Raw genomic sequence first — 1,153,433 nt, forward strand, 5'->3', positions numbered from 1 at the left:
GCAGGAAAATTGCTACTCAGTTAGTAAAATATGACACAGGAACCAATACTAAATGTGATCCTTGAGCTCATCCATTAAGAGTAAATGTTCTTTGTCCCTGTCTAAAACAAGCAAGGAACTCAGAAGAGTAAATGATTATATGTAATACAAAGGATTTAATATACAGTTCTTACATTTTTCTACAGAAATTATACGACTTATCTGTAAACAAAGTCTGCTATTAATTAAGGGAACTACAACAGATCTTTTTACATGTACACATTGAATCAGACCCCAAGATGTTAGTCACACAGTGGAAGAGTGGAAGTGGACTGAGTGATTCCTAGAGGAAATAAACGCTAGCATGAGAACAACAGCTGAACTAAAATCCCATAAGCCAGGAAAAACAGCTACACAATTACACTAACAGGTGGTTGATTTCAAAACAAATTTCAAGGTCTGACAGCTCAATGCACCTGCTTTAGGCTGATTTCTTTTAAGGGTGTGTGTTTGGCATGAACTATTGATAAAAACTGTAATTATTTGTGCTTTAGAAAAGTCATTATTACCATATAGTGAAGATAAACTACTAGAGCTTGCAAGAAGCAGTACTTAGCCATCAGGTAATATGATTCATTCTGCAATCTCTTTCATTACATTTGAAACCTTTCAGTGCCAGACCTAGTCAGACAAATACACCTGAGGCCAAAATCATCTTGGTGTGAACGAGGTTACTCAATTGAGTTCACTAGATTAATGCCACTTATACCAGAGCTCAATTTGGTCCCTGGTCTTCCTGATGATCAGAGAATAAAATCTCATCTCATCTGAGATTATATGTAGTCAATAGATAAGGCTGAACAATATTTTTTATGTTAAATGTCCTTATGACTTTGTTAAATTTTTATCTTTTGGGATAAAGCTCATGAACAATTATTTTTAAGTTGACCAAAAAAGGTTAGCCATCAAGGAGTGTGGAAATACATACTTTTACCCTTTACATTTGAATGCTTGTGACCTTTCTTTGAACAGCTCCAGTATTTTAGCAGTACATGTTATAAACTTGTAATTTGACAGAGACATAATCCCAGTTCAGACGTCTGCCTTTTGGTGGTCTAGTGAAAATTGGTTTTGATTTGATCAGTTTACAGGGGTTTAGGGTAAAATTTTCAAAAAAACCTAAGTGATTTTGAAACTCAAGTCCCACTAACTTTTAATTGAAGTCAGTGGGACTGCTTGCAGTGCATAAAGTTAACCATGTATTTAAGCCTTTGTAGGATCTGCACCTTAATTTGGACATTTTTTGTTTTTTGAATGCTTTCACCTTGCAACTTTAATATATTTTTATGTAGTATTTTGTATGCAGTAATTTTATAGTTTTGTAGATGTTCCTGGTATCGTCTGAAGGGAACACAAAGAAAGTGACACAATTTACAGTATCATATTTTAACTCTATTCAGAAAACTTGAATGATTAAATAATATGTTTAGCAATCATACACAGTGTGTACATAGATTGGGAGGATAACTTTGACAAACACATAAGTGGTAACACAAACTATGTATTGCCTTAGTTAAAACATTGCAAACTGAACATTAGGTCTTGCTTTTCAAGTACCACAGGAAAGATTTCATTCTTTAAAATTGGTCTCTGCAGTACCATGAAAGTAACTCTGCAAATATCAGGAAATTTATAATATATATTTCTAATCTAACTCTTTAGAGATTTTGTACTATTATGGGTTTTTGAATGAGACTTTAAAAAAAAAAAGATTTTGTCTGCAAATCTTAAATACTCCATGGCACATTTTGTAGCAACAGGAGTTTTCCCTGTTGTCTTTAGTTAAATTCCCCTTCATCCAGTTATACTGATTGGTTTCTACCACTTTTCCAGAGATCGCAGCATTTCAGTAGGACTGTATGTATATAATTTGCAAAGTGCCTTTGGATCCCAAGAGTATTTGTTATTAGTTGTAATACTATAGGGAACCATCAATGCTGACATATATGAAACACCAGACTGATGGTTGTGCTGTGTGTCAGATTCATTGCTCCCTAGGCCATTGAGGTTGAGAGCATATATATAACTTTTGTGGGAAGGTGAGCACTTTGTGAGTGACTCCATTCCCTCCTCAGATCAACACACAAGCATCATTCAGATTTCCTCAGCTGGAGAATTAGCTTTCTTGATACAAAGTGCTGGAGGGGAAAGTGGGGTAAATAAACTGAGCAAACGGGGAACAGGGATCCCAGGGAAACTTATGCAAGACGTATGCCTGATACCACAGAGAGCAGCTGCTTCCTAATGCCCCCCTTTCCCCCCCCCAATTGCTGTAGAGCACCATCCACAGGCATTTGAAACCTCTGCACTGTTTGGTGTTCTAGGGAGCATATGGTGAGTTGCTGGTTTTATTCTTCATCAACACTATGCTTCCCTCTACAGCAGATAAAAAAGATGAGGATGTGGCCCAATGTCTGTAGTAGGGAAACTAAGTTGAACCAAATGTAACTGATTATCATTTAATCATTTTTTTCACAAATGAAACTATACAAATCCTACACTACCCTTTTTTTGTTGTTGCTCTTTCAGATTTAATAAATTCTTTACCTGACCACAGTGTTGCTTGTAGAAACTTGCGCATGCCACACATTAGAATGACATCTTTCTTTGATTCATTGCGGACATTCCTGCTAATTCACTATGCATGGCTTCTCTGTCTGAATTAACCATGGAGGATATGGAACAATAAATCAATGAATATTTCTTTACTAAATATGTTGTTATGATTACATTTCAGCCCCTCTATGCTCTCTGGATTTGAACCCTTTCTAATTGCAAAAAGTGGATGAGAATAATGTCATGGAGGATATTTAAATAAAGTATATCTTTCCAGCTTTGGAAACTGTCAATTATCCAGACATTTAATTCATTAATTTAAAATCTTACTATTTGTTTCTCTAAAACACAAGTCTATCTTTCTGTGCTATATGCAAATGATTTGCATTCCATACATTTACAGAAATGTTTGTTGGTCTATGTGACAACTGACTCATGAAGAGCTGGTTTTTACAATGTCTTAGAGGGCCAAGTGGGGTTTTTTTTGTTTGCTTGTTTTCTTTCCATATGAATTTAGTGATTGTGAAAGGTGCTGTCTCATCAGTTCTGGTGACTGAAGTCCTGTATTTAGTCATACAACTTGTGTTTCCCCTACTCTGTCCTACCTACGTGGCTCAATCTTGATCAGTCTTCATGCCCTTTCAGTCCTTGGCCTTTTACAGTGAAACTATGTTTAAAGAGGCCAATAACATGCAGTAAGGACCACTTTCTCCTCTTTTTGAAATTGAGCAATTGTTCTTTAAATTAAATTGTCTTTTAAATTTAAAAAAAATCATATAACTTTACTTGCTTCTTGAAGAATTTAGATTATGCAGTGGTATAATGCAAGAGCCTGTGCTTCTGCCAGAGAAAACCATCATATCACAAAACCCACTATTCACAATTGGCAGTCTCAGTAGAGAAGGCATGGATTGAATGGACATGTGGACTGAACTACTCTCCTGCTACCCACTAAAGACAGAATAGTTCCACTTAAGACAGTGTTGTTCCTTGAATGCATGAGTGAGGCACATTGGTGGGGCAACACAGAGAAACTTGTACTGCCACTGCCTGTGCTGTACTTACTCTGTCAATGTAGAGAGGATGCCAGTTCCCTAGGTTAATAATTTAACATTGTTATCAGAACATTGTTCTAAATGAATTAAACCAAAATCTCAGTTGTGTTCCTCTGGAATAAAACGTATCATAAAGCTCAAAACTAAGTGCATGAAATCCAGGGACAAAGTGTTCTCAGTCAAGGGGATCCAGCAGTGAAATGAACTTCCAGAGAAGATAAGATGAATCAGAAAGTCTGAGCACCTTGAGGAATATCTGCTAAAGCTTCCCCTTTGGTAAAATGTCCCCCTATTAGCAGAAAACATTCATAACATCAACTACTTTCATCCTGTATCACTTTACTCCTAAAGTAAATGATCCAAAGCCAAACTTCCTGTGCAAAACAAAACAAGAAAACAAATAAGCAAACAAAACCTGTGAAAAGGGAGAAGTCCACTTGGAGCTTTGCTATTGCCAACCTTATTAATGTGGAAATGCTCAAATATTACAGGGTGGGGCAGCAGCACAGAATCTCAAGATAGATGGATAGAGATAAATTTCTGTTCTATAAAACAAGTTCTTGAGAAAGTATATCTTCCAGGAGATGCTAAATGTCTAGTAGACAGGCAAGAGTAGTCAAAAGGTAACTTTTCAAAAACATACAGCTTATATTTTGGTGTATAAACAGTAACATGAAAAATCCTTCAAACTAACCTTTGATCTGTTACCATAATTTTTTTAAGATTTTATATTGTTCCTGTCACATGGCATGTTAAACACCAAATGAAACTAGATATCTATCAATTACTTTTGAAGAGTCAGATTTAAATAAAACAATGGGAGTGTAAATGTAATTGGGAAATGACATATTTTCAGCCTCTTAAGGAGTAAAAGCCAAATTTACCCCGGTGTAACTACATTCACTTAACTGGTGTTACTCACTGAGTCACTTTCAGAAGATTTGGATCTCACTGAGTTTCTGTGCACATGTGAACCAGAACTATATTAGCTATAACTATGTTGTTGCTAGTAGAACTCTAGCAGAATCTCCCTTTCCAAGGTGGACAGAGTTTTTTGTCTGAAAACTGATTTAGAGTTATGTTGTAAAATCACTGTGTAGAGTACATCTGAGGGGAATGGAAGTAGGGCCTAGTTCTGCTCTCACACCAGTGTCAATCAGGAATAATCTACTAAAGTCAGCGGAGGTACGCCAGGGTAAAACCAATGTAAGTCAGCAGAGACTCAGGGCTTGTCTCCACTACCAGTGGGATTGACGCTGCGGCAATCGATCCACTGGGGGTTGATTTAGCAAGTCTAGTGAAGACACGCTAAATCGACCACCGATCACTCTCCTATTGACTCCAGTACTCCACTGGAATGAGAAGAGTAAGGGGAGTTAACCGGAGAGTTTCTCCCATTGACCCAGCACGATGTGGACCCTGCAGTAAGTAGATCTAAGCTATGTTGACTCGAGTTACTCTTCTAATGTAACTCAAATTGCATAGTTAAGATCGACCTTTTCCTGTAGTGTTGACCTGCCCTCAGGGCAGTAACATTTGGTTCGCTAGCTGAGTTTTCAGAAAAATATTCTTGTCACCCTGATCAGGGAAACTGTGCTAGAACTTTGCCATTCAAATATGGTTGTAGCAAGCTAATAGCTGATCCCAACTTAAACAGAGTTTTAGTTTTCAGTTTGCTGTGATTTATAGATTCTAAGGCAGATGGTACCACTGAGGTCATCTAGTCTGACCTCCTGTATAACACAAGCCATAGAACTTTTCTAAATGATTCCTGTTTGAACTAGAGCATATCTTACAGAAAAACATCCAGTTCTGATTTTAAAATTGCTGATGGAGAATCAACCACAACCCTTGGTTAATTGTTCGAATAATAAATTGCCCTCACTGTTAAAAGTGTTCACCTTATTTCCAGTCTGAATTTGTCTAGCTTTAACTTCCAGCCTTTGGGTCTTACACTTCTGTCTGCGGGATTGAAGAGCCCGTTATCAGATGGGTCTACACCAATACATTTGAATCTGGATTTTAACTTTTTAAAAGTTTAACAGGTTACATGTTCAGACTAGGCTTTGAGTTCAGGTCCACCTCTATTCAGAAGTGCTTACATTTTATAGGGAATGGTATGGCCTGGTTTGGAAAGGAAGTAGAATAAATAGAACTGGAAGTGGCAAGGTCACCTTTAATAGCATATGAACTACTTCTTAACAAGCTTTACAATTGCTTTGTTTCTTCCTCCTCTAGTGCTATAAACAGGCATAGTTAAAGAATTCCCTTTAAAAACAACGTAAGGAAGCTGCGAAAGATGTTAAGAAAGCACAAGAGCTGCCAGACTGGTTAGTATTAAACACAACATTGTCCAACAATTGTATTGTGTCACAGTGTCCAGAAGGCGAAAACTTTTTTTTTTTTTTTTGGAGGAAGGACTTATATTGTCCTGAATTCCTGTGTTGTAAATGAGACATAAACAGCATTAGAGTTGGAGGATTTCAGTGATATATGGTGTGTATCCAGTTTGTGGTTTTCATTGGTACATTTGCTGTTGTCTTTAAATAACACATTTTGGTTGAATGGCACAGGTTTATAAACTGTAAGCCTGATCCTGCAGACTTTGCTCATGTGCATAGTCCCACTGGCTTAAATGGCTGGAGGACCAGCCTATGTGACATTTCAGAAATATCATTACAGTTGTGCAAAATATAATGGAAATGTTTAACCATGAGTGAAAAGTGAATGGGTCTGAGTTTTAAGTATAGGTACTTGAAAATTTCTCTCAGTGTGAAAGTGTTTAAGGAGCCTCACTCTTTATGTCTGATGACAAGATACTATTTATATCCTGCATTGCTATAGCACCTTTCATCTGAGGATCTCAAAGCATTTTACAAACCAGTAACTAATTGCAATTTGCCTCCGTGTTCCATGCCTTTGTCACCTTAAGACTATACTACAGCAATGAGATTCTTCATTATAGCCTTCCCAGAAACTAGTTTGTGCAGAATGCAACAGCCAACCTGTTAAGGAGCACATCTGTCCAGGAACACCGGTCCAGGACACCAGTGCTCCATGTGTTGACGGCCTGTGGATTTTGATATGAAGTATAAGGGGTTGATTTTGACTTTTTAAACCCTAAATAATTTAAGATCTGTCTGCTTGAGAAACTGCCTCTCCCCCTGCAGTTGCAATCAGTAGAGGCACTCAGTGTGGAATTAGCTCATTTTAAAAACTCCTTGCAGGACATTTTCTGTGAGGGGCCTTGCTCCTTGCCCTAGTCCAAAGTAGCCTGAATTTCTTACCTTCAGAGGACCCTGAAAACCTCATATATTTTTGTGGGCTTAGGAGGATGTAGAGATATGAGGGCTGGTACACGTGAATGGTGTGGGGTATTGTTTGGGATTGATTTTCATTTTTTATTGCTTATATTCCACGTTTGGAGATGAGGAGAGGCTTCTGTGGTTTTTTCTGTGTCGAGTTTTAACATGCAAAAAACACTTGGATCCTTCGATAGGAATATTTTTATATTATGAATTGAAAAGTAAATTAATTAGTTATTGTTTATTTTAACTTTACAGTATCTCTGTGAGGGTGAGAAACATTATTAAATTGCACAGATGAGAAATTTGAGGCACAAAGACTTTAAGTGATTTGCTCAATGCCATGGACCAAGTGTCCATATCCAGGAGCAGAACTCTGCCCAACCACTACACATGCTTCCTTTTTGGCCTTAACTGATAATAATGGTTTGATATCCAGTATTATCTTTGCACCAATTGAGGCCTCTAATTTTTGATGGATGTAATAGCTGTGCTTTGTCCTTTTCCTTCCAATGTTAATGTCTCATGTTATTAAGAGATCAGCCACTAAGTAGGTTGGTAGAAGTTATTTTTTCCTGAAACTTTCTCATTAGCATAAGTGTCTACAATGACTATGTACTTTGAAATTCCTGAGCCCAAAGACAATAATCATACACAGAATAAGAGGTAAATATGGCACAGTACATCACTGATTACATGTAAACTATTACTAGTCCTGTTTTTCAAAACCACAAACCCTGACAAAATGCTGTTAGTGGGAGCTATTCAATTGGTCGTCTGAATAGTTCTTGCAAGAGATCTAAAACACTGCCTTCTTTTTAGAATAAAAAAAAATGTAAATTAGTGTGCCTCTAAAAAAGCCATGACAGAGGATGAAGTAGAGGAACTACGCAAAACGGATACTCAGTGGGCAGTTACTACCACCTGCTGCAGTTTAGTCACTTTTTTCACAATTACTGTATTGATTTTTGGCACTACAGACAATGTGGATCTGATTTACCCTGGGGCACAAATTGTGGCACATAGTTGGTACTGTTTTGTGATTAAATACTTCCATAATGGCACCTCGTATCAAACAATTGTGATTTCTAGTACCTATTCCAAACCCCCACAACTTTGTTTAAAATACCAATTTAAGTTCCTCCCTGACAAGAATGCATTTACATGCAATATACAAAATCATAGAATTGTGGGCTGGAAGGGACCTCAAAAAGTCATCAAGTCCAGCCTCCTGTGCTGAGGCAGGAACAAATAAACCTATACCAATCCTGACAGGTGTTTATCCAACCTGTTCCTAAAAACCTCCAGTCATGGGAATTCCACACCTCCCTTAGAAGTCTATTCCAGAGCTTACCTACCCTTATAGTTAGATAGTTTTTCCTAATATATAACCTAATCTCCCTTGCTGCAGATTAAGCCCATTACTTCTTGTCCTACCTTCAGTGAACATGGAGAACAATTAATCACAGTTGTCTTTATAAGAGCCCGTAACATATTTGAAGACTGTTTTTGGGTCCTCCCTCTGCTTTATCTTCTTGTCTCAATACTAAACATGCCCAGATTTTTTAACCTTTCTGCATTGATCAGGTTTTGTTGACCTTTTATCACTGTTGTTGCTCTCATAGACTCATAGATATTAAGGTCAGAAGGGACCATTATGATAATCTAGTCTGACCTCCTGCACAATGTAGGCCACAGAATCTCACCCACCCACTCCTGCGATAAACCTCTCACCTATGTCTGAGCTATTGAAGTCCTCAAATCATGGTTAAAAGACTTCAAGTGCAGAGACTCCTCCAGCAAGTGACCCGTGCTCCACGCTACAGAGGAAGGCGAAAAACACCCATGGCCTCTTCCAATCTGCCCTGGAGGAAAATTCTTTCCCGACCCCAAATATGGTGATCAGCTGAACCCTGAGCATGTGGGCAAGATTCACCAGCCAGATACCCAGGAAAGAATTCTCTGTACTAACTCAGATCCCACCCCATCTAACATCCCATCACAAGCCATTGGACCTATTTACCATGAATATTTAAAGATCAATTAATTGCCGAAATCATGTTCTCCCATCATACCATCTCCTCCATAAACTTATTGAGTTTAATCTTGAAGCCAGATAGGTCTTTTGCCCCCACTGCTTCCCTTGGAAGGCTATTTCAGAACTTCACTCCTCTGATGGTTAGAAGCCTTCGTCTAATTTCAAGTCTAAACTTCCCGATGGCCAGTTTATATCCATTTGTTCTTGTGTCCGCATTGGTAATGAGCTTAAATAATTCCTCTCCCTCTCCGGGATTTATTCCTCTGATACATTTATAGAGAGCAATCATATCTCCCCTCAACCTTCTTTTAGTTAGGCTAAATAAGCCAAGCTCCTTGAGTCTCCTTTCATAAGACAAGTTTTCCATTCCTCGGATCATCCTAGTAGCCCTTCTCTGTATGTGTTCCAGTTTGAATTCGTCCTTCTTAAACATGGGAGACCAGAACTGCAACAGTATTCCAGGTGAGGTCTCACCAGTGCCTTGTGTAACGGTACTAACACCTCCTTATCTCTACTGGAAATACCTCGCCTGATGCATCCCAAGATCGCATTAGCTTTTTTCACAGCCATATCATGTTGGCAGCTCATAGTCATCCTGTGGTCAACCAATACTCCAAGGTCTTTCTCCTCCTCCATTACTTCTAACTAAAATTCTTGTTATTAACCCCTAAATGCCTGACTCTCTCCAGTTTGTCCACCTCTTTCTTAAAGTGTGATGCCCAAAACTGGACACAATACTCCAGGTGAGGCCTCACCAGTGCTGAGTAGAGTGGGATAGTTACCTCCTGTGTCTTACATACAACAGTCCTGTTAATACACCGCAGAATGACAGTAATTTTTTTCCCACCTGCATCACATTGATGCTCGTATTCAATTTGTGATCCACTATAACCACCAAATGCTTTTCAGCAGTACTACCACCTAGCCTGTTATTCCCCATTTTGTAGCTGTGAATTTGATTTTTCCTTCCTAAGTTAAGTATTTTGCACTTGTCTTTATTGAATTTCATCTTGCTGATTTCAGACCAATTCTCTAATTTGTCAAGATCATTTTGAATTCTAATCCTGTCCTCCAAAGTGCTTGCAACTCTTCCCACCTTGGTGTCATCCACAAATTTTATAAGCATATTCTCTACTGCATTATCAAGCTATTAATGAAAACATTGAATAGAACAGGACCAAAGACTGGGCTAAACCCCACTAGATACATCCTCCCAGTTTCATAGTGAACCATTGATAGCTAGTCTTTGAGTGTGGTCTTTCAATTGAAGTCTATGGCAAAAAAATAAAACTCCCATTAAAATCAATAGGAACAGGATTGGATCCCAAATTACCCACAACAAAAATCATTAATACATTTGGTTAATTACAACATACTCACTTTACACAGAGACAGTGCATGAGTTGTCAAGGAGATTCAAGTATGTATAAAGTTTGAAGGTGGTGTAACAAACAATTTTTGAGCCAGAGTGACATAGAAACATTAGATAAAAGATACAAGTTCAAATCAGAGTAATTTTCAATGACCTGTAGTAGAAAAGAGGTTTGACCACACTTTCTTCCTTAACCCCAAGAATCCTTTGCATTCAGGGTAAATCTGGAAATTTGCAGGCCAAAGCAAATTTTCCAAACCATTTATAAAGGAGCTAAACTGGGGTTTAATAACAGAAGCTGGTTACAGCTTTAACTGTTGAGAGGGAACCATTTCACCGTTGTCTTGGATCAGATACTTCTGGGAAGCAGGTACAGGGCACTTGGCTACTGGTATGAGAGCAGCTTTTGCTTTATTTAAATACTGTGCAATAGTGGGTTAGGTTAGGTTCTGTTTGCTTGTCTTCCTAAATCCTTGCTGCATGGATAGTTGCTTTCCAGAGACTATTGAATCGAAAGGTTGAAGGTGAAAGCAATGGTTGAATACATCTTTCTTCGGTAAGAGAATATTTAGCTACATGGGCTGCAGTTTAAGGGACCTACAGCAATTTACTCAGGCTGGCAGCATAGAAGTTCACAAGATAGGAAGTGCTTAGGAAGGTGCGTGTATAACTGGTTGAAAAACCATTCCCAAAGAGTAGTTATCAGTGGCTCACAGTAATGATGGAAGGCCATAATGAGTGGGGTCTCGCAGAGATCAGTGCTGGGATCAATGATTTACATAATGGCACAGAGTGTACACTTATAAAGTTTGCAGACGATACCAAGCTGGGAGGGGTTGCAAGTGCTTTGGAGGATCAGATTATAATTCAAAATGATCTGGACAAACTGGAGAAATGGTCTGAAGTAAATAGGATGAAATTCATTAAGGACAAATGCAAAGTACTCCACTTAGGAAGAAACAATCAGTTACACACATACAAAATGGGAAATGACTGCCTAGGAAGGAATACTGTAGAAAGGGATCTGGGGGTCATAGTGGACCACAAGCTAAATATGAGTCAATAGTGTAACACTGTTGCAAAAAAAGCAAACATCATTCTGGGATGTATTAGCAGGCATGTTGTAAGCAAGACACGAGAAGTAATTCATCTGCTCTACTCCGCACTGATTAGGCCTCAACTGGAGTATTGTGTCCAGTTCTGGGTGCCACATTTCAGGAAAGATAAGGACAAATTGAAGTCCAGAAAAGAGCAACAAACATGATTAAAGGCCTAGAAAACATGACCCTATGAGAGAAGATTGAAAAAATTTGGTATGTTTAGTCTGAAGAAGAGAAGACTGAGGGGGGACATGATAACAGTTTTCAAGTACATAAAAGGCTGTTACAAACAGAAGCCAGAAAAATTGTTCTTCCTCACCGCTGAGGATAGGACAAGAAGCAATGGGCTTAAATTGCAGCAAGGGAGGTTTAGGTTGGACATTAGAAAAAGCTTCCTAATTGTCAGAGTGATTAAGCACTGGAATAAATTGCCTTGGGAGGTTGTGGAGTATCTATCATTGGAGATTTTTAAGAACAGGTTAGACAAACACCTCTTAGGGATGGTCTAGCTAATACTCAGTCCTGCCTTGAGTGCAGGGGACTGGACTAGATGACCTCTCGAGGTCCCTTCCAGTCCTATGATTCTATGATTTTAAATTAAACAACTTATTTAGGTATTGGAGTTCTCAGCTATATCAGATGATTTTGCACTGTCCTTAGTTTTCTACCAACAGATGGCCCAGATGTTTTATTGCCTGCTGCACTGGATATGTTCACTGTAGATGCTGCATTAATGAAATGGTATTGCTAGAGCTCCTTGTGTAGCCACTTCTTACAGCTGAACTGGAGGATAGAAAGCATATTACACAACAAACATTTGTTTAAATAAAGGCATTGAAAACTTAAGATCAGGTAAAACCTCTGTGTGTGTATCTAACAAACCCCACCCCACCCTTTTTAGCTTGTAAGATCTGAAATGATCTCAGGGCAAGTTTGTATGGTTGACAAATGCAGGTGGGCCCATATATATTTAAATATATATACCAGGTATTTTAAGGCATTTATCACTATTGTATCTAATCTCTCATTGAAGTCTGTGAGACAGCATTGATGTAACTGAAGGCAACAATTCATCCTAAATAAGGACTTTAGGGGCCTAGTCTCCCCCCTTGAGAGATGGGTAATTCCCATCAGTGGGAGTTATTTGTCTCCTGCCTGGAGAGAAGCCTACCCCATGAACTGGTCCATAAATTTTAGGTTACTGAACTATATCTCACATCCTACAATTCATTGTATTTCTCTGGAAACATCCGAACAATTTGTAAATTTGGGGACTGGAGGAAGGCTTGCCAGAACATTGTTACTGACTAAATGAGGCAACCTGCAGCTTACAGTTACTATGCATCCGATGAAGTGAGCTGTAGCTCACGAAAGCTTATGCTCAAATAAATTTGTTAGTCTCTAAGGTGCCACAAGTACTCCTTTTCTTTTTGCGAATACAGACTAACACGGCCGCTACTCTGAAACCTGTCATGTAGGTAGGTTAATGGAGTTGCTTTTTAAAGGATTTTCAGGTGAGAGTGTTAGGATTTATTTTTTAAAAAATCTAAGTTCCATTTAAATACTTTGATTAAATGAGGGTGTTTTTTTAAATCTAGTTTACCCATTAAAGCATTTTGTATGAGACTCGAGAGAAGTGTAAATTCCGATAGGATCTGAGCTGGTACCAAATGAGACGGAACAAGATGTCACAGGCATGCACAGCAGGAATTAAAGGAAGTAATTCCATATGAAAGACTCCAACAAATGTAAGGAGCAGAGGAGGATGCGTCTTCTGCAAGGTGAATGAGTTGGGGAAACTTATGAGGAGAAAACAAACAAATAACAAAGGTATAAGAAAATAAAACTAGTTATACTCACTGTACTGAACTGGTTAAAATTATCTTTGTAACTTCAGTTCTACTGTCCTTAGGCTCTTATTCAAAGTACATTAAAAATAAAGAGGGGAAAATGTTTAATCAACCAATCCTGACTATGGAAGTCCGAGCTGTAAAATGTCTTTGTTTCCCTGTACTATTTGTTTTTTGATACAATCTTGAAGTGTTGACTGATTTCTTCCTGCAGAACACCCATTTGCTATGACAAAAGGGAAGGCTATCGCATTCAGTCTTTTGACTTTTAAGTCAGGATGTAAACTGTGAAGGTAAAAGGGACAGATTGCCCACTTTATTGATCTGACCATCTAAGTGGTTATGAACTTCTTCATCAGACTGTCTGCCTTTATGGTAAGTCAGAGGTGCCAAGATGATTTAAGTTTGTAATTAGTGCCTGTTGGTCAAAATTAAGGCTATAAATCACCATTGAGATAGAGCAGAATTGTACCCCTATGCTGCTCTAACTCACTCTAGGGCTGGCAGAGATTGGCCCACAGAATAGGGGAGCCATAACCAGTAGCTTGATGGTCCCCCCACTCTCTTGTGATGAGCAGCTCTTGGTGCAGGAGAGAATTGGTCCCAATGCTGCATTTCACCAGCTGATTAGGACGAGTCCAACTGTAGGTTGCTGTCTTCAGGTTCCCAGACATCTCTGGAACTTCAAAAACCCTAACTGTCCAAAACCCAGACATTTCTCCCCTACCAAGACATGGCTCTGGAGGCTTCTGGCCCCATCTGATTCCAAGTGATCTTCTCTGTGAAATAAATTGAAAACTGCACAGTGAAAAGCCCTCGAGTCCACAAATGAATGGAGACAACTAGGCTGTTCACCATCCAGAATAACATAGATCAGAACTCTGTGGATGCTAAGATGGACAGTCATGGTATAAAATAGAGAGTTTCCTATATGTTTCTCCTTGTCATGGTGTCCACTCACTGCTTGGACAGCTCCTCCTGGCTGCTCTGGGGATTAATTAGGTCCTTCCAGGTGTGACACCCACTTCTGATACTCGTTCAATCACACCCTGCCACCTCTCTCTGTCTCTGTGACTCAGGGAGCTCTCTCTTCACCTCTTGCTGTTTGTGGCTTGGCTACTTCCTCTTTGTGATTTAGCCCTCCTGCAAGGGCATTATGTGTTTTTCCCCTTCTGGGGTATCAAAGTGTCTACATACAAATGGTCTTAGGCAGTCTTCCTATTCATTGCCCAGACAGGGCCACTTCCCCACTGGCTGGTAGGGTAATTTGGGCCCGCCCTGTACTCCAGGAGTTCCAGCTCAGGAGCCCTCTGATCCAGGGGTGGCCAACCTGTGGCTCCGGAGCCACATGCAGTTCTTCAGAAGTTAATATGTGGCTCCTTGTTTAGACACCGACTCCGGGGCTGCAGCTATAGGCGCCAACTTTTCAGTGTGCCAGGCGGCGCACACTGCTCAATCCCTGGCTCTGCCACAGACCCTTCCCTCCCCCTCCCCTCAGCCTGCAGTGCCCTCGCTCCTCCTTCCGCCACACACACACAGAGCCTCCTGCATGCCACAAAACAGCTGATCCGGAGGTGTGGGGAGGGAGGGGGAGGTGCTGATCTGCGGGGCTGCTTGTGGGTGGGAGGCGCTGGGGTGGGGGAAGCTGATGGGGGGCTCCTAACATATTACTGCGGCTCTTTGGCAATGTACATTGATACATTCTGGCTCCTTCTCAGGCTCAGGTTGGCCACCCCGCTCTAATCAGCAGCCAAGTTCTGCACCATCTTAAACCTTGCTACCATTTCCCTGGGCCTTTTCCTGCTTATGTTTCCTTCTTTCCCTCTCCAATGTCCAGAGGGTGGCTATAGGCTCCCTAACTTCAGCCCTCTTCTGCTGCCAATTTCTTGGTTTTATACTAGCTCTGCCTAGTCCATCTCACCTGGGCTCCATCAACATTCAGGGGTTACTTAGGCTATCCAATTCTCTTCAGCTGTAACCTATGCAGTTAATTGGCCCCTTCTCAGCCTCACTAATCTCTTGTAGGCTAGTGTGGGGTGAATACCCCATCACACTTCCATTCCCATATGTTTCTCCCATTTGATTTAACTCAGAACAGGATTTCCACCATCAACACTCTCACCTCCTTTTCTGCTTCATTTGTCACAAGTTGCTATACTCTAAGGTGACTGGTGAAGATAATGCAGTGGATGAAGATGTTTAGGGGCCGTGTTTCAACAGCTGAAGATGAAGTATAATAATGTCCAACTAGACATAAGAACATAAGAACGACCATACCGGGTCAGACCAAAGGTCCATTTAGCCCAGTATCCTGTCTTCCAACAGTGGTCAATGCCAGTTGCCCCAGAGGGAATGAACAGAACAGGTAATCATCAATGATCCATCCGCTGTCACCCATTCCCAGTTTCTAGCAAACAGAGACTAGGGACACCACCCCTGTCCATCCTGGCTAATAACCATTGATGGACCTTTCCTCCATGAACTTATCTAGTTCTTTTTAGAACCCTGTTATAGTCTTGGCCTTCACAACATCCTCTGGCAAGGAGTTCCACAGGTTGAATTGCGTTGTGTGAAAAAATACTTACTTTTGTTTGTTTAAAACCAGCTGCCTATTAATTTCATTTGATGACCCGTAGTTCTTGTGTTATGAGACCACTGATACAGTAGTCCACCAGCTGAACAGAGTCCTGCCTGGAGCCACCTGAAACCCTACTGCTCCCAATAATCTTTGAGGTGGTCTAATAAAATATATCCTGTGCTCCAAGGGGTGCAAAGGAGAGTCCTGACTCCAGATTAGAGGAGAAATTGGTCTTTCCATGCCAATGAATTCATCTTGATGCCCCCCCCCATCCAAAACCAACCTGAAACCAAGATCTAGATTGTGTCTAAGATTTAAGTTAGCTTTTGCACTCAGTGTTTCATTTAACTATATTTTCCATTCACTGGCAAACATGTATGTGGAGCACTTAAAGACCCACCCTTTCCCCTTCTTTCTCTTTCCCCATTTTGGTCTCTTCAATGTCTCTTTTTTCTATCATGTTTATTTTTCCTTTCTCCTTTTTGCTCTTTGTCAGCACTGCCCTTTCTTGTTTTTCTGCTTTTCCACCTTCCTAAATGTTTGGTCTTTGAGGCAGCAAAAATCCTTGACTCTATGGAGTGAAACTGACTATCATTCTTCTAGTCATTTTCCCTAATAGACCATTTCCTGTTTAAAGAGCAACTACACCAACAATAGAGGGCTAGAGAAATTTTGTTTTTAATACACCAGCAACCTCAGTTAAATCAGTGGAGTTGTACAGGTGTAACTGATGGCAGAAGTGGGCCGCAGAAAGAAATTGACTAGGATCATGTAATTCATCTTTGAGTAGTGTACCCAGATGTAAAGGATGTGGGCTGAAAAAAACAACCCTCTGACCCCTCTCACAAAGGTAAGGAGAGAGCAGGAGGTCCCCAGAGTGAGCCTCAAGATAGCTATAAATGCTCTCTGGCATGCTCGGTGTCCTCAGTACCATCGACACTGAGACCTTCTCAGACCGGTACCCATGGCTCATGGAAATCCTCAGTAGCAGGTACCATTGACAAGCTCATGGACCCAATGGGCACTGGCACCGAGTCATCGGCAGTGAGGGACAAGGACAAGAGTAAGCACTCCCCTAAAACTATATTTCCGGTAACTGATCCTATATCGGTACCATCATCGACACCTCATTCGGCCCCAGAGCGACTGGTATGGACAAGATCTCCGGTCCCCCCAGTAGCGCCACTGGGATCGAATTGATTGGTACCTATGGAGTTCCAATACTCTTGGGACCTCTGTGTATCGGAGGTACCAGAGTCCCCTCTTCTTGGTACCAGAACCTCTGCACTGAGTCTTCGATTAGCATGGGAGTCTTCCCTGCTGCCCTGTCATGCTCCTCTGCTCTCTAGTGAGGGCTCAGTTAGTGAACCTGAGGAGGTGGCATCAAGTACTCCTCCCAGTCTCCTTATAGTGGGAGGAGTACTTGATGCCTTACCCTGCCCAATATCAGCAGGGTCCTCGACCATAGCCTCAAATGGCTCCACCGCCACCATCTTGGTATAGCCATCCATGGGCACCACTACCAACCTCTATGCCACCACCACTCCAGTGGCCATACTGGGGCCGTAGGACTGTATATCGGCACCATGCCTCTCAAGCTTCTAGCCCCACCCAAGAACCCTCAATGCACACCTCTTTGGCCATGGCTTTCCGAATTTCAGAACCTCTGGAAGAAATCATGGAGGAACATGAGGACTCTGTTGAGGAAGAAGTGACCCCAAGGACCATATCCTCCTCCTCCCCCCCCAGATGAGGCCATCATGCCTCCACTGTCGTTTCTCTTGGATGACTTTCCCCCCTTCCAGGACATCCCGAAGGGAGTCCAAATACTTTCCAAATACCACTAGAGGAAGTCAAGGACACCCATCATTGTCTCCTTGACGGACTCCACTATCCTCTTCCTCAAAGATTGCCCTACCAATTAACAAGGCCAATTTGGACCTGGCAAGAACCATCTGGCAGACCCCAGCATCGGTGGCACCTACCAGCAAGTGGGAAGACAAAAAATATAATGTCTCAGTGTGGGAGACTGAGTTCCTCTTCTCCCACATTCCACCCAAGTCCATCATGATAGATGCTGTTAATTCCTGCAGCCATCAACAACGGATGAAGTCCACTCCATACGTTAGGGAGTAGAAGTGTTTGGACCTTTTTGTGAGGAAGGCATAACTCCTCAGCCACACTTCAGTTTTGAATCATCAACTATCAAGCCCTGACTGCAAAATATGACTACGTAAATCATTCAAAACTGCATGATTTTATTGAGCAACTGCTTGAGTCACATCATGACCAATTCAAGACCATTATTCAGGAGGGACAGTCAGTAGCAAAAACAACGCTACAATCTGCCCTGGACGCAGTCAACACAGTGGCCAGGTCCATCTCCATGGCAGCAGTGATGCAACTGGTGTCATGGCTCCATCTCTTGGGCTTCCCGAAGGAGGTACAGTCAACCATCAAAGACTTTCCTTTTAAAGGCACTAAACTCTTCATGGAAAAGACTGATGCCTCTCTTCACACCCTGAAGAATTCTCTAGCCACTCTCCATTCGCTGGGCATCTACACACCAAGACAAAAGAGGAAGATTAGCCCACAGCCCCAGCACAAACCACACACCTCCCTATATCAACTCACAAGCCACAGAGGAAAAGTAATAAATTTTCAAGGCATAAACCTTCTGGCCCGCAACCTTCCTCAGCCCAGCTGTCTATGTCCAAATTCCAATTTTGACATGTTGGTTGAGGCGCCAATAGACCACTCCCCCAAACTGCTACAGCCGATCACTGCTATCCACCCATTTGGCTGCTGGTTGGCAGCATTCTGCAGCACCTGGGAATGCATAACATTGGACCAATGCATCCTAGAGATCATTTGCAATGGGTACTCTATCCATTTAACCTCTCTGCTCCCTCCACAACAACCTTCTCCATCCCTCTTCAGGGACCCTTCTCACGAGAGTTTACTATGACAAGAGGTAGATTATCTCCTCCACGTAGGAGCCAGAGAACCAGTACCTCAACATCTGTGAGGCAAAGGGTTCTACTCTTGCTATTTCCTAATACCCAAGAGGAAGGTAGATTGGAGACCCATACTGGACTTCAGAGCTCTCAGCAAGTTTGTCAAAACTCCAAAATTAGAGATGGTCACACTAGCAATGATCATTCCAGCTTTGGAACAGGGAGACTGATTTTTGGTCCTCGACCTTCAGACACCTATTTTCATACTTCAGTCTTACTGACTCTCAGATGATTTCTCAGATTCACTTTAGGACAAGACCATTACCAGTACAGAGTGCTCCCCTTTGGGCTATCATCGTCCCCAAGAGTATTTTCAAAGGTTCTCTCAGTAATGGCGCACTTTTGCACTCCCAAGGGATCATGATTTACCCTTATCTGGACGATTGCCTCCTCAAAGCCCAATCTCTCCAAGAGACTCACCACGTCACCAAAGCTGCAATGCACATGTTTACAGACCTGGGCCTACAGATCAACACCCAGAAATGAACCCTCGTTCCAGTGCAACATCTAGAATTCATAGGGGCTGACCTCGACTCAGAACAGGCCAGAGCTCTCCTACCTCTACACAGATTTCTCTCCCTGGGCACACTTATAGAGACCATTCAGAATAGCCCACATATATGAGACACTGCCTCCAACTCTTGGGGCATATGACATCAGGCACAGCAGTAATATATGCCAGGCTTTAATTGCGATGCCTCCAGATGTGGTTCAGCTCAGTTTACAGACCAAACAGGGACAGACTAGACAAACCTCTCTCCTTACCCAACAGGATCAAGAACTCCTTAGACTGGTGGAAAAAGACCCAACCAATGTTTGCAAAGGGATCCCCTTCTCGCAAACCCCACACCCCACATCGTTGCTTCTCACTACCAATGCATTGCTCATAGGATGGAGGGCACATCTAAACGACCTCACTACACAAGGCAAGTGGTCACCCAAAGAGATATCTCTTCACAGCAACCTCCTGGAGCTAAAGGCCGCCAGGAATGCATGCATGCGCCCACTTCCTCCCACTGATCAAAGGATCACACACAAGAGTCCTAATAGACAACGTAGCCTGTATGTACTACATATATCGACAAGGAGGAGCCAGGTCGCCTTCCCTCTGTGCGGAGACAATAAGACTATGGAACTGGTGTATCTCCCACAACATCACACTGTCCACAGTTTATCTCCCAGGCACACAAAACTCCATGTGGACAGTCTCAGTCACAAATTCCCATACAACCATGAGTGGGAGCTAGACCCACTAGTACTTCACAATCTATTCAGACAGTGCGGGACACTGACCACAGACCTGTTTCCCACTTACCTGAACAAGAAATGTCCATGCTACTGCTCCAAAGCAGGGATAGGACAACACTCCCTGGCTGATGCTCTCCTCTTGGGATGGGGACCTCTCTATGCCTTTTTTCCCTTTCCCTTACTGTCTAAAGTGCTGCTGAAAATAAAAAGAGATGGAACACACATCATATTGATCACTCTCACTTGGCCAAGACAGACCTGGTATCCTTACCTGTCACAGCTCACAACGTGCCCAATGATCCCTCTTCCAGTCACTCCATATCTCTTCTCAGAGACAGAGGTCGTATCCTACATCCCAACATGGAATCTCTCCTTCTTGGTTCCAACACCTAGAAAGTTCCTGTTTGACAGAAGTGCAAGAAGTATTATTACACAGTAGAGATTCCTTGACAAGTGTATTTACCTGCAAAAAATGGTCCAGGTTTCAGATTTGGTGTACTTCCCAACAAATCTCCCCAACATCTGCAACTCTTCCACACATCTTAGTCCATACATTGACCCTAAAAAGATCGGGGCTCTTTCTAAGCTCTCTCAGAGTCCACCTAGCAGCTATAACAGCCATCAACCAACTGGTAGGGGGTACTCAATACTGTCACACATGACCTCTAAAAGATTCCTCAAGGGTATAGTAAACCTCTTCCCACAACCTCGACTTTCTACTCCCACATGGGACCTAAACCTGGTACTGAAAGGACTGAATAGGTCTCCCTTCGAACCCATGGCCACCTGTTCACTTACATACCTCTCAATGAAAACAGTCTTCCTGATAGCGATTACCTCAGCTAGGATAATAGGAGAAATAGCGGCTCTGATGGCACATCCCCCCTACATGGTATTCTTTCAGGACAAAATTACTCTCAGACCAGACCCAAAATTCACTCCCATGGTAACCTCCCCATTTCACATGAATCAATTGATTCACTTTCCAACGTTTTACTCAAGCCTCACTGAGACAACAGGAAGGCTATACTACACGCTTTAGATGTCAGGAGAGCCTTAGCCTTCTACCTGGATGGGATAAAGGTTTTCAGGAAATCCCCAAGACTTTTCCTCTCTGTTGTGGAAAGATCCAAGGGCTCAGCAATATCAGCCCAAAGACTCTCCAAGTGGGTTTCGAACTGCATTAGATGATATCAAGTTCACAGTATAAACCCCCCCGCCCCAATACTATTCGTACATACTGCACAAGGTTGCTGTCTTCATCCATCTCCTTTTTCAAGAATGGCGCTATCTTAGAGATCTGTGGAGCAGCAACATGAACATCAGTCCACACTTTCCCAGAACATTATGCGATCACTGGGGACTCCACTTCCGATGCCATATTTGGCTCCAAGGTGCTGTCATCTTTAACTGACCTGACTCCAAAGTCCCGGCTCTCCAGTGGGGATATTACTTGGGAGTCACCTACAATGGAGCACCCATAGGGACATTACTCAAAGAAAAAATTACTTACCTTGTGCAGTAAGGAAGATTCTTTGAGATGTGTGTTCCATGGGTGCTCCACAACTCACCCTCCTCCCCTCTTCTTCAGAGTTCTTGTCAATGATTCTGTGGTAGAGAAGGAACTGAGGCAGGCTAGCCTCATGGTGGGGTACAAGGGGAGACAGCACATGTGCGGGCCAAACGGACATTGCTACCGAAGTTCTCCAATCAGCAGCACAGGGATGCAAGTACACCTACAGTGGAACACCCATAGGGACACACATTCAAAGAGCCATCGTTACTCTACTGAATGCATAATTTCTTCTTCTGGTCTGTTTCCCTTTCCAGCAACAATGAGCTAGGTACCGAAGGAAACTAATGAATCTTAGTCAGTTTCCCTCTAAGTGCCCAGCTATTTAAACATGTATTAAAAAAGAGGAATGGGCTAGGATTAGTCTATATCCCTTTGAAGACAGCTGCATATTCTGAGTGCAAAAGAACTGGAGCATTATTTCACTTGCTGCTTGCTGGCAGTGGGCCAAATTTTAGTGTCATCTTAAATTGATGCAGGAGCCCAAGGAATCCATAAACTAGGATGAATCTGACAGTGGGCCAGGAGTTCAATATCCATGTGATAGATTGTTTTGTGCCCTTGCAGTTCTTAACAGATAAAAGTCTGTTTGGTAAAGGAGCACAGGAATTATATTCAGTGGTATGGCCAACCCCGGTATCAACTTCTGGAGTTCTTTCTTTTCTTTTCTTTTTTAAGGTTAACTCCAAATGAGATAGGCAATTAGTCTTCATTGCAAGAATCAGATTGTGTATTTTGTTGTTGTTGTTGTCATCTTAGTGTTACTAGTCTGTGTTTTTAAGAGGATAGACTTCCATGCCATTCCACTGTGTGTTATGTGTGTGAAGCTTGAGGTACTGTGCAATGCCAAATGATATATATGTGAGACGCATGCAAATACTAATATTTTGCATTGAAATAGTATCTTTCATTCCAGAGGATCCTAAAACACTTCATAAACTATACGTTGACTTCACAGTCCTAGACTGAACACCATGGTTTCTTGCTTCTCACAATAGCAGGATCAGCAGTCGTATTATTTGCTCCAAAAGAACAGGACCCTCCCACTTCAGCTACTTTGGTAGCAGTATAAGAACAGTGGCACACAGATGAGCAATTCTGATTGTGTTCAGTAGAAGACAATGGTATACAAATGCACTCTTTGCAATGTGTACACTTTGCACTCCTACTCTTTGCAATGTGTACACTGAAATACTCTGGAATGGGGAGTAGCTGCTAACTGACACACAGCATGCCCTATAATCAATATGGGGAAAAGCTGGAAATTCTGGCGGGGACCCCACCTCTTACATAAAGCTCTATGGGATCTTTAATATGCGTATGAAGCATACGGGCCTTACCTAACTGCATTGTCTCTGTGGATTACAGTTCTCTTGGAGAGTTGTGCTTGAAGATTCTTGATTGTCTCTGAGGTAGCCATGTGCCAACTCATTTCGGGACTTGTAGATTGGGACTGGGACTTCAAACTTGGTATAAAAGTGAAAGGTGAGTCAGTGGAATGCACATAGCATTGCAGCAATATTGGACTGCTTCATGCCCTGTAGCTTTCTCTCTGTCCACATGCATCGCCGGTAGAGTGAGACTGCTGCAATCCGTAATGGAGGTGACAGCGGCATGGATTATACAGCATTTACCATCAGCAATCCACATATTAAAATCATGCCAATAAAAGAATATACTGAACCAATGCAGAACTGGGCCTTTAAAATAATTTTTTTATGATATTCTTGTCTCTAATAGGAAGTAAGGGATTATGGGATATGGAATAGAGACGAGTTCCAACTAGAAAATCTGGACCCAAATATCCCTGAACTTTGAGAAGGTTTGGCAAATATCTCTAAATGGGTGGATACAATGTTGACTTCTCCTGGGCCTGGGGAAAACCTGCTGACTGTTCTTTGTCTTGGGGAAGACATGGTGAAAGGAGAGAAAGTGAGGGAGACTATGCTTGCATGCCTGAAAAGGCACCATGGTAATAAAAACAGGAGAAAAAGAGTCAGGTAGGAAAAGATTATGAATGAATGGCTGTGGGAATTTACATGCAAAGTTATCCTTAACTGAAAGTTAAGAGAAAGCTTAACAGATCTCCATAAATACTATTACTTCAGCCAAAAGCTAACAGAAAATTGGCAGTGATCTGCAATGCACAATGAACAGTTCCAAATGCAAGCAAGCGGACTAATCGTGCGTGACTTCTGGGGGCCCTGGGTTGCAAGGGGATTCACCCAATCAGGAGAGTGGGGGGAAAACAAACAAACAAAAATAGTGCAAATAACTCAATACTCCCTCTCCCGTCACATTTGGAGATGTCCCCTTTTGTACTTAATACAAGGGAGGTAGAAATTAGGCCACAGCATCACTGGAACAGACGGCCACACTCTGTGTGTGCAAGGGCAACATGCGTTCTCTTTCAGAGAGCTGCTTGGCAACGGAATGCCGTCTGCCCAAGTAACTGCAGGAGCCCATTGAAATTGACAGAGGGAGAGAAAGAGTGAGCTCACCAATTTAGAAATTTTTGGCCGCTGAGCAGGGACACTAAGGAAGAAAGAGAAAGGAACTGAAGGAAAATGGGAAAAATACAGCTATATAAGGAGAAATGTCTCTATAGATAGAGGACTAGATTCTGATCTCAGACTTGTTGTACGTAGGTGTAATACCTTGACTTTGTTAAAAATTAAAAGAGGATCAGGTCCACAGGATTTATTCATTTGTTTGATGTGGAACATGCATTCTTTTGAAAAGCTTAGGGTGCATGTGAAAAATGAATAGACACACACAACTATACCACGTCTTTTGAAGTAGATAACAAAGGCCATTTCCATATAGCAAACTTTTCCCTTAATTACTCTCAGGGTGAGATAAGAGATGTGCTTTCTGTGATGCAGGCCAATAAATTCAGGCCAGGCCTACACTACAAAGTTTTGCCAGCATAGCTACATAGTTAGCAGTGTGAAAAAAATCAGACCTCTAATCAACATAGTTATGCTGGCAAGCAAAGCTCCCTGTGTAGACGCAGCTATAAACCAGAAAAGAGGCCTTTTGTTGGTATAGCTTATGCTTTTGTTATTCAGTGAAGTGGTTTAACTGTAGGGACAAAATAAGTCTTTTTGCCATTATACGCTGGATCTCCACTAGGGGTCTTTGCTGATAGTGTAGACTAATCTCAGCCTGTGTCAGCTCAGCAGAGTGAGTGAGCTCCTTAGCATGGCGTCATTAAGTGCTGTGTTGACTGGATGTCTGCACTAAAGAGATCAACAACTAAATAGGTAATAGTAGCATCAGTGTGCTGAGTGACTATTTTCTATTAATATAGATGTTTGCATTTCTCCCAAGGAAATTCAGTGGGACCTGAGCACCAAACTCTTAGGCTGGAATTTTCAAAAAGCCTAAACTATTATTTATTGTACAACTCCCGTCTTTTTCATTTGATACAAATGGGGTTTCCATACTTTCATGAAAATTTTTCGTTTACAGAACATTCAGTTATTTGTATCTTTGAAACTCACAGACCTTACTCCTACGGAATAACTTCTCAAATGAATCTAACCACACCAGATAAACAACATTAGCTGGATATTTCTACTAAATGATCATTAAATAAAAGTTACTAATGTTGACATAATGTCTGGTTTCAGAGTTAGCTGCTCACTGAGATGAATGAGATTAGTAACCTCGACTCTTTTAGAGCTGATGTTCCTGTTTGTGAGTCTACCGATTCAGGAAGAGAGCAGTGAATCAGTTTACATTGAGAAGGTTTTGTTTTGGTCAGTCAGAGAGGCTAGAAGAATATAAATTTGTAAATGAAAGCTTAATTTCAGCAGAAAATATTCGGACAACCAAAAATCCCAGGAGAACTCTAAAAAAGAGATACTATCACAGATCAGACCAGGGTCCATCTAGCTCAGTATCCTGTCTTTGACAGTAATTAGTACCAGAGGAAGAAGAAATTAACCCCATGCTGAATAATTATGGAATAACCTAACAAACAGGAGCAGCATATGGGAGTTTTGCGAGGGTGTTCTCTGGGTGAAGGAAGAGAGACTATGTGACCCTTGGGGAGAGTTTGTCTGTTTGTTTGTTGTGTGTTTGCTGTGTGCTTGCTTGATTAAAGTGTATAGTGTGATGTGTTGTGGGGGCTCTGTACTGAGCCCAGCAGTCTGCCAGGCTAGGCTGAGAGCTTACTAATGAGGCTGTACCCTGCTATCCTTTGATCTCTAACCCCATTAGGATCCTTTGACAAGAGGGTGGGGCTAACTCAGGAAGAACAGGGTTTTAAAGAGCCAGCTCCTAAGTGACCAGAGGAACTAGCAAACAAGAGCAGCAAACAGGAGAGTTTAGAGAGGGAGTGTAAGGGGCAGATACACCTAACAATCACACCCTAAACTTAGGCGGAAACTCCCCTCCCACTCCCCAAACCAAAAACTAACAGCCAATTTTTGTAAAGTACATCAAAAGCAGGAAACCTGCCAAATAGTTAGTGGGGCCACGGGATGATCAAGATGCTAAAGGAGCACTCAAGGAAGACAAGGCTGTTGTTGAGAAGCTAAATAAATTCTGTGCCTCGGTTTTCACTGCAGATGATATGGGGGAGATTCGCACACCCAGGACATTCTTTTTAGATGACAAATCTGAGGAACTGCCCCAGATTGAGGTGTCAGTATGAGGGGTCTTGGAACAAATTGATAAACTAAACAGAAATAAGTTAGCAGAACCAGATAATATTCACCAAAGTATTCTGAAGGAACTCAGATACGAAATTGCAGAACTACTAACTATGGTATAACCTATTGCTCAGAAGTGGACAGACTACAGCCTGCGGGCCACATCCGGCCCACGGGACCCTCCTGCCCAGCCCCTGAGCTCCTGGCCCGGGAGGCTTGCCCCTGACCCCTCTCCTGCTGTTCCCTCTCCCCCGCAGCCTCAGCGCGCCGCACCGTGTCACATTCTGGGCAGCCACGCAGCACAGTTGCAGAGCCGCGGCCTGACCCACTGCTCTGGGCGGCGCAACTGTAGCGCTGCCAGCCTCCGGTACTCCAGGCAGTGCGGTAAAAGGGCAGGGGGCGTTGGATAGAGGGCAGGAGAGTTTGGGGGTGTGATCAGCCGTCGGGGGTGTGAATAGGGATTGGAGGGAGTCAGAGGATGGGGAACAAGGGGATTGGATGGCACAGGGGTCCCAGGGAGGCAGTCAGGAATGGGGGGGGGTTGGATGGGGAGTCAGGGGTGGCGAGTCCGGGGGTCATCAGGGAGCAGGGGGTGGTGGATGGAGCAGGAGTCCTGGGCGAGCCATCAGGGGGCGAGAAGTGGGGGGGTTGGATAGGAGGCAAGGGCCAGGCCACACCTGGCTGTTTGGGGAGACACAGCCTCCCCTAACTGGCCCTCCATACAGTTTTGGAAACCTGATGTGGCTTTCAGGCCAAAAAGTTTGCCTGCCCCTGCTATTGCTTCTTAACTCATCCTATGTATCAGATGACTGGAGGATAGCTAATGTAACACTGATTTTTTAAAAAGGCTCCAAAGCAATCATGGCTGGTAAGCCTAACTTCAAATTGTTTGAAACTGTAGTAAAGAACAGAATTATCAGACACACAGATGAATGTGATGTGTTGGGGAAGAGTCAACATGGCTTTTGTAAAGGGAAATCATGCCTCACCAATCTATTAGAATTCTGTGTGGGAGTCAACAACTTTGTGGGCAAGGGTGATCCAGTCAATATAGTGTACTTGGACTTTCAAAAAGCCAAGGGTGCTGTGTATCATAGGCTGGGGGAGACTGTGCTTCCTCAAACAGCCTGGCGTGCCCCCGTTCACACTGCGCCCCCAGGTTCCCTGCAGTTCCTGGTGCTCTGCCCTGGCCCAGGCTGGCTGGGGCTGGGTGGGAGCTGGCTGGCCTGTCACGGGGACTCAGGGTGGCTTGCACTGGGGCCATGCTGCCCACCCAGCACTTGGACTGTGTCACCCAGTGCACCGGGGCTGGGGGCCACGGTGTGGGTGCTCTGGGCTCCTGAGCGAGGAGGAGAAAGGAAGGGGGAAGGGTGGGGCCTCGGGCAGAAGGGGAGGAGCTGGGGGTTAGCCTCCCCCAACACCCGGGTCATCGGTCGCCCATGCAAAAAACCTTTGACAGGGTCCCTTACCAAAGGCTCTTAAGCAAAGTAAGCAATCATGGGATAAGAGATAACATCCTCTCATGGATCAGGTTTCAGAGTAGCAGCCGTGTTAGTCTGTATTCGCAAAAAGAAAAGGAGTACTTGTGGCACCTTAGAGACTAACAAATTTATTAGAGCATAAACTTTCGTGAGCTACAGCTCACTTCATCGGATGCATTTGGTGGAAAAAACAGAGGAGAGATTTATATACACACACACAGAGAACATGAAACAATGGGTTTATCATACACACTGTAAGGAGAGTGATCACTTAAAATAAGCCATCACCAACAGCAGGGGGGGGAAGGAGGAAAACCTTTCATGGTGACAAGCAGGTAGGCTAATTCCAGCAGTTAACAAGAATATCAGAGGAACAGTGGGGGGTGGGGTGGGTGGGAGAAATACCATGGGGAAATAGTTTTACTTTGTGTAATGACTCATCCATTCCCAGTCTCTATTCAAGCCTAAGTTAATTGTATCCAGTTTGCAAATTAATTCCAATTCAGCAGTCTCTCGTTGGAGTCTGTTTTTGAAGCTTTTTTGTTGAAGTATAGCCACTCTTAGGTCTGTGATCGAGTGACCAGAGAGATTGAAGTGTTCTCCAACTGGTTTTTGAATGTTATAATTCTTGACGTCTGATTTGTGTCCATTCATTCTTTTACGTAGAGACTGTCCAGTTTGGCCAATGTACATGGCAGAGGGGCATTGCTGGCACATGATGGCATATATCACATTGGTAGATGCGCAGGTGAACGAGCCTCTGATAGTGTGGCTGATGTGATTAGGCCCTATGATGGTATCCCCTGAATAGATATGTGGACAGAGTTGGCAACGGGCTTTGTTGCAAGGATAGGTTCCTGGGTTAGTGGTTCTGTTGTGTGGTGTGTGGTTGCTGGTGAGTATTTGCTTCAGATTGGGGGGCTGTCTGTAAGCAAGGACTGGTCTGTCTCCCAAGATCTGAGAGAGCGATGGCTCGTCCTTCAGGATAGGTTGTAGATCCTTGATGATGCGTTGGAGAGGTTTTAGTTGGGGGCTGAAGGTGATGGGTAGTGGCGTTCTGTTGTTTTCTTTGTTGGGCCTGTCCTGTAGTAGGTGACTTCTGGGTACTCTTCTGGCTCTGTCAATCTGTTTCTTCACTTCAGCAGGTGGGTATTGTAGTTGTAGGAATGCATGATAGAGATCTTGTAGGTGTTTGTCTCTGTCTGAGGGGTTGGAGCAAATGCGGTTATATCGTAGCGCTTGGCTGTAGACAATGGATCGAGTGGTATGATCTGGATGAAAGCTAGAGGCATGTAGGTAGGAATAGCGGTCAGTAGGTTTCCGATATAGGGTGGTGTTTATGTGACCATCGCTTATTAGCACCGTAGTGTCCAGGAAGTGGATCTCTTCTGTGGACTGGTCCAGGCTGAGGTTGATGGTGGGATGGAAATTGTTGAAATCATGGTGGAATTCCTCAAGAGCTTCTTTTCCATGGGTCCAGATGATAAAGATGTCATCAATGTAGCGCAAGTAGAGTAGGGGCATTAGGGGACGAGAGCTGAGGAAGCGTTGTTCTAAGTCAGCCAGTAACTGATTAAAAGATAGGAAACAGGGTAAGAATAAATGGTCATTTTTCACAGTGGAGAGACGTAAATAGTGGGATCCCCCAAGGATCTGTAGTGGGATCTGTGCTGTTCAACATATTCATAAATCAGGTTCTCAGGGGGTCGCAAGGTTATTACTTGGGGGTCGCGAGCTGTCAGCCTCCACCCCAAATACTACTTCGCCGCCAGCATTTATAATAGGGTTAAATATAAAACAATGTGTTTTTAATTTATAAGGGGGGTCACACTCAGAGGCTTGCTGTGTGAAAGGGGTCACCAATATAAAAGTTTGAGAATCACTATCATAAATGATCTGGGAAGAAGGATGAACAGTGTGGTGGCAAAGTCTGTAAATGGTACAAAATTACTCAAGATAGTTAAACCCAAAGCTGACTGCGAAGAGTTACAAAGGAATCTCACTAAACTGGGGTGACAAAATGGCAGATGAAATTCAATGTTGATCAGTGCAAAGTAATGCACATTGGAAAAAATAATCCCAACTATGCATACAAAATCATGGGGTCTAAATTAGCTGCTACACTCAAGAAAGAGATCTTAGAGTCATCATGGATAGTTCTGTGAAAATATCTACTCAATGTGAAGCAGCAGTCAAAAAAGCTAAAATATTAGGAACTATTAGGAAAGGGACAGTTAATAAAACAGAAAATATCATAATGCCACTGTATAAATCCATGATATACCCACAACTTGAATCCTGCATGAAGTTCTGGTCATCGCATCTCAAAAAAGATACATTAGAATTGGAAAATGTGCAAAGAAGGGCAGTGAAAATGATTACAGGAATGGAACAACTTCCATATGAGGAGAGATTAAAAAGACTGGGACTGTTCATCTTAGAAAAGAATACATTAAAAGGGGCTATGATAGAGGTTTATAAAAGCATGGATGGCATGGAGATAGTGAATATAGAAGTGCTGTTTACTCCTTCACATAATGCAAGAACTACGGGTTACCCAATGAAATTAATAGGCAGCATGTTTAAAAAAACACAAGGAAGTTCTACTTCACACAGTGTGCAGTAAACCTGTGGAATTCATTGCCAGGGGATATTGTATAGGTCAAAACTATAACTGGGTTAGATAAGTTCATGGAGGATAGGTCCGTCAGTGGCTATTAGCCAAGATGGTCAGGGATGCAAACCCCTGGTTCCTGTGTCCCAAAACCTCCAATTGCCAGAAGCTGGGACTAGATAACAGGGGATAGATCACTGACAATTGTTCATTTTCTGAAACATCTGGCACTGACCACTGCCAAAGACAGGATACTGGGCTATGTGGACCATTGGCCTGACCCAGTACAGCCTTTCTTATGTTCTTAACCTGCCCAAAGGGGAAATTTCTTCCTAACCCTCATCTGCTAGTGGTTGGCCTGTATCCTTAAGAGTGAGGATTTATATCCTCTGGAAAAAAGGAAATCCTATGTAATGTAACTAGGTGTTCTAATTAGTCATAATACAAATATTAATATGTTATAAATTTGAGTTCCAGTGCAGAATTTCTGTGGTGCATGCTCCCAGTAGCCCTTCTCACCATCAATATCAAATTGTTCTTTCTATGCTTGTTTTGCTCCAATTATAGGGATCCATTAACAAATATGAATGCCCTTTTTTCACTAAAATTAAGAAACAAGGTTTGGCTAGTGATTCCTCCTCCACACTGGGATTTTAATCTGAGATCCATTCGAGAATTGATCTTATCCTATCAGTGCCTTAGAGTGCTGTGGAGGCAATGGCCAAACTCTCCTCTTGGGAAAGGAGGCACTGAATGTTATTTAGTAGCAGCCATGCCCAGACAATTTAAGGAGCAGCAGTGAGGGGCTTGGGTGGAAACAGCATCCAGCTTTTATCAACTGGACAGATGGTTGGCCTGACACAGGATTGGGGAGACAGGGTGGAGGAATTGGGGAAATTTTCCCTTTGGAAAAAAAATTCCAAAAGCTATCTTCTCTCATTATCTCTGATGAATGCATGTAATCATATCAGAGAAATGTTATTAGCTCACGCAGTGGAAGATTAGAAGAGAAGCTGTAGCAAAACAGAAGGAAATGAAAAAATGTTTATCCTTTTAGAAGGTTACTAAAATTAAAACAAACACCACATTTGGGTTCAGTAATGTGATTTTTGTTTTAGTTCTCCCTAGAGAAATAAGCTTAAAATGACTGAGGAGAATGAACTGCCACTGCATGCATCCGATGAAGTGAGCTGTAGGTCACGAAAGCTTATGCTCAAATAAATTTGTTAGTCTCTAAGGTGCCACAAGTACTTCTTTTCTTTTTGCCCAAAGAATGTGGTAGTCACAGCTGTAAATTGTTGGGCAACTGAGAGAAGCAAATCATCTTGGATCAAATCTTGTGTGCGCGGCCTAATCTAAGATGTAGATAGTTTTATTCAAAAGTGGATTTTAACTTGCTGGGGAATTTTTTAGGTACTGTGTGTCACTACAGTCATCATTCCAGTTCTTCTCAGTTAAGTGGTTTGTGCAAAAAACATTTTTCCTCTTGATGCCTAGGAAATGAGCCATGCTGACTGTCCATCAGAGGGGAGAGATGCCTGAAGGTTAGCATTGTGTTCGACTCTCTCATGATGACAGAGAATGCTCTTTAACCAAAAACCAATCTGTCTGTTCCATGTCAGAAAGTATGATCATATCTGTCAAAAATTACCAAGTTTTCCTGGGTATATGGGTATCTCAACCATTCTGATCTGCAAGGAAACTCATTTTACCTTCCCAGTGTGGGCTTGACCTTTGCTTTTCTCTTATCAGGTTTGCCATGCCCTGCAATACAATAAACACACAAAACAATGTTAAAATAATATTAAGGAAGGAAAGGAAGGAAATTCTGAAGTATTGCTTTCACTCAAGCCTTCACTCAGCAGGACTCAGTGTTATCAAATGATCAAGGATCTGGAGCTGAGAAGCTCTTTAGGGACCCTATAGGTTGTACCAATATACTGTGAGCCTATTATACAAATTGTGCACTAAGTAATTGTAAATACTTTCAAAGAGACATGTAAGTTCATTGCTCAGTGTTCTGCTGCTACCTGATAACACCAAAGTACAGTAGGGCTGAATTAAAGTTGCTGCAACAGCATTTAACTTACACCTTCCATTTCTCTGTGGATTTGCTTCCTTTTGGCATCTAGAGACAAGTTTTCAAACTCGAGAGCCTATGTTAAGTATTAAGATCCTAACTTGTGAACCTGATCTAAGCCTCCTAAAAACCCATTTTAAGTGCTTAAGTGCAATACTAAGGACCTAGTGCAGAGCTCGGTTCTCACATTTGAAGATTGGGCTGCCCATATGCATATATAATTGTCACTGTGACATAATACTTCATTTTCTACAGATTCACATTTACCTTGTTTAATTTTGTACATGGTAACAAGATCTAGGCATGAATTTCGAGACAGATTTGTGTTTGCCCTCTTGTAGCTGTGTTGTTCCCAAGATATGAGAGACACAAGGTGGGTGTGGTAATATCTTTTATTGGTCCAACTTCTGGTAGTGAAAGAGACAAACTTTTGAGTTTACACAGAGCTCTTCTTCAGGCAGATTTATTTCATATCATCTGAACATCATAAATATGGTCTGCATTGACTTTTAGTGACATAAACCTGTTTTATTTTGATCTGGCTTCCATAGATTTTCACGAAACCATTTCACTCTGACAATTTAATGTTCTCTCTACAAACTCCCATCCTACAGACCCCCATTGATACTGATTGCTACCTTTCAATTTGGCAAAGGAATGTCTCTGCAGAATTACTGTGATCATTGTAACAATCACAAGGATGGCTTAAGGGGTTGTGGTGTTTCCCTGCCCCTCTGCAAAGCCACACTCTTCTCTGATGTTACTTTTGGAAAACCTCACTTTATCTGAAAGAATTTAAAACACTCAAATGCTGAACTGTTGTAACACATATAAGAGACCCTTCAGAATATGCATTCTCACCTGACATTTACTCTTGAGAGTACATAGAATAATTGTCTGCCAATGACTGGATTATGGGAATACATATGCTCCCCGGGTTATGCAAGACCCGACTTACACAAATTTGCATTTATGGAAAAAGTTCCATAAGCCAGAAATAGGATTTTCAAGTTGCGGAAATTTTTGCGTGACGTACTGTTATATGTTTCCGACTTACGCAAAATTCAAGTTACACAAGGCTTTCTGGAATGGGATGATTGCATAAGTCAGGGTGTCTGTAGTAAAATATAATGGACTAGCAATAAGTTTATATTTATATAAAATTTTTCTTCATTTTAATATGGAAATATGTCAGGTGAAGGGCTCTGTTTGCCAATTCTACAGATGAGTTGAATGACAAAGGATCAGGGCTACAGCAGAATGAACAGCATGAAGATGCTAAGGCTGTTGCAAATGGGCTGTGCGTTCTTCAGAAAGACCAGACCAGTCACAAGGGACCTGAACAGAAACAGGGACAGAGCTCAGCTGCCTCAGTGAGTCCACACCTGCTCTCAAGTACCTGAATATTATCAGAAGGGCTTTAGTATTTGTACCAGAGGATTCAAGAGCCTGCCATGGTCACTGCTGTAATTTTGGCACCATTATTTTGACATCGTGTTAGCCTGTTTGGGAATGGGTGTAAAGGTATTAACACCTTTCTAGCCCTGGTTGATTTGTGTGTAAAGTAACAGTCTGATTTATTCCTGGAGTAATTCTGTTGAGCTACATTAGAGATGAATTTGTCCCCTATGTTTTTATGAATACAATATATGAACAACATGAGACTCCAAGGGCAGGCAAGCAAAAAAATCAGTGGTTTATTGTATACCAATTGAATTACTTATACAGGGTACAAACTGCTAAAGGATGGTCGTATATTTCTGTAGATCACTCTTATGTGTTTACTATTGCTTCATTGCACATGAGCTCATAACAATGTTAATTTTAGCATTTTCAGAAATGAAGACAATGCTTGTGTAAAGTGTCAGCTAAGTTGACACTTATGGAGACAAAAGCCCTCTTTATCCATGTAAGAGTTGTGGGATGGGAGATGGCAAGACAAGCTTCCTACCCTGCCCTTCCAATGTGCCTTGACACGGACATAACAGGCTGTAGGGTTGAGATGGTAGTTCAATATTCATGCACATTCAGTCTTTGGTATTTCTCCTGATATTGCCAACAAGGATGCCAGTTGTGGTAGCAGTTTTTCATAGAATCATAGGACTGGAAACGATCTCAAGAGATCATCTAGTCCAGTCCCCTGCACTCATGGCAGAACTAAGTATTATTTAGACCATCCCTGACAGGTTTGTCTAACTTGCTTTTAAAAAATCTCAAATGATGGAGATTCCACACCTCCCAAGGCAATTTATTCCTGTGCTTAAGTTTTAAGTTTTTCCTAATGTCCAACCTGAACCTCCCTTGTTGCAATGTTTGTGATGTTGACTCTTATCTACTGGATCTGGACAGATACCAGAGCCATTTTTTGTAGGTCACCAAACACTCAAAATGTGGTGATGATTTTTGGTTACTACACACACATATTCTGAATTAGCTATCAGAATTTGCAATGTGCTATAGTGGTGGTATACGAAGATCATCCCTTCCCCAGGAGCATTTCCTTTTCTGTCTGCCTAATCCCTTTACTAACCCTTCCTGATACAGAGTCATTCTCTTACAGGAACTTTTTCCCAGAAAGTCTTTCTGGGGCCTGACCCTTTAAATATGGCAGAGACACAAAGCTGCTGTCCTAAGGTGGCCATTTTGTAACCTGCTGCTGCTCACTACATCTCCCTCTTTGCCAGCTGGTAAGTATACTTAGCCCCTGTATGTTTTCTCCTACTTTCTTCTTTCTGGTTTTTGAGATAACATATTCTTATGTGTACCATGTGCCACAGATTTGTTGGCACTGTAGAAAACAATGAAAAAAGGAGAGTGTAAAAAACAAACTAGGTTAATTAAGCTATTTCTGTAGAATGCTGTTTTAGCTTTGGATCATCCTGTATTTTCAAACAGAACCCTGGAATATATTTCTGGCTGGTAATACATGTCAAAAAGTCTTTCATTGCTGAAAGTTTACAAAATTGTGAAAGGGATTGATACAAACCATCAAAATACATTTTTCTTTTTTAAAAAGGGACATATCTAAATAATCGTAAAACTATTTAGGGAACTCAAGCAGAGCTATCATATGAAAAGTAATAGACGTAGCTGCTGTCTACATGAGAATGGAGTCATGTTTGGAAGAAAAACATTGCTCCTTTTAAAATATTTTCTAATATGTTTTTGGCTCTTTGGGGTGGGTAGGACCAAGCTATGTTAGAACAGTGTTCAAAAGTCATATTCAAGACTAGAACTGAGATCCCTGACCCTGTGTAACCCACATACCTCCTAGATGTGGTGTTCTGTCCCATTTAGTGGCACTACGACCACTTAAAGAGAGAGAGATTAATGAGTCTGCACTACAGCCTTAGCTAAGGGCCATATGCCTTCTAGCTCATGCAGTAGCAGCTCATGCACTAAGCTCCAGAGGCCCCAGGTTCAATTCCGCCCACCCACCCATGACTAGGGTCTGTCAGCATTACGCTCTGGGCTTTTTATGCTGGGTAAAAGGGCTGGAGTGGCATAAATGGACTCTGAAAGACTTGCATCTGATCAGGTAAGAATTTCCCTGGTGCAGGCACTGAGAAAGACAGACATAAGGTTGTCTTCCAAGGATCCCTCATAAAACTTGGTGCAGGGGTATGCTAGGCATGTGGTGTGTCTCACGAAACATGCAGTGCTGCTAAGATTCTGGGCAGAGCTATGGCATATAGGGCAGCCTCAGGAGTTTGTCATAATTTATGCAGACCTCAGTGTTGTTCAAGTTATGATGGGGGCCTCTCACCTTGGCCTCCCCTGTCCCTATGCTGTGAGTTCTGTGCTGCTCCTTTTAGGGGTGTCTACACATGGAGTTATTCAGGAATAGCTATTGTGCTTTAAGTTTATACACTAGTTTAATTGGGATTTACTTTCAAGTGCAGACAAGCCCTGAGGGAGACTCAGCACAGAATCTCACTCTAGGATTCTACTTAGCTAAGTTCCAGTGTATATGAGACCATATAGTCTGTTGCTGAGGAAAGCTATGTAAGAAAAGAGAAGAACTGAGTTTAAAAGATATCTAGATTTCTTTCTGATCTAGTGAAAAGGCTGGAATGTGGGACTGGGGAGCACGAGAAACTGTATTTTTCTGGTTATAATATTAATCATGTTATTTTTTGTGCATGCATATTTTCATGCTCCAAAAGGCTTCTGTAATCTTCTGTTTCTCCTACCATTTTGCAGCACTCTTCTCTATTGTCTCCCTCTCCCACTCCATTTTGTTATTCTTATCTCATGTGCTACAGAGTGAAGTCACAGAATTAATGACAGAAAAATTCTTTCTGAGTTGAAGGTAAAAGGCCAGGTTTGTCAGAGGTGTAACCAGCATTTATGCTTTAGTTATCTTGAATTGGTGTTAAATGTATACTTCTAAAAATGAACACATTCTTGTTAGTACAATATATCTTGAAATGGGTTATCAATCCATCCAGTCTGATTTCACTTATTTGATACATTGGGGAGATCTACTGACTTCCATTGAACTATGACAATTTACACACCTGGGGACCCTACACTGTATGAATAGATGTGTCCCATTAACTCAGCTGTCATTTTCTTTATAGTTTTAGATTTTTCCTTTTAGTTTCACTCTCACATTTTCCTCTGCCCATCTTTCTGGATGCTCAAGGAACATCAGTGTTTGGATGTCCTGTAAAAATGGTTTAATACAATATGTTCTGAATTTTGACTTGGGATAAAATCTACATATGTTTGTCAAAGCCGTGTCAAATGAGAACAAATCCTAAAGAGGTGCTTCTTGCTCGACCCAAAATCTTGTGGGTTATCAAAAGAGTAACATCAAAGCTGATTATTCTACAAGAGGCACCACAAAGGGCAATCCTTTGATTTTCTCTTTTACTGTTTACACGCTCATATAAAGCTAATTAAAAATAAAATCTCTCCAGATCCTTTTTATTTGTATTTTTAGATACCCCAATATAAGGGATCACCTCCAAGTTCTTGGGTGTATTTTTTAAAAGTGTTTTTCTGCTGGAGTAGAACAATTATCACTTGTACCTTCCTCACTTAAAAAATAGGAAAGTAGTATAACAAAGAGTCTGCATTATGCAGCTATGTTATTGTGTTTACATGATTCAGTAATGCAGCTGTTTGTTCTCTTTATTCGTTTCTCTGACAATAATTTAAAGTGAAATCACATTCTTGTTATTTGCCATGCTATAAAAAATCCTTACAATATTTAGAGTGGCAACAATTAACTGAATGTTTTGAGGTTATGTTGAAAAGTCAATAGATGTGAGCAGATGGGTCCCCAGTTCCAATCTTCGTACTGGGTTATAGGGGAAGAAGTGTACCGCTGAGAACCAGCTTTTAAGTAATGACTGTACCATATGTTGTAGACCAACACATTACTGTTAGCAGAAACAGTCTGAGAACATGACTTGAATCATTCAAAATCTTGGTTTAAGTTTAACAATGTTATCTCAAAACACAGAGCTGGAGATTTGAATTTAGCACAAATTCAGTAGTGCTAGCTCAGATTTACCTTTTATATCCTGGATGTGCTACATGGATAGTCAAGAAAGACTAGAAAACTGATAATACTATGTCAGATTAAGTCTTTTGCAAACAATTTAACTGGTCTGTCTTGAATATTTGTTTGATATGTGAGAATTTAACCTGAATCTCACACTGATTGTATTATGAATGCAGAAAGCAATGTTTGTCATGGGTCAGGATCCCATTAAAGCACATATTTGAATTAACATGTTAATACTGATAGACCTATTTCATTGGCAGAGAAAGAGCTTGAAGCACTGAACTATTAGAAGTTGTTATAATGTGAAGAATGCAATTCAGGCAAATATTTAAAGTAGTCTTTCATGTGTGAAATAAAAAATTTGAGAATGTACGTTTCGCCGTGCATTAAGAGCAACTGTATACTTTTTGTGTGAATGCCTTTTTGTTCTAGTTTACAGGAAACAACAAAATAAGGTAGCACAAATGTAAATTCTCTGAGAGAACACAACAGTGCATCTTCACTGTAAAAAGCCGTATCCACTCTGCCTTGCAAAATGGCAGATGGAGACTCCTTAGAAATATAAAGAGTACAAAGTCTGTTGTATAGCTTGCATATACCATAATATCAGCTGTAAGTGGTATTTTATTGAGGTAGGACTAAATCACTAAAACAACAAGGAGTCCGATGACACCCTTAAAGACTAACAGATTTATTTGGACATAAGCTTTCATGGATAAAACCCTGCACACTTCTTCAGATGCGTCTCTGTATCTGTGTGAGTTTTTTCATGAAGTTGATGGATTTCCACTTCATACAGCTAAATTCAGTGCTTGCATGGTGCCAAGTATCAGGGGGTAGCCGTGTTAGTCTGTATCCACAAAAACAATGAGGAGTCCGGTGGCACCTTAAGGACTAACAGATTTATTTAGACATAAGCTTTCATGGGTAAAAAAAAAACACTTAACTTTCAAATGATGAAATTTTGGCTCCAAAAATATTTGCAAATAACTAGTCTAAATATTACAGCGTGCTTTATCAAGCTGCGTTTTATGCAGTGTATCAGAGCTTTGGTCTTCAAACAGAGGAATTCCTCCTCACAGACCCTACGTTGTGGCAATCTTCTATGAGAGAGGTTGCATGGAATTCCCTTCAGATTTCATCATAGTCACTCCAAAGTTGTGGCCACAGGGTTTGCTGAAGAGCATGTCAATCTAATCAGTAATGAAGTCTCTGGTCTAGAGTGGCCTCTGCAGTCTCCCTCTGTGGGGAAGGGGAAAGAATGGCTGATGGATCCACAAGACTAGAGACTGACAGGCCAGAAATTTACATCTTCACACAGATTTCATTGTTTGGTGCATAAGTTAGCAGACAGCAGCTTCCCTGGCATTGTCCTGTCTTTCTTGGGTCTGTGGTGAGGACTGTCCACAGAGTCAGGTTCCATGTAAAGGGAGTGAGTAGGCCTGGGCTGAGAAGGGATGGATACATTGTCTTCCTACCATTGTTCTCCCACCAGCCCTCCATAGATTACCAGGAAAAGGGAGTACAGCTCCAGGTTCTGTAGATTTTTATCTGGAACTCCCTTGCACTGGAGACCCCCCCTTGCACTGGCAGAATCCTGGGAGCAGCTGTGACTAGACCTGTACTTTAGGTCACATTGCAACAGAACTAGGGGGCCTCAGAGCCAGTGTGAAAACTCAGGGCTGCTGTGCAGAAAACTCCTGTCCCTCAGCAGATCTACAGAATCTGCTTGCATTACGGGGCATCTTCTGGGTTCTGGGGACAGCACTGCAGCTTATTCTGCCCACCTCTTTCCCTGCCATGAAATTTTACTATGTGATAATGAGCTTAGTTTTCCTCCTCTCAGGCCAGCTTGCTAGATATTTCAATGGGAGGGGAGGCTCTGGGCCTTAGTTTTTACTGAGTCCTTACTAGAGCAAAATCTTCCTTGAAATCAGTATAGTCGAAAACTTAGAAAGGACTTCAAGATTTAGTCCCTTATTTTTTATTTTCCAGTTCAATTTCATGGTGTATGGGAGGTTACAGTATTTCTCGGAGAGTAAAGGCCCGTAGGCCAGGTCTGTACTACAAAGTTTTGTTGGAATAGGTCTGTCAGTCAGGGTGTGAAAAAACCTACTCACCAGGCAAAACCCTGATGTAGATGCAGCTATGCTGACAGAAGAGTGCTTCTGTCAGAGTAGCTAATTGTTGTTTGGGGTGATGGTGGTGTTACTGTGCCAGCAGAAAACCTCCTTCTCTCAGCATATGCTGCACCCACGCTAGGCGGCTCTGCCAGTATAACTATCCTGGTGCAGCTGTATTGGCACACTCTGGGTAGTGTAGCCTAGTCTTCGGCATTGCTTACCAGCATAGATAAAGCATTGCCCTGTACCCGGCCCATCACAGGGTAGCTAATGATCCAACCAGCGGACCAAATTTGGTGATGAATCCAGGTCACGTGCCACCTGAGGCCTGTTGCACATACACTAAGAAGTCTCCCCATAGGATGGATGGAACTATATCAGTATAAAGACATTGATATCAGTAGAACTTATTTCTGTACAGGAAGGGGAGATTATTAATAATGGGTAAGATTTTCAAAGGCTCAAATGGCTGTAAGGCATCTACATTTCATTGCTATTCACTGGAAATTAGGCACCTAACTGGCCTTTGTGCCTTTTGAAAATCTTCCCCAGTGTGTCACACTGCTATAGGTATGACTTGAACCAAAATCTTCAGCTTGCTTTGTTGCCATCACCATTTTTCAAACATAAGAAGATTCTGACTGCCAAAACTAAGTACAGAGATACAGGACCAGTGAACTAACATATAAGAATGTAATAAAGAGAAGCAAGTAATGCAGTGATGGTACGAACACATCCCTGGATAATGAAAGAAACTAAAATAAAGCGAAACTTTAGCAGTTGTTTATAAAGAAAAATGATCTGTCTAAATAGAGTTTGAATGTTATCTCTATGAAACAGATCAGAATTGTGCTCTTGTATGTAATTACAAAGTATTCCCATCAACTTCATTGATGTCTTGTAGGCATATCTCAGGGCAGAATTTGTGCCATAGCATCTTTAATGGACTCTATTTTATATCTGTAATGTAATTGTTTTCACATTTGTATGCACGTTTGTAAGGTAGGCCTTTTCTCTTTATTCTTGTGTTACCTGAACTTGAATGTTTTCCTACTTGCAAGTGTGATACGTGTGTTCTTTTATTTGATGAGAGAGTCGAAGCGACTCAGACAGGTTTTGTAGCATTGTCCCTTATCAAATGAAAGCAGATAAGTCTGTAGTTTGAAAGCAAATCCCAGAAGCAGTTCTAGTGAAAACAAATCACATTAACTGTAACCATTTTTCTATTTAGAATACCTTTTTTCCTCTGCTTGCAAGTTGCTACTGTTTTTTCTTCTGCTGGTCTTTCTAACAAACAAAAATAAAACAAAACCTGCTTTGGTTTTGATTATATCATAGTGACAAAAGTTCTGATTAGCTAATATCACATGGAATGTGGATGACATTTTTTTCTTTTTATGAAGATGCAATTATCTGAACTCTTCAGAAGGCATTTGGCAATATTCATTACTTTTTCTCTCATAACAAAGTTGTTTGAAATTATTTCAAAGGAGCATATCAGAAGTGAAACTTCAAAAGAATTTTGAGAGTTGGAGTTCCATAAAGTGTTTTTTGTAGACAACATGGTTCTCAAACAAGCTTTCACTGTCAAATGCCTTTGTTAGTGATTGTAATTTTGTTTTGAAATAGTGATGAATGGAACTGTTTATAAAGCTGCCCTATATGTCTATAAGCTTCCTTACCAAAATCAAAACTACACTGCACATGCAATTCTCTCTCTGGGGGAGAGGATGAGAAAGAGAACAAACCACATGTGACAGATATAAGTCACATTGCTTGATGCACTACTGGAATGTATTCTGATACTGTGGTGATGGGGGTGGTATAAGACCCTATATAGAAAAATATGGTGTGCAAAATATTTGACTAACTACTGAAGAAAAAGCAAGCAGCTATTTATGAAAAAAAAACCCCAAAACCTGACAAAACAAGCCCCCTCCAAAAGTTATGGCTCACTGTACATACACTGTGTATTTTTCTTATAGAATTCAGCTACTTGTCTAATTTGCGAATTAATCTTATAATAAAGGGCCAAGCATTGTTTGCAAATTTGCTTCTGCAACTATTTGTGAATGCAAGTGCACATACAACCCCACCCCACACAAAAAAAAACCTTGTGTGTGCAAACAGCAGCTGTCCATAGAGATCAGGTAGTAAATATGCAAGTATGTGGCTTATATGCACAATTCCTCCTTTTAAGAACTGACACTGCTAAGGTAGGAGTGAAATGGATATTATCCTAGCTTATGCATCTTCAATTGGATTGTTAACTAACGGCCTCTGATTTGAAGAGGTGCAGAAGTCAATACGATCTTCGAATCATAGAATAATAGAATCATAGAACTGGAAATGATCTCGAGAGGTCATCTAGTCCAGTCCCCTGCACTCAAGGCAGGACTGAGTATTATCTAGACCATCCCTGACAGGTGTTTGTCCAACCTGCTCTTAAAAATCCCCAATGATGAAGATTCCACAACCTCCCTAGGCAATTTATTCCAGTACTTAACCACTCTGACAGTTAGGAAGTTTTTTCTAATGTCCAACCTAAACCTCCCTTGCTGCAATTTAAGCCCATTGCTTCTTGTCCTATCCTCAGAAGTTAAGAAGAACAATTTTTCTGCCTCCTCCTTGTAACAACCTTTTATGTACTTGAAAACTGTTATGTCCCCCCTTAGTCTTTTCTTCTCAGACTAAACAAACCCAATTTTCTCAATCTTTCCTCATAGGGTCATGTTTTCTAGACCTTTAATCATATTTGTTGCTCTTTCCTGGACTTCCTTCAATTTGTCCACATCTTTCCTGAAATGTGGCACCCAGAACTGGACACAATACTACATTTGAGGCCTAATCAGTGCGGAGTAGAACAGAAGAATGACTTGTCGTGTCTTGCTTACAACATTCCTGCTAATACATCCCAGAATGATGTTTGCTTTTTTTGCAGCAGTGTTACACTGTTGACTCATATTTAGCTTGTGGTCTACTATGACCCCCAGATCCCTTTCTGCAATACTCCTTTCTAGGCAGTCATTTCCCATTTTGTATGTGTGCAGCTGATTGTTCCTTCCTAAGTGGAGTACTTTGCATTTGTCCTTATTGAATTTCATCGTATTTACTTCATACCATTTCTCCAGTTTGTCCAGATGATTTTAAATTTTAGTCCTATCCTCCAAAGCACTTTCAACTCCTCCCAGCTTGGTATCATCCGCAGACTTTATAAGTGTACTCTCTATGCCATTATCTAAATCATTGATGGAGGTATTGAACAGAACCAGACCCAGAACTGATCCCTGCGGGACCCCACTCATTATGCCCTTCCAGCATGACCGTGAACCACTGATAACTACTCTCTGGGAACGATTTTCCAACCAGTTATACACCCACCTTATAGTAGCTCCATCAGGTTGTATGTCCCTAGTTTGTTTATGAGAAGGTCATGTGAGACAGTATCAAAAGCCTTACTAAATTCAAGATATACCACATCTAGCATTTTCCCCCCTGTCCACAAGGCTTGTTACCCTGTGAAAGAAAGCTATCAGGTTGGTTTGACACAATTTGTTCTTGACAAATCCATGCTGACTGTTACTTATCATCTCATCTTGACCTACAAGAGCTGAGCACTTGGGAGGCAATGGATTTGCATAGCTAACTGGGAGCAGATATAGGCCAGTAGAATCTTATGCTGGTGTCGATCTCCTCCCACTCCCTCCAAGACGAAATAAAACAAAAACCTCAAAAGACCCGAAATAAAACAATACCCTCAAAAAACTTTCACAACCCAGGCTGAATTTGTAGTGCTTACGGTTTGAAAATTATCTAATTTTGTACTTGTAAACTAAGCACCTTTGCTCTTCAGTGTTATGAGCAACAATAAAGACACAGCCCAACTTAATCAGTTTTATAGAGACAACTTTCATTGTAGAACTTTTGCTTTCAGTGAAAATCTTTGACTTTTTCTTGGGGAAACAAACATTTTCTCACCAACTCTACTTACGTGGCATTATTCCAGTGTTTTGGGTGATGACCATAGACTATTGCAGCATTTTGTTATGGATAATATATATGAGAATGCAGGTTTTACTTTAATAGTTTTTGTCAGCGTCTGACGCCTATAAATATGGACATATGATGAGAAAAGGAGGAATAAAACTTTTAACTCCCTTGAAATATACTGGAGCAAGGGGGGCTGGTTTACACTATAGAATATTACCATGTTTGAACACAGTTGTGGAGAATCAAGTTAACTGCAAGTCATCACCTTTGCAGTCAGTGTAGACTAGGCCAAATTGTATCAGTTAATCATGGTTAAACTTGGAGGGCTTGAAAGTTTAACCATGATTATTTCACATAGTGCTGAGTGTGTCTACACTGACCACAGAGTTCTGATCCTGTGGTCACAACCATGTTCAAATAGTGAAGACAAGTCCAGATAATTTTTATGAAGGAGCAGAATAGTGGGGCTTGGGCTTCAGTTTTGGGCCCCCACCCCACCCAGAGCCCATGCAGGCTCAGGCTTTCATCCACCCTCGTGTGGTCATGTAGTAATTTTTGTTATCAGAAGAGGGTTGTGGTGCAGTGAAGTTTGAGAACCCCTGTTCTAGGATTTAGGTAGCTCTAACCTGGCTGATGCATTCTTTGTAAATACCTATACAAGTCTTTGAAAATGGATTGTATGATAAATTCCCAAATTCAGAACAGGGATGTCTCCCTTCCTAATGCAACCCAATGGCTGATCTCCTCTTTTCTCTTCCTAGCCTATCCCCTGAGGAGATTTTCATGGACTTGCATTTGCATGATGCTCAGTGCCCCAACTTCCATTTAAGGAAACAAATAAACCAAAGTTATCATAATCCCCAACCCTCATGCGCTTTAATGGGAGTTGAAGACTCTCAATGCTTCTAGTCTCAACGATTTGTACATTGCACCCCATGTCACTTAACTTTGCTTTTAACTACTCTGGACCATGGTTGTCCCTATCATGTTGCTCTTGCCTCCCTCTCCATCTGATTCCTTCCTTGCAGGCCTTGTCGTCACTACAGTGACGGTAATGTGTTCTTACTCGAGCTGGCTGACTCAAGTTAGCTAACTGGCAGTAAAATCCTAGTGAAGACAAGGCTGTAGTAGTTTTCACACAAGTTAGGTCAAATTAAAGCCTATGTGGGAGTCTAGTCTTTAACTTGACTTGCTAAATCATGTGAAAACTATGAACCGTCTGGTCTTCACTAGAACTTCACCTTGCGTTAGTTAACTTGAATTGGCTGTCTTGATTAAGAACACACTTTTTTTCTTTCATGGCCTCGATCTCTTGTGTCTCTGGTGCCTCTCCATGAGCTCTAGTAGAACTTTTATACATCATTATGCATGATGCATTACCAAGACACAACATTAGAAATCCCTTCACATTCTGCAGCTACTGTTAACTAATGAGAGCTACTTCTCTTTGCAGTGGAAGTACACTACTGTCACAAAGATGTTGCTACGATAAGATTTTAATTCTCTCGATACTGGTAGTAAGGAACATTCTTTCATTTGCAGGGTGGTTGACAAGATGATCTAATAGGTCTTTTCCAGCCCTAACTTTTATAATTCTGGACTAAATGTGTGTGAGGCAGATAATAAATGTATAGCTTAGTAATTTATTTGAAGAGCGACATGTTTCCACTAGCCACTAAAAATATTCAGATATTGGATATTCACAAGTGCATGCATGAAACCTAGGTTAGAGGCTTGGGGGAAATTTCTAAGTCTCTTCAGAGCACTGCAGCCAATTGGTGACTGAATTTAGATGCACAGTTATGTAATCTATGCAGTGCAGGCAGATACAGTATTCCTCATTCATAATGGATGTTGTTGGCTTGAAAAAATTGCTGCTGTCAGAGCTGCAGGATAAAAACAATCTCATTGTATTCTTACTAATCAAATTTACACACCCATATGAAGTTTCATCTAATTGCATCCTATCTGACTGTCAGGGAAGGAAATGGTTAAATAATCTTGTCTATGGCCCATAATGAAATAAAATCAGACAAAAACCAAAACCAAAATTCTCTTTTCTCTTGTCTACTGGAGTTGTGATATTGCCCTTACTGCTAACCGCTCCCATTTGCTGCTGCTGTGTGTACTGACCCTCTGCTGCCTGCTTCGTAGTACAGTGCTTCTACATAGTGCTTCATCTTCCTCCAATTGGTTGCTCTGTGCTGCCCTGCCCAGCTGGGGTTTCCTGCATCTGTCTGCTAATTATGCTAAAAGGACCTAATGAAGGGCTCAGTATCTAACAGACACCCATAATACAACATTCAGGAACAATACATCTCTCTTCGTTCCTTGCTCGCCAGTTCCTGCTGCTTCTCTTGGTCCCCTGTCCAATGTGGTTCAATTGTAGCCCCGTTATTTCTATTATATGTTTTCCTGAATCTGTGTATCCTCCCATTGTGATCCATATAACAGAACTATCTAAATACAATTATCAGCCTTTTCGTCCATCCTTACTTGTACTAATCATCTTGATGTGCTTATTCACATGCCAATACCCAGAGTACTGTTCCTGATGATAACTATTTCACAGAGGAGCTGGAGTCCAAGCTTTGCATCTAACTTGGAGGGTCAGGTGTTCTTGCATGCATGCAAAATTTTATTCTTTTTGATTTGCCCTGTTAATAGAAGAGCCTGCAGCTGCAAAAAATGGCTTAACATCATAAACAGAAAGAGTTGATAATATCTCTATCGGATTTCTGAAGCTGCTGCCTTTCTCTTCTTGCTGCCTCTAATCTCACTTGTATTAGCGTGTGTCACTGTTCTAACTTTTTTATGCAAAACAGCTAATTATGGGCTCACTTTCCTTTTTCCATCTGCACACTCAGATCTAAAGTTTTCACGGTCACAAGTGTAACCAATTGTTTCCGACACTTTGATCACAAACTCCAAACAGCGCCTAATCTCCATAAACTTATTTGTAGGAAGAGCTGTAAGAATAATTTCTTGGAGATTTCCACATTGTTGAAGGAAAATAATAATAAAAAACATTAATTCTGAGTTAACTGTATCATGTTTTGCTGGTTCTGTGGTGTGTAATTTGTATCCTACTAGGTGAAATGCTTTCTTTTTCCAGGTCTCTGAGTCTGCCACTGCTCTTAGTTGCTCAGCCCTTTACTTTGATCCCAACAACTTACGTATTGGAATTTACCTTGCTCTCCCCAAAGTTACTTTCACTTCTTCTTGGTCAGCCAGTCTGTCACTACCTCCAGAACACTGCCAGAATTCACCCTTTCCTGCGCCCTGCTGCTGTTATGATCAGTACTCATCCATTAGTCACATCCATCTCGACTATTACAATTGACTCTTCTGTGGTGTCCCAAAATCCCTAACCCTAACTTTTCAAAAGGGGTGTCCAACTTCAGACAGCTTCTAGAAGGGGTATAATCACACTTCTGAAAGACATACACCTTTAACATGTCCCAAGTCAGACACCACAAATAACTAGTTGCTTTAAAAAAAGAAAAGAAAATAGGGCCTAATCACCAAACTTTAAGAAGTCCAAAATGCTGTGACCAGATTATTTGCTCAGTGTTTGAATACAGATTGTTTCACTGCCAGTCTCTGTCAACTTCACTAGCTTCCCATCTGGTCTGGGAAACTGATTTGGAGCTTCCCATCTCCCTCCAAATCAGATTCAGTATTGGTCTCCTGATTTTCAGATCTCGCATCCACCCGCTCTCCTACCTTCGCTGTTCCAATCATGACCTCCCCTCTGAATCCTCCGTGCAGCTTTCTGCTCTTGGGAGTTGCTCTTTCACTTGCCTTGCCTTGTCTAGCTAGAGTTTCTCTTTTCAAGGGTTTCATCCTGTATGGTACTGAGCATTCGGGCCTCAGTAACGTAGCATTTAATCAACTTACTGACTTGAATAGCACTACTCGTATGTCTAAAATTCAAAATGTGCATAAGTGATTGGCTGAACAGGAGCCAGAGTGTTCAACATCTTACAAGTTTAAGCCCCCAAATAAGTTATTTAGTGGTCTTAGCAGATGTATGGGCCCTGAGAACTCCTGAGTTCTAATCCTGGTTTGACACTGCTCTCTCTTTTGCCTAGAATAGAAACGTAAGCTTAAACTTTCAAAAGGGGCTTCTAATTTTACATGTCTCAGTTTGTGTGCCAAATTTGAGACATCATGAGCCTCCTTTTAAGAGGCCCTGAGCACTGAATTTGTGTATATGCAGCATTTCTAGAAATCATGTCCGAAGTGTCTCAAGTTGAGCAATCAAATACTGAGATGCTAAAATTAGAGTCCACTTATTAAAATCTGATCCTTAATTTCTCTGCCTCAGTTTCCTCATTTGTGAAATGTGGGCAAGACAAAAGTTATCTACTTCTCAATTATATGCCACTAAAATACCATGGAGTGGGGTATATTAATAACTGGATAGATCAGATTCCATATGAAGATAAATAATGCTATACAAGTGCTAAATAGTAGTATTATCTCATTTTAGAACTTCCCAGTTTGTCTTCACCTATAGTTGGAGTTAAATCCCACTTACCTTTCCTTTATCCCATTACTTTACCCATATATTGTCTTCTCTCCCCTGTTAACAGCCTGCAAGGATAATTGTTTGCTTCTTGACCAAGCAAATCTCTATTAGCTTTCTCTTCTATGATTGTGATTCGATACATATTTGTTTTCCCTTTCTGTTTCTGAGTTGCTGTACTCAACTCTGTTCTGTTCTGCCTCTCACTATAAAGCATTTGATAATACTGGTTATGATGGATGCTTTCTAAAAATTAGTTGTTGTACTGCAGAGTTAATATTTCCATCTGGGTGCAAAGGGAACATGTACATTCTTGCGGAGGCCTTCTTTTCAGAAAAATGTGGATTTGTCACTCATGAGGCTTCACAGGTGCTATTCTTGTGCTTCAGGGGAAGATGCAAGCTGCTTGATTCATTCTGTACTCCAGGCAAACCAGTGTGTGATGAAAGAAAAGGAGTGTGTGATGAGTATGTGATACAATAGCCGCTGAGGAGACAAATACTTTTTCAATATGATGAAGAATCAAATGCTGCAGCAACTGACCCAGGAGGGAAGCATGGGGTTAAGGGAAAGAAAAACTGGAGAAAAGTATTAATTATAAACAACTTTTCCATTGCTCCTTTTTGAAAGACTTTCATCACATTTTAGAAACAGATAGCAGGATGCCTTAAAAATTTCACAAACATTTAATCTTCTGTGTTTTTTCCATTCATTCTTTCTTTTACTTTTTTTCTCTTTACCTTTTCCCCTTTGCTCATCATTCACCCCATGATTCCTTTAGCACCCAGCTTTTCCTCTTTTAGGCCAATTTTTTAAAATGGTGCCACCACGTCTAGTGCTTTATTGGCACTTTTGAAAGTCTTCCCCTTACTACCTACTTCCAGTTTCTGATTACAGATGCTAGGGAGGAAGATAAAGAGCTGTCAACAGTGGAAACAGATAAGCAACATTATATATCTGAAATGTGAACATGTCTGTGATATTTTAGTTAACGTCGCTCATACTTAAGGCAACTGAAAAAGGTTTTAGCATCAAAATAAGAAAGCCTGTCTGCAGTCTGATCTTGTACTGTTTCATTCGCAGCTTTGCAACAGCCATCAGCAAAGATGCCAATGACAGACCCTGATATCACTGCCAGGAAAAAATACTTTCTTGAACTTAACATCTGGGTCCTGCAGCTGAAAGGAGCAGAAGAAAAAGGGGAAACAGTACAGACTGTCATCAAAAGGATGTGATGGTGCCAAATTAGCATGGAAATTACATACAGATGCCATTTTTGACTTCAGACAAATGGTTGGGCTATTTCAGAAAAACAAAAGTGCTTAGAAAGGAATGATTGGTGAATGAATGTTGATTTTTGTAGCTGTACAAAACAGGGTTATAACTAGTGACATGAAGTTTTTGAAGTCCTAATGCCCAATTAGGTAATTTTTTAATTTGAGCAAACTTATTAAAAAGCCAATACACAAAAGAAAAGAAAAGATGGAGAAAACCAGTGGTTCTTCTAATCATTGCATCATTTAAGCTGCACAGGGCACAGTGTGACACTTCCTCTGAAAAGACCCTATTAGCTGAAAAATCACAATTAATCAAAATTAGTCAGCTAGCTGGGGTTGTGGTAAAGGAAATTGGAAAGGCTACTGTACCAGAAACCCTGTTTTAGTGGCCCATTGAAGTCAGTGGGCATCTCCAGTTGGTATTGGATCAGGTTCTAGGCCAGAGTCTCTCCTTTTTGAAGGCTACACATCCAAGAGGAGAGAAGGGGTTGTTGGAGCTAGGATTCTTGAGAATACTGAGATTTGAATGGGGAAATGGGTGCACTGGATACACCTTTTTTTGTTTTGTTTTGTTTTTTTGTTTTTTAAACTGAAAACTGGAGGAAATGCAGTTTTTAAGTGCAAGAGATAAGCAAAAGGGAGATAATGCAACAGTGCTCTCACTGGAACATTTTTGCACTGTGAACTCAAAAGCCTGAGCATTAAAATTTCTTTGTTGGCCTGATAAAAAGTACAATACATCTGCTTTGTCCTTAAAATCCTTCTCATACCAGAGGTGGTGGAACAATTTGTATGGGGGGCGGGGGGTACTGAGAGTCATTGAACCAAACTGTAAACCCTGTATATGATGGAAAACACTTCAAGCCAGGAGGTGCAGAAGTGCTCCTCCACCCCCGCACCCTTAGTTCCAGCACCTATGTCTCATATCATGCCTCCTCTTGTCATAACTGGATGGGTAACAGTATTTGCTTTTTATCTTCCAGTATAAAAACAAACTGAAGCCAGTGATTTAGGTGGTTGCTGCTTTTTATCTTTCATGACTACAGTTAGAGAGTGTGTCACAAAGTAATAAACTGTAAAACTAATTAAAAATATTCTATGCATTTTAGAAGATCTTGTTTTCAATGTTTTTTTTTTTTTTTTACTGTTGTACCTGAAATTATTGTATACCAATGTGTAGGATACATTTCTGATGGTTGTTCACGTTCGAGTCAACAAAGCAGTTCGAGTAACTGCATCTGGTAAATATCTCAGTGGATAAAAAACATTGAATACATATATTTAATGAATAATTTATCAAGTTTTTTTCCAAGTAAAAATGGAAATGGAATTTTGGAGTTTGAGGATGGAAACATTGAGGAGTTTGATTAGCCATTATGAGCAGCTTCTGGGAAAGAGAGAATCAAGTCCTCCCCCCCCCAACTCACAGTTCCTGCTGTCAGAATCATTACTCTTGTTGTGAATAGAACTGTATTGCATGTACCCTCTGCTGAAGGATTTCTGCACAATGAAGGCACATTGGAAAATGAGAAGGCATGGCAATTTGATATGCTACGAATACAAGACTATCCACAACAGCTTTTAATTAGTGAGAGAAGATGGTAGGCACTATCTAAATCTAAATAAATACATACAAAGGAATAGGAAAAAGGAAGACTGGTTAGCTCAGAGGTTCTGTAATGGGATACAGAACTTTTCCCTTTCAGATCCAAATCCAGCCTGTTTTGGAAATGGTTGAAAACCATCCACCTGGTAGCTGTTTATTAGCCTATGTGAAACGAATCAGTGGTCTAAATCCAGTTCACAGTGGAAAGGTGTAATGTTGATTTTGTGATGTGGATAATTGGAATCAGCTGGCACCCTTGTTGACACTCTCAGCAGACAGGCTGTGGAATCCATGGTCCCTGAACACTGCACTATTTCCCCTCACCTATAGAGGTGTTTGCTCTAGAACAAGACTGAAGAACATTGAGAGGGCAGTGCAGGGGAAGCTTGCACAGCCACCTTTCCTGTAGATACATACAGGATGTCAGCCTCCAGCGCCATCAAGCCGAATCTTTCTCAGCACTAATTCACTTTAAATGTTTTAAAAAGATGGAGCAGTACTATGATGTAGGGTGGCCAGACTTTACAAACAGAAAATTAGGGCTCCTCTCTTAATATTACCATGCTGGAGCATGCCACAGGGTGATTTCAGTAGCTGAAAGGAGATTGCAAGAGAATTCATTAACAGGAAGGGCTGGTAGGAGAATGCTTACTGGGGCTGGGAGTATATGTTGGAAGGGTTTGGAGATTCTACCTACTCGAGTTTATCAGGGGAAGCAGTGTAGTTTGGAAATGAGATGGGCCTTTCAGGTTACAGGGCACTTTACAGTATGTACTGCAAAATAAAACTAGAAAACCTTGAATCAAAAATAATCTTGTACAAAACAAATACCTTTAGTGTTTTGCTTGTAGCGGAGTTCTCTGTCTTGCTGCTAGTTAAAGCAGCATTGATGGTTCTTACTACCACTTGGGAAACCTGTGTATATTTCAGGCACACATTGTTCTTGCAGGATTTCCTTAGGCTACAAGCTGCAACATGTGAAAGAGTACCATTTAAGAAAGTCTGTGAATAACTAGGAAATGAGGATCAAACTAAGCATTATCATAAGCAGTGCAGGATCTCAGGGCCCTGGTATCACGGAGTCCCCAGGTGATGCTCTGGAACTGCTCCCTATGAAGCCAGTCAGGACTCTGGTGAAGCCTCCTCTCTGTGAGCAGTCTGTCTGCAGGCAAACAGCTCACACAGCTTCCACCTTCCTGGGTCTTACCTCAGAGCATTAAGCATCCTCTGCCCCTCCGTGCGCTTCCCACAGTGAGTCCACCCAGGTGGGGCTCCTGGGGAAGCCAGAGGGTCCTGCACCCCAACTTCGCAGTCAGACGTGACTCTCAGCCAGACTGTAAAACAGAAGGTTTATTAGGCGACAGGAACATGGTCTAAAACAGAGCTTGTAGCTACAGAGAACAGGACCCCTCAGCCGGGTCCATTTTGGGCGGCAATGAGCCAGATAACCACATCTGCAGTTCATTCCAGGTCCCCAGCCAGCCCCAAACTGGCTCCCCCTCCAGCCCTTCCTCCTCAGGACTTTGTTCCTTTCCTGGGCCAGGAGATCACCTGATTCCTTTGTTCTCCAACCCTTTAGCTATCACCTTGCAGCGGGGAAGGGTTCAGGCCATAAGTTGCCAAGAGACAAGTGTCGGTCATTTATGTACACTGGCCCTTTGCTCTGCAACAGTTACACTCCCTTATCCCACCACCTAGAGACTTAAGAAATGCTTAGGGGAAACTGAGGCACCCCTACAATATTCAGAGGCAACATTTAAGAACAGTCCCACTTCGTCACACCTGTTGACAGAATATCCTGAGCACCTACTCCTCAGGGCCTCCCCTCAGTCTATTTAATGTTTTTTGGAAGAGTGGGGGGGGGGGAAGAATTTCAGATTTTGCCCTGGGTCCCCAAAACCCTCTGCGCAGCCCTGCTGCCCTGCACTCACCCCATAATAGCTGGGCCTGGCTCCCCTCTGTTAGCACTGTGACCTTGTGCATGGAGTCACAGCACCACTCAGCTTTGCCCCCAACTGCCCCTCTCTCGTGATGGAGGGGTAGCCGGGCCAAATTTAAACAACATTGTGACTGCATGCGCTGGATTGCAGTGTGACTCACTGAAATTCCATGGATGTGGGAGCCCCAGTCTTTCTTTGCATTCCTGGCACCCGAGGCCCTAACCAGGCAAAAAACAACCTCTGCTGCATTAGGTGCAGGCTAGCTCCTCAGGTCTCCTTGGATATACTACTGTGAAGGCAACATTTGCTTGAGATGGGGATATACCTTCCCAGCAGTGGAAGCAGGTACAGTTTAAGGCATTATATGGCTCCCTGTAATGGCCCCATTTCAGAGTAGAGTCATTGGCTGTGTCTTCACTGCAAAAGAGGTGTTTTTTTTTACCATGGGATAATTACCATGCATTAGCTATCCTGCTGTAAAATCGTGGATATAAGGCACTATAGTCTTGCTGTCAGCTAAGCTAGGTGAGGTCAGCCATGGGCCTTGTCTCTAGTTAGTATTTTACAGCAAGATAACTATCGTGCATTAGTTATCTAGCTTTTAAAAGCCACGTTTGGGCTTGTGTGCACTACCGCTTAAGTCAATTTACTTTACGTTGCTCAGGGGTGTGAAAAAGCCACCCCCCGGGCGACGTAAGTTACATAGACTTAAAGCACAGTCTACATTGTGCTATGTTGGCAGGAGAGTGTCTCCTGCTGACATAGCTACTGCCTCTTGTTGAGGTGGAATAATTACATTGACTGGAGAGTGCTTTCCTGTCCACATACTGCATCTTCATCAGACATGCTACATGGGTGTAGATGCATTGATGCAGCTGTGCTGATGTAGTGTGGTAGTGAAGGCAAGCCCTTTGTTTCAGTGAAGACAAAGCCATAGGTCTTGTTTACACTGGCACTTTACAATGCTGCAACTTTCTCGCTCAGGGGTGTAAAAAAACACACCCCGGAGTGCAGCAAGTTTCAGTGCTGTAAAGCACCAGTGTAGACAGTGCACCAGCACTGGGAGCTGTGCTCTCAGCACTAGTAGTTATGCCCCTCATGGAGATTTTTTTTTAGCGTGCTGGGAGAGCTCTCTCCCAGTGCTCTGGCATGACTACACAAGCCACGTTAAAGCGCTGCTGCGGCAGCACTTTAACGTTACTAGTGTAGACTAGCCCATAGTCTTTACTCTCTCTGGCCTGCAGTCAGGCTTAGGCGTGTTGTGATTGGGGGTGCACTGTAATACTGTGGGCTGGCAGTCTGCTGGGGAAGAAGTTTTAAAAGGGACCCCAGGCCAGGAGATGAATCCAGGGATCAATCAGGCCAAAGATTCCCTCCCACAATTGATGAATGAGTGAGAGACAGAAGAGAAAAGTGGAGTGAGTCTTTTTGATTAAGGCCTTGTTTGCACATATGAGTTGTATGGATGTAGCTAAATTGGCTTAGAAACTGATTTAATTAAGTCAGTGCAACTCCCTTGTGTGGATGCTTTTAAATCAGTTCCTTAAAGGGGAAGTGACATTCCCAAGGAGCCACATGAGTATATCAGGATAGAGCAGGGATTAGAATTCAGGAATTCCTGCTTCCCAGCCCTGTGCTCAGTCTCATAGACTGCATTTTGTCCATAAAATTAAGTAGGAAGAGAAGAGTTATAGTATTTCTATCACATGCTGCCGCATAATTTGTATGCTTGTTTGTGGAATCTAATACACAGAGTATTCCCAAGTACTAAAGTTTGCATAGGAATATTTCATTACCAGATATTTGTATAAAAAAAAATACAAGCATTTTCTGAGTGAGGAACCATCTGGGAAGGCTACAGAGAGTGAATTATTTCACCTACCATCAAGCATAATTTACACCTCTGAAACATCATTTAAACTTCATTTAAGTGAGCCCCAGATGGTAAAATAGGAGTAAATGGTGCATTATTAATTATTATCATCAGAGTTTAGTATTTGTATTGTTGTAGCACTAAGAGCCCTAGTCAAGGACCATTGTCCTAGTCACTATTCAAACACTGAACAGAAAGAATATCCTTGCACTACCATGTTGCTTTTTGAGCTGCAATTAACTCAAGACATGAGTAGATTTTGGAGTCAGTAGAAACCAGTCAGGTTATTGTTTTAGCCAGGAACAGATTTCACTTAAGTCTCCTTAAGTGTGCATATGCAAATCTAGTGGTATGATATTTCAACCTTGTAGCATGGCATTTCTCCTCTGATATAAGATTCAAAAGAATTTATCTATGACAGCCAATAGATGGACTAAATTCGAGTATTCTAGATGGGTGCAGTGAATTTAATAAGACAGAAAGGTAATGCAGCCTAGCACGTTTTAATATATATAGGAAAGGATCTCAAGCTTGCTTATCTAGAATCCAGTTTGGGTCATTATCTTAACTAACAATAAAGAATGTTAATAGAATCCACACTCAGGCAGCCAAGACTTAACTAGGATTTACCTCTGACTCTCACAGTGTCAATTGTTAACTAACAATTTGTCTTAACAGAGAGACAAAGTGGATGAGGTAATATCTTTTATTTGACCACCTTCTGTCTCTCTCACCAACAGAACTTGGTCCAGTAAAAAATATTATATTTGCACCTTGTCTCTCCAATATCCTGGGACCGACAGGGCTACCATACTACTGCATGGTTGGTGTTAATCACGCACAGGTAAACACTCAGATCTGCTCTTTTCATTTTTACACCTTTCAGTCATAGATAAATCCTGCATTGATATCACAGTGGATTCTATGTAAAGATCCTTATTTTTAGACAGGTCAATTAAAGTTCAGTGTAGTCTGGTGCTCAGGTTGGCAGTCAGTGGCACTTTGAAGATGTCCTTGAGACTCCATGATTTGGTTACCACTAGCTGATTGGTCTTTGAAGACATCTGTGCAGCTCAGCAGGTTAAAACAAAGAATCCTTCAGTGAGTCTTGATTTGTGTATTTAGGTTTTTCTTTGTTAGTGTTGGTGGTGATGATGAAAGGTTTAAAAGGTCTGTTTGCTTGCAAAAGGAGAGAATCTGAGTTTAGATATTTCTGACATTTGGACTGTTTAAGGCTTTCATTTTTTCCCCTTGTTTGTTTTTTCTAATATGTTAAGGTGGTTATTTTATTTACTTGAATTTGCTTTAAAAGTTAGTAACCAAAAACGTAAAGTTTCAGTGGGGAAAATTCAATATCTATCGATTGTGGGGTCAATAATTGTGTTTTCTCTACCCATCAGGTATTTCTTTGTGCTTTGAAGTACACCAGCAACCTTGATTATCTAAAATTTTAAAGCATTTTGAAACTCTTTAAAGCATTGTGATATACAGAGAGTGAATTAATATCTAGCATTTTCCAAGTGTGTTTTTCAGTGGACAAATATTGTGTGTTTTTATTGTAGGGCCTAATCTGAGAAATAGTGATCTGATTAGTTTTGTTTGTTTATTTTTTAACAAAATCAATTTAACAGGGGAACTGTAATGGGATTAGACAGCTCAGCTTTACCTCCAGGCCCCTGATGTGAATTTGCCCAGGGTGGTAGTGATTGAAAGTTTTTGACATCTGATGGTTGTTGGTGGTTTGTGAAATAAATTGGTAGTCTCAGTCCAGCTGCTATTAGACAGGCATCTACATCACATGGCAACTTTGCTGGCAGTCTGATTATAAAGGCCAAGGAGTGAATGGCAAGGGGTGTGAACACTCTCTTCTTTTATAGAAGTGACCTCTCAAATCAGGATTGGGACAGTGTGAGGGAAACTTACATCAACACGGCTTGTGCTGAAGAGGTTCAGTTTCCAAGACTGTCAGACTGGCACCTTTCATGAGGATGCAATTCTTGAAGGAGAAACCTAGGTAAAACTGATACAGTGAGCAAATGTAATCTGAGGCCCTGTCTACATTAAGGAAACTCTCATTGGTGAAACAACGCTGGTGCAAACTCCTAATGTAGGTGTGCTTAACTGATGTCATGCTGAAATAAGATGAACATGAATAAGCTTGGAGTTGTGCAGGTTCAGCATAATCCACATTGGGAGTTTGTTCTGATATAAATCTATGTAGTTGTACCAGTGTGAATTTCCCTAATGTAGAAAGGGTCCCAAATACCACTTAGGAAATCAGTGAAATAATTACAAGCCTTAAATTGTGGAAGACTCCAGGTACAGATGGGACTGGGTCTGAAAAGTTAGAGGACACAATGGTAAAGCTTTATCAGTTCTGAGATGAAAGGGATCCTTCCAAATATTTAGCCCTGTATTCATTTAATCCCTATGGAAAGCAGAGACCTGACAGTGTGTGTGTGCTATAGATGCCTTTATCTAATTAATTTATAATTATATCCTTATCAAAATATCATCTAAAATAGATCTGACCCTCAGTAGCCAATTATCGTTCATCTGGATCAAATGGTTCTGATATATGCAAGGTCTTCTACACATGTTATACTATTGGTTTCTATTAAATGCTTAAAACACCAGGACTAAAGGAACTATGTGAAGGATGTATCTGACTCATTTAACAGTCATATAAAATGAGTGCTCCTCAAGTCCTTAGTTTAGAAGAATCATTTAGGCCCTGTTCCTCCAAAGACTCATGCGTGTACTTATTATTATTATTATTATTATGAACCATGAGTCCTATTCATTTAAATGCAACTGCTCAAACTGCATGAAGTTAAACAATTTAGCAAAGCTTTGTGATTTGGTTTTATACATCTTTCCAAAATATAATTAAAAAACGTACACTTTTTCTTCTGTAGAGTTCAGTTAAAAGAAGGCCTCCTTTAATGAAAGTGTGTTTTTAGTTATGGGGAGGAGAAGGAGTGAATTGGGAGGCTGTGGTGAGAAAAAGGGAATAGAAGTTTACCTATGGAGACTTATTTCTGCTAAAAGAAAAGGAGTACTTGTGGCATCTTAGAGACTAACAAATTTATTTGAGCATCTTAGTCTCTAAGGTGCCACAAGTACTCCTTTTCTTTTTGCGAATACAGACGAACATGGCTGCTACTCTGAAACCTGTTTCTGCTAAGTTTGCTACCTATATTTAGTTGTTTCTGGGGTTTACTTTATTTTTGATCAATGCAACACCATAAAAATCTCCCCTTCTAACTTGTCATTGGTGTGTGCTAGTCCTCAGGCTTAACTTAGTGAAAAATCTTACAAGGACTTTCCATACCTGGGTCATTCATAATGCCTCCCTAGTTTATATTTTGTTTATTTCTCTCTGGTACTATGAATTTATCAATCTTATACATTAGGTTTTCACTGCACCAATTTTTATTAATTGTCCATTTTGAAAAAGTAATATAGGATACAGTACCACAAAAAATCAATGTATGAATCTTTTAGAGGAACATAATTTACTAGCACCCAGTGGTGCTGGAACTAGGGGTGCTCAGGGTACTGCCACACCCCTGGCTTGAAGTAGTAATACCAAATACATGGTTTCCATCATCAGCACCTCTACTATAAAAATTGTTCTAGGGGACGTAAACCCCTGCCAGCACCTGCTCAGTCTTCTCAACTACCTTTTTTATTGGGAATGAATCCATGACATATTGTATGTGGAGTTGTGTGAATCCAATAGTAAAACCAAAAATGGATGAGCAGTGTGACAATTCTAGTGTGTTAGAACTAGCTGTACACCTTTTCCAGATCATAAACAATTAAATGTTTCATTGTCAGAAACCATGAATATTTATTGTCATACTCTGGAAAAAATAAGAGCATCTGGAAAGAATAGTCATTACAATTAAATTAGTCTTTCCGATTAGATAAAATGGCAGGCCTTCTCCATGATTTAGAGCTGGATAATCATCAGTAATTTGATTTAAAACGGGCTTATGGTTGCATTTATACAATTGGGAGGCATTAGCCATGACATAACCTCCTAGGTATCTAAGGAAATTAGGAGCTCACAAAGGTAGGAACATATCATTAAGTCCTGAATGGACAGCATTTTTGATCTCCACTGACCTTTGGTTGGATTAACTCCACTCTTTATAAAATAATTTCATTTGCAGCAGCTCAGGTCCATTATCAGGTTTTGCTGATTCAGGATTAAAAATACCTTAGTGGCTGAAGAGCTGTTAACGTGAGCTGTCCATCTACTTGCGGAGTTTTGTGGAAGGGAGCGGGAAGATGCTGTATGGTTCAATTAATTTTCTGGTGCATGGGCTGAATTTGTTTGCAGACATGTTCTGTAGCCGTTATTTATTTGATGTTTATATTCACACATACAGTATCTTGGCTGGGGGAGTGGCGAGCTGCATTTCTTCAAAGCTAATTATGGCTAGTTATGAACTGTATGTGAGATCATGAGCCAGATTTTCCACTGCCGTGCAGTTTGTGTAGTCATTTGTACTTGTGTACAGTGGGTTTGAAATGCTGCATGATCTGGTGGTGTTTTACACTTACTTTGTATGGGGGTGTATATCCTCATAAGGTGCAAAGGAGTGGAAAATCAAGCCCAGTATTTTTATCTTAAATTGACAACCATTTTGTCAATAAGCAAAATCACTTGCAGCAGTATCGGATCCAATGTTGCATACGTTAGACACTGTACACTAACAGTGAGGCTGGTATGCTCTTGACATGTTATGGAACTATTGGTAGGTATATGAAAAATGCTATTATTTGGCACCAAGACAAGTGAAATCTGTGTCAGGACAAATGACATATAACAGCTTATTGCCTACTGGACAAGCAGCTGATCTGCACTTAAACATCCTGCCTGCACTGAGTGACCTGAGTTCATTGAGGACTTAATGGTGAAAATGATAACTGTCTGCCTATCTCGGTTTCCTTGGTGATTGTGCATTTATGGAAAAAATATATCCATAGCCAGGTGCCCTTTTCCTGCTGGAGCAGTCACAGGAGGGATTTACATAAGTAGGTGGGTGGGCAAATCATCTCTGCTGTTTGCTTGCAGTTACAAGGAAACTGAAGCAAGAGGGCAGATCAGATCCGCAGCTTGTGAAGGCATAAAGGGCCAGCATGGCCCCTGCATGAGTATGCAAGGGGTCGAGAGGGTACAATGATACAGTATCCCTCACCCATCACCCCTCTTTATGCTGAAGTCAGCCACAAAGTGCCCTCATAGGTAGTAACTAGTGGGAAGGGGCAGCATGAGAGTGGGTCATGACTCCACTACTCCCTTGGCACTAGCTAGAAATGCTGTCCAGTTCCAGAACTGGTGAGACTGCTGTGGTGTTGCTTTTGGGTACTCTGACCAGAGCACAGCCCTTCCAATCTCTTTCAGGGTAACAAGAGCATAGGGTAGCCCCAATTATGCAGACCACACAACCTAGATTTGCACAACAATTAATTTTGGCTAACAGAAATTGAGGTTACTATATTTTCTTGTCTTATATCAAAGCTGGGATTCAGGCCAAGGCTGAAAACATTTTTCCTAGCCCCACTTCTAAACTCTGATTCAGTTTCTCCCTTGATTTATGCCTCGGTTAAGTCAGGAGAGCTTTACAGGGTAATACTTAAAGCAAAAACTGAATGCTTAAATGGCAAAGCCCTTCTAATTTTTAACTGATGGTTAAGCAAGGTGAAAACCAGTTTCTACCCTCTGAGGACTTTGTACAGAAAGATTAGGCCATATTGGATGAAGATAGATAATGGTTAGCTTCTCGCATTTGACTTATCTTATAAGTAGAACATACCATCATATTCTCTCTGTAGTCTAACTGCATCGCTATATTACATATCTTCTAGTTTAGAAAGCCAACGTTATTAAATATCTCCTTCAACCTTATGCTGACAGGATTTTGTGCTCTGACTCCATCTTGATGATCAAGCTTTTGTTGTGGGGGAAGTGGGACTCAGTTTCCTATTGTCATCCATCTCAGTCCATCCATCCACACCTTTAAAGAATAATTTAAAATTATTCTCCCCAGTGTTTAACTATATCCACTGGTTTTTAAGAATATTCACTCTGACCATTTGTTTGTACAATAATCCTTTCCTTCTCCCCTTTTATTCTTGTCAGAGGTCCCTAGCTTTATTTATCAGTACACTTGTGTTAGAGTTCCAAGAGTGTGCTGGCCAGTTGTACAAAATCAAGAGAAATGATCCCTGTCTCCAAGAGCTTAAAATTTAACCAGAAAGTAGTATATTTCAGGTCCATAATGATCAAGATATATTTAACTACCAGTGTCATTGAAAACAACAACAACAACCTACACTAGAGAGAGAGAGAGAGAGAGAGAGGACAATCTCTGCTCTCTGTTTTCCTGATAGGAATCTACTGGCTTTAATGGATGCCTTGCTCCAGGGTAATGGAGGGTACAGTTTGGCCCAGTGTTGTTGCATGTAACAACATGTCTTTCTTTGGTGGATTATAGTTGAGAAGCTTAGCAGAAGAAGTGTATTTTAAATAGGCAGTTGACTGAAGAGCACTTGGTGCCCCACATGGAGAATCCTGGTATAAGTGACAGCTTGGGAGAGGAGGTACAAAGACAACTATGGGAAATGGCTACCAAGGGAGCAACCTAGAAGAATGAAGGGAATGGGAGGTGAGAGAAATTTTGTGAGGATGTTCTGTTTGCGTTTTGCATGTTTGTTACATTTATTGTGGCTGTTTTGCAATGTCCCTTATGCCTAGGGAAGGGTGATGCTTAGACATGAAACTGATAATTATGACTGCTGTCCAACTTTATGATTGCTTTGCAGTGGTAGCCACCAGCATGGAGAACAAAAGTTAATTGACAAACACTATTCTCAGAGCTGTGTTGACATCATGCTTGACACTGACACACAGATAAGGGGCCTCATCAGCACACCGCATTCATACAGCAACGTGATATTTGGCAGGGAGTGTTCTGGAGTCAGAGAAGTGCATTTTGCTGTCCCTGTGAAAATCCACTTGATGAGGTCAGAGGGAGATCTGCCTGATTAAGGAGTGCTGAATAAGAGCCTAGGATGTAAACAAGCCGAGGTTGTGTTTGCATTATAAGAAACTTGAAAATAAAAATCAACGTTTCAATAGGAAATTGAAAAATTTCATGTGATATGGGAGGAATTTATCTTCTGTCTAAGGTAAAACCCAGATGTGGAAAAGCGAGGTACATGAGATGACTAAGGAGGTATTGTGAACAGCCAGGGATTTGTGCTTTGTAAAGTGTTTATTTGTTGCTCCTCCATATTTTATGTTATGTATAGTTTTGTAGAACTGGTTAATAATCTATAAAGATATATTAAAAACAGGCAAAGCAGGAGAAGAGAGAAATGTTTTTGTAACTTCAAAAAGAGGAAAGTAGAAACAACAGAAAAAACATCAATAGCAAAAAAAATGACTGGACAGTGTGATACTTCAATGAAAAATTTAAATTTCTTATACCATTGACCATGTTTGTCTAGTGAGAGTCTGTTCTGATGTGAATTTCAGAGGGTATTTTAAAAATATTGGCCCATTTCTTTCAAATACATAGGTGCCACTAGAACTAACTGCTCATGAGTTGTTGAAAGCTACACGTGCAGGGCTCCCAACAGCAAGACAAAACGTTGCTGAAAAAAGTAAATTATATGGTCTTTTATTTCAGTTACATTCAGCAGAACAATTCCATGTGCTCCATGTTAAAATGTCTACCTTTTTGTGGGCCCAGAGGCGCTGGGGTAGTGGTGGTGATATGCAGGGTCATATTCCCGCTCCCCCCGCCCCCCTCCGCCCAGATTTGCTGCTTGGCTTGTACTGAGCCTGTGCACACGGACTGAGCATGCTCAGTAACAATGCTGGAGCTGGCTGCCCTCATTCTGTCCCCCCTCCACACACACACGCACTCTGGGCAGGCATGGGTCATCTCTGCTGACTCCCATTGAAGTCAGTGGAAAGACTTCATTGGCTTCAGCTGGCATTGGATTGGGTTATTAGAATGAGTCCAAATAAAAGGCATGATTCTGCAGATAGTGCGTGCATTGAATTCAATAAGAGTATGTCACGGGAGACTTGTCCATGCTTGAGAAAGTAGGCATGCTAACCCCTGTGTCCTCCTATCTGACCTGCAACACAACTTTGGGTGAAATCCTCACTCTATTGAAATCAATTGGAGTTTTGCCAATGACTTCAATTGAACCAGGATTTTATTTCTTGGATCCACACATGAAAGTGCTCACGATTATGTACATGTGAGCCAGCCTCCATTCGGACTGGATTTGTTGGTTTCTACCATGTAACTCTGTCCTGCATCAGTACCAGAGTGGCAGCAGAATCAGAACTTTGTTTACTGCACTGCAGTAGGTATGAAAAGCCTAATGAACCCTAGGCACGTTCAAGATTATATATATTGGGAGAAAAAATTAAAAAGATAATATATTTTGTATAATTGAGAGAAAACATTTTCTGAAATTCTAAATAGTGTAGACTCTTCATAATCAATTATCTTAGTCATCCCTTATGCTGCTACTTACTTGTGACTGGCAGTTGTGTTTGTGTTTTAACGACAAGGAGAAACCTAATGTGTAGAGCTTTCAAAACATAAAGTGAGGGAGTGGCATCCTTTGAGCAAAACTAACAAGGCCCTATCTGCTTAAGTGTTTCCCAAGTTTCATCACTCTGCATTATATGAGAATGCACCATTGTTAGGGGACTTTGGGGCATATCTGGATCAAGGAAATGCTTCCTCATCATGCTATTTCCTTTCCCAAACAATATAAAAAATGGCCTTTTCAACTGAATGTGTAGAGTGGGCCATTTTGTTCATTGTCCAACTTGAGCTCCACCATCACAAGATAAACCTTTCAGCATTTGTGTAAATGGCTACATGGTTTATTGTAATTTCCTTTGTATTTCCCTGGTGATTTTGTTCTGATTTATACATAAGCTTGGATGTAGAACCCACTCTAAAAGATCTGTGCAGTGAGACTAGCTAAGGAAAAACGAGAGCTTTCCTTCACCTGCTTATTGCATCCTGGAACTTCTGTTTATGACCTCTGAACCACCCAAGTTCAGAACTGAGCTCTGAAGTGTCAAGTCCATGCCATCTGATTTAGCCAGCATAGGAGAGAGAATATAAAATGTAATGGATTATTGTGTAATGCCTTCTCCAACACCACAGTATTCTGACTGTGCTCCCAGTTGGGGCAGCAGAGTGAAGGAAAACAGACAATTACTCTGAACTTAGTTCTGCCTACCATGGTCTAGGGGATAGAGGTATCTGCTGAACTAGTCTTTAGCATTTATAATGCTCCCGTCACAGCAGTAGCTAAATGATTGTATTTTAATTCACTTTGCTAGTGGCTCACTGTGTCACCCTGGGCAAGTTGCTTAGGGCCTGATTTTTCAGACATGCTAAAAAAGGGAGTTCATGGGAGTTTAGGCACTCAGTACTTCTGAAAATCGGGATCTAAACCTCTTGGCCTCACTTTACCAATTTATAAAAAGGTATAGTACTTACCTACCTCAGTGGCACATTGGGAGCATTCCCTAATGTTTTTAAAGTGTGTTGAGGTCCTCAAATTAAAGCCATAGGAAAATTTGTGGAGAGTTAATGTTTCCTAAGGTAGCCTTAACCCTTCAATGTTCACTCCCCGAAACCCCTCAGAATGACAGAATATTGCTGGGGAGTACAGCTACTGGTCCTGCCATAGCTGAGGCACAAGTTTGCAGGGGAATCCAGATGACTCCCTCTACTCAGCTGCTTCTGCTCTTTCGAACCCTGACAGTCCGCCAAACCAGGGAAGTAGAGTTTGCAAACTGGAATTCAAGTACAGCTGAGGTGTTTGAGTATGTATTACTCTATTCCTCTCTGAGCACTTTTGCACAGAAAGAGAGCTTTTGGGCCTCGGTGAATATATTGTAGATCTTTTAGCCTTGTATATCACTTTAGCACAAGTAAACATACATGAACTGGGCTGTAACCAGAGGTTATATGTGGGCTGCATTTGCTGTGCCTTGTCTGATGTTTTTAGGAGAGGATAGACATAGCTATTGTTTTATTATATATTGTAAAGTGGTGTGACTAGGCATTATGGGTGTCTTGAAAATTAAACAACTGATTATTCTGCTTACTAAAGCATGACTAATTTGGAAAGAGACTGAAGTTTGTATTCCTCAAATTTTGATGTGTGGGTTTTATTTGCCCAGAGATTATTCCAATGTGTGGACTGGAACCTGAGGATCTGATTCACCTGACACCAGTTTTACACTGGGTATATCCATTGACTAAAGTGAAATTGCTCCTGATTTACACTGATATGAGAGCAAAGTCAGGCCCTCAGTTTTATGATGTATTTAAAGATAGTAAAAACATTTTAAAATGAGGCAAATTCTGCTTTTTGTTTACACAACTGCAACTCTGCAGAGTGTAGTGTAGTAGTGTAACAGAAAATAATTGGGTCCATAATTTTTAACTGAGTTTCCTCATGACAGATTTGAATTTAATGTAGAAATGTCTCCATAAATCTCAGTAATATTTCAAGTTGTGTAATTTACTTCTTTAAAAATGTGTTCTATTTTTTCCTTGTTTTCTTTTCTGGAGCCAAAATCCCAAAAGATCTTACAACTCTTAGTAAATGTTGAGGACTTGGTTCTGCAAGGATTACTCTCTCAGATCCCATTGAGGTCAGTGGTAGTTTTGTGTAATAAATCCTGAAAGACTGTTGGAGTTGGCCTCTGATGTTTTCATTCACTAGCCTATTTTCCACACAAACAGTTCCTGTGCTTTGTTTTTAAAGGTCTCCTTTCAATGGTCTTCACTGGTAGCATGCGCTATTGGTTTTCTTACACATTCTCTACCACTGATTCTCTACCTAAAGTAAAGATTGACTGACTGCAAAGTGTAATGGGAATGATTTAAATTAATGTTAAGAGTGCTACAAACATTTCCTCAACAACTAAACAACAGAAGGTTGATAGCCAGTAAGTCTTTTGTAATTGGAACTGAAGGAGACTGAGTAATTGGATAGGGATGGAAACAAATGAGTCAAAATCAATGAGTAACTGATTCTTCACAGAAAACTTAAAAAGCAAGAAACCAATATTCTATTTAGGAAGTTCTGCCCCCATATCTTTCCCCCTCATTTTGCTTCCCTTGTATTTTCTGTTATGCAGGGCAATTGGATGAAAACAGGATCTTTTGTTTCTCAAGAATTCATCTGTTCCTGCTGCTAATTCCCCAGCTGATGTCACTCAGGATTACATGACTTCAGGTGGGGAATAAACAGATGAACTCTGACACAAAGATCCTGTATTCATGCAAGTATCCTAAATAATAAAGAACAAGGGACTAGAAATATATAAAAATGATCACTCAGATTTTTAACACATTTTACAAATTCTGCTCTCATTTACACCACTGCAACCCCATAAAAACATTAGGATACTCATCCATGTGGGAAAACATTCTGACTCAATGGGTTTTGCTGAAGTGCCAATATCTGCTTCAGTTAAGAAAGCTGTTTGGCTAATATCAAAAATATATTTTTTTAAAAATATCAAAACAACAAACGTATGATTGTTAGTGATGTAAAAAACACTTGACAATGTCTTCTGTTTAAGTGGGGACACAAAAATTATACTCAAAGAGCTTTCCTTCTTGGCTGAATATCTATTATTTACTACTTTTGAATTCATAGTTTTAATACGCAGTAGTAACTAGCATAAGGAAATAGGATTGTAACATTAATTATAAGAGTTTCTACTTTGCCTGGAAATCTAAAAAAAATAGTATTTTTTTTTCCTAGGACAAAAAATGTAAATTGCCCACTACAGTTTTTGAAATTTTAAACAGAATAAATGTTAAGTTATACAGTCCTCAGAATATGTTAATTAAGCTTAGTGGCAACATGCATGTGATATTTTTTTAATTTGAACACTATAGAAATGAAACCACATTACTGACCTTTTAAGAAACCTTGTCTCAGTAACATGGTTTATACATGAGTTCAGTAACAATAAGTTACTTCACTGCATGGCAAACGCACTATTGACTTTGCTTGAGATTTGTACCAGGATGTGGGCAGCTCAATGGAGAAATCTCTGTGGGGGGGAAAACACTTTTCACAAAGGAAACGGCATACCACCTTTGTTTCCAGCTGGAATAAAATGTCAGTTAGAGAAAAGGATTTTGGTTCAGTTATTTTGACTATTGTTGGCTTATGGAACTGCCAGTTAAAAAACCCTACAGCTTATTGCAGAACTGTAGGATTTGACTTTATAAGGACGTCAGGAAGGGGTTTTGAAATGTTATGAACAAGTGAAAGAGGAGGGACATGTCTGTACTCCGTTTGGGAGGACTGTTCCTGTTGAAGTAGATCTGTACTTTTTGGAATGGGTGGCAGGGCCCTGATTTAGTAAAGTACATGCTTAACTTCAATCCGTCTATTCACCTGCTTAAAGTTAAGCATGTGCTTAAGTGGCATTCTAAATTGGAGCATTTGTCACCTTTTGACTTGCAAACCATGGGTCTAATCTATCACCATTGATGTCAGTGTCAGCAGGATCAGACCCCAATGTTGCCTTGGGCAATACAATATAAATATAATACACTTATAGGGAAAGCACATGTAGAATGATTTTAAATGACAGGAAATCATCTATTTGTCAGGATATCGCAAAAAGCTCATGAGAACTTGTATTAGATTGTATTCTAGTAGTACTTCCAAACATGATTTCAATTTTTTCTGATGTGTATTATACCGAGTGGGAGTTTAACTTGGATTGCATATAATTTAAGTGTAACATCTCCTTTCAAAATATCTACACACTGCCAATCTGATTTGTTACATGCAGATATCAGACAGCACCTGGAAAAACAACGTTTTATGGAAGTTGCATACGTACCATGAACAGTTAGAATCTCATTTTAACATGGATGGTTTTGATTTTCCTTAAGAGGCTGATAGCACCTGTTAAGGTGGTTAAATGGACTTTCTGGGTGTAGTATATTACAATAAAGGAAGCTTTTTTTTTTTCCTTCCCAAATAGCCATTAACAGTTTAACTGAAGTGGGGATAAGCTATTGTAAATGCAATGTTGGCTACACTAAGTGTGTGTTTTAATGGAAAAAGCATTAACAAGTTGGTACAAAATAAATGCCCTAAGCTACTCAGTTGTCTGTATTGATAAATATAGTTTATTTCATCACTGGACAAGCAATATATATGAAACCTCTTGTTTTTCCCTAGGCCTGTATTAGATGAGTTATGTTGGTTTCAAAGATTGAACATTAATAACTGCAACTCAAAGTGGTAAGAAAAATAAAGTATATGGAATTAAGACCTGAAGAACATACCAAAATAGTTATCATGTACTTTTATTAACAACCTTACACAGCAGAGTTTTGCAAACCAATCCATTACTGAGAATTGGAAAAAAAATCTAACATTTGACAGAAGAGGCTTTGGTTATAAGTGACATTGTCTACAGCAGAATTAAACTATTGTAAACCAAACAGCTTGGGGGGGGTGGAGGGGAATTCTTGAGTATCAATCAAAAGAATTTTTAACAGGAACACATTTGGAACATTTACATACAAACAGAAGAACATTTTCTAAATTTTAAACAGTCACTTTCTACACTCTAAAAGTGTTTAGTTCACGTATCTATACAACCAGACAAGCACTAAACTTCATGAACTAACCACTTGTCCACAGGTCCTGCCTAGACACTTTGCCATCAACAAGAAAGTGTTTATATAAATAAGTCAATTGAACTTCACAGAAACTAAAAGACAATATAAAATTCCAACCATAAATAAAACTGTACATTATGGTCAGTCTTGTTTTTTCTGAAATCTTGTGTAACTTTTTTTAAAAATGTTCTTTATTACAAAAAGATGAGAAGGAGACTGTTAGCTGGAATGAAAACTTGAAGACTCTGACTCTGTAGAAACAGAAGAATGTCCACCACGTTTGCCTTTGGAAAGGATCTTAAGGCTCGATCCTCTGCTAACTGATGTCAAGGCATTTTGTGCTGATGTTTTGAATTTGGCACCCAAGAAGGCATAAAGAATCGGATTCAGGCAACAGTGGAAAAATGCTATGGCTTCTGTAATAGAGATCCATTTGTGTACTATCGTCTCAAAGCTGCAGTCATGCCTGATGACTCCAAGCAGGATGAAGGTGTCTGTGCTGATGCCAATGTAGTAAGGCAGCCAGCAGGCAAAAAAGGCAAGGATGAGAATGACTGTAGTCTTCAATGCTTTGCGCTTCTGGTGACCCTTGGAGTGTGACAGCTTAGAAATTATAATACAGTAGCAAATCAGGATTATTAGACCAGGCAACACAAATCCTACCAATATATGCTGAAATCTGAATGAAATCAGCCAGTTGTCATGAGGGTAGACGCGATCACATACATACTTTCCATCTACTTCACTAGTACTGGCCAAGATTATATCAGGCACTGTCAAAAGCATGGCTGGTAGCCATACGCCTACGTACACTACCTTTTCAGCTAACAGCTTTCTTGGTCTCTGGCTATTGGTAGCATGGACTATCGCCAGGTAACGATCTAAACTTATGAAGGCCAAAATCAGGACACTGCTGTATAGGTTGACAGTGTAAATGACATGGACTGTCTTGCACAGAAAGTTCCCAAAGTACCAGCTTATAGCTGCATCCACAGACCAGAATGGCAAAGTGATGACAAACAGGAGGTCAGCAACTGAAAGGTGCAACCTATATTTGTCGGTCATGCTTCTTAATTTCTTCTGATAGCCCATGACAACGATAACCAATCCGTTGCCAATGATTCCAGTCAGGAAGATGATGGAGTAGATGACTGGCAAAAAGATACGGTTGAAATTGGCATTTTCATGCCCAAAGCATGGCTCTTTGAAGTCCCCGTAGTCACGGCCCGAACCAAGCTCATCAGTGCCATTATCAGGAAATTCAATGGTGATTCCAGAATACAGCTACAATAAAATGAAAGAAAAGCTGTTAGACCTCAACTCCACTTCTGCTAAGACTTTTCACTATGTACAGCTATTTTCACATTAATGTCTAAAGAGCCTCCTAAGAAGCCATGGTCAGGGACAGAAAAAGCCATCCAAATATTAATTAAAAAAAAACATAGTAAAATGAAGTTTACATTAAACTTAATTATCAAAACAATATTTAAAACTTTTGATCACTTCTACTTCATTCTCACTCCCCTTTGGGAAACAAGAATCTTGGGAACAATGTTTGGGTGTGGGGAGAGGGCGCAAAGAATAATTGCCATTCTCTGAAATGTTACCCTGGTTTCAGTATTCTTATTATATCATGTTTTTAGCAGATTCACCTTACCAGTGGAAAAGGTCTATTGCATTGTCTAGCCCTTTCCCTGCTACTGTAGGATAGCTCTCCAAAGAATATCACTGATAAGAACAGTTTCATTTTAATTCTTACTACAGAAGTGTAGAGGATGCTTATTTATGAACCTCTAAACAGTAACATGGCTTCCCCAGATCTCCTGCTGATTCAGCTAATGCTATCAAGAGAAAACAATAATAGTGAGGGTTCCCTGTAGAGGAGCAACTGACAGTTCCTCAGAATAGGTGACCTCTTAAATAGAGGAGATCCACAACCCTTAGAAAGGTCACCATGAGCAAACACCTTTCCCTCCCTCTGCTGTGGTTGCAGGGGCTCATGTGACTGAGAGATTGTTGGAGCCTAGCTAGTGTTGAAAGTGCCCGCTCGTAAAAAAAGGAAGTAAAACAGTGGAGGCATCAGGCATGCAAGTGCATGAGGAAATTACCCACAGCTAAGCACCAAACTGGCAAAACAATACAGGCTGGAAGGAATGGCCACTCTTATGCAATTACTCTTTATATACATATAATATTTGCATAGGGTTAATGCATCCTAGGAGATCATAAGGCACTTATAAACAATTTGATACACCATCTCCAAATGGATTGATCTATTTATGCATTTTACAAATTATGAATAAAAGATGAATCTTGCCAGATCTAGCCGATTTTTGGCCCTATTTCCTCACCCCCCCAAAAATTCCACGGGTTAAATGGAGTGAAAGTGTGGGTACTCATAGTCCACCACCACATCTCCATGATAGCATGCGGCTGATGCATCCTGGCTCGAAAGCACTGCAAATCCCCAAATCTGGTACCTGGCCCCAAAATGCCACTGACTAAATTGAAAAAACAGTAGAGCCAACAACAACAATCTACTGCTGCAAAACCTGTATCCAGCACTTTGGCCACCCTAGGAGCAATTTGACTCGTTCTGTGTTTAGACACTGGAATTTCGGGGCTGGCTGCAACAAATAGGCTTGCTCCAAGTGGATCCAACTTTTTTTTTTTTTTTTTTTTTTAAGCAAACTCATCACGGAGGCACCCTCCGCCCGAAATCTTGCATTGTAACAGCGCGCTCAAGCCAACCAGGACAGCCCTTGTCATTAACACTGAGAGAGACGGCAGCAAGGACCGAAGGGAAGGGTTTGAAATTCATCGTTCACTTCAAGGCGGACAGCTCCGCTTTAAAACGCCCAAGAGGCCGCAAGGAGAGCAAGAGGCTGGGGACCAAACCCCGCCCTTTCACCCTCTGCAAGCCCCGCCAAGTTTTAACGGGGCTCAGAGCCTGAGTGCGGGACTCAACGTGGGTCTCTCCGCCCGCCCCGCAAGTCCGTCCCCGGGCACCTCCCAGGCGCGCGCTGTGAAAGGGGGAGAAGAAACGCAAAGGGCACCTCGGATCCCGTTAGGCGAAGGTAGCCACCGCCTCGCCCCTTGCGCCCCCGTCTCCAGCCGCGCAGAGAGGACGCGCCTGCCACTCGCAGCGCCTGCCCGCCCGCGGGCCCCCAGGTCTCAATGCACTTTTGTTTGCAAACAGCTGGCACATGGGTGCGTGTGCGGGCTGCGGCCCCGGCGCTCCCTCGGTGCGGCGCCAACCGGTGCAACCAGCTCCCGCGTCGCGGCAAGTGCTGGGGGGGGGGGGGCAGGCTCCCGCCCGCGCCTGGGGTTCGCCTTCATCTCCCCCCCCCCCCCAGCTCGCCGCACTTACATTCAGCCTGTCCGTGGCGTCCGTGCCGTGCCCCATCCCCGCCGCTCCTTGCCTTCGAGCTGCCCACGAGTCTCGCTGCGCTCCGCAACTTGCAGCTGCGCCACCTAAAGTCCGGAGTCCCTCGGGCGCGCCTCGGACTCTTATAATCCCCCCGCTCCCCCTCCTCCCCCCCCCGCTCGGTGGCAGCCTGCCTGTGGCTCCTCCCAGGTGGGGGGTTTCAGCCGCATGTGCCCCGTCCGCTAGTGAGCATGTGCGGCTGCCCCAGCCCCCGCCTCTGCCTGCGGCTCCGGGGGTGGCGCGGGCTACCCGTTCGGGGAGGGGAGGCTCCGCCAGGCTGATTCCTGTGCCCTGCCCCTTGTCCTGCGGCCCTTTCCGTGGGGCGCGGGGCGCCCCGACAGCCAGGGGTTTGCTCTTGCCCCTCAGCCTTCCTGCGGAGAGTCTGCCCTCCACCTCCAGACTGTGGTAGCCGGCGCTGGGGTGGCGGGGGGGGAAGCAGGCTGGTAGCCACCCTCAGCCAGTACCCTGGGCTGCGCCATGGGGCCCAGGCTCGCTCTCATAACAAAGGCACAGTGCTGGATGACCTGGGGGGCATGCTGGAGGAGACCCAGAGGAGGGAAGGACACTCCTCAAAGTGGCCCAAGCCAGTGCTTAATTTGTAATGAAAGAAGGGGGTGGGGGGAATAAAGCAGTTTTTTTAGTTTCACAACTGACATGGCAAGCCCGGAGGTGCCAGGGCTATGAACTGCCAAACCTGGAGTGCTGAGGCTCAGCCCTGGCACAAATTAAGCACTGGACCCAACCCTCTCTTCCCCACAGCTGGTTTTCAGCCCTAGCCCAGACTCAGAGTAGCAGGCGTTTTGAGGGGTGTGCAGTGAGGATAATGGCTAGAAAATAGATGGAAGTGATATGAAAGTGTCAGAATGGCAGTATTGCTGCCCACAGGATCTCCAAATTGATGAATCAGCGCCCCTAAAATTAAGGAGATTGGCTTGAAAAAGCATGAGTTTTTTTTTTTTTAAATAATTCTGGCTCACATTTCACAGCTTTTCTCTGTAAACATGAGGGCTAGAAGCTTAAAAAAACCCTCAGATTTTGGGTAATAAATTAAGAAAAACAAAATATGCTGAGGTTTACAATCAATCACCAGATTTTGCAATGATGGAATAGGCAAGGACAAACAAAAACAGAGAGAGACAATAAACTAGGAACATGCTTGCTTTACAGTGATCTAATACTGCCAAACACCTGTGCAGATAAATTACTTTCACCATTAATCCCATAGGTTTCAATTAAGGTAATTTATTCACAACTGCAGAATCCATTCTATACTGGATTATAATAAATACTAATTATTTTGGAAACATTGGTTCAGTTTATTCTTCGTGGTGGGTGAGTATTGTGTGTGTATGTAATATTTTATATATTTTGGAGATAACAGAGCACCTAAGTAACACTGAGGTCCTTATGTGGCATATATGTGGAACTTTGTCAAAGGTCTTCTCAAAGCAGTAGAAGCCCCCCATCCTAACAATGACCATTGTCTAGGCTCTGTGTTAGCCTCCAGTTTTGGATGCAGGGAGTATTACCAGGGCATCTGACAAAAGTCAATGTTGTACTACTGTTCACAAGGGTTTCTTCACACCGTGTCTGAGAATACATATGGCTAATATAAGCGGTGGTCTCCATTAGCTAACAAAGGTGCATAATTTCAGAGTAGCAGCTGTGTTAGTCTGTATCAGCAAAAAGAACAGGAGTACTTGTGGCACCTTAGAGACTCACAAATTTATTTGAGCATAAGAGTATTCTGTTATGACAGAGAACACTAATCTTTTTGTTAGTTAACAAAATGATTATTTCAGAGAGACACATTCGCTATGTGCAAATTACTGACTTTAGATAGTCTCTAGTTTTTTATTTAGACAGGCCAGAAACATCATGAGATTCAATGTGAACTTTTTAAAAGCTAAATTTTAGCTTATTACAATTTGGGAATTAATTAACCGATTTACTTGAAAATTCAAGCAGATTATATCCTGAAAATTGGGGCTGGATACTCTGTTTAAAACACACGCAAACAAAAAAAAAAAACTTCCATAGGTTGAATCCCCCATTTTAAGTGAAAAACAAGAACCCAGATTTAAGTGTGGCGTGACTACCATTCTGGCATAATACATTATTCAGGCAGGTAAATTTTTCACTAACAATCTCTATTACATATGCAACAAAACGAACAGCTTTTCAGCTGTGTCTATCATACTCATGTCCTCTCATTAGACACCTGTCACACATGACCTTAAAAGCAATGGATGAGAATCAACATTAAAAATGAAACATTACTTTAATGTATTCTGTGGTCTTTCAAGTGCGCAGTAGACCAGTTGCTAGACTTGTGAAATGAGTGTGAATTTCTTTATTTAGATATGTTATGGTACTTTTCCCTAGGTGAAATGATAATATTTGTGGGCCTGATCCTGCCAAACATTTTTCGTATGAACAGTTTTCACTAGTGCAGGAAGTCCATCTCACCTTAGTGATACCACTGTGTGATTAAAATCCAGGCTTTCCAGGGACTGGACATATTTTGACAAGTTCCCTGTAAAAATATGCAACCATAGATTATGGGCCAGATTTTCAAAAGTGTTCAGCACCAGGCAGCTGCCACAAACTGGCCGCTTCATTTAGATTCCTAGATGGGAACTGAGCTCTTTGGAAAATTTGGTCCTAAATTGCCAGAAGGTAAGATGACAGACAGATACAGATACATTTTGTTGGAGAGCACATTTTGACCTGGAGAGGCAGAGGTTAGATTAGAGATCCCCTCTGAATAAACACAATACAGCTACAATGAGTTTGCTGCCTCTCCAACTGTTAAGGCTAAGTCTATGACATAGAAATTCACATACATTTATGACCCTTTTTAGTTTGTATCATCAACTTTAAGGCTATATGAGAAGTTTGAGAGCTGGCATACTAGTTAATGGGATGGGTAGCACTGGATGCATTGACATGCAGAGGCAAAGTGGGAAGTGTGGATGCTGGTAACATAGTTAATGGAACGGATGGCACTGAAGCCCTATTGCACATATAGACTATGTGGGATATTTGGAGATCCTAATGGGGTCTATGGCATTGAAATGTGTTTGGCTGCAGGCTGCTGAAGCCAGTATTCACATAGCTGTTTTATATCTATAGCTCCTTTTGTTTCTCCTAACCATCCCTCCCGAAAAAAGTGAAAACTTCCTTTGTAAGGGGGACTGAAGTGTGTGAGTTAATGATTTCCAACCTGATAAAAGAAGGGGGTCATTTCTGCAGAAGCATGTAATTCAATGAGTGAGCTACCAATCTTCGAGAGACAGTGCTAACAAATAGCAATTTACAAGCTTGTGTTTTGCATTAAATGTTTTTCTGGTGAGAATTACTATGAAAATCAGATCATACCCTCACCCATTTGCCGTGAATTTGTTTTTGAAAATGTACACTCTGGGAAATGAAATCCTACATGTCTTTACTCTATTTTGCCAACAATTTTAGGTCCTCAAATTGTGTATCATTAACCTGTTTTTGTCTACTAAAAATAAATATCAGTTCCTTTCCCTAGAGAACAAAGTAGTCCCTAATACAACTTCCACAGTGAAAAACTAGCTATAAAGTAGATTCACAGAGATAGAGTAAAATATTAAATTGCATTTAGTTTAATTATTGTAAACATCACTTAATTTTGAAGTCTCTTTAACAAAGTAAACTGTCAGCTAATGAAATAATGATGTTACATACAGAATAATGTAATAAACTCCTAGCACAAAAAGAACTTGATTCCTGATTTATGGCATGTAGGTGCCACTATTATGGAAATAAAGAATAACAATACTCTGTCAGTAAACTGCTCCCCACTTTGTAACACGTTATTGTGCTGTCCTCCTGTAGGAGTGTGTTTTAAATATGAATGGACACACTCTCAATCTGTCTGAAATTATTGTGCCATTTATTAGGCAGTATCTCATTTTAGAAATATCCACTGTTTTCACATCTATACGCAAAACTCTGTTCATTGTACAGCTTACCAAAATGGGCTTTGATGTACAAACAAGAAATCCCTTTTGAATGTGTGGGATCCTTCCACCTTCTATGTTTAATTTCAGATTACAGGGCCAGCACAAAAAAGATGTTTTTTCTCTTTCTGCTATGTAGTATAGTGCACAGATTTTTTCAGAAATCATGTAAATTATCCCTGAACAGGCCTTCCTGAAGTGTGAACTATGCAAAATGTTACACGTACGTAGTAATTTCTAAGAAAATTACTAATCTGTGTTTGTGTTTGTACTGCATCTTCACAATCAGTAACGTGAATGACGCTTTAGCACAGCATCCTGACAGTGTTTCTATGAAGCATGCAGCTTTCTCTATTATTCATATGACTTTGGGTGATGGAAAGATCAGGAATTATGACATCAAACAAAACTGGCCTATTAGTATGCTAATAGGAGATTATGGAAGGTTGATGGACCGTATTTTAAACTGGTAGAGAGATCATAGAGAGTATATAAGAAGAAATTTACAAAGCCCCCTTCACTGCTAAGTGTTTATCTGGTAACTATCTGGAAAGAAGATGGTTACTTCACAAAGGAAATGGTTAGAAGACTTGGAGAATAAACATGATGGAAATAGATTCAGAATAGCACTAACAATTATAAAAGCTTTAGTAAAACGTGAGCTGGCTCTAGCAAATCTGGAGGCCACCTGCCTGCAAGGCCAATGGATTAGCCTGTGGTCCTGCCTTAACACAGATCTACATGGCCCAAACTGCAGTGCAGCTTTCTGGGAAGGGGCTGTTAAGCAGTGCTTAAATTTGTAATGAAAGGTGCTGGGGTTCAAGCAATTTTTTTTCTTTCATAACTGATGTGGCTAACCCAGTGATCCTGGGGCTATGAAATATGCCCTGAACTGGTATATATGTTTGGGGTGAAGTTTGGTGAGGAGTGGACAATTTTCATGTAAAAAGGAGAGGAAACAAGTGTTGTGGCCCAGCTGGCCCAAGACAAAAAGCAGGAGGCAACAAATTCCTTAGGAAACTCAAACTCTTACTGCCACAGACTGGGCAGGACATATTATCAATAGGGTCTCAAGCTGCTTGAAGTTGTGTGCATGCTGGGGGAGTAGGCTTCTCCCTCATATCTGTCTGCTGAAGGGGGACAGACATCAAGCCTGCAAGTGGCAGAGTATGTGCAGAGGGTGCAAGAAAGCTGGGTGTCAAGTGGCAGCTTTCTTAGCGTTGTCTGCCTGGATCCCCACCAGGCCAAGATATCAGTGGCTGCATAAGAGGTACTGTGTTCTAATAAGAACCAGTGTAATTCCTGTGCTCTAATACCATCTTCCTATGTGGCCACCAGGAAATCACTTAACCTCTCGGCCTTCCTTCACACAACTGTAAAATGGGGATAACAATACTTACCACCCTACCTGAGAGGGGTGTTGTGGGGATTAATTGGATGATGTTTATTAAGCATTTTGAAGATAAACAGTGCTTATTTTAGAACCTGTCAAAATTATTGCTGACATTGATCAGTCCAAACTCAAAGGGGACCAAACTCATTAAGGTTCTGGTCCTCTCCTTCCCTTTGGTGGTGTTTATGGGTAAGAAAATCTGCTTGCACGTGAATAATTTATTGCTTCTTTGGAAGCAGAGTAAACTGAACTGACTCTGAAGAGACACTTTGAACAACTCGGTTAATCCTTCTAACAAACATGTCTCCATTTGCACATCAGTGAAGCGGAAGGTTTTATCTTTGATTATATGGCAGGGCACTCCAGGAGGCATTTTCAGGTTTCTTCCAGAACTGTAATCAGATCAGGATTATGAAGACAAGGTAAAAGTTGGGGTTTATTACCTGTATTATAAATCATTCCTTCACCCTGAGCAAGGCAGTGTTCTGGCTTCCCCAGTTTGGACATGCTTGTGTTTTGCTAAGAAATGTTTTCCTTCTGGTTTATTGTTGTACTATAAAGTTCCACTGAGGCCCTGCCTGCCCTGCAGTTCAATTTTGGTTAATAAGGATTGTATTCGCTAATATGACCCTTGCTAGCAATGCACTAAGGCCCATTTTACACAGAACATTTTATATAGTTCATATAACTTATGGTGTATAACACAACTTGGTCTTGCCTATAAACTGAAGGCAGTATCACAGGATGGATATATGGTTACAACATAGTTTATTCCCATCTAGATAGATAAAAAATCTGAGGTCCTGACTGCAATAATATCATGTTAGAACACAATCCTCAGACACTGGAAAATGTACTTTGCCCATGGGCCCTACTATGGTTTCTTCAGCCAGTGTAAACGGGGCCTAACTGTTTAGAAGATAATTAGACCCATTCCACTTTGTTTTTGGGTCCTAGTAACCAGACAACTAGCAATGCAACACATGCCCCACGATGCTTTGGTCGGTATTTATTAACTTCATCCCCCTTGACCTACGTGACAGTAAATGATATGTTTGACATTGGGCAAGCCATCATCAGCCCCACCACTTCTCCTCAAGCCAGTCTTCAAAATGGCTGTCCCATTGGGGCGTAGAAGGCAAAGCAAATACTCATTGTAGCAAAGTGTGCTAGGCACCTGCTTCTACCATTCTGTCTTTGCCACCTTGCCTCTTTCTTTTAATTCTTGCTTCTGGGAAAGAAGTTATACATTCTGCATGTGCCCTGGGCAGTCTGAGGTGGTCTCTTTTGTTCATTTTCTCAGTTTTCAAAATATATGGTGAAATGTCTTGTTTATGTGGCTGAGAGATGGCTCTGAAAGCAGAGGCAGGAGTAAAAATCTTCTCCTAACTTAGTCTGTTCATCCAAGGCCAACAATGGCTAAATGATGCAACTAAATTCTAACAGTCTTCAGGAGAAATCTGCAAATATGAATACTGCCTTAATTTAAAATAAAATAGGATTCAGCCAATTTCCACTGATGCAACCAGAAAACAAACAAAAGTCCCAAGGTACTTATGCACAGACAAAAAATGATTCTGCATTCTTGATGTTATAGAGCAGGGAAAGTTTTTCTTTCCACTGATGCAACCAGAAAACAAATAGAAAAACCCCAGGTACTTATGAACAGACAAAAAATGATTTTTCATTCTTGATGTTGTAGAGTAGGGAAAGTTTCTCCACACTTTATAAAACCTCTTAAAACCAGACTTAGGGCTGTGTGTTTCACAACCGTAACTGCCGTGTTTGAATCTGTCCGACAGGCATAAGGCCTGCCCTCTGCTTCCTCTCAAGTTGGTGCTGAAATCTGTTGTCCTGCTAGTGCAGGCAGGGACAGCCAAGTTCAGCACCGTAAGAAGCAAATTTTGCTAGACAACTGGTCCATTCTCTGTGGGTTGTGTCCTCTAGTCTCTCCCAATGAGATATTAACTCACTGCAGAATTCAAAACATTTTCTGAATGCTCAGAAGCCAGGACTTGCATATATAGCCATTGTATGGCCCTAGAGCAAAGGTAGGCAAACTTTTTGACCCGAGGGCCATATCTAGGGTCAAAAGGTGGGGAAATTTTATGCAGGGCCAGGGCAGGGGGTTGGGGTACGGGAGGGAGTGCAGGGTGTGAGGGGGGTGCGGTGTACAGGAAGGGGCTCAGGGCAAGGGTTTGGAGCAGAGGAGGGGTGTGGGGTGTATGAGGGGGCTCAGGGAAGGTGGCTGGGGTGCAGGGTGTGGGAGGGGGTTCAGGGCAGGGAGTTGAGGGGGCAGGGGGCAGGAACCGGCCTGGTGCCGCTTACCTGGAGCAGTTCCGGGGTGGCAGCGGTGTGCACCGGGGCCGAGGCAGACTCCATGCCTGCCTGCCTGCCTGTCCTGGCCCCACACCACTCCCGGAAGCAGCCGGCACCATGTCCCTGCGGCCCCGGGGTGCTGGGCGGCAAAGGGCTCCTCGCGCTGCTCTTGACTCTTGCTCGTGCCTCCAGGTACCTCCCCCAAAGCTCCCATTGGCTGTGATTCCCTGTTCCTGGCCAATGGGAGCTGCAGGGGGCATTGCCTGGAGGCGAGGGCAGTTGAAGGAGCCCTCTGTCCTCCCTCCCCCAGGGGCCACAGGGACATGGTGCCATCCGCTTGTGGGAGCGGCGCAGGGCCCTCAGCACCATGGGCGTGGTGGCAATCCCGCAGGCAGGATCCAAAGCCCTGAGGGGCCAGATCCGGCCCACGGGCCGTAGTTTGCCCACCCCTGCCTTAGAGCAATGACCTACTCTTTCCTAACATGGTGGTAGGGTTATGTATTGAGATGACTGTTGAAAACACAGCTTAACCTTTGCCTTTAAAACAAAACAAAACAAAAATTCCTGATGAATGTCATCCCAGACTGACAACCCTGTAGACTGAAGTTCTCCCAATCCACAGGACTTGCTCAGGCACAGACAGTGGATATACAAATAGGGCCTGGCAAATCCATTTGCTTTATCTGTCAAAGTCAAGGACATTGGTACAGAGCTGGTAGAAATGTTTGTGGTAGTTCACTGATAGACTAATAATTTTTACAGGGTATTTGGGTCTATTTTTTTTATTTTGGTGGACTCTTCACAGTGAGTGCTCCTTTGAACGTTCGATATTGCAGGATTGTTGCTCGATATGTTTGATGGTTAAATAAATCAAATAGTTCCTGTTCCCTGATTGTATGGACCTAATCTTTAGAAACAGGATTATCTGATGAGGTCATTGGGGTGTTGAATTATTCAGGTAAAGGTCGGGGGAGATCTTAGGGAAGGTGACAAAGTAGGAGACAAGCAGGCCTAGGAAATTTTAGGGTACTCAAAATCTTTTCCTGTCTGTTTTTGCACAAGAAGGACTATTACATTAGGCTATGTACATGGACCTCACATTTTAAAATAGCTGCTTTCTTTTCAGATTGAAGGAGTGGGGGAAAGGGAGGAGAAGAGATTATAAATCAGTTTTATTGGCTGTTTAGTAGACTAAACATTTAACTTTCTCTTGTCAGATTCCCATCCAGAGAAATACAATGGATAAACAAGGTGTTTAGGCAAGCACTTCTGACATGAACATACTTGTTCACATGTGAATGCTTTTTGCTTTTTTTGCACTTGACTCCACCTGATTGGGCATGAGTAACACTATTTGTATAGGTAAAAAACTCCTCCACAAACATTAATGTGGCCAAAAAATGGCTGCATGAGTTTTCCTGGAAAAGTGAACAAAAGAGGACATGAATGTGACTAAATCAAATGGTGAGCTGAGTTTAGCAAACATGTTCACAAATAAATTATTTCACTGTTTGCCCACATGTAATTTGAACATGATTAGGGGCAGTGTGAGGTTATAGGTGCTTATCATGTATAGTTCCTACTTGGAGTAATACACTTCATTACATTTGCCCATAAATCCAGATGTTAGCTTAGGATCCTTATCCTTCATCTTCCACTTGAGTCAGTGGGATAGATCACATGAGTAAGGGCTGCAGGACTGGAAACAGCCATTTTGTATCTTCATCTATTTCTCTAGGAACTGTAGTCTAAACATACCTGTTACTGAGACTGTTTGTTCACTTCTGAGTGAAAGTTTTGAAAAACATACAGGGCTGGCTGTTCTAAAAATATGTCTAGGGTACAGTCTGTGTTCAGGACACTGTGTGCTAAGTGACGCTTTATCACCCTTAAAGAAAAGATTATAAAAACAGGAAGAAGCATTGATATACCAAGGACCCTGATAACATTTCTGCCTGTCTCTTTTCTTCTAGAAAGATCTCGTTGGGTGCTAAGAGGGGTTTGTCATAAACAGGGACACTCTTGCTCCTTTTTCCTTAGGGTTTCCGTATAAAGAGCTTGGCACAATGCCTGGTTCAAACCATATTCGTTTGACGTCTTAGGTAATCACGTGCTCAGTTTGCTCTCACGTACTGTGGTTTTAATTTGTAACGGTTGTTTTGTGGTTGGAAAGCTTGTGGAGCACTGTCAATTTTCTTTCAAAAATGCAAAAAACCAAACATCCTCCCATCCCCCCAGATGAAGGCAAAGCTGCTTGGATAACAATTATTTCACCAAAAATAAGTCCTTAAGGAAAGATTGACTGACTGTTGTGTGATTTAAAACTGAAACCAAACTTTGTAGCCACCTCAGATTACTTTACTGCATAAATGTGTTAACGTGTTAGCAGATAAAGTACATGCAATGTATATTTTTAATGGCATTTTACTGAATTTGAAGAAGCACTTTTAATTTCTCTGAGATATGGTCAAGATGCATCAAGGAGTTAGGAAATTCATAATCCATGTCTTTATACATTTTTAAGATTTCCAATTTATGCCTATCCTTGGAGAATGACTTGGAAATGCATTCTACATACTGGCAAATGAACCTGTATGTGTACTACTGCTTTCCATTCAATACAGTGCCTAACCTGCAAAAGTGTTTGTGACTATCACTTTTTAGCAACTGATCCACAAGGGGTTTAAATCAGGGGTGTGCAAACTATGGCCCGGGGGCTGCATCTGGCCCTCCAGACATTTTAATCCAGCCCTCAAGCTTCTTTTGGGAAGTGGGGTCCGGGGCTTCTGCTGCTCCAGCGCTCCAGTCAGGGAGCGGGGTGAGAGGCTTGCCCCACGCTGTGCGGCTCCTGGAAGGAGCGGCATATCCTCTTTCTGGTTCTATGTATAGGGGCAGCCAGGGGGCTTTGCACACTGCCCTCGCCCAAGCGCTACCCCTGCCGCTCCCATTTACCAGGAATCGTGACCAATGGGAGCTGCAGGGGCGGCACCTGCAGACAGGGCAGCGCCTCCGTGTAGGAGCTGGAGTGGGGACATGCCACTGCTTCTGGGAGCTGTTTGAGGTAAGCGCTGCCTGGCGCCTGCACCCATGCCCCCCGCCCCACCCCTGATCCCCCTCCTGCCGTCTGAATCCCTCAGTCCGAGCCTGGAGCACCCTCCCGCACCCTGAACTCCTCCTTTCTGGCCCACGCCTCCAACCAAAGCCCTCACTTCCTCCCACACCCCAACCCCAAATTTTGTGAGCATTCATGGCCCACCATATAATTTCCATACCCAGATGTGGCCCTCAGGCCAAAAAGTTTGCCCACCCCTGGTTTAAATCCTAATATCAGTGGGGAACATTCTCCTATAGGTCAAGGAGCAAAGACTTGATTCTTGGGTTCTATTCCCCTAACAGCTGCAAAGTCCAGGAGGCTTAAAGTATATATTGTATTTGATGACCATGAGGTCGATTTAGTTCCAGAATGATTTAGTATGTATTTATTCTTCTTCGAGTGATTTGTTCACATCCATTCTAATTAGGTATGTGCGCATTGCATGCACAGACGTCGGAAACTTTTCCCCTTAGCAGTTCCCATCGGAATATATGGGGAGCCCCCTAGAGTGCCGCCCTAATGGCAGTGTATATAGTGCCCTGCTGGCCTGACCCCCTCTTCAGTTCCTTCTTACCATCCGTGACGGTGTAGGAACGTTTTTTCTCTCTCACAAGTGATCCCTTAGTCTTTCAGTCTTCTAGTTAGAGTTGTTCTTAGATAGTTATCAGATAATTAAATTCCATTGCATTCAGGTGTCTGGAAGCTAGTTCCAGCACCAGCCTTGGGCTGCAGAGCATGCCGCAATCCCAGGATTTCAAAGCTTGCGTCATGTGCCGCAAGTCTATGCCTAATAGCGACCCCCCACAATTCCTATCTCTGGTATCTCGGAGAGGCTCATCAGGCAGAGCACTGCAAAATCTGCAAGGCCTTCAAACCGTGCATTAAGAAAGAAAGAGACTTTCACCTTAAGCAGTTGCTCATGGAGGCCGCACTACAACCACTGACCCTGGACCACCTGGCACCAGGCCCGGCTTCCTCGGTGCGAAGTGCCCGGTATCAGTGTGATGACCAACCTTGGCACCAATCAATCTCTCCGGCACCGACTTAGCATCACAAGAAAGGGGAAAGAGGATACTCTCTCCAAAGAGTTACCAAGACGTTTAGAGAGGCTCCTGGCACGCAAGGACAGCTTGTGGGCCCGAGCGAAGAACTGGCACCGTCGACTCTAGTGCCATAGGTTCCATTGAGTCTGGTGACCAGTGAGTTCAGTGCCAATGAATGTCTGGAGGAGGTCCTGGAAACCCCTCCCACCCCCGCAGTCTGGCACTTTTGAGGCAGCAAAAGACCGCATTGAGCTGTCTGTGCCAAATCCCCTCTGTGCAGGGAGAAGCCTCCAGCACCGCCCAAGAGCGTGCCGTCCAGAGGGAAACTGGCAATGGTGTGCTGCTCAAGATCACCGCCCCGGCATTGCTCACAGCACCATTTCCGTTCAAGCTTGGCGTCCCGCTATTCCCCAGCACCTTTCAGAGTAGCAGCCGTGTTATTCTGTATCCTCAAAAAGAAAAGGAGTACTTGTGGCACCTTAGAGACTAACAAATTTATTTGAGCATAAGCTTTTGTGAGCTACAGCTGACTTCATCGGATGAATGCAGTGGAAAATAATGTGGGGAGATTTTATATACACAGAGAACAAGAGTGGTCAGGTAAGGTGAGCTATTACCAGCAGGAGAGTGGTGGGGGTGGGGGGGAACCTTTTGTATTGATAATCAAGGTGGGCCATTTCCAGCTGTTGACAAGAACATGGGAGGAACAGTGGGGGGGGGCAGGGAATAAACATGGGGAAAAATAAAACTATTTCCTCATGTTTATTCCCCCTCCCACCGTTCCTCACACGTTCTTGTCAACTGCTGGAAATGGCCCACCTTGATTATCAATACAAAAGGACCCCCCCTCCCCCGCTGGTAATAGCTCACTATACCTGATCACTCTCGTTACAGTGTGTATGGTAACACCCATTATTTCATGTTCTCTGTGTATATAAAATCTCCCCACTGTATTTTCCACTGCATGCATCCGATGAAGTGAGCTGTAGCTCACGAAAGCTTATGCTCAAATAAATTTGTTAGTCCCTAAGGTGCCACAAGTACTCCTTTTCTTTTTCCCCGGCACCTGTGACCCAACATGAGGTTAAGTACCGGAGGTGAACGTAGCCATGGCACCCACATCAACTGGACACTGTTCCATGACACCATCGGTTGCCCGGCACCGAAGCGTGGTGCTTGCAACCTCCCTGGCACCACATGAGAGACACTAGTACCGTTCACAGTCCCGGTCATCCAGGTACAGCTCCCCAGCCCACTTCTCGCGGCACCCTACAACTGCGCAAGGTTCGGCACAGCCCTGGTCCTCTCCATCAGCATCCTCTGGCTCCAAAGTCGACTCTGATCGCTCCAGCTACAGCAGGCACCAGTCCGTGGCCAGCAGAGAGTCACACTCGTCTTGGCAGCCACAGTGGCCCTTCTGGACCGCATGGGTCTACCATCAGCAACAGGGCACCATCTCCAGAGCGTCCAGGTCCAGGCACTCCATGCGACACCATTCTAGGTCGCCACACAGGCACACGTCAATGGTGAGAGAGGCCATGCTCTCTAGGCCACCCCCAGATCCCCAAGAGCAACCGGTAGTGACAGGCCAGTGCCAGCTGTGCTACCAAGCAGGACGACACCTCAGGAGGTGTCAGCCCTATTGGTCTCTGGCATTGTCCAGGCCTATGGGAACCCACAGGAGGATCTGGACGAGGACAACCAGCAGCAACTCGTATCCTCCTCTTCCCCAGACGAAGCAGTGGGAGGTACATCAGTTTCAGGACCGCCACCAATCGACCATAGGGCTCACCAGGAGCTGCTACGCAGGATTGTCCTCAACATGGGCCTCCAGGCAGAGGAAATGATCGAGTAGGAGGATCCGATGGTGGACATCCTGGCTCCCAAGGATCCCTCCAGGGTTGCACTCCTTCTGATAAAGACCATACAGACCAATTACAATACTATATGGCAAACCCCAGCCTCCATCACACCAACGGCCGGGGGGTAGAAAGGAAATACTTTGCCCCATCCAAGGGCTACGAGTTCCTGTTCTGCCATCCGACTCCCTGTTCCCTGGTCATCTCATCAGTCAATGAAAAGGAGCACCAGGGCCAACAAGCCTCGGTTCCAAAGGCCAAGGAGGCCAAGCATCTGGACCTCTTCGGTAGAAAGGTCTACTCATCGGGGGGCCTCCAACTACGTATAGCCAACCAGCAGGCAATCCTTAATAGACATAACTTAAATTCTTGGATGGCCATGTCCAAGTTTAAGGATCGCCTGACCCAGGACACTCACTCCAAGTTTGCCACGTTAATTGAGGAAGGAAAGGCAGTAGCCAAGACCTCGCTCCAAGCCTCTCTCGATTTGGCCGACTCTGCAGCCAGAACCATTGCCTCAGGGGATAGTCATTCAATGCTCAGCATGGCTACAGGTGTCTGGTCTCCCTCTAGAGGTCCAGAACACCCACTAACCTCCCCTTCGAGGGTTCAGGTTTTCTCTGAGCAAACTGACACCAGGCTGCATGACCTTAAGGACTCGGGCTACACTGTCACTCAGGATGCATACACCGGCAACCCAGAGGAAGCCCCTTCAGGTGCCAGCCTCTGCAGCAGAGGCAGTATCAACCCCTCCCCAGGCACAACCCGTATGGCAGGTGGGGCAGAAACAACAGGCGTAGACTGCAAAATAACACACCTAACCAAAGCCAGAACAAACCCCAGCTTGGAAACAAGGAAGGGTTTTGAAGGCATGCTCGAGGACAGCATACCAACTCAGTACCCAGATCCATTCCTCGGTTTTTAAACTGGCTATCCCACTTCTACCATGCATGGTCCCATATAACATTGGACCGCTGGGTCCTACGCATGGTACAGGTGGGATACTCTCTCCAGTTCTCCCCCTCCCACCCACCTTCCCTATCCATCTTCAGGGACCCCTCTCACGATCAACTCCTTATGCAGGAGGTCCGTTCGCTCCTCGAGATAGGGGTGGTGGAGGAGGTTCCACAGGAGCTAAGGGGAAAGGGGTTTTATTCCTGTTACTTCTTAATCCCCAAGGCAAAGGGGGATCTTTGGCCCATTCTAGACCTTCGCGGACTCAACAAATTTATGGTCAAACTCTGGTTCCGCATGGTCTTCCTGAGCACTATAATCCCATCACTGGATCCGGGAGATTGGTACACTGCCCTCGACATGAAGGACGCCTATTTCCATGTCGCCATCTATCCGGCACACCGACACTTCCTACGGTTTGTCATAAACCAACAACACTACCCGTTCACGGTTCTCCCATTCAGCCTGTCTACAGCCCCCCGCATGTTCACGAAGTGCATGGCGGTGGTAGCAGCCTTCCTGCAAAAAAGGCAAGTTCGAGTGTATCCATACCTTGATGACTGGCTTCTGACAGGTCGTTCCAAGGAAGAGGTCCAATCCCAAGTGACAATGGTCAAGGACACTCTTCACAGGCTGGGACTCCTCCTCAACATACCCAAGTTGTCACTCATACCTATCCAAAGGATAGAGTTCATAGGGGCGGTCCTAGACTCAGTACAGGCAAAAGTGAGCCTTCCGGAGCACAGATTCCAAGCCATAGAACAAATTGTCAGGCCAATGCTCCAATACCCCACCACAACAGTCCAGTGTTGCCTACAGCTAAAAGGACATGTAGCGGCATGCATATATGTGGTCAAGCATGCCCGACTGAGACTCAGGCCCATACAAGTGTGGCTCACACTGTGTTACTGCCCGTCCAAAGACCCCCTGGACCTTGTGGTAATGATTCCAGGGCAGGTGCAAGAGTCCCTGCGTTGGTGGCTGGACCGACCAGTTGTCTGTGCAGGGGTCCCCTTCGCCAAGCCCCAACCTTCTCTGATGCTAGTGACAGACACATCAGATCTGGGCTGGAGCGCACACTTATGGGATCTAAGGACACAAGGCTTGTGGTCGAGGGACGAGATACCTCTCCATATCAACCTGAAGGAGCTCAAGGTGGTACGTCTGGCCTGCCAAACCTTTCATGCCACTTTGCAAGGTCACAGCGTGACAGTCCTGACAGACAACACTGCTGCCATGTTCTACATAAACAAACAGGGCAGAGCGCGCTCCTCACCCCTCTGCCGCGAGGTTCTTCTCCTCTGGGACTTCTGTATAGCCCGATTCATTCAGCTGGAAGCATCCTACTTTCCCAGGGTACGGAACAAACTGGCGGATCGCCTCAGCAGTCCTAGCACGTTCACGAGTGGCCAATCAGATTGGACATCATACAGTCAGTTTTCCAAAGGTGGGGTTTTCCTCAAGTAGACCTCTTCTCCTCCAAGAGCAACACATAGGCCCTCAGTTCTTCTCATTCCAAAACCACAGTGGGGTTCGATTGCCGACGCGTTCCTAAGGGCTGAAGTATGCCTTCCCCTCCTATCCTGCTGGTCCACTGGGTTCTTCTCAAAATTCGCAGGGACAGGGCAATGGTAATCATGATTGCCCCATCCTGGCCGTGGCAGCATTGGTACACAACCCTCCTAGAGCTGTCTGCAGACGCCTCGATAGCCCTGCCTCTCTACCTGGATCTGATCACGCAGGACCACGGGCGCCTTCTCCACCCGAACCTGCAGTTGCTACACCTCATGGCTTGGAAACTCCATGGCTAAATCCCATGGAGAGCCAGTGCTCTGTCAGTGAGACAGATTCTCCTTGGTAGTAGGAAACCTTCCACCAGGGCAACCTACCTGGCAAAGTGGAAAAGATTCTCCTGCTGGTGTGAGCCCAAGTGCCTTCAACCACTCCAGGTTCCTATTCTGATTATTTTTGACCACCTCCTACACCTTAAGCAACAGGACCTGTCTCTTTCATCCATCAGAGTGAATCTGGCGGCCATCTCAGCTTTCCATCCAGGGGAGTCTGGGCACTCGGTGTTCTCAAATCCCATGGTGGGGCTGGAGAGGGTATTCCCATATTCTCATCCACCAGTTGCAACCTGGAACCTGAACCTGGTCCTCTCCAAACTCATGACCCCACCGTTTGAGCCCCTAGTCACTTGTTCCCTCCTCTACCTTTCTTGGAAGGTAGTGTTCCTGGTGGCCATTACATTGACGAGGAGGGTGTCGGAACTGAGAGCTCTCGCCTCTGAACCCCCCTTACATGGTGTTTCATAAGGACAAGGTGCAGCTTAGTCCGCACCCCAAATTCCTCCCCAAGGTGGTCTCCCAATTCCACAAGGGCCAGGACATTTGCTTGCCTGTGTTTTTTCCAAAACCCAACATGAGCCCATGACACCGCAGCCTATATACGCTGGTTGTTCAGAGAGCCTTAACATTCTACATAGAGCTCACAAGACTTTTTTCCGTAAATCAACCCAATTGTTCGTAGCCATAGCCGATAGAACGAAAGGCCTTCCAGTTTCTGCACAATGCATATTGTCCTGGATCATGGACTGCATTCGCACATGCTATGAGCTGGCCAAGGTCCCAGCCCCAGCAATCATGGCCCCGAGCACAAGCTCAAGACCAGAGTGCAAGCGTCTTCAACGGCCTTTCTGGCGCAGGTCCCCATCCAACTCTGCAAGGCATCTACCTGGTCTTTAGTACACATGTTTACAGCCCACTATGCTGTCAACCAGTAGGCCAGAGATGATGCGTCGGTTGGCAGAGCTGTCCTTCAATGAATCGGTCCATGACTCCTACCCTCCTCCAATGGTAAGCTTGGAAGTCACCTAATTGGAATGGATGTGAACAATCACTCAAAGAAGAAAAGATAGTTACTTACCTCTCATAACTGTTGTTCTTTGAGATGTGTTGTTCACGTCCATTACAATACCCACCCGCCTTCCCCTCTGTCAGAGTCTATGGCAAGAAGGGGGGTCGGGACATCAGGGTACTATATACACTGCTAGAAGGGCGCCACTCTAGGGGGCTCCCTGCCATCCCAACGGGAGCTGCTAAGGGAAGAAGTTTCCAACATCCATGCACACAATGCCTGCACACCTAATTTGTAATGGATGTGAACAACAAATCTCGAAGAACAACATTTGCAAAAAGTAAGTAACTGTCTTTTCTGTGTTCAGAACAGTTGATGTTTGATTCCTGGTCCTTAAATCATCAAGTGCTGAAGGTATAGCATCATCAATTTCCTGTGAAATGCCTTACATTTCAGAGAAGCTATACTTCTGCAGTCTTAAAGAAGGAGCACTGGGTATTTCCAATGGGAGTCCTATACAGCTAGAAGGATAGCAGCTCTGATATGGGAGTTGAGGGAGGCAGTGACAGTTAAATTGTTGGAGTAATGGGAAAGATCTTCATGCTTTTAGGGTAAGTCCACACTGCCGATGTTACAGCGCGGCCGCGGCTGCGCTGTGACATGGGCAGTGTAGTCACACTTTATCGCCGGAGGAGAGCTCTCCCGGTGACCAAAAAAAAACAAAAACACCCACCCGGAACGATGGGTGATAGCTTTGTTGCTGGGAGTGCAGCTCCCGGTGATAAAGCACTGTCTATACTGGTGCTTTTCAGGGCTAAAACTTTTGTCACTCAGGTTTAGCGCTGAAAGTGGCAATGTAGACACAATTAGAGTAATGTAGTAGGCTGATGGGAGAAATGTAATCCATTTGCAGAACAGTTATACCTTCCTGTTCTGATCCCCCCACCCCCACCCCGAGTCTTCACAAAGAATCATAGAATTGTGGGACTGGAAGGAATCTGGAGAGGTCATCTAGTCCAGTTCCCTGCACTTATAGCAGGACTAACTATTATTTAGACCATCCCTGACAGTGTCTGTTTAACCTGCTCAGGGATTTCACAACCTCCCTAGACAATTTATTCCAGTGCTTAACCACCTTGTGACATTCGGAAATTTTTCCTATTGTCCAATCTAAATTGCCCTTGTTGCAATTTAAGCTCCTTGCTTCTTGTCCAATCCTCAGAGGTTAAAGAGAACAATTTTTCTCCCTCCTCCTTGTAACAATCTTTTATGTACTTGAAAACTGGTATCATGTCTCCCCTCAGACCTCTCTTCTACAGACTAAACAAACCCAGGTTTTTCAATCTTTCCTCATAGATCATGTTTTCTAGAGCTTTAATCATTTTTGTTGCTCTTCTCTGAACTTTCTCCAATTTGTCCACCTCTTTCCTGAAATGTGGCACCCAGAACTGAACATAATACTCCAGCTGAGACCTAATCAGCATGGAGAAGAGCAGAAGAATTACTTTTCAGGTCTTACATACAACACTCCTGCAAATATATCCTAGAATTATGTTTGCTTTTTTTGCAACAGTGTTATACCCTTGACTCATATTTAGCTTGTGATGGATCCACTCTGACCCCCAGATCCCATTCTGCAGTATTTCTTCCTGGGCAGTCATTTCCCATTTTGTATGTGTGCAACTGATTGTTCCTTCCTAAGTGGAGTACTTTGCATTTGTCCTTATTGAATTTCATCCTATTTACTTCAAACCATTTCTCCAGTTTGTCGAGATCATTTTGAATTTTTATTCTATTCTTCAAAGCACTTTCAACCCCTCCAAGTTTGGTATCATCCGCAAACTTTATAAATATACTCTCTATGCCATTATCTAAATCATTGATGAAGATACTGAACAGAACCAAACATGTTTTAACTTATCTGTCTTTCTATGTTTTTTTCTATACGTCACCTAACCTTTTCGTATTTAAGTGGTGTCTGAGTTAGACTGTAAACTGTTTGGGGCAGGAATCTTGTCTCTTCTTACTTTTGTAATGTGCCATGAACACACAGGCTGCTCACTAAATAAAAGACTTGTAGGGTTGGAAGGGACCTCGAGAGGTCATCTAGCCCTGTAGAAAATAATTTGTTTTTAAGCTACAAAATGTGAGCTGAAGCTTGAAGCCTATACTCAATCTTTGCTAAGGCAAATCCCCCATCGAATTCAATGTAAGTCTTGACTGAGTAAGGACTTCAAGCTCTGGGGAGATCTGAATGGGTTCCCCCTTCAGCTCCTGGAAACCTGGGCTGGTGAGTCCTCTGGGTGAATTAAACAGCATATACAGTCCACCAGGTATCTTTAATCTAGTACTCTATATTTTTATTTTTCTCCATTGTGCACCAGGTACGACACAAACATAGCAGAAGTTAGGAGTCCCCCACTCTTGTGCCCTGGCTTTTTTCTGCTTGCCTTCTCCCAACCATCTAGCTGGTGAGCGAATTATCTTATCAGCTTCACTACAGTTGCAAGTGATCCCATCTAACCTTCCAAACCTGCTCCTACTCTAACCGTACACAGTAATCCCAGTCCAGCTGCTATCTTCCCCCAGTCCATATTCCATATAGGGGCAGTTCCACTTAATGTGTCCTTCCCCCATTCCACCCCCACTGGTAGCAGGTTATATCCTGGCTGAAGTGGCCATTCTTTCCTCCTCTTTTGCACTTGCAGGTCTTACTGCTTATTGCTTGCCTCCCTCCTCCTGCTTGTGTTGGACAAGTTACTTGGAAAATCCACTTCAACATATGCCTCAGCCAATTTTACTATTGCCTCCACCATCTCTGGTTGGTATCTTCTCATCCAGATCTTGGTATCTGAGAGGATCTGTGTAAATTGCCCTAATATCATGGCTTCCATAACCACTTCCACATCTTGCCCCCTTGGCCTCAGCCATTGGTTGGCCTAATCTGTCAACTTCTGCGCAAATGCTCTGGGCCTTATCCCATAAGTCCACCTGGCCAGGGCCAATCAGAGGGGGAACCAAGAGGGCCAAATGGCCTTGGTCTCAAGCTCATAGGGGGCTCAAATTTAGACACTTGTTAATTTTTTGGCATTTGATAAGTTTTGCAATTTGTTTTTATGCACATTCCTATCGGACTAAAATTTGAGTCACTCTTTCAACTATGGGACAAGAGCATTTGCATGGATTCGCTATGCTTAATATCAACTGTGACACTGAACGAAAGTGAGATTTCTTTCCCTCAATAATTAGTGGCATTTGCACAGAAAAAGGCTAGAAAAGCATTTGTTAAATAAAAAAATATTCAAATTATGTCTCTCTCTTTTTTTAGTGCCTTATTTTGTTTTCATGTGTCGTCATTTTTAATTTTTATTATGGCTAGGGGTCTCAAAAGCTGGAAGTCGTCCTGCCTCTCTGGACCTCTGAGAGGGCCTGCACCTGGCCACCCTAAATATCTGTTGGTATTGTTTGGCTGAAAGTGTACACAGTCCAATATAGCAGCCTTTAACATGTCATAGTTCTTGTCCTGCTCCTTGCTCAATGTTATGTAAGTGATTTGGGCTTCTCCTGTCGGATAAGAAGCTAACTGTAGGGACGTACCATAATCTTTTACCTCGGCTGTACCAGCAGCAATGCTTTTGGGAGTCAGTAAGAATGCATGGAGATCATTTCCAGGGCCCATTTTACAGAATGTCAGCCCCAACTCCATCCCCTCTGCCTGACTTCTGTTCTCTGCAGCAGGACTTGTCATGTTTTGTATTAACTGCTGCAGTACCTGGGCCTGTTCCTGCATGAACTTCTGGAACGTTCGCTGTTGCTCTTTCTGCCATCCCAGCAGAGCTTGTCGCTTGGTCTGCTGGAATGCCTGCAGGATCTTCTGCGTCTTCTTTTGTTGCTCTACCAGCCATCATATCGGCTCTTCCATCTTTTCTCCAGTTCAGCCTGTCCTCACACAGGCCGCCTCCCAATCCTCCTGGCTCTGGCTAACAGGTGGAGCCCAGACAAGCCCCCACCTGTGAATGAGTTCTCCTTTCTGCTCCTGGAAACCCTGGCTGGTAACCCCTCTGGGTGAATTAAACAGAGCACACAGTTCACCAGGGTACTTTCATCATGTGTCTTTATTATTCTTTTCTCCTTTGTGCTCCAGGTATAACACTAACACAGAGGCAGTTAGAAGAAACCCCCTTGCTCCTTGGCTCTGCCTTTCATTTTGCTTGCCTTCTTCTCTCAGCTATCTAGCTGCAGAGTTAATTATCTCATTAGCTCATCAGGTTCTGTACAGGTGCAAGTGATCCCTTCTAGCCTTCCAAACCTGCTCCTGTTCTAACCACACCCAGTAGCCTGGGTTCCCAAAATGACCAGGGAGCTGGCTTCCAATAGGATCTATTTTTGGCTACTAAAAGCACCCTGTCATAAGAGGGATGTTTTGTCCTGTAAAATAAAAAAGAAATTGGAAGTTAAAATTCCTGTGGCTTATATCTAAAAGAGTAGCAATTACCAACAGTTTTTTCCTATTCCTTCTTCAAATTAAACTGATTCTAATGTCCAAGGCCATGCATCTGCATGTGAGCTCTTACTGAGCATATCACAGCCTCTCTTTTGACCTACAGAGCTACTGCACTACTAGTATCTAACTTAAATATTTGCACCTTAAAATATCTGGAGTTCAAAAGGTACAATATAAAAGTAAATTCTATTCTATATTGTTTGTCTAGCACAAGAGGGATCAAAATCACTGATCTGTTAGTTTACTGATTCAGTGCATAAGTATCACTGTTGTAAAGAAACCTTGAGAAAAGGCCAATAGTGACCAAAATGTTAGCCTTCCGAATGATTGTCCAAAACAAACAGTTGAAATCATAGATGACAGAGACAGACAAAACCTCTCTGGCCATCTGTCTGTACTCTTGCCAGTGCAAAGGCTGCATTCTGCAAGACAAGCAGCAAACCAAGATAAAGTAAATCAAAGCAAACCCAAGGCAAATCAGTCCGCAGCCCATTACTCAGGAGACCAGTGCCTGATACATTAGGAAGACAGGATTTCCATGGTGTTAATTTTAGGGATTTGGATTCCTAGTTCCCTTTAAAATTAATGCAAATTGATTGTCCTAAGAAGCTTTGACAATCTCAGCCTTCTGTCCTAATGTGCCATTTTTCTGAAATGGAGAAAAGTCTTTTTTCTATATTAATTAACAAAATTGTGCTTGGAGGTTATCATATGCATATGCTGTAGAGAATTAGATACTTTTTGTCTGTGATTATGAATCAGGCAAACATAGTGAAATGGAGGTGAGTGAATAAATAAAAGTATTGCCTCCACTTCTAGGTGAGGAATGGGATAGCACATAATCCGTAACAATGCAAAAACTGTACAGTTTTACTGTCCAAACAGGGACAGATGGACAAGGAATGGCAGTGAGTGCTTTTTTGGCCCCATGCCCATTTTCTGGGTGAAAGTTGGTGGAAATAATAGTTATTGCTGAGTAATAAAACACTAAGGATCAGATAGATTTACATTTGATGCTCTGTAGACTATACCTTTATACTTTCCACACAGATAAACTGCAACCCATAGGGGCAACTTGTTTTACTTAACTTGCGAGGGTTCATGGAGTAGAATTAAACAGGACCAGACACTGGCTGGAAGATGGAGGGAGAGGAAAAAGAACATGTTAAAAATATTCTCTACACAACCACTGCAAGTCAGCAGTAAATTTATATGCACAGTGGTTCAAGAGCAGCTTGTTCCCATGAAAATATCACCCTTGCAATGCTTGAAAGGAAAGGTCTGTGTCAGCTTAATTAACTCCTGGTAAGTGCTAGTAACTTAAGTAAGATCTCCCCAGGAGCCATTCTAACTTGTGCACCTGGTTTTTCAGAAAATTTGTACAGAGAAACACAAAAGAAGTGTAAAAAATGAACAAAGATTGGATCCTGGCATTGTTCTGCTTGCAGAGCTCCCTCTGAAGTTAAAATTTTTATGTGTGGAATGAGGAATGCATTGGATAAGTAAGGTTAAACAGTGATGAGAACAAAAAATAGCCAGGGGAAGGAAAGGCGAACAATAAGTTCATAAGAAGCAAACCATCAGACAGGAGGAGAGACAGTAGGGCCATTGAGGGGCAAAAGCGTGAAAAGTTAGCGACAGATGAAGCTGATAGTCATTCTCCATTTCAGTATTTACACACCAATAAAAAAGTAACTCATTCTGGGCAGGATGGGGAGAAATAAGGATTCTCTCTGTAACAGAGCAGGCCTGTTTGAAATATTATTAGCTGAGTTGAATTACAAATGGGGATTCAGAGGGAAATGGGGGGAACCTTTGGGGGAATTTGTTCTAGCTCACTTAGAACAGGGATTCCAGGGGCTAATGTCCCATCCATAAAAAGAAATCAGGGAGAATGGAGGAAATAATGGGCCTATAATCCTAACCTTCAGTTCTGGGCAAGTATTAAAAATACCCATAAAAACAGATTAGCTAAAATAAAAATCTATGCCTGTGCGTAGGTGTTTTTCTCCATCTAAAAATAAGATAATTTAATGCTTGTGAGAGTGAGACACACATTATGAGCCCTGGAGACAGAAAACCTCAGCTTATTCCCAGAGAGGGTATAGCATGGGGAGCAGAAGACCTGGGTGGGGCACATCATGATTTCTGTCCCCTCAGCTGTTAAATAGGAATCCTCTATCCTATCAATCTTATTTCTATCTAATCTTAGTTATCTACCAATCTAATCTAATTATTTATATTTTTTATAAACTCATCCATCCCACTGGTATCACTGTGGTGTTAGCTGGGACATATCACAAGTTCCCTTCTCCTACCATTAAATAGGAAACCTTCTTCCACCATTCTTCTAAGCCTAACACACCAGGTCTGCACACTTTGAGTTAGGGGAATGGTGATGGAGGCTTGCTATTTCATATCAATAATTGGGAGTTTGTGGCATGCCCCTGCCAGGATCACCATAAAGTGGTAGATAGCCTGATTCCATAGAGGACTGAAGTAATCACCATGAACAGCTCATCACATTAGCATTTGAATCTGCCCCAGTTCTGTGGGAATTCCATGGTGAGGGCATTCTAGTTTTGGCAGCATTGTCGGAACAAGTCCTGATTGCCCCACCTGTCTCTCCAATCCTTAACTTGAGAAACTACCTGTGGGTACAAGAGGGAGTTTAGTCTTCATACACATTCCATCCTTTCTGCAGTGATGGCCAACAAGCAGGGCTAGATTTAGGGGCAGGCGACCCAGGTGACCACCTGGGGTGTCGAGCTTGCGGGAGCACTGGTCGCAGGGTACTGTTTTTGTTGTTAGCGACAAAAAGGAAAATAGACTGTTTGAAGTAACATGTTTCAGGTATTCTGTATGTGGAATTTTTCATTCTGTTTTAATTATATAACTGATTTCTTAAGTAATTTTGATACATTTGGAGTCAACAGCAAACAACTGTAGATACGTTGATACATGGGGAACGTTTGCACGTCATTGATAAAGACCTCTATGTCGAATTGGACAACATCTGTCACATTTTGCAACATGGAAAGCACTCTCCACTCCAAGTTCTCGAATTTATTCATGATGTAGAGCTGAAGGACACTTTTCCTAATGTGTGGATAGCTTTGAGGATTCTGCTCACTCTGCCAGCCTCAGTTGTGAGTGGTGAGCACAGCTTTTCGAAGCTCAGGCTCATTAAAATATATCTTCGATCAACAATGGCCAACAAGAGACTGACATGGCTTGCTATTTTATCACTTGAAAAGGCCATTGTCCAGTCTTTGGATCTCTCTGATGTTGTGCTTCAGTTCGTGTAGGCAAAGGCAAGAAAAAACAACCTTTTGAACAAAAGGACTAGGTTTAATATTCTAAGGCTGTCACCTACTGTAACGCTATTTAATACTGGTTCGCCCAATGCTGGTGCACAGTTCAATTTCTTGATTTCAGTTATTCTTAAAATTAAAAAGTTTCTATAAACTTAGAGGATTTTTTTCATTTGCTTATATAGGCATGAATAAATACAGATTTACAGATTCTAGCGTGCAAATTTATTGTCTAACATGACAGGGATATACAAGCATGCAGATCATACCTCAAAGTAGTGAAATGGGCTAACACGTGCAAAAAAAAAAAGTATGCAAAATTGTAACAAATGGGGGGGAGGGCACCAAAGATACTCCTTGCCTGGGTCACCATTTGGAAAGAGGCATTTGGCTGCCTAAGACATGTGCTGAGGCCTGATCCAGGAGGTGCCCTCTGAGCACGCCTACCGGATTGGGCCCCTCAGGGGAGTTCACACTATATAGCCAGCGGGTGGCAAGAGGACTTCCCTTAGAACCTTTCGCCTATTGGGTAGGGTACTCACCCAAGATGTGGGAGACTCCCCAGTTTAAGTCCCCACCACTCCCGAGGTAAGAAGGGATTTGAACTGGGATCAGACACCTCTTAGGTGAGTACGCTATCCACTAATCTATGAGATATTCTGATGCGGTCTCTCTCAATCTCTCCTACTGAAGTTGTTCCACTTTAATTAAACAACTGAATAATTATTAACTGGGCCAACTGTGTAGCCTAGTGGCTAGGGCACTCACCTGAGAAGTGGCTGATCCTTTTTCAAATCCCTTTCTTCTCCTCATGAGGAGGATGAGGGGTCTTCCATATCCTCAATGAATAGCGTGTCCACTAGGCTAAAGGTTATAAGGGAGGTGCTCCACCTTCCATCCCCTGCCAGCCATTTTGTTTTGGGCTATCACATGCAACTTAGGTGGCCTAGCGCCTATCTTCCCCCATTCATCAATCGCAAGCAGAGCAAAGTGCCTCCCTGCAGTCTGGATTTCGGCACTTATCTTTGAGAGAGAGGTGGGGCTTAGAACACTCCCCTCTCATTGGCATCTCCCACTGGGTGGCTTAGGTGGCTCCTTGCCTAGTATGCTTGCTTTGCGGATTGCATTCTGAGGTACCTATTTCTCCCCATTCATTGTAGGGGGAACCTGGGCACCTAACTCAGGCTTTGTGGATAGCAGTGTTGTTCCTGTGATTTTCTAGGCTCCTCAGAGTTAGGCTTATGATGCTCAATATTGCAAGACCTAAGGGCATGTCTACACTACAAAATTAAGTTGACTTAAGTCAGTGTACAGCCACTGCACTAATTAAAGCAGTGTTTCACATTCACACTATGCTCCATCTGTTGGCAGTGTGCGTCCTCACCAGGAGCCAGAGGTGATGCTTGGGGGTGGTGGTTGCATCCCCCCCACCCAAGTTGCTGCTTGGCTTGTACTGAGCATGCTCAGTAACATCTACTACAGCCACTGCCCTTACTCTGCCCCCTCGCTATTGGCAAGTATGTGTCGTCTCTGCCAGGAGCGCTTCCACCGATTTAACTGCATGGAGCATTGACAGGTCTGTCAGCCTTGGGGCTGGGGATCTCCAGGTGTGAGTCCTGCGGGCGGGGCTATCAGTCAACAGGCAATGTAAGTAATGCAGTGTCCTCACCCTAACTACTTTGACTTAATCGCTACGCTTATCGTGGAGATGGAGTTATGAAGTGGGTGTATGGGGTGACTTACATTGGTGGAAACTACGTTTAGTGTCGATGTTTATAGAGTTAGGTCAACATAAGCTGCCTTACATTGAACTAACTCTGTAGAGTAGACCAGGCCTAAATTGCTTTGAGGATCCCACCCTTTATCTTTTACACCAGTGAAGAGTGAGTATGAAATGTTATCTCATCAGAATGGTGCACACGAAGTGAGCTGTAGCTCACGAAAGCTTATGCTCTAATAAATTTGTTAGTCTCTAAGGTGCCACAAGTACTGCTTTTCTTTTTGCGAATACAGACTAACACGGCTGCTACTCTGAAACCTGACACTTTGTACTGGTGCAAATGAATTTACAAGAGACAGAGCAATGAGGAATCTGGCCCTTTGAGTATGTCACTATACCTATGAAAATGAGTGAAGCTATTGGACAGAGTGCATTTGGAAATCAGGAAAGTACTTCCCTATTACAATGTCCCATAAAGGATATTGCGGAACTAGAAGAGGTTCAGAAAAGTCTGATGAAAATTATCAACGGTGTGGAAGAGAGATTGAAAAAGATAAGATGGTTTACCTTCAAAAGGAGATGAATAAGAGAAGATGTGATAAGCCTATAAAATGAATGTTTTAGAGAAGGTAAATCAGGAACTTCTGTTCTCCCTGTCTCATAACACAAGAACAAGGGGACATTGATTGAAATTAAAAGGTGGAACATTCAAAACCTGTAAAAGGAAATACTTTTTTAATGTGTGATTAAACTGAGAAACTCTGCCACATGAAGCTGTTGAGGCTAAGAACTTAACAGGATTGAATAAGGGATTGAAAATGTATATGGATATGAAAAATAGTGAGAGTTATCATAATTAGTAATAAAAAAAATTGTGGATGGGATTTTAAACCTCATGCTTTCAGAGCTCAAACTGATTTCTACATAGGTGCTGAGTTTCTAATCTGTCAGGGGGTTCTCTCCCCTGGCTCTGCCCAGGCCCCAGTCCCAATCCACCCCTTCTCCCAAGGCCCCACCCCTGACATGCTTCTTCCCTGCCCCTGCTCCGTCCCGCCTCATCCTGCCCCTGTCCCACCCCTTCCCCATCCAGTTCCTCACCCGAGCACGCTGTGCCTTCACTCCTCCCCCTTTCCCCTCTAGAGCCTCCAGACACTGCGAACCAGCTGATCCGCAGCAGGCGGTAGGCACTGGGAGGGAGGGAGAGGTGCTGATCAGTGGGAACTGCTGGCGGGCATGAGGCGCTGGTGGGAGGGGGAGGTTCTGATGAGGGCTGCTGGTGGGTGCTTAGCACCTATCATTTTTTTCCTGTGGGTGCTCCAGCCCTGTGGTGTCCAGCTGAGGAAGCGGTGTTCAAAAACTTCAAAAACAGACTCCAACAAGTCTCCAAACTGCAGAACTAGAATTAATTTGTAAACTGGACACCATCAAATTAGGCCTGAATAAAGACTGGTAGTGGATGGGTCATTACAAAAACTAATTTCCCCCTACTAATTTCCCCCTACTGTTACTCACACCGTCTTGTCAACTCTTTGAAATGATCCACCCTCATTACCACTACAAAAGTGATTTTTCCTCCCTTGGTATGCCACTGTTAATTTAATTGTCTCATTAGCACTGACCCCCCACTTGGCAACTCCCATCTTTTCATGTACTGTGTGTATGTGTGTGTGTGTGTGTGTGTGTGTGTGTGTGTGTGTGTGTATGTATACACTTCTGCTACTGTATTTTCCACTCCATGCATCTGATGAAGTGGGTTCTAGGCCATGAAAGCTTATGCCCAAATAAATTTGTTCGTCTCTAAGGTGCCACAAGGACTCCTCTTGTTTTTGCTGATATAGATTAACATGGCTACCACTCTGAAACCTATACCCTCGGTTGATAACGACTGGTGTAGACAGTGCTATGTCAATGGGAGAGCTTCTCCTGCTGACAGCTACTACTGCTCGTCGCAGCTAGAGTTACGCTATATGTACTATAAAGATAAGTCAACTTAAGTTAAGTCAACGTACAGCCACCTCTGTAATTTTGTTGCATGTCCACACTATGCTCCTTGTATCGGTGGAGTGCATCCACAGTAGCAGCTCTTGCATCGACACAGAGCAGTGTACTGTGGGTAGCTATCCCACTGTGCAACTGACTGCAGGGTGTTTTGGGAAAGATTTGCAATGCCTCATGTGGTCAAGTTCAGTGTCACATGATGTAGTTTTCTCAATCTCATCATTCGATAGGCATTCTGCTGGTTTCCAGCTGTTTTTCAACTGCTCTGGTAACCTGCAAGCCAGCCATCTCAGTCAGAAAGTATGCATCCTGCAGTGCTCTTCAGTATTGTGCTGTGAGTTATGAACACAAGGCTATAGGAGTATTCAGCTGAGGGAGGCTTTGAAGGAGAATTTTAACTATGAACCATAGTAATGTGTGTTGCTGTAGTGTGCTGAGCCTGGCATTGTTAATTTAGCCCTGTGCCGTTTGCATCTATATGAAAAAGTCAGTGCAAGTGGTGTGTGTTTTTACTTGTCCAGGGAAAGTTTTAATTCTGTTTCTTTTCATTCTTTCTTAAAATCATGCTCTCTTTTCCCACAGCCTGAGGCTAAGCACCCTGACCCCAGCCTCCTCCTTGTAGAAGTGGTATGTCTGTGGCTCTGCACCAGAGTGACTATTTGCCTCCCATGCCTTCTGCAATGCATGCCACAGCTCTTTTTAGTTTTTACATGGCACTGCTGCATGGCTCTATCACAGCCCTTCTCCTCCATGCCCTGAGCAAGTTCCTGAGGCTGGAGTGGAGCTGTGACTGCACAACCTCCTCTCCCCATAGACCTAGCAGTTCCACCATCTCCCATGTACTTTAGGCAGGAGCGTGTTTGCTGCGTGGAGCCAACCTGCTCAGCTGGGCACTAGCTATATGAGCTCTCCACACGAGGCAAACAGGAAGAGCAATTTCAAATCTTCCTGGGGCTTTAAAAGAGGTGCATGTCTGCATACCTGGCTGTAGGGCAGTGGAGTTTGAAAGCGTGACCAGAGTGGTCAGGGTGGGCATTGTGCATAGGCAATGTGTGTGGGGGGCATTCGGAGTCAAGTTCCCCCCAGATTTCTGCTCGGCCTGCGGGGGGAAGGGGAGGGAGAGCAGCTACGTCCTTCTCCCACCTTGTCGGCCCCCTGGCATGTTCGGCTCCTGTCCCCAGCTGCTACTCATGTTTGCTAAGGGTGTCTGCTTGTGAGAACCTGGCTGGGGAGGTAGTGACAGCCTATTCCCTCCACTCCCTGCTCAGGCCTGGCTGCCAGGGACAGGGGACAAGCGAGTGGGAAATGTGCCAGGGGAGTAGGTGACCAGATGTGAGGTTTTGACTGGAACACCCAATCGAAAAGGGATCCTGGCGGCTCTGGTCAGCCCTGCTGACTGTGCCGTTGACTGTCCGGTTCACAACGCCGTGCAATGGGGCTGGCAGGCTCCTTGCTAGCTGCTGCGCCGCACAGCTCCCAGGTTGGGAAGCAAGCGGCATGTCCGGCTCCTAGCCTTAGTTCCTCCCTTGCCCCGGCTGCAAGGTGCAGCTCCCATTGGCTGGGTCAGGGCAGGGGAGGAACTAGCATGAAGGCGACTTGCAAGCGCTCAGCAGGTGCCTGTTGAGGGGTCACGTGGCGTGCACCTCTCCCATGGCTGCCCAGCCCTCTTCTCGCACTCCTCGTGTGGCTGGCCTCGAGCTGCGGCATATGCCCTGCGACGAACCACAGTCTCTGCCCCGTTGCCAGCACCCAGGAGTTGGAGGTATGTATCCCTGTCTCCGAGTGCTGGGAATGAGGCTACACTCCCACCCCCTCACTGCATCCCTCCCCGCCCCAACCCTCCCCATCCCCCATCATTGCATCCCTCCCTGTCCCATCCCCATCCTCCATTCCCCTCACTGCATCCGTCTCCCGTCCCATCCCATCCTGGCCCCCCACACCTACCCATCCCAGCCCTGTACCCCTTACAGCGCTCTCCCACCCATTCTCTCCACCTCTCAGAGCCGGCACCCCATTCACCTCCATACACTGCTGCACTCCTTATATCCCTATACACCCCTGTGCTCCCCACATCCTCATGCATCTGTAGCCTTCTGCTTCCCCCTGCGTCCCCATCCACCCCACATACCCCTCACCCCTCCTCTCTCCTTCACACCCCCTTACCGTCACCCTGTTCTCATCCTTGGCCTCTTTCCCTCCCCATCCTCTCTCCTCCCACCCCCATCTTTTCCCCTCCAGTCCACCTTCCTCCCTTCCTGGCTGGGTGATTTAGGCAATCCCTGGAAAAGTGTATGAAAAAGTGTCTCTCTGTAGGCAAATGTGTGCATGCATGCATTGTATGTGTGTAAGAGACTGTTTGTATAAGGAGGTGCGTGTATTGCTGCATGTGTGTATACCTGTGTGAATAAAATTTGCAGCCTAACTCTTTTACTTTTATTCCTTTTGCTGGCTTGCACACAAAAAAATTGATGACATAAATTGTGTTTATTCATTTCATAACAAGTTTTTAAAAGAGAAGGGAACTCTAAAAGAAATGTATTATTTCTTAAAAAGTGAACATTGTTGACTCGTAATTGCAGAAGAGCCAATGTACTATACATTTCTCCCCACCTTTGTCTAGCTACGTTATAAACTCTTTGTTGCAGACTCTCTCTTTTTATGTGTATGTCCAGCACCTACCACCCTGGAGCGCTGATCTTAGTTGGGGTCTCTAGGCACTAAACAACAATTGTAGTAATAAATAATGTGGAAGTATATGTATTAGTGCATGCTAGATGTGCACACATGAATATATGTGTTTCAGAGTAGCAGCCGTGTTAGTCTGTATTCGCAAAAAGAAAAGGAGTACTTGTGGCACCTTAGAGACTAACAAATTTATTAGAGCATAAGCTTTCGTGAGCTACAGCTCACTTCATCGGATGCATTTGGTGGAAAAAACAGAGGAGAGATTTATATACCATTGTTTCATGTTCTCTGTGTGTGTGTGTATATAAATCTCTCCTCTGTTTTTTCCACCAAATGCATCCGATGAAGTGAGCTGTAGCTCACGAAAGCTTATGCTCTAATAAATTTGTTAGTCTCTAAGGTGCCACAAGTACTCCTTTTCTTTTTATGAATATATGTGTGTATCTGCATGTAGGAGTGGGAGTCAGTTTCCGCAGATTTATTTATATAAGTATCTGGACAAGTGTGCATTTCTGTGGTTGTGCTTTATGGATTTGCATTTGGGCTTCAGGAGTGGGCCTTTAATAAACTCATTGCAGCTGTGATAATGTGTGGTCCTAACTGAGGGATGGGAAATGGAGCGAGCGGGGGAGGGGCTTTGGTAAGGGATGGGCCTGTGGGAAGGGCAGGGCAAAGGCGGTCAGGGGACTCTGCCTCCCCAGCTGGGCTGTCTTTCAGGCAGCTGCCACCTTCAGCCGGTGTGAGAAGCAGCTCCGTCCCATTCCCCACCTGGGCCTGGCTGCTGGAGAGAGCGGCTGAGTGAGGTGGAAGTGTGCCAGGAGGCACAGAGGGAGAAGGACAGAGCCCCCTGCAAGTAACTCTGGTGGGGTGGGAAGAGCAGGTGCAAGGCGTGGAGGTGATTGGGGAAGATGCCGGGAGCAGGTTCCCTCACCTCTGCTCAGCCGGAGAGCGGCGCATTGCCTGCCCCCTGGACCTCCCCAGCTGAGGTATCCGTGAGCTCCGGGGAGATACTGGTGCTGTGAGTTTCCCTGGACCAGGGCTGGCCCCAGCTGGGCCCAGAGGCATATACTCCCTGCTCCTGTGTCCCCAACCCCCAGGAACTGGCGGAATTGGCTGCATTACCCTAGGGAGGTGGATTGGAAGTTCCTCCCAGAGGTGACCTTGGGGGGGGTCATGTTTCCACCCTGTAACCTTCTGCCCCTCCCTGCCAGTATCAGGAGACACCAGTCGTCTATGGCATTGTGAGATGCCTCCTGATGGCCACTTAGAGAGGCGTGAGCAACGCAGTGTCTACACTGACACTGCGTCACTCTAACTACGTCGCCCTAAGTGCTACTCCTCTCGTTGAGATAGTTTTCTGATGTTGGTGTAGCAGGAGAGTTAAACCGGTGGGAGGAGCATGGCAGTGTGTACACCTCCATAGTTAGGTTGATGTAAACTGCCTTATGTTGACTTAACTTTGTAGACAAGCCCTAATTAAGTCGACAGGAGAGCTCCCTCTCATCAACATATAGCATCTGCACTAGCAGTGCTACAGCAGCGCAACGGCATCAGTGCAGCTGGGTTACTGAAAGCACTCTACGATGTGTACACACAATATATTTTTCTCTTTCTCTTCCCTCCAGCCAACAGGGATTTTTTTGGTGTTGTCATTGTGGGCAGGCTTACAGAAGTAATGGGTTGTGTATTTTACTGAGAATGTCCTGAGGTGGCTGATCATTTTGATCTCTTCTGTGGCAATTCTAGATTTGTGGGATAGCTACTGAGAAAGTATTATCTGCTGCGCATGCAGGTTTCACTCTTGAATTTGACAGTTTCATAGTTGCAGCAGAATGGAGCTGTCAAGGGAAGTCATCAACACACATGGTGAAGCGGTGCCTCATTTAAATTGAGAGAGCTTTGGAGATGAGGAGCAAAATCTTTAATTTGACTTGGTAACCTGCAGGAAGGGATTGAAAAGAGCAGAGCCCGGGGGTGATGTGCTCTTCTTGGTAGCTTGTGTTGCTCTACAGTTGTGGTGATGTGTTCTGAACCAATTGCAATTTTTGTTAAGCTCAGCAGTTACGCATATAGGCACAGAAAATTACAATAATCAAGTGTGGTGGCCACAAATACATGAATTTCTGTGATAAAATTCGCAAAAAGAAAAGGAGTACTTGTGGCACCTTAGAGACTAACAAATTTATTAGAGCATAAGCTTTCGTGAGCTACAGCTCACTTCCATGCATCCGATGAAGTGAGCTGTAGCTCACGAAAGCTTATGCTCTAATAAATTTGTTAGTCTCTAAGGTGCCAGAAGTACTCCTTTTCTTTTTGCGAATACAGACTAACACGGCTGCTACTCTGAAACCTGTGATAAAATTCTAATCCAGTGGGAAAGGGACCAGGCTCTTGCCCATCAACGATGGGAAATGTCCTTTCCCCCTATATCTTTAGATTTCCAGAAGCAGTGAGGAGTCTGGATGAGTAGTAAGGAATCTACACCTGACTCCTATGTGATAAAGATAACTATTTCTAGAATCAGAGTAGCAGCCGTGTTAGTCTGTATCCGCAAAAAGAAAAGGAGGACTTGTGGCACCTTAGAGACTAACAAATTTATTTGAGTATAAGCTTTCGTGAGCTACAGCTCACTTCATCGGACGAAAGCTTATGCTCAAATAAATTTGTTAGTCTCTAAGGTGCCACAGGTCCTCCTTTTCTTTTTACTTCTGGACTATTATAGCTTGGTAAAAGCGAAGTCAAAGATACAAAATTAATTAATTTGTTTAAAGCAATAAATTTAAAACACTACTTTCTGTAGGCCCAAGAAGTATGTGAAGTGGCATTTTTCAAATTACTAAATGTTATTTATTGAACATTATTCAGCTCAGTTGACATTTATATTGCTGTTGCCCTATTTAGAGTCCTATATATGCCACTTGTCTGTGATATATGCAAGAGAGAACTGATCACTTTCACACAGAGGTGCATGGCTTAATGAACTTCAGATGCATCCTTAGAATTAATACACACTTTATGCAAAAACTACACTTTAGAACAGTTTAGGGTAAATTAACTTGACTTCCATGGAAACAAACCAAGGGGTTTTAATGAATTGAGACTATAAATGGGTTTAAGATTTCCTCTCTTAAACACAGCAAATTAAGAAACATCAAAACAATGGCTTCTGATAATCCTTTCACATGAGGCTTAAATTCCTAAAGTGATTCCTTTGCTGGAGTAGCTGCTTTGTTTAACAATGAGTTTCATACAAAAGGCTCCCTAAGGCAAGAAGACAGACAGGATGTGGGCTTTGAAAGTTTGCTGGCCCAATCAAGATTTTTATAGCCGCAGGTTACACAAGCAACAGTTAATTTGGGGAATTGTTTAACTGACTATTTTTTATATAATGTTACTGTACCTGTGCTTTTAGCCTAAACTTTTTCTTTGTACCAGCTGGCATCATTATAACATTTCTAAAACATCTCAAAGGCTGCAGTCAATGCCTTGGATCCCTTTATGACTATACTATAATGAAAATGAGAGAGTGAAATAATGGCTTTTAACTAGCTTTTTTGTTGCTGTGGATTTCATGACCTCTCTGCAAAGCAATATCTACCTAGCTGATAGGATGCATTGTAATCAACTCAGCCCAAAGTATGTGTTTAAAAAAAAAAACTCTGAAAGCAGAGTAAATTTGTGTGTGTGTGTGTGTGTCAGTGACATATTTTTAAACTTCCAGCAATTAGAGAAATATGTCTAGGTGGTTGAGACAGGCAGTACACAACTGTTAGGTCCCAGAAAGGGACTCTTTTGTTCATGGTGCTCCCATGTTCCAGCTGCAATTGATTCCGTTGCCAATTGTTTTTCATTGTACCTCCAAGGCAGCCAGCTCTCTTTCCCCTTGTGAACCAGTCTAGTCATTGGACTCTTTGGAAGTTATCAATATCTTTCGATGATAGGGAGTTGCTTTGTTTAAAAACCCACATTTACATATTGGCTTGTTAGAAAATATATATATGTAAAACTGAAACATTGAAATCTGAATATTAGAGTGGAAATTTATTATTTTATTATTAATAAGTTGAGTACAGAAAATGACCAACCCTAGGTTTCAAAATGGAGCAATGTACCAAGTGTTATGTTTCTGACTGGGAGCAGTGGGGAACCCAATTATATGAGAGCTAGTTAAGTAATAAATTGTGAGAACACAAAGTGGTTTTGTTTTTTAAAAGGGCAACAGATATTTGTTTGTTCAGATCACTCCCAAGCTGATCATAGTTTTGAGTTCTTTAAATGCTTGCAACGAATATCCCACAAACTGAGATATCTTCTGTTGTGAGGATGGGGATATGTAGGAGGGGGAATGCCACAAGAACTAGCTTCTCCTCTCACCCCATCCCCAACCATGGCAGAGCCCTACCCTCACTCATCTCCAGTGATGGGGTTTCAACATGGTACCAGGAGGAAGAGGGGAAATGATGCCATAGACCTGACGAGCCTATTCTTGGCTCCCAGACAATATCTGCCTAGTTTGGGTCCCATCCTCGTTGCCCTGTATCAAACAGAAAGTTTTTGGATGACTCAGAAACTGAACCCAAGTCTCTATGGCTAGGCCAGGTCCCTGCCCACTAGACCATGCTTCCTACTTACCGTTCTAATTTAACTTTTTTGAACATGGCTTCAGCAAAAATAGCAAAAGTTTCAAAGAGTCTTAAACCTAGGAAATCCCATTAGCACCACCCTGTCCCTCTGACTGCACAGGCTTGTCAGATGGCTAGTGGGTACTAGCACCCTTTTTGTGTTCAGATTTTCTTCACTACAAAGGAGCCTCAAGGAAGTGATTTAATCCACCCATTCACTTAGGTCCTGAATACTATGCATCAATGACTTCTAACAGGAGCCCCTAACAGGGGCTATACTTCTCATTTGAGAACTAGTGCCTTGGCTTGATTTGAAAATGTGTGTGGGTTGGACTCAAGTTTAGCATGGTGACTTAAATATTGCAAACTGAGCAATCATGGCAAACATTCCTGCAGGTGTGTACGCTTCCAGCTGGCCTTCACTGCTAAGTTAACTTGATCTGTAACTAGAATGTTGCCCCAACTTGAGTCCTGTCTGCATACAAAACCCCTTATCTTTAGTGTGGTAGAGCTTTTAATTGGAATTGGCTGTCCTGTCAAGAGGTATAGGCTTCAGCTCAAGTTTGTACACCTTGTCTGGTGCTAATGCAACCATTCTGTAGCATGGACACAGGCTAGCTGTCCTCTAGTGTCACCAGTCCTTCTAGTGCCTTGTCACAACTCCCCCCATTGGCCCAGAAAGGACTGGCAAGTTTTCCCACAATTCACTAGTGAAGAATTAATAGATTGGCTCAGCTGACTGAAGTGCAAATTACTACAGGATATGCCCCCAGAAGTCTTAGTGAGTGCATGCAACACCAGTGTGGATACAGCAGCTCTAGTGGTTTTTTGCAGTGTATCTGCTTTCGCTCAAACCAGGCTACCCTGAGAGTGTAGAAAACTTGAGTTAACTCTGCGCTGAAGACATACCCTTAAACATAAATGTTATTAGAAGGTATCATAGAATCATAGAATATCAGGGTTGGAAGGGACCCCAGAAGGTCATCTAGTCCAACCCCCTGCTCAAAGCAGGACCAAGTCCCAGTTAAATCATCCCAGCTAGGGCTTTGTCAAGCCTGACCTTAAAAACCTCTAAGGAAGGAGATTCTACCACCTCCCTAGGTAACGCATTCCAGTGTTTCACCACCCTCTTAGTGAAAAAGTTTTTCCTAATATCCAATCTAAACCTCCCCCATTGCAACTTGAGACCATTACTCCTCGTTCTGTCATCTGCTACCATTGAGAACAGTCTAGAGCCATCCTCTTTGAAACCCCCTTTCAGGTAGTTGAAAGCAGCTATCAAATCCCCCCTCATTCTTCTCTTCTGCAGACTAAACAATCCCAGCTCCCTCAGCCTCTCCTCATAAGTCATGTGCTCTAGACCCCTAATCATTTTCGTTGCCCTTCGTTGTACTCTTTCCAATTTATCCACATCCTTCCTGTAGTGTGGGGCCCAAAACTGGACACAGTACTCCAGATGAGGCCTCACCAGTGTCGAATAGAGGGGAACGATCACGTCCCTCGATCTGCTCGCTATGCCCCTACTTATACAACCCAAAATGCCATTGGCCTTCTTGGCAACAAGGGCACACTGCTGACTCATATCCAGCTTCTCGTCCACTGTCACCCCTAGGTCCTAGGTCCTTTTCCGCAGAAGTATGAGAGAGCCAAGGTGGCTAAGGTAATATCTTTTATTGGACCAACTTCTGTTGGTGAGAGAGACGAGCTTTCAAGCTTACACAGAGCTCTTCTTCAAGTCTGAGAAAGAAACTCCCAGCCTCACACAAAAAGCAAGCTGGAAGACATTGTTTAGCATAAGCAGTTAGCATGTATTGTAAGGGAGCATTCAAGGTACAGTGGCCTGTTAACACTTCTGCAGTCATAGGACAAAGAGAGGGTTAGTGGGTTACAGATTGTTGTAATAAACCATAAATTCAGTGTCTCTGTTTAGTCCAGGGTTTTTGGTGTCTAGCTTAATGAGTTTAAGCTCCCAGACTCTCCTTTTGAAAGTGTTGTACAGGTTTCATTTGAAGATAAGGACTGATAGGTCAGCTATAGAGCGATTGCTTTGTGAAAAGTGTTCACTCACAGGTGATAAGGTATTTGTCTTTTATCATTTTCCTGTGAGAGTTCATTCAACAGCAAAGTGATTGTATAGTTTCATCCACAAAGTTGTTATTGGGGCATTTAATGCACTGGATAAGGTATACCACATGTTGTGATAGTCATGTGTAGGATCCAAGGATCTTGAAAGGCGTGTTTTGGGGGGGTGTTGATTGTAGACACTAAAATCATGGATTTATTTGCATTTCAAGCTATTCAGACATTTCAAGTGCTGTAAAAACAAAGAGGAGTCCTTGTGGCACCTTGGAGACTAACAAATTAAGTGCTGTAACATGTAAGAACTCTGAGTAAGAACCCAAATTCAAGCATCCCTTCCCATTGCATGATTTCCAAGAGCTCTGATGAGAGTTCTGCACAAAAGCTGCATTGTTCCCTCTGGGATTTACGTCACCATTTTATGCTATTATTCCTGATATTTTGCGAATCATATTGTGAACTTCTTGAGATGGATGAAAAAGCAGCTTGCCTCCTTGACAGCAAATAACAGAAGGCAGAGTTCTTTCCTCTCCCTGAAAGAAGTTCTTTTTAAAAATGTATTTTAACTTGAAGCTCTGCCTTAGACTAACCCAAGGAGCCTGCAGTGTAAAAATATGCTTTTATTTTAATTTTAAATTTAAATTTTATTTTATTTTACCAAACTACTAAATAGGAGGATCGGATGGCTCAGGAAATGGGATGGGATAAGAGAATCCTTTTGGACTTTTAGGTCAACCGTGCAGCTCTAGTTAAGGCTAGAGGAGGTACATATAGACACTGCAGGATTTCATCTACATCTGGTTCCATTGAAATCAATGATAAAACTCCCATCCACTTCAATTAGGCCAGGACTTTACCCTGCAAGTCCTAAATGGCCCTAGTGCAGAAAGTTGACAGATTTCAATCCAGTTCCCTGTGTACTAATTATCACATCTTAAAACCCATCGACCAGATTCTCTTTTACACTAAGTCCTCTTTACATCACTCTGACTTAAAGTGGCCAAAAATTATGATTATGCCCGCTCCCAAGCCTCCTTACACTGTGAGAATGGCGTACAAGAACCATAGTGTAAATGAGGCACAGCAACTGAGACATTGAGAAGTGAGAGTTCTTTTGAAAACAGACCAACAGGCCACAGAAACCATTGATTCTCCCTCTGGCTGTATGAGATATTGTGTTTTCAGTGTTGCACGGCAATTCTGCAAGGGAAGTGATGGTTGGACAGATCAGCAAATGAGTAAGTGGAAAGTTGTCAGGCTATAGGGTCTATGCAAATTTTAGCTGTTCATGGGATACATTCTTTTGAAATAATACAAATGTAAATTCTTTCTTAGCAACTACAAGGCATTACATAATCCTATTCACTTTTGTGAATACCTATTTTGTTGTGTTCCATTAATAGACTAAAACTTATTCTTAGGCTAAGTAACTAGCAGCTTCAAGGACTACACCCAGCTTTGCTGGTGGTCTACATAGAAGAGGTCTGCTCTCCTGTTCAATCATGTACTTGGTCTTCTGTAAAATGTGGCATGGATTCTTCATGTTTTTCCACCAAATGCATCCGATGAAGTGAGCTGTAGCTCACGAAAGCTTATGCTCTAATAAATTTGTTAGTCTCTAAGGTGCCACAAGTACTTCTTTTCTTTTTGCGAATACAGACTAACACGGCTGCTACTCTGAAACATGGATTCTTCAGGTACTCTCATCCCTTCTGGTCATGAATGCAGAGAAGATTTTTGTAGGACATTTGCTTATGTTTACAAACCAACTTTATAATGACTTATGCTTCCAGTTCCTCCTAGTATAACTATCAAAGGCTATGAATTTCACAGAGGAGTTTAAACCCCAGAGATAACAATATTACATGGAGACTTACCTTAACACACGAGAAAAGTAACAAGCCTTTATTATAAGAAAGCAAATAATGTTGAGGTTCGGAAAGAATTAATACATCAGAATTGAGACTGAGGTTAATGCCATGGAACAGTTTAACTAAGCTTTAAAATCAACATGTTGTCTGACTGAAAGCTATTGGAAAACAGGAGTAATACTTAAATTAAATTCTTAATTCAGGATAAGAACTGAGATACAACATGCTGGGCCACTTAAAACATCTTACTGAGCTTATTTGGGAGACAAATTTTGTGGGTTACATTGTACCTAATATTTATTTTCTGTATACAAATCCTTATTTACAAAACTGCACAGGCTAATCCAAAGACATCTGTGTTAGGTAGCCACTCCAAGGAGCTACAAAAATTGGTTTCTTAAGGAAGGTAGGTCTTTCAATAAACATGGTTGAAACATTTGCTCAAAGAGATGAGTGGAATCCATATAGTTTAAATCATCTTAATTTGATATAAAAACAATTTCCTTGTGTTTACACTTGAATATAGGTATTTTTATTTTTATGAAATGTTTGAAACTCTTATTTAAAAACAATCAGAATTTAAATGTATATTAGGTCATTTGTAGCCAAAATTTGTTCCATATACCAGTTACTCTAGACATAGCTGAAATAATAACAAAGGGCCAATTTCCCAGCTGTGCAGTTGGAATTATGTTAGTTTACAACAGCTGAGATCTGGCTCACAATATTAATTGCAACTCTTTTAATTATAAGATCCTGTTTTCAGTTGCTTTTAACTCTTTGGGCTGAAATTTTCTATGTTGGGTGTCTGCTGCTGGTTGACATATTTTAGCGATGTCCAAGAACGAGACTGGGGAAAAATATTGTTTTGCCCTTGTTTTAAAAAAAAATCACTCGGTTGAGCAGCTCTATTGCCTTCGTGCTGGGACTTGAAATTTCTCTGGGCAGAGGTGCACTCTTGTGTCAGGATGTGTCTTTTGACATCCCAAATTTGACCAAGTTTGATCACAGTTTGCACATGCGCAGTAGAGACTTGTTAGGATTTGGCAGCTGAATTCTCTAAAGATTATCTGCACTAAGCATGCTCCATCCTCTCATTGCTCATAACTGCTGACGCCACTGCATCTGTGCCAGTGCCATCCCATCCCCACAAAGTGACTGCACATGCTCCATCCCAGAGATGCTGGGGCTGAGCAGGGCTTTCTGCCCTGTGATTACTCCTGTCAGGCCGGGGCCACTGTGGCACCGGACACGGGAATTGAGAGCAGCGAGATTGTATGCCCCATGCCACCTCTGTTGGTACCAGGCTGGGAGGAAGAGGAGGAGGAAAAAAAGTAGCCTGATTTGAATGCAGAGGGGTGCAGGAGGGAGGTAGGGCAGGGCAGAGAAGGGATAGGAGCCTAGGGAGGGACAGGGGTTAGAAACAGGTGCAGGGGAGAGGGGCAAGTGCCAGGGAGGATAGAAGATGGCATGGAATAGGACCAAGGGGTGGAGCAGGGGGGTAAAGGGAGGGGCAGGAGCCATGGTGGGGGGATAGGAGCAGAGTGGGGGAACATGGTCAGGAGTCAGGGAGGGCAGGAGCAAGCATTAGGTGGGGATGGGTAGGAGTCATGGGAGATAGCAGTGGAGGGATTGAGGATAGGAGCAGAGTGCGTGGTGTTCAGTGATCACTCAATGCTAAAGGCTAGAGATCTGCTTTGTTCAGCATCTGGTTCCAGTGGGCTGTGCATAATGAGCTTCACAGCACCCCGGACTCTATTTGGGAAGATCATCCCCAATACCACGGAGTGGACAGGAGCCAGCTGGGAGGGGACAGGAGCAGAAGGGTCTGTAACCACTAGAGCACACTTTCCTGCAGAGTTTGGAATAAAACCCATTATTTCAGACTCTCAACGCTCCTTTGTTGTCAACAAATAGCTGTGAAAGCCACTGGCAGTGTGTATCCTCTCCATCCCTTCTATTGACAGGTCCATATTAAAGATAACACCCTCTGTATCTGTAGCTATAGATACACCATTGGCTCAAGTGGTAGAGGGCAGTGCTGTGGCTCTAAAGATCCCAGTCTTGCTGATGATACATATGTGGTCAGTATGGTTCCATTTGATGGAATTTCTGACATGTTAAGTTTTGTTTTATGTTTTTTAAAAACTTAGGCAATTACTTTCATAAAATGTTTTTAATGTAACACTAAGGTTGCAAAGTCCAACACTGAGAAGTTAGGAAATGCCATAATTAAGGTTGCCTGGGCAACCCTCTGTTTTCCCCCCTTGTGTGTATTATAATAGTGTCTTTAATTACAGGATCACATTACTTTTTTTCTACAGGACCTCTACCCTATTTTTTCTTCTTTCTTCCTGCCACTGTTGTCTGTAGGATCTCTGCCATATTTGTTCTAGAAGTTGGAAGGTGTGTGGTGACTGCCACAGAGACGGAGAACTGCTGGAAGAGAACGGATACTCTCATTGTTAAAGTGGTTGAATGGCACCATGGAGAATTGGATTCAATACCTGCCTCTTCCACAGAGTTCCTGTGTGATGCAGGGCAAGTCACTTAAACAAAAATTTTCACAGGTGACACTGTGTGTTCCTAATTTTCTGTGTACCCAACATTTAGATGCCTGGGATGGGATCTGATTTGCAGATTTGCCCATGCAGCTCAAGTCAATGGGAGCTCTACTCTGAACCTAAAAAGAACTATAGAATGCTAAGTACTGTGAAAAATCAGGCCCTAGTGTTCTCAGATTGGGTTATGGTACCTAAAATTAGTGAACAGTTCTGGTTGTCTTCAGTTTGTGTCTATTTCCCATGTGTAAAAGAAGGATAATAATACCACCTCACCTAAAAGGGGTGTTTTGAAGATAAGTTCATAAATGTTTGTAAATCACTTAGATACAATGATCAGGGCACCACAGTAAAGCCCAGAAATAAATTAATATTTTGGATGGTGTGCAGTAAATAATGCATGGTGCTACACAGTGAATGATGAGGAAAAAATATACATTATTAAATAGCAATCCATTTAGTGAACACTGTTCATGATGTCCACTGAATGAGGCAGTGGTCCTGTAGGGGAAAAAGTAGCATGTGATCATGTAACTGAAGACGGTAGCATAATGCATATACACAAGAGGGGTCAATCAAGATTGCACAGGCAACCTTCATCCTGGCATTTCCTAACTTGGGAGTACTTGTGTTAGGAATTGGGGAGTGGGCAGTCTGGCCTAATGGGAGGGTCTAGGAAAAGTAATCAGGTATCAAGTTGGGGTCAGTAGCCAGAAAATTACCTGGAATTGGAGCTGGGACTGGCAGCTACTGGTCAGGAGGGGCGTATGGGAGCAGAAGGCAGAGATGAGACCAGGATCACACATGGAGCAGGAGCAAGGTAGGAACGTCAAATGGATGGGAGCGGAGCAGGATCCAGCAAAAGGTGTTAGATGCAGATTGCAGGAGTCAGGCAAGAGCCCTATGCAGCAGCAGCATAGAGTCTGCCCCATTGCTTGGACAGCCGCCTGGCTTAACTCCAGGCTTGCATACTGGGTGTGAGCCAATCAGGAAACTGCACACATTTGGCATTCTGATAGGTCTTTCTGTGGAGCCCGACCTCCCAGCGTTGGTGAGGTGCTGCTTTGGTCACGAAAAGGGAGTGTCAGAGGCCCAGGGCCCTGCGTTCTAGACCCACCAAAACAAGGACCCACACCCTTGGATCCATACAACTTGACTTTGCCATCTTAATGTTATTTTAACATAGTTTTTAAATATAATTATACTTAATTGATGCCTGGTGCATCAGCCTAAAATTTTAAAGCATTGCAAAGAACCATGCAACGTGCATTCTCTTAGGCACAAACTTTATGCTCATATAGAGTATGCTTTCTGGGGGCTGAATGCCAAAGTATTCCACTGGTTTCTTAGAAGAGAGTGCTTTTGTATTTGTGACCTCTTCTGGGTGGGTTTTATGGTTCTTGCTTAATATAGGCGCATTAACTTAGCGATATCTAGGGATGGTCCCAGAGGGCAGGTGGCCTTTTAATAAATGTGGCCTTTAACACGGTTTGTTTTGTGATAGAGAGAAATTTACAGCTAAAAAGAAAGATGAAGTGTGACTGGGATAGCAGAATTTGGGTTTTAGCTGGGAGGCATATGTTTTAAGCCAGATACTCCTCTTGGTCTATATGTGAAAATCCCCTTTTTGGGCTACATCAGGGTGGGCAAACTTTTTGGCTTTAGGGCCACATCGTGGAATAGAAATTGTATGGCGGGCCATGAATTCTCACAAAATTGGGGTTGGGGTGCGGGAGGGGGTGCGGCTCTGGTGTGGGGCTGGGGATGAGAGGTTTGGGGTGCAGGAGGGTGCTCCGGGCTGGGATCGAAGGGTTTGGAGAGTGGGAGGGGGATCAGGGCTGGGGCAAGGGGTTGGGGCATGGGGAGAGGCTCAGGGGGTGCAGGATCTGAGCGGTGCTTGCCTTAAGCGGCTCCTGGAAGAAGTGGCATGTCCCTTCTCTGCCTCCCTCCCATTAAGCCCCATCTGCAGGCACCCACCTACTGTTCCCATTGGGGCATGTAGGAGCTGGAGTGGGGCCATGCTGTGGCTTCCGGGAGTCGTGTGGTGCGGCCCCGATCTTGTGCCCTGGCCGGAGCACTGGAGCAAGGCCGGGTGGCGTGGTCTGGCCTCTGCCCCAGCACCCCAGCCAGAGCGGGGCCAAGCTGCGTGGTGTGGCTCTGACCCAGCGCCCCGGCTGGAGCGGGGCCGACCCAGCGCCCTGACCGGAGTTCCAGAGTGCGGCTGAGACAGGTGATGCGGCTCACGGGGCTGGCTTAAAACAGCTTGCAGGCCAGATGCGGCCCGCAGGCCATAGTTTGCCCACCCCCGGGCTACATCCTGCAGTCCATTTGTAGGCACAATTCTCACTGACCCAACAGGAATTCTACTTATGGATCTAGAATGATAAATGGCCCTTAATTTTTAAATATATTAAATATTTTTGAATCAAATGGGCTATCAAATAAAGTTTCAAGACTTTCTAACTGATCATTTATTTCTTACACTCATATAAGACACCTTATGGATGGATTAAACACAAATGTTTTGAAATGTTTCCCGGGCAAAACAATAATCCTCTCGCTTAATGAAAAAGAATAAACATAACCCTCCTAAATGCCTATCAAATGTTTCCTTCCCTACCAGCTTAGCTTCTGGTTTTTGTGTTGCTAGACTGATTGAGGGGTCTTGATCTGCCCACAGTTCTTTGTTTAAAGCTTTCCACAAGTTAATTTTCCCAGGGTCATGCCGGGTTCTTTCACTATGGTCACAGCATTTTCCTCAAAGATATTTTCTGCAATCTCTCTGGCTGGCTCTCACTTAATCAGGCTCCTTGTTTAAATAATGTTGATGGTGGAAGCACTCTGCTGGCCTCTTCAATAGCATTTTTTAAAAACAACATCAGCTTTTCAAGCCTATTCTGCTCTTTGTACTCAAGTAAAACTCCCACTGAACTTTCTCAGTACAGCGTCAGGACCAATAGCAGTTTTACAGGAGTAAGGACTACAGGATTGCACGTAGTGAAAGTGTATTGACTTTTAAATACTAACAGTCAGGTTCTATCAAAACACAGCTAGCAAACGATGATGTTAAAAGCTGGAACATGTGTGTAACGGGCCAGATCAAAAGCCCATTGAAGTCAATGGAAAGACTCCAGCTGATTTCAAAAAGCTTTGGGTGCGGTCCTAGGTGTGTAGCTCTATGAGAATTTTTAACATAAGTTACAATACAGTAGAACCCCAGAGTTACGAACACCTTGGGAATGGAGGTTGTTTGCAACTCTGAACAAAATGTTATGGTTGTTCTTTCAAAAGTTTACAACTGAACATTGACTTAAAACAGCTTTGAAACTTTACTATACAGAAGAAAAATGCTGCTTTTAACCATCATAATTTAAATGAAACAAGCACAGAAACAGTTTCCTTATCTTGTCAAATTTTAAAAAATCTTTCCTTATTTTTTTTTAGTAGTTTATGTTGAACACAGAACTGTACCATATTTACTTTTGGAGTGGGGAGGGACTCTCCGCTGCCTGATTGCATACTTGCAGTTCCAAAGGAGGTATGTGGTTGACCGGTCAGTTCATAACTCTGGTGTTTATAACTCAGAGGTTCTACTGTACATTATTTTGAGAATAATTCCTAAAGTTGTTCAATATTTATTATAAAGAAACCTGTTAATATGAAAATGTTCCTCTGCTCTTGTCACTCTGAACTTTCAAATTTCAATAAAATTATCTGTAATGGGCCAAACCCTGTGCTGCCTTCATGAGACAGGTGGGGAAATGAAAGGTGGTTTAAGGGATAAGGAGTTGTGTGGAGCCAATTTCAGAGGGAAAATGTTGCCCCACTTCAGGAAGGCAGTTAAGCACCTGCTTAAAGTATATGTTTGAGTGCTGTCCCGAATAACGATGTCTTGCTGAATCAGGACCCCCATGCCTAGCAAGCATCAGACATGATAAAGACCATGATGTTAGCTTCCCTCCCACAGCCAAAAAAAGAAACTGTACATCAGCCCACTGTGTGAGAAGAGTGAGGATTTTCTGGTTCCACCACTCATGTTGCTCTAATTTACAATGGAAAACAGAAAAATGCATGACCAGGTGATGCTCCTCTACGGTCAAGCAAAGCCTTTCAAGATTCTCCTAAATACTGTACTGCTTTAACAGCCATGGCATGTTTGTTCTTTTAAATCTGTGGAAGTACAGTACAATCAAACAGATTAAAGGGCTGCTGCTGAGAATACTCTGCTCAAATAAAGAGACAAGGCAGGTGAGGTAATATCTTTTATTGGACCAACCTCAGTTGGTGAAGAAGAGAAGCTGTGGAGCCACACAGAGCTCTTCTTCAGGTCAGCTCCCCAGGTCTGTCTCACCAACAGCAATTGGTCCAATAAAAGATATTACCTCACTCATCTTGTCTCTCTAATATCCTGGGATCAGCACAACTACACTGCAGTTCAAATAAGACAGGTGTGTCTATTTGACGAGGGGAGCCTCCAGATGCATGCATTTGTGGTATTTAAACTGAATGATTCCACAGTCGATTGAAATAACAGGTGTCCATTGCTGGAGTATTATTGGCCACTTTATAAGCTTTGTGGGTTACAAATAGTATTGAACAGCTTGTGGGAGACATGGGTTTGATTCCCAGTCACCAATCTCTTGCTACTCAAGGCAGCAGAGATTAAGAATGCTGTGCAAGCAGCTAATATATCCACTCCTCTTCCTCAGCCAGGAGGAAGGGTAGTCAAGAAGTAGCATTTCAGGTGGGGGGAATCTCAAGCCTCCTGCAAATTGCGTCTCTGGTAAGGAAACAAATCATGAAGTCACTTAAATGCTTTCTTGAATCATTTAAAAATCCAGAATCCTGCAATAACATTTAAAGTTGGATTTAAGAGTGTGAGGGCCTCTGACTGCAACAGGCAACTCCAGTTTTTGGGAACAAAGCAATTAGTGACTCCAAGTGATACTTAAGTAAGGTAAGAAGGCTATTGTTGGCCGCTCTGAGAGAGACCCAAAATGTATGGAGACAGTAAATCCATTGATTAAGACGGTAAAATGTTGTGCAATTAGTTAAATGTAATGGGTCAAATTAATTCCTGGAGGAGCCATAGGCTTCAGTGGAGGAACAGCAGAAATGAATTTAGCCTGTTAAGAGTCCAATCCTGCAGATCTTTAACAGAAGTAATCCTTACCTCTGAGTATTCCCACTGACTGCAGTGAGACTGTTCCCATGAATTAAGACTATTTGGCTCAGTAGCGGTTAGCAGGATTGGGCCATCAGTGAAGGAAAGAAACTATATTGAAAATATTACTAAACAGGAAACCACAGAAATTAGTGCACAATGAGAGCGATATGGTGAAATAACCTAGAGCAGGTATGCATCCTAGTTTAAACACTGAAGGTTGATTTTCAGAGGTACTGAGTATCTATCTTTCTGATTAACTTGAATGGGAACTGCGGGTTTTCAGCACAGCTGGAGGAAAAGGGAGGAAGCCTTATAATTTGTTTACAAATGGTACAGAATCTTGTTAGACAAGAATAACTCATTACAAAAGCGCCTTCCATCATCTCAATATTGTGTTGCATTACAAAGTTTCACAACAAAGCAGAAGTTCTCAGGTGGTAAAAAGAACAAAACAACACAGCTTTATTCCGTGAGTCTGAAGATGCAAAGGTTTTCCCTCCCATATCCTATTTTACCAAGAATTTGGGTGGTGGAGAGGATGTCTGATTGCCACCAAACATCATGTGAGAATTGTGGAAGACTTTTACAAGTCACATTGTTCGCTGTGTTGTGGTAGCTGTCTTGGTCCCAGGATGTAAGATATTAATTCCTGGAGGAATTTTACATCTTTTATTGGACTGACTTCTGTTGGTGGGAGAGACAAGCTTTCAAGCTACAAAGAAATCTTCTTCACATCTGAGAGAGATATTCAGAGGGTATGTCTACACAGCAGACAACCAACCAACCAGCCAACCAACTTGGACTTGTGGGTCTCAATGAAAAGTTGTTTCATTGCTGTGTAGACATTTGTGCTCTCGCTGAAGCCCAGGTTCCATGACCCCTATAACCTGCAGGGAGCTAGAGCCTGGGCTCTAGGGTGTGGGATCCCTGTCATTGGAGGCTTTTAAAAACAGGTTGGCCAAACACCTGTCATGATGGTCTATGTTTACTTGGTCCTGCCTCAGTACAGCAGGATGAACTTGATGACTTCTCAAGGTCCCTTCCAGCCCCATGTTTCTGTGAGCGGGGTGTCACATCTCTCCTTCTGTGATTTGCTCATGGATCCTGGTTTAAATGAGTCTATAATGTGAGATGTTTTGTTCATGAGTCCAGATAGTTTATTGGAACACAAAAGACACTCACAAAATAACTAATGCCCTGAACATATGAGAGGTGTTACCCTGGGCTTCTCTTGGACCATTTTTCTGGTTAATATTTACACCAGGTTAGTATTTACCTGCCTTTGCATGGAGACTGGCTATCAGAGTCTAAGAAATCCTTTCCCTCTACTCACTGAGGGCCTCATTCTCCATATATGTTGTTCAGGAATGAACTTGAAGTGAGTATAGTCACATGGGTGAAAAACTTTATGTATGTGGGTGGGTGGGTAGAAAATCAGTTTCAGTGTCTCCTCTGAATTGGCAGAAGGACAGCTCCCTCTCTAATGCTGCCCAAGAGCATATTCCATACTTATTTTTGCCCTTCTTTTTCCAAGCAGCTTTCTAGGATCCAGCAACCGAAGCTTTTGCCTCTAAAGGCCCCTTGGTTACTTTCCTGCTGAGCTATGCTTATAAAGAGAAAGATTGGAATGCTAATGTACTGGTCATAATCCTGATTTGTTGATGGGACATTCCATCACACTTTCTAGTGTGATAGAAATTGGCCATGTTGTCATTATCTTCCCTTCAGAAATTCCAGCTGAATCAGGGCCTTCTCGTTTCAGAGTCCATGTCTTGGTACCTCCCTCCTGGAGGATGTCTTCTGGAGCCATTCTATCATAGTCTTTCACTCAGTGCAAGGTCTTTGTAATGATCTCATCTAGTCTTTCATCCTTCGGCTTCCCCTTTTCACTAGGCTTTTCCTTTTTGATTTTTTTCTAGATGCCTTAATCTTGCTGAGAAATTGAACTAATTCTTTTAAACTCTAGTTTCTCATGGGCTAAATCCTGCAATCCTCACAAAGTCCCCATCCAGGCAATTCTCCGCAGGCCTGCAGGATCTGGCCAGAGCAGAGGTGGGCAAACTACGGCCCGCGGGCCACATCCGTCCTGCGGGACCGTCCTGCCCGGCCCCTGAGCTCCTGGCTCCTCCCCTGCTGTTCCCCCCCCCCCACCCCAGCCTCAGCTCACTGCGCCGCTGACACAATGCTCTGGGGCTGTGAGCTCCTGGGGCAGCGCTGCTGCAGAGCCCCCCTGACCCAGTACTCTGTGTTGTGCAGCGCAGCTGCCTGTCCTGGTGCAGTAGTGGTTAGCAGGCAGCGTGGTAGGGGGGCAGGGGAGTTTGGGGGGTGGTCAGGGTCTGGGGGTGTGGATAGGGGTCAGGGCGGTCAGAGGGCGGGGAACAGGGGGGTTGAATGGGGCAGGAGTCCCAGGGGGACAGTCAGGAAGGAGGGGGGGTTGGATGAGGAGGTGGGGGGCAATCAGGGGTAGGGGTGCTGGGGGAGGTCAGGGGACAGGGAGCAGGGGGGGTAGATGGGACAGCAAGGGACAGTTGGGGCAGGGAGTCCAGGGGTGGTCAGGGAGAAGGGGTCGTTGGATGGAGCAGGGGTCCCAGGTGGGCAGTCAGGAAGGAGTGGGAGGGTTGGATGGGGTGGTGGGGGCAGTCAGGGGACAGAGCACGGGGGTGGATGGGGCAGAGATGCCCGGGGGCTGTCAGGGAACAGGGCGGGTTGGATGGGGCAGGAGTCCTGGGGGGGCTGTCAGGGGGTGAGAAGCAGGGGGGTCAATGGGGGCAGGAGCCAGGCCACGCCTGGCTGTTTAGGGGGGCACAGCCTCCCCTAACCGGCCCTCCATACAATTTCAGAAACCCAATGCGGCCCTCAGGCCAAGAAGTTTGTCCACCTCTGGGCCAGAGGCTGGTAGAAGGAGTTTTCCTTGAGTATGAGTTACAGGAGTTGTCCCACAAGAGGCAACAATTACAATAATTGATCCAATGGCTCAGGCAGACCAAGACATCTTAACAAAATATGTTTTAACAAAAGAGATAATAACCACAGTGATGGAGTGTATAATGCTAAATCCAGGTATTTGGGGAAGGGAATGGTATTTTTAGCAATCATGTGCTATCCCAGTACCAAAGGAAGTGTCTGTAGTATACAATAAAAAGCAAGAGTGTGTCCAAAGCAGAACCCACAGAAATGTATTGAGTAGGTTGGAGTCTGGTGCTTGCTTAACAAAAAGACAAACCCTGAAATTTATAGCAGTAGAGCAAATGTGCTAAGATAGTGTTGTGCAAGAGAGATTGAGCATATATGAAGGCAGATAATTCGACCCTGCCTAGAATATTATTAATTAAGGTCGATTTCAACTCTCTTGTGGGACCCCTGTATACAAGTCTTTTTCCTAATTTAAAACAAAATTATCACAATTATGGCATTGAGGCTATTAACGCTATACTAAACTTGCCTTTTAATTAACAAAGCCCTTCTGTGGTTACATTTCAGTCTTAAAACATGTAGAATATAGTTAAGTTAATTCAAAATAGCCTACTTTTTACCTTAGAACAGCTGTTATATTAGTTTCGTTCCGGGAGAGAGTTTGGGTGCAGGAGGGGGCTACAGGCTGGGGCAGAGTGTTGGGGTGCAGGAGAGGGTGAGGGCACAGGAGGGGATTCTGCCTGGGGCAGCGGGTTGGGGTGCAAGGTGCAGGCTCCAGCTGGGAGGCGCTTACCACAGGCAGCTCCTGGCTGGTGGCACAGCAGGGCTCAGGCAGGCTTCCTGGCTGCCAGCCAGCCATAGTCCCACGACACTCCCGGAAGCAGCTGGCTACTGGCATGTCTCTGCTGCGCCTGGCGGGAGGGGGATAGCATGTCTCTGTGTGCTGCCTACACCCACGAGTGCTTCCCCCTCAGCTCCCATTGGCTGGTTTCTGGCCAATGGGAGCTGTGGAGATGGTGCTGTGGGTGGGGACAGTGCACAGAGCCGCCTCCCTCCTCGCCAGGGACCGCAGATTTGTACCAGAAGCCAGCCGCTTCCGGGAGCAGCATGGGGCCACAGCATGCAGGCAACCTGCCTGAGCCCTGTTGCACCAGGGGCCCCCTTAGCCCAAGCCCTGGGCTGCAGCCCCTAAAGCCCCTGCATTAATCCGGCCCTGATCACAGGCCACTAAAATGGAAAAATTGAGCTGGAGTAACTTTGGCCAAGGATATCATTGTAGATATTCACTAATAAAATAAGAGCCATATAGGAAATATTATTGCTGCTTTCTTGGAAATGAAAAACAAGTTTAATTATGAAGTGTATGCAAATGCATTCAGTAATAGCTGAATGTTTATTCTCTATGTAGATATATAAAGACCCAATTGTCACAGTCAAACAAATTCTATTGTCTGTCTGTCTGTCTGGCTTTTGAATGGTCTTCTAGATGTTTCTTCACCACTTAATGTTAATGGAAGTCCCAGGAAGGTCAGTAAGGGTTATGCACATATCAGGAGGAGAATAGCTGCTTTATCCACAAAATAATTTTCATTGGTCATTGAACTGACATTTTCCCAGTTTTATGGCAAAATCTTCAAAATAAGACTGCAGCAATATTAAGAGTATTAAAGACAACTGAAGTCCTAACATTTTTCAGAAAATATATTCTAATCTTTACAAAACACTGTCACTTAAAATATTGCAAGGAGGGAATAAAATTGCTTTATTACAGCAACAAAATGACATAGCAGAATGACTTAGACGTGGGTCTGAATGTTAATGCTGGTATTTATGATATCAGCAGGCTGTATTCAGTGTAAAGGTGCAGGTGTCTAGAATTTAAAGTGTCATATTGGCTGTATGTTACATAGTCAGTAGACAATGGAACTACATAGCATGAAATAGGAGAGATTACAACAATCTGATGCAAATGTTATCAAAATAAACAAGATTAATCATAATTAAATCTAGGCAAATAAAATTTGCAGAGTTGATTTACTGTCTTTTTATTAAAAAGAAAAGGAGTACTTGTGGCACCTTAGAGACTAAAAAATTTATTAGAGCATAAGCTTTCGTGAGCTACAGCTCACTTCATCGGATGTTCATCGGATTGTTGAATGCATCCGATGAAGTGAGCTGTAGCTCACGAAAGCTTATGCTCTAATAAATTTGTTAGTCTCTAAGGTGCCACAAGTACTCCTTTTCTTTTTGCGAATACAGACTAACACGGCTGCTACTCTGAAACCTGTCTTTTTATTGTAAGCCACTTAAAATATGTTAAATTTTTTGGTAGAAGGTAGCCAACAGGATTAAAGGGGAAGGCATGACTTGGAGACCTTACTTCAGTGGAGAAAACTATAATAATAGTAAAAAGAAAAGGAGTACTTGTGGCACCTTAGAGACTAACAAATTTATTTGAGCATAAGCTTTCATGAGCTACAGCTCACTTCATCGGATGTAGCTCACGAAAGCTTACACTCAAATAAATTTGTTAGTCTCTAAGGTACCACAAGTACTCCTTTTCTTTTTGCGAATACAGACTAACACGGCTGCTACTCTGAAATCTATAATAATAGTAGTTAACTCTTAGAAAGCTTTTTCATATGTAGATTTGAAAATGCTTTGCAAAAAAGACATTATCTCCCTTTTACAGATTTAGAAGCTGAGGCACAGGTTATTTATTGGTGAAGTTATTTACAGGTGAAGTTATTTACCTATGCCTACACAGCAACTAGGTGACAGAGCTCGGAAAAGAACCTAGATCTCCTGACTCTCCATCCAGTGTAAGAGAACAAAAATTGAATTATACATTCACATTCCAGTTTTGTTAAAATATCATGGGCAAAATGATCTCTCTCTCACTGCAATGTGCCTTCCATTGTAGGTCTTGAATAATTCAGGTGAAAGTTTATTTCCATTAGGACCATTAATCCTGAAAAATATAAGCTAGGCAATAAATCTGTGTGTGCTGCTCCACTGAGGGTTTAATAAGATTCTTTCAGTGACTTCTGGCACTGAATCAGACAAGGTTTCAGAGTAGCAGCCGTGTTAGTCTGTATTCGCAAAAAGAAAAGGAGTACTTGTGGCACCTTAGAGACTAACAAATTTATTAGAGCATAAGCTTTCGTGAGCTACAGCTCACTTCATCGGATGCATTCAACAATCAAACAAGACACTCCTATGATTATTACTGTTCTTTGTTTGGGTAGAGCCTGCAAGGTCCTAAGCAATTTCCAGACATAAAAGAAGGTGTGTTGCCTTCCCTAAGAGTTTACGAGGTAAAAAACAGACAGACAGAGGATGGGGGAAAAGATACAATTTTGTAAGGAAAGTGGTCAAGATAGTAATTGGCAATGCTTTAATATAACAATTTTTAAAGATACGCAGAAATACCACAATCACAATTTAGCCAAAATTAGTCTAAATGAATAATCTGTGTCATTTCTATAATTTAATTTATAATTATCCAGTGAGTTACTTTAACAGTGATTGTCCAAATTGGTAGAAAAATACAGTTTACAAATAACAGGTCAATAATAAATCACTACCTTATTAGAAATGTGCCACAAAAAGCACCAGGTAATATCATTCTTAAATCAATAGAAAGTTAGTGGATGATCAAGGAAAAGAAAAGATAGAGGGCCAGTTTTTTATCCACTTGTCTGTGGCAACTTGGTACACACATCTGTGCATGGACATTTGTACTAGCCCTTTGTGTGTGCAAATGATATACAAAGCCAATGTCTCTGAATGGGGTTTGTGCATTCAGCTTTGATTACCTGTAAACACAGGATGAAAATTTTTAAAATGGGTGAGCAAATGTTAATGCAACAGAAGTACCTGCATGGTTATGTGTACAGGCAAAATTGCACCTGCACAAGTGGAGGCCAGGTTAAGGCTGCAATGATAATTTAATTCATATAAGGCTATAAGTGAGTAATACAAAAAACAAAACCCACAAACATTGTAGTGTTTGTTAATGAAATAGATGGCCTTGGATCTAGATAGGTCATTAGTTCAAGTCCAGCCTAGGTCAGTAGTGACCAAAAGTCATAATCTGAAGGTTTTTCACAAACCCCAAATTAAATAAATTTGCTGGTCTTATCCACTTAATATCTACCTCATAAACACCATTACCACAGTTTAGATAATGGCATAGTATGTAACCCACACATCTCCTGGGTGTGGTGTTCTGTCCCATCTAGTGGCACTGAGGAGGGGGTTGGGGAGGAAGGGAGAGAGATCTGCTCTACAGCCTTAGCTAAGAGCCAGTTGGCGTATAGCTCATGTGGTAGAGGCTCATGCACTTCAATCCTGCCCGCTGATAACGGGTCTGTCAGTGTTACACGTACACTTAAAATTTGCCGACGATACCAAGCTGGAGGGGTTGCAAGTGCTTTGGAGGATAGGATTAAAATTCAAAATGATCTGGACAAACTGGAGAAATGGTCTGAAGTAAATAGGATGAAATTCAATAAGGTCAAATGCAAAGCACTCCACTTAAGAAGGAACAATCAGTTGCACGCATACAAAATGAGAAATGACTGCCTAGGAAGGAGTACTGCAGAAAGGGATCTGGGGGTCAGAGTTGTCACTTATTTAGCTTATGATCCAGTGTAACACTGTTGCGCCCCCCCCCCGCCAAAAGGCAAACCTTATTATGGGATGTATTAGCAGGAGTGTTGTAAGCAAGAAATGAGAAGTAATTATTCTGCTTTACTCCACACTGATTAGGCCTCAACTGGAATATTGTGTCCAATTCTGGGTGCCACATTTCAAGAAAGATGAAGCCAAATTGGAGAAAGTCCAGAGAAGATCAACAAAAATGATTAAAGGTCTAGAAAATATGACTTATGAGGGAAGATTGAAAAAACTGGGTTTGTTTAGTCTGCAGATGACAGAGGGGACATAACAGTTTTCAAGTACATAAAAGGTTGTTACAAGGAGGAGGGAGAAAAATTGTTGTTCTTAACTTCTGAGAATAGGACAAGAAGCAATGGGCTTAAATTACAGCAAGGAAGGTTTAGGTTGGACATCAGGAAAAACGTCTTGTCAGGGGAGTTAGGCACTAGAATAAATTGCCTAGGGAGGTTGTGAAATCTCCATCATTGGGGATTTTTAAGAGCAGGTTAGACACACACCTCTCAGGGATGGTCTAGATAATACTCAGTCCTGCCTTGAGTGCAGGGGACTGGACTAGATGACCTCTCGAGGTCCCTTCCAGTTCTATGATTCTTTCAGTCTTTGTCCTCTGTAATCAGTTGATTCCTGAGACCAGTGGCTGCCCCTCCCTCACTGAGAGAGGGGGGCCTGCATTGTTTAGGTGGGTTTTGCCCACTTTCCCAGTTACCAAAAGCCAGAAATGTTCACTTATTGGAGAAATGAGTGCTGTTCTGGGGGACAGCTTTACCTGGGTATGTTCTTCTTCATTCCCATTTCTGTTTTTTCATTATTTTTTTTTTAATCCCCTGTAATCAATTGATTCCAGTGTCCTTGTGGTCCCCTTCTTATCTGAGAGGGGCCATTGCCGTTTTTGTAGATGGAGCCCCTTTAATGCAGGTTTCACCTGCCAATGCAGGAATCCAATAGGCCAGCTGACAAAATGCAACTACTGTACTTCTGAACGTGAACCTGTCTGGAAGCCTGAAGGTCAATAACTTCTTGGTATTATTACATTAGAGCTTGTCTGCATGGTGTGTTAGTTCACACCAATGTGTTGCGGCCTAGGTGGATCCTGCCATAGGCGCTGACTCCGTGGGTGCTCCGGGGCTGGAGCCCCCTCCACACCCTCCCCTGAGTGTGCTGCTGTGTCCTGCTTCTCCCCCGTCCCTCTCAGCGCTTGCATCATGAAACGGCTGTTTCGTGGTGCAAGTGCTGGAAAGGAGCGGGGAGGAGGAGGAACGCGGTGCGCTGTGGGGAAAAGGTGGGACTGAGGTGTGGATTTGGGGAGAGGTCCAATAGGGTCAGGGAGGAGGTGTGGAGTTGGGGAGGGACTGGGGGGGCATGAGCACCCACCGGTGCCAACAAAAGTTGGTGCCTGTGGACCCTGCTGGCGTGCACTAAAATTCTTTAGCACATGTTAACATAGTACTGTTTGGAATGGGACTATATTAATACGAATCACAGAATTTTTAGTGCATGATAACATAGTCCTGAGTTCTTCTAGGGATGCTCTGACCGTACGTAGTACTGTGTATTGTTACTTCCTCCCTACTGCTTTCCAGAGGCAGTTTGCAAGAAAGCTGTTGAAATAGGTCTTCCTGCCTCTATCTAGTTCAGGTTGGTCACATGTTAGGAGGATAGTCATAGGTACCAGAAAGGGGTATACCTTTGATGTGTGTTGCTTATTCAGAAAGTGCAGGCAACATGAAACAACTTCAGTGAGGTATGAAGGCTAAATTTACACATTGGGCCAAGGTCTGCTCTCCTTGAAGCTAATGGAGTTAGTTTGGGGGATAGCCATGTAGCTACGAACTGAATTTGGCCTATTATCTCATTCTTTTTTTTAATTTACAGTTTTGAATATAGTTGTTTCAAATCAATTTACCTGGGAGGTCACTGATATAATCATTAACCCACTTAATGATGGGTTTCAGAGTAGCAGCCGTGTTAGTCTGTATTCGCAAAAAAGAAAAGGAGTACTTGTGGCACCTTAGAGACTAACATTTATTTGAGCATAAGCTTTCGTGAGCTACAGCTTATAAAAGTTAATTAGAGTGAACTATTGTTTTCAGGTACCTCATCAGTCAGGTTCCAATTATCACCTTCATTGTCAGCATTATTCCACTGTGGTATCTTTAGCTGCCATTAAAACCATCTTTTGTAGTTACAACACCACTAAAGAGCCAGAACAGATAACAAATATCTCAAGTGTAAACATTACATAGGACAGTATGCTCAGTATCTCAATACTGAGTAGATTAAATCTAACAAAAAACCACAAGGACTGAAAAAGGGGAAAGAAGATTTTCCTAATTAGCTTATGCTCTGACAGGTTTCAGAGTAGCAGCCATGTTGGTCTCTAAGGTGCCACAAGTCCTCCTTTTCCTTATGCTCTGAGTCAACCAAAAATATCTGATAAAGGAAGTTTTAAAAATGTAGAATCCTAAATTCAAAGTTAATATGCATTAAAGTGAAAATAATAAAATAAATAAGTTAGGTATTGTATTTTGAGCAGCAGATGGTAGGTTGCATTTGCTTTTTTCTTTAGTTTTCTCAGTTTTACATAACTGTTAGTGAATTCTAAATACGAGCCTTTTTCAGTCTCTTAAAAATGATCATTTATCTGTAGTTTGATTTCATTTTAATCTAACAATTCATTTCTTCCTATTTTAGGGTGTGTCTAGACTATAGGTTTTTCTAGACTAGGATAAAAGGTGGACTTTTAAAATGCAGTACAAGTAACCATATTGTCTGATTCTTCCAGCTAACATGTACTAATATAACATTTTAGTGGTGTGGGTTTAGAATGGGTATGCAGTTTTAAGTTTGGACATAGATGGGTAAGTATGGAGTAACATAGAACTGGGTGGGAATGGGGGTGGAAGGAAGTAGTATAGAAGGAAAAGAAAGGAAGTGGAAGACTGTTTACAGATGGTCACTTTTCCCATAAAGTCTCAACATAATCAAACATAGGCTGCAGTAGAGCACAAAGCAAGGACTGTGCCTTGGCAGTTTGGCTTACCTCAGTTATACCAGTTTTTTTTTATACTGGTATAAATCCATTGACATTAGTAGAGTTAATGCCAGATATATACCACTGTGAGGGGGATCAGGAACTCTGTCTAAAAGTTCTTGCCCTGTAAGTTTAAGTAAAGCCTTGTCTCGATTAGGACAAAAGGTCTCATTTAAAAAAAAAGTTACCTAATGTATTTTAGCTAACAGGTTTTAAAACCATAATGTAGACAGGCCAACAATCCCTTCTTGTGATATTTCCATCCCTCCCTGATGTCAATTGACAGAATAACATGGACATAAGCAAAATGGGTTGCTTTGGTTGAGGATTCTCAGCCCCTCAGAGGATCAGGCCCACTTTGTAATATTTGCCATTAGTTAGAATAATGAGGTACAGAACAAAGATACATGATCTGAGCATCAGGAATATTCAAGTTCTAATCCTGGCTCTAACATTGACTCTGTGGCTTTAGGAAAACCACAAAACCTTTCTACCTCAGTGACCTCATTTGTAACATTGTGACCAAGCTTAACCTTCTTTCTCCCATCACATAGGTGTCTGTTAATAGGCCAAATCCTCAGTACCTATAAATCAGCATAGCTCCTCCATTGATTTGAACAGAACTAGTCTGACTCTGTGCTGCATTCTCAGCTGGAGAATGTTTGCAGAGTACTCTGAAGATGAACAGTGCTGCCTAGGAGCTAATTATCACTAATGATCTTTGATACAGCAAGGCTATTGATGTTGCCATGTTGTGGTTCACATAGTTATTGTGTAAGTGACTACACCATTGACCACAAGAACTGTGTGTTTTGTTCTAGTGGGTATTGCGCCCCGACTCCCCTGGCTATCATTTGTTTATCCTCTGAACTTGCTGTTGCATTATGACTCTTCATTACAAACCCAGATACCCACCTATGGCTGAGGAGTACACAGTAGAGCGCAGGATGGGTTGCAAAAGTGGCATCTGTAAGTCCACCAATCCCAGGCCAGCTGTGTCAGAACAGTCCACCACTGTAAGTTAGCACAATCTGAGGCTGTATTATATTTTGCACCCACCCATCCGCAGCCTTTAGTAGTCCTGGGGGTTGCCATGGCCAAGCAGCCGGCAGCCAGGGAGTAATGGTGTCCTGCCAGGGACCTCAGATGATGTAAAGACATGGCCTCCCATAGAGCCTCCAGGATCTTCTATGTTTCTAGGCATTTTTGTAACTGCAAAGTATGTTGGTAGTTTGCCTGGGGAAAGGAAAGTTTGTAGGGAATTAGCTCCTATCTACAGGCTCAGAAGATACATGTATATTTGAATCCAAAATATTGCCAGGCATGACAAAAATTGCATTGAGAGTTCCCTTTTCACCTCTTTCAGATAAAACCAGCAGTTTTAGTCTGTTGGGCCATCAGCTGGGGGACAAAGTAGTCAGACACCCCAACTCTGTTTTAGCCTTCAGTGCAGGTTCTTCTATTCCTCTGCCCCACACCTTTACCTTTATCGATCAGTCCGTCAGCCCTCACAAAGAGAGCACTGATCACACAACATATCATTTGTGTTGTTCTAGCCAGTTCCTTAGCCACCCGCTGCCCCACACACAAGAAAAATCAAGTAAAAAATAAAAGGAGGACTTGTGGCACCTTAGAGACTAACAAATTTTTTTGAGCATAAGCTTTCGTGAGCTACGGCTCATTTCATCGGAGGCATTCAGTGGAAAAATGATAATCCTGACCTGAACTGGTACTGTAGAGTCCTCTACCCTCCCAGTAGCTTAAGGGTCCCTCCCTTAGCCTCAGGAGGACCATAAGACCTTCCTGCCCTCTTGTAGCCTTCTACGGTCACTCAGGAAAGTATTGCCTCAGGTGGGTCCTACTTATATCTTCCAGCTGTGAATCAGAGACAATCATTTGTTGCTGCTTAGCTGGATTAGCTGATTCCCAACACCTGCCTGCTGTGGGCTTCTCCTTAGGCCAGGGCTTGCTGCTCTCTCACTCCTCAAGCCTTTAAATGGGCAGATCGCTTTGCACCAGGCTCCTGTTGATTCTTCCAGCTGGACAGGAAGCTGGGACCAACACCCATACAGTGCTCACCCAGGTCCCAGTCCTCAGGGATCTTGCTTTTTAGTTTTTATGTTAGACATGTCTAGAAGCATAATGTCCTGTCCCTTAGACCACATTTCTGCCTCATCTTAAGAATATTAGAATCCAACACAAAATCCATTTTGGGAAATGGATATTTCTCACTTAGCTAAAATAAACAAACAAAATCTGACACTATGGGTTAAATTCTCCTGTTTGCCAAGTTCATTTTGAGTCAATTTAGAGTAGCTGGAGACTTGTAATGGAGAATTCCTGTGTAAGCTCTGCTGCAAGACTCTGCCACTTCCTGTACTGCAACCCCTACTTTTAGTATAAGAGGAAGAAAGGAAGTGCGCAAGGGGAGGAAGAAAGGGAGGGAAAGTAAGGCTCTGCTATGGCTAATTCTTTGCTGGTGTGGAACCACAGCCAGCCATGTAAGTTAAAGCCATGCCTGGTGACTGGCTCCCTGTGAGCCCCCACCTCTCTACTGCACTGAGAATCCAACTTTTTTTTTTTTTTTTTAAAAGGTCCTCTCTTTAGACAAACTGTTTTTTCCACCTTGTCTCTTGTTTGTGAAATCTCATGTAATATGGACAGTTGGGCCTTTGCCAGGGAGTCAGATTGGAGTGGTGCAATGAGTCAGGATATGAGTTTTCACTTCTGAACCTATGGCTTCAAATCTTGGCCAAGGCCTCGGATGGGAATGAGAGTACGTTAATTCCACGAAACAACAAAAGAGGGCTCCAGCTTGAACTCAGGGTAGCTGCTGGTCAGCACTGAAATACATTGATATAGTTACGTGCGTGGAAGGTTGCCCAGCACCTCTGCTCATCTTTGGCTCAAGCTGGTTTCTCACTGTATTAATTCACTTGCACTTTTTTTGGGGAGGGGGGTCAGATTCTGTGCACAATCTTCCTCTGCTCTAATCTACAGGTCTGCTGGGAAAAGATTAATATTATTAATGACTTATCCATCTTGTGCTGGCTGCTCTTGTGTACACAAAGCAGACCTACACTCCCCTATGTTGGAGAGAAGCACGGTATTACTTTGGAAAACTTCTCTTGGTGCCAAGCCTAAGTTTTGTGGAGTTTCCTACAATCTTGAGTAGTAATGCAAGTTCAAAGCCACAGTGAAGCATGTGTTTCTCCTCAATGCAGGTTGCCACTACAAAAAACACTCTGAATGCCTTTGATTTGAGCACTTTTGTGGTCCTGTGATGGGGCACAGTCACCTCTCATGAGCGCCTCCTGTTGGTTGGGAGTGAACCTGCACTCTTTCTGCTTGCAGTGCCACCTATAGGCTGTTACCCTCACCTGGCAGGTCTTCAGTGGCTCAGCCTTCCGACTAAGTCACACATAGTTAAAAATGGATGAACGAACCCCTTCTGGGGTTAAAAAGTCCATCAGGGCCTAAGCCTGTGCCCTTGTTAATGTCTTTAGCCCGGTCTCTGGGTTCAGTTCTCAGCCCCTGCTGGGCTAGCTCTAAATCTGTGTCTGCCCCGTCTTATGGGGAGGTGGATTACCTATGCCAACAGGAGAACCCCTGGATAGGCAGTGTCTGCATAGGCAGTGTCTTCACTGAAGTGATACAGCGGTGCAGCTGCACCACTGCAGTGTTTTAAGTGTAGACACCCTTTACTTTTATTGGACGCAATTGCTTCTGCATTCCCTTAACCACTTCTGTTAAATAAACAAATCAGACTGTTATGAGCCTGTTATTGTTAATCTATCCTTAAAAATGCTACAAAAGATAGAAGCTTATGGTTCCATTCATTCAAAATGTTCTTCAAATCCATATGGATCACAGTGTCATTGCATTACTTTGCTAGCTATCTCTTGTTTCTGGATTTTATCATCTCACACGTCTGTTGGGGTTGTCTGATTTCATAATTTCACCTGAAATCAGATGCATATTTCACTCTATTCAATAAATATGCCCAGTGATTGCTTTTCGAATAATCAATAGCTTCCTAGTACAGCTAGTTCTGGGGAGGAAAAATTTAATTGGTATATGGATAATCCTGTTGGTCGGTAAAGTTGTGTATTTAATTTAAATTATTGACATTTTGTTGCTGTAGTATTGGTTTTCATATTAAAACTTTGCAGTTTGAAGCAAGATATCTGCTGTTTTGATTGGGGGGGTTTTAATGTTAAAAATCAGACTTTTACTCTATCTTAGAGGTCTAATTTCATACAAACTTGTATTTTGCATAGAGAACCAGATTTAGTTTTAGTATTTCTTTTAGTTTCATTTTGTTAAATGGGGGGAAATTCTCTCGTCTTCCACACAGAAGCAACAACACTTCATAGAGGGTTTTGCCATCACCTTCTCTTTCTCCTTTTGTTTATCTGACACCTTTGTGAGATGTTTAGAACCCTTCCGCTCAATAGAAAACATTTGTTTGGCATCCTCTTCCTGTGATGGATACAACATGTGAGGAGTTGTCTGGCACACCTGACCCCATCCTACACTTCTTAGGAACTTGCTTATTCTGATTTAGTAATGTGGATGAAAGCTTCCAAAAGAAATTGATTAGAGAGACAAGGTGGGTAAAGTAATATTGTCCATTGGACCAACTTATGTTGGTGAAAGAGAGAAGTTTTCAATCTTACACGGAGCTCTTTTCAAAAGCTTTCATACTCGCATACTCCCGTAATTCTCTTGTTCTTTAGATGGTTAGCCCCCTGCATTCCTGCTCATTTTGTCTGCTTTCACAGTTGTTTTACATGGACATTTGAAACCAGCTGTGAAGTGTGCTTTGTGCCATAAATATGGCCAGGAACACTATACTCTCTGCATTACACCTTGTTTGAAATAGCAGCAGAAGCAAAAAAGTTGCTGTTTTTGCTCACTGACAAGAGGACCAGACAGGCTGTAAATGTACACAGTATTTCATAACAGTAAGGGTACAGAGAGAAATAAAACATAGAAAGCTATTTGAGACTGAAGATATTTAAATTCAGTGCACATGTACTTTGATGTCCATTCCTTTCATGTAGGGGAAAAGGCTGAACAGTGGTTATACACAGTTCATTCAAAAAAAAAAAAAGAAATGCCCCTAGACTTTATTTTCATCACAGTGTGCACAGACACAGGCCTACAGCTTCTTTTAGTGTTGCACACAGCACTGAAATGGAACCATTCCTATTCTTTTAACTAGACAGGTATTTAATTTGCCTCTTCAGATCACTATACTGTCACTGTTCAGATATACAAATCTGCACTTTATCAAAAAGCCTGTCCATTTTTCAGTCCTGTGCGCAGTCGAACTGCCATGGTGCCATTATGTGAGGGAGGGAGGATTTTGAGTGACTGGGTAGCATGTTAGTGTGTGTCACACACCCGATGGTTGATTTACAAAGGATAATGGCCTACTACTTCTCTGAGCTAATGGAGTTATTCCTTTAGCTTAGGTAGTAGAGGTTTGTGCTGAAGGTTCGGGGCTCAAATATTGCTGGCTGCTTGTGGCAGCAATGGTTACAGCTGCATACTGTGTAACACCACTTGCAAGAGACTCCTCCCTTTATGGTTCAATTTGGGGGCAGGCAGGAGGTGGCCCCTGTGCCCTGAGACTGGAGTAATGATTGCAGAGCAAATCTGCTGCACAGAGAGACTGGAGGCTTAAAGTTAGGCTCCTAAGTACATATTTAGGTATCTAAGTACATGTGGTCTGATAGAGTTGCTAAGTACCTGCAGTTTTCACTGACATCAGTAAGATTTGTGGGTGCTCAGCACTTCTGAATATGGATTAAACCTTTAACCTCAGGAACCATGTGTAACAAGTCTGTAACAATTCTGACCACTGAGAATAACAAAATACTGCCTAATTCAAATGCTACAAAATGTGACTGCCACCAAGGGACAGCCACATGGAGAGGTACTGCATGAAATACCAGAAGTGTATAACAGTGCTACCCAAATACTTATGTATATGATAATGCTGACCTCATACAGTCTTTCTTCAGCGTGTATAATGAGGCCATGTGAAACATCTACAAATCTATTTATGCATCCACATATAATGCCATGATGATTTTGGAAATTTGTCCATGCAACTTATGAATTCTAGCTGATATTATGAAGTTATGAAATTGCTGTATCACGGAAAACCCTCAGTTGATGTGTATCCACTGTTGCTGCCATGCCCCGCTACAGATGCGCACAACACTGTGAACAATCAAGAGTACCTAACTTGGAGGGTTTTGGCTGGACAATAGATATGCTAAAGGTTAGTGGGTGGCAGAAGGTACTTCCTCTTCCTGTCTGAAGGGTAGGACAAGTAGAAGAGTGGAAAATTCCCGGAGATAGGATGAAGAAGCAAGGTGATCAAGCAGAATTTTTAAAAAGGACTCATTGGAGAGATACAGGAAGTTTGAGCAGGAGGAAAGAAGGGCACAGACTGGCCAGGGTTGGAAGAAGCAAGCTGGCCTAGGGAGAAGGCTCCATGTTTCAGAAAACAAGCCATGCACTGGAGCAGAAGACTGTGGATGGACCTAAAGGACACTGACCCCAGCCCAAAGAATGCCCTCTAGTGGTGAGGAAACTGACGCAGGGAAATGTGTGTAGAGTTGATTATATTTGTATAAATCTGTGTATTTTAATTGGGATTAGGTAATGAGCAATAGTGTGTTAGATTTCTGGGCAAAGTATCTGCGTGTTAAATACTACCCCTACCATGTGGAGTCTTGAAAAGGGAAACCAGAAGGCTCCCACCTTTGGGTGAAGTTCTGGGGGAAAAGTGTATTTAAGCTAGGGCAGAGTCGAGTCAGCACTAGTCCCTGGGACTGTGCAGAGGGATCATGTGTTTGCAGCTCTTAAGATGGGGTGCTAGATGGAGGATCTGTGCCCTGACAGTGTGCCCGGGGAACCTAAAACAGGGAAGTAACTGGACTTTGTTCAGACTCTGGGGCTTAAAACACCTGGAGATCCAGTGGTTGGGACTCTTCAAATCAATCTGGTTAGCCACTAGTCGGGGCACCTGGTTGTCTCTGTGACAAATGCTACGAGATATCTGCATATATACTTGCATAGAACAATTTTGTGCCAAATAAATGTGTTCTCCTTTCTAACTGTGTACAAAACAATGGCAATAGTGCACCAAAAATCTCTGTAATGATATATTTATGAAACATTTAGCTGTAGAACTTTATGTACTGTTCACATACCTGTTTGCTGACCCATTAGAAATACAAATGAATGGTTATGAAAATACTGGGAAGTACAGAAAGCTAGAGGTACAATTCATGCTCAACCTGGAGAAAACTAATGAAGAGGTTTTATATGATGTAAGAACAGAATCATATCTGGAGGATGGGGTCCCCCACACCATTGCAGACTTGTATTCTTTTACCAAATATTTCTAATCTATTCCTGCCAACCCATTTCAGGTGGAGAGAGCACTCTGTGTCATTTTTCACTGATATAATCTCGATAACTTTAAAAGCATATTTGAAGGATTTCATAATGGCATCTTTGTATGAAAAAGAGGAAAGATGAGTTGGGGGAAGAATGAGCAAATTGAAATTGCAACTTCAGTAAACCATATTGCAGCTTAAATGTCAGAGTGTGGAAAGAAGTGGGTGCCTTGTCACCATACAGGCTACAAGATACAATACATGTTAATAAAAGTAAACTCAGCAATTTATGAATGTTAATGTGGGCTGCATTGGAAAAGTTCATCGCACCAGGGTTTTTCACCAATTGGGAGTCTACATTCATGGACAGGCTGTGACACTAGTCCCACTAAATGGCGTGGTCATAAATGGAGTTACTGTCCCCACTATTATACAAGATTCCCCAGAATATCCCCTTTTGCCTTGTCTTATGAACCCATACCCTGGCAAAAGACAGTTTAGTTACACACCCAGCAAGTGTAGAATGCTTGTTGAACATGTTTGGCAGATTGAAATCTTGTTGGAGATGCCTACAGGCCCATTTGGATGTCATCAATGCTGTATGGACTACTATGGCTTGCTGTGCTTTTCACAATCTCTCTGAAGCAAAAGGTACGCTGTTTCCCTCTGAGGAGCTGCGGAATTGGTACACTCAGGCAGAAAGTCCACCTACTGCAACTGGAGCTGGATGCATCCAGGCAATAGAAGTCAGGGATGCTTTGTGCTCCCACATTATGGACTTGCATGGCTCAAGGGAAGAGTGGGAATAGTATCTCTGTGAGTGTGCTTGTGGGGGAATGGGGCTACTTGATTGTAGGAGGGGTTCAGTGCATGGGGAGGGATGGAAGTTTGATATCCCTGGCATGTAGTTATGAATGACATGATGACTTATGAAATGCAGTGGGGGATGAGTCACAGTATGGATTCATATAAGGAACTCAATGCTCCTCACTCAGTGCCCGCTGCTGGCTCCTGTCAGTCCCCATGCTGGATTCTGGGGCCAGCAAGGCGCCATCCCAGCTGATCATGCCACCATGGGCCGTGGTTGGCTCCATGCTGGGTGCAGTGCCCAGCACCCGGTCTAACTACCCATAAAATGGGCACAATGTCTGCGAGTTGCCCAAGGTGCAGTTCTGGTCACTGGTCTTCCAGTGCCTGCCCTTGAGTTGCTTAATCCACTCCCTGCACTGGTCACCAGTCTGATAAATTTGCAAAGCTGCCCAGCTTCTTTGCGATCAGCTGGTATGCATGGTCATTCCTGGTACTTTTACTAAAGGCCACAGTTTTGCTGTCTTTGCACAGAGATTCACCAAAATCTGGCTGGGCTCCCGTGACCATGAAGCAGTTCGCTTTGAAAAAGGCTTACTCTGCTCAGTCTCCATTTCAAACATAGAAGGTTCTTTGGTAGTATGTTTGCAGCTCAGTAATCAGAAGACAAGTGAAGGGTTAATGGTGACTCACTGAGCTGCTGCTGTACATCAAAGGGGGTTGCTTCCATTTTCACTTGAGTTGATTGGAGATTCTTGGGATAGAAAAGTCAAAGGAAGTTGGCTGATGGGATTGTGGGATACTTCAGGGGACTCCCAGGACCCAAGTCAAACAAGGCTGTGTCTACACTGCAAAGCAATAGGACTCAAACCCTGGGTCACAGCTTGACATGGGCCCTGAACCTCCATACCTGCAGGGTCCTAGCACCATAAGTCTGAGCCCAAGTCTGAGAGATTTGTGTGTAGATGGAAAGGGATTGGACTCAAGCCTGAATCTGAGCCCTGGCTTATGTTGCAGTGTAGACACACCCCCAGGGGAGAACTTAAGGGGCTTGACAAGAAGTGACCTAGTGAAAACTGTAACACTGACCTAGCTGTTCAGTACAGGGCCCTGGGCTGGAATCCACAGTAGAGAGTGGGGACTGAGTTTCCCTACCATCCCCAAGGAAGAGGAAATATAAGTTCACCAGAAGGGTTATCAAGCCCAGCACAGTGACTACAGGCTGAGCTGATGACTGGCTGAGGAAGGTCCCCAGAGAGGGGGAAGAATTTGTGTTAGACATTTTTGGGATTGTCAATTTTGACAGTTGTGACCCGGGAAGAGGTGAACTTAAGTTTGTGATTCTGCTGGAGGGGCCTGTCACTGGAAGAGAAGCCACCTGAGGATTGGAGTGATTGTCAGCATGGGTTGCTAGAGAAGTAAGAAGGCTGCTATGCCTGGCCCCAAGGGGGCATCTAGTGGTGAATGAACTTGTTTACAGGGAGACAACCCCTTTTTTTGGATGCTTGGAATATACTTAATATCAGTTTGCTAGACTACTGTAATCAAAATGGAGGTAATACTCTGGATGAGTCTAAAGCAGAATAAAAGTTAGATGTAGTGTGCCAACTACCCTTCTCCCCCCACGCACTGTCCAAAGGTGCTGGCCTGCACCTATTCCTCTCTGGGTTGGGCATTTTTCCCCTTTGCTTATGTGGGTGTGGAAACTCCTGATGCAGAACCAAATGATACACACAGGAGGGGTTTTTAACCATTTATATAAAAGAATATTAGGCAAGGGAATGGATACAGACCAATGGGCTAGACCAGGTGTGGGAAATATAAGTGAATTCAACAACAGGGGTGAAACAGTAACATAATCCCTTCCCCCAACTTTCAGAGGTGCCTAAAATCTCCTGCCTTCCTAATGCCTCTAACATCACCAGTGGTGCACATAAAGCTGAGATATGCTTCTTGGTGGCTGCTCAGTCTCAACCTCTGACCTGGTAGAGTATGCTGCTGCTCGGCTACTCAACCGTCATCTTCCCTCGGGATATATGTGAGTCTAAGTCCAAAATCTTCACCACCCCTCCCAGTCTAGCCTTCACAAGTCCTTTTGCCCCAGGCTCTGTGCCCACATCCAGGGCAACACAGTCCTCCTTACTTCCTACAGCAGCTCCTCTCAGCCAAGATGGTGCCCGCCCTCCAGTTCCTCTTAATAGTCCTGGAATTGTTTGCCTTTTTGCTCCTCTGGGACATTGATCCTCCAGGACTTGTCATCTTGCACTTAGGCACCATCTGCTAGCTTCTTACACTATTTAAGATGGATTAATATCTTTTATTGGACCAAATTTTGTCGATGAATAGGGTGTGAAAAATCAGGATGGGGGTAGGGGGCAATAGGAGTCTATGTAAGACAAAGCCCCAAATAGAAAAATACCTATAAAATTGGGTCATCTGGTCACCCTACTTGGTGAAAGAAAACTCCTGAGATCTCTGGAGCTCAAGAGCTTGTCTTGTTCACCAGCAGAAGTTGGTCCAATAAAAGATATTGCCTCACCCACCTTCTCTCAGGCTCTGATTCAGTAAACAACATAAACAGTTGATTAAATCCATCACTATTCAATGAAGCACTTCAGTCAGTGCTTATGCCCCTTTGAGTCAATGGGGCCTAAGCATATGCTTAAAGTTAAGCATGTATTCAAGTGCTTTACTGAATCAAGACTTTTAAAATGGACAGTCACATAACTGGGATGGTGGACTGCCCAATGGGATTCATATGTAGTAAAGAAGACGAGTGTAAACATGAAAATTTAAAAAGTTGGCAAGCAGAGGTGGTGAATGAGATGAAAAGGAGGCTTCGGTGAGGAAACCCGCCAGACAAAACTGTGGAAAATAACAGCATTACCTGCAATAAAGTAAAGCATTAGATCATCTGCAATATACTGCCAGCATATGATAGTGAAAACACACCAAATGTCTCACTAGTTTTGGTTCTGTGCTTCAATGATTTTCTGATGTGCGCTGGGAAGTCCTGTCATATAAAGTTTGTACTACAGTACTGTGTAAGAGTCAATACCAATGTTTAGAGAAAAGGTAAACAAATTATCTTCATATTAGTTATTTAAAAATAATACTGCTGCAAATCCTACCTCGATGCCTCAGCGTGGTGCCGCGGTCACCCTGGCTGTTTGACAGCGATGATAGCGGAGTGTACTCTCCCGCAGGTCTAACCATGCTATCAAGGTGTCGGACTGGCAGCCCAGAGATGAGGTTGCTTCCTCTGTGGAGGGGCATATAATTCCTCTTTCTGAGGCTGTAAAACTAGCTAAATTGAGGAGGTAAACATGCCACTGACAGCCCAGCCAGTGGGTGGCTGAAAACAATGGCTAAAACAACATGGAAAACCAAGTCTCAGTTCTCTCCACGTTCCTCGATCCCCACTCCGGAGGCAGCGAGGCATTTGAATGATGAGAGGCTGCAAAGAATCTCAGGTGCCAGGTCTCCAAAAGGAAACTGGACAACCCGCTCAGTATGTACTTATAACTGCAGAACACTGACAAGGGAGGAATCGATAAACCGTCTAATGGAGGAAAAGGCAAAAACAGCCAGCGCTATGCTGGGCGTTAGCGAAAAACGACGAAAGAAAGAGATGGAGGTCAGCTGGAGGGATGGAAGCACAATCATTCTAGGAAAAGGAGAAGGCATGAGGACAGTTGGAGGAGTCAGCTTCATCATAAAGAAGGAATGGTCTTTGAAAATTGTCTCACCCCATTTGAAGTCATCGTGTATCGGGGTGCTTTACCTACAACTGAACCAAAATAGTTCTCTCAAAATCATCCAGATCTGTGCTCCCACAAGTGCAAGTGAAGATGATGATATGGAAGGATTCTGTCAGGAACTGGAGGAAACTCTCGCTCAGAGTTCCACATATACAATTGTGATGAGAGATTTTAACGCCAAGGGTGGAAGAGGGAGAGAGGACAAAAAGTTCATAGGAAGAACTTTACTTTACGGTACTGGAGAACAAGAAGTTATATTGGAAGAGACGAGAAGAATGTTCATTGGTAACATCTGATTCTGAAAGAAGGCCAACAGAAGATGGACCTGGATTGCAACAAATACAAAGACAAAAAATGAAATCGATTACTTTCTGATTGATAGACAACGCATCATGTAGGATATTTCAGTAGTGCCATCATTCAATATCGGTAGCGATCATCGCCTACTGAGAGCCAGACTCATGTTCACTGTGAAGGTGGAGAAAAAGGCGCTGTGTATGGCGAACAGAAGGCACCAACCGGTAGCTTTCAATGATGCAATCCTGAAAGAAAACATTTCTAGGGAAGATTGGAGCCTCCTGGATGACTATTATTAGAACTTCAGTAAGAGACTGAAACGGCTTGTGAAATCAGCTGAGCGTGAAAGACCAAGAAGAGCTAGCGGCAGAATTTCGGAGAATACAAAGACTTTTTATTGGAGAAGAGGAGGAAAATGAAAAGAAATGGCAGTGACAGGCTTGAGTACTCCCTTCAACTTCATTTGTTTGAGCTTGCAGAGAAGGAAGACAGAGAAATTTTGAACCAAAAAGCTCCTAAAGGCTGCTGAAGATCGTAAAAGTCTTAAAAAAAATGCAAACGGGAACTGGCATTGTACAGGCCATCATTATCAGCTTTGAAGAACAGGATGGAGAATCAGTAACCGACTGAACAGAGAGAGAGGCAATCTGCAGGGATTTCTATATCCAGCTGTTTGCATCCGGTACAGACGTCCTAATGCCATCACTTCAACAAACCGATGAACACGTACTCCCGGTTCTCCATCAGCGAACTCAGTCACACAGTCCATCAAATGAAAGAGGGGAAGACTCCAAGCAAGGATGGTCTGACAGCAGAAGTGCTTAAGGCGGGAGATCATGAAATTTGGAAAGCTCTCTCGCCAAAGGTTCAGGCACTACCTGGAAATCCAGAAGATACCATCCAGTTGGAAAGAGTCCAATACCAACTTGCTGCATAAGAAAGGTGATAGAGAAAATCTAAAGAACTATCACCCGATCTGCCTGCTTTTACATATCTATAAGTTCAGTAAAATAAATCTACAGTTGTGAAACCTGGATGAACAGCAACCTAGGGAGCAGGCCGGCTTTCGAAGGAATTACATCACGATAGACCACAGCTTCACTCTAAACCAACTACTAGAGCATTCAAGGGAATACAAGTTCCCTTTGTGCATTGCCTTCGTGGACTACGAGAAGGCGTTTGACAGCATAGAGACTAACACCGTTCTTGAAGCTCTTTCAGAATAGGGCATCAGCCCGAAATATATCACATTACTAAAGGAAGTGAATTCTGGCTGCAGCACGGACATATCGCTGTTTGATATTCCTCTCCAAATCCACATTGAGAAAGGTGTGAAACAAGGAGATACAGTTTCACCAAAATTATTCACAGCCTGTTTTGAATTGTTTTTTCGACTAGCAGACATGAATGGCGGGATTAATATCAATGGTGAGCGGCAAAACCATCTCAGGTTCGCAGATGATATAGTACTGATAGCCAAAAATACAGCCCAGCTTGAGAGAATGCTTAAAGACTTGAATGTGAAAAGCAGTCAAGTTGGATTAAAAATGAACCAATCGAAAATGAAATTCATGAGATCAGATGTTCTGCCAAGAACCCAAATAACTCTTGGAGGAGAACAGAGCTAAGAGGTTGATAAATACGTTTATTTGGGCCAGGAAGTCTACATGCGCCACGATCAGAAAGGCAAACTGTTGCACAGAAAAAACTGGATGGTGCACATTCAATGACATCAAGGACATCCTCCAAGGAAAGATCAGCAGAACAACTTGTGCGAATCTTTTTAACTCTACCGTGCTTTCAGCGATGTTATATGGCAGCGAAACATGGTCGCTGACAAAGATTGAAGAACATCGACTGTCTGTCACACAGAGTGCAATGGAACGAACATTGTAGCGCATTTCGCTCCATGATTACATCCCCAATGAAATAATTACACAGACAGCTGCAGCGGCACAGGAGCTAGCAAACAGAGCTCTAAACAGGGGAGTTTGAGTGGGAGTTCTGTTGGAGGAGAAGGTAGTTGTACTTGGTTTTGTATTTTTAGTATTTGTATTTGTATTTGTGTGTGTGTAGGGGTTTTGTGCTGGGAGAGCAGCTGAGCCTGATTAGGGGGTGGGGCTTTGTGCTGAGAGAGCAGCTGAGCCCTGCCTAGGGGGTGGGGCTTCTGACTAGGGGCCCTATAAAGGCAGCCAGCCAGTTGTGCAGCGGCACAGGAGCTATCAAACAGAGCTCTAAACAGGGGAGTTTGAGTGGGAGTTTGTAAAGGGAGTTTGGATTGTGGTGCTTGTTTGGGGTTTGCTTTTGCTGGGGGGGTGGTCTTTTTGGTGTGGCTTGTGTTTCCCAGATTAACAGGATTTAGGTGGGAAGGAGATGACAGATACAGAGGCAGCTGTGGGAGTGACTCCTGCAGTGAAAGACACATTGAGGATGACTGGATGTGGAAGCTGTGGTATGTACATGATCCTGGAGGGGGGAACCGGTAAGAGTTTTGTCTGCATGAAATGCCGTCTGATAGAGCTGATGGAGGAAAAGATCCGAGGTTTGGAGATGCAGGTGGAAAGTCTGGTTGAGTTTAGGAAGGGGTTTGAGCAGATGATGGAGCAAAGATATGAGGTATCTGAAGGGAAAAGCTCAGACTCACAGATGGAACCAGGGCTGGGGAATTTTGAGGAGAGCCTGGATGAGGAAAGTGGTCAGTGGAAACATGTGACTCAAAGAACCAGGCAGAGAAAAAGACGGGCTAGTGAAGGAGAAATAGAGCTTAGGAACAGGTTTGCAGAGTTGGAAAATGAAGAAGGGGCTCAGCAGGTAGTCGCTGAAGGTGGAAGGGTAAGGAAGAAGAGAAGAGAGGCTAGCCCTATAGAAAAAGGGGAAGAGTCAAGGGAGACTACACCAAATATGAGCCCTAGGAGGATACAGGATGGGTTGAAGAGAATTGTAAGGGAAAATAGGAATGGAAAGAACTTGCAGCCAGAGGGAACAGGGGAGAGACTGGAGAATAGCACTGTCACCAGGAAAAGGCAGGTCTATGTGATCGGGGACTCTTTATTGAGAAGAATAGACAGGCCTGTAACTAGAGCTGATCCTGAGAATAGAAGGGTGTGCTGTCTTCCGGGTGCTAAGATACGGGATGTAGACCTGAGGTTGAAAAGGATCCTAAAGGGAGCGGGAAAGAATCCCCTAATTATCCTTCATGTGGGAACAAATGATACAGCCAGATTCTCGCTGGAAAGTATCAAGGGAGACTATGCTAGGCTGGGGAAGACGCTCAAGGAAATTGAGGCTCAGGTGATCTTTAGCGGGATCCTTCCTGTTCCTAGAGAAGGGCAACAAAGGTGTGACAAGATTATGACTGTCAACAGATGGCTTAGGCAGTGGTGCTATAAGGAGGGCTTTGGGATGTATGGCCACTGGGAGGCATTCACGGACAGAGGTCAGTTCTCTCGGGATGGACTTCATCTGAGTAGGGAAGGAAATAGACTTCTAGGATCGAGGCTGGCACAACTGATAAAGAGAGCTTTAAACTAGGAATTGGGGGGAGATGGATGGGAGACGTCCAGAAAATCTCCACGCCAGATTTTAGCATTGAGAGGGAAGAAGATGAAGTAAGAAAGGATACAGCCCTGGGTAGGAGAATGTATATAAGGAGCGAGGGCGGTGTGGATACTAGTCTAATAGGTTATACTGGCTGTAGAATGACTGTGCCTAATAGGGTACAAAATGTGAGCGAGGCCAAACAGCAAAAATTAAGATGTTTATACACCAATGCGAGGAGTCTAGGTAACAAAATGGAGGAACTAGAGCTACTGGTGCAGGAAGTGAAACCAGATATTATAGGGATAACAGAAACATGGTGGAATAGTAGTCATGACTGGACTACAGGTATTGAAGGGTATGTGCTGTTTAGGAAAGACAGAAACAAAGGTAAAGGGGGTGGAGTAGCATTGTATATCAACGATGAGTTAGAATGTAAAGAAATAAGAAGCGATGCAATGGATAAGACAGAGTCTGTCTGGGCAAAAATTACATTGGGGAAGAAAACTAGTAAAGCCTCTCCTGCGATAGTGCTTGGGGTGTGCTATAGACCTCCGGGATCTAATTTGGTTATGGATAGAGCCCTTTTTAATGTCTTTAATAAAGTAAATACTAATGGAAACTGCGTGATCATGGGAGACTTTAACTTCCCAGATATAGACTGGAGGACCAGTGCTAGTAATAATAATAGGGCTCAGATTTTCCTAGATGCGATAGCTGATGGATTCCTTCATCAAGTAGTTGCTGAACCGACTAGAGGGGATGCCATTTTAGATTTAATTTTGGTGAGTAGCGAGGACCTCATAGAAGAAATGGTTGTAGGGGACAATCTTGGCTCAAGTGATCATGAGCTAATTCAGTTCAAACTAAATGGAAGGATTAACAAAAATAAATCTGCAACTAGGGTTTTTGATTTCAAAAGGGCTGACTTTCAAAAATTAAGGCAATTAGTTAGGGAAGTGGATTGGACTGAAGAACTTATGGATCTAAAGGTAGAGGAGGCCTGGGATTACTTTAAATCAAAACTGCAGAAGCTATTGGAAGCCTGTATCCCAAGAAAGGGGAAAAAATTCATAGGAAGGAGTTGTAGACCAAGCTGGATGAGCAAGCATCTTAGAGAGGTGATTATGAAGAAGCAGAAAGCATACAGGGAGTGGAAGAAGGGAGGGATCAGCAAGGAAAGCTACCTAATTGAGGTCAGAAGATGTAGGGATAAAGTCAGAGAGGCTAAAAGTTGAGTAGAGTTGGACCTTGCAAAGGGAATTAAAACCAATAGTAAAAGGTTCTATAGCCATATAAATAAGAAGAAAACTAAGAAGGAAGAAGTGGGGCCGCTTAACACTGAGGATGGAGTGGAGGTTAAAGATAATCTAGGCATGGCCCAATATCCAAACAAATACTTTGCCTCAGTCTTTAATAAGGCTAAAGAGGATCTTGGGGATAATGGTAGCATGACAAATGGGAAGGAGGATATAGAGGTAGATATTACCATATCAGAGGTAGAAGCGAAACTGAAACAGCTTAATGGGACTAAATCGGGGGGCCCAGATAATCTTCATCCAAGAATATTAAAGGAATTGGCACCTGAAATTGCAAGCCCATTAGCAAGAATTTTTAATGAATCTTTAAAGTCAGGAATAGTACCGAATGATTGGAGAATTGCTAATATAGTTCCTATTTTTAAGAAAGGAAAAAAAAGTGATCCGGGTAACTACAGGCCAGTTAGTTTGACATCTGTAGTATGCAAGGTCCTGGAAAAAATTTTGAAGGAGAAATTAGTTAAGGACATTGAAGTCAATGGTAAATGGGACAAAATACAACATGGTTTTACAAAAGGTAGATCGTGCCAAACCAACCTAATCTCCTTTTTTGAAAAAGTAACAGATTTTTTAGATAAAGGAAATGCAGTGGATCTAATTTACCTAGATTTCAGTAAGGCATTTGATACCGTGCCACAGGGGCAATTATTAGTTAAATTGGAGAAGATGGGGATCAATATGAACATCAAAAGGTGGATAAGGAATTGGTTAAAGGGGAGACTGCAACGGGTCCTACTGAAAGGCGAACTGTCAGGTTGGAGGGAGGTTACCAGTGGAGTTCCACAGGGATCGGTTTTGGGACCAATCTTATTTAATCTTTTTATTACTGACCTTGGCACAAAAAGTGGGAGTGTGCTAATAAAGTTTGCAGATGATACAAAGCTGGGAGGTATTGCCAATTCGGAGAAGGATCGGGATATTATACAGGAGGATCTGGATGACCTTGTAAACTGGAGTAATAGTAATAGGATGAAATTTAATAGTGAGAAGTGTAAGGTTATGCATTTAGGGATTAATAACAAGAATTTTAGCTATAAGTTGGGGACGCATCAATTAGAAGTAATGGAAGAGGAGAAGGACCTTGGAGTATTGGTTGATCATAGGATGACTATGAGCTGCCAATGTGATATGGCTGTGAAAAAAGCTAATGCGGTTTTGGGATGCATCAGGAGAGGCATTTCCAGTAGGGATAAGGAGGTTTTAGTACCGTTATACAAGGCACTGGTGAGACCTCACCTAGAATACTGTGTGCAGTTCTGGTCTCCCATGTTTAAAAAGGATGAATTCAAACTGGAGCAGGTACAGAGAACGGCTACTAGGATGATCCGAGGAATGGAAAACTTGTCTTATGAAAGGAGACTTAAGGAGCTTGGCTTGTTTAGCCTAACTAAAAGAAGGTTGAGGGGAGATATGATCCCTCTCTATAAATATATCAGAGAGATAAATACAGGAGAGGGAGAGGAATTATTTCAGCTCAGCACCAATGTGGACACAAGAACAAATGGGTATAAACTGGCCACCAGGAAGTTTAGACTTGAAATCAGACGAAGGTTTTTAACCATCAGAGGAGTGAAGTTTTGGAATAGCCTTCCAAGGGAAGCAGTGGGGGCAAAAGATCTATCTGGCTTTAAGATTTTACTCGATAAGTTTATGGGGGAGATGGTATGATGGGATAATGGGATTTTGGTAAGTAATTGATCTTTAAATATTCAGGGTAAATAGGCCAAATCCCCTGAGATGGGATATTAGATGGATGGGATCTGAGTTACTATAGAAAATTCTTTCCTGGGTATCTGGCTAGTGAATCTTGTCCATATGCTCAGGGTTTAGCTGATTGCCATATTTGGGGTCGGGAAGGAATTTTCCTCCAGGGCAGATTGGAGAGGCCCTGGAGGTTTTTCGCCTTCCTCTGTAGCATGGGGCATGGTTGACTTGAGGGAGGCTTCTCTGCTCCTTGAAGTCTTTGAACCATGATTTAAGGACTTCAATAGCTCAGACATGGGTGAGGTTTTTCATAGGAGTGGGTGGGTGAGATTCTGTGGCCTGCGCTGTGCAGGAGGTCGGACTAGATGATCAGAATGGTCCCTTCTGACCTTAGTATCTATGAATCTATGAATTAGGCAGCAGTCTCAAGTGCGAAATGTTGTTGAAAGTAGGCCAAGCAAAATGCGGTGGGCGGGATATGTGGCCTGACTAGCGACAACATATGGACCACTGCTATATCAGAGTGGTATCTGTGAGAACAGAAACGGCCAGGTGGTTGGCCTCCTCCTAACAAGGAGATATGGACAAACATGGCAAAGGATGGCCAGAGCGAGAAAAGATTGGAAGACGTGTTGTGATTGGTTCAGTCTCAACTGATGAAACACCGACAGTCTACACAGTCTATGCGCAAAATAATAGCATTATTAATATCCCTATATTCCTGAATAATGAATGTCAGATCTTCAAGAATTATCCAAAGGACTGAATTCTTCTTTTTATTACCAGTTTGGATCTGTTAAATCTCAACCCACTTATTGGTGATTTACACTTGTGTAACAAGGAACATCAGGCCCTGTGTCTTCAATGTGAAATGTGTTGAGTACCAATGAAAAGTACTAATGGTGAGATTCACCAGTACACTCCAGCAATGTGGTGCTCTGGTGATACAAGGCAGCCAGAATGTTCCAGTGAATCTGGTAATGTGTATTTTTTTTTCTAGTATTATTTTTCTGAAGTTTTAAGCAGACATGATATGTTCTTATTGTTTGCAGGAAAATTATAATTTCTCTGTTTATATGTGCATAGTTGTCCTCAAAGTTTTTAATACATAACTTTCATTTTACATAGTCCAGAAAATGCCCTGGTGAATTAGATAATGTATTTTTAAATGAATGCTATGTCATGGAGCAGTGAGGCAATAGCTCAGGGATATTGTTCTTTAACACATGCTGGAAGGGAAGAGTAGTGGTTATGCCAGTCATTTAAAAAAAACTGAATGTATTTTTTTCTCCATTTGTTGAAAATACTGGAGTGCTCTTCATGAGGAAAAAAAATTAAATAGAATTGAGAGCCTTAGTTGGCTAAAGGGATATACTATGATTAAAAATCACATAATTGAAGAAATCAGTAAGTTACACTGAAATTATAAAACTTGATAGAACATGAAAAATCTCATTTATTCTTCAGCACTGATTTTTTTAATTTACTTTTTTCCCTTTACTCAGCTGAAACAGTAAAACTAAACTGATAAGTTTCACTTTTCTTTCTAGTCCAATTCACTTTCTGGTTCTGACATTAGTCCAATGCTGCAATGTTTGGGATGAAAGTACCACAAGAGAATCCAGTTGGGTTTTTTCCCCTGAAAATAAGCCAATTAATGATAAAATGAAAATGTCGAGTTTCAAATGACCTATCTCTCCAACCTAACATTTGCAAGGTATTCTACAGTACTTATACCTGTAATACTTAGGAGCGGAATAGGCAATTTTGGATTGGCCAAACACGTCAATAGTGAACTGGAAATAAATTCTGCTCCTTATTTCTCCCAAGTTCCAGGAGCTTTTCTAATGCCCTGCCTCCCCACATGTTAGTATTTCCTTGGACCTTGGTTCAGCCAGGACCTTTCATTTTGGGTAGTCCTGCAGCCATTTTGATTTGCTCGTGTTTTATACCCACCTTGCACTGTAAATCACTGCACAAGGAACAAGGCAGTAGAGGATTAGGCCCCTTGTCTTCTCTTATGATGGACGGGTTTGACAAATAGGTGGATCTTGCAACATATTCTGCAGTTGGCCAGGTTGCTTGTGAAGTGTTTGTGAAGCCAGTCAGTCTACTTAATTTTCAGGATTGAAATTCCCATTTCATGGTTGATAGTGAAAAGTTAGCACTGGTGGTAGCACAACTTGAAATCTAGGTGTAATCCCCTTTCCTCCCTGGGTTACTTGGGAGCAGGTAACACTTACCTGTGTGCCTGGGCATCTGAAGATCTTGAGTATCCCTGTTGGATAGGTGGGAATCGTCTATTCATCCCTCTGCTGCAGTCCCTTTACTCCTAAAGAAATTTAAAATTGGCGGTGCCTCCACCTGGCTGGCCCCTGTACACACTCAATGGCATGCCTTGGGAATCTCCAGGAATAAAGCTATTCTAATAATAATATAATCTGTAGCATGGGTGTAACTCAAAAATACCAATTATAAATAATATGCATCCAGTATACTTAAATTAGAGTTAACACGCCTTTACTTATCAATTTAAAAAAAATCAGGGTATAACAGACTAAGATTATATGTCACAACTAATTTAAATCCACAGGAGGCAGCTGAATAAAATCAATTAACAAATCTAGTATACAGTAGTAAATGAAACGTATCTAACTGGCATTTACACTGCCACCATTCACCCCACCCCGCAGTGTACACTCCTCTGGGTTTCAGAGTCCTAGGCACTTGCTTGCGGGGGCGCGCTGGAAGATCTGCAGCTGGAGACAGCGTTCTGTTGGTTCTGTGGATCAGTCCAGCCAAGGCACCAAGCTGCACGACCCCGCTGACGACTGGAGCTGGCCCCACCAAATGTCAGCAGCTCTGGGTCCTGGTTCGGTGGGAAGATCACTCTGCCTCTCCTCAGACTCAGTCTCTCTGTGGTGCCCCTTCCCTTGCAAGTACTTTCCCAAACCGGAGTGGGGAATATTCACAGCCCTTCACTGCAGGCCCACCTCAGTCAGCTTCAGGCACAGCAACAGTCTCTGCCCTGGCTCCAGGGAAGCCACCAACAGCCTCTGAGGCTCCCTGCTCAATCAAAGCTCCTGTAGGCTCCCAGCAGCAGCTCCTGGTATGGCAGAGCTCCACAGCAGCAATCTCACTCCCTTTCCCAAAATGGAGTCCATCACCTGCTCTCCCTGCACAAGGAAGTCTCCCCCTCTTTCCCCAAGGCATCATGGGAGTTGTAGCCTCTAAGGCTAGATTGCAGCACACAGCCTTTTCCCTTGGAACACTCCCAATAAAGTTCAGAGGCCCCTCTAGCAAAGGGTGCTTACATAGGGTCCAGTTCTGCTCTCAGTGATGCCAAATGCAAAACTCCCATTGCCTTCAGAAGTGCAGAACCCCAGGCCCCTACTGAGTAGGAGTGAGCTGGGACCGAAATCATGGATCTGGAGGCGAGTTTGCAGCTAAAACCTGTCTGTATAAAGGACTGAGTTTTAACATCCTGGACTAGGAGACATGGGTGCCGACTCCGTGGGTGCTCCAGGGCTGGAGCACCCATGGGGAAAAATTAGTGGGTACTCTACACCCACCGGCAGCCAAGCTCTCCTCACCCTCCCCCCATCTCCCTCCACCCCGAGCATGCCACATCCATGCTCCTCCGCCTACCTCCCAGCACTTCCAGCCCAGCAGCCGCCAAACAGCGCATGCCAGGAGTGGAAACATGGCGTGCTCAGAGTAGGAGGTGGGGAAGAGGTGGGGCCAGGGCAGGGATTTGGGAAAGAAGTTGGAATATTGGCAGGGAGGGGGTGGAGTTGGGGGGACTTTGGAGAAGGGGTTGGAATGGGGGTGGGGAAGGGGTGGAGTGGGGGTGGGGGCAGGGGGTGGTCAAGCACCCACGGGAAAGAGGGGAGGTCAGCACCTATGCTAGGAGAAGCTTGAGTTTGAGAGTGTATGGATCAGGACTCTTGGTTCTGTCTATTAGAGAGATAAAGGAACATGTTTTGCTCTCAGTGAGATGTAAATCTGGAAGGACTCCATTGACTTCAGTGGGGTTACTCCTGACTTACAGATTTAGAATCAGATCTGGACCTGGGGTTTTGGTTTGGGCCTCTCTCTCCTGCCTGTGTCCTTATAAAGAATACTTCTTTGTAATGTAGGCAAATACTCACCATAAATTGTTATTTGTAAAAGAGGATATTTCACATGCTGGTAGCAATAGACCAAGAGCAGAATGGAGATCTGAAGCAGGCAGGAGGAGATTATAGAAAAAGAGGGAGCTGTGAAATCCAATAAGCAAGGTCTGAAGTGGTCAAAGAAAGGAAATCACAAAAGCAGCCTAATTTCCTCCTTTGACAAGGTTACTGGCTAACGGATGGGGGAAGCTGTATATGTGGTATATCTTGCTTTTTAGTAAGGCTTTTGACACAGTCCCACATGACATTCTCATAAGCAAACTAGGAAAATGTGGTCTAGATTAAATTACTGTAAGGTGGGTGCACAACTGGTTGAAAGACCATACTCAGAGTAGTTAACAATGGTTCACTGTCAAACTGGGATGATGTATCTAGTGCAGGAGTAGGCAAACTTTCTGGCCCAAGGGTCCCATCTGGGTATGGAAATTGTATGGCGGGCCATGAATGCTCATGAAATTGGGGGTTGGAGTATGGGAGGGGGTGAGGGCTCTGAGGTGGGGCCAGAAATTAGTTCAGGGTGTGGGAAGGGGCTCCAGACTGGGGCAGAGAGTTGGGTTGTGGGGGGGAGAGAAGAGGGAGGGCTCCAGCTGGGGGTGCGGGCTCTGGGGTAGGGCTGAGGATGAGGAGTTGGGGGTGCAGGAGGGTGCTCTGGGCTGGGACCGAGGGGTTCAGAGAGCAGGAAGAGGATCAGGGCTAGGGCAGGGGATTGGGACACAGGAGGGGGTTGGGGTGCAGGCTCCAGGTGGTGCTTACTTCAGGCACTCCCACAAGCAGTGGCATGTCCCCCCTTTGGCTCCTACAGTAGGGGTAGCCAGGGGGCTCTGCACGCTGCCCCATCCACAGGTGCTGCCCCTGCAGCTCCCATTGACCGCAGTTCCTGGCCAATGGGAGCTGCAGGGGGCAGCACTTGGGGCAGGAACAGCATGCAGAGTCCCCTGGCTGCTCCTACCATAGGAGCTGGAGCGGGGACATGCTGCTGCTTCTAGAAGCCATGGCATGGAGCCGGGCAAGCTCCAGCCCCCACTCCCCGGCAGGAGATTGAGGCACAGATTAAAACATCTGACGAGCCATATGTGGCCCCTGGGTCGTAGTTTGCCCACCCTGATCTAGTGGGTTCTTAGTATCAGTCTGTCTTTCCGTAAATATTTATATCAGCAGTTTTCTCTTATATTTTATAACTCACAGTGACATGTGATATTGCCAAACATATATCAGATGAACCTGCTTATTACTTTATTGTTTGTGGTATGAGTGTGAACTTTAACTTCCTGTCTTCCAATTTAGCTTACTGTCTAGCTTTTCACTGTCTGGGTCACTTGGTGTTACAACTGGAGCTTCCTGTTTTCAAACCCAAGATACCAGCCAAGTGCTTAACCCTGAGGGGCAGCTTGTACAGAAGTGATGCATAGTTGTTTGTCTGAATAAATTACATTTACGTAATGGAAGCAGTCAGGTGTTGTATCAGTCTTATGCACCAGTTCTTCAAGTACTTCCCTATTACAGTTCTTGTTTCTTGATATGCAGCTTTCTCAGATGCTTGAAAAAATATTTACTGATTAACTTGCTCCGACACAGATCATGAAACCCTTCCTCAGGCAAAACTCCCACTGATCTCAATGGGCCAGATTCTAAAAGCCCTCACTGTAGCCTAACTCCCATTGAAGGCAATGGGTGTTGTCTGAGTGAAATCTAGAGCAAGAAATGGAATGATCTGAGGCATGATTGTATTCTCATGATCAGCACTTGAAGAGGTACCTCTGAACATGTATCATCTCTCCATGCAAAGGGCGGGGGCAATTGCCTCCATAAAGTACACACTTCTTAGGACCTTTAAAAGTGGTGGTGATGGGGAGGGAGTCCTTGTTAGGAAACAGAGGCATCTTTGCTAGGAAATGGGGGTTGCCAGGACATGGAGCTAGCATGGAGGCACATGGCCTCTGTATGGATATTTCTTACCTCCAGCAGATCGCTCAAGATCCATGGATTGCTAGGGAACCACCGGATTTATTTATAGGATGGGGCTGCAAGTCCTGATGGAACAGATGAAGAAACCGATGAAGAAACTCCAAAAATAGAACTTTTGTGGTGATTTCTGCCATCTTAACCCACTCCCACAGGTTTTTGGGAAGGGATGGTCCTGCTCTTGCTCCTGTAGGTAGGAGTAGTGAGTACTAGAATTTCTTAAAGTAATTTCTTCTTGTTCTCACATGAAACGGCAGCAATATTGCCTACCCCAAGTGCTGGAAAACCATGACTCAGGCCCCAAAGAATCAGGAAATTTAAAATAATAAGAATAAATGTGGAGTTCTTTACTTCTGGTCTCTGAGTCTTCAGTATACACTTGAGTCATACTTGCAAGCTTTTCTCCAAAAAATGAGGGCTAGAACTTTTTTTTTTTTTTTTTTTTTTTTTTTTTTTTTTTTTTTTTAAATAAAAGTGGATATTCACATGACTTCCTGATTCTAGCAGCTTGGACTTGAAGAAAACTCCAGATAGGGCAATAAAAACATATGAATTGGCAACACTGTAGCACAGCCTAAAAATCAAACCTCATCTCTTATTTTTTTGCTTCATTCTAGTGCAGTAAGATGCACCCTGACAACTAATAACTGGACTTACTTCACTTACTTTTGAATTTGTAATGTGTTTAGCTGGCCAAGTGTGTGTGTGTGTGTGTGTGTTGGAGGGAGGGGGAAATATTATCAAACCTTTAATTGAATCGGAAGCTGAATTTCTTGCTTCCATATTTGTAATCCCTTTATTTTTAACAAATGTTCCCATGAATTGAGGTTTATTTGAATGAGCATTAGAGGAAAACGAATTTTAGGCCAGTAGCCGAAGTGTATTTAGTGACTTGTGAAACAAAGTTCATTTTAGGCAGATGTAGGGTAGCAGTCGTCTTAGAATTCTGTGTGAATGAAGGAGGTTGCATTCTACCCTATTCTGTATGGGGTTTTCATGCTGTCCTCATGGCTGTAGTATCTGAGTATCTTCCAGTAGTGCATTAAGTCATGTGGCCTCCGTTTGTCATGTGTGGCTCATTTTCTCTCTCATCCTGTCCCTGAAGGAAATAGTGGGTGCAATGTAATGTTTTGGCAGGCTTTATTAAAATAAATACCTACACTCTGCTATGGGTTTAGGTCAGAGAAGACAAAGGTGAAAAAGTGCCTCTTGCAGTAGGAGTGGAAGGAGGTGAGGTTTGTAGTTCTTAGTTCCTATGGGAGTTTGTTCTAGAGTCTCGGATCAGCTCTCTTTACTGCACAAACTCCTTCCTTATGGTAGAAGGTTCCATTGTGTCTGAGGGTCAGAGTTGTCAACCACAGTCTTCATCCTGAAGCTTTCAATGATCTTTAGATATCTTGGGCCCAGACCGTAGAGCGCTATTGGTGCCAACACCTTGAACTTGGCTGAATAGGCTATGGAAAGACAATGTACAGAACGGAGGACAGGTTTGATGCACTTGTGATAGTCCATGTTTCAGAAGAGGTATGATGCTGCATTCTGAATTAGTTGGAGTTTCCTAAGGATTGATGGCTTCATGCGCAGACATATAATGCAATACTGTAGTCCAGCTGGGAGGTGACAAAGAACAGTTTCCTCAGTCAGGGCCTGGAGGTGGAACTCATGGCGGGCCTGCAGATGATCCCACAGTGACCAGGGGTCTGGGTTATCAAGACCACTTACACTTACCTGTCTTTCACTGTGGTAGCAACTGACGGAGCTTTTGTCTGTACAAACTTTATGAAGTGATCCCACACTGGGGAGGACTGAGTCCTTGCATCTCCTCCCTTAAGTTCTCTTCCTCCTCCTGTTCTCCCCCACACCCACATCCACCACTGTACTTTCACCTACTGATTCTTTACCCCACATAATTCTCTTTCACTTAAAGGTGCACACCCACAATCGGTTGATTTAATCTGTCATTTAGGAGTGCTCCTGGATTCCTCACTAGTGCTGAACTGTCACATAACAGTTTTCATCAATAACTTTCTACCGCATCTGATTGGCTATCCCATCCTGATGGACAATGACCCATCCTGAGGGATAATGATCTGGTCTCAGTTATACATACCTTTTGCAGCAGCAGCAGATACAGCATCCAGCCAGGTAGCTGGGGTTGAAGCAGAGATCACAGGAGAAAAGGGAACCCACAAAGGACAGCAGCAGGAATGTACACCAGTCAGATTCTTTGCTCAATGAACAGGACTGGCTGCTTTCCTTCCTTCAATATCTCAAGGACCCCTCCTCTGCCTATAGCTGGGCCCTGCAGGGGGATATGAGGCCTTGGTAGGATGGGTGGGTAAACGTAGCTCAGGAGTTGGAGAACAAGGACTCTTGAGGGGAAAAGATACTTAGAGGAAAGAACTATCTAGCAGAAAGTTCTATTAGCTTGGGGAGGTGAAAGCCCTGCTAACCCAGGCTGCACCATCTTCCCCCACCCCTCTAGCCTCCCTAGGCAAACCCTGCCTCTCCTCTTGAACGCATCCTACCCCCTCCAGGTCATGACCCTCCTGTGATCCTTCTGTGTGAAGTCAGAGGATGTGAAGCATGACTACAGGAAGCAGAGGAGTGTGTTTTTACTGTCAATTAGAAAAAATTGTAAAAGTTGTAGTTTGTTTAAAATTCCCAATCATTTGCAGAAAGTTGTTTGTTGGGGTGAGGAAATAATTTGTAAAATTTACTGTTAGACACCCAGACTTGATGGGGGACAGACTGATTAACATCACTCTTCCAGCATGAATAATCTGCAAGGATGGAGATTGCATACTTCCCATTGCTTAGTCAGGATGTGAAGTGCAAACATTTATGTGCATCATTACACTGCACAGTTCCAGGTCTGGAGGCTGTGTGAGGCATCATCTTCACACCTGTGAGTTTTCTTGGCCTGTCACTGTGTGCATTGGGTAGCTATAATTTGGATCAAGCTGTGTAAACTTTAAATAAGCATAAAAGGTATAAGATTTCTTACTCAGTGACACATGCTTACATACAAGTAAGCTTGTATTTGGGCTCCTAGTTAATGCAAAGGGCAGTTACAAGCAAGCGAGGAGAGAATTTCAATACAGCCTACATGACAAAAAGAACAAACAAACTGCCAGGCAGGATTTGGAGAAAACTCTAACTTCTACAAAGGTGTTTTTTTCCCCTCATTCGGAATTCTTCCACTTATGCTGTATGTTCTTACTGCAGGGTCTGTGTGTATTCCACCTCCTCTCTACATAACAGACTCTGCTTAGGAAAGAAGCTGTTCTATTCTAGCCCTTACAAAGAAAATTGCCTAATTACCGAACAGTATGTATTTCCTGAGGGTTTGGACATATTCTGGTCTCTTGAGTCAATAAATCCTTTCATTCTTACAATGGAATAAATATAATAATATTAATATATAGGATGTGGTGATACAAATGGACAGAAGCCAGGAAATTCATAGCCGGAGCTTGCCCTGGAACCTCAATGCATGGCTATTTTTCACAAAGCTCTGAGTTAAGTATATTAAGGAAAATTAAGGATTATCTAGTGTCAAAATTAATTGTGAATTTTCTGTCTCTTCTTTTTAGCCTAATATCTGTTTACCCAGTTTTCCTCACTTTTTAAAGATTCAATTTCAGTTTTCTCCAAGAATTGTTTGTAGGGCTGACCAAGCCACTAGGTAAACTTTAAGTGAGAACTCTTTGACATCATGAAACTAACTCCATTCCTGCTCATGCCACAGCCTTCCTGTGTGACCTTGGGCAAGCAACATAATCTCTCTGTGCTTTGATTTCTCTACGTATACAATTGGAATAATAATACTTACCTAGCTTATCAGGGTGTTGTGAGGCATAATTTATTTTACTTTGCTATCTTTGGGGTAAAGATGTACTTTGATAGAGAGAGAGACAGAGAGAGAGAGAGAGATGCACAGCAGGTAAAATCATTGACTTCAGAACAGATTCATTCTGTTAACAAGTAAATAATAATTTTTTTCCACTGCCATTTTGCCTGAAAGTTGCACGTGATTAAGACTGGGGGTGTTTGAGATCTTGTTAGATCTTGTGATAGGCATTACTCAGAAAACTCATTTGCATCATTGATTTGCTATTCTTTAAGAGGGAACTTCTTTCCCTGCTTGGAATGCTGAGTTTAGGCTATACAAATAGTTTGAGAATTGAACTGTTTGAGAACTGTGAAAAAACATTCCTTTCAGCATCCAGGCAAGTTGTGTTAGCAAAAATGTATTACCACTGTGATGTAACAAAACATGACTAGTTATTTCCATCACTCTTATTCACTTTTCATACTAGGAGTGGGCATGTCTTGTTTGTTTGTTTGTTTGTTTGTTTGTTACAACTAAATGCCACTTTTTATTATTCAGATGTCCCAAAATATTAGCACTGAATAGAATTCAGCATTATATAAATACTTGCGAAATTGCCTTATTTCTAAAACAGGACCATTTTGTTGACTTATGCTATTAAAAATAGGCTTAATTTTCTTACATGTATCCTCCATGAAGACAGGAAGTCAATATTTTGGCTAAAATTCTATACAACTTTAGTCCTGGGAATTTCCCTTAATTTCCGTATTGTGCAATCTTGTAATTTATATAGGTGGAGAACAATATAGGCCTACATTTACAGGGTTGGTGCAAAACTTGCATGGGGGGGCAAAGGTGGATTTACATTTCCTTGTGTTCTTTTTATCCTGAGACCAACGTTGTCCCCAGTACAAGTTAGAGCAACCTCAGAGCTGCATTAAATTGAGCCCAGCTGCCAAAGGCCTGAAAGAGCTGTTCAAGCAGCTGAAATCTCCCTAGAGCAGTGGCAAACTGATCACATCCTCTTTTTCCTACTCAGGCCCTCTGCCTTAGAAGGGGGATGTTTGCCCTGTGGCATCTGGAATTCCCCTCATGCTGGGGGATTCCTCAGGAGTCTGCTTAAGCTCTACAGCTCCTTTGTGAAGTTCTGTTTATATCTGAGATAATTATTTGAAATACCAACTCTTGTAACTTGGCTTGATTAGGTCTCCTCCATGTCATGCCGCCTTAGTGAGGGAGATTGATTCTTCAGCTGGTTCCTATGCAGAATGGCTGCAAACACAGCCTCCCAGGGCTGCAGTCAATAAGGGAGCAAATGTTCTGTAGTTAAACTTGTTTCTCTCTTTCATTCATAGATCACATGTTAAATCAGAAATTCCAAAGACCTTTTCTGCTTCTTAGATAACTAAGAGACAGCTGTTGGTTAAAAGGGGCAACACAAGTGGGCCCCATTCTGGAAATGGATGTGAAGTCCTTAAAAATCCAGTTGAATGTTTGACAGCAGAAAGCCTGCTGCCAGCTGAATTTGTACTTAAATGAAATTCTCCCCAGACTTCTCTAAATTCAGTTCATGTGAGTAGGGCAAACAGCTGGAGCTTGTGTGAACTACTGGGAAGAGAACTGTTGGAGCCAGGGAGTGTCCTGGGTTTTAATCTGGTCTTATGCTACTGACTCATTGTGTGACGCTGAGTAAATCACTTGACCACTCGGTGCTTTTGTCAGCTCAGTTTAGCTGGAAAAGTGGGCAAAAAAGCAAAAACTTCACCGGAAATTTGATTCTGCAGCTGAATTGGGTAAATTTGTGGGTCAGGGCCTGATCCCACGCCACTGACTTCAATGGGAGAATAATCAGGGACTTAAATGAAGTGCAGGAAACATCCAATATATTTCTGGCTGTGTATAGACACTGTAAGGACTGGATTTATTTCAATGGAATCAGCCCATTGCTAATATGTTAAACAAAAATGATTCAAGGGGTTGAGGTCTCCAAAAGCTTGTCAGTTGCGCTGTGACATTACATACATCAGTTAGTTTTTTCACTACATTCTTACAATTCTCCCAACTTTTACTAGTACTTCACTCAGTGCTGCACCATTTTGAATTTAGTCTTGTCAATTAAAAGTGTAAACTGGGAGTGCTGGAGAGCCTTAGAAATAACAATGGGGGAGTATGTTGTTCAATGGCTAGAGCAGGGGACTGGTTGTCAGAAGCAAAGGTTTCTAGTCCCAGTTTTGCCACTTAGTGAACTTGTCTCTGTGCTTCTATCAAGTGTTTATATGAATACTCGCTCTACCTGACAGGCATGGTGTGAGGCTCCCTTGTTGTTGTAAAGCACTTTCAGATGCCGGGATCAAAGGCGCTATTAAAAACAAAAGTTAAAGTGGAATGACTAATGTGAATCTGTACTGGAAACAAAGGCTATGCTAATATTTGGTTTATTGATGTCATTGGAAGGAGAAAAGCTAGGGAGCCACTAAAAAGAAGAGGTGAAGGGAGAAAAGCAGCAGGCCTTGCATGCGAAAAGAGAGACAAGAGGGATAGAATTTATTTTCTCTTTTTCTCCTCCACTCACAGCCCCTGAGACTCCTTGAAAAATAGACATTCTGGAAATAAGTGTTAGTGCATCTCTGAGTTCTGTGACGTCACAGACAGCTTGCGCCTTGCTCTTGGGGTTTGTTTTGATGTCACCACAATCCCCAAGTTATTTCAAGCCTCATCAATATGACACCTGCACATTTCTCCATTATGTGCAAATGCTACATTAACCACTGTAAATTTCATTCATAACTTTGTGAGACCTTATGCTGAGTATCCAAGGGTGAATGACTTAGTTGTAGTTTTATTGTGTTCTGCTCTTTTTTTTATTACTTCACTGTAGAGAAGCCAGTTCCTATTACTGAAATCCATCTGAGAGAGATCTTATTACCCGAAAAAATGTTTTTTGATCTTTACACTTCAAAGGTAATCCTTTTCATGTCTGCAAATGATTGGGGCCTGCCACATGAATCCCATTCTTATACTTCCAGGAGTGCCTGTGTCAAAATTCTCATCTTTCTCAATGCTTATAGTTCAGCTGATTTATTTTTTTTTTCTGTTTCAAAATGTGTGATTATTTTTCTTTCAAAGTGTGGACGTTTATTTAAAAAATACTTTGTGGTGTAAATGTATATTATTATTATTAAATATTAAGATGGAAACATGTTTCCTTGTTTAGAAGTTATAACAAACAATTTTCAAATGTTCCCTCTCCAGGCTTACTGTGCGTCTCTGAAAATCTGTAATGTCTCTGACAGATGTGAACTCAGCCACTTAAAATTTGGGGAAGTTAAAATCTCACCCCACATCTACACCCAGCATTTACATATAGCCCCTCTCTTTGAGGTTGAACCAAAACCATGATCTATTCACCCCAGAAATTTGGTGTTTGTAAATGGGAACTAGATCTGATTTCTGAAGATTGATTCCCATCTTCCTGATTTGAATAGTACAATTTTTAGGAGTTAGCTCTGTTTAGTGTAGCCATACTGAAGTTATTTTGATTACATAGTAAAGGGAATAATTAAGCGATGCAATCTGATTACATTTAATCAGTGTTCTTTCTCATGACTTTTGGATTAAACAAAACATTCACTTGTGCACCTATTGGTTACTATAAACTTCTATGAAACTGACGAAGATATGGTTCTTTGTTTTGAAGAAAGTAGATTATATGAACAGAGTGAGAATTTTTTTTGTCAACTTTTTAAATTTTCACTCAAACTCCCTGGGCACCTGTTTCTATAGACAAGCAGTAGATTTGTGCATGCAAATTGACATTTTCAGAAGAAGCATGGAAACAAAGATAAGATATTTGGTTCAAGCATGGGACTGGGAGACCCAAGTCTTCTTCCAGACTCTGCCACAAATGTCTTGTGGAACCTTGAGCCAGTCATATAAGCTACATTTTTTAAAAGTGGCCTGTCATTTTGGGTACTTCCAATGTGGGCACCTTTGGTATATTTCAGATGTGCTTTTGTACCTGATGACTCCAGTTGAGGTCAATAGGGAATCATGGGTGTTTACAGTCTCTGAAGATCAGATCATAAGTAAATAAAACATATTCATATTTTTAATGCAATGTGATATGAAACAGTCGGTCATGAATAACACTTTGCTGTGACAACCCACTCTACTGAGTATTTTTGTTTCACTCTCCTATTCTGAATCACTGATTAGATTTCTCTAAAATACAAATGAAGCAGTTTTCTCTTACTGGTTGATGAGTTTGTTTATTGCATTCTTCTGCAAATGTATTTTCTATGTGCTAAACAGACCATTTCAACTTATGAGCCATTATGGGTATTTGTATTATCTGATACTAATCATAACATTCCTGTTAATAAGGCTGTACCAGCATCTCCATTGTATATCATGTTTATAATGGGTTAGCCTAAATCTTGCTTTGCCTAGCACAGGATGGTGAACAGAAAAGCAGCTCTGATCCTGCCTGCCCTGTACGTGGCAGGATTTGATGGGACTGGAGGGTGAGGAAATCTGCCATGCAGTGGACTTTTTGTCACTCCTCTGAAATGGAGCATCATGTATGCACACCCATTTAGTTCTTGCTGCTGAAAGGCAGCATACATTCCAGCAAGGGAGCTTGACGTGACCCCTATTCCTATTAGAAGAATGATGCAAGAGGTGAGATGTTAGTCCAGCTCAAATCTTCCTTGTGCATGTCTGTGACCCATACAAGGGCTTTTTCTTACTACTTGCATATCTGGAAAGAGGCTCCCTACCTTTCCCTCTCTCCCCACCCCTGCTTTGCAACCACAAAAGCACAGGGCAGTCTTGAGCCCCAGTAGCAGCATTTGGGGAAGTAAACACAGATGGCACTTACCCACTTCAGCAGTATGGAGTATAGTTTAGGTTAGTTTACCCACTTCTTCTTTTTCTACCACTATATCAAACCAGTGTCTCAGTCTTTACAAATCACTAGTAAACAAGTTCAGAAATATGAGTACAACAGTAGCTGGGCCATACCATAATGGAGAGCAGCACAACAGCCCATAATGCTATGTACGTTAACATGGTTGGTTCAGTATGATGTAGCTGGCTGCCTTGGTTCACAAGCAGAATAGAAATAAGCCAGCAAGAAGAATGAGTTTCTATTAATTCCCTAAAGAGTATAATTTGTACTGGCCAGGGAAAGGTCACTGGTAGGACAACACACACAGGATTAGAGACACAGACTTGGCTTGATGATTTATTTTTAGTTTGAAAGTAATATCACTTTGTTAGTATAGTATTCTAGTTGCAGCCCATGACAGATGGGAAGAATCCACAGCCATTTGGACTCCTTATAGTATTTCAGCATTTACCACTGAAACTGATTTAGCTCATTGTGTGTGATTTTTAGAGAGAAGGGATCAAAACAAAACAAATAATATAAACCAAATTCTTCTTCTTTTTTTTTTTTTTTTTTTAACTGGAACCACTCCATTGGATACATTAGTAAACTTAGTGCAGGCTGCCAACAAAGACTGCCCTATCGTCAGGGTAAAACTTTCTGTTAGAAAGCAAAAATTTGTGCACATTTTAGAGACTTTTTTTACTAAGTTGGATTACAGATAAAATGCTAAAATGCTATTAAACTCAATTAGACATTAAGCTTTGTTTGAGATTTCCTTTTGGCTTCTGTTGCTCCATCACAACCTGGTGTCAAACCATTTCAAAATAGTTCAGGGGCTTGACACTTGAAATAACAAGGCATGTTTGTGATAAACTGCTTGTTGTAATAATAATACTTAGCAGTTCTCACAAGCAGCTCTCTGTGTGCTTTACAAAGGGTTAATACCAATTTTACATCTGGGGAAACCTGAGACACAAGTTAAGTAGTTTGGCAAAATTCTCACAGAGAACCAATGGCAGAGCTGGGAATCGTACCAACGATTTCTGATTCTATCCCATGGAACATGCTGCCTCCATTGTTACATGGACTTCATGGGAATACTGTTTACTTGTATGCAAGAATACATTTGTTTTGCTAACATGCCTCTGATATTGATAACCAATCAATGAGGAGGAATAATATTAGTAAATTGTCATAATCTGATTCATCATGGTCATAATACTGTGTCTGATCTCTTCCAGCGGGTGATGGAAGCTAGAGATACTGCCAGATAGCAGCCATTGCTACTCAAGGCTTTACACTGCAGTTCATATTTTCCAGACAGAGGAGTCCTGAACGGAGGCAGATTTCAATATTCCCCTAATGAGCGAGAATGCGTGTGAACACGTGCAAGGATGCTAAAAAGCAGAAAGTGTCCAGGAGAGTGAGTTCAAGGGTCGCACTTGGAATTGCACTTTTATGGCCTTCTTGGATTGTGGAGCAAGAAATGATGGCTGCATTGTTCCAGTCAAGAAAAAGGCTTTAGTAACAGAGAAAAGCAAAAACATAGGTGTTTGTGGAGTTTTCAACCTGGAGTATCAGTGACCCTTATCATATATAATTTATATAGTGACAGCAACCTCAGTCCCTCACCAGATCCGTGTCCTTCTCTGCTAGGCACTGTGCAGGTGAGTGACTCTGTTAGACAAGTATGGAGGACTAAAGAGTGTGATAGGGAAAGATGCAAAGATACATATGGATGAAAAGCTGAGCAGTGGAGAATCATTGTGTGGGACAAGAGATGGGTGAACAATTCTAAATGAGCATCCTCTTTGGATCTTGTGAAGTGCACAAATGGTATCCCACACCACCATTTAGTGTGTGGGATCCTACTTCTGGAGTCTAATGGTTATGGTAGCAGAAATGTTAATTTTTCTTCTTCTGGCTTCCTTCTACACAAGGATTTGGACATTGAGCCCAGGCTACAGTCCTGATTAGTTCTGGTTGGTGTTGATGGAACAGAACTAGCCAGCAGTATAACTAGATATAAAATATTGTTGCTAAAGTGCTAAGGGTCAGATTAATTTTATAAAACCAGTTATCTCCAACTCGTATACCAATCTTCCCCAAACAGGGTTGTATCCATTGCAGAGCTAGTCCGAAGTGAAAAGCAAGTGGTCTTTGCTGGACAGCAATTAAGCAATTAGTGGCTGTCTCTAAGAGGGTCCCTTTGCAGTAAAATAGGTGCCATCAAAGTGACAAAGTGATTATTTGGTTCCTTTGGTGCTGTAAGGAAATCTTAGTCAAGCTGGCTCCAAGACCCAGCAGGTGGGTTCCCCACCTGAATGATCCTTGAGAACATGTGGTTGAGTATAAGAACAAAAGGAATTTAATGGTTTTTTAGTTGGGGTTACAAAGAGTCTGAGTCCTGAATTAAAAACTTGCAAGAAAGAAATATATGTGGAGTTTTAAAGAAGAGAGGGATAAAGATTCTGGACTGTATTGGTGAAAGGAAAGCTGAGAGTCACCAAACTGGAGTTGGTGACAACTGTGCTGCTTTGACTGCTAAAACCACCTCTGCTCAAAGCTTATCTTCAGAAACTGCACACTTGTAAATGAAAGTGGATTAGAATAATTTATGGATCCAATGTCTGCTGGCCATTCATTTCTATCTTAAAAGAAATAACCAACTTCTCAAGTTGCTGTACACTGACTGCTCAGCACCATGACAATTCAATAAGTGAAATACAACCCTTTCTTTTCATTAATGCTAATCTATTTTTTGTCAACCTTGTTTTTCTGGCTCTCACCAGTTGGACTATGTAGCCATTATGTGCACATAAGTCCCATAGAGATGGATGGGAGTTTTTGTGTGTGTGATGGACTGCAGGATCTTGTCCTTATTGTTATCCATCTCTTGCTTCTGTTCTCCTTTCTCCAATCTTCTTGCAGGCATTTTGTTCAATTCTGCTCACTTTTGTGCATATGAGTTCATTTTTTTCTTCATTCTCTGTTCTTTAGCTAAAACCAAGTATAATATCAGTTTGAATATCTGATCTGTTCTCTGTTGGAGGATAATATCCTGTCCTGGCAGTAGGATGGGATTAGAGATTAAAAACACCATTAGATTGTTAACTATTATGATCCATTCTCTCTCTCTCTCTCTCTCCTTTAATGATTTTTGATTGTATCTCTTGGTTCCCTGTATTTCTACACCTGTATTTTTCTCTTCACTCCATTTTTGTCTCTCCTCTCTTTCACCTTTTGTCCTTCCCTGTCATACCAATTATGGTGTATGTATGGTGGACAGCTGTTGACCAGGAACTGGACTCAGTCCACTAATTTATTTCTCACAAGCCACTGAATAATCATCAAGGTATAACGATTTTCAGTCACAACTGACCTGGAGAGAATCTGGACCTTTTAACCTAAGTTCAATAATTTTTGCAACAATAGGCTGTGATTAGCTGGTGATGGGGGACAGGCAGAAAAAGAAACTGTGAAACAGAGTCCAATCCTACTCCCTTTGAAATTAGTGATTCCAGTGGGAGCAGGCTTGGGCCCACAGTCCTGAAGGAAGTTCTGAGCTGCTTTTTGTTTTCATCCCAAATCCTCATTACCTTACTACTTTAGCTATGGATAGCTACACTCACATACATCAGCCTAACAATATTTACCAAAAACCATGAAAATTATAATTTATGCTTTGCCTGCGCTTATACCAAGTACACTGCTTAATAGGCATGGGTCAAAAGTAAATTGACTTTTTACAGGGAAACGCGCTGTTCCTCAAAAACTATTAAGAGACTTGTCTTCTGGAATATCCATATCATGTTGACCTTATTTATAGATTTCATGAAAAATACAGCTTCATAACACTGATATATAAACCTTGTAGCATTCAATTTCCTTAAGGGATACCTCTGTACAAAATAAGGATGCTGGTCAAGAACACAAGCATGCTGGAGCAAAACTAATGAGGCTAAGCACTGTGGAATACATTGCACACACAGCCTTTTTTAAAATGTAGCAGTACTCTTTGGAAATAAAGCAATTTGGCGATTTACCATGGCTACAAATGAAATAGTGGATTTTTGGGTTGCGGGGAGGAGTTGGGTAATAAAAGCAACAGTTGTGGAGAGTTATTGACAGCTTGTTTTTAATTGCAAGCTAGGTCTACATTTGTCCTTGTCAAAGTGTTGGTCTTGTTTACAAGTAAAAAGACAAAGAAAGTGGAAAAGTAACTCAGTTGGTTTAGCACCTTGGTATAACATTTCACTGTAAATAGTTTTAACATAATTTTAAGGGGGTGTTTTCACCATTGTCATATGATCTGGTCTGGGTTTTTGTTTTTTGTTTTTTTAAAAAAGGCTGTTCATAGAAAAGTCATACCAGATCAGGCCAGCAATCCATCTAGTTCACTATCCTGTCTCTGATGATGATCAGTACCAGAAGGTGAAGAAATCCCAATATGGGACATTTCCATAGGTGAAGCATCTTCCCAGCTTTTGGCAGTTAGGAGGAGGCAGATGACCCAAAATATGAGGGTCGATATCTGACATTTTTATCCTATGTAATATAATTGCGGATGTTCATTATCCTATAAATGCCTAATCCTTTCCTGGATTCTGCTAAGCTCTTGCACTCAGAGACAGCTTGTGGTAATGAGTTCCAAAGCTTAATTATCTATTGTGGGGGACATTTTTTTTATCAGTTTTAAATGTATTTCAGTTTCATTGAATATTCCCTTGTTCTAAAAGTATGAAAGAAGGTAAATAGGAGCACTGAATTGTATGAAAGAAGGTAAATAAGAGCACTGAATTTACCTTCTTTTTTCCATTTTATTTAATGTCCCCATCTCCTCTCTAAATAAAACAGTCCTAGCCTTTTCAGCCTTTCTGATACAGAAGTCTGTTCATGTCTCTAATTATACCTGTTGTCACTTTCTGTAAATTACCCTTTTGCCTAGAATGTTAATAAATACCGTGGGATTATGGTGTTCAGGTCAAGATACAGTTTATAATGGTTGTAAACTTCTAATATTTAAGCCCCTGGGAATTCTGGATTTTTACTGAACTGTTATCAAAATTGCTACTGTCTTGGTGAAGCTTCAGTACTATTTCCAATTTACTATATCTTCCATTTGTATAAACTTAATGCAGGCAGAATACTGTAAGGAATGCTATGTGGTTATATTTCAAAACCTCTATTTTTCTATTTTGGAATGGAATAGCTGTGGAATAGTTTTTACTATTAAGCTAGTATAAAACTGTCATACATTTGCAAGTTTTAGCAGAGCTAATACATCTTATATTATCATCAGTGCAAAGCAATTCACCCTAATAGGGTGTGAAGGCTCATTTATACAAATACATTCCCTGATACTTTCCAGTAAAACACAATACAGCTGAGTTTCTGTGTTGTAGATGAGCCCTTTGGCAGAGAGGATATGTTTGTGTGGAATAACAAATCATGAGATTGAAATGATTCTGTTAACTCAGCATTCGTAACTTTGGACAGTAGCTTACTTTGGGTCTGCAGACACATACCTATTAATCCACATTTTTTTGAATGATCAATAGAACAGATGCTTGTCTCTCTCACCAACAGAAGTTAGGCCAATAAAAGATCATTCACCCTGTCTCTCTAATAGATCAGAGTCAGATGATCTCAGGTAGAGTCAGCAACTTGGATTAATAGACAAGTCACAAATGTATGCACTTTCTTAAGTCTTTAAGGCAATTTTAAAATCAATTTGATGTTGACAGACAATCAATGTAGCTCTTTCAATATGGAAGTAACATGCTGAGGTCACACAGAACCAAATTCTGCTCTCAGGTTTTCAGTGTTTTTCCTCAAGTTGGACCCTTCTCAGCATATTCAGAGGGTAAGGCCATGAATAATTGTTATAATAGTCTAATATAGAAGACTGTTCTGTAGGTTCAACAACAGCTTGTGTGATGTTTTGGCCACATTTTGACAAGATTCAAATAAATGATTCCCACAATGAAGATTCTCAGATACAATAGTGATGTGTGCAGCATAAATACCTAGTTTCATTGAAAAATGGCGGATCTGAGGATAATGCCTATATTTTCTATGTACTGTACCATGTTGTAAGGGTCTTCAAATATTAAGCAGACCAACCAAAAATAACTCTGATTCTATCTATATTAGGCCAATTCTGCCCTCAGTTATACAGATGCATATCTGTTCCCATCAACCGAGTTAACTCAAAGGGGTTCATGGGTTTGCCACAAACTAAATGTTTATGTAGATGGTCCCTTAAGAGGTGGAGAATTATGGAATTCCACCCCATAAAGGTTTGAGGCCCAACACCTGAGCGGGTGCACTCAGGATATGTCTGCACTGCAGTAAAACACCCTTTGGCTGGCTCATGTCAGCTGGCTCGGGCTTCGGGGCTATAAAATGTCAGTATAGATGTTTGGGCTCCAGTCATTTGGAGAACAAGGACTCTTGAGGGGAAGAGATACTTATTATCTACACTGCAATTTTAGAGCCCCACAGACCGAGTCAGCTGACATGGACCAGCCAAGGGTGTTTTACTGCAGTGTAGACATACCCTCAGAGACCACAGAGGCATCAGAGGTGCAGCTAGCACTATAACTGTGACAATAGATTCAACTCTGACTCTGTGTAAGTTAAAACGCTCATTATTCCATTTGCTTAATTGAATGTGCATTCCTTGTTGCATGTTGAACAAATCCATGTTCTATTCATCTTGAGTGGGTAAATCTGTATATATAACAATATTGTGTCCTTGAGCATTGTACTCTAAACCAGTGGTATTCAACCTTTTATTTATGTACAAAATTTCAAAAGGAGGAGTGGACTCCTTTGGAAATCTTACACATAATCTGCGGACCCCCGGTTAAAAACCACTGCTCTAAACTTATCAGCAGAATTCATGTTTCAGTATGTGCTTTTCCTTTTTACATGCTAAACATTACTAAAAATTAGAGGTAGCATTTTACTGTTGGGCAAATATTAAATATGCAATTTCATTCATGGAATCTGTTTGGGCCATAATAACTAACTAATGGGTTTTACTTGACAAATATTATAAAGTTACATCATTAGAGAAGATAAAAGTGACTGTTTACTTTGTAATTATTTACCGTCTAATTTCCATTGCACTTTCTGGTACTGACATTGCAATTAAACGAGGAACAGTTCCTCTGAAAGCAGGGAGCACTCACATGAAATTTGTGGCCTGTAAAATAAACCATTACTAAATTAGGTGGGCTAAATTGACTAGAAATGATTGCAGCTATCTAATCCTCACCTTCGGGTTTCTAGGTATGTGGAAATCTTTCTACTTTTGAAACGGGCTTTCTCTGCCCAGTGCAGATTGGCTGTTTTGTTTGCTCCAACCCTCTCCCTCTCTGTCCCTTTACTTCAGCTTCACTCTGTATCTGCCTTCTGTTTCTTACCCTTGTCTCCCCTGTCCGGTCACCCGAGCCCCCTTTCTTCAGTATCCTCTTGCCCTTCCCTTTTCTTTCCCTTTAATTTATCCATTCTGAATTCCCCCTCACTCCCAAAAACAAAGCAAAACCCATAATCAAACATATTTATGGAACTAACATGCTGTTTGTTGCCAACACATTGTTCACTCTGCTTGTGTGTTGTATGTCCCTCCCCACAGCTCTTCAGGGCAGGGGCCATCTCCTACTCTGTTTGTCCTGTGCCTAGCACAACGGGCCCTTTCTTGGCTGGCTTTTACATGCTATCATGATCAATGTGGTTAATAACAGGCAGGTAGTACAGTCACTGGACAGCTAGACTCGACGTTTATTTCCTGCCATAAATTGAGATGAGGTGCCTGCTAATATTTCATATATCAGAAATATTGCATGGCCCCATGCTTGGAAACACCTAGAATGTGGCACCCATTACATCAACTCAGTAGATGTGGTCAAAATATAGTTCTTAACTATCTGAGATGTTACCTTGTTTATGTTCTCCACAAACACACCCACAAAACTCATTCCCAGAGCAGCTCTGTTGTTAAAAGCACAAGGTATTAGGAACAAACTCATCCAGTATGGGTCTTGTGGTGCAAGGGTCTGGGGCGCACTCTGTAGAAAGTTCACATGCCTGTCCTGTGCTCCAGAGGAGGACATGCACTAGGGCTGGAGTGGCTACAGCAGCCTCATGTCTGTGCAGCCACTACCCATCAGGGGTTGCAGGTAGAATTTCATTTCTCTTGTGCATCTCCCCAGTGTCTAGTTGGATGCTGGGTTCAACATCTGATCCTTCATATTTTGTGGATTTCAGCACTTTTTTGTGCGTGTGGGGTGAATCCCCAGGATTTCAGCTTACTGGGAGTGTTTTATTTGTGGAATACAGAGTCAGAGAAGGTTTACAAAACCCTGAAGCTACAGGCCAAGTGAGTCATAGTATAGGGCCTGTTCCAGTTGAACTCATCGGGAGTTTTGTCATTAATTTCATTTGTGGCCGCATCAGGCCTATATTTTGAAACTGTACCACTGATTAACACAAAGACTGATGAAATATATTTGCTGGCTGAAAACTGGCTATTTGGAATAAAGGAACTGACAGCTTAGAGGAGGAATTTCTCTGGCTCCCAGTCTATAAGTAAATGAGCTGCTTGCAGTTTCTTCTTGATGCTCACTTTAATTTAATCAGTATTCTAAAATGCCTCTTTGTTGTTTTCTGGCATTGAAATATGAGTAAGGTCAGGACAATAGCGAGTGAAAAGGAGCATTCCCTAGATTTCGGGTAGAAATTTTCCATGGATTTCTATTGTCACTGCACATGACCAATTGCCTTTGAAACCGTGTCAGAAGTAACTCTAGGTCCTGATGGATGACATTGACCTTAATAACAATAACAAAACACAGCAAAAAAAAATCCAGCCCCTTTTCTCTGTAATCACCATGGATTGCTGGCTGTCAGGCTCAGACATTGTACCATTGTTCCTCTCATTTACAAGCCAGACAGCATTACAATAGTTTTTACTTATTGGCTGATATAAGAGCTAATGTGAAGATGGGTAGTGTGAATGCAGCAGCCGGAACTTCATGGTAGTAAGTAACAGAGAGAGAGGGATCAGGAGCAGAAAAGCTGACTTTAAAAGAAAATATGTTCTTTCTCTCATAGATCTAGCCAGGCATTTTACAGATGAAACTGTTAGTCTGTTGTGGTAAACTGAGGGACTTGATTCTCTCCACCTTGAATTCTTTTCCTCAATATATACGTCCAATTCCTGTGCATGCTAACAGAACTGGCTCCTTGTGCAAAGATTTTTGTAATGTGCCCTCTGCATTCATCAGTGAAACTAAAAGTGGTTGAGATTACTTCCCTGGTTTTTGTTGCTTTTTGTTTTGTTCAATGCAAACTTTTTTTATTATTTCAGTGTTTAAGCAGAGAAAAAGGACTGAAATAGAAATATGACCCCCAAGTTCCATGTAATTATTTATTGGTGTGACAAGAGACTTAAGAGCTGTCAAATCTCTATCTTTCCCTAACATTTGTTTACTGTTCCGTGCAAAAATAGCTATTAAAAAATCAATGTTTAAAAAATGATTTAGAATTGCCAGAAATCCACTTGAAAGAAGGGAAACTTGTTTACATAATATCTAAAGTTAATGAAGAAGTTCCTTATTGGTTTGCTATATTAGCTCAACTTTTGCCTCTCATGATTTAGGAAGCAGAGAGTATTCCTATGTTATACAATTCATTAAACTTGTCTAAAGAATACAAAGAGCCTATATCCCTTTGTGCTTTGAAAAAGGCCATTGTCAATCTACCCTGACTGGGTGCTTTTCCAGATTTCATGCCCTTTAAAGCATCAATTACCTCTGACAATTCTATCAGGCTTCTATTAAATTTCCACCTATTAAGTTTCCACAAGCCATAAGTAAATTAATCTGCTCCAATCCACTCATTAATCAGATGGGTGAAAGAATATCTTTAAAAAAGTGTATAATTTATGATGATAGTATCCCAAAGAAATTGTTCCTTTTAGTTAATAATTTGTTATAATTTGAATGCATGCTCGATATTAGACTGGCAGGACTGTTTTTCAGGCTATGTCAATTAGTTAATGTTTGCATAGCCCTTTGTAGATGTAAAGCGCTATATAAATGTAGAGTATTTATTTATTTATTTATTTCTTAGGATAGTCAATCTACCAGGTACATACCCCATTTGTAAAATATAGTTAACAGTGTCAGACTGCTTACAGCCTTCATGGCAAAGAGTTTTTTTTTTTTTTTTTTTTTTTTTTTAAAAAAGACCCTCAGTTGCTTTTTCCTATTGGTATTGTGTTGTTATCTTTGAATAAGAATGCTGCTTTAACAGGCACAACTGGAAGAAAAGATAATCTTTTGGTAGAACTGTAACTTTAATTACTTCTTCACATACCAGTCTTAAAAACATGGTGGGTCTGACTGAAATCAATGGGATTGCAAGTGGAGCAAATCAGCATTCTAATTATCCTCGGTACTTAGCTGCCAGTATATCACCAAATCTCTGTCTCTTAACATAGAAAGGGATGGATTCTAATGATTTTCAAAACTGTTTTTAAAAAATGATTTAAATGAGGGATTTGGATTGACATAAACTAATTTAAAATTAAACACTGTAATGACAAAGTTCGAAGGGGGCAGGAAGTGTTGTGGTCTGCATTCATGTTACATAGGAGGCATGTACTGCAGGAACGTTTAAGCTTTAGTCGCATTTAGGGGCTTTACATGCCTAAAGGCCTATTGGGAATGTTGTTGACCTAAGGAGTCCATGAGGTGCTAAGCCAGCTATCACACTGTGACAGGGTCAGGCCAGAGGGCTACAGGAGAGTGATCCTATTGGGATCCGCGAAGTGGGCTTCGCCCGCCCACTGCTAAAGGATCCCCCCCCAGCCTAAAAGGGGGATCCACAGGACCTAGATACCAAATAATTCCGGGGGACAACTAATGAAATAACAGGGACAGGAGTGTGGTCAAAGGGTCAAACGAAGGGAACTGGACGGGGACACCGAGCAGAGAACCCTGGACAGTGCCCACTGCTCCTCAAAGGCATCAAGGGAGTCAGAGGACGCCGCCCAGAGGAAATCTGCCCGGAGGTGTGAATGGATAGAGGATCGGAAATAGGCGCCAAAGTCACAGGAGACTCCATCGGCCAACCTCCTCACTCTGGCTTTATAGATGGCCATTTTAGCTAGGGCCAGGAGGAGGTTGACCAGGAGATCCCGTGACTTTGCGGGGCCACAGATAGGGAGTGCATAAATAAGAAGGTGAGGGGAAAAGTGCAACCAAAAACGTAATAAAATATCGGTGAGGAGCCGAAATAGGGGCTGCAGCCTGGCACACTCCAGGTATGTGTGTGCCAGGGTTTCTCTCATGCCGCAAAAGGGGCAGGTGTCTGGGATTGAGGTGAACCACGCCAAGAACACGCCCATGCTCACGGCTCTGTGAAGGAGCCGCCAACTGACATCCTCGGGACTAAGGTAGAATATAGGCTGGCCCACTGGGGCTCCTCACCCTCCAAAGGTGGTAGGAGGTCCAGCCATTTTGTATCAGGGTGGGACACGAGGGTGAGGACGTGAAGGGTATGGAGCACGAGTGTGTATAGATGTTTTCTTGGTGCGGTTTGAAAGTAGACCGGCTGCATCTCGTGCAGCCGGCTTACAGTGAAGGGGCGAGGGGGTTGGTTGGGTCCATGGGTCAGGGGTCCAATTAAAAGGTCCGGCGGGCCTGGGGTGGATGGTGGGCGGGGCATGCCCTTGTGCAGGAGCCGGTCGAGAAAACCCGAGCAGCGGGCGGCAAAGCGGCCTTCACCTCCTGAAGTATGCGCCAGGGAGTACAAGGACTGGAGAGCCCCATGCGCTGAGCGAGTGTCAGGGGATCCAGCCAGTCTCCCTGGTCATAGTTCAGGAGGTCTCCAACTCTTGTGACTTCTGCCAGGACCAACCTCTGGCACACCGAGCGTGACTCTGCCACCTGCACACGGAGCTGGGGGTTGTGTAGAAGGGGCTCCGCGAGGAGATCTGCCATCTCGGTGGCCACCATGGACCTAATCGTTGAGAACAGTTTCCAGGTCCAGAGGAGGTCCTGGTAGAAGACCGGCAGCCCGGAGACGTCTCACGGAAGACCTCTCAGATGGAGATAAAGGAGCTGCCAGTTGTATCAGAGCCCTCGGAAGCGGCGCAGGAAGGTGTGCGCCAGTATGCTCCACACGGACTACCTGCACCATAAAGGAGCCTCTGCAGGACCTGGAGGTGGAAGACATGGACCTGAGTAAGCCGACATTTCAGGCCCTGCCCTCCCTCCTCCAGAGGTAGATAGAGAACCCCTACAGGGACCCAGTGCAGTACTGACCAAAAGAACTCCAGAATCAATGTCCAGAGGTTGGCCAGGAAACCCGGGGCCGGGACCAGGGTGTTGAGCCAGTACCAGAGCATGGACAGGACTAGTTGATTAAGCACCATTGCTCTCCCTCAAAGGGAGAGGCACTGGAGTCGTCCTGTCCATTTCCGGAGCCGCTCTATCACCCCGCCCTCTAAATTCTGCCAGCTCTCCGACGGAGAGGGATGTGTGGCAGAAAGGTAAATGCCGAGATAGAGCAGCGGACCCGCACTCCGCCAGATGGCCTGAAGCGTGGGTGGAAGGGAGCTCGCCTGCCACCAGTCCCATACCACCAAGCCAGAGCTCTTGACCCAGTTGACCTGTGTGGGGGAGGCTGCCAAATAGATGGCCTGGCAAACCTCCACCCACACTAAGTCGCCCGGGTCCTGGACCACAAGGAGCACGTCATCAGCGTACGCCGACAGGACCAGCCACAGCTCCGGCTCCCGCAGCACCAACCCTGTCAACCTCCTTCGGAGGAGAGAGAGGAAGGGCTCGATCGCCAGAGCATACAGCTGGCCCGAGAGGGATCACTTCTGTTGTACTCCTTGCCCGAAGCTGACCGGTTCAGTCAGGGTCCAGTTGAGCCTGACCAGACACTCTGTGGAGGCGTACAGCGCCCGGAGAAAACCCACAAACTGGGGTCCGAAGCCAAACACTTGCAGAGTGCTCAGGAGATACCCGTGATCCACCCTGACGAACGCCTTCTCCTGATCTAAGGACAAGAGCGCAAACGACAGACCATCCCTACACCCGAGTTCCAAAAGGTCCCTGTCCGCTTACTCAGGTCCTATATAGGTTGTCGAAGATGCTGTGGCTCAGGACAGTGTAGGTCTGGTCTGGGTGGACCACGTCCACCAACACGGACCCTAGCCGCAGCGAGATTGCTTTTGCCACGACTTTGTAGTTCGTGCTGAGGAGCGAGACGGGACGCCAATTTCGTAAATCACGGAGGTCCCCCTTCTTTCGCAATAAGGCAAGCACGGCTCACCTGCCCAAAAGAGGGAGGACCCCGCTCTGCAAAGACTCGGCCCAGACAGTGACTAGGTCTGGGCCGAGGACGTCCCAGAACACGTGGTAGAACTCCACGGTCAGCCCATCCATGCCCGGAGATTTATTGGTGGGCATGCGACGGCGGGCTTCCTAGAACTTGGCCAGAGTGAGAGGCAGCTCTAGCCGGTCTCGGTCACCCACGCTGACTGTAGGGAGCTCCTCCCAGAGCACTCTGCAAGCGTTAGGATCGGTTGGATCAGGGGAGAAAAGGCTTGCGTAGAAGTCTCTCACCCCCCCCCGCACATCTCCACCGGTTCCGTGAGGGGGCTGCCGTCTTCTGCCAGAAAGCAGGTGACATTTCTTGGCCCCCCTCTTTTTCTCCAGGGCGTAGAAGAAGTGGGAGCCGCAATCCATCTCCCGAAGGAGGCAGATGCAGGATCGAACATAGGCACCCCGGACCCGGTGGTCTTCGAGGGCCCGGAGCTCCTCCTGCTTCTCCCGGCATGCCCCGCAGAGGGATGGATCCTCGGGGCTGGCGGTCAGACGCCTCTCCAACTCTAAGACCTCCCCTTTCCAACTGCCCTATTGCCGCATCCTTCCGTCGGCTGGCGCCCCGGGTGTAGTCGCGGCAGAAGAGCCGGGCGTGCACCTTCCCCAAGTCCCACCACCGCCGCGCCGAGGGAAAGGCATGCCGCTGCCCTCACCAGGCCAGCCAGAAATCCCAGAAGGATGCCACGAAGCCCGCATCCTCCAGCAAGCTGTTGTTGAAATGCCAATAGGCCGGCCCCGGCCTCTCTGTGCAGAGGGAGGCCGTCACAGTGGCTAAATGATGTCAGAAAATGGGGCCGGGCAGATGCTGGAGGAGTGGGCTCATGAAAGATGGAAGCGTGATAAATAAATGCGGTCCAATCGGGAGTGGCTTGACCAATGGGCCTCCACCCAGACAAAGGTGAATGTGGAAGTGTCATCCGGGTGGTGGTCGGGCCAGACGTGCACCAAATGTCCACCAGGGAGTGGTGTTCTATCTCCTGGAGGACGGCGGCCAGGCTCTGCTCAGTCCCCGAGCGGTCCCACTCCTCGAGAGTGATGTTAAAGTCCCCTCCCAGGACCAGGCACTCATGAGGATCCAAGGTGCCAAGGAAGGCGGACGCCTGCTGATAGAATTGCAGCCGCTCCGGGCTCGCTGCCGGGGCATAGATGTTAACAAGGTTGACTACGAGCCCCTCCATGCGGACACGGAGATGCAGCAGGCAGCCCGGCACAGCCTCGATGACCTGCAGCACCTTGGGCCGTAGGTCGGGGGAGAACAGGGTTGCCACTCCAGCCATACGAACTGTGAGATGGCTAAAGTAGACCCTGTCCCCCCAATCCAGCCGCCAGCTGTCTTCGGCGGTCGGATCCGTATGGGTCTCCTGCAAGAAAACCACAGAATACCCCCCCTCCTGAAGGAAGGAGAGCACCTGGGACACCCATCCTACAGCCACGGGTGTTCAACGTTGCTATGGTAAGAGGTGTCATAAGGAGGGCTGGGGGGGATGCTCGCCGGCAGGGATGCTCGCGGCTCCCGACGGGCTGCGCAACAGTCTGTGACCTACTCTGTAGGTGACTAAGGAGTCACCGAAGAGGTGGACTCGCCGGTAGCCGCAGCATCCTGCTTCTCGGTCCTTTTGCCCTCCCCCATGAGGGCCCTTGCGGCCTGGAGGATTTGATGAAAGTCCCCCCATCTCTGGAGAGCAAGCTGTACTTTGTTGCAGGAGCCATGGACATCTTCTAAAAACTCCCGCAACTCCTCTTGCAGCGCATGGGGGGTGGGGTTACGGTCTCCTAGTTACTCCCCGACGGGGCTCTTGGTACAGCCCCATGGTCCACCAAGACGGGCAGACAGGGTGCGGACCCCCGACGGGGCTCCTGATGGGTTGGCGCCACTAGGCCTGCCTCGAACCCTGGGGCAATAGGGGGCGGCGGAGGATAGCAGCCCCTGGTGGGTCGGGACGGGTAAACGCAAAGGCCGCTCCCTGGGGGTCATCTATTGGAAAAGGGAAGGAGACAGCCTCAGAGGTGGCAATAACATCTTGGGAGGTGGACGGGATAGGGACAGGGGCAGGGTTAGAGGCCAGATTCTGGGTGGGGAGAGGGCTCTCAGTGATGCCAGGCGCAGGCTTTATGGTGGATTTGGCAGCCACGGCATCAGGAGGTGGACTCTTTTCTGTAGGGCCTCCTCCCGGGAAGGAGGTCAAATGCTCCTCATCAACGAAGGGTGCCCCTGGTGGCTCAGGTCCCATTTGCATGGCACTGGCCGTCGCCTCAACAGGCTCGGTGGCCCACAGTGGGGTGCCATCTGCAGCCAGGTTGATGGAGGAGTCCAGGGGCTCCTCGGAAATGGGAGCGGAAGCAACAGTTAGGGGGAGGGAGCATGGGGAAAGGGGGGCTGGAGTGAAGTCGCCCAGATCGAGGCCCACTGGCATAGGGTCGTCCTCCCCCTGTGTGACCAGGGTCAGACCCAGGGCCTCGATCTCCTCATATATGGATGGGAAATCACTTTCTGCCACCCCAGGATTCTCCCCGCCGGCATCTGACGCGATGGTCACCTCGGGGCACATTGAGGTTTCAGATGGTGCCAGGGCAGGGGGGCTCCCTTGGGGGCCTCGGAACGGATGGGACTCCCATGGAGGGGAGGTACTGCCTTCTTTGCTGCCACGTCTTCCCCAGCCGGCACCGGTGGATGGAATACACCCGTGGGCGGGAGAGATGACGTAGTGGCAGGCGGGGGGGCTATCGCCACCTGGGTGTACGCCCTGGGGGCCGGGGGAGGGACACCCGCAGAGCTGGTGGAGGGAACAGCGGGGAGGGACGTCGTGGCTAGTGGTGGGGCCGGGGCAGTGGGGGAAGCCCCTGCCATGGAGGGTCTGGTCTTTTTAGCGGGGCCCTTTCCCTTCTTCTTCACCTGGCCCTTCCTGCCGGCTGGGGGGCTCCCCCAGAATTTGAGGGGGGGAGGACATGGCAGCAGCGGAGGTCATCCCAGTGTCCGTCGCTGCTGGCGCCCCAGCGGGGGCAGTGGCAGATGGTTCGGCAGTGGTAATGGAGGTAGAGGCTTGGGAGGGGTGACGGAGGGGCAGGCGGGGGAGGGGCAGCTCGGGCTGCTGGAGGGGCCCCAACCATCTCATCCCCGCCATCATGAGCAGGGAGTGAAGGGGAGACACCAGAAGGAGGAGGGGAAAGGGGAAGCAAGTCGACTACTCCTCCCTGCTAGGCTGCAGGCAGGGGAGGAGGGCGCCAAAAGGGGTGGCTGGATGGGGGGTGGTTAGGGGTCAGTCGCTGACACAGGGTGGAATTCCGGCTCCTCTTGCTGCACTGGGGAGGGGGGATAGAACAGCATTGGGGGTGCAATGATGAGGGTTGAAACTAAAATGGGGAGTTGCACAAGCGCATGGGAGGGGGCATGGGCACACAGAGCAAGGGGCTAAGCGGGCTGGAGGTAGGACAGGGAAAACAAGGGGCTAGCTTCAGAGGCTGGAGCGGGGCAAACAAAGGCTGTAGAGGGAAATGGGCAGGGCAGGCAAACAAATGGAAGCTAGTAAGGGGGGGCTGGGGCAAAAGGGGGGGCAAAGCTGCGAAGGGGGCAGGTAGCAAAGGGCAAAGCTGTGGGTGGGCAGTCTGGGGTGGGGGCATGTGCACCCACGTGCTCTTACACAAAGTCTGTTTAGGCTGGTTGCTGCTTCTGGGCCAAAGGGTGGAATCAGGGTGTGGCAAGCCAAGCAAGCAGCTGAGTCCAGAGGCAGGAGCTGAGGCAGATGGTATAGAGCCAGTGGGGGTGGTGGAGGGGGCAGCAGTGGCAGTAGTAGTGGTGGGAGTTGGGGGGGGATATAGATGGATGGGGGGGCAGCTTCACGCCACACCCCCAGTGTCCCTGGAAACATGGTCAAGACCCCCACCACAAGAGCACAGTTTGAAAGTTACTCAGTCTTAGGGCCCCCTCCATGGTGGTCCGCAAAGTCTCTAGGTGCTTCCCCACTGGTAGATGGTCCTCTTCTCCTCCTTGGGGCTTCAGCAGCTCCAGGCAGCAAGCTTCACAGCAGCAGCAGCTCCAGGAACTCCAGGTGGTGGTCCAGGCAGGCAGAAAGGACCTCTCTCAGGTGGTGGTGGTGGTGTCCCCAGCAGCAACGGCTGGGGCTGGGGTCCCACAGGCCCCCCCCCCATGGGGCTACAGTTGGAGCAGTAGCAGCACCCAAGGGTGGGAGGTCCAACAGTTAGCCAGCAACCAGGTAGCAGAGAACAGTGGGGGTGGTATCTGGCCCAGCCAGGGGAGCAGCTGGAGCAGCAACAGCAGTAGTAGCCATATTGGGATCCAGGAAGTGGGTGGGCGAAGCCCGTCTACTGCTAAAGGATTCTCCCCTCAGCCTAAGAGGGGGGTCCACAGGACCTGGCAAGCCAAATAATTACGGGGGACAACTAATGAATAACGGGGACAGGAGTGCAGTTAAAGGGTCAAACGAAGGGAACCGGCCAGGGACACCGAGCAGAGAACCCCGGACAGCGCCCATTGCTCCTTGAAGGTGGTAAGGGAGTCAGCGGACCCCGCCCAGAGGAACTCTGCCCAGAGGCGTGAAGGGACAGAGGATCGGAAATAGGCCCCACAGTCACAGGAGACTCCATCGGCCAACATCCTTACCCTGGTTTTATAGATGGCCACTTTAGCCAGGACCAGGAGGAGGCTGATCAGGAGGTCCTATGACTTGGTGGGGCCACGGACAGGGAGTGCATAGATAAGAAGGTGAGGGGAAAAGTGCAACCAGAATCTTAACAATTCGTGAGGAGCCGGAATAGGGGCTGCAACCTGGTGCACTCTAGGGAGACGTGCGCCAGGTTTTCCCTCATGCCGCAAAAGGGGCAGGTGTCCGGGATTGGGGTAAACCGCGCCAAGTACATGCCCGTGCTCACGGCCCCGTGAAGGAGCCACCAACTGATAGCCCCGGTGGGTCTCTGGACCAATGTGGAATAGAGGCCGGCCCACCGGGGCTCCTCACCCTCTAAGGGTGGCAGGAGGTCCTGCCACTTTGTGTCAGGCGGGACACGAGGGTGAGGACGTGAAGGGTGTGGAGCACGAGCGTGTATAGATGTTTCCTTGGCGCGGTCTGAAAACGGACTGGCTGCAGCTCGTGTAGCTGGCTCACGGTGAAGGGGCAGGGGGGCCGGTTGGGCCCACGGAGCAGGGGCCCGATGAAAAGGTCTGGAGGACCTGGCATGGAGGTTGGGTGGGGCACGCCCTCCCTTAGGACCCAGTTGAGGAAAACCCGAGTAGCGGACGGCAAAGCGACCCTCACCTCCTGAAGTACGCGCAGGGGAGTATAAGGTCTGGAGAGCCCCATGCGCTGAGCGAGCATCAGGGGATCCAGCCAGTCTCCCAGGTCGTAGTCCAGGTGGTCTCCGACTCTGGTGACTTCTGCCAGGACCAACCTCCAGCGCACCGCGGGGGACTCCGCCACCTGCACACAAAGCTGGGGATTGTGTAGCAGGGGCTCCGCGAGGAGATCTTCCCTCATGGAGTCTGCCACAGACCTGGTCACTGTGAACAGTTCCCAGGTCTGGAGGAGGTCCTGGTAGAAGACCGGCAGCTCGGAGAGGTCTCGCGGAAGACCTCTCGGATGGAGATAAAGGCGCTGTCGGTCGTATCGGAGCCCCCGGAGGCGGCGCAGGAAGGTGTGCGCCAATACGCTCCACACCGGACTACCTGCACCATAAAGGAGCCTCTGCAGGGTCTGGAGGCAGAAGACACAGACCTGAGTGTGAAAACACTTCAGGCCCTGCCCTCCTTCCTCCAGGGGGGAGATGGAGGACCCCTGCAGAGACCCAGTGCAGTCCTGACCAGAAGAACTCCAGAGTCAACGTCCGGAGGTTGGCCAGGAAATCCAAAATCTAGTTGATTAAGCACCAGTGCCCTCCCCCAAAGGGAGAGACACTGGAGTAGTCCTGTCCATCTCCGGAGCCGCTCTACCACCCTGCCCTCTAAACCGTGCCAGTTCTCCGGCGGAGATGGATGCGTAGCAGAAAGGTAAACGCTGAGATACAGCAGCGGACCCGCACTCCACCGGATGGCCTGAAGCGCGGGTGGGAGGGAGCTCGCCTGCCGCCGCTCCCCTACCACCAAGCCAGAGCTCTTGACCCAGTTGACCCGGGCGGAGGAGGCTGCCGAGTAAACGGCCTGGCAAGCCTCCACCCACGCCAAGTCGCCCGGGTCCTGGACTACGAGGAGCACATCGTCGGCGTACGCTGACAGGACCAGCCGCAGCTCCAGCTCCCGCAGCGCCAACTCCGTCAACCTCCTATGGAGGAGACAGAGGAAGGGCTCGATCACCAGAGCGTACAGCTGGCCCAAAAGGGGACACCCCTGCTGTACTCCTCGCCCGAAGCTGACCGGTTCGGTCAGGGTCCATTTGAGCCTGACCAGACACTCTGCGGAGGCGCACAGCACCTGGAGAAAACCCACAAACTGGCGTCCGAAGCCAAATGCTCGCAGAGTGCTCAGGAGATACCCGTGATCCACCCTGGTCCAGGGACAGGAGGGCGAACGCCAGACCGTGCCTACACACGAGTTCCAAAAGGTCCTGGACCAGATACAGGTTGTCGAAGATGGTGCAGCCTGGGATGGTGTAGGTCTGGTCTGGGTGGATCACGTCCACCAGCACGGACCCTAGATGCAGCGAGATGGCTTTCGCTACGACCTTGTAGTCCGTGCTGAGGAGCGAGATGGGATTCCAATTCCGTAAATCACGGGGGTCCCCCTTCTTCAGCAATAAGGCGAGCATGACTCACCTGCACGAAAAAGGGAGGACCCCGGTCTGCAAAGACTCGGCCCAGACGGTGACTAGGTCTGGGCCGAGGATGTCCCAGAACACGTGGTAAAACTCCACGGTCAGCCCGTCCATGCCCAGAGATTTATTAGTGGACATGCGGTGGAGGGCTTCCGAGAACTTGGCCAGAGTGAGAGGCAGCTCTAGCCGGTCTCGGTCGCCCACGCTGACCGTCAGGAGTCCGTCCCAGAGCACTCTGCAAGCATTAGGATCGGTCGGATCCGGGGAAAAAATGCGTGTGTAGAAGGTCCTGGCCCTCCCGCACATCTCCGCTGGATCCGTGAGGGGGGTGCCATCCTCTGCGAGGAGGCAGGTGACATGCTTCTTAGCCTCCCTCTTTTTCTCCAGGGCGTAGAAGCGGGAGTTGCAATCCATCTCCCGAAGGAGGCGGATGCAGGATCGAACATCCCGGGCATCCCGGGCCCGGTGGTCCTCAAGGGCCCAGAGCTCCTCCCGCTTCTCCTGGCATGCCCCGCAGAGGGATGGATCCTCGGGGCTGGTGGCCAGACGCCTCTCCAGCTCTCAGACATCCCATTCCAACTGCCCTATCGCTGCGTTCCTCTGTCGGCTGGTGCCCCAGGTGTAGTCGCAACAGAAGAGCCAGGCGCGCACCTTCCCCAGGTCCCACCACTGCCACGCCAAGGGAAAGGCACGCCACTGCACTTGCCAGGCCATCCAGAACTCCTGGAATTACGCCACGAAACCCACATCCTCCAAGAAGCTGTTGTTAAAGTGCCAATAGGCTGGCCCTGGTCTCTCCACGCAGGGAGAGACCGTCTCGGTGGCTAGGTGGTGATTGGAGAACGAGGCCGGGTGAATGCTGGAGGAGTGGGCCCGTGAAAAGTGGAAACGCGATAAGTAGATGCAGTCCAACCGGGAGTGGCGCAACCGGTAGACCTCCACCCTGACAAAGGTGAACGTCAAGACGTTGGCCGGGTGGTGGTCGCACCAGATGTCCACTAGGGAGTGATGGTCGACTATCCCCTGGAGGACATCCGCGGCGGCCGGGTACTGCTCTGTCCCCGAGCGCTCCCGCTCCTCGAGGGTCGTATTAAAGTCCCCGCCCAGGACCAAGCACTCGCGAGGATCCAAGGTGCCGAGGAAGGCGGACGCCTGCTGAAAGAAACACAGCCGCTCCAGGCACAATGTCAGGGCATAGACATTGACAAGATTAACCACAATTCCCTCCATACGGCCCCGGAGGTGCAGCAGGCGGCCCGGCCCAGCCTCAGCGACCCCCAGCACCTCGGGCCGTGGGTCAGGGGAGAACCGGGTTGCCACTCCAGCCGTATGAGCTGTGAGGATAAGATGGAAGTCCCCCCATCGCTGGAGAGCGAGCTGCACCTTGTTACGGGATCCACGAACACCCTCGAGGAACTCCCGCAGCTCCTCTCGCAGCGTATGGGGGGCCGGGGTCACTAGCCCCCGCCTTTGCTCCAGAGGGACCACAGACACAGCCCCGTGGCCCACCAAGACAGGCAGGCAAGGGGCGGACCCCCAACGTGGCGCCCAATAGGCTGGCACCGCATGGCCCCCCCTCAAACCCCGGCTCAATTGGGGGCGGCGGAGGGAAGATAGCAGCCCCTGGTGAGTCGGGACTGGGAAATACAGAGGCCGCTCCCTGGGGCCTATCCTCTGGGGGCGAGGAGGTGGTGGCCCCAGGGGTGGCAATGATATCACGGAAGGTGAAGGGGACAGGGACGGGATCGACAACATGGGCAGGGCAGGGATCCAGAGTAAGAGCAGGACAGGGGTTGGAAGCAGAGGCAGGGAAAGGGCCAAGGGCAGGATCCTGGGCTCCAGGAGCCACGCAGCTGGAGATTGGGCCCTCTTGGTGGAGCTCAAGGGACTGGGGGGTGGGAAGGGGGCTCTCTACAATGCCGGGCTCTGGCACCACGGCCGGTGGAGAAGCCACAACATCTCCAGTGGAGTCCCCGCCCGGGAAGGAGGTCGGTTGCCCCACGCCCACAAGGGACAGCCTGTGGGGCCCAGGTCCCAGCCGCACAGCACCGGCCATCGCCACAATGGGCTCAGCAGCCGACAGCAGGGTGCCACCCACGGCTGGGCAGATGGAGGAGCCCAGGCAACCCTCGGGGGCGGGAGAAGAAGCAGCAGTTAGAGAGGAGGAGCATGGTGAAGGGGGGGCTGGGGTGAGGTCGCTCAGATCGAGGCCCACTGGCAGAGGGTCATCCTCCCTCTGGATGACCGCGGGGTCAGACCCAGGGCCTCGATCTCCTCGTATATGGCGGGGAGCTCCCCTTCCACCATGCTGGAGGTCTCCCTGCCCATGCCCGAAGTGATGCTCACCTCAGGGCTCACAGGGGCTCCGGATGGGAACGGGGCAGGAGGGGCTCCATCGGGGGCCTTGAAGGGAAGGGGCTCCAATGGAGGGACGGAACTGCTGTCCCGTGCTGCCACATGCTCCCCAGCCAGTACTGGGGGATGGAACGTGCCCATAGGCAAAGCAGAGGGCTCGGCAGCGGTGCCCCCTTTTTGGTCTTCCGGGGGGCTTTCGCATCGGTGGAAGGGAGCGAAGCTCGAGTCTTCCACTTGCCCCGCTTCCCCTGCACAAGGGCCCAGCCCTCCATGGCATCATCAGGGGGCCGGCTAACAGGGGTCGGGTCGGGAGGCAGGGGCGATGGCTCAGGGACTATGGGAGGCAGTGGTGGAGCGGCATGAGGGAGGGAAAAATCCCCCTTGAGCGGGCCCTCTCCCACGCTTGGTGGTATCCCTGCCGCACCCTCCTCTAGATGTCCCGCTGGACTGCAGGCAGTAGAGATGGTGCTCTCCCGCTCGTCTGGGTGTGCTGGGGGGCTCGAGTGGGTCTCGAGTGGGAGCAGTGGTGGACTGAGTGGGAGGAGGGGCAGCTCTGGGTGCTGGGCAACCAGGGGTGCCAGCAATGACGGGGCCGGCGCCCCGCCAGGGCTCGGGGGTCCCGGATGCCCCTCGCTGCTGGGCCAAGGGGCAGTCCCTCCGGACGTGCCCCATCGCCCGGCAGAGGTAGCACCGGGCCTCCCCTGTGGAATAGTGCACCTGGTAATGGGCCCCCCGTAGGGGACTAAAAAGGATCGTGAAGCTGAAGCTGCACTTGCCAGCGGAACGAGAGGACATGACGGAGGGCGGGGTCCTTGCAGCCCAGTGAGAGAGGGCTCAGAACGGAAAGGGGCTTCCCCAGGGTCGAGAGAGCGGGTAATAGGTTGGCATTGGGAAGGAAGGGAGGGAGGGACTGAGGTCAGGACGAGGCGGACGCCCAGGTTGTCGTCCAGGTTGGCATTGGGAAGGAAGGGAGGGAGGGACTGAGGTCAGGACGAGGCGGACGCCCAGGTTGTCGTCCAGGTTGGCATTGGGAAGGAAGGGAGGGAGGGACTGAGGTCAGGACGAGGCGGACGCCCAGGTTGACGTCCAGGGGGACGAACACGCCCCCCCACTGCCAGGCCCTTCTCCACCGCCTCCTGGGTGGCGGCCTCCGATGCTAAAAAGAAGACGACCTTCCCGTACATTTTGGAGGCCGCCACAATGGCCGTGGGCCCCACCACCCTCACCAACGTCCGCACGTGGGGCTAGGCGGGCACCAGGAGGCAACGGACGGTGTGCTTCCTGGTCATGGTGGGGAAGAGGCCCCGGCTGCTATAGATGGTAGCGGAGGCAGTGGGCGGGAGAGATGCTGTAGCGGCAGGCAGGGGCCACACTCCCCATGTCCCTGGAAACACACTCAAGACCCCCACCACAAGAGCACAGTTGGAAAGTTGCTCAGTCTTAAGGCTTTTTCCACGGTGGTCTGCAAAGTCTCTAGGTGCTCCCCTCCTGGTAGGTGGTCCTCTCCTTCTCCTCGGGGCTTCAGCAGCTCCGGGCAGCAGACTCCGCAGCAGCAGCAGCTCCAGGAACTCCAGGTGGTGGTTTAGGCAGGCAGAAAGGACCCCTCTCAGGTCGTGGTGGTGGTGTTCACAGCAGCAAAGGCTGGGGTCCCTCACTTCTCCCTTCTGGGGAGTGGGCCAGCAGGCCCCCCCCCCAAGGGGCTGCAGTTGGAGCAGTAGCAGCACCCAAGGATGGGGGGTCCAGCAGCCAGCCAGCAACCAGGTAGCAGAGAAGGGGGGGATGTTGTCTGGCCCAGCCAGGAGAACAACTGCAGCAGTAGCAGCAGCAGCAGCAGCAGTAGGGAGAGCCCAGGGTCTAGCAACAGTACCAGCAGCAGCCCTCTCTCTCCAGGCCAGAGGGCTGCAGGAGTGTAATCAAAGAGAGAGCTCTGGGTCCCCAGTTAAGCAGGTTCCTTTTCCCTGGGTAAGGGAACAGGGAAGGATCCAGAACAATCAGGAACCTTCTGGAAACAATTAAGATGGACAGGCTGATTAGAACAGCTGCAGCCAATCAAGAAGCTGCTAGAAAAATCAATTAAGGCAGGCTAATCAGGGCACCTGGGTTTAAAAAGAAGCTCACTTCAGTTTGTGGTGTGGGTGTGAGGAGCTGGGAGCAAGAGGTACTAGGAGCTGAGAGTGAGAATGTGTACTGTTAGAGGATTGAGGAATACAAGTATTATCAGACACCAGGAGGAAGGTCCTATGGTGAGGATAAAGAAGGCGTTGGGAGGAGGCCATGGGAAGGTAGCCTAGGGAGTTTAGCTGTTGCACAGCTGTTCCAGGAGGCACTCTAGACAGCTGCATTCTACAGGGCCCTGGGCTGGAACCTGGAGTAGAAGGTGGTCCCAGGTTCCCCCACAAACCTCCCAGCTTCTCATCAGACAGAGGAGAAGTTGACCTTGACTTTGGGTTCACAAAAATGGCCAAACTGAGGGCTGCTGTGAATCTCTGAGGTGAGCAAATCCATTAATAAGCGCAAGACTCACCAAGGTAGAGGAGGAACTTTGTCACACACACCTAACTAAATGATGTTGTCACTAAACGGCAATGTTCATTTCTTGATTTATTTATTTTTTTAATGAAGAAGTTGCAAATATTTTATCCTCTTATGAAGTTTGAATGGGGTAAATTATTTTTCAAAGCACATTCTGGCTTTTCTGACTGGAAGAAATGAAGACTAAACAAAAATTCTGAGAATAAGAATAGGGAAATCAGAGACAGACATCACAGTTAAGAAATGACTACTACCTCCCTCCCCTTTAGGAATACTTTTGTCTGGAACAAACAATAACAAACCAAACACAATACTGCAGCCCCTGAGAACCAGCTGAATCAGTCAGAAGGGGAAGAACAGGCATAGGGTGAAAATTTTTCTAATAATTTAAGAAACACTGTGAAGTCTGACAAAGGGATCTGCATAGATGGCCACAAATGGTGCTACAGTGCCACCACCTGAGAGAAAGAGAGACTCGGAGTGGGGTGGGGGAGAAGGCAATGGGGATAATTCAAATGTATAAAAATCCTACTAGAGTCCTGATTTTGAAGGTGATTGAACTCATAGTGCTCTGTCAAGATGCAGCAGCTGTTGAGGAAGGAGGCCAACCTCTGGTGTTTCTCCCAGACAGCAATTTATTTTCATCTCTACCACTGACTAAGCCTGGGACTTGTAAATCATGAAATGCATATGAGACATGAGCAATGGTTAAAGTAGATTGAAGCGGGGGCGAGCTCTCACTGCACCAGATGGGGAGCTGTGCTTCTCCACTCCCTCTCGCTTTAAGCCCTGCACATCAACAGTTCAGAGAGAATTTTACCTCAGACTTCCCACTTGCCCAGCTGGGTGCTATAGTGGATAAACTATTTCCTCCTCAGCTCAGTATGAATACATGTAGAACAATCAGATAACAGGGCAGGGTATTGGCAGACCTGGAGTCTATGGCTAGCCCTGTCTTTGGCAAACTGAGTGACCTTGGGTCAATCTTTCTTTGTCTCAGTGTCTCCATCTATAAAAGAAATCCGCCACTGGAAGAGGGCCCTCCTGAGAGATCTGTTGTCTGTGGCAGAAGTTGCCACAAGGTGATTTCTGCAGCTCTTACTAGGCACCGGGGTTAGGTGGCTCAATAACAGGAAGCCAAAACTGGGTCTCTGACAGCAACCCCTCTCTACTGGTCAGGTGGGATGGAGACTTGCTTCCTATGACGTTGTCAAGGACAAAATGTCAAGAGATCTTAATGGTTACAAACACTTGGAGAAAGTGGATAATTATTGGAGGAATTGTACTGTCAGGATTATGTGATTCAAGAATAAATTACCAGGGAAAGAGGCAAAGACTGTCTATGAAAATTGTGTGTTTAAAATTTTAGAGAATTTAGAATTATGAGCCCCATCTATGTTGAAAGTCCACTATAATACAGACAAAAGACAGAAGTTTGGTACAGAGATGATCTCAGAATGTACAATGTAAACAAATGGGCCAATTTTTTAGCTAGTGATAATTGAGTTCATTTTTGCATGCAGAACTTCAGCCTCCATCTGTTGAGAAATGTTGCCTAGTATAGGTTTTTGGAGTGAGGAGCACTGACATCTGTGACTCATGCAACTGAAAAGGTTTGTCTTCACTTAAAAAAAAAAAAAAGTATTCTCTACCCAGTGGTGAAGAGTTGCGTAAGCTGATATGATGTTGAACATGACTGTGTTGGCTAGTTAAGGTTAAAGCACAATGAGCTGAAATGATGCTGAACACAACTTGTCAATGTCCAGTCATTCACAATGATCACTCACTATCAACATTGCTTCAGCTAACTTGACTCTTTACAATTGTTCTTCAACATAATAACATTTTCTAGCAAAGTCAAGCCCTAACAGAATAAACCTTCTTTGCCATGTTTTTCCCTTATCATTGCCTGCCCAATTAGATAGAATATAAATGTTGTAAGCAAAAACAAAATCCCCAGCTATTTATTGTGTGGCACTCTGGTCTCTCCTCATTTCCACCCAACCATTGGTGAGATCTTTATATCCATTTGCTGATCAGCATGAATGATGGAAAAAGCTACCCGATACACGGCAATGAGCTAAAATCTACTGTGGGTTTTTAAAAAAAAATCAAAAAAATTATAATAAAAAAAATTAGCAAAGATTAGTTCATCCAATCCTTTCCCTCCCCTTTCTGTAGAGAGGTGAGCAGAAGAAGGAGTCATCTATCCCCCCCCATCCCTTCACGCCCATCAAGGAGAAAATGCTAATTTTTATTTTCCAAAATCTTGTTTGGCTAGCTTGATTAGACTATATATTCAGTGTCCTTAAAGGACAGCAGTTGATATAAGCTGTTTGAGGTTAAGAAACAATGGGTAGCATGGTTAGCACAGTTTCCCATGTTTCTAAATATAGAATAAGAATCCCATTAAGACAATGAAGTAAGATAGAAACAGGATTGCTGCTCTAGGCTGCAGGGTCTTTTGATTGTTTTCTAGCCAATATGTAAACTGCTATTCTGTTTTTTCCATTTGAGAACAGACCTCTGCCTTATCATCATCATCACAACAGCTGTTCTTAGAGTATTTACCAATAAGGAAAAGAGACATTGCTGTTGTCTGAGTTGTTATTTCCTACAGCAAAGAATAGGGGTATGAAGGTTGAAGGGGGGAAAGGGGAAATGTGTTGAAATGCAACTGGGACAATGGGAGCCATGGGTCTGACACTCAGTGAGAGTACAGCAGTACACAGCTGCCAACTGTGCTCCAAGCTGTAGGTATATGGAACAAATGTTAATCACCAGCCAAATGAATACTTACACCTCTATGCACCCACATACAATCACATGAAATGATTTGTAGTCTCATCTCAATGTTTTAGTATATCTTTTGATAAAAACTTGCAGGGTATTTTTTCTACTTTAGCTACATCACTGATGCTGAGCCAGTGCAAAGCCTCAGTGTAGATATGGTGCAAAAGTATAAAGAGGGCTTCAAAGCAGGGTAAGCCATATCTTTGTAGCTTATTTTACACTAGCACACTTCACTTATACTTGAGTAGGTAGCTACACAGGTACAAAAAGCCCTTGTACAGAAAAGGCCAAAATGTATTATCTATAGATTAAAACAGTAAAAAGGTATAATTTTATTGGAAAATTGTGAAGTTTTCTGCAAAAAAAAGATGAAAGTTTGTCATGGGGAAAAATTACAAAATCAATATTTTAGCAAAGATAGGGAATATAAGGGTTGTTAGCTAAAAAGAGCTGAGTTCTCTCCAATAAGAACAACATTTCACTCAGAATCAAAATCACAAACGCTTATGAAAATATTAGAGATGGGTTGAGTCGCAAAACTCAGATCTGAATCTAAATTATTTCCCAAAACATAAGTTTTGCTTCCATCCTTTACAGAGGGACAGCCAAGGAGTTTGGAGCCAGATCCAAACTTAAGGAAGTATTTAGATGTGGGGTTTTGGTTTGGGTCCACCTTTAGGAAACACAAGAGAAGTGTGGTCTGAGAGTAGGAATTGGCACAAGAATCTCTGAACAGCAGTTCCTGCTGAGATACTAACTCCTCCTGCACTCCCTTGGTGTGTCACTTAACCTCTCTGTGGCTTAATTTCACCATCTGTAGAACAGGGATAATAATTACCTCAATAGTGGACTGTTGTGAGGTTTAATTAGTTAATTTTGGTAAAGGTCTTTGAGGATTAAAAGCTCAATATAAATGCTAAGAAGTGGGATTGCAAACGAATTCTAAAAACTGCTAGCTTTGTGCAGTTCTATTTTCAGTCCTGCTGCTGGCAACCAGTAATGGAGCAGAGAGAGCTCCATATGCTTACACTTGGGATAAAACCCATAGATTTCAGTTCCCATCTGAATATCAAGTATACAGAAACATAATGCAGAGGTAAAAAGTGAATCCCTGATCCTGTATGCTGGATGGGACAGGTGTGCAAACAGTTGGTGTGGAGCCATTCTGCTTCCTCCAAACTCTGGGGGTGGATATTGATATAATTCCCAAAAGGAAAATGCACCAAATTCTGCTATATGCAATGTTGTTGTAGCTGTGTTGGTCCCATGATATTAGAGAGACAAGGTTGGTGAGGTACTATCTTGATTGGTCCACATTGTCTCTTCAAATTCTAATGTCAGTTACAAATTAAAAAAACAAAACTGCACAGATGAAACTGAGAGCAGAATTTGTTTTCTTTGGTTTCTTTACAATGGCTCACTTTCCAAAACAAAACCCCACTATCTGTGAATAAAGTTAATTGCAGCTGTACTCAAGGCATCTTGTATTAGTATAGGTTTCAGAGTAGCAGCCGTGTTAGTCTGTATTCACAAAAAGAAAAGGAGTACTTGTGGCACCTTAGAGACTAACACATTTATTAGAGCATAAGCTTTCGTGAGCTACAGCTCACTTCATCGGATGCATTAGTATAGTTTCACCTTTCTACACTCCTCCAAATGATCACAAATGGACCTGCCACAGGTATAGAAAACAGGAGCACAAGATCATACTCTCCCTTTCCAAAACAAGAGAGACACACAAAGTATTCTGACAAAGACCTGAAACAAATTACCTAGGGAGGTTCTGGAATCTATGTAATTGGATGTTTTTAAGAACAGGTTAGACAAATACCTATCAGGGATGGTCTATAATACTTAAAGGGACTAGACTAGATGACCTATCAATGTCCCATCCAGTCCTACATTTCTATGATTTCTAAGTGGGGTTTTGGTGGCTCATTGAGACCACAGACACTTATTCAAGATGTTTGTTTTTTCTTTTTTAATGTAAAATGTGTTTGTCTCTCATTTTGGTTTTCTTGTCTTCAGTAGAAATACTTGACAGGTTTCAGAGTAGCAGCCATGTTAGTCTGTATTCGCAAAAAGAAAAGGAGTACTTGTGGCTTTTTTTTTTTTTTTAGAGACTAACAAATTTATTAGAGCATAAGCTTTCATGAGCTACAGCTCACATCATCGAATGCATTTGGTGGAAAAAACAGAGGAGAGATTTATATACACACACAGAGAACATGAAACAATGGGTTTATCATACACACTGTACCAAATGCATCTGATGAAGTGAGCTGTAGCTCACGAAAGCTTATGCTCTAATAAATTTGTTAGTCTCTAAGGTGCCACAAGTACTCCTTTTCTTTTTAGTAGAAATACTTGCGTCTAGATAGCCTCAGGGGAAACAAACCTGGAATTGCTTTAAGAACTCTCTGTATAATTATACCACATTGAATATGCACTACAGCATCATACTCCAGTGGTGAAAAAAAATCTATATTTTTCTATCATACTTCACAGACTAATTCCCCTGAGTAATCCCCATTCTTTGCTAGTTTATTCTAAGTAAAATTGATTTTTCTGGAAGATTAAGTCATACCTTGCGGATTGCCATGGGTTGTACTTTGTAGGCCTTTTATTAATAGACTCCCCACAGCTTAATTTTGTTTATATAAGTAAAAAAACAATAAGAAAGAGTTGACAAAGTTTGGGGATTTTTGAGCAGACAAAAAAGGCAGACCTTTCTTCCTGCCCCTTGGCGCACAGTGCTCGGCAGTAAATAAACTTAACTAAGTATTTAGGAAGAACTGAGTCACCTCTCAGGGTAGAGCAGGATGTTTAGTTTATCTGTGAAGTGTTAAATGACACAGAAAGTGAGCCACATGGCTCAGTGTGTGTTTGGTTAACCAGGGGGAGAAGTGTTTATTACGATCAACAGTAACTGATGTTCGCAGAGACACATCCCACTGTGCTCTCTCTCTCAGCATTCAGTAGCAGCACAGAGGTTTCAGTGTGATGGGAAATGCATCCGATGAAGTGAGCTGTAGCTCACAAAAGCTTATGCTCTAATAAATTTGTTAGTCTCTAAGGTGCCACAAGTACTCCTTTTCTTTTTGCGAATACAGACTAACACGGCTGCTACTCTGAAACCTGTCAGTGTGATGGGACTGACTCTGGTACCAGACAGAAATGCAGGCACGTACTGTATGTGCTTGTGGGCAGTAGTTTCCTGTATGGAAGTACTGAAAAGAGACAGCAATATATTTTCTTTTTAAAAGACAAGGTGGATGAGGCAACAGCTTTTATTGGAATAACTTCAGTTGGTGAGAGAGACAAGATTTCCAGCTTACACAGAGCTCTTCTTCGGGTCTGGGAAATGTACCCAGAGTCACAATGAAATGCAAAATGGAACTGATTGTTTAGTATAAGTATTAACACATATTTCAAGGGACCATTCAAGGACCTCCTGCCATAGGGGAGAAAGAAAGTGTGTGGGGGGAACATTTAAAAAGGACCATTACGGATATTCATCTTAGATGGCATTGGCAACACGGATGCTGTAACCTTTGAAAGTTGAAGCACAAAGACATATAACTGATAAGCATAATGCAGCATTTAAGTAGCCGCCAATTGCACCAGACTTAAAGATGGGTTTACATTTTCTAGATAACCAAGATATAGAGCCAAGAGAGAGGAGTGGGATATCAATACCTGGAAGTGTCATTCTGGAGCTGAGCATCTTCCAGGAACTCGTGAATTCATTCTGCAAGTGACCATGGGGATATTTTTAATTTCTGAAATGGTGATGTTAGGCCATCAGCTCCTCATTACACAGTCCCCTTTCCAAATTTCCTTCGTCTTGGAATGGCTCAGTTTAGGAACGCAATGAGCCATACGTTTCTGCTATAGAATAGCATTATGGGTGCTAATTATAAAAAGAGCAGTGTGAGAGTAAAGTTTTCTGTTCACAGATGGTTTGGACAAATCTAGTTTTGGTTCATATAAGTTTCCAGCTCTTGGGTTTCACTTTGAGTTTTGGGCTTGAACAAACCTTAGAACTTGCGGTCGAATTCATGCACAATAGTCAAGTTTTCTTTGGTTTCTGGTCTAAACCATTGAGTTTTACAAGATTTCTCTGTGGGAGCATAAATTGACTGATAATCGCTTGTAATTTGACCCAGGTTTACTCAGAGCTTGTCTCAGACTCACAGATGAACTTTTTGGTGAACCCAAATTTGTGAATTTGTGTTGAAATGGTTTTCAATTAAAAGGATTCACACAGCTCAAATTTGAGAAACCTAACCCATCTTCATACAAAACTAGATCTATCAGGCCTGATTCTCTGCTCTCATAGGCCCTGATCTAGTAAAGCACTTAAACATGTGCTTAACTTTAAGCATGTGAATAGTCCCATTGACTTGAAACTGCTTAAGTGTGTTGCCAGGTCATGCCCTTAAATTGGGGTAAATCAGGAGTAACTCCATTAAAGCCAAATAGTGTTACACTGGTGTTAAACAAGAATTAGCGAGAAGAGAGACCAGCCCTGTATTCATAGGTGGTTTCAAACCAACACTTAAATCTGAGCACCCTGAATTCTGGGTGGGTTTGGAATCCAAAATTTGGATCCAAATCCTCTGATGTAGTCCTGCCTTTCTGCTGTGGGCATTTTAAATATTTTCCTAAGAAAAAAGTCTCTTTCTTTAGTGAATCTTAAACAAAATCTTAATAAATTCTATTTCTGTTCTTAAATTAAGTCTATATTGTATACATTTGCTCAAACTCTGTATTCTAAAAGGTACATTGATAGGATTCAGATCAGGGCCGTTCCTAGCTATTCTGGGGCCCTATGCAGCCCTGCTGCAGGGTGTAGGAGGAGGGAGACAGGCCTCTGTGGGGTGGGCGGGGCTGGCCCCAGGCCTTCATGTGGGGTGAGTGGCTTGGGGAACAGGAGGGAACCACCTCCCAGCACTCACTGGCATCGTGGCTCGGGCCAGGTCGCTGCACTTCCCGCCGACAATGAGTGCAGGCCCAGCCCTGCTTCAGTCCTCAGGGGAGTTGCGGTGGAGCTGAGACAGAGCAGGGGTGGGAAGAGGTGGGGCTGGAGTGGGGAAGGAGTGGGGTGGGAAGAGGCGGGGTGGGGCCATGGGGAAGGGGGGCCACGAGGAAGCGGTGAAGTGGAGGCGGGGCTGGGACGGAGACCCTGGGGAAAAGGTGGAGCGGGGCATGGAGCAGCACGCAGCTGCGCAGGGCACCAGGAAATTTTGTGCCTCCCATTCCCTTGTGCTCTACACAGCTGCATACTTTGCGTATGGGTAAGGATGGCCCTGATTCAGATAGGCTCAAACCTCCCTTGAATCTTAGGGGCCAACTTCAAATTCCTAGTTTCAAACATGTCCCTCCAGTTTTTGTTATGGTCTTTGGATCCAGCTCTAAAGAGACCTTTTTTCCAGAACTAATTTGGGTGTAGCCAAGATGGTGCACATCTCATATAGACTAGATGAAAAATTCAGTTGAAATCCCACAATTTCTGCGCGTTTGGATCAAAATTTGGGGAGAACAGCCTGTGAGACTTCTAATCCGTGCTGACAAAAGATGACTGAGGTCAGCTTCACACAACTCAGGAGTGCACTATATGTATGATATACACACATGAGTGTCCCAAACAGTGGACTCTTTAGAAACTTCAACCCTCCTTTAAATTTCACAACCATTTAGACCCTGGAAAGGGAGATTTGCCTATTATTAAACTGCCTAATCCTAAAACACCTTCACTTTCCATGAAACAGACCTCCTCCGATCCAGGACCAAATGGTACAATCTATATGCTTTACAAAAGAGCTAGTGTAACCTATCTAGTTAGGGGGGAAAAAGTCACTAACAACTTGTTTTCCAGTTGATGTTTGTTTGTTTGTTATACTCAGTGAAGTCAACCCCTAAGGAATTTGTGTGACCAAATGTTTAAAACATCCTTGTACCCATCATAGGAGCACGTTACAAACATGGACATGATAGGGTTGAACTCAATAAACAGCTGATCAACAGAGTAGCAGGGCTGCTTGTGGGTTGGGGTGGGAAAGAAATCCAAAGCAGAAGTGCAGGGAGAAACTAAAGAATTTGAGGAAGAAAATTTGCTAGAAATAGGAGTAGCTTTAAAATAGTTTCAGAACAGTCACCTTAGACAGAGAGAGGAAGAAATGAGTTGTCTGGTGTGCCTTTTCCAAGGTAGAATTGAAGAACCTTTGTCCTATAGTTACCCATCAAGCGTTCAGCTTGGCTTGGGTATTACATTGATCATTTAGTGGCTGTCTACCTTTTTCTATAGGGTAAAAAATAAGACTAAAAATATAAAATATGAATACTGAAAACTTTAGAATGTTGCTGACTGTTGAATAAAAATAGAATTGGCTTTTCTTCATGAATAGATTCTCTGGACCAGCTACATGATCACTGGGGCTGCTGACATCACTCATGCAGTGCATGCTGGGCAGAGGAAACCTGTGGAGGAATTGCATTACTAACCTAGAAAATAAAAAGATTGTGTGCACGCACCCTCCCCGCCCCTGGAATACTCTTTAATTTTGTCTTGGCTTTGAGCAACACAATTGGACTTTTTTAAAAAAAAAAACATTTCTGTTCAATTCATCATAACTAAAGAAGCATACCTTTGTCAGTTCTTTGTAATATACACCCTCAAGTGTTCCAATTAATTTGTCATCTACTGAAGATATTGAATAACTAATAAATGGAGATTCTGATTCTGTAGATGGAAAGAATTAGATTCAGAGTAATGTACCTAGCAAGCTGCATGTAGGAGAAATTTTTCAGTTGCTTGGAGTATTTCAACTTAGCAAATATATACGTCATCGGTATCCCATCCGGTAACACTGGAGCTTATTACATGCAGCAGAGTTAATTTATGCATCCAGGAGGAGAAAGAGGCCATTAGAGCCTTGCACTTCAGGAAGAAGCAAAAGAAGTGAGTGACTCTAACTATTGCAAGTGGTCCTTCTTGCTGTAATTTTAGACATGAGGTAGAGTTCAGGCCAACGTTTATTTCTAGTAAGATTAGCTGTATGCTTTCCAGCATGAATGTTAAGTAACTTTGAAGCATCTGACTGGATATGACTTCTCTCTTTTGATAAACTGGATGCTATGAAAGGGTCACCTACAATTCTTTTTAATTGATTTGATTAATTGGAACGTTCACTTGGCTGAAATGGGAGCATGCACATAATGGAACACAACAGCCATCACTGTGGTCCTAATACACTGGCATTTTTAAATGTTCTGTACTGAATACCCTTTTTTTTTCTTTTGAACAAACATTATCTCAGTACCGTTCCTCACCTGCTGCAGAAATGGTGAGCAACAGCAATACACTGTTTATAATTCAGTAAACAAAAGGCTGCATATGCCAGTACACTGTTCTCAGCTTGAAACTGGATTGTGTCTATTTTATGGCTTAAAAGATCAAGTGACACATACTGAATCACTAGCATTTGGGTTTTCCTTAGAGGTTTCTTATTCATTGATCAGGCCTGATTCCACTTAATTTAGGAGATCAGGTGAGAACTCAAACTACCTGAGAAGGTAATCTACAGGTAATGAATGGCATTTCCTGTTTGAAATCTATGCTGAACATTTAGGGCAAAATTTAAAAATAAATGCACAAACGTGGGTATGTCATTACATGCCTAACTTGCAGGCTTACTGGAACTGAGCACAGAAGATACAAATGTACCTATCTAGTCATGTATGGGCACAATTATCTTTTTTGCCTGCACAACTTTGGAAAATGACTGAGCAACTTAGGTGCACAACTAAGTGCATACTTTGCATGAGCAATTGCATGTCTAACTTTTTGACCCCTTCCCCCCTTGTTCTTACTGTGAATGGTTTGATATGTGTTGCTTATGCAGATCAGCAGTGCATGCTTACATATTCATAAATCCTTTCTGCTGAAACCTGTGTTGCCATCATTTATTTCTTATAAAAAGAATGAGATTCACTTGCATTAGCCACACATTTAATAGTCACTATTCTTGTATATACAGGATGTTTTTATTTTTTTTTCTACAAGGTAGTATAAAATAACTAATTATTCCAGTAGCTATGACAACATTGTATATTTGTCTTCTGGGTCAAAGACTGTCTGCTTGTAATGACTTTTCTTTCTAATGTTGCTTGTTTCATTGAGAATGGCAGCAAAATAAAGCTTTTTAAATACGTTAATTGTTAGCGCAAATTCTCAAAAATACTGCCTGAAGAAACCCATCCTTGGCATAATTAAAAATATCAGGGATAAATGAGGAAGTGGGTAGTGTACATATATCTTTAAACAGAAAAACAATTATTTCTGGGAGAGTTTTTAAAAACTTTAAAGGAGGAGCAAGGTCACACTTTCAGAAATAAAATGTAAATCCAGACGTGTCAGCAGATGGTCTTATTCTCCTCTCATGCTGGTGTAAATCAGTGTAATCAGTGAATCAGAAGTAACATCAGTGAAGTCAGTAGTTACACTGGAGTCAAACTGTTTCAAGCGAAAAGAGAACTGAGGCCAGATGTTTATTTTAAAAGTGGGAATAAAGTAAAGATGCAAAAAATAGTGAATTTCTTAGATGTAGACTTTCTTTCTGACGGAGCCTCCTGAAATGTAATGCGTTGTATGGGGCATGTTATGTTTCTCATATGAAAATGAGTTCTAGTGGTGAAACACAGGACTGAGAATCAGTAAGCCCTATGTTCCAATCTCACTTCTGACTCCCTTTGTGGTCTTCAGCCAGCCTTTCTGCAGTCAGAAAATATGGGCTTCCTTTGCAAGTCTGTTATGAGCAATCAGATAACAGTTGTGAAGTGCTTTGAACAGAAATGATAAACTGTTATTTAGTAGAGGGATTACAAGCAGCACAAAAATTTGTGTATATCTGACACAGAGCTCTGCGGGTTTTGGACTTGCTAGCCTGACAGAGGTTTTGAGGGGACCACACAGAGTTGAACCTGGGAAAAGTTCAAGGCACACAATCCTTTAACTATACTTGGTTCAGATTTTGAATTGGAGCATTTAATCACAGTGATCCCCTGAATTTGGGCCTGATCCTGCAAGTGATCCGTACCCTGGAGTCTCACAGGCTTTGTGATGGAGTTCAGAAAACAGCACATGCTTACCTCGGCAGTAATGCACATTGACATTCCAGGGAAACAGTGTTCTAACATACCAAGGTAGCATTCTGAAGTAGAGCATGAACCTGTACCATGCATGGGCCATCGATGCAGAGAAGTGAACAGGAGCCAGTCTACTGCTTCCAGAATCTGAAAATATTTGTAAAGCCCAAAAGAAAATGTGTAAGCAGGGGAATAGTCCCACTATTGTGGGGAACTTTCCTAGCTTCTGCACTACCCTGGTGAAGTGGGCTAGCGAAAGGATCTGAGTCCTCGCTCCCACTTCCTTTACCCAGAGGCCTCCCTGCCCTTGAGGACTCCCCTTCCCCTCCCTGTCTGGCAGAGTCCTTGTAACCCCAACAAGGCTGAGCCCAGGATTCCTGGGGGGCTCGACCCCCAGCCCTGCTGTGACCACCAAGGACAGGGGCTAGGATGTCCCCACTCTGGGGTACTCTCTCTGCACTGGGCACTTGTCTGACCCACTGATCATTACATACAATTTAAAGCAAATACAAGTTATTTAATCAACAATTAATTTTAAAAAGAATAAGGAAAAATGGGAAAGGTTAAAGGAAACACATCACCCCGCTCTGTGGCAGGGAACATCACAAACAGTGTCTCTGGAATGTCCAGGCAGTTCACAGTCTGCTCCTTTTAAGTCCCAGGCCTTCTTCTCAGGCCCTGGCTGTGCTGCCGGGATGCTGTGGGTTGGACACTCGCTCTGGTGGTGCCCACATGCTCTCAGGCTCTAAGTGGCAGGACCCTTCTTCCCAGTCTTGCCCCTGCCCTGTCAGGGTTACCAATCCCCCTTCAAGTCTGGCCTGCAGAGCCTCCTGACTAAGGCGTCTCCCTGTGCTGGGCCTGCTGCCCAGAGTCCTCCCTCGCTCTCCTCAGCTGCTCATGACACCCAGCTCCGGACTGCTCCATCCCCAGCTCCAACTCCAGCTCCACTCTGCCTCAGCATGGCTGCTTCTCTGGCTCTGGTTGCTGTAGCTCTCCTTCCAGGACAGGTCTGCTCTGCAGGCTGCTTCTGTGACTCTGCTCCCAGCACTGACCTGCTTCCTGGGCTGCTTTTCTGGCCCCTCTGGCTCTGGTTGCTGCAGTTCTCCTCCCAGGGCAAGTCTGCTCTCTCTGGCCTGTGCCTCTGGCTTTGGGGCTGCAGCTCTGCTCCCAGGACAGGGTCTGATTCCTCTGGATGTGGCACAGCTCTGCTCCCTAGCTTAGCTTGGGCCCCTGCTTTCTCCTTAGCTCAGCCCCACTCTGTCTGACCCAGCTCACACAGAGAATGGGACCTCCCTGGCCTCCTGACTCCCTGATTAGCCTGCCCGCCCTGTCATTCAGGCTGACCTGGAGCATTGGTCTCTCCCCATTGTTCCTGGGGACTGCCAGTCTCAGGGTCCTGATTCCCCATCCACCCTTCCCCCTTTTAGTACAGGGAGCTAGCAACTAAAACACCCCCACTGAATGTTAGTAAGGGGGCAACAGTCCCCTTACAAATGGGTCAAATCAGCTCTCACTTATGCTAGTGCAACCTCTTGATTTCAATGACAAAATATCAGCAGGATTGCATTGGAGTAAATGGGAGATGAATATCATGACCAGTGCATTCTCCTCTTGGTCTCTAACCAATTTGTCTACTAAGCCTCCTTTTCAGATCCAGGATCATTGATGTGATGAGGGAGCAGAGGTGGCACTGGGAGTGACACATTGCAGTGCTTGCAGAGTCGAGCCTGAATCATTAACAGTTTCACTTTACCATAACTGAGGCGAGATTATTTGTGCAGGGGTCAAATGGACAGAAATATAGTAATTCTGCTGAAAATTATTTGATTGTTGCTGGTTGTGCAGCAAATCTTGCATTTCTTTAGCTAGTGGAATGACTGAGCATAAAAATCCCAGTTGTACACAGGCTTTTCCTCAAGGGTCTGTGTTTATAAAAGAAAGAGATATAAAATAAGTTAACAAAATCAAAAGGTAAACAGAAAAAAATCCTCATTTTAGAATTCAACCCGGTCCTAATGAGCCACTGTTGTGAAGTTAAACCTTCTCAAAGGGATTCTGCCCCATGTCTTCCATGCAGCTACTCTCCTACCCTTTCCTTTGAGCATCTGTGCATGGGAAGGGAGTGGCTGAGCTGCAGTTAACCTCTTGTTCACCAGCGACCTGGTAGTATTTCTGTCCCTGTATCTTAACAGCATGGAGAGTGGGTAAATATGAAGAGAAAGTGGGCCCTTTGTATCAGGCATGTTATAATAGGCTTGTTGATGTTTTTTCAGGTTCGCAACCACCAATATATTTACAGTACATAAACAGCTTTTTGTAACTACAAATATAGCAACATGGGTTTCAGACAGGACTCTGCACACTTTTGTTGTCACTCAAGCAAAACTAGCTTGTTAAGAGCAAATAGTTGGACAATAGATATTGGCTTCTTCAGGTTTCATGCCAGATGCAAATAATCATTAGGAGGCATTTATGCTCTACTGCTCTTGTTTGCTGAATAGTCTTCCATTGATACCCAATATCAGCTGAGAGAATAATCAGGTCTTGTTGGCAGCAACCATGATCAGAGTGTGTGGAATAATACAGAAAGGGAATTGCAAATATTTTCATAAATGAGGGTGTTGAGTTCATTCCAGCAACTTGTAAGGTGTCATATTACTCTTTTTTCATGAGTATTCTGGAGACTGTCATTTGTGAAAATGTTTGTGAATCCCAAAAGTTTCATTAATTTTAGGAATTCAGACTATAAGTGTATTTGATCTTGGCTATACTCTATTCTCATCATTAGTTATTTATTATTCTCCTGCTGAACCACTTTCAGTCATTCAATTAGAAAATGGAAACAATACCACGTGATTTAGATGACCAGTCTCTCTTTCTCACACACACACACACATGCTTATGCTCGTTCGCTCTCTCTCAGCAAATGGCAAATGGTTAAATTGAAGAGTTCATGAACTGCCTGTAGGCTGAAATTTGTTTGCATATACTATTCTGCAACTACTGACAAATAATCAGGCAGAACCAGGATCAGGTTAGAAAGATTCCCAAATTGAAACAAGGGCTAAACAGGTTGGATAATTTCTTTACAATAAATAATGCAACCAACAGTAATGATGACTGTAACTATGTTTTACCATGCAAATGTGGTCAGTGCTTGTGCCGCCTTTCTTCTCTGAGCTTTCTTCTAGATTATAAACCAAATTTATGATCTCTCTGAGTGCTGCCAACTAGAAAATAAATCTAGGAGAGGAAAAAATACGTGAAAATGGTTACTTTAACTGTGTTTCATGTTCTGCATAGGTTCTTGTTTCAAGCTCTCTCTTACTAGTGTCGTACAGTGCGTAGTAACAAACCAATCGATCAACAAAAAGAACATTTTATCTCTTAACACTCCTCTCCCTCTCAACTTCTGTCTGACTTTCACTTTCTCTCCTTTTATTGGCCACATTATATTCTATTCTTAATTGACATCCCTGCCATGCTACTGGGGAAGATGATTCTGTACTGTTCTCTTTTAAACAGATTTTATGGGCTTTTCTATAGATTCTCTAGACTTTTAAGATAATGGGATCCAAAATGGGGAAATCTTTTCACTATCATTGTTAGCAAAGGCACCTGGTAGATGCCACAGCCTGTGAGGTGCTGAATGCCTCTTCAAGAAACTTAGCACTCTTAACTCCTTTCAAAGTCAGCCTGTTGGAAGACACTCAACAGGTGCTCAGCACCTTACAGAATTAGGTCCTAAATAACGTGCCCAGATCTTCCAGATTATTTCCAGAGACCAAAATCCCCTGTTGCTGTGAAACAGCTGTGGTCTGCTCTAGCATCTGAGTACCAGGATGCAAATACAGTATTTGATATGTAAATATTATCTCATTATGAAAGTGGAGTTAAATCACATTTAATCTTGGACATGTGTTCTGAAAATGTATATCTTATATTCCGGTGTCATGAAGGCTATTTGGCCTCCCCATATAACGCTATTCTTAGTGCAGGCAGAGATAATAAATAATTAATGTGCTGGTGAATGAATTTCTTCATCACAGGTCTTTGTAAGGGAAAAGGATGCTTTTAAAAAGTTTGGCCTAGTTCCATTTGTTATGTTAATACATTGTTTTCAGTCCTCATAGTATTGTTCAGACTTGAGGTATAATGCCTACAGCACATAATTACATTTCAAATGAATGCAGTGAGTAAATGGTTGATGGAGTGCTGCCATCTCTTGGTTATGCAAATTATACATGTTGCAGAAGAGTTATTGGGCAATTTTCTTAGTTGAAAATATCCAGCCTGAAAAAGCATAATTCTGTTTGTTTTGTACAGGCCAATACTATTCAGCATTAATATTCAACGTTTGCCATGTTCAACACTTTCCATATAATGTGCAGAACAAGCTTATCTGAGATGCTTTGATTTTTGTACTTTCTATTAAAGAGGAAAAGCATTGCTGCTACTTTCAGAGTAGCAGCCGTGTTAGTCTGTATTCGCAAAAAAGAAAAGGAGTACATCGGATGCATTCCGATGAAGTGAGCTGTAGCTCACGAAAGCTTATGCTCAAATAAATTTGTTAGTCTCTAAGGTGCCACAAGTACTCCTTTTCTTTATTGCTGCTACTGTAATCTTGGCAGCTGCTCAAGCTTTAAAAGTTCAATTTGGACATCTAAACACAAAGGGCCAAATTCTGCATTCAGTAGTGTTGAGGAGAGGCCACTCATTGAAGTCAATGTGCAAGTGTTCAAGAGTAAATTTGACCCCAACAGTTAAAATAATGGAATTGAATTTTGATGGAACTAGGTTCTCTAAACCACACATTGCTATTTTGGGTTGAATTCTGTTGTCTCAGACACCAGTGTAAATCTAATCACTCCAGTCAGGTCTTTAATGGGAAAAGGGGGAAAAAACCCACCACACACAGCAACAACAACCAAGAAAAAGCAAACCACCAAAATACCTGATTCTCCACTGTTATCTACCGTATGAGCAGTTGAAGTAAAAATGCTACCATTCTTGTTTGGTAGGGTTTTCATAGATTATTTTTAAAGTTAGTTTATGACCATCTAGTCTGACTCCTGCATAACACAGGCCATAGAATTTTACCCAGTGATTCCTGGATCAGGCTCATAACTTCTGAAGTGAAGCACATCTTTTACATTTACTTTGCACAGGTGTACATGACCAGAAGTGGCCGAAACACCCTAAAAGTGTGTGTGGGGGGCCCACAGATGCCTGAACTGTGGCTCCACCCCTGTGCCATGCCACCCCTGAGACCTGCCTCCACCCTGCCCCTTCTCCCCTGCCCTCACACCGCCCCTTCCCCTGAGCCCCTGCCCTCGCGCTGCCTCTTCGCCCTGAAAGCCCGCCCCCACTAGCTCCTCTCTGCTCCCTCCCCGTGTCGCTCGCCCTTACAGCTGGTAAAAAGTGGAAGGGCCATTGCCCCCTGGCCTCCCCCTGTTCTGGCACTCCTGTACATGAGTGCAAAAGGAGCCAGGCAGTAGAGAATCAAGCCCATTACTCATAGTTGCTGACTGTAAACACCTGCAGTACTCTTATTCAGTGTTCTCTGCAGTAAAGCCATCTTATAAACAAATATTAATATTCTAATCTGCAATATTGATTCAGCTCAAAGCACGGAAATGTAGTTTTGTAATTGTACTGACAAATCCAGTTTAATTTGCTGTTTTGTTATCTGGCCTCATTATAACTTTTTTTTTTTGAACAGTTGTTCTTACTAAACTTGTTCATAATGAATAAATAGAAGGCTTATGAAGTAGCACAGGGACAAATTCAGACTTGGTGTCATGATTACTGGGCTAGCTGCAGCTCTGCTGTCTGTCTGGTCTGTCTGAGCACACCCCTCAGATATCTGGCCTCATGCCTTTACCTGTCTCAGTGTGGATTTTTTAAATTCTCCCACTTTTAGACTAGGCTCTAGGCTATGTATCCTTTGTATTGACTGTGCTTACCCAGCAGATCTGACCAAGTTCGGCATCTGCAGTTCTTTCCTTTGGGAATCTGAGCAGACAGCCTTCTTAAAACCAAGTGTTGCTAATTTTACCAGCAGGAACAAGCATTTAGAGAAAAAGAGTCTTGAAGACAACAGTCTACAGGCATGCCTTCTTAAAGCCCCATCATCCTGTGATTGTGACCTAGTCAGGTCAAGCTCCTTCAAACACCCCAGCAGGTGCCTGTGTCAATCTGGTTTCCCTGAACAGCTCCCCAGCAACTGCCTACCCCCTTTTTATCCAGCCGGAATTCATTTGTACATGTCAGTCCCTGGGATTCTGGCCCTGCTTATCAAAAAACTGTTTGATCTGCTGAGTAGGAGGTCAAGCAGACTCCTTGGAGCCAATGGCTCTGCCATTGTTCCATGAAAACCCTCAAATGTTTGAGAGGGTGGCTTACTTCATGTACAGCCATAACACAGGCTTCATACTTTTTGATTACAAATAGCAATGTATTGACTTTGGCCTCAATTCAGCAACTATCCATATTTAGGAAGGGCACTTAACCACGTACACGTGCTTTAGTGCTTTCCTGAATAGGGATGGACGTAAGCACAAGCATTTTCTTGAAGCAAGGGATGAGATCCTCATCCTCATTCCATCCCCTTTACACTGAGTAAAAAAGCCAGAGAAGGAAAAAGGGTCCCTAAAAGCCATGTTTCATTGTCAGTCTACATCTGAGAAGGAATGAATTTGGCTTAGAATTTTCATTTCCAGAGATGAGCATTTCAATAAGGCTTCCCAGTCTGATATTATTTCAGATGTTTTCATTATATGTAAGTGATGTTCATCTGCTTTAATTTCTTTTTCACTTGTTCTGGTCCAGCCTAATCTCCTATTTTAATTATTAAAATAAAATATATTAGTCAACATCATGTCAGTATAACCTTCTATCTTTTTAAACAGTGGTCCCCAAACTTTTTATGTCACGGCCCCCCTTATCCCTGTCTTTATCCCCCCCATGGTGCTGGGAGCGGGGATGCCGCTCCGGGGGGAGCGGGGAGAACATGAACAGGGGTAAGGGGCATGAAGCTGGGGCCACAGCTGGGGGGGGGGCTGGAGTGGGTCCCCAGGCATGGAGACGGCAGCCGGGACCCTGGGCATGGGGCTGGCAGCCAGGGCCGGGGCCAGGAGTGGAACCAGCAGTGCTCCCTCCCCCGCCCCTGTGGAGCCTGCTCCTGGCCCCAGCCCCCCCCCCCATGTTACTGTGTGCTCCCCTATGGCGGCCCACTCCACAGATTGAAGACCTCTGCTTTAAACTGTTTTCAGGCATGATCTGAGAAGTAAATATATGTGGGTAATTATTTTTAGTCATCTCAGTACATAACCAGGTTATGATGAAGAAATCTGACAAATTTTCCTTTTCCTTTCTTCCCTGTCTTAATTCCACCACTAATTCCTGACATCCCCTCTACTTTTTCCAACAGATGAGATGAAAAGATGGGGGGTGAGCAACATGGCATCATATTCTCTCCTCCTACAGGTAGCACCTCAGTGTGAACTCTACATCTTTAGACATGCACACATTTTTGTTTGGGCTGGGCAAGGAGAAGGTGGAGCCATATACTCAGTCTATGGCATCATGTGGCTGTTTTCCAGAATAAATGAACCTAACACTATAAGCAGTAATTTATATAAATTCATGCTCTGCATATTCAGTAACCCTCAAAGAAGAGGTGACAAGGCATTTGGAGCAGTTGTACGTGGAAAGGACAGATCAGTGCACTCTTGTGGAAGCTATGTTATTCTGGGATGTTAAGGTATCTAACTATCTAGGCAAAAGGGAAATCTCAGCCCAACACCAATGCCCAGTTCCCAATGACTCTGCCCCAAGAATTGACTCTCATTGTAGCTCAAATATACAGCAAAATTTTCTACGGCTCATACAGATCCGTCCCTCCTGAAGCTGCCTCCACAAACAGTGTTGCAGAACCCCAGACAAACAACAACATAGCTTATCTTCCCAAGAGTTTGAACTTGCTTGCACACTAAGAAAAAGAATTCAAAAGACTGTCCAACAGAGCCACCTGGTGAGGTCTGCCATAACAATTGCGTAGATGAATGTGATGGGTGGCATAACCCAGGGGAACCCCAAAGGGGACCCTTATGGTTCCCTGGGGTGCCAGTTCCCCAGAAGGCAAAGTCTGCTTATGAAACTAAGATCCAAACTAAATTCCTCGGGAGATGAAGGAGAAGAGTAAGACAGGATACCTGCATCCCGTTACCAGAACCAGTGTAAAGCAGACAGCTTGTTGGAAGGTGCAGCTGTGGAGTGTGTGGGGAATGTGATGTCTCTAATTAACAAACTAAGGGAGTGGCCTGGCTGCTAAGCAGACTAGACTTGTCGTTAGACCTACTCAAAGATTTGCCTCTTATTTGTGCCTGAGTTTAGTCTATTTTTTCTAGAAGTTGCAATGATACCAAAAGGCAGAGCAATTCAATCTAAGTTTTTTTTATCCTAATCCTCAGCTTCGAAGGTTGGAGGCATTCCAGCCACACACAGTTCTGATAGCTAGCGAAGTCTGCTATTGCCTTCCAATTCTCCCAATTCCACCTCTCTCCTTTTATTCTTTCTTCAGAAGAGCTTGGTAAGGAGCCTGATCTAGTGTCATCAGATCTTGGCACAAAACTGCACAACCTCTGCTGCTTTCTTAGGTCAAACTTGTTGAATCCAATCTACACCCTAGCATATCACTATTAATCAGGTAGCATGAAGTTAGAGAATCCAAATTCCTTCCTACTATACAGTTTTGTTTGTGGAAAAGGGAATATTAACTGAGGGGTTTATAAATTTATATTTAAAATAGGAAGGGTAATGTTTTCAATGGGACTTGTGCTCCTAAGTGACATAGGGCTTTTGAACCTATTGCCCAAGGTTTTATGTTGTAACACCCCAGGAAAGTAGGCACCTCTTACCACAGTTGTAACACACAGATTGGGGGGTATAGTTGAACTAGTGGGAAATACAGAGAATTGCTTATCTCTTCCCTTTCAGTGTTCCTGCCCCCATCTGTTTCCAATAACTCCACTTGGTGAAAACAAAGCTCCAGCAGCTCCAAGAAGCTGAAAGGATGGAAATGATCTGCCAGATATATAAAGATTCAGCTTCTCCATTTTCATAGGGGGAAGCCTTTCATAGCAGAGTAGGTTGTCACCTATCACACTTAAGGGGGCACTGCTGGAAAATAAAAGTCTTATCATGGTGACTCACCAACAGGGCATCCCTGAGCTGGTGTCGCGTTGTGGAGTTTGTTCATTCTGGGTTTCCCCTCCAAAACGCATCTCCTAGTTTCTGTTGTGCCATGTGCTACAAACAACTTCAGTCTCAAATATACTCCAAAATCTTCTGTGATGGATGTTTCCTTTGAAGCATCGTTGTATTCAATGCAAAGGACTCTGGGTTATGGGTAGTATTTCAAGATGCCAGCTATAGGAAATTGATCAGAAACGAGATTCCCCTTTTGGAAGGAAAAAATTGACAATGATGGGAGGCCAGGCAGGTTGCTGAGGATGAGTGAGGTGGGTTGTTGGGAGTTAGGGAGAAAAAGCTTCATCTTCACTTAGGGCCTGATCCAATGCCCATTGAAGTCAGAATCTTTCCATTGATTTCTAGGTGTATTGTGTAAGACCCTGGTATTCACTTCCCAGTAAGTTTGGTACTAACAATAAAGTCTGCTTGCTTTTGTCTCCATTGATATTATATGCTTAGTGTCTGTGTAACCCACATACCTCGTAGGTGTGGTTCTCTGTCCCCCTCTAGTGGCACTGAGACGATTTAGAGATTAATGAGACTGCTACAGCCTTAGCTAAGAGCCATGTGACTTTTAGCTCATGCAGTAGAGCAGGGATCTCAAACTCAAATCACCACAAGGGCCACATGAGGACTAGTACATTGGCCCAAGGGCCGCATCACTGAAACCTTTTCATACAATAATACAAAAGTATAGTCAAAAGTGAAAAAAATGAAGAGTAATATAGTATGCTATTAAAAGTCAATGTATTAACTTTTTAAAAATTGTAATACAAAGAGGGGTTTTAATAAAATATAAACACTCAGTAATGCACCTCACTCAAACGACAAAACACGCATTTACTTTTAGAATTACTTTGGTTAAAGTCCCCCTCCTCTGCCCTTGGCCCCACCCCACCCCTTCCATGAGGCCCCGCCCCTGCCCCACCTTGTCCCACCTCTTCCCGGCCCCCATTTCAACCCCTTCCCCAAGCTCCCACCCCAACTCCGCCCCCTCCCTGCCCCTATTCCAGCCTCTTCCCCAAATCCCCGCCCTGGCCCTGCCTCCTCTCCGCCTCCTCCCCTAAAAGGGCCACGTCCCCGCTCCTCCCCCTCCCTCTTGGAAAGTCCTAAGTGTTGCCAAGCAGCTGTTTGGCAACAGGAAGCATTGGGAGGTAGGCGGAGGAGTGGGGACGTGGTGCACTCGGGGTGTGGGGGAGATTGGCTGCCAGTGGAGTCGGCGCCTATGGCGGGCCGCAGGAAATAATTCTGTGGTGTTTGAGAGTCCTGCAGTAGAAGCTTATGCTCTAAGTTTCAGAGGCCCCAGGTTTGATCCTGCCCACTGATCACCAGGGTCTTGTTGGTATTACATCTGATCCTTCTCTCTTTTTGCCAAAATCTTTGTCAGTCCAGTGTGTTTAAGGAGCACATCACTTAGCATTGTTCTGAGAGAAAGTAGGCAAGAATAATTTCACATTGGATGTGATAGCAACTGTAAACAAATTCAGAGGCGTCTCAGTGGCGAAGGATCCACTTTCTGCTTTAAGATCTCTAGTCTTGGAAGCCTTTGAGGTACTATAAAGTGAGAGTGAGTTCTCCTACAAAAAAGGTGGCCGTTAGAAGCTGACATGGATTACCATTCATGGACACTTTCCTTACACCTTATGGGGAAATGGCAACTTCAGTTCTTATGTATGCTAGCAATGAGAGTGAGCAGGAGGACACCAACAATGGAAATCCATGCACAGGACTTCAAGTACAATTAGCTTTGATTAATCACACTGCAAGGAGGTTGCTTGCAATGCTCTCTTTGTACCATTTTATATACTTGATCATCTCTTATTAGTTACCTTAATATTTTGATGTTTGGGTGACATGTTTAATAAATAGTAAATACTTGTAATTTTAGAAAATGATTTCCCCCCAGGCTATTATATTGAGTCTAATCAATAATTTTACCTTATTAAAATGGTTATTTTCTCCCTTTACATTTTGGACTTTGTGTAAGATAACAATCTTTCCTCTGCTGTAAAACCTCATTGTATGTTTGCAATCAGCTCTTCTTTTACTGAACTAGATATACTGGCAGGAAATTTTATAAGCTCTTGTTTTATTTCCCACTTCTCATAGCTGCTCATATTTGAATGTATTTCAAGCAACTGGGCTATGAACTAGCTATTTTATCCTGATCTGTATATCAGTGAAATTATATCAGCACTATTTATTGCATTGAAAAGCTTTACCAGTATCCAGCTGAGTATCAACTTGCTTGGTAATAATTCCCAATGAGAAATACATTACTTTTTTCATGGCTTTTAAAAAAAAGTTGAGTATTGATTTGAAAAATTCATACACAGCAGAATTTTTTATTTATTGAATAAAAGAAAATAAGTGTATATATGGCTTTTAAGAAAAATGTTGTAAATACAGAGACTCCTTTATTAGACAAGTATGATTTTTCTGTCTTAGAAAATTTCTCCAAAATAATTCATATCATTTAGAAAAACATTCCATCTTGATTTAAAAATTGTCAGTGATGGAGAATCTGTCATGACTCTTGGTAAATTGTTCCAATAGTTAATTACTCTCACCATTAAACATATATACTTTATTTCCACTCTGAATTTGTCTTGCTTCAAATTCCAGCCACTGGATCATGTTACGCTTTTCCCCCATTATTAGTAATTTCCCATGTAGATACTTACAGACTAAGCTTCTCTTTGTTAAGATAACTAGATTGAGTTCTACGAGTCTATCATTATACAGCTTGTTTTCTAATCCTTTAATCATTCTCGTGGCTCTTCTCTGAACCCTCTCCAATTTATCAATCTCCTTTTTTGAATTGTGGGCACCAGACCTGGAAATGGTATTCCAGTGGCAGTCACACCAGTGCCAAATGCAGAGGTAACACAACCTCTTTACTCCTACTTAAGATCCCCCTGTTTATGTATCAGAGGATCTCATTAATTCTTTTGGCCACAGCATTACAATGGGAGCTCATGTTCAGCTTACTATCTATCACGACCCCCAAATATTTTTCAGAGTCAGTGCTTCCTAGGATAGAGTCCCTCATCCTGTAAGTATGGCCTAAATTTGTTGTTCCTAGATGTATATATTTACATTAAGCCTTATTAAAACACATAGTTTGCTTGCACCCAGTTTACCAAACACTCCAGATCACTCTGAATCAGTGACCTGTTCTCTTCATTATTTACCACCACCCCCCCAGTTTTTGTCTCCTCTGTAAACTTTATCAGTGAAGATAATAGTTTTCTTCTGGTCATTGATAAAAATGTCAAACACTGTAGGGCCAAGAACCAATCCCTGTGGGACCCCCACTGGAAACACACCCGCTCGATGATGATTCCCCGTTTACAATTACATTTGAGACCTATCAGTTAGCCAGTTTTTTGTTCTGTGTCCTTTCTTGCAAGCTTTGTTCTTGTGAGTCAGAAGGGGACTGAACATGAATGTAACAGAGAGAGAAAGGATACTTGCCAATTTCAGTCTCATTCTGGAGTCAGTAGCAAGAATGACAGGACCATTCATTTGTGCACACATGCAAGTGTACATTTCTGATCTCTTCAAACTTGGGAACTTGGGTTGATTATTAGGGTATCACTTACCCTAGTAGTTGAGATTTAGCATTGTTGCAAGGTATTTGGAAGAAAAGGCTTCTTCTTTCCCCTCTACTATTAGGGTGACATAAACCCCAAAACATTAATAAGGGGACAATCCAGAGGTCCTTCTTCCAATTTTCCTGAGGCACATGGCCGGTGCAGCCAATAGAAATTTTGCTGAAGCAAAGTCCTCAGATTTGACCCAATGGCAATATGCTATTTCCCAATTTTGCATGTAAATCACAGGTCATGGTTTATTATTAATAAAAAAGCATATATATTTAGAACCATACATTTACAGTGCACTTCTCAAACATAATTAAACATGTTCCCTACTCAGTCTAAGGACCTGATCCTGCAAACAGTTACTATAACACTTGGCATAACACTTTGCCTGGTTGTAAGTGTTGGCAATGTCAGGGCCTAAGACAAACAAGGACAGTTCTTGGGAACAGGAATTACCAATAGGGAAGATGAGCGCAATAAGTGATGAAGAGGAATTAAGAAGGATTCCTGGAAGGAAGTGGTTTTAGAAGTAGGCTTTGAAGGTGACGGAGCTTGGCAGACAAGACACAAGAGCCTGTCCAAGGCATGGGGGCAGCATGGCAGAAGGTAGTGGTTTAAGTAGATTGAAACAGGAGCTGGGAGCTCTTACTGCACCAACCAATGGAATGGGGAGGGTGGGAGAAGTGGCCAGTGGCTCCGCTTATCCAAATCAGGGAGAAGAGGGAGAGCTCTCCCCCTCTTTTTAGTAGAAGGACAATTGCTTTCCCCTGGCCCTCCTCTCTTTAATCCCTGCTAAAGGTGAGAAACTGAAATGGATTGAAAAATGAAGGAAGCAGGCAGGGCTGTCCTTACCCATATGCAAACTATGCAGCTGCGTAGGGCATCAGAAAATTTGGGGCACCAAGTTGCCCCAAATTTCCTGGTGCCCTATGCAGCTGCATGCTGCATCTAGCTCCAGCGGCCAGACCAATCCTCCAGCTGGCTGAGCCGGCCCCTAGTGGGCTGTGCACAGCAGGGCCAGGAAAGCAGCCTCCGCCCCCACCCCTGCCCCACCCCTTCCCCTCAGCCCTGCCCCTGCTCCGCCCTGCCCCATCTCTTCCCGACCCTGCTCTGCCCCAGTCCTGCCCCCACTCTGCTCCTTCCCCTGAGCTGTGCGTCCCAGGGGACTGCCCTGCTCTGTCCGCTCCCAGCCACGCTACCGGTGAGTGCTGGGGGACAGTTTCCCCCTTCCCCCAAGCCTGGGAGCCGGGGGAGGGTAATTCCACTTCCCACCACCCTGTGAGTGTGGGGGCGGGGCTGACCCCTGCTGCCTTCCTGTACTGGTTGCTTCTGCCTTCCAAAGCCCTTGGGTGCAACCTCCCCGCAGAAGCTTGGGACGCCCCCCCTCGGAGGCCCAGGGCCAGCTCCCCCTCAGGGGGGCTGTGTAGGGCACCACAATCTCTAGGGACGGCCCTGGGAGCAGGAAGGCCAGAGGATTAGGAAAAGTGTGGGGAGCCTAAGGTGAGCAGGAAAAACTGAAAGCAGGGATGTACGCAGAGCTTGAAAGGGAGGTGTAAGAGGCAGGAAGCCAATGAAGGGATTCAACATGACAAGTCAAGATGATGATGACCTCTTTTTCCCTTTTTGTGCTGACATTCTGGAAGCAACAGGATTTAGCAAGAGAGGGGAGGTGGGGGAAGGAGAGAGAGGAGAGTACTTATAAAAAAGGAAACTATATTTAAGAGGCAACACCAATGAATGTGCAGTGGAGCCCAGAGATAAGCAAAGATGAAATAGCCTAATTTGTGCAGAATTTATATTCCAATTTATTTGGCATCAAATGGAACATTTGCTACCATTGAAAAAGCAGATCCAAATTTGATATCCCCTATTTTGGTATTAAATGAGAAATAATAAGCAGGGAAGCAACTTTACCTGTTGTCAAAATCTTTAAAAGCTACCACCATCATGACTTAACATTCTCCATAGAAGTTGAGTGCATGGTACTGTAGTTATCATAATCCTGATTTGGGAAAACTGAAAACAAGAGGCAGCAGCCGGCTGGCTCAGCATCACAAGCCACCATACCCAGATCACACTGGTATTCCACTCTCACAAACTACACAATCAAGATCAAGGTCTCCATCCTGATATTCGTATCCCTCCATGGGCTTCCTGAAAGGTTCATCTGTTACTCTCATCCATGACCTCCCATGACAACTACAGCCGCTGAAAACATGAAACAATGAAAACAAGGGGGAGGACTATGTGTGCAGGAGACAGAACTGTCATAGCTACACCTAGCCTGGGAAACTCCCATAAGGGAGAGGAGAAAGCATGGAGTTCACATCATTCAGAACCATTTACATGACATGGCTTTTACTCATAATTCTTTTCACAGTTTACCCATGCTTAGGGCTCAATCCTGGAGGGGGCTGATTCAACAGAGCACTCGAGGATGTGTATAGAAGCATTGATTTCAATGGGACTACTTATGTGTTTAAAGGTAAGCATGTACTTATGTCCTTTGGATTGGAGCCAGCACCTTTTAGGATTGAGCCCACAGATGAAAAGTGTAAAGAAGAAAAAAAATCTGGTATCTTTCAAGATATGCAATGGCCTTTCTGCAAGTGGAGAAGAGTGAGAGTGCTTGGTTGAATGTAGTTCTTTTAATTAATTTCGCAAAGTACTCAGATACTACAGTGATGTGGGTGTAACGTTTTGGCATTCAACCGAGACCAGTGAAAGGTTGTGTCTTCCCTTGTCCTGTAACCCTGAGTGCCTTAAAAAGCTCTGTTGCTGTAGCTCCTTGTCTGGACGCTCCCAGCTAACACACAAGCATGCACTGAGTGTTTGTGTGTTAAGTAGCCCTGGTCCAGCAACTTGTTACAGCACTCGTTACAACACAACCACATTCTGGTCTCTACCGTCCTTCCTTACTACAAGCCAAGTGACCTAAACACACCCACAGTCCCAAATTTCTGCAAAACTATATGCCCTGAAATGTTAAGCCCTCTTCTGGAACATTCAGAGGAGTAATGAGGTCTCATGGTATTGTCTGTGGATGATTCTAAGTTTAATAAACCTGTGTTGATACTTCCATTTTTGTGTAACTGACACCATACTGCACCGATTTTCTTGTGTAATTTACCCTCGGAGTACCCTCGCAGACCCCCGTTTGAGAAACGCTGCTATAAGCCATTAATGTACAATAGAACAGGTTGAAAAATGACAATAGTTTTTTAAACTTTTTAAAATGAATTTTAAATTTTTTGGGAAAAAAATTTTTTGGGAAAAAACTTCTGCAGAAAATTTTAATGAAAATCCAGAACCAGAATGTGAAGCATGTTGGACTTTTGAAAACAAACAAACAAACAAACAAAAAATTATTTTTGAGATTTTTGCCACGTTTCCCCCCATTTTTCCTTTCTTCATTGGCAAAATAGAAAAAGGGATGAAATTGGGGATTGGTCCTGCTTTGATCAGGGGGTTGGACTAGATGACCTCCTGAGGTCCCTTCCAACCCTGATATTCTATGATTCTATGAAATGTAAAACTGAAAACTGAACAAAAAAAAATCAGTTGTCAGTTTCTTAGTTGCTTTTTGAAAAAAAAATGGAAAATTGCCAATGAAACTGACATTCTCAGAAAATTTTTGTTTAGAAAAAGCTATTTTTCCACTGAAAAACATTTTTGAACAAAAATTTTGACCTGCTTCAACTTATGAAGCATTCTTCTCATAACTGATTGTAATAACACTCCATTAATAGTTTTCCTGCTCTATGACTCATAACCTTGTACCACTACTGTTTAGTCTAACCAGATACTGTTCGATTTTAAGATTGAGCCTTCTCTGTCATGTTTGTCAGATAATGTAATCTGGAGGCTGGAATCACACAATTCTCTTTCTGTTAGTGCATGTGTAATTAAGAAAGGGTGGTAGGAAAATTCACACCACCAGGTCTGGGGAGCTATTAGTTACCTGAAGAATAGGCTTAAGAACTGAATAGAACATTTAAGCTTGTAACAGGTCTAATTCTCATTTGTCAGTCAGACACAAGCCCTTTTAAAAAAAAGATTTGCTCCGATAAGAGAAGTGTAATTTTTTTAAACTCCCCATTCTAAACCCTTAGCCAGATTCAGTTAGTCTGAGTCTAATCCAATACTTTAATTGTTAAACATGTTCATGAGTCATGATAAAAATTTGTAGAGTTTGTTTACAATAGTGTTTATAGCTTTGCACAGATTTGTGGTGGTGTTTGTACCATGACTTGTCATGAACACTAGTTGCCTTAGTCTGTAGCTGGAAGTACTTGGCGATTGTGTACAGATTTGTTTCTTTAGATTATTTTATGAGTCCAGTCTATAAATTCTGAATGCAGTATACAGATGGTAAGATGTTGGCATTGTACTTTTGTCTCTCTGAGGAAGTCCAGAATCTACTTGTGATGGATCTGGTCTGATGGTTTCAAAAGAGTATAAAGAGAAAGAACTGGCCATGGTTAGGAAGTGCTTCTGAAGCAGGGGTATGATAATGTAGTTTCCACACATTCCACCCCATCTTTCTCTTTTGGCATCTTTTGCTATTCCACCCAGTTCCTGTCTCATAGAGACTAATCAAGGATGGAGCAGTCCTACAGCTGGTCACGTTTCTAGTCACAAGAGCTGTCTCACAGCTGATAGAGACCCTATCACCCCAATAGGGGAAAGACTCTCGGTTCTCCCCTCATCTAACAGAAATTATACCCCATCCAAAGACCCTTCAGGGATAGTAGTTTACATATTTGATGTCTTTACTGATTTTTTCTGACTTTGAAAGCCAAATAGTATAACGCCTTTGAAAAATGGCCACTTACTCCATGACAAACTGCCACTTTCACTTAGCTACTTATTTACTACTGATGGGCAGCTAGAGCCTAAATTCTATTTGCTTAGGTGATCAGGACTCCAACCTCATTTATCTTTTGGTCCTTAAAGGTCCCCGAGTAACCTTGCCATAAATTACTGTCCTTGAACATGTGGGCACTCAGGGATTATATTTGCTAACCTTTATACATTCGACAATGTGCTCTGAATTAATCAGGCTTCTTTACATTGTTGTTATTTATGTTGGAAATACACTAGCCACTTCACAATACAGATAAGAAAATTTGGTCTCTGCCTCAGAGTGCTGACAATGTATTTCAGACAATATAATTTATAATATTTACAATATAATATATATTATATATATATAATATATAATGAAATTATAATAATTTCAAAATAAAAGGGGATCTGGGGCAAGGTAATAGAACAATAGGGAAATGTAGGGGGAAGAAGTAGGAGAACCATCAATAAGAAGATACAAACACTCTGCAAAGGCTAGTCTGCAGCATGACAAAATATAGAATTTGTTATCCTGTATCTCAGTAGAAATAACTATAATTGCTAGCTCATTTCTTGTAGGTGTGGTTGTAGAAATGGCTTTTCAGGAGATGCTCTGGGATGCACCTTGTATTGCTGGCAAACTAGGGATAACTTTCAGTCACAACTGCCATTTGTATGGATTTAAACCATTGATCTCCATATGCCTTTCCAAGCTACCAGCTGTCTCTATGTCCAAATCTAGAATTTAGCAAGTGCTTTATACATCTGACTGTATCTGCATATGTCTGAACTGGCTCTCCAGTAAATCACACTGGGCCTGGTTGTGGTTGGCTCTGTGTGAATGTACAAGACAGAAAGGGTGCCAGGTTCCTCCTCCCTCCCTTTGCACCTCAGCTCGGGGCTAGCCACAGTCAGGTTTGGGAATGCAGGTGCCATGCATGTCCAGCACTTTCATGGATCTGCCTTCTGCCGCTCCAGGTGGCAGGGCTTAGTTGGAGGATGTAAGGGAAAGATGAATGCTGCATCCTGCTAAAGGGCATAGAAACTTGCTCTCCAGCCTGCACTTTACCAAAGCCTCTGTAGGGATTCTGGCTAAGCCATTCATTCCACCCCACCAGTCCCACCCCAAGGTCTGATAGCTGCTACCTTTTTTTTGGCTTTGCTCTGAGTAGAGAAGCAAATTAATAACAATCCACTCCACTCTTTTTGGCATTTGCAGGAGGGACATTCAAAAATAAACAGGGAGAGATGAAACTGTTTCAGTAGCATGTGATGGCAACATATAGGGTTCCCCTTTAAAATATTCCAGGTACTTTCTGTGCCACTTTTACTCAAGGCGGATAATGATCATATCCTTGGAAGACAAGCATAAGTATTCTCCTGCCTATCTTGGCACAATAACTAAAGGAAGCAATTTTTCACCATATATGGAAGCTGAACACAACTATCGCTTCCTTTCAAAAATTGATCATACAACTTAGAAAAGATCCCCTGGGAAACATTTAAAAGTATGAAGATAAAAGGGCTGCAAATGCTAGCACCTTGGCGCAACCTGTAGAATCTTCCCAGAGATGAATGATACACACACATAGAGCTGCAGGCTCTCTTATTAGAGTTTAATCTTTGATTTGAATTGCATTCAGAACTGATGACAATTGATTATGGGACATGACAAAGAATATACTATACCTTCTCAGATCATTTTGTTTCTGTTTTTATTAGACAGGGATGAGCATTTAAGCACTGAATAGCCAAGTGAGCTACAAAAGCTGAATGTAGGATTTAGGAGTCTTCTTTGTATTAAGTCAGTTTTCCTGAATTCTTTAGCTCTCAGACTTTTCTGTTCCCCTGCTATGGGGAACCATTAAGTCAATGATTAAGCAGTCAGGTGCTGTGGATGGACCCCTATATCTTTACAGTGGGGGTTCATATGGGTACAGGGATCTGCCTATGTAGAACGCATTGTAGGGCTGAGGCCTATAAGAACCCAGACCAAAGAAGCAGCTGAATCTCTAGCCAACTACCCACTTCTGTAAACTGCAACAGCAAATGCCCCTCATGCTACCTACCCTACAACCCAGGGGAATCCCAGGTGCTGATTCTGGGCCATTGCTTTTGCTACAACGTCCTCCCTGGGGGATAAGTGAAAGGTGGAAGAGATTGAAGGCCAGATTCACCTGTGCTGGAACAGAGTGTCCAAGTTCTCAAAGTCAGTGAGGGGAACCAAGTGGAGTTTTCTGTCCCCTCAGCCCCCTTCTTCAGGTATCTCCACTGGAGGAAACCACTTGGCCCCTCAGAGCTTCTTCCCACTGTTCTCCCTTATTGCGCTCCTTTTGTCCCATAACAGGATTCTGTATGTGACTAATCATTATGTGTTAGCAGGACCTTGGTCTCAATATGCACTGTGGGTTGGTGCTGGCCATTGAGATGGAGCCGCACGTGATTTCTCCTTGTGCTGGCCAGATGTGGGGAAGCAGCTTACACTGGGACCAGCCCTACCCAGCAGAAACCATCCTACCTCCCAATTCTGAAGGGAAGGCCTTCCAGTTGTGGCTAAGAACTTCCATAAAAGGCGGAGGCAACTGTTTATAAGGGTTTTTCCAGGTTGTGGAGGAATAGAGGCTATCTGAGACTAGGAGTCTTGGGTTGCTAAACCCTGGTGCCTTGGCCCCGCAGGAAGCCTAATTGGTCCTACAGTGGAGGAAGGTTCCAAGTGCTGGAAATAAAAAGTTATTTTTCCTCTGCTGGAGTAAGGGCCTTGAGTTTTTTCTGTTTGTATTTGGTTATTTGTCTTTCTGTTCCCTAGCAGCAAATCATCAAGTTTTTTTATACTAACTGCCAAGGACTCTAATGTTCTCTTCTCAGCCTGGAACCAAATGTAGTGCTTCTCTGAATCAAGGCATGGACCAGCTTTGCTTTCTGCTGTGACAGCAGAGACTGTTCCAGCTATGTGGGAGCAGCGCACATTGTAGCTGATCAGGAATGAGGAAGAACATGCTCCCATGTAGGTGGTGAGTAGAGGCTGCATGCGTTTGTCCTAGGCTTAGAAAACAGGAGCTGAAATGGTGTGACTTTTAGGCACTACTGCACTATAAATATAAAATATGCCAAATGGATGAAGGAAAGGGGCTCCCTGGGACATACTGTATGTGGTATGTCTATCATCTCATCTCATCTCATCAGCCACATTCTTCTCACAACTCCTGGCCGGCTGCTCAGACATCTGCTGGCTTGATTAGACAGATATAATGTAGTATCAGTTAATTTTGTACTCTCCAATGCCTTTTATTGCCAGGCCTGGGCTCACTCTGGCCATAATGAAACAGGAAAACATTAGCATTTTGGGCAAGCTCACTGATGAGGGAAGCTTCCCAAACTCTCCAACTTCTATAAACTGTTAAAACTGTAGAGGGAAAGTAAGCAGACTATATTCTCATGTGAACTACTTGCTTTCATGTAGTTGACTCTACTTCTTTACCCCTTCACGTTTTTAGTGAGGGAGACAAAATCTATTACACAATAGCTTGAGCTTTAAATACTGTCTAGCTAATCAAGGTGAGTTTTGCTTATAGCCTCCACGAGGTGGCAGACTATGCACTTACATTTAGTGCAATAAAACAGCCTGATATGAATGTATTGAAGATAGGCGGAAGTTGCTTTTTACCTTCTGAGTGGTATGTGAGTGTAATCATGGTTACGCATCTGGGATGTACCTAGTGCACCGGCTATAATTAAACCAAAAAGGGATCACCAAAGAATTGTTGATTAAATTTCCCATTCCAAATCAAAACAAATTGCATGAATACCCAGTCTAAACATATGCTTTATTTTGGTTCTTTTGTTTTTTGGCTTGTTTTGTATTTTCTCTTGGAAGGGGAAAATAGACCCTCACAGGGAGCAGTGCACAACATGATTGCTTTCTGGAATTGCTATGCTGGGAACAATATACTTGTCTTAGCATCCTATTGATTTTTTAAAGCAATTTTAATTTCTAACTTCATTCTGACCTGTGACATCCCTGCTCTTCCAGGATGAGTCTGCCCTTGAGAGCAGAGATTGTTAATCATGCCAACTTGTAACAGTGATTCTGTGATGTGCACAAATTGGGATGGAAGAGAAGGAAACCACTAAATTCATTATCACTTGTATCCTAAGTCAGGATCCCAACTCTGTATCTTATATGAAATGTACAAGCAAACCATGGCCTACCTGAACTCAGCAGGGACTAGATGGGACCATTTTATTCTACAGGTAAGAGAAATCAGTCACTGCATCTGAGACCACCAGACAGCCTTTCAGTTGGGAAGGCAGATTAATCTTCAGCTATCCCACAGACGAAAGGCCAGTGTTTCATCCATTAAAATGACCACTTTATTTTTTTCTTCTTTAAAGCCTGAGTAACGTACTGTAAGAACAAAATTGCAGTCAATTCTCAGTCAGCTGATAGTGAGGTGTGAAAAACAGAGATGTCTTTTATTTTCAGTGGGCTGATTCTGTGCAGCACTGATCTCACTTTAGGAAACAAAATGTAAATCTCTAAAATCACCAGTTCACTCCAAATAATAGAGAATTATGGCTCGGATTCTATTATCCTACTATTCTGTAATAACAGCACTCTTTTGAACAAACAATCACCTCCCTCCGGTGTGCACTGCTGAAGAGATTAAACTTGCCATTGAAAAACTGGTGGAAAACAAGTGTGCTCTTAAAGAAAAGAAATACAGCAAGTAAAAGGAAGACTGACTACTCCCTAGGGTTTGACATCATTCCCTGATGGAATAATACCACCAGATTACATGGAAACATACATGCAAAGATCATGAAGTGCTCTAAGAGTGCTTAAATTTATGTGGTGCTATTCTTGATTCTTTGCACTCTTACCCCACATTCAGGTGGTTAATTTACCTCTTTACTTCTAAGAGGAAACATCACAAAGTAACTGGAGATGAACAAAAATGTATTTTTAGAAGAGCATTGAAATATCTGTTTTAAGGGGAAAAATGTTTGGCAACTTATGGCTAAGAATAGCTCTGATTTAGTTTTTGGTATCTTTATGCACTCACTGCTTTGATCAGGTCACTCTCAAGTGAGAAAATAGCTTGGTTTTTATTCCACTTCCTTCCTGTCCAGCAAGCCTTACTCTGAGCCTACAATTCTAATTGCACTGCCACTACAAGTCCCAGAATTCCTTTGATCTGCGGGAAATCAGGTACAGGTCAGAGATGGAACCTGAACCCCTCTTACAGGTCCAACTCACCCTGTGACATAGGGCAAAGGGAGAAGGAGAGCAGGTAAATCTTTCTTTGATGCCCGAAAATATTGACTGTTCAAATCATCTTCCTGCAAATGGCTTTAGAAATCTGAACCTGTGACAGGATCAATGAAACAGATAAAGAGCAGTTGGTTTCATTATAATCCAGGAAAGTACCGGAGTCCGACTTTTCATGCAAAAGCTCTGTGATATGTTTTATGTGTGTTCTCTCTGATCTCTGCTATATACAATATGCCTTATGGAGGACACAGCATTCAAAAGTAGTTACCACACTTGCATGCTATTGTGAGTGCACAGGTGACTTTTATAATGGGAAGATTAAAAATGGAAATCCTATACAATATGCAAGAATACATTATTTGGGCAGTGATAGGCCAACCCACCTTAATAGCTAGTGTGAAGATTAGGATCCAGATCAGTTTTAGGGGCAGGGTGTGGAGTTTACATTTGAGACTGAATCAGGGTAGGGTCTGGAATGAAGATTAATGGAGTTAAAATCTGGTGATATATTATGTCAAGATTTTGGCTGTAAATTCTGGAAAAAAGAAAAGGAGTACTTGTGGCACCTTAAAGACTAACAAATTTATTTGAGCATAAGCTTTCATGAGCTACAGTGGGTGATCATTCAGTGAGCTTTCTGGCCACATCTGAATTGCAACTGGAAAATACACCCTTTCCAGTTTTGGGTGCAAGCTAGAACTAAAACCATAGGAATGAATTTGGATCCAGAGTCCCTTCAAATTTGGGAATGTGTGGATCTTTCTTAGATATAAGTATTATTTATTAATGTTTTGAATTTCAGTACTGCATAGAGGCGCTGACCAAAATCAGGTCTCCCTTGTGCAAAGTGTGGTACACACAGATAGTCAGATGGCATTGTGCTGAAGAGCTTGCAATCTAATAGAGAAGATAGACAACGGGTAGGAGAATCTCTATTTTACAAATTTGGAAGAGAGGCACAGTCAGATTATAGGCTAGATTTTCAAAAGAGTTTAGTGCCTGCAACTGGGAGCAAGTTTGCCAAAGAACCCAGCTCTATTTAGAAAGCTTAGCGAAGTGGCCAGATTTTCAGAAGTGATCAAATGAGTTGCTCTTATTATGAATGATTGCGTGTCAAGCTACTGAGCACTTCTAAAAAGCTGGTCATAAGTAATTTACTAAAGAAATCTGTTGCAGAGCTGGGAACTGAACTCAGAACTCTTGAAATCCATTCTTCCTAATTCAGCAAAGCACTTTAGCTTCTGCACAGCATTAACTTTAAACATGTCCTTAAATACTTTACTAAACTGAGGCCTTTTCAGCATTCAGATAACCCATTTTTAAAGAATAGTTTGAAATTAGAGCAAGTTGAAAAATTTTCAGTGTAACTAAAATGTTTCATGGTAACTTATTTTCAACTGGAAAATTTGAGTAGATGTCCCAGAATAGCCTGGTGGTTAGGGCACTCAGCTGGGGTGTGGGGAACCCAGGTTCAAGTTCTTGCTTCCAAAGAGGAAGAACATGGACTTGAACCTAGGTCTCTCACATCGAAGATGGGGGCCCTAATTACCTAGCTGTTCTGGGGTGGGTGGGCTTTTTCATGATACTTCTAAAGGTATCATTTTTATTCTGCATTGGAAAGAAAAATTGAGAAACCTCAAAAAATTTCACAAGATGGAATTGTTTTTTGGCCAGCCCTATTTGAGATAACACACCAGTCAATGGCTTAACTCTCAATTAAAATAATGAATAGAGTTTACAAAGTTTGTCTAGGCTCACCAAAGAATTCAATTGGGAAGCAGTCTCTTATTCTTTGTAATAATAATATGTGATGGAGCTATTTTCTCTAAAAGTGTTGATCCATCAAACCACTATTAAAACTGAAAGAAACAGACACACACAAAAAGAGGTGCTACCTCAAACACAAATTCATGTCTGCATTCAGCACACAGAATGTAGCACATTGTACTGTTGTCTAATAAAAGGGTTTTCTAGTAATTGCAGCTGAAATTATTGTGATCTCTCTTTCAGAAGATCTAAAGGAGTTTTTCCATGTACCAGTATTTAGTTTCTATAAAGCCATCTTGCATTACGTACTTAGAAAAATCTGGCAACTCTAACTATATACACTATGGAGTATTATAGCAGAAGGACAGGTAGCTTTTCTATAGTTAAGGTTAAGATCAGCTTTCTGTTTAAAGGTTGAGTGTTCTAAGTGCTCTAAAATCTGCATGGTTAACAGATTTCTTGAAATTTGGTGTGCTTCATTGGGACGGAGGATATGGTCATTGATCCAAATTTGGGACTATTTGACCAAGAGGTTCCTGAGATAAGTGCCGAGGGGGGGGAAATACCTTTTCTTAGAGCTGAAATATTCTGGTAATTGTATTTTTGTTACAGATATAATAGAGATCGAACCAAGGCTAAGATCATCATACCAGGGTCTAACGCTTCAGGATTGCCCCAATAGAGAGCATGGCATCCACGTGCCCTTTTGGGAAAAAAAATAAAGCATTATTTGAAAAAGTTTGCTTCTCCAGTTTGGCACACTAAGATCCATGTGCCTATTCATGCACCTAATGGATTACACTGAGCATATACTGAGAGAGAAGCTAACTATCTGGAAAACTACCTCTTCATCACAGGACCTGTGTTAGCCTTGCCGGGAGTGCTTTCCTGCAGCAGGCCACAGCATGATAGGCACGCCTGCCTCACAGTTTCCCCTCTCAGGTAACACAGTAACTACATGCATGTTTAGCATCTAATCTGTCAACATAGTGTATTATCAGCAGATAGTTAAAAACAGTCCATAATCAAGAGTCCCAACATAAAATCCACCCCCAGCGCAAACAGTCACTAAAATTACCCACGTCTCATCCCACAAAGATGCACATGCTGCACACTGGCATCTTTGACCATGCCCAGATTCTCAGTCAGTCTTCCCCTTCCTTGTGCCAGGACAGTCACCCCAGCCCTTCCAACTGGAGTGCAACCCTGCAAGTCCCAGCAGGAACTCTTCCAGCCTCTCTGCTGGGAGCATCCCTCATTCCCCCTGGCCCTCTCCTGGTTCCTCTGTGTCCAGGTCTCCAGCCCTGGCGATGATAGCGAGTAAACTTCTTCACTCCTCTTCTGCTTTCAGCCCCTCTCTGGCCTTTGGCTCTGGCTCTCCTTTTTAGAGATAGAAGGCACCTCTCTCTTGCTGTTCTCCTGCCTCCAGCCTGCCCCCGATCTGACCTGCCCTTTCCTCATTGCCCGGCAGCTCTCATCTGCTTTCTTCCTGACTGATTCTAATTCACCTAGTCTGTCTCCACCATATCGCCCAGGTGCCCTTTTAAAAACTCAATTAATTGGTCAACTTGGAGTTTGCACATAATATGTAGGTGCATTGGCCCTGCCTCCTTTTCAAGGGGCAGTGCCACCCTGTGATATGGTGGGTAGTAGGAGTGAGGAGCCCAGCTCAGTGTGCAGCTCAGGCTACGTAACCAAGGTAGTGTGGCCTTCCAGTAAGCTGCTGCCTGTGATATGTGTACACAGCTGCATAGGGCAGGAGAGCAAGAAACAACTTCTTACTTGGTAATAGCTTCCACAGTGCCAGCTAATGACTTTATGGAACTGGGAAGGGCAAGAGGAAATGGTGATGGTGGTGGGGCTACATGTTGTGGGGAATGGTGGGGCTGGGGTTGGAGAAGAAGAGAGATACATCTGTCTTTTCTTGCCTCTTAAAGTTACTGTAACAACCATATAATAAAACTGTTAAGGTTTTGGGCCATGGACTGTGGATGAGATTTCTCTCATCAGCCCTGTTAGCAACTATACACTGCAAACGTTTCAAAGCACAACCATTATCCCCACTCTACTGTAACAAAATTACAGGAGTGGGGAGGAGCACTGAGGAATCACACAGCAACTGTGTGGCCTAGTGGAAGGATCACTGAACTGGGACTATTCCTAGCTCAGCTACTGGCCTGCTGGGTGACTGCTCTGTGCCTCAGTTTCCCATTTATAAAAATGCGATAGATTCAATGAAATCTACTGCTGAAAAGTAATATATAAAAGCTAGGTATTTAGATTGTTATCTAGCCCCAGTAGCATATCAACTGCAAACCTAGGTGAGGACTACAGCTGTCTAAATGAACACTAACTCCTACTAACAAACATTTCTCTTTCTGTTTAAAAAATTAGGAAGTGGAAGTTTAGAGATGGGGCAATAGCTGGCTAAAGAGTGTCATAAGGTGGGATTTTCAAATGTTCTCTGTTTTATCCTATCTGTGCTCCCATTGAAGTCAATGTCACTTTTACAATTGCAGTCAGTGGAAGCAGAAGGAGGCCAGTGCTGAGTGATTTCGAAAATCCCTCTCTCAGACTATAAACTCTTCAGAGCAGGGACTCTGTCTACCACAAACGACTTGTGCCTCCCGATAGTGGGGGCACAATCTAAAGGGGAGCACATGTAACCACCCCACGTATCTCCTCTGCCTAGTTACCCCCGCAGCCCTGCACCCAGCCCCGCTCTTCCTGCCCTACTGGAGTTACCTGCAGGGAGGGCGGGAGGGGTGCTCTGTCCTTTTTGTGCTGCGTCTACCCCCCCAAACCCTTCTGGCACATTCATAATGCAGTTAACTGGCATTATGCTCTCCCTGGCAGCTCTCCCTGGTAGCTGGGCCCACTATGCTCTCCCTGGCCTGGTTGCCAGGGACAGGGGCTGAGTGAGCTGGAGCCTCCCCACTCTCCTGCATGTTTCCAGCTTGCTTGGCCCCTGTGCCCAGCAGCTGGGCCCAGGTGGGAGGTAGTCTTCTGCCGCCGCAGCCAGGCTTTCTCTCAGGCAGCCACCACGCTGCATAGAGCAGCGAACCAGAATGACGAGTATGAGAAGCAGCTGGTCCTACTCCTTCCACTCTCCACCTGGGCTTGGGTGCCAGGGACAGGGGCCGAGCGTGCCAGGGGCAGGGGCACTGGGAGAAGGACAGAACCTCTTTCTCTCTCTCTTCCCCCTGGCAGGCCAAGCAGAAATCTGCGGGGGAGGGCACTTGACCCCACATACTCCCCCTACATGTTGACTATGGTACCTATCTCAGTGCCAAGCGCAACAAGGATCTTGATTCCAATTGGAGACTCTGGGTGTTACTATAATATCAATGTTAAATGATTTAATAATAATCTTGAGAAAGCACCTCAAGTTCGCACATTAGCCTCCCTCTATGAGGCATTAACAATTTCTGCCATCAATGTATCCTTGACAGCAAGGGGTCTGGGTCTAACTTGCAGGCTGCCGCAGTACCTCTAGCACTTGTTTGAAATAACTCCAGAGAAGTTGTTTGTCCTTAAGTCATGGCTCTATCCCTGCTGTGGTGGCCATTGTTGTCTGATCTGATTGGTTCTTGTCTGCTACGTATGAAGAATGTTTCCAACTATCATACTCTTTCCAGGCAGATCAGGATTTACCAGGCTGTCAACTAGTTGATGCAATGGTGGACAAGTTGAAGAAAGATAAATATTTCTTGGGGAGAGGTGGAATCTTCTTCCATGACACAGAAGCCCCTGAAACACATCACGATTCTGGATGGGGAGTTTCCATATATTCAAGCTGCGAAACGGGGGACTGCTATACATGTGAGTGGTCTCTGTTGTATATCAGTCTGCTTAAATGGGGATATAGTTTGCATGGTGTTTTGGTAGAACTGTCTTTTGTAAGAGGGTGAAAAGTGACTTGAACTGCATCTTACAAATACTGAATGAACGCAACCTGCCTTAAGCTGTGCAATCTCCTGTCCATTCACTTTCGCATACATTTGGCTGTGGAGTCAGGAGAGCCCAAAAAGCCATCTTTCTGCTTCAGGGATTGTAAATTTTGTACCTGCACATACTCACTTTCTCTGTCTCAGAGAATCTCTAAGTAGGTCACCTATTGTAAATTAAATTAGGCTGCAATTAAATTTAAATTACAGTTACAGCAACCAAGGCATTGGGTAGCTAAAGTGCTGCAAATTAATTACACTGGTGTTGCTAAGTAAGTAATAAATAATTACACTTTTTTGAGTACATAGTTAAAAGGAATTTGCTTTTCCAATTATCATTTTCTAGCAGTGCTGCCCACTAGCTCCCTGAACTTTCCATTCCTGTGACATGCAGGCTGTGACATCCTTACAAGCTCCAGATGCTCAGTCTCCACCCACCCCCTTTAGAAAACATACCTGAATATTTAAATATGAATTAATTAATTCAGAATTTAAAAAATGACAACAAAATGTACCAAGATGAGCCAGCATGATAACATCAGCAGAGCAGGAAACAGCTGGGGCAGATGGCTTTGGGTCTGTCAGCCTGGCTGTCTGTTGCTAATGAGCTTGTCTGCTGACATCAGGTAGCACTCAAAGCCCTACCTTGGGATGAAGGGAGAGGATATCTTTCTCCCTGCTCAGTCATGCTTCCAGTTTATCGCTTTACAGGCCTGCTCTTGGGATTCACAGGGCTGGGGGCAAAATGTAAAAGTAGCCTCATGTTTCCTGGCTTAAAATCAGCTCTCTGTTCCAATTCCCCTCCGTCTTCTCTCTGCCATCACTGCCTCATCTATGTGCATTATTTTTAACTAGCTCTTAGGAATTTTTAAAGATCACTTTGAAGTAGTTCTACAATAATAAGGTTTGTGTTCCTATTTGTTCTCAGCTGATGTAGCAACATTGTGCCAGACCAGGGCCTGGCAAGGAGCCAGGACTCATCTTGATCAGATCGGTAGAGACTAGCAGGACGGTACAGATATGTCCCTGTGGCTGTGCAGTTTTCCAATTGCTGAAGAGAAGTGGTGCACATCTTCCTTTAAATGTGTTGCTGCTACTGGCTCCTCAGCATGTCTGGTCCCAGGAATGAGACAGACACTTTCCCTGAATAAAATATGCTTGGAAAGGGCTGGGAAGATGTAACAGAGGCTATGTCTACACCGCATAGTAAACCTGGTCTGGTGTAGCCTGTACCTGCAAATTCTGTGTTTCCAAGCCTGTGCTTGAGCATCCTATGGATGGAGTGCTGTTGTCCTTTATCAGGCTTTGGAATTTGTTGGAGTCTATGAGTGTTTGTGGTCTCTAACAAATTAGGAACATGTGTCTTTCTTGTTGCCTGGGGGCTGGAGGGGTTGGGATCACTGCCTTAAATGATCTGTCCAAGACCATGCCTGGGTTGTGATGGCCTCAATCTTGACATCTAGGCTGAAGACCAGGTCCAGGGTCTGACTGGCTGCATGAACTGGACCAGAGATGACGGGTGACAGTCCTAAGGAGGAAAGTGAGGAGATGAGTTTTGGGACTTTTGCGTCTGTGGTGTTGCTAGCATGCATGTTGAAATACCCCAGACTTGTCAACCTGGGAGATTTATCACCATTGCCAATAAGGTATCAGTGAGCTTCTCTATGAATCTGTAGTCTGTGGCACTCTGTAAAAGAGTATAAAACTTGTTAGCTTTCACTCTGGTTTCTGCTTTCAGATGGGTGAATTCAAATCAGGTTGTCTTACCTGAGGCACCTCTCTTGCATTTGAAGTTTGCAGAGAAGATGAATAGAGAGCTGCCTGCCTTCTTGTCTCGTCTAGGTCTGTGATGTGCTGCGTATCCTAGGGGATTGTCAGGCTCTGGGCTCTAGGTGGTCAGGGCTGGTGGTTGGAGCAATGGTTGAGGGCAGGGAGGGGGGAGGGATAGCTCAGCAGTTTGAGCATTGGCCTGCTAAACCCAGGTTTGTGAGTTCAATCCTTGAGGGGACCATTTAGGGATCTGGGGTAAAAATTGGGGATTGGTCCTGCTCTGAGCAGGGGTTGGACTAGATGACCTCCTGAGGTCCCTTCCAACCCTGATATTCTATGATTCTATGACAGGGGTTGAAACCAGACATAGAGTCAGGACTGGGCCATGGGCACCACTGAAACTGGTGTCTGGAGACAGGCCATGAGTCAGAACTAAGGTCAGAATCTGTAGACAAGCCAAATCAGGATTGAAGTCAGAGTACAGAAGCAGGGCAAAGGTTGAAGCTGGGTTGGAGTCAGTCCAAGAGCCTTAGGGTCAGGCGGCAGGTGCAGGTCTGGAGCAAGGTTGGAATAGGGCATGGATAAGGCTGAAGCAGTCTCGAACAAGGCTCAGGCAAGAACAGGGGCAGGATCGTGGGCCGGCTGGAAGCCTAGGGAGTCTGTAATACAGCAAGGCAGCAGGAGGATTGCTAGTTGAGTGGTGCTGTTCCACAGACTGACCTGTGGCTCTGGCGGTAAGAGTGAAAATACCTGTACCTGTGGGTCATCTGATCTGAGCCCTGCTCAGGGGTAGCCCTCTGCAGCATGTCTGAGGGATGAGTCACTGCAGGCTCTGCTTGAGAGATGAGTCACTGTAGCTGAGCGAGCAGCCCTGGTCTGGCGCCAGGTTTGTTTTGGAGGGATGAGGTGAGCTATTGCACAACGTGGTGTCATACAGCCAAATTTCAGTGATGCAGCCTATATCACTGATGAGGTTGTGTTTTGTTTGTTTGTAAGTGGCAGATTTTGCATTGATCAGCATCAACTTTCCTTCATGTCACTTTTTGCTGTCTGCATCCACCCCATACCTAGTTAGTGGTCCTGTGCAATCAATAGCTATTAGATGCCTGGAATCTGTGTTTTTAAAGTCTGCTTTCCTGGGTAGTTCTTCCCAATTTGAACAGTGATGAGTGAAGTGGATGATGATATGGGATGGTTCAGCAGAGGAATGGTTGTCTGGTTCATTAGATGCTATGGGAAAGGCAGGTCTGAGGGATACCTTCTGCAGCTATCAGAGTAGCAGCCGTGTTAATCTGTATTCGCAAAAAGAAAAGGAGTACTTGTGGCACCTTAGAAACTAACAAATTTATTAGAGCATAAGCTTTCATGAGCTACAGCTCACTTCATTGGATGCATTTGGTGGAAAAAACAGAGGAGAGATTTATATACACACAGAGAGAACATGAAACAATGGGTTTATCATACACACTGTAAGGAGAGTGATCACTTAAGATAAGCCATCACCAGCAGCAGGGGGGGGAAAGGAGGAAAACCTTTCATGGTGACAAGCAAGGTAGGCTAATTCTAGCAGTTAACAAGAATATCAGAGGAACAGTGGGGGGTGGGGTGGGGGGGAGAAATACCATGTGGAAATAGTTTTACTTTGTGTAATGACTCATCCATTCCCAGTCTCTATTCAAGCCTATTCAGTGTGTATGATAAACCCATTGTTTCATGTTCTCTGTGTGTGTATATAAATCTCTCCTCTGTTTTTTCCACCAAATGCATCCGATGAAGTGAGCTGTAGCTCACGAAAGCTTATGCTCTAATAAATTTGTTAGTCTCTAAGGTGCCACAAGTACTCCTTTTCTTCTGCAGCTATAAACTGTTTGATCCTGGGAATGGGTAGAGCTGGAACTGTGTGTTCCAGGAGTAGTGGTGAGTGTGTCGAAATCATAGAGGCACAACAACAGAAATAATGAGAGTAGTAAAAGGTAGGGATGAGTCTGACTTGTAAGGATCCTTGGGACCGAAACCTGGGTCTTAAGCCATTGGGACAGCTGATGTTCCCACATCTCCACTAGAAGGTTATGAAAAGGCCAAAGAACACTATGGAGATTAGGCACCACAGGAAGTACTGCTCAGAGTGTTCAGAGACAGCACCCTCTGGCCTTCTGATTGACCCAGACTCTCTATTTAACCCTGAAATGTAGCCCAGGAAGCTGTTTAGGCAACCACACAGACTTCTGGTTTGCAGTGATTCCAGACTGCACCTTGCTTGCTGATCTCCAGTTTCTGACCCTGACTTTTGCCTTCTGTTTCCAGACTGGTAACAATCTCTGATCTCTGACTCTGACTCTTGCCTATTGATCCTGGCTCTAGTGATTGTGCTGATCCCTGTGTGCTGACTATCACCCTGTGATCATCCTTGACTTGGGGAAACCAACCCAGATGTGACCACAAGGCAAGACTGCTTACCTCCTGGACCCTCAGTTTGCTCCGACCCTTTTGACCCCCCCGTCAGCGGAAGCCCCTTAGCAGGCATCTGAAAGGGGTGGGTCTGTCAGCACCCAGTGGACCAGGGGTACCAGATCTGCAGGTATGGGTCACTCAACTCCAAATCAAGAACCAAGTGCTTGGGCCCAAGTGGTGCAACAGGTAGCAGAAAATCAGACACTCCATGAGTAGCTAGTGCAATCCCAGAAAGAGAAGACTCTGCTCCAGGCTTGGGCTGGGCCACTGCCCTCTGAAGAGGACCCCAGAGTACTGCCACCTGAACTTTCTGATGGGAACTGCCAGATATTCAGGGGATTCCTGAACCAGTGTCATCTCCTTTTCCTCTTCCGCCCTTGAATGTAACCTATGACCAGGCCAGGATGGGACTTGTTAGCTGGAGAAGTGCTGGATTAGGCCTCTCCACACTGGAGCAGAACAACTCGGTGTTAACTGACTAGAATGCCTCCTGCAAGCGTTTCCCACTATTTCTGATGACCCACATCGTGCTCACTCAATGGAAGCTACACTGTGATGGCTCCAGCAAGGGCGAGGGCCCACTGCCTTCTGCGCTGCTCAGTTCTGGTGACTCACAGTTGACGTTAAGTGGAATGAAGCAGCTCAGCCGCGCCAGTTTTGGTGTGGACTTAGTGAGGACATAAAGGATGAGCTAGCCTGCACTGAGACCATGACCAGCTTGGATGCTTTTATTGACCTCTCTCTCTCTATCTCTGTACTGACAACTGGCTGTGTGAAAGGAGAAGTGGGGGACCATGCTGCTGCCTCATCCACATGCAGTGCCAGAAATCCCGGGCACAACCACAAAGCAGTGCAGGTTTTTCTGGGCCATCGATGCTTCCCCCCGGAAGAGAAGAAACTGCGATTGTGCAACAATTTATGCCTTTATTGCAGAGCACCAAGACATGCCCTTGCCTCGTAACCATAGTTGACTGCCACCAGTGAGGAATTGGGAAACAAGCAAGCCCAGGCTGTATGAAGGCCCAGGCTGAGCATCCCAGGGTACTATGCTTCAGAATTCAAGGGAAACCTGATTGGGACATGCGGATCCTCTCCACATTTCCAAGTACAAATAGGGTTACATACCGCAGATGGGGCCAGGTTGATTCCCCACTCCATGGACCTTGATCAGTTCTGGGGCTACTGATCATTTCATAGATGCTGAAGCTGCCCAAACTCTACAAATCTCCTTCTGGTTAAAGTTTATGTCAATTCTTGTGGAGACGACCGATAGGGTCTCTCCTGTCCTCAGGGCCAGTGACATAGGAAACAGTACCCCTACAGGCTGTACTCCAGGGACATTGGGAAGTGCCTCAATTCAGTATGACTCATTCCCCATCCTTCCTCTGATTCTCAGCGGCACCTGGTTTGCATTTCCCAGGGAGAGAAGAGAATCAGCTTCCACGCTAACCATTGCCAAAGGATCTCTCTGCATACTGCCAGCCCTGTCCCTGCAGCCATTTGAAGGTGACAGCACCTGTCGGGGAACCCCCGATGATGGCGGCTAGTCAGAAGGAACTGCTCCCAGCCTGAGCCCCCATCTCCCTGATAAGTATCAGGATTATGTGGACATTTTTTAAAAGAAAAATGTGGACACTCTACCTCCACACTGGGATTATGACTGCCCCATAGTCCTGAAAGCCAGGGTGAAAGCACCTTATGGACAAATCTATACAATGTCCAAGCCAGAAATGGCAACCGTTTGTGTGTACATCCAGGGAAAACTGGCCAACGCTTCATCCAATGCTCCACCTCCCCATCAGGGGCTCTGGTCCTTTTTGCTAAGAAGCATGGGATGCTACACCGCTGCATAGATTACCTGGGCCTTAAACCAGCTGACGGTCTGAAACCGCTATGCCATGCCCCTCATTTTGGAGTGTCTCGATCATGTACAGTCTGCCAGAATTTTCACCAAATTCGGAGAACCTGGACTGGCATTTTTACCATGTTTGTTCCATCCTGGAAAGACTGTAGAATCACAGCCTCTGTCTGAAACTGGAAAAATGTACCTATGACCAATCCTCCACAGAATTTTGGGGTATATCCTTTCTCCATAGGACATTAAGATGGACCCCCCCCAGAAGGTGGAGGCCATCTGTGGCTGGGTAGTGCCAGGTCACACCAGGAGTTGCAGTGATGTCAACAGTTCAGCTGTGACTGCTAAGCCAAAATGTCTGTGCCCCAGTCCTTTATGTACTATAGCTGGAGGAAATGTAAATGCCTCAGACATCAATAGAGTTCTGAGTTGTGAACTGAAATCTCCTCTCTCTAATAGCCATTTTCAAACAGTTTGCAGTGAGTTTAGCTGGGAAAGATTGGTTATGTTTTAGGGTACTGATAGGCTTAATGTGAGTGCTTTTAGGATTGGATTTAATAAAGCAGAATGATTATTATCTTGTTCTCTAGGGAACTGAATTATATCAGTCTCCTTTCCTGGTGATCATCTTACTTTTTCTTCTGCTACTATTCCTTAAGGTAAAAGAAAAGGCTTATCAGTCATTCTTTTGAGGGCAGCTTGTGTCTGGGGTTTCCTACAAAGAAAGAACGGATAATTCCACCTGGCGCTTATCAGAGGTTCTGTATATCAGTGTGCCCAATATATAGCAAGTACTGCTATTTTTCAGCTATAGAAAAGGAGTACTTGTGGCACCTTAGAGACTAACAAATTTATTAGAGCATAAGCTTTCGTGAGCTACAGCTCACTTCATCGGATGCATCCGATGAAGTGAGCTGTAGCTCACGAAAGCTTATGCTCTAATAAATTTGTTAGTCTCTAAGGTGCCACAAGTACTCCTTTTCTTTTTGCGAATACAGACTAACACGGCTGCTACTCTGAAACCTTCAGCTATAGAGTGATCCTAAGTGTAAAAATAAGTGAAAAAGGAAAACCTTAATTTAAAAAGTTGAGTACAGATGCAAAGAAGTTAAATTGACCCAATAATGGCCTGCATTTGAGTGTCTTAGGTATGACAGATCATTATGATACACATCATTCTCCTTATGTCTTGCTGTGCATTTCAGTGAGAACTTGCATCTGGGTGCTTTAAAGATAGACAGTTACTCATTTGGAAGCATCTCGGTCTTCTGTATATTGTGATTGATTATTACCATTAGTATACTTTATTTAAAGTCTTTCATTAAATGTATAGTTTTTGTTATTAATTTGATACTAACAGTCATTACAAAAGAACTAGGCGGATAACCCTTCATTGACAAGGGTATTTTTTTCAGCCTAACTCTTCCTAATTAGGTGTTGCAGAACTATACAGTTGAATAGATGCAATCTTTACTACATTTTGAAGCTTGCTAATTACTTTAGCAAGCCACTGGTTTTGAAAACAGGGTCTGGCAATCTAGTAATAATTTAGAGCAAACATATTGAGATCCATCTTGGCTTGTGAACAATGCTTTTTGTGTGGCTGAGACTTAGAAATGAAGTAAAATAACAAACACACTAAGAACTGACTCCTGGGATTTCTTAAAAGAAGGGAAAAAGGCATCCCAGAGAGGGCATTTCAGCTAGTTAATGAGCTGGCGTAGCATGGCAATCTTATATAACTTGCTCTTAAATTATATCAGTATATATAATTATAGCTTATTTTCTTATCTGCCCTTGGGAGAGGCTGCAGGTGCAAAGTGCCCCAAGAAAACAATCCTTGTGGCACAGTATATTAGATTTGTATCTTTTAATACTTGTTCTTGCAATTATCAAAAGTGAGTGAGATGGGTAGGAAAGAAAGATGTGCTCAGGTTTGTGGTAGCAGTTCTAAAAGCGCACTGATATTTCCAAACCTTTATTATTATTATTCTATTATGTATAAATGTAAAAAGAATAAGATCACTTAGGTGACCCAATCCCAATGCCTCTGACTTACCTGTGAGGGTATGTCCATGTTGCAATTAAAAACCTGCAGCTGGCTTGTGCCAGCTGACTTGAGCTTGGGCTTGGGCTGAGGGACTATTTAATTGTGGTGTAGACATTTGGGCTCAGGCTGGAGCCTGTACTGTAGGACCCCATGAGACGGGAGGGTCCCAGAGCTTGAGCTGCAGCCCCTGAATATTTATGCCACAATTAAACAGCCCCTTAGCCCAAGCCTGAGTCAGCTGTCACAGGCCACCTGTGGGTGTCTAATTGCAGTGTAGATGTACTCTAAGAAATTGCAAGTGTCACTAGGTTTACAGCACCTTGGTATTATTTCCCCTCTATAATTTTGAAAATGGTCTCACCTGTGTTTTATGTGCTTGCTGAGAGTATTTGCCTTTCCTCAGTGTTATACACGTCACTGATTTTATTATTCAAGTTCAAACTCTGCTCTTGTGGTTTTACGCTTTTTTTGTGCCTGGTGAGCTCAGACTATCCAGGCATTGTGAAAAGATTTGTCTAACTTTTAATATATTAATTTGATTGAAAGCATTTCACATTAAAAACAAAAAGAGTCAAGGGACTTATAAGAAAAACTCTATGGACTAGAGTTGGCCGTTTTAATGGTCAAATAAAACAAGATCTGATTAGACTTTTGTTTATCCCCAATTCAGAGTTTCAGTGTGAGGGTGTATGAAATCCTCATTCATTCTTGTTTAACCTGTAGCCGGTTAACCATTTTCTAATGTGACTGTTGTTTTGGTCTTGCATTTTTTTCCTGTGGCTGAACTAGTTTTCAAATCTGGATTTCTTTATTTGCAATGTTTTGGGTCATGTTTTCTCCTGACTCTCCAGTCACAGTGCTGGACACAAGTTAATAGAAATACAAATATAACCTTACTGTGATATGAACTCTGTAATGTATTCCTGACATTATGTATTTAGTGTTTGTGGGTACATCTACGCTGCAGAAAAACCCAAACAAAATCCCCACAGCAGTGAATCTCAAGAGCCTGGGTCAGCTGACAAGGCTAAATATAGCAGTCAGCCCAAGCTGGGTTACAGAGCTCCATTGGTTTCTGTGTGAATGATTAGTCCCAGCCCCAGCCAGATGTGCCCAGATGAGAGATTAGGCAGGAGCTCAACAGGCAGGCCAGGGAGGGGCATGCTGGAAGAGAAGAGTTGGCTAAGGTGAGCTGATTCTATGAAGAGAAAAGATTGCATGGTGAGCAGGATGCAGCCCTTTGAGCTCCGAACTGTAAGCATTCGGCTACCAAAGTGGCCTGCAGTTTGGCTGCAGTCATTTCAATGCTCTTTTCCAGTGTTTGTTGTCTTGTTGCAGCTTAATCAAGTGAGCTCCAGGAGAGTCTGAAGCCATAATAGTTTATAAAGCAGTATTCAGCCCCCAGCAGCTAAAATCTTTACTAAGATATCAAACCCAGCATGATTCAAGATTAAGGATCACTCCAACAGATCTGCCATCATTTCAAAGCAGAGGAGAAAAACAAATCTCTACAAAGAAGAGTATCACTGATGATTAGTCCTCCAGCAAGAGCCAGGCTTCCACAAGAAAACTGCTGGGAATCAATAGAATTGCCACCGTACTGCAGTGAAAGAAAAACATCCAGGCCTCTCGTGGACTCCGTAGTCATTTGGCCTCTGAATTATCTCATCAACATCCGTTTTTGTGCTGTTTGGTTTTGTTCAAACTTTTCCCATATTGTAATAGGAATGACGACTCACATAGTATTGAAATAGCATTTTCCATTTCTCTAGTGCTTTCCATCCAAAGGCTGCTGTGCTTCACAAACATTACAGAGTGAATCCTTTCCTCACTACAAGGGAGAGGTTGTCCTGTGATATGATCATGTTTTACATGCAACCGTTTGTTTCCGTTTCTAACATTGGTTTTTATTTGAGTTTCTGTTCTTTCTCAGATTTCTGCTTCTTCTATAATTCAACTCAAGTGCTCTGTGTGATACATTTTTCAGAGTAGCAGCCAAGTTAGTCTGTATCCGTAAAAAGAAAAGGAGTACTTGTGGTACCTTAGAGACTAACAAATTTATTAGAGCATAAGCTTTCGTGAGCTACAGCTCACTTCATCGGATGCATACAGGAGCAGTGATCTAAGTTAAAACTGGTAAACTGTGTACACTGTTCCTTTGGGAACAGAGGATCTGGGGTTTCTGTGGGTATCCAGTGACCAGGGGCTGGATGCCCCAGGGGGATATTTTGAGAGGACTTGTAGGAGGGGGTGTGTGTATCTGCCATCATCCTGCAAGGCAAAGACAAGACTGATGTAATCCAGAAGAGAGTGCTTGAGTGGCTGACAGGCTGGTTGTGTTGGGAAGCTAACACTTAGCTACTACAAGCTAGACTCCCTCACTCTGGAGGTAGGTGGAAACAAGGTGACTCACAGTCCAAGAAGTGTCATATCCACCCTTCATTCCTTTTGGTGTATGACCTTGATGAATGGCTTCTCTTTATCAAACATTTCAGCCTTGCTTTGGCACTTAATAGTCTGCACAAGCCTTTTAGCACTTCGTATGCTCCTCAGCCACCTCTTTACCTGACGATAAAAATATTTAAGTTGGCAGTGACTTTCATCTATGCAGCTCTGCCAGGGGATGGTCTAAAACAAAGACTCTTCTTTTATAGCTTATTTCTGAAGAAAGGCTCCTGGTTAAAATTGCAGTGCCAAATTCTATCTGGATCAATTTACAATAGCTTTAATAAATGCTTTGAAGTGCATGTGGTTACACAGAAAAATAATCATCTATGACATCAAACAGGTGTCTTGATGCTTACAAACATACAAGATGAGGAAGGGATATATGCAGTCTAAAGCTATGTCTACACGACAAAGTTCAGTCGACTTAAATTATGTTGATGTACAGCCACTGCTGTAATGAAGCTGCTGTTACATGTCCATACTGTGCTCCTTGTGTTGGCAGAGTGCATCCAGAGTAGCAGTTCTTGCATTGACACAGAGAGTAGTGCATCATGGGTAGTTATCCTGCTATGCAACTGGCTGCAGGGTGTTTTGGGAAGGGTTTGAAATGCTTCATAGGGGCAGGTTCAGTGTCACATGATCCAGGTTTCTCAATCCCATCATTCCATGGACATCCTATGAGGTTTCCAGCAGCTTTTCAACTGCTCTGGTAACCTGCAAGCCAACCAGCTGTGTCAGAAAGCATGGATCCTGCACTGCTCTTCATTATTGTTCTGTGCATTATGAACACAGGGCTATAAGAGGAGCTCAATGAGGGGGCTATGCACCAGCACCACCCTGACCCCAGCCTCCTCCTTGTAGAAGCAGCATGTCTGCAGCTCTGCACCAGAGGCGACTATTTGCCTCCCTTGTCTTCTGCTATGCCTACTGCAGCAATTTTGATTTTTACATGGCACTGCTGCGTGTCCCTATCGGAGCCCTCTTCCTCCATGCCCTGAGTATATTCCTGCAGCCGGAGAGCTGTGACTGCACAGCGTCGTCTCCCCACAGAACCAGGAGATCACCACCTCCCATGTACTCCAGGCAGGAGTGCGTTTGCTGCATGGAGCCGACCTGCTTAGCTGGGCAGTAACTATGTGAGCTCTCCACACCAAGCAAATAGGAAGAGCAATTTCAAAACTTCCCTGGGCTTTAACAGAGGGGGCATGTACCTGTGTACTTGGCTGCAGGGCAGTGGAGTTCAAAACTGTGACCAGACTGGTCACAGTTGGTGGGCATTGTGGGATACCTCCTGGAGGCCACTTAGGGTGAGGTAAAAAATGCAGTATTTACACTGACACTGCATTGCTCTAACTATGTTGCCTTAAGCGCTATGCCTCTTGTTGAAGTGGTTTTGTTATGTTGGCATAGCAGGTGAGTTAAAGCAGTGGGAGGAGCATTGCAATGTGTACACCTCCATAGTTAAGTCAACGCAAGCTGCCTTCTGTTGGCAAAACTGTGTAATGTAGACATGGCCTAAAAGTGGATAGCATCATTAATTCAGCTTATAAAGCATCAGTAGATCGTTAGCAGAAAAAGTATCAACTGTGTTTAAAATGTGTCAAAAGAAAATAATCATGTTATCCAGAACCCAGCAACTTTTAACACAAAGCAGAAGTAGTCTGTTTTTCTTTCTTTCTTTCTTTCTTTCTTTCTTTCTTTCTAACAAAACTGCCCAAATGCAGCCCAGGTTTTGAGCCACTATTGGCACTTGACCATTAATAAATAAATCTTTTAATGTCTGAAAGATCTTCTACCCTTGAGTAACTCAAAATGGATTTTCTTTAGATTTTTTTCTTCAAGAAACATTTATCTCTATGCTAAGAACAAGCATGAGAAATTTCAGCCGAGAAGATAAAGTTAGAAGTTGCTAGAACTGAAAATTGGGGCTGAGAATGAAAGTGCCATGTCAACTGTGAGTCATAATATCAAATAAAAAATGTACAATCTGCTTTAACATATTGTTTTGTGAGAGAATTTATGTGTATGAGAAACAGAGTTGGTATAAGATTCAGAGTAGCAGCCATGTTAGTCTGTATTCGCAAAAGAAAAGGAGTACTTGTGGCATTAATTTGTTAGTCTCTAAGGTGCCACAAGTACTCCTTTTCTTTTTTTAGAGTTGGTATAAATCTTCCTTAATTTTATTGAAGTCATATTAAACAGCTTTTCCTCTTAGATGAGTTAGAAGCTGTGAACTTTCCCCAGTGAAGGCTTCACAAACTCTTGCCTAGTTAGCCTGTAATTGCCAGTTTCCTAATTCTTTTGAATATGGAAAAATGATGTGGTAGTTTCTCACAAATATTTACATTTATTTTAAGAAATACTTAAGGATGCGTGATAAGTTTGAGTGAAAGTTTATACAACAATTACTTATTTTTATGGACTTATTGAGGTTTGCGCTAGATGCTGACATCCTACATCGTCCTGTGGTTGTCTAACCTAGAGGGGCAAGTAGAGAAATTTCTTCAAAACTGGTCTCAGGTTCATTCTTTTTGGTGTGCTGCAAAACGTCTGAGATGCACTGACTCATATCTTTAGGAAAATGCTTTTTGTTTGAAATTTTCCAGATTCTTGTTAATTTAAAGATTATATCACTTCAATTTGATTAAATCGCATGCTTGGAGCTCCAGGCTTACTTTGCACCTGATTCATTCCAAGACATCAAAGGGAGGGGGGGTAAGGTGGAGCATAGGAGAACCATGCTTATAAGAATGATGGTCAAGACAGAAGGCCTAACATTTTTTCAGACCAGCAATGACATCTGAAGTTGCCGCCTCCTTCTTTCCAAGACTGGCCACCTATGGAGAGAGAAGGTGACAACTACCACTACAGTCTCAGCATCTGAAAGACCACATGTGTAAAAGCTCTGTACTGGCTACTACCACATCTGAGTCTTTGACAGCAGCTAAAGCTCCAACAAGGTGAGTCTGTGAGTTTGAAGACCACAAGAGCTAAAGAATTTGAATTTTTTTTTTTTACTTTTCTATACTTTTGTTTAAGAAGCTGGGAGATGTCTTCAATTTTCACTCTTTTCAAATATGGGGGTGCAAAAGTGTGTGAGCACCTGTAAAAGTCCAAAGGAAAGTGACAGAAATTCCTAAATTTAACTTACCCTAAGTGTCATCTCTTCAAAGATATTTGTAAGATTTTTTGTGTTAGAATACTTAGACATTGTAAAACTGTTTATATGCAAATTATTGAGCAATATTGTTAAACCTTGTCTTATTAGCTTTACCAAAGTCTTTATTGAGACTTTTGTTGGGGGTTGGGAAAAACAATACTAGATGCTATTTCATAGATTAAACCCAAGAGGGAGGCTTTGATTGTCTCTGAGATTGTAAATTAGACCTAATCAATAATTTGGTCTGAGCATTACATTTTATAATCAGGCTTATCTGATTAAATAACCATGGGTTAAAGATCTTTAATTGGGATATAACCTAATAGACAGCCACCTCTTTGGATTTCAGTTTAGGATTTGTAAGAATTCATTACTTGCATTCAGTGATTTCACTAATCAGATGATTTGATATTAATCCAATACCTCTGTTAATTCATTGGTTTGTTAATTTGATAATGTATTAATCCTTAGTTTAGTACTATATTTTTACTTTCTAATTTTATAAAAAGACTGAATCATTTCCTTTTCAATAGGCAACCTCTGGTCAAAACTATTGAGAATCTGAGTAAAACAACTGGTTTACCCAAGAACCCCATTGGCTCCCTTTTTAAATTAAACCCTTTATTTCTCACACTGCATTACAAGTATATTTTCTCTCCAGGCAGGGACAACATCTAGAACCTTAAGTTATGCTAACTAGTCTACTTACTAGACCCTCATCTATGCCCCACTATCCTAGGATTGTCTAACCTTACTAGACTTTATTTCATATCCACTTGCATGGTATTTTTTTTTCCACAATAGCCCAAGGCACAATGTATAAAAACTTGAAAGCTCTGCAGGCACTAGGAGAGACAAGAAGCAGTAATTCATCTTACCGGGATCCAGTATGTAGATTGAACAGTAGATTTCAGAACTCTCACTGCTTAACTTGTTTCCCTATCTGCCTGTGACTAAATAGTAGCAGACTACCCCACAAACCCTTCTCATGAAGGATTCTGACATTAAGCACTCAGAGCAAAACTTCTGTTGAGAGAGGCAGGAAGACAGGTTTCAGAGTAACTGCACTTGCATGAATTTAAGATTAACTTCATGGCCAGAAGCAAACCCTAATACTATTAAAGCCATCAATAGTCCTCCAAGTAGCTCTTTCTGAGCAAATAGCTATTACAAAATGTAGCAGGCACAACCAATGAAAATAACTGTCCATGTTATAACATTATGAAAGCACCATGTATTGGAGTTCAGCTTCAGCAGATGAATAGCTTGCTTTGTCAACCACTGAAGGTGCATGTTCCTGCAAAATGGAAATCTAACTTTTGAGTGCACTACCTTTTAGGAGAGGGAGAGAACTTGCTTTGGGGTGGTGATGGGGCAAACGTGTGAGCAAGACTGGCACCATCTTAAGTATAAGGATACTAACTGCACCAGCTAAATGCTTCCAGAATGATGTCTTAGATAGACAGTACATCTTGTCTGAGAATTACATTTATTTGGATCAGTCTAATGTTAGCATTGAAGAGAAAACTTGTTACTGGACAGAGGAAGAATGGTTTCTATTGGGGGTGTGCGAAGATGTATCTGAGCAGAAGACTGGAAGGCAGAAACTTCTATCTGCACTTGGCAAGTAATACTTTTTTTTTAAAATGGTTGAAATATTTTCCATACTGAAAAGTCACCACTACTCTTTTAAAAAACAGGTTGCCTGTATTTGTACTGCGATAGGCTGCAGCCCTATTGTGCTAGGCACCGTGAAACCACATAACAAAGACGTCCCCTGCCCCCAAAGAATTTACAATCTAAGTAAAAGGCTATAGACAGTAGAGGGATTAGTAAACAGATGGAGGGGGAGAGTATAAACTAGTTTGAGTGCGCCTAGGCATTACGGACTAGCGAGCTTTGCTACAGTACTATCTACATTTGTTCAAATACGTTTTATGAAACATCCAGATGAACCTGATACTCACTACAGCCTCTGTAAAAGGAAATTATGCTTTTCACGCCTGTTAGAATTGACTGTTTGGAGCCAGGAAACTAGTGGGTGATGAAGAAGTAGCAGATGCAGCTTATTTGGACAAAGCCACTTGAGAACTAAATAGTCACAAAGTTCCAGTATGAATGAGGAACAGTTTAAGAGAAATAAATATGGACTATTATCAGCATGGGAAATAAATTAATAGCTGGGTGCCCCAAGGATTTGTACTACAAGTTGTGCTAATGATCTGGAAAAGTATGTCGACAGCGAAGTGCTGCAATTTGCAGGTGAGGCAAAATTACTTAGAGTAAATTAATAAAGAGACGACTGTGTGGAATGTTCAAGGGCCAAACCAAACTGGCAATTTAGTAACACAATGGCAGATTAAATCCAATGTAGACAAGTGAAAGTAATTCACACTGAAAGAACAATTTGAACTAATAATACTTATTGATGGGCTTGAAATTAGCTGTAACAACTCTGGGAAAAATACACGGTCATCACTGTGAACAGCTCAGTGAAAACCACTTCTGAATGCACACCAGCAGTCCAAAAAGCAATTGAGATGCTAGGTTACATCAATGTGATGTTTTAAGACAATATCTGTAATATAGAAACTGATGCTGCACCCTCACCTGCATTACAGTGTTCAACTCCCCTCCATCTCAAAAGGCATAAAGCAGAAATAGAAAAGGTCCAATGGAGAGCAACTAATCTGATTAGAAACTTGGAATTATTTCAGTATGAAGAGAAATTGGGAATATATAGGTTGGAGAAGAGACTAATAAAACATGACATGATAGAACATGTATAAAAATGAGTGGTAAAGAGGTGAGTCTTCCTGTTTGCTCTCTTGCAATATGAGGAGCAAGGGACACTGAAATGAAATTAAAAGGCAGCATACTTAAAACTGATAAAAGGAAATGTTGTTTATACCATGTAGAACTAATTTATGGAATTTGCTACTCAGCCTTTTACTGAGACAAAGAGATTTTGGGCAAGATTTTCAAAAGTGACTAGTGATTTTTGGGTGCCCACATGGGCGTTGTGTATCATAGGCCAGGGGAGGCTGTGTCTCCCCAAACAGCCTTGTGTGGCCCACACTCCACTACCAGACCCCTTCCTGCCTTCTTCCAGTTCCCTTCCCACTCTTCTGTAGCTGAGAGGCTGGAGCAGGCAGGCTGAAATGGGTGCTTGCAAGGCCCCAGGGCTGCAGGCGCAGGGGCTGGGACCTCATTGCGCTGCTCCCCCAGCACTCTGGAGCTGGGGTTGGGGGTACTCCAGCTGCGCTGCCTACCCAGTACATTGGGGCTGGGGGCTAGCTTCCCCCAAAGGCTCGTTCACCCACCGCCCATGGGTGCCCAGTACCTTAAAAGGATCTGGAGTTTGTTTGTTTTTTTCAAAAGGGCAAGTGCCCAGAACTTTCTGAAGTTCAGGACTCTTCATGGAATCTCAAGCTGAGCACCTCAAATTGCTAACCACTTTAGAAAACATTGGTTGCTAAAATAATTCTGAAAAAATAATAATTACCTGTTAGGTCAGTAAAGTCATTGATTCTAATCTATAATTGTTATTTTCCTTACACCTTAAGAGAGACAGAACGGTCTAATGGAGTGGGTAGTAGACTGGGACTCAAGAGACCTTGGGGCTGTTTTGGGCTTCACTATTGATTGTGAGACCTTGAGCAAGTCATTTCACCTCTCGGTGCCTCTGTTTCCCCTCCTACCATATTATAGTCTTGCATCTGGTTATGTGCTTGTACAGTATGTGTCACATGGGGCTGCAGTAACAGGGCTTCTAGGTACAAGAGTAACAGAAATCAATTATAACCTTAACCCTGTGTCTAGCAGTAGAGATTAGAGCTGGGGAAGGTAGGGGCAGTGGTTCCTTAGCCTCATAAGCCTCTGGACCATTTTCATGTACAGAACCATGGCATGGCATAATTCCTACAAAAGGTTTAGATTCAGTGTTGAGAAGACAATAGTACTCATGATATTAAATGGACTGTCACTAGGCTGCATTTCTAAACCAAGCCATCCCCCCACTTATTTGGTCACTGGCTGGCTATGATTTCTAACCAGAATCATTGAGAACAAATTCTGCCAGTGTGCCTCTTTGCAAATTTTTCAATCCATAAACACATTGGATGCTGTTGTCTCTGAATAACATATTATATAAACTCTCCTTCTCCTCTTGTGTCATTGTTACTTGTTCCCTGCTATTCGCACCCTGTTCACTGAAATAAACGTGGTGGTATTGGAGCTGCTTTCTGTTAATTATATTTTAATTAATTCTTTTAAAATACCTCATTCTCGCTTTCTGATGTGGCAAATAATTGAGAATAATTGGAAACAAAATAGTTGGTATGAATTCAGATTGTAACATGAGTAATCTTTTGCTGCAACACTGGGGTAATTAGACACGAGCTACAGACATATTGTGGCACTTTAAAGTTAACTATAGATCAAAGGAAAATGAAATGGAAAAATAGATTACATTGGTCTAGAACCCTGGGTTACTTTGCAGCTCCATACATTCAGCACCATTGAAATGTAATCCCCTGTGGGGTAGAGGGTGGCAGTCAACTAGCATACTCTATACTGGACAAGTCTGAGGAAACTTTCTATGAGAAGTGACATGGGAATTCTAAAGAAACAGAAACTTCGTTTAGGGTTTCACCCAAAAGAGTATAGTAATTATTTTACATTATATTTCAAAGTTGAACCACTTGTCGTTATTTAATGTATTCATTAACTGGGGACATGGAGATCATGAAACTAATAATAGTCAGCTGGTAGATATGAAGTATCAAATAGTTTGAGAGTTTACATTTGCAAGGGCTCTATATGAATCCTGCTTGCTGGTCCACAGACATACTTCCATGTAACGTTGTCCAGGCTGGCCAGAGAATACATACAGTATTGGCAGCACAAATGTAAACTCTACAGACATCTTCAATCACAATGAATTAGCTCATCAGTTGAGTAGATTTGGATGACTGGTGGAAAACACTTTTGGCCTGATCCAGATGCCATTCAATTCAATGGAATAACTCTCGTTGACTCCAATAGTGCAGTCCTTTATGGATGCTAGTCTGCACTGAACCATTAATTCATTTCAGTTCTGTCCACTACCCTTCTCTGTTCATTTCCTGTGAATGTTGACGCAGTGATGTTTTCCTGGCAATAATATTGATGAAAAGCAATCTTTGAAGTTCTTTTTCCATGATAATTTGCACCAGAAACCAGTAGAGAAGAATAAGAATACTATGTGATTTATGCAGCTAATCATCATGAAGCATCACAGCTCAAATTTTGAATGTCAAAAGAGTAACCAAAATGTAGCAGAATTTTGAATAACGCATGAATTTCTAAACATTGGGATCCAATTGTGGACATTCCACAAGCAAAAAAACCTCAGATTGTTCTTTTTGAATTCTATTCTACTGCTGAAAGCATCAGTTGGTGATTTGGATGATATGGATGCCTGTCTACTATAGTTTGGACTGAGGCCATAACTATCGTCCCATAAGTTACTGAAGAGCTATTGAATAATGGGAACTCCCAATGTTTGTGAGACATTTAACATTTAAAATGAGACTCATTAAGACAAAATCATAAAGCTAGTCACAAACTAGCATTTATTAAAGTTCAAAATTCATCACGTTACTTGAGAAGCTATGTAAATTAGTCAATAAGCTCCTGTATTCAGGTAAGATACAGAGCAACCCTTTGGATGTCATTTTAAAGTGTGGTTTGTCACGCTGGAACCCCATGGCCTTAGACATCAATATTATACTTTTTTTTTTTAGTTGATACATACTTGGTGAACTATTGTTGCAAATATAACTTACATAGAGCGAAACACACAGAACAAGTCAGTCACAGTACTATGACATACCCTTGTTTTTGCCATTCCAGACAGATAATGACTGTGAAAATAACGGTGGAGTGGATAAAAGCACCTTGAGTAAAGTGACTTGTAATAGTACTTGACCTCTGTATGTTGCCTGTCCAAAAGCAGAAATAACATACATTATTAAAAACAGTTCTGTAGCTATTGAGTGATGCGCAGTCATACATTTTTCTACTTTCTTCCCCGTTTCTTTCCTACCAAAAAAAATGGCAAAAGAAAATGTATTTATTTGTTTAAAAATGGTTTACTAGGCACTTTTCTTCTAATGTCAAACTGTTCTTATACTATTACTTATTACTATGCATTGTCTGCAAGGGCTATATTTTCTATCACCGGATTTAAATTGCTTCTTGTGTCGTCCGTGCTTTGCAGTATCTTTCTTTTTAAGGCAAGACAGAAAATGCATTTCTCCATAACAGCAACAATGACATAGAAAAACTTTATTTTGTGTGGCAGGGAGAAAAATGGAGTTGGAAAGAGCCTGTAAACTAAAAAAATCTATTTATGGCACTTAAAAACCAATCCCTTCATAAGACAATTATGTGTCTGTTCAGCTAAAATATGGAGTGAAATACAGAAGCATAGAATGTAACATAATGCAATATTCTTCCTAATAAACCCAAGTCACCTTCTAAAAATTCCTTAAGTTACGCTAATGTGTGGATTTAAAGGTGATGATCACACTCTGTTGTCTTGGTGTTGAGCTGATTGTAAGTGTAGGCATAGGAGCCGACCTGCTGATCTGAATATTGATTCAAAAGCTGGATGAATTGGTAATGAGGAGGTGAATAAAACAGAGTGACTGACATGAGGAGACTAGGAAATGTAAATCATAAAAGGACATGGAGGACAAATGAAATGAACACTGAAGAAATGATTGACCCAAAGCCAGTGTCTACCATTTGAGTGCCAAATATCCCCTTTAGTACAGTAAATTGTTGATATCACAAGAAAATATCCAAATGCATATAATAAAGTATAATTAAAACTGATCATCTAGTTAAAATAGAGATTAAAATATCTACGATCCAATGTCGTTTATATTTTAGAGCAACTCTGTATTTGCATAACTGTAGCTTTTATGAAATTTAGATATGACAGAAAGCAACAGGTTTATTTGAGGCAGCTTAAAGTTTCACATTTCCCCCTCTTGCTCCAGCTAAGGGATAGGGAATTATGTCAATAATAAACCAGAAAGAGAGAAGTTTAAATATATACTTCAATTAGTGTCTTTTCATTTCTTAACTGAACAAATGCAATTATCATATTTGTAACAATGGCCACCATTCAAGCTGTGCTAGTTGCAGATGATGTAGAGTGCAATGAGCATATGCTTATCTTTAAGCATGTAAATAGTTGTATTAAATCATGAAGACTATTCACATGATTAAAGGTAAGAATGTTTTTAAGTGTTTTGCTGGATGGGGGCCAGAGAGCTCAACACCTTGCAGGATTGAGCCTACACTGACCTGCCAATCGATTGCTTATGAGGAGGAGTAAATTTGGAACAATTTTATTATCTTGCTGATAACTCAATTAATTAGCCTCTTACAGTTTGTATGGCAACTTCAACCTTCTCTGTATGTGTGTGTGTATATATATATCTTCTTACTGTATGTTTCATTCTGTAGCCCACGAAAGCTTATGCTCTAATAAATTTGTTCGTCTCTAAGATGCAACAAGTACTCCTGTTCTTTTTAAATTTGAAAGAGGCATTCTCTTTTCCTTCCATTTTTAATCCTGGTAACAGTTTATTCTTCCCTGCATAGCAGAGAGGACTGTAACTGTATATGTTTCATACTTACAGCATTAAATACACCTGTGACACTCTACCCACCGCCACACAAGGCTTGGTGGGGTTAAAGTGGCTAGGTAGGCCAATTAACTGCCCAGGCTGCACCTGAGGAAGGAGACAGGGAGGAAGCCACTAATTGGAAATGGGCTCAGCTGGGCAGGAAAAGGGCCTATAAAAAGCCCAGGAGCTATGTTTACTAACTGAGGCTACAAGGAAGTAGTCCATGGCCACTCTTTGGGAGGAGGGTGTTAGAAGCTAGGTAAGTAGGAAGAAGAAGAAGAAGAAGAAGAAGAAGCCGCCGCCGCCGCCGCCGCCGCCGCCACCACCGTCGTTGTCGCCCAGGGAAACAGCAGCAAGGGATAGGACTATATAGACCCTGGCTGCTTGTTATAGGTCCCTGGACTGGAAGCCAGTGTAGAGGGCAGGCCAGGGTTTCCCTACCAGCCTCTGAGAAGTGATGCAGGGTCTTGAAGATGCCAACTGGTCTGGGAGGACCTTAATTTTCCTGGAAGGGGAGAATCTTAGTGACCTGGCTGGAGGGCCAAGCCAGGAACTGGAAGCTGTAGCTCCAGGAGTGAGAAGGACCACAGGATGAAAGAGATGACAGGTAGAGACACTGCCAGAGGAGGGCAGTGCCTGGCAAGAGCTAAATCCCTGAGCTACCAGCAGGAGGTGCTATTTGTGGCGAGTGGACCCTGTGAGAGGTCCATGAAGGGAATAATCTAATAAATCTGTAGCTATATCTTGCATGCTGCTATCTGATAAAGTGTGTGGGTTGTTTTTTTTTTTTTTAACTAATTTGGGCACAGTAATTTAAAAGAGAATATAAGGAGTCCTTATACATACCTGCATACTCTTTTTCTCTGTGGGTCTTTTCTGTGTCTTGATGGGTGCTGTTCTTTTTGATATTTTGAAATGTTTAAGCCAGTATTGAAGCAGAGACTTTATTTTGTTTTTTTTGTGTTCTATACATTCCAGTTTTTGGCCCTATAGAACTGGAGAGGAAGGATGTCTTGCAGTTAGAGCACTGGAGTGAGTATCTGAAAATCTCGAGTCTAGTCTTCACTCTGACACAAGCTTCCTGTGCAGTCTAGGGCAAGTGCACTCTGCTTCAGAACCTTATTTTACATTGGTTGAAAATGCTTCTCTTCCACCAGGGATGTAGTGCTGCTACATGACTGTAGGGAAAGCACTTTGTTTTCAAATGGAAGGTGCTACAGAAAACAAACCCATGAGGAGCCAAGGGAGCTGTGTGAGATCCTCGGAGCTTGGCTTATCCCTGGGCGTATAGTGGTCAAACCCTATATCAGGCAAGGAAGGAAGGAGACAGAGAAGTTAAAGTGGAAACTCAGTTATGCATTCAAGGTGTGTATGTGGTGTGTTTGTGGGTTTTTTTTTTAACAAATATTTTTTATACTGTGGTAATACTCTGAGACTTGGTGCTGTAGAACAATTCTGTCAGTTTAAGGGTTGATCTGGAACTCATTGAAGTCAATAGAAAACTACACTCCCATTGATTTAACTGACTCTAGATCAGAGCAGTTGTCCATGTAGAACTTCTGTATGGGCTAATGGGAACTTTGGGGGCACAAGGAATGAAAGATCTGGTCCATATATTGTTGCCATTTATCCTTTAGACTAAGGGGGGATGGAGAAATTATTAGGCCTCTTGGTGCAAAACTGCTATAGAGGCAGCATAGGTGGCTGGTGCAGTGCTCCTCGTGCACAAGGGAATTCTCTGGTGGCACAAACACTGTAGTAGTTCCTGTGCAACTGCCCCTCTCTTGCCCTGGCACAGCGAAGGTTTGGCTTTACCCACTCGACACCCTGACAATTCCTGGCTGCCAAAATGACCCATGTGAAACTGCTGGCAGCTGGTTACTTTAAACAACCTGAGGCTGCTCTAAATCTACACTGGGGACTGGGCTTGCACAGAATTAGCATCAAAATTGGTATAGTAAGCGCACAAAGGGCTAATTTGGGCACAGCTGAAAGTGGCCTTTTGCCTTAGGAATGGCTAGACACTATAGTGTGGGGGTTCTCAACCTTTTTCTTTCTGGAGCACCCCCCACCCCCAACATGCTATTAAAAACTTCACGGTGAGCTTGTGCCACAACACCACTTTTTCTGCATATCCAGTAGATTAAAAGCCAGGGCTAGCATTGTGGGGTAGCAGACAGGGCAATTGCCTGGGGCCCCATGCCATGGAGGCGGGAGCTCCACAAAGCTAAATTGCTCAGGCTTCAGCTTCAGCCCAAGGTGGTGGGGCTCAGGTTTGGCTTCACCCTGGGGCCCCAATGAGTCTAATGCTGGCCTTGCTTTCTGGCTTATTTTGGCAGACCCCCTGAAAACTGCTCGCAGCTCCCCTGTGGGGCATGGACCCTTGGTTGAGAACCTCTGGTATACTGCTTGCTGCTCAGTGAACACATTATGCGTGTGAGGAGTCTGTGTATTGTGTAAATGTTCCTTCAGGGACCTTTCAAAGCTGCTGAATTATTGGGCCTATAGACTGTTACTTGATGATGTTGGTAATTTTAGTTACAGGGGATGTCTACAACACATAACATTAACTCGAGGAAAATTCATGAGCATCATTATATCATTGCAGATGCAAAGATTAAGTGTGGAAATGTATTCTAGTGGCTGGAACAGGAGACTGGGAGACAGGAGGTCACATGGGCTCTCTCTGACTCACTTATTTATCAGCTCTGTGCCTCTGCTTACCCACCTATATAACACCTCAGAGTTATAATTCTCACAGAAGCATTTCTAGGCTCGGGTAGAAGTTGGCAAAGACACTTCAGCATCTTGGCTGCAAGGTGCTACAGAAATGCAAAGCATTATTTAAAAAAAAATTGTTCAAAAATTAAATGTGTGGCGTCGCCAATTATGAAGTAACTGGTCTTAATTCCCTCCATCCTAAGTTCTCAAAGGCTTTATTGTCTGTGTATGAGGACCAATGGACTAACCTTTATGTGAATGAAAAATAAGCCTGTGTTAGGGGAGCACCAAACAGCTTATCTCTAAAACTGCACTCTTGAAATAGAAAACTAGCTAAGCTCTCTCATTAAATGTATACTGCCCATTTTTACAAAAACGTGCTTAGTTTTGTAATAAAACTCTCAGAAAACTTCAACTAAGCTCTTTCTAATGGAACTTCTTGCCTCTACTTGTGGCTTTTGAGCTACCTGTATATTTTTCTGGAAATGATAGGCTCACTTAGTCACCAGGGACTCCCTTCAGGGAGCAGGATGGCAACACTCCCTTCCACTGTTGCCAACTCTTGTGATATTTGATATTTTTCTTAAAGCACCAGCTTCTAGAATTGAGAAATTTTGTAAGGAAATCTCAACTTTTAGTTAACAAAAGTAAAATAACCTCTAGTTTTCATAGTTGCAGAAAAAAGCTTGACAAGGTTACCTGAGTACCCTACAGGCTCAGAAACCAGAGAGCAAACAAAAGGAACCCAACAGTTGTTATCCCCAATGATTTTTAAGCAAGTCTCTTGATTTTTGTGGCCTGACTCATGATTTTTTTTGGACACTTGGGGTGGGCAATATCTCTCTTCCAGTGGGGAAAATGGACAGGTACAAGGACCTGATGGCAAACGGATGCCCTCAGTCTGATTAAAGAAAGCAAAAGTAGGCTGGAGGAAAGAACACAGTATGTGGTTCCAAGCTGCCTCTCAGAAATGCCTGTTTCTAGAGATTTAAAGGTGCAGTACCCAGAAAACAAAGGCTATGGTTTCTTCCTGTGAACACCATTGCTCAAATTGTCCCTGGAGTTAATGTGCAACATCCGCACAAGGCACATCACAACCAGGAGATCTTGGATGAAATTCTCGGCTCATTGATGTAAACGGTTTTCCCATTGACTTCAATTGAGGCAGGATTTCACCTCTTGTGCTAAAACACTGATTCCTTATGAAGAAACTGGTGTACCTTCTTTAAAGGAAAACTAATATGTAAAACATAGAGACAACACTGGGATTTTCGACTGATTGCTTTTTCAGAGTAGCTGCCTTTTAGGGTCTAAATAGACTGACTTCTCTTTGGGTGAGACTTTTTATATGCTACATTTCATCCCAGAGTACACTTTATGTCTGCTGTATATAAAGTCCTGAAAACAGAGTTTAGAATGGAAAAACAGATAAAACTTTTATTACAGTGCTGCTGCAGGTAGGGGCTGCAGTAAATCAAAAACTTAGTTCCCACAAAAGGCATTCCTGAAACCTCACACATGATACTTCACTTCCAGAGAAGTCCCTCTGATTAATGGAATAACAGAATTGTTTTCTGGTATATAATTTGGATTTAATTATTAGAGTCATAGACTATCAGGGTTGGAAGGGACCTCAGGAGGTCATATAGTCATCAAGCAGGACCAGTCCCCGATTTTTGCCCCAGATCCCTAAATGGCCCCCTCAGGGATTGAACTCACAACCCTGGGTTTAGCAGGCCAATGCTCAAACCACTGAGCTATCCCTTGTATGTTAAGTGGTCATTGTGTGTGGTAGATCATAAAAATATCCTTGCACTAATGTCTGTTTAAGTGGGACATGACTGCTCTAAGTGAGGAGTTATACTTAAAAACTGATGCCACACTGGGCTTTTAGTAAAAGAGAAGGGAATTGGGTAACATATATCGGACTTCTAAGGGCAAGGCTGTATTTTTTATTAAAAATGTAACTAGCAAATCCTAGACATAAGCATTCTCTCCAGAAAACTGATTCTAAAGGAGGGAACAATCATAGTATGTGACACATGTCCAATCAAAATTTTGAATGTGCACGAACACTGTTTTGCAGATAATTTACAGACCAAAAGAGTTATTTGCCAAATTTAAAATCATTATTGAACTATACAAAAAACTGCAAGCTGCTTGAAAACGATGCAAAGAGAGAGAGGTGAAGTTAGCCAAATAAAGAATTTACTGTGCATTATTTGCCCAGCTGTAGTCTAAACAAATACTTTACATTGGCAAGGAACATGAAAGAAAAGAAACATGAAAGAAAAGAACATTGTTTTATAAATACGGATCACCTTCACATTACTCTTTGGCATGACTGTTCCCTCAGGGATGTGAAATCATTGTACTTTACTTTTGGACTTCATGAATTCTCATTATAATTACCCTAGTTATAACAAGTTTGTATGATGTGAAATATACTACTCTTCTAGGGATAGTAATATGAGAGTGCATACTAGAGACTACTTGAAAACTGGCAGACAGAGTTTAAAGAAAATTATTTCACATAAAGTGTAATACATGTGTGCCAATATGTTATAAAGGTCCTTTGCAAGCAGAGAACATTAATTAACTCAGGAGACAACTAAACGAATTTTTAAGTAAAAAGAGAATAAAGAGAAATGGGAAGGAAATGGGGGGAGGGGGAAACAAAGGAGCAGGTATGAGGAAAATTACTCTGCTATGCCATGGAAAGCAGAAGAGCAAATCTAATGAGTGTCATTGCTTTCTGTCTTTTTTTAAGAAAACACCATTTCTCAGATATGAAATATCAATGACCGATAATGGACCACATTTCACGAAGATTACAGGCAAGAATATTTTATAAAATACACTGGCTAGCTTTCCCCCTTCTCTCCCCTACCACCCCCCAATTCAAAGTGCAGGGATAAAAGAACCTTGAACCACTAGGAGAAATCAAAAATCTTTTTCTTCATGTTAGTCAGCAAAAATCAATGCAAAGTTATATTTAATAGCTGATCCCTTCTTCACCTATGAAGTGGTGCTATATTGGGATCTATTTACTTGCCATGCAATACCTGCACTGTCTGAAATGTTTTAAAACCCCTAAAAGGGATGCTAATCATGTTATGTTAATTATTCCACATAAATCAAATATATAACCAAAGTGCATATGCTTCTTCCTACCCCTGCTCTATCCCCAGTTAATTTTAGGAAACAAAATGACCAGATAATTTAGAGAGACATTGTCTATTATGCTGTGTATAATAAACCTGCCATTAGGGGGAGTAGGCAGATAGTTAAAACCAGGAAATGTTTGGCTGTTCCAGGGTTGTTGTGCATTGTCAACTTTGGAAAGTGTGGGTCAGTGGAGCTATTGCAAAGATATATGCAAGTTGCCTGAACTAAAAACACTGTTAATACTTGAAGTTGGATTATATCTTGTTTATATTACAACATGTGGCGATGAGGAGGACCTGAAAGGAGGGGGGAGAGAGAGAGAAAGAGAGAGGTCTGGGAAGACATCTGTAAGTAAGGTCTACACACTCATAGAAACACAGGGGAAATGGCTGCAACATATGGGACCATTTCACTATTTAATCCATAACACTCAGTTTGGAAAGAATACTGAAAAATATATTTTGTTCACTGCTAATGATCTTATAGATGAAGATAAGAAACTGTCATACTTGGCATTGTAAGGACCAAGACTTGCAGTTTAATGAGAAACCTGCTAACCCTGAAAAAGCTCAGAGATAAAATCTCTTGCTGAGCTTAGTAAAGCTGTTCTTTTAAAAATAAAAATAAAAACCACAGAATGATTTGAGTTTAACTCTGGGTCAAGGAAATCCAGCGTGACAGGAGGAGAGTTTGTGGCAGAAACGAGGAAGCTGTCTCAAGATTGTAATTATGGTGTGCCTCTGACACAAATGCTAAGAGACAGATTAGTCTGTGGCATTAATGATGACAAAATGCAAAGAGGATTACTGTCTGAACCACAGTGAACATTTGAAATAGCTCTGAAATTGGTCCAGTCTATGGAATCTGGAAATAAAAATGTACAGGATTTACAAACACAAGTCACAGGAGCCTGGGGAGATAGAAATAGCATGCAGGAAATACAAGGTACTGTATTACAAGGTACTGTAATACAAGGTACACAAAATTGCAAGGCAACCTGGAAACAGATCTAATTGTCTAGCAGAGAGTATTATTGTAGAGGCAGTTAAAACAGATGGTTAATGAGCACCAATGGTCTGCTGATTTAAAACTCACATTTGTGGATTGACTGGGCACATTCAAGAAGCTTGAAACAAAACTAAGAAAATAGACATAAAAAACCATGATAAAAAGCAATCTAATAGCTATGGTACCTTTCGTGTACTGGAGGAGGAAAATAATGAAAAGGAAAAAGTGGAAGTAGCTTATACTATCTATAGTAAACAGGTAACAAATATCCCTAAAGTGGGTCCCAGTCACATTGGACTCACTGTAGATAGGGAGGGGGGAGGTATGATTATTATGAACCAAGAAGTATATGAGACCTTGTGAAAAGGTAGTGAACCACCTCCATTGCAGTAATGTAGGATAAAAGTAAAAACATATACTAAAGTGGTAAAAATAGTAGGAGACACCAATGTGAAGGTTTGCCATCAGAGTCAAGTAAGGCATTTACTGTTGCTAGTGATTACTGGTACTGGCCCTAACGTGCCCAGTAGAATGTAGGCTGACTTTTCACTGGAGTGGAAAGGAAAAATGCATCACTTGAAATCACAAGATCTTATTCTGGAAACTGTGTGAAATATATGTAAGGAAGTACTTAAAGATGGACTCGGCAATTTAAAAAGGCACTACTGCTAAAATCTACAAAAATCCAAATGTTGTGCTTTGTTGTTTCAAACCCAGATTTGTACGCTTTGCTGTGAAACAAAAAGTTGAAATGGAGTTAAAAAGATTACACACAACTGGTACTCTTGAATCTGTACATTTTTTTTCTGAATGGGCTGCACCAATAGTACCAGTGTTGAAGCTGGATGGCTCTGTATGCATATGTGTTGACTATAAATAGGGTTTCACTATTAGAACAGTAGCCAATTTCAAAAATTGAGGATCTGTTTGCAGTTTTAGGAGGAGCATAATTGTTCGCCAAGTTACACATGAGCCATACTTAGTAACAGATTGTCCCGGAAGAAGATTACAAGCAGTCACTCAAAATATTCAAAGGACTGTCTTAAATATAATCAGTTACCTTTTGGTATGTCCTCAGCTGTGGCTATTTTCCAAAGAACCATGGAGGGATTGAATCAGGGAGTTCCACATGGGGCAGTATATCTGAATGAAATGCTAATTACAGGTACCACAGAAACAGAACATTTACAAAATTTAGCAGAAGTGCTAAACAAGCTAAAGGAAACAGGTCTGCACCTAAAAAAGGATAAGTGTTTCTTCCTGGCACATAAGTGATATACTTGGGATATAAAGTGGATGCCCAGGTCCTATGCTCAGTGAAAGCAATCTGGGGTGCACCTACATCTAGGAATAGCTCAGAGCTGAAAGCTTGCTTACACTGGCAGAATTACTACAATAATTCTAAGAACTTTACTAAAAAGAAATGCCAAACCAGCTTGATTTCCTTCTTTGACAAGGTAACTGGTTTAGTGGATGGGGGAACGAAGTGGACATAATATACCTGGACTTTAGCAAGGCTTTTGACACAGTCCCACATGACATTCTCCTAAGTAAGCTGGAGAAATGCAGGCTCAGTAGAACTAACATTAAGTGAATACATAATTGGTTAAACAACCGCAAACAAAGAGTAACTATTAATGGAATGATGTCAGATTGAGAGAAGGTCTCAAGGGAGGGGGTTCCACAGGGATATGTTCTGGGTCTGGTGTTGTTTAACATCTTTATTAATGACCTGGATGTAGAAATAGAGAGCATACTGATCAGATTGCAGATAATGCAAAATTGGGGTGGGGGTTTGCAAACGCTTTGGAGGATAGAACTAAAAATCAAAGGGATCTTGATTAAATTGGAGAACTGAGCTATAGGCAACAAAATAAAATTCAACAAAAACAAATGTAAGGTGCTACATTTAGGGAATAAAAACTAAATGTACAAATACAGAATGGGGGATAACTGGCTTGGCAGCAGCACTGCTGAGAAAGATCTGGGAGTTGTGGTGGATTTCAACTTCAACACGAGTCAACAGTGTGGAGCTGTTGCAAACAAAGGAAATGCATTTTTGGGTTGCATTAACAGAGGCATAAAATGCAAGTCATGGGAAGTGCTCTACTTGGTGCTGGTTAGGCCTCAGGTGGAGTAGTGTGTCCAACTTCGGTCACTGCTGTATAGGAAGGATATGGAGAAATGACAGGATACAGAGGCAAGTGACAAAGATGATCAAAGGGATGGAATGCAAGCTATATGAACAAAGGCTGATGGAACTGGGTGTGTTTAGTTTGGAAAAGAGGAGATTAAGGGGGCACAGGTTAGCTGTCTTCAAATACTTGAAAGGCTGCTATATAAAAGAAGGAGGAAAAATTGTTCTCTCTTGCCACAGAGGACAGGACAAGAGACAATGGGTTCAAACTACAGCAAAGGAGATTTTAGACTAAATCTCAGGGAAAAACTTCCTAAATGTAAGAACAATAGGACAATGGAACTGACTGCCTAGGAAAGTCGTGGAAGCTCCTTCACTGGAGGTTTTCAAGAAGAGCCTTGATAGCCATCTGTCTTGGATAGTTTAAACAGAACAAATCCTGCATCTTGGCAGGGGGTTAGACTAGATGACCCTTGTGGTCTCTTCTAACCCTATGATTCCATGCTAAATTTTTGCCAACTTTAGTAACACTTGAAATGTAGATGTTACTGAAAAAGGGGATTAAATAGTATTGGAAATCAACTCAGGAACAAGCATTCCAGGATTCTAAACTACTACTGTAGACTTCAGGATGCCAGCTACCATTCAAGATATTACAGGGTCAGTCTCGTATACTGTAATTCTGCGGGACGGCAAGGTTATGCACCTACATGTGGATCAGCTGCAAAAAAGGATTAAGGTTAACTCGGCAGATGTTAGTACAGCAGCAATGGACTTGTCACCTGAAAATGCCCAGTTAAATTCAATCTCAGTTTCTGAAGGAGCAGCTGCTGGTCACAATATCAACTGTTACAGAGAGATCTCATGAACAGTCTGCTCCAGTTCCTACACTGCAGAATGACAGTTTTGAACCAAAAGTTTTTCCTGAAAATACAACATTGATGGCAGAATTGCCTTTTGCAAAGATTAACTTGAAGTGTCCTAGAGGGGCGGAAAATATCCACCTACACTGTATAATCTTTTAAATAGGTAACAGTGACTGCCTATTTATTTCTTATTTTCAATTTGAAATGGATTACTGGTGGTGGTTGTTGTGTAGTTAAATACTTAAAAGTGGGGAAATGTTATGTGTAAATAATAAACCAGCAACTAGAGGGGGTAGGCAGATAGTTAAAACAAGGAAATGTGTGGCTGTTCTAGGGCTGTATGTTTTGTTGGAAACTTTGGAAAGTGTAGTTCTGTGGTACTATTGGCATGTTGCTGAAATAAAAAGAATGTTCATGTTCAAAGACGTTGGAGTATGTCTGACGCTATAGCACTGTCCAAATAGCTTACCTAAAACAATTCCAGTTTTGGAATAGCCAATTGTAAGATATTCTCTCCATGGGTGTGTTTTAGGGCAAAATGCAAGCGAAGATTGAGGCTGTGATTCTCCAGCCCATGTTATTTCACTCCATTAGAAATACACCAACATGTGATTTCTCATTAGAACTGGTCACAAAATGTTTTTTCCTACAAAATATTTCAGTCACAAACTATTTTTCTTCTTCAGATGGGTGCTTTGGTGCCCCAGGGAACCTTCAGGTACTTTATACTCTCATTCTTCTCTACGGGCTGGGTTAGGCTCTCTGTCTGGAGTACATATCCCACGATGTACCACCTTGTCCTGTCTTGGTGAGGGACTGGGATGCATCATAGAAATGCCTGGCTGTGGTGCATCACAGGGGCTGTAGTGTGGCCGGAAAGTCCCTCTCCCATGGAAGGGAATGAAAACATAGGGCACCCAGGCTACAGCTCCCTTGAGGCACTGCTTTGCCATTTTGAATTTACATATTTTGATTTTTTGGCCAATACGTATATATGTTTGGGGGGGAGGGTTAGTTTGCTTTTGCAAAACAAAGACACACTTTTTGTGGGAAAAACTCAATTTTCTGTCAAAAACAGTTTAGACAAGAAATTTTGGACCAGCCCTGCTTCTAAAGTCTTTGGGCCAAATATAGACCTCTTATTTTATATAATCGACTGAGGACCACTAGTGGTCGGCTCCGGGACAAGAACTGATCCTATCTGTTGTTCTGGAGTAATTTGATTAACTTCATTGCAGCCCCTCTATGCTGGCACCCATATGAAAGAGCAGAATATGGCTCCCAATATTGTATGTATTGTAAACCGTGAACAGCTCACTTCAGTCACAACAGTGGGTGTCAAATGGCAGGCAATACAGCAAGCAGAATGATTAAAATACTGCCTGTGTCCTCTTAGTTCTGCATGGAGCTGGCTATACCCTTTTTTCACTTCACTTCACTGTTGCTGTGGTATTAATTCCTGAATTATTTTTAGTTAGTGCCTTTAAATTAGAGATGATGAGGCCAAGTTCTGCTCTCATTTATACTTATGCAACCACTTAGGCTTTAATTGTTGTGCATAAGTATAAATGAGTGCAAAACTTGGTTTGCCCTTTAGAGATCCATGCTGCGTTCACATATATATGTTTATCCTAACTGGCCATTGATCAGAAGGTCCCTACACTATGCTTTACACCAATATAACTTCTATAATACTGGTGAGTGTTTTGGCTTTAAATATCTGCACTGTTTAACAGGCATTATTTTCAAAAGGTCAATTTCAAGTATTTGATTTATATCTTCAATCTATCTTTAATTATTTTAATCTTGTAATTTCCATAAATCCAATCACTGCGGTCAGACTTTGAAGATGACATAGGTACTCTAATGCCTTGTGATTTTGCATATGAGATCACAAGTACTATACTATGGCAGTTATTTTACTTGACTCTTTACATTTTTTTCTACCTTGGAATTGCTTTAACGAATTTTTCTGCTCTTAAAAACAAAAGGCAGAACTGAGCAAAGTGTAACATATCTTGGCATTGTGGAATATCTAAATATCTCTGCCAACACTGCAGACCTACAACTGGACAGATGACTAGGGAGGAGTATAAACGTACTGCTTGAGCATGCAGGGGTGTAATCAGGAAGACCAAAGCACAATTGGAGTTGCAGCTAGCAAGGGATGTGAAGGGTAACAAGAAGGGTTTCTACAGGTATGTTAGTAAGAAGAAGGTCAGGGAAAGTGTGGGACTCTTACTGAATGGGGAAGGCAACCTAATGACAGGTGATGTGGAAAAAGCTGAAGTACTCAATGCTTTTTTTTTTTTGGCTCGGTTTTCACAGACCAGTCAGCTCCCAGACTGCTGCACTGGGCAGCAGCACAGAATGGGGAGGAAGTGAGCAGCCGTCAGTGGTGAAAGAACAGGTTAAGGACTATTTAGAAAATCTGGACATGATCCAGCCCCATGGACTTGTGCTAATGCATCTGAGAGTGCTGAGGGAGTTGGCTGATGTGATTGCAGAGCCATTGGCCATTATCTTTGAAAACTTGTGATGATCGGGGAGGTCCCGGACAATTGAAAAAAGGCAAATATAGTGCCCATCTTTAAAAAAGGGAATTACAGACCGGTCAGTCTCATCTCAGTCCCTGGAAAAATCATGGAGAAGGTCCTCAAGGAATCCATTTTGAAGCATTTGGTGGAGAGACAGGTGATTATGAACAGTCAACATGGATTCATCAAGGGCAAGTCATGTCTGACCAACTGATTGCCTTCTATGATGAGATAACTGGCTCTGTGGATATGGGAAAAGCAGCAGACATGATATATCTTGACTTTAACAAAACTTTTGATATAGTCTTCCACAGTACTCTTGCCAGCAAGTTTAAAAAAAAGTATGGATTGGATGAATGGACTGTAGGGTGGATAGAAACTGGCTAGATCATCAGGCTCAATGGGTAGCAATCAACATTTTGATGTATCAAGCAGAGTGCTCCAGGGGTCTGTCCTGGGGCTGGTTTTGTTCAACATCTTCTTCATTAATCTGGATGATGGGATGGATTGCACCCACATCAAGTTCGTGGATGACACTAAGCTGGGGGGAGAGGTAGATACACTGGAGGGTAAGGATTGGGTCCAGAGTGACCTAAACAAATTGAAGGATTGAGTTAAAAGAAATCTGATGAGGCTCAACAAGGACAAGTGCAGAGTCCTGTACTTAGGACAGAAGAATCCCATGCACTACTACGGGTTGGGGACTGACTGGCTATGTGGCAGTTCTGCAGAAAAGGACCTGGGGATTATAGTGTATGAGAAGTTGGATATGCGTCAATAGTGTGCTCTTATTGCCAAGAAGACTAATGGCGTTTTGGACTGCATTAGTAGGAGCATTGCCAGCAGATCAAGGGAAGTGATTATTCCCCTCTATTTGGCACTGGTAAGGCAACATCTGGAGTATTGCATCCAGTTTTGGGACTCCCCCCCCAGAGAAAGGATGTGGACAAATTGGAGAGAGTCCAGCTGAGGGCAATGAAAATGATTAGGGGGCTGAAGCACATGACTTATGAGGAGAGGCTGGGGGAACTGGGTTTATTAGTCTGCAGAAAAGAAGAGTGAGCGGGGATTTGATAGCAGCCTTCAACTACCTGAAGGGGGGTTCCAAAGAGGATGGAGCTAGGCTGTTCTCAGTGGTGGCAGATGACAGAACAAGGAGCAATGGTCTCAAGTTGCAGTGGAGGAGGGCTAGGTTGGATATTAGGAAAAACTATTTCATTAGGAGTGTGGTGAAGTGCTGGAATGGGTTACCTAGGAAGGTGGTGGAATCTCCATCCTTAGAGGGTTTTTAAGGCTTGGCTTGACAAAGCCCTGGCTGGGATAATTTAGTTGGGGTTGGTCCTGCTTTGAGCAGGGGTTTGGACTAGATGACCTCCTCAGGTCTCTTTGTACCCTAATCTTCTATGATTCTACAACACTGTTCTTGTTCCGTACCAGATCTGAAATTCTCAGTTTTCTGTTGAGAGAGAATGAGCTTCAGAATTCAGTGAGGTTCTTTAAAATCTGGAAGTTAAGGGGGTTCAGTTCTGGGCTTTTGGTTTGATTCATCAAGTGTCAAACTGTTTCAAATTCTGGTTTGAATTCCATCCCCCTGCTCCTGAACCAAATTGAAGTTCAATGTGTCTGGATCAAGCTTTGTTGAAGCCCATTTCTAGCTGCAGGGGATTTTCTAAACTGCTGTAGGCTTTCGTATTGTGTGTAACTACCAATGTTCTCTTTGGACTCTAAACTAGAGCTACAGAATTTGTTCATGTTCCTCATTGGACATATCTCTTTACTGCAACAGTGAATATTTTCATTCCATATTCAGATGTTTTGTCATATGACAGTGAAAGGGGAAGGGGGCGAGGAAATGGCAGTTTTTGACTTCCAGGTACTACAGTTTACTTTTGTGGAAACTAGCCAATTATTTAGAAGGACACAACACACTTCACCCCCCCCCCCCCAAGCTTGGCTTTCTTTCCACTAGCTTTCGCAGCAGGACCCTCACCTGAGCGTCAAGTATCAGAGGGGTAGCCGTGTTAGTCTGGATCTGTAAAAGCGGCAAAAAGTTCTGTGGCACTTTATAGACTAACAGACGTATTGGAGCCTAAGCTTTTGTGGGTGAATACCCACTTCGTCAGATGCAACCTAAGTGTATGACTCCAGGTTCCTTCAGTAAGGGAGTTTTAGCCACCACTCCTTACATCACTGAGCAGGGAAGGTATAGCTTTGCAGGAGTGAGAGAGATGCCTTTCCATAGGTGAAGTGAGGCTTCCTGTCACTAGGATCAGTACAAGTGATGGGACTGCTCCCCCTCTGACCCATGGAATGATTCTCCCATGCAGAGAAAGGAACATCATTGACCACTAACAGAAGTGAAGGATAGTCCTGGCAGACCTGACTGCAATTCTGTATTTACTGTAAATTCAGAAAGAAGCATCCTTTGCTGTTTGGCATTTTCATGCCCCAATGAATCAGTTTATGCACATAGTAGTGACCATGTAGATCCCACCTGAAGACCCACTTGGCAAGGCTTACAAGAAGCTGGATGACTAAGTTGCCTGCCAACCTATTTCATTTATCTTGGGAGACAACTGCTCACTTGTGTGGATGGAGGGGGATGACCATTCACAGGGAGTGAAGTAGATACTGACTGATATTGGGCATGGGGTAAAAGCTTTTTCTCCCTGCTTTGGGTAAGCAACACTTCCTTTCTCTTCTTTGGCTGGGGCCAGGAGAGCTCCCCCACATTCCAATCTACTTAACTACTGGTATTAGGAGTAAGATAAGTAGCTGAAAAAAGGAGAGTGGAAGAGGGAAATAGAATGTATTCAACAGAAGTGAAACCAGTAATAACCAATAAGCCATGCATTGCCCTGGCCACTTGGAGACTGGTTCTGAAAGGTTCTGAGCACAGTGGACCTAATCCAGCAAAGCATTTATACAAGTGCTTAACTCATGCACATGAGTAGCTCTATTGGAACCAACAAGACTGCTCACATGCTTAAAATTAAACCTGGGCTTAAGTGCTTTGCTGGAGTGCCAGCATGCTCAGCACTTCGTATGCTCAAACTCTTAGCATGTCGGGGTTTTTTTATTTTCTCTATTCTTTCCTTGAAGAGCAGCAAAGAAAAATGAAGGTGTGATGGGGTGTACAAACCCCACACTAGGCCAAAAGGAGTTGAAGGACAATACTAGGCCCAGGTAGCCGTACCCCTCCAGGCCTGCAAAGCATGCTCCAGCAGGAGGAGTGGGTTAAAAAGCGCTCAGAAGCATAGGCTGAGGTGAAAAAGCAAAACAACTTCAAGGAGAACAAGCCCCTTCTCCTGGGGAAGCCAGACAGAAGGTTGAACCTGAGACAGGACTACAGGGAGTGCTTTCTCTAACCCCTTTCAAGAACTGACAGGCTTTTTGGGACTCTATTCAATCTGAGCTCTGTTATTGAACTCTGGGATCATCCAGGTCTGGATTGGGGCATGGCCCCCTATTGTCCAAACAAACTGAAGAAGAGTATAAGTAGGAAGTGGCTCAGGATGGCAGACTAGGAACCACTATGTGGAGGACTCTGCTGGTACTGCTCCCCAAGAGGCCAGGACCTGGTGGAGCTGGAAGGCCCATGTGGCCCTACCCTGCCCAATTAAGAGCAAGGCCTCAACATGGATCAGGGCTGTGATGCTTCCAGCTTAGGGGTATGGGCCAGGCATCTCTCCCAGCTTCTAGGGTGGTACATGGGAAACTGGCTGTGCTAGCCACTAGGCCCCCGACCCTCTGGGGCCTCTGCTATAGAAGGGCTATGTCTTTCTCTGTTTAGAAAGTGCCTAGCATAACGTGAAGTGACTGCAATATAAAGAATAGCTATAGACACCTTTACAAACTTTGTGTCTTTTCCTGGAGAGCACAGAGCAAAGAAAGGAACTGACTTAATAAAAGGGAAAGTTTAGGAGAAAATGATGAACAGTAAAAAGGAAAGCATTAAAAATAAGTGAAACACCTTTAAAAAACTTTAAGTATCTGGAGTGAGTAAGGATTCAGAGGCTCATGGTTAGTAAATACTCCCAGCCAGGGGTTATTGCCTTCATGATAAATGTGCTGTAATTCCCTGACTCACCAACAGCCTCCTCCTTTCAGTTCTTTGGTTTCTTGCAGTCATGTAACATGTTTGTTTTGCTTCAGCTAAGTCTGGGGGATCTTAAAAATCTCCAGTGTTCAAGCCATTTGAGTCTGTTCAATTTCTCGTCTCTGCTGAGTTCAAAGTAAAAATTTGTCAAGATCAGAATTCCCAACTCTTCTATCAGATCACACTTTCTCTAACGTTTGTTTCCTATCTTACTACTTTTTAATGATGGGGACAAGCCCAAACCATTTATGTAAAGTCCCCTCAGTGTTGGAAGTCAAATAAAATAACGGATTAGCTACCTGTGTTTTGGTTTTGAATAAACAAAACCTGAGATGTGGCTTTGTCCACACTTATCTCTTTGACATAACCTCAGAGCATTTTTTATGGGGGAAGTAACTTTATATTTCAGCTCAGAAGGTATTTGCATGTGTAGTTCTACTTGGCTTCAGGTCCTTCTTTGTCACCATTCTCTGCATTCTCTGTTTCAAGTACATTTAAAATAACATACATCAAAATTGCTTGAAAGTTTCTGAAATGAGATGACTCCTGACTTAAGCTCAATTTGACATCTCAGATTTGGTCAGCATGGTCCAGTCAGAGTCAGGAGAACTGGGTTCTCTTGCCAGCTTTACCACTGTCTTGTTGTGAGAACTTGAACCAGTTGTGTCATCTGTGTGTGCCTCAGTTTCCCTATTTGTAAATTTGGGGTAATGCTTACACCCTGTAGTTAATGTTGAGATCAATGGATGAAAAGCCCCATGGAAGCACTCGTAGGTCCTTGTGGCTTTTTTTATATCTTTGTCCATCTCCTCCCTACAAACTTTGGAAAAAGTGTAAATTCTTTCTTTTCTCCAACCAATATTCATGTTGTTCTCTAGTAAATCTAAGAAAACACAATTCAAGATGATCAATATAAACTTCAAAGAAACCTTCAGGACAGGATGTAAATCATTGCAGCATTTGCCAAAATGTTAACACACAACCATTTCCCTCCTCTTTTTACCATTCAGTCTTTTATGACTGGCTACCAAATTCTCTTCTTCCTCCTATTTCTTTTTTACTTACTACTTAAATTGAATGTATTATCAGTTGTGAGAGACCCAAGTACAAACTGATGACTCATACTTCATGCACATAAACCCTTGAGCACAGTGATCCAAAATAATTTTTGGGATAACTCCACTGAAGTGAGTGAACTTACGACAATTACAAACTTGGCCCATTATTACTGAAAAGCATGGCAATTTCTCACATGGCAATTATATTTTCAATGATGCCTCTGTCTGAAAAGAATCTTTCCTTTCAGCTGAAATACAAAAACAACAAAGAGCCCAGCTGACTGTTTTTCTTTGTGTCATCCTGCACACTTCTAGTTTTGATCGAATGTAAATGAGATGTATAGGATTTACATGATACGTAATGGGTATCCAGCCATTTAAATACAACCCAGTCCACTTTCAAGTGATTCCAGAACAGATAGGCATGCAATAAAGGGGAAGGAAATTGTTCAAAGCAAGAGTGACTTACTCAAATGAGCATGTCACAACCATTTTCTTCTCATGGAATTTAGGAAAATTGTCAAGTTGCTAGGAGCAGCTTGGATCTATCAATAGTGAGCTCACACAAACAGTTGAATATAAAGCTCCAATCACACCCTCCAATTCACATGTTGTAATTACCACATGATTATTCACATATCCTTATGTCCTAATGAATTTTTTATAGCATCTTACACTGTGTCTACATGGAGAATTTCACTGCTTAATAATTTGCATTTCTGTAGCAACTTCCCTCTGGGGGACTTGAAGTATTTTATAGCACTTCACTAAGACTCACAATAGACCTGTAAGATGCAGTATATAATAATTATCGCAACGTTACAATGATTCTGTTTATTTAACGGATTTACCCAAGGTCAGAGTTAGTGGCAGAATGAAGAATAGATTTCAGTAGCCATGACAGTCACACCCACCTGTAACCATTACATCACGCTTTTTCCAAAGCGGTTTGGCATCGTATTTTTTCCCCCTATGCATCTACCCATATAATTTATTTATTTTATTATTATTTAAAATAATATAAAATAATTTTATATTATTTTCACTCAGTATTACATAATGGTGTAAAGTACCACCCTGGGGAATTATGCCTAATACGTTTTAATACATGTAGAGTATCAGGGCTTAGCACTTGTGTTTACTGCATGCCTATGGAAAAGAGACTGTGGCAAATTCACCCCAGTGTAACTCCATTAAAGAGAATGAAGTTACACCAAGGATGTACTGAGTGCAGTCTGTGTTTTCTCCCTATTACTCAAGTCTACAAAGCCAATGCAGGAAAGGGAAATATGATTGTAAAGAAGAAATTGGAATAAATGCATATTTAGTGATTTTTTTTTTTTTTGGTAAGCAGTATAGTTTTAGTTGTGTCAGTCCCAGGATATTAGAAAGATAACCACCTCACCCACCTTGTATCTCTAATTCAATGATTTTGTAATTCTACCTATACTAAGGCCAGAACAGGGCAAATATGTCTTAAATATACCTCACAATGATATTGCATCTCTCATTTATAGAGCATCTTTGTGAGCCTTGCAGATAAGAGTTGTTCATTCCTGACAGTGTGCATAACACTGCTGAGTCCTTTAATCTGAGAGGCTGAAAGGTGGTCACTGGGCTGGGAAAGAGTAGTTAACAGAGGCCTTCTATTACTCTCTTGCTCAGGTTCATTCTGTCTCTATCACAGCCCACTAGGAGACATTACTTCAAAACAGAACAAAGGATTGTAGCTATACGACTCCATTATCAATGGGATATGTATTTTAACCTGCCATTCAGTGCTTTAAATATGTAAACTGATTATGTCATTTATTAAGTAAGGAAAGACCAAACTAATGTCACAAACTTGCATTCATGTTCTTCTATGCAGACTTGCCATCTTCCCAGCTAGCATCATGCCTTATACGGTATGATTAGAGTATAGGAAAACCAGAGAATATAGTGAGACCTGGAGAAACCGCAGGGAGTTCTATTTCCTGTAATTCTGATAGTGATGCAGCAAGTCACACTGAATAAAGAAGAGTAGTAAATGGGAGAAGAGAGAAACTCGTTAGAGTAAAAATTCAAGGCCAAATTTTGCTATGAACTGAAAAATCAATAGAGTGACTCCAGTTTTACAGTGAAAGCAGAATTTGGCCCTATTATACCAATCTTCCATTTTTAGCTGCCAATTGCAGGTACCCACGATGTATGGAGATTAAAGCTTCTACAGCCCCATTGTGTTTTACTAAATCGCTCAGAGGCCAGGCAGTCTTTGTCTGTTCTTCCATAGGCATCCTTGCTGCTGATCTTTTGTAGTAGAGAGAAAAATATTATCCACATGCAGATGCACCTGCCCAGAGCCAAAGCATGACTTAGGTTTATGGAAGCCTTTGTGAGAAGCCCTTTACTGTTCCTGGTCTGAAGCACAGTTGCTCTGAATTCAGCGAAGTCCTCCTTTTTATAATAAATCATTCTCTGGATTTTACCTGGGAAACATCTCACAAGGAAGAGTTTTTTTCTGGATAGGAGGATTTCATTGCAGCAAAGCAGACACTCAAAAGAAAGGGGAATATTCACCATGGTTTCAGGCAAAATAAACACTAGCATTTTTAGCCATTTAAGGCTATTCAGAACAGGCCCTGTGCTGTTTCAGGCAATTAGTTTTCCTCAAATCTGATCAGTTTTTGATTTCAACATTTCAGGTCCTTTGGGATCAGAGGCTTCAAATATCAAGATGCCTCTTTCTTATTTAAAAAGGAATCTCATATTTTTAACATGTCAGCCTGTTCCTTATTAAAACCACACTTTCTTCCTACACAGGAAATACACACACTGCAGGTTTGTTCAACTCTGGGACACTGCAGTATTTCCCAGCATAACCCAGACACTGGGCTCTGGCTACAGAAAGTAATACACTGGGGGTCTGGGGTGGGGGGAAGGGGCGTTATAGTGGCACAAGGAGCCTACAAATGCTTCTTCTAGGCAGATCTTCAGCTGGCCAATGCTGTCTAAAAAGTGGACAGCAGTGGCTAACGAGAGGTATGGCTCGGGCTGTCTGGAATGAGGATTTGCAGCCGTACCTGCCCAGTGTCAAGGCAGCCTATGAGCATAGCTGAGCCTATGAGCATAGTTGAACATAGTAAGGCTGCCTGATTGGCTGAGGAAGTCAACAAGCCTGCTCTTAAGCCCAACAGCAACAAGTGAGCTATGGCTTTGCTTAAGCCCTGCTCCTCCTTTGTTCCCAGCCCTGCTACTGTCCCACCCTGTCTGCTCCAGCCCTGCTTGGTTCTATCACTTGGCTCTGATTTTGTGCTCTTCCTAGCCTGACTGCCTCTGCTCTGACCACTAGGCATGATTGCTCACATGCTGGTTAGTCACAGGGGCACAAGAGATGATCTGATTCAGCATGACTATCATTGGCAGGGTTCCTATGGAACCTTCAACCGAAGTTACTTTCCCTCCTCTGGCAGAACCCTTTGGGAGGGTAATGATGCAAAATGCCCTGCCCAGAAGTAAATGCTCTCTTTGTTGCAGCTGCACCAGCAGGGTTAATCTAGGACTTTTCCTCATCCTTATCGAGAGTGGCTGGTTCAGCTGGGTTTTGTGGTGGCTTTCCTAGATCAGCAAAAGGCCGCTACCTTTAGCTTCTGATCTGTGGCTGATTTAGGGAGTTTGTGGCCTTTTAACTGTCTGACTCTTGCTTGGAAAAACTATTTCTGCATGTGCAGTACCTGTGCCACTGTACAAAATTTTATGAACTATTCTGTACATTTTTGTACTTCCTCATCTGATTGCAAGCACGATAGGAAAGTGGAGACATTTTACTTAGAATGTTCATTTTGTTTTATATTTAATTATAAATCAGTTTCCAGCAAAAGCTAGGGTTGAACAAATGGTTTTAAAATGGTTTTCATTGCTTTTCTTGGAATCCTAATTAACAGCACTTCTGGACTTTGCATAAAGTTTGTACAAGACGCTTCCTGCTGTACAGATAGGTCACTACTCAGTCTGGCATCTTCATTATTGATTTTTGTCAGGCCTAAAATCCCCATGGAGTTGTATAGAATACTCCATATTGCTGTGTGTGTGTATATGTATGAGTGTGTGTGTGTGTGTGTGTGTGTGTGTGTGTGTGTTTTGCAGGAGTGAAGCTTGACAAAAACTGTTTGGTCCTCAAACACTTTAAATGAGGAACATGATTTACTATACTTGTGATGTATATCTAACATATATTGAAACAAATTACAGCAAGGTAGTCTTATAATTAACTCTGTTGAAGTGAACTGAATAAATATTAAGCTGTCTTGAATGACTGATGCCACAGTGTAAGTAGACTTGGTATTTAAAAGTTTAATTGTGATCCCAAGGCAGTCACTTGGCCACATCCTGAAATATAGAATAAGAAATGGTATATCTGGCACAGTCTCACTTTCAGGATCTGAACCTGGGGCTCAACTCTATTTACAATGATATTTTAATCATTTTTGAAAATTCCAGTTCTACCTTTGAAATATCAAGTGAGAGTGTGCACATGAACTTAACATTGTGGATATGTCCTCTCCCCCATTTTTTTTCAGATTACTGATTGGGAAGTGGACCAATACATTGTAGATAAAGAAGCAGAGAGGGGTCTTAATGGAATAAATTGTGATGTTAAGATGTTTGATATAGCAATTACAATGTAAATTTTAGAGCTGCTCAACATTTTTAAAATTTTGAAATGTCAATAAAACTTTTAATTGTCAATTTTTGACAAAAATGGGAAAACTGAACATTTTCTCTTTTGCATACCATTTTGATCAGCTTCTATAAAGATTAATCTCATTTGAATAGACAAGTTTAACTCTGAATTTTGCAATGAAAAATTAAATGCTATTTATCAATCAATATTCAATTTGATGTCCTGTGTATATATAATAAATAGCTGGTAAACAGATTCCCATTGTCATGGGGGGAAGTGGGGAGGAAGGAAAGAAAGACATAGTAGACTTTGATAGTGATGATCATCATATGGCCTGCGTGTTTTTAATTTAGATCAAATTTTAATATAGATTGACTACTTAGGGAGATGCACCTTGGAAATTAAATGTCTTCATAAGCACCTAACATCGGAGCACAAGTTCTCTTGAAAATCAATGGGACTTGTTCTCCAGGTCGCTCTTAGGCACTGCTGAAAATTCCACCCTGAAGTCCTGATCCATAGTTCAAACTATGTATCTTTAGCTGTCTTTTTTTTCCTTCTGATCATGAAAATAATCTAGATCACATATACAAATAAGACTCTCATTTGAAACTTCCCTCTGGGCTTCTTTTAGCCCTGAAGTAGGACTTGCCTTGCTATCTCCTCCCAGAACTGAAATTTAAGCAACTGTTGTGGCTGGCTGGGGAAGTCCTTGTCCACCAGCTGCCTCAAATCTGATTTGCTGGGAGTTTAAAATGCTGGAGACTCAGAAGCCTGTGCTGCTGTCCCTTGGGGCGTTTGTGCTGTTTCATGACTAGCTTTACCAGTTAGTCAGAATGCATCTGCTCCACGACTGTCCACTTCCTTTCTTCCCAATGCCTTTTCTTCCTGTTAAACCAAACAACTTCTGCTCTCGCTCTTGTGTCATTTGAGTTCCTTTGTGGGGAGTCGGGTATTTGGGGAAGAAATCCTCCATGGGGACCTGACCTTTGACCATATATAAGGTTTGTTTCAATGATGTTAGCCTTTGGCTCCCCTTCTCTTCTCCCCCCCCCCCCAAAGCTTTTCTCTGGTACTACAATGTTGAGGACCGTAACAATAACTATAAAGATATGGTAACTAAACATCTCAATAAGGACGATAATTGAACTTAATCTACCTAGTTTTTAACTAGTGGCTGTGGTAAAAGGCTGGGATGCATCACTTGTACCTGCCCACTGTTGGATGGCAGGGAACATGCACTCATGGACACTGACGTACTACACCCCAAGTCACCCCCTCCAGGGGTGCCACATGTCAGCTATGCTGCCAAGGCTCCTACAGCCAGAACACTTAAAGATGCAGCCCACAGGGAAGAGTGACAGATTAATACAGCCTGCTGTTCTAATGGCTTTCCTAGGGACCCTCTGTGGGGTTTGGGGGAATGAAGACATGCTGCCTTGGATGTGGGCTTATGGAAAGTGATCTGGTATCTCTCTTTATTTAGGGATTGGCCAGATGCAAGGACAGATCAACCCAGTAAATATGCCCAAGGCTTAAACTGTGTGTGCTCTCCCCCTTCCTTTAGTCCCCATGTGCATCTGCTGTGATAACCCATTATACATTTAGCACCTGTAGCAACTGCTCCCCTAGGATGGCTGCTAAATCATAGATTCATAGATATTAAGGTCAGAAGGGACCATTGATTCGACACCTATTGCTTCTGCTACTTGCACCTAGATAGACCTAGCCTGCATATTTATATGGCCCTCAGAACCATAGTATGAGAGCACCACCAATCATTAATAGAATTTATGCTCACAACACTATACTGAGGTAGAGGAAATACTAGCCATGTTTTATAGACCAGAAGCTGAGGCATGAAACAGATTGAGTAGCTTGCCCAAGGTGACACAGGGAGTTTGCCATTGAAGCAGGAATTGAACCCTGGTTTCATGAATCTTCTCCTGCCCACTAGACTAACATTCCCACCTTTGCCTGGCTTTCATATTGCCTTCTGATTGCATCTTTCAGGTTTCCTTCAATTTTTCTCCCTATAATTTCAGCTGTTTTGCTCTTTCCTATGTTTTCTAATGCCTGAAGGATCGCTCAGCAATGGTATTCTGTGAGCCTTGTTTGACAAAAACTCCATGGTGTTGACTGTCTGTCAAATGAATAAGTCAGCTGTATAATGAAAGGGTATTCATATATAGTACCTCATGCTGGAAGAATGGGCTATTCTTAGCTATTCAGGAGAGCTTTGCATATTAGCCTCCTGTTATGGACTGGTGTGCCAAGATTATATTAAATGAATACATAATCCCATGTATTATGTAGAGATTAAAAGTGACTGTAATTTGCATCAAGATGATGATGGATGGAAGCTTCTTGCATATGCATTTGCCCAGTAAACTCTATTAACAGTAAGTCTAGAAGGATTTAATATGCTGGTTTCAGAACAGACTAAATCAATAACATGGGTGAACCTGGCAAGATATTTCTCCTTTATTGTGTAGACCATTATGGCTCTTATTGAAAAGTGTTCAGTTTTTTAAACTGTGGTCAGAGTCTAGATATGACAGTGATTACCTAAGATAGATAAATGATCACCTACACTTTTCCCTCTGAACCTGACACCAGTCTCATTCACTCATCACTTTTATTGGCATTATTAACTTTTTGTCTTTACAGACTAAGGAAAGTTACCAATATTCTGTATTGTGAAGGCTTTATGTTCCCTTTGCTAGAGTGTGTCTCATTTAGATTTCCTGGGAAATGTTCCCTTCACCCCTCTAATTGCAGCATCTTTCTGGCTGAATAGGTGCGATGCCCAGCTCACATTGTAAACTGGTACTTCTGTTCTTGGAACACAAGAGGACAAACATCACTCATCTGATATCTGGTCTTCTCTTAACTAGACAAATTTCATTGAGAGGTCACTAACAGAGCTGAGACTTGCACTACCTCAGTGCAGGAAACTGCTAGTGCCACTCCACAAGTTATTAAGGTAGTAAAAGCTAAGATTCCCTAATAATGTAAAAGAGCTTACAATAGTGCAGCTCGGCTCTAGGTTGAATACAATTCTGTAACTCACTCTTACAAGACTAAGGACCTCTTCCACCCTCCTGGAAGCTCAGCTGCTATTTCAGCAGCAGTTCGTGACCTCAGAACTCAATCTTAACTACTTTTAACTTTAAAAATTAAAACAGGAACTTTTCAAAAGTTTTCACTTCACTTTTTATACTTCCAAGTGCCTGAGATCCCCAGAATGCTGCTGACAGCGCAACTTGGCATTATGGAGGGGAAGGGCCAGTTTAAAATGGACTCTCCTTCTCCATTTCCTCTCTTCATCCTAACCAACTAGCTGCCTCTCTTCTCTCTGTATCCTTGTTATCTTTTCTACACTTCCATACAATATAATGGGCCATACGGGCTTTATTTTAAAAAAGGAAGTTCTAGCCATTGGGAGTTGGTTCAGGGCTGTGTCATCAACAAAAAATGTCCACTTGGCCAATCAGAACATGAGTTTGGACAATCAGTGTCCAAAGAAGGACTATAAGGACTACTTTTTAATCAGAACCTTATGTGGCCTTCATGGAGTTGAAGCTGTGTAGACTTCTGTCTACTGGGTAATATGTTCAATAAAATCTTGCATCAAGTGTCCGTATGTTTATGTAAATATAGCTAATGTTTTACCTTAATATTTGGCATGTATATAGCTCACTTCATGCATGGATCTCAATGCACTTTACCAAGGTTAGCAATAATTACTTCCCCCCCATTTAATAGATTAATGCACAGAGGTTAAGTGACAAGGTTGCACAGCAAGTAATTAGCATAGCTCAGAATAGAACCCAGATCTGCTCTAGTGTCCTACCTATTCAACAATCCTGCTTCCCGTATGAAATGCATTTTCTATTGCAGAAGTTGAGGAGGAAAATGAAGTAAGACCAATAAAATAAGCATCACTTGTGCTATTACAGTTCAGGTCCATGAACTACAGGAGAAGGTGTGTGCTCAAATCCAAAGTGTGTTGTAGTTGCCATTTACATTGTGGGGACCATGCTAAAGTGTGCATCTATGCTGTTCATTTATTCACTCCATTGGGGAATAGTCCTGGTACATAATTTGTATTTTCAAAATATTTCTTGTTAGTCTGTCTCTGGCTTGAAGTCAATTTTTCCATTGGAATACAGGCATCAGTGCCTTTCTTCAGTCTTTACCCCTTAGATAATTTATTTATTTGATCAATGCAATCCTACACATCTTCTAGAGATTGATAGTCCAACAGCCATCAATTTAGTCAGCTGTTTATTAAGTCCTGTTTCAGAGAGACCATGTGTCAAGGAAACTGGGGCTGTGTATACTGAAAACATTCTGCATATATATATGAAGTATAGTTTAGTATTTCTAACACATCCTATTTACATGGCTATTTGCACCCAGAATTTCCATATTTCTCTACCTCCTCAAATCATGACATAACTTGTGGCTGGTTCTCCACTGCCTTGCACCTTGCATAAACATTTATACTTGTGCAAAGAGGATGTACATGTTTCCAGATGCAAACTTGGACAGTTTCTGTATCCATTTTGCTGGTGTAAATGTCTACACAGAGTGTAAGAGGAAAATCAGACTCCCTGTTTCTAGTTTACACATGCATCCGATGAAGTGAGCTGTAGCTCACGAAAGCTTATGCTCAAATAAATTTGTTAGTCTCTAAGGTGCCACAAGTACTCCTTTTCTTTTTGCGAATACAGACTAACATGGCTGCTACTTTGAAACATGCAACCTTAGTTTGTTTATAATAAGCATTATAGAATGTGCATGATTCAAATGTTATGGTGCAGAAATTTCTGAAAACTTGTCAAAGAAAAACCTTTAGTGACTTTATTCTGAGTTGAAAAGGCCGAGCCTAAAAAAGGAGAATTGCTGAACATATTGCGGGAGCAGAGAGCTATTGAATTTATGTATGACATAGGGGAAAAAAATAAGATTACTGAAAGTTTGATGTACGCAAAGTGTTTTACTTGAAAGTGTGCTGCAGCTCTGGATTAAAGGTAGAATGATTGGATTGAAAGAACAGTTGCTGGAAAATAAATGGAGTTGTCATCAGAAGTGATTTTTCCAATTTTACTTACAAAGTTGAAATAATTAGCCCTATGTAGGTTATCTATCCCCTATAATGTGGGTTATTTTGTGAGATAGTTGACAGATAATTACAGCTTCCTACACAAACTGTCAATTTTTTGTTCTGGTCTATTCAACCCATAGTGTCCCGATTACCTACAAAGAACCCCTTTTTATTTAGGTAGGTCACAATCCTTCCATAGTTTAGAGTTATATATTGTACTTTGTACTCCTGAGTTTTGCCTCAGTAAGGAATACAATATAGAATTCTACTGATGAAAGGTTGTGACCTACCTAAATAAAAATGGGTCCTTGTTATGAAGAAGGAGGTCAAAAGATAGTCTTTAGTTCTTAATGTGTGCCTGAAAGCAAGGATCCTATACACAAGTAATAAAGAAAATCTAACTCATGTATGCGGGATCTAGGGAGCATAACAACAAAATGAGGATAACTCTTTTGCCCATGATCTGAGACCCACACATGCTGGAGAGTCATTGAGGGTTCAATCCTACTCCCATTAAAGTTAATTGAAGTCACTGTCATTGAAGTCACTGATAGCAAGACAGGGCCCTTATATAAATAACTAGAATGTTGCTTTCACTGTACTGAGTTACAGCATTAATGTGGGACTTAGAAACCTGAGAGATCAAACATTCCCACAGTTGCGTTTCTTGCTTGCAACCCATGTTTTTTTTTCTCTCGATACTCTTATTAAATAATAAAGGCTACGTAATGTAACATAATTTATTAATCACTTAATGATGAGATCTTTCTGCTACAATGCACTCTGTATTGGGGGGTTGGGCGGAAAGAGAGGGACACTGGAAACCGTTTAATTATATGCTCTCTTACCATTTTAAGAAGATGTTCCATAATAAATGGAAAGTAGTTTGTGAAATGGCAATTACTAGAGAAACTACCAATAAGCCTTGTCTTAAAAATGAGAGCCATGTCCTGCTCCTGTTGAAAACAATGCCAAAATTCCCACTGCGGGCAGGAATCAGATATTAAAACATCATAGTTTTATAGTCAGGACATGTTATGGTAAACAACATCACAGAAAGCACTGAAAATGGAACTGATATTCAACTACTCTGGCATTCTCAGCCTGCCCACCATCATTATCCCTTTTTAACTCTTACAACATTTTCTAGACTGTAGGTAGTGAGTTGGACTTTAAAATTAATGTAAATGTATTGTGTATTGACTTGCAAAGAAATTTACACCTTTATTCAAATTCATTCTCCATTGGTCCACTTCTGGGGGAGTTTAGTTATGTACTGTACATGCAGAAACAGAAGCAGTAGCCCAGAGTTATGTATGTATAGTGAGTAAATCTGTACACTAAGGGCCAAATTTTGCCTATCATTACATCTGAGCAACCTCATTGGCAAGGGCACAGTGACTTCTGTGGTGGAAAAAGTGGGGAATGGGCATGGGGAGGGGGTGAATGGAGAGGCACACAGCCCCTGGCATGAGGGAGAGGTTTTGCAGGGAGGTGGCACACGAAGCTTAAGAGGGAGTGGAGGAGTACAAGGAGCCTCTGGTGTGTGGAATGTGCTCAGACTATAGCAGCATACTCTGGTGTGTGACTGTCTAGTTACATTCTAATACTACTTATATGGGAATATTATGTGGTATGAGTTGTGAATGTTTAGAACCACTATTCAGGGTGGCCACTTGGGAGCATATAGCTCTTACTGAGAACCCGAAGAGTTAGTTTGTTAAAATTATAAATTACTCAAAATAGAGTCTTCTTATAGTGGAAAGCAGCAGACAACCTTAACTACTGGTGTGATGGCTACCGCCACTGAAAATGTAACCTGCTAAATAGATCAAACTGCAAAATGAGAATAATGGGAGCTGTCTTACAGACTAACCAATTGCAGTTGTTTGCCCATGCACTTAATGTACAAAAAGGTAGAAAGAAGCATGATGCTTTTCATGCATCATGGACAACTGCAGTGGCCAGCAGGGACTTAAAATTCTGGGCACAATATCTTAAAATTCTGCAAATTTTATTTATCAAATAAACGTGGAGGCTCAAGCATGGCAGTGGGGAGCACAGGCCACTGGCTGCCCAGAGGTGGGAGATCACTGTGCAGCTCCCCCCACCCCGCCCCAGGACTCGGACTCAGCGGTGAGGCTGCACCCAACCCTGACACAGCGCAAGGACCCAGCCTGCCCCAGAAACACCCCAGGGCCTTGCCCCTCTTTGTGTGGGCAGGCAGGCTCAGCAAGATAGGATCCAAGTGTAGAGGGGCTTAATGTGTGGGGATCCAGGTGTGGGTTTAGAGACAATCTGGGAGCAGGCAGCTCAGTGGGGATGAAGGTGAAGGTGGTTGGGGCTCAGTGGTGGGCAGGGTCCAAGTGTGGGGGGGATAGAGCTCAGGGGGCTCAGTGGGGAGTCCAGATGCTGGAGGAGTGGGGCTCAGTAGGATAGGGATCCAGATGCAGCTAGTTGGGGCTCAGTAGGGTGGGGATCCAGGTGTGGGTAGCTCATCGGAGTGGTCCAGGTGAGGGGGGTATGGGGCTCCTGGGGTGGGGGAGGTTCTGAGTGTGGTGCGGGGGGGGGCAGGACTTGGCTCGGTGGAAGGGTCTGAGTATGACTGGGTCTGGATGCCTAGGGGTTGGGCGGATGGGGAGAAGCTCACTGTATGGGATCCCTCCTCTTGCAGCTGAGGAGCAATGGGTGCAGGAATCGGGGGGAGGGGGGGAGGGAGCATGAGGGGATTTTGCAGAGCTTCCTGCAGCCGGGGAAGAAATCAAGGAATGGTCTGACCTGGTCCCGGATGCTATGCAGAGGAGGAGGAAGTCCAGCCCAGCCCGGGACTAGTAGCTGAGCCCGGCGCAGGTTAGGAGCCCCCATCCAGGTCTTCCCTAGTCCTGCCTCCTGCCCCACAGTGATTTACCACTCTGCCGGCTGCCCTGGGCACCTGAAACATGAGGAGGATTGCATGACGGGTTCTTGTGGCTTCCCCGTCAAAGTCATTTTTCTGTAAGGAAGCAAAGAAATCTGAGGGGACATAAATTCTGTGCATATGCAGTGGTGCAGAATTACCCCAGGAGTAATATGTCAAGTGCCTTGGTTGGGGAGGAGTGAGCGACATTACAAGGAAGGAAAACCTCTGCTGCTGTTAAAAATCCTCCATGTTTGTTGCCCAAAGGTCAGGTTTTTTGATCCTTCTAGTGCAGCTGGAGATGAGGGAGTGCATTGGAAGGAAGTCTCCAGGCCTGGTCAGTTGTCTTCGGTTGGTGCAGTACTCCTGCAAGTATGAGCAAATGGTTTCTTCAGCCTGGCTGAGTTCTGTTGACTAATTCGGATGGGCACACAAGCCTGACATTAGATGTTCAAAGACACAGAGCTCTGTCGAATGCAGGGAAAGCTAACCCAGTGTAATAGAGGCTTTCCCCGCCCACCTCCCCCCCCGTGGATGTTGAATAATATATCACCCTATTATATGTAATATTATATCTAATAATTGAAGCAATAAGCCACAATAGAAGGTGTATCCATGGGCCTTTGCTGTAGACCTCCCCCGGCACACCTGGGGCCTGATTCCCATTTCTCTTGTCTCAGGGTAAATCAGGTAGAACTGTACTGAAGTACAAAATAGTGAGAGGCAAATTAGCTGCACTGCCTTTTAACCATCTCATTTTCATTATGTGCTTTTGGCACCCAGGGAGGTATGGGAAATGGGTTAAGTTTGTGGAGTAGTTGATGATTCAGCTAAAATGATCATCTCTCTGAGCTATTGCTTCTGGCTCTCTGCAGGCCAGGGTAGACAGTCCTATGTATCTGTTGATACATAGTTTAGGCCTTCAAGGTTATGTTTCCATGAAGGCTAGAAAAAAAGGATGCGATTTTCCTCCTATACCAGTTCTAAACAAGTGTAATTTCATTGACTTCAATGGAGTTACCCTGACTTGCACTGGTACAGATAAGAATGGAATCACAGGACATCTATGTAATGAAAGCACAATTCTACATCAAGAGGTGGATTCTACAGCAAATGCTATCACTATGGAATCCTGGACTACCTGGAGCCCTGAGAAAGATAGGCAGTCAATCAGCAGTGAGAGGAAGATGGCAAACACTGGTAGAGTCTGAGCAGTTAAGGAAGAAGGATATATCCAAGTGGAAAGAGGAGAGTAGTATGAGATCAAAGGTGCACTAATTCAAATGATGAGGGTTGTCTGGAAATTGTAGGCATAGCCCTGCAGCCTTGCTGTGCTAAAGGCACTGGCAGAAGTATTCAGACTTTCCTGGGAGTCTAGGGCCTGCACAAAGCTACTGGGATTTGTGATCGTCTAGTGTTGGCTGGGGCAGCGGGGGAAGGCAGATCCTGCTCTCAGTCCTAGAGTCCATGCTATGTTCTGGCAGCTGGCTCAAAATCTGAGAAGCAATTTAATTCATATGATGTAAGCAAGACATGAGAAGCAATTCTTCCACTCTGCTCTGCACTGAGAAGGCCTCAGCTGGAGTATTGTGTCCAGTTCTGGGTGCTATATTTCAGGAAAGATGTGGACAAATTGGAGAAAGTTCAGAGGAGAGCAACAAAAATGATGAAAGGTCTAGAAATCATGACCTGTGAAGAAAGTTTGAAAAAACTGGGTTTGTTTAGTCTGGAGAAGAGAAGACTGAAGGGGAACATAACAGTTTTCAAGGACTTAAAAGGTTGTTACAAGGAGGATGGTGAAAAATTGTTCTTATTAACCCCTCAGGCTAGCACAAGAATCAATGGGCTTAAATTCCAGCAAAGGAGGCTTAGGTTAGACATTAGAAAAAACTTCCTGTCGGGGTAGTTAACCACTGGAACAAGTTGCCAAGGGAGGTTGTGGAATCTCCATAATTGAAGATTTTTAAGAACAGGTTAGACAAACACCTGTCAGGAATGGTCTAGTTGTTGCGTTGTCCTGCCTTGAATGCAGGGGACTGGATTAGATAGCATATTGAGGTCCATTCCAGCCCTATGATTCTATGATTAAGGAGCATCCTTGCTCGTATTACTAAAGGGAATGGACTAAGACATTTCTGAAAATTAGAGGATGAATTGTGTAAGAGCTAGGGAGAGGACAGGGATCCTGTGAAAAACTTACAGCACACTTGGAAAATCCCCTTAGTAGATATGATGCATCAAGGATCATTTGGAGAGTTGGACTAAGGCCATGTCTACACTGTAGTGGCACAGCTGTGGCTCTACTGCTGTATCACTGTGCTGTCGTAGTGTAAATGCTTCCTACATCAATGGAGGGGATTTTTCCATTGATGTAGTTAATCCACCTCTCTGAGAGGCAGTAGCTAGGTCAATGGAAGAATTCTCCCATTGACCTAGTGCTGTCTACAGTGGAGGTTAGTGGATCAACCTAACTATGGTGCTCGGGGCATTGAAATTTTTCACAGCCCTCAGTAACATAGCTAGATTGATCTAATTTTTAAGTGTAGACCAGGCCTAAAAGTATTGAAGATTTACATGAAAATAACATTAGTTTTATCAGAGTTTAAGAGACGGTAAATGGATTTGAAAGTTCTGGTGATATCTCAGAATAAGAACTGTTTGCAAAAGTGCTGGTATTAAGCCTATCTCTGGATAGAAATTTAGAGTCTTAAAAGAAAACAAGTTTAAACTTCACAGAGGCCATACACTATACACATTTCTAGTGCAAAAGCGTTTAGATTCTGCAATCCAGTTAGATTTTTTTGACAAATGAATGCTGGGAAGAAATAGTCCAAAATGCAATGGACTTGTCTTTTGAGATAGCTATTCTGTGTCAATGAATGTAAGACTTTATGTACTTTTTTTACAGGATTCCTTTGCAATTATATTAAAGACTGTGGAATTCAGAAGTATTGTTATTATAATAGTGATGTTGAACTTTTTGTGCCTGTCTATTTGTAGGTATGGGGCGGGGGGGAATAAAATATAATTGTTACACTGCAGGCTATGCACTTGTGTTTGAGGAGAAGAGATAGGATATGGGTTGGTAGTTAGAGAGGTGGAGCGGTGGGATGGCTCTCTGAGGCTGGAGGAGCCCAGAGAATGCTTGTGTTATGAGGGGAAGGAGTGAGAAGTTAAAGGGGAAAGCTACACAGTGGGGAGGAACTGCAGCAAGGGAGGTCAAACAGTCAGAGGGCATGGGGTTGCTGACACAGATGGAGGCAGTGGAACCCTATGCCCATTATACACAGTGTGTACCATTGGCTGGGGTGCCGGTGGTGGTGGGGATATGTTACCTGAGTGGGGGGAAAAGAGGCAGTTTTCCCTGGGGCCCCATTGGAGAAGGACCCAAACCAAGTGGCATTTTGACCCCATGTACCAGGTCGTAATGCCATTCACTGAAATTTGGCCCTGTGTCTTCTCCACTTTTAGTTATGCATACCATGTGAAAAATGTCTGGGGGCACCCTTAATTAGAGGTGGACAGCATGGGAGACGCTTTTTTTTCATAGCAAAATTATTCAGGGGAGGGGAGCAAGCATCAGAGATATCATGGTCCAGCTTGTCAATCTTAGGAGATATCAGCAAGAACCTGTACAACAAGGGGGAAGAGTACATGGTTGGAGGTTAAGGACTGGCATGAATATACAATGTATTAATATTGAATAGATGAATACTGTTAGCTGACTGAACTTTACCATCCGTCAATAAAAGATGTTTCCTGTAATTTCTGGTAAGTGTATTACAAAATGTTCACTCTGTTTCTCTGCATGTGAGATTTCTATCAAAGAATCACAATACACAGTGAAACCTGTTTTTATAAGTGACCACTTAAGGGACCAGTAACATTTGTTACCTAGCAAAAATGTACTCGAACGGCAGGTTGAATAGAATTGTTCTGGAAACTTTAAAATGATCTCTTGAGATAGTGGTGATCTAATGGAGATGGGGCCCTTGTTGTGCAGCATTTGCACAATATGTGTGTGACAGGAGTGGGGCAGTCCCTTGCTCAGTTTCTGGAGGTATAATTATTTTAAAATCTATAGAAAATGTAAAATAGTAAGCTTTTCCCCCCCCCCCCCCCTCTGTTGGGGTTTGCAGATTTTACCAAGTTCAAATGAAAGTAATTGGCTTTGCCATCATTCAGACACTGAAACTCAATTTTCAGTGTAGGGAAGTATTAAACACAACCAAAACAAAGAAAAATGGCCTAAGTGCATATAGTTGTAATAGATGCTACATTTGTACTATCCCACCAGGATACAAAAACAATATAGTTCAGGCACTTTGCTAGGATGAAATAGCATCATTCCTGTGGTATTAGTTTATAGCACATGGATTCATCTCTCACTTGTGGGAAAAGTCACTGAAATAACTTATGTCACTATTAAACAGCTTCACTGCTGATGCATTGCAGCCTCAGCACATTAACTATATTTACTGTCTGAGATACAGAAAGGAGCCTATGTCCTATCTGACGAGGAAGCAATAAAGTTTTAGTGAAATGGAAATAAATCAAGGTTTAAGTTTGCCTCATAAAAATACACCCAGTTATGTTTTGCATTATGTTTTATTCATTTAAGGATTTTTAGTTAGCATTGTAAATAAAATCTGAATTTGTTGATAAATACATTTTTCATATTGTCTGTTGTTTTGGTCCATTAATTCAACATTAACAGAAAGGAAAACAGAAGTGTATGTTCAAAAATATCATCTTTGTCTTCTGCAGAAGTTGGGAAATACAGTGAACACTTACAGTGAAAGGGGAAGGGGTGAGTGGTTAAAAGGTGTAAACTACATTAAATTTTGAGGCTTGCAGTCCATTGGGTTCCAAGTGTATATGTTGCTGCATATATTGAAAGGGTTACCAAGGTAATTTAGGGTACATCTGCACTAGAGTGGCACAGCTACAGCATTGCAGCTGTGCTGCTGTAGCACTGTAATATAAACACTTGCTACAGTAACAGAAGGGGTATTTCTGTCACTGTAGTTAATCCACTCCTTTGAGAGGTGCTAACTAGGTTGAGGGAAGAATTCTTCTGTTGACCTAATGTTGTCGATACTGAGGCTTAGGTTGGCTTGACTATGTCCCTCAGGTGTGTAGCTAGGTTGAACTAAGTTTTAGGTGTAGACCAGGCCTTAGCATTCTGACATTCTTCTGAAACTTGTGGTTTTGAATAAACCAGTTGCTTTATTAAATCATTCAGCATGTAGCCATGTATTGCAGAATAGCTTCAGGGTAAAGCTTATTGCTCTCTGCTAGAGTGTCATTTTGCCACTATGTCCGAGGAATCTCTTAATGCCAACTGGCAAAGGGCATTGAATGGATAAATAGGGGTTACAAAGGGAGCCCCTGGGTCTGAGGTATATATAATAGTTCACCGAAGAGTGATATGTAAGGTCTGTATTGAAAACCTGTGTCACACCAGTCATCATAGTATCTGTACATACAGATCATAATTATTATGTAAGGAGTTGTGTATATACTGAAAATTATGTTCTTGTGTTATGCAGCTTGGGGGTCGGTCACCAGAAAGGTGAAAAGCAGGTTTTCTTGAGGCAAGAGATGTTTATTCATCTATCTGTTTACATGTAAACTAGATAATTGTCTGGTTCACAATGGGCAACCATTTGCAGTCTGAGCCGAATGCTAATGAAGGATTGTGAAATCTCTGAAGAGAGGAATTTACAGGAAGAAGTGAACCAACGGGGGGAGCCCAATTTACAAGTGAAAACAATGAACTTTTGGGTTATAACTAGAGGTAGGTAGACTAAAGCTGTAGCCTTCACCTAGGAAGTAAACTGACACCAAGTTTGCTTCATGAAAAAGGAATCTCAGCCAGGCTTGGTTGAAAATGCTGGAGAGAACTTGGTGTGTGAGAGACTTCTCTAGAGAGGTGGATAACTTGTTAGTTAAGTTTAGCCTGTAGAATGTGTATATGACTTTTTTTTCTTATGTAACCGTTTGTTTCTATCTCTCATACAGGTTTTAATATGAATTTCTATTCTTTCTTAAATAAATCTCCTTTTACTTTATAATTGAACTTAAATGCTGTGTGTGATACAGAGGCAGAGGTCTAAGGTAAAGCTGGTAAACTGTGGCATGCTGTTCCTTTGGGATCAGGGCTGATATCACAGGAGTACACTTTGAAGGGACTCGAGGATGGGGTACATCAGATGTCAGCCTGCAAGGCAAAGGGGTAACCTGGAGGAGAGTACTCGTGTGGTTCTCAGACTGGTTGTGTTAGGAACACCCAACTAATTCAAATAAGACTCCCTTGTGCTGGAGGCAGGTGATGATGAGGTGATTCTCATCTCTGGGTGCCCCAAGAAGCATCAGAATGCCACCCTGACTGCATAAGTTAATCAAAACATTATTTCAATCCAATCTCCCTGATTCTCTTCTTGCCCTGATCCTACAAGACAATCACTCATGAGCACCCACTCACTCAGTGCTGTCCTTGCGCTCTCTCACTCCAATGTGGAAGGCTGTGCCTTGGTTAAATACAAAAATGAAGGCTGACCTGGTGGTGGCTATTGCTAGCGTGTGGCAGAGCTAGATTCCGAATGTCATGCTAGTCCTTTGCTTCTTGGGTTGTGGAGGCAGTCTTATCCCACAGCAACCCCTGTCACTCATTAAGGATTGGCAGAGACAGACTCCCAAGCTAATCAGAATCTCAGCTGGAAGTGGGAGGTATTCCACACAGGGAACCTGGATTTGGGTGGTAAAACATGTGGAAATTGAAGGAGATGGCAAAAGGAATGGGGGAAATCCATTTCATAGGGGAAAATTTTCTTCTCTAAAGGGACTACTATGCATCTCTTCTTGCTCCTGTCTCCCTTTGATAGCTCTGTTGTAGCAGATGAGCTTCTTTGGATCACACAGTGTTCGATGATTTCTATTCTCTAGTGGCTCTAGGCCAAAATGATTGATTGAGGCATTGTAACCATTTTTAAAAGCCTCTGTGATGGGGTGGATGTCCTCCCTGGTATAGGCACCGACTCCATGGGTGCTCCGGGGCTGGAGCACCCAGGGGGAAAAATTGGTGGGTGCCATGCACCCACCGGCAGCCAAGCTCCCCCCCGTCTCAGCTAACTTCACCTCCACCTCCTCTCCTGAGCATGCTGCGTCCCCGCTTCTCCTCCCAGTGCTTGCTGCCACAAACAGCTGTTTTGCGGCGTAACAAGCTGTGGGAGGGAGGGGGGAGGAGCAGGAATGAGGCACACTCAGAGGACGAGATGTGGAAGAGGCGGGGCTGGGGCGGGGATTTGGGGAAGAGGTTGGAATGGGGGCAGGGCAGGGAGTGCGGGAGGATCGAGCACCCACCGGCGCCAGGAGAAGTAGGCGTCTATGCTTTCTGGTGACACATGGAAGAAACTGTTAACCAGTTCCTTAAAGGGAGAGAAAAGTCTTGCCACACCTCCAAGGTGCAAGCCATCACTCATGGGCAGGGGGAGAGGGGAACCAGATATCTGGACCTTGCTAAGGGAGGTGTTTGGGTTTTATACCCACTGCTTGCAGCTAGCCCCTAGCCAGGGATGAGCCTGCATCTAGAACTTGGTGGGTTGCAGCATTTTGACTTCTAGACATGCATAACCTGATGGGATAGTAGCCTCCTCTTAAGAAGAGCTGTCATTCCACGAAGGCCTTGTCTACACTACACAATTTTGTTGGCAAAAGGCAGCTTTTGCTGACAAAACAATGGAGGTATGCACACTACAAAGCTACTTTTGGCAGCAAAACTCTGCTGTTTTTGCCAGCACAATAAAACCACCTCGACGAGAGACGTGGACTTTCTAGTAGTAAAGTTAAAGTGACAAAGCATCAGACACTTCCGTTTGTTATGTCGCCATAACAGGCCTCTCCCAGTATCCCACAATGCCTACCGTGACTGCTCTGTGCGGTGTTTTGGACTCGGCTTCCCTGCATCTAGCTACGCAGGCAGGCCTGTCGACAAAAATTCCAGGCTCCAGGGCCAGGGCCAGAAGTGACGAATCCGTCACTTCCCAGACCGCTCATGCTGGTCTGCAGGCAATTTAAAAGGACCTGGGGGCTCCTGGCTGTTGAGCCCTTTTAAATCGCCTGAGTCCTTGGGCAATTGCCCCCTTTGCCTCTTCCCTTGCCCCCCCTCCCCGCCCCCAGTCGGTGGGCCTGTATGCAGGCATGCTCTCCTTCCCTTTCAAAGTTCTGGGCAGCGCTGACATTCCTCAGCCTGGAGAGCTCGCAGAGCTGCTGAGGATGCCACTCCTGATAGCTGAGGAGTCTGTGAGAACGCAGAAGGAATCACAGAACCATAAATATGGAATCATCAGGCAGGTACAATGGGCTGCTGCTGCTGCAGGAGGGAGGTAGGAAGAGACTTCTGTGCAGAGCCAGGGGCGATTGTGTGTAGGGGTGTCCCCTTCCCCCGCCTCAGGATTGTTTGCTTAGGTGGCTGTCTGAACTTTGAGACCACATACTGATACACTCTCCCCCAGTGCACACACTTCCCCAACACACACATGGTCTCTCTCTCATATACATTTCCCCCCCACCCACTCACAATCTCTCACATACTTCTCCAACACACACTCTGTTTCTATCTCTTTCCCCTCGTCCCCGTCACACACTTTTCCCTCCCTCCCCCTCTCCCCCACTTAAGTTGAAAAGCTGCTGGCAATCTAGTAGGATATCCATGGAATGAGGGGATTGAGAAACCTGCATCGTATGACATTGTACCTGCCCCATGAGGCATTGCAAATCCTTCCCAAAACACCCTGCGGCCTGTTGCACAGTGGGATAGCTACCCACAATGCACTGTTCTGTATCCATTCAAGAGCTGCTAGAGTGGATGCGCTTTGCCGACACAAGGAGCATAGTGTGGACATGCAACAGTGGTTTAATTAAAGTGCTTTAATTAAAGCCACATAACTTTTGCCAACAAAACTCTGTAGTGTAGATAAGGCCTAGGACTGGGGCTTGTTGGTGGTCATACTTCTCAATGTGCTTTGGAATGTGCACTGCACAGTGTGTGGTACCAAAATAGCTGCCCCCATATAAATCCTTCATCTGCAAGAGGGAAGTGCTCCTCTATTAAATTAACCACTGTATGTGACTCTCAGAACTGAGATGGGAGATAAGTCTTATTGTGCTTTGATTTTACATTCTCCGTTTCTTTCTCAATAGGACCATGGATAGGTGCCCCAGTGGCAGAACTGCCCTTGCAAATTCTGCTATGGCTAGGTACTATCAGGTGTATTACAGATGGAAATTAAGCATTAAATTCCTTTGCTTCTGTTGGTTTAAATTAGATCCTTATGGTTACTTTACTGTAGTCTTCTCTTGTTTAGATTCTGAAGTTGTTAAAAATTTCTTTTGGCAGATATTGTTAAAACATGATCTATAATGCAAGATTGAGCTGCTATACGTCCAGGCAAAAGGATGTATTATCAGCTTGTATAGAATCTTTCATACAAATGATGTAACAAAGCTCAACAGGCTATCTCAAATGTCCCCATTGCCTGTTTTAACAAATGCATATTTAAGATTGCCCAAGTACAGCAAGGTCACTGTCTGAGTAATCTGACACTTACAAAGAGATGCAGTGTAATGTGTCTACTGGTCTCCAAAGAGTATATATGGAAAACTAATAGTAGAAGTGAAAGATAACATGTAAGCGTTAGTAAAATGGCAAATAGCACTTCTTAGGCATGTCAGTCCTGGCACCATCAGTCCTGCCACTAACTAGATGGTGAATGAAAACAGAAAGGAAATGTCTCATTCTAACATTGAAGATTACATGCCATCAAAGTGATAAAATTCCATAAGACTCGTCCAGACCATCTAAAAAAAGGGATTGGATATGTACAACACGTTGAAACTCCAGCCCAATTTATCACTTTTGTGAAAACCAAGATTATGTATTTTAAACAGCACACAAGGTGGATCAAATAAATAAATAAATAAATAAACCAACCTTAAAGGCTGAGCCCAAGAATGAAAATCTGAGCAGACTTCAGCCTTCATCACCTAAGCTCTCTGGGTGTGACAGGCAATTTTCCTTTTTAATTTTCTCTAGCAGTGAGGAATCCAGTGGTACATCTTAAAAGATATGACCTTATCCTTGTAAGCTACCTGAAGCTTGGCAGGAAATACGATGGTCTCAGTGCCTATGAAAGGCCAGCTTGAAGGGATAAATTCCTCTGGGTTTGCCTCAGTGGGCTGAGACATGGAATGAAAGATTTGATTTTTGCACACAATTCTTTTCTCTGCTCTGGCTCTTTTCACTGATTATTGTTTAATGGTAGGATTTTATACATTTTTAAATTATGAGTGTTCCATAAGAATGGATAATGATTTCCACTTGGCCAAAATATTATGCAGGATTGGGTCCTAAACCAGACACATACATACATATAACTACTCACTGGCATAATTCCCTTGGAATCGATGAGACTACTTACATGAGTAAAGTTACACACGCGCACGAATGTTTAGAGGATTGTAATGAGTAGAGATTTTTTTCCCCCATGAAACAAAAAGTATATATAGTCTTTGAGTTAGTGTTGAAAAAAACCAGAAGTTCGCTTCTTTCTGATTTTTTGGGGATCTAAATTCATATGCAACTTAAAAAGAAATTATTTTTTAAAATGGTATTGTGCTCCTTTATTTCTGAAAGGATGTCAACTTTCACTACTGAACTTGGAAGACAGCTACCCCATAAAGTGACCTTATTGCTTAAGCCGCTTTTAGAGAAACATGTTTAGGAATCACTCAGATATTGCATCTTCCAAGGTGGCAGTACTGTGTGTTTGCTGTATATCTCTTCACTTTGGGCAGCATATCTCTTACATTTAAAGTGTTGTTTACAGTCAGAAAAGTGACTTTTGGCTAGATTGTGAACCCCTTATTCGCAATTAGCTGTTACACACTTGCATAGCCTTGCTTGAGCCTAGAATTACTCACCATTGTAAACAAGGGGTTCATAATCCAAAAATCACCACCTTTTTCACAGAGTTGCTCCCTTCGGACCAGATTCTGCTACCCTCAAGCTCATTTGTACCTGACACAAGAGTTTCTTTTAAAACCAATGGTGTAAAGTACTACTCAACATAGGGCTGGGGAGGAGGGGCAGAATCTAGCCCTTTGAAGTTAATATCTGCTATTGTTCTGACTACAATACATTTAATTCCACATTACAATCACGTCAACACAGGCGGTTTAAAGTGTGGCTGTCTGCTGTTGGAGATGAGGAGCCATTGTGTACACTGGGTAAATAAGAACAGAATTCAGGTTTTCTCCAGTCTGGCGGAACCCAGAATCTCTCCAACAGCAGACAGCCACAGTTTAAACGGCTTGCTAAGTGACTTGTCCAAGATCATAGAGGAAGTCTGTGGCAGAGCAGAGAATTGAACCTGGGTCTCCCAAGTGCCAGTGACTGATTTAGTGGGCTGTCCTTCCTCATTATTGGCTTTAGAGTTCATGCTCCACTGAGGTGAATGGGGCAAATCACATTTGTTGGGGCTATTATTTCAGGTGTCTGCAGACTGGGGCAAATAGGTTGGTTTAAATTCATTTCAAAAGGATTTTTGCAATCATAAAGATTAGAGATTTTTTTTAAAAATGAAAGCAGAGACTCTGAAACAGAAAATGCAGACACCAGGGAAAAGTAACAGTTCATCTGGTGGCTGGAGGCCAACACACTCCGCCCCTTTATTTTGATCTGACTTTGCAGGATAGACTCTGGGGTTTTTTTGTGGGAAGAAGGAGAGCAGATTAATCAGGAAGGCACTGAGCCCCAATAAACAACCTCAAGATGGCACATTTACAGAGTCATTTTTCAGATTAGAAGCCCACTTTAAATAAGATGCATTATAACCTCCTTGCACTGTTACAGCATCATTACATGCAATTATAGCATCAAATAGCAGCATTATACACTCCGGCAATTTTGCTACATGTATTTACATGAATAGATCACTTTAAATAGTGAAATAGATCACTTTAAATAGTGCAAATTCATTGTTTGATTGGATTATGGTAACTACATCATAGCATGATAATCTAATACCATTTTTAAAAGAAATTCACAGAATTAAAGGAGCACTAAAACCCATTAAAATTAAAACACAAGCCTAGTAAAGACAGTTTGCAGTGAAGGAGTAAACAACCAATGCATAGACAAAATCACTATCCTGCTGTGCTCCATAGGCTTTAGTGTTATACCAATAAAATAAAAACCAGCAGGATCTTATTAAAGGGGAAAAGGCAAAATACCACATTTATTGTGAGTACAGAAAGAATCATAGTAAGCAGTTAGTTATAGCTATAATGTTCCATTCAATCACACATTCATTCATACACACACACAGGTTCTGCAAGGTTGTTATCATAGTTACCAGCCTTAGAGTTGCTCATGCCAAGCCACTGGCCAGATGGCCTGGACATGAGGAGGGAGCAGGGCCTTGTCAGATGTACATCTGATGCTCCTGGAAGTTGGTTTGCAGAATCAGACCCCACATACTTCCTCTATCTCTATTTTAATCACAATTGTTAACAAAGCGAGATGAATACAACAAAAGTGTGGGAGTCTCTGGGTGCTGTTTCTGTTGTTACAGAGTATTGCTTTGAGTCTCTCTCTGTGTGAGTAGTTGTTGTTACAAAGAATTGCTTTGAGAACAGACTCTGTCTTAGAATGTACTAACACAATTAGCAGCTTGCAAGTTTCACAGTACCAAAAACCAAGAGACTTCTTAATTAGTAATACCCTGGAATTTAAACTATGGGGAATCAAACTCATTTGTGATTTTAATACAGAACTACTTTAATATGATCCAACATTAGAGCTCATTCTTACCCATGGATGCCCATGTGATCACAAGTTTGCCCAATAACCTTAATAGTCTTCCAGTTGTTTAGTTAGTCATGAATATATTGCTGGATGCAGCTGCCCTTTGTATAGGGTGTTCTGCTGGCACACCAACCCAGGAAAGGGATCATGACTTTGTGAGCCTGCCAAGCCTTCCTTTCTCTGGCATGGTCAGAATCTGTAGGAAATTACTAACCTCCTCCATGCTGGCTTAGCTGTGCTGGCTGGTGCATTGGTAGGGAAGGGTTGGAGCTACCCCTGCCTCCAACTGCCCAGGGAAGAAGCAGCAGCCGCTGTATAGTTTCCTTTTTCTCCTACAAAGCCCATACAGGAGAGACCATGAGGAGGTGCTTATTCCCTCTTACATTTCCTACATGGCTGTGTAGCCTTGAGCACAATCTGGCACTTAGTTATTAGCATTTAAGGGCCTATTCTGCATGTCTCGTCCACTGAAAGGACACTCTGGCTCAACACAATGCACACCAATGATTTTTTTTATTTTTCACTTCAGTTGGAGTTTTGGGTATGTAAGAGTAATGGGACCGGGACCGGGACCGGGGTGGGGGGGGAAGCCTCCAGGCAATATTCTGTATCACTGTACACTCCCTTTCTTCCTGCACCTCAGTGTAACTCTTTGCTGAAGCACAGGCTGGAGTTGTCTCTTCGTAGGGCATTACAAAGTTAAACTTCTGATCTATTGTACGTAAACCCCTGATAAAGGTATGTTAATTCCCAGTCAATTTCTGAGAGAGAGAGAGAGAGAACTAGACAATTTGTTAGTAAAAGATTTAATGCACATCCAACCCATTGTAAGTAGTATACAATATTGTAAATAGTATTTGGAATATTATGAACAACTTTTTTAAAAAAGTTATTAGTCAACTTTCCTGCTTGTGTCTGTTACAAACATACACATGCAAATTTTCATCATGGCTTCTTCCATCTTCAGCACACATTGACACAGCCCCCTCTGATCTTTTCTCTGAGATGATTTCTCAGTCTTTGTAGTATGACCCTAGTATGTAGTGTGGTTTGTCACTTGGACTCTTCAGAGCTTGAAACATGGCAGCATCTCAGTCCATTCAAACACTTCAGAACCCTGTTAGCAATCAGTCTGGGGAGCTCCAGACTTCTTTTTCTCGGTGGCTCATTGATGCCTATGGGGCAAGTGTCCCTGTTCAGGAATCAAGTTAGGAGGGGCAGTCCTTATTTCTGGGCAAATAAGGGGGACCTCTTTAAAATGCATCAGAGCAGTGTAGAAATTATTTTTATATTATTTGCCCAGAAATAAGAACTGCCCCTCCTAACTTGATTCCTGAATAGGGACACTTGCCCCATAGGCATCAATGAGCCACCGAGAAAAAGAAGAGGGTACAGCTTTAACAATGTTGTTTAAACCCCCATCCTACCCCAAATCTCCCATTATGATGGGAAAAGATTCTCACTGAGAATAAGTGAAACTGAAGCAGCAATTTCATTTTGCTGGAAAACCTTTTACCCAGCTTGGGTGTAATTATTTGGATGATTTCTTAACATATTTCTGCAGGTTATATGTAATCCAGTGCACAGGCCCAGGTTTTAACTGCCATTATTAAATTCATGTTTTAATCAATACATGAGTTACATGAAACTGCCTTTAGCAGTAGGAAATTGGGGCAGCTTGTAGGTTGTGAGGTTGCAGTACTTTGTGGGTAGGTGAGGGAGAGGGAATTATCCTGTCAGCACTGTTCGAACTGGAGCTTTTGTTTTAGTGCAGGCTGCCCTTTGTAAAAGAAGTTTAATAAACAAATAGCACAAAACACAGCTGACAAGCAGATGAACAAACAGACAATTATTCCTTTCTCCTGCCTTTTTGATACACATTTAGTGAATTAGCCAATGCAGTACTGACTTTGTGATCGTGATTATGGCAATTTCTGCTTTGCACATTGTCTTCTGTTCAGACTAAATTATGACAGAAAGGTTGGGAAAGTCCAGAGAGGCTTGGGACAGGGCCCACAAGAGAGGAAAGGGGTGAGAATGTTAAGTTGACCCAGACACAACTTGAGAAAGGAGAGTGGGAAGGGAACAGTTATTGCCTAATATGGAAACATGAGAATGAAGGGAAAATACACTCAGATGGAGGAAAAGATGCCTAGTAGAGGAGAAAGAACAAATGCAAAAAGGGCAAAGTAAATTTACAAGTGGTTTTTACTTGTTAAAAGGGTGGATGCAAAATTGTACAATAACCACATGTAGGAAAACTGATGATGTGAAGTGGCACTGGGGTTAACCCATATCCCCCCTGATTTTTGTTGTTTTTATGTTGAATAAGGCTCTCCTTCCTGGTTCCCAGCCCATAGTCTACCAGAATTACAGTTGGGAACTGGAACCAGGATCTCCTGATGTCCATATCTATCTTCTACCACCATTCTCCCTGAAAAGAGTGAACCTATTGGCTGATTTAGCAGTGTGAGCAGAACAATATGATGCTGTTTCACAGAACCAAAATTAAAGATGGATGGCCAGATCTTCAGCTGATGCAACTTTGAATTCAGTGGAGCTGTGCTCATTTACACTGACTGAGAATCTGGCCTCTGTTCCTGGGTCCCTCAGACCCGGATTACTAAAATACATTTTGTCATTCAAGGATTCTATATTGAAAATGTAACAGTGTTATAAATGAAGTGGTCCATTCTATAGTCTGAGTAAAAAATATGAAGCTTAAATAAAAGGATTTAAGCTGAACACAGTACCTTTTGAAATATAAAGTAGCTGCATGATCTAACAGGCTAGAGTCTTCAATAACCACCCATTGGAACTGTAAGTATTCTGGCTATGACAGGGCTCCCATATTTTTCATCAATTTTTGCAATTAGAGCTGGGCAAATAACTTGTTTTTTTGTTAGTTGCTGGTTCTGAAACATTTTGCACAATTTTGCAGAACCAAATCTGGAAATTCCCAAAAAAATTCAGCACACTGATGAAAGCCCTTTCAGGTCAAATGAAACATGTTGTTTCACTTGAAAGACTTTGTTTCCAGGCATTTTTAAAAGGGTAGCGTCACAAAATGGCTGGAGGGGAGGGTGAAACTTGGATTCAAATTCCTGTTCCAAAATGGGGACTCAAATCTGAGTGTCTCACATCCCAAGTGAGTGCCCTATTCTCTGTGATAATATTTATAAGGTGGGCACCGCTACCACCACCTTCCCCTGCCATTTTGTGAATCTAATCTGAAACTTTTTTCTGGCTGAAACTATTTGGTGATCTTGTGTCAAATTCACAAATAGTTTTGGGTCAACCGAACCTTCATTTTCCAGCAAATTCTGCCAATCTCTAAATGCAATAGAAAAATGTAGAGGAGAATGCAGTAGAAATCAAATGGAAGAGCAATGAAATCCATAGTGTATATTTCCTTGTTCATATAAAGATGTTAGCATTTACCCAAGAAATGTAGGATGAAAACATAAGAAAAGTGTGATGCTGAAGAACAAACTTTTTCTTGTGGCTTAGACATATCTTGTTATTGGTACCATATTGTACAGCAGTTTTTTGTGAGACTGTAGAACATGTAGGTCTGTTCAACAGTACTGAGGGTAAAATCTTGGCTCCATTGAAGTCAATAGCAAAACTCCCATTGGCTTCAGTGGGGCCAGGATTTCAACGAAAAGGAATAACTTGCCAGGAGAGTACCTAAAATGACTTAATATTCAATTATGTTTAGATATGAATATTAATGGCCTTCAATCACAATCCCGACTTTGATTTTTGAGTATGTTATGTGTCTGGGACTGGATCTAGTTGTGCATAACTAAGAAGATTAACTCGCAAATTGCATTAAATGCACACATAGATTAGGCAAAAATATTGCACATTGTTTTAGGCCTTACACATTTATGTTCTAAATGTTCTTATATTCCACTCTAAAAGCAACGTCTTCAAAAGGAATGAAAATGACTTTTAGTTATTTCTTCCATAAGGGCAGAAGTTTCAGAAGTGCTGAGCGCCCACAATTCCAACTGAAGGCAGTGGGAACTGCAGGTGCTCAGCACCACTGAATCAGGCCCTACGTACTTCTAGATTGTCTTACAGGTGGAATTAAGTGGGGTACTGGAACCATCAAGATGTTCAAATAATTAAAGTTAAATGAGGATTTCTTCACTTCCAGCTGGAGTCATGGATGAAAGTTTGGAAAGACAGCATGATAACTTAGATTATAAGCTCTTTGGGAGCAAAGATATTCTTACTGTTGCCTGGTTGTGTAGCACTTAGAACAAGGGGGCCCAGAACCCTGACTAAAAGCTCAACTACTGCAATGCAAATTGTAATTGTGACTGAGGAAACCGTCTGGAGAGTAGAAGACTGCTGTACCAGGGAAGTAACTAAAAGTGTTCTCATTAAAGTGAATTTCTGATTCCTGTCTTTTACATATATCTGAAATACAGATGTGTAGATTGAGGCTTAACCAGTCTTATTAAATAATCAGCATGAATGAGGCGTGATGGAGTAATCATTGATTTGCTCCACTTTATTTTTCAAGCAGTGCAATTTCTTCCTATTTTGTCTGAAATAGTATATAATGTGTAAGTACTTTGAATTTTTATTTTCCAATTATATAAGCATTTATGCCCTACATTTCAACACTTCCTCCTGTTTTAGCGGGTGGAGAGATCGGTTTGTGCAAATTACTTTGTTCTGTTGTTGGTTGCTTTGTTGGCACTTATCTGTCACATTGGTACATCATCTAACTTATAAGATAGATTTGATGCTGCAATTTTCTAGTTCTTAGATAACTTCCTCTTTCTCAGAGGACATATATTTTGTTTGAAGGGAGGAAGTTAATATACTTTTACTGTGCATATGAGAAAGCTTTTCAACTCTTCAATAAAAGGGCTCTTGACTTATGAAGGCTGCTTACTAATGTTGCTGAACTGGTTAACCAGTTCTGTAACTGTAAACTGCATGACAATCAGAAGAAAAAACTAAACTATTTTTTGTAGTTTTGCAAAAAAAAGTGAACTTCCTTTTCATGTCAACTCATTTGATTAATGGCAGGGGAGATTTTCAGAGGCACAGGTGGTAGTTAGATGTCTAACCTTCCCAGCTGCAGCTGTCTCCTACCTGTATTGTAATACTGTAAAATGGCTTTTGGACATACACCATAGTGATGTATTAAATGTTGTTTAAGTCAATTTTATAATTCTTTATTTTTCCATGATGGAGAATCCTAGAGCAGGCAACAAGCAGGAACACTTACGCTGTTACCCAGAAGCAAAGCAGCTATCTAATAGTAAAAACTTTGCTTAAGTATTTGAAGCCAAATTGAGCACAACTCCATTATCAAGGTGAAATACAGCAGTATTTCAGTCTGTCAGATATTTTAAATATTTGAGTACTCATCACATCTCTATAGCCTTACCTGTTATATTTACAAAGATAAAGGTTTCTTGACCTATGGTCCTTGTGTTTTTGTTCTGGAAGAGATTTATAGTCAATTTCCATGAGACAGCACAAAGCAGACATTTGGAACCAGGTACTTATGGAATAAGGAATCTATGAATACAAATAATGGGCCTAATTTTTCATATGTGAGGTGATGAGTGTTATGAATTTAATAATAAGAATAATAACACAAGATGTCAGGTACCAGGCTCAAGCAGAATTTAATCAAACTTGATTAGTCAGAGATTAATAAAACATAATATAGAAAAGCTATACATACCAGACTAGAGAAATAACCTTGCAGCTTGATCCATTCCTGACTAACTCCCAGAACTCTTCCCTTTATATTCTGTTTATAATGAAGAAATTCTTTTCTCATGATTGATCTGAGTTCTATTCCAGATATCTCAATTTACCTACTCAATAAACTAAAGATATCTGTGATCAATTCATTATTCACAAAAACATCTGTGACAATAAGTGGTTCTTATATTCCTAAGCATCAATCAATAGTTCATTATTTCATCAATCAGAGAACACATCTGATAACAGCCCCTCCTTGTCAATCACCAGCATCTCGTCAATCACAGAACATGTGTGATAACAAACATCTCTTGTCAATTACTAGTGGTCCATCTTTAGGCATCTGGACACAGTTTTCCATACTTTAATGGAGTCCGAGTAAAAGATTGTACTTATTCTGTTATTGATTAAACACATTCCTTAATTTGATCAACCTAAATTTTTCCAGCAAAAAGGGTCAAGATATAAAAGGAGAGAACAAAGATGCCTGGCCACCTCTTTCCTACCCCATCTCTGGACTGGTGAATTCTAACCAGGGAAACTCTGAACAAAAAGACTGAGGTCTCCAAAATTATTTGAGCAACCCAGAGAGATTTATAGAAAACTAGCAGATTAACATCCGTCCTGTTAATTTGGACTATATGCTTTGATCCAACTGTAGTGTATTTTATCTGCTTTAACTGTTTAATAATTCTGATTTCTTTTTTGTAGTTAATAAACCTTTAGTTGTAGTTTTATTAAAGAACTGGCTATCTGCATGGTTTTAGGTGTGTGATGTAAAGTATCCATTGATGTGGGTAAGTGACTGACCTCCTGGGGCTGGAAGAACCTAATGTGTGGTGTTTTTTTGGTTATAATAATGAACATCACAGAACTCCAGTTTGTCTGGGTGGTAATAAGGAGCTGGAATGCCTAAGGGGATTGGCTGTGGCTCTATGGTAAAACTAGTATAGTGATCCAGGAGTACATTTTTATTACTAAAAATCTAATGATAGAATATATTGCCTGTTTGTCAGAAAACAGGAAAGACACTCCAATCTGTCCTGAGGTTGGCATTTTTAGATGTGACCCACTCCAGGCAGCGTGACACTAGACCTTAAAGAATTGTAGGAGTTTTAATATCTATTAACAGATAGATATTTGCTGCCTAGATTTCCAGTCATGGCAGCACTAAACTACTTGGCAAGGTGTTTATATGAGGTTATTGTTCATTCATTTATATGAGATTTGTTGTTTTTGTATTACCATTTGTGTATTTTGTTAAATTAATACAAATAAACATAACATTATTTGTACAATAATTAAAATGAAACTTTAATGCTTGTGTTGGAAATAAGTAGGTCCAAATCACCATCTTGTATTAAATCTTCTAGAGCCCCTTCTCTTTTATGCATATCATTTCTCGTCTGAACAATATGGCATCCTTTCAATCTAGCAATGGTTTTAAATGCAACGTTATGGATAAATCTTTACAATAAAGACTGTTACATTATTCTCAACATCTTTTTGGTAGTCAGGTTCACTCTGAATAATAGTTTCATTTTGGAAGACTGACAGGCATAATTATAGTTAGGCTTGGAAGAATTCGATTTGTATTAGAAAATGTTTGTAAATGTTGATTGCACCATACATACCACAAATATTTCCATTGATGATGATCAACATTTACAGATATGCAAAGTCAGAAAAATGCTGCTTGATAACTTCTTAGAGTTTGGTTTCAGGATATTTACTTTGTATATTTTGACATGTGATGTTGACAATTTGTGTTTGAGCAGTTATAAAGCTTTAACTTTATGAATCTCAATATCTGTCATTAAATAATTATTCTCTGACTCCACATAATTTCCTGCAACTGTGAAAATGTAAATTCATAAAAATAAAAAAGCTTAAAATATTGATATTATCTTTCACAATTATAAAAATAATTAAATTCTGCCAAGCTTAATTATAATTTTGCCAATAAGACTGTGTGCTTGAGGAACAAAACAGAAATTTGGAAAGGGGACATTGCATGAGAAGTTTCCATACACAAAGTTCTTATGGTTAGGTACCATACAATATTGTCCATTGATGCTACAGGTTACTTTTACTGTTGGAAGAATAACATGGTTTACTACCACCAACAGATATTTGTTTCCCTTTTTTTAGTCTTGGGTCGCAGTTCTACAAAGTCAGTCTGCAAAGTAGACCATGGTCCTGAATTTCGCTGTGGTCTAAGAGTTGTTCTTATAATAAATAATTGTCACAGTATTCCTTCATATTATTTTTTGACTTGGTAAGAATGGCTTTACTGGGTCAGACTGATGGTCCATCTAGCCCAGTATCCTGTGTCTGCCAGTGTCCAGTGCCAGACATTTCAGAGGGAATGAGAAGAACAGGGCAATTTATCAAGCTATCCATCCCCTGTCATCCAGTTCCAACTTCTGGCAGTCAGAATTTTGGGAATCCCTAAAGAAAGGGATTGCGTCCCTAGGTGACGTGTTGGGGGGTATGCGAGATCAAGTGACACCCCCCAGATTTCTGCTTGGCCTGCTGGCAGGGAGGAAGTGAGAGGGGCTCTGTCCTTCTCCCACTGTGCCTGACCTCTGGCATGCTCAGGCCCTGTCTCTGGCAGCTGGACCTTAGTGGGGAGTGAAAGGGGTAGGACCAGCCACTTCTCACGCCAGCTGCTCAAGGTCACTGCTCTGTGCAGCATGGCAACTGCCTTAAGAGAGCCCGGCTGGGACTACCCCCAGGCCCAGCTGCTGGGGATAGAAGGGGTGGGACCTGGCACTTCTCACGTCAGCTGTGCCAGATCGCTGCTCTGTGTGGCAGGGCGCCACCCTGTCCCCTCTGCTCCCACCTGGGCCTGGCTGCTGGGACGGGCCAAGCAAGCCAGAGTCCCCTTTCCCTTCTGGCATATGTCCAGCTTGCTTGGCCCCTGTCCCCCGCAGCTGGGTCTGAGTGGCAGGTGGCCTGCGGCCGCCTCCTGAGCCAGGGTCTCTCCAGCAGCTGCTACGCTGCAGAGATGGCTGGAATGGCCATCTTCAGCTACATGAGAAGCAGCTCTGTCCCGCTCCCTGCCTGGGCCTGGCTGCCAGGGAGAGTGGCTGAATGTGCTGGGGTGGGGGTGGGGGCGGAGGAAGGTGCAGCAGGAGAGGGACAAAGCCACCTACTCAGGTAACTTGGGGTGGGGGGAGCACAGCAGCCCTGGACTAGGCGCAGGGCAGAGGAGGTTGCTGGGCAAAGGAGACACATGGGGTGGTCACATGTACTCCCCTTTAAATTGTGCCCCACCCCCAGTATGGGGAGGCACAAGTCATCTATGCCTGACTATCTTGATTTATATAATTTTTTTTTAACCCAGTTATACATTTGGTCTTCACAACATCCCCTGGCAACAAGTTCCACAGGTTGACTATGCATTGTGTGAAGAAGCACTTCCTTATGTATGGTTTTAAACCTGATGCTTATTAATTTCATTGGGTGACTGTTGGCTCTTGTGTTATGTGAAGGAGTAAATAACACTGCCTTGTTGACTTTTCACAGTTCACAATTTTATAGACTTCTATCATATCCCCTCCTTGGTTGTTTCTTTTCCAAGCTAAACAGTCCCACTCTTCTTAATCTCTCCTCATATGGAAGCTGTTCCATACCCCTAATCATTTTTGTTGCCCTTCTCTGTACCTTTTCCAGGTCTAATGCATCTTTTTTATGAGATGGGGCAACCAGAACTGCACATAGTTTTCAAGGTGTGGGCTTACCATGTATTTATATAGTGGCATTATGATATTTTCTGTCTTATCTATCACTTTCCTAATGATTCCTAACATTTGTTACCTCTTTTGCTGCTGCTGCACCTTGAGCAGATGTTTTCAGAGAACTATTCATGATGACTCCAAGATCTTTCTTGAGTGTTAACAGTTACTTTAGACCGCATCATTTTGTGTGCATAGTTTGGATTATATTTTCCAATGTGCGTTTCTTTCCATTGATCAGCGTTGAATTTCATCTGCCATTTTGTTGTCTAGTCACCCAGTTTTGTAGGCTCCATTAGTAACTCATCACAGTCAGCTTTGGTTTTAACTATCATGAGTAATTCTGTTTCATCTACACACTCTGCCATCTCACTGTTCACCCCCTTTCCAGATGTTCCAGATCATTTTTGAATATGTTGAATAGCACAGGTCCCAGTACAAACCCTCAGGTGACCCCAATATTTACCTCATTCTACTGTGAAAACTGACTATTTATTCCTACCCTTCATTTCCTATCTTTTAACCAGTTACTGATCCACAAGAGCACCTTCCCTCTTATCCCATGATTACCTACTTTGCTTAAGAGCCTTTGGTGAGGGACCTTGTCAAAGGTTTTCTGAAAGTCCAAGTACACTATATCCATTGGATCACCTTTCTCTACATATTTGTTGATCCCCTCAAAGAATTTTAATAGATTGATGAAGCATGCTTTTCCTTTACAAAAGTCATGTTGTCTTCCCCACGTGTCTGATAATTTTGCTGTTTACTAGAGTTTCAACCAATTTGCCTTGTACTGAAGTTAAGTTTACCAGCCTGTAATTGCCAGGATTGCTTCTGGAACCTTTTTTAAAAAATCGGCATTACATGAGTTATCTGGTACAGAGGTTTGATTTAAGTGATAGGTTACATACCAAAAGTAGTAGTTCTACAATTTCATATTTGAGTTCCTTCAGAATTCTTGAGTGACTGGTCCTGGTAACTTACTACTGTTTAATAATAAACCTCCTCTACTGACACCTCAATTTGGGACAGTTCCTCAAATATGTCACCTCAAAAGAATGGCACAGGTGTAGGACTCTCCCTCACATCCTCTACAGTGAAGATGATGTGAAGAATTCATGTAGCTTCTTTGCAACAGCCTGGTCTTCCTTGAGGATTCCTTTAGCAGCTTGATTGTCCAGTGGGCTGTCTGACTGTTTGGCAGGCTTCCTGCTTCTGATGTATTTAAAAAAAATTCTGTTAGTTTTTGTGTCTTTTGTTAGTTGCTCTTCACATTCTTTTATGGTCTGCCTTTATACTTTACATTTGACTTGTCAGAGTTTGTTTCTTTCTATTTTCTTCAGTAGGATTTGACTTCCAATTTATAAAGGATGCCTTCCTGCCTCTACATATGTCTTTCACTCTGTTTAGCAATCATGACATTTTTGGTCCAGGTACTATTTTTTTTTATTTGGGATATACATTTAGTTTGAGCCTCTGTTATGGTGCTTTAAAATAGTTTTCAGGCATTTCACTTTTAATTTCTGTTTAAGTGGTCTTCTCATGTTTGTGTTTCTCCTCTTTTTTAAGTTAAATGCCACGGTGGTAGGTTTCTTTGGTATTTTCCCCCCTACAATGATGTTAAATTTAATGACCGTATGGGCACTATTACCAAGCAGTTCAGCTACAGTCACCTCTTGAACCAAATCCAGTGCGCCACTAAGGACTAAATAAAGAATTGCCTCTTCCTTTGTGGGTTCAATGACTAGCTGCTCCACAAAGTAACCACTAATGGTGTCCAGAATTTTTTTCTCTGCATCCCATCCTGAGCTCTCATGTTCCCAGTCAATATGGGGATAGTTGAAATCCCTCATTATTATTGTGTTTTCTGTTTTTGTAGCCTCTCTAATTTTCCTGCGCATTTCACAATACTGATCAGGTAGTTGGTAGTATATTCCTACTGCTATACTTTTATTATTTAAGCATGGAATTTCTAACCATAGAGATTCTATGATACTGTTTGATTCATTTGAGATTTTTACTGTAGTTAAATCTATGCTTTCTTTCACATATAGTGACACTTCACCACCAGTGTAACCTTGTCTGTCATTCCTATATGTTTTGTACCCTGGTAAACAGCATCCCATTGATTACAATCATTCCACAAAGTTTCTGTGATGCCTATTATGTTGATATGCTCATTTAATACCAGGCACTCAAGCTGACACACCTTAGTATTTAGACCTCTTGAATTTGCATAGAAGCACTTATAAAATTTGTCAATATTTAATTGTCTGCCTTCATGTGATGTAATTGAATGGGACTCTTTTCATTTGAACTTCATCAACATCAACTTCTATTTCTTCTCTTTACTAGGATATAACATATCCCCTTTAATAAATCCTCCCCTGAGGGAAATCTCTGTCCGAACCATAAGCTCAAACCATGTGCTCCTCCATACCTATCAACTTTCTCTCAGCCCTTAGTTTAAAAACTCTGTTATGACCTTTTTAATTTTACATGCCACCAATCTGATTCCATTTTTGGTTTAGGTGGAGCCCATTCTTCCTATATAGGCTCCTCCTTCCCTAAAAAGTTCCCCAGTTCCTAATAAACCTAAGTCCCTCATCCACACATTGAGGCCCTGCAGTTCTGTCTGTCTAACTGGCCCTGAGCTTAGAACTGGAAACATTTCATAGAATGCTACCATGGGGGTCCTGGACTTTAATCTCTTACCTAGAAACCTAAATTTGGTCTCCAAGACTTCTCTCCTACCTTTCCATATGTCACTGGTACATACATGTACCATGACCATTGGCTCCTCCCCAACACTGCACATATGCCTGTCTAGATGTCTTGATAGGTTTGCAACCAACAGGCAATTCACCATGTGGTTCTCCGCATCATCACAAACCCAGCTATCTGTATTTCTAATAATCAAATCCCACATTATTATTTCTTGTCTCTTCCTAATAACAGGGATTCCCCTTCCCTAGAAAGGTATCCACAGTGCAAGAGGATACCATGACATCATCTGGAAGGAGGGTCCCAACTATGGAAACTTTTCTCTCTGCTCCCTCTTCACATCAGCCTAATGTTTCCAATCTCTGCATTGTTTGTTTGTCTGTCCCCTTATTATGCTTATAAGAAGCACACGGGATCTTTTTCGGGGAAAAGGCAACACACCGTGTTTATTGAAGATACAACAATTAGCATATGCATTCACACACTGTCCCTCCAGTCGATGTTATAATTACCAGTCCAGAGTCCAGATCAATCTAGTGGCCAGCTAGATTGATCTGGGAAGGTAGAAGCCTGGTTCTGTCGGTCGTGCCACGATGCTCTGGGGAAGTCTTGGCAGGATGAACCCTAAGTTTCATAGCAAGGCACCCTGTTTATATAGTGATTTTCCTTCACTGGGACCAATGAGTTTTGCACCATCATGCTGTAATCAATTGTTGTTTGACGAGTGCTTGTTTTCTGAAATTGTCCTTTTCATTCTTTATCTTTCATCAGGTCTCTCAGGGAGTTACTCCATGCTGGTTTTGATCACAGTTATCTTGTCCCTATAGATAGATGCCTGTCTCATCTTTAGAGTTGTCAAGTTGCCCTCTTCTGACATTTCAATAGGGGCGTGTTGCAATCTCCTGGCTCCCTTATGTCTGTCCTTGGTTCCTCCCTAGAACATCTGGTCTTGTGATGGCCTTCACACTTATAGTCTAAAAATACATACATTCCTCATTCACACACACAACAGTATTGATTTACACAGAGCATTTGAACAGGAACATCAAATTACAATGCAAGAGAAAACAATCATTGCATTCTTTTACTTATTTTAAAATGCTAAACCTACAACAAAGTGGTGACCCTAAAAGGTCTAATACTGCTTTGAAATCAGCCCAGACACAGATTCTGGCTGATGAATCATTACTAATGGCTCATTAGGTCATTCCTTTCTGCTTTCAGAAAGGGTGGCTGGCAGGATATGATCAGATCTTACACCAATACATTTAATTCATGCTACATTATTCTTTATCTTTCATTCTAAATTGTACAAAATACAAACATAAAATCCTATTACTACACCCAATGTCCTCATGAAAGTATACCATGGACTGAGTAAATCAAATCCTTCTTAATTTGTTCTTGCATAATCCATGCTGGTGTCGCATACCCTTTGTACATGAGCAAACAGGTCTCTGTTTCTCAAGCCAATTTTAATTCATGAGATTTTTATGGAGAATCTTTTGACAATTATTTTCCCACCTGCACCTGTTTAATTGCTTCTAATAACACTGTATCCTGCTTCTGTAATTCTTGCAGTCTGTATCATGCTGACTGCTGACATGGGTACAGCTCCTGTAGTATTAACTGCAAAAACAGATACATGCAGAATTTTGTCTGTCAAGATCCACTTCTCAACCCCTTTGAACATCCTGTTGTGCAAGAGAGTCAGCAACAGAATTTTCAAAATGAAATGGAACTATTTTTTGCTATGGAATTTAACCTTCAGAACAAAGGGAGGGGAGAAGCAAGGGAAGCAATATAGGAAAGAATTGATGCATGAGCCAGGGAAGATCATCAGAGCATACAAAGTTGTGAAAGTGCCAGAAGGGAATGAATTCTGTAAGAGCCCTGCAGGCCCATACAGCATCAGAGAGAAAAAGTAATTGTAGATTAGAAGTAGCTAAGTGTTCCAGTGTGCACACTACAGCAGCGAGTTCAGCATACTGGGCTGAGTGAGGCTTACAAGAAAAAGGGGTGAGTATGATTGAGAAAGGACGTAGAGGCTAAAACCAGTGAATGGTTTCCTGTGTTTGTAGAAACTGGATGTCATAGTTCAGGGCAACAGCACCTGTATTTCCCCTTTGTGGTCCAGCAAAGGCACCCATTTTTACATTCCTAGCTCCTCATGTGTAACCTTTCTTGGGCAGAGACCCGAGTCTCTCTTCCTCTCCTGACCAGAGTTTTTCCAGGCTGCATAGTTCCCTGTTTACACTGTGTTATTCCTTGCAAGCTAGACTTCCTAGACAAGCCAGCATCTGCGCTTCAGTTTCTCCTAAGAGGTTATGACCAGGTAAATGTCCACAGTTATAAATTACCATACAGCGCTTTATAAGCAAGCAGATTTATTCTTAAGGTGATAGCATTACAGAGAAAACATATTAAAACAATAAAAGAACATGCATGCTAAAAAAGCATACCAGAAGTCACCCCCAACTCCACTCTTGGGCTCTGGCTGGTGTCAGTCCTTCCAACTCTTCCCAGGAAGGATTTGGGCCCTCCTTCTTATCCAGCAAATGGAGAGAACCTTCTGTACCAGAGGGCCCCTAATCATTTGGATGATGAGACTCATGATCCTCTTACAGTATAAACAGTATAGAGGTTTTCGACTTTGAGTGTCACAAAGTCTGGGTGCATAGCATATCCGGACATATTTGCAGCTGGGAGAAAAATAAGGGAAAATAGGTGACAAAAAAAGAAAGGCCTTGAATATTGTAAGAATAAATGAAGTGCTAGGTTAAATAAGGAAGAGGAAATAATGTCAGCCAACAAATAGAAAATGCTTGACCATGTTCTAATAAGGTATGTTATTGATCAGGGGACCACTTTATTTGCACTGGGAACAATTGACAAAAATAACCCTTGGAAATTGTTTGAAATTGGAGACAGAGGGGAGAGATAAGGAGCAGAAATGCATGCAATGCAAGGGCTTAATGAGACATGCATAGCATTAAATAATCAAGCTAGTTAAATGAAGGAGCAGAAAAGGGAATTAAAGTGTAATTTAGAGACAGAAACTCAGCAAAATAAGGAACTAAAACAACTGGATGGCCTGAGTAGTCTTAACTGCTCTCTGTCTTGTTGGTTGCAGGAGGCAAGAGGGAATATTGGGGAATGCAAGCACAATAATCTTAGGAGAGCAGTAAGAGATTAAGCAGGCAGAGAAAGACTAAGGATTTGGGGAGTGCATACTGAGTAGAAAAGGTTGCAATAATGCATTAAATTCATGGCTGTTATATTTCATTAAAATGAAACCATATCTTCTTAGAGTTTGGGAGAAGAACATGGAGGTCATAGTGCATCCTAAAACTAGTGGCAAAATGAACAGTGAAACAGAAAAATTTAGAGAACCAGGAAGAAGTCTCAAGTAAAGGACTTTCAAGCAAGGTGTTTTGAGCATACTATTTGTGTCCCATTCAGGACTAGAGAAATCTCAGGAGATTGCAAGTCCATGCATATTTGCAGGTGCTTTTGGGAGACTTTTGAAATTGTGCTGGGATATATGGAACCTGTATATAGAAAGATACTGATATGGATATACTTTGTATAATAAATGGATACCTTTTTTTGGAAAAGATAACATTTTTATTAGAATGCTTTTAAAAAAAGACAGCAACAAATTATCCCCTTAATTCTAAAAATAATGTAGTCATCCAGTTCCATGCATAGGAAGCATAAGTAACTGCAGTATCTTCTTACTGTTACACTTGTTTCCTTGGGCCTGACTATGTCTTGTTTTAAATGAGATTGCAAACCTCTTGGGTTAAGAACTATGTCTATTTGCTCTGAAGTGCATAGTGCACATTTAGACACATTTAGATAAATAAAAGAATTTTCTGTGACCAGAATAAGCCAAACATATAAAATGGAATAAGATTCAGTAAGGTATAAGACATGCTAACATAACTGGGGACTCTTGTGGCTGAGTAATACCCATTTTAAGATATGAAGCTGGCACAATCTCTGAACATTCTCTCAAACTCATGGGTATTCTGAGTTCACATGTTTACTATACTTTACTCAGCACAATTTGTAGATTTAATTGTTCTTTTGGTACAGTTTCTTGTAACTCTAATATGAGTAAATCACCTTCAGAGATCACAGTTGAATACAAAGCAAGAAAGTCGTCTCAACTTTGCAATCTGAAAACTTCTGAACATAAGACTGTTTCCTTAGTAGGAAAAGTTGTGTTATAAGCTGTAGAAAGGCAACTAAGTGGTATAAGAAAACAAGTTTTATTACTTAAAAAAAATAAAAAATTAAATGAACTACAGGCTATTTCTTCCTCAGGGTTCATCTTCACTACCCACCGGCTCAGCAGGTAGTTATCGCTATATTGGGGATCGATTTATCGTGTCTCGTCTAGATGTGATAAATCGATCCCCGAATCGATGCCTGTACTCCACCTCGGCAGGAGGAGTAAGCGGAGTCGACGGGGGAGCCACTGCAGTTGACTCACCGCCGAGAGGATGGCCAGGTAACTCGAACTAAGATACTTCGACTTCAGCTACTCGAATAGCATAGCAGAAGTTGCGTTTCTTAGTTCGAACCCCCCGCACACAGTGTAGCCCAGGCTTAATACTGAAAAGTATCTAAAATCAATAGAACTCTTCATCTGCATCCTTGAAAATTGTTTAAAGAAACAGTGCAACACTGCGATGGGGTCCCCGGGGTTCAGCCTGGTCCATGGGACCTCTAAGCCCTCCAAACCCACCAGCCTGGGCCATCCCTCACACTGTGATGCTAATATCAAGCTACAAACCTCTGACCAGCACTGCACTTAGCCATCCACAGGCAGGGACACACCCAGCTGAGTTACATAAATGATCTCCCAGCCACTCATGAACTCCCTTAGATAGTGCAAACTTATTAATTAGTTTGCCACTTCTTCATGGGAAAATGGGCATGCCCCAGCCTTTGTAATCTGAGCTGAGATTCTCCAAGCACTTCAACCAAAACATACTGTTTTAGGTAAAATATAAAACAAATTTATTAACTACAGAAAGATAGATTTTTTTAAAAAAATGATTATAAGTAGAAGGCATAGAGATCAAAGTTGGTTACCTAAGAAATAAAAATAATTTTGCAGTCTAAATTCTAACTTAACTTAACCAGACTAAGTAAGATTTGAATCAAATAGTCCCACACCCTAACAGATGGTACAGACAGCTTATGGTTCCTCAATACACAGATGGACCCCCATCCAGCCTGAGACCAATCTCCCTAGTTCAAAGTCTTTGTCTTCCAGACAATCTTCCAGGTGCTTGTTGAGATGGGGGGAGGGGAGAGGCCAAGTGATGATGTCACTGCCCCTCTTTTATATGGTCTTCCAGCTGCTAGAAAGATCCTTGCTGTGATGTGGGTTAGCTTGCCCTCATTGCATACCTGCCTTCCCTGAGAAGTCTCTGGAATAATTGATTCTTCTTGATGGGCTATTAACACTGTCTGGCCCTCCTTTGTTGCAACTGAAAGGCTGGTCTGGGTGTTTCCCAACCTCACAACATATTTCAGTAGCACATATAGCAATACTTCGTAACTTCACAAACAATGATAGCACATACAATCCAACAGCATATTAAAATTCAATAGATCTAGACTTTTTGAATGATACCTCATAAGGCATACTTTCTACAAAGCATATCATAATCCTATGACAGTGGTGAATATGAGGGGTTCCAGGGTGCTACTTTGAGGTACAGTGTCACAAACACCCACTATGTAATGGCTTACTTTATTGGTGCTGAGGAAGTCTAGTAAATTGACCAGCTGTGACTCTACAGTGATAGAACAGTGAGTGCTAAAAGACAATAACTTTTTTATCAAAAGAAAATCTCAGTGCATTACTTGTTCCCTCTAAATAATACTGCATCTAAATTTACCGTGCACCTGTGTTATAGTAGTTTGTAATAATGGCACTTCTCTGGTGTGGAGCTGGACCCACTTACAGTAGAGTACTACATCTGCTCTGGGAATATATTTAATGGAGGACGCTCATTATTCTACAAGACTACAAAGAACAGTTCAAGCATTGAAGTGCACAAACTCTTGTGAGAGGTTGAAAAAGCCAGTCGAAAGAACCCAGAAAAATGACCAAAGTGGGAAAAATTAGTAACCCTGTGTATGTGAATGTGTATGTGAATTCCTTCTTTTTTCCATCTCAACAAATAAAAACTTGGACAAAATAACCACACACGTGAAAATTAACACTTAGCATCTCCATGTTCTTTATCATATAATGCGAACCAGATATAGGACACTTCCAGGTCGTTAGTTCAAATATGACCCAGGACAATAGTAATTAAAATCATTACCTTCTGAAGGCCGTTCTGTGTGTTTTGAATGAGTTTCTAATGAACAATGTCCACAAAAATAACCAACATATTTGGCATTTTTGTTGCCAGTCTGCAGAGAAGTCAGAGACTGAATACACAGGAAACTAAATAATTTTCCTAATCATAGATGTCATCCATGCTCAAGTGTGAGGTGCACAGTCACTGTGGGGGAAGTCTGTATTGCTGTATCTACTAGCAGGATAAACAAGCCCAAAAAAGTAAGCCGGACAGGAAATCTGCATGATGTATTTTGGCATAAAATGCTTAGAGTTTCTGTTGCTCTTCAGTGAGGTGTTGAGTAGCCATTTTTACGCTGCATAGTGCATCTTTGTGGTTCTGTATTTCATCACTATAGCCAGGTTTAACTGGTAGACAGGTGATACCTAAGCCTCTGTTTAACATTCCGTTCTGAGACCCTACATGACTTTATGCAAGTGATGTGAGAGTGTAAGCGCTTCAAACTAGGGAGACAGGTTAATTGACACAAACTCTGCTAAGCGACTGTGGAGTATGTGTTGGGGTTGGGCATGCTCTCTCTCCATGAATTTGATTATGAGATGGGGTAGAGAATGAGGGAGTTGCTTGAATTTTTTTATATTATTGTTGTGTTTATATAAACACAACGAGAGAGAGAATGTGAATGTGTTATATATAGTGATGGGTCAAGGCCAGATTGCTATAGGAAAGTAGTGGGAGACAGATATATTAGCCCCAGGCTAAACAAATCCTTGTAACCAGGGTAAGCAAACAGCAGTTGCTCCAGGTCAATGAAGACACCTGGGGCCAATTAAGATCCTTCTAGAAACCAGGGAAGACAGCTAGGTTGATTGGTATACCTGAAGCCAATCAGGAGCTGGCTGAAACTAGTTAAAAGCCTCCCAGTTAGTCAGGTGGGGGTGTATGTGTCAGGAGCTGTAGGAGGAAGCCGCACTCACGCATGCACGCACTGTGTGAGAAACGGAGCAGTACAAACCCTATCAGGCACAAAGAAGGAGGCCCTGAGCTAACGGTGATGTAGATATTGAGGAAGTGGGGGCTGCTGTGGGGAAGTGGTCCAGGGAATCGTACTCCTCCTGTTTCCAAAAAGTCAGCTACCAAGAGCTGCTACTTTTAGGGTCTGTGGGCTGGAGCCCGGAGTAGAAGGTGGGCTGGGGCTCCCCCCTCCCTTTCCTGACTAATCACTGAGACTGGGAGACAACAGAGACTGTGCGAGGGAGGATAACTTCTCCTCATCTCCCTTGCTGGCTTATGATGAAAATGGCTCAGTAGGCTGTGACCCTTACCTCTAGAGAGAGAAGGGGTACATGGAGGTCACATGTTGTGAGCCTCTGAGGCTAGCATAATCTGCCAGGAAGCATGGGACCCACTGAGACAAAGTCGGAGCTTTGTCACTATATATATATATATATATATATATATAATATGCCCCTTATAAATATGATAGTTATCTGTGATATTATCCTAACTGAATACATAGAGTTAAACCAAAGGACACTGTAAGGGACAAACCAACAGAAAACAAAACAATGGCAAAGATAAGGTGCTGTTGTATGGGTGTACCTAGAATCCTTGAGGAAACAATGGAAAAATCATTAATAACAGGAATACTCCTGCCGGGATCCAGCTAGTCTGGTGAGGTGTATTCTTCCCAGACCAAAAAGCCTAAGATCAAAGGGTATCCTAAACCTTAAAGACAGGTTTCAGAGTAGCAGCCGTGTTAGTCTGTATTCGCAAAAAGAAAAGGAGTACCCGTGGCAGCTTAGAGACTAACAAATTTATTAGAGCATAAGCTTTCGTGAGCTACAGCTCACTTCATCGGATGCATTTGGTGGAAAAAGCAGAGGAGAGAAACCTTAAAGATGTCATCCTAGGGAAGAAGCAGAGGAGTGGGTTGTCAGCAGTTTGTGTGACAGCTGGGCTGACTGGCTGATACATAGATGAGAGCATGCTGAAGCAGGGCAGTCAGCTTCTCCCAGCCAAAGATGGGGTTAGCTGGCTGGAGGGGAGCTTAGAAATAGTTCTTGGGAAAGATTGTGTAGGTAAGAAGAAATATGTATATATGACTTTGTTATTGTAACTCTTTGCTTTGTTCTATACACCTTTGGGTGAAAAAATCAATAATGCTTTGTTTGGAAAAAGCTGTTTTGGAGTCACTATTCAGCCCCTATTACAGGCTCCCAGAGGAAAAGCTTACATATGCAAAACTCAGTTGGGCCTGTCAGGTTAACACAATTGTGAAATGGGCAGCTGCAGCCCAGAGATCTGGTCTAAGAGAGCTTGGATTTCTCAGAGTGAGATGATTTCTCACAGAATGAGATGCAGGAAGCCAGGCCTGTCACCTGAAGAGTACACTCAAGATGGACTAAAAGGGGTCTAAATTGCAGATTGTCCAGTAACCATGACACCTGTCTAGAAAGGCTTTAATCTAGAGATGAACTCCAAACAGGTTGTTTTTCCCTGCAGCTTGCGTATACACTTACTAGTGCTCTGCTTACAAATCTTGCTTCATGGAGGTATGAAGGAACTCTATGAGCCTGTTGACAGTCTAGCTAGAGGCTGTCCTGTACTCTTCTTTGAAGAGGGGAGGAATCCAAAAGGCTGTCTGTTTTTAGCTTGCCTACAGCCTTGATTTTAGTTGGTACTGAGGGAGGGGAAGCTGTCTTGGGAAGACAGCAGGAGGATTTTTTGGGAAGCTGGTCCAAAGTGCTGCCTCACTCAGTGCCCTAGACAAGAGTTCCCAGGTTCAAGGTGGACAGGAAGTCCTTTCTGCACTTGACATTGGGACCACAGTGGGAAGTACCCTAGTGCTCCTCCTCTCGTGCCTGACTGGGAAAGAATAGCTCATTCCTTTCACCTTGGCTACTAAAGCACTTGTTGGGACAAGGTAACCAGACACTGTAAGACAAGTTTCAGAGTAGCAGCCGTGTTAGTCTGTATTCACAAAAAGAAGAGGAGTACTTGTGGCACCTTAGAGACTAACAAATTCATTTGAGCATAAGCTTTCATGAGCTACAGCTCACTTCATTGGATGTATTCAGTGGAAAATACAGTGGGGAGATTTATATACACACTCAGAGAACATGAAACAATGGGTTTTATCATACACACTGTAAGGAGAGTGATCACTTAAGATGACCTATTACCAGCAGGTGGGGGGGGGGAGGAAAAAAACCTTTTGTGGTGATAATCAAGGTGGGACATTTCCAGCAGTTAACAAGAACGTCTGAGGAACAGTGGGAGGTGGGGGGGAATAACATGGGGAAATAGTTTTACTTTATGTAATGACCTATCCACTCCCAGTCTCTATTCAAGCCTAAGTTAATTCATAGATTCATAGATACTAAGGTCAGAAGGGACCATTCTGATCATCTAGTCCAACCTCCTGCACAGCGCAGGCCACAGAATCTCACCCACCCTCTCCTACTAAAAACCTCACCTATGTCTGAGCTATTGAAGTCCTCAAATCATGGTTTAAAGACTTCAAGGAGCAGAGAAGCCTCCCTCAAGTCAACCATGCCCCATGCTACAGAGGAAGGCGAAAAACCTCCAGGGCCTCTCCAATCTGCCCTGGAGGAAAATTCCTTCCCAACCCCAAATATGGCGATCAGCTAAACCCTGAGCGTATGGGCAAGATTCACCAGCCAGATACTACAGAAAATTCTTTCCTGGGTAACTCAGATCCCATCCATCTAATATCCCATCTCAGGGGATTAGTCCTATTTACCCTGAATATTTAAAGATCAATTACTTACCAAAATAACATTATCCCATCATACCATCTCCTGCATAAACTTATCGAGTAGAATCTTAAAACCAGATAGATCTTTTGCCCCCACTGCTTCCCTTGGAAGGCTATTCCAAAACTTCACTCCTCTGATGGTTAGAAACCTTCGTCTAATTTCAAGTCTAAACTTCCTGGTGGCCAGTTTATACCCATTTGTTCTTGTGTCCACATTGGTGCTGAGCTGAAATAATTCCTCTCCCTCTCCTGTATTTATCCCTCTGATATATTTATAGAGAGCAATCATATCTCCCCTCAACCTTCTTTTAGTTAGGCTAAACAAGCCAAGCTCCTTACGTCTCCTTTCATAAGACAAGTTTTCCATTCCTCGGATCATCCTAGTAGCCCTTCTCTGTACCTGCTCCAGCTTGAATTCATCCTTTTTAAACATGGGAGACCAGAACTGCACACAGTATTCTAGGTGAGGTCTCACCAGTGCCTTGTATAACGGTACTAAAACCTCCTTATCCCTACTGGAAATGCTTCTCTTGATGCATCCCAAAACCGCATTAGCTTTTTTCACAGCCATATCACATTGGCAGCTCATAGTCATCCTATGATCAACCAATACTCCAAGGTCTTTCTCCTCTTCCGTTACTTCTAATTGATGCGTCCCCAACTTATAACTAAAATTCTTGTTATTAATCCCTAAATGCATAACCTTACACTTCTCACTATTAAATTTCATCCTATTACTATTACTCCAGTTTACAAGGTCATCCAGATCTTCCTGTATAATATCCTGATCCTTCTCCGAATTGGCAATACCTCCCAGCTTTGTATCATCTGCAAACTTTATTAGCACACTCCCACTTTTTGTGCCAAGGTCAGTAATAAAAAGATTAAATAAGATTGGTCCCAAAACCAATCCCTGAGGAACTCCACTGGTAACCTCCCTCCAACCTGATAGTTCGCCTTTCAGTAGGACCCGTTGCAGTCTCCCCTTTAACCAATTCCTTATCCACCTTTGATGTTCGTATTGATACCCATCTTGTATCCAGTAATTGTAATTGTATCCAGTTTGCAAATTAATTCCAATTCAGCAGTCTCTCGCTGGAGTCTGTTTTTGAAGTTTTTTTGTTGAAGAATAGCCACTCTCAGGTGTGTAATCAAATGACCGGAAAGACTGAAGTGTTCTCCGACTGGTTTTTGAATGTTATAATTCATGACGTCTGATTTGTGTCCATTTATTCTTTTACGTAGAGACTGTCCAGTTTGACCAATGTACATGGCAGAGGGGCATTGCTGGCACATGATGGCATATATCACATTGGTAGATGCGCAGGTGAACGAGCCTCTGATAATGTGGCTGATGTGAGTAGGCCCTATGATGGTGTCCCCTGAATAGATATGTGGACAGAGTTGGCAATGGGCTTTGTTGCAAGGATAGGTTCCTGGGTTAGTGGTTCTGTTGTGTGGTGTGTAGTTCAGCATTGGATTTGGCAGGGCTACACATACAAGGTGGAAATAGGGGAGGCATGTTGGCATAAGACCTATTGGAACAATTCCCTAACAAATGTTCTTGGTCTCAGCATAGAAGATCCTCAGTACTTGGATTCTTTTGTGGCTTGAAAAAGGATGATGCACAGCTTCATAGGAAAGACTTTTATATTACACACACACACAATCGTGTGTGTCTATGTGATCTAGCAAACCTGCAGATTCAGCAAGGAAGAAACTTCTCCCTGAACAGCACAGGACAATGGGTAGATTTTAAATGTGGCTTTTGTTGCTTTCCCTTTTTTTGAAATGTAAGCAGCAGGATACCAGACCTAGTGGCTCATTGGTTTGATCGGGTCTAGCAAATCCTATATTTCTACCACTATGTACCTCACAAATTTAAGTGCTTTATCTGCACTAATTTCAAATCATGCCTTTGTTTCTAATTCTACCAAACTGCAATTGTGGCACTAGTAATAATGTAACACAGTGTGTATGGTAACACCCATTGTTTCATGTTCTCTGTGTATATAAATCTCCCCACTGTATTTTCCACTGAATGCACCCGACGAAGTGAGCTGTAACTCACAAAAGCTTATGCTTAAATAAATTTGTTAGTCTCTAAGGTGCCACAAGTACTCCTTTTCTTTTTGAAATTACACTGTAACTGTGCAATGACATTTAGAGATTTGCCATGAACTCTCAATACTATATAATTGCCATTTGAATAAAATGGAGATACACCAGAATCATAAGTAATTATCCCAATCACTTGTCGTGCCTGTGATAAAAATGTATTTCTTGGGGGTCATGACTGTAATTTTTGATAGAGCAATTCTTGCAGTCCTATTCTTCAGGTTATTGTTCCAGTGTCTGAAACCCACTTTGCAGGTCAACTGCTTGTGTCACTAGAATTCTTCTTATGCAACTGGGAAGAAGCTCTACCATAGAGGAACATGTCCACGTTGTCAGATGACTGTTGATTAGGAGGCAACAGTGTAAATCAGGCTCTTGCCCCAAATCAGTCTTCCAGAACTCTCACCATATTTTACTCCAACACTAAATTTATCCTCTGAAGTCATGACAATGCACTGTTTTATAGAAGAGGAAACTGTAATTCAGAGTACTATCTGCATTTTTCTGTGCTTCAGTGCACTTCGTGCTCTTGTACAGCACCAAGAACCCAGTCATTGTTTAAGAAATATAAACAATAAAATGCTGTGTCACCCACAGCCTCTTTCAAGATGGAGAATCTGGTTAATAATATAACTTGGCTTTGCTATACATCAGGAGCAAGCTTACCTCTTTTCGCTCCTCTGATGCATTGAGCATAATCTTTCTTGTCCTGTTGCCAATACCACCCAAATAGATCAGTGCCTCTCTGAATACAGGTACTTGTCAGTAATTTCCATCCCTATAAAATTAATTCACACACACTTTCCCCGGATTTACATAAAAATCAAGTACATCCACTGAAGTAGTGCCCACTTGTATTATCCTTAAACAGGTAAAACTCTCTCTGAAGGACAATGCTCTTAAATCGGTGACTGGGCATTGAAAATACCATTGAATACCTTTAAAAATGTTTTTAAAGGTGTTAATAAATGCCAAGCTGTGTTCTGATAAATAGTAATAGTTTAATTTTTAAACGGTCAAAACATTGTTTCAAAACATTGTTTCAATATTAAAACATGTATACATTATATATGCATATGTGGGATAATATAGGTCCAATTGTGCATTATCAGCTTGTAATTCTATTGAGGAGTCTTCGTGAGATCACAATCCACCTGAGTAATGCTCAAGTGGATTACTCACAAGAAATGGAATGCATGATATAGCTACTACAGTGTGTATCTCATCTGTTGAGTTTTCTCACTCTGTGGAAAACAAAGTACTTCACTCTCCTGCCTATTCCCCGGCTGCTGTTGGGGTAAATTGGCTTGCTGTCTGCCCCTAAGACAGCATAAAGCAAACAAGTGGGATTTTTATTGATGCTTCCATTTGTACTGGCACTCCCTTGTTTGACTGTCAGCCCCTCGGTGTCCTGTACATTACACAAAAACACCACCTTGTGACAAGGTAGCACTGGAGAAAGCGAGCTCTGGATTTTGTCGCAACAGTGCTGCACCAGATGCCTACAATGCAGCTTTTTTTAAGCACAGATATCACTGATGTCAGAAACAACTCCTAGCACCATTTTTTTTCAGGTCAGATTCTATTAACTTTGATATTGGAGCTGATTCTGCAAAATGATAATATGAATGTGAAAGTGTTGGCATCATAAGAGAGATGCATTCTGTTATAACTGACTCCAAACTGAACATTAATGTTAAATACTTTAACTTTAAAATAAGTGTTTTCTCTCTCTCTCTGTGTGTGTACACACCAAGGAATGTTATAATTAAAAGAAACCTCAGCATTTGAATATATGGAAATGAACAGTTAAGGGAAGGAAGGTAAATATTCAGAGATTCAAAATTCATCACATTATAAGTGCAAAATATCACCCTGCACTTAAAGCTTGATCCTGTACCACTAAAGTCATTCAGAGTTTTGCCCAGCTTCAACCAATGGAACAGAAACACTCTTAAACCCAGTCGGTATCAGGTATGCTTCTGATATAGGCTACAAACCTGCACATAGACTGCCATCCAATTTATAACATGTTGTGGGCTAGTGATACCAGCTCGCCTTCTTCCCACCATCTAGTGCAGCAGTTCCCACAGTTTGGGTTGAGACCCCAAATGGGCTCATGCCATCAGCAATTGGGGTCATGGTGATTCCTAGTGTGCAGATGCCATGTTGCTCCACAGAGTTTGACCTCGCATTTATAGTGTGTGCAAACTCATGATGCCTGGAGGGACACCATTTTGCTCTGCCCAGTGTGGCCTTGCATGCACCATATGTAGAAGGTCACACTGTGCAGAGGGAAAGGAGTTCTTGTGGCACCTTAGAGACTAATAAATTTATTAGAGCATAAGCTTTCGTGAGCTACAGCTCACTTCATCGGATGCATTTGGTGGAAAAAACAGAGGAGAGATTTATATACACACACACAGAGAACATGAAACAATGGGTTTATCATACACACTGTAAGGAGAGTGATCACTTAAGATAAGCCATCACCAGCAGCAGGGGGGGGAAAGGAGGAAAACCTTTCAATGTGACAAGCAAGGTAGGCTAATTCCAGCAGTTAACAAGAATATCAGAGGAACAATGGGGGGTGGGGTGGGAGGGAGAAATACCATGGGGAAATAGTTTTACTTTGTGTAATGACTCATCCATTCCCAGTCTCTATTCAAGCCTAAGTTAATTGTATCCAGTTTGCAAATTAATTCCAATTCAGCAGTCTCTCGTTGGAGTCTGTTTCTGAAGCTTTTTTGTTGAAGTATAGCCACTCTTAGGTCTGTGATCGAGTGACCAGAGAGATTGAAGTGTTCTCCAACTGGTTTTTGAATGTTATAATTCTTGACGTCTGATTTGTGTCCATTCATTCTTTTACGTAGAGACTGTCCAGTTTGGCCAATGTACATGGCAGAGGGGCATTGCTGGCACATGATGGCATATATCACATTGGTAGATGCGCAGGTGAAGGAGCCTCTGATAGTGTGGCTGATGTGATTAGGCCCTATGATGGTATCCCCTGAATAGATATGTGGACAGAGTTGGCAACGGGCTTTGTTGCAAGGATAGGTTCCTGGATTAGTGGTTCTGTTGTGTGGTGTGTGGTTGCTGGTGAGTATTTGCTTCAGATTGGGGGGCTGTCTGTAAGCAAGGACTGGTCTGTCTCCCAAGATCTGTGAGAGTGATGGGTCGTCCTTCAGGATAGGTTGTAGATCCTTGATGATGTGTTGGAGAGGTTTTAGTTGGGGGCTGAAGGTGATGGCTAGTGGCGTTCTGTTGTTTTCTTTGTTGGGCCTGTCCTGTAGTAGGTGACTTCTGGGTACTCTTCTGGCTCTGTCAATCTGTTTCTTCACTTCAGCAGGTGGGTATTGTAGTTGTAGGAATGCATGATAGAGATCTTGTAGGTGTTTGTCTCTGTCTGAGGGGTTGGAGCAAATGCGGTTATATCGTAGCGCTTGGCTGTAGACAATGGATCGAGTGGTATGATCTGTGCAGAGGATACCCTTTTGCTCTTCAAAATGGGGTCCTCCATGCTGTCTGGAGTCCCAGAAGGAAATAATCCATTAATATGGAGTCATTCTGACAAAAAGTTTGAGAATCCCTGAGGCTCCACCTTTCTCCTTACACTGTCTCAGTGTCCCTCTATAGTTAAAAGAGCAACATATTTCATCTTCGCCATTTACAATTTAGAAACTATATAACTTTTTCTACTTATTCCTTGATGAGGAAAGCACAATCTGCTTAACCAGTAACTCACTCTCCTACACAGACTCAAAAATCCTGCCATACCTTCCATACTCATCCTCTTGATACAAGCCATTTCCCAGATACACAGCATATATCCACTTGTACCCAATCCATGCTGTCTGTCTCTTTGGTCTATGGACTCTTCATAAAAAGTGAGCATCAGGCCCATGCAAAGGTGTGTTTTGCTTTCCCAAACAATATCTTATTCCTGTTACACGGGCCTTATGTTTCCTTCAAAAAGAGTGTGCGTTGGACTTTAATAGCAATTAATGTTGTCAAGATTAAAATATTGTCAAGCCAATTTTAGCTAGAAAGATCACTAACAACTGCACTTAACACTTTTAAGCATCTACAAACAATACAAGATGTGAGCAGTTGCTTTGAATCTGTCAGGAGTTTGACACCAATAACAACAGTATCTTGTCCCCTTCAAACTTATGCTAGAATATTTTGAAAAATCTGAATGCAATTACAAATGCTTTACTTGTCCTGTAAAAAAAACAAAAACAAAAAACAAAACAAGGTTTCTAAGGCCCAATCCTTCAATGTACTTTAGAGAGGTGCTGAGTGTTCATAACTCCCAACACACTTTAATAGCACACTGCCTTTCTTGAAAGTGCTCAGCACCTTGCAGGAACAGTTCCATAAATCTATATGGCAGTTAACAACCCAATCCATATTATGGAACATTTGGAATGTTAATAACTGTCTCTGATCTGTTATTGGGTTATTAGGTGTTAGAAAAATTTCAGATTGGCATATTTTTTTAATTACATCTAACACACCTTGACCTATATCTCTCCAGTCTTTGCCAGAAAAAATGGTTGGGTGTGAGTCTGCTGTGACAGTCGTGTAAGTCTGTATCAGACTGTGAGCTGCATTTTCTATTAGGACCTCCATTTTGTATTCTGTACTGAACACCTGTCTAACCTTGCCTTGGACAAAGTTATTAAGTGGTTTTCCATATGGCCAACTTGCCCAGGAAAGATGCTTAACACATGGTTGAAAGACCATCATTAAGAAGCCACCATAGCAATCTGGAGCCATCAACTTTGATTGTCTCTTAACTGCTGGCTCAACCCCAGGGAACAATGTTTTTTCTACACAGGGGTACCAGTATGGCTGGTGGATCTGCAGCTTCTCAGAATAGGTACATGGCAAAAGAAACTATATTAAGGAGAGGTGTGCTTCTCTGAGCATTGGGGCAGGCCATCAGCACATGTAAGATGTCTGGCTGGAGAAGAATTGAAGGCAGGAGGGACTCTGCTTAGCTTGAAACACTGACAAACCTTGGACCCACAGAAGGGGTGAGATCAGACTAAAGGGGGCATTGCAGGACTTCTGTTGCTTTGCAAAGTTCTGTATCTCTCTCCAGTTTTCTTTTAACAGTAAAGTGACTGTGGCAAAGAAATTCCTTTACTAAAGTCTGTGCTCCTTGCTTCCTTGCCTGAAGGGGTTAAACTAGAAGCCCAGAGTGCCCACAGCCAGGTGGAACCCTGAGGGAGTGTGTGCAAGTGACTGTGGAAGGGAGAATTTGGGAGGTTTGATTCACTGATTTCAAGGTCTGGGGCAGCTGGTCTGAGGAGACCTACATCCCCAGGAAGAGCTCAGACAAAAGGTCTGAGCCTGGGTGTGTGCTCTAAAGACCCAGAGCTAGAAACAGTCTAGAGTCTATCTAGAACCAGTGAGTTTAGAAGCATGTGGGAACCAGTGATTTGGGCCACTCACAACAGACTGGTGTCCGTTCAGTATGGTACTGGGGCAGAATGTGACACCTGCAATCAACCTCTTACTGCAAATAAACTCACACATTACTAGATAAATCATATGTGCCTGCAAAGCTAGGATAAGATCCTTGGTACTTCAGCACCAAAACCACAGGTTTCTGCCACTTGAGTTAAAGGGGACTCTTTGTTAGCTGCAAAGAGTGTAAGGACTGATTCTCTTATTAACTTGCAATCAGCCATTACAAGCAAAACTTGTCTATGTCTTTATGTATAGGCAGCAAACTCACTAGAAAACTAGATGCAACAATTTTAACTTTATTTCATTGCAACTTATTTTTCTTCAAATACTTCTTTCATACTAGTTTGCAAGGGGATGGGATGCTCAAATGTGCAGACAGAGGACATTTTGAGCTATAAGGCCAATGTTTCAAGTTATAGTAATTTAAGTGACTTCATAACTCAAAAAGCATGACCAAGTTTCTTCAGAATTTATAGACCAAACTCTTTTGTCTTCATAGTAAACCTGGCAATTTTCAGGCTAGTTCTATTTTTTCGAACCAAAAATTATATGGCGCTGAAAAAAGAGGTTATCATAATTTAACTATGGAGCCTTGAGCATGGTTCCATCATACTGCTGTTCCTGCTAATTAAAATAAGTGGGGGAAAATATATATAATATCTTTATATAAAGCCAGATTGTGCTAAGAAACTGTGAAATGAACAGTGTTACCTTAAGCCCTGGTCTACACTAGGCGTTGAGGTCGAATTTAGCAGTGTTAAATCGATTTAACCCTGCACCCATCCACATGACGAAGCTCTTTTTTTCGACTTAGAGGGCTCTTAAAATCGATTTCCTTACTCCACCCCTGACAAGGGGATTAGCGCTGAAAACGGTTTTCCTGGGTTGAATTTGGGGTACTGTGGATGCAATTAGATGGTATTGACTTCCGGGAGCTATCCCAGAATGCTCCATTGTGACCACTCTGGACAGCACTCTCAACTCAGACGCACTGACCAGATAGACAGGAAAAGGCCCGCGAACTTCTGAATTTCAATTGCCTGTTTAGCCAGTGTGGCAAGCTACAGGTGACCATGCAGAGCTCATCAGCAGAGGTGACCATGATGGAGTCCCAAAATCGCAAAAGAGGTCCAGCATGGACCGAAGGGGAGGTACAGGATCTGATCGCTATATGGGGAGAGGAATCCGTGCTATGAGAACTACGTTCCAGTTTTCGAAATGCCAAAACACTTGTGAAAATCTCCCAGGGCATGAAGGACAGAGGCCATAACAGGGACCCGAAGCAGTGCCGCGTGAAACTTAAGGAGCTGAGGCAAGCCTACCAGAAAACCAGAGAGGCGAACGGCCGCTCCGGGTCAGAGCCCCAAACATGCCGCTCCTATGATGAGCTGCATGCCATTTTAGGAGGTTCAGCCACCACTACCCCAGCCGTGTTGTTTGACTCCTTCAATGGAGATGGAGGCAACACGGAAGCAGGTTTTGGGGACAAGGAAGTCGATGATGATGAGGTTGTAGATAGCTCACAGCAAACAAGTGGAGAAACCAGTTTTCTCGACAGCCAGGAACTGTTTCTCACCCTGGACCTGGAGCCAGTACCCCCTGAACCTACCCAAGGCTGCCTCCCGGACCCGCCAGGCAGAGAAGGGACCTCTGGTGAGTGTATCTTTTAAAATACTATACCAGGTTTAAAAGCCAGCATGTTTAATGATTAATTTGCCCTGGCATTCGTGGCTCTCCTGGATATACTCCCAAAGCCTTTGCAAAAGGTTTCTGGGGAGGCCAGCCTTATTTCATCCACCATGGTCGGACACTTTATCACTCCAGGCCAGTAGCACGTACTCGGGAATCATTGTAGAACAAAGCATTGCAGTGTATGTTTGCTGGCATTCAAACAACATCCGTTCTTTATCTCTCTGTATTATCCTCAGGAGAGTGATATCATTCATGGTCACCTGGTTGAAATAGGTTGCTTTTCTTAAGGGGACATTCAGAGGTGCCCGTTCCTGCTGGGCTGTTTGCCTATGGCTGAACAGAAATGTTCCCGGCTGTTAGGGTGGGGGGATGGGGGGAGGCAAAATGCCACCTTGTAACGAAAGCACATGTGCTATGTTTATAATGTTAACAGCAAGGTTTACCATGAAAGAGTGTACCCATTGTTCTATAAAATGTGTCTTTTTAAATACCACTGTCCCTTTTTTTTCTCCACCAACTGCATGTGTTTCAAGGATCACAGGATCTTCTCCTTCCCAGAGGCTAGCAAAGATTAGAAGGCAAAAAAAATGCACTCGCGATGAAATGTTCTCTGAGCTCATGCTGTCCTCCCACACTGACAGAGCACAGACGAATGAATGGAGGCAGACAATGTCAGAGTGCAGGAAAGCACAAAATGACCAGGAGGAGAGGTGGCGGGCTGAAGCTGAAAGGTGGCGGCAGCATGATGAGAGGAGGCAGGATTCAATGCTGAGGCTGATGGAGGATCAAACTAATATGCTCCAGTGTATGGTTGAGTGCAGGAAAGGCAGCAGGAGTACAGACCACCAGTACAGCCCCTGTGTAACCAACCGCCCTCCTCCCCAAGTTCTGTAGCCTCCTCACCCAGACGCCCAAGAACACGGTGGGGGGGCCTCTGGCCACCCAGCCACTCCACCCCAGAGGATTGCCCAAGTAACAGAAGGCTGGCATTCAATAAGTTTTAAACTTTTAAACTTTTAAAGTGCTGTGTGGCCTTGTCCTTCCCTCCTCCACCTCCCCTTCTGGGTTACCTTGGTAATTATCCCCCTATTTGTGTGATGAATTAATAAAGAATGCATGAATGTGAAGCAACAATGACTTTATTGCCTCTGCAAGTGGTGATCGAAGGGAGTTGGGGAGAGTGGTTAGCTTACAGGGAAGTAGAGTGAACCAAGGGGCGGGAGGGTTCATCAGGAGAAACAAACAGAACTTTCACACCGTAGCCTAGCCAGTCATGAAACTGGTTTTCAAAGCTTCTCTGATGCGCACCGCACCCTTATGTGCTCTTCTAAGCGCCCTGTGCGTAACCAGCAGCCAGGTGATTTGCCTCAACCTCCCACCCCGCCATAAACGTCTCCCCCTTACTCTCACAGATATTGTGGAGCGCACAGCAAGCAGTAATAACAGTGGGAATATTGGTTTCGCTGAGGTCTAACCGAGTCAGTAAACTGCGCCAGCGCGTTTTTAAACGTCCAAATGCACATTCTACCACCATTCTGCACTTGCTCAGCCTGTAGTTGAACAACTCCTGACTACTCTCCAGGCTGCCTATGTATGGCTTCATGAGCCATGGCATTGAGGGGTAGGCTGGGTCCCCAAGGATAACTATGGGCATTTCAACATCCCCAAAGGTTATTTTCTGGTCTGGGAAGAAAGTCCCTTCCTGCAGCTTTTGTAACAGACCAGAGTTCCTGAAGATGCGAGCATCATGTATCTTTCCCGGCCATCCCATGTTGATGTTGGTGAAATGTCCCTTGTGATCCACCAGTGCTTGCAGCACTATTGAAAAGTACCCCTTGCGGTTTATGTACTAGCTGCCTTGGTGCTCCGGTGCCAAGATAGGGATATGGGTTCCGTCTATGACCCCACCACAATTAGAGAATCCCATTGCAGCAAAGCCATCCACTATGACTTACACATTTCCCAGGGTCACTACCCTTGATATCAGCAGATCTTTGATTGCGTTGGCTACTTGCATCACAGCAGCCCCCACAGTAAATTTGCCCACTCCAAATTGATTCCTGACTGACCGGTATCTGTCTGGTGTTGCAAGCTTCCACAGGGCTATTGCCACTCGCTTCTCAACTGTGAGGGCTGCTCTCATCTTGGTATTCTTGTGCCTCAGGACAGGGGAAAGCAAGTCACAAAGTTCCATGAAAGTGCTCTTACGCATGCGAAAGTTTCACAGCCACTGGGAATCGTCCCAGACCTGCAACACCATGCAGTCCTACCAGTCTGTGCTTGTTGCCCAGGCCCAGAATTGGCGTTCCACTGAATGACCCTGCCCCATTAGCACCATGATGCCCACATTGCCAGGGCACGTGCTTTGAGAAAAGTCTGTGTCCATGTCCTCATCACTCTCGTAACCGTGCTGACGTTGCCTACTTGCCCAGTTTTGCTTTGCCAGGTTCTGGTGCTGCATATACGGTGGATAATGCGTGTGGTGTTTAATGTGCTCCTAATTGCCAAAGTGATCTGAGCGGGCTCCATGCTTGCCGTGGTATGGCGTCTGCACAGAAAAAAGGCGCGAAACGATTGTCTGCTGTTGCCCTGACAGAGGGAGGGGCCGACTGACGACATGGCTTACAGGGTTGTCTTACAGGGAATTAAAATCAACAAAGAGGGTGGCTTTGCGAGAAACTGAATGGCCGCGTAAAGGATAGAACTCAAAACCTCAAGGATAGAACTGGGTTTAGCAGGCTGTTGATTTCACAGAGGGAGGGAGGAGAAAATTAATACAAAGCAAATTTGGTCTATTTCTTGTTTTGAGCCACTTCATCTATCTTTATATATCTTGCTGGCAGCAGACTGTGCAGTACGACCACTAGCCATTGTCACCTCCTGGGTGCTCGGTAGAAGACGGAGCAGTATGATTGCTGGCCATCATCTTCTGCTGGCTGCAGATTAAAAGACAGTGCACTGCTGGGAAATGACCTGGCTGAGTCACTCCCATGTTTGCCTAGGCGCCCGGTTAAAAGAGCACCCAGGACTACGTCAACGACAGCTACCAGTCATACTGCACTGTCTGCTGCCAAAAGGCAATAAACTGCTGCTATGTAGCAATGCAGTACCACGTCTGCCAGCACCCAGGAGACAGACCGTGACGGTTAGCTGAGCGGGCTCCATGCTTGCCGTGGTATGGCGTCTGCACAGGTAACTCAAGAATAAAGGTGCAAAACGATTGTCTGCCCTTGCTTTTACGGGGGGAGGGAGGGAATGGGGGCCTGACAATATATACCCAGAACCACCCGCGACAATGTTTTATCCCCATCAGGCACTGGGATTTCTACCTAAAATTCAAATGGGTGGTGGAGACTGCGAGAACTGTGGGATCGCTACCCACAGTGCAAAGCTCCGGAAGTCGACGGTTGCCTCGGTACTGTGGACACAGTCCGCCGACTACATGCACTGAGAGCATTTGTGTGGGGGGACACACACTCGACTGTATAAAAACGCTTTCTACAAAACCGACTTCTATAAATTCAACCTAATTTCGTAGTGTAGACATACCCTAAGACAGCTGTCTGTTTTCCTTCGTTTCTATAATTTATCCATGATGGGTTTTCTCACTTCCGTCTTTCACGAAGTACATTGAACAGTGTGATGGGAAGGATTAAAAAACAAAACAAACCCAATACTTCTAAATCTTCCTGTCCGTCTGCTTTGTCACATAATTATGTTGTTTTGGTTATTTTTCTTTTGAGTATGCAGTGTGGCACAACTGAATGGTTGCAGCATGTTGATTTTATATTGCTGAGTGCTACAGGCTGACTTACCAGGCTGCTGGAGCAGTCTTAAGTGTCTAAGACAGATATATTTTTCTAGTGTGCTTAAAAAGAACCTTTCTGCAACTGAAAATAATAATTTCTACTTTTTTTTCACTATGTTTCAAGGAGCACTGAAATAACATTTTTTAATTCATAGCACTGTTCACAGAATTCTAATACAGAGCATAACACAGAATTAATCTTTTATATTTAATATAGAGAAATATAATGGAGGACTTGATATTTCTTTGTAGTACCTGAAGTAAAATTTAAAACACACAGGAGAACAGATTTAGATGCTTCAGGTATAATGCTGAATTAGACGGTTTGGGCATAATTTTACATACCATACTCATACATATGCTTAACAGTTTGCTTAGCTATACTCAATTCCCTGTCTTATGTATGTGTGCAAATTTACACATGTAATTCCATTGAACTTAGTGGGCATACTCATGTACAAAAAGTTACTCAGGTACTTAAATATCCATATGATTAGGACCTAAGCAATGTAGAAATCTGGACACTGTCAAACGTGAAACAATATCCATATTTTAATTGGTAGGGAATGGCTGCAAATTCAATTTTAAAGTCCATTTTAAATGTATTCACAAATGTTTCTATTTTTCATCAACATTTTAATGTAAGTGATTTTTGTAAAGAAAAATAATGAAGCTGTCTGACTGACATACAAGGAAATAGTTAACACATCTAAAAGAGTTAGTGTATTGGTTTCCCAAGGAAGAAAATCTGAAAAGAAGATTTGAATGACAATCTTTAAATCTGCAATTGTTTCTGAACTTGTTAGTCTGATATTAGATGGAACCCAAAGAAAAGCTGCAATCAACAATAGCTATCATATCTGTTTAATAGGCTATAAAGTTCCAGGTGAACAACATGTTAAGTTTTTTTCCTATTATTTGTGTGGCTCAGAGGGACATCAGAATGTAAACAAAAATGTGAAGACTCATAGAGTAAATAAATAATAAAATATTATTAATTATAGTAATGCCTGCAATTTGGACCAGCTGTTGTCCAAACATATAGAATGCAATCCAATTACCATGAAGTAAATGGAAATATTTCCTGTGACTTCAGTAGGCTTTGGATCAGGCTTGTAGTGAGACAGTCTTTGCTCCAAAGAATTCACAGTGTAAGAACTGGACAAAGTCTTGAGGTAACTTAAATAAAAAACGTAGTTAGGCCTCTTAGAAAGAATTTTGTAGGCATAGCTAGTCCCAATCTAGACATATTATTTGTACAGCCCATTCAACTGATAAAACAGTAGTAAATGTGCACATAAAGTGCATAAGTATCGTTCTTGGCAACATTTTCTGTAACAGAAATATATCTGGCTTTTGATAGCTATTATTAATTGAAATACTGATTGTCAATTTCAACTCTGAGGTGATCTCTCTCATGCTGCTAGAATATAAAAGGAGATTTGTGAAACTGTGTAATGGGAACAATGCTAGGTTTTTGTTGTTGAAGGGCTTGAGAGTTTATTATGAGTGTTGTGCTGGGATAATTGGGGATCTGGTTGCAGAGTGTTATGTTGTATATTTTTAAAAGGAGCATCGAGGGTACCCAGATTAGAATGGGCACTGTGTGTGTGTGAAATATAAATGTAAACCAAATAAAGAAGTAAAAGGAACAAACCAGCATTGTTTTTGGTGCCCGACAATATATGCTTTTTAAATATTTTAAAATATGATAATAAAAACTATGACTGAAAACAAATGCCAGGCTAAAATAATATCAAACATTTCTCATCTAAAACACCAGTGTGTCTTTCAGTTTGACAGGTTTCAGAGTAGCAGCCGTGTTGGTCTGTATTCGCAAAAAGAAAAGGAGTACTTGTGGCACCTTAGAGACTAACAAATTTATTTGAGCATAAGCTTTTATGAGCTACAGCTCACTTCATCGGATGCATTTGGTGGAAAATACAGAGGGGAGAGCTTATGCTCAAATAAATTTGTTAGTCTCTAAGGTGCCACAAGTACTCCTTTTCTTTTTTCAGTTTGAGAAATCCCGAGAAGTTTGAGTTGAAAATCTGATGTTGAACACAAAAAGACCCAGCTATGCTTCCAACTCTGCTGTGCCAGGGATCATATTATAGTGTGCTGACCAAGTTATAAAGTGCATTTGGTGTCATCTGTGCAGTTTGTACCAAACCATACCACAGCCCTGGTCTTTACACAGTTAAGCAACATCTTTTGCTCCCATCCAGATAGGGCAGTAACAAATATTTTGTGTACAAAAGCTGACAAATCCAAACCTGGCCACCTCCTCCTGTGGTCCAAGGAGTGAGTCCCAGAGTTACCTGGGCTGGCTGCTTAGTCATGCAGTCAGCTCTCACTTGCATCTCGCATTCTGGAGTTAGTAGTATTGAACAAGAGATCTTCTGCACTAAACTAAAAGCTTCAATCGGCTGAGCTAAAGGAGAACTCCCTTAGCTGTGAATAAGACAGCAGAATTGCCAGCCCCAAGCACTCAAAAATCATGACACAGCCCCACCCCCAACCATGAGATTGGCTTAAAAATAATGAGATTTAAAGATTAAAAAGAAGCAACATTTTAATATCCTGTCTGGTTTCTGAGCCTTCAGGTTGCACTTTGGTCATGTTTTTAAGCTTTTTTTTCCTGAAACCATGAGGGCTAGGAGCTTACTTTTAAAAAAAAACCCAAAAGCTCATAAAATCTTTTGTTTCCAGCAGCTAGGGCTTTATATAAACACCAAATATCACAAGATTTGTGATTAAAATCACAAGAGTGGGTAACTCCGAGGTAGCAAGCCATTATACTTTCTGTGGTGGATAACTAGGCGGATATCTCTCCCTCTCTCTCTCTCTTTTACACGTGTGACATTTAGACATGGAGTTTTGGTTCAGTCCCATTTCTTGTTCCTGAGCTTGTACAAAGCTCTATTTAGTGGGTATTTCTACAGGATTTAACTATTGCAGACTCTCTGTGTTGGGTTGAATTTCACCCTTACATATGTAGAAGGTATGGGTCTAAGATAAGGCTTTGAGCCATAATGTTTAAGCTTAGGAAAAACCAAACTACTCAAAAAGATGCAAAAATGCTAAAATTAGGCAATCTGCAAATCATGTTAAAGGAAAAATGTATGCAATAATGGAAGAAAAGTTCTGCTTGTATGATTTTTCTTTTCCATTGCCAGGCTTCAGATTCAGGGTATCAAATGGATTATGATTGGTTCTTGATCTAAGTTAGAAAGAGCTGTGAATATATAATGAATACAGCTGAGATAAAGATTTCAGTGTTAACTGGTTTAGTGATGCTTCACTTGCCTGTCTTTGCAAGTGGTGCCATTTGTGAAGATGTGGCTAATCTCCAAAGACATTCTAGACTTGTTTCATTTGCTGCTCTACTGAGTTTGCCTTTTGGCAAATCAGGAGCTGATTGAGTATCGAGGCTCAGAGGTCTGCCTTGAAAAGCTTCCATCTTGAAGTAGTAAAGCCTATCATTATAAATTAGGGGAACAATAACTGAATATATAAATTCTAATTTTCAGCAACTGATATAGTGGCCATTGTTAATTTTTGCCAAATTCCTGAGGTAACTAAATAAATGTTACCTGAATATTTTTACAGTTCAAGCTATCCTTATATTAAGTACAGGAAATGCTGAAGTAATTGTAATTGCATATTTAGGACATGAATGGGTGACTACTATTAAGTTGATTAAACAGATAAGAGAACAAACACTCATGTGATCAGCCAAAAATTCCTCATTCCATAGGTGAGGGTTGTACCCAACCTTCAACGTTCAAACACAGTTGTGCTTTAAGACTTTGGAATACTTCAAAGTGGTCATTTCAAATCTGATTGAAACTGGTCCTTACTACAGCTTTTTCTGTATAGAATACAAAATGTGAGAAGAAAATACTTTATATTTCTCAGTTTATTTAATTGAATGCTGACAGGCAGCATAGAGAGAAATAAACAAAGGGAGATTTTTTGATCCAGTATATTTAAATTGAATGCAGCAATTTTATGGGCCTATAATTTGAGAATGTATAACTTTTTCACATTTTTAAAAAGGGATCAGTGATTTCTGGGTGCCCCAGTTTCAGAGTGTTCAACTGAACACACTTGTAAATGAGCCTGATTGTTTTCAGAGGGTGGGTGCTCATCAATTCCTGAAAATTGGGCCATTTTATGGTATCTCAAATTGGGCACATCAAATATCACTAGTCACATTTGAAAATGTAAGCTGCGCTTTTTAGGCAGAAAACAAGGGAATTTTCTCATCCACATGTGCCTTCTACCTCTCCTCCACCCCATAACTTCAAATTCAAAAGCTCAAAAATAAATACTTTTTTTTTACGGACTTATTTAATCGCTATCCAAGTACCACAAAGTGCTTTACAGAGTTTGAAGGCCAAATTCCACAGTCAGTACTTATTAGGGCCAAACTCCCATTGACTTAAGGGCACAAATGAAGTAGTATGGTGAAGAGGAGCATGAAAGGGATAACCGAATGTTTGACACATATCTGTAAGTGTACAGTCTCTTTAACAAAACAATGAAGAATATAAATTATCTTTTTCTTTTTCATTCTGTTTATTCAATAGCTAAGGATTTCGTTTTTTATAAGTTTCCCAGGTTTTATATTTTGAATCGATTCCTATTCCCCAAATCTTACTATCATTAAAGTATTTATTGGTGTAGATAATAAAGGCCTACATGTGTCATCAAAAGAGTAACTATTTTTTTGGTAGTCTGTACATCATTTTTCGTATGCTATTGAATTAGATATTGATATTACTTTGCATTGCTATACAAGGCTATGTTTAATTTTTTTAGTGTTCCAGTTTTATTTGTTTCTGATATCCATATTATACTAAATATTGTATTCATATGTGCAGCAACTTGCAGGTCTAAAATGTCCTTAAGCATGCCCCTGGGTGGGCTATATTCTCATGTCTAAAATGACTTTTCTCTCATTTATAAACTTTTCTCAGTAGCTAGATACTCCAGGATGTGTGCTATCCTTTCCAGTTTGTTGCAGTCTGCAATTAGAACCATTTACATCAAAATTCCTGCTTCCCTAGTGTGTGTTGGTGTGTGACATTGATGGTGTCTCCCTTCCCCCTACTGTTTATTTTCCAGTAAGTTTTTAGTTGAGCTGATGGACCAGACTACTTAAATGCTTATTCAATCTCCTTTTCCAGCTTGACTCTTAAATTGTGTCTGAAGAAACAAAGTTCACTTCTCAAATGCTCTAAAGAGAAGCCTCCACATACAGTGGGAGACTGCTCATGCAAACAGATCCCTGGGCCTACAGTTACCTGATTTTGCAAGTAGAAGCATGAGGGTGAGGAGAACCACATCCAAGGGTAACCCTCCATCTCCAGGAATGTCAGGGCCCCAATACGTGGGAAAGGGGAAGCAGAGCAGGATTTTCTGGAGTGGAACCCATTCCTGCAAAAATAGAATCTTCCCCTGGAACTGGGGAGGGGAGGAGAGGCAATCCAGAGCCCAGTGACACCAGTTATGTCAGCAGACTACATTCTATATGTTGAACTGTGGACATTCTTATCTGTCTGCAGATTGGTTGGTTGTTCCAAGCTCCTCCCACTCTTCTCCATCATTGTCCCTCCACCACTGGCCTAATTGTTCCTGTGTTCCACACATCTCTTTGCATCTTTTCCCTTCCCACCATGTCTGCTTCTTCCTAATCCCATGTCCTATTAATTTATTCACTTGTCACTCCCCATCACCCCTTACCTGCTGCACCTTGATGTGGCTGAGTGCAAGGTTAACCACCTAGCCTCATAAAAACATCTCAGTGGTTACCAGAATGGAACCAATCTACCATTCTAGTAAAAATGAACACTGCCCATCCCACATGCTGCATGAAGGCTTCTTGTGAAAGTCAGTTTCTGGAAACAAGGACTCTGAAAAGTTTGTGATTCTGGTGGCAAGAAAACTCTTCAGAGTTGGTTACTGGAATGTGAGAACAATGTTTCAGCCATCAAAGATCTCACAGATCATCAGGGAGATGGACAGCTATAGACTTGAGGTCCTGGATATCAATGAGAGCAGACATCAGATATTGTTAGGAAATGCTTCAAGCAAGAGAAAGATACTCAGGTTGCAGTGATAAAAAACACTCAGAAGGAGTACCATGCATTGTGACAGATTCTGTGGAAGAATCACTCATCAGCTGGGACCTTATTAACCAATGCATCGTATATTCCATATTCCAAACCAGATTCCTAAGAATGTCAGTCATACAGTGCTATAGTCTCATAGAAAAATTTTGTGATGAGGATAAAGGTTGTGATGCTGGCAAACCATGTTCCAGCTCATGCCAAGGTCCCTGTTTGTCAACTGAACACTGACAAAAACATAGCTGGAATTAGTCACCTGGGTGTTACTGTAGTTAAAATAGATGTTAAGTTTATAAGAATGTGTTTAGACTTTAATATGTGCAGCCTCCTACAAGCATTTTATAATCTCATTTATAACATCTGTACCCTATAAGTGTTATAAGTGTTTGAACTGTGATCCTCTATAATTGTGTAAGTAATCAAACAGGAAACAAACATTAATGAATGCAAAAAGTTGGCATCATATAGAAGGTATTAGGTCCCACCCACCAAAAGGGTCAATTGAAACCAAATGAGGCATTGGTGAAACATCAAAGAACAAAGACTTTGTTAATTGCATTCCTCACCACTCAACCTCCCAAGAGGAGATGTACAAGTGAACTCATCCCATCATCTTGAACTTTTGGGGGAAGGGAATAAAAAACCCTGACAAGTAGAATCTATATCTCTATGCTGCTTGGACTTCGGAAGGGCAAGATTTCTTAAGGGCTTGTCCACACTTAAAATGATGCACCACTGCAGCTGCGCTCCTTTAGTGCCTCAGTGCAGACACTACCTATGTCAATGGGAGGGCTTCTCCCATCAGCATAGGTAATCCACCTCTCCAAGAGGTAGTACACAGGTTGACTGGAGAATTCTCCCCTCAATATCGTGCGGTCTACATTTGGGGTTGGGTCACTTTAACTGCATAATTCGGGAGAGGGATTTTTCACACCCCTGAGTGATGTAGTTATACTGACCTATTTTCCTAGTGTAGACCAGCTGAAGCATAAACAAGTGATACCCAGCTGCTTAGCCTGGATTAGCCCTAAAGGACATATAGAGTTTGCATATCATAGCAGTGTTTATCAGCTTTTGGAACCTAAGACTGTAAATAATTTTCAATATTGCCAAACCCAAATGTTCAAAAATCATGAGTCAGGCTCACCAAAAATCATGGGATTGACTTTAAAATAATGAGATTATGTAAAAATATCAGCTCTGTGGTTCTTTTTATTTGCCTTCTGCTTTTTGAGCCTTTAGAGTGTACTGGGGTCACATTTTGAAGCTTTCTCCACAGCCATAAGGGCTAGAAAATTACCTTTTCTTTAAAAATGAAGGCTGAAATCATCACATATCCACTTGACGCCAGGAGCTTGGACTTTAAGGAAAGCAATACTTATCGTGAGACACATGACAAAATCATGAGAGTTGGCAACATTGCATTTGTGTGTATGTTTACGTGCTTTAACTTTGTAAGTGACTCTCTTATTTCTTTTTCTTAGTTAATAAATCTTTGGATAGCTTAGTTAGGATTGACTACAATTGTTGTCTTTGTAAGATCTAGAGTACAGTTGACCTGGAGTAAGTGACTGGTTCTTTGGGATCAGGAGTAACTGGACTATTGTGATTTTTGGTGTAAGGGACCATCTATCACAAACGTAAGCTTGCGTAGGTGACAGAATAGACTGGAGTACCCAAGGGGACAGTCTGTGACTCCATGGTTAGGCTGTTATAGTTCATGAGGACTTTATATTTGATATTGGTTGGTGAAATCTAAGTACAGAACTTACAGCCAGTTTGTGGTTTATGCCCTGCTGCTAAATTGTCTGCCGAAGGTTGGTGCTCATGTTCCTGAGCCACTCCAGACATTTTGACAAAGATGAGTTCTACAATTGCCTCCAAAGTGTGATTGATAAAGTACCTAAAATATGACTTATTCTTTGTGATGGGAGACTTTAATGCTGAAGTAGTAGGATGTGACAACCAAAGAATGGAAGAGCAATGGGGAAGCATGGATTGTGAACCATCAACCAAAATGGTGAGAGATTGAATGCTTGGTATCCAACCTAGTTCTTTGTAGTACCCTGTTTCCTCACAAAGATATATACAAAGAAACATAGAATTCATCAGATGGCAATATGAAAAATCAGATAGATCACATCTGCATTAGCTCATGATTCAGGTCATCCATCCAAGACATAATGGCATATCGAGCAGCAGATGTAAAGATTTCAGTTGCTGGTTTCATTGCTAAACTGAATTAAATTAAAATAGAGAAATATCAATTTCAAAATGGTAAAGAAAATCAACAGTACAAAACTGAAAACAAAAAAGTACTGTGAGAAATTCCAACCTGAACTAAGGAATAGATTTGAGGCACTGCCAGAGACATAGAAAGGTGAGAGACAGACTGGCCCTGAAGAAGAATGGGTGGTGTTCAGAGACAATGGGACTCAAGCTGCAGCAATCACAGATAGATATTAACACAAAGCAAGAATTGGTTAAGCCAACAGATGTGATGTCTCATCAAAGAAAGAAAAGCACTGAAAGGAAATATCCTGACTGCTAAGACCAACAAACTATTGGAAAAAGCAAAAGAGGAGTACATGAAAGCAGAAAAAGCCATGAGAAGCAATGCGAGGAAAAACAAACAAAGAAATGTTGAAGGCCTAGCAGCTAAAACTGAGACTGCTGCTATGGTTGGAAACCACAGAGCCATTTATCAAATGATTAAAACCCTCTGTGGAGATTTCAAAACAGGACATGGGCCAATAAAAAGCAAAAACTGAAAAATACTTACATAAGAATATAAGAACAGTCATACTGGGTCAGACCAATCTAGCCCAGTATCTTGTCTTCTGACAGTGGCCAATGCCTGGTGCTTCACAGGGAATGATCAGAACAGGTAAACATCAAGTGATCCATTTACTGTCACTCATTCCCAGCTTCTGGCAAACAGAGGCTAGGGACACCATCCCAGTCCATCCTGGCTAATAGCCATTGAAGGACCTATCCTCCATGAACTTATCTAGTTCTTTTTTAAACTCTGTTACAGTTTTGGCCTTCACAACATCCCTTGGCAAAGAGTTGCACAGGTTGACTATGTGTTGTGTGAAGAAATACTTCCTTTGTTTGTTTTTAAACCTGTTGTATATATATAGCTCAGTGGTTTGAGCATTGGCCTGCTAAACCCAGGGTTGGGAGTTCAATCCTTGAGGGGGCCATTTAGGGATCTGGGGCAAAAATTGGGGATTGTGCCTGCTTTGAGCAGGGGGTTGGACTAGATGATCTCCTGAGGTCCCTTCCAACCATGATATTCTATGATTCTATTTATTTCTTTGGGTGACCCCTAGTTCTTGTGTTGTGAAGGATTAAATAACATTTCCTTATTCACTTCCTCCACACCAGTCAAGATTTTATAGACCTCTGTCATATCCCCCCTTAGTCGTCTCTTTTCCAAGCTGAAAAATCCCAGTCTTTTAATCTCTCCTCATATGAAAGCTGTTCCATACCCCTAATCATTTTAGTTGCCCTTTTCTGTAATTTTCCAATTCCAATATATCTCTTTTTGAAATGCGGTGACCAGATCTGCACGCAATATTCGAGATATGGGCGTATCATGGATTTATGGAGAGGCAATATGATATTTTCAGTCTTATTATCTATCCCTTTCCTAATGGTTCCTGACATTGTTAGCTTTCTTTAAAAAAATATTTTTTCTGCTGCACATTGAGCAGATATTTTCAGAGAACTATTCATAATGACTCCAAGATCTCTTTATTGAGTGGTGACAACTAATTTAGACCCCATCATTTTGTATGTATAATTGGGATTATGTTTTCCAATGTGCATTACTTTGCATTTATCAACATTGAATTTCATCTGCCATTTTGTTTCCTAGTCATCCAGTTTTGTGAGATCCCTTTGTAACTTTGCAGTCTGCTTTAGACTTAATTATTTTGAGTAATGTTTTATCATCTGCAAATTTTGCACCTCACTGTTTACCCTTTTTTCCAGATCATTTATGAATATGTTGAACAGTAATGGTCCCAGTACAGACCCCGGGGCACACCACTATTTACCTCTCTTCATTCTGAAAACTGACAATTTATTCCTACCCTTTGTTTCCTATCTTTCAGCCAGTTACTGATCCATGAGAGAACCTTCCCTCTTATCCCATGACTGCTTACTTTGCCTCAGAGCCATTAGTGAGGGACCTTGTCAAAGGCTTTCTGAAAGTCTAAGTGCACTATATCCACTGGATCACCCTTGTCCACGTTTGTTTGATCACATGTTTGTTGACCCCTTCAAAGAATTCTTATAGATTGGTGAGGCATGACTTCTCTTTACAAAAACCATGTTGACTCTTCCCCCCAAAATTGTGTTCATCTATGTGTCTAATAATTCTGTTCTTAATTATAGTTTTAACCAATTTGCCTGGTACTGAGGTTAGGCTTACTGACATGTAATTGCCGTTACAATTTACAGCTGAGGTAGGACAGAAAAAAAAGATGGGTGGAAAATTTCAGTCATCAACATAGCCATCCTACCTCAGCATCAGAGTTTGATAAAATATGTGATCCTGGTCAACTTGACATTAACATTGATCAAATAAAGATATCAGAAGTACAGGCTGCAATAAAAAAACAGAAAAATAAAGAAGTGGTGGGTGAGGATCCAAATACAGCAGAATGCTAAAAGTACTTGATACAACCATTCTAACAAAATTGACAGAGCTGTTCAATTAAGTTAGAGAAAAGAGATTGCTCCTGACCAGTAGAACAAGGGAATCATAGTCAGAATACCCAGAAGAAGTAATCTTATGATTGTAACAACTGGAGAGGAATTACATTACTTTAAGAACATAAGAACGGCCATACTGGATCAGACCAATGGTCCATCTAGCCCAGTATCTGGTCTTCTGACAGTGGCCAATGCCGTGTGCTTTAGAGGGAATGAATAGAACAGGTAATCATCAAGTGATCCATCCCCTGTTGCCCATTCCCAGCTTCTGGCAAACAGAGACTAGGGACACTTCAGAGCATAGTTTTGCATTACTTTCAGTTGTAGGGAAAGCCTTTTGCAGTGTGATACTACACAGGATAAAAGAAGCAATGGATGCAAACTTTAGAGAAGAACAGGCTGGGAGGCAGGCCCAAGAGATTCTGTGTAGATCAGATATTCAGACTAAAGACTATCATAAAGAATGTATAGAATGGCAAGTTCCCCCTTTCATCAATTTCACTTATTTTTTTCAAATGGTATTTGAAAGCCTGTAAAAACACATATTGTGGAATATTCTTTAGTCCAAGGAATCACAGATAAAGTTGTCAACATCATCAAGGCTATGTACATCGATAAAAAGTGCTCTGTAAGGGAGGACAATCAGACAACAGAGTGTTTCAATGTGGACACTGGTGTGAAACGAGGCTTCATTTTATCTTCACTGTTGTTTGGCATTCTCATAGATTGCATAAAGAAGAACCATATTAGCCCCACAAACATGGGTATAGCATGGGTAGATGGCAAATGCTTAGAAGACTAGACTTTGATGATGATATTGAGCTAGAGAGAGATGCCTCTGAAAAGTTACAAAGAAAGACAACCTGGCAAAAATAGCAGATCAAGCAGGACTCAGAATTAGTTATGCTAAAATGAACATCATTGAAATCCTGGTATCAAGCAGTTACATCACATTAGAAGGCAAAAATATCAAGAAAATAGAACAGTTCATCTACCTGGACAGCACCATATTAACTAACAGAGACCTTAAGAAGGAAGTGACATCAAAGATAGGAAAGGCATCCACAGTATTTATTAAATGCAAAAATGTATGGAAATCAAAGATACACAGCACCAGAACAAAACTGAGAATTTTCAATTCAAACATAATTTTGATGCTAATTTACAGCTGCAAGAGCTGGAGATCTGCTAAAACATTAGACAGAAAACTAGACACCTTAAAAAATAAGTGCCTACAAATGGGCATCAGTTGGAAAGACTTCACCAACAAAGAGATCTGAGAAATCACCAACCAGCAGCTCATTTCTACCAGAATCAGAAGGAAGCACTGGACCTACTTGGCAATAGACTCTGGATGCCAACACACAGAGTCCCACATGAAGCCGTCAAGTGAAAACCAACTGGTGTGAGGAAATAAGGTGCCCAATAGAAACCTTAAGAAGAGCCCTTAGCAGGGAGGACAGAATAGTCTATCTCAACACCATAGAGCAAATGGAAGCAGCAGCAAATGACAGAAGAAGAGGAGAGACCGGTTTCTGCCCCATGCAACAGCATTGGTGCAGAAAGAATGTTTGTTTTTCTTAAAAAAGGTAGGAAAAAACTGTTAGCCTCTGTAACCAAATATTTCTTTTGTAGCACTCATATCCACCTTCCTCTTTCCCTCCTATTGTTTGTAACACACTTGATTGTTGCATCCTATCTTAAATTAGATGGTAGGGTCTTCAGAGTAGGGTGAATGTCTCCCTGGGTGTTTTATAGAGTACCTAGTACAATGAGGACCTGATCTTGATTGAGTCCCTTGGTCATTTACCACAATGTAAATAAAAGTATTAAATGGGTGTGCACCTTTGAGATGCCTATTTGAAAACTTGGCCTGTAAAATAGAGACATGCTGTGTGGTTTGGAACAATGTGCTTTCAATAATGTTGTAAATTCCCATCTTTACCCTAAATGAGTGGGGTGCCTTAGGCTTGAGCAGTTCCTGCATAATGTTTCTTATCTGGATATATTCATAGAAAGCTTATTCTGTACAACTTGGATTTCTTTTTGTTATGTAATTTTTAGACATGAATCTGCTTTTCAAATCACTGTCTTCCTTTCCTCTGGGTCCTTTTGGTTCTGTGGAAATAGGCAGATTTTTGTCTTAATTGGTCGATTTTTGCCACAGTTCTTATGCATCGCTTTGTAGCTCACAGGTTCTAAAGCCATGTCTTGGAGGATAGCAGTAGTTTAGATTTTGATCAGTTATACTGGAATCCATAGATGTTTCAAGCTGTTCTACTAACTTTTTAAACTAAGTAATCAATGTTTTCTTTGGCTATGTTAACTACTGTACTAGTAATGGATCACCAGCATACACTCTTATTGTGTATATTCTCTTCTAAACTGATATATCTGTTTTTCTTTTATCCTAAATCTCTATATTTTTCTGCATATGCAATGTCATTTGTATTAATTTCTTGGCTCATTTAAAAGTGACTCAAATATGATGCTACTGTCTCTGATATAGAAACAGCTTTTGATAGGTTAAAATCAGCATATTAAGATATAGGCACAAATCAGAATGCAAATATACAAATGGAAAATGCATCATATGGTTGTAGTTCAAAGCAAGTAATATGGACCTTTTAAACAAATTTCTATGTGTGTGCTGGGAAACAGGGTAACTATCTTTTCTCATTAATTGTTCTTGAGTGAAACCTTGCCAGTTACCATATAAAAAGAGACACACACAAGTGCAAAGGAATATATGAATTCAAAAGCTAGTTCTGTGAAAATCTCAGTGCTAATTTCTTGCTGACTTCAGTGGGAGCTGAGAACACTCCAGATCTCATCCTACAAATAAGATTTAGTAATACAGTCCATCAAAGATAAAAGTAAACATTAAAATATAATAAAAGTGAAAAAAGCTTTTACATGGGATTATGTGGGATATAAAATTATAATACACTATTCCCAAAATTGTGATTAAAAAGTAGTGAATGTAGAACTCAAAGAGTATTCACTTTGGACAAGAGACGGTAGTTTTCCAATATGGCCTCTCAGTCCAGATTGATCCGTAGCAAATGGGCAGTTGCATGTATGACACCATCAGACTTGAACTTTACTTATAGGTTGATAATGGTTTTAAACCATGGGAAAACAGGCTTCCATTCCTTACTCAGGCACACATTCAGCATATATCAAGGTTATAGTCACACAGCAGTGGACACTATTCACTGATTGTGATGGCTACTTTTCATAGAGTTCTCCAAAGCTTTTTTTTTTAGTTTCAAGGCCAGAAGTCCTGTTCTGACATCAATAATTGTTATACAGCTGTAGCCCTCATGTGCTAGCATAATGCTATTGTAGTCACATTTTCCAGCACTGTGCATGAAAGTTGGGATGGCTGGATATTCTGGTTTATCAGGATTGTCCCTGTTTGGATCTGGAAGGCCTACCTTGCTTGATTCTAGTGAAACAGGTGTTTATATTGGTTTAATTGGAACACATCATTTCCTCCATCCCACCAGTCACACACAACAGAAAAGGAAATAAATGGCCCAGGTGCAGGAGGAAGAGCAATTGGGAAGCAGAGTCTGCTGCTGTTGCCCAGGGAGAAGATGAGATGGGGTAGCAGCAGTAGGGCCTGCAAACAAGGAGGGGGCAGTGTTAATTGGTTAATGGTAGAAGAGTAGATTTTGGGGAGGAGTAACAATAATTAGTTTTTTGGAGAGGAAAGAAGTGATTTTTGGAAGTAATATGTGATACACAGTGTTGCCAATTCTTTCAAGTGTGATGGTATCCAGTGTTCGTTTGTTTTTCCCCCAACTCCAGCTCCTGGAGTCATGTGATTAAGTAAGAATTCTGGCATTGATTTTTTTTTAAAGTTTCTAGCCCTCTTCATTGCATAGGAAAGCTTGAAAATGTGAACCCTAAAGCCTCGAAAAGAAATAAATAAAATTAACTCAATTCTATCACTTTAAAAAATTCTTATTACTCTTTTTGGCCTGACTTGTGATTTTTTTGAATGGTTGGGATTGACAATGCTTCCAAAAATGTAGAATTCAGGGGTGGCTAATTGTTGGTGATTTCTTCCAGCATTCCCAAACAAGAAAAGATGGCTTTTTGATTAATGTGAGGAGTAGTAGTAGTCAATCCATACTCATACCTTATTGTTTCTGTTGAGGCCAATGAAAGCTTGTATGAATACGGACTAAGAATCACTGGATTTGGTACATAAGGCTTTAACTCAACTGATTATTCCATGTTTTATTTTAACAAAACTTAAAATTGGGGTCCTTACCTACTTGGCAATGTCCCTTAATAATAAGAATGCACTGTTCATGAGTGTACTAAGATAAGGCGAGCATTCTATTTTATTTATCTGTAATGTATGTTTACCATCAATATTTACTGCTAGGATTTTTTATTAAGGAGATGGGAAAGCTGGGTCTTATCTGACAGGTGAAAAACAGAAAGGCAACAGAACTTTAAATTGTAAACCAGTTCAAATAATTATATCTATTTTTTGGTTCCCCAAACATTTTTCTTCCCATGCTCTCTTATTTTAATGTAACTGATGTTTCATACCATGCAGCTCACTTCATTTTCACAGTGGATGTAGAGATTTATAATATACTTATCAACTTTTTATTTTATAACAGGGGAAAAAGCACCATATCATTCCTAATATAATTTATAATAGCAATAATGAATCTTCTGGCATTTTAAACTAAGCATTTAATGACAGGCTTGCCTTGGGCCCTTAACTCTTTTAGACATTAATTGAGCCACAAAAATATACCAGAGTCATCATCATTAATTATAAAACTCTGATTGTGAACTCGGAAATTCTGTTGGCTGAAAACATTAAATATAGATTAATAAAACAAAATGCTAAATTAATGATTAGCTGATTTCCAGTGAATCTGGCTGACTCAGCCTCTCATTTTATGTGGTACTGCAGTGAGTGCATCATTAACCCACACATAGCCAAATTCTGTTCTCAGAGACACAGGTGTACATCCAAACCGACCATTCATGGGGCTAATCTGGATGTATTTATACATAACTGGGCAGAATTTGATCCAGGGTGCAGTCAGGAGTGGCATGCAAAGATAGCTGCAGAAAGGAGAAAAGATCCAGAAAGGAACACAGGCAGAGTGAAGAGTGAAGCCAGGAGGCTCTATAAAAATTGCTGTGGAAGGCATTAGCAGAGGAATCTATTAATATCCTCACTGGAGCCAGAAAAGAGAGGCCGAAGAGCCATGTTAATGGGTAGCATGTAGCTGAGATTGAGATTAGGATAGGCTTTGAATTCCGATGGAAATCTATGCTGTACATTAGGGCAGCCTTGTGAAATTGTCATGAAAATTTACCAGTTTACCCGCAAAAATCTATTCTCCTACCAGTACCATGATTATAGGAAAATGTGTGAAGTGTTCTGCACACCCACCAGGGCATTTTTGAGGGGTGATAAAGTAAGCATAATTTTGCTAGTCTGTTTTATGAACTAATAGGCAAGGATCAGAAAGCCAATAAAGTCCAATAAAGCCGTTAGGATGAGGTTGAGCTTGAAGAATACCCACTTGCAAAGGACATTAACAGCTCACATTTAGTTGTATGCATGTTAGAGTGAAAGGGATGCCACAAATGCTTTCAATTGCACTGGGCTATGCTATGCCATTACAGTTTAGCTTGAGTTGTATGCCACAATGTATGGTAAGAGTATGATGGGTCTGTCACTTTGTTGATACATAAATCACTTCATTGATACATAACTCTCTCGAACTAGGAGAAACCTGTGTTGATTCTGCTGGGTATTCTCACACAGATAGTCTTCAAATGCTTTTGGAAGAAAATTTCTCATATCAGACTACATGGTGCTCTCAGTTTTACCACTGAACACCTGGTGTAATTCTACTGAAACTAGTGGAATTACTCTGGATTACTATCAGTGTAACAGAGAAAAGAATTTGGCCTTATTTACTCACCCATGTATCTGAAATGTCAGTGTGTAATGCTAGTTGAATTTCCCCATACATCTGTGTTTATTCCCTTGGGACAGATGTGGGGTTTTTTATGTGCAGGAATTTCAATGTGCCCCTCTGAGAAAATGGATATACTTTGTTTTTTAAATAGCATAACATTTATGACAGCATCTTAAATACTACTGCGATACACATGAGAAAACACATAAAATAGATAGCAGAATCATCTATCTCACGCAAAGCAATATTTGCTATAGAATTAAAATCCTGCAGTGTCCCATATCCATATCCTGCTTTATTGTTTGTATTGGGAGCTTTACATAAGGAAATAAGGGTGAAGATATGTACAGCTGTCTATCTGCCTCAATGTCATTCTTGTGGAGGTTGCGTCATGTCTATTATCCTGGAATAACCGTATTGTACTAGAAGTGACCTTGTTAATATTAATACTAAGAAGTTAGAATCCAGTGTAGTGACACAACAGGCTAAAATGTTTTTGAAATTATAGTCCATTTTGAAGAAATCAGGGATTTAAGTGGTATGAACTATTTTATCCTCCCTAGAGCTCACTACTGTCTCCTTCTTAGAGTTCACAAGGTCAGCAGTGAAGGACACTGGTGAGGAAGTGTCAGGGAAGCTTACACTGATTCTACCTATTCTGTAGGTAAGGAAAAATATTTTTCATCCATAGATTTCAAAGCACTTTACAATTTTTTTTTCCATTTTACAGATCATGAAACAGAGTTGGTGGAGTTGGTGAGTAGCAGAGCTAGGGTTAGAAATAACATTTCTAGACTCCTCATCTGGTTCCCTATTGACTCATCCAGAAAAAGAGCAAGCTATATGTAGAGTATTTATTATTACTTTATTATTTATTAGTAGTAGTATTAGAATTATTTATTAACTTAAATTTCACTTTAATTGGCTTTCTAAGAAATAGCCAGAATATGAAGGGAGCCAATATACTGACCTTAACAAAAAATAAAAAAAAATTGCCTGACAAGACAGTGATGTTGAAAGGTAAAATTCAATAGGGGTTGAGACTGATTGTCTGACAGTAAAGACTAGAAAAACAAAATATGAGACACAATAAAGGACAAACACTGGTAAAGGTAAAGCAAAACCCCTTTTGTAACTTAATAAGATTGCTCATTTTATTGATTTTAAAATAAAAAAGGTCCATTTTTCTATGTGCTCTTGAATATACCTGCTGAATCCTGAAAACACAAGTTCATAGAGCCTCAGGCAACCCCCAAGCCCCTGGCCAATAACTCTTTCCTGAGTCAAATTACATGCCTTAAGTGTGCAGGTATTCTGTCTACACAGACATTCATCTGTAAACTTCCAGGAAAATGGAGGGAGAGGATTCTGATCTGCTCTTTATCAAAGACTCAGCCAAGGAAATGCTGAAATTAATTTTCATTAAAAATGTAAAATAATTTTTAAAAAGGGGAGAAGAATCTTCTTTAAAAGTTCCAATTGCAAGAGTTTGATTAATATTTCATGTGTCTAAAGAGATGATCTCATGTGAGAAGTTTCTTTCTTTTTTAAAAAATAATTTTTTCCTTTATAAGGAAACTACTAGACTTTCTGTTGCTGTCATTCAATCATTCAAGTTAGTCAAATAATGAAAAACCAGGTGAGAGAAAGGAAAAGTTCATTTCAGACAAAGCAGTCCCAAAGAACAAGGGGGAAATGAAGAGAAATTGGTTTACGGAGGAAAAAAAATGAATGTTCTCTTAACAGGAATCTTTAGAAAAACAGTAACCTTCCTCATGCTCAGGTTCTCTGCTTGTGTAAATTAGCATAGCCCCACTGACTTTAATGGACTCAAGCCAATCAACAGCCGCTGAAGATCTGGCCCAAGGATTCTGACTTGCAACCCTGTGTTTGAAGTTATCCTCAGATAACTCACTTCAGAGCTGACTTTGAGGCCCTTTGACTCTCGCTCTCAGAACTGGATAGATGCCTGCACCCCACCCAGAAACCCTGGGAGAGTCACTTCCCTGTGCCTCCATTACCATTGTTTTGGCAATCACTGATATTACTTTCAGGGAATATTGTGGAGTTGGTTAGCAGCTCTGTGGCAACTGTTTTGTTAGCCCTCCCCTTCTCAAGGCTTGAGTAGTTTTCTGTAGGCATGGAGACTACTGAGCCCCCAGAACTCTGTCCAGGTGCTGCACCCAGGACAGGCTACGATACCATGGTGATGGGTGTGATATTTATAAATTTACACAGATATGGTAAGGTTTTGGTCCAGAGCCAGTTACAGGTTTAGGAAAGTATTGTTTCACCCCTGTAAAAGTCATATTAGTAACTGGACAGCTGCTGTTTTTAGAAAGTCCAGGGATATCTATGGTGAGTTGTAGTTACTTCAGACTTCTAGAAATTGGAACTGAGAAATGCAGGAATGATCCTGAAATGTCAGCGTACAGGTGAGCTCAAACTCCCATTTAACCACTTGGTGTGAAAAGTGTCCTTGTTGTCTATAAAAAGAAAAGGAGTTTTTGTGGCACCTTAGAGACTAACAAATTTATTAGAGCATAAGCTTTCATCGGAAGGGAGCTGTAGCTCACGAAAGCTTATGCTCTAATAAATTTGTTAGTCTCTAAGGTGTCACAAGTACTCTTTTTCTTTTTACAGATACAGACTAACACGGCTGCTACTCTGAAACTTGTTGTCTGTGTTTCTTGGGAGGGTGGAAATCAGTCCTTCTCTTCACATTATTGCCTCCTCTATCTATTCGTTCCTGTGCACTTTTTGGTTTTGCTACCCAGACGACTCCTCAATAGTAGAATTCTCTCCCTGGCGATGATTTGGTCCCACTGTTTGCTCCATTGCCTAAAGATGGCATCTATTTCCCAGCGTTCATTTTTGTAGCAGTGGCCCTTAGTGGAAATAGCATTTTTTAAAGAAGAGCATGGACTGTAGACTTGTAAAGCACCTTATGACAGAGAGTAGAGAGGAAAAGCTGGCACAATCTAATTTGCCATAATTTTTCCTTTGGCCACTGCTCATCTGTGGAGCATATTTTGAAAACTCCGCCCTATATCACAAACAATTTCATTCTGTAACCTTTTTAGATTGTGTTTGGAACTCATGTTCCTTATATTTATGTACAGAAATGTGAGTAAATCAGTACTAGATTATATATAATATTTGAAATGAATGGATGAAGAAACTCAAACTCTGAATGTTTTAGCATTTCATTTCCAACTCTGGCATTTCTTAGACAATTTCCTGAAAATTCCACTTGAAAATGGGCCTCTAAGTGAAAACTGAGCATGTTTGAAGTGAAATATAGCTTCACAGTTTGTGTTATCAACATTTTACATGTACTTAACATGAAAATAGGCATGTTGTCATTTTTTCCCTATGTGGTAAAGTGAAATTTGAGAGGCTGGGCAAGAAACAAGTGTAATTTTCCAACAAAACTGTGGAGCACTTTTCATCAATTTTGCATGCTCTTATATTAAAACACTGCCAGGCTTAACACTGAAATATGCATGAAATAAAACAGATTTTCCTAAACAGGGTTTCCTAACCCAACACTTGACTGATTTAAGACTTTGCATTCTAAGAGATACATGTATGTAAGGAAATATGAAATAGCAAAAGAATGCCTTGTGAAAATGGCCAATTTCTTCAAACAGTGAAATTTTTAAATTAATTCTTTTATCAGAAAAGAAAAACAAACAAAACTAAAATCTCCAAAAGAGTATACTCCTAAAATAATCCTTAGAAGCCAATTACTTCATTACTTACTTTGTTCAAAGGGAGTGCTAGAACTTTATAGACCCCAATTTCAAGGCCCATTGAGTTCAATGAGAATCTTTCCATCCACTTTGAATCCAGTTCCACAGCATGTTCAGATATGGTGATGAACATAGTATAACCACCTATATAGAAGTAAAAAATGATTAGCAGAATGAAGACTGTGTGCACACTCTAGGAACCCAGATATTGAACATAGTGTGATAGTAGCATGAGCAGATTCATATCAAGGGCCCAATCCAACTCTGATCGGAGTCAATGGACTTCTATCCTGGTGCTTGATCTGAAGTCAATGAGAGTCTATTCATTGACTTCAGTGAGAGTTGGATCATGCCCAAGAGCATGATGGGCATGACTATGTGTGACCCTTTTTGAATAGTATTAAAGAAAATGGAAAAACAAAGATCTCATGGCTGGATGGGGGAAATATGCATAGTTTATGAAATATGTCTTCCATTTCACTAGAGAGTGGTGCTTCTAGATACAACTAACTATATATCCTATTAAGAACAGTGCAAATGTACCTGAGATAGTGTCTTAGACCTAACTTAAACTATCCCCAGCTGCAGAAAGGAATAAATTGAAACATTTGTCTCTTATCCTGTGCCTCTTGGTTTGGCAAGTTGCTTTGCTTTGAAATGGTAAACCCTTGTTAAAATTATCATTTGCCTGGTTGCTTGGTCCTTCAATAAACTAACACATTAGTCAGGGAGGAATAAGCTGCCAGCACGCTTTGTAATTTTCTGATTTGCATTAACTGTAAACTGTATTAGGTTTTTTGCTGCTTTTGGCCTTGACACTATCTTGTATGATAAAGGGAAGCTGGATATTATGAATCCATTTTGCAATGGTACAAAGTTAAGGCCTCTGATATATGTGAGTGCTTCCTTAGTGTTTGTCTTGCGTATTTCAAACAAAATGCACTAACACAGGGTAAAGCAACTACTGTGTCTAACTCTTCTATTGCAAAATGTATTAATATATTCTCTTTATCATAACCAATAGTGACTGTGCCACACAATCTGGCCCCTTTGCTTAGCATTTCCGTCTTTGCTTGACCAGACAACTCCACCTGTGATGGAAACTCTGCTCAGCCTGGCTAAGTTCAGGCAAAACAAGCTGAACACCAATCAATGAATTTCATTAACACACTTGGAAATGTGTAAATGGCCCTGTGAGCCTGTTAACTGGGAGGCAGGCAAGAACAATTTTTCATATTGTGTGAAAAAAGATGCTCTAACTTCCATGGCTTGTGAGTCATTATGGCATCAAAGCTTGTATAGCTGACACAACCACTCACCCTCAACCAATGGTACATGTATTCAGATTTTATTATTGGTGATTCTGCATTGAGGGAAAGGCTAAGTCCTTTCAGAGTGTCCATAAGCAATCTTAAAATAGAATAAAAGAAAGACAGAAGCTCTTTCAGCACTTCTGCTGATAGCATTCCTGCTCAAAGCAAAATCCAAAAACAAGCAAATATCTGAAGAAGGACAGAGAACTCATCCCTCTTTTTAACACTTATTTCACTGTAATTATTGTACTGTTATTTTTCACAGTACTCCACTTAAGGCTGTGTCAGCACTTCTATTGTGGGCTTCTATTTTCAAGGCTTTATAACTTGGCCGTAAACTCTTGCTCAGAGATAAAATTTGGCACCCCAAGGTCTGTCTCTGAAATCAAAATCCTTCGAATGGACTTTTTTAATCATTTGTTTTTAAATTACATGAAAGCATAACAAAAGACAACTTTTCCAGTTTAATACACTGATTCCTATAACTGGAATACAGAATTGAGATATAAACCCAGATATTAACCTTTTGGTGGCTCCTATTATTTTAATTATCATCCTCACCAATCAGATGGCTAGCAGCCTGATACATGCCAGCATTTTGAGTGTCCATAAATTCGTAGGTTCCAAGGCCAGAAGGGATCACTGTGATCATGTAGTATAGTCTGACCTCCTGTATAACATAGGCCATAGAACTTCCCCAAAATAATTCCTAGAGAATATCTTTTGGAGAAACATCCAATGTTGACTTAAAAATTGTCTGATGGAGAATCCACCATGAGATCATTGGTAAGTTGTTCCAATGGTTACTTACCCTCATTGTCAAAAATTTACATTTTATTTCCAGTCTGAATTTGTCTAGTTTCAACTTCCAGCCATTGGATTGTGTTATACCTTTCTCTGCTAGATTGAAGAGCCCATTATTAAATATTTATTCCCCATGTAGATGCTTATAGACTATAATCAAGTCCCCCCCTTATACTTTTCTTTAAGATAAATAGCCTCAAAGAGCTCAATCTATCACTATCAGGCAGGTTGTCTAATCCTTTAATTGGCTCTTGGCTCTTCTCTGAATCCTCTCCAGTTTATCAACATCCTTCTTGAATTGTGGGCACCAGAAGTGGACACAGTATTCCAGCAGTGGTTGCACCAGCACCAAATATACAGGGAAAAATAATCTCTCTGCTTCTACTCAAGATTCTCATGTTTATGTATCCCATGATCGCATTAGCTCTTCTGGCCAATACTGGCACACTCATGTTCAGCTGATTATCCACTGCAATCCCAAATCTTTCAGAGTCACTGCTTCCCACTGTGTCCCCCATCCTGCAAGTATGGCCTACTTTCTTTGTTCACAGATATGTACATTCACATTTAAACTATATTAAAATGCATATTGTTTGCTTGTATTGTTTTAAACTATATTAAAATTGCATATTGTTTGTTGTGCCAGTTAATCAGGCAATCCAGATTGCTCTGAATCAATGACCTGTCCTCTTCATTATTTACCACTCCCCCAATTTTTGGGTCATCTGTAAACTTTCTCTGTGATGATTTTATGTTTTCTTCCAAGTCATACATTAAAAATTAACATTTGGCAGCCAATTCATTAATAATATGAGCTAGCTATTTTGGGGGAGGAAGACTTTTTAATACAGCAAAGACAGTGAGGCTAAAAATGTTTCCATCTATTCTTAATCCAGAACCCTGTATTTATAGCTCATGTAGGTGCAAATCAGAGTTTGTGCCAAAGTAAAGGGTCTAGATTTTAAAATTTCCTGCTAGGATCTTTCCATCTTCTCCTTCATTACTGTTGCTCTCATAAAACTACTCTTGGGATGAGAATGTTTTTTAAAAAAGCACTTAAAATTTATTTTCAACAGAGACTGACTGTCTCTAGTAAACTGACATGAAATGTGATCCTAGGGTTTGGTAATCACCCTTTGACTTAATCACACTTCATTATATAACTCATTTTAAAGAAGGGATAAATAATCACACACACATTCTCAATTAAAAAACCACTCTGAATAAGTTGCATATTTGTGTATAGTAAGGCTGCCCTTATGCAGCTTTGATTTGTGCATCCAACCCTTATTCAGCAGTTCACTATAACTCTTATTGACCTTGGCAGCTGTCACATTGCTCACCAGGTTTTATGTTGCTAGGGGTGTCAATATTCAGGGAAAAAAATGTACAGAATATGTTGAGTTTTATTTGCAGGTTGGAGTGAGAGGCAGAACCCAGACCTCATTTTCAAAAATGTTATCCTGAAGACAATAGTCCTAGAAGATCTGCAGTTGACTTTAACCTCCCGCTACTCTGCACTGGCTGAGAAGTAGAGACCAACAAACGAGAAAGTTTGTCCACTCAAAATTCTGATCTGCTCTAAACTAGAAGCTTCAGTTCTAGGGTCCTTCAATTAGCATGTTCTTTGCCAGATAAGATAAAACTAAGATCCAAAGCATCATGGCATATTCTGTAAGAATGGTATCTTATACAACTTCTTATCCTGCAGTTAGAAAACAAACTTGGGCAACTTCAGCAGAGCATACTGAGGTGATTTAATTTTCAAATTTGCCTGTTGCTGGCCTGATTAGTTCTTCTCTACTTGACTGTGTGCTATGCAGTATAGGGCTCTGTCCTGTAAGGTGCTCAGCACCTCACAATTGCCATTGAGCTCAGTGGGAGTTGGAAAAAAGTGCTCAGCACTTTGCAGGATTTACCTCTCTGTGGGGAGATTCCCACTCTTGTATCTGGAGCTACTGCCTGTGGGTATGGGTAGCACTCTTGATTCTTTCTTCTGAGTTAACATTTAATCTATATCCAAGCAGGATACAAAGGGCCAAACCGTTGCTCAAAGTGCTGCCTTTCATGTGAGACCAATTTAAAGACCCTATGGCATATTTGTATGAATGAGGATGCTAATTTATGTGGCCTGACAACAATCCAAAATGTGGATAATTACATTCTGCCTCCCTCAATTCCTCCTGCATTTTGAACTGGAAAACGTATTCTTTACTTCCTGTCCTAAACTGCATATGGGTTTCTGTGTATTATAGCATTTCAGCTGCAGAGGAAGCTATATGTCAATGGTGGGTTAAGTAATTACTGTGCATAGTTTGCATATTATGCTGTTAAATTTGTAAAGTGCTTTGAGACAAGAGTGATTATATGCATGTAACATGTTCTTACTGTCATGACAGTCTTAGAGCTTTACACCTTGTAACTTGATGATGTCCTAATAATGTGGACAAACACACAATCACAAACAGTTAATACTATAAACAGTCCTAAGAGTTTAAAATCTTTGCTCCTAACTCAACAGAGATTTTCTTTTGTTTCTTTGGGCTTTGAAGTCTTGATTGCCACTAGGTGCAATCTGAGAAACCTTCTGACATAAATCAGTTGCTGCCATTGGGTACTAAGTAGGCCCTAGTGAAGCCATCCTCTGCTGATGGATGGGGCTTATAGAAGCTGCCCCAGTGAACCCCCCGGCACTAGCAATTGTGGCTTCTTATCTGTTATAATAACTCCTGATGACAGATGTCACCATTGAATGGTCAAAGCAGTGTTTGGCACTTTTATTTTGACCTAAAATTGACTAGCTCTTTTTGAAAAAAGGGTCTAGCAAATAATTATGCTAATCAAGATAAATCAAGTCACACAAGTCACAATTGAGCTGTGAAAGTCAGCATCATCAGATGGATACCAAATGCTCTCAAACCACTTGCTGATAAAGGTGGAAAGTGTCACATAAATATTGCTTATAATTTTAGTATAGTGCTGTGAATGTCTTATTTATTGGCCTCTTACCCTGAATAAATACCAACTTTGCTGTCTCTTATTGCTATAGTTAACTGTGCTTGGTTTGCAAAGGATCTCAATATAGAGAAATTAACCTAATTCTACTTAAACAGGATTTAAAAATGTCAAGTTGATTTAGGCCTTATTTATGCAGCAAACCTTTCTCTCAGGTTCCAGTGTTTGGCTAACTTCAAGCAAGTATAAAATAAAAATGCAAGGACTATCAAGAAGCTTAACTTGAAACTGTAAAGAATTAGGGTGTTTGTGGGCCATCGATCTCTACCATATGGAATGTCATGAAAGCTCAGCTGTGTGTCACAATCCCAATACTGCTAACAGCCGGGGGTTCTCCTATTTGTAGAGGCTTGTGCTGTTGGAGAAAAAGCATCTGAATTTTATCTGTGCTGTCACAGAACTTTATAGCAGATATGGTGTGCAAAGTAATGGGACTATCATGGAATCATAGATGATCATAGATTTGTTACAATATTTTCATTGAAATTAAATACTAACCTTTTCACAGAGACTGTCCTTAACTGCAACTTAGGATGGTATTTCCTGGGGAGGTGAAAAGTAGAGTTAGCAAGTAGTTTTAAGGTGTGAGAGCCAAGTGCCCCTCTCTGGAGAAAGACATTATCCTTTCTCCCAAATGCTATGTAGCTGCTATTGGAAATTCACCAGAACAATAGAAAGGAAAAACAAAAGCCACCATTTGTACATTCTTTTTGTCTAGGAGGGATGGGGTAGTTTGCTGCTGTTTTTAGTTATTTGTTTATTTTTGTTTAAATTAGAAATAAAAAATATTAAAACTAGCTTAAAACCAAAATACACAAATCCAGGAAATTTTTAAGATGCTCAGTTAAAAGCAAAACATGAGCAGCACTGGGGAGACACTTATGCTTCTAAAACTCTGATTCTTGCCCTCGCTCCTCCTCTCAAATTGCTCAGAAAACTTGACAAATGCTGCCTTCACCCTGACATGGAACAGAACATTTAAAACACTGACTTCCAGTGTAGAAATCCAACGGGCAGAGACCTCTTAATAGAGGTATAAATAAAAAATCTTCTCTGACCTGGGGCCTTCAGTGTCATCTCCTTTATCTGTCATAAATAAACAGTGAGGTGGCAAAATTTGCAGATGATACAAAATTACTGAAGATGATTATGTCCAAATCCAACTGAGAAGAGTTACAAAGGGATCTCATAAAATGGTGTTACTCAACAAAAAAAGGCAGATGAAATTAAATGTTGATAAATGCAAAGTAATGCACATTGGAAAACATAATTCCAACTATCCACACAAAATGATGGATCTAAATTAGTTATTACCGCTCAAGAAAGAGATCTTGGAGTCATTGTGAATAGTTCCCTGAAAACATCTGCTCCATGTGCAGCAGCAGTTAAAAAAGCTAACAGAATGTTAGGAACCATGAGAAAGGGGATAATAAGACAGAAAATATTATTATGACATTACATAAATCCATGGTATGCTTGCAACTTCAATACTTCATCTCAAAAAAGATATATTAGAATTGGAAAAGGTACAGAGAGGGCAACCAAACTGATGGAGGTTATGGAACAACTTCCATGTGAGGAGCAATTAAAAAGACTAGGACTTTGGAGCTTGGAAAAGAAATAACTAAAGGTAGGTTATGTAGAGGTCTATAAAATCATGAATAGTTTGGAGAAAGTGAATAAGGAAGTGTTATTTACTCCTTCACATAACACAAGAACTAGGGGTCATCAAATTAAATTAATAGGCAGCAGGTTTAAATCAAACAAAAGGACGTACTTCTTCACAATCTGCAGTCAACCTGTGGAACTCATTGCCAGGGGATGTTGTGAGGGCCAAAAGTATAACTGGGTTCAAAAAAGAATTATGTAAGTTCATGGAGGTCCATCAATGGCTATTAGAGCCAAGATGATTAGGGACACAACCCCATGCTCTTGATGTCCCTAAACCTCTGATTGCTGGAAGTAGACGATGGGATGGATAACTCAATAATTGCCCTGTTCTGTTCTGAAGCATCTAGCCTTGGTACTTTTGGAAGACAGGAAACTCAGCTAGATGCACCATTGGTCTGACCCAGTATAGCCATTCTTGTCTTGTCTTGTCTAAATAATGAGCACTAAAGATGGTGAATAACAGAGTATGGAGGCTGAGGGCAGGTATGTCATTTTAAATAGTTTTCCTTGCAACTTTTTTTTCTTTTTACTGCGTTTTTGTGCCTCTTGATCATATTGATTTTATTAGCTGTGCTAGTTGAGCAGTTCTCTGGATGAGTGATCATAATTATAACACATTGCATAGCTTGGGTAAACAGATCCATTGAGAAACTAACATTTTTAATTGTCTAACTGCAAATAAACATCAGTTTTTTGCAAGTGCCACTTCTGAAACGCCATTCACTTGTTAAAAGAAAAGGAGTACTTGTGGCACCTTAGAGACTAAAAAATTTATTTGAGCATAAGCTTTTGTGAGCTACAGCTCACTTCATTGGATGCATTCAGTGGAAAATACAGTGGGGAGATTCATATACATAGAGAACATGAAACAATGGGTGTTACCATACACACTGTAAGGACAGTGATCACTTAAGATGAGCTATTACCAGCAGGAGAGCGGGGGTGGAGGGGTGGGGGTGAGGGGCAGGAAGAAAACCTTTTGTAGTGATAATCCAGGTGGGCCATTTCCAGCAGTTGACAAGAACGTCTGAGGAACAGTGGAGGGTGAAGGGTGGGGGAAATAAACATGGGGAAATGGTTTTACTTTGTGTAATGACCCATCCACTCCCAGTCTCTATTCAAGCCTAAGTTAATTGTATCCAGTTTGCAAATTAATTCCAATTCCGCACTCTCTTGTTGGAGTCTGTTTTTGAAGTTTTTTTGTTGAAGAATTGCAACTTTTAGGTCAGTAATCAAGTGACCGGAGAGATTGAAGTGTTCTCCGACTGGTTTTTGAATGTTATAATTCTTGACGTCTGATTTGTGTCCATTTATTCTTTTCTGTAGAAACTGTCCAGTTTGACCAATGTACATGGCAGAGGGGCATTGCTGGCACATGATGGCATATATCACATTGGTAGATGTGCAGGTGAATGAGCCTCTGATAGTGTGGCTGATGTGATTAGGCCCTATGATGGTGTCCCCTGAATAGATATGTGGACAAAGTTGGCAACGGGCTTTGTTACAAGGATAGGTTCCTGGGTTAGTGGTTCTATTGTGTGGTGTGTGGTTGCCGGTGAGTATTTGCTTGAGGTTGGGGGGCTGTCTGTAAGCAAGGACTGGCCTGTCTCCCAAGATCTGTGAGAGTGATGGGTTGTCCTTCAGGATAGGTTGTTTATCCTTGATGATGTGTTGGAGAGGTTTTAGTTGGGGGCTGAAGGTGATGGCTAGTGGCGTTCTGTTATTTTCTTTGTTGGGCCTGTCCTGTAGTAGGTGACTTCTGGGTACTCTTCTGGCTCTGTCAATCTGTTTCTTCACTTCAGCAGGTGGGTACTGTAGTTGTAAGAATGCTTGATAGAGATCTTTTGTAGGTGTTTGTCTCTGTCTGAGGGGTTGGAGCAAGTGCGGTTGTATCGTAGAGCTTGGCTGTAGACAATGGATTGTGTGGTGTGGTCTGGGTGAAAGCTGGAGGCATGTAGGTAGGAATAGCGGTCAGTAGGTTTCCGGTATAGGGTGGTATTTATGTGACCATTGCTTATTAGCACCATAGTGTTCAGGAAGTGGATCTCTTGTGTGGACTGGTCCAGGCTGAGGTTGATGGTGGGATGGAAATTGTTGAAATCATGGTGGAATTCCTCAAGGGCTTCTTTTCCACAGGTCCAAATGATGAAGATGTCATCAATGTAGCGCAAGTAGAGTAGGGGCATTAGGGGACGAGAGCTGAGGAAGCGTTGTTCTAAGTCAGCCATAAAAATGTTGGCATACTGTGGGGCCATGCGGGTACCCATAGCAGTGCTGCTGATTTGAAGGTATACATTGTCCCCAAATGTGAAATAGTTATGGGTCAGGACAAAGTCACAAAGTTCAGCCACCAGGTGTGCCATGACATTATCGGGGATACTGTTCCTGACGGCTTGTAGTCCATCTTTGTGTGGAAAGTTGGTGTAGAGGGCTTCTACATCCATAGTAGCCAGGATGGTATTTTCAGGAAGATCACCAATAGATTGTAGTTTCCTCAGGAAGTCAGTGGTGTCTTGAAGATAGCTGGGAGTGCTGGTAGAATAGGGCCTGAGGAGGGAGTCTACATAGCCAGACAATCCCACTGTCAGGGTGCCAATGCCTGAGATGATGGGGGCGTCCAGGATTTCCAGGTTTATAGATCTTGGATAGCAGATAGAATACCCCAGGTCAGGGTTCCAGGGGTGTGTCTGTGCGGATTTGTTCTTGTGCTTTTTCAGGGAGTTTCTTGAGCAAATGGTGTAGTTTCTTTTGGTAACCCTCAGTGGGATCAGAGGATAATGGCTTGAAGAAAATGGTGTTGGAGAGCTGCCTAGCAGCCGCTTGTTCATTTTCCGACCTATTCGTGATGACGACAGCACCTCCTTTGTCAGCCTTTTTGATTATGATGTCAGAGTTGTTTCTGAGGCTGTGGATGGCATTGTGTTCTGCACGGCTGAGGTTATGGGGCAAGTGATGCTGCTTTTCCACAATTTCAGCCCATGCACGTCAGTGGAAGCGCTCTATGTAGAAGTCCAGTCTGTTGTTTCGACCTCAGGAGGAGTCCACCCAGAATCCTTCTTTTTGTAGTCTTGGTAGAAAGGTCTCTGTGGGTTAGTATGTTGTTCAGAGGTGTGTTGGAAATATTCCTTGAGTCGGAGATGTTGAAAATAGGATTCTAGGTCACCACAGAACTGTATCATGTTCGTGGGGGTGGAGGGGCAGAAGGAGAGGCCCCGAGATAGGACAGATTCTTCTGCTGGGCTAAGAGTATAGTTGGATAGATTAACAATATTGCTGGGTGGGTTAAGGGAACCTCTATTATGTCCCCTTGTGGCATGTAGTAGTTTAGTGTTCTTTTTCTTTTGTAGAGAAGCAAAGTGTGTGTTGTAAATGGCTTGTCTAGTTTTTTGTAAAGTTTGTGTGGTAGGTTGGTTTTTTATGAGAGTATCCAGTTTTGAGAGCTCATTCTTAATCTTTCCCTGTTTGCTGTAGAGGATGTTGACCAGGTGGTTCCGCAGTTTCTTTGAGAGCATATGGCACAAGCTGTCAGCATAGTCTGCGTGGTATGTAGATTGTAATGGATTTTTTACCTTCAGTATAATGTCCATCTGTTTGCATTTGGAAAGAAAGATGATGTGTGTCTGTATCTGTATGAGTTTTTTCATGAAGTTGATAGATTTCCACTCCATACGGCTAAATTCAGTGCCTTGCATAATGACAGGTTTCAGAGTAGCAGCCATGTTAGTCTGTGTTCGCAAAAAGAAAAAGAGTACTTGTGGCACCTTAGAGACTAACAAATTTATTTGAGCATAAGCTTTTGTGAGCTCACTTCATCAGATGCATTCCGTGGAAAATACAGTGGGGAGATTTATATACATAGAGAACCCACTGTTCCTCAGACATTCTTGTCAACTGCTGGAAATGGCCCACCTTGATTATCACTACAAAAGGTCCCCCTTTCCCCCCGCTCTCCTGCTGGTAATAGCTCATCTTAAGTGATCACTCTCCTTGCAGTGTGTATGGTAACACCCATTGTTTCATGTTCTCTATGTATATAAATCTCCCCACTGTATTTTCCACTGAATGCATCCGATGAAGTGAGCTGTAGCTCACGAAAGCTTATGTTCAAATAAATTTGTTAGTCTTTAAGGTGCCACAAGTACTCCTTTTCTTTTTGTGAATACAGACTAACACGGCTGCTACTCTGAAACCTGTCATTCGCTTGTTACAAATCCTATAACACCTCTTCATTATTGTGTAGAAAAAAAGGACAAATTCTGTGTTGTTAAATTCATAAATTTCCCCATATTTGTTTACATGTGCTGAAGAATTGTAAAATTGTTCAAAGCAGATGAGCATTTAAGTGACAAATTGCAAGATAATTTTGATTTCATCTGACTAATTGCAACCTCTTTATTTGTACCTTTTTCCTTTGTTTTGACGGCTGTATTTGAGTTCAGACACTTGGCAGAATATATTTAAAATGTTTGTTTTATGGTTGAATAGTAAATGTAGCAGTAGTGCAAGTCATTGACAGTAATTGGTCATCATTATAAAATCCCACCCCAGAAAACAATGTTAAAAGAACGTTTAGGCTGCAAAATGAATCTCTCAAAATTCAGGTGATGTCAAAGTGATGGATGCTTGTAACCAGAAGCCTCACACTCGTGGGGGTGGAGTCCTGGGAGAGAGTGTGTTTATGTGCTGGGGAGGCTGAAGGGTTAGCGCTGCGCCCAGTGATGCGTGGTGGCTGAATAGAGTGTTCCAACACTCGGGGGTGGGGGGATGGATAAAAGATCTGCACCTGGAGAGTGTGCCGGGGCTCCAAGAATTGGGCAGTGGCTGGACTCTGTTCAGGCCTGAAACACTACTGGGGATCCAGAGCACAGATGCTTAGATTCCTCTCACAGCAGTCCTAGTGGGTGGCCAGGACGGGGAGCTTGCTAGGATCTGTGACACATGATAATAATGGCCTATAATGAGGAATTTGTCCAATATCTGAAGGTTCCTTTTTTTTATTACTACCTAGCCAAGCCTTATTCACTGGGCACATGCAAAGTTTGCATAATTATAAAATAATAATAATATTCTAAAAAGCTGAATCTTTGAAACTCTTCATAAGAGACAAACATGTGCAATGTGTTCCTAAATAGGATAAACACCAGAGGGGAAGCTTAAAGAGAAAATTGCTGGAGAAAATCAGTTCTTTAACATATATAACTGTGAGAGGGAGTGACCAGTGTGGGTAAAACTAGTGATGTGATTGGTTACAAGACCATATTGTTCCTTTGGTTTCACCCAGGCGACCCCATTGTTGTATCAATGGATTCAGTGGGAGTTGTGGGCACTTAGCAATTCACAGAATCAAACTCTTAGATGAAGACCAAGTCATTTATTTTCACCTTATGATTTGAACAGGATTTGCCCTCAGCATTTGGGTTGGAAGGTTTGTGTATTAACCCTTTGCATATTGTTTAAGTCTTTCCAGAAATTTCTCACTATTGTTTAATGCAGTTAGGTCCACTTGTAGTAGCAATGTTGGAAACCCTAGTGTAGCATGGTCTGTGACAGAGAGGGCAACTTCCTGCTATATCCTTGGGAGACCTTATTGAATTATTAACCTTTTGGGTCCGTTGTATTAAATGAATGGTTTATGCAGGATTCTGTTCTGGTTTATGGCTGTCACAGTTCCTTCAGAAACCTAAAATTGTGGGAGGTGACTATGGCAAATCACCCAGATTGTAATACTCCAGAGAGGTACTACCTCCTGGGAAGGCTCGCATATACTAGTTCAGATTGGATTCCCCAGAGACGAAGAGCTAAAGAAAGGACTTTTGGATAAATAGCCTGAGATTAAACTGACTCAGGGCTCTTTTGCCGGATCCAGCAGATGGATTTTCTACTGGGGTGATCTACCCTTGCAGAAGGTTTGGAAATACTTTAGCCTGCTAGGGGCCCATAAGACTGATTGATGGGTAACTTCTGGTGAGCTTTTAGCATGCATATTGGAATGTTTGTTGGTTTTTTTTTTATTATGTGCTCTGCAATGCTTTCATCTGAAGAATAAATTTCTTGCTTAGAAAGAGCTGTGTGGTACACTTGTAGCTGCTGGCAGTACACTGGTCCGAGTCCTATGAGAGAAAATACAGCACGGGCGCTGGCCTTTTAGGCATACTGGCTTGCTGGGATTATCAATGTATTGAACAGGGAGTTGTGCATTAAAAACCCCGGTCAGGAGGGCGTGAGACATGTGTCTCCACCCAGGAGAGGTGACACCTGGGAGCTGAAAACCTTTAAGTGGGTGACCTCAAGGGACCATGAAGGGGGAATATAGGAGTAGTTACTCTGAAATTGTAACAAGGTCACTGGTTGCTGCAGAACAGTAAGCATCTTGTCATCTAACACTGCTCAGAGTAGATGATACTAGAGTCCCAGGATAGACCTGCCACTGGAATTTTAAGTGCCATAATTGCTGCCACTAGTGGAGCTGAATAGTGTTAGTAACTGTGGAAATTTTTGCAAGTTTCCTTAGAGTAGATAAGTTCTTATTCTTTAGACTGTAGCATAGGGTGACCAGATAGCAAGTGTGAAAAATCAGGACAGGGGATGGGGGGTAATAGGAGTCTATATAAGAAAAAGACCCCAAATTTGGGACTGTCCCTATAAAATTGGGACATCTGGTCACCCTACTGTAGCATCTCCCTTTAGAAGGAAAACAGACACTGGACACATGCTCAGTTTTAGTGAAAAAAAGTTATTGCTCCCTAATGTTTTTATATATAAGTAAATTGATGAAGTGAAAACTCTTTATAAGTATTTCTTCCTATTGGGTACATTTTATTTTCTTAGGAATTTGAGTACTTCTGGAGATTGTACATGAAGGATCTCAAGGCAGTTTCCAAGCTGGTATGGTACATTTCTGGCAAATCCTCTTTTGTTTTATTGGGACATGACTACAGAATTCCTGATACTGCTGAACTCTGCAATTAGATTAGAATGATTTTCAGTCTTTTTGGCCTTAGCTTGATTTGGGAAATGTCATGGTACAGTCTGTGAAATGTAACAATCTGATCAATTATAAAGAAGAACTCCTGGACCAAGGAGTATTCTTTCTGTTTTCCAGTTAACCCACTTATTGAGTGAGAAGCCATTTTCTAGGATGATCATTTTTGCTTAATTCATAGCAATTCATAGCATTCATTCATTTTTTGGGTAAATATAGTTATAGAAAGTCTAAGTTCCAAACCCAATTTTTCACCAAATAGCTAGTTCATATTATTCAACCAATTTGTGGGAAGAATTCGCTCTGGCCAAGTCATGTTTCCCTGTAGGGGAAAATCTGCATGGGGGGAAGAGAGAGAAACATCGTGAGGTTCCTCTAAAGGCAATGTGTCTAGATTTGGAGTGGGTAGAAAGACTGCCACAGTGACAGCTCATGCACCCCTTTCCTTGCAGTGTGGGCAGCTCTATGTGTGAAGAGTCACTACTGCCTTTGGTTCTATGGTGCATGATCTGGTGTGGTGTTTATGCATTATTATTATTTTATTAGTTGAGTACCAACAGTGTGTGTAGTCCTTTGAGTTTCAGAGTATAAAAGTTTGGGCTGGTATATCCTGATTAGTAACTGTATTACCACCCCAAAATGTTGAAAATATTTTTTGTTTTGTTTTTAATAAAACATAAAAAAAAATTAAATGCTGATTTCCTATGATTGAAAAATCTTGCAAGTATATAACTAAACCAGTGTATTACACAAGCTTCTCCAACATTGGGTATCTAAGACCCAGATCATCAAAAGTATTTAGGGTCTTAACAACACTGATTTCAGTGGGAGTTAAAATGATGATTTAACCTTTGATGATCTGGCCTAAATGCTTATTAGTCTTACTTTAAAACTCTGGAGGAAATAGGTGTAGTGAACACTTTCGTTTTTCCTTTTGTGGATTCCTGAAAATCATGACTGTGTTGAATTTGTAGCTGCTATTATTCATTGCAGAGAAGTATCTAGATGCTGTTGAATACAATTCAAGCCAGTGAGGATTTTCAGAATTATTTATGTCAGTATCAATAAATGTTTACTATTTATCATTTGAGTGGATGGAAGCTCTTTACCTCCAGATAGACTGCAGTTAGAAAGAGCCCCGTAGTGCAAACCTTATGCACAGAGTAGCACTTCAGTGAGTTGTCTCACTGAGATCAGTGTGACTCTAGTGAATAAGTGCTACTCAGTGTAAGGCTTACACAATCTGGCCATAGGTAATTAGAACACTTATTGCATCACACCTTTGTTCTCTAGTTAGAAACACCCATTCCCTGTGAGTATTACATTATTTCCTGGTTTGCTGTTAAGAATTGTTGTACCTCAATAACCTGAGACTGTTTGGCGTGTGCAGTCTTGGGGATTTGTGTAAAGGTTCAGTTTAACAGCATACAGATCGAGCATGTCACTCAGCTGCCAGATGTCTTTTATTTTCATCTGTTTATAAGGAATACCTGTTTCATCTTAAATTTCTGTTTCCACTGGATAATACTGGATTTATTCTCTGTCAAATAGATAATAGGGAATAGATCTATCAAATGGATATTTGCCATTCTGAAATGCATGTAAATGCAACAAGGTTAATGAACCACCATACTTATTTCTTAAGGACATTTTTAAAGTCAAACAGTAACTTGAAGTTCAAGGGGAGGTGCCATTCCTTTTATTACATTTTTACACTTGATTTCTTTTGGCAGGTTAAGACAGGAACTTTACATGAAATGGAAGACTGTCTGGAATTTTGTGAATTCTGATTTCTCAGTAATTTCATATCTAATCAATCACTGATGGAGGGAAGTAGGCTTTTGTAGATTTCTCAGTATACTTTTGTTAAAAAGACAGTGCTTTACATAGTGTTTTTACTTATGCTCACCTTTGTCAGATTTCAGGGGCAAAGCTTTCCCCTCAGAAAGTCTATATGACCATTTCTATTATTCAGTGTTTGGCTTTGATTAAATGGAGCCATATAACCCATGTTCATAAAGGCCAGCTCCTGCCCCACATTAAGGCCCTTTGGGTATGTCTACACTGCAGCTGGGAGCGAATCTCCCAGCCCAGGTAGACAGACTTACACTAGCACGCATAGCCATGTAGTAACTATAACAGTAATCATAAGAAAAGGGGTAAGGAGTTGGTAGTAGAAATGCAAGAGTCGTGTAGGCTTTGACTTATAAGAATAACTTAAGCAAAAGTATGCATAAGTATAGGACCTTATAGTCTGTCTAGGAATAGTTGCTCAAAAAGTTAGCATATGTAAGTAAATTAACAGTGACCTTAAGTAACAAGATGGTCTTAAGTAACAAAGAAAAGGAGTACTTGTGGCACCTTAGAGACTAACAAATTCCTTCACTCTCCCACTTCCCTGGTCCTTCTCGCATGAACAGAGAGCAACAATACCCGAAGTCCGAAGGTGCAAACAATTCGATGTTTATTGGGGTGAACTTCCAGCAAGCTTAAATCCAAGTTCCTTTTTCCTTATTTTCGAATCCCAACTTACTTCCTGTTTGCCCCTAATTTATATGAAGTGAAGAAACAGATTGACAGAGTCAGAAGAGTACCCAGAAGTCACCTACTACAGGACAGGCCCAACAAAGAAAATAACAGAACGCCATAAGCCATCACCTTCAGCCCCCAACTAAAACTTCTCCGACGCATCATCAAGGATCTACAACCAATCCTGAAGGACGACCCATCACTCTCACAGATCTTGGGAGACAGGCCAGTCCTTGCTTACAGACAGCCCCTCAGCCTGAAGCAAATACTCACCAGCAAGCACACATCACACAACAGAACCACTAACCCAGGAACCTATCCTTGTAACAAAGACTGTTGCCAACTTTGTCCACATATCTATTCAGGGGACACCATCATAGGGCCTAATCACATCAGCCACACTATCAGAGGCTCGTTCACCTGCGCATCTACCAATGTGATATATGCCATCATGTGCCAGCAATGCCCCTCTGCCATGTACATTGGTCAAACTGGACAGTCTCTACATAAAAGAATAAATGGACACAAATCAGACGTCAAAATTATAACATTCAAAAACCAGTCGGAGAACACTTCAATCTCTCCGGTCACTCGATTACAGACCTGAGAGTGGCTTTCCTTCAACAAAAAAACTTCAAAACCAGACTGCAACGAGAGACTGCTGAATTGGAATTAATTTACAAATTGGATACAATTAACTTAGGCTTGAATAGAGACTGGGAGTGGATGGGTCATTACACAAAGTAAAACTATTTCCCCATGTTATTTCCCCCCCCCACCCCACCCACACTGTTCCTCAGACGTTCTTGTTAACTCCTGGAAATGGCCCACCTTGATTATCACCAAAAAAGGTTTTCCTCCTTCCCCCCCCGCCTTCTTGCTGGTAATAGCTCACCTTAAGTGATCACTCTCCTTACAGTGTGTATGGTAACACCCATTGTTTCATGTTCTCTGTGTGTGTATATAAATCTCTCCACCGTATTTTCCACTGAATGCCCCCGATGAAGTGAGCTGTAGCTCACAAAAGCTTATGCTCAAATAAATTTGTTAGTCTCTAAGGTGCCACAAGTACTCCTTTTCTTTTTGCGAATACAGACTAACGCGGCTGCTACTCTGAAACCTATAGTAATATTCTTAGCTATACCTTAACCAATCGTTCTACTGAAATTTAACTAACCAATCCTAACATATCGTAACATGATTAGCTAACCAATTATATCCCACCACCTTAATTAGTTTACACGCAGCAAAATTAATTATACAGCAGACAGAAACAATCACAGAACCAGACAGAACCATGCCAATAAACAATAGCAAAGTGGGAACTATAATGACAAAACAATACAGAAGTGAGGATTTTACAACTACATCTATAAAGACTTAAGGGTTTCCCAGCTGTGTCTATTGATAAGTGAGTTCTTACGAGACAGAAAACTATCAACCTAAATTTACTTTTACATCTTCTAGGCTCTTCCCTTTCTCTGGAGGTGATAGATCGGATCACCTTCCTAACAGCCCCATATTGACTAGTTTGGAATGTGAAGATGTGACTGGTCGCTTCCTAGTTTATGGCTGCCTCTGTTGCTTAGCCAAAGGCATTGGCCTAAGAACAGGGCCTCAGACTGTCACAGTGAGAGAAGGCCCTTACACAGATTCTTTCTTGTATACCTCTATTACTAGCTAAATGATAAACATATACCTACATTCTTAGAGTATAGGCCTTTACAGACAGGCCTGAATATCTATATCCTAACAAGTGACCTTAAGTAACAAGATGGCCTTAAGTAACAAAGAAAAGGAGGACTTGTGGCACCTTAGAAACTAACAAATTTATTTGAGCATAAGCTTTCATGATTACAGCTCACTTCATCAGATGCATGCAGTGGAAAATACAGTGGGGAGATTTATATACACAGAGAACATGAAACAATGGGTGTTACCATACACACTGTAACAAGAGTGATCAGGTAAAGGCTCCATTTATTGTTTTGTAATAGTACCAAGTGGTGAAAGAAGGCAGTTTGTAGCAGTTTTAGAGTAGTTTTGGGGGGAACATTAGAAGGTACTTAAACACAGGTAATCATAGTAATTCAATTGATGTACTGTATACATTAATGAGCTTTGCTTAATTAATTTATTAACCTATAGAATAAAGGCATCCCAAAATTATGGGAGTGTGGAAGTTAAGATATGGTAAAGGAGAGAAAAGCTGTACATACATATGCATGAGGACTATCAAGGTCTATAAAACATCAGATCTCAGGTACAGCCATTGGAGTTTCTCATTGGGATACCAGAGTCAGACCAGGATCTGTCTCAACCTTTAGTGGTCTCCCCAAGGACAGAGTGAGTATAGACCTGTTCTGGTGCTGGCCATCCTTAGAGTTGACTACATCGCCATAGGAAGTGATTTATATGGGCCTGTGATGCCTGTGCTCCAGCAATACTCAAGAACGTGGGCCCGGCTCCACCAACGTAGGGCTGCTGTGGGCCTCTTCCCCCAGCCCCGGAGCTCCATACTGCCGGTGGGGAAGAGGGGAGCCCCACCCTCCCCCGAGCTCACTGCTACCGGTGGGAATGAGGGGGCCCTTCCCCCAGAGTTCGCTGCTGCTGGCGGGGAGAGGGCTGGGAGGAGTACTCTGGCCCCAATCCCAGGGCAGCCTGCACCCCAAACTCCTCATCTCCAGCCCCAACCCAGAGCCCTCAGCCCCAGCCAGAGGCTGGCTCACCCCCCCGCACCCCAACCGTCTGCTCCAGCCCTGAGCCCTCTCCTGTACCCTGAACTCCTCATCCTTGGCCCCACCCAACAGCCCCCACACCCCAACCCTCTACCCTAGCCCTGAGTACCCTCCCACACCCCAAACCCTCATCACCAGCCCCACCCCAGAGCTTTCACCCCCAGCCAGAGCCCTCACCCCCCCGGACCTCAACCCTCTTTTGCAAGCCTGAGCCTCCTCCCACACCCCAAACCCTCATCCCCAGCCCTACCCCAGAGCCCTCTTCCCCACCCACACCCCAACTCTCTGCCCTATCCTGAGCCCCCTCCCACACTCTGAACCCCTCAGCCCCACCCCATTAATTTTGTTATGTGCAGCAATATTGAGGTGATTTATCACACATCACCTTCACATTGGTGCACATAAGAAAATTCCCCACTTGAATGGGAAAAATTAGAGGGAACAGTGCTGTATACTGTCTGAGTGCCTGAGGGAAAAATATGCAATTTAAATTTGGCGGTCAGTTTGGGATATAATCATGTTTAGCACAATACTTGATTATTTTATACTCTTTAAAGTAAAGCATATAATTGTTTGTATAAACGTGAAACAAAATATAATGTATTGAAGCAGGCAAGTGCTGATTCTGACGCTCCACTTTTAAATGGCCCTTGTAATCTTGTGGCGCAAAAGAAGAAGTTACATTTTGTTTTAATTTTAGAAAATATTTGCTTTTGACGGTTATTGATCCAAGAGTAAAAAGAAAAGGAGTACTTGTGGCACCTTAGAGACAACAAATTTATTTGAGCATAAGCTTTCGTGAGCTACAGCTCACTTAAATGCATCCGATGAAGTGAGTTGTAGCTCATGAAAGCTTATGCTCAAATAAATTTATTAGTCTCTAAGGTGCCACAAGTACTCCTTTTCTTTTTGCGAATACAGACTAACACGGCTGCTACTCTGAAACCTGATCCAAGAGTGCTTGGTTGTTTCCATATTCAAAAGAGCTGTGTCGTGATCATGTATAGACAGGAAGAATGTACTCAAACACAGTATGTCATACGTAAGTAGTAGTAATAAAGTTAATATTCTTAGTTGAATAAATTTTTCTTACAATACTGATATTGTGCAATACAGAGAAACTGTTAAACACTTACTGTTTCCAATTCATTATATCAGCATACACGGCAGGTGTGTGGGAAGGGACTTGGAGCTGTTCTGGGCAACACCAAAAATTATACAAACCTGGCGCTCATGTACCTCACTTTGCTTGTCTGGATTGGTTTACTTATTGGACTAATTATTTTAATAATAAAAATTTTACAGATGGTCTTCCCTGAGTGTGAGGTTTAGCTGTAGCTCACAAAAGCTTATGCTCAAATAAATTTGTTAGTCTCTAAGGTGCCACAAGTACTCCTTTTCTTTTTGTGAATACAGAATAACACGGCTGCTATTCTGAAACCACAATCAGACTTTGAATTAAGATTAACATGGAATGATCCAGAAAAAAAATATTTTTCAGTACTGTACCAATGAAAGGGAGCTACTCTCAGGTGAACAAGTTGAACTCAACCACTTATTAGTTCCTCTTCCCTCTCCTCACCAACCCAGAACTTTTCCCTGATTGACTGAAAGAATAAAGCCTATATACCACTCCAAGATTTACAATAGAACTGAAATATTCTATAGTGACAGGTTTCAGAGTAGCAGCCATGTTAGTCTGTATCTGCCACAAGTACTCCTGTTCTTTTTGTGAAATCTTCTAGACTCCACTGTACTTATTTTAGGGGTTAGGCTAGCACTGGATTTCACGTGAGCATGGCCTTGAAGATCTCTATTTATTCCCTCTTTAGCCCCATATAATGCTATTTCCCAAACCTTTAAAAACACTTTTCTACTATTTGGTGCTATTTTATATTATGCCTAGACAGAATTGCATAAACAAGCTAAAAATCTGTGACTTTTTTCTGCTCCAGCTGCTCATCAGTCTTTAGATAGAATAACCTACCTCTTGCTACTGATCTCTTATCCTTAGCCATGTTGGAGCAGGATGGACTACCAGCAATGCACATCAGCTTAAGGGTCATCAAAGATGGTCAAAGTAGAATTGCAGAATTAGTAGAAGTTACTGCTAAAGTTTGTATAGGGATCAGATGAAACATGGGAATGCCTGTGAATCTGCTCATAGAGCATAACTGCAGAGGCAATAGCAAGAATAGATGCCTATTCCACCAGACAAACAGTAAAGCAGGAGTACTTGTGTCACCTTAGAGAAGTGGGTTTTAGCCCACGAAAGCTTATGCTCAAACAAATTTGTTAGTTTCTAAGGTGCCATGATTACTCCTGTTCTTTTTGCGGATAGAGACTAACATGGCTGCTACCTGAAACCAGTGGAGAAACAGTCATGTATCCTTGATGTGCCTGATGACTTGGTGAACAGGGTACGTAGGTATGGTTATCAGTTCATCATGGTGCTGTGGGATGAAGCTCAACATATGACACTCTTTTTGCAAACTCTATTCTATGAATTCCTTAGTCCTTGGGTCAGGATTCCTTTCTGGAAATTGAGCAGGCATACTGGCTGCCCTGCTTAGGCCTCCTGATAGTAAGAGACCACTGTCTATGTCTGAGAAAGTGTATGAAGGTAAATGATGGTTTCCCTATGCTGTTGTCTAAATCTGCTAAACCTAGATGATAGGGTCATGCCTAAGCCCTTTCTACAGTAGCACTGCTTCCATTGCTACAACCAATGGAGCTACCTAAGCCAATAGGAGATTTTCCCAGACAGTATATTGTTTGAGATTATTGACTTCAGAGGTAGTTTTGAGTGTGAAACGAATGCAGAATCAGACCTTATGGCTCCTATGAAGAAGAAATATTTATGAAACATTTTATTACAACAAATGATAGGACAGAAATCTCGAGAATAGACCATCCAGTTATTATTATCATAGCTGTGTTCCCTGTAAACTAAGAACACAATGGTCTTGTTGGTCTGGCTGGATAACTTGATAATTCTACTAGTGTACTAAAGACAATTTGGCCTACATGCAGTGGAAGTATTATAGGATGCTGGTGAAAGGAAAATATGTAAAGTGCAGCAAAATATAATGTATCTGCCACCTGTTCAACAATCATGACAGGGAAAGAATTCCACCTGCTGTGTAAAACAATAGGAGCTTCATGGATGTGTTTCACAAGCTATTAACCTTTCCTGATTGGAATCTTGCTGTGCAGAAAGAGAGGCAGGCATGCTATTGTAAAGCTGGATTTTGCTGCAGAAGAATATCATGAATGTGATTCAGTACCAGGGGAACTGTGTGCTATTTGTAGTGATACATTTTTTTGTGGTCTGAGACTACTTCAGGTATTCTGTTATGAAGGTGATGACAACAGATAATAGGGCTCAGGAGTGGCTGTGGACTAATTATTTGATATGGGATCTGACACTGGAAAGTGGAAGATCCCATAAATCTAGTGAAAGACTATGTCTCAAGGAGGTCCCGTCCCTCCCCACACTTCCCAGTATTCAAGAGAATGCTCAAGCTGCATCATCTTTTGGTATGGTTAACACTGTTGCTATCCAACACATCCTGCAGGCTGTGCAGAGGGGACAGTGTGGGGAGGATATGGTGATGCACAGCTCTGAGGATGCTTAGAAGGAGCCGCATTGCAGGGCCTAGGGACTGCCCCTGGCTCCTAGCACCGTCCCACCCACTCTTCTGGGCATCTGCACAAGTATCTGGGCCTCTCCAAATTGAGGACTGACTTGCCATAAAGTCAATATATTCACATATTTTCTGCCCCTAGAAGTTGTGTGTGAATTTATTACTGGTGTTGCCTGACTTTCCTGGAAACCAAAGTCTACTGGCTGGCCACATTATGGGTACAGTACAGGAAGTGGTGCACTGCCTCACTCATGTGCTTCAAGCCTGATGTGGGGGCAAGAGGAGGGACCCAGCTTTTAGAGACAATGAGAGTCACCATCTGTGGTGGTGTTGGAAAACCAGGTGCAAGCTCTTGCCAAGGCTGTAGGCATCAGCTGAGCACTGACAAATTCATAAGTGGAAACCAGCCTAGCCCACCTGTATGTTAATATTGTTCAGGATAGGTGTTAGGCCTGTAAAGATGTGTTTAGATGCTATAAAATTCTTGTAAGTTTCTGCATGTATTAATCTTACTTGTAACATCTGTTTCCCATGCTATCAGGTAATATGCAAGTTTTTTGCTTTATAACTGAAAAAAGGCCTGCTCTGAACTTGTGAACCTAGGCAGCAAGAGTGGTTCCCTCACCCATCAAGAAGGGCAATCAAGACTAAATGGCCATTGTAGGACAAAAACTTTCTTGATTGCCCTGTCCAACCATGAAGAAGTTACTAACCTTTGTCCAATGGGTTTGAACTCTGGGAAAAGGGCAAATAACCATTTCTTCTTGTGAGCATCTTTATCTCTTTGCTGTTTGAACTCTTATAGGGCTGGAGCTAGGAAACAATCGCAATGACCCCCAGGGTAAACCTGAGTTAGTTCTAAAATAGGGGTTCTCAAACTGGGGGTCGGGGGTCATCCTCCATCCCAAATCCCGCTTTGCCTCCAGCATTTATAATGGTATTATAAATTAAACACATATATATATATATGTATATATATGTGTGTGTTTAATTTATATTTTAATTTATATATATATATATATATATAATCAAAATGGCCCATTTAGACAGTTGACAAGAAGGTGTGAGGATTCAATAGATTCAATTTCCCTAAGTTAAATATCCTCACACCTTCTTGTCAACTGTCTAAATGGGCCATCTTGATTATCACTACAAAGGTTTTTTTTCTCCTGCTGATAATAGCTCATCTTAATTAATTAGCCTCTTACAGTTTGTATGGCAACTTCCACCTTCTCTGTATGTATATATGTATCTTCTTACTATATATTCCATTCTAATAAATTTGTTAGTCTTTAAGGTGCCACAAGTACTCCTGTTCTTTTTGCAGATACAGACTAACACGGCTGCTGCTCTGAAAACTCTTCTAAAAGACATTCGGTGGACAGATTATTACATCTCTCTCACCTTTTGGAACAAAAGAACGGACATAGTGGGTCAGACTAATGGTCCATCTAGCCCAGTATCCTGTCTTCTGAGAGTGGCCAATGAAGTGCTTCAGAGGGAATGAACAGAACAGGTAATCATCAAGTGATCCATCCTGCTGTCCACTCCCAGCTTCTGACAAAGAGGTTAGGGACACTCTCACGGTGTTGCATCCCTAACCATCCTGGCTAATAGCCATTGATGGACCTATCCTCCATGAATTTATCTAGTTCCTTTTTGAACCCTGTGGGAGTTTTGGCCTTCACAACATCCCCTAGCAAAGAGTTCCACAGTTGATTGTGTTGTATGAAGAAGTACTTCCTTTTGTTTGTTTTATACCTGTTGCCTATTAATTTCATAGGATGACCCCTCATTCTTGTGTTCTGTGAAGGAGTAAATAATATTTTCTTAATCACTTTCTCCATAAGTGATTTTATAGACCTCTATAAAGATTTTATAGACCTCTATCATATCCCTCCTTAGTTGTCTCTTTTCCAAGCTGAAAAGTCCAGTCTTTTTAATCTCTCCTTACACGGAAGCTGTTTCATATCCCTAATCATTTTTGTTGCCCTTCTCTGTACCTTTTCCAATTCCAAAACATCTTTTTAGAAATGGGACGACCAGATCTGCATGCAGTATTCAACAGGTGGGCATACCATGGATTTACATAGTGGTGTTATTATATTTTCTGTCTTATTATCTATCCCTTTTCTAATGGTTCCTAACATTGTTTTTTTTTTTGACTGCCGCAGCGCTTTAACTGAGTGGACTGAAATTCTACATGCTGCATATCTTCTTCAGGCTGAATTTTTTTGGAAAGTTTCAGCTAACACAGTTTATGTATTTTTTTCCCTAGCCTTTGTCTCAGAAATGGCTAGTTTTGCTAATATTAAAAAATTCTTGGTGACCTTTTCTTTGAAAAGCTCTATTACTCTAGGGTGAGGACTTGAAATTTGACAAGAGGCAGCCTTGGTGTCAGGCATGTACCTTTTGCCATCCCAGTGAAAATCCACCCACATTTAGCCAAGTTACAAGCCTCGGGAACCCTCTCCCCCCACACCCGGCCCCAGTTTGCACATGCTCAGTAGAGACTTTAATTTAAGCAGCTAAAATCTCCTTAGATTCAGTACTCACTAAGCATGCTTGAACCTCTCTCAGCTCTTAGTGTGGACCTGACTCTCCCGTGCTCTCAGTGATTTCCTTGTGGCAACCAGGCAGCACGGAGGAAGCTGTATAATTCAAATGCAGAGGGGCCAAAAAGCTGGAATGGGGGGAATGGGTGGGGAGGGACTGGGATTAGGAATCTGAGGGTGTTGTGTTGGAAAGTAAGGACAAGGAGCCAAGTGCGGAAAACTGAGACTTGTTGAGAAACCTGGGGAGAGAGACTAGAACTGGAAGCCAGTGTGGTGGTGGTGATGAGACAGAGAGAGAGGGGAGAGAAAAATCAGATGAGGAGCCAGGAAGTGAGGGGGGGTTAGACTGTCTGAGCAAGGAGATGGAGACAAAGAGTTGAGGTAGGAGAGTGGGAACTGGGATTGGCTGGGCAAAGAGATTGGGACGGGGATGAGAAGCTAGAGGAGTGGAGACTGGGACTGGGTAGGCAAAGAAAATGGGATTGGGAAAAGGAACTGGGAGTGTGTCAGGGAGACAGGACTAGGACTGGGAGAGGCTGGAGGGGATGGGGTAGGGGTAGGGATTAAGTTTCTGAGAATGGGCAAAAGAGTCTATGTTCACTAGAGCACAGCTCTCCATAGCCTGGAATGGAACCCAAGATTCTAGAGTCTCACCATTCCTCTGCTGTCACCAAATAACTATGAAATCCACCGGCAAGGTGTGTCCCATCCCCCGCTAGTGTGGGTCCACAGAAAGGAAAAACCATAGACTATAACTCATCTGTGCTTCAGAGTAGCAGCCGTGTTAGTCTGTATTCGCAAAAAGAAAAGGAGTACTTGTGGCACCTTAGAGACTAACAAATTTATTAGAGCATAAGCTTTCGTGAGCTACAGCTCATGCATCCGATGAAGTGAGCTGTAGCTCACGAAAGCTTATGCTCTAATAAATTTGTTAGTCTCTAAGGTGCCACAAGTACTCCTTTTCATCTGTGCTTATGTGTTACCTGCTTTAACCTGAAAATAACTCTCATTTCTTTTTTCTAGTAAATAAATCCTTAGTTAGTTGACTATAAGATTGTGTATCTTGTTGTCTTTAATGTGAGATCTAAGGTACAAATTGACCTGGGGTTAGGGTTGTCAACTTTCTAATTGCACAAAACCTGCCCCGTGCTGCCCTGCTCTGAGGCCCTGCCCTGCCCCACCCCTTCTCTGAGGCCCTGCCCCTACTCACTCCATTCCCCATCCCTCTGTTGCTCACTCTCCCCCACCCTCAATCACTTTCACCAGGCTGGGGCAGGAGGAGGGCGGGGGTATGGGCTCTGGGTTGGGGATGCGGGCTATGGATGAGACCAGAAATGAGGGGTTCAGGATATGGGAGAGGGCTCTGGGCTAAGGCAGGGGGTTGGTGTGTGTGTGTGGGGTGGGTGGGGGTGGGGGTGAGAACTCCGGCTGGGAGTGTGGGCTCTGGGTTGGGGCTGGGGATGAGTGGTTTGGGGTGCAGGACGGGGCTGGGACAAGGTGTTGGGGTGGAGTGCAGGCTCTGGGATGGAGTTTGGGTGGGGGAGCAGACTCTGGGCTGCGGTAGGGGGTTGGGGTGCAGGATCCCGTGAGTGCTTACCGCAGTTCCTGGGAAGTGGCTGCCAGGTCCCTGCAGCCCCTAGACACATGGGCAGCCAGGGAGACTCTGCGTGCTGCTCTCGTGCCCTCAGGCACTGCCCCCGCAGCTCCTATTGGTCGCAGTTACTGGCCAATGAGAGCTGTGGAGCCAGCCCTCGGGACAGGGACAGCACTCAGAGCCTTCCTGGCTGCCCATGCATCTAGGGGCTGCAGGGACCTGGTGGCTGCTTCCGGGAGCCGTGCGGGGCTAGGGCAGGCAGGGAGCCTCTCTTAGCCCTGGGCCAATGCTCCATCGCCGCCAGGATGACCGCAGCCGCCAGGGTCCCTTTTCGACTGAGCATTCCAGCATCCAGCTTGCTTGCGTGGCAAGATAGACTGGAGTGCCCGAGAGACTGTCTGTGACTGCATGGTAAGATTGTTACCATGATCCAGGAGTTCACATTTGTCACTGGGTTGGTGAAATCTAATTATAGACATACCACCAGTTTGGGGTGTCTGTCCTGCTTTTTGACAGTCTGCCCTGAGGGTGGCATTCATGATTGTCACTCACTCTAGACCGTGTTACACCATCCATGTCCATTCAACCTCTGGTCACTCCAGTGAGGGTCCCGACGAGGGTGTTGATGAATTTTTGATGCAGACAAGTGCCCACAGGAATCTAGTTTGATCAAACTCCTATTACAAAGCCACCAGACTTTTAAAAAAGCTTTCACTCACTGCCAGCCTGAGCTGGATTTGCCTGCCTGTTTAATCTATGGCCAGTTTCTCTGTACGCAAAAACATTTCTAACAATATTTTATCTGAGGAGATTCCTCTCCTCATTAGACTATGGAATAATACCACAGCACAATTTATTACTGTAGCTAATTCCTGTTAAATTTCACATCAATTTGATATAGGATGTGCTCAGACAATATCTTGGCCTGTGCAATTTAAAGACAAAACAAATAGGATTTCAGATTCCATCCACTCGGTTTCTGTTGTGGAGTGATTGGGAATTCAATCAGTTACGTAATATTCTTTCATATCTTCCAGAAGTTGTTGTGATGTTACCCAGGGTACAGTCTGGACTGCTGGATAACTGTGTCCTCTCAGTTCTCCAACCTGGTATACCTTCTACGCTACTTCGCTGTGAGAGCAACCATTCCTGGCTTGCTCTTTCACAGCCTTCAGCATGTAATTTACCTCCAGCTATACTGCAAGGGTGCTTCAGCCAGACAGCCTGCCACCCTTGAATTATACTGCAGCGCAACACTAGCAAATTCCCAGTCCAAGACTTTCCCCCAGAAACTTGCATCTGGGCAAACTGCCCAGTATCCTCCTAGACAATACAAGCTCATATAAACTCTGTCTTTTCATTAATAGAAATTGATATGCACAGACTTTATCTCAAATGGAGTTCCCCAAACATGCCAATCCAAACCCACTGGCTTAGATAAAGCAAGTTTATTAACTATAGAAAGATAGATTTTAAGTGATTACAAGTGAGTCATAAAAGTCAGAATTTCTTTACAAGAATGCAACTAATAGCTAACTTAACAAGCTAAAGTGAATTCAAAGCAAAGGATCTTCCTCAATACATGTTCTAGCAGTCTTACTGGCTGAATCCTTCAACCAGGATCACTTCCCAGTTCAATGATGCTTCCTTTGTTTTTCAAGTGTTGTCGATGCTGTGAGTAGAGATGAAGGGAGAGATAATTTGTGTCCTCTGCTCTCACTTATAGTTATTTTCCCTTTTGAAAATCATTTACAGCTGAGGTTCAGGCGATAGCAATCTGTGGGATGGGAACTTCCAGCTGTTTCTTTGCCAACATATAAATTTCTCGCTCACACCCTTTTTCCTGCCAAAGAATGGCCACTTAACCATGGTGGTCCTTTTGATTATGCTGACACCTGGCTGAGGTGTTGGCTGGCCTTTTGTCTCTGGGGAACTGATTTGAAGCTGTTTCCCTGGACTTGGAACATGGCTTAGACAGTAGAATTTTATAACTTTACATACACTGTTGCCACTCATATTTTACTAGGACAATAATATTCAATGGCTTATGAGCTTTCAAATGATACCTCACAAGGCATACTTTGTACCAAATTTATCATAGTCTTGTGAAAGGGTGAACATAAGGGTACAGACTGTCACAGTTGTATATGGCATTTAGATACAGAAACTAGGCAACACTTTCCACCCAAAGAACCCAAGCTCATAGGGATGATTGGGCTAGTTGTATCAACCAGGTCTAATCACTGGATGCACTGCTTGTTTCTGACTGGAAAGCCTTATGTTAAATTTTGCTCAGGCGTAAACTACATCCTATGCAATCCCACTGAAATCCTGTGACATTGCACAGAATATAGGCTGCTGAAGAATTTGCACCCTTGTCTTTGTCCCAGCTATCTATCATTTTTATAAAGGTACCTGTTGTGTTGGTATCTAAATATTATACCACTTCTGGTGCTTTGTACACATCTGCCAGTGTTCTCACAAATATAAGAGTTTGTGTGTCTGTGTATAAGCATCATATATAACCTAATAAATACATTATACACAGTTTTACATCTAAAATGTAAACTCCTTCCTTGCAAATTCTTGAAGAAAACTAGTACTTGTGGCACCTTAGAGACTAACAAATAAAGTTGCCCACAAGTACTCCTTTTCTTTTTGCGAATACAGAATAACACGGCTGCTACTCTGAAACTTGAAAAAAACTGGCAGACTCCTCGCAAAATTTAGAGATTAGGTCAGTTTGTCCATCCTCTCTGTTCCCTATAACATATTTGTCTTTGCTGAGGTCACAATCAATGCCATTCCATGAATAAGATAAGACATGGTACCTGTGAAGCAAACTGCCACCCTCTCTCACTTTCCTAGATCACAAGCTTGTCACGAGCATGACATGCAGGAGCATCAGCAGCCTGGGTAGTGACAGACCCAAAGCCTTTCCTAAAGATAGCCATCTTGTGCTGTAGCATGCAGCACTATTACTAAGTAATCAAGGCAGCTGTTCACATACTAACACCGTACTTGTAGTTCCATAATCCTCACCATCTTATTTCCTACAGCTCCACAGTAATTTATGCTCGGTCTCCAAATGCACACACAATAAAGACAAACAACTTAGACAAACAGTGGTTTTGCTGATTCACAGATTTAATGTCTTAATGGCCTTTCTGTACATATTGTCAAATCTATTTTTAAAAGAGATTTTGTAATCCTAAACCCTACATGTGCAGGAGCACGTAGTTCCTCTCGCTATAGTCTTCATTTTTCTAAAGACTCTATAGCACCTTGTAAGATGTATTTACAAAGCAAATCATTATACTTGTTTTTACACCAAGAAACAAATGAACCTATTTTAGGCAAAGGCTCAGTGCTTTCTGAGGAGATAGCCAATTGGTGGCAGAGCTCTCTGAATTTATTAGTCTGTGTTGAAGTGTTGCAGGATCAGTTATAATTAACTGTCATTGTGTCATTTTCTCTTCCAACCACTCAGTTTTAAAAAAGACTCGCTGCAAGTATGATTAAAATATCTCTATTCGTTTCCTACTTACAGAGCTTTCAAGCTTTTCTCCCCCCAATCCCCTATGCATTTGTTCCCTGTACACATACATAAACAAGAGTATTTCAAATAATAGCAAAATAGTAAGTTGCATAGTGTGTGAGATGACTAAGGCAAAAATTCAATATTAAATAAATGCTTCCTTATCAAACCCTTTAGTTTTTGCATTCCAGGTATAATAGCGTATGGATACCAATTGTTGATTTATTAATTTTGTATTTCTTGAAGACACTTATTGCAGCCTGTAGATGTGTGTTCAAAAAATAATTAAAAGGAAAAATATGAATTCATCAAAGAGCCAATGTTACCTAGTGAACCAATGCCAACTAAAACTAACCTAGAACTCTCCACAACTCAGGCTTCTCCTGGTTTGAAGTGAGAATGGACTTGTCTTGCAACATTGCTTTGAAGGTCAACAGAACCCAAGTTTGTCAATCGAGGGGTGGGAAATGAATTCCAGAATCGCTGAGAATACTGTGTACAAAAATAAAAATTGGGAAGATCCTTTGTAGTATACATAAAACATGGGCTGTGAGCTTTTCCCCAGGTGAGAGTTTGCCATCTTTGTACAGTCTGGCACAAACGAATCCAGCATGGAAACAGTCCTTAATAAAAGGAATGAAGGACCAGGCCCATAAATGTAAATATTTGATGACTGCAGATAATCCTCTACATTAACCAGCTGTGTGCTGGATTATCTCCAGTGTCCAGAGTGGTAATTATGCATGTAAAAGATTTACTTTTTTTCTTCCCCCAGAGTAAAATTTAAGTTGCACTTTGATAACTTTATAATGTATAAAGTTCTAAAAGGGGCTCTTCCTGCTGTCGGATCTTGCCTTTTTGCAAGTTTCCTATTCAGAAGAAAAAGCAGGCCCACCCCGCCTCAAACATTTTAGTTCTTAGCACGTCCCCCACAAAAAGAGAAATTGACTGAGATCAGTAACTTTCAGAGTAAACAGTTTATTTACTTACATGTCCGCTATCCAAAAGGCTCTTTTGACTAATCTAGTTTTTCCAATACCCTAGATGTAATGGACAACAATTGTTACCCAATGTGGTATGTGCAGATAATGAGGGGACCAGATGGAATAGGCTGCTTCTCGACAGGGTAACCATGCAGCCACTATCTGATCCAGAACCACTGTTAATATTCTAGCTACATATCCTGTCTCTTTACTACCTCTTAAGGAGCTCACTGCAAAATTGTATGCTGAAGTCAGCACTGCTACCAAATTATGGTTGGTGTCTTGATAAATCCCTCCATTATGTAATAGGATAATTGATTTCTGCCCCCCAAATAGGAATATTATTAAATTGAATATTTGTTAATCCCTGTTAAATCTGCCAGGGAGATATGACCCCTTTTGAAGCATGAACGAATGACTTCATCTCTTTCTTCTATCCTCCCTCTAATTATAAATAATTAGAGTCCCCTGTGAATGCACAGAACTGATACTGCAAAGGAGATGCAAGCTCCCAGTGCTGCACTTTGTTCATTAGCATTGATTTCTGAAGGGCCATCTCTAGGGGTGACATGGAAGGTTTTTTTTTTTTCAAATTCTCATAATCCAAGCACAGAATAGACTATTAAAAATAGCTTCTGACCATTGATAGAACTCTGGAACAAACAGATTCAAGACAGTTTTCAGAACCCACTTTCCCGGGAAGTATTAAAGCCCCAATAACTACAGCTACCCTCTGCTTGTCTTATTTGTAAGATTTGCCTCCTTCTGTGTCTCTAGACTGTAAAACCTTTGGGGTTGGGATTCATTATCTGTTTGGCTTTTTTTCTTACAGTTTACAGTGCCATGTATGTTGACTGCACTAATATTATTGCAACAGAAAACGTATGGTATTTAGTACTTGAAAAATCTGCCATGGGTTTGCAGTTTCAATATACTAGTAAGGATTCATATGGTCCAAAGTTGTTCTCTCCTATAAATTTCCTTTAAAAAAAAAAAAAGGCATGGGAGTAAGACCAGCATTGGTAAAATACTATAAAAATACCATCACCAACAAAAATCCACTACCGCGTAACAACAAATATAAATCTGATTCATGAACAACAATAACTAACTTGATTTGCTTTGATTTGTGGAGTCATCTTTACTTATTTGTGAATATATGAATAAATGCTGGGTATTTGTGAAAATGTTCACATATCCTGAAAGTACATCAAACTTCAGAATAAATGATTCTTACAAAAATGCATACCAAAAATACTTAATGTCTTGTTTTGCATGTCATTATTTCCTTGTATTAAAATTAGGCTTGTAAGGATTAGATTTTTATTGGTCAATATTGGTAAATGTTGATTTCATGTTGTACACACAGGAACAGAAAAAAAATTTCTATTGCTGATGATCAAAATTTACAGATATGCAAAATAAGAAAAACGCTGCTTGAGAACTTCTTAGAGTTTGGTTTAAGGATATTTATGTTGTATATTTTGACATGTAGTTTTGACAATTTGTGTTTTAATGGTTATAAAGCTTTAAGTGTGCGGACATCTACTGTCATTAAATAACATTGTTTGACCCCCGCCATGTTTCCCACAGTTGTGAAAATTTAAATTGATTAAAAAATGCTTAAAATAAACATTGATAATCTGTTGAAATAAAAAAAAATTGAATTCTGCCATGTGTAATTAAAATGTTTTACAGGTTTCAGAGTAGCAGCCGTGTTAGTCTGTATTCGCAAAAAGAAAAGAAGTACTTGTGGCACCTTAGAGACTAACAAATTTATTAGAGCATAAGCTTTCGTGAGCTACAGCTCACTTCATCGAAATGCATCCGATGAAGTGAGCTGTAGCTCACGAAAGCTTATGCTCTAATAAATTTGTTAGTCTCTAAGGTGCCACAAGTACTTCTTTTCTTAAAATGTTTTAGTTATCCATACAGGGAGCAGAAAAAGTACCATGGATTATATAACCAGTCCTGCAATATGAATAAAGAATTGCAAAAAAAAAAAAAAGCTGAGATAAACAGGTCGTACACAAGCCCTAGTCTTGAGAATTATTGGTTCAAACTATTCAGTGATTACTTGCAAACATTCAAAGGATAGGTGGATCAGTTTGTGAAAGATTTTCTAACAGAAAAGAGACTAAATTTGTAACTAATATAATTTGTAATGAATAGTTTGACCATCTTTAAGACAAAAAATTGAAGGTTTTGTTTCCTAGGTAATTTTGCACTTAATTTTTTACTACTTACAGAAAGGAAAAAGCATACTTAGAGATGTGACTCTTAAATACAAGGTATTATGTTTGAGCTGTTTTTCTCTCTCATGTTTCTTGAAACCCCATCCTTTTATTAGCTTGTAAAGCAGCCCAGGATACAGCAGGCTGGCTGAGACCCCCAAAGGACAGGGCATCAGAAAAGGAAGGCTTCTCTGCCTATCTTGCTGAAAATAGATCTGTCTGTAGTAAGTGACTTTGTGCCCAGTTTCCTTGGAACTGGCTGTTGAAGTGTGAGTTGCCAAAATTTTGCACAATAACAAGCTGCAATCTACATAACATCTGGCCTACACAAACCAGATCATTATGAGCTTGATCCAAACTGTCATTCAAGTGGCTTTGGTATTCCCATTTTAATCTGACCTAGTAATCCATAAAAGAGAATTATTTTAGCACTTCCAATACTCTATTCCAGGTTCCATTCTCCTTTACTTGAGATGAGTAGATCTACAGGACCCATCTAACAAGATGAGCAGGAATGACAGGAAGATCATCCAATTCCTAGATGAGGAAACAATGAACTAGGTTGAAAGGTGGGAAATTGATTAGATTTCTAAAATCCTCTCACTGTACAGTCTGTTTATCATCTCCTCATTGTCTCTCTCTCTCTCTCTCTCGCTACTGAGGCTCTGCAATTCAAATTGACCAGTGCAGATATGTCTCCTTGTTTACTTCATGCACTTCTTTTGGAAGATCTATTCCTCCAAAAGGCTTTGAGGGAATTTTAACTCTTGAGGGGTTAGGAGCTGAGCCAAATATATGCTGGGGAAGGAATTAGCACTCATTTGGAATTACCATCTCCCGTCCTTCTGCATACACTACTGCTCTTTGGTGGGCTTGCATTACACCTAAGGCCCTATCTCCTCTGGGGATTTCAGCCATTGGTGGCCAAGCACCAGCGTACCTGCTCTGGTGCAAACCCCTAATCCAAGGCAGGCAAAGCTGATATAAGCAGCAACTTGCACCAGTGTAGACAGCCCTCTGCTTCAACTCAGGGTAAACTGCACTAGTGCAAACTGTACCTTTGCCTCTCTATACAGTATCAGTGCTGCTACACTGGGGGCTGGCAACTAGTCTAGCAGCTGGACTGTGAAATCTCCAGAAATGCTACTAGTTGAAATTAACTGCATATGTGCTCTAGTAGGCTTTTCTGTCCAGGGAACTTCTCAGGAAGATGTCTGAAAAACAGAAGGAAATATGTGTTCCCAAGTGGATAGGACACATGCTTAGAAATCAGGATATATATAAATAATAACTCCATCAAAGGGATTTTGTGATCCAGAGGGCTGATTTAAAAGAAAAAAAAATAAAGGAGGAATTCTTGGCTGACACAACTTTGTCCTTTAAAATGGTGTAGATTGTTGAATGGGAAATTGGGAAACATGTCTAGTGAACTAATTTTTGGTGCCTAAAGAGGTTGTCCCTGGTGTACAGTCGTATCACAAAGGTCATATATTAGACTGAAAGGGCCTGATTGTCATTCATTAATGCCAGATTTATACACTGCAGTCAGTAGAATTTTTCTTGATCCACACTGCTCATAATTAAGTTCACAGTATATGGAGTATAAGGATGAACCATCAGCAACAATGCAGAAAAAAGACATGAGAAATAGCTGAATACATGTTGGAATACCTTCATTATGTATACAGTCATTTGGTACTTGGTTAATTGGATGTGAGCATTAAAATATCCTGATATAGGAAAAAGGGTTATTAATTATAAAAATTGGTTGACTGCACTGAAGGTAGCTTTTTTGAAACCTTCAAAAAGTATCAGTGAAGAATGAGAAGAATATTTCTTTTCTTTTCTTAAAAAGTGACAGACTTCCCTCAAAAAAATCAATATTCCCCCTTTATTTGAGAACTTCAACCAGTTTGGAGTTCTCTTGTACTGATAATTCAACCCTTGAAAATTCAGGGTAAGATTTTCAGAAGCATTTAAGTGACTTTGAAAGTCAATATAATTTGCTCTTGAGCCATTTAAGTGCTTTTGAAAATCTCACTCATACGAGTCATTATGCAAGTGCCTTAAATATTTCATGGTGAATACAATTGTAATGCTGAAGAAAATACAATATTGTGATTTTATTGTGCTAAATATAAAAAGTTCACTCAATATTGAGTTATTTCTTGGGATTATTATTAAATATATAGTAAGAAATTTACAAAGTTCAATAATCCAGTTAATTTATTTAAGAGTTTACTTTATCATGGTCTACAAGTACCTACCTAGGAAAGAGATTCTGACAGTAGATGCCTCTTCTTGTGTCTAGCAGAAAAAGGCATAACAGGATCCAGCTGAAGGTAGACAATTCAGACTAGAAATAAGGCACAAATTGTTAACAGTGAGAGTAATTACCATTGCAACAAATTACCTACTGGTATGAGGGATTCCCATCATTCAAAATCTGCAGATCAAGACTGGGTGTCTGTCTGAAAGATATGTTGTAGCTCAGAGAAAGAAGATGGGTGAGGTAATATCTTTTATCTGACCAACTTCTGTTGATGAGAGAGACAAGCTTTTGAGTTTGCAGAGCTCTTCTTCAGGTCACTGTAGGTTCAATCAGAAGTTATGGGCTTGATGCAGAAATAGTCTGTGGGTCTATGGACTGTATTACGCTGAAGGTTAGTCCAGATGAACATAATAGTCCCTTCTGGCTATAAAAAACTATGAATCTATGAAATTGCGGTAGCAGTAGTGGGAACTTTTAGAGAGAAAGAGCTAATATGGAGATGCCCATAGAGAAGTAAAAGTCCTCAGTTGATTCAGTGCATTTTAATGGATTTTTCCTCTGTTTATAGTCAAGTTTCCATGCTAATCCCTTTAGAATGCAGGATTTATCACCTACCAGATAAGTGTTAAGTGCTGTGTTCCAAAGGGATTATCACCTACTTCCTCTTCTTGTACTTGGCTGAAGAGATAAAGTGAGTTGAGGAGTAGATGTCTCATAGGAAGAAGGCTTAGGAGGTTTCTTCTCTTGGTGCAGCTGTTCCTAATGGGGAGTGCAAGAGAAGCTGCTCCCTGTTGGAGTGAAGATATAATCAGACCTCTTCAAAGGTACTGCCTCAGCTATAGCAAGGGGTGCAAAGATAGTGCCTCTATTCCTTGGGCAAAAAGGAGGTCATTTACCACTGAGCCCTTTCCCACTCTATCAAAACAGTTCCCTCACTCCCCCAAGCGTCAATATAAAATATCTACTTAAATAAGGGCCAGATTCTGTTCTGGCAGAGTACACTGCCATTTTCCTTAACTTTTTCACCATTGCTCTAGCACCGGTAATAACAGTGCCTGCTTGCTAGGTAGAACTGCCATTGTGATGTCTATGCCTTCCCACAATTACAAATGGTGACTGAATTGCAGGCTGCCACATCCCAGGTCATTTCAGATCACTTGGCCCTTTGTAATTCAGTCCTACTCACCTGTCTAACAACTGACTTGCACACTTTGTTTAATCTCAAAATTAAAACTAATGAGCACTGGGATGGCTATTTTCTTCTTCTTCTTTTTCAACGCTTAGCCGAATGGTTGGCCGTAGTGGTCTGTTCCTGTGTGGCTGCAAGGGCTTGACAGCCTGAGAGTCCAACACTGGAACAGACTTGATGAACCCACGTAATAGGGGGTCTGCCTCTGGGCCACCTCCACCCCTCAATGTTCGCTGGAACGTCTTGTCACGAGAACGCCACATGTCCAAAAAGCGTATGATGTCATCTGCGGACAACTGCCCCGGGATTCTATAGACTGGAGTGACTGTAAACATCTGCATTACTAATGAAGTAATTCCACTTTATGCCCAATATATGACGTTGGCATTGTATGTGGAAAGGCTCCAGCTTTGCCCAGACTGAGCAGCATAGTGTCCAGGTTTCACAGGTGTACAACTGTATGGAGAGGTTACAGTTTGAATAGATCCTGAACTTGGTTGTTGTGCTGAGATGATGCTGACTCCCCCCTCCCTGAAACAGACCTGTACCTCATCATGGTAGAGGGCTGTAACATCTGAAGCAGAAGATTGCTTGTTTGAGCTATGCCATCAGCTATGAAGGCTTGTCCAAAATATCACCTTGGGCATTACGTGAGGTGGACAGATCCAACAAGAACCGTGAAATCATGGCCAACACAGGCAGCGAAGATGCAGGGCAGCACCTACCTACTTGAGGTGAAGGAAGTCACTGTGAGAGACTCAACGTCTCAGGCCCTGTAGTGTGAAGCCAGTACTGGTAGACCTAGAAAAAGTTCGTGTTACTGCATCTCCATCTCATTCCAGTGGGACGAGATAGTCTGTGGGACAATCATTCACTCTTGCTTTTACCATCATGGCTATTTTGCAAATATGCTGAAAGAGGGTGGAAAGCTGCTTTATTTATTTATTTATTTATTTATTTATTTTAGTTACAAATTACTGACAGCATTTCGGTGGTTTGGTGCAAATGACTGGCTTTGGCCAAAATCTTTTCTATATGCTGGGTCCCACTTCCAGGGTAGTGGGAATCCTTTTCCTTGGTTTTTATGCCACTTCTAAGAGAAGCCTTTACTTGTTCTAAAGTCAAAATTCTTTCTTAAGTGTTGCTGCCACTAGATAAAAGGAAGAACTTGCTCTTCCCCTGTGTGCATCCTGCACTGGGCACCCGGGTGCTTCAGGGGCGGGTGACAGGCAGACTTACTGCTGCTATAGAGGAGCAGAGGCAGTGGAAATGAGAGACCCTCTTGCTTCCAACTTTGCCCTCTGTGCGGTCTGAGCCTTCTGTCTTCCATCATTCTCCCCCACCTCTGCTGGGGAGGGGGGGGGGATTAGGTCTGAACCCTCTAGTCCCCCCCTCTCCTGGGCAGGGAAAGGGTCTGGGCTCTCTGGCCCCCACCTCTGTGCAGGGCCTGGGGTGGGGGATATTTGAGACTTTCTCCCCCCTGGAGCTGCGCAAAGCGGGGCAGGTGTAGCCCATCCACCAAGCACCTGAGGTCGGAGAATGGGGGGCGAAGGATGCTCCCCCCCCCAACAGGACAAGCCCAGGCTGCCGTGAGGAGCTGCTCTAATGATCAGGGAAGGGAGGGTAGGAGGAGGCTGGGGCTGGCTCCCCCGCTTGCCTCGGGGAGTCACCTAGCAGCCAATGAGGCTGCCGAGCTGTACAGCAGGTGGCGTTGGAAAGCGCTTGTTCCACCTCCAGAGCTTAACCCCTCTCGGCTGTTGCCTGCATATACGCCGGGATGGGTGGTCCGCGGCTAAACCACCATCTTTCCTCCGCTCCGGGAAGCGCGCTGCTGCTCCCAGCCCCCCTGGCAGACTGAGGCAAGGCTGGTAAGTGCCCGTCCCTTAGCAGGGAGCCGCAGCTGCCTCGGCTCCTGTGCTTGCAGCCTGCGCTCCTCTAGGAGCCAGCCTGCCCGTGCTGACTTTGCAGATCCTAAGAGGATGCTGATCTGGGAGCAGGCAGATTTGGGAGGCCAGTGTAAACGGTCACCTTAAACCTGGTCTGCAGGCAGTTTTCAGCGGCCCGTTCCCTGGGATGCGCCCTGAGTCCGTGATTTACGGACCTAGGTAGCCGCTGCTCGCAGGAGGGTTGAATCTCTCCCACAACTGACTTTTCCTTCCCCCCGCTCCCCCCCCCCCCCGGTGGTTATTTTCTGAGAAAACCTCAACAAACTCCGATCTTATTTCATCCTAACCATGTTCTCAGATTCTTATGGGAACCTTTGAAGCCCAACAAACCCTGTTCCGCACTGTAAACTTGAGACGGAGTGGAGCCGCTAGGGCGAGGAGCGCTTCAACCTGTTAAAATACGAGAGTTAATTTCTTCTCGGTATGGTTGTTACTCTGCATTGCGATTCCCCCGAAGTCTGTGCATGCCTTAAGACAAGGAAGAAATTCGCGGGGTTCTGTAATCTGCTAGACTATAACATGGTTCAACTCGTTTTATAGTAGGATCCTGGTGTCTAATTGACGTTCTTGTTTTACTAATATAAACTACTTGGAATCGGAGTTGAAACGCTTGCTGTGAAAGTGCCGCTCCTGTGGCATTAAACAAACGTTGCAACAGTGTTTAAACGAAGCAGATTAAAGCTGCAATTAAAATGTATATGCTTCGTTGAAGAAATATCTACGTCTCCTAGCAGAACTCTCTGCAGTAAATGTCCTGATTTTAAATACCCTGCGATCCTGTGTAAAATTGGGATTTAGCTACATCGGTGAAAGCAAAGCAGCTGATTTTTTTTACTGTCTAGTTTCTGCACTGTCTTCAGTACTTTTTCTTCTTCTTCTTCCTTCAAAGAGCTTTGGGATTGTGTCAGTTGCTTTTCATTTCTTTTGAAATACACTCTCTGTAAAAATGGTTGGAAATAGTTCTTCATTGCTTTACTGGTCAACTGTAAACACCATTCTTGCATCACCAAAGCTAAAAGCATCTTTTGATTGGAAAAGTGAAAGATACTATCATGCTGTTCGTGAATGTACATAGCATATATCCTGCTGCAGGCGATAAACTGTCTCTGGAGGAGCTCAAGTTGTATTTTTCAGAATTATGCACGTAACACGTAGTCTCTGCAGTATTTAAATATCCTGAATATGTTGTATTAAATAATCATAGTACAGGATATGATAAAACATGTCCCTATTTTTTGTGGTTTTCTTTGTTCAAGCAATAGCTGAATGTCAAAATGATAAATTTATCTTTCAGGAAGAGTATCAGCGATGGTACAGGTTTGTTGGGTAACTAGAAGGCAGATAATCTTCAGGGTATCCCTTTGTGTCCCCTGGTATATGGCTGTATAGCTGTTTTAAAACTGTCTTTAAAAGATCCAAAAGTGCTATTAAATATGAAATTAATCAGGGCAAAATATAATTACATTTTTACCTGCATGTGGAAAAAATGGGTTTGGGGAGATACATTGTAAACTCAGCACTTGTTTAAAGGCTTTTAAAAGTAGCATAGCTTGTACTCAGTTGTCATTTTTGGTTTATATGCATCTCATCTCCTATGTCCAGTGCTAGATGGCTACATAACTTCTGAAGTTGTACTTTGAATGTTAATAATGCAGCACATCTGTTTTGTCTTTTTTCGACATTAACACTTCAATTAGTGATTGAAACAATGGACTTTTATATGTGCCTTATTTCCTTAACCACTGGGTCCTCAAGTTTTGACTTAGCCATCTTCATATTTCAATTTACTCCATGTCTTACTACTCAGCAAAGGTCAAACCATGTAGAAATCTGTTCTTTATCTGTGTTGGAGACAAAGGATGATAACCCGCAATAAACCTGTTACAATGAGCTAACCATTTGTGGAGGGCGTTTTAAAAGGATGTATGGCCAAAAGGAGTACTTGTTGTCCATCCATCATGTCCAATTGTCTCACATGATTTAAACCTTTATTGACATGAAACTAGCATTTTCAATATTTCATTTTTCTAATAAACAAAAAACATTGTGCATCTTAAATAATGGGATTTTTAACTTTATATTTCTTGGTAGTAAATTGTCTTTGAAGTTTGTGAAAGAAGCTGTGCAGAAGATGGAAGACAACTATTCATATTTTTATATCTGCTATGAGCGATAAAGGAGTGTGGTGAGGGGTAGGAGTGGGAGCAGAGGAGAATTTATAAACCATGAGAGCTAGTACAGTGCATCTGATATACATGAATTTCAATCAAAGTATTTGAGAAGAGACCTGGTAATATTTTTTGCGGTTTGCAGAGGTTGTGCTTTTACAGGTATCTGATGCTTCCACAAGTTAAGCGCTGAGGGAATAAAATCTTTTCAGAAGTTTGAACAGAATGGGCAAACTTTTTAATGTTTGAAAGCACTAAAATGCTGTGTAAGTAATACCTCAAAGATGAGAAAGTTAACCTTATAATAACATTTATGAGGATCTTCAGAAATTATAATGCTTCTGAGATAGATACAGTACAATGAACTTTTAAAAATTAGAGCTTTCAGACATGTATACTCTTTAACAAGTATATAAGCAATAAAGGGGTATTTTAATGCTTGAAAGAAACTTCTCACAATGAGATAAAAATGTACAATTAATGCTAATTTACAGTACTAATTAATGGTAAAGAATTACACTCTTAGCTACATTATTAGTGATTATTTGCATTTGATTATCACCCAAAAGCCCTAATCATCATCAGGCCTCCATTGGTTACATGTAGGTGGTGTACAGCATTCACATTATGTAACAGATACTGAAGAAAATATTTTCCAGTAGGGTACATGTCTAAAGAATGGAATTTTATATTTCTTAATTTTGCAATACTAGTCTAAATACAACGATATCTCTTTGTTTGGGGCTCGTAAAAGAATTAGGCCCTGATCCTGAAAAAATGTCTGTGTGTATATTTGTCCATGAGTTTAATCCTACGTGCTGTGGGTAGTCTTATTCATTTCAATGGGACCCATCAAAAAGCATTAAACAAACATGTGCACAAGTCTTTGCAGGATCAGGCACTTAGTAATTATGTGATCATGTAAAGTTCTTAAAATTCAAAAGCAGAGGAATTCTATACCCATATATTACCTTTTAAAAGCGCTAATGTGGGCTTTCAATTAGCCTAGTGTTTAGTATTTTAACTTGTGTGAATATTAATATGAGGAGCCTGATCCTTCTCTAAGTCAATGGTAGTTTTGACATTTACTTCAATGGGGTTGAGGAAAGTGTATGGATTACCTGATTACTGTTTACAAATAAGTGGCTCTTCCTACTAAAGACTATCTAAAAAGTCTTTTCTCAAAATTTGACCAGAGATCTGTTTTTTGTTTTTTGTTTTTTTTTAACTATGTTTCTGCGAGGAATAGCTATCTAATTTATCTAATCTATCTATATTAATATTCTGTAATTTGGTCAGATTTTATTATGTGATTTAAAAAAAAACTTTTTGTAATCCTCCGAAGAAACTAAAATACAATAAACCTCATATTTAAGGGTTAAACCTATATATTTTGGTTTAACATGATCTTCTTTCAGTGATCATGTTTCAATAGGTTGTAAATGGAAGACCAGACAGATGGTAGCTGCTGAGCTCCATATGTATGCACTAGGGGAAAGAGGTGATTTGTGCTCTGGGGTCATATTACCTTCTATTTCATTACTTCTGGATCAGTAATGACATTCAGGAAAACTCTCTACATGTTGTAGTGGCTGCTTTTAAGTTGTGTCTCTGATGCTTAGGGATGCTCCGAATGCTCTGATGCTCTGAATTTAGGAATGGGATGTTTCTTCTTCAAGCTTTCTTAACTTCTTTGTATACACATGTATTGATGACAAGTGCTCTAGAAACAAGACTTTTATTATACTGTATTGCTTGAAATTGGCAAACTTGTCTCAAAGTTTGAGTTTTCATGATTTTAGTAGTTACTTAGGCCTAGTCCATACTAGAAAAGTTTTACCATGGGTAGGGGCTGTGACTTTTTACTGATATCATGATACCAGTATAAGTCTTAGGCCAGGTCTATACTACACACTTATCTTGGTACAACTAGGTCGCCCTGAGTGATATAGTTATACCGACTTTAACCCCACTCTCCCCCGCCCCGTGTAGATAGCATGACCAGATATCCCAATTTTATAGGGACAGTCCTGATTTTTGGGTCTTTTTCTTATATAAGCTCCTATTACTCCCCGCCCCATCCCGATTTTTCATATTTGCTGTCTGGTCCCCCTGTGTGTAGACAGCGCTATATTGGCGAGAGAACTTCTCCCACTGACATAGCTACCGCCTGTAATGGAAGTGAAGTTATTAAGCTGATGGGAGAGCTTGCTCCCATCGGCTTTGAGCATCTTCACCAGAAGCACTACCGTGGTGCAGCTGCGCCAATGCAAGTCTGTAGTGTAGACCTGCTCCTAGTGTGGATATAGTTATACTGGTATAGCTTATTTTGCTTCCTGAACCAAAATAAACTATGTCAGTATAAGCACTTTTATCCCAGTATAATTGCATTCACACTTGGGGATGGGATGAGGGGTGGCATGGGTGGCTGCTTTAATTATCTTAATATAATTAAAGCAGCAAAACTTTCTAGTTTAAGGGTATGTCTATGCTACTAGTGTAGTATAGACTCTTACTACAGTGACAGAAAGGGTTTTTCTATTACTGTAGTAAATCTGCCCCCTTGAGAGGAGGTATCTAGGTTAATGGAAGAATTCTTCTGTTGACCTAGCTGTGCCTATAATGGGAGTTACGTTGACCTAGTTATATTGCACAGGGCATGACATTTTTCACTGCCCTGAGAGATAGAGCTAAGTCGCCATAAGTTTTTAGGTGTAGACCAGGCCTAAACAAGCCCTTAATATGGAAGCTATAGTGAGAGAAAAGAGGGGTGTAGTCTGTGGGTTTTTTTAAAACCAAAAATTCAAGAGTCTGGGAATCCTCATGCTCGCAGCATAAACTAATTGGGGGAGGGTAGGAAGAAACTTCCATGCAGGCAGGTTAGTTCATAACTCCCTATTCAGGGTTTCTTGCCCCATGTGGTGAAGTATTTGGTATATGTCAATATCAGAGACAGGATACTGCACAAGATGGGCCACTGGCCTGATCCACTATGGCAATTCCTCTGTTCCTGTGTGTGTACAGAAATGGATGTAAGATGTCCTTGACCAAGGTACTGGAAATGAGGAAAAAGAGATAGGACAGTATGAGGCTGTAAACAAATATAGAAACACAATTATGGTACAAAGAACATGAAAGCTATTAAAACTCAAGTGCATACAGCTTGACTAGGAAGTATAGTATGAAAAGAAGAGTAGGGGAAGGTGAGTAAAGGAGCAATGATCATGCAGAGATAAACAGTTTCCAAATAATGAACATTTTACATTATTTAAATGTAGTAACTGGGCGGGGAAGGGGGGGAGGGAATGGATAGAAGGAGACCTAAACAGAAAATGTGAAAAGGACTTCAAAAAAAGAAATAGTCTGAAAACAGTGAATATTGGGTAATATTAAAATGAATGAGATGATCTGGATTCTAAAGCAGAGTAGAAATATTCTACTTCCATTCTGGCTTGGAATGAATAACTTTTTTTTTGTTAATGGGCAAGTAAAATATCATCACCAGTGCAGCAGCATAATGGTAACGGTGAGTATGTAGGTTTTATCCATGGGCTGGGTCATTTTCTGATCAGTTCAACCTTTCAGAATAAAGAAACACATAATAGCTGTAGAAGTTAACTGTAATTTTGGCAATTTCTGGTCTATATTTCTTCAACAACAGGCAATAACTCAAACAGCTGTATTTCCGTACCATATAAGGGAAGCACACTGTCTTCTGTATGCTTCTGTTTTGTCAGATCATGGTGGGCAGAATAAGCACTGATGTAGTCCCAGAAAACATGGCCAGTGGTTAATCTCTACCTAGGATTACTTTAGGGTCTCTGCTTGGGCATCTGATAACTTGAGTGTTCTTTGTTTTGGCTGTGGTACTCAGAACTGGTTTCCTAGCCATTTTCTTTTTACCAGAAATAGCAGAGACCAGAATAGGATCTGAGATTTGCATTATATGAGAGAACTAATTCCTGGGCACAGAAGTACTGGAACAATTTGTATAGTGGGATTGCTGAGAACCATTGAACCAAGCTGTTAACCCTGTATATGATGGAAACCATTTCAAGCCGGGGGGTGCGGCAGCACCGTCAGCACCCATACCTGGGAATAACACAGGATCTCTAAGATACTGTGACAACTAAAGGCTCCAAACAGCTCTATCAGTTTGGTACAGGTATAAATAGTAAACATAACTTATCCTTACTTATCATATCTTGTGTCACTGTTGCAACAAATTCCCGTGCATCTACTAATACTAAAAGGATATGTACTGCAACAATTTGCAGTTTATGTGGCAGCATTTTGTAGTGCGTGACTTACTTTCAGTGAAACATAGCTTATATTTTTTGGGCGGTGGGGGGGAGGGAGAGGGCAGGTTGCCTGACATACTACCTAGGCTGTGGCACACCTCATTCTAAATAAAAACAAACAGCAACAAAAATCCAGGCCTAGATTCCCTGCTCTCACTTTTTTTATATTGGTAATTGCCACTCAGTTGTGTGCTATGTCATAAAATATGCTAAAACAGACACAGAAAAAAGAATATTTCTAACCTATTTACCTGTTCAATTTGTATTCAGTTACACTATGATTATTTATAACATGACTGTTGCCCACAACATGGGCTGTCTGTCTGTCTGTCAGATATGGTGAATAGTCATAAATTTATGGGATTAAAGCTCGACCTCTTTCTCTCTGGACTGAAACAAGGGGTCACCCAATGAAATTAATGGGCAGCAGGTTTAAAATAAAACAAAAGGAAGTACTTCTTCACACAACACAAAGTGGACCTCATTGCCAGGGGATGTTGTGAAGGCCAAAACTATAACTGGATTAAAAAAAGAATTAGATATGTTCAAGGAGGAAAGTCAATCAATGTCTCTTAGACCAGATGGTCAGGGATGTAACCCCATCCTCTGGGTGTCCGTAAACTTCTGACTGACAGATGCTGGGACAGGATGACAGGGGATGGATCGCATGATGATTGCCCTGTTCATTCCTTTTGAAGCACCTGGCCTCTGTCGGAAGACCATTGGTCTGACCCAGTATGGCCATTCTTATGAAACCAAAACCCAATTTCCAAGCACTTCTGAATTTCAACATACCTGATTTATATTTTCTTGGAGAATAAATTTATCCAGGAATCTAAGTGTAATATATTCTATATTTTCTGGAATAACACGGACAAGCCTACTCAGAGGCATTCAAGAAGCAGTACTTCTAGGGTTAAACCTTTGGGGACTGGGTAGAGGAATAAGTACAACTTCCCAGAATGATAAATATCTGAATTTGGCTTAAACTTTATCAGCCCAAGTTACTTTATTGGGCAAATTCAGACATGCTATACAACCTGTAGTCACATGGCTCCATGATTCTGAGGGAGGAGTTTGCAAACACTATACATGTATTGTTTTGTGTGTGTATATGTGAAAGAATTCTAAGATGTTGTTTATTCAATGATGTTTTTTCCTGCTTCCTTAACCTTTTCTGTGTTACTTTTCTAAGTATGTTGCACTTACACTCCTGATATGTTTTCAAACAGAATCATATAAAACTTGCATTAAAACCTCTGAATTTTTGGTCACACTCTGTCCCATTTTCACTATCCTGAGCACAGGTATATTTAACTGTATTCGTTTGGAGAAAAGGTTTAGTGCAGAAATTACTGTAGGCTCTTCAGATACTTAAATTATTTGACTTTTTGGTGCTAAGCAATTTGGACTTTCAAATCCAGTTGAGCCCTAAGTGTTTGGACAGTGTACTGAAATGATCAAGCAAAAAAATGTAATTGGACAATGGTAGCTCCATGGTCTAATCTGGCTGAAGAATAGACAAATGTAGAGAGGCTTTAAAATGTCTACAGGAGCAGTAAGATAATATTTGGTTCAAAGACAAGAAAACAGCTTATGTGTTTAAAATATCAGAAAATTACTTATGCTAAGGGAAGTGTAGAAAGACTATTAAAATTTGGTATGTGAATAAAAAGAGAGATACATGAGTGAGAAATGGAAAAGTGGTGGTAACTCAGAACTAAGATGAGATGTGACAAGAAAGAGTTCTGGTGAATGAAAACAAGAAAGGGAGGACGCAAACAAGGAAGCTGATAGCAAAAAAACTGGGACTGTAAATGTGTTCAGAAAGATCACTGGATTGAAACCATGGAATGATAAAGATGGAAGAAAAGGCAAGAAAAAAGACGTGATGCAGCTCTGGTTTTAGTTATCTGCAACAGAGAGAAAAAAGATTGGATGTGTGTGGGGGGAGGGAGGAGGAGAAAGCAGCTTTTGCCACTCAGATCATGACATGAGTCAAAGCTAGAAAGGAGTGGAAGAGAAACTTTAAAGAGCAAACAAACAAGATGGAGAGAGAAACGGCCCAACAGAAAGTATAAGAAACAAACAAATACCCACCCAGTTTTATGCACTATACCATTGATGTGCTAAATACATCAGGCCAAATCTGTCTGATGCATCTGCTTACATCGGGTCTAATTTTGGCAAGAAATGTGGAAAAACAAAACAACTCAAAACAAACTAAAGAGGATCCCTTAAATACATCCATGATCAACCTGATGGCCCCTTCCCCAAGTGACACTACTCCAGCAGAGATCGGAGTAGCTTTCCACCAGGGTGATGTTCTTGAAAGATTCTCAATTCTGGAACTTTCTTTCCCCCTGAGTCCAAAACAGCCTGAATTTGTTAAGCTTCCAGGCATGTTGCAAAGGTCATGCTTTTTGTCTCAGATGTTGAGGGTGAAAGAAGATTGATGAGCTGAGGTGACAGGGTTTGATTATTGTTTGGGAGGGAGGTGGGGGATTTGATCAATGTAGTTAAGCCGAATGAGTTTGTATGGATATCTGGCGCCTCTAGAAGTCGGAATATTAATTACTTTCATTTTTATATTCGAAAATCAAAAGGAAGATGCTTGTATTTGGGAGTTTTTCTGAAGATGATGTGCATTTTGTTTAATTAAAACTGCCTCAAACACCAAGATAGAAATTTTTTAAAATTTAAATTAGAACAAATAAACTTGAAATAGGGTAGTACTAGACAGTGTCAATTCTGAGATGTAGCAAGGCAGGGGAACTGGAAGAGGACAGGCAGGTGCTAGAAATACAGGAGAACTCAAGAGGTTTAGGTAAGTTGTGACTGTGTATCTAAAATTCTTTTGGGCATACCCAAGCTGAACTTCTTAGCCCTATTGCCTCACTAATAATGATAGTAATAATCTTCCTCTGTAAAGGAGCATAAGGGAGTGCAGTAAGGGATGTAAGACCCAATTTATAAAGCTGCTAAAAGTGCTTTGGAAGGCATTTGCCGGAATAGCTTTAGATGCTGGTGCAGCTAGATGGAATTGTTCAGTAAGGTTGGCTCTGTTTCAAAAGGTCTGGATGTAGAGTCAAGCCCTGCAGAGAAGAATTTAAGAGAGTATTTTGCAAATCAAGATTTGAAAATGAAGATACAACTATTATTCCAACCAAAATGATGACCGCATCTGCATGGTTAGAATTGATACGGATCTGTCTTTATGGGGATTTGCATACCTGCTGTTCTCTGCTACACTTGCAAAAGTAAAATCAGAATAATCCTGCTGGGACCAATAAGTTAGGGTCAGAAACTTTCAATAACAACTTTAATTCTTCCCTCTAAAGGAAAAAGGATCAAAACACTAAAGGACTCAATTAAGTGCAACAGAGAAAGTAATATTAATGACCAGTAAACAATAACAGAACAATTGACCTAACAGCCATATCTGAAATGCTTCACTTGCCAAATTGTCTACTGCTTTTTACCCTAAACAAGGTGAGCATGTTAATCACTTGTTTTGTGTTGTGAATCAGATACCTTAAGTACTATGGCTATGCCCAAGAACACCTCCTTTAGCTTTGTCCTGTGTTCTAACACCATCTGCCTATCGAATCATACCTTGGATTGGTGGATGATCATGCTTTTGCTGTGATATTTTCTAGGGTTTGGATCTTGCATGTTCACACACGAGCCACTGCCCTGGGCCATCCCTCTACATTTTAAATAGTATCTGAAGAGCACATTATTTCCCCCCCAGAAGCATTCAATTTTAATCAAATTATCCTATACTAGAACCCATCTGTGACAATCAAGGTCCAGACACCCCCAGGGGAGAACAGAAGGTTTAAACCCCCAAAATGAGCAGTTGAATAAGCTGATTGCATACTGTGTTATTGTACTATAAAAGTATATTAGGTAACATCTTTTGTGAAAGCGTGTAATAGTCTGCACTTGATGGTCATTATTATATATGTATACAGACTGTGGTTATAAATTTATGTATTTATGCATATAGAAAATTGTGTTCATAATCTATAATAGAACTTCAACTAGAACTTCATAGCAAGAAGGGGCCCCTGTTTAGCCAGGTGTTTACAGAAAACCATCTCCAAGTAATCATCCATAGTCCGGACCAGTAAAAGGCAATGATGGGCCATTAGAGTTAATGGGAAGTTTGAGACATCATGGCTATCAAGTCAAGAGGAAATTTCCCCCACTCTGAATAACCATAAGTTACATGCCAGGAAAGGGCAGGGGGAAAGGAAAAAGTATTTTTAAAAAGGAGGCTTGAAACTGAGGTTTTCATCCAGAAACCGAGGGACAGCCTCTATTCAGGAAGATGTCCATGAACACAGGAAAATTGTTCAAAGGCAAAATGTAACTTATATTAGACAAGGGATTTTATCTAATATGAAAGTATAAAGCCTGAAGTTGTCTTCGTTTGCTTTCTGTGTGTTCTGGGCCACGGTGCTCGAAGCACCACAGATCTGGCAGGAGTACTCTGAGAAAAACGAGGCTTACACACAGCTGTGAGTTATTGGCTTTACTGAAGGTTAGTGACCCACCCGCAACGGGGACTCCAAGAGTTGCAGTCACGGAGGCAGGGAACCCAGCACACCGGAGCTCTGCCTGGGACGGAGTCCGACGGAGGGGCAGACAGTCAGCATTAATAAGCATTACACAAAAACAGCTCATGAATATAAAGTTAGGTGCTTCTTAAAGGGGGGCTTTCTACTACCTGGCGAAGGGCCATGCAAAGCAGCTGTGTCCTTCAAGGACTATCTTCTACAATAACAAAGCAGCTGTGTCCTTCAAAAACTATCTCTATCCCACAATAACGAAGCAGCTATCTATGTCCCACAGTAACCACTTGGCTTGAGAAAGCGGAAATTCCCTGGGTATAAGCTAGGCCGTAACAAAGTCTTCCTCAGTCCCTTACACTGTGTAACTTGTATATGTTTGCCTTCCCTTACTATTTCATTTTTGAATCTGTGGTTTTTCTATTGAATAAACTTTTGGTTTATTTTTATCCCAAGCATGTCTCTGATGTGCAAACTGCATGGAGTGGGTGCGCCAAAGTGAGCTGATAACTGGAGAGCTGTTTTCACACATTTGGGGGTGACAAACCAGAGGGGAATGGTTTTAGTGTCTGGCCCTTAAGAACTCAAGGAGGACAGAGTTGGGGAGATTTAGGACTGGAAGGACTGTTGATGTCACATTGCAAGGAGTAACTAGTTTCTACTTTGTTGCTGAGTTCCCGTTACTTTAGATTATACTGAGAGATGAAAAAATACACATGCTTATTGAGATAATGATACATATGCTGTCCCCAGTTGATAGTGGCATTAAAGGGACTAATATTGTAAGAAATGTGAATTTTTTTCAGAACTACAGATATAAAACTACAGTTCCATATAATTACTGTAAACCTAACTCTGCGATCCTTGCTCACACAAAGTAGTCAGTAGGACTGTTTGCATGAGTAAGTGAATGAGCAATGATTGCAGAATTGGAAGGTTTAGCAGATAGTCATGGGTGGTGGGTATCATAGGCTGGAGGAGGCTGTGACTCTCCAAACAGCCAGGCCTGGCCCCTCCCTTGCTCCGCCCCCAGACCCCCTCCTGCCAGTTCCCCTCTGCATCGTGGCCCCGGCTAGGGCTGGTGCTGGGGCCACACTGCCCTCCTGGTGCTCTGGGGCTGGGAGGGCTGGGGCTGTGCCACCTGCCCTCCTGGCACATTGGGGCTGCACCACCTGCCCTCTTGGTGCTCCGGGGCTGGGGGTAATAGCCTGGGGCGGAGGCTGGCAGCCACAGGGGTGGGGCCCTCTGGGCTCCAGCAGGGGATGTGGAAGGGGTGTGGTCTTGGGCAGAAGGGGCGGGGTAGGGCTAGCCTCCCCACAGCTGGTGGTTCATGCAGATATTAGGACTCTATGAATTAAAGGTACTTTGCTTTAATGCCCTTGTTGCAGAAAATACTTGTAAGCTGAGCTTGTACTAACTCCCATAGGTAAGGTTGCTCAAGAGTTTTCATTCTAAAGGCAATTTGTGAACGTTTATAACGTTGCCAAACTTTTACCTTTTCTCATGCCAGGAGATATTTGTTTTCTTTTTTTTTAATTTAAGCAAAAAATTAGTTGGCCTACTGTGGTAGTGAAGTGAGTGGAGAAAATATGCACTTCTGCAATCATGGGTATTTACTGAAACTCTTTTAAAATTACTTTAGTTCCTCAATAGCACATGGCAGAAACGTGAAATTTGGCTCTCAGGTCTCAGATTTTCCTTTCATTGGTCTGGTGAAAATAATTTTGATTCGGTTAAATTATAACTGTTCAGAAAAATGAACTTCTCTGATATGTGCAGCTTTTTGTAAAATTAATGATTTACAATTGTGCCACTAGTAATGCGTATGTGAGCTGATGGAAATATCTCTGAATGTACTATGGGCATTCCGCTTACATGGACAATTTTATTTGTAATGTGTAGGTGATTGTGGAATATGATTTTGGGAGGGTGTGAATGGAACAAGACAGGTTTGTGAAAGAGCCCTGTATCATTCTGTATGATATATAATGCTGTGTATAGAATAGGTTCCTTCCCCATTATATACTATGTCAGGGGTGGCCAGCCTGTGGCTCCGGAGCCACATGCGGCTCTTCAGAAGTTAATATGCGGCTCCTTCTATAGGCACCGACTCTAGGGGTAGAGCTACAGGAACCAACTTTCCAATGTGCTGGGGGATGCTCACTGCTCAGGGCTCTGCCCCAGGCCCTGCCCCCACTCCACCCCTTCCTGCCTCCTTCCCAGAGCCTGCTGTGACCTTGCTCCTCCCCGCTTCTCCCCAGAGCCTCCTGCACACCATGAAACAGCTGATCGGGAGGTGCGGGGAGAGAAGGGGAGGCACTAATTGGCGGGGCTGCCAGTGGGTGGGATGCCCTGGGAGCGGGGATGAGGGCGGAGCTGATGGGGGGCTGCTGATGTATTACTGTGGCTCTTTGGCAATGTACATTGGTAAATTCTGGCTCCTTCTCAGGCTCAGGTTGGCCACCCCTGTACTATGTGGAGAGGACAATGTCTTTTATTTCTGCCAGGCAAATAATTGCATATGATAGAATTTCTTTATTTTTTCATTTTTATTAAAAACAAAAATCTTAGGAAATTCCATAACAAAATTACACGAAGAGAATGCTACATGTGTAAAGCAAAGCACTCAGGTCAGAAAACACCTGAGTTGAGGTTGCCCAGTAAATACTGGCTCCGGCCTTTGCACATATGTCTTAATTACATGGTATACTGTTCTCCCTTGCCACAAGATCCCTGCTAAATCAGTGTGATGGTTAGATGTGAGCGAGACAGGTTTGTGTGGCCAATACGTCTGACCTCTGGAGTGCCTTGTTGTGAGTTTGAATGGTATGAGTGTCTGAGGCATGGGGTTATACACTAAATGAGGAAGATGAAAACATATATGCAAAGAGAAGCACTTCAAAGTCAGGAAATGCCAAAATTAAGGCAGCTCATGCAATCTTATTTCTGCCCCTTGTGCCTGTGCACTACAATAGTGTCTTTAATTATATGATCATATACTGGTCTTCCACAGGCTACTCATTCAGGCTCTAATCCAGAAAAGCACTTAAGCATGCACACAAGTTTAAGCATGGGAGTAGTTTCATTGAAGCGAATGGAACTATTTGTGTGATTTTTAAAGTTAAGCACATGCTTGTTTGGCTAGCTCAAGGCCTTTATGTTTAGGGCAGACAGGCCTTTGTGTAATACAGCTATTCAATACTTAATGTTCGTTGTGTAGATTTTATATGGATTTTTGTATTTTAAAAAAATCTAGTTACATATTGTAGAAAATGTAAGCATTTACATTTTAAATTAAATTTTCAATGGGCCCAGCTGCCCATTCTGTTTCAGGGGGTGTGGATTGATACAGAGGCAGGGAAGGTATATAGGTTTGTGTCCCAAATTGGACTGAATGGAGGCGCTTATCTTGGCTTAGTGATCTATGAACAGAAATGAGCCAAGTGGCTTAGGAACCAAAGTAGTTTATTGCAGGAGTGAGTTAAGTGCCTGCCTCACTCCACACAAAATGGCTGTCACCAGAGAAGAAGGTGAAAGTGGGGCCCATTTTATAACTCTTAACCCAGGGTTAAAGCATTCACCTGGGATGTGGGACACCCAGGTTCAATTCCCCTTTCTGTTGGAGGGGGAGAAAGGATTTGAATAGGGGTCTCCTGCTTCTCAGAAGAGTCATTCTCATTCTCTCTGGCCCAATGGCTGTCCATTGTGGATAAATACTTAATCACCCAGAGTGTGGGGTGGGAGAGAGAGATTGAAAGGGGAGATGACTCTGTAGCCCAGTGGTTAGGGCATTTACAAGGGAGGTGGGAGACCCAGTGTCCAGTCCTCCTTTTCCAATTTCTCTTTCATTATTTATTCTACAGTAGAACAGCTTCAGCAGAAGAAATTGAAAGGACCCTATATCTCATAGTTCAGTGGTTAGAACAATTTCCTGACAGGTGCGAGACCTCTGTTCAAATTCTCTCTCCACCCAACAGCAGGGGGAATTGAACCTGGGTCTCCCAGAGCCAAGGCAAGTGCTCTAATCTTTGGGCTAAAAGTTTTAAGGGATGGCAGCACCAGGACCACCTTCTCCTCCAGCCAGAGTTTGAATGGGACCTGATCACGTAGATAGTCTGTGAGCATACCTACTAGCTGGGTCTGCATGTGAGATAGGTATTTGTCTGCTTGCCTCCCTTCGCCTGATCCATGGATCTCTCCGGGGTTTATATGGTAGATAGGCTTCCAGACAGCTGGAGTAAGACAGCAGTGAATGACCGGAGGCACTAAGGGAACTTTTATCCTTCAAACTTAGGTGATAAGTGAGTTGAGGCACCTTCAGGGTTTGGTGGGAGTTTTATGGATCTCAGTGGAGCCTAAAATTGGGACTAATGCACCTAAACATGAGAGCTATGTGGCTAAATCTAGGTTTAGGTGCCTAACTACCGTATTCCCCTTGTAACAAAACTCTGTGATCTGTCTGTTTTTTTTTCCTACTTTTTCAAAAAAGTAACAGAAGCATAAATGTAAAATTTCTTTAAAGTCTGAGCATGTCTTTTTAGATTTTAAGTTTAGCTTAAAATTTAAGGACTAAAGTCTGCCCTCTCATTATACTTAATTAGTGTTCTCGGCATTGGTTTTCTCAAGGTACCTTCTAGTATAAAACTCTAAATGGTAGAATTTTTTGTATTCTCATCAACAGATAAATGATTAATGGTATCTATGCTGCCTTCTGGATCACCTTGTGAGAGGTCTCCTTCATCAATCTGTCAAGGGGATTGTATGGCAGTTTGCACCCTAATTAGGGTCCCCAGCTGGGGATGTGCTGTTTAACAGATTACTCGTAGCTGAAGTATAGTCATCACAGATATAGTTAACCATATAGGTGTATGAAACTGTGTTGCAGTAATGAGATTTTCTTTTTAAGGAAAAAAATCAGGTTAATATAAACAGTACAAAAGACAGCAAATGTTTAGTTGAAATTAAGCCTGTAATTTAAAGGCTTAATAACAACAATACTGTTTTTCTAATCTTTCACCTTATCTCCTTTCTTTTCTTGTGCTTTTATAGGCAAGACAATATGGCCATCCAGAAATTATTTTACCAATAAAACATTAAGGTATTCTCTAGGGCAAAACAAAAGTAATCAAAAAGGTGCTTTTGTAGGTGATTGGTTTTAGCATTGAGCAATCTACCCAGACTTGAGCACATTCTTTTCACTTGGTGAGTTGTTATCAGTGACCTGGTTATCAGCTCTGTGGCATTGCAGGGTCATTAGGAAAGCAGTGCAGATTCCATGTAGAGTTTGGAGAACTTAATTGTTCACTTAAATTAAAACAACTTTCCCACCAAAACAAATCTGGTTCTACTGATAAAGGCTAACTTGTTTAAGGAATAGCGTAATGTATGGCAGCAGGCTCTGAACTCAGCATCCTGTCTGATATAAAAGCCTGGTACTCATGATATTTAGTGGGGTGGGGAGATGAGATGAGATTTTGCAGGTGGATTGAATTCTGCACTTCCCTTGCATATAGGGTGTGTTGTAGCAATCAATATTGCCCAACCTGAGGAGGTAATAAGAACATAGGCTGGCATGCAGTGTGCTTTTTTTTTTTTTTTAAATATAGTTTGTTTTAATTTGTTTTATTTCTAGCATTTTTTTCCAAATAAACTTTGGGAGTCGTTCATTGAATGGTGAGCAGAGTCAAGATCTGCCATGTGGCTCTCAGAGGAGAATTTTGCCCAAAATTTGCAGCTAGATGTAGCTGTGTTTACACAGGGATTTTTGGTCTCTTTAGTGTCCTGAAAGTATTCCTCATGCTGTTTTGCAGAGCTTAACATTTCCTCCACTACTGCTAGTAATGCTCTGGTGTAAGAACACCAGAAATCTCCAGGATAAGGTCTCTTGGGAATGAAGATCTGAAATCTTCCAGGTGATCCTAATTAATTTGTGGATTTATAATTTAACATTTGTCATCTACTAGAATTTAGAGGCCAACCTGACTGGGGCCCCATTGTCCTAGATGCTGTAACTTGTATTTGTATCTCTGCTAGACTTTGAGGATTCTCCACTCTTCTCCTCCTCCCACTTCCCCTTCAGAAAATGAGACTAGAAATCCTATTATGGATTTAAATTCTAGTCATCCAGTATCTGAGAGTATGTATAGGGGGCTGGAGACTACATAGGCATAAGGGTTTCCAGGAAAAGGCTGTAGGGAGGGAAACTCCCCCCCCCCCATGGACTGGATCTACCTCAAACCACAGGGTGCTTAAAATCATTTGGGGCTAAACTATGGAAAAATTAGGCCCTAAGAATTGTGGAGGTGGATGTTTTAGGGGTGGACTGTTGGTGTCTGTCTGTCTCCTGGATGGCTAATGTAAAGTTAAGTGGTGCTGCATCTCATTGTTTTCTCTTAAAATTAGATTTAAAAGACTTTAAAAGTTACTCAGTGGAGAAGCAGTAAAATATTGCAGAGCTATATTTGAAATCTGTGGGTCAGGCTTCTGGGGGGTCAGGGCCTTCTGGATGAGTTCCCTCTACACCTGTGGGCATGTTCAACCCTGATTACTATAACCAGTAGACACATATGAAAAAAGGGAGATGTGTGACAACGGCTTCATCTCCTTGTCCTTGGAACCAGAGGAAGCCCCTCCCCATGTTTTCAACTCTGTGGATTCTCAAATAATGGCTGTGTGGAGATGTATGTATGTCTGTTGGGCTTCCTTCCCCCTGAAAAGTATAAGAATTGAGCCTGTCAGCATTATATTATACAGAAACCCTCACCCTCTGGGTGAGTGTTTAGAATGGGCTGTCCCATGACTCTGGCCCTACCTATTGCCAACATGATCACTTGAAACTCATGTTTTCCAGTCTCTTGTTTTCCTTTTGCCCATGGAGGGAAGATTTGGTCCTTATTTACTGTTCAGAAATGATCCTGAATGTCTTGAGTCCTTGCTTTTTCCACTACAGTTAAATGTTAGACTTCCCTCTTATTTTTTCTTGTTAAAGTGCACTTGTGATGTTGCCTTCATATCTGTTTCTCTCTCAGATGTCATAGCAACATACTTTGATTTTATGTGACCATTCATCACACTTCTGTCTGCAGAAATAATTCAGAGGAAATGATCCAGGTCTTTATTCTTGTTACACATACTTCATGTTCTTTTCAGCAGCGCTGTTTGAACTGGTTATTTGAGTTGTGGTGCATCATGAGATAACACATCTCATTCTGTGGTGGTGCATATTAATTGCCATCTGATGTACTGACATTCCACAAACTTTAAAAAGTTTCATTTGGTTCCCCCTCCCCAGGACAAATGTATGTGCTGAAGAGGAAAACATTCTTTCCTAAATTATTTTAGCAAATGGAAATCTACTCTAGTTGAAGAGTTTGACTTGGCTAAAAGCTTGAGAGATTTAAACATTTGTGTTTCCTTTTATTGTTCAGATCTATATAGCATATTTTGAATTAGCAAGCAGCCTGTCAAGTTATTATAAATCGCTACCTAATAGTTATGTTAAATAGATGGAAAAATTAGGTGTTTGTCACTTCTCACCTCACCTGGATTGAATGTTTCTGATCTTTCAGGGGCATTTCTACTTTTCTGTTCTACATTGGAGGATACCTGAGTCAGATTATGTGAGTTATCCGGGAGTAGAGTTACAGTTCTGTGTTTCATAATTGAGATCTAGCCTTTAGATTAACTTCATTAGTATGCAGTTGAGTAAGAAAGGGGTGTTTTAATAAATGAAAATACTCATGGATTTGAACAATGAGTGCTAAAGTAGGTTCATGCAGTTTATTGTGTATATAATTTTTACTTAAAGAAATACTATCACAGCTATGAAGCCCTCAGATTTGACCAGCCTCTTGTTCTTATATCTATTTGTCAAATAAATACACATCTTTGACTTTAAAATAAAAAAGCATTTAATAAAGCAGACTAAAAAAATCAAAATTCTTTCCACAGCCACTTATCAGTCTGTATGCGAGTGCAAGAAGGGGGGAGGGAGGAAACAGTTGGAAGAAAAACTAAAATCTATTTTCTAAGTTGTGTATGTATATTACAATAGTGACTAAAACCCCAAATATGCTTACACTTACTGAAAATAAATCTTGGTAGAGGGTTAGGGACTAATCAGTGTATGTGCATTGATTTTTGTGTTACACCTGTTATTTCACATGTAGCACTTTAGTGGACACTGAACTAACATGAACTTCAAAAAATTAAAAATCTTAATTTAAAAAAGTAAACTGTAAGAAGTATTCAGATATGCACAGGACTCACTTTATTACCCTGCTTATATGGGAGAGCGCTGTTAGTCATGCATGAGAGGAATGCAGCCCTGAAACCTTCTTACAACACGCTTACCCCCAGGAAAAATAAGGCCGAGTGCTACACTTTGGGTGAAAGTCTTAAAAAGATAGCAATGGTGAGCCTCCAATCAGTAGTAACCACCTTGCTGAAAGAGTTAAGTCGTTTTACTCATGGAAGGATGCAAGCCCAGTGACACAGGATTAAATCTAGTTTCTAACCAACTTTCTCTGAAAGGTAAAATGTCAAATATCTATTTATTGTTTCCAGTAGTGTCCACACTGTGCTGCATGCTGCATGAGTTTAAAAGAAGGCAGGGACCCTACCTGGAAGAGCTGGCAGTATAAAAAAGACAAATCCCACTAAGAGTACATCTACCCTTCAAACTGGAAATTCCAGCTTGGATAGATATACGTGCACTAGCTTTGACAGAATAGTCATGACTGCATGAGCAGTGGGATAATTTAGCTGCTCCAAGTACAACCCTATTTGGGACCATCCATATTTGGGTGGCTGCTGTTCCTGCTGTTGTGGCTATGCTTCTATTTTTAGCACACGTGCTAGATCAAAGCTAGCATATGTACTTATCCTCAGGCTGGAAATTACACCTGCAGCTCATACGTAGCCCTCATTTAAAAACCTCGAAGACAGAGGAAAGGAGGGGGGTAATAAATGTACAGATAAAGTGCTTGGGTGATGTTTGGCCATTTCCTGATTATACAAAGTTTCAATGACCCTTTTTTTTTTTTTTTTTTGGTGGTAAAGTAGTGTATGACTATCCCAATTTCACCTCCCCATGCCACTACAGGTATTGGTAGGTGTTATAATAGAAGTGAGACTTCAAGAGGGATCTGAGTGAGGGAAAAGTAGTGGCTTTTTGTACCGCTTAAGGAAGTAGGCATTCTATGTGTACGGACAAGCTTGGAAAAAGTTAGAGAGATGTGTTACAGAGAGGAAATGGCACATCTATGCTGACTGGAAAATTGTTATTGATGTCAGTTTTCAGCAGGAGGCTGGATACATAGATGTACAATTTTAACTGTAAATGTTAGAAATATGCAAGATCTGGCCCCCTAATGCTATCAGTCTGGCACTCACTTTGTCATGCTTTTTGGCTTGAGTAAAAAGTTCCTACCCTAAAGAGAGACATCAGGGAAATTAATTTTATTACAGATCTCTTTCTACCCCTCTAACAATACAGTAATACAAGCCTTCAAAGCCAAATGCATTTTGCAAGAACTCTTGCAAAAATGAAAAAAGCATGCAGAATTGGTATTTCCAGCTATACTGCTGATTTTGATGACATTTTTTCTTGAGTAGTTCAGAAAATCACAGCCTTAGCTTCAAAACTATGTGCTTGTTTATGGAAAGTATCTGTAGATTGCTTTGCAGGTGGTGTCAGAGAGAAGGCTTTGGATTCTTTGACCATGGGATGGTGTTCCAAGAAGGAGGAGTGCTAGGCAGAGACGGGCTCCACCTAACGAAGCGAGGGAAGAGCATCTTCGCAAGCAGGCTGGCTAACCTAGTCAGGAGGACTTTAAACTAGGTTCACCGGGGCAAGGAGACCAAAGCCCTGAGGTAAGTGGGGACATGGGATACCGGGAGGAAACACGAGCAGGAGAGCACGAAAGCGGAGGGTTCCTGCCTCATACTAAGAAAGCAGGACAAACAGCAAGTTATCTCAAGTGTCTATACACAAATGCAAGAAGCCTGGGAAACAAGCAGGGAGAACTGGAAGTCCTGGCACAATGAAGGAATTATGATGTGATTGGAATAACAGAGACTTGGTGGGATAACTCACATGACTGGAGTACTGTCATGGATGGATATGAACTGTTCAGGAAGGACAGGCAGGGCAGAAAAGGTGGGGGAGTTGCATTCTATGTAAGAGAGCAGTATGACTGCTCAGAGCTCTGGTATGAAACTGCAGAGAAACCTGAGTGTCTCTGGATTAAGTTTAGAAGCATGAGCAACAAGGGTGATGTCGTGGTGGGAGTCTGCTTTTGACCACTGGACCAGAGGGGTGAGGTGGACGAGGCTTTCTTCCGGCAACTAACAGAAGTTATTAGATCGCAGGCTCATGTTCTTATGGGAGACTTCAATCACCCCGATATCTGTTGGGAGAGCAATAAAGCGCTGCCCAAACAATCTAGGAAGTTTTTGGAAAGGGTAGGGGACCATTTCCCGGTGCAAGTGCTCGAGGAACCAACTAGGGGCAGAGCTCTTCTTAACCTGCTGCTCACGAACCGGGAAGAATTAGTAGGGGAAGCAAAAGTGGATGGGAACCTGGGAAGCTGTGACCATGAGATGATCAAGTTCATGATCCTGACACAAGGAAGAAAGGAGAGCAGCAGAATACGGATCCTGGACTTCAGAAAAGCAGACTTTGACCACCTCAGGGAACTGATGTGCAGGATCCCCTGGGAGAATAACATGAGGGGGAAAGGAGTCCAGGAGAGCAGGCTGTATTTTAAAGAATCCTTATTGAGGTTACAGGGACAAACCATCCCAATGTGTAGAAAGAATAGTAAATATGGTAGGCAACCAGCTTGGCTTAACAGTGAAATCCTTGCTGATCTTAAACACAAAAAAGAAGCTTACAAGAAGTGGAAGATTGGACAAATGACCAAGGAAGAATATAAAAATATTGCTCGGGTGCGCAGGAGTGAAATCAGGAAGGCCAACCTGGAGTTGCAGCTAGCGAGAGATGTTAAGAGTAACAAGAAGGGTTTCTTCAGGTATGTTAGCAACAAGAAGAAAGTCAAGGAAAGTGTGGGCCCCTTACTGAATGAGGCAGAGTGACAGAGGATGTGGAAAAAGCTAATGTACTCGATGCTTTTTTTTTTTTTACCCCTGTCTTCACGAACAAGGTCAGCTCCGAGACTGCTGCACTGGGCAGCACAGCATGGGGAGGAGGTGACCAGCCCTCTGTGGAGAAAGAAGTGGTTCGGGACTATTTAGAAAAGCTGGACGAGCACAAGTCTATGGGGCCAGATGCGCTGCATCCGAGAGTGCTACAGGAGTTGGCGGATGTGATTGCAGAGCCATTGGCCATTATCTTTGAAAACTCATGGTGATCGGGAGAGGTCCCGGACAATTGGAAAAAGGCTAATGTAGTGCCCATCTATAAAAAAGGGAAGGAGGAGCATCCTGGGAACTACAGGCCAGTAAGTCTCACCTCAGTTCCTGGAAAAATCATGGAGCAGGTCCTCAAGGAATCAATTCTGAAGCACTTAGAGGAGAGGAAAGTGATCAGGAACAGTCAGCGTGGATTCACCAAGGGCAAGTCATGCCTGACTAATCTAATTGCTTTCTATGACGAGATAACTGGCTCTGTGGATGAGGGGAAAGCAGTGGATGTGTTGTTCCTTGACTTTAGCAAAGCTTTTGACACTGTCTGCCAAAATATTCTTGCCAGCAAGTTAAAGAAGTATGGGCTGGATGGACTAGAAGGTGGATAAAAAACTGGCTAGATCATCAGGCTCAACGGGTAGTGATCAATGGCTCCATGTCTATTTGGCAGCCAGTATCAAGTGGAGTGCCCCAAGGGTCAGTCCTGGGGCCGGTTTTGTTCAATATCTTCATTAATGATCTGGAGGATGGCATGGATTGCATCCTCAGCAAGTTTGCAGATGACACTAAATGGGAGGAGAGGTAGATACGCTGGAGGATAGGGATAGGATACAGAGGGACCTAGACAAATTAGAGGATTGGGCCAAAAGAAATCTGATGACGTTCAACAAGGACAAATGCAGAGTCCTGCACTTAGGATGGAAGAATCCCATGCACTGCTACAGACTAGGGACCGAATGGCTCGGCAGCAGTTCTGCAGAAAAGGACCTACGGGTTACAGTGGATGAGAAGCTGGATATGAGTCAACAGTGTGCCCTTGTTGCCAAGAAGGCCAATGGCATTTTGGGCTGTATAGGTAGGGGTATTGCCAGCAGATTGAGGGATTTGATCGTTCCCCTCTATTTGACATTGGTGAGGCCTCATCTGGAGTACTGTGTCCAGTTTTGGGCCCCACACTACAAGAAGGATGTGGAAAAATTGGAAAATGTCCAGTGGAAGGCAACAAAAATGATTAGGGGACTGGAACACATGATTTATGAGGAGAGGCTGAGGGAACTAGGATTGTTTAGTCTGCGGAAGCGAAGAATGAGGGGGGATTTGATAGCTGCTTTCAACTACCTGAAAGGGGGGTCTGAAGAGGATGGATCTAGACTGTTCTCAGTGGTAGCAGATGACAGAACGAGGAGTAATGGTCTCAAGTTGCAGTGGGGGAGGTTTAGGGGTTGGATATTAGGAAAAACTTTTTCACTAGGAGGGTGGTGAAACACTGGAATGCGTTATCTAAGGAGGTGGTGGAATCTCCTTCTTTTGAAGTTTTTAAGGTTAGGCTTGACAAAGCCTTGGCTGGGATGATTTAGTTGGGGATTGGTCCTGCTTTTGAGCAGGGGATTGGACTAGATGACCTCCTGAGGTCCCTTCCAACCCTGATATTCTATAATTCTATGATACATATCTAGAATACCCTTATAAATATATTAACTCACTGCCCTACAAGTTCTGGCTTGAGGCTCATTCTTATTTCTAAGGCTGTTGTCTATCTAATGAGTTCAGAAATAAATCATTTGACTGTGCAACAGGAAGTGGAAGGGGTAAACTCTAGTGACACATATGGTGGTAGCTAAGGGTCACATTCTGTGAGCAGAGCTCCCTATGAAGTCCATGAGTAGGAGACACCAGCTGGGTCTACCCTAGTCCCACCCCTTGTCCTGCAGTGATTTACCTCTCTGGTGGCTGCCCTGGGCACCGGAAACATACTTCTGGGGAGGGTCGCATGACCGTTCTGGTGGCTTCCCTTTCTGAAGAGGAAGCAAAGTCATTTTTCTGCAAGGAAGCTAAGAAATCTGTGGGGGACATAAATTCTGTGCATGTGCAGTGGTGCAGAATGCCCCCCGGATTAGTATTTGAATATTCATTACAGCTATGCCTTCTAACTTTACCAATGAGAAAACAACCACCATTACGCAGATCCTTCAAGTGGTGTAAACTGCCATAGCTCCATTGATGGAGTCAGATCTTCAGCTCCATGTGACTTATCTGACCACTCCCATCTACATACAACTCAAAGAGTAAACAAAGATTTGCAGATGTTGGTAATTAATCTGTAGTTCCAAAAATTGCAGAAACCTTAAACTAATAATTTTGAATAATATCTGCAGAAGATGCAATCAATTCACAGATATAAAAGTGCTAAATTAATCAGAGAGATTACACCGAAAATTATTTACTCAGCTCTAATTGAAGGTAACTCCAGGGGGCCGGATTGTTATCTGCTGTATATCCAAAGTAATTCTACCATTTTCCTTGGAATTACTCCAGATTTATAGTAGAGTAACTGAGATCAGAACCTGCCCTGTTTACATGAAATAAAAAAATGTGAAAGACTTCCAGTCATTCAGCTCAGTGAAATGTATTGAGTAAAGGAGGAAATATATTTTTTTGATCTCCTAACTAGCCTGATCCCAGCCCATGCGCTGTGATGTTCTCCCCTTGTTTCTAATAGTAACTCCCATTTCAAAACTTAGCAAATAAAAAAAAATTTCTAATGAAAAGACTTTTTTCCCCTCTCATAGCAACAATAACTTCAGAACAACCTAACTGGGGCAATTTCAAAGTGAGCAGGAGAATGCCACAGCTACAGGAACAAAAAAAGGAAGGAAGGATAAAAGTACCTTGACTTTCCCTTCATTTGCTATCAGTTATCTTTGTAGTACAATGTGCCTCAGGAAAATAGTGATACTAATTTATCATTTAAAAGCATATTTAATTCACAGCTAAGTTTGAACATTGTTCCATGTTAAAAAAAAAAAAAAAAGCTAGGATTTTGAAACTTTTTTTTTATTTTTTAATTAAAGCAATATGTTGAAGGGTTTAGGATCTTCAGGTCAACCATGATTTAAGTTATTTTAAATTAACTGGAAATGTTTACTTTATCACAAATACACACACATTCTACCATCCGATGGAGTGAGCTGTAGCTCACGAAAGCTTATGCTCAAATAAATTTGTTAGTCTCTAAGGTGCCACAAGTACTCCTTTTCTTTTTGCGAATACAGCCTAACATGGCTGCTACTCTGAATTCTACCATCTTGTTACCAAGATACATGGATATACATACACACAGACTTGTCTTTTCCCAGAGATATTGATATTCAAGGGTGATGTCACTGAGCACTCTTAAATTCTCTCTGAAAGATTTATCTGCTGTATATCCAAATATGCACAAAGCTTCCAACTTCAGTAAGATTGCTTCTCCATTCTTGCCTAGTTTGTAATGCCATCAAGTGGGGTTCAATATTGTGTGTGCAGAGCATGCACCCTCCCACCTGAAGACCATCAGAGTCAAAGGCACTTGTTACCTTGCAGGAACCAGCCCTTTCTCAGTGATGTTCTAACGTGATCCAAAGCAGTAGACTTGGAAGAGCCCTATAGAAGTTGCATAGAATCATACAAATGTAGGGCTGGAAGGGACCTCAAGAGGTCATCTAGTCCATCCCCAATGCTCAGGCAGGATTAATCCTACAAAAACAAGATTCTGCGATGGCTTGCCTCCATACAGGCAAAAATGAATTTAAGGCATGATCCAGAATAGTGCTAAGTACTTCCTGTGATATGCTGGGTGTCTTTAAATCCTACTTGACCCTGGGACATTTTTCAAACTTAGCACTGAGCAAAATCAGGTCCTTAGAAGGATTGTTTGATTTTCTGTAGAAAATGCAACTGTGTTCAAATATGCCTTTAACAACTTTCAGAATGACTCTTCTAGGCAGTTTGCAGCTGCCATTTTGGAAATAATGACATGATGGGATTTTATTACTTCCTTGATTTAGAATTTGGCTAAAAATTTACCTTCTACACTTTTAAAGTGACATTTTATTATACATGAATTTTAGATCTTTTCAAAAGGCTTTGTGAACATTTCTCTTTGTGAACACCTTTTTCAGGAAAGTAGGTACAGAAAGTACTAGTATCCACAATTTTCAAATGGAGAAACCAACCCAAACAATTAATCTCCTTGTTTTTAAAGAGTCTATTTTGTTCACCTCCATTTCTGGATACCCAATTTGAAATACCTGTCATTAGGCTAAGTGGTTTGTGCACTTTTCAGCTCTTGTTGTCCTCTGGACAATGGTAGTTGCAGGCACTCAGTACCTTGCACAGTGCTGTATGTGGGGAGAACAGTCTGTCCTGTTCCCTGCAAATGACATGTTTCAGGGCATAAAATAAACACTTGATGACTTGAGAGTGCAGATCTACAACTGATGGGTCCAATTTTGCAAGGTACTGAGTGCCTGCAACTACCATTGACGTCAATGGGAGTTGAAGTTTCAGGATGGAGACTGCTGTTAGCCATAACATTACCCAAATTATTTTAATGATTCAGGCTTTTCAATTTTTACTAAAAATATAAAGTACTATCTTGCTCTGTAATTTTACACATTAAATGATACCTTCAAGGTTTTGTCTGTGAAAACTACTCTACATAACTTCTTGAAACTTATTATATAACTATATTTAGTCTCCTTTATTTAGTGACAAATAGCATTGATTTTATCCATTCCCTGGATTTAAATATGAGTCTTTCATCATGTGCTGGGTGCCAGTCATGAGGCACGAACACTGAGATTCTTCTTTTTACCAGTTGATTGAATTATAACAAAAATGCTTCTCATAGTTTGTCAGTTGAGTAAATTATGATATACTCTTAAATGTTCATAAGCAGCCGTGTTGCAGAACATTTTTTTAAATCCAGGGAAAGTGCAAAGCCAAGACTATTTGTATCTAATTAAATATTAAGATATCAGACACTAAATATTTAATTAGCCAGCTGTACTTCAACTGAGTAGTGAAGAAATATAAAAATTGCATTTTCTTGTACAGACCATGTCTGTGCTGGAGAACTGAACTGTTCCTAATTGAACCAGTGGGATAGGAGAGATTTAAGCACAAACAATTCAGTGTGTCGCCGCTAGCATTGCTAAATCATGTTCTGAACTGCTACAGTTTTGTCCTGTGGCCACACTAGTGTTGTTCTAAACAATTTCATTTGCAATGCCTTCTGGGTACCTATTTCACAGTTTCTGGCTCTGCTTCTAGAAGCAGTGGAGACTGGGAGACTTGAAAAGGCCACCACAGTCGGCAGTCTGCTGCTATAATAGTGTGAACAGTTCAAACAACCTTCATCCATACTGGCATTAAAATGATGCAGAATGAAACGGTGCAGGTTGAAACAGTATTTAGATATTGTTGAATTTTTAAAGAGGCTGGATAATAAAAGATGAAGTGGAGACTTCTTAAGGATGCATGAAACCGTAGTTGTACACTGAGGAGAAAGGATTAAGGCAAAAGCAAAAATACACAGTATGCTCTGGGCCAAATTCACTGGGAGCACTGCTTGAGCAAGCAGTGTTGTAGAAACCCACTTTTTAAAAAACCTTTGCATTCCGCACTTTTAAATGTAAGAAACTAACACTTTAACTAGAAAAAACTGTAGCACTGTGCAAGTTTCCCTGCATGCTAAATTCTGCCAGTACACCTGATTCCTGATATTTAATCCTGCTATTCCAATGATTGGCCTCTCCTGAGCACAGAGTGCAAATTGGAGCTGCATATTTTTTTCTTAAGTAAATTAAAAACCAATGAACCTCAGGCACTTTTGCCATTTTGCCATCTGAAGTTTAGCACAACACTTGCTATATTATGCATTTCCCCCCAGCATTTGAGTACTGTCAGTTTGGATATATCCTAACTGGGGGAGGTGTGTGGGTGCATGTGTGGGTTTTTTACATCCAGGGGTATACAACATATCAGGGCACAACATTGGATGTGTTCCTATGGATCAGGCTTGGCTGGATATTTGTTAGATTATGAATCCAGTTATCTAGGGGTATGTCTACACAGCAATAAAAACCCATGACACTGAGTCTGGGTCAGCTGACTCAGCACATGAACTGGAACTTAATATGCTCAGTCCTAACATAGATAACTCTGAAATCCACCTAATGGGGGAAGATTCTCAAGGAACCAAAGTTGATTTCCATAATACTCAGCAGAGAGAGCTGTCACTTAGTGAGAGTTTTAATGTCACTTTATTGGAATACAAGCTGCGAATTTCAATCAATTCCCTTCGAATTTCAATCAAAATTCCTGATTATTCTCTGTAGAGCTTCTGAACTGTGTGTGTGTGTGTCTCTACTGACTTTAGAACCTTTTCAGAGACAGGCATGGGTGTTTGAAGGTCCAAAGTGTCTCAAATTTCTGTAGTGATTCCATCTCATACAGAAATAGGCATGGAACCCTGCAGAGAATAGAAGTTGTTATAATTGGAAAGGTTGTTTAAACTGTCTGGGAATGTCATCCACCAGTCTTGACTGAAGCAACTTTAACTGTATTGTGGGATGGAAGGCAGCTATTACTTCTCTAATTACCTATTCTTATTAATAATACAAAACACCATGTTTTTCTTCTGCTGATGAAGCAAAGATTTCCCCCTCCCCCAGTGTTTTACTGCTATTTTGAGAGAGATTGGGCAGTGCAGTGAACAGTCTTGTAGAATGTTGTTCTTTTTTAAAAAAAAAATGAAAGTGGTTAACCTTTAACCTAAGAAAACAATACTACTACAACTGCTAACATCTTATGTTAGCTATGCAGAGTGAATACTGAACTATTGGTGGGAAGGTTAATGATTGATCCTTAGGAGAGGGGAAACACTGATCTATCATTATTTAAGAACAGATCTGAGTGCAAGCTCTGAGACGACTAAAATTTCCTTGTTTTTTAACTTCTGGTCTAAAATAGATTACAGATTAGATTACAGAATCTACACTGAAATCATATTAATCTTATATAAACAGGCAACTCTGAATTATAAGGCTATAATTCAATCTAGGCGCTCTGGAGATATCATAAACCAGAAGAGCAAAGCTCAAGTGATTTTTATGCAGTTACCAGAACCCTGAGATGGAGTTGTAGTCCCAAAACTCAAACTGCACTGTCTGTTTTATATATCACATGGATCCGACTACATGCTCTGTATGGGCTATTGATCCCTTCCTCTTCTATCGTGAGCTGCCCTGTTTCTTCCCCTCTCCTTTGTCCAGTCTCCCATAAATGGGAAGCTAGGGATGTTATCCTGCAGATCAAATTTATCTGGGAAGTGTTTAGATACTATGGTGTAGGGCCCTATATAGAAAGCTTATAGTAGTTAGATAGTTCTAACTTCTGGCTTGACCATGCATGGAGTTATTGTTCTACTCCTTGCCCACTGGTCTGACCTGCGCTTCTGGGGAGTGGCTATGATCTCTTGCTATGTCAGCTGTTTATAGGGAAGGAATAAATAGTGGTAAGATATTGATTGAATTGTGTAAGGTCACAGCCATGAATTGTGATTTCTCTGTGTGGATTTAGTATCACAATTAATTTTTATATATCTTAACAAAGTATGAAAGCTGTGAACAATTGCCAAACCTAAGTCCTTATTCTTGCATCTAGAAATGATAAACGTTTCTATCATGCATTCTACATCAGATCAACACATAGTAACCTTAGTTGTGAAATTCCAGGTTTTAGCTAGATATATCATTATACTAAATGTAGTTTAATTAACTATGCAAATAATTGAATTTCAGTAGTGGCAAAGCCAAAGATCCAGGTTTAGGATCCCTGGGTAAATCAACTGATTTTCTATTCAAAACATTGTTATGCAAATGATCTTCTATAGTACAAAAAGCTATATTCGCAAGTTAAATATTTTTATAGCATACATGTTCCTTCAAAATTATTCTCACCCTAGTCTTTATGTTGTGCATAAATATTGTTAAAAACAGATGAGTAAATCTTGGTCTGGGCTGGTAAATTTTTATAATAGCTTTGCAAAGCTGATGTACTGTGACAATTAATAGAACCACATCTAGCAATCAGGACAACAGAATACAAACACATTCCTATTGCTTTATACTCATAATCTTCTTTTACTGGAGACCGAAAAGTATAGTTATAAATGTAATTTAATAAATATTGTAGGGCATGATCCAAAGCCCAGTAAGGGAATGGAAAGACTCAAATTGACTACAGTGTGGTTTGGATCAGGCTCTTAGATAACAACATGTATGAGCCATGTTATATCACAACTGCTTTGAAGTAACAAGTCTTCGTATATTTTTTCCCTATTTTGTTACCGATGTTGTTTTCTCCATCAAAGCTGTTTGTCAATTCTTTCAATCATAATTGTGTGGAGGTGTCTTAGATTTCCATTTTCTGAGTGTTAAATGTTTTGCTACATGTCTGTATCTATTTCTTGGTGTTTGCTGGAAGATTTAATTTTTATTTATTCCAGTAGACAGTCTTTTGGAGAGGGGCAGTTTTGCACATTCAGAATGGTGGCAAGATCTTTGCATTTAGTGTTCTGTTGTTTTCACAGTTTGCAACGAGAGAAAAATTTACAGGACAGTTTAGCTGATGGCTTGTGGAATTGCCAGCATTTACAATAAGTAGCTAAACTTGCTTGATGTAGATATTTGGGTATCTTGTAAAAACTCTGTTCTGAAAACACAGAGATAACGAATGGGATATATTTGACATATTTAATCTCAATCTTCTTTTGACATTGAGATGTAACTGTTTCCCACTTACTTTTTACTTTCAGTACTAGTGGAACCAATGAAGACTTACTACATTTGTGTGTATTGCCTGTCAGAACTCACTCACTGACACTTTTTTTATAATTACCCAATTTAATGTTTTCTAATGAAAATGTTAATTTTGCCATTGTATAACTGACCGTAGAAATCAACACAAGTAGAGAAAAATAAATATGCAACACACATATATTTGTTTTTCAATCCACATGTGTTTTAATACTTGATTATACTGTGAATTTGAACTCTGAATTGTCCTGTATGAGTCTCGATATTGAGTTAGATAGATCTGAGTCAATGAGTGTTTTTAAGTTGTAATATTTCCCAAATAAAATGGTAAAGCTAGAGGTCCACTTTAATATTTGAAATCACAATTACTTATGGATGTGGTAACCCAAACGCTTGGGGGGGTGGTCTTTACCAACACACTTCAACTAATCATAGCATTTGTAATTATACATAGAGAGAGGCAAATTTTTAAGGTACCAAGATCCCAGATAGGCTTTGCAGAACAAAATTACAAAAATTAGAGATCAAGCAAGGTCTAGTAATTAATATATCTGATAGTCAGGAGATGTAGATATCATTCCCTGGAGTATCACAAGCATGCTGTGTGACCAGAAGCAAGCCAGGTAACGTCTCTATGCCTTAATTTCACCATCAGTAAAATGGGGAGAAACATCTCTACAGCAACTCAGTGGGAATAATTGTTTTAAGATCCTCAGATGGAAGGTGCTAAAGAAGTGAAAAGAACAAAAAAATGAGGGTCCAATTTTAAGGGTCCTGATCATAAACAAACACTTCATTTTGGGGCAATTTATGGTGTTTCTACAGTGTCTAGCATGATGGGGGGGGGCTGATCCTGAACTGGGGCTGTTAGGTACTGCTGCAGTGCAAATAATAAGGATAATAAATTCATTCAGGGGTGAGGATTAACAAAGGACAAAGGTAAATATAACAGACTGAAACAACAGTATCCAAAAGTTAATTTTATGTAGATGCAAAACTGGTGGTGGTTTTTTGTGGAGATGGAAAAATATTTATAGATTCATAGATACTAAGGTCAGAAGGGACCATTCTGATCATCTAGTCCGACCTCCTGCACAGCGCAGGCCACAGAATCTCACCCACCCACTCCTATGAAAAACCTCACCTATGTCTGAGCTATTGAAGTCCTTAAATCATGATTTAAAGACTTCAAGGAGCAGAGAAGCCTCCCTCAAGTCAACCATGCCCCATGCTACAGAGGAAGGCGAAAAACCTCCAGGGCCTCTCCAATCTGCCCTGGAGGAAAATTCCTTCCCGACCCCAAATATGGCAATCAGCTAAACCCTGGGCAAGATTCACCAGCCAGATACTACAGAAAATTCTTTCCTGGGTAACTCAGATCCCATCCATCTAATATCCCATCTCAGGGGATTAGTCCTATTTACCCTGAATATTTAAAGATCAATTACTTACCAAAATCACATTATCCCATCATACCATCTCCTCCATAAACTTATCGAGTAGAATCTGAAAACCAGATAGATCTTTTGCCCCCACTGCTTCCCTGGGAAGGCTATTCCAAAACTTCCTTCCTCTGATGGTTAAAAACCTTCGTCTAATTTCAAGTCTAAACTTCCTGGTGGCCAGTTTATACCCATTTGTTCTTGTGTCCACATTGGTGCTGAGCTGAAATAATTCCTCTCCCTCTCCTGTATTTATCCCTCTGATATATTTATAGAGAGCAATCATATCTCCCCTCAACCTTCTTTTAGTTAGGCTAAACAAGCCAAGCTCCTTAAGTCTCCTTTCATAAGACAAGTTTTCCATTCCTCGGATCATCCTAGTAGTCCTTCTCTGTACCTGCTCCAGCTTGAATTCATCCTTTTTAAACATGGGAGACCAGAACTGCACACAGTATTCTAGGTGAGGTCTCACCAGTGCCTTGTATAATGGTACTAAAACCTCCTTATCCCTACTGGAAATGCCTCTCCTGATGCATCCCAAAACCCCATTAGCTTTTTTCACAGCCATATCACATTGGCAGCTCATAGTCATCCTATGATCAACCAATACTCCAAGGTCCTTCTCCTCTTCCGTTACTTCTAATTGATGCGTCCCCAATTTATAACTAAAATTCTTGTTATTAATCCCTAAATGCATAACCTTACACTTCTCACTATTAAATTTCATCCTATTACTATTACTCCAGTTTACAACGTCATCCAGATCCGCCTGTATAATATCTCGATCCTTCTCCGAATTGGCAATACCTCCCAGCTTTGTATCATCTGCAAACTTTATTAGCACACTCCTACTTTTTGTGCCAAGGTCAGTAATAAAAAGATTAAATAAGATTGGTCCCAAAACCGATCCCTGAGGAACTCCACTGGTAACCTCCCTCCAACCTGACAATTCGCCTTTCAGTAGGATCCGTTGCAGTCTCCCCTTTAACCAATTCCTTATCCACCTTTTGATGTTCATATTGATCCCCATCTTCAATTTAACTAATAATTCCCCATGTGGCATGGTATCAAATGCCTTACTGAAATCTAGGTAAATTAGATCCACTGCTTTTCCTTTATCTAAACAATCTGTTACTTTTTCAAAAAAGGAGATTAGGTTGGTTTGGCACGATCTACCTTTTGTAAAACCATGTTGTATTTTGTCCCATTTACTATTGACTTCAATGTCCTTAACTAATTTCTCCTTCAAAATTTTTTCCAGGACCTTGCATACTACAGATTTCAAACTAACTGGCCTGTAGTTACCCGTAGTTAACCTGTAGTTAGCTGAGCTTTGTTGTGGTGCTCGCTAGTTCTTGGTAGTCTAAATTCTTCAAGTGGCCTCTTCACTTTCCCATTCTTGGGTTGCACCGATGGCAGAGCTTGGACAAGTGGAAGCTTCTAGGAATAGTGCCCAGCAGTAGATCTATAAAAAGGGGTGTGGTATATTGACAATTTCAGTTCCTTCCATCATAGAGGCAGACTAGGAGCCTCTTTGAACACTTAGACCCCAGTTCATCAATCCAGATTGTTTCCAGTGCCACCACATTTTTGATTTAGTTAATTAGTCTGTTCTTTATTTCTATTTTTTTTATTGTTTTTTGACTAAGGTTCTTGGTGTCCTGGTGTAGGTCCTTGGTTCTGATATGTTGGAACCAAAGTCAAAGGAACCGAGCTTCAAGAGGCGCACCTCTTGCCCTGCCCTTTTTCCTGCTTTTGCCACACATGTGGTATTTGTCCTGCTTGGTGGAAGTTAATACACCTTCTCTTTGCTCCACAGGCCATACCTTCACTCTGGTTACAGCTGATGACCTTCATTTTTAAGTAGTGGAATGGTAGTTTCTATTTTGCTATTGTCCTATTGCAGAAACAAAATGGTATTTTGAAAAGCAAAACTGTCAAGATGCTGTCTTGTTTTTTTTTCAAATGAGCGTAATACTCCAGGAAGCTCAGTAGAGAATTAGGTGTTTATGCATGGATGAGGAGAGTGGGGAAACTACTATTTTTACTCATTTTGGGCTTTCTACACTCTTTTCTTTCCCAAATGAAGTCTCCCCCCCACCCCCATATGCATTAGTAACTCTTTGTGCCTATTCCTTATGGAAGCTCTCAACTTTTCAGCATAGAAATTGGAGACAAATGACCAAAATCAGAGCCAAGCTTTGAAAAATGGTAATGAAAATCTCCAGAAGCTGTGCCTTTCAGGGGTTTTAGATAGAATAACTTTTAAAAAAGCAAAAAAAAAAAGTACAATATTATTGTAAAGTATGCCAATATTTTGTTTTTGAAATGCCTAGGCTTTGAGAGTGCCTGATTAACTTCTTGTCCCTGCTAAGTCTTTGATGGGAAGGTTTGCTGGCTACTGTATTTTATATGATTTGGGCAAGTTGTACTTACTCTGCGTGTGACTGATTTCAGTGCAGATACATTGACTTAAATGTATAACACATGAAATGGTGCTGTTAGGTCTTGTCAGCGGAGATGAGTTCAATTTTACTTTCCAGATGACCTGTAGAAGACAGTGAGGAGTAACCCAGTAACATATGATGTGTATTCATAACTTATGCCTGAAGGCCTAGTATATCTAATTTTTGTCCCACATTATTGTTGGGAACAAAAGGATGCTGTGAACAGTAGGGTTTTTAATCTGTTTTTCCATTTATCTGCTATAGAGGATTACTGTGAAAAAAGAATAAACTGTGGGCTATTGTACAATATGATTTTGTTGTATAGTACAATATATCAATCAGTAAGACTTTACGCTCGGACCTGATTTTTAAGGGAACCACAGGACTCCAGCTTGTCTGATCACTAGATATCAAGCATGTTGGACAGACAATACCCTTCTCTAGGGCAAAAGAAAGGAATATGTCAACTGCTCTCTATTGCTTCTCTCTATTGATTGATAGTGTGCCAGTAGCAGAAGCACTGAAGGAGAACATATGTTTCAGGGGCGGGTTATAAGGTAATTTAAGGAATGAGGGGAATGCTGATGGTTTTCACCCACTACAATACTTTCCTGCCATAGAAAAATATTAACTCCTGATTCTGATTTCACTTACATCACTGTAAATTGGGAGTAACTTAATTGAAGTGTTAAACTTGTATAAATGAGGGCAGCAGCAGGCCCTAAAAGTACTTCTTTTTCTGGGGAGGAAGATTTGTAAGGAAGATTTTTTTTCAATATTATGTAAGCAAATGGCTGGCCAGCATATTAAGGTTTCTCTATATTTGTTGTTCCCACACGTTAAATCAGCAGGTTACAGACCACAATTCCAAAGTGTTGATTCAAGAGTAAGATTTTTTGAAAAGCGAGAATTCTAGAAAATGTTTTGCAAGCTAGAAATACAAGCAGCATAAATGCCAAAGTGATAATGTAGATGTTTTGTGCCAATTTCTCATCTTGGTTATGCTTGAGTAAATCTTGAGTAATTCCCTTGATACTGGATGGAGTTACTCTGTGATTTGCACCTAGAATGTGGCCCCCTTGGGCTGAACTCAGCAGTGCTGTAAGCAGTGGATGTTGTTTAACATTAGATATAGGTTTACATGTCAACAAGGCCAAAAGGACAGTAGAAGAAAGGGGGCTGAGAGGAGGCTGTAGCAGGACAAGCAATAATGGAGGGTAAACTTGTCTTCTGACAACTTCAACTTATACCCTGCTGTTTGCTTTATTGTGCTGTTCTTGCCCTGTGTGCCCTCTGTCCCCCACTGCTGTGTAAGTTACACTTGTTTTACACACCAACTATAACACTAGATCAGTGTGAGTTGCACTACATATATTTATTTTCTGACCAAACTGCGCAATCATCTGTTGTAATTTGTATTTTTCCCAGATACTTCTATAGGAGTTGCATTTGTTTACATCAGATTTGACTTTGACCCAACTTCATATATAAAAATTCACATGTTTAGTTAGTCTAAGAAAAGAAGCAGAATTTAAACAAATAACTGTCTCCGAAGACTTTTTATATTGTTGCTACATTATTGTGTAGCCAGAGCTCAGTCTCCTGGCTATGCCAAATACAACAATGTTCTGATTAAATATTATACCTGCAAAATATATTATTACATTTGCAAACTCTCTAACCCTGGTAGTTTAAGGAGACTGAGGAAAGGTTTACTACATTGTCCCTTCTGTTTTCCTGATCATTGTTTCTGTAGAAATGGATAAGGCGATGAGATCAGAATCAGCTGTGCTTGCTATGCAGAACCTGTGCTGTAGTTGCATGCTAAATCCTTGGCAAGGCATCTCATTAACTGCCATGCGCTTTGTGACAGGCAAACAGGCTTAGGCTTAGGAAAATGCAGTAATGAAATATTTTGCTCAAGCACTGACAAGATGTGTCTGTGTAGCTTAGCTCACCTTATGTTCTTTTAAATATTTAAGATTGCTTTTGTGCAGCCAAAGCTTTCAGGAAAGTAATAGGTATAGGGAATTTGCAGTTTATTTTCTAATTGTTTGCAACATTACGTTCGGGTTTTAAAAAGAGTGAGAGAGTGTGTGTGCGTGTTTGTGTGTAAATACTCTTTTCAGTAAGAAAATGTTGTTATAACCAGAACAAACTAACCTATTTTTGTAATAGGTGGATTTGGCTTTTTATTTGTTAAAAATTTCAAAGTATTTTTTTAGGGGCCGCTGATTTTTTTTAAGTCCTCTTTCCCCTCCTGTTATGAGTATTTTAAGTATGTTGGTTGTATTCTTTCTTTCACTGCTTCACATACTTAAGATCACTGGAAACCCTAAATGCTTTGTACATCTCAAATTAGAAAGTGCCCTTGTGATTACAAGTATTCAGAGGAGTGTTAAAATCTAGTGACTGATCCTATTTCTGCTCAAGTAAATGGCAAAGCTTCCATGGAACCCATTTGGTACCATTCATGTGAATAAAGCAAGCAGAATTTGGCTCAATAGCTAGGCTACCTGAAACTAACTGAGGCACCACTGCTCATAGGCAGCATGAAGGACTGTGTGCTAGTGTTACCTTTGTGGGAATAGTGAGGGAAGGAATCCTTCCCCCCACCCCAGCAGTTCGGCTGCAGTAGCAGTCATAGCAGCATCAGGGCTTCTCCATATCTCCTCCATCACCACACTGTGGAGGGTAATGGTCTATGGACCTTCCTTGGTCCAGCTATGCATTGAAATCCCAATACACAATAACATGCAGAGCTGGACCACTAGGCCTATGGAGCCCTGCACCAGGTCCCTAGATCCTGCCCTTCCTCACGGTGGAATTTTACCAGTTTTATTGCAACTCTGCAATCTGCAGATGGAGCAAAAGTTACCGCTTACTTGACATGCTATTTCAAACATCATTAATCCAATCTCATGCCATAAAACCCACCATTTCGGATGGTGCTTGTATTATAGTTTCAGCATAGGTTATCAAGGTTGAAATAGATATGGAAACTGAATAATCCTTTCCTTCCTGGATTTGTGCTCTCCAGAGGAGAGGTGAAACATACATGTGCTGCGGGGAAGCTTCTGCTGCTGTTTGTGGTGCTGTTATTTTTAGAGGCTTACGACATATCTCCAAGGTTTTTAACTCCAGAAACTTTTACAAGCAAAATACACTTACTTAACATTCGTAAAATGAAAGAGAGAAAATTAATTTAGAGACTACATTTTCTTGTCTTCTCAAGCGTGCTCAAAATCACTTGAAATGAAGAAAATAACTCCTACAGGGAAGCATTAGGTCTATAGTTATTCCTAACCATTTTCAGCTATGTCTTTTCCGGTCATTCTAAAGTTTTCAAGAACTTTAATTAGAGAGCAAAATGAAATGGTACAGCCAATTTATTCCTTATATATCAAGTTAATAAACAAAGAATAAGTAACATCTGGTACTTTACAAAACTGGAATTGACTATAAGGCCTCGAGTAAGTGCAGGTGTTGATATTTTGATAAATTATATTTAGCATGTAAAACAGTTTTAGTGGTTCAGTGAAATGATGGAAAACTCTTGGAGCTTCACAGCAAGTGATCTCTTTCCTACCCCCCATGGAAATAGATTGAAAGAGGGTATTGCAAAATAAGCAAATTTAAACTAGCATTGTTCCTCTTTACTATTACTAGGGCAGCCTATCAATTTTTGGGGAGTATAAATACCAGGTATAGAGGAAACTTTAGGGTAGCCAGATAGGGGGCAAAACTAAGAGTAATGGGATGAAATTAAGAATAGGAAAATGTAGGTGATCAGGAAAAACTTCCCAATAGTGAAAGCTGTTAGTACAATTGACTTCCAGGAGAGGGTCTATGGGATTCTTAAAACTAGATTAGACAGGGCACTAGAGAAGATACACTAGGGAACAATCTCACAATGATAAGAGGTTGGACTAGATAACACAAAAAGGCTTCTTCATTTCTAATTTCTCTATTATTCTATTTGATGAGTTTATGCCTGACTTTGGAAAATAAAACACCTAGAGGTTTTAAGTTGGATATTAGGAAAAACTTTTTCACTAGGAGGGTGGTGAAGCACTGGAATGCGTTACCTAGGGAGGTGGTGGAATCTCCTTCCTTTGAGGTTTTTAAGGTCAGGTTTAATAAAGCTGTGGCTGGGATAATTTAGTTGGGGATTGGTCCTGCTTTGAGCAGGGGGTTGGACTAGATGACTTCCCGAGGTCCCTTTCAGCCCTGATATTCTAGGATTCTATGAGAGGCATTGTTGTAATGGATACAGAATATCTCTCTCATAACGGAGGCGGCTATCGTGAGGTAGATGGCAAGAGCTAGACTGCCTATACAAATCCTACTTCCACATAAACATATTAAAAATACAATTAAAATTAAAATGCTTTTAGGAAGATTACACACTGAGACCCGAGTGTGTTTACATACATCATTGTATACGATCTTCTGAAGGCTAGCGCATGTACCCTCTCTCTCTGATATGAATGAAGGGGATATATGATCAAATCCCAATTAGCACCTTGTTAACTTTGGTAGATCCTATTTTTAGCTTCTTGCTTTTTTCAAGTAACTGGATTTTATGATTTTTCTTTCTTTGGATTATGAGAATAATTGAAGCAAACTCTGCCATATGAGCTATGGAAGTTCAAGTGTAGGTAAAGTAATTTAAAGGGATTTGTAATGAACTTAGTTAGAAATATCTTCCTTTGCTACTTTCCTCTGGATTCAAACACATATTTTAAAAACTTCTGATTTAAACCCCAGTCTATAAAGAAGATACAGTGTTTCTTATGCCTGGAGAAAAGATGCAGAAGGCCAAGTATAATACTTTGGCTAATTACTTAACACCCATTTTTCCTTTTATGCAAGGAACTATTTTAATAGTGAGAATAACCCAAACAAGGGAATGGATTTAGTGTCTACCATTCTCCATTATGAGAGAGAGTACATTCTCTCTTGGGGTATGGGTGTGCAAGTGGAACAGCGGGGTGTGTGTGAGTACACACACATATATGCACTCATTCATTCATTGAACAAATACAGAAAAGACACTAGAGATGTGCATAGTCCACTTTTCTGCAGTGTCTAATTCAGTAAAGGAGTGCCATACTATGACTAACCCTTCATTGTTGTTCTTACAGTCAAGAGTTCTGTGATTTACAATATTTCTGTTTAAAAGCTCATGACATTTGACACTTTGGGAATTTTGAACGTGGGCAGGTGGCTGCATGCATGATATGGTAACAGCTGAATTAATAGTACAGAACCTCAAGAACTGTAAATTAAAACCTAGACCGAGGCTAAGGGCCAGATTGTGACTGGCCTTTGTGAGGAGTCCTCTCCCTCCAGTTGCTCCTCATGTGTGCAAGACCTGAGGCCAAATACAGTTTTCTGAGCTCTGGAGACCGTGAGGACTGCTCCTTCTGTGCATCCCAGGGATGTACATCACCTCAAAGGATACAAGATAGTGCTGCATGTGAGCCCCACTTTTTCTGCACCAGGAGGCTCTGGCAGGGATTGTGCAAAGTTCTGGTGCAGAGTTCCTCATGGAGTGGCTCTACTCTTTTTATTTGGTGCCATGTCTTAAAGTTCAGTCCAGCCCTCAGGGTAAGAAGAGATTCTCATAATTAGGGCTTGTGGCTAGTCATGGATTCCCTAACTTCTTCCTTAATGGGTGGGGAAGTCATGGAGCTTACATTACAGGAAGTAATGGGTGGGGAAGTCATGGAGCTTACATTACAGGTTCAAGAGGGATCAGTGCAGCATTGCTGCTCTGGTTGCATCTGTACCATAGCCCATAATGGTCAGATTATGCCAAATGTTGAGGAGGAAACAAGAATGTACCACTGAAGACATTACAGCAGCTCTGGCTCATCTTCCATCCTGTGCTGTTGTGGTGCAGAACTGGCCCTGGGGTAATAGTCCGGCACTAAGACCATTTTAAGCAACTAGTTAAATGTTGTAATGTTGCTTATTGCAAAATAACAAATATTTTGATTATACTGATTCAACCCATAGCTTGAAATGGTGATAGATCTTAGAATCCTAGTTAATTAAAATATATTTAATTTCTTGCTCAGTGTCTTGTGTGTGTGCTTTATTTAAGTTTGTGGGGATTCAGTGCCCAATGTGGTGGTGTTAGGGACTGGCTTTTAGCTCTTATGTGAGGTCAATGGAACTGTGAACACTTTATTATGCTGTATTATGTTGAGTCTCATAGGAGCTTAAATTTGTCAAAGAAAAAGAATTAAGGGCAGTGTTTTTTAAGAATTGCTTGAACTATACCATTATGCCCCTTTCCTTTTCATCTCAGTGATTTCTGTATTTTCAGAATAACCCTCTTAATGAAAAATTGCAGAGAATTATTGTATGGGTATGAAAAGCTGTTCAAAGAGCATACTGGTTGGTATTAAAACAGTGAAGCAGTTTGTGTGCCTTGTACCTTGTCCAGAAATAATTGACTCATTAATCTTAGCCATATCAACCTGGTCACAGTATGAGGGTCAAATGTAGGTTGATTCTAATAGGTAGATATGTGTCGGTTTACAGCTCATATCTGACAGTTACTTCCGTCCCTTGAAAACTTACTAATACTTTTACAAAGAATTTATGAAGGAAAGAAGAGTGAGATGGAAAAAGCTATGGACTGAGATCAAAACATACTGCACCTCAATTTCTGGCCCCTGATGGGTCAAGGTTTTAGGAACCATTAAATGAGGGGCAAAATCCAGAAGTCAAATAAGGGAGAAAAAACAATCAAGATTATTTTTCTTCCCTAACCCCTCCCTCACTTTCATTTTACTTGGTTGTGTGTTATGCAACTGTACACAGTTCAGTGCATTTTTAGGAATACATTATTTTGGGTCACTTATTCACCTATACATTTGGAGATCCACTTCTTCTCTAAGCAGACATTTAATTCTCTCTCCACCCAAAGTGGATTCCAGTCTTGGCCTTGCTTTCTCAGATCAGAATCAGCCCCTGCCAAAATAAGCATTCTGTAGTTTGGTTGTCATGATGATGCTGTATGGGACTCTAAGCATGCCATGGTACTTGCTGGAGTTCATCTTGTGTTCACCATTTTCAAATACTCTTATAGCTGAAAAAATAATAGACAGAAATATTGGAAGATATGCCCCAAAATCCACTGAAATCTTCATCTAGATTATTCAACTAGTCCCTTACACACATTAGAGTCTTGTATTAAGTTTTTAATGGCAGGATTCTCAAAAGTCCTCAGCATTTTGCTAGCTCTGCTTGTATTCATTTCAGTGGCAACAGAGTTAGGCCAACACAGAGCACTTTTGAAATTACCACCCTGAAGATGCACCATTTGGCATAATCTAGCTAATACAAACTACAGCACATGTTCTCTTTGAGGTTTTTTTGTGGCTTTAAATGATCTGGTAGAGCCTAATGCCATGCTTACACTGCAACTTATGTCGGCAAAACTATGTTGCTCAGGGGCGTGAAAAAACTCTCTTCTGAGTGACATAAGTTTCACCGGCATAAGTAGTAGTGTGCAAGCACTATGTCGATGGGAGAAGTCTCTCCTGTTGGCATAGAGTGGCTACACTAGAGACCTTACAGAAGCACAGCTGCATAACCTCAGGTCCGGCACTAATGAAGTTCTACGAAGCTTGCTCAGATTAGTGGCACAGAACAGTGTTTCTCAACCCTTTTGATACCAGGAACTGGCTTTCTGCTTTCCTACACTGTATCAGGGAGATCTCTGGGACTGGTGTGAGTCCACATCTGGTTGTTGAGAAACATTGGCATAGAATGAAGAACTAACTAGAGCTATTGTAGCAGGTTGGTGTGTGTGTGTGTGTGTGTGCGTGCATGCACGATGAATGTGTGGATCATAATATCATTCTTGCTTCAGAATGTAACATTTAATTTGCTATCTGGCAGAGAAATCTTTAAGTAAAAACTATAACCCCTGGATTTCACTTCTTAACTCTGCTTAATTGGACTCTGGTTTAAAGGGCAGATGCTGTGCAGGAGAAGGTGAGGATATAGCTTTAAAACATTAGTTGGAAAACATCCTTATTGGAAAATTTAAAAAGTGACACTTCAGTTAAATACCCCCTTTAAAAATAAGACCCCATTTAGAATATCCTCAACTTGCTTTTGTTACAAATCCTTGAATTCCAGACCCTTGCCCAAGAAGCTAAGCAGCCAGAAAGAATAGGATTCAAAGTTTTGAACCAACAAGGATACAAAGAAAGTTTGAGACCATATTAAGGATTCTTCAAGGCTATTCTTTTTAGGAGGATGGATTTCTCTCTCCATATACACAATGGAGAAGTCTAGCATCAGTTAGCTGTCAAAAGGATATTGTATAGTGTTCTTTCACAGTTTCCTTGTTCCAAGAACATTGATGTCTCCCATTTTTAAAAAAGTGTTTTCAGCTAAAAATATATTCACCAGAACATTAAAGCAATCTCACATTTTATCACCAATTGGTATCAGAGGGCATTGAATATCTTAGTGATGCCATTGATACAAAAGGGTCAAACTGATGGATGCTCTGATTATGTAGCACAAACTTTCTGGAAAAAGGTGTAGATGTGGACAAGCAGAATTACATCCTTCCCTAGTTGAACAAGTGAACGATCCTAATTTATGATCATTAGGTTAGATTATTTATTTATGATCATTAGGTTAGATTAGTAGCTGTACTTCACTCTTCCTGGATTGTACATAGAATATTTATTGGATATATAGCCAAAAAGTTGTGCACACAAACTCTATGCATACTTCCTTTTTTGCTTCTTCATATCACATTCTCATTACCCTTCATAAACGATAATAAACTCTTCTGCGCCAGGACTGTCTCCATATGCGCGTATACAGCACCCTGCACAATGGGACCCTGACCCTAATTGAGGTCTCTAGGTCTTACTGCAATTTAAAGAAGAATTTTTCATTTCCCTTTATGATTCACTGCTCATAGCACAGAGAAATCTTGTCAGAATATTTCTGATTCTGAGATAGTAAAATTATACTGCCTCTGTTACTCGCTGCAGGTAGGTAAGTCATCCTGAACAACCCAAGATTATGACTGGGAATCTAAATGCTATCAGAGATAGACAGAAAACTATAAATTCTGGTTTCAGAGTAGCAGTCGTGTTAGTCTGTATCCACAAAAAGAAAAGGAGTACTCGTGGCACCTTAGAGACTAACAAATTTGTTTGACTATAAGCTATCGTGAGCTACAGCTCAAATAAATTCGTTAGTCTCTAAGGTGCCACAAGTACTCCTTTTCTTTTTATAAATTCTGGAATGCCGGGTAGTTTTTCTGGTTTTCCAAGTACTACACTGAATATCTACCACTAAGCAGTGCTGATGTGCTATCAACAAGTAGTGTGAAATCAGGCGCTCTGACCTCTGCTGAAGCAATGTTCTGCAACATTTTGCAGTTTAGATAAGATTAACTTGTAACATAACCCTGTCAAACATCCATGTTGCCACTGGATGAGAAGTTATCATCCACAGGTGAGAGAAACTTTCAGCTTCTAGGAAATTCACAGGAGGAAGAGGCAAAAGTTATTCCAAAAATATTCTTTTAAGAATTGTCTCAAATATGTAAAACATTACTTTGTAAAGCTGTTTTCTTGTACAGCTTTATTGATACTTTCTGCATTAGAGGTAATGCCCAACAGTCTCTCTACATTTTAATTATAAGTAAATAAATATTTTTATGCTTCTTGAAAACATTGCCATGCTGTTACTTGAAGAGCAACTTACTGGTTGGTACTTCCATGTGAGGTCTGGTGTTTACTATAATAATTAATAAAACATTGTAATTGTTAATAACTGACTCACTTCACTTAAACCGGCACTGAAATCCAGCTGCCTTTGGATGGGATATAACTGGCAGCATAACACTGCACATCATTGTAACACTGTTTAGAACAAGAAGTGGGAAAGAATACCTTATCTAATTTAAACAATAGTGGCAGTTTGAGGAATATGCCTGTGTCAAATTATGAATTACGTTTTGTTAAATATTGTTTGGTTGTGACAGTCATGAATTAGATAATCGTTTTGGTAGCGGGCACTTGGTACATAGTGAACAGGCAAGTATCAGAGGGGTAGCCATGTTAGTCTGTATCCACAAAAACAACGAGGAGTCCGGTGACACCTTAAAGACTCAGATTTATTTGCGCATAAGCTTTCATGGGTAAAAACCTCACTTCTTCAGATGTATACATTCCATGCATCTCAAGAAGTGGGTTTTTTACGCATGAAAGCTTATGCCCAAATAAATCTATTAGTCTTTAAGGTAATATCTGGGAAGGTGAAACAGGACTATTAACTGAATAGCTCTACTTTAGTATAACAATGGGGTTGCTCTTGGCAGAACCATTGGTGGGTTTTTTTAATAACTCTTTGCCAAGCAATCCCATGGGTGGGGGGGAAGATGGTGGTTCATGCAACTTCCTCAGTGGAAGGACATAAAGAGAAAAGCGTTAGACTGCTTTTAAAAAGAGACATGCTGTCTGGGCAAGGGAACCATGCCTTCACCAGAAAGAGAAGATGCCTCTGGAGAATTGGGGCAGAAGGAACTTGCTTTCCACCTCAAGACCCTGACCAAAAACCCAAAGAATCTAGGAAGGAGAGGTGCAAGAGAGAGGGAGCCTGCACTCTGGGATGCAGAACTAGAGATAGTGTCTATCTGGACTCTGTTCAGACCCAGCTGGCTGGAAGCAGATGGGATGCAAAAATTGGGTCTAATTCAGAAGACTGGTGACTGTCTGCAAGGAGGAACTCCGCAAGGACAGTAGTGGGGGGATTTAGGCAAGCAGGATCCCTCCTTTTAATAAAACTGCTATTGGGCCTTTTATGCTCACAAATAAGGGCCCAGTTCTAAAGGCTTGTATATACTTCTGGCTAAATTGGCACTGTTGCAATCAACGCAGTGGTGTTGATTTAGTGGGTCTGGTGAAGACAAGCTAAGTTGATGGTAGAGCACTCTCCCATTGATGTCTGTGCTTCACCTCTCTGAGGGGCAGAAGGTAAGTTGGCAGGAGAACATCTCCCATTGACATAGTCTGGTGTAGACATCGCTGTAATTTGACTTGAATTACATCGACTTCAGTTAAGTTACTTACATAACTGAAGTAGTGTAACTTAGGTCAACTTACATCGTTAGTGTAGACCAGCCCTCAGTTGCTTTCAAAAGATCGTATATTTCCCCAGTGTGTTGGGACATGGTTATATGTAGCTATGTGTGTTTATCGTGCAATTTTCTGTGGGTTAATTTACACTAGAAGTGCTACATCGGTGCAGCTACATAATAAATCCACCTCCATGAGAGGTGATAGCTATGTTATCAGGAGAAGCTCTCCCACCAACCTAATATTGACCACACTGGCGCTCAGGGGGTGGCTTATTCACAACTCTGAGCAACGTAAGTTGTACCTAAATGAGCTGCAGTGTAGACTTGGCCTTAGTGTTGCTTCTCTCTCAAGAGGGGAGAGAAGGGGCAGTGTTGTGAGGCAATTTAGGGTGGCTGCTGTTACATAGCAAGTCTCACACAGTCTCTCTCATGGAGATTTGTTTTATTTCTATTATTCTAAATTACAAAGTCTTCCATGTTGAAAGCCACTAGTGATGGAAAACGTTACATGGACAGAGGGCTGATATAGACCCATAGGGAAGAGTTCCACTTGCTGGATCACTTCCTATAGCACTTGGATTCCATTTTTATGCATTAAGAAAAGGAGTACTTGTGGCACCCTAGAGACTAACAAATTTATTTGAGCATAAGCTTTCGTGAACTACAGCTCACTTCATCGGATACATCATGAAAGCTTATGCTCAAATAAATTTGTTAGTCTCTAAGGTGCCACAAGTACTCCTTTTCTTTTTGCGAATACAGACTAACACGGCTGCTACTCTCAAACCTATTTTTATGCATTGTAATTGGTTTTTAGATATTTGCATGAGGAGACCAGTAAAGAAAGAAGGCTAAATCATCCCAAACAGTCTGCTAGACTATAAATTCACTCAGAGCAAAGTTGTGTTGCCGTTACTCATGCTGAATAGATGTTTACTCCACAAGTACTCCTAATTGATTTTAATGGGACCCTTTGGGGAGTAAGGTCCTACTGTAGTGTGGAAAAGTATATTACAATCTGGCTTTCGGTGAGAGAGCTTGTGATAAGGCCTAATATTTAGTTAGTATTGCCAATCTCAAGATCAAAATTGCAAGTGAGGTCTCCCCACAATCATATTTTAAAGAATAATAAATTTTGGGGTCTTTTTATTTGCCTTCTTGTTTTTGAGCCTCTTAAAATTCATGTTTTCAAGCTTTTCTCCACAGCCATAAGGGCTAGATACTTCTATATTTTTCAAAAGAAAAAAGTTGAGATTCTTGCATAACATGACTTCAGGAGCTGAGGCTTTAAGAAAAACACCAACTATTACATGAGTCATGATAAAATACGAGAGTTAGCAATACTGAGTTTTTATTTCTAGCATACTTTTAATGTTTATTTTTAGCCAAAGTTGTTTTAGCATGCCAGCTGTGCATAGTCAAGTTTGCATCAAATAATCTAGGCACGTAATATTATTTTACAAATTGTATCATCGGTTGTTTAAAAAGGGAAAATAATAAAAGAAATGAAAATATGCAGATATTTTCCCTGATATATTTTCAATAAAAATCTTACCTTTTAAACAAGACCAGAATTTTTAATCAAAGACTTAACAGGAAGATATTTTTTAGATTCTATTATGATGACTTTGTTTTACATTAGAAATTGTGAAAAGCAATGAATGAATGAGTGAAGTGACATTAAACGACTGGGTGGCTTGCTGTAAGAACATAGCATATGTAGGACAAGATGCTTCATTTATTGCCACTTTCTCTTGTATATTAGGCTTGATTTATTTGTGAGCAGGAATTTATTGTAATTCAGGGTAGAGCTTGGAAGATGTATGGATCAAAGACCTGTGGAACATTTTCTGGTATTTTTTTCCTTAACCACTTAACATGTCACAATTTTGTTACAACATGGTTTTAGGAAGGAGACACACTGAGAGTCCGAACTGCTTTCTCTGTGCAGCCACCATTGTCAGCAAAAATCTTATCACGCATCAGATGTTCTTAAAGGATTTCCGATCCAAAATAAATGCTTACATTATATCAGTTGTAATTGAATTTAGATTACAGAAGATGGTCAAATGCTTCCAGTTTAAGTGAACTGGATGTAGAAAATGTAAATCCTTTTTCTCATTGATGATGAATGTCCCCTAATTCGTGATACTTTTTTTTTTTAAGGACTATTTCTAAGAGGTTGGGTAAGATGTACTTTTAAAAAATTATTGTAGCTTGTTGTGTATGTAGAACTGCTCAGTGACACTTTTTTCCATGTGTATGTCCTGGAACTTCACTCTGACACATTGCCTAGCCCCACCCCAAGTCACAATCAGAATGTGACTCAGAGCCCATTCCTGGAGCTGAGGAAAAACCAATGGCAAATGCTTACCCACTTCAGTGAAAGCAGGATCAGGTCCAAAGATTACAAGGGATGTTCAATTTACCTGCCTGTCAAGTACAGTCAGTGGCCTTCTAATTACTACAATTATTTCTTGAAAGGGTTTAGGCTAGGGCCATTGATTAATTGCAGTTATCTCACACGATTAACTCAAAACAATCACAATTAAAAAAATAAATCACAGTTTTAATCGCTCTGTTAAACAATAGAATACCAATTGACATTTATTAAATATTTTGGATGTTTTTCTACATTTTCAAATATATTGAGTTCAATTATAATACAGAATACAAAGTGTACAGTGCTCACCTTAATAAGAATAATATACAAATATTTGCACTGTAAAAGTAAGCAAAAGAAATAGTATTTTTCAATTCACCTCATACAAGTACTGTAGTGCAATCTTTGTCGTGAAAGCACAACTTACAAATGTAGATGATTGTTGTTGTTACATAACTGCACTCAAAAACAAAACAATGTAAAACTTTAGAGCCTACAAGTCCACTTGGTCCTACTTCCTGTGCAGCCAATTGCTAAGACAAACAAGTTTGTTTACATTTACAGGAGATAATGTTGCCCGCTTCTTGTTTATAATGTCACCTGAAAGTGAGAACAGACATCTGCATGGCATTTTTGTAGCCAACATTGAAAGGTATTTACATGCAAGATATGCTAAATATTCATATGCCCCTTCATGCTTCAGTCACCATTCAAGAAGACATGCTTCCATGCCGATAATACTCGTTTTAAAAAAAATGTGTTAATAAAATTTGTGACTGAACTCTTTGGGGGGAGAATTGTATGGCTCCTGCTCTGTTTTACCCGCATTCTGCCATATATTTCATGTTACAGCAGTCTCAGATGATGACCCAGCATGTTGTTCATTTTAAGAACACTTTCACTTTTCACTTTCACTGGCAAAACGCAAAACAGGTACCAATGTGAGGTTTCTAAAGATAGCTACAGCACTCAACCCAAGGTTTAAGAATCGGAAGTGCCTTCCAAAATCTGAAAGGGATGAGGTGTCGAGCATGCTTTCAGAAGTCTTAAAAGAGCGACACTCCAATGAGGAAACTACAGAAACAGAACCACCAAAAAAGAAAATCAATCTTCTGTGGTAGCATCTGACTCAGATGATGAAAATGGACATGTGTCGGTCTGCATTGCTTTGGATAGTCATCGAGCAGAACCCATCATCAGCATGGACGCATGTCCTCTGGAATGGTGGTTGAAGCATGAATGGACATATGAATCTTTAGTGCATCTGGCATGTAAATGTCTTGCAATGCCAGTTCAATCAGTGCCATACAAAGGCCTGTTCTCACTTTCAGATGATATTGTAAACAAGAAGCAGACAGCATTATCTCCTGCAAATTATAACCACACTTGTTTGTCTCAGCAATTGACTGAAGTAGGACTGAGTGGACTTGTAGGCTCTAAAGTTTTACATTGTTTTATTTTTGAATGCAGTTATTTTTTGTACATAATTCTACATTTGTAAGTTCAACTTTCATGATAAAGAGATTGCACTACATTACTTCTATTAAGTGAATTGAAATAGTTTCTACACATGACTTATGAGCAGAGACTGAGGGAACTGGGATTGTTTAGCCTGCGGAAGAGAAGAATGAGGGGGGATTTGATAGCTGCTTTCAACTACCTGTAAGGGGGTTCCAAAGAGGATAGATCTAGACTGTTCTCAGTGGTAGCAGATGACAGAACGAGGAGTAATGGTCTCAAGTTGCAGTGGGGGAGGTTTAGGTTGGATATTAGGAAAAACTTTTTCACTAGGAGGATGGTGAAACACTGAAATGCGTTACTTAGGGAGGTGGTGGAATCTCCTTCCTTGGAAGTTTTTAAGGTCAGGCTTGACAAAGCCCTGGCTGGGATGATTTAGTTGGGGATTGGTCCTGCTTTGAGCAGGGGGTTGGACTAGATGACCTCCTGAGGTCCCTTCCAACCCTGATATTCTATGATTCTATTTGTAATAAAAAAAATAAAGTGAGCACTGTATACTTTGTTTTCTGTGTTGTAATTGAAATCAATATATTTGAAAATGTGGAAAACATCCAAATCTATTTATGTAAATGGTAGTCTATTATTAATTGCGATTATTTTTTTTGATTGCATGATTAATTGCGATACATTTTTTTACTCGCTTGACAGCTCTAGTTTAGGCAAACCTTTTTATTTTCACCTTGATATTTTTTTTGTCTGAAGCATTTTTGAAGACTATCAGTCATGTAGTTCATTTTTTTTCATGGAAAATCCACTCATTTTTGTTTAAAAATTACATGCATACACATGGCTTGAAATTTACCAACACATACTTCTTCAATGTCTGTTTCCTCTTTCCTTCTCTCTCTCTACCTGCTCCATCTCTCCCTTTCACTTTGTTGTGTTCACTTAATTGAGTCCTATCTAAAGTTACCTCCTTAGAGAAAATCAGGCCTAAAAGAAAAGTTATATTTTTTTCTTTTTTGTGTTCATGACTTTAAAATATTCAGATTTTCTTTTTATCCCTTCCCTCCCCAGCCCCATGGTAACATATCTGCCTCTATTAAGACACTATAAAGAGTCTGATTTTTAATGTGACAACAATACTCTGGCATGTCAGAGTTAAATATGAATGCAATATCTTTCCGAACAAGGAAACCAATGGGTGACTATTTTTCATGGGCCATGAGATCATCACAAGAAAGGGCTTTCAACAAAGATATGTAATGTGACGGTTAATTTGGGGTTCCTCATTTTTTCATGCCCAACCTAAGACACCTTAAAAGGGGCCTGATTTTCAGAATATACTGTGCATGCGTTCTCTGAAAGTTAAGCCTCTTTCAGGTGTTTCATGATGGGTACCCAAAATCACTAGCCCCTTTTGTTAAAACGAAGAGGAGAAGTATGGGGTTGGGTGGTTGGAGTGCATATATTTAATTTTCTTTATTTTTTTCATTAAAGCACAAATAAAGTGAAGGTAATTAACCTTTAGGACAATTTACCTAGGAATAGGGTGAATTCTTCATCACTTGAAGTCTTAAAAAAATCCCATCTTGATTTTAAAAGATACTTTAGCTCAAGCAGAAGTTATGGGCTTGATGCTGAAATTATTGGGTGAGGTTCTTTGGCCGGCGTTGTACAGGAGGGCAGATTAGATTATCATAATGGTATTTCTGGCTGTAAAATCTGGGAATCTTTATTACAATAAAACTACTAATTAAAATATTTTATGGAAAATAGAATTGCTTTTGTTTGGTTGAAAGGAAATAAAATATCCAACCTAATAAGAACTGGCAATTTTTGGTAATGCACTCATTTAAGGGGAAAAATGTTTAAAAAAAAATTGAATGGATGGAATATGGAATTAGAAACAATTTAGCTACATTGGAATGGAAATGCAGAGGTTCAACTGCAGAATACACAATACTAGGTCCTCTCCTCTTACCCCATTACTGAAGGGCTACTTCACCTTGAATGGTCCCTTAGAATCATAGAAGGGTTGGAAGGGACCTCAGGAGGTCATCTAGTCCAACCCCCTGCTCAAAGCAGGACCAATCCCCAAGTAAATCATCCCAGCCAGGGCTTTGTCAAGCTGACCTTGAAAACCTCTAAGGAAGGAGATTCCACCACCTCCCTAGGTAACGCATTGCAGTGCTTCACCAGCCTCCTAGTGAAAAAGTTTTTCCTAATATCCAACCTAAACCTCCCCCACTGCAACTTGAGACCATTACTCCTCATCACTTGAAACGTGTTAACGACTTATGCTAAACAATCTTTTCCACAGTGTATTTAGCTGTGGCACCGAGTACACTCCTGTGTAAGCTTGAGCATTTGTCTCTCTCACCAACAGAAGTTGATCCAATAAAAACTGTTACCTCACCCACCCTGTCTCTTTAATATCCTGGGATCAACACAGCTACCACAAAATGGATTTGAAGGGTTGTTAGGTCATGGGTTTGGATAAATGTAGTCTAGTGCAGTATAAGTGCACTTAAAAGTGAATTGATAGAGACATGAGGGAAAAAAATTGTATTACTGCATCAAAACTCCATAGCCAATGGATGGTCCATGGAATAACATTTTTCAGTTCTGGCAGGAACTCTTAATCCTCCTCTGGATGAGAGTTAGGGTGTGTTAACAGCTGACAGTTAATGGAAGGAGAAAAGGGGAAAATGTGGAAAGAGTAAAATTTCTGACTAACTTCTCTACAAATGCTGTCATGTAGTAATAGGCTGTGAAATTCAGTTAAGTAATGTAAAACAAGTGAAGTGGACTCCTAAACTATTCTTTCACCATTTTGGTGTTGTGTCTTATGCTGTCTCACGTGCTTGCAGTGTCTAAGCAGCACCAATTTAAATATATCTCTGAAATTAAAATATCAAAAGTTTAATTTCTGAAGCATCCAGAATAACTGTTTTAGAACAAAAACTTTATGGTATGTGTAGCAACTTCACCAGGGGATTTTAAGATGGGATGATAAATAACTTTGGTAATAAACACATAGAAAGGTGAATAACTAACTGCGGGCTAGATTCACTGAAGCTGGTGCATGGAGATATACATTACACTTCCCTGTGTTTGAGGGGGATTTGCCCCAGGGGAATGTAGGCCTCTGCCACTACTGATTTCCCTCTCCTAAGGTTTCTACTAGGTGGTGCAGCTTGATTTTTGTAGCAGAGCATTAGAGGCTACTCAGGGGAATATAGTGAATTGATGCATATCCTGGCCAAGCCTCTTCCATTCCCTCCTGTGGAGGGGTGGTTGTGGCTGTTTTATTGCGCTATGGCCTCCTCCCTGGCAGACTGCCAGAGCACTGTGCTATAGTTTATATCATCAGAACCCATTATAAATCTTGGATGAATCTAAGTATGCTTCTAGGTGTGGGTGAGTGTGCAGTGTGTACATGTGGAGCGAGGGAGAGAGAAGGGACCAGATAAAACAGTTGTATTTACGTTATAATTTAAAAAGAAATCTTGAAGTTAATACCTAATAGGTGACGTTTACAAAACTTATTAAATAGAATTGATGATGATGTCCATAAATATAGTCAAATGAGATCAACATGAGATTATGCACAGTTATATAATAGGAAGCACAAAGCTTTTTATTTATTTTTAAGATACTATGCTGGAGCAAATGGGCATTAGTTTCCCCTCCCCGCCCTTTCTTTTTCTTACTAATTTGTTGTTTGTGAGTTCACAATTGACTGGTCAGGTCTTCTATAATAAGAAAACCCCTATATAGATACGTGGATGATATTCAGCAAGCTACTTCTAAAGATACAGAAATATGCTGAAATACTGGTTTTAGGTATTCTAAGGCCATGTCTACACTAGCATTTATGCTGGCAAAATGTAAGTCGCTCAGGGTTGTGTTTGTGCACGGTCCCTGAGTGACAATTTTTTTTCCGGCATAAGCGCTTGTGTGCACAGCCCTCTGTTGGAGGGAGATGCTCTCCTGCCAACATAGCTGCCGCTGCTTATTAGGCTAGTTTTATTATGTCATCGGCATAAATCAACTACACAAGTGCTCTTACAGTGGCACAGTGGTGCCGCTGTAAGCTTAGACATTGCCTATGTCACAATTCATACAGTATTTTTTTTCTTCTCTGTTGCACATCTTGGAGAACCTTACATTTTTGTAGAAAATTAGTTACCAGTCTTATCGATAGAAGTTATTTTCTCCTGCTTTTTCAGTCCCACACATAACTATTACAATCAGCAGTATCTGAACGGAGAGAGAGCAAATGAGCTTTTTTTTGTGTGTGTAAGGAATGCCCATGCTAGTTCTAAATGCAGTTCTTAATCATGGCCAATTTACATAGCAATTGAAGAGATTAGTAAAAAGAAAAGCAGTACTTGTGGCACCTTAGAGACTAACAAATTTATTAGAGCATAAGCTTTCGTGAGCTACAGCTCACTTCATCGGACTAACACGGCTGCTACTCTGAAGAGATTAGTGGCTCATTTATAAAGAACAGCACATATTTGATGAGTGTTTAGAATGCTCTCTAGTTGTTTTGTAGAATGTTGGCTGTAAGTACATTCCCATTTGTTCACCAGTGTTGCTACCTTAAGTGAGTAGTGCATTCAGAAGCTGACTAACTTTTGTGACGTGCCTAAAACTCACTGTTTAGGAGAGGGTCCTGAATATTGAGCATTCTTTTAAAATTTAGGATTCTTATGTTTGCCAGAGTAGGTACAGCCAGGATCCAGGAGTGAGTTGCAATCCAGAGACAAAAGCTGCATTTTCCTGTATTTTTTATTCTTGTCTCCCAAGGCTGTGTGTGTGTGTCTCTCTCTCTCCCCCCCCCACACTTCCCCCCCCCATTTGCTGCTTGGGGTGATTGTTAAAATTAAATTTTAAATTTTTTTTGAGCTTTTCAATTTAAATGTTCTGGGTTTTCATTTTATTTTTAATTTGTGTGTGGTTAAAAATGTTAAAGACTGTCTTGTATATAGCAAATTGAAATCCTTCGTAACAGAATGACTAACCCAAATTACTGTCAATGTTGTGGTAGTAAGAAAAGTAGCAAATGCGGTAACTTAAATCTTGCCTAGTGATCTTATGCACTTCTCACTTGCACATGTTTCAGAGTAGCAGCCGTGTTAGTCTGTATTCGCAAAAAAGAAAAGGAGTACTTGTGGCACCTCAGAAACTAACAAATTTATTTGAGCATAAGCTTTTGTGAGCTACAGCTCACTTCATCGGATGCAGTGGATGGAGCTGTAGCTCAAAAAAGCTTATGCTCAAATAAATTTGTTAGTCTCTAAGGTGCCACAAGTACTCCTTCTCTCATGTGTGTCTTTCTTTAGGTAAAAAGATAGTCCTCCCCCAACACAAGAAAATCTTGAGTTTTGCCATTATTCTTATAAATAAGATGATGTGCCAGAAATTACTTTTTATCATCAACATCCCAATCTTTTTAAACGTAAGACACACAAGATTTTACACTTTCTAAGGATCAATCTCTATATAACCCAGGGCAATTATGATATGTTATTAAAAGACTTTTTTTTTTAGTCTCGTATATCGAGGAAAAATTATGTAGCAAATATAGTTCTAACTCTTGGTAACTCGTGATTCCATACTATCTTTACCATTCAAACAAAAAATGTCTAATATGGGTCATATTCCCATACTCCCTGCACATATTGTCCAGTAGACCAAGCTTTGAAGAAATGTACAGGACATGAATAAATTATTTGCATGATTTTAAATTGTAACTTCATTTTAGACTTGCTTGTATAAATTGTAGCATAGTCAATATATTTGGCTGTTTTTACCATCAAGGCATGCATTTAACTCACATTCCCATCTCTGAGAGACTGAAATGCACAAGTTGGGTAAAATAGCAAAATAACATGGCAAACAATTTTGAGCATAACTGGGAGGAAAATTAAGTTTTTAATATTTAAAAGAGCTGTAGGAGTTTTCTCAGATGGTAGGCAAGCAGGAATTCAGTTAACCTGGTAGGCAATCAACAACAGAGATTTCATGTAATTTCAAGTAAAGCCATTTTGCAGAGGAAGCTGGTAATCCTTCCAGATATAAATCCAAATGAGAGAGAATTTCTGCTAATATCCATTCCTCCCAGTTTTAAGGGATGTTGCTTCAATTTATATTTCAGCATTGTTACAGATGGCAGAATGAAGGCTTAAATTTGTAAAACACTGATCAGTGAATGTTCCCTTATAAAAATGTCTTTATCATTAGATTAATGCATGTAGATTGGAAAGAGTGCCATTTGTGAAAGATTATTTAACAATAAGGGTTTTTGTTTAACATGTGTGAACAACTAACACTGGAGTTTCTGGGGAAGAGGGTGAGGGAGTTTGGCCTGAGAGGAGAGTGGTGATTTTGTGTTCTGGAGGTTTAGTCTTGATTTTTTATGTGTATGAGCGATTTGTTCCAGGTGTGTGTGGCTTGATTCAGTGCTTGCTGATATTCCTTAATGAGGGAACTGTGCTGACTTAATTTTGCTAGGTTCAAAAGCCTGTCAGTAGTGATCATTGGAGCAGCAAGCAGCTAAAAGCAGAGTTTCAGTAGGAGTTTGGAGGAATGCATCTGATGAAGTGAGCTGTAGCTCATGAAAGCTTATGCTCAAATAAATTTGTTAGTCTCTAAGGTGCCACAAGTACTCCTTTTCTTTTTGCGAATACAGACTAACACAGCTGCTACTTTGGAGAGAGTGTGTGAGTGTGCTCCCCCCCCCCTTTTCTTTTTTTCTTTTTCTAACAATAGGGTCTAGGAAGAGAAGACAACAATGGCTACTGAGGCAGCACTAGAAGTGACCCAAGGAACAGAGGAGACAAGGAAGGTGATCAGATGTCGAAGCTGCAGGATGTACATCACCCTTGAGTGGGTATCTGATATAAGTCACTTATGCATGAATTCTCATTTGACAGAGTTCATGGCAGAAAAGATTCAGGGATTAGAGATGCAACTGGAGGAGATGATGATGATAGAATTCAGATGTGGATTTGAAGATACAGTGCATGAGAGAAGAGAAGATTTTCAGACACCTGATCAACAAAAGGACCTGGGTGGGGGAGACAGCCTGCCAGAAGAACATGATCCATGAAAGAACATGCCCATGGAAACAAAGCAGAGAAAAAGACCAGCTAGTGGTTGTGAAACTGAATTGAGTAACAAGCTTGCTGCACTGGGGAACAAGGAGAATAGAAACAGGTAGAAGCTGGGGTGTGGAGGAAGAAAAGAAGGGAAGCCATTCCTGCAGAAGAGAGGAAGAGATAATGGAGATAGCCAGGGACCGGAACCAGAAGAAAAATGAGGATTGTGAGAGAGAACATAAAACTAATTCATACCAGAAAGAGACAGGTCTGTGTGACTGGGGATTCCATACTGAGAAGAAATAATAGGTCTGTCCCCAGACCAGATCCAGAGAACAGAAGAGTGGGCTGTCTGCCAGGAACAAAGATAACAGATATGGACATGAGGCTAAAAAGGATGGGAATGGGGAAAAATCCATTGACTGAGCTGCATGTTGGGATGAATGACCCTGCTAGATTTCCTCTGGAATGGTTCAAGGATGACTACGCTTGGTTGGGGAAAAATGTTTAAAGAAGTGGAAGCTCAGTTGAAAGTCAGTAGAATGCTTCTGGTCACTAGAGAAGGAGGGTGAAGGTTTGACAAGATAATTAAGATCAACAGAAGGCTCAAGGATTTGTGCTGTGAGGAAGGTTTTGAGATGACCGACCACTGAGAGGCATTCACAGAAAGAAAATTCTGCTTGACTGATGGACTTCACTTGAGGATGATAATATGGAAATGTACATGAAGGTGGGACAGCAGGTGAAAATGAGTTTATAGAAATGAAAATTTACCATCTCTGAGGTAGAAGGAAAAACTTAGAGTTTAATGCACTCTAATCAGGGGGACCTGGATAATTTAAATCCCAGACTACTGAATACTGTGACAGGAGATTGCTAGTCTGGTAGCATGGATTCTTAATAAATTTACCTAGGAGGGTAGTATCATATGACCTAGAGAATAGCTACTGTCTTACTTCTATATAAGAAAGGAGGGAGAAGTGACCCACGCAGTTACAGACCTGTTAATCTGATTTAAATAGTATGCAAGGCTTTTGAACAAATTATGAAGGAAAAAATAATTAAAATTATGGAGGTAAACTGTAAAAAGGATATAATGCAACATTGATTTACCAAAGATAGATCATGCCAGACTAACCTGATTTCTTTCTTTTGAGAAAATAACCTTTTTTAAGGTAAGGGAAATGCAAAAAGTAGATACGTGCTAATGAAACTTCCTGCTGATATGAAGTTGGGTGGCACTGTTAATACAGAAGATGATCAGAATATTACACAGGAAGATCTGTATGACCTTAAAAACTGGAGTGACAGAAATGGGAAAAAATTCAATTGTACAAAGTGCAGGGCCATGTAATTACAGCCTAATAGGAATTTATGCTACACACTGGAGGATCATCGGTTGGAATTGATGGTGGAGGAGAGAAACCTGGGAGTGTGGGTTCATCACAGAATGAACCACCAATGTGATGCAGCTGTGAAAAAGGCAAATACAATCTTAGAATGTATCAGATAGAGAAGTATTATTGTAATTATACAAGGCACTAGTATATTTCATTTGGAATACAGTATACTCTTCTGGTGACCCATGTTCAAGAAAGATGAATTTAAACTGGAACAGGTGCAAAGAAGGTCATTCCAGTAGCTCTATCTGATGAGAGGAGACTAGAAGAGCTTGTTTAGTCTAGCAAAAAGAAGGATGGGGGGTAGGGAAGGGGTGGGGAGGAGATGATTGGTCTCTGTAAATCAGGGGTAAACACCAAGGAGGGTAAAAAGCTATTTAAGCTAAAGGACAATATTGGCACAGGAACAAATGGGTATAAACTGGCCATGAGCAAATTCAGGCTGGAAATTAGAATGATGTTTGTAACCATCACAGGAATAAAACCTTACAGTTCATGTTATGGGGGCAAACACCTGAACTGGTTTTGATAGAGAGTGGAACAAATATATGTACGATTCTATGAGAGGGTTGCTTCTGATGGTTGAAAGCAGGGCTTAGCAGTCCTGGGGTGTTACCTGCTCAAATAATGGCACCCTGCCTATATCCTGCTGAGAGCTTAAAGCATAGGCTCAGGTCTACAGGGGCTCAATACTGGTTTGTCTTATGCTTCTAAAAACTCCAGGGCTTTACTTGGTCACTTGCAATGGTCAGGAAGGGATTCTCCTCCCCTGTTCCTCAATGTGTTTTTTTTTTTTCCTCTTTCTTCTGAAGCATCAGAGATGACCGTGGCTAGAGATGGAACATGGGCAGGGTGGTCCTACCTCAAAGGTCATTGTTTTGTCCCCAGAGTCAGGATGATCTCATGGTTTCTTTCCTGATGTGCTGATTCCATGTTGCCTTCACATCCTCATGTTGACATCATATGGAAATGAGGCTTCCATTGTGTTGGCTTACAATGCTTAATTTACTTGTGCACTGAGGCAGACAGGTAAATATATTTCCTTTGTCTGGGAGAAACATGTTTGTCAACCTTGCCTTAATTCAGACTTTTGGGAACATATTTTCAGTGTTAATATACGTAACTTCTTACATACTGTGTGTATGTACATTTCACAATGATATTAATGATCCTGGCTTTCATTTAAGACTTCATATGATATTCTTTATGGATAAATACTATGAAAACAGTATGCTAGGTGTAGTGAGTATGTCAGGCCTATTAGGAGTTGCTATTACAGAACCATGAACCCAATTGGCAGCTGGAATCAATGGTAGTGTGTGTGTATGTGGTTGTATACATACAGTTTTGCTGCATTCTAAGCTTTAATATTTCACTCAGGGAAGAGTGAGTGAAACCCACCATTCATTTGGTAGAACCGAGATGCAGAAAATAGCTGCAATGCTACTTTTTTTGTTTACAATCTGGAAAGGGATACTAATAGTACACACGTGTCAGAAAAACAGATTTCAGAAAGTTCTTGACTGCATAGTTGTAAAACAAACTGGTGTGTTTTGTTTTTCAGTCAGCAATAATATGTTGAAGCTCTGAGATGTGAAATGAACTGATAATTTCCGAAGGTCATGCTCTTCCCCATAAACCAAACTGCTCTGCACTCCCAAGGGGAAATGGCACAACTGGGTTGACTTCTCATTATTTCTTCCTGTGGTGCTTCCTTATTGAATTATTGCCAGGTAGATGCAGCAGATGCTTATCAGGCCACATAGGACTCCTCTGTTAATTGAACTATAATGGGGATGACAGCAGGGAAGGTCAAAATGATAAGACCAGTGATGTAACAGGAACTCTGGTCTCCTACAAGCTGAACAGATAATTGACCTTACTTAGATAATGTTATCATATTAGTTTTTATAAGTCCACAGCCTTATTATGATTGTTTGTTTTTTTTTTAATTACTTGTATTGTGGTAGTGGCCATAGTCCCACTCAAGATTGGGGCTCTGTTGTGAAATCTCCAAACAAACGTGATCCCTGCCCGGAAGAGTTTACATTCCAATATGAAACAACATACAAGTGAGTTTAACAAACTCCAGAAGAGAAGAAAAGGGAAGGAGGACAAGGGTAATAAAGATGAAATCATGCAGTTCATGTAGGGTTGTGGTTTAGCACAACTGGGGTGATTCCAAATCATTTGAATGAGATAGAATCATAGAAATGTAGCACTGGAAGTATCCTTAAGAGGTGGCTGTCTCAATGCAAAAGCAGTTTTCCCTCTCTTGGTATTGACACCTCCTCATCAATTATTTGGAGTGGACTTCATCCACCCTGACTAAATTGGCCTTCATCATTGGTTCTCCACTTGTAAGGTAACTCCCTTCTCTTCATGTGCCAATATATATTTATGCCTGTATCTGTAATTTTCACTCCATGCATATGAAGAAGTGGGGTTTTTTACCCACGAAAGCTTATGTCCAAATAAATCTGTTAGACTTTAAGGTGCCACTGGACTCCTCGTTGTTTTGAAGAGGTTATCTAGTCCACCCTCTAGAGCTGAGACAGGACCAAGTATATCTAGATGTGGTTCTGACAACAATTTTTTTGTGGCCTAAGAGTGCAGCCACCAACTCTTGCTGGTGGCTGCTGTGATGAACCCATCTCTCTGTCCCTGCCTTGTGCAGCCCTTCATCGAGCGCCTGTCCCAGGGAAGGTGGGTCAGGGATTCACCAATAGCCTATGGAATCCCAGGCTGGCCATGCCTTGGCTGGGGGAGCTGCCTACATGGTGCCATGCTGACTGAACATGCAGCCACCTCCACTGGCACAATCTACCTCTGTTGCCGTGCACATTGGCCTGCATGTCTCCAGAGGCGCTGCCTGGAGACCCCAAGGAGGCTGTGTGATGCAGGGTGCTGATCCCTGCTGGAGGTACCGATGCCAACACCAAGGTGGCACATCTCACGGCCTGTGATAGCAGTTATTCAGGAGCAATAGCTGGGCGCTGCAGGGAGGTGGCGCTTCTCCCCTCCACCCTGCCCCCAATCTCCACCCCTGCTTGGGAGGTGCAGGTGACCACAAAAAAATCTGCTGGTGGCCGCATGGCTATGGTGGCTGCATTTGACAAACGCTGATCTAGACCATTCCTGATAAGTATTTGTCTAATCTGTTTTTACCCTCTCCCCACTCCCCCGTCCCCAGACTGAGATTCCATGATCTCCCTTCATAATCTATTCTAGTACTTGACTATCCCAATAGTTAGAAACTTTCCTAATATCTAACCTTAAATCTCTTGTTCTTCAGATTAAGCCCGTTACTTCTTGTCCTCACTTCAGTGGACGTGATCAATTTCTTTTGATCACCAGCTTCTTTATAATAGCCCATAACATATTTGAAGATTATTATCTGGTCCCCCTCAGTCTTCTTTTCTCAAGACTAAACATGCCCTTTTTTAACCTTTCCTTATAGATCAGATTTTCTAAATCTTTTATCATTTTTGTTGCTCTCCTTGTCTCGCTCCATTTGTCCACATCTTTCCTAAAGTCACCAGTATCGAGTAGAGCAGGAAAGTTGCCTCCCATGCCTGACATAACATTCTAGTTAATATACCCCAGAATGATATGAGCTGTGAAGGGGAAGGGTCTAGAACCCAGACTCTAGCCTGAGCCCAACGTTTACACTGCAGTTTTATAGCCCTGCAGCCTGTAACCTGAGAGCCTAGTCTACTGATTGGCCTATCCACAGGTATTTCATTGCAGCATAGACAGACCTTTAGTGGCCCGAATGCTGGGTCCATTCTAGGCTCCTAACACACTCATACGCTCACACCCCTGTCTGTCAACTTCTCTGAGTGTGTGTGTGTGTGTGTGTGTGTGTGTGTGTGTTCCAATATCCTTTCTGGACTTTTTTGTTACTAGCACTGTTATACTTCACAGTAGAATCCTCTTTACACATTTGTCTTAGTGCAGTATACCATTACCAGTTGTCTCTAATGACTGGAAAACCTATTGCAAATTGCTAAGTTTTTAGGGGTGGGGAATTGAAAAGAAATTGCATGAACCAACAGTAAGTCACAAAATATCCTTTGTTCATTTATTTTAACACCTCTAGCTTTAATTATTTAGAGTAAAATGTCAGAATGTGGTAGTAAATATACTTATTACTGTAGAGTATATTTTGTAGAAATAATGAAGCCTTAATTATATGAGAGCTTGTTACAACATTTTGCTATTTGCTGGGACTCTTGTTTTAGTGTGTCGATTAGCGTAGGTCTATTCTAGAACCTATCAATTTCTTGAGCCCTACAGAGTGCTACTCAGGTTTTCCAATCCTTGCCCTTTTTAAAGGTTGATTCTTAAATGTATTGAGGTAAACATCTAATGACAAAGCATGCATTGGAACAAATATTTATTTCAGCACTTCGGAAATGAGTGGTTGAAACAATAGAATTTATCATGTGGATGTTTTTGTGTCTGTTTATATTACCCGATGTATGTCTGGCCTAAAACTAGGTAGTGGGAAAGCAAAGAGTAATAAGGGCAAAATTCATAGGTACCAACACTGTGGAGACCATATTATTCTTTAAAATGTAGGCATTGCAGCAAAATTGAGTATTTTTATAGCTTAAAAAAGAATTGAAGATGGCCTATGCTATTTATAACTCTGCAGTAGCACATTATGGATATGATTTTTTTCCAGTTATCTCCAATTTTGGAGATACAATTTTACACCCACAAATGTTTTCACCTGCAATTAATTACAAGTAAAAATGGTTGCATTTTCAGGGGTACTAGAACTAGTGGTGCTGGGAGTGTGGCAGGAACCCCCTGGCTTGAAGTGATTTACAGGCTTGTTCAGTGGTTTTCAGCACCGCCACTATAAAAATTGTTCCAGTGCTGCTGAAAATTTTCCTGGATCTCTGTATCTGATCTCCTGAATCAGGTACCTGGGCATGTATATGCAGTCATTCGTTCTGGCTGTTGTCCACACCCATGTAGAACATAACATTTTACATTACCAAAATGCCTTGTGTGTATCTGTCCTTTTAACAGTACATTAGAGCCAAGTCTTTTGCAGGTGGGCTGCAGGACTTGTCATTGCAACTGACATCAACTATCTCTGAAATGGGTGGCTCAAACCACACTCCTTTAGTTATCAAATGGTTGGTGGAGGACTTCTTCTGATTCAGCTATATCCTGCAAAGCTCTTAAAGACTAGGGAGAAAGTTGATGGTTCTCCCATTTTTCAATAAGGTTGAAATCAGCCGCTGTGCTTGCTACTCATTGCATTTAAAACTAGCAAACTCTGCGGTGGGCATGCTACAGTGGAGGGGGGAAATGTCCTATGACCAGTATTATCCATATTAACATCCAATAAAATGTCAGAAAGCAAGCACAAATCATTGCAGTAAAACAAATGAACTTTTATGAACTAAAAGTGATTTAATAGGGTTGCTGTTGTAGAGGCAAAATTTGGCCAGGAAGATTGAGCTGCCTTGCAACGGATGACTTTGAAACTTTTGGTGTGTTTCACGTTGTGGGATTATGACCCTTTATAAGGAGACCTGTGCTGTACTGAATTCTGAATTCCAGGTTCAGCTGGAAAGGCAAAACTCTTTCAAATATTTAGTTTTAAAATGCATTTATAATTGTTAAATCTGCATTATATGCAGGGTTTTGTTAATGAAATGAGACCCAACATTGTTTCAACAAAAGCTTTGCAAATCACAACCTATTAGTTAAATAGAGATGGAAGGGTAGTGTTAGCTAGATTTATTTCCCTTTGTCCTGTTAATCCAATTTTAACAGTGTTCCAGAATCAGCACAATTATGGGCACTATTCTTATTAAAAATCAATAGGTTAGAGATGGGGAAGATTTACTGGATCATCCATTCCATAAGACTACCAGTGCTAAAAGGTGCATCAGATATTAAACTGATAACAGACCCAGTCTGGGCACAAGCCTGTTGAGATTTTTTTTTTTATACATCAAAGCATCACTTCGTAAAGAAATCCCAATGTTTGTACTTGAATGCAAAATTTTGCTTGTCTTGAGGAAATAAATAATTCTGTATTTAGTGCAGGGTTTGGATCGCATGCAGTAAATAATGCATTAGGCCATGCATTAAATGGCGAGGATAAAAAAAAATATTAAATCGGTAACCATTCAGTGAGCACCATTCTGTGTGCTGAATAAGGCAACGTTCCTGTGGAAAAAATGCTATTAATATTGTGTAATTAAAACAGGAAATGCCAACATTTTGATAAAACTTCTGAATTCTTGACTTTGCAACCTTAATATTCTTTCAAATTAGGGTTTTGTTGTTGTTGATGTAATGTAATATAATCATAGAATCATAGAATCATAGAATATCAGGGTTGGAAGGGACCCCAGAAGGTCATCTAGTCCAACCCCCTGCTCAAAGCAGGACCAAGTCCCAGTTAAATCATCCCAGCCAGGGCTTTGTCAAGCCTGACCTTAAAAACCTCTAAGGAAGGAGATTCTACCACCTCCCTAGGTAACGCATTCCAGTGTTTCACCACCCTCTTAGTGAAAAAGTTTTTCCTAATATCCAATCTAAACCTCCCCCATTGCAACTTGAGACCATTACTCCTCGTTCTGTCATCTGCTACCATTGAGAACAGTCTAGAGCCATCCTCTTTGAAACCCCCTTTCAGGTAGTTGAAAGCAGCTATCAAATCCCCCCTCATTCTTCTCTTCTGCAGACTAAACAATCCCAGCTCCCTCAGCCTCTCCTCATAAGTCATGTGCTCTAGACCCCTAATCATTTTTGTTGCCCTTCGCTGTACTCTTTCCAATTTATCCACATCCTTCCTGTAGTGTGGGGCCCAAAACTGGACACAGTACTCCAGATGAGGCCTCACCAGTGTCGAATAGAGGGGAACGATCACGTCCCTCGATCTGCTCGCTATGCCCCTACTTATACATCCCAAAATGCCATTGGCCTTCTTGGCAACAAGGGCACACTGCTGACTCATATCCAGCTTCTCGTCCACTGTCACCCCTAGGTCCTTTTCCGCAGAACTGCTGCCGAGCCATTCGGTCCCTAGTCTGTAGCGATGCATTGGATTCTTCCATCCTAAGTGCAGGACCCTGCATTTATCCTTATTGAACCTCATTAGATTTCTTTTGGCCCAATCCTCCAATTTGTCTAGGTCCTTCTGTATCCTATCCCTCCCCTCCAGCGTATCTACCACTCCTCCCAGTTTAGTATCATCCGCAAATTTGCTGAGAGTGCAATCCACACCATCCTCCAGATCATTTATGAAGATAATATATACACTTGCATACAGATGAATTAAGTTTTGCTCCAGTTGCATTTCTTTAACTGACCTGTTGATCTGGACTGCTTAGAGAAGTTTAAAATCATATATACTTTCTATTATTGAAAGTCAAGTATTTTTTCATAGCATGTATTGTAAGTACTTACATTGAACTGGATGTAACAGCAATATCATTTCACAGAAGAGTTCATTCTATCGCTGTTTTAATTAAAACCATTCTGTTGATGGAAAGTTCATTCTCTGGTGTTTAATGTATTCGTAATGCATCTGTCTGAGGTCCCTTGCTAGAGATATCTTTTATTATAACCCACTTATCTAAGTTTAATTATAAACTTCTAAATGTAAACCTTTATTAAGTTTCCAGGGTGCACTCTGAAACCGAAGTTCATGACAGAAAACAGGAAGATTTTTGGGTTTATATGTTTCTCCCAATTAGGTCAATATAATTTCAGAAGCATTTCAGTGGCAATGCAACAATGGCCTTTTACTGTTGGTACTTTTAAGCATTACTTTATGTAATCCTTCAGTCTCCTCCATACTTGCAGAACAAGAAGCAGGCACTATTGAATTTACAGATATAATTTAGAAATAATAAAGGAAGCAAAAACTTTTATAGTGGCGCTTTTTTTGGCAGCTAAACATCTATTCTTAAAAAGGAGTCACTGATGTTATAAAATGGAAAAAGAACCAAATACTGTATTTTGTACTGGACCTTGTCTACATTGGAGTTACCAGCTACTGTATAGCTGCCTTACTGTAATTGCATGGATGCAAACCCTTGGGTAGACACAGTGCACTGGTATGACTTACTCTGGGTAATACCCCAGAGTAGACTGACTTAGACTGTATATCCCCTAATTGTTTGCAAAAGTTCTCTTCCAGATGCAGATATATTATTAGCACTGTGTGTTCTTTTAAGAATATTTCACCCTCACAATTATTGTAACAAACTGCATTAAGAATTCTGCAGTTTAATGTTCTGATTTATATAAATAACCAATTAAGAAGCAACATTTAAAAGTAATTGCCAACTAATTGTGTAGATCTATAAATCTGGCACTTTTATACAGTGCATTTTAATCCATGGATCTCAAAATGCTTCACAAAGGAGGGTAAATATTCTTAACTGCATTGTACAAATGGAAAAGGGGAGGCACAAAGGTCCAGACTGCCATTCTTACTCTTGCTGAGTAGTTCTATTGAAGTCAGTGGGACTACTAGTACTTTACTCCACAAGTGGCAGAATCTGGCCCTGAGTGACTTGTCTTAGGTCACATCTGAAGTCTGTGGCAAAGCTGAGAATAGAATCTAGGTCACTGCACTTCAACCACAAGACTATCTTTCTCTAAAATATGTCAGCAGTGGAAGAATTGTTGATGTGTGTATAAATCATATGGGCTTAAAACCTTTTTTCTGGTTTAGCTTGGTATTTTCTCATGATATTATAAAATTGTGTGTGTGCATGTACACATGCACACAAAACAATAGCTAATAGTGAAGGACCAGATCCTGACTCCATGGACGTGTCTGTACAGAGCTTACTCAGGGCTGGTTGTAAATTCACAGTCTAGTCCATTATTTTGTCTTTAGTTTTTCTGTAAATCTCAGTGTTTGTAAAATTTAAAATAACTTTATCTGAAGACTTTTGATCCACTGATTACCACAGGTTATCTGTGGCACATGTAAAGGGTGGTTTGACAGGAACTATTTCAAGCTATGATCTGCTGATGAGGAATCAAATAGGTTTAGTCTTTGGATAATACCTTTTGCAGAAGGCAGGGCAGAGTTTAATAGTACAGGGTGTTAACATTTCAGAAAGGTCAAGATAAGTGAGAATCTATAAATCTTAGGATAAATAAGTGATGAGTTTCTTCCCTGCATTTCAGGCAAACTGTTATTACTGTTTTTAATTTTGTTTTTTCTGTTAAGAGAATTGAATAATCATTGAAGTGTTTTGTGTGCCACAATTGCCAAATGATTTTCAGGTCAGATATGAGACCTGCAAGTGTTCTTTCTATTGTTGTTAAAATTGTGCTGGTTTATTTTAATTGCATAATGTTTTTTAAATGTAATAGTTTTACCAGCTCTCTTCATAAGTATTCTCATTATAAAAGAAAAATACTAGGGCAAATTCAACCATTGCTGAAGTGGGCACACCTCTGTTGAATTCAAAGGGAATTTTTCTTCCTTATGACAAAGGTGAATTAAGTTCTTTGACTTGGGTTTTCAGACTTCAGCCAGTTCATTTTCAGGTTCAGTAACAAATATTGCGCAAATTCATCTAGAACAGGGCTAGATTTATGACTTCAGAAGCCACTGCAAGGAGTGTAAAGGGATACTGCACTAGTGGTAGCGATCTCAGCTATTTTCTCTTTGGGGTACATGCAGAAACATTAATCACTACACTATTGTAACAGGGTGCATTCATTGTGTATTTCCTCCAGAGCTGGTCACTAATGACTGGCTGGTGTTGAGAACAGGAAGAGGCATAGCCTTGGGTACCCAGCAGTGCCAGATACCCTGCTGCTTTAAGAGTGTCTAGCACTGCTGGGACTCTGGTTCTTGTGCTCTGGGTGTGCAAGCACTAGCATTCTGGTTATCTGAGTGGGAGCGGGCAGCAAGTTTCATTACAGCCTCTCTATCTTGCTGTTCATCTATGCAGTCTGGTTGGCAACGTTCACTGATTTCTCACTAGAAAACCCAGGAGTCTGATAACCAAATGAGAATTTTTAATATACAAAGAGAACAGAGTCCCTTGATGTGCTCTATAGCTGCTCACCTCTAAAGGGACTGGTAGTTTTGTTGTACTTGGTGGCTTCTGCAGCTTGCATTCTGTTGGGTAAATTTTCATTTTTTATCTGAGGTGGGTGGGTAGGAAAGAATTAAAAAAACAAAAATAAACTTCCTACAAGTTAGCCATCTTTACTGTGCTGTTTTTTAAATACATGCTCACTAATCAGATGACATTGGTGTTTATGATAATACATCTGTTACAATATAATTGCCATTTGTGGAAGGTATTTAAAAGAAAATAGAATTTTGAATCTTTACTTTCACATGTGCATGAAAACTATTTTATTCACATTCGGATTGATCTTTAAAATCAGGTCAATATAATGTAAACACTGTGGGCCTGATCCTTCAAACATACTAGTGTAGGACTGGGACAAGTCCTGATTTTAATGTCCTGAGAAATGTACCGATGTGGTTATTTGCTGGATTGGGCTCTAAGTCGCTGTTGTCATGGTGTGAAAACACAGTATGGGTAGGATACTCAGATAAATATAAGGATGTCATAAAAGACATTGAATAAGCTGGAAAAATCAAGGGAATGTTTAATGTGATGCCCGTATCCTGCAAGCATTATGCACATGTGTAATTTTAAACATGTGAATAGTCCAACTGAAGTCAGTGGGACTTCTTGTGCTTAAAATGTAACCACATGCATAAGTGTTTGTAGGATCAATGCATATGTAGTGTTGGGGCATGAGATTATTTTAGGTAATGAGGTGTCTTGGATAACTGTGGACTATATAAATCATTGTTACCTCTCCTAATGGGCCACTTCTTAAATTTTGGAGTAAGTGGAGAGAGAAACCTAGAAGTGACCAGAAAAGAAAATACAGCAATAGAATTTTGGGGGAGAGAAAAAAAATATTTTTTTTAAATTTCAGTTGTGATTTGAAGTTTAAATTCCTCATCTGGGGAAAAAAAATAATTATAAGGAAAATAAATCATGAACATAAAGTGCTGATCAGAGTTAATAGTTTGAATAATCTGTAAATTATTTTTTTTAAATGTGAACTACAGATTTTTCCCCTCTGTATTTGCCAATTCACAGTTAACTATGCCTTCACATTTGGAAGTTTGAGATATTCAGTAACTAAATTTGATGTGAAATCTTGGTGGCCTTCATAATGTAATTTATTCATGCTACTGTGGATGGCATGTGTTGCCTTTGTGGTAACTTTTTATCATATCTGCACAGAACTGCTAGTGTTTCAAATTGTGTTACACAAACTGAGATAAAGGGACAAATTCTGATTTTACTTGCCTCGGTGTAAATCAGTGAACTCAGTGCAGTTACATTTGTGTAGGCAAGATGGGAATCAGTTTCAGGGTCTTTATTCCTGTGGGTTTTTTTTTTCAGACTTAATGTAATCTCTGTACTCCTCAGACAACAGCAGGCTGTTATTTTTGTAGTCTTTCTCAAGGAACTAAGAGATGCCAAGCCTCTTGACTAGGGCAGGAGTCTCCTACCCTTGGGGAGTTACTGCTACCCACTAACCCTTCCAATTCTGAGCTGGAGAAAGTATGTTCAAAAGACTGCTGATGAGAGCTCCCTGAGTTTTGGTTTAAAAAAATAAAACACAACTGGCAGTGAGTGTTGTCTGAGGTTTCCTTGGATTTGCGCTTTAGGGTCTTTATCTTTCCACTAGAAGATATTTTGCTAAAGTCCCTATCCTGTCCTTATTCAGCTCCACAATGTAGAGTGCTGGCTGGGTCCCAGGTGTATAGAGCCCTACTTGGACCTACAGAGGTCTCATGAGGATCAGCAGCAGAGTGCCTGCACAGGGCATGATCCTGCAAAGTGCTGAGCACTCTGGCCCTGATCCAGTAAAGCATTTTAGCATGTACTTAAATTTAAGTTTGAGCAGTCCTGTTGCATTCAGAGAGATGTTTTACATTCTTGAACTTAAGCACATGCTTAAGTTCCTTGTAGGATTGGAACCTGTGACGGGATCCCCGGGGTGCAGCCTGGGACTGTGGGACTGCTGTGCCCCCTGAACTCTCTCCAGCCTGGGCTGTCTCTCACAATGCCTTGCTAATGACCAGCAGCAAACCCCTCCAGGTACCGTGATCACTCAGCACAACCGCATGTAGATGCTCCACGCCCAGCTAGATTACATGAATGCTCCCAGAGCCACTCATGAATCACACAGAGAGGCATCAGAGCCAAATCCCTCCCAGCACTGTACCTCCGGAATATGCCATCTTGCACTGCTCAAGAGGGACAATGCAGATTTATTAATTGGTTCACCACTTCATCAATTGAAAGTGGACATACACCAGCCTTTGCAAAACCTGAGGAGATTTGCCACACACTTCAAACAAACTCACTGGTAAAGGTAAACAAAAAAAAACAAATTTACTGACTACAAAAGATAGATTTTAAGTGATAGGCAAAAAAGTCAGTTAGTTACCAAAAGAAATAAAATATAAGCGCGCAGTCTAAACTCTCAGCCCTATTAGACTGGGCAACAACTAGACTAAGCAGTTTTTCTCACATTACTGGATTTGCAGTTCATAGTACACATGGGCCTGTCCCCTCAGTTGGAGTCTTCAGAATGTCCTTGTTGCTTTCAGCATAGGTGGGTGAAGGAGAAAGGCCCAGCATGAGCCCCCTGTGTTTGGTTTTATACCCTCAGACCATGTGCTTGGAAAACAGAAGTCCAGACATGTCTGAGTGCCTTGCTGAGTCTCCAGGCCAGGGTGAGCAATTCCCCTGGTGTGGCCTCATGCAGGTGAGTCATTGCATTGTAGCTCCCTGGCTGGACAATGGTGATTGATGGGTTGTTTGACACCCCACCCAGGCGTTGGTTACTTTCCTTGCTGTTGCCTCTGGGGAGTTAATATCTGGCTGAATCCCCAACTTACAATATGTTTTAGTGACAACCATACAACATAATTCTCATAACTTCATATGTGTTAATGATACACATATATGGATAGAGAAATTACTTTCCGCAGATCGTAACCTTTCCCCTGATACCTTACAAGACATGCTTCACAATCATAAAGAAATGAGGAATATGGGGGTTACAGGGTGCTCCCCCCAAGATACAGAATGTCACAGAACCAATGTTGCCAAACCCTGCCAATTCCTCCCCGCCCCCAGACATCTGTCGTACATAGTATCAATCATAGTGGTTGTGATGCTGGGAATGACCCTAGGGGAAGCGGTGCCCCTCTATTTGTTGTGAAGTGAGGATTAGTCCAGATGAGTGATAGTCACATAGAGTTAATTACAGCATGACCTAGTGTTAGAGCTAGCCAAAAATTTTCCTGCGAAGCAGAGCTTCACCAGATAATGCTGGTTTGCCAAACCCGAAATATTTCACAAGAACAGTGTGGGTTTGATGAACTCTAGTCTAATCACAGGCAAGTTTATGCTGGAAAGCTGCCTAGTGAGGTCCGGGTCTCTTGCAGCTTTCAGGGTCTGTGGCTTTGGGGCAGCTCCATGGTGCAGAGCTCCAGGACCAGGGATCTAACATTGACAGCTCTGAGACAAGCCCTGATGTGCCAGGGATTCTAGGCTCCCTGCCTCGGAGCTGGGAGCCTGAAAGCCCTGGGAACCCCATCTCTAACCAATGCTTGGCTTCCGACTCAGCAGCTGGGAGCCTGGAAACCCTGAGAGCCCCACCTCTCACTTTTGATTTCTTATCTCTTTTTTTTTTCCCCCTTTTGAATTTCTTTTTGGCTGAAGCTTGCAGTTTTCATTCTGAAATGGAACAAAAACGTTTTTGGAGCTTCCACTGGCATGGAATTGAGGGGTGTTTATGTGTCACTCTCCTGAAGTCATCCCATTTGCAATGCACTTGATCCACATCCTTTAAAAGAGTAGGGTGAAGAGCCCCTATGCCTCACTTCTATACCAAGCCTGGCTGGCTTCTTGATTAGCCCAGTGCAAACTTGCTTACAAGGCCACTTATGGTCCTTTGACCCTGTAAACTTTAGGATTTAGCTCTAGACAAGGGACTAGGATTTGCTTTTTTTCCCTTCAATTCAGGGTGCACTGTTTGTTCTTGAACTTGAAAGTCTAGGTCCTAAAGTTAACCCGAAAACATTGGGAAGAGTCCATGAATGCAAGTGTCTTACATTGCCTGCATTACTTTGCCTGTGTAAAAGCTCAATTTGATATCTTTACAGTTTTTGCAATGCAGCTAAAATATAAAAATGAATTAAGCTAAAAAGATACAACACTGTATCCTCCACAGCAGTTAGTCAATTTCTGATTAACTATAATTACATGAAGAAAAGGAGTACTTGTGGCACCTTAGAGACTAACAAATTTATTAGAGCATAAGCTTTCGTGAGCTACAGCTCACTTCATCAGATGCATTTGGTGGAAAAAACAGAGGAGAGATTTATATACACACACAGAGAACATGAAACAATGGGTTTATCATACACACTGTAAGGAGAGTGATCACTTAAAATAAACCATCACCAGCAGCGGGGGGAGGAGGGGAAAGGAGGAAAACCTTTCATGGTGACAAGCAAGGTAGGCTAATTCCAGCAGTTAACAAGAATATCAGAGGAACAGTGGGGGGTGGGGTGGGGGGGAGAAATACCATGGGGAAATAGTTTTACTTTGTGTAATGACTCATCCATTCCCAGTCTCTATTCAAGCTTAAGTTAATTGTATCCAGTTTGCAAATTAATTCCAATTCAGCAGTCTCTCGTTGGAGTCTCTCAAACACCACTTTCTATAAGCCATTACCCTCTGATCCCACTGAGAGTTACCAAAAGAAACTACAGCATTTGCTCAAGAAACTCCCTGAAAAAGCACAAGAATAAATCCGCACAGACACACCCCTAGAACCCCGACCTGGGGTATTCTATCTGCTACCCAAGATCCATAAACCTGGAAATCCTGGACGCCCCATCATCTCAGGCATTGGCACCCTGACAGCAGGATTGTCTGGCTATGTAGACTCCCTTCTCAGGCCCTTCGTTACCAGCACTCCCAGCTATCTTCGAGGCACCACTGACTTCCTGAGGAAACTACAGTCCATTGGTGATCTTCCTAAAAACACCATCCTAGCCACTATGGATGTAGAAGCCCTCTACACCAACATTCCACACAAAGATGGACTACAAGCCGTCAGGAACAGTATCCCCGATACTGTCACGGCTAACCTGGTGGCTGAACTTTGTGACTTTGTCCTCACCCATAACTATTTCACATTTGGTGACAATGTATACCTTCAAATCAGCGGCACTGTGATGGGTACCCACATGGCCCCACAGTATGCCAACATTTTTATGGCTGACTTAGAACAACGCTTCCTCAGCTCTCGTCCCCTAATGCCCCTACTCTACTTGAGCTACATTGATGACATCTTCATCATCTGGACCCATGGAAAAGAAGCTCTTGAGGAATTCCACCATGATTTCAACAATTTCCATCCCACCATCAACCTCAGCCTGGACCAGTCCACACAAGAGATCCACTTCCTGGACACTACGGTGCTAATAAGGGATGGTCACATAAACACCACCGTATATCGGAAACCTACTGACCACTATTCCTACCTACATGCCTCTAGCTTTCATCCAGATCATACCACTCGATCCATTGTCTCTGTCTGAGGGGTTGGAGCAAATGCAGTTATATCGTAGCGCTTGGCTGTAGACAAACACCTACAAGAACTACAATACCCACCTGCTGAAGTGAAGAAACAGATTGACAGAGCCAGAAGAGTACCCAGAAGTCACCCTCTACAGGACAGGCCCAACAAAGAAAACAACAGAACGCCACTAGCCATCACCTTCAGCTCCCAACTAAAACCTCTCCAACGCATCATCAAGGATCTACAACCTATCCTGAAGGACGACCCATCACTCTCACAGATCTTGGGAGACAGGCCAGTCCTTGCTTACAGACAGCCCCCCAATCTGAAGCAAATACTCACCAGCAACCACACAACAGAACCACTAACCCAGGAACCTATCCTTGCAACAAAGCCCGTTGCCAACTGTGTCCACATATCTATTCAGGGGATACCATCATAGGGCCTAATCACATCAACCACACTATCAGAGGCTCGTTCACCTGCGCATCTACCAATGTGATATATGCCATCATGTGCCAGCAATGCCCCTCTGCCATGTACATTGGCCAAACTGGACAGTCTCTACGTAAAAGAATGAATGGACACAAATCAGACGTCAAGAATTATAACATTCAAAAACCAGTTGGAGAACACTTCAATCTCTCTGGTCACTCGATCACAGACCTAAGAGTGGCTATCCTTCAACAAAAAAGCTTCAAAAACAGACTCCAACGAGAGACTGCTGAATTGGAATTAATTTGCAAACTGGATACAATTAATTTAGGCTTGAATAGAGACTGGGAATGGATGAGTCATTACACAAAGTAAAACTATTTCCCCATGTTATTTCTCCCCCCCAACCCACCCCCCACTGTTCCTCTGATATTCTTGTTAACTGCTGGAATTAGCCTACCTTGCTTGTCACCATGAAAGGTTTTCCTCCTTTCCCCCCACTGCTGCTGGTGATGGCTTATCTTAAGTGATCACTCTCCTTACAGTGTGTATGATAAACCCATTGTTTCAAGTTCTCTGTGTGTGTGTATATAAATCTCTCCTCTGTTTTTTCCACCAAATGCATCCGATGAAGTGAGCTGTAGCTCACGAAAGCTTATGCTCTAATAAATTTGTTAGTCTCTAAGGTGCCACAAGTACTCCTTTTCTTTTTGCGAATACAGACTAACACGGCTGCTACTCTGAAACCTATAATTACATGAGTTTATCATGATAGAAACTGTTTGAGTAATTTCAATAAAACTCCAAATTAAAAGTTTTAGTGCATATCTACTATCCACTATTTTCAGGTTTATCTTTGACTTCTTATCAGGAACCATACTTGTATTATGTATTGTAATAATGCTGCTTTTCTATAAGGCTGGAAATGTAACAGAATAAATTTCTAATATCTGATAACTTTAATGAAAGGCACCAAATGATGCCAATAACATAAATGATGACAATAACATGTTGCAGAAGAACCTTATTACTCTGCTTGCCCTGTCCCAGAAGGGAAACTTTGACATATGAAATGTGGAACTAATGACCGGTTACAAATGTAGGAATTCAGGAAATATAAATGCAAAAGCCAATCTTATAGGAGAAATACACATAGTATAACTCGAACATTCAATTTCACATCAAAATTCAGTTTTTAGTTCTAATGCCATTTTTTAACTATATCATCTACATACAGTATGCAGAGATGAACTGGCAACCCAAATCTTGTATCTCAATGCCCTTGGCTTTATGGAAACTGGGATTCATATCCAGAGCTGAACTTTGCAGCTTGAATCTGTCACCATTCATGGTTTGTTTAACTATAAAATACCAGATATCATGGTGAGGGACATGTTAAATATAAATAGATTGCAGAGAGAAAAAAGTGTTGCATAAGGCTCTCGCATGGCATATTATGGTGAAAGCTTTAAAATTCAAGGTAGTGACACTAGCAAATTGCTTTTTAGGAACTCACTAAGGGCTTTGGTAATGGTCACTATTTTGACTGACACCTAGAATTGAACCAGGGGCTTCCAGAGCTAAAAGTATACATCTCTACAAGTACCATCTCTAAAGTACCCATGTAACAGACTCTGCACCACAGAAGGGGATGTGCAATGTACACTGAGTAGCACTGACTCTGAGACTGATTTGCTTTGCTTTATTACTATGTATTTTTAGCAAACTAATTTGCTTTTTCTTTCAAATCTAGGACTAGAGAAGAGGACGAGACTGAATTATGTTTCTGAGGGATCTCTGGGTTTCTGCTCATTGGGCATGGCAGGGCATGAGGAATATCTTGCTTTTACTTGTGCTCTCAATGTTACAAACAACTGATTTGGAAGCCAGGAAAGATCATCAATTTGTCTGGAAAACAGGTAGGAATAAACATATTGTTATTTATTCACCCTCTAGTTCCTGTGATTTAAGAAGTCAGCTACCTATTCCTACTCTGACTTAGCACTATAAGAAATTCCCAAAGAAAAATGTCCTAATAGTGTTTTCATGTAGTTTCATTTATTTGTGTGTGTGTATGTATATGTATATGTATACATATATTTTCCTGTCTCCTTTAGTTTAATCCATCTTCTTGTTCACTGAAAAGCTGTAGCCTGCAGTGACACTTGGTATAGTCTGGGTTTTCACAATGCTATCACTTGAACAGAGACAGCTAACAGGAGAGTTTTGGAGGGCATAGCCTGCGCTCTGTCCTGGGAGGCAGTGGTGCTTAGTGTGTGGTGCTTTTGCTTCATCTGTGGGTTCTCTCTGGACAGGCTGCATAGCTGGGCCACGAGGCCTTGGGTAAGCAGTTGAGACATATCAGTGTGTTGGTGCCTTGGTAAAGGCCATGAGGCTTGGAACTTTGATCAGATCCAGTGTTTGAAGTCTTTGAGTAGTCCATTGTTTCCTGGTGGTTAGGCATGGGGTGTGCATTGGCTGAGCCTCAGGCATGGGGGGGGGTGCAGGAGTGAGGGGTGCAAGCTCTGGGAGGGAGTTTGGGTGCAGGAGGGGGCTCTGAGCTGGTGCAGGAGATTTGGGTGCAGGAGGGGGTGACGGGTGTGGGTTCTGGAAGGGAGTTTGGGTGCAGAAGGGGACGCCAGGCTGGGACAGGGGGTTGGGATGTGTGTGTGTGGGGGTTGCAAGGTTAGGGATGGAGCTGAGCTAAAGAGAGAGACTTGGTATAAAGAGCATCTTGCTGGGTGAATTTGAGAATCACAAACAGAGGCAGCTAATAGAGTTTCGGAGGTTGTTGAGAGCAGGAGTGTGAAAAGGTTTGCTTCCAGGTTCGGCTCCTACATGCAGTTCAAGATGGCCAGCGATGGAACTGTGGGTGTCCTGCAATGGATGTGCCTTGTTTCCTTTCCTGCCTGAAGCCAGAAGGGACTTACTACACATGAAGTGAAAGCTGGTGCTGGATTGGACAGGCAAATAGAGACATTATTGAGAACCAGAGAAGTTGAGGAGTTCCTAGACAGCCCAGTGCAGGAAACATCAAGTACCCCAGGTTCAAAAAGAAGCTGGCCACCAAGGAGTTGGGGAGACAGGAAGTCAGAAAGGAGGCCTGGCCATTCATAACTATCAGAGGCAAGAGGTCACATCTGCATTTTTCACAGCTGGAGACAGAGGAGGATGGGTGGACTGTGGTTACTAGAGAGAAGAGGACCAGGAGGAATTCCATACAATTAAAAGCTTCAAGTCCGTGGTCTCCAACCTTTTTATGCACAAGATTACTTTTTGAATTTAAGATCAACCCAGGATCTACCCCGCCCCTTCCCCGGGGCCTCGCCCCACTCTCTCCATTCCCCCCTCCCTCCGTCGTTCGCTCTCCCCCACCCTCACTCACTTTCACTTGGCTGGGGCAGGGAGTTGGGGTTCGGGAGGGGGTACAGGGTCTGGGCTGGGGCCAAGGGATTCGGAGTGTGGGAGGGGGCTCTGAGCTGAGCCTGGGGCAGGAGGTTGGGGTGTAGGACTAAGGGGTACAAGCTCTGGGAGGAACTTTGGGTGCATGGGTCAGATGGTCACACTGCATCTAATCTCATAGAATCCATTGGACATTTCATGAATGTTTCTTTTTATTAGTGTCATTTGTGGTTTATAGATCCAAAATCCTTCAGGAATTGCACAAATTAGCATAACATTCTCAACTGTGGGGTATGCATTGGCTGAGCCTCAGGCATGGGGTGGAGGTGCAGGAGTGAGGGGTGCAAGCTCTGGGAGGGAGTTTGGGTGCAGGAGGGGGCTCCGAGCTGGTGCAGGGGATTTGGGTGCAGGAGGGGGTGACAGGTGTGGGTTCTGGGAGGGAGTTTGGGTGCAGAAGGGGACTCCAGGCTGGGACAGGGGGTTGGGATGTGTGTGTGGGGGGGGTGCAAGGTGGAGGCTCTGGCTGGGAGGCTCTTACTGCAGGCAGCTCCCAGTCAACAGTGCAGCGGGGCTCAGACAGGCTGCCTGCCTGCCATGGCCCCACACCACTCCTGGAAACAGCTGGGCTGCTGGCATACTTCTGCAGCCCCTGTGGGAAAGGGGGGGGGCAGTGGGTCTCTGTGCGCTGCCCGCTTCTGCAAGCATCGCTCCCACAGCTCCCATTGGCCGTCCCTCCCTCCCATTGCAGGGGCAGTGCTGGGGGCTTTGCATGCTGCCCCCAGCCAGGGGCCGCAGAGATGTGCCAGCTGCTAGCTGCTTCTGGGAGCAGCGTGGGGCCACAGCAGGCAGGAAGCCTGCCTTTTCCCTGCTGTGCCACCAGACTTTTAATGGCCCAGAGATCAAGATGGACTGGCAGAGGCTCCAGGATTGCCACTGTTTCAAGCCGACACCAGGTCCTCAATGTTTTAACTGTGGAAGATACCTCTTAAGAATCAGGGGATCTAAGGGAAGGGAAAGATGTATGAGACATGCCTGTGGATGGTAGGTAAGCCCAACCTCAAAGAATCAGTTTTTCCCATAAAGAGTTTCCTCAACTGTCCAAGAAAGTCTGTCCATCCTTGCTGGACGTTCAACACTCAGAAGAATCAAAACAACATTCTGCAAAGGATAAGCAGACAACAGGGTGGTGTGCTGTCTTCCCAGAACCAAGGCACAAGACATCACTCACACGATATTGGAGGAATTTCTGAAGTTAATGGAAAAGGATCCATTTATGGGCATTAATTTCACTGCATCATGGGATATATCACAGATAAAAGATGATTTCAGAGAACTCAGAAGCATGCTGAAGGACAATGTTCAAGCAATCTTCTCTGCTATCTTCCTGTCTCGAGAGCAAAGGGAGACAGAAGGCAGAAGATTCTAAAAATGAACCACTGGTTAGGTAAGTGGTATAGGATTTGGTTTTGTGGAACATTGTTTCAGTCTCTTCTATGGGAAGAGGGAATTCAGTAGAAACAGAACCAATCACCTCAAGAACAAGCTGGCTTGTGTAGTCAGGAGGGTATTAAACTAAAATAACACAATGGGAGGGTAAAAGAGGAAAGATATGAGAACTCATTTAGTGCAGAATCAAGAAGTTGAGAACAAAATTAACCTGGGAACCAAAGGATGTGAAGAGAAGAGATTCTTTAATTTCCTGTACACCAATGCTAGGAGCCTCAGGAGCAAACAAGAGGATTTGGCATTGTTCATTTGTGAGTATAAATTCAATCTAGTTGATATTACTGAAACATGGTGGGATGATTCACACATTTGGAATGTTAAGATAAATGTTATAACCTGTCTAGGAAGGACTGAGTGAACAAAAAGGGAGGAAGAGTGGCACTCTGTCAAAAATGGCATTAGCTGTTTCTGAGTCACTGATGATTTGGAAAAATATTTACCTTGAATGGTTATGGATGACCTGTCTAACAGATAAAACACAAAATGGGGTATTAGTTGTGTCTGCTACAGACCACCAAATCACAGTAGGAAACAGGATGACTGGTTTTTTATACCCCTAACTATAATGCATGGGGGGGGGGAAGCTGTGTGATAATGGGGGACTTCAATTTCAATTACAGATACAGGAGGTCTTGTATTGCCAGTAGTAAAACATCCTTAGAATTTCTAAATATTGTAGATGACCATTTCCAAACTAAAAAGCTAATTGCAACCGACACAGGGGGATTCCACCTAGTATAGACAAGTAATGTCGTGTGATCAGGTATTATTTAGAGTTTCCAATTTAACATTCCGTGGTTTCGCAGGGTTTATTTGCCTCTAGATTGGCTACAGCATCACAGTTAATTTGGGAGTGAGGACCCCCAGGTATGCAAGACAGACACTCACACTTAGGCAAGACCTTTTGAATCTGCAATAGTTTTATTAGCACAGTCAGCAATATCACAAACACTATGACGTAGCAAAGCAGACAGAGATAATACAAGCATCCAGAATTTGCCTACTCATACCATCCTTTCCAGGGAACCTTGTAGTAGTAAGATGACCCAGGAGTGGTCCTTCACTTGGTAGGCTCCAGGTGCATGGGCCAAGTGCCACCTTATATTAGAGGTTACGTTAGTACTAACTAAGGCTAATGCATATTCAGTACAGGCATCAGCTCTTTTTCCTTATCTGTTTTTCCTTACCCTACTAACGTTGGGGTGCCCTTTTCCCATCAGTGAATAGGCCTTTTACTTCAAGTTTATTAGTATCAATCAGTTAGTTGTCATGGCATTCTCATGGTTTGATAAATGCTGTTGTGGTTAACTTAAAATATCTAAAGCTAGTATACAGTGTCATTTTATGGTTACCTGTCAGCAGTTTAGCAACACTTGCCTATTACAGCACTCTATCTTGCGATGTAGGGTCATTTACTGGTTAGTTGCTTATGTCAAGTCTTTAAGCCTTGGGCCTTAGGTAGTTTGGCTAAGCTATTGTTTTACAGTTTGGGACCTGTAGACTTTTGCATTACTGAATTAATTCATACCTGTACCTTTGTTAGCATATGCATGTATATCAATAGCAAGAGGAACTGATTAGAGAAATAAAAATTAATGGTAGCTTATGTGATCATGACTAATCACATTTATATTGTGTAAACCGAATCAAGTTCAGACCAGTTTATATAAACCCTGTCAAAGCACTGTGTGTGTGTGTACGTACATACACACTTAGTGCTTTGACAGGGCTTATTTCACAATTGAGTCAAATCAGCTGGGAGAAGAATTTAATCAGAAGAATGTGAATAATTGGGAATTGTTTAAGGACTTAATAGATGCCCAAAAAGGCACAATCTAGCAATTGAGGAAGGAGGCTGTATTGGTTTTAAAATATGACCTGGTTTAGAAGGGAAATGAAGGCAGCTACAAAAAATTAAACTGTAAATAACGAATGGAGAAAGTAAGAAGTTGATAGTAATGACTATAAATACGAAGCTAGGTATTGTAGAAAACTGATAAGGAAAGCAGAGACACGCAAGGAGAAATCTATGACCAGCATAATTAAAGACAATAATAAGGAGCTTTTAAGTATTTTAGGAACAAAAAAGAATTCTGATAAAAAAGATAATATTGGTCCATTACTAGATGGAAATGGTGTAGAATTATCAATACTAATACAGAAAAGGCAGAAGTGTTCAACAAATATCTCTGTATTTGGGGGGAAAATAGGTGTAGTCTCCTCATAGAGTAAAATTACTCTTTCCATTCCAATAGTATCTCAGGAAGATGTTAATCACACCTATTGATTTTCAGTAAATTGTGTGATGCTGGAGAATTTCCAGAAGACTGGAAGAAAGCTAATGTGCCAATATTTAAAAAGTGTACATGGGTTGGCCTGGGTAATTATAGGCCTATCAGCCTCACATCAAGCCTAGACAAGATAATAGAGAGGCTGATACGGGACTCGATTTAACAAAGAATTAAAGGAGGGTAATATAATTAATTTTGTCACAGTTCTGAGCAATTTCATCTGTATTCCACCTTTGTGGTCCAGCAAGGGCGCCACTCTTAGGCTTTCAGCTTCCTAGCAGTCACCTTTCTTGGGCGGAGACATGTCTCTCTTCCCTCCTGACCAGGATATTTCCAGGATGCAGAGTTTCTATCTGGACTGAATTCCCCAGCAAGTCAGATTGTCTAAGCAGGCCTGCTTTGCCTTCTTCTCAGAGCCTATATACAGTGTAATTGCCCACAGTTAAGTTACCACTTAGGTCTTTCTAAATAAGCATGTGCATTCTTAAGGTAAAAGCATGACAGAGAAAACACATTAAAAGTAATAAAAGAATGTACATGCATCCTAAAAGGTTGCCAGAGATCACCCCAGCGCCAATGAGGTCTCTGGCAGGTGAACAGTTCTTCAAACCCCACACAGGTTTTTCTGTGGTTACAAAAACACAAAAAGGTTCATAACACCTTTTGCCCAGAATAAGCAACCCCATGAACTGGAGCCCTGCCTTGGACAGAAAGTCCTATCCATTTTATGGCTCAGAAAGCAGGCCCGAGTCTGTTTAAACTCAGGTTATTTATCCAAAAGTCCTTTCTTTGTCTGTTGGTCTCTAGAGAATCCAATTTGAACCAGTATGTGCAAGTATCTCCAGGTGGTGGTACATCTTTGGAGGAGTTACCACATGAGTGAATCTCCCTAATCCCACCACCCTGTTCTTTGTTCCTGGAGGGCTGTGATCCCCCTTCATAGGGTGACCAGAGAGCAAGTGTGAAAAATCCATATGGGGGTGGGGAGTAATAGGTGCCTATATAAGACAAAGCCCCAAATATCGGGACTGTCCCTATAAAATGGGGACATCTGGTCATCCTCCCCCGCCCCATGGAATTACATACAATCCCTGGCCCATAATGATACATCGACTTAATTCAATAAAGTTTAGCTTAATTCAACAAGATTTGTTCAGGAAATTGCCACATTTGTCACACTTGATTGGCACCAATTATATTACTTTCCTTTATTTTTTTTTTGTTAATCAATGCAGGTTTATGGAAAATAGATCCTGTCAAACTAATTTGATATGAGATTACACATTTGGTTGATAAAAGTAATAGTGTTGACATTGCATACTTAGACTTCTGTTAAATAAATAAATTTGATTTGGTACTGAATGACATTTTGATTAAAAACTATAACAATATGAAATTAACATGGCACACATTAAATGAATTACAAGTTGGCTAACTGATAGGTCTCAGTGTAATTGTAAACTGGAAATCACGATGTGTATTTCTAGAGGAGTCCCGCAGGAATCTGTTCTTGGTTGTATGCTTTTTAACATTTTTTTATCAATGACCTGGAAAAAACCTGAAATAATCACAGATAAAGTTTTGCAGATGACACAAATTGGGGAAGCAGTAAATTATGAAGAGTGGACAAGTCACTGATTCAGAGTGAATTGAAATGTTTGGTAAGTTAGGTGCAAGCAAGCAATATCTGTTTTAAAACAGCTAAATGTACATGTATACCTCTAGGAAAAAAAGTGTAGGCCATACTTATCTGATTGAGGAAGTCTATCCTGGGAAGTAGTCTCTGAAAATGATTTGGAGGTCATGCTGGATAATCAACTGATGCTGTGGCCAAAGAGCTAATGTGATCCTGGGATGCATAAATAAGGGAATCTGAAGGAGGAGTAGAGAGGTTATGTTACGTCTATATTTGGCACTGGGGCTACTGCTGCTGGAATAGTGTGCCCAGTTCTGGTGTCCATAGTTTAAGGAGGATGTTGATAAATTAGAGAAGGTTCAGGGAAGAGCCACAATAATGATTAAAGGATTAAAAGACCTGCCCTATAGTGATAGATCAGGGGTCGGCAACCTTTCAGAAGTGGTGTGCCAAGTCTTCGTTTATTCACTCTAATTTAAGGTTTCGCATGCCAGTAATACATTTTAACATTTTTAGAAGGTCTCTTTCTATAAATCTATAATATATAACTAAATTGTTGTTGTATGTAAAGTAAATAAGGTTTTTAAAATGTTTAAGAAGCTTCATTTAAAATTAAATTAAAATGCAGAGCCCCCCCAGACTGGAGGCCGGGACCCGGGCAGTGTGAGTGCCGCTGAAAATCAGCTCACGTGCCACTTTTGGCATGCGTGCCACCGGTTGTCTACCCCTGTGATAGATTGAGCTACTTGAGTATATATAGCTTAACAAAGAGAAAGTTAAAGGTTGACTTGATTAGTCTATAAGAACCTACAAGGGGAATAAATATTTAATAGTGGGTTTTTCAATCTAGCAGAGAAAGGTATAACATCATCCAATGGCTGAATCTTGATGCTAAATAAATTCAGACTGGAAACAAGATATAAATTTTTAACAGTGAGAGTAGTTACCCATTGGAACAATTTACCCAGGTTTGTGGTCAATTTTTCATCGCTGAGAATTTTAAAATCAAGATTGGATGTTTTTCTAAAAGGTATGCTCTAGGACTTCTCTGGGGGAAGTTCTATGGCTTGCGTTATACAAGAGGTCATACTTAGATGATCACGATGGTCTCTTCTGGCCTTGAAATCTGTGAAGGGTCATAATTTCATTGGATACAGATGATTGTCATCTTTGCTGCTTTCTGTGAAATATTTCATCCATTTGTTATTCACAATTGCCTGTCGAGGGTCTTGTTGACCTCTTTCAGCTGACTTGTGCCAGAAGTGTCTACTCAGACTATATAGAGCCGAAGTTCAAATGTCTTTCCATCTAGTTCACAATTCTACCTAATTTTAGTGAGTCAAAACAATATTTTGTATAGAAAAGAAACTTCATGCTTCAGGGTTTAAACCAATCCCTAACAACTAAGAATTAGGATGAGACATGCTTTGTGGAGGGGCAGGGTGGTGGTGGAGAATATCACACATCTACCTATTGCAGGGTTTATTGCATCTTCTCTGGAAGCTTCTGGTGCTGGCCACTGCTAAAGAGAGGATATTGCACTTAGTGGACAACAGGTCTGATCCAGTATCCTATGTTTCTTCATAATGTGTTTCTCCGAGAGAGTCACAAAATCTCAGAAGTGTTACATTTGAAAAACAAAAGAAAAATCCTCTGGTTCCTGTGTAATGTTGTACAAATGGTTTTTGAATTAGCTTTGTGTGATGGAGTTTGCAAATCCCAGCCCAGGGCTTAGGCAGGGGAAAGGCTTGGAGCAGTACAGGGTCAGGTAAGCTCTGCACCTCAGGCACTGCTGAGATTGATCCTGAGGAATGCAGCAATATAAAGAAAGGTCCAACAGCCCAGGGAAAAGGAGAGAAGAGAAGCCATTTCCATGGAGGAGCACTGCTCTGTCACAATAGGCGAAGCTCTGACTAAGGCGGTCTGGCTGTGAGTCTTCCTCCTCTCCTTTGAGACATCACCCAACAGGTAGGGAGAATCCTGAGTGTGAGCAGCAGAAGGTCCTCTTGTATCAGCTCTAAGACTCTGGGGTTTGAAGAAAGGGACTATAATTAAACAGCTGCCATGCTCCAAAGTGAGGACCTCATAGAATAACTGGGTGTAGAGGACAGCCTTGGACTGAGTGATTAAGAGCTAATTCAGATTAAAATAAATGGAAGGATAAACACAAACAGGTCTGCAAGTAGTGTACTTGATTTCAAAAGGGAAAACTTTAAGGTGAATAGTTAGGGAAGTAGACTGGTCTGAAAAACTCAAGGGTCTGAATATAGGGGAGGCTTGGAATTACTTTGGCAAAGTTGCAAGAAACAATCAAAAGGCTGTATCCCCAAGCAAGACAGAAAAATTCATTCATGCAGACCAAACTGGATGAACAAGAACCTCAGACAGGTTATTGGAGAAAGCAAAAAGCCTACAAGGAATGAAAGAAGGGATGGATCAGCAAGGAAAGCTGCCTCTTGGAGGCGAGAAAGTGTAGGTGAAAAAGTGAGAACTGCCAAAAACCACGCAGAGTTGGACCTTGCAAAGGAAAATGAAGAACTTTTACACTTTGTTTTAGCCATATAAATAAAAACAAAAAAAGGAAAGAAGAGGACCATTAAGCACTGAGGATAGGGTGGAAATTAAAGATAATCTAGGCATGGCCCAACACCTAAAGAAATACTTTGCTTCAGTTTTTAATAAGGGTAACAAGGAGGTTAGGGTTAGTGCAGTGTTGCTAATGGGAAATAAGATATGGAAGTAGAAATTACCACATCTGAAATGGAAGTCAAATACAAACAATTTAAGGGGACCCAACTGGGGGGCCCCTATAATCTCAATCCAAGAATATTAAAGAAGATGGCCTGTGAAATTGCAAGCCCAATAGGAATGTTTTTTTTATTAATCCATAATTTTGGGGGTCCTACCTTGTAACTGGAAAATTACTAATATAGTACCTATTTTTAAAAAGGGGTGTGGGGGACAGTTGATCTGGGAAACTACAGGCCCGTTAGTTTGACCTCAGTTGTATGCAAAGTCTTGGAACAAATTTTGAAAGAGAAAGTACTTAAGAATACAGAGATAAACGTGACCTGTGATTACCAATTTTCTAGACAAAGGAAATGCAGCAAAGCTAGCCTATCTGGATTTCAGTAAAGCATCTGATACTGTTCCACATGGGGATTAATACCAGCATTGAAAAAAACTGCATAAAGGAGATACTACAATGGGCCATACTGTAAGGTGAACTGACATGCTTGAGGGAGATTACTAGTGCAGTTCCTTAGGGATCGGTCTTGGGACCAATCTTATTTAACATATTTATTACTGACCTTAGCACAAAAAGTGAGAGTGTTCTTGTGTCCAACATCCCAGTGGGGGCCAACTGTGGTCACTCAATTAGGGTGAATTGCAAAGAAGGGGCAGACAATCCCCAAAAAGCTGGTGGATATTCCAATACTTGGGAACCTGGATGGAGACCTGAGGCTGGATCACTCTAAGAGAACTGTGTTGTTTGGACTTCTGAGTAACCAGTAAGGTAATAAAGAAGAAGCTGTTTTATGCTGGCTTGGTAAATCTAAGTCAAATATGATGATTTCTGAAAATCTTACTTCATCATATAAAAGAAAAGGTTCTACCAATCCCAAAGGATTGGACACATTACCTCCCAGGTTATTGAATATTCCAGATTTTACCGAAATACACGATACAACTAATTTTATTAACTAAACTAAAATGTATTAATAAAACAAAAGAGAGAGAGAGATAGTATGGTTAAAAGATCAATATTATATACAGACATGAGTTAAATTCATTGAGGTTCAGATTTACAGCAGAGATGGTGAGCTTTATAGTTGCAAAGAGTTCTTTCAGAAGTAGTTCATAGGTCATAGTCCAGATTTCAGGGCAATCCAGTTAGAACTGGGATCTCAGGCCTTGTCTTTTAGGCTTCCCCTGCATGAAATCTTATGCAGATCTGGGATGACAGAATCAGGACCCAAGGATCTTTTATACAATTTAATGTCCTCTTTGACAAGTTGGAGTTCCTCGGGGAACAAAAGGTAATTTAGGATAACTTTGAAGGCAGTCCATCACTGGTACTTAGCTATACGAGTTAACAGAAGGCAATTTGCTTGTTCCTCCACCATTCACAGTACACTTCAAAGAGAGATGAATACCGAGATATCCTGTGTTTACAATTCATTTAAATGTTAGGATGTTCTTTTGATCTCTGAACTATCAGAATACAGCATAGACAGGGACTGCTGATTACATCGCTGACCATGCTCGTATATACGTAAATACACACAAACCAAACATTATCTCTCCATATGTCTTTTGAGGGTTATTTCTTTTGAAGGATGTTTAACCCTTTGTGGCCATGTGTCACAGTGCTAATAACATTTGCAGATGACACAAGGCTGGGAGGTGTTGACAGTACAGAGGAGGACCATAATATCATACAAGAAGGTTTGGATCACCTTGAAAACTGGAGTAATAGAAATTTGATTAAATTTAATAATGCAAAGTGCAAGGTCATACACTTAGGGACAAACAACAAGAATTTTTGATATAAGCTGGGGCTATATCAGTTGGAAGAGATGGAGGAGAAAGACCTGAGTGAAATGGTCAATCACAGGAAGACTGAGCCATCAATGTGATGCAGCCATGAAGAAGGCTAATGCAATCATACGATACATCTGGTAAAGTATTTCCAGTAGAGATAGGGTATTACTACCATTACACAAGGCACTGGTGAAACCTCATCTGGGATATTGTGTACAGCCTGGTCTCCCATAAAGATTAATTCAAACTGAAACAGGTACAGAGAAGGATGATCAGAGAAATGGAGAACCTGTCTCACGAGAGGAGACTCAAGGAGCTTGGCTTCTTTTCACTATCCAAATGAAGGCTGAGGGAAAACATGATTGCTCTGTATAAATACATCAGATGGCTAAACACAAAAGGAGAGAGAGGAGTTAATAATATTAAGGGCTAATGTTGGCATAAGAACAAATGGATACAAACTGGCTTCAAGTTTAGGCTTGAAAATAGATGGTTTCTAATCACCAGAAGAGTGATGTTCTGGAACAGCCTTCCAAGGAGAGCAGTGGGGGCAAAAAACCTAACTGGTTTCAAGACTGAGCTTGATAAGTTTATGGAGGGGATGGTATGACAAGACTGCCTACAATAGCATGTGGTCCATCTCTGACTGCTATTAGCAAATATTTCCAGTGGCCAGAGATAGGACACTAGGTGGGGAAGGCTCTGAGTTACTAGTGTGAATTCTCTCCCAGGTGTCTGGCTGTCAGGTCTTGCTGACATATGCAGGATCTAACTGATTGACATATTTGGTTGGGAAGGAAGCTTTCCCCAGGTCAGACTGGCAGACACCCTTTCTCAACTTTTGCAGTGTAGAGCCATGGGGCACTTGCTGGTTTGAACTAGAGTAAATGATGGGTTCTCTGTAACTAGAAGTCTTTAAATCATGATTTGAGGATTTTAGTAACTCAGCCAGTGGTTATGGAGGTGAGGTTCTGTAGCTTGCAATGTGCAGTAGGACAGAGTAGGTGATTAGTGGTACTTTCTGGCCTTCAAGTCTACAAGTCTGAGGCATTGGGTATGGTTTGAAGTGGCCTGGGGAAGGTGAGCAGGATGTGGGATCGGCGGGGACTAGTGGAGTAAAGGCCCACAGGTCTCCCTACCCACCCCACATTCTACTACACCTAGCCCCGGCATATGCAGGACTAGAAGGTTACCAATAAGGAAGCTGACCCATCTGAACCCCATTTTTGGTGGTCCTGGACATACTGAACCAAAAGAGAGAGACAAGTGGCAGGCCCTGAGAACTAAACCTGCTGACTGAACAGACAACCCCACTATACTTTGGAAGGTAGGATATATAAGAACAAAAGAGGTCCTTCAAGTTTTTATTTTATTTCTGTCCAGTTCTGAAATGCATTGTACTGTAAGTCTTTAGAGGTGTACATAAAATGTTCTTAAAATGTCAACTTCACTTGATTCCAATTGACACAGAATTATTAAACCCTTGAGGGCCTTAGAAAATATGTTCTAGAACTAGCAAAAGTTCAGTGGTTCAGTGGTTTTCATGAATATGCACTTCTGTCATGAAACTCAGTGAAAACAATAGAAATGTTCTTGTCAGGGTGTGTGTGCCCCAGTGATAGATAAATGTATTCTTTCCCAAGAGAAGTAAAAAAAAAAAATTTTTAGCAATCAAATATGCAAGATCCTAGGGCTGGTTTGATACAGTCCATCCTTAGCTGCAGTGTTGCAGTAACAATACTGTAAGATTATATATATATCGTGATGCTCTGTGGTGTTTATGGCTAAGAAAGAGGCATTTAAGTTATAAGCCTGAATTTTCAGGCTTTTAAAATTGTGTGGGGAAAATAAATCCTGCCCCATAGGCTGAAATGTCTTATAGTAGTAGTCCAACTGATGTTTAAATTAAAAAACAAAACATAATATGGAAAAATACCCTAGTGTTTTCACTGATTACATTTTCAGACACTTTTTTTTTAATGCTGAAAACCTTTCAAAAGATATGGTTTTAAAGCATTGGACATTAAAATTAAATGCAATAAGGTTGAAAAAGAAATAGGAAAAATGGAATTAGAATAAACACACCGAAATTCTGCCCTCACGAGAGTGCACATGGCTGTCCTTTGTGTGCATCTCTAATTGGTATATTTAGCTTTACATGCATTTATGTATAGGTACAATGAATCACATTTCTTTTTCCCCCTTATATTCTAATTTAAGGACTCCAAGGAAATATTTGGCAAGAGTAGGAAAGGAAGAGAACTTGCTTTCATGCAATGTTGCTGAAATTGTAAATGCAGAAAAATAAAGAAATTGTAAGACTTGGGGACTTGAATAATTTCACTGGAGTTAAATCATTGGTCCCAGACTGTTATCGTGACCCCTTTCTGTAGTATGGCCTAGTTTAGGTATCTGTGGATTCCTAACTTTGAATTTCTTTACTGTTGTAAATCCTAAATTTCAACTACAATGTAGCTTTAGCTTACTTGACTTTGTGGAGTGTGGTTGTGGAGTGTGGACACCCATATGCAACTAGGGTTGCCAAGTGTCCAGTTTTTGAATGTAATGCCTGGTCGAAAAGGGACTCTGGTGGCTCTTTTAAAAGTCCGGTCGATGGTGCAGTGGGGCAAAGGCACGCTTTGCGTGGCTCCTAGAAGCAGCGGCATGTCTCTCCTCTGGCTCTTATCCCTAGGGGCAGCCAGGGGGCTCCGGACGCTGCCTCCGCCCCAAACGCCAGCTCCGCAGCTCTCATTGGCCAGGAACTGCAGCCAATGGGAGCTGAGGGGTGGTGCCACCTGGCCATGTCTCTGCGTAAGAGCCGGAGGGGAGACATACCACTGCTTCCGAGAGCTGCTTGAGGTAAGCGCCACCCGGAGCCTGCACCCCTGACTCCCTCCCACCAGTCCCAACCCTGATCCCCCTCCCACCCTCCGAACCCCTCAGTCCCAGCCCGGAGCACCCTCTTATACCCCAAACCCCTCATCTCCAGCCCAACCCCAGAGTCTGCACCCCCAGCCAGAGCCCTCCTACATTCCAACCCACTGCCTCAGCCCAGAGCCCCTTCCTGCACCCTGAACTCCTTATTTATAGCCCCATCCTAGAGCCCACACCCTCATCTGGAGCCCCCTCCCACACTTCAACCCCCTTGGCCCCAGCCTGAAGCCCCATCCTGTACCCCCAAATCCCTCATCCCTGGTCCCACACCAGAGCTCACACCCCCAGCCCAGAGCCCATACCTTCTCCCACTCCTCAACCCCCGCCTCAGCCCGGAGCCCCCTTCCATACTCTGAACCCTCATTTCCACCCCCAGCCCAGAGCCCCTTCCTGCACTCTAAACCCCTCATTCCTGGCCCCACCCCAGAGCCCGCAGCCCCAGCTGGAGCCTTCACTCCCTCCCACATCCCAACCCACTCCCTCCCGCACCCTGAACTCATTTATTGCCCCACCCTGGAGCCTGCATCCCCAGCCGGGGCCCTCATCACCTCCCACACCCAATCTCCTGAGCCAGCCTGGTGAAAATGAGCAAGTGAGTGAGGGTGGGGAGAGTGAGCAACAGAGGGAGGGGGGATGGAGTGAGCAGGGGTGGGGCCTTGGAGAAGGGGCGGGGCATGGGTGTTTGGTTTTGTGCGAGTAGACAATAATGCAACCCTCAGACAATATTATGTATACACTTGAGTAATAATATGCATCCAGTTGTGTGTACATGCATATAACTGCAATCTACTTGGTAAATTAATTCTTACACTAAAAAAGATTTTAATAACGTGGATTTAACTGTCATGGTTTGTAATTTTGATTTTGATCATTTTGACCATTTTCTTTCAAAATAGAACCTTTAGTGTAAAATTGTTTTTCTAAAGAGAATTTTTGTATCCTCTAAAGTCATGGGGACACACATGAGCTCCTTACAGGATGTCAAAAACCTGAATGAAATAAACACTAAAGTGAATAAAATAGCGGTTTCCTTGCCTAGGTGCTAGGTTGAGTGTCTTATGAAAGTCCGCACATTGTAAAACTGGACTTTGTGGGCCAAACTGAGCCCTGGTGTAAGTGAGTGCATCTCCATTCAAATTTATACAATTGCAACTAAATTGGGACCCATATTCCTAAAATGTAGGAACCTGAAAGTATGACTTTCATGAGGATTATACAATATTCTTCTATTAACTAGTCAAGACTTCCACACTTAAATTTAATACAGGTTGCTAGCCTTTCTTATTCAGAATGAATTTTTTTGAGCTATGGATTTCTAGAGACGATACATTAATATAGCATTGCACTGAAGATATCTGTTGGCTTCAGGATGCTGCTTGTCACCATACTTGTAATGTGACCACAAGCCTATACATAAAAACAATAACTATACCAATTAAATTACTCTGCAAATTTTAATGGTTGAATAATTCTCTAAAGCTTATCAATTGCTAACAAAGCACTGTTATTGATAGAATCTGGCAAAAATCTATTTGCCTTTAAATGCTTGTAAATTAATAGTGTTTATCGTGATATCCAATTAGTGATTTCCATATTTCATCATGTTAACTTTCTTCATCTCTTGAACAGTCCTAAAGTGTATATATAATTTCTTTAATGCAAATATGGCTGTTGTTTTAACTGTGACAAATGAAACATTTTATTAAGTTTAAATATTCATACCCTTATGAATCTACAGTGCCTTTTTACTTGGTATTTGAGACTGTGGTATGAAGATCTTGGTCTAAAAATGTTGAAAATAGGGAAATATTTTTAGTGATTTACAAGTAATGGAAATAGCCAATTATGGGTTTAAAATGGCTGACAAAATTCAGGGATCAATGCTAGTTCACAATACTCCTCTGTCTTTCCTGGGGATTGCCATGCGTTTCTGGTACTTCAGGGTGCATTCTTATGGCCATTAGGAAATGTCACTAGTGGTGCCTTTGACTCCCCATATAATCCCCATATTTATAACATGTAATCTGGGTCTGCCAAAGGTGTTTGTGGAAATTGGGGGAAGGGATAGCAGAAGTACCTTTTTCAGCTGACAATTCGAAGAAGTCGTATCTTTTTACAACATAGAACCAATAGTGATTTTAGGAATGAGTTCTCTCTCTCTGGTTAAATGTTCAGTACACTTGGGAATGTTTTTTCGCTCTAGCCTAAAAGGAAAGAGAGCTACCAAAAATCAAGGAAGAGTTTTGTGTCAGATTTAAACCAGAATTCAAAATCTGTTGTACAAAACTGATTACATCTACTAGTCCTAATCCCCTTTTGTGAAGACCATTCCATTGGTCTAGTGACAATTTGCTCAGTTCCTATTATTTCTCTAGAATCAAGGAGTGAAGCCAATGGGAGTTTTGCCATTGAGTTCAATGGACCAGGATATCACCCAGGGAATCTTATTGCTAGAAGATCAGGGCAAAAATATCTGGCAGCTGAAATTAGTGCACTATGAAGAGGGCAGCTGAAAGAGACTAATATAGTTGGAGAATTCTTCAACAATTTAAGTCAAAGACTATCACCACTGAGCCAAAACTCTTTGAATGGGAAACCCACTTCAGTGAGAAAATAAAAACAGAAATATGGACAAAAGAAGAAAACAAACTATATTAACATTCTGGGAGAGAGAATGGTCTGACAAAAACTTGGGATGTGCCAGGTAATGCAATTCTAACAAATGTAGACCTCAGACAGTTAGGCCCATTGCATTCCTCATCAGGAAATAATGGAGATTCAGATCAAGAGAGAAATACATGCTTTTCTGAATGGAGGAACTTTGAGTGAGCCATCATGCTGGAAGAATAACTTGAGTTGTAGGTAATCTCAGAAAACAGATTTAATCCTGAAGAATATACTGTTCATTTGCAAGTATTTGTAGGTTGCAGGAAGCCAGGGTTCATGAGACATAAATTTGATAGTCAAAGGTAACTAAAAATCTTCCTTTATTTTAGTCGTTACCAACATCTGAGAGGAACACACACAAAAAACCCTGCTAACCTTATTTTGATCATTAGCCCTTCAGGAATAAACTATAATGGAAAAGTTATGATATCCACTTTATAGGTAATGCTCTTCTAATGAAAGAGGAGCTTTTGAGCTTTGAATATCGGTGACGCAGTTATGGGCAAGACCAAAAAGAACCTTTTCTGTTTCATTTTCAGATGATTCTGCCTCAATTTCCCAGTGTCTGAATTTCAGGAAGATCAGGTGCTAGTTTGAAAGTCCTTTTGACCTATTTGTTTAAAAAGCACTTTTTCATCTAAATACACCAAATGTTAAAATGGGTCTGAATCTTTATCTTCGAAAGACTGAATCACGAACCTACTGATAAGGGGTTCATTCCTTATGAAAATCAGAGAACCACCTATCTTCTTAGGGATTATTGAGAGACAAGTAATAGTCTTCCACAAGATGAGAATGAAAATCCATCTCAGATTATTAGGGCTAACTACATGAGAGAAATAAATACTTTTAAATTACCTTTATATAGTGCCCATGTGGGAGTTTCACGACACTTGAAACTCAACTAAGTTAGTGTGCTTCTTAGCATCTTCTGCTTTTGACCACTGGATTCTTGAAGCAGGTGCTGAATTCTTGCTGGTCTCCTACTTTTCTAACCCCCAACCCTTTTTTTAATGTGGGTACCACTTTAATGCTAAACACATTGGAATAAAACTGAGCAATGTTTCTTATTTGCAGTTTGAATTCAGTAGGTTATGTTGAATAATATGTTGTAATGGTGTCAGTTGTTATCACTACTTAAGGGTGAAATTAAGCCTTGAATCCCATTTTTCGGTCACTCATAATCTTCACCATATTTCTTTTGGACTGAAAGTTTCTATGCTTTTCTGTCTGCCAGAAACCTATGGAAGGTTTGATCGAAAGTAGTTGAGCTGTCTTTGAGCTGTGTTTATACATTTGTATTAAATAACCAGCAAACACATCTAATGAGAACACAAGAAACCATGCCTCACTTACGGTTTTTGTAAGAATCTTTCCAAGTCAATGGGAGTACACATGTGTGCCAAGTAAAGTTATTGTGTAAATCTTTTCAGGAACGAAGCCTCAGGAGAGTTGTTTGCAAAATTTCAATAGCAACAAAATGTTGATTAAATATATGAAAATTTGATTTTCCTCCTTCCCCCCCCACTTTTGCAACCAGCTAAAAAGCCAGTTGGAAAATTGATTAAAATGGAAATAAAATATTCTGTCAACTTTTCAATATAGTTGAAATACAGCTTCACTAGATAGTCTGTTGATATGTAAGGGCCAGCAGATGCTGTTGAGTGCTAAATAACAAATAGAAAAAAAAATTTAGTCTGGGAATAAGGAACATATGCTGAATGGAACAATCATCCAGCACACTGATCAGAAAAAGGATTTGGGGATTATTATTAAAAAAAAAAAGAATCAATACCTTCATTTTTTCTGTAGCTAGCACTGGATTGAAAACTAGATTGTATTGGCAGAGGGAGAATGTACATAGTCACCATATAAGTCACTTAGCAGACTCTGGGGTGGATTTAAGGCTTCAATAGGGAAATAAATAAGGTGCCCAATGGTAGTGGTTGGTGTGGAATTTCCAAAGAGTCTGGGGGAGAGGTAAACCAAATAATTTCTGACCTCAGATGGTGCAGGATTTCTTGCTCCTTTTTTCTTCCACTTTTCCTTCTTTTCTTTCTTCACTTTCATCTTTGTATCACCTTTTTCATAGAATCATAGAATCATAGAATATCAGGGTTGGAAGGGACCCCAGAAGGTCATCTAGTCCAACCCCCTGCTCAAAGCAGGACCAAGTCCCAGTTAAATCATCCTAGCCAGGGCTTTGTCAAGCCTGACCTTAAAAACCTCTAAGGAAGGAGATTCTACCACCTCCCTAGGTAACGCATTCCAGTGTTTCACCACCCTCTTAGTGAAAAAGTTTTTCCTAATATCCAATCTAAACCTCCCCCATTGCAACTTGAGACCATTACTCCTCGTTCTGTCATCTGTTACCAGTGAGAACAGTCTAGAGCCATCCTTTTTGAAACCCCCTTTCAGGTAGTTGAAAGCAGCTATCAAATCCCCCCTCATTCTTCTCTTCTGCAGACTAAACAATCCCAGCTCCCTCAGCCTCTCCTCATAAGTCATGTGCTCTAGACCCCTAATCATTTTTGTTGCCCTTCACTGTACTCTTTCCAATTTATCCACATCCTTCTTGTAGTGTGGGGCCCAAAACTGGACACAGTACTCCAGATGAGGCCTCACCAGTGTCGAATAGAGGGGAACGATCACGTCCCTCGATCTGCTCGCTATGCCCCTACTTATACATCCCAAAATGCCATTGGCCTTCTTGGCAACAAGGGCACACTGCTGACTCATATCCAGCTTCTCGTCCACTGTCACCCCTAGGTCCTTTTCCGCAGAACTGCTGCCGAGCCATTCGGTCCCTAGTCTGTAGCGGTGCATTGGATTCTTCCATCCTAAGTGCAGGACCCTGCACTTATCCTTATTGAACCTCATTAGATTTCTTTTGGCCCAATCCTCCAATTTGTCTAGGTCCTTCTGTATCCTATCCCTCCCCTCCAGCGTATCTACCACTCCTCCCAGTTTAGTATCATCCGCAAATTTGCTGAGAGTGCAATCCACACCATCCTCCAGATCATTTATGAAGATATTGAACAAAACGGGCCCCAGGACCGACCCCTGGGGCACTCCACTTGACACCGGCTGCCAACTAGACATGGAGCCATTGATCACTACCCGTTGAGCCCGACAATCTAGCCAGCTTTCTACCCACCTTATAGTGCATTCATCCGGCCCATACTTCCTTAACTTGCTGACAAGAATGCTGTGGGAGACCGTGTCAAAAGCTTTGCTAAAGTCAAGAAACAATACATCCACTGCTTTCCCTTCATCCACAGAACCAGTAATCTCATCATAAAAGGCGATTAGATTAGTCAGGCATGACCTTCCCTTGGTGAATCCATGCTGACTGTTCCTGATCACTTTCCTCTCCTCTAAGTGCTTCAGGATTGATTCTTTGAGGACCTGCTCCATGATTTTTCCAGGGACTGAGGTGAGGCTGACTGGCCTGTAGTTCCCAGGATCCTCCTTCTTCCCTTTTTTAAAGATGGGCACTACATTAGCCTTTTTCCAGTCATCCGGGACTTCCCCCGTTCGCCACGAGTTTTCAAAGATAATGGCCAAGGGCTCTGCAATCACAGCCGCCAATTCCTTCAGCACTCTCGGATGCAATTCGTCCGGCCCCATGGACTTGTGCACGTCCAGCTTTTCTAAATAGTCCCTAACCACCTCTATCTCTACAGAGGGCTGGCCATCTCTTCCCCATTTTGTGATGCCCAGCACAGCAGTCTGGGAGCTGACCTTGTTAGTGAAAACAGAGGCAAAAAAAGCATTGAGTACATTAGCTTTTTCCACATCCTCTGTCACTAGCTTGCCTCCCTCATTCAGTAAGGGGCCCACACTTTCCTTGGCTTTCTTCTTGTTGCCAACATACCTGAAGAAACCCTTCTTGTTACTCTTGACATCTCTTGCTAGCTGCAGCTCCAGGTGCGATTTGGCCCTCCTGATATCTTTCCTACATGCCCGAGCAATATTTTTATACTCTTCCCTGGTCATATGTCCAACCTTCCACTTCTTGTAAGCTTCTTTTTTATGTTTAAGATCCGCTAGGATTTCACCATTAAGCCAAGCTGGTCGCCTGCCATATTTACTATTCTTTCGACTCATCGGGATGGTTTGTCCCTGTAACCTCAACAGGGATTCCTTGAAATACAGCCAGCTCTCCTGGACTCCCTTCCCTTTCATGTTAGTCCCCCAGGGGATCCTGGCCATCTGTTCCCTGAGGGAGTCAAAGTCTGCTTTCCTGAAGTCCAGGGTCCGTATCCTGCTGCTTACCTTTCTTCCCTGCGTCAGGATCCTGAACTCAACCAACTCATGGTCACTGCCTCCCAGATTCCCATCCACTTTTGCTTCCCCCACTAATTCTACCCGGTTTGTGAGCAGCAGGTCAAGAAAAGCGCTCCCCCTAGTTGGCTCCCCTAGCACTTGCACCAGGAAATTGTCCCCTACGCTTTCCAAAAACTTCCTGGATTGTCTATGCACCGCTGTATTGCTCTCCCAGCAGATATCAGGAAAATTAAAGTCACCCATGAGAATCAGGGCATGCGATCTAGTAGCTTCCGTGAGTTGCCGGAAGAAAGCCTCATCCACCTCATCCCCCTGGTCCGGTGGTCTATAGCAGACTCCCACCATGACATCACTCTTGTTGCACACACTTCTAAACTTAATCCAGAGACACTCAGGTTTTTCCACAGTTTCGTACCGGAGCTCTGAGCAGTCATACTGCTCCCTTACATACAGTGCTACTCCCCCACCTTTTCTGCCCTGCCTGTCCTTCCTGAACAGTTTATAACCATCCATGACTGTACTCCAGTCATGTGAGTTATCCCACCAAGTCTCTGTTATTCCAATCACGTCATAATTCCTTGACATCACCAGGACCTCCAGTTCTCCCTGCTTGTTTCCAAGGCTTTGTGCATTTGTATATAAGCACTTGAGATAACCTGTTGATCGCCCCTCATTCCCAGTATGAGGCAGGAGCCCTCCCCTCACAGACATTCCTGCCTGTGCTTCCTCCCGGTATCCCGCTTTCCCACTTACCTCAGGGCTTTGGTCTCCTTCCCCCGGTGAACCTAGTTTAAAGCCCTCCTCACTAGGTTAGCCAGCCTGCTGGCAAAGATGTTCTTCCCTCTCTTCGTAAGATGGAGCCCGTCTCTGCCCAGCACTCCTCCTTCATGGAACACCATCCCATGGTCAAAGAATCCAAAGCCTTCACTCCGACACCACCTGCGTAGCCATTCGTTGACCTCCACGATTCGACGGTCCCTACCCAGGCCTTTTCCTTCCACAGGGAGGATGGACGAGAACACCACTTGCGCCTCCAACTCCTTTATCCTTCTTCCCAGAGCCACGTAGTCCGCAGTGATCCGCTCAAGGTCATTCTTGGCAGTATCATTGGTGCCCACGTGGAGAAGCAGGAAGGGGTAGCGATCCGAGGGCTTGATGAGTCTCGGCAGTCTCTCCGTCACATCACGAATCTTAGCCCCTGGCAAGCAGCAGACTTCTCGGTTTTCCCGGTCAGGGCGGCAGATAGATGACTCAGTCCCCCGGAGGAGAGAGTCCCCGACCACCACCACCCGCCTTCTCCTCTTGGGAGTGGTGGTCGTGGAACCCCCAACCTCAGGACATCGCATCTCATGCCTCCCAACCAGCGGAGTCTCCTTCTGCTTTCTCCCCCCAGACATATCATCTGGTCCACTCTCCGCAATGGTACCTGTGGAGAGAACATGAAAGCGGTTAGTTACCTGTGTCTGTGTTACTGGAACCCGGACATTCCGCTTACCTCTTCTGGAGGTCACATGTTGCCAAGCTTCTTCACTGGCCTCTTGGCTCCTCTGTGCAACCTGCTCTATATCTTTAGAGCTTTGTGCCCCTAGAAGGCTATCCTGAGTTTGGTCCAGAAAATCCTCAGTCTCTCGTATACAACGCAGGGTCGTTACCTGTTGCTCCAGACCTTCAATCTTCTCTTCCAATATGGAGACCAGCTTGCACTTTGTACAGACAAAGTCGCTTCTGTCCTGTGGAAGAAAGACAAACATGGCACATCCAGTGCAGGTCACAACAGCTGAACCCCCCCCTTCCATATCACCTACCTACTATGAGCTTCCTCAGAGACGTTGGCAAGATGTAAGCCTCACTGGGCTCACTCCAGGCGAACTCCCAGGCAAACTCCTGCTGTGAGCTGCTCTGCTGTCCCCGCTGCTCAGCTGGTTCGCTGCCGCTCAGCTGGTTCGCGAGGCTCTGGCTATTTTTAAACAGCCAGGCTTCCCTGATGCAAACACACAGACACCCTAATGCCTTTTTTATCCTTTTCTGTTACTTCTTGTCTCTTCCCCACTTCCCCATCTCCAGATGGCATACCTATTACTTTCCCTATCTCTTTCTCACATTGTTCACATCCCATCTCTTTCCCCCTGCTTCCGAATTTTATCTTCCTCCTCCCCTCCTCCCCCGCTTCCTGCCTATCATAGTCAACTATCATCAAGGAGATTTCAAGGTAATATAATCAACATTTTCATAATTCCAGGATTGTACCTTCTCTCATACTGCTAATTGGTCTACATCCCTGTGGCTGCTGGCCCTTTCTTGCGCCCTCTCTCTGTTTCACTACTCCACTTCACCTCCCTGGGCTGCTAACTTTTACTACTTCCAGCAACACTCCTATCACCCTCATCCTTATCAATTTAGTTCTTCTAACACTTTCCTAACCCCACAAATATACTAGCTTATTAACATTTTTTTTTAAAATTATTCTTGGAATAATCAAGGATAATAACCCATTACCTTTGTAATCCTTGGGCTCCCTGCCTTGTACCTCTCCTCATATCTGTTACTATTTCTTGTTGCTTCTTGTATAACTTTAGATTGGATGTTCTTGTGGCACGGACCAGATCATGTTATGGTGCATCTGAAGTATCTGGTGTGGTTTTGAGTGCTATGAAAAAGATACAGCTTGTACAGAGATTTTTGTTGTTGTTAGCAAGGCATTCCACTAATGTTGTGATGATGTCAGTTGTATATGTAATGAGTGCATGTGCTGTCTCTCTCCTGTTGTAGGGAGGAGGACCAGAGGATCTGCAAAGTGGGAGATCCTCTGGCCTCCCCCTGCTCTCTACTAGCCCTATCTCCATCTCTCCTCTAAGTGCTGCCCTTCAGGTCACAACAGCCCAGCTGGGTTCCATGCCACACAGGAAGCATACAACCCTTTCACACCTCCCCCTCATGCAGCAGAACTGTACTGGGTGTCCTGCCAAGGAGCCCTCTGTGGTTGTGGAGGCGGCATTGTTGACAAAAAACAACAACAAAAAAACAAAACAAAACCAAAACTTGTTAGATGCTGTACTCTCCTCAAAAAGAGGTTGCCAAACAATCATGCAAGTATTGGGGTACTAGGCACTGAAAAAAAATCCATTAAGGAAGTGTGTGTGTGCGGGGAGTAGAAATATTCTAAAAGATTTTCTCCTTATATATCGGAAGATAATGTACAAAATACTAGTAATACAGGAGAATCCAGGAAATCGAATTCTGAATCCACTGCTACAGGGGCTAGCGTAAGGACCATACTGGTTAGACTAGTTGCAGAAAGAAAATTTTATTGCATAGATCTGTTAATATTGGTATTCCTGTGCCTATGAAACTATTTCAATAGTTTTTTACCCAAGGTCTATATACCTTTCAGTATGTTTTTCTAGCAAACTTTAAGTGCACAATAGGTGGTGTTTTAAACTAGATTACATAGGAGATTCTTACACTAATCTTTTAATGTTCCACTTCCCTCCCTTACAATAATAGGTTATGAAAATAGGGCTGCTTTTTTGTTGTTAGTATAGGGAAAAGTATGAGTTAACCATCTTATCCTTTTCTTTTCTTTATAGTTACTATGGGAACAGAACTGTGGGTCACACAGGAAAATCTGCAAATGTGGTTTTTTAAATTCATTTTTTTAAAGGTACTTTATTATTGGAATTGTAGTACTTTTCATTCAGCTTTGTTGGATTTCATTGTGCATATTTCACTCACAAGAAGCACGATGAGCAATAAGAAAAACAGATGGGGATGTTTTTATACTTTTTCCTTAGAGTTAAAATTTTTTTTAATTGAATGTAGCTGTTGAAAAGATTTCTGTTGCTAGGTAAGAGCACAACATTAAAAATGGATAGTCACATTTCAGTGGAGTGCTTGGCTTAATTACTCTGCTGCACTTCAGTACTACATACATAGTATTTTTGTAATAATTTATATCTCAACCTAGCTTCAGCAAGGGTTTTACTCAACAATTTAACTGAACTATTTCAATATATTGGGGGTAATGGCGCATCCTTACAACTGGTATCTATTTGGAACAGAAAATTTGTATGAGGACACTCTCTCCCTCTAATTGCAAAACACTAAAGAATGTGCAAGAATATTATCTGTACTGACATAACATGGATCATGATGGTTTCTAGGGGCCAGCAGTTGTTACCACTGATTTTAGAATTCTCTAAATTTCTAATACATTTGTGGCCCAATCTCATTCCTTTTGAAATGGAAGTTATTGGCAGTGTTGCTATTGGCTATTAGACTGAAAATGAGAATGAGAAAGTGGGAATGTGTAAAGCATATTGTGTGGCAGTCTAACGTTTTGGTGGTGGCTGTACTGTGCATTTTAAATTTATTCCAGTAGCTGGTTGGTATCCAAAGTTTCTTCTTAATGTTTTAGGGCCAAATAGGTTGTCCTTCATTTGCATAGAGAGTTCCCATTGACATCAATGGGAGTGATGTACTTTTATCTAGACTACAGGCAGTGTATGGTCCTTAATGTCCATGACATGATATTTAATCCACTGTCTACCAATTTTTCCTGATGTAGTGGGTTTTTTTTTTTTTTGGCTATTCCTTCATTCAGAGACTGTGAAGTTTCATAGTGAAATGCATGAAGAAACAGTCATACTTTAGTATTCCAGTGATTTAGAATTATGGTATTAAATTTAGAAAAGCGCAATAAAAAGCTAATGACCGTAGTTCTAAATATATTGGTTCTATATGCTGGGGGGTATCAGTAGTAGACAGTTGCTGAAGCTCAGCCTCCTTTTGTGTGGTGTGTCCTGGAAGGCTAGCCATGAAAAATCACTTTTCAAATTAGAACTTAATACAAACTTTCCTGTTCAGAACACTAAGCCCTACTCCCTGTGCGATTAGTGGTTTCATTTCTTTCTCAGCAGTTGGGTAATGATTATGACTCCAGATGCTGCGTGAGTGATAAAGAGATTGATTAATTTCACTTGAAAGGGCATGTGTTCAAAGAGAATCCCGTCGGAACACCACAAATGAGGATCTGACATCCTTGCAGCACTAAGGCTTACATGACTTGGTACCCAACTGTTCCTGAGAAAAGTACTGACAAACCAATAAAAGAAAAGGAGTACTTGTGGTACCTTAGAGACTAACAAATATATTTGAGCATAAGCTTTCGTGAGCTACAGTAAAACACTAAAGCTACAGCTCACGAAAGCTTATGCTCAAATATATTTGTTAGTCTCTAAGGTGCCACAAGTACTCCTTTTCTTTTTTGCGAATACAGACTAACACGGCTGCTACTTTGAAAACTGACAAACCAATGTAATTTATCTAGTCAATACATTAAACATTTGGTTCTACCCATTCATTGCACAATTTTTTCGACTATATTTTTTCTACAGTGACTACTCTTCAGAAGCTGTTTATGATGTTGCTATGTAAGACACCACCATTTTCACTCTACTTGAGACTTTAAAAAGGCGACTGGTACCAGTGTTGCATTTTTTTAATAATAAATACATTGGCTTACATACTATAGTAACAATGATATGATAAAACAATACAAATTATTGGCTAACAGATGAAGAATTATACTCCAATTATACTCCAATTAAATTTGCAATGATTCCCCTAAATGTATTACTTATGATCAAAAGCTTGATATATTAAAGCAGTGGTCTCCAACCTTTTTACGCTCAACATCACTTTTTGAATTGAAGGGCAGCCCAGGATCTACCCTGCCCCACTCACTCCATCGCCCCCACCCTTGTCGCTTGCTCTACCCAACCCTCACTCACTTTCACTGGGCTGGGGCAGGGGGTTGGAGTTTGGGAGGGGTTGTGGGCTGGGGCTGAGGGGTTTGCAGTGTGAGAGTGGGTTCTGGGCTGAGCCTGGGGCAGGAGGTTGGGGTGCAGGAGGGCGTGAGGGGTGCAAGCTCTAGGAGGGAGTTTGGCTGTCGGAGGGGGTTCTGGCCTAGGGCAGAGTGTTGGGGTGCAGGAGGGGGTACAGGGTGCTGGCTCTGGAAGGTGGCTCAGGGCTGGGGGTTGGGGTGCAGAAGGGCATTTGGGGTGCTGGCTCTGGGAGGGGGTTCAGGGTGGGGCTTGGGATGCAGGAAGGGGTATGGGCTGCTCCAGGAGGGGGCTCAGGGATGAGGGTTTGAGTGCGGCCTCCCACCAGGCAGCACTTACCTCCAATGGCTCCCAGTCGGCGGTGGGCGCAGCGAGGCTAAGGCAGACTCCCTGCCTACCCTAGCCCCACACTGCTCCTGGAAGGGGCCAATGTGCCCCTGCGGACCCTGGGGTCGGGGGTGGGGGTGAGGAGCACGTGGCTCCACGTGCTGCCCCTCTGCAAGCACCACCCCACAGCTCTCTCAGACAACCGAGGCAGTTCTTGCAGGCAGGAACAGCACACGGAAGGAGACCCCTGCCCCCGGGGCCGCAGGGCTGCAGTGGCCGCTTCTGGGAGCAATGTGGAGCCGGGGTACGCAAGGAGTCTGCCTTAGCATCAGCCACATTACAGTGCCATCGGAGATCACGATTGACTGGGAGATCTCCTAGGATTCAGTGTGTAATGTACGTTCTTATTGTAGGAGCTAGGGTCCTACCATATCCTGTCCACAGGAAGGAACAGTGGAGATGAATCCTCTAAGCAGCTTAGAGAGGCTGCATGGACTGCAGCCAATTAGAGAAGGGCTGCAGGGAGCAGCCAATCCACGTCCAGCAGGCCCATATAAGAGGAGCTGTAGTTCAGAGAAGGGTTAGTTGCTGCTAGGAGCTCAAGATGTGAGGACTGTATCTTTACAGGCTGAGACCTGCAGCACCTTGAACAGAGCAATTGTTGGCAAGGTCTGGGAGAGCAAGAGAAAGCTCCTGGCTGGCTGCTGAGACTGGGTAGCTGAATGCCCTGAGGTAAGAGTGAAGAAGATGATGGGGTTTTGGGAAGTGCAGGGACAGGGAGACAGGGAGGTGCAGCAGCATTGGGAGAAGCTAAAGAGTTGCAGCAAGAGGCAGTTATCTATAGGGTTCCTGGGTCGGGACCCAGAGTAGTGAGTGGTCTCGGGTACTCACCACTCCATTAGCCACTAGTGAAGTGGCCAGACTATTAGACAGTGATTACCTCTCCCCCCTGGAAGGGGGAAACAGAGCAACTTAGCTGGAGGATGTGGCAGTTCATGAGGCTGAGAGAGGGGCCGCAGACTGGAGGGAGAGTCAGAGTGGTGGTGTATAAACCATAGACGAGGGTGTCAGCCTTGAGCTAATCCCCAAAGTGAGCAGGAGGAGACGCCAGCCCAGTGGTGAGTGGTGCACCCCATGACAGTTATAATAATCCATGAAAACATTTTAATCAGCAGAGATCACACTTTTCTCTTAAACAAACATAGATTCATAGATACTAAGGTCAGAAGGGACCATTCTGATCATCTAGTCCGACCTCCTGCACAGCGCAGGCCACAGAATCTCACCCACCCACTCCTATGAAAAACCTCACCCATGTCTGAGCTATTGAAGTCCTTAAATCATGGTTCAAAGACTTCAAGGAGCAGAGAAGCCTCCCTCAAGTCAACCATGCCCCATGCTACAGAGGAAGGCGAAAAACCTTCAGGGCCTCTCCAATCTGCCCTGGAGGAAAATTCCTTCCCGACCCCAAATATGGCAAAAATTCTTTCCTGGGTAACTCAGAACCCATCCATCTAATATCCCATCTCAGGGGATTGGCCTATTTACCCTGAATATTTAAAGATCAATTACTTACCAAAATCCCATTATCCCATCATACCATCTCCTCCATAAACTTATCGAGTAGAATCTTAAAACCAGATAGATCTTTTGCCCCCACTGCTTCCCTTGGAAGGTTATTCCAAAACTTCACTCCTCTGATGGCTAAAAACCTTCGTCTGATTTCAAGTCTAAACTTCCTGGTGTCCAGTTTATACCCATTTGTTCTTGTGTCCACATTGGTGCTGAGCTGAAATAATTCCTCTCCCTCTCCTGTATTTATACCTCTGATATATTTATAGAGAGCAATCATATCTCCCCTCAACCTTCTTTTAGTTAGGCTAAACAAGCCAAGCTCCTTAAGTCTCCTTTCATAAGACAAGTTTTCCATTCCTCGGATCATCCTAGTAGCCCTTCTCTGTACCTGCTCCAGTTTGAATTCATCCTTTTTAAACATGGGAGACATGCACACAGTATTCTAGGTGAGGTCTCACCAGTGCCTTGTATAACGGTACTAAAACCTTCTTATCCCTACTGGAAATGCCTCTCCTGATGCATCCCAAAACTGCATTAGCTTTTTTCACAGCCATATCACATTGGCAGCTCATAGTTATCCTATGATCAACCAATACTCCAAGGTCCTTCTCCTCTTCCGTTACTTCTAATTGATGCATCCCCAATTTATAACTAAAATTCTTGTTATTAATCCCTAAATGCATAACCTCACACTTCTCACTGTTAAATTTCATCCTATTACTATTACTCCAGTTTACAAGGTCATCCAGAACATGACCCATCTACCATTACAGTTCTTCTGACAAAAAGAAAGGATTATAAAAATGTATTGCTTCCAGAATTTTCTCCCAAATAAACAAAAATACTTTTAAAAATGAAATTCAGGGTTTTTTTTGGCAATGATCTGCATGCATTAGAAAAATATATTTAACTATTATATAGGGCTATAACTTCAAAGGATGCTTTATCAATATTAAAAGTGGTGATTGCTGTCCTTATGATCTTACAATCTAAGGACTAGATCATAGAATCACAGAATATCAGGGTTGGAAGGGACCTCAGGAAGTCATCTAGTCCAACCCACTGCTCAAAGCAGGTCCAATTCCCAACTAAATCATCCCAGCAAGGGCTTTGTCAAGCCTGACCTTAAAAACCTCTAAGGAAGGAGATTCTACCACCTCCCTAGGTAACCCATTCCAGTGCTTCACCACCCTCCTAGTGAAAAAGTTTTTCCTAACATCCAATGTAAACAGCCCCCACTGCAACTTGAGACCATTACTCCTTGTTCTGTCATCTGGTACCACTGAGAATAGTCTAGATCCATCCTCTTTGAAACCCCCTTTCAGGTAGTTGAAAGCAGCTATCAAATCCCCCCTCATTCTTCTCTTCTGCAGACTAAGTAATCCCAGTTCCCTCAGTCTCTCCTCATAAGTCATGTGCTCCAGTACCCTAATCATTTTTGTTGCCCTCCGCTGGACTCTTTCCAATTTTTCCACAACGTTCTTGTAGTGTGGGGCCCCAAACTGGACACAATACTCCAGATGAGGCCTCACAAATGTTGAATAGAGGGGCAGGATGACATCCCGCGATCTGCTGGCAATACCCCTACTTATACAGCCCAAAATGCGTTAGCCTTCTTGGCAACAAGGGCACACTGTTGACTCATATCCAGCTTCTCGTCCACTGTAACCCGTAGGTCCTTTTCTGCAGAACTGCTGCCTAGCCATTCGGTCCCTAGTCTCTAGCGGTGCATGGGATTTTTCCATCCTAAGTGCAGGACTCTGCACTTGTCCTTGTTGAACCTCATCAGATTTCTTTTGGCCCAATCCTCTAATTTGTCTAGGTCCCTCTGTATCCTATCCCTACCTTCCAGCATATCTACCACTCCTCCCAGTTTAGTGTCATCTGTAAACTTGCTGAGGGTGCCATCCACGCCATCCTCCAGATCATTAATGAAGACACCGAACAAAGCCGGCCCCAGGACCGACCCTTGGGGCACTCCACTTGATACCGGCTACCAACTAGATGTGGAGCCATTGATCACTACCCGTTGAGCCAGATGATCTAGCCAGCTTTCTATCCACCTTATAGTCCATTCCTCCAGTCGATACCACTTTAACTTGCTGGGAAGAATACTGTGGGAGACCGTATCAAAAAATTTGCTAAAGTCAAGGAATAACACATCCACTGCTTTCCCCTCATCCACAGAGCCAGTTATCTCATCATAGAAGGCAATTAAATTAGTCAGGCATGAGTTGCCCTTGGTGAATCCATGCTGACTGTTCCTGATCTGACCTACCTAATTGAGGTCAGAACATGTAGGGATAAAGTGAGACAGGCTAAAAGTTGAGTAGAGTTGGACCTTGCAAAGGGAATTAAAACCAATAGTAAAAGGTTCTATAGCCATATAAATAAGAAGAAAACTAAGAAAGAAGAAGTGGAGCCACTTAACACTGAGGATGGAGTGGAGGTTAAAGATAATCTAGGCATGGCCCAATATCTAAACAAATCCTTTGCCTCAGTCTTTAATAAGGCTAAAGGGGATCTTGGGGATAATGGTAGCATGACAAATGGGAATGAGGATATGGAGGTAGATATTACCATATCTGAGGTAGAAGCGAAACTGAAACAGCTTAATGGGACTAAATCGGGGGGCCCAGATAATCTTCATCCAAGAATATTAAAGGAATTGGCACCTGAAATTGCAAGCCCATTAGCAAGAATTTTTAATGAATCTGTAAACTCAGGAGTTGTACCGAATGATTGGAGAATTGCTAATATAGTTCCTATTTTTAAGAAAGGAGAAAAAAAAGTGATCCGGGTAACTACAGGCCAGTTAGTTTGACATCTGTAGTATGCAAGGTCCTGGAAAAAAATTTTGAAGGAGAAATTAGTTAAGGACATGGAAGTCAATGGTAAATGGGACAAAATACAACATGGTTTTACAAAAGGTAGATCATGCCAAACCAAGTTGGGGACGCATCAATTAGAAGTAACGGAAGAGGAGAAGGACCTTGGAGTATTGGTTGATCATAGGATGACTATGAGCTGCCAATGTGATATGGCTGTGAAAAAAGCTAATGCAGTTTTGGGATGCATCAAGAGAGGCATTTCCAGGAGGGATAAGGAGGTTTTAGTACCATTATACAAGGCACTGGTGAGACCTCACCTAGAATACTGTGTGCAGTTCTGGTCTCCCATGTTTAAAAAGGATGAATTCAAACTGGAGCAGGTACAGAGAAGGGCTACTAGGATGATCTGAGGAATGGAAAACTTGTCTTATGAAAGGAGACTTAAGGAGCTTGGCTTGTTTATCCTAACTAAAAGAAGGTTGAGGGGAGATATGATTGCTCTCTATAAATATATCAGAGGTATAAATACAGGAGAGGGAGAGGAATTATTTAAGCTCGGCACCAATGTGGACACAAGAACAAATGGGTATAAACTAGCCACCAGGAAGTTTAGACTTGAAATCAGACGAAGGTTTTTAACCATCAGAGGAATGAAGTTTTGGAATAGCCTTCCAAGGGAAGCAGTGGGGGCAAAAGATCTATCTGGTTTTAAGATTCTACTTGATAAGTTTATGGAGGAGATGGTATAATGGGATTTTGGTAAGTAATTGATCTTTAAATATTCAGGGTAAATAGGCCAAATCCCCTGAGATGGGATATTAGATGGATGGGTTCTGAGTTACCCAGGAAAGAATTTTCTTTAGTATCTGGCTGGTGAATCTTGCACATATGCTCAGGGTTTAGCTGATCGCCATATTTGGGGTCGGGAAGGAATTTTCCTCCAGGGCAGATTGGAGAGGCCCTGGAGGTTTTTCGCCTTTCTCTGTAGCATGGGGCATGGTTGACTTGAGGGAGGCTTCTCTGCTCCTTGAAGTCTTTAAACCATGATTTAAGGACTTCAGTAGCTCAGACATGGGTGAGGTTTTTCATAGGAGTGGGTGGGTGAGATTCTGTGGCCTGCGCTGTGCAGGAGGTCGGACTAGATGATCAGAATGGTCCCTTCTGACCTTAGTATCTATGAATCTATAAATCTATGATCACTTTCCTCTCCTCTTAGTGCTTCAGAATTGATTCCTTGAGGACCTGCTCCATGATTTTTCCAGGGAATGAGATGAGGCTGACTGGCCTGTAGTTCCCTGGATCCTCCTCCTTCCCTTTTTTAAAGATGGGCACTACATTAGCCTTTTTCCAGGCCACATATAGGTAGTGAGATAGGTATAGTCACAGAAAGGGAAACTTATTGAGTTGTGACCTTTCGGATAGATTGAAGGGAGGCAAATGTGAGTTAGGGAAGTTGGAAGAAATGGTTACAGTAATGTTTTTGTGTCCTAAGGATCTTATGAAATACGCAGCTCAGAGCAGATTTTTGTTTTCACTTGAATTTGTATCTTCCAGTTAAGTCAATGTGTGTGTGCAGTAAATGGTAGAACTGTGCCTTACTCTTTCTTTAATTTTTTTTCATACATGTTTCTCTAACATACTCTTGTTAAGGCCCACCTCAGGTAGTTTTTAAAACAAACCCAACATGCTATTTGGTTTAGTGATGGGACTTCAAGTTGGGCAGCTCCAATAATGAGCACTTTCACATTTGGTATTTATTGATGGCAATTTGACTGCTGACCTTTTTCTAAAATACCGTCCAAAAAGGCAAACTGTGTGGATGAATGCCAGTGGAGGATTACAATGCTAAATCATTGGAATAAACTGGGTATGGGAGGAATTTCATGGATTTAAGCACTCCTCACACTGATAGCTAACTTTTAAACAGTGTTTGGAGAAAAAAACCCCCAACTTTTGGTTTGAATAAATGTGTGCACTTCTTGAAGACATTGCATTCTTAAAAGAATAAAAAGTGTCCTTGAAATATTAGTACACCAGCACCTGAATTGTAGAATCCCTAGTTACAAGCAAGGTTGGAACTTGGATTATTTTTTGCTGGTCTCTATATTTTAATTTCATCAATTGATGTGACAGTGTAATGCTCAAAGAAAAGTAAAATTTGCCATCACTATTTCACCTTCATTACTCTCTGATTTGTTTGTCCTTGATGGGTTTTGAAATAGATGAGCCAGCTTTCAAAGCCCTCAAAATTATTTAATTACAGCACACAAGGCTCCAAATCAGATTTGCAGTATATTGATAGTGTGCAGAACAAACTAGTGAACAGATGCAGAGGATATGAAGTTGCTGATACTGGATACCACCATATTGACTTATAAACCTATACATCAGGAGGCTGACTTTAATTGTTCCACTTCATCTGTTATCTTTTGGGATAAATACATTGGTATCTTGTAAAAGAGATTCAGAGAGTATGTGTATATATTTCACGTATATGCACATAAATAAATTTGTGTTTTAAAAGCAAAGGAGTCTGAGGTGGTAACTTCACAATTTATTGAATATATTACACAAGAAAATTAAATCAACAGATTGATAAAACTGAGTATAAAATTCAAATGCTATTCCAATATTAGCAGCATTGATCACTAGCCCCAGTCAGCCAGAGAGTTATAGCCAAATATTTGGCTTAAAATGAAATAAATCAACCCCAACAATGTCATAAAATAGTGAAAAAACACTAAAGTAATTCTATGTTGAATCCACTAATATATCCAATATAAAATGTACAATGCATCACCCTTAAAGCTACAGGTCCCAAGTGAACTGAATTAACTCTTTCCCCAAGGCATTTAAAATGCGCACACATCTCTAACTTTGAGCCCCACTAGTATCAAAATCTCATTTCTTAGATCATGACTGTTTAGGGTAGGGACTGTCTGTCTTTCTGTGGACAGTGACAAACCAGCTGTGAGTGCTACAGCAACAGAAATAAGTAAGGCGATAAGAGGAGGCAAGAATATGTAAATGTGGAGCTCTTTGTCTTAACTTGGACAGACCTTCATAAAAGTCCACAATTTTAGTCCTAGATATTTTACTTTCTTTAGAATTATTATTAAACAATATTAAATTGTTGCTCTCTGTAGGTAGGGAAAGACTTTCCCATTGGTTCAGTGGGAAGTGGATGGGACCTAAGTGGAGACTAGATTATCTTCTCTCATGGTAAAACAATTAAAGGGGGCTTTGTGGGGGAGGAAACATTTGAGGATCCAATCAGAGTTTCTTCCAAATCATATAATAGTGGAAAGGGATGGGATTTATCCCTCATGACTGAGCAATTTACCCAACTACTTGTTATACAGTATCTTACTTGTATGGCAACATATGGATAACTTGTCGTTGATGGCATTTTTCATGTCTAATGAGAAGAGGACACTTCAGGCTTTTTTTCACACATCTCAATACATGAAGGGGCACTGTGTAGTATGTTTAACATGCTGTGCCATTATGATGGGATCAATACCCTTTCTACAGATCTCTTATCCTAATCAGCAATTTCATCTCTTTTGTCTTAAGTTTCTATGCTTGTTGTCACCTGTGCTTTATCTGTTGGTCATCCACCTAGAGTAATTCTCTCTATATAGCTCTTGTAATGTTGGGTCATTTTGTGTTTTCACATTCTGAGTATACCAGATTTTGCTTTGGAAATGTGTAATACTCTGATCCTATTTACGTCAGATTCTTTTTCCTGCGTGTTTTTGCTTTAGGTTTTTTTTTAATAGACCCTCTTGAAAACATTAACTCTAAGAAATTACCAGGCATGTATGTTACATTTATTGAGTACTCTCAAAACTTGATTATTTTCTGAAGTCCAAGTGTGCAATGCACAGTGGTTTTCTGTAACATGCTTTCCAATGACTTATGGTCTGTTTCTGCTTCAACAGATTTCTGACCATATACACGAATGAAATCTCTTGCAACCAAAACTAGCTATGATCAATTCTCTTTGAATCTGGGTGCAGTTCAGTTATGTTTTAGTAACTGCTCTGGAAGTTTATGCTACAAAATGTGATTGTCTTGTGGGCTCCCAATCCCCAGGTACTGTGAGCTTGCATCACATAAGATTTTGGACTGTTTTTTTTTGTAACAGCTTTTTAAATGCAAATACTGAAGCTCTTTATCTTGCCAATAATCCCTGTGTCATTCTGTATTTTCCTGAAGAGGCAATCTGAGTGAAGGACTTAATTGTGACTAACTAGGGATGAATTTGCCAATGAATCTCTAAGATCTCCTTTCCATATGTATAATTTTCTCCACTTTTCTTTGTCACTGAATGTATCCTATATAACTAATCTCATTCAGCGTGATCTGGGATTTGTTCCTGTTCAATTTAAGGTTCTTTTCTTTGGAATACTTCAGACCATAGTCAGTCATTGTGCTGGTTTATTTAGTCTAACTTCTTCTGGAAGTTCATTCCATAGTCAAATCACCTTGATTGAGAATTCCTTATGTTGTTTCAGAGTAGCAGCCGTGTTAGTCTGTATTCGCAAAAAGAAAAGGAGTACTTGTGGCACCTTAGAGACTAACAAATTTATTAGAGCATAAGCTTTTGTGAGCTACAGCTCACATCATCGGATGCATTGTGTTCCTTATGTTGTGTTCCTTTTTTCTTTGTAGTGTGCTTCACGGGCTGTATTAGTCCAAGAGAAACATAGGATACATTTTTTTATTAAAGTTGTGGGATTTACTACATAAAGTAAAGATAGCAATGTGGTGGTGCGGTCACCCTGCTCTGGTTTGGAAGGGGTTAAAAACGGCCCTGGGAAAGGGCTGCCTCGGGTAGCCAATCATGAGTGGGCTTGAGGCAGTCAATCAGGGCTCGGCTGGGCCAGTATAAGATGGGCTAAGGGAGGAGCTGGGTCAGTCTCACTCCAGCCTTGGAATGGGAAGAACCTAGCTGCCTGGGAACAGGATACCTGAAGCAGAGCAGTACTGGGGAAGGGCAGGAGGAGCTGAGGAGCTCCAGCCTGACAACTCCCAGGCTGAGGCCTTGTTAAGGCCTAAGGAGGTACTGGGGCTGCAGAGGTGCAGCCCGGGGATAGGCAGAGGCAGCTGGTCCAACCCCCTTGCCAATTATGAATGGCCATTATAGATTGCAGTCTGCCCCAGAGAAAGGGGGGCTAGATGATGACTGTCAGTAGCCACTGAGGCAAGGTGGGCATAGGGGGAGAGGGTTCCCCGGAAGGGGAAACCCAGACTGTGGGGGTGGATAAGATAAGAGGGCACCAGGGTCTGGGAGGGACATGGGGCCTGCAACAGGTGAGACATCAGCCTGCAGGGGGCGCTCTGAGACTGGAAAGAGCTAATTCCCAGACTGACCAGCAGGAAGTGCCGCCACAGTGAGTTCTCCATCTGCTACAGGCAAGATAAGGCTAGAAAAACAAGATGGAAACTAAGCAAGTGCAGTATCCAAGTGGGTAAACAGGATGAGTTCTGAATCGTACATTTAGTTACTTTCACTAGTGCAATATGTGTAGGTTAGAGCTAGTGGGAAAGATTAGTCCAAAATGAAATTTTGATGGATAATGGAAACCATGCATGAAAATTTTTTGGTTTACAGCTAGTTAGAAAACTAGGTTCTCATTCATCACATATGGTAATTTTAAAAACCACTGACACAAGCATAGACTAGAGGAATTATATCCTCAAAGTAAATAATCATAGGAAAAATATGTTTTTAACTTTTGCATGTTTAATTCATTTCTCTTTGCTTGTTAGTAGTTGCATCCATACTGTAAAGCATGAACAAGAGTTCTTCAGAAAACAGAAAAAAATTGACTATAAGCAAATAAAATTGCTTGTAATGTACTGGTATCAGTACTTAGAATTACTTAACTTTCATAAGAAATTACTCAGTAAATTTGAATTACTTCTACCAGGTGAAATAACAGCTTTGTTTATTAAGAATTACTTATCAATACTTTTTTTCTTGGGAATTGTTAAATCACTCAGTAAAAGCAATGCAGGTATTTAACCATGCAGGGAAATGATGTCATTTCTGATAGCTCCCTCCACTAATATGGAGGTGGTTGATGTGTTTCAATGCCCACATATGTAAACAGGCTCCACGGTAAAATAAACATACTTTGTGTGGTGAAATGCGGGGTTTCAATTTGCTGATGCTAGTTTTCTTCCTTTTGATCTGACTTCCTCTGCATGTGGATTACTTTGTCTTTACCCTGACAGCAATCCTGATGTGACACAGGATATTACATGGAAATGATGATGCTTAATTCACTTAATGAATAATTCTCTGTTTTGTCTCTTTGTTTAACCAAAATGATAGATGATGGATGTACTATTTCTTAGCTTTCTAAAAAATCCTTTCAGTGTATCTCTGGAGACTCTATTGATAAACTGTTGCTTAAGCATGCGTACAAATCAGATGAGAACCTGCAGCTAAAAGAAATTGCTCCAAGGCAATGATTCACAAGGATGAAAAATCAATAATAGTTTCATGAAGGAAGGAAGAAAAGTTTATAGACATGCTCTTTGCTTTTCATATGGAAAGGAAAGGGAACAATCATTGACCATTTTATTCTGCTGTATTCTTAGAAATGAGTCACATAGTACTGATATGGCTGTTTTGAAGCATGAACATAAACCTACACACAACCTGGCAGCCTTTTACTCTATCCAGCAAACAATCTTTCCTGTCTCCCCACCCACTTTCCCTACCAACTCTTTGGTATTTATGTTCCTATTCTTCTGTCTCATGCCTTCCTCTTCCTCCATATAGCCGGCTTCTGCTAGGAAGCAGAATTACCTTTTGAAGAAGTGCCATGTGAACTGTCTGCCTAGAGTACTCTTCGGAAAGCTGTGGCTGTGTGTGGTGTAAGCTGGAGGTTAAGACTAGGAACTGAAGAGGTGTCAATGAAGTTGGTATGGTGGGGTGAATAGGGACACAATGTTTCCGTGAGTATTTGTTCAGATCTTAAAATTATTAGCTCCTGTCACATATGCACGCCTTTTATGTTCGCTTTCTACAAACATTTGTGCAATCCAGTTTTACTGGTATGAATGTTCCTAGAAAACTAATTTCAAAGTTGTATGAGAAGAAACCGATTTTTCTCCTGACATAGTTTTTTAAATTGTATACAAATGGCTGTTCATTGCTGTGTAGCAACTATTCTTCAAGCACCAAGGTTCTATCCCATACTAAATATTGCTCCTTGAAGGTACTGGTGTGTGGTGAGGGCAGGTAGCATGGAAAAAAATTTATTGGAACTTATTGGTAAATTTCTCTCTATCTGGTAGAGAGAAGACTGGCTCTTTCCCCAAATCAGAATTGTGAGAGGTCACTCTCTTCTAGTTTAGCCACAAGGTTTCTGGCAGCCCAGTTTCACCACAGCCACTGTTGTATCTGTTCATAGCATTTGAAAAGCTGCAGTGCAAATTTATCCAGGCATACGTGGGCCGGGACTTATATGCAGAGGTCTGACCAAATGTACCCTGTATTCACACCCTACACACTATTGTAATAATCTTTGTGCAAAATATGCCTTGTGAGGTAACATCTGAAAACTAATAACTCAATGGTCAATAATATCACGGTGAAATATGTGTAATGTGAAATATGTAGAAATGTATGTAATGTTATGAACATAAGCTGAAATTATGGCTGAAATATGTTTACCAGACAAGTCTGTGAAGGGGGTAAACCTGTTCCTCAAAGGCAAAGGACAAGACAACACTTCTAGCAGGAGTCATCAAAGTTGATTGGCAATCACCTGTCAAATAGTCATGCTTTTGCAAAAAAAGAAGGGCAGGAACAGATTGATTTTTTTTGTTTTAGCTAACAACAACATGGAACCTCTTTCACCACAAGACTTCATCTCTCTGTCCTCACAGCAGGAAGGAACTTTATCTAGGGGCAACCCTCAGGAAAATGCATTTCAAAGGGTGACTGGACTATAAAAGTGAGGGTCAAAAGCACCATAGGATCTCTTTCTCCTCCCCCCTTTCACATAAAAAAACAAAAGAAACAGCCTTTCGAATTTGGGGCATCCTGACTTGAGAATTTGGTCAGCCTTGCTGCTGGGAACGTGTCTTAAGGATTTTACCTTGAACCAAGTCTCTAGCTACTGGTGTTTTATCTTGTAACTATTTCTGACTTTAATGCATTGTACTCACTTAATCTCTCTCTCTCTTTGTAGTTAAATAAATTTATTTATTTTTAAATCAAAACTAATCCAGTGTTGTGTTTAAACCAAGCTGTTTAATAACTCCATTTAAAGTAGCAGGCTGTTGGATATTGACCCCTTATGGGGCAATGGAAATATAATATCTGAACTGTCTAGGAGAGGGCAGAACACATGTTTCTGGGGAAAATTCAGGACTGGGTGTGTTGGGGTCACCCTGCAAGTAGTAACCAAGGCTGCTGGAAGCAAGAGTTTGGCTGGTGTTTGCTGACAGGTTGCTGGGGTCAGAGTTGCTGGACCAGGGCATAGACATGGACACTCAGGGTGTAACCTGCATGCTGTTTGTGAGCTTCCCAGGTTGGGATCTACAACAGCAAAGCATTGTGAGGCACCCAAGGTTGCAGAGCAGGTGACGATGCAACTCCTCACTGGTCTGGATTGCACCCCAGAATGTGAGAAGAGGATAGAATGTTGAACGCTACCGGGTGTCTGGCAGCAGCTAGCCATTCAGAGCATTGTTTCTCCAGTTGGTGTAAAGCCTTCCCTGGTCCTGATTCATTCAATCTCTTCCCAACACCTATAGAAAATCTTGTAATAAGGACCAGAAAGCACATCTACTATATTTGGATGAGCTCCCCAGTGTTTTGAATAAGTTGACCTATTATTTAGTCTGGAAAAGGAGAATGTAATTCCTGGTGAAATTGTAAGTGTTCAGGAAAAGGTCCAGAGAGCCCATTTATAATGTATATGTTCCATCACATTTGACCATCCAGATGTTCAAGAACTAGGCAAAAGTCTGAAATAATACTCTGGTATCTTTTCACTTGTCTCTTGGTGGTGAGCTGTCCAGATGCCAGTCTCTTTTACCTTGCTGTAGTGACCTGAGTTACAGATCTGGTGGGCAGTGGAGTCCACAGGAATCCACTTCCCAAATTCCTATTGTGCACCCAATCAAAATCTGTATGTCCATCCAGACCTTGGGTGCACACAATACAAACCTAATTATCAGCTTGACGAGGCACACACACAAATCTTTGACAATGGAAACCATCCTGTGTGGACAGTGGAGCTCATATCTAGCGTGCACAGAGAAGAAAAATCTTTGGAAACTGTGGACCTACATACTATACATCTTTCTCTGTCAATTTCTGTATTTTTAAAAAAAAATTATTATACATTATTAGCACTATTCTAGCAGTATTTTGCAGTTATAAGTCTGTCAATGTTTACATTATAAACTCCTTTTATGAAAAGTTTAATGACCAAGTAAAATGTACTCAGAGAGCTGAAGCTTGGCAGAATCTCAGCCAAGAGCAAATTTATTTCCCACAGTCTGCTTGAAATGCTATTGCTGTTTGTGTATCCTACAAGGACAGGACATAATCACAGATTTAAATCCTAGATCCTTTCTGTGGGTGTCATTGTGTTTGGGGTTGGAATTATTACTGTGTTCATTCTGTAAAGTGCCCTTCTGTTTCAATCATGTAGTGATGATGCTTTTGGGATGCATATTATTTGTATAGCAGCAATGACATGACCTGTGCTTTATAGACAAGTATGAAGTTTCTGAGTCTGAAGATGCTACAGTCTAAACAGGTAGCGTACAAATGAAGACTTGAGGTTGGGATGCAAAGAATAATGGTATGACTGAATGGTGAATGTAAGCAAGCATCTTGTTCAACACTATATTTTATTTGGATTTTTTCATCTTAACCAAGCAAGTAACTAGGAATCTAACAGTTCTCTGGAGGGAATTGGAACGTGCTGCATCTCACTGCTTCTGAAATCATCTTCCGGTTAACCTTTTCTGATCATGCTGATACACAGTTACTGGCTTTTAAGGGTTTTTCTGCATCTTATTTTAAATGCAGACTATTCCTGTGCTGCTCAAATATTTATAGTGTACCATGAGCAACTGTCTAACTTATTTACACCTCCAGCGAATCTGGCTTGTAATTTGAAGGAGTTTACTGCTTTGTTTTATAGCAAAATTGGAATAAAGTTGAAGAAGTCTATGTGGTGTATCATAAACCTAAGCTCTGTGGTATAAGATGTTTAAACACAGTAATAAATATTTATTCAGTGCTTAAGGTTCCAGGTTCCTGAAAGCTTTGGCCTACCTAATAGACTCTCCACCTTACCCAGTCTTTGAACAGTGGTTATTGAACAGATTGGAACAGATCTTGTTTCAGCATGGTTTGTTCTTGCAGCTGAGGCTACCAGATGATCACATCATATAAATTATTTAAGGTGCAGTATCTGTTACCGGAGCCACAAGTAAAGATTAGGGCTCCGTCTGTTCTGCCACCCCTAAGGACTCTTTATTTTCAAAGGAAATAGTCTATCTTGCTGGTTGACAGCATTAGAGTCAAGAAAATTCAAATATGCCTTGAGCTGTTGCTTCACTGTAGTGGAAAGGCCTAATTGCAACATCATATGCCAAATACTTCCCTGGTGGAACTGCACTGACTTCAACTGAGTTCCACCAAGGATGAATTTGGTACCACTAGAACTAGACTATACCTATTGTAGAGAAAAATGATACATTAGGAGATCTGACAGGTTCTTTGTATATATCTGTATAGTAATTTGAGAGCAAGACCTAAGCAACTTTTGTTTCTAGAAAGTACTGTGCATATTTTGTCCCATTTGTTTAGGTTAAGTTAGTATTTTGCATGAAAAGCTTATTGTTAATTTATGTAGTATTATCAGTGTGCTAGGCATTGTACAGTCAGGTCTGATGGCTAGGGCGGCCTAATTTTTCCTGGAACACTGATGTAAATCGTGAAGGCAGTGGAGTTACTCCAGGTCTATAGTATAGTAAGAAAAATAAGAATCAGGCCCTGAAGTTTAACATTTTATGTAATATGGATTTATTTATTTTTATTACTAGTTTCATCATTGCCCAACCTAGGCAATCAAAAGTTCTGAGTCAAGCCCCTCAAATCATTACTTAAAAAAAAAAGTATTTTTGTTTGCTTTCTTGCATCTGAGCCTTCAGAGTGCAGTTCAGTCCTGTTTATAGGCTTTTCTTCACAATCATGAGGGCTAGAAACTATTTTTTAAATGAAAGCTGAGATGCACACAAAATAACATGACTGCAGGAGCTGAAGCATTAAGGAAAAAACACAAAATGTCATAGCACTTGCAAAAAAAATCATGAGTTGGCAGCATTGCAGTTTAGTCCCCTAAAACAAAATACATTTTAAAGCTTAATTCTGCCCTTATTTGCACCCTTGCAACCCTTCAATGTATAAATCCTTATATAAGTCTTTTTAGGCTTGAATGATTTCACTTGAGATGGAAATATTACAATATGGTGGGGGTGGGGTGGAATTAAATACCTACTCAATTTCTCTTCTATCACTGTGTCAAATATAGTTATTATGGTCTGTTCTTATATTCTTCTGGTACCAAAGAAGAGATCAAAAACAACATATTGTATTTCTACTCTTCTTTTTCTGTAAGAATACAATAAAGACCTTAACAACTAATATAATGTCAGTTGACAGCACCACTGAAGTTAGAGGAGTTAGTGATTGTATTAATGCTGTGTTTCAGACTAGTATATAACTCAGAGCTTTTGATCGAATGAAAACAGAGGGCAAAGTCAAGAGCACAGTGCTTTTCTGTGAATCTAGACAATTTTACTCAGTTATTGTTTGGCATTTACAGTGTTCACCCAGAGCTTTATTTATTTTTGTGTAATTGCTCAAAAGTGGAATAAGTGTAGCCACCATATATGATCGTATAAGGTAGTTCAATCTTTTAGGGCTTAGTCTTGGCCTTTCCTCTGCAGCCATATAGGGGCCTAATCCAATGGAACTGATGCATTTCTGCTACAGAACAGAGATTTGGCTACCCTACTGATCTCTGCTCCCAAGGGAAGCCTAGTGTACAGTGGGTGGATTTAGGGATCGGAGAGATAAACCGTCAAGTTCTGGCCACACCTGGCTGCAGTAGTGGAACCCATATATCAGCTTACAAGGCAGGTTGTTGAGTGGGTCTAGGCAGGTTCCCAACAGCAAGCATTTGACATGCTGAACACATGTTAACTGATGCCCCTGTTGTGAAGTACCACCAGCTAGGAGAGCCACTAATACTCCAGCGTGATGCAACAGAAAAGGGACTGTATGTAGCTTTCTTTTGCTGGAGCAGCCAGTTGCTTATGCTAGCAGAACCCTGTCAGATTGAATAGGGATACATCCAAATAGAAAGAACTTCTGACTGTGGTATTGTCTTTTGTCCATTCTGGGAATAGAGCAATCAGACCACAAACCCACTGAGACAATCATGGCAAAGCCCCTCCTTAGTGTTCTGAAGAGATTGTAGCACCTGCTGCTGTAACTCCAGTGCTACCAGATGGAGAGCAGATATTATCCAGAATGACTACTGGGTGTTAGCGGACATCCTGAGAAGAGCATATATACCTAGCATCAGTGAGTTGGAGAAAGAGGATCAGGACACATTACCATGCTAGATTGGTTTCAGTCTCCCAGTTTCAGCAGCAAAGCTGATAGAAATAAAAGAGGCTATAGAAAAAGACATCCGACTACAATCAGTCAAGAGAGCGATACTAGCAGGGTGGCCACAAGATGAAAGCCAAGTATGGGTAGAAGCATAATCATATTTTCAAAGTGAAGATAAGCTGTGTTTGCAGTATGGAATCCTATTTCAAGAACAGAGAGCTCTTCTCCCCACCTCATTATGTAAGGATGTCTTGCAAAAAATACATGCTTTGCATCTGGGCATTGACAGCTGCCTTAAATGGGCTCAAGAGTGTGTTTATTGGCTGGGCATGAATTCATAACTCTACTCCTTGATATAACTCTCTTCCTGCTGGCAGTTATCATGTGATGAACAGGTGTCAAGGAATGGACTGTTACCTCATGTGTTGCCCACTGAACTATGGGAAAAGGTGGGAGCCTTTAGTTACCTGAAATGAAAGCAATAATTGATTGCCCTGGACTGTTGTTTAACTCTTTTGGGAGGCCAATGCCCTGCTGACACAAGGAGCAAGTCAGTGATTGGCAAACTGAAGGCACACTTTGCAAGATACGGCATTTCGGATACTATTCACTGACAATGGACCCCAACTTGTCTCAGAAGAGTTCAAGGAATTTGCATGCAAATGGGAGTTTGACAACCACATCTCCTCCCCAGCAGACCTACAGTGTAATTGTAAGATGGAATCAACTGTGAAAACACTAAGACTGCTACACTAGGCGGTTTCTTGTGGTTCAGACCTCTTGCTAGCATTTCTGGCTCACAGGAATACCCCACAACAAGGGTGCCAAAACAGTCTAGTGCAGGCAGGACAAAGGATCAAAACCCTGCTACCAAGAGGGGAGACCTGTTGCTGCAAGAAGAATGAGAGGAGATGTCCAATAATCAGAAAAAGCAGACACTAGAGTATGACAGACCAACCAAAGATGTACTAGCCCTGGTGATGGGCATTCCTGTGACTGTCCAGCTATTAGAGAGACACCAGAAAGTGTGAACTAAAGGAGCCTTAAGGGATGCAGTGGCACCAAGGCCATACAAGGTGACTACAGAAGAGGAACAAGTGATTTAAAGGAACAGGAGGCACTTACAATACAGCAGACACAACACCCAGGTAGCATACAGAGATCCTTACAGAATGCAGAGAAAGAGAGAGAACCATCCAGAGGCCAACCCCACAGGGAGGAAGGAGACTCCACAGAGAGAGTTTGTGAGACTCAGACAGGTGACAGGGAGATGGAGATAGATCACTTCTGGTGCGGACGCCTGTTGAGACCAGATTACAGAGGGAGAGACTCTAACCAGCTGAATCTGTGGTAAAGACATGACTCCAATTTGGCTATGTATTCGCAACCTCTGGGCAAAAGGACAATGGGCAGGGGTCTGGGCATCACTTACTTGTTTTGAATGTTTTTATAGTGAAATATTTGTAAAATAGGGAAGAGAGACAATCAGGGGAACTGGAGGCAGAGGGCCTGTAGTCACTTGGTGGTGGGGAGGCGGGAAGTGTTGATGGAATACCAGGAAAACAGGGATGTGAGGAGTTGTGCTGGAAGCAATGCAGCCACATGGACAGAGCAGTGCATGGGGTTAAAGTTTCCCTTGTTCAACTTAACCTCCATTCAGAATGGCTCTTTGCTAATGAACCACAAAGGAGAGAGAAATTGAGGACACAGTCATATCTTTCTGCATTCCAACTTTGTGGGGTTTCTACCTTCTGTGCCTCTACTGTGCTTTTCTGAGCTGGAAAGCAGAAAATATAATCTCATAAATTTTAACAAAGGCAGAAAGACCACAATGAATAAATACATTTGCCTTTCAGTGAATATCGTTACTAGCAAACTTCTCTCCATTCAGATTGGGCTCCACTGCCTTGAGTATGCTTGCTCCCACCTGAATCTCTTTTCCAGTAAGAGAGTCAGTCTCTCTCTCTAGATGTGGCTTCCATGTCCTCTATTTCTTTTACTAGTGATCTCCCATTCTTTGACATTTGCAACAGACTCCTATGCCTTCCCCAATGCACCCCAAATTAAATACAAATTCCAGCTGGTAGGAGCAGCAGCAGCAGCAGCCAAAGCAAGGAGTGGTGCAATGGGAGGGAGGGGGTAAAATGGGGCTCCCCTGGGGCCAGCCTTCCCCCCCAGTACCTCAACCCAGAACTGTTCTGGGGAAGGGACGAATTGATGTTGCTGGAAAAACTTTTATACTGGGTGTGCTGAAGGCAGAAACTGTGTATTTGTGTTGTTATTACTACAGCACTCATAGTTCCAACACCTATGCCAATTGATGCCTCCCCTCCCTACCACTCTGTGGCTTTGGAGAAAAACTGCAGAGAGGAACCACGCAGAGGCTCTAGCTTCAGGAGGAACTGCTGCAGAAGCAGCCAAAACAGAGACCTCTGGACATTGAGAACTTCCTATAGTTTTAATTGGACTTTCCCTGCCCTGTCCTGATTGGCTGCTTGCTCCAATATTTCTTCTGCTTCAGTCTCTTCTCCTTAGCTTCCCTCCAGACCTGCCCTGACCCCTTAGTCCTCTTCTTTTCAGTGTCCCCTCTCCTGTCCCTTCCCTATCCTTTTCTTCTTTTCCTTCCATTTACCTAATCTCTTCCTGAGGAAACTCCCTTAAAAAAAAGTGGTGGGGGTGGGGACGACGACCTAACATGCCATTTGCTGCCATCATATTGTTCACTCTGCTTGTGTGTTCTGCTCTTCCCTCTTGTCTGTGGTGTCTCTTTAGATTGTAAGGTCTTCAAGACTGCCTGCTACTCTGTGTTTGTACTGTATTTAGGACAATAGGGCCCCATTCTTGGTTGGGCCCTAGGCATTACCGTAATAAACATGATTATACTAAATATTAAACTCTGCTAGTCTCTGACCTTGGATATTTGTCTCTTGTGTATGAGATGGGGATCTCTGCTCCTCAGTAGCAATGGAGCTGTCTGCCAGGAGGGTGAACCACTTTTACGCAGGAAGCAGACGTTTCTCAGGTGCCAGTCCAGTATTGTGGATTATCTTCTGTAGGATCTAAGAACCACCTCATACTTTCCCATTTCCCATTCCAAATTTAAGTGCGTGTGTTTGAAGTCACCTTCAATAGTACAACATACATAAACTTAAAACAAAAATCTTATTTTATATTTCTCCAAGTGAGAGGAAGGGAGAGAATCAAAAATGAATGTTTCCGGTCATGTCGCTTAGTATACTCTGAGAGGTGCTCAGATACCACGATGATTTCATGGTATAAAAATATGAACAGAGTAGAGAAGTCAGGTGATTGTCATGTCATTTGGATCAGATGCAACATGAGTGACTGTATTTTGTTAGGTTGTAGTAAGTTGGAGCATTGTCAATAAAAGATGACTATTTGTAATTTATATTGTATTGGTTTCTGTATGACCTGATGCAATGTCCATCTGTTTTTCTTTTTTAAATTCACAACATTGGCAAATGCCATTATTGAGTGTGTGACGGGGCAGAGTAGGTCTGGAGGCCCCCTGCTGGAGACCTCATGGCTCTGCATTACCCTGCCCTAGGAAAAAGCAGAGGAAAAGTCCTTGAGACAGTCTAGAATGGCTGCAATGGAGCAACCAATCAGAGGGGCTGCTGGAACGACCAGAAGGGCCATATAAAAGGAAGCAGCAGAGGCAGAGCTGTCAATTGTTGCCTGAAGAGGGGGAGGACTGGGTGCCTGGCTGGTTGGAAGGATCAACAGGACCTTCAAAGGTCCTGATCCTGGCAGCAGAACCGTGGACAGCTCACTGCAGGCAGGACTGAGCCTAGGGAAGGCTGCTGAAGACTGGGTTGCTAGCTGGTGGGAAGAGCATTAGGACCATGGACAGCTCAGTTTGGGCAGGCTGAGCCCAGAACCTAGCCAGACTAGGCGAGGGTACTGTGAGGTGCCCTTCTGGTCTGAGGACTGAACCCAGGTGATGGCTACCGAAAGGAAACCAACCAAGGGTACAGAGATGGATCTCTGTTGGGCTGTTAAAGAAGACAGTGCCTCCGGGGAGGAAGCCTTGGTGCTATGGCCCCATACCAAGCTGTGAGGTAGAGACGGTAGACCCTGGAAGGGGGACTGTGTATGTGACTCGGTTGGGGTGGGGGGGAGAGGGGTGCTCTCAAGAGGTGTGCTCTCAAGAGGCAGGTGCCACTCGGTTGTAAGAACTGAAGGAAAAGCAGGCTCACCCGACCAGATAGGGGACATCTGTGAGAGGTGGGTGTCACCCCGTTCAAAACTGAGTGATTGCAAGCGTGTATCAGCCAGAAGAGTGGGTGCTCACAAGAGTCAGGTGCCAATGCTGTTACAGGGAGCACTTAATGTGATTTAATTCTCAACTTAACACAGTTTCTTTTGCAGTCAGTGGAGTTAAACTATAAATGAATTTGTGCCAACAAGATAAAATAACAATAAAGTCTTAATGTACAAAGAGGGGGAAAAACAAGCAATTTTTTAAAAGGTATATCGTCTACTCTGCATTTAATTTATGCTGTCAGGTATTGTACCCTGTAGTTTGCATGTGAGCTATTGCTCTGTTCTGAGGTCATTTCAACACCTGGTAAAAATGTTTAGTTGAATAACAGACTGGTAGGCAACCATGTTTAACATTTCCATGGCTTACTAGGTTTGCCAGATCTCTAGTGTTCATTCGAATATGGGTTTTTAACTGAAAAATTCATCAACTTTTCACTAGAATTTATTATTATCCAAATTTGTAATAGCTTTTATGTGTTTATAAATTGGACAAGCTTTCAGTCAATGTGGCACTTTTTCAGAGACACAAGGTGGGTGAGATATCTGACAATTGCAGTTTTCTCACACACTCAGTAGAGGCCTGTTTGGAAGCTAAATTCTCTACAGATTTAGTCTGCATTGAGCATGCTCCATGCCAACCAAACTCCAGTGTATCAGCTGGACTGTGCTTTCATCAACCTCACAGAATGATTTGGCATGCTCTAGGGCTGAGTAGAACTTTCCTTGCAATTGATCCTCATGGCTGCCAGGGGCAGCTATGGCTCCAGTCTCCAGAACTGAGAGCAAGGAAATAGTTTTTTTTTGTGCTTGCAGTACCTCCATAGTTGGCCAGACAGCAGATGGGGGGAGGAGAGAAGGTAGCTTGATTGGGATGCTGGGGGATAGACCAAGAGGAGCTAGAGAAAGGGGAGACAAGCTAAGGAAGGGAGAAAGGGACAGGCTGGAGAGGACAGAAGTAGAAGGAGTCATTTTTAGGAGGAACAAGGCAGAAGGGTTTATAACCATCTCCAGAACTTAGAATTGAACACAGGTTCCTGAGTCCTGACATTCTTATGCTGTCAGAAAATATCTAAGACCTACTGGCAAAAAAGTAAAGGAGTACTTGTGGCACCTTAGAGACTAACAAATTTATTAGAGCATAAGCTTTCGTGAGCTACAGCTCACTTCATCGGAAAAAAAGGTTTTTTTCCACCAAATGCATCCGATGAAGTGAGCTGTAGCTCACGAAAGCTTATGCTCTAATAAATTTGTTAGTCTCTAAGGTGCCACAAGTATTCCTTTTCTTTTTGCGAATACAGACTAACACGGCTGCTACTCTGAAACCTGGCAAAAAAGTGTCATCTTTATCTCTAGTGGATGGTCCACAAAGAAGATAATGACCCACTGTTGCTGTCAGTTATTCCTGTTAGCTTAAGTGGCAGGCAGGGGTCTGTGCTGTAGGTCTAAAGGTTCCAAGTCTGTTGATCACTCTAGTGAGGGTTGCCATGGTTCCCGAATGATGGAATTTGATTTGTTTGCTTTTTCAAAAGCTAAGGAAACTACATCCAAAATACTCTGTTTAAAAGAGTGCTAGAGTTGCAAAATTCAGCACCAAAATTTAGGAAATACCAGAATTAAGATTGCACATGCAACCTTAATTTGGCGCCCTTGTATACAGGCATTATGATCCAGTCTTTAATGATCACATACTATTTTCCCCTCAATACCCTGCTTCCATCAGTGCCCACAAAGGATGATGCTTAGTGAATTAATCAGGATTCTGTAGTGAAGGTCATAGGGCCTACATCTTGTTTATTGCAGAAGTTGGAAAGCATATAGAAAATAAAGCAGGTGATTGCAGCAAGAGAAGGGATGGCTTCATGATTAAGGTAGTTGAATTACCTGGGAAACTGGGTAATCCAATTTAAGTCAATGGGACTTAGGCTTCTAAATTCACTTAGGTTCTTTTGAAAATTTTTACCTTTTTTTTTTATTATATCAATGTCTGATGAGAGCTACATAACTTTGGTGCACAGTTGTTTTGGTGGATGTGAGTGAAGAATAGCACTTTGAACTTTGTGTAGTTAGCTATGTAACCATAATTTTGTTTGTACTACGCCTTTTTATATTTTTGTGGAGTGTGGTTGTCAGCTATTTTATGAGGCAGAGCTGAAACAGCCGTTTAGAATGAGAGAGAGAGACCATATTTCTCATTGGAGTCTGTTTTTGAAGCTTTTCTGTTGCAAAATTGCTACCCTTAAATCTTTTACTGAGTGGCCAGAGAGGTTGAAGTGTTGACATTGGCCAAACTGGACAGTCTCTATGCAAAAGAATACATGGACACAAATCTGACATCAGGAATCATAACATTCAAAAACCAGGAGGAGAACAGTTCCACCTCTCTGGCCCATCAGTAAAAGATTTAAGGGTGGCAATTTTGCAACAAAAAAGCTTCAAAAACAGGCTCCAACAAGAAACTGCTGAGTTTGAATTAATATGCAAACTAGATACCATTAATTAGTGTTTGAATAGAGACTGGGAGTGGCTGGGTCATTACACATATTGAATCTATTTCCCTATGTCAAATATCCTCGCAGCTTCTTGTCAACTGTCTAAATGGGCCATCTTGATGATCACTACAAAAGTTTTTTTTTCTCCTGCTGATAATAGCTCATCTTAATTACTTAGCCTCTTACAGTTTGTATGGTAACTGTATATGTGTGTGTGTATATATATCTATATCTATCTATCTATATATCTATCTCTTCTTACTATATGTTCCATTCTATGCATCCAATGAAGTGGGCTGTAGCCCACGAAATCTTATGCTCTCATAAATTTGTTAGTCTCTAAGGTGCCAAAAGTACTCCTGTTCTTTTTGATAAAATGTTGAAGATCAGACTTTAAATAACAATTTTAAAAAATCCAGCAAAATTGGAATGAAGCTTTTGTGCATTCAATTTCCTTAGATTTGCAGAATAATATTAGATTTTTAAGAATTGTATACAAATTATCATGACCAGATTTCTAATACTTTGAAAGTGGTATTTTATTTTGGTTAGGTACTTAATGCTAGTTTTGTAAATGTTAAGAATTATTGAATCTTAGCAATTCAATAATGCTGGAGATGGTGGAGGATGTACAAAGGCCAGTTAGGCATCCAATTTCTATTAAGAGTCAACGGGTCTTGTGCCAACATCCATCATGCCTTTGAAAATCTTCCTCCAAGAGGCCATCCAAGCCCTCTCCTCCCTGTGTAGCCTGTGCAAGATCCAGTTACACTTTTATATTTCCATCTTCCATTTTCTATTTTATTTATTCTAAACTCTTTCTAATGTGAATGAAATGGGGAAACAAAACCAAGGCTCAAATGTGTAACTTGTTTTTGTTTTACTTGAGGGATAAGATGATACTTTCTAATGAAGGATTTTGCTTCTATGGACAATTTTTGTAAAAAGTACTACATAATTTCCCCCTCCCCCCCAATGTCTTAAAGCAATGCTGGCTAAATGCAATACTATTGATATACCCTCTTGCTGCCTTCAGCTTATCATAGTCTTTGCATGGAACAATCTTAAGAAACATTGTTTATATAGTAGTGATTATATAGCATGACTGTACGGTGTTCACACTACTGGCATGCCAAGTCTAGAGCAAATTTAGCTATTGGAATACAGTTTTGTGCACTGCTCAGCTAATATCTAGGAAGAAAAATGATCTTATCCAGGACTGTTCTAATTATTATTTAGCCAAGGGAACTCTTTACTGACAGTAAAAGGACTGGACAGGCAACAAGTTAAAAATATTAAACGATTACAAATAAGGTTGCTCCTCAGGGTATTGCTGACTTAACTTCTTTGGCCTTGTGCCTCCCCACTCAGTATTTTATTCCCAGGCACCTTTTCCTGCTCTCATTCTTTGTCCTGCAGGTCAACATGCTGTAGTTGGTTAGTTGGTGGGCTCTCACTTGGTCAAGTAGGTGAATAGTTTTCCGCTCCTTAAGTAGGGGTAACTACCTGCATTTCTAGGGAACACGAACTGATTGGATGCCCCTGGAGTCAATGGAAGTCTCCACTGACTTTAATGGACTTTGCATCTGTCCTACTGAAAAAAGAGAGGACAATGCAGGTCATACTTGTAAGAGATACCACTCCATAATGCATGTTGATGGCTTGAAAACCTACTTTAAATCTGATAAAATACTTCTTAGTAGTTCCTTATTGGATGTCGGGCCAGAAAATGACTTGAAGCATATAAGACTAAAAACAGCTTACTGAAATTCTGTGAGACTCGTTTCATGGAGGTTAAGTCCATTAATGGCTATTAGCCAGGATGGATAAGGTATGGTGTCCCTAGCCTCTGTTTGTCAGAGGGTGGAGATGGATGGCAGTAGAGAGATCACTTGACCATTACCTGTTAGGTTCACTCCCTCTGGGGCACCTGGCATTGGCCACTGTCGGTAGACAGGATACTGCGCTGGATGGACCTTTGGTCTGACCCAGTATGGCCGTTCTTACATATTTAAATTAGATTATGGGTTCTGCTCCCTTTGTGTAAACTGAGGATATAAATAGGAGATTTGACTTCAGCTAAGACTAATGGAGTTTCCGCAAACCCTTGAAAATGGATGGGAGAATCGGATCTTTCATTGCAAATCTTCATCAGCCAAATATCTGGAAAAGGCCAGCGAGGGAAGGAGGGAATGGTAGGTAGGCAAGATATGCCTTCCTCTTTAGGACAGCACAAATGCTATGAAAATATTCCTTCCCTCAAACTGTGCTTCATCTGTTCAATTCATATGAAACCTACAATACACCCTGGCTCAACTATGATTTATTCAGTAACATTGAGTATCTGACCCTCTTTCTCTTACTGCCTTTGAAAGCAAATAACTTTTACTGCCAACAGATCTGTTTACCATTTAATAAATAAAAGTAACTACAGCTTCTCTTTAATATCATCTGCAGATAACTTTTTGTTGTTTCTATAGGGAATATTTGAAGTGTGTTTGTTCCTGAAAGCCTGAAGCTTTTAGAATACCTTTGTGATGCCAGAGGGAGATTTTTTTGCCCTTGTGTTTAGCTGAGGTTGCAAACCAAGCAGGAGAAACAGCTCATTTGAGGCAGCACCATTTAAGGAAGGCTAATTAAACCAAATCGGCCTTCCTTAAATGGTGCTGCCCCAAATGCCCTGCCACCTGAACCAACAAAACTACTAGAGGCTGTGTTAAAGGATGTATAATAGCCAGATGTATTAGACTTTGGAATAATTTCCTAAAGGAAACTGAGAACCTCAGGGGTGCTTGAGACCTTTCAAACAAACTAGACTGATAATGGACAAAGCACTAGAAATACAACAGGCTATAGGGAACAACTTTGTGCTGTCTGGGTCTTTCCCATTTCTAATTTGTAAGATTATGTCTTTTCATGCGGTTAGAATTTCATGGAGTTTTTAGAAGTATTTTACCTTTTGGTCATTTTCTGCTGACCAAAAAGAAATGAACAAACAGAAAACATCCAAAACATTTTTTTGGGAATACTGTAAACAATGTTATGCTTTGCAATTCATTTTTGAGCTCTATATATTGGACTCCCACTGCAGGACAATAAAATGTCAGTGTGGAATGGTGACATGATATAGCTACTTCATTATCAGAATGAGAATCCCATTCATGGATTCTAAGAAACCATCAAGTCATGAATATGTTATGTATTTTCTTTGTAGTAAGAAAATGGAGAATGTTTGAATGTGTGACAGAGGCTGTTTCATTTCTTACTGAGGGTGCATATGAAATGCTAGCTTTTTCTTTCCTGTTGACTACACAAAGCTCACTCTATTTTACTTAACTTTCTCAAGTTGTAAGCAAAATGTGTGTCCTATCCCACTATTTTCTCTTTCGCTTTCATTTTATCTTTCTCTTCACCCCAAATCAAAACCAACTCCCACCCCAGCCAAACTAGTTGTACGTTCCAAAAGAGTTGTTTTATTTCATGCAGTCCAAGTCCTAGTGTCCTCATTTTGTAACATGAAATAATATTTTTTATCACCATTATTGTCTTTGTTTGATCCCTTCTTTTGGAGACCGCTATTGTACAATATGCTGTGCTGTTAAGCACTTAGGAATTAATACTGTGGTATCTTCATAATTATAATAAACTCCAGGGTACTCATTTTCTGAAGACATAAAGCACAAATATGAAAATCATTTGTAATGATGTAAATAATTTTATCATTAAAAGGGAAAGAATCTAGTTTACATTTATGGTATTATATTTGATTTAATAGTTTTGTACTTTCTTGCCTCTATTACTCAGTAATTGATACTTTGTATTCACATTTGTACATTTTATTAATGTTGCAAATAAAGTTTAACACCTTTTCAATGAAATAGAATTAAATATCAAAACTCAAAATGGGCACATGCGCCAATATGTTAAAAATATCCTATTTTGGAAGGAAGCCTAGTATCAGGAACATTGGTAACAGATTGAATATAATTGCTTGTCCCTTGTTACCTAGAGTTCCAAATGTTTGTTTTTTTACTTCTGTCATATTACAGAGGTAAGTATGCATGGAGTCCATTTGCCTTCTGTTTCTTTCTTCTCCACTCTTCTGGATCAGGACTGAGCATGCTATTGCACAATAAACCCTATTTCCTGTTTTATAGACCAGTGAGTCAGGAATTAAGATTGTAACCCAAACTTAGATCACCAACATGGCAGTGTCTCTGCATAGATTAGACTGTATTGCTTAATGAAACATCTACAGTCATGCTTCACTTCTAATTGTCATACATCTTACCACTGTGTAACTTTAACTTTAAACATTAATTGAAATTTACAATAATCTCCTAGGAGTTTATTAATATTTTCTTCTTATGTGCCTGTCTCTTAGCTGTATACTTTATTGTTGAAAACCTTAGATTTAGGAAGGAAAAAGCAAATACCATCAACAGCTGTATCCTAAATCTTGTATATAACTTGGCACACATCCATTGACCAGATTGATGGAATAAATGATGAAAGAAGCCTTGTGAGATGTGAAAAGCTATTCCAAAAGTATATTTTTTCTGTCTTTTTTTATTTTTGTAATCATAAAGAAATAGCTCATGAAAACTGTTTTATAAACATGAATGAGATAGAAAATATTACAACAATGTACGTTACTAAAGAACCAGAAATAAAATTTTAAGATCAGATTCATCATCCTCCTTTAATTTGTACTCCTGCTGTACTGTAAATGTAATAACCATCAAAATGAAAAATGCAACAGATTGATAATACCATTGAGTTTTAATTAAACCACTGAATTGAAAAAAGCCCAGATGGATAACTGGAAAATGTAGTTATAACCCTGATATGAAGAATGCTGGATTACCAGTTATAGTGTCTTTATAAATAAATGTTATGCCAAAAAATAACCCATTTTTATAACGTCTACCAAAATTAATAATTTAAGTGTGTAAAACAGATGGTTTCTATATTTTATTTAATTTAGCTGCAAAATACTCACTGCCCTCAGTCAGGAAGTATTCTTTTTTTTCAAATCCCTATGCAAGTATGAAGTCCAGCTCAGTAGCTTCTTCTATAAATAGAGTAATAGTGCCAAACCATGTGCATTGACAATCCGCAAAGCCATTGGTTAGAATTTTTTAACTTTTGAAATGACATGTTTTGTTTTGCACAAAACGTAGTAATAGTTGAAGTAACTGCTGGAACATGAAAGAATAAAATAATAAAACTAACTGTTTTAGTATTTGAAGAGTGTCTACATTTATACTTAAAATGCTGAATGTGTTTTTGGTGGGTTGATTTTAAAAAAGAGGCACTTTTGCCTCAATTACATTTAGAACAGCCCAAATAATAATTTGGTAGATAAACAAGGTTATATAAGTCAGGTAAGTCAAAATATAGATTCTCCTAATTATTTTTTGGGGAGAACTATGAGGAATCCAGACACTATTATGAAAGGGAATCTTCAAGTCATCTTGATGCATTTAAAAAGAAAAGCATTAGTCTAATTAAATTAGGTGCTATCAAACTCTTAAATTGCATAGAAAGTTTGCAAAAATCAATAACTTGTTACTTTCAAAACCTTTTATCTGTAACTTGTCATTAATTCATTTTAGAAACTTTTGTAGTAAATGACATAACAATTGATCTAAAGCTTTAAAAAATTTGGTGATCAATAATTGTTTTTTAGTCACAGAAAAATTCATTAACTCCTATACTTATTACATTGTCACATTCTTATTGAACTCTTTTTCTAATCACCACATTATTCTTGGCTGAAAACACATTAGCCATAAAAATTCATGAAATGAGAAACATAACATTATAAAGACTTGGTCTAGGTATAGTTAGCTAATGGGTTGTGCAGAAAAGTGGAACACACTCTCATTTCCAGTGAAGATAAATGTATGTCTCTCATTGTTTTACACTTAAACATGAATATCTTTACTGCTTTATCACTGCATAAACAAATTATTTCCAAATGAATTTGGAGATGTGCAAAATACTTATTTTCTCAACACAATTTAACAAGCTGATTTTTCTCCTATGCCAACGATATTTCATCTTCGGGGTGTGTGTGGGGGGGGGAGGGGAGCAACTTAAGGCTAGATCCTCATAGGGTGACCAGATGTCCTGATTATATAGGGACAGTCCCAATATTTGGGGCTTAGTGTTATATAGGCACCTATTACCCTCCACCCTCTGTCCCAATTTTTCATACTTGCTGTCTGGTCACCCTAGATCCTCAGCATTAGAATCTTGGAGAGTGGGGCATGGCAGTAGCAAAAGATGAAGTCACAGTACTCTCCTGTAATTGTCGAGTTGTCCAGGGCCTACAGCAGCACTGGGCATAAGTTCAGAGCAGCTTTAGGACTGCTCTAACTTATGTCTCGCTTCCTCTTGTAACAGTCATTTTGTTTCAGCAGCTGAAGATGCACAAGCTTAACTACTGCCATTTCAGACATGCACCCTGAACTGAAAGGGGTGATCTAGGGGACAATATAGTGTCCTGATGCCACCTGCAGATATCCTCTGGGGGCTGAATCCCCTGGTTTTGTGATGCCATAATGCTGTCAGATTACTATCTTTCTTTTATGTTTCTAGCACTCAACTCTGAGTTCTTTCACTGGCTTCCCCTTCTCCACTGAATCAATTTCAAGTAGTTTGTCCTTGCTTTCAAGATCCTGCATAATTCTTGACCCACCCTGCTCATCTGCCCGTGTCTTTCTGTGTGGTCCTCCCCTTTGCTTCACCAGCCATGTCAGCGTTGACAAACTGATCACTTCTCCCGTTACTATCTCTTTGCTTTCTTCCACACTGTCCCTAAGGCATGCAAACACTTGCATGCAAACCTGAGCTGCTCTGCAAGGCCACTACACTATTCACATTCTAATGGCTTTTGAAGGCCCCTTTCTACCATATTACCCTGAAGAAACTAGCTGAAAATGGCAGGGCTGTGGGGTAGTTGTGAATATCTTCTATATATTGTGTGTATATAATGTGTTTTGAAAAAGTGGCAAAAATCCTTACATTGTGTTAACTAACATTTTGTTACCCCCATGTTTAATAATCTCTGCATTGACCACTATTCGTGTACCACTTTCCTCCTTCTCTTCATCTGTCTATTTTGTCGTCTTCTATATTAAACTTTTTGGCAGAGACTCTTTGGTTTTTACCTCCTTTGTGGTTACTGACCAAAATAAATTCTGACCTGGTTACCACCCTATAAAGACCTAAAGCACACCCACAACGGATGTAGTTGTGCTGGCAAAAGCCCTAGTGTAGACATAGTTGTTATGGCAGGGGAACTAGTATAAGATATACTGGAAAAAGGACCTTTTTTCTAGTACAAGCTCTATTAGCTATTCTAGCATTACTAACAAACTTCTTAAGAGTAGGCCTGGGCTTACACATGTGCCTCACCTTACCAACATCATTAGCTTTAGTCGCAAAAAGAAAAGGAGTACTTGTGGCACCTTAGAGACTAACAAATTTATTTGAGCATAAGCTTTCGTGAGCTGTAGCTATAGCAAGTACACAAGTACTCCTTTTCTTTTTGCGAATACAGACTAACACGGCTGCTACTCTGAAACCTGTCATTAGCTTTACTGAAACCAATGGGAGTGCTCATGTGCATAAAGGTAGCAATGTGCACAAAGGATTGCGGGACTGGGCTTTAAACAGTAATTTTAAATTAATCTAAAATGGATATTGTTTATAATGGAATAGCACCTGAAGGCCCTAATCAGGACCCTATTGTGGTAAAAGTAATGTAAATAGTCTCTGACCCATGAAGTTTACAATCTTACCATAAGATGAAACAGCTCAATAGTGTAAACAAGCCAGGTAGAAGGTACATGAAATGATCCTGTTTAGTGTAGTAAACTCTTTGTTTGTTTGTTAGTTAGTGAAAGCAGACCAGTTTTACATCAGTGTAACTGCGTCGACTTCACTGGAGTAAATTGCTTTAGGGTCTGGTCCATGACATGAGAGGCTAGAAAAATCTATGGAAGGTTTTAAAAGCACAAACTCTAATGCACAGGGTTTGTTACATAGTAAAGGGATGTTTTGTGTTAGAACCCCTTGGTTAAAATATTGGTTATCCCATCCCTGCTAAAATTAGGGGAAAGTATTGATAGCCTTCGCTGGCAAAAAGGCTTCAAGGAAAGAGGAACATTTGATGGGAGTTTAGGTTTATATGGATATAGGAGACCTGCTCCTGGAGACTTAAAATTCAGGAATTTTCCAACATACACTGCAAAAAGTGTGGCATAACTCCATACCTTTTTTTCCCCCCCTTTCTATATGCTGAGCAGTACACACCAGGAGAAATGTAATTTTTCTTTTATGCAATGTTTTGATCAAAACCTAATGTGGCTAATAGTTTGTACTATCCTCCCATCTGTAGCAAACTGTTATAAATTATGACCCATCTGCTTCAAACTGCTGTTTTGCTAGCACTTTCATGAATTCAGTGTTTTGCATAATTAAGTTTATTTAAAAAATACACATGAGTTCCTGTATTTAAAATATTTCTCTGAATTGTAATGTTTCATTGAGTGTGTATTGTTAAATGGTGTTTGGCTAATAGCTCCTTTACTTGTTGCTGATAACATGGCTTTCAGGAAAGAAAGTAACCTTGTCAAAATATGGGGGCCTAATCATGTTCCTCTTTGGAACTTTTGCTACTGACTTCAATGACTTCAAAAGGAGCAGGAGTGAGACAATGATATTAGGCTGAAAGATTTATAACTATAGTATCAGAATTTGAGATTTGGGCAAGGTAAATGCTGAGGCTGAGTAACTTAAAATTATCAATTTTCCTCAGTTAATTTAGTAGAAGTGTAGAGGGAATCCAGATGAATGTGACTGGGCAGTAATATACATAGTCGCACTAGTGCAGGATCAGGGAAGTAATCTTTTCAAGCCAGTAATTTAATGATATAAGAATGGCCATACTGGATCAGACCAATGGTCTATCTAGCCCATATACTGTCTTCTGACAGTAGCTGATGCCAGATCCTTCAGAGGAAATGAACAGAACAAGGCAATTACTGAATGATCCATCCCCTGTTGTCCAGTCCCAGCTTGTGGCAGTTAGTGGTTTAGGGAAAACAAGAGCATGGGGTTGATATAATAAATCAAACCTTCCTCCCCCTTCCCCTTCCCTTTTCCTTTCCCCTTTCCTCTCCTATTTTATTCCCCTCCCCCCTTTCATTTTATTTCCATTTAGTTTTTTCTCTCTCATCTTTTTCTGGCCACCTCCTCATTGCCATGTCTAAATTAAGATGGTCAACGTTCCTTTGGCACTCATGGTTTATGGGCCCCCTTCCCACACTATATAAATTTGGTTTTCAAAACATTCAGGATCTCATGTGGATGTTAAACATATTCTTTTCTTCATTTTTACTCTGGCGTCTAATCACTACAATAATGAAAGTTTCAAAAATTGCCTTAACAGTCACATAAGCTTTCAAGGCCAAAGATGTAAACAAATTAAAACTTTCTTCACTGTCTCCCTTGCTCATTATACCAATATACAATTTTGCAGACATTGAAAATCATTTCGTTGAATGATATAGCAGTAAAATGACATTTAATAGCGAACAAGATAAAAAGCTTGGTTGAACAGGGTTTGTCACATAATAATGCTGCTTCACATTTCAAGACCTCCTTAGATGACAAAAGTATAGCATATAAAATATGCTATCTGGAAAAACTCACAGCAGATTGAAAATTGTTTCTAGCACGAGAACAGGCCAATTTTTTAAAAAAAGTTCCTGTTTTGTACTGTCGCACAATTTATTGTGTGAGAGATTGGAATCAAGCGATGTCAGGAGAATATGAACATAAAAGCATGTTATCCCCTTCAGAATACATGCATTTACTGCCTTGTAATGTTAATTTTGTTACTGTTTTGCAATTTTAATTTTAAAGGTTGCATTAGCCATCCACTCTTACTTTTGTGAAATGTTGGGAAGGCATCTAGCAACATGGAAAACCTACTAAATATCATCCATTCTCTTGATTCAATGCAATTGTAAATTCAGGTGATTGATGTAATTATTTCAGTCATAACTGCAAGAGGGGTATTTTTAAGATACTGCTATTTAATTTAAACTAGAGGCATGATGTATATTGTAGAATATAGACAAAATCCTGTTACTCCAATGGGAATTGTATCTCTGGGAAGATTTTGGCCCATTAGTGTTTCATTTGTACTGAAATCTGGTACACTGATAAGAGCAGGAACATGGTGCCCTGAGTCTGCAATTGGATCCATATGGGATAGCCCTGTGCCGGTGCTAAACCCAACCAAAGTCAATAAAGCTCTGCAGGATTGGGGCTTCACTTCAAACTCTATTATTGTGGTTATATGGTGTAGTTGATCTGTCAGAGAACAGCAGAGGGAGGCTCACTCTTTATGTGAGTTAAGGAAATGATAAACATCGAAGTCAAAAGGTATGGGATTGAGCTTTTTTGTTTTTTTCCAAAGAGAATGGCCATAAAAGATGGCAAAATATCTTGATTGCTAGGGCCATAATTTCAGTAGTGCTGAGCTTTCGGCACTTCAGTTAGTCACTGGTAGGACCCTACAAAATTCACGGCCATGAAAAATGCACCATGGACGTGAAATCTGGTCTCTGCACCATGAAATCTGGTCTTTTGTGTGCTTTTTACCCTATACTATACAGATTTCATGGGGGAGACCAGTGTTTCTCAAATTGGATGTCCTGACCCAAAAGAGTTGCAGGGATGGCCACAAGATTATTTTAGGGGGGTTGTGGTGTTGCCACCCTCACTTTTGCTGGGTGACCAGAAAGTGGTGTCTATCAGCCAGGTGCCCAGCTCTGAAGGCAGTGCCTGCCAGCAGCAGTGTAGAAGTAAGGGTGGCAATACCATACCATGCCACTCTTACTTCTGTGCTGCTGCCTTCGTAGCTGGGCAGCCAGAGAGTGGTGCTGCTGACTGTGGGTCCTGCTCTGCTGGAAGCAGTACAGAAGAAAGGGTGGCATGATATGGTATTGCTACGCCTACTTCTGTGCGGCTGCTGGCGCCAGCTCTGCCTTCAGAGCTGAGCTCCCAGCCAGCAGCCACCGCTTTCCAGCTGTCCAGCTCTGTAGGCAGCACCGCCACTAGCAGCAGTTCAGAAGTAAGGGGAGCAGTACCGCGACCCCCCCACGTACTCCTTTTCGGGTCAGGACCCTTACCAAGCTGGATGAACAAGCATCTTAGAGAGGTGATTAAGAAGAAGCAGAAAGCATACAGGGAGTGGAAGATGGGAGGGATCAGCAAGGAAAGCTACCTAATTGAGGTCAGAACATGTAGGGATAAAGTGAGACAGGCTAAAAGTTGAGTAGAGTTGGACCTTGCAAAGGGAATTAAAATCAATAGTAAAAGGCTCTATAGCCATAGAAATAAGAAGAAAACTAAGAAAGAAGAAGTGGGGCCGCTTAACACTGAGGATGGAGTGGAGGTTAAAGATAATCTAGGCATGGCCCAGTATCTAAACAAATCCTTTGCCTCAGTCTTTAATAAGGCTAAAGAGGATCTTGGGGATAATGGTAGCATGACAAATGGGAATGAGGATATGGAGGTAGATATAACCATATCTGAGGTAGAAGCGAAACTGAAACAGCTTAATGGGACTAAATCGGGGGGCCCAGATAATCTTCATCCAAGAATATTAAAGGAATTGGCACCTGAAATTGCAAGCTCATTAGCAAGAATTTTTAATGAATCTGTAAACTCAGGAGTAGTACCGAATGATTGGAGAATTGCTAATATAGTTCCTATTTTTAAGAAAGGAAAAAAAAAATGATCCGGGTAACTACAGGCCAGTTAGTTTGACATCTGTAGTATGCAAGGTCCTGGAAAAAATTCTGAAGGAGAAATTAGTTAAGGACATGGAAGTCAATGATAAATGGGACAAAATACAACATGGTTTTACAAAAGGTAGATCGTGCCAAACCAACCTAATCTCCTTTTTTGAAAAAGTAACAGATTTTTTAGATAAAGGAAATGCAGTGGATCTAATTTACCTAGATTTCAGTCAGGCATTTGATACCATGCCACATGGGGAATTATTAGTTAAATTGGAGAAGATGGGGATCAATATGAACATCAAAAGGTGGATAAGGAATTGGTTAAAGGGGAGACTGCAACGGATCCTACTGAGAGGCGAACTGTCAGTTTGGAGGGAGGTTACCAATGGAGTTCATTAGGGATCGGTTTTGGGACCAATCTTATTTAATCTTTTTATTACTGACCTTGGCACAAAAAGTGGGAGTGTGCTAATAAAGTTTGCAGATGATATAAAGCTGGGAGGTATTGCCAATTCAGAGAAGGATCGGGATATTATACAGGAGGATCTGGATGACCTTGTAAACTGGAGTAATAGTAATAGGATGAAATTTAATAGTGAGAAGTGTAAGGTTATGCATTTAGGGATTAATAACAAGAATTTTAGTTATAAGTTGGAGACGCATCAATTAGAAGTAACGGAAGAGGAGAAGGACCTTGGAGTATTGGTTGATCATAGGATGACTATGAGCTGCCAATGTGATATGGCTGTGAAAAAAGCTAATGCAGTTTTGGGATGCATCAGGAGAGGCATTTCCAGGAGGGATAAGGAGGTTTTAGTACCATTATACAAGGCACTGGTGAGACCTCACCTAGAATACTGTGTGCAGTTCTGGTCTCCCATGTTTAAAAAGGATGAATTCAAACGGGAGCAGGTACAGAGAAGGGCTACTAGGATGTTCCGAGGAATGGAAAACTTGTCTTATGAAAGGAGACTTAAGGAGCTTGGCTTGTTTAGCCTAACTAAAAGAAGGTTGAGGGGAGATATGATTGCTCTCTATAAATATATCAGAGGTATAAATACAGGAGAGGGAGAGGAATTATTTCAGCTCAGCACCAACGTGGACACAAGAACAAATGGGTATAAACTGGCCACCAGGAAGTTTAGACTTGAAATCAGACGAAGGTTTTTAACCATCAGAGGAGTGAAGTTTTGGAATAGCCTTCCAAGTGAAGCAGTGGGGGCAAAAGATCTATCTGGTTTTAAGATTCTACTTGATAAGTTTATGGAGGAGATAGTATGATGGGATAATGGGATTTTGGTAAGTAATTGATGTTCAAATATTCAGGGTAAATAGGCCAAATCCCCTGAGATGGGATATTAGATGGATGGGATCTGAGTTATCCAGGAAAGAATTTTCTGTAGTATCTGGCTGGTGAATCTTGCCCATATGCTCAGGGTTTAGCTGATTGCCATATTTGGGGTCGGGAAGGAATTTTCCTCCAGGGCAGATTGGAGAGGTCCTGGAGGTTTTTCGCCTTCCTCTGTAGCATGGGGCATGGTTGACTTGAGGGAGGCTTCTCTGCTCCTTGAAGTCTTTAAACCATGATTTAAGGACTTCAATAACTCAGACATGGGTGAGGTTTTTCATAGGAGTGGGTGGGTGAGATTCTGTGGCCTGTGCTGTGCAGGAGGTCGGACTAGATGATCAGAATGGTCCCTTCTGACCTTAGTATCTATGAATCTATGAATTACAACGCTGTGAATTTTCAGATTAAAATAGCTGAAATCATAAAATTTACGATTTAAAAAATCCTATGACTGTGAAATTGACCAAAGTGGACCATGAATTTGGTAGGGCTCTAGTCCTTGGTAGTTGTGGTCCCCAATATATTTAAAAATCATGCATACTATGGCAGGCCTCTTGGAGAAGGGCAAAGAAGTTATGTATTGTAGTTTAGCTCTGGAGTGTACATGGTACTGCATACAAAAAGGTTTAGTACAGCTTTAAAGACCACATTACATGGAATGAGTCCGTATGAGTGTTCATACATTGGACATTAGTTATCTGATGCCATCCCATTGATTTCTATTGGTGATTTGTATTATGTAAGAGGAGAGAGGCTTTAAACATGTCTAAAAATGAATTTCTAGTGCAATTTTTTGTTTTGTGGGGCAAAGAGCAGTTGAGATTGTACTAGGAAAGGACTGTGGGTGAAATGCATTCCTCCCACATACAGCCACAATACTAAGGTTCTAGCTGGGACTGGGGCTGCAGAAGTGAAATCCAATCTAGCACCACTGCACCCTGCTGCTGTAGTAGTTTATAGGAGAAGGATGAATAAAATAGTTATAGCAAGGAGTTACAGACTCTTTCTGTATCTTTTTACTCCTTTGCATCTGCTGAACCAAGGCTCTCATGTTGTGTCCAGCTAAGCCCTTTTGCCCTTGCAAAAGCAACTTGTGAGAAAACTTTCCCATGGAGTTTGTGTTTGTCTGCTGGAGGAGGTGATTGGGCCCAGAAAAATGTCTCTGTACATAAGTGATCCTCCTCAAATTATGTTATTTTTGTGTGAAATGTTTTGCTTGTACTGGTTCGGCAAGGAAAATAAGCTATGCTGGCAAAAGCACTGCATCTGCACTAGAGCTTTTGCTGGCATGGGAAATGTCACACAAATTTCACCTCCAATGGAAGCTGCTATCCTAGAAAAAGTTTCTAGGATAAACCTGACCTTTGAGTCCATTGCTTTTTGATTAGCAAAGCGGCAATTGTATATTACAACCTTCAGAGTCCTGTGTAGCATTTTCCCTCCCCATTTATCTGCCCTAGCTTCAGGATCTCATAGAAACAGGTCCATGGGGTGTGACTGGAAGAAATATTGTATAACTATAAGCTGCTAGTTGGACATAAATTCCTTTACCTCTGTTCATTACTTTAATAAATTTAGACCCAATATTTGTTATGTATTTGAAACATTTAGACACTAGTCTAGTCACGGGATGTGAAGTGGTGATTTCCATTTCATATGGATCAAATTCTTTGCCAACATATAGGCTTAAGGAAGCCATCTTCTTTGAACTTCGTTTGTGAAATTGAATACAGAGGCAGATGTGCCTACAATTGTAAACTTTGTACAAAATTGTACAAAAATGCCTACAATTGTAAACTTAATTTCATGCTAGCTATACACTTCTATGCCAATGATCTTCCCTGTTCTTTTTTTATCTTCAAGAAGTATACCCCAAATGTTCACAAGACTGCCACTGACGTCAGTAGTTGGATTAGCTCCTATGGTGACTTTACTCCTGGTGGTGGTACCTGTCTTTGTTTTAAAAAAAAAATCTGATCTGTGCCATTGTGTTTGACAATATAAGGCATACAGAGCCAAATCCGCACCTGTTCTGTATTGAATCTGAATCTAGTCCGTAATCTGTTCCTAAATATATAAATAGTTGCTAATGTGTTGCTGCTGGGCTTCTGTACAAAAATGTTATGTTTTGTTTCTGTTCATTGTGGAGAAATGGTGACATTAATATTCCATTGAAAATTGTGTCAGGTGCTTTTGTATATACAAGCTTGTGAGGTTACTACGACCAGGACTACCCTAACAGATGCCTCAGAGTGTGGTCCAGCACAGCCTTTGCTTAGAAGCACTCTCTTCCACATGCAGAGTCCTCTGCATTTTACAAACTGTGGTCGATTCTTAACCGTTTGAATAAGTGCTTATAGGCAGTTATCATACATGCTTGATGGATCTGTGCCCCCTGACCCTTTTCTGCCTCATACCATCCATTTTACTCAGATTGACTTCTTGTTATTACACAGAACAATTTAAAAAGGGATGCTGAATTATCTATTTATCTGTGATCCTAAATGTTTCATGTAAGGTAACTTTCATGTTTTGCTTTAATATATTCGGTTTGAAAAGAGAGAGAGCAGGAACTCCCTGTTCACAATAAGCAGGCCAAATTCTGCAGTAACATAATTGACCATATAAATTACACTTTGGGTTTAATTCTGATAATGTTGCATCACTTTTACATTCCCGTTAATCCATTGACTTTTAATGGAATAATGCCTGACTTACATCAGGATAAGTGAGAACAGACTCAGGGCCTGTCAGTGGGAAACAACTTGCACTAGGTTAGATACTGGCTAGGTCTCAGTTGGAGTACTGTGTCCAATTTTGGTCACCAATGTATAGAAAGGATGTGGAGAAACTGGAAAGGATACAGAGGTGAGTGACAAAGATAATCAAAAGGATGGAATGCAAGCCATATAAGCAAAGGCTGAATGAAGTGGGTATGTTTACTTTAGAAAAGAGGAGATTGAAGGGGTACATGATAGTGGACTTCAAATACTTGAAAAGCTGCCATAAAAAAGATGGAGAAGTTGTTCTCTTGCCACAGAGGGCAGGACAAGATGCAATGGGTTCAAACTACAGCATAGCAGATTTAAATTAAATCTCAGGAAAATCTTCTTACCTGTAAGAACAGTAGGACAATGGAACAGATTGCCTCGGGAGGTTGTGAAAGCTCCTTCACTGGAGTTTTTCAAAAGGAGGCTGGATACTAATCTGCCTTGTATGGTTTAGACACAACAAATCCCACATCTAGGTGACCATGCATGCAGTCCCTTCTGATCCTCTGATTCTTTCACAAACTTTGCAGGATGAGTGTGTGTGCTGAGAAGGTTAAGGCAGGAGTGTAGCAGGAAAGAAACTAATGAGGTTTTCAGACAGAGGGGCTAATCTTTCAGTGGTGTAAAGGGACTATGAAGCCATCTTAAATGGCTTCCTGAGGATTCCCCTAATGTTAGGATGGAGCCCAGGTGGCCTTGTGTCATAGCTGGCTCTATGTCTCCTTCACTGCTTGAAACCAGCACAGGGAGGTAGCTGGGGAAAATGGAGTGTGCCTAGAGCTCCACTGCACTCCAGCTATCTCAGGCTGCCAGAATGGCCTTTTGGTGGTGCAGACAGCCCAGGTGCAATTTAAAATAGTCTTGAAGATGCTCTAAGTTGCATGGTTGGCTGATTTAGTTACTACTATTCCCTGGATCAGGGCACTGAAAAGATGACATGAAATCATCTTTGTTCCAGGACCTGTGCTGAATGCCACTGAGTCAGCCAAATACAAGGGTGAATAAAAGAAATTAATCTTCTTCCCATTTCATGAATTGGCACAGGAAATCTATTTATTGCCCACATTAGCAGCTGAGATGTCTCTAGGGCATAGGATTATAAAAGGAAGAATCTTACAAATCTCAGGAGGCAAGACTCCATAGTGGCACATCAACGCAAAATCAAATGGTACTATCTGTGGTTTGAAGCATACAGAGCAGAACATTTTACTAGCAATAAAACCTTTTCTGGTTACTGTGCTAGAAAGATCCTCTGCTTAAAACTCTCAGAATTTAAAATGATCACAACCTAATTTCTTAACTCTTTCTGCAGTGCTGCCTGTATTGATTCCTCTCCCCTATGCCCCGCCTTGGCAAAGGAAGTTGCTTTCTGTCTGGAAGTTCAAGGGCGGAGTTATCTTGACTCTGGAACATCTACTGGAACACTCCTTCCCAGAGGATGTCTGTCAGAGTCTCTGTCGCTACCTTCAGGGGTTGGTGCAGAGGCATCTTTAGTTGAAATACAATTGCACTTGGCCTCTGGTTTTTATACACTTGAGTATCTTCCTGATGAACTTGGTATAAATGTCTGTCTAGATACAAAGATCTTTTAATTTAGATCAGTTCATCTGTGATGATTTTGGTCTTTCTCCCACACCTCACTACTTCTTTCTTTATTAACTGTTTTCTTCTGTTTTATTTGAAGGGATGGGTGGTTTCACTGGGCATTGGGCCCTGTTTTTGTTAAATTTCCATCTAGAGTTTTGTCTGGCATGTAAGATACTGTGTCTGACTCTGCTCTCAGTTACACCCACACAAAATCAGGAACAACTTCTTTGAATATAATGGAATTATAAAACAACTTTTTTTTTTTAAATGAAGAGTAGAATCAGGGCTCCAGTCTGCAGACATTCTAAAGTTTTCTAAAGAAAAATTATTCTGTGTAGGCAGTAATGTGGATATTGCTGAAAATGCAACTTTGGGGAAGTTGTTTTGGAGCTTTGTCGTGTGATGGGTTACCAACTCATAGGACGAGAAGGGACCTTGAGAGGTCATCTAGTCCAGTCCCCTGCCTCATGGCAGGACTATTATCTAGACCATTCTTGACAGATGTTTGTCTAACCTGCTCTTAAAAATCTCCAATGATGGAGGTTCCACAACCTCCCTAGGCAATTTATTCCAGTGCTTAACCACCCTGACAGTTAGGAAGTTTTTCCTAATGTCCAATCTAAACCTCCCTTGCTGCAATTTCAGCCCATTGCTTCTTGTCCTATCCTCAGAGGTTAAGAAGAACAATTTTTTTCTTTCCTCCTTGTAACAACCTTTTACGTACATGAAAACTGTTATCATGTCCCCCCTCAGTCTTCTTTTTCAGACTGAAAAAATTGGGTTTGTTTCATCTTCCCTCACAGATCATTTTTTTTAAACCTTTAATCATTTTTGTCGCTCTTCTCTGGACTCTCTCCAATTTGCCCACATCTTTCTTGAAATGTGATGCCCAAAACTGGACACAATACTCCAGTTGAGGCCTAATCAGTGAGGAGTAGAGTGGAAGAATTACTTCTCTTGTCTTGCTTACAACACTCCTGCTAATACATCCCTGAATGGTGTTCGCTTTTTTTGCAACAGTGTTACACTGTTGACTCATATTTAGCTTGTGGTCCACTATGACTCCCAGATCCCTTTCTGCAGTACTCCTTCCTAGGCAGTCATTTCCCATTTTGTATGTGTGCCACTGATTTTTCCTTCCTAAATGGAGTACTTTGCATTTGTCTTTATTGAATTTCATCCTATTTACTTCAGACCATTTCTCCAGTTTGTCCAGATCATTTTGAATTTTAATCCTATCCTCCAAAGCATTTTGCAACCCCTCCCAGCTTGGTATCATCCACAAACTTTATAAGTGTACTCTGTATGCCATTATGTAAATCATTGATGAAGATATTGAACAGAACCAGACCCAGAACTGATCCCTGCGGGACCCCACTCGTTATGTCCTTCCAGCATGACTGTGAACCACTGATCACTACTCTCTGGGAACGGTTTTCCAAGCAGTTTTGCACCCACCTTATCCATCTAGGTTGCATTTCACTAGTTTGTTTATGAGACGGTCATGCGAGACAGTATCAAAAGCTTTACTAAAGTCAAGATATACCATATCTACCACTTCCCCCATATCCACGAGGCTTGTCACCCTGTCAGAGAAAGCTATCAGGTTGGTTTGACATGATTTCTTCTTGATAAATCCATGCTGACTGTTACTTATCACTTTATTGTCTTCTAGATGTTTGCAAATGGATTGCTTAATTATTTGCTCAATTATGTTTCCGGGTACAGAAATTAAACTGACTGGTCTGTAATTCCCCGGGTTGTCCTTATTTCCCTTTTAATAGATTGGCATTATATTTGCCCTTTTCCACTCTTCTGGAATCTCTCCCATCTTCCATGACTTTTCAAAGATTATCGCTAATGGCTATGATATCTCCTCAGTCAGCTCCTTGAATATTCTAGGATGCATTTCATCAGGCCCTGCTGACTTAAAGACATCTAATTTGTGTAAGTAATTTTTAATTTGTTATTTCTCTATTCCCTCTTCTGATCCAACCTCATTTTCACTGGTATTCATTATGTTAGACATCCAATCACCACTAACCTTCTTGGTGAAAACCGAAACAAATAAATCATTTAGCATCTCTGCCATTTCCACATTTTCTGTTATTTCCCCCGCACGCTGAGTAACGGCCCTACCCTGTCCTTGGTCTTCCTCTTGCTTCTAATGTATTTGTAGAATATTTTCTTGTCACCCTTTATGTCTCTAGCTAGTTTGATCTTATTTTGTGCCATAGCCTTTCTAATTTTGTTTCTACATACTTGTGCTATTTGTTGATATTCATCCTTTGTAATTTGCCCTAGTTTCCACTTTTTGTAGACTCTTTTTTGATTTTTAGATCATTGAAGATCTCCTGGTTAAGCCAGAGTGGTCTCTTGCAATACTTCCTATCTTTCCTATGCAATGGGATAGTTTTGCTCTTGTGCCTTTAATGTCTTTTTGAAAAACTGCCAACTGTCTTCAAGTGTTTTTCCCCTTAGACTTACTTCCCATGGGATCTTACCTACCAACTCCCTGAGTTTGCCTTCTTGAAATCCACTGTCTTTTTTGTGCTGTTCTCCCTCCTACCATTCCTTAGAATCATGAACTCTATCATTTCACGATCACTTTCACCCAAGCTGCCTTCTGCTTTCAAATTCTCAACCAGTTCCTCCCTATTTGTCAAAATCAAATCTAGAACATCCTCTCCCCTAGTAGCTGTCTCCACCTTCTGAAATAAAAAATTGTCTCCAATACATTCCAAGATTTTATTGGATAATCTGTGCCTTGTTGTGTTATTTTCCCAACAGATGTCTGAGTAATTGGAATCCCCCATCACCACCAAGTCCTGTGCTTTGGATGATTTTGTAAGTTATTTAAAAATAGTCATCCACCTCTTCTTCCTGGTTAGGTGGTCTGTAGTAGATCCGTACCATGACATCACCCTTGTTTTTACCCCTTTTATCCTTACCCAGAGACTTTCAATAAATTGGTCTCCTATTTCCATCTTAATCTCAGTTCAAGTGTGCACATTTTTAATATATAAGGCAACAACTCCTCCCTTTTTTCCCTATCTGTCCTTCCTGAGCAAGCTGTACTCATCTATACCAATATTCCAGTCATGCATATTATTCTACCAGGTCTCTGTGATGCCAGCTCAATAGGTGGAGCCCATCTCTGCTTAGCAGTCCTTCCTCTTGGAAGAGCATCCTGTGGTCAAGGAAGCTGAAGCCCTCCTGGTGATACCGTCTTCGCAGCCAGGTATTCACCTCCAGGATGCATCTGTCTCTGCCTGGGCCCCTACCCTTGACCAGAAGGCTCGAAGAGAACACCCTCTGCGCTCCCAGCTCCTTCACCCTTACTCCCATATCCCTGTACTGACTTCTGATCTGCTGAGGGCCATACCTTGCAGTATCATTAGTGCCCACGTGGATGAGTAGAATGGGGTAGTAGTCAGAGGGCCAGATGATTCTCGACAATCCGTCCATAATGTGTCGGATATGGGCCCCTGGGATGCAGCATACCTCCTGGGATGCCATGTCAGGGTGACAGATGCGTGCCTCTGTCCCCCTCAGAAGAGAGTCACCAACCATCACTACTCTACGTTTCCTCCTGGGTGTGGTGGCTGAGATCCTCCAAGCCTTTGGGGTACATGGCTTCTTCTCCTCCACCTTTGGGGTGATTCCTCATCTCTTGTTGGGCAGCATATTGGTTTTCCATCACCATGGTGGGTGGGTGGGGAGTAGGGGTGGAGCACTGCCTGCAGCCAGAAGTAACCAGCTGCCAGTGTCCTCCCTGTGACAGAGCCATAGCCGCCTCCTCCAGTGGCATGATAGCAATCTTCTGTAGCTGGATAACTTACTCAGCCTTGGATGACTCCATATGAATACTCTCGAGGAATTCCTTGTGGGCATGGATGTTCCTCATAACCTGTCTCTCAAATCAACGATAGCACTGCAAAAGGAATCCTGTGGTCCTGTATAAATACTTACTGTGGAGAGTGAGGGAGTTATGAAGAGCAGTTTTTATAAATAGGATATGCCACTTAGGTTATCTTGTGATTATTATCCTGCTTGGATGCATAGAGATAAATCGAAGGAGGCTGTAAGGAACAGGAAATAAAACAATGGCAACAATAAGGTGTTATCATAGGGAATACCAAGGATCCTTGGGAAAACAATGGGGAAGTTATTAAGTAGCAAATATCCTTCAGCCTGGTGCCTACTAGGCTGGCAAAGTTTACTCTTCCTAGGTCGAACCTAGGATCAAAGGTTAACATTTTTATAACCTTAAAGATGCTATCCAGGCAGGAAGTGGGGTGGTGAGTGGGTTGGTTGTCAACATGCTGACAGACACAGAGGGAGGCAGAAGCTGCAGGAGAGCAGTCTAGTTCACTCAGCCTAGAGATGGAGGTGAGGGGAACTCTCAAAATGTTTGCAATAAAAGGTTAAGGTGTAGGTAAGACCTATGCATATAGAGCTTTTATTGGTATTACCTTTTGATCTGCATGGTGTGTGCCTTTGGATGAAGGAATAAATAATTAGAACAGAGTGAATTTTTTCAGCAAATAGAAAATTAGGCAAAAACATTTTTTTCAGAGCACCAAAATTATTTGCAAATTCTGGTTGAATTTGGCAAATAGTTTCATTGGGGGAAAAATTGTTTTGATCACTTTGAAACAAAATGGCTCAACTTCTCAAAATAATACATTGATTTGAAATGTAGCTAATTAAAAAGAAGTGCAAAACATTCCCGAACAAACCAAAGAGAAACTAAGAACCGGAAATACTTCATTTGTTTGATTAAAAACATTTCATTTGACTGCAAATGATTTTTTTCTCTTTATTTTGGCAAGCAAAGAAAAATAAGTTTTAGTCCAAACTAAATTTTTGGGGACTTTTTTTTGGTTCAAACCCTGAACTCACAAAGCAGTTATTTCCTCAGCTCTAGAAATAATGCTTTGCTCTGAAGAAACTATTTTTCGTTCACTTTAACAGTCACAGACTCATGGAGTAAAAAGGCTTACCGGGGCTAAACCCAGCTGAGCTGTTGTGTTAAAGCAGTTTGGAAATGCAGCCCAGTGATCCAGTAAGGAGAAGGCAGCAAAATCAGTCCGACAAAGGGGTACACTTGAGAGGGACTAAAAGTAGTCCAAAAAACAGCATGCCATATAACTGAGACTTAACATTTCACTAATTATATTGTAGCCAGATTACTTGAGAAAATCTACTGTAAAATATCTGTGATTTTTATCTTCTATTTTGGAATAATTGTTGTTGTTCCAATCACTACTACCCATAAAAATAGTTTATATTGTTCTCCAGTATTTTAATCACATTAAGAAATAATTATCCCTAATTAAATTCTGAAGTCTGTGATAATTATAATCAAATAAGATATCCACATACAATTATTTTGAAGCAAAAGCTTTTCTGATAATTAATTAGTGAACTATCATCACTGTAAATGTTAGTCATTTTAGTTTGGCAGAATTAAATCTGATCACAGCAACTATTATATATTTAAATGTGAGCTTTGGCAGTAATTTTCACTTGTGACTAATGAAGTGAGCTGTAGCTCATGAAAGCTTATGCTCTAATAAATTTGTTAGTCTCTAAGGTGCCACAAGTACTCCTTTTCTTTTTGCGAATACAGATTAACACGGCTGCTACTCTGAAACCTATTTATATTCTGTATCTTATCTACTGCAAATACTGAGTTTGTTTCTTCTCATATATGAAAATACCCACTGTGAAAATGATGCCGATTATTTTCATAGGGCTATAGCTGTACATAGCAATTTCCAAAACTAATAGGAAGATGGGGTCTGTGGCAAGGCAACTCCTTCGCCTCGCTGTGCTCAGCACTTCTTCCTCTGGTAAAGGGGGATGGCTGGAGTAAATTAGTCCCACTCCAGAGTGTTTTTATTCTTCACTTGGGTTTTATTTTTCAATATCTTACAAGGTGGGCCTCAGGGTAGGTCCAAGCGACACTCTCTTCAGCCAAACCAAAGCAAAAAATTCATAGTGCAAAAAGGGAATACTGTTCTCTGTTCCTTCTCTAAGGCATTGCTTTGTTATGCTGGCTCTGGGCTGCCAGTCCTTCCCCAAACAGTCAGTTAGCTTGGTTGCTTCACCCAATAACTCTAACTGTGGCTCAGTCTCTGATTCCACTGCAGGGATCCTGGGAATCCCATGTGCTGTCAGGGCTTCCTGCCATTTACTTCAATGAAGCTACACCGGTGTAACCGAGAACAGAATTTGGCCCTGCATCTTTGTTCTGGCTTTGGAACTTCAGCTGTTGGCATTAGAATATGTGAGTAATAGGTGTAGATTGGGATTTTTTTTAACATGGCTAACCCCTTGATTTGAGCATTTGGATTTAATATATAAAACATTTGGACCTCCTTGTTCAGATATTTTCCTTCTAGAACCAACAAGTGTTTTATGAACAAAGTGTACTGGAGATATTAAAAAGGTCAGCTGCCAGCAAAAGCAATTCATTTGCCTGGATCTTGAAATACACAAGACTCTACAGGAAGTGGCATCTGTTGGTCTTCCCCAGGGCAAGAGACAGGTGTCTTGATCAGTGAAACCACTTATCTTTTACCTTGTTTGGCTGATACCTGATAACTTGTTTATCAGTTTAGCTGTTAGACATTGTAATCCTAGAGAGTCAGACTATATATGTTGGTGTTTCTGCACTGAACCATTTAAACATAATAACATTGAATGCATATTTTACATAGTTGCTATCAGCATTTTCATTACAATTAGAAGATTCAGGAGTTTTTAAGGTGGCCATGCAATTTTACTTCCCAGCCTAACTAAAGTTTTTCAAAAACACTTTTCAGGAAAAACAAACAAACTGATTGCCCATATTTAAGTTCTGAATATAAAATGTAGAGGCTCATTGATCTGCATGGTTTCATGTACTTGTAAAAATCAAAGGGGGCTTTGATGTAAATGTAATTTAACAAACTGTTTCTAAAACGGACTAATCAATTTTGGTATTTTGAAAAAATTGAAAACATTTGAAAACACTATAATCGTCTTTGTAGTGTAAGGTAATGTACTTCAAACAATGCTTGTATCTGAAATGAAATCCTTTGAAAGGATTTGTCCTCAACATCAGCATATTCCAGTAGTTATTTTTTTATGATGAACATTGATTCTGAGCTTTGAAATCCGGGCTAGACATCTTTTTGTTCCTTTCCTAAGGGAAAGCTAGATTATAGCTTCCAATATAAAATCGTAGTTGGGAGAGTATTAAAGCGGAGTTTTTTGCAAAACTTTACAGGCAGATTTTCATAGTTAGGTGGACACAATAGTACACACACATTTGTATGCACCTCACCTATGCATGCAAATTAGTTACCTGTGCTTGTGCCTAACTTTGAAATTCTGGTCCTATGATACCGCTTCACTTCCAAGTTAAAATGGCATTAGGAAAGCCTCATCTCCTTATTGCATATTTGGAAAAGAGATACTGTTAATGGCAATGTCTGTAGAACTGAGTCAACTAATTAATTAATTCTCCCCCTTTATCTGTTTTCAAACATTGATGTTTACAAATTTGCTTTTCGGAATTTTTTTGCGTACTATCCCACCTGAAAAAAATTCAGCCTACGGATTGCCTGCAAGCTATTCTCACTGTATGCATATTCATTATTAAATGCATTGTGATTACCCACATGGGATTATCTTTCTTTCCTGGCTCGAAAAGTATAACTATAATTGGTATGGGGAGAGTCCGATAATGTCACCAGTCTTTGTTTTACTCAGCAGATGGCCAAGCAGTTGGTGTGAGGGTTCCCCTAGGATTGCCAATTCTGGTTGGACATATTCCTGGAGGTTTCATCACATGACATAATATTTAATTAAGGGTTAATCTTCTATTCCTGGAGAGTCCAGGACAATCCTGGAGGGCTGGCAATCCTGGTTCCACACAGATTGGGGCCCTGTTGTGCTAGGAACTGTACAGATGCACAGTAAGATACAGTCTGTGCCTTGAAGATCTTACAGCCTAAGCAGACCTAATAGATATGGGGTTAGAGGAGAAAAACAGTCAGAGAAGAGGGGAAGTGATTTGCCTGAGGTCATGCAGCAGTTTAGAAGAAGAGGCTGGCAATAGAACTCAGCTCTCCTAAGTCCCAGTCTAGTGCCCTGTCCCTTTGCCCATGCAGACTTCCTGTTTTTATGAGGCTTTTTCCTTTGTAACTGCTTGAGTCTGGCCTGGCCAGAATAGCTGCTATAAAAATTAAACCATTATATCTTTACATAACATGGTGGGTAAGGACATTAGTTTTCTATTGCATGACGTATTTGTGTGTGGTGTGTACATGTAATGGTGCAGCTGGATCCTTGGCTGGTTTATTAAATTGGCTCTATGCTAGGGTCTCTGCACAGGAATTTTGCACAGTCCATTTTGTGAGAGGTGTGGTCCTGAATTTATCTGTCTTTTAATTGTGTTAGTGACTGGAGTTTTGGCAACACTGAACCCATGGAGGTATATTGAGTGAGGAGGGGGGCACTATCTGGGAGAAGATAGCTTTCACCTCTCTCACAGAAGTGAAAATGACTCTCATAGCAAATTCCCTCTTTCCTTTCTCCAGGGCCCAGCTCTCTCCTCTACAGCTTGGCTGTGGATGGAGGAGCAGATACCAGAGGAAGTCCTTCAAGGAAGGAGAACTAGTTGGTCTTGTGCAGATATAGCATCTTGCAGGTGGAGTCCTAGTGGCTGCTCTACCTTTTGTTGTTTCTTCTTCTGGGGTGGATTCTGCTCTCTTAGGCAGTGGGTTCCAGGTACATTGGTGAAGGTGCATTGAGGAGATACTTCTCCACCTGTCTAGGTCTTCAGCTCCTCTCTATTGTGTCAAAGTGCCCATCTTGTTCCCACCTGCACCTTGGTTTGCCTGCCTTTCACAGAGGCTGCAGGGGGCTTATCCCCTGCACACTGGGTCCACACAGGTGATGAGTGGATCCTTCCAGCCCTAACTCTCCTATTTTTCCACCCCACTCTGCCTCCTCTTCATTTTCTACCTCTCTGCATGGCTACCTATCTTCCATCACTGCTAATCTGATAAACATTTGTTTGCTATGCTACTCCATCCAAAATGAATTTCATTTAGACATGACATGGATATAACCATTAGCCTGAAACTCATTTCCATGAACAAAGCTTCATGTTCACGAGCACTTGCAAAAAAGCAATTGAAAACATGGCTCAATGAAATTCAGTTTCTAATTCATTGCAGTATTTGTGAAACAATTTTTTTTCTCAGACAGGAGGCGAGATCTGATTGTTTTGGAAAAATCATTGTCTATATACCATTTCACAATGTATACTTCTAATCAAGAGTAAATAACAGACAATATTTGAGAGAAATAAAATTTCAGAAATCCTGGAGTGTCTTTGTGGACCAAAATGTAGGCATTGGACTGAATTATTAATCCCCCCTACCCACCCCATAGCATGCCTATGGAAGTGCACATGCTAACCAATATTCAGCAAGTCAGCCATTGGGATCTGCAGTTTCATTACAACACTGGTTGTAACAGCCTGGCAGGATCTACAATGCAACTTAGGAATGTGAGACTTCTTTTGACTCACTCTGTTAGCAGGAGTTAGAAATTTGCATGTAGCTGCTAAGTAAACTCTACTGACTCATTGTCCAGCTCTGATCTAATTCCATTGGTGATATGGCACATGGATGTTACTCTGATCAGAGAGATCTAGGGGTAGAAGAGTGAGATCCTGAAGGAAATCCTGAGGACAGCCAGGCTGAGAGGGAAAGCTAAGGCTGGGGACTGATGTTTTGTTATTATATTATTGTTGTATTTCTCCCTTTCTGGGATTTAATTTTATTGGGAAGTTTGACCGCATGCAGTCTTTATAAACTTGCTAGAAACATATATGTGGAGAATGAATAGAAATGCAATGTAATCACATATTTGTCATCAGTGGGAAATTCTTTGGGTGGCAATCATTATACGAAAACACATTTAGATGTATGAAAACATTGCCTAAGTAATTATTAATATTGTGTACTTGCATATGTAAAAATCAAAACAGGAAAACATTTAGTTGCTTATTTTAGCTGCCAAAATTATATTATGGATTTAAATCAGAATATTTAGAAGAATAAGACAACAATATCCTGTAGTGGTTGAGAAGAGGAATTATACAAAGCAGCAGCAATTCATTTTGCAAAGTCACACAGAAAAATGTTAGAGAAATCTGAAACTTTTGATCCATATATTATCTGAGGACTCAACATACAGGAGTTATGCTTCCGTTGTGTGACAAAACATTACGTCATAGCCCTGTTAGCAATAAGTAATATTAATGATCAGTAAATAACATTTTAAAGAAGAAAAGTGAATATGTTAATATTTTAGATTGCTACCTGCCCTGGGAAGCAATGCACATTATCAGACACATGAATTTTCTGCAATTTTCAGGAACTCTTTTTTGTTGTTGTTATCACTATGGATATAAAGATCCAGTACAAATTAAAATCCTGTGGAAAATCTGAAATCATTAATGGCTGAGTTTCAGAGGTGCTGAGGACCTTCAGCTCCCATGGACTTCAGTTGGAAGCATGAGTACTCAGCCCCTCTGAAAAGTGGGCCCTACATTGTTTTAAATAAGAAGTTAATATGTGATTCAACATGCCTTATGTCTCTTTAGCTGGTTGATTTGAACACCAAAACTCATAATTCTTTTATAGAAAATTAATGCTTTACATTGTATTCTAAGGGCAAATTTTGAAGTTATGCATGCATAGCTGAGACACTCTTCTTCCTGACACTTCCGAGTTACATTTCTTAGCATTGTTGAGACCCTATCCTGCAATCTTCAGCCAGACAAATTCCCATTTAAAGCCAAAGAATGGAAGTTTTGCCTATGTAAATATTTCTTAATCAAGCCTAAATGTTGACTTTTTTTGCATTAACTATAGTAACTAAATCCAAATGAGCTAGAGCTCAAATCAGCTTGGGTTTAATGAGTAAGCTACTCAAGTGTAAGAGAACGTTAATGATACACATTAAAATTCTTCAGAAGTCCCAGATAAGTGTCCATCAATTCACTTAAAATAACTTGAGTCAAATAGTATTATCTTCATAGCCTATGGCTCAACTCAGCTCTAACATGATTTGTTACTTGATAGTCATCCAATCTCTTCTATCCATGGGTTCAAAATAGGTAATTAATGATTATGAGGGTTATTAGGATCTATTTCAAATTAAATTAACTTTACTAGTCTTGTTCCTTTTGTTTGTTTATTTTGGGGTTCAAAAGGAAGTAATGAGAGTCTCCAGAATGCTATTTTTCAGTGGATCAATGAACTGCGTAAGAGTACCTGCTGGAATGAAAGCTCAGTTGGTAAAGTTATTTCAACCTCTTGGCTAGAGAGAACAGATCTTTCATATTGGACAAAGTAGGGCAATCCTCAGGACCTGTCTGCACTCTGTTTTTGTAGTTTGATGTGGCTGTATAAATAACTGATTATTTTTTTGGTTGAGTGGTTAAACTAAAAATAACTAGTTTTGGGTCAACCTGAAATGAATTTTTCAGTGAAACTAAGGTTGAAAAAATGTTTTGGGTCAAATGAAACATGTTTGATTTTGAAACAAATTGTTTAGTTTAATTTTGAGGGATTTTTACCACTCCTAAAAATAAAATGAAAGTAAACTTATAAACAAGCAGTTGTTTTGCATCTAAATGTTTCCTTTTGAAAACATCAAAATAAAACATTTAGAGTTTTTGGCTGGCAAAACAAATTGGTGAATTTGATGCAAATTCACTTAAATGTTCTGGTTGACCCAAATGTGCATTTTTTTGGTGACAAAATGTTTCATCTTAAAATTTTTGCCAGGTAGATGGGTATGCTAATCTCTAACGGTATGTCTACCTGCAATTAAAAATCTACAGAAGGCCGTGCCAGCTGACTCGAGCTCATGGGGCTCAGGCTAAGGGGCTAGTTAATTGCGATGCAGACATTACAGCTTGGGCTGGAGCCTGGGCTCTAGGACCCTGTGCGGTGGGAGAGTCCCAGAGTTTGGGCTGCAGACTGAGCTGGAATGTCTACACTGCGATTAACTAGACCCTTAACCTGAGCTCCAGGAACCCCAGTCAGCTGGCATGGGCCAGCTGAATGTGTTTAAGTGCAGGGTAGGCACGCCCTAAGTTCTATTAATACCCTATGTTCATCAGTTTATTGGTCATTGCTGCAGTTTTGACTTGCAAATGGAGCTTTAAAGAAGAGCCAGGTAGTTCGGTTTCTGCAGTCTTCTCAATTGCTCGCATAGTCCATCTGTCTGGCTAATTAAAATGTTCTTTCTAAATACCGTTTACTGTTAATTATGGTGCAGTTGAATTTTCTTTTGCTGCTTGATGAACCAACAGACGTGTGTCAATCAGCTGGCCACAAATGTAGGGGTAGTGACACCAAAGTGCTGAGAGTTCTGTGGATGAAAAGTGTTATCTAAATGCTAAGTATTATTATCAACACAACATTGATTGCTCCTCTTTCTACTTTCTTGGACTGGTATAGGAAGACTTGAAGTAAATAAATGGGTGGGAAGGAACTTGCTGTCCACTGGTGGTCATCATCAAAAGTTCACATACACCTCCAGCTACCATATCATGGCCTTGGAGATACTGCAGTTATTCTTACACTCTGAATAGAAAAGAAACACAAACACAATATGTCAGAATGACAGCAATGGAATTTTTAGATTATGCACTTGTATTTAGTTTTAATGCATTTTCTCCCTATTCTAAATTTGAGTCACAGTATGTGATGGATTAGAACATTGAATTTACAGTTGCACACAGTTCCCTGCTAGTACAAAAGGAGTAACAGTAAATAATTGAGTCAGATACCTCTCTGGAATGTGACAATTTAATGGATTAATGTTTAGCAACATTATAAATGAAATCTAGACAAAACTATGGTGTTAACAATTGGTAAATGAGTTTTTGTTTTAGTAGAATAGGTGTACATTAAAAATGTTAACCAAAAGAACATGTATCTAGGTTAATCTTATTATATATGCAGTCCATTTCTAGTTGATCATTAAGTGCTTAAAGATTATCTTGTGATAGCTATATACTTTCAGTGACCCCACTTTATCAGTTGAATTCATACACTGCTCTGATTACACTTGTAGTAATACTGTTCTACTGTCAGTATTTAGCAAGTTGTGGGACTTCATGTCCAGTCATGATGAACCTAAAAATGACCCTATTTGAGTTGAAACCAGCTTGTGACAGGTACGCCTTTTTATCTTTTTAAAATCATATTTGAAAAGTTGTAATAGTTCTTTGAAGCATATTTAAATTAATAACCACTACATTTTCTTGACAATACTGGTAAAGATAATGAGATTTCTATTTTTCAGACCCAGTTATCTATCTTTTCCTTCTTAAAATGAAGATGATAAATGAACATCTCTCTGAAATGATATTTGAAAACATTTGATTTGCTGTGTTGGTGGCATAGCATAACAAAGATGCTGCAGAAAGATTACCAGTGCTAATGTTTAATTCAAAACAGTCTAAAGATTTATACTTGACCTCTTTATAAAAGGTATAATTTAGAAATCAATGCATGCTTAATTTAAACCACGTGGGGTTACATAGGAAAGCTCTTTAAAAATTAAATTTTCATGCAAATATCTATTTGGAATGTGAAAAACTGTTTTAGTTCAATCTTTTGTGCAAATTGGTGATACTATGTGTGAATATCTTTGCAATTTGGAGGCAACAGGGGTATTGGACCTATAATTACATTAGTACAGATATGTTACAAGAAGCTACTTCTAGGAACTAGAAACAAGTTGAATGTGAAAGTCTGCTTTTGGGAACATGCATGCATTACACACTATTAACCTGTTAGTTTAACCTATTAAGAGCTACATTTTCAAAGGCCTGTGTGAGGGGTGAGTCTCATTAAATGATTACTCGTGCGTATGAAAATTTGACTCTAAAAATCCTCAGGTGCAATGTGGACTGACATTTCAAATATAAATGCCTAAGTTCAGCTGTACAATATGCATGCAACATATATGCATGCAGATTCTGCATTTGTGCATGGAATTGTGCTTTTACTTTAAAAAAATGTGAATGTGGTATCCTTTGTTTACACAACTATCTGATTTCTGCCCACACATGTATTTTTCAACGTGCAGTTTAAACTCCCACATTAGAAAAATTTGCTGATGTATATGTTCAACAAACACTATTATAGTATTGTTCTTTATTCTGTACATCCTGCTGCATCTGTGATGGCCGTGGGAAAAATGGATCTGTCCTAAACAATGGAATCTTGGGTATAATGAAAGCATATCACTCAGTAGGTTTTTTTAGGATCTATAAAAATCAAGCTTTTAAACTTTTGCTAAAAAGTGGTTTGAGAATGTACATGTAAAGTTTAGCCTTTGTATTCAATCCTTCAGTAGTAACTACTGCCAGGGCTGGATTAAGGCAGGGGCTTTAAGGGCTCCAGCCCAGGGCCCTGGCTCAAGGGGGCCCCCGCAAAAATAAATCACAGGCAGCGATCTCCGGGCCCCTAAAAGGGGCGCTCAGGCAGGCTGCCTGCATGCTGTGGCCCCACGCCACTCCCGGAAGTGACCAGCTGCTATTGTTTCTCTGTGGCCCCCGGCGAGGAGGGGGGTGGAGGAGGCGCACTGCTCCCAGCACTGTCCCTGCAGCTATGGGGGCGGCGCTTGTGAGCGCGGGCAGCGAACAGAGACTCGCTGTTCCCCTCCCCCCAGGGGCCGCAGAGACTGCTAGCAGCCAGCCGCTTCTGGGAGCAGCATGGGGCTATGGCAAGCAGGCAGGCAGCCTGATCCCTGCTGCACCACTAGCTGGGAGCCACCTATGGTAAGCTCCTCCCGGTTGGAGCCTACACCTCACACCCCTTCCTGTACCCCAATTCCCTGCCTCAAGTCAGAATCCCCTCCTGCACCCAAACTTCCTCCCAGACCCTGCAGCCCTCTCCTGCAACAAACTCTCTCCCAGGAAAAAGACTTGTGTACAGGGGCCCCACAAAATCTAATAGCCCTGGGCCCACAGGAGAGTTAATCTGGCCCTGACTACTGCATATTCAGAAATGTCTGACTATTACAATATTAGGATAATTAAAAAGGCATCCTCTATAAGATATACAGTTACCAGTAAAAAGCCTGTGAAAGGTAAACTAAACATTGTTTAAAATGGTCTTTCCATTTATTTTTAAAATGTGGCTTGGGATCAAGAAATTATGTGAAATCGTTGAAGGAAAAAATATCAATTTTAAACTGTTGATCTGTAAGATGGAACTAAAGGAAAATCTGTTTTTCTTTTTTCTTCATTCAAATTTCTATGGTGCAGCAAATGAAAAAGAGAAGTTTGTGCTTTTTCATTGCTCAGAACTGTCAGTTGATATTCCGCTCCCTGCAACAGTCACGGTACCTGTGCTCTTGCTGATTTACTGACAACAAATTTATGACTGTGTTCCCCATTTTTCCTTAGCTTTTCTCTGGGCTTTGCTCGCGGGAACAAATTGAAAAGAAGAAAACACCCAGAGGAAGAAAATACCCAGAGGAGGAAAATGCTCTTTATGTAGTAATTCTCTACAGCCCAGTATTATTGAGTCTTTCTGGGTTTTTTTCTCTTTTCTCTGTTCTAATTTGGGAACTGTGTTCACAAAGAAGGTCTACGTCCCTTCTTCATCCCAATCTTCCCCCTCCTCCCACCAGCACAAATCCAAATCCCACATTCATACCCTCCTTTGCCCTGGCCCTTTCTCCTTCTCCTCACATTCAGCCCCCACATTCATCCTCACCACCACCTCTGCCCCCTTTATGCCACCATTCCTAACCTCACAACCATCCCCCTTCTTCCTGCCTCCCTGTTCCCATTCTCTTTGCATCTCTAGAATGATTGTTGGGGTGTTGGGCTCCTCCTCTCTTGTTCCTGCCTTTTCCAACCCCTTCTCCCCCTTCCCACTCTCTCATCTTTTGAACAACTCTGCATCTGACTATTCTGTCCTCTGCCCTTCATGCTGCTATAATTTGCTATCCACCCAACTCCTCCTCGTCAGCTTCCTCTCTGATTTTGACTCCTCTCTCTCTCTCCCACTCCTCACAATCTCCCACACTTATCCGTGAGGACTTCAACTTCCATGTTCATGACCCATCCCAACCCTTAGCTTCGCGTTTCTGTGATCTCTCCTCTTCGTTCACTCTGCAGCCCTGGTTCAGTTCACCCATTCACCAACATGGCTGTTCACCAAGCACTGCTCTCTCTTGCTGAGCCTCCCCCCACTTCTGACTGCCATCTGGTCTTTTTCAGCATTGCTTTATTAGCCCCCTCTTTCTGCCCTATCATTTTGGTCTTTCTGTGACTCCCATGCATCAGTGCTGAAAACTTCTCAGCCCTCTTCCCTTTCTTCCACTGATATGGTGGTTGATTTTTTCCTTATTCACTCTTCTCCATCTTTGACTATTTTCCCCTTTCCTACTCTACTTGCGCTACATTGATGACATCTTCATCATCTGGACCCATGGAAAAGAAGCTCTTGAGGAATTCCACCATGATTTCAACAATTTCCATCCCACCATCAACCTCAGCCTGGACCAGTCCACACAAGAGATCCACTTCCTGGACACTACGGTGCTAATAAGCGATGGTCACATAACCACCACCCTATATCGGAAACCTACTGACCGCTGTTCCTACCTACATGCCTCTAGCTTTCATCCAGATCATACCACTCGATCCATTGTCTACAGCCAAGCTCTACGATATAACCACATTTGCTCCAACCCCTCAGACAGAGACAAACACCTACAAGATCTCTATCATGCATTCCTACAACTACAATACCCACCTGCTGAAGTGAAGAAACAGATTGACAGAGCCCGAAGAGTACCCAAAGTCACCTACTACAGGACAGGCCCAACAAAGAAAATAACAGAACGCCACTAGCCATCACCTTCAGCCCCCAACTAAAACCTCTCCAACGCATCATCAAGGATCTACAACCTATCCTGAAGGACGACCCATCACTCTCACAGATCTTGGGAGACAGGCCAGTCCTTGCTTACAGACAGCCCCCCAATCTGAAGCAAATACTCACCAGCAACCACACAACAGAACCACTAACCCAGGAACCTATCCTTGCAACAAAGCCCGTTGCCAACTCTGTCCACATATCTATTCGGGGATACCATCATAGGGCCTAATCACATCAGCCACACTATCAGAGGCTCGTTCACCTGCGCATCTACCAATGTGATATATGCCATCATGTGCCAGCAATGCCCCTCTGCCATGTACATTGGCCAAACTGGACAGTCTCTACGTAAAAGAATGAATGGACACAAATCAGACGTCAAGAATTATAACATTCAAAAACCAGTTGGAGAACACTTCAATCTCTCTGGTCACTCGATTACAGACCTAAGAGTGGCTATTCTTCAACAAAAAAACTTCAAAAACGACTCCAACGAGAGACTGCTGAACTGGAATTAATTTGCAAACTGGATACAATTAACTTAGGCTTGAATAGAGACTGGGAATGGATGAGTCATTACACAAAGTAAAACTATTTCCCCATGGTATTTCTCCCCCCCACCCCACTCCCCACTGTTCCTCTGATATTCTTGTTAACTGCTGGAATTAGCCTACCTTGCTTGTCACCATGAAAGGTTTTCCTCCTTTCCCGCCCCTGCTGCTGGTGATGGCTTATCTTAAGTGATCACTCTCCTTACAGTGTGTATGATAAACCCATTGTTTCATGTTCTCTGTGTGTGTATATAAATCTCTCCTCTGTTTTTTCCACCAAATGCATCCGATGAAGTGAGCTGTAGCTCACGAAAGCTTATGCTCTAATAAATTTGTTAGTCTCTAAGGTGCCACAAGTACTCCTTTTCTTTTTACGAATACAGACTAACACGGCTGCTACTCTGAAACATGTCAACCATAACACTCTGGCTCACCTGTAAAGTCTGCTTCCTTCTGTTCTGCTGTCATGCTGCAGAGTTTATCTGGTGGAAATCCTGTGGCCAGGCTGACTTCCTCCACTACAAATTCATTCTTTCTGCAGTTCTGCCACCTTTCTGGCTACACAACTATACTCCTCCAGCTTAGTTGAATCTCACCTCTGCAATCCCAGCTGCATTTTCACCACCATTGACTCACTCCTTAAACCTTCCCTCCTCCTGCCTTCACTTCTCTCTCTGCACAGGATCTCACTGATTTCTTCCAAGAGAGAACTGACTTAACTATAACCTGATCTTCCCTTTCTCCTTGGCTCACCCTTCCCTTCCCTTCCCTTCCCTTCCCACAGCTCTCTCCACCTTTCCCTGTGTCAGATGCAGAAGTTTCTTGTTTGCTCTCCTCCTCTAACCCCTATCTTGCTCCAGTGACACCATCCTATGTCATTGATCTTACCTTGCACCCACTCTCATCTCTCCCTTACTCTTCTTTTTAACCTCTCATTCTGCTCTGGCTCTTTCACTTCACAATATAAACATGCTGTAGCTCTCCATCTTAGAAAAAACCCTCATCCTTGACCCCATTTCTCTCTCCAAAAACTGCCCCTACTCCCTTTCATTTCTAAGCACATTGAATGTGCTGTTTATAAATTAAATAAATTAAATGTCTTAAATTCCAGTACTCCAATTACATCCCAGACCCTCTTCAGTCCAGCTTCTGCCCCTTATGTTTCACTGAATAGCTCTCACCAAAGTCTCTAACAACCTTCTGCTAGCCAAAGCTCAGAACCACTGTTCCATCCTCATTCTTTTTAACTGATCAGCTACCATTCACACTGTTGACCATGCTCCTCCCTTGGATTCTGTGATTCTGTCCTCTCCTGGTGTTCCTTCGTCCTCTCTAATTGCTCCTTCAGCACATTCTTTGAGGACTCTCCTTATCCTTCCTCCATCTTTCTCTGGGATTCCTCATTTTCCTAGCCTGTCCCTTTGACCACATTACCATCTCTTTGCTTCCTTCCACTAGCTCCCCTTCATGGATCTTACCAAACATAAGAGATTTTGTCTTCACTTTCAAGCCCTTTATGACCTATCCCCATGCAACCTATCATATCTCATTTGCCATTGAGATATCAACTCCAGCCTCTGATTAGCCTGTGATGCCAGCCTCCAGTATCCACATGTTACTTGTTCAAACAAGCATCTTTGTATTTTCTCCCATGCTGCCACACATGCTTAGGAGGAGCTCCTCATAAAAATCCACAAAACTAATCTTCCTTCCCAAAATCCTCCTTAAAACTTTCCTTTGCTGTGATGCCTACAAAAAACAAAACAAAACATGACAGTGCGAGAAGCTGATACCACTGGCCTATCATGCTGGCCAGTATTGTCTTTGTGTCCAGGTATTCCCTTGTCTGTCTGTGTCCATCAGTCTTATACATAGATTGTAAGCTTCTTGGGGTAAGGATCATCCTTTTTGTCTGTTTGTACAGCACCTAGCATAATGGGATGCTGGTCTATGACTGGGGCTTTGAGGTGCTATGGTAAAACAAATACTAAATAATCAGAAGAATGGTGGTCTCTTCTGGCCTTAAAATTTATGGATACAAGGGAGTTTTTATGGTCACACTCTCCAAGATCAAGTTTGAAGTCTGAAAAGATAACTACACAATTCAAACTATTAGATTCTTCTAGCATCTCATCTTCAAAGAAAAGTGAGTTTACAGCATCACCATTCAATTTGGGGGAATGAGCAGTTGCCTCACCCTTTTTTGCTCTTTCCTAAAGTGATCAATCTAGTTAAGCCCTTTATTAATAGATCAGGGAAAGGGGAATTCTAGCAGTAAAAATTAAAAATAAATGTTCCCATTTAGTAAATGATAAAAGGATCAGACACAATAGGGGTGGGAAGGAAGCACCTAGATCATAAAGCCCAACCTTCTGCATTACAGTGTTTAGAAAGTTGGTTATCTCTCCCTCTTAGATTCAGATTGATTGGACTCTACTCAAAATTCATCTATTCTTTTTGATGGCAGCCTTTTCTCTAAGAATCTTTTAAATGAGCAGGTTGATTTACTACTGAAGAACATTTAAGAGACATCATTCTGAAATCATGGCATAGCAATTTATAATGTTTACTTCTACATATCTGTTTCCAAGTTCTGTAGATCAAAGCACTCTCTTATAGATCCATTTAGCAGCATTTCCTTTTCCAGAACTTGGAACCATGAAAATGTAATCTTACTTTACAGACATAGACTGTAAATTAAAAAATGAAAATCTGCTCAATATAGGAATAGATCGAAAGAAGCTTCTCATCTAAAATGCGTTGCATGCACATTTTTAATGTATTGTGTACATATTCAAAATTTCTACTCTTCACTTTAATTTCTTACACTTGCACAATAAATAGGCCTGCTAGCTCTGGTGCACTTTGTGAATGCCTTGAATGCTAATTAGTAGCCATGTTGACATCCTTTTCCACTCAGCATTCTTATATAACTCCCATTAATGTTAATGAAAATTGTACGCATGCACTGAGGGAAGAATAGACGTGTAAGTGTTTTGATGTGCACCTGTGATGTTTTGGGGGATCACCAGTACCGGGTTCTGTCACCTACTGCCCTGTAACCTTGTGGATGGTTAGGCTGTGCAGCAAGGGTTCAATTCCCTGACACCAGTAGCCCTGCCCAAAAGCCAAGGTATCACTCTGGCTTTCACCAATCTACTTACTCCTTACAGGATAACACCAACAGCTCCTCCAATCCCGAGTCTCGCCAAATCATACTTTCCGTGTTCTTAAGTACCAAGTACTCGGACCATTCCTCTGTGGTTCATCACACCCTGAAAGCATGAAACCCCAGTTACCAGTTCACCTTGGTATACACGCTCCACACAGTTCACACACCAGAGACTGCTTGGAGTAAAAATAAACCAAAAGCTTATGTAATGGAGGGGGGGGGGACAGATTCAAAGGTGAAATAGTAAGAAAAAGCAAACATATATGAGTTACACAGAAATTAAATGTAAAGATGCAACTTCAGGCTTTACACTTCCATATTAACTAAAATCCCTTTTCTGGTACAAGTTACCTATTGCCTTTGAACAGTTTCCCAGCATATTCCAGCTCTAGGAGAGATTCAGCTTCCTGCCTAGATGCTGTCCCTCAGTTCAGTGGCAGATTAATGCATGGGGCCCTGTGCCCAGGGGCCCAGGCCAATTTGGATGCCCCGAAGCACTGGAACCTAGGTAGAAGACGGGGCGGGGGGAGGCACGGGTGCCAGAACTGTGGCCCTGCTCATCCTCCTCCTCCTGAGGCCAGGCCAGAAGCTGGAGTTGGGCAGTGGTAAGAGTCTGCCAGGCAGCCCCGGATCCTCCACTGTCCTGGGTGGGGGCTGGAGTGCCTGAGAGCAGCCCCGGCCCATGTTCCTGCCCCCTGGGTCATGCCACTGCCAGGGGCACCCAGAGGCAGGGGCTCCTGTCTGGCCTCATGCCCCCCTGCCTGGCACATGCAGACACGTTCTGCGAGGAGAAGAGGCCTTGCCGCCACTGGGAGGCAGCAGGGAGCCTCAGAGACGTCACACTCCTCCTGGGCTCGCTCAGTAGCTGTGCCCAGCTCCTGCTGCCAGGCTGCTTCCACCAGGTCCTGCTGCTGCCAGGATGCCCTACTGGGCCCCTCCTGCTCCCAGCAACAGGATGCCCCCACTGGGCTTTGTGCCTGAGGCAGCAACCACGTGTGGCACTGCTCCTCCTGTTGCCTTTGGCCCAATGTTTGCAGTCTGGGAGGGCAACAACCCCTGACCCCTACAAATTATGAACAGGCCGCCACCGCTCCACACCTACCCAAGGCTACTACGTCCATGCTGAAAAGTGTGTGTGGGGGGGCATGCCCCTCTGCCTCCCCGGTTCTGGTGCCCCTGAGCCCCTGGAGTGTGAGAGGCCCAAATGATCTTTGTGCCCAGGGCCACAATAAATCTTAATCCACCTCTGCCTCAGTTTCTGGTGACAAACCTCAGTTCCAAGCCTGTTTTTAAAAGGCTTTTTCCTCTCCCTCTCTCTCTCTCTCTTTTTTTTCTTCTTCTTTTTTCTCTCCTGGCATGGTGACTCACGGTTATTTAGAGTGGGGAAATTCTAGCCAGGATGTCTCACTGTCTTCTCATTAACTCTCCATCATTGTCTTTTCTTGGGCTGGACAATGGAGGAGTATTTGAAATTGGCTTCTGGTAAACAACTGGCTTGGGAGGTGCCCCTCCTTACTGTTGAGCTGTAGTTGAAGTTGTAGTACAGGTTATGAGCAGAGTTTTTATATACATAAATACATACATTCACAGACTGTGCTTATTAATCTATTTCATAATGATTGTCAAGTTCAGAACATTACAAGATTTCATAAAATATCTTACTTGATATACTTTTATAGTACAATAATATAGTTTGCAGTCAGTTGGTTCAACTGCTCATTTTTGGGGTTTAAAACCTTCTGTTCTCCCCAGGGGTTCTCCCCTGATTGTCACAGCATGTTCATGATATTGTTTGTTAATGTATACACAAGGTATTTAAATATGACTACTTCTCACTCTGATGTCTTTAATAAAACTCTGATTTTCTTCTGTCTTGCCATGGGAAAATAATAATTGCATCTTTTATTACAAGAAGAGAAATATGGATTTAATAAACAGGATTTTACTCATTTTACTGTTTAACAAATCTTTTGTTAGGATATTTTTATGCTTTTCATAACTTTATTTTGTATAAACAGGATAGAAACCTATAGCATGGAAGCATTGACAGAACTGCTGTGTTACTGATTATGTGTGATGAAAAGATGCCTATTCCAAACTCTCTCATAACTGTAGGAGTTAGAGCCCTGATTCAGCAAAGCGCTTGCACAGTTAATTTTAGGTAGCACTTAATTCTTACTCTGCTAAGCACTTAACTTAATCATCTGGTTAGTTGCTTTGCTGAATGTGAGACTCAGTCCTGTATGTTTGATTCTAGAATGGACTATTTGCTACCTAAGAATCCATAGAGCTGCATTTTATTATAAAATGTTTGGGGTTTTTAAAAACTGTTTCAATTTTGCCACGCTGTGTCAATGACCAAGATTTAATAAAATTCAGAGTGCTGTTTTAAATCTTATTGAAACTTAATGAAAATTTCTTCACTGACAGAATGAGGTACTTAAAACTGACTTAATATGAAGCCAACGGGCTGGATCCTGGACTGTGGTTGGTACAGCTAAGGTGTAGAGGATGTGGGAGGGAAAAGGGCTTTATGGTGGCTGCTCCCAATCCCGTCAGTCCTGAGACCGTTCAGTTGCTGATGCAGTTCCTGGTCAAAAGCAAAGCACTCGTAGGGCTGTTGCAGCTAACAGAATTCATCCGGGAGCAGGTATGCCTGGCCATATTCCCTTGTTCCTGCCATCACCCTACATCAGGGATGTGTGGCATAGGATAAAAATACTCCACTGGTCAGACCACATGAGGTTAGGGGGTTTGTGTCTGTGGCTTGGTGCAAAGTGGCCACAACGCATCTGAGAGTCTAACCCGTTGTTTTCAATTCTTACTGAAACTGACAGATTCTTGTGGTGAACCTTCTTGATGTTTTTTGGAATGACACTTGCTCTGAAGCATCCCAGATTTGACACTCTGCCCCACAAGCTATGAAATACTTTCAACTGTTCATTACTGAAAGTCATTAATGGTTTTCCCTAAAAGTGACTACAATGGCTGGACAGATGAACGTCAGTGGCAAGAAGCAGCACAATGTGTTGGGATGTTTGTGTGGGAGGGAATTGCAACTCCGGGACAACTGAACTTCAGCGTTTCAATCAGTAACTACTCCAGGTGCTGAAAGTTTTTCTATCTGAGGTGCATAGTCCATCTGTCAGAGTAGGACAGTGATCACACTTGCTTTCAATATCGGACAAACTTAATTTCTTGCCTGTCAAAATTGCTTTGAAAAAACCCGGACAACTGAAAACACAGAGATGGGCAAATATTATAACTCTAGCTTCACAAAAGGATAAGAAAATAGAGATGACTGGTCTTTAAAATAGGCTGAGGAAATGCGTTTGCTTATCAAAAGTCAGATATAAGGTCTAGGCCTACACTCCATGCTCATGTGAAATACCCATTGAAATTAATGGGAATTTTGCTTGACAAAAGGGACTACATAATGAGGTGCAGAGATTTATCTTTAATTCTAAGCATTTACATTTTATAAACAAATCAGCCTCATTCCTGAGGTTTCACTCAGGGACCTAAAATAACACATGGCAATTCTTTGTGATTTAAGCCGAGATATTTCATTGTTTCTGAATCGGTGTAAGAATTCTCCTTAGGCTATGCAGCTTGAATTCCCAATAGATGTTGAACCACCTGCCAGGGTTTCCTCTTTAATTTTCCTACTGTGGCCCTGTGTCAGGGAAATCAACCTCTAGGAGAGATGGCCTGGTTATGGCTCCCTTTGGAATCCATTAATGCTGCTCCATAAATCATCTGGTATAGTTCATTGCTGAGAGATGTGTGGGTGGCTCCCTTTCTGGCTAAGTATAACACTTCTGCAGCAGCTTTACCCTTTGCAGGCCTGATTAGTGAGCAGGCAGGTCCAGACATCAAATCGGGACCTTAGGCATGGCGGAAGAATAAATTGGAACAATTCTCTTATGGGCATAACAGCCGGATGGAGCTAGGTCTGTGAAAGGAACAGGAAGGGGAAAAAAAGGCTTTTGCTGATGTAGCAACTATCAAACTATAGGATTATGCACCTGAGATCATGTGTGGAGGGACCTTGCATTGTCAGATTGGAAGGAGGCCTCAGTCACAGTCATGGATTTGACCCCAAGCAAGGGGAAACCTAGAAATACAGTACTCCAAGGGGCATTGTATTGGGTGGTTCTTGTCTTTTTCAATGAGGACCTGATGATTCTGATCAGAGTGCAAAATCCTCAGTCAAAGCAAAATGATTAAAAAAAATAATTTTTTGGCTAGGCTTTGTATAAAGGTTGCATTTGTAAATAGCTGATAAGGGATTAAGTGTTTTAATAAATGGTTAATGAATTCTTATAGATTGTTAGAGAAAGTAAGAGCTTGCTTATAACCACCTATTACACCTTCTACTGATGTAGATAACTGTCTATAGCACTCACTGCTTATGTCTGTAGCATGCTGATGATGTCTATTAATCATTTATTAACCAGTTAAAAACATTTAGGAATTGAACCTTACTATAAAGTGTGACCTGTCTTTCTAATTGTCAAAGTTATCAAGACAGTGAATTAGGAGAAATTTTCTCTCAAAAACTGCTGTATCAGTATTGTAGAAACAGCTTTGGTTGGGAGGTGTTTTCCTGCTTTCAAAACTAGGGAGTGGAGAGAGGGAATATGTTTTCATGAGGGTGGCTATCCTTCAACAAAAAAACTTCAAAAACAGACTCCAACAAGAGACTGCTGAACTGGAATTAATTTGCAAACTGGATACAATTAACTTAGGCTTGAATAGAGACTGGGAATGGATGAGTCATTACACAAAGTAAAACTATTTCCCCATGTTATTTCTCCCCCCCACCCCACCCCCCACTGTTCCTCAGATGTTCTTGTTAACTGCTGGAAATAGCCTACCTTGCTTGTCACCATGAAAGGTTTTCCTTTCTCCCCCGCCCCCACTGCTGATGATGGCTCATCTTAAGTGATCACTCTCCTTAGTGTGTATGATAAAACCCATTGTTTCATGTTCTATGTGTGTGTATATAAATCTCCCCACTGTATTTTCCACCAAATGCATCCAATGAAGTGAGCTGTAGCTCACGAAAGCTTATGCTCTAATAAATTTGTTAGTCTCTAAGGTGCCACAAGTACTCCTTTTCTTTTTGAGAATACAGACTAATATGGCTGCTACTCTGAAACCTGTTTTCCTAAGCTGTCTCCTTGAAGTGGGCACATGATCCAACAGCTAAGCTAATGCAGTTTACATTAGTGCTTAGTGTTGAGAAATTCTGCCTCCCAGTGCCAAGAGGTTAATAAATCATTGGATCTTCATAAGCAATGCTGTTCTTTATTCTGCAGAAATCTTATTTGGTGGAGTGTGTCTATGGTGTGTCCCCATGTGGGTAATAATGTGAAGACTTTAATTGTAAAATTGGGGGGGAGGGGAACCGCTGCACTGCTGTAAATCACTAAACTTCATCCTTATTCAAATCTAGAGTAAGATGAATAACTAAGGCTCTGAATTACTTAATACTGTGTCATGAAATTTTTAAATAGTGCTTCACATATTTAAAATTAATCAGAAAAATGCTCCGTATGACACACTACAAACACAATACAATTTTATTTTTATAGCATCTTTCATAGAAATTATAGTAGAAGATCTTTTGCTGAATTGTTGTTTAATAATAAATAGCAAAATAATTGAGACAATTAAGTACAACCAACACGAAAAAGCAATATTTCAGCTGAGATTTGTCTTTCCAATGTCATGTCTTGGATGTACTGCTACCTCCTCAAATTTAGTTAGTCTAAAACTGAATTTCTCATTTTTTTCCTTCTTTCCCCTCTTCCCCACACTGTTATCCATCAATAACAACTTTCCACCCACTCTCTCCCCTGAGACATACCTCAACACAACCCCTGTGCTGGTGTACCTGGACCTACAGAATTTGCCAGCTTTGTACTGCTAGAGTTTTACAAAGTAGGTGTGGGGGGCTTATAACAATGCATGCATATTAAAAATAAAAAGCACCAAAGTCCAGGGTGTCTGACAAGCAAGTGGGTTTCAATTTTACAAAACATCATTACAGACATCCTATAAAATCCACAGTGACTTGGCCCTGGTTCCTTTTTATCTAAACTACTAAAGCTCACAGAGGTTTGACTAGTACTTCTTGATTTCGGCTCAGTTCCAAAAATGCAAATTTTAAAACATAGATTCAATTCTCATTGAAATTTATGTGTGTTTCATTTATGCTCTCTTCTCATATTGTTTCCACTAAATAAAGAGGATTTTATGAGTAAATTTCTAGTAGAGTTTTCCATGAAGCCAGTTTTAACTAATTTTTCCTTGCAACTAGTGACCCATAATTCATAATTTAAAAAAATTATAAACAAAAAACTGACATTTTTGTTTGAGTCAGCTGCACCTATCCATGAAGACATAAAAATAACTTGTAGCCTTCTATTGTGTCAGACTCAAATGTGATCACATGGAAAGATGCTGGATTTATGCCAACTGCAAATATTCAGTCCAAGTACACTGTGATGATCTTGACGAGTTATGATAGAAGCTGCCTGAAATAATTCTTCAGTCTGGTAGTAATAAAATCACGATTTGCTGCTGTTATATTTGGTGTTTTTTGTCTACTGTGATTATTAATACATTATTTTTAAAGAAACATGGTTTCAGCCATGTACAAATGCTCCTCAGTATATTTTTGGTTTCTAAATATAATCCTTCTTTTATGATCTATGCCAAAAAACACAAATAAAAACAAACATAAGAAAAATAAGACTGCTAGAGTTATTGCCCGTTCATTTTCTTCAGGGTTCTTTCATTATTTTATATATTAAATGTGACTGGGACAATATCTGTTTGAAATTACTAACACAAATATTTAATTAATTGATAATTTTGTCCCTGAGTTCATAAATGAGTACCTAGCCAGGGGGACAAACTTTGAGAGAGATTTATTGTTGATGATCTCTCAGATGGTGAACTGATGGCAAGTCAGCTAAATGTCATACTAAACAAATCATAATTATAATAGCCATCCTTATTAATCAATAACATGCTTATTAAGCAACCCTTATTAAAGTGCACATTTTAGGGTTGATATTTAGTACTGAAACAATTTATTTCTAATATAGACTCATTATCTAAATAGCTTGTTTTTTCTGATGTTCATGAGCCCTGCATGTCAGAGGGTAAGAGCAAATGTCATTGTGTCCTTGCGAGCATAATTATTGCATAATTTTTAGTCTGTAAGCATGAAAAGCAACATCCGATGAAGTGAGCTGTAGCTCACGAAAGCTTATGCTCTAATAAATTTGTTAGTCTCTAAGGTGCCACAAGTACTCCTTTTCTTCAAGCTACAATTACTGTGTTATATTACTTGGTGGTAACTGAATTAGATAAGCAATATGGACTTTTTCTGTCAGATAAAAGATGGTAAATAAAATGATCTATAGATTTTTTTTTATTGGATTAATTTAATTTAGTAACTGCTCTTACATCATTATTACTGTAGTATGTTAGACAGTTTGAGACATTCTGTGGAATCTATTTGTTTATGTTGTATTAAAATTTTCGAGAGTGTCTTTTTAATTTTCTCATTTTAGTGAATGATGAGATATAACAGGGTTCTAAAAAGAACTAGATAAGTTCATGGAGGATAGATCCATCAATGGCTATTAGCCAGGATGGACAGGGATGATGTCCCAGCCTCTTTTGCTGGAAGCTGGGAATGGGTAAAGGGATGGATCACTTGATAATTACCCGTTCTGTTCATTCCCACTGGGCACCTGGCATTGGCCACGGAAGGCAGGATACTGGGCTAGATGGACCTTTAGGTCTGACCCAGTATGGCCGTTCTTATGTTCTATATTGGTTGAGTTCCTCCTCTTGTATGACTATAGAGGAGAACTAAGAAGGACTTTTTTTCATACTGTTGTAGATTTTTGGAACTCTCACCCTTGGCAGATCCAGCAAGTCTGCACTCACTCCAACTTCTGTAGTCTTCACGGCAGAGTTAACCTGCATAATTGGCATGCATGTCTGGACATCCCAGTTAGCCCAGATGTGAATATCTTCACAGCAAAGCCCCTCACTCTTTTTTTTTTTTTTTGCATTTGTCTGTGTGTGTTTGGAACCATATCCCCATGGTCTTCATGCTGAGACACTCTAGGATTCTTTTCTGGTCAGTTGTGGGAGAACTTGTCTGTCCTTTGGGGGGAAATATGGGATGGGCATTGGAGGACTGTTAGCACTGGAATGATTTTGCTTGTATTCTCCGTACAAAATGGGTGGGTTCTGAGACAGGAATGATGAACACAGGTGTATCTTGAGATGATTGTATTCAATTTTATAAAAGTTTATGCAACTCTCTGGGAGTCGCGGATGGTATGCTGGCTGGTTGGGTGAGGGGCTGTCAAGGTCTTCTGGAATTAAAATCACTTGGGAGTGATTAACACAAAATCCTAAAGCTGGTTATGCTCTTTGAGGCTTGGGCCCTCTGTGGGAGGGGAAAGTAAGTGGTTTTACCTGTTGTCAGGAGGCTGGGAGATGAAGGCTTTTGGGAAATAGGCTCAGGAGTCTTCCTTTTGATCCAACAAATGGAAATGACCTTTTGTCCAAGGCAGAACTCTACCCTGCTGAAAAGAGTTGGAAAGGCTGGAACATCCCCGGGTTATTTTAAGACAGATGGGGTACACAGGACTTAGATCTTTTCTTTGTATGCTTTTGTCCCTAAATAAAAGTACTCTGCTTTGTAAGAGCTGTGTGGTCACTGGTAAAAATTCTGTCATTGTCTTGGACAGAAATTAAGGAGCAAGGGCTGGACATTTGCCAGACCTGCTTGGGATTTCACAGTGAAGTACAAGGTGACTGCAGCCAGAAAACCCCCAGTCAGAAGACAGTGGGAGTTGGGTCTCGGCTCAGACACAGGTAAAGGCTAGAGGTCTGGGACCTAAATGGGCATTCCTTGAGAGGACTGAGGAAGAGGGGTGGTGTTCAAAGCTAGTTACCTTGAAACAGTGACACGTTCCAGCCTGAGTTAAGCCAGAGCCCAGGTTCTCACCTATACACTCCACCATGTTAGCTAGCCAGGCTTTAAAGCAGCTCCAAACCTAGGTCACAGGTTTTTCTATGTGGTGGTAGTGTTTTGGGGCTAAAACCAAGTTAACTGCGCGATGAAGACATACCCTAATTTACTGAATAGGAACTGCACATGGAACACCGACAGATCCTGATCGTTGGCGGGCGGGATCGAACCTGGGACCTCTGAAGCTAAATGCATGAGCTAAAAGTCATATGCCAGTTAGCTAAAGCTGTAGAGCAGACTCATTAATCTCTCTCTAAGTGGTCTCAGTGCCACTAGATGGGACAGAACACCACACAAGTATGGTATACATATAGTACTCCTGGGGAAAGTTTGCCACTGAGTGTGCTCAGAATTCATGTCCCTGCAGTTTTCTATGCTTCCCCACAGAAAAATGACTTCTGATGGGGAAGCAAAGGGAAGCCACAAGAGCAGTCATGTGCCCCTCCCCTGCAGTACAGGCACGTTGGTTTGAGAATTCAGCGGAGAGACAAATCATCACCGGGGTGGGAGGGACTGGGAGTGCCTGCGTAGGGAGAGTGTTCCCTCTAATTTTTCCCACCCATGTGCGGAATTAATTTTGTTATGTGCACCAATATGGAGGTGATGTGTGACATATCACCTTCATATTAGTGCACATAAGAAAATTCATGTAGTGGGGGAGACTGAGGGATTTGGAGTGTGGGAGGGGGCTCAGGACTTGGGCAGAGAGTTGGGGTGCAGGGGTGTGAGGGCTCCAGCTGGGGGTGTGGGCTCTGGGGTGGGGCCGGGGATGAGGGGCTGAGGGCTGGGGCAGAGGGTTGGGTGCAGCTGGTGAGGTCTCCGGCTGGGGGTGGGGCTCGGCTGGGACAGGGGATGGGGGTTTGGGGTGCAGGAGGGTGCTCCGGGTCTATGCTGGGGAGAGGGGACTCCCCCTAGCTCTCTCATCCCACACAGCACCTGGGCTGGGGGGGAGAGGCGCCTGTCCCCGCCTCGGCAGCTCCAGGGCTGGGGCTGCAGGATATGTGCCTCTCCCCTGGCAGCTCCGGCCTGTGGCTGGGTTCAAGCCATGCCGTGCTGCACTGGCTGTGGCTCGGGCTGTCCTGGACCACAACTGGGTCCAGTCTGGGCTAGGTTGGGCAGGTTCACGGACGGGTTCCCTGAGCGGCTGCGTGGCACTAAGAAGGCTGCTGCGCGGCTGTGCAGCTTACAGGGAACTTAGGTGGGTACATGTCATGACAACCAGGGGAACCAGAGCAGGTCGAGTGAGCGAGACTCTGTGTATCTTGCTTCTCTATTGTGGCATACCTGGCAGGGAGTGGCAGGGCTTTGGGGTGTTTCTGAGGAGGTAGGCATGGGGCAGGCTCTGTCCCCTCAAACAGAGCAGAGTATAGCAGCCTGCCTGCTTAGTGAATTGTTCCATTGCTCTTGGAGAATTTCCCCAGAAGTATAAAACAGGTGTAAAAGATGTAAGGCTCTTTTACATTGCTGGAATGGTGTAAAAGAGCCGTATTGTAAATCACAGTATGGCCTTATAAATACTTATTGTGCTTTATTTGTTAGAACTGGTCTAAATTTTTGGACAGAAATTTTCTCAGATGGCAAGTAGGCATTTTGATGGACCACTGTGAGGCTGAGAGCATTGGCTTATGTTAGTAGACTCTTAGGGCTTGTCTCCACTTACTGGGGGATCGATGCGCAGCGATCGATCCATGGGGGTTGATTTAGTGGATCTATTGAAGACCCACTAAATCAAAAGCCGATCACTCTTCTATTGACTCCAGTACTCCACTGGAACAAGAAGCATACAGTAAGTTGATGGGAGACTTTCTGCTGTCAACCCAATGTGGTGTAGACACCGCAAAAAGTCGACCTAAGTTATGCAACTCCAGCAACGTTCAACTTAGCCCTGTAGTGTAGACCTGCTCTTCGGCTCCACATTGGTCCAGTTCATACTTCAGCAGGCTAAATTCCATCCATCCTGTCAGGATCCCAATAAGGGCAGTCCGGGCCAAGGACCAGAGCAGGAGCAAACCTGAGGCTGGGAGCAACAAAGGAGTTTGTTGTCGGATTCCAGGTTGAGTTTAAGTCAGGTGGTGAAGTCAAATCAAGTTGAGATCAAAGTCAGGAATTCAGGAGCAAAGAGCAGGAATGGTCATGGCAACTACAGGAGATCTGCACTGTTTCCAGGATGCTTCTTGGAGTGCCTGTTGGGTTTATATAAGGCAGGGAGCCAATCAAGAGGCATAAGGCTGCTGTCTGTCAAACTCTGTGATGGAACTTCCCATGGTCTGTTTCCACAGTGGGTCATGGGAAGTGGAGCTCAAGCTGGTTACAGTTGTTGCTGGGTGGCACTCTGGAGATGTCTGCTGCCTGGTAGTGCGGCAGGCTTGCGTTCTAGACCTTGAGGTCTTACAAAGCCATTCTGAATATGTTTAATTTAATGTAACACACACACCTTTTCACATATCACATATTTCCCTAGCGCATTTACCATTTCTTGTTGCTGAGTTTCATTTCTGTGAATTTCCCTTCTATAAAGAAATCATTTGTTGACTCTCAAGTGTCTCTTGTGGGAATTTTTCTTATCTCTTTTTCTCTTGTTCTCAGCTTCTTTCTTTATTGCTTGACCTCCCATTAGTTTTCTGGCTGGGTATGTAATATTGTTTACTCTACAATTTATATATTAAGGGTGATTTTTGGCTGGAAAAGGCCTTGTATACATGGAGCATCCCAGTTTGGCATCTATATATTGTTTGTTGAGACTTGTACTTCTTTTACTGACAACTATTGCATTATTTACCTGCAATGAAAATCAGTCAGACTAGAAGTTAATAAGTAAATTAGTTATCTGAGTTGAGCCCCTCTTGCCAATATAATCCGTGGACTTCAGCTATGGTATAAAGGACCACTGTGATATCTTTTATTGCTAGTATGAATTGCTCTGTAAGAAAATAATTAATTTCTTCGCTTAAATTTTGGGCAGTAAATTGTTTTTTCATTATGTATCGATGGATGGAGATTTCCAACTTTTCATAGGCTGATTTCTCTCACATATAAAGTTCACTTTATTTGTTGTTTAGCTTTAATTATGAGTGGCCTTCTATGTAAGGTCAGGACAACTAATATATCATTCCAGAATGCTTCCTTTTTGGAGTCATCATTTTATGGTGTTTCTAATAAAGTATTTTATTGTTCATATTCTGCAGATACTTCTAGTTGATCTCAGATTTATTTATGTAGAAGTGTAAATAGCTCCTAAAAATAATTAACTATTAACTACAGAGCACACTACTGAGTGCAAATATCTGCATCCTTCCACTCTGTTAAACTATACAGCAGGAAATTTGGCTGAGCAATGAAGCATTGTGGATTAGTTTACTCTCGTGTCCAAAAGAGATTATCAAGAGGTGCAACGAATCCATATTAATGAGTCCTGCATCTGATTTTCTTACACTTACTTAGATTTTCCCCCTACATCATTGGCATACAGCAAATTTCCTGGTTTGTGTACCACAGAATCATTGCAATTGGAGGCTGTGGTCAGTGACAGTCTCATTACTGCTGTGTCTTGCTTGACTGTGTTTTCTTAGTAATTCTTTATCCTAAATTCGCATTTGACATAAAATTGTACTATCTCAACTTTGTGCTCAGGCTTCTTCTTGTTCTACCCAGTAAGGGTGATTGTTGTTAAAGTTGCAGCTATTTTATGGATTAGCTGGTGAGCAAAACACTACAGAGAAGAACAATTCTACTGCAGCATTGTGTAAACTCATTCTAATAATGCGTTTTGGCAAATGCACTTTGGCCATCCGTCCTTTATACCCTACATTCCTTTCTGTTTTTTTACTTTGATGAATAGCTCTAAAAATGATAAACATTGCTATGTACATCACACTAAACTCTGAAAATCCTTCATCCCTAAGAAAAGGCTTACAGCAATGGTGTGATATGCTGCAGAGTATCATTTAAACTAATCCAGTGAAATGAATAATTTAATTAATAAGCTATTTTCTTGAACTAAGTTGAAGCCTGAATATTATACTGGAGCTAATATATTTGTTAAGCAGATGTTAATTTATCAGTAATAATGCAGCTTTTTCTGCACCAAACAAAATACATCTTATAGAATCTATTAAAACTGCTTAGGATGAATATATGATAATAAAATCAACTGCTGGAAAAGCTGCATTCTTCTTCTTCTTTACAGTAATAACACCTCAATGATCAACATTTCATAAATCTATTCAATGCAATAATACTTAAATGATATGACTGCCTATTACTGTTAAAATATTGCAGCATCTAACTATTCAGTTGTTTTATATTTAGATAATTTTTGGGATTCAGTGTGGAATATTTTACAAGAAATGTCGAGAATGTATATTTAAAGTGGATCATTATATGTGATTTGATTTAAAAAGCCTCTTTAAAATCTATTTTTCATCTATTAGCAGGTGCTTATATAGTTCTCCTGGAGATATATGCCATATTTTAACTTTATCATATAGTTTAATGCAGCTTTTTCCTATTCAGAATATTTGTGTGCCTCTGTTCAACAACTGAATCTAATTGTGGAAAATACAGGCACAAGGAGTACAATTTTCAGACGTGCCTTAGTCCCTTTTGCAAAAGAGACTTAGGTGCCTAAGTGCCACTGGAATCAATGGGAATTAGTCCCTGAAGTGTTTGTCACTCTTGAAAAGAAGACTTCGTTTTCTAAGGGCTACAGGGGGGCGGTGCAAAGATGCCTCGGGTGCTGGGGAGGTGGCCTGGGATCCCTGCTGGGGAGTGGTGGTGGGGGTTGCTGGGGGTGGGAAGGGGGGTGTGCGGCATTCACATGCAGCCTGGGACCCCTGCTGGTGCTGTCGGGGGAGGGCTGGCAGGGTCCCTACCCAACTCTGTGTGTCCCTGTGGCTTCTGGGGAAGGGAAGGCTGGGGGTCTCTGTGCGCTGCCCCCGCCATGAGTTCCAGCTCTGCAGCTCACATTGGCTAGGAACTGCAGCCAGTGGGAGCTCCGCCTGCGAGTGTGGGCAGCACATGGAGCCCTTCCCCCCCACCCTCAAAGTAAGGGCCACCCCACACTCCAATCCCCTACCCCAGTCTTGAGCTCCCTCCTACACCCAAACCGCTCCAGCAGCGGCAGGTGCTGCTGGCCCAGGGGTTGCCTGATCTGCTGAGGCAGCCCCGGAGCTAGCCGCACTGGCCCCTGCAAAAATCACAGAGGTCACTGAAAGTCATGGAATCTGTGACTTCCATGACCTCCATGACAGACACGCAGCCTTAGTTATCACCCTATTATTATCCTCTAGGTGCCTACAAATTGATTGTTTAATCATTTGTTCCAGTATCTTTCCAGGTATCTAAATTAAGCTGGCTTGTCTATAATTCTCCATGTCCTCTTTGTTCCCTTTTTAAAGATAGGTACGATGTTTGTCCTTCTTGAGTTCCCTGGGCCCTCACCCACGCTCCATAAACTTTCAGAGATAATCGCTAACCGTTCTTAAATTGTCAACCTGAACTTATCTAAACTTTTATCTAAATATTCTGTAACCTGTTCTTATCCTATTCTGGTTGCATTCTTTCCTCTGTGCAGTTAATTTTAATTGTGCTAAGTATCTGGTCACTTTTTTGTGAAAACTAAAGCAAAATAGGCATTAAACATCTCAGTCGTATTGATATCTATTATTAGCTCTCCTTCCCCACTAAGTAGAGGACCTATGCTTTCTTATGTCTTTCTCTTGTTCCTAACCTAATGCATTTAAAGAACCTTTTTTTATTGCCTTTTACGTACCTTGCTAGGAGTAACTCATTTTGTATCTTTGCAGTTCTGATTTTGTCCCTAGTTGCTTGCACTATTCTTTTGTACTCATCCTTAGCTATATGTCCATGTTTCCACTTTTTGTATGCTTTTTGATTTTTTTAGGTAATTAAATGGCTCCTGATGGAGCCATATTGGCCTCTTGCTAGTCTTCCTATCTTTCCTTTGTATTGGGATGGTTTGCTGTCGCTCCTTTAATATTTTCTCATTGAGAAACTGCCAATTCTCTTTTATCCCTTAGATCCAATGGAAAGAAAATCTTTCTTATCAGTTCTCTGAACTTGTTGAAGTCTGCTCTTTTGAAATTCATTGCCCTTATTCTGCTATCTTTTCCTTCCTTTCTTTAGAATCACAAACTCTATCCTCTCACTTTCAACCAAATTGCCTTCCATCTTCAGATTTGCAACCAATTCTATCCTGTTGATCAGAATCAACTCTAAAATAGCTGGGTATTTCCTCCACTTTCTGAAATAAAAAGTTGCCCACAGTACGTTCCAAGAACTTATTGCACATTTTGTGTTTTGCCATATTGCTTTTACAACAGATGTCTGGGTCGTTAAAGTCTTCCACACACACCTAACCCCACACAAAATGGGAGGAGGAGGCAAAGGTAACTTCCCAGGAGTTAGGGTTAGAGCATGCAGGAGACCTGGATTCCATTCCTCCCTTATCCTGATGTGGCAAAGGTATTTGAACTTGGATCTCTCCCCCTCCCGCAAGGAGATGGTTCTAATCCCTAGGCTATGGCATATTCTGGGACAATGCTCTCTGTTACACAATGGAAGAACTCCAACAGAAGTATCAGTAGTTATATATTCATATATTCGCTGGAACTGGGTCTTCCACATCCCAGATGAATGCCCTAGTGATGGGGCTAAAAGTTATAAGGATGGTGCACTTCCCTTGTGTGTGTTTTTGCAAGAAACAGCTTTTCAACCTAATTTAAGGAAGCTGAATTTCAGGTTTATGGCTGAGAATCCCAAGCAAAGATAGGCACCTCCCCCCCCGGCCCAGAGTTAGGTGCCTAACTCCCCTTGAGAGGCAGGGCTTAGTCAATAGCCATCTCTTCAGCATTTCCTGCTGGCTAGATTAGCTGGCTCCCCACTCAGTGTGATGCCTTTTGCAGATCCCATTCTTAGGCACCTAACTGTCCCCATGCATTATATATGGAGCGTAGCCTCTAACATGGGGGTTGTCAAAGCACTTAAAAGTAAGGGGTTGTGATGCTTTGTTCTCTTGAACAAAAATATTTACATTTTAGTGTAATTTACAATATTTACTGTATTTACATTTTTAGCTGATGAATTATGTCAAATTGTGGCTCTGCAGAGATCCTCTAGCTATCCATAAAGCAGGAGTAGTGGGGGCAGTGGCAGAATGCTTTCCCGTATTGCCCCATCAGTATAACTAAGCTTGAACTGGTGGCGACTGGGGGGTCTAGTGCAGGGGTTCTCAAACTTCATTGCACCGCGACCCCCTTCTGGCAACAAAAATTACTACATGACTCCAGGAGCGGGGACTGAAGCCTGAGTCTGTGTGATTCCCACTGCCCAGGGTTGGGGAGCCAAAGCCCGAGCCCCACTGCCCTGGACGGGGAAGGGGTCAAAGCTGAAGCCCAAGGGCTTCTGTCCCAGGCAGGGAGTCTGTAACCTGACCCCACCACCCAGGGCCAAATCCCTCAGGCTTCAGCTTTGGTCCCAGGTGGTGGGGCTCGGGCTTCAGCCCTGAGCCCCAGCAAGTCTAAGCCAGCCCTGGCGACCCCGTTAAAATAGGGTATTGACCCACTCTGGGGTCCCAACCCACAGTTTGAGAACCACTGGTCTAGTTGAATCCCTGTGTCTGATTCTTGTTTTGTCTCTTTGCTGAAATTGCCAATTGTCTACACTGTGAAAATATAGCATGTTAAAAACATGCTAACTAACATGTTTAAACTAGGATGGTTTGAAACACAATTTTGCCACAAGTAAAATTTAAAAAATGTTTAGCGGTTTGTGGTTAACTTGAAAACATGGTTGCACTTGTACACGAGCTTGCCTGCTCCTATCTTTTCTATAGCCATATATGCATGTAGCAACGTGCTTGGGATCATTCTCCTTAGATCCATATGCTTGAGGCACCTTCAGAATATGGGGATTTAATTCCTTGTTAAAAGTCTAATTGGCTTTTAAAAGCTGGGTGGTGGGGATGGGCTGCTGTTTGTACTACAGAGGACAAGTGTTGTCTGGTGCTTTGAGGTGAATTATCTTTACTGGTTATGCATGGTGGAAGGAGAAGGATTGAGTCTGAGGGTGCAGGGAACCCAGAAAATCCCAAACCTAAAACCTTTTCTTTGGTCTAAGCTGTCAGAAATTACATTCTTACATGTATTATAATGCTTAGTGTTCTATATTTCATAATGCAATACAAATACCTGGTGAGGCTTACTAAAGCTAGCATTATAATAATTTTACTTAAAAGTCAGGGCACAAACAACTAAATATTATATTTATGAAACATTCTAACTTTCACACCTACAAGTAGTTTGCATACTAGCACTAGGAAATTTAACATAGCAAATATGCAAATTAACATGCAGTTCCATCTCTCTTCTCCCCCCCCACACCCTTCCCCGGTGCTTGAGTATTAGAGGAAACAATAGTCTTGGCAGGATTAGCACCAGAGCAACTTGCTGTAGCTCTGGGGAGGAGAATAATGTTTAGGGACAGAATGTTGAATGTATTGTGTTCTTGTGTTCTCTCCTAATGCACTGTTCAGCTCAGATATGCACCTCTACTCCTTGCTCAGACAAAATGGCTATTAATTTATCAGGAGTTTTGCTCTCAGTACAGATTTCAGTGGTAGGCTACTAGTCAGGATCGCACAGCTGAGCCTGGACTATGCCTCCAGACCTAAGCATAATCAAGATATCAACAGAAATACAAAGCTCGTCTCAAGACAGGTTTTTGCTCAGGGAGTACTGCCTGCACCTGAGTCTGTTTTATGATGACTCCTTTTTTGCAGTTTCTTAATCCTCTCTGTTAAAAAAAAATGTTGAAAAATAGCCTACTTTGCAATGCTATGCTGACTGTGTATTTGCATTTTTGATTGAACTACATTATAATATAATTGCAATTAAGTCTTGTTTTTTAGACTTGTAACCATATGACAGATTTTAAAATTGATAAAATAGAAATTAACATAGTATTCTGGAGTTCCACATGTTATTATAAATACACCTATTATCGCAAGTTGTCTTCTGGCTCTAAAAAATCCTATAGGAATAGATTAATAGATTCTAAGGCCAGGAGGGACCACTCTGTTATCTAGTCTGACCTCCTGTATAACAAAGGACATAGAGCTTCCCCAAAAGAATTCTTAGCACATATCTTTTAGAAGAATATCCAATCTTGATTTAAAAGTTGTCAGTGATGGAGAATCTACCACAACCCTCAGCGAATTGTTCCAAAGGTTAATTACTGTCACTTTTTTTTTTTAACAGTATGTCTTATTTGTAGTCTGAATTTGTCTAGTTTCAATTTCCAACCATTGGCTCGTTATACTCTTTTTCTGAAGGGTTTGAAAAAATTAGATTGTTATTAATTTGAAAACCGCATTGTAAGTATCTACATGGATAACAAATATTTAATAAACTGTAGTCAAGTCATCTCTTAACCTTTTCTTTGTTAAGCTAAATAGAGTGAGCTCCTTGATTCTATCACTAGACTGTATGTTTTCTAATCTTTTAATCATTCTAATTAATCTTCCATAAACCGTTTTCAGTTTATAAATATCCTTTTAAAATGGTGGGCACCAAAACTGACTCAGGATTGCAGCAGCAGGCGAACCACAGCCAAACAGAGGTAACATAACCTCTCTTCTCTTACTCAAGATTCCCCTGTTTATGCATCCTAGAATCATGTCAATTCTTTCGGACACAGTGTTAACATGGGAGCTCATGTCTGCGAGATTATCCACCGCTATCCCCAAACTTTTCAGAGTCGCTGCTTCCCAGGATAGAGTGTCTCATTCCGTAATTATGGTCTTACACATTCTTTGTTCTTAGATATATGTATTTACATTTAGCTGTATTAAAATTCATATTTTTGCTTGCTTACAGTTTACCAAGCTATCCAGATTCCTTGGAATCAGTGACCTGTTCTCTTCATCACTCACCCAATTTTTGTGTCATCTGCAAACTTTCTGTGATGTTTTTATGTTTTTAGCATTATCAATGACCTGGAAGAATATTATAGGGCCAAGAATTAATCCCTGCTGAAAACACACCTGGTTGCAGGACTATTTCCCCCTTTACAATTACATTTTGAGAGCTATCAATTAGCCAGTTTTTCATGTGGGCTGTGGTGCTGGCAACCCAGATGTCAGCTCTTGCCAAGGCTGCAGGCATTAGCCAAGAACTGACAAACTCATGGCTGGAGACCAGACCATTCAATTATGTTAGTGTATTAATCTTATAAGAATGTATTTGGTGTTTAGACTCTGTAGAATGTTTGTAAGTTGCTGCATGCATTAATCTTATTTGTAATGTCTGTATTCCATGCTATACAGAAATATGCAAGGTTTGCTTTATAACTTTGAAAGTGTTTGCTCTAAACTTGTGAATCTAGATGGGAAGCGTCCCCCACTGTCACTTTTAAGATTTAGATTGCAGCTCATTTGTGCGTGTTTGCTTGCTTTAACCCATAAATAACTAGGAAAAAGAAATAAGAGTTAATAAACCTTTGAATAGTTTATTACTGGATTGGCTGCAGGCCTTGCCTTTGGTATAGGATCTAGGGCACCAATTGATCTGAAGTAAGTGACTAGTTCCTTGGGATTGGAAGCACCCTATGTTGTGATTTTTGGTGTAAGTGACCATTTATCACTAAGTCCAGTTTGCCTGGATGGCAAGATAGACTGGAAAGTCTAGGGGGACTGTCTGTCGTTCCATGGTAAGACTTTTATAGTGATCCAGGAATTCACATTGGTTGCTGGGTTGGTTAAATCTAATTATAGAACATATCACCAGTTTGGGGAGCTTTTGGTAGCCTGCCCTGAGGTAGGTACACATGGTAGTGAGCCACTCCTGATAGTGTGACATGAACCATTTTAATTTTATATCTTCCTAGGTTTTTTAAATCAAAATATCATGCAATACCAAGTCAAAATGCCTTACAGAACTCTAAGTGTATTAAATCAACACTATTCCCTTTATTAACCAAACTTGTAATCTCATCAAAAAATCTTCATTTGTTTGAAGGATCTATTTTTCCATAATTTCAAGCTAATTTGTATTAAGTACATTATTCTCCTTTCATCCTCTATTAAGTGAGTCCTGTATCTGTCTCTTCAACATGTTGCCCTGGATTGATGATAGGTTGAAAGGCCTATAATTATCTGGTTCATCCCATTTACCCTTTTTAAAAAGTGCACCAAGACTTATTGATAATCACTATTAACAGTCCAGCAAGCTCATCAGCCAGGTCTGTTAAAACTCTAGGATGGTTGCAGTATATTTTCAAGTGCACATTATATTCATAATATATTACCCAGTGAAATAGTGTTTTGACTGGACTTTGGAAACTTTCTGAGGTAAGGAATGATATTAATAACTAAGCTCTCATGTCAGGTTGGCTGTATTCTTTTTTTAACACAGCAAATTCAGTCCAGGTTTCTCTTTCCCCCCAGGTTGCCAGCAATTTCATACAGCATAAACTTGATATCGGTTATTCCGTAGAAATAACTACGATGAAACAAAGCTGAAACAGCAAAATTTTGGCTTAAAAAATGTACTTTAGATAAGATTCGTATAACTACACTTAACAATTCTGATGCATTTGCATATGCAGTTACAAAATTTCATAATAAGTTTCCTTTTGGTCTTTGTGCTTGATGTGTCAGCTATGGTACCATGCAGTTTCAAGTAGCAGTACATATTAAATGTATTCTCTCCAGAGTAATTTAAAGTTCAGTGCCTATGAGGTGGTGATCATTTTCTGTTAACTGTTGAACATCCTCTGCTCCCAAATGAAGCACCTCACAAAACCTGGCCTATAATACATACAGTAGTAGATGAGATTAGAAAAGTCAGTTCCTCCACTTCAGCCTCCAGCAAAGAGCAGGATCTTATTTTTCTAGTTTTTTTTTTTTTTAAATCTATCCTGGTTTTTGGCATCTCTCATTCAGCTGCCTTACCAAGTAGTTCATTCCATTGACTAATTTCCCCAATTAAGAATATTTATTCTTTTGTCTAACCTGACTTTTGAAATTTTTTCTTTTAGACTGCTAGTCCTTTAACCAGATTCATATTAATTTTACACCAAAAAAGCTATGTGCAAATGAAATGAAATGCTTGTGTTTCCTTAGGCTTTTGGGTGCATTTTATTACAGAAATGTCATTGGCTGTCTGTAATTCTGAATGTTAGGAAGAATTTGTGTAAATATGGGAAACTGTTTTTGAAAGTTTCCCATATTAATCAAGATTAGAAAAATGAGGGCTGATCATCTTCTTTCCTCAAAACTCTGAAAGGGGTTAGCTCCCAGCGATGTCAATGGGCAGAGAGTCAAGTCTGGCTTTTAGGATGCATTCAGTATACTGCAGGGTCAAGATGAAAATTATTTACTGGTATATGAAACTGTGATATACTGTTCTATGGCTTGATCTTGCTACTATTCCACAGCAGAACCCTCGTTGACTTCAGGAGGAGGTTTTTAGTATAGATTAATGGCAGCAATGGATTCTAATTAGTCTTTCTAAAATCTTACTTTTCTTGCAGAAGAGCATTCTAATGATTTGCTCAATGTTTTCTTTCTTTCATAGGTCATTGGGGGCGATGTATCGGTGACTGTGGGTCAGGTGGTATTCAGAGTCGTGCAGTGTGGTGCATCCATGTAGAAGGTTGGACAACCCACCATTCAAACTGTGAACTGAGGGACAAACCTGAAAACCAAAGGAGCTGCTTTCAAGTATGTGACTGGCACCTTGAACTCTTTGAGTGGGAAGTTTCAGAATGGCAGATATGTGTGCTTGTTCCTTTTGCTCATGATGAAGTCAAACCAAGGACTACAGATTGTGTGACTGCACAGCACGGGCTACAACACAGGAGCGTACATTGTATTCAGAAACTGAATAGAACTACAGTTGCAAGTGAAATATGTGAATATTTTATACCAGAGCCACCTGTAGAACAAGCTTGTCTAATACCTTGTCCTCGGGATTGTGTTGTATCAGAATTCTCCAAATGGTCTGAGTGCAGCAAAAACTGTGTGAAGAGTTTACAACACAGAACTCGTTTTGTTATCTCTCCTCCGCTCTATGGTGGTTCCAATTGTCCAAACCTTACTGAATCAAGAATCTGTGATGTCCCTATCTCATGCTCTCTTGGGGAAGAGGAATACACTTACAGTCTTCAAGTTGGACCTTGGAGTAAATGCAGGTTGCCTCACCTTAAAGAAGTTAGTCTTATTGGAAGAACTATGCTGGATTTCAGTTCAGATTCTGCAGAACGAAGCACGTTCAAACTGCAAAGTTATAAATCCCACCACTATTCCAAGCCATGGGATGTAGAGATAGGTTATCAGACAAGGCAGGTTAGGTGTACAAGGAGTGATGGGAAAAATGCTATGCTGAGGTAACGGTATCTTCACATTCATCTTTTAATTTTATCCAAAATAGGTTTCTTTTGTAGAAAGCTGTCAAACAAACAGGTTCTGCCTGGTAACACGATGCAAATGCACGTAGTTTTTGAGTTTTAAAACCACATTTTAATGTGCTTTTTGTTTTTTGTTTTGTTTACCCTCCTTTCAAAGCCAGTGTAAGTGGGCTATTTTGCATACATTTACCATTTGTGACTGTTTACTTTAATTTTGTTTTTAATGCTTCTTTTTGTGCTAGTGTAACCCACATACCTCCTGGGTATGGTGTTCTGTCCCATCTAATGGCACCGAGACCACTTAAAGAGAGAGAGAGCTAAATGAGTCTGGTCTACAGTCTTAGCTAACAGCCAGTTGGCTTTTAGCTCATGCTGTAGAGGTTCATGCACTGAGGTCCCCGGTTCAATCCTGCCTGCTGACGACTGGGGTCTGTCGTTGTTACATAGGTCTCAACTGATTTTTGTTTGGCCATTAAAGGCAATGGAAGAGTATATTGCTTTATTTCAAATATTAACAATTCCAATTAAAAATTTTTTTGCTACAGATACAAATTATTCTTGTAGAATATGATATTACTTTTGTTAGACTGAATGTGCCAAACTCTACCCCAACCTAAACTCCTGGTATTCTCACTGATTACATGGGTGCAACTCAGTGAAGAATTTTGGCACAGTAACAATTGAAATATTGATATTTCCAGCAATGTTGCTTTAGCTAACGAAAGTTCAGTAATACAATAGTTTTATTTTCATCTCAGCATACTTATGGGCCTTCATATGCATATGCAACTCTTATTGATGCCAATGGTAGGAATGAGAGTATCTTGGAGAGAATGAAGTCTTACATTTCTTTCTGTGATAGCAGTTGTTGACTGCCCTCCTCTTTTTGCTACCTAATCATTTTTTTAGACCATATGGTATGGATTCCTATAATTTCAATGTCAAGGTTGTAATACTGTACAGCAAGCAGTGAAAACCTTTTATTCTTCCAATTTCTCCTCAGATTTTTATTTAAAACATCTTAACACTGCCATTTAGTTTAGGATTGAAACATTTTTTTTTCAATAACATCAGAACTTCTTCAAAAATCTTGCTCCTGAATTTTTCAGAAGTCAATGTATTTCTCACTAATCTGTAGCTCCCAGCACCTGCTCACATTCAAATTTGAGAGATCTGGGGTTATTTTGTGTTCAATGCTTTGCTCACATACTGAGATGAAATATACCCTGTAGCCTTTTTTGTACCTGCTTTTATTATATCTGCAGCAAAGTACAGATGTTTTTATTGGTCAGAAGAAGAGTCAGTGCAAACTATTCCAGAAGTTTCTGACAGCTCTACTTTTTTGCATGACTCTAAATATGTAGCCTGATCTTGTTTACACCACTTTCACCCTCATAGACTTTAATGGAGCTATTTCTGATTAGTATTCCGGTGATATCAGCATTTGGCTCATGGGCTCTCAGGGTATGTCTACACTTCATTGTAAACTCAGGTCTGTGGGCTCTGAGCTTGTGGACTTGGTGTTTCCAGGCCTGATCTTGAGCATTCACACTGCTTTGTAAACTTGGGCTTATAGTTACAGGACACTGGTCTCAGAGCCATGCTAACATGTCCATACTGCACTATCCAGAACTTCTGACTCAAGTCTGCAGTTTGAGCTGGATTCACACTGTGAAATTAAAGGGCTTGGACCTGAGTCACAACAGGACTCAGATTCTCACTTCCACCCCTCCCAAGCAAGGTCCTAGAACATGAATCCTGAGTGCTTGCTGACCCATATTAGACTGATTTGTATGTGGATGGAAGCAGATCTTGGGCTCAAACCAGAGTCAGAGCCTGGGCTTAGTGTGCAGTGTAGACATCCCCTTATACCCAGTTAACTGATTTCCTGGCACTTACCATGCATGCTTCACCACAGATGATGCATACAAAATTCTGTGTTAAATTACACCATTCCATGCCACTAAGCATCCATTGGCAGATTCACTCCGAGATTCACCACTGCATTCCCTACTCAGGCTTCCACTATGTGGGGGGAAAGTGCAGATTCATTTTATAGCTGAGGTGCCATAGAGCCTCATAGACTTTAAGGTCAGAAATGTCCATCATTATCATCTATTGTGACTTCCTATGCACTGCAGGTCACAGAACCTCACCCGCCCACCCCTGAAATAGACCCCTAATGTCTAGCTGAGTTACTGAAGTCCTCAAATCATGGCTTAAAGATTTCAAGTTACAGAAAATCCACCATTCACACTAGTTTAAATCTGCAAGTGACCCATGCCCCATGCTGCAGAGGAAGGTGAAAACCCCCTAGGGTCTCTGCCAAGCTGACCTATGGGAAAATTCCTTCCTGACCTCAAATATGGTGAGCAATTAGACCCTAAGCATGTGGGCAAGACCCACCAGCCAGGCACCTGGGAAAGAATTCTCTGTAGTAACTGAGAGCCCTCCCCATCTATTGTCCCATCACTGGCCATTGGAGATATTAGCTGCTGGAGGGATGCCATGCCACCTTCTTGCCCAGTGCCTTCCCCTTTTTAATGCTAGTCCCTTTTTATAGGGCAGGTATAACTACTGCAATCTCCTTCTGGCAGACTTTCTTATGACAGATTCTTATTAATTTATCTCATAATTTACTATTATTGCACAAATAAAATAAGCTGCCTTTAGTGATTTGGTTGGGGGTTAAAGATCGCGTTATTTTATTGTGCTCAGATTATCACACGTTTCATTATAAGGGCATCTTTTTTTTTAACTCAGTTGCTAGTGGAAATTGTGCAATTTGGTACTAGAAACCTAAAATCCAAAGCATACTGCACATGGAATACTGGAACTAAAATGTCATCACTGCAACATGTCCCAGACAACATAAACAATCACTCAGTCAAAATCATTTCATTGCATGACATATTTGCTAGCTTGCTTTTGAAGAATAGACCAGATCTTGCAGGTCCTGTGAAGCATCTCTTTACAATAATGATGATAGTTTTGGCCACTGACAAAGAAGAGCAAACACATTTGCATAACCCTGAGCAGAGCTGAGTTTAGGCAGCCAAAAATCTGCTGTGGAACTGGAAAGAGAAAATGAGCCTATTCTTTTTCCTGGCCCAGGTTTCTTCTTTGAGGTGTTGAATAGATACTGATGTGATACATCTTTATAGATGAGAAAAATTGAAGCAAATGGGAAGTACCACACAATATGTCTGTACTGAAATCTCTCGTAGCATTGAATAATTATTATGATAAATGTCCTAAGAATTTCACCATGCTCATTAGCTGCTTAATCATAAAAGAAAAATGCCAGGTAATCAAAGTGGTCAATTGACTGCCAGAGAGTAGTTCAGGAAGGTAAATACCTGTGGTCTGATCTCAAATTTTAGAATGTTACAGCACATATGACTGTATAGTGTTAGCCATGATGCCTTCCCTATTATTGAAGTTGTTTAATTTGTGTGGTTGTTTGTGCAACCATTACTTACGTTTGCGAGCAGTACTTATTGGAAATATTTGTGAATGAGGATTACACAGTCCAGTCCTATATTTACAAAGATGCCTCCGATGGATATTAAACTCTCTGCTTTAGACCTTTACAAAGACTGAAACAAATGTATCTGTAAATAGAAAAGAACTCTCCTTGTCTGGCCAAAAAAGTATATTTCGTTGATAAGGCCACAAACTGCTTTCATGTGTTATGAGGCGGAAGACAGCAGTCATCTCTTTGCAGCTACAGGATTACTGAGGGGAATTCATTTTGGCTTCTTAGCCAATAAGCTTATGGTTCATACTAATAGAAGCTGCCTGCCCTTTTGAGATGGCTAGCAATGGTATGAAACTTACTTGCCTCAAACCTGCTTTTATTTTTGCATTAATTGTTGTTAACTAACATAGCAGAAGCCAGGCAAAAGAACCTCCTCTGTCCAGCATGAAGCATTACGTGTGAGAAAAATCCCCTGCATAAGGTATTCAATTAAAAAAAATTGCACCCTACAAGGATTCATTTGACAGTTCCAGCCACAAGTGCATGAACAAAATGCACCAGCCTTGCAAAAAAAGAAAAGCCCTAAGCTAGAATTACTTTGTGGGGAGTTGAAGGTGTTGGAAAGGCGGCCAGACCTCAATCTTTTGTGGAAGCAATTTTAATAATTATGGCCTGAAAAGGGTCACTCTGAAATCAAACATCATGCATTCTTTTATTTCAGGGATTTCAAAGCATTTCCATTTTGTTTTTCCAAAGAGTCTGCAGAGTTTGCTATGTGTTTAAATAGAAGCCTCTGTGTAAGTCACCAGAATGTATATGCTGGCACTTCTTATGTTGGTGGTTTCTGCATTGTCACATCTTAGCAAACCTATAGGAGATTGGGCCAAGATCTATTCATTCTGTTGAGTTAGGCAGATCAGACAGATTTAGACAATCCTAAATCAAGATTTTCAAAAATTGGTGCCTAAAGTTAGGCTCCTAAATCCATTTTAGGTTCCTAAGTAGATCTGGTCTAATTTTCAGAAGTGCTGGACATGCTCAGTTCCTACTGAATGTACTCAGCACTTTTGAAAATCAGGCCAAACAATTTTAGCAGGCTAACTTGAATTTCAGAACCCAACTTGAGGAACTCATTTTTGAAAAGCTTGGTCCCAGCTACCACAGTGATTATGACTGTGAGATAAATGCCTGCCTAGATAGCTTAAATAGAATTGTGAGTACATTTTTAATTCTAACAGGTCATTGCTTGTGCTGTCATAATAGTGAACATTTCTGGAGGTGATCTCAGCCTAGACAAAGCCTTATGTTCAGTCTTTTCCCAATCCATTTTCTCATTCCCATTTTGGAGTGAGCTAGGATTGAAATTTGAACCTAGGTCTCCCAAACATCCTTTTCATTTGGGCAGTGAAATCGCATCTTTGGCTCACAGGCTCAGCAAACTTAACAGCAATACCTCTCATGTCTAGTCTTTACTTGTGTGAGTTTGCCCCAGATACATCTGGAATACATAAGACTGAATCTGAGCTTTGTCCAAGAGGAAAGAGCATGTTTTTACATTTGGTTTTGGGTGACACTGCCACAATCATTTTGACTTTGGGTCTCTGAACTAACAGATACAAACCTGTGCGACTCACATTTTAGTGGGTCATTGCACATAGGAATCGGCTGGGGAGCAGATGTTATGAGGTAATATTGCCCAGAGTATGTGTATGTGTATGTATCTATTTTTCACTGCCTTTGCTCACTGGCAATATTAAAATGAAAAGAAAATCCACTTCTTTGACACCATTCAGGGTTGTTTAGTTGCTTTACGTTAACCTGTTCGATCCAGTATTTGCCGCAGATTCTAATCTCAGTTGCAGCTATAAACCCCCCAAAATAGAATGCGGGTACACAGTTGTATGTAAGGCTAGTTTCAGCTGACTCTCTCTTTAAAATGTTGGTATCAGGTGCCCTATTAGCCATGTTGAGATCCACTGAAATTTCCCAGTGTAATCAGATTGGTCAGTAATTTACTTTTACTAGCTCCCTATCTATTAGAAATTAGGAAGGTTTTTAAACAATATGTTGCACACTGTCTTACTAATGTCCTGAGCAATATATAGATAAACTAGTAAAAGGGAAATAAGGCAGTCTGCCTAGCCTAATACTACAAAGAAAAAGATTAAAGATCTTTAAAGGGTAGGGTGGGTATAAGCTCCGAAGCTGTTTGGATATGACTTGCCAATCCATGGTTAAAATGTATTGACATTTTGTACCTGTGCTAATGGTTAAAGGTCATGATGGAGGGGGTTAGTGAGTAAGTATTCACCTCCCATAACTTAGATACCAGCACCTACATCTAAAATTAAATATTGTTATGGAGTTTTCATATGTATGTCATATATGTTTCAAGTATGCCATAGTGTTGTTGACGCTTTCCATTCAGGTTTTTATACCGCAATCATCCTGATATCAGAGTGCCTAAGTTTGCATGTTTAGCTCATTTGCAGTCTTTGTTTAGGATAACAATATGTTGCACTTAGTGTTTCTAAGCACTAATTAATTCACCCTCACAACACCCCAGAGGTAAGGAAGTAGTTTCCTAATTTTATAGGTGAGGAAACTAAGACACAGAAGGGTTGACGTTAAACAATTTCAAATGTTGGTGCTTAAAGTTAGTCCCCAAAAGCCATATTTGGGCAATATATAAAGACCAAAATTCAATAAAATCAATGGGAATTTTGCTATTGACTTCAGTGGCAGCTGGGTCAGTCTCTAAGTGGCCCTATTTTCAAATGTGCAGAGCACTCACAATGACAATGCTCTTATTGACTTCAGTGGGACCAGGATTGGTCCCCATTGTGGCGAGGACACTTCCAAACTTCGTTTGTCTCAGGATGGCAACTATAGGTAACAGGAGCCAGCTGCTCTTGAATGTTTTTAAATTATCCTATATGCTGCAAAATAAGTGGTAGTTCTAATGCACAGCCTACATGTCCATCTTCCCCCTCTGTGTTTGTTTCCTATCAAAGTCCTTCCAACTGTCTCCTGGTTACTAGTCAGATCTAAGTAGTAGTGCAAGAACTGCATAGCTATGTGTGCCTTATGACTGGCAGCATATTTTACCAATAGAGGTAAAAAAGAGGCATTATGTTTGCTGGTGGGGCAAAAGTTGCAGACAGGAATGCACAAACCTCTGTCCATGTAAGTGCTATGCTTATTTAAAGTGTTGTAATGTTACTAATACAGCTTTCAGAGTATTTTCAGGAATGTAGTGTTCATGGCTACATTAAGCTGGGCTCTGGCGAAAGTGCTCTGGCTCTTCAAATGGCATTCTGAGCATGTTTAACCCCACCTTCCCCCCACCTCACTGAAGAGGGTAGTATCCCTATTTTACATATAGGGAGACTGTACACAGGTGGTTAGTGACTTGCCCTCCATGATAGAGGGAATGAGGATCAGACCTGGAATTAGAATTCACAAGTCTGTGGTTCCCAGTCCCATGCTTCAGTCACTTGACCATCATAGTTAAATATTGTGGGTTCAAAAGTCCATCTCAGATTCTTACTTTAATAAGTGTAGAGAGTGGGCAGAGCTGGGGGGAAAAAACAGGGGGCGGGGGTGGGAAATGAAGAGAAGTGAGTGGCTAGAAGTGTAAAGAAATCTTCAGAGAGGAAGAAAAATGTGTATGACAGGGTAAAAATTCTTGGGGGGGTGTGTGAAATAAACACACACAGAGTGCTCCTGTTTGTGCCAGCTTTGCGGTAAGGGAGGGATTTGACTATCCGTAATCCGTTTACCTTTGGCTAGAAAGTATTTTTCATGTATGTATTCAATTGAATCATGCTTTGGGGTCCATGGGGGAGAATATGGGTTTAAATTAAAGGGAAAAAGGATTTTGCAAGAAAGTAGAAAGCAGTTTGGAGTGAGCAAAAAACAAATCTTGCTCTCCTAGTTCTCCACACTGGCATTCCATGTGGAATGCCTGTGCAACTGGCCCCCAAAATGTTCCACAGGTCACATTACTTTTTACTGGGGTATGTTGGCAGAAAGTATATTAACAAGGAGCCAGAGCCTAATCCTCCACACTCCCAGGACTGAGCCACTCCAGCAAAGATCACAGCCTATATGCTCCCCCTATCCTCCTGCTTTGTCCCCTTCTCCCACAACCATCTCTTCTTTTTCTCTCCCATTCTACTTCCTGTTTTGTGGCCTAAGCTGGTCCACCAAAACACTACTTTCTCCTTATTGAATTCTTCCTTGAGACTTACTTCTAGTGGGAGACACAAAAGAGATGTTACATATTTTTTAAAATTGTCCACCATACATTGCTGAGTAACTGTATGATCTTAGTATTTACTTGTATTATGATAGCACGTACCCCATTGTACAAACAAAGAGAAGGTCCTTGCCCTAAACAGCTTGCAGTCTAAATAGCTATTGATGTAACTCTTGTCCTCCTCTCACAAACCCTTCCTTCTGCTTTATTTCCCATTAGTTGTCACGTGTCTGATACTGGACTCTGAGTTTCTGTGTACTGTCAGACACCTAGGACATTTTAGATCACTATGGAAGAATTATGTTAAAGGATCACTTCTATATTAGTTTTATAAATATCCAGTTTCTAGTAAAGAGCCCTGAATGAAAGCATGTGCCCTGATGTATTTTCTGTACAGCAGGCCATGGTTAGTTTCACTGTGTTAGTAAGTAATCTAAAAGAGATTCAATAACTGATCCCTTGACATTTCCCACCTTTTAAGAGCTACACACTTTGCTCTTTGCATTTGGTAAAACCCTGACTGTGAGCCACTGGGGGCTGGAAAAGAATAAAATTACAAAGGAGAAGTCTGCACTTAGCTGCGCTACATTTGTAATAGTTTCATACCAACCTTGCAAATTAGTCATGGACATTTACAAATCTTGGCAAATACCAGCTTACTCTCTCTTTCCCTGGGACTCCCCATCCCAGACAATTTTCTTTCCCTGCTGGCTCTATCTTCTCCAACCTCATCTCCACTTCCTTGTTGTCTCCCTGGTGAAACCTCTGCCCCAAGTCACTACATTCTTTTTCATTTTACCCTTTCTACCTTCCCATTGCACCAGTTGCTATGGGACTGGAGGGTGGGAAAGGGGTTTTGTTCTATTCTGGAGGGCCATTGATGGCTCTGTGGCTGAACTGTGGATGGCTGTGGAGGAGGAGGAGACTGTAAAAGGGTGCTGCAGGAATGGTTGTTTTCTGCAGGTTCTCTTTTGCAGTTCTACTAAATGCCATTGAGCAGAAGAAAAAAGGAAATTGATCAGGTAGCTACCTGCATACATGTGCTCCTGTAGCTAGCATTGGGATATTTAATCGGAGAGAAAATGGGCACTTGGCTTTAGTCTGCCTACTGTAAGAAGTTTCATAGTGATAGCCATGTTAGTCTGTATCAGCAAAAACAAAATTTGTTAGTCTCTAAGGTGCCACGAGGACTCCTCGTTGTTTTTGCTGTAAGAAGTTACTTGCCTGAAGTAATCAAGCTTATGTATTTTTGAAAATCTGTTTTAATGCTGTACTTCAGGGATTATTTGCTTTTTGTTTTTTTTGTTGAGGTACTCTTGAGTCATTTTAACATAAAGCTGTCTGCAGCTGTAAACTCTTAAGACCTGCTTCTCCACGTTCACCTGGCATAGTGATGCTCACTTCTGTAAAGTGAGCAAGCACTTTACAATGATTTTGCACAGGTATAAATGACAAAAGGAGAAAATAGTGGAGAATCAGATCCACAGAATCCAGCTGCAAAATTCCAGGAGCTTTTTGCTTTCATTTGGCTTTGGAATCACTCTGTGGATATAGAAATATTTAATTTAGTGGTTTTAATCTAGCCAAAAGAAGGCAAAGCTAGAATGTCTATTAGAACGAATATGTTTTTGGTTAGCATGTCACGCTACTTCTTGGTGTGATCCCAGAATCACAGGGTTAAAAACCTAATTTTATTGCTTCATCCTAAAGATGTTGAGCTCCCTCCAGTCTCTCAAAGAAGTGTTATTCAGCAGGAACTATTACAACTCCTGACTCACTTGGATTCTTGGATATCCAACAGAAAGAATGTGGTGACGTGAGCTGTTTATAGTGACAGCAGTTCTGCAATATTCTGTGTGGTTTTTTGTTTTGTTTTGTTTTTTTTCCTGGATAGACTGTGAAGTACTGGCTTGATCCAGCTCATAAAAAGAAGTTTGCAGAGTATATCATCACTGTATTGCTTTTTGAATCTATTCTAACTCAGGAGGTGAGCTGGACATATACTGTGCAAGATATTTTAGCATAAAAAAATCTAAATACAATCTTTCCTAAAACATGGCAGATTAATTATGCTATTGCACGTGATTCACCTTTCATTTACGCCACTTTTGCCCTGGTGTAACTCCATTAACTTAACTGAAATTACTCTGGATTTGCACGGGTGGAAGTGAGATCAGAACCTGGTTTATAGTAGTAATTTTTGAGGGGGAGGGAGGGCAGTGAGCTGGGAGGGGACTCTAGAAAAATTTAAATCCAGCAACAAACAAGAACTCTTCTACTCTTTTTTACTATTTTCTCATCACAGCCTTTGTATGCAAGAAGCCATCCCACCAACCTTTCAGTCATGTGTCATGCCTAAAGATTGCGAGACATCAATTTGGTCTTTATGGAGCACCTGCTCAAAGACTTGCCACTCGGGGGATCTCTCACCAGGATTCCGAAGCAGACATAGGAGCATAAAGTACATCGCAGTAGGCACTGGGAAGGAGTGCCTAGAGCTAGAAGAGAAGGAGGCTTGCAACATAGGAGGAAAAGAACTTCTGCATCCATGCCCCAGGTATATTACATGCTTTTTATCAGCACCTTTTCAAGTGGAATGCAAAGCCCTGTTTGCCTATTTGTTGGGAACAAGCAAAGCTCTTTGATAATGAAGGGCAAATTTATTCCTGTCTCTCTGCACCCCCTCCCCTTATTTTCGCAAGAAGGTTAGTGATTCAAAGATCATTTTTTTAAGTATAAATATGAACTTATTCCTGTATTAGGAGCTGGAAGCCCATGCTGCTGCATGGGTGTAATTCATAAATGGCTGAGATCTTAAAAATTGAAAGGTAACACGCCGTGAATCTCAGTAATCCTCTAAACACAAAAAAGCTCTCAGCTATGCTTGTAGTTGTTTCTATTGCTTCACACAGACTCGGACATTCTAGGCTTCAGAGTAATGTTCGAGGTTATTGTGTATGTGCTGATTATGTTGATTTATGCGTGGGGTGTGGTATGCTGGAAGAGCTGTATGGATTTGTGTGGGTGGTGAATGAGGGGGCATGATATGTTGAAGGGCAGTATGTGTTAGGAGTTATTTTGTCTGTTGTGTTGGTGGTTGTGTTGATTTGTGTCTAGGGGGTTGTGCTGGGCGATTTGTGGGGGTGTCAGCTGGACACACGGGTGTGGCAAGTGGACCAAGTAATCCACTGTCTGAAACTCTTGAATGAAACTTAGCTGGAGCGCGAGACTGGTGATTGGTTGAATTACCTCTGATATCACAATGGTCTAGGATTCTTGGAATGGCACAGATACGTGTCTTACTGTTGCCTGGGTATAATATGTAAAGTCAAAATGGCTGAGAACTTAAAAATTGGATGGTATCAGACTCTGAATCCCAGTGATGACTGAACAGAAAGCGCATTCAGCCATGCCTTTAGCCACTTCCATCGCTTTGTGCTAACTCGGACATCTTTGGCTTCAGAGTGACCTAGACAATGACAATCCTGGAATCTTATTATATAGACTCCTGAAGATAATCCTCACGCTGCTGTGCTCCACGGCCCAGCTAGACTCCATGGAAAGCTCCCCCTTTCAGGGACTGTGGCTTAGTTGCTGCACAGAGGCCAGAACTAGGGGCAGAATCTGTGGCTTTGCGGGTGAGGAAAGAGAGCTCCTGTGCATACACAGAGCCGCTCTGACTTCATGGAGGTGGGGGCAGGTGTCCATGGCTGTCTGTTAATTGGCTCTGGAAAACCTGAAAGGGTCCACAACAGGCAGAGAGCAGTGCAAGCTCATCTTGGATGACTATTTCTTCTCTCTCCACAGAAAAGAACATCCTCATGGGTAAATAGGGACTGGTGGGAGGGAACAGCATGGCTTTGACCTTAATGACTTCCAAGCCCCTCCCACAAGGAGACACTTTGTCCCCACGATTGCTGACTCCATATTGCAGCCAAAAAGCCTCTGGGAGAGGAGGTGGGGAGTGGGAACTCTGCAAGCTGCACATCCTCTTGGAAAGGCTAAACCTGTGCAAGTGTCATTAATAGGATCACAGTTGAGTTCCTGCAAAGTCAGCCAATTGCTGATCAGCTCTGTGCCCCCAGCAGGAGAGGGGGGGATTTAAAAAAAAATTCAGTTACTTGATTGGATCCAACGAACAAGCTCTCGTATAATGATTTTTACTCTTCTACCTAAATGCACGTCAATTTCAAAGTCAAAAGAATGAGAGATTGTCCTGCTGATTTTATGCTCTGTGTACAATTGTTTCAGCTGATACCTGATTGAAATACACCAACTGCTGGTTGATGAGGAATTGAAGAGAGGTGTGTCTGTAACCTAATTTCCCATCCCTTCCATTATTATGTAAATCCCCATCACTCTAATTAAGGCAAAGCTTGGAGGAAAGAACTCACTACCATCAGCTCCAGAAAACTAGTTTTTCTAAAGGAGACTTTTTGGTAAGACCATTATAAGTTATAGGTCCCCAGTTTCCACACATGCCCTGGACACTAAAGTATGAAGAGCTTTTCACTTTATGTTAAAATTTAAAATACCTTCCTAAAATCAATAGTTTAAATGTGAGAAGGAAAATATTAAAGCAGCGTTAAGTGTTTTGAAGCTTGGTGTGTACTATTCTGTTTTGCTATTAGTTATTCATATCTCGGGTTTTTTTCAAATGCTTGGCAAATTTAAACACACAAGTTGATTCTTCTTTCATTTACCTGGTTCAAATCAGGAATAAATCAATTAAAGTGAATACAGTGATGTAAAACTGTTTATACATACAAAGAGAATCAATCAGATCGGCTAAAGAGATGAAGAGGTTCTCGGGGCCTGACAAAATTTACCCCAGAATATTTAAGGAAGTAGCTGAAGCAATCGCTAAACCTTTAGCAATTATCTTTGAGAACTCATGGACAACTGATGAGGTCCCAGAGGACTAGAGAAGGGCAAACATAGTACCTATCTCTAAAAAGGGGAACAAATAGGACTCAGGGAATTATGGACCAGTCAGCCTAACTTCAGTACCTGAAAAGATACTGGAACAAACTGTTAAACAATCAGTTTGTAAGAACCTAGAGGAAAATAAGGTGACAAGTAACAGCCAATGTGGATTTGTCAAAAACAAAACAAATCATGCCAAATCAACCTAATTTCCTTTTCTGACAGGATAACCAACCGAGTGGATGGGGGAAAGCAGTAGACATGATATATCTGGACTTTAATATATCTTGACTTTTACATGGTATCACATGATATTCCCATAAGCAAACTAAGGAAGTATGGTCTAGGTAAAATTACTATAAGGTGGGTGCACAACTAGGTGAAAAAAACATACTCAGAGTAGTTATCAATAGTTTGTTGTCAGATTGGGAGACTGTATCAAAGAACTCTAATTAGTAAGACATGATTTCCCTCTACAGAAACCATGTTGACTTCTCCCCAACAATTTTATGTTCTTCTATGTGTCTGACAATTTTATTCTTTACTATTGTTTCAACTAATTTGCCTGGTACTGACGTTAGACTTACCAGTCTGTAGTTGCCAAGAGCCCTTTTTAAATATTGGCGTTATATTACCTATCTTCCAGTCATTGGGTACAGAAGCTCATTTAAAGGACAGGTTACAAACCATAGTTAATAGTTCCGCAATTTCACATTTGAGTTCTTTCAGAACTCTTGGGTGAATGCCATCTGGTTCCAGTGATTTGTTACTTGTTACTGGTAAGTTTCTCAATTAATTCCAAAACCTTCTCTAGTGACACTTCACTCTGTGACAATTCCTCAGATTTGTCACCTACAAAAGATGGCTCAGGTTTGGGAATCTCCCTAACATCCTCAGCCATGAAGACTGAAGCAAAGAATTCATTTAGTTTCTCTGCGATGACTTTATCGTCTTTAAGTGACCTAATTCAAGTGTTACTAGAGCTGCACAAAATATTCAATGTCATATTTAAAGTATTTATATTTTATTTCTACTGAAGTGTGTTGAGATCCACATAAGAATGGCCATACTGGGTCAGACCAAAAGTCCATCTAGTCCAGTATCCTGTCTTCTGACAGTGGCCAATAATAGGTGCGTCAGAGGGAATGAACAGAACAGGAAATCATTGAGTGATCCACCTCTGTTATCCACTCCCATTTTCTGGCAATCAGAGGCTATGGACACACATATGGAGTTTGATGTTGCATCCCCACTCATCTTGTCTAATCGCTGTTGATGGACCTTTCCTCTAGGAACTTATCTAATTCTTTTTTTAACCCAATTATAATTTTGGCCTTCATAAAACCCCCTGGCAATGAGTTCGACAGGTTGACTGTGCAAATGATGGTGTGTGTGAAGTAGTATTTCCTTTTGTTTGTTCTAAACAAACCTATTAATTTCATTGGGTGACCCCTGTTTTTTGTGTTATGTGATCATTTTGGCACAGCAGCTTTATCTGCTGCACACCTGGGCAGAGTAGGTGTGTCTATGCAAAAATGGTCTTCTCCTGAAATCTCCCCCCCCCCCATTCATCGCTAGTTGTTAAGGGAGAGCTCATTCAGACCTTCCTTACACTAAGTGCAGGGAAATTCTGCTGTACAGTAGATAACTGCAGTGTATCTGATATCTCTCTGTATAGTTTTTTTTTAAGGGACAGCCAGTGTGTATATTTAAATCAACTAATACATGAGTAGAATTTTGCTTTTCATAGGCCCTATGATGCAATAAGAGTTTATCTGACTGATAAAAATAAGACCATTGAATTGATATGTTTTTACCCTCTACTTTAAGGTTTTTCTGTTGATAAACAGGCAATGACTACAGCACATGGTTGCTGTTAAGAATTGGTCAGCAGCAGAATATCCACTTATTCTGTATACTGCAATTCTAAGGGGATTTTTCAGCCTTGTAGACAGATGAGGTTTAATTATGTTTGTTAGTTTTAGTTATGTTTATTTATGTTTCAGAGTAGCAGTCATGTTAGTCTGTATTCGCAAAAAGAAAAGGAGTACTGGTGGTACCTTAGAGACTAAAATTTATTTGAGCATAGGCTTTCGTGAGCTACAGCTCACTTCATCGGATGCATGTTATGTTGTATAATTTTGAATGCTAATGGCCTGATTTTCAGAAGGTCCAAATATCCAGAGCTCATACTGACTGTGAGGTACTCTCACCTCTGAAGGCCAATCCCTGGGGGTTGGGGAGGTGTCCAATCTTCACACTTGGTAAAACCTAAAATTACCCTGATTTAAATCAATGCGTAAGTGTCTAAAACAAGTATTTAAATGATGAAATAAGGACTTATATATACCTATCTTTAGGCATCCAGTTTTGAAAATTGGTTCCTGTATACTCAAAAGATATATTTTAATCTGTTGTGGGGAGAAATGTGGTAGATTACCTTGTTCAGTTAAGTGTCTTCATATGAAAATTGGAGACCTGCATTAATACTGAATATTAGAAAAGCTGTGATAACCTACAAAAGGAACTTCTGTACAAAAGAATTCTCCATTATAATTTGTGTATTGTGGGAGTACAATTATTTCATGCATGTCATATATAGACTGTATTCCTCTTTGCTGGTAATAAATCCTGTGAATGTATCCAAATGTGCACACGATATACTGCATATTATTTTAGAGAGAGCAAGACCGCTAATCTGAAAAGTACCTGTAAATTAGAAATAACTTGCAATATTCACAAACATCTTCCATGAAGAAATTATAAAATTCATAAGTGCTTTGAGGCTATAAATTACTCTGATATTCACAAGATATAATTTTAGAGAATGTTGAAGTGTGCTCTGATACTTTTTTAAAATTTATTATTATTATTATTATTATTTTATTATTTGATTATTTTTTGCAAATAATTTGCAGTTTAAGTTTCCTTGTAATATCTGTACCCTACCTACAAATATTTTCTAAAGACAACACACAGAATTTCAAGCTGGAAATCTTTCTCCACAAAAGACATCCAAAGATACATGCTCTTATGATTTATGTGACAAAGCAAACATACTATGCAAATTTAACAACCAGTGAAATTGAGATAACAGGAGAGAGTGTTTTGTTTTGGGGGCAAAGGAAGGGATGAAACTTATTTTGCATATATTTTAAGAAATTAAGACCATCTGGAGACTGAGGGAATATGGAGAAAGGAAAGCAATAGAAAAGATTGCAGAAGACTCTAAGGAGAATGGTAGATAACACAATACATGCATCAACAGAAACATTACAATACTTGGTATTTATATAGGGCTTTTTTATCTGTAGATGTTAAAGTTTTTCACATAGGAGAGGAAGTATTTTCTCCATTTTGGAGATGGTCAATTGTTTCTCAGTCTGGTGTCCTGTTCATTGGACCAGATTGTCAGTGCCTCTGAAAGACCCCTTATACTTGTAGATGAGATGGGAAAAACCTGATTTTTGTTTCTCTTCCTTTCCATAGTTTTAATTAATTCTTTTTTGGCAGATCAGCCATTTTTAACCTCCAATTGCACCGTGTATTCTAATATACAAATCCTCAGATGTATCCAATTCAAATTTGGGTGTTTGTATATGGGGTACTTACATATTTGTGTGTAAGAATTTAAACCTTTCCTGAACAGAAAATTCCAAAGTATTTATGTTCTTTATTATACACAAATTAACTGTACTGAGAAAATACTTTTTATCTAAATCTGATGTGTGTCACAACTTCAAGAAAGAGAAATTAACTCAAGTATTGCAGTCCTCTTCTAGAAACAATTGGTAAGTACCCAATAAACCCTAGAACTTTATGAAGCTATCACTGAGAGGCCAAATCCCAAAATGTCTTTGAACACTTGGTACTCATCGATTCATAGATATTAAGGTCAGAAGGTACCATTATGATCATCTAGTTTGACCTCCTGCACTCTGTTGACTTTGCAAGTGTTCAGTACCTCTCACAATTAGGTCCTTAGTTATTGACAAAGAGTTATGGCCTTGTGATCTGAAGGCAGGATTAACAGTCAGCTTTCACACTTACTTCCTGTATGGAGCAAATCACTTAATCTCTGTTGATACATAGGTGTGAAAAATTCTACATAAGTTCTGTATTAATATATTGCCTGGCACTGGAAGGTAAGTCTTGAAGTAGGAAGACAAAGATTAAAGTGTTTGCATTCTAAAAAATAACAAATTTCTAATATAAAGAACCACCCACTGCCCCATGGTCTTCTATAAAACCTTGTTTTACACACACTGTTTTTTTCCAAAGGTTTTCATGGAGAACTTCTGAATGGAAAGCATGCCAAGTTACTCTCCTCCTTGATGGACAGGACCCTCGCCGACATAAGCACACAGCCCTTTGTGGAGGTGGGATACAAGTCCGGGAAGTGTACTGTGTCCAAAGTGTGATAGAATCTGGGACACGCAAATTGAGGGAAGGTACGTTGTTAGAGGTTATCCTAAAATGCCTATTACAGGGATCTATAAATTGGAAACGTAAAGAAATATTGTGAATCTCATCAGTAGCATGAAGCTGTGTACTTTTTTGCTGCCACTGAGCTGGAGAAGTATGTTTGTCGGTAAGGATAAAATGTCTCAGTGGCCTGCTAATAGATTCCATTGGAGTCATATTGTCTGGAAGCTGGAGGAGGGAGTCAGTGGGCCCCAGAGCCAGCACAGGGTATCTGTGTGGAGATTCCTTGTTCCTATGGGTCCCCCCATGACTGAAAGGTTCTGGGTGTGAAACTACTGCCCATCATGTGTGGTGACGGAGACACACTGTCTCCCATTCTCCAGTCTCCCTTGGAATGAGTTCAGAAAAACTTAGTCTTCCTCTTGTCTCACAGGTTGGGGGGGAGAGAGAGGGGGCAGTCCCGTCTCACCCTTCCACCCCCATTTGTTGAATCCACCTGGCCATTTTTTGGTGTTGGTTCAGTTATTTATCAATACAGTCGAACCTGAGAGTTACAAACACCTTGGGAATGAAGGTTGTTCGTAACTCTGAAATGTCCCTAACTCTGAATGAAACATTATGGTCGTTCTTTCAAAAATTTACAACTGAACCTTGTCTTAATACAGCTTTGAAACTTCACTATGCAGAAGAAAAATGCTGCTTTTAACCATTTTAATTTAAATGAAATAAACACAGAAACCATTTCCTTACCGTGTCAGATCTTTTTTTTAAACTTCCCATTATTTTTTAGTAGTTTGTTTAACACAGGACCATCCTGTATTTGCATTTTTGGGTCTCTGCTGCTGCCTGATTGTGTACTTCCAGTTCCAAACGAGGTGTGTGATTGACTGCTCAATTTGTAACTCTGGTGTTTGTAACTCTGAGGTTCTACAGTATGTCAGCCCATTCCTCGTATGGCTTAATCCTCTGCTCAAAACCAATCCACAACCTTTTTTATGATTTGTTGGGGAAAGCCAAAATATTAATGTCGCAACTTCTGAGCAGACAGACAGGTGTTGGAATGAGAGTGAGTTATTTTGCTTTTGGAAGAGTAATGAGCGGATGAAGATGCATTATGAATAATTTATCCTCGTCTTATCTGCAGTGTGTACTGCTCCTGTAGAATATGGCTTTGAGCAGAGATGGTAAGATAGTAACAACACAACATTGCAGTTTAGACTTATTTACTTACAAAGCCAAAGCAAATCTTTTTTAATGGCAGATTGCATGTCCTATCTGCCTGCAAAAATACCTCTGAATATAGAAAAACAGAACTTCGCTTAGTCCATATACAACTGTTTCTTCTCTTGTTCCAAGAGACTGGAGCCTTGCTCTCCCAACACACAAAGATTCCTTTGTTCTTCATTATCATGCAGTGCATGTGTCACATCAAGTGAGGAAACTGTTTTAGTGACTGCAGTAGCATAACATTTTGGCTGTCTTTCTTACCCTCACAACAGTTTCTTGCATTGATAAAACCACCGTAATGGGCATGTCCACATGCAATAAGCCTCAAAACTGTGATTGTGCTTGAACTTTATGATTTGTATTCTGGTAGCACCTAGGAGCTCACTCGCAGACCTGGACCCCATTCTGCCAGATGCTATATAAACACAGAACAAAAAGGTGGTTCCTGCCCTCAAAGAGTTTATAATTGTGTTATGCCAAGGCCTTTACCCAAAAGTGCTCAGCATTGTTACTAGAAGCAATGTTTTCTGCATAACTTCCAGATGTGATGAACTGCTCTGTGAGATGGATTGTGGCTACGTTTGTGGCTTTGTTTCCACACTGGAAAGAAGCCAATGTTTTGATCTGAAAAGATTCAGCCATCTGAGAAGATGATTATCTCAGGCACTGTAACCAACCGTAGAGTTTTTGAGGGAAGACTTAATTAAACACAGTCAAATGTATTGTGGTTTTTGTGTGGATGTCTATCATAGGACTTTTTTTTTTTAAGTGAAAATGTAAAGACAAATCCATTTATTTAACTACATCTTGATTCAACTTATCACCAGAATGCAACTTCATTTCAAGGGTTGGCTGGAAAAAAAAATTCCATTTTGCAAAAAAAAGTCAGGTTTTGAAACTTATTTTCATTCCAAAGCAGAACAAAATCAAGACATTTAGAAATTTTAATGGAAAAATTGAAAGCACAAAATCCAACAATAGCCTATATAGCCTGGTGCTTAGGGCAGACACTGGGGATATGGAAGAACCAGGTTCAAGTGCCTGCTTGGGTCTCCCACATCTCAGGTGAGTGCCCTAATCACTGAGCTGTTGTCTCTTCCAAGAGCTTCTCTGTTGTTTGTTCTCTGTCAGAAATACCATCTTGGCCTGGAGAAACTTTCCTGACACAAATTTATTCAAAACCAATATGTTTCTGGAAAACATTTCAGTTTCAATTGAGAAAAGTTTTATGAAAAATTGTTTGACTAGCTCTATTTCTGACCATACTCTTTCTCTCTCTCCCCACCTGCTCCGCCCCTATTTAAACAAAGAACACTACTGAACTATCTTGCCAATACACTGCTAGGTCTTGTCTCCATAGACTTTGACATCTATAGTATATTTTCTTAAACATCTGTCCTCCATACACATATGAGAGAAACTAAATTCTTAAATATCATAAGTCATTTATTTTCCCTTATGGTACATAGTATAAGAATTTTGGTGGCAAATTCTATTCTAAGTTACAACAGTGTAAATTCAGACTAATTACACTGAGTTCAGTGGAGTTTCTCTGCACTTTCACCAACATAGTTTGGAACAGAATTTGACCTTTATTTCCAGTTTCTGAACTTATTCAAGCTTTTCTTTGTTCAAAATAGAATATATCCTACACGTTATATGGGCCTTTACATTTTTCCAGAGCAGCATCAAAATCTTTTGGGAGATCATATCCCTGTTTAGGCAGCTCTTGCTCTCTTTAAAAACAGTAAATGTTGCCCAAGGGGGTCTCATGTAGCAGGATAAATACATATTTGTGCAAATGAGGAAGGGTATTAGCAGTCACTTTGGACTCGTTAGCCAGCTGGAACATATAAAGGACTTGTACTGTATTTGAATTAGCAGTAACCCTGTCCTATATTCAATGTGCACTGTTCTTCAAATTCATGTCTATATTGGTAAAGCTGCAGTAAGAAAAAAAATCAATTTTTGACAAAGAAATTAGATTTTGGAGACTCAGATATTTGAGTCCTGACCTTCCTGTCTTGTTTGTGAAAGTATTTTGAAAGAATAGGCTAGAATGTATTGGCTATAGGAAAATTTGACTGGTACCCAAGGAGAAAGCTAACTGATGGTCAGCAGTGTCATGAAATGATCTTTATTTGCTGAGTGGTGGTGCTGAAGCTGGATAACCCAGCATCTGGATTAATGGATTCAATTCAGAGTAAACTTTTTCTCAGGTAAGAAACAGGCCCTTTCTTATCAAAATGACCTGGCTTGAGAAGATGACGAAGAATGTACCTCCACAGTGTGAAGTATTTTCAAGCACGCCTGTGTCAAATCTGCATTGTTGGGATGCTGAGCTATTGATCTAACATTCTGTGAGCAGAATTTGTAAGATTAAAGTCACATAATAGAATAATAAATATGTAACAGCTGGCTTCTTCAGTGGAAACCTTTTGGAAGCAAGACTTAAAACGATTTTACGCAAATCTTTGGGGTGTAAAGCTGGCATGCTTTAAATTTGTAATTCAGGAGCTTAAGGGTTTAAATTCATGGGGGAAAGCAACCTATTTATCACAGAGGTATAACATTTTTAGTTCCCAGATGTCTGGGAGCTAGCTGAAGTGAAATGAGCAGATTATATAGAAAACATTTTGAACATAAAATACCTAACTTTTTTTAAAAATGTGACTTGTTTCTCATAAAGGTATTTGATATGACATGCAATATTTACTCCATTATTACTGGTGCATTTATTTATAGGGTTGTTTATTATATGGTAAGTAGTTAGTCTGCTGCACCCAATCAATATACATAGATTCATAGATTCATAGATACTAAGGTCAGAAGGGACCATTCTGATCATCTAGTCCGACCTCCTGCACAGCGCAGGTCACAGAATCTCACCCACCCACTCCTATGAAAAACCTCACCCATGTCTGAGCTATTGAAGTCCTTAAATCATGGTTCAAAGACTTCAAGGAGCAGAGAAGCCTCCCTCAAGTCAACCATGCCCCATGCTACAGAGGAAGGCGAAAAACCTCCAGGGCCTCTCCAATCTGCCCTGGAGGAAAATTCCTTCCCGACCCCAAATATGGCAATCAGCTAAAACCTGAGCATATGGGCAAGATTCACCAGCCAGATACCCAGGAAAGAATTTTCTATAGTAACTCAGATCCCATCCATCTAATATCCCATCTCAGGGGATTTGGCCTATTTACCCTGAATATTTAAAGATAAATTACTTACCAAAATCCCATTATCCCATCATACCATCTCCTCCATAAACTTATCGAGTAGAATCTTAAAGCCAGATAGATCTTTTGCCCGCACTGCTTCCCTTGGAAGGCTATTCCAAAACTTCACTCCTCTGATGGTTAAAAACCTTCGTCTGATTTCAAGTCTAAACTTCCTGGTGGCCAGTTTATACCCATTTGTTCTTGTGTCCACATTGGTGCTGAGCTGAAATAATTCCTCTCCCTCTCCTGTATTTATCCCTCTGATATATTTATAGAGAGCAATCATATCTCCCCTCAACCTTCTTTTAGTTAGGCTAAACAAGCCAAGCTCCTTAAGTCTCCTTTCATAAGACAAGCTTTCCATTCCTCGGATCATCCTAGTAGCCCTTCTCTGTACCTGCTCCAGCTTGAATTCATCCTTTTTAAACATGGGAGACCAGAACTGCACACAGTATTCTAGGTGAGGTCTCACCAGTGCCTTGTATAATGGTACTAAAACCTCCTTATCCCTACTGGAAATGCCTCTCCTGATGCATCCCAAAACCGCATTAGCTTTTTTCACAGCCATATCACATTGGCAGCTCATAGTCATCCTATGATCAACCAATACTCCAAGGTCCTTCTCCTCTTCCGTTACTTCAAATTGATGCGTCCCCAACTTATAGCTAAAATTCTTGTTATTAATCCCTAAATGCATAACCTTACACTTCTCACTATTAAATTTCATCCCATTACTATTACTCCAGTTTACAAGGTCATCCAGATCCTCCTGTATAATATCTCGATCCTTCTCCGAATTGGCAATACCTCCCAGCTTTGTATCATCTGCAAACTTTATTAGCACACTCCCACTTTTTGTGGCAAGGTCAGTAATAAAAAGATTAAATAAGATTGGTCCCAAAACCGATCCCTGTGGAATTCCACTGGTAACCTCCCTCCAACCTGACAGTTCGCCTTTCAGTAGGACCCGTTGCAGTCTCCCCTTTAACCAATTCCTTATCCACCTTTTGATGTTCATATTGATCCCCATCTTCTCCAATTTAACTAATAATTCCCCATGTGGCACGGTATCAAATGCCTTACTGAAATCTAGGTAAATTAGATCCACTGCATTTCCTTTATCTAAAAAATCTGTTACTTTTTCAAAAAAGGAGATTAGGTTGGTTTGGCACGATCTACCTTTTGTAAAACCATGTTGTATTTTGTCCCATTTACCATTGACTTCAATGTCCTTAACTAATTTCTCCTTCAAAATTTTTTCCAGGACCTTGCATACTACAGATGTCAAACTAACTGGCCTGTAGTTACCCGGATCACTTTTTTTTCCTTTTTTAAAAATAGGAACTATATTAGCAATTCTCCAATCATTCGGTACTATTCCTGAGTTTACAGATTCATTAAAAATTCTTGCTAATGGGCTTGCAAGTTCAGGTGCCAATTCCTTTAATATTCTTGGATGAAGATTATCCAAGAATATTAAAGGAATTGGCACATGAAATTGCAAGCCCATTAGCAAGAATTTTTAATGAATCTGTAAACTCAGGAATAGTACATACATGTAGTACTACGTGACACTGTATAATAGTACTACATGACACTGTAGATTTTAGTTCAGTTTCTTATCTTTGAAGTTTAACAAAAATCAAGTGTGCATATTTGTATTTTAGGGCCATTTATGCCATTGGAATATGTAAAAGTCATTTGCAGCCCAGTGATAAGGGCATTATATTTTTGCTTACTATAAAACCAAAATGACTTAATTTCTCTTTGTTGGCCAAACTAGAACATCCACAAAGAAAAGGACAGTCACAAAAACTGAAGTTTTACTTAGAATAAAAATATCCTAATTTTAAGCCATTAGTGGAGGGTTAATCTCACACTGTTCCAAGGTTTGGTTCAGAGCTTTTACTGAAGCGTATCCAAAACTTTTGGATTCCCTTCCCTTTCTTCTTCATGACTTCTCTGGCAATGTGACTTCCAAGTACATTGTGGCTTTTCTCAAAGCCTTCTAATATGACCCTTGCTTTTTTCTAACCAATCATCAACAAGCTACCTCTCTGCACAACCTACCTGCACACCTTCATTGGTCCCCAGTATGCCTACTCCCTTAAAACTCTTCCAATAGATTCTCAACTACATCCCTCCTACCTTTTGCTGGTCAGTCATAGTACTTACAATAAAAAGCCCTATGCACCATTATAAATGTTTGCCAGATATATTTCTATTGTGGTAGCGCTGAGATGCACCAAGCAGGATTGGGAGCATGTTGTACTAGGAGGTGAACAAACACAGGAAGACATCTTTTCTCCTCCGAAAAGTTTATAATGTCACTTAATTCATGTAGCAGGACTTTCTGATAGTTCCTAAATATACTGAATCACCGTTGCTTCTGGCAACCTATTATTAACGTCTTTCCATTCTGAGATTAGCCTTTTATTTATACTGTGAAATAGTTTTCAATTGATAATGGGACTTTACTTCTCACCTTGTGGCTTCCAATTTTTTTAAATGCATAAGAAGTCCCTATCTATCAGACACATGATGCAGCAAGTTTCCTTAACAGTCTCATGTGAGAAGCTAGCATCAGAGCCATTTCTAAGCTAAAAAAAGGTCATCCAGTTATCCTTTGCCCACTATTTTGTCATCACTATCAAAACAGTGTCTTTCAGGCAGGAACATATGACTTGTCTTTACAGAAGTTGTGATTATTTGTTTCTATTGTATACTCAGGTAGGTGTTTTATATTATAAGTCAGTCTTCAATGATTTTCTCAACTAATTTCCTCTAGTACTGAAATAAGAGTCACTGGCCTATATTTCCTGGTGTCACCAATAGCAACTTTTAAACATGGACACTATCCCTATCTTGGCCTCTGGTAATAATTAACTCTGTATGGTTCTGCCAAACAGTAAATATATATTGACTTCTGTTGTGGTGAATATCAAGATGTATTGCCCTGAGAGGTGAATACTGATTAAGGTGAAGGCAAAATTGAGATACTCCTTAAGGGACAATAAATCTTGACATCACATTGTTACATCTGTTTGAAATAGGCTTGCCAGAGATACATAGAAACTTCTCCGTTCTGGCCATGAATTTCTGAAATGTTTAGGTGTTTATTTTAAACTAACAATCTTAAGAGAGATGAAGTAAAAGTCCAGGAGAAAATATTATTTACCTTCTGGGAGGAGTGAAAATTAGTTTTGGGAAGACTTGCTGTAGTCAGGATGTGCATTCACTCTCTGATTGGTTAACATTGTTCTTTATCTCAGTATTGCCTTGTGTGACTATATTTATTAGCCCACAATTAATTTATATAATAAATTATATAAAAGTCACTGCTATAGAACTGTGCAATGTTTCAAAGAGTTACAAGATTTACATTCAATTGAGTTTTCAGGTTTATTCCACAGATCCAGAAGAACATAGGATTTTTAAATATATGAACAAACATAATCTATAGTTAATGGGCTGCTATTTGATTCAGGGGCATTGACCCAGAAATTCTGAGAGGAAACACAAGTGTTATCAAGCTGAAAATGTGACATTTTTTTCCAAAACAAAGTAAATCCTTTATTTACAGGATAAGTGCAGTTATCAAACAAGTTAGAAGGTTCAAGAAACCCTGACCCTTCCAATACATAGACCAAGGTCAAACAGCTCTGTCCATTTATCACAGCAACACTGAATTCTCTCCCACTGACCCTTTGCAATAGCGTATCCTTGATCTGGGATGAACTATTTCTGCCTTGCATGTTTGATTGAGTTCTGTTATCTGGCAATGAAAAGAATCACAGAAAAAGACACTTTGTTGTAACACTGAATAAAGAACTTTATTCGAATAAGAAAAACAGCATTATCCATAAAAAGAACAGGAGTACTTGTAAAAAGAAAAGGAGTACTTGTGGCACCTTAGAGACTAACAAATTTATTTGAGCATAAGCTTTCGTGAGCTACAGCTCACTTCATCGGATGCTCACGAAAGCTTATGCTCAAATAAATTTGTTAGTCTCTAAGGTGCCACAAGTACTCCTTTTCTTTTTGCGAATACAGACTAACACGGCTGCTACTCTGAAAGGAGTACTTGTGGCACCTTAGAGACTAACAAATTTATTTGAGCATAAGCTTTCGTAGGCTACAGCCCACTTCATCGGATGCATAGAATGGAACATATAGTAAGAAGATTATATATATATATATATATATATATATAAAGATAATTAATTAGCCTCTTACAGTTGGTATGGCTCTTCTCACCTTTTCATGTTATCTATCTATCTATCTATCTATCTATCTATCTATCTATCTATCTATCTATCTATCTATCTATCTATCTATCTATCTATCTATCGTCTTACTATATGTTCCATTCTATGCATCCGATGAAGTAGGCTGTAGCCCACAAAAGCTTATGCTCTAGTAAATTTGTTAGTCTCTAAGGTGCCACAAGTACTCCTGTTCTTTTTGCAGATACAGACTAACATGGCTGCTACTCTGAAACCTGTCATTATCCATAAAGGTACTCAGCCACTTCTTCTCTGCTTTACTGCAGAACCTTTATCCATCTCCGGTTATCCTGCTACAGTTTTAAAGAAATACTACGTATACAGTCAGACGAATAAAAGCAAATAAAGCTCTGCTGGAACTCACACCAGGTCAATGAATGGACTCAATCCTTGGACTAGTGGGAGCCACCTTTGAGTTTGGGGTTGTCTGTCAATCAGATGGCTAGACAAATGATGGAACTCTTTTACAGATGGTCAGCTCTCTATTAGAGTTCACCTCACCTGCATGTGGCAACAGAAGCAGTGGTTTTACAGCCACCATGTCTAGTCGAAATGACTTAGTTCATTAATACTGTAACGTGTGTTTATTAATGCAACCTATTTCTTTTTGTTCTTATTTCTGAAATATTTCATTAAAAGTTTTTGTCTCTGCAATATGCAGTAACTATTGGCAGAAATTTGGAGGACTTTTTGACATTTGACCATATCCATGTGCATATTTCTAATTCATCAAGTTATTTTTTAGAAATTATATATTCATACTCTAAATGTATGGATGATTACTACCATTTTTATTTCAAAACAATTTTGGGAGATGCACAACATGGCTGAAATGAAACACTTGTACTAGAATGGGATGTGACTTAATTCTTAAAGTTGACTCTGTGCCCTAAAACTGATTTGCTTTCATTTCTCCCAGTGAGTTACAAAAATGATAAATTATTTTGCTAAACTTAGTGCTGAAGGGATATTAAATAATGCGGGAAGCCTCTTGATTAAAAAAAATAGCCTTATGATTAAAATTCTAATATTTATCTTACCCTTTCTGTCATTTGACTTTTGCAATCTATAGAAAAGGTCTATTTACTTTAGCAGTAAGGTGAATTGGATTCCTGCCAGCTTGGTGTAGTCTCTAAATGAATATGTCAAAGGCAATATTGTTTTTCAAAAATCATTCAGAAAGCAGTCTTTTTACATTAATAGTATCTTTCATTAGTTTTGAATTAAATTTAATCTATTGCCATTTAATAGTACAGTTATATTGTAGAGTGCCTGAGGAGGAGCAAGAGGTATGAATTCTGAGTCCATGAGTTAGAACCTAAGCTGCTGTTCAGTGTTCCTGCATCTGAACTTGAAGCACTGGGCCTGAGAGAACCTTGTGCATTAATGTTTCCTGAGACAAGCACCAAAGCCTTCTGTAAAAGCAGTTCAAGATCGTAGATTCCTGCATGCATAAAATGGTAGAAAATCAGGAAGAAACAAAGAAATGTTTGCTAATACATATAGCATATAGTTTTTTGAAAACACTTTTCCAGTCAGTCCCTGGTCCCTTCATTGAATATATTGTATGTAAATAGATCTGGGCCATATTGTCTTCCAAGATGGAGAGTCTGCTGGAATTGTGCAATCTATCCATCATGCACAGCCATGGAGATCTACATAATTGATGGTGTGAATGAGGGCAAGATTTGGATCAACGGTTGGAATTTAGTTAAACCAATGTGGTGTTTGAGCCAGAGGAGAATTTAATTAATCACCTTATCACCATTGGTTTCTGCCAATTCTGTTAATAGCAGTAAAATGTGGTAAACACATTTTTTTCCTCTATAGCAAACAGACCTGACCTGAATATTCACAGGTTGTGGATCTGCTGAGTAAGGTATTTTATTTTTGTTATTTTTCAGAGAGAAAATACTTCTGGCACTCTGATTCTGCAGTCCAGTCCTAGACTGGAAAGCCCTTAAGCATGTGCTTAACATAAGCCTGCATTTAACTGCTTTTCTGAACAGGGATGGACTTAAGCAATGCTTAAATATTTTGCCTTAGAACATAAAACTCTTTGGGTAAGGTAGATTCTTTTTTGCTGCTTATTTAGGGCCTAGCAGATTTGGTTTCCTCCAGGGAACAAATGCCAATAGTAAATTCAGAAGCTCCGTGAAGTTTGTATGAATGAAACTACAGTCCATAACTTCTTTTCTGTTTAGTCACTAGGCCTGTTGACAAGAAGTTATGTGTTGGCCCTGCTCCCTCTGCCTCCCAACTGTGCAATGTTCCATGTTCTTCTGACTGTCTGGTTTCCTCCTGGTCTGCCTGGGGACCCTGTGTTCATGAAAACTGCCAGGATCGCCAGGGAAGAAAAGGTGCATTTAACTGTTTCTCTCGTATGCTACAGCCTGTAATAGATCTCAATTAAACTAAATGCCAGCATGTTAGGATAGGAATTTAAAAGCAATTGGATCCAAATGTGGTTTCCTATTGAATTAATTTGATATAAGTTAGAACCCACAGGTGGATCCTAGGGTAGAAAGTGGCCTTTGATGTTGTAGGCTATTGTTCTTGAAAATTATGAGTGAGATCGTCATCCCTACTCCAGCCCCTCTATGTTCGGTAAAAGGTCTGGAGAGACATAAAGGGGCTCTAAAAGTCTTCTGAGAATCTTCTCAAAAGTCTTGATGTAGGGGACATGCTGGGTGTGGAGCTGGAAGGTGGGAGGAGAATGTCAGGCTCAGAGTTTCAGCATATATCAGTGCGGAGATTCCAGGCAGTGCTGGGGGCTCTGCTGAGTCGATGAGAACATTGCTTGATGCAGAATGGCCGAGCACTATGGTAAATCCACTAACTCAAACCATGGATATAGCTAGTCTATACTCTATCATATCCAAAACAAACCCATGCTGAAAGACACTTACTTTCATACTACCTCCACTATTGAATATAGCATTGTTTTCATTCAAGTGGCATTAAATTATGTACTCAATTATTTTTGTATCCTTTTTGTTCCCAATTTTAAATTTGAATCTCTAACTTTTAGAGTATATTATTTTGAGGGGTACAATATGAATTATATATCTTCATAAAGCAGAGTAATTATTTCTCAGTAAACTGGTCTTCTGTATCTCAGAACAAGACTTTTAAATCTCAGAGTCCCAGAAGGAAGTTAACTGTGGTTTAGATTTTGAATTACTTGTTTGGTCGTCTTTATCTTTTTAAAATTGTATTGTCATCATGATATATACGATATATATATATGATATATATATATATATATGACAATACAATAGTTCTTTATGTCCATGTATATGTTTTACATCCAAGTTCAATGAAAAGGGATGTATTGGATCAAATGGCAGTGGAATTGCAGAGTGGTGGAAATCAAGACTCCAGGAATTCTGCAACCAACATTACGTTTGCAGTGACAACACTGTAAATATATAGAGATACAATCTGTCTTTTTTTTTTTAAGACAACAGGATTGCCTGTGCAAGGCCAGTGGGGTTTCAAATATCTAGAAGGCCTTATGAATAAGACTAAGATTTAGCCATGGGTATTCTTAGTTGTAAGGGACTGCGGAAGACTTTGTTATGGCCTAGCCAGGGAACTTCCGCTTTCTCGAGCCAAGACGTTACTGTGGGACATAGATAGCTGCTTCATTATTGTGGGATAGAGATAGTTTTTGAAGGATACAGCTGCTTTGTTATTGTAGGAGATAGTTCTTGAAGGACACAGCTGCTTTGCATGGCCCTTCGCCAGGTAGTAGAAAGCCCCCCTTTAAGAAGCACCTAATTTTATATTCATGAGCTGTTTTTGTGTAATGCTTATTAATGCTGACTGTCCGCCCCTCCATTGGACTCCGTCCCAGGCCAAGCTCCGGTGTGCTGGGTTCCCCGCCTCCGTGACTGCAACGCTTGGAGTCCCCGTTGCGGGTGGGTCACTAACCTTCAGTAAAGCCAATAACTCACAGCTGTGTGTAAGCCTCATTTTTCTCAGAGTACTCCTGCTGGACCTGTGGTGCTTCGAGCACCTTGGCCCAGAACATTAGTAAAAGTCATGAACAGGTCATGGGCAATAAACAAAAATCCACGGCCCCATGACCTGTCCATGACTTGTACTATATACCCTGTGTTCTGGGGGGCTCCGGGAGCACAGCTGCTGGTCTGGAGGGGAGTGGGCACCCACTGGTGCCCGGGGGGGAGGAGGCAGGCGCAGGGGGTAGCCTGGGGCTGCCACCGCCACCACTGCTGGTCGGGGGTGACCGTGCTGGCCCAGGACCACCACTGCTGGTGATGTGGGAGGCGGTGTGGCTGGAATCTGTGACCACCAGGACAGACTCACAGCCTTACTTATGAACATTGCTATGCAGTTTTTTAATTAAAAATATAGTTTGGAATGCCGTAGAATTCCACATGACCTATATATCAACTTTTGCAGGCAAAATATCTTAAGACTGATGATAAAACATGTCTCTGTTCTGTCTTTCTAGGATTTAGAATGAGACAAAGACATGTTATTATGGAACCCATTGGTACATCTCAGGGTTGTCCACACTTAGTAGAATCTATTCCTTGTGAAGACCCAATCTGTTACCAGTGGGTCATTTCTGAAGGAGTATGTGTACCTGATCATGGAAAATGTGGGCATGGAAATCGCATACTGACAGCCAAATGCAAGAATAATAAAGGTAGGTGCAGCTAATTTTAAGTTGGTCACCTTTAAATGTACGTATTGTTTTGTGTGTTCCTTTAAAATCTATTTTTGTTAAAGGGAAATTGCAAAGACTTATTATAGCAATATATTTACTTTAATTTGAAACACCAGATTTTAGAATGGGATCTGAGTTTCCCCAAAGTCTAGAGCTATTATCTGGGATTGTGGATTGAGCCCATCTCTGATTAAAACAAAATGATTCACTACCGCAAGTCATTTATTGCTGCTATGACTTATATTGCACCCCTCCCTAAACTAATTATTAGTAGTGCAATATTAATGGCCTGATTCTGCCCATTTACTTCCTGCATTCATATTATAATACTTATGCCAGTACTCTCATAGAGGTCAATAGGACTATTTGAATACGGTTACTCAGCATGAGTAAGGGTGTCAGAATCAGGCTCTTTGCATTTCCACGAACGTAGCACTAAATTCTTTCACAACAAATTTGGAATACTTTTCTCATCATAACAGCTGTTTAAGAGAACATACTGAGGAAAGCTTAGTTGTGATGCCAAGATTAATTATGCTACAAGAATCTGATATGTAAATGAAAAGATTTGTGCTGAGTAATAGTGTATTTACTTGCCAGCAGTTTGAGACTGACCCTGTGTTCAGTTTACAACTTGTTAATAATGCATAAAGCATATATTTTATAGGAAGTTTACAAACAAGCAATGAGAGCTTATTTCTCATACGCAGTTTGAAATGCAGCCAACAGTTTCATCATTCTCGATAAGGTCAATGTTGTCAGATCTCTAGATTCTATTATGTAAGGCATGATTTTGCAGCCCTTAATCACAGTGAGTTGTACTATCAGGTCAAAACTGGCAAAGTTTGGAACTTGCCAGTTTAATGCTATATCTGAGATGGAGATGATTCTTCCATTGCATGGTGTTTGAAACCATTACAGGAAACAGTTCCAAGTCTATAACAAGTTGAGTTAATTGGCAAGTGTTTAAGAATATGTTGAGAGATATGGTGCATTAGAACCTGATCAACAATTAAATAACAGCTGCTAATCTGCTGAAGAACAAAGATCCCTTTGAAATATGTATTAATGTTTGTGGCTTTCTTGTGTTCTTAGACTTAGCGGGCCAAATTCTCAGCTGCTGTAAATAGCTCCAGTGGAGTTAGGGGGTATCTGAGTGTCTTCTAAGTGGTCTCTGGGGTGATGTGATAATAATTTAGGCCGAATTTTGCAGTGACGTGTGTGCAGGTGGATCCTTGAGCTGGTGTGGAACTCCATTGAGGCTACCCACTGGTGCAAGGGTTCATCTGTGTGCTTCTTTTGGCAGGATTGGGGTCTTAAACTTGTGTCAACTTCAAACTCAGAGAAAACATACAAGGTCACAAACTCACAAACCTGGGGTGATCTCTGATCATGGCAGCATGTTGCTCTGTAGTAATTATATGTGCTGAGACATCCCAATTTTGGGGCATCTCTCTGCCAGTCTGTCCAACAAGAAATTGGAACTTTCTATATAGCTTTTTCACTTTCAGCCATTCAGCTCATGATGAGCAATGTGGGAGGGTGGTTTTTTTTTGGTTCTATCAGTTTTCCTTTCAGATTTAGAGTGCTTTTCAGTTAGTCTCCTTTAGAATGGAAAAATATATTCTGAATGTCTACTGGAAGTGAGAGAGTGATTGAAACCTTTCTTCTAGCATTGCAAGAGTAGCACAAAAATCCCTTTGAATTTCAGCCGGGGATTTTGGACAGTTTCTTTATTGTCACTATAACCGAACGTTTGTTTTGCTTGTCCAACCCTAATTTGGGAGATTTCACAAGACATACTATAGCTCATTTGACATGTTGGAAACATTCATGGATGCTCTTTTAAAACTTTTCTCAATCTCTATTGCAGCAGGATTTACTTACCACAGAGTCATAGAAATCAAAGTTGAAAAAAGGGCTTTTCATCCTTCTATGACTCTACTTAATACCATTAATTGCTTTGGCTATAGTTTCCACTCCTTACACAGTGCTGTCTTAGGCAAAATTGCCATAGAAATCAATGGGCTATTTGCCTAAATAAGAACTGTGGGACTGAGCATCAAAATTGCGCAGAGTCTCCAGTGGGACTAGTGACTAAATAGAGCTATGATTGACCTCTTAAGAGGAAGTTGTGACAAATCACAAGGCACACCAGCTATGGCTGCAATAGAATAAAAGCTGTACTAATAATTAGAACTTACACAGTTGATGCATTTTCAAAGCAATGCATTAACTATTGTCCTGATGTAAAGCTTTAGCTTAGTTGCTTCACATGCTGATAGGTTCATTAGTCTCAGCTGCCTTTTCGGTGCCTACTGCTGCATCCTGAAATCCAGTCACTTGCATAGTCCTCTGATGCCAGTGTGCTATCCAATATTCATGTCAGTATTCAGCACTGCATACACCTTCAAGATTGCTGACTTACTAAAGAGACAAAGAATAAATTATTTGGCCGTTAATGTTACAAAACCAACCCCCATTTCCTTGATGAATGTAATACCTCATTAACAATAAAGTTCAGGTTGTGACAGGTACATTGAATTTAGAATACTCCGGTGGTTCTGTGTATGTTTGCATACCTGATTTCTTCCTTTTGATATTAGTGCCAGCCTTTTCTCCATGACCCTCTTTTTAATTATTATTATATGTCAGTTTATCTTTTTTAACATTTCAGGGACGCTGTTCTGTCAATTCTTGCCCTGTTAATTCTTGCCCTGTTGGTAACTAATCTTGAAGAAACCACAAAAGTGACCATTAATATTTTCTGGGAGTTCCAAATGTGTCCATGTACCTAACCCCCCGTGTCATTTGCCTCTCTTGGTTTTATAATATAGATTAAAAATATTAGAGTAATAATTCATTTTGATTTCAGCTGCAGTTGTGATCTATGTACATTAATTTGCAATGCTCTTTCTTTAGGAATGGTAAAAAAAAATCTCTCTTTTTCTGTGATACTTCTAAAGGACTCTAGCATAGGAAGGTCAAGTTTAGCTTTGAATCCTCATAGTTGTCTTAAGTGGCCATTTATTTGAGTACACAAGATTTATCCAGAATGAGAACAGAGGGTTATTTCAGTGATGTATCTAAAGATTCCAGTGTTTCTTATAAGACTTCTTTGCCAAAGCAGTATCTTTTCTTAAGGGATACATACCAATTTCAATCACATTCCATTTCATTGTACTTCCTATGTAATTAGACTAGACATCTAGGATGTTTTTTGTTTCTTAAATCTGCTATTCCAGACAGAAGATGGCCATGTAATGCTGGTTTAGTGATCCATAGCTCAGGATGTCCGAGGAGGTTCTGTAACTAGCAGCCAGAGCCCATATCTTTATAATTTGCTTTGAAGCTTTTTTCATGGCTCAGTTATGGTTAGAGTTGTGGGGAATGTAGGAGGATTACAGAGTTCATAATCTCTATTCATAATCATCTAATTACCTTGTGCTTTGCCTGTCAGTTTCTTGCATGCATTTATTGACTCTCATTTTATTCTTAAATTGTAAACTATTTGGGACAGACCATCTTTTTGCTGTGTGTTAGAACAATGCCTAGCACAATGAGGGCGGGAGGGATCCTTGACTGATGCCCTGAAGCAGTACTACAATACAAATAATATAATAAAAAGGATAAAAGGAAATAATTTGTATAATGGAGAGGGATTTATACAAGATGTCTCATCCAAATAAAATATTACCATAAGTGGGTTTTTATTTAATTACTTAGCAGTTACTTCATTAGCAAGACACATTACTTAAAAGATCAGTGTGCAAAATGATAGGTAGGAGAAAGACAAGGAAAGCTTAAAGCCATCTGAGAAAAGATGCATGTGATAGTATCATGGATTAGATTATTAAATTGTATCCTTAGCAGATCTGGGTGTATAATTCAAAACAAGTAGTTTCTATGACAACTCAACCTTTTCTCTGTTCACAAATGATCTGTGAGCTGATCATGATTTTCTCTAATTTGTTGTTTGAAATTGCTCAACAAATAATTTCTATGAATAATTCTCAGTCTTTAACATTTTCCTGGGGCGTTTGTTGCCAGTATTTGATATTTGAGCTCTTTTGATTGTACACGTAGGTGAAAGTGTGTATTATTGTTCCCTGATTGGATGAGAGTAACTCTTGAAATATTCATTCATTTTTTCTTTGCATAAATATGGTCCATTTGCCTAAATTTCACTTGTTTCTGTGAACAGTTCCTGCCAGTAAACTTGCTTTCCTAAAATACTGTTGGTAAGTGGATACAAAGACATGAACAACTCTTCTTTAAAAATACAAATAAATATTGGAGCAGTATTTTTTGAAAAATTCATATCGCTCTAGGTGGCTCTCCAGGTACTACTTGATAGTGGCATGTGCACTTGAAGGTTGTTTGTCAAGAATGAATATTCCATACAGTACCTAGAAGGAAACTCAAGATTGTAATAGCATTGAGAGCAAGATCTGTATGTAAAAAGGTCAATCCAATTAGGAGGTTAAATTTGCATAGCTGTGTACAAAATTTCCCAATTTTTCATTTAGGTGCCAAGAAAAATTAATGTTGCAACAGTTATTGTCTAAAGTTCAGATGGAGAGATGTGGGAACTGTCTTAATTATTAGTATATTCCCCCATCCATATTAAGATGGCTTTTTTAAAAAGCAATTGTAAACAGATTGAAGCAATATAAATGCTAAAGAGGAGTGCTGGAGTATGATTTTAACAAATGTATGTTGTGTTACATGTAGGCTGTGAACTAACAAGGGCTGTGGTTTGTAGTGCATTCTGATTTCTCTGTTACATACTTAAAATAAATGAAATGAAATAAAAAGCTTTCATAATATAACTAGTGTGACTCATGCAAACAATCTGTCAGTTTTTTCAAGTATTTAAGAAATGCTGACATCTTAAAAATGATTATAAGGAAGGGTAAATTAAAATAGTTTCTACAGTCCTATGAACTGAATCTTAGCTATTGGCAATGTCTGTAAATTGATTATAAAATGTTTGGGTTTTTTTATTTTAAAGCCGATCAGTGGTGTTCCGCTAGTCAGCAATCTGCTTTATTGTAATACCCATAGAGCCATTTGTTAATTTGCTTTTTGCTGGTCCAATACCTAGCAAGAAACCAAATTAATAAAACCAGATTATTCCATGATACTGAACCAAAATAAATGTCTATGTGATCAAACAGAAGAAGAATTATTTTGAAATAAATTAGCAAAAATTGGTAAGTCTTCCAGTAGTACTCTAGAAAGCAAACACAATCTTTCTGTGATTTCACTGGTTTAATATTTTCATACCATGTTTCTAGATACTAATTAGGGTGACCAGATGTCCCAATTTTATAGGGAAGTCCCGATATTTGGTGCTTTTGCTTATATAGGCACCTATTACCCTGGGGCATCCTGTCCCGATTTTTCACATTTGCTATCTGGTCATCCTATAATCAAATAAGTTTTATTTCTAGTTGGGGTAAAACAAGAGAATGGAGGACATGAGAAATGTAGGATCAGATTGTATGCAGTGCTGAGCACTCTCAACACCTCTTCACGCCGCAGATTGAGGCCCTTACTGATACTGGAGTTCTTTAAACTGTGTGGGACTTTGTAAAGATTATAGTCCTAGAAATAGAACATAGCTATTGTCCTTATTGTGGGAGCTGTCTTGGCGGCAGAACACTTTAATAAAGTATTCTCATTGAGGCTGATAACTTAAGTTAAGCAAAGGGAGTTAGCAGACATAGATCTAGCTGTAATTATACCTGTAATTATACCTGATGTCAACTCAAGGAACTTTAGCAGTGATAGATATGGGTCTGCACAAGCAACAGGAAATAACATTTATGAAAATCAATTCTTGCTGTGTGAAAAATGAATCATTATCATCATTTTAACTGTGTTACTTGGGCTGATTTAAACAATTTTATGCTTCTAACACTGGTATTTTAAAGACAGGCTCAGGAGTCTTTACAAGGGCTGGTGAATGCAAAAAGCATACAAAACAGGAATATTCTTTAGAGTTTTTTTACTTGTTAAGAATTCCATGCTGGTTTTCATAATGACCATTTTTAAATATATTAATTCTATTGGTAGGTTTGCTTTTTAGAAGGAATCTATTTAATACTTCTAATGGCTCCAGTCACACATAGGTTAAATATGATGATTTCCTTTTATTTAACCATGTTTACTTTTAGAAACAATGCTTTCGGTTTTACACAGTCAGTGCTTGGAACTGGAAACCATTTGCATCACTCCAGCTCCCCCCCCCCACCCCGGGGCAGTTTGACCTTCAAATCACAACATTCTGATTACTATCTTGATATTTCTGTCCCATTCCCCCACTTCATTGTTGTCACAGCGAGATTAAGGCAATGCAGGACTCCAGGCACACCATGTGACAGGCCCCTATGGCTCCACTACTGTAGCCCTGAACAGTGACCTTGCCCTTACTTGGAGTGGCAGGCAGTGGCGTGGAGGTATCCTTCTAACATGAGGAGCAGCAGCAAGGATCCCTTCTGTCACTCAGAGAGGCAAGTGTTTGGCAGCAGGGAGACTCACCCTGGTATCTTACAAAGATGGTCCAGGCCTACTGCACTCTTCTTCTCCTGCCATACAGTCTTCTGTTCTGATGTATTGGTGGGCCCCATCCCAGTGCAGTGTGTCTTGGAGTCAGCACTTTGTTGATATGCATTGGGAAGTTTGCCCCTCTCAGAGCTTTTTTTTTTTTTTTTTAAAGCTCTCTACAGACTTAGGCAAACTCCACTATATCAGTTACACTCAGGTCACGTTTTGGATCTTTTACTCACAATCATGAGGGATAAAAACATACTTTCTTTTTTAATATGAAAAATTAAATTTAAAATATGTAAATGTAAGCTTAGATTCAGGATCTGTTGCCCTAGGTATGGACCAATAGTAGTTATACCCTAATGCAGCCCTGAATTATTGCTTTTGTTCTCTTTATCAGATATGTACATGCTCAATTTAACTGTGAGGTGATTTTAGCAGCCAATAATCTCATACACTGCCACAGTCAGGGTTAAGGCTATACCATTTGAAAGCTGAGATTCCAAATTGCTATTAGCTCTACCAGTTCTTGAGAAAGCAATCACTGAAATCCTGTTGGAATTCAAGTGGGGACTGAAAGGAAGCTCGGTAATCAAAGTGATGTCATTTTAAGATCCAATATCGTGATCTGCCTGGGCCTAAAAGGAATATACTATACCAGAAATGAGTAAATAAATAATTTTTGGCTCAGTGCTGGTGTTTTGAGGGGAGGGAGGGAGGGTTTTTTCAGCTGATATTTTTTGTTGCATTTGAACTGAATTCGCAAATAGTTTTGGTGCCTGATTTATTTATTATTAACTGAAAAAATTTCACCCTGCTCTAATCTATGCCACTGGAAGGCTGTGGACTCTTTGGGGAGGGATACTAACTGTGGTGTTCTTAGCTATATAACTATATATCTTTTTTTCCTGTATGCCACAGCTTTCAACCTCTAAGAACCATAGCCTATAGAGACAGCCAGCCATGTGTGTTCAGTTTAGTATAGGCTGCCACAAAAAGATGTGCACCCTCAAGGAGATTTTATGCTACTTTCTTGTCTCTGGTTAATCTAAAATAATTCATTTAGACAGAAAAAAGTGTTTGTGAATGGAAAAATACTTATAAAGCTTTCAAAATTATTTTGAGATCCTCAGGTAAAAGATGCTGTAAGTTCAAAGTATTTTATTGATAAAAGTATTTTATTTTATTTATTCCTTGTTTGATACATGTAGTTAACAATTTTACTAGGGGTTCTGATTTAATATGAATCTTTTCCTAGCCCAAGCCCTTATTAATGTTGTGAAGAATTCATTTTGAATTCTCCCATCCTTAATGGATTATTGGCAGTGTACTAAGTTGCAGTTTCTGTTTAATTTCTCAGAGAAGTTGATTTATTCTGTTCAACATATTGAATATGTGTTGTAAATTTGTTGCCTTCCTGGCTTGTGGCTAAGTACATTCTTAAATCTTAGGGAAGAGTGGTACACCTAGATTCCAGCTGATCCTATAAATAAGAACAGCACAATCTCACATTTTGATCATTTGTCCTCTTAGAAAATGAACCATGAAATAAATTATTTAGTTGTAAAATTAATATAATGTGCTCATTTTTTGATGCAACATGGAAATGAACCAATGATGGACATAACCTTAAAATAGGGAATGGGGCAAATCAGATTTCCAGATCTACCTATATATTAAGCAATGGGGGAGGACTGAATTTACAAAAGAGGACAGATAAAGTGCTGCACCACTAATGATGAGTGATACATGGGAAAAAAATTAAGAGATAAAAGTTATATGGTTAAGGACTAGGAGCTATTGTCTTTGGTTAAAGAAACTCCATAAAGCACTGAGACTCAGAAAGGGCCCTCTAAGCTTTATTGATCTTGTTTGCACTGTATGAGCATTAACACAGTGAGAGTTTTGCCTGAATAAGGATGGCTGAAAAACTGCTGGTATGTCTATTCTTTGAGCTGGGGTGTGATTCCCAGCTTGAGGAGACATACCTGCGCTAGCATTAACAGAGCCAGCGTGATAAAAATAGAGTGACAGTGCGAGCGGCACGAGGGGGTAAGTACATAGCTAGCATCTTTGACGGGTGTGTACTGAAGCAGCTAGACCTTCCCACCACTTGTGCTGCCACAGCCATACTTATTTTTACCGTGCTAGCTCAGTTAGGGCTAGTGTGAGAACGTTTCCTCAAGCTGGGAATTACATCCCCAGCTCAAAGGGTAGACATACCTGAGAGCCTCATGATCCATTACATGAGTTATTCAAGTGTTGAACAGCCGAGCCCTTGTAATGGGGAGGTCCCAAACAATTGGAAAAAGGCAAATATAGTGCCCATCTTTTAAAAAGGGAAGAAGAAGAAGAATTCAGGGAACCACAGACTGGTTAGCCTCACCTCAGTCCCTGGACAAATCATGGAGCAGGTCCTCAAGAAATCCATTTTGAAGCAGTTGGAGGAGAGGAAGGTGATGAGGAACAGTCAAGTGGATTCACCAAGGGCAAGTCATGCCTGACCAACCTGATTGCCTTCTGTGTTGTGATAACTGGCTCTGTGGATATGGGGAAAGCGGTGGATGTGATATGTCTTGACTTTAGCAAAGCTTTTGATACAGTCTCCCACAGTATTCTTGCCAGCAAGTTAAAAAAAATATGGATTGGATGAATGGACTATAAGGTGGTTAGAAAGCTGGCTAGATTGTTGGGCTTAACGGGTAGTGATCAACGGCTCGATGTCTAGTTGGCAACCAGTATCAAGCGGAGTGCCCCAAGGTCCTCGGGCCGGTTTTGTTCAACATCTTCTTTATTAATTGTCTGGATGATGGCATGGATTGCACCCTCAGCAAGTTCGCGGATGGCACTAAGCTGCGGGGAGAGGTAGATATGTTGGAGGGTAGGGATGGGATCCAGAGTGACCTAGACAAATTGGAGGATTGGGCCACAAGAAATCTGATGAGGTTCAACAAGGACAAGTGCAGAGTCCTGCAGTTAGGATGGAAGAATCCCAGCTACAGGCTGGAGACCGACTTGCTAAGCGGTATTTCTGCAGACCTGGGGATTACAGTGGATGAGAAGCTGGATATGAGTCAACAGTATGCCCTTGTTGCCAAGAAGGTTAATGGCATATCGGGCTGCATGAGTAGGAGCATTGCCAGCAGATCAAGGGAAGTGATTATTCCCCTCTATTCAGCACTGGTGAGGCCACATCTGGACTATTGTGTCCAGTTTGGGACCCCCACTACAGAAAGGATGTGGACAATTTGGAGAGAGTTATTAGGGGGCTGGGGCACATGATTTATGAGGAGAGGCTGAGGGCACTGGGCTTATTTAGTCTGCAGAAGAGAAGAGTGAGGGGGTATTTGATAGTGAGGGGGGTTCCAAAGAAGATGGAGCTAGGCTGTTCTCATTGGTGGCAGATGACAGAACTCGGAGCAATGGTATCAATTTGCAATGGAGGAGGTCTAGGTTGGATATTAAGAAAACTATTTCACTAGGAGGGTGGTGAAATCTCCATCCTTAGAGGTTTTTAAGGCCTGGCTTGACAAAGCCCTGCTGGGATGATTTAATTGGGGTTGGTCCTGCTTTGAACAGGGGGTTGGACTAGATGATCTCCTGAGGTCTCTTCCAACCCTAATCTTCTATGATTCTGTGAACTTAAACTATATTTATTTGGAGATTATTTGGAATTCTTCTTGGGGAAAGGGGGAAACACTCACTATTTTATAAACCACTGGAAACAAAGATCCTTAAAGCGAGACTTTGGAGTCTGTCAGTAAATACAGGGACTCCTTGGTTCTGATGTATCAAGTTTCTTTACCTACCAAAAGTGTGTAATGTTGGACTCTCCAAATAATTTGGAGAGACCCCAGGCTCCCAAAAATAAACACAGCAAACAGCATATAACCACTTAATCAACCATAAATTCTTGATGCCTTTAGCCCAGTTAACACACCCTGAAAATGTTTGTGAATTTCTTCGAATAATTTTCGTTAACCACGAACTGGAAATATTAGATTACAGCTCTGTTTAACAGTTACTGTACTTGCTAATTCATTTTAAAATCACAGCTAATTATGTATATATCAAAGCGCTAAATAGTGAACACAAACTAATGTGTGGACACAAAATTATTTCTGCCTGCCCCACTTTCCAATATGCTTCTGATATGCTGGCTCTGAGAGGGAGGGAAATCTTTTTCCACTTGTGGCCATGTGGGATACTAGATTATAACCTGAGTAATCTATTGCATTGTGGCAACAAGGACTCTGAGTGTTCCTAGAATAAGGAGTTGGAGTACATGACTGGTGAGCTGCTTTTGCATTCATGGCAGACTGATTTGCCTTTGACCAGACTGTCCTATTAGATTTAGTATAGCTCTGAGTTAATGGGTATTATTGGTCTCATCAAGCCCAAACTCAGTAAAATTACTACTATTGCATAATAACAGGTTTCAGAGTAGCAGCCGTGTTAGTCTGTATTCGCAAAAAAGACAAGGAGTACTTGTGGCACCTTAGAGACTAACAAATTTATTTGAACATGAGCTTTCATGAGCTACAGCATCTGATGAAGTGAGCTGTAGCTCACGAAAGCTTATGCTCAAATAAATGTGTTAGTCTCTAAGGTGCCACAAGTACTCCTTTTCTTTTTTACTATTGCATATATTTTGTAGTTGTCTTTGCAAGCATCCAGGAGCCAGATTATAGATTGTGTACTGCCTTAGATGGGGAACAGAACCATCATTAATTCAAGTAAACGGATAAATTCAAAGCCCTCACAGCGCTATTCTGAAACTGATGCTTATGTAAAGAATTCAGACCTGTTTTAGAACTTTTCAGGGGTGGGCAAGTTGCTGTAAAGTAAGGGCAGTGGTATAACATTTTAACACAAACACTTCTATCTTATGAGCATTTTAATAATCTTCACTCATATAAGAGACTGGCACACATGGTTCACTTGCTTCAGAAGACAGCTGTTCAGAAAGTCTAAATAATTTATACGGTGATTATGCTTTGCAAACATAAATATCAGGTGGTAGATATGCACCTTGAAGTCAGGCATGTCACAGCAAAATTTAGACTAAAGCATGGCTGTGCTTCTTCCGGTTGTGGCATATGCTTTCAGTGTGGGACGGTGGGGCTCTTTCCTCCACCTTTATGTCAACCACAAAGAATGCAGGCAGGATATAGACCCCGCATTATTTTTTAGTACTCAGCTATTTGGCTGGCAGACATTGTGGATGGTGATCTTTGATTCAAAAGAAACAGGCAGGGTGATTAGAGATGAGGCCAAGGCCCATGCTCCCTGTGCTCTACATCAGTAGGTATGAGGGCTGCTGGTGAGGTGCTTCTCACCAAGTGCCCCTTGAAGTATTCTGCCTAAGTGCACAATCACATGAGAGCTAAAGTTCCTATTCCCTTAGCTCTTCAGAGAGCAGCAAGGTTATAATTTGGACCTTCTGAATATTCTACTGTAGTTAAGGGCTCCCAACACTTCAAAGACAGTTTCTAGATCCTCAGATGATCTCAACTGTAAAAATGGAGCATATGGAGAAAGGCAGTCTATTCTATTGTAATGTTCCAAACCACAGAGAGGTCTGGTTCTCACAGGTGCTGAGCACCAGCAACTCCAACAGTATCAGCAGCAGCAGGTGTTCAGTCCATCTGAAAACCAAGCTTCTTAGAACTTGGAGAATTTAAACAGTTAGGGTTGCACCTTTGAGCATATGGGAATTGCAGCAATTTTTTTAAAACAAACATCAACACATTACAACCAGTTGTAGTACTGCCCTTTTTTTATTTTAAATGTTATGAAATGAGTTTGACACACGTTGATCTATGTTTGTGATAAAGGTTATCTAAAGAGCATGGTGAGTCTGAGTGACCTGCCAGGCTGTTAAATTGAAGCTGTAGGTTAGAGTCCACTGAGTAGAATCATTAAAATGTATCTATCTGTCTAGTTCAAAATATATAATTTTCAGCTGTTCATTCAAGAGGTGCCTACAGCTGGTGAGAAGAATTTTGTTCAGGTCAGCCACCTTTTTTATTCTTTCAATTACCAGACTAAGAAAATTCTCCACTTACTGTATCTTATAGCAGTGAACTTAATTTTTTCATTTGAAAAAACTTAGGATAGATTTTTTTCTCTTCTTTAAGTGGATTCTAGATACAATCCTATATGTATTGCTGTAATGCATAGCAAGACCTATAAATGCCAATAGCAATGCCCTTTTTACTCTGTGAAACAAAGCATGCAGCATAAAATATACTTTCAGCTGTTTTAAAACTAAATATAACTTCACATTTTTATTTTATAAACACAGAGTTCATTTTCTTTTCAGAGATTTTATTCTCAACACACACTGATTAAACAGGAGGGATATGTAAATGAGCAAAACTGGATGCTTTTCACTTTTTTGAGCTCTACTCGAAAATGATTAAATTGTGTACAGATGACAAGTACTGAAATGATTTTGGAAAAAATGTTTTCAGAAGGGATAGGAGATTGAACAGATTAATATGGAAAAAAGCTCTAGGAGCAGACTTCTTCTGGAGCTGCAGCTCTAGATCAAATTAAGGTTGCCAAGAGAGGAAAATCTGAAGATTTAAACTTGAGTGAACCTCATCACAGAACAATTTATACAATTTAGACATCACTAAACAAGTTTCAGAAATAGTTAAGAATTTCACCTTCTGGTCTTCAAAAGCAAAGAACTATTCAATGAAGACTGCATTGTATTCTTCCAGTTTGTAATCCAGGAGATAGTGTAAAACACTGGGGGTGAGATTCCGTGCTGAGCCTCATAGGCTATATCTACACTGCATTGTAAAACCTGCTACAGCAAGTCTGAGCCTGGGTCAACAGATTCAGGTTTGCGGGGCTTGGGCTACAGTGCTAAAAATAGCTGTGTAGACTTTGAGGTCGGCCTGGAGCTCAGACTCTGAAGCCCAGAGTGGGTTTGAGCCTGAGCTCCAGCCCAAGCCGCAATGTCTTAATTGCTATTTTTAGTGCCGTAGTCCGAATCCTGCGAGCCTGAGTCTGTCAACCCGGGCTCTGAAACTCTCTGCCGTGGTTTCTAAAACAGAGTGTAGATGTACCCTTGGAGCTGCAGCACAGAACCCCCATCTCAAATAATGGGGGATATGCTGGCATTAAGCCATTTTTGCACCCTCCCAATCTTAGATTACTCTGGGGCCTAAGTTACAGCTGACTGTCCTATCGGCAGCAGCATTGTTCAGAATCTCCAGATGCTGCAGGGTGAAGGACAAGAAATGGAGAAGTCAGATGCTGGAGCAGAGGCACAAGGAGAAACAGGTGCATCAGGAAGTGCACCAGGATGCTATGGCTGTGCTCAGGCAACAAATTCAAATGTTGCAGAACATTATTGAATTCAATACATAAACACCCTGTACACAACTGCCTTTTCAGTCCATGGAAAACTCCATGCTCACTGCTCTTAAATCCCCAGCATAACATGTAGCAGTAAGTCATGAACCCTTACCCCTACCACTGCACACTGGGGAAAACAAGGAGAACCATGATAACACTTACACAGACCTGTGATAACTACAGGACCAGTCAGAAAGCACACTGCACTATTTGCTTTTAGCATGAATGAAACATTGCAATATGTTTTTAATATATAAACATGTATGTTGTATTTGTTTGTTAAAGGGTGACCCATATTTATACAAAGTGTTGCTATAATTGTTTTTAATTTGTTTATTTGCACCTTAACTTGTTTCCTGTTTTATTTGCACACAATAAGGCTTTATTTTTTGGAAACTCCGCATATAACTATTAGTTTGCATCAAGCAAACATGCCACATTGGAGAATTCATAATGGTAGTCAATACCTAACCCATATTTAGGGTCTATACACACAAAGGCACACAAATTCCCAAAAGAATCACATAGTACTACTGTGGCTATTAAAACAATCTTTTAAGGCCTTCTTCAACCATGTAATTCCACCTAGCCCTTGTGTCTGTCTGGACAAAATCAGCAGACACTGCTCCACCTTACCCTTCCACCCTGCCAGTAGTCTTTCCCCCCTTTGATTCACAAATATAATGTAATACACAATGCAGCAATAATGATTGGACCTCAGCAAGGCATATGTTCCAATCTAGTCATTAAACATCACCAGCAAGCTTTCAGTCTACCAAATGCACATTGAATGGTCATCCTGCACCTATTTAGCCAGTAGCTAAATCTTTCTTTGGTGCTGTCGAGCTGGTCTATATATGGTTTCATGAGCAAGGGGTAGGCTGAGTCCCCTAGAATCACTACCGGCTTTTCAACATCATCCATTTGAATGCACCAGTTAGGGAAGAATGTTCTTGATTGCAGGCTTTGGAAAAGTCCTGGGTTCTTAAAGAGGCAAGTAAGAAAAGGAGAACTTGTGGCACCTTAGAGACTAACAAATTTATTTGAGCATAAGTTTTCGTGAGCTACAGCTCACACAGATATCAGTGTGAAGTGTTCCCAGTGATCCACTGGTGCTTGCATAACCATGGAAAAGTAACCTTTTCTGCATATGTACTCACTGACAAGGAGGGCTGGTGCAAGAATCGGGATATGTGTCCTGCCTACCACCCCACCACAGTTTAGGAACCCAATGCTTCAGATCCATCTACTGTTTCTTGTACATTACCAAAATCCCAGTCCTGTGCAGTAAGATACACTTAATGGCAATGGACTCCACTGTGGATTTTCCAGTTTTGAATTAATTTCCCACTGACCCAACAGCAGTCTGGCATTGCAGGCTTCCAGAATGTGAGCTACACTTGCTTTTCCACTGTCAGTGCTACCCTCTGTGATTTTTTTCCCCACTCTCCCTGTGCTGGAGGGCTGGGGAGAGCTCATCGCACAGATCCAGGAACATGGCCTTTCACAACCGAAAGTTCTGCAGCCACTGCTTATCATCCTAAACCTGCATTATTATTATTATCCTCCTAAACCTGCTTGTCATCCTAAACCTGCATTACTCAGTGCTTGTTTTTCAGACCCAGAAGTCCACCATTCATGCTCCATGAATTCCAGCAACAACCTGACATTTTTATTCACTGTTTTCATCATCCATTCATCATCCTCTGGCATCACATCTTCATCATTAGTTGTAGTAGTAGCACCGAATGTCCGCAGATACAGGTGAATTGTGCATCCTGTATTGACCGTTGCTAATAACAACTGCACTGAACTGAGCAGGATCCACGCTTCTGACAGAGAGAAGTAGAGACTGAAAAGTGCTGTTAAGGACGATGGCAATTTTTAATATAATGTGAAAATTATGGGATGGAATAAGCGTTATGGGATGGAGAAAGTGGGATTGTGGGAACTTGACCCCTAGTTCCCAGAAATCCCTGGATGAATTTCTGGTGTCTCTCAAACTTCATCTGAAGTTTCTGAAGGGGATCATTCTAGTACCATGCACTATAGTAGACAACCTCCAGTTGGCCCGACCATTGCCTCTTCTGCAGCAGAAACAGAAGTGTGTTTATATAAGTTAATCCTTACTTTCCCCTTTATGAGGCCCCACAGTAGTGTTTTCTGTAGTTGGATTCCCCCCTGAAATGCATGATCAGGGGAGTATTGGGATCTAAGTTATTTCTACATTATCCTTTACACAATGGTAGCTCTAAGTGATATTGAGTGAAAATTGAAGGAAAACATTACATTTCCCCCGAGTTCTTTTAATGAGCTAGCTGTAAAGCAGACCGGGTCAAAAAATCCACAAATATGGGCACTATCTTTATCAAAATGTCAAAACTTCTGACCAGTTCTACCATGAAGGGATTAAGATGGGGCCGTATTGTGCCATCAGTTTTCAGGCAGAACTCCTGTAACAGGGCAGCCACTTCCTGAGCACTCCTCTTGTGGCCTGAGATGGTTTTGCCTGGCCTCTGCTTCTCCTCTTCCCAGCCCCTTCAGAACTCCACACAGTCTTTCTTGTACTCCCACCCAGGGCTGGTTTAATAACTGTACCAGTTGAAAATAATAGTCAGTGTCCCAAAATAAAAGTCCACCAGACTCAGCTCTGACTCCTTTACCGCATATGGAGCACTGCTTCTGTCCCAGTCTGCTGCTTGTGAAACTGCCACTCCCAGCCCTTTTTAGTTACAGCTCAGACTTCCTCCTTCTGTCAGCCTCTCCCTGTTCTGAGGGAGAAGGCAGCATATCTACTGCCCTCCTTTGGAGAAGTCTTCAGTTGGCTGGCAAGGAGAGGAGCCCAACCCCACATACTGCATTTGGCTCCTGGTCTCAGGCCCTTAAACGGACAGTTTTTCCCATCCAACTACTAATTCCCCAGAACCTCTTCTTCTCTTCTGACTTTGGCCATTTCCCGAGTCTATGTCCCAACATTCCCAGAACAGTGTCTTCTGGCCTCCTCTAGCTTTAAAGGGCCAGTATACTCCATTACAACTCCCCACTAAATCTGCTTCAATATTCGCATGCACTGACTCTTTATTCAGTCTCTCTCTATATATAAGCAGCAAGAAGAGACTAGTCATACCATGATAATAGACAGAAAACAGCTTTATATGAGACAAGAGGAAGATTGGTAAGCACCTAGGATGGGTATGGGAAAGAACTTCCTGGACTGTATCTTAGAATAGAATATCAGGGTTGGAAGGGACCTCAAGAGGTCATCTAGTCCAACCCCCTGCTCAAAGCAGGACTGATCCTCAACTAAATCATCCCAGCCAAATCAATGGGAGTTTGGAAACTGACTTCTATGGGAGCAGTTTCAGACCTTCTTATAGATCCAGAGCTCTACACAGACACAGGCATCCATGACAGTGGATTCAGTTACAGGACTGAGCCCTAATTTAAGTCAAGACAAAAAGAAGTGTGGGTAAGAACAACAAAAAGAGACAGAAACCACTTTCATCTGCAACATTTTTGAAGCCAAACTCTAATTTTAAATAAAGATTTTATTTATCTGTAGATTGAATCCTGTATTTTAAAAAACTGAAGGTTTAGACAAAGTGCTAAACATAGAGTGAACTGAAAAAAATTAGCCCTTTGAGAAGATTATAGACAATTTAAAAAGATACTGTTCTATATTTTTCTTTCATTCTGCAGGTATGAAACATCTTTAATTGTTTAAAACTAGGTATGTTTTAAAACTAGGTATGCCTGTGTTTAAAGGAGTTACACAAGCAAAAAAGTTAATATTTTTCATAGCTCCTTTTCAAACGAGCAGCCAATTCAATGTATAGCTTTAGGCAGTTGGCAAATACAAAACTTTTGTAGCAGAACATACATATAGGAAGAAAAGTCTGTTTAGAAATTGACTCATCCCTGTATTGCTGAGACACTTTTTCCACTTGTTGAAACATCATTTGAACAAAAGTCCTCCCATTGTATAGCTTTAATGAATCTTTCCAACACTCCTTAGTTCTGATATTCTTTTATCAAACTTTTACTGAAGTGTGGGAATTGGACTGTAAATATTGATTTGTTTGATTTTTTTTCAGTAACCTGTGATGTGTATTTTCCCGCCCAGTTCTGTGAAAGTGCAATTGTCACATGCACCCTCAAATGTCTGTCATATCGACCCAGTGGCTGCCAAGCCCACAGCCAGAACAAATGAAAAATATGAAAGATGAGTCAAAGAAGCTTTCCACGCTTGGCCAACAACAACTAAACATAAAACCAGGCCCATCTCCTCTCACATCAACAGGATGGGGGGAAAAAATTACACATCAGTGACAGGGCTTGCTCCTGCTCCTCTGAAGTCAGTGGAATTCTGCTATTGAGTTCAAATGGAGCAGGATCTAAGTGAACAAGGAAGAGAAAAGCACCTATACATGCATCCAGGAATGACAATAATAATTGTTCCCAACAAGGAGGTGGGTGAGGAAGGCTCAGGGAGTGGGCTAAAGCCCTGGCTCTGTCTCTCTATATGCCAGCCAGCAGAGCTGGCCAGAAAGTAAGCTGTTCCCCTAAGAGGGTAAAGTAACTTACACCGTCCTCAAGACTAGGAGGCGAGTGTGATCTCTGAGTACAATTCCTTTTCCAGATCTCCTTCTGGGATAGTGCAGCTATGTACTTTCCCTTGATCAAGGCTGAGCCTAAAGGCTCAGTCTAGCCCAGACTGACTGCTTCCGTTTGTTAATGGGAAATTTATATGTACTGTAGAATTTCCATTTTGTAGTAAAAAGCTTGATGTTCAAAGGAGACCAGTAAAGAATTCATGCAGTGTGGGGAAACATTTCTTGCAACACTCTTTAAATCACTGGTTGGGAGGGTTGAAGTAGATGAAAGATGGGATTATTTTCTACCTACAGTACATGGTACAAACCAAAATGATCCCTTAGGCTGAAATCCTGGTTCCATCTAACTCAATGGCACAACTTCTATTATTTTCAATGGAGCAAGGATTTCATCCTTAAAGTTTTGCTATGCAGTTAACACCACGTTTTTATGGTATATTTAGTATTACATCAAAGGCAACTAGATCCTGAAAGGGAGTCGGGGGAAGGGAGCTTCTTTTTTGTTTATGAATCTAAATAGGGCAGGTTGACTGATTTGGTGACTATCTTGAAAACTCACTGAGCTGCAGCATTAGCAGAGAGATCTCTAGCCATGCACAGGTAAAGATGGTAATTTCTTAGCATCAGTAAATATCTTACGGTTTTCACTTTAATGTTATATGCAATTTTACTCCCAGGAAAATAGTTCTATAATGGTTATTCATTTATTTCATAGTAGTCTGCATTAATTCAGACTGTGCAAGGTTTCCTGATACATTATTTATTGTGGTATTAAGAAATGTGTTTGTGGTACTGCATATGGTTGACCAAGCATAATTTTGTAAATCAAGAGTAAATGTGACCCTATTTTCCCAAGCTGTTAAATAAATGAATGCATTGAAATAAATCTGATTAAAAATAACTCATTTTCCATAGAAATAATGTAAAATCTCCATAATCTCTTACTTTCACTTCTCTTCACAATAGTCTTCTACTTTTTTAATAGTTCTGAGAGGCTCTTCATCTATTAATCTTTTTTTCCTGAGAGAGAAATTAATTTTGGGCAGGATCTGGAATATCTAGCCCAGATAGGTTTTTTTCTGGGTAAGGAATGCTGGAGCAGCAACAATTTTGTAGTATCCCTTGGGTTCAATGAACAATTATGTTAAAGGGAGAAACAAGTGAACTCACATTTTCCAATAGTTTACAAAGCTTACAGATCAAATCATGTGAGACTGCAGTGCAAATAAGGGAGAAACAAATAGTATACAAAGCCTGGAAATGAATAAATCCTCTGGATGAACATCTTGAGCCAAGTCTACTATACAATTGTATAATTGTTTCTGGGATGGATTTGGAGCTGCTCTGTAATAATTTTTGAATTTGGTATCTTGACCTGGTTATTGGGATGTTTAGTCTATGAATATATTGGGGCTGCTGGGGGCAAAAACAAGCAGTAAAGGAAAGACTGGTTCAAGATAAGTCACTTCTCAGCAAACAATTGGAAGTTGAGAGACAATGTCAGGACTGGAAAAGGCCCAGGAACGCAGAAGAACAAAAGAACTCTGATAGGTTTAAACAGGAACACTGTTTCAGGAGAGGGTGGTGGTTGTTCAGGGGAACCAGTCTAAGACACGACACCCCTCTGGGGGCGGACAGGGGGAATGTCTGAAGAAGTTAGGCATTCCTATGTTAACATCAAGGTTTGGTAAGCCTTTAGGTAAAGCAGACAGGTATGTGGACTGTTTGTTTGAAAATGCTTTGTTCCTACTGTTAAAATAAACACTACTTTGGTTTTAAGGAGGCTGCCTGCTCCCTGTATACCACTAACCAGACTCCCAAAGGGAAGGTGCCAGAACATGCTGGTTAAGCACAGTTAATACACAGGCCTAATCCAGCAGTTTTCAAACTTTTTGAGCTGAGCCCCCGCTTGAGTTAAAATTTTTGGTTGTGCTCCCCCACCCCACCCAGACAAAAATAGACACAATGCCTGCCCCTCCCCCTCAGGTTTTCCAGGTCGGGTAAGGCACGTAGAACTATCTCTTGCATAATGACAGGTTTCAGAGTAGCAGCCGTGTTAGTCTGTATTCTCAAAAAGAAAAGGAGTACCTGTGGCACCTTAGAGACTAACAAATTTATTAGAGCATAAGCTTTCGTGAGCTACAGATGCATCCGATGAAGTGAGCTGTAGCTCACAAAAGCTTATGCTCTAATAAATTTGTTAGTCTCTAAGGTGCCACGGGTACTCCTTTTCTTTTTGAGAACTATCTCTGTCTCAGAGGCTGTCTGAGAGCAGAAATTGGCACAGTCACGTTGGATGTTAGCACTGACCCATAGGCTGGGTGGCCTGCTGAGGTGAGTCAGGGGGTGGAGGTGTCACTCTCTCCCCGAGCCTTGTCATGTCTGGCTGGCCTGAGTACAAATGTTCTAGGTGGGCATGCCCCACAGTTTGAAAACCTCTGGACTAATCCAAAAGTGGGGAATTGAGAAATTCCACCCCGAGATTGGTAAAGGCATGATGGGGTGCACTCAGAGACCAGAGAGAGGACAGAGGTCCGGTAACTAGTCCGGTAACAGTGACAGCTTCCTATATAGTTTTTTGATTATCCCTTTCCAAATGTAAGTATTCTAAATACTCTAGACTAAGGTACTTATTTCATAAGATAATATCTGCAAATTAACCTTGAATCTCTGTGCAAGTTCAGAAAGAAAGAGATAAGGAATTTTATCAGAAGTTACCAGACTTATTGGGTTTAATGTAAAGGCTATGACAAGTAATACATTTAAACTGCATTTAAGTAGAGAAGAGCTTAGTATCAAAGTCTGAAAGCAATAAACATTAATTTCTTCTGAAAGTGTTTATTTTTTCTCTTACTGCTTTTTATGTTCTTTTCACGCAATGTCATTTAATGAGGTTATGTTCTGTTTAAAGTAAGGGTGAACTAAGTAAAATGTTTTATTTCAGTAGATAAAATTTAGCTATTTAAACACATGAGCCTTCCCTATGTCTTTTGAACTAGTTCTCCAGCTTTCACGTACATTATTTGGGGAAGCTGCTGGACTAATATATTTGAAAAATAGTCATCCATGCACAGAGGTTCATTTGAGATTCATATCTTCATTTTCTGTCACGCTGATTGAAAAATATTAAATATTCCTCTTCAATTATGTCCTCACCTACGGCATTGCCAGTCATGTGTTCTGAAGGTTAAGACGTTTATTGACAGATTAAGGTTTTTACTTTCTGTCTAGACTCACCTATTCATTTTTATGGGCTGAAATAGGCATGACTACAGAGAAGCATAACTTTTTAAAGATGATATTCCATTGGGGTTATATTTCAGTGCAGCAATTTGATTAGAATTGGATCAGCTGTTTTTCCTCTCCCCCCGAGGAATATTGCTCACTTTATTACTGATGAATTAGAGGCTGCACTGTGATTAATATTAATGATGTCATTCTAGTTGCATACATTTGTCTCAATTGACCTATGGTGGAGGTTTTAATGCAAATGTACCTGATGGCCAACTGTACAACCTGATACTTTTTTTTTTTTTTTTTAGTAATGTCTTAATGGTTGCAATTAATGTGTGCTCTCAATATACATCAGTGGATCTGGCAAAAGAAGCTAGGTTGTTCCTTGAGATGTCATGCCTGTGGATCCAGAAGTACTGCCCTTCTTTCCAGACAACTTTAGTTTTAACTCTACCTCCAGCTTCATTGGTGGGCGGCAGTCACTCCTTTTCTACCATTTCTCGCCATAAAGTATATAAAGAAAAGACCTTTGAATTATCGGTAGTTGCAGTCTACAGAGCTCTACCGCACATCTGGTCTGTTTAATTATTTAGACATGTAAAGGCGAAGAGTCACCCACTCCAGGTTCTACGGATTCTTGGCATTTCTTTGACAGCACAAATCTAAAGGTTAAGATAAAGCCAGCAGAAAATGTCCATGTTTTGTGCCTCTCTAGACTCCTGTCTCTCAGCAGATTCAGAATGGCTACCAGCCAAGCCAGGTAACTCTGTGATATAGCTGATCATTAAGTCTAGAGAAATTCAAAGTGCCCCTCATTTGCATCCCAGCCACTCCCACAGTGGTGACTATGGACATAAAGGGCCAGACTGCAGTTGTGTCTTGTGCAGGTGCGAAAGAGGGACGGGAAGGCACTCATTGATTCTGTGACAAGACAGAAGGCATGGTGCAAAAACCTAGACAGGAGGGTCTAAGGAGTCATCCTCTCCTCCATGCCCTGCATGCAGGGGCTGGTCACTGCTGAAGTTTGTGCTTTTATAGTGTGCCTAAACACACAGTCTGGTCCAAAACTAACAGTGAAGGTTGGAGAAAGTACCAGGGAGAGAATAGGAAAAACAGCCAAGTGGGAAAATTAAAAACTCTGGGGAAGGCATGTTTAGGGTGTTAGTTTTGAGCTAATTGACTACTTGCACATTCAGTGTTCATTTCAGTGATATTGAAACAAAAAATACGAGACACATTTATGATGTCTGTGTGTTCATTGTAATAAGGAAGACACTCAACGTATCTCACTATTGATTAAACACTCAGTTTAGTTGTGGTTCTGTGTGAGAGACCAAGTATACACAAAGGAGAAACTGTCTGCAGGAAGAGACCCTTAGCTATGTGTAACAGAATCACAGTCACCTGCATTAGACTTGCAGGTTATTGAAAAGCATTTGTTCCATAGAGTAGTATGAATACATGGCAAATAAGGATGCAACATTTACATTGTCACTTGGAAGTATTCATATACACCAAAGGTCAGAATGGGACCAGATAGAATGGGACTAATCAGAAACAGCCTTATCCTGTTTACAGTTTGGTTTCAGGAAGAGAACTTTCAGCTTTCTGTCCCAGTGATTGGTAAACAAACCCATGGACAGTCAGGAAGTGTGTGGAGACACTGATGTGACCCTACATTGTTATTCTATATTTGTTACAGCAGTGCCTCAAGGTCCCAACCAAGGTTAGGTCATTCCCCATTGTGCTATTATCTGTACATATAAGTATGAGACAGTCCCTGCCCTGAAGACATTACAATCAAAATAGGCATGAAGGGGAAACAACTTGTCCAGGGTAACACAGCAGGTGAGTAGCAGAGCCAGGAATAGAACCCAGGTTTCTTGAGTTCCCGTCCAGCGCCTATGCTGCCTCCCCAAAGCTCCCGTGGCCCTGAGGGGCTGTTTTCCTGGCAAGCTTTGCCTATGAACCTGCCAATGACAGCTGGAGGTCAGAGCCAGTCTAGCATAGTTAGTGAGTACTCCACAGTGCCCATTGAGGCATACAAAATACATACAAAGAAGCCAACCCTATTGGTGCAGTAGAGATAAAGCAGGATTAATATGGGGGAAGGGGCGTGAATTTAGTTGTCTTAGGGGGACCTCTAAAATCCAAACACCATCCTTAGAAATTCATGGTTATTTTAGGCCAGTATTAACACACATTGTGCTTTTTGGTTCAAATTCAGACTTGGAATAAGTGTAAGCAGCTCCTACGAAACACAGTGGAAAGAGCACTCACCTACTCCATGGTTGAATTTTGCCCTTTGTGTCCATTTCATTTCACTTGGAGGAGAATTTCATTTCCTGTTAGAGGCAATAATTTTTTGACTGCTCATATAAGTGACTACAGAGGTTCATCACCGGGATTTGAGGGAATAAGCCTAGTAGGAAGATGGATGATGACGGGGAGAATGAAAGTTGTTATCCAGCCATTTGTCATGGTCTGGAACATTGAGATATATGGGCAAGACCACAAGAGGTAAGTAAAAGCCCCTTTTCCCAGCAGTCTGTTGATATGAATAATTTATCCTGTGCAGTCAGTCAGGGATCATATGCTTTTGAAAGCTCATTTTGTTTGCATCTGTATGTATATAGTAAGTAAACAATAACACAGAGCAGAGTGTCGGATATTGCTGGGACCTGCATATACTAGACATCATCTGATTGTAACCCCTTGATTGAATGTACGGTTAACCTCCCTAACATCATGTTGCTTCCTAAACACACACCCTAGTCCACAAAACACAGCTGTTATGACCATCTTTCTTGCCTGTTGCTCTAACCACATAGTGACTACAATATGGTAATGGGTTGTTTGCTCCAGAGCCTCTTTCCTCCAAAAAAGCTATTCTGTGGTTCCCTGCTTCGTCATAGTCTTACTCTAGTTCTCCCCATATCTCAAGGGTTATACGGCATGCCATAGCACTGGGTATAATCTCAGTTCGTCTGAAATGAAATTCCTAGGTATTCAAATGGATGTAGGGGGTGCTCATTTAGTCTTCTAACTAATTTAACGTCTCTTGTCAGCTTCAGATAAGGTATGTTGCTGGTGAGATGCCTTACAAGTGTCTTCCTTCTGACGTGCATTTGAATGGAGTATTTGAGGGTAGGTTACCCTGGCTTCACAGAAGGCTTTTCCATTATGGTTTCAGTTTAGCGAGTACATATGTCACTCAAAATCAGCAGAGAACTCTCTTCAACCTTCCATATTTGGCTGAAAATACTCTCTTGTAGCCACTTAACAATGATAACAATACAGAGGCCCGGACCTTGGCTGTTTTGTGCAATGCCAGTAGAAGCTTCTGGAATTACAGCTTATGTAACTGGTTCCAGGACAGTCATCCCTAGTGTAGGTCATGGCGGGGGCTTCGCTACACCACTGCAAAAGTGCGTGTAAAGGTGACCTTTGCCCTGCCCTATTTGGGCATGCTGTGACCCATGCTGTTCATCAGCCTAGCTTTGATCAGTGTAGAGGATATGCCAGCTTATTGCCTACCTGTGACAACTTCTTCACTGAGAAGATTCCCCAGAGCTGCCTTACATGGGACTTGTAGCTGTGCTATGCCTGCATAACTGACTTGGTATCAACACTTTTTCATTGACTCTGGACAGTTCTAGTACCATGCAGCACAGGAGCGTTACCAGTAACCACCTTATAAATACAAGGCCTAGTGTATTTGACCTTATATCCCTCTGGTGGCTGGCCTGAGGCGCTACAACTGTTCAGTTTACTCTCAGACAAAGGAGTTCATCTTTGGATCAAGTGTAGAGACCAGTGACTGTTGCTGAAGGTTCCAGGTTCAGTCCCCACAGATGGCCTTTGTGTTTATATGTGAACGTGCATTTATTTTATAACAAAGGAATTCCATTGATGGCAATTGTCTGTGTTTGTATCTTGCTAGTTCATTACAATGACACTAGCATATCAGCCTGTCTCTGGGGAGGGGGTCTCTAGGAATCAGGGACCCATGCAGATGAAAGTTTGATAACATTGTCTGAACCAGCTGTGGTTGCATGTTTTATTAAGGCACCTAATGAATGCACAGTGTTTGCAGTTGTGTGAGATCATGGTAGAGAGTCAACGTGGGTGAGGTAATATCTCTTATTGGACCAACTTCTGTTTGTGAGAGCTTACACAGCTCTTCTTCAGGTGAGGGAAATGTACTCAGGCTTGTCTACACTTAAAATGCTAAACAGGCAGAACTGCACTTCTGCAGCTGTGCCACTGTAGCGCTTCAGTGTAGACACTACCTACGCCAATTGGAGAGATTCTCCAACTGGCATAGGTACTCCACCTCCCCAAGAGGTAGTAGCTACATCAGTGGAAGAATTCTTCCATTGACATAGTGCTATCTACACGGGGACTTGGTTGGCTTAACTATCCTGCTACTGACTGTCATAGTTAAACTGACCTAATTTCCTAGTTTAGACCAGGCCTCAAAGTGTCACAGCCAAATACCTGGTGGAACAGATTGTTTAGCATACATAGTTAACACATATTTCAAAGGACCATTCAAAGTGAAGTGATCCATTAAAACCTCTCCAATCCTAGGGGGGAAAAAGAGGAGGGGGCAGCAGATTAAGGGGGGAGGTTATAGATTTGTTATAGTAAGCCCTAAATCCAGCTCTCTATTCAGTCCATGATTTTCAGGGTCTAGCAGAGTTATGAATTTAAGGTCCCAGGCTCATCTTTTGAAGGTGTTGTGCAGATTTTCTTTGCGGATGGGGACTGAGAGGTCATATATAGAATGACTGCTTTATGAAAAATGTTCACCCACAGGTGATATGGGGTTCTTGTCTTTTATCATTTTCCTCTGTGAGTTCATTCAACAGTGTAGTGATTATCTTGTTTTCCCACATAATTGTTATTGGGGCATATAGTGCAATAGATGAGGCACACCACATGTTGTGACAAGCATGTGTAGGACTGTAGCTGGGCACAGACTCACTGGCGGCATCATCTCAGGGAATTAGCATTCCAGCTCCTGGAGCGCCCTCTTCAGGACGGTGTCTTGCTACCACTGCTGGCCCGCATGTCCCTCTCAGGATGCCAGTGCCCCTTTTACTGGCTGCTGCCCCCCTGGCAGTACCCCCAACCTGGGTCTCCCCCTCCCAGGGGAACCCCCCCCACCCCCATCTCTACCTCACCTCAGTTGTAGTCTCCTGCCAGTCACCAGCTAGCCTCCGCGCCCTGGGGCAGACTGCAGTATAAGCCACTCATCACAGGCAAGGGGGTTGTTGGACCTGTTGCCTCTGGCTACCCATGGACTACCCTCTGCATCCCCGGTATCTAATAGGCCTTACCAGGCCCGCAGCCTGGGGCTTTCCTAGGCTAGAGCTCCCTGGCTCCCTTGGCCTATCCCCTGCCCTGCCGTGCTCCCCCTCCAGATACTTAGTTAAGCCCCTGCAGCCGGCCCTTCTCTCTCTCAAGGCAGAGAGAGACTTTCTCTGGGCTTCTGGCTCACAGCCTTTATAGAGCCAGCTGGACCCTGATTGGGGCATGGCCCCCAGCTGAGGCTGCTTCTCCAATCAGCCCTGCTGCCTTTCTCCTGCAATAGCCGTCTCTCAGGGCCTTTTTAAACCCCTCTGGGCCCAAGTGGGTGGCCACCCCGCTACAAGGACCCATGCATGTTGAAAGATGTGTTCTCGGGATGTTGGTCATTGTAGTGATGAAGATGTGTCCACAGGTTTTACACTTCGGGCAGTGTAGGTAGTTATGCATGCAGATGACTAGACAACTGACCGGGTTAGTTTGATTATCCACATGTGATTAACTGACCTATTAGGCTTTCGTCCAGATGGAGGTGATGAGGAGCTGCATCAATCTTCACTGCAATTATCTACACTTGAATAAACTCCTCTCAATTTAGCCTAGCTTGAATGAGAGTAGCCATACTGCTAAATAACACTGGAGCGGTATAGAGGTTCGAGTTCTGAACAGAGCAACTGGGTTAGCAACTGATTAGCTATGGCAACTTGAACTATAGCGTGTATCCCAGATGGGCCAGCCAACTCAAGTTAAAAGCTCCAAATACTCGAATTAAGGGTTTTTGTGTGTGGACAGTACTCAGAGGGCAACACTAGAGTTATAACTTGAGTTAACTTCTGCAGTGAAGACATGAAGCTCTGGGAGACCCTGTATCAGTGCAGCATATTCCCCACTGTGCTCCAGACCCACTCCATAGGGTTTCCCCTGTGGAGTTATGTGAACTTTGGAGACATCCCTGCACACCCCTGAGTCTAGGGACTGCAACTGTGACAGATCTGTGCATGAGGTATGGAGTGATAGAGAACTCCTTGTGTGCTTTCTCTACCTACTCACATGCACCCAGGTAGGAGCCAGTCACAGTATTGCCTTATGTATTTTGTTGTGCACGTATTTAGGTTTTGAATTTCTGGCCATAAGAAACTTTCTTAAAGTTATTCATCACAGGAAATTTGTGTTAAGACTTGGAACAGTTCTTATGAATCCCTGTACGCAGTATTCACACAACTATCCTTCCTTTGTGTAGAAAATCTATCTATTCCTCCATCCATCCTAAAATACAGTGCTAAATTATTACAGCCACAGCATAGTCTGATCTAATTGTGTCCCTCTTCTTTCCCTCTTACCTTTGCTCAGACAGTTATTGAGAGAGAACATTGTATGCAGAAAGTTATGCAATTATCTGTTTTATTTAAATTATTCTGAGAACCATCAAAGTGGCAGTTATCTAACCAATGAAACTGAAGCTAATGTACTAAGTGACCTTTCAGAAGAAAACCAAGGTTGTGCCAACGTTATTCCTACAGTTCGGTGCAACATTTACAGTATATCATATTTTTGGCTGCATAAGCTGTTACTTTTTTCCTTTGTTTTCTTCTTTGTATTCTACCCAAGGAGTTAATGATTCCCACAGATTAAGATACATGTTCATGATTACTTATGATTTTTTGAATGGTCAAGTCTCATCAGTATTAAATAGTGGTTCTTACCCATTTAGAGCTTGATCCTACAAAGGATCAATTTCTGACCTTCATGGCTGCCCTTGCTGTTTGTTTCATCTAGACCAGCTCTTAAAAATGTTCGAGAAGACACTACTCCCAGCTGACACTAAAAGTAACTGAAAATTCTAAAATTGGCCTCTACTTACCTCAACTGTATTCCTGGCACTGCACTTCAACAACCATGAGCTGACTAAATACTCTTTGTTCCCCTCATCCATTACCCCCATGTTCCATCCTATTCACCAATGCTCAGTTGTGTTTTGCTTAGAGCTATTCTCGTAGTGCTCAGCATCATGAACATGTCCCTGCATGAGCCTGTTCAATGGGACTTTTACCACTGGCTCTAATGGCAACAGGAATGGGTCAAGTTTTACAATAGTGTCTCTGCACAGGTGCCAAGCAAACACTGAGCATCCAGTTCCTGCACTTTGGTTTTGTGCACTTCTTTGACTGTGCTCAGCAGCCTGGTGGATCGAGCCCTTAATTATTTAGTGTCTGTCGAGTGCTCAGTTATGACAGCTCTTAAACTAACTATATGTTTATATTTGAACTCTACAAATATTATCTAGTTTTCACCAAACATATAACATGTAATTCTATAACGTTAATATTAAAAAAAATCCCAAATAAATCCCATTGCTTAACTAGAACTTTAAACGAAATGATTTTTCAATTCCATTTTCAAATAGGTATGTAGCTAGAGAGATTCTGTTTGCAGTGTCAGGATTTCACTAATTTATTGAATTAGTAAAGGTTTATTACATTTTTGTGCCTGCATGCACTCAATCAAGTAAAAGTTGTAATAAATGAAAGTTCGACGGTAAAATTTTATTGCTGTGCACGCAGGGAGAAAAAATAAATTAGAGTAATGTAATCATGATTGTATATATAGTATGAATTTTGAACACTGTCTATTAGAAAGTTTGTCAGAATATGCTTAGCTTTGAAAACATAGATTAACGCTGAAGGTTTTAATATTGTTCCTTACTTATTTCCTGAGTGTGTATGTATGAAATATCTCCTGCCAAAAGCAGTTGTCATAAAATGACACTTCCCCATTTAAATAACTGAATAATCAGAATGGAATTTTTTTTCTAAATTATGGAGAGATTATTGCTTTTTTCCGATGTGAAATTTTTAGTGGTAGGAAACCAAATTTGATCAGACATTCTCCAGTTTGACTGTTTTACTTCTTATTTTTGAAAATTGTGTCCAAATACTTCCTGACAAGCTTGACATGTTATGGAGTTTGAAGAGGATTTTTTTTTCTTCTGGTTCCATTTGCCAATTCCATGTTTTACTTTAATCTAATAGCAAAGTTAGAGTGGTAGTTGACCACAGCAGAAAAAAACCCTGTATAGAGACTGACTAGTTAGTTTCTAGACCATTTGCAATTCAGACATTTTAAATTTTACTTGGGACCTACACAAATATAGTAAAAGGCCCGTGTGGCATGGAGGCTTGGATAAGAAGGTTATCTACCGGTTATCTACCATTCAGGCTCAGCAACTTACATGTAGACATGTAACTCTAACTTTAGCTTGTGCGTAAGTTAGTTAACTACAGGTTGGTGCAATTATGACATCATAGGGAACCCCACTCTCTTGTTTGCTCCTCCACCCCTTGTCATTATTCTTGCTTCTCCTTCTGTTGCTGCTGTATGAGCAGAACTTCATGGTGTAGGGTGGCATTGGTAAGAGGTGAGCCACCCCTCTCTTCACAGTGCAGTTTGCATATTTTAGCCCTGTTGGTTGACAGGAAATTTGTCAGTGGTTCTCAAACATGTATGCACTCTAGATGTTTTAAGTGAATGGACCACTGACTGATTGGTTATAAAGGGCCAAATCCCGGCTCTTCCTGCATGCTGGAGTAAGGGGACATCAGGGATCCCCTTAGTCCCTGGAGCTGTGTGCAAAGATAAACAGATTTAACAGACTTGTGATATTCCTGCACATGCAGGTGGCTGGGGATTGGGCAGAGCCTTGATTCAACCCACTCCAAAGCATCCAGCAATGTATGCTTCCTGATGTGTCAACATAACTACATTGTGACAAGTATACACCCAGTGCAGCATACTTCCCTCCTTGGAGCAACAAGGAACTAAGAGGAAGACTGTACATCGTCACATCACAATCTTCTTCCTTATCTAAAGGCTGATGATGATGATGTTGCACCTGCCATTGATATCCATGATGCCAATGAGGTTTAATGAGGATGGTATGCATGGATAGATAGCACAATATGATCCTTATCATTTTTCTTTGGTACATGTGTAGATCTGATATTCTTTATCTAATAATTACACCATCCATACTACTTTCTGCTCCTGCACTGCTTACTCCATATAATTTCCTGTTGAATCCAATGAGCTTTTTGCCTGAGAATGGAGTACAGGAGCAGCTGCCAGATATTCTATTTCTCTGGCTGTGAAACACCTCAGTCTCTAAATAAAGGGGGTGATAGAATGCCAGATTTTTTTAAAGAACTAAATAAATTTTAAATCTTTTTAACCCTTTAGATTCATAAAATAACTTGAAACTTTTCTAAATGAACAGTCTCCATTGTAGACTATCCTAAATGATTCCTTTTAGTACACGTTCTTTTATTGATAACATCGTAGCTGAGTTGTGGATAGGATTAGACTATTACAGTATAACCAGTGGACCAGTTATAGAAGATGGAGCATCTTAGATATTTAATGTTCTTTAAATGTCTCCAAAGGAATCATGCACTACAGGGTATACATGTAGACATAATTATTAATGATGTAATTAAATTTCCAGCCTCAAAGGCAAAATGGAAGCACACATTGAAATATAACATTTATATTATGCTGTATAGCTTATTTGATTTCCCCCGTTCTGTTTAATATTTAATCTATGCCAAATATAGTATAAATTAAACACTTTCATGCTAAAATTGGGGATTTGTCTTCATTAGGAAAATGTGTTGAGGCTAGGTCAATGTGTGTTAGCTAACTGTAACTTAGACCAACTTAAAATTGCCTAGTCATCTTGACTGATATTTTGATACTTGGCAAACTTGAACTTCCCCATAGATTTTACTTGTTAACCCAAGATCACAGTTTCATTTGTATCTCTTTTTCTGGGAATAGATTTCAGACATTCTTTTGGACTCCTAACTGGTGGCCATTCTCGTTTATTGCTTACATTTCTTTTTTTCTTTGAGTCTGTTTTGAAGCTAAATGAATGCAATGGCATTGGATTATGGTGCCTCAATATTACTTCATTCTTTACATCATCTTAACTCATCTTCAGTTTTATCTGTGTTTTGTGCAGTAGAAGAGAGACATGGTAGAAGAAGAAAACAAATACATAAACTACCTCAGAATTCAATCCTTCAAGTGCAGAACATTTCCTAGTAGGTGCTGCATGCCCAGTAGGAAACTCTCAGAATCTTGTTGCAAGATTAGGCCCCAAGGTGATGACAAAATATAATGCATTTTGTGTCAGTTGCTTCTAAATCGGCTCTCAGTTTTGAGCAGGAGGCATAAATCTAATTTTAATTTGCTCTTTTTAGTTTCTTTTATGTTGATCCTCTTTTTTTTTTTGTAGAAACTCAGTTGCAGGCTTTGAGTGGGATGTATTTCAAAGAGTCCAGATATTCATAATTATTTATCATCATTAGCATTCACTATACGTGAAAACAAGAGTTTTGCTAATGTGCATTAAAGCTGTTTGTGCAAATCTGTTCTTTACAAATGGGTCAGTTTCTGATGCTAATTACAGCTTCCTCTTTGGGGCATTCATTTATGAGTAAAAATGATAGAATCATAGAATCGTAGTACTGGAAGAAGTCTTCTAGTCAAGCCCCTGCACTCAAGGAAGGACTAAGTATTATCTAGTTGTTTTGAGTGGGCTGATTTATCCGAGTAAAGAAATGGTATATGCAAATTTTATGTTTCCTGGATAGAGACAGAAGGAGTCCCAGTTGGTTATGGTGGTTATGTGTCATCAAAGAAATGGCAAAATACTAAGCCTCATTTTTGGTACATATTTGGGGGGTTGAATAGTACTTAGGCCCTATGAAAAGCTATCCATTGAATCTGTATCATTGTGTAACCCACACACCTAGGTGTGGTGTTCTGTCCCATCTAGTGGCACCAAGATCACTTAGAGAGAATTAAATTAGTCTGCTCTACAGCCTTAGCTAACAGCCAGTTGACTTTTAGCTCATGCGGTAGATGCTCATGCACTAAGCTCCAGAGGTCCTAGATTCGATCCTGCTGATGACCGAGGTCTGTCAGTGTTACAAGTGGGAGCTCATCTGGGATTTCAACTGGGAAGTCTCTGAAGCTCCGGACATGCTTCCTCAGCTAGGGGAAGTATGTAACTCACACTCCTTCTGGGTGTGGTGGTCTGTTGCATCGAGTGGCACCGAGACCACTTAGCCCTGGTCTACACTAGGCGTTGAGGTTGAATTTAGCAGCGTTAAATCGATGTAACCCTGCACCTGTCCACATGACTAAGCCCTTTTTTCGACTTAAAGGGCTCTTAAAATCGATTTCCTTACTCCACCCCCGACAAGGGGATTAGCTCTGAAATCGGTTTTGCTGGGTCGAATTTGGGGTTCTGTGGACACAATTAGATGATATTGGCCTCCGGGAACTATCCCAGAGTGCTCCATTGTGACCGCTCTGGACAGCACTCTCAACTCAGATGCACTGACCAGGTAGACAGGAAAAGGCCCGCGAACTTTTGAATTTCAATTTCCTGTTTGGCCAGTGTGGCAAGTTGCAGGTGATAATGCAGAGCTCATCAGCAGAGGTGACCATGCAGAGCTCATCAGCAGGGGTGACCATGATGGAGTCCCAGAATCGCAAAAGAGCTCCAGCATGGACTGAAGGGGAGGTACGGGATCTGATCGCTGTATGGGGAGAGGAATCCGTGCTATCCGAACTACGTTCCAGTTTTCGAAATGCTAAAACATCTGTGAAAATCTCCCAGGGCATGAAGGACACAGGCCATAACGGGGACCCGAAGCAGTGCCACATGAAACTTAAGGAGCTGAGGCAAGCCTACCAGAAAACCAGAGAGGTGAATGGCCGCTCCGGGTCAGAGCCCCAAACATGCCGCTTCTATGATGAGCTGCATGTCGTTTTAGGGGGTTCAGCCACCATTACCCCAGGCGTATTGTTTGACTCCTTCAATGGAGATGGAGGCAAGACGGAAGCAGGTTTTCGGGACGAGGAAGTCGATGATGATGAGGTTGTAGCTAGCTCACAGCAAACAAGTGGAGAAACCAGTTTTCCCGACAGCCAGGAACTGTTTCTCACCCTGGACCTGGAACCAGTACCCCCAAAACCACCCAAGGCTGCATCCCGGACCACCAGGCAGAGAAGGGACCTCTGGTGAGTGTACCTTTTAAAATACTATACAAAGTTTAAAAGCCAGCATGTTTAATGATTAATTTGCCCTGGCATTCATGGCTCTCCTGGATATACTCCCAAAGCCTTTGCAAAAGGTTTCTGGGGAGGGCAGCCTTATTCCATCCACCATGGTAGGACACTTTACCACTCCAGGCCAGTAGCACGTACTCGGGAATCATTGTAGAACAAAGCATTGCAGTGTCTGTTTGCTGGCGTTCAAACAAAATCCGTTCTTTATCTCTCTGTGTTATCCTCAGGAGAGTGATATCATTCATGGCCACCTGGTTGAAATAGGGTGCTTTTCTTAAGGGGACATTCAGAGGTGTCTGTTCCTGCTGGGCTGTTTGCCTGTGGCTGAACAGAAATGTTCCCTGCTCTTAGCCACGCGGTTGGGGGAGGCAAAATGTGACCTTATAATGAAAGCACATGTGCTATGTATGTAATGTTAACAGCAAGGTTTACTATGAAAGAGTGTACTCATTGTTCTATAAAATGTCTTTTTAAATACCACTGTCCCTTTTTTTCTCCACCAACTGCATGTGTTTCAAGGATCACAGGATCTTCTCCTTCCCAGAGGCTAGAAAAGATTAGAAGGCAAAAAAAACGCACTCGTGATGAAATGTTCTCTGAGCTCATGCTGTCCTCCCACACTGACAGAGCACAGACGAATGTGTGGAGGCAGACAATGTCAGAGTGCAGGAAAGCACAAAATGACCAGGAGGAGAAGTGGCGGGCTGAAGAGAGGGCTGAAGCTGAAAGGTGGCGGCAGCATGATGAGGAGGCAGGATTCAATGCTGAGGCTGCTGAAGGATCAAACTAATATGCTCCAGCATATGGTTGAGCTGCAGGAAAGGCAGCAGGAGCACAGACCGCTGCTATAGCCCCTGTGTAACCAACTGCCCTCCTCACCCAGATGCCCAAGAACATGGCGGGGGGGGGACCCTCTGGCCACCCAGCCCCTCCACCCCAGAGGATTACCCAAGTAACAGAAGGCTGGCATTCAATAAGTTTTAAACTTTTAAAGTGCTGTGTGGCCTTGTCCTTCCCTCCTCCACCACCCCTCCTGGGCTACCTTTGTTTGTGTGATGAATTAATAAAGAACACATGAATGTGAAGCAAAAATGACTTTATTGCCTCTGCAAGCAGTGATCGAAAGGAAGGTGGGGAGGGTGGTTAGCTTACAGGGAAGTAGAGTGAACCAAGGGGTGGGGGGTTTCATCAAGGAGAAACAAACAGAACTTTCACACCGTAGCCTGGCCAGTCATGAAACTGGTTTTCAAAGCTTCTCTAATGTGCACCGCACCCTTCTGTGCTCTTCTAACAGGCCTGGTGTCTGGCTGTGCGTAACCAGCAGCCAGGTGATTTGCCTCAACCTCCCACCCCGCCATAAACGTCTCCTCCTTACTCTCACAGATATTGTGAAGCGCACAGCAAGCAGTAATAACAGTGGGAATATTGGTTTTGCTGAGGTCTAATCGAGACAGTAAACTGTGCCAGCGTGCTTTTAAACGTCCAAATGCACATTCTACCACCATTCTGCACTTGCTCAGCCTGTAGTTGAACAGCTCCTGACTACTCTCCAGGCTGCCTATGTATGGCTTCGTGAGCCATTGCATTAAGGGGTAGGCTGGGTCCCTAAGGATAACTATAGGCATTTCAACATTCCCAAAGGTTATTTTCTGGTCTGGGAAGAAAGTCCCTTTTTGAAGCTTTTGAAACAGACCAGAGTTCCTGAAGATGCGAGCATCATGTACCTTTCCTGGCCATCCCACGTTAATGTTGGTGAAACGTCCCTTGTGATCCACCAGTGCTTGCAGCACTATTGAAAAGTACCCCTTGTGGTTTATGTACTCGCTGGCTTGGTGCTCCGGTGCCAAGATAGGGATATGGGTTCCGTCTATGACCCCACCACAGTTAGGGAATCCCATTGCAGCAAAGCCATCCACTATGACCTGCACATTTCCCAGGGTCACTACCCTTGATATCAGCAGATCTTTGATTGCATTGGCTACTTGCATCACAGCAGCCCCCACAGTAGATTTGCCCACTCCAAATTGATTCGCGACTGACCGGTAGCTGTCTGGCGTTGCAAGCTTCCACAGGGCTATTGCCACTCGCTTCTCAACTGTGAGGGCTGCTCTCATCTTGGCATTCTTGCGCCTCAGGGCAGGGGAAAGCCAGTCACAAAGTTCCAGGAAAGTGCTCTTTCACATGCAAAAGTTTCGCAGCCACTGGGAATCGTCCCAGACCTGCAACACTATGCGGTCCCACCAGTCTGTGCTTGTTTCCCGGGCCCAGAATCGGCGTTCCACCGCATGAACCTACCCCATTAGCACCATGATGCCCACATTGCCAGGGCACATGCTTTGAGAGAAGTCTGTGTCCATGTCCTCATTACTCTCGTAACTGCGCTGATATCACCTATTCGCCCGGTTTCGCTTTGCCAGGTTCTGATGCTGCATATACTGCTGGATAATCCGTGTGGTGTTTAATGTGCTCCTAATTGCCAAAGCGATCTGAGCGGGCTCCATACTTGCTGTGGTATGGTGTCTACACAGAAAAAAGGTGCGAAACGATTGTCTTCTGTTGCCCTGATGGAGGGAGGGGCGACTGATGACATGGCTTACAGGATTGGCTTACAGGGAATTAAAATCAACAAAGGGGGTGGCTTTGTGAGAAACTGGATGGCCGCCTCAAGGATAGAACTCAAAACCTCAAGGATAGAACTCAAAACTGGGTTTAGCAGGCCGTTGATTTCACAGAGGGAGGGAGGAGAAAATGAATACAAAACAAATCTGGTCTATTTCTTGTTTTGAGCCACTTCATCTATCTTTATACATCATGCTGTCAGCAGACTGTGAGTACGACCGCTAGCCATCATCACCTCCTGGGTGATCATCAGAAGACGGTGCAGTCCAATTGCTGGCCATCATCTTCTGCTGGCTGCAGATTAAAAGACAGTGCACTGCTGGTAGGACTCAATTGCCATGAGACGAAACAAGGGAAATGACCTGGCTGAGTCACTCCCATGTTTGCCCAGGCGCCTGGTTAAAAGAGCACCCAGGACTAAGTCGACGACGGCTACTAGTCATACTGCACTGTCTGCTGCCAAAAGGCAATAAACTGCTGCTTTGTAGCAATGCAGTACCATGTCTGCCAGCACCCAGGAGACATACGGTGACGGTTAGCTGAGTGGGCTACATGCATGTCGTGGTATGGTGTCTGCACAGGTAATTCAAGAAAAAAGGCGCAAAACGATTGTCTAACCTTGCTTTTACGGAGGGAGGGAGGGAGGGAGGGAACGGGGGCCTGACGATATGTACCCAGAACCACCTGCAACAATGTTTTAGCCCCATCAGGCACTGGGATTTCTATCCAGAATTCAAATGGGCGCTGGAGACTGTGGGAACTGTGGGATAGCTACCCACAGTGCAAAGCTCCGGAATTCGATGGTTGCCTCGGTACTGTGGACACAGTCCGCCGACTACATGCACTTAGAGCATTTGTGTGGGGACACATACACTCGACTGTATAAAAATGCTTTCTACAAAACCGATTTCTGTAAATTCAACCTAATTTCGTAGTGTAGACATACCCTTAGCTAACAGCCAGCTGGCTTTTAGCTCATGTGGTAGAGGCTCATGCATTAAGCTCCACAGGTCCCAGGTTCGATCCCACCCGCCAGCGATGGGGGTCTGTCAGCATTAGAATTGCACAGGATCTTTGGTAATTACACTACTCCTTCTAATAATCACGGCCAGACAGTGAGCATGAATGGCATTGTTGCACTTTTCTACACACAGAGGCTTTCAGTTAGACTGATTTGCATTCTTTTTATTGAGAGCAACTAAAGAAGAAAGAACAAAGCATTTGTGGGGGAGCATGTACCACAATGTGGATTCTTTCTAACACTTTGTACCTGTGAGGACCAAGATAGTATCTGAACTCTGCACACAGGGAGAGTACTTAGACATTTAAAGATGTAGTCCCCTGATAGTAAAAAGCACTATTGTCATTATTTATTATTTGCAATAATGCTCAAAAGGCACAGCCAGAACTGGGATTCCTTCTGTTTCTACCTGGGAAACTTAAAATTTGCATGGACCATGCCTTTAATTGGGGAAAGCAACCCACTCACAACCATTATTTTCTGTTAAATATTCAGGAATATACTTCTTCACAGCACACAATACTTTTATGAATCCAGCTTGTCCATATAAAAGGTTCCTACATTATTTTATGTTGATTAACATTTTAAACAAAGCAATACAGAGAAGAAAATTGAGGTACACCTGTTTTAGTTAGACTACTGTGGCACTTTCAACAACAAAATGTAATCATAATCAGATTTGATCACCCATCTGCATAAATTCCACAATTTATATCAAGCAGGAGGCAGTTGTAGAAAAAGAAAAGCTCTAAAGACTGAGGGAAAAGAAATAGAACCTAATATGGATAATATTAGTATTTACAGGGTGCTTTACATTTTCAAATTGATATGAAATGTTAACTAATTATTAGGAGCAACTACCTAAGCTTACATACTTTTCTCTAAGAATACAATGAGCTCAGGCTTGTTTTCAGATGCACCTGAGGAGTTGTGTATGCATACTGCAAGCCAGAATTAGTTCCTTTGTTTTCACTCCCAAGATCAGCATGTACTTGAATACCAAATTATTTAAGCACCTCGTTGTGTTTGAGTCTAACAATAAATATATAGGGGTCAGCTACTAATAAATAAGCATGTTTCAGGTAACATAGCTAATGCAATTTCATCCGTTTCAGTCATTTTTTTTAACCTGGAGACTAGTGGTCATTTTGTAATATTGTTTCATGTCCACCGTCCCCTGTTTATGGAAGGTCCTTCCCAAACTAGTTTGCTCCACATTTAAATCCCTCCCAAAGGCCCATTTTTATTGCGCTGCCCACAAGACATTAGTCAACAGAAAATTTTCTCATATATACTTATTTAAATGAAGACAGAAAAATATATCTTGTTCCACCATACTGTGCACATGCCTTTGCTGAATAGATGTGAATAGATCTTATTGATATAAACCCTGTCTTTTTCCCCCATTATTACATTGCCATTTTGTTGTGTCTTGTTTTGAAAATAGATTGTAGGCTCTTTTGGGCCTGTGTGAGTGACACTTTTCTGTAGTGTGAAATGCTTAGCATGATTTTGGACACTTCAAAAAAGTAAATAATTTAGAAATAAATATTAATAATAATCATTCCACTAAACCGCAAAGAATGAGCCATGAAAGCATGGTATTTTAAACATACTCAGGACTATGGAAAATAAATCTCACACCAACATATTATGCTTTTTCCTCTGTAGACTTTATGTCCCCCTTGTGGATATGAATGAAGGGTCCAGCTTTTTAACACTTTTGTCCACAGACAAAATGTTGGTGTGACGCTGAGCCAGTGAGGGTTAAACAATCAGCAGGCTGGGTGATCTGGAAGCAACCCTTAGCGACATATTAGAAGAGTATTGAAGTGATAAACAGGGCCATCCTTGTAGATAGTTATGAAAGCCATGTTAAATAGAATCTTGAATATGTAGGTCTGTATTGTTAGAGAATCAAGAGTAGATACTAATTGTATTTGTCTGTGTTTATCTTGTTAGATGTTTAACAATCTAATTAGCTGGTAGATGCTAAACTTTTGTTCCTGTCTTCAATGATTCATTACAGTATTCTATTGATTCAGAGATCAAAAGGGGATATTATCATTTAGATGGGACTTGTGGTATAATATTGTCCTCGTTTTTCTTTGACTCTTCTAATTTTACATAGTAAACTATCTGAACTGGTTTAGTAATTTGGATGACTTAAATGTATTGTCTGAGAAAGGACTCATTGAATAGAGATCAAACTGTCCACTCACTTTCATCAAAGTCCAGGTGGTAGGATTACCAGTTAACACCCAAAATGCTTCAGCTATAAAGGAAGCCCTGGGTCGGATGCTTTTTATTTCAGATCTGCTTAAACTTTCACAGGGAAAGTCGAAGCCCACAATACTTAGGTCTCCAAGCTTACTCTGGATCCATCCTGGAATTCTCATGTAAGAATTTGAACAAACTCTGCACACAGACTGCCTATTTGACTATAACTTTTTAAATTGATTCCAAAAGGACTTTTACAAATCAGCAGCCTTGCCATCTCTGCTATGAAACTGACTTGAGAACTTTACTCATATCTGTATATATATTGATCTTTTAACCATAGCAACTCTTTCTTCTTCTTGATAAATCTTAGATTTAGTTAATAAGGATTGGCTGTAAATATGTATTTGGGTGAGATCTGAAATATTCATTGACCTGGTGGGCAATATGTTTGATTTCTTGGGATTGGTAGAACTTTCTATATGATGAATAAGGTTAATCAAGTTTTTAGTAACCCCTGACTATATTGGACTTGGCTGTTTAGGTGGGAGCCAAAGGTTGGATTGCTTTAAAGGGACTGTATTTTAGCTTCTTGGTAACCAGCATAGTATTACTGAGTTTTGTTATTGGCTTGGTGAATCTAATTATATGATAAACCACCAGTTTTGGGGATTGTCTGCCCTGCTCCTTGCAATTTGCCCTGAATAAGCATTCTTGGTGTGGGCCCCGAGGCACCATGGTCACAGTTGGTTTTTACTTTAGAAAGTGCATTGTAAACTTATTTTAGTGATTCATTTGCTGCCACCTTGGGCTGAGGCACTAAATTAAACACTACAGGCCATAACCTTCTCTTTGATTACCCAGAGCATAGTTAGGGTGAATGGCCTAAATTGCATGCGGGGGATGCACAGAGAAGAAAAACAGCTGAACCAATATTCCCTACACTGCAAAGCCATTTGCGCATAGACACTAATGCGGAGATTATGTTGGAGCCCACTTGTGCACAGCTGAGGGGGCATAGCCAGGGAAAGTGGGGTAGGTATTAGGGAGACTGCTTTTTACATTTTACAGTGATTATTCATTTCTAGATACATTTTTTTCTTGTTTTTTCTCTTTCTCTTAGGGCTTCTCTACATTACCTGCAATTCAAACTATGGGGGGTGTGAAAAGCAGTGTATACCAAAATGCTGCACTTTAACTCCTCCAAGTGCAAACTAAAAAGTTCCGAGTTATCGCTAATGTAATCCTGTTGAAAAGGAATACACTAGGAATCTTTGTCCACATGGGGGAGTTACAGAATTGCAATTCCAGTGTGTACTGCTATGCACACCCCTGTGGTGTGCAGGACAGTATAGATATATCCTTAGCCCCCTGTTTTTTCACACTCTCCTCAGTAGTTTTTAGTTCTCATTTGCTTATTCTCCTGATCCTTTACTTTTCTTTTTTTCCATTATTAGTTTTCTTCTTCCTACAGTACACACTCTACATTTCCAATATAATTTTTTTCTTTCACATGAGGATCTATTTCTACATCCTATTCTTTTAGCCCATCACGTTCTCCCTCTCTCTTCTCTTTTATGTGGAATTTTTCTTCACACTTTTTTCTTCCATAGCCACATTTTTAACTAAGAATTTTTTCTTTTGTTCTTAAATCTGTGATTGTCACCTGCTTAATTGCTTTTTTTCTGTGAATCTTTTTAAACATATTAATGTAGATTTCCTCCTTTCTCTCTTCTCTCTTGTGCAATATTTTTTATTTTCCACTTCATTTTTACAGGTAGATTTTCCCCCTAATTTATTCTTTCTTTCTTTCTTTCTTTCTTTCTTTCTTTCTTTCTTTCTTTCTTTCTTTCTTTCTTTCTTTCTTTCTTTCTTTCTTTCTTTCTTTCTTTCTTTCTTTCTTTCTATCTATCTATCTATCTATCTATCTATCTATCTATCTATCACTGGTCCCTGATAATAGTGATGGACCATTGGAATTAGACTTATTCCACACACTGCTACCTTCTGTGGCAAACTGACAACACTTTTGACAGAGGTTCTTATCTGTTGACTGGCATTAGAAAAAATCAACCAATAGGTAAGAATTTCTGTGAAGTGTGATATTGGCCTTCCAGTTTGAGAGGTAGTATATGCAATAAAACTTAGCTCAGAAATCAGCTGATGTGTTTGTCTAAATTTGGTGTTGCCACATGAAAAAATTCATGCATTGTTATTACGAGCTGAATATATCCAAAATTGCCTACATCCAATCTTTTATTGCTACACTTTTATTGTTATTGCTTTTAAATGTAATATTTCCATTAACTGATAAGTGGCTAGGCCAAGATTTTGCCAGCAAACTGCTCTTCCCTGAAGGAGATAGGCAATTGCTGTTAATGAACTGGCATAAAGTCACTATGAATTTTTCAGAATTTACTACTGTCTGCTGACATTTTCCTCTGTAATAGGCAAGCATTTAATCAAAGTTTATTGGCACTCTTTTCTGAGATTTAAATGAGACAGAAAATTTTATGATATGCAGAGTATTTTAGAAGACTGTTTCATTATTTTCAGTGGAAAATTTGAAGTGATACAAGGATAACTATTGATAGAGAACTGGTAATTGTCATTAAAATATGCAACATTTTTTTGCAAGAGTCATTTTCCTTTTTTCCAGGTACAGCTGAAAAACTGTAAAGAGTGAAATTGCCTCCAATGGAGAGGGCCAGAACACAGCCGGGCACCACTATAAGCAAGAATGGGGTTCAATTTTATGACTTTGCCGGGGTGTCAGTTAAATGTTGAAGCTGAAATCTAATAAATTAGATTTGCCAATTTGATAAATGTTATAGCTCACATTGGAATGGAACTTAATTAGGAAAAACCCTTTTTATAGAGCCCTATTTTAAAAGCTAGTTTCTTAGCGTAACTTTTACCCTGGACAGTATGTCTCAAACCAGGGTGCTTGGTGCTCTTAACCATCCAAAACATTTATTAATTCACCCAGAACCAACTAGTCATACAACAACAAGTGAAAAACTGTAGTTGTAAGTGTAGATCTAGTGAACATTCTAGGAATGTACTGAACACAAAATACATGTGAATAAATGTAAGCAATTAACATAGACCAGTCTTGGAGCCCAGCAACTATACCAAGAAACAATACAAATCACCAAGAATCCTTATTACATTTCATTATCACCACCAGTTATCAATTCTTTAGTGCTTCTAATACATTTAGCACACTTCCAGTACTTCTCGAAGGAGTAAGGATGTCTTTATCTTAAAGATACTTATAGGAGCTTGGTCCCTCCTATTTGAATGGTTTGGTATGAAAGGGACAAATTTTAAATATCAAAAGCAATTGCGTAAAAGTATTTAGATGAGGACTCATTAAAAAGACTGTAGACTCAATAAGATAACTTTCATTTGTTTGTATTGAAGAATAGAAAGAGAAATATAATCTTTGACATATCTCGCTGCTGCTGCTTAGTCCTGTTCATCAATGTTATCTGTGTGTCCAATAGCACTTCTAGATTCTGAAGCTTATTTGTATGTTCAGTCAACTCTAAGATCCACACAATGACACTTTCCAATTACTCTCAGCTTTCAGTTTTCTTAGGCCTTGTCTACACTATGGGGGGGGGGGATAGATCTAAGTTACACAACTTCAGCTATGTGAATAACGTAGCTGAATTTGCCGTACTTAGATCTACTTACCGCAGGGTTCACACTATGCTATGTTGATGGGAGACTCTCTCCCCTCGACTCAACTTACACTTCTTGTTCAGATGGAGTACAGGAGTTGATGGGAGAGCGATCTACGTCAATTTAAAATTACTTCAACAAGTTAGATATCTTCAAATCACCAGGGCCTGATGAAGTACATCCTAGAATACTCAAAGAGCTGACTGAGGAGATATTGGAGCCATTAGCAATTATCTTTGAAAAGTCATGGAAGACAGGAGACATTCCAGAAGATTGGAAAGGGGCAAATATAATGCCCATCTATAAAAAGGGAAATAAGGACAACCCAGGGAATTACAGACCAGTCAGCTTAACTTCTGTACCCAGAAAGAGAATGAAGCAAATAATTAAGCAATCAATTTGCAAACACCTAGAAGATAATGAGGTGATAAGTAACAGTCAGCATGGATTTGTCAAGAACAAATTGTGTCAAACCAACGTGATAGCTCTCTTTGACAGAGTAACAAGCCTTGTGGATAGGGGGTGTGACAAAGTTCCTGAGCTACCTTAGTGGGTCTTGCACTTATTGGCAGATTTGCTCGCCTTGGAGTTTCACAGCAGCCCTCAGCTTGGCCGTTTTTCCAAATTCACAGTCCAGGCCAACTCCTCCTGTGTCTGACCAGGAGTTGGGAGGATTTGGGGGGAACCCGGGCCCGCCCTCTACTACAGGTTCCAGCCCAGGGCCCTGTGGAATGCAGCTGTCTAGAGTGCCTCCTGGAACAGCTGTGCGACAGCTACAACTCCCTGGGCTACTTCCCCATGGCCTCCTCCCAACACCTTCTTTATTCTCACTATAGGACCTTCCTCCTGATGTCTGATAATGCTTGTACACCTCAGTCCTCTAACAGTCCGCATTCTCACTCTCAGCTCCTAGTGCCTCTAGCTCCCAGCTCCTCACACACACATCACAAACTGAAGTGAGCTCCTTTTTAAAACCTGATTAGCCTGCCTTAATTGATTCTAGCAGCTTCTTGATTGGCTGCAGGTGTGCTAATCAGCCTGTCTTAATTGTCTCCAGAATGTTCCTGATTGTTCTGGAACCTTCCCTGTTACCCAGGGAAAAGGGACCTACTTAGCCTGGGACTAATATATCTGCCTTCTATTACTCTCCTATAGACATCTGGCCTGACCCTGTCACAGGGGGCAGTGGTAGATGTTCTATATCTTGACTTTAGTAAGGCTTTTGATACTGTCTCCATGCCGATTAGGCCTCAATTGGAGTATTGTGTCCAGTTCTGGGTGCCACATTTCAGGAAAGATATAGACAAATTGGAGAAAGTCCAGAGAAGAGCAACAAAAATGTTTAAAAGTCTAGAAAACATGACCTCTGAGGGAAGTTTTTTAAAAAAATGGGTTTGTTTGGTTTGGAAAAGAGAAGACTGAGAGGGAACATAACAGTTTTCAAGTACATAAAAGGTTGTTACAAGGAGGAGGGAGGAAAAATGTTGTTCTTAACCTCTGAGGACAGGACAAGAAGCAATTGGATTAAATTGCAGCAAGGGTGGTTTAGGTTGGACATTAGGAAAAACTTCCTAAGTGTGAGAATGGTTAAGCACTGGAATAAATTGCCTAGGGAGGTTGTGGAATCTCCATCACTGGGGATTTTTAAGAGTAGGTTGGACAAACACCTCTCAGGGATAGTCTAGATAATACTCACTCCTGCCATGAGTGCAGGGGACTGGACTAGAAGAGCTCTAAAGGTCCCTTCCAGTTCTATGATTTTATGATTTAGCGGGCCTTCACTTGACCCACTAAATCGACCACGAATGAATCGATCACCACACATTGATCCCCCAGTAAGTGTAGAGAAGCCCTAAGTTTCTCTGCTACTTCTGTTGATATCCAGTAGATGGTGTAGGTATACAGCAAATTTCTTCAATCTGTTTCTTATCAGGAGGTTTTTATGTTTGATTCATTTCCAAAATTGTTTTTCAGTATTAGCCCAGATATGAATTGGAATTGCCCCTCTTTTAAGCAATTTTTTAATATTCCAAACTTATAACCTGTTAGGTGTCTATCTTTCAATATTCTTTTTACTTTTGGTGCCATAAAATTTATATAATTTCTAGAGTGTAACAATTCTTTAGAGATTTCAGAGTAGCAGCCGTGTTAGTCTGTATTCGCAAAAAGAAAAGGAGTACTTGTGGCACCTTAGAGACTAACAAATTTATTAGAGCATAAGCTTTTGTGAGCTACAGCTCACTTCATCGGATGCATTTGGTGGAAAAAACAGAGGAGAGATTTAAGGTGCCACAAGTACTCCTTTTCTTTTTGTGAATTCTTTAGAGAGAAACCAAATATCTGTGATAGTTCCTACTCTGCACATTCTCTCATTTTACTAGAGAGATTAGATATCTAGTACCTTCTCTTCACACTTTCAGGGCATGTCCTGGGATATGCAATATTACATTGGAGGAACAAAGCAGATTATTCATATATAGAGAATTGTATTTCTGGTTCATAAGGCAGACAAATATACAGTTTCTAATTTGGGTTGAAAAATCTATATTGGGCATCTTGGGGTATCAGGGAGTTTGATTTCTGGAACTTTTAGCTTTCTGAGTCAGCCAGCTGTTCCTAGCTGGTTTAAACTTAAATTTTTCATAGTAATTTCTGGCTCTTTTCTGATATATAGGAGACAAAAGAGCACTTAGCACAGGAAAAGGGGCAGTTATTCTTGTCTGTCGCCCAGTAGGGGTTCTCTTTTGCTAGACTGAGAGAGAGAAATTTTATCTGCATGTAAATTATGGGAGTGTGTGGTTTAATGGACTAACAATAATTGGAAGACTTCTTATCAATCAAAATTATGTTCTTCAACTTTAGTTTAATTGATGTTCCCCAGGCGAGATGTCACATCTGTAGTGATGGTATGTGCATTTGATTCTCATTGTCTTTGACTCTGAGAGGAAGCTCAAATTTTAGAATATGCATTGGGGTAATTGATGGTGTTCTGATTTGCTACAGATAGACAGAAAGGACAGAAAGAGAACTGTAGTTGTTATCAATATATTTGCAAGGCATATTTGACAGTTATAGCGTTTACACCATTTATGTGAAACTGAAACCTTATTTTAATAAGAGATGGTGAGTAATATTTTATTAAAATGACTTTTTGATGGAAAATGCAGTTTCTGCAGAATCTGAATTTTCACTGAAATATTTTAATTTTGCCATAAAAATTTAATTTTTTCATCAAGGAAAAAAAATGAAATATTTCATTTCAGGTTGATTCAACACTAAGCTGCATCTCCTTGTTGTTGCAGCAGTGCCTTATGGGAGCTGTGCTTTGGGTGCTTCATGCCCTTGCTCTCCCCTGTGGGTCCAGCTCCTTGACCAGACTACATTTGGACACGTGCATCATGGGAGATGTGGCCTGGCCAGAGATCTAGTCCATAGGAAAAATGAGGACATAAAAATGGTCCATCTAACCCAGTATCCTGCCTTCTGACAGTGGCCAGTGCCAGATGCTTCAGAGGGAATGAATAAAACGGGGATGTACCAGAACTACAACTCCCAGGAGGTACTGCAGCACCATAGGCAGATACCGTTTAACGTTGAACTGACACAAAATGAAACATTTCGATTCAGTTTAACAAACTGAAACAAATGTTTTGATTTGAGAATGTCAAAATATTTAGTTTTAACCAAAAATATCAAAACAAAATATTTAGACATTTCATTTTAGAAATTTATGGGAACTTTTCACTCTGTGTAAAATGTTGATATTTCAGATGGGAAAAAAAATTAAAATATCAATTTCTTGTACAATGTAGATTCAGATTTCCACTTAGCTCTAATTTTGAGTTATACATAAATCATGTACAGTTAGGCATGGCAGAATTCATTTTTTTTAAATAATTTCAACTAATAATATCAATGTTATTTTTAAGCGTTTTTTAAATTGTTTATTGATTTAAATTTTCACAGTTGTGCAAAATTATAAGCCTTTTTCAATTTTTATTGATTTAAAAATTTCACAGTTGAAGGAAATTGTAGGAGGGTCAGACAACGGGGTAAGGGTCATGTAATAATTATTTAATGACAGGTAGACATTGAGATTCAAAAAGTTAAAATTTTATAACCATTAAAACACAGATTGTCAAATCCCATATCAAAATTTCCGAAGTAAATACCCTTAAATCAAATGTTGTATGTCAAGCAGCATTTTCTTTGCCTATCTGTCTATTTTTTATTATTATTGTTGAAAATATTTTTTCATCTGTTTTGTGTGTATACAGTAAAATCACTCACATTTAACAATAAAAATCAAATCTTTCCAAGCCTATATATTGTTCCTGTGCTGCACCTCTATGCTGGGAATAGTTTCACCTACAATTAATAGAAATTGGCTCAAGCTGAAAAATTTACATCCAGACTTGGATTTCCCTAGATTTCAGGAGTGTTTATTCAATTCTGTAATGACACTGAACTCTGAAAACAGTGGCCAGATGCTTTTGTAATGCACATTTTCCATCTGTGGTTTTGACGTTAGGCGATCCTTAAATTTTGTTTCAGATTATTGGACCCTGAATTTAAGAAACTGGGACTGATTGCCTGTTATCATTGTCTTTAGAAAGATAGGATATAGTATTTTGATAGATTTATATCATGTTTATATAGCTCTAATCACCTAGTATTTAGGTGCTGTTCTTTTGTAATAGCATGCAAAACATTATAATTCTCTTTTTCAGGATCTCAGATATTTCCCAGCATGAAAGAATTCAGAAAAGTAGCATCTTAAAGTTATTGTTTGGGTTGTGGATCTAATGAAGGCATTAAAAACTGTAGCTTATAGGTGTAAGCCCTTACATTCACAATGCTTTGTCAATAAATAGCTTGTTTCAAAGTATTAGAATAGGTGATTTTTCCCCCCAGTTGATATGCCAGTCATTCTCTTTTGAACATACAGTTTATTACCAGTCGTTTTCTGATTGCCAACTACATGTATACCACAAATGGAATAAATATGCGTTTCACCCTTTTGCAGCAGGTCTCCTTGAGGCCGGTGTACCATTTAAATCCATTGTAAACCCTCAGAACTGGGAAAAAGAAAAAATCATTGCCCAGACCAAATGCTACCAACTACATACTATATATCTGTAAATTGTAGAGAAAATCCTCTTCAAAGAGTTTAAACATCATTTCTTGGGACTAATTCTGGGCTGTCTGCCATGCCAAATAAACTCAAGAGACCTTTTGTTAAATTGATCAGATATTTGGGATCTCAAGAGAGCAAATGAAGGGAGTGATAAGAGTAGTAGGTTAGATTAAATGGGACCTGGATCCAATTCAGGCCAACTAAAGGGCCCCAATTAACCAAAGGGTTCCCCCCCACAAAAGTGTCCATGTCCCTTTTCCCCTATCTGATTCTGATGCATAAACATCAGCTTTTTAAAACAATATATATTTTTGTGGCTCTATTTACTAATGAGCCATAATTTAACTTTACACAAACATCACAGCAGTTGGCATAGGGTAAACATGGGTCCAGGCTGCAAACTCTGCATCCAAGGGAAATTATGACACTCGGAGTTGTCTTTTCAGATGTACCCTATTGTCGTTTTTCATGGAAAATAAAAAATGACCATTATATATTTTTCTTTCTATGCTATCTGTCTCAGAATCTATTTTGCTAACAGTCTAAAAAGTGAATACAGAGACTATGACTATAAAGATAATCAACTAATGAAATGTTATTTAAAATATCTTTATGAATTTTGTGGCAAAGTCATCTATCAAACCGTTGAAATCTGCCTCTTTCTGCTGAAGCGGGGGAGCCATGAACTTACACTCAAAGTGCTGCTGCTGTCACTGTATTTGGCTGGAGTCAGAAGTAGTAGTCAGGGTGAAGAATTGGAGAGGTGGTTGTGTTCCTGGATTTCTCTCTCATCCAGTATGTGTGGCACATCATAGCTGTCTCCCTCATGAATTCAGAATTAATGAGTACAGGCGCCCTCCTCCAAGCTGGGAGCAGAATCCTGCCATAACTCATCCCTGATAAGAGCAATGCCATGATCTGAGTGAAGTTGCTCATACTCTCAACAGGCCTGAGCTGAAGTCAATAGAAAGACTTCCATGGATTTCAATGGGCTTAGCAGAGGTGTATTACCGTTTTGTGGGGCCCTGGGCCAGCGCAAGTGGGGACCCATCCCCACCTCTTCTGCCTGCAGCCTCCCCTCCCCGGCACTCCTACTGGGGAGCAAGGTTGGGTGGGAGAAGCTTCCCTCCCCTGGAAGGAGTACCAGATGGGCGGATCAGGTCAGGAAGTGGGGTGCCCATTTTTCCAGAGCCCCCTCATAGACCAGGGCCCCTGGGCATGGTGGCCCAGTGGCTAATCTGCCACTGGGGCTTAGGATCAGGCTGTCTATGACCTTATGCAAGACACCTCAATTCTTGTGCCACAATGTACCCCTTGGAAAATTGGGAAAAAAATAGGTCCCACTTACCACCACATTCTGAATCAAGAGGATTGATTCAGAATCAAGAGGAACAATAGAGGAACTATTATTCAAATAGTTTTGGTTGGTCTGGAAACATTTTAGACAGACCGTACAAGGCAGAACAGCACAGATGCTTTCAAAGACAAGGAGGGTTCAAGCACAGAAACAAAAACTTACACTTTTTGATCTGAGGCCCAGCATCTCCGTCCAGCATTGGCAGCCCTAGGAGCACCACACACAAGTCTCAAGTCTACTATGTAATGTAGATAACTCCCTGCCCTATGAGAGGAGAAACCCAGCTAGTCCATTCCAGCTCACAAACCTGTCACTATTTGAATGCTTTCTCCCTATGAATATAAATGAGAGGATAGATGTTTACTGCTCACCTCACCTAAATTATGTAATCCTCTAGAATTATAGCACCAATGACATCTTAAAATCCAGCCTCACCTGGATGTACACATGTGTGTTACTCACTCCTGCAGAGGCAAGCTGTCAACATGTTAGTAAGGACGTGGGTATCAAAATGACTTAGGGAGAGAAGTATATAATTGAAGTGTCGTTTAAGGTTTTGTTTTTTTCCACCTTGGGTATCGGCATGATGTTAGCATCCAGACCAAGGGTGATAAAATGGACTCTTTGGAGGGAATGATTAAACATAGTCTATAAGTGGAGAGAAAGGAACTTGCCAAAAGTGATGTATAAATACTCCTGTATTCAATAGGATCAGAGGCTTTCTTTCAGAGAGGTTTTTGGATTTGATTTTATTATTCAGCAGGCTAGAATAATAGCGTGATCAGGGATGTCAAGTCTGAGGGAGAGGACAAAAATAAAATATTTTATACATTTCTTATAATATGCCTGCTAGATTCTCTATTACTTCTCATAATATCCTTGGAAAATTTTATTTGTACCTTAAGGGCTACGAGTCAGTCCTTATTGAGGGATATGAATGCAGATGCTACTGTGGTGCTATTGACAGCTTTAAGCAGTCTCACTACTAGCCCTACCTGTCTTATTTACTCACTGGTACATGTGCTGTCTTGCAAAAGCAATAGAGACTTCTACCCTCTTAGTTATAATTGCATCCTCAGCTGCCTTGCGAGAGACACAAATCCCATACTGTGTGAAGTGGGGGAAAAGCCAGCTTTCTTTTGCAGCTGGCAGTCTAAATTTTAATTTTTCCCTACTTCTAATTAGGCATAGATACTCCTTTGTGTTTTTCCTAGATTCATATGAGGTAAAGAAACATAAAAGGAAAGGTTTGCAATTATCCTAAGTGTGAAAGATGTAACAGTCAGAGTGAGATTGTTACTCATAAAGAGCTGGAATTGAGCTTTAAAGAATTCAGATAAGAGAGTGATTCAACAAAGTTACCAAATCTGCCTGCCTGCCTACATATTTTGTATGAACACCCGTATCCATTCATATCATTAAACAGGTGGGTCAGGAAATTTTTTACAGGGGAATGATTCAACAAAGCTAACCACATTTATTTTGAATCCATTTACAATTATAGTTTGTGAGATAAAATTCCATCAAGAACAAAATCATGTCTTCAGAAAGGTATATTTCAGTGTTATATGGAATGTTGGAGATTCCTATATGGTTGGTGTAACAAAGTTATAAATAAAATTATTAGGAAATTGTGCTCCATTTATTTTTTAAATTAAGCTATTAATTTATTTTACCTTGCTTTAGGGAAAAAAAACAATAGATCTAACAACAATTGGTAAATAGATGCATATTGAAAAGGGGATTTGTGGTAGTCTTAATCTTAGTCTTAATCTTAAAACTTTTATGATGCAGCTGCTTTGAATCAGACCAGAAGTATAAAGTAGCTGGAAATCCAGCTTAACTGGCTACCTTGGGATCCTCTTTGTGTCATCCCTCATTGTGATAGAACTGTTGTAGCAGCTGTACTCCATCCCCACACTTTCTCTGATGTAGGAGGCATTCTGGAAAGAAAGGAGGTGGGCTAGAGTGTCATCATGCCCCTGCTATCCCTAGCTGTCAGGCCAAGGGCAACTGGGCATTAATGACCCTGGAAAGCCCCAGGATTTGGGGAAAGGGGCATAAAGGTGGCTTAGAAGTACCTTTAATCCACCCTCTTGATTTGCACTGAGCTTAAATAGACCAGGCAATCTTCCCCTCAACTCTTTATTTTTACCCTAAATTCACTTCTGTTTTAGAGACTTGCTACTATTTCATTTTGTTCTTAATTGTAATTTTTGACATCAGAAATGCTGTTGCTTGACAGTGAAGTTATGAAAATCTTTGTTAAAGAAATAAATTAACTGAACATAATGCCGTGTTTCCTCCTTCACTATGTTTTCATTGTGTGCTGTGTTTGGGGTTTCTAATCACATACTGTCATGGCCTGTTCTATGTTTTGGGTGAAATCCTAGCCCCACTGAAGAATATGGCAAAACTATTGTTGACTTTAATGAGGTCGTGATTTCAGCTTTAGCCTTAACAGTTCAGTGCTGTGAGCCCTCCTCTTCTTGGTTTTCAAACCTCTCCATAAACTTCCTCTGCCTACCATCTCTGGCCTCAACCTTCTGCTCTCTCACCCATGTCCTCTCACTCCTCCAGTTTTTTCTTTACATTGCTCTGCCTGCCTCCTGCCACAGAGATTAAAATCTTGGCATTGCTATCAAGGGTCCCACATTTGTTCATGTTCCCTTGGAGTCCCTGGTGCAGTCTTTCTCTCCTCTCCTATGTGAGCTCTAGCAACTCTGTTTGCTTAGGCTATGTCTACACTAGCACTTTTGTCAATAAAGCTTACGTCATTCAGGATTGTGGAAAAAAACACCTCCTGACCGATATAAGTTACACCGACAGAAGAGCTGGTGTGGACTGAGCTATGTCAGTGGGAGACACTCTCCTGCCACTCATTGGGGGCGGTTTAATTATGCCAGTGGGAGAGCTCTCTCCCATCAGCATAGGGTGGCTACACAGGAAACCTTACAGTGGCGCAGCTTCTTTGGTACAGCTGTGCTGCTGTAAGGTTTCTAATGTAGACATAACCTATTCTGGTAAATATGGGGCCCTGGTAATAACTGATTTGTATTGTTCCATCTGAAGGTTATTCATTTCAATCCCTCATGATTGCCATCTCCTAGATTTTTACAAATCTAAAAGGCTTAGTTATTAGCCATGTTCTCAGTTCCCCTGAAGCTGGCCTAAGCTTGTAGATCAAATATCAGACTTGAAACAAATATTTGTTTTGTTTTGCAAAGTGTATATATGTCAAATGCTTTTAGTGCTTTCTTTTCAAGCCTGAAATCCTGTTCAACAGTATTTTGCATACTGTTCTATACATGTATACACTTTTTAAGACTCGTCTACACTTAAAACGCTGCAGCAGTGCTGCTGTACCATTTCAGTGAAGATGCTACCTATGCTGATGGCAGGGGTTCTCCCATTGATGGAGGTACATCACCAGACATGATAGCTAGGTCAATGGGAGAATTCTCCTGTCAAGCTAGCGCTGTCAACACCGGGGGTTAGGTTGGTTTACTGCATTACTCCGGGGTTTGGATTTTTTATATGGCTGAGCAAAGGAGTTATACCAACCTAATTTCTAAGTGTAGCTAAGGCCTGATTGTTTATGCAATTTAGAACATATTTGTTGAAAATGATCCCCACTCTTTTATGCTTAATTTTGTCTTGTTTGTTTCAGGTGAAGAGGTATCACATACCCTTTGCTCAGAGCTTCCCCATCCTGAAACAATGGTTTGTGAAGTACCGTGTGCAATGGACTGTGTCATTAATGACTGGTCAGAATGGTCATCTTGTTCCCACTCATGTTCCAGTAAAAATGCAGAGGGTAAACAAAGCAGAACTAAATCTATCTTGGCACTGCCAGGGGAGGGTGAGTAGTACTGCATTTCAATAAGACCCAAACACCAATATTATAGTCATAATTAAGAATACTTCACATGTAGATGAATCTTTGCACTTACAAAGGTCTGTGCAAAGATTAATTAATCTGTGTGTTGCTAGATCATACTCATTGCCAATATAACTTTGTTTCAATGAAAGATATTTAATAAATTTTATTCTGTGGATTATTTGATTTTAAGGGGCAGGTTCTCAGCTAGTGGAAATTGTCATAACTCTATTGATTTCAAACGAGTTATCACAGTTTGCACCAGCTGAGGATCTGCCACCCCTAAAAGAGAAATTACATGCGCGCACACACGCAAATAAAGTAAATGTATGGCACAAACTCTCAATACCTGTGTTACTGTATAGAGGCAAATTAGTTCTGGTCTAGAAGAGAACAGAAATATGTATAAAATCAGATACTTTTAAAGCAAAAACATGAATGTATATTGGACACATAAAATATGCTCCTGGTTCTTTAATTTTAGACAAGAATATGTAAATAGCTTTATAACTGTGTCCCTTTCTCTGGATCTTCATAGACACTTGCATTAGGCATGTATGTCTGGCTTACAGTAACATACCTGGTGAACTACATTATGGTGCTTCTTCTACTGGCAAAGTTTTGTACAAAGGCTTCTTCTCATGCACATAGTTCATTCAACTTCTTGGTTTTAGCATGTGCAGACCTGTGTTCAGGATTGGGCCATTGCTGTTCTCTATGCAACAGAAAGTCAGAAAATACCAATATTATTTTTAAAATGGTCTGTATCCTATCTGATGGTGACAATCCCATCAGATATGACAGACTAAGAAGTGCTGGGTCAGCATTTGGATATCAGTTCTCTAAGTCTTTGGCTATGTTTTAAAAAATAATCTTTATTGTCAGCAATGTGTGCAGCTAACCTGGTGCTTAACCATACTTTCCCCACAAGTAAAGAACAAACTCAGTTAAACACCATTTACAAATCATCATTAAAACCACAGGTTGTGTGTGTGTCAGCTTAAGCTTGCAAACGCTTCCTCATGTGAGTTATCTTTATTCACATAAGTGGCCCCATTAAAGTTTGTAAAGAACGTTGGGATGCAAATCGCTATATAAGTATAGGCAGAATGGTAACTGTTATTAAAAAAGACTAAAAGGTGGCAAATAATTAAAATAAAAAAATTAAGTAAGCTGCTTATTTTCCATGAAGGTAGCAATATGTTCTGAAATGCAAACAAGATAGATGCAGAATTTCAAAAGCAAAATAAAAATCAGAATTGTTAATTTGAAAGAAAATACATGTGCAAATATGTACGCGCTATAATCTCAAGACTATGTGATCTGAAAACCGAAAATAGAAGTGAAATGCTTTGAACTGAAAACTTTGAATTTCTCAAAAGGAAATAAAACATAAATAACAATCAAAAGCCACAAGTCTTTCTGAACATTCTGAACAATGAATAAAACAGCTGCTGTACAATACCAGGAAAAGATAAATACTGCTTTCTATCAGGATAAAAAGGGAGAAAAGGACAATAATGTAACTTTAGTGAGACAAGGTGGGAGAGGTAATATCTTTTATTGGACCAACATCTGTTGGCAAGAGAGACAAGCTTTCAAGCTTATACAGAGCTTTCCTTCATGTCTGAGAAATGTATTCAAAGGATGTATCTACACAGCAAAGAAAAACCCACGGCTGGCCCATGCCAGCTGACTCTGGCTCAAGGGGCTCAGGCTGCGAGGCTGTTTCACTGAATTTCATCTGCCATTTTGTTGCCTAGTCACCTGGATTTGTGAGATCCCTTTGTAATGCTTTGCAATCTGCTTTGGACTTAACTATCCTGAGAAATTTTGTATTGTCTGCAAACTTTGCCACCTCATTGTTTACGCCTTTGTCTAGATAATTTATGAATATGTTGAACAGCCTTTGTCCTAGTACAGACCCTTGGGGGATCCCGCTATTTACCTCTCTCCATTTATTCCTACCCTTTGTTTCCTATCTTTTAACCAGTTACTGATCCAGGAGAGCACCTTCCCACTTATCCCACTGACAGCTTACTTTGCTTAAGTGCCTTTGGTGAAGGATCTTGTCAAAAGCTTTCTGAAAGTCCAAGTACATTATATCCACTAGATCATCCTTGTCCACATGCTTGTTGATCCCCTCAAAGAATTAGCAAAATGCTGAGGCATGATTTCCCTTTACAAAAACTGTATTGACTCTTCTCCAACAAATCATGTTCATCAGAATTATCAGATACATAGTTCTTCACTGTAGTTTCAACCAATTTTCCTGGTATTGAAGCTATGCTTACCAGCCTGTAATTGCCAAGATCACTTCTGGAGCCTTTTTAAAAAATTGGCGTCATATTAGCTATCCTGCAGTCATCTGGTAAAGAAGCTGATGTAAGAAATAGGTTACATACCACGTTTAGAAGTTCTGTAATTTCATATTTGAGTTCCTTCAAGAACTCTTGGGTGAATACCATCTGGTCCTGGAGACTTATTGCTGTTTAATTTATCAATTTGTTCCAGAACCACCTCTACTGACACTTCAATCCAGGACAGTTTCTCAGGTTTGTCACCTAAAAAGAATGGTTCTGGTGTGTGAATCTCCCTCACATCTTCTGCAATGAAGACCGATGCAAAGAACTCATTTGGCTTCTCTGCAACGGCCTTGTCTTTCTGGAATGCTCCTTTAGCACCTTGATAGGCCAGTGGCCATACTGATTGTTTGGCAGGCTACTTAAAAAATGTTTTTACTTTTAGTGTTTGTGTCTTTTACTATTGTTCTTCAAATTCTTTTTTGGCCTGCTTAATTCTACTTTTACACTTGACTTGCCAGAGTTTATGCTCCTCAGTAGGATTTGATTTCTAATTTTTAAAGGATGCCTTTTTGCCTCTAAATGCCACTTGCACTATGTCAGTTAGGCCTGGTGACATTTTTTGGTCCTCTTACTATTTTTTTAAATTTGTGGTGTATATTTAATTTGAGCCTCTATTATGGTGTTTTTTTAAAAGTTTCCATGCAGCTTACAGGCATTTCACTCTTGTGACCATTCGTTTTAATTTCATTTTAGCTGGTTTTCTTATTTTTGTGTCATTCCCCTTTTTGAAGTTAAATGCTACTGTAGTAGGTTTCTTTGGTATTTCTGTCCCCCACCCTTGAAGATGTTAAATTTAATTATATTATGGTCTCTATTACTAAATGATTCAGCTATATTCACATCTTGGACAAGATCATGTGCTCCACTTAGGACTTAATCAAGAATTGTCTGTCCCCCTGCGGGTTTCAGGACTATCTGCTCCAAGAAGCAGTGATTAATAGTGCCTAGAAATTTTATCTCTGCATCCTGTTTGAGTTTTCTGTTTGTATAACCTCTCTAATCTCATGGAACATATTGTGATCACCTTGGGCTCTGGTAGGTGTCAGTTCTTCAAAACCCGCTACTGGGTTTTCCCCGTGGTTACAAGTTCATAACTGTCAGATTCCAATCTGGAACAATCAGGAATAGTTCAGTGTTTCCTTTGTACATTTTGGACCTTTGATCTTGGCCTCATGTAACAGGTGATCGGCAGTCAATGGCCTACTCCTCCAGATGGAGCTTCAAAAGGCTGAGATTTTGCATAACTGGGGGTAGTAAATTTGTGTTCATCTCCCCCTAGATATTCCCCAGGAAAACAACTTGACATTTGTTTGTTCTGAAAGTCCATTCTTGTCTAGCACATTGTTCAATATAGTCCTTTGAAGCCCCTTTCCCCAACTCAGATCCCACATCTATCCCATCTCTCACCTTGAGAGGGTACATATAATCCTGGTCCATAATAATACATAAACCATTCATTTAATACAATAGACATCAAAGATACTTAAACATAATTCAATAAGGTCTCTGTGACATACGAGGCCACAGTCCCAACTAATGGGGGACTATGTCACACCTGCCCTGCAACCTTAGGTGCCTTGCAATGCCTTGCTGTGGCAGCTCCCACCTGGGCTGCTTACAAACAGCCTTCCATCATGCAAGCCATGCCCTCAGTGTCTGTGTGTAAATGCAGCCTTCCAGCTATACCAGTCTTAGTTGTACTGCAGGGGGACCCCAACACAACCCCAGTCCTGGATCTTCCCTCAGAAATGTATATCCTGTACTGTCCAGCTCTCTCTTGTGCAGTACAAATATATTATGTCCGTTATTTATTTAAGGGAATAATATGCCATTTTATTATTTTAAATAGAGTACCCTGATACTCCAACTTAAACACACGGGATTAGCTAAAACAGTACAGCAACTTTATTAACTACAAAGAGAGATTTTAAATGAGTATAAGTAATGAGGTATAAAGTCAAAAATGATTACAAGAAAAATAAAGATAAAATGTTTAGTAGTATCTATTTACAATATTCTTAATTGCAAAGCAAACTTTCTCACCACATTGCTGACCCATCCTCTAGAGTCCAGTGGCTGTTTTCTTTTGTCTTCTCAGGTGCAGAGTGAGGTGGGTAGGGAAAGGGGTGTCTTGGGGGCTCTACCCCCTTCATTTTAAAGTCCTGTCCCCCCTATGAGAAGCATTTCCAATGAGGGAATATGACAGACACTTTAATGAAGAAAGGAAACTCCATGCTGTTTCTTTGCTAAAATGTAGACTTTTGTCCCTGCCCCCTTTCTTGTCTAAGAATGGCCACTTGGCAGGTAATGATCCATCAGCCTTGTTGACACCTGGATGAGGCATAAGCTTGCCCTTTGTCTCTGAGGAATTGGTTTAGCCACTCCCCAGACTTATCTGGGAAACACACTTCAGTCATGATTTCATTTTATGTTCATAGCTTTACATATCATGTTGCTATATGCATTTTTTCCATGATATTATTGATCAGAGAGTTATGAGTTTTTTAAAATTATACCTCACCAGGAATACCTTTGTACAAATGTTCTTATAATAGTGTGGTGGTGTGAACACGGGGGTATTCTGTCACAGTCTCCCAAGGATATGGCAGGAATTGCTGTATCTGTTACAGAGTGAACGTATTATAAAGGTAATACTCAAATATAGTTTTTTGAAAACCAGGATGATGCTGGCATTTAAATGGAATCAGTTAGTCTATGAATAGTAGTAGCAGCATGGGAAATTGGAAATCTACTTCACACATTTCAGTTTCCATTGTTTGTTCCTCAGAATTCAGTTTTGTGCAAGGTTCATTTAATGGGGATGCAGTATTTTGGAAGGCTGTTACTATTGCCATAAATGTCAGAAAACCAACCAACCATTTTCCTTCTTTCTTTCTTTCTTTCTTTCTTTCTTTCTTTCTTTCTTTCTTTCTTTCTTTCTTTCTTTCTTTCTTTCTTTCTCTCTTTCTCTCTTTCTCTCTTTCTCTCTTTCTCTCTTTCTTTCTCATAAACAAACTTTATATTTCCACATGTAGTATCCACAATGTTCTCTTGTTTAATTGGTTTACAAATATAAATATATTATTCTTTTCACTACTTTCAGGTGGGAAACCATGTCCTCCTCACCGGGCCCTAGAGGAGTATCGCTTATGTAATGATCATATTTGCACACAGATCTATTGGGAAACATCTCCATGGGGTCCTTGTTCTGAAGACGCTTTGGTAACTGCCCTCAATGCTACCATTAGCTGGAATGGAGAAGCTACTTGTGGAGTGGGCATGCAAACAAGGAAGGTCTTTTGTGTGAAGAATAATTTTGGCCAGGTTACAAATAAAAGGTATTGGGACAAAGAGGTTCTTGCAGATGCAGCTTTGACTGCATTGCTGGAGTCATTATTTGTAGTTATAGTACATTAAAAATGCAAATATTTAAGTGTGTTTTGGGAAAACTGAAGCTATGAAATACTTTTATTGCTAGCTTAATTTTCCATCTGCTGAGAAAGGATCTTTTTATATAACAAAAAATGTATGGATAAACCAGTTTTTTTTGTAAATGTGGCAGTTGGTGGGTCACAATACAGGTTTTTTTCAGTGGCTGAAAAATTTTACAATGGCTAATCTATGATTCTTGTTCTGACTTTTGCAAATATTTTTGCTGCTAGGAAGTTGTGATGAAAATACAACCTGGAACCGAACATAAGTTACCAACCTATTTTTAACAAAGTCCTGTTAATAAAAGAGGAAACAGTTCACATGTTTGCACTTGGAAGAGTTGATTTGTACTGCTATTTCAATAAGTACACTAAAACCATTTATTTAGCACTGTGTATATTCTTACCTTCTACTTTGTTTTACTAACCCAGGAAATGAGATGCACAGATAATTTTCCCAATATAAAAAAAAATCAAGCCATTGCTTATTACTTGCAGCCTCATTTTGAATCTTATTGCATATCTCAAAACAATCATACTAAATATGGGCAGACTTTGTGGTCACTTCAATAAAGTTAATTAAAATTCTTGAGATTAATGAAATTAATTGAGCAAAGAAGAGAATGTCTGGTGCCCACTAATATACTGTAAATTTATCACCATTAAGTTATATCATTTGTAGTGCCATATAATGTGTAAAATAGTTATTTGTCCCCATCCTCTGCATACTAGCCAAGCAGAAATGGAGCTGAAATGAGAAAGTAAACACTTGGGTAGAATCGGAGGATGGATCTAGGACTAACAGATGAGGAAAGAGAGAGTTTTTACAGAGAAAAGACTTGGGTTGTAGTATGAGAGAAATGGAAAATTATAGCATGCACTGGGATATTCAGAATTCAGCACGCCTGCATTTTAAGGCTTCAGTGGAATGTTTTGTTCAAATGTAATTGTATAGTTACATTGTGAACTGTAATGGAATGAATTCTATCAGAGAATGTGGAAGCCATTGAGCCACTAGGGAGGATCCCATTGGGATGATTTTGTTCCGCTTTATTATGTTTTACAATGGCAACCCTCTTCATTCCCCCTTCTCCCCAAATAATCAAATTAAAGAAGCAACACTAAACCTCTCTGAAGTCTCTCAAAAGCACTTTCTTAATTAAAGAAAGGACTTCTAGTATTTCAGAAGGAAAGAAGTAACTAGTGGAACTCCAAAAATGTTAGAAAAGTGTAAAAGAGATGATAAGAGATTATAATAGCCTGGTGTTTCCAGAGAGGAAAGGAATAGTACTCTATTAAACATATTGACTTTGAGCCCTGATCCTGCAATGAGTGCCACATGTTTGGACCTCTTTATCTGTATGGAAGCTCTTTACAGGCTTGGGGATCCTGGCAGTAAAATGGTAAGTTTTGAGACCATAATGATAGGAATATAACAGAATAATTGTTGGTTTCAGAGTAGCAGCCGTGTTAGTCTGTATTCTCAAAAAGAAAAGGAGTACTTGTGGCACCTTAGAGACTAACAAATTTATTAGAGCATAAGCTTTCGTGAGCTACAGCTCACTTCATCGGATGCATCCGCTGTAGCTCACGAAAGCTTATGCTCTAATAAATTTGTTAGTCTCTAAGGTGCCACAAGTACTCCTTTTCTTTTTGAGAATAATTGTTAGTTTTTAATTTATTTTACAGTATATAATTATTTATTAAAATTGACTAACAAGTTAGATTTTAACTTAAAACTGCTGTAGCAGTAGTAAACTAGCCACGTGACTTCAGGAACAGGATTAATTTATCCAAAGAAATAATCTGCCCCCTCTCCCCCCTGCAATTATTGAAGAAATGGAAGCTGAAAAATAACACACCACCTTATGAAACTAAAAGCCACTGAAAATGGGGTATAAAAAAGAACATTGAATAAAAATTGATTGCAGTGGCTTATATACTGTATCTAGATGTAATGAAAGGGAAAAAAATCATTGCACACTGAATTCTTTCTTCCCTCTTGAATATTCATGGTCATTGAATCAATGCATTTCATTTTATCTCTTTTTTTGAAAACCTTGTTTGATACTTTTAAGCATTACAAAAATGTATTAATAGTTCAGTTAGTTGAATTATGGTTTTCAGATTTATTTTTGTTTCCAGTATCCTTTAGTGGTACAGTAATATACATATAAATAGATATTTAGTTATTGGTTGGATGTGTTCAGATAGGTGATGGGTATTTCTCAAGCAATCTTTCTACTTGGAAATTAATAAAGATTGTGAAAGGCTAATTCTGTTTTTATTCTTCCACTTAGAACAGCTGATATTCCTGATCACAGAGAACTGTCCTTTTCCTCTGCTGCCCATGATTCAAACATAGAGCTTCTTGCATCTGATTTTTTTCATTAGAATATGTATTTCATTTTTAAATTAGGAGTCTGAAACTGACTGCAAAATCACAAAGATCTATTTTCTGTAATGTACTGAGAAAATTAGACACAGATTCCCATAAAGATATAGGCCTAGATCCTGGGTTATGCCTGAAGAGTGCTAAGTACAGGTCAGAGAGGGATTGCAAATGAAGCTTTAAGCCATCTTTGAACTTTCCCAAAGCGAAGGTTGGTGAATGCTGGGCCAAATCCTACATACAATTTAGAGTAGCCTGAAGGCCGATTGTAAGTTGTGCTAGCTGCACACAGACCTCAAGGGCTGTTCTGGGAGCCAGCGGTGGCTGGGGTGTAATATCAGGCCTAGTATGAACAGAAATGAGCTTAGAAACAAGCTAGATGGTGAACCTGGAAGATTTTCAAGATGTAAAGAACTGATTTGCTGTACTTGTTGGCTATGCATTAGGGAGTTCAACCACAGCCATGTGCATCCTTCTTTTATTGCTTAGCTGATTGTATTCCTGAGAGTGAGTGTGTGTGTGTATGTATATATATATATATATCATTTTAGGGACTCTCATATGTTGTATTTACAATTGTATTGATAGGTGTCCAGATTCCCTCCGACCTGAAACCGTGCGTCCATGTCTGCTCCCATGTAAAAGAGATTGTGTTGTTACCCCTTTCAGTGAGTGGACACACTGCCCTACGGCATGCAAACAAGGTAAGATCCTGAAAATGAGAATACATAAGATTTTAAGCTAACCTGTTCACCTCAACCCACCCAGGCAATGGTTTTCAAGACAAATAAAGTTTCACAGGTCTTTGTGTTTACAGTATGTCTTACCTTGAATAAATGAGTCCATGAGAAAGCAAATGGGTAAGTTTTGTCTCCAACTTTTATGCATCGTCAGATAAATAATTGTACCCTTAATCCCCAATGATTATTAAACTACAGAATGGCCAGGACATCAGAGGCCTCTCTCTACTAATAAAAGTATAAGCAACTTGTTAATGTTTTTAAATGACTTCATTATTACAAAATCATTTAGTGTAGTTTATATTTTATTCTAACTTAAGGTTAGCCTTATTTAATCAAAGCTCTAGTTAAAACAAAGCTGTGTTACATTCCCCAGGTTTTCAAACCTGGATGGCCAGCATCGCCTCACAGCATTAGAAGTGAGATCTGAAGTGTAGACTTTCAGACTTGTTGTTAGGCTCCCCCTCTTCTCCTGCCACCAGGCTTATCTGAAAGTTTCAGCTCATCCCTTAAATCTTCCAGCAAATAGCATTATGTCTGTTTAAGAGGGAGATTTTCAACAGTGCTATAGGGTTTAGGAGTTCAAGTCCAAGTGGAGGTGCTTCAGAAAATCTACCCCATATTGATTTTCAAATCATTACTTCCATGTCTATCTGTTATTAGTCCAATCCCACATTCTTTATCCAAGTAAAACTCTCACTAATTATACCCATTGGGCTCTGTGATATGTAGTGGACTCCACTGGCTGATTTGGGTACATGAAGCTGTGCTGTGCAGAGCCACAGCTCCTGATTAGAGTATGCTTTTGGATCTGGAATATAGCAACTGTGTCTGGTCAGGTAAGAGTCCTAAATGGAATGTGGGGGGGACAGAATGGCCTCACTGAAAGCTGCAAGATTAAATCCTGGAGACTCTATCACACGTAGGAGTGCAACTCAGGAACTCTTGCACCCACAAGGCAGAGTGGTGAGAGGAAGTCAGGGTGACAGGTGAAGCAGGGATGCTTGTGATCTCACTCGGAGATCTGGGTTGCTCACGGTTTCTGGCTGAGCTAGAACTGATCCTGCAGTTCTGGCCACAGCCAGTGACTGCTGCTGTTGTCAACCGGAGCTGCTGGCATTGGACTGATGTTCTGGCTGCCCCCAGCAGTGGCCACTATGGGGCTTGTTGGCTGGAAGGGGGCAGTGGGGTGAACGGAGGCTTGCAGAAGAGGGACAGGGAGGGGGCAGTGATCATTAATGGAGACCTGTAGGGTGTTGGTGGCCCCCTAGTAAAGAGATTTGAAATGTAAGTGGTCTTTATTTGAAACCTGTAACATTCTTATGCTTATTATTTCAAAAGTCCTAATTTCTATTGTGCTGGTATCTATCAAATCAGTATGTTAGCCAACATTTATTTGACTCCAGCCCAAACTTTTAGAGGCACACCAGGCTTGCATAAATAGCTTCCCAGCTTTTTTATCACTTGCATTTAGCTGATGAACTTTGATACGGCAGTTCTTTAGTCTCCTGTGTTTTCAGGGATCTGTTGTCAGTTTTTATGACCAATGCAGTATTTTAGTAGTAGTTTGGATTAAAGTGCTTGTTGTTATCAAAATACTTACATTTTTGCTGCCAGCCTCCTTGCCCTTTGCAGATTGTCAGTGGACTACATAGCCCAGTCCTGGTTAGATTTTATTGGTAAATAAGTTGCCTTTTAAAAAGTGAATCCTGTTTTAATTAACAGTTTATTTTTAGATTTTAAATTAACTATATAAAATAAAGTAGAATAAATTACCTTATAAATTACTTTGTTTATTAAATAATCCTTTACAATTAAAATGAGAATAAATAAATTATTTAATTTACTTGGCGGTGTTATCATTTTAATATAATTCTAAATTAAAACTTGTCAGTTGTGGGAATTTGTTGCTTGCAGATTTGTTATTGATATGGCTGCATTGTAAAAAATTTTTCATTTGCAGTGCGCAGTTAAAACAAACATGATCTGAAGTTTACAAGCCATTATATGTACATGGGTTGTTAGGTTTTTTGTTTGTTTGTTCTGCTTTTGTTTTTTGTAGGAGAGTTTTATTTAATGAAAATCATATGCAGATAGCAAAGGACTAAGCTACAGCTCAAGCAAGAGAAGATATTGCATTATAGATTTCAAATGAAATGTGTACCAGCATAACACCAGAGGTTAGATGAATCTGTACTTGCAAAATTCAGTTTTACCAATTAAGCTGTTTGTGGTTTATCTTGTAAAACTGCATCCAACTTTTCTAACATTAAAAACTGGTATTTTCCCTCCATTTAATGTTATCACAAATCAGGTAGTCTCTTGGCTAAGGATTATCACACAACTCAGAAATGCAGGCAGCATTTAGGGCAACCACAGACTCATGGAATTCATAATTCAAAAACGAATTGCAATTGAATCACATACCTGTGATGAGTCAAGAATACAAAGTTTGTTACAAGTAAATTTATTGATTCTCTGCCATTTCAAATACTCCAGGTTGACTTCTGTTCACCCTTGTCTCCTATAATTAGTGTAATTGGTCTCTGAGGATGAAAGTGAAAATTATAACCAAAAAGGAATAAAATGAAGATTGCAGAATGTTCACCTCTAGAGTTACTCAATAACCTACACAATGGATGGTGTTTGCACATGGGAGATGGATACTTTTATCAGCGATGATGTGCTTCAATGATCTGTCAATAGAAGTCTAAAAGTCATAAATATAAAGGGAAAGGTAACAACCTTCCTGTATACAGTACTATAAAATCCCTCCTCACCAGAGGCACAAAATCCTTTTACCTGTAAAGGGTTAAGAAGCTCCGGTAACCTGGCTGGCACCTGACCAAAAGGACCAATAAGGGGACAAGATACTTTCAAATCTGGGCTGGAGGGGGAGAGGGGAGAAGGTTTTGGTCTGTCTGTTCTGAGTGCTTGCCGGACACAGATCAAGGAAGCAAGCAATCCAACTCCATTAGAATCAGTAAGTACTAGCAAGGCAATGTGTTAGCTTATTTTTGTTTTGGCTTGTGATTTTCTCTGTGCTGAGAGGAACGTGTATTCCTGGTTTTCTTTTTGTAACTTTAAAGTTTGGCCTAGAGGGAAATCCTCTGTTTTTTTTTAATCTGATTGTCCTGTAAAATTACCTTTCATCCTGATTTTACAGAGGTGCTTCTTTTACTTTGTCTCTCTTTATAATAAAGTTCTGTTTTTTAAGAATCTGATTGGGTTTTTTGTGTCCTGCAATCCCAAGGGTCTGGTTTGTGCTCACCTTGTTTATTTTTCAAGCCTCGCCAGGAAAGGGGGTGTAGGCTTGGGGGAATATTTTGTGGGAATAGGAACGCCAAGTGGTCCTTTCCCTGATTCTTTGTCTAAATCACTTGGTGGTGGCAGCATACCTCAGTCCAAGGACAAATAGAAATTTGTGCCTTAAGGAAGTTTTTAACCTAAGTTGGTAGAAATAAGCTCAGGGGGTCTTTCATGCGGGTCCGCACATCTGTACCCTAGAGTTCAGAGTGGGGAGGGAACCCTGACAGGGGGATTAGAAGTCTAAAAGGAAGTCTGTTAGAACGGGAAGGTCACATCCCTAAAAAAAATATTGCAGCGGGTAGTAGAGGATCTATCCACTGTTTCTTGAACTTTGTAGTGCCCTTACAATTTTTGTCTCCCTCTTGAGAGGAGATCATTCCTGAGTATGTTGGATACACTGACAATATCTGTGTGAACTGATATGATGTAAAGTTGGAATGAAAAGGGGTATTTGTCCGTTGATTTTTAATAATGAAAGATAACGATACATATCCTAAACTATATTCAGATGGCTAGTGTAGGTCAGATGTTTTTCACTGCTGTTAATGTTCATGTTAATAAGAAAACATGGTAAGATTATTTCATAAGCTTTTGATTAGGTGAATTGTATTACTTGTGAAAGTTAAGACTGGTATCACACACTTGAGCCTGCCGTTGTACGTGCAGGACATACACAAACTCCCCTTTATAGCTGTGTCAATGTATTTAAGCCTTCAGTGCCCCTGCTGTTCCAGTCTGTGGCTGTCTAGAGTAAAGATGCAATTTCACTGTAGTTTGATCACCTAGACAAGTGTTCATAAAATCACATTTATTTTAACAGTGATTTACATCAGATTTAAGACCAGATGGGACAAAGCTTGGACCTTGGCAGATAATTTTTTTTCTCGGATGCTAAGCCTGTTTTTTTTTTTCTGCAGTTATATTGTCATAGGTGGAGCTGGTAGAGGGAGGGGAGGCTGGAAGTAGTTGGGCAAAGAGACTGGGAGCTGGCGAGGGAAATGGGTGTGGAGAACAGAACAGGCAGCTATTTGGCTTGGGAAGGGATCAATGCAATTAGATGAGGAGCTGTGTGGGGAGACTGGGACTAGAGAAGAGTGTGGGGAAGTGGGGGCAGAGGGAGGAGAGACATCCTTCCATAAGCATGGTGTGAGGGAAAAACTGGAACTGGCTAGGCAAAGAAACTGGGCCAGGAGACATGGCAGGGGTAGACTGAGGCAAGGAGTTGAGTGGGGGAGGAGGATTAGATGAGGGTCTCAGAAAGAGAGATTAAGACTGGGAATCAGTGGGGGGAGAGGGAGAGACAGGAGGCAGGAAAGGGGAACTGGGACTGGCTGGGCAAGGAGACTAGGATTGCATGTCGGGAAGGGGAGAGGTTGGGAGTGGAGGAGGAGATTGGGACTTGGACACCAAACCCAGAGGGGAAGACTAGGACTAGGTAGGCAAGGAGAATAGGACTGGGACAAGGAGCCAGGGGTGGGGAAGATACAGGACTGGGATAGATTGGAAGAGATGTGGACAGTTTAGGGAGAATGGACAAAAGAGTCTGTGCCCACTAGAGAACATTCCTGTCCAGAGATGGAACAGAACCCAAGATTCCTGATTTCAGAGGAGCAGCCGTGTTAGTCTGTATTCGCAAAAAGAAAAGGAGTACCGGTGGCACCTTAGAGACTAACAAATTTATTAGAGCATAAGCTTTCGTGAGCTACAGCTCACTTCATCGGATGCATTTGGTGGAAAAAACAGAGGAGAGATTTATATACACACACACAGAGAACATGAAACAATGGGTTTATCATACACACTGTAAGGAGAGTGATCACTTAAGATAAGCCATCACCAGCAGCGGGGGGGGGGAGGAGGAAAACCTTTCATGGTGACAAGCAAGGTAGGCTAATTCCAGCAGTTAACAAGAATATCAGAGGAACAGTGGGGGGTGGGGTGGGAGGGAGAAATACCATGGGGAAATAGTTTTACTTTGTGTAATGACTCATCCATTCCCAGACTCTATTCAAGCCTAAATTAATTGTATCCAGTTTGCAAATTAATTCCAATTCAGCAGTCTCTCGTTGGAGTCTGTTTTTGAAGCTTTTTTGTTGAAGTATAGCCACTCTAAGATCTGTGGTCGAGTGACCAGAGAGATTGAAGTGTTCTCCAACTGGTTTTTGAATGTTATAATTCTTGACGTCTGATTTGTGTCCATTCATTCTTTTACGTAGAGACTGTCCAGTTTGGCCAATGTACATGGCAGAGGGGCATTGCTGGCACATGATGGCATATATCACATTGGTAGATGCGCAGGTGAACGAGCCTCTGATAGTGTGGCTGATGTGATTAGGCCCTATGATGGTATTCCCTGAATAGATAAGTGGACAGAGTTGGCAATGGGCTTTGTTGCAAGGATAGGTTCCTGGGTTAGTGGTTCTGTTGTGTGGTGTGTGGTTGCTGGTGAGTATTTGCTTCAGATTGGGGGGCTGTCTGTAAGCAAGGACTGGTCTGTCTCCCAAGATCTGTGAGAGTGATGGCTCGTCCTTCAGGATAGGTTGTAGATCCTTGATGATGCGTTGGAGAGGTTTTAGTTGGGGGCTGAAGGTGATGGGTAGTGGCGTTCTGTTGTTTTCTTTGTTGGGCCTGTCCTGTAGTAGGTGACTTCTGGGTACTCTTCTGGCTCTGTCAATCTGTTTCTTCACTTCAGCAGGTGGGTATTGTAGTTGTAGGAATGCATGATAGAGATCTTGTAGGTGTTTGTCTCTGTCTGAGGGGTTGGAGCAAATGTGGTTATATCGTAGAGCTTGGCTGTAGACAATGGATCGAGTGGTATGATCTGGATGAAAGCTAGAGGCATGTAGGTAGGAACAGCGGTCAGTAGGTTTCCGATATAGGGTGGTGGTTATGTGACCATCGCTTATTAGCACCGTAGTGTCCAGGAAGTGGATCTCTTGTGTGGACTGGTCCAGGCTGAGGTTGATGGTGGGATGGAAATTGTTGAAATCATGGTGGAATTCCTCAAGAGCTTCTTTTCCATGGGTCCAGATGATGAAGATGTCATCAATGTAGCGCAAGTAGAGTAGGGGCATTAGGGGACGAGAGCTGAGGAAGCGTTGTTCTAAGTCAGCCATAAAAATGTTGGCATACTGTGGGGCCATGCGGGTACTCATCGCAGTGCCGCTGATTTGAAGGTATACATTGTCACCAAATGTGAAATAGTTATGGGTCAGGACAAAGTCACAAAGTTCAGCCACCAGGTTAGCCGTGACAGTATCGGGGATACTGTTCCTGACGGCTCATAGTCCATCTTTGTGTGGAATGTTGGTGTAGAGGGCTTCTACATCCATAGTGGCTAGGATGGTGTTTTTAGGAAGATCACCAATGGACTGTAGTTTCCTCAGGAAATCGGTGGTGTCTCGAAGATAGCTGGGAGTGCTGGTAACGAAGGGCCTGAGGAGGGAGTCTACATAGCCAGACAATCCTGCTGTCAGGGTGCCAATGCCTGAGATGATGGGGCGTCCAGGATTTCCAGGTTTATGGATCTTGGGTAGCAGATAGAATACCCCAGGTCGGGGCTCCAGGGGTGTGTCTGTGCGGATTTGTTCTTGTGCTTTTTCAGGGAGTTTCTTGAGCAAATGCTGTAGTTTCTTTTGGTAACTCTCAGTGGGATCAGAGGGTAATGGCTTGTAGAAAGTGGTGTTGGAGAGCTGCCTAGTAGCCTCTTGTTCATACTCCGACCTATTCATGATGACGACAGCACCTCCTTTGTCAGCCTTTTTGATTATGATGTCAGAGTTGTTTCTGAGGCTGTGGATGGCACTGTGTTCTGCATGGCTGAGGTTATGGGGTAAGCGATGCTGCTTTTCCACAATTTCAGCTCATGCACGTCGGCGGAAGCAGTCTATGTCGAAATCCAGGCTGCTGTTTCGACCTTCAGGAGGAGTCCACCCAGAATCCTTCTTTTTGTAGTGTTGGCAGGAAGGTCTCTGTGGGTTAATATGTTGGTCAGAGGTGTGTTGGAAATATTCCTTGAGTCTGAGACGTCGAAAATAGGATTCTAGGTCACCACAGAACTGTATCATGTTCGTGGGGGTGGAGGGGCAAAAGGAGAGGCCCCGAGATAGGACAGATTCTTCTGCTGGGCTAAGAGTATAGTTGGATAGATTAACAATATTGCTGGGTGGGTTACGGGAACCATTGTTGTGGCCCCTTGTGGCATATAGTAGTTTAGATAGCTTAATGTCCTTTTTCTTTTGTAGAGAAGCAAAGTGTGTTTTGTAAATGGCTTGTCTAGTTTTTGTAAAGTCCAGCCACGAGGAAGTTTGTGTGGAAGGTTGGTTCTTTATGAGAGTATCCAGTTTTGAGAGCTCATTCTTAATCTTTCCCTGCTCTCGTCCCCTAATGCCCCTACTCTACTTGCGCTACATTGATGACATCTTCATCATCTGGACCCATGGAAAAGAAGCTCTTGAGGAATTCCACCATGATTTCAACAATTTCCATCCCACCATCAACCTCAGCCTGGACCAGTCCACACAAGAGATCCACTTCCTGGACACTACGGTGCTAATAAGCGATGGTCACATAACCACCACCCTATACCGGAAACCTACTGACCGCTATTCCTACCTACATGCCTCTAGCTTTCATCCAGATCATACCACTCGATCCATTGTCTACAGCCAAGCGCTACGATATAACCGCATTTGCTCCAACCCCTCAGACAGAGACAAACACCTACAAGATCTCTATCATGCATTCCTACAACTACAATACCCACCTGCTGAAGTGAAGAAACAGATTGACAGAGCCAGAAGAGTACCCAGAAGTCACCTACTACAGGACAGGCCCAACAAAGAAAACAACAGAACGCCACTAGCCATCACCTTCAGCCCCCAACTAAAACCTCTCCAACGCATCATCAAGGATCTACAACCTATCCTGAAGGACGAGCCATCACTCTCACAGATCTTGGGAGACAGACCAGTCCTTGCTTACAGACAGCCCCCCAATCTGAAGCAAATACTCACCAGCAACCACACACCACACAACAGAACCACTAACCCAGGAACCTATCCTTGCAACAAAGCCCATTGCCAACTCTGTCCACTTATCTATTCAGGGAATACCATCATAGGGCCTAATCACATCAGCCACACTATCAGAGGCTCGTTCACCTGCGCATCTACCAATGTGATATATGCCATCATGTGCCAGCAATGCCCCTCTGCCATGTACATTGGCCAAACTGGACAGTCTCTACGTAAAAGAATGAATGGACACAAATCAGACGTCAAGAATTATAACATTCAAAAACCAGTTGGAGAACACTTCAATCTCTCTGGTCACTCGACCACAGATCTTAGAGTGGCTATACTTCAACAAAAAAGCTTCAAAAACAGACTCCAACGAGAGACTGCTGAATTGGAATTAATTTGCAAACTGGATACAATTAATTTAGGCTTGAATAGAGACTGGGAATGGATGAGTCATTACACAAAGTAAAACTATTTCCCCATGGTATTTCTCCCTCCCACCCCACCCCCCACTGTTCCTCTGATATTCTTGTTAACTGCTGGAATTAGCCTACCTTGCTTGTCACCATGAAAGGTTTTCCTCCTTTCCCCCCCCCCCCCCCCCCCCGCTGCTGGTGATTGCTTATCTTAAGTGATCACTCTCCTTACAGTGTGTATGATAAACCCGTTGTTTCATGTTCTCTGTGTGTGTGTATATAAATCTCTCCTCTGTTTTTTCCACCAAATGCATCCGATGAAGTGAGCTGTAGCTCACGAAAGCTTATGCTCTAATAAATTTGTTAGTCTCTAAGGTGCCACCGGTACTCCTTTTCTTTTTTCAAGATTCCTGAGTCTCACCATTCTTTTTTTGACAGAAAATATCTTTGAAACCCACTAGTAAGGTGTATACCTCGTCCCCGTCTAGTACTAGTCCACACAGAGGATGACAACCTACTACTTCTATCAGTTATATCATTACCTCCAGTGCAAAACTCTTGTTGGAGGATCTAAAGATTCCAACTCTGTTGATGAACCATGTGGGTGTTGGTATGATGCCACATGATGAAATACCTGGTTTTTCAGTTTGCTTTTTTAAAAAAAATATAGGAAATCACACACAAACAAAAGTGTACTACACAATTCTGATTTAGCCCCAAAGCTGGTCCACCTGTGCATTGAATGAGGCAGGGTTCCTGTGGGAAAAGTAGTTTGTGATCAAATAATGGAAGACACTATGAGTTGAAGGTTGAAGGAAGGTTGAATTAAGGTTTCACGGGTAATCTTAATTGTGGCATTTCCTAACATCTTGCACCCATAATAGTGTTCTTTTATTGTAGATTTTTGTGAGTAAGCTATATACACTATGATAGTGGAGATGCTGCTGTATGATGATATGCAGATTTGAATAACAAAGTAATTTCTCAAGTTAAACCCCATTTGATTTTATGCATTCTTCTATTTTTCCTAATTTTTAATTTTAGTGATAGCAGGCCCACATCCTTCCTCAATCGTTTCAGAAAAAAATCTCTTATCTGCTTCAATGGGAGTTTGAGTAAAGACTTCAGGCTTGGTGCCTTGGAGCCTGCATAATACCCTTCAACTGACTGTGCTCTGTTGTGGGCAGTATTCGTTATACTGGGGAAAGGGTTCACTCATATGATACGTGTTATGCTTTTCCACAAAACATTGCATTATACATTTTCCAAATTGCAAAAATCTTTGTTTAAATAGTGTGTAACTCATTAAAACAAATAGGCTTCTGTAGTCAAACATGATATTTATTATCAGAGCATTAAGTATGTCATTATCTTTAATGAAGCAGACACATTTATAATGTTGTGTTCTTTGAGGTGATGGTTCAGTAGCACTGGTTTGAACCAAGTCTTACGGATCTGATCCAGTAAGGATCAGAGGGATGTTTAATAGGAGCGGAGTATATGCATGCCTGCTAAGGGCCAGGTTCTATATGAACATTCCTTCCAATGTAATGTACCTCAGTCCGGGCCTGGAAAACTGCTGAGTTTCAATGTTGGCTGTGTTTCACAGAAAAAGACACTCCTTTTGTAATTGGGCTAATCTGCATGGTGATTTTTTTCTGAAGTGTACAAATTATAGATCAGCAAGGATTTGAGCCTACAGGATGCTGATCACTCTTGCCCTGATCCAGTGAAGCACTTCTTTAAGTGTGTGGGTAATCCCATTGACTTCAATGTGGACTACTTGTGATCTTTAACTTAAATACATATTTAAGTGCTTATTCATAGACTCATAGATTATAAGGCCAGAAGGGCCCATTGTGATCAAATAGTCTGATGTTCTGCTTAACACAGGCTGTGAACTGCATCCATAAATTTGTTCATCAAGCGCCTACCTTTTGTTTAAACTATAGGATATCTTTTTGAAAGACTTCTGGGCTCTTGATCTAAAGACTTCAAGTGATGAAAAAATCCACCACATCCCAAGCAAGTTGTTCAAGTGGTTAACTACCCTTGCTGTTTAAAATAATAATAATAATAATAAAAAGAAATTGTGCCTTTTTTCTAGTCAGCTTCCAACCATTGGACTTGTTGTGCCTTTTTCTGCTGGATTAAAGAACTCTGCTATCAGAAATCTCGTTCTGATATATATATAATATAGCGACTTTTAGATCATAATCGAGTTACCTGTTAACCTTTCCTTGTATGAACTAACAACATAGAGTTTCCTACATTCTCTCATTATAAGGCATGTTTTCCAGATCTTGAATCATTCTTGTAGCTCTTTTCTGACCCCTTTCCAGTTTTTCAAAATCCTTTTCGATTGTGGACTCTAGAACGGGACTTGGTTTTCCAGAAAGCATTTCAACACGCTACTACTTCTTATCCTCCTAAGTATATGGCATCTAAGGATCCCATTTGTCTTCTTAGCTACAACACTGCACTGGAGCTCTTGTTTCAGGAGAAACTACCATTTTCTTAAGTCCTTTTCAGTGTCACTGCATTCCAGGATGCTGCCTCCAATTTTGTAAATCTGATACTCGTTCTTTATTACTAGGTGGTATGACCTTGTGTTAGAATGAGGGCTGATGTAGAATCACCACTCTGAGTATCTTTTACTAATGGCAGCCTGAGACCTCTGGTATATGTCCTGAATCCTCCCTCCCACCGTGATAACACAAATTTTGTTTCTCCACATTATAGATAGATGTTTAAGGAGCTACTCATCCTATTCTCTTGTTTGATTTGATGATCTGTAATAGATCCATCACCATTGCCCTAGCTTGTGATTTATCACTTAGAAAATTGATCCATAAGCATTCCGGGTTCTGTTCTTCTGATGTGTTGATACTCAAATAAAGGTATCTTTGATATACAGCGGCACCCCTCCCTGCTTTGCAGGATCAAGCTTTCAGTGTATTACTAGTTGTAACCTCAGGTGGGATTTTAACCCAGATAGCTAATGCACTGATTGATGATGCCAGCTACACCTGATAAACAAATTTTTGCTGCATTTTTTTCTTACAGACAATGCTACAGCAATTAAACAGTTCCGCTACAGGATTATCATTCAGAATGCTGCCAATGGGGGACAGGACTGCCCAGACACCTTGTATGAAGAAAGAGAATGTGAAGATATTCCTGTCTGTCCAGTTTACAGGTTCTGTAAATAGTCAGCTAAGAATCTCTGACATTGGGTTTCTATTTCTCCAGAAATACATTTTATATTTTAATCATGTGCAATTTATTTAATAATTTTTCATCACAAAAAATACCGAATAAACATTAGCTCTGTATAAACAAAAAATGCATTTTAGTAGAACTAATGTGTGATTTCACACAAATGAGCCTCAGTGTAAACACCATCCTAAAAAGGCAACCTTCGGTTTTAAAAATGTGTGAAGATGCCATGAGAAAACAAACCCACCCTGAATATATTTTAAAAATCAGTTTAATCTAATGTGGGATTACAGCCACTAAACTACCTTAAAAAGAAAAGGAGGACTTGTGGCACCTTAGAGACTAACAAATTTATTTGAGCATAAGCTTTCGTGAGCTACAGCTCACTTCTTCGGATGCATTCAGTGGAAAATACAGTGGGGAGATTTATATACACAGAGAACATGAAACAATGGGTGTTACCATACACACTGTAAGGAGAGTGATCAGGTAAAGTGAGCTATTACCAGCAGGAGAGCGGGGGGAGGAGGGGGAACCTTTTGTAGTGATAATCAAGGTGGGCCATTTCCAGTAGTTGACAAGGACGTCTGAGGAGGTGGGGGGGAAGGGGGAATAAACATGGGGAAATAGTTTTACTTTGTATAATGACCCATCCACTCCCAATCTTTATTCAAACCTAAATTAATTGTACCCAGTTTGCAAATTAGTTCCAATTCAGCAGTCTCTCGTTGGAGTCTGTTTTGGACTTAATGATAATTGAATGGTTATTGCAGATACTCCACCTTCTTCTCTGCAGGTGTACATAGCTCAGTGATTAATATGTATTTTTTAGTTTCTGAGTAGACAAATAGCACAATGAAAGAAACTTTTTTACCACTCTTCAGTAAAATTCTTTGGCCATGTGTGTGGGTTGGGTCACAGAAACCCCTTTGGGACTGCCACCTGATGTGCTGAGACTACCTCTAAGCCTGTTTTCCCTGGCAGTTTGGGACTTCAGGACCCTGCCTGGTTGTGCCAGACACGCCAGCCTGCTACAGACACAGACCCAGGTCTGAACCATGTCCCCCAAAAGCTGCAGGCTTAACTGAAAACAGCTTAAGAAGTGCTCCTGTCTCCAGCACCCAGATACCCAGTTCCCAATGGGGTCCAAACCCCAAATAAATCCCTTTTACTCTGTATAAAGCTTATACAGGGCAAACTCATGAATTGTTCACCCTCTATAACACTGATAGAGAAAGATACATAGTTGTTTGCTCCCCCTGGTATTAATAGTTGCTCTGGATTAATTAATAAGTAAAAAGTGATTTTATTAAATATAAAAAGTAGGATTTAAGTGGTTCCAAGTAATAACAGACAGAACAAAGTAAATTACCAAGCAAAATAAAACAAAAACAAACAAGTCTAAGTCTAATACAGTAGGAAACTAAATGCAGGTAAATCTCATCCTCAGAGATGTTCCAATAAGCTTCTTTGACAACTAGACTGCTACCTAGTCTGAGTCCAGTAATCACTCATACCCCCCTAGTTACTGCCTTTGTTCCGGTTTTGGTTTCTTTCAGGCATCTCTTTGGGGTGGATAGGATGAAGACAAAATGGAGGGGTTTCCAGGGGCTTATATAGTCTTTCTCTTGTGGGTGGAAACCCCTCTCTTCTCCTTTGTAAAATCCCCTCCACAAGATGGAGTTTTGCAGTCACCTGGGCAAGTCACATGTCTATGAATGATTCAGCTTTTTGCAGCCCGACACCATTGTTTACATGTTAGTTTGAACCTTCCCAGGAAAGCTTTGATGTGGATTGGCATCTCCCAAGGTCCATTGTTAGCTAAGTACTCCCACTTTCTCGCATAACTCCTTCACACTATGTTGACCAAATCTGCCTTATGTGCTTCCTACAGCAAACACTTGAAATACAAGCATAGAGCCAACGCTCATAACTTCAGATATAAAAATGATACGTGCATACAAATAGGATAAATATATTCAGTAGATCATAACCTTTCCAAAGATATGTTATATGGCATATCTAGCATAAAACATATTCCATTTATGTCATATTTGCACTCATAAGCATATTTCTATAAAGCGTTATGGGGTGCAACGTCACACCATGTGTTATACAAGTATTAGTAAATAGAAATTCATTATATCTTTTTGTGTAAACTTCTGTGTCTCAGATCACAACATTACAACATGTACTTGAAAAGAGTAAAAATGCATATAGCGACAAAGCTGCACATTACATAGACAGATTCTAGAAGACAGATTCTGCAAAGTATTAACCTCATGAATAATGGTTTCCAGGAGAGGACTCTGATCCAGAAGTTACTAATGTCAATTATAAGATTCCCATTGATTTCAGTAGACTTTGAAAAAGGCACTAAAACTGTAAATAAGAAAAGAACAAAGAAGGAAGATTGGAGGCTCATATAGATTTCATACGAGTTTAATCTTAATCTGAATTTAAGATTGTAAAGCTTGTTTGAGGGAAAATTACAACATTCGTGTAAATTTTTTTTACCATAAATTACTGATATGTACCATCAACCTTCACTCCAGCATAATTTTTTTGGGGGGTGTGGGGGGGTCAGGGAATATTAATTTGCTTCAATGCTGTCTTCACTTCCAATCAACCATAACACCCCATAACTCTTTGTTTATTATCACAGATGGAAGACCCATAAATGGAGTCACTGTGTACTGGTGCCAGATTCTGTGAGACATGGCATATTGGGAATCAATGAAGCATGTGGCCGTGGTTTGCAGTCGAGAGGTAAGCCTTTTTTTCCCCTTCCCCAGAAAGTTGAATCTAAGATTTTCATTAATTCTCTCTTATTGATAGACTGTAATATATCTTATGTGCTTTTCATAGTTTGAAAAGTGTATTTAATACAGAAAATTCACATTATTTTCATAGAGAATCCTTTGCTTTACTGATGTTGATGAGCAGACAGTGTAAATTGCCAGCTGTCAAATCCCCATTTTTGCTCAAAGATTCTGAAGGAGATTGTGAACTGATACAATAGTAACTTCCCTTGGCCACATAACACAGAGACAAATTTTGAAACAGTACAAGTCTCTGGATTCAACAAAGGAAATAGGTGTAACACCATTCAGAAAATGTATGCACGCATTATATTAACTACAGCTTTTCAAGAAAGCATTTCCCAGGCTTGGGAACCTTTGGAGAAACAGGCTGTATATAGAATACTGATTTAACACTGTGGGGATGATGAGTTTAAAACAGCGTAGAATGAAATCCTGGGCAAGAAAAATGTCCACATGAAGAAGCTTTTCTCTGTGTTCAGAAGGCCTGGGGCAGACAAATGGAATCCTCGGAGCTTACCTGGGGTATATGCCCAAAGAGCTGCTTAACAGCCAGTACTACATTGTCCAAAGGGGAGTTGACATTTCAGCCCATTGTTCCTTCTCTGTGTATTGTTTTGAGTGAGTGGTACAATTTGCTTCATCTTCAGCACTCTTTCTTCCTCACCCTGACACTCTCGTTCCAAATCAGGTGTGGAGCTGTACTCCAGGGTACCCAGGAACCTGTAGAAACTCCCTCCATGTCCTCTCTGCTTCCTAGGTCAACACTTGGGCGTGTGTTGCAATTTGCTACATGTGAGGCTTTCCATGACCATGTAGATGTCTAATAAGTTTAACCTTTGTGGTTTAGGGCAGAAATAAACAGAATTTGCTGGGTATTTTGCATTGAACTGACTCTAGAAATGGTTGGTATTACTAATTTGATCAAATGTGTGCAGTGGAGAGTAGAACTTGTTAGAATCTGTACTCTTTTACACATGCTAATTTGGTAACAAAGCGATTGGAGCTACTAGGTTTTAAAATAAAATGCTTGAAGGAGGGGCCTGCTGAGTCTGGGGTGCAAAAAGGGCAGTATGCTCAACTTTCAGATGTGGTGGAAATGAAATCTTTAAGGTAACCTTCTTTTGCCAGTTAAAAGTAAAGTAGATGTGCTATGGAAAGAGGTACACTTCAAAGCAGTCTTCTGGGGGTGACAAAAGCCAGAAGAGGAAATGCTCTCTTATATCTAGGCTTGGAAGAAAACATTTGATATTTTCCATCTATTTTTTTAATAATTTCTGATGCAAATATCAATGTTTATTTTTAAGCATTTATTTCTAGTTTTATCTTAGTTTTTACAGTTGTGCAAAATTATGGGTTTTAAGCATTTTAAAATGTGTCTACTTAATTTTCAGAGCTGCAGGAAATTACAGGACAGTAATTATTTAATGACAGTACACGTTGAGATTCAAAAAATTATAAAGCTTCAGCTGTTAAAACACATTGTCAACATCGCATGTCAAAATGTATAAAGTAAATATCCTTACATGAAACTCTACGTTCTCTAGCAGCATTTTTCTTACTTTGCCTATCTGTAAATTTGGATGATTATTGAAGGAATTTTTTTTCAGTTGTGAGTGAATGGTGAAATCAACTTTTACTGACATTTATTGATAAAAATCTCATCTTCTTATATATTTACCTTATTTTGATTATCAATATTTACATGGGGCTGGATTTTCAATGGGACTATTTGAGATGTAAAGTACTGGTCAATGTGGGAGAGAGAGTCAGACTCTGACCATTGATGGTTAAGCACTTGGACAGTATAAAGATCCAATGATATTGAAAGTGTGAGTGCAAAATCTGGAATGATTCCTCCATAGTGGCTAAGAGATTTGACTGTTCTCAATCAGCTGAGAAATCAATAAAAAATTTAACTAAATATTATTTTTATTGGGAAAACCTTATTCTTTGGGTACCTTAAACTACAAGTAATATGACATAACAATTTACTCCTTTATAGGATTAGAATTTTTTTTTAAAGATAAACTACATTTGTTACATAGTCTGGGAACAAAGGAAAGGAAAGTGAAACCCTGCTAGTGTGCGGGCTGCAAATGGAAGAAAAAGTGGTGTTTTTTAAACTGGTATTGAAAACTGAAAATATAGTTGACTAAGAGGTTTTGACCACGTGACCATTGGTGGGAGGTTTCCAAAGAGGGCTCAATAAATTGAAGTCTCATCCCCATATTTATTTCCCATTGTCTGTGTGAACTGAAGATAATCTTTGCATTCTAACAGTGCACAAACTTTCTGTGAATTTCACTACCAAATTTCAAAGCATATTAAAAAAGTACAGTACTTGCTTTTGCTCTGGGAAAAGCTCTCACACTTTAAAATAGAGAGCTTTTTGCTTTGCACCTCAGGAGGTAAAATCCTAAACCCAGGGAAGGAACCTGATAACATGGTGGGGTTAAGCAAAGTGTTGCTGATAAAATATCAGAATCCAATCAGATCTAATTTTCCATAGCTTTGTTCTTTATCTCTAGTTTTCATAACAGCTTCTTAATCCTGTGATATGCTAGAGCCCCCAAACTATTATGCATTATTGGTTGGCAGAGCCATTGGGAATGAGTGAGGTTTGCAGGAAAGTGAATTTTGGGGTGGGATCAATGTAAGGAGAATCTTTGCATGTTTCCTGCAGGCCTGGGGTGCAATGCTCTGTCACACTGGGCCTCTCCCACTTCTGCTCCCACTGCTGCTAAGAGGGAAGGCAGCAGCTTGTCAGTGCTCCTGTAGCTTAGCTTAGCTACTAAAGAGAAGAGAAACCCAGTGGGAAGTCTCTCTCTGGTGGGAAAACCTTTAGAAAAAGCTGCTGCTGCTGCTGTCCTGCTGCCTTACTCTGCTGCTACCTGTTCATTTCCACAGCTGCAGGGACATGTACAGATGGAGCTGCAGCTGCCTTGCTGCTTAGGAAAGGGGATGCCCCCTCATTTATACCTCTTCACTCAGCAACAAGGTAGTCACCCATTTTGTAGCTCCTGAAGTTGAACTTGAACAAGTGTCCATAAGTATTTAGACGTCTGACCCCAGCCTCACTTCAGTAAACAACATTCATGGAGGATGTTGAACTCTGGCATATCATCAAGGGGTTGTAAAGCACAGGTATATCTTGACCTGCTACATTCAGATTCCCCAGGCATGAGTCCACATACCAAATAGCAGCACCACATTTCCCACTGATTAGCTTCCTTACAGCAGCTATAGAGGAGAGGCCAAATTTTTAAAGTTGAAGTAGTTTGCATGACATTGCAGCATATTTAGCCAAGATGTACTTATGCTCCAAAGAATGCTTATCTGAATTTCTTTCATCTCTCTTTTCCTGTCTAAGTAACCATAATTATCCTTTTGCCAGTAGAGAGAAGCGGTCTCAACACATATTAGAGCATCAGTTTGCAGAAACTTTCCAATTTGCTGCCCAGGCCCTGCTGTCTATATCCTGCCTTGATAAGAGGATTTCAGTCTTCAGGGCTGTCAGACCTGGCAAATTACACAAGCAATAAATGCATACCAATTATGTGTAATAAAATAAGCAAAAATCATTTTAAAAAGACATATTTATATTTAACTCCTCTTTCCCCACCCCAGTATTTTATAGCCCTCAAACTTCCATTCCCGTCTCTGGACCAGATTCTGATACTCTTACATATGTTGTATAACACCTTACTCCATGAACGGTCTCAGTGAAATCACTTCTGGAGACAGATGCTACTCACCATGAGTAAGAACGTTAGAATCTGGCTCTGATTAATTTACAGTAAAGCCAGACATTTGGCAATCTTCTATACTCTATATATATTTGCACTTTTAATGATTGTTTATTTAGTAATTGTAACAATTTATAATAAGGTGTGGTTAAACTACCTATAATGTGGGTATTGCTTTGTTAATAACAAATCTTTTATTCATATTCCATACATTGCCTTCTATAGAGTGATTTAGTTACTATAGAAAATGTCAGGGAGGTAGGGAAAAACAGTTCGCTATACCTAAAGCTAAAAAAAAGTACTTGTCATTTAAACTTCATTAAAAAATGATTTGCAAGAAGCCCCCTGAGATAGGGCATTTCAGAAGGAAATGGGTTAGGGACTTTACTGTTACTTGACAGTGACATAGACAACATTTCCAAGAATAAATTAAGAGCTCTACAAGATTTTGTTTTGCTGTATAACTGTCACTTCGCTCGAGAAGTGACTAATTTACTAGAAAGTGTCAAGACTGAGAAAATTGCTTCTGCTTTTGATGCCCTTCAATGACTTTACTGCTCTCTGATGTCTGTGATGGAGGATCCTCAAGAAATGACCTCTTACCTCAACTCTGACATAATCAAGTTGCCTTAGAAATTTAGATTGGGGTGGGCAGAGTGTTGCTCATTATAAGGATTTGGTGGTATTTAATTAGTGGATGCATAACCGATATTATGAAAGCTTCTTTGAAGTCTTTTTTTAAAAGCCATTGGATGAAGTAAATATTCATGTATGACAGACTGTAATGAGGCTCCACTTAAAAGAACTAGTCATGAAAATACAGTGGTAACAAATTTAATAAAAACAAACCATTTTCCCTCCATGGAAATAATACCTATTATTGCATTTCACACACTGTCATATTCTAGAAGCATCCTACTTTTCTCCCTTGTTTACTTCCAATCTCACTTTTGTTTGCCATATTCTGGCAAAGCCTCTGGAGAGAAGACTACATATTCTGATTCTCCACCACCAATTGCCAGAGGCTCTTCTGAAGGAAAGCAAAAACATCTCCTTAGAAAAGCCTCATTTATTGATTTAGATATTAGCAAAATAAAAGGACCCAGTGTGCGGGATTCGGAAGCCACCCTTGATTAGCGGCTGAAACCTTAATAAACAAACTAACAAAAAACTACTCCAAGCTCCTACAGACAAGGAAAACAGTTCCCCAGGCATTCCCCTTCCCCTAGAAACTGTCCCCTTTTATACCCCCTGACTCCACTGGACCTGCATATTAATGAAGTGTTGCAGTCATTAGTGGAGCATGCTGTCGTGGGACCCATTTATAACCTCTCAACTCATCTCGGCTGAATTATTTGGTTCCCTGCATGTGAAGCTCTCCTATCTCATTGACCAAATTACTGCTACTTCTCTTAATTAAGGATAATGGGGGGGGGGGCACATGAAGGGCATCTGTTGGGTTTCAGAGTGGTCTGTACTACACATCACACCTCCCTGAGTGAAGGAGGTCTGCATATATATAGCTTCTGTTGTAGCCACTAGGCAGAAAATGTTGTTTGAGAGAGAATCAAAGTAGTGCCTCCCCTTCAAGGACTGAGCAGTCTGTCTTGCATCATTTCCAGTCTTTTTCATCTGAGGAGCAAGAGAAACTCTTGATCTTCTGTGTGGTTGACAATGTGTTGACAATTGTCTGCTTGGCTGTCTTCCCTCTCTCTGAAATTCTAATGGTTTGCTTACCCACCCACCATAGCAGCCTATTTGAGCACGATAATGTGTAGATGAGTTTAGAATCTCTCCCCTCACTTTCTTCGAACCACTGTTTTAACTTTGGCAGCACCTTTAGGTACCCAGCACGTTAAGAGTTAGATATAGGCCATTTCAATAAAAAGGTGGTGTTTGAATGGATAATATAGAAATCAGAATCCAAGCAACATCAGACTCACTGAAGATAATATAAGAATATTCTGTCTCTTTCAGTGCAGGTTTCAGACTCTGGCTGGTAACTTTTGTGGTATGTTGTACATACAGTATGTTGTACATAAAGCTTTTTAGACTGATGCACGGATTAAAAACTGATCATTGGATGTGGGGGGTGGGGGAGACCAGCAATCTGGCATCTCAGTTTCTATTGACTGTGTGTTTAAATGTAGTGATTGTTTCAGGAAAATCTCATAGTTTAAAACATGTACAGAAGTGTCTCTAGAGATATAGTTTGTAATAAAGCGGTGAAGTAAATCAGTATTCTAAAACTAAATAAGACAGAAGAAAGAATTATTGTATTGTCTATGAACATAGCATTCAGAAATGTGCTCACATTCCATATACAATTTAAAGTTATTGAGTGCATTATCAAGTTGTAGCGTAGTAAAGGCAATATAACTTACCATTGTTTCTATTAGAATTATTTTGTGGTAACCCAGTTATAATGAGATGTGTCATCACAATGCATCAACATTATCTTTTTTGTTTTGCTTGTAAAATAATTACCAGACACTGCTTATTAGTGGTTAGGTATGTGGTTAATGTAATTGCTGATTACCTGAATGAAAAGACTTATTAATTGTAAACTTAAGCTGTGAAATACTGCAGACTGTTTTCTCACAGAACCATTGATTTCAAGATGCACATATTGGAATTCTTTACAGTTGGCTGGTTAATGACAATGTGATAATTTTAAGTTTATATTGAATAAATTTATGGCAGAAAATTTCGCAAAAATACTGACTCCTAATTAAATTTGACAGTGATATTATAGGTATTTGATAATACAGTCCTGTGTATAATTCTTTCCTGTTGTCAGTGGCTTCCCTGTAATGATTAGTGCCCTCTAAAAACTCCTTAGTTTTTAAATAAGAGCATTGGTACAATAAGGACCTTATATTGAGCTGTGCTGTGGGTGTCATAACTGTCACTGGATCTGATCATGTTTCCAGCTGGAGTTTTGCCATTAAGATGGTGCCCATAATCTTTAGTGAGTGTTAAGATTTCCTAACACCTCTCAGTGATCAAACCCTAAGGGTATGTCTACACTACGAAATTAGGTCGATTTTATAGAAGTCGATTTTTAGAAATCAGTTTTATACAGTAGATTGCGTATGTCCACGCTCAGCGCATTAAGTCGGCGGAGTGCGTCCTCACTACCGTGGCTAGAATCAACTTACAGAGCGGTAGCTATCCCACAGTTCCCGCAATCTCCGCCGCCCATTGGAATTCTGGGTTAAGCTCCCAATGCCTGATGCAGCAAAAACATTGTTGCGGATGGTTTTGGGTACATGTCGTCAGTCGCCCCTTCCTCCATGAAAGGAACGGCAGAGAATTGTTTTGCGCCTTTTTTTCTGCGCAGACACCATACCACGCCAAGCATGCAACCAGCTCAGCTCAGCTCACCGACACCGCCGCTGTTGTGTCCTGGGTGCTGCTGGCAGCAGATGGTGCAGTAGGACTGCTAACCGTCATCATCCACCGCTTCTGCTGCAACTCTGCTCTCTTGCAGTTCGCGGGATCCGTTCTGGTCCTCCTGGGTGCTGCTAACCGTCGTCATACACTGCTTCTACTGCAACTCTGCTTTGCTGCTATTGTCTCAATAGCAAATTTCTCCATGTTGTCTGTCATGGGCTTCCGGGTACATGTGTTCTTCCTCGGGAAATGTGCGTGGTGCTAACCGTTGTCCTCCACCACTTCCACTGCAACTCTGCTCTCCTGCTCTCATGAATCCACCTCGCAGGTCCTCTTGTCGTTCTCTATAAATATCTATTCTCATGGCATCTATTGTCAACGACTGCTTCCGCTGCAACTCTGCTCTCCTGCAGACGCCATATCATGGCAAGCATGGAGCCCGCTCAGATCACTGCGGCAGTTATGAGCATTGTAAACACCTCACGCATTATCCTGAAGTATGCACAGAACCAAAACCTGCAAAAGCAGGCGAGGATAGCACAGCTTCGTCTCCCCATACAGTGATCAGATCCAGTATCTCTGGTTCGATCTATGCCTGGAGCTCTTTTGCGATTCTGGGACTGCATGGTCACCTGTGCTGATGAGCTGGCCACGCTGGCCAAACAGGAAAGTTCAAAAGTTCCCGGGACTTTTCCTGTGAACCCGGATAGTGCATCTGAGTTGAAAGTGCTGTCCAGAGTGGTCACAATGGAGCACTCTGGGATAGCTCCCGGAGGCCAATACCATTGAATTGTGTCCACACTACCCCAAATTCGACCCAGCATTCAGTGCTAATGCCCTCGTCGGGGAGGAGTACAGAAATTGATTTTAAGAGCCCTTTAAGTCAACAAAAATGGCTTTGTTATGTAGATGGGTGCAGGGTTTAATCGATCTAACGCTGCTAAATTTGACTTAAACTCGTAGTGTAGACCAGGGCTAACATAGGATGCTAGGGACACCAGAGAGCCACTCAGTTAGGGAACACTTCAGTGATATGCCATGAGTGGAACAATATCAGAAATGTGTATGCTTCACTGTTATCTGAACTGGTCAACAATTGGCTGTTCATGGGTGTGTTTGAGGGAGACAGATGCAGTACATAGACCAGCTGACTCAGCACAATGGTTCAGTAATATTCTGGAGCCACTGAACTGTCTCCTATCACTGAGAGGAGAAATACAGGGAGGTGCTGCCAAAACTCCTCCAAACCACAAGAAGATGGAAGAGAAAAGCACTGTTGAGACCCTCATTGCTATGAAGGTGTGTGTGTGTGGGGGGGAGGATATTTTGTGTTTAGGTGGAGGGATGTGGGAATCTCTTCTGTCTTGAAAGATGGGGAACATATAGCAACACTTCTTGGGGTCCAAAGTTAGGTGTCATTCCACTTCCTGAATCCCATCACCAGGAAAATATTGGACTCGGGTATTTGGCAATTGGCAAGCATGTGGGGCTTGAGTCCCACTCCCTCTGCTGTACACATTGCCTTAGGAGGACGATAGCTAGTGCATAAACACTGATCTGGTGTATGACATCATCAGTGATGAGGACTTGAAAAACAAACTGGAGAAAAAATAAGTTTGCAGGGTGAGGTCAGGAGTAGAGTCTCGTGTGTATATTTGGGAGGAGGGGTGAAAGTCCACCCAGTGTTGATCTGGATCAATACTTTGGGGGACAGCCCTGAGATTTGCTGCCTGAGAATCTTGTTTAGTCTGAATTCTACCACGCAGGAAAGGTAAGATTATATCTTATGTCATCATCAAATTATTCATTAAAGTTTGTGAGTTGTTAAATTTGAATGAATTTTTACAAGTGTAACTGCTCTAATGTGTTGTAAATTCATGAGACTTGTATAATTTGTATTTTTGCTGGCTTGTTGTTAACAATACCATGCTTAACTACTCCTTTCCTATCATTCTCTCTTGCACCTTACCTCCCTTCCATCTTTTATTTGTACAAATGTCTTGGGATTCTGTGCCTTTTAATTGCTCTTCCCAGTTAGGCCACAAGTAACCCTATCATCCCAGCCTGCACAGTTTATCAACCTCCCCTTCTTTCTAGTGTGTCTTATATCACCTTTCTTTTCCTGCAATGTAGTTACAACAAAGAAATCCTTTTTTTGCACCCAAACATAAACCCCTCTAGTTTTACCCAGCGGCTCACATGTAAATGAAAATATGGTAAATTGGCCTCTTTTGAAAAATGAAACAAAACTTTAACCAAACAAAAAATTATTTTGTTAAATTACATTTTATTTATGTATATATCTATGTTGATCCAAAATGATTAATAATTACAAACCTAGCACTGCAGCCAAACTCTCTGTAAGACAATGCCAATGAAACAAATGACTGTAACAGACAAACACATGGGAAGGGAGGACAAGGATACCAGTAATAAGCTCGTGTTGTTTATACAAGTTTCCTGATGGTTCCAATTTAGTAAGTAACAAAAATCAGCTACCCCTGACTGATGCACAATAAAATGAGCATTGATTTGTAGGTGTCAGAGCAGAGTTGGTCTTGAGGAAGGATTTATAGGAAGACAGAGTAGTGGACTAATGTTGTATAACATTGTAGGACATTAATACACATCAGAAAAAAACAACCATCTGCTCAAATTACAGAAGCACTATAAAAACACTAAAAAGTACTAAAAAAAAAAAGCTTGAAATAAATTCCATCTATTATTGGAAAGCTGTAATTTTAACCAAACTGAAGTAACATTGCTCTGTTACAACAAAGTTGAAATTGAAATGAATTTCTACAGTTGAGAAAGACAAGAAATACTGACATATCCTTATGAGCAAGGTGCCAGTAGTGGTGCTTCTATAATACACTATCTTGTCTCATTTTCTAACTACTTCTTCTCATGCAGTGAGGATAAATTTGATAGTTTGTCAGGCACTCAGCTACTGTAGTGGAGTTATCTAAATAGCTATTGAGTGACAGAAAGAAAAGGAGGCCATCTTCTTCATTACTTCCTTTTCAGTTCTAATTTCCTGCAGATCAATTAAGTGTTAATTGAATATCATTAAGCTGCACTCCCATCCAATGATACTCCCACTTTTTTATCTAGCTACTTAGTACTACTTTCCCCTCTAAATCATGATGAGCACCTTGGATCAAACTGAAACCTTAAATGTTTCCCATAAAAGTTTTCCGTCCATTGTTGTTTATCCATAAAGTGTGAAATTTCTTTATACATAGTTGGAATAGAATTTTCAACATACCTAAGTCTCATTTCAAAAGTGACATAGGCATTTAGAAGTCTAAGTCTTATTGGCTTTTGATAACACTTAGGCCCCTAAGTCACTGAGATGCCGCTGAAAAATTTACCCTAGGCCTGATCTGCTCTTTCTGTAAATTTCTATATTATCTGTTCATGGGAAATAAGTTTAAAATCTTTAGAATATAAAATAATCCTGCATCTATAATCAAGTCCTTTCAAAATACCAACACACACACACACAGTCTAGATCAGTTTAAGACTATGGCATGGATTTTAATTTGGATTCAATTCTGCCAAAATCTCCTGAGTTTTTGGCAACCTTGAGATAAAATCTCACAAGGAGGAAAAAACAAGGAAGAAAGAGGAGAGAGTATTGGAAGTGAAGAGGAGAGGGAGGAGGTCTTGCTAGAAAGGCTGTCACTTTTGCTCATACTGAGCCTCAGTTGTGGAATTCCACATTTGGGGGAAGAGGAAAAGAGATTTTTGAGGCAGAGAGATGTTGTTGTAATTATGTCTATTAAAAACTTCTTGGGGTTTTGGAATGTTAGAATCAGTCCTGGGAAAATAGATTAGGGGTTAGAAAGCAAGTGAGTCAATATAAGGTGCAATGGATGAAATGGTTCTGAGGGATTTATGGCTGCCTCTAAGATTTTTGGCAGCTAAAACGCTTAGCTTTACAGCGGAAGGGATACAAAAAACCAACCCGAATACAATTTCTTAAAACTCGCCCAAACATTTGACATAATATTTCTGTAACACATGTGTTACATATAGCATACATGGTGGCATGGTGTGGTACAAAGGGGTTTTATCAACTCTAGTTGCAAATCACACCAGCATAACTCACTTGTGTTTTGACCTATGTAGTTTTCTTCCAAGCCTATCTTACTTCTGTCTCTCTTACTCTCTGTACTAGATAGCACTAGGGGGAGAAGGGGTGCGCACGCATGTGTATATGTATAAAATTTACAGTTTGAGGTTAGGTAATGGAGTTGTGGCTGGAAATTAATCGTCATCATTATTGTGCAAGCTATTGATGTGTTCCTATTCTAGTGATGTGTTCTTGCAGAATAGTTTTTTCTTCACTTTGATTTTAGTTGATGGTTCATCAAAGTGAAGAAAGATTGATTATGATTTCTCATCACACATTGTTCACAAAAGAGCTCTTTCTTAGAAAGGAAACTTTAGCAGGTATCAGAAGCAAGATATTTAGTAGTGCTGTCACAATTTCCTTCCCTTTCTGTGTTTAGTCCAGCTTCCACCTCAAATAATTATAGTGGTGTCAGTATTTCAGAGGTTGTCAAAGAACTGGTGTCTCCCTCTTCGAATAGGTACCAGCCAATAGTAAGAGAGAACCCAGCTCATTCCAGTCATTGTCCCTTTCTGCCTCCACTACAATCACTGAGAAGACTCTTTATAAGAATTTATCCTGACAGTAATCTGTACAGTGCTACATTTTATCCAAAGGCAATTTGAAGGGGCTTTCTGTAAAATAAAGATGATAAAGGCCATGTCAGATAAAATTATACATATTTGATTTCCTGCAGTAACTGGCAATTTATTCCACTCAAACAAGCAGGTTTTCTAACATGATGTTTTACAATGTACTACTTGTATCTGGAAAACAAAATAAACATACCCAAGTTAGCACTATGGACAGCTTTTATTTTCTATGTGAAAAGTCTTGATCAAGTATAAAAGCCTTTGGAAACCAGAAGGCTTAAACACAGAAAACTTATATTACAAGACACGTACCAATACAGGGATTGATAAAAGATCAAAATAATGAAGAGCAGAGCAATGGAACATCAAAGATTTCCAGGCTATGTCCCTCTGCCTTCATTAGGAAGAGGAGAGGAGGGGAAGGCGCTAGATCAATAGGAAATGGCTCAATCACCTCAGTCAACAGAGCCTTGCTATCCAGTGTGCACAATTTATAAAAACCACTAGAGCATTTCAATTATAAAAGCCCAATATGGTCTGACAGTGCACAGCTTGTCTTTAACAAGGATTCAGAAAGAGTAAAGCTCATTTTAGCTGAAGGAAACTCCTCTTTAAATTTAAAGGGAGATAGATTTTCATTTTGTCTTTCATCCCCCTGATTAAGTTCATCTCTTTAGTCCTTCCTGGATTTCTTTAATCTGACCTGTAGTGTAGGTGTGCTAAGCAACTATTTATAACGGTGCCATATTTTTGGTCCTTTTAAAAATGATGGATCATCATTAAACAGAAGGTAACAGAACAATGAAAGAAGCCCGAGGAGGACCAAATTGTTCTGGGACTTACTGGGGGGAATGAGAAACATAATGAAGAGCAATGTCTTCCCCCCAAACTGAAGGCAGGTGCTGCCAGTTCTGACTTCCTCTACAGTTGTTCAGAGACACATTGTCTTCCAAAGATTTAAAGATCACAGCTACATGCTTTTGGCTCACAGAGAGTTAAAACCTTATATAAAACAGAGCCTGGGACCAATCCTGCAAGCACTGTCCACAGGGAACTCCTCTGGCAGCTGATGTTGGAGCTCTGTGTGCAGAGTGTTATAACTGGGCCCAGTGCCTCACTGTTTGGACGCCAGTCAGTTGGGAGTGGACCGAATTGCGGGGGCCCATGTCCTGTCAAACCAGCGGGGTCTAGGTAGAGTCTGCCCATTGATTTTTAGCTCTGAGTCTCTAGGATACACTCCCATGTTCCATGCTCAATGTTCAATGCTCCCCCAGAGCTTCACCTAGGATGAGGGAATTCTGGACTTGTAGTTTAACCCCTTTGGGGCAAAGGAACACAGGCTTAGAAAAGGAATTTCATACCCACAGAAACTTTACTCTTAAACACTGGAGAGTTACAGATCTTTGAAAACAACAAAAGTCCTGAGACACACCCTACCCTAGTCTGAGTTTACCCCTTCTGTGACGTCTGAGGGTCACCAGTCTTTCTTGCCTTCTGCAAGTCCTTCATAGGTGTGGTGATGCTTGGCACACAGCAGAGCCCTACTGTTTCAGTGCCACGTACTCAAACTGAGACGCTCCAGCCCCACCAGTTGTGCTGGCCCCTGTGGGCTGCTGTGGAGAAAACCTATTGTTCCATAGGGGTGAGCCAGCAGTTGAAATGCAATCGAAGCTGATGACTCCAGATGTCAGTTTTGATGGCTTCTCAGGTAATCCTGGAAGGAGGTGTTACGCACCTTTGTTGGGCAAGGCAGCTGTTTGGAATGCAGTAGGATAGGCTGCCCTCAGGCAAGTTTAGACATGTTCAATACATAATACAAAATGCAGGTATTAATTTGATACAGACATATTCCACTTTGTCACATAGAGCACTTAGAGAATCGGGCCCATTTTAATGCCGAATTTTAGTTATGTGAGTTTTACACACTTTTATGGAATATTACTTGGGCTGTTTTCTAGTCTATGAACATTTCAGGTCTCGCTATGACTTCTGTGGATAGTACTGGTATAAGATCGGAGGAATTGCCATACCAGGTCAGAACAATGATTCTACTAGGCCAGTGTCCTGTCTCCGACAATAAGCCAATATGAAATCCTTCAGAGGAAAGTGGAAGATACCCCAGTAGGAATAGTTATGCAATAACCAACACATAGGGGATGTTTCTTTCTAATCCCCTTCTGGTTTTGGTTGGCTTATGACCTGAAGTGTAAAGATATATAGCCCTTAATTAGAACATCTGACAGTTACATGAGATATTATCTGTATGCATGTCTGATCTTTTTTTTTTTTGTTTTTTTACCAAGTGCTTGGCCGCAATTATATTTGGTAGCAGTGAGTTCCATAAGTTAATTATGCGTTGTTAAACCAAGTATTTTGTGTCAGTTTTAAATGTTTGCTGCCTCATAATTTAATTGAATGTTCCTTTGCTATGAGAAATTGAGAGCTCAATTTGCTCGCTCTCTACTCTTCAGTGTTTCATATGTCATTGTCTTGTCCCCTCTTATTTATCTCCTCTGTATTCTAAAAAGTTCCAACCTCTTCAGTGTATTATACAGTACTGTAATCATTCATTTATTTTGCTTTTTTAGAATTTTAATGGAACCTTGTTATGTGTCTAATATCTAAAGTAGAGGTAATTGATACCAGAATAATTCTAACTGATCATAAGATTTGTCACACATTTATGTTTGTTTAGGTTTCGATTTACATTATCATGTATTTTCTAAAAAAATGGCTTTAATCAAAACTTTACCTCAAAATGGTCACTAAGAACAGCAGACCTTAAGCCTGGCCACAGATGAGGAAGTTTATGTAAAAGGATTGCTACAATTGTCATTTGCCTGATTTGAAACCTAAGAGATTTTTGCTCCAACAAGTTACCAGAATGATTTTTCTTTCTCTTTTCATAATGATCTCACTTAAAAAGGATGTACGAATTCTGGGAAATTCCAGAAATGCGAATCATAGATATGAAGGGTTTTTGCTATCTCAAAATGTTGAAGAACTTGCATTTATGCACCTTCAGAACAAAATGCAATAGGTGATTTATTGTTGCAGTGTGGAAGTACTAAAATTAGGGTAACTAGGCAACAGCAAAAAACCCATGAATATTCCTATGGTGAAATCCTGACTCTGTTGAAGTCAGTGGGGTGTTAGGGATTTCACCCCTACACTTTTTTTTAAACTGTGGGGTAAATAAACACAGAAGCTTTTATGGAAATGTGAGATTTGATTCTTAACACTATAATTTTGTTCACAGCACACCGACAACTAGGGTCTGGGGAGGGATTTTCCTCCAGGGAGCCCTGGCAAAGATTTGTTTTTGTATTTCCCCTACTTTTGTAGCATTGATCAGGGAACATCTGTTAGGATCAATTTCTTGAGATGGGTGTGATGATGGAGAGGAGAAAAGATCTGTACATTGATGGTACTTGGACATTGCTACCTTTATCTTCTGGATTTAACTGTAATCTTTGTGCAGAGTTTCCAATTTCCTTTTAGAGATTACCAAAGTGGAAATTACATGGATGCTTTCTTTGCAAGTAATGTACTTATTTATACGGCTTTTCTATTTTTTAAAATAGTGTTTTAGTGGGAACATAACCTGATATTATTAGACTGAATTTAATGCATAGACATATTTTTGAAGCTCTTCATCAAGTGCCAATTCAGTTTTTTGGTAGGGAATTATTGAATTTGCTTTCTTCAGGTAAGCACATACTGCTACTCTACAATACTGCTAGCACTCTAGATAATAGGCAGCATCACTCTAGTGTTGCTAACTGGTATTCCTCAGCCACAATATTTATTTAATGTAACCCCTCACAAAGTTGCTAAATGTTTCTTGATACCATGTTCATAAAATATGAAATTGTATGTTTATGTTCTTGAAATAGCCTATTTTGTGTTTCCATCAGCAGCGGGTTTAAAGCTTAGGTTTTACAATAGTGTTTTCAATTTCAGAATAAATGAACAACCCACAATCAACCTGCCATTCAGAAATGCTGAGTTTATTCTAGAATGGGCATTTTAGATCTACTGTACAGTGATGAGAGATAGGTGGAATGGTTATGGGGACCTTATCTTGCAAGATACCAGTGGTGCCACGAAAGCATGTAGCAATACCAGCAATTGCTGTATGCATTCAAAGGTGTTTTTTTTTAGTTATCCCACTTTTGGAAGTGCCATTCCTACAATGACAGAAGTTTGTCATGTCTGGCCTGGCAACACAATTAATTGAAAATATCTTTTTTAGCATGTTGTATTTGTGGGAGAGATGAAGAAATGGTACTACTGTGGTATCTGGGAGGTAGGTTGTTGTCAGGGCTGGGGCATGAGCGGCCTGGCCTAGGCATTAGTGTCAGGCATGGGCAGAGTGTCTAGGGGCCAAGAGCCTATTAGCAGGATTCAGGATGGGGTGGAATAACAGGAGATCAGAATCAAGAGAGGCCAGGGATTCAGAGTCAGGGCAAATTAGGATATCAGGAGATCAGAGTTCCTGAATCCAAAGGTCAGGTTTGGGCAATGCCGCCAGGTCCTTGCCCTCTGGTTCCAGTTACCAGAGTCAGGCCACCAGAAAGTCAGGATCAGAAGTCTAGAATAGGTAACACCAAACGTGTGGGCTGTGTCAGGGTGAAGCCCAGTTGTACAGACAACTTACTACTCCCTTCTCTGGCTTAAATAGGATGTGCAGCCCAATTACGAAGCTTGGAGTTCTCCTGATCAGAATTTTGTGGCAGGGCTTGTGCCCCAATTGGGCTTCGGGGACCCAGGTCCCACTTGCTGTCTGTAAGCTGCTGGATGGAGGATTGGACTGAGGTTCAAGACCTATAGGACTTGACAGTTGTATAATCAAAATACTTTTCTTAGCAGTGGCATGGAAATTATCTTCTATGGTCAGAAATACATAGAGGTGTTTGATCCATGTGGGCTATTTTCTACTATGATCTAATTATTATACAGTAATATTTTGAGCTCTCTTTTTGTGGGAGTGGCATCCCTCCTACATTCACTAAGTGTTTGAGTTGATTGAGTTCCCCCAAAAGATAAATCTTGTAAATCAGGGTAAATTCTGTAGCAGAAAATGGAGTTGCACCAGGATGAAACTGATGTGAGAGGAAAATCCAGCCCATATTCTTCGATTGCAAAAGGTGGTGATAAGAAGAACCTTATTTGTCCATTTTACAACAAAGATCCTTGATTGTTCTGGCTGCTACTGCCTTTGTCTCATATATTAGGCACTACTTGTCAAATGATTGCTTTTCCAAATGTTAGTTTCAGGGTGTGTTGAGGAGTTTTTGGAGAAAATATTTCTGGTAATAAGACAGGTCTTCCCAAAATAGATAGGATGTTCTCTGTCTGTTTTGAGTCTTGGATACTTAGTTTTTTAGAAAACATAGCTTCTTACCCCCTGTGACATTCTATACCTTGGGGAAGCATACTGTGATCCCCATATTCCTTATTTTCATATAATTGTCATCTTACATATAAAGCATACCTTCTAAGGTATTAGAGGAAAGGGTATGATCTGCTGAAAGTCATTTTTTTATCCATATATGTGTATCATTAATGCATATGAAGTTAAGAGAATTGTGTTATATGGTGGTTCCTAAAACATGCTGTAAATTGGGGAATCAGCCAGATATTAGCTCCCCAGAGGCAACAGCAAGGAAAGTAATCAACGCCCGGGTGGGGTGTCAAACAACCCATCAACAGACATTGTCCAGCAAGGGAGCTACAATGCAATGACTCACCTGCATGAGGCCACCCCAGGGGAATTGCTCAACCTTGCTTGGAGAGACTCAGCAATGCTTCCCAGACATGCCTGGACTTGTGCTCCCCAAGCACATGGACTTAGGGTATAAGCCAGAGTGGACACATACTGGGCCCTTTTCCTGCCCCACCTTCGCTGCAAGCAACTAAGATGCTGAGAAGAAGACAAGACTCCAACAGAGCAGATTGACCCATGTTTAAGGAACAAGTCTGTATATTAAGGAATGCAATATCCAGTGGGGTGAGAAAAACTGCTTAATCTAGATGTTGCCCAGTCTAATAGGGTTGAGAGTTTAGACTAATGCTTATATATTTTTTTCTTTTGGTAACCACTCTGACTTTTTGCCTATCACTTAATATCACTTAAAATATACCTTTTATAGTCAATAAATTTGTTTAATTGTTTATCTTTACCAGTGAGTTTGTATGAAGTGTGGGGCAAATCTGCTCGGGTTTGACAATGGCTCGTGTATATCCCCTTTCTATAGTTGAAGTGGTGAACCAATCTATAAATTTGCACTGCCCATCTTGAGTAGTGCAAGATGGTATATTCCTGAGGTACAGTGCTAGGAGCTGAGGGGACTTGACTCTGTGTGATTCATGAGTGGCTCTGGGAGCATTCATGCAATCCAGCTGGGTGTGGGGGCTCCACATGTGGTTGTGCTGAGTGATCACAGCGCCTGGAGGAGCTTGCTGCTGGTCACTAGCAAGGCACTGTGAGAGAGAGCCCAGGAGGCACAGTCCCAGTCACACCCCCACCCCGCACTTCTTTGGGGAATCCCACCATATGTATGTTCTTGCCCATACCTGGCTCCCAAGGGTCTCAATCCTGCTATCCAGTATTTATGTTCTCTGATAGTACTCTAGCTGTTAAGGTGCTGAATCCTTGTTCTAGCTGTGTCTCTTGGATACTCTTTTCTTGCTATCCTAGCCTTTGTCAGCAAAGCAAACTTCTTAATTAAAGATATGCAATATGAAGGTATCCTTCCAGCCTATTAAAATATAATTGGCTTTTTAAATGCCATCTACTTCAGCACTTGTTTAATCTAGGGTGAATCAGACTGATGTATCCTCAAGGAAAAACTGAGAGGCCAGATTTTCAAACCATGGTTGTGTAATAATATTTTTTTAGCTGCTGCCCATAGTTTGGATAAATCTTCAGATTCGATTTATTTTCTCTTTTCCACTATAAGTGAAGGTACGATTCCACTATTATGTTAGGTACTCATTTAGAAATGTTTGAGGAAAATCAAAGGGAATATTGGTAAATCCATGGCGCTGAACAGATATGTCTTACTCTGGGCAGGGTCTAAGCCATTCCTTTGTTTTCTACATTTTTTTTAATTAAAAAAGGATGTAGGAAATGCTTCGAAAAAAATCTGTTGGGAACAATCCTGCATTTTCAGGGAGACAAACTGGACACCCAAGGGATCTTTTAATTCTCTGTCCTCTGACAGGCTTCTATTGCTAGCTATCTACCATAGAGAGAACTCAAATATGCAAGAGCAGCCTTGAGGCATTTGTTTCCCTGGCTGTTGGAAATCAGGCATGCCATATACGTGGGGGGTTGTCCTGATCAGCCGATGCTTTGTTAATACACCTTTGAAACAATTACTTAATAGAGCAGCATAAAAATCATTGTCTGCAAGAAAGATGAAGGCAGCAGAACTGGAAATGACTGGATTTGAACAGTCTAGGTTGCTGGTGAGCTTACTCATCAACAGAAACCCAAACAAATAGGAAATGTAGTTGTTCATTAAAATATATGGCTTTATTCAGTACTTAGTTTCCTGGAATATAAATTTTGATATAATCTAAGCACATCTGTTCATAATTAACGTCTGTGGTGGGTGAACAGAAAAGCTATGTCAGCTCTGTGGTACAAATAGAAATATTGTTTCATATTTGCTCATCATAATGATTAATTGTAGCCTTTATATGAAAGTGCCTGCTTTTTAATTCACTTTTGATTTTAGTTTATGTATCATGCTTACTTTTGCCTTGTTCATTAACTTATTCAAATCTAAATACTTTACAAATTCAGAATGAAAGAATAAATTTACCAAGTTTAAGTTATTTGATGAGAAACCTAACAAAGTATTTCTGTAAGCATGCCTTGCTTAAAATGTATTATCATCAGACTTTGAAAGATGTCTACCTTCTTTAGTTACATGAATTTCACAGATGAACATATACATTAAAGTAGCTATAGAGAAAATTCAGAAAGATGTGTGAAATTCAATTTGACCCTGGCAGTCAATATTTTTGACAGCAACTATAATAATAGTAATGAAACACATTATCGTTTATGGTTGGTCTTGAGGAGCTCCAAGAATTAAAGGCTTAATATAAAACTGATAATAACCTGATATCATTCTAGGAATTAAATGTACTTGATTTCTTGGGCTTTAGTTTAGTAAAATTTGAGCGTATCTTGTGGAATTCATGCTTTCGGCCCTTGGTGGTAGAAAAGGTGTTGGATATTTCAGTACAGCCTATCAAGTAGAGTTTTAGAATAGTGTCATTACTGAAGCCAAATGACCCTATTCTCCTTCCTCCCCGTTCAGTAATCTGACCCCAGTGTGTGAAAACAGTAGATAGTTTAGTATTTAGAATATCCATGTTTTGGATCCTCCATTATGCATTTTGAGGCCTGCTTCCTTCCATTTCTTTATTGCAAGTGATTCAGCACCTGCCAAATCAGCAATATGATAAGCAATACTTTCTTTTTTACCCCAGTTTCTTTTCAATCAGGAGTAAAAATCATTGCATTGCCTTACACACAGTCTCTCCCTGTAACTTTGGTCAGGCCCAGAGTAACCAATTTGCACTTGGTGCACTTGCACAGGGCCTCCATATAAGGGAGTCCTCTGACCACTGGATTTGGATGGGTGGTGTTGCAACAGGGCAAACCTGAGTGATGCTGCCAGCCACTCAATAATTCCACCCACTCAAATTTGGTTCAGTTGCTCCCCTCCCTGCTATCTTGATGGAGGAGTGGCTGTGTCAAATTTGAGTGAGTGGCTTTGCAATTTGACAGTACCACTCAAATTTGATCCATGCCATGTGAGTGGCCAGGGGAGGCACCAGTGAATGGGTAGGAAGGTGCCAGGCCATTGGAAGGAACTGGGAGGGTCAGTGGGGAGTGTTGAGGGACTGCGGGATGAGGGATTCATGGTTAGTGGGGGAGAAGTGAGGTGAGTTGTGGGAACTGAGCGGGGGTGGGGGAGATATGAGAGAAACATGGGGTTGGGGGCCAGGATGTTGGTGGTGAGTGGGGCATGTTGGAGACTGGGGTGAGAGGGATGTAGTGTCAGGGTTGCTGGGATGCCTGTGGGGGCTGTCAGGATAAGTGGGGGCTGGTGGAGGGTTGTTGGGGTATATGTGGGGTGGAAGGGGCATTCAGGGGTCTGTGTGGGTATGTGTGGGATGGGGATGCTTTGCAGAGTGGACCTCCTTCATTCTGTACAGGGCTGGCAGCTGGAGCAGAGCCAGAGTGGGGTTGCAGCACCACCCGAGTTCAGATCAGCTGCACCTCCATCATGGTGGGTGGCTATGGCAAATTTGACTGAAGGTGAGGCCCCCAATTTCCACAGGGTCCCAAATTCTTTAATTCATTACTGACTTTGGTAGCAAAATGTCATTATCACCAAATAATGGCTGTTGAACTCAAGCATGAATATCCAGAATTAATTTAACCATGTTGCACTCTTAAACACAAGGGTGCCCGGAGTGTGGTGCCAAGGAGGACCAAATGCAGCTGAAGGAATTCTAAAATTGGTCCTGCATCCTCCTCTCCCTGTGAAGAGGACAATAAAAGCTGATCAACTTCAAATCTTCATTGCTGATGAACTCAATCAATAAACTTCTCCTAGGGTGATGGAAGCGCTAACAATGATACATGTTACGTAGAGCCCTCAATGTGTCTAAGTTTGGGCACTCTAGGTAGGGAGGTTGTGTTGTGACTAAGCAGAATTTAGCCCACTAAATATAGAATAGCTCAAGAAAGTGATGCATTGATTTATTTATTTCAGGGGGTTTTTTTACTACTTTACCTCAAAAGCATGTCCTTGCTGCTTAACTTTTTGCTATCTCATGAACAGGGGCTGTTTGTAAATTTTGTTTTCATAGGGTTTGGGATTAGAAATTATAAATTCCAGGAACCAGCAAATGTTTTATTGGAACCAAAGTATATGCTTCCAAGTGTTGCTTAAAAAAAAAAAAAGGCAAGTTAATCACAATAAAATACTCTCTGTGAAATCTCACTATAACTTTGAGGTGGCATGAAACTCCTAGTTTGAATTGCACTGCACACATCAACACTATGTGGAAAAACCTCTTTACCAGTTACATATACACATATTTTTTTTTTGTTTTTTGTTGCAGTGCTTCTTATTAAAAATCTGAAGTGTCGGGATTTTCCCGGTAGACAAACCAGAATCAACAAATACGTTAATGTTAATTTAAACTATTGCAGCTGACATAAATGAACAGATATATAATTAGCAATTTGCAGATAAAAAGCCAACATTGTATGAAATGTTTATAAAGATAATATTTAAGGTCTCATAGAATAAAATGGCATTCAAATGATAAAAATCAGTAATGTTGATGCAAACCCTTGTGTTAGGTTAGATACACAACAGAGGGACTTTTAAAATTTCTCACATATGGAAATTCTTTTTGTGAATAAGAGTCAACTCTTGGTTTGACCTGGGAATAGAAGGCCTGATTCTCCACTCAGTAACACCAGTTTAACTCCACTGAAATCAGTGGAGTTACATTGGCATAGACTGATGTAAAACACTGGTGAATCAGGCCTAGTGAGAATTATAGAACAAGAAGCTTTTTTCCATTTCTGAGTTTTCCTGATGTTAAGTATACTCTATGCTATTCGGATAACTGCACCCGTTCTTTTTCTACCACAGTATTTACTAATGAAAAGGAAACTGCTGAATGTATGTGATTTTGATACAATGTGATGTACTGATTTAAAAATATTAACTCTGGAGTCATTTGGAGTTCAAAGTGTGGAGCATCTTGTGGGATCTGATTCTCAGGGAAAAATGCACATTCCTGTTCTAAGCCCAAGTAAACAAGTCTCAGTATTTGGGAAGGGGATGGAATTCACCAGCCTAACTGAGAGATAGAAGAATCTTCTGGCTGCAATCTGAGGTATTTCTAACTGTATACCCCTTCTGTTTCCTGGTTTCCCAGGCAGTGGAACCGAGGCAGCGTTGCTGTATTTGGGGCCTTTTGCAAGTGTGGAGGGGAGTTGGACAGGTTGTGGGATGCAACCCTAAATGGACGACGTCTATCGAAGTAAATGGCAAAATTCCAGTGGTTAAGTAGTGCAGGATGAAATCTTCATTTGGGCTTTTGCCTTTGGCATTCCGTTTACTTATGACAACAATTGTTCATGCATTATTGATTGGAGTAGCTTGTTATGTTAAAATTATTTCTTTGCTAAATTTCCCTAAAATTTGTTGCTATTAATTAATCTGGAGGTAGAAAGTGGGAAGTTTCATTCAAGAAAAAGGTGTGATAGTTGTGTAAACATCTCCAACTTATTTTATTTAAGGTTTTCTTTTGTGGCAGTTTGGCTTTGCTGCATTTCCTTTGTGCCATGATGGCTGCATAGTTATTCCATTTTTTGCCTGACTCTGCAAGTGCATTTTATTCTGAAACTACAGTAAACTAACTTTGATGAAATATAAGATAAAATAGAAATAACTCTTTATCTCTAACTTGCATAATTGAGGCATCTCCAATAGATTTTGAATGGATTTTGGGAAAAAAAAATCTGATCTGCAACAAAATGATGCTTGGGTGGATAAAAGTGTTTAAAGGCAACTTTGAAAACTTTATTTCTGATGCTAACTTTCTGCCAGAGTGTGTCTTGTAGCATTATTATGGTGAAGTGTTATAGACTTCACAGTTATGCTGCACTAATTAAAGAAAATAAATGTTCAGTTAGTTTACCCTGTTAACATCAAGGGCAACCTCATGCAATGCGAACAGGTAGGTTTGTTCTACATACCAAGAAAGAAAGAGATGAGACCAAGTAGTAACATCCTTTTTTTCTTCCATCTTGCTGGATTTCTGGAGAGAGGTCTAGCAGAGTATATGAAAGAACTGAATGTATAAATCAGCAGTTAGTCATGTATTGAGACAGGAATGTCAGTGCCATGTAGAAAAATGTCTGTGGCAATACTAGGCTAAGGTACATTAGGCAACCTCTTCAGGCAACAAACAGTTCAGGTTCTATATCTAAATGATTTATACTTTGCAGAAGTAAAAACTTCATGTAAGTTACATGAAAAAAATACTATAACAATTATAGTTTTTCACAATTGTTTATAAGTTAATGTTTGTACAGAACTTAGACCCTGTAAACCATTTGTTGTGTTGATACAGAGGTATTAGGCTAAGTAAGGGATAAGATGTCAACAAAACCTTTAATTCTTCCTTGAGCAATTTCCCTATGGGTGCTCCATTGCAGGTGTGCATGTGCCTCTCGGGCCCTGGATCAGAGAATTTTCATTAGCAATGTCCATTTGGCTCATGCATACATTCTCTGCATCCTCTTGTTGTGCAATGAGGCTATACAAGGCTGCACAGGTGAACCGCCCTCAGTTCCTTCTCAACCGCCTCACCTTGAGACGGAGCCTTAATATGTCTGCCTGGAGTGGGCCGACTATAGTTATAGTTCTTGTTTATAGTTTTTAGTTTGTTATTAATTTAGTATTATTTAGTTTGTAGTTAGTAGATAGTAAAGTAGTGAGAGGATTTACCTTGTTCCTCTCCCAGCAGGGCATGTCTGGCTTTCCAGGTTTCAAACTGCCTCTCTTTCCAGAGGGTATCCTGGTAAGTGATGGCCATTCTAAGTGTTTCTGCTGCCTGGCAGCATCTCATGTTTCCCAGAAATATAACTTTTGCCTGGCCCTCAAATCCAGAGCAACAAAGAATTAGGAGATCAAGTTGAGGCTGCTGCTGATGGAGTGTTTCCTCACTTCAGAGTCTAGTCAGGACACCCTTCCCGCCCCTCAGGCACCTGATCTAGTGCCACTTCAACCTCAGCTCAGGTTTCTAGAAGAGAAGAAGAGAAGACTTTAGAGACCTCAACAATGGCTCCCAAGAAGAGGAGCTCTAACCCTCCATCATAACTAGCCTGCTTCCAAAAGACCTCAGTCTGCCACTAGAATGACAGTCTCAGAAACCTCAACCTCTGAGCTCAGTACTGTAGAAGCAAAAGACTTCTCCGGTACTGGCAGGGCTGCAATGTCCTGGAGCTCTAAAGACAAACACAGTTCCAACCAAGCCTCGGTACCATTTACGTGCAACAAGGAGGGTATGGATAAGAACTCCTCCAGATTACTACCGTCAAGCACAGCTCCATTATTGGTACCTCCCCAATAGCTCTTGTTACCATGCAAACCAAAGCATCAGATACCATCAGCACCTACTTCGGTACACTCTAAATCTATGGTACCATCTGCTTCGAGAACTAGGCATACTGCTACGTGGATACCAGTTGTACATATGGCACCACAGGAATTTAGATACAGATGGACTGGAATCTCCATTGCTTGTGGGTGCTGAACTCTTCTTAGTACTGCAACCCCAATCTCTGGGCTACCATCATTCCTGGTGCTCCCTGGTTCATCACCATTTTCTGCTAGTGCCCCACCCTCCCCCCGGGAAGAGAAGGGAGACCTCTCCTCAGTTTCATCCATCTTCAGGCAGGGTTTCCCTACCCAAACATACAGGAACCCACTCTTCAATGCCCACAGAGAAGACTCTTGTGGTCGGCACCATGGATGTTGGGACCAATCCTAAGTGCCACCCCCAGAGTGGCCATACTGGGATCCCTGGGTTGTATACAGACAACAATTTGCCAGACCACTGACTACAACACATTGGGAGGGCAGAGACAGTCAATCCCCTCTTTAACTGAGACCCCAGCATGAGGAGATGGTTCAGGAACAGAAAGTTAGGGCAGATAAAGAGGCCACCACTCAGACTCCTATCTTATCATCATCTCCAGATGAGGCAGTCATGCCTCCACCATCAGGTCCCACAATTTCTGGCAATTTTAGGATCTCATAAAATGGATGGCAGGTGCTCTTCAAATACCACTGGAAAAGGTCAAGAATTTGCAACACAAATTGCTTGACATTTTACAATCAGCAATACCATTCAGAGTTGTGTTGTCTATTAATGAAGTGCTTCTGGACTCAGCAAGGACTCTTTGGCAAACATCTGCCACAGTTCCACCAACTTGCAAATAGACGGTTAACAAATATTATGTCTCCTCCAAATACTCCAAATTATTATTTCTTCCCTCCACCCCCACCTAGTTTTGTAGGATGGATGCAGTGAACAAACAGGGTAAGCAACACTACTCTAAGATTACCCTGTATGACAAGGACCAAAAGCGTTTGGACCTCTTTGACAGAGGGTCTGCTCATCCATGACTCCATGAAGATGGCCTTTTTAGTGGCTATCACATCGGCCCATAGAGTCAGAGAAATTGGGGCCTTAATGGCATACATCCCCCTCTCTTTTATGGTATTCTTCAAAGACAAAGTTTCTTTATGACTACACCCTAAATTCTTACCTAAGGTATTATCAGACTTTCATCTTAACAAACCCATTCATCTCTTGGTGTGGATCACTTAAGATGAGCTATTACCAGCAGGAGAGCGGAGCGGGGGCGGGATTCTTTTGTAGTGATAATCAAGGTGGGCCATCAATCAACTGCTGGAAATGGCCCACCTGGATTATCACTACAAAAGGTTTTCTTTCCCCTCCCCCACCGCCCCGATCTCCGGCTGGTAATAGCTGATCTTAAGTGATCACTCTCCTTACAGTGTGTATGGTAACACCCATTGTTTCATGTTCTCTGTGTATATAAATCTCCCCACTGTATTTTCCACTGAATGCATCCGATGAAGTGAGCTATAGCTCAGGAAAGCTTATGCTCAAATAAATTTGTTAGTCTCTAAGGAGCCACCAGTACTCCTTTTCTTTTTGCGAATACAGACTAACACAGCTGCTACTCTGAAACCTGAACTGAGTGAGTAACCTCTTCTTGTTGTTACAGCATAAAACAGTTAAGTGTGGTCTGGAGTTTCTGTCAAATTATTGCTGGAGACTCATATTGTAATAAGCATAATTAAAAATCTTTAAAACTTTTTATTAAGCACACATTTAAAGTTAAAACATTTGAAATGAAGTTTAGAAGGCGTTCATTTTAATGATTTCCATTATTTCATTTCCCTTTTGTTATATAAAGTATTTTATGGGGGAAACCCTTCTTTAACAATGTTTTAAAAGTAGTGAAATGTTGTATTATCTCGCCTTTTGGTTGGGATGGGCAAGAGAAGAAGTTAGTTTACATGGTTATGAGCAGCTGCTGTTGTGGAAGAAGTTTGATCCTGTTTCCTTGCAGACAAAACAAGGCAAACTCATACATAGGAAGAAATCAGGATAGTAAAAAATAGAAAGTTCTGTCTCTGATGCTGATAGCCTGAAGCCAGACTGCTGCGAAACTACAGGCATGCATTTTTTTCCAGCTACACCAAGACTTGGGAAACTTTTAACAGCATTAGGTTGTTTAAAGCATTACCTTTAGCTTGCCTACCTGGTTACAGGCTCTAAGCAGTGTTGCAAAAAGTATTGTTGTTTTGGCCAAGTAAACGAGACCCTTTTTAGACAGAATGGAAAAACAGAAGGATAGAAAAGGAGAAATAAAGCAGGGAGGGAAACGTACATCTCAGGTAGAGGATGATGGCAGAAACCTCAGGTTTATGTTTTAGCTGTTCAGCATTTAGCCAAAGCTAGTGGAGTGATGATGGCATCTAGTTCCGTTTCTCTTCTCTTGTCTTGGTCTGTCTTGGAAATCTTTCAGGATTAGGATGGTGAAGATCCTGTGGTATCATGATAGATCCTGGAGTCCCAAAAAATGGTGAGAGCAGCTGCAAACAAGATGGTGAAGCTTGTTCCTTCCAGTCTACCCTGCCCCCTCTTCCTCTTGTTTTGTTTTTTTTAGTGATCTCTTTTCCATGATCTCCCGCAAAAGAGTCAGAAAAGGAGCAACCACCTCATCTGATTGAAATCAGACAGATTTCAGTAATTTCAGCTATAGAAATTTCTTTAAAAGCTTTCAGCTTGTTGTTATGCCAACCTGTGACTTTCTAGGAGTCTTGAAAACCCCTTATTATGGTTCTTTTAACTTAAATGCATCCAGTGTTCCTGTCTCCAACTGTTCTCATTTTATAAACAATGTTATATAACAAGTTGAGCTGGATTTTGGTACCTTGGACAATTTATAGTATCAGCCTCTGCCCAATCCATCATATGTATGTCTATAGTTTTCATTTACTGCACTACAATGGCTCTTGGTTGATTCAGTCATGAATGCTGATTTATTAGACGATACGTTCTCCGGCTGTCCAGCTCTGAGGGCAGCACACAAATAAGGGTGGCAATACTATGACCCCTCTAAAATAACCTTGTGAATGCCCTGCAACTCCCTTTTGGGTCAGGACCCCCAATGTGAGAAATGTGAAATCTGCATAGTACAAGGTTGTAACGAGGCTGGTTCTGGCGGGACCCAACTGAGAGTGCCAATTCAGGACAAATTGCTTAAAGCAGGGCAGTTACAGCCCAAGGCTGGTGTTTCTATGCACACCAAGGCAAACCAAACCAGCCAAACAGAGAAGACTTTGGTTTTACCCCACTGGCTAACCACAAGTCGCACAAGCAATTCCCTTAGACACTCCAGTTTCCCAGTATCACCACTAGTGCCACTCGTTATGGGGATGAATGGTTATGAAAACCAATACCCCAGTAAAAGAAAAAAGATTCCCTCAATCCCAAAGGACCAAGCCCCATACCCAGGTCAATATATAAATCAGATCTTACCCACAAATCACACTGTTGCCAGTCCTTTAGAATCTAAAATCTAAAGGTTTCATAAAAGGAAAAAGATATAGATGAGAGCTAGAATTGGTAAATGGAATCAGTTACATACAATAATGGCAAAGTTCTTGGCTCAAGCTTGCAGCAGTGATGGAATAAACTGCAGGTTCAAATCAAGTCTCTGTAGTCTTGATCATTCAGCCCTTGGTTCAAAGCTTCAGTGTAGCAAAGTTCCTCCAGAGATAAGAGGCAGGATTGAAGACAAGATGAAGGAGCTGCAGCAGCTCTTTATACTCTCTTGCCACGTGGTCTTTTTTCCTTTGTCCCAAGGACAAGCTGTCCATCACATGGCCTGGAAAAACCTCAGAGTTCTGTCCATAGGCAGGTCCCTGCATACCTTGCTGAGTCACGAGGCGTGTCTGCCTTCTCTCAATGGGTCACTTGTATAGCTGATGGTCCTTAATGGACCATCAAGCAGGCTAGGAAAAGCTGATACCAACTTGGCTGGGGTGTCACCCAGAGGCATAGCATAAATTTGGAATACAGACAGTATAGAGCCAATACTTATATCTTTAAATACAAAAATGATACATGCAAACAGATAGCATAATCCTAACCAGCAAACCATAACCTCATTTTAGACACCTTATTTGACCCCCTTTATACAAGATTCAGTGCCACTACAGGACCTTGGTTGCAACAGTGTTCTATACGGTCCCAGTTCAAGTCAATAACGTCACAAGGGTAAGACCAGATTTCATGATGGGAGACCAGATTTCACGGTCCGTGACATGCTTTTCGTGGCGGTGAATTCGATAGGGCCATATTTGTAGCAGCAGGTCTGTCTTTAAGGATGAAAACTGAGGTCTTGGTTCTCCACTGCCTTGCATCTTGAGTCATCATGTATATCTGTGCAAAGTGGATATAAAATGATACCAGGTCAGAATGATAGCATTTTATACCCACTGTGTAAATGATGACACAGGTTGCAAGTAAGAGCAGAATCAAGCCCTAATTTTTTCTTTTCTTCTGTGTAATCCCAGCTGTGCTCTGAATCTCTCAGAAATGTCCAGAAATCATGAAGATAGCAGTTTGTTACAGTTTCAGAGCCATCTGTTTATGGGCAATGCTCTCATCTGGCCAAGCAAGAAATAGATTTAAGTTGAAGTTTTAACATATTTCCATGCAAGCAAAGTACTAAGCAATGTGCAATTTTCCTTGCCACTATGTTTGAAAGAAAAAAACCCAATAGATGTTTACTTTGATGTGAATATTTAGCACAGTGTGTTATTTTTAAATGATTAAAATACACATCAGATGTAGCCAGCCAGGATATTGTCAACAAGTTAAGAATGATTTAGCAGTTCTGAAATAATTGTTCACCCATGAGTATTTGGTAACATTATCCATACTGGAAGCCCAGCTTTTGTCACTTTCTTTTCCTGACCTTTAAGTTTCAGTTTTAAGTACACTGTTAATCATGTACCTTCAACAAATGGTATTTAATTTACAGTCCTGGCCTTTTATCATTTTTACCTTCTACAGATGATTCCTGCATGGAATGCACGAGGGATATCTTTGCTACACAAGCTAATGCTTTATGAGATAAATAAATGAGTAATTCAAGCTTTATAGTCTCCGGATGCCACATATGGACCTCGTCATAGTTTTTGAATTGTCTGTCACACATTAGATCAGAGTGTCTATTTGAAACAGCAGCAGTATTTCACAAGCTATATTTGACAGTTCATTATCTAATCTTTGAGAACTCTCTGTTTTTTTCAGCTCCTCTCCAAAACAATATTCCTGCAGTTGAACTTTTAGTAAAAGTCAAGGTCACAGTTTTGGAATAAAGTTTTATATTGGAATTACTTGTCTTCCTGTTGAAAATACAGGTAAATCAAATGTACTGAGATGGTATCTAAATCTACAGTATGTTGGCTTGCGTGGTATTTGAACTAAGGAATAATAAGTTTAACTGGCCTTTTAAAACTCTGTTCCCTTTGTGACACTTTCTTCAGAATGTTTTCCACTGATTGGGATAAGCCTGTTTTATAGTTTTAATCCTGTAGTAGTAAGAGAAATTGTGATTGTCAAAGGAATGACACAAAGCTTTAGCGGATATTCTTTTTGTTGCTGGAGTGGACTAATATTTATGTACACCAATCACAGACCTCTTCAAATCAAACTGACATACATTTCCTATGTGGGCCATTCTTTGCGGGGCTTTCAATCAGCAATGCTCCTCTTTCCCCACCAATTTATAATTTTCTCGTAGAACAAAATATTCATGAAAGGAAATATCATAATTTGTTAAACTGATTACATTTTGTTTCATCAGAGCAAAAGAGGCTGAAAAACAGACTTGCTCTGCTGTTTATAGGACTTGAAGTGAATGTGCCCAAAATACATTTTCTAAAAATCCGTTTCAGTTTATGAAATAATTTAGTTTTATATGTCTAGATACCTTTCTAATAGGTTATGAAAATAAATCTTCAATTCATGAGCTTTTTAATTACTTTGTAAAGTGTTGCCAGTAGGCAAAATCTGTCAGACCTGTTAAAATTTTCTACAAATTCTATAATTCCAGTTACAATTTGCCACTATTCTAATGTTGCCATTACCCACCATATTAATTTTTGGTGGGTTCTTTTAAGAAAGACTTTTTACTTAAGTAATGAATATCTGTTTGGGTACTGATGGGAGTTACTGGATGCTTTCTTTGCTGATTATTTCTAACAAAGGTGATATGATTATTTACACATCCATGATACTGAATGAACCACAAACTGCCCTGTAAGCATTTGGAGGAAATCCAACCTTATGGAAGTTTTTGCGTGAATGGTTTAGTTACAGTATTTGTGTAGGAAATCCAGCCCTGAAGATGAATGTTTGCTTTTTAGCATGTCAATAAACAATTCTCTTAGATGCAGAAGGAGCAAATGTTCAGCATGGTAACACACTCTTTGTTCTTGATCCTTGAAAAGCTTTTCAACTTCAAGTACAAAAATCTAACAAACACATGCTTCTGCTTCCTAATGACAAATTTACATTTTCATCCCCATGGTCTGAAACATCTCTTCCCATATATCCCACAGGGGATAAAGAAGAGAAATGGCAAAGTACTTGGTCTTTTGGACCAAGATTTGCCAGACACAGCATCACTTTTCCCCGCCCCGTCCCCAGTGATCATCCAATCATTTGCTCTTCTCTGTCAGCTCCATGAAGTCATGCTTCTATAGACATTGGTGAGGTTGGACAAGGAGGTAACAGCTGGGGGAAAGGTAATGTCCATCCTCCTCCTGTGGCAATCTTCCTAAGTTTATGCTGCCACTGTCAAGCAAAGACCATTGTCTAGTGATGACAACAGCAGGCTAGGAATCAGGACACCAGAGTTCTGTTACACATGCTATCATTGACTCACTGTTGAGCGTAGTCCAAGTCATTTTACTTCTCTCTGTCTCCATTTACCCATCTGTAAAACAGGGCGCACACACCTTAGTAGTTTCAGAGTAGCAGCCGTGTTAGTCTGTATTCACAAAAAGAAAAGGAGTACTTGTGGCACCTTAGAGACTAACAAATTTATTTGAGCATAAGTTTTCGTGAGCTACAGCTCACTTCATCGGATGCATTTGGTGGAAAATGCATCAAATGCATCCAATGAAGTGAGCTGTAGCTCACGAAAGCTTATGCTCAGATAAATTTGTTAGTCTCTAAGGTGCCACAAGTACACCTTGGTACAATGCTTTGGGAGTCTTATGAGGCGGACATTGTGTCCAAGTAACATATTAATTGATAAACTTACATGAATGCCCACTGCCTGTGATCAAGTCCCTCTGAGAGGACAGGGTTTGGACCAGGCTTGAGCGGTGAGCCCAAGGGTATATTTACACTGCAATCAGAGTTGTGACTTCAGCACATGTAGACATTTGGAGCCAGTTTTGTTCTAGCTACCTTGAATAACAATAGCAGTGAAGCCCTGTCAGCAAGGGCTAACCACTGGAGTAATACAAAGGGCCCCAAGCAGGCTTATACTGTGGCTTCACTGCTATTGTTGCTTGAAGTACTTAGATCAAAGCAGCAGTCACACCTCTGATTGTCATGTAGAAATATCTCAAGTCTCTTCAGGGAGCCATGCAGCCATGAAAGGATAGGGAGGCTTGAGAAATGTTGGCAGGAAGGGGACTGGGTTTACATGCAACTGCTATGAGTTTCCAAAGATACTTTAACATTCACAGGATCTGTGCACAGATCTTGGTAGATTCTGTGCTCACTCTTCCACTGGCCAAATCTCCTTCTCACTGACCTCAGGATGCTCTAAGAACTCTAGCCCCGGGGACATGGATTTTTCTGATTATATTTGGGTCTCCAGTAGATTTGTCTGTAGAGGGCTATGATCTGGGTCCATATTTTCTTCTTTTATTGTCTTTGTGGTTTTAACTTCTCCCCACTAATGATCTAATTAGCATGGTTCATAAATTTTGCCTGGAGAAAGCCTTTTTAAAACATTTTACCTGTAGGACACATTATCCTTTTTTGAGCCCTATAAAAAGGAGCAAGTGGTGTAGTATTTAGTTGACACATACAGATTTGTCCCAGCCTTATACTCAAAATTGCTTCAGCCTGGAAAAAAAATGTATAGAATAAAAACTTCACTTGACCTTCTCTCCCTCACTGCCATCAGTTTCAAACTCCATTCCTCAGCAAGCTTTAGAAGAAATGTTTTTCTTTTAGCTCTCTGAGCACTGATCCCAGCAAAACCTTTACTGCTTGCACAGTACCAACAATGCCCTTCTCTGGGTGATTAGTAATCCCACTTTGTCTCTGATCCTACATCCCTCTCTCTTTCATCCTGCTGATCTCAGTGCAGATTTAAACAGTACTGATCATGCAATATGAGCAGGAAATTGATGGGCCAGAGAGCAGTAGTTACTCTGGATGCACACTGGTGTGTCTGAGAACAGATTCTTGGCCAATGCATCCATGACACTCTTACCCTATTTGAACCCCACCAATCTAATCTCCCCATTACAATTTCTGGAGGAGGATTTGTATGTTTTTCCTTTGCTCCTTCCATTATGAAGGACTTCTGTGCTTCACCATTTTCTCCTCTCTATCGGACATTTCATTGCCATCTTAAACCTTAGATGTAATTTCTATTCAGATGATACAAATTATGAACTCTTGTGCAGTTCATCTCCACCTGCATTTCTTCTGTGTCCTGCATTGTGGTCTACAGGTGCCAGATCCAGAATTAATCCATTCCTTGAATCAAAAGTTCAAATTTTATTAGTTTACAGGGTTTTTTATTTCTCTTTTTTTCTTCATTCCACTTTGTCATTGGCCAGCCAGAGATTAGGTGAAAAAGCTGGTTTTCTTTGACCTTTGATATGTAGTTGCCCAGTTATGGGCAACCAGCTAAGGATGTGACCCTCTCTTCACCAGTTCCTGGCTTGTCGCATTGGAGAGGAGTGAACTCCTGGTGGTTATAACTATGCTGACATAAGCACTGCATTATTCTGGGTTTACGTTAATGCTGTAAAAATAATGGATGAAATCCTGGCTCCATTGAAGTCAATGCCAAATAGAGCCAGGATTTCACACAATATGTTGTTTAAACAAGTGTGCTGTTGCTGAATCCTCACTCTACCCACCCCCTAAAATTATAACCCAAACATGAAGCTTTATTTTAAACAAGCTAAAATCCATACCTCTTGGGGCTTGTCTACATTACCCACTGGATTGACGGGCAGTGATCGATCCAGCGGGGGTTGATTTATCGCGTCACTGGAGTGAGAGTTGCAGGCGGAGTCGACGGGGGAGCATCAGCTGTCGATTTACCACAGTGAAGACACCGCGGTAAGTAGATCTAAGTACGCGGTTTCAGCTATGTTATTCACGTAGCTGAATTTGCGTAACTTAGATCGAGCCCTCCCCCTCAATGAAGACCAGGCCTCAGACTAGGTCTGACACTCTCCTCTGGAAACCCAGAACCATAAGCCATTCTGTTGCCTCTCTGCCTCAGCACATGCAAGCTTTGCTGTTGCTGAACCATATGCCAGCTCCCTGACTCTGCAGTCCATCTGCCTTGCCACCAAACTCCTCAAGACTCTGCCAATCTTAACCTTGCCTTGCATGGAATAATCAGGGTATCCTGAGTTCCCCAGAGACATCTCTCTGCAGTGCCAAATTCCTGGATGCTCAGCAAACTTAATTGCTGTGCCTCTAAAGAGCACAGGACACACCAGTAAATTGGTTTAACTGAGGACTCACACTTACTTAGATATACAAGCACTAAGATGGTTTTGTAAAAAAAAAAAAAAAACCAAAAAACCAAGAATAAGTTTCTTAATGAAGAACATAGATTTAAGTTATACCAGGCAAAAATAAGAGATACCAAAGGATTGCAAACAAAACAATGACATAGGCTTTCTAGTGCCTAAAACTTAATTCTAGCAAGCTATATCTTTACCTAAAATAATTTCTCATTTACAGCAAGCTATCAGCAGCTTCTGCCAAGAGGATCCACCATTCACATGCTCAAGGGGTGCTGTTCCCTAAGTGATGGATAACTGATGGGTTCGCTCCCCTTCTTTTTATAGTCCTGTGAACCTTTGAAGTATATCCTCAGATAAAGTTTTTCTTCACTGCTGCTTGTGCAGATGCCATTATGTCTCCCTCCTCCTCTGGCCAATTTGCTTCTCTGGTTGGCTTGATCACTTTGTTTACATTAGATGTACATGTACTTCCGTTGTCTTTGGCCTCACCTTGCTCAATTTGCATTGGAGATACAGGCAAATAGGCAAAATAACATTCTTTGGTCTAAGGAAAGCTTGTGGATCAAATGTCTCCAAAACATATTTTTAAGAAAATATCTCCAGCCTCATATAACTCTACATACACAATCTGTACATATGCCACACAATTACATTTATGACCAGTGTGTTGCCAGTTTTTATGAGATTCTTTACGTCACTGTTTGGATAGATATTCTAACAGTGTTGTATTGTTTGTGCACTTTGCCAGTCAGCATAAGGGGCTTTTAGGGTCAGACTCTGATCAAGAGCTGCATCGCTCAACATTGACAACCGTACACGTGAGCAAGGTTTCTTCTTAATAATATTTATGGTATGTTTTCATTTTGAAGGAAATTAATTAACTGATAAGATGTAAACCCTAGATTGTGAGTCTGAGAATAGAATGGGAAAAAGGTTTAAAGAGAAACTGAAACAATGATTTCAGTCCATGAAGGGAAGAGGATCTAGAAAAGCAAACAAAGGAATAAAATTTAGTGGGTCCATCAATTCTGAATACCTTTACAGATCTTAATTTGATAGACTTCGTGTTCAGAAAGTTTACAAACACAACAATTCTTGAGTTGTGAATTAATGGGATGCTACGAATGTTTATACTTCCATTAGAGTAGCAGCAAGAGTTAGAGCTTTCTTTCTTTCTTTCTTTCTTTCTTTCTTTCTTTCTTTCTTTCTTTCTTTCTTTCTTTCTTTCTTTCTTTCTTTCTTTCTTTCTTTCTCTGAAATAGTAAGACTAAATAGACTATTAGAAATAGTAAGACTAAATCATTTACTGTGTGTCTAAAATATACACTTAAATTTTTTCAAACATCAATACTTTCTTAGAAATGTGATATAAGAGGAGAATCTTAATGGGTGTTCAAAGTATTGAATTGTTTTCTCATTAAATTTTATTTCCTTAATAACTTATCTTAAAATGAAAGAGATAATTATCACTGTAGGAAGTTTTGGAAGCTCCCTTTTTATGTTTGCTTGGTTTTAAGCATAATTGGTGTTGATCTTTGTTCCCTTCCCTCCAGCTTCATGCATCTTTGTGTGTGTGTGTGTGTGCGTGTGTGTGGACATTAACAAGAATTGCTAGCAGTGCTAATAGGGCCAGATCCTGCTCTGGACTGACTTCCTTATGGTTGCATTGGATGTAAATCAGTTAAGATGACTTCTGTTTGAGGAGTTTGAGAAGCCTGGGTCAGTCGTTTATCTATTTCTCCCTCTTTTACTTTCTCTGAAGCAGCTGGGGGGGCAGGGGTGTTTCTCCATCACTGACATTTCCCACATCTGAGCGGGGTTGGGGTTGGTTTTGCTGTCTGCAGGCAGGGAGAGTTCTTAGCCCCTTCCTGTTTTGTGTGTGGGTTGTAGGCCCTGTCACAAATCCCCTTTAAAGTGAGCAAAAGTTGAGGATGCTCCGCATCTTGCAGAAATGGGCCAGTGCCACTGAAGGAATGTGGGAGCGTACAGAAATGGACATTGGGGTTGACTACTATGTCACTGGCAACATTACTAGGAGCCTATGCCTGATCTGCCATAGCCTGTTGGAGCTTCTCTTGCTGTTGATCTGTTCTGGTGCCTTTTTTTATATTTTTGACAAGTCATATTTTTCAGACATTAGTTGCATTTCAGAATACAGACACTTTTTTTTATTTCAAAAACAGATCACACAACATGAACCAAAAGAGAACGTTTTTATAAGATTTATTTTATTTCACTTTACTCTCCAAAGATACCCACACACGTTCCTCCTACTTCATGCTCTCCTCATTATAAGTCTGAAATGCTCCAGTAGTGCTGTAAGAGACAACTGGTGAAAACGTTTAGCATCAAGTAGGAAGCATGCACATAGCAATTTCATGGCAAAAACTGCTGAGAGTTTTAGCAAAGATGAACAGAAGTACAGGTGAAAAGGGGGATTAAGATGACAATCGGACTGACAATTCATTATTGTCGAGATTAAAGATTTGCACTGGAAGGACTGTAATACAAGAAAATTTATAGTGGTATCACAGTCAGTCATACCCTAGGGATAGATAGAGTGGAACACACAGAGAAGACCTAAAAGTATTAATGATATTCTAGCAATGCGTATAGTAAGGCAAATACTGATGGAACTTTTTTTGTTGTCTAATTTATTTTTTGCTACATTTAAATTTTTACATAAACCAGCAAGTTGTGCATCCATTTATCACTGTGAAGTTTCTATAGATCAGGGGTCGGCAACCTATGGCACGTGTGCCAAACACGGCACGCGAGCCAATTTTTAATGGCACGCTGCTGTCTGCCAGACCCGGGCAGACAGCAGGGTGCCACTAAAAATCCTGCCTGGCCCAGTCTGCTCTTTTCCACCCCCCGCCCACCACTCTCTCCTTGCAGGGCAGGCAAGCTTCCCCTTCCCCCCACTTCGTCCCCCAGCGTGCTTGGTTCCTGTCCCTCCTCCTCTCCGTCCCTATGTCTGATCAGCTGACGGCCCTTGCTACCAAGTGGGAGAGGTAAAAGTGGAGCCGCAGCGCATGCTCTGCTCCAGGGACCTTGGGGAAGGGGGTGGAATCAGGGCATATCCCCTTCAGCCCCCTACCGTGAGCCGCTCTGGGCAGGGGGCTGGGAGCACCCCAACGACCCCAGCCCATACCCCCAGCCCTCTGCCCTCATCCCTGAACCCCTCTCACACACCCCCAGCCCTCTGCCCTCACCCCTGAACCCTCCTCACACACACCCAGCCCTCTGCCCTCACCCCTGCACCCCCCCACACACACCCCAGCTCTGTGCCCTGACCTCTGCACCCCCCCCCACAACCCTAGCCGTGACTCCGGCACCCCTCACACATACCCAGCCTCCTGCCCTGACTGCTGCACTTCCCACACATACCCAGCCCCGCAACACCCCATGCCCTGACTCTTGCAACCCCATATCTCCACTCCCACCCTGAACACCAAACAGAAGCTCCTGTACCCCTCCCCCCACATTCCCACCTGCACCCCCACACCAAATGGGAGCTTCCCAGATAAGCGCTCCACACCCAAACCTCCTGCCCCAACCCTGATCCCCCTCCCTCATTCTAGCTCTTGGCCAGACCCTGCACCCCAAACCCCAGCCTGCTCCTTCACCCCCAGCCCTGTTCTCAGCACACTCCCACCCTCATCTCAGTGCAGAGAGAGGAAGAGAATGGCTAGAACCAGGGAGAAGGTAGGTAGCTACTCGATATGGACAGGGCCGGGATTCCAGACCAGCAGCGGGCTGAGCGGGGCCGGCAGCCGGGACCCTGTCTGGCAGGAGCCAGTGGACGGAACCCCAGACTGACAGCAGGCTGAGCCGCTCAACCCACTGCCGGTCTGGGGTCCCAGCCACCAGCCCACTGCCAGTCTGGGGTTCTGGCTGCCTGCCCCTTGCCAGCCTGGGTCCCGGCCGCAGGCCCCCTCAGCCCGCTGCCAGCCTAGGTGAACAGAACCCCAGGCCGGCAATGGGCTGAGCGGGCCGGTGGCATAAGATCAGCATTTTAATTTAATTTTAAATGAAGCTTCTTAAACATTTTGAAAACCTTGTTTACATACGACAATAGTTTAGTTATATAATATATAGACTTATAGAGAGAGAGACCTTCTAAAAAATGTTAAAATGTATTATTGGCACACAAAACCTTAAATTAAAGTGAATAAATGAAGACTTGGCACACCACTTCTAAAAGGTTGCCGACTCCTGGTATAGATGAAAATAATTATAATAATCTGGTTAAAACCATTAGGAAAGCAATCATTAATGGAAAACTTTTATGGCCTAATATTGTTGCTCTTATGCATTCATAATTCCCTTTGAAATCAGCTGGGATTTGGTATATTCAAGGGCTGCAGGATTAGGCTCCTTATAAGTCTACATTAAAGGAAGGTCTGTCAGGGCCTGTTCTTCTTCCCACTGCAATCAATAGAAGTTTTGCCAATCACCCCCATAATCTCCATTCACTATAATAATATGGTATAAAGATCACTTGAGTTACAGTTACTAATTGTGTAATACTGATTACACATTAATACAGTAATACTAATTACTGAATAGAGACTGAGAGTGATTGGGTCATTACAAAACCTAAACTTAATTTCCCCAATACTAATTTCTCTCTATTGTTACTCACACCTTCTTGTCAACTGTCTGTAATGGCCACTCTCTTACCACTTCAAAAGTTATTTTTCTTCCCTTGGTATCTTGCTGTTAATTGATTTATCTTGTTAGACTGAACTCACACCTGGTAAAGCAACCCCCATCCTTTCATGTATTTATACCTCCTCCTGTATTTTCACTCCATGCATCTGATGAAGTGGGTTCTAACCCACAAAAGCTTGGCCCAAATAAATTTGTTAGTCTCTAAGGTGCCACAAGGACTCCTCGTTATAGTTACTAATTGAGATGTTCTTTCTTATTGGTAAAACAAAGCATAGGAAGTAGGAAGAACAGTAACACATTATAGGAAGTATACTACCCTTTACATTTTTTCAGTCTTTTCTCCACTCCCTCATTCCCATCTTAACTCAACTAAAAGGAAAAGAAAATAGTCCAGGGGTCGGCAACCTTTCAGAAGTGGTGTGCCGAGTCTTCGTTTATTCACTTTAATTTAAGGTTTTGTGTGCCAATAATACATTTTAATGGGTCCGGCAGACAGCAGCGTGCCATTAAAAATTGGCTCGTGTGCCGTGTTTGGCACACATGCCATAGGTTGCCAACCCCTGAAATAGTCCATTGAGATAGTACAGCCTTCTAATAACAGTAAAAATGAATGTGCCGTTAGTGATGACCTTAGCAATAAACATAATAGAACAATAAAAATAATAGTGTTCTCATCTCTGTCTGGAAGAGAAACCTATTTCAACTCCTCTGTTGGATTAAGAGTGAATACTTTACATGATCCAGGAAAAATACTCGTTCCTATTCTTAGTGGGGATCAGAGTTTAAAATAAAATATTTAAAAATTCATCCTTCAGCATCATTATTTTTAGTCCATTCTTGTTGGTGATTTTTTGTGCTTAACAAAGCTATTGTGCCCCGAGGAACAGTTTCTGTAAAGCATTTTCCCCCCACAATACCTAAGAATGTTCAAGAAGATGTGTAAAACATTTTTTTATTTTATTTTTGGATCTCCAGCACATCACAGTCAGACTTTGTTCTTAATGGAATTCAAAGCTGTGTAGTTAAGTTTCCCATTGGGCAAGTCTGCTGAAAGGCATAACACTTTTGATTTCTCAAGTTCTGCCTGAGAACCTTTTCACAATCTCTCTCTCTTTTTTTTAAAATATGTTTCAAAGTACAATGTGACCTTCCAGTCCCAAGTAACAATATCTCTGTTTCGGCTCACATAAAGTGGACAATATTCTGGAATGACTGAGAAAGGTATTTAATTTAGATGTTATAAATTATTTGAATGTGCATTTTTATTACAGGCAGTCAGAACAGACTTAGTTGTTTATAAGTTTTAGACTGGAAGTTTCAGATGGCAAAGCATTTAAACATTCTTTATTATGCAAAGGTAAAGATGACAAGTCCCAGTGCTGTAAAGAGTTGTCAGAATTTGGGAGAAACTTGACTGGTTTACAACAACAACAACAACAACAACAAAACCCTAATGGGACAAATTCTGCTCTCAGTTACAGCAGTGAAAATCCAGAGTAACTCTTTTTCTAGTCAACTGGTAGAAACAATGGAACTTGGAGCAGAATTAGCCTTAGATGATGCAGGATGAGTTTAATCAGTTTCAGACCAGTTCACTGGTATACCAGTACCAGGTATCTGGACCAGATGACAAGTAAATGTGAAGATTAGGAGAAAATGGAAAGAATACACCTCCACAGGCAACAAGCAACCATGTACCAACTCCACTGAGACTTCAATCTAATGATTAGAAGTACCTGTGACCCTAAGAGTTCCCAGTGTCAGTTGGCAAACTGTTGTCATGATGGCATGTAATACATCACTGGAAAAGTAATAATTCACAGATAATTAATATCTGTGTGTGATGTATGAATGGTAAACCCACAAATGACTTTATATATATGAAGTGGAAATATGTTTTTAACATGTGTTTGGCAAGCAATGCCTAAGTCGTGTCTGTTCCAGAGAAAGCAATGTGGTTCTGCCTGCTTGAATCTGTCTCGAGTGTAAATGAAGCAAAGTGTGACCAAAGGCAAAGAAACACACATTTATGTGCAAGGTAAACAAAAGCATCAGGGGAGCAAGTGGGGAAAAGTGACCCCTTAAATCATAATGGGGGATGGAGATTGCATCTCCAGGAAGCCTTCCTGCCTCTTGAAGGAAGGTCAATGAACTTTGAGAAGATATAAGGAGAAAAAAAATTTTTTGGCATTCTTCACCTGAGGAGACAAAATAATCGAACACTTTGAGGTCTCTGAAGGGTCCCAGCCAGAGAGTCTGGTTAGCCGTGCAGGAAAAGAATCTTGGTGAGAAACACTTCTTTCAAATAGAGGCAGTAGTTTGTTAAATCAGGTTTTAGTCTTAGAAGAGCATTTTTACTTTTGTTTGTTTGTAACCCTTTTTATATTTCTTATACTTGGTATAATTTAAACCTGTGACTTTTTGTTTAATAAACTGGTTTTACTTTTACAATAAACCAATTCAGTGCTTTGCTGGCTACTTTCTCTTTAAGGGAGTAGCTAACTTAATTTCTGTAAGTGTTGAGTGAGAGGGCTAGGCACTACAGGACAGACAGTTTGGGGGAAATTTGGGACTGGGAGTATGTTGGGGTCATTCTGCAATGAGTAACCCAGGCTGGGTGGAAGCCAGTGTGAGGCTATTGTGCTGTGAGCATGTTGCTGGTGTCAGGGCTCTGAATCATGGCTACACAGCACAGAGACATTCAGGGCTACAGGGTAGGCAGTGACACAAACCCTTACTGGTCGGGCTTGAACCCCAAAGCATCACACTGCTGTGCATGGATTCATGCTCTTTTGATAATGAGAAGATACATTCAGCAAGGGACTATCTGACTGCCTCTCCCCTGTCCACTTGGCCCCTGTCCCAAATGAATGCTGCCAGGCAGGGTGCTCCATATGGTTTGGTTCTGCACCATAAAAAGGGTGTTCACTCCTCCATTCAGTCCATCTCCAACAGAAGCATCAAGGTGTGAGAATAACTATGTGATCATAGTATTGTCACCATTGTCCTTCCTTTCTGTTTCTCTGTGCCCTTTTTTGACTGTCTTGCTCCCTTGTTTATTGTGTCCTGTCAGAATTAAATTGTAAACTCTTCAGGGTAGGGACTGTATCTTTATTGGTTTTTATGAGACACCCAGTCTATTTTTGGGACTGCAGGCTATGATTAATAACAGTGAAAGGAAACTTGCTGGTATTCAGTGATCTTTACAAAGGCTCAAGTACGCTATTTACTGCCCATCAAGTTCAAAGGCATCTATTATACCCACTTGAGTACTCAGTCAATCCAGATGTGCTCATTTTGGAGTCTGCCACTCTGTCTCATCATTGAAGCGAAGACAGTTAGGAAACACTGGTCTCGTAGTGAAAACATTTGGGGTCTGGTTCTCTGATTTATGTGCTGATGTAATTCTGTTGGTTCAGTGAGAATTATTTCAGATTTCTACCTGAAGAGAACATTCAACTACAGCCAAGCATGCAGGGGGAAATCAGGGCCTTTCACTGCTTTCTCCAGACCCAGGGGGAAAGTACCCTAAGTATTTATTCTCAGAGCTTCTTGCACAAAACAACCAGCAGCAACCGAGGACACAGGGAGCAAGTCAAGGGCTTTCCTTATGTATTGCCCTTTACTCCACCCAAAGGATCTCCAAGGATCAATCCTGTGGAACCTCTTGACATCATCATATTCACTTAATTTTTAAACTTGGCTTCAGGATACATATTTTTTCCTCATTTCTTGCGTTGTCAGTTGATTTTTTTGGTTCATCCTCATCCCGCCCTTCCAACGTTGTAACCCCACAGCTCCCTAGGCTCTCTGACTATTGTGGACTATTCTCCTCCTCTCTCCTTTCACTTTTATACCTCCCTCCCTATGAGATTATCTTTTCCTTTGATCAATCTCATAATTCCTTCCCCCTGTTTTCCTCCTCCTCAGGGGCTGCTCAAGACCATCTGCTGCCTTAGGCAACACTTCAGTGTTCCATCCCTCATGCCACTCAAATTTAGCCCAGCGGCCCCTCTGTCATGACGGGGGTGGCCAGGCCAAATCTGAATGAGTGACATTGCGACATGTGCAGCACCATTCAGATTTGGCCCAGCCCTTGTATCAGACCTGGTAACTTTATTATAGTAGATAATTTTGAGGCAAAGCCGGAAATTAGCCTGCGGTTCACTCAAGAGTTTTGACCTTAGCAAAACTTTTATAGGACTCTATGTTCAGGGTATATAATAAAATTTTCATGTGGTTTGAGGATTTTTTGTGAATATTTCAAGTAGCTGTCGAAGTGATTGATATAAGTGTCCTCGTCCTTAACTGTACAAGAACCAGCATAATAAAAATCACAAGGACCTCCTTAGTACAAGAGAATCCTCAGGAGCTTGTAGAGCTAGTATAACAATTCATATGCTGTCTCTCCCTCCCTCCTGTGGCCAGTGTGGGGGGCTGTGATCAAAACTTTCCTGCATCCTAGCTATACCAAGCTGTTGTAAAGGCTAGTTAGGGAATAAACAGTTTGTCCTGACAGGAGACCAGAACAGCGCACAGAGGCTCCAGGTTAGTGTAAATCCAATGGTAGGGCTGCAACCCCCAACCCTTCCTTTGATGGGCTATGTACTTCTCACCCGCTGCCAAACATCCATTACCAAGTTGTTTAATTAGGTCTATTTATGAGAAAGGTGCCATTCATCAACCTCCAATTCAATTAACATGGAAATTAATGGGACTCTTCCCACTGACTTTAATGGAAGCTGGATTAGGCCTGTAATATTTTTAGGCCAGTTTCTTTACTCACCTAAATCAGTGGCAAAACTCCCACTGTCCTCAGTCAGACCAGGATCAGTCCCTTCAAAAGTATTGTGCAAATTGATTTTCTAATTTGATTCAGTGAGTGTGTTTTATTTTTTGCCTCTCATGTAACTTGATATATTGAATCCTCTTAATCTCATATGCATGTGTGCGTGTGTGAGACAGCCTGTCTTTGTTTATGTTCAAGTATTGCAATAAAAAATCTGTTCTAAATAGGTATTTAACATGCTGGTTGGTTCTGCTAGTCATTTGAATGCTCTTCGTCAAAGGTAGATCACAGAAAAAGGAAAAAAGAAAGATTCATTTTCTGAGAAGACTGCACTATGATTTCTAACATTAAGCATCTTACATATTTTCATTAATTTTTCCTTTTAATATACAGTGAAAATAAATACAAAATTCAAAACCTACCATAAAGCTAGAATAAAAGTGGGGCGAGGGAATGAGACAGCATCCATAGATTGTGTAACCCAGAAGAGTATTCTGTGGTGGGTGTCTCAGTCTCTTGATGAAGCTCTTCCACTTTTATAAAATACAGTAATTGAGAGAGAGAAAATGACTTCAAACCCCAGTGGCTCAAGCACTTACCCAAATTCATATCTCCATTTGAATGACTATTACATTATTTATACACAATGTATTGTTTTCCCTAATGGGTGAGATTGAGAGCAACCTATCCCAGAATAGCTCAGGGCACTCGAAAGGAGAGAGAACTGGGTTCAAGTTCTTGGTCCACATCAGGAGGAGGAAGGATTTGAACACAGGTCTCCTAGCTCCTGTGTGAGTGCTTTTACCACTGGGCTAAAAGCTATAGGGAGGAAAGGAGTACAACTGCCACCACCTTCTGTGGCATTTTGTGTGAGGCCCAAATCTGGTGAGCAGAACTACTGGATCAGGCCCAAAGGCAAGATAGTTTGAGGATCCCACTAGGGCTAAGGTGTTAACTGGACATCTGGGTATTGGAATGTAGGCAGCTGTGTGCATGCCCCATGGCAGAAATTTAGGCACCATGGGGCTTTACTAGCTGAAATTTAGGTGCTATGGGAACTTTAGGTGCCTACAGGGTTAGATGGCAGCTGAGCAGGGTTTTGAGGACCTGAATGTTGGACTTAGATGCCTAAAGTGGCAGTTAGGTATCTAAATCTTTTTGTGGCTGTAGCCCTCAGAATCTTAAAAGTATGAAGAGTCTAAACGTGTGATAAGTGTGCATTTTTTATGTTGCCCTCTGTACCTGGGATAGCTGTTCTACCTGTGCATCAAGAAATCACCCTTTATTTCTTCAGTCAATTGATGCCGGTGACATCTAAAAATGGGTAGGAAACACTGGTGATGTCAGTCAGTTTAAAACCTGCTTCAGTATTTCTAAATTGTTTTCCATCACTAATCTCCATCCCAACACTATTTGTTCCTTGTCTTCTATCATTGTATTGTAATTTCTTACTCTAGGTCATGATTCTGCAGAAACTTACACATGTGCTTAACTTTTCTGTCATGAGTGGTTCTATCGAGTTCAGGGGGACTAATAGTAGTAGTAGTAAAATTAAACACATATGTAAATCTTTGCCAGATTGGGACCTTAGACACCTTGCCTTTCTATAATGGTGGTCTACAAATAAGCCTTCCATGACTGCAGGTTGCATGGCACCCTGAGAATACTGTGTACCCCCACATTAAACTAATGGAATAGAATAAATGTTACCATCTGGGTAATCTGGAGAAGATACACCTAGAAAAGGAAGCAGTTCTGTATGGAAAATAAATGAGATCATCATGATGATTTATGAATCTATTCTTAGAAATGGTCAATATTGTGGATCTTTAAAGTTATTTTCAATTAAAAAAAAGCCAAATTATCTATAAATTCTGTTTTCACAGCTCATTTGTTACCTAGTTACTGCTACATTGAGAGATAATGAGAATAATTATCAAACATGGAATATAGATTTTTCCGAACAATAATAAAGTAAGCAGTCATGTTAAAAATAGTTCAATTCTCATTATGCGCTGGCTCTAATTTTTCACAGATTTATAGAAATTCCCCCAGTTATCCCTGTGTTGAATCCAATAACTTGTATTTGACTAAAGCATCACTTGTGTTTTAACTAAAGCACATCTTCTAGAAAGGCATCCTGATGAGCTGAAGACATCAAGAGATGGAGAATCTACCACTTACCTTAGTAGTTTGTTCCAAAGGTTAATCACCTTCACTATTTTTTTTAAAGTCTCATTTATTTCTCATTTGAATTTATCTGGCTTCAGTTGCCAGCCATTGGTTCTTGTTAAGCCTTTCTTCTCTATATTAAAGAGCCCTTTAGTACCCAGTATTTTCTTCCCGTGAAAGTATTTGTCCACTGTAATCAAGTCACCTTTCAATCTGCCTTTTGATAAATTTAACAGGCTGAGCTCTTTAAATGTCTCTCTGTAAGACATTTTCTCCAGCCCTTGAATCATATCTGTGGGTCTTTTCTGTACCCTCTACTATTTTTCAACACCCTTTTAAAACTGCGGACAACAGAACTGTATGCAGTATGCCAGTATTGGTCTCATGGATGCTGTATACAGAGGTAAAATCACCCCCATACTGCTACTGACTGCTCTCCAGCTTATGCATTCAAGGATCGCATTAGCCCTTATTGCCATTGCCTCATCTCTCTGAATTGCTTGTCAACTATGATCTCTAATTCCTAAATTCTAAGTCACTGCTTTCCAGGATACAGTCCCCCATTCTGCAGGTATGGCCTGTATTCCTTGTTCCTTGATAAAAAGCTCTGCACTTGGTTGAATTAAAACACATTTTGTTTGAACAGGCCCAAGTTACCAAGCTGTCCAGATCTCTCTTTACAACTTCCCTGACCTCACTGAAATTTACTACTCTACCAATCTTGCAAAAAAAAAAGGAGTACTTGTGGCCCCTTAGAGACTAACAAATTTATTAGAGCATAAGCTTTCGTGAGCTACAGCTCACTTCATCGGATGCATTTGGTGGAAAAAACAGAGGGGAGATTGGTGTTACCTGCACATTTGATGAGCAGTGATTGATGAAAATGTTGAACAAGGCCTAGTACTAGTCCCTGTGGAACTCCATTATAAACAGCCCCACTGAATGATGATTCCCTATTGACAACTGTATTTTGAGATCTGTCAGTTAGCCATTTCTTAATCAATTTAATATATGCTTTCTTGACATTGTATAGTGCTAATTTTGTAATCTGAATGTTATTTGGTACTAAGTCAAAAGCCTTACAAGAGTTTAGGAATATAACATCTATGTAATTACCTCTATCAACCTAGCTTGTAATTTCATCAAAGAATGAAATCCGGTTTATTTGACAAGACCTATTTTTCAGTAAAACCATGTTGGCTGGCATTATTTCTCTCCTTTAATTCTTTAGCAATTGAATCTCATATCAGGTTTTCCATTATTTTGTCTGGGATTGATGTCAGGCTAACTTGTTTATATCTGTGTCATCTCACTTGGCCTTTTTGAATATATTAACATTCTTACAGCCTTCTGGAATTTTCTCACTATTCCAAGATTTATTAAAAATTAATACCAGTGGGCCAGAGATCTCCTCAGTCAATTGTGTTGGTAGTCTAGGGTATGAGTTATTCAGGTTTGGAGACTTTAAAAAGTTTATCCCTAGTAGATTATGTTTAACATTCTCCTTAGCTTCTAGTGGACTGGAAAGTACTTGTTCATCCTCATGTGATGTAAATACATCATCCTTCTTTCCAAATACAACAGAAATATTTACCGAACACTTCTGCTTTTTCCCCTGCATCATTAATAGTTTTACAATCTCCATCTAGTAAGGCTCTGTTTTATTGCCATGATTTCTTTTGTTCCTAAAACATTTTACAATCTCCTTGTTGTTCTTAGCCCTGCCAGCCATGGACTTTTCTCTATTGTCTTTAGGTTTCCTAATCAATTTTCTACACTTCATAACGTCTAATCTATATTGATTGCCATTTCCTCTTCTCTTCTATTGGCTATATATTGCTTTTTTATTTCCATTTGCTGCTTTCCTGAATTGGGGCCAGTGGACCTAATCCTGCAAGCCTCTACTTGTGTAACTCTGACACAATGGAGCTTCAGAGTGCAGTCTGCTTTTGAGCCCCCGATTGAGCCCAACATATGAAAAATATATGCTTTTGCAGTAGCCATATAAAACAGTGATGTTCCTCTGAAGATTTGTTCAGCATCTCTGTATGTTAAATACATAAAACTCTTGATTCCACCATATAAAAGTTTATAGAAGGAATTTCTGAAACTCACAGTTAACTAGAGATAATTGTGATTTAAAGAATATAGTTTCCAAATGCCACAAATTTAGATTATGGCACACATTTTAGTTGTATGTGTAAATAAAACACAGGAACGTACTAAATCAAACCCATTAGTTGCTGTAGTTTGGTATCCTGTCTCTTGACACTGGCCCATTACCAGATGGAAGGGGCAAGGAGCGCTTTCATGGAATAATCTGGGCATAAGGGAAATTTCTAATTTTATTATTAACCACAGTTAGTGGTTGGTATATGCCCTGAAGCAAAGGGCTAATATTCTGTCTAATGTTACTGTAATGTAGATACTCTTATTATTCATATAAATGTATGATCCTTTTGGAGTCTTACTGTGTTCTTGGCCACTGATATCTTATAGCAGTGAGTATCTTTTATAAAAAATACTTTCTTTTATCAATTTTAACTTCATTTCCTGTTAGTTTAATTGACCATCGTCTTGTTCTAATGTTAAGAGAGAAGAAATATGGGAGTGCCTGGTTTACCTTTTCTGTATCAGTCACTGTGTTTTATATTGAAGTCGATAGAGGTACATTAAATTATGACAACATAGAACTTGCTCCAGAATGTTGAACTCATCCCTGTTTCCAATTCAGTCCTATTCAGTGTCAGTGATGAGAATGACTAGCCAGAGTTCAAAAGAAAATGCTTCATTTCTCTTTTAGCACTTCATTCAACAGTAATTTAAAATCATCTGGACTGCTTTGAGCTTTACTTCAAAATGTAGATTGGGAGCATCTAACTTTAGTTTTAAGTAGAAGTTCAAATATAAAACAGCCTGTCTTTTCTGTGGTATTTATTTTAAAAATACATGAGATGGGAGTGTTTGTATATTTATACTTTGGTGAGAGACAATATTCAAATTTATAGTACTGTATTATGAGATCTTAGTGAGTCTGAAAGAAATCAGGTTGATCTATAATTCATATGAGGGATTTACTTGACTCCTGGACAGTAGTTCAAACAGGGCCTACTAGCCAGTGATGTAGCTGGGGAAATGGGAATCAAAGTGATAATTTGTTACCCTTTGTTTGGCAGTGTCTTAATATTAGCAGTCTTTGTTCACATGTTCATATCCCTTTATAAATGCTATGTAGTACAGAATCATAAATTACTGTTGGGTGAAATTTATATTTAATTTATATTTCCTCAATTCATGAGGCTACAAATGGACCACAACTGTCCTTTGTCCCACTCATAAAAAGTGGAGTGTTGACATAGCAGAAGTTGCTTCATGTGAACATTGTATTTAGAAGCTTAATGACAGAACTGAGGATTATGGCAAAAATGTATCTCTGACCTAATGGAAAGCATACATGGGCCAAATACATCCTAATTTAGCACCATTGAAGACAAATATTTGTATTAATCAACCTTACTGGAGTTGCACTAGGGAGAAATTTGATCAATTGTGTTTATCAAAGGCATCTAAGATGTGTTTGAATTTGAAAATCCTTTTCCTTTAAAGGACACCAATAACTTAACTAGGGAGTATGTTTGCAACGTGCCAAAATGACTTGCTTATTTCCATAAGCTAACCTATAATTGGGTTCCTGCAGGCTTCCTGCTTCACATATGGTAATTATGATACCATAATTAAAGTGCCCTAACAAGCAATTACTGGTTTATTGTTTAATTTATTTTAGCGGCTCATGCTGTTCTGCTCGAAAGTTGCATATATATAAGTCAGCATGTAGCACAAATCATTGTTGCCTGTGACTGAAGTGCTGAAAACAAGGCTTTGGAAGATCAAATAAATCAACTCATGATTTTGATGACAATTCAAATAAAATTAAAGAAAAAGTCATGTATTTGTGGTATGACATGCACTGACAGTGGCTTTTGAAAGTATGAAGCATTGAATGAAAATGAGTTATCTACTACGATTGTGTGAATTCCAGTAGATTCTGCTTAAATCAAAGCACTTGGACAAAATCTGATTTCTAGGTACAAATGGAGTTTACTGGGGCCAATTTTTCAGAAGTGACCTTTCATTTTGCATTCCCAAAATACTGAGAGTGCCTTTTGCATGCTCCCATTACTTCACTCACCTTGTCCCACAGGTAGAGAACTGTAAGGCAACTGAGTCTGTGCATGCCAGCTTAGTATCTGCATGTTCAGCACTGATATGTACAAATTTCAGGAATGGTTTTAAGTTAGCTGAAGATTTGGTCTTAAAGGGTGGTATTTAAACATTATTTACACTGGATAAATAAAAACTGTCTGGGAGTCTGTAAAGGGGGAAGGAAGTTACAGAAGGGTAGGGAAGTGTTCATCCACATATAATTTATTGGGTGGTCTAACTAATACCATCTAAAAATTATACTTGGATGGACACTTCCCTACCCTTCTGGAACTTCCTTCTGCCCTTATGGATTCCCAGACAGTCTTTGTCTTTCCACCATAGAACTCCTCCTGACCAGTTCTCTTTCCATGATGTATAAACAGAAAGGTGCCTAACGCATAGAAAGGGAGCAGAGTCCACATCCTAAATTGTTAGACTATATCATCCCATTCTTCTTTTAATCTTTTACTTGCTTCCCATTGCCTCGAGTATCAATTTAAAATGTCTTGATCTAGCTTTATTCAGCATGTTTGATCTGCATTTGGAAGTGTTTTTTTTTTACCTTAGAGGACATCAATAACTAGGAAATATGTTTGCAATGTGCAAAAATGAGTTACATATTTCCATAAATTACCTTATAATTGGATTCAGGATGCAGCCATGCTGACTTTTCCTGTTGTTTTCTCCACTCTGCAAATAACATCAGCCTTGACACTCTATTCCTTTTCTTTTGCCTCTCACTCCTCCATGGCCAATTTCTAAGCTATCTCCTATGGATGGGCCCCCTTGTTTGTTCCCTTTCACTTCTTGTCTCCAGGTTTTTTCTGTTCTGCTCCCTATGCATGGAATGACATCACTCTTCTTGTGCTCCAAGTCTCCCTGTCTCCTTCTTCAAGTCTCTGTTAAAAGCCCACATTTTTCATGCAGCTTTCTCTTGTGCTATGTACTCCTCCTCTCCTGTGCCATTTGTTTCTCTTTAAAATATTATCACTTATTAGATAGGCATGCTATATAATATGATTTGCATTATTATTTATTTTACTACCTTATTTTCCTTTGCCCACACCTTACCTTTATCATCAGCTTCTCTGAGCTCCATGTTCTATGTCTAATATAGGCCCTGATCCCACGCACACTTAGATACATGCTTAAAATTAAGCGTGTGAATGGTCACATGTAGCTCAGTGGACTAATCGCATACTTAAAATTAAGCGTATATGTACATGTTTGTAGGATCAGGAAGTTAGACTACAAGAGCTTTGGAACATAGAATGCCTATTTTAAAATCTGTCTCTATTTGAAAACCACTTCAGTGTTAATATCATTAATTGTGACTTTTTGTCATACAATAATAAATATTGCTGCATGTCTTTCGATTATGCAATTGTAAATGCTGGAGCATAGTTCCTGTAGCATAGCATATTTTTCATCTCCTGGAGATGCTAGCAGTCATAACACACCTAAAGAGAAGTTTTATATATTTACTTTGCCTCAATTATACTTAAGATGGGACAGTATGGCAACTTTTTATAAGTAATTTTTGGTGCCCTTGATGAAGATAATGAGGCTGTACAAACCTTAGGCATCAAAGTCTATTACTTGTTTAACCTTCCCAGCAGAGGACAATTACCATGCCTTATCATAGAGGAAAGCAACCTCTGCCCCTTTGCTTTCACAATTGAGAATGTGAATCTCTCAGTATCATTTTTGACTGCTAGTATTGAGAGAAGGTAAGGGTCAAAAAGATTGAAAGTGAAAGGCAAGGATCAGCAATTTGGAGGTAGTTATTAATATGCTGATTTATTGTCACTTGAGTCTAAAGAGACTTCAGCAACTCTCGATTTTTTATACGCTCTTTAAAATACTGAGTTTTCCTGAAAAATCTAATTATATTTTAATAAATTATTTTCTTCTCTAATTTATTGCCAAGTTACCTCCTACTCCCAGAAAATATTTGTATCTTTTAAAAAAAACTACTATAACTTCATTCTGGCATAGCTTTCCTATGTATCTTCAATGACCAGTTGATATAAGAAAACAGCTAATTACCTTTACTTTTCTCTGGTGCACTCAGCTATATAAGGTGATAGAAAAAAATAATTATGCATAGCCACTAAAGTTTGGATTAATTCAGAATCTCCATAAAATAATAGAGCAAATCTTTAAAATTAAGACATCATAAAACCTAAATTAAATAATGTTATCCATTACAGCTTTATGGCATCGTATGTGGCTTTACATGATGTCAGAGCACTTGTCTTAACTAGGCTCCTGGGCCCAAATTGTGGTGTAATTGAGAGCAGAGCTGGTCCTTAAAGAGAGATTATCTAGTATCTAGGCAAGGGTCTTCTGGGTTTTGCTCCTGATTCTGCCCCTGATTGATTGCTTTAATCAAGTCACAACCTGTCCCAGCCTTGGTTAACTTATATGTAGTGTGTGTTTAGTAATCTTGAGGGTATTATGAGAATTAATTATTATTGAAGCTTTTAGATCCTATAATGAAAGACACTATACAAGTGCAAGCTGTTATGGTTTGTTGTGATTATTTGTCATCAATAGACTGAATCTCTGTCCTGGCCTCTTACACTGCCCCTGTAACTTAGTGTGTAGGCATCACACAGACATTAATAAATGTATCTTCCCAAAACAAACCATGAAGTAGGGTAGTGTCATCGTCCTCATGGTGGCATTTAGAGATTGTGAGTCTCCCAAGGTCACACAGGATTTGTATCCAGTTCTTCCGAATCTGACTGCTGCATCATAACCACAAAACTGTCCTTCCTGTCACTGGATATTTCCATATGTTGATATATCAGCCATTCATGTCAGCTGTTCAGAAATTATTAGCATTTCAGAATCAGAATAATATTAACATTCATCTTCTAGACAGAGCAGTTGAAAAAAACATTTTTTAAAATGGCTATAAGTTTTCTTATTTAAAAAAAAATCATTTCCAGAAAAAGGTCACAGTCTATATAAAATAAGCTCTTAACATTGCTACCCTTAGAATGAAGTGGCAAGAAATATTGAGCCACATCACTTCAATCCAACTAGATTGCTGTCAGTGAAGTTACATTATGAATGAATTTGGCCCATTGTTTATTATTGGAGACTCAAAACAGTGTGCCTGATTTGAACTATTAAGCACAATATTTCCACAAGGAACAATTCATTTTACCTTTCTTTTTGTGTGAAATATCCTCCGTGACTCTAAGTTGATAGCCAAGGGCTCAGATCATCAGTCTCTGATATCTGCAGTTCTGGCAGCAGGGCCTCTATGAGTTTATGGAGTTTGGCTGCTACAGAGCTTTTCATCTTTTATTTGGCAGAGTTCAGACTTAGCCTTTAGCTACTCTTAGCCACCATTCCCAAACAACATCATTACATGAAGACGTCTCCCTCTTTGTGCTGGCTTAGATGATGTGACCTACACATGATTCACTAATGACTGAAACTTTTATATGCCAAGTGAATCTAGCAATATCCCCAGATGGCAGAGAACTATTTGGAGCTGACTGGTACTCACATAGCTAAAGGCCTTTAAATAGAATTGTGTCTTCAGATTCAGGCAGTCAGGACTCATCTAAGAGGCATTTCCAGGCTCTGCATTAAGCATTATCATTATAGTATTGTCAGACTTTAAGAACAAGGGACCCAGATCATTCCCAAACATGGGAAACCCACATGAGGGACTGGAATTTCTGTGAGGTTCCCCTTACAAACTGCCACCTGATTGTTCTGTAGGGGCTGAAGAATGGGGTTGGCCATTCCTTGCAGAACAGAATTCAGCCCCTATGGCTTGCAGATCTCTCAGATCTGTCCATGCATTCACAATGTGCCTCCAAAATACCTCTTCTCACTAGCAGCACAACTCAAGGAGGGTGGATCTAAGGCATGGAAGAATTGCATGCAAAACTAAATACAAAGTACAGCTGTAGTCTGAATTAAGTTTGCTGTTGATTCTTCATTGCTTTTCAGGGTAAAGTGGCATATGTGTGTGTGACGTTTTAAGTGAGCCATTTCCCACATCCCTAAGGCTCTCCATTCCACCTGAACTGGTGGAGACTTCATCATGAGGATTGTGGATTAGTACCACGGAAGTGGAATTTGCCACATCCACAGAAGCAGGGACAGATGGATGAGGCCCTCTGGGCATGATCCTAGAGAGACAACCTGCCCCAAGATGACCTATCTGCATTCTTACCCTCACCTATGACAAGCACAGTTAAGGCATAATAGGAGAATGGGAACTCATACAGAAGCAGCAATGTGCAAAGACACACTTTTGCCATTGCTCTAAGCATCACACTGTAGTCAAATGTCCAGGAAAGCTCAGAACTGCTTTAAGATTGAAGTAAAATAAAATGTAAAATTTCTTCAATAGCAGTGTAGTGTAAATTTGAATCTACAACAGTAAATCAGCATTTAGCACATAGTGGTGCACTGGGGAACAGAAGGGGAAGAAATGGCATTATAATGAAATTTTCAACTCTCTGACTCTCTACACAAGATCCCCAAAGAATGGGCTGAAAAAAAATACCGTTGGACAGCAGACTGTCTCCTGAATTAGCAGACAATTTGAGGGCAGCAGCCCTTTGTCTTTTAGCAGGTTTAAGAGCTGCAAACTGTTGAAATTAAAGTTATTTCTGACATAAGATATAATTTCTGAATTAAGCCTGATTGTAATAAATCTCATGCTTCAGGACTTCAGCCTGCAGGGGACAGTGTGACAATCTCCCTAAGGGGAGAACAGGTTTAGACTCCCAGAATAAGCATTTAAACCAACTGTTTGCACACTGGGTAATTCGACTGTAAGAGCTATTGTGAAAGCTTGTAATTCATTGAATGCATTATCTCTCTTTCACTCACACACACACACACACAGTGTTTATGGTTATGAAGGTATATCTATGTATATAAAGAAAACTGTAATTGTCATGCGACTTCAGCTTCGCTTCACAACAGGGCAGTGAAGCAACCAGGTAAGGAGGGTCTACCTTCTCAACCAGACAAGACTTGTTTCAAGCACCTTGCCTTGTCCAGCCCAAGAAGGTACAATGAGGAACCCATCAAAGCAAAGGGAGAAAAGCTTGAAACTGAAAAGAAAACCCCAGTCTTTGGAAACAAAGAGAGGGAGGAGTTTTCCCTACTTTGAATAACTACAGTGACAAGGAAAACAAAACTGCACATCCTTTTAAAATGGAAAGGGTTTGAACTGAAGAACATTCAGAACTGGTGGACAATCTTGAGGCAGGAGGCTGTCTATGAATGCTGGATCCCTCCTATAGCTAGGGGGTATGCTGGGAAACTCTTTTAAGGCAGTAGGTAACTCTTATTATTCCTTTTCTAATTAGAAACTCCTTTTCTAATATGAAAGGATAAAGGCTGAGGTTGCACCTTTGTTTCTTTACTGCAAAACTTGTGTATGTTTGCTTCCCCTTTACTATTTCATATTAGATCTGTGGTTTTTCTATGAAATCCATTTTTTGTTTATTTTCATTCCAAGCAGGTCTGTGGTGTTCAAACTGTGTGGAGTGTGTATGCAGAAGTGAGCTGATGAATAGGGGGCTGGTTTCACATCTTGGGTGGGGGAGTGGGAGTGATTAACCAGAATGGTGTCCAAGAGGAAGGTAATTAAGAATTCAAGGAGGAAGTATTTGGGGAGACTCGTGATGGAAGGGCTGTTGGTATTACTCTGCAAAGAGTAAATGGACTGATGGAAACCAGGGTGCAAGTTTGTGATTGTGTGCTCCCTACTAGCATCAGGGATCTGAACCATGGCTGCATAGCAGAAGGGCCCCCAAGCTTACAGGGAAGGCAGTGACAGAACCCCTGACTGGTCTGGGTGAACCTTAAAATGTCAGTCAGGAAGGAACATTTTTCCCCTAATGCATAATTGGCTAGATGTATTCTGTTTTTTTCCCCTGCCTTCCTCTGAAGCATCAGAGATTCACCACAATTGGAGACTGGGCAGGGTAGATCAGGGCTCAGAGGTAGTACAGAAAATCCTCTTAAGGTGCCAGTCTTGCTCTCATGCTCAGGGTCACACTGGTTTGGGGTTGAGAATGATTCCACCCACTCCCAGATCGGTGGGGACCTTTGGGGATTTTCATTTTCCTCTGGAGTATGGAGTGTGGTTCCCTAGATAGGGTCATTTGGGCACCCTATCAATTCCCTGCCATTGTAAGGGCTCTGGACATTGATGACACCTTGGTCTCTCCAGTTCTGTGCCTGTAGAATATGGTTGAGTCTCCTGAGGACTGAAATGCTTAAGTGCAAGTAAAGTCTTTGGGCTTGATACAGGGATATTAAGGAGAAATTTAACAGCCTGTTGTATATAGGAGGTTACACTAGATGATCTAATGGTCCCTTCCGACCTTAAACTCTATGAAACTGTTAAATTGACTGTAAGATAAGTAGTCATTCTTTATGAGGACATACAAGCATTTGCCTTTTCAAATGCTGTCATGTACAACCAAAGGGTTATATTCTAATTTCTGAAGCAAGATGGACATCATGGCTTATCTCACATTTCTGTTATGAATTGTCCAGGTGTAGCAGTAAATAGTTTTTGGATGGTCCTATGCTATATAATTGGCTGGAATGTTGCCCACAAAGTGTAAAGCAATCGACTCTTTGAGAACATTGAACTTTCAGAATCTGATTTACATCATAAGCTTTAAAAGAAAGGATATGTCTTTTACCAAGTCTGTGAAGCACTTAACACACCTTTGAATGCAGTATGAATAATAATTAAATATAGATTTTCTTTATACTATTGGTATAGAACAGCAAATCTTGCATATATAGGTAGCTGGTTTGTTAGAATGCAGAAACCAAATATATACAGCATGAACAAAGAGTTTTTTTTTCTTTTTAGCTGTTGTGTGCCTCTCAGACAATAACCATGCTGCAGATGTCACTGAATGCATGAAGTGGACAGAACCTATGCCTTCCCTGGTACAGGAGTGTCTAATTCCCTGCAAAGATGATTGCACATTCACCCCTTGGTCTAAATTTACAGCATGCTCTTCAGATTGTGAATCAACAAAAAGTAGAAGAAGATCACTCACAGGTACAATCAATCTTTTATATGTTATGATTTATGGACAAGACATTTGAACTATCTTTTTCGATGTAGCTGAGTTGACTTTGAACTTTTGTCAGATTTCAGATAGAATATTGTTTATCTTTGACCAAATATTTGTCCATTTGTATATATAAAGGGCTCATGTAGGTGTGAAAGCAGTACAGAGTTGACCCAAACTAGTTCAATATGGGCTGCAGATGGATCAAAAGTGATACTTATTGTGACATGCTCAGGATACCAGAACTCAGAGCCCCACTGTGTTACCATTTTGCCTTAGCAAGAGTGAAAGCTTTGCTGCTGCTAAGCTGTGTGTCAGTTCCCTGACACACCAGCCCATCTACCTTGCCCACAAACTCTTCAAGACTCTGTCAGTCTAAACCTTGCCCTGCAAATAACAAGCAGTGGACCCAGTTCCTGAGTTCCCCAGAGACATCTCCCTGCAGTGTCCAGTCATTCTCACTGGACATTCTCAGAAATCATGAATCTTGCTGCTTCCAAACAGATGGTGCACACATCAGCCTTTTAGGTTAGCTAATGACTTACACTTAATTTTAATACACAGCACTGACGTGGTTTTGTAATAAAACAAGAATAAGTTTACTACAAAGAAAATAGATTTAAGTGATACTAAGCAAGTATGAGACAGATGTTATTACAAATAACAAAAAACAGTTTTATTAATTTTCTTAATTAGTTTTTTCTAGTTTTCTTAATTTTAGTAAGTTTAAATCTTTGCCTAAACAATTTTCTTTCTTACATCAAGTTAGCAGCATCTCTAACCCTCCGTACTAGGGGATCCAACTTTCACAGGCTCAAAGAGCACTGTACACTATGTCACCACAGTGATGGATAAATAAAAGGTCTTCTTGCTTCTCTTATGATACTCAAAGACCACTGTCTCAGCCTCAAGAGCCAGGAAGGCTTCCTGGGATGCAGATTCTGTCCTCTGGCATGATTGTTAAATGGTCACCTCCCCCATTTGTTTAGCTTTATGGCTTTATTTACCTTGTATATAAATGTACTTTAATTGTCCTCTACCTGGCCAAGCAGGTCAGTCAGGTAAATACACATTTCTTTGGCAGACTGGATTCTTCTTCTAGTGCTCATCCCTATGTGTATTCTATACATGGGAATGCATGCGTACCATACCCCCGAGTCTAGAGATTCTTAACAGGCAGTGTCCATTGGCCTGCACATGTGCAAAAGCCTCATGCTCCTGGCCAAGGGCATAAGAGGCAGTGCAAGCTGACGCCTCTTCCGTTTCTTCTTACCATTGCCTGGCCTGAGTCGGAGTCCTCAGCATCCACAGATTTCTCCGGCTTCTTTTTTATAGCCTGTGTAACTAGACTTTGTCAATCGTTTTTATATTATAGCTTGTTTTTCCGCTTGCTGGGGGAGTCCCTCCCTGAAGTCTAGGACTATGTCTGGGGTCCTGGGGTTCAAGAATTGCTTCTCTTGCTCCTTCTCTGTGAGTGACTACTACCAATGCTACCTCTACTGTTTGGGTGAGATGCATATCTCTGCAAAGTGCAGCATTTGCCACTTGTATCCCCCGAGAACATGCAAAAGTCATGAGTTTCAGGTGAAGAAACAGGTTATGGAGAAGTCTATGAGTTATCAGTCAGATCTGGGTCAGGGAAACCCCCTCTGTACATTGATGCCAACTAACAAGCAGCACCCCTCTGAGCATGAACTTGGGAATGGAGCCTAGAGCTGTGTAAGCCCAAGTACTTGTGATTCAGGGCTTCACATGAGAGTAAGGAACACTGTCCTGGTTAAGGACAGATTCCTGTCCAAGTCTGTTCCTAAGAGAAGAGATCCCTCCCCAACCCTGTCAAGGTCGGGCCAGCCTTTGTATGCAGATCCTAAGGGCTCAGGACTGCTTAAGGAAGGGGAGGAGATTAAAGTGCAAAAGAAAAAGAATCAGTCAATTTTGTTGGTGGCTTCAATCCTAAACATAAAGATCGGCATCCACCAGCTCCATCTAGGAGCAGTGGACCTGACTCTTGGATGGCACTGATCCATCCTTTGAAGGACTGGCCACCCACAACATTTTGGGATGCATTAGAACTGTTGATCCTAATCGCTGGAACACCCCAAACACCAGGATGTACGGATATTTATGTCTTGCCAGAGGATAGTCATAGATTCATAGATATTAAGGACAGAAGGGACCATTATGATCACCTAGTCTGACCTCCAGGACAATGCAAGCAACAGTATCTCACCCACCCACTCCTGCAATAAACCTCTCACCTATGTCTGAGCTATTGAAGTCCTCAAATCACAGTTTAAAAACTTCAAGGTGCAGAGAATCCTCCAGCAAGTGACCAGTGCCCCATGCTACAGAGGAAGGCGAAAAACCCCCAGATACCCGCAGGATATCTTCTCTCTTACCCACAGTCCCCTCTCCTCTTGGGCCCAGTTCTCCTGAGGGACATTTCTGCATTGGACAAAGGGAGATGAGTCCTGATGGGCACTCAAGGAGAGCCAGATGCCCTCCTCCCAGATATGAATTTCCCAGGGGCCTCTAGTACTTCATGCCATAGGGTCCCCCTGATCTGGTTGACCCCTCATAGTTGCCCTACTGGGACTTGTGGAACCATATGGCAGATGTCTTGGATCCATCAATGAGTTCTACCACACTTCTCCCACTCCTCATCCACCGGATCAGTCATTAGGAGGAGGAAATTGATCCAGATCCACAGGTATTGATAGGGATCTCATCCTCATCTCCAGAAGAAACAATCAGTCTGTTCTCATCATCTCCACCAGACAACTGTAGCAGCTCTTGGTACTGTCTCTTGAGGATAGCGAATGACCTTCAGATCCTACTGGAGAAGGTCCAGAATTCCCATCACTGTCTCCTTGACGTTCTGTAACCTACAGGTCCAAGCAAGGGGGCACTCCTGGTAAAACAGGGCATCATGGAGCCAGCCAGAGTGATCTGGCATATCTCAGCCTACTGCTCTCCCACACCTAAAAGTGCTGAGAGATGCTATTTTGTCCCAACCAAAGGAGCTGAGTTCCTTTTCACCCATCCAGTGCCCAATTTGCTAGTGAAGCAGGCAGTCATGGAGGGATCAAGGTCACAACATCCTAAGACCACCCCAGCTGTCAGAGGCTCTAAGAGGTTGGACATTTTGGTAAAAAAGGTGTTCTCCTCTATGAGCCTGCAGTTCTGTATCACAAACTATCAGGCTTTGTTAACAAAACATAATTTTAACTGCACTAGACTGGCAGATAATGAACAAACTTCTCCTTGAGGACAGAGCCCAATTTCAATCCTTCATTGAAGAAGGCAGACTAGTGGCAAAAACATCCCTACAGCTACAGTGGTTGCAGTGGACATGGCATTTAGAAGGTTAGCCACTGGTATAGTGGTGAAGGTTCCACAAGGAAGTGCAAAACACCATAGAGAACTTACTATTCAATTAATCAAATTTGTTTAACAAGAAAATTGATGCGAGTCCACCCTCTTTGAAAGATATTGGATTGAACCTCCACTTCCTGAGAATTTACACCCTGGCCTTGAAGAGAAAACACCAGTGGCTAAGACCACTGCCCCCACAAACATTCTACCACCAGCAGCCAGTCATATCTCTGTGCAAGTGGCAGAGGGTTCAGAGACCTCGATGTTCAGAATCCTCTTCTATCACAACCTCTACCTTTTCCCACCCACCCATTCAAGGCTACTTTTGATGCCTCAGTTGAGAACTGCCCAACATTATTTAAGCCAACCACTTCTATCACCCTGCTCCCCCCATATTTGGGGATCATCTCTCACTTTTGGCCCACAATTGGGACTCTATCATGAAGGAAAAGTGGGTTCTATAAATTATCCAGCATGGTTACTCCATCTAATTTCTCTCCTTTCCTCCCCACAAAGCCTCTTCCTGGTTCCTCTTCATGGAACACTCTAAGGCGGACATTCTTTGTCAGGAGACAAATTCTCTTCTCCAATGAGGGGCAATAGAATAAGTGACACCTCAGTATCAAAGGAGAGGATTCCATACCCCATACTTATTAGTCCCCAAAAAAGATAGAGGGTGGAGACCCATTATGGATCTTTGACAACTGAACATCTTTATTTAAAAGTTAAAATTCAGGATGGTTACACTAGCATCCATAATCCCTTTCTACAGGAGGAAATTTAGTTTGCGGCTCTCAACATGAAGGGTACCTATTTTCATGGAGATATTCATCTGTCCCACAGAAAGTTTGTTTAGTTCCTAGTAGGTCAGGAACACTACCAGTTCAGAGTCCTTCCCTTTAGACTAGCAACAACGCCCAGCGTATTCATGAAGGTTTTCTCTGTGGGGGAAGCCTAAACGAGACAGCACAGTTACACATTTTTCCCATATTTGGATGATTGACTCCTAGCAGGACAGCTCGGCGACTCCATCATCTAGCAGCACAGGGTGTCTGTGTGAACAAAGAACAGTCTGTTTTGACCCACATACAGATGGCAAACTTTATTGGAGTGACACTGGGCTTACTTTCAATAAGAGATTTCCTCCCCAAAGAAATATTTCAGATAATGAGCAATCTGATAACACAGATTACTCACAGACCAAAGACTATGGTCAGGGTATTCCTTTCTCTATTAGGACACATTATAACAAGTGCAACCCTTCTGGTTTGAGGCTTTCACCTGAACAACCACACAGTACAGGGCACTTGGATCCCATAGAGGGTCAGGCTGCACGTTAACCTGATGGAACTGAGAGCTGTCCACCTGGCCTGCAGGGCCTTCCTCCTGTTCATACATTCGCTCCATATCCAAGTAATGGCAGACAGCATCACCACAATATTTTATATAAACAAGCAGGTTGGAGCAAGATCCTTTCCCGGCTGCCAGGAAGCAGACAGGTTTTGGAATTGGTGCATTGGAAACCACATCTTTATCCAAGCCAGAGCAGCTATTGGCCACAATTCCCAGGGTGACACTCCCCTGCTGTTATGCATAGATAAACTCATATATGCCTTTCTGCCCAGTCCCCTGCTACCCAAGATCTTGAGAAAGATCCACCACAACTGGACCAGAATCATTTTTATAGCACTCACCTGGCCCAGACAGTTGTGCTTCCTAGAACTTCTGAGAATGTTAACTTGTCCGATCAGGATCTGTGCCTTCCCAGATCTTCTAATTCAGGAAGATGGCCAAATCAGACACCTCAGTCCAGACCCTTTTCACTTCACGGCCTGGTGTTTGGATGAGCATCAGATCTAGAATGCTCATATTTGTTAGTCATCCAAGCCATTCTTAATCAAAATAGGAAAGATTCAACTAGGACCTGCTACCTAGCTAAATGGAGAGGTTTCTGGGCATGGCATAATCAGTCTTCCTCAGACTCTGCAGATAACCCAGTCATTTTACATTATCTCCTGTCATTGAAGAACTCTGCTCACTGTGTGTCCATCATGCAGCAATACCTCCCTTCCTCCATTTTCATTCACCCAACAACAGTTAAATTCATGAAAGGCCTAGTCAGGACTTTTTCACTAGTAATCAGCAGACCACCATTTGAACCTCTGGCAACATGTTCTGTGCCCCCCTCCCTTTCCCATGAAAGTTGCATGTTTAGTTGCTATTACTTTGGCCAGAAGGGTCAGTGAGATGGGGGTGTTCATGACCAATCCACCATATACCATTTTTCACAAGGAATGGATTTCCCACTGCTTTCATTCCAAATTCCTCCCTAAAGTTATTTCTGAATTCCATGTCAACCAATCTATCCATGTATCTGTTCTCTTTCTGAAACTCCATGCTTCTGCTGAAGAAAATAGATTTCATTCACTGACGTCAGCAATTTTCTAACATGGGGATCAGCATTTGAAGAAGAAATCAAGATTACTTACCTGTAACTGTTAGGCTTAAATCTGGTTGGAAATGTAAAGTTGTGGGAGTCATATAACTTTAATAATATAAGTAATGCTGGGCTTATGGAATTAGCCAAGAGCATTATACTGGTTTTAGTTGGTCATTTTCAAATATTAGTAAAACATCCTGGTTCAAGCCATTCTGCAGTAACTACTGGAAAAATATTATATGTTATTTGAACACAGAACAAACTGAGAAGCTCTAAAATTTCAGAACATTAATAATTCAGGGACATTTGTTTTAATAACAGTCTTTTCTTCTGCTGCACTTTGTTAAACCAAATTGAACTGAATGGGGGGTGAGAGGGTAAGACTTACAGTAGGTATACTGCTTTGCATTAAAGCATTTCATATTTTCTATTTTGCATTTAAAAGGACCATAGTTTAGTTACTTTTTGTTATTCCATTAGTAGAGGTGATACATCAAAGGCTTTTACAGCAGGGTGAAAAATTAAACATGACAGCTTTAGTAAACATATACAGCATAATAATGTTTAGGAATTGAATAGTAGCATAAGTATGGTGGCTATCACTTTTCTTTTCTTCTGGAATAACTTGTAATCAACTACAAGATTATTTTGTTATTGTTTGGAGTGATTCAGTTTTCAGTAACATAATTCCGTATACAAATATAATGGAATCAAAGTGTTTTATTCATGAGCTCAGCTCATTAAAGAATAAAGGTACCCTTTTACATAAATGTCATTATTAAGAATTTTCAGGTGTTTCTGGCAAAAGATTTATAGTATAATGCCTTCCCTAGTGATCTCTGCACTTATAGAGAAATAAAAATTCTCCATCCATCTCTTATTACTCTGCCTAACATATAGCTAAGCTGTTATCATAAGAAATTAGGTGAATGGCCCTTTTGTGATATATTTAGCTATGTATTTTCTTTATGTTGACTTCTATTTGTTATGCTATATTATACCATGGGCCTAAATTTCCTCTCATTTTTACTCCAGTGTAAATCAGGAGTAGGCCCATCTAATACGGTGGGCCTAAATGGGTGTAAAACTGACATTCGCCTACGGTTGCTTAAATCAGTTGCCTTGCTCCAAGTGACATGTGTGAGAGGAATCTTTATTGCAATGAATTGGCTTTGCTATGGGTACTGGAGCAAGGCAAATTCATTTAAGCTGCCTTAGGGAAGTGTCACAGATCTGGTCAGCAACCCTCTGCACCAGATTGTTGTGAGGGATTCCCCAGTCTTTTAAGCTTCCCTGTGTCTCAGCAGGCTGTGCCTCCCTTGGCTTCTCTGGAACATTTCTTGGGCACTAACTTTGTCTGTTATCCCTTTATGGAATTGGAGCTCCTCAGCCCACTTGCCTAGGCCCTCAGGTCCAGTTGTGATTCCCTCTCCCAGAATCCCAGCAAAGGTGTGAGCCTTCTGGGTTCCCAGCAGGCATGTGATAGTTGTGAAACATGTAACACACAACCACGTTGCACAAAGTCTAACACATTATTGCTCTTTCACTTAACAGAAAAGGCACAAGGAAATACAGTTCATTTAGAAAATAATAAACATTATAAACACAATGTTACTCATTACCTTGGGAGTCCTTGAGGGACCTCTGTGCTCAGGATGACAGGCAGGTCCTCTGCCTCATTAGGCTACTACAAGAAGGGTTGCTTTTTTCCCACCTGGAGGTGAAGAAAAATGCCCCCCTCAGTGGATCACCTCCTGCTCTCTTATAACTTTCATCCATCTTTGTCAGGTGACGTCCTGCTTAGCTTCCTCTGGTGATCACAGACCCCTGCCAGGTGACTTTGTTGCCAACGTGACCTCCTAACAGAGCTTATACTTGAAAAACTGACTTGCCCTGGGCATTAGCCATATATTTGTTATTTAGATGGCCAATCATCAATGTTTAACCTCACTCTTATTGTTAGGCCTTTGCCACTACCCCAACTGGAATTTCAGTTCAGCATGTAGGTAAAGAGACCACAGAGAAGCTGCACATTCAAAATGGAGTTTGTAGCATGGTAAAGATAAATACAGAGAGTTCATAATCTCACACGATTCATATGTTGGACAGATTCTTCAAATTGTCACAATAAGTGAATGGAGAATTAGGCCCAGCTTACTGTATTTAAATAAAACACAAACACCAATTTTCCTGTTCTTTAACACTGCTACACTTGAAATATAAGCATCTTTATATTCAGTGATGGCCTATACAAAAGGCCTTACTGTCCATACATGCATAGATTACCAAAGCAGCATCTCCGATTTCTATGTGCCATCTCGGCACAAAAACATAGAGCCTATCACCATATCATCTAAGTACCTGTAGCTATTCCTTGTTCAGGATGTCATCCAATTCCAGGTTAGTAGGCGTTCACAAAGAAAACCTGCTGTACTAACTGGTAGAGTGCTCTACCTCTTGGTTTGCTAGTATATCAGCTTGTCCACCCTGGCAGCCTTTGGTTGACAGGTATTAGCTTGTTGAGCTATAAAGTGTCAGGCAAAGCACAGAACGCAGTGAGCGCCACTAGAAGACTTTCCAACTATTTAAAAGCATATTATCAACTTCCTATACAGTACAGGACTTCACTGAAGTCAGTTGAGTTGTATCCTCTTACCTCTGATCTGAATTTGTCCTTATATATTTGTTATAGGATGGATTGTTGGCATTAAATAATTTGATGTTTTTCCCCTTTGAATATTTCAAGGTAGCTCATTTTCACAAACATCCCAAGTGGTGACTTTGCTATCTAATGGAACAGTGTATTTAATCGATAACTGGTTTGTTATCTGAGTCTGATCTAAGTGTAAGACATTATAATTTGTATGTCATTGAACTCCTGTCTGGAAAAATGTGGAAATGATTTCCCTGTTGTTTTTGGTTTATGTTCCTATTTGTTAATTTGCAAAGTTACCCATTTGCGAGTAAAATTATCCTTAGAACTCCAGAACACATCATTTTGAAAGAATTAGGTTTTGGAAACTAATAAAATTAATCACAGGTTTCAGAGTAGCAGCCGTGTTAGTCTGTATTCGCAAAAAGAAAAGGAGTACTTGTGGCACCTTAGAGACTAACAAATTTATTAGAGCATAAGCTTTCGTGAGCTACAGCTCACTTCATCGGATGCATTTGGTGGAAAAAACAGAGGAGAGATTTATATACACATACACAGAGAACATGAAACAATGGGTTTATCATACACACTGTAAGGAGAGTGATCACTTAAGATAAGCCATCACCAACAGCAGGGGGGGGAAAGGAGGAAAACCTTTCATGGTGACAAGCAGGTAGGCTAATTCCAGCAGTTAACAAGAATATCAGAGGAACAGTGGGGGGTGGGGTGGGAGGGAGAAATACCATGGGGAAATAGTTTTACTTTGTGTAATGACTCATCCATTCCCAGTCTCTATTCAAGCCTAAGTTAATTGTATCCAGTTTGCAAATTAATTCCAATTCAGCAGTCTCTCGTTGGAGTCTGTTTTTGAAGCTTTTTTGTTGAAGTATAGCCACTCTTAGGTCTGTGATCGAGTGACCAGAGAGATTGAAGTGTTCTCCAACTGGTTTTTGAATGTTATAATTCTTGACGTCTGATTTGTGTCCATTCATTCTCTTACGTAGAGACTGTCCAGTTTGGCCAATGTACATGGCAGAGGGGCATTGCTGGCACATGATGGCATATATCACATTGGTAGATGCGCAGGTGAACGAGCCTCTGATAGTGTGGCTGATGTGATTAGGCCCTATGATGGTATCCCCTGAATAGATATGTGGACAGAGTTGGCAACGGGCTTTGTTGCAAGGATAGGTTCCTGGGTTAGTGGTTCTGTTGTGTGGTGTGTGGTTGCTGGTGAGTATTTGCTTCAGATTGGGGGGCTGTCTGTAAGCAAGGACTGGCCTGTCTCCCAAGATCTGAGAGAGCGATGGCTCGTCCTTCAGGATAGGTTGTAGATCCTTGATGATGCGTTGGAGGGGTTTTAGTTGGGGGCTGAAGGTGATGGCTAGTGGCGTTCTGTTGTTTTCTTTGTTGGGCCTGTCCTGTAGTAGGTGACTTCTGGGTACTCTTCTGGCTCTGTCAATCTGTTTCTTCACTTCAGCAGGTGGGTACTGTAGTTGTAGGAATGCATGATAGAGATCTTGTAGGTGTTTGTCTCTGTCTGAGGGGTTGGAGCAAATGCGGTTATATCGTAGCGCTTGGCTGTAGACAATGGATCGAGTGGTATGATCTGGATGAAAGCTAGAGGCATGTAGGTAGGAATAGCGGTCAGTAGGTTTCCGATATAGGGTGGTGTTTATGTGACCATCGCTTATTAGCACCGTAGTGTCCAGGAAGTGGATCTCTTGTGTGGACTGGTCCAGGCTGAGGTTGATGGTGGGATGGAAATTGTTGAAATCATGGTGGAATTCCTCAAGAGCTTCTTTTCCATGGGTCCAGATGATGAAGATGTCATCAATGTAGCGCAAGTAGAGTAGGGGCATTAGGGAACGAGAGCTGAGGAAGCGTTGTTCTAAGTCAGCCAAAAAAAACAACTCTGACATCATAATCAAAAAGGCTGACAAAGGAGGTGCTGTCGTCATCATGAATAGGTCAGAGTATGAACAAGAGGCTACTAGGCAGCTCTCCAACACCACTTTCTACAAGCCATTACCCTCTGATCCCACTGAGAGTTACCAAAAGAAACTACAGCATTTGCTCAAGAAACTCCCTGAAAAAGCACAAGAACAAATCCGCACAGACACACCCCTGGAGCCAGGACCTGGGGTATTCTATCTGCTACCCAAGATCCATAAACCTGGAAATCCTGGACGCCCCATCATCTCAGGCATTGGCACCCTGACAGCAGGATTGTCTGGCTATGTAGACTCCCTCCTCAGGCCCTTCGTTACCAGCACTCCCAGCTATCTTCGAGACACCACCGATTTCCTGAGGAAACTACAGTCCATTGGTGATCTTCCTAAAAACACCATCCTAGCCACTATGGATGTAGAAGCCCTCTACACCAACATTCCACACAAAGATGGACTACAAGCCGTCAGGAACAGTATCCCCGATACTGTCACGGCTAACCTGGTGGCAGAACTTTGTGACTTTGTCCTGACCCATAACTATTTCACATTTGGTGACAATGTAACGCTTCCTCAGCTCTCGTTCCCTAATGCCCCTACTCTACTTGCGCTACATTGATGACATCTTCATCATCTGGACCCATGGAAAAGAAGCTCTTGAGGAATTCCACCATGATTTCAACAATTTCCATCCCACCATCAACCTCAGCCTGGACCAGTCCACACAAGAGATCCACTTCCTGGACACTACGGTGCTAATAAGCGATGGTCACATAAACACCACCCTATATCGGAAACCTACTGACCGCTATTCCTACCTACATGCCTCTAGCTTTCATCCAGATCATACCACTCGATCCATTGTCTACAGCCAAGCGCTACGATATAACCGCATTTGCTCCAACCCCTCAGACAGAGACAAACACCTACAAGATCTCTATCATGCATTCCTACAACTACAGTACCCACCTGCTGAAGTGAAGAAACAGATTGACAGAGCCAGAAGAGTACCCAGAAGTCACCTACTACAGGACAGGCCCAACAAAGAAAACAACAGAACGCCACTAGCCATCACCTTCAGCCCCCAACTAAAACCCCTCCAACGCATCATCAAGGATCTACAACCTATCCTGAAGGACGAGCCATCGCTCTCTCAGATCTTGGGAGACAGGCCAGTCCTTGCTTACAGACAGCCCCCCAATCTGAAGCAAATACTCACCAGCAACCACACACCACACAACAGAACCACTAACCCAGGAACCTATCCTTGCAACAAAGCCCGTTGCCAACTCTGTCCACATATCTATTCAGGGGATACCATCATAGGGCCTAATCACATCAGCCACACTATCAGAGGCTCGTTCACCTGCGCATCTACCAATGTGATATATGCCATCATGTGCCAGCAATGCCCCTCTGCCATGTACATTGGCCAAACTGGACAGTCTCTACGTAAGAGAATGAATGGACACAAATCAGACGTCAAGAATTATAACATTCAAAAACCAGTTGGAGAACACTTCAATCTCTCTGGTCACTCGATCACAGACCTAAGAGTGGCTATACTTCAACAAAAAAGCTTCAAAAACAGACTCCAACGAGAGACTGCTGAATTGGAATTAATTTGCAAACTGGATACAATTAACTTAGGCTTGAATAGAGACTGGGAATGGATGAGTCATTACACAAAGTAAAACTATTTCCCCATGGTATTTCTCCCTCCCACCCCACCCCCCACTGTTCCTCTGATATTCTTGTTAACTGCTGGAATTAGCCTACCTGCTTGTCACCATGAAAGGTTTTCCTCCTTTCCCCCCCCTGCTGTTGGTGATGGCTTATCTTAAGTGATCACTCTCCTTACAGTGTGTATGATAAACCCATTGTTTCATGTTCTCTGTGTATGTGTATATAAATCTCTCCTCTGTTTTTTCCACCAAATGCATCCGATGAAGTGAGCTGTAGCTCACGAAAGCTTATGCTCTAATAAATTTGTTAGTCTCTAAGGTGCCACAAGTACTCCTTTTCTTTTTAATAAAATTAAGGCCTTGCTACGTCTACATTTCTCCTTGGAAATATATGTATATGTTTGAGGAGTAATACAGATGAATAGAGAATATAGCTATAGTCCTGGTCTTGTTCCCACTGAAACTGATGGCAAAATTCCCATTACCTTAATAGGTACAGTATTAGAAAATTAGACATTTTGGTATGTAGATTGTCTGTGTATATTCTGTATTTTCTTACTGTGTGCAATATTGGAAGAGAAAACATGTCTATTGACTTTATAGTTACATAATTACTTACCAAACTCCATTTTACCGATGAGTGCTCCAGAGGTTGTGAATTGGCATCTTCGGGGGCATACTATTGTGATGAATTATGAATATGTCTGTACAGTTTATTAAGGGTACATGAGATTGTAAATACTATGTGTCTGTCAGGCTGCAAACTCCATTCAATCTCTCTGGTCACTCGATCACAGACCTAAGAGTGGCTATACTTCAACAAAAAAGCTTCAAAAACAGACTCCAAGGAGAGACTGCTGAATTGGAATTAATTTGCAAACTGGATACAATTAACTTAGGCTTGAATAGAGACTGGGAATGGATGAGTCATTACACAAAGTAAAACTATTTCCCCATGGTATTTCTCCCTCCCACCCCACCCCCCACTGTTCCTCTGATATTCTTGTTAACTGCTGGAATTAGCCTACCTTGCTTGTCACCATGAAAGGTTTTCCTCCTTTCCCCCCCCCTGCTGTTGGTGATGGCTTATCTTAAGTGATCACTCTCCTTACAGTGTGTATGATAAACCCATTGTTTCATGTTCTCTGTGTGTGTGTATATAAATCTCTCCTCTGTTTTTTCCACCAAATACATCCGATGAAGTGAGCTGTAGCTCACGAAAGCTTATGCTCTAATAAATTTGTTAGTCTCTAAGGTGCCACAAGTACTCCTTTTCTTTTTGCGAATACAGACTAACACGGCTGCTACTCTGAAACATTCTGAATGTGTGGCCTTTTGCCTTCTTCTCTGTTTGCCTCCAAGTTGGGTTGAAAATTCCAAGACCTGGTGGCAAAAGAATAATAATAGAGGGAATTGACGCTTATCATTGGAAATCTATTCATTCTAGGCAAAAGACTAGTCCCCAGACTTCAAATTGGGCAGTGGGGAGTAGTAGGAGAGTCTTTACCGAATGCAAGCAGTTTGAAAACAGTGTGCAGCAAGGTGCCAGCGTGTGTCTTGGCTGGATCCTCTGCTGACATCTTCTGTGCTGCCAAGCCCAGCTGTAGCAAGACTGTCTTCTCCCCTTGCCCTTATCCCCCACTCCCCACCATCTGCCCTGCTTCATCTCTTACCCCTAACTGTTCCTCCTTCCTTACTTATGACACCTACCCCAGTTTTCCCTTCATTCTGCCCTGCCTCCCCTACCCCCTCTGCCCTACCTCCTCCCCCATTCATAACTCCCCCTTTTGCACCCACCACAGCATCTGTCCTACTCACCATTACTTCTGCCTCCATTAGCCCTGCCCTGATCTCTGCCCCCCGACCCTTTTCCCCACTCACCTCCCAAGTTCTTTATAGTGACAGCTACTGTTGGCTACCCTACTATCCCCTTTTAGGTCTCCCAACCTCACCCAACCCCCAGATCTCCAACACTCCTTTCCTTCCAGCTCCCCTGGTCCATGACCTCCACATTCCTTGGTATATTACCACTTTTCTGTCTCTCTCCCCAGCTTGTTGCTGGAGGAGGAGTGGTGGGATGGGATGTGGCAGGCTTGAGCCAGTCTCTGCTGAGCAGTTGGCCAGGATGCCAGGCAGTGCCTCTCACTTCCTACTGGTATGAAGGGGCCCAGCCACTGAAAGTAGTAAGGAGTCAGCTCTCTTCCCCTCCCAAGACCCCCTGTAATTCAAGCACTGCTGGTCCTGCCCAGAACAGATTGAGCAAGGGGGATGTCACCTGGCAATTAAGTCACCTGGCAGGAGACTGTGCTCATGTGAGAAAACTGGTAAAGGGGTCACTTGACACAAAGCGCTAAAGCTTTTAAATGGCAGAAGCTGGCCTGCTCAGGAGCCACTTTCTCCTGTCCACGAGGGAGAGACCACTCACCAAGTAACAACCTGCATGTGGCAGGGGACATACTGCCTGCCTGCACCCAAATGGTTCCCTAGGACTTCCAAGAGAAGGGTGAGCTAGTGAGACAAATTACAGTTTCAAATGCTTCTTTTCTGGATGATCTCTACTCTCTATGCTTTACATGATTATGTATAAAAGAGCATGACGATGTTAGACTGTGCCAAGTTGTTGACTGCTTCACAACTATGGCGTGCCCCGACAGAGTTAAATTGTAACCAGAGGTTTCACACTTTTGGGATGGATTTCTGGGAGAGGATGTGTTTAAGTACTAGAGAATCTGAAGTTTTGTAAGCAGAGGAGCTAGTGGGGGGGCTGGACAGTGAGTTCAACACTCAGAGAGGGGTGCCAGTTAGAAGGTTTGTGCCCTAACAGCATACCTAGGAACCCCGAGATTGGGCTAGTGGCTTGACTCCATTCAGGTTACAGGAACTTGAAACACCCAGAGATACAGGGCAGCAGAGGTTTGTATTCCCTGCACAGCAGTCTAACTGGCAGCAAGTAGGGAGTGCTCATTAGTGTCTGTGACAACTATGGGAGAGGACCCAAGAATCCTTCTTTCCAGCTCCGTACACTTCTACATAGCAGCCAAATACAATCCCAATCACATGTTCAAGCAGCACAAAGACTGCCCCATTCTAGACAGGCCAGCAGAATTAACCCCTTGCAAGAGAAGCAGATATTTCACCCCCTCATGCTCTAGAATTCCAGCAGGTAATCACAAAGTTCCAGGGAGCAGAGGTTCTTTGAAAAAAAAAACAAGGTCTGCTCCCCCCATATGGGATCTGCTCATAGCCAGTGTGGAGTGAGGCATGTCTTTCAAGCACAATGTCTCTGGGAGGACCAGCTAGGGAAATGCCACACTGTCCTCCAATGTGGGGCTGTACTTTAAAGATAAATAGATGTATTATATTCCTTAAGATAGATACTGAGGGGAAAAGACCTTTAAGTAATATTCCTTTAAAATATATCAGAAGCATAGAGAGAGAGGGGAAAAAAGATACCACTTAAATGTGTTCCAGACTCAGTAATTTACCAGGGATTATCTTTTCTATTTTCTTCAAAGTAATCTGTGTGCAGGGTGCATGTTTAACTAATTTGTAAAGTAGCCTCAAAGAAAGAGTTGCAGCTTACCTAGACTCCTTTGTAGGTTTCCCTGGCAACCATTGATTGCAGGAAGAATAGAGACAAAATAATCAATTTGTTTTCATCTGATAATTAGGGGGCAATGATATTGCATACAATTACAAATAATTTTCTAGCCATACAATTACTACGGCAAGCCTTTTCATAGTGTTCAATGTTCTCTCCAACAGAAGAAAGTTTGTCTAAGTTCCTCTAAGGTTCCTGGTTGCCCCTGGAGATAACTACTTTGTCTTAGCACTTTTAAGCACTGGCAACAAGTATTCCTCTATATTCCTCTATATTAACATTTCAGATCGTCTTGGTTTTAATGTATTAAACTCCTGTATAAATAATATGACACACTGTTATCAAAAGCAGCAAATGTTAAGCTAACAAGCAGATTTCTTTGGTTGGAACAGGGAGAAGCAGAAAACGAGACAAATGCCAGAATACAGTGGTGTATCCTCAAGTTGAAACAGAAGCATGTCCCTGTGAAACATTTATCACCCAGCCCCATGGAAATTGGTCCGATTGCATTATTGCAGAAGGAAAAACCGAGCTGCAACTAGGAACGAGATTCCAGGGAGAGACCAAACAATGTGGAGAAGGTGTGCGACTCCAAGCTATTGCCTGTTATGATAAGACTGGCAAACTTGTGGAACCATCCTACTGTAGTAGTTCTGGTAAGGAGATAAAATAGTGCATAATGAATGTAAACAATCCAGATATTCAATGCTTACTTACTAGGTTATTCATTCTGCACCCTTCAGTACATAGGTAACTTTTCACTTGCTGGAGTGGAGCAACTCTATTATAGATCCCATAAATGCTGAATGTGATTCTGCTTTCTTGACATACCAGTGCACTTTTTACAGCTCTTAGTCCAGTGTCCTGTATTACCATTTTGAACAAGGGTCTGTTGGTATTTTCCTTCATAAAATCCTTCTCTACTGGAATTTGTAAGTGAAATTAAATGGAAACGTTGCAGGTAAAGTAGGGCACACAGTCACGATGCAGGGATAGATTTCTTTTCTACTTGTTTAAAAACATTATAAAAGCATGTATTGAGCTGGGAGCTACAGAGTTGAGGTTCCTTCTCCCACCCTTAGTTAGATGTGGTACAACCATGTATTTTTATAATATTGTTATTTAAACTGCTCTTCTCAAATATAGAGTGAGAAATAATCACTCCTCTGAAGGGGTTCACAGTCTAAGATCCTGATCTTACAATGAGCTCTGAATGGGCAGCCCTCGCACCTGCATTGAGCACTACTGAAATCACTAATGTGTGGGCACAAGTGCCTGCTCACATAGAATGGTTTGTAGGATGGGATGGAGTGGGGAATGGTAGGAGACAGCACAATTTAAATAAAGGAGAGTGTAGAGTGACTCTTGTTGAGGGGCACAAGGAACAGGAAGTATTAAAGGAAGTAATTTAATTTTAAAGAGGAATTTTGAAAAAAAAAAAAAAAACCAGACAGCGTAGCATGAATGAAGGTGTGAAGCTGAGAGTGGAGGGAAGGGCAAATGGTGTAGTTATTGAGTAAAACAAGGAGCCACTGAATGCGTCTGAGGAAATGATAGAGGTACCTGGGACCACATTGTGGAAGGCTTGCACGATGAAGACAATCAGCTTGAATTTGATGTGGTAAGAGTCAAAAAGCTAACAAAGAGATTCAATCCTAATTTGAATTCCATGTGCAGCTGTTTATTACTGTTCCAGTTAGCTGCACAGATTCGTAACACTGCTTTTCCATGTTGTTGTTTTCCAACACCGTGGTGCTGTACCAACTCCCCATGGTTCTCACATGGGACACCCAGTGTGCAGTGTAACAATTTATTATGTCTCTGTGCTGCAGGGGAAGAGGAGCGTTGCTTTTTCACACTCCTTCAAAACCCTTTTCTACAAAAAGAGAGCAGTTGGTGCTTAGGGAGGTGGGTTCTTCTGTGTAGTGACTTGTTCTTTTGAGGAACCCAGGGCCTGTGTGACTACTAATTAAAAGGAGTTTACTGTGTGTGGCTTCCCTGAACTGATTGAATCCATTTTGAGCCATGGTTTTCTTTCAGTTATATTCATATGGAAATATAATGGCTGCAATTATCTCTTGAATGTAGTGGAGAGTGATGGCCACAGGGAACTGTTTTTAGCTTCTTGATCCTCAGCCTCTGGCCTCAGCAGAAATTGGAGCAGCAGGGGGCCTGCTGTAACTTCTGGCACTGACATAAGGTCAAACACGGATATGACACTAGTGGAAGCTCTAGTAGAATTCCATTCCACCATGCCCCCTTCCACATCCTATCTCCAGAGTGCCTCTGATCCACCTTCTCCCTTCTTTGACATTGGGCATTGGGAGGGCAGCTGGTGCAGGAGGTGATGGAGCTGTTTCCATTAGCTTTGAGCAAGTGGGCTTTCAGCTGTGCAAGGATAGTTCTCTACCAGCTGTCTCCGGCCAGATCACTCTATGCTACTTATGTGGTGTCAGAGGCCTTAACAAATGAAGGAATCTGATTCATGATGGATAATCAAAAAGGTCTTGTCATAGTAAGGGACAGTGCAGAGCTGCACCATCCCAAGGGGGACCACAAGGAGGCATTTGGCCTTGCAAAGGCAGTGTGTCCTCTGGAGCTCTTGAGCAGACGTGCACCGAGCCCAGTAGCTTGCTCCTCTTCAGATGACTGGTGTCTGTCACCTCTCTGCCCAGTTTGGAGTACCCTGTGCTCTCTCATGAGGGAGCAGGGAAGCAGCGTTATTCCTTATACTCCCCAGAGCACACCAGCTATCCAAATTGGTACACAATTAGGAATTTTTTTTTCTTTCAGTGTATAATGATGGGACAAGAAAGAAATGTGTACTCAAGGTTCTAAGTGATTTTCGGACATATTACAAATGGAATAATATAAACAAAAATGAAACTTTGTCTCTGCTCCCCCCCCGTAAACCAGAAAATAACCAACCGAACCCAACAATGAGCCCCAAGAAATACCTTGCCCCAAATGTCCAGCCAGATGTACTAGCCCTCAACACATCTCTCCTTCCCTGAAAGTACAAGAAAATGGATGGTCATTGCAGTGTGCCTTAAAGGTCGAACTCAGTCATGCTATTTCAGACCAACATTCCACCATCATAAAGTTGAACTTTCTCTTCTCTTGAGTTGGATATATGCCATATTTCTGTTTAATTACTTATTGCAGTGTTCCTGCTACTATTTTTGATTTTATCATGTACATTAGTAGGGTATGAGATATGTATATATATAGAGAGAGAGAGAGAGAGAGAGAGAGAGAGAGAGAGAGAGATAAAATTAAAAGCATTTTATATATATATATATATATATACATACACACACACACACACACACACTATCACTAGCAGTTTATACCAAAATATACAGAATTACATGTATTTGTCAGGGGAAAAGAAACCTTTCAATCAAAAGACATTCCTAGGGGAAAGGATGTAACTAAGGATTCACCTTTTGTAACTTTGGTGCCATTTTCTGCTAATTGGTTTGCCTGGTTCAATTTGTACTGAAACTCCATATTTAGGTACAAGAACAGTCTGTTCTAGTCCAACATCCTCACATGATGTGATCCTTCAAAGCTGTTGTCACCTTTGACTATCAGTCTATCTAATAGCTAAATGGGCTCTAAATTTAGCTCTGAAATCCCAACTGGACCCTCCTTTCCAACCTCTCAGATATTTCTTGTTGTTACTTTGAGTACAAAGTGGCATTCTTAATTACAATTACATCTGCCATTGAATTTTGTGAAATTGGAGCCATATCTGTTAAAGAACTTTTCCTCCATTTTAATACAATGTATTACACACAACCTTCAAAATTGTGTTCAAAGTTCATTTTTTTAATATAAATATTTTCCTTCCTTTTTGTTTAAAATCTACCCGTCCATAAAATAATTTGACACTAATACTCTATTGCCTTGCTGTTACAAGGATAATCAAATGCCATTTGATCAGAACATAAACATTCAGATGCTCTGCTGTTCTGTATGTTTTCTTTGGCAACAGAATTAAAGGTGCTAACACATCAAACCCTTTATTTCTAAATGGGTCAAACTGGTTATCAAAGAAACTTATTTAAAACAAGGTAAGGCACCATCTGAGATATTAATACACATGAATGCCCATTCTACTAGATCTATATCTTATAAAGCATCTTATGAAAAATAAGTGAAGTCGCAGCACGAGCAACATCCTCTGTTGGTGCTACATTCAGGCACAGTGCTGCAGGCTGTTGTTTCTTTTCTCTACATGTAAATCTTAATATCATGTTTCAGAGTAGCAGCCATGTTAGTCTGTATTCGCAAAAAAGAAAAGGAGTACTTGTGGCACCTTAGAGACTAACAAATTTATTTGAGCATAAGCATGAAGTGAGCTGTAGCTCACGAAAGCTTATGCTCAAATAAATTTGTTAGTCTCTAAGGTGCCACAAGTACTCCTTTTCTTTTTTTCTTAATATCATGGCTTTCCTTCTTTGTTGATATTGTATACTTTTTGCTACATTCCTAAGAATGACCCTCTGCATTGGCAGATGTTCATGCCTGTGAAAATGGATGCTGTTTTGCTTGCCTGAAAATTTGTTTTCCTGTGCTTGAACATTCACCGACTTTGAGGATCCCGCCCTTATCAGTAATCTTCATTTCTGTTGTTAGCCATAGGCAGTTATGATGAGCTGTATAAACCCCACTCTGCCATAGCCACTAAGTGGTCAAGGGACAGAATAGCTACCTGCTCAGCTGAGGCTAATAGATTAACCAGCAGCAGTGGGATAAGAGGCTCAGTCCAGGCAGAAGGGGGTGGCTGCTAGAAAGGCTAAGGACTATCCTGCATCATCAGCAAACTGTTGGGAAGCTGCCCAAGGAGCAAGACCTGAAGGTCCATGAGGCTAAAAGATTCTTAAGGAACAGGTTTTCAGTGGGGATCCTGACTAATCTGAATTTCATACAAGTACAGTGTTTGTGTACACACCGGTACAAATTTGGCCTTAAGTATGGATATGCATCATTAACCATGTCTGCAAAAGATACAGAAATTATAAAACTTGACACTTCTCTCTGAGAGTATCATTTTGTTCTTGTTTCAGAGTAGCAGCCATGTTAGTCTGTATTCGCAAAAAGAAAAGGAGTACTTGTGGCACCTTAGAGACTAACAAATTTATTAGAGCATAAGCTTTCGTGAGCTACAGCTCACTTCATCGGATGCATCCGATGAAGTGAGCTGTAGCTCACGAAAGCTTATGCTCAAATAAATTTGTTAGTCTCTAAGGTGCCACAAGTACTCCTTTTCTTTTTGTTCTTGGAGAGTGTCAGGGTTTCCGATCATTGTGTGATATACAGTACCAGACTGTTCTGTTTGTACTGTGTTATCTGGCCAACACAGCAAGAGTTCAGAATTCCCAGACCTCAGGTTGAAATGTATGTTTGTTTCTGTTACTTTAAAATATATTTTGACTTAATAAATGTAGAGGTCAGTATCAAAGAAGAAAATTCATTGTAGAACCTACTAATATTAACATTTCAACCAAATGTCAGCTTGAATTTCTTTTAAAGAAGAAAAAACATAATGCAAAATCAGCACCAAGAAAACTGCTGCTTTAGGGCTTATAAAGGCTCTAAAATTGAAGAATAAAAGCAACTTTTGGATAAATTTCTATAATTATAATGATGAGTTAAACTTACTGTCTTTTTTAAAAATTAAGTATTCTCTGGTCTGTTTAGAATCTATAATCAGTGTGCTACAGATATGAAGGAATATACCTTTTCTGTTCAGAAAAGAAAGCTAGAGTAAATTAGTCAAGGTGATTCAATATTTGAACTGAGTGAAATATTTATTTATTTATTTATTTATGCAAAGTTTGGATATTATATTATCTCTTAAATCTCCAAACTAGCAGAGTAATGATGCATATGCCACCATAAATCATTACATGCTGCAAAGGATATAAACACTTATTCAATTGTAATATCACATCTATAACAAAGTCCTTTGAGTTAACTTACCGTTACATTATTATCAATTTAAAGACACTAAGCCCAATTCCGTTTGCTCTATTGGTTTAGCATTATAAAATACACTGGTACAATAGTAACAAGTTTGGATCTCATTTCCCCATAGTGATTAGTTCTCATCAAGGATAACAGCCTATTCTTACTGTCAGCTCATGGAGCTAATTTCTTAGCTTTAAAAGCGGCAAAGAGTCCTGTGGCACCTTATTGACTAACAGACGTATAGGAGCATGAGCCTTCGTGGGTGAATACCCACTTCGTCAGATGCATGTAGTGGAAATTTCCAGAGGCAGGTATAAATATGCAAGCAAGAATCAGGCTAGGGATAACGAGGTTAGTTCAATCAGGGAGGATGAGGCCCTCTTCTAGCAGTTGAGGTGTAAACACCAAGGGAGGAACAACTGCTTTTGTAGTTGGCTAGCCATTCACAGACTTTGTTTAATCCTAAACTGATGGTGTCAAATTTTCAAATGAACTGAAGCTCAGCAGTTTCTCTTTGAAGTCTGGTCCTGAAGTTTTTTTTGCTGCAGGATGGCTACCTTTAAATCTGCTATTGTGTAGCAGAGACTGCTGAATTGGAATTAATTTGCAAACTGGATACAATTAATTTAGGCTTGAATAGAGACTGGGAATGGATGAGTCATTACACAAAGTAAAACTATTTCCCCATGGTATTTCTCCCCCACACCCCACTGTTCCTCAGATGTTCTTGTTAACTGCTGGAAATGGCCTACCTTGCTTGTCACCATGAAAGGTTTTCCTCCTTTCCCCACCCTGCTGCTGGTGATGGCTCATCTTAAGTGATCACTCTCCTTACAGTGTGTATGATAAAACACAGAGAACATGAAACAATGGATGTGTATATAAATCTCCCCACTGTATTTTCCACCAAATGCATCCGATGAAGTGAGCTGTAGCTCACGAAAGCTTATGCTCAAATAAATTTGTTGGTCTCTAAGGTGCCACAAATACTCCTTTTCTTTTTGTGAATACAGACTAACACGGCTGCTACTCTGAAACCTGAGAATTGTACCTATACTCTGTAACCAAATCATCCCTTCTCTTTGTTAAACTAAATAGATTGATCCTCTAGTGTCTGTCACTATTAAATCATTCTTGTGGCTCTTCTCTAAAGACCCTCCAATTTATCAACATCCTTCTTGAATTGTGACATCAGAACTGGACACAGTACTCCAGCAGGGGTCACATTAGTGCAAAATACAGAAGTAAAATAACCTCTCCACTCCTACTCTGTTTATACATCCAAGGATGCATTCGTCCTTGTAGCCACAGTGTCACGCAGGGAGCTCCTGGTCAGCTGATTATCCACCATGATCCCTAAATCTTTTTCAGAGTCACTGCTTCCCAAGATAGAGTCTCCCATCCTGTAAATATGTCCTACATTCTTTGTTCCTAGAGGGATATATTTTCATTAAGCCATATTAAAAGGCATATTGTTTACTTGCACCCAGTTTACCAAGTGATCCAATTTATTCTGTGTTAGTGACCCATCTGCTTTGTTATTTGTGTCATTTGTGAGCTTTTTAAGTGATTATTTTATGTTTTTTTCCCCAAGTCATCAATAAAAATGTTAAATAGTGTAGGGCCAAGAACCAATCCTTATGGGACCCCACTAGAGATACCCATTCGATCATGATTACCCGTTTACAATTACATTTTGAGACTTATCAGTTAGCCAGCTTTTAATCCATTTAAGATGTATCATGTTAATTTTATGTGTTTCTAGTTTTTTAATCAAAATGTCATGTAGCACATCCAAGCTGCCACCCTCATATGTCCCAGGTTCAGCACATCTCTATCCCCACTTTCATGTTACAATTGTTCTGGTAGTAACTGACTTGATGAACAAACCCCACAGGATTTTTGGGCACTGCAGGGATCTTTTAGCTTAGGTACGAGGAGAGTTGCTGCAGAGCAAATGAGGAAACCAAACAAACATCTACGGGGGTGGTGGTGGGGGGGGGGGGGAGAGGTAAGCTACCAGCTTAATCATGTAAGGTTATTTATTGTCAGGTAATAACCATAGAGGAGCCAAACAAACAAAACAGTTATAATATTAAATCTAATTAACTTGATTATAAAAGTCAGGTTTAGAAAACTATAACTGATCACAAAAGTCAGGGTCAGAAGGCTATACTTAGAGACAGAGAGAGCTGGGTTCTCACCACTCTGTGAAGCTTGAACTGATCGGGGATCCCAGGTGGTGGTGGTAGCTGAGGGTCCGGAGTGCTGGAGACAGGCAGATTCCCCCACCATGATCAGTCAGGAGAAGATGAAGTCCCAATAGAACTGATGCAGATTTTAGATCCAGGCATCAGAACGCTTACTTGAGCGTAGGTAGGGGTTTTTATAGAGAAAGAACAATAGTTTAAGGGAGAATACTAGATTTGTTTATGTGTAAACAAGGGAGTATACCAAAGTTGTTTTGTTCAGGCTAGACCATGGGAGCTGATCATTCCTGGCTTTGGGCAGTGTTGCTTGGAGGGAGCTCACAAAGTAATTAGGGAGCTTCACTGTTTTGGATACCAATAAAGGATTTATTACTAGAATTGGTCTGATAACTATTGAGTTGGGTGTATGCAGGCATGGGTTCATTAACATCTGGGGCAGAAATCCCCCATCATGCAGTGCTTCCCTGCTTTTCTGGTCCCAGAGTTCTGTGCAGTTCTTGCCTTGGAATCTCTGTTCTCCATTCTATATGCTGATAGAGCTGCCTCCTTGTCCCATCTTTGATGCAAATGAGGCTAGGGGTGTTTTCTTAATCCTGTCATCCTTATCCCAGTGGTTTAGGTGCATCTCCCACTGCCTTTCCATTGCTTTTTGTTCCTTCCATTGCTTCTGATGCAGATTTGGCTCAAGAAGAGGCTGGTGTGGGGAGGTCTTTTGTGAGTCAGACAGGCAGAGTACTGTGGCCTGGTTCCCCAAGAACACAGAGTGCTAGGTAACACACAGGAGAGACTAACTAGCTTCCACAATTCTCCTAGAGAAGCTGGTCTAGTGGTCAACCAGGCCAGCAAAAGCTGGCTTATTCATTTGGGGCTGGAGACATTTGGGAGCCATCTGGCTAGAAACATTTTATTCACTGAATTCCGATAAATGGACACCCATAAACAAGTCTTTATACTTTTAAGCCCCTCTGAGGATAGCTGTTTATCACATATAGATTTTTGTGAAGAAATGTGTATCCACTGCGATCTCTGAACATAGGGACCTCAGCATATGAACCTGTAAGTGGTTAACAAAGCAAATAGTAACTGTCTGCAAGGACAAGAGCAGGAAAAGAAAATTGTCATTCTGCTTCCTTTGATGGTGAAATATTGCTCAGTCTTGAGAATTGGTTCTGCTTTGGCATTATTCTACTGGTACTGCCATCAGGATTTATACATAGTATCTGTGGGGAGGGATTATCAGTTTATCACTGAAAGCAAAATAGAATAAATTGGACTTTCAACACTAGGAAGCCTTTGTAGTTCAGAAGTCTGGTGAAGGATCCCAATTTAGATGTATTGGAAGAAATACCATTGATTTCTTCAGTTTTATTTGTTATATTCATATTCCCTACTCCTCTCTAATGTCATGATAGCTCTTTCTATTATAAATATTGGTCTTTTTCTAGACCTCGTACTTGTAAATACTGTTTAAAGTCTTAGTCCATTTTGCATCCACAGATCAGTTGATAATCTTTCTGGTTATTCCTACTTTGAAACAAAACACTTTTTGTTTCTATTGAAAATTAATTACCTGGGCTGTCACACAGCCAATAAAATTGATATTTCACATCATTTTAAAAGAGCTCCAGTTCTGCCTAAAATGTGATTTACAAAAATCTATCACTGGCAAAGTTTCTTTTTTCTTTTCATAATTCATTGTAAATTTCTTTGAATGGCAGCCTCTTTAGTTGGTACAATAATAGTAGTGAGATATCCCAGGGGTCCATTTTAACCCCTATATTGTTTATATAATATAAGAATAAAGGGCATGCAAAATCCAAAGATCTCAAAATCTGCCACTAACACCAAAAGTGAAAGAGTAGCAAGTAGCAAATGATGAAAAACGACGACTAATTCAGATGGCTTTGGAATAATAAATGAAAAGGCCGCTCAACACAAGCAAATATAAAGCTATAGATCAGGCTATAACAAACTAAAATAGTGTGGATTTCCCTCTCCAGGGCTCAGCCTGTCTTAGTCCTTCCTCCCTCCAGCTGCCCAGGTGTAGCTCAGCCCTCTTTAATTAGTTGGATTGGGCTCACCTGCTCCGATTCAGGGGAGCTGGCTTAGTCTATCCACAGGATCCAGCTACCCTGTCATACAGGACTTTTGGAGAAAGGCTACCTCTAGCCTTCAACTGCTGTGACTGTCACCCTGATGTTAAATGGGGACATCCTTCTTGTTAAAAACTCAGGCATAACCAAGTCTATGATGAGATCCTTTGAATACAATATTTGCTGTATGCATTGGCTTTACACTACTATATCTGAGTGGAATATTTCCACTGAAAAACATTTTTATTAAAAAAAGAAGAAAAATCTATGAAACTTTTTTCCATTTTCTGACCAGGAAAGAGAGGGTGATTCCGGGGTTAGAGTGCTAATGTATGATATTAATTGTGATATTAATAATATAATTGCTTTATGCCAACCAGAAAGCAGAAACAAGAATTCTAATTCTGAAAAGCTCCCTTCTGAGGAAGGCAGAATCTGAGATTAATAAAAACTCAGTATGTAAGTGCAGGTAGAAACTTAAATCAGGTACCTCATAAGGAGTGAAGAGGGGAGGGCTGCTGAGGAGTGCATGGTTAGTGTGAGAACCAAAGGGAACCTGTCCAGGTTGCTAAGTCTCTTCCAGTACAAGAGGATTCACAAGGTCCCAGGGAGATCACCAGAAGTGACTGACAACCAGATAGATTATGTGAGAACAAAGAGATTGGCATCTCCTTTGAGAGATGTCAGAGTCATCTTTTAGTTACAACGTTACATCTCAGATTTAAAAAGATCCCAAAGTTAGACAAAAAGAATATTATTGTAGCAATAGAGCAGTTCCAGGACAAAGAAAAGCAGATAGATTCCAGACTGCCATTTAGCAGCCTTTCCAGTGTTTTACATGTCCAGGCTGATGAAAGTCTGGAAGAAGACTCTAGTCGCTTTAGTGGAGGAAGTAGTGGGCCAACAAAGAGGGCAGAAGAAAGATGCCTGGATTACATCTGGATCCTGAGCAGTGATTAGTGAAAGGAGAGATCTCAAAGCAAAAAAGGAACAATGCAAGACACTGGCAACACTTTCAGAGGCAGATGTAAGATATAGAGAGAAGGACAAAGAAATACAGAAGAGATGCAGGCAAGATAGAAATCCCTGGGTTCAAAGAGAAGGCTATTGTGGCAGAAGCAACAGCACAAATTGGAGACTTCAAGCAACTACACAGAATAGTGAAAGACCTCTCAGGAAGAACCAGACCGTCACAGGTGATGCCCTCAGGGACTATGTGGAGGTCTCAGCTGGCTCTAGGTAGCCAGAACTGGGTTGGTTCTCTGCCACCATTTATCACTAGAGTCCACAATTGGCACTCCCCAATCACATGCTAGATCTCACAATAGTTTGAAGTCCCACTTTGTGTAGGTAGTAGGAGCCAAGGCTGTGCAGCTCCTCTCCCATATAGAAACTCAAACAATCCAAAAATGAAACAAAACTATTCCCTTTGTCTCTGAGAAAGCCTGTTCCCTCCCACTGAGGGACTGTACAGTCCTGGTTCCTCATTGGCCCAGCAAAGGGTCTTTATAAATCACTCTATCCAAAGCACCTCATTGGCTTTTCTAGGAGTTTCCAGGCTATTATGTCCCCAACCCGGACCCTAAGCAGGCTGGGAAATTATATCTGGAGGTTCTGGAGCCATGGTTGCTGTAGTATTGGGGGAGGACACCTATAGGCTCAGTTCTGTGTTCCAGGAGCTGTCAGACTCCAAAGGGGAATACACAAAAGAGCATACAACCTTCTGCATTCACTTTGGTCTTCATAGCTGTGATTCCAGCTTGCCCCACCTCAAGTTATCTCTCACAAGAGGTCCCTGAACAAATTAGGCAGAAAACACATCTCTGACCCTGACAACCTGATCCAGTCTCCTCAAAGTCATGAAGCTCTAGCCTGTGGTTAGCTTTGAAAATTCCCCTTTAACCAGCACTTTCCTTCAACTGTCTATTGCTGTAATCACAGATTATGTGGGCCTCAAAAACATCAAAAGGGTGAAAAAAAAAAGAGGCAAGTCTTGGGGAAGTTGTCCTGCCTACACCTCTGGAATTAATAGCCAAATTATATAAAATGGCCTCAGCAGCTGTTGTAGACTTCAACAATCCATAAAAATAATTAATTGCCTAATAAATCATTCACCCACTGTTCTCACACACATCCTTTCTCTAGTTCTCAAAATACATTCAAATCGATCTCGTAACAGCTGTCAGCCTAGTTCTTTCAGAAACAAGAATGAAGGTACTGGTTAACTAGGTAAAGTTGTTCCTGGCCTTTACTGTGTGAGAGTTCACAACTTGTTTTTTCCATCTCAAAGCAGAAAGTTTGCTTTGCAACTTCAATATAAAATCCATTTAAAACAGAGACCGTTGACGTTTACACTATTGTGTCTCATATGAGCTGTTTCTCCCACATCAGTACAGAGTTTGTGCAGCTCTGTGTCATTAGTGTTTCCTTGCCACTGATAGTGGCTAAAAGGCACCTCCTAAGGGTGACCTGTGTGTTTATTTCCATCTTCTCCAGACTTACAGAATGGCAGATATTGGTTCTGGCTTGTACATTTTGGCTCACAGTGTAGATAGTATTTCAGCTGGTGTCATGCTAGCTCCATAGGATTCAGATTAGACAGACAAGTGGATTGTTTTTCTAGTACCTTATAATAAAGTTATTTTGGGAGATGAATATTTCCTTAAGATCAGATTGTGCCTGGCTGTTCCAGATATAGGCAAGACAGGGAGGTGCAAGGAACTTACTCTCTTGCATCCCTCTGCAATAATTGGCAGTCCCTTTCCCCCCCTAGAGCACAGAGACTTGTCCCTGAATGGACAAATGAGCTGTTTCCATGACCATTTGTCTGTCTTGGTCTCTGTTATTGACCAGGGATGCCTCCAATAGGACCACATTAAATTAGCACTAGCACAATCAGTAAAGTAAGAAAATCCAGTATTGTATAGTGCAAAGAATGTGCAGAGGGGATAGGCAGGATGAAAACACTAAAGGGAAAGGGAAAGTATGGAAAACAAAGGCTCAGAGATAGAGCAGAGGTGTCATTCAGCTGTTTGCGTCACCATTTCCATCACTACATTCTCTGCTGTTAGCATGCGTGGGCCTTCTGTTACAGTGGCTGATCCTGCAGCCAGTGGTGTACTGTTGTGGCCAGTTCCATTCTCTTGTGGTCCCCTCCCCCATACAAAATCTCATGTTTAAACCAAAATAACATCCACAGAGATGAAAACAGATGAATAAAAGTAGAGGAAGAATACAATTTGCAGTAAAATGAGCAAGAACATATGTGGGCAGCTAGTTCCATCCCAGTGACCAAAGACAGAGAACACTATGTACGTTTAGATCAAGGGTGCACACGCAGTCCCCTAGAGTTAACTTATTTTTGTGCAACTTCTTATAGGGTACGCAACTGCCACCTAGCGGTTACTTCCAGTAGTTATTTATTTTTAGGGTAACTCTCTTCTTAAGTTCAGTATTATTCAAGTTTATCAAGTCTTCCACGAGATTGTTCATTTTTTTAAAATAAATCCTAGCCACTGTTAGCTCTAGCCAACACTGCCATAATTGAGTGTCAAGAAAGGTATCTTCAGCATACACTGATTCTTCTCTTGATACCAGTGTAACAACTGTTATTGTTAACTGGATTTATCTGTAATTCTCCCCTCAATATTTGTGACACTTTTATAATATCTTCTCACTTTCTTCTGTCCTATAGAACATTTCTAGTTAGTCCTATAGAGTATTTCTAGTTAGATGATTCTCAAACTATTACTTACATTACTCTGAAAAGTTTGTGAAGAAAATAAAGATACAGTTTATATCATATTGCTTTGACTAAGATGTCCTTCCTGAATTTTTGTTTTAGGATACATTGAAGAATCTTGTGTAATTCCTTGTCCATTTGATTGCAAACTAAGTGACTGGTCTAGTTGGGCCACTTGCAGTTCTTCTTGTGGAACTGGAATGAAAATTCGATCCAAGTGGCTTAAAGAAAAGCCTTACAATGGAGGTCGTCCATGCCCAACACTGGATCTGAAGAATCAGGTGAGGTGTATCAAGTAGCCAATAAAATATTATCAAATATCTTTGCTTTGGTCAATGTACTATAAGGAGCTGATAAATAAGTACTATTCTCAACCAAATAACTTGTGGATAGAGTTTGTGGTTTCAATAAAGTAGTTACTGAGGTAGCTCCTCAAATTTCATTTTGATATGCTTCTCAGAAAAACTCCAAAGTATGATAAAAAATCTTCCATGCCTTAAGTTTTGACCTTAATTTAATGGTTTTGATCATGTCTGACTTGATGGAGTCAAGGGGAGGGGAGGAATAGGATACAGAAGGACCTAGACAAATTGGAGGATTGGGCCAAAAGAAATCTAATGAGGTTCAATAAGGATAAGTGCAGGGTCCTGCACTTAGGATGGAAGAATCCAATGCACCGCTACAGACTAGGGACCGAATGGCTCGGCAGCAGTTCTGCGGAAAAGGACCTAGGGGTGACAGTGGACGAGAAGCTGGATATGAGTCAGCAGTGTGCCCTTGTTGCCAAGAAGGCCAATGGCATTTTGGGATGTATAAGTAGGGGCATAGCAAGCAGATCGAGGGACGTGATCGTTCCCCTCTATTCGACACTGGTGAGGCCTCATCTGGAGTACTGTGTCCAGTTTTGGGCCCCACACTACAGGAAGGATGTGGATAAATTGGAAAGAGTACAACGAAGGGCAACGAAAATGATTAGGGGTCTAGAGCACATGACTTATGAGGAGAGGCTGAGGGAGCTGGGATTGTTTAGTCTGCAGAAGAGAAGAATGAGGGGGGATTTGATAGCTGCTTTCAACTACCTGAAAGGGGGTTTCAAAGAGGATGGCTCTAGACTGTTCTCAATGGTAGCAGATGACAGAACGAGGAGTAATGGTCTCAAGTTGCAATGGGGGAGGTTTAGATTGGATATTAGGAAAAACTTTTTCACTAAGAGGGTGGTGAAACACTGGAATGCGTTACCTAGGGAGGTGGTAGAATCTCCTTCCTTAGAGGTTTTTAAGGTCAGGCTTGACAAAGCCCTGGCTGGGATGATTTAACTGGGACTTGGTCCTGCTTTGAGCAGGGGGTTGGACTAGATGACCTTCTGGGGTCCCTTCCAACCCTGATATTCTATGATTCTATGATTCTATGATGATTTAAAAACTTGGTCTTCTTTAATTGTTTTTAAGTATTTCAAAAGATAACATTTTTTTGCTAATTAAATCTTACTGGTTAGAATTGTGCAAACTATTACTATTTATTTTTAAAGGTACTGTAAAGTTACTATGAGACAATTACAAGATAATTTTCAGGAATGTGCACTAATGCATGTAAATATAACACTAAACTATTTCGGATGGAAAATTAGGGGGAAAGCGTTTCTTCAGATAATGTGGTAATTTAATACAGTGAAAGGATATTGTCTATTAAAGCTGACATCATAATATATAACTAATACATCTCTTATTTTTTATTTGTTTCCAAAGAGAATCACAACAAAATCATTCAGTATCAATATAAATTCTCCCTTAATTTTCATGTCAGGAATTTGTAAATGTTCACCTTTACTCTGTTTCACCCCTGGAGGCAGCAACCTAATTAAGAACGTAAGGTTAATACAAATCTCTTATAAGAGGTGCCTTTGCTGTCCTTTAGTTTACTATAATTGTGTACTGTCAAATACAATACTTGACATTATTCCCTGGAATTTCACACTCTTGAGCCCATCATATCCAACACAAATTCAGATCCTATGATTTGGACTCTGTACCTCTCTAAACAGCAGGAGCAGCACATCCTGGCACATGTCTGCACAAGGAGTTAGATGTGTGTCTAGCAGAGGCATGGCGGATCTATACAGAGTTCATATACAATGGACCATAAACCTGTATGGGTGGGGAAGAGTGACAAAGCACATCCATTACTCCTGTCCATATTCAGGCCCTGTAATAGCATCCCTAGGCCATTTGTCTGGGGTATCCCAATTTCCATGTTACTTAGATTCTGCCCCAACTGCCACTGTTGTTGTTTATTATTTGTATAGCGGCAGAACCTAGGTGCCCCATTGCGGACCAGGACCCCATTGTGCTGATCGCTGTACAAACACAGAACAAAATGACAGTCCCTGTCCCAAAGAGCTTACAATCTAAATACAATCTAACTACATATATTGCACCAGCAAATTGCTATTTACTCATTTGTTATAAGACCAAGATTTATCTTTTAAATATAAGAGTTTAAATTCATTTTAATTGTAAATCAGGTTCACAGGATTTCATTGTCTTCATTTTTCACTCTGAAAGTCATCTTTGTAACCTCACTTTGGGCCAAAGTTGCATTCAGTAGCTCCCATTGAAGTGAATGGAAGGTGTACGCAAACCTTCACCTCACTCATGACTGTTTCATGAGTGTTCTTAAAATAAATACAGTATTGATTAAAGCTGTAATGTATGGAAATGCCCTTTACTGTTAATCTGCATATGTTTAATGTCCAAGAATGGCTTTACAGGAAAAAAAAAATACCACAACTGAATTATTACCCTAAAAAAACTTCAACATTTTAGAAACAACTACCTAAATAATGTTATATGTGAAAACCAAGACTAATAGTCTTTTATAACTATTTTGATTGATTTTACACACTTCTACCCTAAATCAAATTGATCAAGCATTATTCAAAGTTTTTCCTACTCTCATATCTCAGTAGGTTCAGTCTGTCAAAATTAATTGGCAAAGGGACAAAAACACATATATTATATGGAACTTTGCAATAATGTTATTTGTTTAGGTCTTTCTTTATCTAATACCCTGCAGGTCCCACAGTTAGAGGAACCACTCATTTAAATTGCAACTGTGGCTGCAGTAACTGTATTCTGTGCGACAGTTTTGAAAGCCTGGATTCAGAAGTGGCTTACTATTATTCACAATTTATCCTTTTCTCCTTCTAGATATAGACAACCTTTTAAATCTTTTAATTGCTTTTTATACACCCATACAAAGGTGGCAGTCTAACTGTAGCGGTAGGGTCCCAGGAAATATAATATGAGAATGCACGTAAGATTCATTATATCCATATCTCAGTGCTTTCACTTACAGAGCAGGCAGATCACCAAAGAAGCAAATGTTATCCTACAGTAACTCATACAGCGACAATAAGCTCCTTTAATAATGAAAGGATATGAACTCTTCTCACCCACAGACACAGTAGATGATGTCTATTAAAAATAAATATATTTTTATAAAGTTTTCCCTGTCCCTTGCCTATTCGATTATCTAATTTCAAATCCCTTTTAGACGGAATTAAAGGAAAGAGACAGTCAAAAGTTGCAAAAAGAAAAGGAGTACTTGTGGCACCTTAGAGACTAACAAATTTATTAGAGCATAAGCTTTCGTGAGCTACAGCTGCTGTAGCTCACGAAAGCTTATGCTCTAATAAATTTGTTAGTCTCTAAGGTGCCACAAGTACTCCTTTTCTTTTTGCGAATACAGACTAACACGGCTGCTACTCTGAAACCAGTCAAAAGTTGAGAATTATTGACTTTTGGGGATTCACTGGTATATAATCCTTGCCAAGAAACATGACTGTTAGTGAGCTAAATGGGATTGAGTATTTTGCCTCCTTATCTAGGCATCTGAGACGTGATCTAAAGCCCATTGGATTCACTAGAAAGACTCCCACTGACTTCTCTGTGCATTGGAATAGATCTATGAAGGGAAGGTCCTGATGTCAGTAGAACTGCATCGAATTCTCTAGCTTTCATTTGGATAATATGCACACCTGTAAGGTGGCATGAGGTTAGATTGCTATCTGTGATGATCATGACTAGTCCCACAATAGGATTTGTATTTTCCAACTGATGGTTAGGAAATACCATTTGGATTTCATACATTCACAAATTTTAAGGGCAGAAGGGACCATTGTGATCATTTAGTTTGACCTTATTTATAATACCAGCTCTAGAACTTCACCCAGTAATTCCTGCATCAAGTCAAATAACTTGCGGTGAGCTAGAGCATATCTTTTAGAAACACATTGAGGATGAAATCCTGGTCCCATTGAAGTCATTGGGAGTTTGGCCATTGACAATGGAGCCAGGATTTAACCTCTAATCTTGATTTAATGACTGTAAAAGCTGAAGAAGCCATCTCATCCCTAAGAAAGTTACTCCAGTGGTCTAATCTAGATTTGTCAAACTTCAGTTTCCAGTCATTGGCTCTTGTTATGCCTATGTCTGCTAAATTAAAGAGGCCTCTACACACAGACATTTTCTCCCCAGGTATAAATTTTCACTGTGATCAAGACAACTCTTAACCCTTCTTTTACATTAGGTATATAGGTTAAACATTTTTAATCATTAAATCATTCTTGTAACCCTTTTCCAAACTCTCCAATTTGCCAACATCATTTTTGAAGTGTGGACACAAGAACTATAAGAAATATTGCAGTAATGATCTCTCTGATGCCATGCACTTCTATTCAATATTCTCCTGTTTATACATCCAAGGATCACAACTGTCTTAGCCACAGCATCACACTGGGTGCTCATGTTCAGTTGATTATCCACCAAGTCCTCTTCTGAGTCATTGCTTTTCAAAATCAAGTCCTAGAGCGGGGCAGAGAACTGTAATTCATTTTGCGGAGGTTTTTCGCTTTTCAAAATTTGGTTTAATTCAGATATTCCAAAATACCAAAATTCTCTGGGGAATGGAATGGGAGCCCAGGCTGCCGAGAACCTTAGAACCATATGGGTTGCTAAGGAGCTGGCTAGGTAAGTTGGCAGGAAACCTGCTTGGTTTTATCATAATTAAATTGAAATTGACATTTCTCCATAGAAAGTTTCCATTTTGATTAATCAGAAAATTTTGACCAAAAAACAAGTTGAAAAATTTTCCAGTCAGTTCTATACAGTTTCCATAAATCTGATCTACATTTTCTGTTCCTAGATTACATTTAGCTGTGTAAAAAGGTATGTTGTTCAAGTGAGGCCTGTTTACCAACCAATCCAGGTCCCTCTGTAGGACTGACCTGACATAATTATTTACCACTCTACCAATTTTTTATCATATGCAAACTTTACCAGCAATGGTTTTATATTGTTTTTCAGATCACCGATAAAGATATTGAATAGTATTGGGCCAGAACAATTTCCTGTTCGACCCCAGTAGGAACACCCCCATTGGATGATGATTCCTCATTTACAATTATTTTTAGAGACCAGTTTTTTTAGCTTCTACTTCTAGCCCTGAGATCCTGTTATGCCTTTGTCTGCTAGTTTAAAGAGCCATCTAGTATCTGATAACAGTTATTGATAGACTTTGACCATTTTGCCTCTTAACTTTTTCTTCAATAACCTAAATATATTAAGCTTCTTAACTCTCTTATTATAAGGAATGTTTTTCATACCATACTAAATACAAGGTTCTTGTATCTCTTTCTTGAGTATCTTCCAATTTTTCAACATCATTTTAAAAGTGTACACACCAGAACTGATGTAAAAATCCAGTAATGGTGTCACTAATACTTTATAGAGAGGTGATATCACCTTCCTCCTCCTGCTTGATATTCCTCTGATTTTATTTCAAAATATTTTGACCAGGACTCTCGGCTCAGATTTCCCATTGGAGTTTGCAGGAGAACCTTGGTGTTCCAAAAAGTTTTAGGGGAGAGGGAGGGATTTTAGCATTTGATCCTATGACATGTTTTGTGCCACTTCAAGTTACTGGGTACCACTAAATCTTGTAGGACCCAAGGAGACACTGCACCTTACAGGAAGCATTCAGCAGCTCATTGTATTGGCCGTTAGTCTTTGCCATAACTTCTAACCATCTGTATGCTCCATAGTTGTTTATTTTTTCAAAGTCTGGAGCCCTTTCTCACAGTAAACTAATTCTCTAATACATATAATAAACTAATTCAGAATTAATAGAATTAATTCTGCTGTGATAAGTCTCTGCCTCTCATTCATGGAACCAACTGAGAATTACAGATTCGGTGGAATGATTCAGATCCTCGTGGATTTCTGCTATGATTTTGTGTTCCTTTCTAATACATCTTAGATTAAAAAACAAAATCCTTGTGGCTATGTGTGTGAGGTATTCTAATCTAAACATTTGATCGATGCATCTTATCTCTTAAATTGCTCTACATATTTCCCTGTGAAATCTGTAGATTAATTGTGGCATTTTAAATAAATGTACAGCCAGTGTTTTAACACCAAACACATGCAATATACTGTATCACTTTGGTGTTAGGACCCAAAGTGCTAAAAATTGTTTTTGCAATACCTTCAACACTAAATGGACACAGCATGTAAAAGTTCAATACTAATTGTTTCTAAACAGATGATTTGATTATGAGGTTAGTTGCCAGATATTCTCTGCCACGCTGTGCATGTTAGAAATTGCAGAGCATTTACATTTTAACGTTTTGGACCCTTATTTAAATATGCTACACAGCATGCAGCTGCTAAGCTGTTCAATATTTAATTCTACATGATGGAAGGTTAAATACAAACTAGAGGGGGTATATAACTTGAATATTTTTATACATTTTGGGGATTACTACAAAAATTCATCTTATTTTAAAGACTCATGAATTCTAAGGATCATCTCTTCGTTGATTGCTCAGAAATATATTGTTGGCAAGTTAATTTTCCCTGCTGAGAACAAATAACTATTTCCTGCATTCTTTAATACCGCTTGTGTATATTTAACTACATATTCTTTACAGGAATTGGTAGTCTTACTAGATCGAAATATAGTACGAAAATATTTTGGTAGCTGAAATTTAGATTTACTGCTTTATTTTTTTTAAATCATAGAATCATAGAATATCAGGGTTGGAAGGGACCACTGACATTTTTAAGGGTTCACTCCAGAGAGGACAGTGGATACATTAGAATATGAGAAGAACAACTACTTATACTTTACAACAGATATGCGTCTTCTGAAATATATCCTATACCAAAAAAAAAACCCATGAAGAAAATGTTAGTTTTGAAGTAGAGCGCTCAGAAGTTTGAATATGCCAAAGTTAAGGCTGCTTGAATTTTTATATCCTCTTGTCATTCTAGAAAATGATAGAACTGTTTTAACTCAAACTTTAGAAAAAAATGTTTTTGGGCTAACAACAAATACATTGTTTCATCCCAAAAGATGAAAGTATTCCAAAATTATCAGTTTCTGAAAGCAACCTCTAAGAGACAAAGGAATGAGCAACCTTAAATAATAGACATTACTGCGTACTACTGTCTGCAATCCTGCTCCCACTGCAGAAGTCCCTTTGATATATAACTGGTATTGTAAGAACTGTAACTATAATGGAGCAAGATGTCATGTCTTATCTCAGGTCAACATATGGAACAAGGTGCATACTTACGTATAATCAGGCATTCTCAGGGAACAATGGCATTCATGCACAATGAAGGATTTGAGAAGCAGACAGATAGCACTGCAACATTTTCCTCTTTTTCTGCCATCATCCTGTATACAAATCCTTATTTGCAGGACCTGGGTTAAAACCTCTTGCATGTATCTATCTGTCCACTGGTTGATTGTGACTAGTAGATATATTTCATGTTTATGCTTTTAATTTTGATTGTGTTCCATGCAACTGGGGTCAGTTTCAGGCTTACTCTTTTTTTCAGGTAAGTGCATGATTAGGGTCTTTAACTATGTCAAGAATACCTGTAGTAAAGCACTCAGTGCAGTACAGCCTGCCTGGCTTGGCTTCTGCAATCAGTTCTGCTCTAACAGAAAAGTAAACCAGAATTCTGCTGGTTGCACCCTTCCCCGACTCCTTTCCAATGGCATAATTAGGTGGATCTTACATTTTTATTGGACAGGAGTTCTATGGAGTCATTTCTGTGCTCTATCATAGACTATTGTATCAATAACAATAAACTTGTGCAGTTATTTATATGCTTCTTTTATCTACTATATGTAGTATATATGGAATGCAGAACACTGCTGACCAGTAAGTAAAAGAACCATCATTGATATTGATATTGATCGCTATACTGAGAACCTTGTTGAGATGGGAGAAATGAAAACTGCAAGTTCTGTCTTTGCTTAACTGGGGAAAGAAACCTTGTGTTTTTTCCCTGCTGGCTCTGCTGTTGTACTTTCTTTGATTTTCCTCATGTCAAATTCAGTTTCAGATACCTAAATCCTGCTCTTAACCTCAATTTCTCCTATAGAAAAAGAGATGTTTTTCTCTTATTTCCAAAGTAAAAAGATAGAACTATAGTACAGATAGTATTTTTTTTCCAATTTTAGTCATTTTTAATAATATAGAAAAAACGATTTGTGTGTTTTCTTGTATAGCTCTGTGGAAAAAATTCTCAGTGGCAAAAAACCCCGAAAAATCCTGTATTCCATACAGACTTTTTTTTACTAAAACTAAAATGAGTTTTTGAAGTGAATACAATATATTTTCCATCAGGATAACCATCCACTCCCTGAGTGGAGAAAGAAAGCAAAGCCTGACCTTTGTAGGCTGCTGGTTAGACTCCCTGCCTTTTGAAAATGTGAAAGCAAACCTACATCAAGAACCTTGTACCACCCCATCAGATTCGCCAGTTTCCATGAAGACTACAGACTTATCCTCTATTGGATAAGTCTGGACAATGGTCCGTGTAAGGCGCTTTAACTTCCAGCAGCCACAAATTCTGCATTCAACTTCAATAGCTATTTTTAAATGGAAGGCTCCAAGGATATAAAGATACTTCAGCTTGTTCCCACCAAGGATATTGCGTTTTTACTTATGACTTGATTTTCATAATTTTGCAGTCTGCTTGGAAACTGGTGAATCTGATGGGATGGTACAAAGTTCTTGGTGTAGGTTTACTTTCACCTTTTCTCAAAGCAGGGAGTCTAACAGTTTTCTATTGAACAGGGGTATTGCATAGGCCCATTTTCATTCATGAGAACTAATTTTCCATGCAAAAATTGCCCAGCTCAGCAATTTCTTGGAAAGTACACTGTTTCACTTTATACTCTATGCAGTTTTTTCATTCTTCCCTATAATTATACCTGTTAACTTTCATGCTCTGTGGTGCCTTTTATCTGAGCATCTGAAGGGCTTTACAAACCTTAGTTATGTCTCATAACACTCATCTACCTCACAGTAATTACTATCTTCACCTTGCAAAGGACTAGATAGAGGCACAGACTGGCCCAGTGTTACACAGGGAACCAGTAGACGAGCCAGGAATAGAACCTAAAGGTACTAACTGGCAACCTCTTGCCCTGTTGACCAGACTGCATTCCTCCATCTATTAAAATCCCTATAAAGTCTTTAATTAAATGTGCATTCCAAGAGTTTTTGTTATTGTAAAAGGAAGTTGTGTATTTAATTCTCTCTATGTAGGATTGAAAATGTGCCAGTAATGGCATCTTCTGATTGAAATTCTGTGTTGGCTTTTTTGAGGGGAAAAAACCTATATCTTTTATGACCATGCACTAGAAAATATAGTAGCAGAGTAGGAAATGTACTGAGATTTTTTATTCTGAAATGCCACTAAATGGAAAGGCAGCCATAGAAGGTCACATTGCCCAATAGACAAGGTATTCTCATTTTACCTCAGGAACTGAAGTTAAATTAGTTTGGGCAGTATTTTTAAGGAAAGAAGTTTGGTTTCTGCCAAATCTCTTGTGGACAGTATGTCATGTTGCAAGACTGCGTGTCATAAATCAGTGTGACAATGGCTAAGACTGAGGCTGAACTTACTCTTGCTTGTATTTGTATTAGGAGCAAAGGAGCATAATAGGATTGATGCCTTAGTTATTCCTTGGCAGCAGATTTAGTCTTTTTTTTCCCTGTTCATTCCTTTAAAAAGTTTTCTAATGCTTCTTTGCAAAGTCTTTTCAGTGTAATATTCAATGCCCCTTGTCTCTGCATTCTGGAGAACAAACAGTCATACTCATTCTGAAAGGTAAATATTATGTCACAGTTAAAATCACGTGAGTCCAATTATGATTTGGACAAAAGCAAGAACATGCACAGTTAAAGATGCCAATTTGTCCTTAAGTCACCCTGTTGTATTCTAAATTGGTGATACATAACTCTGAGGACCATGGTTAACCTTTTCTGTATATGTTATAACAGATGTGATAGCATTATCTAGAAATAGGGTGAGCCAAAGAGAGAGAAAATATATGAAGTCCTTTGCTTTGGTAAATTTAATTTAAGATTGTAGGATTTTTTTGTCTTTGTCTTTACTTTCTCATATAGTTTTATGTAAAAGAACAAAAAAAATTATAAAGATTCTCTTATTGACAGTGTAACCATGCTTGTGTTGTAATGGCTACAAAATAGGGATGTGTCAATTCCTTTGGACCATATTCTAAGTCAACCAGCACCTAACAGAAATTAATTATAATTCTTTGCAATTCTGTAACACCTTCCATCCAAGGAATCCAATTTTTTCCCCAATATAAATGAAATAAGCTTTAGAACCGTACTGAGAGGCAGATAAATATTATCCCTACTTTATAGCTGAGGAAACTAAGGCATGTGTTGTTCCCAAGGTCTCCTGAGTCTCAGGACTTTGTTTTTTTGACAATACCATTATTCCTTTCCATTGTCAATTTTTTAAATATTGTTACATTATTTTATTTAGGTAAAAATCTTTGTTTTGACTTTATCCGGTCTTCGGTGGTTTTTTTTTGAACCACTAAGTTATCTTTGGAATGGGTATGATTCATGCTTTCCTATATTGGTGGAGAAAGTTTCACTGACTTCAAGACTTATTCTCACCAGACTTTTGCTCATGAGAATACAAAACAAGGAGAGCAAGTTAAGTCAGAAAGAACACATCTTTATACCATGATTAGGCTTATGTTATGTTCTCCCATTCACATTGTCAGATAAACCACCATGGATGAAATGGATGCTGTTCAGAAACAATGGAGCAGTAGTTATACCGGCTGCTCCTCAGATGCTAACTTCAGAAACCAGCAAGAAGTTAGTATGAGGGATCTCAGGGCATGCTGAGGTCGCATGTAACCCTGCCATTACTGAGCCAGTTGAGGAAGCCAGGATCTATGATATGAGTGTTCTCTCTGTGGTAACAATATCACACAATCCTTTCATTCAGGAGAACTACTGGAATGCTGCTGCATTCAGGGCCATTTGCGTCATCTCTGCCCTTGGACACATTTCACCATTGGTTAATAAGTAAGAGTTTGACCCATTCTATTTGTTCCTTTGGCAAAATACAGTGTAGATACAAGGGTATTTAAAGTTCCTATTGACATTCTAGTCTATTGGTTCAGTGGACCCTGCAGCAATTCAAATGAGCCAGTGTAGTATCATTGTAGAGCTGAATGTTGCTCAGTTCAAAGTTGCAGTATTCAAAATGCAGTGTCTTTTTTTATGGGGGAAGAATGCAAGCTGTGAGGAAGAGGGAGTAATTTTGGTTAAACGTGCCAATCTACAGTGAGAAATAAATTCCTATGACATATTTTTGTTTAAAGTGAATATTCCTCTATATTACAAAGCATGGCTTTTAATTACACTGCCTATATAAGATTTTCTACATTTGTACAATACAGAAAAAACATGGGTATGTTACCCTGTAATGAAGCTTTTTCTACATTAGATTATATCCTTACTCACAGGAATAGTCCCATTTCTTTATAATACAGCAGGATAATTATTTTATGTACAGGTCACTGAATGACCTCCTCACACCTATATCAGAAAGAGCATTGTAGCTAGGGAAGATTTTTAAAATTACACTGTTGATCAAGAAAGCATCAACTATTAATAAACCCTCCTCAAACATCTATTTTATTATCCAGTCTATGCTACAAAACAATGTAATCAATCTGATCAATATTTTAAAGGAAAAATAAACCATCTCTACAGCAAGGTAACTTTGACTCCTATGAAATTTAAATTTAAATGGCAAATTAATAAACTTCTGACAAACTAGGCATTTAACAGAAATGACAACTGACCTTAAACTATACCTTTTTAAACCTAATGCCATTTATAATGTCAGGAAGGATAAAACAGTCTGAACAAAATAATGTTCTCAGGAAACTTTTCCACATTACAGGATACCTGAATAAGTCCTCCCACTGTGACTTGAGATTTTACTGTGTAAGAAGTCTCAGTATAATTAAAAGGTAATTTTTGTAGTAGTCTGTAATACCACGTTGTGGTTCTTTGTTTAGTCTCTTAAATGTTCCTTGCAAGACTTCTGGACTCAAATATGACATACGGTATCTCTTAAGGAATGACTTCTATATATAATATATATAGAATATGAACATGCAGTATGATTTACCTTGTCAGGTTCAATTATTATACAATCTAGTCTGATATCCAGAGGCTTCAGAGAAAGACGTAACAAACAAACGTGACAAATCCTCAACTGGTGAGCTGATGTCAATTGTTAGTAGCTCCATTCACTTCAGTGGAATGATGACAATTTACACCCGCCAAGGATCTGCTCCATGATGAACATAGTCAATTGTGTAATGTTGTATGTGGGCATATGAGTGTGTGTGTAAGTAAGAGACAAGTGTGAAGAAGTAGGCCCCTGCAGGCGATCAGGAATTACCCTGAAAAATTTGAGTTATTGCACTAAGCTTGCACAACTACTGCTATCCAAGAAGTCAGGAAACTATCCAACCTTTTTCTAAAAAGTCTAGGTTTTTGACTGTAGCATCGATTGCTTCTAGTTAATTGTACAGTGGTGACTATTAAAAATGCAACACAATTAAAAAGTCACATGGTACACACAAAGATCTGAGCTATCACATTTATCTTCTGTCCCATGCACAGAGGAAGACTGTGGGATATCATGTGCCGGTAAGTGGTAATTGTAGAAAAAGACTGACTTTTAAAACTGGCCCACGCGTACTGTAGTATTGGTATTTCCTTTTACTTATTCCAAATTTGCTAACCATCCCCTTCTTATAAAAGGGGAAACTCATAAGTGTTCATTCAGCCTTTTATTCATTTGAAAACCTCAGTTAAGGTCTCTCCAGCTTTTCTCCTTTCCATGCTAAATAAACCTAGTTTTTGCAATTTTTGTATTGTAGATATGTGTGTTAGTACTTGGGCTGAGATTTGCTATAACAATGCAAGAGACTTAATCATATCTTTTCAATTCATTTTAATGGAAGACGTGTGGCTAAATTCCCTCTACTGCTTTGAAATCTCCAATTTAAGTTCTGCCCTGTGGTACTTCTTCCCATCTTTAATGATATTAGCAAAACTAGCAGAAATACTCCATATACATAGACACATACACATATCCATGTACATGGATTAAACCATTTTAAGAGCTAAACTGTTCTAATATTTTCTATATTAATCAAGGTAAACACACACTCAGATATTTTATGTTCACCGTTTCTCGTAAATTGCCTTAATTGGAGGATCCTTCAAATTAAGGGGCTTGTAGCCTGATCTATTCCCAGTTATCACTTTGAGGGTTGACAGGTTCTTGTCCCAAGATCAGGCCCAGTATTATTAAAATTATTATATAGTTGGGAACCCCAATGTCACAGGTGCAACACTCACACTGTAGGAACTCATTTATTTACAAATAAATAATTTATTAATACATTTAGCAAAGTCACACACACTGTAACTCAGTAAGATAGATAGAGATAACACAGAAAGTACATCTGAACATCCATACTCACAACATCCCCTGCAGAACAACCTGAAATGTTAGCCATTATCTTCCTCATCACCATCACCTTCCCCATCTTCACCAGTGGCCATCATTCTTGTCCCTCCCAACGGCTACATCTCTCTCTCCTCTCTCTTCTCCAGAGCAGAGAAGTTCTGTCTGTGTTCTATCTGTCCTAACAATGTAGCTCAGGACTTTCTGATAGGCAGTTGTTAACAATCTGTGAATATATATATGAAATTAAGTTGTACTAGTCCAAAATAATGAGAATGAATATGAAGAAATAAATTATGCTAAGTCAAATACCCAACACTTAGAACTTTTACTAAAAAGTCAGGTATACACCCATGTACAGCATCTGAATTACTTCCATTGTCAACATTAAAATTACAGTTTTGTCATTTCAAGTAGATAATGTTGCTGTTGTATTCTCTGTACATTAGTACTAATTAATACCTTTAATACTTTTATCTTACACAGATTTATTGTGTTCATTACCCAAAAATTAATCTACTCATGCTTGTTTAGTTTGCTTTGTCTTATCCATTTATTACACAGTATTATTCTCCTTCTGTGTTGTTCTTTAGATTTCCTTTCCCAAGACTGCAGCATACAATAAAGTGAAATTGAACGCTTTCCATATCTTGATATCTCATCATGTGACTGTATAGATTGTTCCTCACTTGCCATCAACTAAGCATGCACAGTTAAGATAGCATCTGAATATTCAACTCTGACATCTTTTCCAATGACAGTATCAGGATCATCAGCCTTAACAGGCTGCTAGACAGAGAACTGCATTATGCTTTTGGAGCTGCAAGCCCAGTTACAGCTTTTTGAGGGATTGACAAATGTCTTTCCTGTGTCAAAGATGTTGATTAAATGCATAGATCCTTCTATATAGATGAAATCCACTCCAGTTGCAAAGATTCCAGGTACTTGGCTTCTGTGAGGGTGTGAATTGGAGAAGATGGGGAAGTGAAATCCACCCCTAAATTGCAGTGGAATGCAGAACTTCTTCCGAGCCCTCCCATAGCTGATATTTCAGCATTTGCACTAGAAAAAGCAGTCATGGCATCTCTGCATCGGTTGCACTCATTTATTCCCATACAGTTTGGATGAAGTGAAGGGTAACATTTGACTCAGTGGTTCTTTAGACTTGTAACCTAACCTGAACTGTTCTGCTGGATAATCATCATCATCCAACATAAATCACCTGTTGTGTCTTATTGCTTAAATGTATTGTGAGATTAATCTCTTTTGGCTTTTACTTCTTAGCAGAGGCAGTTACTATTTTGCCAAACAGAGTTCAGTCCCTAGATGGTCTTTTATTTTTAATATAAAAGTTTACAATTAAAGAGTCACATGTTTGAAGAGGACAAATTAGGTTAATCCACGCTAATTCACTGTTAGATAGCTAGATATTGGTTTATATTATAGATAAATGTGTTGTAGGGTGTAACCACAGGTCAAGAAACTAAAGAGAAGTGGATTTTTATGCATTAATGAAATGTGAATGAATAGAGATCTTCTTGTATAATCAGATGCGTATTCTGCCTTGTCTCATTTTATGTACTGCGTACATAAATCAGCACTTTCGCACAGTCTATTGTGATTTATTGCTCAATTAAAAAGAAGTTATGAGGGCTTTTAATCACTATATGATTCATGTTACTTGAGTCAGCTGTTTCCAGTGTTTATGTCTTAGCCATATGAGCATTATTATATTTAGGCAGCACTTTCTTGAATCCTTTCTATTCTCCAGGAGATGTTACATAAGACAGTGTCACAGAGGTTGGAAATTGCTGTATGGAACATGACAAGAACAAGATTTATTTTCTGCATTTCAAATCCTTAACTCCAGAAATCTGTGAACTTACTCCCACAAGTAGGACTAGTTGAGACTAATGAATTGTGAGCATTCTACAGATGATAGGGCTATGTCGAGCATTATTTTATGATGGCCCAGAAAGTCATAGAGTTTAAGCCTAGAAAGGACCACCAGATTATCTGTTCTTCCCTCCTGTTTATCAGCCACGATACACCTACATACCAAAACCAACAACCAATATTAGACCAAAGGATTACAGCCCACAGGAGACTAGACTATTATGTGCTACAGACCGAGAATAGGAGAGACCGAGGTGCATGAATGCCTGAGGCCCCTGCAATAGAAGGGAAATGGTTAAGTGAAATATAACCAGATAATCCCGGCAAGAGACATGTACCCACATGCTGCAGATGAAGGCAAATCTCCCCACCGCTCCCTCAAGGTCACTGCCAATCTGTCTTGGGGGAAAATTTCTTCCTGAACCCACACCCTGAGCATGTGAGCAAGAACCAGCCAGTCAAGCACCTGAGAGAGAAAGATCGCTCAGTGTGACCTCAGAGCCCTGGCACACCCCATCCAATGTTCTGTCTGCTTCCATGGCCATCCCTGATGCTTCAGTGGAAGAAGATATATGGGGGGTGGAGGGTATGAGCAAAATCGCCTCCTGACCCCTGCCTAAAACCCTTAAGACGCAAATCAGAAGTGAGCCCCAGCACTGCTGAATCCTGCCCCCTGCCATCACAAGCAACTCATCATAAATTTGTCCCTCTCTCTCAAAACTATTGACTCCTTTCACATACTTAGTATAATAAGCATACTGAGTGCACTCTGCAAGACAGTTATGATAGTGGATTGCAAAACAAATTTGCTATCAGGGTAGAATCTCCCTAAATTTAAATATGTACTAGATGTGTAAAGCTAATGTATGGATTCAGAATCAATGGAACTTAATTTGTGTATTAGTATTTATTAAATTACTAATTAAAGGATGAATTAAATATTTTATGGAAATATTTGTTAGAGATATGGATTAGTTTTATATTTATATAACAAATATATATTTGTTATAGTTATGCATTAGTTTTAAAAGCAATCATGATAATTCTAAAGTAGTACAATAAACTGATTTTTAGTGATAATGATGCATTACAAATAATGTATTTTCACATACGTTCTAGATTCTGACCTTGAATGTTTGTGTGAACTTCACAGAGACTGACTTCAGTGGAAGCCCCAATAGGACAGAATTTAGGCCACACACTATAGTGTGATAAATATAAACTTTACATGTAAAGTGGGAACAAGTGAGCTGACTCTGTGGTACTTTGTTTGGTGATTAGGTGAATGCTTTATATTAACTCGTATGTACTGGAAGTAGCCTCTAAAGTTTCCACTACCTTACACTATAAACCTGTTTGTCTACATATAATTTAAGATTGGAGAACTGGCATGGCATGAAAATTGCCATTTTTACTCTGATAGCAAAATAGAACATTTCAGCAGTTCAAAGAAAATTTATCAAACTGTTTGTGAGTTGCATGTCATTGACTATTACGCTGATATGAAAATTGATGTTTGTATAACATTTGTCTCCTTCTAGCTCAAAAATTGTTCTTTATTATCTCCTCAGAATTTCCATATAGGTGAAAACTCACATGCCAGCTTCATTTGAAGAAAATAGATTGTGATTAGCAAACTTTGTGGTTTTTCTGCTGTGGCTATATTTGGGGCCAAATCCTGCTCTCCTTCATTTCAAATGGATTTATGGTCCCAATTCTGATTCCGTTGATGTCACTAGAATTTGAAGTTGTGTTTGTTTTTTTGTTTTTGTTTTTTTGGCATTGACTTCAATAAGAACAACAATGAACATTACATGTGAACCTGTATGAACATATATGTGTGAACAAGGTGCCCTCTCTTGGCTGGCTATAGTTGTTTTGTGATGAAGTATGCATTGCTTTTCACTTTCTTTCATCATTGTAGTACTCCAATTTTACACCAGTGTAATTCCTTTGAAATCAGAGGAGTGATACCAGTTTAGGATAGGAATACTTGTGGCACCTTAGAGACTAACAAATTTAGGATGTGGGCAGTGTAAGATTTCTGATTTCCTTATCTACTTGTTCTTGGATTTTGTAAATTATGTAATAGTTAAGTCATTGAGCAACCTTAACTGGTTTCTGGAACAAAGTTTTGTTTCTGGAGTTTATTTAACTTTGTGATTTGAACATAGGTTTAAAAATCAACATTAAAGATCCTACAACCCATCATTGGAGTTTTTCTACCAAAATGCACACAAGTGTTTCCATTAAGTACGAAAATACTTGTATTTTTTGTCATACTGTAAGAAAAATATCCCAGTCATTGTTTTATTTAACAATTATAAATGTCTTTCAGATACTTTCTGAAAAAAATACCCATATCCTGCAGAGATTTGAATATCAGCTCAAGAAATAGAGTCAAGTAAATAGTATTTACAGTATGCAGTTCTAACTATTGACAAAGACTAAACCATTTATTGTAGCACCTACATGGATCTCATTAATGCTGCCAACAAAAATGCATTTTCTAAGTAGTTCTGAATGACTTTATTAAATTTAGATGTAGAGTATTCTAAACTTTCATTAGTTATGGCTTAATTGAGAAGAGAATTTTCATTTTTGATCAAACAAAATTGTGTTTCAAGAACTTGACAATTAATTATTGTGCAAACTGATATTTTCATGAGATTTTTGAAGAGGCTAAAATTGAGTCTTATTAATAAATTAAAAAGAGTGACATTCAACGGTATACGGATTTAGCAGTAGTGTCTCTTCTAAGTAGGACTTTCAGAAGCACAAAAACCTGGTCAATATGCTATTTTTAAAAATTTGCCCTGTTTTTGATCTGTGCATTTGGCTGGGGAAGTAGTTAATGAACACATAGTTGTTCCTGTTATTGAATATATCACAAAGACTCTCCAATTTCCTACTCTGAATGCTAACCTAACCTACAGAATATGGTGAACAATGGTGTTGAAAGATTTCTAAGGAATAATATCACTTTATGAGTATAGGGGACCAAACCCACCAGGAGCTGAGTACCCTTCAGTCTCTTTGATTTGAATGGCAATTTACGGTGCTCAGCACCTCAAAAAAGGCTCTCACCATCTAGCACAGGGGTGAGCAAACTTTTTGGGCCAAAGGTCACATCTGGGTGGGAAAATTGCATGCAGGGCTGGGGGCAGAGGGTTGAGGTGTGGGAGGGAGTGCAAGGTGTGGGAGCGGGTGCGGTGTGCAGGAACTGGCTCAGGGCAAGGGATTGCGGCAGAGGATGGGTGCGGGGTTTATGGGGGGCTCAGGGAAGGTGGTTGGAGTGCAGGAGGGGGCTCAGGGCAGGGGTGCAGGAGGGATGCAGACTGTGGGGGGGAGCTCAGGGCAGGGGGTTGGGGTATGTCAGGGGGTTGGGGTGCATGGGGGTGCAGGGTGCAGCAGGGGGCTCAGGGCAGGGGGTTGGGGTGCAGCAGGGGTGCGAGTGCGACAGGGGGCTTAGGGCAGGGGGTTGGGTGCAGGGTGCAGCAGGGGGCTAAAGGCAGGGACTAGGGGTGCAGGAGTGGTGCGAAGGGCAGGGAGTTGGGGGCAGGGTGCAAGAGGGGTTCAGGCTCCGGCCCAGCATCACTTACCTAAAGCGGCTCCAGGGTGGCAGCGGCATGCACCAGGGCTAGGCCAGGCTCCCTGCCTGCCCTGGTCCCATGCTGTGCTGCTCTGGGAAGCGGTCGGACCACATCCCTGCATGGCCCCAGGGATGGGGGAGCACAGGACTCGGTGCGGTGCCCTTACCACTCCTCCAGGTACCTGCCCCGAAGCTCCCATTGGCCGCGGTTCCCTGTTCCCGGCCAATGGGAGCTGCATGGGGCAGTCTCTGGAGGCAAGGGCAATGCATGGAGCTCTCTGCTCCCTCTCCCACCCACCCTGGTCCGCAGGGACATGGTGCTGGCCGCTTCTGAGGGGCTGGATCCAGCCCGCGGGCAATAGTTTGCCCACCCCTGATGTAGTAGGACACAGGCCTTTCAAAAGATATAGGCACCTAGATAAAATGGCTAGATTTCTGTAAGTGCTAGGAGCTCCCATTGTGTCCAGTTGAATCTGTTGGGTGTTGAGCAGTTCTGAAAATCTGGCCCTTAATCCATAAAAGGTTTCAAAATATCTCAGAATAGGTCCAATCTGTTCCTTAATCTACATTCAGTAGTCTCATAAAAAGTCATCTGTGGCTGTCTGGGAATATCTATTCAAATGATTCCTTCACTGTCTAAGAAGCATTATCTTTGCTGCCACTTGTCCAGTTATTATCCAATTGTCTTATCATCTTTCTCATTGCAGCAAGCTACCCTGTGTCAAAAGTATTATCTGGGAATGAATCCTACTGCTATTCAAGTCAGAGGGAAAACTCCTATTGGCTTCAGTAGGGGAGGACCAGACCCTTAATATCAATCCATGATAAAATATTAGAATAAGCAATATCCTTAATAAATTCTGTGACTGTCATAAAGACAATGTGATACTGCTGGTGTGTGATCTGGAAATTATATTACTATAACTGCAGAGAGGCAGGAGAGTACACACAGCAATGGCTTTCTCAGATAACCATCCTTTGACAAACTTGCACCAAAGCACATAGAATTTCCAGACAAAAATGCTGTAACTTTTAGGCTGCTTAGTTACTTCCCACTTTAAAAGAAGTTACTGTAAAAGAACATTATAGGGCAGTTCAAAAAAACTGAAATGTTCCAAAATTTGGAAACTTGCAGTTCATTATCAGTGAATTAGAGACGGACACCAAACCAAATGCAATTGAGGAAATCCAGATTTGGATTCAAATTTGTACGCTAAATTCTTATCTGGCCCTTTTAAAAAGGGCCAAAGCTCAAGAATACTGAGAAAGTCCTGATCCAGATCTGGATCCACATTTATTGCTATAATTGCAATGAATTTTAATTCTCATTAATATAATTTATATATTTAATTATGCCAGAATAACTGTTAAATATAGCACTTGAAGTTCTTTGCTTTAGCATTATAAAATCAATGAGTTAATGTTTGGAAAGTGTGTAAACATGTAATGTCCTACATAAGGGCTATGTAGCTATCTTATTTTTATTAAGGGCCAGATTCTGCAAACACTTACAAGCCATAATGCTTGCTGCCTTAAGTAGTTATATTGAAGTCAGAAGTAAATAGTACACCCAGCAGTGTTTGTGAGCATCAGGCTCTTGTTTTGAGTATAATGTTCCTAAAATATGAATCTCTGGGGAGGGTCTTCTGTGTCTTATTTTCCTATAGCTAAGAGCTGATATCGGACAGGATTTATATTTGTGGGAATTTTTTCATAGATAAAACAAACATCAGTAAGTAGGTACTTTAGTAGCTAGAGAAGCAATAGATATGCATTAGAAAATCCATCAGAGAACTCAATTATAATTTGAGTCTGTCTAGTGGAAAGAGAATGTAAATATTCTGCCTGTATAAACTTGGTATCAGTCGAGTAATCATCTGGTGTGCAGAAAACATAGACTTTATGGATAGTCTTGCAGGTGAGTAAAATTAAATAAATAGTCCTTATATTCCTGTAACATTAACTGAAGTAACATTCGTTTCTTGAGAGTGAAGCCTGAAAGATTGTGCCCCATAGAATCAAGTACACATATTGCTCATCAGTCCTGAGCTGTCAAGTTTATAAAGATGATGATGAAACTCAATCAAGCTAAATACTTGCATAACGGATTTATTTATCATATTCAATTCAGGTATGTCTGCACTACAATTAAATACCCGCGACAGGCCCATGTCAGCTTGTGGGGCTCAAGCTATATGTTTAATTGCAATGTAGATGTTCAGGCTTGGGCTAGAGCCTGAGCTCTGGGACACTCCCGCATCAAATATTTTCATCAAAATTCATTTTTACATAATTTGCATACCCTCAGTGTCTGTGTGAAATCTGTAACATTTTCACTTTCAAAAATATATAAATCCTTGGTATACACTATATCCAGGTAAGAAGTTCTTAACCACAGAACTGTTACACAGGGTTTTCTCAACCCGAAACTACAATAACTTAGGTTTCAGAGTAGCAGCCGTGTTAGTCTGTATTCGCAAAAAGAAAAGGAGTACTTGTGGCACCTTAGAGACTAACAAATTTATTAGAGCATAAGCTTTCGTGAGCTACAGCTCACTTCATCGGATGCATTTGGTGGAAAAAACAGAGGAGAGATTTATATACACACACACAGAGAACATGAAACAATGGGTTTATCTTAAGTGATCACTCTCCTTACAGTGTGTATGATAACTCCAACGAGAGACTGCTGAATTGGAATTAATTTGCAAACTGGATACAATTAACTTAGGCTTGAATAGAGACTGGGAATGGATGAGTCATTACACAAAGTAAAACAATTTCCCCATGGTATTTCTCCCTCCCACCCCACCCCCCACTGTTCCTCTGATATTCTTGTTAACTGCTGGAATTAGCCTACCTGCTTGTCACCATGAAAGGTTTTCCTCCTTCCCCCCCCTGCTGTTGGTGATGGCTTATCTTAAGTGATCACTCTCCTTACAGTGTGTATGATAAACCCATTGTTTCATGTTCTCTGTGTGTGTGTATATAAATCTCTCCTCTGTTTTTTCCACCAAATGCATCCGATGAAGTGAGCTGTAGCTCACGAAAGCTTATGCTCTAATAAATTTGTTAGTCTCTAAGGTGCCACAAGTACTCCTTTTCTTTTTACAATAACTTATATTCTCCTATCTCCAGGAGGTTTCAAGAAATAAAGTGATGGGGGATACAGCTCCTCCGTCAGATAAATGATTGGTACAAACAAGAGTGCTTTTCCTCTAAAATCCTTTTTATTAGGTCTAAAGCACATATCTACAATAGCAATAGTCTAGAGCAACCCTGATATAGTTACCCAAAATTTGAGGTGCAGTTGAGTGGTCAGTGGCAGGTTTCTGATGGCCAGCCTTCCTCCTAGCCAATGGAGAGTTGGATCTTGGCCTCCTAGCTCATAGAAAAACCTTTTCAAACTTCTCCAAATTATACATTATGACTAATTTTTTATAGGTCACTGAAAACAAAGCTAATAATTCATAGTAACTCCTTGTACTCTAACAATTTTCCTAACATCATCAGGCAAGTCCTAGTCATAATATCAGCAAAAACTCATAATCAGGAACACCCAGATCCAAGCTCAGCCATCCAAATTTCTGCCCCTTCTTATGATTTTTCCAATTTTAGTTTCCATTCTTATCAGCAAAACTGCAGCTGCAGCTATTTTGTATGCTTATACAAAGCTCAAATTATTTTTAACTATATGTTGTACTCACTCCAGTTAATGGTGGCTGAGTGCACAAAATGGCTGTGATATAGTCACATCAATTTCTCTTGTAACAGAACCAGATTCTAAATATAGAAACAATTTTGACTATACCTGGTTGTCTGCACCTCCTCCCACACTTTTTGCCGTTACCAAATTCGCTAGTGGTGGTAGTACAAATAGTTTGGCAAATTGTAAAGGTCTTTAAAGAAATTTGCTTTTGTGGAAAGTTAATATGCTAATTTTAGGCAGAAATACTCTGATTTCTTATATACTGTAACTTCTCCACAAGATATGTAAATAAACCTTTCTAATAGGTTATGTTCTTAGTAAACATAAGCAGAAACATGTACAAAGCTCTTTATTTTTGTGTTATGTAGACTCCTATATCCCTGCACAAGTCAGCGTAATTGTTTGTTGCTATTGTAAACCAAACCGCATAAATGGACACATTTTCATTCCGCTGCGTTGGGAGTTTGTTGTTAGTATGAGTTTTGTACCTATTTTTCTGAAATTTATCCTAGGCTATAAAATGAAAACAAAAACTCTAATCAGTGCCTGGCAATAGAATACTTTAATTTTTTTATCATCATTAAGCAACATTTAAAAATGGGGTCTGAATGTGTTTTTACTCCTGTTTGACACTGGTGTATTTTTAGTGATATTAAAGGAATTACTTCTGATTTACACCAGGATAAGTGATATTGCTATCAGGCCTTTTATGTTTTATATATATTTCTTCTTACAACCGTTCATGACAAAGGGCTGTATGCTAGCTTTGATCTGCAATTAAACTTCATTCGTGGGAATTTCATGTATGGATCCAGGGCACTATATAACCTATTTCCTTTTTACCTCTAACAACAAGCCATCTATGCCTGAAACCATGATTAGCCCTTTAGACAAACAATTGTTTGTGGATAACTATAATGTTACTAACATACAGTTATAGGGCTAGATTCATGAGTATATTCCAGTTGCTTTTCACTGTTCTGGAAGTCATAAACCCAGTTTAACCAGATGATTAAATTGATTTTTATGGCCGATCTGCAGCAATGGCGCATATCAGCATATCTGATATGATAGTCAAACGTGCACACAGAGACCTGTTCTATAAAGACAGCTTTCTAAACAGTAGTGACTATTGAAATTATCACTACAATATCTGGCCTATCTGTGCTTTCATTAAAGCTATTGGAAAAATTCAAACTGACTTGAAGAGAGCAGGATCTGGCACTTCTTGGTTGAAATCTTGTAGGTTAACGCTAATATTGTACATTTTTTTTGTCTATACTGTGAGCAGCATGAGATTTTCTTCATCCAATTTACACTATATGCAAGAACAGGTGGTTAGTGTTATACTAGTCAATTATTTTCATATACTAACTAGTTTCATATAGCCATGAGTCTTGTTCTGGTTTTCAGATAACACAACTGGTTTATCAGTAGTTTGTCTAAAAATTGAAAGATTTTTAGCATAAAGTATGTTTTGATCATTATAACGTAATATGACCTTTGAATGTTCTATTACATCTTAAATGTGAAAAACATTTGAGTTACCTTTTTTTACCATGATTCCTGGGATTTTAGTTTATAAACACCCATTTGTTTTAATGAGAGAGACAGCCAAATCTCCACATGCTGCTCTTAAACTTGCCCAATAATATTTTGCAAATATTTTATTGTAGATTTTAAATTATGAAATACACATTGTATCTTATAAAGGTTTTCTATGCCAAGAAAGAAATATTAAATACAAATTATTTGAATGCACAGCCCTAAAATTGTGTGGTTGTAGCTGGCATGCATTATTATATATGCTGTGTTTTGTAACTGAGACCTCGTATCAGAAAATCAGATTTTAGAATTACTGAGCAGACTTATCATTTGCAGGTGTCACACATGCACTGGTAACACAACTGGTTGTTTAGTGTTTACTTACATGCTTGACAAATTCCTTTTGCATCTTAGAAATTTAAAAGGAAGGGAATATTCCTAACGAGAAGAAATTACAGAGGAACAAAATCAGCCCACAATAAAATTCTAAGATAATAACATTCCATTTAAAGTGAACTAGAATGAAAGTCACAAATTCTTGTATTGAGTTGCACTGCATTGTGCAAATTATCACGGTTGTTATTGTGGTCTCCCTCCATTAAGTTCCATGGAAGAAATGATTGTTTAGATATTTTTAATTCATGCATGACTGCAATATGTGGACACAGTATGTAGGTACCTAGATTTCACTTCTGAAAGAGCTCCATTTAACAGAATTACCAGGTTAACATATATTAGTTTTTATTGTTACATTTCAAACCTATGGGGATAATGAAAGTATGGAAAGTGAACAGCTCTTTGATAACACACATTACCTGCCTATTGCTTTTTTTCTTTTTAATAATTTTAAATATATACAATAAAGATGAAGGGAAACTGTGGATTAACTAATGAGCCTCATCCTGCTCCAATTAAATTCACTTGATTAAAACTTTCCTTAACTAACTTGTATGGGAGCCAGAATGGCCTAATATGTTAATATTTCATCTCCACAAAGCTCCCAGTTCCTTTCCCTCTTGGTATCAAAACTACTCCAGTATCAGTTCTCTGTAATCCGCACTCAGCTTTGTAAACAGTGCTCACTGTAAAGAAGGAGGCATTTTTGATCAAAAGGCAATTCCTGCAACTTTTTCTCATTTTGTTCCCATTTTATGATAAACTGAAAAACAAGTGATCTTAATCATATTTAGATTGTTTTAAATCTATTTATCTCTTCACTTAGATAACTGGAGTAGCACAAACCATGCTACAGTTGCTAAAGGCAAAAAATAGTTCAATATTTCCTTTGTAAAAAATTGCACCTACAGTAGTTGTGCATTTAATTTTTCATTTAGTTCAAGATTTCATCAAGAAAATTGTCTGTGATTCACTCTTTAATTGTGGGTTTCCAAAAAAATATGAAGATCTCAGCACTCACAGGACAGGTGCACTCTGTTGTACTTTAGTGCTCTATTAAAGTAACTCAGGTTTACTTCTGAAAGGTATTTATGGTATTTTCAAAACCTTGATTCTGAGTCTCCTCTCACATTGGTGAACTGCCACAACTTAAGTGAAGTTATTCCGATGTGAGAGGAAAATCAATCAACCATAAGGCTTTATAAAGTTAAGAACTGCTAGAACGTCTATGGATTTTTTGTTTGTTTGTACTAATCTTGAGAGGACGTTGGAGAATTTTCAGTTCATCAGTTTTTCATCAGAAGGTGCTGATTCATTGAAACCAAACCTTCCTGTGAAAGGGCCCTTTTAACACAACTTTCGTCAAGAAGGTTTCCTCTGATCCAGGATAGAATTTCTGGTCAAAAGAAGAGAGAAAACCCCACCCCAGAATAGCTAGTAGCCTGGTGCTTAGGGCACTTACCTGGGATATGGAAGGCTCATGAAGAACGTCAGTCTCCCACATCCCAGATGAGTGCCCTGACTCAAAGCTATTGGGTGCTCTGGGATGGGGGGTATCTCCCTCAATCTCTCCTGTGGGAGCTGGTATAAATAATTAAATATTTGTTAGAGCAGGGTCTTGAACCTGAGTCTCCCAATGCCTTGTGAATGCTCTATAGAGGCTGTAGAGTCAATTTCACACTCTCTGTTGCACAATGAATATGTAACTGTTTATACAAACATGAACATCTCCAACAGGAGAGACTGAGGGAGACAAAAAGAAAAGGAGTACTTGTGGCACCTTAGAGACTAACAAATTTATTAGAGCATAAGCTTTCGTGAGCTACAGCTCACTTCATCGGATGCATTTACAGAGGCAGAGATTAACATGGTATTTCCTCTGAAGCCTGTCAAGGTGGGTGCATGATGACTAATGTGTATGTCTTACAAGCGAAGTAAGAGAAAATATAATTTCAAACCAAGTTTTGAAGACCATCTAAAATGTGCATGTGTGTTTTTAAAAATAGTTTTATTTACAACACAAGATAGTATACTGGGGTGTAAAGAGTTTACTAGCAGCTATTTGAGATGACCTGCAAAATTTTAATGGCACCATCCAAACATTTTGCCAGTAAAATTTTTACACTTCACCACACCTTCATGTATTTTTCTCCATCTTTATTTTTATTGTATATTTTTTAAAACCAAGGTACCAAATTCTCAGATTAATAAAAGTCAATAGGTTATATATCAAATGTTTCACATGCATTCCGACAAGGAGACAGTCATTGTGTACAACTTTGTTACTCTTGAACCTTAAATTTAACACAAGCTTCAGAATCCAATTGCATTTATCGTGGTCTACAAATGCAAAGCTATTAACAGCTGATATTTGGAGAGTGATTTTCACACTTTGTAATTAGATAAAGCAATTAAAGGTTAATTCAGTTGAAAAAATACATAAGAACATGCAGTTCTTTTCATAAGGTCATGGACAAAGGGAAAAGAAAACAGTCTCATTATACAAAATATTGAAAAATGAACTTTACAAGACAATGCCCTGGATGATGTTATTTAGCAAAGTTTGTATTTAATAGAACCAGCAGGTGCTACCGATCAGATTGCAAAACTGTTTCAGTTATAGAGCCCTCTATTTATTCACTAATACCTTTCCCCCTTGGGGCTGTTAGATGTTAGTTCAAAGGTAATTAGAAAATCTTTACAAAAATCTAGTTATTCATTCATGAGTTTGGCAAGTCTGAAATCACTGTAAAATATTATTGCCACACATTTTTCAGACAGCTCAAAAGTAGCTGACCTTTGGAGCTTGATGCGTGAATAGTGCTCATTTTGGAATAGGGCCTCATCTAAACTTGGAGGGGAAAAAACCACTTAGATAACTGAACTGAAAAATAGCATTGAAGGATAGTTGTCAGACATCTGCTAAGATGCTTTAGGGGAGTGAAGTGCTGTCCCTTTGATTTTTCCCTGTCCATGAAAGGAAACCAGAATAAAAGATTTGGGAAACTGTGAAGGTCTCTGTCCACAGAACAAGTACAGTATGAGCAGCATCAGAGCTGCATTGCCTCACCAGTGTTCTGGTGCCACCACCTTTTGGCTTGAGGTGATAGTTAAGTCTCCATCATGCTCATATTCAGTCCTTGGCCTCCTTGGGCCAGCTAGCGGATATGGTGGGGTTTTCTAAGAATTGGACTAACCCACAGACTCTCACCCCCCAGTTTATTACACCTAAGGAAGGGCTTTACAGCTCAATACTGTAGTTAAAGCATTTCAAATTGGCTGCCAAGTTTAAAATTGGAGAGATGGTGACATAGGGCTGTTTTTATGTCTTAGCTGTGCTGTGTAAGAAATATGATTTTTATTCCTTCCTTTAAAGATACTTAGAGCAGTTATAGCTCTCCTCCTCCCTTAATTGTAAATGAATACATAAAAAAGGGTGCCATAGGTTATTGTATAGCACTGAGCTGTGAAAATCTAATTCATAGGCAGAGTAGAATTTACAAAGGAGGGAGCTATAAGAGATAGATAGATAGATAGATAGATAAACTCAGTGAAATAACTAGTGCCCTAGTAATACTTTGCATTCCAACAGAACTTTCCGTCAGAGGCTTTCAAGATGCTTACACAATGCATTGGAGGCAACACTTTCAGTGAACCTAATGAGTATTTGGATTGAGTAAGGACTGGAGATTTGGGACCAATGTTTGTATGCTACTTTAAAAATGTACAGTGTAATATAAATGCTGGATGGTGATTATAGTTTTTTATTGTTACTAAAAGAGACAATTGTTCCGGCCCAGTAGAAAGGCTGTGAATGTCCAAATCCCTTGAACAGCTGTGTTCTATTTTTCTTTTTAATTTGTGGTTACTTATATTCTTCATGACAATTTTTCTGCAAAGAAACTGTTTCCAATTATTCAGTAGATTATCCAGTTACATTTTTACTTGTCACTCAGCTGCAGCATAACACAGAATATGATAATGGGCTAAATAGTCTTTAAACAATTGCAGATGCAGCTATTTTATGTCTTATTGTGATTTTTTGAGTATTGGAAGGTAGAGTAGGATAAATAGATTAAAAGAGTAGCTGTTATGTATGAGTTATGTAAGAGTATTACAGTAATGCCTAAAAACCTCCATTATACTAGATGCTCCACAAACACATATGAAAGCACATTTCCTACCCAAAAAAAGATTATGTACGTATCCTGAAATAAAATACAACAAAGGAGGGTAACAAACATTAGGAACTAGTTGCGGAGGGAAGACAATAGCAACAGTAATAAGACCACATGGTTATGTAAGCTGGCAATGTGCATGACATGATGATTACAAATCATTTAGCAGTTGCTTTTTTAAACAAGTAAAATAATACCAAATGTCATACAACCCAGACATCATGGTTGACTGATTTTGGTTGACTGTGGGCATTACAGCAGAAATTAATCTTGAGAAAGCATTGAAAGCTGGACGAGGCAGTGGTCTTACATATTATTTCCAGGGAGGTGTTCAATGTGTCTGAAAGAAAATGTTGGTACATTTGTGGGAAAAGTGGAGAAATGAGTGTTCAAGGTAGGCATTATTGGCAGAGTGGAGGAGATGCCAAAGAGAAAGTGGCGGAAATAGGGTTTTGCATTGAAGGGGATGATTCAGGAATGAGAGAGAGATTTGCTAGTCATCAGCCTAAATCTGTAAGTTAAAGCCATGTGAGATGCTGCAATTGTGCAATACACAAGGGGCAAAGAAAGAAAAAAACAGAAGCCATGACAGAGTCCTGTGGAAACTTCATGGAGAATGGGATAAGAAAGGAGGGGGGCCCACTGAAAGAGATGCTAAGGAAATGGCTACAGCATATTCTTTCATTGGTGCAGTACAATGTGATAGAGTGTGGAACGTATGCTCTTTGGCACAGGGATTATCTTTTTGTCCTTTGTTTATAGAATGTCTGATACAAAGTGGTCCAGGTCCTTGACTATGGCTTTTGGCACTGTGATAATACAAAGAAATTAATAATGTGATCGTACTGGAATGCTACATATAATACACACACACACACACACACACACACAATTCCTCTTTTTATCCTGGTGTATTTAAATTTTTTTTGTTACTAAATTTCATAAGTACTAAGAAAATATTGCCATTCTGGATTTTTGTATTATTTTAACACTTGTCCCATTTAATAATGTTCCTAAGTATCATTTGATGAGTCAGAGCTAGTTCTAGACCAAACAAACCTACAGCTGTAAGATATGACCAATACCCACACTCTCCCATATAGCTCTGCATGCTGTAAGCCACAATCGGGTATGGGCTGGCTGATTTGCATGGCTTAATTAATATACAAATAATGGAGAGATGGACAGCGGCATTGTGCTATGATCTGGTACAGAGGCTCTTCATTATCATGCAGGAAAGAACATTTTCGTAATCAGAAAAGGTGCCTTTGAAAATCTCACCTATAAATAGGCTTAGCTGAATTTGATTTGTATTTCTTTTTCTAATTATGTTTATTTGTAAGCATTTTAAACATTATCAATTTAAATTTTCACAGTTCCTGGAAATTATGGGAGGGTATCAGACAATAATGACAATTTAATGACAATAGACACAGAGATTCAAAAAGTCAAAGCTTTATAACTGTTAAAACACAATTTTTCAACATCATATGTTAAAATATACAAACTCTCAGAAGTTCTCAAGTAACATTTTTCTTACTTTGCCTAGCTGTACATTCAGGATATATCTACACAGGGATGAAAAACCCACAGTTGACCAAGGTCAGCTGTCTTGGGTTCATGTGGCTCCTCTCTGGGGCTCAAAAATTGCTGTGTAGACGATGCGATGGTGGAGGGTCCCAGAGCTCAGGCTCCAGCCCGCGCCTGAATGTCTACACAGCAATTTTTAGCCCTGCAACTTGAGCCCGCAAGCCTGAGTCAGCTGATCTGGGCTGTGCCACAGATCTTTTATTCCAGTGTAGACGTACCTTTAGATTATTATTGGTAGAAATATTTTTCATTGGTTGTGTGTACAGTGAAATAGACATTTACTGACATTTATTAATCAAAATTGAATCCTTTGAAGCTTGAAATTATAGTACTGTCATGTGAACCATTTGTTGTAGGCAAGCAGTCACCACTGTTGGAATAATAGTTTAAAGAACAATGCTGTATCAAGTCATTTTGTAGCTACTATATGCTTCTTTCCATGAACTGTTCAAAGAAATTAACCAAAGATAATTTGGCAACAGTTTATTTTCATATCAATTAACTAATATTGCTTGAATTGTAATAAGACTCCTGCAAAACTACATGTGATACTTTAATATGTCAAATGAATTATGAATGTCCTTGAATTTTTAATGTTCAGATATTTAGTGTCCCATAAAATTAGCTTCCATTAAATATACTGTATTGCTGATATGGCAATATTGGAGATATAACTGCCCCTTTCAGTCTGAAAAGAAGAAACAGGACCCCTGACATTTTCAGTGAATTAAACAGTGTTTTAAATCTCCTGTGTTCAGCAGACTTAAAATCAGCTCTTTTAAATTTTAAAGTCTATAATGAATAAGCTTCAGGAACTTTAATAAAAAAAAGTCTACTGTAAATAAATCAGAGCCTATAGACTGCAAATGATTAAAGTAATAGGTCAATAAATGCAGTAAAAATACAGTAAAAATATGTAACAGAAAAAAAATAAAAACACTAGATATCAGAAAATAAATTCAGATTCAGCAGTCCATAATCAGAGAAGCACAACTGTGATATATATGGTACCCTATGGATATTTGTTCTGATCATTCTTCTAATGGTACTAAAACATCCTTAGGCACTCAGATATCAAAATGATTGCGGTATAAAAACCTGAATGGAAAGCATCAACAACACTATGGCATAGTTATCTGTTGTCCAATGGGGCCTAGGATGAGAACTCCATAACAATATTTAATTTTAGATGTAGTAGGTGTTGGGATCTAAGTTATGGGAGGTGAAATACTTACTCACTAACCCCCTCCATCGTGACCTTTAACCATTAGCACAGGTACAAAATGTCAATACATTTTAACCATGGATTGGCAAGTCATGTCCAAACAGCTTCGGAGCTTATACCCACCCTACCCTTTAAAGATCTTTAATCTTTTTCTTTGTAGTATTAGGCTAGGCAGACTGCCTTATTTCCCTTTTACTAGTTTATCTATACATTGCTCAGGACATTAGTAAGACAGTGTGCAACATATATTGTTTAAAAACCTTCCTAATTTCTAATAGATAGGGAGCTAGTAAAAGTAAATTACTGACCAATCTGATTACACTGGGAAATTTCAGTGGATCTCAACATGGCTAATAGGGCACCTGATACCAACATTTTAAAGAGAGAGTCATCTGAAACTAGCCTTACATGCAACTGTGTACCCGCATTCTATTTTGGGGGGTTTATAGCTGCAACTGAGATTAGAATCTGCGGCAAATACTGGATCGAACAGGTTAACGTAAAGCAAGTAAACAGCCCTGAATGGTGTCAAAGAAGTGGATTTTCTTTTCATTTTAATATTGCGAGTGAGCAAAGGTAGTGAAAAATAGATGTGCACATACTCTGGGCAATGTTACCTCGTAACATCTGCTCCCCAGCCGATTCCTATGTGCAACAACCCACTAAAATGTGAGTCTCACGGGTTTGTATCTGTTAGTTCAGAGACCTGAAGTCAAAATGATTGTGGCAGTGTCACCCAAAACCAAATATAAAAACATGCTCTTTCCTCTTGGACAAGCTCAGACGCAGTCTTATGTATTCCAGATGTATCTGGGGCAAACTCACAAAAGTAAAGATTAGATATGTGAGGCATTGCTGTTAAGTTTGCTGAGCCTGTGAGCCAAAGATGTGATTTCACTGCCCAAATTAAAAGGATGTTTGGGAGACCTAGGTTCAAATTACAATCCTAGCTCTTACACCAGTTAAAATAGTGTTTCCATCAAACTAATGGAGTTGAAGTGTTGAAAACAATGTAAGTGAGAGCAGGAGCATGCTCTATACATTTGCCAAACAAACAGTGCTATCAGAATATGGTTGCATAGTTTAGTATGTTGTTTTTTTCTGTGCCTCACTATAGCCTTCTTTATTTAAATTGAATGTTATTTTGTATTCAACTACCATGGTTTCAGCTCCTGTTGCCACAGTTTCAAGCTCAACAGAGTGAAAATCACCTCTGATGCTTTTCTCAAATGTGGAGACTCCAGGAACACACCAAGACCAAGGACAATGACCACAGACACAAGCACAAGTACAAAGTCGTAGCTGTACTACAAGTTTTATTTAAAGTGATAAGTAAATTACAATTACCCATGCATATAGAAATTCTACAAAACCCATACTCCTGTCCTTAAAGATATTCTGGGGTCTGATGGATTTCTCAGTGGGTGATCATCAATAGCGGGGTGGTTCCTGCTGGGGTTTCCCTTGGGGTCTTTCCACTTTAACCCAACCAGGGAATTTCTTTTATATTGTTGTTCAGACAATGCCTAACACCTTATGCTTATGCATGAGTGTTTTGACCCTCTTTTCCTTACCTGTATATTCACACCCCATGAATATTGGGGTGCTCCATTTTTCATAGGTTGTTTTCTTAGTTCTCCCTCCTATTCTTGTTAGCATCTACATACAACATGTGTCAATGATAATCTGCATCCTATGATGTTACAATCAGGTGTCTTGTGGTATTGGACAGTATATTGTGGTCTGGTTTTCCGTAACATCACCTCTTGGAATGTTTTACAGCAATCTTGTAAATTTACTGGCACTGGGTTATTCCTAGGTCACCGACTCATGTCGAGCGTTCTTAAGCCTGCAGCCTAGTATGACTAAGCTAAAATTTTACAGGCCTCAGCCTGTAGGCCTTGCATTACAGCCATGCTTTACTTATATACCTAATACACACTCATCACTCCTAAATACTTGTCAATCTTCTATAATTCTATAATGTAAATCTATTTAGCATACATTGATTATATATGAAATAACATATGACTTGATCATACCACTAAAGAACATAATGATAAATGGATAATCAAATAGTAACTAAGGCTGGTCTACGCTGAAAAGTTAGGTCAACCCAGCTATGTCGTTCAAAGGTATGAAAAATCCCCACTCCAGAGCACCATAGTAAAACCAACCTAACTCCCAGTGTAGACAGTGGTAGGCTGACAGATTAATATTTCCATCAACCAAGCTATCACCTCTTAGAGAGGTGGATTACCTACAGCAATGGGAGAACCCCTCTTGTTGCTGTAGTGAGTGTCTACACTGAAGCGTTTTAAGTTTAAAAAGCCTAATATTCAGTGTGTCATTTTCATCAGCTCAGTTTGTCCTATGCTGTAGCACTGTCAGTGGTGCATTCATTGTATCTGGGAAAATAATATTCCACTGTGATTTTGTAAACTGTTAAAGTATCAAAAGATTTTTGCACTAAATCCTTGCTTTGAAAAGGAGAATTACCCCAGTAAATTATTACTGATAGGGTCTTTTCTGTAAGGCACAGAAAAGCATCTGTGCCATTTGAATGGTGGGATTCACTGTGTTAAGCAACTTTGCAGTTCATCCAAGATAATTTTTCATGTACAGCTGTCTCTCTTGAATGTTACTACAGGGTTACCCCCTCTTTGCATCCCTCCAATGCTGGCAGCCCTTCCCTCACTATATCAAACCAAGCTACTGTGTTGCTGTGCTCAGTGTTGCAGTGCCTAACTAATTTTTGAGCTTGTCCTGTTTTCAGAAGGCCTTTAGGCATTTATAAGCTAAAATCTCATTGACAGTCAAGCATGGTGTTATTTCTCCCACACTGCGTGCTATGCATGTGGGGACTGGGGGGAAGGAACTCCCCCATCAAAATTCATAAAAGCATCACTTTATCCTCTCTGATAGCTTTTTAAACCATACCTTTGCTGTGTTTGCTGCCACTGGCATTGGGTAGACAAATCACATATGAAGATGCCTGATTTTATCCTGAGCTGGCCATTTTATTGTTGCCTCCTTATCCCAACCTCTTCACCTATCCCTGATTGGCAGTCTTGTCCCCTTCAAGTGTCTTGTTTGACACCTAGAATTGCAAGCTCTCTGGGACAGGCTCTGCCACCTTTGTTACGTGTGTTACAGTTTGTAGCACAAGGGGCCCTGATCCTTCATTGGGATTCTTAGGTACAACTGTAAAATAAAGAATAATAAACATGCCATTGGAAAGGGTCCCAGTGATGATCCTTGTGGATCCCTTCTTGTCTGTCAGCCTATAGCTGTTTCAGAGTTCGTTAACTACCGTCTTACTTTCGGTTTAGCTGCTCCACACCATTCTCTGATTCCCATAGAAATCACCGCACTGAGCAGTGCCCTTCCTTACAGTTCCATTAGCCAGGTTTTCCATCAGCCATCTGTTCTCTTTTACCTTAAATAAAACCAAATAACGTGATCCTCATCAGCTTCTTTGCATGATAATTCCCTTTTTGTCTCACAGTGAAATTTTAAAAAATAATTAAGCTGAAACCAAGCACTTAATGTAGTAATAGTATAGGGCCAGATCTCTCATTCCTATAAGAGCAGACCATGGAGGAGGCAGGTGAAGGGTACAGCCTCCATGAGGTTTCCTTCTCACTTTCCATAGGTTGTTCTGTTGAGGGACTTGGTGTGTTCCCCCAAAAGAACAAACAGGGGGTTCAGGCCTTCTCTTTGTGGCTCTGCTGATAGGCTCAAAGGAGAGTGAGTGTGCAGTCCCTGTGCCTCAGCACAAGGGCCAGGGCTGCTACAAGTGCTGCTCTTGAAGACCTTGTCACCACTACCGGGGTAAGTTGACCTAAGTTACACTACTCCAGCTATGTGAATAATATAACTGGAGTCAATGTAGATTAGGTCAACTTACTCCAGCGTCTACACCACGCTCTACCTTACTCCTCTCATTCTGGTGGAGTACTGGAGTCGACCGGAGAGCGCTCTGCGGTTGATTTAGCAGGTCTTCACTAGCGTTGACCCTTGGTAAGTATAGATATGGCCATAGACAAACTCTGGCTGCAGCTTCTCCTTGATTCCCGCAGGAGATTCCACAGCATAGAAGGGGCATCCTGGAAAGGTCAGTGAAGACTCACACTGAATTAACTTTCCTGAGGATTCCTGGCAGGGGGTGTGGAGCAGCTGATGTTGTGTAAAGATGTTGGGTGTGGCAGCAGAGGTTAAAGAACTCACCCTCCATATTTGAAGGGTGTGGTCTTCGAGTGCAGAGACAGAAAGTTGATTCAGGCTATATTCAAGTTAGATAATTTTGAAATACAAAATAAAATAGTGTTAAATGCATGTTCTCATTGCTGTAATGAGAACAACACACAGTGCTAGTTGGAGGGAACAATAAACATTCTACCCTTCTGTTCCCCTTTCCACCATCTTTTTTGGTATTCCCCAAGTAGATCTCCAACACCATGGAGGGGCACCTGTTGGATCCAAGTATGGGGGAGGGTGTTATTGAGGTATTTGGCATCCTACCCTTTCTACACAGGTAAGGGCTGATCTATTTTCAAGAAGGCATGGTGTAGATTGGGGTGGAAGGATCAATTGGAAGTTACAGGAGTATAAAGTATAAAGGTAGAGACATTGCTGTTATCATGCATGAATGCAGTTTTACAATGGAAGGAAATGGCAAACATCATTGAGGTAGGTGGAGGTGTTACAACACTTTAGGCATATGCTGTCCCCTGCTGTTTCTAATTGTAACTTTCTTCTATTTTTTTCTCTTCTCTTTCAATTTCCCCCCAGTAAGATTAAATTATAACTTAATAGAAAAGTGACTTTTGAAAATACTCTGCATCCTTCTCCTCTTGGTGAGGTGGATTGATCTCTTCACTGCAATTTGTTGCATGAATCTTTCATATGTTTGTCACTCTTTTGAAATTTAATGAACATTTCCGTAAAAAAGAGAATGTGTCATTCAGTGTCTCAAACAAATTCTGAAAAGATGACTGAACTGACAGTGCCAAAGAGTCAGAGGACTGAATTATTAAACCAAAATAATTACCCTGGAGATTGCAAAACAATAAAATAATACCTGGTGGTTCATAAGAAGGCTGCCAAGGTGGCCATTCCAGACTTCACAATGAACAGCTAGTATTTGGTGATGCACAAGTGTTGGTCATCTTGATGAGCTTACAACTTACAGACACAGAGTACCTTGTTAATTCAAGGGGGTAATGGATGTGTCTGAAACTGTATGCTCCTTCCAATGAGCAAGATGTTTGATGTATAAAGAATTGTGTAAGTTTTTTTTTATGGAGATGCATTGGCAATAGAAGGATCTAGGAAGTAAGAATTTGTCACAGATTGGTAGGATAATTGTAATAGTGCACGGGAGTTCTAGCTCACATCAGTTTAGGTTCTTCTGCCATACTCATCATCATGGAATTTGATTACTTGAGGTTTTAAGGTGTTTGAATGGACAGTAAGTAAACTTCTTGGAGGAGGGGTGTTTCATGCAATGAAGATAAGAACATAAGAACAGTCATACTGGGCCAGACCAAAGGTCCATCTAGCCCAGTATCTTGTCTTCCGACAGTGGCCAATGCCAGGTGCCCCAGAGGGAATGAACAGAACAGGTAATCATCAAGTGATCCATCCCCTGTCTCCGATTGCCAAGAGATTAAGTTTGATCAGGGAGAAGACCTTTGATTATGAGATGAATAAATGAATGGTCATTCACAAAGGGACAATTTACTAATGAAGGGTTGAGTCATGTTTGTTGCAAAACACATTTTCATCGAACTGGTGTTGACACCCACATGCAGACATTGACAAACATTGTACCTGATACTGCTCCCATTGCAGTCTGTGGCCATATGCCCATTGACTTTAATGGGGTGTAGGATCGGGCCCATCATGCTTTTCAAATATGGATGAGTGTGGAGAAAAGATGTGTACAGACAGGTATAGTTTTCAGAAGGATATAACTAAAAACTTGTGTCAATAATTTCAGTCTGTTTCTGAAGATCTCTCTTAATATAAATTCTATAGGAAAACCCCAATTTAGAAAGAATTCTTATAAAAGCATCCAAACCTTTCACCTAAAATATTTCTAACATTTTTTCCATGTTTTAAAAAAAACCTTTCCATGTTGTGGCTATGAAATCAGTGACTTACCACTGTTCTCTGCAAAATGTTAGACAATGTGAGTCACTGATGGGTCCCTCCTCCCCTTCCCGCCCAAACATAATTGTGTGGAGTCTGTAATAATCAGCTGTTCATGCATCTCTCTCCGATCATGATATATATTCTTAACTTTTACAGTAAGAACCTGTCAAAGACATAAACTGCTTTCACATTGTTTAAAATCTCTTCAGGCTGAAACTCAAGCTGGCTTGCTCGATAGATGCTAGGTAAAGATACTCGCTAAGCAATTTTTGACAGCATTATTTATGTTTGGTCAATTTGGCAGGCCTTACAGTGGGTGCAAGTGAAAAAGCTGTCTTCTTCAGTAATATATAAGATGTCCACTCTGCTTAAGATGGTTTGTTTACAATTACAAAACAAACACAGTCTCAGATTGCTTATTTTTGATTACTCTCTAATCCAGGGGCGGGCAAACTTTTTGGCCTGAGGGCCGCATCGGATTTTGGAAATTGTATGGAGGGCTGGTTAGGGGAGGCTGTGCCTCCCCAAACATCCAGGCATCACCCGGCCCCTGGCCCCATCCCCCCTCCCCTGCTTCTCGCCCTCCACTGCCCCCCTCCAAGACCCCAGCCCCATCCACCTCCCCTCCGCTCCCTGTCCCCTGACCACCCCGGAACCCCCGCTCTGCAACCCCTGCCCCGACTGCCCCCCGCTGCCCCATCCAACCCCCCCCTCATTCCTGACTGCCCCCCAGGACCCCTGCCCCATCCAACAACCCCTTCTCCCTGTCCCCTGATGCCCCCTGCCACTCCATCCAACTCCTCCATTCATTCCTGACTGCCCCCTGGGACTCCTGCCGCCATATCCAACCACCCCTTCTCCCTGTCCCCTGACTGCCCCCAGAACCCCTGCCCGTGACTGCCCCCTGCTGCCCCATCCAACCACCCTTCTCTTCCTGACTGCCCCCCGGGACCCATGCCCCCATTCAACCCCCCTGTTCCCTGCCCTCTGACCATCCTGACCGATATCCACACTGCCATCCCTGACCACCACCCTGAACTCCCCTGCTCTCTGTCCAACCACCTCACTCCCTGCCCCGTTATCACACCGCCTGGCTGGAACCAGTCATGCCACCGTGCAGCACAGAGCACGGGGTCAGGCTGGACTCTGCAGCTGCACTGCCCCAGGAGCTCACAGCCCCACCACCCAGAGCATTGCACAGCGGTGCAGTGAGCTGAGGCTGCAGGGGAGGGGAACAGCAGGGGAGGGGCCGGGGTGAGCCTCTCGGGCCAGGAGCTCAGGGGCTGGGCAGGAGGGTCCTGCAGGCCATAGTTCGCCCACCTCTGCTCTAACCCCACACTCGTACAGTGACCGTTCAGGGGAAAGGGCTTTTGTCCCTTCAGCCAGATTTAAAAGATCTTCCTTTCCTTCTCTCTCTGAAGTGGCATAGCCTGCAGCACAATAATGAGGTACTGTTCACGACCACCGTGTCATTTCCAGTGACTTTTAACATTTCCAGTTGCTCATAAGATTTTGATTTTTGAACCAAAGTACTTCAAACATATCAAAGGTCCTTAACCATGAAGACTGACTCCATGAAACGCTTGACGCTTCCAAAGTCATTTTGAATTATTTGAGTCAAGTATCTTAATTTGAAGGGTGCTTCTCCCCATCCCCAATATAAGTCAAAAACAATTTAATTTACTGTATAGAAACTTTCCAAAATAATTCACTTTGGGGCTGAAATTAAACCTGAGAAATTTCATTCTCAAAGGAAATTTTAAAGAAAGCTATGAAGGAATGAAAGGCTGGTGTAGAGTGGAATGGTTCTTTCAATCTGTGATTGTTTTGCTTGGTTTGGTTCTGGTGATAGCATTTACAATAGGAATTAAACCAAGAGTTCTCCAGCTAAGATTTCAGAGACATTTTAGTTTGAATATAAGAGAAAAAACATCTCATTGTAAGATCTATTACACACTGGAATAGTATCCTAAGGAAAGTGGTGAAAGCCCAATTGTGCGTCTTTAAAAACTAGATTCTACAAAACATCTGAAACTGTACTGTATTAACATTGGTGTAAAAGATTGGACAAAATAATCTCATGGGAATTGTTCATCTCTAATGGCTATGATTCTAAATTGTGCATGTTGATTTCTTCCTTGATTTTGTTGGTTTCTAATGTTGGGAATAATAGCAATATGTATCATCCATTGACAAAGAGCATACCCTCCAAGGTCCACCATATGGTCATTTGCACAGAACACACAGAATGGAAAGCACTCATAGTCTGACTGTAAGAATGAGGTTAACGAGAACACAATCCTAACAAGAAAAATGGTTGTTGTAGCAAGGGATAGAAACTACCAACCTAATGATTTTAAACCACCCTCTTGGATCAAATAAATAATTCAGGAAGCCCCTAGATCCCCATGTATCTTGGACTGACTTGGTCATTCAACTTTCCCGGCTTTGGATCCATAGCTGACAAGCATTATACCTATGTGAAAAGGGTTGTAGTTGCCCCAGGTTGACCCCAGCAGTCTGTACCATTGGATTTCACTGTCCTGAGACATCCATAATAATAATATCAGAATTGAGAAACCACCTGCCACTGAATTAAATACTGATTCATTGATACATTTCCCCTGCAAGAACTCTAATTTGAACTTCATGCACCAACAAAGTTGCGAACCTGGAACAAAGGTTCAACGTGCATAAAATATCCAACAGCAAACTGACCTCATTGATATAGAAGAATGCAGTAAGACCAGGGTAAAAATATTTAAGGCACTTAAATGACTTACAGCTTATCAAGATAAACAGTTGACGTGCGGCAAGCTGGGGTGTAAATCTACAGCACACGAGCCTGCTGTGCACTGTCTGTGTGGACCCTGTTACCGTGCAGTAAAGTTTCCCTAATGTGCTCTGATCTATTCCACTTCGAACTGAAACTAGGTCACTGCACACTAGTGAATTTTTAGTGTGTGGTAGCAACATCCACATGCACAACTAGTGCATGGCATGCTCAAGTGCTGTAGATTTACATGCCATGCACTATTCGTCTACACAAGCTCTTAGGGCCTTAAATCCCTTTGAATGTCATTGACATGTAGGCTTCTAAGTGCCAAAGTCTCTTTTGAAAATGGGATGTAGGCTTCTAAGTTACTTACATGCTTTTGAGAATTTTAACCTTACAATTTATTAACATACATCAAACCATAACTGCTTACAACAGAAACTGTAACTGTACAAAGAAGTTTGCTCCAACACTGTCGTTAGGTGGGAGTGGCCATCAGTGCAATGACAGTACAAAATGGTTCCCATGTCTCTCCTGACCTCCTCAGAACCTTTGGGGCCTTCTCAGCCCAGAGTTCCTTCACTCCACCAGCACTGAAAGACAGCTAGGATTACCAGAAAATTAATCTGAAAACATTGACAACTAAAATTTTCCTAATCTTTTTCCTAATTTTTTTTTTAATTATGATTCCAGAATTTCAAGGCAGAACTGGTGGAAAGGAGAAAAAAGAAAATGCACTGATACATCGATATGCAGGAAGGCATTGGGAGGGCACCAGCTATTTATTAGACCCTATCATGTGATCAGCAATATTAAAAAATGGGAAGTGTGAGGGGAAGATAAGAGTGTGTACACAGGATAGTAGTAATGCCTGGGTGATGACCTGCGTGAGTCTACAGAATCCTGCGAGTTTAATTTCTTCAGGTTTATTTGTGAGAAGAATACCAGATGATTATATAATATTGTAATGTATGATTTCAATTTGGGGGAACTAAATATTCACATTGCAAACTTCTGCTTCAGTTATAAGAAGTTGAGAAGGATAATAAGAGTGGATGAAGAATGGGTTAATATGAATGTAGAGCATTCTAGAAACCGATGTATGTCCAATTAATGGAGAGTATTGAGTTTAATCCCAAAACATCAATTCCATGTTTCTTTGCTGTTTCTGATCAACAGAAGTGTTCTAGGCAGCAGGGCTAGCTGTAAACAAGTTAAATATGCTGCTGATGTAAAACAGAATGGAGTAATGAAAGCACGGACACAGAGCCCCGTGCTTCCTTTCCCTTCCATACAGAAGGCAGATGAGGCCTGAAGAACCCATAACTCTTGGGAAGAAGAATGGTATGCTCCTACCTTCCCTGGGAGATGGCAGAAGCCTCTGACTCTACTTCAGGGACTCCATGGGCTTGGGAAGGGTAATGCATCCAATCTATGTAGCAGGGTCTGCTCAAATAGCAATGAATTTCTAACTGGCCAGATCACCACTACACTCCTCTGAGTCTTCTGCTGGGATTGTGCGTGTGTGGAGGGGAGGTAGAATTATTGAGCAGACATTATTGGGTTTGTATGGCTAAGCAACAGCTAAGGGGGTTCAATTTCATGAATACCTGAAGTTTGTTAATACCAAAGGGAGAAAGCAATTATACAGTGTGGATCCCAGGGGCATAATAGGACTAATGGGATGGAATTAAAAGGGGAAATACAGGCAGAGTATAAGAAAAAAAAAATCCTTCCTAGCCAGCTGGCCCACACAAAAATTCCCTTTGCAGACTAAAAGGGCTAGTACTTGAACAAGTCTGAACTATTCCTTGAATGATTTCTCAGCTTCATTACGTGCCATCTTGGGTCCTGATTCTGAAGTCATTGCTGTGTATTGTTTCATTGGATGGAATGGGACTACATGCAGGAGAAAGCACATAGTGGGAGTAGAAGTGTGCAGTATCAGACCCATTATTTCCTTCAATATCAGGCAAATGTCTGTCCTTTTTCAATCACTATATTGTTGCCATACATGTAAGGTCCAACTGTACATTTGTTTAATTCCGTACTGTATATGTCTGATTGTCTCCTAGGGTCTGGAATACAGATTTATTTCCAAATGTTTGTTTAGGTTCCCATTAAATAGTCCATTGCCATAGAATATAGTGGCCTTCTGTCAATGTCTACTCTAGCCTCTTCTGCTTTCTTACCACTTCCCTATTCAGGGTCAGCAACTTTTATAGCTTTCTTCTAAAAATCATGATCGTACACCAGGTTGTCATGCAAATTGGGCTTCCTGAGCTCTGTTGATGTCTGGTCCATGTACCGAATCTTTTGTCTCCTCCTTAGTTGTCCGCTCTAGCCTAGTTCTCTTAAAATTTCCCAGAATGCTATAGCAGTGAGCTCTCCAATGGACCTGCTAATGTGGACAAAGGACTGGTGGCCTTTAACCATCATGTCTGTGCCGTCTGCAGCTACTCAGAGCAAGTACTGACAACATAGTGGTCAAAATGCTGGCAGCCAATGAAGCCTTGTCTACACTAGTGCTCTCACTGATGTAGCTGCCTCACTGATACTAGCGGAAGGAAATTTGAAGAAAAAATGGCAATATTTTCAAAAGCTGAGATAACCTTCTCTCATGCTGACCAATATTGTCTCATATGTTCCCCAGTATGCTTGTCTGTCTTTTGTCTTATAGTTAGACTGTAAGCACCTGGCAGCAGAAAACATCTTTTTGTTCAGTGCCTAGGCCAGTGGGATCTTGGTTTATGACTGGGGCTCCTTGCGGTTATCACAATATAAATGATAATAATTAGGACCCTAAATCCTTCTGACTTTCAATAAGACTTAGATTCCTAAGTGCCTAAATCTTTACTCAAAATGTAGTGTAAAATAAGACCATATTTCCAGTAGTTCTCTGTCCTAAGTGCTGAAATAATTCAGTATGTGAAAATCCAGTGAGTCTCTTTTCCCATGATCTCTTTCCCCATGACTGTTGTACTAACAGCTAACTACAGGATGGCAGAAGCAGTGGAGGCATCAGAGAGAACCACTTTAAGGATGTCAGCATCAATACACCATTGAGGCGATGACAGCAAACATTTCTGAGTATGTGTTCCAATTTTTACAGTAGTCAGGTGCCAACCTTAGTGATACCTCTGTTTTTCTTTTTGCATATTGCATAAAATCATGCAGTTCCTGTGCACTGTGCAATAAGAGGTTTTGTTGGTTTGCTTTGTTTTTGCTCTGCAGGTATAGTCTCTGTGCGGTTCAGAGGAAGAAAATCCCCTCTCCTTTTGTGTAGGAAATCTATACTCTGATACATTCACTGAGGCCTTTCCAGATGGCAGGACATGGCAACACACTTTTGATGTTCTTTTTGTTTAATAATACATGCTGTATCCAAAACATCCACCCAGCTACACAGAGGAATTATGTAAGAAGAGGGCTGCATAAATCTAATGGTTTGCAATAATTATGCTTGTTTACCTATTATAAACCTACTGGGCCTGACTCTGAGCTCATGGACCCAGTTTTACACCTGGGTGATTTCCATGGACCCATTCTAGATTCATGCTGGAAAAGAGACATCAGAATCAGGCCTTATATTTATATTTAGAAAAGTCGCTATGATGTGTGTGGGTTTCTTAAGGAGGCAAAAAGAACTGCTGGAATCAGAGCAAATTCCCAAAGTGACAATGTCTTAGTATAGAAATCTTTGTATCACACGGATACCATGCATCTGGATTACTATGGGCTCCCATTTTGATTTTGCCTGAGTATGTAGTGCAGGATCAGATTCTGATCTTTCTTGCGTCGGTGTAAACCAGGAGAAATTTCATTGCAGTCAATGAAGTTTCATCAGTGTCAAATGTCTGTCAGTGAAATAAGAATCAGGTCTTATCCTTGATTAATTTACTTTATTGTATTTAAGGAAATCACATTACAGCAAACTAATATTTTCCTCTGAGTTGTAAAGTTTTGTATTTGTATTAGGAATAATACATAATACATAATACATACAATAATACAAGGACTTCCATATTTGAACATAAACAACTACAAATATCAAGTTTTCTCCTGTGGTGGTTGTTGGTTGTTTTTTTTCTCCTCCAGTTTATGCAGGAGAGCAGCCCTTTGGCATTTTTCCTCTCTGACAATGTTTATTGGTATAATGGAAGGCAACAGTCTGATTATTCTATTACCCTAACTGAAAATGAGTAAAAAAAATCTACGATAGCTGTTACTAAATGTGATCAATCTGTCTGTGATCTAACAGGGATATTTCTCCATATGCAGTTTACGTTTTGTTGTATAAATCTGCTCCATCTACATCCTCTCCACATCAATTGTGTACCATTAGGAAAATGATATTTACAAAATGTGTCTGATGCATGTATGAAAATATTGGAAAGAATTCCCTGCCACCATTTAAATAACATTTTTTTTTTAAAGAATGAAGTGACCGGTTACATTTCTTGCCAATGTTTAGTGTTTGGCTACTTATCAAGTCTAAATGAAAGGGAAATGAAACACAGTGGATCATTTCCCATGTTAGTGTATATTGAAACAGAAGGTGTATTTGTGGTGAATTACACTTGTCAGTCTAAAAGCAACTGTAGAAATGTGCATGCTTCTGGAATTAGCACAGTGCTGTTCAGCTGCAGGATAAGATGCTTTGAGGTAAAGCTGATGAAGCTTGACTCCAACTCCTGCGTAGTTTATCAAAGCCTGAATGTCCAAAAATAACTTTGTGAAACAAGTGTTGTATAATTAGGAATTTTTTAGCTATCTTAACAATTTAAAAGAGCAAAAGAAAGCATAATCTGAATAGCCATCTGACTGATGATGAATATGAAAATAATAATTACTCAGACATTTTCATTGTTCTCTAAAAATAGAATTAATCTTCCCCACACCCAGATGAGGTAGATAATTGTCATCCCTATTTTATAGTCAAGAAAATGAGGAGGCAGAGATGTTATATGAGTTACCCAGGGCCACAGAGAGTCGCTGATAGAGCTGGGATTAAAACTGAGCAGTGGCTGGTGCCAGATCTAGCCCTGGGCATTTTGCTGCTCTAGGCTTACTTCAGTATTGGTGCCCTAGGAACCTATCCAATCCTAGCCCATGTTTTGCTTTGCATTGTTTAACATTTAGGCATTACACTTTCTATTGAATTGTTGTTTTACAGCTCACCGTGTCTTCTTTGTGGGTGTTTTTGCTTCTCTTATCGTTTTCCTTTTCTTTGTCACTGATGGTATTTTTTGGTTTAACTTTTTCCTACCCTTGTTCTGTTTTTTCTTCAAGCTGATTTCAGTATACTGAATATTTTTCCATCTTTTCTCTCACTCAATGACACTCATTCTCTTTCCCATTGTTTTTAGTTTTTCTCCTCTTCTCTTCCCCATCCATCCCTCTCTTTTTTTTGCCACTCCAGACACCCTCAAAACTTTGTCATTGCCCCTATGCATACCCATTCCCTCAGCTTCTCCCCATCTTTGGGGATGCATTCATTGTCCCTAACCTGAACCTGTGGGACCTCATCTCTTCTGTGCTCTCTCATCTCTCCTATTCTCTCCCCGGTGTCCTTCCTCCCTGTGGACATACACACACAGACTTACGTGCTTACAGTGGCAGTACAATGCCTCTTTTCTTTTTCTTTGCATGTGTGCAGAAGCAGGGCCAGGTGGAAGCAGTTTTGTAGCTCAGGGTATATCTATACTGCAATTAGACACCCGTGGCTGGCCCGTGCCACCTGACTCAGGCTCTCAAGGTATTGACTCAAGGGCTGTTTCACTGCAGTGTAGACTTTCACACTTGGGCTGGAGCGCAGTTTTTAGGACCCAGTAAGGTGGGAGGGTCCCAGATTTCAGACTGCTGCCCGAGCCTGGAAGTTTACACTGCAATGAAACAGCCCCTCAGCTCGAGCCCCTGGGACCAAAGTCAGCTGGTCCGAGCCAGGTGCAGGCTTTTATTTGAAGTGTAGACATATCAGAGGCACATTGAGGAGAGAGGCAGAATGGATGGGGGCATGTTCTTGATCTAGGGGGTGGAGTTAATACCCACAGAAGGGAAGAGAAGCAGGAGTTGCTGGTGCTGACAGATGTGAAGCAGATTAAAGCACTAAAGTCCATTATTTACCCAAGGGCAGGGGAGCCCAAATGGCATTTGCTGATTACGCTGTCCATTATAAACACCCTGCAGTGGGCAAAGATTGTCAGGAAGAGGCAGAGAGAAGATGCAGTCCTCACCCAGTGGAAGGGAGCTGCAGCAAAGAGGGGGTTTGTTCATTTTTAATGATTTTTTTTCTGCTGCCCTCTTCAATTCTGCATGGGCAGGCTAAATAACATGATATGGTTATCACTGCTCGGTTCCAAATCCTTTCTCAGTCATCACTTAGTGGCTATAGTTAATTTAGTACCTTTTCAGATAACATAGTAGAAGAGAATGTTATCCTTTTTGTGGAACCCTGATGTGTTTCTAATCCACATGTATAGGTTGCCCAGATACTTCATTGATGGCCCCATACAATTCATGTATGTAAATTAACTCCCTCAATTGCACTGCCTATCAAGACATTTGCATTTTCAATAACAATATTTAGTAGATAATTTTATAATTCTGCATTAGAAACATTGATTCATGGATTCAAAAATTCTAATAATAGACTTTAAAGTCAGAAGGGACCATTATGATCATCTAGTCTGACCTCCTGCCAACGCAGGCCACAGAATCTCACCCTCCCACTCCTGTAACAAACCTCTAACCTATGTCTGCGCTATTGAAGTCCTTAAATCGTGGTTTAAAGACTTTGAGGTGCAGAGAATCCTCCAGCGAGTGACCCGTACCCCATGCAGCAGAGGAAGGTGAAAACCCCCCAGGGCCTCTGCCAATCTGCCCTGGAGGAAAATTCCTTCCCGACCCCAAATATGGCAATCAGCTAAACCCTGAGCATGTGGGTAAGACTCACCAGACAGACACCCAGGAAAGAATTCTCTTTAGTAACTCAGATCCCACCCCATCTAACATCCCATCACAGGCCATTGGGCATATCTGCCGCTAATAGTTGAAGATCAATTAATTGCCAAAATTAGGCTATCCCATCATATCATCCCTTCCATAAACTTATCAAGCTTAGTCTTGAAGCCAGATATGTCTTTTGCCCCCACTAATTCCCTTGGAAGACTGTTCCAGAACTTCACTCCTCTGATGGTTAGAAACCTTCATCTAATTTCAAGTCTAAACTTCCGGATGGCGAGTTTATATCCATTTGTTCTTGTGTCTACATTGGTACTGAGCTTAAATAATTCTTCTCCCTCTGTGGTATTTATCCCTCTAAGGTCAGAAGGGATCATTATAATCATCTCTTTTTACCTCCTGGTTAGCAATGGCCATAAAATTTTACTCTGTAATTCCTGCACCAAGCCCATAACTTTTGGCTCAGATACATCATATTTTTTAGTAAGACACCCCATCTTGATTTAAATACTTTAGTTGATGGAGACTCCATAGGAACTTCTGCCACTGGTTACTTGCCCTCTCTGTTAAAAATGTTTCCCTTATTTTTAATCTGAATTTGTCTAGCTTCAGCTTCCAGTCATAGGATCTCATGTCTTTGTCTGCTAGATTAAAGAGCCCTCCCTTCTACTGTCAGACATCTTCTCCCCATGTAGGTATGTACAGATCATCATCAAGTCATCTGTTAATCTTCTTCTCTTGGACTAGAAAGGTTGAGCGTCTTTAGTGTCTCACTGTGAGGCATGTTTTCCAGACCTTGAATCAGTTTTGTTGTCCTTTTCTGGAATCATAGAATATCAGGGTTAGAAGGGACCTCAGGAGGTCATCTAGTCCAACCCCCTGCTCAAAGCAGGACCAATCCCCAACTAAATCATCCCAGCCATGGCTTTGTCAAGCCTGACCTTAAAAACTTCTAAGGAAGGAGATTCCACCACCTCCCTAGGTAACGCATTCCAGTGTTTCATCACCCTCCTAGTGAAAAAGTTTTTCCTAATATCCCACCTAAAGCTCCCCCACTGCAATTTGAGACCATTACTCCTCGTCCTGTCATCTGGTACCACTGAGAACAGTCTAGATCCATCCTCTTTGGAACCCCCTTTCAGGTAATTGAAAGCAGCTATCAAATCCCCCCTCATTCTTCTCTTCCGCAGACTAAACAATTCCAATTCCCTCAGCCTCTCCTCATAAATCATGTGTTCCAGTCCCCTAATCATTTTTGTTGCCCTCTGCTGGACTCTTTTCAGTTTTTTCACATCCTTCTTGTCGTGTGGGGCCCAAAACTGGTCACAGTACTCCTGATGAGGCCTCACCAATGTCGAATAGAGGGGAACGATCATGTCCCTCGATCTGCTGGCAATGCCCCTACTTATACAGCCCAAAATGCCATTGGCCTTCTTGGCAACAAGGGCACACTGTTGACTTGTATCCAGCTTCTCGTCCACTGTAACCCCTAGGTCCTTTTCTGCAGAACTGCTACCTAGCCATTCGGTCCCAAGTCTCTAGTGGTGCATGGGATTCTTCCATCCTAAGTGCAGGACTTTGCACTTGTCCTTGTTGAACCTCATCAGATTTCTTTTGGCCCAATCCTCTAATTTGTCTAGGTCCCTCTGTATCCTATCCCTACCCTCCAGTGTATCTACCTCTCCTCCCAGTTTAGTGTCATCTGCAAACTTGCTCAGGGTGCAATCCACACCATCCTCCAGATCCTTAATGAAGATATTGAACAAAACTGGCCCGAGGACCGACCCTCGGGGCACTGCACTTGATACCGGCTGCCAACTAGACATGGAGCCATTGATCACTACCCATTGAGCTCGACAATCTATCCAGCTTTCTATCCACCTTATAGTCCATTCATCCAGCCCATACTTCTTTAACTTACTGGCAAGAATACTGTGGGAGACCGTGTCAAAAGCTTTGCTAAAGTCAAGGAACAACACATTCACTGCTTTCCCCTCATCCACAGAGCCAGTTATCTTGTCATAGAAGGCAATTAGATTAGTCAGGCATGACTTGCCCTTGGTGAATCCATGCTGACTGTTCCTGTTCACTTTTCTCTCCTCTAAGTGCTTCAGAATTGATTCCTTGAGGACCTGCTCCATTATTTTTCCAGTGACTGAAGTGAGGCTGAATGGCCTGTAGTTCCCAGGATCTTCCTCCTTCCCTTTTTTAAAAATGGGCACTACATTAGCCGTTTTCCAGTCATCCGGGACCTCCCCCGATCGCCATGAGTTTTGAAAGATAATGGCCAATGGCTCTGCAATCAAATCCGCAAACTCCTTTAGCATTCTCGGATGCAGCACACCTGGCCCGATGGACTCGTGCTCATCCAGCTTTTCTAAATAGTCCCAAACCACTTCTTTCTTCACAGAGGGCTGGTCACCTCCTCCCCATGCTGTGCTGCCCAGTGCAGCAGTCTCGGAGCTGACCTTGTTCGTGAAGACAGAGGCAAAAAAAGCACTGAGTACATTAGCTTTTTCCACATCCTCTGTCACTAGGTTGCCTCCCTCATTCAGTAAGGGGCCCACACTTTCCTTGACTTTCTTCTTGTTGCTAACATACCTAAAGAAACCCTTCTTGTTACTCTTAACATCTCTTGCTAGCTGCACCTCCAGGTGTGATTTGGCCTTCCTGATTTCACTCCTGCATGCCTGAGCAATATTTTTATACTCTTCCCTGGTCATTTGTCCAATCTTCCACTTCTTGTAAGCTTCTTTTTTGTGTTTAAGATCAGCAAGGAATTCACTGTTAAGCAAGCTGGTCGCCTGCCATATTTACTATTTTTTCTACACATCGGGATGGTTTGTCCCTGTAACTCAATAAGGATTCTTTAAAATACAGCCAGCTCTCCTGCACTCCTTTCCCCCTCATGTTATTCTCCCAGGGGATCCTGCCCATCAGTTCCCTGAGGTTGTCAAAGTCTGCTTTTCTGAAGTCTAGGGTCCGTATTCTGCTGCTCTCCTTTCTTTCTTGTGCCAGGATCCTGAATTCGACCATCTCATGGTCACTGCCTCCCAGGTTCCCATCCACTTTTGCTTCCCCTACTAATTCTTCCCAGTTTGAGAGCAGCAGGTCAAGAAGAGCTCTGCTCCTAGTTGATTCCTCCAGCACTTTCACCAGGAAATTGTCCCCTACGCTTTCCAAAAACTTCCTGGATTGTCTGTGCATTGCTGTATTGCTCTCCCAACAGATATCAGGGTGATTGAAGTCTCCCATAAGAACATGAGCCTGCGATCTAGTAACTTCTGTTAGTTGCCGGAAGAAAGCCTTGTCTACCTCATCCCCCTGATCCGGCGTTCGAAAGCAGACTCCCACCATGACATCACCCTTGTTGCTCACGCTTCTAAACTTAATCCAGAGACACTCAGGTTTTTCTGCCGTTTCATACCAGAGCTTTGAGCAGTCATACTGCTCTCTTGCATACAATGCAACTCCCCCACCTTTTCTGCCCTTCCTGTCCTTCCTGAACAGTTTAAAAGATTGAACGTCATTTTTTAAAAGTGCAGACACCTGAGCTGTGCATAGTATTCTAGTGATGGTGTCATGCGTGCCGTATATGGTGGTAATTACGCTTCCCTACTTCTAGTTAATATTCCCCTGCTTATAAATCCAAGGATTGTGTTAGCTCTGTTAGCCACCACATTGCACATTGTGCTCTTTTTCAGGTGGTTATGCATCATGACCCTGAAGCCCCTCTCACAATCACTGGTTTCCAAAATAAAGTCCCCATCTTTGTTCCTGGATGTATGACCTAGCATTTGTCTATATAAAAATATAGTTTGTTCAAGCTTTTTTGACAAGATCAGTTTCTCATAAAACAATGTTGATTGGCATTAATTATGCCACTGTCCTTTAATTCTTCACTGGTTGCATACATATCAGCCTCATATAGCACATGATTTGGTGAATAAAATTAGGCTCTTTCGTGCTTAACTCCTATTCTGGTGCAGTCACTTATATGATAACAGAACTATCCAAGAAGCCCCATTATTTGTCAGATTGTAAAAATACTTCCAAATCTATGAAAAAACCTTCATTCAGTTAGTTTATCATGAATGTGGTCTAACCCCAATAACACAAAGAGGTCTGTATTACCTATAATTACACAGAAGAAATTACTTATGTTAATAGCATCTCTAGAGGCAGTGCTAACATCTGCCAGATTTGGAAGTAATTCAGGTACCTTTGCTACACTACCCTACAGGTTATCAAATACCCTGGTGTCTAGAGACACCTGCTTTTCTCAGACAGATTTCCTGATTCCAAGCAAGACTAAGACTGTGAGTTACATCCCCTTTTTAGCCCTGTGGCTAGTGGGGATGGATTAGACTCATAGACTTTAAGGCCAGATGGGACATGGGATATCAGGCCCTGTATGGCACTCGCTTTAGTGCCAGTGCTAGTGATGTTGTTGCAAGTTGTCTGCCATTTACATCTCACTGCCAGTGAGCAGGGCTCAGACGGTATATTGCCTCCCTTCTCTGCATCCACTGACAAGGATAACGGGAATGCACCCCTGTGAGCCACCCCTTCCTGCCCTCTGACTGAAGAGAGAATAACACTGTGAGCTGGCTTTCATTTCTGCTCCTGCTACTGGAGAGGAGGAATCAGACTTTTTGTTGCTGAGGGTACCTGAAGCCCTAGCAATCATTTGTGCAGCTTCTGCTTATAGCCAGTCAGGTATCCTCTCTGACAGTCCCCTGAGTATGTATTTGAGAAACAAAACAATCCTATGATGAACCAGTCTCTCGTGCTTCTTGGCTGGAATGTTATCAGTCTAACTAACCCCAGCTTTGCCTCTCTTGTGTCCAAGACTAAAATCAGGATAGGAAAGAAGCAAGCATATACCTTAACTGGTTTAAGACATGAAGAGAAAATGCTGATAAACTACTTATGATGAGTTTGTAGACTTCTTTTGGAGAAGTTTTATATGATTGTGTTCCATACCCTAGAATGTTACTTATGTGATTATGTTGTGTCTTTACTAAATCAGAGATGGAGACAGAAAACCTAAATTTCTAAACCATTTAATGCTCTCCACTAACAGAATGAGGAAGGTGAAATTCTGACCTCAGCCGAATAGGGGAGTCAAAATGAAGTGAATTACTATGCTATAAATAGACTGCAAGAGCATCTGAAAACCAAGACTTTGTTAATGCTGTAAACGCAGTTGTCAGTTTTCCTTAGTTCTACTGCGATTATGTTAGGAATAATATATCACAGCCAAGTACTGCATCCCCTAGTGCCAAGACTTCTAGATTGCTGTGGAAACTTAATTCAAAATATTTCTAAAAAAGAAGAATAGCTGAAAGTGTGCTCCTGGGATATAAATTTCTGTGCAGCGGTAAGTTTATTTCCTAGTGTATAGAGATGCACAAAGAAGATGCTCTTCTGGTGCTATTGCTGCTCACTGTTTTTATTTTATTTCATGGGACAGAGGACTTGGCTGTTGGATCCAAAGCTCTCTGGCTCATATCCCAGCAGGGGCAGGTTTTTCACCTACTGAAAAGGCACTTTTTTGGTTTAAAGGAATGAATTTGCTATGTGGAGCAACGCTGTGCTCGCATGGGCGCTTTCAGGACTGCTGCAGCGTTGTTGAGAGATTTCCAAGGAGCTGCACCAGCGTTGGGCTTCTGGGACACTTCGACATATGCATTCCTCTTGAAGGTTCATTAAAATAATTGCAGTGGGGACTTTGTGCTGTCCAGATTGTATTAACAGGAGTTGATTATATGCTGTTCACTTTGGCATACTGTTACAGTGAGATTTCCTCCAGGCTACAGAACAACTTTCATGGACACTTAAGTAATTCTGCAACTGCACTGCCAGTATGTTCCTTGCAAGTGTAGGTGTAAACTCTCCCCACATGATTGCATTCCTTTTGAGTGTTGGTGTACGCTATATCCATGGTGCTGAATTTTTATTGTTCAGTTATTTTTTCCATAATGGCATCCATTTTGTAGTCATTGATTAGTATTCATAGAGATCCAGCTCCATCTGATAAAGCACAGCTGGCTGTGTTCTGCCTGATATATATTCTATCTTAATCTATTTACTTCAAAAAACATAGCATCACCTAATTAAGATTTACATGTCTACAAGTCTTTAATTTCTATTGTGATTGGTATTCTGCGATTGTGGGGTTTCTTACCACGTTTCCAGTTAAATTTCATAGGGTTTTTGACCTCTAAAACCTTAATCTTGAGAATCCATTATGCTACCCTGAAGATATTTGAATGAAAACTGTTTCATTCTTCAGCACAGTTATGCTTTTCATTCACCCACAAATATACGTTTGATTTCTACTTGGGGAAATCCAGGAATTTTGATACAACCTTACGTTATAGCAATTTTATTTATAAGCAGGATTTCTGCTTTATTTCAATACAGTAGCTGAAGTAATTAATATACAATTTTCTCTCCTTTCTGCTTGTCACGCTCTGCTAACATGGACATCTACAAAGGCTCAGGTTGGTGTTGCAATCTGTCTTGATCTTTATTGTTCTCATTTAGTAAAGAAGGGACTTTGTTCTCCATCAGTCAGCTTTTCCACCTCCTCTCTTTAAGGCCGAATCAAACATTATTATTGCATAACTAAGAATGATCCAGAAAGGCACCACATTTATTTGTTATTGCTGAACGTATTCTTCTGCTTCAGCAAAATTTGTTGTTTCAAAACCCAGAACGTTAATTTATTCATATCTACTTAAATTTGCTATGCTTGCCTTCCTTTATGACAGGGAAAAAGCAAAAGCTACCTTATCTAGAGACTCTAGAATCAGCAGAAGATGTTCAAACATTCAACAGATTCTCACTATTGGGTCTGCATCTTAGTTCTGGCCCTCGTATATGGTAGCACAGTAAAATTTTATTTGAGCACTGAACACGCTGGTGAGAATTGGGTATCCCATTGCATAATGCATTTCTGAGGTCCAGAACCACCACTTCTGATTAAATAGTTTTCTGATAGTGAATTAAGTCTGTGCATGTGTGTGCGTGTGTGTGTGTGTAAAACATTGCCATCTCAATTTCTTCAGAATAATATAAGATTAAATTGCACTAAATTGGGATTGCAACCAGCAGTAGTTTAACCAACTCTCAGAAATCTAGGAGCGGATCCTACCAGGTGTTGAGCACTCCAATCTGTGCTCAGCATCTTGTATGATAAGGCTTATAATTACAGTAAATCACTAATGCTATTCCTGTCTGTCTTTCTTCCTGTTTGAAGTATTATTGGTCATATAATAAATACAAAAATCATTAGTGTTTTCAGATGTATCGATACTCTAGAATAAGCAATTCATATTAGCCCTTTGGGGTCAGCCAATAAGTGCAATTAAAGTGTTTTGCACTGCCCCGAGGGAGTTCTACTTTTTAACATCAGATCATTGGAAGGCAGAGAGTGAGTGTGTTGAGAAGGTCGTGCACTCTGGTTCCAGCACTGCAGGAAAGGTGCCAGCTGCTATAATTCTACAGTTACATCTACTGGGGGAGGCAGTGGGGATTACTGGCTGGGAGCCTATTCATACAAGTACTGACAGAGCTTTAGGGTCTCAGAACTCCTGCTGCTGCTAATAAGAGAGATGGAATTTATTGAAATGAACAATCACTTAGAGAATATTTTGTCCCATATTTTCACGTTTAATTACACCAATTTCTTATTTTAATTTCCAGTAAAGAATGCTTACACATTAGCATAATACAGCTTGACATTTTTAGTGTGTGTACCAGCTTTACAGAAAATAAAAACATTTAGCACTGCTAAATATGAATGAATAAACTTTGGTCAGTGAGATGTTACTTCTGTAAGTAACAACCATAATAACTGTGGTTTAGTAGATCTCACTTCAATTAACTCTTTAAACAAGACATTTTCCATTCATTGCACTTATCAATTTGAATTACGGAGGTACCTGTCTTTGCATATTTAATGATCTATTAGAAGAAAATGAGAGACTTACTAACAGACCTGGGCTTTTAAAGTTAGGAAAAAAGACTGGATGAGGGGGGAAAAACACCTAAAGATATGCTGAGGGAGTACTGGGAGTTCAATTGTCTTTTTAACAGTATTCTACTGTCTCTTCATTTCTACTCCTTACTTCTAATCCCTCACTTTAAAGCCACAGTTTTGTATTGTAGCATTACTAGGACTTCCTTTGTTGATGGCTTCTCAGACTTGCCATTATTTTGCTTGTAAAATGAGGGTGGGCTGATGGTTAGAGCATGAGCCAGGGAATATGGTGGTCCAGCATTTGAATGCCAGTTCTCATACTGGCACTCTCTGTAGCTTGGGTAAATCACTTAACCTCCCAGCCTCAGTTTCTTCATCTGTAAACTGGGAATCAAACCAGACTGCTCTGAGAATTATAATTAGATAGTCTGGCATGGAGGGAATTCTGAGTGGATTCATGTTTCTCCCCCCGACATCACAAAAATCTTCCTTGCTCTAGGAATCTCTTTGAAGCCTATCAGCAATACTACCCACTTGACAACAAAAGTTGCTTCAGGTCAACCTGAAATGTCCCTCCTTTGGGAGGGCTGAGCAATGTACTGCTGAGCTCCCAGACAGCAAGGGGAACTAGAGAATGGAACTGGGAATTAACCTGGTCCCTCACACTGTATTTATATATATGAAGAAAACATCAGACTGGCCTTTGGTCTTGGTTGTTTGTATTATGGCACATAGATGTTAGGGTAACATTGATTTTCTTTTCATCCACCATAATGTTTTGGACACCTGTAGGATCACTACAGTGGTTTTGTGGGTTTTCTCTAAACTTAGTTGGGCAGCAGCTGAGGTTTTAGTAACCTTTATTAAGCTTATGAGTGATCCTCTTTGATCCTTATCATAAGGGCTAGTCAGGTCCTACTGCAGGTATATATTAATGAAGGAATGTTCTTTATTTGTTTTGCTTTGATACATGTGATCATATTACTTATTATGTAGGATTATTGGGACAAATCACCAGCATTTATATGAAAAAGTTCATGAATCTCAATAGTTTCACAAATTTTAACACACAATTATTTCTCCAAAATCCTGTATCATGAATTATTTGTTACTTTTAGTTCGTTCTTATCCTGACTCCAATCAGGGAGCAGAAACAATACCATATGATTGAGGCAAATCACTATACAACCCAGATAATGAATAACAAACAGCAAATAGTTGAAACTAGTGGCTTGCAAATACCCATAGCCTAAAAATGATTTGTTCAAACAATTTGAAAACATATGAACAGCTAATATATTTGCAGAAGTCCTGGTCAGTATGCAAACTATCCTTACACAGTATTTTAAGTTTGACACTTTTAGTGATGTCATTCAGGATTACATGATATAACATTTGTTGATAAGGTAATATTCTCCCTTCAAATGCATACCCCAATTCGGGCCTAATTCAGATAAGCATGTAAACACGTGCTTAAATTCATCCCGGTTCAGGAAAACAGTTAAGCCCAGTAATTACTTGAATATTATTTATCATTATTTATGTATTTGTATTGCTGTAGCACCTAAGGGTGCTTTGCTAATTTGTGGTCTTAATTAATTAAGCCTTAGAAATTGATTTTTTTTAAAAAAACAACTTGTCTGAAGTTGAATGAAGCCAAAAGACAAAATACGTGCTAACCAAGACAAAAATTATTTCTCATACTGGTAAAAACAGCACGTAACAAAAAGGAAATTCTCATGAAATTTGGATGAACTGGGATTGTTCAAGGTCAGCACCTAAATCAGAACTGCAGGTAATCACTGTGTGGCTGAGCTCACATTGTACTTTGTAATCCCCCACTTTTGTGACAGGCAGACAGTTCCTGTTGAGGTTACAAAACATGACAGCAGCTGTAGTTCCAAATTTGCTGTAGTTTCAATCATGTCAAGTTGTCTGTGAAAGCCACATTGACCATAGTTCAAATTTTAAAAAGTCATTTGGGCTCTACTTGGACTTTTACTGTAACAAAAGAAGAGACAATTACAACACAATTCAGTCTAACAGCTGCCTCCTCTTGAACTCTGGGCACTGGGGGAAAGAGAATAAAGTGGATAAAAAAGAGGGAAAACCCTGCTGGAAAGTCTCAATAGGGGTGCTTAATATCTAAGTTCAAACTTCTTGCCACCAAGTGCCTTTGGAAATCAGAGCAAATCAGGTTGATCCCCTACATAACTAGATTATGTAGCACATACAGCTTTTTAGTTTTATTCTTGGTGGTCTCCATAGTTTAAAAGTACATTTTTATTTCTTGGGTTTAGGCTATTTAAACATATTTGGTATAGTGTATCCCTGGTGCAAGATCGTTGACATGAAATGAGTTTACACCAAGGATGAATTTGTTCCATTTTGATAAAAATGAATAGCAAAAAGGATGTCCTCATGGTTCCAGTCATCTGCTACAGAGATCCATTTCGTTGTTCTAATATAATAAACAGATATTGACTTCCGTTGAGGTAAACATCAAGATTTACTGACTGGAAAGCTAAAATATTGACTAAGGCAAAGCCAGAGTCGATATTTACCTTGACAGACAATAAATCTTGATGTTCACTGAAATATGAAGTCATTATGATTTCCAGAAGTACTGAGCCCCGGCAACTCCAGGCCCTTTGTTTCTTCTTGAATAAATGGTGCCGTAGAAATGTCCTAATACAGGAACATCTGAAAATAATTATGTGATGAGTTGGTAGGATTCTCTTGTTTACTTCCTCAGAAGTTGGTGCAGAGCAATGTTAACTTACTTATCAGATCACCTATAGAAATGGGTGTGCTTGCACAGGTGATCTGAATGATTAAAAGAAATAATGCCTATACTTGAGAGACAAACTGATTAATAATGTTTCTGTGCATTCTAATAAAATACTTAATAGTTAAGACTTGAAAAACTGAGGTCCATGGGAGTTGGGCTCACATTTCTTAGGCAAAGGTAGTCCTTAGTGTAATAGTCTCATTCCGTACAAATCAAGGCAGCTTTTGTCTTTATGTCCTTTTATTCACTGAAGGAGGACCTCTCAGGTACCAATTATCTATTTTACAGTTAAGACCCAAAAGTGTCTTTATTTTAGTTATAGGTGAACCTCAGAAAGTTTAGGTTTGATCATAAAAGCACCATATATTCTTCTTCTTTATCTGTAATCAAGTTGTACTATTCTCTTCAGTCTTCAAAATGTGATGAGGATCTCAAATGTATATGATTTTTCACAAGATTTATGGTGCTTCCTGCTTCTAATTCTGACGTAAAGACCATAAATGAAATCCTGACCCCATTTAAAGCAGTGGCAAAGCTCCCATTAATTTCAATGAGACATGGTTTCACCCCATGAAAACAGAATTTCTTGTGGTGTTTTGCACTTTTGGCCCAAACACATTAATAATAATAATTAATAATTAATTGAGGGAAATATTTAAGCAAATATTTTAGAAACTTCAAAAGGGTTGGTTTGGATTCATTTTTAGAAGAGGGCAAATGTGTTGAGCAAGTTCTGCAAGGAGAAGCAGCATTGGGCCATTCTGGGAGCTCTAGACCACCTGGAAATCCTTAGTCCAGCTATCACTGGTTTGTAGCTCCTCTCCACCAACAGAGGGAGGCAAAAGACCCATAACTGACCCGTGAATCAGGCCTGTGATCTAAAACTAAAGAAGGAAATTGAAAGTTACAAAAAAGGGGGGGGATCACAAACCCTACTCCAGTTAACTCCCAATATTTAAAGAGGACACTAAGGGATAGGGGACATGAAACTATTCAGTCAGTCTTTTTTTGTTCCTCTCCTTGAGTAGTGGGTTGTGTTGCTAGTGCCGTGTTGTGTATTTCTACACCTGTGGGTTTTTGTGAATATATCATCACTATGCTTTGATTGCATAAATCCAGTGAACTCTGGGAATTTAGAAAAATAAATTAAAGTAAACTATTTTAATGGTTTTGGTTGTACTTCACAGAGGGAGTGTGGATGGTGGTTGTCAGAGAGCAGACTTTATTATCTGCTTTATAGTGCACCAGAGAACATGCAATTAAACTCCGTGAAGGCCAGTGGCAGTAAGTCATACAGAGTAATACAGCTGAGTCACACTCTCTGGGCAACCCAAAATAAGGAGGTTCATTCCCTTGATCTTCTTAAACAATATAACTATAAGCAGAAGATATGACCTGGAGACCCTCCTGCTGATACAAAGAGAAAAATCAGCATTGATTAAAATATATCATTGCTAGCAAGGAGAGAGAAATTTAGAAAATGATCCTGTTCCACTGTGACAAGGAGCACAGCTTGTGACCAAGTTACACTTCATCATTTGTAAGGCCAGAATCAAAGTTACAAATAGTAGCCCCCATCCTGTAAAGAAATGTCTGAGTGCAGATCCTTGCAGAATCCCACTGAGGTCAATCTTGCATCTGTTTATAGAACAGGACCTAGAACATATAACTGAGTATAAAGTATGTATTGAAATGGGGTATGGACTGTTCTGTTGACCTCACCTATTAGCGACACTAGGAACGTGCATAAATCCACTGAGGGATTAACTAACTCACTGTGACAGGTGCAGCTCTGTAACTCCACCCTAGATACAGTGGAAATGGAGCAAGTTTAGTGGTGAACCCTTTCCCCTGCGGATATGGCTGTGCACTTTTGCCTTGTGCTTGGTGGACTGGGCAAATCATGGTCTTCAGCCCACAGCCTGAACACAAGAGGTGCAGATTTGGATGTGCCAACATGAGTCGTCCACGCTGATGGAGGCTGGGCAGCAGGTGGAAAAACACCTGGAAACAGAAATGTCAGAGAGAGAACCAAGGACACAGCTGCATCCTAAATTTGAGGGACAGTCAGTTAGACAAAGAAGCCATCATGGAGAATAGTAAGAAGGTTGATTACCCTAGGTGGTAGCAAAAAGTGCTCTTGAGGGAATTTGGGACGTCGTTTGGATGCTAACTCAGGGCTGCAGGGGGAACAGGTCTTGTTTTGGTTTGTTCAATAGTATTGCCAATTTTCTACTCACACAAAACTGAACACACTTGCCTTGCCCCGCCCCCCCTCCGAGGCCCCGCCAATCCGCTCACTCCATCCCCCTCCCTTTGTCACTCACTCTCCCCACCCACCCTCACTCACTCACTCACTCACTCACTCATTTTCACCAGGCTGGCTCAGGGGGTTGGGGTGTGGGAAGGGGTGGAGGGCTCTGGCTGGGGGTGCGGGCTTCAGGGAGGGGCCATAAATGAGGAGTTCAGGGTGTGGGAGGGGGTTCCAGGCTGAGGCAGTGGGTTGGGATGCAGGAGGGGGTCAGGGCTCCGGCTGGGAGTGTAGGTTCCTGGGTGAGGCCAGAAATTAGAGGTTCAGGGTGAGGGAGTGGGCTCTGGGCTGAGGCAGGGAGTTGCAGTACAGGCTCTGGTGTAGGGCTAGGGATGAGGGGTTGGGGGTGCAAGAGGGTGCTATGGGCTGCAATCGAGGGGTTTGGAGGGTAGGAGGGGGATTAGGGTTGGGGCAGGGGATCAGGGGTGCAGGCTCCGGTTGGCTCTTACCTCAAGCAGTTCCCGGAAGCAGCTTAAGTGGCCATATGTTCCTTTTCCTCCGAAAGCCCTTGTATTGCACAGAGCACTGCAGGGATTCTGAGCTGCTGCACTGCTCATATACTGACCTGGGGAGATTGTTGTTAACATAAACCAGGGGTTGAACTGCAGCACAAAGGTAACATCAAGACTTTATGGTTCCTCCTCTCACCTGCCCCACCCCTGGCTGTTTTTATCTGGAGGTACAGAACAGACCTGAGCCCTCTGATGCTAAAATCTTCCTAGACCCACCATTCTTTCTATAGATTTAAAGAAACATTAATGTGTCCTCACAGTCAGCATTTGATAACACCAAGAGATGATGAGTCAGGCATCACACCACCATTCTGAAGTGTCACTCCATTAATATTTTGTGACTTGTCATTCTGTAATGAAATGGCTCCACAGAGGTTTAGCACCAGTTTGCAGGTCATTTGGTATGTTGCTGGCTAAGTCTTGTTTTGTTTTTGCTTTTCCTGTCTATATTATTTGCCTCCCCATTGTGACAAGGATCATTCTGTTCACACAGAGAGCACCCATTTTAAGCCCATATCTTAAGAAATAACACCTTGATGTAACTATTGATCTCCAATGGCTCTTATGATAGAGGACATTTTGTCATAGAACTCACTTGCCAATAGTTGATTTTTCCATGCAAGAAAACAAATATTCCTCACATTTATACATGTAGTCTCCTTCATGCTCAATGCTTAATTATGCTTTGCAAATATTAATTAAAGGCATCACTATACTTAGCAGAAAAGAATTAATATGCCAATTTCACAGCTGGATAAACTAATTCACAAAGGTGGAGTAACCAGTTCAAGGTCAAATAGTGAGTCAGTGGCAGAATCAGGAATAAAAGGAAAAGAATTTGGCACCAAGCCACCTGCTGTAACCACTGGAACACACTGCCTCTCTAGACTTTTCAGCAGACATTTGTCATTCCTGTGTGTTAATGAAACTCCAATAAATGGTAATTAAAGGGCTATATTCTCTTTTCATTGCACTTGTGTAACTCAGATTAATATTAATTAGAATTAGTGTACAGCAAAATATATCAGTACTGTTGCAGCTAGACCACTCCTTACATGTGTAAGAAGGAATATCTTAGTATTTATATTAGCTCCCTAAATATAAATATAGCTCCACAGATGTAAGTATCCCTGAACCTTATCTATGTCAGTGCCTCAGTGTAAAGACATGATTAGCTCAGATTCACTAGTTATTGATAGAGCTGATATTGAACTTTGTGCAAGACCCCCATCCCTCTGGTGAGGGATGAAGTTGGAAACATAAAATTCTCCTCCTCCATCTCAAAAAACACCAAGATAAGGGTGCCAGTGTAATGCCACTTGCCCTTATTTATGGTGGCTCTGTACTGGCATGTAGGTTATTACATGGAAATGTAATTTTCAGTCCTGTGTATTAGCACAAGTGAACCTGGCCCATTGTTATGTGCACACAGAGCTTAAAATATGACTCAGGCTTAAAAATATGCAGAAATAACACATCCCACCCATGAACAAATTTTTATTGTCCCTGAAGTAGGGCCTTTGTTATATCTTGTCATACTTGATCCACAGGCTCAATAATCTGAGATTTGTTGCATTTCCTTCCATTTTTATTCATTTCCATTATTTTTAAATAGCTACACTTCTTATGTCTCTCCTCTTATCGCATCCTTCTAAGCTGACTTCTTTGTTGCTGTTATCACCTCCTTGTTCTAACAGCAATTGGCTTCTGACCCTCCTGTTTCCCATTTCAGCTTTCATGGCATGAAATATGATTCTTTTATTAGTTAAAGCCTTACTTTCCTCTCACCAATCCTCGCTTCCATTCCTCTGTCTTCTTTCATTTTGTCCTCACATATTTTCACTTTTCAGTTTATCTCATGCCCCTTTCAGCTAAACCTGAACTCTGTATACACAGAGCTGAAGGCAGGCCTACGGTTAAAATTAGTTTCTGACATTGTTAAAAAGCACTTTAGGAATAGAAAATAAATATTCTCCTTTTCATTTGATTTGTGACCAACATGCAGACACTGTTTTCCATTATACAGTACTTTATCTCTAGCCCTTCCCCCACCTCAAAAAGATATTGCAAAATAATATTGCAAATAAGGCTTCCTTATTGTTAATGCGAGAACATGCATGGACATGATCTGCCATTTTTTAATGAAATTGTGAACTACAACATTGTGGTAAAAGTTTCTCATTTTGTAAGAAAAGGTATGAGTTACAGTCATTGTAATTGTCAGCATAGAGATGTTCCCCAGCAGCAAGACAAAGAAGTTTTGGTGTGCTGGAGAGCAATATCTTACATGCAATCTTTTTTTTTCAGAGTGGTGTATTGTGTTTCATAATGAGCAATGGAGAGCACTGTGTCTTAAAAGTTCAGCTTCAGTTATGCAGGCAAGCTGGATTTATTGGCCAAGTTCAGTGAAATACAACCAAAATAAATGCACAGGAAGCTGCCCTGTAAAGTATTCCTTGAAAACAATGTTAATACATTTATTAATTTAAACATAAAAACACACTTTTATATAATATGTTTCAGTACAGTGTTACTAATAGCTTGAATAGCTGTTTTAAACATTTTTCAGGCTTTCAGATGTATACTTTACATGAGGAAAACAGAATTCACATGAATACACAATAGTGTTTGCCTGGGAGACATATGGAAGTTAAGTGACTGTTAGGGAAAAACTTAATTACAATTTTTGTTTAAAAAATGCTCAGAATGCATAAAATTTCATTTCTGTACAGCGAATGACTTATAATGACACACTAAATGCAAAAAGTAAATGCTTCTTATATTTCAGTTTGTGTCTTAAAGGACATCTACGAATACAATATGCTGTATAACTGTGAGAAGGGACATCTGATAGATGTTGTGTGATGAGTCTGAGCAAATGAAATTGTAATGGAATTCTTGTTCAGGTTTTAGAAAATAGCTTTTTATTTATTCTTTTTTCTAGAGATGCTACATCCATTCAATTCATTACATACTTGCACATCTTTCAGCAAGTCAATAATGAATCAATGAATTTAAACCTATTACACCATTTTTAGCATGACAAACATAAGCCAGGGTGTTTTTCAGTGGTGTCCTTTTTATTGTTGTTTTCCTAAGGCATTTCTGTGGAGATACTCAGTGGTTCAAATGAATAATTTTGATTCTTTTCCCTGGCAGGTGTATGAGGCAGTCCCATGTTACACTGAGTGTAATCAGTATTCCTGGGTAGTAGAACCATGGTCTCCATGCAAAATGAACAGCGAACAAAATTCCCTCCACTGTGGAGAGGGAATACAAACTAGAAAAATCAGGTGCGTGAAAAGAAAGGCATAATTATTTTAAACATAAAGAAACTGAAACTTTTTTTTCCATAAGGAAAAAAATAACTGGGCTTGTGAAAGTGAATGTCCAGCATCTCTGAAGTGGAAAAAGGTGTGCACTGACATGTAAAGGTTTACAGACAAAACCACTTTCAGATGCAGTTTTATTCAGAGTCCTAGAGTTAAAGATCAGAAGGGCCTATTAGATCATCTCGTCTTACCACCTGCACATCCATTGTAGGTTACCAACGCCACCCAGCACCTGCACACTAACCCAACAACTGAAATGAGACCAAAATATTACAACCTGCAGGAGACTAAGCTATTATGAGCCACAGACAGAATAGGAGGGATCAAGGTTCACAAGTGCCTGAGGCCCTTGCAATGACTGGGAAATGATTAGGTGAAATGTATTCAGATAATCCTGGCAAGTGACCCGAACCCACATGCTGTAGAGGAAGGCAAAAATTCCCCAAGATCACTGCCAATCTGTTCTGGAGAACATTCCTTTCTGACCCCACATATGGTGATTAGCTAGACCCTGAGCATGTGAGCAAGAACCGGCCTGCCAAGCACCTATAGAATGTTATGATCGTGACTTCTTTGAAGTCATACAGTGCCTAAATTGGAACTCTTCCTTTGACATTCAGAGCAGGCTAAACAACAATAAGGAAAAATTTGGATTCACTAATATTTTTTTCAAATAAAACCACCACATTCTGTTCACTGTGATTTATGGAGTAATATTAATTGTTTGCAAGTGTTCACACAACCACTAATTATTCAGGAAAGTATTCCTCTATCTCCAACTTTTTATGAATATTACTGGTGATTATTCCTTCAAAAATTTGTTCTGGAAGTGTGTTTATTATTTCAAAACACTGTCTTCCAGTCAGGGAGCAGAAACAATATCATGTGACATAGGTGACCAATTATTTATTCATATTCACATGGTAACCACACAAAGCAAGAAGTCAAAATTTAAAGCTTACATCTCATGGTTTAAAATTATTCAACTATTATTAAATATTTACAAATAACAAATGCATATAGGAAGTCAGCATTGAGTTAGCATAGGTTTCAAAACAATTCTCTAAATTCATAATTAATATTATTTGTAACAAATAGTTTGATCAGCTTTACTGTGCAGACTCATGGTATATATATAATGGCTCATTTGGAAACATACAGATCTGTTGTCAATAAGCACCTCTGTTGTTCTATACATTAAGCTGTTACTACCAGATATAATAGATTATTAATTTTCTTCCTGTAGATGTGTAAATACTGCTGAGGATGGTGAAGGAAAGACTGTGCCCATTACGCTGTGTGATCAGTCTGAAATCCCAAATGAAGCCCAAAAGTGTAATCTTTACTGCCCTAATGAGTGTGTAATGTCTGACTGGGGACAATGGAGCCAGTGTCCACAGGTAAATGGGTTTTACAGTGTCTCTTAGGGGAATGTTTTCATGCCTGCTTCTCAGTTTCCTCTTCTTGAGTCACTTTAGGCTCCCTTTTTGTAGTACACGTTTCAGTAGTAAGGATAACTGACTTTCCAAGGGAAGTCAAGCTCAATGGATTCTACGTCTAGACTGGTTAAATCTTGATGATTTTAGATGTCAGCTATTTCTCCAAAGACTTTGCCTTAGAAAAACTAATTCGAAAAACACATAGTAATTATTTATGACAGATGGACAGATTGTGGCTCCATTTGGACTGGTGCCAAAGCAGGTACAAAGGGGATAGAGGGCAGCAGCTCCATGGCATATCACCTGCTGACTCCTGATCCCAGGAAAGGCCATCTATGCTGGGCACAGGGAAGTGTTTTATAGTGGAGTTATACAACTCTCATAGCTATCTACATGTCAACTGTAGCACTGGAGCCACCTGGCTCTGGGCAAAGCAAGGTTGGGGCTGAGATGATGACTGCTTTTCCCCCCTCAAACCTGCACAGAATTGCATTGTTATCTGGCACTGCTTCCTTCTTCACACCTTGAAACACTCTTGAGGCAGTGTTTGGGACAGCAATTAGTGAGAAGCCCATTGTTGCATGATTGAGCTATAGAGCCATGAGGAAAGGAGAGGACTGTGAGTTGTGCAAAGGCACAGGCCACTTATCCATGTGCTCTTTGAAGTGTCCCTACATCCATGACATTACCTCCAAACACTCCCCCCCCCCCAGAGAAGGATGGAAGGAAACTCTGAATCTTGTGCAGATTTCTGGTCCTGGTGGGTATGACATAGCAGAGTGTTTCTCACTCGCCAGTGTTATGATTCAGACACTAATTGCCCAGCTTTACTTTATTATTTTAACTTAGAAAAATCAAGACAGCTTTTGTAACACACCTGTCTTACATAAGTTACCTATATGAGAGCACTGTACTTAAATGACAGATAAACATTGTCCCTGTATTATAGGGTTCATTATCAAAACAGTGAACAGCTATTGGGCATGTGTTTCCATTATTGCAGACGCAGAAAGTTTCCTTGCACAGTCAGGCAAGCTTCTCTCCTTCCACATGGGGACATGTCAAATAAAAATTGTATTTTCATTCCTGTACTTACCCCTAGTGCAGCAGGGCTCTGATGCAGTATAACACTTTGTTCCAAACTCATATCTCTTTCTTGGATAGTTTTTCAAACTCCCACTGTGATAGCAGCAGCTAGTCTTGGGAAATGTCTTTTTCTTCACCAGTGAGTCTTTCCAGGAATGGAAATAGATGTTCTTCATGCTATCATGAAATGACCAACTCTGTAAACGTTTCCCCTTTGTCTGATCTTGTGTAACAGACTCACCATTGGAAAGTGCTAAACCAGAAATTTTAGGGCATTAGAAGTGTCAGTATCAATTCAGTTTATTGAACAGACTGTTTGTTTTTAAAAGTTATGCTACCCAGTTGCTGTGAAAGGGAGGCCATTATGTGCTGCTGGAGTTTGATTTTAAATTGACAATTGATTATCATCTGGACATTCATATATATATATATATATATATATATATATATATGCTTAACAGAAATAAAATAACAGGTCTTTGTCTTGAAGAGTTTACAAAATGAGGGTCTGATCTTGCAAAAGCAACTAACAAACATACTGCTTACTACTATAAGTTGCCCCACATGCTCAATGGGGCTACTCATGTGAATAAGAATTACAGGATCAGATTTGTTTGCAACTGTGAATACTATCAACCCATAACTAAGACCAGCACAAGGATCTGAGTGAGGAGACTCTGTAGTAAGGAGGACGATGTCTGGTTCTAGGTTGGGGAAAATCTGCACTGGAGAGGAAATACTGTGATTGTGGTGTAGCCTGTGGTGTAGCCAAACACTATGTAAACTAGACGAAATATACTGTTAGTTTAAATACACTTCAGTGAAGGAAAAGCAGGGAGTTTAGCTTTAGGAAATTATGTTCTAGATTTATATTCCTGAGCTGTATATACAGTTTGCTTAACAAGCTAATGTGTTGGGAATATTAAGTGTAGGCAGTAGCTTGTTGGGTCTGAGACTTATTAAATGATGTTCCAAGTACAATCTACTAATCAAACAGAGACTCAGTTTTCAGCTCTAAGCCAACCATTCAAGTGGTGACATGAAAGAAGATTCCCGTGGTAGAGAAGGTACTTTGGGTTCTAAGGAATAAAAGCTGGACCAAGTCTTAGTCATAACATTTTGAACTGCCAAATGCATGAGGTCTTAAACTTTGTGCTAAAAAGAACAGAAATAGACATCAGGTTTTCTTTCAGGCGGGGACAAGGATTATTTTAGGAAAAAGCAATGCACGTCACCTTTAATGATGAGCATGTTGAAACTCAGAGGTTAAAAAACCTCCAACTTTTAACCACTGTAATAAAATATCATTTCTGACCACATTACTTCAAAAATTACATGAGAGCACCAGTGAATCAAAAATTCCAGTACTGACCCAGCAAAACCTCTTCCAGGGCAGCTGTACTTCAGTAGTTAAATGTCCACCCTGACTTCAGTTCAATGGGTATCCTGTTCAGTGAGTATCCAGGAGTTATCCAGGTCTTTGAGGTGTAACTTCAGTATCTCTAGTTGACAACATGCATATTCTGATGGCTTAACTCAGACTGAAATCTGTGCACAGAGAACTCTGAATACTTGATGTAAATTGTAAAATGAAGATGATCCTTTTCTTCAATCATTTTAGAGAGTCACCAAAACATTCAACTCCTATGCTATTTTGAGTAACACAGATAATTTAACAGCTCTGTTTCTTAACAGCAAAGATGACACTGGTCTTCATGGGTAGATTTTTCAGAATGGTTCACTCTTGGCCTAACACACTTCTCATACAAGTAAGTGAGAACTTCAGTGAGAACAGAGCTAGGCCAACACTGAGCACATTTGAAAACCCTACTGTTACATTTCATTAAGCAAAAATCAGACATTTCAGGTGATACAGACTCAATTGATAAGGTGCTGAATGCCCTCAACTTCCAAAGTGTCAAACTGAGTCAGAGAACGGAAATGAGAACTCAGGACTTGTCACTTGCCCCATAGTCAAATGACATTGGCCCAGTGGGAGTTCAAAGCCCTCCGTACCATGCAAGAAGTGCTCTGTGCCTCACCAGTCAAGACAGAACTATGAGACCACTTTGGAGACTTTGAAGAGATGGGGATCCTGAGTAGAACTGGAATATCTTGGTCTGTATCACAGATACTTCAGTAAAGGCAAATACTATAGGAAGATAGGAAATATGATGATTCAAGTAGAGAACTGGGAATCAGGATGCCTGAGTTCTCGTTTCTGTTCACTGACACACTTTGTGATCTTGGGAAGATCACTTAATCTCCTTGTATTTCAATTTAATCATTTCTAAAATGGGTATAATAATTAATAATACTTTCTTCACAAGATGCTTGGAGGTTTAATTAAATGGTGATTGTAAAATGCACTGATATCCTTTGATGAAAGTTGCTCTATGGATTCAAATTATTATTAATAGCACAAGTTGACAGACAAATTTAGGATCTGACTATTTTCTATAGCAGCACCACTTTTGGAATAAAGTAAGTTTGGACACTACAGAGTAAACAAGGCTCTATCAAAGAGTGAAAAGCAAATCACTGTTGCTTTTATGAATTTCTAGAATAGTTGCTCATGTTGACAATGGTGTTGCTGACAGCAGACGTGAAGAAATTGGAGGTGGTTGAAGTATGTGTACACAGAGTGGCCATTGAAAAACATTACATTGAGATACTAAGGGGTATGTTTTCAGCAAGGCCTCTATCATGCTTCTTGCATATGCATGTATACATACATGTGCCCAAGTTTTGCAGGTGCAGACATTTGCATGTGAATAGCTTTCAAATGTTGAAAGTATGTACACAAGTATTTGTATGCACAGAGTGCAGGCATTTGTTATTGTGACCTTTATTTACCCACAGAATAAGCACAGCATGGACAATGGTGGTGCATACTTCCTTGTGACACTTCAGCCAACATATTTCAAACAATCTTCCTCTAGGAGTGATAACATATTATCATTTCAAAGTATGTCGAATCCATGGCTCCCTACTGACACTGCCAACGCTGCTGCCAGTTACTGTTGTTTATGATGACTGTTTTTGTTGTGTGGACAGCTGTCCACAAAGAAATGAACTGAACCATTTTCTCATTCCATTTAGGTCTCCAAAAACACATTGGACAATAACAGCATTTAGTTGATACCAACTACCCGGTAGATATTAATGCATCATCCAGATGGCTAACGTTCTGTTTTTGAGCCATCCATCCCCTATATTTTATTGCTCTTTTTAAAAAACTTCAGTGGTAGAACTGTGAAATTATTTTAAATGATTTTAAGATAGATTATGTCACATTTAAAGAGGTGACAGCAAATTTATTAATCATGGATCTATTAGTATACTCTCAAGGCAAAGCATGATTGTCAAAATTATACATGTGTGGCCTGATCTTCCTCCCATTAAGATCAATGGGAAAACTTCCACTGCCGGCTCTGTTTCAGTACTGAGCCCTTTTAAAGAAGATATTGAAAATGATGACTGAGTTAAGGTTTGTATTGATTTCTGAGAGGACAAGGTACATTCACAGCTAAACTTATCTGAAATTAAAAATGTTTCTTTAGTAGAATTATATACCACAGAGGTTGCTGTTGCGTTGCATGCAATTTTCAACCCTCACGTTTTTGTTTTATTTAAAATTGCAACAAAATGGCTGTTTTCAAACTGAAAATGTGTGAAACACAAGTTTTTGGAAAAAGAAAAGGAGTACTTGTGGCACCTTAGAGACTAACAAATTTATTAGAGCATAAGCTTTCGTGAGCTACAGCTCACTTCATCGGATGCATTTCCGTTGTTTTTGGCTTTCAATGAAAGGCCGTTTTCACTTAAAAAATGGAACTATTTTCAAGAAATAGGATACATGATTTATTCAAATATTTATCAAAATTTTGAGTAAGATTGTATCAAAATGCAAAAGAAAAAACTCCGACAAGCCTTTTAGTTAGTGTGTATATGTATACTAAAAGATTTGTCTGAGTTTTATGAATATATATATGGTTTGAAATATTTCACACACATTTAGTGATAGATTTTTGTGAGACAGGTTGCCAGAATGTATTGTGGAAAATTGTAGACTCACAAGATTTGCTTCTCCAGTCCCATGGTATTTGTGGCTCTCTTGAGAATAGTCAGTGTTCATTAAACTTCTTAGCAGTTGACAGGACTAAATGGCCACCATGTCATAGCTATCTCTGAAATGACCCACTCCTGTGAGTCTTAGATTGAAAAATACTTGATTATGATTCTTGTCATGCTAGAATTCCTTCCCAGACACCTTGGTGTACTGCGTTTTCTTAATTTAAGTGGTTTAGATAATGATTGATAATAAACTCATTCCAGTAGGAGATTCGCTGAATCATAGCAGTTGGACATGGACCTCTTAGACCATCCAATCTATTCCTCGTCAATGAAGAATTGTTTCCCGTGGTGTACTTTTTAGTGTCTTCGGTATAGTTTTATATGTCCTCTTCCTCATGTGGATTCCTAACCTTCAAGACGCTGTATGCCCTTGATTCCTCTTGAAATCAGTCGGACTTGAAAGGGGTCAGTGCTCAAACAATGGACTCCTCACCACTTCTTTCACCTGATATATTTGTAAAAGACCTTAGTTACACCTTTTTGGTTATCATAAACTTTGATTATTATTTTTTTCCTGCTCTTTTCTTTTTTGGACACTTCCTCTGACTCTAAGAATTTGTGTTTGTTTGCTTACTCCCTTTTATGTTTCCAGTATGGTTTTGATTCATTTCAGATTTTTCTGCAGCTCCATCTTGGATTCTTTATTTCCAGTTGAACTGCAGCTTGCTGTACTTTGGTTATAGTGCCTTTTAGGATTTCCCACCATTACTGCTCAGTGGCGGATTTTAATACTTCTTCCCATTGTACACTACCTTTCTCAATTACCCAAAATGTGAAATCTAATACCTGAATGTTGCTTTCTGTGATTCCATTCCTTTCTTTGCTGAACTCAGGGAGCTCAAGGTTACTTATTCTAAGCTTCCCTATTATTCTGACATTCTTTATCAGTAAGGAGTAAATCCAAAATGGCTTCCACTGGTAGACGACCATCTTCTGAAAAAAGTTTTCTTTTTTGTAACTAAGGAACATCCATGTAGTTTCAACATGAAGGCTTTAATTCATTTCAAAATAAAAACAGTTTGAAGCTTGCCTGTTTTGAAAATTCATTAGGAAATTAGATTTACTTGCATTTGGCTTTAGAGATTTCATATTAGTTCCAGTTATAATAATGTGTTCAGACATCATTTGATTGCTCAAAGAACCAGCTAAACAGTTCAGAAACTGAAATTCTGCCATCTCTGTTAAATATTCAGTGATCAAATAACATGCAGTACCTACAGTGTCTTGACTGTGGATTCATCTGACTTGGAAATGTAATTAATTGACTTCAATTGAATTCATTAAAGCATTCTTAAGCTGAGTTAATATGCAAGTTGTGCTGAAAGTTCCTGGAATAATTATCTCAATTTTATTTTATTAGCTCTCTGCTATCATGATGATAACAGTCATAGCCCCCATATCAAATCTGAGTCACTTCCTTGTTTGCCTCAGCTGTTGGCATTTACAGTAAAGATACTGGAATTAGTTAATTATACAAGGTTACATATATATTCAGTGAGAGCAGCTGTTCCTACTTCAGTGGTTGTTCTCCACATGGATCAATACCAGTGTGTGGCCCTATATATGTAACAATTAAGTTATTATTCTCTTAAATCTGTATAGTGTTTAAATACTGACTGATTTTAAAAGTGGGAGCAAGAGATGTGGTTGACTTGTAGACTTGGCAGGGGCTTTAATTTTAGATGACAGGTCTGAATTGGTGTTAATTAGAAATTCTTTCCCTACTGAGGCAGTTGGAAATGAAATAGTGGTCTCATTTCTATTCTTGATAGACAACTGTATACATTACTAAAATTTTCATCACAATTGATACCTTTATCTGTAGTCTTTTCAGAGAATTCAAGACACAGAGACTGGATTAAAGAATTAAATAGACATGGAATTATATTTCCAAGACTAGAGATGGGTTATCCAAGTCCAGGGTGGGAAGTATTCTTGTCAGGGACATTATGGGGAAATTTTACACTATTTCTGTCAGCGCTGTACCTGTGGATAAATGAGTGCAAAGTTCTGCAGTTTAAGTAATGGAGTGGTAGCAAGAAACACTGGATTTCTAACCTCAGCTCTGCCACTAACCACGTATGCCTTGGGCAAATCGCTTAGCCTGTCTGGGCCAAATACTGACTGCAGTTACACACATGCCACCCTTTTGAAATCAATGAAATTGCATAGATATAAATGAGGTCAGAAGTTTTGCTCTCACTCTTTGTTTTCCCACCTGTTAAATCAGGAAAATGTACCCGAAAGAGATGCTGTACAGTGCTTTGAAGGTGTAAAGCACCATATAAGTGCTAATTATTATTGCTAAATACATTTCCTAGGTCCGGTTTTATATAACTGTGCAGTATAGTCCAGGTTTCTTGCTTTATTTTAAAGTTTACCTGGAAATCAGTGAGGAAAGAATAACTATTTTAATAAGTACAGGATGAATGAATGTATCAATGCCTTTTAAATAATTACAGAGTGAAGAAAGCCCCACATGAACAGTATAGGCTAATACATTTACTTTATAATGGACTGGTCATGTTATTGTATAAAACATTTATATCTTCATGAAGATTATGATGAATGGTTCATAACACAGTTAAAATTGGTCAAAACCACTTGCTAAGGCTGCACGTATTCAAGTTTAAGAGTTGCACATCTCTATGAGTAGTTTGTTAAACATAATATAGCTAGCCATGTATAGTGCAATCCACAAGCATTTCAATAAATTAAATGCATTGGCTAATGTGTTCCAACTTTTGTACTGCATGGTTATTAGAACCTAGGTACATAGATAGATAACTCATGTATGAATCATAAACAAGGCTTAAATTGTGATATACTAGGGACTGTTAGCTATATGTTGGGAACACTGTAAAACTCATACCTGGCAACCTAGCATTTTGTAGCCTTACAATTTTATTCCTCATCTTTTACCATCCTCTTCCATAACAAACTTTTATTGTGTTACATAAATGTCTTCCCTTTGTCAAAACAAAGGTGGATTCTCTGTGCTTGATTATACCCTGTACTTCCTTTTGTGTTAGTTTATAGTGGGGCCAAGTGGTTACAGCAGATTACAAGAAATACAGTAGTTATATTTACCAAGATTTGCTCTGTTGGAATTAAGATGATGTCTTTCACCCTTCTGAAGTGACTGCACTTTTATGGCACATGCTGATCCAGTCTGGTTTTGAAATGGTTTGCTTCTGGCATGTTTTTATATTTTGGTAGTTTGTATAAACTAATCTCTGAGTCCAGTTCACCACCATACATGTCATATAAAGATAGGAATTGGAAGGTGCTCACATCAGTAAAGTTATGTGGTTAAGGAAACTCCTTGCACACTGAGTCTGAGTCTGACACACTTGTGCAAGTGAAAGTGTTACAGACTTCAGACTATAAGATATTAATTTAGGGCCTGAGCCTATTACCATTGAAGTTAAGACCAGAATTACCATTTGTTTCAGTGAAAGTAGGACTGGGTGCCTGGATTGTAAAGGGCTTTATCTTGGAACTTGTTTGTAAATGGTTTTCAATTAAGCCCCAGCTCTGCCTTCATTTTTGTAGGCTAAATGTTTCACCTACAAATAATTCCCTTTCCTTTCCTTCCCCCCCCCCCCATGAATTGGGGTACAAATATTATTCATGGGATATGTAACTACATGGTGCAAACAAATAGTAGATATTCAAAAGGAGATTTTTAAAGGCACAGAGAGTAGTTAGGCACTCAACTTCCATAAATCCTTTAATAACAAGATATCTTGTTTTCAGACCCTGAATCTGCAGTCTTTTGGTTGCATCACTTTTTTTGGCTCCCCACCTTTCAGCTTCTACTGTGTGGAAAGAAACCAGTGTTTATCAGTACAAATATAATGCAAATTATAGTGTAGATTCAAGTTACAATTCTTTTTCTCTACAAGAAACATGAGCTCATGCAGGGCACGAACCAACTGGGACTACCTTACCAAGAGATAATCACTTACCTAACTAGTAAAAAGAAGATTAATTTTTGATCAAAGAAAATAATAGTTATTACTAGAACACTAGGAGAGAAAACAAACTCTTTGAAAAGACATTCAGTTATGACATCTATTTAATGGACTAAGATTTGGCAGAAGTGAAGAAACTCTGTAAGATGCAGTTGAATTTCAGTAATTCTTTTGGATGAAAAATATAAATTCATATGCATCAGCAATGAACGAGAACTGTTAACCAATCCCCTTCTAAAACAGAGTTTTTCCCTGGGTATATTTCCTACTGCTTTCTCCAGCCTAGTGGCAGATGTCTCAAATTATGAGGACTCTAACATTTCTTACAGAACAGCATTTCAGAGCAAAGCTCTCATGATATCTTATAATTTTTTCCTTTATAGTACTATCCTTTCCCCTCTTTCTGCACTATCCAAATCTCTGCCCATGCCTTGGGCTTCACTCACCTTAATCACAGGAACAATCCCCTGCCTGACCCCCTCCTCTCTTATCTCCAGTCAACCTGAAATGCTGCTGAACTCATCTTCCTGCTCAGCCCTTCCAACCATGTCACCTCTAGTCAACACTGAATTCTTTCCTTTGTTTCTTTTATAAAATCAAACACAAGTGACTCTTCTTCATCTTTAAGACCATACAAAAACTTGTCCTTGCACACAGCTCCCTCCATCTTCTTCTCTCACTCCCTATACTCCCAATAGTTACTCTCCCTTCATCTTCACTCTCAGCTTTGTGGCCCCTGCTCTTGCATCAATCTATCTTCATGTGTATCTCTAGCCTGCCACAAATCCCTCTTCAAAATCCATTCCTTACAGGAATTATTTCTAGTTTGTTTTCCTCAGATAATCTCTCCCCACCCTTATTTCTTCAAACTGTATCTTGCCTAGTTGTGTATGTGATCTAGTTTAGATTGCAAGCTCTTTGGGGTGGGGACACATTTCGTAACAGTTTGGTATACATACAAACACTCATACGTTTGCAGAGCCCATTAAGTCTCCCTTCCAAACACACTAATGTGCATGCAAAGTCCAACTGACATCACTGTGACTCTACTAACAGGTGCAGATGTCTGCACTAGCAGATCCCAATGCAAGACCTAGTGATCTAAATAGCTAGCTATTATGATACTAATAATATCACCATTAGGAGTTTTTCCTGGTTCGCAATCTAAATATTTGTTTACTTCATGCCTGCTGTGTATCACCCTCACCAATCCCTCTTCCTTCTTGGTGTTCACTAAGTTTATACCCCTCAACTACACGGACACTGTTATACCCATCTTAGTCGATTAACCAAACAGTAAATATTTTATTCTTCTAGGCTGGATTTTCAAAGGTTCCTAAAAGAGTTAGGTATCCAAATCTCACTAAAGTTCCATTGGATTTGATACTCAGGCGCCAAAGGGAGCTTTAGAAATAGAAGCCTTAATTTTTTAATTGCAAGTCATTCCCTCCTGCCTCTTACTCAGTCCAAAAATATTTGCTTCATTTTTTTAAATAGATAACACGAAAGAGTAAAATCAATTCTAGCAGTACACTGGTTTTTCAACTTAGGTAAAGAGAAATTTAACGAATAATTCTACCAAATATTAGTTACAGTTGGCATAGCTTGCATTTTGCATGTTTCCGATGGACACAGCCTGATCAGTTGAACGCTTTCCCTTTGAGATCTTTTATTTTTCAGAGACAGTTGAAGCATTTAGTTTATTGTTTATACTGTTGTTTCCAAACATCATGGCTCATCAGCACAACTGATCAAAACAACGGCTATCAGAGCTGCAACAGACTACTTATTTATTTGAATATCAGTAAATGCAAGATGTAATCTGACCTGTTTGAATCATGGCTGTTTTGCTACCTGTTGTGGCTAGGAAGATACCTGAGAGGGAAAATAGCCCTGCTTTCCAGTAAATTTGTGTTCCGAGTTGACAGCATATTGTGGTAAACCCAGGACAAACAGCTACAAAAGGGCGGTAGTAATTAGTCCCAGGGGATTAAAAGGCTCCTCCCTATCCACTGAGGAGAGAGAACCAGGGGGCAATAAGGTTCAGCTGGAAAAGGGGTTGCTAGGGAACCAATTAGGTTCAGCTGACTCCAACTACTTGGGACCTTTTTAAACCCTCCCCTGGGTGGTAGGAGGGAGAGAGTGAGGGAGTGAGAGGAGCAGGGAAACTGCCAGTAGGCTGTTTGAAGCAAGACACCAGCCCTGCCCAGTAGGGAGGCTGCACTCGCTCCCCAGAAGGGAAGGAAAACATGCACAAGGGACTGACTGAGGAGAGGAGTAGCAGGACCCTGTGCCACCTATAAGGATTCGCTTTGCCCCAAACGTGAGTCTCCAAGGCTAAAAAGGACTGAGCCTACTGAGGCGAACAAGGTATTTTGCCACACTTGGTGTGAGAAGTGGGATGTGGTGAGTGAGTAAGGCTCTGTGGCAAGCCATCTCCAGGCAGGGTAAATCACAAAAAAAAAAACCCCAAAAACAAATAGAGGATGTAGTGAAGGCATTGGTACAGGCCACTGCGGCCCAACAAGAGGCTACCAGGGTGCAGATGGCTGCCCAGCAAGAGTCAGTATGCGTCCAACAGGAGACGAACCAATTACTGATGAACCAGGCGGCCCAAGATTGAGCCACCCTGAATGAAGTAGTGAACCAGTTAAAAGCCCTGACCACGCTGACGCATGGGCCCCAGGGGTTCCGGCTGCTGCGGGCAAGCAACTATTTACAGAAGATGACTACAGGTGACGATATAGAGGCATATCTTCTCACCTTCGAGAGGACGGCACTGCAGGAGGCCTGGCCCCAGGACCAGTGGGCAGGTATCCTGGCTCCATTTCTATGTGGGGAGCCCCAGAAGGCCTATTTCGACATGACCGCAGAGACAGCTATGGATTACCCCCAGTTGAAGGTGGAAATCCTGGCAAGGTGAGATGCGATATCAGCCATACAGGCCTAGCGCTTCCATGAGTGGAAATACCGGGGGAGCAAACCGCTCAGCTATTTGATTTAATCCACCTCGCCTGGAAGTGGCTCCACCCTGAGAACCATGGGCCAGAGAAGATAGTTGAAATCCTCGTGTTGGACAGGTACATGAGGGAGTTGCCATCGGACACACAGGGGAGGGTTCACCAAAACGATCCCTCCTCCTACGATGAACTAGTTGCCCTTGTAGAGAGACACCTAGCAGCCCAAGAACTTTTGTAGACCACCGGGGAAGGAAGGCGCCAGAATTGGAGACAAGTCTCTGCGCCGAGGCCCTGGTTTGCCCTAGCACCAGGCCGGACTACGGAGGGGAGGAAGGAGGCTGAAGAGTAGCCAGAGGTCCCAGAGAGACTTGAGGACTGGGGGAGAAAGGCTTGGGGATAAAGCCCAGTAGCCTGAAAAATTGGGGGCTGCCTCGAGCAGGGTACCGATGTTATGCATGTGGCGAATTGGGGCATATCACTGCCCAATGCCCAAATCTAGAAGAGCCCATGCAATGTGAACTGGGAGATGTAGGTGAACCATGTGAGCTAATAAGACTAGTAGGGGTTGCGATGGTCCCTCATAGATACGTTAGACCCATTAAGATGAATGGTATAGAGACCACCGCATTAGTAGACTCGGGAAGTGCAATCACGCTGGTCTCGGGAAAGCTGGTCGGGCAGGACCAACTATCCCGGGCCAAATGCTCAGGAATATCCTGTGTGCATGGGGATGTCAGTTACTACCTGACCATCCCCGTAAAAATAGAAGTTTTCAGAAACCCCACTAAGGTGACGGTGGTAGTAGTTCCGAAACTCCCCTGCCCAGTCTTTATCGGATGAGACTTCCCAGGATTTGATAGCCTACTCCCTAGGGAGAAGGTGGAAGAAAATAATGAACCTGGGACCCAGGGGGTGGCCCAGATAGATAAACCCCCTCCCCCAGCCTTCCATGAATTTGGCCAGGATTTGTTCTCCCCACTGGGAAAGCCCTGGAAGACTCGGAGGGAATGGAGGGCGGATAAAAGGAGGGGAATGAGGATCTTGACCCAGTACCAGAAATCTATGCTTGTAGGGGAAAGAGGTGGCTCAATGGACAGCGGGGCAGGGCAGGAGATCAACAACCCAATAGCCGGACCTTGTTCCCGGGGGTTTTCCCTGAGGGGGAGACAGAGGTAGATCCCCCTGAGTTTGGACAAATGGGGACCTCACTCGGGAATTTTGGTCAGGATCAGGCCAATGATCCAATATACAGCAATATTTGTAAAGAAGTAGTTGAGGGGTCCCCGTGGAGGGGAGAGTCAAGGGCCCACGGCATATTATGTGATTAAGGGTGATCTGCTATACAGAGTAGTCCAGGTCCAAGAGCAAGTCGTAGAACAACTCTTGTTCTCACAGAAGCATCAGAGGGGCCCACAGCCATCTGTTTGGGGGCAATCTAGGAGTAGATAAGACCCTTGATTGAATTCTTCAGAGGTTTTTTTGGCCCAGCATTTATGTGGCTGTCTGGCGATATTGTACCTCCTGTCCAGAATGTCAGTTACATGGGCCCCAACCACACCTAAGGGCCCCTTTGGTACCTCTACCAATTATTGAAATCCCATTTGAGCGAACAGCTATGGATCTAGTAGGGCCACTGGAGAAGTCAGCCTGGGGTCATCAGTACATTCTGGTAGTACTAGATTATGCCATCCAATATCCCAAGGCCTTACCCCTACAGAACACCATGTCTAAGACCATAGCCAAAGAATTAGTCTGGATTTGTTCCAGATTAGGGATACCTAAAGAGATCCTGATGGACCAAGGGACCCGCTTTGTGTCTAAGGTAATGAAGGACCTATGTACAATGCTCCACATATGGACCCTCAGGACATCAGTCTATCATCCCCACACTGATGGTCTTGTTGAACGCTTCAATAGAACATTGAAGAACATGCTATGGAAAGTGGTTAGTCATGACAGGAAAGACTGGGACAGCTTGCTGCCTTACTTGCTGTTTGCTGTATGGGAGGTTCCCCAAGCTTCCACTGGATTCTTCCCATTCGAGCTATTATATGGTGGCCACCTCAGGGGCATATTGGACATGGCCAAAGAGGGCTGGGAAGAACAGCCGAACACCGGGAGAAACATCATTGAACATGTATTGCAAATGAAAGACAGGATAGCCCAAGTCGCCCCCCTTGTGCGTGAACACCTGGAGAAGGCTCAAGGGGCCCAACGGACACACTACAATCACCAAGCAATGACCCAGAAGTTCCAGGTGGGAGACCGGGTAATGGTGCTCATACCCACGGCAGAGAGCAAGCTCCTGGCCAGGTGTCAGGGGCCATATGAGATAATAGAAGCCATAGGAGAAGTCGACTATAAGGTCCGACAGCCAGGTAGCTGGAAGCTGGAGCAGATCATAGAATCATAGAATCATAGAATATCAGGGTTGGAAGGGACCCCAGAAGGTCATCTAGTCCAACCCCCTGCTCAAAGCAGGACCAAGTCCCAGTTAAATCATCCCAGCTAGGGCTTTGTCAAGCCTGACCTTAAAAACCTCTAAGGAAGGAGATTCTACCACCTCCCTAGGTAACGCATTCCAGTGTTTCACCACCCTCTTAGTGAAAAAGTTTTTCCTAATATCCAATCTAAACCTCCCCCATTGCAACTTGAGACCATTACTCCTCGTTCTGTCATCTGCTACCATTGAGAACAGTCTAGAGCCATCCTCTTTGAAACCCCCTTTCAGGTAGTTGAAAGCAGCTATCAAATCCCCCCTCATTCTTCTCTTCTGCAGACTAAACAATCCCAGCTCCCTCAGCCTCTCCTCATAAGTCATGTGCTCTAGACCCCTAATCATTTTCGTTGCCCTTCGTTGTACTCTTTCCAATTTATCCACATCCTTCCTGTAGTGTGGGGCCCAAAACTGGACACAGTACTCCAGATGAGGCCTCACCAGTGTCGAATAGAGGGGAACGATCACGTCCCTCGATCTGCTCGCTATGCCCCTACTTATACAACCCAAAATGCCATTGGCCTTCTTGGCAACAAGGGCACACTGCTGACTCATATCCAGCTTCTCGTCCACTGTCACCCCTAGGTCCTTTTCCGCAGAACTGCTGCCGAGCCATTCGGTCCCTAGTCTGTAGCGGTGCATTGGATTCTTCCATCCTAAGTGCAGGACCCTGCATTTATCCTTATTGAACCTCATTAGATTTCTTTTGGCCCAATCCTCCAATTTGTCTAGGTCCTTCTGTATCCTATCCCTCCCCTCCAGCGTATCTACCACTCCTCCCAGTTTGGTATCATCCGCAAATTTGCTGAGAGTGCAATCCACACCATCCTCCAGATCATTTATGAAGATATTGAACAAAACGGGCCCCAGGACCGACCCCTGGGGCACTCCACTTGACACCGGCTGCCAACTAGACATGGAGCCATTGATCACTACCCGTTGAGCCCGACAATCTAGCCAGCTTTCTACCCACCTTATAGTGCATTCATCCAGCCCATACTTCCTTAACTTGCTGACAAGAATGCTGTGGGAGACCGTGTCAAAAGCTTTGCTAAAGTCAAGAAACAATACATCCACTGCTTTCCCTTCATCCACAGAACCAGTAATCTCATCTACCATATAAACCTGCTGAAACCATGGCAGCATAGAGAAGCACATGCGGTTGCGCTAGGGGCACCATTGCCTATAAGCAACCAGCCCGACCAAGTGGGAATATCCCTGGAGTTGACTCCGGAGCAATGATCTGAAGTTATCGGCCTGATTAAATGCAACCAGGATGTGTTCTCAGAAAAGTCAGGCAGGACTACTGAGGTTCACCATCACATCCTCACAGATCCTGGAGTGAAGCTGAACGTCAAGCCATACTGGATCCCGGAGGCCAAAAGAGAGGAGATCAGGACAAAGGTCAGGAAAATGCTGGCCTTAGGAGTCATTGAAGCATCTCATAGCCAATGGTCAAGTCCAGTGGTTTTAGTGCCTAAGACGGATGGCAGCGTGAGGTTCTGCAATGACTTCCGAAAGCTGAATGAAGTGTCCCAGTTTGATGCATACCCTATACCCCAGATAGATGACCTAATTGACAGATTGGGAAAAGCATGGTTTATGTCTGCCTTGACCTGACCAAGGGCTATTGGCAGATCCCTCTGGCCAAGGCCGACAAAGAGAAGACGGCCTTTACAACTCCAGAGGGACTATATCAGTACACCGTCCTCCCCTTTGGGTTGCATGGGGTGCCTCCTACTTTCTAAAGTCTCATGGACAAACTGTTGCGACCACATGGCAAGTACACGGCAGCCTATCTCAACGATGTTATCTTGTATAGCCCCGACTGGGAGACGGACTTGGAGAAGGTGGAGGCAGTGCTGGATACCCTGAGGAAGGCGGGGCTGATGACAAACCCCTCCAAGTGTTTGCTCGGGCTAGCTGAAGCCAAATACCTCGGGTATATAATGGGGAGGGGCATGGTGAGGCCCCAACTCAACAAGTTAGAAACTATACAGAAGTAGCTCCAACCACTCTGAAAAAAACAGGTCAGGGCATTCCTGGGACTAGTGAAGTACTATAGACGGTTCATTCCTCACTTTGCCACCAGGGTATGCCCATTAACAGACCTAACAAAAGCTTGGGGTCCAGACATAGTAAGATGCAAAATATTGCTCGGGCATGTAGGAAAGATATCAGGAGGGCCAAATCGCACCTGGAGCTGCAGCTAGCAAGAGATGTCAAGAGTAACAAGAAGGGTTTCTTCAGGTATGTTGGCAACAAGAAGAAAGCCAAGGAAAGTGTGGGCCCCTTACTGAATGAGGGAGGCAAGCTAGTGACAGAGGATGTGGAAAAAGCTAATGTACTCAATGCTTTTTTTGCCTCTGTTTTCACTAACAAGGTCAGCTCCCAGACTGCTGTGCTGGGCAACACAAAATGGGGAAGAGATGGCCAGCCCTCTGTAGAGATAGAGGTGGTTAGGGACTATTTAGAAAAGCTGGACGTGCACAAGTCCATGGGGCCGGACGAATTGCATCCGAGAGTGCTGAAGGAATTGGCGGCTGTGATTGCAGAGCCCTTGGCCATTATCTTTGAAAACTCGTGGCGAACGGGGGAAGTCCCGGATGACTGGAAAAAGGCTAATGTAGTGCCCATCTTTAAAAAAGGGAAGAAGGAGGATCCTGGGAACTACAGGCCGGTCAGCCTAACCTCAGTCCCTGGAAAAATCATGGAGCAGGTCCTCAAAGAATCAATCCTGAAGCACTTAGAGGAGAGGAAAGTGATCAGGAACAGTCAGCATGGATTCACCAAGGGAAGGTCATGCCTGACTAATCTAATCGCCTTTTATGATGAGATTACTGGTTCTGTGGATGAAGGGAAAGCAGTGGATGTATTGTTTCTTGACTTTAGCAAAGCTTTTGACACGGTCTCCCACAGCATTCTTGTCAGCAAGTTAAGGAAGTATGGGCTGGATGAATGCACTATAAGGTGGGTAGAAAGCTGGCTAGATTGTCGGGCTCAACGGGTAGTGATCAATGGCTCCATGTCTAGTTGGCAGCCGGTGTCAAGTGGAGTGCCCCAGGGGTCGGTCCTGGGGCCCGTTTTGTTCAATATCTTCATAAATGATCTGGAGGATGGTGTGGATTGCACTCTCAGCAAATTTGCGGATGATACCAAACTGGGAGGAGTGGTAGATACGCTGGAGGGGAGGGATAGGATACAGAAGGACCTAGACAAATTGGAGGATTGGGCCAAAAGAAATCTAATGAGGTTCAATAAGGATAAATGCAGGGTCCTGCACTTAGGATGGAAGAATCCAATGCACCGCTACAGACTAGGGACCGAATGGCTCGGCAGCAGTTCTGCGGAAAAGGACCTAGGGGTGACAGTGGACGAGAAGCTGGATATGAGTCAGCAGTGTGCCCTTGTTGCCAAGAAGGCCAATGGCATTTTGGGTTGTATAAGTAGGGGCATAGCGAGCAGATCGAGGGACGTGATCGTTCCCCTCTATTCGACACTGGTGAGGCCTCATCTGGAGTACTGTGTCCAGTTTTGGGCCCCACACTACAGGAAGGATGTGGATAAATTGGAAAGAGTACAACGAAGGGCAACGAAAATGATTAGGGGTCTAGAGCACATGACTTATGAGGAGAGGCTGAGGGAGCTGGGATTGTTTAGTCTGCAGAAGAGAAGAATGAGGGGGGATTTGATAGCTGCTTTCAACTACCTGAAAGGGGGTTTCAAAGAGGATGGCTCTAGACTGTTCTCAATGGTAGCAGATGACAGAACGAGGAGTAATGGTCTCAAGTTGCAATGGGGGAGGTTTAGATTGGATATTAGGAAAAACTTTTTCACTAATAGGGTGGTGAAACACTGGAATGCGTTACCTAGGGAGGTGGTAGAATCTCCTTCCTTAGAGGTTTTTAAGGTCAGGCTTGACAAAGCCCTAGCTGGGATGATTTAACTGGGACTTGGTCCTGCTTTGAGCAGGGGGTTGGACTAGATGACCTTCTGGGGTCCCTTCCAACCCTGATATTCTATGATTCTATGATTCTATGATTCTATGATGGATGACCGCGGCTGAAGATTCTTTTTCAGATCTACGGACAGCCCTCTGCACTGACTCCCAGATTGGGGGAAGAAGTTTTTCCTACAAACCGACGCTTCTGATGTAGGGTTGGGGGCAGTACTTTCACAAATGGTTGAGGACGACAAACACCCCATCCTCTTCCTCAGTAGGAAGCTCCTGCCTAGGGAATGGAAATACGCTGTTGTTGAAAAAGAATGCCTGGCGGTAAAATGGGCCATAGAAAGCCTCCGCTACTATCTACTGGGATGGAGGTTTACCCTCGTCATGGACCATGCCCCTCTGCAGTGGATGCACCAAAATAAAGACAAAAATGCCAGAGTGACGAGGTGGTTCCTGTCGCTTCAACCCTTCTACTTCAGAGTACAATATAGGTCTGGAATCCAACATGGCAATGTGGATGGCCTGTCGAGAGTGCACTGTTTGCCGACGCAAGTAGCCCAACCCCGTAGGTTGAGCGGGGTGTGGGGGGGATATGTGGTAAATCCAGGACAAACAGCTACAAAAGAGGGGTAGTAATTAGTCCCAGGGGATTAAAAGGCCCCTCCCTATCCACTGAGGAGAGAGAACCAGGGGGCAATAAGGTTCAGCTGGAAAAGGGGTTGCTAGGGAACCAATTAGGTTCAGCTGACTCCAACTACTTGGGACCTTTTTAAACCCTCCCCTGGATGGTAGGAGGGAGAGAGTGAGGGAGTGAGAGGAGCAGGGAAACTACCAGTAGGCTGTTTGAAGCAAGACACCAGCCCTGCCCAATAGGGAGGCTGCACTCGCTCTCCAGAAGGGAAGGAAAACAAGCACAAGGGACTGACTGAGGAGAGGAGTAGCAGGACCCTGTGCCACCTATAAGGATTCACCTTGCCCCAAACGTGAGTCTCCAAGGCTAAAAAGGACTGAGCCTACTGAGGCGAACAAGGTGTTTTGCCACAATATACAATTGCTGTGCTGAGTTATGTTAATCTCCTATAATCATGCACAACTGGATGATGCTATATCTCTGCGAAGAGTACATATTTTCTGCATGCATATTATCCTGTTGAAGGTATTTCAGAGCCGGCACATATCTGCTTCTTTGAGCACATTTATTGATTTTTGTAAAGTAAAGTTATGCAGAAGAACACTAAGTAGGAGTGTCTACTGCGATACCTTCTTTGATTTTTATTGGCAAATCATTTAAGTTATTCTTTCCTGTGCGGACAAGCAACCACATTAATTGCAAGAAAGGTAAGAAACTATTGGTAGACACTTATTACGGGATTAGTTTTCAGATAATTAAGAATAATTGCTTATTTTAGATGAGTAGATGACTGTTTCCTGAATTACAATGTACATTTCAATAAGATTACCATGTAAAATTATTTGACAAGGTGATAAATAACTATAAGAACATAACAGTATTCCCTTAACACTGGGTAAGTGCATTCAGCTGAGCTATCACTGGCTGTTTTCCAAGATAGGGACAGACTCTGCTCTCACTTAGGCTGATATAAATTGGGAGGAGCTCCACTGATGTCAGGGAAGATGTTTTAGATTTACAGCAGTCTAAGTGAGGTGAGAATTTGTGCTGCAATGCAATGACATTGCTTTTTAATATTCATAATAAGGGCATTACTCATATTTTCTCCCACATTCAGTTCAGTATTCACAGGCAGCTGCAAAGCAATAAGGCTGTGGTTTTTAAACAGATAATCAGCATGATTTATTGAAGAATGGTATTTGAAAATAACATTTGTGAAAGTAGAAGATTTCTTACATCTTGCTGTCCAGAGTTTCCTTGGTATCTTTTCTTCTTTTCAGCAGTCTTTAGAACTAACGACATATTATCGTGAATTAAGTATACTCATGAACAATTTTTCAGCTGCTTCCACTGTATACATTTAATACAGGCTTTCAGCAAGTATTTATGTTGGTGGTTAAAGTGGGGAAACTGAGGCATAAATCCACCCAATTTAGGCTTAATCAGTTTCAAATATCTGGACACATGTTTCTGTCTGACAATAATAACAGGCAAAATGGAATTGGTAGGGGCCCGAGTTACCACATTCTGGGGCAGCGGGAAGTCCTTCCAACTTCCATGTTGATCGTTGCCTCTTCTGAGCTATGTCATGGCCCTTCAGTTCCACCTTGCAGTTTCTGGTCCAGTGTTCTCCAGTTTGGGCCTTGTTCACTTGGATTTTTATACATTTCCACATTTCAGACTACTTATCTTTATCCAATCAGTTTTTAACACGTGACCCCTTTGGGTTTTATGGAACCCATACATTAGGTATGCAAAACTTTGGTTTACATAATTTCTGCAGTTTTGTTGTTGTTTATGTAGGTTTTGTCATGAGTTTTCCCAGTAAAAGGTTTCTTGTTGTTATAGGTCTGTGTGTTTTCACCTCAAAACTTCCGGCACAACCTACTACTGTTGTTCTCTCAGCAGTAACCTAATTTTAAGCAGACCAGCCAGTGATTCTCTGTCAAAGAAGAAGTGGCAAAACCACACTTATGCCAGCAAAAGCTTGGTCTCAGTGTTTCCTTATCTATACTCATTCCCTGTCCATAATTATAAATCATTAAAATTTAACTAACCAAGCTCTTAACTTTATTATTTAGCAATCCTTCATTTTATATTTGTGTTATAAGTCAGTATATGTTACCCCTTAGTCTGTTAGGGATAGGGTGGAGGGTTGCAGAGCGCTCTATGATTATTGGGGCAAAGCATGCTATAATCCTTCAACATTTCCTTATCTTTTGCAAACATAGGTTTGTTAGCGAATTTTTATTACTCAGAGTCCAAAGCCTTACATTTGTATCTTGCCAAATCTTGTCAGTATGTGTTTTCTCTTAAAAATGTTGAGGTGTTTGTGTTTTGGGGACTTGATGTTTAGTGCTTTCAGTGGTACCCCAACATTTAGTAGCATGCTTTATTAGTGCTCCTTTTTCTGTGTGTCCAGTCCTGCTCTAATAGACAATGGCAAAGCTTCTGTTGATAGGGTCTGTTTTATGGCCCAATCCTGCACTCATTCTTCCTGTGCATAATTCTTACTTGTTTAAATAATTCCATTGTCTTTAGACAGGTTTCAGAGTAGCAGCCGTGTTAGTCTGTATTCGCAAAAAGAAAAGGAGTACTTGTGACACCTTAGAGACTCACAGGTTTCAGAGTAGCAGCCGTGTTAGTCTGTATTCGCAAAAAGAAAAGGAGTACTTGTGGCACCTTAGAGACTAACAAATTTATTAGAGCATAAGCTTTCGTGAGCTACAGCTCACTTCTCTAAGGTGCCACAAGTACTCCTTTTCTTCTTAGAGACTCACAAATTTATTTGAGCATAAGCTTTCGTGAGCTACAGCTCACTTCATCGGATGCATTTGGTGGAAAAAACAGAGGGGAGATTGATATACACACACAGAGAACATGAAACAATGGGTTTATCATACACACTGTAAGGAGAGTGATCACTTAAGATAAGCCATCACCAGCAGCGGGGGGGGGGGGGGTTTAAAAATAGCCGGAGCCTCGCGAACCAGCTGAGCGGCAGCGGAGCAGCGGGGACAGCAGAGCAGCTCACAGCAGGAGTTTGCCTGGGACTGGTAAGTATCCGAGTGTGTGTGTTTGCTTGCTGAGGAAGTATCCGAGCGTGTGTTTGCTGGGAGGGAGCCTGAGTGAGTGTCTGATTGGCTGCTAGCCTGCAGGGGGCGGGCATTAGGGTGTCTGTGTGTTTGCGTCAGGGAAGCCTGGCTGTTTAAAAATAGCCGGAGCCTCGCGAACCAGCTGAGCAGCGGGGACAGCAGAGCAGCTCACAGCAGGAGTTTGCCTGGGAGTTCGCCTGGAGTGAGCCCAGTGAGGCTTACATCTTGCCAACGTCTCTGAGGAAGCTCCGTAGTAGGTAGGTGATATGGAAGGGGGGAATTCAGCTGTTGTGACCTGCACTGGATGTGCCATGTTTGTCTTTCTTCCACAGGACAGAAGCGACTTTGTCTGTACAAAGTGCAAGCTGGTCTCCATATTGGAAGAGAAGATTGAAGGTCTGGAGCAACAGGTAACGACCCTGCGTTGTATACGAGAGACTGAGGATTTTCTGGACCAAACTCAGGATAGCCTTCTAGGGGCACAAAGCTCTAAAGATGTAGAGCAGGTTGCACAGAGGAGCCAAGAGGCCAGTGAAGAAGCTTGGCAACATGTGACCTCCAGAAGAGGTAAGCGGAATGTCCGGGTTCCAGTAACACAGACACAGGTAACTAACCGCTTTCATGTTCTCTCCACAGGTACCAATGCGGAGAGTGGACCAGATGATATGTCTGGGGGGAGAAAGCAGAAGGAGACTCCGCTGGTTGGGAGGCATGAGATGCGATGTCCTGAGGTTGGAGGTTCCACGACCACCACTCCCAAGAGGAGAAGGCGGGTGGTGGTGGTCGGGGACTCTCTCCTCCGGGGGACTGAGTCATCTATCTGCCGCCCTGACCGGGAAAACCGAGAAGTCTGCTGCTTGCCAGGGGCTAAGATTCGTGATGTGACGGAGAGACTGCCGAGACTCATCAAGCCCTCGGATCGCTACCCCTTCCTGCTTCTCCACGTGGGCACCAATGATACTGCCAAGAATGACCTTGAGCGGATCACTGCGGACTACGTGGCTCTGGGAAGAAGGATAAAGGAGTTGGAGGCGCAAGTGGTGTTCTCGTCCATCCTCCCCGTGGAAGGAAAAGGCCTGGGTAGGGACCGTCGAATCGTGGAGGTCAACGAATGGCTACGCAGGTGGTGTCGGAGAGAAGGCTTTGGATTCTTTGACCATGGGATGGTGTTCCATGAAGGAGGAGTGCTGGGCAGAGACGGGCTCCATCTTACGAAGAGAGGGAAGAACATCTTTGCCAGCAGGCTGGCTAACCTAGTGAGGAGGGCTTTAAACTAGGTTCACCGGGGGAAGGAGACCAAAGCCCTGAGGTAAGTGGGAAAGCGGGATACCGGGAGGAAGCACAGGCAGGAAGGTCTGTGAGGGGAGGGCTCCTGCCTCATACTGGGAATGAGGGGCGATCAACAGGTTATCTCAAGTGCTTATATACAAATGCACAAAGCCTTGGAAACAAGCAGGGAGAACTGGAGGTCCTGGTGATGTCAAGGAATTATGACGTGATTGGAATAACAGAGACTTGGTGGGATAACTCACATGACTGGAGTACAGTCATGGATGGTTATAAACTGTTCAGGAAGGACAGGCAGGGCAGAAAAGGTGGGGGAGTAGCACTGTATGTAAGGGAGCAGTATGACTGCTCAGAGCTCCGGTACGAAACTGTGGAAAAACCTGAGTGTCTCTGGATTAAGTTTAGAAGTGTGTGCAACAAGAGTGATGTCATGGTGGGAGTCTGCTATAGACCACCGGACCAGGGGGATGAGGTGGATGAGGCTTTCTTCCGGCAACTCACGGAAGCTACTAGATCGCATGCCCTGATTCTCATGGGTGACTTTAATTTTCCTGATATCTGCTGGGAGAGCAATACAGCGGTGCATAGACAATCCAGGAAGTTTTTGGAAAGCGTAGGGGACAATTTCCTGGTGCAAGTGCTAGGGGAGCCAACTAGGGGGAGCGCTTTTCTTGACCTGCTGCTCACAAACCGGGTAGAATTAGTGGGGGAAGCAAAAGTGGATGGGAATCTGGGAGGCAGTGACCATGAGTTGGTTGAGTTCAGGATCCTGACGCAGGGAAGAAAGGTAAGCAGCAGGATACGGACCCTGGACTTCAGGAAAGCAGACTTTGACTCCCTCAGGGAACAGATGGCCAGGATCCCCTGGGGGACTAACATGAAAGGGAAGGGAGTCCAGGAGAGCTGGCTGTATTTCAAGGAATCCCTGTTGAGGTTACAGGGACAAACCATCCCGATGAGTCGAAAGAATAGTAAATATGGCAGGCGACCAGCTTGGCTTAATGGTGAAATCCTAGCGGATCTTAAACATAAAAAAGAAGCTTACAAGAAGTGGAAGGTTGGACATATGACCAGGGAAGAGTATAAAAATATTGCTCGGGCATGTAGGAAAGATATCAGGAGGGCCAAATCGCACCTGGAGCTGCAGCTAGCAAGAGATGTCAAGAGTAACAAGAAGGGTTTCTTCAGGTATGTTGGCAACAAGAAGAAAGCCAAGGAAAGTGTGGGCCCCTTACTGAATGAGGGAGGCAAGCTAGTGACAGAGGATGTGGAAAAAGCTAATGTACTCAATGCTTTTTTTGCCTCTGTTTTCACTAACAAGGTCAGCTCCCAGACTGCTGTGCTGGGCAACACAAAATGGGGAAGAGATGGCCAGCCCTCTGTAGAGATAGAGGTGGTTAGGGACTATTTAGAAAAGCTGGACGTGCACAAGTCCATGGGGCCGGACGAATTGCATCCGAGAGTGCTGAAGGAATTGGCGGCTGTGATTGCAGAGCCCTTGGCCATTATCTTTGAAAACTCGTGGCGAACGGGGGAAGTCCCGGATGACTGGAAAAAGGCTAATGTAGTGCCCATCTTTAAAAAAGGGAAGAAGGAGGATCCTGGGAACTACAGGCCGGTCAGCCTCACCTCAGTCCCTGGAAAAATCATGGAGCAGGTCCTCAAAGAATCAATCCTGAAGCACTTAGAGGAGAGGAAAGTGATCAGGAACAGTCAGCATGGATTCACCAAGGGAAGGTCATGCCTGACTAATCTAATCGCCTTTTATGATGAGATTACTGGTTCTGTGGATGAAGGGAAAGCAGTGGATGTATTGTTTCTTGACTTTAGCAAAGCTTTTGACACGGTCTCCCACAGCATTCTTGTCAGCAAGTTAAGGAAGTATGGGCTGGATGAATGCACTATAAGGTGGGTAGAAAGCTGGCTAGATTGTCGGGCTCAACGGGTAGTGATCAATGGCTCCATGTCTAGTTGGCAGCCGGTGTCAAGTGGAGTGCCCCAGGGGTCGGTCCTGGGGCCCGTTTTGTTCAATATCTTCATAAATGATCTGGAGGATGGTGTGGATTGCACTCTCAGCAAATTTGCGGATGATACTAAACTGGGAGGAGTGGTAGATACGCTGGAGGGGAGGGATAGGATACAGAAGGACCTAGACAAATTGGAGGATTGGGCCAAAAGAAATCTAATGAGGTTCAATAAGGATAAATGCAGGGTCCTGCACTTAGGATGGAAGAATCCAGTGCACCGCTACAGACTAGGGACCGAATGGCTCGGCAGCAGTTCTGCGGAAAAGGACCTAGGGGTGACAGTGGACGAGAAGCTGGATATGAGTCAGCAGTGTGCCCTTGTTGCCAAGAAGGCCAATGGCATTTTGGGTTGTATAAGTAGGGGCATAGCGAGCAGATCGAGGGACGTGATCGTTCCCCTCTATTCGACACTGGTGAGGCCTCATCTGGAGTACTGTGTCCAGTTTTGGGCCCCACACTACAGGAAGGATGTGGATAAATTGGAAAGAGTACAACGAAGGGCAACGAAAATGATTAGGGGTCTAGAGCACATGACTTATGAGGAGAGGCTGAGGGAGCTGGGATTGTTTAGTCTGCAGAAGAGAAGAATGAGGGGGGATTTGATAGCTGCTTTCAACTACCTGAAAGGGGGTTTCAAAGAGGATGGCTCTAGACTGTTCTCAATGGTAGCAGATGACAGAACGAGGAGTAATGGTCTCAAGTTGCAATGGGGGAGGTTTAGATTGGATATTAGGAAAAACTTTTTCACTAAGAGGGTGGTGAAACACTGGAATGCGTTACCTAGGGAGGTGGTAGAATCTCCTTCCTTAGAGGTTTTTAAGGTCAGGCTTGACAAAGCCCTAGCTGGGATGATTTAACTGGGACTTGGTCCTGCTTTGAGCAGGGGGTTGGACTAGATGACCTTCTGGGGTCCCTTCCAACCCTGATATTCTATGATTCTATGATTCTATGATTCTAAGGAGGAAAACCTTTCATGGTGACAAGCAAGGTAGGCTATTTCTAGCAGTTAACAAGAATATCTGAGGAACAGTGGGGGGTGAGGTGGGAGGGGGGAAGAAATAACATGGGGAAATAGTTTTACTTTGTGTAATGACTCATCCATTCTCAGTCTCTATTCAAGCCTAAGTTAATTGTATCCAGTTTGCAAATTAATTCCAATTCAGCAGTCTCTCATTGGAGTCTGGTTTTGAAGCTTTTTTGTTGAAGGATAGCTACTCTTAGGTCTGTAATCGAGTGACCAGAGAGACTGAAGTGTTCTCCAACTGGTTTTTGAATGTTAAAATTCTTGACGTCTGATTTGTGTCCATTCATTCTTTTATGTAGAGAGTGTCCAGTTTGACCAATGTACATGGCAGAGGGGCATTCCTGGCACATGATGGCATATATTACATTGGTAGATGCGCAGGTGAATGAGCTTCTGATAGTGTGGCTGATGTGATTAGGCCCTATGATGGTGTCCCCTGAATAGATATGTGGACAGAGTTGGCAACGAGCTTTGTTGCAAGGATAGGTTCCTGGGTTGGTGGTTCTGTTGTGTGGTGTGTGGTTGCTGGTGAGTATTTGCTTCATATTGGGGGGCTGTCTGTAAGCAAGGCCTGGCCTGTCTCCCAAGATCTGTGAGAGTGATGGGTTGTCCTTCAGGATAGGTTGTAGATCCTTGATGATGCGTTGGAGAGGTTTTAGTTGGGGGCTGAAGGTGATGGCTAGTGGCGTTCTGTTATTTTCTTTGTTGGGCCTGTCCTGTAGGAGGTGACTTCTGGGTACTCTTCTGGCTCTGTCAATCTGTTTCTTCACTTCAGCAGGTGGGTATTGTAGTTCTTGTAGGTGTTTGTCTCTGTCTGAGGGGTTGGAGCAAATGCGGTTATATCGTAGAGCTTGGCTGTAGACAATGGAATATGTGGTATGATCTGGATGAAAGCTAGAGCATGTAGGTAGGAATAGCGGTCAGTAGGTTTCTGATATAGGGTGGTGTTTATGTGACCATCGCTTATTAGCACCGTAGTGTCCAGGAAGTGGATCTCTTGTGTGGACTGGTCCAGGCTGAGGTTGATGGTGAGATGGAAATTGTTGAAATCCTGGTGGAATTCCTCAAGGGCTTCTTTTCCATGGGTCCAGATGATGAAGATGTCATCAATGTAGCGCAAGTAGAGTAGGGGCATTAGGAGACGAGAGCTGAGGAAGCGTTGTTCTAAGTCAGCCATAAAAATGTTGGCATACTGTGGTGCCATGCAGGTACCCATCGCAGTGCCACTGATTTGAAGGTATACATTGTACCCAAATGTGAAATAGTTATGGGTGAGGACAAAGTCACAAAGTTCAGCCACCAGGTTAGCCGTGACATTATCGGGGATACTGTTCCTGATGGCTTGTAACCCATCTTTGTGTGGAATGTTGGTGTAGAGGGCTTCTACATCCATAGTGGCTAGGATGGTGTTTTTAGGAAGATCACCAATGGATTGTAGTTTCCTCAGGAAGTCACCTACTACAGGACAGGCCCAACAAAGAAAATAACAGAACGCCACTAGCCATCACCTTCAGCCCCCAACTAAAACCTTTCCAACGCGTCATCAAGGATCTACAACCTATCCTGAAGGACGACCCATCACTCTCACATATCTTAGGAGACAGGCCAGTCCTTGCTTACAGACAGCCCCCCAACCTGAAGAAAATACTCACCAGCAACCACACACCACACAACAGAACCACCAACCCAGGAACCTATCCTTGCAACAAAGCTCGTTGCCAACTCTGTCCACATATCTATTCAGGGGATACCATCATAGGGCCTAATCACATCAGCCACACTATCAGAGGCTCGTTCACCTGCGCATCTACAAATGTGATATATGCCATCATGTGCCAGCAATGCCCCTCTGCCATGTACATTGGTCAAACTGGACAGTCTCTACGTAAAAGAATGAATGGACACAAATCAGACGTCAAGAATTATAACATTCAAAAACCAGTTGGAGAACACTTCAATCTCTCTGGTCACTCGATTACAGACCTAAGAGTGGCTATCCTTCAACAAAGAAGCTTCAAAAACAGACTCCAACGAGAGACTGCTGAATTGGAATTAAATTTGCAAACTGGATACAATTAACTTAGGCTTGAATAGAGACTGGGAATGGATGAGTCATTACACAAAGTAAAAATTATTTCCCCATGTTATTTCTCTCCCCCACCCCACCCCACCCCCCACTGTTCCTCAGATATTCTTGTTAACTGCTGGAAATAGCCTACCTTGCTTGTCACCATGAAAGGTTTTCCTCCTTCTCCCCCCCCCCCCCCCGCTGCTGGTGATGGCTTATCTTTACAGTGTGTATGATAAACCCATTGTTTCATGTTCTCTGTGTGTGTATATCAATCTCTCCTCTGTTTTTTTCCACCAAATGCATCCGATGAAGTGAGCTGTAGCTCACGAAAGCTTATGCTCAAATAAATTTGTGAGTCTCTAAGGTGTCACAAGTACTCCTTTTCTTTTTATTGTCTTTAGAGTAACTACTAGAGTAACTATGAGTAACTACTCATAAGAATGTTTTATAGGAGAGGACGCTTACAACTCTAACTCTGTGCAACCCTAATTAGCCTCTGCAAACCTCACAGGCTCTTTAGTCATTGAAACTAGACCACGAAGATTGTTCCCCCTGCGTAGCAGCACACAAGAGCCCAAGCAGGGTTGGGGGAGTCTGTGAGAATTTGGCTGATATTTGGGGTGGCACTAAATATGCTCAATGTATTTACACTGTTGTCCTAAGAGGGACCAGACTTTTCCCCCACCTGATTGACATTCAGTTGGCCAACAAGAAAAGTTAACAGATGCACAGGCAAAAGAAAGCATCTCTCTGGCTGCCATTTTTTCAAAAACATGGATGCTAAATTGTTAACACAATTCTGGGTGCACCCGACACGTGTACAGGGAAACTGAAATTTGCAGATGCCAGGACTGGTTTGTATGCACAGATTTGCATTTAAATTTGCATGTGCACACAGATACCTACATAATATAGCACATGCTTTTGAAAATGTGGCCCTATATTGTCTACAATGTCAAACACAGTATGTGCTGAAAGTAATATACAATAAATGAATGCTTTGCTGTAATTTCTTCTGTTCCTTTCTTGCAGAAAATATATACTTTAAATCTTCACAATCTTTCTAACTTGCAACTTGGTAACAGCGATCCTATATTCCTTGATAATGTTTCATACAGTTCTGGTATTAAAGATTCCTATCAGATGGTGCTATCTGTTTATGTGGGGGTCTTTATGTTACAAATAACATGAGTGGCAGATGGTTAATGGTTTTTTGAGAGTCTCGAGAAAGGAGTGCTTAAGCATTAATCATATGATGTAAGTGTCACTCAATGAAGTCTTGTGTCTCAGATCGACATCTCTTCCATCTCTCTCAGATGCAAGGCACATTTTAGCTCAGCTATAACTAGGGAAACAAAAATTCTTGTAGTAACTCATTTTCCTTTGTGTTTATTGCTACAGAATTCTGCTTGGGGATCTCATGGGGGTGAAGCAGAAAACTTCCAAAATTATTTCTTGGCCATCTGCCTTAACCCATTATCCTGATGGATTGATACCTAGAGATGGGATTGATATTTAGAAAAGTTATATATATTTCAATAATCTCACAGAGGAGCACAGTAGATGCCAAGGCCTAGGAGAACTAGGTTAAGAATTTGTTAACTGTTGATCCTGCCTTCAAAACAGGTCCATCATTGAAGACTTTTAAAATGTCTTAAACAACACAAAGGTAAAAGTAATAGGGTCTGATGCCAGAATAGCAAATATATGTAACAGCTACAACTGATACATATCTATAATATTTACTAAGATCTTTTGTACTATTCAATGTTTTATCTAGGTATGTGACCCCAATGTTATGCAAACACAGACTCGACATGTGTTAAGATCTCCTTTAAATACCAAGACTTGTCCTAAAGATTCACAAATGCAACCTTGTGTTCTCAATCAAAATTGCTTTCAATATCAGTACAATCTAACAGGTAAGCAGAACAGTAATTCACAAGAAAAATGCAAGGTGTCATATTTCTCAATACACTCTTTGCTACAAAGTTAAGAATGTGACATGACAATTTAAAGTATAATAAAGTGCAGTTCTACTTTTAAAAAGAATTATGTATAAAAACACCTTATTACTTAGCACACCTTCTCTTTGTTTGTATTTAGTTATGTCTCTTTACTGCAGTGATTAACATCCCAATCCTGCAGGTGCTTAACTTTAAATGTGTTAGTAGTTCCACTGAATTCATTAGAGCTATGCACATGTGTAAATCTGTGCATATTTGAATAAGATAAAATTTTATTACTTGTAGTATCACTGCAAAAACATCATAAATAAGCAAGAATGAAATGGAGTCTACTCTTTTTTGTGCATTGTCAGTATTATTGAAGTCAGTCAGACCCAGATGACACCAAGAGTATATTTTGAAGACAATATAGGTTATACAGGTGTACTTGAGAGTAAAATTTGTTGTTCAGAATCTTAATTACAACTGATTATAGCTGTTTTAGAAACAAAATGGCAGACAAATGTTTTTCTCTTTTTAGCCAATTCAGCTAGTGCTGATACATGAGGACAGTACCCATCTTAACTTTCAGATCCTAGACTAAGTTTGTAGGGTTACCAGTTAGAAAAGGTGACATTTCTTCATATCATCCAAATGCATTTGAACTGGAAGCCATTGAGCGACAGACATGAAACATCATAATATCCTTTTTCGGAGGGTCACTTTACAGAGCAGAACCACACTTCGGATTGTTCATGATTTTCAAGGGTGTAACATTATTTTTTTCTTTCATCCTTATTTTTTTAAAAGGTCACTTTTGTGTGACTTCCTTTTTCACAAAATTTTGGAAGGACGCAGTGGCAAGACTGACTGTAGGAGCTTAACACACAGTTAAAGACAGCTTAAAAAAAAGCAAGAGGTGGCCTTTTGCATGTGCCAACCGTTTTTAAACAATACACTGAATCAGTATTAAACAGTTTTTGACATACTCTGTTGTGTTGCTTTTTTTTAAGGGACATTAGAGATATGATAGTGAATTTCCCAATTCAGACTTGCTTATTTTCTTTAAGAATAACTTCCTTTTATCTGCCTTGTTCTTCACTTTCTGAAGTCCCCCAGTTAAATGAAGATAACTAACTCACTTTGTAATTCAAGATAAAAATGAAGTACAATCATGGTTTGCTGTACTAAATGCAATTACACTGTATCTTTAGATTGGAGTACATGTCAGCTAAGTGAAAATGCAACCTGTGGACAAGGGATTCGAAGACGTCTTTTGAGCTGTATGCGCAGTGATGGAAAATTAATGAATATGAACTACTGTGAGCAGGTGAAGTTTATAAATACACTAGAGAGTCTTAAAGTCTAATATACAACTCAGTTGTTTTGGAAATTACAGTACTCTAACCTCTACACCAAGCTATCACCTGGAGCTTTGAAGTTACCATTTACCTGGCATAGATAAGTTGCTATGATCAATATTGGATTTAGCTAGGGTCAGAAGTTTTCCGGAATCAAAATATAACAAGAGTACCAGAATAATAATGTGCACTGATTAGTCATCTAGCTTCTTCTTTCTACCCTAAAGGAGGATTTCAATGATGGAGCAATGTCTGTATGTGTATAGAACTCAGTCCTACGGATCCTATTTACAAGCAGTCAATGAGTAAAGGATTATGTCCTTTTGAAGTCATATGAATAATGATTTGCAGAATGGGGCCCAAAGTTTGCAAGGGTCTGGGGAGCCTTTGAGATGTAAAATGTCATAAAAATGTAAGCTATTATTACTGCTGAAAAATCTCCCTGTAAATGGTGACCTTGGGAGTATCACTTTAGTCACTATGGATTTTCAGTTTTCTAATTTTATGACCAGCAATAGCAAAGTGACATTTTAGGTTTGTTTTTTTTATATATAGTTAAACTTGGAAAAACCTGAAAAATTGAGCATTCATTGCCTTGTGGAATGTGCTGTGAACTGTCAGCTTTCCAAATGGTCAGCTTGGTCAGAATGTTCAAACACTTGCGGCATTGGAGGTAAGTTTGTTTCTAAGACTATTGTCACATTTTATCTGCAATCCTTGGAATGTTTATGTTTGGTAAAGACCACAAATACATCCCCAATCCTGCAGATGTTAATGCAATCCATAGAACATGTAAAGACAGTAATATAAATAATAATAATAATAATAAAGAGCAACCTAAATTTCTATGCAGATTTTAAAAGCATGATAATCACTTAAACATCTAGTAAATCATTAGAAAATGAGATCTGCTGACATTTTTTTCAGGTTTTTTAATAGATGTAAGGACTTTTCTTTGTTTTGTTACATTTGGTAAAAATCCATCCGACTGTTTTTGAATTACCCACCCATGAAAAATGCAATTTAGAAAACAAACTTGTATACAAAGGATCATTTAACTAATTCATTCCAAAATCTGAAAATTCAGTCATAGTTGAAAATAAACTCTTTTACATAGAGTTATTGGTAGGATTTATGTTGTGGAAAAGAAAAGCTGGTGAGAGTTTTCAGGATATCTTTTTAATGTAGTTCCTCTCTTGTGCTTTATTGTGTATTTCAGGATTCAAAATTTCAGCACAGCTAACCTTACTATGATTAAAATAATTATTTATCATCTTAAGAATTTTAAAAAAAATGTAAATAGTACTTCACTATTCAACACTGGTGAGTGTTGCATCCGGTTTTGGTCCCCCCACGACAAAAGGGATGTGGATAAATTGGAGAGAGTCCAGCGAAGGGCAATGAAAATGATTAGGGGGCTGGGGCACATGATTTACGAGAAGACACCGTGGGGACTGGGGTTATTTAGTCTGCAGAAGAGAGAAGTGAGGGGGGATTTGATAGCAGCCTTCAATTACCTGAAGGGGGGGGGGTTCCAAAGAAGATGGAGTTCAGCTGTTCTCAGTGGTGGCAGATGGAAGAACAAGAAGCAATGGTCTCACGTTGCAGTGGGGGAGGTCTAGGTTGGCTATTAGGAAACACTATTTTACTAGAACGGTGGGGAAGCTCTGGAATGGGTTAGCTAGGGAGCTGGTAGAATCTCCATCCTTAGAGGCTTTTAAGGCCCAGCTTAACAAAGCCTTGGCTGGGATGATTTAGTTGGTGTTGATCCTGCTTTGAGCAGGGGGTTGGACTAGATGATCTTCTGAGGTCTCTTCCAACTCTAATATTCTTTGATACTTCCTTAGACCCCAGTTCTGTAGCTTAGTATGTGAGCACAGGTCCCTGTATTTGTGTAGAGCCCCAGTTATTTCAGGTATAGGTGTCCACCCACACAAAACAAGTTACAGGATTAGGGCCTTATCTAGTCTTGCATAGTTTTTCAAATCCTTGGAGAGGTCAGTTGAAGAGAAGTACTGTAGGTTTTATTTAAAATAGATCTGCAACATAATTTTCAAAGCTTCTGGTATGCATTAATTTCTAATTGTCCATAGTCCAATTTATTTGAGGGCAAAGACAAAACAGATTGATAGTTTCTGTGGAGGTTTTTTTTTTAAAGTGGATTGCAGAGATCAAAGCATGTAATAGAAATGATCAAAGAGATTAATATTTGGATTAATCGTGTTCTTTGTCTATTGAGTTTTCATCAGTTCAGTAAAATAGTACTCCTGTAACATAAATGAACAATTCATATATATTGTTTAACAGCCAACATGCTAAGAATATTAATTCCAAGCTGTATTTAAAAAAAACAACTTTTTGAGACTTTTAATTCTCATGTTATTAGATCAACTAAAGAAAGGCAACAAAAATTATTAGAAGTATGGAACAGCTACCATATGAGAAGAGATTAAAAGGCTAGGACTTTTCAGCTTGGAAAAGACGTGACTAATGAGGGCTATAAAATCATGAATGTTGAGGAGAAAGCTAATAGGGAAGTGTTTACCTCTTCATCTAATGCAAGAACTAGAGATCACCAAATGAAATTAATAGGCAGGCTGCATGTTTAAAACAAACATAAGTTAGTACTTCACATAATGCATAGTCAACCTGTGGAATTTGTTGCCAGGGGATGTTGTGAAGGCCAAAATTATAACTGGGTTAAAAAAAGAATTAGATACATTCATGGTAGATTGGTCCATCTAAGGCTATTAGCCAAGATAGCCAGGAATGCAACCCCATGATCTGGGTGTCCCTAAATGTCTGTCTGCCAGAAGCTGGAACTGGATGACAGGGGATGATTACTTGATAAATTGCCCTCTTCTGTTCATTCCCTCTGAAGCATCTGGCACTGTCCACTGTCAAAAGATTGGAAACTGGACCAGTGGTCTGACCCAGTATGTATATATACCAAGTATATCTTACATGCGTAAGATATTGTACATTCCAGGTCTCATTAAGGTTAGTTGAGCCATATTGTCAAGTTTGTATAACTGAATTTAGTATATGCTATGAGTCCCATTTTAATTCAAGAGAATACAAGTTTACTATAGCTACCAGATAGAGAAGTTCTCCTTCAAGTGGCTGTGCATATATACATTCCTCTGCAGATATGTGTTCTCCCTGTGTGCTTGTCGGAGATTTTTGCCAGCAATGCCACTAGCCAGTGCACACATCCCTGCTCTCATGCTCTTGTGTGAGGGCATAAATGGGACGTGTCCACCACCTCCTTCTCCTCCTTCTCAGTTCCTTCTCACTACCCAGAATGATGATTTGAGCTCCCTGTAGCTTTGCTTTGATGAGCCAGTTAGACAGCATTTCTGTATATACTTAGTTGATGTTTAATAGTTTACTTAGGCAACTGTAGTTTAGCAGTTTTCCTGAGAGATTTATTATGAAAAAATCCCTGGGGTTTAAACAATGTGCTATGTGCAGGACTATTTTCATTGTCACAGACAGCACATCTGTTGTTTAAACTGTTTAAGTGAGGGATATGTGAGGGACAAATGTTCCATTTATAACTCCTTCCCCACCAGTACTAAAAAGCAGAGGGACAATTGCCTGAAGATTCACCTCATGATGGAGGCAATGTGACCTGCATCTGAACCAGGCCCTGACTGAGATACAGAGAACTATGATTCATCCTGAAGTGCCCCTCTAGCTGCTTCTCACTCGAATCACAAGCTGGGTGAAAAAGTCATCTTATCCCTCAGACTCAAAGTGTTCTAGACATCCTGACTCTGGCAGAAACTCTAAGACTTGGTCTCCGAGTAAATCTTCTAAATCCTCCGGTACTGGTTCGAAGCCCCACAAACCTAAGCACTCACCCACTCCATTTGAGGAGGCACCATGGACTCTGGCTTTCTTGGGGCTGTTGAGACTGGTGCCTTTACCAGTGCTGGGTCCTTCTGCCTCTTGTCAGCCAATTCAGTCTGCATCAGCACTGCCAGCACCATCAGCTCAGTACACTCACCTCCGGTGCCTCCAACTCCACAGGCCTTCTTATCCATAGGAGAACTACTTTGTTTTTTCTTACCTAATTCTCCCCTTGATACAGCCGATTCTACTACTTCCTCCATCTATGTACCCAGCACCACTGACACTCTGAGACTATACTGGCACAGCCTGAATCGTCAGCATACTTAGTGATCATATTAGCACTGTCAGCACCAAAGATACACTCAGCACTTTTGACGCATTCTCTCATGCATGCACCATTGACGCGTCTGACACTGACAATGCACTCAGAGATTGTGTCTGCACTGCTGGCACCGACGATACACCTGGCTCCATTGCCACAGTCTGAGGTTTTACTGGTACCACCAGTACCATCAACTTCCAATCACCACAACAGCTGTGTGGTTTTGAACATTGTCTCTTTCCAATGCCTGGACCACCTAGAACCCTGACGACAATTGCGTCTCCCTGTTCTGAGGACATTTCTGTTTTCTCTTCAGACTCTGAAAAGGAGGAAACTATTTATCCATCCAGGTGTTTCAGATCTCCTTACAGGTCTTCAGACGCCTGACTTAAAGAGCATTGAGTTCCTTACAGGAAAGCTCCAACATGGTGTCCTCCACTGTGGATGGCTCTGTCTATGCCATTTCCTCTATGGGATGCCCTGTGAGAGACTCTAGTCCTCCATCTCACACACTTTCTAGAAGGAAATCTCCTCCTTATATAGTGCAAGACTCATCTGCTCAGAATCCTGCTAACATTCTTCAATGTCCTGTACTGGATCCCATGAAGGAGGGAGAATTATTGGAGTGGTCACTTAATGTTGCTTCCAAATATCTTCATCTCCACCAGATGAAGGAGTTAGCCTGTAGTCGACATCTCCTCCCCCAGAGGACTTTAAGTCTTTTTTCAAGAACTTATGAGAAGGATGGCTACTTCTCTAGGAGTCCAAGCAGAAATTTTGCAAGAGAACTCGCACACTTTCCTGGACATTTTACAGACTACTGTTTCAGGAAGTGTTACCCTTCCATCAATAAAGCACTTCTAGATCCAGTGACGATTTTACAGTAGACTCCAGCCTCTATACCTCTTATGGTGAAGCAGGTGGATAGATGTTACCAAATCCCTCCACAAGACTTTCTTTATTTCTTTATCCACCCATTTCCTGATTCCCTAGCGGTCACAATCACTAATAAGCAGTCTTGACAGTCTCAATCTAAGGCCACCCCTGGGTTGTAAAGCTATTCCACTGCCATACTTCAAATGAGAATCATCAATTTTCCCTAAATATTATTTTCTTAATTATTCAGCCATCTCAAAGTTTGCTGATAAGTTACTGAATAATATAGGGAACAGTTTCTAGCTTTAGTTTCTGAGGGTCATCTTACCCTTATATATCTCTTCAGGCAGCAATACATGCCATTGACACTGACTCACATTCTGTCACCACTGCTGTCTCCATGAGATGTCCATCCTGTCTCCAGGCTTCCAGCATTCCAAAAGAGCTGCAGAATACAACTGATTTACCCTTTGAGGGCTCTAAGTGTTCTCCGCCAGGACAGGTGACATGTAAAGGACTCTTGTGCAACACTTCGCTTCTTGAGAGCTAAATTCCTGCTACTAAAAGAAAACTATTTAAATCACACCTCTACTTGAGACCATTGTTCCATCAGAGAACCTAAGGCCAAGTCTACACTACCCACCGGATTGGCGGGTAGTGATTGATCTATTGGGGATTGATTTATCGCGTCTAGTGTAGATGCGATAAATTGATCCCCGATCGCTCTGCCATCGACTCCGGAACTCCACCATGGTGAGAGGAGGAAGCAGAGTCGATGGGGGAGTGGCAGCCTTTGATCCCGTGCCACAAGGACTCAAAGTAAGTGATTTTAAGTCGATCTAGGATACGTCGACTTCAGGTACGCTATTCTCGTAGCTGAAGTTGCGTATCTTAGATTGATTTCCCCCCACCCACCCCCCAGAGTAGACCAGGCCTAAGAGAAGATCAAGAACTTCTCAATGTCACCAACCATCTTCCACTGAGGTGGGCCCTTCCCACAAGACAAGTGCTATCTCAAAGTCATTTAGACTGTACGATTGAGGATGGCACACCAATGTATCTCCTCCCTTTTGATTATGCCTGTCCCTTTTTTAATGTGCTTTGCAGAACATCAGGCTGGGCAAATGGATACTTAGCATGGTAAAGGAGGGATATGTAATCCAGTTCATCTCCCTCCCTCTTCCCAACTCACCTTCCCCATCCCTTTTCTGGACTCTTCTCACAAGAAGATCTTGTTACTTCAAGAGCTATGGTCTCTTCTAGGCTTGGGAGCAATAGAGGAAGTTCCTTATCAACACAGAAGGAAAGGATTTTATTACCGGTACTTCCTGGTCCCAAAGAAATCTGGTGGCTTCCGCCCCATCCTAGATGTATGAAAGCTGAACAAATTCATCAAGAAAATCAAGTTCAAGTCACTTCCACATGGCAATACCTCCTTCCCCCAGGAAGTACCATCAATTTGTGGTAGACACCAACCACTGCCAGTACACAGTGCTTCCTTTCGGCTTGTTTTGCCCCAAGAGTTTTCACCAAGTACATGACAGCAGGTTTCTGAGATTCAAATATATGTGGACAATTGGCTGGTTCAAGCAGTATTAAGCAATCATGTCCAGAACAGTGTCCTAGTAATCAAGATGATGTTCTTTCTTCTTGGCCTGAAAATAAAATTGGATAAATCAGTTATAATAAACTCAGGGCATAATTTTTATCAGAGCAGATTTCTACTCTGGAACAGCCATGGCTTATCTTCCACAGGAACAGTTCCAATCTATAACCTTCCTTTCAGAAAGATATCCAACAATTATCATATGAGCCTGCATTCAGCTTCTCAGACACATGGCCTTGTGCGTGTAACACTACATGCCAGACTTCACTTCTGCTGTCTGCAGGCTTGGCTTCATTCGATATATCAACATTGTAGGCATCCTCTGGACATGTGGATTTGTGTACCTGCATGGGTGCTTCAGTCTCTGATTGGTAAATGTGCGCAAGGGAGTTCTGTTTCTGTCCCCAGAACCATCAATGACTCTTGCTAGAGAGGCATGTACGAAAGGCTGGGGGTCCATCTCAGTCAATTTCAGGCTCAAGGTATTTGGCCACCTCAGGAAATTTTCCCCCATATAACCATATTGGAGCTTAGGACCATATGTCATCCCTGTGAAATATTTATGCCCACCATCAAGAATCAGATGATTCAAGTTCTCATGGACAATACGACTGCTATGTTTCACCTGAACAAGCAGGGAGGGGCAAGGTCATCTAAATTGTGCCAGAAGACTAGCCTCCTGTAGCATCTGTGTGTTTGTCACAAAGTGTCCCTGAAGGCCTTCCATCTTCCAGAAGTGAGGAGCACTCTAGCAAATTCTCTCAGCAGGTTTTTCATAGACAAACATGAGTAGTCAATTAGGCCGGATGTTCTCCTCCAGGTTTTCCACCATTAGGGGTACCCAACAATAGATATGTTTGCAACAAACCTCAACAGCAAATATGAGATTTGCTCGAGGGCAGATTGCAGTCTGGGTTATATCACAGATGCTTTTCTACTTCCCTGGTTCAGTCATCTTTTATATACATCCTTTCCAGTTCCTCTCATTCCGAGGGTCCTCAGGAAGCTGAAACAAAACAAAGCATCACTAATCCTCATTGTACAGGCATGGTCAAGGCAGTATTAGTTCACTTCTATTTCTGCATTACATCTTCCAGTAGATAGTTTTCCATATTTTCTCATCCTCCTGTTTCTTAAGTTTTTAAAGGGCCTGGTCAATGTTTACCCTTCTGTGTCTGATCCGGTACCTGTATGGGATTTGAATCTAGTTCTCTTCAAACTAATAGGAACTTCATTTGAGCCTATGGCCACAACTTCATTATCTTTATTGACAAGGCACACAGTGCTTTTGGTGGAAAGCACTTCTGGTAGAGGATTTCAGAGCTTGAAGCTGCTTTAGCTGACCTTCCTTTTACTGTTTTTTATAAGGACAATGTTGCCCTTAGGCCACATCCTATGTTTATGCCCAAGGTAGTGTCAGCTTTCCACCTAAATTAAACAATAAACCTTCACTTGTCTTTCCTAAAACCCAATTCATCTAAGGCTGTGGAGGCTCTTCATACCTTGGATGTTCGTTCAGCTGTGGCTTTTCTTCAACTGTAGTAGATCCTTTGGGATTACAAAATGGCTCTTTGCCTAAGCTATGCAGCAAGAATTAAGGGTCAATCAGTGTCATCTTAGCAAATCTCATATTGAGTCCCTGACTGTATCAGATTCTGGTATGAGCTTGCTAATGTCTCTTCTCCATCAAGAGTAACTGCATATTCCACCAGAGCTCAGTTCATTACATCAGGATTCCTCAGGAAAGTCCCAATTGCTGATATATGCAAGGTGGCAACTTGATCATCTGCATATACTTTTCTCTACTCATTATGGCTCTGGGCACGCATACACCTATAGTGGAATGTATATGTGCACAACACCTCTCGAAGAACAACAGTTACTGCATGGTAAGTACCCATTGTTTACAACTTGAGCTAAAGAAGTAAGAGGTTCATGGTTTTAGAACTGGAGATCCTGGATGCAGTCCCCAGTGAGAACCCATGAAAGCTGTCCTTACATTTGCATCCATCAGGGATTTAGGATCATATAAGGGGCTTATCCTTCAATTTTATAACAGGGCTCTGTGCAACTGTAAATCTGATCCTAAAAGTAGGAATGCTGCATGCATTGGTTAAAGTGTTCAGCTTACAGCAGGAATCTCAAACTAATTCTGAAGAGTAGGCCAAATTACACTAATAAATATGTTGTCCGGGCTGGGTCTAAAACTTGGGCTGTATAGTCTCCTTGATCCACAGCAGCTCTCCCATCGATACCAGGAGGAGGCTTGCAAAGATCCAGGGTTGAAGAATTATTATATAGTAACTAAACTTTTAAGCCCCAGTCCTGCACAAGATTCCACTAGAGGAGGCCCCTGTGGAGTACAGCCTCCACTGCAGCCATCCCCTTTCCTGTGCTTTGCCCCACTCCAGTTACAGAAAATCGGGGTAGGTAGACATTAGCCTGTTTTGCCCTCCTGAGAACTGAAGAACCTTTTCAAAGGCTTGTGGTTACAGAAATGTGCTCTTTGTTGGCACAATTGGTTTCCTTCTTCCTCCCTCCTCACCTTGCGTTTTAGTGATGCAAGGGGAAGTTAGAGTCTGGGAGGGCAAAGTTTTATCAAAATGAAATTCAGTCTGAGATCTTGATTAAAAACTAACACCATCCTATCTTATGTAAATTAGTATATTGCTGAAGGTCAACTGTGATATAGATCCTGCGCTTATCTGATTCTGCCTGTATATGCCTCTAGCAGCGTAATTTGAGGCTTCTCAATTTTAGTTACTTTGTCCTGTATTATAATAATGATCATTATATAGCTTCATAATTGTTCATTTCATTTTTCAGACAAATAAAATGACAGGTCCCTATTCCGAGCATCTTACAGTGTAAGATCTTGTTCCTTTGAAAATAATGGAAGTTTTGCATTGACTTTAGTGGGAACAGGACTGAGTCATAAATTAGACTTAAACAGCAAAGGATAACAATAAACAAATGAAACTATTGTTACCATTGTCCTGAGTCTCATTTGCCAAATAATAAGTTGCACACTCCTCAAAAATAATCAGTGGCAGATAAACCACATATACTGCTGCTAAAACTGCTCTCTCACTCCTATTTAGTATCTGAGAGCCAAAACAAGAATCTGTTTCTCTGACTTAGCTCAGAGTTAGTGAAGTGCCTGCTCAGGAAACATAAGTTACTGTAAAAGGGAAAAACGGAAATACTGTTGATGAGATCAACATTTAGTGTTGATGCATTTATGGTTTAATGTCACTTAACTCAATAACATCGCTAACAGTTTTATTCTGCCCATCTCTTACAGTAAATTATTCTGCTGTGATATATTTTAATGAACTGCAGGAGTGCCCTATTGGATTCTGTTCAGGTTTGATGTTACGAAACAATACACAGCCACACCAAATCATATTTTTAATGTATGTGGCATGTGTGTTGCTTCAAGTGTGGCTGTGGTGTATAGCAGCAAAAGGAGAGCATATTGATTTTTATAACTGATGATTAATGGAGTGTATCTCTCTTTCCTGCCTTGGCTGAACCTAGTAAGGCATAGAAATAAATTATATTTGCCTGTTACAGCTATAGCTTTCAGCAGTTTCTGTTATGGATGCTGTTTAGCGCTGTAGGCTGACTTTGTTTTATATGCTGAAAGTCCTCATACTTACTGCAGAACAGCAGTACAAGGATTTATAATACTATAGCTAATGGATAGTGCTCTGAGGTCCTGACCCAAAGCCTACCAAAGGTATTGGAAGGACACTTATTGAGGGGAAACTCCAGCAAATACATATTCTCTTTTTGGTATGGAAATAAATATCTGTTGACCCCTTTTTGGTTTTGCCTCAAACCTTTCGTAAGGTTGCAAAAGGACTGTTTTCTTACCAGGTCAGAAAACTAACCAAGACCTGGTCTGATAGACATGTGCTGAAAAAGAAGACACTAAAACTAACCTTTTCTGACATGAGGTCATGGGGACGAAGCTGTTTGTTTAAACAATGCTATTTAAACTGCAGGTCATGCTGCGTCATTGGTAGTGCAAATGCTTTTTAAGTGGACCAAGGCTGTATGGGTTTATTCTTGCTTAGCCTGGTCTCCCTAATCCTATTTCAACCAGATTAACTGACGTGAAGCGTGAAGTCATCCTCTCACTGCTCTGCTCTGCTCTACTTGCTTGATAAGGAATACAAAAGTCGGCAACAGCTCAAGGCCTCAGTAAACAGATATCAACATTTCTGGCAAGGTGGTCTGGAATTAATTTTGGCAGATATTTTAGGCATCTTGGTTTCCACCAATGTCACATTTTGCTCTGTGGGGTTGGAAGGCGAGGAAAGGGAGGATGCTCTTCAATTGTAAAAGTGTTCTCCTGTGGTGAAAAAATATAGTCAGAGTTCCAAAAGAAAATTTGCAGTAATAAGCAACAATAAACCCAGCAATCTTCTCTTACAGAACTTTTGAGTTTGAAGAGGCACTTCACACTTTCAGTTTTCAGCAGCCTTTATCTTTGCATTTTCAGATCATTTAATAGGATGTAGCAGATGAAAGAGAAATTCAGTTTGTTCACTGAGAGATACAAGAACCAATAGAGATATTACACTGCCACTTCCAGTCCAGAGATTGTACAGGGAGAAAGTTCATTTCAAACCTATGAAGATAACAGTCTCTATCAATGAGATATCTACAAAGTAAATAACTTTTTAAATGTTTCTTCCACTTGAGTTGCTGCTGACCACCTGACTACTGTATGTAGACAGAGAGAGAATCAGAGTTTTAAGGAATCCACTTCAGTGCATAGTCCCAGGGGAAAATGCCCTTTCAGCACTGAGCTACTCCTTTTATTTTGCAATGATTTATTTACAGCATCATGAGAAATAAATAGGCCCAATGGCCTGTGATGGGATGTTAGATGGGGTGGGATCTGAGTTACTACAGAGAATTCTTTCCTAGGTATATGGCTGGTAAATCTTGCCCACATGCTCAGGGTTCAGCTGATCACCATATTTGGGGTCGGGAAGGAATTTTCCTCCAAGGCAGATTGGCAGAGGCCCTGAGGGTTTTTTGCCTTCCTCTGCAGCGTGGGGCATGGGTCACTTGCTGGAGGATTCTCTGCACCTTGAAGTCTTTAAACCATGATTTGAGGACTTCAATAGCTCAGACATAGGTGAGAGGTTTATTGCAGGAGTGAGTGGGTGAGATTCTGTAGCCTGCGTTGTGCAGGAGATCAGACTAGATGATCATAATGGTCCCTTCTGGCCTTAATATCTATGAATTACTTCATTAATGCCCATACCATTACAAGTACTTTTCAGGGGTTTAAAGGTTTTAATCATTAAAATTTTGTTAGCTAAAGGATCGCTTTGTCTTTAGACACTTGAATTTATGTTCAGTTCCAAGAGAATTAATGGCAACCCTCTTTTCTGATACTTTCAAAACTAGAGAGGACAAAGGAAATGTATTGGTGGGAATAATCCTGCCAGGACCCCAAACCACCAGCAGACCCTTGCTTCAACCCACTGAAATTCTGAGTTGCTTTTTAACCACAAGGACTTATGAGGTTGGGTCACTGCACAAAATATGATTCTGTGATAGCTGAATACACTGATGTTGGCGAAAGCTTTTTTTGAGGAATTCTGTTACAAACCCCTAGTTCCAGGGGATAACAACTCAGCCAAAAATAGTCTTAAAATGGGTTTAAAAATGGCATACAAGGGCTCAGACCAGGAGAACAGCACTGTGATCATATAGACAGTCGTTTTGCAAGGTTGTCCATTGGCAGCTCTTGAAGATGTTTGCTTTTCACCAACAAAATAAAAAATATTTTAGCAATCACACTCACTCAACATTTATTACTTCAGTTCTTAGCAATAGTTGACTTCTTTTTGAATTTTTAAGCATGGCTGTAAGACAAACAGTTAAAAATTAGCTGCTCTATATACAAAATAACTACAACAAGGAGTCAGCTCCATTTCCCAGCTTCCACAGATTTCAGGAGCATGTGCTTCATGCATTTGTGTTGGCTCATCAGTGTTTAAGAGCACATCTACAGTACTATGATCCTAATGGGCGAACCTTACCATAAGTGTTTCCTTCACTTGCAGTGTTAGCATTGGACATGCCTTTCTTAGGTCCATTTCAGGTGTTCATAATTCATCACTTAAGGAGACCCTTTTTTACTGTTTCTCAGATTCAGTTCCTTCAAAACTAAGGCAGAAATTCTGTCCCTAATATGATTTTAAATGTCACTTGGTTGCACGGCATGTGCCTTTTCCCCCCTCTTTAATTGTAACCAGGGTTCTACTTGGAACATTTTCTATGAGTCTGACTTTTGTATGGAAAGGAAAGGAGTAAGAAATGGGATTGCTGTTATTTTAATGAATGGTATTCAGTTCTACTATTTCTGAAATGGTAACCTAATTTTTCTTTTCCATTCAGTGGGTTAGGGAGTTTTCATTGAAAATAAATAGGATCTTAATCAACATTGTAAAAGTGGTTATGGACAGTAATGGCTATTAGAGTGTTTGCAATTTTCCAGCAAGTTGCATGTAATTTGGTAATAAAAAATCAAATTTCCTTTGTTAAAAATGCAATTAAACGATATTGGAATGTTTAATATTAAAAATGACACTCCTTCTGAGTTGTGTAGCTTGTAATATTTAATAATTCATCAGAATTTAGTCATGTATTTCATTAAATGTTTCACATGCACAAGGAATATATTTGGAAAACATATGAAAATATGAAAATTTTAAAGTAATATGATTGACTTAACCACAGCACTCAATATTTACTAAACATATTCAGGTCAACTTGATAAGTGTTTTCTCCAAATATTTTGCCAAGATAGTTATACAAAAAAAACTTATTGGTGCAAAATGAGCTAATAATAATGATAAATCTATTTAAACATTCATTATATGTTCTACCTTATTTTTTATTGATTAACTCAATAAAGAGGCACATCATAGCAGCAGTGTATGTTAGTTTGTCAGCAGTGTCACTAAGCCCTCACAGAAAGAGATGGAACTCTCAGATGGCTTTAATTAAAGAAAAATCAAAATACTTTCCACTACACTTCTATAAGCAGTTGGAAAGTCACAAGGAGTAGATGATGGCTTCTGTCCATAAATATATATATATCTGTATCGAACAGCATTAAAAAACAAATACAGAAGGGAATAACCCATTGCTATATCAGAACTTACATTATCAAGAATTAAACTTTGTATTAAAATACGGTAGAACTTCAGAGTTATGATCACCTTGGGAATGGAGGCTGTTTGTAACTCTGAAATGTCCGTAACTCTGAACAAAATGTTATAGCTGTTTCAAAAGTTTACAACTGAACCTTGTCTTAATACGGCTTTGAAACTTTACTATGCAGAAGAAAAATGCTGCTTTCCCTTTATTTTTTAGTAGTGTACATTTAACACAGTACTGTACTCTATTTGCCTTTTATTTATTTATTTTTGTCTCTACCTGATTGAGTACCTCTGGTTCCAAATGAGGTGTGTGTGGTTGACTGGCCAGTTCGTAACTCTGGTGTTTGTCACTCTGAGGTTCTACTGTACAACCAGAGATCTCAGTCTTGCGTGAGGCTCTGTTAAGGTGAATCCCTGCACATGTGCAGAGGCCCTTTGACTTCAGAAAACTAGCAGGTCCTGATGCAGGATCACGACCTTAAGCTGAGCTGATGCTTCAGCTTGATTGGCCTTCACAGGCACAGAAGAGAGAATGATTCTAAGGAAGACAGGATGTGGAAAAGAGGAAATGACTGTGGCTTACAGAAGGAGAAGGGGTGAAGAAGAAAAGAGGAATAGACTTACAGAAGAGAGAGAGAGGTACTGGGTAAGAAGAGAGAGGGAATGACACTGGAGAGAAGAGAAATCAATTGAGGATAAAGAGGTTTGGGAAGAAAATATCAGGGAGAGAGAAGGAAAGAGACTGAAAGAGAAGGAGGGAAAGAACACTGGGACAGAGAAGGCAGGAGAGAAAGAGAAGAAATACTAACTGACAAGCTGCTCTGTCATCTGACTGACAGCCACAAAGAAATCACAGGTTGATCTCCTGTAACAATAATAATACCTAGTTCTCATGTTTCATCAATAGATTCATAGTGCTTTACAGAGGAGGTCAGCATCATTATTCCTGTTTTACAGGTGGGGAAAGTGAGAGAGACTTGTGCGAGGTCAATGGCAGAGCTAGGGATAGAACCCAGGTCTTCTGAGTCCAAGTTCAGTTCTCTTTCTGCTAGTCCCAGTTCAGTTCTAGTACAAATCCTATGTACTGGTATCTTTTCTATTTGTTCAGGCCAGATGATACGTACTCGGTCCATAATTATGCAGGCACAAGGAGAAGGAAGACTATGCCCTACACAGCTAACCCAGTACAGAAACTGTCCTGTAAAGCCATGCTACACTTGGATTCTTGGGACGTGGTCACCATGCAAAGTAGAGGTATGTCTTGTTATTATTCTTATGAGGCAATTCTCAGGTGATGCTCGTAGAAATGCATTTCATCAACAACAAATGGCACAAATAAGTTACAAAATCAATTTATACAACTTTTCAGAGATCTAAAGTATTTTTGCTGCCATTAAGACCTTGCTAACATCCACTTTAAAACAAAGTGAGTTCATCATGAGTAGAACCATTGTGATCATCTAGTCTGACCTGCTGTATAATACAGGCCATAGAACTTCCCCAAAATAACTCCTTGAACATATGTTTTAGAAAAACATCCAATCTTGTTTAAAAAATTGCCAATGATGGAGAATCTATCACAACCATTGGTAAATTTTTCCAAAGAGCCCATTATCAAATATGTGTTCCCCATGTAGGTACTTACAGGTTGTAATGAAGTCACACCTTTAGAAACTAATTGTAACAGTGCAGGTCGTAGTAGTGTACACATACATCAGTACTGAAGTGAGTTCCACCAACTCTTCCTGGAGCGTAGCTCTAGCAAACCATTATTTAATTACTTACAGCAATGCTAGCAAGAAAAGGTATGTAGCAGATTTTGGAGGTGTTTTATTTTGGAAGTAGTAATAACACTGACCCCGAGAATAACTGATGTCCCTAGACATCTAAAATGTCTTAAACACTTCAATTTAAAGTTATTTTTTGGCTTGTTGATTACTATAGTCTTCTTAGTGACGTTATCAAAATGGCCTAAAAATGTAAAGGACTCTTAAATTGCAATGCATAGCACACATACCCCCTTTGCTTCATTAGCAATGGGAATCTGCATTTTCTTACATCTTCATGTGGCTTTGTGCTTGCACTAATTTATCTTACACTTTTCCCCCTCTCCTTAGTAATCTGGTCGATCATGGGTCATATGTTAAAGAATATTAGTTAGTCACAAACTCAAGTTAACTTAAATTGTTGGTGAATTTTCTACACTGAAGTTACTCCTACAGGGTGAAATTTGCTTCACCTCCATTAACCCATACTAACTGTCTTCTATGAGGAAGAAGAATGGGTGAAATGCCGAGAGGAAATCCACTCCCTTCACCCAGGGCACATGACCTCAGTGCAGATCTCACCAGGGCTGCTTTTCCACACTGGGGCAAAGAGAGCTGGGGCCATTAGATGTGTGTGTAAGTGCAGATCCCCTGACCTCTCTTCTGATCTACCCTTATGATGTAGCAGGCTTTGTTCCATCTTCCACTCCCACACTTCTCTCACTGAGGGCAGAGAGGATGCAGCAAGTGTGCCTGTGATGACTGCTGCAGCTGGCATGATCTACAGCAGCCTTAGCCCACTGTAAATTGTAACAGGAACTGTTTCGACCCTTGGCCAGCCCACAATCAGGGAAGCAGAAAGATGACTTAGGGACACTCTTTCCTCCTGCTCTTTTCAGTTCAGCTAAATACAAACCAGGTACAACTGAGAATCTGATCCATGCATGTAAATGTAATCTTTATGTAGCCCTAACACTCTGGGATCTAATCTTGTCCAAGTAAACAGGGTTAGTTCTGATGAGTACTAGATGGGAGGCCTTCAATTATAGGAAATAGTGCTGGTGATAAGGGAGTGGACACTTCTCTGTGAGTTAGGTACTGAATCGACACTCGATTGCTAAGATTATTAAGTCGACAGCACCTTTTGCAGAATAGAAACATGTTAAATCTGGAGCCTGGCCGCATTTCAGCTGAGATAAAGTAATTACATCCTGTCTATCCCAGATTTCACCCTGCACTTTCAGTAGGATACAGTATTCTTCTTTCCTTCCTAAACTATTGTGCTGTCTTTCTGTGCTCTATTAAATGGCTGTCAGAGGTGGTTGCACTTCAGTGTGGGTGCGGGGAAGGAGGAGTGGTTCCTTTACAATGTATTTTAGCAAAGCTCTTGAGAATGAGGCATGTTATATAAATGTAAGGCGACTTACTTCCAATTTTTTTAGGGAATGAATCCTAAATTCGCCTTCCAAAGTATCAAAAAATCTTGTTTTTCACAGGTATTCTGTTGAATCGACTTTGACTAACATGACACCAGAAAAATCTGTTGTGAAAGTAGCCTGACATGGTTAAATAAACAATATTCTTAATTATGAGTAGTCTACAATATTTATCTTTTCTGTATTATAGGATACCTGGAAAATATTTTGCAGTCTTAGAATAGTAACTGTTTTAATCCTAAATTAGTTGATTTGGTGTGAATGATTAGAGCTGTTTGCATGCTTAGAAGTAGAGCCTGGCCCACCAGATGCCCTGCATTGCAGATTTTCACATTATTTAAGCCAGATATTACTGTCAGTCCTTGTGTCCTAAAAAAAATATGTTGGAACGCATTTCTGGTAGTGATAGTACCGGAACCCCCTTCCAGCTCCTAAAGGCAGTGCAGAGTGTTCCAGTGCAACTCAAGCCCTCATTACCACTGCCCATAGACCTGCATGCATCATGGGCCGTTTCCAGTTGTGCAAGGAACAAACCTGCAGTCTTCAGAGATGGAAAACCTTTTAGAAGCAGTGAACGTTACTAGTCCAAAAGCACTAAGGTACATAAATGGCAGTAAATTAAACCTGAGTCTGAATGTTTCCCTCTATGACAGCCTATCATAACCTGGATAAAAAACATAAACAACATGAAGTATTACTAATTTTTTATTTTTTGGATACTAAAGGAACATGAGACATGTAGTTAGACATTAACAAAACATTCATTCAGGACCTCAATATTTCAATTATATGTATTTAACACCAAATTTCAAAAGGTATTTAGGCTCCTAAAGGTGCAGATAGGCTCCCAATGGGATTTGGAAAAGTGCCTAAGTGCCTAACTTTCATTAACTGGGAGTTGGGTGCCTAGACACTTTTGAAAATCCCACTAAGCACCTATCTGCCGCATTTGGTGTCTAATACCATCAAAAATCTGGCCCTCAAAGTCTGATCATGCAGCCCTTTCTCACAAAGGAGAATGCATACCCGAAGTGAGCTGTAGCTCACGAAAGCTTATGCTCTAATAAATTTGTTAGTCTCTAAGGTGCCACAAGTACTCCTTTTCTTTTTACCCGAATAAATGCTCACTAATGAAGGGAAGTGTTGCCCAATCGGGCCCTTAATTAACAACTCTTTTCCCTCAGGAGAGAGAACATTTACCAAGCAGACCTTACTCTTGGGAGCTATGTATGTCCAATAACCTCCTCAGAGATCTTCCTCTGTTTATCACCTGTTATACAATTTGGGCCGATTACTGATATCCTTATTCTAGCAAATTCCCATTGAATGCTACTGTATAGTTGGAACTTCAGGAATGGGTCCTATATAATTTTAGGAAGCAAATAGGGACCAGTATTTTTCTTCGGTGTTATTTATGCACCACATATATAGTAAAAAAGGGTTCCCCTGTCCTCTGTAAATGGCATCATGACTTTCCATTTTCAAAAAGTCTGATGATCCCTGCCATGCAAGGATGTCGTTAGGTTTGGTTGTTTGTAAAGCCAGTCTTAAATAATAAACAGAGGTCACCATTAAAGGGTAAACATTTACCACAGCATAATATCTAAGATACAGTAGCTATTTCCTATTCCAAAGATATCCCTGATGTATCACAGTGTAGTAACTGTGTTGACAAAAGGTTGACTTTATAGTGGACAGCACTGTATTAGAGGTAGGTATTATTGTCAGCTAGAATAAGTGTCTTTTCATATCATTTTAGTCCTCTCCAATAGTGATTAGGCATTTCCTTCTGCCTTTCTTCTAAGTTTGAAAAATATGGTAGTTTGATTAGACCCTGTCTTCCCAGAGAGTTCCTTCCACATCATATTCTGTCTCCACCTGTAATTTCTAAGAACTCCAACTCAGTTTGGCACCTGGATGAGCTATTCATGCACCATTAATCCAAGTCTGCAACAGAGGTTTCTGAGGTGAAATAGTAATTTAGAATAGTAAGTTACATACAGGCTAGATTGAAACACAATGTTGAAAATTTAATGTCTAGCTGCATACAGTAAATCTCCACTAATACTTCTCTTAGACACTTGATTACCAACTGCTTTAAATCCAACTCGTTATACCAGGGCTTTGGAGCGGAGCCTGGAGCTGGAGCACAGAGCAGCAGGTTTTTGCCTAGAGCTGGAGCGGAGCCGGAGCACAGCTCCAAAGCCCCGCGTTATACCCCCACTTATATTTCACTACCTGTCAATGAGGAAGTGCAGAGAAAATGAGAAAGGGTACTGCATGAATATGGGAAAGCCAGTCTTGAGATTCCTGCTACCAAGCCCAGTGCTGAATAAATACACTTGATAGGTTACCCTTTAGGTCTGTGAATGAGGTCCATTATTTTCAAAGAATCTACTGCCAGGTGATCCAGAGTAGCACTTCCCAGAGTAGCCCAATTAAAGTAGAGTTTTTACTTAAGGGGTTTTAGAAAATGCTCATTTCCATAAAGTTCAAGTTCCACATATGTAATAAACATAACATCACCATAGGTCCACATCTTTAAAAAGAGGACAACAAACCCCATCACCTACAAGAGCCATATCTTCCCTCCTTCCTACAGCATCCTTCAAGGTTTGATTGTCATTTTATCATCTGTTTAATAAAAAGGTATTGATATTCCAATAAAGTTAGTCCTTTTCAATAAGTATTCCAGAGCAGCGCTGAAAAGCTGTATGTCTCTGGTGACTGGTAGTAGGGTATGGAGTCTTTCAGCACTGTTTCAGATCTGATCTACTTCTGATAACCAAAAGTTGCTAAGGTTTTATGACAGGACAGTAGAGTGTGTGATATAAATTGATGATCTCTGTCTACTTTTCAATCGTTAATTGTCCGCATAATAAAGAGAATAAACACATATGCTGTTGACACCATTCTCTGCAGTCTCATTGAAGAGTTCAAGGATTTTCATGGAATCATATAATATCAGGGTTGGAAGGGACCTCAGGAGGTCATCTAGTCCAACCCCCTGATCAAAGCAGGACCAATCCCCAACTAAATCATCCCAGCCAGGGCTTTGTCAAGCCTGACCTTAAAAGCCTCAAAGGAAGGAGATTCCACCACCTCCCTAGGTAACCCATTCCAGTGCTTCACCACCCTCCTAGTGAAAAGGTTTTTCCTAACATCCAACCTAAACCTCTCCCACTTCAACTTGAGACCATTACTCCTTGTTCTGTCATCTGGTACCACTGAGAACAGTCTAGATCCATCCTCTTTGGACCCCTTTTCAGGATGTTGAAAGCCACTATCAAATCCCCCCTCATTCTTCTCTTCTGCAGACTAAATAATCCCAGTTCCCTCAGCCTCTCCTCATAAGTCATGTGCTCCAGCCCCCTAATCATTTTTGTTGCCCTCCGCTGGACTCTTTCCAATTTTTCCACAACCTTCTTTTAGTGTGGGGCCCAAAACTGGACACAGTACTCTAGATGAGGCCTCACCAATGCCAAATAGAGGGGAATGATCACGTCCCTCGATCTGCTAGCAGTGCTCCTACTTATACAGCCCAAAATGCCGTTAGCCTTCTTGGCAACAAGGGCACACTGTTGACTCATATCCAGCTTCTCGTCCACTGTAACCCCTAGGTCCTTTTCTGCAGAACTGCTGCCTAGCCACTCAGTCCCTAGTCTGTAGCAGTACATGGGATTCTTCCGTCCTATGTGCAGGACTCTGCATCTGTTCTTGTTGAACCTCATCAGATTTCTTTTGGCCCAATCCTCTAATTTGTCTAGGTCCCTCTGTATCCTATCCCTACCCTCCAGCATATCTACCACTCCTACCAGTTTAGTGTCATCTGCAAACTTGCTGAGGGTGCAATCCACACCATTCTCCAGATCGTTAATGAAGATATTGAACAAAACCGGCCCCAGGACTGACATTTGGAGCACGCCACTTGATACCGGCTGCCAACTAGACATGGAGCCATTGATCACTACACATTGAACCTGATCATCTAGCCGGCTTTTTTATCACCTTATAGTCCATTCCTCCAGTCAATACTTCTTTAACTTGCTGTCAAGTATACTGTGGGAAACCATATCAAAAGCTTTGCTAAAGTCAAGGAATAACACATTCACTGCTTTCCCCTCATCCACAGAGCCAGTTATCTCATCATAGAAGGCAATTAGGTTAGTCAGGCATGACTTACCCTTGGTGAATCCATGCTGACTGTTCCTGATCACTTTCCTCTCCTCTAATTGCTTCAGAATTGATTCCTTGAGGACCTGCTTCATGATTTTTCCAGGGACTGAGGTGAGGCTGACTGGCCTGTAGTTCCCCAGATCGTCGTCCTTCCCTTTTTTAAAGATGTACACTACATTAGCCTTTTTCCAGTCATCTGGGACCTCCCCCAATTGCCACGAGTTTTCAAAGATAATGGCTAATGGCTCTGCAATCACATCAGCCAACTCCTTTAGCACCCTCGGATGCAGCACATCCGGCCCTATGGACTTGTGCTTATCCAGCTTTTCTAAATATTCCTGAACCACTTCTTTCTCCACAGAGGGCTGGTCATCTCCTCCCCATAGTGTGCTGCCCAGTGCAGTAGTCTGGGAGCTGACCTTGTTCATTTTATTTTATTGTTATAAAGACTGACCATCTTTTAACCACTAAGATCAGAGTTGCCGTATATTGTCAGGGGAATGTATGGAAGCCTACATTCCTTCCACCCATTATGTATCCATTCTGTGGAGAAACTGAGGATTTCAGTTTCCAGTGCTGATTGGGGAAGGTCTGAATATCATCAAAATATTTTCCAAAGCTCTATGCATTTCACACTTACTGGTTATCCAGACCAAATTCCTGTTCTAGTCATTGTGCTCTGTGAACTTGAATTCCTCCTGCAGAGTCACTGGGGTATTATACTCTTCTTCACTTCCTTGTCCAAACTGTTTAGAGAGTTATGCAGCTATTTAACAGTTATGGTCAATTCTACCCTAGAGGTGATTACATTTTAGTGCTGACTAAAGTAATTTTTGTATAAATCATGCTCGATCATGTCACTGAGGCCCAGTCCCTGATAGGGCAGTGGAGAGCTGTACCTACCACCATCCACCCACCCTGACCCCGAGAAACGCCTGAGTTTTCTTCCTCAGTTCTTCAACTCTACAGAAATCCTCCTGCATCCTTCTGGTGTGCAGGGGAGGCAAGTGTACTGGTCCGCTCCTTCAGGTATGCAGCGCACCTCTCCTAATAGTCCTGCAAGATCAGTGCATATGGGGAGAAACCTGGTACTTCCCTCCTTCCCAATCACAGCTGTTTCATAAAAGTGCAAGAAGGAGGTTTACCCTCCCCACAAAGTTGCACACCTGCAGTGGAGGTGGGCACAATCTAGTTACATAGGCCTGGATCCACAGCGGGTCTTAGACATTGCAATCCTCAGCATCACTTCACAGCACCTGATTTCTGGGAATCTAGAAAATCATAGGAACAACACTGCAATCTGCAAAACCTGTGTTAGGCACCTAGACAACCTATACAATGAATCAGGAGAGAGAGTCACCTAAGAAATGTGATCCACAAAAGCCAGTATGCCAGGTGAGGTGTTTTCTAAGCTAGCCAATGGGAGTTGTCGACAAGGGGGTGTGACCTAAACTGTGCCTTAATCTCAGAGAGAGGTACCTAAGTCCAGCCTGCAGGAAGTCACCTACCTCTGCTAGTGATCCACGAACAGGAACCCTTCTCCTGTAGTCAGGCAGCAAAGCTGCCAGGGGCATTTCCTGTGAGAATGAGTTAGGTGCCAGGGTCCAGACCCCCAACTCCCACACGATGTCATTATTCATCCACTGGGGAACAATTCAACAGGAGAGACTGAGGATCCCCATATCAGAATATCCCATAGCTCAGTGGTTAGAGCACACTTCGGGGAGGTAGGAGATGGCTGTTTAAATCCTTCCCCACCCTTTGCCTGAGAGAGGAATTGAAAATATCAAAATATCCTGAGTGCTCTTATCACTGGGCTGAAAAGCATAAGGTGGGCAGTGGTACCATCACCACTCTCCAGGTTTGGAGTGGGACCAGATCCGGGAGCTGGTCTACAGTGAGGCAGCAGTGTGCATGCCCAGAGGCAGAAACTTATGTGCTGAACGATCTTTCACCTTGAAAACTTGGGTGCTAAGTGACTTTAGGCACCTATATGGTTTGGCAGAAGTTTTACAGATCACAGTAGAGCCTAAAACTGGAATTTATGTGCCTAAACCCCAGATTTAGGTGCTTAAATGTGGGGTTAGGCATCTAATACCTTTGTGGATCGGGACCAGAGTCTGTATATCACTTTGAGATGCTTTCAGGTGAAAGTGCTATATAAATTCACTTATTATTTGATTATTGTTTAAGTTAGCAACATGTGATTCTGTTATCTACCACAGGGTGGACAATGCGGTGAAGGATTCCAAATCCGTAACCTCACGTGTATGGTTCATGATGCCTCTATGTCTGTTCCATCCAAGCAAGTAGAAAATGCATTGTGTGGAGAGCTGCCATCAAAAGACAATGCACTACAATTACCATGTTCTGTGCCTTGCCCAGGTAAATTCTTCTGAGATTGTGTGGTAAGCACTCAGGAGCAAGGATCCTTCTCTAGTTTCAACAATCACAACTTGTATCATAAATCAAACTGCTATTAATTATCTGCATTGTGGTAACATCCTTCAGTCAGGCTTAGGGCCTCATTGTTTTAATATAAGTACACAGGAAGATACAACCCACAAACAGCTTCTAATGTAATCCAAGACGAGACACAGCAGACTTTCTGCCAAGCAATTGGAAGGCATGAGGGAGAGAAAATGAAGGTGACAGTAATAAGAATTTGTGATTCTACAGATTAGTTATGTGTTCAACCTCATGGTTTTAGATCTTCTGAAAGAGCTTTTCCTTTATTTTGCAGATACAGATCCAGTATGATACAAAAATAACAGAAGAAGCCATGCTAGTGGGTTATAATTGGCATTACTTCCAAAAGACTAGCTGTACATTTAAACTATCCTTTGAGGCTGTCTCCTTTGGATAACAGTGTTTTATTCTTTTGACGTGTAGGTGATTGCCATTTGACAGGATGGTCAGAGTGGAGCTCATGTGAGCTAACGTGTATTGATGGTAGGAGCTTTGAGACCACTGGTCGCCAGTCTCGATCAAGAACATTTATCATTCAGTCTTTTGAAAACCGAGACAGCTGTCCTGAGCAAGTCTTGGAGACACGGCCTTGTTCAGGTATTGAAGATACAGCCCTTGGCTTTATTCCACTCATGGGTTTATGTTTTTGTAGTTATGTTAAGATTAATTGCTTTGTCTTGTTTAAATTGTAGGAGGGAAATGTTATAACTATGCATGGAAAACTAGCCTTTGGAGAGATAATGAACGTACAGTGTGGTGCCAGCGTTCAGATGGGGTAAATGTCACAGGTATGTCTACAAAGCATGGGACACAATGTGAAAGCTTAGCTGAGAATTATTAGGGTTAGCATCAGAGGGAAATGTAAAGAGATTTTAAAATTTATGTGAAACGTGAAAGAAATAAAAAACATTGTTAGCTGATTTTGGACATAGATTTCCCAAACTCCAGTTTGGATTGTCTGATTAGGTCCTTTAATAATGACATATTTGTGTTTGAATTTAGCTAGGAAACACAGATATGAATTCACCAACTTCATATCAGATCATTGTAACAAATAGGATGTAAATGAGATGATTGGCCAATTTATGCCCAGGTTTTGTTGGTGATTCAAACACAAGTATGAACGCACTAAAAAGGCCTGAGTGGACCAGTTTGTGTATACATTATCAGTGTGAGTGTTATATAATTTTAGAGAAAGAAGGAGAAATCACATGGGTGCTTGCAGATTCTGCAATTCTTCTTCCCTTTCTGTGCACCAGGAAGCTTCTTCTACTTACCCCTCCACCTTTATCAATAGAAAAGCATACTATATGGTCAGCACTTCCAGGTCCAGTGCCAAGGCCACCAGTGGGTCCACATGGTTTGCAAGACCCTAGGATCTCTTTCTGGTTATATAAATGAGGAAATAGGTAGATATAAAAATAGAAATCTTCCCACTCCACTCCTATGTATAATGATTTTTTCAAAAATGTTATATAACAAACATTAGCTGCTAGGATTGCAAAGTAGTTAAAGGAGCTGGTTCTATAACAGGGTTCAAGAAAGAACGAGATAAACTCATGGAGGATAGGTCCAGCAATGGCTATTAGCCAGGATGGGCAGGAATGATGTCCCTAGCCTCTGTTTGTCAGAAGCTGGGGATGAGCAACAGGGAATGGATCAGTTGATGGTTACCTGTTCTGTTTATTCCCTCTCAGGCACCTGGCATTGGCCACTGTTGGAAGTCAGGATACTGGGCTAAATGCACCTTTGGTCTGACCCAGTATGACCGTTCTTATGTTCACATTTTCCATATTCACATGAAAGCTTACAGCAGTACAAGGAGTAGTGGGCATGAGGATTAGACACTGGTGTGAGATGCCTGAAGTCCTCCAGATTTCCTGTGTGGCCTCGGGAAAGTCATTTAATCTCTCTTTACCTCTTTTCCCCATCACCAAAATGGATAAAAATCCCCTGCCTTGTGAAGCTAACTTAACTAATGAGTCATACAGAGCTACTATGATGATGAAGCTCCATAGAAAAGCATACAAATACATTTAAAAATAAGCAGAAAAATGCTTTTCAACCACAGCAAGATAAGCGTTAATCTTTGTATTCTTGAAAGTATGTGGTGATGAGAATTTCTTTTACAGGGGGTTGTTCTGTTCAGACCCAGCCTGATGAAACCAGACACTGCAATCCAGAGTGCAAAAAACCATTCACCTACTGCACCCAGGTAAGCCGCTGCTGCAGAAGACATTTTCGGAATTATCTTATCTTCAACATCTTAGAAGCTTTCTAACCCCTCTAACAATGGTGTATACAAGACACCACCTAGAGATGATTCTGGGAATTTGTGTTTAGAATTTAGATCCTAAGAGGAAAAGGTGACTTGCGCAAATCCAGGCTGGGTTGATAGTGTTACATTTTTGGTTTGCTTTTTAATTAAGAGCTCTTCTGGATCTCCTAAATGAGCTGTTGACTATAGATCTTGGAGGTCTGGGACTTCTTTAAAGATGGGAGCTCAGAGACTTCTCCCTTTCTACTCCCTGGGGGTGGAGGGGACAGAGAGAGCCAGGAGGAGGCAGGAACACATCCCCAACCTTACAGGATCAGGCTGGTGCACAGGGAAGCAAACAACTAACCCTATAGAGGCGGTGTAGTAGGCACATCCCCCTGCCCACTGGGGGCTCTGCAAAGCACCCTGAGGTTGGATGTTTGCCCTGGGGAGGTTCATCTCCATGCCATCCCTTACTCTGGGGTATGCCTAATGGTCGTGACCTAGCCTGACATAAGCAAAGAGCTCTGTTGGTCCCAGAATATTAGAGATACAATGTGGGTGAGGTAATATCATTTCTATCTCACCAACAGAAGTTGGTCCAATAAAAGATACTACCTCACCCACCTTGTCGCTAATAAACAAAGAGCAGTATTTTCAAACTTGGGTGTCTTAGACACCTAAAGTGGCCTGATTTACAAAGTTGCTGGGCATCTGCAACACCTACCGATATCAACAGGAGTAGCAGGGGCTGAGCACCTCTGAAATCAGGTCTTTTCTGTGGGGTCCTGATCTGAAGCCAGTTGCAGTGGGCTTTGACTCAAGCCTTAGGTGTCTAACTTTAAACATTGCTCTTTGAAAGTGTTCCCATGTTGTTGTTTTTTTCCTTTAAGTTAGCGATAGTTTCTCAGCCTTAACCACATATTAACAACCTCTCTTTTTGTCTCAGAATTTGTAGCTCAGATTGGTTACACAGTACTGTAAGCGGGCTCAAGGATGAAATCCTGGGCTCAGCCAAGTCAACAGCAAACCTTCCATTGACTTCACTGGGGCCAGGATTTCAAGTGGTATCTTTGGTCTCATCTGTTGTATTTTGTAAGCCCTGTCTCTATAGGTTTTCCTTTTATCTAGCTCTGATATTCTAGTTTGGCTGCTGTTGAAATTAATAATAAAAGACTTTATTATTATGATTGGGAAAATATACTATGTACTTGGACCTTTCACTGTCTGTATGCATAGCGTAAGACATTTCTGAGAATAGAAATATAAGCAAGTCACAAAATACTTGGGTGGGGGGATCAGAAAAATATCACAAATTTCCTTGACATGCTTAGTAGAATGTACTATGTGGTTTAATAATAAATAAATATTTGTTGCTTAGAGTGGAGTCTGCAGTTGTGAGAGAGGATATACAGAAATAATGAGATCAAATGGTTTACTGGATTACTGCATGAAGATACCAGGTTTGGAAGATAAGAAAGCTGATGTTAAAACCAGTGCTGGAAAGAATAAACCTGTCAACTCAAAAATGCATGACATTTTCAAAGGATGGTCTATTCAGCCTTTTAATCCAGGTAAAAAAAAATTCAATAGAAAGAATGCACGTTTCTCTATAGAAGTTATACATTGTAAATCTTAAAATCAAAGATTGTATAGGAGAGTTTAAATTATGAGACCAGTATGCTAGTTTGTATCTCTTCTTTTATTCCTTCGCTGTCATACCCAGCATAATCATAATTTATTATGCTGAGAGATAATAGAGACTGAATGAAGCAATAATGTTTGGCAAAAGCACCCCCATATGGAATTCTTGTAGTTACTTGGAATCACATCTAGCTACTAAATAGTGATGTTCTACAAATGTTGTGCTTGGTACCAGGGAAAGACACCTTGCATCATTAGCATTTCAAAATGTCTTAAAGCAGTAGATTTCTTACAGGTTTCATGTCTGGAGACAGGTTTGATTAATCATGTGTTGTTATGTTTTGAAAGGATGTGAAAAAAAATAGGCTAATGAATACAGAGACAAACTGGATTTAGTTAAAAAGGGTTTAACCAGAAGAAAGAGATTAAGTATTAGGTTGTGATACCTTTAGAGTGAGTAGCAATTTGCTCCTTGAGTAGTCCCATTGTGGAGTTAAGGTGCTACAATAGCTGTGAATTAGGGTATCACAATCTGGCCAGAAGTTAGCATTTCTGCACTGATGTAATATCTTGAGTTAGTACTTACTCATTTAAATCAATGGCAGACTTCCTATTTACTTCAATAGGAGGTGGATTTGACCCATGGGTATAGTATCTGATTACCAATTTGGATGTTATTCTTTATTGGAAAAAACAAAGAGGAGTCCTTGTGGCACCTTAGAGACTAACAAATTTATTTGGGCATAAGCTTTCATGGGCTATAACCCACTTCATCAGATGCATGGAGTAGAAAATACAGTAGGCAGGTATAAATACACAGCACATGAAAAGATGGGAGTTGCCTTACTGACGGGAGTGTCAGACCAATTCAATTAGGGTGGATGTGGCCCATTTCCAACAGCTGACAAGAAGGGGTGAATATCAACAGAAGGAAAATTACTGTTTTGTGGTGCTAATGAGGCCAGTTCAATCATGGTAGATGTGGCCCATTCTCAACAGTTGACAAGAAGGTGTGAGTATCAACAGAGGGAAAATTATTTTTTGTTGTGACCCAACCACTCCCAGTTGTATATGCCAGCATGTGCCAGCAATGCCCCTCTGCCACATACATTGGACAAACCGGACAGTCTACGCAAGTGAATAAATCGACACAAATCAGACATCAAAAACTGTAACATTCAAAAACCAGTAGGAGAGCACTTCAGTCTCCCTGGACACCCAATAACAGACTTAAAAGTGGCAATTCTTCAACAAAAAACTTCAATAACAGACTTCAGCAAGAAACTGCAGAACTGGAATTAATTTGCAAACTTGACACCATCACATTAGGCCTGAATAAAGACTGGGAGTGGCTGGGTCACTACAAAAAATAATTTTCCCTCTGTTGATACTCACACCTTCTTGTCAACTGTTGAGAATGGGCCACATCTAGCATGATTGAATTGACCTCGTTAGCACTACAAAAAGTAATTTTCCCTCTGTTGATACCCACACGTTCTTGTCAACTGTTGGAAATGGGCCACATCCACCCTAACTGAATTGGCCTCATTAGCACTGACCCCCCACTCGTTAAGGCAACTCCCATCTTTTCATGTGCTGCGTATTTATACCTGCTTACTGTATTTTCCACTCCAGGTATCTGATGAAGTGGGTTATAGGCCAGGAAAGCTTATGCCCAGATAAATTTATTAGTCTCTAAGATTCCACATTTGTTGTTTTTGCTGATACAGACTAACATGGCTATCCAGCTGAAACATTCTTTATTAAGTAACCTAACCAACAATTCTAGGGAACAGCACAACTATAACAACTAGGTTTGGTTGGCAAAATTCTTCAATGGGAGAACTTCAGAAAATACGGATCCTACAGAAACAAACACACTGGGTTGCTCTTCTGGCTTTGGTTGATCTTTTCTTCCCCATCCCAAATGTTGTTAAATTTTTATTTTACTTTTCCCCCATTTTGAAACAATATTTACAAGAGTAATTATATGCAAAAAACAATCGTGAGGAAAAACCAAGATGGACATTTTGATAGACTGAAGTCTCAGGCATACAAGTTAAGTTTCCCACAAGGAGATTAATTCTATAATATACAAAATGACTGTTTATTTGTATTGTATTGCATTATATTTCTTGTGTTTGCAAATTAGTCTGTGATGGTCACACAACACTGTGAAAGGTAATGAAAGATCCTATTAGATTATATGGGACAGAGTTAAGGCTGCCTGAGTGTCCTGATCTGTGTGACTTCAGATCAACTTTAATGTTACATTAACTTATTTGGTTTGCAAACAATAATTGATCTCTGTATTTAGTATATCTGAGCTAATAGTACAGTCAATGGTTTTTAGAACAGAACATGGTCCAGAAAGAGAGGCAATACAACAAGAGTGGTATGTGTGCCTTTCTCTAAAGTTTGACAGTTGATTTTTGAGCTCACTTGCTTCTTACATTTGTAAATATACATAAAATTACATTTCATAACACTCAGTGAGTGCAACATTTTTGTCCTCTAAGATGTATTGCATGACCATTCAGAACTAGTTTTGGACCAAATAATAATTATTTATCTAATTACTATTAAACTACACTCTGTAAAACAAGAGTTCAGGTACAGAGACATTCTTCAAGTCAAGATGTAATTTAAATAATATTGTTTTAAAATGTAAGGCTGGATGCTCCCCTGTATTTATTCCAGCAAAGGAGAGCAGAAAGAAGTACTGGAATGGGTTACCTAGGGAGGTGATGGAATCTCCTTCCTTAGAGGTTTTTACGGCCCGGCTTGAGAAAGCCCTGGCTGGGATGATTTAATTGGGGATTGGTCCAGCTTTGATCAGGGGGTTGGACTAGATGACATCCTGAGGTCCCTTCCAACCCTGATATTCCATGATTCTATGAAAAAAACAAATCAGGTCAGGGGATCTTTTTGTGTGACCATCTGGGTGTTTTCTAGCTCTCTGGTTTCTAGCTAGCTCTGCTCAGGTTGAGAGGTGCAGCATGCTTCTCTCCTAATCCATTAGAAATATCAGCAGCAAAGTCAGCAGACACTCCATGATGAGCCCTTCCCATAGAGGGAGATAGAATGCAACTGTTGGGTTGGGAAGGAATCATGATACAGGGAAAAGATACCTCAAGTGTAGCACAGAGGGCCAGCTTTCCCATAAGATCAGAGCCTCTTTTCTTGGTGTTTTATGGTTTTTGGAGGCTGCATCCATCTGCCTCTTGTAACTCCCCCATGCTCCTTTCGGAACATCTGTGATACCCAGGGGGTACTGAAGACCCACTATATCAGGAGCCCCCAACTACAATTGTACCACCACTGAAATCCAGGTGTTGGTAGCATTGGAAAGTGTAGTACCAGATAAATTGCACTTCCCTCAAGAAACTAATTAAAAAAAAGTAATCTTTGAAAAAATCTCATAATTCAGATTTAAAGGCAGTAATTGGCTGTACCTGTGTGATGGTTCAACTCTAACATGAGACTGAGTTTTGTACAGTCTCTGGTCTGTTATTCCCACTGGCTTGTGTACGTTTCCTTGGAGCATGAGTTAGCAATTCTGGTCATATGAATCAGCACAGAATCTCTCACAAGGAAAGTATGCCTGTCTCATAGGCTATTTTTCAAAAATTAAAAACAAACAGGAGGGAGGGTGAGAGGGTATCATGAATCAGCTGTTGCCATGGTATCTGGACATCTTGCAAGGAATACATTGACTCCAGAGCTTAATGAAAATCATAATCTCTATATCATGGGAAAATCCAAGATGTTACATTTGTTGACATCATCTGGAATTTATACCAAACAGCAAAATCCTGAAATGTTTTTCAGAACGAAATATTTTCATTCAGAATAGTCAGTTTTGTTAATCAAAAGGAAATGTTTCAGCATTCTCAAATTAAAGCATTTCTCTTAGGGCCAGCTCAATATTGAACTGTGTCCACCTGAACTGCCATGGTGCATCATAAGAGTTGTAATTAGGTTGCCTTTTTTCCCCATTATCTTCTATGGACTGGACTCCCCATCTTGACTACTTTTCCCAGGATGCACTGTGGTCATCTGACTCCTGAGATACACCACAGCAGGCCAGGAAGAGGGGAGACTGTTTCCGTGTGTGGGATGACCTGAAATAAAATATTTCATTTTTATTTTTCCATAAAGAAAATGAAAAAATCAGCAACATTAAATTTTTCTGGTAGCAAATTTAGATTTTGCAGAAAACACATTTGTTTAAATCAAAAAACAGTTCTCCACAAAATTACCAACCAGCTCTAGTTAGCTCCTAGCACCAGTTTTCTGTCAGTAATCTTAATATTATTCTTATGTGTTAAGACATTATGCATTCTCTTTATATTTAGACTGCTGGGAATTAGAAGTATTAGTAAAATAAAGCTTAATAAATGTGATTTGTATTCTGTCTCCTGTCCTTTCCCCCACTCCAACGTCATTTAAAATAGATGGTAGACTTAAGATTTGGGTGTATGGAGTATCAGCGGGTGGTTTTCTCATCATACTTTTCCTGATTTTTACATCATATCTTGTTTGGTAAGTACTCTAAGTGTTTTGTTTGTTTTTATTTAAGTAATTTGAAATGCATGACATTCAAATGCATCAGTGTCACAATGATGTCACTAGATTAAAGCGGATATAAATTTGGCCCATTACTTTGGCCCAAGTGTTAGAGTAATGCGAATTCTGCAAAAAGCTGCTCTAAGCTGCATCATAATGGGGTAGAGAATCAGGCAGCCATAACTGTCTCCCTGACAGCTTGACCATTCTGCTGTATCCAAAATCTAGCCCATATATATTTCTCTTGTTCTGCTTTTTTACTCCAGGAGTGTATGTATTAAAACAGGATCTGTGTGGTTTTTTAGGAATTTTTGTTTTAGCTACTGTTTTTTAAATCAAAGTCAGAACTACCCTTTATTTGTGACCTCACAGGTTGAGAATATAGAGATGTTTGGGAGTATGACATCACAAGTATAATTTTATGATATCCCTTGAGAAATAAGAAGGAGTCTACAAAGTTCTGTGTACAAAATATATACTTTTTTTTTTTGCAATAAAAAGGGGAAAAAGAAATGAGGATTTCTGAGGCAGAATTGTTTCTAAATTGACCTGTTTCAGTTTTTCTGTGAGGTATAGTTGCTCTTTATTTTTTTGCCTTGTGTACAGATTAAGAATAAAGATTATCTACTTTTCAAATAGCACCTTAGCCTGCACTCTTTACCAAGGTGATAATTCTATTGAACTCAGTAGGAATCTTATTTCAGTAAGCGCAGAAACAGTACTATAACTTAAAAAGAAAAGGAATACTTGTGGCACCTTAGAGACTAACAAATTTATTAGAGCATAAGCTTTCGTGAGCTACAGCTCACTTCATCGCTGTAGCTCACGAAAGCTTATGCTCTAATAAATTTGTTAGTCTCTAAGGTGCCACAAGTACTCCTTTTCTTTTTGCGAATACAGACTAACACGGCTGCTACTCTGAAACCAGTACTATAACTTGTTTTTCTCAAATGTATCCATTGTATGTTACGTGTTAGGTAATTTGCTAATGGAAATAACTAGAGCATAAAGTTTTATAAATTTGTAGGATTTCAAATGGTATCTCAATTCACATTTTTGATTTCTGAAGCATGTTTTTATTTTTCTTCCAGCAAAAAAACAAAACAGAATCAAAGTGCTCCTCCACAACAGAAGCCTCTGACCTTCGCATATGATGGAGATATAGACATGTAACATAAAAGAAATCCAAATGTATACTTCAACTGCCTTAACTGCTTACTCTTTTATACCTTTCAGATTCCTCAGTTTTTTGAGGAATCTCTTGACCTATAATATACCAGGCAGAATATAAATATTGCAAATGTGGAATTTTGCCTCTGGTTTATTTAAAAAATGGAGTCAAAGACCTTTAGATCTTGTGAAAAATGTTCCAAATTTTTTCTTGTGAAAATGCATCTCTTCCTGTTTGACAATAGGAATAAAAAAATTACGATTTTTTAAATAACATTTACTTTAAAAAAAAAAAGCATGACAATCCTATGGAAAATGTGACATTCAATATAAATGACAAGTTTGACACTTCATCATTATGCACTATATTAGTGCAGAGTTCTTTATTCTGCACATATTTCAACAATGAGTTTTCTAGTGTTTACATTTAGTTCAAAAGACTTTGAAGCTGAATTGTGTATTTTGAGAAATAAAAAAAAAAGAATGTGTTGAAATAACTAGAATTCTCTGGGTTTTTAAAGTTAGTGCTTTCTTATGCTGTTTTCTAGCCTGGAATATGATTTTGTTGCATTTCCATCAATAGGACAGAATAAGGATTGTTTAAATTTACAGCACAAGAAGTGATATAGATGGTTTCTTACTGAATATGTTTTTTAAAGAGATGAGTAAATAGATGTTTTGATGAATGGGTAGAGAATTTGATTGTTTAAAAATGTATTTTAAATTAGATCCAACCATGTAGATACATTTTCGCCATTTTAAATTATAATTCAGTTTAATTACTACAAACTCTGCTTTTGTAATTTAAATTTTCTTATCTGAAATATTTATAAATTCTTTTTTTAATTTAATTATCTGACCTCATTTAATATACATCTGACACAACTACTGTTTGTAAAAGGTCTTGCTTTTTTAAATGTTTGAAAAATACTGAAAAGTTACTATTGTAAACATCTTGGAAACATCTGAAGAAGATAAGTGTTTGTAATAGTATGTGTTGCAAGTAAGAAACTGCCATCTTGTGGTATTGATGTGTATTTATAAGCAAATAAAATGTTAAAGAGAGTAAGAATTTTGCTCCCAGTATATTGAATTAAATGTGTGTTAAAGACTTTCATTCTGACCCTTCAGTATGCCTCAAATCATACTCTGTACTGGATGAAAATACCTGGATAGTCCAGAGTTTTCACCTGAGTGGGTCTGGACATTGTCCCATCCTGTCTACTAGTGCAGGTCAGAAAATTGAGTTTTTCTCCTGTGGAAAATGGTGAAAAAATAACAACAAGAAATTATTCTAATTTTTGTAAAAAAAAAAAATCTTTTCAGGGAAAAATTGGAAATCAAAAATTTTCAGCCAAAAACTAAAGTTTTTGATTGGAAACTGAAAATTTTGATTCAGAGATAATGCCATGAAGCCTCATGGTAGCTGCCAGTCAGATCGCTCCTGCCCCCCTCAGCCACTCTCGCCAGACTACATTTCCCATGATGCAGCCCAGGCTCCTTTCTCACAGAAATGTCACAGTGCACCAAGAGAGAACTATGCCATGGTACATCATGTGACATGTCATTTGGCTGGGCAGCCTGACCCATAGAGGAGAATGGGGGAATAAGAGTTGCAAACCAGAGCTCCTCAGGAGATACTGCAGTGACACTTCCAGATAGAAATGCATTGTGTTTTTGATGAAAAAAATCCAACTCTCAGCAGAGAGCAGACAATTTCTGCAAAATAATTTATTTACATGAAAAGTCAGTTTCTATTGAAAAATAACTTTGACAGAAAATTTTCAACTGGCCCTACTGTCTAGTCTACAGCTACTAGCAGTGTTGAAAACTGGCCCCTTACTTGGTAATAGTTGGGGCCCAAGATTTTTGTGACAATATTACCAATAAAGTAGAACTTTGAATGGGATATACAGAGCAATATGTTACAAGAGAGGAAGTAGAATGCCAAAATGTGATGACAATTTTTTGTTGGAAAAGATGCAGGCAGAATAGTTCACAGAGGAGGGCGAGGGAACAAACCCAATTAAACAAGCTGATGAGAAAAACAGTGGAGTGGGGAAGTCAGTGTAAAAAAGAAAACAACTGCAGATATTGGTTGCTGCTGTCAGCGTGAGTGTTGTAGTGCATTTTGAATTACAAGCCCATCTGTGAAGCTTCATTCTCCCCATGGTCATTGCTCTCCAATCAATATATATATATGTTTTCAGTTATAGGTCCTTGTTTTTCAACCACAGTTGGTAGCATCTGTTGTAAATGATCAGTATATTTATTGCACTGTTCTACTATGAGATGTTACTCAAAAAAGGAAAGGTCTAAATAAGAGATCAGTTGCTTGTCATTATTGGTTTGTCTTCAGTTCACAAATACTGTGTGAGTTGGTGTTATATCAATTCATAGGCAACCTGTGGATTGGAAGATTATTATTCTGCAGTATAATAAACAGATCTGTACAGAGAACTGCTCTTTAGATTGGGCATTCCTTATTTACAGTGTCAGAGTAGATATTCAGGAGATTTATAACCAATTAAATACTTGGGCTTCTTTGCTGCACCACCGTGGTTAAGGTCATTGCTTTCAAAGACAAGCAATAATTAAACAAATCATTTCCACATTAAACAGCAGTTACTGCTAATATTACATAGCTTCCTAGATTTTAAAACCAGAAAGGACCATTATGATAATCTAGTCTGACCTCCTCCACAACAATTTTAAGTGAATATTACATCTAGTCCAACATTTTGTGGTTGAACTAGACTGTGGAATTAGATTGTGGAACTCATTGCCACATGAAATCATCATGGCCAAGAACTTAAGATTCAAAAAGATGCAGGTATCCAGAATTTTCAAAATGTTTGATGATTTTGGAAGGCATGTTAAACCTCATGCTTTAGGATTTACACCAACTTCTAAGATACTGGATGAGACCTAGTGTGGGGAATGGAGTGGCAAATTACCACACATCTGTCTACTGCTCCTTTCTTTGAAGCACCTTGTTGCTGGCCACTGTCAGAGACAGGATGCTGGACTAGATGAACCTTGGATCTAATCCAGTCTGGCAATTCCTATATTCATGACGAGACCATATCTCTAGTCTATCTCTCAATTGATGCAGCTCCATCTATTTTTTAGCTGTTATACATGCTTTAGACTTTACTCTAAAAGTGTTTAGATCCACATTTTCTCAGCTATGGTACTGCCATGTTCCTTTCAAAGAACACAGAATAGGAAAAGTGAGTCACACAAAATGCAATAGACTACAAAAGCCAGATTGTCAAGAACCTTAGCTGTGCAACTGTTAGTCATATGCACATGCACCTCATAAATAGGGTGTTTGCATATATGTGGTACTTGTGCACTCATTTAACTGTGCTTAGTATATAATTTCATTTACATACATGAATGGAAGGAAAGGAGAGAGATATTTTAAATATCATTTTAACTCTACTTCTCAATTGTGAAGCAACAATTCAGAAAGAAAATAATGCAGTTCAGATCCTTTAGTGTATTGGTCTTTATTCCTGACTGCTTGATTTATTAATCTGGCCCCTATAACAGATCCAAATTTCATTTGAAAAAATTAAATGTCTAGCATTATGGCTGTGAAAATGACCTTTCACATGTAACCCAATGCAATATGGAAAACATAGTTCTGAGACACAGGTGAACTGCCACCATTCATCTCAGTAGGGTGTAAATTCTGAAGCCTAATTATGGTTATTTACATTTAAGTGACATGGATTAAATCCTTATCCCATTTAAATGAATGGAAAGCTCCCATTTATTTCAATCTGAACAGGATTTCACCCAATCTTTATAATTGTCTGGTTTTCATTAATTTACAAAGTTTAAATTGTATGTTGTCGTAGAGGATTTTCAATGCTGAGAAAACAGAACTCAGAAGGTGATTCCAGTGGAAGACTTTAAATATAAACCTTGGTGTAAATATATAAATGAAATCTACTACATTATACTTTAAAATTAAACATGCATGGCCTATATTTCAGAGGTGTTGAACGACCCTCATGCCCATAAAATTCAATGGCGGCTAAACGTGCTCTATACTTTTGAAAATCAGGGCAGCTATAAAACAGTACGGCAAACATGGCCCTGGTATAAGGAGGGGCAACACCAATTATTTCAGTGGAATTGCCCAGTTTAAAACAGAGTTGGGCTTACCACAGCTGACCTGATTCTAAATCAGTTATTGCTTGTGGTTTAATCTTGAATTGAAATTGAGAGACATTTCCTACTCCAAAGTCCAAGGAGCACAGGCAAGATACTTCCTCAAAGTTGCAGAGTTAATGTAAGACTTTCCTTCCTATCAGAGTTACACATAGTCATTCTTGAGAGCAAAAGACAGCAGAAGTAGCATCATGCTATGCAGCTACCATAGAATCAGCAATTAACAGTAATATACTGTAGAGGCACAAGGGATAAAACCCCATTCACAGCTGCATGCTCCTATCCTGGGCAGATACTTGGTTTATATCCAGTTTTATGAAGCTGTATTCTGGGTAGATATCATTTATTCAAGTGCCAACAGTGTGCTTGATGTTATTTGATGAACTGAGCTACCTCCTGACAGATACTTAGTTACTTTCAATTATGTGCTGGCATCGCTTGTACAACTAGCCATGCCAATAAAGATAATGTAATTTGATTTGAATTTGTAATACTTTTAGTAGGTTGCAGTTCCAAGCTCTGGCTGTGCCTATAATAGGAGCACTTTACTGGTATAAGAATACTAGTATCCTATGCCAGCAAAATGCTCCTAATGTGGCTGCAGCTAAGTATGGTAAAACCAAATGAAGACCTCATCTACATTCAGTTTTTGTACAATTATTTTGGTTAGGGTGGTGATATTTTACTGATATAGTTATACTGGAATTGCTCCTAGTGTGGATGCAGTTGTGCCAATATAAACGTGCCTTATATCAATAGAGCTTATTCCTCTTCCTATACAGAAGCAGCTATACCAGTATCCATGCTGGGGGGCTTTAACTATAGTTAAAATGGTAACACTTGTAAACGAGGCCTTACAGTATCATATGCATGGATTTGTTGCTTGGACTACACCCATAAGCAAGACTTAGAAGGATTTGGCTGGTTTTTAATTAAAGGAAGCATTAAATTGTGTAATTTCTTTTTTTCATACTCAGTAGGTATGAACAAAAGTCTTACTATATATGTGCTATAGTATTGGTTTTATCTGCTGTTTTTTGTATTTTGTATGCTGCATACAAGTTTTATTTACATTTGAGGAAAAAATGAATAAATAATCATAATGCTAATCACAGTTACTGTATGTCTGCTGTATAGATTTTAATGTGTCCAATTTTTATCTTCCAATCTAATTTAGTTTATACTTATTTTCAAATGTAAGCAACCTTTGCTTATGACATAATAAATGTCCTAGGAAGAAATTATAAAAGCATATTTTCCCCCTGCCCTTCCTCCAGTAATTACAGTCATTACCATGGTTTGTTATAATAGAATGCAAAGTGGACTGTGGACAGATGTGAGTTTAAGCAATTTATGGGACTTCGCCTGGCTTTAAGACAATGTTTTGATGGAATAAAAATATAAATCAAGATTCAATTTCCTTCTGATAAAAATGTTATCGTTGTTCTTTGCTTTATGAAGGTTCACATTTTGAAAAATTCTGCAAAACAACTCTTTCAATGGCAAGCAAATTAATTGGAACACAAAGCACTAATTGTTCAGGTGGAGGAAGGCAGGAATTGAAAAGCTACTGTTGGTGCAATTCAATCATTGCAGAAAGCCTAAGTAATTAAAGTTTTAGCTGGCTTTCCTGCAAGGGCTAGGGATGAATACAATCTAGCCTTGGTGCTATAGCGTGGCTATTACTCTAGTCTTCAAGTCAATGGCCTTGAAGTTGCAGGTTTTAACACAATTATAATGATATTGCTTAGTTTTTTTCAATCGGAGCCAGCATTGTGTTAGCTGTGAAATTCATACTAAATGGGATGTTGAATTAGCTGCAATGCTGTTAGTGCCTATTGGCAGGCAGCATATACCAAAGCAGGCACCATTGTGTTCATTTGGGGCCTGCTCCAAAGTCAATAAAAGCAGCATAAGAAGAAACAAGAGCAAGTGGATTATATATGGATTATATCACCAAACAAACTGAAGCAACTGCTATAACAGGGGATAATAAAACATTTGATCAGCTCAACAAGGTACTAACTGGCAAGGAGGGCCAGTCAAGGATAAATGAGGAAAGCCTTTAACAACAAAGAAAATAATGAGGGAAGCACCTTCAAGGAGTACTAAACAGACCAACACCACAAGAAACTATTGACTTTGACAAAAAAATGAAACACCCAAAACGAGACATCATAACAGCTCACAACACAAACAAATGAAACACAATACCAAAGTTTAACCTTTGGAAAGCTGTGGGTGAAGACCAAGTCACTGGGGAAATGATGAAAGCTTCTGATGAGGAGACCCATTGATAAAATCACCAAACTCTTCAACAAAGTACGGGACCAAGAAAAGTCATTAGAAACAATGGCATCATAGTCAAATTATTCAAGAAAGGTGACCTAAGCTATTGCAAAGCTGAGCGAGGTGAGAACTCCAGGAACTCTCAGTTCAAACCTTCCATTGGAAAGGAAAAGAATACAAGAGGTGAGTCAATTCATGTACATTGGCAGTAATGTGCAAGCCAATGGGGATGTCCAGAAGGCAATAAGTTCATGAACTCGCATTGTGGTAACTGCATTCACAAGCATAAACAAGATTTAGTTATTGAATATCTACAACTCAAAGAACAAACTATGACCTTCTGCTCTGGTTTATTTCCAGCTTTGTGACCTTCAGCTCTGATGGATTTCCAGCTTTCACATCTATCTGTTAAGGTGGAAATATCATGTAAGGTATAGACAGACATCTAAATACCTTCAAAAGCAAATGTCTTAGAAAAATACTAGATATTAAGTGGAATGAATTTGTAACAAATGCTAAGATTCATCAGAGTTCAATAACCCTTCATCTTTAAAGTTAACCAGCAAGAAGATGGACATATCTTGGATATATGTTAAGAATGAAGCCAGATTGTCTACATGCCACTCATGCCATTGTGCAGTTGGAGCATCAATCAAAAGGGACTGACTGAAAGAATCCCTCCATCTAACACTATTCAGAAAAGAAAAACTTATGGGACTTAACAACATAGAGGTCATGCAAAAAGTGCCCCCAGATAGACAGGGCGGGGGCTTGTTCATGCCCTAAGCAATGATTGAGGGTGTGGGAAGAATTCATATGTAGCTTGACTTTAATGGAAGTTGCATCAGGCCCTTAGTAGCTTGCTATTTATTGCTTATGTAATACTGACAGACCCCGGTCATCGGCGGGCGGGATCAAACCTGGGACCTCTGGAGCTAAATGCATGAGCCTCTGCTGCATGAGCTAAAAACCATATGCCCCTTAGCTAAGGCTGTAGAGCAGACTCACTGATCTCTCGCTAAGTGGTCTCCATGCCACTATATGGGACAGAGCACCAAATCCAGGAGGTGTTTGGGTTAAATTTACTTAGAGCTTTTCATCTTGAAAGCTCTTTGCAAACAGTAATTAATCTAGCCTTGTAACACCCCTGTGAGATTGAAGTCATGTGACCTAATTATTTAAGTAATTTGGGTTTACTTTGTGCATTCCTACTCTGTGATTACATTGTAGAAAACAAATGGAGATGGATAGTTGGGCACCTTGAAGATCAAAAGTGCACCATGAGAAATTATGCTATTGCTGCTGCCCTTTCTCCAGCAGAAAGTTGTGGTGGAGTTTTGACTGCTGGTGACTCGTGTTCTGTAAGCCAACCGTTAGTTTGCCAGATATGCCCAAATTTACTTCAGTGGGGTTTCGTGTATCTAAATGAGGGCAGAAGGTGGCCTGGTGACTTCAGTTTCTAGACCTTTCCTATCACCACCTTTCAAATTTTGAGAAATATCATGCAAATAATTCAGAATAGACTTCAGTAAGTATTTTTCCATGTAGTGAATGTTTTAACACTTTCTTGACAATCAACATTGATCTTCTTTCTACACAAAGGCCTCACCATGAAATGGGTAACACAAAATACAAGTGTCAGGAGCCTTGTTTACACTAGTTGGTTTTTCCTTAAAATTTCCTACCCAGCTAAGAATGGTGCGAGCTCTAGCATAGATACAGAATTGGGGGTGATTGTGGTTTAAACTGCTGTATCTCATCTACACCTGTTCTGAGTAGGCCTAGAAAACACAACAGATAAAACATTAGCAGCATGTCTAAAGTAGCTCTCTTTCCAATGCGCCTATTAGTAGAAACAGTGATAAAGTGTGCAAAAAAGGTCTAGACAGAGTAATATTGTAGCAAGTAACATTTAGTCTTAATTTTATCTCACCCAAACTATTCATTTAATTGAACCAATAACTGCTTTCATCTAACAGCAAAATCAGCTAGTCTTCCCTGGCGGGGGGTGGGAGAAGCGGGGAAGGAATTTATTATTTTGTCACTATACCGATTACAATTCTGATTTCACCACTTTCACTCAATGCACAACACTGCACTCAGAAAAAAAGCAGAGCACTAGCTTACACCAAACTGTACATGGTGGACACGTTACAGAGAGTCATGAAAAACAACCCTTTCATCTCTGTGATGCTGATAAACCTAGTGCCAGCTCTGCCCAAGGCCATAGGCGTTAGCTAAGAAGTGACAAACTCATAGCTGGAAACCAAACCAGCTCATGGTAGTTTTGCTCAAAATAGGTATTAGTTTTATAAGAATGTATTTAGTGTTTAAACTCTTTGAAATGCTTGGAATCTGCTGCATGCATTAATCACACTTGTCATGTCTGTTTTCTGTGCTTTAAGGAAATATGTATATTTTGCTTTATAGCTTTGAAAATGTTTGCTCTGAACTTGTAAACCCAGGTGTGCGCACTCTCTCTCTCTCTCAAAAATTAAGTGAGTCATCACAAGACAAAAACTTTAACTGCCCCATCTACCCATGGAGAATTATATGCAAAAAGCCTCATCCCATTGGTTTCAGAGCTGGAAGAGCAAAATAAAAACAGTTGACACTTGACAAAAAGTTTTTTCATCTCTTTTCTGTTTGAACTTGCACGGAGCCAGAGACATTAAATTAAGGCAGAGATCCCCAGGGGTTACCCCTGCATCTGCCCTGAAAGACATTTTGAATTGACAGATCACTACAACTCTGTCACTTTTAGGATTTCGATTGCAACTTGTGCGTGTATATGTTTGCTTGCTTTAACCTGTAAATAACTTTCTTATTTCTTTTTTTTAGCTAATAAACCTTTTGTTAGCTTATTACAGAATTGGCTACAGGCATTGTCTTGGTGTGAGATCAAAGATACCAGTTGATCTGGGGGTAAGTGACTGGTCTCTTGGGATTGGAAGCAATCTTTGTTGTGATTTTTGGTGAAAGTGACTATTTATCACTAAGCCCAGCTTGCCGTAGACTGGAGAGTCTAAGGAGACTGTCTATGACTCCATGGTAAGACTGTTATAGTGATCAAGGAGTTCACATTTGTTGCTGGGTTGCTGGAATCTAATTATGGGACATTCTACCAATTTGGGGTGTCTGCCCTGAGGTAGGCACTCAAGGTCACGAGCCACTTTCAGACTCTCCCTTGACTGACTTGTCTATTCTATGGCTATAAGAATTAAGTTAGGTCTGGTTTCCGATTATTTTGAAGTATTATGGGGTATTGCCACTTTTTTTTTCCCAACAGTAAAATAAATAGTGTTATATGTTTGTAAATTATTTCCTGTATGATACAGCTACTGCATTGTATGACAAAAAATGTCAAACTCAGATAGTTAATGCAATCAGCTGATGAAGCCTATGACAGTTTCAATTGAGATAAAAGGCTCTAATGAAGACATTTGTAGCGAGTGTCACATCCAATTTGCTTTCTCTATTTATCTCTTTCTGAAGTAATGCTGATTTGCAACAATTATTTCTCACCGTAATGTATATTAGTATAAAGCTGCATATTAAAATATCTACTAATTTATTGGTTTCATGCTGAATGACTTTTAGTCAGATTTCTCACTAAAATAAACTGCTACCCTCATTTGAGAGGACAGGATACATTTACATTGTGCCACCATAATTCAGACTTTTCTACATAAATTTGGTCATGCAACTGTTCACAATCTTTATCAAATTTTGTCTTCAATAATTAGCATGATGTGCTCTAAGGACCTGAACTAAAGTCCAGTGAGATTATTAGGAGTCTATTAATTTACTTCAATGAGCTTCAGATCAGACCCTGGACTAGAATTTCCATTATTTATTCCTCAACCATACCTATGAAATGCATGACTTTGTGGTTGTATGAAAATAACCCCCAATCTCTCTCTTTACTATGCTGCACAGTAGTTTTACAGTGCTAAGAGAATATCATGCAAATCTGAATGGTGGCCTCTATGTGCAATTAGTTTGAAGGGTCTCAGTTCCAGCACCACATCGCAAACTTACCACCTTTGGAAGATTCAGAAAAGATTCACAGAATTGCCAGCCCCAAGCATTCAAAAATCATGACTCAGGCTCCTAAAATCATGAGATTGGCCTAAAAAATTATGTGATTTTAAAAATAACCTAATTTGCCTTCTGGTGTGGTGCTTTTGGAGTGCATGTTCCCCACACCCATGAGGGCTAAACACTTACTATTTTAATAAAAGGAATGCTGAGATTCTCACATGAATACACAAATGGGGGTTTTAGGAATGTGATGGGGTATACAGATGCCACACTGGCCTGGAAGGAGTTAACAAGAGCCTGTTTACAAAGTCAGGCGCACCTGGATACTCCTGTGAGAGGTGTCAAGCTGGGAGGGAGGAGATAAAAAAGGAAAAGACCAGAGGAGAAGGAGTTGAGCATTCACTTAGTCCCTTGAAGGGGAGGCCTGGGTGGGGCCAAAGGAAAGCTACAATTCCTTAGATAAAGTCTGGGCTCGGGCCAGAGGCTATCTTGAGATTGCTAGGTGCCAAAGCCTCCTTGGAACAGGTAGGGCTGGCACAGAGCCTTTACATTTTCTTTAATCCCTGTAGCTAAATGATCTACTTTTCCTGGGATCTGCAAAGGAGTGAGCGCAGGAAGGGACTGAAAGAAAGGGCTTGAGATAGGCTGAGGTAAAAAGTAGCCCAAGGAGGAAGCAGCGGATCTGAATAGACAAACTTTAGTTGCATGCTACAGGGACCTTAGAATCATAGAATATCAGGGTTGGAAGGGACCCCAGAAGGTCATCTAGTCCAACCCCCTGCTCAAAGCAGGACCAAGTCCCAGTTAAATCATCCCAGCCAGGGCTTTGTCGAGCCTGACCTTAAAAACCTCTAAGGAAGGAGATTCTACCACCTCCCTAGGTAACGCATTCCAGTGTTTCACCACCCTCTTAGTGAAAAAGTTTTTCCTAATATCCAATCTAAACCTCCCCCATTGCAACTTGAGACCATTACTCCTCGTTCTGTCATCTGCTACCATTGAGAACAGTCTAGAGCCATCCTCTTTGAAACCCCCTTTCAGGTAGTTGAAAGCAGCTATCAAATCCCCCCTCATTCTTCTCTTCTGCAGACTAAACAATCCCAGCTCCCTCAGCCTCTCCTCATAAGTCATGTGCTCTAGACCCCTAATCATTTTTGTTGCCCTTCGTTGTACTCTTTCCAATTTATCCACATCCTTCCTGTAGTGTGGGGCCCAAAACTGGACACAGTACTCCAGATGAGGCCTCACCAGTGTCGAATAGAGGGGAACGATCACGTCCCTCGATCTGCTCGCTATGCCCCTACTTATACATCCCAAAATGCCATTGGCCTTCTTGGCAACAAGGGCACACTGCTGACTCATATCCAGCTTCTCGTCCACTGTCACCCCTAGGTCCTTTTCCGCAGAACTGCTGCCGAGCCATTCGGTCCCTAGTCTGTAGCGGTGCATTGGATTCTTCCATCCTAAGTGCAGGACCCTGCACTTATCCTTATTGAACCTCATTAGATTTCTTTTGGCCCAATCCTCCAATTTGTCTAGGTCCTTCTGTATCCTATCCCTCCCCTCCAGCGTATCTACCACTCCTCCCAGTTTAGTATCATCCGCAAATTTGCTGAGAGTGCAATCCACACCATCCTCCAGATCATTTATGAAGATATTGAACAAAACGGGCCCCAGGACCGACCCCTGGGGCACTCCACTTGACACCGGCTGCCAACTAGACATGGAGCCATTGATCACTACCCGTTGAGCCCGACAATCTAGCCAGCTTTCTACCCACCTTATAGTGCATTCATCCAGCCCATACTTCCTTAACTTGCTGACAAGAATGCTGTGGGAGACCGTGTCAAAAGCTTTGCTAAAGTCAAGAAACAATACATCCACTGCTTTCCCTTCATCCACAGAACCAGTAATCTCATCATAAAAGGCGATTAGATTAGTCAGGCATGACCTTCCCTTGGTGAATCCATGCTGACTGTTCCTGATCACTTTCCTCTCCTCTAAGTGCTTCAGGATTGATTCTTTGAGGACCTGCTCCATGATTTTTCCAGGGACTGAGGTGAGGCTGACCGGCCTGTAGTTCCCAGGATCCTCCTTCTTCCCTTTTTTAAAGATGGGCACTACATTAGCCTTTTTCCAGTCATCCGGGACTTCCCCCGTTCGCCACGAGTTTTCAAAGATAATGGCCAAGGGCTCTGCAATCACAGCCGCCAATTCCTTCAGCACTCTCGGATGCAATTCGTCCGGCCCCATGGACTTGTGCACGTCCAGCTTTTCTAAATAGTCCCTAACCACCTCTATCTCTACAGAGGGCTGGCCATCTCTTCCCCATTTTGTGTTGCCCAGCACAGCAGTCTGGGAGCTGACCTTGTTAGTGAAAACAGAGGCAAAAAAAGCATTGAGTACATTAGCTTTTTCCACATCCTCTGTCACTAGCTTGCCTCCCTCATTCAGTAAGGGGCCCACACTTTCCTTGGCTTTCTTCTTGTTGCCAACATACCTGAAGAAACCCTTCTTGTTACTCTTGACATCTCTTGCTAGCTGCAGCTCCAGGTGCGATTTGGCCCTCCTGATATCTTTCCTACATGCCCGAGCAATATTTTTATACTCTTCCCTGGTCATATGTCCAAGCTTCCACTTCTTGTAAGCTTCTTTTTTATGTTTAAGATCCGCTAGGATTTCACCATTAAGCCAAGCTGGTCGCCTGCCATATTTACTATTCTTTCGACTCATCGGGATGGTTTGTCCCTGTAACCTCAACAGGGATTCCTTGAAATACAGCCAGCTCTCCTGGACTCCCTTCCCTTTCATGTTAGTCCCCCAGGGGATCCTGGCCATCTGTTCCCTGAGGGAGTCAAAGTCTGCTTTCCTGAAGTCCAGGGTCCGTATCCTGCTGCTTACCTTTCTTCCCTGCGTCAGGATCCTGAACTCAACCAACTCATGGTCACTGCCTCCCAGATTCCCATCCACTTTTGCTTCCCCCACTAATTCTACCCGGTTTGTGAGCAGCAGGTCAAGAAAAGCGCTCCCCCTAGTTGGCTCCCCTAGCACTTGCACCAGGAAATTGTCCCCTACGCTTTCCAAAAACTTCCTGGATTGTCTATGCACCGCTGTATTGCTCTCCCAGCAGATATCAGGAAAATTAAAGTCACCCATGAGAATCAGGGCATGCGATCTAGTAGCTTCCGTGAGTTGCCGGAAGAAAGCCTCATCCACCTCATCCCCCTGGTCCGGTGGTCTATAGCAGACTCCCACCATGACATCACTCTTGTTGCACACACTTCTAAACTTAATCCAGAGACACTCAGGTTTTTCCACAGTTTCGTACCGGAGCTCTGAGCAGTCATACTGCTCCCTTACATACAGTGCTACTCCCCCACCTTTTCTGCCCTGCCTGTCCTTCCTGAACAGTTTATAACCATCCATGACTGTACTCCAGTCATGTGAGTTATCCCACCAAGTCTCTGTTATTCCAATCACGTCATAATTCCTTGACATCACCAGGACCTCCAGTTCTCCCTGCTTGTTTCCAAGGCTTTGTGCATTTGTATATAAGCACTTGAGATAACCTGTTGATCGCCCCTCATTCCCAGTATGAGGCAGGAGCCCTCCCCTCACAGACCTTCCTGCCTGTGCTTCCTCCCGGTATCCCGCTTTCCCACTTACCTCAGGGCTTTGGTCTCCTTCCCCCGGTGAACCTAGTTTAAAGCCCTCCTCACTAGGTTAGCCAGCCTGCTGGCAAAGATGTTCTTCCCTCTCTTCGTAAGATGGAGCCCGTCTCTGCCCAGCACTCCTCCTTCATGGAACACCATCCCATGGTCAAAGAATCCAAAGCCTTCTCTCCGACACCACCTGCGTAGCCATTCGTTGACCTCCACGATTCGACGGTCCCTACCCAGGCCTTTTCCTTCCACGGGGAGGATGGACGAGAACACCACTTGCGCCTCCAACTCCTTTATCCTTCTTCCCAGAGCCACGTAGTCCGCAGTGATCAAGTGACCTTGATCTGGAACCAACAATAGAAGGGAAACACAGGCTTCCCCATCAGCCACCAAGTATGGTGATACAAAGATCTCCAGTAATAAGAGTGAAAAAAACAAAAAAGCCTGAAATTGGGCTGAAGATCTAGTCTGAAGCCACTGAGCCACTGTTGTATTGAACCTGTTGTATCCCAGAAGGAGTGGGACTGTACTTGACCCAACTATCGGGCTGAGTCATAAGAAGAAGTAGACCACTTCAGAATTAGAGGGGCTCTTGACGGGGCGGGGGGGAGGGGGTTACTAGCAAAGGGGTGTGCCAGAGTAACGCTGACAGACCCCAGTCAGTGATGGGCAGGATCGAACCTGGGACCTCTGGAGCTTAGTGCATGAGCCTCTACTGCATGATCTAAAAGCCAACTGGCTGTTAGCTAAGGCTGTAGAGCAGACTCATTAATCTCTCTCTCTAAGTGATCTCGGCACCACTAGATGGGACAGAATACCACACCCAGGAAGTGTGTGGGTTACACCAGCTGTGAGTTACCCTTTGTCATATTAATTTCAATGGAATACATGGGCCCAAAGAGTCAAAGGTGTTAACATGACCCTGAAACTGTCCAACATTAAACAATTTTAAACAAGGTTTGGGGGTTTGTATAACAGAGACCTCTGCCTGCTTTAGTACAATGGAAAACACATCATTAAAAATCCTTTTTAACCTTCTATTAAAGATACAGACAAATCAGGCAAACCAGTTAAATAACTTGAAATGTAAAGTATTACATAAAGTACATATTACATAAAGTAAGACTTTCATGTTAACAACATTTTTTGTTCCTTTTCCTTTAGCTGGAAAGAGTTTTTAGAAGGAACCTCCCCACATTTGACAATCTTTTAGATGAGCGACAATGTGGCTGAGGTAATATCTTTTATTGGACCAACTTCTGTTGCTGAGAGAGACAAGCTTTTAGCTTAGACAGAGCTCTTCTTCAGGTCAAAGCTCTATGTAAACTTGTAAGTTTGCCTCCCTCACCAATAGAAGTTGGTCCAATAAAGATATTGTCTCACCCACCTTGTCTCTCTAATATCCTGGGACAAACAGGACTACCACACTGCATATAATCTCTTACATAGTAATAACTATCCTTTTTTGGGAAAAGAGAAAACAATTAGTTGAGATGTGCTTGAGCTGTTATTGTTGCTGTTGCTGTTAGAGTCTGGTCCCATTTCCTACAAAACAAGACAAGAACACGCAAAAGAGAGAAAAGAACAGCACATATAGAAAATGCAGCTTCTGTTTCTGGCTTTGATTCTCATTTCAGTCCCACTACTGGAAAAACAGAGGCATGGCTCTTGCTCTTATTAGCCAGTCTGATATCTGGCTGTTTAAGGCGTTGCTTTATTTGTCTCTCTCATCAGAGGCTTAAAGCAGCATCACATGACATATAGTCTTGGCCTGCTAGGCAAGACTATTAGACTGGAGGGGAAAAAGGAGGAGGGATAAGAAAGAGAAGAAATAAGGTGGGAAAGATAAAGAACATGCAAAAAGTGTGTGTGTGATTAAGTCTCACATCCCACCTGGTATGCGAGTGTAACCCCTTGGGGTTTAGAGAGCATGGCCCCTTTACATTGGGGAGGGGGAGCAGTGAGAGAAAGGAGGGAAACTTGTGGAGGTGTCTCTGGAGCCCAGGGAGAGAAGGGCTGCAGCAGGGAGGCCCTGGACAAAGTGAAGGAGGGAGAACCTGCCCGAAGCCTCGGAAGGACAGAGTGGCCAATCGGGGACACCCAGGACAGGAGCCAGGAGGAGCACTGTGCCAGGGAGGAATTGCCCGAGAAGGACAGGCTGGAGCTGGACCCAGTATCACAGCTGCCCAGAGCTGCATGGGGCTGTGAGTACTGGGGCTTGTGACTCTGCACTGGGAATAAGGAAGGAGGCTGCTAGTTAGTTAAGTGGGGAGGTTGTTGCTGTGTGTAGCTTTGCAAAGAGCGGCAGAAGAGGGCACCGGAGGGGTTTGTTGGGGAAAGTTCTCTGGTGCCGAAGACGACCAGGAGCACCCAAGACTCAGCACTGGACTGGAACTTTGCTCAGGACTCCTGAACTCCTGAACTCCAGGACTCTCTGTGTGCAGAGACATTGCTCAGTGTCTGCCCTGTCAGACTGTGCTACCGCTGGGTCTGTGGGGCCTTGGTTTGGATGCAACCCTGTTCTACTGCTCCCCCTACATTTCCCCTTGTTGTTTTTCTCCTCTCATCTCTGTAAATAAATATCTCCCTTTGTTATATCCATTGTACTTTTCCTATGGGTGTGGGTGTTCACTCTGGGGGGTTTGGAACAGGTGCCCCTGGGGTGGAAGAAATTTTTTCTGCTGCATTCCTGCGCGCGCCATCTCTTGGCCAGAGATGCCTGCAAAGCAGACTCCATCTTGGCCACGAGGGCGCTAAAGTTACATGAGATTCAACCGGAGTCAGTAGTGGTGACAATATTATCTGAGTCCCTTTCTCTGTCCTGGTCTGGTCAAGACATTTCTGATGAGCAAGACAACAAATGCCTGGTGGTGTTACAGTAGATCTGGATCTCAGAAAATGGCAGAAGTGGCAGCCATGACAGAGAAGCTTGCTCTGGCCCCTTCTTTCTGTCAACATTTGTTGCATTCCCTTCCCCTATCAAATTTCCCCAAAAAGTGGGTTTTTTTAAGACTCCCAAAAGGGGAGTGGTGGACAAAGTAAGCCGTCCTTGCATTATTTTGTAGTAATTAGGCCTAATTTCTGACACATTAATTTTGGTTCAGTGATTTTTTCAGTCCTACACTTCTCTTGTTTACCGGGCATGATTTTTCCACAATTCTTGAGTTATATTAGTCGGTCTTTTTCTTTGGACTAATTCAGTCCATCTGATTCCTTTTTGCACCTTTTCCAATCAGCATTTGTTGTTGTATGTTATTGTGACATTTTATAAACTTTTGTCTGCTTTCCCACAATTGAGCTCACCCTAAAATTAGGGTAAATTTTTAGAACCAATTGTTACCATACCTTCTACATGGAAAAATATAAAATATTGTGCGACTTGTGATAAAACCATGAGAGCTGGCAGCACTGAACTCAGCAGAGAGGCCAAAAATTGCATAGGCCATGGAGCTTGATCTGCCCTGCAACCCCTGGAGAAAGTTTTCCCCAGAGCACATCTAAGACATGTTGGGTGTATATGGGAAGCTTGCTTACCCTTCTGTGGCCTTGCAGATAAACAGAGGGCTTCATTCACCAGGGCTTCATGAGCATAAAATCTACAAAATGGTTTAAAGTCAGCTGCCAACATGCAAATTAGCTTATTACTTATTTTGCATAAAATGTCATGCATGGAGCTGCACAAAACAGGTAGCTATACTTTATACCCACTGGAAGGACAGGAGGGGGACGGGGAAGGGAAGGCTGGTCTGGGGGTTAGGCCATTAGCTTCAGATTCTGGAAACCTGGATCAATTGACTGTTCTGCCTTAGACATCCTGTGTGACCTTGGGACTTAGTCTCTCAGAGCCTCGTTTCGCCCTCTATGAAATGGTGGTCATAACCCTTCCCTACCTCACAGGCCTGTTGTGAGGATGAATACATTAAGGATTGTGAGCTGCTCTGAAACTACAATAATGGGGGCCATCTAAGTACTTAATTTAGACAGAGAAAGGCTGAGTGACAGGCAAAAGGCATAAAATGTTGAAAAGTAAATGAAAGGTGTAGCTTGGTGTTTTCAAAAGCACTCAATGTTGGCTCAAATCTGTTGCCATTGAAGTCAATGGGGGTTTTACTGTTGACTTAAATTGGCCATTGGCTGCAACAGCAGCAGTTATGCCATTGTTGAGAGCTTTGGAAAATGCCACCCTGAAAATGCTTTCAGTTGTAATAACCTGAAATTCTATTAGCAACATAGTGAAGAACCCATCTTTTAATAAACCTTTTAACCTTTATGGTGGTTTTAAAGGGGAAGGAAAAGTTCTTTGAGTGATGTAAATCAGCATAGCTCCATTGACTTTAACACCTGAAGCCTTCACACAGTGCACAATAGAAACAAGTATGTTCTGTGCTTTCTTTTTAGCAATTTGTCTTATAATTTTGTCCTATTTTCTTAGTGCCTATCATTGTTTAATTTAGTTTTTCTTTTTCTGTGCCTTTGTTGAGTTTGATTGTTTTCCATAAAGCTTGCAATCAGCTTTTTAAAAGAAAAAAAAATCTAAGGGAATCTGTTCATCCGGCCACTTTTTCTTCCCTTCCTCAGTTTCAATTCTGATGCTAAATTAATACATATCAAAATTGCCATTGGCTTTTTTCACATCCATTTGCTTAATAAAACAAGCTTGACAGATCGGTTCTACTTTAATAAACCCAGTGAGGAAAGAGCACTTTCTAACTACATGTTGTTTTATGACTTGTTTGTGACTTCAAAATCCTTTATACAGTTTTAAAGACAATTTATGCTTTATTGCCCTTGAGTCATTTTATGGGAGATTTGTGTTGCTCCAGACATAAAAATGTCACCCAACAACATGATGAATATTAAGTAGGTGCTTGAATGAGAATGAAATGAGACACTCTGACAAATTCATTTAGTACAACAGATAGAGAAGAAAACTGAAACATCGGGGAGGTGTTAAACTGTGAGTCCAGGCAAGACTATGTTACTGCATTCTTATCAAATGGCTGACCTCACAATATAGATCTACAAAACTGTAGGGAAGTGCATCTTATGGGACAGTGTTTCCTGCTATCTTCAGGAGTCTCTGCCTATCTCACCTTGAAGGAAAGCTTGCATGAAAATAAGGGACCAGATTTAGTTATTCACTTGAGTAATCCCTTACTCGATGGGTAGCTTCAATGCAAAGGATGATTATGAGTAAGCATGGCAGAATCTGGCCCAGTATAAGTTTGTTATTAGGATAAAGGAGGGGACAAAAATCTATTTGTAGAAGAGCTAGCGTTAGCACCTGCCCCTGGCATTGATGCCAGTGGGAGCAGGAATTGACCTTTAGGCATTCTGCATTAGGTATCACAAGTGAAAAGAAAGGCAGGTATGGAGGCATCAGTAGCAAATTCCAAGATAAGCTTGTGTTGAAATTTTCACATAAAGCAGGACCAAAAATTCTTCTGATTCACACTTGAATGAATGAATGTAGTGTTCAAATTTCACCCAACAATTTTTCAGTTGACAGCCATGCATTTGCTGTGTCACTCTTTTTTTTTAGTAAGCTTCCTATAATGTTGAAATTTGGGCTTTTTTTCCTCACATTTCCTTGGGTTCCACTGGCTAAACCACCAGTCTCCACAAACTCTAACTCACACCAGCATTCTGAGGACATAGGACCTCAGACATAGGCCCCCTGACCATTATACACCGAGTGTATAAGAGCTGATCTGTAGGAGGGCAGAAGGGAAAGTGGCAATGTGGATGGAGGAGAGACAAAATATGTCAACGTTAGTGCCTGCTGATTGTCGAAGATGAGTGTGGAGACACTTGGCTGTGAATGGTGGAAGGGAAGTAGTTATGGTTGAAAAGGGAACCTGATGGGCAGAGTGCAGATGGGATGCCTGTTGCTGAATGGGATATCAAGTCTCAAAGTGTTTGTATGGAAATCACACACCTGGATCGATCAGTCTTCAGCTGTCATTAAGACTGTGCCGATCACAACAGGTCCGCCATTCTTCTTGTACTCCAACTTTCTTCTCCACATTCATCCAAAACGTTTAACGATGTCATCTTCCCATCTTCTTGGAGTCTGGCCAGGTGGTCTTTTCTGTTCTTGCGGGTACCACTCAGCAATGATTGTGGTCCATCTATTGTCCATGAGCCGTGCTGTGTGGCCCGCCCATCACATCTTATGTCTGCTTTCCACAACAATATATTTCACACCGCTGTGTTCTCTGATCATTTCATTTGAGATGCGATCTAGAAGGGAGATTCCCAACATAGCTAATTCCATTTCCCTTTCAGCTACCGACAGCCGCTGCTCTTCTCTCTTCGTCAGTGCCCACATCTCACTGCCATACAACATGGCTGGCAGCACTGTTGAATTAAAGGTATTTGTGCATGTGGTCTTGTCGATTTTTCCTTTGAGGACGTCTTTGATGGAATTGAATGCACACCATCCTGCCTGAATCCTTCGCAAGAGTTCTCCATTCAGGTCTTGGCGCATATTGACTTGGCCCAAATATACGTACTGTTCCACTTCTTTGATTTCTTCTTCTGCTACCATTATTCGGGCTTTTCATAAGATGTCTGATCGCATATATTTCGTTTTACAGCAGTTCATTTTCAGGCCAACATGACTGCTTTTCTTGTCGAGTCTTCGTAGCATGTTCTGCAGTTGGTTGGTGCTTTCGGCAATTAGCACAATGTCGTCTGTGAATCTGAGATGAAATAATCATTCTCCATTTATGTTGACACCGCTCCGCCAATTGATCTTGTTCATAACCATTTCAAGGCAGGCGGTGAATAGTTTTGGTGAAATCGTATCTCCTTGCTTCACGCCTTTCTCGATTGGGATGCAGAGAGGAGTTTCAAGGAGAGTAATGTCTGTTGCACATCCAGAATTTGCTTTCTTCAACAAACTGATGTACTGCATGTTAATGCCCTGCTCTATGAGTGCCTTTAATATTGCATTAAACCTGATACTATTGAAGGCTTTTTCATAGTTGACTAAAGCAATGCACAGCAGCAGTTTGTATTCCCTCACTCTTTCTAGGAGCTGGCTAAGGCTAAATATATGGTCTATCATGCTGAAATTTCTTCAGAATCCTGCCTGGTTTCTTGGCTGTTGTTCATCCAGACTCTGTGAGAGTTGGTTCATTATCACCTTTGTAAAGAGCTTGTAGATGTGAGGAGCAGGCATATAGGGCAGTAGTTCTTAAGATTTTCTCAATTGCCCTTCTTGTGCAGCAAGATGGTATTCGACTCCTTCCAGCTTGATGGTATTCTTCCTTCTTCAACATATCGACTGAATCTTAAAGCAAGGTTCTTTGCCTTCCAAAGTTCTTTGCCTCCTGCAAAAATCATTTTTGATGTTATTCCAACTTTGCCTGGAGCTTTTCCCTTCTTGATCTGGTGTAGTGTGCTTCGGACTTCCCTGACAGTTATTAGGGGGACGCATTCTTCTGACTCTTGGAGTGTTGGAAGAGGGACATTCATTCTTGATTTTAAACAGTTCTGTATAGAAGTCCCTGCAGACCTCCTCCATCCCTGCTCTGTCAATTACTGTCTCTCCGTTCTTGTTCTTCAATGCTGTTACCCTCAGTCTATACTGCGTCAGTTCCCGCTTGCATATCCTGAGGCTCCTGCATGATTCAGCTGTTTTGAGGAGCTTTTCTTTCTGGAAGTTCTCACAGTCGTCTTTCAGTTTTCGCCATATAAGCTTGCACAGAAAGGAGTACACGTGGTTGTTATCTGAGCTCCTTTTCATGTTTCTCCACTTCTCCAACAAACTTTTCGTTTCATTTGAGATTCTTCCCTTTGCCTCCTTCGGGCTTTTCGATTTCAGCTGCTTTGCATCCGATGAAGTGAGCTGTAGCTCACGAAAGCTTATGCTCTAATAAATTTGTTAGTCTCTAAGGTGCCACAAGTACTCCTTTTCTTTTTGCGAATACAGACTAACACGGCTGCTACTCTGAAACCTGTCAAAATATTTCACAAATTCATGTTGAAGTTGCCAAATTTTGTCAGTCAAACCATGCCTTCATTTTTTGGTCCTAATATATTTGTAAAATGTTTTCTTGTTACCCTCTATATCCCTAGGTATTTTAGCCTCATTTTGTACCTTGGGCTTTCTAATTTTGTCCCTGCACACTTGTGGTGGTGGTTTATTTTATATTAATCCTTCATAATTTGATCTAGTTTCCACCTTTTATATGCCTCTCTTTTGAGTTTCATGCCACTGAAAATCTGAGGATCTTGTCTATAGAACTTTTTCCACCTAACTTCAGCTTCACACAAATACTCAAATAAAATGATGTTTTGGCCTCTCACTAACAGTTATGCAGGCTTCAGAATTACTGACAACTTATTTGAAAGTGGGGCTTTGAATGTATTCTCATATGTGACGTACTGTATGTTCCCACTTTATAGGAAAGAAAGCAGTCAGTTGATGTGATTTTTAAAATCACTAAAAAGAAGAGAAAATATTTCACTCATCCTATTTTTAAAGGAATCTTAGGGGGTGGTCAAATCAATTTCTTTTTTGGTCTCATACACAGAAGGACAATCCTGGAAGTGTTACCTTCCCTAATCTTTAATATGGTCAGTCATTCTTCTCACTTAGAGCTGTCACTGCAGACTTCCAAATTCCCTTTGGGCAAATTTTATTTTACTTAGCTGCACTCCAACTGAGAGAGAGACACCCTATACTGTTAGAAAGCCACACTTAATATTATAGAGAATTAAAGCACTGGAATTCACATTTGCTAATTGCATGAGAGGTTAAGGTCTTCCAAAGCTGCTTTCTTCACTATATTCTATATTTGCTTTTTCAAGAGATATTTTTCCTCCAAAATGGAAAAAACCCATCCATCCATCTCCATAATGCTGCAATTTCTGAAAGTGTGCAACCTGACCCATAACTATACTACAGAATCACCACAGATGGGAAATAACAAGCACACTCATTATTTATTCATGTTTTTAAAATTGGATGTAGGTATTTAATCCTGTTTCACTGGGCAGGTTGGCAGCTGTCTGTTTTAGCACTAATACATTTTGTACATGCACTCCTGACACACAGTACCAGCTATCGAGCTGTGTATAATCAATTGTTTGTGGATAGCTGGGGTTCTGCCTGTATTGTTATACAGTAGTTAAAGCTGTATTTGTATCTTCATTGAAAAGTTCTGCTTGTTTTTCTTTTCTTCCCACCCTCTTCCGCCCCCCCCCCCAGAACTTTATAGCTTAGCTGTCAAAACTGTGATGGATTATACTGTGGCATATCAAGTTAGAGACAAATCCATTTATGTGTTTTAAAATTACAATACAAAGCCCTGATCCTGCCAAAACTCATACCCATGCTTTATGCATAGGAGTAGTCCCACTGACTTCAATGGGACTACTTATGTGTAATGTTGAGCATGAGCATAATCCTTGCATGGATTGGAGTTTAGCAGCCCAATCTTGCAAACATGTGCAGTAGCAACTTTATGCTGATGTGTTTGATCACAGTTAAGAATCTGAAATACCACCATGCAGTTAAACAAGTTAGAATAAAACAAAATGCCACAACATTGTTATAAAGGAAAAGTTCTTGGTTTAAGAACTAAATGACTCAGACCTCATCTTTTTGTCTTAGCATAAGCTTCTTTGACAAATACAAGGTGGATTGCCTACCTGTCATGTGCAAGAAGACTTGCCACTCTGTCCAGCAGCTATACATTCTCCTAACTCTACCCACATATGTTTCCCCATCTGTGTATAGCTTTTCTTTTCTGTCACAGAATGCAAAGCAGACCAGATTATCCTGTCTACGGCACTGGTGCTATCACTGTGTCCAGTTCTGGTGCTCACACTTCATACTGATAAATTTGAGAGGATTCAGAGAAGAGCCACGAGAATGATTAAAGGATTAGACAACCTGCTTTATAGTGATACACTCAACCAGCTCAATCATTTAGTTTAACAAAGAGAAGATTAAGGACTGACTTGATCACATTCTGTAAATACCTACATGGGGAGCTAATATTTAATAATGGGATCTTCAATCTAGCAGAGAAGGTATAACAGGATCCCATGGCTGGAAGGTGAAGGTAGACAAATTTAGACTGGAAAAAAGGGATAAACTTTTAACAGTGAGATTAATAAACCTTTGGAAAAACTTGCTAAGGGTCACCATGGATTCTCCATCATTGACAGTTTTTAAATCAAGATTGGATCTTTTTTCTAAAATATATGCTCTAGTCCATTCAGGCCTTGGAATCTATAAAATCTATGTCTATCTCTATTGTCTCATCCACCCACCTCATGGACACATTTTTATCTTTTAGTTTGAACTCCCTGTCATAACTTTGTTTGTAAGGACACTAGTAGTGGAATGATTAAAGACGCTATTGTTCTTTTAAAAGAGTAATCTTATGAACAGCAAATGTCAGCAGTGGTCTTTCTGTGCTGAAATCTATAATGAAGGGAGCTCTGGTCTTTTCTTTTCTTTTCTTTTCTTTTCTTTTCTTTTCTTTTCTTTTCTTTTCTTTTCTTTTTTAGTTTTAAGCAGATTGTGTTGCTGCCTCTTGTGTATTTTAGTTTTTTGAGGTTGAAGGGGTTATTCCATGAACTCAAGTTCCATTTGTTTGTATAAGCATCTGACAGCATAAAAATCCACTGAAGGTAAAATTGTTTTGTTAATATGACATAAGGAAAACCACTGTAACCTTTTTTTGGTCAAACAGACCAGCTTTATGGATGATTGCTTTTTTTGTGTTGGCATATTTACTGTCAGTGAATAGAAGAATAATTGTGTCTGGAATATACATGAATATACATGTGTTTAGACCCAATGGACAGCATGATTGTCACTTGTTAGTTTAGCATGAAAAAACTAATTACTTGCACTACGTAATTAGCATGGAGCATACAGCATAAATCTACTAGAGATTATTTTGATTAGTGGATTTTATAAACTGAAATAAATCAAATAAATATTCCCCAAACCACCGAGGAATGTTTGCCAAACAATCACATTAGTAATAGGAGGTAAAGATGAACCTGGACCAAAGCCTGGATCAGAGCTGCTTTCTCCTTCCCAAATTTTGGGGAAATTCAAGTTCAACTCAAAATCCTATATTGATTTTTTTTGGCTCTGTAGCCAGAACTCCGTATACAAACAGTCCTGAGTGTGGATATGGCACAAAGCTTTACAGCTTCAGACAGTCTCTAGCAGCAACACTTAAATATGCTCTGGCACCCAAGAGAGTTCACTTCCCCATTAATGGTATCGCTCCCTCTACAAAATATAGATTTAATTTAGCATAAATAAAATAATTCCACAATAATTCTAATAATAATAATAAAAAATAACACTTTCTAGTATTAAAACAGCATGTCGCAGCAAAACCAACATGGATATAGCAGATCAAGCAGCAATTCATATGCAGATGTAATATCTCAACTCATAAAATGTATGAGTTATGCAGAAGTTCCACTACTAAAGTAAGTGGCAGGGGCATACCCAGACCCAGTAAGAAAGCAGCATATTCCAATTCGTCAAGACAACTATCTTATCCCTATTGAAGTCAAAAGGAGTTGCTATTGCCTACAGTGGGCTAGGATGTCACCCTATGGGGGTGGGTCTGTTGTTATATAAAGGTTCAAGCTGTATACTATGCCATATTTTCCTTTGTGGGATGTAGAAAGGCCTCTCTCTTCCACACTCTGAAGTCTGAATTGTCTTTGTTTACATTTTAAAATGTGGGTTTAAAAATGCCAATGGAAGATCTGCACTGCAATTCTGAATTCCTGGTATTAAGGTATATCTCTTTGTACCATTTGCTGCTACTGGTCTTTGTCAAATTATACTTCGTACATTCCACAGTGGTGAGCTGTGTTTCTCCTTTTTAGCACACTTAGGTTTTCGTGACTCCTGGGACACAACTTAGCACATACAAAGATAAACAGCTGATTCAAGTATTGTGAAAAAAATGGCATCCCATTAGAGTTGTATGCACAAATACAATTGCACACAGCCCTATGTAGACTCAGTACAATATGTCACAGTGGAGACTGGGGTTAAAGTGAGGTCAGCCTGTGCAGGTGTGGGACCCCCCCTCCACCCCACCCGCACATGCTTTAAAAATTTACATGTTCACATCAGCAAGAAGGTTCATTCCAAAAATAGGGGTGTTCATATTCACCATATAGAATCTGCAGGTACATAACAAGTGTCTCTGGGTGTCATCTGGGAGGGCTGAGGTTGCTGAGGCTTAGATTCTGCTTTTATTTTTGTTGCTTTTTGTGTTGTTTATAGTTGAGGGTGGTTTGCTTGTTTGTTAGAAATCTTTTCAACTCAAACTTTTCTCCGTAAACAGTTGGGCTAAAAGCTCTCTTCTGTCAAAGCATCGACATTGTCTCCTGCAGTGAGAGCAAAGCTACAGCTCAGGAATTGGACTACGATGATTCTAATGTCCCATTCTTCTTAGCCAGTCCTCCAGAGAGCCACAAAGCGTAAATAAAAGGGACACTCACTATATATATGTAAATAGGTTTCTAGCTGTCGCCTGAATGCTTTAATACCTTTTTCTGCTTTGCAGTTTGCCTTTCAATCAGCAAAGCCCAAAGACTTCTTCCAACAAGTCACCCAACGCTGTTTGGGTTGGTAACCTGCACACACTGAGGGCATTGCAGATAAAGTTTAAAACAAATAAAAGGAAGTATTTATTCACACAATGCACAGTCAACCTGTGAAACTCTTTGCCAGAGGATGTTGTGAAGGCCAAAACCATAACAAAGTTAAAAAAAGAACTAGATAAATTCATGGAGGATAGGTCCATCAAAGACTATTAGCCAGGATAGGCAGGAATGGTGTCCCTAGCCTCTGTTTGCCAGAAACTGGGAATGAACGACACAGGATGGATCACTTGAGGATTACCTGTTCTGTTCATTCCCTCTGGGGCACCTGGCACTGCCACTGTCATAAGACAGGATACCGCGCTGGATGGTACCCTTGGTCTGACTCAGTAGGGCCATTCTCATGTTCTTATGTTCTTAAGTAGATGCATGGAAAATGGACACAGCTGAACAAGGTTCAAGCCTTGGTTCAGTGGACCAAGGATGTGCTCGAAAGCCGTGTCTGCACCAGGCAACTTCGCTATGCCAACTGAGCCAGTAGGCTCGCATAGGTGTAGGCATCAGCAGTGTAGTGCATCCACACTAGCTGTGCTATCTGGGATTATGAACTGTTGCAGTTTTGCCTCACCTCCACCCTCATGCTGATCTACACTATTGCATTGCATTGCTCTTGTATGTATTTCACAATCCCAGCACAAGTCTCGGAAGCAGTTGTTTCTGGGCTAATTTGAAATGTCTTACAGGATACATAATGTGGCCCAGGAGAATAGAGGGAGCAGTCAAAGTACCATCATCCGCTGGGAAACTCCCATCATTCCCTTGAGGAACCCTGCAAGTCAAATAGTACCATTCCCAAAATATTTTTATGCTACTTGCTTAGCAAGAAAGGTTTCTGCTAAAAATTTTTGAAAAGCCAATGGGAGGTGAAGCCAAGGGAATGAAGAATGTTCAACATACCTGCAGTGAGCCAGAGCCCAAAGCAAGCAGCTCACAGAGCTCATCAGGCAGTGGTCAAGTACTCACCTCCGGCTGAGTTTATGGCTGTGTGCTGCATGGGTGGATGGAGGGCATGTGGTAGAGTCTGGACCACAAACACAGACTAATGAATACAAGTTTTTCTGGAGATTTGAGATGAGCAACAGTGGCTGAAGAGCTTCAGCATGAGGAAGGAGACTTTGGAACTCTCTGCTAGCTTGTTTCCACTACAAAGACAAGATTTCCCCCCCTTCACCATCAAAAACTAGAGAGGTGATTGCCCTGTGGAAGCCACCTACAGGTTGCAAATCTCAATGTGGCAAAGCAGTTTATTAACAGGATGAGGTGAAATACCATTATCTGCCCTTAGGACAGGAACTGAGGAACAGAGCATTCACTTGGCTGATTTTGTGAGTGGGAGCTCTAGTGAAATGCTTTGTTTTTTCTACAGTAATGGCAGTTTTAATAATTTGTAAGGCTATTTTGTGTCCTTGGCTATATGAACAATGGCAGGAGGTCTTTTCTGATCCAATGGATCCTGAAATAGTACTTTCTAAGTGTATGAATTCTACCCTATTTGCCACCATCTTGTCAGCTGCTTCTGTGCTGGGTTAGAGATTACACAAGTAATGAATTAGCTGCTGGATAGAGCCTATCGTCTCCTAAGCAATTATTTTAGCCTCTCCATAGTGGACTCAATTTGTCTAGCAGTAAGTTCAATTTTCTGCAGTTAGTTCTGGCTCAGTCAGTAATCATTCATATATGCATGGCATGACTGTTTCTCCACAAGCTAGTCTTGAGTCATCTTGTCAGACTTATCTCAGTTGGCATGTAAAAGTCTTTCTAATACCACATTCCCTTTAGGTGTGAGAGAGACTTGAAACTAAAACTGTGGTAGGAAGTCAATGTGCAGAAAGGGGAAATGTATAAAATATACACTGGCTATAACTACTTAGACAATTAATTAGCAAACTTCACTTCCTAACCATAGGTTATCTCTATTAATAATAGCAAAGATATAGGTCTCAGACATATGACTATATTTGCAAATGTTATTGCAGGTTAGAAATTTAGGTGGTGTTTAAAGGGCAGTATCATTACCAAAATTACTTATTCTTTAATTTTGACAAAGCAAGAGTGTGATTATGCAATGTAAAGAGCATTCTATCAGCAGAAGAACAGATGCACAAAGACAATGGATACCAGTAAAATGTCAGGACTTTCTAAGGGGTGCCATACAGTCAGATCTGAGCTATCACAGTTTTCTCCTGTACTTGGAATAGGAAATTTTGTGGTAACTGTGCCTTATCACTCAGCACTTGCTGACTCTTTTATGCTGATCTCTATATGCTGTAACACCAACTTCCAAGATAATTCACATCATGACAATGTCCCTTAAAGGTCCCGCAACATCACTATCCTCTGCTACGAACTTAAAGTCATAGAGTTCATCTAATCTGACCTCCTGTATGTCGCAGGCCATCATCTTTCACTCATTTATTCCTATACTGAGCCCAATAACTTGTGCTGGGCTAAATCATATCTTCCGGAGCGGTATCCAGTTTTGATCTGAAGACATCAAGTGATGGAGAATCTGGCACTTCCCTTGGTAGTTTTGATAGCCCCAAGTCATGACAATGCAGTGGCAAAGCTATTTTACTTCTTCACTTTTATAAGTAGTGGCAGGCTGAAGTCACCACGGAGTTACTGTGAATTAGCCAGAATGTAAGATCCTTTCTTAGCTTTATCTAAACAAAAGAATAAGCAGGAATGTGTGCAAGTTCTAGAACAATGTGGCTCAAGTTCTATCATGTGGCCCAAGAACAAAATGCCCATTGTAGAAGGTGCTGGTTGCCGTTCTCCATTACCCTAAGTGGAAAGACCACCCCACCCAAAATGGCAGTTTAGAGAATGACACTGGGGAACACTGTGGACTTTCCAAACCTCAAATGATCAGACTTGTCAAAAGACTTTGAAACCATCTAAAGGAAAAATTTACCCCCTGGCCATGCTGTGTACTTGTGTTTGCTATGACTGCATCCTTGGAGCAACAACAGAGCACGCTGTGTTCTTCCTCAATATCTGTTTGCTGTGTGCCATTCATCATTTCTATTCTCTGTATTTTTCTATTACTTCTTTTCTCTCCTTTCAGAGATGGTGGCTGCAAGCATAAGGCCAAATTCTGAGAGGCATGTGTGACAGATTTATGTTACCAACCAAGGTGATCAGGCTGAGGCCGCAGGATTGCTAGGGGAGGAGATGAAGGAGCCACACCAAGTGTCTAAATTTTAAAGCTTTATTAAGCAAATAACAGCGGTGAGTGCTGGGAACACTCCCATGTCACTCGGCAGAAGAAAGAAAGTGTTAGTGCTCCAGCCCTAACCCACTTTCATACTCACACATGCACGATCTGAGGCTGGCCAAGCCTGAGTGTAAAGTAAGAAGAAGAGGGGGAAGGGTGGATGAGAGTTCTGTCCTGTGCACAGGCCATCCAGGGTCCGCTGTTGATCTCCGACTTGCTTCAGCTCTTGGGAGGGTTTTGATTCCTGGGTTCTTCTGAGGTCGTTTCGTCCAACGACCCCTGTGCTCTGTGCTCTTTATAACAGTCCAAAATGGCCGGATGCAGCTCCCTTAGTTTCCCCAAAACACACCGGCTTCAGGGACGCGAGACAATTGTTTTTTAACTTGCTGACCTTTGCAATCTTACTAGTTTTTGCAACCTCTGCAGTTCTGTTCAGCTCAATTCTTTTTTTTTTTTTTTTTATTATGGATGGCCAGGGTTGAAATACAGGCTTTCGACTTTTTAGCATTAAAGAGTTTGTTTGCGTGCATTGGCCTTGGGCAGCTGGAGTCAGCTTCTTATCTTCGGACCTAGCTGGAGCGTCTAGTTAACCCGTTCCCTTCTCCCTTCTCCCTTCCTCCCTCTTTGGCCTCTTGCAACCTGCAAAGGAACCTTTCACTTCACATTTACACCTTTAATCCTTTCCAAAATACACTCCAATGCATGTTGAAGTGTTAGCAACATACAATGCTGATTTGATTACCCAGGGGACCCCGGGGGCGGGGGGGGGTATGTTGTTGTGACATTCCCCCCCTTGGATCCGAATCAACATCCTGTTGTAAGGGGTCACCACTTAGGTTTCCACCCTCCCTCTGATACTGTGGCTAGTGTTACCGTTGGCCTCCTACATACACAGCAATATAGCAAAAACAAAATTATTAGTGTGGCAACAATTGCATACACCACCCAGTAGTGGCTTCTGGCTTTATTAGTAACCTAGCATAGCATATTTTTTTGTTGGCATAGATGCCCCATCTGAATGGCTGTGGCAAAGGCAGCCTTTTTCCAGATGGAAGGTGTTCTGCACTGCTGTAACGGAGGAGACATCCGTCTGGAAAACAGTTAGTTGCTCCCGGGTGTGCATTAATGGGACAAAAACATTGGGTGTAATTCATGAAAATTAAACACAATATAGTTAGAGATATTAACAATATTTGAATAACAGCAGACTAATGCACTGAAAAATGTTGCGCTTGAGATTGTAACAGCAAGTCGGGGGGCACTCTGGGGTAGGTGGTCCTTCAAACACATGCAGAGGTATTGATAAACAAATGTGCCTTGGTGGGGCCATATTCCGATGCCTCGCCTTCCCAGCAGATGTGTTGACCCACCTTATAAAAGTGGCCTGGCATTGTCTTTTTTTTTTTACACGTTATTTGAGGGGGCTGCCTAGGCCATAGCTGCCAGTTGTTGCCCTTTGAAATTCATATGTGCTGATAGTCAGGGGATGCAGTCAGCACATACCACTTAGCCGTGTTATTGGGGGGGAGCCACCTCCCACATGTCACGATGGACCACCCTGTCCCAGAGACAGCCTTCCCAAAGGCCTGGTTGGATTTTTATAGCAGGGGCCCACACTCCTTGGCTTAATGGTGAAATCCTAGCGGATCTTAAACATAAAAAAGAAGCTTACAAGAAGTGGAAGGTTGGACATATGACCAGGGAAGAGTATAAAAATATTGCTCGGGCATGTAGGAAAGATATCAGGAGGGCCAAATCGCACCTGGAGCTGCAGCTAGCAAGAGATGTCAAGAGTAACAAGAAGGGTTTCTTCAGGTATGTTGGCAACAAGAAGAAAGCCAAGGAAAATGTGGGCCCCTTACTGAATGAGGGAGGCAAGCTAGTGACAGAGGATGTGGAAAAAGCTAATGTACTCAATGCTTTTTTTGCCTCTGTTTTCACTAACAAGGTCAGCTCCCAGACTGCTGTGCTGGGCAACACAAAATGGGGAAGAGATGGCCAGCCCTCTGTAGAGATAGAGGTGGTTAGGGACTATTTAGAAAAGCTGGACGTGCACAAGTCCATGGGGCCGGACGAATTGCATCCGAGAGTGCTGAGGGAATTGGCGGCTGTGATTGCAGAGCCCTTGGCCATTATCTTTGAAAACTCGTGGCGAACGGGGGAAGTCCCGGATGACTGGAAAAAGGCTAATGTAGTGCCCATCTTTAAAAAAGGGAAGAAGGAGGATCCTGGGAACTACAGGCCGGTCAGCCTCACCTCAGTCCCTGGAAAAATCATGGAGCAGGTCCTCAAAGAATCAATCCTGAAGCACTTAGAGGAGAGGAAAGTGATCAGGAACAGTCAGCATGGATTCACCAAGGGAAGGTCATGCCTGACTAATCTAATCGCCTTTTATGATGAGATTACTGGTTCTGTGGATGAAGGGAAAGCAGTGGATGTATTGTTTCTTGACTTTAGCAAAGCTTTTGACACGGTCTCCCACAGCATTCTTGTCAGCAAGTTAAGGAAGTATGGGCTGGATGAATGCACTATAAGGTGGGTAGAAAGCTGGCTAGATTGTCGGGCTCAACGGGTAGTGATCAATGGCTCCATGTCTAGTTGGCAGCCGGTGTCAAGTGGAGTGCCCCAGGGGTCGGTCCTGGGGCCCGTTTTGTTCAATATCTTCATAAATGATCTGGAGGATGGTGTGGATTGCACTCTCAGCAAATTTGCGGATGATACTAAACTGGGAGGAGTGGTAGATACGCTGGAGGGGAGGGATAGGATACAGAAGGACCTAGACAAATTGGAAGATTGGGCCAAAAGAAATCTAATGAGGTTCAATAAGGATAAGTGCAGGGTCCTGCACTTAGGATGGAAGAATCCAATGCACCGCTACAGACTAGGGACCGAATGGCTCGGCAGCAGTTCTGCGGAAAAGGACCTAGGGGTGACAGTGGACGAGAAGCTGGATATGAGTCAGCAGTGTGCCCTTGTTGCCAAGAAGGCCAATGGCATTTTGGGTTGTATAAGTAGGGGCATAGCGAGCAGATCGAGGGACGTGATCGTTCCCCTCTATTCGACACTGGTGAGGCCTCATCTGGAGTACTGTGTCCAGTTTTGGGCCCCACACTACAGGAAGGATGTGGATAAATTGGAAAGAGTACAACGAAGGGCAACAAAAATGATTAGGGGTCTAGAGCACATGACTTATGAGGAGAGGCTGAGGGAGCTGGGATTGTTTAGTCTGCAGAAGAGAAGAATGAGGGGGGATTTGATAGCTGCTTTCAACTACCTGAAAGGGGGTTTCAAAGAGGATGGCTCTAGACTGTTCTCAATGGTAGCAGATGACAGAACGAGGAGTAATGGTCTCAAGTTGCAATGGGGGAGGTTTAGATTGGATATTAGGAAAAACTTTTTCACTAAGAGGGTGGTGAAACACTGGAATGCGTTACCTAGGGAGGTGGTAGAATCTCCTTCCTTAGAGGTTTTTAAGGTCAGGCTTGACAAAGCCCTGGCTGGGATGATTTAACTGGGACTTGGTCCTGCTTTGAGCAGGGGGTTGGACTAGATGACCTTCTGGGGTCCCTTCCAACCCTGATATTCTATGATTCTATGATTCTATGATTCCTTTCATGGGGCCAAAGGCTGTGAAGGAGCAAGCTATGACCCAGTTAGTGAGCCTCCAGGAGTAGCGAAAGGCCATTGCTCCCAGGGAATCCTTGAGTGGGAATGGATTTCTCCAGGCCAGGCTCCATGGAGCACATCCTTCTGGATGCTACGGACTTGCTCGGTCAAATATTGTTGGATATGGGAGCACACAGAATCCCAAGCTAGTTGGTCTCTGGCCTCAATTATGGTCTCAGTCAATTCTCACAAAGTGTCCCGCATGTGGAGGGCCAATTCAGCAGTATGTTTGGAGGTGGAGGTGGCCACTATAAGGTGGGTGAGATCCGCACTTGTGACCAGCCCCATACCTTTTCCAACTGCTCGTTTTTCATGGCCCCTTGCTGAATATTCCAAATACTGGCTGCCAAATTGGCCCCATCCCACAAGGAGCTCACCAAGGTCCGCCTTTTCCTGGGCGGGGGGGACAACACCTGCGAAAGGAGGGTACATTGAAGGGTGGCCCCCCTCAATGCAATTGCGAAGGAAGGCTGGGACTTAAAAGTGCTTCAGAGGCAAGTAAATGTTTAAAGCTCCCAAGGTGGCATTGAGGAGGATCCAACATTGAGTGGCTGCTGCCCACTTGGTGACTGGTAAAATTTGCCACCATACATACATTGTATTACAATGAAGGATTTTGCAGGCCTGAAGCAGCAAGAGCGGTCCCACCACTTCTGTTTGGGGTGTCCCTGGGCTCTCGCTATTACTGCTTGTTTTGTTAATAAAGCAAAAGGGAAAAAAAAGAACAATGTAAATGCACTATTGGGGAAATTGAAGCACATGCAAAAACTATTTAAGTTACTAGTTGTTTCGTTACAACCCTTCCTGGTTTTTGTTGTGGATGTCGTTTGACTTGTTTTTAGAAGGTTACAACAACAATATTGTGTTCAGAGATTAGGGATTGCTATTGCTTACCAAAGGGCCTTTTATTCCGCTTCAGGCTACCACATGAGGAACAGGGTTTATCCTTCTGGAGTCCAGGGGAGGTCCGGGGCCACCCACCAGGTATTTTGCTGTGGCCCTACTATGTTTATTCGGACTATGCACTGCCTCCCCTCCAGCCTTGCGCCACACTGTGGCTCGGGCCCCATCAGCAGCTCGAGCCAGGGAGAGCCTTTGGAGGTATTTTTTTATATCTTATCTTCGGACCTAGCTAAAGCATTGAGTTAACCTGTTCCCTTCTCCCTTCCTCCCTCTTTGGCCTCTTGCAACCTGCAAAGGAACCTTTCACTCCACGCTTACATCTTTAACCCTTCCCAAAATACACTCCAATGCATGTAAAAGCATTAGCAATATACAATGCTAATTTGCTTACCCAGGGGACCCCATAGCGGGGCGGGGGGGGCATGTTATTGTGACACATGCAGCACCTGCAACTCTCCAGTGGTGTCAGATCAAATATTTATTGGGCTGGAGGGCAAATTCTGGTCCCTGCTCTAGACCCTGTTCTAGACCCTGCTCATCCTGCCCTTTTCCCCCATCAAGAGGGACGCCAGGTCTCCCTCACAGCCAGGGAGTCTCCTCTCTCTCTTACCCACACAGTGCATGAGCCAGTGCCTCCCGCAGTTGAGTTCTCAGCAGACTCCCCTGTATCAAGTCGCAGCACCACTCACTAAAATTTGGCCTGGCTGCCTCTCCATATGTACAGAGGGGTGGCTGGTCAAATTTTAGTGGCATTCCATCCTCATATCCAGAGCAATGTTCCAGATTGGGCCAGCAGTAGCCATTCTAATTTAGCATGGTACCTCTGCTTAAAAATGGTTGGTCCATGGTGCCCCTGGCTCAGTGGACTCTGGAACTTTGAGCAAAAACCTGGGGGAGATTTGTCCACCCCCACCCCAGATTGGTGCCACTGCATAGGAGCCTTCCAACATTTCTGTGCGTCCCCACTGCCGCTTTTCCTCCCAATGCTCCCCACTTTGCGTCCCTCCAGTTCCTACTGTGACCTACCCTCCTGAGCCCTGGTGGGACCTAGCCCTCTCCGCTTACTTGAGTTCTAATCCTGGCTCTATCACTCACTCTGTAGCCTTGGATAAGTCTCTTGACCTCTCTTCCTCCTTTTTCCCATCTGTAAAACAGGCCGTACCATTATTACACTCAACTTCCTGCAGTACAGAGATACTGGGAGGATTATTTAGTCATTTAAAAACACGTAGGAGAGAAAAAAAGCTCTGTCAGTGTTAAGCAATATTACCCCCTTCCAGCTCCCAGAGGTTCCCTCTTTTGCTGCTGCTACCCTTTAGACTAGCGGGCATGATCTTTTGGCCCCAATTACTCTAATAATGCCAGGATTTTGACAGCAGTGGGTGGGCCTTCAGAGCCTGACTCCCACTGGGAAGTGGTTCAATCTTCCTGCCAAGTCCTGCACCTCCCCTGTGAGAAAGTCAACGTGATGTTTACAAACAACTCTAAAGAGTGTGTGTGTGTGTGTGTGCGCGCGCACCTGCTTCCCTGCAATTCAGCACTTGTGGCAGGCAAGCAGCCCTTAGCTGAAGTGACAGGATTCTGCAGCTTTGACACAGTAAACAGAGGATTGCAACAGATGGGGCGGGGGCCACTGCCAATGCTGCTAGCGCTCACTAGCTGTAGGACGGGAGAGGGAAATTCAGTGGAGTGACACAATTTCTGCTGGTACCACTCAGTTCATTATAACAAATGGCATTGCCTTTTATTGTAACAAATGTACAACGCTGCATTCCTAAACTCCCTGACTGAAATCCTGGCTCTATTCAAATCAATGGCAAAACTCCCACTGATTTTCAATAGAGCCTGGATTTCACCTCCTGTGATTACACCATTAGTAATCATAGAATCATAGAATATCAGGGTTGCATCATCTAGTCCAACTCCCTGCTCAAAGCAGGACCAATCCCCAACTAAATCTTTCTCATTTCATTGACCTAGGGCTGCTTGTCATTCACATACAGCAACAACACATGCTAAAGACCATGGAGAGGAAGTATTCCATAGCACAGAGTGACCATATTACATGCCACATCCTGCCATTGATCCGCATGCAACTGACACTTGACTGGCTGTGACTGTTTGATGTTGTGCTTTGGTGTGTGATTTGCTAGAGGAACTGTACTAAGGAAAAGACAAGGCTAATTACTTATGGCATTGCAGGTAGTTTAAGCAGGACTTCTGCTATATATTTTTCCACGTTTTAAAAACTTCCTCCCCCAAAAATTCTTTTTTGGACTAGAGCTTATCTTTGTTCAAAATAATCCAATCTTGCGTTAAAAATTGCCAGTGGTGGTAAATCCTCCATGACCCTTGGTAAATAGTTCCACAGCTTAATTATCCTCACTGTTAAAAATGTATCCCTAATTTCCAGTCTGAATTAGTCTAGCCTCAACTTCCAGCCACTGCATCTTGTTATACTGTTGTCTGTTAGATTGAAGAGCCCATTGTCAAGTATTTGTTCCCCATATGGGCAGTTATAAACTGTAATCAAGCCATCCTTTTTTGATAAGCTACATAGATTGGGTAGTAATGGATGGGAGTTAGGTGCATAAATACATTTGCGGATCTGGGTCTATATCCCATAGGCAATCTTTATCACACAAAGGACCTTGCATTCTATCCAACTATGTATTCACAGCACACGGATATATCCCCAGAGTACTACTGGGAGCTTTGTTTGCACATGGAATGAAGGGTTGGGCTCAAAGTACATCAACATGAACAAAATAAATTTAGTATAGTTTTGATGTCTCAAATTTGTGGACCACACTTTGAAAGACTGGTCATTTTAGTATAATAAAGAAATGGGTTCAAACCTCTCCATGTATGCATAATAATAAAAGCTTAATATCTATTTATTCCATTTGTTTATTGGAACGAAAAGTAAATGATTAAATGGCATGTCAGTTGTAGATGAGAAGTATATTGATAGCTGTTAGTGTCACGAGAGACTAGTACATTTTATTAACATTGTCACTGCCAATCCATAGCATCAGAAGAAGCTTGGGGCATTTTCTATTTACGGTGGCATATCTTAGCATCAGTAAAGCAATGAGTGTAGAAAATTAGGTAGAAATTGAAAAATAATTAAAGGTCTGTTGACAACTTCATATCTCCAGATATCTGAGGAGTCAGTAACAAAATCTAAATTTTAATTTTCCCCATATAGGGCCTACAGAGGGTCTAGACAATATTATTCAAATCTAGATTGAAAACATTTTCATTTATTTAGGGAAGCATATCCACACATTTATTATTTACTGAAAATATAAAGAAGATTAAAACTATTCTGAAAGTGTAAATCCAGCATTAAGTTATTTTGGAGAACAATTTTAAATTCTACAAACTGGATGGCTTTGCAAGCTGGATAATTTGGGATGGGGATGAGGAAGACAGCTTGGTGATGGGTTATACAATCTTTCACTTTACTTTGCCAGTTGAAAACCAGCCCAGTCCGGTAAGGACTGCAATGTTTTGCCAAATGCTGTCTGGTTGGACCCTCTGTGAAATGAGCCCTGGTCTACACTAGGCATTAAGGTCAAATTTAGCAGTGTTAAATTGACGTAACCTGCACCCATCCACATTTTTCCCCTTTTTTTTTTACTTAAAGTGCTCTTAAAATCGATTTCCTTACTCCACCCCCGACAAGGGGATTAGCGCTGAAATCGGTTTTGCTGGGTCGAATTTGGGGTACTGTGGACGCAATTAGATGGTATTGGCCTCCGGGAGCTATCCCAGAGTGCTCCATTGTGACCGCTCTGGACAGCACTCTCAACTCAGATGCACTGACCAGGTAGACAGGAAAAGGCCCGCGAACTTTTGAATTCAATTTCCTGTTTGGCCAGTGTGGCAAGCTACAGGTGACCATGCAGAGTTCATCAGCAGAGGTGACCATAATGGAGTCCCAAAATTGCAAAAGAGCTCCAGCATGGACCGAACGGGAGGTACGGGATCTGATCGCTGTATGGGGAGAGGAATCCATGCTATCCGAACTACGTTCCAGTTTTCGAAATGCCAAAACATTTGTGAAAATCTCCCAGGGCATGAAGGACAGAGGCCATAACAGGGATTCGAAGCAGTACCGCGTGAAACTTAAGGAGCTGAGGCAAGCCTACCAGAAAACCAGAGAGGTGAACGGCTGCTCCGGATCAGAGCCCCAAACATGCCGCTTCTATGATGAGCTGCACGCCATTTTAGGGGGTTCAGCCACCACTACCCCAGCCGTGTTGTTTGACTCCTTCAATGGAGATGGAGGCAAGATGGAAGCAGGTTTTGGGGACGAGGAAGACGATGATGAGGAGGCTGTAGATAGCTCACAGCAAACAAGTGGAAAAACCAGTTTTCACGACAGCCAGGAACTGTTTCTCACCTTGGACCTGGAGCCAGTACCCCCCAAAACCACCCAAGACTGCCTCCCGGACCCACCAGGCAGAGAAGGGACCTCTGGTGAGTGTACCTTTTAAAATACTATAAAAGGTTTAAAAGCCAGCATGTTTAATGATTAATTTGCCCTGGGATTCATGGCTCTCCTGGATATGCTCCCAAAGCCTTTGCAAAAAGTTTCTGGGGAAGGCAGCCTTATTCTATCCACCATGGTAGGACACTTTACCACTCCAGGCCAGTAGCACGTACTCGGGAATCATTGTAGAACAAAGCATTGCAGTGTATGTTTGCTGGCGTTCAAACAACATCCGTTCTTTATCTCTCTGTGTTATCCTCAGGAGAGTGATATCATTCATGGCCACCTGGTTGAAATAGTGTGCTTTTCTTAAGGGGACATTCAGAGGTGCCCATTCCTGCTGTGCTGTTTGCCTGTGGCTGAACAGAAATGTTCCCCGCTGTTAGCCACGCGGGGTTGGGGGGGAGGCAAAATGTGACCTTGTAACGAAAGTACATGTGCTATGTATGTAATGTTAACAGCAAGGTTTACCGTGAAAGAGTGTACTCATTGTTCTATAAAATGTGGCTTTTCAAATACCCCTCCTGTCCCTTTTTTTTCTCCACCAGCTGCATGTGTTTCAAGATTCACAGGATCTTCTCCTTCCCAGAGGCTAGCAAAGATTAGAAGGCGAAGAAAACGCACTCGTGATGAAATGTTCTCTGAGCTCATGCTGTCCTCCCACACTGACAGAGCACAGACGAATGCATGGAGGCAGACAATGTCAGAGTGCAGGAAAGCACAAAATGACCAGGAGGAGAGGTGGTGGGCTGAAGAGAGTAAGTGGTGGGCTGAAGAGAGGGCTGAAGCTGAAAGGTGGCGGCAGCATGTTGAGGAGGCAGGATTCAATGCTGAGGCTACTGGAGGATCAAACTAATATGCTCCAGCGTATGGTTGAGCTGCAGGAAAGGCAGCAGGAGCACAGACCACCACTACAGCCCCAGTGTAACCAACCTCCCTCCTTCCCAAGTTCCATGGTCTCCTCACCCAGACGCCCAAGAACGCGGTGGGTGGGCCTCCGGCCACCCAGACACTCCACCCCAGAGGATTGCCCAAGTAACAGAAGGCTGACATTCAATAAGTTTTAAACTTTTAAAGTGCTGTGTGGCCTTGTCCTTCCCTCTTCCACCACCCCTCCTGGGCTACCTTGGTAATTATCTCCCATGTGTGTGATGAATTTATAAAGAATGCATGAATGTGAATCAATAATGACTTTATTGTCTCTGCAAGCGGTGATCGAAGGGAGGTGGGGAGGGTGGTTAGCTTACAGGGAAGTAGAGTGAACCCAGGGGCGGGGGATTTCATCAAGGAGAAACAAACAGAACTTTCACACCGTAGCCTGGCCAGTCATGAAACTGGTTTTCAAAGCTTCTCTGCTGCGCACCGCACCCTCCTGTGCTCTTCTAACTGCCCTGGTGTCTGGCTGTGCGTAACCAGCAGCCAGACGATTTGCCTCAACCTCCCACCCCGCCATAAACGTCTCCGCCTTACTCTCACAGATACTATGGAGCGCACAGCAAGCAGTAATAACAGTGGGAATATTGGTTTCGCTGAGGTCTAACGAGTCAGTAAACTGCACCAGCGTGCTTTTAAATGTCCAAATGCACATTCTACCACCATTCTGCACTTGCTCAACCTGTAGTTGAACAGCTCCTGACTACTCTCCAGGCTGCCTATGTATGGCTTCATGAGCCATGGCATTAAGGGGTAGGCTGGGTCCCCGGGAATAACTATAGGCATTTCAATATCCCCAACGGTTATTTTCTGGTCTGGGAAGAAAGTCCCTCCTGCAGCTTTTGAAACAGACCAGAGTTCCTGAAGATGCAAGCGTCATGTACCTTTCCCGGCCATCCCACGTTGATGTTGGTGAAATGTCCCTTGTGATCCACCAGTGCTTGCAGCACTATTGAAAAGTACCCCTTGCGGTTTATGTACTCGCTTGCTTGGTGCTCTGGTGCCGAGATAGGGATATGGGTTCCGTCTATGGCCCCTCCACAGTTAGGGAATCCCTATTGCAGCAAAGCCATCTACTATGACCTGTACATTTCCCAGGGTCACTACCCTTGATATCAGCAGATCTTTGATTGTGTTAGCTACTTGCATCACAGCATCCCCCACAGTAGACTTGCCCACTCCAAATAGATTCCCGACTGACCAGTAGCTGTCTGTCATTGCAAGCTTCCACAGAGCTATTGCCTCTCGCTTCTCAACTGTGAGGGCTGCTCTCATCTTGGTATTCTTGCGCCTCAGGGCAGAGGAAAGCAAGTCACAAAGTTCCATGAAATTGCCCTTACAGATGTGAAAGTTTCACAGCCACTGGGAATCGTCCCAGACCTGCAACACTATGTGATCCAAGCAGTCTGTGCTTGTTTCCCGGGCCCAGAATCGGCGTTCCACCACATGAACCTACCCCATTAGCACCATGATGCCCACTTTGGCTGGGCCTGTGCTTTGAGAGAAGTCTGTGTCCATGTACTCATCACTCTCGTCATCGCGTTGATGTTGTTTACTCACCCAGTTTCGCTTTGCCAGGTTCTGGTGCTGCATATACTGCTCGATAATGCGTGTGGTGTTTAATGTGCTCCTAATTGCCAAAGTGATCTGAGCGGGCTCCATGCTTGCCGTGGTATGGCATCTGCACAGAAAAATGGCGCGGAACGATTGTCTGCTGTTGACGGAGGGAGGGGCGACTGACAACATGGCTTACAGGGTTGGCTTAAAGGGAATTAAAATCAACAAAGGGGGTGGCTTTGTGAGAAACTGAATGGCCGCCTCAAGAATAGAACTCAAAACCTCAAGGATAGAACTCAAAACTGGGTTTAGCAGGCTGTCGATTTCACAGAGGGGGGAAGGAGAAAATGAATACAAAACAAATCTGATCTATTTCTTGTTTTGAGCCACTTCATCTATCTTTATACATCATGCTGTCAGCAGACTGTGCAGTACGACCGCTAGCCATCGTCACCTCCTGGGTGCTCGGCAGAAGACGGTGCAGTATGACTACTGGCCATCGTCTTCTGCTGGCTGCAAATTAAAAGACAGTGCACTGTCAGTAGGACTCAATCACCATGAGACAAAACAAGGGAAATGACCTGGCTGAGTCACTCCCATGTTTTCCCGGTTAAAAGAGCACCCAGGACACCGTGGATGACGACTACCAGTCATACTGCACTGTCTGCTGCCAAAAGGCAATAAACTGCTGCTGTATAGCAATGCAGTACCATGTCCGCCAGCACCCAGGAGATATATGGTGACGGTTAGCTGAGCGGGCTCCATGCTTGCCGTGGTATGGCGTCTGCATAGGTAACTCAAGAAAAAGGTACAAAACGATTGTTTGCCCTTGCTTTTATGGAGGGAGGCAGGGAACGGGGGCTGACGATATGTACCCAGAACCACCCGTGACAATGTTTTAGCCCCATCAGGCACTGGGATTTCTACCCATAATTCAAATGGGCGGTGGAGACTGCGGGAACTGTGGGATAGCTACCCACAGTGCAAAGCTTCGGAAGTCAACTGTTGCCTCGGTACTGTGGACGCAGTCCACCGACTACATGCACTTAGAGCAGTTGTGTGGGGACACACACACACTCGACTGTATAAAAATGCTATCTACAAAACCGACTTCTATAAATTCGACCTAATTTCATAGTGTAGACATACCCTGAGTTGATAAATCCTAATCTAGAGGGCAGATGGGCACCTCACAATTGACACTAATTAGAAACATCACAGATAGTCCCATTATAAAATAGGGTGACCGGATAACAAGTGTGAAAAATCAGGTTGGGTTATAATAGCTTGTCTATATAAGACAAGGCCCCCTAATATTGCAATGGTCCCGATAATATCAGGACATCTGGTCATCCTATTAGAGGACCAATGGACCTATGCTGATTTATCAACAGCTGAGGACCTGACCAAAGGACTGAGTAGGCTTGGAGACTGTACTACCCTCTCATGCTGACAGAGGGGGGTCCCTCCGGGCCCCAGCTGTGTCACATAAGTGAGGCACTGTGGCATGGGTGGTGTGTATAATAGGCCATGGGAGGCTATGCCTTCCCTAAAACAAGTCCTGGCCCCGCCCATACTCCATCTTCTCCCCCAAGCCAGTGCCCAAGTCAGTGGGACTGGAAGCTTAGTATCACCTCTAGCTGGAGGCCAGTGAGACAGTGCAGCTGGTGGCACAGTGCTGGGGCCGGCCCTGGGGGCGGCCCGCCCCTGGTGGCAACGCTGAGGCCAGGTGGCAGCCTGGGGCTGAGGCCAAGCTGGTGGGTTGGCACTGGAGGCCAGCACTGGCAGTGGCGCTGAGACCAGCTGGCAGCCTGGCATTGGGGGTGGCCTGGCAGCCCGGCGCTGGGGGGCAGCTGGGGCATCTCTGGCTGCAGGGCGGGATGGGCGCTCAGGGCTCCAGTGAATGGGGGGCAAGGCCTTGGGCAGAAGGCCTGACAAAGCCTTGGATGGGATGATTTAGTTGGTGATTGGTCCTACTGTGAGCAGGGGGTCCCTGAGGTCCCTTCCAACCCTGATATTCTATGATTCTAAGGGGTGGGGCTGTGTGTCTAGGCTCCCCAAAGGGAGCCCATGTGCTAGCCATGCACTGCGGAGATGCTTTCATTGCCAGTGCCCGTTATGCACGTGTTCTGTAGTTAAACAGAGTGCTTCACTCTCTAGACTTCATGTCTATTTGACATCTTTAAGCAGCAATAAAATGCATGGGATTGTATTCTGAATTGGCTCTATGGTGTTATTTATATAAGATACAATTATATTTGGGATACTGTGATGGAGGTTTACAGACCTTATACAGAGGCTAAGGGAATGAAGGAGCCAAACTGAGCCAGGAGGGTCCCACCTTTCAGCTGCTGTTGAGCATGCTCCAAATGGAGAACATACTCAAAAGGGGACTCTGATGGTCAAGCAGGGGGCTGAGTGAAGGAGGGGCTGTCCAAGTGTTGTGTTCTAAGTGATTTTCATAACCATAGTTTGAGCATCCATCACTCAGTGAAAGCTCGTGGGCAAAAGAAGGGATTATTGAACGTTGGTTCAAGAGGTTTGTGATCAGTCAGAATAATGAAATGACATCCATAAATGTATGAATGAAAACAGGAATATCCCCATGCTACAACAAGAGTGTCTCTGTCTGTCTGAGAGTATTGTTGTTCAATGGGTGAAAAAGCCTTGATGGCATAGAGAATGGTGTAAGTTTAACCACATTGGTCAACTTTTCTGAGGACTGCTCCTAATCCAAAAGGGCTGGTATCTAAAAGTGCAGTTCTCTTACTGGAATCAAAATATGACATGACTATGTCACTGATAAGCATTTCTTTACACAAATGCATTTTTATGTTCTTTTGGAGAACACTGTGAAGACATAAGAGCTATCAGCTCCTGAGATATCAACTTGAAGCGCATTAACTTGATCTTGACATCTTTTTGGAAATTTGTCTTGACCTGTGGGGAAATAATAGATCTACAGATGTTTGTATAGTGATTTCCTTTTCCACAGCTACAACAGAGAACCCTTTTTGCTGGGCAATCACCTTGGTGTGGGTGAGAGCCTCCACACTTGTAGCATTTTACGTTTGTCACCCTTTGTGGCTGAAGCTTAAGTTTTCCCAGGTTGGTCACTCTCTTGAGAACAGCACATTTGATTCCTGATTGAGTTCTTAGTGTGGAGTGTGTGTGCTGTCTCTGTACTTGTTGCTAGGTTTCCTTGCTCTGTTTGTTGAGCATTTGGTTCTGAGCATATCTCAATCACTCAGTGTCCAGTATTCTGATGAGAGTCATTTGGAGTTCTCTGAGAATTTGTCTTCTCAGCTTAGCTCACTTGCATTATCTGCCCTCTTAACCTGTGATCCACATTTGTGAACTCACATGTATTCACAAGGCGAAGTAGGCAGGCCTGAGATTAATCCATACTTTCCCCTTCTAACTATCGTGCTTGCTGGAATGTATATTGTTCATAGGCAATGTTGGTTAAATTAGTTAAATTAAATTGTTAATAGAGTGCTGTTTTAGCTTTCTCAGTGTTGGGCAATGTTTTAAAAATATGATGCACCTCACTTCCTGCAAAGTGTAGGCGCATAGCATGTTTTGTGGTACTCATCTTCCTTCATTGCAAGAAATAGATTTTCTAATCTTTCAAGCCAGTGTTCCCATCTGGGTCCAAGAGTGGAATAAGAATCATGGGCAGGGAACTCCGGGAACATTTTGTTTTGTTTTGTAGTTACAACTGTGTTACAGCAAAGTGTACTGTGTGGCTGTGGGAGATGAGGTAAGCCTTGATAGATTTGTTGTCATAAAACCTTGATCAGCAATGTTCTGTGTAGACGGTTGGTGTTTTTTTTTAACTTAAGACAGACATGATCAGGCTTTCTGATGCAATCCGGAGAATGTGCCACACACAAAATGGCTGCCAGTAGGATTCTGGTCGGACAGAGCTAGGCACAATCACTGCAAAATGCTGATTACAGCATGGCAGGAGAGCGCTTCTACAATTGCAGGTAGAGGGGCTATTGTTTCTATGGGCAGCATTGTACAGTCTAAAATGTCAGCAGCTAGAAAGAGCTTATACCTTCTTCTTTTTTTGTCGACTTTTTTTGTATGTTTCATTTTCTGGTTCTTGTTGGGCCTCGTCACCAGTGTTGTGTCCTAACTCATTAGGAGCTCTGGAATGAATCACACAGCTACTGTATGTAGTTTTAAAGTAAGATTGCACAGACCCATTGGTTTAATCCTGCAGCTTGCAGAATATAGTATGCAACCCTCCATTTGTAGCTAACAGCACTCTAGTCATGGAATGGATTCTCCCCAACACTACAGCCAGTCTGCAACTTCTGGGGATAAAGCAATCTACAGGAGAGGGCTGAATTGTGGGTAAGATCCATCCGAGAGGGGAGGGGCAATTATATAACAGTGGTAGCAACAATGATCTACCTGGTCACGTTTTAATCATATAACGTCACATATGGTTACGTGGAAAGCAAAGGAGGGGGATACGGAGAGAGAGATGGGAATATCAGAATCAATAATTACCCATATTACTACAAAGGAAAATATGTCAATAATAATGTTGTATTACACAGTCTCTGAAATTAAGACAAGAAATACATGCTAGTCCTATTACCCAGAAGAATGTTATTTAGCCTTAGTGTCTGAGTAGAATTTAAGATCTTGGTTCTAACTTCTAAAGCCTGAAATTGGTTGGGACTTGCCTACCTGAGACACTGCCTCTTTCCCATAGTCATTCTGCCCCAGCTGTGGTCAGTGGAGATGGTCAGTCTGGAGTCCTCTTGATATAAGATGGAAGAGACTCCTGACAGGGCACTACCTAGGAGGGCCCATTCATTTTGGACTCCTCTCCCCGAGCCTGACATAGCCCAAATCTGCTGACTCTCATGGCTCAGAGCAAGGCTCATCTGAGTTCTTTTTGGGGCTTGCAGGGAAGATAAAGGCACAGAGGGGCAAGTTCTGATATGTAATAAGATATTGGTTTTCCATTTGATTTGATGACAGCTGCACTTGTTAGGAGGTATGGCTCTGTTAAGTGGTCTTTATAAATTGTAAATGGATAGAAGAAAAGACAGACAGCCTAGCATTTTTGGATTCTCAAATTTGTATTGTCCAACAATAAGTCCAAATACATAAAACATTAAAGGTTAACAATAGCATGTAGCTTCTGGAACTGTAAAGCAGCCAGCATTCTTGGAAGCAACAGTAGGCTGTGTGGGGTAGATGCCTGTGGTAAAATAAACCTACCTTTTCATTTATATTTCTTTGAATACTACTTATATCAATATCAGTCTACAGACATACATACAGGCAAACACAGACACACACTAAACAGTAACAACAACAAAAATCCTAACATTAACTCCTTTTGGCTGTGGAACCAGTTCTCGTTTGACACTTTTGAGGCCCTTAAAATTAATGACAAATGGTATGCTGAAATCTTTCAAACCCCTAGTTAAATGAAGATGTTGGAGGTTATAAACAGCATGATGTATAAAATGCATGATGACCCAAGGAGTTGAAACAAAGTGAATCAGTGAATCAATATATGTTTCATTATTTGGGGGGAAAGAAGGGAGGAAAATGTCCCCATTGCTAGACAAGGAAGTGCAGAGAAACTGTTCTATATGTAGGGCCCTACCAAATTTATGTCCATGAAAAAAACATCATGGGCCATGAAATCTCGTCTCCCCCTGTGAAATCTAGTCTTTTGTGTGCTTTTAACCTCTACTGTACAGATTTCACAGGGGGAGAACAACATTTTTCAAATTGGGGGTCCTGAACCAAAAGGGAGTTGCGGGGGGGGGGGGGTCACAAGGTTATTTTGGGGGGTCACAGTATTGCCACCCTTACTTCTATGCTGCTGCTGTCAGAGCTGGATGGCTAGAGAGCGGTGGCTGTTGGCCGGGTGCCCAGCTCTGAAGGCAGCGCCCCGCCAGCAGCAGCGCAGAAGTAAGGGTTGCAATACCATACCATGCCTCTCTTACTTCTGTGCTGCGGCCTTCAAAGCTGGGTGGCCAGAAAGTGGTGGTTGCTAACTGAGGGCCCAGCTCTGCAGGCAGCAGTGCAGAAGTAAGGGTGGCAATACCATACCATGCCATCCTTACTTCTGAGCTGCTGCTGGTGGCGGCTCTGCCTTCAGAGCTGGGCTCCCAGCCAGCAGCCACCGCTCTCCAGCTGCCCAGCTCTGAAGGCACCACCGCCGCCAGCAGCAGCAGAGAAGTAAGAGTAACCGTACCGCAACCCCCCATACAATAACCTTGTGACTCCCCCACAACTTGAGTCAGGACCCCTACAATTACAACACTGTGAAATTTCAGATTCAAATAGCTGAAATCATTAAATTTGCTGTTTTTAAAATCCTATGACTGTGAAATTGACCAAAATGGATCATGAATTTGGTAGGGCCCTACCTATATGTGGTGATTATAGTGCTGCATTACGTGTGTATCGTGTTTTTGCATGAATTATTGATCAATGGTACTGAATTGATTTTGATAGATAGTACAGCTCGGCTAACTTGTGGAAGAATGACTGGGACTGCCTATCTGCTCTATCTTAGCAAAGTCGCATCATAGGGTAGGACATTTTGGATATCACAGGACTTCAGTATTAGGCCTCCCTACCCTAGCACCAATTTTGCATCCTGTCTGACACCTATATTGCAAGTTATGTCAGGGACTTTCTCATCAGTATAGTGCCTAGCAAAATGGGGCCCTGATCCAAGACTGTGGTTCCTAGGTACAACCATAATATAAAGAACAAATACAAATAATACATGTTGCCATAGGACTGGGACACAACAGAGTGTTTTGTGGCAGAATACAGCATTATGGAATCGTTGTTACTTGTATTACTGTAGCTCCTGGAGACCCTAACTAAGACAGGGACCTTGTGTGAGGCACAGGACAAATACATAGCAGGGGACAATCACTGCCCCAAGCTAAATAGACAATACAAACAAAGAGCAGGAGAGGAAGGTCTTAGCCAAGGTCGCACAGCTGGTAAGTGGCAGAGCTGGAGATAGAGCCCAGGTATCTTGAGTCCCAGTCCATTGCCCCATACACTACATCATGCTTTCTCTCAGTTTGTAATTAACTGTAGAGCAGCAACTACTGAACTTATTAAACATTTCCCCACCTGAGGAAAAAACTCCTGAAAGCTCCTGGCTGGCTCCCCAGATGGCACCAGAGAAGAAGATGGAAAAAAATGTCCTCAGCCCTGGTGTGGGTATTGCACTAGTTGACCCATGATTTGGGGTCAGATTGTGCCACCCAATCATATGCAGAGAGGAAATTCTACATGCTGATCTCAGCTGCTCTACAAGGAAAGGAGGTTCAGGCCCTGACACCCTTAGCACCCTAGTAGCATGGGCAAACAACACATACTGGCCATTCCTGCCTGGATGCTTGTTTTACTGAAAGCTCATTTGGCTTTAGCTTCCCTTTCCTGGAAATATGAAACAAATCAGTGATGAAAATACTGAACGCCTTGGTCAACTCACTGGCCAACCTGTGCTCAGCATGGGGGAGGGTCCTGTGTGTGGCACAGATGGCGTCACACTACCTTTGTGCCGCTGAATCTTGGGGCCAGGTTGGCATCTGGCACAATTTAGAGCTGCACTATGGTGGTTCTCCAGGCACACACCCTTTTCCTGGGTCTGGCTAAGCTGATTTTCTGGTTGCTTTGCACCACAAGAACAGTACAAAACAGCCAGATTGCAGAGGAAGTCAGGGCCCTATCAGCTCAGAATGTTAACATTCTTTATTGGAGTCTGCAATGCCTATCATATCTAATCCATAAAGATCAAATAGCTTCATGGAAAACTGACAGTCTGAGGTCACCACAAGGAGACTACTAAACAGTAAGCACAAAGTAAATACAATGGATCTGTCAGTTGAAACCTTAGCCCTAGGTACCGAAAATACTTTTGATCAGAAAAATCAGGTAACACCTGGACAGGTAGAGGCTTGAAAAGGCATAACAAAGAAATAAATGGGCAAATAATCGATGGTGTGCTTTGCTGCCATGGCATAAAAGCTGGGAGATTACTTTTTTAACAAAACAGAAGTGTAGATTCTCACATGTTCACATGACTCAAGGAGCAGGAGCTTTAAGAAAAACACCAAATATTGTAAGATGTGCAATAAAATTGCAAGAATGGCCAACACTGTGTTTACAAGATAATTCCAGTGGATAATATTCAGCATAACTCAGAGCAGGAAAGTATGTATATGTTTGTAGATCTTGCACTAGAATCTAAGGGGGAAAGTGAGAAAAGACACTATTTCTGAATGTATCTCTCCTTTATTCTCATAGACAATGCTGATCTCAGAGAAACAACAGCCAGAGATTTAATTGATGGGCATGAGGAAGATCTATCAGCTTTTCCCCAAGGTAACTATTTCAAACTACGGACATCATCAGACATTACTGGTTTACAGAATACATTATTCTGTATGTTCAATATGAGCACTTTTCCAGCCTTTACAGGAAGCTTAATGAGAAACATAAAAGCTGAGTCCTTATCCCTTCTAGATGGAAAGGATCTGTGCCTGGAATATATTCTCCCATCAATTAATTACATTTTAACAGTCAGCTAAGCTGTATTTCATGTGGGATGAGAAGTCCAGTAGAGAAGTGGGACCCTTCAAAAAAAGACTTCTGTCAGTGACTCGGGGAATTCCATAAAAGGTTGAAAAGAAGAAAACATCTTATTGAAACACTAATGATAAATTAAGCAAAACTGAGTAAAAGTCTCAGGCTTTGTCTCCAAGTGTGACAGGACCAACATGAAAGTAACCCTGCAGCACCATCTAGTGATAAAATAACAGACAATGTGTTTAATAACATTTTTTCAAATGAATACAAAACAAATCTGGTTTCTTTCTTGTTTTGGTCCACTCCATCTCTTATGCATCTTAATTTTTTGCAATCTCCTTAGTAATAAACTAGCCATAGGTTCAAACCTGCATTTCAAAGTCTTATGTACAGACTTTGGGCTGAGGGAAAACTACCTGGTATTTTACCCCTAAATTTCTTAGCTGTAATGTTTAAGGCTTTTAAAGTCAGTTTATCCATCTGTCATGTATTTTTGTTTGAATTTACCTGGTGTACAACACACAGTATATCTGTTAGACACAGCAGGAACTCCATCTTCCAAGTATTTGTAAAGAATGGCCTATATTGACAGCGTGGTATAAATAATTCTAGCCTACAGCTAGACTGGAGCAGGTAGAACATAGTGAGCAGGAAGAAAACGTTGAAACAATTTTCAAGGGGGTCCTTTTGTTTTAGCAAAAAAGGTTATTTTAGGAGCAGGGTGAGCTAGCAGATACACCAGCCAACACTGTGCAGTGTGTGAGCTTCTGCTATTGAGGGAGCTGTTGTACTGACACTTGATCCACTGTAGAACATTCTGGTACAAACCTTCTGCACAGGGAAGAGGATCTGACTCACACAGAGGTGTAACTCTTTACCTTGTTTCCAGTATCAGTACAAAAAATCCTGTTTATTTTATGTTGTAGATACGGGGCTGTCTTGCTTGGGCAGTAAATGTTTGCCAAGCAGGTTAGCTTGTCTTGCAAAGGCTCTGTATGCTGCAAATGTCCAGCTTTCTTCTCCTTTGGATGAAGTGGTAACAAAATACCTCACAGTAAGTGATGGGTTGGAACTCCAAAGGTTCCATTTGATTTTCTTTTGTATAAGCTCCCAAAAGTTTTAGACGCTGATCCCAGTTTCTAGGTACAATTGTAACACAACTAGTAACAATAATAGTTACATTGGTGGTATTTGATTTTTCTGTAGTGTGAGATCATGTCATTATGGTCTTTGCCTGTGTGATCAGTGGACTGGATCATGTGCTTAGGACTCCTGAGGTCAGAATAATCCTGGCTCTGCCATTGACCTCTGCTCAATGACTTTGGGCAGGGTATGATATCAGTCTCTTTCCCCCTCTGTAACATATCAATAATACTTGCCTATTTTACATGGGTGTCATTAGGTTTAGCTAATTAATGTTTGAAAAGTGCTTTCCAAATATTTTATACTATGTAAGTGCACACTATTGTCTCACTTCACCCACATAGTTGTTATTGGGGCATTCTTAACTATGTGGGTGAAACAAGACAATTACTAAGCTGTCTAATGAACTCACACAGAAAAACGATAAAAGACAAAAACACCCTATAGCCCATGGGTGACCACTTTTCACAAAGCTATCACTCCATATCTGACTTCTCAGTCCTCATGCACAAAGGAAACCTATCCAACACCTTCTAAAGATGAGCCTGGGAGCTTTGCTGAACAAAAAAAATCAGTGACTGAATAGAGATATTGGATTTATGGTTTATTATAACAATCAATAATCCACTACCTTCCCACCCCATCTTTTTTTTCCTCCCCCACCCCAGGACTGCAGAGGTGCTAATTGACCACTTCACTTGAATGGTCTCTTGAAATATGTGTGAATTACTTATGCTAAACAATCTGTTCCACCGTGTATTTAGCTGTGACACTCTGAGTACATTTCCCAGACCTGAAGAGGAGCTCTGTGTAAGATCGAAAATGTGTCTCTTTCACCAACAGAAGTTGGTCCAATAAAAGATATGATTTCACCCACCTTGTGTCTCTAATATCCTGGGTTCAACATAGCTACAACAACACTGCAAAATACACTGTCAACACTAATGGCTGATTTTCAAAAGTGGCCTTTAGGTCTGTGTACCTCCTTTTTTTGGTAGTTCAACTTGTGACAATTTTAAAACAGAGATAATAAAAATCAGTAGGCACTGCAGAACATGTAGGCGCAGGTATTTCTATCTCTTTGATTTTAAACCATGGGGTTACCGCAGACTAGATAATATAAACCACACAACCACACATAGCCTGACTTAGGCCGTGTCTACACTACCACTTATGTTGGCAAAACTTATGTGAAAAAACACCCCCCATGTGACATAAGTTTTGCCAGCATAAGTGGTGGTGTGCACAGCCCTATGTCGGCAGGAGAGCTTCTCCCACCAACAGAGCTACCACTAGTTATTGGGGGTGGTTTAATTATGTCAATGGGAGAGCTTGCTCCTGTTGGCATAGAGCAGCTACACAAGAGTTCTTACAGTGGCGCAGCCACATTGGTACAGCTCTGCTGCTGTAAGGTCTCTAGTGTAGACATAGCCTTATTTTTCACTCGATGGAAGGGATCATTGAACCCTGTAGGCAGCATTAAGCTCTTCAATTCATTTGCTGGTGGAGTCGGGGGCTCTGCTTTTGCTCTCAAATTAAGATGATTATGTGCCTTTTATTTTCAACAAGATAGCTTCTAGAAGTTACATGCTGTGTTTCTTGATAATATACGAGCAATATGCTGTATCATGGTACCTACTCATTCAGTTTCATATCCTGTGTCTAAAAAAAAGGGATATGTGATTAACCAAATCCATGTACTGTTCTTCTACACACGCATTTTAATGCTAATTTGGAGGAATCAACAAAATCAAGAGGATTTCTTACTGAGCATAAGTAAGGGCAACACAGTTTGACACTGTTTTTGTTTTGTTTTTTTAACAAAAATCATACGTGGGTGCTGAGTTCTTTAAAATCTATCCCTGCCTGTTAACTAAACAGTGCTTTTTGTTGTCTTGGTCACTGCTGCAATACTTTGGAGGATTTTCTATTGCTGCTCCTTGGTTTCTGACAATAAAGGGCTCTGAATTTAGTAGGCAAGGGAATAACAAAACCCAGAAGCTGAAGCTGATGTTGGACAAATTTTGACTAGAAATATTTTTTACAGTGATAGTAATTAACCACAGAAAACTTGACTAAGGGATGTAGGTTCTCCATCACTTGAAGACTTTAAAACAAGACTGGATGGCTTTCTTGCTTAACCAGAGTTAAGAAGTTGTGGGCTTGATGTAGGGACTACTGCGCAAAAATCCCTGGCCTGTGTTATGCAGGAGATCAGACTCACTATAGGATCATAATGGTCCCTTAAAACCTATGAATTTTTTTCTCCATTCTTGATTTTCAAAATAATCATTTTCCTACAGAATAATATTTAAATTTAAAAATTCTTTTAATTCCTTTAATTTTGTTTAAACTCCCAAACTCCCTTTAATTTTGTTTAAACTCCCAAATCCGAATCTACCCAGGATGGGTACAATAGCTTAAATGAATGTGGGATCAGTGGAGAATGCAGTCTGCATTATGGCAGCCCTGAGAGTCCTGTTTTAAACCACCAGGAAAATGGTCAGCTGAGTACATTCAGCAATCTCAAAGGCCAGCCAGGACTTCCTTGGGCCGGAATTTGTCAAAATATATTCGTACCAAATATTTCACTCTATAGAACATAGATGCTACCTTTTCTAATGATAAAGGTATGACCAGAAGACCAATAATAATTAACTGACCAAAAACATAAATTAAAAAAGACACTGGTACAGAAGAAAGGCTAATAATACATTGGCACTAACAATCTTGGCTCAAAAACAGAATAAATATTTTATGCAAGCCTTAACTCCAATCCGTTATTGTAATTATAGTTAAGGTCTTGTAGAATAATGATCTCTGTAAAGGTATGAAGAACTCTGTAGAGATTTCTCAGCCTAACCTTTTGACTTCTTCTCCATCCTAACTATTGATTATTGGAATACATTAGAAGATAGGCTCATTGAAATTCCAGATCCTTCCAAAGATGAAAGGGCCAAATTATTAGTCTTTTTAATTTGACACAATTCCATCTACAGCAGCACTTATCTTATCTTGAAAACATGTAGTAGCAGTGAGCACGGTGAGCAGGTAGCAGTGAGCAGGTAGACATGAGGCAGGAGGAGGCAGAAAGGAACAACTGGGATTGTACAAATGCATTGTTGCTGGAACTTGCCATTGCCAGGTACTTTTCTATGGAGTTAAAAAATCAAGGATTTGCGTGATTGTACAGAGTAGAACAAAGTAATGAATGTGTTTAAAAACAAAACTACTGGCAGTGGTGGAATCTAACAAAGAGCAAACTAAATTTATTGGCTACAGTGGAGAGACACGGGTAAATTTGGTCCATTGTGCCTATAAATGATGTGTGTAAAACTTTCAGCTGTTTCCACAGAAAAAGGCATATGATCCCTAGAACAGGAATAGACTGGGGAACACATTACTTATCTATAGTACAACCCCATTTGTCCTAATCTCTTTTAACCAAAAGCCTTGTCTAAGGGCAGGTCTACACTTAAAACACTGCGTCAGCGCAGCTGCACTGCTGTAGCTGTCAAGTGAAGATGCTTCTGTGTTTTATGGGAGAACTTCTCCTGTCAGTGTAGTTAATGTTGATGGAAGAAGCTGTCCCGCTGACATACTGCTTTCTGTTTTTTCTTGTGAGGCCTGAGGCCTGAACTAAAGTAGTGGTGAAGCTTTGTTGATATGAAGCAAAGTTAGCAGAAGTCAGGCCTCGGACCTCACACTAGGCCTCTGATACAAGGGCTGATGTTTCAGGCTCCTTTTCTTCTACACTTTCTGCATGCAGGGTTTTGTCGGTATAACTACGTTGCTCAGGGGTGTGGATTTCTTCCTGAGCGACGTAGTGATACCGATATAAGTGTGTAGTATAGACCTGGCCTGAATCTACTTTCTCTGGTGTGAATCATAGTGTTGACAGGTGTCCAGTTTTCAACTGGGATGCCCGGAAGAAAAGGGGCCCTAATGACTCCGGTCAGCACCGCTGACTGGGCCATTGAAAGTCCAGTTGGCGGTGCAGTGGGGCTAAGGCATGCTCCCTGCTTGCCATGGTTCCGCGTGGCTCACGGAAGCAGCAGCATGTCCCCCTTCGACTCCTAGGCATAGGGGCAGCCAGGGGGTTCTATATGCTGCCCCGGCCCCAAGCACTGGCTCTGCAGCTCCCATTGGCCTGGAACCATGGGAGTTGTGTGGGCTGCACCTGCAGATCGGGAAGCACACAGAGCTGCCTGGCCATACCTCCGCACAAGAGCCAGAGATGGGGCATGTCGCTGCTTCCGGGCACTACTTGAAGTAAGCACCACCTGGATCCTGCACCCCTGACTCCACTCCCACACCTCCAACCCTCAGCCCCAGCCCGGATCCCCCTCCCACCCTCCGCACCCCTCAATCCCAGACTGGAGCACCTTCTTATACCCCAAGCCCCTCAGCCCTAGCTCCAACCCAGACTCTGCACCCTAAGCCAGAGCCATCACAGCCCCCCACCACTACAACCCCCTGTCCCAGCCCAGAGGCCCCTCACACACTCTGACCCCCTCAGCTCCAGCCCAGAGACCCCTCCTGCACCTCAAATCCCTCATCCCTGGCCCCACACCAGACCCTGCACCCCAGCCGGAGCCCTTATCCCCCCTACACCCCAACTCCCTGCCCCAAGTCACCCTGAACCCCTAATTTATGGCCCCACCCTGGAACCTGCACCCCCAACCCAGAGCCCATACCCCCACCCACACCCCAACCTCCTGCCTCAGCCCGGAGCCCCCTCCCATACTCTGAACCCCTTGGCTCCACCCCCGAGGCCAGAGCTCCCCCTACACCCCAAACTCCTCATCCCTGGCTCCACCCCAGAGCCCACACCCCCAGCTAGAGCCCTCACTCCCTCCTGCACCCCAAACCTTTGAGCCAGCCAGTGAAAATGAGCGAATGAGTGAGGGTGGGGAGAGCGATCGACAGAGGGCAAGGGGATGGAGTGAGTGGGGGTGGGGCCTAGGAGAAGGGGCGGGGCTGAGTGGGGCCTCAGATGAGGGGTGGGGGAGGGGGCTGGGCAAGGGTGTTCGGTTTTGTGTGAGTAGAAAGTTGGCAATCCCAGTGAATCATCTAGTTAACAGTTGCTCCCAGTTATACTATTGGATTATGTCTCCTTATCTGACCTCTCACTTATCCTAAAGCTTTTCATTTCCAGGAAGCATTTCAGATTCACGAGCTCGTGCCATACCACCCAGTCAGCTTGCAGAAATTGCCGCTGTACCGGTTGTCACAAATGCTGCAGATAAAGTGAAATTTACAGGCATTGTAATGCTTAAAAACTGTGACAATGCAGGGCAAAATTTGCTGACAAATGTGGAATTTTAAAGGGATACAGAAGATAGGATTTAACTGACCACATAAAAAGAAGAGCTGCCAATCAGAAACTTGTGCATGAGGCTGATGAAGTTCAGGTCAGGTATCCTCTGCAACTGGAGAGCCACACTGAGCATCCATTCGCCTAATCCATGGGGAAAATGAAAAACCCAATTCTACTTAAATGTTGCATTATAATACCTGGGATAGCACTGTGATTTTGATTTACATTGGTGTAAATCTGGCATAGCTCTAATAATGGAGTTACTCCAGCCTTGCAAGGATGTAGGTTAGATCAGAATCTGCTCCTTTGATTTATACATTGTGCATGGCAGGGTACAGTATAGTAATGGGGCAGTCATGAGGTTCCCAGGAAAGTGAGTCATAATAAAAAAGGATGCAGTGTATAAAGGCATAGTGTATCTCAGGTTATTCTTGCAAGGAGCCTCCCATACAGTGTGTCATACCACTCTGTGATTGACAGTGTTCGCACTGACTACAGTAGAGCTATTTCAATATATACCAGCTGAGGATTTGGCCAGTGAAGTCAATTATATTATTCTGTTCAGCGTGTGGCATGTAAGCGGCTGTTCTGCTTATTAGCTCTTGAATAAAAGTGAAGCTGGCTGGTCCCTGCACTCCTCCTTCCCTAACCTTATCTAACCTCAGCTGGGAACACAACCAGTCTCGGTTTGCTAAATGAATGGTCTGGATGTCCCCTTTTCACCTTCAGCTCATTGCTTCCTGGTTAACAGGTATGTGTACTGTACTTCATGGCAGGGGAGAGACAGAGCCAACTGGAGTGAACACAGGGGTTTCTTTGTTCAGGATGCTAGGCATTTGTGTGGTAAGTTTAAAGTAATTCTGCAGAAAAAATATACTAAATATATACCTTTTGTAGCTACATTAGCATAGATAAAATGCAAGCTAATAGAATTAATACATACAATTGTGCTTAACAGTATGATTGAGTAATGCATTGCATGCCCTGATCATTTCATCTTGGAAATAGAAAATCCACTATAAATGTTCTGGGACTTGGGTGTGGCAAGGGTAAGGTGTTTGCACCTTGCAGCAAAACAAATTCACTACATTTGTGCATCTATTTTTAAAGAGCTGGCCTTGCTGTAGAAAGAACTGTCAGAACTTTCAAAAATATACAAAACTACTGAAGTTATGTTAAAAATTCCAATGTGTGTTGAGCTGGAAAGCGGTGGTAATGGGCGTCACCATGCACAAGTGCAATGGCCTTTCATTTTTAGAAACCTGGGTTCAAATCCTAGTTTATTTAAAAAATGAAATGAATTTCACGATTTCGCTTTAGTCTGTATTTGGACACTTTTGAAGTTGAAAAAATTGAAATGTTAAACAATGAAAAATTGTTGCATTTTTAATCAAAACCTTGCATGGAGAATATATATCATAAATATGGAGTTTGTAGTTATGAAACTGGAATTCTGAGTTTGGCACCTTTACATTTCTGAGAATTTAGAAGTCATTTGTTCTCAGAGTTGCTACAGACTGTACCCAAGTTACATACACTGTGTTCTTTCATGGAGACATTCATTTTGTTACCTTCTGATTGTTTTTCCCTGATCTAAAATTTGTTATTTCAGTCTAAAAGTCAAATCCCACTTGAGGAAAATAGAAAGGAGCATAAACTCTGGCAAGTCAATTGTAAAAGTATAATTAGGCAGGTCAAAAAAGAATTCAAACTGCAACTAGTAAAAGACACAAAAACTAACAGCAATTTTTTTAAGTACACCAGAAGCAGGAAGTCTGCCAAACAATCAGTGGGGCCATTGGACAATCAGGGTGCTAAAGGAGCAGTCAAGGAAGACAAGGCCATTGCAAAGAAGCTAAATGATTTATTTGCATCCATCTTCACTGCAGAACATGTGAGGAAGATTCCCACACTTGAGCCATTCTTTTTAGGTGGCAAATCTGAGGAACTGGCCCAGAATGAGGTGTCAATAAGAGATTTTTTTGAACAAGTTAATAAATTAAACAGCAATGAGTCACCAGGTATTCACTCAAGAGTTCTGAAGGAACTCAAATATGAAATTGCAGAACTACTAATTGTGGTATGTAACCTATCACTAAAATCAGCCTCTGTACCAGATGACTAGAGGATAGCTAATGTAATGTTGATTTTTAAAAAGGCTCCAGAAGAAGTCCTGGCAATTATGGGCTGGTAAACCTAACCTACTAGGCAAATTGGTTGAAACTCTAGTAAAGAACAAAATTATCAGACACATAGATAAACATAATTTGTTGGGGAAAAGTCAATTCAGATTTTGTAAAGGAAAATCATGCCTCGCCAATCTATTAAAATTCTTTGAGAATGTCAACAAGCAAGTGAGAAGGGTGATCCAATAGATATAGTGTACTTAGATTTTCAAAAACCCTTTGACAAGGTCCCATGCCAAAGGCTCTTAAGCAAAGTAAGCAGTCATGGAATAAGAGAGAAGGTCTTCGCATGGATCAATAACTGGTTAAATGATAGGAAACAAAGGGTAGGAATAAATGGTCAGTTTTCAGAATGGAGAGAGGTAAATAGCATGGTCCTCCAAGGATCTGTGCTGTTCAACATATTCATAAATGGTCTGGAAAAGATGGTGAACAGAGAGGTGGCAAAATTTGCAGACGATACAAAATTACTCAAGATAGTTAAGTCCAAAGCAGATTGCAAAGAATTACAAAGGGATCTCACAAAACTGTGTGACTGGGCAACAAAATGGCAGATGAAATTCAATGTTGATAAGTGCAAAGTAATGCACATTCAAAAATGTAATCCCAACTGTCCAACTAAAATGATGGGGTCTAAATTAGCTGTTACCACTCACAAAACAGATCTTGGAGTCATTGTGGATGGTTCTCTGAAAACATCTCTCAATGTGCAATGGCAATCAAAAAGCTAATATAATAGTAGGAACCATTCAGAATGGGATAGATAATAAGACAGGCAATATTGTAATGTCACTGTATAAACCAATGGTATGCCCACAACCTGAATACCGTGTGCAGTTCTGGTTACCCCATCTCAGAAAAGATATTTTAGAATTGGAAATGGTACGGCGAAGGACATCAAAAATGATTAGGGATGTGGAACAGCTTCCATATGAGGAGAGATTAAAAGACTGGGATTGTTCATTTTAGAAAAGAGACAACTCAGAGGAGATATGGTAGAGATCTATAAAATCATGAATGTTGTGGAGAAACTGAATAGTGAAATCTTATGTACCCTTTTGCCTAACACAATAACCAGGGGGTCACTCCATGAAATAAATAGGCAGCAGGTTCAAAAGTAACATAGAGAAGTCTTTCTCCACACAATGCAAAGTCAGCCTGTGGAACTTATTACCAGGGGATGTTGGGAAGGCCAAAAGTATAACTGGTCTAGAAAAAAGAAAAGGAGTACTTGTGGCACCTTAGAGACTAACAAATGTATTTGAGCATAAGCTTTCGTGCAGCTCACGAAAGCTTATGCTCAAATACATTTTTTAGTCTCTAAGGTGCCACAAGTACTCCTTTTCTTTTTGCGAATACAGACTAACATGGCTGCTACTCTGAAACCTGGTTTAGAAAAGAATGTGATAAGTTCATGGAGGATAGGTCCATCGATGGCACTTAGCCATTAGGGACGTTACTCCACGCTCTGGGTGTCCCTAAAACTCTGACAGCCAGAAGGTGGACAATAGGGTATGGATCACTTGATAATTAGAGCCCTGTGTGGATACAAATTTATATCTGTGGGTGTGGATATCCACGGAGCTGCAGGGCTCTACCAGGAACCGCAGCCGTGAAAGGAGCAGCACGTTGGGCCACCGCTCCAGGACCCAGTGCCCCGCACTGCCAGCTCCTCCTGCGTGGCTGTACCACTCGCAGTTTCCCCACCCCCGACTCTCCCACTGGTGCGGGCACCAGGCTCGTTGGCAGCTTTCCCTGCTTGTGTGTTCAAGCAGCACGCACGCCCCCAGATGTCCCTTCCATGTAGCGGTCTGCGTCTCCTGTCTAGGGGTGTGCCAGATGTGAGCCGCTTGAACACATGAGTATGCCCAGGGACATCTGGTCATTCTTATGCTCTTATGTGCAGAGATTCACCCCTTTGTCTTGTCAGCAATAGAGGGAGGGGGAACCCTAGGGCATCAGTGGCCTCTTAGCTCCAAGTAAGGCAGGTGCCTCAGGCAGATGAGGTCAGGCGAGGTCTTATGTAACAGGAGGAGCCTGAGGGAGTTATCAGACGGGTTACTTTAAATGTAACATATAGTGTTGGGTAGCGAGAGCTGCAGAGTTTGTATGGAAGAGGCAGCAAATACTGTATGTAGAGGCAGCACCCCCCGCCCCCGACCCACACCCTATTTCCAGCACCTATGACATATGGGACAGTTCAACAGCTGGGAGAGGGATTGGGCCCTGTTAAAAGGATTGAGCTGGATGGGGACTACAGTGGGGGGTACCAGGTAGGTTCAGTTGTTGAGAGAGGGATGTGTCTGGAGCTTATTTGATGGAGTGCCACTAGAGGAGGCTTGGGGTTTGGGTGACAGCAGTGGAAGAGTTTAGCAAAGGAGAGTTCGTTCCTGGCATTGGCAGGGATGAAGTTTGGCTGCAGGGAGGAAGTTAAATTAGAGGTTGGGACTAAATCAGAAATTGCCCATCCCTTTCTAAATAGAGAGGCAATTCTCAAAAGAGAGGAGACAATTTCAAGCTGATTATTTAGTGTAGCATGAAGAGAGATCCTGGGAGGCACTGCTATTAATAACTCTGTGTTTGTTGAAATGTTAGTTTTGAAAGAAGATCATTTAACAAAAGGAAAGGAGTACTTGTGGCTCCCTGAAAAAGCACAAGAACAAATCCGCACAGACACACCCCTAGAACCCCGACCTGGGGTATTCTATCTGCTACCCAAGATCCATAAACCTGGAAATCCTGGACGCCCCATCATCTCAGGCATTGGCACCCTGACAGCAGGATTGTCTGGCTATGTAGACTCCCTCCTCAGGCCCTTCGTTACCAGCACTCCCAGCTATCTTCGAGACACCACTGACTTCCTGAGGAAACTACAGTCCATTGGTGATCTTCCTAAAAACACCATCCTAGCCACTATGGATGTAGAAGCCCTCTACACCAACATTCCACACAAAGATGGATTACAAGCCGTCAGGAACAGTATCCCCGATACTGTCACGGCTAACCTGGTGGCTGAACTTTGTGACTTTGTCCTCACCCATAACTATTTCACATTTGGGTACAATGTATACCTTCAAATCAGTGGCACTGCGATGGGTACCCGCATGGCCCCACAGTATGCCAACATTTTTATGGCTGACTTAGAACAACACTTCCTCAGCTCTCGTCCCCTAATGCCCCTACTCTACTTGCGCTACATTGATGACATCTTCATCATCTGGACCCATGGAAAAGAAGCTCTTGAGGAATTCCACCATGATTTCAACAATTTCCATCCCACCATCAACCTCAGCCTGGACCAGTCCACACAAGAGATCCACTTCCTGGACACTATGGTGCTAATAAGGGATGATCACATAAACACCACCCTATATTGGAAACCTACTGACCGCTATTCCTACCTACATGCCTCTAGCTTTCATCCAGATCATACCACTCGATCCATTGTCTACAGCCAAGCGCTACGATATAACCGCATTTGCTCCAACCCCTCAGACAGAGACAAACACCTACAAGATCTCTATCATGCATTCCTACAACTACAATACCCACCTGCTGAAGTGAAGAAACAGATTGACAGAGCCAGAAGAGTACCCAGAAGTCACCTACTACAGGACAGGCCCAACAAAGAAAACAACAGAACGCCACTACCCATCACCTTCAGCCCCCAACTAAAACCTCTCCAACGCATCATCAACGATCTACAACCTATCCTGAAGGACGACCCATCACTCTCACAGATCTTGGGAGACAGGCCAGTCCTTGCTTACAGACAGCCCCCCAATCTGAAGCAAATATTCACCAGCAACCACACACCACACAACAGAACCACTAACCCAGGAACCTATCCTTGCAACAAAGCCCGTTGCCAACTCTGTCCACATATCTATTCAGGGGATACCATCATAGGGCCTAATCACATCAGCCACACTATCAGAGGCTCCTTCACCTGTGCATCTACCAATGTGATATATGCCATCATGTGCCAGCAATGCCCCTCTGCCATGTACATTGGCCAAACTGGACAGTCTCTACGTAAAAGAATGAATGGGCACAAATCAGACGTCAAGAATTATAACATTCAAAAACCAGTTGGAGAACACTTCAATCTCTCTGGTCACTCGATCACAGACCTAAGAGTGGCTATCCTTCAACAAAAAAGCTTCATAAACAGACTCCAATGAGAGACTGCTGAATTGGAATTAATTTGCAAACTGGATACAATTAACTTAGGCTTGAATAGAGACTGGGAATGGATGAGTCATTACACAAAGTAAAACTATTTCCCCATGGTATTTCTCCCCCCCCCACCCCACCCCCCACTGTTCCTCTGATATTCTTGTTAACTACTGGAATTAGCCTACCTTGCTTGTCACCATGAAAGGTTTTCCTCCCCCCCCCCCCCCCGCTGCTGGTGATGGCTTATCTTAAGTGATCACTCTCCTTACAGTGTGTATGATAAACCCATTGTTTCATGTTCTCTGTGTGTGTATATAAATCTCTCCTCTGTTTTTTCCACCAAATGCATCCGATGAAGTGAGCTGTAGCTCACGAAAGCTTATGCTCTAATAAATTTGTTAGTCTCTAAGGTGCCACAAGTACTCCTTTTCTTTTTGCGAATACAGACTAACACGGCTGCTACTCTGAAACCTGACATTTAACAAAAGGGTGTGCTTGCCTCTGTGTTGTTTAATCAGGCCACACATTGTTCTGTTTATTGGATTATTAGTTAATTGTTTACCTTATTTATTATTAGGTGCTTGTCTAAAATATACCATGCTTCCATGGAGACTTCTAATGCTGTTAATTTTTGCTTCTCCAAATCAAACTGAACATTAATGCTACAATACAAGCACATTATCATGGTCACTAGAGGGCCACATAGCCCAGCAGTTTAAAACTCATTTTTAATTCATTTCAGATGCACAGATGAGGTAACTGAAACATATAGCTTGTTGGACTGAAGCTAGTCTAGATTTGATTTGCTGGATCAGAGCATCTTGGTATCAACTGTTCCGGAGCCAAGCTCTGGTCTATCCTAGAGTCCTGTTCTTGGCACAATCTGAGATTGATCTTTAGGCTGCCAGATCACATCATGGTCCACTGCAAAATTCTCATACAGGATGGATGCCAATGATATAGAACTATAATTTTCCTTTCCTTTTGGCTCAGAGACACCATTGGTGCTGATTGATTGATTGATTGTTTCTCAAATACATGTCCTGAAACAGCTAGCAATTTTGTATAAGTCAAAAACTAAGGCTAGTTTTACTGGTGTAAAGAGCAGGAGGTATTTAGAGGTATTGGGCATGGTTCTGCTCTTACACTGATTTTACACCAGTAAAATGGAGTACTTCTGATTTGCATCAGGACAGAATCAATTAGGGTTTGATTTTTCTATTACATGTCAGTAATTTTCTTGAACTGCTCTTATTAAATAAGAAAGTATTTGGACCTACTGAGTTAAACTCGTGAGGCGCATGGCCATTCTGTCAACGTGACATCTTTTGTCTCTGTAAAAATAGCTACAATCTCTCCATGCCCTTAAGTGAATGCATCTGCTACTGAGATCCTGGTAACAGGCCTTTCTTACTTTCATGTAGGATTAATGCCTTGTACAGAGCAAAAAGTGCTTGTTTTCAGGTTGCTTAATACTGAATAGTTTGTAGATTTTATCCTTTGCTTTGGGTCATAATGTAATCCCTTCAATTTTATGGTATTACACCACTTGAGTGTTTATGAAAATATATTACTGTCCTGTGAGAAATTATTAAATATGGCTCTTATATAACAGTATATTTTTTCCTGGGGCTGCATTTCCCTCTTTTGGTGGTTAAATACTTTTCCTTGCAACAAGTATTAAATTTTTAAAAACAGGAACAGACTCTATCTGTCTATACACACACACACACACACACACACACACAGAGTTAAAACTAACAACAATCAGGAAACAAGAAAAAATAAAAATGATGAGCATTCAGAAATCCGGAAGGGTTTGTATGAGGGATGCAGGAAATCTTTGGATATCCATGCCTTTCTCCATAAATAAATACATCAAACAAACACAGAAAAGAGAAATCCTAAGGTCCTGAGCCCCAGTGTATATGTACTACTTGGTGTTCTTCAAGAGTACTAGGCTTAGTGCAACATTCCTCAAATTTGTGCTCCCGTTGGAAAGTAGCTGTGCAAGAAATTCAGAATGAAATAATTTCTACCACTTCTTCATCCTGTGCTGAGATTCAAGTCATGGTTTAGTTTGGGGATGACCTTACACAGTACTGGATTTTGCCCCAGGAGAACTCCCAAGAAAACCTTGAAGGGGCTGTTCAAGTCCAGGAAAAAGTCTTTGATCTGTTTTCCTTTCTACATGGACATTGAGGAGAATTTCAGGGAATCTTGGGAAAGCCAGATTATTGCCTGGTCCTAAAATGCACATTTTAAAATCACCTGCCTATGAGATGTTATTAGACCTTGGGTGTCCCTACCATGCACAGAAGAAGTCAGCTTTCTCAGTGGAATGGTGGCTTTCATGAAAGATCCTTGTGATAGGAAGCTCTGGAGAAATCCCGAGCTGGTTACAAAGCCAGTTTTGTTGGGTTCAACCACGACTATCCAAAATGTTAACCATTGGCCATATCCTCTGGATCCAGACTCTCTGGTGGATCACAAGTAAATGAGACAGGCCTGGATGTACCTCCAGGTAGCTTCCAACTTCTTGTATGATACTACCCTGAAAGCTTCCCTGCTGCTCATAAATAACCTCACAGAGAGAAGGACTCTATGGTTAAGGTCATGACACCAAGAAGAGGCTCTTCATCACTCCTTTTAAGGCAAGAAGCTTTTTTAGGAAGGCACTGAATCAAATCCTTCAGGATGCCATGTTGAGAAGAATGACCCTGCTGAACTTAAGTCATGCTACAAAATGAGGACCCAGATATTCAACTAAACGAGCACTAAGGAACCAGTCTAAAGTCAGTGTTGTTTGACAAGGTGATTAAGGAGAATTTGATACCAGGGAAACAAGTTCCCCAAAGAGGCATGGTTGCTTCCTGCCTAGAGTGATGTCTGTTCCTGGGGAGAGCTGAAGTATATAGAAATTAGATAGTATCCTTTTAAATAGTTTGGGAACACTGTAATGGGCCTCCCTGTCTTCTATAGCAGAAGCCCACCAGAACCTAAAAGAGTAGAAGTGGATGTTGCTAAGGCTTGTATGTTTGTATTTAGTATACATGGTTATTTGGAATCCCACGCTGTCTGTGTGGGTTCTGCATATTCTTAATGTTGAATAGAGAGAAAAAGTACCACACACCCTTTACTTGGCATTTCAGAATCAGTCACAAGACATAGCCCTTTGAATGCAGTGTCTCATGAGTTGTGATCATGCTTCCCCTAGTTCTCCTATCTCAGTAAGCCCTGCTCAGGGTTTATCTCAATTTCTGCTGGGCCTAACCCAAAGTCCAGCCATTAGGGTACTAGATCAAAAGTCATTTTACAAGGTAAAGCCTAAATTTCCCTTTCTTTCCCTTCCTGCCACTCATATTAAGTAATGCCTAGTCTCTAAAAAGGCTCTTCTTAGAATCTTTTTATTGTCTTACATGCTCTTGCATCAGGCAAACCTAAAACAGAAGGTAACTGTAATTGGATTCAGAGGCTATCCTTCTAGTAATAAAATATTTATATAACTCAGCATGGGAATTCAGGTTTGAGCTTTGACACTCAACAAAGGAGATTCTGGGTCATCCATCCCACACTACATTACCTAAGGCCACTAGTTTGGCAAATGCAGCAACTGCCACAATTTGCAGCAAAGATGTTGTTCAGCCCGTTATCCTTTGCTTTGAGCAGAAGTAGCAGCAAAAATTATTCCATGAAATATATTTGAAATAGAGTGCAAGCTGCAGCACACTTGTGCTGGAAATATTTCATTTCTGAAGAGTGTTTGTACAAAATCTAAGATGTTGAATCCCAGGAGAGCTTTTTCTGAGAAACAACAGGAAACATCATAACAGTAGCTTCATTTCCACTAGTCAGTGCCTGATAATCTGATAACACTTCCAGTTAGACCTGCTAGCAAGTTTGGGGAGAAAACATATGTTCTGTCATATTTTGTAATGATACATCTAGTGACTATACAGACATGCTAGAAAAAAATTCATGACACATTTTAGGTCCCTACTGTTTTATTAGCAGATAGTTACATTCAGTGTGATTAATAGTATGTGATCTATCAATAGCTGATCATATAGAGTATGGCTGCCATGGCTGTTTTAAAATTTTTTAACTTGTTTTTAACTTTAACTTTTTTAACTTGTTTTGCTCAGTGTGAGCAAGATTGAGCCCTTTACTTGTATGAACATTTTGAATGTTTTCATAACTGAAGCCAGTTTTGTTGTCTAATGCAATCAACCAGAGGGTACACATTTAGTTGGGGGTAGAAATTCTAATATACTTTATAGTGCTGAATGAATAGTTCCAAAAACACTCTTGGTTCACAAACATTTTTGTATGAATAAATGTCAAGCGTGGTTTGTTGTGATTTCATGGTGCACATTATTTGTTATTAATGAATATTGGCACAGCTGGTAGGTATCTGGGAAAAGCTGGTCTGCAAAGACCAAACATTTTACAAATTTAAGCACAAATGATTATTTATACTACAAGTGCTTTCTTCATTATTTATTCCTTATTATTCTCCTGTTTAAAATGTTACAATCATCCAGTGCAGGAGCAGAAAACAGTATCACGTGACTTAGGTAACCAGCCATAAAATAGGAATAATAAATACTGAATAGTCAAAGCAAACAAATTGTGAACAACCTAAAGTCTGAAAAATATTCACTCAAATAATATACCTGCTCCTTTTCCCTAGGGTTTGGTTTTATTAGCTAAAATGCAATGGCAAAATGTCAATCTCAGCCTAAACTTAGTCCCTGAGTTTGTTTGTTCCTAGGGTTTCCCTCCAAGACCTCCTCCCTCTTGACTCTATATTTCCCTCCAGCATAAAGAGCTAATCCATCTCCTAGTCTAACCCAAAACCCATTGAAGTTAATGGAAAGATTCCCATTGATTTAAATGGACAAGGGATCAAGCTTTATAGCTTGTTTTGGACCAAACTGGACTCACCTTTTGGCAAAGCTCAGGAGGAATTACTGCTGGATCTTAATCCAGGACTTCAGCTCCTGAGCCTAAGGAGACCCAATAGCATGCATTCCTCTAAGTCTGCCATCCCACAACAACCCTTCCTCCTCCTGCCCCCATACCCCCTCCCCCCATGAGCAGATGTCCTTGGCATATACATTATCTAAAGAAATCATTCCCGGAGGGGAGGAAGGGATGTTTATTGGCCTAAATTTAGAGAATGTTAGGTGTATCTGGCTCTCCCTCTCTAAACTCCCTCACAAAACTCCCCTTTGCTGGTCTTTTTCACTTGGGATCTGACTTTTTAAACCCCTGTTCTCCCTTAGTAGTCCCCTCATCAAGGGATCTCAAAGATATTACAGATTGCAGGGTGGATTGATTTAAATCAAGGCAATTTAAATCAATAATTTAAATAATGATGGAAAGCCTCAATTCAAATAAACTTTTCTGTTTGTACTTCAGTTATTTTTTAAAGAAAGGTGCATTCACATTGGTTGATGTAATCATTAAAGCCTGTTGATTTATAACTAAATAGAGATTTGGTACATCTTTTTGTTACATTGGAGAGTACACTATAACTATATACATTTATTTAAGCAACTATATAGCTTATTTTTTCAGGTTTTTATAAATTGTACATATTTACTCTGTTAGAAGATGGTGAATAATATATATCTTATTTATAATTAGCTTGGTAACTGGAACTTAATTAAACACACAAAACAGCATGTACAATTTATTTTTATTCAACAAAACAATATTTAAATTATTTTTGGATACATAAGCTTCTCATAACAAAACATGTTTCACATTTACAACTAAATGATTTAATAAATACAGGGATTAACTGTAGTCCATTAACTAAACGGATTATTTGAGGTCAGCCTGGGAAATTTTTCAAATATGCCTAAATGAAAGTGACTGGAGCCTACATTCCTATTGGTCTAAGACAGTTGACAATGAGACAGTCTCCTAAATTACTAGGCTGACCTTGCGTGCTATATTTATAAACTTGATCTCAAAAGTTAGCTTTTTCCCCTGATTGTTTCTTTAGAAAAACAGCCTTTATCTCAAAATTTTTTCTAGATGTTCATGGATTCAGCATATTTATTTTTTATTTCAATGTTTTAAGAGATTATAATAAATTTAGGCCTTAATATACATTGACTTACATTTAAACAGGTGTGTTTTTAAAAAGAGAAACGTATTATAATCTACATAACAATAAAAATTCCAATTTAAATTAAAAAATCCAATTTAAGTACAGAACATCTAATTTTTTTTCAAAATAATCATTGATTTTTAGCTACAATTAATTGTTATGTAATCTTAATTACAGTAGTTACTTTTATTATAATAATCCATTATAATAGCTCATAAAAATATTCAGTCTGATCTAGAACAATTGCAAGTCCATGTTCCTTAAGAGTGATTGGTTTTTCTTCCTAGAATAGTTCTGGTACCAATTTAATTTTTAGATTTAAGAACACTGTATGTATAGTATCTCCAAATAGCTTATGGGTGGAATTCACAAAGCTACTTCAGCACTTAAACTTCCCCTGTGATCCACAAAACTCCCATCGAACACTGTAGGTGTCTAAACTCACTCAGTGCCAACCTTTTTCAAAATAAAAATGAAAGTGTGATTGGACTACAGAATTACTCTGTGGTCCAGCGGTTAGGGGATCCACATGGGGGGCATGGGATCATGGGATCCAGTCACACTATTTATCACACAGTGGAACAGTTTCAGTAGGCGAGACTGAGGGAGCCCCCTATTAGCATATGTCATAGCCCAGTGGTTAGGGCATTCTCCAGAGGGCTGGAAGATTCCTGTTCAATTCCTTTTTTCCCCTGAGGTGGGGAAGAGAATGAACCTGGGTGAGAATGAAACTATCTGGCTGAAAGTTATAAATTAGGCACCACCAACTGGTCCTCCTCCTCTTCTAGCCATTTTGTGTGGAGTGAGGCAGGTGCCTAACTCATTCCTTCAGGAAACTACATCGGCACCCATGCCAGGACAGGGGTTCCCATTCATGGATCATTAACAGAGCTAGGTGCCTATCTCTGAGAAAGGGCCAGGGCTTAGCACATTGGCATCTCCCATTGGTTAGCTTTGGTGGGGTGCAGCCTAGTGTGCTATTTTTTATGGATTGCAATCTTTGGTCCCTATGTCTCCGTATTTGTAAAAGTACACCAGGTGCCTAACTCAGGCTTTGTGGATCATAGTGTTGTTCCTGTGATTTTCTAGGAGCCAGAAAGTCAGGCACCATGACAGTCAGCATTGCACAGAGTGACCAAATGTCCCAATAAAATTGGGACTATCACGATTTTTAGGTATTTGTCCCACGTCCCGACCAATGCATGGCTTTTTTTTTTTTGGCTTCGGCAACTCCAGCCACTTTTTTTTTTTTTGCTTCCCCCATGTGTCCCGATATTTTCTCGGTTTCATCTGGTCACCCTAGCACTGCATCACGTAAGTCCCTTTGTGGATTCCACCCTACATGCTTGAATGCCAGAAAAACAGGATTTGAATACGCTTAGACAAATATAGAGCAAGCACCTGTGCAACCAAACGCAGAGCAAATTCTAAAATTCAAATGTATAGTAGATGTTGCACGACAAACCACAATATGGCACTGACACTTTAAGTATTTAAAATTTTTTTTGGAAACGGGTTGCAAATTTGTCTTTTGTTTTTTCTTCAGCACTGATTGCAAACACCCCAAATGTCCTTCGTGTTAAACTTAGTTGGCATGAGATGACATCAACTGAATAGGAACTTGCAGTAAAAAAAGAAAATGTTGTAAAAAATGTGACTTCAAACACATGAGCCAGGTAATGACTAGCTTATGGGTGAAATTCACTCTGTGCAGAGGCCTGTCACAATGTTCAATAAGCCACATTAGCCCTTTGTTAAGGGGCATACGTGGGATTCAAAGTGTGCACAGGCTTTGTGCTGGTCCACTGCACATGAGTGAATTGTACCCTGTGAGTCTGAGTCAAGATGATCATTTGGGTATGTTCAGCTAGTCACATTAGCAGAAAGAATTTATCCTTTGAACTTCTGGTTCCTCATTTTCTGTCTCCTGGTGAGGCACAAAGTCCCCTTTTGTTATAAAGGGCAGTTTTTGCTTACAGCGGAAATGAAAGCAGTGTAGTGTCAGATTTTGGTGCTTTGCCTATTCATGAAAGCAGAGGGAAGTAAATTTTATAGATTCCAAGGGCAGATGGCACTACTGTGATCATCTAATCTGATCTCTTTAAGACACAGGTCCTAGAACATCCCCGAAATAATTCTATTTGAACTAGAGTATATCTTTTAGAAAAACAGCCAATCTTGATTTAAAAACTGCCATGATCCTGGGAAAATTGTTCCAATGGTTAATTTGCATCTTATTTCCAGTCTGAATTTTGTCTCGTTTCAACTTCCAGCCATTGGATATCTTGGTACACCTAAATTTCAGCCACCATGAGAGCAGCAATAACTCTCATTAGCAGCATGAGAGCAGCATGTTAAATGTTAATATGAAACAAACACATCCAAGTACGATAATTGCTTTACCCAGCTAAGCAGTCCTATTGAGCTCCCTCTTTGGAAGTGTGTGCAAGCACATCCAGCATGAATGCATGCAACTCTCACATTTGCTTCCTGTGATCATTTGTGGTAGTAAAATTCAAATATTGATGCAAAATGGTGTGAACATGGACAAAGTAAATTCATTCAAAAATGGGAAGAGTCACAAAAAAGGATTTGCACTATTTGCTCATCTTCGCTATCATGCAATGTCTTGAGGATTTTCTTTCTTTGATAACTGCTTGAAAGGTACTTAGGCTGCTATGGTTATTTCTCCTGTTGAATCTGTAGCTCAGATGGTTCCATGTTTGAAATACATAGAAATGATGTTGTACTCACTAACCTCTGTATTTGATGTAGATATCATCTACTGAAGATACCACCTTTGTTGAAGGACTGTTTGCTAATGGTTTGAGAAAGCCCTTACGGATCTGAGAATTTCCAATGAGGAAAGAGATTTCTGTGCTATAATAATAACTTGCACTTAAACAGACCTTTTCTCAAGGATCTCAAAAGCACTTTTTATTCATTAATTAAACCTAAAAATAGCCTTTTGATTGGCTAACTCATTTTGACTGATTTGAATCTATTAATACATCATTGGTTTGAAAATCCAGCTAACTCAGTCCTTACTGGGTTTATATACTGCTTTGGTGAGATTGTGTAAAAAAGCACCAAGAAAAGGCCATACTAAAAGATCCAATAAAAATAGTGCAAATGCAGCACTATTAGAGTGGAATGGTGGAAAAAAACAATGCAGAGAAGCCAGGGCAAAAGAACAATGGTGAGGAGAGAAAAATTCTAATGAAAAAATATAATCTGCTGAATACAAACCACCCACCTTTGCTAACCCAGCTGGAAAGCGTTGAATGTGATCTCCCTGTCCATCTCTAATTTAACAATTCAATATTGAGTACACTTTCTAACATTTCTATTAACTTTATGATAAATCTCAACAGACGGTTTAGACACAAATTAGAAGCGTTGATCCTGTCTCACTGGAGTCTCTGGCTGGCAAAAATTCTACTGATTTCAATGGGAATAGGTACAATTCCTTCATCATTAATGTTTGCAGTGGTTGGTATATGTTTGAAACGTTTTGCCAGGTTACTTTTAAACTGCATTGTGGCTCATTACCTACTGCTATAACGTATTGTAAATCAAGGGGCATTCCAGCAATAACCAGAAACTATTTTAAGTCTCTACCATGCAATGGGACCCATTAGCATAAACCCCTACCCTGTGGTCTCTGCATGAGCTCTGAGTCTCCAACAGCATGTTCCAAAGCAGGGTTGGGGCCTTTGTTACTAATATGACCCAAAATGCTTACAATAGCTATGTAAAAAGGTCTATTTATTTATTATGTATATTACTGTTCCTAGAGGCTCTGGCCAGGATTGGGTCATCTTTGTGCTAGGCCCCAGCAGGCCTTTGCAGGATTAGTGCCATTAAGTGTGAAATAATCCCAGCCACAAAGAACCTAGAATCCAATCTCACAAGTACTTCAGCCAGTGTATAACTTAACTCCTATGAATAGTGCCACTGACTTTTATGGGACTATCCTTGTATAAAGCTAAGTATGTGCTTAAGCATTAGTAGAAGGGGGGTCTATAGTAATACAACCTACATCCAGGAAAATGTGGCAGATAATGAGAGAAGAGGCCAGTTTAAAATGGATAGAGTTTACATAGACCTGCTATGTGCAGGATTTTCAGGTATCATATTAGAAAACCTTGAAGTAAACAGAAGATATTAATAGATTACAAATCAGGTTTTAATTTTGTTACAAGAAATACACTGATACACACAATATCTAATAGATACAAAAAGGAAGAATCTCTTATACTGTGTTTGAAAAAATAAGAAAATGTAATTTCTTTTTTTTAGCACAAGTGATTTCTTTAGTATTTATTCATTTGAACTTGACTCTAAGAGAACAGCATTTAGAGTAGCTTTTAAATATCGAATTGAAATATCCAGGTGCAAAAAATACAGAGCACTGGACTTATGTGCATCAGAATGATGGCGCCTTGGAAGATGTTTTACATTCTAATAGCACTTCATGACCCGTTTCTAGCTTCACTATTGTAGATATTAGCATGCAGCTCTTTTAAGGACATAATTCTGTAATAGCACTTTTCCACCTTATATTGCTGAAATACAAAATGGAGTTAAGTACAGAACATTTATTGTTTTTAATTTATTATATTAATAAGCATTTTATTATGCTTTGTGTTTTCCTTATAATATGTCTTTCTTATTTTTCTTTGTCTATCAGGCACTCTGAAATCTTGTTCTTTTTCATAAACACTTGATTTTAAAATGTCCTTTTCTTCCTAACAAGACTGTATTTGTGGAGTTATTTTTTGTGAAGTTCCCTAAGCATAGATCTTATCTGTAATTATTTCAAAGGCTTAATAAAAATATTTTAAATGGAATATTACTGTTCTGTGGCTTTGCCATAATTATTTCTAGTATATACCCAACTCTTAGAATAGCTATGTCATTAGGGGACTTAGACACCTAAGTACCTTTTGTGGAGCTGGGCCTAAGTCCCACTTTTAGATGTCTCTGTGAAGGGCCGTCCCTAGGGGGGTGCGGGGCCTGGGACATAGGAGCCAAGTTTCTAATCTGCCAGGGGGTGCTCCCCCCCGACTCCACCCAGGCCCCACCCCCACTCCACCCCTTTCCCCAAGGCCCCACCCCCACCCTGCTGCTTTCCACCACCACTCTGCCCTGCCTCTTCCCGCCCAGTTCCACCCCCTCCCTTGAGCATGTTGCACCCTCGCTCCTTTCCCCTCCCCCCCAGCACCTCCCGATGCTGTGAAACATCTGATCCACAGCAGGCGGTAGGTGCTGAGAGGCAGGGAGAGGAGAGGTGCTGATCTGCGGGGCCCACCGGTGAGCAGGAGGCACTGGGAGGAGGGGAAGGTTCTGGTAGAGAGGCTGCCGGTGGCCACTGCTTGCCTCCTCACCCCCCCCACCTGTCTGCCGTTCGCCTCTTGACCCCACCCGCTTCCTCACGATTTTATCAAAGCGTGGGGCCCCCACAAAGGGCGGGGCTTGGGGCAGTCACCCCGATTCACTGTACCCAAGGGATGGCTCTGTCTCTGTGATCCACAGAGCTCCTACTCAGCTGCTGCCCAACCCTGTAGATGCCTAAACTCACTTGATGTCTAAGTGTTCATAGTAAAAGTTCCCTTGGTGCCTAATTTCCCACCTCTGGGAATGCATGCTGCTGCCTTACTCTAGGTGTCCAGAGGCTTACCTCCTGCGTAAGCCCTTGAATGAGCCATGAACCAAGGAAAGATAGATACTCCTTCACTTAACTTGTGTATTGGGCCAGACAGGAGTGCAATTTCAGATTTGGTGGGGGCAACTTTAACCATGATTCCAGAGGCTACTTGAGCACCTGAAAACTCTTTGTTTTTTTGCAGATAATAACTTAGATACAGTGCTTCTGTCAGATAATAATTTCTAATTCCTATATAAAGAAAGAAAATTAAATAAATATTAGACCTGCTCAGCTCTAATACTAACATATTTTGACCTCTTGCATCAATTCACTTAAGGTTAGGTTTAAAAATGCAATGTATATTCTTACTTTGTTACTAACTCTTGAATACAACTATTGAAACAATAGTAGAAACATCTAGGTTACTTTCTATCACTTTTCTGCAGTTCATCAAGCTTGGAATAAATTATTTAATGTTTGGAAACATCTTTCTAGGGCAAGGCCACGTAAGTTTACACTGCACCTGCCTGGGGCTCTAGGGTTGTTACCCCACTACAAATAATAGACTTGAAACTGACAGTTTCAAGTCACTTTCATAGTATTGCCAACTCTAAATGTTTAAAAAATCATGAATCAGACTCACCAAAAATCATGAGATTGGGGGGTTTTGATTTTTTTTTTACATTCTGCTTTTTGAGCCTTTAAGGTGCACTGGGGTCACACTTTGAAGCTTTCTCCACAGCCACAAGGGCTAGAAACTTCATTTTTCTTTAAGAATGAAGTTGAAATCATCACATCACTTGCCTCCAGGAGCTGGGGCTTTAAGAAAAACAGTAGAGATTCATAACAAAATCATGAGAGTTGGCAACACTGCTTTCACTTCTGTTTAAAGGCTAGTTACTTTCCAGAAGGGTCTTAAACACAACACTACAGTGATTGAGTTGCAGTTTTCACAGGAGACAATTTTAAATCAAACACCAAGAAAATTCCACATTTTAATGCTGGGGTGGGGGGAAATGAGACTTCTGAGATATATCAGGGCCACTGCAGGCAGGAAAGGAAAAGAGGCACAGGAGTTCTGGGCAGCTCTTCCTCTTGAAAGAAAGTTGGAGGGTCAAATCTTCTAGTCCTTAATCAAGTAAAACTTCTATTGCCATCAGCGCCTCCGCTCACAGATATTAACATCACAGTGAACATGTGATAACATGTGTGGTCAGTAACTATACACTTCATACTTAAATATCTGAATCATCTTATCCAGAGTTACACATCTTATATGCATTGGCTCAGAGACTACATTTTCTGGCATATTTTAACAGTACTGAGCACACAGATCGTGCCCAGTGACTAACACAAATCATGACAATAATCATCGACTTTGTGGACTCTGTGGATGCAATTTCTGTTCTTTGTTCTGTAATTGGCCTGCATACAGCTGAGACAATAAGAATTTGAGGTATAATCACATCTGATACTTATATGACACTTTATCATTCCTTCCTTTTCTCAAACTCAGAACAAGAAATGACAAAACAAAATGGTTTTCAGTTAAAATCTAGAATTGCACAGCAGACATTGTTGTACAACCCAGCCTGGGGCAGAACCTACCACCCATGGGTGGGTAAGTCCTCTCCTCTCATCTGACTCTCATTCTCTTTCTTTCTTCCTCCTTCCTGACCTCTGTGCTGCTTTTCATACTATTAACCATGACATCCTTCACAATTACCTGGGACCAACTACTGGACGCTCAGTGATGGAAGAATCCCATGCACCACCACAGGTTGGAGACCGACTGGCTAAGCAGCAGTTCTGCAGAAAAGGACCTGGGGATTACAGTGGATGAGAAGATGGATATGAGTCAGCAGTGTGCCCTTGTTGCCAAGAAGGCGAACGGCATATTGGGCTGCGTGAGTAGGAGCATTGCCAGCAGATCGAGGGAAGTGATTATTCCCCTCTATTCGGCACTGGTGAGGCCACATCTGGAGTATTGAGTCCAGTTTTGCCCCCCCACACACATACACACACTACAGAAAGGATGTGGACAAATTGGAGAGAGTCCAGCGGAGGGTAACAAAAATTATTAGGGGGCTGGGGACATGACTTACGAGGAGAGGCTGAACTGGGCTTGTGTAATCTGCGGAAGAGACGAGTGAAGGGGGATTCGATAGCAGCCTTCAACTATATGAAGGGGGGTTTCAAAGAGGATGGAGCTCGACTGTTCTCAGTGGTGGCAGATGACAGAACAAGGAGCAATGATCTCAAGTTGCAGTGGGGGAGGTCTAAGTTGGATATTAGGAAACACTATTTCACTAGGAGGGTGCTGAAGCACTGGAATGGGTTACCTAGGGAGGTGGTGAAATCTCCATCCTTAGAGGTTTTTAAGGCCCAGCTTGACAAAGCCGTGGCTGGGACAATTTAGCTGGTGTTGGTTCTGCTTTGAGCACAGGGTTGGACTAGATGACCTCCTGAGCTTCCAACCCTAGTCATCTATGATTCTATGATTCTATAAGAGCTCCACCTAGGAGCCCACCTTCTGTATGAAATTCAGGGCTCCCTAATTGGCACCTTTGGGGCCAGATTTGTCAGGCATCCACAGTCTGCCTACAGCTAAACAAAACAGCTGGGGGCAGGGTGGGGAGGAAGACCAGGAGGCCCTCCCTTGTGATCTTTAGCCCCATGATTAGAGCGCTCATATGGCATGTGAGAGACTACTGGTTCAAATCCCACCTCTGCCTGAAGAGGAGATGGGATCTGAACAGAGGCCTCCCATCTCTCAAGTGTGTGCTCTCTTCTATGGAATACATTGATGTGGGGTTCTCTAACTCTCCTATTGAATTTCTATTTTTAATTAAATAATTCAATAATTACATATTAATTGTTCCAGGGAGAGAGTGGTGACGACTCCATAGCCCCAATTCATGGATCACTTGCAGACAGAGGCGCCTCCCTGCAACCTGGACTCAGGTGCCTATGTCTGAGAAAGGGACACATCTCTCTCACTGGCGGCTCCCATAGGCTAGTTTGGCAGTTCCCCACCTAGGATGACAGCTTTGTCACAGTCTAAGGTGCCTACCTCTCCACATTCATTGTAGGTATCTAGGGGTGGAATCCATAAAGCAACTTAGGGTCCTAACTTCCATTGAAGTCAATGCTAAAATTCAAATCAAGTCATGTGTGAAGTTCCAAAAAGTGTAATTAACATATTTCCCCAATTTTCAAGCTGGTGCAATTCTTGCTGACATGCTGAAAAATCATAGGAAAGGGTAGTCTCATGGAGCCAGATCCTTAGGTGGTGTAAATTAACATAGGTCCAGTGAAAGCCAATGGAGCTATGTAGATTAACAACAGCTGAGAACCTAGCCCAGGATACTTCAGGCCCAGCCAAAACCTGGTATCAATGACAAGATTGGTGAGGTTATTGATGTTTAGGTGGAAGAGAAAAGAGGTATCACCTGTTGATATGACAGTAGAACGAGGATTGAGGAGATTAAAGAATTGGAGACTAAGGTCCTTAATGGGAGAGTCATCAGTAATGGAAAATCTATAATGTACCACTTGTGCTACTGAGTAGTTAATTCTGATAATGTAAGACTGTTTTGTAAGCACATCGGAGTCAGGTTTGTAAATGACACAACGCTTATTAGCAGCACCAGATGCTCATCTCAATTTGACCCAGGAAATATTTAGTTCAAACAGACCATGCCTTCTGGATGATAGATGAAAGCACCAGAGTAATGTAGTAGGATTTTTCTTAATGACTACTAAATAAGGCACCCTTGTTGGCTAACAGATTGTGTCAATGTTTTCTGCCAAAAAAGGATTCCTGATGTAGCCCCAGCACTGCTCTTGCCAGACACGCACAAGCAATTTATCTGATTACTTTGTAAGTCCTTTCGAATTGTGTTTATGAAGCAAAGACTAAAGAAGGGTGATGGCTCTTCTATCTTCCAGACTAGCAGCAGGGCAGAGAAAACCTATTTATGAAACTGTTCAAAAGCTTAATTTTGGTTTGTAATTGACCTAATGTTTGAATGATTCCCATGAGCATAACAGACATTGATGCAGCATGAGTAGGCAACACTAAAGCCATTTGTTTATCAAGGGAAGTGTTGCTATAGGTCGGTGTTAAATGCTTATTTGTGCTCCATGCTCTAAAGCACAGAAACTAATTATTAGGGATAAATTAGCCTGTGTGACACTAATGGAAGTCAAGAATCTTGTGTTTTGTTCCCAGCTTTGACTTCACGTATGATAGTAGGCAGATGGCTTTATTGCTCTCTGTCTGAGGTTACTCAACATAAGATGGGCGTAATATACCTCAAGAGGTACTGAGAGATGTAATAGATTGCAAAGATATTTTTGGATGAAAAGTGTTGTATGTGAAATATTATTTAAGCTTTACATGTACAAACAGAAACTTAGGTGCCTCGAGAACTTCTATTCTGAAAACGTAGGCACTGAGCGAGCCTACAGGGTTTGATGGCAGCCAAGTGGGAGTTTTGTGGATCACAGTTGAGCCTAAAACTGGGACTTAGGTGCCTAAGTACCTTTGTGGACCTGGCACAAAGTGATTTGCAATTCTACCATATGATGGAGCCCTCTTGGAGCCTATGCAAATGATGTAATCCTAATCGCAGATAACCCCGAGAGTCTCAAACAAGTGCTTGATGTCACCAGCCAGGCTGCCAACTGGATGGGACTCTGCTTCAAGGCTAGGAAGTTGCTCATTTTGGACTGTAACTGTTAAGACTGTGTACCTAGGTATTGGTAACCTCTCTCTTTTCTGACAGCCCTGGTAAATTACCCTTTCACTTAGCCATGTGTTTGAGTGCTTATTACAACCAACCAGAGCTAGTGCCAACAAGGCCTAACTGCTGAAGCACCTACAGTGCTTGCCTAAAAGTTGCAGTACACCTGGCATGTTACTGTTACTCTGATGATTTGGCGCACTCCAGATGTCAGCAACCCCCAATAATTAGACCCAGAGTGCAGTATTCTGTGACCACATCCCCTCCCCACTTCTGACATGCATCCTGTTCTGGGGGCCTGCCGGAAAGTGGATGTGGGATCCACCTAAGTTTGATGACTGCTTTGCATCTTCCATGGGACCTGGAAGGTCTTTGCATCTTCCATGGCCTGTAGGTATTTGGTCAATGTAACCAGATAGCCAAATCAGATAGAGAAGATCAGTTGATATTTATCAAAGGTTCACAGCACACTTACAAACAATTCTTAACAAGAACAATCCATATTTTTATAAAATTCAGGTTTGACACAGTTCTAATTATTTAAAGCAAGACTTAGTTGCCCAGATAGAGAGCCACATATAGCACTGAATCAGGAGAAACATATTTCTACTGGATTCATTTAAATATCTCTTCTTCCTCTACTGTCCTCTCTCTACCATGAAAATTTGGAAAAAAACGACACCACACTCAGGCTTTGTGGCTTTAATTGTTTGGTGGAATCCAGCCAGTTGATTAAAAACACTGAATCCATTCATTCAGGTTGCACAGTTAGTGGCTAATAACATATACTTGCAACTAATCCTACTCCTATAGAAACTGTTTAGAGCTTGTAACCCACTTGTTTTAAAATAATTTCCCAAAGTTATAACTCCTGACTCTATCAAAACATGTGCTATTTTAATAGAAACAATAAGCCAAGTTCTGACAGGTTTACCTACATGGAAATAATATTCTTACTCACTTGGTCTGGAGTTGGCATGCTCTTCAGGAAGATCTTTTATGACAAGGATACAGCATTAATCAATTCTAAAATAAATACATATGCATTAGTTCAACTTTGTAAAGTACTTTGGAAAGGTAAAGTATTGGTACTAATGCTGGGCCAAGATAGCAATTTCACTATTAGACACCAGAGGGCAGTATTGGCCTATTAGTTAAAAAGTACAATTATTTTTTCCATTTAAAAATAATGAATAAATATTACAGATTATGTCTTCTTCTGTTTCACTACAGTGAAATGAGCACAGTCTGAACCTTTGAGCTACAGCATCTACTTGGTAGCAGAGTTAATGATTTGGCATATTAATCAGAACTAGAGATGGATGAAATGGTTTGGGTAAAAAACTGCCTCCTAATCCCTTTGCAAGTTTTCAGAACCAGACTTCTTGAGGTTGGTATTGTTTGGTTAAATGTTTTTACCCACTTCTTATGCTGCTCCCAGTGCATAAATAGGTCCAGGAAGGATGCTTTCATAGTGTTTCCTGTCACACTTTTATATTAAGGGTACATTTTGGGCAAGTTGTGACTGTGAGCAGTATGTGTTACAGAGGTTTATAAAATAGTAGCTAGCATCACCTGTGGCTACAAACAATGTGTTGGACTCTATAATCATTAATTAATCATTTTATGAATCCTTTATAAATGTGTCCTTGATGTCAGGTGTGACCAGGAAAGAGACAGAAGTGCTCAAAGTCATCAAAGGAAGTCTGCTCTTAAGAGAGATTCCTGGCTCTGTTTACTGATTCAAGCGATTCAAATAAGCAGAAGCACTTGAGATGGAGGTCCCTCACTTCAGACTATAGGTGGTGGCTGGCAGGGCCCTTGTCTTTGGAACATGTTCATCTCCTCCTCTTTAGTCCACCAGAACCTGGAGTTATTGCCCTTCCAGGCATGCCTTAGTGTTCACATTTGGCATTTTGGGGAGGGTCTGATGGGCAGCGTGTGGGTGGGTGAGATTGATTTGGAGATTGAGCAGGGAATTCATATGTAGCAAGTTGGTTCATATTGTTAGAATCTGAGGACCGAATACAGTGAGAAGTAAGAGCGACAAGATGGGTGAGGTAATATCTTTTATTGGACCAACATCTGTTGGTGAGAGAGACAAGCCTTTGAGCCACACAGAGCTCTTCTTCAGGTCTTATATCCTGGGACTGACATGGCTAAAGCTACACTGCATATGTGAGTAGAAGCTGTTTATTAAGGGACAGATTCTGATCCCCTTATAGTTCATAGTACTTTACTCCTCACATAGCACTCCTGAAATGAATAGGATTGCTCAGTGTGCATAAAAGTAACTGAATCTGGCTCTCGATGGTTTTGTGCACCACAGGTTAGATTCCCAAGGGGACTTAGGCGTTGCAATGCTCAGCATTGCTGTGCCTCTGTTAAGTGCTGCTGTATTCATTTAAATAGAAAAAATGGGCTGGCGGTGTTAACATAACCAGTCACTGTCCAACATTAAACAGGGTTAAACAAGGCCTCAGCCTGCTCAGTACTATGCAGATACACCACTAAAAAAATCCCTTTACCTTTTATTAAAGATACAAAAAGAGGGGAACCAGTTAAAGTGTTTGAAATGTAAAGTATGAAAGAAGGGTTTCGTTTTAACATCCCTTGTTCCTTTTCTCTTTAGTTGGGGAGAGTTTTAGAAGGAGAACCTCCCTGTTGCCTGACAATTTCTTAGATGGTATTCGAAATGGTATAATGCTCCTTTTGGGGAAAAGAGAAGAAGTTAGTTGGTTGAGAGGGCTGGAGCTGTTGCCATTGCTGCAGTTAAAGTCCAATCCCATTTCTTCCCTAGGTGTGTTTGGGATTCATCTGAAGTTGGTAGGGGTAGATCTCTCTCTTTGGTCCATGCTGGTCAGGACATCCCTCAGGATTAGGATGAAGAAGGTCTGGGGTCCCAGAAGATGATGAGGGTGGCAGCAATGGGTGAAACTTGTTCCAGTAGACTATCTGTTCTTTCTGTTTCCTCTCCTCCTGCCCATCTTTCTTTAAGGACTCAAAGGGGTAGAATAACCCATCCCCTCATTGTTTGGCCCATCAATTAGGCCTAACTTTCTACACAACCATTTTGGTTCATTCACTTTTGGCTTCACATCAACTGTTTTTAACAAGCATAATTTCATCAGTCCTTGGATTATATTAATGGGGACTTTTTGATGTAGACTAATCCAGTTTCTCTGTCTGGTGCTTTTGCACCTCTTTATAATATTCTTTACTGAAAATAACTTGACCTATTTTCCATGGTAAATTTCTAAGCAGGCAAAAGTAATACACCAGTTCTCACAATAGTGCCCTGCTGTTTAATGGATTTCACAGCCTCAAGTTAGGTGCCCAGACTCCCTATCTAACACATGGGGAGAAGTAAGCACCGAAAATGGGTTCCCCAAAAGCCAGCACCCTGCATGGGGAGCTGCCTAAGTTAGCCAGTAGACAATGCCAAGTAGAATGGTCTGACATAAGACAGGCCCTCAGAGGGAGATAGGTGCCTAACTCTAGGCCAGGGGAAGCACCTCCTTCAATTTGCGATTGACAGTCATGTGCCCTTTTGCTCCCGGTGTTAGGTGAAACAGTGGTGGGTCACTTCCCTGCCCCCACACTCCCAATAACCCAGTGTTTAGAGCACTCATCTGGAATGGGGGCAATCCAAGTTCAAATTCCCTATCTGATTTGGGTCAAGGACTAAAACTCAGGTCATCCACCTCTCAGGTGAGTCCTAACTACTGGGCTATAGAGTATTTTGGATTGGGGGGTGCCTGTCTCTCCTATTGAAGCTCCTCCACTTTGCATGACATACTTAAATAGTATATAGGCCACAGAGTGAGAGACAGAGGGGATGATCCTATAGCCCAGTGATTAAGACACTCCCTGGGAGGCGAGGTATTGGGGGGATACTACCACCTCCTCTGGTGTGGGGTAGGTGTGCTCAGAATATAGCCAACAGATCAAGGCCTGCAGGTGAAGTAGGAAGAGGAACACACAGTTTGTGAATCCCATCGGGGCTTAGACATGAGTACGGTCCTGAGCAGCTCAGCAGTGTCAGGACTAAGGCAGATTTGCACAAGCTCAGTGGTGGAAACTTTGGCACCCTGGGGACTTTGGACACCTACTGGTTAGATGGCAGCTGAGCCGTGGTTTTGTGAATGCCAATGGTACTTAAATGTTGGACTTAGGTGCCTAAATCCACCCTGTGACTCTAGCCCTAAGAATCTGAGCCTCGGTGCTACAAAATACAGAGAAATAAGATCCAAAGAACCAAGATAAACTTTCCAAAATCATCTCAGCTTTTGGATATTTAACCCAGCCACATTCAAATCAAAATCCTTTGGCTGCTCCCCTATGCCTAATTTGATCTCCAAGTCTAGAAAGGGGGCTAAGGACTCCCACATAGCAATGCCCCTCTTTACATAGCTTTTGATGTTCTGACCTGATCATTAGATGTGTGTCACAGCCAGACAGCATTTAGGGCACATATTTATGTTGCAACGGTGCCAGTGTTGTCCCTCTAGTTGTGTCCCCATTTCATTCCCAAACCCTTTTTTCTCTGCTGTTTATCTCCCACCTATCAAAGTTCCCATCAGAGTGAGCTTGATGTACAGAGCATCAGCCTGGGATGGGTATTTTATTTTTACCACATCTTGGGGGATGGACAGAGAACAGAGTGGATCCCACTGGTTTTAAATTACAGGGCTGGTGAAGGAATTGTTTATTTTTTCCTCACACTTCTAATTCTCAAAAATAGCATTGCTTATCAAGCTAAAATTAGGCAGGCAAATAGTCAATATGGTAGAGAAGTGCCCTTGTGTTGAATATATTTGGAAAACAAATGAGCAAATTTGAAACAAATGAGCTATTTTGTTCCTCTCGCTCAGAAATAGTGTGTGTATGGTTGGCAGCTGTTAAAGTCCATCTGGTCAAGAATGCACAAAGACCATAATGTAAAAGTCCCCAAATATGAATTAGCACCACAGACTGTCATCTCTCTCCTGAAGGGGTTATGGCTTTTCAGAAGGATAATATGCATTTTTATAAGCCCCTGAATACATTTTATACAGTTCTATTATTTATCCATTGCTATTATGGTATATTGGGATAACACCCAGTGTGTAAATATGCTGGATGATTAGAATGTACATACAACCGTTACTTTCATGGGCCAGGTCCTGGCCCCCCTCCTGGTTGCTTTGTGGATTCTCCCTGGGGGGAATCTGCAAGTAGCATAGAACCCTCACAGAGGTGTTTGTGACACTGCAACAGTGCAGGAGGTATTGCTTGGAGAAATGGGATGTGGCAGGAGTGTCCCTTATGCACTGGTGAACCCTGGCAGCCAAAAAGACCCTCAGAGACTATTTGGCAGCCAATGCAAAATTAAAGCAACTTTGAGGCTTCTCCTGTTTATGGCAGGGAGTAGCCCAGCAGGAGCTGGCCAGTCCTAGGACTGAGGATGAGGTAAATGTAAAGGTGGCTTTACACAACCTTTGTCCCCATGCTCCCCCATGAAGTACCAGGACCAGTTTGGATGAAATCAGGCATCTGGGCTGAATACTTTTCTTTCATAGAGTTCTTTTAGGGTTATTGTTATTACATCTCTACCTCGATATAATGCGGTCCTCGGGAGCCAAAACATCTTATCATGTTATAGGTGAAACCACGTTATATCGAATTTGCTTTGGCCTCGAGCATTTCCATTATTAATAGTCACTTCCCGCCTGACTGACCCCTCAGAACCCCTGACCCATCCAGCCCCCCCTCGCTTCTTGTCCCCTGACTACCCCCTCCAGAGAACCCTCACCCCTAACCACCCCTCTGAAGACCCCCACCCCCATCTAAGCCCTTCCGCTCCTTGTCCCCTGACTGCTCCGACCCCTGTCCAATGCCCCTGTTCCCCATCCCCTGACTGCCAAGCCCCCAGAACCTCCGAACCGTCCAACTCTCCCCACTCCCTGACCGCCCCCCAAGACCCTCGGCCCTGGCCCGGCACACATAACACGCTGCTCAGAGCAGCATGTTGGAGCCAGACATGCTAATCCCCTGGAGCGCACAGCCCCACCTCCCAGAGTGCTGCTTTACCGTGTTATATCCGAATTTGTGTTATATCGGGTCACGTTATATCGGGGTAGAGGTGTACTTGAAATGACAATACAAAAAGTCCAAGGAAGACTGAGTAACTTGAAAGCTGTGCTGTAAAGTGATAATGGCAAGGAAAAGCAGAAGAAAAGTTACATCACAGGCTTAGCTTGGCCTGAGGAGCTGAGGTGTTGCAATTATCTTGAAATCAGAGTGTGATACCACATCTAGACACAACAGAGTGAGGTAGGAATTACATTTTAGGGGCTGAAATTCACTTTGCAAGTTTGTTATCACTTTTATTTGTAGATTGGTCTAATCATGTGTGTCTAGGGCACCTAACACTGCAGGATGTAAGAGGCACAATCTGACTTGCAACCATATTTCTAGTGTCAGACTCTGAAAAACTGTCAAATGTTTGTAGTGTCTCATGTATTTTTGTGTGTGTTTCCCATGTCATGTAATGTAATTTAACGTGACAATATGGTCTAATGAAATAGATGCATTATATCAGAACAAGCTAGATGGATACTGGGTTTCTATAGTAACTTTTGATCTCTGGAGATTTAGAATCACATCCTTAATAAGTCTGGTAGCCTTATCTTTGTCCCCGGTGAATACTTATCCACATCATGAAATCACTACACAATCTGGCATGACTGATAGTCTGTACTCAGGAGAAGCCTAGAAATAGTGTAGTAGGAATGTAAACTGAACTGCATAGCTTGGGAAGAGAGAAATACGTGCCAGCACTATGCTTTGCTCTAGGCAGTGAATGCTATTAGTTCCACATTTCTCTTACTACCAGCCTCACCCCTATGAAATCCTAAAGACAAGTTAAAAAAATCAACCATACCAACCCAAACCCAAACCCCTGCTTCTGACCTAAGCTGTCTCACTCAAGTTCCATCATTCTGTTAGTCTGCAAGAAAATAGTTCCAAACTTTTGGCTGGGGGCTTCTCAAGCCTCATTTGAAGTAGCTTGTTAAACTAAATGTAATGGCCAAGGTTTCAAAAGTGACCCGTGATTCTGGAGGTCTCAATTTTGGGGGGCCCAAATGTAGGCCTTTTGAAATAGGCTTGATTTTCCGAAATCACTGAGCAGCCATCCTATGGAAATCTTTGGGTATCCCAAACATCATTTTTGGGAAGAAGAAGAAGAAAGCTTGTCTCAAAAGATAAGAAGGTCTCTTGTTACACTGCCCCTCAGCACATTAACTAGATGGCTTTTAAAATATATTAATAATAGTAATGCACTGATTTTTATTTTTAACTAGCTGTGACATGGCTGCTACTGTTCTCGGGATCATACATTCTCCTCTGTCATAGGCAGCCAGCCACACACCCACACCCCAGCTGGGACCCCAATATCCCCTTCCATCCCCCTCCACACAGTCCTTTGCCTCTGAGAGTTTAGAAGAAGTAAGTAGAATTTTAATTGATTTTCCACTAGCAAGGATGTTGGTGCACACAATTACAAGGGGCCCTTTTACCTACTTCAGAAAGGTTCCATTAGTATCCAAGATCAAAAAAATGACCCAGCCCCCCTTTGCAATTCCCAGTGCCCACTAGGTCCCATTTAGGTGGTAAAGGAAAGAGAACAAACAGTTAATGAAAGATGAGGCAATATGGAGATGCCCAGGAGATGGGGGGTTATAAGGCTATTTCCTGAGGTGCATTATAAAGTGGCTGTTGCTGCTCCCTGTGGAGGACTATGAGGGTGAGCTGAGGGAGTTTGACTGAACTTGTAAGAGAGTCCACGTTGGTTCTTAGAAGAAAAGGCCAACTACGGGGTACATACAATGTGAAGGCTCAAAGGTTTATGAACTGAGAACTTGGATTCTATTGTGTGAGGTCAAATACTTAACCAATCTTGGGACCAATCTTATTTAATCTTTTTATTACTGACCTTGGCACAAAAAGTGGGAGTGTGCTAATAAAGTTTGCAGATGATACAAAGCTGGGAGGTATTGCCAATTCGGAGAAGGATTGGGATATTATACAGGAGGATTTGGATGACCTTGTAAACTGGAGTAATAGTAATAGGATGAAATTTAATAGTGAGAAGTGTAAGGTTATGCATTTAGGGATTAATAACAAGAATTTTAGTTATAAATTGGGGATGCATCAATTAGAAGTAACGGAAGAGGAGAAGGACCTTGGAGTATTGGTTGATCATAGGATGACTATGAGCTGCCAATGTGATATGGCTGTGAAAAAAGCTAATGCAGTTTTGGGATGCATCAGGAGAGGCATTTCCAGGAGGGATAAGGAGGTTTTAGTACCGTTATACAAGGCACTGGTGAGACCTCACCTAGAATACTGTGTGCAGTTCTGGTCTCCCATGTTTAAAAAGGATGAATTCAAGCTGGAGCAGGTGCAGAGAAGGGCTACTAGGATGATCCGAGGAATGGAAAACTTGTCTTATGAAAGGAGACTTAAGGAGCTTGGCTTGTTCAGCCTAACTAAAAGAAGGTTGAGGGGAGATATGATTGCTCTCTATAAATATATCAGAGGGATAAATACAGGAGAGGGAGAGGAATTATTTCAGCTCAGCACCAATGTGGACACAAGAACAAATGGGTATAAACTGGCCACCAGGAAGTTTAGACTTGAAATCAGACGAAGGTTTTTAACCATCAGAGGAGTGAAGTTTTGGAATAGCCTTCCAAGGGAAGCAGTGGGGGCAAAAGATCTATCTGGTTTTAAGATTCTACTTGATAAGTTTATGGAGGAGATGGTATGATGGGATAATGTGATTTTGGTAAGTAATTGATCTTTAAATATTCAGGGTAAATAGGTCAAATCCCCTGAGATGGGATATTAGATGGATGGGATCTGAGTTACCCAGGAAAGAATTTTCTGCAGTATGTGGCTGGTGAATCTTGCCCATATGCTCAGGGTTTAGCTGATCACCATATTTGGAGTCGGGAAGGAATTTTCCTCCAGGGCAGATTGGAGAGGTCCTGGAGGTTTTTCGCCTTCCTCTGTAGCATGGGGCATGGTTGACTTGAGGGAGGCTTCTCTGCTCCTTGAAGTCTTTAAACCATGATTTAAGGACTTCAATAGCTCAGACATGGGTGAGGTTTTTCATAGGAGTGGGTGGGTGAGATTCTGTGGCCTGCACTGTGCAGGAGGTCGGACTAGATGATCAGAATGGTCCCTTCTGACCTTAGTATCTATGAATCTATGAATCTATCAATGTTTAACCTGCACAGTTCTTAGAGCCCATTTCAATTTGGCTTTTCATGATCTTGGCTAGAAGAGAATGACTTTCTTTGGCCTTTTCTCTCCGTGTTACATGGAAAGTGTCTTATTTGAACACAGTCATAATTTGGTTGATTTGAAGGATTCAGCTGCTATTTGAAAATGAAGGAATCTCTACTCTTGGGGCAGCTGGAGAAAACAGTTGGGATTCACTGATTCATAAATTCTAAAGCCAGAAGGGACCATTCTGATCATCTAGTCAGATCTCCTGTAAACAAGGTCATAGAACTTTCTCAAAATAATTCTTAGACCATGTCTTTTAGAAAAGCAGCCGATCTTGATTGAAAAATTGCTAGTAGTAGAGAATCCACCACAATCCTTGGTAAATTTGTTCCAATGGTTAATTACTCTTCTGTTTAAAAAAAAAATCACGCCTTAATTCCAGTCTGTATTTGTTTGTCTTCAACTTCCAGCCATTGGATGTTATACCTTTCCCTGCTAGATTGAAGAGCCCATTATTAAATATTTGTTCTCCGTGTAGATACCTATAGATTGTATTCAATTCACCCTTTAGCCTTCTCTTTTTTATGCTAGATAGGATTGAGCTCTTTTGAATCAATCACTAATCCTTTAATTGTTCTTGTGGCTCTTCTCTGAACCCTCTCCAATTTATCAACAGCCTTCTTGAATTGTGGGCATCAGAACTCGACACAGATTTCCATCAGCAGTTGCTGCCTATCTCTGGAACTGGAGCCAACTCCTTGACTTGGTCCTTGGCTTAGTTTTTCCTTATTTCTTACTCAGGCAAATGCCCAATGACTTTGCTAAGAATTTTCCTGTGCACCGACTGAATTAAAGCTAACAAAGAACCTAAGGCTATGGCCCATACGAGAGCAATATTTAAGTATAAAGACGGCACAGAGGATTCCATCTTAAGAAAAAAACAAACACATAAAGAAACAGGGATGCCTTTGTCTCTATGTAAATGAAAGATGAATAAGAATCAAAATAGTAGTGTAGCTATCTAATAAAACCATGGTCTCTTTGAAGTAACCAGATCACCATTTATTTAATCGGGAAAATAGCTGGGGTTTTAACTAACTGCAATACAAAGCCTGCATGAATGAGAGAGTGAACAGGAGGAGCTGGGTGTGAGAGTATCTTGGGAAGATATGAGGCTTGAAAAAAGCAATGATACAAGCAGACTGCCTGCAATGGCACTGACTGGATTGAGGTGAGGGGTTGGCTGGCAAGGGAGAGCAGGAAACATTCCTATAGATAAGAAAGGCGAGTAAAAGGGCTACAGTGCTGATCATAAGACTGTCAGTTACCCACACTTTGACAGGAATAGGAATTCAAGAGTGACTGATTGGAAAATACCAATTTCTAAAGGTAGTACAGAGCCACTTTCTTCTTGTATCATTTGCTGGCAGCCAATGGTATAGTTTATAATATGTTCAGACATTCATTACAGCCCCTGTTTTTACATGCTCATAGATTTCTGACAAATTCTCCTTTTCAAAGGAAATCTTCCATGCCTGGCCTCAGTCCACATGTGCCTTTAGTTTAATGTTCGAGCAAACTCCATTCACTCTTTTTGAGTGCTGGTTAAAAAGAAGGGGAAAAAAAATTTTCAGTCCCAGAAAAGCTTTAAAGACTTTTGTGCATGCATTACTCGAAAATGGGTGAACTTTGCAAGTGGGAACTTTCTAGTTAAAGCTTCTGTAGTTTCCAGACTCACTTCCAATTAAAAATAATGGAGTTATATATAACTGAAAAGCTGCTATTGTACTTTACAGCTAAGTTATAATACTACTGATGGGACGGTGGGATGATCTATGTGCATACTACCAATAAATGATAGCTATAGAGGTTTGGGTTTGTGCTGATATTTCACTGTGAAATTCTGCATTTGTGCACACATTTATGGAAGTACACAGTGAAATCAATTGTGAAATGAGTGTTTTAGGGAATTTAATTGTAGCCTGGCCTTATCTAGGGAAGCAAGCTCTTTCGATGACTGACCTAAGTTTACATTTTGTATTTTTCTTATTGTGGAAAATGAAAATTACTGGGGAAGAGTTTTTTTCTTTTGACAGGCAATTTCACTTTCAGGTCCTTAGGAGTGTAACGTTTGGGTTTCCATAAGAATGGCCAAACTGGGGCAGCCCAATGGTCTATCTAGCCCAGAATCCTGTCTTCCAACAATGGCCAATGCCAGGTGCTTCAGAGGGATAGAACAGAACAGGCAAGCATGGAGTTTCAAACACTATATGGCAATATTTTTTTAATATCTGTCCCCCAGATTTTTTTTAATTATTTGTGGAAATGTTAGTAATATCAGGATTTTATAAAAACTTGTTTTTGTTTGTATGATAAAATAAAGATATTTGTTTGTTTGACACTATATCTATCTATCTCATGTGCGTGCACACACACACACACACACGCAATTTGGCTGTGTCCCTTTAAATCTTAATCTATTAAAGTCTGCAGTTTGTTTCTTATAGAATCTAACTCCCACTCATTCTTGAGAGGCAGAGGGTTAAACAGGGCTGCAGTGAAACATAGCAGATGGACAACAGGCTGCCACAGAGTCCGGGGCATGTGCACCACATCTATGAGGTGGACCCACGAGCATTCTAAAGGGCACATTTTGGAGCCTGTAGTGGTAAGTCATCTTGAAGTAACTATTATCTTTTTTTTTCTTTCTAAGTATACTACGTGCATTCAGCTACTCAGAAAATGTGTGTCAGTTTAATTATCCTGTTGTCCATTGCTCATGATGATGATGTACAGAGGCTGTAGGTACTGTTCCCGTGCAAGTCACAGCTGTAACTTGGAGTGAAATGAATACCTGTGGTACTAAATTTCACTAATATTTCACTTATTTCCCTCTGAACATTGTGAAAAGTACTGATAGAAGTGGAGAATAAGGAGGATACACTACAGAATTATATGAATTTTAACAAATGACTTGGGATTGATGTAGGATGGGTTAATTAGTTCAGAAAAGGCAACAGTTCTCTAAACTTTTCTTCATTGCAAGAACTGATCTTGAATTAGGGCCTTTATTCAGATTCTGGAGGTTTGGGGTTTTTTTGTTTTTTTGTTTATTTCCTGGTGCTTTGCCAAATTTGGAAGCAGAAGTACTGAAATAGCAATAGAGACTGCACGCATATTTCCAGCCATGCCCAGAAGCAGAGGGGCAGGCCTCATGGAAATCTCATGAGAGAGCCTATTCTTATGGTCTGCCTTGCCCAGTTTTCAGAGCCTAGCAATCTGGATACATTTCCAAATGCCTGGCCCGATTCTCCTCTAACATGGGTTTAAAACTATTCTAACTCCACTGAAGTCAGTAGTGTCAGAGGGAGAAAAATAAGGCTCTTGGATGCTTAGATAAAATGAACCTGATCTCCCAGCCTCCTGCAATTCACTATCTTCAGTACAGATCCCATGGAGTGATTAAAGGATGGAAAACATGCTTGAGACTAAAACTCAGGGAGCTTCATCTATTTAATTTATCAAAGAGAAGGTTATGGACTGATTTGATCAGTCTGTAAGTACCTACATGGGGAACAGAAATGTGATAATAGAAAAAGGTATAACAATATCCAATGGCTGAAAGTTGAAGCTAGACAAAGTAGGCTAGAAATAAGGTGCAATTTTTTAATGGTGAGGGTAATTTACCATTGGAATAATTTACCAAGGGCTGTGATGGTTTCTCCATCACTGAATATTTTAAAATCAAGACTGGATGGCTTTCTAAAAGAGATTGTCTTGTTTCACCAGGAATTAATTCAGGAAAGTCTATGGCCTATGTTATACAGGAGGTCAGACTAGATGATCACAATGGCTTTATAATCTATGTATTCTATAAACTGTGAATTTTCTTATCCTCCCCACCCACATGGGAGAGGGGACAGGAGAGCTTGGCAGCCCTATTGAGGGCACTCGGATAGTGATCATCCAGCAGCATGTATATGTGTGCATGTGCATGCAAATGTGTGGAGGTCTGCAAGAAGTCTGGCTTTCTACAGCCAGTACTGCTGACTTCCCTCATTTTCTGTGCCTCTTCCTCCTCCTCCTCCTCGTCTCTTGGCATATTGCTTTCTGAGGAGGAAATGAGGCAAAATCAGATTTGTAGGCATTTTCTGAAGACAGCAGGATAGATTCAAACACTTAAAAATCCAGATGTCATATGGTGAATACAATTTGGGGGAGGGACTAAAGCTCAGCCAGTTTCTGACCTACACTGACCCTGAGGACAGATCAGAAAAGAGCTCCTTGTGTTCAGCAGTGGCCTTATTGATTTTTAGAATTTTTAATCCTCCTAGCATAAGAGAATCTCACAGATATGAATGAATTTGCTTCACAACTCTGCTGTGGGCCAGCAAAGTAGTATTAGCTCCATTTCACAGATGGGGAACACTAAGGCAGGGGTAGATTACGAGACTTGCCCAAGGTCACAGAAGAACACTGTGCTAGAACCAGGAGTGGACCCCAGATCTGCTTAGTCCTAGTGCAGAGCTCGACCACATGAATTCAGCACCTTCCTCAGCATATTCAAAACGAAATGAGTGCAGTTGTCCTCTTACACCAGTCTAAATCAAAGTAACACCTACAGTCTAAAACCAGAATGAGAGGAAACTGGGCCCAATAATAACTTGGTCTTTTTACACATTATGCTATCACGTAGAGAGCAATAATATCTAAGCCCAATAGCTTCTCATTCTGTTTATTCCTGTAAACTTAAAAATATTTAAACAAGTTTTGTCAAAAGCAAACTCCGTTCCAGGCTGAAAGAACTTGTTTGCTAAGATTCAGCCCTGAATGAATTGTTATGAGTAATGGACATGCCCCTAGTATGTGGTTTTATAATGACACTTATGATATGATCAAATTAAGTGCACATATGAATGATACTGCTATAATAAGAAAGAAGCCAACACATAACTATAGAAGCCATCACATAATTCTATAATGAGTTCTCAAATACTAGGGAAGGTACTAATGGCACAAAATATTACATTTCCAATAAAGAGATTTAGAGTGAATGCAAAATGTAGAGGAGAAATGACTGGAATCAAACCGACAGCAGATGTCACTGCAACATTCTTCGAATAGCTAGTGAATGAGTGAATATGGCCTAGAAAGAAGGTGTTCAAATTCTTGTATAGCCTTTTTAAAATATGGCTTCTAATATGATTTCTACTAATCATGTAATCTAATTAGTCAGTAATTATACGAGGCAAGGAAAATGAATAATGCTGGCTTTACTGATTGTGAATGTATGTTATATAGACATTGGAAAGTCAGTGATCCTCTGAACCTTAAAGATTTGTTGCAGGCAATGTCTGATGTGATAACCTATGAAAGAAAAAGATTTTGAATACAAAGCTCATGGGTCTTCCCTGCTTTCCACCTGTAGTAGTCATGTATGCCCTGTCAAAGTGGGTGCAAAATGATGCCATTCTAATCCAGTATACCTTCACACTCACGTTGCTACGATGCAACTGACTACCCACGATGCAAGGTGGTAGAGATAGAAGCCTGAGGCGTCAAGGGAAGAAGGTATTTACTGTCTGTAAAAGAATAGAACAGATGTTATATGCAGAGCTTGAGCAAAACAATATACTTTTACTGAGTCTGATAATCGCTTGAAGAATCTAGCCTACAGCTGTTAGTGATAGTGATATGGGCACAGCAATAGGACTGTTAACACATTTAAACAAAGGCATTTAGAATACACATCAAGTGAAATATTTTAGCATAAATCTATACTATATACTGGATTGAGAGAAAGTGAGTACATGGTGATATGGTAGTATAAATTCATTAGTTGCATCAATTTGGAAAGGCTGCACAAATTATTCGCAGGTGATGAAGCCATGTGTGAGTTACACGTGCTGATAGAAATTTTAAATGGGCACTTTAATTTAATGAGCATTTTAAATTTTAAATGGTCACTTTCATTTATTTTGATAAGATGTACATTTCACTGCTAAACTATTAGCGCAGTTCACAAATATTATTAGTGCTCTTTTATATACATGTATACATATCCCTGAAACAGTTGCTTTAGTACCATTAGTTCAGCTATGCAGGCATCAAAAGAAGAGAACTGTACAGATAGTTTAGATAATTTTAGGAGATTTCTACAAAATATCTTTTTCTATGCAGAATTTCTGTTGCTCTTTTAAGGGTTGGTACCTGGGCTAGAAACTAAAGTCTTGTATCATTAGAAAAGATGGAAACTCTCAATGCCTCTTCGTTGGTAGAAAGGAGCCATTTCTAGTCCTTATGCTCCATAAGCTAGACATTGTGGGCTAGATCTTCAGCTGTTCCCTTTGCACTCCCCCAATCCCAGGGCTAGTTTTCCAGCATAGGTTAGAGCAGTCTGTAGGCTTAAAGTTGCTTCTGAAGTTGTATTGTGTGCTGCAGGTAGAGATCTGGACCATCTTGCCTGATTCATCACTGCCATAAATTCTGTAGAACAGTAGCATTTAAACCAGCTGGGTCTATAGCAATCAAATTCTGCAGGACTTTTCCATAAAGGTTTCACTCAATTCAGTGTATTTATACCCCTTTAGTTGCTAGTTGCAAACATTTCTGAAACATGAATATCAGGCTGGTAGCCAACATTAGTTTAATTAAGACAGAATTTTTGTCTTCATCTGCTTTAGGTGGAAGTAAGTAGTAGTTTATAGAAGTTAGGCCAATCAGATGGGGAACAGAGCATTTGATGTGCTTTGCCAGTCACAAATCACAAATGTTGAATGCTGTTTACAAAACAGTTCACAAACAATCCTTAGCTCAAATGGGCTCATAAAACCAGTTGTACAATGATTTTTAATAAGGAACAAATTTATGAAAATTGTGGTCCATTCATGGGTAACACACAAAGGGACAGAGTGATACATTTATTGAATAGAGTGTTCACAATGAAAGATTTGTTGTCATTCAACATATCATGACACTTTTATGTAAGAGTAGGGCTGTCAACACTGGCATATTGAAATTTTCTGAAGATAAACAATACAATTGATCAACCTAAATTTCCCATGATACAGAATGCTTTTTCACTTGCTATCTAAACTGCGCTATGGGGTCTCTGTGAGCTGTTAAACAGTTGCTATCGTTTATCCTGGAGGTGGCTCTATTACAGTGGTGAGTGACATGGTGATTGGAGGTGTGGGGGTGAGACACAGTAAAATATGAAACTATTGCTGTACATTTATTTCCACTATGTTAGTGGATCTGAAGTCTGCTGAAATAAATTGAAATCGGTATTTATTTTCTTCTGTGCTGAGGTCAGCAGTGATGCCCCCCAAGGACCCCACACGGAGGGAGGCCTCAGCATGTTGCTCAGCAACATGCTTACAGAGCAAGTACAACACCAGCAGCAGCTGGGATGAGTGCAGGAGAGTGTGTTGGTCCACAAGAAGTTGGGGCCCTCCCTCAGTGCTGACCAGCATAAAAATTAATAAGCACAAACCAACTTAAACAAAAGTGCTCAAAATATGCCATATGTTTCATTAGAGGGGGTGGGGGTGGGGAGGGACAGTCACATTATATTCTGTAACATTTTGGGATCCTTCCAAATGAAAGGCATTGCCTAAGTGCAAGATATATATCCCTAACATTAAAGAATTGCATAAGGGTCTGTACAGGGACTGTGACTATACAACATAGTCCTAAATGATCTGGAAAAGGGGGTAAACCATGAGGGGGCAAAATTTTCAGATGATACAAAACTACTCAAGATAGTTAAGTCCAAAGCAAACGGCGAAGAGCGACAAAAGGATCTCACAAAACTGGGTGACTGGGCAACAAAATAGCAGACGAAATTCAATGTTGATAAATGCAAAGTAATGCACATTGGAAAACATAATCCCAAAAATATATATCAAATGATGGAGTCTAAATGAGCTGTTACCTCTCAAGAAGGAGACCTTGGAGTCATTGTGGATCGTTCTCTGAAAACATCCACTCAATGTGCAGCAGCAGTCAAAAAAGCGAACAAAATGTTAGGAATCATTAAGAAAGGGATAGATAATAAAACAGAAAATAATATATTGCCTCTAGATAAATCCATAGTACTCCCACATCTTGAATACTGTGTACGGGTATATTGGAATAAAGATATATTGGAATTGAAAAAGGTCCAAAAAAGGGCAACAAAAATTATTAGGGGAATGAATGAGGAGGAGAGATTAATAAGACTGAGACGTTTCAGTTTGGAAATGAGATGACTAAGGGGGGGATATGATAGAAGTCTATAAAATCAGGACTGGTGTGTCGAAAGTAAATAAGGAAGTGTTATTCACTCCTTTGTGACTTTGTCCTCACTCATAACTATTTCACATTTGGGGACAATGTATACCTTCAAATCAGCGGCACTGCAATGGGTACCCTCATGGCCCCACAGTATGCCAACATTTTTATGGCTGACTTAGAACAACACTTCCTCAGCTCTCGTCCCCTAATGCCCCTACTCTACTTGCGCTACATTGATGACATCTTCATCATCTGGACCCATGGAAAAGAAGCCCTTGAGGAATTCCACCATGATTTCAACAATTTCCATCCCACCATCAACCTCAGCCTGGACCAGTCCACACAAGAGATCCACTTCCTGGACGCTACCGTGCTAATACACGATGGTCACATAAACACCACCCTATATCGGAAACCTACTGACCGCTATTCCTACCTACATACTTCTAGCTTTCATCCAGATCGCACCACACGATCCATTGTCTACAGCCAAGCTCTACGATATAACCGCATTTGCTCCAACCCCTCAGACAGAGACAAACACCTACAAGATCTCTATCATGCATTCTTACAACTACAATACCCACCTGCTAAGTGAAGAAACAGATTGACAGAGCCAGAAGAGTACCCAGAAGTCACCTACTAAAGGACAGGCCCAACAAAGAAAATAACAGAACGCCACTAGCCATCACCTTCAGCCCACTAAAACCTCTCCAACACATCATCAGGGATCTACAACCTATCCTGAAGGACGACCCATCACTCTCACAGATCTTGGGAGACAGGCCAGTCCTTCCTTACAGACAGCCCCCCAACATGAAGCAAATACTCACCAGCAACCACACAACAGAACCACTAACCCAGGAACCTATCCTTGCAACAAAGCCCGTTGCCAACTCTGTCCACATATCTATTCAGGGGACACCATCATAGGGCCTAATCACATCAGCCACACTATCAGAGGCTTGTTCACTGCGCATCTACCAATGTGATATATGCTATCATGTGCCAGCAGTGCCCCTCTGCCATGTACATTGGTCAAACTGGACAATTTCTATGTAAAAGAATAAATGGACACAAATCAGACATCAAGAATTATAACATTCAAAAACAGTCGGAGAACACTTCAATCTCTCCGGTCACTCGATTACAGACCTGAGGGTGGCTATCCTTCAACAAAAAAACTTCAAAAACAGACTCCAATGAGAGACTGCTGAATTGGAATTAATTTGCAAACTAGATACAATTAATTTAGGCTTGAATAGAGACTGGGAATGGATGAGTCATTACACAAAGTAAAACTATTTCCCCATGTTACTTCTCCCCCCCTCCACCTCACGCCCCACTGTTCCTCAGATGTTCTTGTTAACTGCTGGAAATGGCCTACCTTGCTTGTCACCATGAAAGGTTTTCCTCCTTTCCCCCCCCTGCTGCTGGTGATGGCTCATCTTAAGTGATCACTCTCCTTACAGTGTATATGATAAAACCCATTGTTTCATGTTCTCTGTGTGTGTGTATATAAATCTCCCCACTGTATTTTCCATCAAATGCATCCGATGAAGTGAGCTGTAGCTCACGAAAGCTTATGCTCAAATAAATTTGTTAGTCTCTAAGGTGCCACAAATACTTTTTTTCTTTTTACTCCTTCTTGTAACACAAGAACTAGGAGTCACCAAATGAAATTATTAAGCAGCAGGTTTAAAACAAACAAAAGGAAGTATTTCTTCACACAATGCAGAGTCAATCTGTTGAACTCTTTGCCAGAGGATGTCGTGAAGGCCAAAACTATTACAGGGTTCAAAAAAGAACTAAATAAATTCATGGAAGATAAGTCCATCTATGGCTAGTAGCCAGGTTGGACAGGGATGGTGTCCCTAGCCTCTGTTTACCAGAAGCTGGGAATGGGCAACAGGGGATGGATCACTCGGTGATTATCTGTTCTGTTCATTCCCCCTGGGACACTTGGCATTGACCGCTGTCAGAAGACAGGATACTGGGCTAGATGGACTTTTGGTCTGACCCAGTATGGTTGCTCTTATGTTCTTATATATTAAACAACACAGTTCAAAATTAAAGTGATACATATTGTAAAGAAAACAGTAAAAATGATGAGCAATGAAGAGTTTAAAAGGCCCAATTTTTAAAGTAACTTTGATGTGGTCTCTCTTTTTGACGGTGGGGAAGAGAAGAGATCCACAAATAATTGCATGTGAAATTTTATGGGCATGGTTATTTGTGGGTGCAGCTGAGGCATCTGGAATTCTGCCTACCTTATCTGCAACTGCAATCAGACAGGCAGATTGTTCCTATTTGCACCTACAAAGAACTGCATGTGCAAAAATTATTTGTGGGTGACAAAAAATGAGATTGAGATTTTTAAAAATCAGGCCATAAATCTTTCACTCATGGACTGTAATTACATAGCATCGTACTGCTGATCTGCTATAGGGCTAACTGTACTAATGTAAGCAGGGTCTGAATGAGCTCTCCCTGACATCTAGTGATGAGCAGGGGGAAAAGACTTCAGGAGCAGACCATGTTTGCATAGACATGCCTACTCTGTCCAGGTGCACAGCAGCTAGAGCTGCATTGCCAAAATGATCAATTATGGCTTGTTGGGTTACACATCACTCTAGTATTTGAATGCAGGGGTAATAAAATGTTGTTATCCTTATTGTACGAGTAAAGGGCTGCAGAATTGTGCTTGGCATGCCCTGACTGAGAGGAGGGTCACCCTCAACTGAACTTCACTGGCTAAGCAGAGCATAGGGATGACAAATCCTAGTGAAGATGAGAGTAGGTGGGGGGAAAGGTGCTCCTACCTGGTGATGTGGACTCTCCCCAAAGCATCCTAAACACCATTAGACCTGCCTGTTTCTAGTGTTTAGTGACAGCTGATTAGATTTATCTGACAGTCTTTGTTTCTAGTTGGTGATCCCTAGAGCTGACAATACGGCTGAGTTAGTCTAAGAGCTAAGCCTCAGACCTTGTGTGAGGACAGTGAATACAGAGACTACGCTGGCTGTGAGGTTCCCCATTACTTGCTGAAATCATCGAGGACTGGGTTAAGTGGTAGAACCTCCGAATGTGGCATCATGGGAGCAGCAAGCAGAGGGGTGGCGGCCAAAGGGGCCAGCAGTGGCAGCTGTGAGCCATTTGCAGAAACAGCAGCAGAGGTATTGCTCAATTGCCCCCCCAACCCCGGGTGCGGGGGAGGTGAAATCTGTGAATGCACCTCTGAACTCTGGGTCTTTGCTAACCAACGACAGCCAACTGTGTGTGAGGTGCAGAGGAGGGAGAGGGGAGTGCTGTGTTAAAAGGCCATTAGTTCATTAGGCTTTCCCACCACAGGGTGGGAAACTGAGGCAATGGTCACTGACCAACATTATATGGGGTCTGATTTGCTTATGGTCACATGCTTTTGAATGTGATGTTTTCCCACATTAATGCCGCATTCCCTTTCCCTTTTATTAAGAGTTCTCTTTTGTTATACACAGACTCAGTGCTTGTGAGTGGGGAAGTATTGCCACTTAGAGGTGGCTGGGGTGATGTTAGGTTTTTTTAGATTACTGGGTTGGGGCTTGAGATGGCTCTGTTTTGTATTGTTAGGAGAAATGCCTAGATATTGAACCTGACCTTTGTTGCTGCCGACTCCCCCTGGCAGAAGGGTTACACTAAATACCAAGTTTATCTTGTTCAGTAAACTATCTAAAGTATAATGGTGAGAACCAATTTAATAAATGAGCTGCTGGAATTAGAGAGGACAGTTCTAGCCTTGTGAGAGGGTATGTGGGCACATATGTACAAAGCTTGGGGAATTTCCATTTTAATAACAAGAACCTTGGAGAAACATGAACAATAACTTGTCTGTTCTTTTCAATGGACAATTCAGTTGTCCTGCAAAATGAGATTTTGCTAGCCTAATACAGAAATCGTGTTATCAAGTCTGGCTTACATCAGTATGCTTTATTAGAAGACAGCAGAAGTAATTCTGCAAACATTAAACAAGGTCTAGTTTTTCCTTTTATCAGACTTAATGAATAAGATTAAATCGATTCAAAGGGGAGTCAAATAAACTGATCTAACTGTGGGCATGGATGTCTGGTCCCATCTATGAATGCTTTTGAGTTTGGCAACAGTTTAGAAATATCCCCGTTTGGCCTTTAGAATATCCCCTCCAAAGCCCTCCCCACAAACACCATCTCTTGGAAGACCTTCATCCTTTTGTAATGTCTGGTCAGGGCTTTTTTGTGTTCTTGGCCTCGTTAATGTGCTCAAAACATTGCACAGGACATCTTCTTCCTACTCCCATAGCTCAATCTTTTCTCTGAAGTGATTACAGACTTCAGTTCTGCACTGATGGGATGTTTCTCAGACTAAGACAAAGTGTCACTTCAGCTTGATGCATATGTCCAGTGGGCTAGTCCAAGACTCTGAGCAATTCCAAGATAAATTCAATATTACACCTCTTTCTGCTTATAATTGCTCTCCTTTTCACATGTAACTAATAGTTGATCCCAAATGTCCTGTCTGTACTCTGGCTTTTCGTTAACCATGCTCAGTACTTGGATAGCACTTTTCCTCTCTGAAGCACTTTACAATGTTAACTAATTAATGAATCCTCAGAACACTCCTAAAAAGCTGGGAAATAAGTTTGTGCTATTATCCCCATTTTACAAATGGGAGTAGGAAGGCATAGAGGTTATTGACAGACCCAGGTGTACAGAGAGATTCATCATTAGAGCTGTGAGTATAATCAGCAGCTCTATGCTCCAGCCACTACAACACTGTCTCAGAGTATGTGTTACTGAATAGGCACTGTCCCTTACTTTAGGCTCAATGCAGCACTAACATTGTGGAAGCAATGAGGTTGAATAATATGTGCTTCATCCTCTTCCAGGCTGGATCCTCAGCTCGTGCAGCTCAGTATTAATCCACTGATTTAATTGGGACTAGGTCGATTTATAGCAGAATGTAATGTACATCTTTTAGTGCAGGATGAAGGTGCATGCAGCTGAAGCAGAGGTGTGAATGGTGTAATCAGAGGTTCTTGGGCATCTGCTAGAAAAACTGTACAGAATGACATTTATTGGCCCATCCCAATAAAGGGCAACACCCTTTGAGAACATGGGGCCACTGGCTTCATTTTCTGTAGCTATGCATCACCCCCCACCCCCAGGAAAGAAATTACATGTATGGAAGGAAATTTCTACAGGTAAAAACCTTCAGTTTATATGATTTGCTGCTAGATTTGCAGCAAAAGTCGATGTAGCACAGACAGGAGCAAGCTGCTGATGTGGGCTGCTTTCCAGTTGTGCCCTACCCAGCAACCCAATGCCATGGAGCCCTTCCTACTCCGTTCTTACACAATGGATTTCCAGGGAGGGAGTATCCTTTCCCCTTCCACTTGTTTGTGGGCATTTCTGCCGCACCTTACTCCTCACTGCATAGTGCAGAGAAACGGAGAATGTGGCTGTTGATTATTTTCAGTATCTACTGTAGCTATTACACTACATATCATCCAAGTTATAGTGAATAATACAACTCTGTACACTATAAATACTGTTGTTCATACATGTGCAACTCCCATAGTCTAGTTTACAAATGTTTTAATCCAGCCTTCCTCGGTGTGAGGTCTAAGCATTGGGAGTTAAGTGACACAGTGGGTTATGGTGAAAGCTAAGCAAATTTTGGTAGAAACCTCAACCTGTCCAAAATAGTTTTATTCAAATGTATTAAACAGAATGTCAACACAGGGCCTGCTCCAGCAAAGGATTTATGAATGTGCTATATTGTAGTTTAGCAGATTACAGACAAGATTAAAGTTAAGTATATACTTAAGTGTTTTGGTGGTTCAGGGCAATAGGGGCTTCAATCTGACAAAAGGGAAGTTACTATCTTCTTAGAGGTTTGGATGGTAATGCTGTGTGGTGATATTGCATCACAATTCCAAAAAGGAAATGCCACTGCATTTCACTGTATGAGGAAGAGTTGAGAAACCAGCTGTGCAACAGCCCATCCTGAGAGAGAAGTAAGGAAAGGAGGGCTGGCTGGTGTACTGTGGCCAGCCCTGAAAATCCCTGAACTCCTGCTGTAGCCTCCCTCTGGAATGCAGGTCGGGGAAGAGGTCAGGTTACCGGCAGCTGACTTTGGGCCTGATGCTGCTCCCAGGGTAGCTACATGAACACTTCCAGTCCAATACGTATGCAAGTCTGAGTAACTGCAGCTTTTAGAGTCCTTAGAGTCCAGCTGTACACAAAAAGCCGGTCTAACCCTTCACTATAGCAGACCTGGCAGTCTGCTGTAATACATATTTGTGTGACTATGGGAGTAGGAGCAGACATGCAGTGGTGTTGTGAAAACTAATTAGTTAAATTTGTTTAGAGTTAGAAAAATTATAGAGCTACGCAAGGGCTAAGTATTGACAGTAAGTTGTGTAAAATCACAGAGTTTTCTCGGAGAGAGGACTTCAGCCCTAAGTTTCCTATGGTTTTGGCTTTGTAGGGGGTGCTGCACACAATGGGACCAATTCCGGTCCTCACACCTGCCCCATACGCTACTACAGCAGTGTAGGGAGGCTGTACAGGAGCTGCAGGGGGCGAGGAGAGACCTTTCCTGGCACAGGAGCCGGTCAGAGGCATGCCTGTAGTGGTGAAAGCGATGGGTGTTCTGGGCTGCTGCACGGGCTATAGGCAGCCCACTGAAGCCCGGGGGCCATTTTGACCTCTGCAGCAGCCCTGTTAGGTAGCACAGCACAGAAGCTAGCCTCAAATTCCCACTGAAATGAATGAGAATTTCACTTAAACAAGGACTACAGAATCTGGCTCATGGGTAATTAAAGAAAGAAATTAACACAAACATCTTTTGCTTTTATGAGACACACAAAACACCAAATATGTATTTTTATTTTCACTTGCTAAGCTTCTGCTCTTACACTAAATGGCATCTGTTACTTGGAATGTGATTGTAGTATGTTGTGACTTTTTAGTGGGGGCAGGGAGGAGGGCGGAGGGTTGAAAGACCAGATGCATTGATATAATTTGTCAGGCTGGTGTCGCTCTGGAGATGCCAGCTAATCTGTGTTTCTAGAGTGGCTCAAAGCAGCAAGTTGTATGGGTAATGCTGGCCCAAGCGGTTTTTTTACTTAAATATGTGGCACTTTGGGTATGTCTACACAGCATTTTAGAGCCCCAGGTCAACACACTCCGGCTAGCAGGGCTTGTGGTAGCACTCTAAAACAGCGGTATAGACAGTGCACTGAAGTTGAAGTTTGGCTGGAGCTCGGGCTCTGAAGCCCACCCCTCTTCCCCAGGCTTCAGACCCAGAATTCCAGCTCAAGCTACAACTTCAAAGTGCTGTCTATACAGCTGTTTTTAGAGCACTAGCACTAGCCCCAGTCTGTTGACCTGGGCTAGAAAGCTCACTCAAAAATGCTGTGTAGACATATCCTTTGTGTTTGCAGTTACACTGGTGCAAGGCTGCTGGCTTCCAGTGGTGTTACACCAGCATAACTGTTAGGATATAGATATTCAGGCCTGTCTGTAAAGGCCTATACTTAAGTGTATTCTTATCATTTAGCTAGTTATAGAAGTATAAAAGAAAGAATCAAAATCACTGTATGCCAGTGTTGGCCTTCTCTTACTGTGACAGTCTGAGGCCCTGTTTTTAGGCTAAGGCTTTTGGCTTAGCCGCAGAGGCACCATAAGCTGGGAAGCGAACGGTCACATCCTCACATTCCAAACTAGTCACATTGAAATAAGGTGCTATTGGGCTGTTAGGCATTATCAGGACAGGATTGTATTCCTATCACCTCCAGAGGAAGGGAAGTGCCTAGAAAATGTAAAAGGAAACTTAGTTTGATAGCATCCTGTCTGGCAAGAACTCATTTATCAATAGCTGGGATGTGAAATTCTCATTTCTGTGTTGTTCTATCACTGTAGTCCCCATTTCCCTATTGTTTGTCTGTATAATCTCTGTCTGATTCTGTGATTGTTTGTCTGCTGTATAATTAATTTTGCTGGGTGTAAACTAATTAAAGTGGTGGGATATAATTGGTTAAATAACCATGTTACAATATGTTAGGATTGGTTTGTTAAATTTCAGTAAAATGATTGGTTAAGGTATAGCTAAGCAGATCTCAAGTTTTACTGTATAGTCCGTAGTTAATCAGGAATGTGGGGGGAAAATGGGGGGGGGGGAGAAATGGGAAAAGGGATGGGGGAATTGGAATCATGTTTTGCTAAGGCTGGGAATGGGAACAGGGACACAGGTAAGGCTCTGTGGCGTCAGAGCTGGGAAGGGGGACACTAAGGAAGGAAACTGAAATCATGTTTGCTGGAAGTTCACCCCAATAAACATCGAATTGTTTGCACGTTCAGACTTTGGTATTGTTGCTCTCTGTTCATGCGAGAAGGACCAGGGAAGTAAGCGGGTGAAGGAATAAGCCCCCTAACAGTAACTGTAGGCAGAATTTGGCTCTGTATCTTAGAAAGCATTGCTGTCCTTAACTATCATATGTGAGAGTAATAATGAGCTGTGGGAAAAGTTTGATTATGAAACCATAGGAAACTTGCCTGGTGTAATGTTTTTATAAAAGTTAGAAATATTCCATGAGTCAAATCCTTGCCCTATTCAAATCGGTGACAAAACTTCTATTGACTGCAGAAGGGCCAAGATTTCCTCTGAAGTGCTTGTTGAAAAGTTTGGGAACCTCAGCAGATTTACAGCTTCAAATTAAAACTATATAAATATTTAAAATAAGTGAATTTGGCATTTAAAGTTGAGTTTTGATTAAACCCTGGACTCACTGCAAAATTAAGGGAGTGTGAGAAATGACAATTGAAGCCAAAGAAATTTTCTTGCACACTACTTATGAATCAAAGCAACAGTGTTGCATACATTTCTACTACAGGGTTAAAACTGCCAACCCAAATGTTACACATAATATTTTTTTTATTTGCTAAAACAGAAGATTCACTTAGTGTTGGGAGCATGGATACAAGGGCCAAATATAATGCATGTTGAATTCAAAAAGTAATATTAAGACTCAACAGTTGAAATTTCAAAAAATATTATTGGGACCATCCTCTGTTGCTTTCATTTTCTTTTCTGACCAGAGGATTTACAATAACATCTATAGATTATTGTAGTTTGACAGGCTCATTGTGAAATACATAATAGTTTTAAAAAATTAAACAAAGCTACTTTGCAAAGAATGATGTGTAAGTACATAGGAAAAATATACCAGTTTTCTTCCCAGCAATCACAGCTGTCATTTCTCCACTATTACTAATTTTAGCTGTGCAAACTTTGTTTCTGTAACAGAGGGTATTTTGTGTGGGTTTTTGTGTGCAATTGCTTGTGCGTTATAAATGTCAGTATTCAGATGGAGATAGAAATTTACCTCTGGAATGACATTTTTGGATTTAGAAAGTATGATAGAATGAAGCAAATAATTAAATTTTAAGATCTTAAAATGTGGGATCTACGATTTTCTTCAAGCCTGTGATTTTTTTCCCCTTCCCTTGATGTTAATATTGGAGGATCATTTACTCTTTTCCCTCATGTTAGTTGTCTCAGTACCAATCCCTATTACTGCCTAACATACTTCCCTTGCCCAAAAGGGAGGATATGCTGTGACGTCAAAGATCTTCATTGGTCGTCAAAATTTTGCTAAATCTAGCTAGTGCCCCCTGAACATGCACAGAAGTGATTATTCAATTGCTTTTAAAAATCTAAGAGTTATATGTACAATCCCCCAAATCAAGCAAGTGTATTAATTCTCATTGAGGACTATGTCCAGGCCAAGTTTCAAACTTCAGCCATTTTTAATTGTTTTAAAAGCCTGCTTACTATGATGATTATACATTTTGTAATGGAAAGAGTTTTTTCAGGCTTTCATAATGTACATGTGGCTGAAAGGTTTTTAATCAATCTTCTTAAAATAATTAACCTGCAGTAGAGAAAACATGGAAAATTTAAGCTGAAAAGGCAAATGTTTTGTACTTATGAACACTTGAACACAAGAGTGATAGCTGACAGTGGGTGCATTTTTTTACAGCATTGTCTACTCTAAATCACTTGAAAGCCTAATGTCAATGAAACTTGTGATTTAGGCACTTTGAAAATGTTACTCACTGTTTATAACCTTAAACCAGTATACGGTATAATATTGGAAAGAAATGCTAGAATGTAACCATTACTACAATAGGTTTTATATAAGCAAAAGGTAAACAATGTTGCATGAGACCATGAGCATACACCACAATACCACAGCAAACTGCTTTTAAATTTCCCTGGGGCAACATTTCTTATATTATCACTGGCAGGTTTCTTCTGACTTTTATCTGCCCTTTTATGAGCACACTGGCTACAGCTAACTGCACCTGCTGTGGTTGTGGTTTCTGTGTGCAATGCAATGTTTATCTTGGGAGGCAATATGCATAAGCTAGGTTGAGGGATTGCGGGAAATGGATTGGACAGTGTGTGTACAGATTTGGAATTGCTATGTGGTCGGGAACTGGTGACCATGCTGTGTCCCTAGTGAGTTCATTCAACTGTTTAAAACGACACCCACCTACATCTGGGGACTTTGGAAAATTATATGTGGCAACTATTTTCATTTAAAAGGAAGATGATGCTGGATTGGGTTTGGATCTTCATTTCAAAACCCCTATTTCCCCTGCCCTTCAACTCACCCCCATCCCTGACCCCAAAGTGTGGGTGTTCAAATCCGAGTTTAGACCGGGGGAGGGGGAGGGGAGAAGAGGGGGAGCAGTGCTAAGTCAGGTCCTGGCTTAAGTCCCAATTTCAGCATCACCACCTTCTACTGAAGTTCTGGACTGTTCAGATTTGGGGGTTGAGTTGGGTCACTTCCAAATAAAACTGTACAAAAATAAAACTAAAAAGCGGGGGGAGGCAAACAATAAGCGCTGAGTAAAGATGTTGAGCCTTTGCAGTTGTGGTGATTTGGGGGTTCTGTCTCTACCACTTATGAATTGTGGATGATTTTATGAAATTACTGTGTCATGGAAGGCCTCGGTGGATCCCCCATGAATTAGCAGTGTTGTGTCATAGAATCATAGAATATAAGAGTTGGAAGGGACCTCAGGAGGTCATCTAGTCCAACCCCCGCTCAAAGCAGGACCAACCCCCAACTAAATCATCCCAGCCAGGGCTTTGTCAAACCTAACCTTAAAAACTTCTAAGGAAGGAGTCCACCACCTCCCTCGGTAACGCATTCCTGTGTTTCACCACCCTCCTAGTGAAAATTTTTTTCTAATATCCAACCTAAACCTCCCCCACTGCAACTTGAGACCATTACTCTTTGTTCTGTCATCTGCTACCACTGAGAACAGTCTAGATCCATCGTCTTCGGAACCCCCTTTCAGGTAGTTGAAAGCAGCTATCAAATCCCCCCTTATTCTTCTCTTCCACAGACTAAACAATCCCAGTTCCCTCCGCCTCTCCTCACAAGTCATGTGTTCCAGTCCCCTAATCATTTTTGTTGCCCTCCGCTGGACGTTTTCTAATTTTTCCACATGCTTCTTGTAGTGTGGGGCCCAAAACTGGACACAATACTCCAGATGAGGCCTCACCAATGTTGAATAGAGGGGAACGATCATGTCCCTCGATCTGCTGGCAATGCCCCTACTTATACAGCCCAAAATGCCATTGGCCTTCTTGGCAACAAGGGCACACTGTTGACTCATATCCAGCTTCTCATCCACTGTAACCCCAGGTCCTTTTCTGCAGAACTGCTGCCGAGCCATTCGGTCCCTACTTTAGTGCTGCATGGGATTCTTCCGTCCTAAGTGCAGGACTCTGCACTTGTCCTTGTTGAACCTCATCAGATTTCTTTTGGCCCAATCTAATTTGTCTAGGTCCCTCTGTATCCTATCCCTACCCTTAAGCATATCTACCTCTCCTCTCAGTTTAGTGTTATCTGCAAAATTGCTGAGGGTGCAATCCACACCATCCTCCATTTATGAAGATATTGAACAAAACCGGCCCGAGGACCGACCCTTGGAGCACTCCACTTGATACCGGCTGCCAACTAGACATGGAGCCATTGATCACTACCCGTTGAGCCTGACAATCTAGCCAATTTTCTATCCACCTTATAGTCCATTAATCCAGCCCATACTTCTTTAACTTACTGGCAAGAATACTGTGGGAGACCGTGTCAAAAGCTTTGCTAAAGTCAAGGAACAACACATCCACTGCTTTCCCCTCATCCACAGAACCAGTTATCTCATCATAGAAGGCAATTAGATTAGTCAGGCATGACTTGCCCTTGGTGAATCCATGCTGACTGTTCCTGATCACTTTCTTCTCCTCTAAGTGCTTCAGAATTGATTCCTTGAGGACCTGCTCCTTGATTTTTCCAGGGACTGAGGTGAGGCTGACTGGCCTGTAGTTCCCAAGATCCTCCTTCTTCCCTTTTTTAAAGATGGGCACTATATTTAGCCTTTTTCCAGTCATCCGGACCTCCCCCGATCGCCATGAGTTTTCAAAGATAATGGCCAATGGCTCTGCAATCACATCCGCCAACTCCTTTAGCACTCTCGGATGCAGCGCATCCGGCCCCATGGACTTGTGCTCGTCCAGCTTTTCTAAATAGTCCCGAACCACTTCTTTCTCCACAGAGGGCTGGTCACCGCTTCCCCATGCTGTGCTGCCCAGTGCAGTAGTCTGGGAGCTGACCTTGTTCGTGAAGACAGAGGCAAAAAAAGCATTGAGTACGTTAGCTTTTTCCACATCCTCTGTCACTAGGTTACCTCCCTCATTCAGTAAGGGGCCCACACTTTCCTTGACTTTCTTCTTGTTGCTAACATACCTGAAGAAACCCTTCTTGTTACTCTTAACATCTCTTGCTAGTTGCAACCCCAGGTGTGATTTGGCCTTCCTGATTTCACTCCTGCATGCCTGAGCAATATTTTTATACTCTTCCCTCATCATTTGTCCAATCTTCCACTTTTTGTAAGCTTATTTTTGGTCATGTCTCTGCCAGGCCAGAAAGAGATGATGGGGAGTGATTCCCCAGTACTCAATGATTGTCTAATCAAAGTAAAACATCTTGGGACAATGAGCTGGCTTTAACTGAGAGAAGACAACTCTTCCTCTTGTCTGGAGGGGTTTGGGAGCAATGAAAAGGCACCAAAAGGCAGAACAAAAGAAGCAGGTGACTCCCAGCATGAATCTTTAAAAGGATTTGTGGGGGAAAGGAGGTAGATGGGGATGGAGAGTCATTTTGCATCAGATTAAGATGAAGGGGGCTGTTGCAGGGGCAGGGTAGACAATGGCATGGTAGACCCTACCAGACTGAAAAAAGGAGAGATGATTCTCCAAGAGAGGGTGACATTGTGTTTAGGATGTTGTATTGTTTTCTATATGATCTGTACTGTTTGTGCTTTATCTGTTATGAACAATGGTGCTAGAATCTGTGCAAAGCCCACCTATTGGTATATGTTAAGTATTCATAACTACCATGTTGTCCCTGAGAGAGTTCAGCTGTAAACCAGCCGCTTCACACCTTTTGGGGAATGTTCTGGGAGAGGGGTGTTTTTATGTACTGGGGAGCCTGAAGAGTCCGTGTTGCCCCCAGGGTGGATAGGTGGCTGCACAGCCGGTTCCAATGCTCAGAGAAGGGTCTGCACCCTGAGAGGGCTTAGGGACCCCATTCAGGCCCCAGAGGCATCACACACCCAGGGGACCCAGAGCACAGAGGCTAGGATTCCCCTCACAGCACTACTGACAGGTGGCCAGGAAGGGGCACTTGCTAGGGTCTGTGACAACAGTGTTTAAACAACTGGCAGTGATTCACATCCTTATGCAATTTTTGTAAGTACTTATTCAGGCAAATTTGTATGGAAGTGAACAGGAATTTGAGTATGACTGATTAAGGCTCTGAAGATGGAGTCCTAGGAGATGTCAGTACCTCTCATATAGTTTAGCTGCTTAATATTCTGGCATGCTCAGTATGTACAAGGTTCTTACAGTGATAAAATACATTATTCCATTTGAAAAGTAGATGCAGTCTCTTATTAAAACTACCACTCTTAATTATATTTCTCTTTAAATGATAAGAATCAAATTCTACAGTTACACTAATAAAAATCTGAATTACTCCAGATTTACAGCAGTGAAACTGAGCAGAATTTGTCTCTCTGTTGTAAACCACATTAAAGGTTGTGTTGCTTCATTCCTGATCAGAAATACTGTAATGGCTTTATGCCAAAACCTGATTCTATGGGTGGGGATATAATCCGTCTGTAACAAACAAGCTGATTTGATTCAGAGTCCATTTCCTGCACATTGTAGCAACACTCAGAGAAACTGAAACGAGCTGGCTCTCTTAAGGCACAGACTTTATACATGTAAGTACAAATGCTTTCAGGAGAAGCACAGGCTTCAAAGTATTTTTCACTAAAGTTCTCAAAGGGAAGGCTAATGTCTTCCATATTTTGGTAGCATTCAGCAATAAGAAATAATCCCATAGCAATAAATGCTTTCCTGCTACAACCAGTTTACAATTACTTGAGGAGTGCTCACTTTGCTTTCTGATTTAATCTGAAGAGTTTAAAAGGTTTTGCTGTATGGTTCAGTGAGGGTCCAATTCACACCAGTGTAAATCAGGAGTAATATCAATTACACTATTGTAAGATCAGACTCAAGCCTACAATTTACAAAACCAAACGTGTCCAGGATAATATTTGATTATCAGTTAGGGCAACTTGTCCAAATGAGCATTACTATCATTAGTGGTCTGTTTGTAGAATTAATTTCCTCCTCCTCTTTCCCCACTTCTAAACTAACCGATTGCAGGCCAAATTGCAATCAATCAATCAATCAATCAATCAATAAAATGAATGAGATAAAGTCCTTAAACTGCATCTAACATGAAATTAATTTATTCTGTTCTTATCACTGTGGTTGTACAAAATAAACAGGCAAATTAAATCACAGCAACTGGTGTGGTTATTACACAAATAAAAAACCTTGACTATCAAAAGACTAACAACTGTAGAATATTTTTAGAAGACTGAAGGTTGTAAAATGTTTTTTAATACCAAATGGTATGAGCCTCCGTTATTCCATCTACACTGAAGAATACTGTTGGACTGAGCAAAGGAATGTGTAAACATGGAATGTACCATTCTTTTTTATGGGTGGTATACAGTGTATTTCATAATCCCTTTGGACATTCAACTATTACTTTACTTTCTTACTAACCTGTACAATTCTGGCAACATTTTAATTTGTCTATTTTGAAATCTCCCCTAGTTCTCTGATTTTGTTGGAGGATTTCAATGCTGAGCATCTAAGAAAGAAAACAATTGTCAGTGAAACTGATCCATATGCATGTCTTTATGTCTGGTTATGTGGCAGCCTGAACAGTTTTGTAGTTCCTAATGCATAACTGCATTTTATTATGTGTTTATTCACTGCAAATTTCACTTGAGTGCACCAAATAGTTACTGAATTGTTGGCCTGAGGGCTGGTAATTCAAATAATGCAGTCAATTTAGCTGCAATTTGTTAGTCTGTCTTTCTAATGCATACGCAAAATTACGGCTCTTATCTAACAAAAACAGACTCACTAAAACAATCCCCAGCAACAATGAACACAGACTAGGTGCTTCACAGCTGAGCCCATGTAGTTTACCATGTGAGGTCCAGATTTTGGAGCCCCTATTTACTGGTGACCCCTTAATCACATGATCAGACCTTTTGTTTTCTGTGAGACTGCTTGCCAGAGTAAGTGCTTATCAGGGTGAGAAAGAGCTCCACAATATTGCCCTTAATATCCTTATTTAACATTTTTCTCTGAGAGCTTTTAGGGTACTTGAAAGATTCAAGGGCCATTTCAGTTGGATTGAGTCATTTTTCTTGTCTCTAGAAACTTTCATGGGCAGGGCCAAATTCTGATTGCTTTGACCCTGAGTATAACTCAGTTACTTTCAACAGTTGCTGCGGAATTATCCAGGTGTAACTGAGATCAGGCTCTAACCCACAATACCGTATCCATCTAGGTATACTGAAACTTATAGGTGTTGGTAGAGTTGGCCCAGTTCTTACACCACTGACAGAATTGTTACCTGAAATGTAGTTACCCTCTCTTTCCTACACAAGGTGCAAGGCCATCGTTTCCAAAAATAAGTGTAAAATGCAGTGATGAATCTGACATAGGTGAATGAATGTGATCATAGGGTAGTAGGAAGGAGAAGTTTCCACACCAGTTGGGAGGATCGTTTGTCAAGAGTGGGTCAGTGAGGTAAGCTATCTTGAGAAGCACAGGACTTGAAAATGGTTGGGTTCTGGTAGCCAGATCATGAAGAGCTGGGACAGTTGTCTGAGTTTTTGGTTTTTGGTTTTTAAATTAGCTACCAGTCAAGTGAAAGTGGAGCAGCAACTGTGTGGAACCACTGTTTCAGCATGAATAAACAGTGCACAGAGACCGCCCATACTACAGAAGTGAACATTGAGTATGTAACCTTGAGGATACCTAATTACCTCTAGTGGAGGAATGGACCAAGAGCTGTCACCCAGGGTATTAGGCCTGAGGATTAATAATTTTTCTTTTGGACTTCCCCGAAGGTTAAAACAACCCCACAGACTACATTATGATTGTTAATTGAAACTGTTTAAGCCAATGAGCCTAAGGTATTTGGGATCTAGTAAATCATCCTTTCGTTTGAGCTGTGTGCCTGAATGACCCACCAACTGCTAAAGCCAAATGGGCCTTGCAGTTTAAGGACCTTAAATGCCTGTCATGCAGTTGATCTATACCTTGTGTGCTACCAGTCACTGTTTCTGAAAAGGGTGCCTTTCCCACAGCACTCCAGGAACCGCACTGGGGCTACCCAATCAGATGGCTTTTTACATCTGCTTGGCACTGGTGTATATGGCTATCCAAGCTGGAAAATCAGGACCTTTGTCTGTTTTCTCCATGGCTTGCTATATGTTTATGGAGGAGATGGTATGATGGGATAATGGGATTTTGGTAAGTAATTGATCTTTAAATATTCAGGGTAAATAGGCCAAATCCCCTGAGATGGGATATTAGATGGATGGGATCTGATTTACTATAGAAAATTATTTCCTGGGTATCTGGCTGGTGAATCTTGCCCATGTGCTCAGGGTTTAGCTGATTGCCAGATTTGGGGTCGGGAAGGAATTTTCCTCCAGGGCAGATTGGAGAGGCCCTGGAGGTTTTTTTGCCTTCCTCTGTAGCATGGGGCATGGTTGACTGGAGGGAGGCTTCTCTGCTCCTTGAAGTTTTGAACCATGATTTAAGGACTTCAATAGCTCAGACATGGGTGTGGTTTTTCATAGGAGTGGGTGGGTGACATTCTGTGGCCTGCGCTGTGCAGGAGGTCGGACTAGATGATCAGAATGGTCCCTTCTGATCTTAGTATCTATGAATCTATGCTAGGGATTGTCAGTGAGTGCTGTTTATGGTGATGGTCTTCATAGTGTAGGGTACTGTCCATTGGGGACTGAAGTGAGACCACCAAGCCCATTTCACCCCAGCCACTCAACAGCAATAATGACAGGTTTCAGAGTAGCAGCCGTGTTAGTTTGTATCTGCAAAAAGAAAAAGAAAGCTTTTGCTCATGAAAGCTTATGCACAAATAAATTTGTTAGTCTCTAAGGTGCCACAAGTCCACCTTTTCTTTCAACAGCAATAATACATCTAAAAGTATATTGAAATCCTGGGACAGCCCACAGTCTGATGGAGCTGGCAGATTTGGGGCTACCCAATGAATTTAATATTTTTTTAAAAGAAACCCCACTTTCTGTGGCAGTTACTGGTTTACCCATGGAACAACAATTTAGCATTCTGAGAAAAATCTGAATACATTTAAAAATTGGCTCCTACTCCTGTTGATGAACTAGAAATGTGCACAGAAAGAGGCCTGAGAGGGTGACATGGCAAACTCTAAGAGAAAGCCCCAAAGAGAGCAATAGGGAGAGAGTCTGCCCCTATTTTAGTGGGGTACTGGGGCTGTGAAGGCATCACAAAGGGCCAGGGACAATTCCCTAGTGCAGGCACAGTACAGTGCCACTGTAGCACTTATCCCATGAATCCCAGCTGGGCGTGGTTGCAGGGTTTGTTGATATGCTCCCCCATTCTTGGACTCTATGGAAACTACTCTAAAGTTCTCCACAGGATGCCAATCAAGAGGCTGGAAGGAGCGGGTGAAGCTATCGTCTCTTAGACGTGCTCTGCTGGATACCCACAGAGCACAGTGACACAAGTTGCTATAGACCAGTGATTCTCAAACTTTTGTACTGGTGACCCCTTTCACATAGCAAGTCTCTGAGTGCAACCCCCCCATTATAAATTACAGGCAATTTTTTATATATTTAACACAATTATAAATGCTGGAGGCAAAGCGGGATTTGGGGTGGAGGCTGACAGCTCACGACCCCTCCCCACACACACACATAATAACCTCACAACCACCTGAGTGGTCTTGACCCCCAGTTTGAGAACCCCTGTTGTAGACCATGTAAGGAGCAATAGCACAGCTTTCCCATCTGTGCTGTGGGATCTTCCTGAGGAAGTTCCAGGGTTGCTCCTGGCCACACAGCTCCTGGAGGAAAGTATAGTGTTGCTCTTGTTTGTTATGTGCTGTGGAAACTTTGAGAACAAAATGGCTGCTGAACTGCTCATTGAGAGAGTTTTGGAAAATGTAATGGTGCAGCACCCTGAAAGGAAGAGGCATCCCAGTTTCATAGCACATGCTCTAGCTGAAACTCTTTTACTTTACCCAACAAACATTTGTCTAAGAATACAAATTCAGCTAATGCCCTGCAGACAGGGGCCCCAACACAAAAAGAAACCCAGCTAAAACTCTGCATTTTATCCACAAAAAGGAAAGGAGGACTTGTGGCACCTTAGAGACTAACAAATTTATTTGAGCATAAGCTTTCGTGAGCTACAGCTCACTTCATTGGATGCATTCAGGGGAAAATACAGTGGGGAGATTTATATACACAGAGAACATGAAACAATGGGTGTTATCATTCACACTGTAACGAGAGTGATCAGGTAAGATGAGCTATTACCAGCAGGAGAATGTGGGGGGGAACCTTTTGTAGCAATAATGAAGGTGGGCCATTTCCAGCAGTTGACGAGAACGTCTGAGGAACAGCGGGGTGGGAGTAGGGGAATAAACATGGGGAAATAGTTTTACTTTGTATAATGACATATTCACTCCCAGTCTCTATTCAAGCCTAAGTTAATTGTATCCAGTTTGCAAATTAATTCCAATTCAGCAGTCTCTCATTGGAGTCTGTTTTTGAAGTTTTTTTGTTGAAGAATTGCCACTTTTAGTCTGTAATTGAGTGACCAAAGAGATTGAAGTGTTCTCCAACTGGTTTTTGAACATTATAATTCTTGATGTCTGATTTGTGTCCATTTATTCTTTTATGTAGAGACTGTCCAGTTTGGCCAATGTACATGGCAGAGGGGCATTGCTGGCACATGATGGCATATATCACATTGGTAGATGTGCAGGTGAACGAGCCTTTGATAGTGTGGCTGATGTGATTAGGTCCTATGATGGTGTCCCCTGAATATGAATATGTGGACACAGTTGGCAAAGGGCTTTGTTGCAAGGATAGGTTCCTGGGTTACAGAGTAGCAGCCGTGTTAGTCTGTATTCGCAAAAAGAAAAGGAGTACTTGTGACACCTTAGAGATAATGAATTTATTTGAGCATAAGCTGTATCCGATGAAATGAGCTGTAGCTCACGAAAGCTTATGCTCAAATAAATTTGTTAGTCTCTAAGGTGCCACAAGTACTCCGTTCCTGGGTTAGTGGTTCTGTTATGTGGTGTGTGGTTGCTGGTGAGTATTTGCTTCAGGTTGGGGGGCTGTCTGTAAGCAAGGACTGACCTGTCTCCCAAGATCTGTGAGAGTGAAGGGCATTTTATGTTTCTCCTCTTTTTGCTCAGTGGAGATAACAGAGCAGAGTTGGAGCCAGTGGGCTGCTATAGTGGTTGCACGGCAACCAAGTCCAGGAAATACGGCACTGTAGCTCTATTCAGCTGGCTGCCCTCATTCCAGAATTCGTTGGCTAAGGTAGGTAACTGCTTTGACTCTGTTTAACAATTCCCTTTGTGGGGAATTCAGCTCAGGGGATTGGAGAGGGATTTAAACAACATTTAGACAAATGACTCCACACAGGGATAATGGAGCAAAGAACTACTGGCCAGCTGGGAAAAATGAGTCAAGCATCTATTCAGGTCTATTTGCTCACAGGCACAACCTATTCATACAGTGTATTTTGCCACAATATTCCCCACCATACACAGTAGCAGAAGAGGAGAGAGAAAGCAGTGTTTGTTGATTAGAGCACAGGACTAAGGTTCAGCATTCTGGATTCAATTCCTAGCTTTTTCACTGACTCTCTGTGTGACTTTGCCATGCCACTTACTTCACTTTCTATGTGCCTCCATTTGTCCATCTGTAAAATGGGGTTAAACTCTACTAGTAGCTCACATGACTTTTGTGAGACTTAACTAACTAATGCTGGTGAAGCATTTTAATCTTCTCGGATGAAAGGTGCTACGTAAATAAAATATTGTTTATTAGATTGTTATAGTTTTCAACAACCTATCTACAAAAATACCGCTACTCAGAGTCCTCTATAAAAATACCAAATGGTTGAAAGCAAGAAATAGCAATTCCTAGCTTCTCTGGGAATTTATAACTAGCTTCCTTCCAATCCCCACATTCAAGTGCCTCTATTTAGATATCTCCCCTCCCCTGCAAATAACCTGTGTAGATTTTAATTGAATCCTACCCGACTACTGCAATAAAATGGTGACATTTTGTCAGTGGAGATTATATATGATTGATTTGTAACTGTGACTCAAACCTGAACTAGGGCTTTTATTGTAGAATAGTGGCATGCACTTTATAAGAGAAGCTCCTTTCACAGCTCTGTTTCTAATCTAAAGCAACAGGCCAAGGTCTCAGAACAAAGTCCAGCAATAATGTAGCTATGCCAATTATACATGCACATTGTCAGTGTTCAGACCAGATATAGCACTGGCATGACATTCTGAAGCAGTCTGAGACATTGGGGAACTTGTAACTGTAGTCTGTGTGTGTTTGATTCATTACTAGGGCAGAAAGAGTTAAAACGGGGAGGAAAAACCTACCTCATTCTTTTGTGTATTTCATAGGGAAACTAAACATGGCATCTTCTATGAGGAGCTTGCTCTCAGACTACAGCCAATATGTCGAATCTTTTCGTCTGTTCCTTGAGAATTCGACAGAGCACCAATGCATGCTGGAATTCATTGAGAAGAAGCTGCCGGGCATAATATCAAGGTAACAGTGTCAGATGTTTTATCAAAAGGACAAACCCCTGATACAATTCTGTACGAGTGATGAATGTATGCTTCTGACTACAGGAGCCTGGGCTTTCAAGGGCTGCCTGAGAGTTATAGATTGCCCTCCGCCCCCCCCCCCCCCCCGGTGCCCCTCTGTAGATCTTTGATAGTGCTTTAGTTAGAGATTTTATTTAGACACTCCACTGAAAGGCCTCTTTTTGTGATGAGGTCTGACTAGCAGGAAATAGCTAGAGTTAATTGTTTCCTTGTATGCAAATATAACTTAGATTTAATAAACACTAATGTATGAAAAATATATTAACAAACTGCATAGGATTTTAATAATTTTATTTAAGGCTTTTACAGGTTTTTTTTAAAAAAAAAACAGAATTTTTAATTTCAGTTAAAATGCTTTCTGACTTTCACACCATCCATTTACTAATCAAATAAGCTTACGGACTACTTTTCCTTGAAGACCTGGGGTGAAATCCTGGATCCATGGAAATCAATGGGGGCAAGATTTCACCCCTGGTTTCTGTTCCCAACTCAGCCAATGCCTTGTAATGATCTTACAAGTTACTTAACCTCTCTCAATGCTTCAGTTTCCCCATCTGTAAAATATAAATACTTTTGCAAAGAACTTAAAAAAGCTAAACGTGCTTTTATATTATACATGCAAAATACAGCCAGTTAAAATTCTCCCGACAGAATAGTCTTCAGTTCTGTTGAATCCGCATTTTCCAGTGGAAATGTTCCATGGGAACGTGTTGATTCCATCAACTTTCCTGCCAGCCTGTCCGGCTCCCTGGGATCTCTGGCTCCTCAGCTCCATGGCTGCCTGCCTGTCACAGGAGGGCTACCTACGCTTGCCAGCAGGCTGGCTTCCCAGCTGCTCAAGCAGGCCAAGGAGCTGGACAGCCCAGCCACCCACACAGCAGGCAGCCGGCAAGTCCAGGGAGTGCGAACATTTTATTGTTTCTGAAACAATTCTTTTGGAATTTCAGTCCCAGGAACAATTTAGTTTTCATCCTGATTTAGGAAACCTCATTTTCAAAAACTCAAAAAATTATCTCAGGATGGAAATTCCGTTTCCCCGGCCGGGCTCTGATTCTCAAAATCCATTCTCCCAGAGACAGAGGGAATTGCAGGGCTCGTGATTCAGAATCTTTTTTAGTTGTGTGCAAGTCCTCTGGCCTGTAGCCTGAGAAAGAAGGGAGTGCTGTCGTGATGGTTCTCGGGGTACCCAGAGCTGTGACTCACCTTCTTACCCCCTGCCTCCTGTGGTAGGGAGCCTCTCCTGTGTGGAGCTTCCCAACACTGCCAGCCTTCTAGCCACTCAAGTGCTCTCCTCTAGGCTATGCCTGTAATATCCAACCCCATCACCAGCTACACACAGAAATACCTGGTCTGCTCTCCCTGTGAACCATGTACACACCAGGCTGTAAGAGTCAGCTCTGGTCCAGCACTTGTAATACCACAACAGTTAGGTATATTTGTAGTGTAAACAAGAATAAGTTTATTATCAAAGATTCAAGTGATAATGAGTAAAGTATTAGAAACAAAAGGTTACATGTAAAACAATCATAACATGCTTTCTAGAGACTAACAGATTAAACTTCTGTTAAAGACATTCTCTCACCCAGGGTCTTTTGCAGCTTTACAACTAAGGTTAGCTGAGATCCCGTTTTCATGAATGAATACACTGCCTATTTACTTCCAGAATGAGGGAGTGTCTTCTTTGCCTTCTATTTATACTGCCAAGTTCAATGTCTGCCCTCCTGTGGCTTGTTTTTCTTGTGTGCTGCTTTCCTATTTACTTCACATCTCTTCATTGGCTTTGTATATAAATGGGCATCCATTGGGTTTCTTAACATGCTTAATTTACATACTGACAGAGAGAGAGGTGAATAAACATCTCTTATCTGACAGCCTGTTTTTTCACCTCTTCTGGTGACACATACCTTGATTCAGAATCGAAGAACATATTTTCTGTGCGTGTGTGTGTGTGTATATACACACACACATAACTCCTTACATAGTATCTGCACGTGTATTTGGCAATGATGATAATGACCAGTGTGACCCAGCTTTCATTTAAGACCTCACTGACATTCTTCATTGAACCAGAACGTACCTGCCCAGGATCAAGATATTCCTATTACTCCCTCACCAGATATCATTAAAGGGTTCTTGGGTCATACTTCCCCTCTTACAATACAGTAGGAACAGCCACAACCCTCTAAAAAGAGGTAAAATCCTGATCCCACTGAAGTCAATGTGAGTTTTGCCATTGATTTTAACAGAGAAAGGATTTCGCCCCAGTCATTAATGACCTCCTCCTAGCTAAAGTACAACTGTGCTGCTTTATTAGTCTAGATCTCTCGGCTGCATTTACCACAGCAGATCATTCTCTGCTCCGCCTTCTTTTCTCTTGGCATCTCTGACTCCGCTGTTTTCCTGTGCCTCAGTTTCTCCATCTGTAAAATAAGGATAATACTGACCTCCTTTGCAAAAGGCTTTGAAAGCTAGAGATAAAGAATGCTGTACAAGATCTAGGTATTAATGGTTTTTATTCAATAGAGTTACTCTGGATTTACACAGGTATAAATAAGACCTATGGTGTGTGCTACTAAACAAACATTAAAACAAAGTCCATGCTCTGAATAGCTTATAAATCAAAACCATGATCAGGTGCAATCAAGTACAATACAAACATATATGGGATATCAATTAGAATATCTATTTATGTATATTATATATACTATATATATATCCAAGCACAGAGATGGGAGAAAACGTGTGGTGGCCCCAGTTTGCTTTCAGCCCTAAGACATGCAGAACTCCCATGGATTGCCTGAGTAATGACTAAATAAACACTGAGCATGAATCCTTAGCCTGTCTCTGTGCCTGCCATGTACATTTATGGTTCTATGTTAATATAAAGCTACACATATCTGTGTACATAGTCCTATTGTGGGGTGTGAGTGTGTTTTCCTAAGGGTGTTAAATCTTTGCACTAATGAAAACAATCTATTATATATCTAGTCTAAAATATGCAAATCTATTTTTGTTTTCAGCATTGGAAATGAAAAGTCTGCAGTCAATATTCTAAGTGTAGGTGGTGGTTCAGGTACAGTAAAACCTTGAGGTTTTGTATATATTTATTTTTTTCCTTGGGGAATATTGGATGGCAAATCACAGATGACACTCAACACCATAATGGGCCTGGGTGGATGCACCATTCCTTGAAAAAAAAAATGGGTTCAAATCCAAACTTGGTTCACTAGTAGAAACAAGCCTGGTGATATTGGCCACTGTCCACCAATCAAAAACATCACAGAGCTGTCATTCTGTACTCAGAATAAATCCATGGGAATAGCAGAGCAAACAGGCTTATTAGAGTTACCTTCATAAAGTAATCTATAGCAACTGGCTGATTACTCGACTCAAAGACTCATCTACTCCATTTTACTACTTAAGAGACCTGTTCCTGCTCACCCTTACTCACTTGAATAATAGTTTTTCAGTTTGAGGGACTGGGAAATCCACTGCAGCCCAACTTGTAGCCTTCACACACCCACTACCTTCATTTTCACACAGCAGGAGCCCTGCAGAGATTCTGTGAGGCAGGGAGTGAAGGAGGATTATGTTGCAGTTGAAGTATTCCCCCCACCTACCCAAATTCTGAGGGCCTGGGCGCACTACTCGATATTGTATAAGGCAGAATTCCTGTTGATTGTATTCACTCCTTACTCAGGCAAAGCAAGCAAGGATTCGGGATTTAGCCCCATGCCTGCCATACACATCTATGGATCTGGCAGGTACTGATTATTATCTTTAGATAAGAAGAGAAGGGGAAAGGAAGTCAAAGGAAAGGGAAAGAAACTAATTCTATAAATTCTCTTAATCTTCCATATCCCACCCAGCACGCTGCACACAATGGGGGACATACTGTCCCAGGTATGTGTGTACAAGCAGGATACAAAGAACCGCCTCCTGCCCCCCTGGGTACCTCTCATAAGAAATCGTCCCTCTGTGGCAATATTCTCTAGCCAGGACTGTGCCTAGCTGGCTCAAGTTAGCCCACAGTGTTTATACCCCAAAACCAATTCACATGGCTGTCCTATCTCCCTTCATTTTTCATCTTGCCAAGCTCATAAAATCCCTGGAACCTTCACATAAATCACTCTCTCCTGTAACTCATTCAGTTTTACTGTACTTCTGTGCACTACCTATACAGATCTGGATCTTTAGGTGCCAACGACAGAGCAGGTCACGAATAAAGTTTAAAAAAAACAACCCACAAACCTATTTCTTTCCTGGTACATGAAGGCCTCTGCGTATGAACCCTAAAATCTCTAGCTTTGGTTTTGCTCTTGCTGTCACATTACATTACAAGTTCATATGAATAACCACTGACCATGCTCACTGCAAAGGTCTCTTATAGAAATTATTGGTTCCCAAGAATCCCTATGCTTTAGATAGTTATAATGCCATCAGACATGTATCTCTGAATCCCCGTTTGCTGATGGGATACTGCGCAGGAGACAGATACTTTGAGCTTGGTCACATAAGGTTTTTTCCCCCCTAACATTTCCCACTATTGTTGCCACCAGTTCTGGTCCACTAGTGGTAGTGATGCTAGGGTAGACAAGGTATTGGTAGCCACCATCTTTTCAGCCACTGCAGTGTCTGGGTGCTGTTGAAAACCTGAAGGTATATATGTAGATAAATAAGGGAATGTCCTCCCTAGATGATATAAAACCTTCCTAAATACTGCTTACATAAGTCTCCCCCCTTAATACCAATGTCCCTTAGTTCTAGTCTGCCAATTAAACTCTATTGGAGCAACAAGTTTAAAGTAACCCTTAATGTAATTTAAATGCTTTAGTCATGTCATCTCTGAAAACTAATCTCACTTTTTCAATCTTTCCTTATAAGTAAGAATAACCACGTGTAAATGCCGAGTAATTAGTTATAACCTTGACAATGAGACAGAGTGGAGAGATTTATTTCTAAACAAGGGGAATAATTTTCTGCCCAAAAAGATGGTGTTTCTCACAGGATCATTGAGTCGGTCAGTGGGGTGTTTAACTGTCTAATCAGAGAGATGCAGCTTAGTGTGACAGATACTGATTCAATAAAGTGGCAATTGCTCATTTTGCCATAATTGAAAAGCGGGATTTTCATTGGTTCTGAGAGTGAACTAAAGTCATATGCTGCACTCAGGACAGGTCATTTGCTGAACTACAGTTAAACTTTAAGAATAAGCTGTTTTTTGATTTGCTGAGGTTTCTCCTCACACCCTTATTTCTGAGTCAATAAGGAAGGTTCAGCTGCTTGTTATTTTAATGGGTTCACACCAGTTTCATGCAGAGGTAGGCTGTAGCCTTTAGCCTCAGGCCCATATTAAGGGCAGCATGAAGCTGTAACATCCTGTCAGAGCTCAGGAAAGATTATTCTTCCTGGGGTCTCATCCCTTTCTGGCCCCTTCAGCATGCAAGGAGCGTGATTGTTGCTGGTCCTTGGTGCAGAGAGTACAGGTGGCTGGATAGCTCCATGCATTCATCCTGCTTCTCTCATCCCTAGTGCACCCACACTAAGGCCAAGCACGATCTGGCCATTCAATGTAGCTGTTTGGGCCCATTATAGCAGACAACTGAGAGAGTCTGCTGTTGACTACAGCTTGTGCCTTATTAAGTTTCCACTTCAGTGCACAGCATCCTAATGTTGCTGTACCTGTAAAAAACATAAAAGGCATCAACTGTGCTGTAAACTATCCATTTATTTAAGATTTTTAATTAGAAACTTGATGGCGAACATAGTGATAGCCTTTAAAAGGTAATTGTATTAGAGAGTTTAAATACTTCCAATAGTCTAATTGCCAAATTGTTGATAATGCAAGCTGCCGCATATTTGACTATAAAATGCCTCAGGACACCTGTTTGCATATAAAAGAACTAACTGAAGTTAATTAAGGCTGTAGATTAAGTCATGAGTCAAAGTTTTTTTGTTTCAAAATAATGTAAGGGTGGTGTGGCCATGGAAGAGTAGAAATTTCCATCAACATATGGAGATGGGAAATTCAGATTTTTTTTTCTGAGACTGGCACAGCCTTTCCAAGGGGATAATTTACTTTACAGAAGATTGATAGAGAAAATGAACTCTGTAGTAGTTAGTTAACAATTCCATGTTTCCAGATTTTCCCACAGCAGACTGTGAACAAATTAATTTGCTCTGATTTTCAATAAAAAGAAATTTTGTGGTGATCACAAAACCACAGCTATTTGTTACTTCTGAAATTCAATTTCCCTTTCTTGAAAGAACATGCTTACACAAATGTCATGTAAATATTTGTTTTTAAAAAGATACTTAGCTCTGAAAAAATTAAACCCTTCCTTATGTTTTTATGTACCTTTAATAGAGCCTTTTTCACACACAAACAGTGCAAAACTTGAACCCTTCAACAGTAGTGTGTAGTTACAAACTGTAATGGTATGTAGCAGAGCATGGCAGGGCCCCCTTGGTTCCTGCCTCTACTAAGTCTACAAAGTCACTCTGAGACCCTGAGGTTAATAGCCACTGGTGCAGTTTATTTACAGGCTTGTTCCCACCACCGTTTCACAGTTGGTCCTTCATCATCTGCAGGGAGGAGAGAACTACCTTCCAGCTTCCACTGCCTGCCTTTTCCCTTCCTTTCTGCCTCCCCACCCTGAGGCTTTTATACAGCCCCAGACTAATTAGGCGGCAGCTGTCTCTGCGTCCCCAATTAGGGCCAGGTTATCTACAGTCATCTCTAATCTATCACCCTGAATAGGAGCTGGCGTGACAAAGGGCTGAATCAGAAACCCTTTGCCCAGCACCCTGTCACATGACATTTAGTAAGACCAGAAGCAAGGCATGGACCTCTTCATGTCTGCAGTGGTATGTTGAGAAGAAGGATGGTCCAGTGGTTAGATCTCTAGCCTGTGATGTAGGCAACCTGAATTCAATTTCCTATTCTTTTGCCAACTTCCTATGTTACCGTGGGCAACTCTGTGCCTCAGATTCCCATTGGTAAAATGGGCATAATAGTACTTCCCTACCTCACACGGTGTTGAGGCTAGATAAAGTGAAGACTGTAAGGTGCTTAGATAACGGGAGTCATAAGTACCATGTGTATCAAAAAAAAGTCCCATTAAACCAAGCCGGTGGGGAGAGGGGGAGGAGGGAATGAGCATGTGAAAAGTTGCCTGCTTGCCTTCAGGAAGTTCAGCCAGCCTCTCAAACACATCTGTATCTCTTCAACTTACCAAATTCACCCCAGTTATCCATTTTTGCCTAAGTACATTAATGCTGCTTCACTCAACATACTTAGCTGGAAGTCCATTCCAATTATTCACCATCCCTCCATAAATTCTTCTTGCATACATTCTCTGTTATCTTAAATCTCCACCCCTAGTTCTACTCTTGATTGAGTGTCAAAAATTTTATACTTTAACATAGTTTAAATGCTTCAATCTTGTCGCCTTTCATGACTAAATTCAGCTGCTCCTTGTAAATAAGACGCTCTATTCAATTTTTCATTTTAGTTTCCCTATGTTTTCACTCTCTCTACCTTAAATGAATGTTTAGACAAATAAGGTGACCAACACTGGACACCAAAACTATGCAGCCTATGCAGTCCAAGCAATGCCTTTATAAAGTATTATAGCACAGTGTTCTAGGTTTCCTTCGTCATACAAATGAGCATCTTATTTACTTGCTTTACTGATGCTGCATATTGGACTAGGAATTTAAATGTTGGGTCTATCAATACACTCATCAATAAAATCACTGCAGCAGATCTGGATGATCCCTTGTGTACAGAAAAAAAGCAGCCAGTGCTGTTATATTTGCTTTATGCTGTATACACAGACACACAGTATTGAGCTTAGTCAGTCACAGAAAGATCAAAGGACTTTACAGACCAAAGACAAAAATGGAGATTTGCGTCAGCTTTCCAATTAATTTTCTTTTTTCCCCCTTCCTCATGTGTCTCATTAGCCAATTAGCCTTTGGGAAAAGACCCCTAATTCACTCTCAGAAATAAACACAAAAGACTCTCCAAATGGCCTTGTAAAATATAAATGGGGGAATACTGTGATGGCTCAGGGATTTTCTAATAGAACAGAGAGCTTTTTACCTTGGGTTCATTGGTTCCACACCAGCCTGGGTTGGTAGTGACTAGAAATGGGGCAGATCTGCAGTTTGGATCCAGATCTATACTTGCCAAAGATCAGGGATGATTGTATCCCGGGTTTTGGTATTGACCACTCTCAAATAGTGGTTAAAACCAGAGGACAGCTATTTAGTGGCATGTGTGAAACAAAACAGGAGGTTCAGTCCATTTCTTGAGAGGACATGTGTACATATCACTACAGAACATCACATCTGATACATCTGATAGTGTCAGAGAAGTCAGACTCATGAGGGAGTGATGGAATTAATCGTCAGTCCCTAGAGATAGATCTTCCAGAATGGGGTTGAAGAAATTCAATAAGAGCAATATGTGGAAGACTACACTGCCAATGCCTATGTGATACCTGTCCAGTACATAAATAGTGGATTTAATTGCCAAGGCAATTGATCTGAGACCTACATTTTTTTTTTAAAAAAAGAGGGATTTTGGGAAGGATGATAGCTAGCAGAACCCTCACATTTATCCCTGCTCTGACCTTTTTATTCTGTTTCATCTTTGTATTCTAGGTGAAATCGACCTTCAGATTCTCTCAAAAGTACAAGCTAAACATCCAGGAGTTACCATTAACAATGAGGTGATAGAACCAAGCAGTGAACAAATCCTCAGCTACAAAGGTATTTGAACTAGCAAATGCATTTAACAAAGTTGACCACTGGCTAACATGTCATCTATATAAGGATTTTTGTTCCTTTTTTGCCTCAAAAAGAGGAAATTGCTATCTTCATTTAGCATTAGTAATTATTAGTAATTAGTAACTTTTCGGCTGTACTGCAGACTCCTGCCTTCTTAGCAAGGTCCTAGTTCCTGATCCTGCAAAGAGCTCTGCATGGACAAACCTTATAATTACACAGATGCCTCTGCTGTATCCCATTCTTAGAGTGCTTTTTATGGCACAGTTTTTATCAGTATGTTCAGTGTTAGACTGCTATCTGCAGCCATGCCTCTTTACATTGCTAGGTGATCAGATTTTATAAACTAGACAGGGTTCAGTAACTGCATGAGAGAGCTATAAGTAAAACCCTGATGTTTTAGGATGTAGTGTTTGTGTTTCAGTGGTGTGGTGTTCTTCCCTCTTCCCACTGACTCAGTGTCCCAGAATGGCATTGAGGGGTCTGCTTGAAATTGTGATTAACAAGAATGCTAAGAACTATTTTTAAGTGGTTTGCAAATATTAACTATCTAATCCTCATAATACCCTACTGAGTTAAGTATAGTCCTCACAAATTAGGTAACCAAGGCATAGAGATTAATTAGCTTGTCCAAGATACAGACAGCATTAATGTACAAACTGGCATTCAAAAGATCTTTGCTTTCAGTCCTATGCTCAGAGGCCTGGAACATGCCTCTCTCCATAAATCAGAGATCCTCACTGATTGTTTTGTGAAAAATACCATGGCATACCTAATAAAATATGTGTTTAGCCTTTGTGCCTGGCCAAATTCTCACTGAAGTTTCAACTAAATGTATTAATTTTGATTGATAATCTTAGCCAGTTATGTGCTGTCAAACACCTACTGGGTTTCATCAGCACATAGCTATATATATATTCTGGTGATGGGCAAACTGATTTCTACATATAGATTGTACTCTTTTGGAAGCAGGGACTGTGGCCAGCTTTGCACCTCGTGGGCGAAGATCAGTACCAGACCAAAATGTGCAAGTGACTACATAAAGTATAAGGCAGTGGAGAATCAGGCTCTGCAGCTTCTTTATAGAGAGTGCCTGGAATGTGTTGGGTGCCCTCACACTATAAATAATGCACTATTTTTCTCTCATCTAAAAATGCTAACTTTCTAAGTGTATGTCTCACTGCAATTAAAAACCCGCAGCTGGCCTGTGCCAGCTAACTTGGGCTTGTAGGCTTGGGCTGCAGGACTGTTTAATTGCAGTGTAGATGTTTGGACTTGTACTGGAGGCCAGACTTTAGGACTCTAAGAGGTGGAAAGGTCCCAGAGCTTCGGCTACAGCCTGAGCCTGAATTTCTACATTGCAATTATACAGCCCCTTAGCCTGAGCCCTGCAAGGCTGAGTCAGCTGGCATAGGCCGGCCGCGGGTGTCTAATTGCAACATAGATATACCCTTAGGCTTAGAGGACACCTTTAAAAATGCAGGATTCTTAACATGAAAAAACTTGGAGAGACAAGGTATGTGAGACAATATCATTTATTGGACCAGCTTCTGTTGGTGAGACAGACAGACAGATAAGTCGGTGACCCAAAGAAGAGCTCTGGGTCATTGTGGATCGTTCTCTGAAAACATCCACTCAATGTGCAGCAGTAGTCAAAAAAGCTAACAGAATGTTAGAAATCATTAAGAAAGGGATAGATAATAAAACAGAAAATAACATATTGTCTCTAGATAAATCCATAGTACTCCCTCATCTTAAATACTATGTACAGATATATTGGAATAAAGATATATTGAAATTGAAAAAGGTCCAAAAAAGGGCAACAAAAATTATTAGGGGACTGGAACAGCTTCCATATGAGGAGAGATTAATAAGATTGAGACTTTTCAGTTTGGAAAAGAGATGACTAAGGGGGGATATGATAGAGGTCTATAAAATCAGGACTGGTGTGTCGAAAGTAAATGAGGAAGTATTATTTACTCCTTCTTGTAACACAAGAACTAGGGGTCACCAAATGAAATTATTAAGCAGCAGGTTTAAAACAAACAAAAGGAAGCATTTCTTCACACAATGCAGAGTCAACCTGTTGAACTCTTTGCTAGAGGATGTTGCGAAGGCCAAAACTATAACAGGGTTCAAAAAAGAACTAGATAAATTCATGGAAGATAGGTCTATCAATGGCTAGTAGCCAGGATGGACAGGGATGGTGTCCCTAGCCTCTGTTTGCCAGAAGCTGGGAATGGGCAACGAGATGGATCACTTGGTGGTTACCTGTTTTGTTCATTCCCTCTGGGGCACTTGGCATTGACCGCTGTCAGAAGACAGGATACTGGGCTAGATGGACCTTTGGTCTCACCCAGTATGGCCGTTCTTACGTTCTTATCCTGGGACCAACATGGCTACAGCAACACTTGCATACACAAACTTGCACAGTCTGAGACGTTCTTCAGGAAATCCTAGATAAATCGCCATTATTTCCTACAGTAAGTTCAAAACCTGGGGAAACCTCAAGACACTTGCAGGAAGCACATCATTTTTTCACTAGCTGCCTCCATCACACAGCTTTCTGTTCATTTTAAAGATAGTACATAGGACATGTGAGGAGATGAGCACAAAAGGGGGTTCATAGGCAACCATTAATTTAAAAAAATTGTCTGTCTCAGAGTTATAGGGCAAGCTTCCCTACTAACTTTTAGATTGCCCCAGATTTAGACTATTGATGGTCAGACATCAAAAAGTTTGACAGTTTGTTTTTGGTAAGCATTCAATAGTTCTGATCCTTCTGGAAACTCTCTCTCTCTCTCTCTCTGAGAACTGACTGAATTTATGGGATATGCACACTACACAAGACAAGGCTCTCATGAAATCTTTGTGTACTTTGTGATCACCTCTAATCTCTAACCAGTTAATTGGCTGTATAATCCTATTTGGGGCATTTTTTTGGGAAAAGGTAAGTAGGAAAAATTAAGTTGTTTCCCTTATTTTAAGAGTTCTTAAACTAAAAATTAAATACTAAACTAAATTTCTAATTAAAATTCTGTTGATTTGTAACCATGTTCACAACAAATATCAACCTAGGTTTTTAGCCCCAATTTCTCTTCCTGGAGAATTGGAAAGACAATCTGTTGATTCAGAAGTCAAATTATCAGTCTCATCTGCTACTCACTCTCTGGGAGGAACAAACTAATCCTCTAAACTAAGCACATCAGTCCATGACCCTAGATGAGCTTGGGTCTACGCTGTGACTCCAAATAAAGCCTCCACCTAGATTGCAACATCCTCTGAGTTTCCTGGCCAGCAGAACATTCTCTGATATACAGCCATTAAACATTGTGGGTCTGATTCTCATTTACACATTAAAGCCCCTTTGTACTGCCAAGAGCCTTATATTTCCAGTTTCAGTTCAAGCCAGAAGAACTGTTATCTCTTGTAGTATTTCGGGGTTTCTGAAACCAGGAAGAGGACCTTGGAAGACAGAACTGCCATGCAAATCTGGAATAAACTGGGGAGAGAATTAGTAGAACTTTGCAGAACTGCTAAAGGGAAAGTTTGGGGTTCAGATGAATTTTTAGGTGGAGACTCCTATTTTATCCAAACCAGTTTGCCTTTTTGGATTTTGACATAAAGAAACTACGCTGTCTGGGTTGGTGAGTGATCCGATTTTCTTCCTAATGTCTCCTCACAAACTGTCTAGCAATTAAATTGAATCAGATTGTACCAGATTATTTGCAATAGTGATATGGACTGCTAAATGATGGCTGAGTTTAAAATAGCAAATTAGATTTGACCTGTGGGCACAGAGACCAGTGACTGGTTAATTGAAGAGAACAGAGTAACATCAGCAGCATCCAAAAATGGTAGCCCATCTCCACTAGTAAAGGAAAAGAACATAAGCACTGATGGAGCATTTCTCATCTATTCTGCTGGAATATATCATCATCAAAGCCCTAAGAAGAGAAACACTTTGATTAGCCGTGTTAAAGTGCTGATTTTAACAAAGCATGTTCTTCTGAACAAGTGTTGCACATTTTAGGCTGAATTTACCACTATGGTGCTGTTGTTTTTATTCTGATATAACTACTGGAAACAATGTAGTTACACTACATAAAACTGGTAGTGCAGTGGTGAATCAGGCCCTTGAGTCAGAATGAACCCACTTTTAAAACACACTTCCCTCTTCCTAATATTCAGTCTTTTTACACACATTAAAACAATGCTGAAAATATTTCTCTTATTACTCTCCTAAAATTAGCATCACTCTAATACCCTCCTTTTCTTTCACTCTTCAATACAAGACCCTGAACAAAAGGCTTGGCTCTGAACACACTCAAAACTTGGAGAAGCTGGAATAAGGATCTAAACATAATTTTTGCTCATTTCTACTGAAAAGTCTCTACAGCTAAGAGTGCTAAAGATAAAGACATCAGATCCCATTTGTATTTCATCCCACAAAGACCTGACCAGTCAGTCCCTCACAGAACTGTGCCTATCATTACTATTTATTACCTTTATTTGTTCACATACTATAATATATAGGCTTCATTTTTAATATTCTGTTATTACATTAAAATGATGCCAACATGTAACTTTTGGCTATATTACAATTTTGAATGGAATTTTTTCCCACATTTGCTCAAATGAGATAGACTAAACATCATCCTCTCTGTATTTTAGAACGTGTAGCTAAGACATTGAACCTTGAGAACATAAAGTTTACCTGGTATAAGGAGACGTCGTCTGAATACGAAAGTCGAATGAACGAGAAAAAAGAGTTTAAGAAATGGGACTTTATTCACATGATTCAGGTAAAAGCAATGTATAATAAATGTTGTTTATGTCTGTCTCTACAGAATATGCCTAAGGTCAGTGACCTCATTGTGCACTCTAATGAGAAGGAAGGTAAAGAATTATAAAGAAATAAACTCAACCTACTTAAATATAAATGAGCTGCAAAAATGAAAACTGAGGTACAGCAAGGCAACTTTAGGGTTCAGTATCCTCATTAACCAGGCTAAGGGTGGCAGTCAGCTGAGAAATAAAAGTTAACTGATGCTTTTTTAAATTTTTCCTCTCTGTGAAATTTTTTTTGTACTTCTAGGTTCACTGAAGTTATCACAGACCATGTCTTCGCTGCTAAAAGTCTGTGTATTTTTCCCCCTCAGGGTAACTAATGCAGGTGAGCTAACCCAAGGTAAAAACACAGTGGAGACAAGGCACTGTAGTTTTACCATCAGTTAAACTAGGTGAGGTGAGCACTATATTCCCACCTGGGCTTGACCTTGCCTACCTTACCTGGAGCTTGTCTCCACTGTGGTTTTACCTTGGAAAAACTCAGCTCTATTAGTTACTCTGAGGTAAAAAAGGTAAAAAGACAAGGGTCCAGTGAAGACAAAGCCCCAGAATGATTAGTGAAGTCACAGAAAGGCACGTTCGTGGACCAGGCATTGCCAGAAGGATTTCGGGAAGGGGGAAGGGAAGAACGTTAACAAATATTAAATTAAACACTTCTGTGCTGAAATCACCACATAGCCTGGTTATTCAGAGCCGGTACGCCGTGCCAGACCAGACCGGCTTCCCCAGACCGGCCATTTAAAGGGCCTGGGGCTCCCTGCAGCGGCCTGAGCCTTGGGCCCTTTAAATCTCCACCTGAGCCCTGCTGCCGCAGCCCTGGAGTAGTGCCAGCAGGGCTCCGGCGGTGATTTAAATTGAGCTTAAAATTGACCTCCCCGGCCAGGCAATGTGTTTTAAGAACCTGTGATCTCATGGTTGAGAAGGGTTACCTTGTTTCATTTTAATAATTCTTTGCAATCACATCCAAGAATATTTTGTTTTACAAAGGCTAAGAGCTTCGTTAAATTAACTCACATCTGACACATTCAAATTATGCATGAAGGAGCCCCAGGGGCTTCATTGGCGATTTAAAGGGCCAGGGGATTTGCTGCGGGAGCGGCAGCCGGAGCCCTGGGCCCTTTAAATGAGCCCTGGAGCTTCCAGCCGCCTCTGCAGATCTCTTGGAGTATTTATTTTACAGTATTTCTTTTCATTTCCAGATGCTCTACTATGTAAAAGATATTCCTGCTACTATTCAATACTTTCACAGTCTGCTGGAAGCTAAGGCTAAGCTCCTTATTATTCTTGTATCAGGTAGGTGATCCTAAGTGGGTTCCTTCCACACTCAGTGCAGATCTGAATGTGCACCTATGAAGACTGCATGTGTTCACGTGTGCACACATCTGAGTTCATCATAGGCCAGTTCTCAACTTAATTGCTGTACTATAGAACTTAAGCTCGTAGCTTAGTGAACTGCCAGCCAACTAGACATGAATTACATGGTGGGGTGTGTGTGTGTGTGTGTGTGTGTGTGTGTGTGTGTGTGTGTGTATGAGATCTATGTTTTACATGCAGTAGACTGTATGCCTCAAAGCCCACAAAATAAAAACAGAGCTTTGTGAAATTCACAAATCAGAATCTTGGCAACTTCATTTGTAAACAAGGATAGTGATAAACTCATAATAGACAGACAATGAACTAAACAGGCTTGATCCTGACACCCTTACTCAATTAAGCAGTGCCATTGATATCAGTAAAAAGAAAAGGAGTACTTGTGGCACCTTAGAGACTTAGGGTATGTCTACACTATGAAATTAGGTCGAATTTATAGAAGTCGGTTTTGTAGAAAATGTTTTTATATAGTCGAGTGTGTGTGTCCCCACACAAATGCTCTAAGTGCATGTAGTCGGCGGATTGTGTCCACAGTACTGTGGCAACAGTTGACTTCCGGAGCTTTGCACTGTGGGTAACTATCCCACAGTTCCTGCAGTCTCCTCCGCTCATTTGAATTCTGGGTAGAAATCTCAGTGCCTGATGGGGCTAAAACATTGTCGCGGGTGGTTCTGGGTACATATCGTCAGGCCCCCGTTCCCTCCCTCCCTCCATAAAAGCAAGGGCAGACAATCGTTTTGCACCTTTTTCCTTGAGTTACCTGTGCAGACGCCATACCATGGCAAGCATGGAGCCCACTCAGTTAACCATCATCGTATGTCTCCTGGGTGCTGGCAGACGTGGTACTGCATTGCTACACAACAGCAGTTTATTGCCTTTTGGCAGCAGACAGTGCAGTATGACTGGTAGCCATCGTCGACGTAGTCCTGGGTGCTCTTTTAACTGGGCGCCTGGGCAAACATGAGAGTGACTCAGCCAGGTCATTTCCCTTGTTTCATCTCATGGCAATTGAGTCCTACCGGCAGTGCACTGTCTTTTAATTTGCAGCCAGCGGAAGATGATGGCCAGTAGTCATACTGCAACATCTTCTGCTGAGCACCCAGGAGGTGACAATGGCTAGCGGTCATACTGCACAGTCTGCTGCCAGCATGATGTATAAAGATAGATGAAGTGGCTCAAAACAAGAAATAGACATGATTTGTTTTGTATTCATTTTCTCCTCCCTCCCTCTGTGAAATTGACAGCCTGCTAAACCCAGTTTTGAGTTGTATCCTTGAGGTTTTGAGTTCTATCCTTTAGGCAGCCATTCAGTTTCTCGCAAAGCCACCGCCTTTGTTGATTTTAATTCCCGGTAAGCCAACCCTGTAAGCCATGTCGTCAGTCGCCCCCTCCCACTGTCAGGGCAACAGCAGACAACCATTGCGCGTGTTTTTTCTGTGCAGATGCCATACCACAGCAAGCATGGAGCCCGCTCAGATCACTTTGGCAATTAGAAGCCCATTAAACACCACACGCATTATCCAGCAGTATATGCAGCACCAGAACCTGGCAAAGCAAAACCGGGCGAGCAGGCAACATCCGCGCGGTGACGAGAGTGATGAGTACGTGGACACAGACTTCTCTCAAAGCATGGGCCCTGCCAATGTGGGCATCATGGTGCTAATGGGGCAGGTTCATGCGGTGGAACGCCGATTCTGGGCTCAGGAAACAATCACAGACTGGTGGGACCGCATAGTGTTGCAGGTCTGGGACGATTCCCAGTGGCTGCAAAACTTTTGCATGCGTAAGGGCACTTTCCTGGAACTTTGTGACTTGCTTTCCCCTGCCCTGAGGCACAAGAATACCAAGATGAAAGCATCCCTCACAGTTGAGAAGCGAATGGCAATAGCCCTGTGCAATAGCAATAGTGGCAATAGCTTGCAATGCCAGACAGCTACCGGTCAGTCTGGAATCAATTTGGAGTGGGCAAGCCTACTGTGGGTGCTGCTGTGATGCAAGTAGCCAATGCAATCAAAGATCTGCTGATATCAAGGGTAGTGACCCTGGGAAATGTGCAGGTCATAGTGGATGGCTTTGCTGCAATGGGATTCCCTAACTGTGGTGGGGCCATAGTCAGAACTCATATCCCTATCTTGGCACTGGAGCACCAAGCCAGCGAGTACATAAACCGCAAGGAGTACTTTTCAATAGTGCTGCAAGCACTGGTGGATCACAAGGGACGTTTCACCAACATCAACGTGGGATGGCCGGGAAAGGTACATGACACTCGCATCTTCAGGAACTCTGGTCTCTTTCAAAAGCTGCAAGAAGGGACTTTCTTCCCAGACCAGAAAATAACCATTTGGGGATGTTGAAATGCCTATAGTTATCCTTGGGGACCCAGCCTACCCCTTAATGCCATGGCTCATGAAGCCATACATAGGCAGCCTGGAGAGTAGTCAGGAGCTGTTCAACACAGGCTGAGCAAGTGCAGAATGGTGGTAGAATGTGCATTTGGACATTTAAAAGCACGCTGGTGCAGTTTACTGACTCGTTAGACCTCAGCGAAACCAATATTCCCACTGTTATTACTGCTTGCTGTGCACTCCACAATATCTGCGAGAGTAAGGGGGAGACATTTATGGCGGGGTGGGAGGTTGAGGCAAATTGCCTGGCTGCTGGTTATGCACAGCCAGACACCAGGGCAGTTAGAAGAGCACAGGAGGGTGCGGTGCGCATCAGAGAAGCTTTGAAAACCAGTTTCATGACTGGCCAGGCTAAGGTGTGAAAGTTCTGTTTGTTTCTTCTTGATGAAATCCCCCGCCCCTTGGTTCACTCTACTTCCCTGTAAGCTAACCACCCTCCCCACCTCCCTTCGATCACCGCTTGCAGAGGCAATAAAGTCATTGTTGCTTCACATTCATGTATTCTTTATTAATTCATCACACAAATAGGGGGATAATTACCAAGGTAGCCCAGGAGGGGTGGTGGAGGAGGGAAGGACAAGGCCACACAGCACTTTAAAAGTTTAAACCTTATTGAATGCCAGCCTTCTGTTACTTGGCAATCCTCTGGGATGGAGTGGCTGGGTGGCCAGAGGCCCCCCACCGTGTTCTTGGGCATCTGGGTGAGGAGGCTATGGAACTTGGGGAGGAGGGTGGTTGGTTACACAGGGGCTGTAGCGGCGGTCTGTGCTCCAGCTGCCTTTCCTGCAGCTCAACCATACGCTGGAGTATATTAGTTTGATCCTCCAGCAGCTTCAGCATTGCATCCTGCCTTTTCTCATCACGTTGCTGTCACCTTTCAGCTTCAGCCCACCACTTACTCTCTTCAGCCCGTCACCTCTCCTCCCAGTCATTTTGTGCTTTCCTGCACTCTGACATTGTCTGCCTCCATGCATTCGTCTGTGCTCTGTCAGTGTGGGAGGACAGCATGAGCTCAGAGAACATTTCATCGTGAGTGTGTTTTTTTCGCCTTCTAATCTTCGCTAGTCTCTGGGAAGGAGAAGATCCTGTGATCCTTGAAACACATGCAGCTGGTGGAGAGAAAAAAAAAGGGACAGTGGTATTTAAAAAGACACATTTTTATAGAACAATGGGTACATTCTCTTTCACGGTAAACCTTGCTGTTAACATTACATACATAGCACATGTGCTTTCATTACAAGGTCACATTTTGCCTCCTCTCCACCCCCACGTGGCTAACAGTGGGGAACATTTCTGCTCAGCCATAGGCAAACAGCCCAGCAGGAACGGGCACCTCTGAATGTCCCCTTAAGAAAAGCACCCTATTTCAACCAGGTGACCATGAATGATATCACTCTCCTGAGGATAACACAGAGAGATAAAGAACTGATGTTGTTTGGATGCCAGCAAACATACACTGCAATGCTTTGTTCTACAATGATTCCCGAGTACATGCTTCTGGCCTGGAGTGGTAAAGTGTCCGACCATGGTGGATGGAATAAAGCTGCCCTCCCCAGAAACCTTTTGCAAAGGCTTTGGGAGTATATCCAGGAGAGCCACAATGCCAGGGCAAATTAATCATTAAACATGCTGGCTTTTAAACTTTGTATAGTATTTTAAAAGGTACACTCACCAGAGGTCCCTTCTCCGCCTGGTGGGTCCGGGAGGCAGCCTTGGGTGGGTTCGGGGGGTACTGGCTCCAGGTCCAGGGTGAGAAACAGTTCCTGGCTGTCGGGAAAACCGGTTTCTCCACCTGTTTGCTGTGAGCTATCTACAACCTCATCATCATCGTCTTCCTCATCCCCAAAACCTGCTTCCGTCTTGCCTCCATCTCCATTGAAGGAGTCAAACAACACGGCTGAGTAGTGGTAGCTGAACCCCCTAAAATGGCATGCAACTCATCATAGAAGTGGCATGTTTGGGGCTCTGACCCGGAGCGGCCGTTGGCCTCTCTGGTTTTCTGGTAGGCTTGCCTCAGCTCCTTAAGTTTCATGCGGCACTGCTTCGAATCCCTGTTACGGCCTCTGTCCTTCATGCCCTGGGAGATTTTCACAAATGTTTTGGCATTTCGAAAACTGGAACGTAGTTCTGATAGCACGGATTCCTCTCCCCATACAGCAATCAGATCCCGTACCTCCCGTTCGGTCCATGCTGGAGCTCTTTTGCGATTCTGGGACTCCATCATGGTCACCTCTGCTGATGAGCTCTGCATTGTCACCTGCAGCTTGCCACACTGGCCAAACAGGAAATTGAAATTCAAAAGTTCGCGGGCCTTTTCCTGTCTACCTGGTCAGTGCATCTGAGTTGAGAGTGCTGTCCAGAGCGGTCACAATGGAGCACTCTGGGATAGCTCCCGGAGGCCAATACCATGTAATTGCGTCCACAGTACCCCAAATTCGACCCAGCAAAACCAATTTCAGCGCTAATCCCCTTGTCGGGGGTGGAGTAAGGAAATCGATTTTAAGAGCCCTTTAAGTCGAAAAAAAGGGCTTCATCATGTGGACGGGTGCAAGGTTAATCGATTTAATGCTGCTAAATTCAACCTCAACGCCTAGTGTAGACAGGGCTAACAAATTTATTTAAGCATAAGCTTTTCGTGAGCTACAGCTCACTTCATCGGATGTAGCTCACGAAAGCTTATGCTCAAATAAATTTGTTAGTCTCTAAGGTGCAACAAGTACTCCTTTTCTTTTTGAGAATACAGACTAACACAGCTGCTACTCTGAAACCATTGATATCAGTGAAGCTATTCATGCATTATAGGTTTCAAAATATGGCACAAAGACTTGTAACTCCTATACACATGTGGCATTAAGCAAACGGCAGCAATGGTGCTCTGTTATGCCATACAACAGGTGTTGGCGGACATATGGTCCATTTTCCCCTTTTAACTGCCCATTTCCTTAATATCATTTTGTGGAAAATCTCATCTGCAAAATTAGATTGGCTGTTTCACATCTGATTGAGATACTGTATGATCGATTCAATAGCAAAATGGAAAAACAGAATACCTTAGGATTCTACAGTACTGTGACATCAGATGACTATGGATTTATTAGCATTACCATGACTGGAGTCTAACATAACCCTCTGGGAAATTTCTCATATAGTTGTATGGGATTTTCTGACACTAGGATACAGTAACATGTAATCGTTGCTAAGATATGTAAACGTTCACCTATGATTGTTTTGGCAAGGCCCTTAGGCAGCTAACTATCTTTGAGGAACTGGGCCTCAGTGCTTTAAAAATTTGTTTTTATTAGATTTGGGAAAATTTGTAATGTATATTTTAAATAATGAAGCTCACCCCTTTTTGTGTTTGAGAAAATTGTGCTTTTTTCAGGCAATTCATAGATGTACGATTCAGAATTGTTTGTGAATCATTTTTGGCTGGTAGCTTGTTAGTAAGCTGTTCAGTGCAAGTATTCCATATTTAAAATTACAATAGTTTACATCAGACACACAGGTGACATGTTTCAGTTCCCTGATTGCACGAGCATAACTCTTGAAATCAGGTTCCTGGCACAAATACCCAGAAATCTGAATTTGAAATTTCTTGTCCATGAATGTTCTGGGATATTCACTTGACTCCCTTCAAGCTACCAGTAAGTGTATTCACTGGAATATTCATGGGAAGCAAACATTAAAAAGGGAATGAACACTGTCAAAGGGAATTTTTACAAATTTGAACTAATGCATTAAATATTTGTAGTCCTCACCCAGCGTTACAGTTTTTGCATGGTATTATTTCTTATTGTATTTCTCTCTGAAAATGCAACTCATAATTCATGATTGCATGAGTCAGTCTATATCTACAAGTAGGGCTATTAGAAAACATATGTGGACGGTAGTGATTGCTGTGTCTGAAAGTCTGAGTTATGTGTCACAATTTTTGATAGGCCAGCCCTCCCACCCGAGTCAGAACAAGAGTCTCTAAGGTAGGATTTCTGACCTAGAGTGAAAACAATGAGGAGTCCTTGTGGCACCTTATAGACTAACAAGTGGGCTTTCGTGGGCTAAAAGACACTTCATCAGATGCATGAAGTGGAAAATACGGTAGCAGGTATATATACACAGTACATGAAAAGATGGGAGTTGCCTTACCAAGTTGTGGGTCAGTGCTAACAAGACAATTCAATTAACAGTAGAATACCAACACAGGAAAAATCACTTTTGTAGTGGCCCAGTTCAAACAGTTGACAAGAAGATGTGAGTAACAGTAGGGGGAAATTAGTATGGGGATATTAGTTTTTGTAATGACCTAGAGTGGCCTTTAACCTGTAGAGAGGTGGACTGGTGACAAGGAATGGAGGAAGATAATGGAATAGAGAAGAGCAGTAATCGATGGAACCAACAAGGGAAAGGAAAACTGAATCAGAGGCAGCTTAGAATAGCAAAGAATAAAAAATAAATAAAACTAAGGGAAGAGGGGGGAAAAAGAAGGGAAGGAGAAGAGCTACAGAGAGAATGAAATGGGAAGAGAAGAGTGAGATGGGAAAACTACAAGAAAATAAATAGGCAAAAGCAGTTTCAAAATATAGCTCCCTCGAAAACAAAGCAAACAAACAAAAAACCCTGGGACTAAAAAGAGAAGAATTAATAATGATATGTGGTCACTCTATGAAGGTTTCAGTCACTCTGTACTTTGAGAGGCCGGGACAGCTACAAGAGTTAAATTGTAGTGTTTTTAATCACAAGTCAAAAAAAACCCCATTAAGTTAACATCATCTTGAAAACAAAAGTAGTGTCAAATGTTGCGCCTACAGAGAGCTATTATAATAATGCTTCATTCAAGTAGTATGTAATTGCTCTGCTCAGAAACGGCACCAAGTCACTGAACACTGACACCAGCAACTTTTCTGCAATTAGTGCTCTGCATTCATTTTCAACCAGGTGAGAAAAAAATATCATCAAAGTCTCCTCTAAATCACTGAACTATTTATTATACTGTAGGTAACTGTTTACAGACAAAGCCAGTTTTGGAGAATGTTATCAGTTAGGGGAATTTAGAGTCCTATCTCTCAGAAGTCCTCAATTAGGCCTGGATTTACTTCAGGCCCACCCAATCAGGGTGGTGTCATCCTTCTGATAAATGATTTACACTGGAAATGCTGAATCATGGAACTGAGATTAGAGAGAATAAAGAAATAAATCCTGCATTGTCATCAGCTTCCCTGACTGTTCTTTTTCGAATGTCCACAGTCTCAGTATCTCATTAATTCAAAGTATGTCTCTGCTGTGAATATGTACGTATGTACAAACCCGTGATCACTATGGGGCAGATTGTGGCTGGTCCTTACATGCATGTGGAGGATTGGGGAAGGCTATAGGAGCATTCTCATAGCCCCCCGCCCACTGCCTTATACAGCCTGAATAAGAGCCAGCTAAAATAGCAGGCCCTGATTGCTCTGCAGAGGTGCAGAGAGGGAGGAATCTACCCAAGACTGTCCCTCATCAGCTTGTGTAATGGGACTGAAGGGGTGTAATAGCAGGCATACTCACCTTGTACCCTAAGCAGCTTTGAGATAGAATTTTGCCCTAGCCTTAAGTGGTGTGGCTCTGTACCATCCTTTACTCTGGGCTCTAGGCAACTTGCACAGCCTAATCCTATATAAATATTAGATATAACTAAGTGCTTTGTTTTATCATTAACAAACCTTAAACTCTTAAACCTTTAAACTGCTGAATAATCCCTGTATTCTTTCAGGGCCAAGGCTTCTATATGTCCCGGGTAAGGGCCTAGTCCTGCATCAGTGGTTGTTTTGTCATTGACAGCAGTAGAACAGGATCAGGCCTTTAATGAACTGTGCATAACGGGGCTCCCAGGTTAAGGGGTGGGTCTGTAACGGAATCCTCCCTGAGGCCACTAATGCTGCACAAGCTGTCTATGAGTGGGGTTAAGAGAGTGAATCCATCCTATCCCTTCCTCCAAACCCCATTGGGTATTGGTACAAGGGAAGCAGAGGCAGGGGTGTGTGGATCTCCTATGCAGATTCTGAGGATCCTGCCCTTTTGCTGCCACACCCATCTGCATTGGTTCCACTGTGTGCAGGCCCACGTGCACTCAGGGGTCTTACCCATTTAGTGTAGCAATTATTTCGCATATAGCCTCTGTGCTCCTAGGTCCTGGGCTGTGTCTCCTGAATGGTTCAGCTCAGAATAGGGGCCATAATGCTAAAAATAATCCATCTGAAACTTTGTTTAAATATACTCTTATTTTTAATATGATTTTAATCTGGTAGGAACCAGTGGCTGGGCTACGCTGTGGAAGAAATATGGACCTCGCTTACCTCTAAACGATCTTTGCTTATATGTTTCATCTGCTGACATCAAAGAGCAACTCAATACAATAGGGCTGAAGTATCAGGTCTATGAGCTTCCATCCACTATGGACATAACTAATTGTTTTATCAAAGGGAACAAAGAGGGGGAGCTGCTGCTGGATTTTTTGACAGAAACCTGCTATTTTAGTAAAACTGCTCCTCTTGACCTAAAAAATGAAATAATGGAAGAACTAAAAAAGCCTGAATGCAGCGAGGAGAAAAATGGAAAGGTTTTTTTTAACAACAACTTGAGTGCAATAGTGATTGAGCCATGACTAAGATCTACTGGATTTCTCAGTCCAAAAACAAATGATCATATACAAACAGTTAACCACTTAAATGTCTGAGTGTGTTTTATACTCTACAAATTAAGTTTACTAGGGTATGTCTGAGAAAGTTTATAAACAGGAAATTAATATTAATAGGTGTTACAAATGCACGTTAATACATTACTAATTCTTCAAAAATATATTAATACATAACTTGCTATTCAGCAAGTTATACTTTATTATATGACAGTTCTATAATCAGAGTACATATAACTAGCACCATTAATCAAAGCCCAACAAATACAAAACAATGCACTTCTGATGGATGGGTAAGGAGTAATACTGACCTTGAACAGATATAATTATAATTTAAATATGCTATACAGCCAAATATTTTTTAAATGAAATATGTTTGGAAATTTCCAATACAACTCCTCAACCTAGGTTACAAAACTCTTCCCCCCATAACTACCGATCTTTGGGTTGGTTCCTCTGCTACTGATGTGGTTTTGAAGTTGTTGTGACACTGCCTTCAAAATAATATATTTCTAGTTATCTTCTATAGGAATTAGTTGCATACATCTGCTGCCCTACTAATCAACACCATCCCATAGCACAGCTCCCCTGTTCACGTATTTCCAAATTGATTTTGTTTCACCTATAGCTTCCCTTCCCATGAATCAGATTCATATACACAACTGATTCTGGGGAGGTAAAGCTATAGCTCTCATAGACCATTTCTCAAAATGAACATACTCCCTGGGCAATAGTGATCATAACTTCCATGCACACAAAATGTATTGGCTCTTCACATCAGGTGCCCAGATCTCTGCAGCACGGGATTAGAGAATAAGGTAGCATGCAAATCCTTAACAGGAATGAGTTGCTGCTGATCTTTTAAATCAAAATGTTGTCTCACGTTTGTATTTTCAGTTTTCCCTCATTTGTCTTAACTCTTGTGTAACAAGGGCTACATGTGTCTGGTGGCCTCCATAATGTACAAGATATAAAATAAAACTTAAAGGATGAAACAGATGTGGCATCAGTGGGTTTCTTGTTTTCAACAGTTACACCAGGGCTGGATTGGGCCCAGTGTCATCTATAGCAATGGTTTTCAAACTTTTTTTCTGGCGACCCAGTTGAAGAAAATTGTTGATGCCCGTGACCCAATGGAGCTGAGGATGAGGGGTTAGGAGTGTGGGAGGGGTCAAGGCTGGGGCAGGGGGTTGGGGTCAGGGATGAGAGCTTTGGGGTGCAGGAGGGGGCTCTGGGTTCGGGGGAGGCTCAGGGCTGGGGTAGGGGATAGAGGCACAGGCTTACCTGCAGCGGCTCCCGGTCAGTGGCACAGCAGGGGTGCGAAGGCAGGCTTCCTGCCTGCCCTGGCACCGGGGACCACGCTGTGCCCCAGAAGCAGCCAGGACATCTGGCTCCTAGGCGGAAGTACGTAAGCAGCTCCACACGGCTCTCGCCCGCAGGCACCGCCCTCGGCTCCGGAGTGCGGAGCCAGTGCTGGGGTCGGGGCAGAGCACGGAGCCACGTGGCCTCCTTGCCTAGGCGCTGGACCTGCTGCTGGACGCTTCTGGGGCACAGCGCAGTGTCAGAACAGGTGGGAACTACCCTGCCTTAGCCAGGCAGGGTCTTTTAACGGCCTGGTCGGCGGTGTTGATCAGAGCTGCCGCGACCCAGTGCCTTACATTCTGCGATCCAGTACTGGGTCATGATCTGCAGTTTGAAAACCGCTGATCTATAATATAAGCTATTTGGCAAGAAGGATCTTCTTTTGAAGTTATCTAAGGACATTGACCCATTTCTGACTCGGGTACATCTGCATTGCAGCTAAGAAAATGCTTCCCTGCTCAGGTAGAAAAAACATGCAATAGCTCTGCTCTAGCTAGCAGGCTAAAAATAGACGCATAGCTGGGGGTAGCCCGGGGCCAGGGGCTGAGTATATATCTGGGAGGATCTGGGCAGGTTTGTATTTGGGTGTCTAGGCCAAGCTACTGCCCAACCTACCCCCAGTTACATTGCTAATTTTTGTGAGGTAGCTTGAGCACACTCCCAGCTGTAGTGTAGACATACCGTGGAGGACTTTTTCATGCTTCTCAATGCTGTTGAAGTGATTTCATCCTAAATCCCTTTCCTGAATATCACTGTCTTCACTTCAGTAGTTGATTAATTTGTTTTGATAAATGATTTCATAGTTTTAGTAACTACTATGCTATATACAAGATGCAGTGCTTAGTGGAATAAAATATAGTTGCATGAGTGAATTGAATAGCTTGAATACTCAGTTCATTCAGTGAGGCAGGTGAATTTGATTCCATATTGAAATAGTTTACTGTAGATAATGCTTTAGCTGCAAGATGGGATCTTTAATTTTGTATGATCAGCCAATTCAATATTGATGTATTAAATATTTGAGGTGATGGGTGACTTAGTAGGAAGTGTACCAGGCATTAATAGTGATTTACAGTTATGTTGGTGTGAATTGTTTTACATAGCTACATCTAGTAATCAAATATTAATCCCAGTGTACTTTAGATTTCAGAGTAGCAGCCGTGTTAGTCTGTATTCTCAAAAAGAAAAGGAGTACTTGTGGCACCTTAGAGACTAACAAATTTTGTTAGTCTCTAAGGTGCCACAAGTACTCCTTTTCTTTTTGAGTGTACTTTAGAATGTACCTACTATATTTCACAGCTGCACTGAACAAAAACTACCACCACTTTTATACAGCAGCATGTGCAGTTTCAAGTGTTAGCAGACTTAAATATATCCTGTAATACTATGACAAATTCTAAAAGGGGAGGGAAGGAAAATCTGCCCTTCAGACACAATGCGGTATGCATCTCTAATGTACAACAGATGAAAGAATTCGGCCAATTGTCAGCTGTTATTGGTGGTATGTCCTCTTCAGTGATACATTAGCTGGAACTCTTGAGAAACACGTGTTGTCATGTTGCCATTAAATCAAAGGGAGGGGTGGGGAATATAACCCATCAAGAGCACCCTCTCTGGATTCTGTACCAATTCAATCCCAACCACAGATGATAGAACCCTGGAAACTTACAGAAATACATTAACGTATAAACAAAACTTTTTGACTAGATGGAACATAAGAATGATCATACTGGATCAGCCAATATCCTGTCTGATAGTGGCCAGTGCAAGATGCTTCTGGCATGTGGAGGTTTAGAGACACCTGGAGCATAGGCTGAATCCCTGATAATTTTGATTTATCTAAATCTTTTCTGAATCCAGTTATACTTTTGGCCTTCACAGTGGATTATGGCAATGAGTTCCACAAGTTGACTCTGCATTTTGTGAAGAAATACTTCCTTTTGTTTGTTTTAAACCTACTGCCTATTAATTTCCTCAGGTTACCTCTAGTTTTGTGGTTATATGAAGGAGTAAATAACAATTCCCTATTCACTTTCTCCACACCATTCTTGATTTTATAACCTCTTTCAAAGCCCTCCTTAGTCATTTCTTTTCTAAGATGAACAGTCCATCTTTTTTAATCTCTACTCATAGAGGAACTGTTCCATTCTCCTAAACATTTTCATTGCCCTTCTTTGCAGAAAATGGCCTTTTCCTGTTTGTTTTTGTTTTTTGCTAGGGTTATTTTGGAAGTTACTTTATGTGTAAACTGATCTGTCAGCACAGATTTATACAAAGGAACAAGGTTCCAAGCCTGTTGAGTGTATTCCAGCATGGTGGGAGAGCTAAGGTTTTCCCATCTCTTATAAATTGACTGAGCAGCCAACAGAAAGGCTGAAGTTGAGCACCTATCTATTAAATGCAAGGTTGAAGTATCCCAAGAAATGAACTTCTGGATCCCAAAATCTAGTGATGTTTTTGAGGCAATACAGAGCAAATCAGGAGCTAATTTGGGACAAGTCCAGACAATATGAAGCCAGCTGTACTGTTTCCAGCATCTGGAATGTCCATTTTAAGCAATGTTGGCACCATTGAGGGTAACAAGCTTTGTGGATGGGGGGGAGGGAGAGGGAGTGGTAGATGTGGTATAACTTGACTTTAGTAAGGCTTTTGATACTGTCTTGCATGGCCTTCTCATAAATAAATTATGAAAATACAACCTAGATGGAGCTACTATAAGGTGGGTACATAACCGTTTGGAAAACCAATTCCAGAGTGTAGCTATCAGTGGTTCACAGGCACGTTGCAAGGACATACCAGGGGCAGGGACCAGTTCTGGGTCTGGTTCTGTTCAATATCTTAATTGATTTACATAATAGCATAGACAGTACACTTATAAAGTTTATGGATAATACCAAACTGGTAGGGGTTGTTAGTGATTTGGAGGATAGAATTAAAATTCAAAATAACCTGGACAAACTGGAGAAACGGTCTGAAGTATATAGGATGATATTCAATAAGAACAAATGCAAAGTACTCCATTTCGAGAGGAACAGTCAGTTATACACATACAAAATGGGAAATGACTACCTAGGAAGGAGTATTGGAGAAAGGGATCTGGGGGGTCATAGTGGATCATAAGCTAAATATGAGTCAACAGTGTAACACTGTTGCAGGGAAAAAAAGCAAACATCATTCTGGAATGTAGTAGCAGGAGTGTTGTAAGCAAGACCCGACAAGTAATTCTTCCACTCTATTACATGCTCATTAGGCCTCAGCTGGAGTGCTGTGTCCAGTTCTGGGCACCACATTTCAGGTAATATGTGGACAAACTGGAGAAAGTCCAGAGAAGATCCACAAAAATGATTAAAGGTCTAGAAAACATGACCTATGAGGGAAGGTTGAAAAAACTGGGCTTGTTTAGTCTGGAGAAGAGAAGACTGAGGCGGGACATGATAATAGTTTTCAAGCATGTAAAAGGTTGTTGCAAGGAGGAGGGAGAAAAATTGCTTTTTCTAACTTCTGAGGCTAGGACAAGAAGCAATGGGCTTAAATTGCAGCAACGGCAGTTTAGGTTGAACATTAGGAAAAACTTCCTAACTGTCAGGGTGGCTAAGCACTGGAATAAATTGCCTAGGAAGGTTGTGGAATCTCCATCATTGGAGATTTTTAAGAGCAGGCTAGACAAACACCCATCAGGGATGGTCTAGATAATACTTAGTCCTGCCATGAGTGCAGGGGACTGGACTAGATGATCTCTGAGGATCCCATGTAGTCCTGTGATTCTATGAAACTCTGACAGATTTGTTGAAAGAGAACAAATCCTGGTAAAAGACACTATGGAGTCCCATTCCTCCAGCCAGGAGCAGCAGAAGCACCCTAAAAGTGGGGGAACCCACATGTGTCCAAACCATGGCCCAGCTCATGTGCCATGCCTTTCCCCCGGAGGCCCCAACCCCTGCTTGCTTCTCTCTGCCCCCTCCTAATGACGGGTAAGTGGGGCCATTAATTGGGCAGCAGGATAGTACTATTTTACAATACACAAGAAGACTTCCCCTCTCCCCTTGAGATTTATGCAATGTTAGCTTAGCTGAGTCCTTTTCTGTGCCACATATAATTGTTTGCCTTAGGAATAGAACAGATTGAACCAAAGGGAACATATTTTTTCCCAGAATAGCTTCGCAAAGGAAGACTCTCCTGCACTGTCTTCTGCTCACACTCCGACTTCGGCTTAAACAAGTTGAAAAGTAGGGGCCTGATCCTTTTCTAATGCACACAAATCATGAGAAAGTCCACTTAAGTCAATATAGCTACATCCATGCAAAACTTGTGTAAATCAAAGGGTGAAAGAGAGCCAGAGTGTTGTATTACCTATATACTTAAATGGGAATGCAAGTTTGTGCCTTCTATTTGGCCAAGTATATTTTTCAGAAAGGAAAAACATATCAAGCTGCACTTGGCTGGAAATGTTTGTCTGTTTAGCAATTTGGCATTGCCTTATCGCAATTGGCTGTGGCTATGATGAAGCATTTCAGCTAAATGGGTAGATCTCCCCTGGTTTCTCTACTTTATGAGCACATGCACTCGGATGCATGGGGCTTAATCACAGGAAGCGGGAGAGTTAGTGGAACTTTTGTCAGACTATTGACAAAACTTCCAGCTTTCTGCCTCACCTGCCAATAACTGAGGGCTCATGGCTCTTGTGCTGTGTGATGTGATCATTCCCAGAAATGGCTCCTGCAAGAGGTTTTGTTTATAGGAAGAGTGTTACTAGTGGACATAGATCAAAACTTGTAATGACTGGACTTTTGGAGTGATACAAGACATAGGGAAAGAGCATAGCCACACAGAGCAAAAAGGCTGGTTCCAAAATACCCTTCCTTCCTGCTGTATTTGGCCTCCAAAACCCTACACCTACTTAAAAGGGCCCCAGTTCTCACAAACTGGCTCGGTTCCATGCCAAATCCATTTGTCTGAGCAGTCTCAAGACTGTCACTTTAGAATATTTTTATGTATAATTTAATCATGCTGGTTAATTACAGCAGCAATTTGAACTATTACGTTTACATCTCAGATGCTATCGTCATTTTCACACTGTCCACGTAATTCATGCTTGCAGCTCATGATGGGATTTCAATGTCATTACACAGTAGGGCAACATCTTCATATTAATAAAAATACAAATGCTAAAATGAAATGGATTAATATCTAATTTTATATCTTCATTTACATGATGTGCAAAATTATCTTAAATATTTGTTATGGATGAAGCAGCTTTCCACCAATTTAGGTTTTTTTCATACTGGAAAATGTTAACATAAATTGTATCATAAATCATAGCCTTGTAGAGTACCAGAAGGCGCATATAAAAACCCATATCTTTACTGCACATATTTCCCATTAACCATAATCTATTAGTAATTGAAGTTCATTACAAATTCTTGTAGACTTTATTGCTATCATGCTGCATGACATACTGAACCTGGCTTGCATAACAAGAAGTCCTTGCTGGGAAATATCCTATTAACAATGACAGTGCATTTGTCATAGTGATAATAAACCCAAGAGCTGCCTCTAGATTATAAATTATTACAGCGCCATTTGCACTGCTGTAGTTTAAAGTTTTGTCAGCATTTCCGTTTTAAAGCCCTGTTTTTCAGGGAGTTATGACTGAACCGTAAAAATCTGCAACAAGCTGAAATATAGATTTCAAGGTCTCAGACCAAGAGATAGGGGGTGTTTGTGTGTGGTTGAGAGACTTGGTTTACTCACATTTAAGTTTTAGAAGGAGAAACCTAGTAGTAAAAGTACATCTTAATTGATTCTACCGGAAAACATGAAAGTTGACAAGCAATTGGCCAATATTGTTTCAAAAACGTTTGTTAGCATTAAAAATAAAGCAAGAAGAGGGTTGTAGCATGACCAGATGAATAATCATACCCATCTATGCCATGAGGCCTTAGACTAACTCTGTGCTTCTGTTTCTATTTGTAAAATGGGATAATAATGTTTACCTGCATGCGTTGCAAAGACTAATAATTAAAGGGTGAAATCCTGCTTGAGCTGCAGTCACCTTTATGTCTGTACAATGCTATGAGCATGCAAAGCTCTATATAGGTGATAAGGCTCAAAATAAAGTTACCAAGAAGTTACGAAGTATGAATATTATTTATGGCCCAGAGTACAAATGGCACTGGGTCCAAATCCGCCCTTATTTAGCTTCATAATAAATTACTTCAATTTAAGTGCATCCAACATATTTCAGGAGAACCATGTGTTTAACTAGAGAGTGACAATTATGCTTAGAATATTATAGGATGAAATACTGTCCCCACTGAAATTAGTGGCAAACTCCCCCTGACTTCAATAAGGCTAGAATTTCACTACATACCTACAGTACGTATTCAGTCTTAAAGTACAACATGTGTCTGGATGGGCTACATAACAGATCTAATAGGAAATAATCATGTTTCCTGTATAGAACATCTTGCATCTTAATGTCCCAAAGTGCTTTAAAATCTTTAGATGCAAAAAAATCACTTCCTCTACCACTGAGGTGCAGCAATCTCTCAGGTAAAATTTAGCAGCTGTTTAATTCCTCACAGCACTATTACACAACAATTTATGGCAGGAAGTGGAGAATTCTGTAAGCAGTTGAAAGTGAGGAAATTTAGAGAAACAGAATGTAATTACTCAAATTGGAATTTCGCCAGGACACCGGAACTAACATCTCTCCTCATGCCTCACCCATCTATTTGGGGGTAACAACAATCATGAGCCAGTTAATATAACATATTTGGACTCTCAGAAAGCCTTTGACAAGGTCCTTCACCAAAGCCTCTTAAGCAAAGTAAGTTGTCATGGGATAAGAGGGAAGGTCCGCTCATGGATCAGTAATTGGTTAAAAGATAGGAAACAGAGGGTAGGTCAGTTTTCATAGTAGAGAAACGTAAATTGGGGGGGGTCTCCCAAGGATCTGTACTGGGACCAGTGCTATTCATGACATAACATGATCTGGAATAGGGGGTGAACGGTTAGGTGGCAAAGTTTGCAGATGATGCAAAATTACTCTAGATAGTTTAGTCCAAAGCAGACAGTGAACAGTTGCAAAGGCACCTCATCAAATTAGGTGACCAGGCAACAAAAATGTTAGATGAAATTCACTGCTGATAAGTGCAAGGTAACGCACATTTGAAAATATAATCTCAATTTTCCATTCAAAATGATGGGGTCTAAATTAGCTGTTACCCTCAAGAAAAAGATGTTGGAGTCATCATGGATAGTTCTCTGAAAACATGTGCTCAGTGTGCAGCAGTAGCCAGAAAAGCTAATACAATGTACTCAGTAGATCTTGTCCTTGCATAGATTGGCAAAGCTAATTAGGTCACACCCTGACATGGCAGAGCTGGGGTTTTACAAAATATCTAGAAATTAGGACATAAGCACAGGTCTCTATATCTACTTGATAGTCTTGAGGCCAGATTTACAGTTATGTGCCAGCCTATTTGTACTGCCTTGAGGAAAGGACATGGCAAAGTTCTGTTAAACAACACTGATCCTCCACTGGCATTCAGTTCCAAAGGGTCCATTTGCCAGGAGGGTATGTTAGAGCAGCCGCTGGAATGCTCAGACTAATGCTGCATCTCGGGCAGGCATAGACTAATCCATGGGATCAGGAAACCACAACTGGCTCCCCAACTTCTGCCTTCTGCTGATCAGGACATCCCACCTCCCCTCTGCTGAGACGTCTATGGGAGTAGCAGCCTACTTCTCCTTATGCAACAGGGGACAAAACAAACTTTGACTCTGCCCATTTTCACCCTCTGCCCATATGCACAGCAATGGAGCTGGAGCCAGGAGGAGGCTCATAGTGGCTGAGTACTGCACATATATATTATTACACTTTTTATATCATTTTACTGCAAAATCATATCTTCAACTAATGAAGGATTTAGATAGAAGTATTGTCCATCCTAGAATTTGGGAGGGGATGAAAATGTTTCTCTAATAGGTTGAGCCGTGTTTTCTGAAAGGAAAAAAATATACAACAGCTTGTGGAAGCTGTTTCAAAGGATTTAGAAAGTTAGAATAAATCCCCATGGAAATGGATTTGTGGTTAGATTTTGGTGGTCTAGCCAAAAGTGCATGCCCAATGTAATTTATCTTCTGGCTACATAGATAACATTTTATAGGAAAAGGTAGACGGACATATGTGATTAGATGGAATGGATTAGGCTCAAAGGCTAGAATTTAGTTCCACTGAGGCTGATAGCAAAATACCGAACCGGTATCATGGATAACAAAATTTGACCTTCAATTATTAATTTCTTTTGAAATACAAATTTCCAACTAAGAACAAAAAACAGTTTAATTGACATTAAAAAGCCAGTAGACTTGCTTTGCTATTTTGTTCTAATCAATATATTTTGGTATTTCCTCGTCTATATTTAGTATTCTGCTATTTTTAAGTTGTAAACTAGCAAATGTTTTAAGAGCTTAAAAATCATTTTAGTAAGCAACAGTCAAACCGCTGGAGAGTATTCTTTATTACATGCTAAGTTATTTTCAAGTTAACAAAACAATAGTTTATTTTGTTCACTTCCAACAAAACTCATACGTCAGAATCCACTTTTCATACCAAATCGGTCTGTCTGTAAGACAAATGGTCTAGTGCATAGAATGTTTACCTACACATAGCAAAAAGATGTGCTACATTAACTTCAAATTCTATAATATGACTAGCTACCTTCTTTATTCTCCTTGCTAAACAGTGATGGATATCTGTTCTTCTGCATGCTTTCTTCTCATATCTCTTTGTCCTGCTCCTATAATCGATCATAGATTTTTCTATCAGGCTTCATGTCATATTAGAATAGTGGACATGACTTGTTAAGAACAAACTGTATCAGAATGTACCAAAGTAAGCTAAGCAGTTGTGCTGTACTAAAAATTATTATTTGAACAGATCTATGAAGACAGTAATAAGCTTTTATTTTTAGGTAGTTTGGATAGGCATATTCTAGACACAGACATCAACTCTGCTATATAAAATGAGAAATATTCTGCATATCATATTCCCATTTTAGAAAGAAATCACTGATTCAGAATAAATGGAAATATGCTGCACTACTTGCATATGTATTTTATCTGGGAAGGATTCAAATTAAGAATATGCACTTAACTTGTATGTGTGGTGGTTTATGTAGGCTATCTAGAAGAACTTCCATCTTGGATTTCTCATGCATCTACATCTGTGAAGATTCTAAGTGAACACCCCTTCAATGAGAGCCAATCAGTTATTTACATTGCAAGCTCTTTGGGGCAGGGACACTTATTCTGAGTATGTACAATTCCTAGTACAATGAGGCCCTAATCTTGGCTGATGCTTTTAGACATTACTAGAAAACAAATAATAAATTATTTAGGGGAAGAATATCCCTGGATGAGGAGCTACAGCATTTTTACAAGGTAACTGCAGAAGAAAGATGCTAAGGAATTCAAAAGTTTATTTTTTCAAGTGCTTATTTTGTGTGTGTGTATCTTAGATAGACAATTGTTTTTCCCACTGATTGTTACATATGATGTTTCTTGAATTGCATACAGAAAGTAAGCACTCATTTTTGGAAACTGAACCCCAAGTGTCTTACTTGCCCTACCATTTCTCTTGTCCTAGTTGTAGTTAGTTAGTAGTCACTGATGAAGAAAATCAGTCGATCAATCAAGGTTAAATTTATAGAGGGATCAGAAGAGAGTTCCCTATAACACAATTTAGAGTTTGTTCTAGTCCAAATTTAAATGCCCACACAGTGGGACTACTATTAGGAGATTGTCACATTCTGGGGTGCAAATCAGACCAGTAAGATGTTGTGTCACTGTTTGTCCTGTCAATCTAAGTGCCTGGAAATGCTCTGCTGCTGTAGCTCCTTGTCTAGATGCTCCCAGCCAGCAAACAAGCATGCACTGAGTGTCTTTGTGTTAACCAGCCCTGTTAGCCAGAGTTCAGCAGCTCTGACTCCAGCAGCTTGCTTGTTACAACACAGCCACATTCTGGTCTCCACTTGTACCCAAATGACCCCAACATCCCCCCAGTCCTGAATTTTCCCAAAATGGAAGTGTCCAGCCCTCTCCTAGAACATTCAGAAGAGTAACAAGGTCCATTGTTCCTTTAAAGAGGCAAAAGCACAGCAGCTTGTTGCTTTAGCTGGAGTTAAATCACTTCAAAAATCAAATCTCGCACTGGGTTGATTTAAAATAAAAATAAAACAGCATTTATTTAATGAAAGAGAGAGAGAGAGAGGTTTGAAGTGAGTTCAAGTATAAAAGAGAAAGCCAGAAATGGCTACGAGCAAATAAAAGTGAAAAATTCTTCCTAGTGACTAAGACTTAACCAATCTGTAGTCTTCATTCAAGGGAATATTCTCATCGCACCTACTTCCAGCAAGATAGCTGACCATCCCCTTGGTCAGGATCTCCCACAAAGTCTGAAGTGCTCAGGTCCTTTGTCATCTTAGCAGGGCCAGTGCAAGGAGGTTTCGCGCCCTAGGGGAAACTTCCACCTTGTGCAGCCCCCGCCCCGCTCTGCGGCAGCTCCCCACCGCCACCGCCCCCTCCCCTCAGCCCGGGGAGCCCCCCTGCGGCAGCTCCCCACTGCCCCCTCCCTGCCCTCGGCCTGGGGAGCCCCCCCGCAGCAGCTCCCCACCACTTCCTCCCTCCCCTCGGCCCGGGGAGCCTCCCCTGCAGCAGCTCCCTGTCACCCCCTCCCTCTCCTCGGCCTGGGGAGCCCGCCCCAGCTCACCTCGTCTCCGCCTCTTCCCCGAGCATGCCGCTGCTTCTCCCGCCTCCCAGGCTTGTGGCAGCAATCAGCTGTTTGGAACGCAAGCCTGGAAGGGAGAAAAGCAGAGTAGGGTGGTGCTCAGGGGAATAGGCGGAGCAGAGGTGAGCTGGGGCTGGAAGCGGTTCCCCTGTGCACCGCCCCCCCACCCATTACTTGCTCACCTCCTGCTCCACCGTCCCCCTGCCCCAGCTCACCTCCGCTCCACCGCCGCCCCCCAACCATGTGGCGCCCTAGGCGACCGCCTAGTTCGCCTCGTGGTTGCACCGGCCCTGCATCTTAGGGCTTGTCTACACTACTGGGCGGGGTTGATCTAAGATATGCAACTGCAGCTACATGAATAGCATAGCTGAAGTTGACATACTTAGATTACTTACTGCGATGTCTTCACTGCAGTAAGTCGATGGCTGACACTCTCCCGTCAACTCCACTTGCGATTCTCGTTCTGGTGGAGTACCGGAGTCGACGGGAGAGTGCTCAGTGGTCGATGTATCGCGTTTATACTAGATGCGATAAATCAACCCCTGCTGGATCGATCGCTGCCTGCTGATCCAATGGATAATGTAGACAAGCCCTTAGTTGTAAGATACCAATGCCCCTGCTGTGAGGAAAGGTGCCATGGGGTCTGATGGAGAAGACTCCAAGCTAGTTTCTTCCCCCTGGTACTTTCTGCAATGCAAGTTGATCTGTCCCTGCAACTTGACATGCCAGTGAATGACCGCTTGACTGTGGTTGCCAATTGTCTGTGAGTGCATCAGGATGGAGAAGTCTGCCTTTTCTTTGTCTGGGAAAAAAATCTGTTTACCCACTCCCCAGACTTGTCTGGTTCAAACACATTTTAAGTCCATATTTCCTTTACATATGCACAGCCCTTTGGGTGTTTAGCTGTACATACACCATGCAAGAATATTAATGCTCAGTGTGTTACTGGTTTTCCCAATTATATCTTACACAACCCTTATTAGAAACAGATTATGACATAAGTTAAATGGGATTCACTGAACTGGTGAGGCCCCCTGAACCTCATTACCAGATACCAGTGAGCCCCTTGCACTCTGGAATTGGGATGCTCTTAGGGTCACACAGGCTATTCCACTCAACATATTAGAGTGTGAAGATAGTTTTTCTTGATATTCAGCCTACAGTCCACCTTTCTTTCACAGTGTGAAGCTGTGGCCAAAAAGGGTGAATGCGATCCTTGGACGCATAAACAGGAGAATCTCAAGTAGGAGAAGAGAGGTTATTTTACCTCTATTTGGCCCTGGTATGACCATTGCTGGAATACTGCGTCCAGTTCTGATGTCCACAGTTATAAATCGGAGAGAATTTGGAGAAGAATCACATGCCTCCCCCCTTTCCAGAAAAAAACAAAAACAATTATTTTTTTCCTCTTTTGACCTGTGAGGTGCTTCCTGGGACTATTCTCACCTGCTCCCAAGGCAAAATACATTTCCACAGGCATATTTCACAAAATATTCCTTATAATACTCCAGCCCCCTCTGAAAGTGGTCCCTCAAATTTTCCCATGCCAACCAAAATGTTCCCCCAAACTTATTTATCAGAACACAAACATTCCATCAAATATTTCACATTACACAAACTCAGACACATCACAGAAAGTTCCCCAAGTCCCAGTCTCATAGGAATGAATTCCTAATCCCAGTTCTTCTGAGTTATATGCAGTGAGGGTCACACAATCAGCCACAGGACAGTTAATATACGGTCTAATTTCTCCACCTGGACATCAAGATCCCTAAACCGGTAGGCTTGGGAGTCTCCAGGTGCAGTTTCTAATTCACTGACCATGAGGAATAAGCATCCGCTTTCCTCCTGGGTGAACTAAAGGTCCATTACCAGTTGCTATTTCTCATGTCTGAGATTCTGTAGCTAGCATTCCACCACTTCTAATCATTCTGTGAGCTCCCCAGCCTTCAGGATGGGAGCCATAAAACAGGCTCTCTCTTTTCCCATACTGGAGCCCTGTTTCCAACCCTGGCCCCTTATCTGGGCCTCTACTTGTTGGTGAGACCATGTGTAGGTGCCCATCCTACCCCGTTTAATTGGAAGCCTAATATGGGTCTCTATGGTATCCTGTTGAGTTTGAGCCTCTGGTTGGGTTTCCACTGTATCCTGTTGGGATTCAGACTTGATTTGGGTTCCCACTACCCTCCATTCCCTGTTCTTTTCTCTATTTGGAGTGAGATCAATTCTTGCTCCATATTAAGCATCACTGTTTCCCTTTCTGTGAGGTGCTTACTTCCGCCAACTCTTGTAGATACCTTTTAAGCTCCTCCCACAAGCCTTCAGGGTGGTTGTGAGCTCCCTCTTCATTGTCCTTACTCCGGCTTCCAGCCCCCATGCTTCCTTTTCTGCCCTGGTGCCTCTACCTGTGGATTTATTTCCCTCACTTTGCAGGGCTCTTCCCCTGCCTCAGACACGATTCTTCTCACATTCTCTCTTCAAGGTGCACAGCTACAAGATGTGTCCCATTTCCCCACACCTGAAACATTCAGGCCATCTCCAAACCTCAGTCCAAACCTCCCTCAGGGGTTGCACTGCCACATGGAGCACACAAATCATCAGCATCCAGGTTTCCCACAGTCTACATTGTTGAAGGGACAATAGCCTATAATGTGTCCCACAACCCCTAAGAACTCCCCCCCACACCATTTTTGCCCCTTCTTGAGCTAACGTAACAGATAGGATTCCACTCAGAGTGTGTGGTGGGATATGGGCAGCCAGGACTAGTGGTCAGAGAAGTGGCAGTCAGGGGTAGAGGTAGGACTCAGAGTCAAGAGCCAGGAATCAGAGGTAAGGACTAGAAATCAAGAGCTAGGAACCAGGAGTCACAACACTAGTCAGAAATAAGGAGTCAGGAACTGAGTAGGGGAGCAGAACAGGGACAGAAGCAATCACAGCTGTGAGTGTAAGCATTGAGTAACCACTAGCAGGTACCAAGGCTGGTTTAAGAGCAGTACTGGCAACGCAGATCAGGGATTTCAGGTGCAGCTAGCTAATTGATCACAGGCCCAGCTGCAGGCCCTTCTTTCTGACAGTATCTCACCCACCCCTCCAAGGATACCTCCCAGGAACTCTAGGGCCTGATTTCTCAGGATGAGCCCAGTGGAGGTCCTGTAGCAGGTCCAGAGAGTGAACGCTTTCAACCAGTTCCCAAGATCAGTCATCCAAACTGTAGCCCTCCCAGTTCACGGGGTACTGGGGTTTTCCTCTAACCTCTGGGAGTCAATGATTTGTCAGACTAAGTAGTCTTTTTGCCTCCAAATGGTTATGGTGAGGGGTTTAAGGAGGGAAATGGGAAATACCAGATGGATCTTGAGGGAAGTGGGTAGTTGCAGCTTGAAGGCTACAGGATTGACCTGTTCCGAAATCTTGAATGGGCCCAGGTACTGGTGATCAAGTCTGGCTGATGGATGGGCCGGCTTGAAGTTCTGGGGAGAAATTCAGACCTTGTCCTCTACCTCTAGGTTGGGGGCGGTCCGAGGGCCCTGGTCAGCATGGTGTTTTCTTTGCATATCTCAATTGCTCCGTGACCTCTCTGTGTATTTGGCACAGGTGGGCATTCTAGTCTGCAGCTGCTGGTACTGGGGAGTTAATGGGTACATCAGGATGGAACCAAGGATGAAAATCATAGTTCTCAAAGAATGGGCTTTGTTGGGCTGAGGCATGGGTTGTATTGTTACAGATGAATTCCACATAGTGGAACAGAGAAAACCAGTTGTCCTGGTGGTAATTCAAGAAACAACATAGGTAGTGTTCTAGAACCTGGTTGACTCATTCTGTTTGCCCATTGGTCTGTAGGTGGTAAGCAGACGAGGTAAGGGACTCTATCCTGAGAAGTCACAGAAACTCCTGCCAAAAGCAGGAGGTGAACGGGGGTGGGGATGGGTTTGCAGTCTGATATGATGCCAGTTGATAACCAATATAGTGGAAAATGTTCTTCACAAGGAGGTGTGCTATTTCTGGGATGCTAGGCATGGCAGGGCATGGAACAAAATGTTCCATTTTAGTTAGGAGATCAACCACGACTAGGATCACTGGGTGCCCATGCAAGCAAAGCAGCTCCACAATCAATTCTATAGACTAGGGTTTAGGGGTAATGGACAAAGGCTGGAGAGGGCTGAGAGTTTAGAGGGTGAGCGCTAAACAATGGTTGCAGGACCTTACATACTCCGTGATGGATGTGCATAGGCCAGGCCACCAGAAACTCTGCAATATCAGGCCCTGGGTCTTGGATTTGCCAAAGTGACCAGTAAGTGGCATAGTTTCAGAACCTGGAGTTTATGTTGACCCTCTGGAATGTAAATAAATCCCTTTGATAGAGAATACCATCCTGTAGCCTGAATTAGGAACCAAACTGAGCAAAGATCCAGTTTGGTGAAGATTATGGTAGAGTGCATTCTTTCAAAGAGCTCACTAATATTGGGCAAGGAGTACAGTTCCAGATCATAACCTTATTTAATGCCCAGTTGTCCACACAAGGATGCCAGGAGCCATCTTTCTTAGTCACAAAGATGATGTCACCGGGGATGTGGTGGGGCAGATGAACCCCTTTTGTAGGTTCTCCTTGAGATAGCTTCAGAAAGTCTATAGCTCTGGCTTTGAGAGAGAATAGATTCACTCAAAAGGGACCTTCCCTCCAGGCTGGAGGTCAACAGGGTAGTTGAGTCTGCAATGCAGTGTGTCAGCCTTTTGTTGTTGTTGTTGTTGCTGAACATCTCTGTGAAAGCTTGATACTTGGCAGGAATTCCCAAGGCAGCTGGGCGAGTAGTGGAGGCTGCCGGGATTACTTCCAGATTTACTCCTTCAGTCTCAGGTTCTTCTGGAGGGCTGCAGAGCTGCAGAGGACCTCTGGCCTGCAGCTGGGTTCTGCAGTACAAGATGCCAGCAGTATGGAAACTTAAAAAGAACCATGCCAGTCCACCAGCAGACACATGGGTAGTAGATGATGCACCATGAGATGCCAAGAACAACTGGAGAGTGTGGTTTGCAGACCAACCCTTGTAGACACCTTTTAAGCTCCTCCCACAAGCCTTCAGTACCAGAGAGTGACCTTTAAGGATCATTACTTCTAAGAGGGCTGTTTGGTGAGGGGGTAGGGGGTGTGACAGGGCCCAAAGAGAATAGTGACTGTCAATGGCCTCCACAAAGTCTGGAGTGGTTTTGTGATGGGTTGGGATATTATGCACTCAGACAAACTACAAATCCATGAAATTGCTTGAAGCACCAGAGTCCAGTAGAGCTGCTAGGTTAACTTCTGACACACTGGGGGGCCAGGGAAGGAGTAGGAGTTGGAGGTTGCCCAACTCCCTGTGGACCTGTGTCAGAGTGAAGTGCCAGTAAGAGGGGGGAAAGATGCCAGCCCAGCCCTTTATTGGGGGCTGGAGTTAGCCATTTCCCCACCAGAAATACAGACCGGGCTTTCACAGGGCAGCTTGATGTGAAGTGTCCCAGTTCAACACAGTGTAGACATAGGTCCAGTGCTCGACTCTGTTTTTTTCCTGTGTCAGAGAGATAGGGCCAGGTTTGGCTGAGCTGCATGGGTTCAGGGTGGAATGAGGGCACTGGGGGTTGGTGGACCAAGCCCGATGAGACCAGTGGGGGTTGGGATGTCAACCTTCTGTTTAGGTGGAGTTCTGTCAGGCAGCCATCAATCTTAATACTGAGCTCGATCAAGGCATCCAGACCAGTCCCTGTCTCTACTAGCACCAGCTCATCTTTGATCTCATCTTTGAGACCAAGCTGGTAGTGGTAGCACTGCGCAGCCTCGTTACATGTAGTATCAGCTACCAAGCACCAAATCTCAGTGGCATACTTAGCAACTGACCAGCATCCCCGCCACAGGGTCATGAGTGCAGCCTCGGCCATGTGCACATGGCTCATCAAAAATTATCACCAAGACTTGAGCAAAGCCCTCAAACTGATTCAGGAGCACTGTTCCCCTTAACCTGTGTGCGTGTACACAGATCCTAAACCCCGTGCACACGGCTAAGCACCACACGCAAAAAATGTGCACAGAAGCACAATTTGCACACAAAAAATTTTTTGCGCACACGACCTGTCAAAAATTTGCACAGAAGAAATCTTTTGCGCACACGGCCTGTCAAAAATTAGAGGGAACATTGTTCAGGAGAGGGCTAGACTTTTCCAGAAGTGGGGAATCCCAAGCCAACATCCCTAGTCAGCAAGCTAATGATAAGTCCTATCTGAGACTCAATGGGGAAGGACTAGGGGAAGCAGGAATAGGAGCCAGCATTGGTTCATAAAAATGTGGAACTGGCTGTGGTCACCACCAAACTTGTCCATCAGGAGAATTTTAGGTTCCCAAGGGGGAGAAGATGCAGATGACATGGTCTTTGCCTGCAGTGTAGCATTCTGTGCCTTCGGGGCATCTACCTGCATCTGTAGGTTCTGTAGGGTATCCACTATCTCTGACAGGAAGATGCTGATCTTATTGGGATTCAGCTCAGTCCTTCTCCCCTTCTTTTTGATTGAATTGCTCAAACTGTCACAAACCAGGTTGTGGGTGGTCAGGTCTAGCTGTCAGAGCCAGATCCAGAAGTCAGACCAAGGGTCAGGTACCAGGAGTCAGAAACTGAGCAGGGCTGGAGTGGACTGGAGCAGGGCAGGGAACAAAGCAGTCACAGGAGCGATCACAGCTGTAGGCAAAATCATTGAGTAGCCACTGGCCAAGTGTTACTGCTGGGCTTAAGAGCAGTGCTGACAACACTGTTCAACCAATCAGGCAATCTGGCCAGTTGGGGGTTTCAGCTGCAGTCAGCTAGCTGATCCGAGGCCTAGCTGCAGGCCCTAATTCTTGACAGGGGCACATGCTCCTTATATGTCCCACTCACCCACAGGCAAAACATTCCCTCCTTACCTTCACCCACCAATTCCTTTCCTTTACAGGATCTCCAGCTGCTGCTGCTCCTGCTCCTCGAGCATGATTAGTTGCTCCTATATCTCCAGTTGCACCTCCTGCTGCTTCTGGCCACCTGTGGAAACTGGAATGCCTCTCTCACTGATAGAAGTTGGTCCGGTAAAAGCCATGGAGGATAGGTCCATCAATGGCTATTAACCAGGATGGACAGGGATGGTGTCCCTAGTCTCTGTTTGCCAGAAGCTGGGAATGGGCGACAGGGGATGGATCACTTGATGATTACCTGTTCTGTTCATTCTCTCTGGGGCACCTGGCATTGGCCACTGTCGGAAGACAGGATATTGGGCTAGATGGACCTTTGCTCTGACCCAGTATAGCCGTTCTTATGTTCTTATTACCTCACCCACCTTCTCCCTGAGATGTATCCACATGTCATTAAGCAAAACCACATTCCATTCTGATTTACAGGAAAGTGTAAAATTGCTCTGTAACAAAACAAGGGAACACAGATGTCCCGGCTTACTGTTCAAATGGCTTATTAATAGGAGAGGTCATTTGTCAGGGGTTTATAGTCCAGCTCGTGTAAAAGCCGATATCACAACAGGCACAACCGTTTCCGTTCCATCTGCACATACTAGCCCTTCCAATGTTTGCTCATTACCTCCCTGCATATTACTGTCGTGGCAACAACTATCTGCAAAGTTGTAGATGCATCAATGTGCTCTGAAGGTGGAATGTGTCAACAAATAACATAACCTGAAAAGCTATAAAAAAGCTAAAAACCTAAAAAGAGGCCAGGCCTCAGTTTAAAAAACCTCTTTCAAAGCTCAAAATTTACTAATAATTAAGCTTAATATATGAGCAATTCCATCTGCATTCAGAAGGAGCAGCTTCTTCTGAAAATAAGCTATTCATTTCCATTTGCTTAGTTAATAGAATAAATGTAATGCCACCACACTATTTATTATTTGTATATCATATATGTGTTCGATGGTTAACCATACATAAAAGTAGGCAGTTCCTGCCACACTAAAAACTGGCAGTTAGGAGATGGGATGTACTTGGAGAAAGAGACGTGCGTTAGGCACGCAGTTTATAAAAAGCAAAACCAACACTGTATCTATATATCATTATAAAAAAGAATGTTACTGCTCAGGGCCTTCACGGAAGAGATGGCAGAGTAGGTGAAGTGCTAAAGCTGCAGCTGAGCACTCCCAAGGAACGGCTCCCTGCCAGATGCTATTGGTAGCATGGAAAACAAACTAAAGAGCCTTAAAATAGGAGGGCTGATCCCGCATTCTTTGAACAGCTAAGGCTCTCACTGACCTAAAAGGAAGCAGGCTCAAGCTCTAACATTATTTGAATGATCATAGCTCCACTGAGTTAGGTGCTGTACAAAAACAGAAAAAGAGTTTACAATCTAAGTATATGGTGAAAGACAATAGGTAGAGCACAAGGAAACACTGAGCTCATATGACTGGTAACAAGCAGCAGTCACAGTGTACCAGCTGCCTAGCCATTCTCAAGTGTTTTGTAGGCAGAGGCAAGTCTTAGAGATTTGGTGGGCAGTGCGGCACACTCACAACCATCTAGGAATATTAATGAAGAAGCCGAGAGACGAATCTTTTTAAAAAGCCTAATTATTCCAAATAGGATCAATAATGTTAAAATAAAGTAATGGAATAGGAGTTTTTTTCCACCAAGGAGAAGGAATATGTATTATAAAGTTATTCATTTCTTTTATAGTCTTACACTTTCTTAAAAGCGATCAAAAGTTATGATGCCATCATATAACTAAAGCCTCGCAAATCCTCCTGTTTGTTACTTTAGTATTTTCTGTGACTCTTACTTTGTTGCTTTTTAGCTAGTAAAATAATAAATAAAACCAATCTCATCATTTACATTTATTATGACAATAAAAAATGGTGGCTAATTAAAGAGGTTAGTTGGAATCACTGGGAAACTTTGATAGACTTAAATATGCTAATTAAGGTTATCTTAGAAATGGTTTCTTCTCTGAAATATTACATTGTTAAAATCTGTTTAGTGCCTATAACCATTCTGCTGATTTTCTCAAAATATGGTCTCCTTATAGGCCAGTGTTAAACTGTGCATATGAAATGAGTTCAGCTTAATGTTGTGTTAAAAGAGTTTGGTCTCTAGAGCTATCTCTCTTCTTAATAATATGTAATCATACGCCATCTATTTAGTTTTCATTTAACTTGCCCCATGCAGGCAATGAATCCAGTTTAATTAAATGTTCCTTTAAATAGGCAAATGAACTAGTTTGCACCTATAAACCCTATATGCCATAGGCTTAGGGTGCCCTCAAGATACAAAATCCTAATAAAGAGAACATGTAAGATGTGCATCTAATAATCCAGAGGAAGTTTGACATTTGCTATGTAATTTAGTGAAACAGGCATTTCCTTATGAGCTTCATGAAAGATTATGGTGAGCAGCACCATTTTAATGGCTCCTGAAGAGCCATATTTTTAATAATGTTAATAAACAATTAATTTAAAGATTAGACTACCATGTTTTAGAGCGATATTATGTACAAATAATAAATTATACCCAGCTGATGTAGCATATAATGCTTTGGGCTAGTTCCTGAGCCCTGCTACAACCCCTTAGCTTTAATATACCTCATCCTCATTCCTGACCCTAAGGCATGTGGCCAAGGATACTCCTCTGAAGTAAGGGAGCATGTCTAGACTGCTCCTGAACTCCAGCAATCCCATTGGTAGATGGCCCCTTGGGGGCCATCGCCGACCACGCAGTGTTTAGAACAGCCCTGAGGCCCTGATGACAAGGAATGTTTTCAGTTTAAAACAATACATAATTGAAAATCCCTACCCAAGGATAAGAATAAGCATTTAAGGTGAAATTCAGAAGGGGGATTTAAACTACAATGATCAGTATTGCAACACCTACATTTTAGGTGCTCTGCTGCTTAGTGGAATCCAGAGCCCTGAGTTACTCTCCCAGGCTCACTATGCAATGTGTGGGGAAAATTAGGAACCTAAGACTTGGATTCACAAAAGCCAGCCTGCTGAGTGAGGAGCTGCCTAAACTAACTAGTAGGAAATGTGCAAGATGGGTGTGGCCTACACCCTGCCCCTCAAAGGGAGTTAGGTGCATAAATTTGGGCTGGAGGACAACACCTAACTCCACTCAGGATTATAGCCCTAAACTCTCCCCAGGAGTAAGCCATGTCAGCCCCTTTTCAAGAAAAGCTAAGGAGCAGCAGTCCAGCGGTTAGCACACCCTCCCCAGCTGTGAGAGGCCTAGGCTCAAATCCCCATTCTGCCTGAGGAGAAGCACGGACTAGAACATGGGTCTCCGATCCGTGTGCCCCAGACACTGCACTAGAGGGTGTCGTAGGGTGGGGCTCTCTCATTCTCTCCTGTTGATGCTGTTCCGTTGTGTAGAAATAATCAAATGGACTTTGGGCCAGAGAAAGGGCGAGTAACTCTACAGACCAGTGGTGAGGGCCCTCCCCTGGGAGATCCAGGTCACACTCCCCCCTACTCTCATGAATAGTTCATTATTTATATCAAAGGGACCAGCTCCAACAAGAGAGCTTGAGAGAGCATTGTCCTAGAATATCCCTTCTGCCAGTTGCTTGGCTAGCCTTCTTGGAGACAGGGAGACCCAAGTTCACACCCCTGCTCCATGCTGGCCAGAGTAGGATTTGATGTCAGGTTTTCTGCATCCTAGATATTGGATTAACCACTAAGCTACTGGTTATACTCAATGACAGGTCGGTGCCTAAACCTTTTCGGATCAGGACCTTAGCCAAAGCCCATGTAAGTCAATGGGGATTCATTTCATTGAGCTTTGGAACCGGCCCTCATTGTTTATTTTAACTGTTCATGAAATTAAAATATACTTTTTAAAGCATTGTATAGCACCTGGTGCTGAAATACATCTATTAAAAAAGAGATGGGTTTTAAATGTAGTCCAGTCCCTTCTTAGTCCTAGTCTTCTCTAGATCAGTCAATTCTGGCCCACTGCTTCAGGCAAGTGTTCTAAAACTTATGTTTTCAGAGGGCTGAAGAGAGGTAGAACAGGGAAATGAAGCAGAAATTCATGAAAACTTTGATTTTCCTTGAAAGATTTGGGGCCTTTTTAAAATTACTAACGCAACAAGGAAGGAAAGACTGAAGCACCCAACTCATTAGTAAAATGCATGCAGTGGCTAATATATGCACTGCACCTGGAGATGCCCATTCATGTAATTACAAAAGAGAAAAACACCAAAGAAACAAACAAGCATGAAGACAATAGCATTAGAAACAATATTAAATTAAGCACTCATAGATACTAAGGTCAGAAGGGACCATTCTGATCATCTAGTCCGACCTCCTGCACAGCGCAGGCCACAGAATCTCACCCACCCACTCCTATAGAAAACCTCACCTATGTCTGAGCTATTGAAGTCCTTAAATCATGGTTTAAAGACTTCAAGGAGCAGAGAAGCCTCCCTCAAGTCACCCACGCCCCATGCTACAGAGGAAGGTGAAAAACCTTTAGGGCCTCTCCAATCTGCCCTGGAGGAAAATTCCTTCCCGACCCCAAATATGGCAATCAGCTAAACCCTGGGCAAGATTCACCAGCCAGATACTACAGAAAATTCTTTCCTGGGTAACTCAGATCCCATCCATCTAATATCCCATCTCAGGGGATTTGGCCTATTTACCATGAATATTTAAAGATCAATTACTTACCAAAATCCCATTATCCCATCATACCATCTCCTCCATAAACTTATCAAGTAGAATCTTAAAGCCAGATAGATCTTTTGCCCTCACTGCTTCCCTTGGAAGGCTATTCCAAAACTTCACTCCTCTGATGGTTAAAAACCTTCGTCTGATTTCAAGTCTAAACTTCCTGGTGGCCAGTTTATACCCATTTGTTCTTGTGTCCACATTGGTGCTGAGCTGAAATAATTCCTCTCCCTCTCCTGTATTTATCCCTCTGATATATTTATAGAGAGCAATCATATCTCCCCTCAACCTTCTTTTAGTTAGGCTAAACAAGCCAAGCTCCTTAAGTCTCCTTTCATAAGACAAGTTTTCCATTCCTCGGATCATCCTAGTAGCCCTTCTCTGTACCTGCTCCAGTTTGAATTCATCCTTTTAAACATGGGAGACCAGAACTGCACACAGTATTCTAGGTGAGGTCTCACCAGTGCCTTGTATAATGGTACTAAAACCTCCTTATCCCTACTGGAAATCTCCTTTCAAGATGTACGAATTTGCAGATTAAATTGTGCTTTACAATCCCTGCCTTGACATCATTTAGCTAAAATCCCAGAGAGAACCTGGGAAATTTAAAACAGCCTTTCGATTCGTATTGAGATACAGTTAGAAATATTTTTTTAAAAGATGGAAACATCTTTTCTTTTTGCCTGCACCAACTTGCAGAAATCAGCATAATGCCTCAGTCTCAACAAAATATGGATAAGGCCACTTCACCAGTGTCTTTAGGAAAAATAAGAGACCCTACAAGGAGTGCACAGTGTGGAAATATCCCATGCCTAGTGGTGCATTAATATCTATCTTGACCTGATGCAAAGCCTGTTTAAGTCAGTGGGAGTCTTTCCATTGCCTTTAATAAGCTTTGAATCTGGCCTTTAGTGAATGTCTCAGGTGAGGTTGATTTTGTAGATATGAGAAAATATATGGGAAAATAATAGGGACGTAATTGTTAACACATTTTAATATTATTTTTAATATATTTATTATTATTATTTATAGGGTTTTTTTCTCTAATTGTCTTGGGTTTCTTGAGTAACTGAAACCCTTCTCTCTACCAATCACTTAGATCCCAGCTGCCCTTTCAAAATTGGTGTGTAACCCAATCACAACTTTCAACTCACCTTGTGATATAAAAACTAAATTTGCAACATTGAATGGTTCTCAGTTCTCTAGGAAGTTGTTTGCAAGTGGCCGGAGGCCCCCAAAGCACTGATGACCTGGTGTCTTTGGGGGAAGCTAGCAATTTAAAGCTGTCACTCTTTCTCCTCCAAGTCCCCTTTTGTTCTCCTGTACTTTCAGGAAAAGGGACAGAAAACTGAAATCAAAACAGGGCTCCTTTCATAAAGACTCCCCTTTATCAGCAATCATTGCATAGAAAAGTTAGAGAATTGATTAGTTGGAGGGAATGGCTACACAATGGAATAAGAAAACAGTAGGACAAGCCACCCTGGTTGTGGTGAACATCACGTCCTATGCTGGCTGAGTTCTGTTAAGAAATGGCTTGGATTAAAAATGAATGAATACCCTAACACAGAAAAAAATAATTTCTGCTGTTTGTCAAGGTCCCAAGCAATGAACATATTCAATATGGTAGCTTTGTGTGGGCCATTTTATACTTTACAATTAAGAGCGGAATAGCCTATAAAGTGACACATAACATATTAAACACCTTCTGTGTCTTAGAATGTGCAGTCTATGTTTTGCTAATGGACATTCATATGGCCCAGCTGCTGTAAGCCATATGGCCGCTCTGTTAATTGTGCTACAGTACATTCAGAAATGTACTAGAGCTCTAATTGGATTGTAACAGGGTATGCAAAGAGGCATAGGATGTGTGGGGAGTTAAAATTCTGTTGGTCAGATAATGTGCTATTAAATGTGGTTCTCATTTTAGCATTTGTGGATTTAATTCAGCTTCCCTATTTGTTATATGTAGAGTAGCCAAAATAAGTCCATAAAAGCTAAGCAGCTGAGAATAGATGAAAACAGAGCTAATAATACAGTAATTAGAAATAGAGCCAAAGCAGCAATTACAGATGTCTAGGGTGAAAGGAAAAGTCAACGAAGGGAAAGGAATTTGAATACTCTGGAAAGCAAGAGGAACATAAATAGTGTCATAGAAACTGGTTATATCAATGGACTAGCAAGAGGCAATGCAGCCAAACGGGTTGGTCTAGCAGTTGAAATCACATCTACCCCAAACTGGAAGTCCATATTTAACACTTGGTCACTTTATTTCCACCTTCACCTTGTGGATGACATGGGAGCAAGACCCAGGACAGGAAATCACTTAATGGACTGGGCAGGAGATGAGGGAGGTTTCAAGCAGGCATTCTTTCAAACATTCAAGACTCTCTGGGTATGAAACAGCAAGTTTATGTCATCTTGGAAGATCAGGGTAAGAACTGCTCAGCGCTCTTCATAATACAGTTGCGTAAGTAAGTACATTTTGGGATCAATTAATTGCAGGAGTCACAATAAGTTACAATGCAGGGGACAGCAACCAAATGTTTGAAAGCAGCAAACAGGCTTCCAGAGGAAATTCATCAATGACTATAAAGCAGAATGCCCACACCTTAGAGAGTTTTCAGTAAATTAAGTGCTGAGTGAATGGTTGTATTGGGTTTAGAGCAGGGATGGGCAAACATTTTGGCCTGAGGGCCACACTGGGATTCTGAAACTGTATGGAGGGCCAGGTAGGGAAGGCTGTGCCTCCCCAAACAGCCTACCCCCCATCCACCTCCTCTCCATTCCCGCCCCCCTGATGGCCTCCCCCCTCAGACTCCCTCATCCATTCAACCTCTCCTGCTCCTTGTCCTCTGACTGCCCACTCCCGAGACCCCCCCGCCTCTAACCAGCCCCTCCAGCATGCCCCCCATCCAACACCCCCTGCTCTCTGTCCCCTGACTGCCCTGACCCCTATCCAAACCCCCACCCCCAGACAGGCCCCCCGGGACTCCCACACCTATCCAACCCCACCTGTTCCCTGATTGACCCCCGCCAAACCTCCACCCCATCCAACTGCTCCCTGTCCCCTGACTGTCCCCGCCAGGACCCCCTGCCCCTTATTCAACCCCTCCACTCCCTGCCCCCTTACCATGCCACTCAGAGCACCAGGACTGGCAGCCGTGCTGTCCAGCTGGTGCCAGCCATGCCACGCACAGTCTAGAGCACCAGGGCAGGCTGGTGGCTCTTGCAGCTGTGCTGCCTGGCAGGAGCTCGCAGCCCCACCGCCCAGAGTGCTGGTGGCACAGTCACCTGAGGCTGCGCAGGAGGGATCCTGGAGAGGGGCCAGGGTCTAGCCTCCCCGGCCAGGCGCTCAAGGACTGGGCAGGAGGGTCCCGCGGGCTGGATGTGGCCCATGGGCCGCAGTTTGCCCACCTCTGCTTTAGAACAGAAGAATGGCTACAGTGGGTCAGACCAATGGTCCATCTAACCCAGTATCCTGTCTGCCCACAGAGGCCACTGCCAAATGCTTCAGAGGAAATGACCAGAACAGGGCAATTATTTTATAACTTTTATACTGAGATTACAGAATTAGAAACTGAGCTCAGCCTCTATAACAAACTCTGTATTTTATATGCCAATCTCAGCACTAGAGATGGCAAAACGTGGGCAAAGCACTCAGCAAAATTTCAGTGCTGTTTGCTTAATGGCCCAAGATTTCAGCTCCTACCACGGTCAGAGAGCTTCCACCTAGGCATGAAAAAATGTTCGAACAGTATCACAACTTATTTATTCTAATGTAGAATTCACAATGCTTATTTACCGGCTGGGCAAAGAGGCTCTGCCAATGCACATCCACTTACAGAAAACTAAAAGTGGCTTTTATCTGCAAGCATGTGAGACCTACCTCCATGGCAGAATGGAAGGGGGGTTGCAGAGAGCAAAAATGGGGCACTTAAAAATGGATTGTTTTGTTTCAAGGAGTGTTGTTTGACCCTAGCAGAGGCTCACAATGATAAAAATGCTGTTCATTAAATGATTCAAGGTCATATTTCAAATATATTAACTAGAAAGGTGCTTTCTTGTTGTTTCTTCTGTTTTCTTCAGCTTTCCCGGGTGCACCCCATCCGGCCTTTCAAATTTTTAAGATTTAGAAAAATCCTAATTTCTTAATCACATGTTCTGGAATGATTCTGATTTCCCTCAATATTTCCTCCTGCCCCTGGGGAAATATGCCCTATGCCTGTTTCTGGTATCTGTCTTCCATAATCCTCTGTGCACACCAAGGCAGAGGATTTATTTAATGGTTTAGAAATGTCCACCTCTTAAATTATTTTTGCTTGCGTTGTTCTCTCTTAGTGGGAGGAAGAGTGCTAAAGATCTTTTTCTTAAAGTGGCACTGTCAATTTAAAAGTCACACTTCTGTCTGAACATTTTTTTTACCTACTATTGTTACAAGTAACACCTAAGATTACCATAATGAGAGAGATTAGAGGAAAAATATATTTCTATTCCCGTTCTTCCTCCCTGAGTATCTCTGCGCATGTCTACGCTGCCCTGCAGTTTGAACTGTGGGGGCATGAACAGCAGTGAGCACCAGACTGCTTCACTGTAATTCCCCCATGTGGATGCTGCAGGTGCAAACTAAAAGGCTGACACAAACTAGGAATTTTTTAGCCTTTTAATTTTCACCTGCAGTGTTCACATAAGGTAGTAACAGGGCACAGCAATTTGGTGCCCACTGCTATCTACCCCTGTAGTCTGGACTGCAGGGCAGTGTAGACATACCCTCAGTTTCTTGCCCAAGGTTAGGCAGGAAGTCTGTGGCACAACTGGGAGCTGGACCTGCATCTCTTGAAGCCGAGGCTAACACCCTAAGACCTTCCTGATCCTTCATCTCAGAGGAGAGAGAAATATTTTCAAAGAACACATTGTAAAAGCCCAAACATTGGCAGGGACAGGTATAGAACTTGAATATTTTTAATTATTTTTTAAAAATGAATTCAATTTCAAGTTGGCAGTATCCCTTTGACCACTTGTGTCGTTTTGTTTGTCCAGGTACTTTTTCCTTCTATTCTTTGTTTATAAAAAAACAACATTTTTAAAAGGGGGGTAAGATGGCTTTTAAAAAGCTGCTTTGAACCCGACACTTGTGTCAAGAGAGGAGATTTTCTCTTTCCTCTTCACTTCTTGAGTCATGCAGAAATCTCTCATGCCAAACCATTTCACTTCTTCTATCTTTATTACAGGCCTTAGGGTTGCATCATTCTGGACCAGCTGCAATCCAATCTGGCCTCACTAATACTTCTAATATAATATTTATAACAAACCCCTTTGAACCAGGGGTGACTTTTGCCGACAAACGCCCTGAGCTCTCTCTCTCCCTTCCATTTTATTGTCTGTTGCTTCTGGTGAAGAAGGAGAAGATCTGATCATGAAAGTCTCCTTTGCTGTTTTAAAGGCACAAGCACATTTGCTCTACAAGCCTATTCATTAGAGAGTGCTTGCTGATCAGATGCTGGGACATTCTAGGGCAGCAAAAATATGATTGCAATGGATACCATGATATTCTGAGCTCATAGCACATCAATATCATGATGCAGTTGCACACTGACTTTTACATTTGTTGCTTTGGGGACATATAAATTGTTGATCAGTCTCATCCAAGATATTTTGGACATAGGAGAGTTATCGGGTGTTGCAACAGGAATAGGAAAGTACATTCAATTTAAGTACAAATACCAAGTTTCATAGGACTATAAATTGGTGTAAAACTTTCTTACAGGTGAGCAAGTATCTCTCCTATATTTGGTTACAGCAGAGCATTAGAGCATATCCTGTAGGGAACAATTCTCCGTTAACCTACTCGACTTTTTTCTTGTCTAACGTTTATGATTCAAATAGCTTCACCCTTGCAAAAGTAGTTTTGTGGGGATATTAGGTTTGGATAATAATCCAGATTACATGGAAGACAATAAAATGCCTGGAAAAATAAAGTATTCACCCTAGTTAGAGATAGCCAACATTTATGAACTCTTCAACCCAATTCAAAACAACCAAGTAGAGACAGTAAACAACAAAGAGATTGTGGAACTAAACAACACACTAAGCACACCTTGGTTTTAATGCTGCATCCTTTTAGCCACCCTCTGCCTCTAGTATGTCTAATTAGATTACAATAGTGTGAGGGAAGGATTTATGATATAAACTAGTGTAAGAAAGGTCAATTAAATATATATGGCAGCATTGGAAAAAACATGGAGATGTTCCCGAGAGCAGCAGACAAGTGGGGAACAAACATTTGGATGATAGGTCTTTTACATCTCTTCGTTATATGATTTAAAGCCAACTGTCAACTCTCATTTCATATTGTTACTCACTACTGTAAACCAAGGATGCTCCTTTAAACAGACAGGCTGACACGAGGCAGAGGTGACCCACAGTGGTGGTCCTTGGATTGTCCAGATCTAATCTAAGTACACAGCAAGAAAAATGCATTCTAAATACATGGCAAAAAGCAAGTAGCTTGATACTTTCATTATTTCAATTGTGAACTATGGTTGTATTTGTTCTTGGATAGACAAGGGAAGTGATTTATACTGGAAACTCTCCATTGGCCACAAGAAGCAGAGTATCATTGCGTTTTGGAACCCTCATAGTACATATTTTAGAGTTTTGGCTCTTCAAGGCAAAGACAATGCCTTCCTTCCTTTGTGTACAGTGCCTAGCCCATTGTGATCACTAATGGACAACAATAAATGTTGTCTGAACAGCATCAAAGTAAAGCCTATATCTGACTGGCATTGCTCAAGTGTAACTGTTTAAAAGTGGGACAACTTGCCCAGTTCAAACCCGCCTAACAAGCTGCCTTCTAGTCGATTCTTAATATATGACAAACCAAAGAGCAGTAAAACAAGACAGCAGGTTCAGACAGTTAAGCTCTAGATTGACTTCACCAACTTAATGCTTTTTAATCACTTTCTGAACAAAAGATTTAGTTCTCATAATCCTCCTTTTGCTCAATTTGCTGTTCCTCCTTTATATGGAATCTACTATGTTTAATTTCCCTGTTTTTTTTCTGAATGAGTTTTCATAAGAAAAAAAATCGCTAATATCTTAGGACAAATGATTTTCAAGTGCCATCATTTTTGCAATGCCATCTTCCCTCATATGGGTTCCTCTTTGGAAAGCAGCAGTCAAAACCACATGTATTCTTTTTCAGTGTGTAATCTGCCTGCTCTTGCTGTGCTTGTGTTATTTTTTATTGCACTGAAGTACTGTTACTGTGCATTTATCTAATGAAAAACATACAATGATTAAAGCTAGTTTGAATGAGAACAGTGTCTGCCAGCCCTTCTGTCTTGAAATTCTGAAGTACCAACCTTTCAATTATCCTTTAAATAAGCACAGTGAGTGCCTGATTTTCATAGATGCCTAGTGCCTGCAGTTCCCGTTGACTTTAACTGGAGCTGTGTGGGCTCAGCACCTCTGAAAATCTGTGCAGTTAGTCACAAACTGCCAGCCAAGCTTTTCCCAATACACAGTTCTGGCCCTGTGAGTATTCCACGCACATCCCCTGGACTGCAAACCTCTCTCTCCTGAACAGTGCAAGAACAGATTCGCTACATTCTAAGGTCCACTGCTGGAACCTTTAGACTCTATGGTCATGTCTACAGAGCATGCAATCTAAAAGCCCCCCCTCCCCCGCTCTACCTCTCAAGCTTGAGAAACTGAACTCCAGCTCACCTTGCATCAAAGCAACATCTACATAGCTATTTTTAGCACACTAGTGTGAGCCCTGCTAATAGGAGTCTGTGGACCTGAGCTGGAAGGCTCACTTCCAGATGCAGTGTAGACATACCTTAAGAGGACCTGGGGCTAAAATGTCCAGTTAGGCTTGAGTCCATTATGCTTCTATGTGAACACTAGGGCAAATTCTCCTCACAGTGAATCCATGTAACTCTTGATTGTATGCAAGTCTCTGGGTTGGGGGTTGTGTGTGAGGACAAATTCAGTAAACTGCTACTAGAAAGGAGGACACAAAGGCATTTCCGACAAAAGGGAGTTTTGTAATACCAGAATCTGTAACACTAGGGTTTTTTTTCTATTTCTGTAAATATTAAGGGCCAAATTCCTCCCTCAGATACATCTGTGCAATCTCATTATCTTAAGGAGGCCAGATCCTGAGATGGTGTTAATTGTGGCTGATTTACACCAGCTGAGGATTTGGCCCAATGAATCAGAAGGGTGGAATTTGGAAAATACTGTATTTTCAGACATACGTAGCAATGGTGTGAGTGTGTTCGCTTTATATAGTATTACTGCATCCTGTCCTACCCATCCTTTAAATTTATCATTGGACAAACAGGATGGATGATGACTCAGCCAGGGGTGGCTTGACATTCAGAAGCTTAGACCTGCTCCCACTTCCATTAAAGTTCACAACAAAACTATCGTTGGTTTCGGGGGATGGGGAGGGGAGGAAGCAGGCATGGGTCACATATTTCTTGGCTGAGATAACAGGCAGGCTGGCAGGCTTAAACAAAACCAACATCCTTGATTTTTTAACAAACACAAAGCTATGCTTCCCCCCCAAAAAACAGCTTCTCTCTAGCATTATTTTTTGTATCTGAATGTAACATAGGTGTACTATCCATGCAAAAAGAAAAGGAGTACTTGTGGCACCTTAGAGACTAACAAATTTATTAGAGCATAAGCTGTTGTGAGCTACAGCTCACTTCATCGGATGCATTAAGCTTATGCTCTAATAAATTTGTTAGTCTCTAAGGTGCCACAAGTACTCCTTTTCTTTTTGCGAATAACTAACTAACTGACTAACACGGCTGCTACTATGAAACCTATCCATGCAAAGTCTTCTTATCCAGTCAAGTCATTTCCTTTTTAAATTTAAGAGTGTGGGGAGCAGCTTCAGCATCTCTCATTTGTCTCTGATTTTTAATCAAAAGGTTTCTTTCTTTAGGCCAATGATCTCTTGTATTAAAAATTAACAAGACTCAGGTGGAGAAAAAAGGAAATCTCACACTCTGAAGTAACTGTTAAGAGGATGCTGATTTTCTATGCATGGACAAGGAGCTCTCATCATGTGAAGAGATTCTATGCAGAATGAATGAGGATTGACAAAGTGCTGGGAGATTTAAGAGCATCTTAAGCTGTTGGGCTTTAGGACATGTTGATTCTAAGCTATAAATGGCTTGGACCTGCTTCCTGAAAGACCACTACTCCTACTAGTGCCACTTCTGGTTGGTGAAGTTGCCTGTGCTGCAGCCCCCTTGACATAATGGAGAGGAGCCTGGTGGTAGAATGTTCTCCAAGAGGAGCCCCCTCAGCTGTGAAACAGGTTTTTGTCCTTGTTGGAAAACAGTCCAGGAGCACTGGCCTGCAGGGCATGCTGCAAGGCCTGTCTTTGTGGTGGGCTTTTCAAGAGGTGGGGCAAATTATTGGGGGAGATTGGGAGTTTTTGTGGGGACATTCCCACCTATTGGGCTGTATTGAGGTTGGAGATTTGCTGCTGGTTTTGGGTGGGATAAGAGTTTATTGTCGTGGGGATTTTTGTTAAATAAACAGTGTAGTGGGTGGGCACCTTTGAAAATATCACTATCAATCTATATATTTAAAAAGTTGCAGCCTCAAGGACTGAGTCCATCAGAAGCATAAAGAAAAGGAGTACTTGTGGCACCTTAGAGACTAACAAATTTATTAGAGCATAAGCTTTCGTGAGCTACAGCTCACTTCATCAGAAGCATGTCCAAGATGTCCTAGCTACTACAATGAGACTCTACAAGTCCCATAGCTATCACACCCTTAAAAGCAAAGTAATTAGAGGGCTGATAGGCAAATAGTTTTCTACATGAGCCACATGTGGAGGAGGCCTATGTATTACTTTTGTTTGAGTTGCAAATTCTATAATCACCATAAGGAGATGGGGGAAGGACATGCAAGTGCAATGTTCTTACTCCTGGCCTTTGTGAGATAACTATAGTCTGTTTTTATTAGCTGTGGGTCTTATTTTGTTCTTTTCTGTCTTTCAATACTGCCTTAGACAGCACTGCTGCTTGCTTTTGTCTGCCTCTCTTAATTTCTCTTTTCCTCTGAACAACATTGCACATTCTCTATAATATTCACTTGCCTAGTCACCTGCGTGCTCTCTCACTCTCTTTGTCCAAAAAAAAAACCCAACAAGCCCACCCTAAAAAAATCCTCTTTGCTCCTGGATCTGACACAGCAAAGGAGTACAACTGTGTACAATTCAGAGTTTTAGTTCAGAGAGGTTTGTATGAACTTTTGATTTGGTTTTGAACTTCCTGAGTTTGCACCCCCCTGAGAGTCACTAGATTTTCAGGTTCAGAGAAACCCAAAAGCTCAAAGTAAAAAATAGTTGAAACCACTATCACCTGGCTTCATGTCAAAACAATAAGCACCTGTGAATTTCACATGACTGCAGTGAGTAGCTATAAAATAGCCTTCATTCACTCGAAATGGAGCATAGGTGTTCTTCAAAGATCAGCAGTCCTTTTGACAAACTTGGGCTGTACTATGAGTTTGTCATCAACCAGCTGAGTTTTGTTTCATTACAAACATTTTGTAAAGTCCTGGAAGACAGCTGTGTACATGGTGAGATTCAGAATGGTTATGTTCATGTTGTGTAACATAAAAACATTGCACCTGATTCTGATCTAACACTGGTGTAAGTCTGGCATGATTGCATTGAACTCATGCAGTTTTACCAGTGTCAAAAGCAGTGTAGGATTAGAATCAGGTCCATTGATCGGAAGGCTACTGCAGTCCTTGTTTTGGAAGGCTGATAGCCTTTTTGTTAAGGATGCGTTCTTAAGGGAAGACTGAAATTCTTAAGGGACAGGGTCGTATTTGGGTCTGTCATAGCTAGGGAGAAGCCCTGCCCTTCCAAACACTCACTGCCACCCCCAGTCTACTTTAAGAAGGTTTATTCTCTTAACACAGGTAAGTAAAGCAACAGAAAAAGTCTTTTAACTCGCTCCTTTCCTTCAGGCTTCATGGCCACCTCTGCCAGACACTCTGGCACTCTTGCTCCTGGCAGCTTCCCAGTTCTAGTCAGCTCGTCTCTGTTCCTGGAGCAGTAGTCATAGCTTTGCGGAGCCTCTGGCCCCTTGCTCCAGGGACGCACCACAAGAGTTGCTTCATTCCATCATGGCTTCCCCAGACACAGCCTGTCCCAATCACTCCCTTCTATCTCCCTGTTAGTTTTTTTCTTTTCTTTTTTTTTATGGTGAAGCAGACTTGACTTAGTAGTTTATAGTCACCACCAACTATAATTCCTTAATACTTAGCAATTTATGATCTCTCACTCTGCCCTGTGTCTTTCAGGTAGTATAACAACACTCTTTTTTTAAATACCCCATATCCCTGATGTTTTTACTAAATAAGATAATGTGATTTTTGTTACCATCAGACATGAATTCCTCAGAGACCTTTCCCCTTCCTTTATCAAAGCCTTTACATACCCATAAAAGGTGATCACTTGTTTCTTCCACCTTACCGAGTGCACAGGGTCCATCTTTGTGTCCATTTATTCAAAACCGATTTTTTTGTTTACACCACAATAGCCAGTCAGTATTCTAAACAAAAGCACTTTGTCAAGCCTTTCTAGGCCCTGAAGGATGTCATTATTCTCAATTCTAGGGCACAATTCAAAAAATCTTCCTCCTCTTTTTTTCATTAATCCACATTTTTTACCATTTCTCTTTTAAATTTTTTGGTACTAGGCTTTTGAATTCCTGTTTACTCCAGGGTATTTCTGTGTCAATCCCTCCATTTCTTACAGATTTTTAACTGCTTTGTCAGCCATTTTGTTCCCCGTTATCCCAATATGCACTAGGATCCCAACTAATGCCACACATATCCCCAGGTGTAATAACTTTGTATTAGAAATATGTTATTGATTAAATCACTTCTACATACTGAGACACTCCTTTGATCGCCACAAGGCCTCAGGTGATTCGAAAATTTCTTAATGAAAATAAGTACTGTTTCCTGCCATTGTGTAAAGTCAGACAAAGGTGATCAGATACACAGGGACATATCAAATAAATGTAAAATCCTCTCCCAACAGGTTTTGCTGGTGAGAGACAAAGAATAGGCCCTAAAACCATGTGAAGGAGAGAAGGCCAGATGACTAGATTGAAATTATATCTAGATTCATCTGGAAAGCAGGAACATGGTTTCTCTGAATAACAGACACAGAGCCCCAGACATTTTATATGTTCAAAAATTAAACTTACAACTGGCATACATCTGGCAAAGATCCTGTACACTGAATCCATTTGGTTGGCCAGATGGCCTGAGACTTGCAGCTTTTTAATCTCATGCACACAGCACTTTAGGCTGGAAAAAAAATAAGTACAGCATTGTGACACAATGCTCCTTTTATTGGTTTTGGAACTATAGGTAGTGAAAAATTTGCGCAAAACAAATGCTGTTTTCACAACTTACTTTCCAAATATGACATTCTGCCATTGCTTCCCCTTTTCTTCTGTTTCCAAATGTTTATTTACCGTCAGTCTGCATGCTGTAGACAGGGAAACTGCATAATTTGCCACTATTCCTTTGCAGTCAGGTGAAGCAAGAGTGTTAAGTCTTAATACTCCTCTATTTCCTAATCTCTTCAGAAAAAACAGTTCATGATGACTGTCTATTAAAAAGGGAAGCAGCTTTAAGATGTAAACTTCTCTATAGTCAATATCTTCAAACAGCCATGGGCTAGAAACATCTGACACTTTATTTTCATTGCTCAGGATCTGAGGTTTTTCAATAAAAAACTTTCTTGGATCTCAACTCCAGTTCATTCTGTTTCTCCCATTAACTTGAACTGGAGCTGTTGTCTTTTCCCCTATATATAATCTGAATTCCACTGATCATTCCTTAATTGAAGTTTCTCATATAGGACCTGATGCAAGTCTATGGAAAGACATCTATTGACTTCAGTGGAATCTGATCAGGCCTTTACTAAATCATCATGTCCCTATTTTAACTTTCACACAGTCTCTCTTAGTTCAGTTGTACCACCAAAAAGGGGAGGACATTGTTTTGAGTTTGACTTCATTCATCTGGGTTTTTGGTAGAGCTATATACTAAGGTACAAATACTGCATGCCTGGTAAAGGAGGCAGAAATCCAAACTGGCCATCTAATAAAATCTGTCAGAATTTCTGCTGTCTCATCCTGAGCTGTATTTGTGTGTTAATAAAGGCTACATATTACATCTAGCTGATTGCTTCTCATAAATGTTACTTGCCTTACTCTCTGGTTAGTGGTATTATTGATCCATAGTCTGCTCTGGATTCGGTTAACTCGCTGTCCACCTACAGTTTGGTAGAACAGTGTCTTGATTCATTGGTAAGGCCACCATTTAAGTGATATCTTTTGGGTTGATTCTTTGTGTTTGCAGCTTTAGAGACATCTTAGTGGATAAAGTATTTGACCTACTGAAGTAAGTATAAAGAGAATCCCTCTCTCAATTAATTCCTCTGCTCCAAAAATGCATAGTTAGTTGTTTGGTTTTTTTTGTTCTTTGTTTTTTTTTTTTTCTGAGCAGCTTCCAATTCCATTAATCATTTCAAACATTTTTAGGTTCCTTGGGTTGTGGTTTGGCTGTAGATTCCTTTCACTGTTATACTTTTCCCAATATTTTTGAAACATTCCTACCTAAAAAGTCACGCCCCACATCCACAGCTGGTGTAGCTGCATTCAACTCAATGCAATTCATTGAAGCTGGAGAAGCTGAGGCTCTAGCCCCAAGTTTCTAATTACAGAAACATCATGTAAATCTCTTTGCCTTAAAAACCAGTCCAAAATGCTGATTTTTTTTTTCACACTCACATATTTACAAAGTGGTGTGGAATTTAACTTCTTAATGGAAAAGTTGGGGGGAATTGCCCTTTTGCACAACATCCAAGTGCTTCACAGATACTATCTGAATATAATTAATCCTTCCAGTGCACATACTAAATAGAGAGAGCCATTCCCATTTTACAGATGAGAAAAATGGAAGCTGAGACACATTTTTCTCACAGGCCAAAAAGGAAATCCATGACAAAGCTGGGATAAGAGATTAGGAGTGTTTAGCTCCAAATTCTGTGTTTGGCCCACTAGATCATGCCTGTCTTGAAAGTTTCCTGAAATGGCTGTAGGACTGAGGTGTGGTAAAGGGGTCATAGTCCAGACATGCATTATGATTCTTTAAGAAGGGAATGCACATGAAAGATGCAGTGACCAGTTAGTCAGTGTGAGGCCTCTAAGCAAAGGTTTGAGCTCCAAGCTGAATCCTTTAAATGATATCAGCCTCTTCAATGGGAGCTGCAGATTCTTTGCACCACTGAAAAGCAAAGAAATTTAATTGTGTTGTTTTTAGGACCGTTTATTTAGACACCCAGTCTTTAAATGTTTTTAGTATTCTAGTGATCCCATTGATGATTTCATGCCAAATCAGTTTTGGCATATTACAGTGATTTGTCTGAGATCCAGCAAAAGAGATTTTTCTAATAATCTGGCTCCCAAGGTCTGAAATGCCAGCATTGAGGTAATATTTGCTAGCATAGGTGCACTCTATCTGCTTTAAAAATTTTAGGAAGCTTTTATTAGAATTTAAAGTATACTCTTCCTTTCTAAAACTGTCATTTATTTTCTGTCTGGGACCTTTGTACTTTAAGGTAATTTTTTAAGAGAGACAAGTTACAACTGTCATTTAGCAACACAAAACATATATCTCAACTTGGTTTCTAAATTGGCCACCACAATTTTGCTTAATCATTTATTTATGATGGCAAGAATGCACAAGAGCATTCAGAATGTGCCCTTTCAAAGTAACAAACAATGTTTTCCACTTTTTGTAGGCACAATGATTGTGTGTGCAAAATTGGGTACAAATTTAGTAAGCCTAAATGTTGAGCATGCTCACATTGATGCATATTTGACACAAATGACAATTGCATCCAAAAAATCCTTTGGAATGATAACAGATGGATATCACTAACTTCAGATTAAATGTTATGTTTCACACAGATTTGATGATCTCGCATTTATATGGTATATCAGAAATTTTAGAATCATATAACTAACCTTGCAGGCCTGAACAAGAGCTCTATGAAAGCTCAAAAACATGTCTCTCTCACCACAGAAGTTGGTCCTAAAGATATTACCTCACCCACATTATATCACTTGCAGAAAACATTATTGACACCACATTTTAAGCTTCCCACATGATTAAAAAAAAATTGGACCCTCATTTTGGATTTGGAAGTTTAAGTGGTTTGGCTAGAAGCTTGTCTCTTTGGAGGAAAAAAAGGTCCAGAGTTCTAACAAGTGCTGACAATTGCGAAGTGTAAGCAACCATTAAAGTTTAGTGGTTGCCTGGTTTTTTTTTTTTTGACATGCGTACAGTGTCAGCAGCCAGTGATCCGATGGTTGCTACACACCAGATATGTCAGTTAACACAGAAATAGCCAGTAATGATCGAGTACATCCATCAGCTCTACCACCAGCCTTTTAAATTAGCATTTTAGTTTATAATGTATATATTCATTACCATTATTGATTCACAATCTCAGCTAGCTGCAACACACAGAACTGCCCTCAGTCCATCCAAAAACATGTTACCAGAATTCATAAAACCTAACAAACACATGCAAAGAAAATTAAGATGAACATTTCTGCCTCTTTATATTATTTCCCCAGTTATGGGGTTGGATCACACCCCAAACTTTCAGCTAATTGGGGTTGTGGTTGATTAGTGAGTTAGCCAATTGTCTGAACTGTCTGCAGTCTGGTTTTGCAACCTCGGAGCACAGAGAAGGGAATGCCATCTGGCTTTCCAGACTAGTTGGAGCATGGCTTCTCTAAAACTAGCCAGAATTTTCTTAACCGTCTCCCAGGGCAGATGAACCCAGACAGCAGACTAACAAGCCAGTCAGCCCTTTCCAGTCCAGTCAGGACCTCCTCATTGTACTCTGTGATTTGGAGACTAGGGGGTAAATCATCTACAGGTGTAAATCAGCATGGCTCCATTCAAATCACTGAACTTCACTGGAGAGATACCAATCTACATCAGCTGAGGATCTGGCACTAAGTATAACCTGAAGAGTTTAGGGCAGCTCAGGGTGATATTTAAGTGGGCTTCAGCTAATGGTAGTTGGAGGTAACCAGAGTTTGGTCGTACAGAACAAAACAAGCCCACACTTTCCTAGAGCCTTATGGTAACAGCCTTTGAGAATAGGTGTGTGTTACAGAAACGGATATCATATGTGAACAAGAAAAGCACATTTTCAACAGATTTTGACACTGTGGAGGCTAGTAGAGAAGAAGTGCCTTGCAAGATGAGTCACAGAAACAGGCAGACAAAGGAATCTTTATATACTAAATAAATATATTGATAGCACAGATTTTGTCACTCTGGAATGTCTCAGTATTTTTTTTCCTGCCTGGTGAGTGAATTTCTATGTGTTTCTAGTTCATGATAAGTTTTCTCTTGGAAAACCCATCCAGATGGCCATCAGACATGGGAGGAATCTCTTGATTTCTCTTGACATTTATTTTATAACTGAAGAAATTTGTTTTCTACAACGTTCTTCTGCCTTTTCCGTTGTTGTGCACCACATTGATGGAATAAGCTCCTTTTCTTTTCTGATTAAGCTCTGTGAATCCCATAGAAAGTTTAAATCCTATCAGAAGGTCATTCTTTTTAGATGTTCTTTTAATTTCTTTAACTCTCTATTTCCCTTATCTTCCTTACTATTTCACTCTCTATGGCAAAAGCTTTCATACAGTGCATGCAAATGTCATAAGCATTTTATATAATACACTAACTTTAAACTAATATCTATTATGCCTTGTGTACAGTATATGATGCCCAGAAAATTACAGGTTTCAGAGTAGCAGCAGTGTTAGTCTGTATTCGCAAAAAGAAAAGGAGTACTTGTGGCACCTTAGAGACTAACAAATTTACTAACAAATGCATCCGATGAAGTGAGCTGTAGCTCACGAAAGTTTATGCTCTAATAAATTTGTTAGTCTCTAAGGTGCCACAAGTACTCCTTTTCTTTTTGCAGAAAATTACACTGATGTATACATTAGATAGTCAATACACAGATAAATAGATGCCTGATGTATGCTCTATTCATTATTCCTGTTTTAAGTTCTTTACATTAAAAATGAGCCAAGCCTTTAACACAAAAATCTAATTTTTCTTCCTCTACACTACTTAAAATATTCATTCTTTTCAGTCCCAATGTTCTCTTCTCCTGCTTCAGAAACAATTACTCTCCTGAACTGTGGTGACACTTTTTCCGCTGCAGGCTCACTTGTCAAAGAAACTATACACCGCTTTCTTTCTTGTCTAGGAGTGAAACCCAACAAGTAAGACCTGCCACTTAGTGCCTGAAGTGAGCTGTAGCTCACGAAAGCTTATGCTCAAATAAATTTGTTAGTCTCTAAGGTGCCACAAGTACTCCTTTTCTTTTTGCGAATACAGACTAACACGGCTGCTACTCTGAATACTAACAGAATGAGAACTTCAGATGTGATTATCACAGCTACACAGTCTGAAACACTGGAGACATAGTTACAATTCAATCTCTAAATTGCTGTGCACAATTATTTTTAACAAAGAGAATTTTGTAACAAATTACATGTATAGTTTTTGAGGCAAATTCTTCACCCCCCACAACATGAACCCTACAACAGGGACTGTGGTGAGGGAGTAGTGACAGTAGTCAGCTCTGCTTGCTCTCTTTCCTGCTGGGGACTCCTCCATGCCAGGGTATACTCAGCAGGGGACAGCCTACTTCTTTTTGCTTCATTTGTGCCATGGGAGCATAAGGCTGAGAGTGATTTGCTACTGTATCTTTTAGAAGAACGAAATGGTCGTGAAGGAGGAAAGGCTAGTGTGGTGTTCCAATCATAGTGGAATGCATGGGAGAGGGCACATAGGTTAGAGTGGGAGAAAGGTCTGTGGATTGGGGGGAGCAAAGGTGCAACAAGGGGAGCAGAAAGATGAGACAAGAGAGGTAAATAGGAAGCAGACCGTGCAAGGCCTGGAGGCAAGGAGAAGTTTGTATGTGATGTTCTGGAAGGTTAGGTGTTGGGAGTTCTCTGCTTTTAGGTAGACATTGACTATTAATCAGATAACGTTCTTCATAGTCAGTAATGCTTCTTGTTCGGTGTTTGTCCTTTGATATCATATTAATCAGTGAGCATGCATTTTATTTGAGCAAGAAATGGGTGAGGTTTTATATAATGAACTCTCTCAAAAAATATCAATTTTATTATGATACATTTTTCCTTCATAATACTTTGAAGCCAACCTTCTTGAAGCCTACATTTGTCTTATTGAAGCATCCAAGATTTTGAATAATTGTTACTATTTCATAGCCACATATATAGCTTGAAAAGTATGCCAAGTAAAGATAGCTAAAGCCAGTCAGTATGGGCCTGATCCAAAGTCCAATCAGTTCAAGAGGAAGGATGGACTGTGTTTAGAATGATAGCCTGGGACTTGGGAAACTCAGCTTCCATTCCCCCTGCTCCATCTTTGTGTAACTTTGGAGCACACAGTCTTTCTGAGCCTCAGTTTCCCAACTATAAAATGGGGATTAATTGTATTTTCCTACCTCATAGGGGTATCGTGAGGACAAATACAGAAAAGAAGTTGAGGTGCAATAGATAATGTTTTTTCTATTGACTTTGGATCAGACCTTATGCATTGTGTATTTGTTCAATGTTCTTTGTAAGTAGTTATTATTTCCATCTGTTCTCTCTCTAACAATGTTCTTTCAAAGGTATGGTAAAGGCTGCTAGGGCAGAAGGACAATATGCTGCAGAATTTAAAAAAAGGAGGAATATAATACATTCTCAAGACAGCATCCTCCTGTGACTGAGAAATGTAAATACCTCTGAGCCAGAGATTTTGTCTTTGATTCCCTGAATCATCTTGAAGAATTTCAAGATTCTGTGGCTCAGGTGAATAAACTGAAATGGCAATCTTCTGGTCACACTGCAGTGAAAGGCATTGATAGGTCAGTGTCCTAGTGGATCCTTAAAGGAAGAGGTAATCTCCTCTTTCATCTCTACTGTATCATTGAAACATGAATTTATTTTGTGATACCATGGGTCATTTTCAGAAAAGGGCAGTACATTGTTACCAGGGCATTATGTCTTGCCACAGGTAAACAAAGGCTACCCACAAAGTGATTATTGTTACCTGGCCAGACACCATCCACAAATGTACAGCTTTGCTGGTACAAAAGGTGGAAGACTTGTAAAGTCACATGAAACTGGACAGCTGGTTAGTTATGAGCCTGTCTTCCATGACTTCAGGGGGAGTTGGAGTAGGTTTTCCCTGAGGACATCAAAAGCAGTTATGCCATTTCCCCAGAACTGATTTCTTTTTAATTTTCAAAAGGCAAACACACAACACCTCTCCTTAACTTTTGTAAAGTTTGTCCAGAAAATTGTCTTCTATATTTCTTTTCATTAAGCTAAAAAACAGAATTCAGCAGAAAATGGCTGTGAATTATGTTGTTAGAGTTTCTGAATTTGTTCTGCTTCTGTTGCAGAATATTTCTGGGAGACATAGAAAGCTATTAAGAATTTTAGAAATCTTTTAGGCACATGTAAACTGGTAAGAGCTGTAGTCTGGTGTTCAGAAATGTGAACTGGCACAGTCATGAACCAATTGTCATGAACCAATTTGCATTCACTGTGAGCCAGCCTTGGCAACCGTTGTATGTCCACTCTGCCATTCCTCTCTGTGCATCTTCTTCCATGCTGTCCCCTATCCATGGAAGGGCAGAGCTGGTCAGAAAATGGATTTTTCCCCCCATGGAAAATTTTGAAAAGAACTAACATTTTTTCTTCATTGAAACATTGAAAAACGGATATCTTATTTTATTTTGGAGGAGAGAGATGGCAACTGAAAAATATGGTCCAAAACTGTCAAACTTCTGGTTTTGGGTTTAAAAAAAAAAATCAAAATTTTGAGGAAAGCAAGCACCTTCCACAAAGAAACATTTTCATTGAGTCAAAACCCCAGTTTTCCATTTTGGGTGGGGGGGGGGAGAAGAGTTTTAGTAGAAAATTTTCCACTAGCCAGAATAGAGGGCCAGAATGTTGAGAAGTATCTAACTGTACAAATAGCCCTACTGAAATCAACAGGACCACTTGGTGAGTAAGATACTACTCAACATGAGTAAGGCTGGTAGAGTTTGGCCTGAAATGATACTTTCCCAATCCTAGTCTACTAAGTCCCCATAGTCTCTTTACATATGGTTTGATCCTGCAAGGTACTGAATGCTCTACTCCTCACTGGGAGCTGAATGAACTCAACACCTCACAGGAATGCTCAGCACTTAGCAGAATCCTGCTAAAAATTGACTTCTTCCATGTGACTTGTCTAGAGTAACTCATTTCAGTCAATTGCCACCTCCAGGCCAACATTAAAGTAATCCTGTCCCCCACAAAAAATCAGAAATCTTCAACCCTTCCTCTGGATTTCCTAATGTATTTTGGCTTCTCTGGGTGGAATTTGCAAAAAATACCTAAGAGATTTAGGAGCATAAGTCCCATTGAAAGTCAATGTGTTTTATGCTCTTGTGAAAATCCTTCTGAGTCTATCGTCTAGAGTACAAAGTCTCTGAGATAGGGACTTTATTTGTGTTTTAGAGGTGCTTGGCATTGGGCAACATTTAATACTAAAGAGTTTGCAGTATCTTACATTTTGCTTTAGTCACAGTTTTTAAAAGGTATTTAGGCATTGCTGCACTGCACAATGTGAGACTTAACTGATTTAGGAGCCTACATCTCATTTTCAAAAGGGATTTAGACATTTAAGAGCCAAAATCATGTTGACAATCTAAATGGTATTTAGATTCCTAAATGTCTAAAATCCCTTTTGACAATGAGATTTGGGCTCCTAAATCAGTCAGTTGCAATGCTGAGCAACACCTAGATGTCCTTTAAAATCTTGGCTTTAATCTTTAGAATGGTTTGCATTGACAAATGCACATTTTGTTTACATTAATTTCTGACCAGTGGGCAAAGCATAAAATAATGCATCTTTACCCTAGTCATGCATGCTATTTAAAATATTCCCTCATAAATGATGGTTTCATCAAACATTTCAGTTATGAAGTAGGAATAAGACTTTCTTTAAGGAGAATAATTATTATAATTTTTTTAAATGCAACTTACCTCTTTCATTCTCAATGAATGTGTATCCAACAGGTTGGATAACTATAAATCTATGTCATGCTTTTGCATGCCATACAGATCTACAATGCTGGGTTAAAGAATTTCAGTTTTTGATCCCAAAAATGTACACAAGTCAGCAAGGTGTTAATATTCAGCATCCAAGACTTTCAAAGGAGAATACAAAACATTCCTTCCCAAGGAATACATTTCTATCTATGAGTGAATAAGCCTGTATATCTGAGAAATGTTATCAAGGTTAATTAGAAAAATTATCTCATCAGAACAAAAAAAAAATTAGGTGTGTGGAATCTCTGTGCCTGAGACACACTAATCTTTCCTAGTTCTGTTTCAAGTGGAACTGTGATCCATCAAAGTCATTTCCTGTGCAATCCCTAGGGAACATCAAAAGTTTAACCAAGCATGGCAATAATTGAATTGCACCTGTTGTATTAAAGAAACTGTTTAAGGTACTCCCTACAGCAGCATGCAATAAAAAATAAGAGTAAGGCAGACATACCAGTGCAATTAAATGATGGATATTTTACATGGTCTTCATCACCATAGTATTTGAACACCTCCCGTGAGTTATAAAAGATGGGTGTTCTCTCTCTTTCTTCATTGCCTGACACTTACAGGCAGACTTAAAGGTTTTGAAGGGGTTTATTTGTCTATCTTTTTTTTCAATGAATCTGTGAGAGTGAGGACACTATTATGCAAAAACTGGGAGAACTAGGGTGCGTTTTTCTGAGACAGGAGTCCACAAGAAAGGTTAGTGATCCCTCTAAAAGAGCAGCTCAAAACTCTGAATTTCCAGTTTGTGTGAAATTTTGAAATTTCCTGCAAACCAAACACTTTGAAAAATTTCATTTAGGAAACAACAAAACATTGTGGCTTTGAAACAAAATATGCTCCCCTCCTTTCCCTGCAGCAGCTGTGTGAAATTGACATGATTCTTGTCAGTTTCAGGGTTACTCACCACTGAATAGCAGCAGTGAAACTCAGAATCAATGATACTCAGCAGATGCTGTAGATTCTGGGGTCTGCGGCCCCAGGGTAGCCCTGCCCTGGCGCTGGAGAATCCAGGACTTCCAAATTCCTAAACCACCTGACTCTCTGAGCTGCCAGACTCCTATAGTCTGGGGAGCCAGCTGCCCCAGAAGTCTGGAAACCATCAGGTGCCTGACCCCAGAGCAGTCTGCATAGTGGGGCTGTTGAGGACTCTGGAAGCCCATCCCATCTTAGGTTGGCATTCCCGGGCTTCCAGGTTCCCAGCCCTACATCAGGAAGCTTGGAAATGCTGAGAGCCCCTGCGCAAGCCCAGAGCCGCAGTAGGGAGCCTGGAAGCCTGGGATCCCCAGGTCTGGGCAAGGCGCAGGACAGGGCTGCCTGTGGCTCTGGACCCTGGAAGCTCAGAGTCTCCAAAAGCCCTCCAGGAAAGCTGGCAGGAAATAGGGAGAAACCTGCCTATAGTTTGTGGAAAGTTCAACAAACCTGATTTGTTTTCACAAAAGATTTTTGATTTCACAAATCGGCATTTTCCAGTTAAATCCCATTTTCTAGAAAAATTCACAACCAGCTCAAACCACTAGCCCCACAACTGGGAGAGCAGGTGAATATGGACAGAGGAATGCCAGTGCTTGAGATGGAGTGGAGAGAGGTTGGGAAATTAACCCAAGTAATGCTTTTGTTTGTTTTCCAGGGCTGATCTCTGAGGACTGATACATTGCTCATCCTGCTACCATTTATTTCAAGTAGCCCAATATTAAGAGTGCACTCCTACAAATTCTTAGTCACACAAGTAGTCCCAGGTAAGGGGATTCACTACCCATTTCTCATGCAAATGGGATATTATCTGGGAAAACTACAGTGGAAGCTTTTATTTTCAGTTATAACTGTACTATTAAGTACTCTCCTTTGCCAGGTGGGGAGAGATCTTTGTCCCTAGTTCCTGGTTGTATTTCTCTTCATTCACATGAGTTGTCCCTTTAACTTCAGTGTCAGGAGATCAGGAGTAGGTCTCTCTGCTTCCTCCAAGAGAAATAAACTGTGGATTGTTTTTAGGTTTTATTTTCTTTACCTTAGATTTGCCCTGCTCAATGGATTCTGTCCTTTACGTGATCTCTCACTAGTAAGGCAGAGCACATCAGAGATGTGAGTGAAGTGAACTCTTAAGTGCCAGCTTGAGATTAAGAAGCAACAAAACTGTCAGACACTGAAATGTATGTTTATATTTTGCTAGAGGATGTCAACATAAATAAAGGGAGAAATCACTTATGGGGCTCTCTTTCTTTCTCACTTTATCAGTTGTTGTCCTTCCAACTACAGCAATACAACGCAAGCAAGGATACAAATTACTTTATGATGCATGGAAGGCAAATGACATTTTATCCCAGCATTCCCACTAGAATTGCCAGTTCGTAACTGGGGGGTGGGCAGGAGACCCACCAGTGTCACTGCCACTGTAGGTGTGAGAGAGAGAGAGTGAGACTGTTACTTTTCCTACAGTACTGTTGCATTTGGAAAGGCACCAGAATCCCCTTCCCCCTCCTTCTCAGACATCTCTCTGCTGGTGGTGCTTTGGTGTCACCTCAGTGCAGTCAAAACTGCTGGGGGAATTCTCTAGGAGGCAGAACTTTCTAGGGCTCCCAGATGCACAAGGGGTTCATGCCCATTCTTACATCCCCCTAAGATGTGCATCATACTTTTCCCCTATATGGTCCAATGCACAGGGGGCAGAGCCATGGCCCCACCCAGTCTTCTGAGGAACAGGGGACTGCAGTTGTGCCCCAGAGCTCTGCAGGGTGTTCTCTGTATCTTCCCAAAGTGCCCATGGAGCAACAGAACACAGATCCAGCTCTCAGTGGAAATAGCAGCAATATCTATTCCAAAACCTAAGTCTAAAACATTCACACATTTTTTCTTAAAACGACCATTACATTTTCAAAGCATTGCATGGAGTTTGTGCTGAGCTCTTTGATATATTTCAGAGTAGCAGCCGTTTTAGTCTGTATCCGCAAAAAGAACAGGAGTAATTGTGGCACCTTAGAGACTAACACTTATTAGAGCATAAGCTTTCGTGGGTTACAGCCCACTTCATCAGATGCATAGAATGGAACATGTAGTAAGATATATGAATTAGAAGTTACCATACAAACTGTGAGAGGCTAGTTAGTTAGTTAGTTACCTTTGCAATAAAGGAAAAACTAATTCAGGCCTGTTGTGTTAATAGAATTTGGTAGCGATACTTAAATGGGTACTAAAGATTAAATGTAGCTATGAGTAGAAATAATCCCTGGTATATCTCCAGCACCCTCTCAAACTGATTCACAGACATTCGTTAATTAAAAGCCCATCTACATTGTCAAATCTACATTGTCAGGGAATGGATTTATCCAGTAACATTGGCCTTGTTCCAGCAAAGCGCTTATGCATGTGCTTCACTATAAGCACGAGTAGCCCCACTGAAGTAAATGAAAACTGGTTAAAGATCCTGGAAAGAATGTAGCAGGGGGAATTCTAAAAGATACTATAGTCTTAAAATTCTGTGTGACCCATCACTGCAGCACTCCTGCCTTGATCTATACCAATATCACCCATGTATGCTGTTATGGATTAGATATACCATGTATATATAGCACATTTATACTTGCACACAAGCACCTACATAACATGTTCTATGCCTATAAATGAACAAATATATTAACACTGTATATCAGAAATTAATGTGTACATGAGTGAATATTTTTTTAATTAATTTTCTATTAATGCAATCGCTTAGTATTCAGACTGCTGATCAAACACAGTAAATACATAAGGATTTAATTCTGATCTCACTGTAAATCAGGGATAATTCCACTGAAGTCAATGTAATTTTACCAGTGTAATATTGGTGTAACTGAGATCAAAACCAGCCCTATATATGTTTAATAGAGAGGTGTTTTAAAACTTTCCAACTTCTTTTTAGTCACCTGACACAGAGGTTGGCTGTTTAAATTTTTTTAAATAAATTGGTTTTGTTTTCAGTACAATGCACAGCTAGAAACCTTCCCATCTATTGGAATGTGTTTATTTTGTTCAGTGATGATTTTCAGTGTCCCTAATGAACGGTTAACAAGATGCCACTTAATCATGCATATGAGCAGGAACAGATATTAAAATGATTGTGCTATCTGGAGTTAAAGGATGTGGCTTCTCAATATTTTCTATTTCCTATTAGGTTCATTTGTTTTTCTTTTTTATGACTTTACTCAATTGGACTGCTCATGAGCTGAAAGATAAGCCCTGGCATAAGTGCTTTGCTGACTAAAGGCTTAGTGATTGTGAGTTGTACTTGGATCGTGTCAGCCAGAAAAGAGAAAGGGAAAACCTAGAGACGGCCAACTGCAATGCTCCAGCCACTGGGGAAGGAGATCCTTAGCACTCTCAAATAAGGTATCAAACTATTGTAACCCTTCTGCCCGTCAGAATTGGCAGCAACAAGGGCCGAGTTCAGTATCTAGGGGTTCCATTCCAATAACACAATGCAAAACCGGCTCAAGTTCCCACCCAGTGACCTGGGACAAATATATACCTCCCCTGCTGGGTGCCTCCAAGAGGCAATACTTCCCCTCTTGCAAGCACAGAGTCTGAGTGTAGCAAAAGCCTTTTAATAACGGAGAGAAACAATGTGGCTTTATGTTGGGGAAACACCACCAACAGGATTCATAACACAACCCATGAGCAAAAACCCACCCCTAGCAAATTGGGGCATGTCCTTTCCCTCTGATTCTTGAGTCCAGCAACCCAAAGTCCAACAATCGAAAAGTCTCTACTGCTGGTCAGTGCAGTGCCAGAGTTCAAAAGTTTATCTGCAGTTTTATCTCCCAACTTGGGTGAAAATGGCGGGGGGGTTAAGGGGCACCTTACGTGGTTCAAAGCCGATTGCCCCACCTCTCCAAGGGGCTCTGCTCCGCCCTGCCAACTGTCCCATGAATTGCTCCACTCTGCCAGCCGTCCCCGCAAACTGCTCCACTCCACCAGCTGCTCTGCTCTGCCAGCCGTCCCGTGAGCCGCTCCAGCTGTCCCCACAAACTGCTCCGCAATATATCTTCAGGCCCCCCCTACTTAACACAAAGTGACCATTTGGGCAGCTATGGGCTCATGCTAGGCGGGGTGGGTGTTCCTGTGCAAATGAGATCAGCCCCTTAAGTTTTTTTCCCACAACTTGCCACAACTCATCACCAGATGTCAGGGTGGAGCTCATCCTGACTCTGCTTGCACTGTACTGGAGATTCTATTAATGAGGGACTACTGCATCCATCCACAGTCACCTAGAAAGTAATTCCCATTTGTAGCATAGCCTTAGGGGATTGCCAGGAGTGAAGGTGATTATTTATGGCAAATAAAAATTGGAGAACTCATGTATATGAAAATCTGAGCCTTCAAGGCAGCTCTGCAACATAAACCCATGAAGTCAGTGTTTATGAGGTGTCTTCTACAGGCCAACTTCTCAGCCTGCCATAGGGCCAGGATCTGCAGCTTTCTGAGGTTTGAATGGTGCAGAGATTTTAGGCTGGTCTGTCTACCGGGCCATAGCAAGAAATGTTTAAGACTCGTGGGTTTTTGTGAATATCAAACGAAACCCGAAGACTTAATTCTGCTCCCCACGCTGCAGAAGCACAGGTCCAGCAGCACTGCTGTGAATCCGCTGCGCATGGTGGTGCGTCTGCAGTGTTCGCACTTGGAGTGAAACCCACCTGCACGGTAGGATGCACTGGTCCACACAGAGATGGGGGTTGGTGCAAGAGCATGACCAGTGGCTTCACAACCACTCAGAGCCACTTGCCAAAACCCAAGTGTCACAGATCTCATTGAATGCCCCACCTTGGGCACTCACCAGACTTGTAAACACTGAATCTGAACAGAGTCCAGGCACTGCCCCTCACTTGGGATCTCTAGGCAGCCTCTTGGGGTGCAGATCCTCTGTCTAGCACCCCCCTCCAAGAGATGCAACCCTGTGATCCAGCTGAGATCTAGCCCCAGAACTCCAGCCAAGTAGCCAGAGGGTAATTCTTCTGGGGAACATAAGTGTAACACACACACACACAAGTATGTACATATTTGCACAGGATTCTAATACACCATTGCTCTTCACTAGGTAATCAGTGAAGAGATTGAGAAAAAAAATAATAAACCCTTACCTAATTTTCTCCTGCTTCTGTTTCCTCACCACTGTAGCGCACTCTTAAGACTGGGGTTAGAGTCCCCTAGTGGTATCCAGTCCCTGGCTTGATTTTTGAACCACGGAGCCTCTCTCTAGGTCAGCTTGTTCTCTCTGACCTTAATTGATGCCTCAGCTAAACCAGTGTCTCTGTTGCTATGAAACCATGCTTGTCTTTTCCCCTCCTCTGCCCATAACTTCTTGCATGGCTTTGAGTCTTCCCTAACTCATCCAGCCTCTGTGGTTTTTAATGGCTAGCATCAATAATTTAGGTTTCAGAGTAGCAGCCGTGTTAGTCTGTATTCGCAAAAAGAAAAGGAGTACTTGTGGCACCTTAGAGACTAACAAATTTATTAGAGCATAAGCTTTCGTGAGCTACAGCTCACTTCATCGGATGCATTTGGTGGAAAAAGCAGAGGAGAGATTTATATACACACACACAGAGAACATGAAACAATGGGTTTATCATACACACTGTAAGGAGAGTGATCACTTAAGATAAGCCATCACCAACAGCAGGGGGGGGAAGGAGGAAAACCTTTCATGGTGACAAGCAGGTAGGCTAATTCCAGCAGTTAACAAGAATATCAGAGGAACAGTGGGGGGTGGGGTGGGAGGGAGAAATACCATGGGGAAATAGTTTTACTTTGTGTAATGACTCATCCATTCCCAGTCTCTATTCAAGCCTAAGTTAATTGTATCCAGTTTGCAAATTAATTCCAATTCAGCAGTCTCTCGTTGGAGTCTGTTTTTGAAGCTTTTTTGTTGAAGTATAGCCACTCTTAGGTCTGTGATCGAGTGACCAGAGAGATTGAAGTGTTCTCCAACTGGTTTTTGAATGTTATAATTCTTGACGTCTGATTTGTGTCCATTCATTCTTTTACGTAGAGACTGTCCAGTTTGGCCAATGTACATGGCAGAGGGGCATTGCTGGCACATGATGGCATATATCACATTGGTAGATGCACAGGTGAACGAGCCTCTGATGGTGTGGCTGATGTGATTAGGCCCTATGATGGTATCCCCTGAATAGATATGTGGACAGAGTTGGCAACGGGCTTTGTTGCAAGGATAGGTTCCTGGGTTAGTGGTTCTGTTGTGTGGTGTGTGGTTGCTGGTGAGTATTTGCTTCAGATTGGGGGGCTGTCTGTAAGCAAGGACTGGTCTGTCTCAGATCTCAGATCTCTCAGATCTTGGGAGACAGACCAGTCCTTGCTTACAGACAGCCCCCCAATCTGAAGCAAATACTCACCAGCAAGCACACCACACAACAGAACCACTAACCCAGGAACCTATCCTTGCAACAAAGCCCGTTGCCAACTCTGTCCACATATCTATTCAGGGGATACCATCATAGGGCCTAATCACATCAGCCACACCATCAGAGGCTCGTTCACCTGTGCATCTACCAATGTGATATATGCCATCATGTGCCAGCAATGCCCCTCTGCCATGTACATTGGCCAAACTGGACAGTCTCTACGTAAAAGAATGAATGGACACAAATCAGACGTCAAGAATTATAACATTCAAAAACCAGTTGGAGAACACTTCAATCTCTCTGGTCACTCGATCACAGACCTAAGAGTGGCTATACTTCAACAAAAAAGCTTCAAAAACAGACTCCAACGAGAGACTGCTGAATTGGAATTAATTTGCAAACTGGATACAATTAACTTAGGCTTGAATAGAGACTGGGAATGGATGAGTCATTACACAAAGTAAAACTATTTCCCCATGGTATTTCTCCCTCCCACCCCACCCCCCACTGTTCCTCTGATATTCTTGTTAACTGCTGGAATTAGCCTACCTGCTTGTCACCATGAAAGGTTTTCCTCCTTCCCCCCCCTGCTGTTGGTGATGGCTTATCTTAAGTGATCACTCTCCTTACAGTGTGTATGATAAACCCATTGTTTCATGTTCTCTGTGTGTGTGTATATAAATCTCTCCTCTGCTTTTTCCACCAAATGCATCCGATGAAGTGAGCTGTAGCTCACGAAAGCTTATGCTCTAATAAATTTGTTAGTCTCTAAGGTGCCACAAGTACTCCTTTTCTTTTTATCAATAATTTAGTGTCTTTGTTTTGCATTTAGGGATTTTCCATTCTTTCCCCATCACCAGCCCCCTGCTGAGAGGTAGGGGGAAATGGTTATTCTAGGCTTGAGATACCCCAATGTCCTAAGGTACTGCCATCTGAATTTACAACAGTTGAGTTCTAACTACCCCCATTGTACCTGTTCTGGGAGGCCGAGACACATCCCTTGTCAGCAAGAGTACAAGCCACTTACAGAGGTATTCAAAAATACAGCAGTTTCATAACAACTTCATAGCATCAACTAGCGTTCATAGGCTGTCCAGACAAACTCCCAAATCATCACTGCAGGGGTGTGAAGAAGCTACTGACACAAATACAGCTCAAGGGCTGCAAATGTGGTCATGCTGCTGCATAGATGTTGCATTGTCTTGTCTAACAGACACTCCCCTTTGCCCTGCTCTGCTGTGCACAGCCCATATACCCTGGCATTGGGCAGGGGGAGGATATGCGTGCTGTGTATTTGTCTAACTTAATTTGGTTTTGTAGTTTTGTGTTTTCTTGACTGTATTTATTGATTTTACTGTTTTTATTTCTAGCAACACTCGTCCAGAGATTATTTGAAAGGCTACAAAGGCAGGTGGGGAATTATTCTTCAGCTGTTATGATTTAGGCTTGAAGTTGTTTAATTGGTGTTCCTGTACTTCTCATTTCAGTTCCCCAAATGACTGTATTATTTTGCTCCCTATTATTCCCAGTGACAAGGCAGCATTTTGAGACACTTAAAACCTCCCTCCTACAAACTGCAAAACTCTAGCCCCCTGATACTGCCTCAAGCCCCCGGGTGAAGCAAGGCCAGGAAGATGCTCAGTAATATCACATATGGGGAAGGCTCTGCTAAAATCTTTGCTGAAGACCACTGAGCATGCTCAGAAATAAAGTTACCAATCACTTGTAAGTTTTTCAGTTTAGTTAATTAATTAGTTCTGGCATTTTATTGGCTTTCTTAGAGGAATTACAATAACAACAAGGCAATAAAAACACTTCAGTAAAATACATAGCAATAACAACAATGACAAGAATAGTAGAAGAGATGGAAAACAGAGGAAAGACGGGACGAGGAATAAAAATGAAATCAACAACCAATACTGGAGGAAAAATATTATGGGCTTCTTTACAGTTATATTGCTGTAAAGTAGGACTGATTCCATTTTAGTCAATGGTGTTATGCCAGTGTAAAATGGATCTCAGAGAACAATCACACCCAATTGGTGTTTATACTTTAGATATTCTTAATCCTGGCACAATTATCCTTACATTATATATATTCCTGCATACCAGGTAAAGGTGCTAGTTCTCAGTGAGGACTATCTTCATACCAAATTTCTGCAATTTTCGTTGTAGCCCTTTTTGTTTGCTTTATCAAAATGTAGCTACCAGGCCACTCCCACAGAAGTAATAATAAACAATAATCTCACCATTAGAGAAAAATATATATTTCCTCTGTTTTTTGAGTGCTGGCCCAGTTTTTAAGTGCCAGTGTAAAATGGATCTCAGAGAACAATCACACCCAATTGGTGTTTATACTTTAGATATTCTTAACCCTGGCACAATTATCCTTACATTATACACTGTGCCAGTGTAAAATGGATCTCAGAGAACAATCACACCCAATTGGTGTTTATACTTTAGATATTCTTAATCCTGGAACAATTATCCTTACATTATATATATTCCTGCATACCAGGTAAAGGTGCTAGTTCTCAGTGAGGACTATCTTCATACCAAATTTCTGCAATTTTCGTTGTAGCCCTTTTGGTTTGTTTTATCAAAATGTAGCTACCAGGCCACTCCCACAGAAGTAGTAATAGACAATAATGTCACCATTAGAGAAAAATACATATTTCCTCTGTTTTTTGAGTGCTGGCCCAGTTTTTAAGCTTAGGTGAAACTATAGTGAGGGCATCCAGTTCTGCATTTTGGCACTCAAAATGGAAATATGTGCCCAAGTGCCTGTTTCAGGTTTCCAGATCTATAATGTACCCTCTAACATAGGCTGCCAGGTTTGAAAATTAAACGCCCCCATGAGTTATTCACAAAGAGTATGTGTTGTAATGATATATTTTCTGATGTGCATGTTTGGTGCTCCAAATGTGTAAGGTTTATAGGGCTTACGTGTTCCACCCATTGATGGTCATTCCATATAAATCTGTTCTTCTCTTTCTATGTTACTTAATCATTTATAAAACTATAGTTAAGAGACAAGATTAGGTTTATTATATTATTGTATTATATGGTTATAATTAGAACAACTATGGGCATGGTAATTTAACAGCTGCATAAGCAACTTTAATTCTGCCATTTTTTAACTTTGGAGCGCTTGACTTTGTAACTGGTTGGTAATGTTCTTTTAATATTGTGTTTTTTTATTGTGTGTAATTTCCTATTTTGTTTGTTTTTAAAGCAAACTGAAAAAAACCCAGAAATGCCATCTGTGGCGTCATATCAACATCCACATGGTTCATCAGCAGGGTTGGATCCTTTAGTTCCACCACACAGACCTCTGCCATTTGAGCTAGCAGAGTAGGACAACCTTCTACGGCTACCAGTTACTTGGTTAATGCCAGTGGCAGTTAGTCCCCCTCCCCCCAGCCCACACCTTCTAGTCTCAGCTTGCCCTCCTCCATCACAGCTTCTAGTCCAACCCTTTCCAACTAACCAGCTTCAGCCTGCCCTTCCCCTCAACTCCCAGTTTCATTGTTCAATCAGCCCCTCCAACTCTCAATCACAGTTTCTCTCCTCCCATCCTCCATCCCAATCTCACCAGACTCTGTTTCCCAATCTGCTCTTTTCCCTCCCTCTCTGTATTTGAATCAGATGGCTTCCTCCTCCACTTTGTTTAGATGATGGGAGGAGAGGGGGCATCAAGAGCATAGAAGAGATAGGGTCCCTGCTCTCAGTTCCATTGCCCAGTCCTACCCTGGTTCGGAGCAGCCATTACAGAGAAAGTCATTATCTGAAATGCCATAGGCTGGAGCATACTAAGTCATTCATAGGGATGCTGCATGCACAGTCCAGTCACTTGCAGAAGCTGTGATGAATGGAACATGCTCAGTCACTCTGTGGTGATGGTGCATGTATACAGTCTGGTCAACATTAGGAGCTGGGAGAGACTGGAGCATGCTCAGTGTGGATAGAATCTTCAAAAATTTTAGCTGTTAAACTCTAAGACATCTGAACATGGACTAAAAGGTTTATAACTGGGTCAAATTTGAACAGATTTTAATGGGAACAGCAAAAAGCACATATCTGACACAAAGGCCACCGCCAAATTTCAGTTCTCTGTTCAGGGAGTAGCAGGGTTGTTTCTGGTACCTATAGAATTGAACGAGTTGGTCAACATTGCTGAGTAGTCATTGTTTATTGTTCTTGTGTCTTGACAGGCATTTTAATTAAACCTTACTTGTAACTGGCCTAGATTTTACTGGTCATATTTGCTTGGCTAAGTATGTTTCCAAACATGGACAGTCCTAAAAATAATCTTTACTTTTTATAATCCAAATTACATTAAACTAAATTTTAGCCACCAGATATCATATGGGACACCTGCCAGCAAGTGACAAATGGTAGCCAGTGTGATCTTTATCATGCTGGGAAGAAGAAGACTTCATTCTGTTCTACATGCCAATATATTTCTGTTTTGATATGTGTTAGTGTCATCCCAATATATGTTCTCCCATGAAAACTGCATGTGGTTGAAAAATTATGCTAATAATTCTGCAATAAAATCCATTGTTTCCTCAGTGGAGTGAAGTCATTCTAACATTTTGAAGCCTTAGATTTCTATCTGAGCAACACATCATACAGCAACCACCAATACTATTGACAAACACACCAGCTAAAAAATACGGTGACAAAAAAATATAGGGAACATAAGAAAAATCTAATAAACATGGAGTCTCATAGTGAAACAGATGGCTACCTAAAGGTCTTCTATATTTATATTGTTAGAGTGAACAAATCCTGGAAAAATTGTGGCCTTTTTGCAGATTATTCATGACTAATATATGCTGTTTAATACATTAATATATATATATTATATTATAATTATTATATTATAATATAATATATATATATATATATATATATTTATACACACATTAAGCACCAAAAACATTAAGCACAAATATTGTAACAGTAAGATAGCTTAAACTGGCCTATGCCATAATCCTGTTCACTTATGCTAAGTGTCCCATGATTCCTTACATTTGCTGAAGTAAGCATTTGGCATTAACAGATAGGAAACGTGTCAAAATACATTCATTCTGTGTCTTATACAAGCTTAGGGAAGTACCTTCATGGACCAGTACCTGAAATGCTAGTATCCAAAACAAAGATAAGGAAGGAACAGAGAAACAAGATAGGGAACTGAGACAAACTGATTGGTTGGATTTTAGTGATGTGTAACTTGTAAAACCATCACATAAATAATACTAATTGAATTGTGTTAACTTTGGGAACATATCTTCTGCATAAGGTGATTGTAACATCACTGCATGAGATGGCTTCCCAGAGACTGGTGTTGTACAGAATCTTTTTGTTGCACTATATTATTATTGGCTTAGAGCAAGAAACCTGACTGACATTGGTTATTGGACCTCTTGAATATATTTCGTAACAAATCAAAGTGTGGTCAAGCAATTGACTATACAATTTATCAACAATGAACAAAAATAAATTGTTTGTTACAATAAATGAGTAGTTCTGCCTAGGTTGGCGTACAGATAAGAGTGAAAAGAGGGTAGGACATGTGGAGTTAAGAAATATCTGCTTGGTTCTATTTTCCAGGAAAAGAACTGAGGGGCATTTGAGTCTGTGTGCCTTTATGTATTCTTGGTCAAGATGTTTGGATGCACTAGGGAGCATGTTCAGAGCTCCATCAGACACCAATAATCAGAGGGGCCCAAATTTACTCACTGAGAAATGCGTCATCTCAGAAGTAGGGCTCCATACAGACAGACAGTCTCCTTGAAGAATTACAGATACCTTAGAAGTAAGCTTCTTGGCCTACAATCATACCACCAGACCATGATTCCTCTTTTAATGGGCAACACTTTCATAAGCTATATCAATTTCACATAGTATTCTTTGCCTCTTATCATATGAGATGTTTGAGGACCTGGACAAGCTACAATTTAGGTTGTAGTTTGATATTTATTCATATATAAAGAAAATAGCAAACTCAAGCTACTGCTGTTCAGAAACATTATTGAGCAAATGATGATTTTTGCCCAACTTTATTCCAGTCGTTTTGTATCTTTGATGTAGTGCAGTGGGTCAAAATATGCACCATGCACTTTTTGTTTTCTTTGAGACATGTATTTGGAATTAACTTAGACAAGGTGCATTACCCTTGAATTATTTTTGTGAGCTAAAGCAAAGCAGCTGCTGGAGGAATGTGATTATCTTGATAATGTTTGTGAAGTAGATGTGAATGCAAACAGTAGAATAAAGCACACTCCTCTATTATTAATATCGATAATTCATTGCATCTCAGCTACCATCTTACTTAACTTACTGAATAAATATGCAAATAAATATAGTTTGAAGGGTGTAATACCTGTATATCTACCGAAAGTAGATTTCCCATTGAAACTTTAAACCAGTGGCAAGCTTAATTTTCCCTAAAGAACCAGTCCTTGACAGAAGAGGATCAAGAATCATATTTCTACTCACCTCTCTTTCACTCCCAATACTTGGATTTATTTTTCCAAAATGCAAAATATTTAAAAAAACCACAAGACCATACTCTAGCTGCTGTATGTACTAGATTCTGCCTTCTGAAAGCAGTCAGACACCATGCTGTAAGTCCTTCATAACTTTACTCTCTGTTAAGCACAGAGGGAATAAATGGTGTTATGTTCCAGATTTTGAACCATAGGCCTGGGAGTCCCCAGACTGCTGTTGTAGCCTATCCTCCACACAATGTCTGATGAAACCTGGTGGGCCAAGAAGCTAGTAGGATTATAGCCTTAGCCAAGGCACACATATGAGAGCCCTGATTGGAGGATCACCTAGCTCCACTAGTTGGTCCAACCACACTGTGTAAGCTAGGAGGCAGCACCGGAAGTTTGTCTGAGCAACAGGGTTATTTCCTATTGTAGCTGCATTGGGCCCTGCTTGTGCCTGCTTCCTGTACCCAACTCTGTTCCTGGTTCCCACTCTGCTCCTAGCTCCTGCCTTACCCCACCTTTGCTCCTGTTCCCACCATGTTTCTGTTCCATGCTTGATCCTCACCTGGCCTGCTACCCTTATGCCTTGCCTCCAATCATCAGTTACCAGTCCTGGCTCCAACCCCAGCCTGCAGCTTCTGACATTGACTCTGGCTTGACCTTTGGCATCAGCATTTGGTATCTGACTGCAGCTCTGACTATCAGCTTTGATTCCTGGTTCTGACTCTGGTTTGAGCCCTGGCTCTGGTAACTAGCAGTTGACTCTGGGGCTGACCCTTGGCTTTGTTCCCCAACCTGGACGCCTGTTCCAACCCCTAGACCTGACTCCTGCTCTGGCTATTAGGTCAGACCATCTACATCCTGATCCAAAACAAAAGGCATGAGTCCAGAGCTCAAGCTCCAGCCCGAGCCCAAATGTCCACAAAGCTATTTTTAGCACCACAGACCGAGCCCCACAAGACCGAGTCAGCTGACTTGGGCCAGCCGCAGCTGTGCCACAGGTTTTTTTAGCCAGTGTAGACATACCCACAGTCACCCAGGGTATGTGTGACAAATACAGGAATAGAAACCCTCTCTTCTAATACTCAGTCTTATGCTTTAACTGTGACACCATTTTTCTTCCCAGCCACAGTTCTATCAGTTATAGATTAACTAAAGTCAGCATCTGTGGAGAATTACACATCTTCTAGGAAAGCTGCTCTCCTTGTACTCTGAACCTCAGTTAGTACAGGTCAGAAAAACAAATCATTAAAGAAGTAACACTTCGTTACCAAAGTACGTTGCTACTGTAATGCTGTAGGGAGGAAAACACGGAATATATACTTTTACTATATTTCTACTGAATAAATATAGAGCTCTCGCATCCCCTTCAATACTGTGTAAGAAACTGAATGTGAAATTCTTACTGGAAAACCTTTGGCACAAACAACTATTGTGCACTATTTGTTTAGAAATCCAATGGAGCTTCATTGAAGAAGAGCTAATATCTTTATACCGGTAGTTAAGATAAGAACTCATTTCATGCACAATTGACAGTGCATAAAGGACTTCCTTAATATCCAAAATATCAAAAGATTTTATGAGGTTGCACATGCATCTATGATTATTTAAGATTCTCTTATAATGAGGATCCTTTAAGGACAGGAATATTGTATTTTTATTTGCATAAAGACAATAAAATCTCTTTTAGCAGCAATTTCCCCATATATAAAAAGTGAGAACATAGCACCTTAGTGGCACAGACATCTGTTACTTAAGCAGATGCCACCATGTAAACTCAATCAAGCAACACTATTCGCCAATTAGAGACTACTCAAATTACATCTGAAACTGAAATTCAATGGGTGATTGGGAGCCTCAAAAACGGATTGAGAAATGATGTTTTTTTCTTCAAAGTCCTCACTTACATTTATCAGTTAGCAAACTCTACTGTATCTTATGGCTTAGTAGCTGCTTCTTGGTAAAATGTTAATCTCTAAGATCTACAGTGTCCAATTCTTACTCATGAGATTCATATCAAACCAGCATTAGCCTTCAACATGAGATAAATAACCACTTCTTTGTTTCTCATTATAAATATAGCATAATGTCTTCCTTCTGCAGCTGATGTATCAATGTCTGTGAAAAAGATTAAATATTGCTTGCTTAGATAGTATATACAGTGATACAAAATCAAGGGGCTGCATCCCATAGTTACACAGTGCCTAAAAAGTCTGAAACTTATAAGCCCTTTCTGAAGTTAGCTTACACTTCTAAATCAGCAGTTCATGAAAGGCATTAAGAAAAACCATTATACTGTGATAATGGATGGCAGTACAGTTTTATATATTACACCTTGAAGTAAGCAGTAGGATTTTCAATCACCTGATGACCTTGAAACTGCTAAGGTATCAAATTGCTATCATGAATATTGTGCAGGAGCAGAAATAACTCAAAAAGCTGCCTTTGTGAATAATAATCTGGGAGAACACAACATTTTCATGGAGAAAATGAGCTGGAGTTACAGTAGCATCAATAATGGAATCTACATGAAACTAAGGCATGTATTTAAACAAGCATATTTGCATTGACTATATATCAATCAGTTATCAGTTCTGTTACATCTTACCTGTTCCATAGGGAAAATGAAAAGCTTGCTGGAGAACTTGCCATGCTGGAAAAAAACAAAGAAACTCAATTTTATATATGAAACCCAAAACAATTAGAATAGAATACCCTGCAATTTGGTAAGTGGTACATCAAGAAATGGGTATTTAATAATAATTATGATAAAAATTGTGATATGAAGGAATTTAAAAACTAAAACAATAAATCCTTGTATTGTATACTTTTAGCGTTTATTAAATCCAAAGGGCCTGATTCTGACTTCATTCACACTGGTGTAATTCCACTGATTTACATAGGGTAAGAGAGAGATCAGAATTGGCCCTCTAGACTCTCATCTGAATCCATGGGGTTTATAGCAAACTCTGCCTTTGTTCTAAAGCAAAACACGGTTTTAGTCTTTTGGCATTTTCAGATGACACAGCCTACTGAGATCATTTGACAGCCATGTGAAAACTCAATGTCTGGAGTGATTCATCATTGTGTCAGATTGTCCTGCACTTTGTCACAGTGACTGACAATAGAGGAAACTTGGAAATAATACAAAGATTCTATGTTCACTGATAGTGCCTGCATTGTGATTAGAGAAGAAAGCAGAGGATGTGAGAAGAATCTTAATTTCCGCCCCCCGCTTTCCCAACAAAAGAAAAATCGTAGTAGTTTTACCCTTTATGGCAATAGTTTTCATTTAGGCTTTTCTATTGTGAGTCATTCGTGCAATTTTTAAATTCATAACTATTTTACAGTGAGTTAAAGAGTTATATTATTGCAAATCCAAAAAGGCAAATTATCATGTAGAATGACAAACATTGTCAATAATATTACACCATTCTGGGTAACAAATTTTCCTGTGTGGTCAATCTTTTCTTTCCTATCACCTGAAGCTTTTATGGCATTTTACCATAGCAATAATAAAGAATGGTTTTGTTCAGTAAAATCCAATGCTGTTGTGAAAATCTACCTGTATGTTTACAGTTGTTTGTGTACAGGAGTATTGTGGAGGATCTTAAAATGGTGATCAGTGAAAAGTTTTCTATTATGCTATATTAATGTGAAACAAATGCAAAATAAGCTGCTGAGCTATAAGACTCAGTAGGGCAGTGACACACAAACAGTGAGAAAAGCTGGTTGCTTCAACCTTCAAGCTCTAAAGCTCCTCAAACTTTATCAGAGTGTTTGCAGCAACAACATCAAAGACCACAAGCTCAACTGCATAATTAATAGGGAGAAAAGGAGTGGGCATTCCTAAGAGCTCCAAGCTCCAAAGTTGTTACTATGTATTAAGGATAGATGAAGAAGAGGAAACAAAGACTAAGTAAAAAATCAGGGTCCCTATCAAAGTAATGAAAGCAGGAGAATCTCTTCCACTTATGCTTATATCAGTACAGCAGTAACATAAACCATTAGCACACTGTGGTCATAATAATGTGTGGCCATTGTTTCAGACCAGAGGGTCTGGCTCCAATTCTGGCCCCTATATGCCACTCCAACATATGTGGGCTGTAAAGGTGCCACAACCATACAAGAAGAATTCTGCCAGCCAGGACCAGTGTAGGGTGGCTGTATGCAACTCTATGCAGCCCCCTCCCAGTCCATGGAGCAGGGGGCATGCTGGAAGAGGTGGCAGAACTATGGATGAGAAAGGTCACATCACAGGTAGAAGGGAAAGTCCCCACAGCACTACAGTGATTCTAGGCTACTCTGGACTGCCACATGGCACATAGGCAACCCAGAAAAGACTGCTCTAATTTCTGCTGGGTGTTGCATCAGCCCCAAGCTGGATCAGAATCCAAATGATGGACTTGTAGCATAAAGCCACCTTTGCCCCCTGTATCCTTGAGTTATGCTATCTTTGCTGTCTCTTGCACAAGGAAATCCATAATGGAGGCTGGTGACCTTAAAGGATGGTGGGGGATGGCAAAATCACCTTTTGAAACTGTGCCCAAAGCCAATTTACAAGAGAAAAAAGATAAAGAGAACACTAAAGCTGTTCTGAGGACAGAAGTTCTGTTTTGTGAAGGATTTTGAATTTTCAAAGTTTGGCTTCATTCCAAACTGGAGTGAAAACTGAAAATTTCAAAATTCTCTGTGAAGGAATATTCCCAAATGCTATCCCTTTGGGTCATCTGAAATATTTTGTTTCAACAAAATCAAAACAGCTTTTGAATTTTTTTATTATATTCTAATATATCAATACAAAATTTAAAAATTGAAATGAGAAGTCAATGAGGAAGCACTCTATGTAGAAGTCCAGTCTGTTATTTCGACCTTCAGGAGGAGTCCACACCGAATCCTTCTTTTTGTAGTGTTGGTAGGAAGGTCCCTGTGGGTTAATACGTTGGTTAGAGGTATGTTGGAAATATTCCTTGAGTCGGAGACGTCGAAAATAGGATTCTAGGTCACCACAGAACTGTATCATGTTTGTGGGAGTGGAGGGGCAAAAGGAGAGGCCCCGAGATAGGACAGATTCTTTTGTTGGGCTAAGAGTATAGTTGGACAGATTAACAATATTGCTGGGTGGATTAAGGGAACCACTGTTGTGGCCCCTTGTGGCATGTAGTAGTTTCGAGAGTTTAATGTCCTTTTTCTTTTGTAGAGAAGCAAAGCGTGTGTTGTAGATGGTTTGTCTAGTTTTTGTAAAGTCCAGCCATGAAAAGAAATCAGACAAATCAGACGTCAAGAATTATAACATTCAAAAACCAGTCAGAGAACACTTCAATCTCTCTGGTCACATGATTACAGACCTGAGAGTGGCTATCCTTCAACAAAAAAACTTCAAAAATAGACTCCAACAAGAGACTGCTGAATTGGAATTAATTTGCAAACTGGATACAATTAATTTAGGCTTGAATAGAAACTGGGAATGAATGGGTCATTACATAAAGTAAAACTATTTCCCCATGTTATTTCTCCCCCCACCCCACCCCCCACTGTTCCTCAGATGTTCTTGTTAACTGTTGGAAATGGCCCACCTTGATTATCACCACAAAAGGTTTTCCTCCTTCCCCCCATCCTTCCTGTTGGTAATAGCTCATCTTAAGTGATCACTCTCCTTACAGTGTGTATGATAAAACCCATTGTTTCATGTTCTCTGTGTGTGTACATAAATCTCCCCACTGTATTTTCCACCAAATGCATCCGATGAAGTAAGCTGTAGCTCACGAAAGCTTATGCTCAAATAAATGTTAGTCTCTAAGGTGCCACAAGTACTTCTTTTCTTTTTTGCGAATACAGACTAACATGGCTGCTACTCTAAAACCTAAAGATGGTATTGGAAGCAATAAGGAGAATCCCCAATGGCTTTGGTCATTCCCTTCCAAAACAATTCCTTTACTCCCCATCAGCTCCTCAAGAGGAGGACTCCTCTCTTCCTCTCCCCACTATCTCTGAGGAAGGTAGGGTATTGGGAATCTTTTACTTGCACTTGTTGGAGGGAAAAGTGCTAAGAAGCATTGATGCACTCCTATCTGCCAGCAACTTGGATGGACCCCAAGCCTTGTCAGAATGCTGAATTATTGCTGTTCTAGTCTCCTGCATAACTTTAAACCTGCAATGTTCAAATGGCCTTGAAATGATGTGAACCGTGTTCAATTGCAAAGCAGCATACAACCATGATCACTAGAAATTATATACTTTTTACTGAAGGAACTATTTACTTTCACAATCTTCAATTCTCTCCTCAGTTACACCAGTGTAAATCAAGAGTGATTCCACTGAGGTCAGTGGAGTTACACTGGCATAAAACCAGTCTGAGATTGGAATCAGGCCTACTGACCTCTCCTTTCTGACTGAAGGGCACTTGTATTGCTCATCTGCTCAGCCCTCAGCACTCACTCGTTTCATTAAAAAAATCCCCCCCACACCCCTGTTCTCTCTGACTCTCAGCTCATTATCATTACTGATTCTTTTTCCTATGGAGAGAGAGTCCAATCTGATTCGGGAGATTATTAGACTTGTGTTTTCTAACCTCACTTTTTCCACCTCTGGCAGAGACTGAATGGGACACTTTCCTTTCACGAGAGGGACACTCCTATACTGGGAGGAGGAATTGTGGGCAGGGATTTCCCTACAACCCCACCATGAGGGTGTTTACCCCCCCCCCCGAATTTCCCCAACACCCTCCACCCCAGTTTTGTGAACTAGTTATATGCAGTGTTGCCAATTTAGTGATTGTTTGGAAATTTGAATTGAAATTGAAACATCAATACACACTTTAAAAGCATATAAAGTGTATGATAAAATACGTGTATCTGAAAAAGTATAATAGATTTGAAAAGTAGGGACATAGATTAGCTTCCTTATACAACTGTTGTTTTTAAGACCATGTCAGTGCATTCATTTCGGTGATGCTGGCCAACCTAATAATTTCAAATTATGATTTGTAAGCAAAGTCTAAATGAGCTGTCCCTGAGAAGCCAGTGATGAGCTGGGGGTTAGGGGAAAAGGCTTCAGGACCAGATTGTATTTACATTCACACCTAATTTACCTAGGTATGCAGCAAACAGAGCTGTGTTGCCCAAGTGATAGATTTTGGTTGGGGTTGGGTTACAAATCACTTGAATGCGGGGGGTAAAGAAATGTTGTTATTCTTATTGTATAGGGCAGTAGAACTGTGCTTAGCCTTTGCTGATTGAGGGCAGCAGGAGAGAGGATGGGGACAGGAGTTTTGCTTGATAGTCTGCCTGAGTCACAAGTACGATTTGACTTGCCCCTCTCCACTGTTTAAAGACGGAGCTGATTAGGCTCCACAGATAGACTTTTGTTGTGTTAAGTGATCACTACAACTGAAATCACTGATAATCAGGTCTAAGTGCTTAGACCTGCGTGGGACAGTGTTTCTGTAGAAGAGAGGGCCCAGTCTGCACTAGCAGTGAGGTTCCCCCACTGAGAGCTCAGCTGAAATCACTGAGAGCTGGGTGGAACCTCAAGAGACCAACTCACAGAGGTCACAGTGGCAGGTGGCAACAAAAGATGATGGCGCAGGGCCATTGGCAAAGAGCAATAGAGTGAACAGTGGCACAATGAACAACAGTGGCCAGAGTGAACAGTGAGCAGCTGGAGGAATGAGCAAGGTGCCTTCTTGCCCCCCACCTGGTAGCTGAACTCATGTGAAAGCACCTCTGAACTCTGAGTCTACACTGACCAAGGACAACACCAGTGAGTGTTAATGAGGCTGTTAAGAATGCTGGAGACACAATACAGTTCATGCGAACAAACATGGCTGTGTCATCATACTTTCTATTTAGGCAAGAGATACCACACACTAGAAACTGGAGGCCAATGTTAAGTGCATTGTCACTTGTTCATCATGAAGTTGAACACTGGTTCCAAACAAGACCAGCAACTGCTCACTATCTTTCTGCAAGAAACTCAACTGACTGGCTAGACACGTGTTGCAACAGTGAAAGACTCAACAGTTGAAAAAGTGAAGAACTCTCTCGCCACATTCAAAAAAAATGCATACATGGCTAATGAATGCACCAATGCAAATGGTCATCAAGTATTAAGTCATTGTATACGTTATCTTGGTGTCAGTGGTAGGCCAGTACATGCATTTCTAGATGTTCAAATTATAGAAGAAGATTGGCTGCATCTGTGACAACCCACATCTTAGAAGAGTTAAATGCTTGTCAATTGGACCCCAAACAGATGGCTGCTTGTGCATTTGATGGAGCCGCAAACATCTCTGGAAGACATGGTGGAGCACAAGCTTTGCTCAGAGAAAAGTGTAACTCTAATCTCTTCTATACACACTGCAGAGGCCATCTACTCCAACTAGCGCTAGTACGAGCTGCAGACTCTTCAAAAGACATTAAAAAGCTATAAATTTAATGTCTTCATTATATTCTTTTTTCAGCAAGAATCCAAAAAGACTGAATATCTTGGAAACTATAGAAGATATACTAGGACTGAAGTTCAAATTAGTCCAACCCGGGAAAACCCTCTGGCTTTCTCATGAGCGATTCTTGGCTGTTGTCTTAAAATTAATCTAGCCATTATTACTGGCTTTGGAAAGTATCTACCAAGATGGGATGGATCTAAGTAGTGAGGCTGGTGGATTACTTTTGCTACTACGTTCAGAGAAGACTATTGCCATTCTTTCTCTTTTAAGTCTACTGTTGAAACCACTTGGGTCATTAAACAATGCCATCCAGGCATCTGCTACAACAGTCGTAAATCTTTGTCCAGCAATAGAATCTACATTTGGATCAATCAAAGAGCTATCCATTGAAAAAGTACTGGAAGAAGCAAAGACTTCAGTCCAGAAGTTGACTAATGAAGGCATTTATATTGAACTCTTAAGTGAAGGGAACAAGAAGTGTTTGTTAAGACAACTGAAAAAGTACACAGACTTGATTCTTAAAACTATACAACAGCAACTTCTAGATTCTACTCAACTTCTATGTAGCTTTTACAGATCCCTGTCTTATAAAACACTGACAGTTGAGTGGAATGAGGTACTACCAGCAATGGGGCTGCCATGTGCTCAGGACAGAATAGAGAATTTGAACACAGAGTGGAATATCATATGACAAACGAATGAAGATTTGACTTCAACTTCTTTTTTATCATCATCAGTGGCTCGGCCTGATCTTTATGCTATGTTTCCTGGGCTGAAAGAAGTAGAATCCATCTCTTGCTACTCCCAGTCACAACAGCTACAGTTTTTCATTATTGTATAGAATTTTGTGTTTTGAAAGAAGTCACCCTCTGCCTGATCATGTGAATGAACTAATGAACATATCAGTTGAAGGAATGGAAGTACCAGACACACGAGAAGTCACCAAAAATGAATGCATTGCATTCAAGAAGTTCATTAACAGAGTTGTGCAAAATTATAACAAGAAACCAAGAAGGATGTAGATATAGTGCTTCATAGAAGGCTTGAATAGACAACTTTAATTTGTGTGATGATTTTAAAATCTAATAAAATGGTCATGAAACATTTTTCAGTTTTTACTATGGTGCCATACAGCCCATCTTCATGGTCTCACCCCTCATTGGCCCTGACCTCCCTCCCCTGTAAATTTGAAAAAAAAAAAAACATTTCAATTCCTGGGGAAAACACTGGTGGACATGCCTTTTGGGGGCAGGGCATTGATCAAGAAGTGGAGTCAGAAATCTGAGGTAGCTAGGAGTGGGTGTCGTTTCTTGTATTTTCCAAGTCTTTTGTTTTTAACAAAACTCCAAAAATGTTGACAAAATGCTTGGAAATATCTCAGGAACCTTTGCGAAACCTTGAACTTCACAACAACCCTTCCCCACACCCCAGTTGTGGTATTGTGCTATGAAGAGAAATGTATAACCTTATTTAATGAATGTGGTTTAATTCAGTGTGGCATCAAGAGAAAAGTATAGGAATATTCTGGGTATTTTTCATTGTTTTGTTTTAACCATCACTATACACAGTCCAAAGATTAGAAACATGCCAGAAGTTACCTTTTAAATTAAACCCCACAAACATTACAAACTGAAAGAGAGAATGACTTTACTGAAAAATATCATTACTGCCTTCATTTTCCTTAAAACCACCAGGAAGACAAACAGATGCATTTCTTTGACTCTGTCTCATTGGCAAGATGAGTTTGAAACATCAGGTTAAGGTTTCTGGACCTCTGTGACAATGGTGATGGAAAATGGGAGTTTCCCAAATTGTCTTAACCACCCCAACAACATCTGTCCATGTAGATATTAAAGATACAGTCAGTGAACCCAATACAAATCCATAATGAGATTATGGTCTAAAGAGCAGGAAAACAATTGCTATTCTTGATCATTCTAGTGAAATTGTTTCTGGACTTTGTGATATCTAATTCAAATAATTTTCACTGTGTTATTACTTGCCTATAATTAACATGTTGTACTTAGCACTGGATCTAAAAAAATCCCTTCAAAACTGTTTGCAATTGTCTTTGAAATACTACAATATTAAGAAAACAGTATAAAATAAAAAGTGGTGTGTTTTTGAATGTTCCAGTTTAATTAAGAAAATGTTCAAGTAATTTAAAAAATGTAGGCTTTAAATATACCAATTAAGCTTAAGGCAAGTTTTTCCTATTAATTTTGATGACACCAATAGAAGGGCATCACAGTGAGGTGATCCTCTCAGAAATAGGTTAATCACAGTACCAAACTTGGCTGTATTGGCTGTGATGGAAAATAATTTAATTGATAAGGAAACTGTACTTATTTTGCTCAGTCCAACAAACTGAGCCCTGATAACCACGAAGCACTTATCACCATGAATAAACTGTGAGATATAAAAAGAAAAGGAGTACTTGTGGCACCTTAGAGACTAACAAATTTATTTGAGCATAAGCATTCATGAGCTACAGCTCACTTCATTGATGCATTTGGTGAGCTGTAGCTCACGAAAGCTTATGCTCAAATAAATTTGCTAGTCTCTAAGGTGCCACAAGTACTCCTTTTCTTTTTGCGAATACAGACTAACACGGCTGCTACACTGAAACCTGTGAGATGTAGTTTTCTTTCAAGGTTTGAATTACGATTTTCATTATCAGACTTCTGTTGTGAGCAGCCATCTTGTTGAAAAGCAATAACACATTTTTACTGTGATGCGATGAGAGCCCTGGTTCACTGGAAAAATTCCAATCTGCTATAATAATCAGAGAAAAAAGCTTTCTGGGTTTGATCCCAGAAGCCCTCTATTGTAGGAACTTATATGGCCCCCCATTACCATAGTATCTAGGTGCTTCACAGTCTTTAGTGTAGTTATCCTCATAACATCCCTGTGAGGTACACAGAGACTTCACTGATGGGGCACAGAGAGACTGATGGTACATCTATACAGCAGACCGAGATGTAATTTTCAGCTTTGATCACTAGCTTTCATCAAGCAAGCACACTACAAATAGCAAGGTAGTCACAGCACAGGCTAGTTGCCCAAATGCAGTCCTATCTGAGGTCCTAGGAAAGTACTTGGGTGGTCAGCCCATGCTATCACTAGCTCAATCACAGCTACCATCTGTACATTGATCTGAGATAGAAATTGTACCATTCGCTGCACCATAGCTGTACACTAACAGACTTGCCCATTATGACACAGGAAGCCTGTAATGGAGCAGGATTTGAACATGGGGTCTCCCAGGTCATAAGTTAGTGCCATAAACACACACAACTGTCCTTTCTGGGGCTGGGGCACCCACGGATGCTAAAATAAGATTTGTGCTGAAGGAAGAACCCATTAAAACTTAGATTAGTGCTAAAGGAATAAGATGATCAGAATGGTCCCTTCTGACCTTAGTATCTATGAATCTATGTCTAACTGCTGAGCTTGAAGCTCAAAGTAGTATTATTTTGAATTAATCTACCCGGCTCATTGGTTTACTACGAGCAATCTTCAAATATTAACAACAGGGAGGCTACAAAGTATAGGCCCCATCCAACCATGACTAAAATTAGAACTTTGGTATACAATTATAAAAATAGTTTGCCAAAAAATACTTTAGGTGTAACTTTTTGTAAATCCATACAGTGGATCTTGATGGCATTAATAGGTTGCCATCTACTCTTCCCATGTGCATGGAACATACAGCTTGAGGATTAAGGAGGAAATTTCCTCAGTTTTTTAGGCTGAAAAAAATATCTCCCCTCTTGCCACATAAAACTCAGTCTGAAAGCATCTTAAGGTCCTGGTCAGCTAATCAATAAGCAGATTCTCTGGGAGCTCTAGCTGCTTTGCACTGCTCCAGTAATACAAAGCAGATAACTGGCTGGTTATCATGGGTTTAAGGCTGCTTTGCATTGCTGGAGCCGTGTAAAGTAAATGAAGTGTAATAGTAATTCTAGCCCGAAATATTTCTAATTTATTAGAGCACAGAGAATTGGGCCCTACAGTATACTTGTATAAATGTAAATATAGGACTGCAAATCCTTATACCCATAAGTAGCTCTTATTTGTGCATGCAATTTCATTGACAAAAAATCCCATATAAATAGTTCCATTGGAGCATCTGGTACATAATTAAAAAAAAATAATTATTATTATTATTTTTAAAATCATAGAATCTGAAAAAAGAAAAGGAGTACTTGTGGCACCTTAGAGACTAACAAATTTATTAGAGCATAAGCTTTCGTGAGCTACAGCTCACTTCATCGGATGCATTATGAAAGCTTATGCTCTAATAAATTTGTTAGTCTCTAAGGTGCCACAAGTACTCCTTTTCTTTTTGCGAATACAGACTAACACGGCTGCTACTCTGAAACATAGAATCTGAGTGTCACAGAAAAATAGTGCTGTAAAGGACCTTGAAAAGTCTTCTACTCCATCTCCACATGCTGAGGCAGGACCAATAGACCATCCCTGACAGGTGTTTGCCCAACCTGTTCTTACAAACTTCCAGTAATGAAAATTCTACAACCTCCCTTGAAAACCTATTCCAGACCATTACTTCCCTTATAGTTAGAAAGCTTTTCCTAATATCTAACCTAAATCTCCCTTGCTTCAGATTAAGCCCACTACTTCTTGTCCTACCTCCATTGGACATGGAGAAAAATTGATCACCGTCCTCTTTATAACAGCCCTTTACACATTTGAAGACTTATCTGTAGGGCTGGATTAATGCACAGGCAAACTAGACCCAGTATGGCTGTTCTTATGTTTATGTTCAATGCTATTCACTCAAATTTGGCCTGGCCACCCCCACAACTATCCCCTGTCATGGCAGAGGGGCAGCCGGGCCAAACCTGAATGGCACTGCAACCCCATGCACCAGCTCACAATCCCACTCACATCAAATCATGACAGAGGGGTGACTGGTCCAAACCTGAGTGGTCAGCAGGGTAGCCAGGGCTCCTGCTCCTTGCTGCTGCTGTGGGGCCAGCTCCTGTACCAGAGCTCCCCCCGGGACCTGCCCAACCTTGCCTCATTTCCAACAAGTCCATGTCCCCTCTGTTCTGCTTGCACGACTCATTCAGCAACAGTCTCAAGATATGTTATAAATACAAGGAGCTGCTGTAAATTCCCATAAGGCATGAGAGGGGTGGCGAGGATCCGTTGGGCTGGAATGGACATGAAGGAGTCAGTAGGGCAGTGTCTGTGCAGCACAAGCCAATCTCTGACTGACCTGGATAGGAGAGTGTTAACTAAGCAACATTTGTGCAGCAGGAACCAGAGGTGCTTGAGTTAATAGATCTCTAGTGCTGTCCTGAATAGTGTTAATATAAATGCATCCTACCATGACAGCATCTAGCTTAGCAGGCCAGTAGAGAGACCCAGAAGTGTTTATTTGACTGGCGCCCAGTGTGGCTTAATCCAAACCTGGTTATCAGGTTCCCCATCAGCCATCTTTTTCCAAAACTAAACATACCCCCCTTTTTTTTTTAAACCTTTCCTTGTGGATCAGGTTTTCTAAGACTTTTATCATTATTGTTGCTCTATTCTGGACTTTTTCTCATTTGTCCACATCTTTCCTAAGGTGTGGGGCCTAAAACTGGGCACAGTTCTCCAGCTGAGGCCTCACCAATGCTGAGCAGAACAAGTCTTGGATGCCTTATATACAACACTCCTTTTAATAAACTCCAGAATGATATTAGCCTTTCTCACAACTGCAGTACATGGTTAATTCATATTCAATTTGTGATCCACTAATTGAACCTCCAGATCCTTTTCTACAGTACTACTGCCTAGCCAGTTATTTCCCATTTTGTAGTTGTGCACTTGATTTGTCCTTCCTAAGTGTGGTACTTTGCACTTATCTTTATTGAATTTCATCTTATTGATTTCAGACTAATTCTTCAATTTGTCACAACCATTTTGAACTCTAATCCTGTCCTCCACAGAGGAATCTGTAAGCACAGAATCTATAAGCACACCCTCCACTCCATTATCCCGGTCATTCATTAAAATATTGAATAGTACCAGACCCAGTACAGACACCCATGGGACCCCATTAGATACATTATCCCCGTCTGACAGCGAGCCATTGATAACTACTCATTAGATATGGTCTTTCAACCAATTTTGTACCCACCTTAGAGTAATTCATCTAGACCACATTTTCCTAGTTTTTTTCATGAGAATGTTACATGGGGATGTTTCAAAAGTCTTACTAAAATCAAGATATATCAGGTCTACTGCTTCCCCCCGTCCACAAAGCCAGTAACCCTGTCAAAGAAGGAAATTAAGTTTGTCTGGCATGATTTGTTCTTGACAAATCCATGTTGCCATAATGTAATACCCTATTATCCTCTATGTGCTTACTAATTGATTGTTTAATAAAATGTTGCAGTATCCTTCAAAGAATGAAAGTTAGGCTGACTGTTCAATAATTCCCAGGTCCTCTTTGTTCCTCTATTTAAAATGGATTCTATATTTGCCCATCTCCTGTCCTCCATGAGTTCTTGAAGATAATTGCAGTTCCAACACTGCTTCATGTAGCTCCTTAAGTACCCTAAGTTGAATTTCATCAGGCCCTGGCAATTTGAATACATTTAACTTATCTAAATATTCTTTAACTAGTCCTTTCCCTATACCAGCTTACGTTCCTTCCCCTTGCTAATATTGTGTTATGCAACTGGCCACAATTAATCTTTTTAGTGAAGAGAGAAGCAAATTAAGCATTAAACACCTCAGCCTTCTTCATGTTGTTTGTTATTAGTTCTCTTTTCCTACTAAATAGAGGACCTAGGCTTTCCTTCATCTTTTTCTTCCTCCTAATGTATGTATAGAACCTCTCCTTATTGCTTTTGACATCCTTTGTTAGGTGTTTTTGTGCCTTAGCCTTTCGGATTTTGTCCCTACATGTTTGTGCCATTTCTTTTGTATTCATCCCTTAGCAACTTGTTCATGTTTCCACTTTTGATTTTGGGGTCATTAAAGAGCTCCTGGCGGAGCCATATTGGCCTCTTACTATTTTTCTTGTATTCCCTTTCCATCAGGATAGTTACCTGTTGTGCCTTTAGTTTCTCTAAGAAACTGCCAGCTCTCCTGAACACCTCCCCTCACCCCCCCTTTTCTTTCCAGGAGATCTTTCCTTCTACTTCTCTGAGTTTGTTAAAGTCATCTTTTTTCAAGTCCATTGTCCATATGCTGCTCCTTTCACTCTTTCCTTTCATTACATTCCTGAAATTTCACAATCACTTTCACCCAAATTACCATCCATCAGATTTGTCACCAATTCCTCTGTGTTAATCAGAATCAAGCCTAAAATGGCTTTCTCCCTGGTTATTTCCTACACCTTCTGAAACAAGAAGCCCCCAGGACATTCCAAGAGCTTACTGGAAATTTTATATTTTTCTATATTGCTCTTCCAGCAGATGTCTGGGTAAAGTTCCCCATTACTATCAGGTCTTGTGTTTTGGATATTTCTGTTATTTGTTCTAGTAATGCCTCATCTACTTCCTCACCTGATTTGGTGATCTATAGTAGTAATGAGATTTATCCCACCAAGCCTCTGTGATGCCAGTTAAGTCATAACTTTGTTTAAGTATTAATACTTCCAGTTCTTCGTGTTGTGATACAGCAGGGCCAGAGAGCAGTGGGAGAGGGGAGATATATAAACCCTAGGTTAATCAAGGCCTAATTCCCTATAGACTAGGGAGGGTCGCTACAGGTTAATTGGAGCACCTGTAGTCAATTAAGGCCCTGTCAGGAACCTAATAAAACCCCCTGCTTCAGGCAGACACAGGTGTGTGAGGAAGGAGAGAGGTGTGGAGTTTGGAGGTGTGTTGCTAAGACTTGAAAGACCAGAGAACTGAAGGAAGGTAGATCCTGTCCCAGTGTCAAAGACCAAGGGTAACCCTACCAAAGAAGTTGAGGGAGGGTTGGGGCTCAGAGTCAGGAGCAAACTCAGACCCCCTCCCCTGCTTCCCTCCTCTACCACCTTCCCTCGGTGCCCCAAGATAAGATAGTGGTGCCTTAGCCCCCTGCCAAGAAAAGCATGGGACCTACCATACCAACGTTGGCCATTTTGTCACAGTGTTTACTCCCCATACTCCTTCTATTTGTGTATAGACATCTAAGATATTGAACAGATTCCCTCACTATTTACACTCTTGTCACTCCTTATGACCCTACTGTAATTTATCCTTCCCCACACCTGCAACTTCTAGACCTCTGTTAAGCTCACCTTTTTCTTACCTATCTGTGGACTTTTGTCAACTGCCTCCTTTAATCTTGTTTGAAGCCCTCCTCACTAGATTGGAGAATTGGTGTGTGAATAAATTCTTTCCCTTCTTGGTCAGGGGGATCCCATCTCTTCTCGAGTGTCCTCCTTCATGGAACAGCATCCTATGGTCGAGGAAATGAAAGGCCTTCCGTTGACACCTTTTGCACAGCCATGCATTCATAGTACAGTGTCCCTATCTGTACTTGTACCTTCAAGTGGAAGAATGGACAAAACACTGCCTGTGTCCCCAGTCCCTTTGATCCCAGAACCATGTAGTCACTGCTGATCTGCTTACAATCAGAACTGGGAGTATCATTACTGCCCATGTTGATGAGCACCATACGATAGTGATCAGAGGGATGGCTGAGCCTCAGCAACCTTTCTGTAACCTCCCAGAGGCAGGCTGAAGAAGGACAGCACCCCTCCTGGGATGTCAGGTTATCAGATGATGCCTCCATCCCCCTCAAAATGGAGTCCCTGACACCTCCCCCCAAATATTCTATTATTGATATGATTACACATCTGTCTGACATGCTGTATCATTTCAATGTTACCTAAGGCAGAAATGCTGCAAGTTCTTTCATAACTATTGGTATTTCAGAGGCACTAACAATGTTAACAAGGAAGTAGTTCATACAGTATCTGTTACAAGTGTTGACAGCTGCCAGTATCTTGGGTAGCCAAACATATTGATAAGCAGAGGATAGATTTCAATATACATTCAGATGAGGTAAAGATCCTTGTGAAATTACTTAATTTAGCTAATTACTAAAATCAGGCTTTTTATGACAGATTTAAGATGAATTTATCTCATATCATCTTGATCTTAAATCTGTTAATGAGGCAAAATCATGCTCTCTCTGAGGTCGGACACATTGATTCTCATGAAGCACAGAATTTATTGTGACCTTTAATTAATTGCAGATACCACCATCATTTCTTCATTATTGAGTTAAGTGGGGGTGATCTATTCTCTCCAGCAAAACTTGAACAAAATGCCAAGGAAGGAGCCCTTCTGTAAAAAATCAGCTGTTGGTCCAAAGCAATTCAACCTTTCTTTAATTCATGCCTTATAAGTTCTCTTTGGAAGAATCTCTGGGGGATCTGATCTTATATCACATCCACTGAATCTCACTTAACTATTCATAGCTGAGGAATGCAGCACATTTGCTACCACAAAGTCCAATCTTATGCTTTATGGGCCGGCTCCCAAGCCCAGGGAAGTCAATAGGTATGATTTAAAAACAACAAAATCTCATCCACTGGAAATGTCTCTTTTCATGGTCAGAGCAACATCTGAATGCATTACATTCTTTATGTATTTATTTATTTTTGCAAACTCATATTCTGTGAAATGACATTCTTCTCCTCCCTCCCCCCCCCACCAATCAGTTGATTTAAGAGTTTTCACAGTTGGATTGGCAAGAATAAAAAGATAGTAGTACAACACTACTATTCCAAATTCCTTCCATAAACCATACTCTGCCCACAAAATTAATCCCTTTGGATGCCAGAATGAGATGCTATTCATAATAGGCTGTGCTGATTATACATGCCTTCTGGCCTCTACAGGGCTACTTGAGTTTAGTTCCTCACAGTGGGGTTTGACTACACTATGGGTCTTACCTGGGCTCCTTGAGCTTGGATCCCCCTTGGTGTGGCTCAGATGCCCTATTTGAGTTGCTGGGGCTGGCTTCTGCTAGACTCGGGGGAGGGAACAGAATGGTATTATTTTCCCAAGCCCAATCATTTGTGGCACCAAAATGAAACTGTACCGATCTTCCTTATCTGGTCCTCCCTCTCCTTTCCTCCATACTTTTCTCAGCAGTGAAATAGTTTGTTAACATTTGAGTATCATTATTGGACATCTGAATGAGCATTTCCTGGAAATTATTGGGGCAATTCACTTGTTTCAGGCTCCCTGCAAATTCAGGCAGACACCTCTGCATCAATTACCATTGATTCACTTTCTCAAGGTTTTCTTCACAACCATCACAGCTAGCAATTGTTACTGGGACTATGCCAACTGGCAGCAACTGAGAATATGGCCCACGGTCACTGCTCTCAGAGATGGATTGTGGCCAGATTTTTGTTTAGACCAAACACATCTAAATTAGCCATCTGCCACAGGAAAAAAATCTGTGTGAGTGTGCATAAAAGGAAACCAAACAAAAGACAACAAAGACCAAATTCTACCCTCATATACATATGCACGGAATGGTTTCAGTGGAAGCCACATGCATAGTTTAGCATGTGTGTATAGTTTAGCCCTTAATGGTCCCTTCTGGACTTAAATTTACTAAAAGGAATGGAAATCAGGAATTTTTTAAACCATAACTTCTTTCAGATTGAATGAAAACATCTCTCAAGGAGAAGGGCTGTTTCTCCATGTTTGCATAACATTCAGCTCTGCTGGGTCCTGATCCTGACTAGGAACATTGGGATCTGTCATATTAATCAACAAACAACAACAACAACACTGCCATATTTCTTTTTTTAAAAATTATAAAACAAGAAAATCATAAAAAGAAATCTTACAATAGTTTGTCATTGGGAAATTTATACTTTGCAGCTTAAATTTATGCAAAGTTTCTGCATAAATAATTCTACTTTTATGAACTCTAGCCTAAGTAACATGGAAAACAATACACAGTATAGATATTTTCTTTTGAAATTTTAGTGAGCTATACTATTACCCAGCTTAAGAAATTTAAAAGCCTTGGGCAAACAAGCTAAAGTAGAACAGGAATGCCTAGGAATTATTTGTATGCTTGATTTGTTTTACTGGGCTTTTGGTCTTTAGTTTTGATTGGATTGTTTTACTGAAACATGAAGGGCATTTAGAAGGCAAGAAAGTGAGCAGGATGCATTTGCAACAATGTGCCCAAAAGCAACATCTTAATGTCAGAAGTAAATTATAACAACTTACATTACTGATGACATACATTATAATTCAAAGCTTGGCAAACTACATCAAGGCTGTTCTTACTAGGTAATAAGAAAGAACATCTTTAAAATCTTATGTAGCTTAACTTTAGAGTAACCAGCCTTTACTTATGTTAGTACTGGCATAATGTAGAAAACAAATAACACCAGAAGTAAATATGAATTTCTTGAATGCTGCAGTCTGAAAAATGAAAACATTAATGCATGTATTTCACATGCCTATACCTATAAAGGAAGGATTCTCCAACAGTTAGGGTGCTAGCCTGGGACTCAAAACACCCAATTCAATTCCCTGCTAAAGACTTGTTGTGTGAGCTTGGGCAAGTCACTCAATCTCTGTCCCACAGCCACAAAAGTGTTTAGGCTTCTAACTTCCATTAATTTCAATCAGAAGTGAGGGGTTTAAACACTTTAATGCCACTGTTTCCTCATCTGTAAAATGGAGATAATAGCTACCTTATGAGATCCTCAGATACTTGGTAAAGGGGGCCTTATAAGTATAGATAGATTTAATAAATAAATATGTATTTTTCATTTATTTCAAATGTAAATTACACTGTGGATCTTTGTCTTCTCTAATTTGACCCTGGCCTTTTTTAGTGTCAACCATCCCTAGTTCAGGACTTCAGCCAGTCCCTGTAGGAGTCAGGAAGGAATCCTCCCCCCACCCCAATTCACAATTGGTCACTGGCCAGATGTATTCTACTTTGGTTGCGGTTTTTTGACCTTCCTCTGAAGAATCAGAACTTGACTACAGCTAGAGACAAGACACCAGACATGGTAGACCAGTGCTCTGAGGTGGTACAAAGAATCCGCTTTTCAGATGCTTAACTCATGAGTCTCACTTATATGTTCAGAGTCATACTGATCCAGATGCCAAATCTGGGAAGGAATTTTCATCCAGGTCATTTTGGCAGGAACCTGGCAGCATGAGGGGGAAAAATACCTCCTTCTACAGAATGGGGTGTTGTTCACCTATGAAATCATCCGGACATATCTGATTTAACAAATTCCCTGCCATTGTAGAGGCCTAGGGCATTGGTGGCACTTCTGTAGCTTCAGATCTCTGCCTCTGCACTGTCACAGTTTAGCCTTCTGAGGACTGAAATGCTTCAGTCTAACTAAAGTCTTTGGGCTTGATATTGGTGTGTCTAAATGAAAATTAAGGTATTGTGATATAAAGGAGGTCAGACTAGATGATTTAGTGGCCTTAAACTCTATGAACTTATGAAATGCACAATAGAAAATGACAATGTTTTACACTACTGTACTCTCATCAACTTCAATGGACTTACTCCTGATTTATTATGCTTCAAGTAGCAATCGCTTCAAAATCAGGCCTACCTAAAACCAAAACAGACTGACTCACAGGCTTTAAAAAATAATGGGGCTCATTCTTCTCTCATTGTTACTAGAGTAAATGAGAAATAACATCACTGAAGTGTAAAATTGTTAAGTGAGAGGAGAATCAGTTTAAACAGTGTATTTAAACCAGTGATGGATCAAATTAAAAAAAAAACAGCTGCAAATTCTACCACAAAGTTTGGAAAACAGGGATCTATACTCAAACTCTGTCATGATGATTACATTGCAGCCTCTTGATGAATTGTTATGACATGGACATGATTGTGTCATTACACCAGCTCAAAAGAGGTCATTGGGATGGAACTCGGGGATGGAGGGGGCAAGAGAAGGTGCTGCTTCCTATGATAGTCTCAAGGAGCTCAATCTATTTAGTTTAACAAACAGAAAATTAATGGGGTAACTTGATCACAGTTTATGAGTACCTACATGTGGAACAAATATTGCTCTTCACTCTAGCAGAGAAAAGTATAACACAATCCAGTGGCTGGAAGTTGAAGCTAGGCCAGTTTAGACTGGAAATAAGGCTTAAATTGATAACAGTGAGTGTAATTAACCATTGAAACAATGTGACAAGGGTCATGGTGGATTCTGCATCACTGCATTTTTTTTAAATTAAGATTAGATGTTTGTCTAAAATATATGTTCTATGAATTCTTTTGGGAAAGTTCTATGGCCTGTGTTACACAGGAGGTCAGACTAGATGATCACACTGATCCCGTCTAGCCTTGGCATCTATGAATCTATCCTCTCTGGAGGACAAGCTAACAGAGTATGGGATGTGAAGGGCTGGTGGTGGAATGCAGTGATGTCATTCTTTGAACCTGAGCCACTAGGGTTCTGGTCTGCTGAAGCTGGTTTCAACTTGGCTAGTTTTTAACAGTTCATAATGTTTTTGAACATTTTACGCTGCCCAAATTTAAACATACTATATAATTAAATTTCCCGGGAAGTGAAATTACTCTATGGATATGGATATGCCAATCCAGATCCTCATTCTCTTTATGTACAAAAGGATTTGCATTCTTTTTTTTAAAAGATACTATTATTGTCTTCTATTTCCCGGAAACCCTAAAAAATCAGTGGAGAGAATCGAACAGAAAACAAACCTACTGGAATATTTAAAAAATAACAGAAAACTTGTTTTAGGTCAGCATTTACCAGTACTACTGTCTGTGGAGTTTTGCTTTCATTGCCATCTTGGTAGGATAGGTCTCTTTGTGTGCGTACGGTAGTTTATCCAAAGCAAAACCACAGAAATTCTTTATACATATATGCAGGGGCTCCATTGGTTCCAATGAAAAGCTAACAACTTTTATAGTTTTATTAAATGAGAAACTAAATAGTGACCCATCAATATGAAAAGTGATTCTCTAATCCATGCTGCTCCCCTCCAAAAAGAAATATAAAACACCTGAGAAACCTTACGGTGGATGGCACACAGATTCCTTTCCCAACAACGTGATTAGATGGAGAGAATCTGTGCACCTAACAAAAGCCTACATTTCTAAAAGCAAAAGATTGGGCCCAGTCCTTCAAGATGCTGAGTGATGCAGAATGTCCTCAACTTGCATTGAATTCTTTTGTACTGCTTGCCAGATATTTTACTATATAAGCACCAATCCTGTAACCATTTCTCCTGGAAGTAGTTCTATTGAAGTCAGACCAAGGTTATTAAGATCAGGTAGTTCCACTCAAATCAAGAGTTTCAGGACATTGTCAGAACACTGTGTTTTGATTTTATGTTTCAAAACAACTTCCGGTTGCAATTTTGTTTGTTTGTATTATATATTATGCTGTAGTATAAAATAAAAGCCAAAACTGAAACAAAATATTGCAATTTTGTTGAGGTGAAATGTTTCAGTTGATTCAAGAAAAAATTTGTTTTTTAAATTTTCTTCTGAGGAAGTTTCAGATTACATTTCATTCCAAACTGGAACCAAACAAAATTTCAAAACCTCAAAATGCTCAGCAAAATGGCATTTCTGTTCTCTGCACAGAAAATTCTAGATAATTTTCAGCCTTTTGTCAAATTTCCCAGCTTCCACTCATGAAAGGAGAAGAATTTGTCTTGATAGGTTATTTTATAGATCTTGCATTTACAATGGCAGTTACTTAAAAAGTAAGAAAACATGAGGAACTCAATATTGCAATGGGGAAGCTATTCCTTTTAGGTCAGGCTAGATGACATTGGTTATAATGAAGGTTCCCACTAACTAACAAGTGATAATTGTTCATGCAGTCAGTCCTGCTTTTGTTTTAGAACCATTAGTAACACAGGTTGTAGGCGTTTTCTTTACTGATGAGCAAGAAACAGCTTTTGTGCTTCATCCCTCTTTCAGTGTTGAGAAACGTGTGCTGATAGATGTGTTATCTTCATGTACATAACTATTCATCTGAAAAAGCTAGAAAATGTCCATTAATCTTTGAGTACCTGACTCCCTCTTAGAACCAGTGTTGCAACCACTAGTTAATTTGAAAGAGAGCTGAGATTGTGAGCGGACCTTTTAAGGGGTAATTTGATCTTCCTGTTTGAATTCTGCTTCTCTGTTGTTGCATCAGCATTTACCAAATACTTTTCTTCATCTGGAAGCTACCATTACCAGCACCATGAATCTGGTGTTAAGCTGCTCTCTGATAGACTGAACAGCTGCTTAACATACCCTCAAAATCCATTCCATAACAGAATAGCTAGGATATGTTATCAGTGCCAAATTTCTCTCCTGGAAATGTACTCAAGATCATCTGAGTCTCTTTTGCTTTATACTTAAAACCTGGGAATACTAACTTTATGATTTTGCATTGTGGTATGGCACTTACTACCAATTCTATCATCCACAGCATATAAAAAAAAAATTTTCAGTGAACTATTTCCATAAAAATGTTCACAGAATTCAAACATTGCAAGAAAGAGGGAAAACTCTTAAAGACAATATACAAACACAAGACCCACCACCAGTTGTGCACAGGCAGACTGTATTAAAAACAACAGACAGATGTTCTCACTTGCACCTCACTCCACAGCCTCTTGAAAATAAGTTGAGGGGAGTGTTATAAGCACCAACAAATACTGAAATTTCACAAAGCACTTAACACTTGTTCTTTAAAAGGTCAACTGGTAAGATCATTACATTTTTGTACCAGGGTAATGCTACATAGCTCTAATGCTTTAAAGATCATTAATTAAGAGGCACGGATCCTGGTTAATAATCTACCATATGCCCCAGTATGACCCCTGTATATTGTAATATCCCATATTGTATAACAGCATTTAGAAATCTTATTGAGAAACATAAGTGTTAGAGATGTGAGTCACTATTTCTATAAGGGTGGGTTTGAAGAAAGGTATCTATCCATTAGATTCACTCTTCAAAGAAAAAGGGCATTGTGTTAATCTAGGTTTTTTTTAGCCTATGTAAAATGTTCATATATGCTGCTATAGAGGGAGCTAAACAAAACAAGTTCTGCAGAGAGAGACCTTTTGGCTCTCTGAACAGCATAATGCTATTGTACATGTCAGGAATGCACACCATACAGCATGGAGGCCAAATCCAACTCTCAACCACCTTCTAGATGTAATTGAACATGATAACAAAGTGGATCAGCTTCAAGTTTTTCCTGCTCGTGATTCAAACAAGCAATTTCTAATAGTTCAAGGGAGACATGAGTACTAGGAAATATTGTGTGTGTATTGTTATGACAATGTATGTAAATATATATGCAAATGAGGCATGACCCTCTCACTCTGTGCAAGGTATCAATGAGACAATAGGGCAGGGATTTTAGGATTTTCTGATACAAGGTTCTGATTTTGTCCCAGCTCTAGATGGTAAGTTGGGACAGACAAATATTTCTAAATAAACAGTGCAAACATGTCAAAAATATACCACAGTTATCCCAACAATAAGAAAGTGGCCACTTATCCTCTAAGGCAGATTCCAACAGAAATTAATGAAATGACCTACATGTGACAAAGATTAGATTAGGAGAGAATTACTTGTTCCTTTAATTGTTAGAGATGCTCCCGAACTAAAGCTTTGGATTCAAGCTGAACATATTCAAACTCAGTGCATCTAGATTTGGATCCAAAATTTTTAGCAGCCCCTCTTTTAATAATGAGCCAAACTAGATCCAAATGCTTCTGATCTTTAGGGGTGTAAGCAGGGTCTGAATGAGCTCTCCCCTGACATCTAGGGATGAACTGCAAGAAAAGACTTCAGGAGCAGACCATGTTTGTATACACATGCCTACTCTGTGTAGGTGTGCAGCAGATGGAGCTGCATTGCCACAATGATCAATTTTGGCTCTTTTGGGTTACACATCACTCTAATATTTGGATGCAGGAGTTATGAAATGTTATTATCCCTATTGTACGAGTAAAGGGCAGCTGAACTGTGCTTAGCATGCCTTGACGGATGGTTTCACCCTAAACTGAACCTTGCTTGCTAAGCAGGGGGTAGGGATCCCAAATCTCAGTGAAGGTAAGTGGGGGTGAGGACAGATGTTCCTACTTGGTGGTGTGGCTGCTGCCTAAAGAGTCCTAGACACCATTTGACCTGCTAACAGGTTATCTCAAGTGCTTATATACAAATGCACAAAGCCTTGGAAACAAGCAGGGAGAACTGGAGGTCCTGGTGATGTCAAGGAATTATGACGTGATTGGAATAACAGAGACTTGGTGGGATAACTCACATGACTGGAGTACAGTCATGGATGGTTATAAACTGTTCAGGAAGGACAGGCAGGGCAGAAAAGGTGGGGGAGTAGCACTGTATGTAAGGGAGCAGTATGACTGCTCAGAGCTCCGGTACGAAACTGTGGAAAAACCTGAGTGTCTCTGGATTAAGTTTAGAAGTGTGTGCAACAAGAGTGATGTCATGGTGGGAGTCTGCTATAGACCACCGGACCAGGGGGATGAGGTGGATGAGGCTTTCTTCCGGCAACTCACGGAAGCTACTAGATCGCATGCCCTGATTCTCATGGGTGACTTTAATTTTCCTGATATCTGCTGGGAGAGCAATACAGCGGTGCATAGACAATCCAGGAAGTTTTTGGAAAGCGTAGGGGACAATTTCCTGGTGCAAGTGCTAGGGGAGCCAACTAGGGGGAGCGCTTTTCTTGACCTGCTGCTCACAAACCGGGTAGAATTAGTGGGGGAAGCAAAAGTGGATGGGAATCTGGGAGGCAGTGACCATGAGTTGGTTGAGTTCAGGATCCTGACGCAGGGAAGAAAGGTAAGCAGCAGGATACGGACCCTGGACTTCAGGAAAGCAGACTTTGACTCCCTCAGGGAACAGATGGCCAGGATCCCCTGGGGGACTAACATGAAAGGGAAGGGAGTCCAGGAGAGCTGGCTGTATTTCAAGGAATCCCTGTTGAGGTTACAGGGACAAACCATCCCGATGAGTCGAAAGAATAGTAAATATGGCAGGCGACCAGCTTGGCTTAATGGTGAAATCCTAGCGGATCTTAAACATAAAAAAGAAGCTTACAAGAAGTGGAAGCTTGGACATATGACCAGGGAAGAGTATAAAAATATTGCTCGGGCATGTAGGAAAGATATCAGGAGGGCCAAATCGCACCTGGAGCTGCAGCTAGCAAGAGATGTCAAGAGTAACAAGAAGGGTTTCTTCAGGTATGTTGGCAACAAGAAGAAAGCCAAGGAAAGTGTGGGCCCCTTACTGAATGAGGGAGGCAAGCTAGTGACAGAGGATGTGGAAAAAGCTAATGTACTCAATGCTTTTTTTGCCTCTGTTTTCACTAACAAGGTCAGCTCCCAGACTGCTGTGCTGGGCAACACAAAATGGGGAAGAGATGGCCAGCCCTCTGTAGAGATAGAGGTGGTTAGGGACTATTTAGAAAAGCTGGACGTGCACAAGTCCATGGGGCCGGACGAATTGCATCCGAGAGTGCTGAAGGAATTGGCGGCTGTGATTGCAGAGCCCTTGGCCATTATCTTTGAAAACTCGTGGCGAACGGGGGAAGTCCCGGATGACTGGAAAAAGGCTAATGTAGTGCCCATCTTTAAAAAAGGGAAGAAGGAGGATCCTGGGAACTACAGGCCGGTCAGCCTCACCTCAGTCCCTGGAAAAATCATGGAGCAGGTCCTCAAAGAATCAATCCTGAAGCACTTAGAGGAGAGGAAAGTGATCAGGAACAGTCAGCATGGATTCACCAAGGGAAGGTCATGCCTGACTAATCTAATCGCCTTTTATGATGAGATTACTGGTTCTGTGGATGAAGGGAAAGCAGTGGATGTATTGTTTCTTGACTTTAGCAAAGCTTTTGACACGGTCTCCCACAGCATTCTTGTCAGCAAGTTAAGGAAGTATGGGCTGGATGAATGCACTATAAGGTGGGTAGAAAGCTGGCTAGATTGTCGGGCTCAACGGGTAGTGATCAATGGCTCCATGTCTAGTTGGCAGCCGGTGTCAAGTGGAGTGCCCCAGGGGTCGGTCCTGGGGCCCGTTTTGTTCAATATCTTCATAAATGATCTGGAGGATGGTGTGGATTGCACTCTCAGCAAATTTGCGGATGATACTAAACTGGGAGGAGTGGTAGATACGCTGGAGGGGAGGGATAGGATACAGAAGGACCTAGACAAATTGGAGGATTGGGCCAAAAGAAATCTAATGAGGTTCAATAAGGATAAATGCAGGGTCCTGCACTTAGGATGGAAGAATCCAATGCACCGCTACAGACTAGGGACCGAATGGCTCGGCAGCAGTTCTGCGGAAAAGGACCTAGGGGTGACAGTGGACGAGAAGCTGGATATGAGTCAGCAGTGTGCCCTTGTTGCCAAGAAGGCCAATGGCATTTTGGGATGTATAAGTAGGGGCATAGCGAGCAGATCGAGGGACGTGATCGTTCCCCTCTATTCGACACTGGTGAGGCCTCATCTGGAGTACTGTGTCCAGTTTTGGGCCCCACACTACAGGAAGGATGTGGATAAATTGGAAAGAGTACAACGAAGGGCAACGAAAATGATTAGGGGTCTAGAGCACATGACTTATGAGGAGAGGCTGAGGGAGCTGGGATTGTTTAGTCTGCAGAAGAGAAGAATGAGGGGGGATTTGATAGCTGCTTTCAACTACCTGAAAGGGGGTTTCAAAGAGGATGGCTCTAGACTTTTCTCAATGGTAGCAGATGACAGAACGAGGAGTAATGGTCTCAAGTTGCAATGGGGGAGGTTTAGATTGGATATTAGGAAAAACTTTTTCACTAAGAGGGTGGTGAAACACTGGAATGCGTTACCTAGGGAGGTGGTAGAATCTCCTTCCTTAGAGGTTTTTAAGGTCAGGCTTGACAAAGCCCTAGCTGGGATGATTTAACTGGGACTTGGTCCTGCTTTGAGCAGGGGGTTGGACTAGATGACCTTCTGGGGTCCCTTCCAACCCTGATATTCTATGATTCTATGATTCTATGCTCTCTTCCAGCAATTAATGACAGCTGATTAGACTCAATTGAGAGTCCTTGTTCCGTTAGTGATTCCTAGAGCTGTCCTCACTGCTGAGCACGTCTAAACCTGAGATCTTGTGTGGGAACAGTGAAAGGCAACACAAACTGCACTGAGATTGATGTTCCCCTCTTTCTCCTGAAATCACTGAGTGTTGGGTTAAGTGTTGGAACCTCAGAGTGTAATGTTTCTGCAGTGGCCAGCACCAGCAGCAGAGAGACAGTGACAGCAGGGGGATGGTGGTAGAGAGACAGCGGCAGCGATGAGCCAGGTACAGAGGTGGCAGCAACAGAAGCATTGCTCAATGCTGCCCCCTCCCAGGTGGGAGGTGATCCCCCAGGAATGCACCTCTGAATGCTGGGTCTTCGCTAACCAAGGACAATTAACTGTGATTGGGGTGCTGTGGAGGGAGAGTGGAAGGTGTGTTAAGGACAATAGTTCAGACTTTACCACCACAAGGGAAAGGACACTCCCCAATGCATACTGGGGTTTTGTTTGCTTATGGTCACATGCTTTTGAATGTGGTTGTGGTGTTTTCTCAGATTAATGCTGAGTTCCCCCTTCAATAAAAGTTCTCCTTTGTTATACACAAACTCAGTGCTCACAAGAGGGGCATCATTGCCTCTTAGAGGCTCCCAGGGGTGGTAGGTTTTCCCAGATTACTGTGTGTTGACTCAAGCCAGTTCTGTTTTGTATTGTTAAGAGTAACCCCAGGATATTGAACCCAGTCCTTGCTGCTGCTGACTCCGTCTGGCAGAAGGGCTACAGGGGGTACTAAGGTCCTGATGCAATCTCTGCAGTTCAGACTCATCTCTATTAACCATGAGGGTTATTGTAAACTAGGTGCCAGGAGGCATAGTGGACTAGTACCAAGTCTTTTATCTCTGGAGACTTGAATTCAGATCCTCTGCCTAAATGGAAATTAATTTGAAGTTCTCACCAAAAAACCATGTATGTTTCTCCAGTACATAATGCTACTATTCCATTCAACATGACTGGCACTCTAACTATGACAGACACAGAAATGGAACAGCAGCAGGGTTGCACAGGTCAGGAATGAGGTGCTCTTATAGACCTAGAGAGGAGCTTAAATCATGCCTGCTAAAGTCATGCCTGCACAGTAGCTTGTGCATGTTTAGTCCCTTGTTTTGATGAGCACCAAATTCACAGAAAAAAATTAGGAAAAGTGAAAGCCATCCAACCCTGGAGATGTATTTTGAGCAGGATGAACTTTTGTATGCAAACTGGCCAGCTGCCAGCACCCTGATATAGTTGCTAAGTGTATATTTTGTTCTTTATTTCTTATGCAGAACCAGTAAGCTGCCAGCTTATTTAAATGAACTTCAGGTCCTCTGGGTTCCAGCCTACAGATTTCAGATGATTGACATAAATAGCTGGCATATAGCCACCGCAATGTTTATTTTTGTTAGAACAAGGATAGGTTTATATTTTTTCATTCATGCCCTAGACTGTGGATGCTACTTTAGAAAGAGATTGGTTAGGGGCTAATGTGAGGAACCGTTCCTTGTGAATGCTAGGAATCTCCTTGAATTGTCATTGGTAGAAGGTGGCTCTCCGGCCCGCCTCACATACTTCCCCATGTTAATAAAGAGTTTGATCCTGAGTGCTAAGATATGCAGAGCTGCACTAGTGAAATAAATGCCATTTATAAATTACCTGAAGAAGACCTCTGTGTAAGCTCAAAAGCTTGTCTCTTTCACCAGCAGAAGTTGGTCCAATAAAAGATATTCTCACCTACCTTGTCTCTCTAAGTTTGCATTATTTATCTTCAGTATTCACATTGTCTTCAGAACTCTAAACACCTGTTAGCCTGAAAAAGTGAAGAAAACCCTCAAATATGGTCCATTTCCAAACTGCGTTATGACATTAGATTCTCGGACCAGAATGTACCTTTAGGAACACCCATTTAAATAAGGAGGAACTCGACTGAAATCAATGGCTTGACAACTGTATAAAACTGTTGTGAGACCAGAATCAGGCCCTTTGGAGTCAGTCAAAATTTATTCAAGTGTAACTGAAAGCAGGGTTTGGCCCATTGGCTCAAGAGAGGTCATATTCCAGGTCACAAACTGGAATGGAACGCCACTCTTCCTGGGAGCCTTCACCACGTTTTTATATTTGTAATAGATTTCATCCATATGTCACTGTCAGCATGTGTATTAAGTTCATTACCAAGGGAGTCAAAGCAAGGAACACAGACCCTGGCCCCCCTGCCCATTCTACGTAAACCCCTTTGGTGAGATTTTGATCTCAGTTACATCAGTGGGAATGAACGTTATATCCAGAGAAATTGCACTGATATCAAACTGGTGTAAATGAAACCAAAATCCTGGCCAAAGTATAGGGGATTAGGACCATTCATATAAATGCAGCCAGGATTGAAAGGTGAATGCCCATGGAACATTCTTGGTTTGATTTAGCAATGACAAACTATGTTGTAATTTAGTTAGAAAATGGAACTTAGTATTAAAACAGAGTAATATTCACTGATTTGGTATTCTGTAGGCAGCTAAAATGAGTGTCACTTGCAGATCATCCCTTCTTTGTACCCCAAAATAGAGGAAAACTCAAACTTGAACTTCTTCCCCTTAAAAGATATATCTTTAATATCCATGACTTGTCCAAGTCATGGAATTAGTTCTGCAGAAATATGTTAGTGTCTTCCAAAGTGACCATCATCAAAATGACATGAATCTACTTTCTGATAAACTACAGTGCCCTTGAAAAAGCAACATTTGCTTTCAGCTACTATATGTTGGTATCTGAGAAACAACAGTATTTCTCATTACTTAGAACAGGAAATAACTGCACTCTTTCACAAATCACAAAGAGGGCAAAAGTTTATTTTTAATGGCTATTACCGTATCTGCTTCTCTGCTGTCGACATCTTCACCTAATATTAATAAAGTGAAATCTCACTAAAATCTCTATTAATTCCTCTTCTAAATCACTTCACAGAAGCTGGGTATCAGAACAGATAACAAACTGTAATTTGTCTTCTCTCTTATTACCTACTGTCCTGCCATTTGATTCTTCATCTCTCTAATGAAGGTCACAAGGCCTGTGGATTAATATTTTCAAACTTTGAAGATAAACAACCTCACTTTTTAAAATCTCTCCAGACCAGTTCAGCAACCAGCTTGTCAGACTCTAAGAGCTCTCCCTGTTAACTGGGCATTGTCAGATTCCCTGAGCAAAGTCATTTGAGGCCATCATCACAGATAGCTTCTTTTTGTTTTTTAATTGAAAACTAATTATTTATAAACGTGAGAAATATATATAAAAATAAGTGCATTTTTGGAGTGTTTAATAGTGGCCTGGGCTGTACATTCATCCCATTGCTCACTTCTCACAACCAGTTCCCTTTGAAACTTTATTAAGGCAAAGTTTCCATAAAACATTAACATACTACATTGTACATTACTTATTCAGGATCAAGTTAGTATTCAAAGAACCTGGCTAAAAAAGGTGACTAAATTTCTAAGGACCTATCCTCTTTCTAAAGAAACAAGATGGGTGTGGTAATAATTTTTATTGGACCAACTTCAGTTGGTCCAAAAAAAAAAAAGATATTACTATACCCACTTTGTCTCTCTACTATCTTGGAACCCACACAGCTACAACAATACTGCAAACAACAATGGAATATATAACCTTCTCTTGTGTATGTACTTGGTGTGAAAGCTTTTCCATTACAAAGACAGTCCACATTTTACTATACCACAATTCTATGGGAGGAGAAGTCACATTTATCCAGTAATGTGCAATATAAAATCTTGCTGCTAACAATAAAAAAGAAATTCCATGTATGGTCATCAGCTAGTTGGTGAGCAAGGCTGACCAAAAATATCATTATTTTTTTTCTTTCTTAACTAGGGGTAATCACTATCGAACTGAAAAAGCCAAGAGGAGACTCCAGCAAGTATCTGCTAAAGCAAAAATTAAATGTAACCCACACACCTTCTGGGTGTGGTGTTCTGTCCCATCTAGTGGCATTGAGACCACTTAGAGAGAGAAAGAGCTTGAGTCTGCTCTATAGCCTTAGCTAGTAGCCAGTTGGCTTTTAGCTCATGCTGTAGAGGGTCATGCTCCAGAAGTCCCCGGTTCGATCCCGCCCACCAATGACCTGGGTCTGTTGGTGTTCGTAAACACAGCCCATGACAATCACATATTTCCTATCCCACATTTTGAAAAGGACAATGAGAAAAGTTAGCCCAAATTCATCAAAACACAGTATTTCCATTGTGCAATTGTGTTTGCCCAAGTCTTTGCTTAAAAAAATCCAGAAATAATTGATATTTTTGTGACTAGATTAATTCTTTTGTACCGCTTCAAGTGCCACTCGCATGGTTAGAAAAGGAATCACTCTCCAGATGCAGAGCACTGCTTCATTTGCTGATAGCATTGCTGTTTATATGGCAACAGTCAGTTGTGCCAAGAGCAGATGGATATCTCGTATTATTAAAGAATTGCCTAATTGTTTGCTGCTGTTTCTCTCTAGTTCATGGGGGGGAAAAAAACATTGTTGTTCTTCAGAGCAAGACACAAAGAAACTGGTTCAAATCGTACATTTGGCAAAGTGACCAAGTGTCTCCTGTGCTGGTATATGAAAGACCCTGAAGCAAGAAAATGCATGGCAGATGCTATTTTAACAGCCACTAGTAAAGCATGACTCCAAATAGTAGCGCTTTCAAAATCTCCCTTAAGGTCTTTACAAAAATTCTAAAGTTAAGACAGAAGAATTCACTGCGGAGATTTTGAAGTGAATGTTCATTGGCATCAATGTATATCTTAGTTGATATACGCAAATAAAAACAGGTTTCAGAGTAGCAGCCGTGTTAGTCTGTATTCTCAAAAAGAAAAGGAGTACTTGTGGCACCTTAGAGACTAACAAATTTATTAGAGCATAAGCTTTCGTGAAGTGAGCTGTAGCTCACGAAAGCTTATGCTCTAATAAATTTGTTAGTCTCTAAGGTGCCACAAGTACTCCTTTTCTTTTTGCAAATAAAAACGTTCTTACTCACCCAATCCACTTAATCATCTGTGCCCCAATCTATGTTTTATCAACATACATCCCTTTCAATTCCACACATATTCCCCTCTCAATATGTTGGATGGTGTCTACTAGCTGACAAGGAAAGAGCATGTATATACCTATGTATCTTGGCATGACAAAATGATTTAAAAATTATCATGTCTGTACATTAGGCTGATACACACATTGTCTGCTTATGACATTATGCATCACATTCCAGTGAAATCTAAACAATATCAAGTAGCAACAAATGCTGCTTGAAAAACTGAATGTTCTTATCTAACTTTTGGGGGGGAAATGGAATCTAGTATCATACTTATATGTCCTCATTTTTTTATATAAGCACTAAAGAAAAATTTACTTAGCTTAAAAAAGTCTCAAATCTGATTTATCTGTGAGACACACTTCACAACACAAACCAATTTTGCTGTAGTAATACCATGTCAATATTTCCTGACAAGACAAATGTTGTTATTATTTTGCCATTTCTTACCTTTGTAAAAGTTTAGAATTTTACAAAACGACTCTTCTTTACATGTCAAAATGGAAAGTTGGTGGAAAGAAAAAAATTGAAGCCATTCTTATAGCTAATGACAGTGATGGATTCTGCAGTGAGGTTAAAAACGATTCTGGCATGATAGTGGCATTTTCAAAAGTGAAAAATAAACAAAATTTTAATGGATAAATGCATTTTTTCCCTGTATAAAAGGGGATAGGTAAGGTAAAAAGAATTTTAACAGAATTTTTTTTATTGCTTCAGTTCTCTGATACTAAAGGGAAAGTTATTCTTATACTGTCTGCTAGAGCTATATATATATATATATATATATTGCTATGTATATTCATTCCATACTGGTATTCTTCCACCTTTTCAAAAAAGTATTCCATCTAAAGAATTTTTCTTACCTTCATTTTAAATATTATTTTGTTGAAGCTATGGGAGCCACATTAAAAATGAAGCATCAACTTTCGATTCAGTTTAGGAGATTTTCAAAAGTGCCTAAAAGGTACTCAGAGCCTAGTTTTTTAGGACTTGTGCTCCCAAATCCTTGAGGCATTTTTTTAAAATCTCCCCTTTAACATCTAATATATCCCAGTTAAGGAATCATGTCTTGCACTTGCAGGCAGATTTGCTGAGTCATTCTAACAGGTATTGTCCAATTCTGGCTATTATGATCTCTCATGGCAAACAATCTTGTTTTTTCAGAAACCTGAGAGACTTTGTCTCTTTGCCTTCAGCTGGGGGCAGAGGAAGTTGTTCCCTTTCTTATCTTGAAGGGTAAGTTGTGCTGAGAGTGGCTGACTCCTACCACTGATGCTCTGGTGTTGGGGAAGGTGCAGGAGGCCATGCACATTTCTCTCTTGCAGTGGGAAAACAAATCCGTATAAAAAAAGTGAATGTAGAGTAGATGGGGAAATAGTCTACTGCAAGGGGGCAGAATGTAGGTGGGAATTGTAGTGAAGTGATGACTCCAGTGCGGTGCCTCCTGCTGGTAGTCTTGGGAATTAGCTCTTCCAGCCTGGAGTGCCCTCTGCAGGCTGGGGTCTCACCTGCCTAAGGGTCCCCGTGTCCCTCCTGGACCCCAGTGCCCCTTATCCTGGGGTTCTGCCCACCGCAGTACCCCACAGTCTGGATCTCCCCTCCCTCTAAACCCACCTTGCCTCAGTGGCTACTGCCAGTCATCATCTAGCCCCTGCTCACTGGGCAGACTGCACTGTAATGGCCACTCATCACTGGCAAGGAGGTAGGACCAGCTGCCTCTGCCTATTCTCAGGCTGCCCCTCTGCAGCCCCAGTACCCTTTGAGCCTTTACCAAGGCCTGCAGCCTGAGGTTTTACCAGGCTGGAGCTCCCCAGCTCCCTTTGCCCTTCCCCAGCACTGCTCCACTTAAGGAACCTCACTGTCAGGTAGCTAGCCTTTCCCACTCCTGGACTAGAGTGAGACTCCTTCATCTCCTAGACCCCCAGCCCTCTTATAAGGGCCAGCTGGACCCTGATTGGGCTGGCCACACCTGTGGTCAGCTACTTACTCAGCTTTTCCCAGCCTCAGACCACTCCAGGGCTGCTTTTAACCCCTTCAGGGCCAGAGCGGGGTGACCATCCCGCTATGGAGTAGATGTATTAGAGTAGGCATATCCAGAGATGAATATTGCATGAGGATGGGGGTTTGCATGAAAGGAGAGTATCACAGAGTGGTCTGGCCATTTTAGGGTGTTAGACTTCGTTATTTGGCCCAAGGTGATGGAATTGGCTGGAGTGGGTGGGTGGATCAGCTGACTAGGCAACATTGGATGGTAGCCTAGGGTAGTGTTTCCTAGAAGTGGGATTCTGCTCAGATAGAGAGGGAGAGTGACCTGCTGGGAATCCAGAGAGGACTGGGTTTTCCATACCAGCCAGATGGAAAGGACTGACTGGAGCTACCGGCAGTGAGGGCAGCAACAGAAGCATTAAGAGTAAGAAGCTTGAGGAAATACGAGTCATCAGAACCTGGGTTTTGGGGAAAAAGCTGTTAAGCCCAGCAAGGGGCTGAAAAAATTGTGGAATGAGGAGAAAATTTGTTTTGATGTACGCTGATATTTGAATTGTGGTGTTGTTTCAATAAACCAGACCCCGAGAAGAGCCATTATTTGACTCAAAACTGGCTAAGTACCATTTTAGAGAAGCCCGTAATGGGAAAACAGAGATAGAAGCAATGTCCAGGGTTGGATCTGGTAAGAGCCTGTCACTGATGGCATGTTTCTTGTGTGGGGAATGTACTCAGCTTTGCTCTCGGACAAAACATGGGAACAGTTTTGTGTCTAGGAGAAAAAAGGAAAGGAGTACTTGTGGCACCTTAGAGACTAACAAATTTATTTGAGCATAAGCTTTTGTGAGCTACAGCTCACTTCATCGGATGCATCCGATGAAGTGAGCTGTAGCTCACGAAAGCTTATGCTCAAATAAATTTGTTAGTCTCTAAAGTGCCACAAGTACTCCTTTTCTTTTTGCGAATACAGACTAACACGGCTGCTGCTCTGAAATGTGTCTAGGAGAGAAGGTGACTCACAGAAATTATCAGCAATGGCACTGTATCCAAATGATGGGTCTTTAAATTAGCTCCACTCTGATCTGTATCTCAAAATACATCGTTTTTCTTCTATTTATTTTATGACCAAAACATTTTATGAATAGTTTCACAACTTACTTCCATAAATATGCTATATTTTGATGGACAGAATAGTTCAGAGTCTGGCGGGGGATGGGGGAGGGATAGTAATGGACTATATTTAACACATCAAATCCACCCCAAGTCAGTTGTGACCAAATGTTGTCACCAGATGACTGTCTTAGTGCTGGCTCCAATGTACAGGTGTCCACAGCACAACTAGCACTAACTGGCCCCCTTGTTGCTTGTGACAGTAGAAAGACCAAGCATTAAATGGACTAGATATTGAACTACATTCTCATCCATATTCAGGCCAGAGTTTAAGGACAATGTATGCATGCTGACACCAACACAGTACCTGTTCTGGGGAAAGCTAAATGACTTCATTCTTTCCATCAGGTACAGAGCTGGTCAAATGATATTTGCCAGCTCAAATGGCCTTTTTTTTTTGGCCTTCTCAAAATACTTATAAATCAATCCAGTTATTTGCAGATCTATTCTGTCTTTAAAGGTATTCATCAACTATCAGAAACAAACAAATGGCATTTATTGTTACTTGCATCTAATGTTGGCTTGGTATTTAAGCTTCAGAACTGATCACCCAAGACACTAATGAGTTAAATACACCTATTTCATTTCAAATATTGAATCAAAAATACAAGCTTGAGTAATTTGATACTTAATATATTTGACTAAATTATGCAGTGAAGTTTTGAAACTTTGTGAATAATAAAAGTCTCAAAGACCAGTATAGTCAAATATAGCCAAAGCCATAGTATTCACATGCCTTTGCATTTAATATTCAAATGGCTGTAGTCATGATTTTTTTGTAATTGCTAACATTCATAGACACATACAAAACCAAGAACTATGCTATATCTTTTATGAAACTAAAGATGATAGAATGAAGGCAACAGTCTTTTCATTTATACTGGTATAAATCAGGAGTAGATGCACTGAAGTCAATGGAATTACTTTAAATATTACTATTGTTACAGTAGCTATGTTGGTGTAAAACTAAAATAAGCAATGAAAGAATCAGGCCATATTTAACTGCAACTTGTCCTGCAGTTTCAAGCTGATTACTTTGGTACATTTTCCAAATCCATGCTGTGCAAATAATTGTGGATTATTATTATCTTATATTGCTGAAATGGCAAAAATGATATATCATATATAGTATGGCAGTAAGGGTACCCTATATACAGAAATGTTATGGAAAGAATCCAGTTAATAACTTATCTTTAACTCAGCCTAATATGTAAGTTGAAAATGAACTTTTGCCTTAAAAATAAGGTTTCTAAAATAACCTCTCTCTTATTTCTTGTCTACTACTATTACAAGCAACACATAAGATTCCAATAATCAAAGAAGTTTAGAGAAATATTTCTTTAATTTTCCTGTTTGTTTCCTTTGTACAATGGGTAGCACATTCTCTATAGCTAATTGCATAGTTTCTCATGTATATTTGCTTCTTAGATGAGTTGGTCAAAAAAGCCACATACATTTTTTTGCAATAAAGTGCCAAATTGTCATTTTTGCCCTCCCTTTCCCTGCAAAAGAATGACAAGCTCTTTCAGGCTCTTATTTTGTAAAGACCAGCTTATAGCATATGAGTAGTTCCAATGATTTCAATGAAATTGCCCATTTGCTGAAAGTTTAGACCATGCATAAGTGTTTGCAGGACTGAGGCCTTAGCTTTTCAATTTTCTCATTATTCATGTGTGTCTTTCAAACAGCCACAGGGAATCAAAAGACATTTTCAAAAACAGGTGATTATAAAACAACAAAAATTGAAAAGGCGACTCGGTAGCAGTTATAGTAACTGAAATTACTTTTAACAGTTTGAAAAAAAACTGACCAGATTTTAAGTTTCTGGGGTATCTTTTTGAATTCCCAGGCTTTTGTCACAATGTTAGAATTATTTGCATATAATTGGCCAAATTCTCTATTGGCATAACTCCATTGAAGTGCATGAAGTTATCAGAAGATAATTTCACTGAGTAATTTGGAAGGTTGTTTATCACCATTTTTTATCTAAAGAAATATTAGCATGATTTTTTTATAAAACTAAAATATGGAAAATACTGCATTTTTCAGTGCATCTATAATATCTCATTAGAATTAGATACAATGTGCCTGATTCTCCTTTCAAATACACCAGTCTTACATTGGTGTAACACTGCATACTTCAGTGGAGTTAATCCTGATTCCAGCCAGGATAACTGAGAGCAGAATTTGTGCTCATGTGTAGAAAACAGTTTAGCATCACTTATCTGAAAACAAAAGATACCTAGCTGTCTTTGATATGAGATTGCCAGATTTATGCCAGATTTAATTTATTCTCTGGTTATGAATATATTATCAAGTTGCTTTTCTAAAGCATAATTACAGTTACTTTTTTTCTCTAGGTATGCTGACAGGTTTTGTTTTTGTTATTTTTGGGGGTTTTTTTTACAAAATACACTGTAAAAATCAGAACCATATAAAGGAAAGAATAGAATAAATTTAGATCTTAAGAGGAAAGTAAGAAGATTTGCAGTTTTTACTAGTTGAAATCACAAGTGACTGAGATCAAGTTATTAAATCCTTTCTAAAGTTTGATTGTGTGTGTGTGCGTGTGTATAAGACACGCCCATATATCTAACCATAAATAATATGCATATCAAGTATCACTAACACAGAACTCCATCTATATTAGTAATTTCAGTACTGTAATCTGTATTTGCAGTAAGTAACTCCAACCGTAATCCTCCAACCTGAGTTAATGTTCTTCATTCCCCAACAACCGTATCCCATTGTTACACAGAAGCGTATTCTCTACAACACATGAAGCAATTAATTCACCCTGCCAAACACAAGAGGAATGTAATGCTTTTTCAAATATCAAATCAGTCCAATTTCATTTAGACTTAAATGATTTTTCTGGTCTCTCTTCATGTAGATACCTCTGCAGTCAATTAGCATTGTCACTTTTAATCTGTAGTATTCAGATACTGGTCATTTCCCATTAGAGTCTCATTAAATAGATTCTTATGGTCAGACAGAACATTCTGCAGTGTAATATCTGAGGAGAAAGCCAACAGTCATTATGCAGCTGGCATTTACTAAAAGGTTAGATATTACAGATAACCTTAATCACAAATTACTTTGAACATCAGCGAATTAGCTCACAACTTTGCCTTTCTACCGAAACAGTTAAGTTTTCACTCAAATACTTTTAGGCTGTTTCTCAATTAAAGTTAACTAGCTATATGTTTTGTTCCTGATTAAGTGTTTTTAAAACTTTATAGAATTTCTGAAAAGATCCATGGATTCCAGAAATTGCAATATGAAAGGAAGTCACATGAACACTTGCAACTTCTTCAGAGTGCTGCTAAAGGATAGATTTCTTAGTTAAAGAGAATAGAAAAATGCCTGCAGCCATACCCACTTCTGGCTGTGATTGTGGCTTAGCCTTATCAAAGGATGCCATGTCTAGAAATGGATTAATACCATAGCATTTATAGCAGGAATACATGATGGTATGATAGTATAAAAGGTTTAAATCAGCATGAGTTTGGAAAAATTGACTGGTGAAGCCATAAGGCTATTATGCTGATCAGTGCCAATGAGTGTTAATAAAAGTTTTAAAGGACACCAGACTTTCATTCATTGTGTCCATGTTACATATTTCACAGATAAAATTATTTTAGAAATGTCTTGGAGAGCTTTAAATACATTGATTAGGACCATTTTTTGTATCCCTCTGCCTATGAAGCCAGGTGTCTTAGTTACCCCTCAACTGCTCAAGATGAAGCCATAAAAACCTCTAAAAGTGACCTAAAATAGTTTTTCTGTTCATAAAAATGTCAGCACTTTGAAAGCTAGTATCACAGGACCTTCCAGGGATAGAAATATATACTGTGTATCCTCCTGAAAGGCTGGGCACCTCTCCTTTCCGATCATGTCAATACCCAATTTCTATCAGGGTTATGCGCTATTGGGCCTTCAATCTCCCATAGTCTCATGCTGAATATTTTCCATCCTGGGTATCAGACCAGGGTAATTTTTGGAGAACATTTCAAATACTTGGTTAGGAGAGAAAGGAAATTGGGGGATGGGGAAATGGGGGTGGTGATTTTCTTTTAATAGCAGATGTATGAAGCTGCCTTGGACTGTGGAATATGAGTATAAGCCTTAAGGGAGATGATTTAGTGGGTGGAATGCAAGTGAGGGAACAAAAGATGCATGATAGATACAATATGTCACATGGCTCCACAAAACCAAAGCTACTGCAGAATGCAGCAGCCCACTGATCAAAGGCCTGATTCAATGTTATTTATATGTATCATGTGGCCATCATCACACATGTGATCTGTTTGAGACATGCACATCTATACTCCCTGCCTGATTGGTTAAGGATATGACCACATCTTAATGCTTAATGCGCTGTTGGCCTGCTAAGCAATTTACATCTGACATATCTGAACATGGAGCCTCTTCGAAGAGACTGGCCAACATGGCAGCTTGGCTCTCCCAAGTCTCTTTGAAAAGATGAACCAGCCTCTCACCTGGGAAGGGAGGCATTGCCTTGGGTGACACTGTGATATTGCTTTCAAGGATTAGCAGTTTTATGGTCTCTGGATGGTGGAGTATACAGATTGATTTTCTTTATATATTGATTTGTGCTTTTTAAGAAAGAAAAGTGCCCAGAGCCTGGGAAATGTACCTTTTAATATTCTTATAAGGTTCAATACAATTACAGATGGGGAACTGAGGCACAGAGAGAGACTAAATGACTTTCTCAAGGTCATACAGGAAGTCTGGCAGAATAGAGAATTTAATCTAGATCTCCAAAGTCCCAGACTAGCCTCCACCCCAGCCACTTAACCATCGCTCCTCCATATATTTTTAAAAGAAATCTATAAAATAAGTTGAGAGTGTAAGCAAAAGCAAGCTAAAGATCTCCATTGGTTATATAATTTGATCAAAATATCTAAATATTTCATAGCTGACAGTGTTTTTACACTTCAATTTATTTAACTTATTGCCTGTCTGATCATTCTTACTGATTGTTTATCTCTAGTGGCATAACAGCAGAAAGCTTATGCTCAAATAAATTTGTTAGTCCCTAAGGGAGCCACAAGTACTCCTTTTCTTTTTAAGATGCAATTGTGACAAGAGATCTCACTGTATGGAATAATTCAATGGCTCATTAAAAAACAGAATTAGGCTTTCTATCAGGGACTATCTGCCAAGAGATTTTTGCATATTTATAGTCTTGTGATGCCTAGTGTATTGATATGTACAGTTGATCAGCTAGACCTTCATTAATTAAGCACACAAGTCAATGTAAATTAGCTTATACATGATTTTCAGAGGTCATGGAACTCCGTGTCTATCTATCTATATATGTAATTCCATGCCATGTATTGTTCACAAAACATTATAGTTAAGAAATTATCCATGATTCTGGTCCTTGTGTTTACATGTTACAATCTCGCTGTATATCTTTATACATGCTTTGTCCAACATTACAATATGTAAAACACATTGGTAATTCTTACACAACCTTACTTCTATATGTTTCACAGCTGAATATACAGTCCATAGACTGGGCTTTGTTTTTAAATCTCAGTGGGACCTACAAAACAAGCCAAATTTGATGGGGGAGAGGAAAAGCACAGGACAGAAACTCAGGCATTGTGGGTTCTATTCCCAGTCCTGTCAATGACCAGCTGAATGACTCTAGGCTACCTTCAGTTAACTTCTTTTTGGTGCAGTTTTCCCACCAGAATATAATAATGGTGGGGTTGCTCAAAGAAGAGTTGTATGGATTAGATCATTCCTATTTTGAGGTCATCAGATGGAAGACTATATAAATGTAAAGTATTTTTTCCAAATCTTTATGTATAAGGTCTTTTATTAGAAGAAGCTAGCAGCATATTATATTATACATTTTTCAAGAAAACACATGTATATGTGGGGGGATTATGAAAGAATTTAGAGGGTGTATATGTATACTTTATGATGCGATCTTTAATTATATAATAACATATTACTTCCACAAGATCTCTGCCTCATTCAGTGCACAAGATGCGAACCAGGAAGTGTTACAACTTATTTTAAAATCACTTATTAAAACAGAAGTGAAGAGGAAGGTTTTCATGAAGTTTTCTACTAGTGGAATAGGGTGAGCGTTAGCTTTGACCCCAGACAGAGAGTCAGCTTTGACCCCAGAATGCAAACCAAGCCTGTGTAACTCCTGGGGAATCTGCCACAGGCCAAGGACATCTCTGACCTCCACTCTGCCTCATGAAGCCCCGCAATTCTTGTCCTAGTTGCTGGGACCATGATGACTGGGCTTTTCCTCCTCTGAAAGTGGAGCTCCGCAGCACAGAGGGTGCTCCCCACAGGCAGTGACTGACAGCCCCGTAGAGTAACTAGACAGCCATTTAACTGAGTTGGGCAAACATCTGATACAAAATGAGCATGAGATTTCCGGACACTGCATGCACCACATACCCGTCCCACATAACACCCAATAGTTCTTTCTATTCTATCTCCTAGCACTTTTTCTAAGAGCCTCACAAAATGTTTATACTAAGTCAGTTGCAGCTGCTCTGTCAGGAACTCACTAGGCACTGCAGCCATCAAAGCAATTAAAAAAATTGCACAGAAGGTAATTAAAAGCCTTACTGGTTCTTGCTATTAGACTGACATTTTAAATGCCTCTAGATGTTTTATTGTGCCAATAACCTATTTCCCTAGTCTCCAAGAGAAATACAACTGACATCAGTAATTTACCAAAATACTCTACAGGTACTGCAACATGTGCCAAATAGAAATCTATATTAAATCAGCGACAATATTCTACTCTGTGCAATTCATTGCATACCTTAATGGAACAACAGTTATTTGTTAATAGCTTTGTCTTATATTTTCATTCCCGCTAGTCCTCTTGGTAATAGTAGTATGTGTGCCACAGAAAGGGGTGTTGCTGCTTATAAGGTGAGAGTATCCAATGGAGGGGTGGGGGTGGAAGGCAGAGAATTTCTTTCTCCCAACACACCTGGACAGAAACTATAAGCAAAATAATATTGAGTATTCTGAAGACTGTATGTGAACCTGAAGTGATGCATAGGCCTTGAGTTGGCCCTCTCCACAGAGGCGAATTTCACCCTAAGTGAGTTAGGTCTAATGTTTCTGGCTACCCTCTGTAACCCCAGTGGGGGCATGGTCAGTTTGAGGAATTGGGAAATAGCTGTATTTTTTATTAATCTGGTTCAGGCTTCTGTGTGTGTGTTTATGATGGGTTACTTACTATGGAGTTAGATCAAAAGGGGTTGTTAAAGGAAACAAGCAGGGAAAGTGAAACAATGGCTGAGATAAGGAGCATCCTGACATACACACATAGTAGCCAGGGTTATAGCCATGAAGAGAAGACTCCTTGGTCCCAATCCTGATAAGATAGCTGTTTTGGCCCAGCTGGGAAGAGGGAGAGATCAAAAGTTACACTAAGTCACTACAGGATCCCAGAGCCTAGAAAAGAGAGGGGGTTGTGTGAATGGAAGGGTCAGTGGAAGTGGACAGGCTGGCAAGGGAATACACAGATAGACTAGGATTGGCAACTTTCTACTCGCACAAAACCAAACACCCTTGCCCTGCCCCGCCCCTCGTCCGAGGCCCCTCCCGTGCCTGCCCCTTCTCCGAGGCCTCGCCCCCTCACTCCTTTCCCCCCCTCCCTCTGTTGCTCACTCTTCCTACCCTCACTCACTTGCTCATTTTCACCAGGCTGGCTCAGGGGGCTGGGGTGCAGGAGGGCTCTGGCTGGGCGTGGGCTCTGGGGTTGGACTGGGGATGAGGGGTTTGGGGTACAGGAGGGTGCTCCGGGCTGGGATCAAAGGGTTCAGAGGGTGGGAGGGGGATCAGGGCTGGGGCAGAGAGTTGGGGCCTTGGAGGGGTTCAGGAGTGCAGGCTCCAGGCAGTGCTTACCTCAAGCAGCTCCCAGAAGCAGCAGCAGCATGTCCCTCCTCCACCTGAGAGGTGCAGCCAGGCAGCTCACAGTTCCTGGCCAATGGGAGCTGCGGCGGCAGCATTTGGGGCAGGGGCAGCGTGCAGAACCCCCTGGCTGCCCCTATGCATAGGAGCTGGAGGAGATACATGCCAGCTGCTTCCCTGGAGCCACACGGTGCAGAGGCTAGCAGGGAGCCTGCCAGCCCCACTGCACAGTGCCACCAACTGGACAGTCAACAGCCTGGTCAGACTGCTGACCAGAGCTACCAGGATCCCTTTTTGACCTGTGTGCTGGTCGAAAACCAGACACCTGGTCATCTTAAGATAGACAGAGCATGCTGCAAGCAGGACGGTCTGCTTTTCCCAGCCATGTTTATGGGACTTTTGTTGTTTAACCCTTTGTTCTGCATGATATATAGCTTTTAGGGAAGGACCAAACAATGCTGTGTTTTGAAAACTCTTTACTGCTTTAATCTGCCCACAGGTCATAGAAGCCTGGAGCGAAAGGGCTGCCAGGTTCCAGACACTGTTTGGCCTGTTGTGTTAAAATGGTTGGGAAACAGCAGGGATTGGGATTGCCACCCAGAAATCTAATCAAAGGGCAGTCGGAGCATGGCTCCACTCAGAATGAGGTGCAGGGAGTCAGGCCTATCACCCAAGGGATACACACAGGAGAGTCTAAAAGGGATCTAAGGTACAGCTCACCCCATAACTATGATAGTCAGACAACTGAGAGCATGGCCAGGCCCCACTCCCATGGGCCTACTGGTGT

General features: G+C 41.4%; 3 protein-coding genes and 3 long non-coding RNA genes across 9 annotated transcripts; 5 read left to right on the top strand and 1 right to left on the bottom strand.

The window, feature by feature from the left end:
- Positions 1–33,795: 33,795 nt before the first annotated feature.
- On the top strand, positions 33,796–51,233 carry LOC122458077. Its single transcript, XR_006277911.1, has 3 exons — positions 33,796–33,940; positions 35,128–35,254; positions 49,813–51,233. It is a non-coding gene; the product is annotated as an uncharacterized LOC122458077 (long non-coding RNA).
- A 17,597-nt stretch (positions 51,234–68,830) lies between these two features.
- CXCR4 (C-X-C motif chemokine receptor 4) lies at positions 68,831–80,370 on the bottom strand. 2 transcript variants are annotated; one of them, XM_038421160.2, is made up of 2 exons: positions 80,302–80,370; positions 68,831–70,445 (listed from the first exon to the last, which is right to left on the bottom strand). In XM_038421160.2, exons 1-2 carry the CDS (start codon positions 80,353–80,355, stop codon positions 69,381–69,383), a joined length of 1,119 nt encoding a protein of 372 aa, XP_038277088.1. In that variant the 5' UTR covers positions 80,356–80,370; the 3' UTR covers positions 68,831–69,380. The 2 variants fall into 2 exon arrangements, with proteins under 2 accessions (XP_038277088.1, XP_038277089.1); XM_038421161.2 differs by lacking the exon at positions 80,302–80,370 and adding an exon at positions 72,532–72,809.
- Positions 80,371–252,151: 171,781 nt separating this feature from the next.
- On the top strand, positions 252,152–256,384 carry LOC122458078. Its single transcript, XR_006277912.1, has 4 exons — positions 252,152–252,327; positions 253,047–253,100; positions 253,226–253,433; positions 254,408–256,384. It is a non-coding gene; the product is annotated as an uncharacterized LOC122458078 (long non-coding RNA).
- A 133,564-nt stretch (positions 256,385–389,948) lies between these two features.
- Positions 389,949–906,840, top strand: THSD7B (thrombospondin type 1 domain containing 7B). The gene is made up of 28 exons (XM_038422837.2): positions 389,949–390,144; positions 466,496–466,661; positions 577,944–578,754; positions 588,823–589,074; positions 595,725–595,894; positions 606,807–606,962; positions 609,083–609,280; positions 663,239–663,430; positions 668,918–669,152; positions 672,226–672,341; positions 684,190–684,322; positions 687,008–687,111; positions 744,717–744,911; positions 761,020–761,283; positions 774,754–774,932; positions 839,351–839,484; positions 840,770–840,923; positions 871,487–871,628; positions 872,867–872,982; positions 873,569–873,686; positions 887,977–888,122; positions 896,472–896,631; positions 897,139–897,312; positions 897,408–897,503; positions 898,848–898,930; positions 900,354–900,546; positions 905,074–905,161; positions 906,277–906,840. Exons 2-28 carry the CDS (start codon positions 466,523–466,525, stop codon positions 906,356–906,358), a joined length of 4,830 nt encoding a protein of 1,609 aa, XP_038278765.1. The 5' UTR covers positions 389,949–390,144; positions 466,496–466,522; the 3' UTR covers positions 906,359–906,840.
- A 110,931-nt stretch (positions 906,841–1,017,771) lies between these two features.
- On the top strand, positions 1,017,772–1,049,983 carry HNMT (histamine N-methyltransferase). 3 transcript variants are annotated; one of them, XM_043505066.1, is made up of 8 exons: positions 1,017,772–1,017,866; positions 1,023,455–1,023,581; positions 1,024,692–1,024,838; positions 1,027,918–1,027,970; positions 1,033,568–1,033,675; positions 1,038,365–1,038,495; positions 1,039,741–1,039,834; positions 1,048,599–1,049,983. In XM_043505066.1, the coding sequence occupies exons 3-8, from the start codon at positions 1,024,702–1,024,704 to the stop codon at positions 1,048,952–1,048,954; spliced, it is 879 nt and encodes a 292-aa protein (XP_043361001.1). In that variant the 5' UTR covers positions 1,017,772–1,017,866; positions 1,023,455–1,023,581; positions 1,024,692–1,024,701; the 3' UTR covers positions 1,048,955–1,049,983. The 3 variants fall into 3 exon arrangements, with proteins under 3 accessions (XP_043361001.1, XP_043361002.1, XP_038277750.1); XM_038421822.2 differs by lacking the exon at positions 1,023,455–1,023,581 and having other exon boundaries at positions 1,017,776–1,017,866; positions 1,024,691–1,024,838; XM_043505067.1 differs by lacking the exons at positions 1,038,365–1,038,495; positions 1,039,741–1,039,834; positions 1,048,599–1,049,983 and adding an exon at positions 1,037,980–1,038,358.
- Positions 1,049,984–1,082,010: 32,027 nt separating this feature from the next.
- Positions 1,082,011–1,096,237, top strand: LOC119863846. Its single transcript, XR_005295759.1, has 3 exons — positions 1,082,011–1,082,124; positions 1,095,702–1,095,810; positions 1,096,085–1,096,237. It is a non-coding gene; the product is annotated as an uncharacterized LOC119863846 (long non-coding RNA).
- Positions 1,096,238–1,153,433: the final 57,196 nt, after the last annotated feature.

Source organism: Dermochelys coriacea, chromosome 11 (assembly GCF_009764565.3).
Source record: "Dermochelys coriacea isolate rDerCor1 chromosome 11, rDerCor1.pri.v4, whole genome shotgun sequence".
Lineage (NCBI taxonomy): Eukaryota > Metazoa > Chordata > Testudines > Dermochelyidae > Dermochelys > Dermochelys coriacea.

Coding starts and splice junctions, on each gene's coding strand:
- CXCR4 (XM_038421160.2), bottom strand. CDS start 80,355: ATGGAGTCTGCCTCGGCCCCGGTGCACACCGCTGCCACCCCGGAACTG. Junction 70,446..80,301: donor CCACCCCGGAACTGCTCCAG/GTAAGCGGCACC, acceptor ATTTTATTGTAG/CTGTATTCTGGAATCACCAT.
- HNMT (XM_043505066.1), top strand. CDS start 1,024,702: ATGGCATCTTCTATGAGGAGCTTGCTCTCAGACTACAGCCAATATGTC. Junction 1,027,971..1,033,567: donor AAGTGTAGGTGGTGGTTCAG/GTACAGTAAAAC, acceptor TTTGTATTCTAG/GTGAAATCGACCTTCAGATT. Junction 1,033,676..1,038,364: donor ACAAATCCTCAGCTACAAAG/GTATTTGAACTA, acceptor TCTGTATTTTAG/AACGTGTAGCTAAGACATTG.
- THSD7B (XM_038422837.2), top strand. CDS start 466,523: ATGTTTCTGAGGGATCTCTGGGTTTCTGCTCATTGGGCATGGCAGGGC. Junction 609,281..663,238: donor CAAATGCAAGAATAATAAAG/GTAGGTGCAGCT, acceptor TGTTTGTTTCAG/GTGAAGAGGTATCACATACC. Junction 871,629..872,866: donor ATATCAGTACAATCTAACAG/GTAAGCAGAACA, acceptor CTGTATCTTTAG/ATTGGAGTACATGTCAGCTA.